General features: G+C 58.2%; 12 protein-coding genes, 4 long non-coding RNA genes and 1 other non-coding gene across 66 annotated transcripts; 9 read left to right on the plus strand and 8 right to left on the minus strand.

Annotated features, from left to right (window-relative positions):
- Positions 1-118: 118 nt before the first annotated feature.
- Positions 119-4,654, minus strand: LOC123602067. The gene is made up of 2 exons (XR_006714351.1): positions 3,915-4,654; positions 119-1,434 (listed from the first exon to the last, which is right to left on the minus strand). It is a non-coding gene; the product is annotated as an uncharacterized LOC123602067 (long non-coding RNA).
- Positions 4,655-19,399: 14,745 nt separating this feature from the next.
- On the plus strand, positions 19,400-111,770 carry PPFIA1 (PTPRF interacting protein alpha 1). Of its 11 annotated transcripts, XM_045486246.1 has the most exons (32): positions 19,427-19,627; positions 20,861-21,124; positions 61,785-61,886; positions 62,170-62,334; positions 62,720-62,794; positions 63,146-63,247; positions 63,455-63,676; positions 65,197-65,343; positions 66,909-67,043; positions 68,504-68,578; positions 68,868-68,951; positions 71,152-71,283; positions 72,537-72,599; positions 73,890-73,969; positions 77,001-77,130; positions 79,917-80,140; positions 81,903-82,134; positions 84,148-84,177; positions 86,662-86,813; positions 87,435-87,607; positions 87,776-87,869; positions 93,397-93,478; positions 93,585-93,785; positions 95,328-95,390; positions 95,894-95,920; positions 101,413-101,588; positions 101,683-101,780; positions 104,181-104,356; positions 105,190-105,258; positions 106,852-107,017; positions 109,256-109,325; positions 110,375-111,770. In XM_045486246.1, the coding sequence occupies exons 2-31, from the start codon at positions 20,861-20,863 to the stop codon at positions 109,312-109,314; spliced, it is 3,798 nt and encodes a 1,265-aa protein (XP_045342202.1). In that variant the 5' UTR covers positions 19,427-19,627; the 3' UTR covers positions 109,315-109,325; positions 110,375-111,770. The 11 variants fall into 11 exon arrangements, 10 of the variants coding, with proteins under 10 accessions (XP_045342193.1, XP_045342196.1, XP_045342194.1 ...); XM_045486237.1 differs by lacking the exon at positions 68,504-68,578 and having other exon boundaries at positions 19,400-19,627; XM_045486240.1 differs by lacking the exons at positions 68,504-68,578; positions 109,256-109,325 and having other exon boundaries at positions 19,422-19,627.
- A 9,711-nt stretch (positions 111,771-121,481) lies between these two features.
- On the plus strand, positions 121,482-152,086 carry CTTN (cortactin). Of its 5 annotated transcripts, XM_045486251.1 has the most exons (18): positions 121,482-121,597; positions 126,076-126,217; positions 128,540-128,626; positions 128,754-128,827; positions 130,454-130,583; positions 133,861-133,971; positions 134,920-134,974; positions 135,695-135,805; positions 137,855-137,965; positions 138,721-138,831; positions 139,646-139,756; positions 141,137-141,192; positions 143,384-143,453; positions 145,431-145,579; positions 147,949-148,044; positions 149,111-149,255; positions 150,045-150,116; positions 150,885-152,086. In XM_045486251.1, exons 1-18 carry the CDS (start codon positions 121,491-121,493, stop codon positions 151,019-151,021), a joined length of 1,875 nt encoding a protein of 624 aa, XP_045342207.1. In that variant the 5' UTR covers positions 121,482-121,490; the 3' UTR covers positions 151,022-152,086. The 5 variants fall into 5 exon arrangements, with proteins under 5 accessions (XP_045342207.1, XP_045342203.1, XP_045342205.1 ...); XM_045486247.1 differs by lacking the exon at positions 139,646-139,756; XM_045486249.1 differs by lacking the exon at positions 139,646-139,756 and having other exon boundaries at positions 121,579-121,597; positions 126,076-126,171.
- Positions 134,434-150,272, minus strand: LOC123602066. Its single transcript, XR_006714350.1, has 3 exons — positions 150,160-150,272; positions 135,228-135,234; positions 134,434-134,446 (listed from the first exon to the last, which is right to left on the minus strand). It is a non-coding gene; the product is annotated as an uncharacterized LOC123602066 (long non-coding RNA).
- Positions 152,087-170,318: 18,232 nt separating the features above from the next.
- SHANK2 (SH3 and multiple ankyrin repeat domains 2) lies at positions 170,319-661,026 on the minus strand. 19 transcript variants are annotated; one of them, XM_045486269.1, is made up of 28 exons: positions 660,889-661,025; positions 634,829-634,929; positions 590,496-590,715; positions 569,804-570,007; positions 566,594-566,665; positions 564,474-564,582; positions 553,983-554,134; positions 552,893-553,060; positions 544,068-544,184; positions 533,093-533,170; positions 500,056-500,122; positions 499,513-499,683; positions 445,399-445,714; positions 433,310-433,479; positions 427,284-427,397; positions 350,038-350,113; positions 319,443-319,525; positions 317,741-317,865; positions 198,459-198,594; positions 197,800-197,880; positions 197,511-197,531; positions 196,320-196,340; positions 189,351-189,481; positions 188,180-188,291; positions 187,370-187,390; positions 183,593-186,002; positions 177,011-177,032; positions 174,235-174,341 (listed from the first exon to the last, which is right to left on the minus strand). In XM_045486269.1, exons 3-27 carry the CDS (start codon positions 590,700-590,702, stop codon positions 177,017-177,019), a joined length of 5,178 nt encoding a protein of 1,725 aa, XP_045342225.1. In that variant the 5' UTR covers positions 590,703-590,715; positions 634,829-634,929; positions 660,889-661,025; the 3' UTR covers positions 174,235-174,341; positions 177,011-177,016. The 19 variants fall into 19 exon arrangements, with proteins under 19 accessions (XP_045342214.1, XP_045342211.1, XP_045342210.1 ...); XM_045486268.1 differs by having other exon boundaries at positions 174,237-174,341; positions 177,011-177,092; XM_045486258.1 differs by lacking the exon at positions 177,011-177,032 and having other exon boundaries at positions 170,319-174,341; positions 188,207-188,291; positions 660,889-661,023.
- On the minus strand, positions 239,990-240,139 carry LOC123602863. Its single transcript, XR_006714619.1, has one exon. It is a non-coding gene; the product is annotated as a U12 minor spliceosomal RNA (small nuclear RNA).
- An 87,686-nt stretch (positions 661,027-748,712) lies between the features above and the next one.
- On the minus strand, positions 748,713-774,661 carry LOC123602072 (actin-85C-like). Its single transcript, XM_045486273.1, has 8 exons — positions 774,526-774,661; positions 770,259-770,387; positions 766,968-767,078; positions 762,280-762,364; positions 758,698-758,859; positions 757,725-757,913; positions 755,641-755,822; positions 748,713-749,968 (listed from the first exon to the last, which is right to left on the minus strand). The coding sequence occupies exons 1-8, from the start codon at positions 774,637-774,639 to the stop codon at positions 749,825-749,827; spliced, it is 1,116 nt and encodes a 371-aa protein (XP_045342229.1). The 5' UTR covers positions 774,640-774,661; the 3' UTR covers positions 748,713-749,824.
- An 18,064-nt stretch (positions 774,662-792,725) lies between these two features.
- DHCR7 (7-dehydrocholesterol reductase) lies at positions 792,726-811,638 on the minus strand. Of its 2 annotated transcripts, none has more exons than XM_045486275.1 (9): positions 811,442-811,638; positions 807,607-807,736; positions 803,746-803,849; positions 802,963-803,185; positions 801,497-801,587; positions 800,459-800,672; positions 797,943-798,147; positions 797,023-797,154; positions 792,726-793,970 (listed from the first exon to the last, which is right to left on the minus strand). In XM_045486275.1, exons 3-9 carry the CDS (start codon positions 803,841-803,843, stop codon positions 793,506-793,508), a joined length of 1,428 nt encoding a protein of 475 aa, XP_045342231.1. In that variant the 5' UTR covers positions 803,844-803,849; positions 807,607-807,736; positions 811,442-811,638; the 3' UTR covers positions 792,726-793,505. The 2 variants fall into 2 exon arrangements, with proteins under 2 accessions (XP_045342231.1, XP_045342232.1); XM_045486276.1 differs by lacking the exon at positions 811,442-811,638 and adding an exon at positions 807,953-808,046.
- A 3,273-nt stretch (positions 811,639-814,911) lies between these two features.
- On the plus strand, positions 814,912-851,717 carry NADSYN1 (NAD synthetase 1). Of its 6 annotated transcripts, XM_045486277.1 has the most exons (21): positions 814,912-815,083; positions 816,836-816,896; positions 819,593-819,709; positions 821,452-821,505; positions 821,920-822,009; positions 826,321-826,372; positions 829,764-829,852; positions 829,966-830,083; positions 830,761-830,892; positions 833,241-833,315; positions 834,067-834,191; positions 834,664-834,712; positions 835,147-835,249; positions 835,648-835,816; positions 836,548-836,683; positions 837,495-837,601; positions 845,341-845,472; positions 845,996-846,065; positions 849,580-849,708; positions 850,202-850,378; positions 851,523-851,717. In XM_045486277.1, the coding sequence occupies exons 1-21, from the start codon at positions 814,999-815,001 to the stop codon at positions 851,571-851,573; spliced, it is 2,121 nt and encodes a 706-aa protein (XP_045342233.1). In that variant the 5' UTR covers positions 814,912-814,998; the 3' UTR covers positions 851,574-851,717. The 6 variants fall into 6 exon arrangements, with proteins under 6 accessions (XP_045342233.1, XP_045342236.1, XP_045342237.1 ...); XM_045486278.1 differs by lacking the exons at positions 850,202-850,378; positions 851,523-851,717 and adding an exon at positions 846,430-846,660 and having other exon boundaries at positions 814,928-815,083; positions 849,580-849,691; XM_045486279.1 differs by lacking the exons at positions 850,202-850,378; positions 851,523-851,717 and adding an exon at positions 846,445-846,660 and having other exon boundaries at positions 814,928-815,083; positions 849,580-849,691.
- Positions 851,718-854,241: 2,524 nt separating this feature from the next.
- On the minus strand, positions 854,242-855,177 carry LOC123600565 (mas-related G-protein coupled receptor member X2-like). Its single transcript, XM_045482590.1, has one exon. It carries the CDS (start codon positions 855,175-855,177, stop codon positions 854,242-854,244), a length of 936 nt encoding a protein of 311 aa, XP_045338546.1.
- Positions 855,178-878,011: 22,834 nt separating this feature from the next.
- On the plus strand, positions 878,012-878,915 carry MRGPRG (MAS related GPR family member G). The gene is given in 4 exon segments (XM_045482591.1): positions 878,012-878,282; positions 878,285-878,499; positions 878,501-878,679; positions 878,681-878,915. Coding segments are annotated over 4 exon segments (900 nt in total).
- Positions 878,916-895,968: 17,053 nt separating this feature from the next.
- On the plus strand, positions 895,969-975,674 carry OSBPL5 (oxysterol binding protein like 5). Of its 6 annotated transcripts, none has more exons than XM_045486284.1 (22): positions 895,969-896,062; positions 951,157-951,313; positions 953,266-953,348; positions 957,187-957,267; positions 957,531-957,632; positions 958,701-958,904; positions 959,607-959,691; positions 961,561-961,732; positions 962,061-962,256; positions 964,015-964,199; positions 964,828-964,909; positions 966,907-967,005; positions 967,350-967,446; positions 968,337-968,435; positions 969,953-970,050; positions 970,473-970,562; positions 970,650-970,786; positions 971,231-971,416; positions 971,661-971,787; positions 972,869-973,007; positions 973,561-973,663; positions 974,682-975,674. In XM_045486284.1, exons 1-22 carry the CDS (start codon positions 896,048-896,050, stop codon positions 974,818-974,820), a joined length of 2,676 nt encoding a protein of 891 aa, XP_045342240.1. In that variant the 5' UTR covers positions 895,969-896,047; the 3' UTR covers positions 974,821-975,674. The 6 variants fall into 6 exon arrangements, with proteins under 6 accessions (XP_045342240.1, XP_045342242.1, XP_045342239.1 ...); XM_045486286.1 differs by lacking the exon at positions 895,969-896,062 and adding an exon at positions 922,354-922,478; XM_045486283.1 differs by lacking the exon at positions 895,969-896,062 and adding an exon at positions 940,651-940,803.
- Positions 975,675-977,143: 1,469 nt separating this feature from the next.
- Positions 977,144-982,877, plus strand: LOC123602077. 2 transcript variants are annotated; one of them, XR_006714353.1, is made up of 3 exons: positions 977,144-980,182; positions 981,051-981,633; positions 982,624-982,877. It is a non-coding gene; the product is annotated as an uncharacterized LOC123602077 (long non-coding RNA). The 2 variants fall into 2 exon arrangements; XR_006714354.1 differs by lacking the exon at positions 977,144-980,182 and having other exon boundaries at positions 980,353-981,335; positions 981,563-981,633.
- An 8,896-nt stretch (positions 982,878-991,773) lies between these two features.
- Positions 991,774-993,756, minus strand: LOC123602079. The gene is made up of 2 exons (XR_006714355.1): positions 993,649-993,756; positions 991,774-992,580 (listed from the first exon to the last, which is right to left on the minus strand). It is a non-coding gene; the product is annotated as an uncharacterized LOC123602079 (long non-coding RNA).
- LOC123602078 (tumor necrosis factor receptor superfamily member 1A-like) lies at positions 993,375-1,013,505 on the plus strand. Its single transcript, XM_045486290.1, has 11 exons — positions 993,375-993,908; positions 999,666-999,753; positions 1,000,953-1,001,081; positions 1,003,427-1,003,544; positions 1,004,753-1,004,832; positions 1,006,913-1,007,011; positions 1,007,613-1,007,654; positions 1,007,758-1,007,783; positions 1,009,259-1,009,552; positions 1,011,174-1,011,216; positions 1,012,083-1,013,505. The coding sequence occupies exons 1-11, from the start codon at positions 993,849-993,851 to the stop codon at positions 1,012,385-1,012,387; spliced, it is 1,284 nt and encodes a 427-aa protein (XP_045342246.1). The 5' UTR covers positions 993,375-993,848; the 3' UTR covers positions 1,012,388-1,013,505.
- A 1,141-nt stretch (positions 1,013,506-1,014,646) lies between these two features.
- CARS1 (cysteinyl-tRNA synthetase 1) lies at positions 1,014,647-1,059,574 on the plus strand. 4 transcript variants are annotated; one of them, XM_045486292.1, is made up of 23 exons: positions 1,014,664-1,014,772; positions 1,023,074-1,023,322; positions 1,027,355-1,027,446; positions 1,028,145-1,028,233; positions 1,028,696-1,028,792; positions 1,029,204-1,029,302; positions 1,030,153-1,030,302; positions 1,038,919-1,039,059; positions 1,039,263-1,039,351; positions 1,040,889-1,041,010; positions 1,044,952-1,045,064; positions 1,045,541-1,045,669; positions 1,046,094-1,046,223; positions 1,046,332-1,046,435; positions 1,046,875-1,046,972; positions 1,047,110-1,047,299; positions 1,047,691-1,047,759; positions 1,049,946-1,050,027; positions 1,056,206-1,056,286; positions 1,056,816-1,056,883; positions 1,058,227-1,058,286; positions 1,058,637-1,058,720; positions 1,059,260-1,059,574. In XM_045486292.1, the coding sequence occupies exons 1-23, from the start codon at positions 1,014,748-1,014,750 to the stop codon at positions 1,059,392-1,059,394; spliced, it is 2,496 nt and encodes an 831-aa protein (XP_045342248.1). In that variant the 5' UTR covers positions 1,014,664-1,014,747; the 3' UTR covers positions 1,059,395-1,059,574. The 4 variants fall into 4 exon arrangements, with proteins under 4 accessions (XP_045342249.1, XP_045342248.1, XP_045342247.1 ...); XM_045486293.1 differs by lacking the exon at positions 1,023,074-1,023,322 and having other exon boundaries at positions 1,014,647-1,014,772; XM_045486291.1 differs by having other exon boundaries at positions 1,014,666-1,014,772; positions 1,046,094-1,046,435.
- A 4,785-nt stretch (positions 1,059,575-1,064,359) lies between these two features.
- NAP1L4 (nucleosome assembly protein 1 like 4) lies at positions 1,064,360-1,112,035 on the plus strand. 3 transcript variants are annotated; one of them, XM_045486295.1, is made up of 16 exons: positions 1,064,360-1,064,469; positions 1,072,937-1,073,064; positions 1,083,737-1,083,767; positions 1,084,600-1,084,658; positions 1,088,396-1,088,495; positions 1,090,554-1,090,695; positions 1,091,178-1,091,264; positions 1,092,599-1,092,730; positions 1,093,457-1,093,528; positions 1,097,849-1,097,988; positions 1,099,184-1,099,329; positions 1,101,335-1,101,357; positions 1,101,613-1,101,732; positions 1,103,920-1,103,949; positions 1,104,344-1,104,400; positions 1,110,921-1,112,035. In XM_045486295.1, exons 3-16 carry the CDS (start codon positions 1,083,754-1,083,756, stop codon positions 1,110,957-1,110,959), a joined length of 1,161 nt encoding a protein of 386 aa, XP_045342251.1. In that variant the 5' UTR covers positions 1,064,360-1,064,469; positions 1,072,937-1,073,064; positions 1,083,737-1,083,753; the 3' UTR covers positions 1,110,960-1,112,035. The 3 variants fall into 3 exon arrangements, with proteins under 3 accessions (XP_045342251.1, XP_045342254.1, XP_045342253.1); XM_045486297.1 differs by lacking the exon at positions 1,064,360-1,064,469 and adding an exon at positions 1,064,679-1,064,702; XM_045486298.1 differs by lacking the exon at positions 1,072,937-1,073,064 and having other exon boundaries at positions 1,064,401-1,064,469.
- The last annotated feature ends 9,496 nt before the right edge of the window (positions 1,112,036-1,121,531 follow it).

A 1,121,531-nucleotide genomic window follows, 5' to 3' on the forward strand; every position in this document is an offset into this window, starting at 1 on the left:
GATACAAATGAGTGCAATGAAAATGTAATATTCCGAAATCGAAATCGTTGACAGCATCGGCTGCCCTTCGAGGCTCTGGCCTCGAGGGCGTCTTTGTTCAAAAAGGCGTTAGTCATCGTTAGCCCGAGACTGTCTCCGTTTATTCAGGGCTGACCAATAATTGAAACGGGACCGACTTTCCCACCATGTGACTCAGTGCTAGCTAGTGCCAGGGGCCTTACCTCACCGCTACCTAACATCAGCTGGCAGGATGCGGTGAAGGCTGGCCTCCCACGGCGCCCCATCCACGCCCCCCCCCCCCCCCGGAGCCTGGAACCGCCTGGCCATTCACCGTGGAAGCATTTCTCCAGCGTTGGCTGTTTGCGGCTCCCGCTACAGGCTCCAGAACCAGACCGTCAGGACTGCCTCCTGCTGCCTGGGACACCTGGGCGATGTTGCTTGCTTCTCCCTGCCTCAGTCCTGCTGCTCTGTGAAATGGGCAGGAAGCGTCAGCTCACTTGGTACATACCAAGGGCGCAGAAGAGAGTGCAGCCCCCACGTAGCCCCCAGGACGTGTCAGCTGTTACTTTTTCGCGTCCGGCGAGGGGGCTGAGGCAGTGAGCCAGACGGGCAGGGAGTCTGCTCTGCTGGGGGAGACCCGGTGACGCTCCAGAGCCTCTGCCCATCAGCATGGCTCACCTGTGCAGGGAACTCTATTCACCTTTGACTCCCGAGGTCCTGGCGGGAGCCCGACACTCAGCAGGAGCTCAGGAAACGGCACCGACACAGGGATGGGCCCCATGAGACACACATGTGCCAAGAGAGCCGGGCTGAGGGTCAGGTGGCCCAGGCCCCCAGCAGCAGGTGCACGTCCGGATTCCGAGCCAGGTCCCCGACGTGAGCCCGGCCGTTCCTCCCGTGCCCGCGGGAAAGGGCCTCCAGTGGCTTTCTTCCCGGCCCCGGAAACGCCACCGACTCGCCTTGAAGGGCGAGGGCGGGTGGAGAAAATGTTTGCACTGTGGGGCCCGGGCCTGGAGGTCCACAGACTGGCTTTGGATTCAGACTCTCCTGTCCGTGTGCCGTGCGGCCCTGGGCAAGTTTGCCTCATCTTCCTCCCTCGAGAGACAGGCTGACGACCCCGTGATCTGTTTGTGCAAACTCACCACCCCAGACTCGGTGACTTGAAACACCGATTGTGCCCGTGTCCCGGGATCCCTCGGGACGGGACTCACGAAGGGCTCCCAGGGAGGGCTTCTTCCCCCCGACACAGCGGCCCCACACGAACGGCCGACAGGGGTGGCTCGGGCTCAAGACGAGTGCGGGTCACCAGCCTGCCCCGAGTCGAGGAGAGGGAAATGAGAATCTGCTCTGTGATGGGGCGGTGGGAAGGTTCCAGAAGAGTGTGTGGGAAAATACCGTCGTGCTGGCCTCCGAGGGCTTGTGGGTGGAAAACACCTGAAACGTGGCGAGGGCCTGATAAGTGATCTCTGACGCAATCGTTGCCCCGTTATTATCAGCCTGTTCTTGAAACCTGCCCCTCTCCTCCCACCCCTCCCTGGTCAGGCTGCATCCTGCTCGCAGCCCACAGGAACCGGCTCTCCGGAGACAAAGACCTATTGGTTCTCTTGGGGTGGCCGTCCACGGGGCGGAGGGCCTTTGTGCAGGCCGGGCAGGCAGCGGGGACACCACACGGGAGCCGGGCTTCCCCCCAGGCCGGTGAGCTGACCCGATGCTCGGTCTCTGCCGGCAGTGTGGCCGGCTGTCCACAGGCACGCCCCTTTCAGAGCCTCGCACTCCCCTCCCCTCCCCCAGAGCAGCACTGAATTAGGAATTCCCATGGAAGGGGACCTTCCACTGGGCAGCGTTCCTGGCATCCGTCTGGCCGGACCTCTTGGCCCCTCATCGTGGAGAACGTGAAAGGCCAGGGACACAGGGAACCCTAGCTTGGGCTCCCTGCCTTCCACGAGCCCCCTACTGGGATGAATGGCGTTCCACAAAAATTCTTGTCCCTCTGTGACCTCCAAATGGGACTGAATCTGGAAACGGGGGTCTTTGCAGTGTCACCAAGAGGAGGTCACACCAGATTAGGGTGGACCCTACACCCAGTGACCGGTGTCCTTATAAGAAGCTGAAATTTGGGGTGCTGGGGGGCTCAGTCGGTTGAGCGTCCGACCTCGGCTCAGGTCATGATCTCATAGTTGGTGCGTTCGAGCCCCGTGTCGGGCTCTGTGCTGACACCTGGGAGCCTGGAGGCTGCTTCGGATTCTGTGTCTCCCTCTCTTTCTCTCTCTCTCTGCCCCTCCCCTGCTTGTGCTCTGTGTCTCTCTCACAAAAATAAATGAATATTGAAGAAGAAGAAGAAGAAGAAATTTGAACAGAAAGACCCACGGGGGAGAACCCTGCAGGACGACAGAGGCAGGGGTTGGTTGGGTCGAGGCAGCTACAAGCACGGCATTTTCGACACCGGCCAGAAGCTGGGAGAGTAGCACAGAGCGGATCGTCGCCAAGGGCCTCCAGAAGGAGCCAGCCCTGCTGATACGCTGATTCGAGGACCTCTGGCCCCCACACTGGGAGACGACACGCTTCGGTCGCTCTAAGCCACCCAGTCGGGGGGCATTTGCTTCGGCAACCGGAGGACCCTCGTACAACACAGCCGTGGCTCCAGCGACCTCCCCGGTCCCTCCGTCCTCCGCACCCCCTGCTTGAGACCACCCCCTCAGCTGCTCTCTCTGACTTACCAGCCGTGGCAGGAAGAAAGAAAAAAAAAAAAACTTTCACTCTTTAAAAAGCCCAACGAAGACCCGACGCCCACCAAGTGTGACCGTCTACAGACGCCACAACTGCATTTGCTGCGCAGCCAAGAAGCGTCGCCTCGTGGGGTGCCCGTCTACACTTGCTAGGAGAGCGAGATCACCTCCGGGAAAGCCCCCGGGTCTTTGCACATCAGTCCCGTCTTTAGCGACACACGCCTGGGAGGAAATTCGTGGTTTTCTCACGGACAAAGATGGGCCCTCTGCCGGACGGATTCCACGATGGGCTCACTGTCAAGGGGCAGTGAGCGCTGGGTCCCGGGTTTACCCCAACCTTCTCAGGGAGCAAGAATCAGGGAATAGACTCTTTCCTTGGGTGGAGAGAGGAGGGAGAGGTGGGAGGACCCGGGCCGTTTGGATAGAGCGCACCTTGGTTCTACCACTTTTATTTATGTATTTATTTTTGAGAGACAGAGAGCATGGGGGAGGGGCAGAGAGAGAGGGGAAAGCGAGAGTCCCAAGCAGACTCCACACTGTGAGCACAGAGCCCGACGCAGGGCTCGATCCCGTGAACCGTGAGATCGTGACCCGAGACAAAGTCGGAGGCCTAACCCACCGAGCCACCCAGGCGTCCCTCGGCCAGACGCTCCTTCACAGTCCTGGCCCCCAGAATGCACAGTCTCCCCACGTCCCCCTGCCGGCTCTAGCTTGTGGGTCGGGATCAGTGGTTCTGAATCTAACGCCCCTGCTTTCTATTCTGGTAAAAGGCACGTGACCTAGAAGTCACCACCTGAACCACCTTCACTCGTGCCGCTCAGCAACATAATGTCACACAGTCACACGGTCGTGCGGCTGTCATACATCCATCCCCAGAAGGTTGTCTTCCCAAAGCGAGACTCTGTCCCGTGAGACCCCCAGCTCCTGGTGCCCACCATCCTCCTCTCTGTCTCTGTGACTCCGACTGCTCGCGGGACCCCTGTGCGTGGACCCTGCAGGATCCGTCCACCGTGTCTGGCCTGTTTCTCAGCACAGGTCCTCCAGATGCCACAGCAGGCGTCAGGATCCCAATGTCCCCTTTTATGACAGACATCCTGCACCGCCCCCTCCCCCTCCTAATACGCAATTCTAGAATGATCTAGCACACTGCCCTCCCCCCACTCAATGTCGAGTAGAACCTGTACCCACCTCTTCAGGCAACCCCCACCCTGCATTTCCGACCATCCCCCAGCTGAGGCTTCGAGTCTGTGTCTGGCTGATTTCTCAGCAGCTCCTGCCTTCGCCCCGCTCCGAAATACCGGCCTTTCCGGCGTCTCCCGGGCCTCCCGCTTTCCAGACACCAAAAAGATTGCATTTGCCCTTTTCCTGTGTCTGGCTCTGCCCCAGCTCCCAGCACTGCCCTTTAGAGCCGGGCAGGGCAGTGCCCACTCCTCAGCCTGGCATTCGAGGCTCTGATGGCACCTTGAGCTCCGCCCCATTTCCTGACACAACCCTCCGCTCTGGCCAAGCCCCTCTCTGTCCCTGGATGGTGCCAGGACTTTGCTGCCTCTGAGCCTTTGTCTCTGACCCCCACCATGCCTATGCTCCCAACCCTGCTTCCCACCACTGCCCCCCGCCCCCCGCGGGTTGACCGAGGGGTCTGGAGTTAGAGGAACCCAACTGCAAACCTTAATTACAGACCCTTACGTGGTTGATTTAGCGAGCTGTGGAGTGTTGGGCAAGTTCCCGAACCTCTCTGAGCTTTAATTCCTTCACGTGGAAAATGTTATTCTTTTCATACATGTTTATTGAGCTCCTACTAGGTCGACAACAGTCTGGGGATTCAGCAGCGGGGGAAGTGTATTTTTTACTGCCTGTCCTTATCCACCTTTTGAATGCTATGTCAATGCAACTGCTACGTATTTACAATTTTCATTAAAATAGTCATTTCCGATGAAAAGGGACCTAGGAGAGGGAAAGACATCTAACTCCAAAGGCTGGGAAGGCATCACACATAAAGTGCCAGCAAGGTGCCTGGAAGGAGGAAGTGCTCGTTAAATTGCTGCTGTCTCCTAAGTGTTGCCCCTCAAGTCCTCCAGGCTGCCTCCTGCAGCTTGACCTGACCCCTGCCTCCTCTGAGGTCTGTGGCATCTTTGTGCTGTAGCATCCATCCGCCCATCCACTCATTCACGTGTCCATCCATCCATCCGTCCGTCCGTCCATCCATCCATCCATCCACCCATCCACCTATCCGCTCATTTACGCATCCATCCGTCCATCCATCCATCCACCCATCCATCCATCCATCCATCTATCCGTCTGTCCATCCATCCATCCATCCACTCATTCATGCGTCCATCCATCCATCTGTCCATCCATCCATCTGTCCATCCATCCATCCATCCATCCACCCACCCATCCATCCACTCATTCACGCGTCCATCCATCCATCCGTCTGTCTGTCCATCCATCCATCCATCCACTCATTCACACATCCATCCGTCCGTCTGTCTGTCCATCCATCCATCCGTCCGTCCATCCATCCGTCCATCTGTCCATTCGTCCATCCATCCATCCATCCATCCATCTGTCCATCCATCTGTCCATCCACTCATTCACGCATCCATCCGTCCATCCACCCAGCCCCCATATGTTCATCCACTCATTGGCTATTTATTGATACTCACAATGTGCCAAGTCCTCTGCCTGGTGGGAGATAATGACTCAGTCTCAGTTCTTTTCCTCAGGGAGATTCTGTCAGGTGGAAGAGAAATGCCCTCAGAAAGTACCTACAGCATCTGAGCTTTGATAGATCACGTACAGAGTAAATGTGCTCCATAGAGCACGTGGTGCAAACACACGACTGGAAGAAAGGGGGCATCTGAGTTGACACCTGAAGGTGGAACAGGCAGGCGGAGATGGAGGGAAGGACATCCCTGTGAAGGGTAGGAGGAGAGAAGGTAGGTGGAGAGCAGTGTGGGCCTGGAGGGGTAACAAAGGCCCTCGTAGGCCACTTAAGGAATTTGAACTTGGTCCCAAGAGCAGGCTCGGAGGGCTTCAAGCCAGGAAGGGCATTAGGCTCTGGTTTGGGGGAGACCAGTGCAGCTGCAGTGTGGACGGCGGGCTGGAGTGGATGGCAGGTGGGGGTGAACAGGAAGGGAGCCAGCTGGAAAGCTGGAACAGAGAAGGCACGGGCAGCAGCAGGTGGCAGGGGTCTGGAGAATGGGCTAAGCTCTCCCCTCCACTTAAAAAAAAAAGTTTTTTTTAATGTTTATTTATTTTGGAGAGAGAGAGAGAGAGAGAGCATGAGTGGGGGTGGAGGGGAGGGGCAGAGAGAGAGGGAGACACAGAACCTAAAGCAGGTTCCAGGCTCCGAGCTGTCAGCACAGAGCCCGACGCGGGGCTCAAAGTCACGGACCGTGAGACCATGACCTGAGCTGAAGTCGGTCGCCCGACCGACCGAGCCCCCCAGGCGCCCCTCCACTTTTGATGACATAGATTCACACCCTTCCACTAGATGAAAACAGCAGAGCAACGCTGTTTGTCTCCACCTGGATTCAGCAATCATTAACACGCTTCCCTGCCCTTTTGCCTTCTCTCAATAGGCAAACGGCAAGACAGGCAGATTTCCTTTTCCTGAACATTTGAAAGTAGGTCGCTGCCTGCTGCTGCTGTCCCCAGCCCCTCCAGCCGCCTCTCCTGGAGCGAGGGCACGTTCCTCCTTCACCACAGACCGGGGCCCTGCTGGAAACTCAACAGCATCTCCTGTCCAGTCTGTGTGCACACTTCCCCAGTTAATTTCAGGGATAGCGTTTACAGTTGGGTTTTGTTTTGAAAGCCAAGGACGCATCAGGTTTCCAGGGTTGCATTGGGTCACGACTCTCTGGTGTCCAAGAAAGACGCGGGAGGTGGAATTCGAAGGGCTTGATGAGTCACTGGAGGTCGGGGGCGGGGGGGGGCGCTGGGAGGGGTCCAGCGACGGCTGGGCTCTGGGTCGGGAGGCCGGTGGTGCAGCCCCCGAGGCGAGGAGTCCCAGAGTGGGAACAGATGTCGAGAGAGAGGAGTGGCCCGGCAGGCAGGTGGAAATGCAGGTGTGAGGTTCAGGAGACAGGTCGTGGTCGGGTGCAGACGGGGGCCTGCCTGAGGGTCCTGGGGAGGCCACAACGAATGACCACAAACCGGGTGCCGGAAAACGGCTTCCAGACGCCAGAAGTCCTGAATCAGAGTGTCTGCGGGGCCGCACTCCCTGCAAGGGCTCCAGAGAAGAACCCTTCCTTGCCTCTTCCCACCCCTGGTGGCTTTTGACAAATCTAGGTGTCCCCTGGCTTGTAGCTGCGTCCCTCCAGTCTCGGCCTCTGGAGGGGCACGTGGCCTTCCTCCCTGTGTGTCTTCACTCGGTCCCCGTACAGGGACACCAGTCACTGGGTTTAGGGTGCACCCTACTCCAGGGTGACCTCGTCTTAACTAATTATATCTGTAAACACTCATTTCTAAATAGGCTTATAGCCTGAGGTCCCAGGTGGGTGTGAACCGGGGGGGTGGGGGGAGCACTGCTCAACCTGTACAGGGGCCACCAGCATCTAGAAGGAAACCATTGCCCGGGGTTGGGGGGAGGGTACAAAAGGACAGGAGAGGGGGCTCAGGCGCTGAGCAGACAGGAGCACGTGGGGGTGAGCGGGCGGGCGAGCTGGGCCCGGCCTCCCGGCGGGCACTGACCTAGCATCTGTCCCAGGCCCCCAGGGTTGGAGAGGGCGTCCCCGCCCACCACTCACTTACCACCTTCACTCTCCATCCCTGGGACAGGACCACGCGTGCGGAGCGTGGAGAGAGGAGCGGTAATGAACCACAGTGCACCTGCCCCTCGGGGGACACTTGGCTGCAGGGACCTTGTAGAGATGTCGCCTGGGGGTGCCTCCCACTCCCATCGACTGCTTTTATTTCGGTTCCCCGGCCCCTGCCTTCGCTCAGCAAGACCTCAGTCCCCAAGGTCTCTCTTTGTCTTCTTCAACTCCCAGGCCCGGCCTGTGGGTAGGCAGCCCCCAGAGAGGGTCCGTGCTCCCGGCCCTGGGGGCCTAGGAGCCCCATGGACCCCTAATGTGCGTGGGGTGCTGTGTGCCCGCTTCGCTCGCCTGGACCGGCCCATCGAACCCTGTGGCGCACTGCTGCGGCCCTAAGAGTGCTGCGGGAGCGTGGCGGTGACCCGTGCGAGGCAGTTGACGAAACCAAGGCACGGAGAGGCCGGGTCGCCCGCCCACGTCTGCACAGGAGGTAGGGGAGGGAGGACCCAGATCCGGACCCCGTGCTCACAGAGCCGCAGACGGCGTGGCTTTGGACCCCGCCCCTTGTCCTCAGCCGACAGTCCGGAATGGCATGGGCCCGTGTCGGGGGCAGGGGGGCCTGGAGGCCGTCTTGCCCGGGGCCTGTCGTCTGGGGTCTGGCCTCGCCTGGGGCCGCGTGGACAGGACGGGGCCTGGGTGCTGGGGTCCAAAGGGCAGGCGCGCACCTCTCCAGGCGTCAGAGTGGCTGGGTCCGTCTGTCTGGATCTGGGACTTGGGCCCTGCCGGCCGGCCTCCTTTTCCTTTCCCCGCCTCCCGCCTCAGACGGGCTTTGTCCAGCGAAGGCCCTGGAGGAAGCACACGGGCCGTTCACCTGGGCCGCAGCAGCGAGGTTCTCTGGTCTGGTCTGGTTTGCTCAGTCTTTAGTAGACGGCTTCTTGATCTTTCTTCCATCCCCAGCAAGTTGCCGCATGGCCGGCGGGAGGGCTGCCTCCCACACTCCCCCGGGGGCCAAGCTGGCAGCTGGGGCAGGGCGGAGCCCACTGCTGGCCGTGGGAAAGGGGTTGGTAGGGAGGAGCCCCCTTGTAGCCCCCTTCCCCCTCTTCCCCAGCTCTTTGGGCTGGCTTGTCCCTCTGCCGGGACCTCCCGCCCCACTTCCTCAAGGCACCAACGCTTATCCTTTCTGTCCTGCCTTCGAAGTTGCTTCTTCCAGGAAGACCACCCTGCTTCCCACGGGCCTGCTATGGCGACTTCCTCTGTGCTCCTAGAAAACGCCCTACCCTCATCTTCCTCCCGCGCCTTCTGTCTCTGCCAACGGAATTTCGGCTCCTCGAGGGCTGAGGCCACGTGTTCTGGCCCACCTGGGGTCCTCCGTACCTGGCCTCACAGAACATCATGGGCTTACGACAGCTGGGACGGGAATTGGCCTGTTCTCTCTCTCTCCTTCGGCTCTGGGGACCGAGCTCATGGAGCTCATCGCCTCACTGCCCGAGGCTCCTGGCTTCCACCCCCCCGCGCCGGGCTCACATCCAGCCAGTGATGGCACAAAGCGCTCCTGTGTCAGACGGAGCAGAGGCAGGGGCAGGCTGGACGAAGGGGGGCTGTGTGGCAGGGCGACCTCCTGGGAGAGGAGACTTCATGGTGCGGGGACTCAGTGACTGGGAGCTGTCGGTCGTGTAAAGGGCCTGCTCAGAGTGTTCTGGGCAAGGACGAGCAGCGAGTGCAAAGGCCCTGGGGCAGGAGCCAGTGTGGCAGGTTTGAGGGCCACAAAGGCCAGTAGGAGTGGAGCTGGGTGGGCTGTGGGTTTTATTCCCAGCGTGTCGGAAGCCAGGGAAGGACGTGCTGTGACTCAGCCGGCACTGCTGTGGGGAGGCTCTCTGGGCGCCAGGGTGGCTTGTAGAGCTGAGCAGCAGGCCTTGGGGGATTCCCCGGGTCCCACACCTCCCCTGCCCCAGCCACCTTTGCCACCCTGCCGGTGCTGGCCATCGTCTGGGAATATTCGCGCAGGAGGAAAGCCGTCCTGTGGGGGAGGGGCGGGCGTGGGGGCAGCAACAGCCATAGTCACCTTCCGGTTCTCAGAGTTGACATGACCCGGTAAGAAGTAGGTCAGGGGCAGAGAGAACCTGTTTTTCAGCCACCCACAGGGACGTAGATGTGGCTCAGTGAGCATTTTCGCCCCTGTCTGAGGCCAAGGTGTTTACACAAAGGGCTAAGTCCTGATGTGAAAAAGCGTTAAGTTATACGACAGAAAGGGTCCGTCATTCTTGTTGCCTCTTCCTAGAAAGGACCTGCCCTCCCCACGGGGGTCTCGCCCCGTCCCTGGGGGACCGACAAGGCATGCTCCACCCCTCCACTTGTGTGACAGGGTACCGTCACCTCCCCCCATGTGACCGGTGAGGAAACTGAGGCCCAGAGAGCTTGGGAGACGTACCCAAGCCACAGGCCAGAACGTGCCAGAAAAGGAACTCGGCACCTGACTCCAAGTCCTGTGCCCTTGAAAACAGTCGGTTTCTAAGGAGTCGTTCATTCACACAAGAGAACAGAGGGGGGCGGGCAGGTGACGCGGGCGCCACACCTCCCGCTTCGGACAGAAGTGAGACGCGCCAGGACCCGCCAGCCCTCCGGCTCTGACCCACGGCCGCTCGCCCCGCAGGTGACCCCGCGCCCCGATTTCACTCCCACCTTCCCTCTTTCCGTGTTCCTCCCGCTTCTTGCCAGCTGCTTTCTGGTTTCACGGTACACGGGATACGAACACAGAGCGTTTATGTTTCCCGTGTGGGCACAGAAATACACGTGTATTACGGCGTATTCGTTTCTTCTCACCAACGGCCACAAACCGGACGGCTTAAAACAGCAGAAACACATTCTCTCACGTCTCTCTGAGGCCGGGGGCCCGAAATCCGGGTGTGGGCAGGGTCGGTGGTCTCCTGCGGGACTGCCGGGGGAGACGGTGTCTGGGCCCCGCTCCCGGCTTTCCTTGCTGGCCACAACCCCTGTGCTGCTGGCCGTGGCCACGGCCCTGGCCTCTGCCTCTGTCCTCACGCGGCCTTCTTCCCGGCGTGTCTGCGTTCTCGCCCCTTTTTATTTTATTTTATTTTATTTTATTTTATTTTATTTTATTTTTTTGAGAGAGAGACAGAGCATGAATGGGGGAGGGGCAGAGAGAGAGGGAGACACAGAATCCAAAGCAGGTTCCAGGCTCCGAGCTGTCAGCACAGAGCCCAAAGCAGGGCTCGAACCCACGGACTGTGAGATCGTGACCTGAGCGGAAGTCGGACGCTCAACCGACTGAGCCACCCAGGCGCCCCTCTCGCCCCTTTTTATAAAGGCACAGCCAAACCGTGTGGGGCGCGCCGGTCTCACCTTGACATCCCTAACGCGATTCCATCCGCAAAGCCCCGTATCCCAAAGAAGCGTGCATTCGCAGGGGTGGGGGCTTAGGGCACGGATGTATCTTTTAAGGGCCTCTGTTCGCCCACTACAGAGAGGAGTGCGCTCGAAATTTACTTAGTTGTTGGGGTGCTCGATCAAACAGTTTAGGGCATGTCCCTGGTGCCGCCTGTCCGCGGGGTGGGGGCCACGTCTTGGGCTTCTAGGTACCCCAGCTGCTCAGTGCGGTGGAGGCGGAGAGATGGGGTTCAGGCTGCTGGGAGCCTGCTGGGGGTTAGGATGTGGACGGGCACGAAGGGGGGTGGCCGGTTCCGCCCGCATTGCCATCCACAGCACCCTCCGCCCTCAGACTAGCCTGGAGGGGCCCGTGCCGTTTACCGCTGCCATCCGTCCTCCTCGGATCCTGTCCTCTTGTCGTGAAAGAAACAAGGTGGGTAGTGACTTGCTTAGGGCTTGTCTCCCCCGGGGATCCTGCCTGTTCTCTTCCTTCCCGCCTTGCAGGCCCTCAGAGGTCCCTGCGGACTGAATGCGTGAGGTCCAGCGTGGGTGACCTGGGCCCTTCTTAGCCCGGTCCTAAGGAGGCTGCATGGTGGGCCGGGTCACAGCAGGGCACCCCACCAGCCCAGGAGGAAGGGATTACTCCAGATGGCCTCGCCGGGCCCTCTCCTACAGCCGCGGAGAGCAGCAGGCAAGCCACGGTCACTGTCACGGGTCCTGCCCCCTTGACTGAGCGGCGACTGGTCCACAACTGAGCTCCCGCTCTGCGCTCGAGATCAAGACAGAGGGACAGACGGAGGGACTGACTGCCGCGGGGGCCCTGCGCACAGCTGGGGTTGAGGACCCTGCCCTGGGCCCCTCCTCCCACCTGCTACAGCCTTCTCTGTGCTCACACTTGGGGAAGGGACTTCGGCCGGCAGCGTGAAGGACCCTCCACTCCGCAACCTGCCACGTTGGGGAAACTCCCGCAAATCCCCGTAAGATACCCCAAGTCCTCCTTCTGCCTCATCAAAAAGCCCGAGCCAGCGAGCGCGAAGAATTTGTATGAAGCTGGATGGGGTGGGGGGTGGGGGGGGGTGGGGGGGGGGAGGCAGCCCCCAGCCTGTGCATTCCCAGGACCCAGGCTGCCCCTTCTCAGGGAATCCGTTCTCGGAAATCCATTGGCACAGCGCTCCCGGGACACAAGCTCGGGGCTGTTGCTGTTCCGGTTGGAGCGGTCTCCGCTGGGGTTGGCTGGTCGATCGGGAGGACGTGGCCCTCGCTTCTTCCAGGAGCTCGGAAGCTCCTTCCCTGGGCCCTGTTCCCACACGCTGCTCCCCATGCCTCGTTCGGGCCTTCCCGGCTTCATCAAGACCCACGGCCACCGCCGCCTTGTCTGGCCCAGAGGAAGCACAGAGGTGCATATCTCCATCCAAATCAACCGCCGCCTCCCTCCCCTCCCCCACCATCCAAGAACAAGGACTCTTTCCCTTCCTGTGTTCTGGGTCCCAGCCAGCAGGTTCTGGGAATGTTCTGCAACAATCTCCAACAATCATTTCGTCACCCTGGGGCCGGGAGATGATGCACAAGTGGAGGGCAGTGGGCAAGGGCGAGATCCAAGGCAGGGGGCAGGGGAGGAGGGCGGCGTGGGGGGGGGGGGAGGCACCCCCGTGGGACGGCTGGAGCAGGCGGTCGAGGCCCCATTCGTTGGAAGCAGATCTGCCTCACGCATGGGGAGGTCTTTCTTTTCACGTGGGATCTGACCCACCCAATTCCTTCGATCGAAAGTCACACGTCTCATGAAAACAGCAGCCTGGAGTAAGTATCCGACATGCGAGAATCTATAAAGCACAAGAAAGTCACAGATTCCTCCCTAAACTCGCTGTGAACGCACAGTTAGAGGAAGACAACAGCCAGGATTAAGTCACCTGCCAGCTAGGCTCAAAGGCGACTCTCCACGATGTTGTGTAAAGAAACAACACATTCTTCAGGCGTGAAAGTGAAAAATACAATTTACTGATGAGGACTGGAGAATCGGCCCCCAGCTCGAGCGTTTCTAGATTCACTTTCACAAGTCTCTTGAGGCAGTAAACTGTATCCTGCAACCCTCGAGTCCCAGCCTGGCCCGTCTGGTTTACGCGCGAGTCAAGCGTCGCGCCGTGAAAATGGAAAAATGGTTGGCCGGGAGGCGACACTGGACGTGGGGGAAGGTTGTCAGGGTATCCGCACTGTCCAAAGCCAAGGGCACCGCGGAGGCAGGCTGTCAGGGGCTGACTTGTTTCCCCCCCCCCAAATTTCTGTGTTGGAGTCCTAACCTCCTGGACCTCAGAATGTGACTGTATTTGGAGTTTGGGTCTTTGAAGAGATGCTTTAAGGTCCTCTGGGTGGGTCCTGATCCAACATGACCGGGGTCCCACACCCTTGGTTCTAAATTCACTTGGCATTGGCAGTGAAGACTGACAACCACACTCTCCGAGACGAAGATCCAAAATGCGCGTTAGAGCTCTTAGCTTAACACGTGGATTCATCAGTTAATCGATCCCCAGTTCCCATCCGTCTGCCACTCTCTGGCTTCTCCCCGGAAGCTCATTTCCTTTCCCACTTAATCGGAGAAGCAGGAGGCCGGAGAGGAGCTGTAAACCCAACGGCAGCCTCACCTCCTCTTGACTTAGGCGATGGCCCGATGTGAGCCTGTCTCCAGAGCGCTCGCTGGCCGAAGCGCATTCTGTCTTCAAAGCAGATGTGGGTGGTCGGCTCATTCACCCCCTTCGGCGCCCAGACGCTGAGTTCTGACGTCTTGATCCACTGATGTATCTCCAGCGTCTGGGCTGGTCTTTCATTTGTCATTGATACTAGTCAAATCTTTAGGAGTGGGTACAAAGCACCGTTAGGTTGGGAAAGAGAATCGGTGGCTTTCTCTCATCGTGATAGAAAATGCCTAACACGAAATTTACCGTCTCGGCCATTTTTAAGTGCGGAGCTCGGTGGCATTAAAGCACGTTCACACCGTCGCGTGGCCATCACCACCATCCGTCTCCAGAACGTTCCATCGCCCCAGACTGACTGTCTCCGTGAGACCCTCACTCCCGTCCCTCCCCAGCCTCGGTGCCCGCCGTCCACTCCCTGTCTCTGTGAAGTCGACCGGTCCAGGGACCCCTCGTACGCGAAACTTCCCTTGGGTGACGGGCTTTTTTCACGCAGCCCGACGTCCTCCCGGCTCACCCATGAGGTGGTGTTTTAACAACACAAGTATTTCACGTGCGTGACAAGGCACGGTAGCCCGCCGTGACTCTTTGAACGCTGCCGGATGCCAGCGAGCGTCACGGAGTGGATTCGGGTAACGTGCCGTTTAGGTCTCCCAGCAAGCCGACCAGCACGACATACGCCCTGAAATAACCAGTTGAGCACTGCAGCTGCTTCTTCCGTAGCAAACCACTCACAGGATCTGTTTGAAGCATACCGCGTGTGTAACCGCGTTCATATTTATCTCACGTGCAAGGACAACTCATCAGCAGCAGAGGCCGGGCCAAGAGCGGGCGCTTACGGTGTGAAGGCCCAGCGGCGAGCAACGGAGGCTGGTGCCGTTTGCGCGTGCCCCAAACGCCGCTTCTCTCCAGCTCTGAGCTCTCAACCCTGCCCTTCAGTCCGCGTGGCAGCGTTTCCCATCCTTGCTTTGACCTGATGGGCCACTGGCCTCCGCGTGGCGATCAAGTTTAACTCCACAAGGAGAGCCATCATCTACCTTTCCCTTTTTCTGGATTCCTTGATCGGTCTTTCTGGCTCGTTGGGGTTGGGGAACACATGACCTTTCCGAGAGATTTTGGGAAGTAACTCCTGTCTGGAAACACGCTGGGAACTGTCTCAAGACGTCCTGTGGGCTCAAGACGGCTGTCATGGCGCCCGGCCACACGTCCTCCAGGACAAGCTGCAGACGGGAAAGGGCAGTGGCCGGGCTCTCTCCCCGCACAGCTCTCTCGTTTACCACAGAGGAAAGTTCCAGAAGACCCCGCACGCCGTCCCCTACGTGGCACTGATGAGAACAGGCAGTGGACTGGGACCAATCCCGATCCCCCCCAGGGGGTTGGGCCAGGCCCAGACGAGACGACTTCCGTTAGCAATGACCTCCTGTATGTCTTTCCCGGCTCACTTCACCCTCACAGCCACCCTCTGAGGCAGCACTATCACCCTCGCTTCAGGAACGAGGAAACCGAGGCCCAGAGAGTGCAAGCAACTTGCCTGAGAGTACACAGCCATGGCAAAAAGAAGCCGCACCAGGGTTTGAACCAGACCGCCCAGCTCCAGAGTCTACGTTTATAGCCACTGCAAGAAAGCACCGTTCACGGAGGGAAATGGTGACCCGGCAGGGAGCCCGCCCAGTGTGGGTCCGGGGCAGTCACGTCTCATTTCCTGTCGCGAGTCTCCGGAAGGCCCCGCGTGCTGGTTCGGGTGGCCGTCATCATCCCTGACTGTCAGATGAGGATACGAGGCTCAGTACGGGCTACGGGCCTCGCCCAAGGTCAAGGTAGAGGTAAGGGCTGGGCTCCAGCCAAGCCCTCGGAGACTTTGAGCTACCTCTCTGGGCCCTTCTCCTGGGCATTTTTACGATCGGCTCCGTCTGATCAACACAGCGAAGCTGTCAAGAGAAACAACTTGCAAGAAGCTTATGACTTGCTTTCAAAATGTAATTATATAGACAAGTCTTCAGAGCGTGGGGGAAGCCTCGAGATGCTCTAGGAGCGGTGGCTCCCTGTGCCTGGCATCGTGCTGGGACAGAGTGGCACATTTCAGACGAGGTGGCTGAGAGGCCCCCAGACCCTCAGCGGGCGTTGGGGTCAGTACCTCGGTGGTCTGGCGCTGGTCCAGGGGTCTTGTCCCCAGCTTTGGGGGTCCGGGGACACCTTTTGATGTAGCATCCAGAACGCTGGCTTTGGAGGCAGTCTCGGGTTCAAGACCAAGCTCCAGGCAAATTATAAACCGGAGAAGCAAGCTAACCTCTCGAGCCTCAGTGGCCTCATCGTAAAAGGATGTAGGGTGCGCCCGTGAGGGTCGCGTGAGGCTCTGGGGGGAAATGGGTCTCCACAGAAGGTTCTGCAACTGTGATTTCCCCATCTGCGCTCACAGGGGTGAGCACACATCCACTAACCTCCTGAGTGGCTCATCCACGGATCAAAAACTTCAGGGCTGGTTGACCGTGAGAAATGGAATTGCCACGGCAACCGGAACATTCTGGCCGACAGTCTCTCCTGCTTACCAACCTCTTGGCCTTCAGTTTCCTCATCTGCATAATGAGCAGGACACAGGGACAGCCACGTGGGGGAATTACTTTAACAACCGGATGAGGGGCGTCTGGGTGGCTCAGTAGTTGAGGGTCCGACTCTTGATTTCAGGTCTGGACAGCGCAGAGCCTGCTTGGGATTCTCTCTCTTTCTCTCTCTGCCCCTCCCTCACTTGCTCGTGTGCTCTCTCTCTCTCTCTCTCTCCCCCTCAAAATAAATAAATAAAAACTAAATGAGCCAAACAAGTGAAACGGTTCTCTTTCTTTCTCTTCCTGTTCACTGATCACCACCTTAGCAGGAACACACGCGAAGCCCAAACAGGGTTGACTCTGATGACTGAAGTCACCAAGCCCAGGGCCCCTACCTCTCCCACAGGGACTGGATTACCTGGGCAGCACTGGAGACCCACCGATAGAATGCCTACTCTTTGGTGTTCCCTCCAAGCGACCACTCCTTGGTCCTAATAGTACAGTGACCGGATCGGGAACCGAAAGCCCCCAGTTCACTAATGGCTCCAGTTCCGAATCTGCTCTAAACTAACCGGGTGCCTGTGGGCAAACCCTTTTTGGCATCTCCGGGCTTTGGTTTCCTCCTCTTGAACAGGCGGCCGCATCTTCCGCCAACCACCCCCAGTTCGGAGCTTCCCAGAACCATATTGTCACTCTACCCTTCATTAGGCTGTTTTACATATTCTAGAAAAAATTTTAATGTTTATTTTTGAGAGACCGAGAGAGACAGGGCACTAGCGAGGGAGGGGCCGGGAGAGAGAGAGGGAGACACAGATCTGAAGCAGGCTCCAGGCTCTGAGCTGTCAGCCCAGAGCCCGACGTGGGACTCAAACCCACGAACTGTGACATCATGACCTGAGCCGAAGTTGGATACTTAACTGACTGAGCCACCCAGGGCCCCGTTTTTCATACTCTAGAGAGACGGGGGACACTCTCAGACCTTAGAAGAACCGTCCTCTTGAGCTGCTCTAGGAGAGGTGGCCTGGGTCATGCTCCAGGATGACAAAAACCACATCATCCAGAGAGCTGAGGCTGTGGTGGTTACACCTGCAAAAACACAACCCTGGGTACAGTGTGAACTGTCTATCCCCTCCGCGCCGTAGTACCGTACTTTCTTTATCGGGCCTTCAACAGAATTGGAATGAAAACATTTTCCCCGCTCGTTGTTTTCCTGCCTGAACCTTACAAGGAAGCCACCCAATCTCCCAAATATTCCTGGGATAAATACTTTGTGGAAATAGTTTATAGTTGGGTGGTATAGATACATATAAAAGTCATTTTAACCTCCCCAAAGCCATTTGCCATGATTCATTCTTTTTTTTTTTTTTGAGAGAGAGAGCAAGGCAGAGGGGGGAGAGAGAGAGACAGAGAGAGAGAGAGGAAGAGAGAGAGAGAATCTTAAGTAGGCTCCATGCTTCGTGAGGAATTGGATTTGGGCCTTGATCCCACGACCCTGGGATCATGACCTGAGGTGAATTCAGGAGTCGAATGCTTCACTGACTGAGCCACCCAGGCGCCCTGAAAGCGCAAAGATTTCCTCGGTCTCTTTTTGGGGGCCATTGAAGTTGTTTACAATTTCCCTCTGACTGGTTTTGCCATCTGGGGGAGATGAATGAATGCATGCATGTAAATGGTGAAATCTGGGATCTCACTTTCCTGGAGCTGTACCAATTGGGCTTCTCCCTTCTGTGCCTGGGAAACTACTCATCCTTCCAGATGCAGCTTGAGGTTCCCTCCTTTGTGAAGCCCTTTCTGTGATGCCAGCTGAAGAGTTGGTTCTTGCTCACGGTGGGGTCCCGCAGCACTAAGTTACATACTTGTAACATGACATTTGTAACAGACATTGTGATGGTCTGTTTCTCTTCTCCCCCCCCAGGCTGTGAACTGGGGGAAGCAGTATTTTCAACAGCTCTGTGTTCCCCAAACCTGGACCATGCCTGGCTCAGAGTGTTCTGCACCTGTTCATGAAATGAACATTCCACTCCGCTGAACTAAATATTGGCATCCTGTCGATTTCTCGGGAGACAGATACTTTGAGTGTTGTGCAAATACTGGCTGGATGAATTAAGCTGGTGCACTTGAGGAGAGCTGGAAGTTTCCCTCTGCTCCAGACCCTGGGTCAGGGGGTGCAAACTCATATTTATGTGTAGTCAATGTTTGTTCAATGAATGAATACATGAATGAAAGAAAGGTGTGCTTCTGGACCCAAGGAGATAAAGCCCATAGGAGGCAACGCCCATTCTTGGTGAGCTCACAACGGGAATCGAGGCATCTGCCTTAGAAGGGTTCACCGGCTCCCCATGCCAACTTCACTTAGACTTGGGTTAGTTCAGGGGCTCCCGGCTGCCTCCCCACGGGCAGTCAGTAGCCGGTGGCGCCCGGCGGCAATGCTCTGACATTTTGCCTTGTGAAGAGTTTGTGCTCCAGGCGTCAAACTGTGAAGGGGGAGCATCTGCTTTAAATTGTTAAAGATGTATCTATCATCCTCTGCGTCTGCAAGATCTAGCACGGCACTTGGCTCCTAACAGCTGTTTTCTAAAGGTTAAGTGCAAAACGTGAATATGAATAAGGACAAGGGTGAGAATGACCACCCTTTGATTGTCCTTGAGATAACAGCCGTGGGGCAGGTCTGTGTCATTTTTCCATCCTGCAGATGAGGCGCTGAGTCCCAGCGGGCTCTCCTGAGTTGCCCAGGCCCACACTGCAGGTTGAAGCACGTGCTGGGAGTTGAACCAGCTGGGCCTGGCTCCAGAGCCCGCACTCCCCGCGCAGCGCCCAGGAGCCTCCGCATCCTGCGCGGCCCGCCTGGGCCTCCGCAGGTATAGCAGGTAAGCCTTGGAGAGGGGGCCCTGCATAGAAACCGCGTGTCCTTGTGCGTCCTGTATGGCTGGGTCCCCAGGAGCCACCGCCAGCAGGTGACTCGCGCCTGGGCGCGCCGTCCGGTAAGGTGTGTGGACGTGGCGTCTGGGAAGGGTCTGGCGCAGAACCTGATGCACAGAGGACGCTCGGTAACGGCCTTCGGCGTCCCCGCGGCTGTAGGAGGATACGTGGCGCAGGTGCCCTCGGGGAGCCGGACCTCAGCCCCGAGCCGCGGCTCCCGCGGGGCGACCCCCTACCTGGGCAGGGGCGGGGCTCCGGCGGCACCCAGCCAATCGGCTCCCGGGAGGCCCGCCCCGCCCACCCGAGAGGGCGGCGCTTGCGCACTCGGCCCCCGCGGCTCTCCTCGCAGGGGGCGGGGCCGGCCCGCGGCGCTCGGCGCTGACGCCACGCCGACGCGCCCGACGTCGGGCACGTTGACGCCGGCGACGCGCAGCCGGGCCCGCTCCTCCTGCGCTCCGCCAGTGTCCGGCCGCGGGCCGGCCTTAGTGACTGGGGGCTGCGGGCCCGGGGCCGGCGGGCGCGGGCGCGGGCTGCCTTCGTCGGGCCCCGAGCTCGCCCGGAGCGAGCAGCCGCCCGCGACCGCCGCGGAGCCTCGCCCGCTCCCGCCGGCGAGCAAGGTAAGGGAGCGGGACACCGACGCGGGCTCGGGGCGGAGCGGGGCCGAGGTCGCCCCGGGCGCCGGCCCCCTCCCCGCGGCGGCTGCTCGGCGCTCGCTGTCAGCCCCCCCCCTTTCCCCGGCCGGGACCCCCCGCGGACGCGCCCCGAGGGACGGGCTCCTGCGGCCGCGCGCCGCTCCCTCCCCTGACCGCGGCGCCCCGGTGGCCCCGGTCACTCGGTCACCCCGGCGCCGGGCGCGGGGCCCGAGGACCTGTGGCCGGGAGAAGCAGCGACCCGGGCTGCGCTCCGGTTGGCGGCGGCCGTCCGCCGCCCCGGGGTCCGGCGGCTCTGCGGCGCCCGGCGCGGCCGCGAGTGGGGCGGAGGTCGTTGTCGCCGGCCGGCGCGCAGCCCCGGGCATCGCCTTGTCCCGGGCGCAGCCTCGGGAACCGGTCCCCCGGCCCTCGTGCCGGCGTGCGGTTGGAGACCCTTCGGAGCGGCTCGTAGTCTCCCCTTTCGCTTTTCCTTCCTTCCTGGCCGCCCGCGGCCGGAGCGACCTGCTTCATTTGTGGAAGTTTTCTTTCTCCTCTTCCCTCTCTCTCTTTTTTGTTTCTGGCTGTGAACTTACGTAAGTTCGGTTGACTGGCCGTTGCTCGTTTGCAGCCGTTGGAAAACACCTTTCCCGGCCCTTAAGGAATCCAGTTCCTTTTAGCGCTTCACCGGATCGAGCCCGAGAATTCGGGGAGCCGTCAGCCCTCCTCGGGAGCTGACTGCACACATTCCTATAAGATGCCTGACGGATTTTGTACTTGTCAGGTTTACTGGCTGTATGCTCCTTCTGTGCTCTTCCTGAAAAATGATTGGGTGGCATGGGTTTTGACTTTTTCTCTCCCCCCACCGGGAAATCGGGGAAAAAAAAAAAAAAAGTTTACAGAAGCACACTTGTTTTCAACAACTAGAAAGTACAGCTTTGCAAACAAAATGCCACAGGGTTTGTCCTTTAGGGGAGGGATAGGCTTGGGTCTTTACCCCTAAAGTGGATTATTGTCCGTACACACGTGTTCATCTCGCGTGTTCTGGCACTTGGGCTTTGTGTTTTCCCGGCTTCTCGTCTGTTCAGAGCGTTAACAGCCAGCTCTGAGAGTAACGAGGCCGCCAACCTTTCAGTTATTAGCTACAGGTAGCCGTAAAGTTGCAGGTTTGTGGGAGCCTTTAGTTTGCACTTGATGACCGTAGCCTGGGTCTTTTATTTCAAGATGATGTGCGAGGTGATGCCGACCATCAGTGAGGCAGAAGGCCCGCCCGGAGGAAGCGGGCCCCACGGGTCGGGCTCCCCTTCGCAGCCGGATGCAGATTCCCACTTTGAGCAGTTGATGGTGTCCATGCTGGAGGAGAGGGACCGTCTCCTGGACACACTGCGAGAGACTCAGGAAACGCTGGCGTTGACCCAGGGGAAGTTGCATGAGGTCGGTCATGAAAGAGATTCCTTGCAGAGACAGCTCAACACTGCCCTTCCACAGGTACGGATGCTTTTCACCTGCACCCTCTCAGACTTTCTCCTTCTAAACGTCGTGTCCCAGTATCGGCTTTCGTGGTGTTAATATTTTGGGTGAGTGTCGTGCGTGACCATCTGTGAAGTGGTGGTCCTGGTTTTCGTAAGTCACATTCGGACAGAGTTGACCCCCCGGCGGGGAACAGAGTCCGCGGTGCTCTAAAGTCAGGCGCTTTACTCTGTGCACCTCGTAACGCTTGTCCCTTTCCTCGGGAAGCAGGAGGAACCGCGGAGATGGGGGACGCCGCCCTAAAGATTTTGGGAAAGGGCCGTGAGGCAACCAGGCTGCGTGGTGCCGTCTCTTCTGTCATGTTAGGCCATTTCCTGCTGCACGTGTACTCCTCCCGGGTTTTGTCACAGATTTCCAATTTTCTAATGAAATTTAATGGACAGACTGGATTGATTTCCCAGGAAGGATCTTTTCACAGGCCATCTTTGCACGAACACCAGTGTTTTATAAACCAAAGTTGTTATGGGGGCTGTGAGACTGAGATTAATTCCTTTGGAACTTTCCCTGTGGCTGATGAGAATCGTAAAGCTTGAGAGAACACTGAAGTTGTTGGTCTGGGTAGATTGCCCGGGCCTGCGTTTCGTGGCTTTTTCTGGCGGAGCTGAGCGAGGATGTAATGGTAGGTGAGGGCCGAAAGCGTCGCCCAGGCAGGCAGAAGGTGAGTGGCACCGAGCGTGCGGGAGGCACGGGGGCTGCTTGGGTGTTCACGTGCCACGTCGGTGTCCCTCGGCTTACCCAGGATCCAGCGTACACGCGTGTGCGGGTCTGCAGTGCGCAGGTAGTAAATGAATAATTGCTAGCCCGAATGTGTTTCTTGGCTGTGGTCCGCTCTCCTGAAAGATTGATAAGCCCAACGTTTGCATTTCCTTTTTAGCAACAATAATCTGACGTTATTCCTGTAGCGCTCCTTTTCTGTTGGGGCAGAGAACCGTCACGGCTTTCTCACAGGAGCCTCACAAATCATCTGGAGTGTCTAGGCCAGGTTTTATTTCCGCGAGCTCCAGAGCGCAGGCCAAGTGAAGCTCTACCAGGATTTCGTTGTGCTTGTACGTTTTTCGGTTTTACGTAGTTTTGTTTGTTTCTTTGTTTTGTAATTGTATTTGTCTCAGTGGAACTTGAGGTGGTGCACCGACGCGCATATGAAATGCTTCTGTGTTTGAGCAGCTAGATTTTTGAAAGACTGAGGACACACCACGTCACGACAGAATGGAAGGGACAGCAGTTTTGTGCAATAGAGGTTGTCACACCAGGGGGGGTGGTGACACAGTCGCTCAGTGATTTGTTTTCAGCCTGGGAGTGCTTCGCTGAGTGGAGGATGCAACGTTGGCTTCCCACCTCCCCTCCCCCCCTCCCCACCGCCCTACCTCCCCACCTGAGGACCTCCCCACCACCCTGCCTCCCCACCTCCCCTGAGGACCGGAGACCGGCATTTCAGAAACACGGGAACCATTGAGTAAACTTGTTCCGGACCTTTCCCTCTCCTGATCCCCGTCTCACGTTTGGCAGCTGGTAGTGTGGGCGGATAGGTATGTAAGTAAAGTGAGTACGCTTGTGCTGTGGGCGCGTTGTGTACGCGAGCAATAATACTCTAAAAAATTGTAACTGTAACATAATCCGAAAACCACGGTCTTGACTTTCACCAGCGATTGCTTTGGCATGTTCTTGGCTTCGCGACGGGCTAACCCTTCAGCGCTGTGCGCGCGCGATGCGCCTGCTTGCCTCGTGTGGCTGTGCCGGTCCTCCCCTGCCGTCGAGGGCCCAGTGTGCGAGCACAGCACGGCTTATTCTTTCTCCTGCGGGCGCTCCAGTTCGTGCAGAGGCCGCCCCGCGGATCCGCGTACATCTCTGCAGGGTGTGCTCGGCGGAGCGGGGCGTGAGTGGTGGCAACGGTGCGCGGGCGCTCGGGGCTGGCCGATGCCTGCTGGTGCCGGTCCTCGTGTGTGAGCTGTGTGCTGGGGCCCGGGTGCCGGGAGGTGTGGTGCGAACGTGCTGCTCCCTCGGGACCCGCCCCCGTGTGCTTCTGGGCCACTTGCGTGTTTCTTTTGTGAAATAATTGCCTTTTGCCCATTTTATGATTGGGTTGTCTGTTTTGTTTTTTATTGATTCGAAGGAATTCTTTCTGTGTATTTTGAACATCCGTGAACGGCAGATGTTTTCACACTCTTGTGTGTGTCTGCCTTCCATTCTCTTGGTGCTGCCTGTTGCTAACTTTCCTTTGTTTTTTCCAAGCAGTGTAGCCATTTTTATGTTTCTTGCCTTGTGCTGGCTGGGGCCTCCAGTACAGTGTTGAATGGAAGCGGTGAGAAGAGGTGTCCTTGTCTCCTTCCGGATATTGGAGAAAAGGCTTCCGGTATTTTTGTTTTTATTAGCAAGGTGATTTTTTTAATTAATTAATTTTTAAAAATTTACATCCAAATTAGTTAGCGTATAGCACAACCATGATTTCAGGAGTAGGTTCCTTAGTGCCCCTGACCCATTTAGCCCATCTCCCCTCCCACAACCCCTCCAGTAACCCTCAGTTCGTTCTCCGTATTTATGAGTCTCTTCTGTTTTGTCCCCTCCCTGTTTTTATATTATTTTTGCTTCCCTTCCCTTATGTTCATCTGTTTTGTCTCTTAAAGTCCTCATAGGAGTGAAGTCATATATTTGTCTTTCTCTGCCTAATTTCATTTAGAGTAATACAGTCTGGTTCCATCCATGTAGCTGCAAATGGCAAGATTTCGTTCTTTTTGATTGCCGAGTAAGACTCCATTGTATATATATACCACATCTTCTGTATCCATTCATCCGTCGATGGACATTTGGGCTCTTTCCATACTTTGGGCATTGTCAATAGTGCTGCTATAAACATGGGGGTACACATGCCCCTTCGAAACAGCACACCTGTATCTCTTGGATAAATACCTAGTAGTGCCATTGCTGGGTCGTAGGGTAGTTCTATTTTTAGTTTTTTGGGGAACCTCCATACTGTTTTCCAGCATGGCTGCATCAGTTTGCATTCCCACCAGCAGTGCAAAAGACATCTTTGCTCTCCACATCCTCACCAACATCTGTTGTTGCTTGAGTTGTTAGTGTGAGCCATTCTGACAGGTGTGAGGTGGTATCTCATTGTGGTTTTGATTTGTCTTTCCCTGATGATGAGTGATATTGAGCATTTTTTCATGTGCCGGTTGGCCATCTGGATGTCTTCTTTGGAAAAGTGTCTGTTCATAGTCTTTTGCCCATTTCTTCACTGGATTATTTGTTTTTTGGGTGTTGAGTTTGATAAGTTCTTTATAGATTTTGGATACTAAGCCTGTATCTGATATGTCACCTGCAAATATCTTCTCCCATTCTGTCGGATGCCTTTTAGTTTTGTTGATTGTTTCCTTTGCTGTGCAGAAGCTTTTTATTTTGATGAGGTCCCAATAGTTCATTTTTGCTTTGGTTTCCAGCAAGGTGATCTTTAGTATTTATTAAAGTTTACTTATTTATTTATTTAGAGAGTGCATGGGGTAAGGGCAGAGAGAGAAGGGGAGAGAGAGAGAATCCCAAGCTGACTCCACACTGTCGGCACGGAGTCTGATGTCGGGCTCGAACTCACAAACTGTGAGATCATGACCTGAGCTGAAATCAAGAGTTGGACACTTAACTGACTGAGGCACCCAGGTGCCCCAAAGCTTTCAGTATTTTACCACTACATATGACACCTGCCGTGGCTTTATTGGTGGATACTTTTATCAAAATATGAACATTCTCCTCTATTTTTAGTTTCCTAAGGTTTTTTTTTTTTTAATCATCAATTAAATTATATTAAATTTTCTTAAATGTGATTTCTCCATCTTTTGGGACAAGTGTTGTTTTGTTTTGTTTTTATAATGTTGTGGTTTAACTTAAAAATGTTTTTGTCCTTCTAGAATAATCCCAAGAATATGTATTCTCTTTTCACTGGATTTTATTTGTTAATACTTTGCTTAGGATTCTTGCATCTGTATTCATGAGAGAGGTGGGTCTTCGGTTGTACTTCTGGTACCGGCCTTGCTGGGGTTTGGGGTTAAGGTTGTGCTGCTCTCATAAAACAAGGGAGGAAGCACACCTTGTGCTTTCCCAGAAGAATTTTTTTGTGTTTACTTTTTGGAAGAATTGATAGGCAAAACCTGCTGGTGCAGTTGTGAGAAGGTTTTTAATTTCAGATTCATATTTTTTATTGTAGAAATATGATTTTTCTGATTTTATATTTCTTCTTGTGTCTGTTTAGATAAGGCATTTTGTTTTCTAGGAATTTGCTCAGACCACCCAGACTTTCCAAGTAATAAGTGTAAAGTAGCTTATAATATCCTTCCTATCTGCAGCATCTGTTGTGATACTTCCTTTTAAAAATTCTTGATATTGGTAATTGGTGCTTTGTCTCTTTCTCAGAGAACCAACTTGGGTGCCCTTTTGATTTCTGCTATTTAATATTTGTTTTCTATTGAGTTAATTTCTGGTCTGTTTTTTCTTCTGTCTACTTTGTATTTGTTTGCTGTTCTTTTTTCTAGTTCTTGAACTAAATATTTAATTTGATTTTTAGCCTTTCTTCTCTTCCAGTATATGTATTTTACTTATTTGCTTGTTTGTTTATTCATTTTAGAATGAGAATGTGAGCAGGGGAGAGAGAGGCAGAGGGAGAGAGAGAGAATCTCAAACAGGCTCCTCACTCAGTGCGGAGCCTGGCTCGGGGCTCGATCCCGTGGCACTGAGATCATAACCTGAGCCGAAATCAAGAGTTGGTCGGTCACCAACCGATTGAGCCACCCAGGTGTCCCTATAATATGTGTATTTTAAAGCTGTAAGTTTTCCTTTAAGCACACCTTTACTGATCTCCCAAGTTTTGATAAGCCAGATTTTTATTGTCTTTTATGTGAAACTATTTTCTAACTTTCATTGTGGCATCTTTTTCTTAATTCATAACAATTTTTAGGAGCATATCGCATCTTGATGTTTAGGGGGATTTTCTCATTCTCTTTGTGCTGATTTCTAGCTTAATTCCATGAAGGTATCTGTCTCAGTGTTTTTGGGTGGCTGTAACAAAATACCATAGGCTGGCTGCCTAATAAGCAACAGAAGCTTCTTTCCTATAGTTCAGGAGACTGGGAAGTTCTCAAGATCAAGGCGTCTGCAGATTCAGTGTCAGGTGAGAGCCAGCTTCCTGGTTCATCGACAGCCTGCTTCTCCCCGTCCTCATGTGGTGGCAGGGGTGACGGTGCTCTCTCAGCTGCCCAAAGTCTCCCTGTCTTCATACCATCACTTTGGGGGTGATGAATTTTGGGAGGATATAAACTGTTAATCTAATGCAATCCCTAAATATGCCCTGCAGTATTTCAGTCCTTTGAGATGAGTTGACTTTCCTAATGGCCTAGCAGATATTCATTTTCATTAACTGTTCCTTGGGCACGTGAAAATAATGTGTATTGTGGGGAATGCAGTATTCTATATTTATAGGTTAGATGAAGTTTGTTAATGACGTAATTCAGGTTCTGGTAACCACTTTAAATCAAGTAAGGAATAGGCGAGAATGAGTTTAATAATATTACTAACACGCATATCCAAAATATCATTTCGGTGTATAGTCAGCGTGAGAAAAAGCTAATGAAATATTTTGCATTCTCTTTTATCGTATTGTCTTTAAACTATGCTGTGCATTTTATACTTTCCACACATCGCAGTTTGGAGGAGCCTCATTTCAAGTACTTAAAATAAAGCACGTGACCGCATATTGGACAGCCCTGTCCTCCTCCCTTGGTTTTTCTGTTGTTGTCGGTTCTGTCAGATACTGAGAGATGTATCTTCAAGTCTCCCATCGTGATTATGGATGTGGCTATTTTTCCTTTTCTATTTTTGTCAATTTTTATGTATTTTGAGATTGCGCTATTAGGTACATTCAAATTTAGAACTCTTGTTTTCTTGGTAGACGGAACTTTCATCACGAAACGTTCTTCTTTGTCTCTAGTAGTGTTTTTTGCTTTAGAGGTTCCTTTATTGCCTGGTCCTATTTGCCACATCGGTTTTCTCTTCGGTAGGGTTTTGGGTATCTTTTACTTTCATCTGTCTGTGATCTTACATTTTAAGGTGGACCTTTGTGGACGGTGTATGCTTAGTTTTATTTATTTATTTATTTATTTACTTATTTATTTTTTAATATATTTTTTTTCAACATTTATTTATTTTTGGGACAGAGAGAGACAGAGCATGAACGGGGGAGGGGGCAGAGAGAGAGGGAGACACAGAATCGGAAACAGGCTCCAGGCTCTGAGCCATCAGCCCAGAGCCTGACGCGGGGCTCGAACTCCCGGACCGTGAGATCGTGACCTGGCTGAAGTCGGACGCTTAACCGACTGCGCCACCCAGGCGCCCCTGCTTAGTTTTATTTTAATGAATTTGACAGTCTTTACCTTTTGCTCGGAGTGTTTGTTTAAATGTCATGACTGATTCGTCGGTTTACATGTACCGTATTACTAGTTTCTTCTTTGTCCCACCTGTTCTGTGTTCTTTTTCTCTCTGGCCTTCTTTTATTTATTTATTTTTAGATTTTTTTTTTTTAAGTTTTTTAAATTTATTTTTGACAGAGTGCGAGCATGAGCTGGGGAGGGGCAGAGAGAGAGGGAGACACAGAATCCGAAGCAGGCCCCAGGCTCTGAGCTGTCAGCACAGAGCCCGGCGTGGGGCTCGAACTCACGAACTGTGAGATCATGACTGGGCCGGAGTCGGACGCTCAACCAACTGAGCCACCCAGGTGCCCCTCTCTGGCCTTCTTTTAGAAGTATGACGTATTTTTTAATTGTATACTTCTCTGTTAGGTTATTGGAGTATATATATATTGCTAGATGGAGGTGCATTTTAAACTTATGCCTGATTCAGTATTTGCACTCCTTCCCTGACCCTGCTCTTTCCTTTGACACTTGAACTGCACTGAGCTCCCCTTCACCTTCTTTGTCGGGTAATATTTTTAAATTTTAGATTGGTTTTGGCGTTGTGCAGTTAATGCTTGTTACGATTTGTTCTCATAGTTACCCTTTCTGTTGTGAAGTTGTTCTGCATTCCTTGTATTTTCATGTTTCTGTCAGAGACTTCTTTTCCTCAAAGAGCTGCATTAATACTTCTTTTGGTTCGTGTCTTTGGTTGGTGAGTTGTCCTTTTTTTTTTTTTCCCCCCCAAAACAATCTTTACTTTGCCTTCACTTTTTTTTTTTTAATTTTTTTTTTTTCAATGTTTATTTATTTTTGGGACAGAGAGAGACAGAGCATGAACGGGGGAGGGGCAGAGAGAGAGGGAGACACAGAATCGGAAACAGGCTCCAGGCTCTGAGCCATCAGCCCAGAGCCCGACGCGGGGCTCGAACTCACGGACCGCGAGATCGTGACCTGGCTGAAGTCGGACGCTTAACCGACTGCGCCACCCAGGCGCCCCTGCCTTCACTTTTGAAGAACGTTTCTGTTAGGTAAAGGCTTCCAGGTCGGTGGTTATTTTTGTTCAACATTTTATAGATGCTAATCCATCATCTGGCTTCCTTTCCTTTTCTTGAAAAGTCAGCTGCTAGTGTTGTTGTCCCATGGAAGGTGGTATCTTTTTCCTCTTGTGACTTTTTACATCTTTTTCCCTCAGGCATTCTTTGTGGAGTCACTGTATTGGTTCTTTTATGAGTTTTGGAAAAGTTTTGACTCTTAACCTCTGTAGGGATCTAGTACTCCCCATTCTGTGTTTCCTCTACTTTGAGGGTTCTCATTGGACCTTTTTACCATGTCCTGTGTGTCCCTTGGGCTCCTCTATTTTCTTGACTTAAACTCTGACTGTTGTCTAGGTATATTTTTTTACTGACCTATCTTCCAGTTCACTGAGTCTCTCTTCACCCGTGTCTAGTCTGCTGGTAAGCCCACAGATTGAGTTCTTAATTTTAGCTACAATAATTTTCAGTTTTAGAATCTGTTTTGATTCTCTGAAAATTTCCCATTTGTCAAATATGTTTTTGAACAGTTGACATTGGCATCCAGTAATTCCAATCTATGGGTCTCCTCCTGGTCTGTTTCTGTTCTTTTTTTCTTTTGGTCCTTATGTTATACCTTGGTTTTTTTTTTTTTTAAGTGTGCTTATTTATTTTGAGAGAGAGGGAGAGAGTGCAGGGGAGGGGCAGAAAAAGAGGAAGAGAGAGAGACTCCCAAGCAGACTCCATGCTGTGAGCACAGAGCTCGACCCAGGGCTCAGACTTACAAACCTGAGTGGAAACCAAGTTCTGGATGCTTAACTGACTAGCCTGAGCTACCCTGTGCCTCTCTCTCTTTCTTTCTTTCTTTTACTTTTTACTTGTTTTACTAATTTTTTTTTTTTGTTACTGTTTATTTACTTTTGAGAGAGAGAGCATGAGCAGGAGAGGGGCGGAGAGAGAGGGAGAAGCAGAATCTGAACCAGGCTCCGGGCTCTGAGCCGTCAGCATAGAGCCTGATGCAGGGCTCGAACCCACGAACCGTGAGATCATGACCTGAGCCGAAGTTGGATGCTTAACCGACTGAGCCACCCAGGCATCCCTTTTCTTTTCTTTTTTTTTTTTTTTAATTGCATGTGGGACGTTATGGAGAAGTGTAGAGGCTCTTCGTGGGGCTGTATTCCTTCAGCATTTCATCCGACACACCCTGCGTGGGGAGGCTTCTGGGCCCAGTCAGGCGCGAGTGACCTGAGAGTGGGGCCCAGGCTTTGTAAGGTGCGCTGCCCCCCACCCCCATGGAACCCTCCAGGATCTCCATCTGGAGGCCCGGAGTGTTTCCCAGGGCCCCTCCTTCGTGGTAGGTCCTGAAGCCTGGTTATTTCTCCCCAGCACCGTGAGATCACTGAAGGCTCAGCTTCTCAGGCCGTGCTTGCTGAGTGCCGGGGTCCTTTTTTGTGCCTCCCTGGGGTGTCCAGAGCTCGGTTAGCCGCGACTTTCTGCCTGGCTTTCCGTTCTGTTTCCTTTCCAGCTCATTGGTATATTGTCTCAAATCCCTGATGAAAATCAGAATCCTCCAATGCCTTGAGGGAGAGAGAGGACTCTGAATATTAGAGTTGGCTCCGTGGGCTTCCCTTTTGTTTGCGGTCTCAGTCCCTCCGGTCGTGGCCGCCTCAGTATCTCTTCGATGCCTTCAGACACGCTTAAAATCGTATTCGTATTTTCTGGTCTGTGATGGGTTGGTTTACAGACTACTCGTGTGTAAGTGAAGGCGGGAAGACCTAGAAGTCACAGTAAGCGTGTTGGTCATCATCAGTTGGTACGGGAGAAAACGGAACCCACTAGTCCTGGCTAGTACCCGTCGTTCTTCTAATCGGAGTCTCCAGTTTGCCCACGCTCAGCCCGCGTCCGTGGAGTGGTGATGGTGTCAGCGGGCCAGCCCCCGGTGCCACTGTCCTCCCCTGCCGGGCGCCCGCCCAGGGCAGGCTTTGTGGTGACGATCTGGCCATACAGGGCAGGCCGAGGAGGTGGATGGCTTAAGTGACACTTACTCTGTGACTTGATCACGGTGTCTGATCAGTGTTGTTTGTTTTTTAATTTTTTTTCGTGTTCGTTTTTGAGAGAGAGAGACAGAGTGTAAGCAGGGGAGGGGCAGAGAGTGGGAGACCCAGAATCTGAAGCAGGCTGGGGGCGGGATGCCCCTCAACTGCAGTGCAGCCCCCACCACAAGGGTTTCTGTGTTGCCGCACCTGAAGCATCTGCACAGGCACAACCGCCCACCCTTGTTGAGCCCCTTGGTGACTCTGCACCGTCACAGGCTCCGGGCTCCGGCGTCCGGCTTCTGTGCTCCTTGGAGACCGTGGTGGAGGCACACCTGAAAGAGGGAAGGAGTTAGGAGGAGATGCTGCCTGCTGGCACACTGTGGCCCACGAGAGGCCTTTTCGGGAGAGATTGCTCAGGGGCCGAGGCCGAGAGAACACTCTCCCAGCACTGCGACTGCAGGGGCAGAGGCCGGGGTCAAGGACAAACCTGGCTTTGTTTTAAGCCATGGAAGGGGAGCCAGGTGGGGCGCCAGGCAGCTGGTGGTGGGACAGAGCCTTGCCCCGCCAGGAGCTGGGTTTTCAGTTGAGGGCCCCGGGGCATTGTGGCCTCAGGGGGAGGGACTGGCACGATTTGGTTGAATTTTTTAAAAGCTGGTGCTGGTTCTGTGTGGATAGTGGGTTGGGGGAGGAGACAAGAATGGATGCAGTGTAGACGCCGTTGGGTAGAGTGGCTCCTTCTAATGCGTGGGTTGAGCTCTAAGATTCGTGCTTTAGGCAACAGGTCCAAGCCCCTCACATCACCCGTCACATAAAGCGCAGGACAGTGTGCGTCTTTATATCCTATACAGAACTACGTAATCTTTAAAAGCAGCGTGTGTAATATTTACGCGTGTGGGTACAAGGCGTACACCAAAGTATTCACCTGTTCTGGAGTGCGTGGCAGGCACGGTACTAGGTGCTGAACGCTATGTGCTGCAGTTACCGCGCCCAGAGACGTATGCGGTTTTACGGAGAGCAATAGAAGGGCATGGGAGTGTGTGGTTGGGTGGAATAGGGGGAACGTGTGCACAGTGCGGCCGCAGGATGGCCGTTTTGTCCCATGGGTCGGCGTGGGTCAGACTCGGGGAGGCGGTTTTCCTTGGGAGGTTCGGCTGCCCTGTGTTCTCCTTCATGCACCCCACTCTGTCTCCCGGACGCCTTTCCAAGCACCTCGTAGTGAAGCTCCATCTGGGCGGACCGTGGGCTCTTTGAGTTCCACACGGGCCACCACCCTCCTCCCCACACCTGTGCCTCGTCCTGTGAACGGAGCAGCTTGCCCTCTGGTCCGGTGGTCAGAAGCCAGGGAGACGGCTTTGCCTCCTTCCTGCTGTTCCCTCTCCCTGCCAGTCTGTGGGTCCTGTGGCGTGGAGCTTGCCTGTCTCAGAAGCCATCTGTGAGGTCCCTGGAGATCTGTACCCTGTCTTCACTCGGTTGGACTTGGGGAGGGGCCGGGTCCTGCGGTCTTCCTGCGCCGGCCCCAGTCGCCTCGCAGCAGCTTGGCTGTGGGGCGGGGGTCGCCTCCTGCTGGGCAGAGATGCTGGCATCCTGCCCCATCCGTGTACAATACGCCACACTCTCTGAGAAGACGGCCTTTCTTCCTGAACCTGTGTCCTGCCTGCTGGCCTTTAGTGCTGGGTGTTGCTGAGCAACGTGGTAACTAGCTCGTTTGGGGACTCATGTTTGTCCTGTGTACAAGGACCCTCCAAACTGCTCCTGTTCTGCTCCTGGGTGGCTCAGTCGGTTAAGCAGCCAGCTTCGGGTTGGGTCATGATCTCGCGGCCTCTGGGTTCGAGCCCCGCGTCGGGCCCTGTGCTGACAGCTCAGAGCCTGGAGCCTGCTTTGGATTCTGTGTCTCCCTCTGTCTCTGCCCCTCCCCTCTCGCACGCTGTCTCTGTCTCTGTCTCTCTAAAAAATGAATGAACAGGGGCGCCTGGGTGGCGCAGTTGGTTAGGCGTCCGACTTCAGCCAGGTCACGATCTCACGGTCCGGGAGTTCGAGCCCCGCGTCAGGCTCTGGGCTGATGGCTCAGAGCCTGGAGCCTGTTTCCGATTCTGTGTCTCCCTCTCTCTCTGCCCCTCCCCTGTTCATGCTCTGTCTCTCTCTGTCCCAAAAATAAATAAAAAACGTTGAAAAAAAATTAAAATTAAAAAAATAAATAAATAAAAATAAAAAATGAATGAACATTAAAAAAAAAAAAAAAACTCGTATTCTGACGGGCGGTGTTCCTGCTGGGGAAAGTGTTCTTATCTAGAGGGAGGAGGAGACTGCAGGCAGTGACCTTGCCGTTAGCAGTTTGCCGTACTTACGTGTCTCCTTGGTTAGGCAATCATAGGGGTAACATGCTTATAAACCGTATTGTGGTGTAAGTGCCGCGTAACCCCGTCCCACGGGGCTTTTTTTTTTCTTTTAATTTTTTTTTAACGTTTATTTATTTTTGAGACAGGGAGAGGCAGAGCATGAACGGGGGAGGGGCAGAGAGAGAGGGAGACACAGAATCGGAAGCAGGCTCCAGGCTCCGAGCCATCAGCCCAGAGCCCGACGCGGGGCTCGAACTCACGGACCGCGAGATCGTGACCTGAGCCGAAGTCGGACGCCGAACCGACCGAGCCACCCAGGCGCCCTGTCCCACGGGGCTTTAACGCCTCTTGCTTTGGCCCTCCAGCCTTACCTCGTCTCCCCCGTTTTGGGCATCGCCTCCGGAGGCTCGTGGTTTCCGGTGGCCCCCTTCTTGTGGTCGGAGGTAGGATCATTGGACTGCCAGATGACGCCAGACCCCTCCGAGTCTCTCTGTGCACCCCCTCCGGAGCCTGTGACAGCCCTAGTCCCTGGGGCACTCCCCGTGGGCCGCGTTGTCCCTGGCGTCCTGCGCACACCCATTCTCGCGTGGGAGCTACAGAAGGGATCGTCCGGCCTCTGTCCTCCTGTCCTCCTCGTGGACCGACAGGCCCTCTTCCGTGAAGAGCACTCCTGTCATTCTTCTGTCCTTGGAATTGCTGTGGACACTCGGATTTGTGTTTCTTCAGTGTGCCACGGTCCGTTGTCATCCCTATTCCTTAGGTACTCTGCTGTCCCCCTCAGAGTGGCTCCCGTGTCCTTTGGCCAGGGCCCCGTTAGTCTTTGAATGTTACCCTGTTTTCTGGCACAGGAATTTGTCCCAGGCTCACTTTGTGTTTTTCCTGCCTCAGATCTGAAATCCTTCCTCTGAGGAGCCTGGGTTCCTTTTAGTGTGCAAGTGATACTTGGAAATCCAAATGAGCTAGGCATGCTCATTGTCACTGGGGTTGGCATCATTGAGGTCCTTTCTGGAGACAGAGCCAGACAAAGATATTTGTAAGAAGAGAAAGTTGGATTTCATGTTGGTGTTTCTTCTGTTCACCATAAACCTTAGTTTCCCCCTTGATTTATTTCATGCTGGTCTCCTGTCTCTTTTTTTTTTTTTTTTTTTTTTTAAAGTTTATTTATTTTTGGGACAGAGAGAGACAGAGCATGAACGGGGGAGGGGCAGAGAGAGAGGGAGACACAGAATCGGAAACAGGCTCCAGGCTCCGAGCCATCAGCCCAGAGCCTGACGCGGGGCTTGAACTCACGGACCGCGAGATCGTGACCTGGCTGAAGTCGGACGCTCAACCGACTGTGCCACCCAGGCGTCCCTGGTCTCCTGTCTCTTAAACAACTTTGACTTCTCGTGATGTCTGTATTATTTCCTTGATACGCACAAGATAGTTTCAGTTCGTAATACCATGTTGGTATAGTCATCCTATGCAGTGACGTTTTAGAATGTCTTTGCAGTTCTTCTGGGTTTTAGAAAAAATGTGTCCCAAGACTGTGCACTTAGAATAATGAGTTTTAAAGCAATGTGATTGGTAACATAACCGTGCACAATTTGATATTAGGTTTATTTGTTCTGTGTATTCTTTTTTTTTTTTTTTTGAGTTCACTTATTTATTTTGAGAGCCAGAGAGAGTGCAGGCACAGGGAAGGGGCACAGAGAGGGGGAGAGAGCCCCTGACGTGGGGCTCAGACCCAGGTACCGTGGGCTCATGACCTGAGCCAAAATCAAGAGTCAGACGCTTAACCCACTGAACCACCCAGGTGCCCCTGTTTCTGATTATTCTTAATTTTAGGGTTTGAGTCTTTCTTTTGGACTTCATTGTTTACATGGTTTAGCAGTCAGAACTATAGAAAAAGGCAGTCTCAGTCTTGCTCCTCCTGTCCCCGAGCCACCTACCTCTTACCTCTTACCGGTAGGGTGGCCCCGAGTCCTGGTTTGCACGAGCTGGTCCTGGGTTTTGCCTGTTGCCCTGGAGCCATCAGTCATTGTGCCCGCTTCTCTTTCAGGAATGAGGCGCAGCTAAAGCTTTGTTGGCACTTGCTGATGCGCATTTAGAGATGTGGACAAAATGTTTCCACTTTGTAGGTTTTTTCCCTGCAGCTAGAAGTAGGCTCTTGGCTGAATTCTGCAGCCTGGGATTGTGGCTCACTTGGCAGGGAAGGCCCGCCCGTGGAGTTTTTACCCTTGGCTTTCAGGATGTCATTCTTATTCTGAGGAAGAAATGTCATTTTGTTCTGAAAATCAATTTGGGGGAAAAAAAAAAAAAAGAAAATCAACTTGGGAGTTTGAAACATGTCTTGCATTTCCAAGTTTTTCTGCTCTGCAAATGGGCTAATTATCCCTCCTGCCTATCTGGTTTGAGACTTATGCCAACAGTAAAACCAAAAATTGGTTTTGCACGATGGCATGCTGACGTTGAATCCTGCGTGTGAAAGTTAAAGTTCTCCTTGAGGCTCATCAGTGTTTCTGAGCCATCAGTCTCTCTCGAAGTCTGAAGGTGCTGTTCAGAAGCTAGGGCACGCACTTCCCCCGCCTGAAAATGATTTATGGGGAAACGTGGGCGACAGGTAAGGCCGCGGTGTCCTGTGGGCCCCGACATAGAAAGGGAGCAGTGGCAGGCAAGATGGTTTTGACTAGCCTGAATGTTGATTTCAGAGTCTGCTGTGCTGGAAGGGCTCATCGGTGACATCCCGCGGATGGGAAGGGCTGGAGAAAGTCTGCAGAGTTCCCCTGGCTCTCTGCGGCCCCGCCCCCTCACCTGCACCCAGGGAGTCTCCCCGCAAACTGTGTCCTTGGGCAGAATCTTCCGCAAGTAGGTGCGTCCCTGTCCCCAGGCGGACGGATGCCCGGAAGCAGGTGTGCGGGCATCCGCCACCCCATCGCTTCTGCTTCCGCCTGGGTCTGCGCGTGGGTCCCACCTGCTCCCCGCACGCACTGCTCGGTCAGCGTGGGCCCACGGTCTGTCCCGGCGCAGTTAGCAGGACTCGGGCTGTCTCTCCCTGGTCGCCTCCTCCCTGAGCCTCCAGCGTCCTCGTCAGTACCCTCGTCAGTATCCTCGTCAGTATCCTGGGGGCAGCAGCCTCCTTATCTAGCGGACATTCCTGAGCGGCTGCCCTTTGCTGCACTGCTCAAGGGCTGGGCCGGCGGGTGTCTGGAGATTGAGTGAGTCCATAGCCGGGACTGATGGCCTCCGGGCCTCCGTGTGGGATTACGTCCTCACTGTGAGACTATATACTGTGCACCTTGTTGTTCGCCGCCCCGTCTTCCAGAGGAAGGCCCGGGGGCATAGAGACGTCTGGGGGCCTCCAGTACTTTCCCTCCTGCTGGTCCTCGCGGCTCGGATGTCAGCGCTGGGGCCCATATGGAGTCAGCGTCCCCCGTGCGCACCCCTCCCTTCTGTCCTCCCCACAGACAGGGCCCGGGTGGGGGTGCTTCTGGCACGTTTCCCCCTTGCGGCCTGTCCACGCCCTTTAGCTGTCCGGCAGGAACCGTGAGTGGGTGAAGGGCAGGGAGGCAGGTGTCTGAAGGGAAAGGACAGGTGTTTTCTCTGCTGTCCCTGCGTGCATGGTTCGTAGGGAACTGCTTTCTCGTGCCGTGTGGTCTGCAGCCCGTGCTCAGAGGGAGGTTCCGGCTGGGCCCGAGGGGCAGAGCGTGGGGACGGCGACCACGGTGCCTCCCTGAAGACCCCTCGAGAGCCCGTGTAATTGAGAAGCGGTAGCGAACGTGGGCAGTATTCCCGCAGTCGCCGGTGAGCCACACAGGGAAGCTCGGTACGGTGGAAAGTGCTTTTCTGTAGGATTTCCAGAGGTAACCATGAGCGCCGTGGGAACGGGCAAGCACCATGGACACGTGCCGTGCCCAGTGACGGCGTCCTCCCCCAGCACGTCCGCAGCGCGGGGTATTCCCACTTGGAGCTGGTGTGCTTTGGACCCGCGCTGAGAAACGTGGTTAGGGCCCTCTGTTGTGACGATGTCGTGGGGAGAGCGAGCGTGCCGAGTCCAGGGGCCTGGTCCCAGACCTACCTGGGGGATCCATGCGGAGGAGTGAGTCACCCTGGGAACTGGGAAGGTGGGAGCCCGGTCCTGCTGTGAAGGGCTCCGGTGAAGCTGTGTGTCCTGCCCGGGTGCGTGTTGCCTCCTGTGCGCGGCGCGGACCCCGACAGCGATTGGGGGCCTGGGGCTCTTCCCGGAGGGAGGGAAGGGGGCACGGAGGCTGGGTGGCCAGACAGATGACAGATGTCGCCGGCCGACTCACGACACTGACGGTTGTGTCTGTAAAGCCATCTGAAGACGGCAGGTAGGCATTTCCTCGTGCACGCCCCGGCTGGGGTCATCCGGGAAGCCTGCCGCGTCCGTCCGCCCTGTGCCCTGCTTCCCCCTGGAAGGAAAGGAAGAAAGCACTTGTCAAGTAAAGGTTGAAATGGGTTGTCGATGTTCTTCCTTCCCTCATCTCTTCTGTAATGCCACGGCCCTGTGTTATTTCTTCTCCCCTGAGAAGGCTGAACTGTCCATTCTCAAGTTGAGGGTGCCTGATGATCTGTAGTGCATTTCGAGGAGAAAGTACAAGAAACGTTCGCAAACAGAAATGTTGTCTTTGTGAGAGGTGTGTGGTCACTTGTAGCGGTGAGGAAGGCCCGTGGAGGTAGGCGGTGGTTAGAACAGAGGGAGGGAGTTGGAAAGAATGTACACTCCAAGGTGGCTTTCTTGTGCAAACTCTGGAAATACTTGTTCCCAGCAAGGTTTGACGATGAGTGAAGAGATTGCTTAAAGCGCATTACCGTCGGTCGGCTCTGTGTGCTTTGCCCGCGCCCTTGAGTGGCCGGTGCTGCCCTCTCTGCCCCCCACCGTGTCGTCACTGTGAAAGGGTGAGGCGCTGCCTGGAGGTGAGGTGTTTTCAGAGAACCTGTGAGCATTAGCGAACTAGCCTGTTTATTAAGCAGCCTCCAGGTGGACCCGTCCCGCGGAGCAGGCCTAGGAACCTCCGTGCGCTGCTCAGAGAGCCCCAGGGCACTCAGTGGAGACGTTACTTGGACTCTCCACTTGGGTTGCACATCTCCTCTGCTCTGAAAACAAACGCTGCATTGCTTCCCTTGGGAGCTCATCTTTAGATTCTCTCCTTGCAAGTTTTCACGTTTTATTCATTTCTAAATGTTTATTTTTGAGAGAGGGAGAGAGAGAGAGAGCGCGCTCACGGGGGAGGAGCAGAGAGAGGGGGAGAGAGAGGATCTGAAGCCGGCTCCGAGCTGTCAGCAGGGAGGCCGATGCAGGGCTCAGACCCACGAACCGTGAGATCATGACCTGAGCCGAAGTCGGAGTCAGACGCTTAACCCAGTGAGCCACCCAGGCGCATCCCTACTCGCAACTTTATGGTCACGCTGCGGAAAGTGATGTTGACACACATAATGTAGTTTAAAGTAACTTTAAAAAGTGCCAGCAGTTACAGGGAGCTGGGGAATTGCCTGGTGCTCGTATCCACGTCTGTGTTTCCTTCACCTTCGGGAACGTCTGTGGAAGAATGGAGGGAAAGGAGCACTTGCTGGGCAGAGACGTGGGGATGACCGTTTCCATTTAATACAGTACCGTCTTCGTGCGAGGACGTCTGTTGCCCTTCCTCTCCTCTGTGGTCTTCATTCTGGGCGTGCGCTCACGTTGTGGGGTCAGCCGCCCTTCTGGAAGATGATGGCTCTGTTTGTGTCTCCAGCCCCACCTTTGTGATGTTCTCCCATGCCCCGGACCCGCCTTGTGTCACGTCTTCTACGCGCAAGCCAGAGGTGTCCCGCTGCATGACGTGTTCCGAGTTGTGATCATCCTCCCTCCCCTCTCGGCCCCCTGTCCCTGGCCCGGTTTCTGTCTGTGTTCTCTTTTCCAGCGTTGTCCTGCCTTCCTTCTGATTCCGGTACCCTAGCTCGGGCCCTGTGTGCCTGCCACAGGCCAGCGGGATGAGGCCCCGCACGCACCTTTAACTTTTCCAGCCCACCCGGCACATGTTACGGCCACCAGCAGCATGGCCGGGACCTCGCCCTGCCGGCTTTCCTGCGGGGCCTGTCCGTGGCCGCAGGGGCAGACTCCAAACTCATTCAGTTTGGCACTGCCAGCCCCCACGTTGTGGCCTAACTCAGCTTCCGCTCGTTTCCCTGTACAGAACCCCTCGTTCTGGCCACACCGGTGTGTTCACCATGCCCTCCTTCCCTTGGCCTCCACAGCTCCGGGGCGTGCCTCCTCACCTTCCCTTGTGTCAGACCGCCGTCTCTCAGGGCCGAGGTGAGCCCCGTGAGGCCCGCTGACCACCTGGTACCCACCGAGTCTCCGGGTCTGTCGCATCTCTAGCAGAGGATGAGGCCTGATGCCTGATGCTTCCTGTTCTCTTGTCTTTTCTTTGGCGTCCAAAAATGCCATCAGTTTTAGGGAAGACAGAGATGAAATAGTAGTTTTAAGCGTGTAGCAAGGTCGTCCGTCTGCGGGGGACAGAAAGAATCACAGAAAGGTCTCCTGGAGGTCCGTGGCCGTCTGTTTGTTTCCTGGTGGGTTACCGGCGGACCGCTCACCACTGAGTGCGCTTCCCTCCCTCCCCCCGTTGCCCCCCTCCCTTCCCCTCCACCTCTTCGCACTAATGCATGGACAGCGTTTCGCTCCCGAGTCTGTTGTGTCATCTGTACAGTAGAGAATACGATCCATTTGCCCGTGCTGTACGCAGATTTGGGGCCGCAGCCCCCTGCACCCCGTGACGAGTGTGCACTCGCGCGCCCCTGGGACCCCGCACGCAGTCGGCCTGCACGGGGACGTGATCTGGGTACTTGGCATGCTCTTGTCCCCCGAAGGTGACGTCCCTGTTGCTTTCTGAGTCCTAAGCTGCTTACTAACCTGTGACTTTCGGGCCCCGCTGACCTGTGCGGGCCTGTGTTCGGTGTGTGAAGTGAGGTAATTATGTGACCCCTGTGGAGGGGCTGAGAAACCCACGTGGTGAGGGACAGGGAACAGTTTCAAAAACCATATGGGACGTGAAGCAGAGATAGAGTCATTGAGATCGATGTTTGAATCTTCTAATACGCAGCACGGCACCTCAGAAACCTTGTTTTTGTTCCGTAAATCGTGTGTCCAGATGAAAGGGGCTGCTCGTTCTTAGCCTGTGTGCCTGTCTGCCAAGCTTACCCGGAGACGATCCCGAACACGTGCCTCCAGCTACAGTGTGGTGCCTACACCCCTGCTTCTTGTTAAGTTGGAGAGCAAGACCGTCGGGGACGGAAGCTTTCGTGACACAGGTTTGCAAGGTGTGAACGCCGGGAACCGAGGTCGGAGGGGGTCCCGGAGCGCTGGGGGGTGCTGTCGGCAGTGGGACGTCACGGACTTAGTTCCACGCGTGCCTGTTGTTGGGCGACCACGCTTTGCTGCTGCTCCGCTGGGGCCTGGGGAGTGAGCACGTCGGGGGCGGGGGGTTCTCCCCATGAGCAGACCGGGGAACCGCGTGTGCCCCAGCGCTCCCGCACGGATGGATCGGAGGGCCGGGAGCGCCCTTACGTGGAGGTCGAGTGGCCGAGTCCCGTGTGTGGCGTCCCATCGGGCATTCAGGAGGGCGGGGTGGGGGGGCAGCGTGCGGGCTCGGCTGGTGTCCCGAGGCTGGTCTGTGGAAGGGGTGCGGGAGAACGGGCGACGGGGGAGCAGTAGAGGGGCGGGGCGTGAGCTCACCGGGAAGTGGTCACCGAGGGCCCGAGTCCGGCCGTGGAGTGACAGGTGGCGTCGGGGTTGCAGGCCGCAGAGACGCTTTGCTTCCTCCTTCGACAGCAGACCCTTTATTCTGCCCGTTTCCACCAGCGTGGCCATGTCGTTTTCCCGTAGGCGGTGTCATTCTTGTGGAAAGTGCACCGGAGAGAAGCAAAGCCCTTGTCAGGTTCACTTGTCTTCTCACTCTCGGCCTGAGCCATGTGGCCCCAAGGGCCGCCACACTTGCTCTTGGACTTGTGGGCGGGATGTCCCGGGGACATCGGGCAGCGCCGGCCGTGTGGTCGCTTTAGGACCTGCAGCCTCGCAGAGCCACGGGAGGCTTCCGGTACGGTTTCTTGTGCTGGCCCTACTTTATCCCAAGAGGCCCGTCTTCCGGGTGGCGTCCCCAGAGGCTGCGGCGGGAGGCCTTCTGTGCTGGCCTTGGGCTCCTGCTGTCTCTCACCTGCGTGCCTGTGAAAATGCTGGCCATGGCCTCTGGAATTCTCTCAGGAGGGCCCCCGCGGTCACACGCAGGGCTCGGTGGCCCTGTTGCATTCAGAGTCCTGCGCTTTGGAGGCACCTGCTAGAAGGTGGGTGGAAATTTCTGGTCCTGTCCACGCGATCGCACCTACTCCTACCTGGGAGAGCCCTGGAAGGTGGGCTCTAGCACGTCTCACGCATCTGGGATGTCGTCTGTAATAAGTTCAGAGTACTAGTCACACGTAAGAGGGCGTCGAGCGTGGCATTCTCTGCAGAACAGAAGCGCTCGTGTGAACTGACGGCACTGAAGTGTGTTCGAATTGTACGTAACTCACGGGGACCTCGTGCACACCCTGAGACTTCCTGGGAGAACCGCTAACCTGTAAACCGTCAGGGCGGTTCCTGAGTGGTGCCAGGGGCCGGCCTGACACCACGTGACTGGAGGCACGGGGGTGTCCGTCAGGCGCACCGGCCTTCCCTCAGGGCAGCACTGGGTCCCTTCTCAGGTTCAGGGTGCCTGAAACACGGGTACCCTCCCATCACTTTCCCTGCATTTATTTGGCCCCTGTTTGGATGGTGCTGTTGTAGCCGGGAGGGAGACCACCGGCATCCTCGGGCAGGACCCCCGGTGGTTCTGGAACGGGGCGGTGGGTGAGCACGGGAGCAGTCGTCTGCCCGGTGTCTGCAACCAGAGTGCTCGGCAGCCAGAGGGGGGGCCCACGTGGTGGTTGGTGTCACACTGGTTCACCAGAAGATGTGCTAGTGTCCTCCCAGCAGAGAAGCGGGAAACGTGGTTCAAGGATCTCTTGGAGATGTTGTAAATCCATGTGATGTAACCGGAGGTGGAAAATCAGCGTGTTAGGTGTAGTACCTGAGCAGGCTGCTAGAATGAACAGTTTCCTTTCTCTGTGAATTGTAATCGGCATGTAGGGCTGAGTCTGAGTCTGAGTCTGGGCTGCCTGTATATATAATGCACATTCCTAGCAGGTACACAGTAAAGTAGCCAAGACTTTGAGCAGTTGTCTAGATCGGAAAATGGGGAATCACTTCTTACTCGTGGTTGCCTTATAATTGGGCACACATACCGTATATGCAGTATTTACGTTAATAATTTGGATACTGAGCCGAATAACCATAGGTTTGTGATCACTTTCACTGTTGTGTAATAGGATAAGATTTTAATCTATCCCTTACTGTCATGGGGGAGTTGAAAAAGGCAGAGATTCTAAATGGAGAAATTGTGACATTTGAACAAAATAAATGGTTTTTTTTTGTTTTTTTGTTTTTTGTTTTTTTGCAAATAATGCTTCACGCTTACAAAGTAGTAAGGGGCCCTCACTCTGCACAGGGCCGTAAGAGTGATCGTGCAGGCTTAGCCATCAGTGGAGGTGGTGATGCTTGTTTGTGATGTGTACATTTCTGTGTTTGGTCGGGACACTAAAGCCTCTCTTTATTGTAAATTACAAACGTATATGGAAATGACAGACCAGTAGAACTCCCGTCTATGTAGTTCACTGCGATCTGTGACGTTGCAAATACGGAGAGCTGAATCGCATAACCTTTGACCTGGCAGGTCTGTTACACTCCAGAGCAACCCGGTACTTTGTTTTATAGTATTTTTAATGACAATCTTTGCTGTCATGAAATAGTACCAAAAACCCTATCTAAACACATAATTTCAGAAAGTAAATACAATACCTAATTATAACATAAAATAAGTTTTAAAAATCAGTTTACAGGGGTGCCTGGGTGGCTCAGTTGGTTGAGTGTCTGACTCTTGATTTCGGCTCAGGTCATGATCTCAGAGTTGTGGGATTGAGCCTTGGGATTCTCTGTCTCTCCCCCTCTCTCTGTCTCTCAAAGTAAATACATAAAGGTAAACAAAGTGAAGATCAGTTTACAGTAAAGCCTTTCCTTATGTAAATACCAGGCACGAGCATTCCAGAACGCCTAAGGTAGGTGTTTGCCCCTTCTGCTAATGGACGTTGGAGTTTCAGAGACCGCGATCAGAAGCCGTTCTGTGGCATAACAGACGCCCGTTAAGAAGACGTGGCCGCCACCTCCAAACGTGAGGAGAAGGAAAGCCAGATTAATCTCATCTGGGCGTCACAGAGAGAACTGAGATACGCGTGACGCGCCTTTGGTGTCGCGGATTATCAGGTGGGGAAGACGAGCAGGCAGCTGAGCTGCCGTGTAAGTGAAACGTCAGAATCATCCCCGTGATCGCGAGGTCAGGAGAGTGATGGAGTGTCGCAGGGGACACACTGCCTCTCAGACGCTCGTCAGACTCTGGCTAGCCGAAAAGATTTTGGGGGCCCTGTGTGACAGGCACAGGGAATGGAGGACGGACCCAAGAAGGAGCATGTTGTTAAGCGAAGGTTCGATGGTTCGGGGAGGGCAGGGCTGCAAGGGAACAGGTGTTTTCACACACTGCTGGCCCCCGGGGAGGGATTCAGCAGTGTCTATTAAAATTGACAATTGTCCTTTGACTCAGAGATTCTAAGACGAAACCGTTGGCACGTGTTCAGAGTGAGTGATTTGTTGCCATGTTGTTTGTAAAGGGGGAAGACGAGAAGCGTAAACACCCGTGTCCCTCGGGGGAGAGTAAATGATGACTTCTGGATTCATTCACATATGCGATCAGAACAGCTGTACAGAAGGAGGGCGGAGTTGTGACCTGACACAGAAACCTCTTCAGTTACGTCGTTAACTGAAGAAAAACAAGGGGAAAGGAATGTATGTATTGGATTACATGCGCGCCGAAAACCCTGGATTAACAGGAAAGCCGTAACTGTAGTTTCCTGCCTTGTGGGGGAGGGAGGGGGGCAGAGTGGAGGGAGACTCTTATACGTGGTCCTTTCTTACTATGTCCAAAAATGGTGTCGGGGTGCCTGGGTGGCTCAGTTCGTTGAGTGACTTTGGCTCAGGTCACCATCTCACGGTTCGTGGGTTTGAGCCCTGCATGGGGCCCTGGGCTTTAGCCCAGAGCCTGGATCCCGCTTCGGATTCTGTGTCCCCCACCTCTCTCTCTGCCCCTCCCCTGCTTATGCTTGCTCTTTCGCTCCTTCTCTTTCTCTCCAAAAATAAAACGTTAAAAACATTTTTTTTAAAGGTTTGTGTAAGAGGGGCGCCTGGGTGGCTCAGTCGGTTAAGCGGCCGACTTCGGCTCAGGTCACGATCTCGCAGTCCATGAGTTCGAGCCCCGCGTCGGGCTCTGTGCTGACAGCTCAGAGCCTGGAGCCTGTTTCCGATTCTGTGTCTCCCTCTCTCTCTGCCCCTCCCCCGTTCATGCTCTGTCTCTCTCTGTCTCAAAACTAAATAAACCTTAAAAAAGAAAATGTTTGAAGGTTTGTATAAGAAAAAGTTCTGGCCTGAGCCCCCTTCCAGTGCTGCTGCTGTTACTGTTTTTTAAAAAAGTTTATCACGACTAAAACACCTCTGTGGAAATAATGGATCTTACACTGTTCCTAATTTTGGCTTTAAACTGTCGAGGTCACACAGGCCATTTTTGGTTGCGTACTTTTTTTAAAAAAAAAAATTTTTTTTTTTTACGTTTATTTATTTTTGAGACAAAGACACAGCGTGAATGGGGGAGGGTCAGAGAGAGAGGGAGACACAGAATCCGAAACAGGCTCCAGGCTCTGAGCGGTCAGCACAGAGCCCGACGCAGGGCTCAAACTCATGGTTGCGTACTTTAGAGACAGTTTATGATTCGGTAATTTCTCGGCAGATGCATACATCTGTGAAATTAAATCCTTGAAACGAAAGCCCTCTTAAACCCCAGTGAGTGTGAACAGTGCCAAAACCAGCATACTCCGCCGCGAAGCTCGAAACCTGTAAACATAGACTGGGCGTTAGTGTGCTTCATGTTGTTTCCATCTTACTACTTTCTCGTGTTTTTAATTGATCCGAAACTCTTCTAAGCTAATGATGTCATATTAAAAAAAAAACCCCTACGTAGAAGATTCCAGGACGCACTCGTTCCTATTTGAGCGAAGGATTTCTGCGTTTGCTTTTCTATTTCATTAGTTGGATTTTCCCCTGCTCCCCCCCCCCCCCAGCTCAGTTCTAAAATTTAATTGTAATGTTTTTACCTGTGAATGTTTCATTAATATCATACACTTCTGAAATATATGTTTGTGCTGATGTACGTGTGCATTCATACTCGCCGTTGTCTTGACTAAGTATAAGAAATTATTTGTGTTCAAATACGGAAATGCTACTTGATGAAATTACGAAGTGGGGTCCACAAGCAAACAGCTAACAAAGAATTCTTGAGACTTTTTTTGGTGCGAAAAGGCGATTTTATTATAGCACGGGGACAGAGCGAGCCGCACTAGGATTGTGAGGAGTGACTGATGATGTACTTTTTAATTAGTGGGGGTTAGGGAGAGCAGAAGTCTCTCTCTTTTCTAAGTGTTTATGTTGAGAGAAGAGAGGAGAGAGAGAGAGAATCCCAAGCAGGCTCTGCACTGTTAGCGCAGAGCCCGATCCAGGGCTGGAACTCGCGGGCTGTGAGATCATGATCTGGACCAAAATCAAGGCGTTGAATGCTCAACCTACTTTGCCGTCAGGCACCCCAGGATAGCAGAAGTCTCTACGAAATTTGCAAGCAAGTCTTTCGGGACCCTGGGGGGCTAGCTGCTCTTAAGATAAGGTTACTTTTAGCCTTTAATAAAAGCACTCAGGCGGCCGTTGAGTTCCTTAAGGAAGACCACGCCCTGCACGGTTCAGCAGGTGTCCGTCAGTGGCTACCAGCTGTAAGAAAACATAATTTAGATTACAGTTTTCTTTGCCTTTGTTTCCCTCCTTGCGAGTAACCACCACACCCAGTTCGGTTCGCTCTTTAGCAGAAAGGTAACAACGGCACGGGACGTGAGACGCGTACCTGCTGCCCGTGAGGAGACAGCACCTTTTGCCTAAAAGGCCGGGCCTTCCAAACAAGAAAAGAGTGACGGCTGAGCCAGCTGGACATTTAAGCCCGAAGTCAGACGCTGGGGGAGGCTGCGCTCATTTACCTTGGAGAGAAGTGTGTCTCCTCTCACTGTGCCAAGAGGAGAATACACAGATCCACATGAAAACTCATATGGGAGGGTTCACGGCGGTGTTCTTCACGAGAGCTACAAAGCAGAAGCGCCCAGACGTCCGGGAGCGGGTGACTGGGCAGCAGAATGGGCTCTGCCCGCTCGGAGGAGGAGTATCATCCGGCCCCGAGCACGGGTGCCGGCCCCGACACGCATCCACCACCGGCGAACCTCGAAAACGTGATGCCGAGAGAACAAAGCTCGGCAGGTTGTCAGAAACGATTCGCTCTCACCGTGGGCAGGCCGGGGCTGTGTGTGCGAACGCCACCTGTCAGGGTCACCGTAGCCAGTAAACCGACCGCGTCCTGTGGCGAGATCTTTGGGTTCAGCCCTCAGCGAAGGTGGTTTGGGATTAGTGACGCTGATCGCTAAGCCCAAGGCAGAAAATTGGCACAGTTATTACTTTCTTAATAGATCTTATGCTTTCTAAAGCAGTTTTAGGGTCAGCGCAAAATTGAGGGGGAGATACAGAGATTGCCCTCGTGCCTCCTGCTGCCCCCGCCACGCACAGCCTCCCCCACCGTCCACGTCCCTCCAGGGTGGCACATCTGTGACAGTCCGCGAATCGACACTGACCGTCGTCATCACCCAGAGTCCATGCTTGACATCGGGGTTCCTGTTGGTGGCGCACGTCCTGTGGGTGTAGACAAATGGACAGTGACCGTCCTACAGAGTAGTCGCTGCCCTAAGACTCGGTGCTCTGTTCATCCTTCCTTCCCTTCTAACCCCTGGCAACCCCTGATCTCTTTACCGTGTCCGTGGTTCCGCCTTTTCCAGAATGTCATCGAGTTGGACCCTGCAGTGTGTGACCTTCTCAGATTGACTTCTTCCACTTAAATTCATTTTCGGTTCTTCCGTGCCTTTTTGTGGCTTGAGAGCTCACATCTTTTCGGCACCGGATAATACTCCATAGTCTGGGTGGCCCCCGCTTGGTCGTCCATCCACCTGCTGGAGGTGTCTTGGTTGCTTCCAGGTTTTGGCAATTCTGGATGGAGCTGCTGTAAACGTTTGGCATGGTGCGTTTTCAACCTGGTCCGTCCGCAGATTTAAGGAAACGCTAAGGTGGTGTTTATTGTGTTTTTCTCCTCCAAATGAAAATCATGTTCGGTTTTTGGACAGAACCAGTTCAAGATGACGTTGGTGGCATTGGAGCCTCAGTCTTTAGCAGAGACTAGTTCCGGAAGACCAGACTGGGCCTGGGCGCCTGATGCTGGTGACTGTGGATCCCAGGCAGGGGACCCGGTACAGGAGAGAGGCGGGGGCCCGGGATCCGTGGGTTCCGAGCGCTGCTCAGCCTCGCTGATCCTTGAGAGCAGTTGGGGACCCGTGGGGAGAAGGGGGGATGGGCTCCAAGAACTTGGGTGTATGACGCGCAGGAGGCACAGGTGGAGAACGTGGGCTGTTCCACGAGGAAGTTTGTGCGGAAGATGAAGGTGCGGGTGGCCGGGAGCTGCGGAGCCCGGGGCGTCGCCCCTGAGCGGGGTGTGCCCTTACCTCTGGTGCGTGGGGTGCCGTTAGGAACCGACTAACGTGTGAAGGTGTCTGAGTGACTTCATTTTAGCAATATGGCAGGTTGAATCCGAACCCCAAACCCCGTCGGCACCCCTGCTTCTGCTGGCTTCCGGTGGGAGTGGGGGCTGCCGGACAGGTGGCGGATGCGTCGACGGTGTCCTCGTTCGGTTGGGTCACCTGTGGTCTGAGGCAGGACGCCGGTGCTGCTGCCCACGTTTGTAGATGCGTGACCGAGATGGAGAACTTGACTTGTTGCCCCACACGGAAGGATGGCGAATTACCCGAGGAAGCTTTTCAGAATACACGCTCCGGTGCCTGGTGGCGCCCTGATGGCGGACACTCGCCTGTGGGGCTCAGACTTTTTTACGTGTGCCAGAGGCGTGTGCAGCCCGAACCGATGCCCAGCTTCCTGGCTGATGGGCTGTGAGCACTGGAGGGGGCCGTACGGTGTGAAAAGAACCAAAATACATATTCCGGTCTTCCCCGCGCTTCGCTCCCCCCAAATGTTGGCTCCAGAGGGGAGGCCGAGAAGCCGCCTAGAAGCCTCCGGGGCGGATGTGTGCTTTGCCCGGCTTGGAAACGGCCTCTGGCGGCAGGAGGAGCCGGTCAGGGGAACGCTGGCTGATCACGGGTCTGAGGGTCTGAGGCAGAGAGGACAGCCGTGCGTGAAGGAGCAGCGTAGTGTTGTTCAGGGAACTGTGGGTCGGTTGGGACCACGCGTTGTGCGGTGAGCGAGGTGGCCGGAGAGAGCGGTGGGGGCAGGAGAGGGGTCTTGCAGAGCTGACTCCTGGAACCACCCCTCCAGACCAGGGAGACGTGGGAGCCGGGGCAGCGGGGGAGGCAGCAGAGACATTCCAGAAGACACTGGTGTGAGGTAGAGTCAGCAGTCCCCAGCGGTCAGTTCGCGTGGAGGGAGGAGGCGGCAGCGATGTGGCGTCCAGCTGTCTGGCTCGGACACTGGACGGTTACAGTCGCGTACCGCACCAGGGCGGAGATTCGGGTGGACCCTGGAGTGTGGAGGACGCCGATGAGCTCGGTTTGGAGAAGATGGCTTGAGTCTCCTAGAAAACCTGGAGTGGAGACGCATCGTGGGTAGGTGGACAGTCGCCCCGAGTGGGAGGGGGCAGCCTCGGACCGCGGTCAGGCAGGCATGGTGTGCAGGGTGGGCTGGGGACCGAGGATGCGGCCACGGGAGCACCAGCGGGTACGGGGTGAGCAGAGAGCATGGAGATGGGGCGAGGCAGGAGGGCGGAGGGCGGAGGAGGGAGGAGGCTCCCGATCGGGCAGGTGTGGGGAGTACGCAAGGCGGCCCTGGGTCGGCCACGCTGACGGCATCACTGGGGTGCCCGCCAGAGCTCTTGCAGTCAGTGCCGTGGTGGGGGCCGAAGCCAAAGTGTAGGGGCTGGTGAGAGAGCAAGAAAAGGAATCGGGGACTTCGGGGAAACTGTGTCCACGTGGGCCCTGCACGTTCCGCTCGTGTCCCGTTTTGTTTAGAAAGAAGAAAAGAGAAGGGAGATTGGTCTTTTTTTTTTTTTTTAATCCAAAGCAAATACGTACTTAAAATTGACATTAAAGAAGAATATAGATTGAAAGTCTTGTTTTCCAGCCCCCTGTCCCACTCACAGTGGGTGACCTTCATTAGCAGTTTGGTGGCTGTCCATCTATATCTTATGCACATATGAAAAATACACGTGTGTGTTTGCGTTTAACCAAATTGAGGTCACGTTGAAATACTGTTCTGCACCAGGCCTTTTTGGATTCAGGTTACACGATCTTGATTATTTCATTTCTAAGTACTAAGAACGAGCATACATTTTTTCAGTATCTGTTGCTTAAACCGACAAGGAAAAATACATTGTATGTATTGGGATTTTTTAACTGCTCATGAATTTTACTCTGATGCTTGCAAATAGTGATCGGGGATTGAAAGTCGAGTCCGGTGCGTCCACGGGTCACGTGCTACGGAGGTGAAAGTTTGCTGTTTGCTTCCTCAGTGTCCCCTGGTCTGTCTTCTCTCCCGTCAGTCGGTTACCACATAGGTGGTTATCCAGAAACTTCTCATACCCATAGATGGATAGCTGAGCCTACTTTTCATCAAGACAGTGGGGGTTTAGAGCCTAAGATTTGCTGATTAGTTTTAGTGTATAAACTTCCCGTTTTCTTTTTATTCCAGATTTGACATGCTTTTAAACCTCAAGCGGAGGCAAATAGCTTCTACGGACAGAAAATAATCCAAGCCAGTTCAGCATGTCAGGTTTTCAGGTGTTCCTTTCCGTTTGCTGAAAATTACAGCCTGTTTCTGTTGTGCTCTGTGTCTCTGCACTGAGAACACAGGGGTTCTGTGCCTTCTGTGAGGCTTTGCTCTGTGTCAGCAGGTTAGCAGAACGGCGAAAAGTCATTAAGAAAGAATATGGGACCAGTGATGGGCATGGTCAAAACCACAAGCTGTGGTGATGTCACTCGGGCGACCAGGGGGAGGGCGCAGGACAAGGGAGGGCTCCGAGCTGGGGGTGGGCGCGAGGCGTCACCGGTGGTTTCCACCCAGAGTCGTCCTCCTGGAGCCGCGGGGACGACTGTGTTCGTCACTTTGGGAGTTGAGTGTCGCATCCGAGCCATGGGACTTCGTTTAAAAGTGGCCTGGTTGTGGATTTTTATGAACAGTGTCTGGTTCGTACGGTCTGAACCTGTTACCCAGATCTGGGCCTCTTGTCCTAAAATGATAAACATAAACACCAACGTGCACAAGCACCATGTGAAACCAAGTTCTTGAACTGGTGCTGATGGTTTAGTGTTGCTTTTCTTGTTCTCGGTTCTGGGAATGTCCAAAGAAACACACATCTGCTTTGCTCAGGTTTCTATTTAAAATGGGAATATTCCAGTGACTATTACATCTACTCAGTTGCAAAAAATACTTCAAACTTCGGTTACGGTAAATGGAATGTCACTGCTAGTAGGATGCTTGGTGTGCAGTGTTTTTTAAACAAACTTTCTTTCTGAAGAGGAGAAACTGTGGCTGCTGACCCGTGGGTTTCTTGGTGGTCACCACGTAGGTCATTTACTGCTTGTATTTGGGGCTGTTTGAGCTACACCAGTTTTTCTCTGCAATAATAATACAAACAGTGCACATATGAATGTGTTTTTTTGGAATCTTAAACTCTGGAATTTCCTGTCGAATGTTTATCTAAACTCCTAAGTTTAAATTTGCTTCGATTCTTTTCACTTGAATTCTTTTGTCCGAAGAGAAAGGTTTTTCTTTAAGGAGTAAAAGTAGTTGTCGAGTTTTCATAAATTTGTTTTCTGCTGTGGCCAAAGTGGTGTATCGTGGAATGATTTGGCTGTTGAATTTGTTGTAAGAAACTCATTTAACCAAAATGATGGGAAGTAAATATATTCTCTTAATAGATGACCCAGACAGTTTGGGACTTTATGAAAAACGTAATGGGACTCTGGACTTTGGTGATGAAGGAGTGTTACAGGAAGAGTGCGCCAGTGGGGGTGTGGAGGCAAGGGGCTCAGAGCTGAGTGCAGGTGGGGCTAGGCCGGGTCCCATCCGTTGCCAGGGGCCCGTCGCCAAGATCAGGGAGGCTGTGGGGTGTCCGTCTCCTCCTAGCTGGGGGCGCAGGAGTGATCGGGAGGCTGTGCGGTGACCGGCGCCTCCTAGCTGGAGCATATTGGGAATTTGGAGCCCTGTTCTCACGCCCCCCAAGCTTCTGGAGTCTGCTTGTGGTGTTTTGACCAGGTATTTCATTTAAAGCCCGTGAGCTTTGTCGGGAATAGATGGTAAGACGTTTAAAAATAAAACGCTGATATCCAGCCCTCCTGGACCTATGGTCCCGTGACCCTGCCAGGGTGTCGGTGTTCTGGTCCTTTGTCCCCCCCCACGTCTCTGCTTTCTTCCTCACCTGCCTGCAGTCCTGTGGTCTGTTTTCACCACAGCCTGGCCTGCCGCTCAGCCCCGTCCCCGCCTTCACTTCACCGTCCTTACCTGGCAGGAGGCTGCACCGGTCAAGTGTGTTCCCGCATCCACCTTCATGACCGGTGGCCGCGGGGGCCCTCTCCTCCAGGCAGCCCTCCTTCTCCCCAGTGCTCCTTGTCCGTCCTCACGCCTTATGCAAGTCTGTCTGCATGTCACTTGCAGTGACACTGGGAGACGGCAGAAGAGGACTTCCATAAATCCCGCCACACAACTGCCAGGCCGTCCGTGTCCGCGCCCCCGTGTTCAGCTGCCGTTCCAGCGCAGGGGGCTGCGTGCTCCCAGGGAAGGCCGTCTGCTACTGCACCACCCCCGTGGTCTGCTCTCAGCTGCGCAGAGTGGCCGCTCTGTCAGCCCCCTCTCCCCTGGCTTCTCCCCACCAGCAGGCATCTGGGTCACCCCCCAAGGCCTTTCTTGAGCCTGTGACTTGCGTAGCCACCACCCTAGTTCTGTCCCCCCCTCCCCACCCCCACCCCGGCTCATGGCTTTGTTGCCTCTCCTCCCGTCCCTGGTTCCCTCTGTGCAGGCAGGCCTGCCCCCCCTGCTCCAGGACTGCTGTGCTGGAGGCCCCCCACTGACCTCCTCTAGGCAATCAGTCAGCTGACCCCTCTGCCAGGGTCACACATGCGGAGAGCCGTTGACTCCTGAGACGGCCCCTCCCTGGTTCCCTCCTGCCTGCCCACCACTCCCAGTCCATCCCTCGTTTTCCCACCGTCCGGCGTTAGATGGGCACATGGCTGGGACCTCACCTCTCTTCTTATCCACACTCAGTGCCTTGTGATTGGCCTGGAACGAGGGTGCTCTCCTACCTGCACCGACACCGAACTCCAGCTGGGGGCCTCAACTCTGCTCCGTGCTGCCCGCTGACTGTCGTGTAAGGTCCCAAATGGAGCACGCCCACGCGGGCTGTTAGATCTCCCTTCCAGAGCCCCGCCCCGCTCGGGAAATGGGGACTCTGTCCTTCGCTTGCTGGAGTCGTCCTGGGCCTTTCTCTCTCGCCCATCTGTCAGCAGGCACTACCGTAAAGCCTGTGGGGAACCCGCCTGCCTCTCCCGTGCCCTGGGCCTGCGCGTCACCGCGGCGCCTGACCTGCCTCCTCACTTCTGGCCTCGCCCTCCTTCCAGGGGACCCTTTAAGACTGATGAAGGGCGCAACAAGTGGCACGTGGGATGCTGTGTTCCGTCTTAGAATTCTCTCTCGGGCTGCGGCAGCTCTCTAACCCTGGTCTTGATTCAGACACTCCTCTTTCCCGGGGGGGTTGCCGTGGCCTGGGAGCTGCTGTGTCACTCGTCTCTTCCCCCAGCCCCGCTTTTGCACTGCTCCCGGGGGCTTTTGTTGACTCAGCGAACCCTTTGTGTCTGAGCACTGCCTGGGACTTTGAACGGTTGGCCTGCTCCCTCGGGAGGGCCCTCGGAGTCTGTAGATGGACGACTGCCGGAGCCTTCGGGATGAGATCCGGGCTCCGTACTGGGGTGCACGCGGGCCTGCAGTCTGGCCTCTGCCCGCCCAGCCTCCCTTACCGCTTCCCACACGCTGCCCGAGCCCCAGCCCACCGAGCCCCTGACGCCCTCCCCACTCCCAGACGCCGCTTTGCTCTCATGACGAGGCTCTCCTGCCACACGGCTCACGGTTCACCCGCCGTGCCCTCTCCGTCGGCGGGCCTCCGGGTCAGCGCGCCTGCCTCCCACCACACGCGACGTCCGTGCTGAGCCCCCCCCCCCTCCCCCGGAGCCCGGGCCTTTCTCACTCGGGGCGCGGACCGCGCTGGGCCTCTTGTTGGTCTGTCTGTGTGCTCCGCGCCCTGCGGAGGGGCCGGGCCCGCCTGTCTGCCGTGAGGCGGTCGCTCGAACGAATCGTGACTTCCAGTCGGGATGGCAGCACAAACGTGCTTCGACAGACCTCACTCCCAACGGCAGTGGGAGAGTGAAATGTAAGTAGAGAAACAGACAAACCAAACAATACAGCCACACCCCCAGAAGAGAAAAATACCCCTCCGTACAGAAACAGAATAGAACCCAGCGCGGTAAGCTGGAGTTGGCCAGATTCCCCCGCCTGCTGTGCTCCAAGCACCGAGCATGCAGGGCCAGTAGGAAGCTTGGCTCCTGTCGCCCGGGGTCACAGGGACCAAGGTGTCCGGTGGAATTAGAACTCAAATCAGACTCGCTTTTTGGAGCTGGTTTTAGATGAGGCTTCCCCACGTTAAGGTCACTGTCCCCAGTACACTGGGGCTTTGTGGGAAGTTGTGGGCCTTGGGAGGATAGGAAGCAGGGCCTGGGCTGTGCCACAATGCCCGGTGACTCTCTCACAGGGTCTACACCGTCTGTAAGGAGCCAGGCACCGGGAACTCTCTGTCACCGTGGAAGCCTAGTTCTGGCCTGAGGCCTTGGGAGGCCCGGAGGGGCAGTGGCTGGACACTAGGCAGGGAGGGAAGTGCCAGTGGTATAACCTACGCGGGCTGAGCCGGAAGCCAGATCCCACAGCCTCCAGAGTCGGCCCCTTACGGAACGATGCGTTTGCTTCTTCCAAAACGCACGGGTAGTCTAGTAAAACTGTCGAAGTAAGTGTGCTTGAGATGTTTAAAAAGATAACATCCCTGAGGAAACAAGAAATTCTAAAGCAAACAGAAATGATACCAGAGAAGGAGGGCAGGACAGAAAACAGTCTGAAATCTAGTGAATGAAGACGGTGTTGGCTGGCACGATGAACTTGGAGCGGACATAATTAGAGGCAGAATTAGTGAATTGACCCAGATTCCTGCACAAGGGGACAAAATATGAAGATAAAAACCCGAGGCCCTGAACCAGGCAGGCCTGCAGCCAGCTGCCCCTTGCGCTTGCCTGCCGTGTGAGTGACCACGCATCTCGCTGACGCTGCGTTGAGTCTGGTTCTCCTTCACCTGCATCAGGAACAGTATTTTCTGATACGAGGTCTTGAAGATTAGATGCAAATCTCTCGACATTAGGCATTGGATGACCTGGCGGTCAGCTGAAGTTATTTACCAGAGCAGATGGAAAGCGAGCGGTTTGGTCTGATTCCCTCGGGTTCCCGTGGACGGAATCTCTGCGAGACCTTGCTGGGAGATCCTGGCTTCCTGACCGCGGGGCCCGTTTCTCAGTGCTGCCTTCTGGGCCTCTGAAGACAGCTCAGCACCCAACAGACTTTGTCAGGTTTGAAGACACGTTTGGATTGTTCTCATTTCGTTTCACTGTAATTTTTTTGTGTTTGCAGGTATGCCTTGAAATACTGAAGTAAAGTAAAGGGTTGTCTGTATTCTTTAGCAGGAGCAGCCTTGTGTCCAAAGAGCACTGTGTGTGCGTGTGTCTGTGTGTCTGTGTGTGCATGTGTTTGTGTGTGTGTGTGTGTGTGTGTGTGTGTGTGTGTGTGCGCGCGCGTGTGTGGGGTGAATTGCCCTGAAATATCTAGGAAATGAATTGAACATCGTAAGCAGTTTGTTGAAGAGCCAGACGATTGCAGTGAGGTGCTCTCCCGCTGGTTCCCTGACCACCCTCAGCTGTGAGTTGCGCTCACTGCCAGCCATCTGCTCTGTTGTTGTCAGTAATGCTCTGGGCTAGAAATGCCTCTGCAAACTAAACCAGGCAGATTCTGCTTCCTTCCTGGGAATTGTACCTGAGTCAGTGTTTGATACTGTCCTGGCCCTGGGAGGGTTCCTCTGGTTGCCTTAATCTCCTCTCTCCTGCACAAGGGCCACCCTGCAGTCTGGGCTGAGTCTCTGCCCAGTTGCCTTTCAGTACGGCCTCCTCTGGCTTTAAACTTTGCCCGTGACGTCCCTTCCTTTGGAAGGAGGTTAGGAGTCCTCTCTTTTCCTGCCCTTCCTCTCCCTCAGCAACACCTCTGAACCAGGGCTGGGGACACCCCTGCTCTAGGGGCTGAGCACTTACTTGGTGGAGGGTGGGCAGCAGCCTGGTGTCCATCACCGTCTCGGCAGAGAGCGAGGGCAAAGATGACTGCGGCCTGGCCGCCTCAGCCTGCCCCTTCCAGCCAGGGTTCTGGCCTCCTTTACCTGAGCGGGGTTGGGCAGAACCAGGGCGCCCCGGCCTTCCCGCCACTTGTGCCCAGGATGTGGCCTCTGTAGCAGATGGGTAGCTGGGGGGCATGGGATTCCCATGCTCTTGGCTGTAGCCTCTGCGGTGGAATGTCCACCTCCCTGAGCTGGGAGGAAGTGGGAGGTGGGGGGGGGGTCAGTTTGGGTTCACATATTACAGACTCCCCTTCCTTAGTGAATCATGATAGACTTAAAAAAAAATTGGTGTTTCTTCATTTGTTGTGTGCTTTGGATGGCTTTGGAGGCTGAATCGTTGTTCTTAGGTATAATTCTCCCCAGGTTTCCTGGGGGAGCGGGTCTGTAGGGCCTTCTCATGCTGGGAAGGTGAAAGCCGATCACCCATAGCTGTGGACTCCAGAAGACAACACTCTGGTTTACAAGGTAAATTCGGTAAAGTGACCATTAGCTTATTATACACCCATGAAAACACTCACAGTTTCTGTAAATTACCTGCCTCCCCATCTCCTTCGGTGTGCTCCCCCTGAAACAACCACAGTCAAGAAAAAATATTTCTGGGGCGCCTGGGTGACTGAGTCAGTTAGGCATCTGACTTTGGCTCAGGTCACGATCTCACGCTTCGTGGGTTCAAGCCCCGCGTCGGGCTCTGTGCTGACGGCTCGGAGCCTGGAGCCGGCTTCGGATTCTGTGTCTTCCCCCCTCTCTGCCCCTCCCCCACTCGCACTCTGTCTCTCAAAAATAAATAAAAACATTAAAAAATTAAAAAAGAAAAATTTTTTCTATCTTACTCTTTTCTGTTGTTGATTACAACAGTGCTGCTTGCTTTGTTATTCCTCATGGATGAGTACAGCTGTTCCTTGAACAACTTGGGGTTCGGGGTGCCGCCCTGCCCACAGTCGAAAATCCATGTATGACTTTTGATTCCCCCCAAGACTTAACTACTAATACCCTCCTGTTGTCCAGAAACCTTACTAGTAACACAAATAGTCCATCGCTGCTCATATTGTATGTTGGATGTATTATATACTGTATTCTTATTATTTATTTATTTTTTAAAGTTTGTATCCAAATTAGTTAGCATATAGTGAAACAATTTCAGGAGTAGATTCCTTAATGCCCCTCCCCCATTTAGCCCATCTCCCCTCCCACAGCCCCTCCAGTAACCGTTTGTTCTCCGTATTTAAGTCTCTTTTGTCCCCTCCCTGTTTTTTTATGATTTTTGCTTCCCTTCCCTTATGTTCATCTGTTTTTTCTCTTAAATTCCTCATATGAATGAAGTCATATGATATTTATCTTTCTCTGACTGACTAATTTCACTTAGCATAATACCCTCCGGTTCCATCCACGTAGTTGCAAACCGCGAGATTTCATTCTTTTTGATTGCCGAGTAATACTCCACTGTATGTATATCCCACATCTTCTTGATCCATTCATCCGTCGATGGCCATTTGCGCTCCTTCCATCCTTTGGCTGTTGTCGATAGGGCTGCTGTAAACATGGGGGTGCGTGTGTCCCTTCGAAACAGCACACCTCTATCCCGTGGATAAATGCCTCGTAGTGTGATTGCTGGGTCGTAGGGTAGTTCTATTTCTAGTTTTTGGAGGACCCTCCACACTGTTTTCCAGTGTGGCTGCACCAGCTTGCATTCCCACCAGCAGTGCAAAAGAGACCCTCTTTCTCCGCATCCTTGCCAACATCTGTCGTTGCCCGAGTTGCTAATGTGAGCCATTCTGACCGGTGTGAGGTGGTGTCTCAGTGTGGTTTTGATGTGTATTTTCCTGATGATGAGTGACGTGGAGCATCTTTTCATGTGTCGGTCGGCCATCTGGAGGTCTTCTTTGGAGAAGTGTCTATTCATGTCTTTTGCCCATTTCTTCTCTGGATTATTTTTTGGGTGTTGAGTTTGATAAGTTCTTTATAGATTTTGGATAGTAATCCTTTATGTGATACGTCATTTGCAAATATCTTCTCCCATTCTGTCGGTTGCCTTTTAGTTTTGCCGATTGTTTCCTTCGCTGTGCAGAAGCTTTTTACTTTGATGTGGTCCCAGTAGTTCATTATACTGTATTCTTAAAGGAAGCTAGAAAAAAAGTTTTAAGTGACAGGGAAAGCAGATTCACAGCACCGTGCTGTCTTGATACCTAAGCTTATTATCGGATTACAGGGTGAATCGTCTGTCAGAACCCGCGTCGGTGCTGTGTCTTCCGTGACAGAAAGAGCTGTGGTTACGTGTGTTGCTAGCACTAGGCGTCAGAAATGAGAAGAATGCGAAAGGTTCGCGTTTATTTGCAGGCGTAACAATTCATGCACTCACAACGAGACGTATCAGGGTGAATGCTTCATGACGGCCCTGGGCCTGGTGTAATCAGTAGGTTGGTTGCTTCGTTGCTTCGTCTCGGCCCAGCCGATGCTTTTACAGCCGGATTCACAGTACAGCGCTGGACACGTTGTTACCTTAACAAAACCGCCGGAGATAGTAGGCCGGGAGGCATCTTCTGCAGGGACCGAGAGAGGCTCGCTGCAAGGTAATGTCGTTCTTTGAAAGCCAAGCTATGAGACAACACATTACTCATTTTAGGTCAGATCTCACTCCCCTTATGCCCGTGCGTGCGAGGACGGGCTGTCCAGCCGCACACAAGTCTCGCACGCGACGTTCTTCCCGATGGACGCCTCGGTGGTGACGACACGCACGCGTCTCGTGTGGCCTCGCCGTGCGCTCACTCGATTTTCACACACAGACACGCGCCTGGCAGGCGAGGTCATTCGCTGGGTGCCGTGGCGAGGATTTGCTGTCCGGGAAGCGGGGGCGGGTCGTCCCGGAGGTCCTCGTGTGCGGACCTGCTTGGGGTGGGGGGACCCTCTGGGTGGGGCCGTCTTGGGTCTCGGGGCCCGGGGGGCGGGAGCGGGGGGGGGGGGGAGGCGGGCACCCTCGATGCAGCTTTCCGGAAGTGCGTTTCTGTCTCCCTCCGTGCCTTCCCGTTTCCCTGTCAGCGTCTCCGCAGACGTTGGCGGTAGTCCCCGCACCCAGGCCTCGGCAGGGTCCGTGTGGTGAAAGGAGCCGAGCCTCTGCCGGGGCGCTCCTCGGGGCAGCGTGCTCTCCAGCGCTGCCGCCTTCCTCGCCCTCCGGCTGCTTCACCAGCTCTCCTGTCCACGCCGCCGTGTCCTGCGACCTCCTCTGGGCTTTTCCCTGAGCCCTTGACCCTCTTCGGGATCCGCATCTTGAATCCCTTCATCCTCCAGCCCTTTCTGCCGTCTCCGCAGTCCCACTCACGATTTCCCCGATTGGCTGTGTCGTAGGTCCTGTGAAATCACGCGCGTCATTTGGACGGTCCTCTCCAGCAGGGATCTCTTCGTTGTGTGGGGCTTGACGGTTTCACGGAGTTGTTTGTAACGTCCCGTGGCATCTTCCCGGCTTTCAAAATGCTCCCCCCGTGGCGGCTGTCTTCGGTAGCATTGACCGTCCTCCTTGTAACAGGTCCTCGTGGCCCCTGGTCCGCAGGCTGACTTAGACCCGCTGCGCTCCGGAGCGAGTGAGCCGCCAAGACACGTTTGGTGGTGGCCCGTGCGGTTCTGGGTGGCCCGGACATGGTCCAATGTCAGAAGAACTTGAGAGGACAGTCCCTTGCTTTCAGCGTACTTCCTGAGTTGAGGGACAGAGCCGGGATGGAACTGGTCCAGGGCAAGGGCTCTGGTTGTGCAGCAGACCACTGGCCACTGGCACTTGTTGCCTTCAGGACCCTGGGGTGAGCTGCCTACACAGGGCCAGCCGCCTTGCTCACACCCAGCCTGTGTCTGCTCAGTCGGTAGCTGCTTCACCCCTTCCTACCCAGCTTCTCGGTGCTCACTTGTCTTTCTCGTGAATAAATGTCGTTTGTGGCATTTCCCCCCCGACAGGGCACCTCCTTCTGCTTGAAAAAGCTGTGCAGGCAGCCATGGTCTCCTCAAGCGATTTTCTTGGGTTTTCACGTTTTGTGTTGGAGTGGGTGACACGCGGAGGACAGTAGTTCCTGCTTCTCCGCAATCTTCTCTGGGGCGTCTGGGAAACCGTGTGCTTCCTCTTCGTGGTCGAAGCTGCTTCTCCTATCGTCTCGACCATTTTTAAAGCCAAACCCCTTTCTCAAATCACCAGGCTATCCTGTGCCTGCATTGAAATGTGCCAGTTTTCGACCCTTCCCTTCCTTCTGCCTTACGTCGTGATGTCAGGACTTCACTTGTCTTGCAGTTTGAGTCGAGTCCACATCTGTGCCCGTCTCACAGCAGTCCTACGTCCACAGAGATGCCACATCTTCAACACGAGACGAAAAGATGTCTCACAAAACGCACCAGGGTTTTGCATGTGCTGGGGTGGCTGCAGCGAGAGCTTGAGAATTTCCTTTTCTTTGTGTCCCCATGGTCCTCACGCTGGCCGGCTGGCCGCTGCCGCTGTGGGCCTCAGTACAGGTCAGGCCATTCAGCCTTTTCTTGTCATGCCATGCCTCTTCTCTGCATCGCGGGAGCACGTCCAGCATCCCTGGGGACACTTCAGACGGGTCCCAGGGTGTAATTCAGGGTTCATGGTATTGCCCTTAACGCGGTGAAAATTACGAGGAACACTGAGAAATCGCTTTTCCTGTGGTGCGTGATTTACCGGAGAAGGGTGCTGATCAGCAGGTTCGTGCAACCCTTGAGGTGACCTCAGTGGCAACAGGAGGTGGTGCACACTTCCCCCCGAGGACGGCGTCTGCTACAGCTCGAGTTAGGTGGTTAGGACTTAATCTGCGTCTCCGCATTTGTTTGCCTTTCTCTTGACTGCAAATGGCACCATGTAGGTACGGTCTGTTTACGTGCGCAAATTTTGATAAGCTTTGCCTTGTTAGAGTAGGTTTATGTATGTTTTCGGGTAGTAAACGGTACAATAGCCTAGTATCTGCCTAGATTTCATGCATTCGTGGCCTACCTTTTGCTTAATATTTTTGATGTCTCTAGGCTGCTCAGCTCATCTGCCAGTCTTTCCAAATGTCACGCATCTCCAGAAAAGTTTCCAATGTATTTATTGGGAAAAAAATCCCCACATGGAAATGGGCCTGCACAGCTCTACGTCAAGGATCAGATAGGCTTCTGGGGGTTCACCTTGTCAAGTCAGATTGCAGGGAACGTGGTCAGTTCTGTGGTCAAGTTCCCGTTGATTTGGAAAGGGTTAATTTATGAAGGAACTTGAAGTATGTCACCTGTTTGTACATTGATTTTCTAGAATTGCCGAAATCAACCGCTTTCTGGATTTGCATGTCGGGCTGTTAAGTGAATCTTTATCTCCTCGTTTGTCCTTCAGAGACAAAACCTCTGGGGCGCCTGCGTGGCTCGGGGGGTCTGGGCTCAGGTCGCGATGTCATGGTTCACAGACTCAGACCTGCACCGGGCTGTGCGCTCGGCCGACTGGAGAGTGTGCGTCCACCTCCTTTGAGCCCGCCTCTACGCCGTGTCCCGGGCGGGCGCTCGGTATTGCTGGGAGAGAAACCCCACGCGGGGTGGCGGGCCCTGGCATCACTCTCCTCGGCGATGTTTCATCCAGAAAGTTTCCTGCTTGTCTGAGGAAATCAGTCTTAAACTCTCCCTTTCGTCAAGAGGCCTACCAGCATTTTTGAAAAGTCCGTTTCGTATGGTTGACTTTGATTGAGCCAGTTGTCAGGCTACGACAGCAGCTTTTGGGTACCGTCAGCCTTTCCCCGCTGCCGCTCCACAAGCCTGCTTCCCAGACGAGGCCAGAGGCTGGGGATGGGCAGCAGCCTTCTCGGCCTGTTGTTCCCGAGTCAGCAGAGTTCCTGAGTCATAGACCTGCCAGGCACCTGAAAATGTCTCTGTCCCCTTGAGTGTCGGTCCCTCTGAAAATCCCCGGGACTCCTGTGGGTGGTGAGGAGGGGACTGGCGTGTGTGATGCTACTTGAGGGTGGTGGGTGAGTGGACTAGGGTGGGCCGCGGAGGCCTGGTGTGCTCTGGCTAAAGACCCCCTGTCTCCCTCCCTGCCCCCAGGAGTTTGCGGCGCTTACTAAGGAGCTCAACGTCTGCAGGGAGCAGCTCCTGGAGAGAGAGGAAGAGATCGCAGAACTGAAGGCAGAGAGGAACAACACCAGGGTCAGTAGGCGCACCGCCAGTGTCTTTCCACACAGGACCCCATCCACTCCCCTTGTCCACATGTCCCCGTGGAGCTGGCCGGGAGCCATGAGTTCAGCGTTCTCACACCTTGTTTGATCCGGGAGGGGAATTAAGGCTATTTTAACACGTTCGGGGGTGGGGGCGGCTCCCTAACCGGGGACCGAGTTGAAGGGATTCAGACTCGGTTTTGCATCTGGTTACATTGAGGCCGAAAACTGAAAGTGCTGTTTAAACACGGTTTTCCCTTGGCCTCTCCCACTAGCTGCTGCTGGAGCACTTGGAGTGCCTCGTGTCCAGGCACGAGAGGTCTCTCCGGATGACGGTGGTGAAGCGGCAGGCGCAGTCCCCGGCCGGCGTGTCCAGCGAGGTGGAGGTGCTCAAGGCCCTGAAGTCCTTGTTCGAGCACCACAAAGCTCTGGATGAAAAGGTGCCTCCGGCCACGGCGGCTCTCGATTCGCGCACCTGCTGTGTGCCGTGAGGCACACATCGCGTGTTTGTGGGACTGGAGTTTCCTTTTAAGCTTCTCGAATTCTTGTAAGAAGACAGGTCTGTGTGGTTAAAAAGTAGCGGTTGGCGGAAACGTGCGTCTCTATTTGCTGTTACGAATCGCGTAATGTAATTTATTTCGGGGAAGATTTCGCTCCAATGTGAAATTGAAAGCTGTTAACGAGCAAGTGTGTGAACGTTGGCATCCGCGAAAGACCTTACCAGCACTCTGTCATGTGATTTGAGGTTAAGGGGACCTTCGGGTAACTGTACAGTAAGGAGAAATGGAACACCTACACGTACAAACTCAGTCCCTTTGTTTCCAGGTGAGAGAGCGGTTACGAGTAGCACTTGAAAGGTGTAGTTTGTTAGAAGAAGAATTAGGGGCCACACACAAAGAGGTAAGCTCCAGACGTCATCACGGGAATTGATTTGAGGGGGTTTCCTTTTTATCCCTGGTCTTTAAAAAAACGTGTAAGACTCGCGGTGGGGACCGTCACCTGTCGCTTACTTTCTGACTGGCGAGCGAGGGCCGGCACACCTCACTCTCTGCACCCAGCTGCGCGGTCTCTTACCTGCCATCGTGCAGCCGAGAATACGTTCCGATTTAGTCACTTGTTTTATTCTGGCTGCAGGACATCACCGCCCGTTTCCCCCGAACTGTGCTCACAATTTACAGTTGTGTCTTTCCGAGAGGAGATTCTCTATCTTTACTTACTTCCTCACCCTCATATTCAATTCTTTGGTTTTAGCTAATGATTCTTAAAGAACAGAATAATCAGAAAAAAACCCTAACAGATGGAGTGCATGACATAAACCACGAACAAGAAAATATGCCGAGCACGAATGGAAAGGCAAGTCCTCAGGCTTTCTCTCTGTCTCTTCCCCGGTTCCTCTGCCCGCAGACGTGGGGGCGCGTGCAGGACTGTCTGGAGAGCTGCTGCTAAGGCGCGTGGCGCCCGCGACAGCCGGCACAGATCGTGGGACTTGACCCATTTCCCGGAAGTGCCCTGTTTCTTAGCTCGCCAGACAAGGCTATTTAAGGATTTTTCCCCCACCAGAGAGCTTCTGACGGTTCTTTAAGCCACGAGGAAGACCTCGCCAAGGTAATCGAGCTCCAGGAAATCATAGATAAGCAGTCAAAGGAGCAGAGCCAGATGAAGGAGCGCCTGGCCGCCCTCTCCGCTCACGTGGCCGAGCTGGAGGAGGACCTGGACACGGCACGCAAGGACCTCATCAAGTCCGAAGAAGTGAACACAAAGCTGCAGCGAGATGTCCGTGAAGTGAGTGGCGGTAGAGATGGCCACGCCGTCGTCGAGCCGAACGTGGGGTGTTCGGTTCGGTCGTTGCCTGGTGTGTCCTTCCTCTCCCACGGGTTTTGAACTTCGGGAGTTTTGTGGCAGCAGCAGCAGAAGGGAACGGTGCTCCGGGCCCGGGGCGGGCTGCCTCCCCTTCTGCATGGCGGACTCTCCCCTCCCCGGGAGAGGCCGGCGGGCGGGCGGCGAAGCGCCCTTGGGTGCGGAGTGCGGGCCGTGCTCGCGGTCCGTTCCAGTAACACCCTCGGCACGTCCACACCGCCACACTGCTGCCGGGTCGCTTACGGGGCCGCGAGCGTACGCGGGCGGCTCTGCCGGGGGCCGTCACTGGCCGCCTCTGCTGCTCTGACCTGCTCCCGGGGGTTACGTGCCGCTGGTCGTGGTGGTCGGAGCGAGCGAGGGTGCGGCCCGCCGGCCGTGGGGCAAGATCGTGGGGGAGTGCAGCCGCTTCTGCACGTGTGGTCATTTATGGGAACCTGATCGTTGTCACAGAAACTAGTAAGGGCAGGATGGTCTCTCTGCCCCTCCTCCTGTCCCTGTGAGCTGCCCTTTGTGGACAGTCCCCCGCCCCCAGCCCAGCACGGCCACCTCAGGAAGACCCTCTCAGACCCTCGAGCCTGGATATACAGGTGCACTCTGTCTAGTAGCTTAGTGTGGGTGAGGTCGTGTAAGAATTTAAAGCAAAAATATTTGCAGAAATTATGTAACCTGTTCAGTGAAATTATTCTTTGGCAAGGCGGGGGGGGGGTGGGGAGGAGGCTCTTCAGCAGAGTTTAAGATGCAGACAATTTAGAAATTCATTTCTTAAGACTCATCACTTTTCATGTTAAGACTGCTGACATAAATTCCTTAGTAAACAAAGAGGGCTGAAAGAGGAATCTTCAGGGTAGGGGACAGGAAAGGCAGGGCAGAAAGTTCTGGTTCCATTTTCAGTGTTAGATACCGTGTGATACAATATTGTTACAGGATTAGGCTTCAGAAGGTTACTTCCAATTATATAAAAGTTTGCATTTTGTTTCAGTTTGTTAATACTTCTGCTTTAACTTTGGTAACTGGATGAGATTTCATCCATCTTTTCCCCAGGAAAATGATGGTTGTATCTCCCAGCGCGTGTTTCCAGACACCAGTCCCTGTTCTGTGGAAAGCTCACTTGTGTCAGGAGGCAACAGACGTTGTGACTTCCGGGAGATTTTATTATATGTTTCTCTTGAAACACATCGGAAAAAATAAGCCCCGGGGACCGAGCGGCCAGAATCCCAAACAGGCTCCGCCCTGTGGGCGCAGAGCCTGACACGCGGCTCAACCTCACAAACCGCGAGATCGTGACCTGAGCCAAAATCACCGGCTGAGCCACCCCGGTGCCCCGAGGGTGCTGGTTTTCTATTTGATTGGAAGATCAGGATTCAGCCCAGTTTTTGTGTCTGGAGTGTGTTAACATGTCCTGCACTAGTCATTTCCCTGTTTTCCCTCTGAAATACCTGCTGTAGGCCGTGGCCCAGAAGGAGGACATGGAGGAGAGGATCACCACCCTTGAGAAGCGCTACCTCGCGGCACAGCGTGAAGCCACCTCTGTGCACGACCTCAACGATAAACTTGAAAATGAGATTGCCAATAAAGACTCTATGCATCGACAGGTAGCTAATTTTGCTGAAATTCACCCAACTTTTATTAATCACAGGTGAAGTTAAATACCTTTGTCCTGTGACATTCATGTTGGAAATCAGGTCTCAATGCAAAGTTTTTGGGATCTTGGAACATTGTGTTCAGAAGCGTGGGTTACTTCGCCTTACAGGTTTTAATTATTCGGGATTTTATGTAACCGTGTTATGGAGCTACATTGCGTGATTCTTCCTTCTGTCTTGTTTTAACTGCGTGTTAATCTGTTGCCTGTTAGTGCTGTTTCCAAAGGGGCGGGGAGTGGCCAGGAACATGCAGGCAGCTGACCACTTTTGTTGGTACCTGGGATCAGGGGGGAAGGGCAGGTGCAGAAACATAGTCTGGCGAGAGGACGTGAGTCTCCTGTATTTTGAGAGGCCGCACGTCTCTTTCTTGGTCGTCACGGGTCATCCGGCGTTAAACAGGAGACCCAAACCCAGCTTCTTGGAAACATAGCGAGTTTGGTGTGTTTTGAAGTATGTCATTAGACACAAAAGAATAATAAGAGTCAGGTACTAGGAAGCAACTAAAAATCGTATTGAGGAGCGCGGTTTAAGAGCACGTAAGATGTTCCAGCGGCACCGGCCGGCTCCGTCGGTTGAGCATCTGACTTCGGCTCAGGTCATGATCTCGCGGTTCATGAGTTCGAGCCCCACGTCAGATTCTGTGCTGACAGCTCGGAGCCTGGAGCCTGCTTCACATTCTGTGTCTTCCTCTCTCTGCCCCACCCCTGCTCATGCTCGGTCTCTCAGTAAATAAACATTAAAAAAAAAAAAGCACGTGAGGTGTTCCAAATAATGACTGTAAAAGGCAGATCACGAAATACTACGTACAGCATGTGATTTATTTTCTCAGGGTTTTAAAGCGGGATATGTGGTCTTTCTGTACACACAGAGCTATATGCACACAGACGAAGGAAGGAGGCTGTGTATAAACAAGTGTTAACCTCACAGGAACCTCGACTTCTACATGATTTTTAAAATTACTTAAAAAAAATCCCTTGTCTAAATTTTCCACATTGATTTTTCTTCAAGAGTGAGAGGGTTTTTCTAGAATAATCACACACTTGCAAAAATAACCCTGACTGGCATGAGGCATATTCTCAGAGGCTCTGTGCTGGCCGACGTGCCCACGGCAGTCTGTCCTAAGGAGCGAGCCCTCAGACGACAAGTCTGGTTATTTTTAAGAAGGCTTAGGACTGAACCCTTCTTTCCTTAACTTGGGAAGAATGAGCAAGCTTCTACAGAAGATGGGTTTTCTTTAACGTGTGGGAACTTTGTCTTTTGAAAGACTTCTTTGAAGAAAGACACCGAAGAAAAGCAAATACTTTGGCAAGCGGTGTTTTGCGCAGTGAAATCAGGCCCCAGGGAGTGGGAGCCTCCTTGCAGAAAGGAAAGGTTTACTCTGAAGCGGCTCCCGAAACGGTTGGCTTCTGTGAGAACTGATTTAGTAGATCTCTGCGTTTAGATTTTGTGTCACTTTATTACAAGTAGAAACGGATGGAAGACTTGCTACATTTTGATGCTTTGCTTTCATTTCCTAGACGGAGGATAAAAACCGCCAGTTGCAGGAGCGCCTGGAGTTGGCGGAGCAGAAGCTGCAGCAGACCCTGAGGAAGGCCGAGACGCTGCCCGAGGTGGAAGCCGAGCTGGCCCAGAGGGTGGCCGCCCTCTCCAAGGTGGGGCCCGCCCTTCCCGCTGGGTCCGATGGCGGGATGGCGATGTTCACGGTGGCCTGTTCATGTACCTTACCTGTCACTGTTCACGTCGGCGTGCCCAAGTCCACGAAACAGCTCAGATCTGTTTTCCGTGCTACTTTGAGATCGGAACGCTTTTCAGATGCCAGGCATCTTCCCCATTTCTGTTACCTCCGGTTTCGTCAGCTGTGTGCTGTTTCCAGTTGGCTCGATCTAAGACTCGCTGCTTCTCAGAGTTAAGTCAGCGACTCAGAGCTCAAGATAGCAGCCTTGGATAAGAGAAGGACAGGGGTGCCCGGCTGGCTCAGTCGGTGGAGCGTGGGACTCTTGACCTCAGGGTTGTGAGTTTGAGCCTCCTGTTGGGTGTGGAGCTTACTGAAAAAAAAAAATAAATAATTTTTAAAAAGGATACAATTTTTCTCAGAAATAGGAACATCCTCTTCTGTTTTAAAAATAATCAAAATAGGGGCGCCTGGGTGGCGCAGTCGGTTAAGCGTCCGACTTCAGCCAGGTCACGATCTCGCGGTCCGTGGGTTCGAGCCCCACGTCAGGCTCTGGGCTGATGGCTCAGAGCCTGGAGCCTGTTTCCGATTCTGTGTCTCCCTCTCTCTGCCCCTCCCCCGTTCATGCTCTGTCTCTCTCTGTCCCAAAAATAAATAAACGTTGAAAAAAAAAAAAATTAAAAAAAAAAAAAATCAAAATAAATTTGTAACAGTTTTTTTTATTAAAAAATTCTTTTGATGTCCATTTATTTTGAGAAAGAGAGGGAATGTGTGCACGTGCTCGAGCAGGGGACGGGCAGAGAGAGAGAGGGCCAGAGGGAGAGAAAATCCCAAGCAGGGTCCATGCTGTCGGCACAAAGCCCGACACGGGGCTCAAACTCACAAACCGTGAGATCATGACCTGGGCCGAAACCAAAGGTCAGACGCCCAACTGACTGAGCCACCCAGGCATCCCTGTAATAAGTAAATTTTGAAGTAATTCATTCACTGGTTCAACAAATACAGACGAGGCCTGTGCCAGACACAGTCCCTGCCCTCCCAGCTCTCACAGCCCTCACCACCCACGGGGGGAAGCCAGCGGTTGAAGAGGCAGTTTCCAGACGTGGCGTGGTCGGTGCTGGGATCGAGTGATCCACACGGGCCGAGAGAGCACGTGACCCGGCAGACGGTCCAGCCTTCCGGGGCCTCGGCTGAGGGAGCCTAACGCAGGGAACCTGTCCATGCTTCTGTCTCACCGGCTCCCGTGCAGTGAGGGCCCCACTGGGGAGGCGTAGGCACGGGATGCTGACCCTCGTGACTGACGTCGGGTCGGGCAGGTGGTACCGGGCGCCCACAGACCGACAGCTCCAACAGGGCCTCTCCTCTCCTTTGTGATTTGCGTGTAAAATCTCCGTTTCTTTTCTCCCCTGTCCTCTCTCCTGTCCCCGGTCGGCCTTGTAGTCCGACCCTTTATCTTCTGGACACTCTGCTGCTGAGGAAGCTAAACTGTCGGAACTCGCTTCCCAGCTTAGGAAGGTAGCACGTGTGCGTTGCTCTGTCCCGCTTGCTGCTTCCTGCTGTCCGTGCTCAGGGACCACGGGCGTCTGCCGGGGGAGGAGGCACCGTCCACGGATCCGGGGCCCGGGGTGGGGACGAGCACGTTGCCGAGCCCCGGTCACCAGCTTGGAGGCCCACCGCTTCCCACTGGCACGCGTGAGGCCGGTAGGGCGTGTGAGCAGGCGGAAGGCCGCTCCCGGCATGTCGTGCGTCGGCACAGCGTGTGGTGCGGGGCGGCCGGCTCTTCTGACCCCGATGTCGCCCACAGGCCGAGGAGAGGCATGGCAACATCGAGGAAAGGCTGCGGCAGATGGAGGCCCAGCTGGAGGAAAAGAACCAAGAACTGCAGCGGGTACGTGTCCGAGCGGAGCGGCCGCGCACCTGGCGGTGGCTGAGGAGGAGGCGCAGGCCGGGGGTGTGGGGGTGGGGAGCGGTGCCTCGTTTCCCACTTCTCCGCACGTGGACGCCAGGCCCCCTCTCGCTCCCATCAGGGGTACAGTGGCCTCTGGGGCGAGTTGGACGCCGGTGAGCGCTCCTAGCATGTGGGCAATGTTCTCTGGACGCGGGGGCCCCGTAGGCAGTGCCGCCCGGGGTGGAGGCACCCGCACAGCCCACGGTGCCCACCAGCTCGTCGGCAGCTACTCGCGGTGCACGCGGGACCTTGCAGGCGCCCCTCGGCCAAACCAGAGGTGCTGGCCTGGGGTGAGGCCCGTCCTAGAGGAGTAGTCCTCTTGCTTAGGACGTGACATTGAGGTCCTGAAATCAGGTCACGGGCCTGACCTTGGTCCCCACATCCTGAATGACTACTCGAGACGGAAAGGCATAGGTCGGGGTGGATGTTCCTAAGAAGAGGAATAGCGTAATCGAGCCTTGACGAAAGGGAGGCCCGTGTCCCTTGAATCCCCTGAGACTTTTCCCTGGAGGAGCTGGTCGAAGGGCCACATGAAACACCCAGGAGACAGACCAGGCAGCGGCCACCCCGCCTTGGCACGTCCATCCAAGGCCGTCAGGTTTTGTTTTCAGCAGACGCTCATGTGCTTGGCCCTAGGTCGCAGAGCGTCAAACATGAGTTTCCGGGCAGTGAAGGTCCTGACGCTAGCACGAGATTGCGTGTCGGCCGACCCCGGCCTCCCATCACACGCGCGCGCACAGGCAGACGCGAGGCTCTTGGGCCAAGAATTCGACCTTCCTTACTTAGAGATGCACTTCATTACTTTCAGGACTGGATTGTAGTTTGAAAGGACGGGCGTTGAGATAAGGATTCTTCTATAACCGAGGCAATTCCAAGGAAACTTCTAAGCTGTTTTGCTTGAAAAATACATGGGTGCTGATCCCTTCTTGGGTGGCCAGGGTCCTTTCCAAGTGATGGCCGTTGCCGTGGGTTAGGTGTGACGGTCGTGCTTTCTGTTCACTGCTCCCAAGGGAAGAGGTGTCAGCACGTGTGTCTTTTTTTTTTTTTTTTTTTTTTTTAATTTTTTTTTTCAACGTTTATTTATTTTTGGGACAGAGAGAGACAGAGCATGAATGGGGGAGGGGCAGAGAGAGAGGGAGACACAGAATCGGAAACAGGCTCCAGGCTCTGAGCCATCAGCCCAGAGCCCGACGCGGGGCTCGAACTCACGGACCGCGAGATCGCGACCTGGCTGAAGTCGGACGCTTAACCGACTGCGCCACCCAGGCGCCCCAGCACGTGTGTCTTACAGATGAGGAAACGCAAGCAGGGGCGGGGCGGGGGGGGGGGGGAGGCTGACTGTTGCCCAGCCTGTGGCGTGTCCTGTGGGCTCCTCCTCCTACCTGGACCCCCTGGCTGCAGGGCACATGTCTACCCCGTGCCCTATGGCCCTCCACCCAGGAGGAGCCCCCAAGTGCCGCCGGCCTGTTCCCGCCGCTTCTCTTTTGTGTTTGTCAGGATATGGGGCAGAGACGAGCTTTTTAAACCTTGCAGTTGATGACAGTTATATAAAACACAGACCCGTGAGCTTTGCTGTTACATTCGAAAGTTACTGGAGGTAATTAGTTCCGATTTTTTAATATAAGTGTCCGTTACAAAACATTCAGGTGATGTGTGAATATAAAGAAAACCAGATGAAAGTCTCTCACCACCGAATTTTTTCCCAAGTGGATTTTTTTTTTACCTTTCACTTTTGTCTGTGGATTCATTTCTTTCTCCCTGAAGCCGGATCCGAGCTTCTGTTTATGCACCGGGAGATTCCTCCTCCCGTGTGTGGATAAGCTGATCCCCTTAAAAGTTGGCTCGTTCCTGCATGTACATCTGCCTCCTGAGCCCATCTGACAGCTCATAATCAGGACATTCCTGAGGCCCCCTGCGTATTTCGTTTCCCAGAAATGACGGGACCTTCTAACGGACCATCCCTCGGAGGCACGTTCCTGCGGTTCTGTGCCCCGCTAGGTCGGTTCCAGCAGTGACGCACAAGCGCACCCAAGAAGGCTGTGGGAAGGGGCAGCCGAGGACGAGGACGTCCTTGGCACGCCCTCGGCACGTCTGCGCTGGTGATCGCACTTTGGCTTGAAGCTGGTGTCTCCTCTTCCAGGCAAGGCAGAGGGAGAAGATGAACGAGGAGCATAACAAACGTCTGTCAGACACTGTCGACAAGCTCCTTTCCGAGTCTAACGAGCGGTTGCAGCTTCATCTGAAGGAGAGAATGGCCGCTCTGGAAGACAAGGTAGGACGGGACAGGCGGCGGCTGAGGGCTCCCGGCCTCACACAGGAGCCCCCTCGCGTTGTTCTTTAACACGGAAAGACCACAGACTGTTTCCCACTCCCCGCTAAGTTCCCAGTGTCCCGTCCCTGCCCGATGTACGTGTGTGGGCAGGTGTGTGTTACTGTCTAGAAGAGAAGTCTGGTCTGGGAAGGGCCCCCGAGAGGGAGCACTTTAGGCTTTTGCTAATTGAGACTTAAGGAGTAAGGTAGCTTCGTGCTAATCAATAAATGGCACAGAGGTAGCCACAGACAGTACATAACTAAGTGGAGTGGCCGTGGGCCGATAACCCTTTATTTATAGGACCTGGCAGTGGCTGGATGTGGTCGGCAGGCCCTCGTTGGCCAGCCCCACGCTGGGACCTGTGTTCGGTCCAGCCGTCACCTGGTCCTTGCGTGGGGAGCTGATTTCTAACCTCGTGTATGGAGATGACGCTGTAGGAGTGCGCTGTTATGTAAGGCATTTAATCAGCTGAAAACAGGTTCTCCCTTTCCGTTTCCTGCCTTCTCCCTTTTCATCTGGTTTGGAAAAAGTCTAAGCCTGGACTCTTACACAGTCATCATGGAAACACTTTAGCTGTAACAGGAGGGAAGGAGTGTCATAGGATCTATGCCAGAGAAGCTCTGGTGGAAACAGTTGGATTCGGACCTGATAAAACCGTTCTGGCTACACCCGTGTCCCTGAAGATGAGCCCAGAATTTTCCCTGTGATTGGCACTTGGAGACACCAGTGAGCACTGCTAATTACATGACTCGCGTATTTTGCATAAAAACCATTAGGAAGTGCATTATTACGCCCACGTAGGGTTCTCACCTCGCTGCCTCCTTGATCTCTGGGCCCAGCCTTAAGGTAGAGTAGTTTTGTCTTAGGTTTGAATTACACGTACGAAACTTAGGTCATGTTTCCCAAGTGACTGGTGAATTACCCTAAAAGCTAGTACGGACCAGTTTAACTAATTAAAATAAACTTACGAACTTGTCGTACTTACATTCAGAAACTGATCCGTGAAGAAATTGTACACGGACAAAGTATTACCAAAGGCTGTTCCTGTGGTTTCAAAGACAGCATTTCACTCTGTGGGCATGTGACCCTGTTCGCTGGTGTAGCCACTCGGTCCGTTCCTTTTCCGTGCTGCGTTATTGTAAAGAGAAACACAGCTATGCTCTGTGCACTGTTTTTGAGAATCAACAGTAAAGGACTGTCTGTGTCTTTCTCAGAACTCTCTATTACGAGAAGTTGAAAATGTGAAAAAGCAGTTAGAAGAAACGCAACGTGAGAAGGTACTTCCATCTCTCAATCCTTCAGAGATCCGTCGAGACCGGAAAGGAGCACGTGTCCGCTGGGGCTCCCACTTCCTCCACGGCGGGCCACCGCTGTGCTTTCGAGCGGCCCCACGCTCGCAAGTCTGAACGGCACGCGTGTGGCGGAGCCGGAGCCGAGCAGCCTCTGGGGTTCAGGTTTCTGAGTCCCTTCAGGGGTTCACTCGAAAGCTAAAATGTTCGCATAAACCTTTCGTTGAGTGCAGCGTTGCCCAGCAGGAAGGTAACAGGTGACACGGGTGTCATCCCAAGGATTCTCGCGGCTGCATTTGAAATCGACAGACGGGTGATGTTAGTTTTCATGCAGCCCGATGCAGGCAACATGTTATTGTATCACGTAAATAGCGTAGAAACGAAGGAGCTACACTACACTGTTTTTCACTTTCAGTCCTTGCAACCCACGGGGCGTCTCACAGTTCCATCCCCTGTGGTCGGGACCAGCCCCATTTTGGGCGCTCCGTTAGCCACGTGCGGCGGTGTCTGCTGCCCAGGACGGCACTGCCTACGGGGTTGTTGTGTGACCGAAGCTCCTCGTCGGTTTTGCTCCCTGGTGCTGCGTGTGCAGACGTGAGGCTGGGCTGCAGAGGGTCCACGGAGGAGCACGTGCCTATTGCACACAAGGGCTATTCCCCCACCGCCCAGAAAGTCCTGCTCCTCTCTACGTAATTAGGAAGAAGTCCTAGTGGCTCAGTGTTTCTCCTCTGTACCCTTGCTGTGCCTGAGACCTAAGTGTTCAGCAGGGTTGAGGACGTCCACTTGGTGATCTGGGTGTTTACTGGAGGACTCTCGGAGAGAACGGTCGTGGGGTTCGTAACTGCTGAATTTACCCATTGCGGTTATGATGGTTGACATTTGAGCACACTGGATGCAGATAGCTTTTTCATTTTTTTTAATTGAATTCTAACGAACCTACAGGGCTGTATCAGTTTCAAGTAGACAGCATAGGGTTTCAATAATTACGCACCTTACTCTGTGCTCGTCATCATCACTGTGGTCACCGTGTGTCACCGTACAGAGTCCTTAGGGTATCACGGACCGTATTCCCTGTGCTGCGCTTTTCATCCCCGTGACTGCCTGATTTTGTATCTGGAAGCCTATGCCTCCCAATCCCTGTCGTCCCTTTCGCCCACCGCCCCCACTCTCCTCCCCTCTGGCAACCCCCAGCTTGTGCTCTGTGTTTAAGGGTATATTGACGCAAGTGATCGTAAACCTTGCCTGCAGCGGGTGTCATTGTCATTTGCTGCTTTGCAGGATCGGCTCCTACTGAACGTGGAAGCACTGAGGGCTGAATTAGAGCAGGCGAGACTGAGAGGCTCTTCCCTTCACCACGGGTATGACATTTCCCGGTTCACAGATCTGTTCCAGAAGCTTCCCTTTGCCACGAATATGACCTGAACCAGCCCGCCCACAGTTACACACTAGAACCGTGGGTGTGCTGTGGTCTGATGCGAAGCAGCTCCCAGGGACTGATAGCTGATGGTGGGGGGCACTGCCTTCGCCATGGCTCTGACGCGAACCAGCTCACAGACACGTGTGTTAACACCTGCTGTGTATCTTCGAGAACGAGCCCTTGGCCATGTGGGCAGAGTGACCTGATGTGGCTCAGGGAGCCGGTAGCTTAGAGGCTGGTGAGAGGGGGAAGTAGAACATCATTCCAGAGGATAGGCTTGGACACCCAGGAGACCGGGAGGCATGACAGAGCTCGCAGCCGCAGGAGGAGGTGTGGAAGGTAGGGAACGATCAGTTTCTGTTGTGGGTGGGTTAATTTGCACCCCACCCCCCTCCGCCGCGCAGTGGGGCACTGATGGTTGGGGATAGGAGGGGTCCAGCGTGCCAGGTGAGGGCCCGCGTGCCTGGGAGCCGTGGTCCCTTCCACAAGGCCAGTGGGGTCGCCATGGGAGTGGCCGCACGGCCACGATTGTGAGGGTCAGTTTGACATTCGTGGCGTTAGCACAGTGCTTGTCGTTGATGTTTTTGAAAAGACTGGAGAATGACGCGTAGTCACTTTAAGTCTGTTGGGACAGCTGTGAGTCGCCTGTGAAGGAGTGAGTCAGCCGGCTGGTGAGCTGCGTCCCGCAGACAGTAATTGTCAGCAAGGTATTAAGAGGTTTCTTCGCTTCTTTGTAGGAAATAGTCACCGTGTGAGCGTCCCGCTGGAGCGAGAGTCGCTCGAGTAGCTGACTGGGCCCCCTCAGGTGCAGGGAGCAGGCTCCTGCTCCGAAGGCAGGGGTTTGGGTGGCTGCAGATGGGGGCTCTCGGGAAGGCCGAGGGTGTGCTGTGGCTGTTCCTGTGGAGCCTGCCCGTAGGAAGGAGGAGAGGTCGGCGAAGGTCGCGTCGCGAGAGGCTCTCCCTGTCCCTGGTGCCGCTGGTGGCACAGCGAGTGTGGGTCCAGAGAGGGAAGGGCGCGGGAAGATGAGGACACAGGCAGCCTCTCGGTTGGCTGATGGAGCTCCTCGCCGGCCGGAGGCCGGTGTCGCCGCTCAAGGGCTTGAAGGCGCGTATGTGTGAGGAGGCCAAGCGAGCACACGGGAGCAAAGCAGACGCGGCACGGGCCACCGGCGTGCACCTTGGAGTTCTCCAGGGAAGGGGCCGTGCGGGCACCTGGAGGCTGGCACCGTGGGGCAGGTGCGGTAACAGGGAAGTCCACGCCCGTTGCCCGCCTGAGGCGTGCTGGCCAGCGAGAGGGATAGAGAGGGGCCGTGCGCTCCCGTGGTGCGGAGGGAGCAGCCGCCGTCACGGGTGGCCCTGCGGTCTGCAGACGGCGGGCAGGAGGCCGGTCGGGAGCGGGGTCTCTTTGAAGCCGTCTCACATAGCGCTCTCCCGTGTGGTGGCAGAAGACACGCTGGTGGGAGCTGTGTCGCCGTGAGCACGGGCGGGCCGCGGGGACGGGCCTGAGGAGGTGGCAGGCAGCCCGGCCAGCCGAGCCCTCCTGGCACGACCTCACAGCCAAGTCTTGTGTCGTGTCCTCCTCTAGCAAGACGAGGTGGTCTGGGTGGCGGAGGAAAAGAAAGGTGACGGACCGACTTCCGCACGCAGGCGGGGCACGTGGGACGGAGCTCTGGGATAGGACTGGATGCAGGGTGGCCGGGTTGGGGGCCCGGGAGCCCGAGACAGGGTGTCCGAGTCAGGGGACACTCGTGAGCCGCGGAGGAGCCACGAACCATCCCAGACCACACGCGGGGTGTCACGTGTAGCTCACCGGTTGGCGACGTGCCGTGGCCCTGCAGCGGTGACGCTAGGCCACCTGAGCGCAGGTGAGCAGTTCCGCCGGGAATAGGGGGACAGGAGGAGGGAAGGGTGGCTGTGGCCAGCGGGCAGTCCGGACTTGGCTGTCTTACAAACAAGCAGTACCCTGAGGCAGCGTTTCTCGAAGACGTTTCTTTAAAGGCCGCAGAGGGGAGTGCGAAGCACGCAGAGGAGACGTCCTGTCACATGGGCTCTGTCTGCAGGCCTCGCGGGGCGGCGCCCGGGGCCCCCTCTTTAGTTGATGTGAATCCGACGGGAGTGTTCTGTCTCCCGAGACCATGAGGATTTCTGAAACGGAAGGCAGCCTCTCTTCTTTTCCAGAGAGCAAGGAGCCACTGGACTCCCGTGCAGGGTTCAGGGGTAGAGGGTGAGCCCGTGGCTGAGGCCGGGCACGTGGGCTGGCGGGTGCTCCTTCACCTCTGCTGACCGCTTCCTGCCCGGAGCCTTTGCTGAGGGGGGCAGGTGACAGCCCATGTCAGTGACCCCATCCTAGGGGCTCAGGGCTCCGTCGAACTTTTCTGGAGACTCCTGTGGCCAAGGGGGACGGTTGTCTGTCAGTCTAAGTGGACACAGGCCAGAGACGCTTTTGCCTTGGAAACACCGGGCGCATCGCCACCTCCTGTCCACGGGAGCTGCGAGCTGCGGTTCCCGAGGATCCTGCCATGGGTGCCCCTGAGGTGCCGGTTAGTGGCAGGAGGAGGGATGCCTGGGGTCACCTGGCCTCACAGCGAGGGCCTTGGCACGCGCGGGAGATGGCACTTGAAGGCCAGAGGGACGCACAGGAGCGCTTCCCGGTCAGTCGGGCAGCAGGTGTCACAGACACGCAGGGCGACAGGTTGACTGGGGGCGGGTGCCGAGGCCGAGCACAGGCCCGGCTCCACATCGGGGACGGCTGGGCCGCGGTGAGGCGTTGCCCCTGCTGGGCCCGGGAGACTCTGTCTCCACAGGGCCTGGCTGGCGGGCTGGGACGGGAGCCAGGAGAAAAGATGGTGTCCTTGGAGACCTTCTTCTGTGACCTCAGTTCCCAAATTGGCGGGTTCTGGCCTGGCTGACAAAGTTCACTTGTTGATAATGACCTTTTTCTCCCCCCCCCCCCCCCCCCCCCCCATATTTCAGGCGACCGCACTTGGGCAGCGTCCCAGATTTCAGGTTCCCTCTGGCGGACGGCCCCACGGATGCCTACAGCAGTGCGGTGTTGCGCCCCCGGAAAGGCCGTGTGGCCGCTCTGCGAGATGAGCCTTCCAAGGCAAGGACCTCCGTCCTCCGGGGGCTCTCGCGGGACCCGCCCCCCTGCTCCAGTGTCACCTGCCTTGTCCTCTGGCTGTGAGGCTCTTCTGGAACTAAACTGCCGATAGGCCGCTGTCTCTTGCCCCTCCCCCATTCTTCTTTTGCTGGCTCACAATTTGCTTTGTAGAGCTTTTGTCCTTTCTTTTCGGAAGAGTAGAAATGTGGGTTAAGATGGGACCTACTGTTAAGCACAGCACAATGCTGATCAGTAGTTTTGAAACGCTAATGAAGATTCAGTGAATAGTGTATTCATCTTGAAGCAAAAAGAATTCACATTCAGACTTTAAATACTTTTGTACTTGTGTCTCTTCAGCGGCGTATATCTTTATATGCTTGTGTATGTTTTCAGCACCGATAGTCCTTGAACGAGTTTGGGCCAGACATCATCCCAGACCTAGGGCTGCAGCATGACCGAAAAAACCAGATGAGGGGCACCCGGTGGCTCAGTCGGTCAAGCGTTCCACTGCTGATTTCCGCTCGGGTCACGATCTCTCGGTTTGTGAGATCGAGCCCCGCGGCCCCGCATGGGACTCTGCGCTGACCGCCCCTGGAGCCTGCTTGGGATTCTCTCTCTCTCTCTCTCTCTCTCTCTCTCTCCCTCTCTCTCTCTCCCTCTCTCTGCCCCTCCCCCACTTAAAATAAAACAAAGAAAACAATAAATAGATAAAAAGTCAGAGGAGAGGCCTGCACCCCTTTCTGTGCGCAGTGTAGTGAGGAGAGACCAGCAGCGGATGGGAAGTGGAAGGTGATATGTGTATTAGTTTCCTATTTCTGTCTGACGGATGACTGACAAATCCCTGCAAAGGGGAGTGGCTTAGGAGGAACACTTCGTAGTTGCTGGTTTCTGTGAACTTAGGAGAGTCTTAGCTGGGTGATTGTGGCTCAGGGGCTCGCGAGGTTGCACCACCAGGAGGCTCGGCTGGGGCTGGCGGGTGCGCTGTGCGCTCCCTTGCCTGGGTGTTGGAGGCAGGCCTCAGGTGGTCACCACACGACCTGCCCACGGGCTGCTTGGCTGTCCTCCCGGCACAGCAGCGGCTTCCCCAGAACTCACGCGGAGAGAGGGCAGGCAGGAGGTCCCAGAGCTTGTGCCGTACTAGCCTTGGGAGCTGCCCGCCTTCGCTTCCATCACGTTCTGTTCGTCAGAGCTGCAGGGCCAGCCCACACTTGGGGTCCACCCCTCGACGGGGGTAGTGAAGAACCCGTCGACGCACCGTGTCAGATGGGAGTAAGCGGGGAGAGGCAGTCGGGTGTCGCGAGTTGTGAGATGAGGAGGGAATAAGAATTGTAAACTCAGTCAGACAGGGAGGTATCGCCGGGAGGGTTACGTTTGAGCACTGGCCCGAAGGAGGCAAGTGAAGGAGCCGTGTGGATGGGTCACAAGTTGGTGCCAGCGAGAGGTGCTGATGGAAGGGACCTAGGGCGTGAGAGAACATGACAGGCGGGGGGAGCTCCAAGAGGTCGGACCAAGGGGGCACATCCGGTGAGCAGTTGGACACTCCAGTCTGGGCCTCAGGAGACCTTGACTAGAGAGGAGGATTAGAGCCAGAACACGCTGGTGGCTTCTAGAGGCACAGGCCACATAAAGTCCCTAGGTGGGCACCTGTGGATAGCCCCAGAGTCCAAGGGCGGCTCTCTGGGCACTGCCCAGCGTGGCGGTGGAGAGAGGGAGACAGAACTGGCAGAGACCAAGCGGTCCCGACAAGTGGTGGGGGGAGCCCAGTGGGCCAGGCGCTCAGGGAACGGGAGACCGGTGGGCCTGGTCGTGCCGGGTGGGGCCAGGCAAGGTGGAGGCCGAGGACCACGGTGGTCTGGTCCAGGAGCAGTTGTGCTAAAGCCCACTCACCCGAGTTCCAGAGTCTGTGTACACACAGTAGGGGCAGCTTTCTGGAGGACTTGAACTGTGGTTGGGAGCGGAGGCGCAGTGCTAGCTGGGAGGAGACACAGGGTAAAAGTTCTGTGGTTTCTGTTTTGTTATTTTGGAGGGAAAAGGGGGAAAGCATTTTCAGGCTGATGTGGATGAAGTTAGGAAGGTGATCGTCCAGAGAGAGAGGGCGGAACGATGTCCCTGAGCCAGCCGAGGGCCTCGTGCCCGTGGGTGGAGCCGTCTCGGGGGGCGGGTGAGCAGGAGGGCAGGAAAGCCTCCAGGAGAGCCGCTGCTCGCACCCGCGCCCTGCTCCTCAGGCCACAGGGTTTGGGCTCGGCCACAGAGGCGCCTCTGCCACTCGAGGGTAGCCCCGAGAAGAGCAGGTCCGCAGGCTGCTCCTGGGTCCTCTCTGCTCCTTCCATTCGCTCACACCAGCCTCAGGAAGGGAGGCGGGGGACGCTCCAGTGGCCGCACATCCCCTACCTGGAACACCAGCGAGCTGTGGGGCCGCAGAAGTGCACTCAGATTTAATGGCCTTGTAACTGCCCACGGGGGTGGCTGGCTGGCACCGATGTATTTTTTTATTCCCATTTTTGTTTCTGGTCTGCTCATCCCACCCTGTGGACGATGTCACAGAAATGCCCCACGTCCACGGAGGCACGAGCGTCGCAAGGGGGTCTGAGTCACAGGCCGCCCTCCTCACCTGTGCCTTAAGTACTGCTTTGCTTCGTAGGTCAGCAGCTTGTAAGCACAAGGCAGCTCCCCGCTTCCTTTGGGCTTCCAGTTGAAAACTTGTCAAGTTTCTGATAGATTTCTCGTAGGTTTCTGTAACTGCAGTGTTATTTTCCACCTTTGCCGAGATGGAGTTTTTTTACTTACAGGTACAGACTCTTAACGAACAGGATTGGGAACGTGCCCAACAAGCTAGCGTCCTAGCAAATGTGGCGCAGGCGTTCGAGAGCGACGTCGACGTGTCTGATGGCGAAGACGACGGGGACACGCTCTTCAGTTCGGCCGCTCTGCTCTCGCCCAGTGGGCAGGCCGATGCCCAGACGCTGGCCATGATGCTGCAGGAACAGTTGGACGCCATCAACAAAGAGATCAGGTACACGTGATCGCGCGCGGCACCACAGAGACCACAGTGTCTCCGAGGGACCGTTACCGCGCCCAGGAAGGTCTGGAACAAACACTCTGAGTGCTCTGAGTGTCCCATAACGATAAAGCTCCTTCTGGTCTACTTTAAGAATATTGTGCGATTCCCCTGGGTTATAAAATTCAGTTCACCAGGGCATCTGTCCACAGTAGCGGACAGGTTCGCGTAACCTCTGGGGAAGGGCGGAAGGTGTCCAGTCCCTTCCTGTGGGAGCCGACAGCACGGCCAGAGAGGACCGCGTGGGTGCCCAGTGTGCGCCTGCGACGCTCCTCGGCGGCGTCCGACCGAGGTTCCAGGGTCGGCCAGGACGCGGAAAGCTGAGGTGCGGAAAGCCCAGGGTGCGGGGAGACCTCCCTGATCCACAGTGCAGAGGGAGGGTGTGTGGGGCGGGCCGCGTGCATGAACGTTAACATGTCGAAATCGGTCCATTGTAGAGCAGTGAGTGCTCAGGGGGCGTGTGTTTGAATCATTTTACGCTCGTCAGTATTTCAAGGGTGTTTTCTTTAGAAATCCTCTTAGCAGTTATGGTAGCGAATTTACAAAGCTCTGGTCCCGTGGAGGCAAGAGAACCCAGAGCCTGGCCCTCGTGGAGACGGAGGCGGCAGGGTGGGCAGGATGGTGGGCCCGGGGGCCCGGGAGCTGCTCTGTTTTGGAGTCCTGAGGTCCCGTGGGGAGCGGGCACGTGCTAGTGACCCTGCTGCCGTGGATCCGGGTAGAGTCACTGTCCACGTTTCGTTCTTGGGAAGCTAGCACAGGCAGACGTGCTCCTTCCTGCCTGCAGAGAGCGGGCGGTGAGGACAGACGCCAGCGGGAGAAGCGGGGAGGAGCGGTGGGCTCTGTGGAAGCCGTCCCCCGTCAGGTCAGCGCGGGAGAGGAGAGAGGGCCCGCGCTTCGGCTTTGCTTTTGTGTGGCGTGTGGCCAGGGAGAAGCGATCTTCCTTCATGCGAGTTGACCAGATAGAAGTGGTCAGTCAGTCCGGAGACTTGCCATCACAAAATAAGCTCTTGGGGTACGTAAACAGAGCTTTCATCGGAAAGGTCGCTGCATGGATCTCCAGTGTTAACGTGGGCATAATGAGTAACGTAGTCAAATGCAGAAATTACCGTTTCCTGATGCACTGCTCTCTGGCAGTGAAGAGTGTTCGCCTTGAATTCCAAATGAATGGAGTACGGAGGAGGCTGGTAGAAAATTCCATCAAATAAACTGGTTTGAAGTCAGCCTTAAAAAAACAAAACAAAACAAAACCTCAATGTTTTCATCTAGTCGAGAGGCTTCAGTGTCGGGGAACTCCCAACTGCTCCGTGGGTCGGTCCTTCAGTTAGGTCAGAGGTCCCGATTTCCAGTTGCAAAACAGGTACATTGACGTGTCTGAGAATTGGGAAGGTAGCAGTTGTGAATTCACAGCTCGTCGTACGGCGAGAGCTGCCGGTGAGCCTCTGGCCGAATCTGAGCGCACAGGAGTAAAATCAAACACGGTTGGTGGAAGGAGCTTTACGGGACGCCCTGCGGGAGTCCCCTCGTGGTGTTCTGAAACCGGGTGTATCGAAAAGACACTAAAAGGGAGACCGTTCTCGCTGAGGTGGGGTCGGAGCAGCCGTCCTTGGAGCTCACCAGCCCGCACGTTCGCAGCGCGGGGGCAACCACGGAGTTGTCACGTAGGTGCGTTCACAGGTTTGCCAGGGCGGCGAGGGTGACCTGTCTGCTTTCGTTGCAGGCTCATTCAAGAAGAGAAGGAGAGCGCGGAACAGCGGGCGGAGGAGATTGAGAGCCGAGTGGGCAGCGGCAGCTTAGACAGCCCCGGCCGTTTGAGACCCGCGGGCTCCGGCGCCCCGCACCCCGCGTCCCCGCTCGCGGGCCCCTCCCCTCCACACAGCGGGCGCTCCACCCCACGGAGGGGCCCGCACAGCCCCGCCAGGGAGGTGGACAGACTGGGGGTCATGACTCTAGTGAGTATCTGCCTCTTCTTCCTGCGGCGCTCCCCCCACCCCAGCCCCCGACTTAGGTGCCAGAGTCTACGAATATGGTTCTGTCTCGCGTTTTACCCAGAAGGAAAGCCGGTTCATCTGTCACGCTCAGAGGTGCGAGAATTTTTAAACCAGCCAGTATTTAGTCATTCAGCAGTAGCCGGTGACACAGATTGTGCTGTGCGGGTGAGCGGGTTAGCCGTCGTCGTGAGCTCATCATCAGAGCTTTTAGGTGTGGAACTTTGGATGTGGGCCCGTGCCAGGCACCGTGGCTCCGAGGGGCGTGTTCTTGTTTTTGGGGAGTCGGCGGTTTCACCACAGTAAGTACGGACGGTAGAGAAGGCACAGAGTGAGGTGGTGCTGTCTTTCTCCACATTAGAGACGCCTAACTGGAGGGGACGGGACGCGCGGTCAAAAAGTACGGTAAAACAAAGCTCAGGTTGGTTCTCCTGACGCCGGTGCCTGTGTGAGGCCAGCACGGCAGCGGTGTGAGCCCCACACGGGGACGGCTTCTGGGAGCGCATCTTCGCTCCTCGGTGTCTGGAGACGCGGTGCCCGTGTGGTTTCTGGGCGAAGCGGGCAGCTCTGCAGAATGTCGCGGAACTTCGCCGCGTACGTGGCTTAGGTTTGGAGAGCACGTCATCTCTTTCCACCTACGATCACGTTTACGACGCTGTGTTTCTGAGTGCGCTCGTGTCTGTCAGAATCTGTCCCGTCACCGTCGTTTTTCTTCCCAGCTGCGCCGTTGGCCAGCACGTGATTAGATCAGCTGTGACTCTCTTTCGTGGCCCGTGACGCGGGAACTAGTCCGTTTTGTGTTGTTTTGACGTCACTCTGTGTGTAATTCGCACCATTAGCTAATCAGCTCGTACCTTAAACTCTTGGACGGTCTCATCTGTGGTGTCACGCTTTCTTCCTCTTGGAGAATTTGTGAGAGTCGCTATAAAAATAATCGGTTCTTTTCCCTGCTGTGGAATTTGCGTGCCGGCCAAGAGTGTATCTGCTTCCGTGCTGGGTTTTGATTTGCCGTCTCGTCCTTTCGCTTGCTTACCGCTGTTCGCGCAGACCTCAGCCTCCCTCCCCCCCCCCCCGCCCCTCTCTGCCCCACGCCGTGAGCCCCTCCGCAGCGTGCTCCCGTGGCCGTGATCCTGTGTGTGCAGCCTCTGTGGTCAGTCGTGGCTCTCTCGTGTCGTTCCTGCTTTGTCTTCATTTCTCGTGAGGTAGTGGGGTTTCGCCCAACGGTGACCAGTGGCACTTAGCGTGTCACCGTGTAGCACGTGTGGATGTGGGTGTGGCACAGATAACTCGTCAGCGAAGGGTTTCTTCTAAAGACATCAGACACAGCACGCTCTGTGGTGCCGACGCTCGTGCTCAGGACTCCAAACCTCATGGGCTTACTGGGCACCAGTGCCGCCTTCCACACGGAAACACGGGGCTCCTACAACGTGAAGCTGTCTCATGCCCGTTTTTGTCACGTACCTGCACAGCGCATTGATTCTTGGGAAGTCTTAGCTCAAATTCTAGGTCAGGACTTGACAGTAACATCCAGCAGCTCATTAACCAGAGTAGGTCGGTTCGGTGTTCTACTGGGTGTCGCGGTCACTTCTTGGGCATCCACGAGGTTGATAGCGTAAAAGCGGAACGTGATTTTCAACAAGGAGAACAGTTACAGAAAGTTTTAGAATAGACAACTGTTAGATCTCTTTGTTACACAGGATGCCATATTTTAATAAATTATTTATGTCGTAATGGAATCTTATCTCCCTGAGTAATAATTTATAGTTTCTCTAGTAAATGTTGAATAACCTATTATGTTTAAATGTGTGGTGGAAAGAAGTTCTGTTTCCAGTTATGGTTGTTTCTAAACCTTATCTCGATTATATCCATGCTGTTGTTGTTTTTAAAACATGTTTGCCTCTTCTGGTCCTTGAATTTGTGACTTCCGAGCGTGCAGTAAATCTGATTTCTCTTCATTTCTTTGCATGCCTCTGTCAGCCTAGCGATTTAAGGAAGCATCGTAGAAAGGTAAAGTGCTTGGTAGTGTAACCTACCTGTGTTTGTCTGTGGCGGGTGGGAGAGGGCCCGTCGCTTCGCAGAGCGGGCACCACAACCGGGTCACGACAAGCGGCCGGTGTGTCCCGGGAAGCGCTGGGCGCTCGAGCTTGGCGGCCGGTTTCCATGGCACCTGCGAGGGATGTGAGAGCTTGCCTTTCTCTCTCGTTTGTCTCCTGCTTGCTGCGTACTCAGTTATGCGAGACATAGAAGTTTCTAGGAAGAGAAATGACTGAAGCCGAGCCCTAGATGTTCGATTTGGGGATAACCACCTGGGACAGTCGCGGCCAGCAGCATTTGGCGAGCTCTTAGGGTCCGCCAGCTGCTGTGTGCAGTGGTTTAGGAGCCTGTTACCTGGCCCCCACCCACACCCCTGCGAGCCGCAGCGTGTGTGGTCACCCCCATTTCCAGGTGTGGAAACGGGCCGAGAGCCCGGGTCCTGTGCCCGAGGCCGCATTGCAGTGCAAACTCTGGCCACGACACCACTCTGCCACGTACCCCACCTTTGCTCGGGCGCCCTTCTCTCCTTTATGGCGCCCCGGGCCGGGGCAGGGCACCTCCTGTGTCCAGAGGACCATGACTTGGGTGTCCCCTTCTCACGGGAAGTGCCATGCCTCGGGACCGGACCCTTGACCAGAGCGCCCCCCTCATAACTGGGATGCTTTGTTCCCTGGACCGTACCCCCATCCCAGACCCGCCCGGCCACGCGCTGACAGGGCCGTGCCTCTGATACGGAGCTGGGCGGCAGCCGGGGGAGCCCCTCCCCCGCAGGGACGGTGTGGCCGTTCAGTTAAACTCCGGGTTCGAGTGCCAGCTCCGTCACAGGTGGTTTCGTGACCCGGGCTTGTTAATCGCCCCCTTTTTGCCCTGGTTTGCTCCCCTGGTAAGTGAGGACAGCGATAGAATCGTGGCCCTCGGGGTGTCCACAAACTGCCCACTGGTGCACGGTCCACAGAGGTCGGGAGCTCTCACCGGCGACGGGGCGCAGAGCACGCCCTGCAGTCCGCTGGCTCGTGCCGCCCTTTCCTCGGTAGCAAGACCTTCTCGAGGAAGGAAGGAAGGGGCGTGTGGTGAACACCCAGGCAGGACAGTCTGCTCCCGCAGCTCACTGACGGCTCCTTGGAGGCTCTGGGGGATGAAGACTAGGTGCACGAGAAGTGGGTGTCAGGTCCGCGCGGACAGGGCCAGCACGGGCGTTGCGCTTCCCAGCCCTGCGGGAGCCTCCCTTTTGGTTGAGACTGAAATGGCCCATAGGCCCAAGTCTGGCGGGACCCAGGGCCGGGCGGGGGCTTGCGTGTGGACTGCGCTGTGACACAGGGGAGGGCCTGCGCCCGGAACCCTCCGTCTCTGCTCACCTCATAGCCGGGTCCCTAGTGTGGCTCCCTGTCCTGTTCCTTTTTGGTGTTTGTTTTCTCCATATCCTTGCCTCCACCTGGATTTGAAATCTATTTCTGTTACTTAAGTCTGACCCTGTTTAGTTTTATGTTGATAATTTGTAGCCGGTTAAGGTAGCCTTTTGTTGTCCCATGATGGTTATGGAAATCAGGAGAGGAGGCAGGTGTTCTGTAGCTGTTGGTTAAGCTGGTGTCTTCCCTGAGCTCAGCTCCGCTTGGTGCTGACCCCCGGCCCCCGTGGGGGTCCCGAGCCCCACGCAGCTTCGGAGGTCCTGGTACAAACCCAGTTGGCGGTGCCTGTCTCGCCAGTCCTACACGGATGTCTCGTGTGATCCGGCCCTGCCTCACCACCAGGACCTGTCAAGGGCGATAACGCTGGCGGGACCGTGGCCCTGCCGTCCTTTCCAGGGCCCACAGCCACATAGCCGCAGACCCTCAGCCTGTTACAGGAGGAAAAATGGAGTCTGAAGGGGGTCATCTTGTCGTGACCGCAGCCCAGGGTCACTCTGTCTCCACCGTGTTGAGCAGGCCTCCTCTAAGCTGCAGAGAAGTCCTTCAGTTTGTAACGTCAACCTAAATGTCACCGAGAAGCAGAAGTCAGACCCGAGTGGGGGTGGGGGGGCGGGGGTTTGGGTGCCTTCTCACTTTCCGCCCGTGCTCGTAGGTCCAGGCTTTGCATCATTACTGGAAGTGACACTGGGTTAGGGCCCAAGCTGGTTCCTTTTCCCCCAAACAACGAGCGTTGCACAGTCGTGCACGGGAGGCCTCTGTGCTCACCAGGGTTTGCTCTGAATGGCGTCAGGAGACCAGCACCTTGCTCCTCAGCTGGCGGTGGTCGATGGGGACGTGGTTCGGGGCGTGGTTCGCGACGGTCTCCGCCGCTGCCTTCCGGGGCCGGGCTCGCGGTGGCACGGGGTTAGGCCGACACTAAGAGGGCGTTTTGGACGCCGCAGAAAGCGCAGGTCGTAGCTACTCAGATGAGTTCCTGGCTGTGATTTCAGGGCTGTGTGCTCGTCTGTCGGGCCCGCGGTGAACTCCTGTCACCCTCCTCTCGACCCCGCAGTTGCCGGCTTCGCGCGAAGAGGTACGAGACGACAAGGCAACAATAAAATGTGAAACGTCCCCTCCTTCCTCCCCGAGGTCCCTGCGCTTGGACAGGCTGCACCAGGGGGTGCTCCACGCGGCCAGCCACGAGGACATCAGGGACGCCAGAAAGTAAGGGGCGCAGGCGCCACAGGGGACACGCCCGCGCGTTGGTTTTCAGCTCCGAGAAACCCTTGATCTTCTTGGGGGAGAAAGGGTCGGGACGGCGATTCTAAACAAACGCCAGCGGGGTTTCTTTATGAGTTTATGTGCACGATGTTCTTGGGGCACCTGCCGGGGCTCCGGGGGTGCGGCCGCCGGGGCGCAAGTCCGCTGGGACAGACCGGAGTCCGGCGGTGCAGGCGGCTGTAGGGCGGCCTCGTTTGCCCACATCCTAACCACCGGCCGTCCTGAGGCTTCCCCTCTGCCCTCCCCTGGGCCGAGCTCTGTGCCCCGAGGGGCTCTGGGGAGCCATCTTCCCCCCACCGGGCAGCTCCAGCAGCCGCTGTTTCTCGCACCGTGTCCCCGGCTGGCTCTGGTGGTGCATGTGCTCCGTGCTCCCGGGTCACGGCCTGGAAGGGCTGCCGCGTGTTCTTGGCCCAGGGCGCTTGGAGTCCAGATCTTCTGGGGAGGGAGAGAGCGTCAGCTCCCTGGGGGCAGCCCTCCCCGGGAGCTGGGGGCCTGTGCTTTCACTCGCGTGGGGCGGTGTGTCGTGTGCCAAGCCTGCATTGAAGATCCTCTCCCGTCCCCCAGCTCGACAGGCTCGCAGGACGGCCCCGTGAGCAACCCCAGCAGCAGCAACAGTAGCCAGGACTCGCTGCACAAAGCGCCCAAGAAGAAGGGCATCAAGTCTTCCATCGGCCGCCTGTTTGGCAAGAAAGAAAAGGGCCGTCCCGGCCACGCTGGCAAGGATCCTGCGGGACCAGGTTGGTGTCCCGTGTGTGGCTCCCACGCACAGGTGGTCCTGCTGGTGTCATTCGTCTAGAACCGTGATCACTCTGCCCGCAGGTTCCTCCCGCTGTCGGGAGACCCTCACGTGGCCTGTTGACCACTCCCCCCCATGCCCCCCATTTCATCACTCTGCTTCCCCACAGCTGCTGTTTTGGAGGTGGAAAACTCCTCTCAGGACACCCTGGGACTCAGCAAATTGGGCGGACAGGCTGAGAAAAACCGTAAACTTCAAAAAAAGTAAGCGTTGTGTTCTTTGTCTTCTCTGCGTACTGTCAGCCGTACCTGGTTTCGAAGCAGTGGCTGTTTGTTCATTGAGCTCTGTAGCTGCAAAGAGGGATTCTCTCCCTCCAGGCTGAACCTGAGGTCCTTGTTAAACTGGGCCTCCTGGAGGCGTAGAGCACGTGTGAAATCGTGAAGGGGCTCCCGTGGATTCCCACTCCACCTTGAGAAGTTGTGCAGGGAGGCTGTGTTGTGGCTCACGTGAGGGCAAGACCTCGGAGCACTTGACCCTGAGCCCCAGCTCCTGTACGGATCAGTTGGGGCTCTGGGCCTTGAGCCGGGGCAGAAGTCAGTGGGCTCCGCGATAGGCCTGACAGTGGGCGAGGCGTCCGGTGGCTCTCGAGCGCTCTGAGGGCCTGCACGGCCCGGAGCCAGGGCCTCATGGCCACACTGGGCCCACAGGGCCCCGTCCCGTTAGAGGCCGGTTCCCCTTCAGCCCCTGGAGTTGTCCGTCGGTTTTCCTTTAAACCTGCCTCAGTTTAGTTTTCTTCTCAGAAGTCATAATAACGATCGTGACTGGCACACCGTGGGCTGTGTTTCAGGTGAAACGCTGTGGTTTCTGTTACTGCTCACAATTCCGTAGGAACAGTCAGGCTTTTGGTTCCCTGGGAATGGAAATTTGTAGAAACCACTTAACAGCGGTCTGATTTGAATGTTGCTATGTTTGAACTGTATAAAAGTGTTTTGAGATAACTTGGATAGTTGCCATCTGGCCATGTGCAGTTTGATACTGAAAGTAGGCCTTTTGCTCCTGGAACCGTGCTGGGAAAATTCTGTCCCTTCGATGTTGCCGATGTGTTTCATTTCACATCCTTACACTTTTTGTAACGGAAACAGTGAGACTGGTGGCAGTGCCCTCTGGGTCTCCCACCCCACTGCTCCCAGAAATGTGTATTTCACGTAGGATCGGAAGTAACATAAATTGGCCAAAACGTTTCACTCTGTCTCCTATGTTTATTTTGTCATCCTCAGGAGGTATGTTTAAGTACTTGGTCATAGGAGGACGGCCTTTATTGAGTTATTTGCCCCAGCATGTGATTAAATTTCACAGAGTGTGTGTAGGTAGCTTTCCCTGGGGCTGAGATGTTTAAATTGCCGGCTTTGGTTCTGTGTTACCATAGCTGCAGCCGAGTGTCTGAGAGCGGGTCGTTCTCTGGACTCCGTGATCATCATGGCAAATTCCAGACCATACAGTTGACACTTGAACAGCAAGGGTTTGAATAGAAGGTCCACTTACATGCAACATTTTTTTTTTTTAATGAATCCAGTATAGTATTGTAAATGTATTTTCTGTTCTTTGTGATTTTCTTAATAACCTTTGCCTTGTTTTATGAAAGAATATGGCATATATACATAACTTACAAAATACGTGTTAACCGACCGTTTATCGGTAAGCCCTCTGGGTACAGTGGGCTATGAGGAGTTAAGTTTTCAGGGAGTCAGAAGTTATGCTCGGATTTTCGAGAGTGGTGCTTTGCCCGGATGGCAGAGCCGTGCTGGTGAGGTAGGGCCCCGTAAGTCCCCACGCAAGGTGCCCTAGTGTGGACAGTGTCCGCCTCAGGAGAATGCGTCTCGGTGGTGTCGGTGGTCATGTCGTATTTGATGAGATGCTTCTTGTCATGAAAGACCACTTCACCGCTGCATTTACGTCCTAACTGTGAGATGCGTGTTGTCAGTCATGGGTTACGCGGCCTCATGCGTGTGCCTGCTCCCCGTAGAATTCAGCAGATTTCTAAGTGTCTTTCTCCTGCGGCTCTAACCGTAAGGCTGGGAAGCACTCCACATGAGTTTACTGTTAGGGCGAGTGTTTGGAAAATCACGTGTGGTGTCGAGAATTGGGTCCTTGAGGGAGATCAGGTCCCCGCTCAGTAGGCCTGGCCCACGGCGGTCAGAGCGCTCATCCGTTTTACCCTGTGGGGGAGGCAGAGTTCTGTAAACCAAGGGGGGCGCGGCCACAGCGGGGGATGCGGCGTCTGAGAGCGGAGGGAAGGAAGGAAATAACCACGAAAGTCAGACAAGTCTCCCATGCCTCCAGGATGTTGGCTTGTAACTCCCGTTCCTCCGTGCAGAGTTAGGTGCTGGGGGCCGACTGAAAATTCAGAGAAGCGAGGGGCGCCTGGAGGGCTCCGTCGGTTAACTGTCGGACTTCAGCTCAGGTCACGATCTCGCGGTTTGTGAGACCGAGCCCCGCGTCGGGCTCTGTGCTGACAGCTCAGAGCCTGGAGCCTGCTTCAGATTCTGTGTCTCCTCTCTCTCTGCCCTTTCTCAAAAATAAACACGAAAAAAAATTGCAGAGAAGTGCTAGACAGATCAGAGTCCCTGCCTCTTTAGTCTTCGTGTTTCAGGCTTCGGAACTGGTGGCGGAGAGCGTTGCTTTCTGGAGTATTGGCCTGTGCAAGCAAACCTCATGTCCTTACGGTAAAGTGCGGGCCGCCCCGCTTAATTTCGTAGCTTGTGGTCCACAAGGAGAAACACGGATCATTCCGTCGATCGTTGGAGTGACCGTGCGGGTACACGGGCAGGTTCTTCAGGGGTACGTGGCCCTTGGTTTACTCGAGTCCCAGGTGACGGGAGCTGGCCGTCCGCAGCGGCAGGCGGCAGAAGCGCAGTTCGTCCATCAGGCGAAGAAGGGGTTGGGTGCACACAGGTGCTCTGGCTCCTCCGCTTACGGGGGCGGCACTGACCCCCCAGGAGAAGGAAGGGGTGCAGGCGTCCCCCCCCCCCCCCACCGGGTCCATCCGGTGTTTAGTCTCCTGGGCGGCGCTCTGGCCTGGTAGGGGACGGGGCCCAGTGCAGAGAGACCTGGGCCGGCTGCCCGGCTGGGGGCTCCACGTCGCCGCCGCCTCCTGGGTCTTGCGGCTGCGTGGCCCTGGCTCCGCTGCCTCCGCGTGGTCTCGGCGGGACCTCGGGCCTGAGCTCCAACCCACAAGTGCATCTGTACCAGAAAAGGCTTTTCGTGAACAAATGGCCACCGCCAGGAGGAAGGTGAGGGTGAAGTCAGAATCGTGGACACCAACTTCCAGGTAGTGGGGTTCATGGGCCGTTTGTAACCCTGTAGGGGTGGACGGCGAACGTCTATGTGAGATGTTTTTTTGAGGTAGGCTCCACGCCCAGTGTGGGGCTCAAACTCCCGACCCTGAGCTCAAGAGTCCTGTGGTCTACCAACCGAGGCAGTCAGGTGCCCCTAAATACCTGTTGCGTGTGAAAAGACAAAGCGTGGCAGACAGAGTGCCACGAATCCGGTCGCCGTTCAGTTTGCTTTCGGAGCGCGGGGCATCTGCGAGCCCCCTGGGCCCTGCAGCAGAGCCGTGCGCACCCCTTCCGTGCCAGGCTGGGCTGCTTGGGACCGAGCCCCTGACCGTGCTTTCGGAGCTCAGGTCTCTCCCCGGCCCGTCTGCCAAGGAACGATCAGTATCGTGTGTATGAGTCACGTGGCACGGCTTACGTAAGTGTTCGCATAAGATGTTGCTGCTGTCGTTGAGAATTTGTCCGTAGGACACGGAAGGCGGCGTTAAATTGAGCACACGGATGGCTTAGTCCGCCCGGCGAGTGAGGCCCTTCTCCCCCGTGCTTATTCCATCCGGTGTGGGTGCCCCGTGTCAGGGTGACCACAGCCCCAGTGGACTCCCATTTCTTTTCATATGTGAGTAAATAGCTTTGCTGCTCATTTTAAAGAGGGAAGTTTTGCCTGCCTGCCTTCCTTCCTTCCTTCCTTCCTTCCTTCCTTCCTTCCTTCCTTCCTTCCTTCCTTCCTCTGGCTATTAAGATTTGTTGCATTCTAGGGCACCTGGCTGGCTCAGTCAGTGCAGCATGTGACTCAGTCTCAGGGTCTTGAGTTGAAGCCCCACCCTGGTCATAGAGCTTACTTAAAAAAAAAAAAAAAAAAAAATGTGTTGCCCTCCCTGGTGTCATCCTTCCTACACAATTAGAACATTTATTACCCAGGAAATCCAAGGTTGACTTCAGGAACACTTACTTGAAACTTGATGTGAAACATTTTGAGCTCGAATTGTACGTAGACTTTACAGTCTTAAGAAAGGTCTGATACTGTTTAAATATGTTGAAGAGCCAATGTGTTTGTTTAGAAACATGAGATTCAGTGATGTGTTCTGCCGAATTTATCAAAGAAAACACTACAGGGGCGCCTGGGTGGCGCAGTCGGTTGGGCGTCCGACTTCAGCCAGGTCACGATCTCGCGGTCCGTGAGTTCGAGCCCCGCGTCAGGCTCTGGGCTGATGGCTCAGAGCCTGGAGCCTGTTTCCGATTCTGTGTCTCCCTCTCTCTCTGCCCCTCCCCCGTTCATGCTCTGTCTCTAACTGTCCCAAAAATAAATAAATGTTGAAAAAAAAAAAAAAAATTAAAAAAAAAAAAAAAAAAAAAAAGAAAACACTACAAGTGACCGAGGGATTTAAAAATGCCTCAGGACGCCCAGGCACGTAGGGTAAACCATCTTCTGTCCCACCCCACCTTCTCTGCAAGGCCTTTCCCTGAATTCGTTCAGAAAGAATTTGTGTCTCTCAGAAAGCCTTGTACGTACACAACATGAAGGAGTGAGCTGAAATTCTCAAAGCTTATAGCATTGTCTCTTATGTAACTATGTTATTAGTGGACGATCATTTTTAAAGATGTTAAGATGGTGAAGTTACGGTTTGGGTATTTTAGAGCCAGGCGGACAGAATATTTCGGATGCGGTGAGGATCCCAGGACGGCTTCCTGGTGTCGGCTTGTGACAGGATCACAGTCTCACAGGCTGCCCTGTGTGCGCTGGCCCCAGTGGTTGGGACTCAGAGTTTCTGGGTCTGAAGGCTGTGGGTTAAACCATGGGATGACCCAGTCTCTTAACTTAGCAGATACCTGTATTAGCCTGAATCGCCGTGTAGAATAGAAACGGCCAAAATCCCGCCCGTTCCTTAGTTGCCGTATCAGACCATTACTGGTATTAAAGTCTGTGCTGTTGTGTGTTGTTGTCTTTGCCGGACGTGTTTGAGACCCTCACAGCAGCTCCTCACTCAGACGCAGGTGCGGCCCCCTCCTGCGGTTTTCCTTGTTGTTCAGGTACTCCCTCCGCTGTCCTACCTCGGACGTGAAGGTTGCTGGGGTTGGTTGATGTTGACACTGATTCTTTAATTCTGCCAGGAGACGCCTCTGTTATGCTTTTTTTGTTTTTTAATTTTTTTTTTTTAATGTTTATTCATTATTGAGAGACAGAGAGACACAGAGCGTGAGCAGGGGAGGGGCAGAGAGGGAGGCGCAGAATCAGCAGCAGGCTCCAGGCTCCGAGCTGTCAGCTCAGACCCCGACGTGGGGCTCGAACTCACGGACCGCGAGATCATGACCTGAGCCGAAGTCGGTCGCCCGACTGACAGAGCCACCCAGGCGCCCCATATACTTTTGAAAACGTGCACAGGCAGTTACCTCTGTTCACTTGCTATACACCCACAGGCACTCGTGACTCTTCAGCGTTGAATTCTCTCGTTATTTGCAGGCACGAATTGCTCGAGGAAGCCCGGAGACAAGGTTTACCTTTCGCACAGTGGGATGGGCCCACCGTTGTTGTTTGGCTGGAGGTATGTTTCTTTTGAATCCTGGGCGGAGCACATCACATCTGTGAGCAGGATGAATGCATCCGTACACCGTGCAGAACCTTCTGGCCTTTACACTTCCTGTCTCTAGCTCTGGGTCGGGATGCCTGCCTGGTACGTAGCCGCTTGCCGAGCCAACGTGAAAAGCGGGGCCATCATGTCTGCGCTGTCCGACACGGAGATCCAGCGTGAGATCGGCATCAGCAACCCTCTGCACCGGCTGAAGCTGCGGCTGGCCATTCAGGAGATCATGTCCCTGACTAGTCCGTCAGCCCCTCCTACTTCGAGAACGGTACGCACCTGTGGAAGGAGCCCATCTGCCGCTCACGTTGCCTCACACGACTAGTGTTCCAGTTTAACGTTTTAGCATTCAAATACGTGATCGGGTGGTTAAAAGATACTTTATTGAATGCTCTCAGAACAGCTTGACTTTGCAGTATAGACATAGGAGTTTTTTAAAGTGTAGACAAGGAATTAATCCCTAATTTAAGTACAAACTTACCAAAAGCGAAAGGGGAAAGAGCTCAGATCCCTACTTGCATTATTATCAGTGTCTTACTGTCTGACTTATTCAGCCCGTTGTTGCTTTCCGTTCAGGGAGCCGCGGGTCCCGGGGGCTCAGGGCTTTAAGCAGCCTGTGCATCTGCCCCTGCACACTGAGCGCGGCTGTGCTCCCCCGGGCAGACCCTGGCCGTCCTTACCGACGCCCCTCCTGGTTGAACGTTACAAAACGAATCTGAGGACAACGTTAATGGTTTTTGGGGGACAAAGTGGGCCGGCTCCTTGCTGTGGGCTCAGCTCCCACTCTGCTGTTCTCTGCTCCGAGGAGAAAACCTGGCGAGGACACAGCCTCCCACGTTCTTCTCCGAGTAGCAAGCAGGTCAGCGCCTGATTCGGGACTTGCAGGGACTTTGCACAGAAAGGATTGCCAGCGTCTTTGTTTCGATTCTTAGGGACAGAATTGTAATGAGCAGTCAGTCTGTGCACTGACCTGTGGCCCGGGAATGTTCTGTCACGGCATCCGACCAGGTCCCCGTTGCCTGGTTGTTTCCAGTTAGAGAGACCTTTGTAGAAACAAAGGTGTTAGGGTGGCTTTCGCAAAGTCTTAGAAACCGTCTCGGCGAAGGCCCCCGCTCACGAGCTGAGTCAGCGGACAGTGATGACAAGCACACCTGGAACAGGGAACCTCGCTGTGAGACGGGCCAGCCCTCTCCCTGAGGGGCCCGGCGGCCAGCAGGGCGCTAACGGGCCTCGGGTCTGCCGCGCCACATCAGCGGTGCCGGTGTTTTGGCTCCTTGAAGTCAGTGGCCGTTCTGTGTGCCACGCTGAGCCCTGTGCTGGGCCTCTTAGGGTCCCCAGGTGAGGTTGTCCCGTCCACGTGGCCCCATCACTGTGGAGCGCCTGTGGGGAGCCGTCCACAGGCCAGACGTGGGGACGGTGCTCCTTTTTGTGCTTTGGGGGAGAATGTTTTAAACATATCGAAGTGACAGTTACTTGAGAATTAGGAATAGTTTTCAGAAGTACCAAATAGGTCGCTTTTATGTTTCCCGTGTGTCAGGTGGTAGGCGTGGCAGATAAAGCTCCAGAAACCGTGGGCTGTCCTGGGGTCACTGCCACCACAGTGGTGGTGCGCGTGGTGGTTCTCCGCCAAGGGGCGGGGCTTGTTTTAACCTTCTGTCGTGTTCTGTGTGGGCATCTGAAACGAGAAGGCGGGAAGAATGGCCTTTGCGTCTGCCTGCTCCTTTTACGTGCCCGAGGCTCACGTGTCTGCTGCCTTTCCTCTTTGTCACTGCTTCCCTTGCCCTGGATGTGGTTGTCACTGGGGCCGCCCTAGACCACAGGAAATATCTGGTTAACGCATGAAGAGATGGAAACGCTCACGGCCACGCCACAAACGGTCAGTCGCAGCCCCAAGCCTGTCCTCCCTCCGTGCTCCCTCCTCCCGCCCCCGAGAACGGCGCGATTCTGGGCTTTTCTGTGGGAAACAAAAATGTCCTTCCACATTAAATTGTTCGGATCGGCACTTCCTTTAGGTATTAGTGAAATGCGTGAAGTAGAATTCTATTTTAGATTTTCCCCAGGAACTTAAAATGGATAGACTAGCTCTGTTTAGAATAGATTGAACTCCTATCTCCTTCTGGAGAGACCTCGGTTTGGCGCTCGGCCTCCACATTCTGGCCCTAGTTGTCTCCTTTAATGGACATGCCTGCCACGGGGAGTCGGCTCCTTGCATGAGAATCGGAATTGGTGGTTTTGCATGAGTTTTGCATGACGCTCTGACTTTCTCACTCTGTCACCCAGTCGCTCCACGCCTTCCCGACAGAGCTGATCTGCTCGCATGCCCAGGCCCAGCAGTACTAACAGTTGTGTTCTTTTGCATTCCTAACCTCGTGACCCCAGGAGGCTGAGGAGGGAAGCTGGGCTCAGGTTGGAGACTCTCTATAATATACTCTTCACTATATGTACAGCAGCAAAAGAGCTGGAGTATGAAAGCTTGTAATTGACTTTTCTTGACGTTTTTAACATCTTACTTTATGCCGAATATCGTTGGTGATTTAAAGTCTTAGAGCAAAGCATAGGATTAAAAGAGTACGTCTCATGGACAATTTTGAACCTTTCTCATGGGGCACCACGGTTAATTCTGCTTAAAACACACGTCACTTTGTTTGGCCAATGGCTGTCACACACCGTGCCTGGGCCCTGGCAGCTCCTGGGATCAGAGAAGGCCGTCCCCGGTGGGCTGACACTTCTCCCAAGGCGTGCTGACGGGAGATGTTCTGATAAATACCTGGCACAAGAGTTGGCACAGGGGGCCCTCCCTCCCCGTCTGGGCATCAGCGTGTCACTCCATGCCGTCCTGCCGCTGTGTCCGTTGAGAGGCTTTCTTACTCCTGGGGTTCTCAGAAATGAAGCCTCTGCTTGCAAATCGTACATTTGAATTTTCAGCTTCCTCGTTCTCCAGGCTCACAAAAAGCTCTGGCACGACTCTTTTGCAGCCTTGTTTGGGCAGCTTGATTAAAAAGCAGTGGTTTCCTACCCGGATTCCAGTAACGTTGCCGCCTGACATACTGTCAGGTTTTAGGGCTAGAAAAGGTTTTAGGTTTTGAGGGCTGCAAGGTGCAGCCAGTCAATTCTTACTGATGGTGTCGTGTTCAAGGATACGCAGAGGATAATTGTATGTCAGCAAAAACAATCAAACTCCTCTTACATCTGAATTTTTCTCATTTCCAGTTGATGCTTGAACACCTTTTTTTCTCTATTTGTACTCCTAAAATGAAGCACGTATTATCACTTAAAAAATTTTTTTTTTAGTCTTAAACTTTTTTTAATGTTTATTTTTGAGGCAGAGAGAATGCAAGGTGGGACAGAGAGACAGAGGGAGACAGAGAATCTGACGCGGGCTCTGCACTGCCAGCAGAGAGCCTGATGTGGGGCTTGGTCTCACGAACCGTGAGATCATGTCCTGAGCCGAAGTCAGTCACTTAACCAACTGAGCCACCCAGGTGCCCCGTATCACTTTTTAAAAAGCAAAAGAGGGGGCGCCTGGGTGGCGCAGTCGGTTAAGTGTCCGACTTCAGCCAGGTCACGATCTCACGGTCCGGGAGTTCGAGCCCCGCGTCAGGCTCTGGGCTGATGGCTCAGAGCCTGGAGCCTGTTTCCGATTCTGTGTCTCCCTCTCTCTCTGCCCCTCCCCCGTTCATGCTCTGTCTCTCTCTGTCCCAAAAATAAATAAACGTTGAAAAAAAAAAAAATAAAATAAAAAAAAATAAAAAGCAAAAGAGGAGAGTGACTCGGATGTTCCATGCGTTCCCTCTTCAACCGTTTGATCTAAGCCCTCTGTGCCAATACTCTAGATAAATATCATTAATCACTTAGCCTGCTCAGATGTTTCTTTATGGGGCCGATAATGGCCATCGGTGAATTGAAAAGGGTGCATCTCGTAATTGCTTCAACGTCAGCGTCTTCCACACTAAGAAGAAGAGCTCTGGCAGCAACTAAGTATGAAATTCCCTGTCTTGGGGTGGGATGTGTAAATGAAATAAGCCGAACGTTTGCTCTTTGCAGTGGAAACGTAAACAAGGATGAGCCATGCCAGTGACGCCAGAATTAGCCCCCACTCAGTCTTCAGCATAAGCAAGGATGGTTTTCACTCCATCCGTCTTCTAGATGAGAGGAGAACGAAGAGGCGTCCTGGTCTCTGTGCGCCTGCCCCCTGCCGCCAAGGGCAGCGGTCATAGAGTGTGCCTTCCCCGGGCTCTGACATAGCGACCAGCTCTTAAGCCAAGGGGGAGCTGGAGATGCGCTCGGGCACTCAGGGGAAGCAGACTTCCAGGTGTGGTCAAGTCCCTGATGCCTTCATTTAGCAAGTACCGTCCGTGTACGGCCCGTGCAAAACTGAGCTGCTTGCTGGTAACACCTGCCCTCACCTGTCATGTTTTACAGAGGTCGCAAAGCTGAATTGGCTTTGTGACCATTCCAGTGCTGGAGAAAATAGAGCCTGTGCAGCGGCAGTCTCTTGCAGCCTGAGTGTTCTCTGACCATGAGAGATCCCTGTCGTATGCTTTCTTCACAAGGCTGTGAGAGCAGCCCAGGAGGCGTGCGTCTCCCCGGTTTTGAGCCTGGGTCCTCCGGGAGCATGTGTTATGGGCCACTTAACAAGTGGGACCAGAGTATGTGAACAACGTGAAGGAGGACTCTGCTCCCATGAGACTATTTAGAAATTTCTTTGCATTTTGTGTCCATTTAAGAATACATGAACAGAAGCAAGCAACCAGTGATGAATATTCACACCCTAAGGGTCAGGTCTGTGATAATGAGAGTAAGGTTGGAAAGAGTGAAAAAACATGACATTGTGACAATTTGCCAAAAACATTCGATGCTTTTCTCACTCATGGTTATTTACCGAAAGTAGGGACAGTTTTCTTCTATTGAATTTGAGCATTCTTACTGGAATCTGACTCATTCCTTCTATAGTTTGTTTGGTGTGAATACTAGATGAGAGGCTGTATTTCCAAGACACAACATGGTGGTAGTTGAGAGTTAATATTTCCAAGGATATTTCCATACTATTTCCATAAGGTAACTACAGAATTCCTGTGACTGTAGCTTTGCCTTCTTGCACTGAAGAAATCCAGTGCCTTTGTTTGATATGTGTGCATATACTTATAATGTGTTTACTTCTGTTTCAAGGCACAAATGTTGCACATTTTCTGTTAGATGTATCCCAAAGGATTTCATAGTTTTTCACGATATTATAAATGGTATTTTTTTTTTTTTTAATTTTTTTTTCAACGTTTATTTATTTTTGGGACAGAGAGAGACAGAGCATGAACGGGGGAGGGGCAGAGAGAGAGGGCGACACAGAATCGGAAACAGGCTCCAGGCTCTGAGCCATCAGCCCAGAGCCCGACGCGGGGCTCGAACTCATGGACCGCGAGATCGTGACCTGGCTGAAGTCGGACGCTTAACCGACTGCGCCACCCAGGCGCCCCATATAAATGGTATTTTTAAAAATCTCCCATCTCCAGCTCATTTTTTTAGTATTTAATAATACAGGTCCTGTTAGTTCTGATAGCTGTCCTGTATTCATCTTCTGTGTTGCTAATCAAGTCATATGCAAATCAGGACAGTGTTATGTCTTTTCCAACCCATGTGCTTTTGATTTCTTTTTCTTGCCTTACCACAGTGGCTGGGAGTTCTGGTGCAGTACTGAATGGAAGTGGTGGGAGCAGACATCCTTAACTTTGTTTCTGATTTTAGGGAAAATGCATTCAGTCTTACACCACTAGTGTGCATTCAGCTCCACATTTTTTTGTAGAAGCCCTTTATCAGGTCAAGGCAGCCATCCTTTCAGTTTCTAGATTGCTGAGATTTCCATAGATGAGTGATTTGGTCACACACGTTTCCCACATCTCTGTGGTTTTTTCTTTTCAGTACATTGGTACGGTGAACTTCCTTGATTTTTAAATATTGACCCAAGCTATGTTACTGGGATAAACTCCACTTGTCATGATATCATATTCTTTTCACTTATTACTGATTTGATTTGCTAATGTTTTGTTAAGGAAGTTTGCATCTCTGTCTATGAATGCTATTGATCTGTTTTTTTTTTTTTTTTTTTTTTTTATAATCTGTCTGGTTTTGGTGTCAAAATAATGCTGCTCGTATAGAATGAGCTAGGTATTTCTTCTTCACTTTTTTGTAATAATTTATGTAGAATTGGTACCGTTTTCATAAATGTTTGGTAGAGATCAATGGCAAAAGCATTTGAGGTAGAGATGTGCATGTGTGCGTGTCTGTGGGTTATAGCTACAGATTCAAAGTCAGGTACAGGTTACCAGTTTCTTTCCGAGTGGCTTTCGTAGATTATGTCTTTCAAGAAACTTACCCGTCTTATCCAGGTTGCTTACGGCTGTCTACAATTTTCCCTTATTACCCTTTCAGTGTCTGTAGGGTCTGTACTGATGTACAGTGATTTCGGTGTCTGTAGGGTTTGTACTGATGTACAGTGATTTCAGTGTCTGTAGGGTCTTTCATTCTTGATGTAGATAACTTATGTCTTTCTTCTTAATCACTCTGGGTAGGGTCATTCCATTCTATTGATGTTTATGAAGACCCAGGTTTTACTTCCATTGTTTTATTTTCTATTATTTTTCTGGTTTCTGTTTCATTGATTTCTGCTCTTTTATTTTCTTCCTTCTGTTTGCTGTGAATTTCATTTGTTCTTCTTTTTCAAATTTTTTAAGGTAGCATCTTACATTATTGATTTGCAACCTTCATTTATAACGTAGGTACTTAATACTATAAATTTCCCGCAGCTAGTGCAGCGTCCCACAGTTTATGAATATATTGTGTGTGTGCTTTCTTTATGGTTTTTTTTTTAAGATTTTATTTTAAGTAACATCTACACCCAACATGGGTCTTGAACCCATGACCCTGAGATTGAGAGCAGCACACTTCACTGACCAAGCCAGCCAGATGCCCCTTGTGTGTTCACTTTCATTCAATTCAAAAGATTTTCCCATTTCCCTTGTGATTTCTTCTTTGGCACGTGGGTCAGTTAGAAGTGTGCTAATTCCAAATATTTGGGAGTTTTCTAGATTTCTTTTCATTATTGCTTTCTAATTTAATTCTGTGGAGGTCAGGGGACATATATTTGGTATGATTTCAGTCTCTTTAAATACGTGGAGCTTTGTCTGTGTTGGGGAACATGCTGTGTGTACTGTTGCTGTTGGCTAGAGTGCTCTCACGGCAATTGGGTTGGGCTAGTTGATGGTGCCGCTCAGGGCTTCTCCGTCCTTGGGAGCCTATCATTCTGGCTCACCTGCTCAGTCAGCTACTCAACCACGGGGAAAGGGAGGTCTTCTAACCGTCTCTCCTCTCGGTCTTAATGGGTTCATGTCTTCTTTTAAATCTATGTTTGTATTCACTTTTTAAAACTCATTTTGAAATTAACATTTTGTTAAGGAAATGTGGAAAACAAAGTGTTAAACATAAAATTAAAGCCAGAGATAGTTTTAATGAGTTGAGCTGGATTGATCCTTCAAACTTGTTCATGAGTCGTGATCATTCTTTGTTGTTATATTATTACCTATGAAAACTGTTTCAGAATGCTAACATGTAATCACTTACAGGTTTAATGTGGTTTGGTGATTACGTTATATGTATTAGCACAAATGAGTTGTAGATTTTTAATGGTAGAATTTCCTCTGTGTACAATTTTAATAGAAAATTTAAGTCAGTAAGCAGGAGATCAAATTAGTTTGAAATTATAAAAAGCCATATTACTGGGTTGGCCTTTGAAAATACGTAACAGATTAAAAATTCAGTGTAAAGATGATTTAAATGACCCTTGCGACGTCCTCTCTGTTTTTTGTTTTTTTTTTTCTGAACTGATGTTCTTAATTAATCGTGAGCAGACGCTGGCATACGGGGACATGAACCACGAGTGGATCGGCAACGAGTGGCTGCCCAGCCTGGGCCTTGCGCAATACCGCAGCTACTTCATGGAGTGCCTGGTGGACGCGCGCATGCTGGACCACCTGACCAAGAAGGACCTCCGAGGGCAGCTGAAGATGGTCGACAGCTTCCACAGGTGTGCTGCTGCACGTTGGCCCTTCCTGGTTGGCTAAGAGATGTTTGCCCACTGCCACGGCTAATTGTGTTTTGTTTTTGGTTTTTGGTAACAGAAACAGTTTCCAGTGCGGAATTATGTGCCTGCGAAGGTTGAATTACGACCGTAAAGAGCTAGAGAGAAAAAGAGAAGAAAGCCAGAGTGAAGTAAAAGGCTAGTACATGGCATTTAATTCATGCAGCGTGTGTTAACAGCCTCGGTGATTTCCTACATTTTAAAAAAATCAGGAAAGGCTTGAAGTGGAAAAAACTAGTCTGGCATCATTACAGAGGAGGGAGAGATGATCCCTTTCTGCGGCCAGAGACCCTGTGCCCATTTTCTCGTGCTTAACGTCAGTCTGTAGGTTCAGGGTCTCCGGGTAAACATTCTTCCTATGACCTTAGACATTTCCTCTTACGAGGATACACGTCCTCTTTTGTTCAGAAAAGCTGCTACACACCATTAGAGAGCAACAGAGCAGACGTGAGCAGGCCCCTGCTGTGTGCGTCTTGGTGTGAGTGTGAAAAGTACTGCCCAGGCTGTCTCTCCAAGGACTCGAGGGGCCCACAGTAGCATAGCGTGGTTCTTCTTCCTGTGGATGAGGGAGCGGTATGGGGTCAGCGGGGCACTTGGGCCTCGCAGACAGGGTGGGGGGCCTCTTCTGGGGCACGGGGGTGGGGGAGCAGGCAGAGGCATTTCGAGGAGGGAGCAGGCCCAGGGGCATATAAGAGGACATGGTGCTCAGCCAAGAGAGCAACACCCAGGGCACCTCTAACTGAGCAAGTGTAGTAGTTTGTTTTGCAACAAGACGTTAACGATTAAGCTCAACGTAACCTCTCCCCAAATTTTCAGTATAAAGAAATCACTAAGAATGGTAATAGCAGATCGGACTTACCAACTCCAAGCACAAAGGTTAATTTATTTAATCCTTACCACCGTCCTGTGAGTGCTGTTTTCATCCCTCGTGTTTACTAAGAAAGAAAGGTAAAAGTGTGGTCACGGAAGGGGCACCTGGGTGGCTCAGTCGGTTGAGCATCTACCTCTTGGTTTCAGCTCAGGGTTTGTGGGTTCAAGCCCTGTGTCATGCTCTGTGCTGACGGTGTGGAGCCTGCTTGGGATTCTCTCCCTCCCTCCTTTCCTGTGCCCCTCCCCCTGTTGCTCCAGCTCTCACTGTCGCTGTCTGTCAAATAAATAAACTTAGGGGGCACCTGGGTGGCTTAGTTAAGTGTCTGACTTCAGCTCAGGTCATAATCTCACTGTTCGTGTGTTTGAGCCCTGTGTCAGGCTCTATGCTGACAGCTCACATGCTGGAGCCTGCTTTGGATTCTGTGTCTCCCTCTCTCTCTATCCCCCCCCCTCAAAAATAAATATTAAAAAACTATTTTGAAATAAATAAACTTTAAAAAAATGTGGCTGGAGGGGAGCCTGAGTGGCTCAGATGGGTTGGGAGTCCGAATTCAGCTCAGGTCACGATCTTGTGATTCATGAGTTTGAGCCCCGCGTTGGGCTCTGTGCTGACACCTTGGAGCCTGGAGACTGCTTGGGATTCTGTGTCTTGCAGTCTGTCTCTCTCTGCCCCAACGCTTTCTCGCGCTCTCCCTCTCCCTCCCCCCGCACTCTGTCTCTGTCTCTCTCTCAAAAGTAAATAAGCATAAAAAAAAATGGCTGGGAAGATAGCCCATTTGAAGGGTAGTCTAGCCATGATTGAGTTAGTGTGAGTCACAAGAAACACCATAAGACAACATCTGTGATACATGTTCTGTACGTATATAATATAATGTATGTAACGTATAAATGTAGTAACGATCTGTAAGTATTTTACGTGTGTCCGTGTGTGTATATCTGTCCTGTTACCTAGAAGAGGACCTTGGAAACGAACTAGGTAAATGTGTTTCATTTATTGTGTACTTCCATTTTAAATCTTTTCACGGTTGACAGAAGCAGTCTTTCAAAGTAACTGGTGATCATCTGGTGATTTTTAGATCTCTCCTAATGCAAATGCAATATTTATTACTTTGCGTAAACCTGAGGTCTCCCCTCACAGTCTCTAATATGCTGGAGAGCATCTTCAAGTTTCTGGTTTCCCAATGAGTCAAGAAAACGGGCTTCACGATTGTAACTGAGAGGTTCGTGTTCAAGCCACAAGGTGCCCAGACATGGGGCCAACACGTCTGATGGGAGGACGGTTTTCCAGCAGACCCACAGTCTGTAGATGAAGCCTAGTCGTGCCTCGTGTGTCCTTCTGGTTCCCGATGCCTGGGCCCTGGTCATTTTGTATTCTCTAGAAAGTCAGTGTGCACGAGAACTTCCTTGTTCGAGAGTTTCCTCGAGGAGTGGGTTCCGACGGGACAGTTTGCATGAGGCTGGCGAGGGGCCAGGACGACAGCGTGTGAGCGCAGCGGGGGCCGTCTGCCCACCTGGCGGTGCCCTCCGTGCCCGTTTGGGTCACGCCTCGGGTCGGGACCCGGAGGCTCAGGGCGCACAGCGGGGACCCCTGTCCTGCGTTACAGGGTGTGGATGTGATGGAGAGAGCTTTCTGCAGCCGCTCTGACCATCGGTGTTTACTGTCTGCAGATGTGCTGGTTTGGAGCAATGACCGAGTGATTCGCTGGGTCCTGTCGATTGGCCTTAAAGAGTTTGCGAACAATCTCGTAGAGAGTGGCGTTCACGGTGCGCTGATGGCCTTAGATGAGACCTTCGACTTCAACGCCCTGGCGCTTCTGCTTCAGATCCCGACCCAGAACACACAGGTGACGCCGGGCCGGCCGCGCCCGCCCGCCGCTCTCCTGCTGGAGACCCTGCATCCTGTATTTGAGCGAGGCAGCGCGTGGCTACACCGCACAGCTAGGCCTCTCTCCGCGAGCCTGGGCTGTGCTGTGCGGCCCGGAGTCCACGGTGCTGCCTCCTCCTGCCTGAGCTCTGCCTGCCCCTTCCCGTCACAGGCTCGTGAGCCTGGCGTGCATTGAGCCCTTACATGGAGAGAGAAGCACTCTTACTTCCGTGTGTCACATGGAAGTTTCATTAATTCTGTTTCTGATTTCCCTGTGGAATTTTTTTTGACTCATGGGCTCACTGGAGAGTCAGGGATTTTTTATTCTTCTTCAGAACACTATACACCTTTGGGAACGCCCTCAGTCTCCCCACTGGAAACACCCCCCCCCACCCCCCCACGACACCCTGGTCTAATTTCCCAGGGAGCATGGACCCCTCTCCCCAAAGGCCCATTCCCATAGGCCTCCTGGGGGGCTCAGTCGATTAAGCGCCGGACTCTTGGTTTCAGCTCAGGCCTTGATCTCATAGTTTGTGGGTTTGATCCCCATGTCAGGCTCTGTGCTGACAACATGGAGTCTGTCTCTGCCCCTCCCCTGCTCAGCTCTCTCTCTCCCCCCCGCCTCTCAAAAATAAATAAAGCCCATTAATGGACTTCACATTAAAATCCTTATTTAAAATACAGTATTAGGATTCAAGGCATTTATCCCTTGGTTTTTTTTAAAATTTTTCCAGTCTTGGTTTAAAAATAATTGCGATATGCTAACATCCTTTAGATTGACATAACTTTTGGGCTGTTGGTTTATGATTTCAGGCTCGTGCCGTCTTGGAAAGGGAGTTTAACAACCTTTTGGCCATGGGGACGGACAGAAGATTCGATGAAGTAAGTTTTCCACCTAATATCTAAATTTCCATTAACTGTAAATTGTTAATATTTGGGGGTACCTGGCTGGCTCAGTTGGAGGAGCATGGGACTCCTAATCTCAGGGTTGTGAGTTCAAGCCACATGTTGGGTATAGAGATTACTTAAAAGTATAATCTTTAAAACAAAAAATAAATGTAGGGGCGCCTAGGTGGGTGGCTCAGTCAGTTAAGCGTCCGACTTCAGCTCAGGTCACGATCTCACAGTTTGTGGGTTCGAGCCCCGCATCGGGCTCCGTGCTGACAGCTTGGAGCCTGGAGCCTGCTTCAGATTCTGTGTCTCCTTCTCTCTCTGTTCCTCCCCTGCTCATGCTTTGTCTGTCTCTCTCTCAAAAACAAATAAAGATTAAAAAAAATTTTTTTTTAAATAAAAAATAAATGTAGATTACTAAATTTGTAGGAGCCATGTATCAGGTAACTCTTGCAAATGTGGAGATAATTTTACTTTACAACTTAAGCTTTGCTCTTAATTTATTAACAAACGAGCCATTAGGGCTACTGGGTGGCTCAGTCGGTTAGGTGTCTGACTTCCGCTAAGGTCATGATCCCCCTGTTTGTGAGTTCAAGCCCTGCATTGGGCTCGCTGCTGTCACCGTGGAGCCTGCTTCGGGTCTCCTGTCCCTCTTTCTCTCTGCGCCTCGCTCACACACACTCGTTCTCTCTCTCTCAGAATATAAAAAACAGGGACACCTGTGTGGCTCAGGCGGTTAAGCATCTGACTCTTGGTTTTGGCTCAGGTTATGATCTCACAGTTGTGAGTTTCAGCCTCACGTCTGGCTCCGTGCTGACTGCTGAGTCTGCTTGGGATTCTGTCTCCCTCTCTCCCTGTGTCCCTCCCCCACTCATGCTGATTCTTTCTCAAAACTAAATAAATAAACTTTAAAAAAATAAAACAAAAAAACAAAGGAGCTATTGAGAAACCAATATTTTCACAGAGATGGGTGGTTCGGTTTTTTTACTTTTTGCTATTTGACTTTTGATACTCTTCCAAAATATTTTTCGCATCATAACACGTTGGCCGCAGCCTGGGAACAGAGCCTGTAAGTTGTGTTTTTGGGGGCAGCAGGATATCTCCCTGCAATCCAGGGGAAGGTTTCAGTCGTTTATTTGAAAAGACACAAAATGTTGCTTTGTCCTTATACAAAACCAGGACAGATTTACTCCCACACCACTCCTTACGACTGTCTTCGTTGCCATAAGAACACTTGGTGTGACGAGAACAGGGCAAGTGAAAGGGCGAAGACCGTTTTGAGAACAAAAACGTAGTATCTGTTACAGCAGGGAGGTGATTTCACGTAGACAGCGGAGCAGGCCCAGGCGGCCCAGGACTGTCCCGCCTTGTGCCCATCAGGGTCCCGGCACACGTGTGGCCCTGCCTCCCTTTACCCCCTGGGGCTCCCGTCTGGGCAGGCCGCCCGGTGGCTGTCAGGAATGGGGGTAAATACGTGGAAACAAAACTGCGGAGTGAGGTCATTTTAAAGGGCCGGTAACTTTACTATATATTTTTGTCTTTTATTTTACAATCGGTCTTGTTTTCTGTCCTTTAATTTCCCAGGACGATGATAAAAGCTTTAGGAGGGCACCTTCTTGGAGAAAAAAATTCAGACCAAAGGACGTTCGTGGCTTGGCTGCTGGGTCTGCAGAGACTCTCCCTGCAAATTTCCGGGTCACTTCCTCTCTGTCCTCACCCTCTATGCAGCCAAAGAAGATACAGCTGGACGGTACGTGACATCCCACGCTGCCCCAGCCCCTCGGCGGTGGCACAGGAGGCTCGTTGGCTGGAACGTTAACAGTGGTGGAGAATGGCCGACCTGATGTGTAACAAGGCGTTCGGGTGCTGTGGCGTGCTCAGGCTTGAATGCTCTAAGATTAATCCCAATTCTGCTTCTCAAAGTCTCACAGCGATAGAGATTGTTTTAACGTTCCTATCTGGTTGAATATTAGCGTATTCTTCCAACTACTGAAGCTAGGCTTCGTGGGTGTCCCCCGAGCGTCGGACCAGCACCCACGCTTGCAAAGCTACGTATGTGATGGGTGGCCCTAGGGCGCTCGTTTATAAGATGGCAGCGCGGTGGCTTTCAAGCCGCGTTCCCCCCCCCCCCCCCCCCCAGGACTGCCCTCCACATTGCCCTCCACACTGGAGGAGTGTCTGGAGCACAGTTCCCACCTCCGTCCCTGTGCTGCTTCTCCGTGTCAGTACATGTCATAAGAGGATGGAGACAAGGAAGAGGGCGAGCCTGGGCTGTCCTCATGGAGCGTGGCCCGTCCTGTGGAACCCACATCGGCTGTGTAGTCGCCACGTCGGGTCAGGCCGGCGATCAGCCCTTGACCATCCTTCTGCTTTGCGGCCACGGCTGATGAGTTGAGTGTTTTGTAGGCCGATCTCCTGGCTCCGATTATGTCCCACTCAGTGACAGCATTGGGAGCCAGATGCCTGGGTTAGAGCCTGGCTCTGCCACGAGGGAGGTGCATGGCCTTGGGCCCTGGGCCTCAGCGTCCCCGTCTGTAGAGTGGCCGTCGCCCTGGTGTCTTCCTCATTGGTTGGCTGTGATGGCTCAGTGAGTCCCTCACAGGAAGCTTTTGGACAGGGTCAGGCATGTCCCGCGGGCCACTGCAGCGGTAGGCCTGTCACAGACAACCACGCTCGCCCTCGATGGTCTTGGAAAACTGTACGAAGGACGTGGTTGTAGGAATCGTACGGTGTGGTTGTTACAGTTTCCCGCTATTAGCCCTGCCCGTACTTGGGTTTGTGAGTTTTGCTCTCGCTCTCCTCTGTAAAAACCAGGGGAAAGTAACTTATGTAAGGCCTTTACTGAGCTTTGAGTGAGGGCAGCATTTTCATTAAAAAACTCCTTCTCTTTGCCAGACTTCAATAATATGCTTAATGAGGGAAAAACCCAACTTTTTAAAAAATAGCATTTTCCTCGTGGAGCCCATAGCTAATTTTTATAAGTTTTCGTTGTAACTTAGCCTCCGCTGGTTGGCTACCCTGACTGCCCTCTGATTTTCCTCACGGCCTTATTACCATCTCTATCTTCAAAAACCATGTCTTGTGGGTTAAGTGTCAACGGTGATGTCTGGATTAGAGTTCGGGTAAACATAACTCTAGAAAAAGGCGTGGGGAGCGTGTCGCGTGGCAGGGGGCTCCACACCCTCGTGTGGTGACTGAGCAAAGCCAGCACAGCGGGCGTCTTCGTGGCTTCCTAAAGCAGAATGAGTGCGGGGGGCCGCGGCGGGTCTCCCGGGACCTCCGCGTCGGGGGCTCATCCAGGTGGCCCGCGGCCGCCGGCAGCACAGCTCGGCCGAATATTGACAGGCTGTGTTCCCGTGGAACCTGCCGGAACACGGAACATGGACTCGGGAGCCACACACACCTGCTGCGGAGGTTGGAAAACTTAGCCGTGCGGGGCGTTTGTTGACAAGAACAGAAGCCTCTGTTCTCACGCTGTTTCCGGCAGGAGCCGAGGCCGGGCTTCAGTGCTCTTAGCCAAGTCGCTGTCCCGCACCCCCTCCGGGGAGGGCAGAGCAGGCATCAGGACGGCACTGGACTCGGTTTACCTTCACCCTTCAGTGGGCCGCTGGCATTCACTGGGTCATTCACCGCATACTCTCCTTACAGAGGATCGTTAGGGCTGAGGGAAAAGTCCGGAAAAGTCGAGAACTCTAGAGGGTTTAGGGGGAAAGAGTTACCGTGTCAGGAGCCGTCACGCGTGCAGATGGACGCGGCGAAGTTGTTCTCCTGGCATCTGCCGCCCCGTTGCTGTTTTAGGGCGAACTCCCAGGGAGTCCCCAGGCCGCTTGGGGTGGAGAGAACCCCACGCGGAGGTGCCCCGGGAGCCCTCGGTGGGTGCTGCTGTGGGTTAGAATGTGCGCGGCTGTACTAGCGCCCTCGTGTGACGTTTTGAGACTAACCGCATGCTGTGTTTGCACGCCGCCCCTCGTGCTGCTGGTCGGAGCAGGCAGCGTTTCGGGACCGCAGAGGCTGGATTCCGCCACAGTCAGGACTTACTCCTGCTGACGCCCCCTGGGGTGAGTAGAGGGCACCGTCCGTGCAGGCCGCAGTCGGGCACCCGTGTCCTGTCCACGCGATGTCCGTGGGCGCCAGGAGAGCCCACGCAGGTTCACTTAGGGACTTTGAGAAATACACACACGCACAACACGAGCCTCTCTGCAGCTGCTAAGAGGATCCTGGGGTTTGTGTGTGGTTATTACACTTAATAAAGAGGTTGGTGTGGCCTCAGTTTTTCAGGGGAAAACTGTATTTCCACTCTTTCCTTAAACAAAAGAAGTTTGGCTGCAACGTCTGCTAATGTCTTTTGAGGTAGGGAGGCAGGATTGCAGCCGGAGCAGAAGGGAGCTGCTCTGAGCTGAGCTGACCCCCGCCCCCCCACCCCCACCCCCCCCGGTGTCCGGGAGCACGTGGCACTCGCCTCTGCCTGGCCTGGTGGAGCTCCTAGGTCGGCAGGCGCTGGCTGGCTTGTCTTAAATACACCTTCCCGAATGAACCAGGCCCCAGCGGATTCAATACCGCCATCACGTGAGTGACGGCGATAGCCTCTCAGTTGAGAGATTGCTTTTTAAAAACGGAACAGCGTTACCATCTGAGGGCTGAGTTTGAACGTGGAGATTTCGGGTGTGGGCCCAGGAGCCCAGCCCTCTTCCCCCCTGCTCTGAGCGGGGCGGCTTTGTTCTGCTCTTCTCCTGTTTTCCTGTCTCAGCCAGAATATTTGATGGGTGGGGGCTCCTGGCTGGCCCGGGAGGTGGAGCCTACAACCCTTGATCTTGGGGTAGTGAGTCTGAGCCCCACATTGGGTGTGGAGATGACTTAAAATCTTTAAAAAAAAAGAATATTTGATTGGATTCTGTATGTTTTTTTTTTTTTAATTGGTAACTTTTAGTATGCCAGAATGAAGTCAGTCAAAGAATTCTCGATATGCAAAATGTTCATGTTTTCTCTAAATTCTCGAAGCGCTTAAAACAGGAAGGGAGGGGCGCATGTGCTGGGCCCCACCTGGGGCCCTGGAAGGTGCTGTTCGGGCTGCTGTCTTAAGAGTCGTTCTCTTGCTTTTATTTTCCAGTTTACCCACACTACTTCTACCGGTGATCATGCAGCACTCTGAGTCCAGAGGGGACTACATTTTAAAGTTCAACGGGATCTTTGATCTGTTAATACTTGGTATATGGACCCTGAGATATTTTATTACAGAGTTTTTAATTAGTGAAGAATTCATGAATACCATAGAGAAAATATTTTAGAATTTAATGTTTCTTATATTTATGTAAACTTATGACTTCTTTTATATAGTTACTTACTTTTTCATGTATATCCAGGCTATAAATATCCTTTCCAATCAATTCATGTTCTTCTATCTAAGTTTAGTCTTTCAAATGAATGTACTGTAATGCTTGTATGTATAAATCCCATGAACAAATATAGGGCTTTTGTAAATTATGCATTTATTGTAATTATCATTGTTTAATTTTTTATTAATAAACCCTGACAGAGCAAAGGATTTTACCGCGTTTGTAAAATCATCGTGACACAGCGTGCATTTTCCTTTACAAATGTCACGTACAATCATTTTGAAATAATCAGACTTAATTTTGAGCAATTGTTGTATTTTAATGACTGACCTTAACTACACTTTTTCTAGCAAGAAATGCTTTATTCTGCAGTGTGAACAGATTAAAAATATCTGGTGTTAAATATCAGCTAATAAAACTGGGAGTGGAAGGGTTATCGGAACAGTACGAGCATCTCCTAGGACCGGTGAGCCCTTTCAGAGCCTTGTCCCTGGGGGCTTGGGCAGCTTTTGCCTGGAGTGACCGGCAGGACCCGGGAGCTGAGGACCCAGAAAGCCTGGGCAGGGGGGGCCTGGGCACCCCGAGCTCCCTGGCCCCAGAACTCTCAGAGGACCAATCAGGAAGCACTGGGCTCCCACCGCGGGGCAGGGTGCTGGGTGCCCACCCAGGAGGAGGGCGCGAGATCCTGGAAATAATGTAGTGCAACTCTAATAAAGGCCTTATTGTTCTTACGGAAATCAACTTTTTACATTTGTTTGTAAACATGTTTAAAGAGTGGACCTCGTCGTCCATTTGTAGATTTTGATGCGACAGCCATTTCGGTTTATAGAAGTAGCAAACGTAACTTACTTTTTACGCGGCATATTAAAAAGCCAGCAAGAAATGTGCTCAGATCATGGTGTGTTATTTATTATGCAGCTGATACAGAGATAGAAACGGCATGTCTTTTTACATTTGGTTTCTGCTTTTAATTTACTTGTACAATTGACCGTTTCCGTTCTGTTTTTTCTATTAATCTTTTGTGAACTTCCTGATTGTGTAACAAAGTATGTACAGCCTACTTTTGAACTATTTTTATCACAGTATTATTTATTGCTGTCTTTCAATACCGTAGTGAAGCGTTTCCCACTGCCAATAAAGAATACTGAGCATAAGCTGCCGTTACCTTGAGAAGTGGCTGCCGTGGTTTTCTCTCGTGCTCTGGGCCACGGAGGCACTTTTGCCACGTGGAAGGCCTAGTGTGGAAACCAGCTGATAGAATAACACAGCTGGAAGGTGGACGTACAGGATGGGGGTGTCCTCCGGAGGCGGGCCGGGTGTCCGTGCCCCAGAGGAAGCGGCCCCGGCAGATCCGTGCAGCCGGGGGCCCAGGCGAGAGGCCAGCAGGGCCAGGGGACTGGTCCATGGACAGGGCCGGCTGAGGCCGCCCCTCCTCCGGGCCGACAGGAGGCAGCGGTGTGCGTGCGTGTGCGCGTGCGTGCATCCGTGGGCACGCGCACGCCTTCCGCCCCGTCTCCGCTCCGCTTCCATCGTCCGTGTGGGCTTTCCTCTCCTGCTGCTGTCCTCCCAAGGTCACAAGACGGTGCCCAGGGCCGCGTCCTTCCCCATCATCTCAGCCCCTGGGAACCTGCCGGGCTGCTTCTCCCGTAGCTCAGACCCAGTCCTGAGTCCCGTACCAGTCAGCGTGGCAGAGGGGAGGGTCCGCCCGCACTGGGGTTGGCGGCCCTCACGAGGCCACCTCGGGCGGCTCTGGCACAAGCTCCCCGATGGCTCAGGTGACCGGGACGGTTCCCTCCCTCTGTGCCGCGTAGAGCGTATGGCCATCCTGTCCGGGGATGGATGCCCTGGGCCGTGGGCCGTGTGGGGTGGGCACTGCTGAAGACGGCTCGGTTCTCACCTTCCTGTTCTGTGTCTCCTGCCAGGGCCGACTGGCTGCTCCCGTGAAGGCCGCGTGTTTTCTTCATGTGGGGTCATACTTTCGGTCTCCGGTCCTTCGGGGCATAGGTAGGTCACTCTGTGTCTTCCTGTTCAGGACCTGTGCTGGCTGATCTTTATTTGCTGCATTTCCTCCTAGTCGTTAGTGTGAAGTGTGAGGTTTTTTTTTAACGTTTATTTATTTTTTGAGACAGAGAGAGACATCATGAATGGGGGGAGGGTCAGAGAGAGAAGGAGACACAGAATCGGAAGCAGGCTCCGGGCTCCGAGCTGGCAGCACAGAGCCCGACGCGGGGCTCGAACTCACGGACCGCGAGATCATGACCTGAGCCGAAGTCGGACGCTTCACCGACTGAGCCACCCAGGCGCCCCGTTAAGTGTGAGATTTGAAACCGCGGAGTGCTTCCTGGCTTTTTACATCCAACATTCCGTTTTTCCCCATCAAATCTGGGCAAGCCTTGGGCATCTGAAAGTTTCTGGAAACAGCCCAATTCACCAGGGTTCATTAAGTTGCGGGTGTTTTAGTAAAACTTAGTGTGGAGATTCCACTTTTGCCTGAGAACACGCGTTGGCCATACTTGGCTGTGCCCCGCCCCCCCAACCCCCCCAGTAAACGTTCCCTGGCCAGGCCGCAGTCCCGCCGGGTCCCAGGGGAGACTCTTGACTCCTCCCACGGCCACACGCTCCTCCTTGAGGCCCCTCTACCCTCATCACTGCTGCCCCTAAGGGCCTGTCTCGGGTCTCCCGTCCCGCGTTCTGAAGGTAATCGTGGCCTCCCGCGCTCCCCCTCGCCTTTTGCCAGCGGGGTCCTGCCGCCGCCCGGAGGGGTGCTCCGCGGAGGCGGAGGGGTCTGGCCCCCCGGCCTCTGCAGGGGTGCAGCAGGCGCATGCGCAAGGGCGGTTGGTGCCGCCTTCCTGACGCGGCGGCTTCGCTGGGTGGGTTTCTCCGGATCTCAGACGCTCCCCTCTCTCTCGCCTTCCCGTCGCTTGACTCCTCGGTGGGAACGAGTGGCCCGGGTTCTGCTGTTTCTCGTCCCTGTCGCCCTGCTGCACCTTTCGCAGTCCCGGCTCGAGGCCGGCGCTGTGTCCGCACCACCCGGCGCCTGGGCAGGAACAGGCGGGGGGCGGGGAGGCTCTGTCCTTGCCCAGCTTGGGTGCCGCGCCCCCTCTCGGTGTACCTCACCTGCCGCCTCTTGTAGGAACCTCCGTCCTTGGGGCGCCTGGGTGGCTCAGTCGGTTAAGTGTCCGACTTCGGCTCAGGTCACGATCTCACGGTTCGTGGGTTCGAGCCCCGTGTCGGGCTCTGTGCCCACAGCTCTGTGTTGGAACCTGCTTCGGATTCTGTGTCTCCCTCTCTCGATACCCCCCCTCCGCTCATGCTCTGTCTCTCTCTCTCAAAAATAAAAAAACTTTAAAAAAAATTTTTAAAGATTTTTTAAAAGTAATGTAAATGGATTTAAAATCTTTTAAGTAGGTGCGCCTGGGAGGCGCAGTCCTTTGAGCGTCCAACTCTTGATCTCAGCTCAGGTCGTGATCTCACAGTTTGTGTGTTTGAGCCCCGCCTGGGGCTCTGCGCTAACGGCACGGAGCCTGCTTGGGATTCTCTCCCTCTCCCCTCCGCCACTCACGCATGTGCTCTCTGTCAAAATAAACTCTAAAAAAATTAAAAAACTAAATAAAAAACTTTTTAATTTTGATGATCGTGGTGACTAAGGGATTGTGACATTGCACAACTAGAGGGCTGAAGACGTCTTAGTCTCCAACACCTTATTTTCTTTTTAATTTTTATGTTAATTTAAAAACTTTTTTAAGTTTATTTATTTAGAGAGAGAGTGGAGGAGAGGGGGAGAGAGAGAGGGAGTGAAAATCCCAAGCAGACTCTACACTGTCAGCACGGAACCGACGTGGGGCTCGATCTCATGAACTGTGAGATCATGACATGAGTTGAAATCAAGAGTCAGGGGCGCCTGGGTGGCGCAGTCGGTTAAGCGTCTGACTTCAGCCAGGTCACGATCTCGCGGTCCGTGAGTTCGAGCCCCGCGTCGGGCTCTGGGCTGATGGCTCAGAGCCTGGAGCCTGTTTCCGATTCTGTGTCTCCCTCTCTCCCTGCCCCTCCCCCGTTCATGCTCTGTCTCTCTCTGTCCCAAACATAAATAAACGTTGAAAAAAAAAAAAATTAAAAAAAAAAAAAAAAAGAAATCAAGAGTCAGATGCTAAACCGACTGAGCCACCCAGGTGACCCTAATTTCTATTTAGTTTTAAAGATTTTAAGTAATCTCTGCTCTCAACGTGGGGCTCAAACCCATGACCCTTAGATCAAGACTTGCACGGTCTACCAACTGAGCCACCTGGGTGCCCCTGTTTTATTTTATTTATTTATTTTATTTTTGTTAATGTTTATTTACTTTTGAGAGAGAGAGAGTGTGTGTGAGTGGGGGAGGGGCAGAGAGAGAGGGAGACGCAGAATCCAAAGCAGGCTCCAGGCTCTGAGCTGTCGGCACAGAGCCCGACGCGGGGCTCGAACTCACGAACCGTGAGATCGTGACCTGGGCGGAAGTCAGAGCTCAAGTGACTGAGCCCTCCCGGTGCCTTCCTGTTTTTAATTTTTTGCTCACAGTGACAGCATGCACACTGTTTCCAGGGAAACAAACCGTGGCTGCCCCCGCTCTGGTTCCTCCTCCCCTCCCTCCCCCGTGTGCTCCCGATCTTTCCATTTCCTCCCCTTGCTTCCCTACTCGCTCCTGTGTGCTCAGTGTGGGCCCCTGCCCATCCATCTCAGATTTATCGCGTGGCGTCTAGGCAATAAAGCATTATTTATTGCTCAGCCACATGGATTGCTAGGACTACAACAGAAAGGGCTTCGGTGCCACCGTATGGCCCGGTATTTACACATGAACTAACCCAACCTCTGCGACTTCTATGCCCTGGGTTAGGTCGGAGTGTGTGTCAAACATTAACTGACCGTGGGGGTTGATACTGGCGGAAGCTGGGTTGATGGATTCATGAGGGTTTACTGTCTACCCTCCTTTGGTATTTGTGCAGAAGTTTCTAGAATAGAAAACGTTAGTAGTTGTTTAGGGATCCCCTCCATGCAATAGACGGTCTCAGCCTGGACGGACTGCCCCCTGGCCCTCACTTTGGAACGTAACGTAGCCCGGGTTCGAACTCTGAGCCACACCCGGCAGTGGAGACACATCTCCCGCCGGAAGTCATCGCGCACGTGCTACACATCACGATTCCATCTTGACCCTGCTTTACACATTTTGAGACGTGTGACATCAGGACACGTCCTGCAAGTGGTGACTTCTTAGACTTGCTGAAACACGGCATATGATGACGTCACAGTCACGATGGGAGGCAGGTGTTTCCCTACAACTCCCGTCGAGAGGGTGCAGTCTAAGGCCTCCCCTTGAGCCTGGGCCAGCCTCAGTGACGGAGTTGACCAAATGGATATGCAGATGTGATGCTCGGGGACGCTGAACTGAGACCATCAGGAGCCCGACAGAAACCAGCCCCCAGAGGTCCCTGGGGGGCTCAGTCGGTTAAGCATCCAGCTCTTGGTTTTGGCTCGGGTCATGATCTCACGGTTTGTGAGTTCGAACCCCGTGTCCGCCTCTGAGCTGACAGTGTGGAGCCTGCTTGGGATTCTCTTTCTCTCTCTCTCCCCCTCTCTGTCCCGCAAATTAATTTAAAAAAATAAATAAATAAATAAAACCGCCCCTGAGAAGTCCAAGTACCTGTTGTCTGTGCCCAGCATCTGAGGAGGCCACACTGGACCTCTGGTCCCCAAAGACAGGATGGGGAGAGGAAATGAGAATCTCTCCCCAAGAGTCCGAACCAAAGCCCCCGCCACATGGCCCCGGTCATTTCATCCCAGCCGTGGCCAACCATTTGAGCCACTGAAGCTGGGGCTCCCCTGGAAACAAAAATGAGCCGTTGCCCCGTGCCCTGCCCCAACGTCCCCTCCACGGAACCGCAGCATCATCAAATGGCCGTTTACTGTTCACTCTGGGTGGTTTCTCACACAGCAGCAGGTAACCGCGACTCCTGTGGACGCACGAACGGTTACGTTTTCTCTTCTGCTGCCTTCCCCCCCCGGAATCTGATTTCATAATCCACTAAAGGATCGCCATCGGCTCTGCCTTCTCATCTGCTGCGTGAAAATCCACCCCCACACTCAGTGGTAGTAAGCAGCAGCGATCCCCCGTTTGTCCCGAGTTGGTGGATTGCCAGTCGGGGTGGCTCTTCTGCCAGATCTTTCTGGATTCGCCGGATCCCCGCGTGGTGGCGGTCACCGGCCCCTGGTGCCGACCGCAGGCTGGGGCGCCTGAGTTCCCGCTCCCGCGGCTCTCCCACACTCCGCGATGCAGCCTCGGGTTCCCGGAGTGCAAGATCAGAAACTAAGGTGTCCCGAGGGCTGGACCCCTTAACGGTATATGTAGAACTCACGCAGTGTCATTTCTGCCACATTATATTGGTCAGAACAAGTCACAAGCCCAGCCACGATTTCAGAGGTTGCGGGAATAGACCCCATCTGCCTCTGGACAGGAGGCACAGCAATGTCACCGTTGTGAGGTGTGTGTGTGTCCCCAAATTCCTATGTTGAACTTCGTGCCCAACATGATAATACTCGGTGGCAGGCCCTCTGGGAGGTGCTTAGGTCCCGCGGGTGGAGACCTCTTGCCAGGGCTCTTGTAGAAGGGACCCCGGAGGGCTCCCTTGCCCCTTCTGCCACGTGAGGACACGGCGGGAAGGTGGCCGTCTGCGAATGGCCGGCTCTCCTCGGACGCCAGTCTGCTGGCACCTCGGTCTTGGACTTCGGGCCGCTAGAACCGTGAGAAATACGTTTCTGTGGCCCGTAAGCCGCCTCTTCGGTGCTTTTCTGTGACGGCGACCCAGAGGGACCAGGACGGTCAGGCTGCAAAGAGGCGTGGACGCGGGAGCACGGTTCACTCGGGGCTCCAGCGGCCCGTCTGCTTCAGCTGCCACAGCCCTGCACTGTCCGAGTGGGCCCTGTCATCACAGGTGTCCCTAGACTAGGGAGGCCGCGAGAGATTTCACTACAAGGAGGAAGTAGATGTGACAACAGAGGCTTAGGTGTGAGTGAGGCGAGGACTGCAAGCTACGTTCGGGAGGGAGAAGGGCCACAAACAGGTTGTTGCCTCGGGTCTCCCGAAGGACCGGCGCGGGCAGCACCTTGGCTTTGGCCCAATGACCCTGCCGTCAGACCTCTGGACCCCAGAACTCTAGGAGAAGAAACTGGGGTGGTTGTTTTTTGGGGATTTTTTGAGCGGCTACATTTGTCCTAATTTGTCACAGCAGCCAGAGGAAAGTGACCCCCTCTGCCACCACACCATCCCATAGCGTGGGGGGTCCACGGGGGTTTCCAGGGGCCGGGCCCAGAACCTGCCGCTCCGCACCCATGTCCGAGTGAAGCCGAGAGCCATCCTGTAGCGACACATGCCCGGTTGGTGCGGAAGAAGGGCATGGTGGGGAGGGGGGGGACTGTCACAGCTCCAGTCTCTGCCACACCCTCGGAGGCATTGGGCCTTCTTGGTGATGCAGATACCGGGTGCTTCCCCCTGCCCGGCTGCAGTGACCTTTCCAGTCTTCTTGTACAGACGGGGCGGGCGGTGGGGGGGTGGCTCAGGCCCAGCAGGCGCGTGGCCTTGGCCCCCCCTCGGCACTTTGCACTTCTCTTCGTTTCTGGTCCGCGGAGACGCTCAACTCAGTTTTGAGCGTGGCTGTACGTCTGTGCTTTGCAAACGTGTGTTGTGTCTGCAGTTGCCATGGAGCCAGCCGGTCCCTGCCTCCTCCTGCAGGACAGGAGCCGTGCGTCAGAGGGGGCAGCGGCCGCCTCTTTTCACCCGGGAGTCTCCCGGAGGCTCGCTCGGTTCTCCACCCGGCAGCCAGAGCCCTCGTTGGGCGTCACAAACGCCCATGCCGCCCTCCCGCCGCAAAATCTCCAGGAAGCCTGGGTTGTCCTCGTCGGAAAAGTGGAAGCAAGGACACCCGCCTTGCTGAGAGGACGTAGCAGCTTTGGGGGGGGGGGGGAGTGGGAGTGACTGCTCATGAGCTGGGTTTTGTTGGGGATGAGAACGTCCAGGGCGCCTGGGTGGCTCAGTCGGTTGGGCTCAGGTCATGATCTCGCAGTGGGTGGGTTCGAGCCCCGCGTCGGGCTCTGTGCTGACAGCTCGGAGCCTGGCGCCTGCTTCCGATTCTGTGTCCCCCTCTCTCTCTGCCCCTCCCGGGCTCGTGCTCTGTCTCTCAAAAATAAATGTTAAAAAAAAAATTAACAACAACAAAAAGCCAATGTCCCAAAATTCTCTTATGGTCACGGTCGTTATCAGCCTGTGACTATACTAAAAACTACGGGATTACAGCAACAACATATTGGGACTTCCTCAAGATAAAAAGCTTCTGCACAGCGAAAGGAAACAATCAACAAAACGAAAAGGCAGCCTACAGAAGATATTTGCAAATGACACATCTCAGAGAGAGTATCTAAAATGCATGAAAAACTTGTAAAACTCAACACCCCAAAAACAAACAACCCAGTTACAAAATGTGCGGAAGACTTGGCCAGACACTTCTCCAAAGAAGACAAAACAGATGGCCAACGGACACAGGAGAAGATGCTCAGCATCGCCCATTGTCAGGGAAAGACAAAGCAAAACCACAATGAGATGTCACCTCACACCTGTCACAGTGGCTAAACTCAACAACCCAAGAAACAGCAGGTGCGGGTGGGAATGCAAACCAACGCAGCCATCCTGGAAAACAGTGTGGAGGTTCCTCAAAGAGTTAAAAAAATAGAACTACCTGGGGCGCCTGGGTGGCTCGGTTGAGAGTCCGGCTTTGGCTCAGGTCATGATCTCGTGGTTCGTGAGTTCAGGCCCCACGTCGGGCTCTGTGCTGATGACTCGGAGTCTGGAGCCTACTTTGGATTCTGTCTCCCTCTCTCTCTGCCTTTCCCTGCTCACGCTCTGTCTCTTTCTCTCTGTCTCAAAAATAAATAAAAAAAGATAAAGCTACCCTACAGTCTAGCAATCACGTTAGTGGGAATTGACCCAAAAAGTACAAAAACACTGATTCAAAGGGATGCATGCATCCTTCTGTTTATTGCAGCGCTATATGCAACGGCCAAGATAGGGAAGCAGCCCAGGTGTCCATCGACGGATGAATGAATAAAGATGCGGTATATATACAGCGGAATATTATTCAGTCATCAGAAAGAATGAAATCCTGCCATGTCCAACAACGTGGATGGAACTAGAGCATATTATGCTAAGCGAAATAAGGCAAAGAAAGACAAATGCCATATGATTTCACTCATGTGGAATTTAAGAAACAAAGGAGCAAAGGGGGCGGAGAGAGAGGGAAAGCCAAGAAACAGGCGTTTAACTCTAGGGAACAAACTTGAGGGTTGATGGAGGGAGGTGGGTCAGAGATGGGCTAAACGGGTAGGGGGAGATTCCGGGGGGTACTTGTGATGAGCACTCGGTGTTCTCTGTAGGTGATGAATCGCTATATTGCACACCTGAAACTGATATTGCACTGAATGTTAATTCGAATCTGAATAAAAACTTAAAGAAACCAGTTGGACTTCAAAAAAACATTTTTTTTTTCAATGTTTTTATTTTATTTTCAAGACAGAGAGAGACAGAGCACGAGTGGGGATGGGGCAGAGAGAGAGACACAGAATCCGAAGCAGGCTCCGGGCTCCGAGCCGTCAGCACAGAGCCCGACGCGGGGCTCCAACTCGCGGGTTGTTAGACCATGACCTGAGCCGAAGTCGGAGGCTCAACCGACTGAGCCCCCCCAGGCGCCCCAAGAGAATTTAACTTCCTAAATGTCTCTTGTATCTACTCCCTTTTTTCCATCTTACCTGCCACCACCCGTTTGCCTAAACTGGCTGTACTAAGCTCCTTCCTGGCCCTCTTCCCATCCATTCCCCACACTGCAGCCAGAGGGATCTCATTACAATTCAAACTTTATGATGTCTCGTCTATGCTTAACTTTAAGGACTTCCCATTTATTTTAGAATCAAGATCAAGGTCCTTGTGTGCCCTGCCAGCCTCTGCATGACCTGGGTCCGTCTTCCCCCACTGTCCTGCTTCATCACCATGCTTCTGCGACACTGAACTTTCTTCAGTTCCTCTGCCTCAGGGCCTTTGCACACGCTGTTTTGTCTACCTGGAAAATTCTACCCTCCTTCCTTCTACTTGGCCTTCAGATCTTGGTACAAATGTTAATTGCTCAGAGACTCCTTCTCTGATCTCCTGGGTGAGTCCAGGTCCCAGCTTTTCTCCAAAACGATTTCACAACACCTTTGCCTTCTTTATCGCATTTATTCTGTTTCTTAGTTATGTATCTGCGTGATTACGCCTGACTTCCTTTCTAGGCTGAAGGACCCTGCGGCCAAGGTCCATGTTTAATCTGCCGAACTTCTCTTGATACATCTGTGGCCTTCTCTGGATGTACAGGAGGGTGGGTCGGTGGAAGATCAGGTGACCCAGTAAGGATGGGCGGCTGGATGGGCGAAGAAATGGTGCGTGGATGGACAGATCATAGCTGTCTGATGGATGGGTGGATGGATGAAGGGCGGACGGCTGGGTGAGTGGGTGAATGGAGGGTGGGTGGAGGGACGGATGGCCGGACGGGGAGGGCGGGGGATGATGAGTGTGCTCCTTGGCTGGCCTGGCGCACGTTCCTTCCACCCGGGCCGGGAGACCTGGAATCCTCACCCGATCACAGTCCGAGCGGGCGCCCCGCGGCACTTCCTCCTGGCCGCGGGCACTTCAGGCCTGTCGGGCGGCCCGCACCCGGGCGGAGCTCGCGTCGGCGCCGACGGAGGGCGCGGCCCGGGCCACGTGGGCGCGGGAGGCCGCTCCCGGCCGTGGGGTCCGCGGCGGTGGACCGCGGGGGCGCGGGGCGGGGCCTTGCCGGGACCCGGATGCGGCCCCGCCTCCCCGCCGCGGAACCGGAAGCGGAGCCGGGCGCCGGGAGCAGCGGGCGCGGCGGGGTCGGGACCGAGCGGGCCCGGACGGACCCCAGGCGGCGGTGAGCGAGCGCGGCCTCCTCCGGGTGGGGAGGGCGGAGAGCGGGGGGGGGGGGCGGCCGGCTTCTCTGCCTCGTCCCTCGGGCGCCGCCAGCCCCGGAACGGGAAGGAAGCGGCGGTCGCTGCGGTCTCGCCGCTCTTCCGCTCGCGGTTTCGGGCGCGGGGGGAGCTCGGGCGAGGCGTCCCCGGGCCGGGCGGGCGGCTGAGGTGTGGGGTCGGGGCTGCGGAGCGGACGGGGGGCGGGAGGGTGCGACGGGGGTGGGGGGGGCCTCGGCGCTGTAGGGGAGGGGGGAGGCCCGAGGGGGAGGGGCCGGGGGTCTGGGCGAGGTGGGGTGGGAGAGGGGCCCTGTGGGGGAGGAACGGGGTCGGCGGGGCGGGGTCCCAGAGGCGAGAATCCGGCGGGGAGCGGCCGGGGTCGCGGGGGCAGGGGAGGGGCGGATCCGAGGGGTCGGGGTCCTCCCGCAGCCCGCACCTTCCGCGAGGTTGTGCAATCAGGTCAGTGGGAGTGCGGCGACGTGCGCCCCTGCGGCAAGTTGCGAGGCTCTAAATTTGGGGCGGCCCCTCCTCTGGGTATGTTGGAAGTCACCGGAAAGGTGCTTTGGGGCTTTCTGCGTGTTCTGTTTCCATCGCTTGCACGTTACGGGCGCGCGATCCCCCCGCTGGAGGGGCGGGGGGGGGGGTGGAGAGGGGACCGGGCTTCCTCGGGCTGGAATCCGTGGCCTTGTGGGGCCTCTCGGGGAGGAATGCCATTTTCCGCTGAGCGCAGTTCTGGAGGCCTCCCCTCCCCGGCCCGCCCTGCGGGCGCCGCGCTCCTTCAGGGATTAACCCCCTGGGTTCTGGCCGCGGGGTTCCGCCCAGCAGGCCCGGCCAGCCCGGGGCTGTCGGGCAGGCCCCCTCCTGTCCTGCCCCCTCTGACCGCCTGGTGAGTCACTGCCCCGGTGTCTCTCTGGCTCTCTCGGAAGAGCAGTCCCAGATCCCGAAGGAGCGGGAAGCGTCCTGAAGGTCACTTCCGGACCCAGGAATAAAGGGGGAGGGGGATGCCGACTCCGGTGTGACCCTAGGTCTCCCAGTCACTACAGCCTTTGCCTTCCAGTGGAAGCATTTGGATGGGCTCATCTTTAGAACGCTTTTAATTAAGTGCGTGCGTTTGGTGATTCAGACTTTGGTGGGTGCCGTGCAGCACAGGTAAGGTGCTCAGAAAGGGCGTGGTTGAGTGCGCGAGTCTTCCGGGCCCTGCCCTGCGTTGCGCTGTGCCAGCCACGGGTGGACTGGGTCACAGTCCCTGGCCTTCACCTTGTGGGCGTGCACGGGGGCGCTCTGAGCAGAGGAGGGCACACAGGCCCAGACCCCTCCCCCCCCCCCCAGGGCGTTCCTCCGGCGGGGCGCGGGCGTCCGAGACCCCTGTGTTGGCTGCTCAGATGTCTTCTCGCTCTCTGCCCCTCTGCCCCAGCGAAGGTAGCGGGGTTGCTGGAAAGTGAATTCTGTCCCATCATCTGAAACTTTGTCCTGTAGAGTTTCCCACTCTGTGTGGCAGCGCGAGCTGAGTTCATGCTGGTGTGGTGTTGGTGGGCACGTGTGCGTTTGCAAGGAAGGTCTGTTCGTGGTGAACAGCGAACAGTGTTTCTAGGTGACCGTTTCATTGAGATACAATTCACATACCGTGTGGTTCACTCATTTAAAGGGTTCGATTAAGGGGCGACCGGGTGGCCCAGTCGGTTGGGTGTCCGACTTCGGCTCAGGTCGTGATCTCCCGGTTGAGGAGTTCGAGTCCCGCGTCGGGCTTTGTGCTGACGGCTCGGAGCCTGGAGCCTGGAGCCTGCTTCGGATTCTGTGTCTCCCTCTCTCTCTGCCCCTCCCCTGCTCGTGCTCTGTCTCTCTCTGTCTCAAACAGGCAATAAACAGTAAAAAAAAGTTTTTTTAAGGGTTCCATTAAATAGTTTTCTAGTCTAGTCACAGAGTTGAGCAGCCATCGGTCGCCACGATGAGTTTTAGGGTAATTCTGGCACCTCACGAAGAATCCCTGTTACCCTCCCTCCAGGGCCAGCAGCCACCCGTCTACTTTTCGTCTCCATAGACTTGGTAGCTCTGGACATTGCACGTACACGGGACTGTGTAATACACGGTCTCTCGCCGTCTGGCTGCTTTGCTTCGTGTGTGTTCACGTCATCGTGTCGTGGGGCATCCGGCCTTCACTCCCGTTTCTTGCCAGATCCTGTTCCCTCCTACGAGTGGCTCACGTGGGCCGGTTACGTAACTCGGGCGTTGGCATCGTGTTTGCTTTGGGGCTGTCGTGAAGGATACCGTGCGCGTTCCGTGCAGGCTGGTGTGCGGACGGAAGTTGTCGTTTCTCTCGCGTCCGTCTCCGGGGGTTGGAACCCCTGGGTCACTTGGTGACTGTGTTTAAGCTTTTGAGGACCTGCCACAGGGTGCCTCGCTTTGCATTCCCACCCGTGGGGTGAGGCGGTTCCGATTTCTTCACACCCCCCTCGAAGTTGTCATTGGCTGTGTCTTTGGTTTCAGCCATCCTGGAATGAGAGGCTCGGTATCTGCTGTGTCTCGAGTTGCGCTTCCTTGACGGTTCACCATCCCGGGTATCTTTTGTGAGCTTAGTAGCTAGTAGCTTATGTGAGTAGCTCTCATATCTCTGGGGAGACGTCTGTTCAGGTCCTTCCCCGTTTGGCAGTGTGGTTAAGCGTCCTTTATATTAATGCAGTTGCAGGAATTCCTGACTCGTTTTGGACATGGGACTAGGGAACAGTTTCCCCTGTTCTGTGAATTGTCCTCACGCTCTTGATGGCGGCTTCTGAAGCACAGAGTTTCACATTTCGTCTTCTTCGTGCTAAGAACTGTTGCCAAATTGCAGGTTATGAAAATCTATTCCTGTGTTTCCTTGTAAGAGCTTAATAGTTTACGCTTACATTTTAGATCTTTGACCGGTTTTCGTGTACGGTGTGAGGTAGGGGGCCAAAGGCATTATGTTTGGGTGCAAAAAAATATGCAGGCTTTTACATTTTTAGTTATCCTTGCGATGTTTTTTTAAAAAATTGTTTTTAATTTGGAATTTGGAGGGGGTACTAATTTGTTGTAGATGCGAGGCTGTCACTAGCTCTTGTGTGGATGTTTCTAGATGTTTGCTGATGACGGTAACAACTTCGGTACCTGGCGTGTGCAGAGCAGCCTGCAGAAGTTAGGGTGTCCAGAGGGGACTGAGGAGAAGGCGGGCGTGAATCGTAGGGTCAGGAACTCAGTAGGAAATGGAGCATGAGGAAGGCTGGCAGAGCACCGCCGCTGTGGCTCCTGGTCTGTGACGGAGCTGCTCGGGACTGGCTCGTTTCTAGGGAACGAGGGGACTTTCTTCCTCTGCTCCGTAATGTCCAACCGTGCGGTGCCTGTCGAGGCTGCCGTATCGTTTTCGGGAGTCGGTGGGGAGTCGGTGGCTTGACAAATTGGAGCCTCGATCTCTGTGCAGTAACCGTAACCGTTCATTAGAAGTGCAGCCGGCTTCTCCCTTGCTCCCCGAGTCACCCCGCTTCTCATCCAGACAGCAGTCCCCGTGCTGTGTGTCTCCCGGCCGGCCTCCGGCCGCATCACGGTCCCTTTCAGAGAGGTTTCCTTAGCTTATTTATTTGTTAATGTTTGTTTATTTTTGAGAGAGGGAGACAGGGTGTGAGCCGGGGAGGGGCAGAGAGAGAGGGAGACGCAGAATCCGAAGCAGGCTCCAGGCTCCGGGCTGTCAGCACACAGCCCCACGTGGGGCTGGAACCCACGAACCTTGAGATCATGACCTGAGCCCAAGTCGGATGCTTAAACGGACTGAGCCACCCAGGTGGCCCTCGTGTGTGTGTGTGTGTGCGTGTGTGTGTGTGTGTGTGTGTGTGTGTTTTAACTCACGGTAATAGATTTTATTACTTTTAACAATGTCGTTTTTTTTTTTTAATTTTTTTTTAACGTTTATTTATTTTTGGGACAGAGAGAGACAGAGCATGAACGGGGGAGGGGCAGAGAGAGAGGGAGACACAGAATCGGAGGCAGGCTCCAGGCTCTGAGCCATCAGCCCAGAGCCCGACGCGGGGCTCGAACTCACGGACCGTGAGATCGTGACCTGAGCTGAAGTCGGGTGCTCAAGCGACTGAGCCACCCAGGCGCCCCAGCAATGTCGTTGTTTAGAAGGCCGACAGAAGATGTATGCTGGCAGGTTGCAGCAATAATTTCTGTTTGCACGAAGGGAAAACTTTATGCAGCTATAAATCTTTGGAGACTTGTTGTTTTCTGTATTTTCTCAATGTGTCCGGAGACTGGTTGAGCTTTTTGGTTAGTAGAGTGCGCTCCCTCCCTCCCTCCTCTCAGATTTCTTCCCAAAGCCGTGTGACGTGCGGGAGGAGGCCACGGATTCCTGAGAGGCTCTGCACGCGTGACGACTTGCCCAGAGAGCCTGGTGGCAGACGTCCTCCTGAGCTTTTTCTTCTTCATCGTGTTGCAGACGGAATCGCTCCAGATGCCTGGGATTTCCTCATCGGATCACCGCGTTTCAGACAGGGACCTGTGAGCAGCCTTTCACCTTGGGGCGGGAAGAAAGGTCTGTGCCTTGTCGCCATTGTGTCCTCTCCCCTGGGGCCACCGGGGTGAGTCCCTGAGCCGGGAAGGGGAGGGGATTCCCTTTGGGTCTGTCGGGACAGTAATTTGCTGGGAGGATATTTTGTCGTTTACATAAAAATTAAAGTCAGGAGGGCGCCTGGCTGGCTCTGTTGGAACAGCACGTGACTCTTGACCTTGGGGTCACCGCGTCGTGAGTTCGAGCCCCATGCTGGGTGTAGAGATTACTTGCTAATAAACGAGTCAATGACATTTAAGAAGTCACGCCCAGTTTCCAGTGTGGCCCGTGGTTTCCAAAGAGAGCTCGAGCTGGGGAGCAGGAAGCAGGTGGACGGTGGGTGCGGCTCCCAGGCAGGATGTGAGGAGGCAGGCACAGGTGCTCTCTCTGCCCTCTGATGAAGCTGGCTTCCAGAAGGAGCAGGGAAGGTGGGGCCCGGCCGTGTTTTCCTGATGAGTCTAGAACAACGGGCAGAGATCTCTTTCGCCTTCACCTTCTGGGGAGAGTTGGCCTCACCGGCCCTCCCCAGAGACCCTGTCCTTTCATGTGACTGTCTCCTCTGGCCCGAACCACAGGCAGCTGAAGTCCTGCAGTTGGGTGGCCTCTTTCCAGCTCGGGGCCACGGGGCACACTTGACTGGAGACCAAGAGACCGGGGGCAAATCTCGCGACTTTCGGTCATCCATTCTTTCCTTTGTGAATGGGCGCCCCGGTCTGGTTTGCCCCTCCCGGGCTGAGAGTTGAGTCTGTTTGCTGTCTAAAATCGTGTCAACAGGGGCACCTGGGTGGCGCAGTCGGTTAAGCATCCGACTTCGGCTCGGGTCATGATCTCACGGTTCGTGGGTTCGAGCCCCGCGTCGGGCTCTGTGCCGATGGCTCGGAGCCTGGTGCCTGCTTCGGATTCTGTGTCTCCCTCTCTCTGCCCCTCCCCCTCTCGCACTGTGTCTGTCTCTGTCTCACAAAAACAAATAAACGTTAAAAAAAATTTTTTTTTTTTACATCGTGTCAACAGCAGATTACATCTGGGAAGTTGTTGCCGGGCTTTGCGACACCTAGACAGAAGGGAGCGAGGCTTGAGGTGGCCTTGAGGGGACAGTGTGGATCCTGCCTTACCCGCTAGCAAACTGTTGCCTGTTCAGGGGACAGTGACAGGAGTCGCATCCGGGGACGTGAGAGCTGTGGCCCGATTTGCCCCTCGCTGCCACCCGGATTTGGACTTGAGATCCAGTAGAGCTGGAGGGGGCGGGTCCAGACGGGCTTTTGTTGTGGCTGAATTCAAGCCACAGGAGCACCCGTGTGGCACCCCACAAAGCGCCCACTGGGTGTCCCCGGTTCAGACACGTGGCTGGAACTCCTGGGTGATCAACTTAAAACCTTGTTTCAGTTGCTTCCTGGCCGAGGTGAAATTTTACCAGTACTTGTGTGGAAAACGAGCCCGTTCTCACTCATGGGTTTCTCTTGAAATCCTTAGAAGTTCGATTTTCCCTTCGCAGTCAGGAAAAGTCTTGCCTCGTTCAGGTGTGAGGCCGCTGTCCCTGGTCTCTGTGCCAGATGGCCCCTTCCGGCGCTGACGTGCTGGAGGAGGAGGGGACAGCCCATGAGAGAGAGAGAGAGAGAGAGCGAGCGCGAGCGAGAACGGGGGAGGGGCGGAGAAAGAGGGAGACAGGATCCGAAGCGGGTTCTGTGCCGACAGCACAGAGCCCGACGTGGGGCTAGAACTCATGAACGGCAAGATTGTGACCTGAGCCAAAGTTGGATGCTTAACAGACTGAGCCCAACCGCCCCAGGTGCCCCTGGAGGGATGTGTTTTTTTTTTTTTTTTTTTTTTTATTAATTTTTAACATTTATTTATTGAGAGACAGAGACAGAGCGTGAGCAGGGGAGGGGCAGAGAGAGAGGGAGACTCAGAATCCGAAGCGGGCTCCGGGCTCCGAGCTGTCGGCACAGAGCCCGACGCGGGGCTCGAACCCACGAACCTCGAGATCATGACCCGAGCCGAAGTCAGACGCTTGACCGACGGAGCCACCCAGGCGCCCCTGGAGGGATGTATTCTTCATGGATGATGTCAATGCACGCGTGACTTTCTTATTTTCCAGAACACTTTCCCACTTGAGTTGAAGCTGGAATGTTTCTGATGGGTCTTAGATGCCACTTGAGAGCGGTGTTAGAAATGCCACACGATGTTTCTTTTGTGTCTGGTGTCATTCCCGCACGGGGTTGTGGGTGGGCATTTGGTGGCCCGGCCGCCCAGCCCCCCGAGCTCCGAGCTGTCATGCAGTGGCCAGAGAGCTTGTCGGCTGGCCTCTGAGAGCCGTTCTCCCAGGCCTCCCTGACCCCGGGCCCTGCTCTTTCAGATGTGGAAAGCTTCGGCGGGCCACGCCGTGACCATCCCCCAGGACGACGGGGGCGCCGATGACTGGGAGACCGACCCCGATTTTGTGGTATGAGTCACCAGCCTACCTCTGTGTCACTTTTCCCAGCAGTGATTTTCTTCCTGTTTCCGTTCGGGTTGTCTGTGTGTCTTACAGGCCCGCGTGGGCCTCACTCCTCACTGACTTCTCTTTCCAGAACGACGTGAGTGAGAAGGAGCAGAGATGGGGGGCCAAGACCGTGCAAGGGTCTGGGCACCAGGAGCACATCAAGTAAGAGACTCTTAATGTTGGTGTGAAATCGGCCTTTTGAAGGGCGGAGATGCAGACCGGGGGGCGGGGCGGGGGGGGGCGCACAGCTTCTCTGTGAACGCACGCTGGCACGGCTCAGCCTGTCTCATGAGCTGAGGTTCCCACGAGACGCGATTCCGTGCTTGTCTCCGTGTGTTTGCACGTATTCGTGGTCGCTGAGAAGCTCCCGTCACAAACGGTTCTTGTACTGACGATTCTAGCATCTCTAAGGGACGCGGTCTCCCACGCGGTCTGCAGGTGGGGGGTTCCTGCCCCACACGGTGGGTTCGGATACCTTACACCTTAACCCCCCCCCCCCACCTCGACTCTAATTTTCCTGCTTTGTCACTGCCCGTGGGGTACCGGGGAGCTGGATTCTGAGCATCGTGTTCTCCCAAAAGGCCCCAAGTAGAGCTGAGGGATTGTCCCGCGGGAGAGTGGGCCCTGCTCCTTCCGGTGGTGTTTCCTTGTCAGGAAGTGTAGGCAAAAGCCTTGAAACTGTGCTCAGACTTCCATTTAGGCCGCACCGCCTTCCGCTTGTACCCTCCCGTCCCTGCCGTGAAGGGCCGTCCCTGTGATCTGTCCGGGTCGCCTGCGGGGTTTGTCTTCCTTGGCCCCGTATCTTTCGGGAAAATGAAGCTGTTCTTGGCTGAGGCAGAGCCAGGAAATCATCCCCCAAAGAGGGTGAAGTCTGTAGCGTGGGTATTTTAGACCCAAGTGTTGGTTCCTCCCTGACTTGCCGAGCCCACACCTTCCACAGAAGCCACGTGAGGACGTTGAGGCCCTGGGAGCCGACTCCCGAGCTGGTGAAGTCACCGTTGCTCCCTCGTTGTTTCTGTTCCCGTGGCTTCGAAACGTGCTGGATGTCGCGTGAGCCCCTGGGACGGTCGTGGGCGCCCTGTGGCCCTTCCGGGTGTTGGAACAGTATCTCCCCCCGCCCTGCCGAGCGCTCTGGGGTTGTCCAGATGTGTGGACACGGTGACCCCTGGACAGCCCTGTGGGGTGGCCTTTGTGCCACTTTATGGTGCCCTGATGGTGGCAGCTCTAGAAGCTCCTTGACCTGCCACGTGTTGGCCACATCTTGTGATCTGCTTCGCCGTCCCCGGTGTTAAAAGTAGAAAGTGGCTTTAGATGACAAATTCTGAAAGTCTCTCGTGTCACCTTGGAACAGGTAAAAGCAGTAACACCTCAAGTAGAGACGTGGCCTCCACGTTGCGTCTCACGGTCTTTGAGCAGCGTCCTCAGGGTCTCTGGGATACGGGACCGTTGGCTTGGTTTCCGCTTGTGCCGTGAGGCGATGCCGGCAAAAGGGCTTCTCCTGATGCCGCTACCTGAGGAAAGAGAGCCTCTTCTCCATAAGAAATCAGAGAAAAACTCACGTTTTGGCGCGGCCACTCTTGGATTTGGGATGACTCACTGGCCCAGCGCAGATTAGTTCCTTTTTCCCTGTAAGCGTCGCTCTGAGCTCTGCTGACCAGATGGGCCGGCTGGCGGAGGAAGGGAGCCCGGAGCCCGGCGAAGGCAGGGACTGGGGGCGTGGAGGAAAGGGGCCGCGCGGTCCCGCCGCCCGCCCTCTCAGTTGTGGCTGTGTCTCCCCTCCCCTCCCAGCATACACAAGTTGAGAGAGAATGTTTTTCAAGAACACCAGAGCCTGAAGGAGAAGGAGCTTGAAACGGGACCAAAAGCCTCTCACGGTTACGGCGGGAAGTTCGGCGTGGAGCAGGACCGCATGGACAAGGTAGGCGACGGCATCGCGTGCCGGTCCTCGGCGGGGACGGGCCTGGCGAGGTAGGGGCCCGGACCTCTTGGCTAAAAGCCTTGCGTCAGCGCGGTGAAGGTGAGATGCCCTCTGTGGACCGACCTTCCTCACGAGGGCTCCTGTGTCTTAGCAGCTCTTTTGGGATGCGCACGGTTGCCGGGGTGTGGGCGATGTGGCGGCTGGCCTGGGTCGGGGGGAGGGGCTCTGGGACGAGGACGGCAGCCCAGGGGCATCTTGAGCGTGGGTGTCGGCGTCCCTGCTGCCCGCGGCTCACCACAAGCCTCACCTGAGCCGGTCTGCGGACCGGAACCAGACCGGGGGGGGGGGGGGGCCTCTCGTTCACGGCGCGGGCGAGCCTTCAGCCAGCGGGTGCCTTGCTGTCCTCCAGGCATCGGTGACGTTCACGGAGGAGTCTGGCCTGGCCCTCTGTGTAGAGTCACTGCCCGTGAGGCCGGGAGAGAGCACTCCCTGAGGGCAGCGGGCGAGCCTTCTCTGCCACCCGCCTACACGGCGTCATCATGGTCGACTGAACGCATCAGCCTCGGCTGGCACTTTGCGTCCTCTGTCCTGAGAGACCGGGAGCAGATCAGCTCTGCTCGCCACCCCCCTGCGAGAGGATACGGAGTAGGGGTGGTGGGTCACGTGTTTCCCAAGTGAGGTTCCTGCGTACGGTCTGCAGACCTGCCTGTAGACGTGAATTTCCCGGGTTGACCAGCGTGACGTTGTCCTGACCCTTCAGCCGTCTGCCTCTGTTCTGCGTACAAGGGAAAGCGTCAGCTGATCCGGAACTTCTGTAATCCGAGACCTGCCCGGATCGGAGTCCGTGTCTGGGCCGAGCACGGAATGGCACCGCTGTGTCCCCGCGTGCCACACTGCGGGTGTTAGCGCAGAGCAGATGCATGGGGGGCCCGTGGACCCCCCACGCCAGGTCCTGGATTTGCCTAAGCCGGGGTTGGACCAAGAGTGAGCTGCAGGAAACAGACGGGGACGTCTCCTGGTGTGACTGTCATTCCCGGAGGTGTCTAGACAGGCAGGGTGGGGAGTGGATTAATCTTCGGGTTCTAAAGAAGAAGCCTGGTGGCCTTTTGCAGTACAAACAGACGAACCCTCCCCCCCGGCCCCTGGCCCCACGTGCTTAGGACAGGAGAGAAACAGGCAGAAGCCTTCCCTACCCCAGACAAAGCCTGTGCCCGTGGTGTTGTGGGGAGTTAAAGCAGAGAGAAATTCGTGGTCTGTCTGGGTCCCCAGGTCTGGGTTGGAATAGCTACACGTTGGGGCAAATGATGAAGCTATCAGATGGCAGTGATAACACGGCTGTCACTTCCGGCTTCTCTGCCGCTCTTGTCCTCCCAACGCCTTGGGCTCCGGCCTTTCTAGTCGCCGAAGCTTCCCCGGGGAGCCCTCCTTCCCGCCAGCCTGCCTGCAGCTGCCTTTCCCCCGTGCCTTCTCCCTGTGGGCCTCCGCTCCCTCTGGACGTCGCCGCCTTTCCGTGGACGCTCTCCGGGGCTGGGACCTGTCCTGCTCACCTCATGCCTGGCCTGGCACCGGGCAGGCTCAGCGGTGTCTCACGAGTGACAGTGACGGTGCCCAGACGGCTCAGGGAAATGCTCGGGTGTCTACAGCTGGTGTAGTTGGGGGGGGGGGGGCTCCCCTTAGGGATGAATGCGGTGGGGGTGCTCCCATGGGCTCGCAGACCCTCCCTCCGTGCCTCACTGCACCCGTAGGCAAGGTTAGCTTGCAGCTCCCGGGGTCACGATTGGACCAACCTGTTGTCAGAAATGAGCGCGACTCCGTGGACGCCTGGGTGGCTCGTCGCTGAAGTCCCGGCTCCTGGTTTCAGCTCAGGTCACGATCTCGCGGTTTGTGCGTTTGAGCCCCGCGTCGGGCTCTCTGCTGACAGCGCAGAGCCTGCTAGGGATTCTCTCTCTCCCCGTCTCTCTGCCCCTCCCCCACTCGTGCTACATCCGTCTCAAAATAAGTAAAGAAGCTTAAAAAAAAAATGAGACTCCAAAGACTCATAACTCGAGTTATCCGTAACTTGTCCGCTCTGAGTTGGAAAGAGCCCAGAGATCTCTGGCTTAAGATTTGAGGAGAACGTGACAGAGACTCGGAGAACAAAACCCCGCTCCGGCAGGCACGTGTTTGCACGAGGAGTGTGGTCTGGCAGGCGTGGCAGCCGCTGGGCCCCGGTCCCCTGGGGGGGGCTTTGTCAGCACTTTTGAGTGGGAGCCTGGAGGCCCTGGGAGGTCGGTGTGCCTCTGGTCTCCAGGCAGGACGGACATCAGAGTGGAGCCGGGGAGGGGAGAGCGCGGCCCGGCTCTGAGGCCTCGAGTAAAGCTCGGCCGCTCTCTCCCCTGCGCCGTGCTGAGACGGCCCCCCGAGTTCCGCCTCGCCCTGGCTCCTCCTGACCCAGGCGTCCTGTGCAGCCCCGGGGAGACCAGGCGGAGGGCTGTCCGCGCCACGTCCCAGGCGGTGAGACCGTCGGCCGTAAGAAGGAAGGTTCAGATGCCGACACTCGGTCAGGCGTCCGGGCCGTCCACGCTGGGGACAGAGCCTGGTGCCGGGAGGCCGGGCGGGGTCGGGGGCCGCCCGGGAGCTTGGTCGTCAGTCTTTTCAGCTTCGCGGGCTGTGGGCATCTGGCATTTACCGAACTTGGTGGTCGGATCCCAGAAGCGGCCTCATATGTAAATGCACGGTGGGGGCTGCGTTCCAGAAGCTTTGTTTACCAACAGCTGTAGCGCCCGCTGTGGCGCCGAGGCCCCGGGTGGCTGACCCTGCGGAGGCCGGGGTGGCGGGACGCCCCGACTTTACCGTGTGGGGGACCCCGTGGGTGGACGGGGTGGGTGTCGCGATCGTGATGGCTCTGTAGAGTGGCCGAGCGCGTGTTGCCCCCGAGAGCGCGAGTCTGTGTCTCCGTCTGTCGGCGGGTATCTCTGGTCCTCTTTCTTACACCACGCGGCAGGCGGGTGCCTCGCTTCAGCAGAGCGAGCGACTGTATCGCTATCTGGGGGTGCCGGGTGTCAGGCTGGGCTCTGCATGGGACCGGCCTCGTGGCCCCTTCCCCACGCCCGTCACATCAGAAGCCCCCACCCGGCAGGGTCTCGGGTGGCTTCGGGGATCCCCCCTCTGCCGGCTTGCGCACCGGGCGTGTTTCGGGGAGGAGCCCTGGCGTGGACCGCACGTGGGGGCCTGTTCCCTGTGGGCCGTGCTGCGGGGCTGTCTGACACGGACACCTTCTCTCTGTGACCTGTTTCAGTCAGCCGTCGGCCACGAGTATCAGTCGAAGCTCTCCAAGCACTGCTCCCAGGTCGACTCCGTCCGGGGCTTTGGAGGCAAGTTTGGTGTCCAGGTGGACAGAGTTGACCAGGTGAGTGAGGCGTCGGGGGCACCAGAGCACGGGTGATGGGGCCCCTCCCTCCAGACCGGGGGGGGGCGTCCTCTGGGCCGCTCGAGATGGCGCCTTGACGCAGGACTGTGGGGTGGGCGTCCGGGCTTCTAGAAGCCCCCTGATCCCTGGCTCTGAGATGATGGGTCAGGTTACGACGTGAGAGCAGGAACACACTGGTTCCTGTGCGAATCCCCCACGTTGGCACCTGCCGATCGGACAGACCAGGATAGCCAGGATAGCCTTCCACTGCCCAAGAACGTGCCCCTGGGGACCATGTCTAGCCACCCTCCCTGCACGGATGTCCCTGACGCGGCGGAGTTCAGAGGGCCACACACGTGCCCGCTTCCAGGGCTGAGGCCGCCTGGCACCTCTGGGCCTCAGCCTCTCAGTCTCTGAGCAGAGGCCGTCTGGACCCTGTTTTATGTCACAGCAGTTGGATTTTGGAGTTCAACGTCTGTCTGCACTCGGGCGTTACTACCCGTTTGCCGCGGTTCTGCGTGAACTGCCTGTAACACGGGGCGATGGGGCTTCCCGTCTCCCGGGGCCGTGTGCGCAGATGCCCCCGCCGTGCCCGTTCTCGCTACTGACGTTAGTGTTGTTCTTGGAAGAGCCCACGTGAAAAGCAGGCGTACGTGTGGCGGCGGGGGTCGCCCGGGTTGGCATCGTGGGGCTGAAGTCCACGTGCCCTCCGGGGGCTGCGGGCGGCTACAGGTCCGCCCGCACTGCCTGCTGGGCGTTGCTGAACATTTTGTGGCAGCAAATTTCCACGCCCGGAGCTTTGGGTGTTAGGCCTGCCCCTGGCTTAGGGAATCAGAGGTAAAAAACTAACATGACTCGTGGTTTCAAACTTTTCACATGTATTCGGGGTTCGGATGAACCGTTTTGGAGACCTCTAAAAACGTGTTTCCCTCTTTGTGGTAATTGCAGTCTGCTGTGGGCTTTGAATACCAGGGGAAAACTGAGAAACACGCCTCGCAGAAAGGTAAGGCCTGCGGCCGAGGTGGGGGGAGGGCGGTGTCCCCGGAGGTGGTTCCCTGGGGAGGGCGGTGTCGCCTCCGGGGAGGACTGTGCTCTCCAGGTGTCTGGGTCCCGTGTCGCCGCCGCAGAAGCTGTCTTTCTGAGCGGTGTTCCCTGGACGGTCGGCTCTGGGGCCCGGTTTGCGAAATGCTAACGTCCCCCCAACAATGGAAACGCGAGCCTTTAAATCAGTGATGGTTCACTTTTACTGCGCACACGTGCTCTCTGACACGGCGTTGGCTGACCTTTACGGTGTGCCCGTCTTTTAGAACCTTTTTTACCAGCGAAAGCATGTCACCTTCTCAGGGCACTTGATATGTCTCGAGCAAGCTGGTGACTTCTGCCTCTTGCTTGTCATCAGATGAGCCAGGGCGCGGACATTTCCTGTCCCTTTGGAAAGGGATCGCAGCCACGTAGCTTCCAGACGGTTACTTTCCCGAGTGAGAGCACGGCTCGCTTCTGCCCCGGGAAGCAGGTGCCCGTCACAGGCGTGGGGTCCTCGCTGCCCGGGACGCAAGCTTGTAGGCCGAGCCCTGCTCACTGGTGTGTGACCGTGGGTGGCGTTTTCAAACGTGTGCCTCCTCTCCCGGTGACTCCTAACTCCAGAATGTTGTTGTCGTGAGTTGTTGACAAGTGAACAGTCTGTCGTTGGGCTTCGCCCCCGACCCCTGTCTTGTCCCCTCAGATTACTCGAGTGGCTTCGGTGGCAAGTATGGTGTGCAGGCGGACCGCGTGGACAAGAGCGCCGTGGGCTTCGACTACCAGGGCAAGACGGAGAAGCACGAGTCGCAGAAAGGTCGGCCTGCGGCGGCACGTCCTCCCCGCTCGGGGCCCCCCGTGTCCCCCCGTGTCCCTGGCCTCCCACGTCCCCAGAACCAGCCCCGGGGAGACTGGCTCACATTACACGCCCGCAGCCTTTTTACCTGAATGTGTGAGGGCCCTCCTGTCTCTTCCGTGGGCCTAGGGGGTTTGTCGGCCTTCGAACGGCGGCTCAGCCCCGTCCTGTGAAGAGCCTGTAGTCTGCCGAGCCAGGTCGTTCTTCTTTGGACCATGGGATTCAGGCTCTTGGTGGTTTATTTTTTTTATTTTTATTTTTTATTTTTTTTTAAACGTTTATTTATTTTTGAGACAGAGAGAGACAGAGCATGAACGGGGGAGGGTCAGAGAGAGAGGGAGACACAGAATCTGAAACAGGCTCCAGGCTCTGAGCTGTCGGCACAGAGCCCGATGCGGGGCTCGAACTCACGGACCGCGAGATCGTGACCTGAGCCGAAGTCGGCCGCCCAACCGACTGAGCCACCCAGGCGCCCCTCTTGGTGGTTTTTGAAGTTAAAAATCTTGTTCTCTTGTGTCATAGACATATGTGATTACTCAGAAGAGTAAATTCCCAGAAAAGGAATTGCCGGGTCACAGGACCTTGACTTTAAAATTTGGTGGATGCTGGCAGAAGGTCCTTGCAGGCCAGGCTGGTCTTCCTGTCCCTGGTTAGATCCCCTGCCAGGCATCGGTGACAGACTGCTGCATCCGTGCGGGGTGCCCTACAGACGCGGTACCCTCCTGCAGAGGCCGCGGATTGTTGGCTCTTGTGCGTTTATTTCGCGTGCACGTTACATTTTGTTAAGATTTTATCCTTTGTCAGTAATTGCTACATGCAGCCTGCTGCTTAGACTTAGAACCCTGAGGTCACAAGTCACGTGCTCCGGCAACTGAGCCAGCCAGGCACCCCTGCACGTTTGAATATTCTTGTGTATTTATTTATTTGTTTATTTAGAATAATTGGGGGAGGGGCAGAGAGAGATGCCCAAGGAGGCTCCGCACTGTCAGTGCAGAGCCTGACGCGGGGCTTGAACTTGTGAGCCGGGAGATCGTGACCTGAGCTGAAACCCAGAGTCGGATGGTTCACCAAATGAGCCACCCAGGTGCCCCTGCACATTTAAGTTTTTAAAAATAATCGCCAACCCTTACAAGCAGAGAGCTCGCTATATTATTTAAAAACCTGGGTTTCTTTAAAAGACAAGGTTAAACCCCGCCACTGGGAACACCACCGGCTCGGCATTTACCCAGGGAAGCTGCCGGTGGGCCCGCGGGGTGCTTCCCGTCACAGGCCTGCCCGCCTGCCCCGAGGCCGCAGTCTTGGCCCTGGAGTGCGCAGCCCCTGCCTGCTACCCGGGCCCCTCTGCCCACCGTGCCCCTGCCGATCAGGGCCTGCTCTTGGATCCCGCTCGGTGCTGTTCAGACTCTCTCCCCGATGTGGCAGTGAGGAGCAGAAACCGCCTGCGGGAAGTCGGGTGCCTGGGGCAGACGGGGCTCCTCGGCAGCCCCCGGGCCTCCTGAGGGTTCTGATGTTCGCATTCTGTTCCGCGCACGTGTCCCTGGGGGAGCCGTGCTTAAGTATCAGGCCGTGTATTTCCGTGACTTAGCTTTGCGGGGAAGTGAGGTTTCTGGAAGGTGCCTCGTGTGTGTCCTCCTCCTCTGGAGGTGCCACCGGTGCACCTCTGCCGGCTTCAGTTCGTGAAGCAGGGTGAGCTTTCGACAGCTCGCCGCGGCGCCTCCGTGGCTCGTCTCGACCTCAGAAGCTTGGTAACGCGCCTGCTTCTGATCTCCTTTGGAGCGAAGGGAAGATTCGATAGCCGTTCATCTGCTCTGTTTGCTCCTCTGGACGTTTCTGTTCCTACACGTACAAGTGACGCCTTCCAGGGTCCCCCCTGCTAGTGACCTTCCGCTGCGGCCGAGGGATCCTTGTTGGGTTTGTTTCGGTTTTGCTCGGGCGACAGAAGCGCTTTCTCAGAGGTCCCCGCGCTCGACTGCGTTGCTGCCGCGAAAACGGTGCCGCCCTCGTTTGCAGATTACTCCAAGGGCTTCGGGGGCAAGTTTGGCATCGACAAGGACAAGGTGGATAGAAGCGCCGTGGGCTTCGAGTACCAAGGCAAGACGGAGAAGCACGAATCCCAGAAAGGTGACTCCCGTGGTGTCTGCTCTCGCCAGCCGCCGTTCACAGGCTGAGTGTTGTTGACCAGGACGGAAACGGGAAGCGTGGCCAGCCACCCCTAGAGTAGATGCCCCTTTGTAATTCAGCAGTGAACTTTAAGCTTTTTTTTTTTTTTAGAACGTTCATTCACTTTTGAGAGACAGAGTGCGAGTGGGGGAGGGGCACAGACGGGGGGGAGACCCAGAATCCGAAGCAGGCTCTGGGCTCCGAGCTGTCAGCCCAGAGCCTGACGCGGGGCTCGAACTCGTGATCTGCGAGATCGTGACCTGAGCCCAAGTTGGGCGCCCAACTGACCGAGCCTCCCCGGTACCCCTAAACATCGAGCTTTAAAACACAAGTCCCAACACAGCCGTTAAGGAAGAAAATGTGTCTTCACACCTGTTTGGCCCCAGCACCCCGTGACCCCAGCAGTCGCCTGTAATGGTGGCCACGCGCCACACGTCTGTGTTGCAAACGGTGCGATCGTGGTGGCCCGTGGGTGCTGGTTCAGGCTGTGCGGAGCTTCTCGTTGGGGTCCCGTGTGTGTGCGTTCGCGATACGGACACAACAGATCAGGCTGCTTTCCAGACATGCCGTGAGGAGGTCCTCCTCGTGAACGCGTCCCAAAGTTTTGCGAAAGGTCTGGGAGGGGAAGGAGGGATGTGGCGCGTGGCGGGTGTTTGGCCTCGTGGGAAGCGTGCCCTCCGCTAACACTAGCTTGTGGCCTTTTCTTGTGCACGTAGACTATGTGAAAGGGTTTGGAGGAAAGTTTGGCGTGCAGACGGACAGACAAGACAAATGTGCTCTTGGCTGGGATCACCAGGAGAAACTGCAGCTGCACGAGTCCCAGAAAGGTACACTGATTTTGCCTGCTCCTACATGAGATCATTCCAGAATCTTGTTTCTTTTTGTGCACAGTTCCATCCACATCCCGTATTTCTGCAGCGTGTTGTTTTATCTTCACTGTTTGGGGTTGTCCTGTGCCTCCCACGTTTTTGAAAAGCTCTTCAGCTAGTGCAGCGATGAACCCTGCCCCCCCCCCCCCCCCCCCAAGCTGCCGATGAGGCCCTGCGCTCACCTGTGCATCTGAAGCACCTGGCAGGACCCATAGCATTTTCGGGAATGCTGTTTTCTGCCCGCACATGAACTCTGTTGATAGAGTGTGCTGGGCTTCGGGAGGGGAGACGTTGCCTCTACTCGGAAGCGTGTCCCTGGGCCGTAGGGTGCGGGGTGGGGGTGGGGGGGCACCTTCGTGGGTGACGCAGACCTGCACCCGCCCTTGCGGCCAGCACTCCGGGAAGCGGGGCCGTGCGGTCCTTTTGTACACCGTGTCTCTCTTCACGTGCACAGAGACAAGCTCTCGTGTCTGCGGCACGGGTAGGGCCAGGAAGGGACTCTCAGAGCACGGAGTGCCTTTTGTGAATTACTTCAGAGGCAGTTCCTAACCTGTTTTCACATCTTGGCTGAAGCGTTAAGAGTTTCAGTTTGTCCTGTAACCTTGGAGCTGACTTTGGACTGTCTGTGAGCCCGGGAGCTGCTCCCGTCCCTGAGCCCGGCAGAGCCCCTGCCTTCTTTAAATGACACGTTTGATTCGTGCACTCGCTCGTACGATTCTAACCGAATTGCTTCCTCTCTCGGTTTTCCCCACTGTTGCCGGTGGATTTTCAGATTACAAGGCTGGTTTCGGAGGCACATTGGGTGTTCAGTCCGAGAGGCAGGACTCCTGTGCTGTGGGGCTTGAGTACAAGGAGAGACTGGCCAAGCACGAGTCCCAGCAAGGCATAGTCGCTCACCAGCCCCCTCCCCCCGCTTCCCCCCCCCCCCCCCCGCCCCCGCCTTCTGGTGCGGCCGCTTCCAGCACAGACTTCAGGGGCTCAGCCTTCCGAGCTCCCCGCCATCCCTCATCGGGGGCACGGGGGTGTCTGAAACCCACTTTTATGCTGGAGGGATTCTAACTTGCACCCCTCCTTCCTCCACTCCCCCGTTTCCCCTCTATCCTTCAGACTTCGGGTTTGGCAAAATGAGGCTAATGTCACTCTGACCCCATCTTGTGAGTAGTTTCTGGGATGGGCCGTCTCTGGTCTCCCAGCAGCCTTCTACAGGAGCTCGTGCTGTGGACGGTGACCGCTGGGAGCCATTGAGCGCGCTGCCTCGCTGCCTCCGAGACGGGGGGTGGGGACACGTGTGTGGTTCGGCCAGGCCACTAGCCTTAGGCCAGAGGCCAGGTGGCAGCGAGGGGCGTGGGGCAGGCGTGTGGTGGTGTCTTTGGCTGGGGCGGGGATGTTTTTGTGTGTTCTCCGTTTTTGGGTGACACCACCTGTGTCACGTGTGAGTTCTTCACACAGGGCTGACGGTACGTGCCCAGAGCTAAAAAGGGACAGGGACTTTCTGGGCATCGGGAGCCTGAGTGGCAGCTGCCTCTTTTCCTTACTCGATTACAGTCAGGATCGGGACTCAGCCGTTCGGGGTGGGACCCCAGCTGGAGAGCAGTGCGGCCCTGAATCCCGAGGCAGAGTTCAGGCCTCCGGTGCCAGTGTTAGCAACGTGTGCCGGGGGCGGGCGGGGGAAGGCGGACCACGCGCTTGGGTTGGTCCGGCATACGGCCTGGACGTGGCCTTGGCTCCACGTGGCATTGATGCCGCGTGGCGGTGTGACCCTCACGGAGGTCTGCGTTGCCGCGACATGAGTATTCGGCTGCCAGAATTTCCCCGTGGAATTGTTTTTTCTCGTAAAAAGCAAGAGGAGCCCGCGTCTGAGCCTCCTTGTGGCGCTCAGAGCAGGACACCGGAAGGAAGGGGCGGGACGGTCAGCTGTTGCTGGGTGGAGGCCTGTGCTACTGAAGCGGTGCCCTCCCCGGCCCGGGCCGCGGCCCCCTCGCTGTCCCTGCCTGCCAGCCCGCACCCCGCACCCCGCACCCTCTGTCCCTCGGGAGAGTGCGGAAAGCACGCACACACGCCTCTTTTCTGCCCGCCCCTCGCCTGCCTGCGTACTGAGTACCGTCGTAGCAACAAAACTCGCCTTGCGAGGCAAGACCCATCGTCTGGCGGTTCTCGTTTCTTTTCCCTCTGGGTGCGTTTTCTTGGGCTCTTTCCGGATCTGCCTGCACGCGTCTCCTGGCGCTCGACCTGAGAGTAAGTGTCGTGTTGTGCCACATTTCAGACTATTCCAAAGGATTCGGCGGAAAATACGGGGTGCAGAAGGACCGGATGGATAAGGTGAGTGGCCCCGGCGCGGGGTGCGGCGTGCTGGGCCGACGGGGGCGGGAGCTTGCGGAGCCCTTGCCGCGCGCCGCCCCGTGGACCGTCGCTGGTGGGTGCTGGGCCCTGTTCTCAGAGGCACCCACACTCGGAACGCTGCTTCCCGGGTGCTGGGCCCCGCACAGCCATGCTGTGGGGCAGGGAGCAGCCCGGGCGGGCCCCGAGCTCAGCCGCAGCACTATAAAACGCCAAGGCGTGCGGCTGTGCTGCCCTCGGAACCCGGACCTTCAGACGCTAGGGCAGCCTGAGGACGTGTGGCCGCGTGAATTCCCATCAGTAGCAAACCTAATCGGAAGTGGAGTCCCTCGGTCACGTGGCCGCGGTAGAAGAGCTCACCGGCCACATGGGGGCGCTGGCTGCCGTGTGGGAGCACGCGCATCCAGAACGCCCGCCTCACTGCAGGGGGCCCGCGGGACGGTGTCCAGAGCCAGCGCGTTGCTCTCACCGGGACTCTGTCCCCTCTGGTGGCTTCGGAGTCTCAGCAAGTCAGTCCTCACACCCGGGGTGGCTGTGGTCCTGCCACGTCAGTGTGGACTGCCCGGGCTGTGGCTCCAGTGTCCTCAAAGACCGGTCCCGTGCCCGGCCCGTGGTCACAGGTGGCACGGCCGGTCTTCTGGAGTTCCGTCGGACTCACAGCCGACCACACAGATGTCATCACCCAGGGGACTCCACGCATGACCATGTGTGGCCCTGGGAGCGAGGGGCGGGGCACGGGCTTGGGGAGGTGTGGTGACTGCCCGGGTCCCAGTAAATGCGTACAAGGGGTTGAGAGCCGGGTGGCGATGCGAGGTGGTCCCTGAGTGAGATGGGTCGCTGGGACTCGGGTCCACGGCGGGAGTGGTGGAGGGGTGCCCGGCAGGCGGGACCGGGGGGGGGGGTGGAGGGAGGGGGTCGTGGTCAGTGAGGAGGCAGGGTGCGGTGATGGGGAGGCGGCAGCCCCCGGGGTGGCGGCGGAGACGACGCTGAGCGGCGTGCCGGAGAATCGGCTGGACGGGGCAGGCCGTGGTGCAGCGGGACCCACAGGGAACATTCGGGAGGGCGCTGACGCCCTCCTCCCTCAAGGACGGGGCAGGGGTGGGGGTGGCTGGAAAGCGGCATGGCCCGCACCGGCAGTTTGGGAGGGGGTGTCCGGGATGGGGCAGGTCTGGTCACACGGCCAGCAGCCGTGCCTTGCAGGCGAGGCAAGGGTGGCTCAGTGACCCCTCTGTGCTGCGGGCACCAGGACCGGGGGGCCGCCGGCCGGGGAGGGGCAGAGCAGGTGGGCCAGGGGCGCGTGCCCCTCTCAGAGGTTTCTGGCGGCCAGGGGAGCTTGGGTTGCCCTGCTCCCCACCTTGGGGCCCCTTTCTCCTCGTTTGTGTGTCAGAAAACCGGCAGCGTCCTGAGCCTCAGGCCTGTTTCCCTGACAGGGAAACCGAGGATGGCTGGCGCGCTCCGTGAGCCCTTCTGCGCGTCTGGATCCGACAGTCACACTGTCGCTTTGCTGGGACAGAGTTTGTCCTCCAAAATCGACGGGGGGGGGGGGGGTCTTGTGCCTTGGGAAACGTGGGCGATCAGGCCCAGCGAGGCTCGAACGTGGCCCAGCAGAGACATCGGGGCTCCTGCCGGCTCTCGAGCCCCTCTCGGTGGCCGAGGAGGGGGGTGGGCGAGGGGGCTTGGGAGGAGCACACGCTTGGGTTATGATGGCCCGATGCCGGCCGACGCGTAGTTTTGGGGTAGCTTTTTGGCGGGTTTTTTTAGAGCAGTTTTGGCAGACGTGAGAGGACGCTCCAGACGTCTGGCGGACACGCCTGCCCTCACTCGGGCCCACCCTCTCCCCTGACCAGTTATCCGTGCCCCTGCCGGGGCGATGCGTTTGTCACAGCCCCGAACCTGTGCTGACGTGTGTCCGTCGCCCAGGCTCGTGCGGCTGAGATCGGGTGCGCTCCTGACGTTGTCCCCCGTGTGGGTCCACGTGGGTGCATGATGACACATCTCCGCCGGTGCAGGGTCCCGCGGGGTCATCTTTCCGCCCTGACGCCGTACCCCAGCGTGATGCCGGGCGGAGAGGTGGGCGTGGGGCCGGCGGGCTCCTGCGTTGCGGTAGGAGCCCGCACGGGCCGTGGAGGGCGAGGGGGGTGCTCCCCTGAGTGTCCTGCTTCTCTCTTGCTAGAATGCTTCCACCTTCGAGGATGTCACCCAGGGGGCCCCTGCTTATCAGAAGACCATCCCCGTCGAGGCAGGTGAGTTCTGGTGGACGGACCCGGCATCGCATGGGGCTCCCGCAGGGGGCACGGTGCCGGCTGGGAGCGGCTGGGGCAGCAGAGGGCACCCTGGTTCTGCTTCCTCCAGGGACAGCGTTTTGCCCCCCTTGGGCGGAAGGCCAGCCTGTCCCCGCGGACGCCCGCAGGCTCCCGTCAGCCGTGGTGGCAGCCGTCTGGCGACGGGGTCTGTGTTGGGGGCGCCTCCCGAGGCAGGGCTGGGTTAACCGCCCGTCCGCAAGGGCTCTTCTCACTGCCGGGACCGGGTTCTGGGAGGTTCTCCGGTGCCCGCGTCAGCCGCGGCTGTGCTGTGAGGAGTGTGCCGCCTGCCTGCGCAGAGGCTGACGGAGACCTTCCCGCCTCGTCTGTCCCCTGGCCCCGCACAGGCTGCACACGCCCCATCCCCGGAGGTGGCCGCTATGAGAAAAGGCCTCCTTAGGCCCTTCCATCACGTGGGCCAGGCCCTAGAGAGTTTGTTGAGCTGGGGAAACCGTATGGAAAGTGGCAAGTCGAAGATAGGAAGCCGAGTGTCCCCTTTGCTCCCTGGGTCAGCGTTTCTCAGATTTGGTGGCCTCGGGACACTTGCACACCTGTGGGGATCACTGAGGGCCCCCGAGAGCTTTCGTGTGTGGGGGTTGCGTCTCCTGATCTCTTCTGTAGTGAGGTTGAACCAAGAATTTAAGAGGGCGCCTGGGTGGCTCGGTAGGTTGAGCGTCCGACTTCCGCTCAGGTCATGATCTCACAGTTTATCGGTCGGAGCCCAGTGTGGGGCTCTGTGCTGACAGCTCGGAGCCTGGAGCCTGCTTCGGATTCTGGGTCTCCCTCTCTCTCCACCCCTCCCCTTCTCCTGGTCTGTTTCTCTCTTTCAAAAAAAAAACAAACATTAAGAGAAACAAAAACCCGAGAATCTCGGATGTTACAAATAACGATAAAATATTACGCATTCACGTAACGATATTCTCCGTGGAAAAAGTAAGTACGTTTTCCAAACCGTGTAGAAGTGCGGCATTGGCATTGGCTTAGCGCAAGGTCTTTATTCTCACGGCTGCTTCTGCCTTCAGTGTCTTGTGGCCAATCACGTTTAGGAAGGCGATCGGACCCCCCAGATGCACAGGTGGAGGCGAGAAGGGCGTGGCGGTAGCTCCTCGGGTCCCTGGACGCTCTTTCACGATGGCGGTCTCAGACGGGCGGGGGTTCCCGCTTGTCTTGGGGGTTAGGTGCCCGCACCGAGTGGCCTGGTTCTGTAGCACGCAGTGGGCGTTCGGAAGATACTAGGCCACTGAGTTCAGCTGATCTTTGAAGTGTGGTGTTTCTTTGCATTGTACAAAACCCCGGCTCACGTTCGTTAATGGAATTCTCCATCTTGTCAGCATCTCCAGGGAAAATTGGGGACCTGTCACGCTCGCAGTAGCGGGTACGAGTTTTCCACAATCGTGACTTTTCTTGAACGCGTGACTTCGCCGTTGCCCAATAACTGCACACGACGACTCCGTTCCGCCACTTTAGAGGCGTGTCCGCCACAGGCCGGCCCGCGTGGGCTCCGGCCTCGTCGGTTATTTCAGGCCAGAGAACATTCCCTGGAGAATCAGATCAGCGTGCGCCTCAGCCGCGCCAGTGGTTTTCCTCGAGGCCACAGGGCTTGCGCCTGCGGCCCCTCCCGCCCGTCTCAGGGGGTGGACAGACGTGTTCTCAGGGCTCGAGAGCTACAGCACGTCAGTGCTCGCCGTCTTATCGAGGGCCCCCTCAGGGAGGAAGAGCTGCTGTTCGGAACGTGAAGCGCTCCAGTGCGAGGCCTCCGCCGTCCCGTGGTCCTGCACCGCGTGCGGCCGACAGAGTGGCCCGGAGGAGGCGGGCCGCCGGGGGACGCCTCCACGCCCGGCTGGCTCCCGCGGTGCTCCGGTCCAGGGGAGCCGTCGCTGCTCTGACGCCAGCCGTGCCCCTCTCTCCTCCCCCCTGCAGCAAACAGCAGAACCAGCAACATTAGAGCGAACTTTGAAAACCTGGCGAAGGAGAAGGAGCAGGAGGACAGGCGGAAGGCGGAAGCGGAGAGGGCGCAGAGGATGGCCAAGGAGAGACGGGAGCAGGAAGAGGCCCGGAGGCAGCTACACGTGAGTCCAGCGGGTCCCGGAGGGACCGGGTTTGAGCCCTAACTGCGGGCTGTGCTCTCAGGAGCCCCGGGGCTTCACCCCACACGTAAGGGAGCCTTTGGCTGCCTGGTGCCGGACTGTCCGCCATGCTGCTGACCCGCAAGCCTGCCCGCCGCTGAGCCCTGTCCCGATGTGCCCCTGGCCGTGTCTGTTCCGACCTGTCACCTCTGGACCTCTCCCCCCGGGGAGAGGGCCGAGGGTGCGAAAGGAGCCCCCCGTGAAGCGGCCGCCCTGCTTTCTGCTTCTTGTGTGACCCTTGCGGCTTTCTGTTCCTGGTCTGTCGCTGTCGCCTGTGTTCTGTGTCCCGCGTGTCGCCAGAGAAGGTGGGGGCGGGGGGCGGACGCGAGCAGGCGGGCGTGGGCTCGTCCCGTCCTCAGCCTTCTCTGCATGGACCGGACGTCCGTGGCACGTCACCTACTAGCCAGGCAGCCTGTGCGCCACGGCCCCACGGCCCCCTGTGAACGGGCGCGGAGGAGCTCACCGCCGCTCTCTGCAGGGCTGCTACGTGGAGTCAGAGGGCACGAGCAGTGTTTACTTCCGTGGGCCCTTCCTCCCCAGATCGGTGGTTTGGGCCCCGAGAACCCCCAGCGAGGGGAGACGGGCACCCGAGGCATGAGCAAGCCCTGAAAGTTCCTAGTGCACGCAGGGTAACAGCACGTTGGTGTAATTGCTGCTTTTTTTATTTTTTTATGTTTATGTCTTTACTTTGAGAGAGACAGAACACGGGTGGGGGAGAGGGAGAGAGCATCCCAAGCGGGTTCGGCCGGAGGGCTGTGCCCCTGACGTCCCGCCTGTGCTGTGAGCGCAGAGCCCGATATGGGGCTTGAACTCTCGAACCACGAGATCGTGACCTGAGCCGAAAATCAAGCGTTGGACGCTTAACCGACTGAGCCACCAGGCGCCCGTGTTGCTTTTCTTTCTGCAAGTGATTAACGCCTTCCTCACGTTACGCCTCGAGGCTTTAACCGCCGAGGCCCGTCAGCGCCCGCAAGGTTCAGAGGAGCGGGCGGCTGGAGAAGGGCCGCGTCCGCGGTTCTGCCGCGCTCGCGCCTTCGCTTCGAGCCCCCCGCCGCCCCTTCTGCCGTGTCGTCCCCGCTTCCGGCCCCTACCCTGTTGTCTGCTCCTCCCCGTGCGCGACTCCCAGCCCAGCGCCCCTCAGCCCGGAGTCCTCTTGGCTGTGGGAGGCTCCCCTTGGCGGGTGGGCCGGTCTTCGCGAATCCACGCGTGCTGGGCCGTCGGGTCTCGGTAGCTCCCACGAGAAGGGCCCGCGGCCAGGCGCTTTGACGGGCCGTCGCGGAGCCTCGTACGGCGAGTCGCACGTGCACGGCGGCCCGGACACAAGCCCGTCCGGCCTTGGGACCCTCACCCGTGGGTGGTTCCGAGCAGTCTGTGCGCTTGATGGTGCTGCCGCTGCCTGGCGCGTGGCCCCGGGGCGCCGGCCGCCCTCTCTCGGTCTCCGTCTCAGCAGTTCGTTCACGACAGCCCCACCGCGCAGGCTGGCAGCCGGCGCTGCCTTCCTGGGGCCGCCACGCCCCACGGTCACGGCCACGGTGGAGGCAACACGCGTTTATCCTCTCTCAGCTGTGGAGGCTCCGGGGGGCCATCCGCCCCCTCGCCTTCGCCCGCTTCTAGAGACGCCCGCCTTCCCTGGCTCGGGGCCCCTTCCAGCCTCCGCTTCCGGGACCGCGTGTCCTCATCCGCCTCGCACGTGCCTGCTTCCCTCCGGGAAGGAAGGAGCCCTGTGGTTCCATCGGGCCCCGGGGAGCCCGCGGCCGTCTCTCGTCTCCTGTCGAACCTCTTACACCCTCGGTCCCTCTGGCCCTGTGAGGTCGCCCCCCCCCCCCCCCCCGCCGGGATCTGGGGGACGTGCCGTCCACGCCTTCGAGGCGCCGCTATTCCGTCCTCCGCTGTCCACCTTCTGGCCCCAGGTTTTCCTGTGCGCGTCCTCCGCGCAGAGCACGCTCACCCCGTTTTCACGGCCCCAGAAGCGTCCGTCATTCCAGCGTGAGCTCAGAGCTGCGACATCCTTGTCCGAACCCCTAGATTGGGGTGTGCGGGGCGCGGGGCGGCCGTGCTGCTGCCGGGCTCTCTGCACGGCTGTGCCCACCCTCTTCTGCCCGTGGTGGCGGCAGGAGGGCTGCGCCCCTGACATCCCATCTGTGACAATGCCTGACCTTCACGCCCCCTTGTTCTCTCGGTCCCAGGTGCTTGTCTCCGTGCTTAGTCTTCCCCGCACTTGGCTGTAGTGTGCACTCGGCTGTGGCCTTTCCCTGGGAAGTCCTGCTGTGGAGGCGGCCTGGTGACGACCCTTTCTCGTCTCTCGATTACAGGAGCAAGCCCAAGCCCAAGCCCAGAAGCAAACCCCCCCCACGTCTCCCACCCCTCAGCCGGCTGAGGAGAGGCCGCCCTCAAGCCCCGTCTATGAGGTTGGTGTTTTCATTCAGTTTGCGAACGAGTCTCTGACTCTGCAAAGACGCCCTTCCCCTGTCGAAGCCACCGTGCACGGGGAGGGACCCCCACATATTCTGTTTGGTGCCCGACCCGAGAGGGTGGCCTGGAGAGTAGCCCTCGTGAGCGCTGGGGGGGGGCGGGGGGGGGCACAGTGCTCAGCCAGTCCGTCGCCTCCTGGTAGATCCCCTGATGCCGCGGATGTGGGTTCTGGTCTTCATGTCACTTACTCTGTGACCCGCTCTCCCTCCCGGACGCCTGTGTCCCGGCACCCACCTGCCACCCTCCCCGTGACCTGGCTTCGCCGGCCGCCCTCCCCGCTCTCCTTCCCTCAGTCCCCCTCGCACACTGTGTTCCCCAGAGACTGTCCTCGGCCCTTACTCCTCAGTCTCGTCGTCGGTGTCTCGTGACCGCCCACCTGTGCCCCAGAACCCGTGTCTCTGAATTACTGGGCTCTCCGCCTCTCGGGGGCACCCCTGGCCGTGGGCCCATGACCACTCCTGGCCGAGCCCTGCATCCTGTCCCCTGCATCCCCGCGGCCACTGCCCCGCTTCCCGTGCCCACCTTCTCACCAGGAGGTCGTCAGAGGCCACTGGGGCGTGAGGGACAGAACGCAACTCAGCTCAGCTGAGTCTTGAGGGAGTGAGCCGTCTGGGTCGCTCGTGAACCTGGGAGAGCGTCAGACGGCACGTCTGGGTCCCGGAGGTGGGGGGGAGGCCAGGGTCACGTGGCCACCGGGGCCCTGTCCAGGCTGCCTCTCCCTCTGCACGGCGGCCGTGCCCCCTGGACTCGTAGGCCCCGCAGCCCTACTTGCGGGCGTGGGGGGCCCGTGATGGGGGGAAGTTACTCGGCAGGAAATGGCACGTGGCCCCTTCACGCTGCTTCGCCGCGACCGGAGTCTGAGTGTTCTTTGAACGTCAGCGGGTGCGAGGCCTCCTCGTTCGCGCGTGCACGTGGCCGATCCCGCTAGGACTGAGACAGAGCTGCGTGTCGGGACTCGTTGCCGGCCGCAGCAGATGTCTCCTCGACGCTCCCCTCCCCCAGGACGCGGTTTCGTTCAAGGCTGAGCCGCAGCCCACGTACAGCGTGGAGGCCGCCGACTACCGAGAGGCTGGTGGCCAGCAGGGCCTGGCCTACGCCCCGGACGCCGTCTACGAGGCCGCGGAGGCCCCGGGCCACTATCAAGCAGGTATGGGCGCAGGGGCGCCTGCCACGCCCCCCTCTGCCTCTGCTCCTTCGCGAGAACGTCCGTCACCCTGTTGCCTGGCCCCTTCCACCTTCCCCCTGCTTGTGGGGTGTCCACCCCCCTGCCGGGAGGGCACCCGACCTCTCGGGTGTGGTTTCTGGAAGGCCCTGCTGCTCTGGGGCGGCCCGCGGGGCCGAGTGGGAAGCAGGGGCCTCTGCTGCTCTCTCTCCAAAGTGGAAGCTGGCGACAGCCGGGCTCCGGGAGGCCGGAGTGTCTTGAGGTTTTCGGGAACAGCTTCCATACACCCCGAAGAGTTTATAGACGCTTCGGCGGGACGAACACCGAAATCGGTTTCTTATCTTTAAAGACGAGATTTCGTTCAATACGTTTGGACAGATTTAACCTGAACCCATCAGACAGCACACCTCACGATGGAATCTTACCTTTTCCCCAAGCGTGACTGGGGGCATTTGGGCAGTGCGGTCCTCCCGCGGCTTGCCAGTCACTTAACCACGATGTGACCCTTCCTGAAAGTACTAAATCTTTAAACCTTCAAAAACCATTCTCTGAAAGGCGTCACGGTACCCGTCCGGGTCACCGTGCGCGCCTGGTGGTGTCGGCGTTGGGAAGGGGGGGGTTTGTTCCTCAGAAGCCGGAGTCCTTCCTCCTGATTCTCGCCCGGCACCCCCCATGGCCTCTCCCGCCCGGAAGGCCTCGCGGACAAGTAATTAACGGCGGACGGCTCCGTGGTGCTGCCCTTACCCCTCAGCTCTTGTCTTGGTTTATTTTTAGAGGAGAACACCTACGACGAATACGAAAACGACCTTGGGATCACGGCTGTCGCCCTCTACGACTACCAGGCTGGTGAGATGCCCACGTGCCCATTGGCACTCGTTTCCACAGCCACTCCGCTCTTGGGAGTTTGACTCCGAGAGCATTGTTAACAGCGTTTAAAAGTTTGGGATGATCTCACAGTCACAAAAATGCCCCCTTTCTCTGCATTTCCGCACCTCCCCGAACCTCCCATCACTCGTGGCCGCAGTGTTGTCCCTGCGCCTAGAGACCCCAGTGTGAATTCCCCAAAACCAAGGATGCTGCCCACACTAAAGGCACGGTCCCCCCTCCAAGTGAGACAGTCGGCACTGAGATGCCAGGATGCCTGCGGACTAGCCACATTTTCCCGGCCGTCCGGGCACCTCGTGTCCTGTCGGGGCCGCTTCCCTCCGCTCCGCATCACCTTACCGCCTCTCCTCCCGGGCTGACCCCCGGCCGGCCTGAGGCCATGCTCCTGTGAGGGGGCGGCCACGGAGAGTTTCCTGCTCCCCTCCTGTGGTTTACGGACGTGCCCACGCGCTTGGGTGCCTGGGTGTGGGTTTTGTGAAATTGGGCATCTGTAATTTGTACGACCTGGTGGGTTTATCCTGGTGCTGTGCCGCGCGGGCTGCCGTCTGGGCTCCCCTGTGCGCCCCGTGAAAGTCCCCTGTGCGGTGGGAGGAGCCTGGCGTCCGGAGCCTGGGCACGCGTGCTGTGCTGCCCGGCCCGGGTGCAGAGGTCCAGGTGTCTGCCCGGCGGGGCCCGTGGCGGGAGACCCTGCGGTTCACCGTCCTTTCTCTGCATCCTCCTCTTTCCTAGCGGGTGACGACGAGATCTCCTTCGACCCCGACGACATCATCACCAACATAGAGATGATCGATGACGGCTGGTGGCGGGGGCTCTGTAAGGGCAGGTACGGGCTCTTCCCGGCCAACTACGTGGAGCTGCGGCAGTAGGCCCGCCGGCCCCGCGCCACGCGTCACTCCCGCCGTCCGTGGGTTTCCGGGGCCGGGAGGGCCGTGGACGTGCGCTTTTATATTTAATACTTCTGCTGATGCTTTTGGAAATGTTTATGCCACAGAATTTGCTAATATATTGTAATCACGTTCCTTAGGAGGACTTTGGTCATTGATTTTACGCATTCGAGGTATTTTCTTTCTTTTTCTTTTCCTTTTTTTTTTTTTTTTTTTTTTGCCAAATCGTCACATGGAGCCATTTGGGGGACCGTTAGTTCTCCTGAGGGCGTGGTATTGTCCTCGCCCCTCGACGGCGGCGTTCGGGGCCCCTGACGGACGTGGTCGTGTGGGTGTCGGGTGGGGCTTGCCGTCCCAGGAGGAGGGAGGCCTGACGGGAGGTCAGGACCAAGGGGAGGGTAGAGGGCGGTGGCTGTGTCTCCAGATGGGAGCACCCTGTGCTGGGAGGCCCCGGGACTTGTTCCCCAGGCCCAGTCCCCTTCCCGCCTCCCTCCCCCGACTGCCGCCACCCGCCAAGCAGTGTCCCCAGTGTGTTACCGGAGGGCCTCCCCTGGCCGCACGCGGCTCTGCGTCTGTTGCGTGAGAAAACGGCCCCCACTGCGGGCAGGCAGGTGCCTTCTCTGCCGGAAACTGCCAGAAACGTTCTTCCTGTCGAGGCACCCCTGCGCTTTGTGCCAAAATACCGTGTCAGGACGGTAGGATGGGATGGCGGACTCGGCTAAGAGGTGGAGCGGAGAGGGCCTCCTCCTGGCCAGGATGTCCCCCGTGGGTGCTGCACGGGGGGCCGCTGCCCTCCTGGGGGCCTGGCGGCCGGGTCAGCGCCTGCCGCGGTCACAGTGGTGTCTTCCCGGGTCTGTGGGGGGCGGTCTCCGGAGTTCGAGACGTTGGCATCCGTTTCCTGGAGTGCATTTCTGCATAGTCCTCGCTTTACCACAGTTAGGTTGGGTTTTATATGCAATTATTGTATCTAAGTTTCTGTAGCACACGTCCTAGGTATGGTTTTTTTTTTTTTTAATTAAATATTCAAAATAAACTTTTTTTGATCCACTTGCTTGCTGATTTTGTTTTGGGATTTAGTCACTTAGGTGGCTCCCTGACCCCTGACCCTGTAATTTCTCAGCTCTAGACCAACTAAGGATCCCCCTTTTAAGAGGCACTTTTTATGAGGGAACTGTATTTAGGCTCTGACGTTGTCAAGTTTTTGGACAAGGATTCTAAGCAAAATAGGAAACGTTCCTTTAGAAATCCAGTCTTTGAACTATGCTTCCGAAACCCCGAGATGGTTATCGTGCGGCCCAGGCTCCGTTTTCCTTTGGGGTGCAGTAAATCGAGGTCCAAGAGAGCAACACTCGTGAGCAGAGGGGCTGGTGGACGCGAGGCCTGGCTCCTGGGCCTGCCCTGGGCCGACCGCTGGACACGGTAACCTGGAAGCAGCCGGTGGACGCGGGGCGTGCGGAGGCTGGCGTGGACCTGACCGGGTGGACAGCTTCGGTGAGCAGACGTGGGCCGCCCAGCTGAGAGGCGGTCCGCTCCTGGTCATGCGGGTTCGTGCCGTGGAGCCGTCCCCCCTCGCCGTCTGGTGTGGGGGGGCCGCGTGCTGTCCGCAGACCTGGCCCCCCAGAGGCCACGGCCAGAGGCAGGCCTCCCCTGGCGGGCGTCTCGTGTGGCAGGACAGGGCTTTGAGACTTCTGGAAAAGCTGCCCTCGCCGCCCCTGGAAGACCCGGGGGGTGGGTTGGGGGGGGCAGCACAGATCACAGACCATCCAGATTCACGCGTTTTTCCTTTTTTCAGGAGCTGGTGTCCCCCACCGCCCCGGGGTAGTGGTAGGGACCTTGTGCCTCTGTTCTTCTGTGTGTGTTTCACTCGGCATCATGTCCCCCGGGTCCACAGCCACGTTGTGGCAGGCATCAGGGTGTCCCTCCTTGTCAGGGCCGAGTGACAGTCCAGGGTGGGGCCAGACCTCGTCCATCCACTTGTCTGTTCACGGACATTGGGCTTGCCTCCGCCTGTTGGCTGCTGTGTTCCTGTTTCCTCACGCACCTGCTCCGTCCGGCTGCCCGGCCCACCCCAGTCCGCCGACGCCCCCTCGGGGATCCCCGGGGGCTGGGGCCGGAGCTGCGTCTTACCTGACGTGCCCCCAGGTTCTGCCGCCACATCTGTCCTGGGAACGTTCTCAGCAGCCGCTCCCGGGACCCCCTTGTCCCTTCTTGGTCCTAATGTGTGATACTCTCTCCTCCGGACTTTTAAATGGCGGGGTGCCCCAGGGCTTTGTCCTCGGACACATTCCTGGCCTGCAGACACCCACACTTGGGGACGATCCTGCAGACGGGCCTCCCCGTCCAGATGCCGAACCGCCTTCTTGCCGTCCCTGTGCGGCCGGACTCCAAAGCTGACCCCACGCCTGCCCCTCCTGCGGACCCTCGACTTCGCAAAGGCATCTCCATCCTTCCCTTTCTGACGCCTGCAGCCTTGGAGTCACCCTGACTTCTTCCTTCTCCCCTCTGGCCCATCTGCTAGCCAGCTGTCCGCCGTGACGGGGAGGCATGGTCCGCCTTCCTGCTCCCACCCCGTCCAGGTCCCTCCCAGCCGCGGTTCCGACCTCCCCTGCCCTCTGAAGACGTTTCCAACGTGAATTCACATCCCTCCTGGGACTCTGAACCCCAGAGCAGCTTCTGTTTCCCTGGGAGTCAGGCTGCGGTCCTCACCAAGGGTCCCGAGGCTGACCGCCCCTCCCGCTCTCCCTCCTGACAAGCCAGCACGTCGCTGCCTCAGGGCCTTTGCTCTTTGGAGTGTTCCTTCTGCCAGTGCCCCCAGGCTCACTCCCTCCCCCGCCAGCCGGTGTTCCCTCAAAGTCTACTTAAGACTGTGGGTCTCCCCAAACCCAGCCCCCACCCCTTTCCCTTCTCTTTATCACGGCGGACAGTACGTACATCACATTGTGCGGTTTGTTGTTGTTTTTTTTGAGATTGTATTTTTAAGTAATCTCCACATCTGGTAGCAGGACTCAGACTGACAGCCTCGAGATCAAGAGCCACATGTTCTATCGGCGGAACCAGCCAGGTGCCCCTGTGTGATTTTTAAAACCAGTTTATTGAGATACAGTTCACAAATCTCACGGGTCCCCCATCTCAGGCACGTAGGTGGGTGGTTTTCAGTGCGTTCAGGTTTGTGAGCCGCATGTTAGAATCCCCCCGTCTCCCAGAGAGAACCCCTGCGCCCGTGGGCGGTCACTCCCCGATCCCCTGCCCCAGGCACCACCCAACTCCCCTCCTTTCTGGGTTTGCCCTTGCTGGACATACCGTGTCCGTGCAATCCGCACCGTCTCTTCTGAACGGGAGCTGTGCCCCGTCTCCCGCCTGGGCCGTGGGCTCCGCGTTGCCGACTCACCGGACCTGTACCGTTCACCGTGTAAGGGAAACGCCATACGTTGTTAATCCAAAGTGTTTTTTGAGTAGATCTTTCTGGCCCCCAATAAGTCGATTCAGAAGTTGCCTCTGAGCATCGTTGCCAGGGGAGAGGCCGGGTTCCTATAGGCGGGGGTGGAAGGAAGGCGAGGTAGAGGGTCCTGGGAGGCCTGTGTGCACACCGGCCCTTTTTACTACTTACTTTGTTGTACCGGTTGCGAGTTGCAAATCCCATGGTATAAAAGCATTAGGAGCTGAGGTCCGAAGGCACACAGACAGTGCCACACGGCCCGTCGTGAAAAACGAAACCTGTTCCCCCTCCGTCCTCTCCTTCGTGCCCTGGAGGTGATTCTGTCAGTGACTTGCGGGAAGGAGTCTCTGTATACAAGCGCACGCGTAGAAACAAGTGACTTTTTTAATACGCACAGAGGTTCACACGGTGTCTCGCCGCATGTAACTTGCTCTTTCGTTTTATTTTTATTTGTTAAGTTTGTTTATTTTGAGAGAGAGCGCCCACGCGGGGGAGGAGGGGCAGAGGGAGGGAGAGAGAGAATCCCAGGCAGGCTTCCACGCTGCCAGCGCAGAGCCCGATGCGAGGCTCGAACCCTACAACCGGAGATCGCGACCTGGGCTGAAGCCGAGAGTCGGAGCGAGCCTCCCAGGCGCCCCTGCAACTTGCTTCTTGAACAATACGTTTTGTCTGGCTTTAGTACATCTTTTTGTGTCCCCCGTGCAGAATCTCACTTGGGAACGTGGCGATTAGGCGAGCCCCACAGATGGATGTTTATTTTGCTGTCACGGACGGTGCCTCTCGGTGTCCCGGCATTCCTGGGTGCAGGCGTCCGGAGGGTGAGCGAGTGGAGGGGGTGGCTGAGTGCCGGAGAGACCACTGCTTGCCTTTCCCCCACTTCCTAATCACCCATCTCAGTTGTCTTCAGAAGTGCAGCCCGGTTAAAAGACCGTATTTCCCATCACTTACGCGACGAGGCTACGTGAGTGGTTTGGAAGTGAAACCTGGTTGTGGAGGATTTCTGGGGACGGTCCTCGCAGAGGGGACTGACGGTGGGAGTGTCTTTTGACCTCTCTCCTCTTCCCGTTTCTCTTTTCTGTTGTCTGGAATGTGGGTGTGATGGCTGGAGCTCTGCCAGCTCTCACGGACTACGAGGTACCTCAACGGTACTTTCTGAGGATAGTGGAACAGAAAGATAGGAAGAGCCTGGGTTCGTGACAACACCAAGGAGCTGCCCCGTTGGGTTTTGCACGCTTCGGTACCTTTTTTTGTTGGCTTGTGTGTTCTGATGAAGCAGAGAGAGAAACTTTTATTCTGTCTAAACCATTGTCATTTCTGCTGTAAGTGCAAACAGCTTCCCAGCTGATTCGCTGGGTCCGCGAATATGAAATTTCCCTCTGAAAAGGTTTGCATTAGCCTCCACGTGAGAACACGTCTCTTCTTTGGCCGAACTCAAGTGTTGTAATAACGTGAGATCTCTGACAATCTAGTAAGTGAAGATGCATATTCTTGTTACTTGGGCTTCATTTTATCCTCAGTGGTCGGTCCCCTTCTTTCCTTGCTTCTCTGTCCTTTTCATTGTCTGTTTGCTCCGTACTCGCGAGTGACTCACGACGGGCTCGTGGTAAAAATTCAAAACAAGGACTTTCGGTCCTGGAAATACTGGGGACTAGGCGTTATGACACCCGTCTTGCCACAAAATACCTAAAGTGTGAGATGAGTTGCAACAAACCTCTTTTACACGTAGAGCCGAGCCTGTAGGAAGGTCGAGGACATCTTCAGGGGCCAAAGCAGAAGAAGCAGCAGGAGCAGAACAGAGGGGCTCGCCCTCGAGGTCTGAGTAGTGTGAGGTCATCGGTTACAGCCGGCGGAACCGACAGCCGAGGGGTTTGCGCGCACGGGGGTTGGGAGGTAAGGCTCCCGGCCGAGCAGGGTGCACGCAGCCCTGGGCAGAGGAGCCCAGTGAAACCGGGGCCCTCAGCGGGGAGGCATCTGCCCATTGGCAATGCTGGAGACCAAAGTAACTTGTCTGCCTGGCCCTCAGATCTGGGCTGGGGAAAAGAGGTTGTGTGACGTTTGGTCAGTGCGGCCGAAACGGGCGTCTGGGTGGCGCGGTTGGTTGAGCGTCCGACTGTGGCTCGGGTCACGATCTTGTGGTTTGTGAGTTTGAGCCCCACGTCAGGCTTTGCCCTGACAGCTCGGAGCCTGCTTGGGATTCTCTGCCTCCCTCCCTCTCTGCTCTTTCCCCGCTCACGCTCGGTCTCTCTCTCTCAAAAATCAGTAAGTATTAAAAAATCCTTTTCGAGAATTAGGGATGCGGGGATAAAGAGACAGTCTCTGCAGGTCCATAGAAAGCGGAGTAGTGGTTACGAGGGGCTGGAGGACGGGGGAAGGAGGGAGTGACTGCCAGTGGCTCTCGGGTTTCCTTTTGGGGTGGTGATGTCCCCGCACTCGATGCAGGTGGAGGTCGCACGACATTGTGAATGCACCACGTGCCGTTGACTTGCACGCTAAAATGGCAAATGGTTTGAAGGGAAGAGGTCATCTGAGTCCTGTCGTTCGTACCACGACGACAGGCAGACGGTCCTGTTCCCGTATGAAAAGTAGGGGTGCTGTGGGCAGCCCGGGGAGGGCAGCCGGGCGGAGCCACGGACAGACTGTGGGATGAGGTCAGGCCGGAGCTGAGTGTTGGAGGACAAGTACAGGAAAGCCAGGCCCAGCAGGGCAGCCCGTGTGCGAGAGGACAACACGGGAGCTAGAGACACAGGCAGGGCCGGATCATGAAGGGCTTTATGAGCCGATTAAGAGGATTGGGCTTTATTCTAAGTGCACCCAGGAGTTTTTGCAGACTTTTAAGCCCTGAAGGTCCCGTCTGTTTTCTGGAAGGATCATTTAGGCATCTTGATGCCCACGTGATATCCACCTTCTTGGCCCCAGAGTCCTGAAAGACGAAGGTCATAAATAAAACTAAAGTTTTGGAATTTAACCCTGTGTGTTTCAGGGTTCTTACTACCTCTTGCCATGTGTCCTTGAAAAAAAAAAAAAAAAGGTCTCATGTTCCATTTACTGCAAACAAAGAAAACAGTAATATTTATGTTTGTAAACAAAACGAAACATTTTTCAGTTGGCAGGAATGTGTGGTTGGAGTTGATGTGCGTTCTTCACTCTATTCCATTGATCCCTTTGTCTTTCCATCAATACCACAGTCTCGATTATAGCAGCTCTAAAGTAAGTCTTGAAATCGGGTAAACTGATTTCTCTCACTAGTCTTCCTTTCAAAATTGTTTTAGCTATTGTAGCTCTTTTGCTATCCTGTATAAATTTAGAACCGTCTTGTTGACATCCACAAAAAAATCTTGCTGGGATTTGGGTAGGAATTACGTTACACTTACATAGCGTCTTCACTAGGTAGAGCCATCCAGTATAGAAACACGGTATTTCCCTCCATTTATTTACATTTTCTTTCATCTATTTCACCAGCTTTTTGTAGTTTTCAGGATAGAAGTCTTGCATGTGTTTGACCAGATCTACATTTACGTTTCATTTATTTTTTCACAGCCATGGAGCTATATTTCTGTTTTCAGTACACACACATCCGTTGGTAGTCTAGGGAAGGACAGATTTTTGTATGTTTATCTTATATCTTGCAACCTTACTGAGCTCCCTTAGAAGTTCTAGACACTTCTGTGGGTTTTTTCAGTTTTTTTGTAGATTCTTTGGGATCTTCTGTATAGACAATCACCTGCAAAATGAGACAGTTGTATTTTTTCCCTTTCCAGTCTGTGTGCCTTTTCTTGCCATATCGCCTCAGCTAGAACGTCCAGTGCTGTGCCGAGAGGAGTGACAGCAGACATCCTTGTTTCCAGTCTTAGGAGGAAAGCACTCAGTCCTTCACCATCGGGTGCAGTGTCACCTGTCAGTTTTTTGTAGATGCTCTTTACCCCTTTGTAACAGAATTGACTAAGTGGGTTTATGGTCCTACCTTCCTCCATAAACTGCATTGCTGAGGTCACAGCCAGCCCCCGAGATGACTCCAGTGCTCCTTGCCTCCTTGTATCGTGTCCTCGTGCAGTCCCTGCCTCCCAGAACGGGGCAACCTGCGTGACAGTAGGACACTGTGAACGTGGCAGGTGTCACCTCCAGACGGGAGGTCGTAGGAGACACCGCGGGCCCTGCCTTGCTCTCCTAGATCACGGGCTCTCAGAGAAGCCGGCACCCTGTCGTGAGGAAGCTCCGACAGCCCTCGAGGCCAGGGTGGCAAGGGACCGAGGCCTCCTGCCATCAGCGCTGTGAGTGCGTCACCTTGGAAACCAACCCAGAAAATCTCGGTCAGCACCTCAACCAAAGCCTCGCGACAGCTGCTGACCCACGACCGCCCTGCTAATCTGGGTCCCAAGTTCCTGGCCTAGGGAAACAGCGGGAGATTCGATCAGCGTCTGTTGCTACTTTAGGCCACTAAACTTGGGGGCAGTTTGTAAGGCGGCAACATGTAACCATGGAGATGTTTGAGTTTCTCATTTGAATCCAGCAAAGAACGGGCATGGGCTCCCTCGCAGAAGATGTGGCCGTGCCGACGGGTGTCCCCGACACCGTTTGTGAAGGGGGCAGCCGTCAGGCCCTTCAAGGATTCAAGAAAGTGGCTCAAATGCCCTTCACCCCCACGGTTTACTTGTAGGGATTTACCCCCTGGTTGTACTTTGTGTGCGTGGAGCAGAGATGACCTCTGTGCCCATCCGCAGGGCCTGTGGGAAGGTGCCGAACGCCGGTGCCGAGGAGCCGGGCGCCTGGGAGCCGTCGCCAAGATGCGCGTCAGCTGGCAGGCACGCTGTCCTGGGGGCAGCGGCTGGGTCCTTCCCAGGAGCCCGGAGACGCCGTGTCCTATGGCTCCACGACTCCAGTCCTGAGTGAGCTCCCGAGACATGCTCTCCTACACGCACACTTGGGGGTATTCACAGCAGCCCTGCTCGCTTTTTTTTTTTTTAATTTTGGAATAATTTTATAGAAAAGTTGTGAATTATGATACGAGGAATTCTTATTTTTTTTTATTTTTTTTTCAACGTTTATTTATTTTTGGGACAGAGAGAGACAGAGCATGAACGGGGGAGGGGCAGAGAGAGAGGGAGACACAGAATCGGAAACAGGCTCCAGGCTCTGAGCCATCAGCCCAGAGCCTGACGCGGGGCTCGAACTCACGGACCGCGAGATCGTGACCTGGCTGAAGTCGGACGCTTAACCGACTGCGCCACCCAGGCGCCCCGATACGAGGAATTCTTATGTACTCCCTGCCGATTTCCCCTAAGATTAACCTCTTATCCAACCGTGGTCCCCTCATTCAAACTGAGAAATTAACGTTGGTACAACACCATTCACTAAACGGCAGCCTTTTTTTGGGTTTAAATTTTTCCACGAGTGTCCTTTTCCTGCTCCAAGATCCAACGTAGGGTCCCACGTGATGTTTAAAAAAACATTTTTTTTCTTAAAAAAAAAAAAACCCAAAAGATGTATCGAGACATAATTTGCTTACCGTACAACCCGCCTATATAGTGCACAGTTTAACGGCTTTTAGTGTATTTGCAGAGTTACGGGAATATCACCTCTGTCTGATTCCAGAACATTCTCGTCACCCAGAAAGCAACCCCATGCCTGGCAGCAGCCACCCCCCCCCCAACCCGCCACCCACTCATCATCTCCTGTCTGTCTCTGAATCTTCCTGCTCCAGACATCATGTAAATGGGATCATACAACACGTGGTAATTCGGGGCAGGCTTCTTCCATTCAGCATGATGTCGAAAAGCATCGTTTTTATAGCAAAAAAAAAAAAAAAAAAAAAAAAAAGTAAAGATTAATCGACAGATGAAGGGATACATCAATTTTGATATATTCCTATAATGAGATAGATTCAACTGTGAACATGAATGATTTCGAGCTGCATCTGTCATGTTTGATGAGCCTCAAAAGTGATATTGAAATAAATAAGCCAGCTGCGGGATTCACGATTGCCAATAATTATACTATCGATGATGATGCTAGCCACCAGTTAACTGGCTGGGGACTCAGTGTCAGGCACTGTTCTCTTGATGAGGATTGCTAACTGATCATGCATGACGTACAGACAGTTTCTGTCAAGTTTTGTTTATTTTTATTATTTATTTTTTGGAGAGCGTGCGAATTGGGGGGGGGGGGGGAGGGGCGGAGAGAGGGAGACACAGAATCGGAAGCAGGCTCCAGGCTCCCAGCTGTCAGCAAAGAGCCTGACGCGGGGCTCGAACCCACGAATGTGAGATCATGACCTGAGCCGAAGTCGGACGCTCAGCCGACTGAGCCCCCCAGACGCCCGTACCAGGTTTTAAAATGTGCACGGTACTACCACATATCATTTATGGGCACATACGTAAGCGATGCGCATGTCGCAACATGCAGAGAGATGATAAACACCGAGTTCAGGGCAGTGGTTACGTCTGGGGTGGAGGGAAGGAGGTGGAATCAGGAGGGACGAAAGGGACGAGCGTCCCTGTAACGTCCGACGTCTCAAGCTGGGTGGTGGACGTGAGTGTTCGCTGCTCCCCGTCGTCTGTTTCAAACCGATCGGTTTCATAATTTTAAAAGGAGCAAGACTAGTACAGAGCAGTGAGTAGAGTGAGCTATATTTGGGTTTTTAAAGTGATTCATACGCATATGCTTGCAGATGTATGCACCAGGCCAGGGAAGGATCACAAGGAATCCTTAATAGGCGAGAGCTTTGGGGAGGCACCCTGGGGTTCGGGAAGCCAGCGGGGAAGGGAGACACGCTCTTGCCTGATACTTTTCTGAGTTTCATTCGACACGTATTTTTACCACTTGATTAACAAGAGGATCCCATCTGTCTTTGTTTATGCCCGCTGGCAGTGGTATGCCATTTCCCAGGCAAGACCTCGTGTGCCCCCACAGGTTCCTGGGGCCTCAGGGATCGTCAGTCCATATCTCAGATGAGACCGCTGAGGAGCCCAGAGGTTGCGGGGTTCACGGACTGGTGGGTGGTGCAGAGGGGGGCCGGGCGGCTGGTTCCCAGGTGAAGTCCCACGCTGAGCACTGAAACTCGCTGGGTGGGTTTCCTTGGCACAGGACGGAAGTGGCCTCAGGCCCCCGGTGCCCTCCCTCTGGGCATTCAGCTTGGCTCCATGAGCTGTTCTCCGAGGCGTCCACACGCAGACCTCAGTGACCTGCGGGCCACAGCCCCTGGGGGAGTGGGGCACGCACTCAGCCCTACGCAGCCACGTGGGACTTGCTGGAGTGGCAGCGACCCCTGACCCTGCACAGAGGGTTGGGGCAGGTTTATTTTGCAGGGGTCGCTTTGGAGAAGGGACTTGCAAACTCCAGCAGGCACCAGGGTCACCTGGAAGGCTTGTTAGCCTGCGTGGCTGGGTCCTGCCCCAGAGCTTCTCGTTCTGCAGGTGGGGGAGGGACAGACGTTTGTGTTCCTCCCCATTTATTTATTTATTTAGAGAGCATGAACAGGGGAGGGGCAGAGGGAGGGGGAGAGAGAATCCCAAGCGGGCTCCACACTGGAGCCTGACCTGGGGCTCGAACCCACGAGCCGTGAGAGCATGACCCGGGCTAACACCGAGAGCCAGACGCTTAGCCGGCTGAGCCACCCAGGTGTCCCAAACATTTGCATTTCTAACCGGGTCCCAGGTGACTGACCCTGATGCCGCCGGTCCAGGGACCAGACTTGGGAGACCCACTGCCTTAGAGCCTCCCCTGCTGTGCTTTGTAGACCGACGGAGGCACGGGGGACAACGGTCCGGGCACTGGCAGTTCCAGAAAGCAGATGTACAAGCTGCCCGTGCCACAAAGTCACCTGTGCTCCAGGCTGTCACCACCCACCTCTCACCCACGCCTGCCGATTGCAGACAGGGGATGCGAGGGGCAGTTTCTCGAACTGCCCATAAGACCCGCCCAGGAGAGCGTTAACCGCACAGACTTGGGGGCTTCCTCTTATTAAAAATCAAATAAAATAGAGACCAGACCTGAAGGTCCCGAGCGGATAGGTCCAGTTAACCCACGTAAGCAAGCTTAACCCTGCTCGTCTCACGAACAAGAGAACTTAGGTTGTTCGTTGTCGATGCCTCCGAGAGCCATACGTGGCAAACCTAAGACGTCTTCTCCTCCCCAAATGGTGTAAGATACTCCTGTTTAACCAATTCCCTGCCATCTGGAAACTCCCACCTGGTAACCATTCTTGCTTTATAAGCCATCCTATAATGACACGCCCCTGAGCTTCCTACCACTTTCAAATTTGAGATCTCCCTGGATGAGAACAGTTTGTTTCTCCCTCGATAAAGTATTCATAGGAGTAAAGCTCTCTGAATTTTGACACTTCCTACTGAAACCGGATGCCTGGGAGGAGGCCTGATCATCCGCCTGTTCACAGACGCTCCCCGCCTGCCAGCTGCGGGGAGGGGAGGGGAGCAGTCCACACCAGTCTCCCCAGCAGTGCCTGGCTGGGGGCTCGCTGGAAACGCAGAGTCTCCGTGCCCCAGCCTGTTCCCGGGTCCTGGGCTGTACATGTAAGCGTGAGCTACAGACCGGGCCCCGAAGAGTTTCAGCCTGCAGAAACAGGACCTCAAAAGTCTCCAGGGAGGAGCCCTCACCCACCGCTGGTGGGAATATAAATGGTGTGGCCTTTGCAGGAAACAGTCCAGCGACTCCTTCAACAGGTTCCACAGAGAGCAACCACATGACCCGGCAACTCCACCCCCAGGATATACGCCCCAAAGAACTGAAAACGGACTGAAACAAATCCTCGCACACGCATGTTCCCAGCAGCACTATTCTCAACAGCCAGAAGGTGGAGACAACCCACACGTCCATCAACCGACAAAGGGAAAAACCAAGTGTGGTCTCCGTCTCCAACGGAACACCCTTGAGCCCTAAAAGGTGTGCTGTCCCACGGATGACCCTTGAAAAAATGCTCCGTGGGAGAAATCGGACCCAGAAGACCACATGTGTGATTCCACTTTCATGAAATGTCCAGAGTAGGCAAATCCACAGAGACCGAGGGATCCCTGGGTGCCTGGGGCCGGGGACAGTGGGTAAAAGGGGGGGTAACTGCTCACGGGCACAGGGTTTCTCTTCGGCAGGATGGAACCGGCCAGTGCCGACAGCCTTATGAAAGTGTGAATACATTAATGCCACTGGATTGTGCACTTTCAAATGCTCAGTGAGGAGAATCCACCTGGACGCTCTTGTGACCCCAGACGTCACTTGTCCATACATCCTCCATTTACCTTCTGCTTTCTTTTAAAATTATTTTTTTTATAACTTTTAAAAAGTTTTTTGTAATGTTTGTTTATTTTTGAGAGTCAGAGAATGAGCGGGGAAGGGGCAGAGAGGGAGGGAGATGCAGACTCGGAAGCAGGCTCCAGGCTCCCAGCTGTCAGCACAGAGCCCCACGTGGGACTCGAACCCACGGACCGTGAGATCATGACCTGAGTCGAAGTCGGACACTTAACCGACTGAGCCACTCAGGCGCCCCTTTTTTTTATAAAATTTGTGTTTATTTATCTTGAGAGAGAGAGTGCACACACATGCACTAGTAGGGGAGGGGCAGAGAGGGGGAAAGACAGAATCCCAAGCAGGCTCTGCACTGGCAGTGGAGAGGCCGATTTGGGGCTGGAACTCACAAACCACAAGATCAGGGCCTGAACTGAAATCAGGAGTCAGACACTTCACCGACTGAGCCACCCAGGCACCCCGCCCCCCTTTCTGTCTTTTAACACATCCACAACTTTGTTCCTCACAGCACTGTGTGGGGCCGACTGCCCACTTTCCCAGTGTGCCTTGCTTCTAGGGATGGTTCTAGATACCACTGGCCTATGACATATTGGTAGACACTTCTGGGAATGCACTGGCTTCTCCGTTAAAGGGGAGCGGACACAGCTGCCATGGTCTTCCCCTCTTCTTCCTCGCCTGGAACAGAATGCGACGTGTCGGGAGGCAGCAGCCTTTTGTTGATGTGAGGCTGAGAAATTGGACGGAGAGGCTGATTCTCAGGCCTATGTCGAGCTGTCAGATCAAAGCCAGGGACCACCCACCTAGGGTCCTCCCATTCACCCATGTTTCCAGCACACCCTTACTGAGAACATCTTGTTACCGACGCAAGGCATCCAACAAGACAGATAAAATTCCTGCCCACGCGGAGCTTACATTTTTGTACAAAGGCCTATGGAAAGAATAAAGCAGTTTTTGTTGAAGCCATTGTTAAGTGGAATTTCCATTATTTGCAGCCCCAATCTGCCTTTTATTTGTACTGGTCTGCTTCCAGGGATGGGGTGAAGACAGATAGATGCTCGCAGCTTTGTGAGGTCGCTCGAGCCTCGCCCGCTAGAAGCCCTGAGGCTGGACCGCGAGCGTCTTATTTGTGCCCTCACCTGCCTGCGAGCTTTTCCCCGGTGGGCGGGGCGCTTCCTCCACGGCCCGCCTCCTGGCCCCCGGGATTGGTCGAAAGCTGCCTCTCCTCCAGCTGGGCCAATCACGATCCCCCCTTTGCCAGTCGGGATTGGTCCTCGCTGGGCACGTGCAGAGCAGTCCCGGTGCCGGCCTTGATTGGCTCACGCGGGGCACGTGACCGACAGGCCCAGGGTCCTCTGCGGCCGAGGCGGGCGGCCGTGGCGTCTCCCGTGGCCCGGCGGAGCTGTGACGGAGACCGCTGTCGGAGCTCGGGACCCGGGGGCCGCCTCTCCGGGAGCCAAGGGTGAGGCGGGCTCCCCCAGACCCCCCGTCCGGGCCCCTGCACGCCAGCCGGAGTCCTCGCAGCCGCCACTGACACCCCGCGTGCCGCATGGCAGGCCCGTGGCAGACGGGGAGCAGGAGGGCTGAGCCCCACTTCCCCGTCGGGCCCCCTCGCTGGGGAGGGACCGCCACCCCCATCCCCACCAGGGCCGGCCTCCCGTTACCGCTTCCGCAGCTTCCCCGAGGCAGAACCTGCGAGGCAGGCAGCCCTAGAGAGAACAGGTGCCCGGTGTCGTGGGGGAGCAGGGGCCACGGATGGTTGCGGCAGGAGCTGCACCTAAACGGGTGGGCCGAGGGCAGGAGGCCCCGGGAACTTTCCAGGACAGGGCGGCTCAGCGCAGGGGCGGGCAGGGCCTTGGAGCCCTAGGGAAGTCTGCCTCCCTTACCGGGACTGGGAGGACCAGACGGGAGCCGCGGGCACTGAGGCCGCAGCTGCGGGGGGGGGGGGGGGGGGGGGGGGGGGGGGGGGGGGGGGGCTTGGGGGGGGGGGGCTGAGGCGGTGAGGGGTGTCCGGGGAGGGTGGGGGGTGTCTGGAAGGAGAGGCTGCCTCTGTAGGCATTGCTCAGGCAGGGAAACAGCAGTGCCTGCGATGGGGCAGGACAGGCTCCTGTGCTGTCGGACCTCTCTTCCGGAGGGGGGTGGGTGGGTGGGTGTGGATGTGTCTGCCCGCCAGGTTGGGGGGGGGGACCAGTCAGCTAATTAAGGGGCCACTTTGAGGTAGTAATAACTGCCCTGAGAAGAGAAGACACGGCGATGTGAGTGGGTGATTAAGATTACTTTTACTCTGAATCTGATGGTTCAGGAGGCGGTGCAGACACAGGGGAAGAACATTCCAGACGCCAAGAGGAGCAGGCAGATTGCAGCCCCCAACTGTGGCAGCAAGGTGAGCAAGGAGGAGCTTGGGGAGGTGGGCGGGGGTCCGACTGCTCCGGATGACGTGGGCCCGGGGCTCAAGGGCAGGGCTGGGGTTCTCGCGGCTGTGTCCGTGTTGCCGCTAAGCTAGATCCAGCCCTCTCCTTTTGTGGTCCCCCCCCCCCCCCCCGCCGCCGTAAAGAGCCGTCACCTTCTCCTCTTGGCTTCGCGACTGCTGCCAGAAAAAGCTGGCCACCGGTGCTGGGGGTGGGGGTGGGGGGGAGGTGGGGGCTGGGCTTCCCTGGCAACCCCTGCCAGGGCTAGAGGTTTCAGGCCACGCGGTTCCCCCAGAGCCTTGATGTCTTTATCGGGACCTTTGTAGTCACATTTATAAACTCTTGCTCCAAAACGGAACCTTTATTTTTAGCTTGCCGAGATGGCAGGCTCCAAGACCTGGTGCCTGTGGCTTTCTGTAAAGCTTCAAAGCTGTGTGGGCCTGTGAGACTCACTTTCGAACTCATTCTGCAGCCGTGTGACTGGCTCCTTATCTTCCATTCGCTTCGCCTTTTCTCCTCCGCCACTGAGGGTGACTGTGAAGGGCAAGGAGGGGCTGCGCCCGTTCCACCTGGCAGAAGGAGGCCGAGGGGTGTGGGAGCGAACACACGGGCATCGGGGCTGGGAGCGGTTCGCCGCAAGGCCTCTCTGGTTGCAACAGAGGCGGGCTCTGGTGGACGAAGGCCACGAAGCAACACGCTGGGAGGGTTCTGGGTGGCCCAGAGCCAAGGGAGGAAGTGTTTAGCGGGAGGGCCTGGGAAGGACAGGGCCCAGGGCAGCTGTGCTCCCTTGGTGAGGCCTCACCGTCTTCAGGATGATTTGTCATCGGTAAGAGAGACGATCGTCTTTTCCGTACTGACCTCGTGGATCCTTGAGAGCCTTAAAGCAGATGCCACGTGTAATGAAGCTCTAAGCTGCGGGCCTTTATCAAGTCTTTGGGAAAGGCAGCCTTCGATCCCTAGGTCCTGGCTTCCCTGATCCCAGTCGAGGGCAGCGAGGTAAACAGGTTACTTCTGAATTGGATCTTCTCCCTCTGTCACACCCCTGAGGCGGTTCAGCTGGAAGGAGCCCCCCACCTTGCCCAGCCTCCTGGACCCCTGGCCCTGCACAGTTGACTTTGGAGGGGCAGAAAGTGACGGACCCTGACGCCAGCAGCCGTTCTCGGGGCGCCTGATGGGGGTTCTCTTTCCTACAGAGGGACTTCGCCATGGAGGTTTTATAGCAAATCCTGGGTGGGCCTTCACCGTGGACCTTGGCAAGACTTGGCTTCCTCATCTGTAAAATGGGGCTATTTGTTCCTACCACAGGGCCGTTAGACCCTCAGTGAGGGCAGTGGTCTGGATGGTGCCTGGCACACAGGTACCCGGTACATTTACTGTCATTTCCAGCTGCCTCTTGCGACCGTGCAGGGAAGTAAGCTGATGTCTGTCTTTTGCTGTGGTCACCTCCCTGGCAGTTCAGAGGCTGTGCTCTCCTCCTGCCCTCTGGGCTCTGGGGTTTGCAGAACACATGTAAGTCGCGTAAGCCCCTTGGCAAGAAAGACCATGAGTGGGCGGTGGCAGGAAGGCTTGATGGCTAGGGGCACAGGACAGGTGTGCTGCCACCGGAGACGGCTGAGATCAGCTGTCTTCACGCTCACACCTGCTCACCTGGCCGCCCTGAAGGCCAGCCCGCGGTTTGTCTGATCCCCATCTCCTATGGGGCCCGGGGCCCGGCTGCCCGTCGGTCTTGCCTGGTGGCCGTGGCTGGTGCTGTGGCTCACCCCTTTGGCTCTGGACACGTGCTCGCTTCCAGCAGAGGCAGCGGCAGCGGCATGCGGAACGGGGACCCCTAAGAAACCCTGCCGTGTCTCCCAAACCGCCCCTTTCATATTGTCAGGTGATCGGCTACCTTTGTGGCCTGCAGTGAAGAAGTTTGGATCCCTAGTTGACTTTGGCCTGGTACACAGCGGCACCGGTGAGAGTCTCGCGAGATAAACAGGCACAGCCCGTGTAGGTCCTTGCTCCCTCCAGACGCGTGTTTGCAGAGAGCCCAGAGACGTGGCGAGGGACGCAGCACGTGGTGTATCCCTGCCTCCGGGCTGGCTGAGCCATCCCCCGCTTGCGCCGTGGCCCTGCGGGTGGAGCGGTGGGCCCCGACGTGCTCCCTGCACCCCGGACAACTTGTGAGATGACAAGGGCTGCTCACATGACCTTCAGCACGAGGAGTGTGGCGGCGTTGGGCCAGAATTTGTGTATTTCCTGTCATTTTTCTTTTACAAGAAAATCGGGCTGTGTGCTGCTGCTTCTTTGACTTGTAAACATTGGCAAGAGTGCTGGGATGGGTGGCCTCCGTCACTAAAAGCAAATATTTTGTTCATTTTTTTACAAACTCTGCAAACAGTCAACACCGCTGATTTCGACAAGCCACCGACAAGGGCCGCCAGGGGCCAGGCGGCAGCGGGGGCAGCAGGCGGGGGCCCAGGACTCCTGCCCGCGTGCCCCTCTCGCCCACGGGGCCTCTCAGACACGCTCTGTTTTAAGCGAACAAAAATAGTGGAAGTAAGAGCAGAGAGCACTTTCAATGGAAAATTAACTGATAACACAATCTTATTTCAATTTTCTTTTTATTTTTAAATTTAAACGACTGTGTGTGTGGCACAGTCTTAGGATGAAGGCTCCAGAACCATGTCTAGGTCTTCTCAACATTTCATTTTTTCGAATCGTTTTTTACTTTACGTTGTGCATTGATACGGGCTTCTCAGTTCAGAAAACAAGGCACTATAACTATTTTATCAGCTACATTAATACAGTGAAGATAGATTTATCCTTTCATTAAATATACAGCATTTGAATACAATATGGTTTTTATGCAGATCAGGTTCAAAACACCCAAGGCACACACTTGATTTTTTTCCTGTTTTTTTTTTTTGTTTGTTTTTGTTTTCTGTATTTATTTGAAGGCTCATATTAAAGTCTCAGAATTGCTATAAACAGAGAGTTCCAGAGTAGAAGCAATGGACAGTGCTTGTCATCTTAAACACAAAATGGTAAAGACTGTGGAATGGAGAAACAGGGTACAGGAACAGTAAAGAAAGAAAATCACTGATACAGTGCGGCTCGGAAACTGAAGTGGTCAGGTCTGCTGGAGTCGGAGGGTCGCATCTGGAAACTCCCCGAGTCCCCCCGGAGCACGGCTGCCCCGGGGCAGTGGGGACTGTGCTCCCCCGGGTGCCGTGGGGCTTCCAACCACCCGGTGTCTACACGGAGAGCTACAGGTGTGGAAAGACACTCCAGTGCCCTGCTTGTTAAAACGCCTCAAATAAAGTACAAGGGAAGGAAAAACGCTTCGAATTTCCCCCCCCCCCCCCCACCGCAAGACAAACTGATTACATTAACCTAGAGGAGGTCTGGAAGAAACCACTGGAGGTGATGGGGGTGGTTAAGGTCTGGGAGAAACCACCAGACAGCGAGGCAGGGGGCCTAGGGGAGAGGACACTACGAAAGATCTGAGGCTTAGAATTTTTCGTGAGCACAGAAACATAGTGGCCACTGTGCAGATGGAGAATGTGCCAAAACAGTAGAAAGTGTCCAAGAACCAGAGACCTCAGGTTTTCACTGACGAGGCCAAAGAAGAGGTTCAGTGTTGAAAACCTACTTCCCTACAGGCAAAGGGATAGCCCGTGTCTCCCCGGCTCAGCTCTTTGCCAAAGGACCCGAATCCTCTTGCCTCGAGGCTTGGGGCCCACCGGCTTAGCACAACATGGCTGGCTTCGTGGGAATGACAGAGGCCGCCCGGTGCTGTGGCCCCAGAGCCTGGTGGGGGGAAGACCAGCAGGTGGGGGCATCGGGGTCTGTGCTTCAAGGAGAGCTGTGACTCCGGCTCCCCCTCGGCCCCACCCCCACTGCCGTCCCAAACCAGAGAGGACGGCCGGGCCTCGGCCGGGCTCTTAGAGCTCACAGACGTGCATGCCGACATGCGCTTGGCTCTGAAGTCAGGCGTGTCTCCGTCTGCGTCACGAGAGCGCTTTAAGGAAGCAGAACCACGGCAGGTGAGCTGCTGGAAGGAAGGTTCTTACTCTTGGACGAAACCTAGTACCTGCTCAGTTGCATGGAGGTAGAGTGGCGGTGTTGTCCTACCTGCGTGAGATCGCAAGCTGGCAACTTGTCCACTCAGACAGCTACACTGTGTGTAATCAGAGCCACAACCTTAGTGCAATCGTATATTTATTTCTCTTACAGTCATTTTGGTTGCCATACAAGAGATCGAAGGATTGGGAGGAAGTGCAGATTACAGGAGCTCGTTTTTTGTTTCGTTTTTTTTTTCTTTTTCAAAATAAAGTTTAAAAGGAATAAAAGCACAAAAGTAACAGCAACACAGAGAATGCGAACACAAGTTACACAAACCGTAGTGTGAAACATATTAGTTTCTAAAAAACAACAAAAAAAAAATTGGTTAATGGGAAAAAAATCCATGTTTGTGGCCCACACACGAAGTCATCGCCAGATCACCTGGGTAATGCTTGCTTGTTCGGTAACCCAGAAAAAAAAAAAAAAAAATCACCATTTTACTAACTAAAGTACCACAGATAACCCACTTTGTGATATGTAGAGTTCAGCAAATCAACAGTCACATTGAGTCATTTTATATTCTATGAATTAACTTAAAATGTGCACAGACACCCTGGAGAAGGTATCTTGGCAGGTGTACATAATTTACATCTGGAGAAATTTTGGTTTTGTATACACAATGTTACAGAGACGAGGCATGTAAATGCAATTTATTTAAATTACAGTAGGTAAGAAAAGTTGATCTGAAAACCCGGAATAGTATTCACATGATCCTTATATGAGCAGTTTGACGTTTGTCCCACCATGGAAGAGGGCCTGGTCCTAACGTGTCCGAGGGGGGCAGGGGAAGAGCATTGGGCAGCGAGTTAAGTGAGGAACTATTGCTTTCTGGAGCAAAACCATTGACTAGGGCTCGAGATGGATTCGTCTTGGCAACACGTGTTATTCTCGGTCAGTGCAGGTTCTGCGGGCTCCTGTGACTTTTCTCTAATAAGACAAGGCAGAAACTGATGACTGCTCAGCTCTTGGTTTCCCCTTGCAGTCTGCTCGCTTCTGGTTAGTTGCCCGTGGCTTGAAGTCTAAGAAAGGGAGTGGCAGCCACCCTCACCGCCCGGCCGCCAGGGTCCAGTGGCTCTACAGCCACCGGTGGCAACCCAGCAGCGCCTTTCCCTCACTCGCACCTCGCCCCAGCGTGTTGCCTGGCACTGGCCACGGAGGTGATGCCAGCAGTAGGTAGAGGAAAGAAGGGCCACGGTGAGGCGGTGTACTGACTGAATTTGGCAATCTCACCAAGTGGAAGACGAATAATGGCCAAACCACCACCTTTACACTTTGTGAACGAGCAGGCGGCCTCAGCAGGCCACCCACGGCGTCCTGGCGCACCCCACGACGGAGAGACGGCAAGGGCACGGGGGGGGGGGGGTGGTAGGGGGGTGGGGGGGGGGAGAAGCGCCTTCACGTTCGACTGACTTCAAGTAGGGGTGGGGCGTGCAGGTCCAGTCTGACTGCAGAGGGGTTTGGAGTGGAGGAAGGGCCGGAACTCAGTTTCCAATTCGGGGGCACGTGGCTGGAAAAACAGTGCGTGTGTGTCTGTGTGTGTGTGTGTGGGTGGGGGGGGTGCGTGTTTGTTTTTGGAGAAACCGCTGCATCGTGAATTGTAACCACTTCTGAAGAAATAATTGTCCTTCGATGACGAAGTTCTAGCAAAGATAGAAAATATAACACAGCTCTGCTGGTTCAGATGCATCCAAATAAGGTTGATTTAAAAAGGTCATACTTTTATAATTCCACAGAAATAGTATTATTAAATCACAAAAGTTTTTTTTTTCTTTACCTTTCTAGCACTGAAGTGGCACAAAGGCTGCCTAGTAGACCAGCCACTTTTTTTTTTCTTAAAATATTGTGCTTATAAACTATCTGTACAACTATTTAAACTTGCAGTAAAGAAAGAGATTTTAAATTGCTAAATTTTACGTGTTCATTCTAGAGCTGTTCCAGACCTAATCAGACACTTGATTGTGAGCATAAAGAAAAGAAAGGAAAAAAAAAATACCATGTTTTTATAATTAGAGATGGGCTAGGCTAGTTCTGAAATCATAATAAAAGCCAAAACCTGCTGTTCGAGTTTCTTCCAAGTGTGGGAGAATGTGCTGGAAGCCTGGCTGGATGTCCGGTGACCCCTGTGCAGGTGGTAACCTCCCTTGGAAATTGGAGGTATTGTCACAGGGGAGGGGACTCCAGGGAAGAGAATGGGTGCGACTCGAGAAAACCTCGCGAGAGAGGGGCCTGCCTGGTGCAGCCCGGGAAACCTCCCTGTCTTTCCTTTCTTCATGTGTCTGCTCCCACCCTCAGCCTGCAGCCCACTGCGTGTTCTGGACCCTGGGTCCTGTGTGGACGGACGCCTCAGCCACCGGGTTCTCGAAAAGCCTGTCGTACTGGCCAGACTGGTGGGGTTCCCTGGCCTCAGAGAGCAGAGGGGCGGTCTCGGCAGAGATGCTTACCCTTGGCCGGGCTCAGAACAGAGGTCACTGTGCCCCACCCGGCACCCGGGGAAGATGCCGTCTCCCCCACAGCAGCACATGCCCGCCATTAGCCTTGTGTCTCCCCCTCGTGGCAAAGTGGACGCTCACCTGCTCTGATCTTTGCAGAACGAGACACGCTTTCCATTTTAAAAACGTGCGAAAGGCAGAGAATCCCCCTCTCACCGCGCCGGGGACGCTCGGCGGACAACTCCCCGCTCTTCCCCTAGAAGAGGCCCAGGCGGCCGCACACCGGCTGGCTCCCGGGGCCGGGCCTCCCCTCCTGCTCGGAATCGTGACTTTGTGCTTTGACTAACTCCACGTGACATCTGTTTGACCACTTTGGAATTATGCTAATAGATTTGCAGAAAGAAAGAAAGAAAGCTAAGCAAAGCCGGGCACGATCCCATCAGACTCCCCACCACGGCCAGGAACTTCCTGGCCAGAGAACCACGGATGCACATTGCGGGAGGAGGCGGGGTAAAGAATCCAAAGGAAAAAAACAGATTCTCTACCTTTGGGGCCCAGCGAGGGGCACCGGAGAGACAGGCCTGGGGTGGCTTACCGCAAGCCAAGTGCAGGAAAGAAAGGAGCAAGTGAGCATGGAGTGTCCTCCCGGAGGCCGCGAACTGAGGCGGGCCGGGGGTGGGGGCGGGAGCTGCCCGGAAAGCAGAGGAGGGAGGTCTCAGGAGGTATCTGGAGCGCACCGGTGTCTGCCTGCGAGAGCCGGGCTCCCGCGCTAAACCGGCGGGGGCATCCCTGGGACCTGGCAAAGGGAGGTCACCTGCACGCCGCGAGGCAGGCCGTGACTCTCTTTCCGTGGTGGCAGGACTCCCTCCCCTTGTCCCCCGCTGCACAGAAACAGCCCGTGAAGCCCCCGTGCAGAGTGGGGGAGCCGCCAGGCTTTCGCTCAGCCACACCCGGACACACTCGGCGTTTCTTTGGGTACCGGGAGACGAACCCGTGGAATGGGGTTGGCGCTCACAGACCGTGCTTGGCCGCCCGCATATTTCAGTAGAAGCCCATCTCTACTTATAACAAGGAGTCTGTGAAGGTAAAGGAGCAGCCACCCTTATCTGTCCAGCAGCTGTTTCAGAGCCCTTTCTATGTTCATTCTGTGCCCGACCCGAGTCACCCCAAGGTCGATTAGGTCTTCCTTCTGAAGGTTTGGTAGGTGACTGCCATCAATCTCGTTGTCCATGAAGGTCTCTTTATGCTCACCCAAGTTGAGACTTTCCAGCCAGTCTGCCACGTCTGGTTTAGTCCACAGGTGCACAGGCTTAGTCGTGAAAGGCTTATTTGAGATTGGCTGTTGCAGTATGGAGGGGGACGGCGATCTGCTTCGTCCCGCTGGGTTCAAGCCAAACAGGTCCCCGGCCGGGGGCTGGCTTGGAAGGCTAAAGACCTCTGAGAGCGTGGGGGAAGGGACGGCAGCGGCAGCGGGCAGGGGGGCGGGCAGAATCTCCTTGTTCATCTCTGTTGGCGAGACCACGGGGCTCGGGGCGCGCCTCGTTCCTGAGGTCCTGCTCTCAAAGTCTGTGGGGCGGCTCTGCAGGGTGATGGGCTGCGAGGTCCCCGGGCGAACCGTGAAGGTGACCGTTGTGCTCCGTGTACCTGAGACGGTGCTCATGACCTCTGGGCTTCTGAAACGGCAACAAGAGAGAAGAGCGTCACAAGCCGGGTCGCGGCGCGGGGCCTGCGGGACGCAGGTCGCCGAGGAGGCGGCGGGAGACATGCTGAGGGCAGGTGCACTGGCAAGTGAGCGGACGACGCGCCACGCCAGGACCGGGGCAGGGAGGAAGGGGGCAGGAGGCAGAGTTCCGAGGAGACACCACAGCACACACACCGAGGCCGCCCACCCACCTGGCCCTGCGCGGGGGCGGGGGGGGGGGGGGGGGGGGAGGGGCGGCTGCCTGGGGCGGGGTGGGGGGGCGCCTGTGCCGCAGGAGCAGTGAGGGCCAGACAAGGATGGCCACTGAGGCGCTTTTAAGGGCTCCCTCGAAGACCTGAGGTCGGGGCCTGAACGAGGTCCTGCTCCCTGGGTGCGATGTGTCTGGGGACATCACAGGTAGATCGCCAGCGGGAGGCAAGGACGTCTTTTGCCTCCATTTGGGCAGGTAGAAGGTAGAGCGCCCTTCGGGGGAGACTCTCTCTCCCAGCTGCCTGTCAGGCCTTCAGCCTTTCGGCCTGAAGGGACAAGGGCGGGGAAGGGCCCCTGCAGGCTGGCCCTGCTGCAGTGAGTGGGCAGCCCCACACCTAGCCTGGGGGCACTTGGGGTTTGAGGAAACCGTCCACGGACCCTGAGAGCAAGCAAGGAGCGATTTGCCAAGACGCAACCTGTACTGGGCCCGAGCGCTGTGACTTTGCCCAGCGTCGGCAGGGCCATTTTGTTGCGGGATGGGGTGGTTCGCTCGGGCGGTCTCAGCCCCGTGTGAAGCCAGCGTGAGAGGCTCGCTGGTGGTGTGTCTGATGCTTGGCAAAGAAGCAGCGATCTGAAAGGAACCCCACTGTCCCGAGTGGCAGTGGGAGTCCCCCCCCCCCCCCATGCCCTTCCTGTTGTGGCAGTTGCAATCCAGGGGCCGGGCCGGGGGCAGCCTCATCTTTGAGGTCCCGCCTGCACTGGCCCTGAGGGGGGGACGAGGCTGCATCGTGCTACCAGAGGCGGCTCTGGTCTGTGTGCTCGCCTGTACAGAGGGGCCTTATTAGGTGCAGCCCCTCACTGGCCCTGGCCAGGGCCCGCGGCAGGCCGTCCGGCCCCCAGGCTCCGGTTCACCCTCTTCCCTGCTGCCCCCAAACTGAAGGCATATCCGTGCCGCTGCCCGGGGACAGCCACAGCCCCTGGAGAGGCAGCGAGAGCAGCTGTGGGTTTCTTGCCTTTTGGGCTCATTCACGGGAGTGTGGATGGACCACTCGCCCCCTTCCGGAAAGATCCCGGCCAAACACCAGTGGGTGCACGTTGTGAGCCTTTGTCTCCGTGTGTGAGCTGGGGTCCCCTCCCTCCCAGCCGGTGAGAGCGGGGCCCTGCTCGGGAGCGCGGGGAGAGTGGCACAGGTGCTAACATGGTGGGCGGTGAAAACAGACAAGGACAGGGATGGGGGGTCCTCTATGAAGGGAGGGGTGAGCTGGGCACGCGGCCCGCTCTGCCTGCTTTCTGCCTCAGCTTTCCTTTTGCTGCTGTTTGTTTTCTCTGCCACTGATGGAGTTGGGTATAACCACCAGTCGGCTGCCTCGAGGCCTCTAAGCCTCGTGGCACTTCCCCACTCGGTGGCAGCCGTTGTGGCTTTAAGCACGGAATGCTGGAGCAGCAGTTGTCGAGGGACCCCCCCCCCCCGCCCCATCCACAGGCAGCTTCCTGGGGATCAGGCGCCCCAGGTGGGGTCTGTTAGCCCGGTCGAGAAGCCCCGGGGGCTGTGGGTGCCGGTTATACCGGAGGGTAAAGACCACCCATGTGCTACTGCCCGGCTGGGCTACTCAGCATCGAGGGGGAGGATCCCTGCTGGCATCCGGCCCCCCACACGGGGAGAGGGAACCGGCACCTCCCGTATCTAGATCCGGGTTCCCGAGGGAGGGGTCGGCTGTGGACGCAGCAGAGATTTAAGGAGAAGCCTGCAGATTCTGGTGCCCGAGCGGGTTGGAGAGAGCCCACTCCGGTGCCAGCCTGGGCCACGGCTAACGCCGTGGGGTGCTCTTTAGCGCGGCCTCTCTGCCTGCCCCCCGGTGGTAGGGCACAGCGGCAGGGCCCATCTGTTCGCGGGAAGACCCGTTCGTTCTGCTGCGATAACAGCAATTAAGCCAAGATGGTGGAGATGAAATCACGAGTCAACGCAAGGCTGCTCCATCCAGAGGCGATCCGAGTTGGTAACTCGGGCCAAGGACCTTTGGGGGAGGACAGCCGTGCCGTGGAGAGTGGGCGAGCCTCCCACAAGAGCCCCCTTGCTCGGGCGCTGCCTCGCGGCAACAGTCCCGGGGTGCCTTCTCCCAAGGTGACGTGGCGTGGCGACGGCGCCCAGGACCCCGGCTCCGGGCGGCCCCAGCACAGCGGTACGGTGTGGGAGTCGGTCCCCAAGCCCGGGCCCCATGGCCAGGGCGTGGGGGCGTCTCTGAGCAGAGGCCGCTGGTCGGCACCGCTCGCCCACTGCAAGTCTCCCAGCCGTCCTCACTTAGCCGGGAGTGTTCATTTTCGAAGGAAAGCTCGCAGGCGGCTGCGTCTAGCGTCAGAGGCGAAGAGGAGGCTCCGCCACACGCGGGTGGGCAGCAGGGAGGGACAGCAGCACACCCCAGAGGTCAAGGCAGTTTCGCGGGCGGCACTTACTTCTGCTCAGCACGACCCTCTTCTGTTAACACCCATCACGAGAGCACGTGAAAATGACAGAATGGAATGGCTTGAGACAACACTGCAAAATTAATTAAAATTAAAACAGAGCAGCTTCTTTCGACAGATGAAACGAAAGCAGTGGTACGGACACTGGCCGAGAATCTACTGATGCTCCTCCTTTTTGGCCAGGGAGGCAGGCCGAGTGGGCGGTCCACACGGCAGCCCAGAGCGGAGGATGAACACGGGCCTTGCTTTTGTGGTTACAATGGGAAATTCACGACCCTGCCTTCTGTGGCCTGGGAGCACGTAAGGACAGAGAAGACGGTCGTCAGGGAAAGCCTGTCAAGAAACAGACAACACGGGGGACGCCTGGGTGGCTCAGGCGGTCGAGCCTCTGACTCTCGGTTTGGGCTCAGGTCACGACCTCCTGGTTCATGAGTTCGAGCCCCAAGTTGGGCTCCGCGCCGGCAGCGTGAAGGCCGAATCAACGTGCCCTGTGCGGGAGGGCGCCCCTTGGGTTCCCGTGCTTTGCTGCAAATCTACACGGTAGGAGATGAGAGCCCGGCGGCTAACGATGGGGGGACATCAGATCTGGCCACGTGTCTGGGGCCGGCCCCCGACCCCTGCGGGATATCGCCCCGGAAAGAGTAACCGGGAGAGTCGGAGAGGCAGAGTGAAGGCCGGCCCTGGGCTGGCCCATCCTGCCCTCCTTCTCGGTAGCTCTGTTACTCTCGGTTCCCCCACGCTAACAGTATTCACAGGATCCTCCTGGTTGCAGAGATCATTACGTTGCTAAGCAACTGCTGGGTTCCCGGGTGGAACACACAGGAATCTGTTGCCCTCGTTTGGAACACAGACACACACGTGCACGCACACACACACACACACTCTCTCCCTTGGATCAGCACTCTCTGTGCCGCCTTTTAGATCAAATCCACACGGAAGCGGAATTAAAGCAAGAACTGAGAGCTAACCAGGGATGTACACAGAGACGTGCTGTTATGCCATCAGTCAGTACCGGGTACCTGGGATGGGGGAAGGCAAAGTCAAGTGGCTTTTTCACTGTGTTTACAAATTCCGTCTGGCTCCGGAACAATCACCACTGAACGTGGGCCAGAGGCCGCTCAGTGACGATGGCTCGGCGTGTTTGCTGTCCGCGCTGAAGCTGTCTGCACAGCGTTTCGACAGGTGGGGCGTTACAGACACACGGGGGATGGGGAGGAGAGCCAAGTCAGGACCAAGCCTGCCCGAGGTCCGAGCACTGCCATCGGTGTCTCTCCCCGACTCCACGCCTGGGGCCTGTTGCTGCCTCTGATGCCCAGAACTCACAGCCACCCCGGGCCCTGAGCACCCCAAGGGCCCCAGTCTGTCTGCATTCGCCGGGCTCTGGCCCACAGTCGGTGTGCAGTGTCGTTGCTGTGTGGATGGCGGGTGGAGACAGTTAAGCTTGTTTCCTGATCGGCGTGTTAAGTGACATGACCGAGGTTACAAGAGCCAGACCGGGTGCATGAGCGGGTGCCTTGGGTCCTCCCGCCGGAACATTCACGTCCAAGCAGGTCAAGAAGGAACCCAGCTTTCAGGGAGAAGCATTCACCCCCTGACGCGTTCCCGCGGACCGATCCTAACGTCCAGACCGGAAAGAGAGACCCTAAGGACCAGACTTGCAACGGGAGGTCGCGTGAGCAAGGGGCAGCCCGCAGCCGGGCCGGGAGAACCCTCTTGGAACACGGTCTACGAGAAAACACACCGAAAGCAAATTTCGCGAGCCCCTGTAAGCAGCACTCGCCTAATTATCTGCACCGACATCCCCTTAACGCTTCAGTCGGGGGCCACGAGATGATAAAGCTGGCCTGACGGCACTGAGGTTATGAAAACGCCATTAAGCAGCTTCTGTTACTGAGCCAGGTTTGAAGTCTGTGCTCTGGGACCAGCTGGGCACAGATAATTTTTTAACAACCCAAATTGATTTATTTTAAAACCAGGAGGCTCTCAGGACCAATATTGCAGAGTTGCCGTAGAGCCGGAGGCAGGGGCCAGGCGAGGGCTGACACAGGGGGGTGGCCATGTGGGGGCCTCAGAAGGGCAGCCAGGAGCTTGAGGGCCGCTTTCCCGAGGACCGGGGCCTCCAGGGGATGACTTTCCTCCCCCACAAGCCCATCTGTGTCTGGGCGGCGGGGAGGGCCAGGCCCACGTTACCGCTGGGCCCACCGAGAAGGGTAGGTGATCCGGAGGGGCCTGGGAACCCAGCTGATGCCAGGCCCTCCGGACGGGAGCCAGACGGGGATCCCCACCAGCTTGTGCTGTCCTTGTTCCTCCCGGCACACACAGGGTCACAGTGAGACTGACTTTCTGGGGCCATGGGATGCTGGGCAAAGAGCAGCGTGCGTATCTCGCTTTGGAAACGATGTCTGGGGCGCCACAGCGTGTAAGTCAGGCCAACGGAGCTGTTCTGCGTTCCTGAGGCCCTCGGCCTTCGAATCTACCCCCTCGTCTGCAGAGCGCAGGACCGCTGGCCTTTGCACGTGGACCCTGAAGCAGCTTGCTGAAGGGTACCTGTGCCACCACGAGAGCCGCCTGGCTGCCGGGAATCTTCATGACACGGAGATGAGGTCAGGCTAAGCCTGGAGCAAGCCCGGGATGGCCGCCGTTGCTCGGAACGCAGTTCCGCCACCCCCCACGGCCTGCCAGCCCTCTCCGGGGGCCTCAGTTTCTTCGGTGTGGAGAGCGCTTTCTGGCCTCTGGGCTTTGTGCTCGCGTCCCCCGTGCCTGGGACGCTCCGCTCCTGGTTTTCCACACAGCTGGCTCCTTTTCGTATTTCAGGTCCTTCAAAGGTCCCTTCCTCAAGGGCGGTCACCTCCTCCCTGCCCACGAGCACTCCGCACTCCGACTCGACTTGTGAATATACTTTCATTCCTTTGTGGCACTTGCTGTGCTCTGGGTTTGTCTCATCACTTATTGTCTGTTTACCCCCTCGCGAGCGCAGCTCCCCAGAGGAGAGACCTGGAACGTCGTCTGGTTCGGGGGTGGGTCCCAAGGCTCAGGAGAGACGATCACTAACCGTGCGTCTGCTGCCCAGTGTCCCAGGGCCCGGGCCCCTGCGGGCGTGGACCCCTCCTGCTCCGCTCGGCCCTCCGGCCTGGCGCTGGTTCCTACCACACTGCAGCCCGGGGACTCCCGGGCAGTGAGGCTCCCGGGCCCAAGGATGGTGTCCCGTCGCTTCCCAGCTCTGCCCTGGGGGAGCCTGCCCTCGCCACGCCACCTCCGGCAAAACGTCAGGCACTCCCCAGCGGGGAGAACACCACTTGTGGGGACCCTCCAGCGCGGTGGAGGGAGGGTGGCCGGGCCGGCACCCTGACTCTGAGCTTCCCGGGAGCGGCCGGGGCTCTGCCGCGTCCTCACCCACTCCCTGCCCTTTGATCTAGGTTGACACTCTCTTCAGAGTTGAGGCTGCTTCCTGGAAAAGTCAGCCTGGGCGGCCAAAGGCGCCCTTTCCCCTGACCTGCCTGCCTGGCGGGGTGTTTCCAGGTGGTCCGAGGAGGCGCCTCCCACGATAGTACGCAGGAAGGCTGCCTGCTCACCTTCTTACCAGGTATTCGTGATCAGACACCCCCAGACCCGTGTCCTCTCCGATCTCAGGGAACGGACACACGTGTCCCCCGTGAGCGAGGGCCTGTCGCTCTCGTCGCCCCTGTCCCACCCTGGGCTCTGGTGAGAAGTGAGGGTCTCACCGCACTTGTTAAGAAGGACCCGAGGGGGCAGGTGACCCCAAAGGGGTGAGCTCCAAAACTCGGCCCTCTCTCGGGAGACCACACCGTTTCTGTGGGGATGCGATTCGCGCACACGGCCGCCCCTCCGTCTGCCTAGAAAAACCTTTCCCTGTCCTCAGGAGGACGCCCTTCATCGCGGTCCCGGGCCTCACGCTGCCAGGGCCGTGTCGGCAGGAGCCTCGAGATGCATTTAGACGTGGCAGGGAGTGTCCTGGCGGGTGAGTTTGCAGGCTGTGTCTGCTCCCCAAATGGGCAAATACCCAGGTCTGACAACCAAGGCAAGACCCAGCAGGGGAGAGGCCTGCCCCGGGGACAGACCCGCAAGTGAGGGGGCAGCCTGGCCTCCCCTCCCGTCCGCTGCCCAGCAGCTGTCACCAGCCTCACCCTTGTCAGCAGCCCACATCCACTTAGGGCTTTGCCTGGTGAGGCCGTGGGATCAGCAAAGCCTCGGTAGCCGGCAGAGTGCCCAGTTTAGTGCCCAAAGGCAATGACTTTCCTCTCCGTCCTTGGGCCTCAGGGCCATCGGCTGCCACCGACGTCAGTGCCAGCCTTGGCCGAGAGCAGAGGAAAGGACGCCAGCTGCGGGTGCTCATCGGTGCCGGAGGCCGTCTGGTGACCAGCAGAGAGCTGCCTTGGGTGTGCGGCCTGGCTCGGGCGAGCCACCCTCGGCGAACTCAGCCCCGTGGGCAGGTTGGCCGGCCGCGCCTTCCTCCCAGGCTGTTCTCTGGCTCCTCCAAGGGCGCAGGAGTCGGACCCTGAGACGCCCCCTGGGTCGGAGGTCGGGCTCTCTGCCTTCTGGTGGAATACCCTGGCCAGGCACTCCCCCTCTCGGCCTCCGGTTTGCTCCTGTGCTCACTGGGCAGAAGCTCAGGCCCCACAGAGCACGGGGCCCGGCATTTGGTGAGGCCTCAGTAGGTGCCGGCTGATGTTCGCGTTGTGAGTGAATTGGGTTATAAATAGCAGAACGGACTGGGGGCGGCTGTCCTTGGCTCCTGAGCACCGCTTGGAGGCGGTCCTGCAGCAGCTCTCCAGAAATCCGGTGGGTTCCGCCCGGTGACGTGTGCCCCGAGGCCCCTCCCCACTAGGGGAGCGCGGGCGGGGAAGCCCTGGGGAGGCGCAGCTCGACGCCCGCTGCCCCTGACCCCCGGGGGGCTGACCCGGTTGGGGAAGGCACGGAGGAGGCCCCTGGACCGGGGAGGGGAGCCTCGGCAGCCTGAGCCCTGGACTCCTCCCTCGGGACCCTCCCGTGCTCAGACGTGGCTAAGGAGGAGAAGCGCCAGGCGGGGACCTCAGCCCGAGTCCCCGCTCGGCCTCCCGCCGCGCACGGGGACCTGCCACTCGGCGTCTCAGTCACTCTTCCTGGAGAATGGGTACAGTCCCTACCTGCCCCCCTGCTCCCCAGTCAGTGTCCTCAAGATGCTTCGCTCACATGCCAGCACCCGGTACGGTGTGAAACACGAGGAGAAAGCATCCGAACACTTGTGCTCTCGCGTCGGGTAGCGATGAAGAGCTGTACTGTTACGTAAGGGGGAGGGGCAAAACCGACCGCTTTTAAGTCCTTTAGGACTTGCGAGTTGATAACATTTGAAGTTGTGTGTAGACGTCTACCAGAAACGGGGTCTTCCGCGGACTCTGTCTTCAACTGGCGGTACTGTTTGAACCTCACAGTTGGTGGTGGATTCTCTACGCAAAGACAGCGTGTTAGCGTGCTGCTTCTTTCTACCACGGCCGGCCAATCGGTGTTTCTCCCGGGCGTAACGCGAGCCACGTGAGAAATTGGTTTCCGTCCATACGGAAAGACGGCTGGGGAAACTGTGGCTCTTGGCCCGCACGTGCAGGCCCAACCACGGTGTGGCGTTGCTGGTTAACGGCCCAAGACGTGTGAGTCAAACGCCTGTCCGACGGGAGGACGGAGAAGACGGGTTAGTCAAAGCGTCAACACCTAGGTGCGGACGTCAGCGGAGGCCAGCAAACAACGGGCTCCCGGGACAGCGGGGGGAGCGCCCGGCACCCCCAGGGTCTGGGCAGAGGCTCCAGGCAGAGAGCCAGCGGCCCGCTCTAGGGCGTGGCGGGCCTGGGCAGAGCCTCACAAGTGGCCCCTCACATTCTACCCCCAGCCGCGACGGCAGCACCTCGAACTCTGCGTCAGACTGTGACTGGCTACCCCGTGGGCAACCGGCCACCTCCTTCCGTGACGCCTGCCAGCCGGGATGGGAAGGGCCGGCAGGGGGGCTGCCATTTCCCTCCGAGTTGACTAGTGAAGCCACAGCCTGGCACCTCCCCAGCCCTCCGGCCGGTCGGCGACGGGAGGAGGCGAGAAGGATCCGTGCACGCTTCACCACGCACGCGCACGTGTGCGCGCCCCGACCCGCTCACTCTCCGTGGGCACGGTTACTCCCCTGCCACCAGCTTGGTGGAGCTCACCCGTTTTGGCTTCTGCGAGGCTCCAGAATGGCCTTACGGGGCGGGGGGAGGGGTGGGGGTCCCGGCAAGGATCCGGAGAACACGGAACCACAGGGAGCAGCGCCCCTCTTTGGAAGCCAGGGCAGGGATGGTCTGCCGTGGCTGGCTGCCTTCTATCACAGGTCTTTACGCGGGAGAGCCACGTCCTGCCAGCGTGGATGCGGTCCGCACTCGGCTGTGCCGGCGTCCAGGAGAGGAGGGGAAAGGGACACGAGCGTTGTGTAACAGGTGTGGCCCGCGCGTGTCCGCTCCGGCTGCTCCCCAAGGGCACTTCCTGGCCGGCACTGACTGGGCGAGATGGGAAGGCCGGCAGGGGGCAGTCTCTGTCTAAGCCGACTGTGGGACTTACCTGGGAGCGAGGCTGGCGGGCTTGGTGCCCGTGGGCGCATCCAGTGCTTCCCCCGGCTTGGCCGATTTCTCTCGGTTCATTTGCTGCAGGATTGAGTTCAATTCGCTGATCACGTTTGCCTTCGGGCCCGAGCGAATCGGGCTTCTGACCTCCGAGACGTCACCCCACAGCTTGGAGGTCCTCGGCGGCGTCACCTTCGCGGCCCCAGGCTGGGCGCTGCCCGGCGGGGGCGGGGGCGCCGGGGGAGGGATGACGAAGCTGTCCACGTCTTCTTCCACCAGCGCGTCCTGGTAAAGCGCGTTGCTTTTGGGAATGATGGGCTTGACTTTTGGCTTCGGAGGCACCGGGGGCTTGTCCACCGTAAACGCCTGCCCGTCCGCATAGACCGTGCAGGTGTCCACGTTGTCCCCGCCCTCGGACGACAGCGTGGACATGCTGGACACCGTGGACACGGTGCTGGTCGTCTCGAGGTGGTGGTCGCTGCTGCTCCGGCTGTCCACCTCCTCGATCCCAGAGTCCGTCACGGCGTCAAAGTTCTCGGGGGGTGGCAGGAACGAGGCGGGCAGGCAGTTGGAGAGGCCGGCCGGCTTCTTACCGTCCGCACAGTTGGCCGGCTGGCTGGGGTTCAACGGAGGGGGCTGGGAGGCGTCGTGTTTCTTCTGCTTGACCAAGTCCGTGAGGGCGGGGACGGAAGCGATGCGGTCATCGGGGATATCAAAACTATTTGCAAATTCCAGGGGGGGAGGCAATGGCTCTGTAAAAATAAAATCTTCGTCCAAATCCACGGATGCCAGAGGGGGAGGAGGGATGCGGAATGGCAAGATCACCGCCTCTTCCACGGAGCCCGCCGCCACGATGGTCCTGCCGGGCGCGGCGGCGGCGGGCTCGGGGCTGGCGGAGATCTGTAAAGCACCTTCGGTTTCGGGAGCGCCTTCTGGCACCTCGGACAGCGGGCTGTCTGGCTTGGCCTCCGCGTCGGCCTTCTCTTCCTCTTCCTCCAGCAGGCGGTCGGTCTTGGTGGCGTCCACGGTGTGGACCATCAGCAGGCCGGCCGACCTCTGCTGGGACGTGTCCACGATGTTGATGAGCATGTTCTTCTTGTCCTCGCCCTTCCGGTCCTTGCCCAGCTCGGTCTCGTACTTGTTCTCCGTCTCCTGCCGCCTCAGGGGCCCCCGCGTGTTCTGCCTGGTGACGGGAGGGAAGCCTGCTTCCACGCTGGGCCGCATTTTGGTATCGATGTAGAGAGGTTTGTGGAGGTCGGCCTTGGGGGCCTCCCCCTTGGAGCCCTGCTGTGACTCCTTCATGGCTCGGTCCCTTGCGGAGAGCGCCAGGGCCAGCGGGGAGCTGGGGTCCAACAGCCGCCCCGTGAGCGGGTGGACGTAGTTCTCGGGGCCGGCTGCGCTGCCGCCCTTGGGGGGCACCGCGGGGCCGCCGTCGGGGCCCTTGGCTTTGGATGTGGAATTGAGCGGCCTGCCGGCCTCCCCCTGAGCTGCGGCCTCGCCTCCGCCCGTGAAATGGTTCTCGGGCTCCCTGGGCGCCGCCCCCGGCGCGGGCAGCGACAGCGGCTCGGCGCCACCCTCCTCGCCGAAGTCGGCCTCCTCGGGGAAGTTGGAGGAGCGCACGCGGGGGGCGGGCGGCCCCAGACCCACGTCCTCGTCCCCCAGGTCCGTGGACAGGAAGGCCGGGGAGTTCCTCCTGGCCTCCAGCCGCTTCTCCCGGTCGCGGACGGCCCCGGCGATGGCGGCGGCGAAGGGGCTGCTGACGGTCAGGCTGTCGTCAGGCCGCAGCTGGCCCGGCTGCTCGGAGGCCTGGGGCTCGATCTCGGTGCTGCTGCCCTGGCTGCTCTTCCCGCTGCTGCTGGTGGAGGGCTCCTTCACGATGATGGTGGGGATCGGAATGGAGCACGTCTTCTCGGGGCTGTCCTCCACGTTGGACTGCTTCACCAGCATGCCCTTCCGCCGGGCGGGCTTGGCGGGCACGTACACGGCCTTGCTCGCCACCCTGCCGACCTCCGAGTACGGGTTTTCGGGCATCTGGCCCCGCTTGCTGCGGAAGTTGGCCTGGGCGGCGGCGCTGCGGCTGTAGAGGTCCTCGGAGTCCAGGGAGTAGCGGTCCAGCTCTCTCCTGTAGTACAAGCCCTTGTCCCTCATCACCGTGGCCACCGTGTCCGAGCGGGCCGCGGGGGGCACCTTGGCGGCGGCGTTCTGATTGAACGCCGGCTTGATGGTCCCGTAGACTCTCGGGGTCGGGGACTTGGGGCAGTTGTAGGCGGTGGGGGAAGGGGGCGGCGGGGACGGGGGCACGGACTGCGGCGGGGGAGGGATGTCCTCCGAGGTGTCGGGCATGGACAGGCTTCTGGTGAACTTCAGCATCGGAGGGGCCAGAAACTGACGCTCTTCCTCCGTTATTCCTGCAAAAGGAGAAGGCAGGCTCAGCTTTGGACCGTGACGGCAGCCCCCCACCAAGCCCCTGGGCCGGTGCGCTGCCCTACGTCTTGCACACTCACAGTGGAGCACCGGTTCACGGAGCACAGCACAGGCCACAACGCCAGGAGCTCACGGGGCCCGTCCGAGCCCCCCGCAAGGAAAAGAAAGGGAAAAGGAAAGAGAGGAGAAAGGGGAAAGGCACCGGGAGGCACTGAGTGCGTGCTGTTGAGATGTTCCGCTTGTGGTGCCCGGAGGAGAGGTGTGAGCGACGTGTGGGGCCGCGGCGGGGCGCCCGGGGCAGCCAGCCGCATGTGTGCGCGCACGTGTGTGCGGGCGAGCGTCGGGACTGGGCTGGATGGGGACGCATCTGTCCTTTCGGGCCTGGCCCGGGCCCGGGGCGTGGGGTCTGGGGGCCGACACTGTCACGCTGCCCGTGGGAGATGAGGGGGAGGGTGCCACCGCGTCGACTGACGTGCTGTGGCTGGTGCTGCGGCCGAGGGGCGATAGAGCCGGCCTCACCCCCGTGACAGGGACCCGTTTTGTTGCCTGACTTCTCTGGGCCACCCAAGGGCTTGAGGGTATTGGTGCTCCCGGGCCATTAGGGACACACGGCCACGGGGGGAGGGAGCCCAGACTCCTCCTTAGCCCAAGCCGGGAGCAGCTTCCTGAGCAGACCCTGGGCCACTGGCCCCAGGAGCCCGTCTGGGTCCTGCCTAAGACCCTCTGGGCCGGGGGGTTTCCCAGCATCACGATTAAGTGGGGTCGACATTCAGCTGACGTGGCACAAAGTCAGGTCACGTCATAGGCAGGACCCCACCTGACGAAGCAGCGGATGATGTCGGGTGTGAAAGTGCTGAGGGGCCCGGCATGGCGATGGCCCCAGTTCTGTGTGTGGGCCGGCTGGGCCAGGCTTTCCAGACCCTCTTTCCAACAGTCCGAGATAGCGAAACATCAACAGAATGCACTCGAGGAGACGGAAGCAAAACACAGACACAGACACCGACAGATGGGAGGCACTGGGGTCTCACTCGGTGGGGGGTGGGGGGCATGCGGGTTGCTCAAGGAGGGAACAAAATGGATTACTTCAAATCAAAAAACTTGTAGGACAAACTACAGTAACTTGTTCCAATGAAAATCTCCATTCGATAAGGGTATTCCCAATTTAACGTACTCCTGTGGGAGGGCGTTTTGGCCTCGAACAGACGGATTTCTAAAAGACCTTCTCACCAGTCGCTAACACGTGGGTCGCCCGACAACTTTCCCAAGGAGCCGTAATTTAAGAATACGCCTTAAGGAGTAAGTATAGGGGGTACATTCAGATTACAGATTCGGAAGCGTAAGGTTCACTAACCTGATAGAAAGATTCTGCTGTCTGACAGGAGGAAATGAATTGTTATTAACCAGTTACAGAGCCAGCGCACAAAGTGGCGTCTATGCTACTCTGCGGTGGCCCTGAGCTCTTGGGGAGGGCGGGTTTGAGGACTGGGAGCCACCTCACGCTAGTGACCGAGGAGCCAGGCCTCCGATAACAGGAGGTGCTTCCAGAAATCACCCGCAGCGTCCCCGAGGGCCGGCCTGGGGCCGCTGGGTCCGGCAGTGGCCCAGCTCCTCTGAGGCTTTACACGGTACAGACAGCGTCGGGTTATCGCACAGGGGGCTGTCCGGCAGGGTCACGTTCGCCATGCCCGTAGGTATCGCTGGGGCATTAACAAGAAGGCACGCGGCTTTCCACGACACGCAGTACATTGAGTTTGTCGGCGTTCTGGAACGTGGCCCAACCACCCTTAGAAGTGTGTCCGCTGAGCTCACCCGCTTGAAACGTGGCAGGGACCGGGCGGTTCGGGGGACGTGGGGATCGTGTTGAGCGGGCGACCACCTCCACCTGCCACTCTGGTCCCCGCAAGGCGGCGGAGGGGGCTTCCTAGGCTGCCCTGGGCCACCCTCCGCCTCCCTCCTGGCGCGTGCCCCATCACCCCGCTGGCATTAGCACGGCCCGCGAGGCTGGATGTCGTTTCCAGCAGGTAGAAAAGTTTGAGTCTGTGTGGGGGTCTAAAGGGCCCCCCGGTGGGTGGGCCCCAGGGGGCAGCTCTGCCCGGGGGACTCTGAGGGCTTCTCTGAGAGCCAGGGGGCAACCTCTGTGGGTGGAGGCCATGCTTCTTACCTATTGATTTCTGCCTTCGCATCGTACCTCGGGGGAGGCCCAGAAACGGGCCTTTCGGGCTCCCGGGAACAGTGGGCGTCATGACGGCGATCCCCTGTCGTTCGTACACGGACTGCAAACCAGAGACCCCGGAGTGAGACGAGCCCTGACCAGCCCCACCCAGAGCATCTGGGCCCGGAGGGTGACACGGAAGCACCTGTGCCCACCTGTCACACGGCTTCCCGTGCTGCCCCCCCCCCCCCAGGAGCAAGCCGTGTCCAGCCGAGGCTGGCAAGACATACCAGCCTCGGGGAGCCGGAAGAGGCTCTTGCTGGGCACTCCCCCCCGCCCCCGCCCGGCTCCTGGCCTCTAAATGCCAGGGTGCCCCGTGGAGCCATGGACTGGCTGACACGTCTGAGAAGGGGCCGCGGCAGACGCTCGGTAGGAACGCGCGCACAGCAGGTGGGCAGTGCAGGAGTCTCCGTTTCCCTCCTCCACAGGATGGGTCAGGGACACCGGCTCACGGCACGGGACAGGGTGAGCCAGGTACGGGGGGCGGGTGAGCAAGCCCAAGGACTGCCCTGGAGCCCCGAGACCAGCGGCGCCGGCACGGACCTGCGGCAGGTGGGCTGGCCCCAGGGGAGCTTAGCTTCCCTCGTGCACTCGGGAAACGGATTCCCCGTGCAGCCGCCGCCCAACCCGCCGCTTCCTCGTCTGTAACGCTGGGCTTGCCGGCCGCCCCCCGGTCGGCGGCACCGGAGACGGCTGAGCCCGGTGGACACGTGAGCGTCAGCTCGTTGGCATCCTGTGCTCAGGGCCCTGGGCCGTCTTCGTAGAGCACCCTCTGCCCGGGGTCTGGGGCCCGAGGCCGGGCCGGACAGCATCTGGGCCACATGGGGCTTAAGATGCGGTGAGAGGCCACAAACAAGGCGGGCAGCGAGGATGGGGAGACGGAGCTGGGGGCTGACCCCGCAGTGGGGCGGCCCAGAGCTTGTGGGATTACTGCCACACCGCCCCCCCAGCCCCGGGGTTCTGGCGGGGAGGGGTTCCCACACCAGCAGGTGTGGGTCTGTTCTAACGTGCATTACACCAGGCTGGCCTGTGCAACGGGCAACATTTCCAGGTGTTACCGTAGGTGTGAGCTGTCACTGCAGGGACGGCCCGCCCGCCTCCCCGGGGCACGGCCACTCACGTTCATGTCGGAGACGGATGGGAAGCACCGGCTGGTGGGCCGCTGCTTGATGGTGGCTACCCTGGACTCCACGGCCACGTTATCAGCAGTGCGGGATGGCTTGGAGGCTGGGACAATCTCGTCGGGCTTATCTGCAACGTGAACATGACGGTGGGAACGGGCGTCAGTGACCGGAGCCCCTGAAACACCACGGGGGGCTGGCTTCTGACAAGGTGCCCTCCGCACGTGAACAGCCACTCAACTGCTCCGGCCTCCAAACCATGCAAGCAGGCGCTCGTCACCGCGGTGTGGGTCAGGCATGCGTCTCTGTGCCACATGCACTCACAGCGACGCCAAGTCCGTTCCCAAGCCCTCACCCCGGGCGGGCGCACGCGGACAAGACTCTCAGTGACACAGCCTCGGCCCCCGAGGCCTGCAACTCCCTGAAAGCCAAGTCTTCACCGGAGCCGCTTTGTTTTCGCTGCTGGACGTAGTCTTGGCCGCGCCAACTAAACCAGGGTTTGGGATCGTTTCCTCTTTAAAAGCTCAGAGGCATACGTAGTTGCTTTGCCACAGGTTGCGGCTGCCGGGCTGTAAAGCCCTCGCGCCCGGGGCTAGAGGTGGCGGGCGCAGTCAGGTGGCCGTCGGGATTCCCAACCGCCAAGCCCGTGCTGCGTGGGGGACACCCAATTTCCCAACAGCACAACATTCTTACTTCTTGGTGAAAAAGAGAGTCAAGGGTTAGTGATGTGTAATTCTTACAGATTAAAAACTTTTTACGATTTAAATGTAAAACATCATTACAACTTTTGGAAAACGTGAAAACTCCAGTGGGGCCTAGGATCGCCCACATGCCCCCGCTTCATCTGTAGGAGGTCTGAGACCCCGCGGGGCCTTGGGGCCCGCCCTCCCGGAAAGACTGCGGCCCAGTTGGCGCAAAGCCAGTGCAAGGCGGTGCCTGATGGGAATATCCCATTTTGGGCCTCGTGAGGCCCGGCACCGTCCTTGCCCCCCATCCCCCAGGACGCGCAGGCCTGGACGTGTGGTCATGTGGACGTTCCGTCCACAAGCCCGAGGCCTTCTCCTAGCAACCCCGATCCTTTCTGGGGTCTGGCGACTCCCCTCGAAGTGCCTGCTGTCACGAAGAGACTCCCAGGCCCCTGGAGTCTCGCCCAGACCCAGAGCTGTCAGGCCAGGGTGTGAGGCTTGGGGCGTCTGCTCGTTCCCACCGGGCAGGACAGCCACTTGGAACAACAGGGGCTTCCCAAGAGGAGCTAGTCCCCTGGAAAAGCCCCCCCAGAGCCACCCACACCAGGGTCCCCATAGAGGAACTGCAAAAGGGAGGAGGTGTGTGGGGTGGGGGAAGGACAGGGGGCCAGGCAGGCAAGCAGCCACCAGGGCCACCCCAGCCTCACAGACCACCCAGCAGGTGGGCCTCTGACATCTGTGACTAACTGCTCACAAGACTCCTGGGTCCAGACCTGTGTCCTGGACTGGGGGTGAGCAAACTAAGGCCCTTGGGCCAGATCCTGACTGCCAGCAGGCAGACACTCCCCCTGCGTGCAGCGATTACGTTTTTGGTTTTTTTAAGGTTTATTTTTGAAAGAGACAGAGACAGAATGCGAGTGGGTTGGGTTAGGGTCAGAGAGAGAGGGAGACACAGAATCCGAAGCAGGCTCCAGGCTCCGAGCTGTCGGCACAGAGCCCGACGCGGGGCTCGAACCCACAGACTGAGATCATGACCTGAGCCAAAGTCAGATGCCTGACTCAGTCACCCAGGCGCCCCTGCGATTACATTTTTAAGAGACTGTTAAAAGGAGGGGAAGGAGAATGTGCCACAGAGAGCCCGTGGCCTGCAAAGCCAAAACTCTCACTGTCTGGAAAATACCTGCCCCCTGGCCCGGACCCTGTCCCAGTTTACCTGCCCGGGAGTCCCGGGCGCAGAGGGTTCTGGCCGAGCAGCATTGAGAAGGCCCTTCCCCCCAACACACGCGCATTCACGTCTCTCCCTCGTGAAGAGAAGACCCACTCCCTCCCTGTGTCCTGCCCTGAGGTCCGGACTGGTCGGGCAAGGGCACGTCCTCCTCGTCATGGGTGCTAGGGAGCATCAGCCCCTTAGGGAGTTGGTCAGAGACACTTATGTCTCTGGGCCACTCGCAGCCATGGTCACCGTGTCCCCAAGCCCGCCTTCCTCCTCACGGCCCACGGAGCTGTCCTGTCCTCAGCCGTGCTTAGGGCCCCGGGAGGCGCCACTCACCCCCTCCCGGCCACCAGCTGCCGCTCCTTCCCTTTGCCGGGTCCCTGTCCCTGCCGCTGTGCTGTGCACACCCCACGGTCCCGGAAAGCTGCTTCCTCTGGGGAGCCGTCCCACCTCCGATCTGGGCCGGGATTCTTTCGGTGGCTGGGGTTTAACCTGTTTCTGTGCCGGACCCCCACCCCGCCCCTCCGGCCGGGCCTCACTCCCTTGACCGTGGCACGGGGTCCCCTCACGGACGTGCTCAGGTGGCGCTTGGCTGGCCTCCTTGGTCTTCGTGGCCTGTCCCTGGAAGCCGGGCCCCTGGTGCTGGCTGTCGGCTCGTTTCAGGTTGAGCTGTGGGGAGTCGGGTGTCCTCGGGGCTGGGGGCCCATCCTCGGGCTCGGGCCGTCTCCCCAGGTCCGGCCTTGGTCGCAGGGCATGCCCCTCAGTTGGGCTCTGCCGGGCCTCCGGGACGTGGAGGGGGTGCCACCGAGCCACAGAAAGAGCGGCTGGAGGCCAACACTCATCCCGTGGGAGGCACCGTACGGGGCGGGGGCCCCAGGGCAGGATGCTCTCCTGTGACACAGAGCTAACCAGCGGCACCTTCGATAGTCTCCTGTTTCTAGCCGTTTCTTTGGTTTTAACCCCCTTCCTCCAAGCGGATGGGCGGTTCACCCTAATTTCCCAGCAGGCCGAGGGGCTGCTGCCCGGTATCCGAGTAGCGCCTGGACTCTCTTCACGAGCCGGAACAAGCAGGGAGCCCGCTGTGATCTTGGAGCCCCAAGGCACGTGGCAGGCACCCCAAAAATACACCTTCAGTCATGGGCGGGCACAGGTGAGGCAAAGACCCCGTGTCAGGAGCAGTGGTCCCTGGTGGCAGTCCTAAGCACCTCCTCTCCTTTCTGGCCGTTGGGGAGGGGAACGGTCCCGATCTGCGATGTTGAAGGTCACGCGGCTAAAAACCCGTGACCAGGCGAGCCGGTGGGTGGGAGCTGGGCCTCGCGCCGGGGTCTGCCGGCCTCCGCATCCCCACCCCACCCTGGGCCAGGGGTCCCGAGCCCTGAGGGGCGGTGGGCATCGGGATGGTCTGCCCGCTCCAGCCGGCTGCGAAGTCAGGGCACTGTCCACACCAGTCGCCCCGTGCTGAGAGGGGCGGGTCTGGGGGTGCCCAGAAGTGCGTGCCTTGGAGCCGTGGCCACCTTGAGTGGATGTCCTCGTCCTTGTTTTATTTATTATTAAAAAAAAGTTTTTTAAATGTTCATTTATCCTGGAGACAGTATGAGTGAGGGAGGGGCAGAGAGAGGGAGACACAGAATCCGAGGCAGGCTCCAGGCTCGACGCAGGGCTCGAACTCATGAAACTCGAGATCGTGACCGGAGCTGAAGTTGGACGCTTAACCGACGGGGCCCCCCCAGGCGCCCCTCCTTGTCCTTGTCCTTGTTTTAAATCTTGGCCTTTCCACCTCCAGCCAAATGTTCTTTTGAACCAGAACACCATAGTTCTTGGGTTGTGGGGGGTACGGCTGGGAACGATTGCTTTCAGTGACAGCCATTAAGTGTGGTTTGTGCGACTCAGATGGGAACACGGACAGCCCGTGGCTTCCGCAGGGGAGGCCTGGGGCTCCTCCTGGCTTGCGCCCACCTCTGAGGGTCTGTTTACCAGAACATGAAGGCTTTTAGGAAAAGCTGTGAGGCTGGAGTCCCACTTCTCATTGTAGAGTCTCCTGGTTATTGTGCCTCATTTAAGAGAGCCTGGGTTTGGGTCTCTATCCGGGGATAAAGAGGATTAGCGAACGCAGCCCCCTGCAGCCCTAAAATGAAGTGCTCTGCGGCTGAGAACAATCCCGCAGACGCATCTTAAAAACCACCTAGCAGGGAGTTGAGGAGAAGCCTCTAGAAGCGGCCACGTGCTGTCATTTTCTAAGCAAACGTACGGACTGGGGTGATGCTCCCCGTCCATAAACTGCCCGCTTCCTGGCGAGGGGGCAGCGTGTTTTAGGAGGGGAGGTGGCATATTTGGCAAGAGCGGTTAGGTCCCCCGGGGAACCAGAGCAGGGACAGCCAGAGCGTCACAAGCCCTCACCCCCCACCCCACCCCCCCAGCCCAGGAGCTCACCCTTGGCCACTGGCAGGCTTCAGCCAGTGCGCCCTGAGCCCTCCCAAGGCAGAAACCCACGTTCCACGAGCCAGACCTCGGTGGGATCTCCTCTGCGTGAGGGAAACGCAAACACCGACGGCATCAGAGGCCACGCGCCAGCCCCGGGGGGAGGCAGTGGCTGTGGCCGGCTGGCCCACTTCTGGCTTAGTCTTCCCGGGAGGCCGTGAGGCTCGGGGAGGGGTCTTTGAGCTGTTCCCGGCCTGATGGCCCTGATGCGTCTCACACCTTCCAAGGGTCAGGCCTGTGGGTGCAGGCAGCACCGGGGTCGCCTGGGGGAGCCAGGGCTGGGGGCCATCTCACTGGTGTGACAGTTTTCTAGAACCACCACAAACAGTTCAGAACGAAAGAAGTTTGTTCTTCGTCAGTCTGGAAGCCAGGATTCCCAAATCAAGGTGTCAGTAGGATGTTTCTCCTCCTGGAGGCTCCCAGGGAGGATCCTTCCTGTCTCTTCCAGGTTCCAGGGCTCCAAGCGTTCATTCCTGGGCTGTGGCCGCGTCCCTCCAAACTCTGCCTCTGTGCCCTCCTCTGCGTGTGTCTGAATCTCTTCTTCTCTTGTGAGGTCATGGTCATTGGCTCTGGGTCCACCCCGATACAGTGCAGCCTCAACAGGCTCACATCTGCAAAGACCCTGTTTCCAAATAAGGTCCCTTTCTCAGGTTCCAGCTGGACGTGGGTTTTTGGGGAGACGCTATTCAACCAGTATGTTGTAAAAGCCTGTTTTCCCCCTGTTGCACATGGCCCTGCTGGAGCATGGGGAATACTTCTGAGGTTAGACCGGTCCCCCGGAAGAGATGGCAGGTTCTGAGGTTAGACCGGTCCCCCGGAAGAGACTGGCAGGTTCTGAGGTTAGACCAGTCCTCCAGGAGAGATGGCAGGTTCTGAGCTTAGACTGGTCCCCCGGAAGAGACTGGCAGGTTCCGAGCTTAGACCAGTCCTCCAGGAGAGATGGCAGGTTCTGAGGTTAGACCGGTCCCCTGGAAGAGACTGGCAGGTTCTGAGCTTAGACTGGTCCCCCGGAAGAGACTGGCAGGTTCTGAGCTTAGACGGGTCCCCTGGAAGAGACTGGCAGGGGCAGTGTGCCAGAAGCATTCTCTGCATGCCCACCAGCGTCCGATGCTCCAAGCTCTGTGAGGCCGGACTGTCCACTCCCTCGCTGCGCAGTGAGTGTGGGCCGCTGGAGCGCCACACTGCACCCCACAATCTCCCCAGCCCCGTGGACTGCTCACACAGGAGCTGGGTGGACCACGGCCACGGGGCAACTTTGGGGTCTTGCGTGCACTGTCTCCCGCACCAGCTGGGGTCAGGAAATGTGGGGGAGGGGCATTTGGTCTCAAATTGCCTCCAGTTTTCTCTGCTGTTCAAAGCCAGGTGGGTCTCCACCCTCCAGGACTCCCTGTCTCCTGTGCCCGTGCTGGCCACAAGGATTGTGACTCCTGTCTTTTCACACGGTCCAGGGTGGCTGCTGGAGGTGCCCCCTTGACAAGGGACCTTCTTGGCCAGCTCTGTTACGGCAGTGAAGTCCCGGGAGCCCACGCCGGGGTGCCTTATTCAGGATAGTGTGGCAGACAGAGGGGTCGTCCCTGGGGCAGCAGGGTGTTGGCCTTGGGTTGAAGGGGACTTCAGGGAGACACGGAATCTCAGGAAAATTTATGGGCAGTCCTGGGGGTGGCGGGTGGAGACCGGGGAGGAGGAGCATATGCTCTGACTTGATGCTCTAGGACCCATGGTCCTGCCCCCAGATACCGGCTGATGGATTCTGAGACCCACCTCCCGACTTCAGTGTTCAGAATACCGCGTTGTGCCTCCGCGCCAGCGCCTAGGCTCCCGTGATGGGGTCCACGCCGCGCTCCCCCAGACCCCCAGAAGGAGTTTTGAGTTTATTGTGCTTCTTTCTATCATCGGGATCGTTGTCTCCAGCAGTCAGGTGAGAAACACCCCAAAATATGGACGCTGCTGAAGGAGGAGCCCGCACCGTTCTGGGGCTCTGTTGTTGGGGCCCTCGTGGCGCGTGTGTCTCTGCTGTTCACAGCACTGCAAACCGTCCCCCACCCCGTGCCAGTCGGCTCCCGTGTCCCTGCAAGCTTAAGGACAGCTATCCCGCAGGCAGAGAGCGTGAGAGCCAGGGGCTTTCTGTGAGCTCGAGGATGCTGCCCCTGCCCCCAAGGCCCAGGCAGCTAGCAGTCAGGGGACCAGCCTCTCGCCCCGTGTCGGGGCCCCACCGGCCTGCACCCCGGCTGCCTGCTGCGTGTGGCCATGGACCGGACGCAACTTCGAGGCTGCCGGCGGGTGGGGCGGGCCCAGCTGTGACCGTCTGAGGGTCCCACGGGCCTCATGGTCATGACGATGAGGACACAGCTCTGGGGGAGACGCACAACACGTCGGGGGTGACAGAGGAACCACACTGGGAAAAGCAAAGCAGACGGGACAGACTGAGACAGGACGCGGTCTGGAGCTGGGCCCCTCCGTAGGCCCCAGCACAGGGAGGAGACAGCGCAAGAGTACGGCGGTGTAGACGCCACGCCGACAGCCACAGAGGGAGTCTCTGCCGTAGGGTGTGCGGGCAGGGGCTGGGAACGGACACTGGGCTGGCCCCTTACCCTTCTTCTTCCGGATGGAGGCTTGCAAACAGAAAGGGGAGGGTGAGTCCACGACGGCAGCGCTCCCCCGGGGCCTGGCTAGGGGGCCCGGAAACCTAACGCTGACTGGAAGCTCACGCGGGCCACACGCGGAAGGGTGGGGTGTCTAGACGGCTGGGTTTATGGCTCTCCCAGGAACCCGGTGATGGGGTGACCTTCCCCTTCCAACATGACCGGCTGCTCAACCTGCTTCCTGGCCACGGGTGAGACACTGTCCCCGCAGCACTGTGCCAAAGCGGCACGGGGTGACAAGGGGAACACGGAGTCCCCGCACGGGGGAGAGACGGGGGAGAGACGCCAAGGCCCGGGGGAGGGGCCGGGGTAGCACGTGCTGCCCACTTTTAAAGGATGTGCAGCAGTTCTGTGGTCATCCCCACCGGGTGCCACGCCAGGTGCGCGGGGACAGTCAGGGCTCTCCTGGAGAGCCTTGTTCGGACGGACAGGACGTGGCTGGGAGAAAAGGGGCTCGTGAGGAACTATGGGTTCCGGGAGGGTCCAGAAGGTCTCCCCAGGAGGCTGGGGTCAGGTGGGAGTGACGTCAAGTTAAACGCCGACGGGGGGCGGGGAGCTCAGACTCCCCCCCCACTGGGCCAGCTGTGCCTGATGGGCGGGTCCCGGGCTCAGGGCCGGTTTCCGCGCTGCACGGGGCGCCCAGACGCTGGCCCTTCATCACCCGGCGAGCCCCTCTCCACGCTCTCCGCAGAGCAAGCACATCGGCCCTCTCGCCACTTCTGTGTGGAACAGCCAGCCTCCTACCAAGCGTGTCCCTGGGCGCCATGGGCGACGCCCCAGCACGACATTTAGCCAGCATCCGGATGGCCTGCGCCGGCTCTAGAATCTTCCCTCTCAGTAGCCAGCACTGCCCTGGACCCGGGGCCCTTGCTGCTCTGAACACCCTTCCCTGTCTCTCTGATAAGGCCAGTGGCTCGAGCTCTCCTGTGCCTTTCAGACCTTTTAGAAGATTCTAGGAGCCCCCTACCCCTGGTGCGCACCCTTCCAGGCCTGCTGGCCCCACCACCATCTACACCAAACCCCAGGGATGGAGCTTTCTGGTCTGCGCCCAGCACGCGGGGGTGGTGAGGCGGATTTGGGGGGTGGGGTGCGCCCGAGACAGCAGGGGAGCTGTTTGGGGGACACCGTGGGGCGGCTTACCTTTATCCACTAGTGAGAGGCCCAAAAATTCAAAACAAAACAATGTTAGATGAGCCGAAAACAGCAAAAGGCAAGACTAGCAACCACCCCCGAAGCCAGCAGGACTCCCACGGACATGCCAGCGTGGGAGCCACCCGCACGCAGGGCTCCCGATGCCGTTCCGGGGGTTCAGGGGCAGGGGACGGGACAAGCAAGCGGGCACAGGGCCATGCACGGGCTGAGGCAGCGCGGACACGTCCCGGGGGTGGCGGCAGCGGGGGGCCGGGCGGGCCAGACGGGCGACTCTTACCGAGCTCCTCCAGCTCTGAGGTCATGGACTTGGAGCGCAGGGTGAGGGCCGTGGTCGGGGCGCGCTTGGGAGGCGGGGGGGCTTGAGGGGCAGGCGGGAGAGACACAGGTGTGAGAGCCTGGCCCTGATGTGCCCCTGCCCCCACCCGGCTTCCAGAACAACCTGGGGGCCGGCGGCCCGGAGCCCCCAAGGTGGGGAAGCAGCCGTGTCACCCGCTGAGCTTCCGCTCGGGCCGCGAGGGTTTGGGACCGGGACAGGCCCTGTGTGGGGGCCCCTGCCCTCTGTACTGAGCCCCCCAGGCACACCTGGCACTTGGCACCCCTGCCCTCCCCGAGGGAGCAGAAACGCGCGGAGGGGAGCCGGTCCGGCCCTCTTTCCGCCGCGTGCCTGAGGGTGACTAACGGACCTGGTGGTTCCGGCAGCCTTGTAGCCCCTGGCCGGCCGCCCCCCACCCCCCACCCGTCACAGCGAGGACCCGGGCCTCACACGTGTGCCTGTGCCCCCCGGACCCAGGGCTGCTGAGCACAGCCTTGCCTGAGGCCCGAGCTCCCGAGTCCCCTCTTCACCTCCCTGTCTGGCTTCTTTTCCTCCTCTCGGGGGGCCGCCCCCCTGGGCGGGAGATGTGGGGGGCGGTGCAGGGGGCGGGGCGGGGTGGGCACCTTTCTTCCTGGCGGTGTCGTCCGGGTCGAGATTCCTGGTCACCGTGACCACCTTGAGGACGAGGTGGTTCCCTCCCTGGCGGATCATGTTCACCACTTGCCGGTGGCCGACCTTCACGACGTTCTCCTTGTTCACCTGCGGGAGACAGGGGCTGTGGGTGAGGGGCCCGCGCGGGAGGAAGGGAACAGCGCCCCCCTGCCCCCCGTCCCCCGCCCGGTCAGCAGACGGACAGAGGGAAACCGTGGTGGCTTCTGGAACCACAAGTGCTCTGGGGGGGCCAGGGGGTGCTCTGTGGTGGCCGCAGGCCAGCTAACCGTGGCCTGGTGCGGGGGGGAGGGGGTGCCTGTCACTCTGTGCAGGGCTGTTTCCAGCTGCCAGGCGGCCGGGGCTGATTCTCATTGAACCCGGGAGGAATTTCTTGGCCATCAGTGACGCGCGAAAAGCCAGACAGATTTCCAGGGTCCCGGGCTGTGGCCCTATAGCTTTCCGTTGTCACACTTAAGAGGAAACACTAATTGCTTTTCACAGATTTGGGGAACACCCATCCACTGAAACGGCTCATTTCCTCCCGGTGCTCCCTCCCTCCTCCGCTCCTGCCCAGGACGCTGCCAAAGGCACAGAAGCTTGGCAGACGAGGTGCTAAGGGTCACAGGTCCGCCGCCCTGCCCATCCAGTGACACCGGAGGATGCCTCCACCGCGGCCACTCGGGTGTTCGCCGAGCTCCTGGCCCCCGCCTCCCCCTTCACATCTGTCTGGCCCCCACGGCATCGGCAGGAAGAGCCGGGGCTGGGCCTTGAACTCTGACACCGAGGGCACTCTGCACCTCCCGGAGTTTGGGGGGTTCTTGGGCACTGGGGCTCCACGTCTCTGGCCCGGTGTTGCCCCTCACGCTCACTGAACTGGACCCCTCTGGGAGGGGCGTGGGCACCTGCCATCCCCACAGCTCCCAGGGTGAGCACCGGGCACCGAGGGGCAAGGGAGTGAACCCACGATCACCCTGTGCGCGGTCTTCCAAGAAAGAAAAGCCCCCTCCCTCCACTTCCAAGAAAGAAAAGCCCCCTCCCCCCACTGCAAAGAACAGGTGGGAAGCCCCCGAGGCCCCGCCCATCCCTGCCATCGCTGTCCCCATTTTGTGGTACTTTCTCCTGCTGGGGATTCCCTAAAAACCCATCAAGGGCAAGGGAGCCTCGAACAGAGAAGTTAACAGGCCTGATGACTCCTCCCACCTGGGCACTGGGGTCCCCACACCGACGACAGGTACACTCCTCCTGGCCTCGGAGCGCCAGACAGAGGAACTCGTGTTCGGTGAGACACGCGGCAGCGGCCCTGCGGTCTCCGCGGCCCCGAGAAACACACGGACGCAAGCCCCGGGACCGCAGCTGACGCCCCTCCTCTCCCTCTCTCCTCGCCACACACCAGAGAAGTGACTTGTGCGCTCATTCCCTCGTTCACCACTTTGCTCAGGGCACCCACAAAAAGTCAGGTGGTGAGGGGTGATCCTCGTGGGCAGCCCGTCCCTGCCTCCGGAGTGGACGTTCTTGTGGGGGGCTGGCCACACATGAGTCGGTGAACAGGTGTGCTGAGTGTCACCCGAGAAAACAGGCCCAGGGAACAGGAGGCAGGGTCCTGGGCCAGGTGGGGGCTGGGGGCCCGGGCACAGGCCGGGGAGCCCCGCTGCAGGACGATGGGTGCCGGCAGCGCCCCGGGCCCCACCTCAAACGGCCCATCTTAAATTCCCATCCTGCTTTGCAAAGTAAACACGTTTGGATAGAGTCCTTCTCCCAAAGCAAGAAACGTATCAAGGTCGGAGCAGCGGGCTGCGTGGCTCCGGGCTTTTGTGGATCAGCCGCCGGTGTGCGGGTGAGCGCTCGGCCAGCAAGGGCACAGGGGTGCCACGTGGCTTGTGCTGTGATGCCTGTAAGCGTCCTCCTGCGAGAAGAGCGGGCAAAGGCGCGAGGCAGCAGGTTCAGCTTGGAACCCGCAGACCAGGACTAAAGGCAGGACGGGCCCCTTGGCTGCATCCTCCTTCCCGGCACGGGGGGCACGGAAGAGAGGAAGAGGACGAGCAAAGCCGCACTTCGGGGTTTCCCAGCCTTCAGGGGCGCCTGTGGCTCAGCGGGTTAAGTGTCCGACTCGTGATTTCAGACCAGGTCATGACCTCATGGTTTGCGAACTGGAGCCTCGCGTCGGGCTCTGGGCTCTGTGCTGACAGCAGGGAGCCTGCTTGGGATTCTCTCTCTGCCTCCCTCCCTCTCTCTCTAGATAAATAAACATTTTAGAATTCCCCAGCCTTTAATGTATTTTTTTTAATGTTTATTTTCGAGAGAGAGAGAGAGAACAAGAGAGACAGTGCATGAGTAGGGGAGAAGCAGAGAGAGAGGAAGGCACAGAATCCGAAGCAGGCTGTCAGCACAGAGCCTGACACCGGGTTCGAACCCATGAACTGAAAGACCATGACCTGAGCTGAAGCTGGCTGCTTAACTGACTGAGCCACCCAGGTGCCCCCATAGAATTTCCCAGCCTTTAAACAAACTCAAAATTCAGTTTAACCCACAGTGGGACATTACAATCAGCTACCGGCCGTACAACAGGTGTTCTGGGCTGCTTGTGTGGGGACAGGAGCCTCAGAGGCTGAGTGGGTGAAATGCTGCCTGATTCCTCAGACGTCCAGCTTGGCGTCTTGAACTTCCACGGGGTTCCCGTGTCCCTCAGAACACCTGGGCCTGCAATTCTGGCATGCTGCCGCCAGGGGGCGGTGTGGGCCTCGAGCGCCTGCCACATTTACGGAAGGTTAACCCCAATGCTGAGCCTCTTGGGATGACTGCCTTGCAGAAGACAGACACGGGTTACAAGCCATGGAGCCAGTTAACTGCAGGGCAGAGTAACATGCCCCTCCAGGCATTGTCCTTCCATGCAGACGTGGAGCCATCTAAGGAGGGAGCAAACCACGGCTACATCCTGGCAGAGGGCAAGAACCCAGGGCTAGCATCCACCAGGGTTCAGAGAGCTTCTGTGAAGAACAGGAAGTCAGGCTGCCTTTGCACACTTTCGTGCTCTCCTCAATCATTCTCTTCTTCCACATGAATTGTCACTCAGAATACAAAACTCACACTTGCACGCGCTTTAAAGAGACGGCGTTCTGTAGGGCCGGTTACAAAACCCAGAGGACGTCACCCAGGCCCCACCTGTCACTCCCAAAGCCTTCAGCTCACTCTTTCTAATTTATCCCTGAGTCTCTGAACATGCTTATGTGGTTGCTACTTGATGTTTACATTCTATTTTATTCATTTATTTAAAAAAAATGTTAAATGTCTATTTTTGAGAGAAAGAGAGCACGAGCGGGGAAGGTGCAGAGAGAGAGGGAGACACAGAATCTCCCTGTGTCTCCCTGGCAGGCTCCAGGCTCTGAGCTGTCAGCACAGAGCCCTACACGGAGCTCGAACTCACGAATCATGAGATCATGACCTGGGCTGAAGTTGGACGTTTAGCCAAGTGAGCCACCCAGGCGCCCCAGTGTTTACATTGTAGATGTGGTCTGCTGACACACTGATGTGGAAAATGATGGCTTATCCCAGGGTTTCTGAACAGTGGCACAGTTGCAAATGTGGACCAATTAATTCTTTGTTGTGGGTGTACGTGATAGGATGTGGGGCAGTATCCCTGGATGCCAGCAACATCCCCTTCCTCCTAAATGTGGCACCTGCAGATGTTTCTAGACCTTGCCAAATGTCCACTGGGAGGTCAGAGTCACCCTCAGTTGACAACCACGAATTCAGGTCTTTTCTTTCATCCCCCAGGACTTCAACCTCAGCTTACAGTTGTATCATAATTCCGACTAGATCAACACTCAGGGTTTACATCACGACTGTGTAATATCTATTCATAGCTAAACCATGTAGTATATTATGATGACTTTGTCTTCCCATACATTATGTCTTCCCCAGGGTAAAATCATTTTCTGTTGTTTGTTTATTGGTTTAATTTCCCATGTACTTAACAGTAATTCCAATCTAAACACTTCCTAATTATGTAAATCTCTTTTCAAAATCTTCAAATATGTTGGGGATTTTGTTAAGTTTATGCTGAAGAAATTGCTCCTGAAGACTTCAGCTCTTTTCTGCACAACGTGCGTTTGGTGTTTTCTACGCCTGTGTTCCCATTACCTCTGTCCCCTGGATTCCTTCCGATTTGTTCTTGTGTTGGGTCGCCCAAATCCCAGACCCCCTGGATATATTTTTGGCTGTTGCTTGGTATAAAGCCTCATTTTTGGTAAAGGACATTCTCGAGTTGCTTTCCAATAAAAGGAGTTTGGGAGATTTTTTTTTTTTTTTTTGATACATTGCTTATTTGAAAATGACTTTAACTGCACACTTAACTGGGAGTTTGGGTACAAAATTTGAGGTTGGAGGGTAAGGTAAAGTAAATATCCTAAGACCAACTCCTCTGCAGGGAATATGTACAAAGTCTCGGCAAAACAACTCCCCCACCCCCAAACCCAAACAAACAAAAGCAGTTCTCTGAAAGCTCTTGAGTGTGAACTAAGGTAAGCGGATTTTGGATGGGAGCGGAAAGTCAGAAGTGCTGTGCCATGGGCAGAGTGTGATGCGGGTCACTCAAAGCCCTGATGGAAAACTTCAGCCTTTCTGGCTTAAAAAGTCAGAGGACAGAACCTTGGGGGGTGGCCACAGCTGCCAAAATGAGGGGGGCGTCCCAGAAAAGAGAGAGTCAGAGAATGGCAGCTCCATGTTCCGTGTGTAAACTGTTCCCAAATACCCGACAGAGGGTATGAAACTGTGCCTGCACCGGGTTGACTCAACGCAGCTTGCAGATAAGGCTAATATGCCTGACCTGACATTTGAGCTACTCCTACTGCCTCCCAGATAGTTGTAGCTGGAGACTAGCCACGGTAATTACCAGCGAAAATGCAAACATCGACGCTCATCCAAGGAATCTAATGGAATCCAGACCGTCACAGCATAGTATTTACAATATTCAGGATACAATGAACATTTACTTAATGAACCCAGACATGACTAAGATGTTGGAATTCTCAGGCAAGAACTTTGAAGCAGCTATCACAACAATACTCAACTAGGTAAAGGAAAGTATACTCACAACGCATGAAAAGTACGAAATATCATCAAAGAAATTTTTAAAAATGTAAAAAAAATGAAAATGTTAAAACTAAAAAATACAATAGCGTAAGTTTAAAAAGGCACTGGGTGGGCTCAGTAGCGAAATGGATATGGCAGAGCAAAGAGTGAAGTTGAAGAAACATCTGAAGAATTTATCCAATATGAAGAAGATGGAGAAAGGATTTTCAAAAGTGAACAGAATCTTAAGGACTTGAGGGACAATGTCAAAAGGTCTACTATTTTGAGTCCCAGAAGGGAGAAAAGTGGAATCCCAGAAGAGAGAGAGAAAATGGGTCAGAAAAAATAATTTTAACATGTTGGCTGAAAACTTCCTCAGTCAGGTGAAGGACATAAATTTACAGATTTAAGAAACTCGGGGAATCCCAAACGGGATAAATATAAAGAAAAATCTCCGCTGGGCACATTATAGCCAATCTGCTGAAAGTCAAAGGTAAAAGGAGGAAATCTCAAAGTGGCCAGAGAATAATGATACATTACTTATGGAAGAACAATGATTTCAATGACTGTGGACTTCACATCAGAAACTATGGAGGCAAGACTGTGGAACATTTTTACACTGTGAAGCCTAGAATTCTATACCCAGTGAAAATAGCTTCAAAGAACGAAGGCAAAATAAAACATTTATAGATAAATGAAAACCATGAGAATCTGTTGCCAGCGAATCTGCACTACAAAAAACAAAAACAAAAACAAAACGTTAAAGGAAGTTCTTCAAGCTGGAGGGGATGCAGATACTAGATCTTAGAGGCATGAGGATATCAGATATGGTAAATACCTAGGTAAAATAGAAAATATTTTTTTTCCTCTCATTTAAAAAATAGATATGACTGTTTGAGGCAGAAGAATATTGTTTTGTGGGGTTTACAATGTAAGTAAGTGTGACACCTGTAGAGTACATGAAGGCAGGAGTGAGGTAGACACACCTACGTGGTTGCAGAGCCGTTATATTTCCTGTGAATTGTGCAGTATGGATTATAAGTGGGCTGAAAAGTTAAGGATATACACTGTAATCCTAGAGCCCAGCACTAAAAAGAATGTAAAGTACAGCAAAAAGCCAATACATTAAAATGGAGTTCTAAAAATAGTCAAATAATCCAAGAAAAGCAGAACAGGGAGAACAGAGGAAAAGAGAAAAGAGAAACAGAAACAACTAAACTGGTGGACCTACATTGAAAAGCACCAATAATTACATTAAATGTTAATGGGATAAAACTCCAGTTAAAAGGCAGATACTATAGGGGCTCCTGAGTGGCTCCCTTTGCTTAAGCACCTGACTCTTGGTCTCAGCTCAGGTCATGATCTCTGGGTTTGTGAGTTTGAGCCTTGTGTTGAGCTCTGCACCGACAGTGCAAAGCCTGCTTGGGATTTTCTCTCTACCTCCCTGTCTCTGCTCCTCTCTCAAAATAAATAAACTTAAAACAAAAGTGGGGCACCTGGTGGCTCAGTTGGTTAAGCACCCAACTCTTGCTCTTGGCTCAGGTTATGATCTCACAGTTTGTGAGTTTGAGCCCTGCTTCAGGCTCTGTGTTGATAGCGTGGAGCCTGCTTGGGATTCTCTTTCTCCTTTGCTCTCTGCCCCTTCCCTCTCTCTCTCTCTCTCAAAAATAAATGAATAAACTTAAAGAAAAAGGCAGACACTATAAAAATAGATTGTGGAGAAAGACCTAATCTGCAGGTCAGAGAGCAAACAAATGGAAGAAGGTTTCCCGTGGGTTGAGCACTATATCAACATCAGACAAAGGACTTCAACCACTCTGAATAACAGTTTGGCAGTCCCTCAAAAAGTTACACACAGAGCTTTGAGATGGCCCAGAAACTCCAGTCCCAGGTATATTCCCAAGAGAATGGAAGACATGCTCGCACAAATACCTGCACACAAAATTTCATGGTGGCATTACTCCTAGCAGCAGAGAGAAGCGGGTGGAGGGTGGAGAAAGACTGTTGATGGGTGTGAGATCTCTTTCTGTGACAAAATGTTCTAAAATTAGACTGTGCTCATGGTTGCAAATTTCTGTCAATATACTAAAATCCGCCAGATTGGGTGCCTTAAATGGTTGAATTTTATGGACATGAATTATATCTCAATAAAGCTGTATTAAAAAAATAGACTTCAGGGGCGCCTGGCTGGCTCAGTTGGTAGCGTGTGTGACTCTTGATCTCAGGCTTGTAAGTTCGAGCTCCACGTTGGGTATAGAGGTTACTTAAAATCTTTAAAAAAATAAAAAATAGACCAGAAATAAAGAGGGATAGTTCAGAATGCTACAGGAGATTATTCATAAAGAGGACGTAACAGTCATAAACACTTATGCACCTGCTCACAGGGCCTCCATATACTGAAGCAAAATTTGACAGGATAAAAGAGAGAAATGGGCAATTCTACAAATACAGCAGAACACTGAATACCCCTTTCTCAAATTGATAGAGGACAGTTGGGCAAGAAAATCAACAGAGACTTAGATGATCTGAACAATCATCTTGACCTGATATTTATGGATCAGTAACTACAGAACACACATTCCCTTCGGGCGTGTGTGGAACATTCACCAAACTGGATGAGGTACAGGGCCCTACAGTTCAAGTTTGGAAATCATTTTCTTTCTTTCTTTTTTTTTTTCTTTTTCAGTTTATTTATTTGAAAGAGACAGAGAGTGGGGGAAGGGCAGAGAGACAGATTCCCAAGCACTGTCAGCACAGACCCTAATGTGGGGCTTGAAACCACGAACAGTGAGACCATGACCTGGGCCGAAGTCGGATGCTTAACTGACTGAGCCACTGCCTGGTGCCCCTAGCTTGGAAATAATTTTCCTTCAGGAATTTGAAGGCTCTCATTCATTTACTCTGGTGACCAGGTTTGTTCTGGAGGGATCTGTGACCACTTGTGTTCGTGGAACGTGAGTCCCCTCCCTGTGGCCCCCGCCCACAGGGTGGAGAGCCCTGCAGGATGGCCTCTTTGCCCCAGGCTGACCAAGATGTGTTGACGCACCATGGTGTGGCTCTGTCCTCACCTCTCAAGTAGGGCCCGCCTCACCGGGACATTCTTGCCCTTTAGGTGTGGAACGCTTCCTTCAGCCATTTCTTGGCCATTCTCTTCCTTTCCGTTTCTCTTCAAGGCAACCTTGTTTCTTCGGGACTGGTCCCCCAACTCAGTTGTCTTTCTTCTTCCATTTACCATGTCTTCTCTTTCTTAGAGACTCCCGTCTGTTTTATCTTGTAATCCAGCTGTCAGAATTTTCATATCTGCTAGAGTAGTTTTAAATTCGAGAGCTCTGATTTTGTCTTACGAATGTTACTTTTAAAAAGAGTATTTTTGTTCTAACATCGAGGATGCAGTATCTCCTTTTATCTCACCGAGCACATTAATAACAACTTTTCAAAATCCTAGTCGCCCTGTGTGATATGTGTCCTCCATTTTCTCCATAGTATGTTTGTTTTGGGCTCTGTGTTTCTTACAAATTCTTTTTCTTTCATAGAAAGCAGAAAAATAATTTATTCCAGAAGGTGGCAGAAATAAGAAAGTCATCGTGAAAATACAGTTCAGTGTAATTCTGCTGGGACAGATACTCCCTGGGAACACCGTCCTCCTCCTGGCTGCGCCCTTGGAGAATCACGGACTCGTGACAGTTTTTAAACACTTCACCAGTTCCCATGTTGTGAGCGGGCTGGAGTCTTCTCTAAATGACCAGGTTCCGAGAGGACAGCAACGTCTTTCTCAGAAGAACAGTGCCTTCTGTCTCAGAAGGTGTGTAAACATTTTACGGAGTCAGTTAAGGAGGCACAAAATGCATCAAAATGTAAAAAAAAAAAAAAAAAAAGACAGGAACGAATACCGCTTTGTAGAATAAGATATTCAAAAGCGGAGTGAATGTTTAAGGCACCTCATGGCCAACCGAGGCGAGTCAAGGAAGGTGGTCTGGGTTTGGAGGGGGCTTTGCGTCTAGAAGAATGTGGCCTCAATGACTCCGTGCTGGGGAGCGGGTCTTTCTCCTCAAGGCCAGTGACACTTGAGGTCCCAGGCGGCTTCGTCTTTCAACTGTGGGTCCAAAGAGGGGTTGAGGTGGGCCAGAACTGCAGTCGGCCGAAAGAGGGGAGCAAAGTGAACGGGTCACCAGCGGGGTGATGATGACTCCCCAGTCGGGCCCCTCAGGGCACCAAGAGGCTGGTGAGGCCCCAGAACACGCTCGTCGTGACTAGAGACCCCGTGAGAGCGTTCTGCACCCCGGTTGCTGCTGCGGCTGCTGGTCCCTGCCCGGCTGCCTCACCTGAGAGAGTCATTGTTTCATCAGGTGCACGGTGCTTCTTGGCAGGCAGCACGTATTTATGAGTGGCCCCTAAAGAGCTGATTTCTGTCCCAGCCAGTTATTCTGTGAACACTGACAAGTGTATATGGAGGGACAAGGCACAGAAGAGCCCACACGATATTGAAAGAGAAGAACCGAGTTGGAGGACTGACAGCACCCAACTTGAAGACTTAACTGTTGAACCACAGCAATCAAGGACTGGTGAACGAGTAGACAGACCTGCTGAACACGAGAGCACCCGGAAACGGGCCCCCCCCCCCAAGAATAGTCACCTGATCTGTGATGAGGGGGCAATGGACAAGAGACAGACTTTTCTGTGTCCCACTGGAACAACAAGGCATCCAGCTGCAAGAAGATGAATCTAGACCCAGACCTTACACCCTTTCACAAAAAATGAACCCTAATGGGTCATCGACCTGAGTGTGAGACACAAAACTGTGAAACTCCTAGAAGATGATCCAGGAGAGTATCTGTGTGACCTGCATCTGGTGAGGACTCTTTTAAAAAGCGTATTTATTTATTTCGAGAGAGAGAGAGGGAGAGAGAGACCGAGAGAACGAGAACGTGTGTGCAGAAAATCAGGGGAGGGGCAGAGAGAGAGGGAGAGAGAGGCTCCCAAGCAGGCCGTGCACTGTCAGTGCAGAGCCTGATGCAGGGCTCGAACTCACAAACCATGAGATTGTGTCCTGAGCTGAAATGAAAAGCCAGACGCTTAACCAACCGGGCCATCCAGCTGCCCCCTGGTGACAGCTCCTTATCACATCAAAAGCACCAACCACGAAAGAAAAAGTGGTAAGGAGGACTTCACTAAAAGACACTGTCAAGAGAATAAGAAGCCATATACTGGGAGAAATTCTTTGCAAACCTTCATATTTACCCCAGATAAGCGGAAAGCCTGTGTCCATACAGAAACCCACACGCAAATGCTTATAGTGGCTTTACCCACAATTGCCAAAACCTGGACACAACCAGGCTGTCCTTCAGCAGGTAGATGGATGAACAAGCTATGGGACATCCAGGCAAAGAGATATTATTCAGTGTGGCTCTCAAGCCACAAAAAGGACATAAAGGGACCTTCAGTGCATCTTACTAAGTGAAAGAAACCAATCTGGAAAGGCTACATACTGTGTGATACCAACTGCGGGAAATGCTGGAAAAGTCCAAACTATGGAGACAGTAAAGATCAGGGGCTGCCGGAGGACAGGGGGAAGGGAGGGATGAACAGAAGGGGTGCAGACGGGGGAGTTTGAGGTCAGTGAACTTGTCATTCTGTGTGGTGGACACATGTCATTGTCTAAACCCATAGGACGTACAAAGCACAGTGAACCCTAACGTCTGCTGTGGACTTTACTTAATAATAACGTATCCACACTGGTTCATTAATTGTAACAAATGCACACCACACTAGAACAAGATGTTAAAAGTAGGGGAAATGGGGCACCTGGGTGACTCAGTTGGTTAAGCGTCCAACTCCTGGTTTCAGCTCAGGTCATGATCTCAGTTTCATGAGTTTGAGCCCTGCATCGGGCCCTGTGCTGGCGACATGGAGCCTGCTTGGGATTCTCTCTCTTTCCCTCCCCTGGCTCACACTATCTCTATCTTTCTTAAAAATAAATAACTAATCTTAAAAAAAAGTAGAGGAAATGAGTGAGTGGGGAGGGGTGAGGGAGTGTTCGGAACTCTCTGTACTTTTCGTTCTATTCTTTTCTCTAAGTTAAAACTACCAACAAGTAAAGCCCACTCATTGAAAAAGAAGCTCATTACTACAGTTTTTATTATGGAAAAAGTCCCCCAAATGTGCAAAAGCAGAGAGGCGGTTGCACTGAACCCCATGCACCCCTGCCCTCCGCACATTCTTGTGAATTCCAGCCTTCTATCACCTCTCCGGAAGGCAGTTCAGCAGGCTTTTTATTGAAAGACCCAGCCCCGTAGTAAAAACATAGCCACAATACCATGATCACACCGGAAAGGCAACCCGGATTGCTCAGGTCATCACAACCATCCGCTATCGGGGCTGAGGCTGGGTCCTGCCTGCGTCCAATTGCACAGCCGGCTTACCGGAGTCATGACAGCTACATGTCGCACGTGGTCGGCCCACCTCCTGTCTTGTTTAATCTGGAGGTTGGAAGCTGGACCATGTTCAGGTTTGATTGGGGCAGGTGGACGGGTCAAGCGGTGCCGTACCCCCCACCTCAGGGGCCCCTGAACTTCTGCTTGTGTTTTGAGGGACGTTAAGATTTGGCGGGGGGGCGGGGTTCAGGAATGGTCAGCCGGATCCTTCCCGTTAGCTTGTCATGTCACTGTTTTTTTAAGTTTACTTACTTCTTTTGAGAGAAAGAGAGGCAGAGAGGGTGCACACAAGTGGGGGAAGGGCAGAGAGAGAGGGGGAGAGAGGATTGCAAGCACGCTTGAGACTTGAGACACGAGGCTTGAACCCCAAACCGTGAGATCGTCACCTGAGTTGAAATCGGAGGCTTAACCACCTGAGCCACCCAGGTGCCCTGTCACATCCCATTTTTACCAGCCCCTGATGGCCGCTGCCTGGATTCTGTACCTCCAGGGGCGGTGAAATGGTGATTTCCTACTTTTGTGGTTCCTTCTCCAGTTACCAGTTGGACTAATTTGTAAAGAGAAACTTGCCCTTATCAATCGTTACACTGCCCTGAGCTACTGTGTAAGAAAGGCAAGAGAAGTGCTTGCTGCTTTGACTTTTACCAGCTTTCAGATTAATGAATTGGTTCCTTCAAAAGTGACCCATTCTTTAAGATGCATCATCATGAAATCAGGGGTGTTTGAAAACCATTAAAAAATTTTTTTTAATGTTTATTTATTTTTTTTTTTATTTTAATTTTTTAATTTTTTTTTTTTTCTTCAACGTTTATTTATTTTTGGGACAGAGAGAGACAGAGCATGAACGGGGGAGGAGCAGAGAGAGAGGGAGACACAGAATCGGAAACAGGCTCCAGGCTCTGAGCCATCAGCCCAGAGCCCGACGCGGGGCTCGAACTCACGGACCGCGAGATTGTAACCTGGCTGAAGTCGGACGCTTAACCGACTGCGCCACCCAGGCGCCCCAAATGTTTATTTATTTTTGAGAAAGAGTGAGACAAGCATGAGCAGGAGAGGGGCAGAGAGAGAGAGGGAGACACAGAATTCGAAGTAGGCTCCAGGCTCGGAGCCATTAGCACAGAGCCTGACGCGGGGCTCGAACCCACGAACCGCGAGATCGTGACCTGAGCTGAATTTGGACGCTTAACAGACTGAGCCACCCAGGCGCCCCAAAACCATTTTTAAGAAGTTTTTATTTATTTATTTTGAGAAAGAGAGAGAGAGAGAGAGAGAGAGAGAAAGAGCACAAGCTCTCCAGGAGAGGGGCAGAGAGAGAGGGAGAGAGAGAATCCCACCTGATGCAGGGCTCGAACTCCCGAACTGCAAGATCATGACCTGAGCTGAAACCAAGAGTTGGACATGTAACCGACGGAGCCACCCAGGTGCCACAAAAACCATTTTTGATATATCTGAATCCACTGCAATTAAACAAGCTTTTTGTCTGTTTTGATACAAGCTTTGTTTTTAAACAAGCTTTTATTGGAGAACAATTTCAGATGTGCACAGGACTCGTGAGGAAGGTAAGCACAGAGAGCGTCCCTGGTCCCCACACCCAGCTTCCCCTCTTCTGTACGTCCTACATCAGTGTGGCGCACCTGTCACGATCAGTGAACCGATATTGACATGTTGTTACTAACTGAAGCCCACGTCCTACCCAGATCTCCTTGATTGTTACTCAGTGTCCCTTCTCTGTCCAGGACCCCATCCAGGCCACCACATGACTGTCAGTAGTGTTTCCTTAGATTCCTCTTGGCTGTGACCATTCTGATGACTTTGACAGTTCTGAGTACCTGTCAGGTATTTTCTAGACTATCTCTCTTTTTAAAAAAAAATTTTTTTTAATGCTTATTGTTGAGAGTGAGAGAGAGAGAGACAAAAAGCACGAGTGGGGGAGGGGCAGAGAGAGGGAGACACAGAATCGGAAGCAGGCTCCAGGCTCCGAGCCATCAGCACAGAGCCCGACGCGGGGCTCAAACCCACGGACCGCGACATCGTGACCTGAGCCGAAGTCGGACGCTCAACCGACGGAGCCACCCGGGCGCCCCTTGTAGACCATCTCTTAACCACGATTTTCCCTCTCACGGTCAGATGGGGTTGTGGGTTTGGGAGGAGGACCACAGGGTGAGAGCCCTTCTCATCCCCATCACGTCGGGACACATGCCCCCCCCCCCCCCCCACCATGACTCGTTCCCGCGATGCTGACCTTGGTCACCTGGCTGAAGTGAGCATCAGATCCCTGCCATCCAGTTCCTCTTTCTTGTTCCCACGCTGTCCCCAACCGGAGAAAGTCACTGTGCAGCCGCACCTCGGGCGGCTTACGGCCCATCTCACTGAGACCAGTGTGGCCTCATAAATTGTAGGGATTCTGGGTTCTTCTGCAGGGGAGATTTGTCTCTTCTCCTCTTTTGTTTATGTGTTCAACGGCGTGTTCACATCAGTAGGACTCCCAGATATCACCTGTGTTGTACTTTGGGTTATCACCCCAGACTCTGTTAGGCAGTTACGCACTCTGGTGCTCAAGGTTGGCCCCGCTTTGGCCCCGGGGCTGTGTCCTGTGTCCTGTGTCCCTGGGCCCTGCCTCCACGCTCTGTATCTTACTTCCTCCCTGGCCCCAGCCGCGGCTCGGGGCCACCCTTCCTGGTCCGCCCTACTGGTCCCTCACCCGCTCTGTGCAGCATCTTCACGGGACCTGCACGCGGTGTTCCGGGCTCTTGGTGAATCTGTGCCGACAACTTCAACTGAACGTTGGAACAGCAGGTGTTTTCGGCCTTTGGCTTCCCATTTTCGTCTCTTTGTTAAAAATCGGGGCTCCTCGGGACCAGCGTGCAGGTGATGGTTTCTTTGCTCGCTTTGCTCGCCCCGTCTGCGAGCGTGTCATCCACGAATCCGTCAGCGATCGTCCGAGGCAGCGGCGCAGCGAGGGTCCCGGCAGCGGTCTAGTTGCCGAGCACGAGCAGGGCTGAAGATGTGCTTCCTCCCCTTGGCAGCCACGTGCAAGGTGTCGCTCGAAGTGATTCCTCTGTTAATGCCATTGCTTTCGTCGGCAGGTTACGGCGTTGATACTGTCTTGCTCTTGATTTCTAAGAGGTTGGTTTGTGTTTTACAACGAAGTGCAATTTTAACCCGGTTTCATATTCTAATCTATAAGACAAATCGTGTCAGGATTCTTTTCTCTCTCTTCCTCACCCAGCCCCCGAGGCAGCAGGAAACTGAAAACAATGGCGCGTGGGTCATCCTTCCGTTGAAAAGAAACGAGCATATACCCGCGGGGATGTCTGTATGCGTGCGTATGCCTGTGCATACGTGTGCACGTGTTTGTGTGCACGTGTGCCCGTGCGGGTGTGTGGTCCCCACCTTCCTTGCACAGACGGTAGCCTGCTCGTCACGCTTCTCTCAGCCTTGCCTTTCTTACGGAACGACGCATCCTGGAGGCAGCGCAGGGCAGCACGCGGAGGGGTCCCCCCCTCCTGACGACACCCCACGGCCCCCCGGCGTGCGGCCGTGTGCTGTATCCCCAGGACACATGCACGGGGCCCGGCCGCAGTGCCGTGGGGGCAGCCGGGGGCCGCGGTGGGCGGGCTGCCTCGCCCGGGACTTCCTTCCGCCCGGGACCCCACCCCACACCCCCTCGGGGAAGCCCGCGTGTGGTGCCGGCGGGCGGCGAGCAGAGGGCTCCCGCGTGTCCGCCAGCCGTGGGCGCACCAGCCGGCGTGGGCTCGGAGCGTGGCCGCTTTCTTGCTGCACCCACCGCCCCGTCTGTGAGGCCCGTGCGGGCGCCGTGCGCACGTTTCTGTGTTCACGTGGGGCGGCCGGCCTCTCCTGTCAGCAGGCATCACGGTGCTGGGACCTGTCGTGGATGCAGATTCCACACCCCGAACAACAGCGCTCACTAAATACTTGGGAATGCAGAAAAACGCTGAGCGGGGGCGGGGTCTGAGACCTGGGTTCGGGTCCCAGCTCCCTGTCTCCCAAGCGAGCGAAGGACCTGGACCGGGCCTTTGAGTCTCACCGGCCCCGTCCGACGCGCCGGGAGAATAAACCCCAAGCTGGTGTCCAGCGATCCCACAGCCGAGGAGGAGGATGGGTGTGTGACATCCGTGTCGGCCAAACTGGAGGCTCTGCTCCGGCAGGGAGGGGGCCGCTGCACCCCCAGCCCCCTCCCGCCCCAGCCCTTCTCCCAGTCAAGGTTGGGCCTGCGAGCCGGCCCCTCTGACTTTCTGGTTTGAACCGGCTCGGTCTCACGCTTTGTCGCTGACCTGCCGATGGTCGGTCCCGTGGGGACGGGCGTCCGGCCCTTCCTGCTCCAGCTGGGGCCCATCTGGCACGAACTGGGGGCTCTGGGGGCTCTCAGCCCATCACCTTGTCACTCTCCTGGCGAACGCCTGCCATTTCCGTTCAAAGCAGCGCACAGACGCCCCATGGGCGCTGCCCGAGTGTCACCCGGCCGTGCTGGGAAGCCAGGACGACCTTCCATGCCAGCATCCCCCGTCTCCCGTCTCCCAGAGCTGCCCTTGCCCCCCATTGCGCTGGCTCCACAAGGCCCCACGTGAGGTCTGAGGGGCCGGAGGCCCAGGCGACCCACTTGGAACCACGGAGAGGGGCGGCCGTGCCTGCGGTGGGACTCACGAAGCAAGATCAAGAGGGAGCCCACGGGGAGCACCTCCGATGAGTCCCCCACGGGGAGCACCTCCGACGTGTCCCCGTGCTGAGGACCTGAACGCCCACGCCATCGGATCTATGGCCCACAGCACTGGCGTGTGGCCTGGCCCCGGGGCCGTGAGTCTCGGCTCTGGGGAAACACGTGGCGGAGACCCTGGCCAGCCCGACTCCCCACAGGATGCCTGCCCGGGGCCCTGGGCTGACGACGCGATGGTGCCCACGTCTGACGCGTGGGAAGCATGTGCGCCACGCCCCTTTATGTAAAGGGAGGGGTCAAGCCCTCCCAGCCCCCGGCCTGCCTCCCTCCCCAGAAGGCAGGCTTCCGGGGCCCGGCATCCGGGACAGTCGGAAGGTCCCTGCCCACGTGAAGACCAGGGCTGCCCTCACCGCCGCCCCCCGGCCCCACTGCACAGGCTCGCGGGCACGCACGAGAGCAGGGGCCGTGCTTGCCGGGCCTTCTGCGACGTGGACGCGACACGCGCCGTCTCCGAGTGCGAGTTTCCAGCACGTCTCAAGGCCTCCGTGGGGCCGCCCGCTCTGAGCGGGGACCGCCGACGGCCGCTCCCAGACGGCAGCAGCAGCTGGCCTCGTGGTCCAGGGGACCCAACGGTGCTGAAAGTGTCCGTGGCGGAGAGGGGCGCCGTTCAGAGCCGCTGGCCAGCCCCCCAGGGAGGGTCACGGCGTAGACCTACCTAGGGTTGTGGAGCAGACCTAGGCTGCTTCTGGAGAGCCACCTTGTGGACAGCCACCCTGCGGTGGCCCCGAGGGCTTGAGGCCAGGGCGGTGGACGACCCACCAACGTTCACCCAGCTGGTGGCCATCGCCACCCGTCAGACAGCTGGGTCAGCTCCGCACGGTGGCCCCTCAGGTGGCGCTGGAACCGACCGCAGACAAGGCCGGCCGCCGGGAGGCACCGGGACAGCCTGTCCCCTTCCGCAGGCCCCAAGCCGGCAGCCCTCTTTTTGCCTCCACTTTCCGCCGGGAGCATAGGACGCGCCGACACAGGAGAAGACGGCGTTTGGGGAAGCAGAGGAGCCGGCGACCAGGGGCCAAAGCAAACAGGCTCCCAGGCCGAGGCGGGGCTCGCCTCCACTCCCCAGCACCCCGGGGTCCAGGTCGAGGCAGGGGGTATACCGCCTGGGACCCCATCCTCCCGGCTCCCCCCCCCCCCCACCAGGGCTCCTGTCCCCCCTGACGGAGCCCCTTCCTCATCTCGAGGCCTGGGTCCCTCTCAGCAAGGGGCCTCAGCTGCCCTGGTTCCCGTGCCCATCGGGTCTCTGTCTGTCCGAGCGGGGGGGCATGACGAAATCAGTGTCCGCGCCCTGAGCCTCGGTACCTGGCGGCCCCGGGACGGGGGCCTGGGGGGAGGAGGAAGCAGGAGGAGGTTTTCCGCCTCAGGAAGATGCCCCCGGGTGCTGGCTGCGGTCCCTGGGGAGACAGACCCTCGGACAGCAGTGGGTGGGCTCCTGTCCCTGGGAGGACCTCCCCTGGGGGGGGGGGCGGGGCAGGGCACCAGGCCTGGGGTGACACAGTCCTCAAATTGCAGGAGCTGGGGTCAAGGGGGTGGAGCCTGCCTTCACTTGGATGGAGGGGGAAGAGTCGGTGGCTAATTTTTGTGGGGTGAGTGGATGGGGACAGACGGGGACCCTGAGGTAAGCCTGTAGGTAGGCTGTCCCAGGGTTTCTGGAGGGTAATTAGCAGTCGGGGGGCCGGGCCGGGGCTCAGCTGTGGGCTGGCTTGGGGACAGCGTGGGGTGGTCTCGGATGGGGGAGGCAGATGACCGATGGGAGTGTGACAGGCCCCGCTCACCACAGCTCCCGGGAAGCTCCCTGGGCATCTGGCCCCCTCCCCAAGGAAGACCCCCCCATAACAGGAAGGCCCCTGCCCTCCTCCCTCCCTCCGGAACAGCCTTGGTGATGGGGACCTGTCCCTTCCTCATGCCGTCTGTGGGGGCCCGTCTGTACCCCGGCTCACCTTTCTACGCCTGCTGGTTCTGCCCTGCCCCCCAGAAGCGCCCCGACCCTTCCCAGGGATGTGCCGGCCACCGAGTCTCCTCGCTGCGGACAAGACGCCCCCAGCGCCTCTCTGCAGGATGCTGTTCTGGACCCTTCCTCCGACATGGCCTCGCCCTCTGCGGCCTCGGTCTGGGAGGGCCCCACGCGCGGTCGAGGGCCACTGAGGCCCCACCCCTGACACAGGCCCTGCCTTTCCCGGACCACATTCTCCAGGGAGTCTTGGGCTCAGGGTGTGGACACTGATGTGTCCAGGACCCCTGGACGTAAGCCCCCCTGGAGAGGGTGTCGGTGATCGGCCCGAGGGCAGACTCCGGCTGCCCCCTCCCTCCGGGGCAGAGCCTGGACCGCTTTCTGGAACAGCCCCCGTGGGCCTGGGGAATGCGTGGGCTCAGGTGGGCCGGATTCAGGCTGGGGAATCCTAAAGTGGTTGACTTCCTGGTGTGTTTAAAATAGTCATCTTGCTCTTAACTCAGAAGGGCAACCACCGAAAAAGGGTTCCAGCAGCTTCGCCCGCAGCACTAATGTGTGTAATTAAAGTCGGCCTGGGCTTGTGAGGGGGCCTCTCGGCGCTGCAGACCCTGCCCGGCACTGAAAGGAGCGGGGGCCCCTTGGCCAGGACTCCGCGGCCCCCTGCGTCCCCGCTGCCATTCAGGCCACCTCACCAGGGACGGGCAGCCCCGTTCTGGGCACTCGGTGACTCAGACACGGAGATCGTGGGGGAGGGGAGCCCGGGGACACATCGGTGAGCCCCGGCACGGTGTGGACGCGCTGGGCCCTCCCGCCGGAGGCCAGGCTGCCCAGGGAACCAGCCCCTGCTGCAGGGGGCACCCGGGGACAGTGGCTGTGCCAGAGCCAGGGGCTGTGGGGGCAACGCCAGGCGGCGGTCCTGGGGTCCCGTCCTGCTCCACCCGAGCGCGGACCTTGTCAGAGCCCCACCTCTGAGCCTCAGGCTCGTCTACGAAGTGGGAAAGCCGTGGAGGGTCAGGTTTCAGCCTCGCACTGGACACGTTGCAAAGAAACGGACCAGAAACGCACATGGTGACTGTCACCTCTTGGCTGGACAGTAAGGTGCAGGTGGTGGGGGGTACACAGAGATGGTGACGGGACACTGTTGTGCTGTCCCTGTGTGGAAAGCGGCCCCCCTAAGCAGAAGGTCCCAGAGGCAGCACAGCAGCCCCCAGAGCCCGTCTTGAAGCGGGTCCCCCCGCCCTGGGCACTGGACGGAAGGGGGAGCTCGGCCGGGCGGCCAGGGGTGCGGAGGGGGGGCTCCCGCGTCCGCGGGCAGTGCAGCCTCCGGCGCCCCTTAGGGTGGGCGTCCCGGCTGGGACCCACCGCCCGGGCTGGCCACCGCGTCACAGACCCCGCCACCTGCTCTTGTCTGCTGCCCCCAAAGCCAGGCCCGGACCCCACGGGGCAGCCGTGGTGCCAACCCAAACAGCTCGTGGCCCTGGGTGGGCCGATGGGAGCAGGGTGGCTGGGAGGGCAGCCTGCCGGGGTCACATCAGCGTGCAGACCGCACGGATGACACCGGCTGCCTAGGGGAGACCGTGAGGAAGCGGGCGCGTTCTCCCGTGGCCCGTCCTCCCCACCGGAGCCACCGTGAGCAGGAGACACGGACCCCGTCCGACCGCCCGTCCCCTGCGTCTCCCTGCCGGGGTCCGGTCCCACGCCACCCACCTGCTCTCCGGGCACCCTCTGCCTCGGCCGTGCTGGCATCTCCCTGCTCCCACGAGCTGGTTTTGCGGTTTATGTGTACTTTTGACAAAATTGAGGTGCAATTCATACAATGAAATTACATTGTGCCTTTTCAAATGCACAGTCAGTGGCATTTAACACCTCTCAGTGCTGTGCTGCCACCACCTCCATCTGGTTCCAGAACATTCTTGTTGCCCCAAAGGAAGCCCGTACCTACCGGCTGCCACTCCGTGTCCCCCTCCCCCCAGCCCCCCAGCCCTGGCACCCACCCGTCTACTTCCTGTCTCTGGATTTGCCTGTTCCGGGTGATGAAATCACGCAACACGTGATCTCTGTGTCTGGCTCCTTTCGCTCAGCATCATCTTTTCGAGGCTCGTCCACGTCGTGGCCAGGGTCAGCGCTTGGCTCCTCTTTGAGGGTGAGGACCGCTCCCCGGCGTGGGTTCCCATGGGCGTCCCAGGGCAGGGTGGCTCGGCCGCCCCGGACTCAGGCCGGGCTCCGGCTCTTTGGGGAGTTGAGATAAGAGCCGGCGTTGGCCAGGCACCGAGTCAGGAGGGGCAGAAGCTCACGGAGTCCACGCTGCACTGGGAGGCAGGTCCTGTCACCGTCCCCCTTGGGCAGGACTCAGCCCAGCGTCTGGCCCTGGGGTCCAGGCTCTTGCTCCAGACCCAGCCGGATGAGAGAAGGACTGTGTCCTGGGGCTGCTGGTGGGGGGGGGGGGTGTTCTGAATTTGTGACAAGTACTCTAGCATGTCATGTCCCCCCACCACCCGTGTAAGTTGGGGGACACGTAGCTGATGCCCCTACTGCTCCCCAGAGCTCAGGCCAAGTCCAGCGAGATGGGGGCTGGGGGCCCGAGCCGCTCGGAGCACATGGGGCCGGGCTGCCAGGGTCACACCTGCCCAAAGGGGTGCCCGGCCCACGGGGCCGGGGAACAGGGCGACACGCAAATGCGCACCTGCCCGGAACAGCCCTCCCGCCCACACCGGACGGGGCAGGGCTGACGCTGCAGGGAAGATCGGCCTCCCGGCACAGAAGGCAGGTGCACAGGGCGATGCTCCCCGCCGGAGGAAGTTCCTACAGACACACTTCCTCCCTCCCTCCCTCCCTCCCATTATCAGTCCGTGGTCCATCCACCCACCCGACCCGTTATCCATCCGTCCACCTGTCCATCCCAACTCCCCGCCTGTCCACCGACCCCCAACTCTCATCCATCCATCTATCTGCCTGTCTGCCCATCTGTCTGTCTGTCTGTCCACCCAGCCTTTCATCCACTGGTCTGACGCCTGTTAGGGTCAAGCATTGTGAGGGTCACGTAGTTCAGCACGAGGGCGGCCAACGTGGAGAGCCTGGGCCAGCAGTGCCCACAGGGAGCAGGGCCCAGCCCTTGGGAGTCTACGGAGAAGGCGGGGGGACCGCAGGCCCCCTGAGAGCCAGGGTGCGGATACTGGCTGGGGACCCAGGGACAGGGGCGTGGCCCCGCACAACCGAGATGGGCTGGGTGGGGCCTGCGCCCCACTCTGTGTGCACGCACACACACGCTCCCCGCCCCCCCCGGGGCCACGGGCACATGCCTGGCACCCCCAGGTCCAGGCTCTGAGACGTCACCACAACTGCCCTCCCAGGGTTGGTCCCCTGGGCTGGATCCCAGCCACGCCGGCCGGAGGACAGCAGCCCAGGAGCCCCCTGTGGTCCCCCCTCCCACCCCCTGCCTCCCTGCAGAGATGTCCCCACGTGGCCGGAAGCCGGGGGGCTGGGCCAGCTGTAAATGACAGGGTGCGGCTGGGCCTGTCATGCTTCTTTTTTTGTTAAAGTTCAAGTCTGTTGGACTGTGCTGAGCATGAGGCTTGGTCTAAAATAAACCCGGAGGTGCGTCAGTGTGTGGGCTGGCTCTGCGGGCTGGAGGCCGGCTCCGCGGCGGGCGGGGGGTGGGGGCCGGGGGCCACCTGCTGCTGTGTGGCCCCGGGACCGTCACCTCCTGGGAGCCCGAGGGCAGAGAAGCGGGCCCCGGGCTTGGAGGCCGTGTCTGGAGGGCTTGGGGACCCGCTGCCTGGCGTCGGGTGGCCACCCTCAGTTTTCCCCACGAGCGCTGGGAGTCAGGCATCCCCGATGTGGCTCCGACTTCTTGTGCCAGGGAACTGTCGGTGGGGGGGGGAGCCGTGGGGGGGAGGGAACTGTGGGGGCAGAACAAAGCAGAGGAGTGTTCTCCCCCCGGGAGACAAACGCAGTGTTTCCGGAGCGCCTTCGAGTGTCGAGTGGTAGGTTCTGCACTGAAGCCCAGCGAGAAGAGGGGCTCCCCAGTGAGGCTGCGGGTGGGGAGGGGGCTGCAGCAGGCTGCTCATTGTCTTCCCCGCATCTTCCCCACCGGCTCCCAGGCCGGGGGCTTCCAGCTTCTGGCTTGAAGATATCTGTCCCCCAGGGGCCTAGAGCGGCAGGACGGCCAGGACCCTGGCTGGTAGCTGGCCTCCCGTTCTCCCATCCCACCGCAATCCTGATGCCGTTTAGCCCAGCAACACCCCCAGGTTCTAAAATGAATAATTTCCTGGCTTCTCTTGAAACCGTGGGGGGATGCATAGTATGGTCCTAGCCAATGGGACGCAGGTGCAGATCTGCTGGGAATTTCCAGGAAAGTTCGGCTTTTCTAATATAGGTGCCAAGCTGCCACTTCCTTTGGCCTTCTTGCCTGGAATGTGGATGCTAACAGCTGGAACGCCAGCAGCCGTCTTGTGACAGCGAGGTGATGGCCAAGAGAATTTAAGCTCTCGTGTCCTTGACCTGTTGAATCAATGCCTTCAACTCTCCACCTTCCGATTTAAAGACCAAATAACCTCCAAGTTGTTTCCAAGCTGCTGTTCACTTCGGTTGTCTTTACTCCGTAATTGATAAACTTGGGAAAGGGTCGTCCAACTCAGAGGTTCCAGGTTCCCATGCCTGTGGGTGCTGCTCTGTTGTTATCATTATGCCCACAGCTCTCATGAGAAGTCAGAAGGATCGATCAGTGACAGACCCCGGCTCTTTGGGAAGGCTGGGTCCTCCTCTCCTCTCCTCAGCTGAGAGAAAAAACCCTGCCCTCCGGGACAGGACCGACCGCTCTCCACACCTCTCTCCTGAGGGTCCTGTGCGGGCACAGTTAGTTCCCTTCTCTGCAGCCCCCAGCATGTGGCTGGCCCTGGGCACGTCATGCCGAACACATCTGCTGAGTGGGTGCCGGCTGGCCCAGGGGGTCCCGCTTGCAGCTTGGTACAGGGGACACGCATCTGAGAGGTGCGTCCGGGCGGCCTGGGGACAGGGGAGGTGAGGAAGACACAGAGGGCGGGAGGAGGGTGGCCGGGCAGCGGGGCAGAGGCACTGGTGAGTCGTGTGCTGGGGAAAGCCGGAGACGGAGGGAGGGAGCAGTGAGGGCTGCCGGAGGCTGCTGGCCAGACCGGGACGGTTCCGGGGCAGAGAGACAGCAGAGTGGGTGAGGAGGGGCCCCAGGAGGGAGAGGGGAGCTAGGATGCCTGCAGTCGTCCAGGGTCCAGGGGAGGAAAGTGGTGACGGCTCCTGAGCCCGGATCTCTCCTCCCCCAGCCGGCAGAGTGCGCCCCACCTGTTCCCTGAGCGCCCCTCCCTCCACGGGAGCCCCTGCGGGGGTCTGGTCTCCCGACGACACCCAGAGTTTAGGCCTGATGGACCAAGGAGGGCTTGGTGTCCCGCCGAAAGCCGTGTCCGTGCCCGAACCCTAGACACCTGTGAATGTGACCGTATTTGGAAGGATGGTCTTTGCAGATGTAACTAAGATAAGGATCTCAAGATGCGATGACCCTGGATTTAGGGTGGGCCTGGGGTCCCAAGACAGGTGCCCCTGAGACAGCGGAGGGGAGAACGCACAGAGCGGGGAGGCCACGTGAAGGCGGAGGCAGAGACCAGAGGGACGCGGCCGGCAGCCAGGAACGCAGGCCTGGAGCCCCGGACGAGGCGGGTAGGAGCCTCGGGGGGGTGGGGGGTGGCGCGGCCCTGCTCACACCCTGATTTCAGCCCCGTGATAACTGCGTTGGGACTTGCGGCTTCCAGAACCACGGGAGAATAAATTTGTGTCGTTCCAAGCCCCCGGCTCGTGGTGCTTTGCGGCGGCCACCCCGGAACACGCACACACTTCTGCTGCTGATGCTGCGTGGCCGGCCTTGCCTCCGTCCCCAGGGGCGCCTTGGTGGCAGGGACCGGGTGGGTGCAGGGCTGGGCGGCCGTCCTCGGCCCTACGCCTAGGAGCCACTGCTCGGGGCACCCAGGTCGGTCACCTGCCCGGCTGGACTGTGCGTTTACAGGTAGATGGGGGGCTCCGGGACCCCCTGACAGGGTGTCCAAAAATTGGACTGCGTGAAACCCAACCCCCACTCAGCCACCTGGTCCTGGTCCAGCATCAGGAGAGCAGGGTCCATGAATGTGGGAGGCGGGGGGGTGTGCCGCCCACACACGGCCCACCGGCCCCATGGGGCCCCTGGGTACGTGCACCCTCCAGACGTCCTCTATTCCTTCCCTGGGCAGCTCGGTGGCTACCTGAGCCTTCGTCCCGAGGGGCTGGGCCCAGGACGCTAAGGGGAGCAAAGCCGCCCACCGGGGCCTCTTCTGGATGGCATGTGGGGCCTCTGTGCCAGGCTCAGGATGGGGCAAAGGGAGAGTGGCTTCTGGGGGAGCCGTCCCTGGCCCTGAGCCGATGCTAAGGAGGTGGCTCCCTGCTGTCCTCTAAGATGATCAGTGCCCTGGCCTTGGTCAGTGCTGAGTCGGGACAGAAAGAGGAAGCTGGGGGACTTTCCTTTTCGTTAAAAACATTTTAAGTTTATTTATTTTGGGAGAGACAGAGGGAGACAGGGGAGGGACAGAGAGAGAGGGAGTGAGAATCCCAAGCGGGCCCTGTGCTGTCAGCACAGAGCCCAACGTGGGGCTTGATCTCACGAACTGTGAGACCACGACCAAAATCAAGAGTTGGACGCTTAACTGACTGAGCCACCCAGGCGCCCCCGGGGTGACATTTCTAGAGCAAGAAACAAACGGGGAAGCGGGAAGCCAGGTCACTTGTGTTCCGGGGACGACGGAGGGGCCCCTTGGGGATGAGACCGGATGGCCCCGAGTCAGAGCAAGCCCCCTGGGCACAGCCAGCCTCCAGGGAAAAGCCCAACTCTGGAGCAGAAAGGCAGAGCTCACGATGGTGACACGAGTGGCCACGTGTCCGAGCGTGGGGACCACCCTGGGCGCCGGCTCAGGGCCCCCCGCCCCCCGCAGAGAATCACTGGTCCCTCGGTCCAGAAGAGCCCGTCGGCGAGGAAGTTCCCGAGCCCGCCAGCTGGTGCCACAAAAGCCCTGAGCTGGCAGGACAGGCCCGTCTCGTCCTCGGGGCCCGTGCCCCCTTGTTCTACACCCAGTGCTGACGGCGTGGCTCACGGCGAGGACAGTGCCACACAGGGCAGACCTGAGGGCTCGGAGCACAGAACGTGGGGCCACAGCGCCCCCCGGAGCCCTGACCCCGTAGGCCGGTTTCCCGTGGGGGGTCCGGGCTTCCCGCGGCCACCGTCACGAAACACACAGAAACGTGCCGTCTCAGTCTGCAGGCCGGGCGTCCCAAATCAAGGAGCCGGCAGAGCTGGCTCCTGCTGGGGGCCGAGGCGGAGTCTGTCCCGGGCCCCCCCTCCCACTTCTGGTGGTTTGCTGACCATCTTCGGGGCCCCTCCCCCCATCTCCGCTCCCACGTTCACACGGTGTCTCCCTGCCTGCCCGCCTGCCTGGGTCCAAGCTCCCTTCCTTACAGGAACATCGGTCACCGGACCGAGGCCCCCCCCCCCCACCCGCCCCGGGAAGACCCCATCTTAACCACTCACATCTGTGGAGACCCTAATTCCAAATAAGGTCACATTCTGAGGCCCGGAGGGGTTAGAACTTCAATGTATGAATTCAGGGGGACGTAATTCAGCTCACAAGAGTGAGGAGGCAGACAGGCTCGTCTTCCAGGCCTCCCTGCGAGGGCGGGCCGGTCTCGTCCGTCTTGGCGAGGACGAGAGTGAGGCCAGCCAGGGGGTCCCCGGGGAGGAACGGAGTCGGGGCCCATCCTGCCGCTTCCAGACCGAGCACCGCACCCTCTTCTGCGAGGTCAGGGCGAGCAGGACGATGCCGATCCGAACGCCCCGTTACAGGGCCGCGGTGCGCCCACGTGAGAACCCGGGCGAGGTGCCCACCGCGGTGTCCGACGTGCGTCCGATGGCCGGGAGCCGTGGCCTCGTGATTGGTACCAGGAGGAAAAGCCAACACGGCAGAGACCTCCAGACGTTCTCGGTCACCCCTCCGGAGGCACCTCGGGACCGGCCCGGTGATCTTTTATTTTGAGTGGTGGCAAAAGGCGTGTAACACGGAATGGGCCGCTTTAGCCACGTTCGGATGCGTCGCTCTGTGGCGTTACGTGTGTCCACGTGGCGGTGAGACAGAAATCCAGGGTGGTCCATCTTCCCAGACTGAAGCCCCGTGAACGTCAGCGCACACGCCCTCCCCCCGCCGCAGCGCCCACCGTCCTGCTCTCGGTCCACGCGTGTGACTCCCGTCGGGCCCTCGCGGAAGTGGGAGGGTGTGGCACGCGTCCCTGCGTGTCTGGCCCGTGTCCCTCAGCGTCCCGCCTTCGGGTCCGTCCTGCTGCAGCAGGTGCGAGCATCCCCTTCCTTTTAAGGGCCGAGTACTATTCCACCGCGTGGACAGACCGCATTTTGTTTGGTGCCCGCCCGCCCGCCATCGGGGTTCCTCTTCATCCGAGGGCATCTCTCTCTCCACTCAGCCGGACCGCAGCCTCCGCGTCTCCTGCTCCGTCAGCCGAGGGCGAAGGGCATGATTGACACCCTCTCGTCCCAGACCGACCGTCCTCGGCTTCGTAAGAAACAAAACCCGAAAGCGGGCAGGTGGGAGGCTGCGGAGGTTGGCCTGGCGGCTCCACAGGGCGCCCTCCCGACCCGGCCAGCTCTGCGCTCCAGGGGGCAGGTGGTGGGCCCAGGTCAGTTGACGCCCGGTTCTGCAGGGCGCGGCGGGCTAGGCCCGAGAGGCTCCCCGGGCTGGCGGGCGCTGACGGCCGGAGCGAGGCTCTGGGACCGGTTTGTAGTCCCAGGCGGTGGTTTTCGGCGGGGTGATCGTGCCTTCACCCCAGAGCCATTGAGCAAGGTCTGGAGGCATTTTGGTTGTCACAGCTGGACCGACCTCCCACGGTGCGCCCGGAGCCCCACAAGGGGGGACGGTCTGGCCCCAGCCGTCACTGTGCGGAGGGCGGCCTCGGCGGGAGGGACCGGCAGTGAGGACAGGCTGTCGTGCACCCTGCCGACGGTGCCTAGAAGGGATTTACCGCCCAGGATCCACCCAGCTCCTCCGTGCAGGGGCCACTGAGTCCCTGGGTGCATCACAGCGGCCTGCCGGGCGATTCTGAGCGCCGACCGTATGCCTCGTCCGAGGGGAGAGGCGGGGGCAGGGAGATGACCAACCCGCTAGGCAGGGAGTTGAACGGTGGTCTGCTAAAGGGTATGTCCGCGTCCTAAGCCCTGTGACCTGCGGCTGTGACCTTATCTGGAAATGGGGTCTTCGTGGATGCGGTAACGTTCAAGATCTCACGATGAGCTCGTCCTGGATGACCTGGGGGGGCCCTATTCACCTGACAGGTAGGAGAAGACACACAGGGAGGAGCCGTGTGAGGACACACGAGCCTTCGGGGGTCAGAGGGAGCGAGGCCGGGTCCTCCTGCAGAGCCTCTGGAGGGGGCTGGGCCCCGCGGACGCCTTGATCTCACAGTCAGCCTGGCTCCAGAGCTGGGAGAGAAGAAACTCCTGTTGTCTGAAGCACCCGGCTGGGGGGCCCCGCGTGGCATCAAGCAGCTCCGGGAGGCTGGCGCAGTCAGCACTCAGCCCTGCCTCCGGGGCCTCGGTCCCGCAGGGCTCCTGACCCTCACGGCTCCGTCAGCGTGTGGACAGCGCTCTGGGTGCCAGGGGAGCCGAGACGCTGACCGGGCTTCCCCGGGAGCGCCCGAGGATGGCCGGCAAATCCATTCCAGTAACGGGTGCCAGGCTGGCGGACGGGACTGGGGGGCGGTGGGGGGCTGGCGGGCGACCAGAACCCACGACCGTCCCAGCGGGGTGTCGGCTGGCCGACTATTAGTTCAGAGGGCACCCTGTTTGGGAAAGGCACCAAAGAGCCACGTGCCCAGTTTGGTGTCGCCGGAAGGCGACCGGCCAACGAGTGTCTGTTTGGCCAGACAGCTCCCTGAAAGGGCAAGAAACAAGCCCGTCGGGAGATCTGGCCTCGCCACCCACCCCTCTGCACCTCTTCCAGGCGTGGGGTGCCCAGGTTCAAACCCCTGCTCCCCACAGCCAGCAGACAGGCGTGATACAGTCCCACGCCTCGGTGTCCTCATCTGTAACACGGGGCCCCCCGCTCAGAGCTGCATGAGGGTAAAAGGGGCCCCGAAGGTGGGCTTCTCACTTGCGGGACCTTCCTGTGCCAACCGGTAACGACTGCCGTTTGTTATGGTCTGAACGTTCGTGACCCCCTGCTCCAAATTCTGATGTTCCAGCCTGACCCCCAGTGGGATGGTATTCGGGGGTGGGGCCTTTGGGAGGTAGGGAGGGTCAGGTGAGGTCATGGGGGAGCGGTCCCCGCCTGACGGGACTGGCGCCCTTGCACGAAGAGACACTGGAGAGCTGGCTCTCTGTGCCACACGGGCGCACAGCCAGAGGCGACCGTCTGTGAGCCAGGAGGGGCCCTCGGCAGAGCAAAGGCAGGGGGGAGCCACTGGGTCAGGGCGGTCCTGGGACCGGGAGCAGGGCCACCACTCTGCAGTGACTTGGCTGTTGCTTTCAATGGGAGACAAAAGCAGGTAGGAAGCCCGGCCATCCGCCCCCATGACCTGGAGTCCTGTCTCACCGCCACGGGGAAGGGCAATGTCGACCTGCCCTTAGCTTGTCGGGCAACAAAGGAGTGAATGTGTCAGGGGCCACCCCAAGACCCTGCCCGGATTCTGAGTCAAGAAGGGACCCCGCAAGGTGCAAGGTGAGGGGAGCTCGTGGCACCCCCATGGGCGAGGCTCCGGCTTGGGCTCCACTGTCCACGTCCCCGTCCAGGAGCCCTTTGGGGACGGTGACCTTCAGAGCTAGTGGACGCCAAGGAGAGCAAAGTCAGGGGTGCCGCGGGGGTGGTGGGGCCGGCCTGAGTGCACGCCCCTGGACCGTTCTCGGTGGGTGACCACGGCCCCTGCACGGCGGCCACATCTCTTTCTGCCTGAGACATGGATGGACGCGGCTTCCGTGGCTGCTGAGTGCACCGGCTGAGCCACTAGTCTGGCTGGTGTAGGTCCGCCCGGTGTGGCCAGTCAGCTTCTGTAGGTGTGCGTCTCCTCCTCATGAGCTGGTGAGCCCGCTGCCCGACCCCCACTTGTGCGTCGGGTGGTCCGGCTCCTGCTTGCCCGCGGCCTCCGCTCGCTGCCCCTCTCCTCTGAGGGCATCTACCTTAAGCTCACCGCAGGAACCGGAGTCTGACCTCTGTGCCTCAGTTTCCCCACCTGAGCACAGCCTAGCGACTGGGTTGACTTCTCAGGGCTGTCGGTGTGATTAGATGGGGTCGCGCTCGTACCCCGTTAGCACGGTGCCTGGCACGTAATAGGTGCTCAATAAACAGTGAGCATTTCTTGTTCTGTGTGTGCGTGTGTGTGTGTGTGTGTGTGTGTGTGTTTGACAGCAAATATGTCATTCCAACACCGATTCTCCAGTCTCCCACGCCAGCTGGGGGTCCCACAGTCCGTTCTGGTCGGCGCGGACCCATGCGGCGGGGGCTCGGTCCCGCGTGACGGCTCCTCTCCATCTGTGCCATCCAAAGTCCAGGCCACGTGTACGTTGACCCACCCTGCCCGGCTACGAACCGGGGGTTCCCATGATCTCCTTTTCCAGTTGGGTAATTTGCTAGGACGTCTCACAAAACCCAGGAAAGTGCTTTCCTTATGCTCATCAGTTTATTATCAAGGGTCCGGCTCCGGAGCTGCCCGACGGAAGAGACGCGAGGGGCGGAGTAGGGGGGCGCCGGATCTCCTCGTGCCTCTGCGGGTCCTCCAACCCCAATCTCTCCCGGCCCCGCTGTCCGGATCACTGGACTCCCTTCCCCCTTGCCAGCTCCCGCTGGGGGGTGGGTACGGGGGCGGGGCTGACAGCTCTGACCCTCTCATCGTAAGATCCCTTCTGACTCCGGTGGCCACCCACCCTGAAGCTGTCTTGGGTCCCCCAGGAGCCATCTCACTGGCGAACAAGAGACAGTAAGTTCCAAGGGGTTTAGGGACTCAGGGCCAGGAGCTGATGCTTATTAACAGCCTATTTATTTGTATTTATCACGCCACGGCTCTCGGCTGCCCCGATGCCCTGCTCGCTGCGGCCTTTCCTCTAGCACGAGCCCCTCCCTGCACTCCTTCGGGGGGCTGTGCGGACCTTGCGGGCCCAGGACCTCGGCCGTGGGCTTTCTGCCTTCCTTGCACGCGGTGTGCACGCTCCCACCCGCCCTGGGCTTCTCCCCGTGCCCTCTAGCTGCCGACCTTCTGGGCGGAATCCTGCCCCTGCCCGTTCTACGCCCACCACTGGCACGTGGGCCTGGCTGGAGCGGGTGTCTGAGAATTACCCTTACTTCTCAGCCTTCGGGGAGGGCCGGAGCCACTTGGAAAAGAAAAATAACTCCCAGTTTGCAGAACTGACTTGAAAGTCCGAGGGCTCGTTCTAGGCAGCTGGTTTCCGAGCGTGAATTCCTCTGCGGCAGGGATCCTGGGTCCCCGTGATGCTGGAAGCCCACGATCACATGCAAAGAGTTCAGAAGCTGCGGTCAAGTCCCTGGAAACCCAGGTCCGAGCTCCGTGGCGACAGAGTGAAGACAAATTCATTATCAGCTCAGGCCAGAGCTGGAAATGCCGATGCCTCCTGCCAGGGTCCCCCCTGCAGCGCGGCCGGCGGGAGCCTCCTCGGGCCCGGTCCCGGGAGCCACGTGTGCGCCATCCCTGGTCAGATGTTCCTGGACCCCCGTCCTCTCGAGCGACCCTCCCTCCGGCGGATGGCGGGGGGGGGGTGCCCTCACCACTTGGGCTTCCTGTCTGAAATCGCTGCTCCGGATTTTCACATAAAACGACAATCTTCCTGAACAAAGCCTTAGACGCAGATAGGGACACACAACCATTTCTAGCAATCGGCTGCCAAACCTCCCTTCCTCCTGGGACCACCCCTCATTCCAGGTCTGTGTGGGGAGGTTTCTGCTCCCAGGACCCCCGGTCTGTGTCCTGCCTCCTTCCTTCCGCCCACTTCCCTGGCCTTGTTCTCCTGGCTGCCGAACCCCCCTCTCACGACAGCACTTGGTGGGGCGGGGGGGTGGGGTGGCTGGGTACCAGGAGGCTGTCCTTGGGTCCTGCTTTGGAAGCCCACTCTTTGCAATGCCCGTTTGCACATGTGTCCCTGTCCCTGAGGGAGGGCACCGAGTCTCAGGCAGGTCGTCGAGGGCTCGGGGTGTGGTCTGCAGGGGAGGCTTGTGTGTGCTGGGATCAGGGGTCACTGTGGGTTGAACGGTGCTCCCCCAAAAGGATGTGTCCGCATTCTAACTCCTGGAACCTGTGAATGTGACCTTATTTGGAAACAGGGTCTCTGCAGACGTGATTCAGTTAAGCTGGGGTCATCAGGAAAGGCCCTAATCCAATGACGTGTCTCTTCTAAAACGGGGGAGATGTGGTCCCACCTCCAGGGGAGGGGCCGTGTGAAGACAGAGGCTGAGCCAGGAGGGACACGGCCACCAGCCCGGGGGCGCCTGGAGCTCCAGAAGCTGAAGGCGGCAGGAAGGACCCTCCCCTCGCACCTTCAAGGGAGCACAGCCCTGCCCACGCCTTGATTTTGGACTTCCGGCCTCCAGGCTGTGGGAGAACAAATTTCTGTGTTCGCCACACAGTGGGTGGCGCTCTGAGGCGGCCGCCCCAGGAAGCGAACCCCAGGTGCATCCGTGCACCAGGAGACGGCCCGACGTGCTAACACCCACACCTGCCCGCAGGGGTCGGGGGCCGCGGTCTGGCTTACGGAACTTCTCGGCCCAGACTTCAGACCAGCGAGCCCTCAAGGGGCCTCGACACACAGGTGGGGCAGGCACGGCGGCTCTGGGGGGAGTGGCCGGGGAACGCCAGAGCCCCGCTCCTTACTGCTACTTTCTGTGGCTTCTCCCACCAAGCCCGCCATCGTGCGCACCCCCTCCATGGGTACAGCCTAACACTGGGGACCTGATGGCCCAGGACGGCACCCCAGCGGGGATGCGTCTGCAGACACAGGAGCCCCGATCCACCCCTCAGCCACCTCCTGATGGCGCCTGCAGATTGTATCCGTGAGACCGTACTGGCCGTCTGCCCACCGAGACCCTGGAACACAGGTCCTCAAAATCGCAAATAGGAAGATACAAGAGTATCATCTGTCCCCAGCGGCATTCACGCCGTCACTCGCCCGAGTGGAGGCTCACGCGACGGGCAGCCGAGGGTGGAAATGTTGGCTGGAAGGACCCAGCAAGGCGTAGAGAAACGGGCATCAGTGAGCGGAAAGGCAGCGTTTGCCAAAGGCTAAGGATCCCCCCCGTCCCTCCCGCCTGTGGTGGCCACGAGCCGCTGTGCGGAGCCCAGCGTGAGTGGGTCTCGGGCCTTCCTTAGTCGAAATGGCACGGGGTGGGCGTTCTAGGAGGGGCTAGTGTGTTCCCAGAAGCACCACTAGGAGGGGCCGTGTGGCCTGGCTGCGGGGTCGGGGGGGCGGGGCTGGGCTGGCTGCTCCATCGCCCCTCCCCGAGAGGGACCCCAGCCCAGCAGCGGGGTCCCTGTGCGGCTGTCCAGGGCCCGGCGTGGCTGCGGGACGGCGCTGAGCATTTGAGGAGGCCTTGCTGGTGTCGCAGAGACCCTGTGGCCCCGGAGAATCCCGGGGAAAGAGGCCCCACGAGGAAGACTGGCTCCGGGGAGCCGAAAAGCACACCTCCTTCTGTCCTGGGCACCTGGGTCGACTCGGGCGCTCGGACGCCGGCCTGAGCCCTGGAGGGGCTACAAACGGGAGTCCCGGCACCTGTGCCCCCATGACCCACCCCCATCGGTCAGGGACGTCGTAGGCAGGACCTGGAAGGGTGGGGGTGCCCGGGAACACCTGTGGACAGTAAAGGAGAGAGGGATCAGCCACTCAGTGCCATAAGCACATGCGTGTGGACACCAGTCCGTGCGCCACAGGACCCTGGGAAGGGTGATGCGGTCTGGGAGGGTCCCAGAGGGCCTGGGGTGGGTGGAGGAGAGGCCTCGAAAGCCAGCTCCTCTTCCTGCCCCCACCCTCCCAGACCTCGGTCTCCGAGGACATTCACTGTGTCTCCAAATACCTCGCTTCCCGGGGGGCTCAGCCCTCCCCTCCCGAGGCCGCCTGCCTCTGCCTTCGTTGATGTTCTCAAGTGCACAGACCCCACATCCCCACTCGGCTCCCTAAGCGGAGTCTGGTTCACACCCACTCATATGGTCATCCTCAGCCTCTCCCACCCCCACCAGATGGCCAGGCCGACCCTGAAGAACGCAGGTCGGCGGCGGGAGGTTGGCATGGCCTCCTGTTTTAAATTTGTGGACGCCATTCCCGAAGACTCATAATCCACCCAGCTATTGTTACCTGACTTTGGTCTGAAACATCTGGGTGATAGGATAGTAATCGTGTCTCCACAGTGTAACTCTCCCCACCTTTATCATTTGGGTTCCAAAGACCCTGGTTTTGGCCCCGTTGCTTGGGTTCCATATATGTTATTATTTTTTTTTACACTGACTCGGGGTTTTCCATACTCAATACCCTCCCCAAAGCCCAGCAGGAATAGAGCCTCGGTTTTATGACCATGCGATAAAGTGAACCCGTGCCATCAAAGTGGAGACGTGGACCCTTCCCTCCCTGCATCACCTGTGAGCCACAGGGGCACGTGGCCCCTACTGGGGACACGTCACCTTCTCTCCTCCTCCCGACCCCTGGCGTGTCGGAACTCCGAATTCTCCCGCTAAAAGTGTGAACACATAGGAACATTGGCCTGGGGCCCCTGAGTCGGTGCTGCCTGGAGGCTGGGGGCCGGCGGGGTGACCCTGAGGGACTGCCCCCCTCCACTCACCACACTCATGCTGTGCACCTTCCCAGCCTAAGACACGGAGGGGAACTGAGGGTGCGTGGGCTTCTTCCCTCCCAGGGTCTGCGTGCTTTCCTGGGGACGGCATGCAAACCTGAAGAGCACCGAGATACTCCCACGTGGCTTCTGAGCTCACAGGTAGCCACTGGAAGCCCAATGAAAGGGAGACTGCAGGGGGTCCTTGAGGAGGCGGGCCTTGACTTTGGTTTTGAAGGATATCATGACCAGGATATGTGAGGGTGGGAGGGCAAAGACGGGGCAGTGACGGGGACACTGAGGGCCTTTCAAGGGCATGGGCTTTCTGGCCGGGAAAGACGCACAGACAAGGGGGCAGTGAGTGAGCTGGCACTTCCGGGGAGGAGGGGATCCAGTAGAACCCGCTGGGAGCTTCTCTGGCCCGGGCCAGGCCGCAGGAGGTCTGCCCTGGGTTCTGGCCCAGGGGAGCCCTGAGAAGGCATCACGGATCGGCCGGTCTCCCAGCCGAGAGCACGTGTGGGCCCCTCCTGGAGGGAGCGTGGGTTGAGGCTCAGGCTTTAACACCAAGCTTGGGAGATTTATAGCTCCATTTAGCTCATACGTGTCCCACATCACGACGAGTAATTTACTGAGTGCTTTAACTCAAAGCCAACAACTGAAAAATTAATCCCCAAAGCAAACGATTAACTCTCAAAGGGGATGGGATGCCTCATTTCTGCGGCACCGGCCCCCAGGCTCTCATCTGGAAGGCTGCTTGCTACTTTCCACCCGGTCCCACGTGGGGAGAGGCTGAGCTTGGGCAGACAGTGGGTCACCTTGGGCTCATCCTGGGTGTTAATTAAACCTGTGGCCCAAAGGTCCTCTCCTGGAGGAGTGCCCAGAGAACGGACGCCACCCATAATGTAATGTGCGCAGGGCCAGCCCGGTCCAGCGGGAATGCAGCGTTTCTCTAACACATGAGGGTGTTCGTGCAGACGGTGAGCTGGGGTCTATCTGACCTCTCCTTGGACTCAGTTCCAACAATCTCTGTGTGAGTTCGCTCTGGCAGCATAACACGGTCCCATAGTCGGGGCTCGCACCACAGGATGCATTGTCTCCCGGTCCTGGAGGCCGGAGCCTGAGGTCCAGGCGTGGGCAGGGCCGGGTCCTCCTGAGGCCTCTCTCCTTGTGTGTGGACGGACGTCCTCTCCCCGTGGCCCCACGGGGTCGTCACTCCGTGCATGTCTGAGTTCTAACCCCCTCTTCTTACAAGGACCCCGTGCATTCTGGATCGGACCCTCCCCTGGTGACCGTACTTTACCTTAATCACCTCCTCCAAGGCCCCATCTCCAGATGGCCTCAGATCACATTCTGAGCTGGCAGGGGACTCCAGCATATGAATTCTGGGGACCCAACTCAGCCCATGGCAGTCTCCAACAATACGTTCCCTTCCCAGCTGCTGGCCCAGACTCCTCTCCTGACTCGTTGTTGGCGGAGGTCATGCCCACGGGACGGGTGGTGAGGGGCAGGGAGCCAGGGTCAGAACCCCAGATGCTCTAGTCCTTCTACAAATGACTTTGTAATCTTTGACAAGACCCCTATCTGGGGAAGCGAGAGGGTTGACCCGGGCTCTCAAAGGTCCCCTTTACCTCTACACTCTTGGGTTTCAAGTGATTAGGTGGGCTACGTGGGGTTCAAAGTCAGGATGTGTGATATATCCCTAGGTTCCTTCAGCCGGCTTCCAGAACCAATGCCCCTAACGAATGAGAGCTCAGTCCCTTGGGAAGTTCCTTCTCTTCCGGGCAAAGTCCCGAGAAATGGCAGCTGGCTTCCAGGGGGCGATTCAGGGTCCTGGGCGCTGCCCTTTTCAACATGGAGCTTACGGGTTTGGGCTCATCTGCATCCAGGCGCAGGGTGGGTGGAGGGTGCGGAGGTGGCTCGTGGGGGTTTAGAACAGGCCACCCTCCCATTCCGTGGCCAGAGCTCAGGCACACGCACGAGCCTGAGTGCAGGGCACGGGCACCGGGGCCACGGTGTCGAGCTGCGTGCCGTACAAGAGACTGCGAGCCCGTGTGTGGTAGGGAAGTCGTAGCTTGAGTCAAGGGAAGGACAGCCCGAAACAGCGCAGGTGGCCATCGAGAGGTTGCCCGCTGGCTGCAGGAAGTGCCCAGTGTGCATGACAGCCGCAAAATAACCGCTCTGGGGTGCAGGCAGATGACAGCGGTGGCCCGTGCTTGTGTGCCAGGAACTCCCGGGTCCACGGGCACCTCCCCACAGGTGCACGAGGAGGAGAAAATGCCAAGTCTCCGTCCCCCCGTGACGTCCTCCTGAGTAGACACCCACCTCCCCAACCTGCCAGCCGCTTCTGGACATCTCACGCTCTTCCCGGGACCTCGTCCCCGGCGGCGTCCGGAGGGAGTCCTCCCCACACAGGCTCCAAGGTCATGGTCACTACTGTGTGGATCCGCAGGAGGTTCTGGAGCCCCTTCCCTTCCGTACTCTCTGGGTGACAGGTTCCCTGAGACTCCCACTCTCGGCTGTAAGTGCCCGATCGGACTTTATTCTGAGACTTTCTATTTTGGAACACTTTCAGGTTTACAGACAGAAAAATTGAGCAGATACTACGGCAAATTCCCACCTATCCCTTCCCTCCTATTATTCACACCTTGCGCTGACTGGTGTGTTACATTTGCCACAGGTGATGAGCCAATCCTGATTACGTTCTCATGAACTGAAGCCCACAGGGCTCACGCTTCACGTACTTTCTATAGGTTTTGCCACGTATCCGACATTACAGTGGCACACAATAGTTTCACTGCCCTAAGACTCCCCCGTGCTCCACCTGTCCAGCCCTCTCCCCCTGCCACCCCCGCCCTGACAACCACGGATCTTTTTACCGTCTCCACGGTTTTGCCCTTTCCAGAATGTCATAGAGTTGGGATCCTCGCTCGTTCAGATTGGCTTCCTTCACAAAGCAGTATGCATTTGTGGGTTCCTCTTACGTGGGTCTTTCTGTGGCTTGCGGGCTCATTTCCTTTTATAGCCGCATAATATTGAATTGAATGGATGGACCACAGTTTGTTCGAGGGTGCTTCCACGTTTTGGCAATGATGAATAAAGCCGTTATAGACACGCATGTGGAACCTGATCATGTTTTTACAAAGCCACGACCATAAACATCTTGGCACCTGCTGCTATGACTCATAAGGACCTAACAGCTTCCATATCTCAAGGGCTCATTACATTACCAGGCATCACACCAAAAGCTTTACTCATCACTCTCCGTTTACCGAGTGCCTCCTGCATGCAGGTCTGTCCCTGGGGCTGGGGACAGAGCCACCGACTGGTCTCAGGCTTGTGTGAATTACAGACAAAAAGCACGCAAACATACTATCACATAGTAGTAAGTCTCCAGGTAAGGGTTAAACCCAGGCCCGTCCACCCTGCAGTCCCTGCTGCTAAGCCTGAAAGGAGAGGCTGAGAGCCTCGGGGCTCCACGTGGATCCTTCTGGAAGGATGTTCCATGGTGGAGCAGAGACAAAGGAGCCCGGGGTCCAGTTAGCAGCCCTGGCTTCGAGGCCGGACGTGGTGCCAGGAGGTCCCTCAAGCTCTACACAGAGAGGCCAGGCCAGTAGCACTGAGGGTGAGGGCAGGCTCATGGTTTTCACGCTCACGCCCCCCGAGACCCCGCGCTTGGCCACCCCGCTCTCATAGCCCCTAAAGACAAGCAGAAGGCCCCACTCGGCCTGGCTGTCCTGGAGCAGAGGCCCGCCCGGTGCTGAGATCCCCAGCGACTCCGAGGGGGCCGAGCCAGACGAGGGGGCCGAGTCCCGGTCTGAGTCACTGCTACTATTTGAACGTTTTCCCCCTTCAAAATGACAGTCTTGGCGAATATCTTAAATGCCAGTGGAGAATAAATGCCACCAGAAAGTCTGACTATCCTTCGTCTTTTAAGCAAAGAAACCGAAATGCCACCTGGAACAAGGCGAAAGCGGGAGGGGAACCCTGGGTCCACTCCCTCTGGCACTCACTGTGGGGGCGCGGCTGTCCGCCAAGTGTAGACTCCTCACCGCACACCTGGGCTGGCGGCTCGGTGCCACGGGCTCCCCCTGTGAGCCGGCATCAGGCTCGCCCCGTACACGTGCCCAGCCCCGCACAGTGGGTGCCTCTCACCGCCACAGAGATGCTGGCTGGGCCGGCGTTCAGGGCTCAGCCTCGAGCTGGACGGCCTGGGTGCAAATCCCAGCCCTTCACCTTTAGCTGCGCAACCTTAACCAAATGACTCACCCTCCCTGTGCCTTGGTCGCCTCATCTGTAACAGGTGGACGTCTCAGTGCCCCCCTCGAGGGATGCGAGGTGGCTCCATGAGAACATTCCAGAAAGAATGTAGCCCACGGCTTTGACCCCTGGAGACCTCTGAAGATCTGCTGAGAGAGAGGCTCTGTGCCAGGCACGGGGCAACTGAGCCAAATGGGACACGGCTCGTCTACCACTGTCCCGAGAAAGAGCTGAACAGGGAGACGCAAGATCAACAAGGAGGCACCTGGTTTCGTGGACGTGAGAAGAAACTGACACAGACACACAACCCCTCCACCAAACTTGGCCTCCTCGGCGCGTCTGTGCCTCTCGTGTCTTTCCCTTAAATTTAAAGGGCTCTATCTTTTAAATCAGTTTAAGTTTATTCATTTATTCTGAGAGCGAGAGAGACAGAGAGAGCAGGCAGGGGAGGGGCAGAGAGACAGGGAGAGAGGGAACCCCAAGCAGGCTCTGCGCCGCCAGCTCTGAGCCTGACGTGGGGCTCGAACTTACACGCCACCGCGAGACCACAACCTGAGCCGAGATCGAGAGTTTGGACGCTTAACCGACCAAGCCACCCAGGCGCCCCTTTAAATCAGTTTTGAGTTCACAGAAAAGGTGAGCGCAGAGGAAGAGCTCCCGCACACGGCGCCTTTTCCTTACGCCGAGAGTAATGCGTTCGGCCGCTGCTCTGCTTGAGGCTCTTTTCGCTTAAAGCCATTTGCTTGGCAGTCGTCCCCTAGCAGGACCCCAGAGCCGCCTCGTCTTTGCAACAGCTCCACTGCACAGCCGTGCGGGGACACCCTGTGTCTTATTGGACTAACGCCCTCCTGGGGCTGCGTGGGTGGTTTCCACGAGCTTCCACCTGGGCCAGCAGAACTGGAGGGGACAGTCCCGGAAGGGCAGAGGCGGGGGCAAAGGGTACTGGCATTTGGTGCCTTAGTAGGAAGTGATGAGTTTCTTCCGGAAAAGACGTGCCAGTTCAACGTCTCCCCAAAATGGAAGAGAGCACCCCTTGCCCACCCCACTGCTGCCCAAACAACAGACAGGCGTGACAGAGAAAGAGCCTTGAGGCAGAATGGCCGTCCTTGGGCCACTCCCACGCCGGGGTTGCCCACCGAGTAGACTGGAACGGACAGCATCCTCGTGGAGACCACTGCCCCCACTCCCTTGTAATTCTGCGTAACAGCAACAGACCACCATGAGCAGAAAAATCTAAATACCTTCACAATATCTTAAAAAAGTATGAAAAAGTTAGGGATAAATTTGGCAAAAGACTGGGGAGACCTGTACACGGGAAACCTCAAAACACTGTTGAGAGACGCAGACGAGCCAACGCAATGGAGAGATTCCCTGTGGCTTTGCAGCAGATGCTCCGTGACGGCTGGGTCCAGCGGTCCACGCTCCTCAGTGGACGGGCTCAGTGTGATCCCGGCAGGCTCTTTATAGAAAATGACGAGCTGACTGCTAAATTCATATGGAGATGCAAGCTCCCTTGGATAGCCAAAAGGTATGTTGTAAACATTTTATGTACTTATTTATTTTAGAGAGAGAGCACGTGTGAAAGGGGGAGGGGGCAGAGAGAGGAGAGAGAGACAGGATCTTTAATTTTTTTTAAAGTTTATTTATTCAGAGAGAACACGAGTGGGGGAGGGGGAGGGGGAGAGAGAATCCCAAGCTGCCAAGCTGTCTCCGGGTTGTCAGTGTAGAGCCTGATGCGGGGCTCGAACTCACAAACCATGAGGTCGTGACCTGAGCTGAACCAAGAGTCAGACGCTTAACTGGTTGAGCCACCCGAGGGCCCCGAGAGAAAGAATCTTAAGCAGGCTCGATGCTACATGTGGAGCCTGATGGGGGGCTCGATCCCACAACCGCGGGATCATGACCGGAGCTGAAATCAAGAGTTGGGTGTTCAACCAACTGAGCCATCCAGGATCCCCCAAAAAGTTTTTGAAAACGAAGAACACAACTGGAGGACTGACCCGATCTATTTCAAGACTTATTATGAAGACACAGTAATCAAGACAGTCGATGATGGAACAGAAGAGAGAGCTCAGAACCAGACCTGCGTGCATATGTGAACTGGTTTCTGACAGAGCAACAAAGGGAATCTGCTGGAGAAAGGATTGGTAGCGATGTCCTGGCTCTCATTTCTGCTATGGGAGGTTGTGCCCGCCACACCCCCCTTTTATTCCCAGATAAGCTTGGCTAGAAGTTTATCAATTTTACTGCTGTTTTCAAAGAACCGGCTTTAGGTGTCATTATATCCCCTATTATTGTTCTATTTTCTATATCATCGATTGCTGTGATCTTCACTATTTCCCTTTTTCTCCTTATGTTGGGTTTAATTTGCTCTTTTTCTTCTAGCTTCTGAGTGGAAGCTGAGGTCATTGATTTGAGCACTTTCTTTTCTAACGGAGGCATTCAGTCCTATAAATTTCCCTTAAGGACTACTTCTGTGGTGCCCTACACACGTTGGTGGGTTGTGTTTTCATTTTCATTCAACTCAAATACTACCTAATTTCCCATTTGATTCTTACTTTGACCCATGAATTATTTAGAGCAGCATTATTTAGTTTATAAGCATTTGGGGGATTTTCCTGAGATCTTTCTCTTATCGGTTCCTAATACAATTCTACTAGGGAACAAATTTGTATGACTTGAATACTTTTGAGTTTATTGACACCTGTTTTATGACCCAGAATATGGTTTATCTCGAGGACTGTTCCAAGTGCTTTCGAAAAGAAAGCACAGAGTTCTATAGATGTCAATTAGGCCAAATTGGTTGAGAGTGTTGTTCCAATTTCCTACATCCTTACTGATTTTCTGTGTACTTGCTCTATTGGCTATTGAAATAGCTGATTATAATTGTGGATCTATTTCTCTTTACAGGTCTACCAGTTTTTGCTTCATGTATTTTGAAGCTCTGTTATGAGATGCGTACACGTTTATGGTTCTTAGGTCCTTCTACAGAATGGACACTTTTATCATTACGAAATTACATTCTTAAACTCTGCTAACATTTTTTTTTTTTTTTTTGAGGTGGGGTGCTGTGGGAGTTGCCAACCTCAGGTCCAAACACCCTTCACAGTTAAGGCACTTACTTATAGGAAGCAAGCACCTTCCCAACCTCATTTTTTACATGTGCACTTGTCTATCCTTTCAGTAATCAAAGGGGGAACAGGCAGAATGGGACTTCCAGGCATCCTGCAAAGCAGGCAGGTCACCTTAGGGATGACCTTTACCCACTCAAAAATTCGTCTCACATCAGCAGTGAGGATTTAGGTGTCACCCCAAATCACTGTGTTCCTTACTCATAAGTTTAAGGTATTCTGTTAACATCCTTTAGTATGAAACCTATTTTGATACTAATATGCCCACTAAAGTTTTCTTTTGGCTTTCTTTTCTTTTGGTATAGCCTTACCACACTCTTGCTTTTTAACATACCTGTGTCTTAATAGTTAAGGTGTGCCCCTTGGAGGCGTCCTGCTTGTCATCTAACCTGAGAATTCTGCCTTAAACCTGGGGTGTGTTTGCACCATTTACGTTTAATGTGATTATTAATATGGTTAGGTTTAACTTCAATCTTCTATTTTTTATTTGCCCTATATGTATTTTGTCTCCCTTTCTTTCCCTCTTTTCCTACCTTCTTTTGGGCTGAATATTTTTATGATTCCATTTTATCTCCTGTGTCACCTTATTAGCTATAATTTTTTGTTTGGTTACTTTAGCAGTTGCCCTACCTATTACCTTTCCCTGTGTCATAAGCCCCAAACTACATTGTTATTATTTCTATTTAAAGCCAATGACTTTTATTTCTTAAAAAATTTTTTTAAGCCAATGACTTTTAAAGGGATTTAAATAGTAAGCACGTTTCTTTACATAGTCTTGCTGTTGCCATTTCTGGTGCCTTCCTTCCTCTGAGTATTTCCATCCAGTGTCATTCTCCTTGTACCTGAAGGAAGTCCTTCGTTCGATGTTTCTTAAAGTGCAGCCCGCCAGTGATGAAGCCTTTTAGCTTTTGCGTTTTTTAGAAGTCTTTGTTTTACCTTTGTTTTTGAAGTAGCTCTGTTTTCCTCCTCCGTTAGTACTTTAAAGACGCATCTCTGTGACTTCTCACTTGCACTGTTTCTAATGCTGGATCTGCTGTCATTCTTGTCTTTGTTCTTTGTAGGGAATGCATCTTTCCCCACTCTGCTGGCTTTTTAAAGATTTTTATCTTTGTCACTGGTTTTGAGCAATTGGAAAACTATGTGTGTTGGTGGACTTTTTCCCCAGGGGGTCTTGAGTTTGCTCAATCTGTGAGTTCACAGTTCACTTGCAGTTTTGAAACATTTTTATCAGTATTTAAATATTTTTTCTGTCTTTCTCCCCACATGAGCACCTCCACTCCAGGAACTTATACTGACATGAAGCTGACCCATAGTGCACTGATGCTCTATTGTTTTATTTCCTTAAAAATGATGGTTCCTTTTTCTCTCTGTGTCGCCCTTGGGACAGTTTCTAGCATTACTTCTTTGCGTTCACTGTCCTTTCCTTCTGCAATGTCTGATCTGCCATTAATCCCATGCTGTGTATTTTTCATTTCAGACATTGTAGTTTTCATCTCTGGAAGTTTCAATTGAGTTTTAAAATAAAAAAAAAATTTAACTGTGGGGAAATACAACATAAAATTTGCCATCTTAATCATTTTTAAGTGTACAGTGCAGAGAATTTTAATTTTTTCCCCTGTCACTATTATCCTATGGAATATAGTTATGATTCTTTAATATCCTTCTCTGCTAATCCTAACAACTGCGTCAATCCCTGGTCAGCTTTGACTAATTGATTTTTCTCCTATGGGTTGTGTTTTCTGCTTCTTTGCACACCTGGAATTTCTGAGTGGATGCCACACACTGCAAATTCCACTTTGCTGGGGTGCTGAACATTTTTGTGTCCTTATAAATATTCCTGAGTTTTGTTGTGCGTGCAGCTAAGTGACCTGGAAAGGGCCTGATGTTTCAGGTCTTGGTTTTAAGATTTGTTAGGTGAGAACAGAGACGTGATTAGTTTAGGGCTGATTACTCTCCAGTGTGAAGGCAGGACCCTCCTGAGTATCTTCCCAATGCTGCATGAATTTTCCGTTTTTTTTTTCTTCTTCCAGTTTGGTGGGTAGGAAGAGGCCCTGCCTCTTTATCTCGCGTGAGCTCCAGACACCGTTCTCGGACCCTTTGGGTGATGCTTTCTCTGGCTTTTCACCGATGAGTGTGCTGGTCGGAGCTTTGCTGACTCCCTCTGTGCAGCTACTTCCTCTCTGGCACTCTGTTCTGCAAACGGTGGCTGCCGTGGGCCCCTGGGCTCTCAGCCCCGCCTCTACCTGAGTATCCTTCCAGCCTGCGCCGGGCTTCTCGCTCCTGGACACTCAGTGCGGGACGCCGGGGCAGTCATAGGGCTTGTCTGGTGTGTTTGCATCTTTCATGGTCAAAACAAGGCCTCGTTTCACACGTTTTGTCTGAGTTTTGCTCGTTTCCTGTGGAAGGCAAGTCCAGGCTCTGTTTTCCCATCATGGCCGTGAACAGAAGGAGGCATTTTTTAAATAATTTTAAGTTTCTTTTTTTATGGAAAATCTCAAACATAGACAAAAGTAATCAGAAGTACCACAATAAGCCCTATGACCCCTCCTGAAATTTCCACAATCATCCATTTTGGGGCACTATTCTTACTGAGACAATCTCAAACTTCCCTGCTTTTAATCCACACTACCTTGCTTCTCACGGGTGCTGACCCCAAATGGGAGTGGAGACGCAAAGGCATCCCAGGACAGTGACTATTCACTCAGGTGCCCGGAGGGGGGGGGTGGCCCCCAAGGCCTGAATGCCAAGACTCTCAGACTCACGCTGAAGTGTGTAATCACGCCTGACAAAGACACAGGTGGTCACCGATCTTGGAAAAGGAAGAAATGACTGGCATTCCCGAGAGACTGGGCCTCCTTTCCCACCCACCCCTCCCGCACCAGCGTTCACGGACAGCACGCACCTGGCGAGACACGAGCTCACACGGTGCTCCGAGATCACATGTGCACCACTGACAAGTAATTCACTTACTCTTCATCATAACTACTTAGCAATCTCTTCCCTATTTCCTGTTCAGAGACCTTTGGATGCATCAGTCTGAATAATTGAACAGAAAGCCTCCAGCTTCTGAAGCTTTTGAAGTCCCTCCTTAATTACCTGGACAGAAACATGACTCTCTACTCTGCCCCACATCTGCCGAACACGATCAAAGAAACCCCACGTAGTGGTGCTTGGTTCCTTGGTTGGCCAGATGTACCATTTCCCTTCCTTGATGGTAGGATGCTTCTGGAACTTTCTCGGTAGCTGCTGAATACCACTACCATCATCAAGGAGTGCTGCCCTCCCACCCCGCATCAAACACTCTTGGCTGTAACTGATGAAAATGGTCCACAACATCATCTTTTATTGGGCTGCTGTCATGGGTCGGATGGTGTGTCCCCACCCTGCCCCCTGCCCCAATGAAACCAAGTTGAAGCCCTACCCTCAGCACCTCTGCACCTGACTGTATTTGGGGGAGGGCCCACCCTAACAGCCTCACGTGTCCTCACGAGAAGAGGAAACAGAGTCTAGAAAGACAGCAGGGGTGCCCACACGCAGGGAGGTCATTTGCAAGCCAGGGAGAGACGCCTTGGAGGAAACCAGCCCTTCCAGCCTCCAGGACTCTGAGCAAATGACTCTGTTGCTGAAGCCACGTGGTCTGTGGTGCTCTGCGATGGCAGCCTGAGCTGACAGGACGGGTGCTAAGCCCCGTGTCCTCCGTGGGGATGGCAGGGAGGCTCCAGATGCTGAGTGTGTGTTTTCCCCCAGGAATTTCAAATGAACCAGAGTATTCACACCAAAACACTGTGACACGGAGACAGGCCACCAAAGAGTGGGTGGTGAGTCTAGACTAGCAGGGAGCTGGGTCCAGGTAGTCAGTTTCTGGGGAACTGAAGGCTGGGGGCCCATGCACGGAGGGCTGTGAGGCCAGGGGCAGGTGGCTAGAGGATGACACCCATCCTGGCTGGCATGGTTTCTGCTCAGGGATCCGAGGAGAACTCCCACCAGGAGGAATCTAGAAATCAGCTTCCTCCGCAGCTGCTGCTTCTTCCACCTTACCGGGAGGCATGCATCTGGGGAGGCTCGAGGGGGGATCCTTCCGGAGGAGAAGCTGTCTCCAGCCCCAGGGCGGATCCTACTCCCTCTTTGAAAATCCCCTGGCCCTGAGCTTCGGGAGAGGAGTCAGGAAAAGGCAGTGCCATGAAAGACACACAGAGAACCGAACTGCCTTCCCTCTCCCTTGTGTCCCCGAAAGCTCCTTGCAGGGAACTCCTCAGCTTAATAACTCAGAAAAAAACACTAAAGGCGATCCTGAAGAAGGCGCTTAATGGGTTCTCGGGGGCGGCTGGAATCCAGAGCTCCGTGGAGTCGGGGAGCTTCTCATTACGGGGAGAACCTCGGGCTGGAGAGAAAGCGTGTGAATCGCCCCAAAGCCAGCGCACCGTGGCGTATGGCCACTGCTCCCTCTGGAGAGTGACCCGGCCGGCGCCTCCCCCTGGCCTGTCCCCTTCTGCAGGGAAGCAGCGGGGTAAGGGCAGCACGGAGCCCGCCAGGTGTGGCCTCTGTGACCCGTTCCGGCAGCCGCCCCACCGGAGAGCCCCGCCCCCCTCCTCCCCGTGGGGACGCGGCCGCCGCCACCCCACCCCAGCTGGTGACCTGTGATGGCGAGCCACCGCCGGCAATGGCTGCTCGGATGCACCGGGCCCCCAGGGGGCCCGCCCTCTGGCTCGGGGGGGGGGGGGGGGCAGCGCTCGCCAGGTCCCCCCTCCCGTGCCCTGGGGCGGCTGGTGGGCTGACCTGCAGAGAGACCCCCAGCAGGGAAGGCAGGACCCCCGTGTCCTGTGCGGTGGTGTCTCCCCCGGTCCCAACGCCGGCCTCTCTGCCTACGCTGTCCGCCGAGGGCAGGGCTTCTCTGCTCACGTGGCCCCCACGGAGCTTCCGGTTTCCCGACCCACGAGGACACGCCCTCTCCAGGCAGGGGTTGCGCCCACGTGGCCCAGCCCTGGCCAGTCCGAGCTTCCCGTTCTCCAGGCCACAGTGATTGGTTTAAGAAGGGTCATGTGACCCAAGCCAGGCCAATCAGGACCCCGCCTGGGTTCTCCGGCCGGGTCTCCGGCGCAGGTGGTCCCCGGTCGTCGGAGCGGGAGGGTGTGCGAAGGTGCGGGTGGGTGTGAGGGCCGCAGGTGGGCGGGTACGACCTGCCGCGCCGGGAAAGGGGGCCCGTGAACGAGGGGGGGGGGAAGTGGAGACCCGCGCCCCGGGACCCCTGCATCCAGCCTGCATCCGGGGACCCACCCCTAAGTGTGTGATCACCGGCGCGGCGCGTGACCCGCTACTTACACTCGGCTGCCGGGTGGGCCCTGACGGCCGCCGCTGCCTCACTGTTTTCTGACCTATAAAAGTGGCAGCGTCCTGTGGCTCCCCTGAATGCTGAGGGGGACTTCTGTCACCGGCCTTGAAAAGGCCTGCATGAAAACGGATTCCGTGGGTAGCTGTGCTGAGCCACAGCGCCCCTGGCCCTTTGAAGCCCTTCCCTCTTTTAGATCTGCCCGGGGGTTTGCGAGGGGCTCATCGCTCCTGTCCTTGACGAGGACTTAACAAAAATTATTTTATTCCTAATGGCAGAACTTTGGGCCCCAGCACCACCCGAGGTGGCCCTGACCCCAGGAAGGGTGCTGCCTGGCTTCCTTTAGGAGCTGTGGTCAAGGACACGCCAGGGCTGCTTCTGGGGACCGGGACCGCTGTTCCACCACCACACTCCCCAGGGAGGCTTTACCCTGAAAGGGGCCCCGAGCAGCCTGCACCTGCGTGTCTCTGAGCTCTGCTGGAAGCCTTCAGACTGTGCGGCCTCCATCCGGGTCACTACAGCCGGCCCACCGCTCAAGAGGGAGCACTGCAGGGCCTCCCTCAGCCGAAGGGCCGGAGGGCACCGGGAGACACCCCAGAAACCAGTGCTCCGTGCTCAGTCGCCTCCAGGACCTCAAATGTAGTTCCCCTTTTGGAGCTGTCAGGAGGTGGGGGTGGGGGGGACGAAGAGAGGGGAGGACAAGAGACGCCTCCCCCACCCCGTGTGTTCCCCACAACGTTCTAGTTATGGCTTCTCGGGCGAAGATGTGCTGGCGGCCAATAAGCACATGGATAGATACTCAACATCCTGAGTCATACATAAGAGAGACGCGGATTAGGACCCCAAGGACACATCACTGCACACTTGTGGGACCGATGATTGCAGAAAGCTGGACCACACCGCTGGGGGAATGCAAACCGGTGCAGCCGCTTTGGAAGACCCATTTGCAGTTTCTTAAAAAGTTACACATTTAGGGGCGCCTGGGTGGCTCAGTTGGTTGAGCGTCCGGCTTCGGCTCAGGTCACGATCTCACAGTTTGCGGGTTTGAGCCCCGCATCGGGATCTGTGCTGACAGCACGGAGCCTGGAGCCCGCTTCGAGTCCTGTGTCTCTCCCTCTTTCTCTGCCCCTCCCTGCCCATGCTCGCTCTCTCTCTCTCAAAAATAAACTTAAAAAAGTTACGCATTTCTTTATCTACCATGTGACCCAGCCATTCCCCTTCTGAGTATTTATCCAAGAGAAACAAACACATACGTCCACACAGAGACTTGAGTGCAAACAATTTGCAGCGCGTTTCTGCAGCACCCGTAAGTGGGTTCCGTCCGATGCCCATCAGCGGGCGACTGGTTAAGCAAACTGTGGCCCAGCCAAGCCATGGAGCGTCACTCGTAAATACAGAGGAACGATCCGTATACGCAAATCTCAAAGCAATGACTCTGAGTCAAAGGAACCAAACCAAAAAAAAAAGAGCCCAGACGGTATGATTCCCCGTTTATGTAAATCTCCTGAAAATGCAAACTACGGGAGTAACAGGAAGCTGAGGAATGGTTGCTAAGGAAACGGGGGTGGGGAGAGCAGGAGGTGGGGGTCACGGGAACTCAGGAAACCTTCGGGGCGATGGATGCGTCATCTTGAACCTGGTGATGGTTTCACGAGGGGACACGTGCGTCAAAACGTATAGTATTGTACAACTTAACTGTGTGAAGTTTATTGTGTGTCGATTATACCTCAGTCAAGTTGTTTGAAAAAAAAAAAGACATCATTACGCCGCATCACAGACGCCACCGGAAGGGACGCCCCACGCGGGGGCAAAGTGGCTCCGGGATGAAGACAGTCTGAGTGAGTGGGACTGGGACGCGAGAACGCCTCTCAACGGCCCTTCCAGTATGGACTGGATCCAGGTTCAAAGTTCTGGGAGACAGTGTCTGGATCCATGCCCCCTGCAGGCTCCCCCTGCTCCTTGGGGCAGGGCGGGAAACCGGGCATTGCCACTCCCGCCCTACGCCCCACACGGCAGTTCAGGAAAGACCATTCTGCATTCTGTCTCAGCGTCTGCAAAGTGCTTCTAACCCTGGGGATTTGGGGGCACTGGGGGCTCGCTGACGGCACTGCCCACCCCATTCCGTGCCTAGGCTGACATCTCAGGGCATCCCCGTTACAGCCCTGTCTCTGCATCCTGCCTGGGTCTGACCCCGCGACCCCAGGCTCTCTCCTGCCACCAGCAAAACCACATTTCCGGGCCCAAAGCTCCACCCTATCTTGTGCCTCTACTCCCAGCCAGGATTTCCAAATTTTGGCGGGTCTGGTCTCCTTGGGCCGGGGCCCAGCTGCAGTTGGGCCCCCACCGGCCCCCACCACCTCGGCACTGATGGCGAACTGAGGCCCTCTGGAGCCCATGACCCCACAGCCCATAGTGCTTATGGGGGCGCCCTACCCAATCCCACCAGACCCTGCCTCAGTTTACCCCAGCTGATCAGTCTCCCCCACACCTTTTGTCTGGGGCTTTTCTGTGGGGGCTTCTGTACTGGTCCCAGGCCATTCTGGCCTTGTAGGAATGCCTCGGCCCTCCACACGCATCCTGCTAGGGAGCTGATGTCCTAGGCCGTCAAATCCTAGCTCCCCACACTGGGAGGCACACAAGGGGTGTGGGGGTCTTTGGAGGCAGGAGAACAGGCTGACTTGAGGCAACTTTGGCTCTTGGCCCCTGGCTCCTTCCATGTTCACATGTTTGCACTCCGGCGGGACTTCTGCCCGTCGTTCCTCTGCTCACGGTTGTGGGGGGCCTGGCTTGAAGGGTCTCTGTGCCCTTCCCTGACTCGTTAGCAGACCCGGTCCCCCCACCCCGGGCGGGGAGTGCAGGGCCTCTGATGCCGAGTTTTATCACGTGAGGACACGTTACGGTATACAAATAAACAGATGCACGCATGGGGGACGGGTTCGAGGTCGAGGAAGGGCAGAGATTCTGGGGCTGCACAGCATTCCCTGCCATGTGGTTGGGTGATGGGCAGAGAGGTCCGGGGACGCGGCTGGGGAGAGCCAAGGAACTCTGAGTTCCCGCGGGCTCCTGGGAGCTGGGCCTGACATCTGTATCTGTGTACCGATGGCAAGTCCCCGAGGCTTTGCTGCACGCAGCCTGGCCTGTGTCAGCGCCTGGTGACTGTGGACTGAATCAGCAGAGCACCGGGCCGCTGAGAGCCAGCGAGGGACACCGCGCTCCCCCAGCTCGTGAATGCAGATGTGTGGCCGAGCGTCCCGGGGGGGGCGGGTTCTGGAAAACGCACCTGAGGAGCGGTGAGCCTGAGCCGTTCACGCCCACCAAGAACCGGTCTGCCCCTCAGCACCCCTGGGGCCCTTTGCTGGTCTAAGTGCTGCACGGTGACTTCTGGCAAGTCCAGTGCCGAGCCCGGCCCACCTGGGAAGACGGTGGCCTGCGGGAGAAGCGGTGGCCTGGGAGCCAAGGACCCACACTCCCAGCCCTAGCTTTTCCCTCAGCAGCAGCTTGAATGAGGGGCCAAGACCTCCAATAGCCTCAGTTTCCCCAGTGATGCGACGGGGATGCCCAGGGCTGCTGCGAGGCTCTGTGGTGCTCCCTGACAACGCCTTTGTGAGCCACGGTCCCTGTAGGCCTTGCTCTCCTGCCAGTCACCCCGGGACACAGCCCGTGGGCCCCACATCCCCAGTGAATGCTGGCTCCTCGAGCGAACAACGATGGTCCCAAGATACCCTGCGGGAATGGTGGGAGCCCGAGGACGCTGGGCCTGCACCTCTCATGCAGAGGCCTCGGCCCCAAGCCCTGCCTCCCTCCTTCCTTCCCAGGGGCAAGTGTGAGCAGTGAGTGTCCCCCCTGCCCACCCCTGTCCCCATACCGCACCGCCAAGGACCCTCTTCCTTCAGTCTGGGAAACCGAGGCACTGATGTGACCCTGCAGGGCCCAGAAGCCTCCAGGACACTCAAAATCCCTGCCCTGCCAGTCAGGAGAGTGAGGCTGTTGGTACTGTCCTGGTCCCCAAAGCTCCGGGCTCGGGTGGAGAAGGTTCCAGCATATCAAGGAACACGGGAAGGAGGAATCTAAACGTGCTGAGTGAGGGCACCTTGGCGGCCTGTGTTGCTGGCAGAATAGTCCCGCCCGCTGGTCTTCAGGGGGAGACCACGGTGGCCAGCTGCCTACCTGCCTGCCCATGGCAGGCTGGGAGTCCCCGGGGCTGGCTCAGAGCCCAGGGAAGCACTTCTGGGGCTTGCGGGGAAGGGGGCGGGGTGTCACACAGTCTCCCAGAGCCTCAGATTCACCATAAACGGGGGCCAAAGGCATACAGGCTGGTTTTCAGAGTACAGCCAGGTAAAGGCATGGGCAGCTGTGCTCAGAAAGCAGAGACACGGACGGACGCGGCAGCCGCTACCCCGACACCCAGGACATCCACAGGGCAGCAGACCCTGGCCCCTGGGTTCCTGCCTGTCGGATGGAACAGCACCCAGCACGCAGAAAACAGAGCCCGCAGCTCCTCTCCCTGTTGCGATCCCCCTGCAGCCCAGCTGGTCCCCTGCCCTGGCCGCTCGCAGCCTCCAAGGGGCCCTGACCAATGCCCACAGTGTGTGGCGGGAGCCTGCGAGGACAGTGATGAGGCTCTGGGGCCCAGCTCCCCTCGGCGACCTGCCCGTGTCCACGAGCCACTAGATCATCACCTCTCTGCTCCGGAACGTTCCACCTCCCAGAATGCTCTCTTCACAAACCACACCCCAAAGCTCTTTGGTGGCCACCCAAGATGCAGCTGGGGCCACCGCACGGCCTGTGTCACCAGGGTGCTGTCCCTGACCCCGGCAAAGACCCAGACCAGGAGGAAAGATGCAGGGCACATCTTTCCTCAACCATCGGGGCTGAGCCTCAAGCTGTGCCTGGCCCGCGGGCAGGTGCAGGGCACACAGTGACATGCCAGGGGCCCGTAAGTGGGGGTTGAAAGAAAGCACACGCTGTTAGTGTATTGGAGCCCCGAGCTCCAGCTGGGCTCACGATTCTTCCCGCGGGTCCAGTTGTAACCACACTGGAGCGTCCAGGCTGGGGGCAGGGACGGGGGAGGGCTGGAGGGGATGCCCTAGGACATAAATGGATGAGGTCATTAGGACAGTGAACGTACTCGGGGTGCTGTGGGGAAGGCCACATGGAGGGGGGTTCAGGAAGCAGAGCGAGCAGGTGTAAAGACGGAGAGAAGGTCCGGTCTGGGAATCTGATGACAAGGAGTCAGAGGGGGTCAGCTGCTGCGGCTTTTTACTGCAACAGGTGCCCCTGCCAGGGCTGTGGAGGGGGGTGGGTGTCAAGGCCAGGATGTGACCTGAACGGTGCCCAGCACACAGTTATGAGCTGAGTTGTGTTCCTGGAAAGTCACATGTTGAAACCTGACCCCCAGCACCTCACAAGGGCTCTGTATTTGCAGATGGGGGCTTTGAAAAAACAGTTCAATTACAATGGGGCTACTGGGGTGGGCTCTGATCCCAGTGTGACCAGGGTCTTTCTAAGAAGAGGGGGTCAGGACACAGACACGCACGGAGGGACGGCCCCGTGAGGACACAGGGAGAGGATGGCCGTCCGCACACAAGGAGAGAGCCCTCGGGAGGCCCCGGCCCCGCCCACGGCCGGACCTCGGGTCCCCGGCCTCCGGGACCGGGAGAGGATAAATGTGTGAGCCCCCCAGGCTGTCACACCTTGTCATCCCGCAGCCTGCCTCTGCAGACGGCAGCCCGAGCAAACACACACATGGTGAGTACCGCGTCACGTCAGGTCTTCGATGACACCCGGGGGACTGGATGCGCACAGGTGCCTGGCACCTGGCCAAGGTGGGATTCGGGCCTGGGCAGGCTGACGCCCCAGGACTCCCTGCTCACCCCACGGGCTCTGCCTCCCTCCGCCTGCTTGTTCCTCTCAGAATTACAAACAGGCTGCAGAAAGCAGGACTCCTGCCTCCCCAAGGAAGCAGGAATCCGTACTGCTTTTGAACTTGTATTCTCGCGCACGTGAAGCGGTTTTCAGGAAGGACACCCCCCTGCTCCCCTGAGGATGGTGAGGTCATTGGCACAGAACGTGAGGTGTCAGGTAGGACACCTCCATCCTCTTTCGCAGTGAACGGGGGACTCGCCCAGCCCGGACTACGTCGTCCCCGGGCCCCCCGGACTCTCCCAGACTCTGGAGACCAAACAGGGGCAGGATGGACGGCCATGCGTCCACAGTGACGGTGACAGAGGGAGATGTGGGGCGGCCATTACCGGAGGGCCCAGGAAGGGTCAGGGCTGGGGCCTTCGTTTCGCACGCCATCACTCATCAGCCTCACACAAGGGGCGGCCTTGTGCCTGCAGGCGAGTGAGGGGGTCACAAACTTTTACGCGACACGGGGCAATCATAGGAACCAGCGGGAGGATCCACAGCTCAGAGGTAACTAAGCTTTCTTCTTAGATGGAAATGTCTGTTCTTTCCATGAGAACATCCCTCATTGGTCATGGTTTAGATCCTTGGGAAGCCGTGGTGATTCTCAGCCCTTTGCTTGCCTTGACACACGATGGGTGACTCTCCTATCTGCCCTTGAGTGCAGGTGAGTGTGAGCCTGAAGGCAGGCGAGTGTGAACGTGAACGCGGGCGAGTGTTTACCTGAATACCCTCACTTGTCAAGTTAGATTCTTTTCAAACCTGCGCGCCCACCCGATTCCTGGTGTGTGAGGACCTGGGGGTCTGGACGTCACCCCAGCCCGCGCCTGCTCTGTGCTGGCTGTGCTGGACCCATCACAGCTGTCGAGAGCATCATGCCCAGCAAGAGAACTCATTGTGTGTGACTGAGCGTCTAAGTGACAAGCGCGGGTCCACTAGGAAAAGCAAAGGTAGGGCTTCTTGCCAAAATGGAGGGGATGCTCCTGGGGCGGGGTCTCTGGGATGGGGCGGGCGCTGGGGCCCGGCCTCAGGGTGGCCCCCACCAGAGTCTGTGGCTGCCAGCACGGGCCTGGAGGGGACAGAAGGGCGGGGCCCAGTGCCTTTGTGCGTCCAAGGCTGGGGCCAGGGTGTAAAGGCCTCTTAGCTAAAGGAGGCCCAGACAGACCCGGGCCCGTGTGCAGCGACAGGAAACCGCCCCCGAGCAGGGGCCTGGAGGGAGGAGGCCTGTTTGTACGGAGCACCAACGGTATGCAGCCTCGGTGCTGGGCCTGCGGCTGTAAACTCAAACGTGACTGGCCCTGCTCAAGGCCTGGAGACTGGCCAGCCGGCGGTACAGACACAGTTCTACTGTCAGGCTGCTGAGCTGCGCGTCAGCCCGGGCCAGGCCTTAAAATAGTGCTGTGTGGCCACGACCAGAGATGGTCCTGTGAGGTGGGCAATGTCTTGGGGAGCCCTCGTGTCCTGTGGGCGAAGGCTCACACCTGGGCACCTGGCTCTCTCGGTGAAAACTTAACAAGCCCCAGACCGTGCCAGGCAGAGGGGGACCCCAAGGTTGTCTGCAAAGGTCACAGGACTTCAAAGTGCAACATGGTTCCCCGTCGGCCCAGCCTGCCCCCTGCCCCAGGACCCTCTGACATCAGCCTGCAACCTACACATTTTCCATGAGCCTCCCTGGGCCGGCGTTGTGCCCAAGCGGGGACGTGTTGAAGAAGGACACGGACCACCATGCTGCCACAGGAAACAGCCACGTGCACTTGGTGGTAAATGCTGGGGGAGGGGGAGGGGCATAGAACACAGAGCGGAGAAGCCTGTCCTGGAAAGTGGGGTCGGGGGGCCTCAGCACTGGGGAAGGAGGAGAGGGCACACCAGACAGAGGGACAGCATGGGCAAATGCCCGGTGTGGTGGGTGGGAGCTGGAGCCAAGGGGAGGGTGGACGCTGGGTTTCTGCGGGAGGCATTTGGGGACAGGAGAGCAATCCTTGGGGAAACCTACGCGTGCCAGCTGTGCTGATGGTTCCCTCCACACAACACCTCTTCTGAGACCCAGCAACCCTGACATGAAGGTTTCCCAGGGCCCTGAGGCTCAGAGAGGCGAAATGCCTCATTGAGGTTTGACTCGGTTGCTGGGAGAGCTCAGGCCCCGGCAGCATCTCCAGGGTCGGTGCTGGATCCCAGGACCACAGGTACCCCCAGACCCTGCCCTCTGCAGGTCAGTACAAGGAGGCCCCAAAGACGTCCACATCCTGATCCCTGGTGCCCATGACTGTGTGACTGCCAGGGCAGGTGATACCCCTCAACACAAGGGGGTACAAGGCAGCCTGCACCCCAAAAAGGGCCAGAAGCCCACGAAGCCACCAGCAGGCCCTCTCCGAGTCCCCCCTGAGTTTCACAGACCTCATGGCCTCCAGAACACTCACCCACATCCACTGTCCACCTGCAAAGTAAAATTAACCCACTCCTGTGCCACACAAGCCAATAGGGGCTCCTAATGGGAGAGGAGGGAGCCCCAGTTCTGCCAGGACCAAGGACAGTTCCTTGGCGGTAGGAACAAAAGTCACTTACTCCCCCACCCTTCAGGCTGTCTGCACCAGTGGCCGATAGAGAGCTAGAGAGAGCCTGGGACTCCGCCAGGCCTGGCTGGGATGGGCAGGAACACTGAGGCTCATAGGCCTGGCTCATGTGCTGTTTTTATGGGGATGGGAGGCTGCAGGCCTGGGCTGCCCATGGTGGCCAGGATGGGCCCAGGGGCAGTCTGCTGGTTTCCTGTGCCCCTCTGTGAACCCTGGTGGGGGGGCTCCTTGTCACAGAGCCCACCATATCTAGGGGACCCTCAAAACTCCAGCTTTTCTCAGCCATTCAACATGCACCTGTTGCATTAGGCCATCTCAGTGATGTAAGTGGGGACAGAACTGGGGACGACAGAACATGCTCAACCAGAGGCAAAAGGTGCCAGAGGGTCAGCAGGCCTGTGATGCTTCCTTCCCACAGAGGAGTCATCCATGAGGACCTGGGTGGGGGGTACACAGTGGGGAAATCAATTCTCTTTTTTTGGAGGGCATGGGAAGAAAAGCTTCTGTGGCCACTGAAAGCCACAAACATGGTTGTTTATTCCAGTAAGTGAGGAAAAGCCTGTTGTCTTCCTCAAAGAGGTCACCTTTTTATCTGAAGAACTCTGCATTACATTAGGGTTACTTGGGCTTTATTTTTAGTGTCATTTCTAATTCTAACCGGTACCATAACCCCAATGTAGGTTTTCCACTAATTGAGGGCAAACTTGACCAGTGCCCAGGGCAGCACGCAGGGTATAAAGGCAGAAGGAACCGGCTTCAATTCCTGCCCTCCCATCTCTCAGCTGTGTGACCCTGGGAAGCCACTTGACCTCTCTGGGCATCCATTTAATCTCTAGTACAGAGATGGTTTTTGTAGAGATGGTCCTAAAACCATCTCTCAGGCTAAGGTGGAAGAGGCTGGAATGTCTGCCCCAGATGCCCACAAAGGTCAGCCCTGCCTCTCCCTGGGAGCAGCCAGTCAGGGAGTGGGGAGAGCTCCCTGGCCAGACCTGGCCTTTACTGCCAGCCAGAGAGCTAACTGGGGAGGGCTCAGAGCACAGAGCAGATGGAGACGGGATGTGGGGTCAAGTGTGGCCCATGCCTGCTTTGTGAGACATCCAGAGAACCTGAACAGAACCAAGGAGATACCACGGGAGGGGTCTGTGTGATGGGAATTGGCCTGGGGGAGGGGGCAGCAGGGAGGAGCACGTCCGTTGCCAAGGGGCGTTGTCAACATCCTGTCCCTCCACGCCCCTTAACTCCATTAGCGCTGATGGAGCATGGTGGAGCCCGCCGAGTCCGGCCCCAGATCCAATTAGCTTAGAACATGTGTCTGAACATGACGAGGAGAGTCGGCTGAAACTGTGTCTGCTCAGAATACTCAGCACAGGGGACCTGCTCAGTAACTCATTCTCCTCACCTTGGATTCCCATGTGCTCCGTGTGGAAGCAGAGGATAACATACACACGATACACACGGCGACTCACTTTGGTCTGAGGTGCAGGGCGGTCGGAGGCTGGGCAGCTGTCTCCCCAAGTTCCCGGTTAATCAAGGGTGGCTTCTGGGTGACACCGGTCCCCGTGGACACCCAGCCTGGTGTCAGATGCAGTGTGGCACCTAAGGGGGCTTTGCTTACAGCCACCACTGTGTGCGGATCTCCAGCGCCAGCTGGGGAGCTTTGGAGAAACGTGGAACCCGGGGTCCTCTCCCCAGACAGGCTGACTGGGTGGGTCTGGGCGGGGTGAGTGGGGTCTGCGTGTGGAATAAGCAGGGGGTGCCTCAGGAACCATTTACGGAGCTCGCTCACAAGACAGCCTTTCTCTTCCCATCCTCATGGCAGCCTTGTGAGGCTCAGGATACTGCCACATTGATGGGGGACACTGAACACCAAGAAATGGCCGGACAGCCAGTCACGGCTGGTGCTGGGTGTGAACTGAGCAGCTGGCTGACAGGGACAGAGTGGGAGATTCAGGCTGAGTCCGAATTGTGCCTGGTCCTGGGGGAGGGGTGTGTGGAAGCCGATGAGACCCGTGAAGGAGGCTCCAGGGAGGAGGGGATCCCCAGGTGGACTCCAGGTGGCCCGAGGGTTAGCAGAGATGTGGAGGTTGGAGGGCTGGAGGATGAATCCCTGAGCCCCACTGCCACGACCCCGGGGATGAGCATCAAAGCCTGAGGCTTGAGTTGGGTGTTGGGTGTACTGTATGGGAGGCATGGTGAGTGCCACCTCACAGCCCCTCCATGCTGGAACTGCCCAGGCCACCGCCATTCCCTCCCCAGCTTGGGAAAGCATGGCATGCTTTGTATTCTGGCAGCCTGACTGACCCATGAGTGGGCACCCGGTCCAGGGGCAGCGCATCTATTGGCTGGCCAGCAGCTGATGCCAAGGGCATTGCCCAATAGGCTGGGAGGGTTGGTGAAACCAGACAGACTGGCTGCTTCTAGAATCAGAAAATTAGGGGCCAGTGATAATAGGACCAACTGGCAGAGAGGAGCTGAGATAGCGTTAGGGAGGGACAGGGCCAGTAGCCAGTCTGTAGAGCTGCCTAGAGTCCTCGTAGCTCTGATTCCCAGGCCACACTGTCCTACAATAATCCCCAACCCCAACTGTCATTAAAAAAATTGGCCAGAAATTGTCTTTGTTCTTTGTTCCTAATAAGTGAAGGCTTGCCTTTATCCATCTATCCCTTCATCCCTCCACCCACCCACACACCCATCTATCTGTCTAATCATTTACCCACCCATCCATCGATCCCTGTATCTTTCCATCCATAGATGCATCCACGCATTGGAGCATCCACCCATCCATCCATCAATCCATCCATCTACCCACATGCCCATCCGTCCATCTATCCCTCCCTCCCTCCTTCCCTCCCTCCCTCCATCCATCCATCCACCTATCCACATGCTCATCTGTCTGTCTGTCCATCCGTCTGTCCACTCATCCATCCACCTATCCATCCATCTACCCACATGCCCATCCATCCATCCATCCATCCATCCATCCATCCATCCATCCACATGCCCACCCATCCGTCTGTCTGTCCATCCATCTGTCTGTCCATCCGTCCATCTGTCCACCGTCCATCTGTCTGTCCATCCATCCACCTATCCATCCATCCACCCACATGCCCATCTGTCCATCCATTCCATCCATTCACCATCCATCCGTCAGTCTGTCCATCCATCCATCCACCATCATCCATCCATCCATCCATCCATCCATCAATCCATCCATCTACCCACATGCCCATCCGTCCATCTATCCCTCCCTCCCTCCTTCCCTCCCTCCCTCCATCCATCCATCTACCTATCCACATGCTCATCTGTCCGTCTGTCTGTCCATCCGTCTGTCCACTCATCCATCCACCTATCCATCCATCTACCCACATGCCCATCCATCCATCCATCCACCCATCCATCCACCCATCCATCCACATGCCCACCCATCCGTCTGTCTGTCCATCTGTCCATCCATCCGTCCGTCCATCTGTCCACCGTCCATCTGTCTGTCCATCCATCCACCTATCCATCCATCCACCCACATGCCCATCTGTCCGTCCATCCATCTATCCACCATCATCCATCTACCTATCCATCCATCTACCCACATGCCCATCCATCCATCCATCCATCCATCCATCCATATGCCTACCCATCCGTCTGTCTGTCCATCTGTCCATCCATCTGTCTGTCCATCCGTCCATCTGTCCACCGTCCATCTGTCTGTTTGTCCATCCATCCACCTATCCATCCATCCACCCACATGCCCATCTGTCCATCCATTCCATCCATTCACCATCCATCCGTCAGTCTGTCCATCCATCCATCCACCATCATCCATCCATCCATCCATCCACCCATCCATCCATCCACATGCCCATCTATCCGCCCATCTGTCCATCTGTCCATCCATCTGTCTGTCTGTCCATCCATCCGTCTGTCCATCCAACCATCCATCCAGCCATTCATTTATCCATTTAACAGCGATTTCAACTTTTGAGTGAGCATCTCCCCTGGGGAGACAGGAGGGAACAAGACAGATTTTACCCTGGCACCATGGACTCCCAGCCTGTGGAAACAATGACTGACGAAGTCACCCCAACGTGGTGAAGGATTGGGGGATTGTACACGTGCCTGCCCTGGGGGTAATGCAGTGGGGGCTATCCTAATCGAGAGGGGGGGTGGTCAGGGAGGACTCCTCTGAGCACATGACTATCAGGCCTGGCCAGTGTCCAAGCCAGCCAGGAAGGGCAGGACCCCAAAAGCAAGAAAGCTAAGAGGTGGTGGTGAGGCTCATCTTCAGTGTGAGCCTCTGGGCATATTTGAAAGCCAGGGTACTCCAAACTTTGCCTCTTAGATCCCTGCAGGTGTGGGGTTCCAGGTGGATGTAAGGAGGTGCCTGGGGCTGGGGGACCCCACTGGGAGGCCACTGTGTTGATCTATTGTTGTTGCTTCTCTTCAGGCAGAGCTGGAACCAACGGCACACGTGGTCCTGGGCTCAGCTGGCTACTCAGCTGGGCGGTGTGGGCACACATGTCTCCACGGGGATCTTGGTGGCTAATTCTGAGGCAGCATCTGTGTGGCTGACCAAGCAGCATGTGGAGGGGACATGCATCTCTCAGAAACCAAGAGGCAAGACTAGTCATAAAGCACCTAAAAAATTGAAAAATGACTTCCTTCCTCAGATCTACTTCTCTGGACCTCTTTTTCCAGGAGAAGGGCAAGACAAACACTGCCTGCGGCCAGCGCTGAGTATGGGAAGGTTCCGGCGGGTGGCCGCTACCTGGGCCAGGTGACAGCCTTCCCTTCCGGAGTGGGGGGTGCTTACAAAGCACTGTCCCAGAACGCACTGCTTCTGAATACATAACTAACATGGAGAAGCAAGTCCCCCTTTCCCTCCTTCCCAGGGGCGACTGCAGACATCAGTTTGAGTAGTAGCAGACTTTTCTTTACGTGTCTTTGGGAATATGGATGGATATGGAAACATGCAGGTGTTCTTTCTAATAAAATAGGGTCACTCGTGACTCTGTGACTCCTTCTGCAACTTGCTCTGGTCACGTAGGACCCATCTTGGCTGTCTTGGCCTGGACACCCAGATTTCCGGCATCTTTTTTCAATGGCCAAACAGTATTCCGTGGAGAGCCATGCTAGGGCTTCTGAAGGCCATGCTCTCGGACACTGAGGGACGAGAGAGCCTGCCACATAAGTCACTAAGAAAGTGGAACAATAGGGATTGGTCCCTCCTCTATGCTGTCTCTCTACAGGTAGACTGGCCAGTGAGAACCCCAGTTAGGCAGGCCCTGGGGAGTCAGAGCCACGGGGCGGAGGAGGAGGCCCCAGGGAAAGGGCTGTCAACAGCGACAACCCGGCAGGAACGTTGGTAGGAGTGAGAGCACATGGAGAGACGAGAGATGAAATTCATTCTGGCAATTGTGTGCAGCCACCAAATCATGGACAGCAGCACTTACTGATGAGGAAAGATGGTCTGTCTCCACGTGTTGTTTCAAAAAAAGCAGGTTACAAAGGAGCGCGTGGCAGTGAGTCCGATTTTCAGAGAGGAAGGCGTTTGTGGAGAAGATCTCCACAAAACACGATTTTCTGAGGGGGCGCCCAGGGGCTGATGGGCTCCTCCTGGGGGCACGACGTTTGCCCTTTGAGAACGAATGACCTTGGCAAGTGGTATTCCTGCCTCCAACAGATGCTGGTTTTTAAAAAGGAAAAGACAACGGGATAGAGCGAGACAGAAGGTCTGGAGCTTGGGTGGGCTGGGAAAGGAAGGTCGAGGGGAAGAAACCAAGACGGGCAAAGGCATCCGAGCCCACAGGGCAAACTGGTGTTTCGGCATCTCACGGCAGAACCGGAGGCTCATGTTATGACTCCCTGGATGCATCCTGTCTGTCTGGGCAGCAGAGACGATGAGACTAAATTTAAACAGGAGGAGTAGGAAGGCCCCTTTCCCTGTAAGATGCCAGATCTTCCCGAGTACTATCTGTTGAGCGACAGCGTGCCGCCTCAGTTTCCCTCGCGGCGATGCTGACGGTATTGTCCTGGGCTCCCCCTTCCCTGTGCCACCTGCCCACCCCCCCCCTCCCCCAGGGGAGAGATGAGCCTGCGTTCCTGTCCTGGAAGGCGGGTGCTCCGGGCCTCTTGGAGAGGGGACACCGTCACCAGCTCCCGCCCCCAGCGAGGGGCAGGGTCTCAGCCAACTCGGGGCTCCCACGCGGGATTTGGGGTCTGAAGTGGCCGGCAGGCTGGGGGAGCCAACACGGAGGCAAAGACGCACCTGCTCCACGGCCCGCAGGCCACCTCCCATACAGCCACGGTTCGGAGAGTCTCGGAGGATTCTGTAGGTGCCTTGGTACCTACAACACCCTACCCTTCTTCTGGGCCCCCGTCTGCCTAAGGGGGGCCGGGACCGGGCAGAGCTAGGATTTGAACCCAGTTCTGTCAGACCGTGTATGAGTCAGCTTGGGGCCGCGTAACAAAATCACAGACTGGAGGCCGGAAGTCCAAGGTCCAGGTGTCAGCACGGCGGGGTGAGGGCCCTCCTCCTGGCTCTCAGGTGACCACCTTCTTGCTGAGTCCTCACATGGCCGAGACAGAGCTCTGGGTCTCTTCTTTTAAGGGCGCTGATCCCATCACAGGGGCCCCACCCTCATGACCTCATCTAACCCCGATCACCTCCCCAAGGCCCATCTCCACCTGCCACCCCACTGGGAACTGGGGCCCCAACACAGGAATCTCAGGGGACACAATTCAGTTCATAGAGACCTCAAAGCTCATCTTCTGTCCCATCACTTTCTCTCCCAAAGACCTTGTCCTGTGCTCATCGGCTTGTCTCTCTGTCAGCCCTGCTGGGAGTGAGCTGCAGCCCGCACCCCAGCTCCAGGCACCGGCCTGGCCATGGGCCATCAGTAGACACCTGTTAAAGATGTCAATGGGCACCTTCCCCGGCCGTACACACACCACCTGGCTGTGCAGGTGCCTTGGAAAAGCTGGGCCGTGGGGGCCTCGGCCTCTGCCCGCCTCCAGAGGGGGACAAGGCCTGAGCTGGACGAAGAATCAGGGGCCTTGTGCTCAGTGGGGGGCGGAGGGGCTGTTGAGCAAGTCCGGTGGGCACAGCCCGAATCGTCCACCACATGGTGTGCAGCCGTGGCGGGTGGGAATTGGTTCTCTCCAGCGGAAAGCTATCTGCTCTCTGGCCGAGGCTGCTGGACAAGCTCCTCATCCTGTTCTCCGGGCCCCACGGCTCCGTCCACACCCTCCCCAACATTTCCACCTGTTACCTAATGTCTGCTGAGTGCTCTCTCTGAACCTGACCCCTCCCCCGGGGGAGAGACGAGCTTGGGTTCCTGTCCTTGAAGGTGGGTGCTCTGGGCTCTCACTCTTACCGACGACACGGAGGTCACACACGTGATCACCCAGTCCCACGGCCACACCCGTCTGAAACAGGGACCTCCCGGGTCCCCGCTCCACCCCAGAGGTCACTGCCTCGTGTGTGCTAACGACACAGGCTTTCGGCCATCGCCCCACCCTAACGGTACGCGTGCAGGGAACACTCAGTGCTGCAGGGAAGAGGGACCCACGGCAGATGCCGGGGCGTCCACGGATGGCAGACGTGTGTGGGGCTTGGGGGCTCTCACCCCCCTCGCCGACTGCTCGCACCCACGAGTGTGTGGTGCACGTCTGCCTTGCCCCATAGCTCTGGGGGAGGCCCGCGGCCACCTCTGCTGACTTTTGGGGGCCGGCCCCAAGCCTCTTCAAACACGAACGCACACATCCCAGCAGGTGCGATTGTTCGGAGGTATGGTGCCTGCAGTGGTTTGGCTCGTGTGGCCCCTTCACCACGGATGGACAGTACCTTCCCAGGAGACAGCGTGCCCCTCTGGGACCTCTTGCCCAGGGGGAAAACCTAACCCACGAACTGTTTTAAAGTGAACGCTCAGCTGAACAGTGAATGAAGTTGGGATGTAGTAAATAAACGTCGGCTAATTTCAACGGTCCCATTACCTTTTCTTATTTTGGATCCTTAAGATGTGTTTTCTAGATCTCTTTGGTGCTTAGGAAGCTGATGAGCTCTTAGCCCCAAAGGGTCTCAGAAGACAGGGGTGTCATTTTGATGACCCGAGCCTCAGTTTCCCCATGGGCATAGAGGTGGCTGTTCCCTCTGCCTGCCTCACGGGGCTTCCAGGGAGGAAGGTCTGCAAAGACCAGTGTGCTCCAGGATGGCCTGGCCGCAGCCTCATAGCCCCCTGATGACGTGGGCCGGGACTGGGGTCTGCGACCGAAGCTGGACGGTTTGTCATGATTATTGTTCGTTCATTCATTCATTCATTCATTCGTTCATCCAAGTACACACCAGTCACCCACCTGACACAATGGTGAGCGGTGTGCACGGGGCCCATCGTGTCAAACGTGCCGTGGACCCACGTGGCGGGGTGAGAGGAGGGGCTGCTGGGCAAGGAGAGGTCAGGACAGGGCAGACACCTGCAGAGTTCCCAGGCAGGCAGAGGCCACACCCCGGCCACGTCCACAGGCCCCACTCACACGGCCACACCCAGCCCCTGTGGTCAGCGGGTCAAGACCAGGGAGGGCCCTGTGCTGCTGCCTCACTCGAATTCCCTCATCCTCACGGGCCTGGTCCTGCCTCCCTTTCCACCAAGACAGGAGGAAACTTCGCCAGCCCACAGGCGGTTGCATCAGCAGAAAATAGGTGCTTTGAAAAAAGTGAGCTTCATGCCCCTCAAATACCCACGGACGGACAAATGGATGAACAGAACACGCCCTCCTCCGCACAGCGGAATATTGCTTGGACGCAAGAAGGAACAAGACACTGACCCCTGCTACCGCGGGGCGGGCCCTCCACGATCCCCTGCCCAGCAATGAAGCCAGACTGAACAGGCCACATCGCGTGAGCCCGTTCCCACTGAGCGTCCGGAACCGTGACTCCATGGAGACGGAAAGCAGGCTTGTGGTTGCCAGGCTGGGGGAGCAGGCAGCAGCAGTGGCTGCTGACGGGCACAGGGTTTCTTGAGGGGCGTCCGGAATGTTCTAGAACTAGACAGCGGTTTGCAGAGCACCGTGGACGCACTAAATGTCACCGCGTCGTACCTCTTGAAATGGTTACTTTCCGCCTCAGTAGAATTTCAAAAAGTGAATTGCACACATGATAAGCCAGGAGGGTTTCAGGCCCCTGGGAGGTGGGTTGAGTTTTTGGAGCCCGTTTCCTGTGGACGTCACACCTGGTGACACTCCTGTCATGCTTCCTGTTCCCGGGGCGGCTGGCGAGGGAAGGGGCCAGCAGCCCCTGCAGCCCCCGGGAGGAGCCGGCCGCTGCCACCAGGGCCCCTCCTTCTGCCCTCCCACGTCTCTAACTGCCAAGACGCCCGGGCACCTGCTCCGCCGTCCCCCGCAGGCCATACCGCCGCCCCCGGGGCCCTGGGGTGGGGTGGGGGCTGCAGCCGGGCCACCCCGAAGCCGTGGCCCCAGCTCCCCCTCCCTGTGCCCCCTTGCAGCCAGCTGAGTCTGCCCGCGTTTGTTAAAAATACACAGCTCTATCTGCAGTAACATGTAATTTAATAAATTTATTTATAATGTGATGGAGCCTGTTTTAAAGACGAGCTTTTATCTCTGAGATGGGGCTTTGGGGGCCGCTGCTCACCTGGCACGCAGCGCGAGCGCTCTCTGCCCGGGGCTGCTTGCTCTGCAGACCAGCAGCCCCGGAACGACTCCTCTGGGAAGGCAGAGGAGGTCAGCCCCAGCCCCGGATGCGGCCTCCACCCTGTCACGGGAGAGATGGGACTCACAGGCCGGTCCCAGAACAAGGATCCCCACTGTGCTAGGTTAAGTGGTCACGTCCCCCAGAACCTCAGAATGTGACCTCACTTGGAAATAGGTCTCTGCAGAAGTGATAGCTAAGACTGGGTCACAGTGGAGTGGGGTGGGTCCCGATTCCATGACTGGCATCCCTGTAAGGAAAGGGGAGGCGGCCGTGTGAAGGCCGGGGTGGAGGCTGGAGGGGCGAGGCCACAGCCCAGGGATGCCTGGGGTTCCCAGAAGCTGGAAGACGCAGGACAGGTCCTCCCCTGACACCTCCGGAGAAACCAGTGCTCCTGACATCTCGAGTTTGGACTTCTGCTCCCGGAAGAGTGGGAGGAGAAATGTGTGTTGCTTTAGGCTGTCTGGTCTGTGGTCCTTGCATTTGGTGGCCCCAGGGCTCTGACTTTGCTGGTGCGCTCCCATCCCCTCTAGCCCTGAGAAGCTCCTGGCACATAGTAGGTGCTGGTGCAAATGCGTAGAGGGCCTGGGGGCACATGGCTGCATCGGGACCCTTTGCTGCCACTCATCACATGACCTATATCACTTGTCACATGACCCTCTGGTTGACCTGGTGTCTGGGAATCAAAGGGAAGGGGCGTATCTGCATCCAGAAGAAACCATAGGCTATAGGGTGGGGGAGGGCAATGGGCTGGGGTTGGCCGGCTGTGGGGGTTCTCGGGTTCTGGGGCAGGAGCAACTCATGTTCCAGAGACTAGTCCTGGTCTGGCACGTCCAGGCCCTGCTATGCCCAGAGGATTATGGGACTTAATGGAAACAAAAAATGCCAGGAGACAAATCTGAATGTGGGCCCGGGGGGGCGGGGTCCAGCAGGGATGACAGGGACAACTGAGGCCGGTGGGCAGGGGGAGCTTCAGAGGGCTGGCAGGCTGCTGCTTCTCCACGGCTCCTTTCTGTCCTTCCCTCGGCCAGTGTCTGTGGAGTGCCTCCTGCCACGGTGTGGCTGTGAACAGGAGAAGCGTGGCCCCTGGCCCACACCCCGTTGTTTGCTTTCCCCATGGGGTCGTGGGTACTCCGATGGGGCATGTGTGGGGCATTGGGGTGTCCAGAGCTGGGGCCTCACCCGAGCTTGGGTAATCATGGAGGCTCCTCGGAGGAGGCAGTGGTGTCCATGCTGTGGCTTTGGGAAACACTCCAGAGGGACCTGGGGTGACCCAGTGTGTCAGGCCTACCATGCCCCGTGGGCAAAGGCCCGGATATGAAGGGCAGGGCGACTGCGAGAAGACGGGGACAGACGTGGGGCCTCCACAGACACAGGCAGGGGCTCACCCTGGGGCCGTGGACTGGGTGTGTGTCCTCCCTCCAAGAGGGGCAGGCATGCCCGTCCCCTCCGGGCTCTGGTGGACAGTGGCGGGGGTGGGGGGGGCTCCTGCCACGTCCGGACACAGGCAGTGAAGGAGTTCTGTTCCCCGCTGGTAGAGGGGCCGGCAGAGCTCACTTCCAGCTGCGCGCGGGTGAGGGAGCAGGAAGGGTGTGTCAGGCACATGCGGGCGTGAATGAGGGGCACACGTGTGGAACTCTGTGCAACTGTGTTCCATCCAGGTGCGGGGTGCGTGATGGTGGAGAAGGCATGGGAAGAGCCTGGAAACGCGGGCTGCGGGGCCCTGGATGTCTGGGGAGGGAGAAGAAATAAAAACCCCAACAGTCTGGTCACCACGAAAGAAACTGCACTACCGACCATCTCATAAAGGCGAATACGAGGCCCAGATGGCTTTCTGAGCAGGGTCAGCCCATCGTGGAAGGGACACGTAATTCTAACCAGAACAACGTCTTCCAAAGCAAAGAAAAAGAAGACATTCCCCGGTTGTTGTGAGATTGACAGAAGCTTGAGTCTCGAATCAAGAAAGGATTCGACGGGAAAATTACAGGCAAGTCTTATTCATGACCTTAGATGCAAACACCCTAATTGAAACATTAGCAAATGGAATTTTGCATTAGCGTTAGAAAGGTTACTACATCCTGACAGGTTGGGCTGTCCTAAGACCTAAGACTGGTCTACTAGAAAATCGGTTAATGTAATTCATTAGCGAAGGAGAAAAGCCACACAATTTTCTTAAGTGGTGCACAAAAGCCCTTGATAAAATTCAATATTCATTTGCAATTAAACTGAAACCTCTTGGCACGCTAGGAAGGGAATGAAATGCTTTAACCTGATAAACTCTGTGCCCCCCCCCCCCAATCTAGAGTCAACAGAAATTTAGAAAGCATTTCTTTTAAGATCAAGAATGAGACAAATATTCCTGCCTTCATTGCTTCTAGTTAACGTTTTATTAGCAGATCCCACCCACCAGAGATAGAAAGGACTAAAAAAGATACAACCAGCAGATAAAAGATGGGAATTAATAAAACTGGCTGAATAAAAAAAAATCGATATGCTGAAGTCAGCCACATTTCTATATTCCTGCAACGGTCAGCAGATGTAATGTTGAAAAATATACCCCGAAACGACAAAAATTCAGCTACCTAGGAATAAATCTAAAAACGTTGCCGAAGCTCTTTATGGAGACAATTATAAAATCTGTTTGAAAGACATTAAAGACGACCCAAATAAGTGGAGAACTAGATCACGTTCTTGGGTGGGACGACGATACTGTACAGAAGTCAGATTTCCCCAGATTGGTCTATTCTGGGTCAATGCAATTCTAACAAAAACCCCAACAGGGTTTGTGTGTGTGCACACACGTGTGTGTGTGTGTGTGTGTGTGTGTGTGTGTGTGTGTGTAACTCAGTAAACGGACTGCAAAACGTAAATGGAAGACCAAAGAAGCACGGATAGCTAAAACAATCCTGAAGAAAAACAGGAGATGGGATGGTGCGTTTTGTTCAGATGACATTGAGACAGCGCTAGGATAGACGGCACCAATGACAGCCCAGAACCAGGCTGCATCCACGTGAATGGAAGCCTATGATCCACCAGCACGGTGGGTCTCGGAGAGAAGTTTCTTACCCCACAAACGATGCTGGGAGAATGCGTTCTCCACACGTGGGGAGAATGAGATCAGATCCCAACCTCACACCATACACGTAGACAAAAAGGAGTCCCTGGATGAAGGACTTACACGCAGAAGGCGAACTGATCAAATTCCTAGAAGGTGAGACTGGAAAATATCTTCAGGAACTCTTGGTAGAAAATAATTTCTTAAATAAGACAAAAAAAGGCATACTTTTCCCCAGAGGAGGAGTCTGATGCACGTATCGAGATCACATTAAGAACTTCTCCTTGTGCAAAGAGTAAAAAGGCAAGCTAAGGGGGTAGCGAACAGAACATACAACGAGCACAAATCCCTAAGGAAACAACAAACAACCTCACAGGAAATTGGGCAAAAGGTGAGAACAAGCATTATAAGGAAAAGGAGCTCCAAATATCCATAAACGTTGCAAAAAGACGCTCGAGTCCACGAGGCGCCAGGCAATGCAAACAGCGGCACCAATGAGCGGCCGCGCAATGCCCCTGGATGGGCACAAACGATGAGGCCTGAGCCCCATCCTGCAGTGCTGCCATCCTGCAGGTGCAGAGAAGCGAGCTGCCTCCCGTCAAAGCGGAACGGCAACAAAGTTGCCGCGGGGAAGCTCTGCCACCACCTGGGGAAGCTGGACGTGCGGCCCCCTGTGACCCAGCACCTGTTCTGACGTCTGCACGCGGTCGCCAGCAGACGCGTGCGGGAGTGCTCAGGGCTGCTCTGTTCACAGCCACAACACCGGGGAGGCCGCCACGTGTCCATCAGCGGGAGAACGGCCACCCGGGGACGGCAGATCTCCGCGGTGCCGGGCCGCAAACCGCCAGATCACAAAAGCTCTGGAAGCAGAACCCATTTCTCGGTAGTTCGACTGGTGGCAAGAGCCGGTCTGAGGAGCCCGGCGGGCATTCATCACCTGTGTCGGTCCCAGGCCGTGTGAGTGTCCGCAGAGCTGATGCTCAGGAATCACCATACTGGAGACACAGAGCGACACGCGGCTGGGACGGTACAAAGCACGTAGCGTTTTACATTTTACAAGATGTGCTTCCCAGCCTCAAATGAATATATGCATGATGTATCATCTTTGTTCTGAAACGCACTGGGCCCCACGGGCCCTGGGTAAGGGACTAAGGACCTGTCTTGTCCTACAGTGGAAGCATCTACAGCTGGGAAAACAAACAAACACCAACTACACACATCTGTGCGGATAAACCTCAAAAGAACAGGGGCCAGCTGCAGGAGTAAGCCATCACAGAGTCTAGCCGGCAAATTCCATTCATATGAAGTCTCGAGAAGGAGGGAGAAGGCAGCTTTGTTTGGTGAGACGGGCACAGGTGGTAAAGTCACGAGGAAAAGCCGGAGAAGTGGGGGCAGGGAGGCAGCTCCCGGGCAAGGGCCCTGCTGTCCCCACGACCTGTTCCTTGGTTCCAACCAGAGCCTCCCCGACGCCTCCGGGACACGGGACATCAGGATGGAACCCATCACCGAGGGCAACGTCCACTCGATTAGTCCACGCCTGGACAATAGCGAACCCCAAGCCGGGCTAAGCACAGGCAGGGGGCTGCGGGTGTCACCTGTGCGCTCTGCCCAGCCCCACTCTTCGCTACTCCTTGGCCGCTTCTCCCAGCCTCCCCTCCTCCACACAGGCGCAGCGTCCCCCTGGGCGCCCCTCGCACGCATCCCGACCCCCAGATCCACTCGGGCGGCCGGTCCGGCCCATCCACAGCTGCGGCGGCCTCCTGACCCAACACCTTCCTTCCACCCCTCTCCCCGTGCAGCCACGTGGTCTCTCAGGACCGAGGGCCCAAAGCACAGGGGCCCAGGCCCCTCCTTCCTCCCTGCCTGCTCCTCTCCTGCTGCTCGCGCCTTCTCAGACCTTTCCCAGGTTGCAGAGGAAGTGTCACCTCCTCCAGGGAGCCCCCTAGGCTCACCTACCCAAATCTCCCAGGGCCTCCCATTACTGTCTCTTATGCCCCGTCCACTGCCTTCCTGGCTTTCTCACAACACATACGGTTTCCCTTCCTTATTTGTTTTCTGCCTCCTTTTTTTTTTTTTTTTAATTTTAATGTTTTTATTTATTTTTGAGACAGACAGAGAGCATGAGCAGGGGAGGGGCAGACACAGAATCTGAGGCAGGCTTCAGGCTCTGAGCTGTCAGCACAGAGCCCGACGCGGGGCTCGAACTCACGGAGTGTGAGATCGTGACCCGAGCTGAAGTCGGACGCTTAACTGACTGAGCCACCCAGGCGCCCCTGTTTTCTGCCTCCTTAATCGATAAGCTGACACATCGAGAAAAACTTCCATTTTTCTCACCGTTGTACACCCAGAGTCCAGAAGAGCCTTCACTTACTAGGAGCACAAATGACTCTTGAGGAGACGAGTCACTGATAATGATGATGACACCAAGGAACAGAGAGGCTGAGTAAGTTGCCTAAGGCCACACAGCTAGTAAGGTCCTAGAACAGTAAACCAGGGAAGGGGCTTCCTCCACGCTGGGCAGCCCAGTCCTGCCCCGCCCCCCATCCCCACCCCCAACCTTTGTGCTCTCACAAAAATAGGGCAGCTGGCGGTGGGTCCCTGAAATGTGCCCACACCGTCCCTCCTCGTGGCGTGCCCGGCAGGTGAGGACAGGTCCTCAGGGCCGTCTGCCCACAGGGAGTCTTTCTCCGTCCCAGGGGACACGCGGTGATGCTGAGCAGATGGTGGCCGGTGCTCCACAGACAGGGGCAGAGAAGCAGATCGAGGCGGGAATATCACTGGTGCAAATATTTTAGCTGTGGGTGCCGCGGCGATGCACAAATAAAATCGAGGGGCACGGGCGGGGGGCGTTAGCTGCTCCTGGCCAGCCGGGGGAGGAGGGGGCGAAGGCGGCCAGCGGAGAGAACGCCCCAGCAGCCGCTGCTCCAGCTGGACGGACCTCCCCCTGTAGTCCCCCTTCTGCCCTGGCTCTCCCCTCTCCCTGCCACAGTGGACACCACCCAGCGACTGTCCCTCTCATGGTGGGGGGGGGGTGCTTTGGGGATGACGGAAATACAGCTGGACCACAGCGAAGCCAGCAAAGCACTTGCCTTGACCTCGGGCCATCCAACCCCGGGGAGGAGGGCCCCGTGCTCTGAGCGCCCTCAGCGGGGCTGGCCCGACCCCAGGGCAGCGGTCCCTTCCGGAGAAGGAAGAGGGCTGGAAGACAGGCAGGGTGGGGGGGACGGCGTTCCCAGGACAGGGAGCAGGTGGTCCCAGCATCCTGGTGAAGACGGCTGGTGTGAACCCCCCAGCCCCTCCCACCTGCCCCCTCGGCCCCTGGGTCTTTCCACACCTCTGTCTTGTGTGCACACAGACACTGGGAGTCCCTGACAGGCACAGCTGCTTGGGGGGTGGGGGGGGGCCCTGGGGACCCTCTGTGCTCTGAATGGTTTGGATGGTGAGTCTGGTAGGGCCTTCGGCCCTGGGGTGGCCTGGGAGAGGTGTCGCCCTCACTCTGGGCCGCTGGACTCGGGAAATGGGAGTGACGGGAGTGACGGGCTTGTGGGCCTGGGCAGGGGTCACCGCCTACAGGGATGATGGTGGGGCCGGAAGCAGAGACGGAGCTTCCCCCACACCGCGTGCGACACACTAACGGTTACGCGTGCACATCTACGCAACGTGCCAACACCCACGTGCCTACATAACCCGGCCCCGACTTTTCGCCACAGCGGCCAGCTGGGTCGTCATCCCCATTTCACAGATGATAAACCGAGGCAGAGAGGCTGAGGGACGTGTGGCGCAGGTCAGGGTGGGCCTCAAACCCAGGCGGTCTGGCTCTGGCCGCTCGCCTAACCCCGTCTGCACGGTGGCGGACCTAGGGAAGCACACACGCGTGCCTGTGTGCACACGCACACGCCTGTGGGGGGCACCAGGGCTACAGGGCGCGCTCGGCGGTTTGGGCTCCGTTCACTCAGCTGGAGTCTGGACGGGCAGCGGGGTGCCGGGGGCGGGACCGGGTGAGAGGCCGCGGCGGGTCCCCAGGGAGGGCGGGCTCGTGAACCCACGTCACGAAGAACAGCGTGCCGGCTCCGGAGGCCCCTTCCCACCGGCCACATCCTGGCACGTAAAATGCCGTCCCAGACACGCCAAGTCTCAAACGCTTCGGGAGAGTGTTCTTGCTCCGGGAGGCTGGGTCACACTACCGTGGGCCGTGGGGTGGGGACAGTCTGCGTGCCACGCTCGGGCGCAGCCGGAAAACGCTCCTGCTTGGGGCGCCCCCCAGGGCCCTGCATTTTTAGGTCAGACACTCAACACCTGAGTTTTCCTAATGCCGCTGGCCTGTCACCTCCCAGAGATCAGCCAGCTCGCTGGGACCAAAGAACCCTGCCGGGCAGAGCTCCCGCGGAGTTCTTAATGGCTGGCAGCCTCCGGTGACCTTATCTTTAGCAATTTCCACCCCAATTACTGCACAGACGTATCGGGAACCCTTCCATGTGATACTTTCTTCCAAGGAGAAGGACGGAGGCGAGGAATACGAAACGACTCCAAGGTCCCCTGGATTCGCTGCACAGAATTGAATCATAGACGCAGATTTCCAGCCCCTTTCGTGACGCGTCTCCTCCCGGAGCCAGAGCCGAGGGAACCTGGCAAAACTGGATGGCAGTCAGCCCTGGGGACCGCAGGCGGTCTGGCTCTGGCCCGTGGTCACCGGGGCGGCCAGGCTGTAAGCCTGGCACCAGAGCCGCGACGTCCCCGTCTGGAACTGGATTCAGGAGAAAGGCAGCAGCCCCAGCTATGTGACTTCACCTCCGCCCACTTTCTCTGCAGGAAGCACAAAGCCGTCAGGAGGAAATGCAATTATTTAAACAATCCCTCTCAAATAACCTATTGTTTTCTCCCTCCCTGGGAGAAAAAAAAATGCTCTGAAATATCATCATTCAGGAACTCTGGGAAACACCTACCCGAGGGCTGGGGTCCCCAAACAGACAGCCATGAGGTGGGCTGCTTCTGAGAGCCCCAACTGTGAGGGAGGCTGGTTGGCCCGGGGAGCCCGGAAGCACATTCAGAGCCACCCCAACGCCATCAGACACCCAGCGGAAAATCAGCCCAGCCCATATTGGAAACCGTCTCTCTGTGTTCTCCTCACTCTGCCCTGGGACCGAGGGTCTCACAGAACAGCCCCGGAAGTCCAGCAACGTGCTGCCACAGTGCCTTTGCAGGTGCTGTTCTGACTCCTCTGAACATCCTGCTCCCATCTTTCCCATTTAAGAGACTCCCATCTATTCTCTGCAAATCCTAGCTCGTGTTTCAACCTCGATGTGCAGATCGCCTGGGATCTCGTTAGAGTCCAGCGGCTGACTCAGCAGGTGCCGGGTGGGGCTGAGTCTGCATTTCTATCAGGTTCCTGGGCCACATCTGGAGCCAAGGTTCTAGAGCCCTGGTTACTCCATTCTTCCAGCGCTCTGTCTGCAAACATCCTCACGCATCACGGGCCACACCGCACCATACTGACCTCCGACACACAGGCCCCTCCTCCTGGACTGCCATACCTTTGGGGGCCAGGCCCGAGCCCTGGCCATCTGTATGCCCGCCCCCCCTTCCCCCCCCCCCCCCCCCCCCGCCGTCCGACAGGACCCAGCCCGGGGCTGGGAGGGGCCCGGGGACTGAGCCAGGAGGAGCAGACCCCATCTGTTCCCAGCACCCAGAATGCCCCCCCCAGCTCTGTCTCCATTACTGGGTCAGGCAACAGCAGACAGACGCTGGAAGGGAGGAGGGAATGGGCAGCACCTCACAGGGGCTTTGTTCCTGGAATGTTCTCATCCCTGGGAAGGGGGAGGTTCAGCTTCTGGCTCACTACGTCCCGTGCCACGACACCCGTGCGGCCGTGCACAGGCGGGGGGGCGTTCAGGTGGGGCCGGAGCCTGTGGGGACACACGCTCCTGGACCCCCCGCACCTCCAATCCACACGAGGATCTGAGGCGTCTCAGAGGAAGGCCACTTGCCGGGAGACATTCAGCCTTATCTCCCGGCACCCCCCTGCCCCCCCGGGGATGTGCGTCCTCTTGGAGTCAGAAAAGAATAACCCCCAGCCTCTGGGTATTGGTGACTGGCCCAGACCACAGACTGTGGGCTCTGGGGAGATTTTATTGAATGAACTCGTTTCTGGGCCAGACTCTGTGCTGTGCCTCCCTGGAAGGTCAGAGGTGACCAGATGGCAGATTCCCAGGACCCGGGGGGCTGTTTGCTGTGGGAGAGCCTCCCACCTGCCGCTCCCCTGGCACCCAGCCCCCCGCACACTCTGGCCGTGGGACCTGCTGTGGCCCGTGTTGGTGCCCACCGGTCCGAGACTCCTCAGAAGAAGCCTTCGGCCACCAGGGCCCCGAGTGGATCGGCCGGGACGAGGGGCTCGTGTCCCTGCACACTCCTTCTGGCGTGTCCAAGGGGAATACGACAACCACTGACCCCAGCCCCTCGTGGAAAGAAAGGCCCGTTTCTAGTTCCGTCCCTGTGGGGCAGGGTGAACAGCTGCATGCTTTCTGGTCGACTCGGAACCAGAGAGGCCGAGTGACTGGCCCAGGGTCACACAGGAAAGGTAGTACCAGGTCTCCTGAGCCCTTCCCACCATGTTTTCTGTAGAAATAAAGGTAAATTTCCTCACATGCTTGTGCTGGAAACCTTAACGCTAATGGGGGAAGGTCTTCCTTTTAGACAAGAGAGGGTTAGTTTTTCAGCCCCTGGCTGCACAAAGAGTTCCTTAGTTGGACCTTAGAGGCCATCTCGGGACTGTAATGCTCGCAAAGCTGAGCTCCTGGGGAGGGGGGCCCCTGGGCCCGCGAGGCAGGCTGGGTTCCACCTCACTCCATGCTCTGAGCCCTGGGCGCTTGGACAAGCCACCCAACCTTTCTCGGAGCACCGTATCCTCGTCTGCACAACAGGGTAACGTAAGGGCTCCTCGTGATGGGCACCCGGCCCACGCCCGGCAGGGGGGAGCCCACGGGGGCCGCTCTGTCCCTCTGTCTAGGCCAGTTCCACCCCGTCAGGATGGGGCATCGCTCCACCCTGGTCACTGTCTGCAGGACGTGGCTCCCCACACAACCCACCTGGCCACGGGCCACGGCTCGCAGACACCCATTCACAGCGGAAGGTCGATCCTATTTTGTCTTGTCTGTTTATAGCAGATGATAAAACTTGATCTCAAATTACACACCTCTCAGCTAAAAGCGGTCTATTACCCAAAACCTCACTCTGACGGCTATAAATAACCCTCACAACGCAGTCCCCAGGAAGTCTCTGGAAAGACGCTGCCCGGTTTTGAATAACAAGATGACGGAAATGCACACCGATGCTAATTAATTTTGCCGCTCGGAAAGAGCGCTGTCCGTGGTAGCCGCGGTCAGCGTGTGGGCACAGGAAGCCTGTCCGGGGAAGGGAGGCCCCATCTGCGTGGGGCCCTGGTGCACGGAGGCAGCACGAGCGAGAGTGCTTACGTTTGCTCACGAAGCTGCTGGAGAGGGGCCTGGTGCTCGCTTCTCCACCCTCCTGCCCAGACAGGCCGGGAACCAAAGAGAAGGAAATGTGAGGAGACCCAGATGGCTGTGAAGGCAGGCATCTTCCAAAAGAGAGACGAGAAGAGGCACCGGGGACAGAGGCGTGGAGGAGTGAGAGCTCCCGGAAGGCCGCCTTCTCGGCCCCACGGGAGCGGCCCGAGGGGTGGAAGGACCCAGCTGTGGAACGTGGAGACAGCCTGGCGTCCTCCAGGAAGGCGGAGGGACCCCACGGCCCAGGGATTCCACCCTGAGGGTACGGCCCCAAAGAACAGAGTCCCCAAATGCTTGGACTCCATAGATGCGCTCTTTGCAATGGCCCAGACGGGAAACAACCCCAATGCCCATCAGCAGAAGGGACAGCACCGTGGGGTCTGCCCGCCCAGTGGAACGTTGTCCGGTCGCAAAGCAAAGGAAGCATGGCCACGTGCTACATGGTGGCTAAACCCGGAGGGAAAGAAGCCAGACACGAGAGGGGACGTGCCGTATGACCGCATTCACGGGAAACGCCCAGAACGGGGCAGTGCACAGCCAGGCAGATCGGTGGCTGCCAGAGGCCGGGGCAGCGGGACAGTGTGACTGCTTGAGGGGTGCGGGGTTCCCTTGAGGGGGATGAAAATGTTCCGGGACTAAGGAGCCGCACAGCACCGTGGACATACTTCATACGATTGCGCTGTGAGCTTTTAAATGGTTAGAATGCTAACATTGTATGTTATATGTATCTTAGCACAATTCAAAAAGACAGTTGGGGCACCTGCGCGGCTCAGTCGGTTGAGTGTCTGACTCTTGGTTTCGGCTCAGGTCATGATCTCACGGTTTTATGAGTTCAAGCCCCAAGTCTGGCTCTGCACTGGCAGCACAGAGCCTGCTTGGGATTCATTCCCTCTCTCTCTCTCTCTCTCCCTCCCTCCCTCCCTCCCTCTTTCTCTGCCCCCACCCCCACTCACACTCTCTCTCTCTCTCAAAATAAATAAATACACTTAAAACAAAAAAGACAGTTATGCAACCAACCCAGGCCTTAGAGGGGACTTGGTGGCCCTGTGGTTCCGACAGCTGAGCCCCTGCTTGGATTTGGACGACGCACACGCGTGTGCCTCTTGCACAGATGGCCTGGCACCCTCCACTTCAAGGCCCCTCCCGCCACCCGACTCCAAGGAACGTGTTCATGCCCCACTTGACTGCTCAGTGCCCATCTGCAAGTGGCCGGGCGTCCACGTGTCGGTGCACAGGTCACACCTGGGGTCCGCGGCCACCCCCTGCCCGGCTTGGAGCGTCAGGCTTCTAACGTACGCGTGACACCTTGGTTCATCAGCCATTCCGAGGACGGTGCTCCCCCAAGCAGTCTGTACTTGGGAAGGAAGAGTTAACTTTCCCCTTTATGCCAACTAAAGACAAAAGTAACTGCCAGCCAGTGCTCTGAGGGGCACCCATGGACGGAGCAGGCCCGGGAATCTGGACTTAGCCGACTCGATTCTGGCTCAGAGCACCCAACACGACAGTGTGCCGGTGGGCGCACGGCGACCCCTGTGGCTCCTTCAGCTTTCTGAGTATTTAAAGCAGCTCTCAGACCCCAGGGACGACCTTCGAGGACCAGCGGGGACCCACGGGACTCAAGCCAAGGATTACCAAAACCTCTCTCCACTTAAATCTCTGTGATTTTGGGGCACCTGGGGGGCTCAGTAGGTTAAGCATCTGATTTTGGCCCAGGGAGTGATCTCATGCTTTGTGGGTTCGAGCCCCGCGTGGGGCTCTGTGCTGACAGCTCGGAGCCTGGAGCCTGTTTCAGATTCTGTGTCCCTCCTCTCTCTCTGCCCCTCCCTTGCTCACACTTTTGTCTCTCTCTCTCAAAAATACATAAACATTAAAAAAAAATTAAAAACAAAACGAACAAAAAACCAAAAAACCTCCCTGATTTTGAAAAACGAGTGGTCCTTTAAGAAAGATGTTGTTCCCAAATGGGACCTCTGGGCACCTTGAGATGGGCATTGGCCCTGGAGTCACTGTGGTTAAGAGGCAAACCTAGAGGGGTGCCTGGGGGGCTCAGTCCACTAAGCATCCGACTTCGGCTGAGGTCACGATCTTGTGGTTTGTGAGTTTGAGCCCCGCGTCGGGCTCTGTGCTGACAGCTCGGAGCCTGGAGCCTGCTTTGGATTCTGGGTCTCCCGCTCTCTCTGCCCCTCCCCCGCTTGTGTGCAGGCGTGCTCTCTCTCTCTGAGTGAATGAACTTAAACTTTTTTTTTTTTTTTTTAAAGAGGCAAACCAGAGTTTCCAGGCTCCTGCAACCCCAGACCCACCGTCTCACAAATGCTGAGACTGCAGAATGCGGCAGAGAGGAAACACCCTTTACAAAAGAGCTCTGGGGTTCTCGAGTGGCAGCAGAAATGCCGCTTCCCAGGCAGATGCCCCAGCAGTGCAGCGAAGTCCCCACTGGCAGAGGCGCCCGATGGAAATTTACTGATGGCGGAAAGGGCAGGTTCACGGGTGCGGCCGGACTTTGGCGGTGTTGCCCCAGGGTCCGATGAGGCAGGCCCGGACAGGTCCTCGGCATCTGAGCCTCCCCAGTCCCTGGCCCACCACCCCACCACCCGTATCCTGTCCTACGTGGACCCCCTCAGCCCTGGGCTGACTCACAGGGCAGAGTGACACAGGAGAGGGACAGAGGGCTTCGGGCCTGAGAGCCATTTCTGCATTTGCGTATCTTCTCGTGCTTTCCTTCAGCTCTGCATCAAACCACGGTTTTGCAAAGGCTAAAATCCCATGGAGAGAGGGGATCCAATGGGTAGGGGCAATCCGGGAGGGCATCCAGGGGAAGGTGTCATCTGAGGATCCTTCATTCTGTTAGCCCTTTAGGGAGAATTTCTAGGTAGCTGGGCACTTAGGATCCTTTCAGGATCCACAGGGAGTTGAGAAAGTTGTCTTCGTTTCTACTGAAAATGGAGGAAAAAAAGGCAACTTTTAGTGCTGGTCCCAGGCATTTAAGGAGCATGAAACCAGGCTGCTGCTATCGGGGGGCTGAAAGCTTGGCTCCAAATTGATCGGTGCGTGCTAAGGACAGCAGCCCGCCGTGACCTCGGAGAGCCTGTTGTGGGAGGACAGCGTCCTGCTGAAACTCCGAGGAGGAGGCAGCTGGGCACCGGGGCAGCTGCTGGGTCACCTGTGGATGCACGAGCCTTCACATTTCACAGCGAGCCCACTGCTAAGGGCTGTGGAGACGCCCCGCTCCGGGCTCCAGCCACGGGAACGCGAAGCCCAGGCTGATGGCAAAAGACTATGACAGCCGAGCATCCGGGAGCACCTCGTGTCCAGGGGACTGTGGCTGTGTCTCCAGGTGGGGCTGTGGGTGAGGGCGGGGAGGGTTGGAAGGTGGGCCTTCTCATCCACCCAGGTCTGTAGCAAGGGGAGCAGGGTGGGGCCCAGGGCTCTGCGGGGAGCAGCCCAGGGCAGCGGGTCGACACAGAGCATCCGGACGCCCCCTACATGCCTCACAGCTGGGCCCCGCCTCCTGGGCCGCAAGATGCCCGGGCAACAGGACGGGTATAAGGTAATCGTGCTAAGTGGGCTCAGGGCCCTGGCTCCTGGGACCCTGCTCACCTCCCCCTCACCACGGACAGCGCCATCTATCAGTTCGCAGGGAAGGGCCAGCCTGGCCTTCGTTCTGACCTCTGCAGTCCCCTGAATGTTCTTTTTCTTTTTTTAAAGTTTGTTTTGACAGAGAGAGAGAGAGAGAGAGAGAGTCGCGTGAGTAGGGAGGGGTGGAGAGAGAGGCAGAGAAAGAGAATCCCAAGCAGGCTCTGAGCTGTCAGCGCAGAGCCCGACCCAGGGCTCCAACTCACAAACCTGAGCCGAAACCAAGAGCCAGACGCTTACCCGACTGAGCCCCCCAGTGCCCCTGAATTTTCTTCCTTAACTGCATGCACACACACACACACACACACACGCACCTGTACTGTGGGAAGACCCCTCTCCTTCATGCGATTATACGTGCATTTAGACAAACGTGTACTTTCGACGAGGCATCATTCCAGGAGTAGACAGCACGTGAGCACGAGGTTTAATGCAAGTCTTCCCCATGGGGGCTGCTGAAACCCTGGACTGCCCCTCCCTGACCCCCTCCCCCGGGAACTGGGGTTCTGCTTTTGTTTCTGTCATGTGGCCTTTCTTTCCAGGGTTGGCACCTGTTCATTTCCCAACACAATAAATGGGTTCGTCTGCCTTTTCTTTCGGGGAACTTCACGTAGATGGTTTCATGCTTCACGTATCCCTCCCCGGCTTACGTTTCCCATTCTACTCTGCCTCCGAGGTCTCTCTGCGTTGATGCACGTGGCTGCGTTCATTCATCTTTCCGCTGCTGGCTAGTGTTCCCTGTGGGAACGCATCACAATGTCCCAATCGGTGTGGCTTGCGATTTCTTGCTCCCATGAACAGAGGTGCCCAGAACCTTCCTGCGTGTGTCCCCTGGTGCACGTGTGGGATGGCCAGTCGGTGGGGCGCCTGCCAGAGTGACCGGCTCCCTCTTACCATCCATGCAGGTTCAACTTTAGTGAACGAGGCCAGCCGTTTTCCAAAGAGGGTGCAACGTGGGGTCTTTTTCATGTATTTTTTTTTTCTTTCTTAATACTAAGTATATAAACCCGAAAAGGCTTTGAGAGGCCTGGCTATGGTGGGCCTATCAGGGGTGGAAGTGTGTCCCCCAGAAGGTATGTTGAAGACTAAGCCCAGGACCTATGAACATGACCTTGTTTGGAAACAGGGTCTTTGCAGATGTAATGAAGGTGTAAGTTACGACGAGGTCATGCTGGTTAACGGTGGGCCCTTAATCCAATCTGTGCTCATACAAGACAGAAGTCGGACACAGACACAGACAGGGAAAACATCACATGACAACAGGCAGAGACCGAAGGGGATGTGGCTGTAAGTCAAGGACTGCCAAGCAGCCACCAGAACCTGGGGGGGCAGAGAAGGATTCGCCCCCAGAGCCTCGGAGTGAGCGCGGCCTCGAGACGCCGTGATCTCGGATCCCCAGCGTCCAGAGCGAGGAGACCGTAGGTCTCTGCTGTTTCAGGGCCCCTGGTTTGGGGTCCTCTGTTACAAGACCCTGAGAAAATGAGTACAGGACAGCAACCCAGGCCCTGCCTGGCCCCGCCCGCCGGCACAGCCTTTGTCCTGGGGACCCAACAGGTCTTCGTTCTGTAGCCATGAGAGCAAGGAGCACCAAACCTTTCCTCAGGCCCCCAAGGATGTGCACGTCTCCGAGTGCGGGGTGAGTGCCAGAGCCCCTCCCAACGCAGAGCGGCAGGTGCCCTACGTCACTCACTTAACCAGAGCAGGGAGACTGCGTTTCGCAGCCCTGTGTAGAGGCTCCGAGGGGCGAGACGGAATGGGCAGCGGTTCTGCCCCTGGCCGGGCACCGCGCTCTGGAGACTGAAGGAAGGAAGGAGGGCGACCAGCTTCCATCCACCGGGGAGCAGCGTCAGGTAACAGATGTGCCCCCGGCAACGATTCACGGAAGAGGTGTTGGGCCGGTGGAGGCAGAAAGGCTCACCCTGGGAAGGTCTGCAAGGGGAACCTGAGCCCCAGCATCTCTGCCCACCCGCCCCTGCAGGCTCGCTGTGAGGACCAGTTCATTAGGTGGCAGCCGTCTACCTGCCCTCAAGTCTCAGCCACCCGGACGGTACTGGCTGTGTCGCTAGGGAGGGAGGTGTCTGCCCTCTGACCCCTGGCTTCCTCGGTCTGACTCCTCCTTGTCTGGTGGTGAGGGGATAGTGAGCCAAGCACTTCTTGGTGCCCCCTCAAGTCCTACACCTTAGAGGGCTGTGGAAGAACAAAGAACAGGGTGGGAAAGTGCCAGGTCCCAGTCTGCTCCCCTCCCCTGTGGTCTCCCCTGGTGGCCACAGCCCTTCCCCTGATGATCCCAGCCCTATGGTCTCCCCTGTTGGCTCCAGCCCTTTCCCTGATGGCTCCAGTCCTGCTCTCTCTCCTGGTGGCCCCAGCCCTTCCCCTGATGGTCTCAGACATGTGGTCTCCCCTGGTGGCCTCAGCCCTTCCCCTGATGATCCCAGACCTATGGTCTCCCCTGGTGGCTCCAGCCCTTTCCCTGATGGCCCCAGTCCTGCTCTCACCCCTGGTGGCCCCAGCCCTTCCCCTGATGATCCCAGCCCTATGGTCTCCCCTGGTGGCTCCGGCCCTTTCCCTGATGGCTCCAGGCCTGCTCTCTCCCCTGGTGGCCCCAGCCCTTCCCCTGATGATCCCAGCCCTATGGTCTCCCTTGGTGGCCCCAGCCATTCCCCTGATGGCTCCAGGCCTGCTCTCTCCCCTGGTGGCCCCAGCCCTTCCCCTGATGATCCCAGCCCTATGGTCTCCCCTGGTGGCCCTAGCCCTTTCCCTGATGGTCTCAGACATGTGGTCTCCCCTGGTGGCCCCAGCCTTTCCCCTGATGGCTCCAGTCCTGCTTTCTTCCCTGGTGGCCCCGGCCCCAAACCCTTCAGCTTCTCACTAGGTGGCGGCCACATGAAAATGCCATTTTTGTAGATCAAAACGGTTAAATATTGGCAGTTTGGTGAGGTCCAGACAGCATTTATCAAGCCCGGGAGGATGCGCCCTGCCCACACTGGCAGGCGGGCCCTTGGTGACCCCACATGGGGTCAAGCACTGTCAGAAGCTGGGAGACTGGCTTGAGGAAGCCGAGAAAGGCCTTGGGAGGGGTGAGCCAAGCAGCCGATCAATGTTCTAGTATTAATGGGCCCAGGGCAAGCGGCTGGGAGGTGCCTGGGGGCAGAGGTACTTCTGAGATGGGGTGAGGGGGAGAGGGGGAGCGGGACCAGGTCACCAGGGTGGCACAGGGGTGCTGTTTCCCACAGGTCCGGGACCAGACCCCCGTGTTCAGCCCTGAGTCCTGAACAAATCCTTCCAGGTGAAGACCTTCCCCGGATGGCTCCAGGGAGGGCCAGAGCTGACTGCCTAATGGGGCCCACAGGTGAGCACCCACGTGCAAGGAAACTTGGGGCCACAGGTGCTGCCATGAGAGAGGGGCGGCAGGTGTCACCTGTAAAGGCCAGAGCTGAGATATTTTCGCGTTGAAGTCCCGCACTGTGTGTCCACGCGTGTGGGTGTGTGAGCACAAGCCTTTAACAATGTAAAAGGGGGTGCACCAACACGGGAGGCGGGTCAAATCCGGCCGTGGTTTGCCAGATGCTGCCACGAAAGAGAGCTGTTCCAAAGCCAGGCTCAAGGGCACCCTAAGTAAGCGGCCTCAGCTCAGACTGCAACCTACTCTGGTGAGGATGCGGATTCTGCCCTGGGGTCTCGGGAGAGGCGAGACGTCGCAGCTAAGACTGCAGCAGACATAGCAGCCCCTCCCGGTCTCCAGGGCCCACACGGAAGCAAGTTCAAGGCCAGAGAGGGCAGAGCAGGATGTGGGCAGGAACAAAGAACAAAGGCTTCGTCGCCCAGGCGGGCGCTGTTGCTGAACATGGGGCCTAAGCTTCCAACAGTGGGTTTCGCCGAACAATGTCTATGCATCAGGCAAGTGGAAGTGTGTTGACTCCCTAGAGGATGGGGGCGGTTCTCACTCGGTGTTAAGGGCATCGTGCACGGAGAAGCCCCTTCAGAGGGCGGATGTGAGCCCCTCCGAGGGAAGAACGTGCCGGGACCTCAGGACCGAGCGCCCGGTGTGAACCAGCCTCGCTCCACGGGGACGGGGGCGTGGGGTCCCAGCGGGCTGCAGAGCCAGCCACCTGGGCCGCAGGCTGGGACGCGGTGGTTAAGCCACGGAGCACAAGTCTGGCTGCTCAGGGAAGAGTTACGAGGTCTGGGCTTCCGATGGCAGCGATCCAGCCTCATTCACACCGATTCGGACAATACCAAGCGGCCGGCTCAGATGAGCCCGCGTCCACACACTCACACCGCAAGGGATGGAAACAATCCAGCCAGGGAGACCGGGCCGCTGACTGGTGGAAGGGTCCAGAAATACCCTGAGGCCGGCTCTCAGGCCTCTCAGTGAAAATGGGAGGGACGTACCCGGTCCTGAGTGTTACGCCAGGGGTGGTGAGCTCGGTGGGGACGGGGGACCCCCAGCACAGCCGGCCCGGAGGACGGCCAGGAGATGGACGGGCGCGCGTCACTGCTGCACCCCCACACCGTCCCGCCTTCCTGCCCGAGGCCTGAATTCCCTCTGGGTCCCCATGGTGCACCTGGCCCGACCCCGGGGCTCTCCTAGGAAGCCCTGCAGCCCAAACGGGAGGGGGCTCGATTGCTATCGTGGGTGCAACAGCCCATCACAGATGCGGTGGCTTCAAACAACACAGCGTCATTCCCTCCCGGTTCTGAGGGTCCAACACGGGCCTCGCTGGGTGGAGGTCAAGGTGCGGGCAGGGCTGGCCCCTCCAGGGGTGCTGGGGGAGGACCCTTCCTGCTCTCGCAGCTCCTGGGGCTCCAGCACCCCCGGGCTTGTGGCCGCATCACCCCTGTTCCTCTTTTCCCTTCAAATCCCCCCCTGCTTTCGAGGTCACCTGTGGTTACACTGGACACACCCGGATAATCCCGGATAGTGTCCCTGCCCTGAGGTCCTCAACTTCCTCCCATCTGCAAAGTCCCTGCCGCCACGCAGGCCCCATCATCACGGGCGGAGGGACCTGAGTGTGGACGTCTTGGGGACTGATATTCAGCTGACCACAGGGAGTCACTGGGCTTGAGGGCCACAGCCGTGTTGGGGGCAGCCTCAGATGCCCTCATAAGTTTCGGGCCATTTTGTGGCTCCTTAAAAATTCTTCCCCCTAACCTGCTAGGCCTTCAGAGCCAAACCCTGGGTACAACCCCCAACAAGGGCCTGTCCCAACACTGCGGCAGCCCGGACCAGCCCTGGGGGAGTGAGCCTCCTCTCTCTTGCAGGAAGGTCGCTCTCCCTAAAGATGCAGAAACTCCTTCATACTCAAGTGTGAGTGACTGACAGCAGGTGGCGCGGTGGTGACTGACCTGCCTGCTGGGCTTGCCGGGGGCCCGGGGTTTCTGCCAACTGGGATGGGCAATCAAGTCCTACATCTGCTCTCCAGCCAGTGTGGTCAACTGGGCTGTCCACTCGCAAAGCCACCCTGGGCACTGCCTGACCTCAGGGCACCTTCAAGTCTCAGAAGTGACAGGAACACCGTGGTTAAAATGGGAAACGGCCGGGGTCCGTGGGCGCCCACACGCCCTGCTGTGAGCACCTGCCCGGCGTGAGCACCTGCCCCGGCGTGAGCACCTGCCCAGCGTGCTCCAAACACATCTGGCTTCACTGCCCTATGCTCTGGTCTCCGGGCTCAGGGGCAAACAGGCCACAGCTCTGGCACTTACAAGCCGTGGGGTCACAGGGGCACCCCCTCCACACACACCTTGCCGTGCCTCAGTTTCCCCTCGTGTAAACCGGGTGTTTGTGGGGTTTCAGGATGAGAAGGAAGTTAAGGTCTTCCCGTGGTGCTCCTCACAGGGGCCCTGATCCTACGGGGTCGGTGTCCACATAAGAAGAGACACCAGAGCCCTCATTCTCTCTCCACCCCGTGGGGCCACGGTGAAACAGGGACCCTCGCCAGGAACCATCAGCCAGCACCCTGACCTCGGACCTGCGGCCTCCAGTGCCGTGAGGACAAACGTCTGGCGTCTGAGCCCCAGCGTGTGGCATTCTGATGGGCAGCTGTGCTAAGACATTGTGGGTGCAGGCGTGATACCCACCGGGCCTCACTTTCCCCACCTGTCAACGTGGATGACCACAGCACCTGCCCTGAAGGCTGCAAGGGGTGAGACTAAGTCTGATTTCCCCTCCAGGTGCTTGGAGGTGGGCGGGGAGCTCGCCCCCCAGTCTGTGACCTCCCGGGACGAACCCCTTTCTGGGGCTGTGTCCCAATCCTCCCCAATCAGGCGGGGAACCCAGGCAGAAGCTTGCCTAAGGTCGCAGCAGGAACACACAGACGAGTGGAATTTGAACCCGGGCCTTGTGGCCCCAGAGACCCTGCTGCAATCCGGCCATCTCGGAGCCTGACGTCCCCAGGACCCAGGCCGTGACCGTCACAGAGGGAGCACACTCTGCCAGGGCACACGGGTGAGGGGGACTTAAGAGGCACGATGGAGAGGAATCTTCCCCAGCAGCACCCGCAAAATATCCGAGAAACACCTGATTTACGGCTTAATGGCAGAACCAGACGCAGTGTGACTGACGGACATCGCCAGAGGAGGCACCCTCACCCCTGCTGAGCCCCTCTGCCTGGTGGGAGACTGCGGGTCCCCTGGAGAGGGGAGGAAGAACCTGAGAGGTGGGAGACCCGGTGTGAGGACGCCCGTGTGACAGGAACGGCTGGCCAGTGGCTCCCAGGCACCTGCTGGGGCCGTCTGGACCCGGTGCCACGTCTAATGGGCACCTCAACCTGGCAGAGCACAAGGGGACTCCCCACCTCCCAACGCCAGCCTCAACTCACCCGCCCGGGGCTCTGAGTCAGGCCCGAGGCCGCCCAGCCATGTGCGAGGAGATCCAGGAGTCCCCTTGCGTGAGTCTAAACCCAGAACGGACCCCCGTCTGACTCTTTCTTTCCACCCCACTGTCTGGCGTGGAAACAGCCTCTTAGCGGGCGGAGGGTCCCGGCCCCGCCACACGGAGTCCCACGAGATCCGCCCAAAGTCAGGGGCTTCCGACAACAGAAACCCACTCTCTGCCAGTTCAGAAGGCCGGAAGCCAGAGACCAACCCCCGTGGAGGCGTAAGGGGGCCCCTGTCCCCTGCCTGTCTGCCAGGGTGGTGGCTGCGGCACGGGTGGGCCGCGGCTCCCAGACGCACCCCTCCGCCTCCTCCCCTGCATGCGCCATTCCTCTTAGACACCCTTCCTTGCGTTTGGGGCCCACCCTACTTGGGATGATCTCATCCCAAGATCCTTCACCAATTACGAAGACCCTCTTTCCAAACGAGGTTCCCGGTGGACATGAGCTTTTGGGGGATGCTAACTCACTGCACCCTCCAATCCATTCTCCCCTTGGGAGCCGGCCGCACACCCACCCCTGTGTTACCGCCGAGCACATGGCCTTCACCTCTACTCTAAAATGACCTCCTTTACTTATCACTGCTTGCCTCCAGCAGGCACCCACAGGCTGTGCCAGGGCCGGCCCGGTGTGGGTGCTCAGGACGGCTCTCAGGAGACACGGCGGGAGGACTGCTGGGAAGGAAGGAGGGAAGGAGGGAGGGAAGGAAGGGAGGGAAAGGAGGGAAGGGAGGGAGGGAAGGAAGGGAGAGAGGGAGGGAAGGATGGAGGGAAGGAAGGGAGGGACGGAGGAAAGGAGGGAAGGAAGGAAGGAAGGAAGGAAGGAAGGAAGGAAGGAAGGAAGGAAAAGGAGGGAAGGGAAGGGAGGGAGGGAAAGGAGGGAAGGGAGGGAGGGAAGGATGGAGGGAGGGAAGGAGGGAGGGAGGAAAGGAGGGAAGGGAGGGAGGAAAGGAGGGAAGGAAGGAAGGAAGGGAGGGAAAGGAAGGAAGGGAGGGAGGGAAGGAAGGGAGAGAGGGAGGGAAGGATGGAGGGAAGGAAGGAAGGGAGGGAGGAAAGGAAGGAAGGAAGGAAGGAAGGAAGGAAGGAAGGAAGGAAGGAAGGAAAAGGAGGGAAGGGAAGGGAGGGAGGGAAAGGAGGGAAGGGAGGGAGGGAGGGAAGGAAGCAAAGGAGAGAGGGGGGGAAGGATGGAGGGAGGGAAGGAAGGGAGGGAGGGAAGGGAGGGAGGAAGGGAAGGAAGGAAGGGAGGGAGGGAGGGAAGGAGGGAAGGGAGGGAGGGAGGGAAGGATGGAAGGACAAAAGGACGGAGGGACCGGGAGTTCTTCTCAGCTCCTTTGTTCCCTAAGTGGAAGGTGACCTCCCCAAATGGGACGTCTGATACAGTTGTCCTAGTCACCTGCGGCTACTAAAATTTAAATTACCCCCAAATTAGGGGTGCCTGAGCGGTTCAGTTGGTGAAGCATCTGACTCTTGATTTCGGCTCAGGTCACGATCTCACTGTTTGTGAGTTCAAGCCCCACATGGGGCTCTGAGCTGATAGGAGCCTGCTTGAGATATTCTCTCTCTCCCTTCTCTCTGTCCCTGCCCTGCTCATGCTTTCTCTCTCAAAAATAAATAAACTTAAAAAATTTTTAAAAATTACCCTAACTTAAATAAAATAAAAAATTCAGTCACACTGGCCATATTTTCAGTGGTCACTAGCTACATGTGGCCGGTGGTGCCATATCAGGCAGATGGGACATTCCAGAAAGTTCTGCTGGACAGTGTTGCTCCAGACCAACCAACCAGAGAGAATTAGATGCTGTCAGTGTCACCAGGGGCCCCGAGACTCTCCCCCCTGGGCGTGTGGGAGCCACGCTGGATGTGGGGGAGACAGGACCGCGCTGTGGTCCCCAGCCTCGGTCCCAAGGGGGTGTGCAAGCAGGACCTGCCACCACGAGAGGGCAAGACATCCCCGGAAATGGGGGCCACTGGGGACCTCTGCCTCCACTCAAGGAGGGGCGGTTTCAAGTGCGGTCACCTTTAGAGCAGGAGGCCCAGTGTGCCCTTGAGGGGAGGAGGCCCACCCAGGTTTTCCCAGAGCCTCCTGGGACCATCCCTCCCCAGGATCAGCAGGGGTGAGGCTGGGGGCGTCTGCAGGGGGGCGGGCACGGCACTCCTTGCCCTGGAGCCTCCTGGAGGTGGGTGCACACCTGATTGCCCTCCCAGTGGGACAGGTCGGGGGCGGTGGAGCCCCATCCCCACCAGCCCTTCCCCAGGCTGAGGGCACACCCCCCACACAGGGCGACAGTGGTCCCTCCTGCCTCTGCCTGGACTCACTCCCTGCTCTGCCTCCGCCATCCAATCCTGTCCTTCGAATAAATGCTCCCACGGCCAGCAAGCCTGCTTGCCACGAAAACAGAGCATGCGGTCATCTTGCCCCTCAGGCGGCCCCAGGGGACCTTTGGCACCATCTGGGGGCCTGTGGGGCTGTCAGGACTGGGAAGTGCCCCTGGCGTTGGTACAGAATGGCACCCCTTCCCGGCGGCTAGCCCCATGTCTCTTGTCTCTCCCACAGGGGACACTGGGGTGGGCGGGGCCCCACATTCCGCCCCGTCCAGCGGCCTATCTGGTCACCTTGCCCAGCTGCTCGAGGCCAAACCCCCACAATTCAGTCACTGGCAAATGTTGTGCTGTTCCTCGCAGCTGGCTTTCCCCCCTGTCTCCCTGCCCGCCGGCACCCCTGCACAGCCCTCCCGATGCAGTGGCCCTCCATCCACAGGCAGCATGACCTACCAAGACGTGGGGGCCCAGGCCACCCCTTCCGCCTGTGTCACTGCCTCGCCCCGGCACAATGCTCTGACTTCCTGGGAGTTCTTCAGCTCCCAGAACGTGCCCGGGGCCTCCGTGACTCGGGGCCTTTGCACTGGCTGTTCCTTCTGCCTGGAATCCCTTCCCTGGGCTGGAGGGACTGCCCCTCTCAGGCTTCAGGGACTCCCTTCTGGAGAGACCCCTCCTGCCCCCAGACCCGGCACCCACACCCGGTGGGTCAGTTCTGGAAAATATCACCACCCGGTGATATCTCTATTTGCCTGTGGCCTGGTGGCCCGCAGGTCCCCGCCTGTCTTCTGTGTCAACCCCGACAGACCCGTCCTTGGGGGAATTAGCCTACTCGCCATTAGAGCAGTATCTCACTGCTGACATGAGCTGCATGTTTGAGCCCCCCCCCCCCCTCCAGGCACCCTGAGGTTCGATGACCCACGAGAAAGGCTCACAGAACTCCCCGAAAGCTTCTGTGCATGGTTACGGTTATTCCGGGGAAAGGATACGGATCACCATCACCAGGGGCACAGGCGGACGGGGCAGGGTCCGGGACGCCCACACGTGGAGCAGCCGTGGTCTCTCTGGAGTCGGTACGTGTCACCCCCGGCATGAGTGAGTGACAATACGGGAGAGCACCCCCAACCAGGGAGGCCCCGAGCCTCAGGTTCGGGGTGCCCGCTGGGGCTCTGTCACTCCCTGCCACGTGGCTGACCCATAGTCTCCAGCCCCGAGGCTTGCGTGGATATGCGTACTTCCCAGGCTCTCCTGGAGGCCAGAACAGGGGCGGGGGTGTGGGGGGGCCCAGAGACCCCCTCCCAGGAGCTGAAAGCAAAGACCAGCTTCTCCTCCCGGCGGGTTAGTTCTTCCCTGCAAGGGCCTCCCCCCACTTTACAGCGGAGGCAACTGAGGCCTGGAGGTCCCTCCAGGGGACCTGCCTGGGGGAGGTGGGCTGTGGTGGGCTCAGCCCCTCCGCTCCTCCACCCGGGGCCCCCCACCTCGCAGAGGTCAATCACACCCCTGCTGAGAGGAACACCGCCCAGCCGCTCGCCAACAAATCCGGGAAGCAGAATAAAAGGTCTTTGTACAAAAATGGAGAAGTAGGGCACGCTCATGCAGAAGATGCACACAACAGAGGGATGAACAAGGGAAGAGGGACAGTCCCTCCCCACTCGCCCCCGCGGAGGCCATCGGGGCAGCGGGAGGCCCGGCTCTCAGTGGAGCCCTGCCTGCTCGCAGAGCCCAGGCCTTCAGGCCCCCAGGGCCTCCCCACCCGCCGGCTCCCCTGCAGCCTCACCCCAGCCCTCCCATCCGGGATGAGTTCGGTACCCTGCACCCACGGTTGCTAGGAGACCGTTGCCAAGAGGCACAACTCGGCTGGCGACGGAAAACACCCCCAGCAACACAGTTTGCCGGGCCCATTTAGAGAGGCGTGTTCTTGTCCACTCGCTGCCTCGGTCCCTTTGCAAACATCTCAAGCGCTCTCTTGCCCGTGGCTTCTGGAGAACACCAAGCACGCGCTCTGTGTTTAGGAACGGTTATGAAACAAACGTATCGGCCACTGGGTCTGCACCGGGTGTGGCACGGAGCCTGGGATTGAGGGGCAGGGGGAGCCCCAGGGTGGACGCCCTGCTTCTCATCACAGGCGGGCCGAGTGCTCCTGGCTGATTCGGGACCTCGTCTCCTCCGGTCCGACCCCACAACCTCCAAGCAGCCGGCTTCCCGCCGCCAAGCCCGAGGCCCGGCAGATTCACAGACACGCACGAGAGGCTGGCGGCTTGCGCCTCCGACAGAGCCAGGCAGGGGTCTCTGCTGCTGTGGCGGAGGACTATCACACCCCGGGTCACGTCATCACAGGCCACAGGCCCAGCCCTGCCACGGGGCCCGAGAGGCTTGTCGCCAGCACGCCAGCCCACACACGCTGCGTTGTGGGGGACCCCAACCCAGGGATCCTGGGAGGCACAGCCACGTGGGTCACACGGCCGCCTGGACACAATGTCCTGATGCAACTGCTCACCAGCCCTCCCGCTGGGCAGGCATTCCAGCACTAACAGCCCCTGCTTTTGGCCTCCGCGGTATTAGGGGGGTTCAGCGGAACCCCACCTTTCCTGTCTGGACACGGGCAGGCTTCTCACCCTCCTGAGGCTGGGTGTGGCCAGTGCAAGGGGAACAGAGGTGACGTGTGTCCTTTCAGGTGGAACTCACAAGCCTTACACCGCCCACCACGTTCCCCTTCAACCTGCCTTGGCCACGGGCCACAGCGGCCGGGCAGGGGCGGGGCCCCTCCACCGGGGTTCGTAAGCGGGGACAACATGACACAGAGCACGGCAAAGCCACTGAGACCTCGGGATTGCGTGTGCTGCAGCCTGTCCCGGGCTGTGCTGACTGCTACAGGCCAGGCGGGCCTCACACTTCAAGGATGCCCCCCCACCCCGCAAGGGGATTTCCTAAAGCTGAAGCCCCCCTCAGGGAAGCCCGTGTTTTAGAGCCGGGAGGAGCTGGAAGAAAGGAGCTCAGGTGCGATTCTGGCGGGGTCGGTGGGCCTCCCTGGGGGGACGGGGCCCAGGCAGGGGCCACACGAGGTCCTGGGGGGATGTGCAGGGTGAACACAGTCTCCGGGGAGGGGAGCTGACGTTGAGGGTGTTCATTCCATGATGGAAGGAGGCGCGTGGGGCACATGTCCCTCCCTTCCTTCCCACCCAGGCCCCTCCCTGCCATACTTTTCTGGGCCTCAGTTTCTCTGTTTGCAAAGTAGGCCCGGCCGTCCCTGCTCTGCACACAGCCTGGTAAAGGCCGGCAGGAGGGTCCCTGCATTGCAGGGCGCCCTGTATGCAATACTAGGGGAGAGCCTCAATATATAAAGAGCACTGTTACTGGGACCTCGTTCCGTCCTGTGGCAGCCCCGAGACGGAGGGAGCCATCCAGCTCCTGACTTTGCAGACGAGGGAACAGAGTCAGGAGACGTGCCCGGTGCTGGCAGAGCTCAGTCCACGGGCAGCCTCAGGCTGCCGGCCCTCCTCTGATCTCCCAGGCGCAGGCCCCTGGGGTCCGCCTTCCCGCCGGCTGCCTTCCCTGGGTGGGGAGAGGCTGTAGCGCATCCGTGGCCCCTGCACCCCCGGGAAGGGTTCTGGGTGCGGCCACCTGCCCAGCGGAGTGAACAGGTGTGTGGGGGAGTGCTGGGGACTCCGGCTGGTAAATGATCCCCGTTCGGGGGCTCTGGGCCGCAGCGTAAGGCGGCGGAGTGTGTTTGGTGCAATCTGAGACAGGATGGACTCGAGACAGGCTGCACGACTGAGGTTGCGAATCCTGCAGCCCATTCCAGCCTGGGAGGGGAGGCTCAGTGCTCGGGACGGCTGGTTTCAGGCAGGCCCCGCTGCCCACGGGCTGACCCGGGGGACGCGCAGTCTTCCTGGGGACACTCTGCCATCCACATTCCAAACCCCCCCCGCATCCCGCCCCAGGCAGAGATCCTGGCCCCTCATCCCGCCCAGAAGGTGTTGGGCGGTTTTCCACGGAGCCATTTTCTCTCCCCGGCCCCTCCTCCCCCACCCCGGCTGCCTCCCAGCACCGGCCAAGGGGCCACACAGAAACCTCCTCTTGCAAATGTCCCGGACGCTTCATCTGTTGTCCCACCCCGAACTTGGTAACAGGATGCGGGGGTCGGGCGACCACCTGACAGGTGAGCCCCGCCCCAACTCTGGGCCTCAGTTTCCCCAGACGTACAACAGAGGGCCTGGCGGTCAGCCCCGTGGCAGACCCCGTCTGCTGACACCCATTCCGTCCTCCTCTCGTTCCTCACTACGGGGACTCAGCCTCGCTGCAAATCAGACCGGGGAGAAGCTCACCAGAGGCTGTCCGCGTGGGGTGGGCCCAGGGTGCACCCCCCTTGTTCCTGGCCCTTCCCCTTCCTGCTGCCTGGCACTTCCTGACCTGTTGGGGCAGAATGGGCCTCTTGGACCCCGGGGTGACCCCACGCTGACAGCCACAAAGCCTGGTTCTTGGTGGCTTCATGGGGCCACAGTAGGGCCCGTGGATTTCCAGCCCCACAAAAATCACACCATCTCTCTTTAGACTAAAGCCTCCGAGTTTGTTGGAAGCCACTGGATGCGATTCCTAAGCGGTGCAAACTCTGAACGGGGACAGCACATCTATGTCCGGGGTCGGTGACGACCCCCAGCACTTTATCTGCCATTACCTGACTCCATAATCTCAGCCCGCGGCCGGCCTTACCACACATCCACGTCACAGCCAGGCTCAGCGATGGTGAGCAAATCACCCCAGTCTGGGGAGGCGGCTTCACGGCAGGACGAAAGGCATCAGCTCTAAGTGGAAGACGACCACAGATTGTGTGGTCCCATTTATACGAAATGGCCACAAGACTGCAGCGACCGAGAGCAGGTTTGTGAGTGTCCGGGGCCACGGGCCAGGGGGACGGGAGGGAGCTCCAACGGGTCTGGAGTTTCTGTTTGTACCGCTGGTTGCCCAGCACCATGAGACGCCTTTAGAGTAGGGCCTCCCGGTCTCCCCACCTGGGGCAGGACACGGGGGCCCTGGCTCTGTCGTCCCAATCCTCGGGAGAAGTGAAGCACTTGCCCCCAGCCTGGTGCTCTCGATGGTAAGGGGGACCATGGCTGCCCCTCCAGGGAACAGGGTGACGGGAGGTGTGGGGGAGAAAGAGCAGGTCGGAGACCTCACAAGGGGTCCCTAGGACGGGGAATAGACACGATAAGGTTTGTCCCCCTAAAATTCACGTCCATCCAGAACCTCAGAACGTGACCTTATTTGGAAATGGGGTCTTCGCAGAGGCAATGAATGAAGACGAAGTCATAGTGGAGCGGGGTGGGCCCTGCTCCAATGACTCGTGTCCCTGTAAGAAGAGAAAAGACACAGGGAGACGGGCCTGTGACCACGGAGACCGAGTGAGGGGCGGAGCCACAGCCCAGGGACGCCTGCGGCCCCAGAAGCTGGAGGAGGGGGTGTGGCCCTCCCTGTATCTGGATTTGGGACTTCTGGCCTCCCGACAGAGCGAACGAGCCTCTGTTGTCCAAACACCCCCAACAGGCGTTTTGTGACAGCGGCCCCCACAGGTGAACACAGAGGGCAGCCCCCCGAGAGGACAGGGTGGTGACTTATCCTCGTGGAGCTGGGCACCTTGACGCCTCCCCAGGACTGGCTGTGTCTGGAGGGCTGGATGAGGTGGGGGTGGTGGCAGAGGGAGGCGGGGAGGCCTCCACTCCAGAGCGAGCCCCGAGGGCCTAGCTTTGAGGAAAGCAAGCGTAGACACCCCAGCCAACCGCCGAGAGGAGCCGAGAGGAGCTGATTTTTCTAGAATAAGTCAATGCCCAGTTGCCTACAACTGAGGACAGTCTAGGGCATTCTCGGACTCTTAGACGTTCTACAAGTGGCTCCTGATTCAGAGAAATCCGAGAGCAGCTTGCCGGGCTGTGCCACTGAATGCTCCCAGGGTCACATGCACACACACCCTCTGCCCACAGACAAAACCGGATCCTGGTCCCTTTTTCTCAGTGCTGACTTCTCCGTCACAAGGATGGCAACCCAAGGCCTCAGCCCCTGACTAACTCAGCACTCACTGGATGGGCCCTGAGAGCCGGGCACACAGGCCGAGCTCTGTGCAAGGGTGGTGACAGGGCGACACAGGACACGGTGGCCTGGGTGCCCCTTGCAGTGGCTGTGGGTCGGGGCAGGGTGATTCCCGAGTGGGCAGATGGGGCAGGCCCAGGGCAGTGTCCCCTGACCCCACTGGCCTGGCTGGGACGGCCATCCCGGATGCCAGGCCTCCCAAGCCAGCATCTCAGGGGCTGGCACCTGCGACGTAACTGGATGCACCCTCGGCCGTTCTGTCCCCCGATCGCCCGCGGCCCCTCACTGAAAACACGTCCAAAGGTTCCTCAGAACAACACGGGGAAACGAACTAATTCAATTTCCCCTATTTCTGAAAATACATTCGTGACTTCGGAGACTTAATGTTTTCAAAGCACAATGACCGTGCTTTTGCTCTTTTCCAAGAAACGCTACATTTAGATGCTAGGCGTGCCCATGACATCTGTCTTTCAAGCCGAGGGAGCGGACCGCACCAGGCCCGGGGGCGGCACCGGCCCCCAGGTGCCCTGGGTCACCTGTACGCTCCCAACAGACACAGGTGTGGGAGGGCAGCATGGACGGCACCTCTGAGCCACACCTGCGTTCTCGGGCCTTTCTTTTCTTGATAAAAATCTAAATTTTGACTATTTTATGGAACCCCTTTTTACAGCAGAACATGCCCTCTGCCCCCATTCACAGCCGACGCGGCCTGGAGACCCTTGCCGCCCCCCCCCCCCCCCGGGGTGTGGGGAGCTCATGCCAAGTGTCTGGGACGGTTCCGGGACGTGGCGAGTACCGAAATACGGAAACTGGGGTGGTCATTCCACAGAAAGAAAAGGAAAGCGAAAGGCATCTCTTCAAAGCACCCCCGCCCCAGCCTCACTTACAGACCAAACTCACAGCTCTCTGCACTTGGCCCTAACTCTTTGCTTTTCTAGGCCATGGTGCCCTACATTCTCAGAAAGTAGACCCCAACTACAAAACAGATTCTTTTCTAGCCTGATCACAACCCACATCCTGGAATCCCGGACGAGCCCCGGACAGAGCCCCGGACAGAGCCCCTCGAAAAACCTGCCACTTCCTGCTCGACCTGGCCAAGAGTCGACACCCTCCCCACACCCACCACCCCCCCTGGCCACCCTAACAGAAAGGGAGGGAGGGAGGAATGGAGGGAGGGAGGGAGGGAGGGAGGGAGGGAGGAAGGAAGGAAGGAAGGAAGAAGGGGAGGAGGGAGGAAGAAAAGAAAGAGGGCTTCAGAAGAAGATTATTAATTTTAATTTCTTGAAATACGGTGTGTTGATTTGGAAGGCCGCCAGGAGGGGCAGAGGGGACCGAGGAGACAACAGAAGCAAAGGGCACTGTCCAGCCACATGGGTCCCGGGAGGCTGGGTCACAGACAGAGATTACTACGCACTGAAGGGCTGACTGATGAGGGGCGACAGGGGTGGGGGAGTCACGGGCGCAAGCTGAGGACAGGGGCCCAGACCCGGGCACCTGCAAAATGAAACAATCTGGACATGAAAGGGAATAATGTCCTGCAACTGTGATTTAGACACACTTTACGTACAAAATCCCGCGTCTGTCATGATGTTAAGAGGCAGAGACAGAGACAAACAGAGAGACAGAGACAAAGACAAAGACAGACGAAGACCCCCGGCCCCCGCCAGAAGAAGCAATACCAAGCCAATTTCCTGGACGCGAACGCAGATCACGGAGCACCAGTCCTTGCAGAGAAAGTTGACAACAAAGAGGAAAGAATTCAGCACGTATTTTGCCCCCTTGGACAGATAGCATTTTAGCCCAATCGTCGTATCTGATAAGGGAACGCTCTTCACGATGGGAGGACCCTGCTAGTAACCATGGAAGGTGTCAGGATTAGGAAAGCACCGTGTGCCAGCTCTGGTGAGTTCATCAGTGCCCACAGAGCCCGCCCCGGAGAGAGGCCCCCTGGGTGGAAGGCCAGAGGGGCTTCCTGGTGGAGGAGCCGGCCACCTGCTGCCCGATCTCTGGGGCCCTGAGGATGTGAGGCAGGGAGCATGTGGTCCCCCTGCCCCCGTGCTGGTGGACCCAGCACAACGGGGCTGCCAGAAGTAGGCGGCCCTGAGAGACACACAAGGAGGCAGAGATCCATCCAGGGTGTGGGCAGCCTACAGCCAACTGACCCAGTCCCCCAACACGCTGATGGCAGGGACAGTGGAGGGATGGAAGAGACTGGAGGAGAACGGGGCCAGGGCAGAGCTACCAAGTGCCACACGGGGTCCCGAGTCAGAGTCGCCGCCGTGACAGGACATTTCTGAGGGACCATGCCGGATGCTTAGGCGGGACAGTGGCATGGGGTCTCATGAGCGAGAGGGAAGTGATATGAAAGAGAAAAAAGGAACAGCAGGATGGTCACGATTGCTGGGCCACGCCACCGAAGGCACAGGTGACAAAAGGGAAAAGAGACAAGTCAGATTTCATCAAGACGAAAACCTTGTGTGCATGAAAGGGCATGGTCAACAGAGTGAAAAGGCGACCCTGAGAATAGGAGAAAATGCTTGCAAGGGATGTAGCCGATAAGGGATTAATATCCACGAGACATAAAGAAGTCCTACAACTCAACAACAAAAACAGTCATTTCAATTAAAAGATGGGCAAAGGACTTGAGTCGATGCTTCTCCGTGGCTGACGTGCAAATGTCCAATAAGCACCTGGAAAGCTGCCCACCACGGCTAGCCGTTGTGCAAATCCACACCGTAATGAGATGCCGCCGCACGCCCATTAGGATGGCTACTCTCAGAGCAACAAAATGACAGGGGCTGGCAAGGATGTGGAGAGACTGGAACCTTGCACACCGTTGGCGGGACGTAAATGGTGCAGCTGCGGCAGAAATCGGGATGGCAGCTCCTCAAAAAATTAAATACGAAATTACCGTTGGACCCAGCAGTCCCACTTCTGGGTGTATATCCAAAAGAATTAATTGAAAGCAGGGACTCCAGCAGATATTTGCACACCCACGTTCACAGCAGCATGGCTCACAGCGGCCAAAGCGTGGAAAACTCAAGGGTCCACGGATAAACCAAATGCGGCCTAGGCACGCGACGAACTATTGTTCAGCCTTATGAAGGAGGCAGACATACAAAGATAAATACCGTCAGGTTCCAGCAACATGAGGGACCCAAAGAGGTCGGATTCATGGAGACAGAGAGTGGACGGTGGGCGCCGGGGCTGGGGGCCCGTGTTTCATGGGGACAGGGTGTCAGTTGGGGAAGATGGAAAGTTCTGGAAGCAGCTGGTGGTGATGGCTGCACCAACGTGGGAATACGCTTAATGTCACCGAGCTGTGCACTAAACACACTTAAGATGGTCAACTGTTATGTGTATTTTTCCCCAATTTAGAAAATAATTAAAAAGATGACATTGCAGAAAAGGGGGGCGCGGAGGGGATAAGTAAATGCAGGCTGTAATTTCCTGAAGGCCAGCTCTCCGCGCGGGTCTTCATAAATCCTTACACTCGGCCCAACCTTGCTCAAAAACCCCAATGGCCCCCCGTTGCCCTGGGCCTTCCTGCAACTTAAAAGGCCCTGTGGGACCTGGGTCCCATCCTTTTCCCCACTGCATCCGCTCCCTCCCAGGGCGTTCTAGAACATACGGAGCCCTTTCCTGCCCTGGGCAGGGCCTTGCACTCACCACCCACGCCGCTTGGCCCACCCTTCCCAGCGCCCTCCCCGCATGCGGGTTTCAGCCTAGACGTCTCCCCTCTGGGGTTCTTTCCTGATCCCCCAGAGATAAAGGCTCTGTCCCTGCTGTCACGCCCACAGCATCCGGGCACGGACGTGTGTGTGCAACTGCCCTGAGGTCGCCGTGACAATCGACCACAGACTGGACAGTTGAACACAGCAATTTATTCTCTCTCAGTTCTGGAGGCCAGAAGTCAGAAATCAGGGTGTCAGCGGGTCCACATCCTCAGAAGGCACGGCCTCCCTCCCTGTCTCGGATGAGGACACGAGTGATGGTATTTAACCTCCCCCTGGAGAAACCAGGGTCGTCCCGTGTTTTTTGCATTCATGTTTGCAAAGACCCTTTTCCCATATAAGGTGACATTTACAGGCCCCAGGGATTAGGGGCTGTGAATGGTTGTTACTGACCTCCTGCGGCGTGCGTGTGTGTGTGCGTGCATGCATCGTGTGCAGGTGTGTGTGCACCTGTTTCCCTCTCCACCGTCCCTTCAACGTCCTGCCACGGTTCTTTGCTGACATGTTTACGGCGCACTGGCTCCAGGTGATGCCTCCGCTCCTGGCCGAGTCCCTGTAGGGCTCAGAATGGACTCTCGATACAGGTTTTCCAAATGAACACTCTGCACTCGACCTGGTGGCAAGAATCCTGCCCTTTCCCATCAACGAGAACCTCCACAGCTAGCCTGACCAGACCCGGGTGTGCCTGCAGGGGAACGGACCTTTATTTGTTATTCACAGACAGGGGGCAGGGGGGCCTGGGCTCCCAGTTTTGTTCCATCCCTGCCTGTCTTCAAGGCCTGGCCGGGTGAGCAGGGCAGTACTTCCTGGAAAGCAGAATCCAGGTTCGAAAGACAAAAGAGCAGAAGGACGGCAGGAAGGAGGGGGAGAGAGAGAGAGAGAGAGAGAGAGAGCGAGCATCTCAACCTCCCTCCAGACCCCTCCAGGCAGCAAGCACCTCACAGAGGACGTGCACTCACATGAGTGACACCTGACACTCATAGGGCTGGGACAGAGAGGAAGACCGGGCTCCCTGAGTGTGCCGGCACCCCCAGAATGCTGGGAGCCCTGTAACCTCAGACCCTCTCGCCCTCCAGGCGGTGCAGGGAAATCTCAAGGTGAGGCCACCCGGGCACCCAGAACAGCCTCGAGAGGGCCAGTGAGTCTGCTGTGTGCCAGGCTCAGCCCCGTGCGAGGTCTGGGAGCCACCAGCCTGCTTCGGCTGCACGGCCAGGTGCGCTGAGCCTGGGGGTCTCAGGGGTCCGTCCAGGCGGCCCGCGCGGGCAGGTCCGTGCGCGGCAGCGCTCCCGGGCCAGCGAGAAGAAGCTGGAAGGCGGTCCACGGCGCACCGTGAGGCACGCGGCAATCTGGGGCTAATTTCCTCCTGCAAAGAGGTTGATCGCATGGTCTGATAAGTGCACTAATCACCTCGGCGTGTGTGCCCCCGAGTCCAAGGGCGGTGGGCCAGCGTGAACACCTGTTGCCGGGAAGGGAAGCTTCCGAAGCAGAGGCCGGAGCAGAAACCGTGGGATCCCTGAGGACCCGCCAACCACTGGGCTCTGTGCTGGACGAGCCGCTCATGCGGTCACCGAGTCCTGCCCCTGCACACTCGCCCGACCCCACTTACAGGTGAGGCCACTCTGGCGGGGTGTCCCCTGCGGACCATCCCTGGTGAACTGGGATCCAGGGGGAGGGACCCTGCCTCCTTCTACTGAAGCAAAGAAGAGGGGGTCCGGGCGGCTCAGAACAAAGGGCCCTGTGCTGTGCCGGCGGAAGCTCCGTGGATCTGGACGGCGCATTTTGTAAATCTGCTTAGACTTTCCTGTGTAATAATAATAATAATAATAATAATACCTGAATAATTACCAACATTTGCAAGAGGAACATTTCCTAGAATAATTTGGGTTCCTGGCTATCGACTACCTGTTTGTGTCCCTGCCTAAGTGATGGGATTGGGAAGTGGGGCCCTGGGAGGTGATTGGGTCACGAGGGGAGCCCCACGAATGGGATTAGTGCCCTCGTAAGGACCCCTTTGGGCCATGCGAAGATTGCGTGACACTGGGACCCGAGCCCCGAGCCGGGATCACAGTGTGATGCACCTGGGCCCCGCGGACAGGGGTGGGGCACAGGGGCACCCCCAGGTCACGCCCACGTGAAGTCCCCTTCTCTGAGAGCCACCCTCTCAGCCCGCCTCACCCCTGCAACTCCCCCAGAGCTGCCCCTCCCGCTGGAGGTCGGGGGAGAGGTCGGAGGGGCCCAGGCAGGAGGCATCCCGGTTCTTCCACAAGCACCGTCAAGCCTGGACCCTGCAATCCTGGGTGAGCCCCTGGATCTTCATCTATAAAATGGGGACAAGAATGCCAGGCTGATAGTTCAAGTGGCCAGTGTCATTACTGTGGCCTCCTGGGGCCCAGAGGGATGGAGAGAACCTCTTGGCTCGGGTTGCAAGATCTCAGGCTGCTCAAATCACACACCGGCCACTGCTCGGCATCCCTCCCTATGAAGAGTAACCACAGATACGGCGCAGAACTCAGGGCAAGTTTTCTGCGTTGTGTTTCTCTCACAAGTCCCTAACTTTGTCCACTAGGATCCGTCACAAGGCACCCGTCGGTCAGCGGTGGGGACTGGCCGCGGGCTCTCCTTCCCGATGCACGGGGAGCTGGCGGCACTGACCGCCCCCCGCCCCGCAGCGAGGAGTAACCCCGAGACACGGCTCTCGCCCGCGGAACACGACCGGGGGTTTGTGTGCCCTTCCTTGCGCCGCCCTCCTGCCAGCCAGATGCGGTGGGGCCCAGTGACCAGGGCCTCCCCACGTCCAGAGCAGAGGAGCCAGGGGAGGGGCCGAGCCTGGCTCTCTGAATTGCAGCGTGGACGACAGTGGCTGCCGCTGGGGAGGCCCGTTTGGGACTTGGGAGGAGGGAGGAACAGACTTCCATTGTTCAATTCCAGCCGCTATCCCCCTGGGGCCTGTCTGTTGCAGGGCGTGGGCACAGGGGCAGCTGAGCAGGCGGGGAGCCTCTGCTCGGCTTGCGGCTCGGCTGGCCGGAGAGGGCAGGTCGCCTGCGTGATGGCCCAGCACCCGGGATTGTCATGGGTCTGCCTCTCTGGGGTGACGGCACGGAGCCTCTTTCTTGGGAGCTCCCGGGGCTGGGGAGAAAGTCACGGGGGACCGGGCGCCAGGATGGGAAAGTTGACCGGGCCTGGGGCCTGCCCCTCGTCACCGGCATTCCCCAGGGAGGCTCCTCCAGTCGGGCGGGTTCACGAGCTTTGCCATCAACCAGACAGAGCCGGCCGCACGCTTCGCGCACCGTGCTGGATCACAAACCACTCCTAGGAACGACTGGCAATCGCTCTGGATTCCAGGTAGATTTTCATGGCTGAAAATGCCCCGGCCTTGGAAACTTTGATTTTCCATTCGGTTCAAATTTAAATCCCTCACGGGAAGCGCCGGGGGGGGGGGGGGGGGCGGAATATCCAGGACATGGGCGGTCAATGGACAAGGCACCGAGTGAGTGACAAAGGGGCACTCGGCATTAAGTCAGGGAGGAAGGTGACACCGTGCAGCGTCACCTGTGAACCGCTTTTGTGAACGGTTACGAGTCTGTGTGATTTACGGGGACAGCCCTCCCCCACCAGCTTCCTTCACCTTCCCAGGCACCTCCCCGCGACTCTGGGAAATCGCAGGTGACACAAACGGGGCATGCATTTCCCGGAGATTTGTATCTAGCTCGGAGGCTCCCCGCCGAGGGTGGCTAAGAGTGACACAGGTCCTTGGAGAGACGGGGACAAGAATGCAGCCGCAGCACCCCCGGCCCGAGAGCCGTCACCTCGCCACGGATGCCGTTTTCATTAGGGACAGATGCAAGTTTTAAAGAAGTTACGTTCCAGAAGAGCCAGATGCCCCTGACTCACCCCACACCCATCTCCTCCCCCCCCCCCGGTCACCCCGTTACCACGTCGGTGCGCAGACTTCCAGCACTTTCTGTGCACTTTTGTGTTCCCTAGGAAAATCCAGGGCATGGAGAATGAATACAGGATTTTGCATGTTTTCAAGATGGCACAGATATTGTCAACTACGGCGATCGTCCTGTGTCTGTCACTGAGGAACACTCACTGGGGACAGCTCTGTGCCTCGCATACACGCTCCCCTCTTTGCTTCTAACTCGTGTGCACTTTCTGCTTGTGTGACGAGGAATTATTGGACACCTGCTTGTGCCAGGTGCTCTGGCTGCAGGTGAGTGTCTGGCCCCATCTGGGGGGGAGCGGGACTGACTCCTGACACACTGTGAATTTGACCCCTGCGTGGGTAAGAGCCCCGAGTAAACAGGAAGCAGGTCAAGGGGCTGTGGGTGGGGGAGGAAAGGTGCACAGCGGGTGGGATGCATGCGGTCCCCTCCCCGACTCAGCCCTACCGGCCACAGGCCGTCAGGGTCCTTCCCAGCTTTTTGCCATTTCAAGCACGGCTGCAGAGAATACGCACGTAGGTGTGAGGGGTGCGTCCCCCCACGGATCAGGTCACCGCACGGCCCAGTCTCTGCGGACCCAAGGGCCATGTGCAGGGCGCAGGGACATCACCCACTTTGTTTCGGAGCTAAGGAAACAGGCCGTGACCAGCCCAAGGTCTCACGGTAAAGCCTTCTTGTTCAAAAAGTTGTGTTTTGTTTTTTTTTTAAGTCGAGAACATTGCTTCCCTTAAAAATTTTTTTTTTCATTGGAGCAAAGTACACATAACACAAAATTTGCATTTTAACCGTCTCTACGCGCACAGCTCAGCGGCATCAACTACATCCACACTGTTGGGTAGCCGTCCGCATCATCTGTCTCCAGAAATGTCCATCTTCCCAAAAGGAAACTCTGTCCCCGTGACATGGTGACCCCCCCCCCCTCTCCCTCCGTCGGCCCCAGCACCCACTGTCCACTCTCTGTCTCCATGAATTTGGAGACTCAGTGATCATGGAGTAGATCACACGGTGTCCTCTGTTTCCCAGTGCCCCTGCCCCCGCCGCCCAGCCTGGTCATTTCGGGGACAGAAGTGAGAACTGAGGGGGGGGGGCATCCCAGGGCAGCCCCTCCTCCAGGCGAGCTCCTGCTCTGAGCGAGGTGGTCATGTTCCCATTCCCGCAGGAAGTAAAACAGGATGATCTTTGAAGGCACCTCTTCCTCAGGGGTGACCCCACACAGGCCTCACGGAGCAAAGCAGGAGAGAGGGTGGCGTCAGCACCTGGGCCCAGACCTGCTGGCCGGACCTCACACGGTCACTGAGCCCAACGGTCACCGCATCCGTCACACGTCACCCCCCAGTCCCCGGAACAATAACCCGTGCCTTGTGCCAAGAGCTGCATCTGGACCACCATAAACAAATGAGGAGGTGGCTCTCCGTGTAGGGTGGCCCCTGCCCAGCAGGGACACTGGGCAAGTGGGAGGGCCATGTGGGGAGGACCCGGTAGAGGCAGGGGTGTGCAGGCGGGGCCGCGGGCAGGGACAGGGCTGGCCAAGGGATGCTGCTGGGCACAGAGCCTGTTCTCAAAACAAAAACAAAAACAAAAACCAAACCAAAATGCGCACCCCCCCCCCCCCCCAAACCAAATCAGGCCATTCTGCCCAGAAGGCTTATTAAAAAGCACTCCTAGAAAATTAACACAATTTCTTCCTGGAACAGACGAGGCCAGGCCAGACACTGGAAGGGAAACTAATCACCACGGTCCCCACATCACCGCTGCGGGGGCTGGACTGCTGCCACCAGGCCCCGGGCTGAGTCACCTCCTGCCCAGGGACTGACATGTCCCAGGAAGACGCAACAGAGCCCGGGGGTGCTGGGGCCCGGGCGGCCCCCTTCCCTGACCCAGGAGAACACACAGTGTTCAAGAGCTACCCGCCCAGAGCTGCACGCAGGTTCACGTCCTGCCTTGTCTCTCCCTCCCGAGGTTGGCATGCTCACCAAACCCCGATTCCCTGAAGCTACGTCCCTTTGGGAGGCTGGTGGGGGCGGGAGGAGGTCTTGGCCCATGGTGGGCACTCAGCCATGAGCACAGAGTGCTGTTGTTCCCAGTGCTGCGTGGCCCCTGCTACCACAGGCTGGGGACCAGCTGCCGAGAGAGTAGCCTTCCTGGTCCCCCCGGCTGCCTCCTGACACTGGGCCAGTCAGTACAAGTGGCCGAGAGTCTCAGGCAGGAGAGACCGTTTCCCTGCTGCCTGCCGAGGCTGAGGCTCCCAGGGAGCTCCATACATGCCCTCGCCCCGCACGGCGGGTCAGATGGCCAGGAGCTCGCTTCCCTAGCACGCTCTTCTGGACATTGAAGGTTTGAGCTCCCCCCAGATTCTTATGTTGAAGCCCTAACTCGCAGTGGGTCCTATGAGGTCACGAGGGTGGGGGCCCCATGATGGGATTAGTGCCCTTGTAAGAGGGGCCCCAGAGAGATGATCTCTTGCCCTCTCCACCACGTGGGGACAGCAAGAAGCCGGCCGTTTGCGAACCAGGAAGAGTCGCGACTTCTGAGATTGTGCTCCATGCGGGAGCTGTGGCCCGAAGGCTTCTGGGGCAGAGGAGGGGTGTGCTCAGCCTCTGAACACTGGGACGCTGCTCAGCCAAGCCTGGGGGGCGGTGCGGGAGGGACCTGGAGGTCCTTACAAGGGACAGACACCTTACGTGGCCACACTCCCCTGCCTGTGCCTGGGACCAGGTCTGGATACTCTACAGAGCATGGAATTTGGGGCCCCTTTGCCTCAGTTTACCACAGGGTCTGTGTCACTGGAACGGGGGTATCAGAGAACCTGTGTTCTCCCGCACAGAACACAGAGTCCCGCCTCAGGGCCAGGGCTGAATGGGCCCGCGGACAGCGTGCATGATGAGCTCAGAGAGGCAGAAATCCATCGCAGGCTGGTGAATCTGCCGGCCCCATCGATTGCCTTCCTTGTCCCTATACCCGGGACTCAACCTTCCTTTGGGAGCCAGCCCACCCCCGCTGGGGAGGGCATGTGACCCTGCCCGGCACCTTCCATCAGCCTCGTCCATCACTGGCTCTGCGGCGGTCCTGTGACCTGAGGCAGGCCAATGGGGTGCTCCTGTTTGCTGGGGTTCCTCCATGATGCGATAAAGTCCTGGAGATCCTGACTCTGCCACCTTTGTGGGGAGAGCTCGCTCTGGTGAGAAGCCAACACAGAGGAACCCAGAGCTGAGACGGGGAGCAAGGTCCTGGGGGGACACTGCTGAGCGAGCGCCTGGGTCCAGCTGGGCCTGAAGCCAAACACCCCTGGAATTTTCGTCACTCAAATCAGCGCATTCTCTCTACGTGCTGAGCCGGTTCGAAATGAGTTCTCTCAATTATACAGAAAGTTCTAGAATCACACGATTGAGCAGCATTTTGGGGAGACAGGGTCGCTCTGGCTTTTCTTCCATCCTTAACCGGTTCCCCTTGAGGTAGGAAGACCCTGCTCCCCTACCTCCTCCAGGAAGCCCTCCAGGTATCTTCCTATCAGTCACAGCCTCTCCCTCCATGGACTTTCCATCTGCTTAGTCCACGCCTCCTTTCGGGCCCTGAACCACTTTGCCGTCTCTGGTTGGGGCTCCGTGCCGGGTGACGAGGCCCGCCCTGGGAAGACACGGAGGGCACTGCGGCCCTCTGGCTCCAGGCCCGCTGTGAGAGCCAGGCCCGTGGTCCTCCTGAGCCTCAGCGTCCTTGCTGGTGAACCAGAGCGTCCCGGACCCGCGCTCTGGGGGCACAGGGCTGAGAGGGGGGCATCCACACGAGGTGGCCGTGGCAGCAGACAGGGCGGCTCCCGTGGGGGACCATGACCTGTCGGCGGACACAAACTCCGCCCACCTGGCTGGGAGTCCTGGGGCTCGAGGGACTGCCCCCCCCCTTGGAGCTGCTGCTGGAACCCGCTGCCCCCACTGCCCCCCCAGGAGGCCATGACCCACTTCATCTGAGGTGTCCTTCCCGGGTCCCCTCATTCCTCCCACCTCTGGCCCTCCTCCCAGCCACCCGCCGGTGGCCTCCGAGGTGATCAGTCACCGAGGCCCAGCTGTCTGCCCGTCTGCACGTCCGTCCTCTAGTCCCTCCTGCTGTGCCACCAGCGGTCTCCTGGCTGCTCTGGCCCTGCCCCCCTCAGCCCTACCGCCTCCTGTCCCAGCCTCTGCAAACCCAGGGTCAACGGGCCTAAGCGTCTCCTTAACAAGAGCCACCCCCTTGGGAAGGTGCATTTTGCAGTGTGTCCTACCACTTCCAGGCCGGCTCCAGTGACGGTGACACCACAGCCCTGGGAGACGTTCCCACCCCGCCACCTCCCAACCCCCATCTCTCAGGCCCTGCCCCTTGCTTAGCCGCATGCTGGATGCCGGGCAGGATGCTTTACGTGGATGCTGCTTCACCAGTGCACACAAACGCTGGTTCTGTTCCTGTCCCCCTCCCCCCAGCCCACCGCACTCCTTCCCTGGCCAGTCCCTTCACCCCGTCCCCTACTCCAGGCCTCACGGTGGAGGCCAAGCTCACAGCATGGCCTCCGAAGCAATCACCTGCCTGGACCACAGCCCGGCTCGGCTGCTTGCTTGCTGTGCGTCTGCAGGCAAGTGAGTTCCCCTCTCTGTGCCCCAGGCTCCTCACGCAGAAAAACAAAGAGCTGACAGGAAGATCCCAATGAAACTGAGCACCGAGTGAGTCTGTGTGCGTGGGATGGGAGCATTTCCCGTTGTTACCGTCATCACCGCGGCTGATGTCATTTGCAGCCGGCACAGGCTGTCCAGCAGTGAAGGTGCTGGTGGGTTTGAGTTCTGGGTCCGTGGGCCGGGGCTGCCTCCCCTTCCCTCCGCTCTCCCGCTTCCCCTGCCAGGCTGAGCATAAAGATGGCCGTTTACTAGGCGCTCACGGAACGCCTGTCGCTTCCCCCCGAGGCTGGGTCAGCAGTTTACATAAACACAGAATTACATGACCCAGCAAGTCCGTCCGCTCGGAGGTGCACACCCCGAGGAACCGGGAACAGGGACCCCAACAAAGGCTTGCACATGCACGTTCATAGCTGCCTTATGCACGAGAGTCAAAACCGGAAAGCACCCGAACATCTGAACGTCCATCAGCGGACGAATGGACAAGCACGGTGTGGGTCATCCACACAACGGAATGTTATTTGGCCACAGAAAGAAGGATGTGCCGACACACGCTACCTTGCGCGTGAACCGTGGAAACGTTCTCAGTGGAAGGAGCCAGCACAAAAGGCCACGTGTCGTAGGACTCCAGGCCAATGGAGCGTCCAGAACAAACCCATGCGTCCAGGCAAACCCATGGACACAGAAAGTCGATCAGTGGCGGCCCGAGGCGCAGGGAAGCGGCGGGATGGGAGGTGGCTGCTAATGGAGACGGGTGTCTTCGTGGGGGTTGAAAACGTTCTGGGACTAGAGACAGGAGATGGTCACACAAAATGGCTTAAACTTAAAAAGTGGCTAAACTGGTCAGTTTTATGGTGTGTGTATTTTATCACAATAACAAGGATATGCACAAAAAGAGTACACGCGTATACACACGTGGCAAAATGTGTCTCTGACAGACACGTACAAAGAAATGACAACCTGAGAAGGTAAGTACTAAGGCAGCCCCATCTCCTGTCGGCGTCAGCTGACTTCTCCCTTTGGCTTGTCTGTATTCCCAGTTTTACCCGGGTGGACGTGACTTACGCCAACCCTAAAGAAACAGCACTAATGTAAAAACCCCTCAGCAAGAATACACGGGGGCAGAGTTTACTCCAAATCCCTAACGTTTTCTGAGAGCAGGGGCACACACCCCCCTATAAAGGCTGTGGGATTTGAGTAGGCAGTGGGAGAGAATTCTTGAGAGAATTCTGGAACTTCAGGGGAAGGACTGGCCAAGTGCGGTTCCCTCTGATGTAAGTCAGTCGCCCCCTGTGTCTCTGTCCGCCTCTCGAGGTCCTGGCCCTCACTGGGGGGATGCGAGGGAGGTGGTCTAGGAGAGACCAGCCACCCCTCCGACGCGGAAGTGCCCGGTATGAGCTCTCAGGGTGCCCCGCTGTCCTCATTGGTGTCAGCCAGCCTCTGGGCCAGGCCCGGGATCACAGCTCATCCATTCAACCAACAGACATACTCTAGGCTCCTGCTGCACCAGACTCTGTTTTCCTGGGTGCTGGGATGGCCCCAGGCGCCCCCTGGAAGAGGGCTCTGCCCGCAGAGGGGACCCGGGCTCTGGAGGGGAGATGTTCAGCCGGCACATCCTTGGGTCATGTAAACTCAACGCGTGGCAAAGCTGAGAAGAGACGCATCCCTCAGTAGCGGCTGCAGTTTGTGGAGGTCTGTATCTCTCGGATGAGGTGGGTCAGGGAAGGCCTGGTGGGAGGGTGTCTCGTGGGAGGGTGTCTCCGGGGAGGGAAGGGATGGGCAGGGGACTGGGGGCAGGGAGGCTGGGAGCCGTAGAGTCCTGCGGTCCACGGTAAGGACAGGATCTTCCTGAAGAATGAAGATGGGGAAGTCTCCCTGGAGCAGAAAATGGCTCTAGGAGAGAGATACTCTTCTTAATCCCACTTTGCTGGCAAAGAAATTGAGGCACAGAGGGGCTGTGTAACTTGCCTGAGGCCACACAGCGCATAGGTAGGGCAGCTGGATTTGGACCCAGATGGGCTGCCTCCTGGGACTGAGCGTTTAATCCCCACCCTCACCTGCTTCTCAAGGGCAGTGGCCTCCAGTCTGCCTCCACCTCCCTTCTCCAGCAAGGCTCCAGCCTAGCGATCGGCAGGCCTCGGAAGTTCCTGCTAAAATCCCCAAGCGAGCATGCCTCCGGCGACAGAGTGAGGCCCAATGACTCAGCTCCCATTTAAGGCCCTCTCTGACTTGGAGGGCCCATCCTGTTCATCCTTCCTGGGCCTCCTGACATTTCCCACACGGGTCTATGTGCTTCTGCCCCTGAGCCTTCCTCTGGCTGTGCCCTCCCCCTGTGGTGCCTCCCACCATTTAACGGACCCTGACTGTGTACCTGTCATGAGCTGGGCTCTGGCTGGCCCCTGAGGTCAGGTCAGGAAGGGACAGGAACACGTGCTGCTAGTGGCTGTCTCAGGGGCTGTCGGAGAGGCTTCCCTGAGGAGGGGCTACCAAGCAGAGATCCAAGGGTGAGCCAGTTACGCAGGTGGAGGAGGTGGAGATAGGAGAGAGGTAACAGAGAGCACGAGTGAGCAGTGTGGGCAAGTGCTGGGGGTGGGAGGAAGTGTGGCACGTTCAGGAGACCAGGGAGAGAGGGCCAGGGTTAAGGCCCATCTGTCTTTCCAGGCTGGATGTGTGTGCTGCCTCCCTAGCTCATCTGAATAACCATCCCTTCTTCGGTGCCCCAGCTCTGAGTCCCAGCAGAGGTTTGCGGGCCTCCCTCCCTCCCCAGTCCACTTTGCCCCTTGAGAGCAAAGATGGCCTCCACTCATCTCCTTGACCGAGGGCTGAGCACAGAGGCGGTGCACTAAAAAGTCTGTTACGTGAAACCAAAGGTCCAGGTAGAGGCGATTGGAAATTCCGCCTGGGGGAGGTTGGTCTCGGTGGTCTCAGAGCAGACCACTCATGACTTCACAGCACCGGATGGTAACCACGGCCTTCCATGTCCCCTTCCCCAGCCATTCTCTTCTTAACTCTTCTTATTGTTGACCTGCACACAGCCTAGTTCCCAGGACTGACAAACTCCATCAATTGGAAGATCCAACAGGGCATTTAGCATGAGGCCTTCCTTCATTTCATTTGCCAACCTAACGGCTTGTATCATGAAATGCCCCACAAAAGGGCACGGCAGACAGACAAATCAATGCTAACGAGAGCCTGCTGAGCACATTGGGAGGTGAGTGCGTGGGAGGAAGGGAGGGAGGGAGGGCAGGTGGTGAGGACCCAGGAGGGCTCCTTTCAGGGGAGTCAAGAGGCACATCAGAGAACCCTGGGCCAGAAGTTTCCAACGTGGAGCTCTTGGCTCACCATGCCTCCTGTAGACCTCGCCTCATATAGACTGGGGCTGGGTCTACAGCATCCTTCCTGGGTTGGGGAAGACAGTTATAAGATTATGTCTGAAAAACTTTAGACTTTCTCAGGGCATCAGTCAGATGCAAGCTTGGGAGTCAGCACTCTCTCTGGGGCCCTCAGCAGCCGTCTAATCTCTCAGTTCCATCACCTGCAAAGAAGGCATAAAATGCCTACTTCTCAGGAGTGTCCATCACTGAACACAGGTTTTGGGACTTTTGTTAAGCATCAATCATCTACTGGGTGCTGGAAACCCAGCATGGACCAGGTCAGCAAGCTCTCCAGCCTGCAGGGAGCAGGCATTCTCATGAGAGAGATGGACAGTAAGTCAACCACCCAACACATATGATTCTGATGGTGGAGGAAACACACAGTGGAGTGTCAGAGTCAGGGGCAACCAGAGGGTGCCCAGTGAGTCCCCTCTGGGAAGGTGACATGTAAGCTGCGATCTCAGCGACGGAGTGAAGGCTGGCTTAGAGCATAGGCTGCCACAAATGCTCGAGCCATACTGGTCCCTTCACCTCTCCTCACAGGAGAGATTTTCCCAGCAAGCAGGCAAGCACACTTGCTGAATAATAAGCTGCAGTGCCCAGGAAGGCCAAGGATACAGGACCCAGGGACGGGAGGTGAAGGGAATGAGAAAGGAAGCACTGAGGCCTCCCACCAGGCTGCTTCTCCTGAGGGAGGCCCCATCCTCCCAGCTCTCAGGAGGGGTCCCTGCACCCTAGAGAGATCCCCACACCCTGGAGAGGTTCAGGACCCTGGAGCGGTTCAGCACCCTGGAGAGGTCCCACGCCCTGCAGAGGTCCCCACTCCCTGGACAGGTTCAGCACCACGGAGAGATCCCATTTCAGGCATTCTCCTATGGCTCCCCGCCACTGACCGGACATTGTCGCCCCTACTTAAACTGACATTCCAGGCCCTCTCTGGACCAGCCCCAGTCACCCCCAGCTCCATAACATTTGGCCACTTCCCAAATCCACCTTGAACGCTCCCGACACTCTAAGCTGTCCCTGGAACCCCCCTCTTGTGTTCTGCCTGTGGAAACCCCACGTACTCAACTAAGCACGGTGCCGACACCATCTCTTTCGCAAAGCCCTTTTTCAAATTTATCTTGGGGCTTTTTGCTCCCTTCCAGACTGAGTTCCCCAAGGAACTGAGTCTGATTCATGTCTTTTCTCCCCACAGCACATGGCAGCCCAGCACCTGAATGAATGAAGTTGTAAAAGTGATGTGTACAATTCATACCAATTGTTAAGATATCACCCTGCCAGGAGCCATGCTATGTGCTTCAAACACATTTTTATTTACAGTTTAAGAAACTGAGGCCAAGGGATGAGAGATCTGTCCAAGTTCGCATTCAAACAGTCAAGTGACAGAGGCTGGATTCAAACCCAGATCACAATCCACAGCCTGTGCCCTTGACCACGGCTCCTTTGTGTCTCTATCCAACTCAGTACACTGCCATCTGCTAGGCCTATGGAGCCTTGAGCACAGCAGCCGTGGTCCCCTGAAGTGATTCTGAATCTTTTTTTAGCCTGAAATTGAAATCACTGATGCTTCAAATTAGAACCCCAAAATGAATGAGCCAAGACTTCAGATTTGCAATAGCTAAACTGCCCGCGTCTACCTTCTCAGCAGGATTCCGGGCTGCTCCTCAGCCCGGACCACCTGTTCCCAGTCAATATGGAGGACAAAGTGAATCATTCTCTAGGCACAGAAAGGGGCTATGGCTATGTGCAGGAAAAGGGTCCAGGCTCCCACACTTTCAGGGGCTCTGCTCAGAGCAGGGGTCTCTTTAGAGCCCTGGAGAGCAAAGACCCCAGTGCTAGGATACACAGAGAGACCCCAAGGCTGTCAGCCTTGAAAGGCCAAGACCGTAATGACAGCACTTTGCCACAGGCACTGGCATCGTGTGGAGGCCAGCAACAAAAACAGACATGCTCCGCTGTGCTGACTTTTATTTGCTACCAAAGGAATATTTTTCAGTCATCACTGAAAAGTGACTGGGAGCTGAGAGCCCAGCAAGCCTGGGAAGGGAGGTGAAGAGGCAAGTCAAGATGGCCATGCTTACTCTCTGCACTGACCTAGGTGCCGGCAGCCCAGCAGCAGGGGAGCCAGAGCTAGAGGCTGGCCAAGGGGCCCAGACCTCTTCCAACACGAGCACAGCAAGAAGCCACAGGGCTTCAGAACAGAAACACTCCACACTTGGAGAGACCACAGCCAGCCCCTGGGCCCTGCTTGTCTTTGACATGAAACCAACAGAACTTCACAACTGAAGTATCAATATGACTCAAAGTCAAGAATTCACCAGTCACCCTACCTTCCTGCTGGTATCAGCTGGCATTCGGTCTTCACTTAGTTATTGACTTAGATACCCCTTTAAAATGATTTAAATAAGATGTTGAGAATTTGGGGGGGTGGGGTGGCTAGAGTTCCCAGCTTGGCCATGTGGGCACCAGCAGGACACGTGACAAAGCCTCTCACAATATCCCGAAAGGCAGGACAGAGAAATGCGAGCTGGGTGTTGGGGCTGAACAACTGTCTGGGAGGGATGCCGGCACCGGGGAAACCACGACAGGGCTCTGGCCTCAGCCCTGGGATTTGTGGCTGGAGGGCAAAGCGGGAATCATGAAGAGAAATTCCAAGATTACCTAAAAGCCCGACTCGTGCCAGAAGAGAACGGAACGAGGCAGAGAGGGCGCGCCCTGGGAGCAGAGGTTCAAGCCAAATCCGGGGGCATGGCTGCCAGCCATATTTGGGGCTTGCAGGTGGGGCGGGCCAGGTGCCTGCATCAGCTGATATGCCGTCCACAGAGACGCATGAAGAAGCTACGGCCAGTGTGCTCTTGACTTATGTGCTTGGCACAGCGTGGGTGTGCTCTGTAACCACTCCATGCTTGCGACGGTAGTGGTGGTGATCGCCCGCCAGCATTAGAACTTATCATGGCTTACCATGACTGTTTGTTCCACTAATAGTCATTGGTTCCTTCTTCCCAGTCAAGCATCATGAATGACAACGAAGGACAGGATGGTCACCAGCCAGTGCTGACGGCATGCACTGCTGGCCTCAGCCTTCTAACCAGACCGGCGCTCACAGCGGCCCATGCGCCCAGAGCTCGTGGCACACAGCCCGTCCTGATGACCAAACTCTCCCAACCACCCGTTTTGCTGATGGGGACACTGAGACCCAGGAAGCATGGGCTGATCAGTGACGGGTGCGGCAACCGAGGGGGCAGAACCTGAACATCATTTCCTGTCCTTCGTGCGATTTAATGCCGAAGCTGGGGAAGGCTGGCAGATCACCCCCGAGCTTTTCCCACTGTTCACAGCCCCAGCTTGATGACAGGTAATGGTTTAGGCAAATGTGTGTTAGAGCTCGTGCTACGATTCTCAGCCGAAGAAACATAAGATACTCAAATGATCTCTGAGGAAAACCCCGGGGCATCCCCCTTAGCATCCTCACTTCGGTGCAAACTGAGATTATAAAACAGTTGTAGGCCATCACGAGTACAAGCATTTAATACGAGGAAAAGTAATTAGCAAACTCAAGCATCAGTTTTCAAGGATGAAGGATATTGCTGCCTGCTTTTAATTGCAAGGGAAAACCTATTTAGGGAATTAACACAAAAACGAGATTGGCCACTTCAGGGCTAAGAAAACAATCACAAAAACCATAGGAGCCTCCAGCTCGGCATCAGGTTGGTAAGCAATGGCCCCAGGAAAATAATTAACGCCCAGGAAAGTGTTCTCGTCCCCGAAGCAAACAGCAACACCTTGGCCACGGAGGCTGAGACACCACTCAACTGTGCGCGACAGCGTCTTCTAAGGAATAACTTTCTATTTATGAAATTAGTACCTGTCAAAAAAATTAATACTGTCACTCTCGAAAATCTGAGAAAAAGACAAAAGTCTGAAAAAAGAGAAAATAACCATACACGATCCCGTCACCCAGGGGTTAACCTCTCCTCTCCTTTTTTTTTTCCCTATGCCTATTTTGGGGGAGATTTAGGTGGTATTATGCAGACGATTTTGGTTCTGCCCTGTTCACCGATATAAGGTGATCTGTTGTCATTAGTAGCAAGAACTCCTTACAAGCATGATTTTTAAATGCTTTCTTGTGCGCCCACGACAGATGCACGATGTCCCCTCAACCATTTCCCTACAGCCCCAGCCCCTCAGACTGTTTTTGCTACACTGTGCTCTCTGCTTTGTCTGTTTGTAGATCCTTCCCTTAGAACGGATTCCTAGATACAAAATCCCTGATTCGGCTTTACAGCTCTTACTACATCCTGTCACATCGATTTCTAAAAAGTTTATGGCAATTTATTCTTCCACATAGCAACATGAGTGCTGTCACCAGCGACGGGTAGAGTAATAAAAAAAAAAAAAAAGGCATTTGCTAATTTGAAAATAAAAACGGGCACCTCGTCATCTCTCTTTCTTCTTACCCTTTGCCCATTTATACATCAAGCACATCAGCGTGTCTCTCAAGAATTTCCGAGCTCTGGGGGCGCCTGGGTGGCGCAGTCGGTTAAGCGTCCGACTTCAGCCAGGTCACGATCTCGCGGTCCGTGAGTTCGAGCCCCGCGTCGGGCTCTGGGCTGATGGCTCAGAGCCTGGAGCCTGTTTCCGATTCTGTGTCTCCCTCTCTCTCTGCCCCTCCCCCGTTCATGCTCTGTCTCTCTCTGTCCCAAAAATAAATAAACGTTGAAAAAAAAAATTTCAAAAAAAAAAAAAAGAATTTCCGAGCTCTGGCGTTACCATGGTTGGAATCCACTTTCCAGCTCTGTGACTGTGGGCAAGTGGCCTAACCTCTCTGTGCCTCGGTTTCCTCATCTGTGACATGGGGATGGCAACAGAAGCCACGTTATAGGCTCGCTGCGAGGATTAGATGGGATTGTGCAGTGCCCGGCAGATACACCCTTGGTTACTGTCAGTAAGGACACGGGCCTTGGCTGTGTTTGCTGCAAACGTTGTTTGCTCTTTTGACGTGTAGTGTTTGGTTGTATTGTAGAAATTCTTCTGAGAGAGAACGTTTTCATTTAAGAAAGTGAAGCAAGAAACAAAGCTTGGGTTTCCGAATGGGGGGGGGGGGCTTGTGGAAGGAAGATGGTCCTGGCCTCGTGTCAAGGGCCATGCAGGACCTGATGACAAATGGAGGGTTCAAAACGCCAACACAGGGGCGCCTGGGGGCTCAGTCGGTTGAGCATCCAACTTCCGCTCAGCTCATGATCTCACGGTTCGCAGGTTCGAGCCCTGTGTTGGGCTCTGTGCTGAGTGGAGCCTGCTTGGGATTCTCTCTCTCCCTCTCTCTCCGTCCCTCCCCGACTCATGCTCGCTCTCTCTCTCTCTCTCATTTTTTAAAAAGCCAACACGATCAGGCCAGCCGATCTGGAACCCCCGGCAGCATCACCTGAGTCACCTAAAGATGCCATGCCCAGGTCCTGCCTCAAGCCTCTGATTCTGTAGGTGTGGGCTGGCATCCAGGTCTCTCTATAAATAATGACAGGTGACTCTGCCGCTGGCCAGGTTTCCCTGTATGAGGCTGACAGGCCACCCAGTTTGGGGAGTCCCTTGCAGGACACCAAAGTGACATCCCAACATCCACGTCTCCTCAATTACTTGATGTGAAACTCTCTACGTCACCCTTGGGACTCCTCGTAAGTGACCTCTCCCGCCCCATCTCATGGGGGTGGGGAGATCCAATCAGGATAATCTCGAGGAAACAGCGGATGAAGTCTTCAACCATCTGTGCCCGAAGGCTGATTCTACCTCTGCAGTCTTTGCTTTTAGTTCTCTGATGAGCGTCTATTATCATTGAGCCCAGTTTGAGTTGGGTTCCTGCTGGAACACAGCACCTTTGTCACTCGTGGATGGTGGAGTCCCCGTGCTTTTATTTGGCCTGCCTGGAAAGAGGAACTTTCTCTGATTCCTCTGCTTACTGCTGTCCCTGGCCCGTCATCGCCACCCAGACCCACTCCTCCCGGGAAGGACTCGGCCCCGGCTGCCCTGCCCACTCCCACCACCCCCTGAAGCCCTCTGGGAAAGGTCCAGGGGCACCAGCCACGCAGGGGACTCCAGCCCATTATGCTGATCTGAAAACGCAAACACACATGGCCTGTGGAGCCACCACATTCAGATGCCCCCTCTGTGGGGTACACACTTCTCCCTTTCCTCCTCTGAGATGAATTTTTACAGCAACCCGGCTGGCACACTTAGACCCATCTATCTTAATGTAATTCCTGGGCTCACGATAGCCTTTTACGTGGACTCTACTCCAAGTGTTTGCTTTTCGGCGGGGGGAGTTTGGGGGGCAAGGTCAGCAAAGAAACCGTCCCGGTGACCAAGGAGCAAAGGCCTCCCAAATGCTAGGGCAGGAGGGACGTCAGCTCTGGAGGGCAAGCACCAAGGAAAGCACACACGATAGGAAGCCCTTCACGACAGGAGCTGGTGGCACCAGCAGATGACCACGTCTAAGAAGGAAGAAGGACGGTGGTCCAGGAGATGCCAGTCCAGCAAGACGTGGAGGAGAGACCAGACCCACCGGAAGCTGCCCCTTGGTCCCACGTTCAAACCACAGCACGCGTTTTGAAAGAGAATACAAACAGCGGGCATGCTCTGAGTTCCTTTCCAAGAGCAGGGAGAGGAGGAGGTTTGCCCAGAGGAGTGCAGGGCAACAAGGACAATTTGCTCATGCTTGTGACCCTTCCACACGGGACCCTGCGCTTCCCCAAGGCTCAGAAACCCCCTCGACTCCAGGGATGGCTTCTGGCCAAAATTAAGATTCGCCCGAGACAACACGGGTTCTTTTAGAACAACCCCTCCAAGGTTGAAGCTTTTCAACAGACAAGGTGGAAAAACCGTCTGTTGGAAAATGCACAGACCTATGAGGCTGTAAGTGACTCTAATATTCCAGTGGTACAACCCAGCAGCTAGGAAACACCTCATGGAGACTCTGCCTTTTTTTAATCTAAGCAGCTAAAGGAGACTTCCTGAGCCCCAAGAGTAGCCTTGGAAATGCACTAGGTGGGTCAGTGTTCCAGCAGCCCAACCCCCGTCCCCCCATTAGCACGTGACCCCCAGTAAGCGGCCCAGGGTGGCTGTGGAGGGCTGAGCCCTCCTTCGGGTCTTTGTGACATAATAACACCAACACGGCATTCATGCCTCTCAGCGCCAGCCATTCCTAGAATCCCAGAGCTCAGAGGTTACCCGGAATCTAAAACCTGTTCCAAAATGGCAAATATATTTGCATATCAGAGGTTAAAAGCAATGTCAGAGGAAGTGCTTTGCAAACAGAAGTGCAGAAACTCTTCCTGCTCCCAATTTCCACGGAGGCTTCAGTCTGGCCGGGCGGCTGGCCCTCTCCGCCCAGGCCAGGCACACACTGCAGACGTGTCCGCCAACCAGGTGTAGCTCTGCTTCCTCGCGAAAGGGATGGGCCCAGCACATGCTCCGAGGCGGTCCCACGTTTTTCTTCCTGACTAGTTTATCAAGGAGGCACTCCGATGAGCCAAACAATGGGGGACACATTTCCATCTGCAGCCTTCATTTATTATTTAAGCCCAAGAACCAGCATCGGCTGTGTCAACCTATTGGAGCCTCTGTCTCTGGGTCTCTCTCTGTCACACACACACGCACACACACACACACACATACGCGCGCGCGAAGGAGACTTACATCACAACTACATCCTACAGAAGATGATTCAACCAGTCTCTGCATTTTTGTGAGGTTACAAATCAAGTTAACCCACGAAAGCCCAGCGGGCCCCACGCTCCATCCTTCTGGATACACACGCACCCAAGGTTTCTTCCAAGCCGGGCTCTGATTGGTCAACGATAATTTAAATACATCTTTCAGCAAATGAAACGAGACCAGCACAAGGCACCTTGAAGAGGGTAAGTCACCTTCTCCATTTTCCTTGGCTCTTGGGTCTGTTTCCACCACAGTGCCTCTCCTTCTGGATTTCCATCACTCCACCAGCCTTGAGAAGCACTAAGGAGGCCACGAGTAAACTCGAGCTCAAAAGCACCCCGGGAAGCTTAGGCATGACCGGGAGAAGGGCTCCCAGTGGCCACGTCGCCATATGCCACCCCTCCCACCTGCGTGGACATTTCCAGTGCAGGTGACACTGGGCTCGGGGTTAGCCCGGAAGAATGCCTTCCCAAGAAACGTCAACTCCCAAGGAGGACCGCTTGAGCGAACCGAACCCCTTAACAGTAATTTTTCCAAGGTATGGCACCCTCTTTTATCCTTAACATTGCCAAAGAGTAACACGTTCCTCTGCACAACAAGATGGAAAGTAACACCTGAACCCGCAAAACGCAGGGAGCTCGGAAGCGCTGGTGGCCCGGACACGTGATGCGCACCAAGACGCTAACTCCAGCAAGGGCTCGGAAACCAAGGGCGCTCGTGTCTAGTGGGATTCTTTGAACGAAGAGAGTTCCCTCCTTTCTTTAAAAATTAAATACAATTTGTCGTCAAACTGGTTTCCATACAACACCCAGTGCTCATCCCAACAGGTGCCCTCCTCTCATACCTACTGGGAAAAGCCCGCTCTCAAAGCCCCTGGATTTAAAATTTTCCTTTTCATACTGTCAACGCCAGCTTCCCCTCTCGCTCACACTTAGCCTTTGAAGGCCAGTCATCGGACGGGCAGCGTCGCTGCGACGTTCGAGTCAGTGATCTCTCAGCCACCAGCGTTACGGACCTCACGTAAGCAAGGGCCGCGGCACAGCACTTTCCTTCCTGCCCTTGTGGCACGAGAACGGGCGACGGCCCCTCCTGGCGTTTCTCTGTTCAGCGACAACAGAACCACGCGTAGATCCACGCGTGTCCCCAACATCATGGCAGCCACGTGCCTCTCTTCCTTCTACCTGCCACTTGAAGACCGGTGGCCAACGCCCACAAACATTTCTACCTTCCAAAGAGCCACAGCCGAGGCCTGAAAGACGCTCCGAACACACACCAGCCCACAGGAAGTGGCATCCACCATGGACGGAGACAAGCACACGACACGAGTCCGGAGCAGCCTCCACGAGTACCCCTAGGTCTGGCCCAACGGCCGTGCTGCTTAGACCGCGGGCCCCGGCCGTAAGAGAGTCAGCGCTCTCCCCAAGCGGAAAGATACAAACACCGGTGTCCCTACCTCAATCAGGAAGTCCCCCGTCCTCAGTCCGGCTTGCCACGCCACCCCTCCTTCGTCCACAGACTCCAGGTACTGCAGAGCTGGGAACGCTGGCGTTGGTGTGAATTCCTCGATGGGCGTATCCGCTGGGAAGACAAGGGAGACCTCAATACCAGCCCGGGTGGTGTTTCCAGGGTGGCCCCGCGTGGGACCCCGAGAGGAAGGAGGTGCGCACGTCTCCCGCCGAGAGCGGGTGCTCTCCCCTGGGGAGGGCTCGACAGCCACGGCCATAGGTCGGCACCAACTCAAGCAGTGAAACCAACTGCCCCGTGGTGCCCCCGGATCTCTCGGCCCTTCTGCCGAAAACACTTGCCGTACATGTCTGTAGGTACACGCCTGTCATTTTCTTTAAAGGCATCAGTGACTAAACATTTTCAGTTCTAAAAATGGAAAAGTTCCCCCCATAACCACACAGAGCTCTACAGAAACACCACACTGAACCACTTGCCAAATTTACATCCACAGAGACGCGCGGACCAAAGGAATTCAACTTGGAGCACGGACAGATCATACAGCGCTGACCCAGTGGGGGGCCGCAGATTTGGAATCTGCTTGGGAATTCGTTCCGCGGGGAGCCCGGCTCTCTGCGACCACTCTGCGGCCGGCACCCATGGGAAGGCCGGGCCCCCGCTCCTCGGCAGCACGAGCCGCGGCTTCTGGGCCCCACACAGCTGCCGAACAAAAACTCCAGGGCAAGAGACGGGCTTCCCTGGGTAGTTACGAGTGGCCGGGGTGGGTGGGTGGCAAGAGGAAGACGACCCCGGCAGGGGGAGGGGACAGAACATCACTCAGCCGTGGACACGCACACACGGGGACAGATCTGTGTCTGCTTTCTCTCTCTGGACAGATCGCTCCCGGGCAGCCTGGGCTTAGGGCAGGTGGGGGTGCTCCCGGGGAAGGAGGCCTTTCCCAGCACAGGTGCAGGACCCCAGCACAGCACGGAGGCTCCGAGATGAAACTTCCACATGGCTTCCCACCCCACACGCGCGGTGGGCAGCTGCCTCCCCTCACGGGCAGGTGATGCCATTTTGTTTTCTTTTTAAAGGGAAGCCCCCAGGTTCAGGGCTGGTGGTGGGCGCGCTGCCGTGGAACGTCGCCCCGGAACCCCCCACCACAGGCCACGTGATGCGGATGCTGCTGGCTCAGTCCGCGGCAGAGGGGACCATCTTGCCACGTTTCCTTTGCAAAGTCACCTTAGAGGCGGGCACACAGATGCCTGCTACACTTGGAACTGAAGCCCACTCCCAGAATGGGGCAGTTTCTAGACACCCCAAACTCAGCACCGGGTAATTGTGGACATCTGAGAACAGGAGCTCCACATCCAGCCACAGCCGGGCTGAACTACACCATAAAATGTAGCTTGAACCCCTGATTTCTTATTAAAAAGAGAAAGGGTGGGGGGAGGGAGAGCGAGCGAGCGAGAGCCTGTTCAGAGCAATATTGTGCACAGAAAATGGAAAATATTCCTAAAGCAAGCCCCGGTGTTTTCTGAGTGAGGCAGAATGTTAAAGAACACGGTTGTCTAGCAACCAAGGGCCCCCAGGAAAAAAGGCTTCTTTCCGAGCTGGGGAGCATTTTCCTACGGGCGTGCACACACACACACACACACACACACACTCACACGACATGTGCATGTACCCGGGCTGAAGGCAGCCACTCTTACCTTTCGCCCCTCGCAGCACAAATCCAAAGCCCTCATTGTCTTTTTTCTGCAGGACCACTGTCTTCTCCTCGATAATGCAGTCACTGTAGAGAGAATTCCGGGGATAGCGACCATTATTGTAACCCGTCATCATCACCGTGGCGGATCCTGAGCCGGGGACGCTCATCATCATAGCCAATTAATCACCCAGCTCGCCGGATCCAGGCAGCACGGAGGAGAGTAGGCAGCACAGAGCGCAGGAGGAGCGGGGGCAGCTGGGGGGCCGGCTAACGGGATAGGCGGGCTCGGCACAATGGGGCTCGGAGGGGGGGCGGGCAGAGGCAGCACCGAGCCCGGGCGAGCGGGAGGAAGGAGTCAGGCATGGTGGGGAGGCCGCCGAGCCGCGGCAGCGCGGGCTGGCTCCCGGCGCCGAAAGGCAAAGAAAGTAAGTGGCCGGAAGGCACCGAGGGCAGCTGGGCTGGGGCGCGCAGGCCGGCGCATCTTGGGGGGGCGGGGGGGCGGGGTGCAGCTGGGATCAGCCGGCGGACAAATGAGGAAGCGGTGTTTCTTCTCGAAGGGGTGTTTGAAAATCAAATTCTATTTGCTCCCCGCACGAGCCGGCATCCAGACGCAGCGGCCCCTCCCTCTCGGTCCGAATGAATGTGGTGTCCCCACGATCACCAAGGAGCCCGCGAGGCTGCCGGGAGTCATCCCGCACAGAGAAAGCGCAGGCTGGCGGAGGGGGCGGCCGGGGCGCTGCCGATGGGCGGGGGCCGGAGGCAGGACGCCCGAGCGACACCAAGGCCACTTACGGCAAGGCCTCCGTCAGGGGGTGATGAGTCGTGGGGACGGGGCGAGGGGGGCTCGTGGGCTCCCCCCTCTGAGAGACAACCTAAAGCCACACCACCCGCCTCTTGGCACAGCCTTTTTTTTTTTTTTTTTTAAAGGAAAGAAACCCAGAAGCTTCGACTTTGCTTCAGCTGCCCGAGGCTCCCATCGTTTACAGTAAGGGCGCCCTGCCACATGACTGTCCAGCCCTGGAGGTACCCGGGGGTGCAGGGTGGAAGTCCTGGCAGGCGGCACAGCCTGGGCTGAACGGGGGCCCTCCCCGCCTCCCTGGGGCGGCATGGCCCCTGGGACCCTCTGCTGCCCTGGAAGACGGCAGCTGGAGGGCCGGGCCACTGCGGAGGGAAGGAGGAGGGGCGGGAGGCAACGTGGAGAGGCCTCCTCCAGGGTCCTAAGGGGCCGGCCACAGGAGGGCTGTGTGCCAGAGGTCCTGAAGCGTTCGGCTGGCCCCTGTCTCGGAGGGGGGCGGCCGGGGGACGCAGACAGCAAGCACTGGGAACAGTGTGCTGACAGGCTTGAAGTCACAGACAACTGAAGGTCAGCTTTGTCCAGCAGTAGATTCACAGCCCGCAGGAAGCACTCGGCCCCAGCATGCAGCCATCTGGGAGCAGCACAGCCAACCCAGACTGGGTGGCCCCGGGGAGGAGAAGGGACAGGGGTGCTTGGACCAAGTGACGGGCTGCCAAGAGCTTCCCATCATCCAGACGAGGAAGAGGCATTCCAGAGAGGTTGGGGGACACAGCCGGAGAATGCAAAGAGAGGTTGGGGGACACAGCCGGAGAATGCACAGAGAGGTTGGGGACACAGCCGGAGAATGCACAGAGAGGTTGGGGACACAGCCGGAGAATGCACTCATGTCCTGACCCACACCTGCACTCCTGCCCTTGCACGGGACAAGCACGCAGTGGAACTTGCCAGGGTGACCCTGAGTTCCAAGAAAGGGCTGGCACAGCAGGGACACATACTTTCATAGCTGAGACACCATGCAATCCAGGATGACCGGCCTGGGGTGGTCTAACAACTCGAGGAGGGGCTGTGTCCCTGTGTTCCTGCTCTGTCTCCTGTCCTGGGGACAGAGAGCCCCTGCTCTGGGAGCTTGGCCGTGACCATGAGCTCCCTGGCTCAGCCCACTGAAGCCCATCGCAAAGGGCAGAAGCAGGGCCAGGAGTCCAGGGCCCTGAGAGCCCATGGGCAGGGCCACACGGCCAGCCTGGCCTTTAGTAGGGGGCGGAGTTCTCTAAACCTCTAAACCTTCCCCTCACGTTATAAGGCGGTGAGAACAAGCCCTGGGCCTCCCAGGGTAACCGTGAGGTCAGAAAGGGCAGTCCCCACGGCGGTGCGGTGGAACAGGGGAGCCCCAGGGAGCCATCCCTTTAACTGCCATCAGAAACAGCAGGAGGCTGGCGGTCAGCCAGGACCCTGGGGAGCCGCAGGGGTCGAGGCAGGAGGAGCTGGGGGCAGGCGGAGATGTGCGGACCCTCTGCCAGGCCCGGCCTTCCTGTCTCCAGCCTCCCCCAAGCAGAACACAGCTGCGGACCCACCCACCTCTTCCCGCTCAACTCCTTTAAGGGGGTGGGGGGCGCTGGCCCGGTGGCTCCTTCGGGTGCCAGGCAGGTGCAAGTCCTGAATCCCTCTTCTCCAGGGAGAGGCTCACAAGGGCCCCCGGCTGGAGCCACCGCCTTCGCCCTGCATGAGTAGCTGCAGGCAAGTGGCACCCTGGAGCCCCAGAAATACAGTGTCTGCCCTGCAGGTCCTGAGCCCTGATCTCCCCTGGGACACAAGCGGCCCCCAACACCCACCTCTGCCCCGCTCCAAGGTGCATCTGTCTCACACTCCAGGCGGTGGTCCCACTGTGGGCCACCTCTGCCCGCAGGAGCCGATGCTACCCAAACCTGCCTCTGGCTTTGTGCGCCTCATGGACGACTGTACATGTCCTCCCACCTGACCCCCACGCTGGGGAGCTTCTTAGGGGCAGTGCGGCCTGGCCTCGGCTACCCCCACCGACCACATGGGGGTGTTCTGCCACGGTGGTTGAGGGGCAGTGCTGGCATCACAGGGAGCTCAGCTCAAATCCCAGCTGTGCTCTGACCCAAGGTCACTCTGACCTTCGCAGCCTCAGTGTCCTGCTCTGCGAAGTGGGATTAAGCACAATACACTCCACGTGGGCCAAGGAGGAGTTAATGCAACATCCCAGCGAAGCCCAGGCACGCAGCACGTGTTAATAACGGCAACCGTCCCGAGTAGGGTCACTGTTTGCAGGGGCCAACCGCTTCTTCCCCTGCAGGGACCCCTCCCGGGCTAATGACAGAGCCCCTCTGAGCCCTCTCAATGATCCCTCACCACTGAAGAACTTTCTGCCTCACACGTCCCCGTCTTGTCCCCAGACCCGTAGCTACGTACGTCCTGAGCAAGCTCCAAACTCCTTCGTCTCTGATATGGAGAAGGACTGCCCGCCACTTCTTTCCTGCTTTGCTTCAGGATCTAAATAGCCCCCGGCCCCCGCCCATCATGACCCTGTCTTACTTGTACTGAGTCCCAGATGGGCCTTTACCAGCTTAGCTACTCAGAGCCTCAGTTTCCCCGCCTGCAAAGTGGCAGCAATATACCGGATTTGTAGGCACTTGGAGCAGCGGGTGAGACAAGGCCCCAGGACAGGGAAACTGTCGTCTCTTGCCGAATCCCCTAGGAGACATGGGTCCTGGGCGGCATCGCTCCACATGCCCACAGCACCTGGCAAAGGGCCACGCACCCCGCTGCGTCTGTGGGAGACAGCAGATCGGGTGTGAGCACAAGGCGGGGGTCGAGCTCAGTGTCGGTGCTGGTGGTGAAGGGTCTCGGGGGAAGGAGCCTCCATCCAGGGTGATCCCTGGGTCCCGGGTTGTGCCCAGAGGGTAGGAGGTCAGCCGACTGCTTGCAGCCAGCTGGGCCCCGGCAGGGGAGACCCAGGCAGGCCTTTAGAGGTATGGAGTCTTTGTAGCAAACCATGAAGCGCCCTGGGAGCTGCAAATGAGGGAGTTGTTCCCTTGAAAGGAAGCTCACATCTAGTTTCGTCCGGATGGCACAGCCATGCAGCACCCCCTCTACCCCCCACGAATCAGACGGGGCAATCCCACCCCCAGGACATAGGGAGGAACCTTCCCGGAGACGAGACGCTCTCGGAGGGCTCCTTCTGCTGATTTATGGGTCTGAAAACCGTCAGGGGACGACCGCCGTGGCCATATCCGGAAGCCGCGGCATGGAGACGCGGAGGCCCAGAAACCAGAGGCCGCCCAGCCTCCCCTGGCCACCCCTGCCGCACGCCAGCACCCCTGCTCTCCAGGTGCATCCCAAACGCACTGGGAGCCGGCTTCACGGGGACACCGCCTTGGCGCCCACGCGGGCTCCTCGCTGCGGACCTTGGTGCGTGCTCGGAGGCCGACACCACCTGGTCCCTGGTGACGGGGTCTGGCGAAACCAGCAGCCCAGCCCCAGCGGTCACACCGCTCCCCTGCTTTGCACCTGCCCCTGCCTGGGACCGTAGTCACTGCCCAGCCTTCCCGCACATTTTCACTCCCTGAAACGCTCCGCCGATGGCCTTGCATTTTACCCAAGTCCTCGCACATGGGCCCCCGTCACGCCTCCCTGCCTTGTTGTCTGCCACGCCCTCCCCAGCCCTGGTGAACACAGCCCCCCCCCGAACCGGGCGGAAGCCATCCCACACCCTCCCAGTGAGGGGCTACGTCACACATTCCCTCCTCTGGCCCAAGCCTCTGATAGGGTCCTTCTCACCCGCTGACCCATCAACTGTGGGCTCCCTGGGAGCACACGTCCCTGCTTTGTTCCTCTTGGAATCTCCCCAAGCACCACAACGTCTGTTCTTGGTGAGAGTCTACCTGTGTTAATTGACTAAACAAACCAACATAATCTAGCTGCGCTGTCTTCAAATGTGTTTTCTGTAGTGTGGGAAGGCACTTCGATGAACCCAAAATGTACCGTTCTTTGCCAGTTTCCTGCAGCAGGGGCTGCGGAAGACATCTAGCCCCACCAAGTACAGTTGTGTAGGTAGTGCATAGTGCAACTATACAGGATACTATTTATGTGGCGGCCATCCTAGAACCGTATATTTACTGTGGCTATCTGGGCTCAGATGCACGTAAAGTGCCTTGAGGAAGGGGCAGGCAACTTTTTCTAGTTCATACAAAGATGGAATACAGGCCATTGGCCGCCTTGGAGAACGTAAGAGGTATCCATATCGAACCACGTCGGCACCGGGAGACAACGCCATGTTGAAACTCTCCGGGGAGCCATAGCGTAGAGACCACTAAAGGTTTCCATGTTCTCATTCACCCAACAGTCCCACCACACAGCGCAGTAAAGGGTTCACCGAATATACTTGGAGACAAGGGGATCGTGGGAAATCAGGGCCGGCCACACAGTGGGCCCCAGGGTCCCCACGCCCCTCCTGATGTCTGCCTCGCAAGACCGCAGGTGCGCAGGCTTCAGGAGGCTTGTAACCGTGGCCCGAGGTCCACGTTCTCCCAGCGGGCCCCACCGTGGGCTTACGGGGAAGACCACACTTTACTTGCTCTGGGAGGTAGCAGGTGCCAGTGATGACCGTTGGCATTTGGGTTTGTCAGTCCTGCACGAGGTCCCTTGGCAGTGGTGCCCGATCCTGCAGGGGTGTAAACGTAGAGCCACAGGGCGCCAGGCCTGGGGTGGCCAACACGTGCGACCACGCGGGGCCCTGGGGCAGCTCTGTCTGCCCTGTCCCTCACGGGAAGGATCGGGGCGGGGGTGATTTCAAACACGAGGACAGTTGGGGTAGACCAGATGGCTTCACCCACAGCTCTCAGGGTCTGGGCTAGGACAGACCTCAAGTCAGATAGCTACATTTCCTCCCTGCTCCTCTGGGGCCGGGTTTTGGGGTAGGGCTGGAGCTCAGAAGCAGCGGGGACCAGGGGTGCAGCTGCGTGCATTAGTTGGTCAATGCAGCCCGAACTCGCTGAACACCCGGTAAGTGCCAGGGGTGGGCGGGATACTTACCCCTTTGCAGAGGACAAACAGGCCCTGTGTGGCCCTTGCGGAGTGTCAGGTGGTGCAGGTTGAGTGGCAGCCCCTCGGAAAATACGCTCAAGTCCTAACTCTGGGGACCCGGGCAGGCGCCCCTATTTGGAAACAGGGTCTTTGCAAGATGTGTCTGAAGATCTCAAGAAGAGATCAGTCTGGGTGAGGGAGGGCCCTAAAACCAACGGCTGGTCCTCATAAAGGAAACAGAGGGAGATTTGGGGCTTAGAGGCACCCGGGGCCAGAAGCCAGGTGAAGCCCGCCAGACAGGGGCAGAGATGGGAGGGGACGCGGCCACAGCCCGAGGGTGTCAAGGATTGATGGCGGACACTAGAAGCCGGAAGGGGTGGGGGAGGATCCTCCCCCCGAGCCCTTGGAGGGACACAGCCCTGCAGACACCTTGGGCTCGGACTTCCGGCCTCCAGAGTTGGGGAGAGGACATTTCCGTTGCTTGAAGCCCCTAGCCCACGGTCATTTGTGACGGACGCCTCGGGATACTCTTACCCCAGGTGAGCAGGAAGACAGGTATCCAAAGTCACACTAGCATGCAGGATACAGTGTAATGACAACCAGAAGGTGGCCGGGGGGGCTTCCTGTGGGGGGGGGGGTGATGCCTGAGGGTGAGTGAATGGGTCAGGAGGCCAGAGGGGGGAGGGGGGAGACAACATTCCAGAAGGCGGTGGAACCACAAGATAAAGGTTCTGAGGCACATCGAGGCAGGAGGGGCCGGTCACACAGGGCCGTGGGTGGCCAGGGGACACAGCTGGGTGGTGACAGGCGGTAAAACAGCCTCAGCCGGGCGCAGGACAGCCACTGCTCTTCCCAAGAAGGGGACCACAGAAGACCACAGAGCACAATTCCACCTTCTTGCACTAGCCCTCTGTGGCCAGGCCTGAATCTCGCTGGAATGACCCACGGGTGACTTGCGCACGTGGTGGGAACTTTGTCCAGCAACCATGTTTCCATGGAAACAAGCCATGCACCAACGTCTGCTGCCACTGGTGACAACTGTCCCGAGCCACCAGCGTGAAGCTGAAGTGGCGCGCGAGTCATAAAGACGCCTGGGCCCGTGGAGGACCCGGATGTTGGACGAGGCTCCCACACGGGGAGGACGCCGTGCCCAGAGTCGGCGGGGGAGGGCGCGCACAGACACGGGGAGGTGCCCTGAGTCAGCTGGGTTGACCCCCTTTGGGGTTGCGGAAGGCGGGGTGCAGTGATGCGGGGTGGGGGACAGCAGGGACATTTCAGCAATCAGGCCCCTCAACCCGGCCCCTGGTGGCCTCAGAGCTTTGTGGGGTCCCACCGACACGCTTGTGACCTAGCACTGAATCCACGGGCCGTGAAATCTAGCGAGCAAACAGCCACAAGCAAGTCGGTCCACGCTTCATCGGGTGTCTCTGAAATCCAATGTGGGGTCAACCTCATTTCTGGTTAAATTTCGTATCCACAAACACACCATTTCGTGCAAACACCACACGCAAGTCGGGTTTTCTCACTTTGAAAGAATTTTTGGGTTTGCAGCCAAGGAGCTGCAGAAGCCCCGGGGGAATTACCGCGTGGAGCTGCTCGCAGGCACGTGGGTTCAAAGGCAGGATTCCCACGTCATTTCAGAGCTCCTCCCTGGCGAGGTCCACGGAGCACAGGCCACGCGTACGGGTGGCGGGTCTGGGCTGGGGCCGCTGGGGCGGCGGTGCCTGGGGGGACCCGGGAGGACTCCTGTAAGGGAGGCTGGTGCATTTATCCAAGGAGTGGTTGTGGGGCCCCGCCCTCTCCAGAGCAGCAGGGCGGAAGCCTGAGAAAAGCCTCACGACGGTCACTCCTCTGGTGAACGCGTTTTGGTGACAGCCTGATGCAGGCGGGAACTGGGACACTATTAGAAAGAGGGACCTCCAGGGACCAGGAATGACAGTGGCTGTCCTAGAAATTCCGGGGCTCTGCCAGTCAGGAAAGATGAGGCGAGACAGAGAGCCTGTCAGCTCCTCTGAGCGGGGCGCCGGTGGCCTCAACAGGTGTCCCAGCTGGGCAGAGATGCCAGGCGTGGGCAGGCGGCCCAGAGCTCTGTGGCGGTGCTGGCTGTAGGGAGGCACAGAGGGCCGCTCTGCGGGCGGGCAGGGGCAAGGCCGGGCCTCATCCTTGGGAAGGCCTGGCAACTGCGAGCAAGCGGGGGGCGGGGGGGGGGGGCGGTTCCCCGAGTCATCTGTCACTTGCCACTGAGCTGGCGCCTCTCAGCCCTTGTCCACACACACGGCCGCTCCCAGCATCCTGCATCCTGCTTCCCGGTCCGCTGGGACTGGGTGTTGCCCTCTGGCCCCCCGCCCCACACAAGCAGGAGGCTGCCGTAATTCCCGGGGGGAAATGGAGCCCCGCGTTTGGGCCGTCTTGAGTCACCTGCAGGAAGTTATGAATGTGGGCTTTCCATTCACAAATGACGCGGCTCCCGGCGCCGGAGCGCCCCTCTCGCCCCACGGGCAGGGAGGCAGCGTCATTTCACGTTGCGCCCGTGAGGACATGGGCTCTGTCCCCATGGAGCCCGCACGCCCACTCAGCACAGACGCGCTCTCAGAGGAGGAACCGTTTCTCAGATCGGCAATTATGAACGCGCCCTGCCTGGTGTTCCTCCTCGGCGCTAACACGATAAGCAACGCAAGTTTTCCTAATAGAAGCAATAATGTGCAAAGAAGTTGCTTCAAATTAAATCGTCTCGTTACTTTGTAATAAATCACCCCAAAGCATTTCCTAAGCGCTACCGGGCGTGTTACCTGCCAACAGCGGCTGGGGGAGAAGAGAAAGACACGGCCGAGATGCGTTCAACACACCGGGAGGCGGTCATCACTCCCCACGGGGAGGAAAGGAAGTGCGGTCTGGAAGGGAAAGCGGCCGCCTCGGTCCCCGAAAGGCCCGGCTGGGGACCCCAGCGTCACCAAACCTCCTCCCCTACGAAACACAGACGCACGCCGCGGCCTCGGAGCATCACAAGGGCGCGGGCAGGTGCCCCCGGGTTTCCTCCCTTGTGACGGTACATCCTGAACACGCGTCTATGTCCCGTAGGACACGCCCACGGGTCACAAAACCAGGAGGACATGTCCGTGCGGTCTCACACGCAGACAAGTCGCAACAGCGGAGCCGTAAGCACACAGGAGGAGGGCAGGAGGCCCACGAGGGAAGGACGCCCCTGACACCCCACTCTGCTTTCCAAGCGGGGGCCCCGAGGGTGCCCGCATGCGCGCTGCAGCCCTGCCTTCCCTGGTGGAGCAGGGAGCTCAGCCTTGCGGAGGGGCCCCCACAGCGCCCTGGGAGAGGGCGATCTCGGCTCCAGGAACGGAGGACAAAATAGCTGATGCTCATGCCAAGGGGATGCGGGGCACTGAGGTGCCAGCCCCAGCGCACGGCGTCCTCCTGACACGCTCTGTTTTCTCCCCAACCTGCCTGCAAGTGCCATCAGCGGGAGCGCCGAGACAGAGCCGGCATCTGCACATCTGTCCACGACCTCCCCCTTTTCTGAGACCCCATCGCTTTCCAGCTGAGGACCACAAAAGCCTGCTGCTGAGTCTCTCCCGAATTCACTCTTTTATGATAAAGATGTTAAATCAGATCACGTCCGCCACTCAAAATGCTGCAACAGCTTCCCATCAGAGTGGGGGATGAAAACCCAAATTCCCCACCATGGCTAAGACCTTTCCTGATCCGACCCATGCCCCATTTCCTAATTCTCCCCGTTCCAGCCATGCTGGGTCTTCTTGTCCTCCAGCAGGCCGACTTCATCTGCCACAGTGCCCTTGTACTGCCGGGGCTCTCCCTGGGATGCTGCTCTGGGCTCTCCCTGGGATGCTGCTCTGGGTCTGCATGAGCCAGACTGCGGCCATTGTTCAGGTCCCTGAGCTCACCTCTGCAGGGCGGCCTTTCCCACTGCGTGGAGATGCCCTCCACGTCCTGATTTTCAGCCTTTCCCTCGGCTGTATTTTCCTCTTGTCACTCACTGTATTTGAAATTATAATTTGTCTGCTCATTTATTTACTGTCTGACTCTCCCACTAGCATGTGAATGCTGCCAGAGCAGGGCCTGGTCCTGCCTGGACCTCTTAGCTGGAGCAGGGCCACTTCCTAGTCTGGGCTCCAGCAAGAGCTGGCCGTGGGACCTTGGACAGGACCCTCACCCACCCTGGGCTTGGGTCTTTGTTGTCTGTGAAGTGGAACATCAGAATATTCCAGTAAGTACTTAATTGATGCTTACTGATTCAGAATGAAGCCTAAACCGGGACTCCCACGTACAGTCTGCGATGCAGATGGGGTGACCCAGTGCTCTGGTCTGCCCGGGACACGGGGCGCTTCTGGTTTTTAAAACCAGGCTGCACCTGGGCCAACCAGGAGGTGCTGGTTCCCCTCTCCCATCACTACCCTCAGGAGGGCACAGAGGAGGTCCAGTGGGTAAACCTTTGCCTTGGACCCTGAACCGCATATTCTTTAAAAAGACCAAAAAATCAGCGGAACGGTACAACGGCCTGACATTTTGCTAGGAATGCAGGAAGGGGCTGTTGGTGACTTTTCTTCCTGCGGCGATTAAAGCGAGAGTCCAGGCCTGCCCCATCTGTCGGTCTCGAAACTCGCCCAGAAGGATCGCAGTGCGTGGGCTTTGGGGCAGACCAGTTCCCCAGTCCCTCTGGGGAGCAGTGGACGCTGTCCACAGCTATGAACACCGCAATCCGTGTCCTTTCGTGGGAACCGGACCAAACGCGAGCATCACCCGGTGACCCTGGCTTGGGAGAGGGAGCTGAATGTGGGTTGGGTGAGGGGCTTCGGGGCTCACCCAGAGACCCCACGGGGCCCACCTGGCCAACCGGATGGCACTGACCTCTAAGGTGAGAGGTCATGAGAAACCCAGGCCAGGCCCCAGCTGGAGGGTAGGGTCCGGCCATCGCCACCGTCCTAGACCACTAGCCTCTTCCCACAGAGGATCTTGTTTCTGTTCTGAGTACTAACGCTTCTATGAGGTTGCCTTCGCCACAGGGGCAGCTCTAAAAGCCGCTCCAAGTATGAAGTGGGTACGTTTTCATGCAGAACACCTGAACAAGTCCTTTGAAAGGGGCTCTGCAAACATCCTACATCAGGGGTTATCAAGCTCTTCCTGTAAAGGGCCGGAGAATAAGTATTTCAAGCTTCGCGGACGGTGTGGTCCCGGGGGCAGCTACCCGCTCTGCTACTTGTGGCCCAAAGGCAGCCATGACGCTATGTAAATGAGTGGGCGGGGCTGTGTTCCAATAAAACTTTATTTGCACAAAGAGGCAGAGGGCCAGCTTTGGTCCTTAGGCCATAGGTTCTAAAGCCATGTTCTCAACGTTCTGGAGACACTTGAATCGACAAAACCATACCTGCACGTGAGCGCCTCGGGACACCTCACGTGTAACCGCGGTAATACAAACGTTAAGAAGAGCGTTAATCCTCCTACACAAGTGATACTTACACTACGGTACACAGGTGCCTGGTTGGACACGTCATGTCAGCTTCAGAAAAGACCCAAGGAAAAAAAAAAAAAACCCTTTTAGAAACGAGGTCATCTATGAGATGCCCTAGAAAGATTCGGAAAGATCGTACGGAGAATCCTTCCCGAAACACAAAGAAACTCACCTCTCCTTATGAGCGGAGGCAGAGCTAAGGGGGCCCCGCGTCCAAACACTGGTGCAGGAACATCTGCGCGGATGTCCTACCCCTGAGGCAGCATGCTTACTTGGGTGTGTGCCACGTTTCTCCAGGTCCCATTTCAGCTCATGGGCCGTCTGCCCAAGGAGAGGGTCTCCTCGGCACAGAGAGGCGTGCTGCTCGTGTGCTCATACCTGTGATTCCACCCGGAGCACGATCCGCCTGCTGGCTCCGTGCCAAACTCCTACCCACTCATCGAAGCCCCTTCAGCAGCCACCACTTCTGGGAGAGCCCCGTCCCTCTCACGCGCCCAGCCCTCGGCACGGCCCCAGTCACTTCCCGCCACAGGAGCAGGGAAAGTCAGAGCCATGCCTTCTCAGCCTCCCCTGCAGTTATGGATGGGTCACAGGACACGGTTCTGGTCCGTGAGACCCGAGGGCGAGAGTCCAGGGCCCTCTGGGAAAGATCTTACTTGCAGGAAAGATTTAGTGCCTTTCCTTCCCCTAAATCCTTGCTTGGGATGTGCTCTGAGGACATGATACTTGGAGCTGCGGCCACCATCGTGCAACCCTGAAGGAAAGGCCAAGGGGTTTGGAGAGGTGACCCTGGAGGCACCCTCCTTCGGGCTTGCGGCTGACGTCTCAGCCGCTGTGAGTGGGTTTCTGTTATCTGCAACCAGAAGCTTCCTCACGGACATCTGGAGGCTGGAGCAGGGAGGGCGGAGAGCTTGACCGTAAGTGACAAGATTAGAGCAAATGCCCAGAACCCGGACGCTAAGACTTTCCGATAAATCGAGCAGCCTTCAAGCCCTGATCTGGGCCGGGAAAGATCCATCCAGACCCCTTCTTCTCCGAGGACTGCTCATGAGCAGCGAGGACTCAGGAGCCCTGGTGACACAGACCCGAGGCCCCACACGACCTTTCCCGAGGAGGCTTTCATTATAGCCCCTCGTCTCAAACTGATGCAGTTCGGAAAGCGGGCGCTCGATACCGGGGGTTTCCTTGACCTTAGCCGAGACCGCTGTGCCGTTAACCTTGGCGAGGACTCCCGAGCACCCCAGCCACCCCTAAGTGCGGTGGGCAGGAGATGCCAAAGCTCCAGCCGAGGTAACAGGTGGCGGCTGTTGGACGGATGGCAGCCTCACCCTGGTGTGCACCAGCCCCCTCGACCGGCAGAAGGGAAAGCCGAGGGCCCAGGCCTGCCCCGGCCAAGCTGACGGCAGGCCCAGGACTCTGTACCTTCCCCTGCACCCCGCAGCCTCCGTGGCCAAGCTCGTCAACAGATAGGGCTTCCATTCGGGAAAAGCGACGGAAATGAAAGGTGTCTGCGGTAGAGCCCGTCTAGCTGAGCTGGGGAGCTGCCCCCGAGCCTTCCCTCTCCTCCGGGACTCCCAGGACGCTTGGCCTTGCTCCGATGCAGCCCCACGTACCCTCCGGCCTCCGGGGCTGGCACACGCAGGGCTCACACGTCAGGCTCCTCTGAGCTGCGGAGACGCCCACACGCTCTCGAGCTGCTCCTGGAGGCAAGAGCCCAGAACTGTCCCCGATACGCCGCTGTCGCTCACACTCGCTTCTGCCCGCGAGCCTCTGCCTGAGGAAGACACGTGTCTCCGGCTGTGGGTCCCTGTTCTGTGCGGGACATCCCGCTCCGTCTGCTCCCTGCCACGGGGCCGCTTCCCACGGCATCTGGCGAGAGCTGGTTTCCAGTCCGCCCCGAACAGACCCCTGCCCAACCGCTGGCTCCAGGCGCCTGTCTACAAGGCCGGGCTGTGTCTGTATCTGTCTTCTCTCCCTCCCCTCCCGCCTCACTGCTGCTTTCTACTTCCTCCCCGTCTGCCCCAAACTCCAAAACACTGACTCTCCTCAAATCAGAGCACCTTAGGACGTCTGACTTTACCAAAACAGGTCCCTGCGGAAATATACTCACTAGACCCTCCCTCCCTCCTTCCCTCCCACCGCCCCCCCCGACCCCATTACTAACAAGAACGGCACGGACTGGACCACGCGAATGTGGGTCACACAAACAGCACCAACGGCCACAACGGTCCTGTGTTCACAACATGCCAGGCACCGTGTGCAGCCCCCACAGCCATCCTGTCTCTCACGTAACAAACTTAGGAGGGAGGCACTGTTTTCTCCCCCGCTTTACAGAGGAAGCTATGGCTCAGAGAGGTTCAGGGACTAGCTGAAGGTCACACAGCCGACGTGGGGCAGAGCTGGGCATCCCATCGAGGTAGCCTGACTGCGGAGCCCTGCTCTTGCCCACACGGGGCCAGGTCCTCTCTGAGCACAGGGTGGGCCTGCCCTTGGCCCACGGAGGGAGGACCCGGGGCTCCTCCCCGGGCCCGCAGCGTCCTCCTTTGAAACGTGCACTGTCCCGGGCAGCCCCACGCCCAGAGGGCTTGGAGGTCTGAGCCTCACCTCCTGTGTTTCCACAAACTCATACAATGGACCCTTGTGCCTGGAGACAGGTGGGACCAGAGCCTTACTCCTGGAGCAGAGAGGGAGTCAGGATGGGATGTTGCCCCCCACCCCCGCCCCCGAAATGCCTCCCTGCCTGTTCCAGCCACCGCCTCCTACCATTAGCCTGTTCTGTCCACCCCACAGCATCAATGACCGGCTGAAATCGCATGCTCATTTGCCTACATGTCCTGGAGCCGCCCCCCCCCCCCCCCACTGGACCGGAAGCCTCAGGACGGCCGGTGCCATCTGTCCCGCTGGCCGTGCATCCTCGGCACCTTGTGCAGAGCGGAACAGGTGCCCCTCCCTCAGGCCCTGGACTCCCATCCACCAGCACGCACGAGATCCGTTTCCACATCCACGGGGCCCAGGGTGTGTGTTCTGTCTCGGGGGCGGGTGCACGGCCCCCCTGCAGCACTGCGATTCAGGCCTTAGCTGGAGGCCCTCAGGCCAAGGGGCAGGCAGCTCGAGCCAGAGTGGTAGGCCGGTCTCGGTCCCGGGTGCGGATCTGGGCGCTCGGGTGCCCGAGGGAAGGTACACATGTAGGGGGTGCGGTGGCTGGACAGCGTTCCCCCCGAAATGCACGTTCACCCCAAACGCGGAATGTGACTTACTGGGAGTAGGGTCTCTCAGATGCAATTAAGGTGAGGACTGAGGACAGACCGTCCTGGATGTGGGGGACCCTAAATCCAGCGACCGCTGTCCTTGTAAGAGACAGAAGAGGAGAGACAGGCGGGAGGAGAAGACAGAGGCAGAGGCTGGAGGGGAAGCGGCCACAGCCCGGGGGACATCGGGGCCCCAGAAGCTGCACAAAGTAGGAAAGATCCTCCTCCAGAGCCTCCAGAAGGAGTGCGGCCCTTGACTCAGGACTTGCGGCCTCCGGAACCGTGTGGTCTAAGCCGCCCAGCGTGTGCCCATCTGCAGGGCAGCCCGGACCCTCGGCAGGGCTTACGTGGCGGAACCACAGCTCTGTACCCGCACAGGCAGCACGGACAGGATCCCGGGCGCTGGAGGCAAACGCCAGGCCCCTGAGCTCCGTCTGTACAAATCCCTGAAGGTGCCGGGCCGGACGCGTGTCCCTGAGGGCCCCGTCCACAGAGGACCACGGACCACGGCCGTGAGAGTTCCTCCGGGTCTTCAGAGGCTCCCGGGACGGGCAGCAACGTGGCGTGGCCTGGCCGGCTCCCCCAGCAGGCCGGCGGGAGGGGCAGGCGAACGGAACTCCCGCGGCCTCAGCTTCTCCATCTGTGCAGTGGGCTGGCACTCCTGTCTCGGGGGTGATACATACACTCAAGGTTGACACTGATGCACACCACCCGTCCAGTGTGTGGAATGCTCACCAACGGTCCGTGCAACCCTCCACGAGCCCTCTGGCTCCCTCAGCACATGGAGGTCAGTGGCCTCTTGTGGGGCAGCTCCAGGGAGCACCTGTGGCCTTTGCCCTTCGCAGCTTCTGGAGGCGGCCCCGGGGCCCCTCCTCTATCACTCTGATCTCTGGTCCTTCATCAGGACTCCTCTCCCTCTGCTTCCCACCCTCCTTCATCCTAACGAGGACCCCTGAGATCACATTGGGCCCACCGGATACGCCGGGATCATTTTCCAATCTTAGAGTCAGCCGATTCCCTGCAGGGTCCCCTGGGCGAGCTTAAATCCCCTTGGGCATGGGACATGTTCACATCCCAGGATTAGATGTAGGCATCTCTTGGGGGGGCGGTATGTGGCCACCACACCCCCCAAGCCCACCCCCCGTCCCCCGAGACACAGCGAGACAGACCAGGCTTCTAACGCAGGTTGGGGGTGTTTTCATCAAACCTCGCTGATGACGGGGTGACTCATCACATCCCAGGCACTGCCCCGGTGGCGACACTCAGGGCGGAGGAGCCCGTTGGCATGGGTACCGCAGAACGAGCAGACAGGCACCGCGGCGGAAACGTTCACGCCTTCTCCCGGCCTTGCAGGAGCGAAGCCTGGTCAGTGAGGAAACCGACACACTGGGGGCGCAGGTGCCCTGAGGGGCAAGGGACCTGGGTGGTGCCATCGGCTGCTCGGGGGCCTTCTGGTCTTTCCCTCCACTGGCGCTGGCACCGGCCCCTCCTCGCGGGGGCCTCCCCTCGCAGCAAACTCGACCCCGGAAAGCACCAAGTAAACGGCTTTGGCACGGGGGCGTTTCTCTGAGTTTCAGGTTCGCGGTCGAGGAGGGTTCAGGAAAAACTCTGCATAAGGCCAACCCAGAGCACACACACAGTGCTGACAAATCCGGACAAGGGCCGGCGAGAGCCCCACCCTGCAAAGGTTAGAGTCTAGCAGGTTCCAGGTGCAGAAACTAGGCAAACGGGAAACTCCGACCCCCGGGCAATCATCTCCGCGAGGGCCTCGAGGGGCTCACCCGCACGCCCGCCCCGACCTCACTGGGGCTGGACCTGCCCGTGGCGCCGTCTGGGCACCGCCGGGCTACGATTCTCGGGCTCCCACCGCGGTCCCCCCGCGCCTCTCTGCGGGGAGAGTTCTTCACTTGGAGCAGTGAGGGGGCTTCCCGGATCTCTCCGTTTCCCGCCTACGTGGTCCTCTTTGATGTAAGAAGCGGTCCCTAACACAGGGACCCAGGGTGGGGGCAGGATGAGGGGGACGCGTGCCCATCTGAGAAAACCCACCCCTTCTTGGTCTGTGCGTCCGGGCTCCCGGCTTTAGGACAGAAGCCCCCTCTGGAGGTTTGCACGCACAGGGCTCTGCAGGATGCAGGGTGCAGGTGCTGACGGCCAGACGTCACCCGGATTTACAAACGCAGGTTCCGGGCTCGCTTGGGCTGGAATGTTCGGGGAGCACACGCGGGACGTGGCAGGCGTTGCCCCCCGTGAGGGGCAGATGCTCTACCATGTGGCACAAACAGGCAGTGAGAGCTCAACAGCCCCGGGTCAGTGTAAACTCTCCAGGGGCGGGTGGGCGAGAGCGTTTGGCCCAGCAACGGTGGCTGCGGGGCCCCACGTGATGGGAAGACACCCTCGAGGGCGCCAAGAGGTGTCCCGGGACGGCAGGAGGAGGCCGCAGAGACCCCCGCACGGGGGGACACAGGTGCCAAGAGGGAGGCGTGTGGACGGCACTTGCCCTCGGAAAACGCGTGTGAGGTGTGCAGGATCTCTGTTCTAAGAGACTGACGTGTATGTCGGCTGGATAACGTCCCCCAAAGACACCCCGGAACCCGTGAATGTCAGCCTCGGTGGCAAAAAGGCGGGGGGGGCGGTCTTTGCAGATGTGATTAAGTTACAGGTCCCGAGACGGGGAGATTATCTCGGATGATCCAGGCGGGCCCTAAATGCCGTCCCGGTTGTCCTTACAAGAGAGAGGGAGACCGTGTAAACAGAAGAGGGGTGGCCGTGTGACCATGGAGGCAGAGAAGACAAGAGGGACGGGGCCACAGCCCGGGGACGCCTGGGGCCACAGAAGCCGGCAGAAGCGGGAAGGACCGTCCCCTAGGGTCCCTGTGGTGTTTCGGAAAGACGAGGCCATGGACCCCAAACCTCCCTCAGTACACAACTCAGACCCCTGACCTCAATCCTGGCCATGCCCCGAGGTGGTGCTGTTAGGGGGCTCCCCCCCCCTTCCCACGCGAGGGACCCAGGTGCTTGGCAGAAGGGTGACTCATGTGCAGAAAGAGGCCACGCTTCTCAAACGCGGGGCGGGAAAAGCTCCCGACCCCCAGCGGGATCCTGGCTGCGGAAGCCCTCCGCCAACCTTCAGAGCTCACTTCCCCTGCCTGCAGGGCCCCGTTCCAGAACAGAGCTCTGCCCAGCCCGGCTCCTCCCCGTCGCTCGTCCCCCAGCCCCTGCTCGCCCCTCCTCCACGGGCCGACTGCACACCAGGCACCGGGGATGTGATGGCACCATCTGCCATGCCCGGCTCCCGGCCACCGTGCCAGCCTCCACCTTGACCTTGACTAGCAGAGTCTGCAATCGGCACGTGCCCCGAGGAGCACAGAGCCCCGCGTGCTAGCTGGCAGCCACCCAGGAGGGCGTCCCGGAGTCCGGAGCTACCGCGACCAGCTCCCAAGGCGGTGCTCCCAAGCCGCACCCCACTGAAGCCCGGACAGGCTGTGTCCCCTGGGGGCTGGGACGGGTGCCTGGCATTCCCTCCTGTCCGGGCAGGAGTGGCAGCCGTGCCCTGCCTGCTGTGCCGCTGCACGTAGCCCTGGCCCTCTCTGCCCAGCTGCCTGCCTCCTCCTTCCACCACACAGACCTTTGGGGAAGGTGGGTTCTTTGCTTTTTCAAACAAATCGACACGCAATTGACATAACATAAAATTAACCACTTTCAAGCGAGCACTTCAGTGGCACTTAGTGCGCTCCGCCTCTGCTCAGTTCCAGAACATTCTAACCACCCCACGAGGAGAGCCCACACCTGTGGGGTAAGCATTTCCCAGGGGAATTATTCCCGAAGGGGCACAGGAAGGTCGGGCCCTCGCTGAACATAATATATAAAAGATGGTCGTAATATGCCTCTAAATTGGGAAAGTCCCTTGAATCCCAGGAAGACCGGGACCGATAGGGCCCGGCCCGGGCTCAGACCCCACCCCTCCCCTCTGCGTAGTTTCTCATCTGCGAAGCGGGGGGCGCGAGCGCTCCCCGGCTCGAAGGACTGGGATGGAGACAGGTGCCGGGAACAGTGTGTGGAAGGAGTTACTGAGCACGCACGGTTCCAGGCCTCAGTTTCCCCCTCTGTGGATAGAGATGACAGTCACCTCCCAGGAAGTGTGAGGTCCAGAAGCCAGAACGCCTGCACAGTGCTTTGCACGTAGTAGGTGCTCAATGTGTTGGCCCCCGTGTTGGGGGAGGGGCTCAGGCAGAGGCCACCCAGGAGCCACAGGACTGGTCAGGGGACAGAGGACTTGGACGCGGCCCACATCGGCCCCCTGTGATGTAGAAACCGAGGGTGAGAGCCGGGTAGAAGGAGAAAGCCGCCCCTGCGGGCCCACTATGCGCAGGGCCCCGACGAGTGCTTTGCGGGCAGCGATCACAGATGTGCTGTCACTGTGCCCGCTGTGCAGATGAGGAGCCTGAGGTCAAGGCAAGGAGGCTGCTCGCCCACCTCTCGAGCGGGAGAGCCCAGGCCTGGGAAGCGCTCTGGGCAGCCGTGGAGGACGGTGCGGGACAGGGGCCGGGGCAGGGGTGAGTGCGGTGAAGGAGCGTGCCAGCAAGCAGACCCAGCATGGACAAGGGCACGGGGGCGTGACCACAGCGACAGCACAACCGGAAGGCGGGGGTGAGTGGGGGCTCGTACCCACGCGTAAAGGCCTGAACTGCACTGTGTCCAGTGTAGGTTGGGAGCATGAGAAATCCATATTTCAGAAATGCCACTCGGGTGGGTGGACCCGGAGGGGACAAAGCTGCTGGCGGCCAGGAGATGAGTCAGAGGGCTGAGCCCAGTCCAGGGAGGAACGCGGGAAGCCCCCGAACATGGCCCTGGCTGCAGGGGTGGGGGAGACGCAACCGGGAGGACGGGCGAGCGGGGCCGATGGCCCTTGGGGCTGACTGGCCACCGGGAGAGGCCCGTGGCTGGCATCTAATGCTGGCTGTGTCTGCTTTGGAAATGCCTACGATCCACACGAGGCCAGAGTGCTGGCCTTTCCTCCTCCTTCCCTCCCTCCCTCCATCCACTCACCTACCTACCCACTCATTCAAGCAAACATCCATCCACCCATCTACCCATTAGTTCATCTATCCATCCATCTATCCATCCATCCACCTGTCCGTCATCTATCCACCCATCTATCCATCCACCCACCTGTCCGTCATCTATCCACCCATCTATCCATCCACCCACCTGTCCGTCATCTATCCACCCATCTATCCATCCACCCACCTGTCCGTCACCTATCCACCCATCTATCCATCCATCCACCTGTCCGTCACCTATCCACCCATCTATCCATCCATCCACCTGTCTGTCATCTATCCACCCATCTATCCATCCACCCACCTGTCCGTCACCTATCCACCCATCTATCCATCCATCCATCTGTCCGTCACCTATCCACCCATCTATCCATCTGTCCGTCATCCATCCATCCATCCATCCATCCATCCATCCAGTCCTCCCACTCAGGACTCCCTCAACCCTGCATCTCTGAAGGTTGAGCACCTGCCAGGCCCCATGAAAGATGCCGGGGAAGAGGAGGCAGGCTGGAGTCAGCTCCATTGTATCTTGCACAAGACAGACACAGGGAAGCAAGGAGTGCAAGGTGTAAAGACACAGCCACCTCCCAGCCTCCCCCTTGGACCAGGTAACCTCGAGTTGAACCAGGATCTGCTCGCTTGTCCCTCTGGCTTCTCCCAAGTCAGGCACCAAAGGCATTCCTGCTTCCTAGAGGAGGGGGCTCGGAAGACCAGGTCTTCGGCCAGAGGTGGGGAATCAGCACGAGCACCTCCTGAGAACCTACTGACTGCCAGACGCAGCCTTGGGAACACCTCTGAACTGGCCTCGCCCTCTTCTCCTGGAACAGCACCCCCTTGGCATGGCACCCCACTGGCAGCTTGGGCCTGAACCCTGAATTTCAGGGTCTGCGGTTCTGTAGAAAATATGTTCGTTCACAAGTGACCTGAGGCTGGTGGTTATGGCGGTTTCAAGCAGAATATTTAGAATTCTGTAACCAGCCTGGGGGGAGGGGGGCGGTGATATAGCCATTTTACAGGTGGGGAAACTGAGGCCCGTGCAGGGAGCTAGTGTCAGAACTGGGACTGGGACCCTGGCATCTGAACCCACAGGCTTGAGCCTCATCAGGCTCAAAGCTGGTCCCTAGGACTTCAGACTAGTACACTTAAGACCTAGTACATAAGGACTGGCCCCATTCGGAGTCTGAGCCAGGGCTGTGGGGCTGGAGAAGGCAAGAAGGAGACACACATCTTGGCCTGGGGGGCTGGGGGGCTGGGGGGCTGGGGCTGGCTCGGGTCTTCTCTGCCCAGCTCTGCAGTGGCTCATGTTAGCAGCCTGAAATCAGCCTGGGGGGAGTATTCACACGTGGACACTGGCGAAGGCTACCGACCAGGGAACAACAGATGCCAGACACAGCGCGGGGGGCACAGGGGCAGAGGCTGCTTTTGGCAGCTGGCATCATGGAGAACTTCACGGAGCCCTGAAAACCCTGTCCTCTGGTGCTGAGTGGCTTGGGCATTTGGGGAGACGGCAGGCCGGTGTTCAGCTCCGGGGGCAGAACCAGGAAGGCCTGAGGGCTACTCAGGGGCTCGGCCAGTCCCAACCTGGAGGTGTGCCCGGAATGCCAGCCTCCTTCCACCTCCTCTGCTGTTTCACCACTGTCCCCACCCATCCGCCTGCGCTCCCCCCACCCACACACCCACTCGCCACCTGGGAATGTACTAAATGTGGTCCGAGGGTGCTCTGAGCCAGGAGCCTCCCTTGTGCGGAGGGACTTTGCTCCCAGCCTCCAAACAGGGGCCACTCAGTCCAGAAAAAAGGTGCCACGGCTTCCTGCCCAGTCCCGCCAAAAAGGGTGAAATGAGAGGGAGTGTTCTCTGAGAATTTCGGCTTCTGCCCTAGGGCCAGGTGGTCCTGGGATGCCTCCCCTGGCTAGGCTCAGCAGCTCCAGTAAAGAGCCCCAACACAGGAGGTCAAGGGCTCCCTATGCAGGGGCTTCTGAGCCTGGGTCTCCAGGAGACTCCTCCCACTTGTGGACCCCCCTGTGGTTTTAGAGGGTCTGAGCCTATCTCCAGCCAAAAGAACATGCTCTGTCCCCTAGTCTGGGGACACTAGCAAGGTCGGAAGTCCCCAAGTCGGTCGCTTTACATCATGACAGCGCTGGGGACAGTGGTGTGGTGAAACCAGAGAACACTTAACGTCTAATCACTGAGTTCTGGAGCGGGAGAGGCCCTCGCTTGCTCCCCCCCCGCCCCCCGTGTCCTGAGAGGCTCAGAACCAGAGTGGACCCAGGACATATACAGAGTGCCAGGAGTCTGCATAACCGCCTATTCAATCTGAATCTCAAAGATCCACGATGGAGGTTGAATCACAGCTCTTGATTTTCAGACGCCACCAGGAGCAGGGTAGGGTGTCTGCACCCTACCCCCGCCCCCCCACCCCTACAACCACCAGTCAGCATCCTCCGCTGTCTCCACTCAGCCTGGCCCCGGCATTCCTAGGACCCCTCTCACCACTGCCTCATCGCCCGGGCATCTCGGCATGCTCACCACGAAACAAAAACACCCCAGCCCCTCAAGTTTCAATTTGAACCCTACTATTGTCCCACAGGTTTGAACAAGAACCTGCATCGGTCTCTTTTTGGGCTCCTGGGGTAAGTGGGGCAAAGAACATGACTCTGGACTTCTCTCTTTTTGGTGTTTGACCTGAAGGAACAGGCAATCAGCGTGGTCCCTGCCTTGAGAGCATCTCTGTGCAGAGAACTGCCCATTCACAGCTGCCTGCTTGTTCCCAAAGATATCCGGAAACGACTTCCCTCATCTTTAGAAGCTTACCCATCATTGACAAGAAAGGCTCTTGGAACATAACAATGTGATTGTCAAAATAATAACTTACAGAGACAGGTTGAAAGTTGAGAGAATCTCCCAGAATACAGAGTGAAAAGGCAAAGGGACAGAAAACATAAGAAAGAATGGGCTGATAGGAAATCCAGAAAGAGGGAACTGCGACAGGAAGTGAGGGCATTTCCAAGGGAATAACGAAAGCATATTCTTAAAGCCGAAGCTGCTTCAGTCTGAAGGAACCCCCAGGATAGTGGGCACAATGAATAAAGAAGAGACTTAGACCCATCAGCATGACATTTCAGAATATCAAGGAAAAGTAGAAACAATGAAGTTCTTCCAAGGCTTTGGAGAGAAAGACAAAGGATCACCTATACTGGAGTGAGGATCAGATAGCACCATCACCTCTCGTCAGCAATGAGCAGAAGCAAGATGTCAATAAAGCAATGCTTTAATTGTTTAGAAGAAAACCATTTTGAATCTAGAATTCTACAGCACTGGGCACATCAGAGACTTTTCAGACACGGGAGTTGACATTCCAGGTACCTTTTACTGAGGTTGTTGCTTGAGTATGTGTCCTGGTAGAACAAAGCTAAAGAAACACCTCACTTACCCAGTAGCTCCATGAAGGGAAGTCTCAGAATGAGAATCGTGCACTGGGACCTGGGGAATGGTGTCCAAATGGGAGCAGAGAGCTCCGATAAGGATGAGATGGGTTCTAGTGATACAGAAGAAACAGGATGATATTTTAGTGGCATATTGAAGAACTAATTCCTCTTCCACAAAAAAAAAAAAGGCAACCAGAAACTCCAGGAAAAAATAAGAACTTCATGTGAAAACCATAACCCTAACATTAAGCTAAACTGTGACAATACTTTGAACAACTAATGGGGTGAAAGAAAAAAGAATCCAGTGGATTCTGGTATTAGAAAGCCCTTTCTTCAAATGTGTCTGTCAAAAGGAACTGCAGTCCTAGCCTTTGACTTGGAAATGATGTAAACATTTATAGTATCATGATAATGTGATGCTTTCCACTGGCTTTAAACTTTTGAATCCAACTTATAGATAGAACCTAAAAGACTTTTACAGCAAAGAACTAATGCTGCTTTATGTTGTTACATTGAGAAATGCAGGGGTAGTCACAGAGTTAGGGAGGTAACCATCGGAAGAACAAGGCAAAACAAGTCAAAGAGATCACCTCACACCTGAATGAGTATGAATGGCTACTGTCAAAATATACACAAGAAACGATCTAACTAATCTAACGGTAGATAATGTAGCTGGAGATAAATTCTAACCAACTCGTTAGAATGACTATTGTCAAGAAGACGAGAAATAACTTTTCTTGGCAAGGACACGAAGAAGTCGGAACCCTTGTGCGCTGTTGGTGGGAAAGTAAACAGGTACAGCCACTCTGGAAAACAGTACAGAGGATCCTCAGGAAATTAAAAATAGAAGTACCATATGATGCTGCAATGCCACTTCTGGGTATTTATCCAAAGATAAATGGGAACACGAAGTCAAAAAGGTATCCACAGCCCATGTTCAATGCAGCATTATACACAACAGCCAAGATATGGAAACTACCTAGGTGCCCATTGGTAGACAAGTGGATAACAAGGAAGTGGTGTACACGGAATATTATTCAGCCATAAAACGAAATGAGATCCTGCCATTTACAACACGAAGAAACTCTGAGGGCATTATGTTAGGTGAAAGAAGCCAGACGGAGAAAGACAAATACTGCACGATTTCATCTATATGTAGAATGAAGCAAAACAAATGAACAAGCGAAGCACAACTCATAGCTACAGAGGTTGGTGGTTTCCAGGAGCAGGGGATGAGTGATGCCATAGGTCAAGGTGGTCAAAAGGTACAAACTCTCAGCTGTAAGACAAATGAATCCCTTGGGGCACCTGGGTGGCTCAGGCAATTGAGGATCTGACTTTTGGTTTTGGCTCAGGTCATGATCTCACAGTTCGTGGGATCGAGCACCGTGCCGGGCTCCGTGCGAACAGCACGGAGCCTGCTTGGTATTTTCTCTCCTCCCTCTCTCTCTGCCCCTCCTCTGCTTGCACCCACTCTCTCTCTGTCCCACCACGAACAGATAAATATTTTTAAAAAAGAAAAGACAACTAAGTCCCAGGGATGTAATGGATAGCACCGTGACCATGATTAATAACACGGTATTATATATTTGAAAGTCGCTAGGAGAGTAGATCTGAAAAGTTCTCTTTGTGAGAAAACCAAGTGTAACGAAGGAAGGTGACAGATTCAACCAGGCTTCCCATTCACGGTGATCATTCTGCAGCGCGTACAAATATCAAATCATGACGTTCTACACCTGATAGTATAATGTGATATGTCGATTGCATGTCAATGAAAAAACAAGACAAAAAGAGAAGTAAGGTATAATCACGGAGGTAGGGAGGCAGTCTGTGGACAACGGCTGAGGGCCGACCCCCTCGGCAAGCCGTGGAAGAATGGGGAGGAGGGCGGGAGTCCTCGGACGCTCGTGATGGATAAGGGAAGGGGAGGGGCCCCGGGTCTCCCATGTGGGCACTGGGCGTGCTGTTCACCATGACAGAGACGGCGGAGGAGAACATGTTCTAGGAGAAACTACTGGGACGCGTTCTCTGGGGCCGTGACTCCTCCAGCTGGAGACCTGGCTCCAGCTGCCATATTCGTGCACATGTCCCGCTGGGAGAGCCAGCTGGGAGAGCTGGCGCGCACAGCTGTGGTGACTTCTTATGTTGCCTGGGCCCAGGGATTCACCCCTCTCTTTCCTGCTCTCAAAAATATAAAAAAGCAATACATACCTGCGAAAGCTACAAGTACAGATATGTAGGGACAAAACAGCAAAACCCCCTCTGTCTGTCCCAAAGGAGCTGCCCTGAGAGCTTCATCATTAATCACGAGGCCCGGCCACCAATCCACCGAGGGGGATAAAAAAGCAAAGTATGTTCCCGTACGAATCCGCGAACATCCTCGGGGGTTGATCCCTTTTTTTCAAGTCGAAGGAATAATAGAAAACATACAAATACAAAATAATGTTGGAGAACATCCATGTTTCTTGCCATTCAGTTCTCACTACCTACACGAGGCACTCTCCTAGAACACAGAGTTAGGGTTTCAAGGGAAATCAGCTACCCACCCACGCTGTCCACAAGTCAGCGTCCCTCTGGATTCGCACAGCACGTGCCTCTAAGCTGCAAACACTAATCCTACGTTGCCCCCATTCACCTTGTCCTGAACACCACCGGGGGCTGTGGCCTGCGTCGGAAGACTGATCTCCACTTTGCAAATAGGGTCGGGGGGTCAGGGACCGAGGCACTCAGAGGGACAGCGAGTTGCCCAAGGTTACATATACGGGGTCTTCATTGGAAAGTCAGATGTAAAAACCTAGGGCCCTGTACTTTCAAGGGCTTTGAAAGGCTTCAGGTCATGTGCATGTGCACTTCCATACTCAGTGTCCGCCTCTGGGACGATCCTCAGGAAACCGACAGGAGAGGTTCTCTCCGGAGAGAACTGGGGGCCAGGGGGTAAGGACTTAAGTCTAACACGATACCCGCCCATGTTGGATTTTGTATCCGCATGTATGTACTTCCGATTACCAACTTAAAAACAAACAAAGTTGGACGATGATGTCTGACAGCCATGAGAGTAAGAAGCCACCACTAGGGGCCGTCCGGCTGGCCAACAGGTACCATTTGCTGCCCTTACGATTCAACTGGTCTCACCAAGAAAGAGGAACAGTGACGACCCAGCACCTTAGATGCGTTCCCCGCATGGCGCTTCTGAACACAGTGCTTCCAGGCGGGTCCGAAGCTGCAGGTGCAGATTTGGATGAGTAGCGAGGGGTCCCGGGAGGTGTCTGATGACAACAGGGAACGGGTCCAACCCCACTCACCTCTGGGGCTCCTCCCTGTAGAGCCCCAAAGGAGGAGAGCCCTCCGCACTCCCCGTTTGCCCCCCATGTAGTGCCTAGGTGGGTCCTGTCCCTTCTAACGACACCTTACACTCGGAAGCCACCCACCTGTCTATCCCTACCTCTCCACCGGCCCGTCACCACCACTTCCCAGCCAGGAAGATGACAACAGTCGCGCAGGTGGCCCCCACCCTTCTTTCTGTTTGCCTCCAGCAAAGTTAACCAGGTCATGTTACTCTTCTGCTTAAAGCCCTCTGGGATCCCCACTGCACAAACGGGAGGAAGTCCAGTCTCCTCCCACAGAGCAGAGCACAAGGTCCTTCTCTGGGATCATCCTCTCTACTCCCTTCCAGGCCACTGCTTTCCTGCACATCACCTCAGTGCCTTTGCACACGCCGGGCTTTCTGATTCTGCTGAATGGTCAGGTGTCAGATCAAAAGTCACTTCGTTAGAGAGACTTTCCTCGGCTCCCTCTATAAAGCAGGTCTGCCCCAACCTGCCCAAGAGACTGTATGGTGACACTGCTGATTTGCTCCAGAGCATTGACTGCTAAGTGTGATTCTCTAGCTTATTTGTTCCTCAACTTTGTTATTTTCACTATTTAGATTTTAATCTGCGTGAGGTCAGAGACTGTGTTTGTCTTGTTTACCTCCACATCCTTAGCTCCCCGGGTCATCAGATTTTGATGAATATTGGTCGAATAGATGGGCAGATGAACAAGAGAAGTGGACGGGTGGAGAGGTCAATATGGATGGCCGGATGGGTAGGTGATGGAGGAATTGATAGCTGGCTGGCTGGCTGAGTAGACGGGTAGTTGGAGGGCTGAATGGCTGGCTGATCGATAGGCAGACAGGTAATTGGATGGCCGGCTGGATGAGTGGATGGATGGATGGGGTGTATTCAGCCTGGTATGAAAGCCTGAGGTCCCTCCTCCTTCTCCCAGGTAGACTCCTCCTCGATGCCCCATGCTAATGAGGCTGGGGTTCTGATTTAAAACTAGCGGGAACTTGAGACTCCTATACTCTGTGTTTTTAAGAACAATATTGAAATATCCGTAAGGTCCGCTGTAGAAATGGCTACAGGTTCTCTGCTTTCTGATCTCGATCACGTGCCCATGCTTCTAGATCCTTCTGCCATGTACACGATGGGTAGGTGGAGGGGAATCCCGAGGAAAGAAGCGGCTGGAGTAGCTGGACCCAGTGAACAACGAACGGGTGTGTTTTTATCAGTCTGCTCCTCAGCAACGAGTCCCTGAGCAAAGCTGTGGACATAACGGGGGGTGGGAGGGGGTGGGAAGGGGTGGGAAGGGGAGAATGGGCTGACTGATTCAGAAACCGTCTCCACTGAATGCCGCGTCTTATTGCCTTCTCTTTAATTACATTTCCATCTGCAACAGCGTGGCCTCAGCCCTGAGCGGCCTGCCCAGACCGCTGCCCTGCGCCTACGGTGGGTAATTGGCCCGGGGGCTGGCGCGGCACCCAGATCTCCGTGGCTCGCCAGGCCGTGTCTGACATGGATTCCGAAGCAGGTCAATGAGCCGGTGGCTGGCGTGTCCCTTAGACGCTTCCTGCCTCTTCAGCCAGAGGAGCCCGGGCTCAGCCTCACCCCCAAACCCGCCCAAGAGCCACGCACGTCGGCCGCCTGGGTTTCGATGGCAGGCGGGAGCCACCAGCTCCTTGGCCTTGCTGAGCGCGTGGTCCGGAAGAGGTCAGTTCTGGGATGCGGTGGCTCCCCCAGGCTAAGCCCTACGTCCTGGGCAGAAAAGCTCAGACCTGATAACCCAGGTAACGTCATTCCATCCGCCCAACACACTTCACCAGCACACAACACACGACGGTTTAGTCTCTGTTGACTTCTCTCAATCCGCAGCTAGTTCCTTGGCCAGCCTTGGGCGGTAACATCTTTACCATGGGATAGAGGGGACTGAGGGCAAGGGTCCTGTATTCCAGGTGACCGCGCCTCGCACACAGGCCCCGGCACCCATGTGGCCGAGGGCCAGGTCCTTAATGTGACCTTCCTTTCTCCACCTTAGGGTTCTGAGAAGCGGATAATGACGCTGTTTCCAAGGTCACTGGAGGAGGGTCATCGGGCAGCAGTGGTGACCAAGCCAAGGAGCGGGCATGTGGCAGGAGGTTCATAAATGGCGCCACGATTACTCGCATCTTTTTCTGGCCAATGTGAGCCCACAGCGCATCTGAGTCCCTCACCCTGGGAAAGTCGGCACTGACTCCTGAACTACGGTCATGGCCAGAGCTCTTACCATTCAGAAGTCATCAGTTGACCCTGAGGGGCGTGGCTGGATGTCCCTCTTCTCTGTGGTCCCAGGCCCTGGCCCCGAGCCGGTGGTCGGTAACACGCAAAACAAAAGGTTTCCTCTGGGCGTCGAGACAAGGGGAGGCAGAGCTGACAAGGATCTCACATGTCACCTGGTCCTACCACCTAGGACATTCTGGCAAGAGAATGCCTACCCGGCTTGGCTTCCTCCGGTGGCGGGGAGCTCATCACCTCCTGACAGCTCTGTTCTCTCTGTGAACAGCTACAACGGTTCCGCACGCCTTCTGCCGGCCAAGCTGCCGTGTGTGTGTGTGTGTGTGTGTGTGTGTGTGTCCCCCAGTGTGTTCCGGGCCTGCTGTCAGCCATGTGACACGTGACCCAGCCAGCCTGCCTGGACCCGTGGTCTTCTCTTTCCCTGGCTCGGTCAGCTCAGGTCCCTGGACAGCCCCTCTGTGGGCGAGCCGCGGCTGCCAAAGGCTCCTTTCTCCCAGAAGCCCCACTCCCAGGCCGGATGGCCCTCCAAGTAACCATGGCGACAGTCTGGCCACTCTCTGAGCCTCAGGCACCCTCTTTCTTAGAAAGGAAGCAAAGCAGGACAGCCACACCGGCCGTGACCACGTGTCCAGGGTCCACTTTCTCCAGCAGCCGCCTGCGGCCGCAGAAGCAACTCATTTGAGCCCCACGGAGACTGGTCGAGAGAAGCCGGGGTCAGGCATGCCTCCCCAGAAGCCACCAGCCTCTGAGCTTTCTCTCTCTCGGCGGTACTGGGCCACAGACCGCAGCTTGAACTTTCAAGGCCAAAAAGTGGGCAAGGTCAGCAAGACCCGCTTGGGAGGGGCGGCTCGGCTCCTCTGCCCGGTATGGGATTCCCGTCCTAAACCGTCTTGTGTACGACAGAAAGGTGGTCGGGACAGGTCGGCACTAAAGCCAGGTCCAACGAGCGATTCCACTGCCAGACGTACACCCCAAAGGACCGGAAACAGGTGCTCAGATACTTGAACAAGCATGTCCACACCAGCACCATTCACAACAGCCAAAAGGTGGAAGCAAGACGGGTGTGCGTCCACGGAGGAATGACAAACGAAACGTGGCTTATGCCTGCAGAGGGACCTTCTTCAGCCTTGCGGAGGAGGGACACTGACACCTGCTACAGCACGGACAGACCTTGAGGACACCACGCTGAGTGAAACGTGCCAGTCGCAAAAGAAGACAAATACCGTATAATTCCCCTTCTGGGCGGCCCCTAGAGTCACCAGATTCAGACAGAGAGTGGATGGCGGGCACCAGGGGCTGGGGGAGGGCCTGGGGGCTTTCGGGGTTTCATGGGGACAGTGTTTCGGTTTGGGAAGATGGAAAGTTCCGGAGACGGAGGGTGGGCATGACTGCACAACAGAACGAACGTACGTTATGCTCAAAGGCCCTGCCTGCTTGGTGCCACGCCTTTCGGGGTGGGGGGGTGAGCCTTCCTTGTACAAGAGCTTCAACTCAGAGGCAGGAGGCAGAGGGAAAATGCAGACGACGTAGAAGCCCAGAGCTACGGCACCCTAAATATTCCCGGGATGGGGTGCAACCCGGGCGCTGCCCCGTGGCTCTGTGGCCAGCCACTGTCATCACTGACATCCATGCTGCTCCCCCCCCCCCCCCCACACCATGCCTGGTCGTCCTCCTCCTGGACAGACAGCCCTCTCCCTTGAGCCACCCCACGGTGCGCGCCAGCCCGACCCCAAACCTCAGGCAGCACGGAGACCGCATCTTGGGCAGGTTCTCCGGAAGACGGTGGCTTCTGTAATCCCAGTCCGTGGCGGGTTGGGGGGGGGGGTCCCAATGGACACACTGAGGGGAAAAGCCAAGGGCGCCCGAGTGCTCCATGCACGATGGTCCAGCGCTTTTTTGTGGCCCACGTGAGCATCTGTGAGCAGAGGGGCCTGGCGGAGACAGAGCCACGTCTTACCTGGAACCATCGAAGCTGTCATATGAACCGACTGTGTAGTGCCTGAAGAGTTTCTTGCTGCGGTCTGCTCGAGTTTCTGCACAGAGAGGGAAGAGAAACACTGTTTAGAAAAGTCACGGCCCCTGAATGCGGAAACCAAGCGAGGCCGGCCGGGCCTCTCACTTATCTGACCTACGAAGCGCGAGACCCGCTCTCCTGGGGAAAGATCTTGGAGGAAGAGAAGGCCTCGCTCTGGGGCCTAACTTTGCAAACTGTGAGGAACACATATGAACCCCAAGGCCAACTTTTGAAGAGCCAGGAGCCTCATTCCAGAAAGAAGGCACAGCCCCAGGTCCTGGGCTCGGGAAGGGGGCGGGAGGCAGTGCTCTGCAAAGAAGACAGTCATGTAGTTCAAGCCAGAATAGCAGTGGCTCACAGAACCCGCCAGAACGGTAGGTATCCCCAGGTGATGCTGCTGGGCCTTCCGGCTAATGTGAACATGACCTGCCTTTGGGGAAAAAGAAGGCTTGTTGTTACTTTTCTGGCTGTAGACGTTCTTTCCTAAAACACAAACAAACAAACAGAACCCTAAACATGATTCACGTTCCTAATTTCAGTCCTCTGCCTGCTTCTCTTACTCAGCAGATTTGGACGTAAACTTCACCGGACACAGTTTGAAGAATGTAAATAGATTTTAACAGCTAGCGGGGGGCCAGAGGGAGGAAACCCATAAAAACACAAATACAAGAAATTCGGGGGATCAATGATTTACTGTTCAGATATTTTCCCCACGAATAAAATCTCCGGGACAATCTCCTTCCTAAACCCTAGGGAAAAAAAATACAGAGAAATTATGCGATTGGCTTCAGGAAATGGCTCAAAATCTCATTATAACTTCTACAACCCTCTCTGTGGTCAATCCACGTTCCAAGGCGAACGAGCTTTTATTCAAACCCCCACACACGTTCAGTTCAAAAGTGAATGCACGTAAGGGTACCGAGGAAGGTCGGCATAGTTTTGCTCGAGCCCCTTTTATGCCTGGAGGCAGCTAGTTCAGCAAAAATGCATGCTCACTTTCTGCACAGTACGGAGATGTCTCTGAGGGAGAGGGAGGAGCAAATGGCCAGCCCAGGACTACATTTCCCAGCTCCCCTTGCACCCATGCCACATGACCACTTCCCACCAATGGAAAGTGAGCAATGCAATGGGACATTCCATCGTGAAGATGGGGGGGGGGTTCTCTTCTAAGCTTCTCTTTTATGGACCCCGTGTGCTTCCCCACCCTCTCTTGCTACCTCACCCAGCTCAGAGCTAGGACGCTCCCTGGGGCACTACAGGATGGTGGAATCCTCTAGTGTTCCTGTAAGATGCCCGGGTCTCTGTACATTGAACTGCTGAAGTGAGCAACGATTAGACTTCTGTCGCACCACGCCACCCTCGAGGGACTTGTTTGTTACAGCAGCTAACGCTGCCTTAGCTGATAGGCAGCCCGGGTCCTCTGGGACTTGGTTCCCACCTGCCTCTTCACCCCTTTCCCATCACCACCCCCGAGGCTCCAAGAACACCAAAGGTACGATTCTCTGACAAGCAACAACATCATCATCGCCACTGTTGTCGTGGACACTAATTGAGTGCTTACTGAACACCGGGTCCGGCTCCAAGCGCCATTCCCAAATTCACCTCCGGGACCTCCCGAGCCCCCGTGCTGCTCTGCAGCCTCGACCACGTCCAGTCACCTTTCAAATCCTGCTAGGACCTTGGGGTCCTCCCTCCCTCTGTCTCTGTTCCACGTGCCCCTGCTCCATCAACACCAATGTTTATGGGGTCCTTCCCCCGTGCCCCCGTCTGATCATCTGCGCTCAGCCCCTCACTAGTCGCAGCAGCCAGATGAGGGAGGTGGGACCGAGCCCATTTTATGGACGGAGATGGTAAGGCTGCCAAGGCAAAGTCACACACCCACTAAATGGCAGGGTCAGGATGAGTCCCCAGGGGCTCCAGACCACCAAGCCACACTAAGTGACCCCTGGAAGGGGTCTGAGTCCCCATGCCCTCTACAGTGCTCCAGGGTGGTGATGGCCTTTTTCTCTGTGTTACACCACATGCCCCGCCCCCATGCCTAATTCCTAGTAGATACCCAGGGCCAGCACCTGTCCACCTGACCTACACGACCTATCGTGCGACCAGCAAAGAAAACGCACCACGCAGCCTCAGAGTGGCTTCGGTACACGGGGCCCTCGCCGCGCCGGGCACCGGTTCAGCCAAGCTGCACGTACCTCTTCCATGTTCCGCACCTGGACGAACTGCCCAGATGTTTTGGACCCTCCTCCCCTCCTCCCCAGCGTCTGTAGCTTACACATGTGCCATGTGAGTCATTTATCAAGCCCACGGGGGGAGACGGGTCCTGCACCCCACATGCAGGGACTAGGAGACTCACAGGGGTGGGGCCTTAGCTCTGCGGTCCGGGGCTCAGGATCCTGGGGCCGGGTTGAAGACGCAGCCTGAGGACGAGGACCTTCCATGAGCCGGGCTAAGGGGACCAGCAGTCGGATGACGGTGCGCAGGGAGCACGCAGGCCAGATGATGCATCCGGCCGACTCAGCCCTGTGACATCTGTGTGGGGGCCCCATCTGCGCCAGGCCCCGGAGGGCTACGTAGGAATTGAACCTCATCGTGTTCAGCAGAGTAGCTTACAAAGCCACCGAGCGACCGTGGGGACTGTCTGTGAGCTGTTATTACTCGTAATTGCCTCTGTTGCTTAAGCCCCACGTAGGCAGCTCTGTGCTGGTTGCCTAGGGAGGTGTTGGGCACTGAGATGTGATCGGTGGGGGCCCCTGGCTAAAGTCAGAGGTTTAGGGTTCCAGCAGCAGAGGGGGCGTCAGTGAATGTGTGTGTGTGTGCACGTGCGTGTGTGTTTCCCGGAAGAAACATTTCAGAAAGGGAACCATTTCTAGGCTAGGTCAGTGAGCCAGTGGTTCCCAGATTTGAGGATTTCATGGATCAAGAAAATTTGACACAAGAAGGAAGAACGTAGTCTGACATAAGATTTACCACGTTTTTATTCTGGCTCAGGAAGGATGTTCAAAACAATGGGCTCCTTTCCTCTACCTCAATTATTTTATTAGAGAAAGGAGACCTTTAGAAAGGATACTATTTCTTTCTTTCCTTCTTTTGAGAAAGAGAAGAGCGTGAGCGGGGCAGGGGCAGACAGAATCCCAAGCAGGCTCCGTGCCGTCAGCCCAGAGGGCTTGATCCCATGAGCCATGAGATCATGACATGAGCTGAAATCAAGAGTTGGACGCTTAGCCGACTGAGCTACCCAGGCACTACTCCCCTCCTTTTTTTTTTTTAATTTGAAAGGATACCATCTCTGAATGCTTTGTGAAAAACTCCCACTGCACAGGTCTTTTCTGTGCTCTGGCTCCTGGACACAATTACACTTCCGCTCTGGGATACGGCCCCAAAGATCAGGGGAGAGGCACTGAGGGACACAACGTTGCGACCATCACTAACCTCACTTAGACGCTGAATCCTGTGGACCTGCCCTTGCCTGGCCTCAGCGTCTGACCCGGGGAAGAGAGAAGGTGGGCTGGATCGCTCTCAGGCCCCTTCCCCACTGTTAAGGCGTGCCCCTCGTGTCACCACCAGGGTCGGCCTTTGCTGGTAACTTGGGATCTGCTGTCACTGTGCGGGGAGGCGGAGGCATCCCAAGATGCATGTGGATCGCAAACAAGACGCAGAAGGGGAGGAGCAGGAGGAGGTCGGAGGCCCGGCCAGCAGCCCTGTGGGTTGAACGCAGACCCAGAAGCCTTCAGAGAGGCTTCTGGGCCTCGGCTGGATCATCGGTTGTCCGTCACTCTGATGTGGACACGGTCACACGTGTTCGAAGGCTGCAGGTCGGCCGGCCTGCTCACTTACACACCCAGCAGAGCTCACCCCAGGCTTACAGGTGCGGCCGGAAGGCCACGGGTCCTCCAGGGAGGCCCATAAGAACCCTCTGGGCCCCTATATCTGCCTCTGCCCTACACCCTGCACGATCATCCTCTGTCTTCCACTTGCATTAAAATGACTGGCCAGGAGCACCTGGGTGGCTCAGGCCATTAAGCGTCGGACTCCTGATTTCAGCTCAGGTCATGATCTCACGGGACGTGAGATCGAGCCCCGCATCGGGCTCCGGGCTGAGAGCACAGAGGCTGCTTGGGATGCTCTCGCTCACTCTCCCCCTCCCTCCCCTCCCCCACTCATACTCTGTCTCTGTCTCTTTCTCTCAAAATAAATAAATACACTCTAAAATGACCAGCCAGCCACCGCCTTCACAGTGCACGTGCAGAAGCCACTCCCCTTCTCCTGGGCTGTGCCTCCCTTGTTCTTTGGGGTGAGCCCCTTCCCGGCCCAGCCGCGTGGTCAGGTGCGGCTGCCCAGTCCCTCCCCACCCCCACTGCTCGGCTCTGGATTCCAGGGTCGCGCACGGGAGCCTGGCAGTCTGTTCCTTTAAACACAGCAGGTGCCTGGCTCAGAGGAGGGGCACGTGACCCTGGCTGGGACAATGCAGCCTTCCTCCTGCTGCTGCGATTTCCACTTTTGAGGCCACCGTGGGGAACACGCTGCCTGAGAACGAGTCACACCCAGGACAGCAGAGCAGCTGGCAGGATAGGGGGACCGACCGACTGCCCTGGTGACACGGTCAGAAGCCCTGCGCACAACCCACAGCTGCGCCTGGCTGTTCAGTGACACACACCGAATACGTTTCCTTTGTGGCTGAAGACAGTGCGGCTAACCATTGTTCACAGCTGCAAAGTTTGAAAGGAGGGATGGGGCCATGAACTTCATTGTTTGCAAGGCCGCCCCTATCAGCCAGGAGACCCGCCACCCGAGGTGTGGTGCCCACAGCGAGTTCGTGTGCCTACATGTCCCCTCCCTGGGGAAACGATTGCTCCCGTTACCATGCGGGGGTCCCGGGGGAGCCACCTCTCGAGAGGCATGCCGCCCCAGTCACCACGAGCACGGCTGTGTCCCAGGCCGGTCCAGGCATCACGCTGGACTGTCCTGGACCCCATCATTAGTACTGAGGGACCTGTGGCCCACACATGACCCACTGGCGTTTTCTGAGATGTTCCAAGGGCTGCATGTTGAGGAAGGTGACCTCGGCTTGGCCAGATGATGCTTGAAATTAGTTTTGCCCGATGAGTTTCGAGAAGTGACTTATGCCACTTCCTGGACGGATGGAGCATTTAGTCCCCAGTGCGAGACTGCCCCTTGCCCCCAGTATTGAGTTTATCCCCGGGGCATGGTGCCCAGTATACTTGAGACGGTGATCCCCATCAGCCTGGGTCCCCGAGTGAGTCCCCTGGGATACGAGACAGACAACTTTGTGGTTTTAGGTCATTAAGTTTAGGGGCACGTTTGTTACTGCAGCTTTACGTAGCCTGAGCTGACTGATGCAGACCGTGCGTGGCCTTCTCTCACGAGAGGCAGCGCATTCCATGTTTCGCTCAGGCCTGGCAGAGCTGGCTTTCGTCACAGCAACCGGGAGTCCCGGTGAGTGCAGAAAAAAAGACTAGACGCAATCAACGCGGGAGCAGAGCTCGGCCCCTTGTCTGGGAGGATGCTCATACCCTCTAGAAAAGGAAAACTGCCCAACAGACTATAGGAACATATCCTAGTTACGTGGACAGAGCAAAGGACAGCAGCACATGCCTTCTTTATGTGTCTCAGAGGAAGACGCCTCACTGCTGATGATAAAGAAAGGACATAAGCTGGGGCAGCTGGGGGGCTCAGTCGGTTGAGCGTCCGACTTTGGCTCAGGTCATGATCTCACAGCTCGTGCGTTCGAGCCCCGCGTCGGGCTCTGTGCTGACAGCTCAGAGCCTGGAGCCTGTTTCAGATTCTGTGTCTCCCTCTCTCTGTGCCCCTCCCCCACTCTCTCTCTCTCTCTCTCTCTCTCTCTCAAAAATAAATAAAACATTAAAAAAAATAAAAAAAGAAAGGACATAAACTAACCAACCCAGAGGGAACCTGTCTGTTTCCCTAACCCCGTAGAAGCTTCTTGAAGCCAAGAACCAAGTAGTCTGCACACAGGCCCCCTCCTTGGCCTGCACCGGGCCCAGGGCTGTATGCAGCAAGGTCTGTAGGTCTCCTGCAGCTCAGAGGCCAGCAATCCCTCCGCCCTCATCTGAGCGACCGTTAGCTCTTGCCTGGACTGTTGCAGTAGCCACTGGTCTCCCTGCTTCCACACTTGTCCCTACCCTCCTCGGTCTAACTCTCCGTAGAGCAGAGTGAGCTTTAAAAAATGTAAACATTAGGTGATGTCAGTGCTGCTTCCTGTTTTCCAACAACTTCCCATGGAATTAGAATCCCATCAAGCGTCTTTGGATGACACTGGCCTGACACCGTGGCCTTGACTCCTCCTGTTCTCCCTCCTCAATCATCCCACTCCTGTCACCTTAGGCTCCCCTTCCTTCCTTGGAAATGTCGAGCTCGTCCGTACCTCAGGACCTCTACACTTGTTGGACTCCCTGGGACACGCTCTCCCCAACTCAAATTCCAGTGCGCGGCCAGAGCTCCGGCTCCTGGAACGCAGCCTGGCACACAGAAAGTGCTCGGTCACTGTGCACAAAACCACACGCCCTTGGGCCCTTTGCTCCTGTTCAACGTGGGCAGTTTCGTCTCGCGGGGTGGGACCGTGACAGGTCGAGGCTGGAGCACAGAGGGCTGGACGTGGCTCCTCCCGGGGACGGCTGGGGTGCAGGCAGCCAGCCCTGCAAACTGAGAGGCCTGAGCTCCAGTCCCGACCTTGACGGGGACAACGTGCACCCTCCTCACGCTGCCTCTCCAGGCCTCAGCTTCTCGACCACCCAGCCGACCCCTGGACGAAATGACCCCGGAGTCTCTGGCTTCGCAACACAACACCTCCTCTCTGCCACCGACGCAGCTGGGGGCTAACCCCTTCCCAAGAGACGGCCCTGCACCCCGGCACCCCACGCGGGCAGTGTTTAGGCGGACGCACCCTGGAGGCTTCTTTGTGAGTGTGGCCTAGAAAAATCTACACGGGAAGAAAAAAAGGCTAGAAATCCCATTCCATATACCTCTCGCGACTTGTGAAAAGGAGTGACAGATTGCACGACAAGCTTCAGATTGTCGGCATTTAAAATAGCCCTTTACGCATTGCTGCTGGGTAGACTGTGCCATGTAGCTCGGCGAGTGAGCTAGGAGGGGGCATGTGGGGAGATGAGAATGGCCTCTGGTCCCCCAGGGTGACTGGTTCTGGAAAAGGAACCGAGGGAAGCAATCTTCTCAAAACGATTTCAAAGACTCAGAAAGGCCAACAGGTAGTTCCAAGGACGGTGAGGGGGGAGGAGGGCTCTCGGGTCAGGAGACGCCCTCACGGGAGAGGGCAAGGAGCCTGGGTGCGGCCCCTTCTCCTGAGCCAGGGTCCCCGGGGGCGGCGCCCTTGCTCACGGGTGCCCGCATGGAACAGACACGCAAGGAAGGTCACTGCGCCTGCATTTAACACGGCAAGCGTGAGCCCAGTCCCTTGCTGGCTGCGCGGCCCAGGTTGGAAATTGCTTCTCCGGGCCTCGGTTCTCTCATCTGTGAAAGGGGCCAGGAGCAGGGTGTGACAATGCTGCGGGGGCACGTGCACTTGTGAACGGACCCCACGCAGCCTGTCCGGGACTCTGCTTACACACCCTCTCCTGGGAACATGGAATTGACGTGGATGGTCTCAGCTTCCTGTCTGAAGCGAGCGTATCCTTCCCGACTGGGGCACCAAGGCCGTCACCACGGGAAACAGACGGGCGCTACGGCCAGAGCCCGGGGCAGTGGCGGAGCGCGTGTGGCTCTGCAGAGAGCCGGCTGAGCTGTCCTGGCTCCCGGCAAGGCCCGTGCCAACTCTAGAACCTGCTCCCAGAACCAGGGGAGGGTGGCTGGGCCACACACTCTGCCCTCGGGGCCCAGGAAGGGCCCCGCATCCTTATGACGGACCATGCTTCTCCACATAACCCAGATCACGCAGGTTTTAGGATTCTTGCAACCAAAAGCACGGTGTCTTTCAGCTCTTCTGTCTGCTACTCTGCCTAGAAACTGTCGTCACCCACGTGGAAAGTGACGGTCCCCTGGCCCGTCCACCACGACGCTTTCCGGGGCAGTCCTGGACGCCGCAGAACCTTGGGCATCCTCGCCTCTAATTCCCAAGTGCTGGTATTTGCTGTGACAATCGACCCCCTACGTGGGTCCAAATACCGCAGGGGCAGCGTTCCCCGCAGTGGCAACCTCGTCCGAGCCACATGCCGACATCCCTCCATCAGAGAGCAGTTAAAATGACCAGGCGAAGGACGCCGGACACACAAGGGCTCCTGTCTCCCCTGGGACTGGCCGTGGGCCGGAGATTCCTGCAAGGATCAGAAACACTTCCAGGTCGTGCCGCCTCGGCTCGCGTATCACTATGGCGGGGTCACGTCAGGTAACATCCCGAGCTTCCTGTCCCCTTCCCCAGGCGCGGTGCCTCAGACTGACTTTGTCGACGGCCACAAGCTCAGAGGCCGTGAAAGGGTCGTAAGTCCACGCGCGTGTCTTGGAAAGGAGGCAAAAGCAAGGTCGCCTGCACCCTTCTCTCTAGGGACAGAAGGAATATTGACTTACAGTTCCCTTGCTGACCGCTGGGGTAGGTTTTAAAAGGAGAAAGACTTCGATTCGGTGAACTCTGGACAGGTCAGTCCAGAGGTGATCGTGAAGAATTGAATTCGGCCGGGAAACCTTCACCCCTGGCCTTACTCGCCTGGAAACGTCAGGTTCTCTGGCAAAGGGACATGATCAGGGGCTAATCTAAGGACGGGAGAGAACCGGAGGTGTCTTGAGGATGGAGGGGCCACATAAGCAGGACCGTGGGGGACCCGCTGGAACTGAGAGTGACCCCCGGAGGGAGGTCGGCAAGGAGACAGGTCCCCCGTCCTGCAGCTCCTGGGGACAGAATCCTGCTGCCGACCCCACGTGCGGGGGAGGCATCTCCCCCCAGAGCTCCAGCTCCAGCCCGAAAGGGGCCCCCGAGACCCAGCACGGAGGCCGGCGAGCCCGCCTGCGCCGCTGACCCCCGGCACCGTGAACCCCTCGCCAGGTGGTGTTGGGAGCCGCTGAGCCTGTGGCCACCTACTATACAGCCCAGAATGGACAGAGCTGGGGTTGTGTTCCCTCAGACTTCTGTTTCCCATTTCCCTCAGGATTTAGCTTCCGTCCCACCAAAAGGAGACAGACAGACAGACAGACGAAAAGGAGGGCATTTCGGTGAGGTCGTGAGGCTCCCCGCATCCCTCCCTCCCTCCCTCCCCTGGAATTCAGGTCTTCTCTTGGCTCCCGGGTCCCGTTCTTGGATCCTCACCCCAAAGAGGCGCGGTGGGACACCGGAGCGGTGGGGGAGCCCCCAACCCCCCCATCGTCGCCGTTCCTGTTGGAGTGCCTCCGCTGTGCCCGCCCTGAGTCAGGTGCGGCCCCATGGCCTCCTGCCTCTGCGCCGGGCTCAGGCCGCCTGGTGGTGGTTCAAGGCGTCTGGGCCGTCCCACGGCAAGCCCCCGGCGCTGTGCCTCCACACCCCTCCCTCCCACAGGCTCCTGTGATCTCCAGCGGGTTTTAAATCAGACACCACTCGGGCTACACCCCGGGCTGGTGAGCCAAATGCAGAATCGGAACCACAAGGAGGAAAGAGATTACCGATGGGGATGAAGACAGAAATAACTTTTCTTTTTTAAAACCAAAGATGCCGACGGGCTCCTCGCACAGCAGAGAGAAGCGGGCAGACAGGAGTGCGGGGAGAAGCCGGGAGTGGGCACGAAGGCGGCCGGGCCGGACACCGGTTTGTGGGGCTGGGTAGGCAGGGCCGGCCATCGGGGTTACGGCTCACCCCGGCCAGACCCCAGCCGGCGAAAGCGGGGACAAGCCGGGGTGTGGGGGGCGGGCTGGGGCAGAGGGCGGGGGGCGGGGGCTGCACAGTGTGTCCCCAGGCCTGGCTCCACCCCCAGCCCTCGGGCTCTGCCGACAGGGCAATCCCACGCCCGGTGTGGAGGCCGGGTGGCACCGCTAGAAAGTCACGGCGGTGGGGGCGGGGGACGCTTATCACACCCAGAGCAGCGGCTAGCGTGGTTGACCGTTTATTCGCTCAATCGGCTGCAGAACGTCCTTGGGGCGCCTCGTGGGTCCCAGGTGTTGGCCTGGCAGGGGAGGGAGGAGAAAGTAAGGTCACTTGCTTTCTTAAAACAGATCATGCCACGGACCAGGCCACGCCAGCCTGACGTGGGAGGGTGTGTGCCACCAACCTGGTGGCCTATCTCGACAGACAGGTTTTCTCGTAGAGCCTTTCGGTTGGAGATCCTGCTCGATCTGACCGGGCGAGGACAAAGCGTGGGCGGGCCTGTGTTCCCCGCTGGGGGCTCCAGGGGGGAGTCCGTTCCTTTGCCTCTCCCAGCTCCCGGAGACGCCCGAGCTCCTGGGCTCGGGGTCTCTTCCTCCATCTGCAAAGCCAGCAGCACTGGGCCCAGTCCTCAGATGCCATTAGGCTCATTTGAATTCTGTGCCTCCCTCTTCCCCTTAAAGACTGCTGGGATTACTGAGCCTCCCTGGATAATCCCAGATAATCTCCCTCTCTTCAAATCAGCAACTGGCAACCGTCACTCTGTGGGCCACCTTACTTCCCCTTCGTCACCTATGAGAATGCAGTGCCCTGTTTGCAGGGACAAGACAAGGTACGTTCAAGGTCCGGCTCTGCCCGAGGGACGGCGGGAGCGGGGTGAGCCTCAGCCCCTCCGACGCCCCACCCTCTCCTCTGTGCAGTTTGGAGAGACGGTCCTCCTCTCAGACGTGAAGCACTTTGCTCTGTGCTTGGCAGCTCTTCCCCTGGGGGCCTGCAGGGCCACAAGCCCTGGGGCCACGCTCTCCCCCCGCCCCCCGTCCAGCATGCGGTTTCCAGTGGTTGAAGCCACTTACGTGGTGGGTTATGGCCCACAAGCAACTGAGTCGCTGGATTCTATTTATTCCCAGCTCTCCGAGCCCTGCTCCGTCCATCCCCCGTGTGTGCACACGTGTGGCATCTGCTCGGTTCTCCCCTCCTGCCCGGGTCTGGGAATACCAGCCTAGCGCCCACACAGCTGGGTAAGCCCCCAGTGGCAAGGGGCCACGTTAGGTTTTCCAGAATAACCATGCGCTTTGAATTCCCCTAAAGTTGGCCTGGGTGCGCAAGGGCACAGGGAGTGCCCCCCGCCACCACCAACCCTCCAGGGCGCACGTCAGCGGGTCCCGAACGCTCAGGCACTGTGCAAAAGCCGAATCTGCAAACTCCGAAAGCCGGAGGCAAAGGAAGAGGTGCGGCATGGGGGCTGGTTTTCCTTCCCCGATCGACAGCTGTGTCCCGGGGGACCGTGGGTCACCCCGTAAGCTCACACGAAGCACCTTAGGAATCAAGCGGTGGCCGTGTTGCCGAGCGAAAGCTGCTTCTGCGATCGTGACTTCGCGAAGCAGTTTTCTGGCCTCACAAAGCCCCTTACGACCGTGGGGTCTGTGCACCCACATGCCCGCCGAGGGCCTCTGACACCGGCCTTGTCCGCTCAGCTAACAGTCGGAACACAGGACGCCCCCAAGGCAGGGCAAGGAGGGAGGCGGCCCCGGGTGCGGGACGCATCGCCACGGCCATCACTGTCTCCCCCCGTCGACAGCCATCACCTGCCATCCCCGTCGTAGGTGACATTTACTTGGCCCTTCCCGTGTTCCATACGCCGTTCCAGGTGCAAAATGCTTAAACTCCTTTTGGTGCCCCCGGCTGGCCAGGGTGACAAGGAGTGTCGTCCCCCCTGCACGGGTAACGAAGTGACAGCGAGACCGAGGAGACGGTGGTCCTCCCTGGCCCACCCTGCACGCCCGGCCGGCCACGGAGCACTCGCTGTGCCTTGCGCCCAGCGCCTCCCTCCCTCCGGTGGACACACAGAGCAGGCTCCCTCAACAGCACCTCCGCGGAGCCTGGGAGGCCCGAACACCACATTCCCGGCCTCCTCCCGGGGCGGGCCCTCCCTTCGCAAACCAGACCTCCCGAGGGCACGTCCCCTTTTCCCATCTGGACTGAGGAGTGTCACAGCCACGCTGCCACCTTGGGATGGCGGGGACACAGGGCAAGATGGAGTGGGCCTGTGCATTTAGGGGACGGGCTCTGCACTTAGTCTCTGGGAGCCCACCCGGCACCGTCCCAGGGGCAAAGCCGCGTCTCCTGTTTTGGTCACCAACAGCCCCAAGAGGCGGGACACACAGAAGGCAACAGGCGCGGAAGGGTGTCCCCGGGCGCACAGCTCGCGAGCGACAGAACTGGTCTTCGGCGCCCCCTTAGCGCCTCTGCCATGACCACAGAGCAGCGCCACAAAGCAAGTCCGTTCTGCCCTGGAGAAAGTCGGGTGCGACCGGACGCTTTCCAAAGTCACCCAGCTCGAGAGCCGGCGGTGGAGCTGGCCCAAACCCTGGCTCCAGGATTCAAGGTCGGGGCGCCGCATCTGACCACACCCTCCCCGGAGCAGTTTTGAAAGGACAGATCTCAGAGACGAAGAGTTCCCTGCAGACAACGCCTTTTACGATGCCACAGTCGAGAATCCTTCGGGATGCAGGGAGCCCCTGGGATCACAGGCTTTCAGGCTAAGGAAGCCCTTCTCCACTTGAGAAGGCGCAGAGGCTCGCCCAAGGTCACACTGCAGGGACCCACCTCTAGACCCTCTGCTCCTGGTCCTGCTCCCCTGGGTTCGTGGGCTCGGTGGACGCTTCCCACCCGGGGAGCCCAGCACTCGTGGTCGGGGGTCTGCAGCCCTGTCTTGCCTGCCTCTCCCCCTTCTTGCAGCCCCCAGGCTAAGCGAGGCTGGGACACCACAGGACAGGAAGCTGAGCCCAACTCCTGGCACTTTCGATGCATCCCCTCCCTCCCAAATCAGCTGTCAGTGAGCTGGTTTCTACTCTGTAGTAAGGAGCATGTCTTCTGCTTTTTTTTTTTAATCAGCCCAGGCTGCTAAGTGGAAGCATTTATACCAATCATACACAGAACCAGAGAGGCTGTTTCAGTGGAAATTACAGTAAAGGAAGGACCGGGTGCCTGCGTGGCACATTGTCACTGAGCTCGGTCAGAACATCCACGCCAAGGACGCCCCGTTTCCCTCCCTCTCCATTCAGACGCACCGCCTCTGGCCAGGGGTGGCTGTCCCCGGGGCTGCAGCGACCACGGTGGAGAGGAGGGTGTTCGATCACATGCAGGGATCTCGAAAAGCCTTTCCTGGCACTGAAGCCACAGGCCGGCCCAGAGGGAGCACAAGCCTGGTGTCTCTGTCGTGCCAGGATGTCGGATGGACGCTCAGCACGATCCTTTGCTTCCCGGGCACACCACCGCCACCCGGCACCTGCCCCTCGGTCACCCAGGACCCGACCCCCACAGAACCGGCCTCTCTCCCCGGCCAGAGCCACCACTTGTGGAGCTGTGACCCAGAGCGGGTTGGGACACCCCTCCCCCGCAGGCAGGGCCGCCCCGCCCCCCCCGCACCGCCACCCCAGCCAAGGGCACCACAAGCTAGAGCAGCAGACCTGGATTTAAACCCAGGAACGGACTGGGGGCGGGAGGCTTCTTTTTAGTTCTTCAAAATCTTTTTTAGGGACGCTGGCAGCTGAGGCTGAGGAACTAGGACACAGAGAAGACAGACCTGTGGAGCTCAAGGAAACCGCCCTAGTTGTGCGGGAAGGCAGGCGGGGCCTTCACAGCGTGGCGCCAGGCCACCGAGTGGGCAGACCACGGTCCAAGGTCACGGGAATGAGTGGGCTCGCCCTGGAAGGGTCAGGGTGAGTTGGGGGAGGGTGACCCCGATGGTGCGAGCGGATCGCAAGGGGACCTACCCCGGCAATGACCTCCCACGTGGTGGCCAGCCCCTCGGGGACTCATTCCCTGCGACCCGCCCACCTGCTGAGGGGGCCAGGCACCGCCCCCTCCCCCCAAAGAGGTTACAGGTCCCTGACTGACACCAGGGTCGGGAGGGTGTCCCTGGAGTGGGGACGGGTCACAGCTCGGCTTCTCTCGGCACGCACGGAAGCACCGTCCGGGAGGGGGCTCCGTCAAGGAGAGGCGTTCGTATCTGACCAGGGGGACCCTCACGAGCTGGGGGTCTCCTCTCCACTCTAGGTCTGTGAGCGACAGGGAGCCATTGGTAACAGCCTTCTGCAGAAGCTGAAGAAAGCAACGTGACCTGAGACTACATACGGTGTCCTCTTGTCCCCGGGGCCATGATGCCGAAGGAGCCCACAGTGCATTTGGTTAAAAAAAAAAAAAAACAAACAAACACGACACCCGAACGAAAGCCCCAACTAGCCATGCTTCCTTGAAGGAGGGCAGGCTGGGCTGGCTAGGAGGGCACACTGCCTTGACCAGGTTGGGGACCCTGCAGTGCAGTTTGCCAGGTCACAGAACGCACGGGGACCCTGGCCCATTTATGCGTCTGCATCAAAGCGATTCACAACGTGGGTGCCTTCCCTTGGAGTTAACAAGGCTGCTCGGGAGGAAGACAAGACCGAGTTGCTCCGAAAGCCCTACTGGCCACTGCACGGGGCTCTTGAGAATGCAGAAAAGCCACGGGGGCTCAGCAAGAGACGCCTGAGCCCTCCGGAATGACAGGACGGCTGCTCTGGTCCTCCCGTCTACACTGGAAGCAGGAGAGGGCCGTTACAGAAACAATAGGCTTCTGCGGTAAAGCACAACAACCAGAGACAGTGATTCTAAAACACGCCAAGTGTAGAGCCATCGCCTACACAGCAAGCCGCCCCGTCTGAGCGAGCGCCCGCAGGACCGCCAGTCCCGTGATTCTGGCAGAGAACAAAGAGTCCGCGCACCAGCCCGAAGCGGGTTGGGGAGGCGGCACCATACCTCCGAAATGAACTTTCTTCTTGAACCGCGAATTCTCTGCCATCATCTCCAGCCTGGGTGTGACCATCTCACTCAGGCTGGTCCCGCTGCGGCTCTAGGTCCATGGGGGGAACCGAGTCCCCGAGGCCGCCGGCCTCATCTACTATTGTCTGTTAATCCGAGAGGAAAAAAAAAAAAGTTGCGGCCCTCCGGGGTCACAATTGCAGAAGGAAAAAGGAGACCGAAATCAGAGGGAGAAGAAAGATGGTTCCGGAGCGCGTAATCCACAGGGAGGCTCGCGAAATTGACTTTCCAAGACCACACGTTGGAGCGGCGGAAAATTCAGTTCTTTGACACAAGTTGTAAGCTCCAGATTGGCGCTCACATCTTTTCCACTTCCCACTGTACCAGGGATGGTTCTTTTTCCTAGTGCCGGTTTCCATGGCAATGCATCAGTCACTAGTCTAAATACGTACGGGTGAAGGACGCCTGGAAAACCAGTGCAATTATGCATGCCATTAGCAGGGAGAGGAAAATGGTTCAACCCGGCTATTAGCACGGGGCCGGGGTAACACTTAGCGGCTTTGACATCCTTATCCCGGGTAATTGCTTTCTCATTTATAACACCCGGCGTGCTCCCCGTCCCGGCACTTCCAGGGGGCCTGTGTGCCGTGGAGGGACAGTGGGCAGCCGAGCCCATCTTGGCCACACGACCCTGCCGAGCCAGCGGCAGAGGGAAGGAACCGCGTGGCTGTCAAGTCGGTCCTGGGCTAAGGAGCCCGCCGTGCCTCCTGTTGGACCCTGCGTCCCTCAGGTGGGGTGGGGGTGGGGGGGCCTGGGGACTCCGGGAGGCATGGAGGGATGTGGGGACAAATCCGGGGACGTGCTGTAAACTGGGTTTGGAGGCTGGTGGTCGGCAGCTGTAGCTGGAGAGCCTGGGCTCTGGTCAAGGGCCGGGGGCTGGGGGCTGAGCCTTTTCCCGCCAGGTTGCCTCGCGTGAGAAGGGAGGTATCAGCCGGGACAACAGAGGTTCTCACTCCTTTTGGCCATTTGTCATTGCTCTCTTTTCCTAAATGGCCACCAGGGGCTCCCTGGGCGGCCTCAGACGAGACCCCTCGCCTTTCTGAGCTGGAGCCTTCCTGTGGGTTAGGAAATGGGACGGAAGGGGGGTAATTCTCTACGAATGTCCTCTGTACCCCCGGAGACTGCCAGGACCCTGGTCCCGGCCTTGCCACTCACCGGCCTCGTGACCCGGAACGCGTTCCAGTTCCATTTGTCCGACGGAGAGGACAACGGATTATCTGTGAAACAGGATGCTGTTTCCACCGCTCAGGTGAGAGGCTCAAACAGCCTGTTACCTGTGCACTCACCGCAGTGTGGCTCAGCCAACGCCACCCAGAGATCCCCAGGGTTTGTGGGGTAACTTATGCTTTGCGTCCTGTTCACCCAACCACGCCGGGATAAAGGCCCCGTGAAGAATCAAGGATGAGGAAACGGGGCCCGGAGAAGTGACTGAGCCAAGGCCACACAGCCTGCAGCTGGAACCCGGCTCTCTCCCCCCAGCTCTGTGCCCTCGCTGCATCCCGCACCTCCTGCCTGGGCACTCCCGGCGACGAGGGGCCTTGGGGTGCCCGACGCACGGCTCTCGGCCGACGGTGGGGATGGGGACCCAGGCGGGCCGTGCTTGTGTGAGACGCGGGCTTCGCTCCCGGGAAATCACATGTGGGTCTTTCCTTGGGTGCCCCGGGCCAACCCTGAACCATTCCCTTGTCCTGTTGGCTTGCAGCTCAGAGAGAGGCTACAACCCCTGGGACCCAGGTGGGTTCCCGGTTCTCTGGAGCCCTTCCTTCCTTTCACCCTCGGTCCGACTGATCTCTGGGCAAATCGTGGTGGGGTGGGGGTGGGGGGGGTCACAAAAATAGCCTGTGCACGCAAGAGCCCCAGGGCTGCCGCTCACCGGGAGGGATTTCAGTGGGAGGCAGAAGCGGAGAGACAGAGACGGAGGGTAAAAATAGCGCGGGTTTTCCACAACAGCACCGGCCCCCTCTCTCCAGCGCTCGGTACAGCGCACACGAGCCCTGTGCAGCCCCACGTCCTACGTCCTCTGCACTCGGCATCTCGAAGGCTGGTGTCCTTGGAGGCACCCCGTCTCTCCAGGACGCCAAGAGCACACGGCTGCACCGAGAGGGCACCTCCCTCCACGGCTCTGAGCGCGGCCGGGCCGGGCCGGCCGGCGGAGGCGACGGCGGGAGGCCACGGCGGGAGGCCACGGGGCCTCGGGTGGAGGGCTTGCCCTTCCCGATCTGTGACCACGGGCACGCTTCTCACCCCCTCCAGATGCGGCTTTGCCGTCAGGAAAACCGGGCTAGACGGCGGCTCCGCGTGGGCAGAGGCCCGTCTGACCGGACGCCTCACGGGGACCCGCACCCGCGGATGCCCTCACGCGGCCGCGAGCGCACCCACACGCTGCGTAAACTGTAAAGCACTGTGCAAACGCCCGCCGGCTCCCGCCAACTGGCCCCGCCCGGGGGTGGATACGAAGTCACATGTGCACGGGGCGTCGCGCCCACGCACGGGCCTTCTCCTTCCCGTCGCGACCTCCAGAGGTGGCAAGGGATCAGCTCCGCGTCGTGCGGTCACGGTGCCTGGGTTTGCGAGGCCCGCTGGTTGAGGAATGTACCAGAATTTTGTGCTGTGGTGTGGAGTGACTTGTGTCCCCTCCCTGCCGCGATCCCTACGCTGATCCCTAACCGCCCTTTGGGATGGTATTTGGAGGGGGGACTTTGGGAGGCGGTGAGGTTTGGGGCCCCGTGGCGGGATTAGGGTCCCTGTAGGAGGCAGAGCTTGCTCTCTACCGTTGGCGAGGACGACGCAGATCGGGAAGACAACGCACACCCTGGGCGTCCGGCCTCCAGGACCGCGAGGAACGAACACCGTCTAAGCCCCTGGTCTACTGTGTCCCACTCCCCGACCCACCACGAAGGGGGAGGCAGGAGGCAACCTCTCAGAGGGTGGTGGGGACTCCCCAGGGGGCACGGGCGGGGCACCCCGGGCTTCCTCTGCTGGGAACGGCCCGTCCGCCATGGACGGGCCCGCCGTCGGGCCCATGTCACTTTCCAGGAGGGAGGGGACGGAGACGTGAGGGCCACGCACCTGTGTGTAGCGACTGGGACGCCAGGCAGAACTGGCAGTTGTGTGTGAACTCCCGCGTACACACGGAGGACAGGCTAGGATGCGGACTTGTCCTCTTCGGAGGAAACCATCTCAAAACATCTACAACGGGAAGGTTTTCCCTTCCAGAGCCCCCGGGAGTCCCGTCCTCACCCCGACACCCCAGGCCCAGGCTTCTGCCGGCGGGGGCAGGGCTGCGCCTGCACCTCGCGCTGAACTTTGCGCGCGGTACCTTCTGCCAGCGCCCTTCCTGCCCCAGCGCCCCAGGACCCCGGCTTCCTCCCCGCCAGGCGCACGGACACAGTCCCCATGACAAACCTCCCCAGAGGCCAGCACCCGTCTCCAGCTCACCACGGCCACCAGGCCTGAGTGTGCCAGTACGCACGCGTGCGGGGCTTCCCTTGACGCCCGTGAGCCCCTCACGGCTGCTCTCCCCCACCCGCCTCAGGCGTGTCCTCCCTGGTACCCAGCATGGGTGTCCTGCAGGGGCACAGCTCTCAGTGACTGCCGTGTGGACGTCAGAGATGAGCCAGAGTCACATGCAGAAGCCACAGACGGAACCGTCTCCGGGAGGTTGCGAGCAAGGTAGCCGGTGCAGGACAGCGGGCATTGGCGGGGTCGGGGCCGACCGCCGTGCACGTCCCGCTTTGCAGGAGGCTTTGCTCTGACAGCACAGGTGCAGAGCATCGTGTGCGAGCAGCCAGGCCTCCAGCAGGGTCTCCCGGTGTGCCCTAGGGGTCCAGGCGGCTGAGCGTGGCTGTCCCGTGCTGGGAGGTCACTGTCCGCACGCCAAGTCCCCCGCACCACACGCTTCCCAAGGTCCCCACCCAGTCCAGAGAGCGAAAGCCCTTTTTAAAACAGAGCACAATCCCGTGCCCTGGTCACGCGAGGCACGAAGCGTGTTTGGCAGGGACCGAACACACGCTAGATGGTCCGAAACACCAACACCCTCGACATCAAGGGACAACGTCCCTCGTTCGCTTGGAGCTTTTGCACAACCGCTGACCGGCTCCCAAAACCTCTCCCCTGGCGGTGGGGCCCCTCGCGCTCTGGGAGCCCAGCCCTGCACGGAGCATCCTCCAAACCCGCTTCCTGGTCCCGCACGGCCCAAACGCGGACGCGCGGACACGACCTTCCTGCGCCGTCGCGGGCACTTTCTTCCCACGCGGACGGCTCCGTCGTGCTCTACCTGCTGACACGCTCTGCCCCCTTCTCACCCTCCCGTGCTGCCCGGGGGCAAGTGTGGACGCTGCACCTCCTGACCCTCTGCCAGGGGAGCAGGCCGGTTCTGGTGCGGGGAGACGCCCGTCTGAAGGGCAGAGGACAGGAAGCCCCGTGGTGGGGATCCTGTATCTGGCAGTGCCGCAGGAAGCTCCCCCACACCCAAGGGCTGCCTCTTTGTTTTAAGTTTATTTATTTTGAGAGAGAGAGAGAGGGTGCAGGGCAGGGGGAGAAAGAGAGAGAGAGAGAGGGAGAGAGAGAGAATCGCAAGCAGGCTCCTCACTGTCAGCACAGAGCCCGATGCAGGGCTGGAGCTCACGAGCCATGAGATCGTGACCTGAGCCGGAATCAAGAGTCGGACCCTCAACCCGCTGAGCCACCCCAGGCGCCCACCTCTTTGTGCCTTACGTGCCTGTAACACAAAGCAGTGGTGGCTTCCTGCAGTGACCAGTCCTCCAGAGACACCACCTACCCCTTCTGTTCTTCCCACCTGTCTTCTGAAACCGGTCTCCCGTCTTCCGTCCCCTCCTACAGAGTGCCATCAGACCCCATTCTGAGTTTAAAAACGCGCTGATGGCCCTTGCAGAGGACAGACCGCGGAGCCCGGGAGGCGGGCTCCCCGGTCCGATTCCCTCCACGCAAGGGCGACTTGCTCCCCCCAGCAATACCCGGCAAAGGGGACGGGATGTACGCAGTGACCCGGCTACGTCAAACGTGAGACTGTGTGGAGCCCTTCTGGCCGGAGGCTCTGTCTCTCTGGCAGGCGACCAGCTTGGGAAATCCCACCTGGGAATAATCACAGGCAGCCTCCACCTGCCCAAAGAGGCCCGTGGCCTCCGGCCAGCAAGACAGCGGAGCCCTCGGTCCCGCAAACACAGAGAACCGCGTTCCGCTGACGGCCCCGCGCGGCTTCAAAGTGACCCTTCCGCGGTCACTGGGGAACGCAGCCCCGCTGCCACACGGAGCGAAGCCTTGCAGGGGACGCAGTGAAACTGTGCCCCACTCCTGACCCAGCGGAGCAGCTCTCAAGCGCGCACCCGCGGCACCGTCTGGGGTGACGCTGTCCTGCAGCAGGAGGGGGCTCTGAGGTCCCAGACGGTGCAGGCCCAGGAGCCAGAGCAAGTATCCTCACCTGGTGCAACCCGCTACCCACATGTCTGTGGGCCAGACGCACTTTTCCGGGCTCTCGTGGGTGCGGAGACAGAGATGGTGTGGAGGACAGTGTGCGGGACGCCGATCTAAGGGACAGAAAGGGCAGAGTCTCTTCGCTGTGACTCACTGAGCCAGCATTCTCCTGGGCACCGTTGTGAGCACGCTGGGGGGCCGATCTGCAAAGGCACCATCGTGCCTTCTCGTGGCCTCGCCGCTGGCTTCACCGATGGGCAGAAGGGAAGAGACCCAAGGCCCACATCAAGCCACGGACCCCTTGTTGTGAGCCGTATCCCGGAGCCCCAAAGTTCACGCTCACACTGGATCCGAGAAGAACCAATGGTGTAGCAGGCTCCGTGGTGCTTGTGCGTGAGCGTGTGTGCGTGCACTGGAAAACGCACACGCGCACGGGCTCGTGTGTACACGTGCGCGTGCTAGGAAAATGTGGGCGCGCGTGCACATTTCATGCATGCATGTGCATGTGTGTGTGTGTGTGCACAAACGTGTGCATGGACTGCTGCTGAGGGCACCGCGGTAGGCGAGCACCCTTCTCGGAACCCGCGGGGCAGGGTGTCTGCTGATCTGTCTTCTCCTTCGACGTCATATCGTGGGCTTTAGAAATAGCAGGGAATGTGCCATGCAGACGGGGCAAGAGGCCCAGGGTTTCTCTGAGAAATCCTGGTGACCACATGCCGGCACCAAGCACATCTGCGGGGAGCCATGTTGGTGCACCTGCGGTCAAGTTGAGTCCGGGCAGCTGTGCGCAGGGTTCCACGCTACCTCTGAGCTCAGCGCCCCTCGCCCGATGCCTGGGGATGGAGACTTCTCTCAGGATCAGCGGAGCTGAGGGGCGCTGGGTGGCTCAGTCCGTTAAGCATGTGACTCCTGATTTCAACTCAGGTCACGATCTCTCACGGTTCGTGAGTTTGAGCCCCAAGTCGGGCTCTTTGCTGTCGGTGCGGAGCCTGCGTGGGACTCTCTCTCTCTCTCTCTCTCTCTCTGCCCCTCCCTGACTCATGTGTGTGCACGTGTGTTTTCTCTCTCTCTTCCTCTCAGAAATAAACATCAAAAAAAAAAAAAAAAAAGATCTACGGAGCGGATTAGGTAGTGAACATCCCTCGGAAGGAGGTGGCTAACGCGTTTATGCCCGCTTACCCACTTAGAGGGAGCAGGCCTTTGAGGATGAGTTAAGAGAGACAAGGAAAAGTCTCCAAGACCGTAAAAATCAAACCAAAGCCACATCGGAGACCAACAGAAAGGAAACAAACACCAGCTGAGCGCCTGCCATGTCTCATGAGCGCTCACAGATTTAAAGAAGAAAAAAAAAAGATTATTATGTTTTTGGAAAACGGTGCCGCAGAGCTTGATTCGTTGGGGGAAAGTCATCAGCCTAAATAACACAGGCAACAATAGATACCACAGAGGGCACTGAAGGGGGTGATTTTTTTTTTTTTTTTATATTGTGAGGCATCTTAGTGAGTAAATGTTTTCCTACAATATTCATAAATGCCACTAACACCCCAAACCAGCAACGTTTAACTCATTTGCAGCTGGTTCTGTGTCATATTTAAAGTGAATCATTTTGCGGCGTTCGGGGGCTATGACAAGCCGGGTGTGGTAGGAAGAACTTCCTTGGATGTCGGGGTGGGACGCAGAGAAGGAGGCTCGGCGGCGCTCAGGGGCCCGGGCGGCCGCCTCCCAGCCACGACCCGCGCCGGGGCTGACGGGTCCGAGCCAGGGCCCGGTACCCGAGAAGGGTCCTTATGGACGGATCCCTCAGACCTGTGGGCATCACGCGAACAACCAGAGGCGGCCTCTGAGCCAGAGCGCTTACGGAGAGGAGACGCGCGGACGTTGGCACAGAAACACCAGCCTCGGTAACTCTGGGCGCAGCGTTTACGGAGGGTCCTCTCTCCGCCAGCGCGCGGCAGGGACCCGCACTCCTGGTCCTCACGGACGCCCCGGTGCCTTCCGCAGACAGCTGGAAAGGGATGCACGGTGGACGAAAGCGGCCGTTGGGAAGGGACGCACGTGGAAAGAGCCCAGAGCCTCCCCGGGCAGGCTTGTTCCTGCCGCGGGTCCCGCCCGACAGCGAGGCCGCCTCCGAGGGCCGCGTGCACGGGCGCGTGTGCTCGCCGTCACTCGGCAGCGGCCCGGCGGCCGCGGCCCAAGTCAGGGGCACCGGTCTCATCTCCGTGCGGTTTCTTCCACTCTCAGCCGGCTCCTCGGACCTGTGCTTCCTCTGCCCCAGACGGGGGGCTTCCAACCCCCTCTGCCACTTACGGTCACGGTGTCTCTGCTTCAGTGAAGTCTTGAGTCGTACCCGGACCCCAACCCAGAGAGCAGGTGGAAGCCGAAGCCCTACCCTGTCGCCTCCGGGCAGCACGCGGGAGGGGCGTGGGCTCCTGGGGGCTGGCTGTGCGAGCTGGGGGTGCAGGGCCCTCGGCCGTCTCGGATCTGCTGGAGGGGCCGGAGGCCTGCGGTCGAAGTGCCCTGAGCCCAGCAGACCTTCATGGAGCCCCGTGTGCCAGGCTCCGGTGGGGGGCTGGAGGCACGGGGTCTGTGCCTGGCAGCAGCTGCCCCCTGGGCAGGTGGTTGGCTGGGGTGGACTGTTTGCCACAGCCAATTCAGTGCTGCCCTCTCGGGGTCCGTGCCCCCTTGCAATGGGGACTAAACGCCACCCACGGGGACAAAGTCCGCTTGTCCCGCCCGCGGATCGACGTGGTGTAGGGCCAGTGACAGGTGTCAGGGGGAGTGAACGGTGCACAGCCGCGGGGTCCTCAGGCCCCAGCTGGGCTCCCGCTAGCCAGCCGGCAGGTTGTTCAGCAGCTGCCACTGGAGACGGCCCCTGGCGTCTGTCCGCGAACAGCAGCGCCTCCCAGTGGAGCCCAGCCCAACCTGCTCCTTTACGGCATCGAGAGACAGATGGTTGAGGTCCCGGCTGTCGGGCCGGTTTCTCACGCAGCGAACCATCCGTGACTCTGAGCAAGCCGCTTGACCCCTCAGCCGCGGTTTCACGATCTGTGAAACGGAGACGGCGGGTCCTGTCCCTCCCAGGCTGTTGTAAGAGTCAGGAAGGGACTCTGCACCGCGAGCTTCTAAGTGACAGGGTGGAAATACCAGCCTCAGAAGGACGGGGTCTGGAAAGCTGAGCCTCTTCGTCCAGATGGGGTTCGCCGCAAGGACGCGGGGTCTCCCCGACGTCCATGCACTTCTGGAGGTTTCCTGCAGTTGAGGTGGGGGTTGCAGGCTCCGTGACGTGAGAGGCACCGTGGTCCAGCCTCGAGCATCCAGGGTGCTGGCACCCTAGAGAAGGTGCTGGAACGCTGGCTCTACAGCCAGACGCACGACCACGTCGTGGCCCACGCCCTCGGGCGAGACTTTCGTCCTGAGAAGCGGCTTCCTTGTTTGTACAATGGCTATGCTGCACCCCGGCTCTGTACCCCCTGCGGGGCACATGATGTGGAAAGGAGACAACAGAGGTCGAACTTTGGGAGCGCCCCGAGTTGCGGCTCCCGATAAAATACCCCTTCCTCCCAGGAGGGTCAGCTGCTGGCTCGGCACGGAGACTTCCTTCCCAGCGTGACATCCTACGGGGCAGGAGACAGCTCTGCATTTCTCCGCGCCCCAACATCTACTTCACATGGGAGCCTATGTAGCAACAGGGCTTGGCCAAGGCATTTACAGTGTTTACTGTTCTGGGCTGTAAACGCTTTAAATGAGGAGAATAAACGAGTCACACAAGTGTTCTGGGTCAGGGCAAGAACCCGCAGGTGTACGTGGGGCCCGCCCCTCCCTCCCGGCTCCCTATTTGCCATCGCCATCGAGACGGGGTCTCCGATAAAATCAGCTGGCACGGAGGGGGCTGAGCCTGGTTACTAACAGGGGAGATGCCCCCTGTCAGGCACACTCCACCTGCCCGCGGAGACGGGGGCGTCCCACCCCTCTGTGAACACAGCGGGGGCTCTCCGGATCCAGAGGCGGGACATAGCCTTCTTCCCTGGTGAGCGGGAAGGGGCGGGGTCCGTGCTCAGCCAGGGGGGGACCCGAGTTACTGTGGTTCAGGAACAATCAGACTCGGTTCTTCTGGTGGCTGACGGCCCTGCCGATGGCCACGTAGCTCGTGACACCCTGGCAGCCGGCCCCGTGCCTCTCTGCCAGGCACACCTGGGACACGTTGTTAGATGTAAGGTCGAGTGCCAGGGTTCCGAGGAACCCGGAAACGAAAACCACAGCTCCAGGGTGTCTGGGCGGAACGGGGCCGGGCTGGTTAGCTGGACGGGCAGAGAGCATTCATTTCCACCCAATCGACACATCTGCCTGGAAACAAACAAGGTCCAAACAAGCACACGTAGGTCACGGATGATGTGTGGGGGTCTCCTTCATCCAAGCTCCTCCAAATTCTGGGGGGTTTTAATTAATTAATTTACTTTTTTAGTGTTTATTTATTTTTGAGAAAGAGAGAGAGTGTGTGAGCAGGGGAGGGGCAGAGAGAAAGGCAGACAGAATCTGAAGCCCCGAGCGGTCAGCACAGAGCCCGACGCGGGGCTCGAAGCCACGAACCGTGAGATCGCGACCGGAGCCGAAGTCGGACGCTCAACCAACTGAGCCCCCCAGGCGCCCCCAATTCAGTTTTCCTCAAAGAGAAACAAAGTCAGGCTCCCGACAACTTCTAATCACACTCACACACTCCCCCATGCGTGCCCTCTGCCCGTGTAAGTGCCCCACCCTCTGCTCGGAGACGGAAGCCGGGCACAAACCAGCTCCCAGTGTGCGACGTCCAGGGTAAGCAGACTCACGGGCCAGAAAGCAGCGGTTCGCGGAGCCGGGCAGGGGCAGGGGGCGTGGCTGTCGGCGGGGACGACGAACCTGCCGGGGAACCAGACAGCGGTGGTGGACCCCCCGGGCTGTGAATGGGCCACACGCCACTGATCGTGCCCTTGCAAAGGATGACTGTCACGGTATTCAAGTTACGTCTCGATAAAGTGATCTAAAAAAGCAAAGAGGGGCGTGGGTGTGCCCGTGCCAGATGGCCCAGGTGCCAATCCCGCTCCGCCACGTATGGCTTCGAGACTCCGGGCAAGCCACGAGCCTCCCTCATGCCCTGCTCTCCTGGCCCGCCACGCTGCCCGTGTCACGCACGTGCGTGGGCCGCAGACGAGCAGGCAACTTCCTGTCGGCCGCTTATGGTTAGCTGTTTGCAGCAAGGGGCCCCTGGACCCGCGGTGGTAGAGACAGGTCCCCTCCGTGGACGCCCCTGAACACCCTGCACACATTTGTTCCACAAACCCCCGCACCACACGTTTCCAACTCACGGTCACCCCTTCCCTGCGGCTCCCCGTGTCCTCCCTCCCCGCCCCCCCTGCATCCCGACTCGTGCGCAACCCCCCTTTCATGAGCTCTCCTTCCAAGAAGAGCCTCACTGCTGTGCCCGGGACCTCTCCTCTTACTTCCGGTTGTTGTACGTGCAGGGCAACTTCACGTGACACAAAGCGAGGCATTTCAGAGTCCGGTCCTGTGGCATTTAGGGCAGCCACAACCACTAACTCCCTCGACTTCCAGAATATTCTCGGCACCCCAAAAAGAGGCCCCGGGCCCATCAGCAGCCACTCTCTGCTACGGACTGAGTTATGCTCCCCCCCCCCCCATATTCACTCCAGAGCCCCAACCCCCACTGGGACGGCAGCTGGAGATGGGCCTTCACGCAGGTGATTGAGGTTAAATGGGTCACGGAGGTGGTCAGATAGGACTTCCGTCCCTACAAGAAGAGGCAGGGACACGGAGCTCTCTCCACGTGCCCACAGAGGAAAGGCCACGCGAAGACACAGCGAGAAGGGGGTCCTCACCAGGAACTGAATTTGCTGGCACCTCGATCTTGGACTTCCAGCCTCCGCCAAGTGTGAGAAATTAACGTCCGTGGTTAAGGCCCCCAATCCGTGGTATTTTATTATGTGGCCTGCGCTGACCCAGACGCGCCCACTCCCCCTTCTCCCCAGCCCTGGAAGCGAATCAGCTGCCTTCTGGCTCCGTGGGTCTGCCTACTCAGGATGTTTCACACCAGTGGAGACGCGGGACACGTGGCCTTCTGTGACTGGCTTCTCCCACCACGTGTCATTACTTTGAGGACCATCCACGTTGTAGCAGGTGCCAGTGATCTGTTTTCCTTTATGGCTGAGCGATACTCTGTCGTCTCTATGGGCCACACTTGGGTGTCTCTCCCCTGTTGGTGGACATCCCGGGCGTTTCTGCCTGTGGCTATCGTGGATGAATAGCGTTGCCATGATCGTGGGTGCCCACGCACCTGTCTGAGCACCTGCCTCGAATTCTTCTGGAATCTCTCCTTTCTCAGACCCTCCAAATGAGACTTCATGCCAGCTCCCATCAAGGTGCCCGGTGCCGTGCACGCCGCGGAGGGGAGCGGCCGACGTGCGGCTTTTGCTGACACTACCCCCCCTTCCTCCTGGCCACGCTCGTCACGGCTCTGTCGGGGTGCCCTCTGGCCTCCCTCCAGAGCCATCCCTGGAAAGCCTGGCCCATCACGTCGCGTCTCCGTCGAAACCCTCCACGGGCCCACGTGTCAGAACGAATCCCCGAGTCTCACTGTGGCCCACAGGCCCCTCCGGTCGCCCCCGTGATCCTCTCCCCAGCATGCTCCAGTCGTGACGCCCTCCTCGCCAGAGGCCCTCCCCTCCCCAGCACTCCGGCCCCCGACCCCCTGCTCCACGCCCCACCCCCAGCAGCTGCCTTCTCCCTGCAGCTCACGGCCATGACCCTGGCTGCACCAGCACATCTCTGCCGGGTGAATGAGTCTGAGCGTCTTCCGTGTGTCAGATGCTGCTGATGGAGACGTGACTAAGCCCAGATGAGGGCACGGGCTGGTGGAGAGACAGACACGGAACAGATCATCACAACAGAGTGGGCTCGGCTGTGACAGAGACGTGTCACGCGCCACGGGAGCAACCGAGGGGGTCGGGAGCCAGGAGGGCTGTGTCGGAGGTGCGGGGAGGCGGGGCCGTCCCCCCTGGGTCTTGCGGGACGAGTAGGAGTCCGGCAGAGGGACGAGGAAGGGAAGGGCGTCCCAGGCAGGAGACACAGCACAGACCCAGAGGTATGGGAAACACCGGCGGCTTTTCACGCGGGCAAGGAGTTGACGGGCTGGTGTTATTGACGATGACGATTCCTGTCAACAACTCGTGCTGCCCACGGACCGTCTCGTCAGATACTCAGTCCGACCCTGTGTGGTGGGGACAGGGATCTTCATTTTAAGGATGGGGAAACTGAGGCCTTGGGAGGCCCCACCCCGTTCCAGAAGCCTCACAACTACTGGGAGCAGAGGGCAGGATGGGGTCGGGGCTTGCGTGGCCCCCACGGGTTCCTGGGAGCGGGGAGACGCGTGGGCCCCGGACAGACACGGGTTTGCCCTCTGGCCCTTCAAGGTACAGTCTGTGGAGCCCTGGCCTAGGGGAGGGCCACGAGGCGGGGCAGGGGAGCCAGGGGCCGGCGTGCCCACTGGGAGCGGGGCTCAGGAAAAGGGGCTGGTGCGGGGCCGGGGAAGACAGCCGTGCCGAGAGAGGGTCAGCCGGGGCCAAGGTTGGCTTGGCTCCCAGGCAGGAAGTGACGGAGAGGAGAGACACAGGAGGGGAGGGCGACTCCCCCAGCAGCTGCTACCTTGGGCACCTCTGCTGGGTCCAGCTTGTGCCCGGCCACGGGGCCACCAAGAAACGGAGCACAGCTGTGTCTCACCATTGACACGCTTCCTGCAGAAGGCAGGAGCGTAGTGAGAGGAGACAGAGGAGGAGCAGCCAGAGCCGGGAGTCAGTCAGCGGGGAGAGGGAGGGAGGAGGGCACGGGGCGGGGAGGCGGGGCGAGGGGGTGGGACGCTGGGCGGCAGGCACGGAGGCCTGGGCCCGACGAGGCACCGTGAATGCAGGATCTTCTAAGAGAGCAGGTATGTGAGCTAGTCTGCTCGGGAACCTTCTGCCTGACGTGTCTGAACAGGTATCGGAGGATCAGAATAATTCAAACCTGAGAGATGTCGAAGGCACGTGTGAAGGCCGCCCTTCAAAGACGTGCCTAGAAGCCCGTCTCGTGACGAGTGATGGGGAGAGAGGAAGGACAGCCAGGCTCTCCTTGCCCAGTGCGGCCACGCCTGGGCTCGGCTGGCGACACCCGGTCGAGCTGAAGTCCAAGTGCCCCGGGGACAGGCAGCCCTTCGGCTGTGTCCTTGCCGAGGGTCCAGTGGGCCAGGGCCGGGCAGGGCCAGGGAGCAGGGGCACAGCCAGCGCACCTGTCAGCCAGAGGCTGTGGCACCACGGCCTGTGTCCCAGAGGCCAAGGGGCCAGCTGCCAGCCCCCCCTCCTAGAGGCCAGAGGGCAGCCTGGGGACTGTCGTGTCAGACAGCTGAGTGGCGGGCTGGCCCCGGGCCTTCCCAGTGATCACCGGGGAGAGGAGGGCCCCTAGGGAAGGACTTCCTGCCACCACTCTCCTGGGGAGGCGGCCCCGTCATGAACAGAGCGCATGCCCGCCGGGTGGCTGGGAACGGCAGGGTATTTTAAGCACTGCATGGGGGAATTCTGCGTTACCCGGGAGACGGGGCGGATGCAGGCTTCGGCGGCCACGGTGCATCTGTGCTCAGCGAGAGGCCTGTACAGAGTCTGGGCTGCAGGAGCCAACGGGCCCCATCCATCACAGAGGACGGTGTGGGAAGGTAGAAGTGGCCGTGGCCGCCCCAGGGAGGGAAGCGAGGCCCAAGCCTGGTGCGGGTCTGAGGCTCGCGGGTAAGGACCCAGCCGACCCCAGCGGCAGAGGAACGGCCGTGACCCCCGGCCAAGATGGGGGAGCTCTGAAACCCCACACCTGCACTCACATACGGGCCCTGCACCACCAGCTGGTGACCGTGGGCAGGTGCGAAAGCTCATTCACTCGTCCGGGAAATAGCTCCTGAGGGCTCCTCCCCGAGCTAGTGAATGTGACTTTATTTGGAAAAGAGGTCTTTGCAGATGTGATGAAACTGAGGATCCTGGGCTACCCAGTTAGACCCTAAATCTAACGGCAAGCGTCCTTGTCAGACAGAAGACGAGAGACACACAGACAGGGAGAAGCCACGAGGCCACAGAGGAGAGGTCGGAGGGACAGGGCCACGAGCCCAGGGTCACCTGGGATCCCCAGAAGCTCAGGAGGCCGAAAGGACCCTCCCTCCCACCCCTGCCGTAACCTTGATCCAGACTTCTGGCCTCCAGATGAGAGACGGCAGGTTTCCATTGTGTCAAGGTGCCCAGTGTGTGGTCCTTTGTCGCGGCCGCCCCAGGACGCTGACAGTGAGCAACGTCCAGTAAGAACATCCTTGGTCCCAGGCAGGCTCTGAGCACCTTACAGGAGGGCCCGCTGGAGGCCATAAAGCCCTCTGGGCTCAGGGGGCACCCCTGCCACCCAGCCCGTTCTACAGATAAAGACCCAAGGCCGCGGGGGTCCAGTGACCAGGACCCTCCCCCAGGAAGAAGGGGACCTACGGTCTGACTGCACGTTGCACCCGCGGACGAGGTGCGTGCTTGGCACTGGGACCCCGTAGGGGAAGGGAGGGGTGGGGTGTCATCAGAGGATGTGGCCCATGCGCGGAAGGTGCCACCTGGGCAGGTGCAGGCACGCGGCTGGCATCCCAATGTGAGTCCACAGGGGAGGAGTGTGGGCTGCTACACTGCCTTACCTTCCGGAAGGGACCAGAAACCTCCTCTGGTTTTACTCCACCCTTACACAGACCTCAGTGACGGCGGCCACGGAACCTGCCACTCAGACGCTGGCTCAGACCCCGCCCCCCCTCCTCGGAGCACCCTTGCTGTTCCACTCTTGTCCGTGCTGTTCCCACGTGTGCTTTGGCGCTCAGCTCCAAGGCCGTGTCCTCCTCGGCAGTGGAGCTGGGCAGAGACCCGTGACGCCCACGGTCCTCCTGAGTTCGTGCTCTCACCCAGGTCCTCCCCACCCATCTCGACACGGCCCCTGCCCCAACGTTTTGCCACTGACTGCTAAGGGCTAAACGTCTGCGTCCCCCCCAGATTCCTATGCTGAATACCCCTCACGGGGTACTGGGAGGCGCTAAGGGCGAGATGAGGTCATGGGGGGGCGTGATGGGATTAGTGCCCTTGTAAGAAGCAGAGACACCAGAGCCCCCTCCCTCTGCCTCGTGGAGACACGGCGAGACCCAGCCTCCCAGACAGCAGCCTCGCAAAGGAGTTGGGACTGTGCCCCCATTTCCCGGATGGGAAAACCAACTCACGCAGGTGATTTTGGTGTGTGTGTGTGACCTGACTCTCAGTGCTGACATCTTCAGGACTGCCACGCGGTGTGTCCAGGGTAGGCCGAGTCAAAAGACCCCCCGCCCCCGAAAATGAGCTGGGAGGACTAGGGTCCCTAAACTCATGCCCTTGCTGGGGTCTTGGGGACAGAGCAAACTTGCAGGGAAATCTTCCTCCCAGACCACACCTGTGGGGCCTGGCCGTTCACAGAGTGGCGCCCGTGTCCTGGGGATGGGGTGACACAGAGGGACACACGCCAGTGTGTCAGAGGACGCCCCATCCTACCCAGGCTCCTCCTCCCCGACACCGCGGCCGTCTGTAAAGGCCTCTCTGTGCCGACTGGCCAGGGAGGCAGCCAGGCCCCAGCTGGCGGGCGGGCGCGGGACGGTCGCCAGGGTGGGGCCGCGGCCACTCCACCCACAGACTCTTACATCTCAAACGTTCAGAGGCCGGATGCTTCCAGAATCCGAGCTCTGTGGGGCCGGTTTTCCTGCACACAGATGGCGAGGAGGCCTGTCATTTGCTCCTTGTCAGTAACAAAAGTTGGCACGTGAACGAAAAAACAAGAAAATCCATTTGTTAATACAGCTCCCCGGCGGAAGCGCACGCGGGAGCTGAGTGCCGGCTCTGCTCTGGCCGAGGCGGGGAAGCCCGCACGCAAAGGGGCCCGGCCTCTCGGTGCCACGGGCCTGTTGCGGGGCTCAACACGATACTGGCACCCGCTCGCTTCCTTGTTACAAAGTCCTGCAAGGATGGCCCGGGCCCCGAGGCCCGGAGAGGGGGGCGGACCTTCCCGAGGTCACAGGAGGAGCGAGCTGCCGCTTCTCTAGAACCTTCCGCTGGGCCGAGGCTCAGAGCCGTCGGCCTGGCTCCCTTCTGCAGGCTCTGGCAGAAAGCTCATGTCCTGGGCTCTCTTCACGTCCTGGGTCTCAGTCCTTCCCACCCCAGGGAAGAGCTGTATCTTCTCGCAAAGCCAAGCCAAGTGTTCTTAAGCGTGCACGACAAGAGACGAGGTTCCTTGGAATAACGAATAAAGGGATTTGGTCGAGAGCCGTGAATGTCCCGTTGGAACTCAATTCTAGAAGGAGAGGCTGGGGCCAGACCCCGGCACCCTGGGTCCTGATTCCCCCGTGTTCGGGGTAAACCCTCACCCGGGGTTGTGGACCAGTAGGGTCTGAGAGCCCACGAAGGGAACCTTCTGGAAGAGACTCCTGTTTGGGTCTGCAGGGAGATAAAGGGCAGAAGGGCTCGGGGCACAGTGGCCTGCTGGGAGGGTGTCTGGCCAGGCCACGGAAGCCTCGGGGGTGACAGCAGCTTCACGCATCGTGTGGTTTTGTACAAAAGGTCTAAAAGTGTATCCAGACCCCCAAGCGGCCACGGCTTGCATTCCAGGAGAGGCCTGGCAAAAACACCACGGGGTTCAAAAACGCTGGGAGACCAGGCAAGATCCTTAAACCGTAGAACAACCAAGGCTCTGGAGGGACACAGAAAAATCCTGAACCTGCCCTAAATATAAACACACAATCTGTTTAGTCTCTACAATGGAGGATTGTTCTGATGTGCAGGTTAAAGGGGAGGGATGGATACGCAGCATGGCCGAGGGGCCCAGAAAGGGGTGGCCTGCGTGCGGATGGGGCTTGAGGGGAGAAGGCTTTCTCAAGGAGCCCCCCACAGAGAAGGCCACGGAAGACTCAACCCAGAAGCCCCTGGAGTCTGCAAACCCTTTGTTCTGGTCAGTTTAGGCCCCCAAACATCCTACTACTTGAAGAAATCGGGAGCAGACAGAGGGACGGCCAGCGGGTACGCTGCCCCCATCTTCCTACAGGGGGCTGCTCACGAGAGCCCAGCCCTGACCACACAGATCATCTCAAGCCCATCAGCCTGCCCAGGCCACCGAGAGGGAGGGCTCTGCTGCCATTCCAAAGGAGAAATAGGACGGACTCTACTTTCCAAGGGCTGCCGAGTTCCTCCAGCCAAGGCACTGGCTTTTCCGCCATCTTGGTTCTGACGCCTGGTGGGGGCCACGTCCCACTTGGCTTATTAGCCAATGACCTAGTGGGGTGGGTGTGTCTGTGTCCATCAAGAGAACTGACTGACCAATGGCCAAGCCTCAGAGCACGTGCATTTGGGATGCACACAAACTGTAGACCCTCACCTGATGTCCTTCTCCCTCCCTCCTCTCTCCTCTTCCCAGAAGAATGCATAAGGGCAACGGGGACTTTCTCTCTTCACGTCACCTTGGGAGAAACTGCCCTGAGGGCAGGGGCACAGACACAAGCCTTTAAGCCCAGGCCGCCCTCTTCACGCAGTCTCTTGGCCTCTGTGGCCCACGTGAAGAAAGTCTGTGCTCTCTTCTGCTGTGGTCCCACAGTCTAAGCTTGCAAGGGTGACATCAGCCAGGGTTAAGCGGGTCCCACAGAGGCTGCAAAGGGCTGAATTGTGTTCCTCAAATTCCTATGCCAAAGCCCCAACCCCCAGCACCCTAGAATGTGACCATACCTGGAGACGGGGCCTTTGCGGAGGTGACTGAGGCAAAACGTGGTCACCGGGGTGGGCCCCGATCCCGTGTGACCGGGGTCCTTATAAGAAAAGGGGATCAGGACACCGACACGCACGGAGGGACGGCCCCGTGAGGACACAGGGAGAGGACGGCCGTCCACACACAAGGAGAGAGGCCTCGGGAGGCCCCGGCCCCACCCACGCCTGGACCTTGGGCTCCAGGCTCCAAGACGTGGGACAGTGAATGTCTGTCATTTAAAGCATCCATCTGCGGTGTTTTGTTAGAGCAGCCCAAGCCCACTCACATCCCCTCACTCCTGGCAAGGCCGCCCAGGCCTCAGAGTCCATTTATTTTTAATTTTTTAGCTGCCGTGATAATTGTTTATTTGCACATATCGCGTAGCAAGCACTTTACACACATTTCTTTATGGCTTCTGATAATCTTTCAAAGGAGCACGATTAAAGACGTGCGTTTCGTGGACGAAGCACCGAGAACTCCGAGAGCACAAAAGGCGGAGGCAGGACAGGAGCCCAGGTGAGCCGGATCACCGTGGCCCTGACCCCTCGGCTTTACCAGCGAGTCCCTGGCGCCTGAGGAAAGTCCTCTCTTGATCCTGGGCACTGTTGGTGGGAATGTAAACAGGTGCAGTCACTATGGAAAACAGTATGGAGGTTCCTCAAGAAGTTAAAAATAGAAATACCATATGATCCAGCAATCCCACTCCTGGGAATATATCCAAAGGAAACGAAATCATTATGTCGTCGAAAATACCCACACTCCCATGTTCACTGCAGTATTATTCACAACAGCCGAGGGATGGAAACAAGCTAAGTGTCGAGGGATGAGCGTGTCAAGGAGACACGGCATATACACACAATGGAATATCACTCAGCCTTTGCGACAACATCGACGGACCTGGGGCGCTGTGTAAAATCGGCCAGACAGAGAGAAACAAAGACCGAATGGTTTCATTTATATGTGGAATTAAAAAAAAAAAAAAGGCAGAACTCCTAGAAACCACAGAAACGCGGTTGCGAGGGGCTGGGGAGGGTCGGGGAATCAGGCTGGTCCGAGGACACAATCCTTCAGTTGTAAGATGAATAAGGCCCTAGAGGCCTAACTGTAACAAGGTGCGTCGAGTTTAAAGCGTTGTACTGCGATCTGCTAAGAAAGTAACACGTAAATGTTCTCACCAAAAAATCCCCAAACGAACCCAAAAGGACGTGGGTAACGTGATGGATGTGCTAACGGACTCAGCGGGGGGAACCCTTCCGACCGTGTGTACGAACATCCAATCATCACAGCGTATACGTTACGCCCCATACAGTTTCATGATTTTTTTTAAGTAGGCTCCACATCTTACACGGGGCTTGAACTCACGACCCTGAGATTCAGAGCGGCGTGTTCTACCGACTGAGCAAGGCAGGCGCCCCTCCTGGTTTTAGTTTTACTTGAAAAAAAGTCCCCTTCCACTCAACCCTAGACACGCTGTGCCTGGAAGGTCCCCTGCACTGTGAGTGGCCGCATTTTACGATGGACCAGCTACCACGTGGGCAAGCGAGGATGATCTCTTCCAACGTCAGGACAGGAGGTCTGGAAACCCTTTCGGAGGAAGTGCCGCCGGAGGAATTAGGGACGCGTAGGTCAGAAAACAAAAAGTGGGGAAGGAAATATACCAAAATGTCAACTCTCTGTTTCTTAAAGGTGAAGTAACAGGTGATTTTTATTTTTTAAAGATGTTTTCTACGAGGAACGTAATGTTTCTGTAATAAGAAAAAAACACCTTCATCCGCGTTAAAACAAAAAACTTGGTGGTCTATCCCCAGCACCTGGAACAGTGCCTGGCACATAGTAGGTGCTCAGTGAATAGAAAGAAAGACTGGGTTTCCCTGAACCCCCACCCTGCATTCACATGAACGAAAACTCTAAAAACCCACGGCACTGGGTTCTGTTGATGACCCACCAGGGGCGGGAATATAGCGTAGGTACTCGGTAAATGCTGGGGCATCATCCCGATCTCTACTCAGTGGCCTGAGATTCACCCAGGCTAGGACCACCTGGCCTTTCTCTCCAGTCCCTGAAGCCTTGGTGTTCTTTTCCAGGTCTTGTACGATCCGCAGTTGTAAACAGATCCCCGTTCCCCCCCCACCTCACCCCCTGCCCAGTTCGATAGGCTCGGGCAACAGCATCAGCCAGCCCAAGTTATTTTTAATCACATGATTACCCGGGGTCTTTTGTCACTTAAACAATTTAATTGGAGCTGCAGCATGGGTAGAGCATAGCTGCTAGAGCAAATGTCAGCTGGCATATCCCGGCAGCACCAGACAGAGGGAGCTTGTCCCTGAATCCAGCCCCTCCCCCAGGGATGCTCCAGGCATCCAAAGCCAGTCTGGGCCCATTAGGCAGAGGGCAGAGAGCTGAGTCCCTCCCCTGAGAGGACGTTCCCAGAGGACCTGCAGGTAAGGGCAAATGAGGATTGCATGGGTTGGCCATGGAGACAAGTCACAGGTGAAGACTATCTTGATGGGCCATAAAGTAGAAGGGAGGGAGTTTATCTGTTCAGTCATTCATCTACCCACCATCCTGTCCATCCATCCATCCACCCATCCACCATCTAATCATCCATCCATCCATCCATCCATCCATCCCTCCAATCGCCTATCTACTCAACCACCCACCCATCCATCCTGTACATTCATCCATTGTTCACTCACTGTGCACCGACCAGGTACTTTGTTCCACCTTCAGACCCACTCAACTTCCCAGAGGTGTTGCCTACTCATCCACCCACCTCATCATCCATCTAAGTATCCATATATCCATCCATCCATCTGTCCGTCTATATGTTCATCCATTGATCCATCTACCATCTATCCATCCATCCGTCCATTCACCATCTATCCATCTAAACATCCATATATCCATCCATGAATCCATCCATCCACCCATCCACCATCTAATCATCCATCCATCCATCCATCCATCCATCCATCCAATCGCCTATCTACTCAACCACCCATCCATCCATCCTGTGCAAGTTCTGACCACTTCCAACCACTGGAGGCAACTGTTCCATCCCTAAGCCATACCCTCCGTGGCTTTAGTTCTCTCTGCAACAGAGCCCCTACCCCCTTCTCCCGGAGGCCTGCTCATCCCTCAAAACCCAGGGCGAGAGTCAGCCCTGCTGAGAGGTCATGGCTCTCTAGGCTCTATTCTCTCCTGAGGTCCACAGTCTGGCCTTGAGCCCACAGGGCTGGAGGACAGGGCCAAGGGGTCCCTGTCCCTCAGGTCACTGCACAAAGCAGAAGCTTCGGACGCTTTTCTAAGGATTGAATATGGTCTCTCTGCCCAAATCTGGGCCTATTTTTGGCAGATTTCTTTCACTAGGAACCTAAGACCAAACATGAGGGGGGCCTGGGGCCCCAATTTCAGAAACCGCACTCCAAGGCAGGGCACCCACGTGCATTGTCACCCATGTTGCAGAACCCCCAGCCTGACAGAGAGGCAGGCCCGGCACGGGGAAGGAACGTTAGCGCTAATCTGCTTTGGCCCAAAAGCACACACGCTTGCAGCAGTCTGGCCACAGCCACCCGGCCGGGCAGCACGGCTCACTGGCCACCCGCGATGAGCAGTGAAGGCGAGCCGGCCCGGACACAGCTCGGCTCTGCCTCCCCACACAGGTGTGACCGGAACTGATAAGAGAAAAGAAGTTTGCCTGGGGCTGGGAGTGGAGAACTCACACCTCTGAGGACCTGTGTGCGTTTTACGAGCCCTGTTCGTAGCCTGGAGTCCCGGCCTCCTGGCATCTGTGACTCTCCAGAAGCTTCAGGCACATTTGGCCTGAGCGTTCGCACGTGGCTACGGAGCGGACCAGACCTGAGAGGGAATCGGAGCCTGGGAGGGCGGGGAGGGAGCCCCGAGAAGCGGTGCGCACCTGCCTGGCTCAGTGTGCAGATGCAGAGAGTGGGGTGGGGGTGGGGGGATCCCGGAGCGGCACGCTCAAACGAGGGGAGGAAGCTGTGGGGGGTGGAACCCCAGAATCGTGTCAGAACGTGCAAGTCTGCGTCCCCCGAATGCGTATGCGGAAACCCTAATCCCCAGTGTGATGGCGCCAGGAGGTGATCGGGCCACGAGATGCCACTGACAGGATCGGTGCCTTCAAGACGGAAGACAAGGAAGGGAATTCTCTCCCTCTCTCTCTCTCTGTCCCGCGACGACACGGCAAGAAGGCGGCCATCTGCAAACCAGGCCTGCAAACCTCCACCCTCCGGGACCGTGACAATAAACGTCTCGTGTTTCGTGACAGCGTCCACGGCTGACTGATACAGAAGCAGATGTGATTAGCAGCCGGCACTGTATCTGGCAAACGTCGAACTCTGGGGCGAGCGCAGGACTGCGGCAAGATCGCGGGGGCAGGACGCCCCGCAGGAGCGGGCAGGGCGGCACTCCCCCTTCTCCACCTTCTTCCGGAAGCTCAGACCCCGGCCAGCTCTGCCCGGCTCCCCATCCCCTGGCCGCCACGTCTAGAGGGTTCTGGCTCACAAACGTCTCTCCGTCACGTCTCCTGCCCGCCTTTCCGACAGGGCCGCAGACTCTCTCCGTGGCCCCCCGAGGCCCCGCAAAAGCCCCGTTCCACCTGGCCTGAGTCGTCGTCCTAAAACGCCCATCGGACCACACGCCACCCCCTTCTTCCGGGGGAGTCTTTGCGCAGAGGCCCCTGGCCCACAGCATGTGCCGTGGCCACACTGAGCACCCCGAGATGTGTTCCCACGGGAAGAGATGGGAGGGACCAGGAGGGAAGACCTGGGCCGCCTTGTTCATGCAGCTGCCAAGTGTCCACCCTCCCAGGCCGCTTGGGGCCCAGGCCCAGTGCAGGCATCTGCCACAGCCCGGGAAGGCCCTGCCCCCCGGGGGGCCCCACACCGAGGCCCCGTGCCCAGGAAACCCGCCAGGCCTGGGCCCTCACCAAAGCAGAAGCCACCTCCTGTGTCTGTTCTGCGAGCCTGGGGCTGGCAGCACACTCCCCACGCCAGTCACAGGAAGAGGTGGAGAAGGAGACGTGAAGTTTCCCCCCATCGTCCTGCTCCTCTCCACGTCCCTAGCGTCTGAAGGGCCACAGCGGAGGGGGTGCAGCCCCTGGCCCCTTCCAGCAGCCAGCACCCACCTGGCCACGCCCCTGCACGCGGCCCGTGGTGGTGGGTGGCGCAGTGGTAACGGCTGGGGCGTGGGCCAACCCCGTCTCCTCAGGGCCCGATGCCCTGTGCCACTGGAGTACCCTCCGGGTCACATCCCTTCCTGCCGGGTCAGAGCCCCCGGGGCCACACGCCCACAGGCAATGCCAAGCACCACCCATGCCCCCCCGTCCAGGCCGGCCCCCCCTTGCCCCCACCCTGGGCAGCGGTAGCTGCTTTCCGCAGCCCGGAATCTCGGGGTGCTTCGGGGTCCTCGGTGAGAGACAGAGCACACGGAGGGGTGACAGCCAGACCAGGTACGACAACAAGACCGCGACCCATGATCTGCAGGAACCGGTCCTGGAACCGAACACAAAGCTCGGTACGAGGAGTCCCACCCAGCCAGGACTTAGCCGATCACGGACTTCTGCCTTGTTTCCAACCCAGGACCGGCCGGAGGAGGCCCAGCGCGCTCCCTTGAGCGGGCACACGGGCCCGCCAGGCATATCACTGCTTGCTCTCATCTGGGCGGTCTCTGTCCATCGCCACACTAGCCCTGGGCACCCGATCTCCCACGTGACCTCCCCCCTACCGAAGCAGCTGGTTTCTGTTCTCCCGTATAGACTGGCTGATGGCTGCCCATGACCCTGTCAGATGAGTCGCCCCTCCTGGAGGAGGAAGAAGGGTGGGCAGAGGGTGGCCCGCATGATGGGCTGGGGGCACCGGGTGGGTCAGGACAGGGGGCCCCCTACATGGGGCCAGGCCCTCACTCTTCTGGGCCTGTTAGTGTAGTGGGCTGAATGGTGGCCCCCCAGACAGACAGAAGTAGGCAGACCTCACAGGTCAAAGGTCCACCTCACTGCACATCATCTCACCCACCCGCCCATTTTATAGTCAGAACAATCAGAGGCTAAAGGACTCGCCCAAGATGGCGCGTCAGGCAGGGCGCCCGGCCCGGTGCCCAGCCCACTGCACCACACGGCCCGGGATGCCCTTCCCGCCCCGTCCAGGCTGTTCCCAGGATGCCCACAGCAGACCCAGCCGTGCTCGGAGATGCAACGGCCCAGCCCAACAGCGGTGGCCTCACCCCAGATAAAAGGCCCTGTGACACAACAGTTCTGGTTGCCGGTGATGCGCGGCCCCGTGGAGGGAGCCCTTGGACCACGAGGTCCCTGAGCGTGACCAAATCAAGGGCAAGCATCCATCCTCCAGAAAACGTGGTTGCTCGGCCCTGCCCTGCAGCTCCGGGCGGATGCCTCGCCAACCTCAGCTGTTGCCTGGAAGGAGGCCGGAGGACACAGCCCCGAATCAGAGGGGACCAGTGCTTGGAGCGGGGCTCGTGGGCAGCTGCTCCAACGGCCAGACCTGACAGACCGCCTTTAAGATGAGTATTTTGTGACACCGTCCCATCGTCTCCTGAACTGAAGCTGACAGAGAACACACCCTCCCTGGATACGCGACCTACGCAACATGACGTCTTCCAACTGTGAGATGCCGGTGGATTAGAAAGCAGCAGTCCACGATGAAATCACCTGCACTTCAACACGAAATGCCCACACCTATACGTAGAGCCCCCGTGAACGTGTCGGCCACACATGCAAAGTAAGCAGGTGACTCCCGTCCCGCCGGCATCCGAGTGCAAGAAAGCTCTCGGAAAAGTTCCAAATCCCAGCCCCGCATGGGAAGGTTCTGCGCTCAGCTCAGCGGTACCAAGAGCCACAGAACTGCGGTGGCACACGTGACAGGGTGACACCCATAGCCCTCTGCACAAGAAGGACAATATCCAGCACCCCCACAGCCGTCACCTCGGCATTATTCCGAAGACTAAACAGGAGGAGCCAGGTGGGCACAGGGGGTGAGTTTTCATCTCGTGGGGCTTTGCCCGGAGGGCACGGGACAGCACAGCAGGCAGAACCCGGTGGAAACCGCCCCTCTTCTGGCCGGAGGAATGTGGGAACAGAGCTTAGGCAGGTGTGGCTGGTACCGAAACGTGCAAGGAGAGTTTGGAGGGAAGACCGCCACAGGGAGGAAGTCCCCAATTCTGGGTACACCTGCAGGCGTTTCGGGCTGACCTTGAACCTTGTGACAAAACTGAAGTCAGAAGCAACAGATCATTGACCTTGGTATGGACCCACGGGAGCTGAAATGCAGCTTATGGTTCAAATCCAACCGGAAGAACCATCAGCTGAAACAACACATGAAGATTCCTCAGAGGAATATAACAGAACCCAGAGCCCATGCAACAGTGCGCTCACAATGCCAAGCAAGCAACCCAAGACTGCCAGGAAGACAGGTCCCGTTCTCAAGAGAAAAGACGACTAACAGACGCCAAGCTTGAGGTGATGCAGACGCTGGAATTAGGAGACAATGGCTTCAATGCTGTTATTACGGCTCTTTTGCCGAGGCAAGGGAGCTGGGGCTGATACGTGCATATGAAAGAACTAAGCATACATTTCAGAACTAAAAAACGTATCTGAAAAAAATTCAATGTAGAGTCTTAATAATACAATGGAGATCACAGAGAAGAGTCAGTGAACTTGAAGACAGATCAATGAAGGTATCCAACCTTAAAGAAAAGAGGAGAAAAAGATTTAAAAAAAAAAAAAAAAGAGCATTAGAGATTCAAAGGCCAGTATAAAACGATATACAAGAATCGGGTAATCAGAGTCCCAGAGAACGAGGCAAAAAAAATAAATAAATACTTCAGGAAACAATGTCCTCGTTACACATAAAATTTCTAGGGGCGCCTGGGTGGCACAGTCGGTTAGGCGTCCGACTTCAGCCAGGTCACGATCTCGCGGTCCGTGAGTTCGAGCCCCGCGTCAGGCTCTGGGCTGATGGCTCAGAGCCTGGAGCCTGTTTCCGATTCTGTGTCTCCCTCTCTCTCTGCCCCTCCCCTGTTCATGCTCTGTCTCTCTCTGTCCCAAAAATAAATAAAAAACGTTGAAAAAAATTAAAAAAAATTTCTTTTGCTGTGTGAGGTGATGGATGTTAACTAGAGATATTGTGGTGATCATTTCACAATATACACAAATATCAAATTATATCGTACACCTGAAACTAAGCTAATGCTACAGGTCGATTATAACTTAATAAAAGACAATGAAAAAAAAATGGATGCAGACTTCCAAACTTGATGAAAGAAATAAAGACCGGCAAGGGGTTTTGGTTCCTGGAAAGTTCCAGTAATGTGCGCGCTCCGCCAAGTCTCGCCCAGCGAATGCAGTTATAAAGCTCGGACAGACGCAGGAGCGATTATCTGAGGACTAAAGGACACGGCAGCAGGCAGACTGGGGAAGGAGAGCGGACTTCAAACACCATTGAACAAACGGTCAGCTTCCCGTTTATTGTTTCCTTTGGGTACAACCTGGCTGGACTCAAAGGCAGCCAGAAGACCTGGGAGTGCATAAAGAGTGTGTGTAAGCCAGAAGACCAAGTGTGCATAAAAACAGCTCACGAAGAGCTTTTGCTATTTAACCCGAGGAGTAGAACAAGGAAATGCCCGTGTTCAGCGTGCATGGGGGGAGGGGTGTCCGCCTTCATGTTTCCTCTGCATTTCCTCCCCCCTGCAGCCCCAGGACACGCCGGGGTGGCGCAGAAGCCACTGACGATGGGCGAGCATGCAAGGACTCAGGAGCTGTGGTTCCAAGGACACGGACGAACCCCTGCTGTTCTCCTGCCACTTGGCTGCGGGTGGAATCATGTGGGCCACAAGTCACGCAAGGCAGGGAAGTTGAGGCCCCAGCTTTTTGTCTGGAGGGCTGCAGCAGGGCCCCGGGGCTGGAAGGCGGCAGGGACACCGATGAGGAGGGGGCAGGGAGCGTTCCTGTGAAATGGCACCAGTGTGTGTGACCAGACCTCACACCGCATGCCAAGGATACTGAGCGCGGAACCGCCACCAACCTCCAGGACTCGCGTGGTGGGGGTACCTAGGCGGGGGCAGGTCTGAACAGCAAGCAAGGGTTTGGAAAACAAAACATCCCCATGGAGGGAGCCCTTGGACCACGAGGTCCCTGCGCTGACTGTGGAACCACAATCCGTGAACGGCTGGTTGGAACCTGGGACCTCATCCCGACCGTTTCCAGAGGTTACTCAGCACACAAAGAACTGTAAATGTGCTAACTCTCAAGGGAAACGAGGTAAATAAAAATGACCACTGGATGGACTCAGAAGTGGTAGACAGAGGGAGGACTCAGTGATCTTGAACTTGAAGACACACCGACAGAAAATTTTCAGTCTGACAGAGAATCACACACACTTTGCAGAGTCAAGAAGCTCACTGCATCTCTACTAGAAGAGCTCAAGAAATCCATGCCAAGACATGCCGTCCTCAGACTGCTGAGAGGGAAAAAGAAAGAAAATATCCTCCCGACAGCTAGAGGAACGGGACTCGTTTCATAGAAAGAACAACCATCTGAGCGACTGCAGACTGCTCACAGAAAGCAAGTGGAAGGAAGTGGAACCCTATTTGAAGAGTGCTGTTAACCCGGAATGCTAGAGCCAGTGAAAAACTCTTCAAAGACACAAAACTTAAAGCCAGACAATCTCAGGTGAAGAAAAGCCAAGCGAATCTGCCACCAGCAAACCAGCCTCTGAAGGACATGTGTTGCAACGGGATGGGGGTGACACCAGAGAGAAACCTTGAAAATCAGACACAGAAAAGGAGGAACGAGAATGGCTAAGTACGTAACAGAATCTTTTTCATCTCCTACGTTCTTTAAGGTATTTATGGCCGCCGAAAGTAACAAGTATTGCGTTGTATGAGGGGGTTTTCCATTCACGCAGACTTACTACATAGGACAACAGGAGAGGAGAAAAAGTGGACCAAAAAACGGCTGGGTTTTCGCTGGCCGCGGGTGCGAGGAAACTGGGGAAAGCTAAGTATGTGGGTTGCAATCCCACGGCAACCACAACGCACAGAAATCTATACCCATGGAGCCCAACTTCAATAAGTAAATTAGAGGGGAAAAGTTAATATATTCAAATTAAAAAAAAAAATCAGGAGAGAAAAAATAGAATAAGAGAGAACAAATAGAAAACAAGAAGTAAATGGTAGCATTAATACACAGTATTTTTTTTTTTTAATTTTTTTTTTCAACGTTTATTTATTTTTGGGACAGAGAGAGACAGAGCATGAACAGGGGAGGGGCAGAGAGAGAGAGGGAGACACAGAATCGGAAACAGGCTCCAGGCTCGGAGCCATCAGCCCAGAGCCTGACGCGGGGCTCGAACTCACGGACCGCGAGATCGTGACCTGGCTGAAGTCGGACGCTTAACCGACTGCGCCACCCAGGCGCCCCAATACACAGTATTAAACGCAGTAATAATCGCATTAAATAGTCTATTTCAACACCAATAAAAGAAATGGTCAGGGGGCGCCTGGGTGGCTCAGTCAGTGAAACGTCCGACTTCGGCTCAGGTCACGGTCTCGGGGTTCGTGGGTTCGAGCCCCGCGTCGGGCTCTGTGCTGACAGCTTGGAGCTCGGAGCCTCCTTCGGATTCTGTGTCTCCCCCCCTCTCCCTCTGCCCCTCCCCTGCTTGCACTCTGTCTGTTTCTCTCAAAAATAAATAAGCATTAAAAAGAAATGGTCAGAATGGATGTAAGAAACAACACTCAATGGTAGGCGGGCTACAAGGCATCAACGTGGTCTATGGTGACATAGGTAGGTGAAAAGCACCAGCCAGCACTAGTGACCGGGGATAAACAGGAACATTAAATAATGTCAAGGAGACCGGTTCACCGAGAAGACATGATGTCCGCGTGAGCACGCACCCAACACCAGAACTCCAAAACACGTCCAGGACCACCTGACGGGAACAGAAAGGGGAAAACGGACAAGCACGATCCTACTGGAAACGCCAACACCCCCCTCTCAGCCATCAAGTAGAGGGCAAGTCAGCAAAGCTATAAATACCAAAACCACACCACCAGAAGGATCTAAGTGACATTTATGGAACACTGTGCCCAACATTCACAGAGTACACACTGCTCTCAGTGCACGTGGGATGTTCACCCAGGCAGACCGGAGCCGGAGCCGTGAAACTAGGCAGAGAGCAAACTAAATTCCAAGCGCACAGAAAGAAGGACATGCTAAATACAAGAAGAGAAATCAATGAACTAGAAAAACAGAAGAATAAAGAACCATCAATGAAACGAAAGCCGTTCTTCAAAAAGGTCAATAGAATTAATAACATTTTAGCAGGACTGATTCTTGACTCTTTTTCCAAAGAGACAAGACCCAAATTACCAACCTGAGGAACAAAAGTAGTGACATTGCTACAGGACAGACAGGAAAGAGATAACGGAGACTCAATGGATGATTCTCCTCAGATAAGGTTGACAGTTTAAAATGGATTGATTCAGGGCGCCTGGGGGGCTCGGTCAGTTAAGCGTCCGACTTCAGCTCAGGTCGTGATCTCACAGTTCGTGGGTTCGAGCCCCACGTCAGGCTCTGTGCTGACAGCTTGGAGCCTGGAGCCTGCTTCGGATTCTGTGTCTCCCCCTCTCTCTCTGCCCCTCCCCCGCTCATGCTGTGTGTCTCACTCTCAAAGATAAACAAACAGCAAAAAAAATTTTTCTAAAATAAAATGGACTGATTCTCTAAACATTACAAACTACCCAAGCTCACCCAACAACAAACAGGTAAACCTAACTCATATCCATTAAAGACACTGAGTTAGTAGTTTATCTGAAAAAAACATCTTCGGACTCAAATGAGTCCACTGGGGAGCGTCACCAACCATTTCAGGAAGAAACAATACCATTTGTACACGATGTTTCCAAACATTTTCTAAATTAATCCATGAGGGGCCGCATCACCCTGAAGCCCAGACCAGACCAAGACGGCATCAGAAAACCAGACCAGCATCGCTCACAACGGCCCTGGCAGAACATCAGGACCTGGGAATGCAAGGCCGGCTCGATCCCCGAAAAATCAGCTTACGTAAACGATCGGATACACGAACCGAAGAAGAAAAACATGATCCAGATGCAGAAGAAGCATCTGACAAATCACAGCGTGTCCCCAGGCAGAGGCATGCCCCCCCTGCCGGCCTCCTGTTGTGCTGCAGGGCAGGGGCAGGGGCAGCACAGCCAAGGCTGGCCTCCCGCAGTGTCGGGAAGGCGGAGGCAGGAGGAGGTGGAGATAAGGCCTCTGCTGTTGCTTGATCGGCGTGGACCAGTGAGGGTTTGCGGAAGACAAAGACTGGAAAAACCAAGGCGCTCGGGCAAGGCTGAACCCTCGGAGACCCAGCACGTCCCCTGGGAACGCAGCACATTCCCGGATGGGTGGCGGGCGAGGGCCGTCTGAAGCGCTTGGATTGAAGGGCGCCTCGGGCACAGAGAGACACCGATGGAGGCGGGCCGGCCCCACGAGGACTCTAATCACAGCGTCACAGCAACTACTCCTCTGAAACAATAGAAACGACTGGAAGTAATACGACCAGCACACCTGGTGCACTTTGAAACGTCCTGCACGATGCCCCTGCGGGGAAACCGTTTACAGTGATTTGAGCCTGGACTGGAGCCCAATCCCTTTCACGTATAACCAATAAACACGCTCGATAATTAACAGCAGTGAAACGTCCACCAGCACTAACTCGCCCGCCTGCCCCGTACCGGGCACTATGCCCCCATCGTGCAGATCGGCTGGCCCTACCAGCCGACTGGGGCAGGGTCTATCACAGCCACCCTCAAGGAAACTGAGGCCCAGAGGGGCCACGCGACCGGCCCATCCCTGGGCTCGCCCACTCAGGATGCCCGTCCGGGATGAAAACCCGAGGCCGCTGTGCTCCGTGTACACCTGGCCTCACCATGCCCGTGGCTGGGCCGGCCCGAGGTCACCGGGCGTCTAGGATAAAGGGCACACCCGCGTGCAGCCTTCTTAACACGAGGTCCACTCTCCTACCAGCACCTGTCGGCCCCTGGACACGCTGTGGGCCCCGCGGCAGGGCCTTCCTGGTGTCCCCAACACTCGCCTGGCCCTGCCGAGGCGGCCAGGTGACTTCAGGTCTCTGAGTCAGCTGACAGCTCCAGGCGGGCTCTGCTCGGAATACCAGCCGTGAGACCGTGTTCCCCGCTGGGTTTGCAAGCCTAGGGACCTGCTTCTCTGGAGGAACTTCTCCCCCCAAGAGCCTGGCTGGAGAAGGACTCATCCAGCCCAGGCCCCTCTCCCCGGCTTCTGCGCCCAGCGGCTGCCATCTAGTGGCCGAGGCAGGGAACGCAGGGCGAGAAGGGAGGTGCTGGGACCTTCTGATGGGGTCGGGGGACAGGTAGTGTCACGGCAGCACAATTTCCGCACTGCCCTCCGATTCTTAGAAACCGGATGTTCATTTCCATTACAAAACGGCTTTCGGGTACCCAGTGTTGACTAGCTGCCCTGTCCTGGGCTCCGTCCTGGGGCCAACGATGTGTGTGATCTTGGGGAAGTGGCCTAACCTCTCTGAGTTCCGGATTCCTCATCGGTTACACCCTTGTTTCCGCCAGAAGGCGGTCCGGGGAGGGGGCTGACAATCTTCCAGACCCCAGGCTGCACGTCGCCCCTCCCTCCGAAGGCCTGGAAAACCCCCTTTCCGAGCACCCGAAGCTGAGCGTGAGGTTTCTCCGTCTGAAACGCTTGAATGGCTGCCTTGGATTCTGGGCCTCAAAAGCCCATCGGGTAAATCCGGGCTAATGGGGCCCCCTGAGCGCTCATGGGCCATTCTGCAAACACAACCTGAGGCCTGCAGGGCTGGGCACCGTGCGGGGCCTGGGGAGAGAGAAGGAGCCGGACGTCACGAGCAGGCGAGGCCCTCCCTGGATGCCCTGTGCACAGCACACACGAGGTCCGGGGGCCCTGTGATCCTGTCCCAAAAGTGGGCCGTTTTAATCCACTGTCCCTGCGCACACCCTCCTCCAGCACGTGGGCAGGGCCCCACGGCCGCCTCTCCACTTGTCTCCCACCCCCGGGGGTCCTCTGTGGGGTCTGGGCAGAGTCCTCGGGGGCAGCTGGGCCAGGTCACAGGGTCACACCGGACCCCGCTTTCTGCTGCTAGGAGACGAGGGGGTGCAGGCTCAGAGGGCAGGGCCGGGCTGACACTCGCTCACGTGGATCAGCGTGGCATGCACACAGTAGGCACAGAGCGGACCCTGGACCCAGAGGGCCCGGGTTCAGATCCAGGCCCCCACCTCCACCCGGCACGTCCTGGGCGGACGCTCAGACCTGCCTCTGTGTCCCCGTCTGTAGAACGGGGCCCTAACAACAGCCAGCAGGTGGGGCGTCGGGTGAGGACCAGGGGTCTCCCTGTGGAGACCTAGTAAACACGACTATTCTCATTTTTACCCTCCACCCACGCCTTCCCTACACAGTGAATGAGCCCCCACTCTGCGTAGGAGGCGGGACACGTCAGGGTTAACGGCAGGGCCCAGAGCCCTGACTCCCCAGGTTTGAACCTGGCTTTGCCACTTTCGGGCTGTGTGATCTTGGGCAAAGTTCCTTGCCCTCCCTAGCCTCAGTTTCCTTACCTGTAGCAAGGGAGAAACAGCCCTCTCCAACCCACGCTGCAAAGAGTAAAGCCAGTGGGTCCCAGCTGCTGCCCCCTGAGGCCCGCAGGCAGGGCGGCCCCGACTGAGTCTGCAGGAAAACGTCCCTGCACGGAGAGGTGGGGACACCGGGGCCACTCTGTGCCATCGTGCAAACACCGTGGCTGATGCAGAACGTAAACCTGCTCGTTTCTGGAGTTGGGGCCGTGGTGGGCGGGAGCCGGGGTGGGTGGGTGCCGGGCGGAGCCGCCTACGCAACAGCACCCGCCTCGGGCACGGAGGGTCCGATGGGCTCCCCGCGCACGAACATCACCCGCGGGCGGCCACGCGTTTTCTGGTGGGGGAGGGCGAGCCGCGCGTCTGCGGGAACCGGGGAGGCCCGTGCGTGGATTCCTCCAGACTCAGCCGAGCCTCCCCTCTAGCCACAACCCCGTGAGACCCGTGAGACCCCTTCGATGTGAGGACAAGTCTACGCCGAGTCCCGCGCGTCCTTCCGGAGAATCACCGGACGCGTGGCTGGTGTCGGGGACCCGAGATACCACCCCACGGGGCCGGCACGCGCGTCCTGTGGCTGCCGTCACAAATGGCCAAGACACGGAAGGGTTTACAACGACAGGAGCTGATTCCCTCGGTCTGGAGGCTGGAATTCTGCAGTCAGGCTGTGGGCAGCACGTAAGGGTTTCGTCCGGGCGGGTGGCAGTGGGGCCGGGGAGGAGCTGGCTGGGAGTCAGCCAGGAGAGGAAGGCTGACAGCTGGCCAGTCTCCAGGGGCCATCCTGGGCCCCCAGGTGGCCTCCCATTCTAGAGAAGATGCTCCAACCCTCCTGAGTGCTCACGGGTCACCAGGACCCTGTCAGCAGGCAGGCGCTCCTTCAGCAGGTTGTGCAGGGCCTGGGACTCTGCATTTCTGTCAGACGAGGGGCTCAGGAGGCCGTGCTGATGCTCGTGGTCCGTGGACCCTGGGGCAGCAAGAGCTTCATGCATGGCCTTTGGCTTCGTTAAGCCTGGTGCAAGCTTCTCTGGCCGCACCCAAATCCCCGGACGGCTGGTGGAAACACGGAGGTCCTGATTCTGGAGCCTGAGCATTGGTGGCACCTTCCCCGGTGGCACCGTCCCAGATCTGCCAGTTCAGGGCACGGGTGCAGAGAGCCGTGGCCGCCTGTGAGAACCCTCCCCCCCGCCCCCCGCCCCAGGAGCTTCTAACGGCTCAAAGACCCCAGCCCGGGGCAGCGCAATCTGAATTCAGATGTACAGGCCCCTGACCCCTGGCCCCGTCCACGGGCCTGCGGGAAGCAGAGGGCATGAGCCTTTGCGGCACATGCCATTCCGAATGGCCTGGGACGCCGTGCATCCCGGAGGCAGGTGCCCCTGGGTCCTCCGGGCAAGCCGCACTCACCGGGGGAGGCAGGAGGTCAGGGCAACGGGGTCACCCTGGCACTTCCCACGGGTCACCTGAGTCTCAGGTGCCCTCATTTTGCCCGGAAGGAGGAAGGAAGGACAGACAGGTGGTGGCCTTGTTTGAGAAGCTCAGAAAGAAAGACGGGTATCTTTCCAAAGACATGCCCATGGCCAGGCCACGTGACTGCCACCTGCACACTACCATGTGGCCCAGCCGGGCCACGTTGCCCTAGGTAACAGACGGCCCTGCTCAGGTCAGGCCTGAGGCCCCAGGGCACACCCCGTCCCATCTGCAAGGAAGCTGTGCGATACCACAGTGAAACGCCGCTCCCCCCCGCCGCCCAGCCACCAATGCCCCCACCACTCTGCCAGGAAGCAGGACCTGAGGGGGCAGGTTCAGTCACATGGGATCCCTGCACTCAGCCCTGCCTCTGCCATTCACTGGCTGTGTGACCTGGAGCACGTCACCTGGCCTCTCTGAGCCTCAGTTTCTTTATGCAGGAAACAGACAAAGCCAGGGACCTTCGAGGATGGGTCTGAGTCACGACAAGTGCAACCAAAATACTAAATACCTTAACAGACACTGTTTCTCGAGCACATGTGTGCAGGCCCATCAGAGCTTTAAAGTGATTGGGTCATTTGACCACCCTTGGAACGAGCTTGTGTGATGGGACTGTGGGGGTCCACACGGCACAGAAGGAGAAACTGAGGCACAGGAGGTCAGGAGGGAGGGGTCGAGCTGGCACGGAGCCCAGCAGTCTGGATGGACTGCCCCGAGGACTGGGGTGAGGGGACGTGGGCAGACCCCGTGGAAGTCACATGTGCTCATGACCCCACCCACCTCCTGGTGCCCAAGGGTCGCTCAGGGCCGGGTTGGGCTGACCTTGGCCAGAGAAAGGGCTCCTGCCCCACCCAAGGCTCCCCTGCTGTGTCCCGCTGGTCAGCCACATGGGTCGGGGGTGGGGGGGGGTGGTCTATGCTTTCAGGTCGGCACATTCTATGTCCACAGCAGGTGGAGGGCGCCCCATGACCCGGATGGTGCCACACGCTTGGTTTTGATGGTTCCACCTGCTGGGTCACAGGTGTGCAAAATGGATGTAAACTTTGTGAATAAAGATCACACAGACAGAGAGCACCTGGACAGGACTGTGTGTTTCTCACCAGAATCACAGCCCCTGCAAGGTGGGAGAGGCCCAGGCAAGTCCGGGGGACCTGAGTCAGGCCAAGGGACTGGAAAAAGCACAGGACCGGCACATGCTTCCTCAGGACAGAGGCTCAGCTGGCCTGGGCTCCCGCCACTCTCCCCAAATGGCTGTGGCTTAGTGTCACCCACACGCACTACTAAATGCTTTTTAAAAGGGTCAGCTGTATCAAAGTCCAATGTTGGCATGAAATGGTGTTACCATATGAAACTGCATGTAGTTAATCAGGGCTGTGTGACCCATAAGCAAATTTTTCTATCCCTCAGCTAGCCATCTGGTTATTAAGTCATACACAGATCTACCCACCCATCCATCCATTCATCTACTCATCTATACATCCATCCATCCACTCTCCTGCCCACCCAGCTATGTGCTTGCCCATCCACCCACCCACCCATCCATCCATCCACCCGCCCGTCCATCCATCTATCCATCCATCCATTCATCCACCCATCCATCCACTCTCCTGCCCACCCATCTATACACTCACCCATCCACGCATCCACCCATCCATCCATCTATCCGTCCACCCACCCGTCCATCTGTCCATCCACCCACCCATCCATCCATCCATCCATCCATCCATCCATCCATCCATCCATTCATCCACCCATCCATCCACTCTCCTGCCCACCCATCTATACACTCACCCATCCACGCATCCACCCATCCATCCATCTATCCATCCACCCACCCGTCCATCTGTCCGTCCATCCACCCATCCATCCATCCACTCTCCTGCCCACCCATCTATGCACTCACCCATCCACCCATCCATCCACCCACCCACACGTCCATCCATCTATCTATCCATCCATCCATTCATCCATCCATCCATCCACTCTCCTGCCCACCCATCTATACACTCACCCATCCACGCATCCACCCATCCATCCATCTATCCGTCCACCCACCCGTCCATCTGTCCGTCCATCCACCCATCCATCCATCCACCCGCCCACCCATCCATCCATCCATCCATCCACCCACCTGCCCGTCCATCTGTCCGTCCATCCATCCATCCATCCGTCCATCCATCCACTCTCCTACCCACCCATCTATGCACTCACCCATCCGCCCATCCATCCACCCACCTGTCCATCTGTCCGTCCATCCACCCATCCATCGATCCATCCATCCACCCACCTGTCCATCTGTCTGTCCATCCATTAATACATCCATCCAGTCATCCATCCATCCATCCATCCGTCCGTCCGTCCATCCACTCTCCTGCCCACCCATCTATGCACTCAACCATCCACCCATCCATCCACCCACCCGTCCATCTGTCCGTCCATCCACCCATCCATCGATCCATCCATCCACCCACCTGTCCATCTGTCTGTCCATCCATTAATCCATCCATCCATCCATCCATCCATCCATCCATCCATCCATCCACTCTCCTGCCCACCCAACTATGCACTCGCCCATCCACCCACCCACCTACCCATCCATCCACCCATCCGTCCATCCATCCATCCATCCATCCATCCACCCATCCATCCATCCACCCATCCATCCGTCTGTCCATCCACTCATCCATCCATCCACCCGCCCATCCATCCATCTGTCCATCCATTCATCCATCTATCCATCCATCCACTCTCCTGCCCACCCATCTATGCAGTCGCCCATCCACCCATCCACCCATCCACCCATCCATCCATCCATCCATCCATCCACCTGTCCATCCGTCCATCCATCCGTCCATCCACCCACTCGTCCACCCATCTGTCCGTCCGTCCATCCATCCATCCATCCATCCATCCATCCATCCATCCATCCATCCTCTCTCCTGCCCACCCATCTATGCACTCACCCATCCACCCACCCACCCATCCATCCATCCACTCATCCAGCCAGCCAGCCATCCGTCCATCTATCCATCCATCTTTCTTCCATCCATCACTCTGACCATCCATCCTTTCTTTTATCTAACTGGCCGCCAGACATCTATTAGCACCATTATACACCAGGTTTTGTGCTGGACTGGTACTGAGGACTCAGAAAGGTCATTCCAGCTCTCCTCCTTCCTAACAGGTCCTTAAGTGCTGGGAGAAAGAGACTTACAACCTAAAAGACCAGCCAGGGAACCAGGCTTCCAGGGAATGAGACCAGGGCAGCTCTGTTTGGGCCGGGGAGAGGGGAGGAGAGTCGGAGCAGGAGATCTGGGGCGTAGGAGCGGAGGTGGAAGTTAAGTGGGCAGCCTGCCTAACGTCCACTCCTGCTTCCGGGAAAACACCCTTGGCCATTCTGGTGTATGTACTGTGACCAACTCCCTCTGAGGATGGGTGTGTGATCCAAGTCTGGTCAAAGGGTCCATCCTACTATCCTTGGTCACTACAACTAGGTCAAGAAAGGGCATGTGATCTCCAAAGGCAAGGGAAATGAAAGCAATAATGAACTATTGGGACCTCATCAAAACAAAAACTTCTCCACAGCAAAGGAAACAATCGGCAAAACTAAAAGGCAACCAACTGAATGGGAGAAGATATTTGCAAACGACAGATCAGATAAAGGATTAGTATCCAAAATCTATAAAGAACTTATCAAACTCAACACCCAAAAAATAATCCAGAGAAGAAATGGGCAAAAGACATGAATAGACACTTCTCCAAAGAAGACATCCAGATGGCCGACCGACACATGAAAAAATGCTCCGCATCACTCATCATCAGGAAAATACACATCAAAACCATACTGAGACACCACCTGACACCGGTCAGAATGGCTCACATGAGCAACTCAGGCAACAACAGATGTTGGCGAGGATGCGGAGAGAGAGGGTCTCTTTTGCACTGCTGGTGGGAGTGCAAGCTGGTGCAGCCACGCTGGAAAACAGTAGGGAGGCTCCTCCAAAAACTAAAAATAGAACTACCCTACGACCCAGCAATCACACTACTAGGCATTTATCCAAGGGATACAGGTGGGCTGTTTTGAAGGGGCACATGCACCCCAATGGTTATAGCAGCACTATCGACAATAGCCAAAGTGTGGAAAGAGCCCAATGCCCAACGACTGATGAATGGATAAAAAAGACGTGGCTTATATATACAATATAATACTACTTGGCAATGAGAAAGGATGAAATCTTACCATTTGCAGTGACGTGGATGGAACTGAAGGGTATTATGCTGAGTGAAATAAGTCATACAGACAAAGACAGATACCATATGTTTTCACTCATATGTGGAATTTGAGAAACTTAACAGAAGACCATAGGGGAGGGGAAGGGGAAAAAATAGTTTCAAACAGAGACGGGGGGAGGCAAACCACAAGAGACTCTTAAATACAGAGAACAAACTGAGGGCTGGTGGGGGGTGGGGGAGAGGGGAAAACAGGTGAGGAGGACACTTGAGGAAGGCCCTTGTTGGGATGAGCCCTGGGTGCTGTATGTAAGCGATGAATCACGGGAATCTACTCCTGAAACCAAGAACACACTGTATACACTGTATGTTAGCTACCTTGACAATAAATTATATATATATGTACGTATACACACACACACACACACACACACACACACACACACACACACATATATATATATATAAAGAACAGGCATGTGCTATAAATCAGTCCAGTGAAACTCAGTCCTGAACCTTCTCTTATGATCTGGGAAAGAGACACTCTCCTCTTTCTACGACTGTGAAACCTGGTGCTTAACCTGGTGCTGTTAGCTTTCTTCACATGGCATGGGGAAAACCTGCCTGAGAATGGAGTTCACACAGAGGAAACCAGAGAAAAGACATGGAAAGAGAACCCCCTAATGCTTCTGGAGCACCTGGATCCAGCCATGCCTGAAGCTGTAACTCTTGAACTTTAAAGCCATTAAATCCCCACTTTGGCTTCGGCCAGGTCGACCTTGATTTGTATCATTTGTAACCAAGAGGGCTGCCTGATACAGAGGTAACGTTCCGTGCTTCGGGACACAGGCTCTGACCCAGAGAGGGGTCCAGGAAATCAGAAGGAGGTGACACTTCTGATGAGACTCTGGAACCCCCAACCTGGGGACCTCAGGATGGCTGGTATAACCAGGCACAGGTATGAACTCTTCTCGGGCAAGTTCCTTCCTCAGTACAGGCCTCAGTTTCCCTGCACATGAAATAGATGTCGTGTCGTTGCTTTTAAAGCATCCCAGGGGTGCCTGGGTGGCGCAGTCGGTTAAGCGTCCGACTTCAGCCAGGTCACGATCTCGCGGTCCGTGAGTTCGAGCCCCGCGTCGGGCTCTGGGCTGATGGCTCAGAGCCTGGAGCCTGCTTCCGATTCTGTGTCTCCCTCTCTCTCTGCCCCTCCCCCGTTCATGCTCTGTCTCTCTGTGTCCCAAAAATAAATAAACGTTGAAAAAAAAAATTAAAAAAAAAAAAAAAAAAAGCATCCCAGTCCTTCACTCAAAGGACCCCGTATACCTCACATCCTGAGCTGTTCTGGATGGGGTGGGGGCTGGGAGGAGGCTGCCCAGACGGGGTGGGCTCTATGGAAATGGGAAGAAGGCTGTTACTTAGACGGTGCTGTGGTGGAGTGGCCAGCTGCCTACCCCAACTTCTGTTCTCCACTCTCCTCAACAGAGGGTGGTCTGAAATAAAGGCTACAGGCTTCCCTGAGATCCCATTATAGCTAATAGTTGGAAGCATAGCGGAGACTTTACAATCCCTAAAATGAGGGAGTGCGGTTTGTTTTCTTTCCCCCTTTTGCTACTGGAAAGTGGACACGATGGGTGGAATCTCAGCAGCTATCTTGAGCCATGAGGCACCTGTCAAGGATGCTGAAACAGCAAGAAAGGAAAAGCCCAGATCCCCTATGAGCCTGGGGCCCCTCTCTCAGCTCTGGGCCGCCTTCCTCTGCCTCCAACACGACACAGAAACAAATCTCTATCTCATTTATACCATGCTTCTTTTGTCTTTCTCCTGGCATGTGTGGCTGAACGGACCTCAGCAGGTGTCGGCATTTTGGAGAAACAAACGAGCGGCACGTCTCAGATGCTCCAGCTGGGGTGCAGGGAGATGGCAAAGGGCAGGACGGGGTCTCTTCTCCCAAGACAGCAATGCCTGGCGTTTTATGCCAACGGGAGGCATCTTACTAGAATCTTCCAACCAGCTTTTCCTTGCACATCTCAGGCCCCAGCTTAGCTCACTACCATGGTTACCATCCCCAAGCGGCCACTCTGTCTCTCTCAGGTGGGGTCTCGCCCCGAGGTTAACCGAGCAGTGGAAATGCACGTGGCTGCAAATACCCTCCGAGGAGCGGGCAGCACGGCCCCGCCTGGCATGGCTCCCGCGGGTAGGGGCCGTCCTGGCTTGTGAACAGGTACCTGTCGACTTTCTTTTTGTTCCATAACAACTCCATTTTGTCACGCTAATTTTACTGGCAATGTTTTTGTTCCAATCAGCGATCGTTTTGGAAAAGGAGGCTGCTGGAAGAGTTCTTGGCATACAAAATGACAAGCAGTTTTTAAACGGCATAAGACTGATGATTTTTAACCACATTGAATTCTAAATCTGTTTCGGGCTGGTTACCGCTCGTTACAAAATAACGAGCTGTCTCAGAGCGATGTCCACGCCGCCCAGCTCCAATGTAGCAAGCGTTTGTGGCGGGGGGCGCTGTGCGGCGGGTCGGGGGGAGGCGGCAGGCAGGGTCTCTGCCCTGGGGAGCACGCGGTTGGTCGGGGGGGACAGGGACCTGGACGCGGGGGAGCACTGGGGCCGATGCCCACCCAGGAGCTGGGCTCTGTGCATCGAATGCCAGCTGCAGAGAAGATTCGGAGAGAGCTGTGGTGCAGTCCCTACCCCTGCCCCTGCTTTCAGGAGGCGACCGGCCACACGGACCGCACTCGGCCGCATCAGGATGCTAGAACGGGGGGCGGGGTCTGGCAGTTGTTCACGAACCGGAGCACAGAATTCCACGCGACCCAGCAATCCCTCTCCTGAGTGTCCCAAAGAAGTGAGAGTAAGGTCAACTGGTCCTCGAACGTGAACGCGAACAGCAGCACCAACCACGGCAGCTGGGGGAGTGGAAACCATCCAAACGTCCACGGGTGGATAAGCGCCACGTGGCCCCCGCACACACCGGCCCCGAGCAGGCATGAAATGGACGTAGACGGAGCGAATCCTGCTCGCTGAAGAAGCCACGTGGTCTGTGATCCCACTTGGACGAAGCGTCCAGAACAGGGGAATCTACGGAGACAGAAAGCGGAGCCCCCGTGGGGGCCACGTGCTGGCGGGGTGAGGCTGATGGGGACGGGGTTCAGACAGTGGTGATGGTCTCACAGCGCTGTGAGTATTCCAAATGCCACGGAATTGTTCACTTTAAAGCGATTAATTTTATGGCCTATGAATTTCAACTCAATTACGAAAAAAAAAAAGATTCCGGAACATTCTGCCAGGGGCTCCGATTGCCCACCGTTGCCTTTGCTCCATGCCTCCACTTCTGGGGTCACCGCCGCAGGTCACTTGGGCCTCTCCTGCCCAACTGCAAAGGGACGGGAAACACGCAGACCTGATGTGGACCCAGGGTGGGCTACCCTGTTAGCGGGGGTCCTGGGAAATTCGTAAAACGAAGACAGTCACCCACGCTGTGGCCTGTTGTGTGTGTGAGGGCAGGGGCCGCCCCCGCTGGCGCCTTCACTCAGTGGGCTGGCCCTGCTCCCAAGTCTGTTCCCGTGGAGGGGCCGGGGGACAGCAGGTGCGAGGCCCCCGGTATCTCCAGAGCCTGGGCTCCTGATTCAATCAAGAAGCGAAGGAAAGGAACACCATGGTTGGGGCGGTTTCCTGCTCAGGCCTCCAGGGTCAAGGGAAACAGGGCTGGGGGGAGAGCATCAGGCAGGAGGAGCTCAGAGGGGGAGGGGGGGTGCGTGTTCCAGAGCCTTCCCCGGGCGTTTACTCTGCCCGCGAGGCCCTTCCCTCCTGCCTCCTTAGGCTTCTCTGACTTGCCCTCCTGATTCGCGGCCCTGCATATGGAGCTCCCGGACGGCAAAGAGCCCACAGCCAGACATACTACCCGTGTTGCCACAACAGAGACACCTCCAGGGGGCGCTGGGGAGAGGCGGGGAGAGCTCCTGGCAGGTGGGAGCCCCTCGCAGATGCTTGGTGGTGGGGCGGAGTTTGCCACGAGGAAGGGTGTGCATAGAGGAGCGGAATCCTGGACACCGGGCCCCTGGTGCTGGCCGTGGAGACCTGGGGGGGGCGGGGACCCACGCCCCTGCACGGTCCACAACATAAACCCGGCTGCCAGTACGGGGCTGGCCCCGGCCTGAGGCTTCGGGTGCCTTGCCCTGTGTGCACACCGAGAGGCCCCGGCCACGCTGTGGGAGAAGCAGCGGGCAGCCCAGGAGGCCACGCTGTGTGGCTGGACCGTGATCGACCTTGCAGCGAGGTGTGCTGGGGTCGCCTGCTCCGTGAGGAAATGCCAGCTGCTTTTGGGGGTGTCCTCTGAGTTTGCACCAGGGCCCAGGGCAGCGGATGTGAGGACCGTCCGCAGGTGGGGGGACCAAGTGTGGAGAGCGTCAGTGACATCCCCTGGGCACTCGGCAAAGCCTGGATCCCCACCAGTGCAGAGCCACGAACATCGAAGCAGCTCCGCCCCTGTGAAGGGCCCCTGCGAGCAGGCCTTGGGGACAAGGGTGTCACCAGGGTCTAAACGCCACAGACCCGCCCGCTCAGCTGAGAGAGGTCCCAGAATCCCAGACTTGTCAGGTCAGCCCCCAGCTGGGGGAGGGCTCAGGCCCCCACCGCCCTCTCTGGGTCTGCAGGCAGGTCTCCGAGGGGACCTCCCCTCCTCTGCCAACGTGGCAGCCGAGAGCACCGTGCCGAGCGCCCACGCGAGGTGCCAAGGCTCCGCCGGGAGATCCACTCTGAAGACAAAGCTGCCCTTGCCACCGTCCCCCAAAGCCGCTTCGAAATGGGCAGCCGGAAGCTTCTCCAGCAGCCGGCCGTCAGCATCTGGGATCAGCCATCTCTCTTTCCCGACCCGTGACATGCTCCTCCGGGGAACCTGGGCCGGGCACCCGGTTTTCTGCCAGTGGGAGGGTGTCAGGGTGAAGGAAGGAGTGAGGCACGGCCTGCCGTGACGCCCCCGCTCTTGCCTCCGTTCCTGGAGAGCACGTCCCGACACCAGGCGGAGGGGCAGCCTCGCCCTGCTCCTCGTGGCAAGTAGGGCGGCCCTGGTTCAGCCGGCTGCCCGGCGAGGGCAGCCGCCCTCCTTCGCGCAGAACTGTCCCCGTTTGGACGATGCACGACGCGGTCACCCTGGCAATCGGACTCATTCGAGGACTGCCCGCCAGAAAAGCTGGGAGCTTCGGGAGCCAGAAGTAGGTCAGATCAGCACCGGGGCTTCGTATCTGTGCCAGGGCTCAAGGACAGCACGGTCCCACAGCAACGGCGGAGCACAGACTTCCCCGAGCACCGTGTGTCCACTGCACCCGGCCGGGGCCCCCTGAGCCTGCTGAAGACTGCATGTGGTGCATGCGTATACAGGCTCGTGTGTGCTACGTGTCCAATGTGCGTGTGCTCAGCTCGTGTTTACACGCGTGTGTGCGTGCGCTGCCCTCCCTTGATCCCCAGTGAGGTCTGCGACCCCCCCAAACTGCCCTGACTCTGGGAAAGGGCAACACGTAGTGTCGTGAAGGCACAGGAGGCTGGGCTGGGTCTCCCGCCCTGATGCAGGCCCCGTAGGGGGACCAGCGGAGAGGGTGTGGCCTCTGGATGGCCCTCAGCCGTGTTACTGCAGCTGCAGGGCGGGCCCTGGGCCTCGGCCCCTTCCGGCCCAGCCCGGGCTCAGGGGAAGGTAGGCGGGCCTTCTCTGATGGGCCCGCGTGCAGGAGGGGAGGTGAAAACCCCTCTCAGCCAGGTATCCGGGTCAGACAAAGCTCTGGTCAAGGGGAGAAAGAAAGTTCTAGTGCCCACTCCAGGATGTGAACTCGGAGCATGGCCATCCCCCCTCCTCCGCTCCTCGGGTGTCCTTCCAGGGGACGGAGCCGCCAGCCTAGCTCTGTCTCCAGTAACAGAAATCTTTAACACACGCTGTGGGCTCAGGGGGGCCGCATCGCTAGGAACCCGCGCTCCTTAGGCATCTGCTGAACTCCCAGAGCCCGTCAAGGTCACGGTCAGGCAGGGTCAAGGTTAGCTGTCTCGCTACCTTTCTTCTGAAGTCCCTGCTGTCCCTAAAAGACCCAGTGAGACAGACATCCCTGTGCGTGAGATGGTCAGGACCCTGGGCCCCAGTGTGACGGCCTCCAGCGTCCTGATCTGTGAAATGGGCCCTCAGGGGTGGGGTGCTCGCCCTCTGCCCTGGGGAAGACTCTGGGAAAATGACCCCGCATCGGAGAAGTTGTAGCCGTTCGCAAACCAGAAGCTCTGCAGTGGTGATGACGGACCCTGATTCCAGTTTCCTTAGAAGCAACGGGAACGTGGGCCTTCTCTCCTTGGACAAAGACTCGGTGCTGTTCTGGCTGCTGGGAGCTCAGCCCCTTCTCCCCACACAGAGGGTCAAGGCTAACAGGCTTGTTTTCTCCATCCACTGGTCCAGGGAAGGAAAGGAGGGAGGGGCGTCCGTTCAGAGACACGGAGGCCAGGAGCACTCTGCGGCCGGCTCCCCCTCTGGGCGCCCGATGGAGGAGGCGCCCGGCCCGGGAAATGCGGGCTCCATGGAGAAGCCCAGGGGCAGCCGATCTGCACACACGCGGAGTGCCATTTCTGGATTCCGGTCAAGGGCACGTTTGCATCTCGGCTAAATAAACAAGGGCAGCCAGGGGGACCTTCGCAGTGGTTAGCAGCTGTTTCAGGATGGATGTGCTCCTGGGGGGTCTGGCTGTGCTCAGCAAGGATTTCTCCAACAAATCTCTGATCTAAACAACCCAGAGGAAGTGGGGGGGTTGGGGCGGTTCCGCCACAGTGGGGGCATGGGAGCTGGTGCTGAGACCCCACCGGGAAGGGGCAGCAGGTGGCCGGGGGTGTGGTCAGCCTGGCCCACTGCGGTCAGGAAGCCACTGCAGTTCAGAGCCCCGTCCGCAGGGGGTTGGAGATTGTTTAAACAACGAATACTGCCCCCCCTAAGCTGCAGAAGGGACTCCCGAATCCACCAGGCTGTGCCAGCGGGGCCTGGGCAGCCCTGGGAGTCTTTAAAACAAAGTGCCTTTGACTCAAGATGGCAACATTCTGGAGGGGAGGGTCTCCAAGCACAAAACCCACGGCTTCCAGTGCAAGACGGAGGCCCACGGGTGCATTTCCAAGGCCACAGGGTCCCCCGTGCAAATCGAGGGACACAGAATTCAGGGACACAGGGCCAAAGGAAAGCAAGGGGCCCCTGTTCACAAATGACTAAGAATCCCAAGACGGCAGCTTCAGGGCGTAAAGAAGTGTGGGGCCCCACGCAGCGGCGGGGTCACCGGCCCATGATGATGCTGATCCTTGCTGGCTTGAGAAAAAGCATATTCCGTGTCCCCGAGGCCTGGCCCCAGGCTGTGGCAGCCTCTATCTTCAGGAGGCCACAGGCAGCTGAGCCCTGAGGGAGCCTCCAGAACTCTTAGAAAAAGTCAGAAAGGAGGCAGTCGGCCATTGCCCCTGGACACCAGCGCATTTCTAGGGCTGGTGGCATCGTGGTGTGCCAAGTATCCGGGCGAGTGGATTCAGGACAAGGACCCTAAGGACATGGACAGAGACCTTCTAAACCGTGAGGCCGTTCACCGCCCTGCTGCTTTTGCAATAACAAAACGCGGGGGCAACTGCAATGTCACAAATCATAAGAGAGCTGGACAGGCGGCCAACGTCATGTCCGTGACAAAGGTGAGGGGCACGGAGTCATCAACGACTTCCCAATGACAACCTGGAGAGCCACGGGGAACGGTGTTTTGGGAGAATACTTTGGACCCATGACACGATGTCCTTCGTCACTTGGGAAAGCAAGCAAGCAGGATCCGTGCTATAAAAGGACGCCCTCAATTCTAACAGACGTTTAGACTCAAAGAAAGCCCGACACCTCAGCGGTGATTATCAACACGGGGTAGGGTTACGAGTGATTTGTATTTTCTCCTTTATACCGCCTGGTACTTTCCAAACCCGCTACAGGACCACACACAACGTGTTCACGGCACGTTAACTTAAAAGGCAGAAGCCCTTCCAGAGAAGACACGTACGCGGCCAGTGAGCACACGGGAAGACGCTGGCGTCACAAGGTATTAGGGAAACGTAGATGAAAACCCACGGCGAGGTACCACCTCACGCCCAGTAGGACGGCTATCATCCAGAAACGAAACATGAGAGTCGGCGAGGGTGTGGGGAGTTCAAGAGCCCTCTTACGGTGCTAGCGGGAAGGGAACAAGCAAAACAGCCCGGGAGGGGCTCGAAAGGTTACAGATGGCGTGGCCACATGACCCAGCGTTCGACTCCCAGGTACGTGTCCGGAAGAATTGAAAACCGGTGTTCGGACAGATACTTGCACGCACATGTCCACAGCACTACTGTTTCCAAACGCCCAGAAGTGGGAACCCTAATGTCCACCCAGTGATGCATGCACATGCAAAATGGGGTCTCTATTTAGGAGGGAATACTGTTCAGCCTTGACATGACATGACATGTCATCTGCTACGTGCTACCACATGGATGCAGCCTGAAAGCCCAAATAAGCCAGTCGCCAAAGAGCACACACCATGAGATTCCGTTCACACGACGTGGCCGGGATAGGCAAACCCGTGCAGACGGAAACGAGAGTGTGCCCGCCCAGGCTGGGGACGCGGGGTGGGGATGGCTGCCAGTGGGGACAGGGTTTCGTTTTGGGATGGCCAAGATATTCTGGAATCAGACAGTGGTGATGTTTGCACAACCTTGTCAGTATACTAAAACCCACAGAAACGTCCACCCTAACAGGGTAAATTTTACGGCATGGGAATTCTATCTCCGTTTCAGAAAATAGAAAGATGGGTACCACGTCTGAAGACCTTCAGGTGACAGAGTGGTGTAAACCTAGACAGGAGAGGCGCGCCTGGGTGGCTCAGTCGGTTAAGCATCCGACTTCGGCTCAGGTCATGATCTCACAGCTCGTGGGTTCAAGCCCCGCGTCGGGCTCTGTGCTGACAGCTCGGAGCCTGGAGCCTGTTTCAGATTCTGTGTCTCCCCCTCTCTCTGCCCCACCCCTGTTCACGCTCTGTCTCTGTCTCAAAAATAAATAAACATTTAAAAAAATTAAAAAAAAAAAACAAAACAAAACGAGACAGGAGAGAGTTCACCATCAAGAACCGATCTGACGATCCGATCGGATCAACCACGCTGAAGCTTCGGGAAACTGCGTTTTTCAAGCCCCGGTGCAGATTCCCGATCCGCGTCTGGGTGGTGCCCAGGCGGCCACTTCCCGCCCGTCTCCTAGGAGCCCAGGCTCCTCCTCACCCTGGTTCTCCCAGACCCCGACTGGCTGGGGATGGGGCACATACAGAGCGTCCTCCCAGATGCTCTCCTTGGCTACGTGATTTGTTGGAGCAGGAGCCTGGCCCTTCCATCTCTGCTTTACATATGCATATCTTAAATTTAATCTGCCAGTGTGAGATTTCATCGTTCCCAGCATGCAGCCCCCATAAGCCAATGTTTATTCATTATCCCCGGATCTGTTTCCTATCGTCTATTTCAGAGAAGCCAAAAACAACATCTTAACTCCATACAGAGCACCATATGATGGCTTTCGCTTTCCAAAATGAGCCACGGTGCACTCTGGGTGGGATGGCCCTTGGCTCCCGCTGAGCCCCAGCTAGAGGGGGGCTCCTGGCACTGGTTAGCCATCCTCAAACTGGGTGCCCAGGTATCGAGGGAGAGGCCTCAGGTCCGTCCTCACTCACCTGCCAGCCCGTACTGGGAGCAGCTCACTTAATCTACCTTTCACAGGGCATGACATCATCTGTCTTCCCAGGCCCCCAACGGCCCATGTCACTCGTGGCATGGGTGAGGAGGATGGGTCAACCACCCTTCCCAAGTAGGATGCCCAAGCCCCAGTGCCATTCTCCTAGCTCTGCAGGGGCAGGGGGAGGCCTGCTTGCTGAACTCACAGGACAGAGCAGGCAGGCAGAGTCAGAGGCCACTGCACATCGTGTTGGCTTAAGGGAACTTCTCCCTTAACAATCTCCAGTGGCTGAAGACCCAAAGAAATCCTGGCTTGAGATGCCAACAATGCTGGTGTTTTCTTGGGTCTCATAATAGCCCACTGCCTTCCTGCTGTTCAGACCCTATGGTTTTGAAGAAATCTCAAGGTTGGAGAGGTTTAAAGGTAGGGGAGGCTATACAATTGGATTAGGGTGAGCTGCATATGAGAGACAGAACGGGTATCTGCAACCACCTCCATGCGGTCCATCCATTTACCCATCTATCATCCAGCCATCCACCCATGCATCCAACCTTCTAACCACCACCCACGGGCCCATCTACCCATCCATCTATTATCTGACTTTCCACCCCCCCCCACCCACCCATCCATCTACCTATCCATCCACTATCTACTCATCTACTCATCCATCCATCATCCATCAATGATTCATTCATCCACCCACTCATCCATCCATCCATCCATCCATCCATCCATCCATCCATCTATCCACCCATGCATCCAACCTTCTAACCACCACCCACGGGCCCATCTACCCATCCATCTATTATCTGACTTTCCACACCCCCCCCATCCATCCATCCATTTACCCATCCATCTACTATCCACCCATCTACCCATCCATTCATCTCTACCCACCTACACACCCGTCTACCCATCCACCCATCTACCCATCCATCCATCATCCATCATCCTTCCATCTCTCCACCCACCCATCCACCCATCTACTTCCCCATCCACTATCTACTCATCTACTCATCCACCCACTCATCCATCCATCCATCCTTCCATCCACCCAAGCATCCAGGAAGTACTTTCTCAATATCTCTTACATTCCAGGCACCATGCTAGGTGTGGGGGACACTAAGGTGAACTGCTGTACCCTCTGAGTTCTTTGCCCTCGACGAGGGCTGATCCACCGGCCTGACAAACACGCATTTACACGCCAAAGCTTGCAGGCCTTCTCCTTCCACCCTGGCTCACCAGTTGAATTTGCACCAATTAAAGCTGCTCCAACTCAGGGTTCAGATCCCAGCTCATCAAGCACCTGTCTGGAAAGCCATTGAAACATACAGATTCCCAGGTCCCTCTCACACACCCTGGCTTCACTGGACAGCTGGGTTTAGGGCCATGCTCTGTGGTTATCTGCAGACATGTCACGCAGGATGATATCAACCTGAGAGCCAATGTTTGGTGAGCCTGCCTGTGAGCCAGACTATGCCAGGTGCTTCCATGATGGGCTCACCACCCCCTCCCAGCAATGTTGTGGTAAACACATCACTGCCACTGCTATCTCGGAGAGCAGGGTCAGAGAGGCCAAGTGACTTGCCCAAGGCCACACAGCAGCGAGGTGACGGTGAGGCTCTGGCTCCAGGCTCACGGCTGCCAATCAGAGCCACGGACTCTGACGTTTGTGTGTTCTGTGGCCCTGGCTCTGAGCCCCGTCTTCAGAACAAGGACCCTAAGAGGTTCCTGAATGCTGGGGCATCAGCGTGCAGCCTGGTCAGATAAGAGTCTCAGGACCGAGAGGACAACCACTGCCCTCGACACGGACAACAGGACGGCCCCACTGGGGATGGGACTGCGTGGTGGGAAGGGACTGTGTGAGGCAGGAAGCACCACAGGGAACAGAGCTCAGTTCCCGGCTCTCTCTCTTCAGCATGTTATGGACTGAAGTATATACCCTCCGGCCAACTCCTATGTTGAAGCCCTAACTCCAGTGTGACCATATTTGGAGATGGGGCCTTCAGGAATATAGTTAGGGTTAAGTGAGGCCGTAGGAGTGGGGCCCTAATCCCACAGGACCGGTGTCCCTCTAAGAAGATAAAGGGATATAGGGACGTTCACAGCAGAAGGCCGTGTGAGGACACAGCTTGCCATCTGCAAGCCAGGAAGAGGGTCCTCACCAGGAACCCAGTGTCCTGATACCCGGATCTAGGACTGCCAGGATCCAGAGCTGGGAGAAAGAAATGCCCACCGCTGAAGCTGCCCCGGCTGTCACATTCTGTCACAGCAGACCTGGCAGGGTAACAGACACCTTCCCTGCCCGCCAACATCCACGCATGTGATGCACCGTAGAAATAAGCACGTCCCTCTGACCCGCGAGAGTCTGAGCCACGCCGGCTCCCCTCTGGCCAGAGCCCCGGCCCGTGGCGGCTGCCGGACAGGGTGACTTTGTGAAAGGAGCTGCAGACACAGCCGCGCATCCTGTGGCGGCAGGAGGGAAGGTGGCGGAGGAGGGCAGGGCTGGAACCAGCATCAGCCGGTCGCCATGGCGACCCGGCACAGGCCACCGCGGCTGCCGGGGAGGGAGGAGCGGGAGGGCCTGGGACCCAGAGCAATGCCAGAGACCGAATCCTCCCGACAGAACCGGAAGCTACAGACAGACCTGGCAGAACTCTATTTCGGGGGCGAGGCCGAACGTGGAAACGGGTATTTAAAACACAGGGCAGCTGCTCGGAGACAATAGGGTGCACACGCCCGCCAGAGAGGCGAGGCTCCGAGTGTGTTTTAATAAGATGGTGTAAAAGTAAAAAGTAGGGGGAAGCCTGCGTGATTCTGCCACGGTTGTTTAACGAAAACATAACCACTGGCGACCAGGACGATGAGTCCTCACATTTACTTTAAGTTCCGTTAGGGAGCAGCTCGTGACTCCTTTGGAAGCCGGCTCTGTCGTCGCTTATTAATATTTCCGATTACAATTGTGTTAATCGAGTCATTCGCCTGTATTTTAAAGATAACAAAACACATCCTGTTTTGGAAGAAACGGCCATGCCTATCGTGGTATCTCACAGCGGCTTCGTATGCACTGCGACAAGTGGAACTTTGGTTGTATGACGGGACTCCACTCACCTGTGTCTCGATGGCTCTCAGCAGAGCCGCCCAGAGAAGCGGGGTGACAGCTCCGACCCCTTCTCTGTCTCCCGGGGAAGTGGTCCCCGCTGGGTGAAAGCAGGTCACGGCGGTGGTCTCCTCTCCTGTTCTAAGAGCCCAGGTGCCCGGGCCTCCCTGCTGAAGGGACGTCTGCGGACATCCTCAGAGGCTCGGCTGCCTCCCTCCTGCTGCTGGTCACAGCACCCCAGCTACCCTTAGCAGGCCGTCCACCCACGCTCTTGTCCCAGACCCGGCCAGCCACGCGCCCTAAGCAAACTCATCTCCCAGCTCTAGCAACTGGTTCTGGGGTGCAACTACATGACTCAGGTCAACCCCATCAGGGCCGATCGCTGACGCTTGCCAAGCACGCAGGAGAAGACGTGTTCTGTCCGTGCTGGACTTGGGCCCTCGGGAGCACATAAGCCCTGAGCTGTCAGGGACCACCCTGGGAAGCAGGCTGGCCAAAGGACAAGGCCGTCACAGAAGAATCAGTGCCTGAAAATGGAGAGGAAGCTCCCTGGGGACGTCATTTGAGCACCCGGGTCCAGCTATGCCTGAAGACAGACAGAACTTGGGGGCTTTTAAATTACGTACAATAACAATTCTTTTTTTGGGGGAAGAGAGCCTTAGGGGGAGCTCTGGGATTTTGTCATCTTCAGTTAAAGGAGTGACAGTGAACAGAGCACCCCCTGATCTGGGATGCGGCAGGAAGAGGCCCTGGGTTACAAGTTCAAAATCAGGTTACAAGTTCAAAATCAGCCCCAGCTTTTCCACGAGCCACGCGTTTGCTTCTTAGCAACCAGCAACCTAGACTTCCTCCTCCGGCATAGAGACGGCTGAACCCCAAATGAGGGTTTTCTCAGACTGGGCCTAGAGACCCCAAGTCTTCCCAGGGGCACGGCAAGTCTTAGAGGAACCCTCCACTCTGCGCTTTCATTAGGTGATGCCCCCAAAACGACCCTATGCTTTAAGAGCAAAACCGTTCTGCCCCCAGTGATGCGCATTTTCATAGACAATTTCAGTTTTTATAATAGAGTGTTTGTTTTTAACGTGGGGGTTTTTCCTCTTCCAGTGACCCCCAGGTTGTTGACTGAGCAGTAACTTCTGTCCTTCTGGCTCCTGCCTTCTCCGGGGGGTGGGGCTGTGCCGCTTCTCTATCCGTGGGCTCAAGAACCCAAGGCTCCCTTGGCTTGGGTGGCCTAGATTCCAATCCTGTGTCTGCAGCTCACAGGCTGTGCAACCCTGTACATATTGTACAATGTCTCTGGGCCTCTGTTTCCTTACGTGCCAGGTAGGGGCAATGACAGCTCATGGAACTGTTTTGGAGATTAGAAATGTCCGGTCCTGGGGCTGGCACAGCACCAGCGTCACACCGTCCCATGATGGACCTCCTGCCTGGACCAAGTCCACAGACCCACGACACCCACTCCGAGCACACAGCCGCAACCCCCCACCCTGTCATCCTGAAGGCCTTCGGATGACCTGGGCTTTTTCACTAGGTTAAGCTAGCTAACTGAGTTCGGGGGACTGCCTGGGAAAGGGGTCACTGCTAAGCTACCCCAAAGCAGCAGGGCAGGGTTTTCCCAATGTGGTCGTCCCTATACATTTATTTCTACAAGGAGCTCCTCGAGTCACCATCTGAAACGGGCAGCCAGCATCCCCTGCCATAGACAGAAGGTGCGTTCACATTGGCTACGGTGTCAAGGAGGTGATGGGGTCACGGTCGAGCTGGTGTGCGCTGTCTGCAGGAGGCCCTGTCCTGTGCCCACGCCTGCCTTCTCCATGTTAAGGAGGAAATCGGTGACCCCAAGAGCCAGGTGGAAGGCGGGGGGGTCCCCGGCCTCCCAGTGTAAAGCCCAGCCACAGTCTGGGAATAGATGTTAGCAGGTATGTATCACTGACAAAGGGCTCTCTCGTAGAAGATGTAAAGAGTGACCACAAATCACTAAGAAGCCGCTCTAAAGGAAACTGGGCAAAAGACCTGAATTGACACTTGACACAAAAGAAATGCCAGTAAGTGGCCAACAGACGTACAAAACGGGTTCTCACCCTGGGAAGTCATAAGGGAAACCCACTGAAATCCCGCGTTGCCGCTGCACGGACACCAGACCAGTAGTGGGAACGGCCAGCGAGGGCTGGCAGGATGTGGCCACTGCCAGGGACTACAGTTTCGTGCTCCCCGTGCCTCTATCACAGCCCTACGCCCGATGGGATGGTATTTGGAAGTGGGGCATTTGAGAGGTAATTTGGGTCAGGGGAGGCCAGGAAGGTGGGGGCCCCGTGATGGGATTGATGCCCTTGCGAGAAGAGGCACCAGAGACCTGGACCATGTGAGGACACAGCGAGAAGGCGGCCGTGCGCAAGCCAGGAGGCCAGACACGCCGGCGCCCCGACCTTGGACCTCCGGCCTCTGGAACTGGAGAAATAAACGTCTGCTGTTTAAGCTGCCCTGTCTGTGCTATTTGTTACAGCAGCAGGTACAGGCTGATACACCCACTTAGGACATGGCCGAAGCATCTAGAAAAGTGGAGGATGCACCCAAGCCTGACCACCATCCCTGCTGGGTGTGAGGAAAAGAAGGGCAGACCTGCTTACGCTATGAGCCAAGTCCACAGCAACGCTGTCTGTGACAGCCCTGAGCTGGTGACCACCCAAGTGGCCGCCCACGGAAGCACAGATGTTCAACCTCGCAGCGAGACGGGCGCCGGAGCCACTCACACAACCCGGACATCCCGGACAGACGTCAGGGGAGAGACTGGACATAACACAACACACGCGTGGTGATTCCGCTTATCAACCATTCAAAAATGGTCAGAATGAAGCCATGCTGTTTAGGGATGCAAAGCAAGAAAGCGTGCAAGACAGGGAGGGGTTAGCGGTGGGGAGAGAGGGTCCCGTTGAGAAGGGGCACGTGGGGACTTCCGGGATGCTGGTTGCATGGGGCAGGGATGGTGTTTTGGAGCTGTCCACTAAGTGACACAGAATGGTTTGTGAAGTCCCCTCTATTTGTTGTATTTCATGCAAAACATTAGAAATACAAAGACCGTGCGAGCACCAGCTGAAAACAGACATACGAAGGCAACGTGGTTATTGTCAAGGGAGCCCAGTATCGGTGATGTGTCTGCACCAAAAGGAGAGCCTAAAGACAGAAGTGAAACTTCAGGAAACAGGAGGGCAACCCAGGAGCTTTCCAGAAAGGAGGGTGAGGCTGGGCAGGCTGGGATAAATAAGAAAATCCTACCTGTGGCCAGAGCAGAATTCACCAAGCTGGACCCTCAGATGTGATGATCATCATTCCTTTTGTCACCTCCTTACCATCACCACCATCAACTGCATCACCATTATGCCAACCCCAATGCCACCATCAACTGCATCACCATTATCCTCAGCCTCACCACCACCATCACCGGTACTGCCAACCCCAGTGCCACCACCAAGAGCATCACCACCACAACCATCAACACGACACCACCATCAACAACATCACCACCAGCATTGACCCAACTGGCATCACCACCATAACTACCACAACCACTCCTGGCCACCAAATCTCAACATCTCAGAGGGTGGTTGATCCCCCGGAGACGCTCCAGTCTGGAGGATGAATGGAACAGACCATCGGCTTGGATGTATCTACATTTGGGTCCTGGCTCGGCCACTTACTAAGCGTGCTTTTCTGAGCGAGTCACTTACAACTCTGACCCTCACCTGTAAAATAGGGGGAGGGACACCATCGTGTCCCCACCTCCTGAGCATACTGTGAAGGTCACGGACATCACCTGCAAAAGCTGAGCTGAGAGGTGAAGGGCTCTCAGGGGTCCGGACGTGTTCTCCGGAAGGGCCGGAGCAAACCCTGCCCAGCCCTGCAGCGAGCAGTTGTGACCGGTCCCAGCACAATCTTGGGAGACGCTGGGTGAGCTGAACGCAGCCGCCCAGAGAATACAGAGGGATCCTAGGTGTAGACGAGCATCGGGCCACGAGGATGCACCAGGCAGACAGGTCCCTAGTCCAGCGCCATCATGGAGGAGGTTCCCCTCCCTCCTCCTCATCTCCCTTCTTATCAGCGTGCACAGACGCAAGAAATCTCGAAGGAGGGAAGCCACGAGCCACTCGTGAATGCTCACAAACGTTCGGCAAACCACGAGGTCACGTTCACGTTCTGGCTCAGCCCCGACCAGAGCGTTTGCTGAAGGTGATGAGGCCACATGGCAGTGCCCTCCAGGGGAAGGAAGGGGTGATTCCGGGGCCCATTCACACGTGGTTTCAAGCCCCGATGCAGCAGGAGGGTGAAGGGAGCACAGCCGTAAGCCGTGCTCACAGCCGATTCTGGGAGGAGGAAGCTGCTATTCAACACGGCGCCCCAGCCCACCCGTAGGGTCTGAGCCCAGACCCGGGAGTACCGTGTCATCGGCCCTCAGAGCATGTGCCCGAGGTCCTCGGGAGACGTCTCCCAGAGTCGGTGTCGATGCTGAGCCGACGGGGGCTTCTGCGTGAGGGGCCACCACCCTGGTAAGCTGCAGAGCGGCTGGGAAGGAGGGTCTCCAGCAGGAGCGGGAACGAGACGGGTCCGGTGCGAAGAGAGAGCCGGGAAGCGTGGGCGGTCAGGTTCAGTTCCCAGCCTGGACACGAAGGGCCCATGGTGTTTCCTTGTTGGCAAGAGGGATCGTCACGATACCCCCCCAAAGGGTGATTACGAGGTGCTCCCCGAGAGGCAGACGGGACGTGTCGCACATCCGATTCTTCAGCAGTGCTCCGACTTTCTGGTCCAGACCTTGTTCTTATGGATAGCTTCTAGAATCTTCTAACGGGGCCAACTCCTAAACACAGATTTATCCCACCCCCTAGAACTGCAACCGGGGAGGGCACAGCTAGCCCTGGCCGGGCACTCACCGTCCTTCATCCGGTCGCAAGCCTGTACCCAGGAGATCTACCACTGGGTTCCGGAAGTCCATGCCACCGGGAACCCCACAAAGCCTCCTCCCTGGGGGTCGGTGCATCTACCGAGGGTCCCGACGGGCTCTGGCAGCACTTTGGCATGTGACACCCCCGAACCGTGCCGGGGCGGCTCATCCGGGTACACTCCCGGTAGGGAGGCAGGAGTTAAGAGAGGGGCGTCCTGCAGCTGAGGTCTAAACTGCCCAGCTCTGTGGCCTTCGGGCGACCGGAATGTGGCTGCCTCTGGAGGCTGCGGTCAGGGATGGGCAGTGGCCATTCACGCCCACCTTCTCACCTGTTCTCGCCAGACCATCCGGTCCTTTATCTCAGCAACTAAGACGCCATTTGCCTGGCAGTGACTTGGCCTTGCCGGGTCCTCAAGCGGGGAGCCCCGTTTATGCATGAGCCGGGTCACTGGAAGTCGCGTGTGCGTGCCTTTGCCTTCCATAAACTGACTCATCAATGGCTCCAAGTGATGATTTGGGATGGATTTTGTCTATTTGTCACCGGAGGTGTGTCACTGGGGGGCATCCCTCATCGTGGTTCGATGGGCACAATTCTGCAGAGAAAGGACCACGCCATCGTCCCGGATTTACGGGACAGGGACGCAACGCCTCGGAAAGCAGAGGGGCCGCCAGGCAGGCGCCGTCCCTCCCTGCATCCACAGTGCGGGCCGGTCACGGGGACGGTCAGTTTCAGGTGTCAGCCTGACCAGACTGCGGCATCCAGATAGCCGCAGGCACTCGGCCGGGGGCTGCTGGGAAGGCGTTCTGTAGGCACAGTTCCCGGCACCTGCAACCAGCTCTCTGAGTAAAGGAGACTGTCCTCGCCGGTGTGGGTGAGGCCCCTCCCATCGGCAAACAGCAGAACAGGCTCCATGAAGACACTTTGCCTCAAGACTGCCGCCTGAGCTCCTGCCTGTGGCTCTAGCCTGCCAGCTGCCCCGCGGATCCCACACTTGCCAGCCCCCACAAAAGCCTGAGCCAATTCCTTAAAGGGCCTCTCTTAATATGTACATGTATCTGTGTCCGCCCATATCCACGAACCTCCGTCTATCCCACGGAGGGGTCGGTCGCCAGCGGTGGCTCCCGGCAGGGGACCGCACGGCCGAGCCCTGTGGCCTCCAGATCACACGGCGGGGCCTTGACACTGGGAACAGAGAGGCAGTGGCATACGTTCCTTCTGAGCCAGAGGCCCCTACGGCCCTTGAGAGTGATGAGGCCACAGCCGGGCAGAAAAGACACATCAAGCCGCCGAAGTTACGGGCTCGTTAAGGCAGCGGACATCACCCCACCTAATGCATCTGCCGACGAGTCCCCATCCTTAAGAAGCCTGCACCCCAGAAGCACGGGGGAGGGACATGCATGTAACTCCAGGATCTCCCCGCCGCTCTGCCAGGCAGGGTATCACAGGGCAGGGCGCTAGGAGTTCCAAAGAACAGGTCACGGCCCAGCCTGGTGACCCCCTCCCCGTGCGCTCCCGGGTGCTGAGATGACGGTGTTTTTATGTACGTCGGGGAGGATGATTCCTTACTCCTCGGGCTGGATGAGATGCCACGAAGGAAAGCTTATTGGAAACTTCGACGTGGCAGAAACACACAGTCCTAAGAAAGAAGAACCAAGCTTCAGGAGAGCAAGCCCTTCCCACATTGAAGATACAGCGACCGACCTCTCCACGGCACTGAGCCAAAGGTGTCTCGGCGAACCAGCCAAGGTCCTGGGGCCACCACGTCACTCTGCTGGTGGCTGCCAGCGGCCCCTAACGTTTGTCACTGGGTGACGGGAAATCAGTCGGTCGAGCTCAGGCATAAGGTGCCCCGAGCGGCCTTCGCAGGTTGTGGGTTCCTTGAATCATTCACCTATTTCATTCAACGCGTGTGAGTGGGATTTGCGGGCTAAATATTCACTTTACAACAAAGAGATGCGGGGCTCCCCAAAGGGAGAGAACTCCCCAAACCAGACTGACTTTGTGCAGAACGAGCCTGTGGGGTGGAAACTTGTGCCAAGTACTTTGTACCGTGTCTGGATTCCGTGTATGTTCCAGGTCAGCTCGCTGTCAATATGTAACAATGGCAGGGCTGGGCAGTGGGGAGGGGCTACAAAAAGGGCTAATTATGAAAGAAAACAATCACTAAGCGGGACTTCATTTAAAATTTTAAAAACTTCCTATTCCTTAAAGACGCAGCTAGAAAACGAAAAGTCAAGTCCTAGGCTCTGAAAAGTACCGGCAACACGTACGTGACAGAGGGCTGACAGCAGAGAACACAAAGAAAACCAGGGGCAGGAGGCAGAGCAGTGAAAACTGGACAAAGACTGGGCGCCCGGGGGCTCAGCCGGCGGAGCCTCCGACCTCGGCTCAGGTCACGATCTTGCGTTTGCGACTTCCAGCCCCACGTCGGGCTCTGTGGTGAGCGTGGAGCCCGCCTGGGATTCTCCCCCTCCCTCTCTCTCTCTGCCCCTCCCCCGCTTGCACACTTGCTTTCTCTCTCTCTCTCTCCCTCTCTCTCTCTCTCTCTCAAAATAAATAAATAAACATTTAAAAAAGTTATATAAAAACGGACAAAGACACACCCTGATACTTTGGAAGACGCTGACTGCTGTGGCCAAGCGCACGGGAGACGCTTATGCACAAGAACACTGTGTGGCACCTGCCGTGTGGCACAGGCAGTGTGGTGCCCTCCGCACCCACAGAACAGCCGCAGTGCCGAGACAGGTCAGCGCACGCGTCGGCAAAGAAGTGGGGCCGCGGAGCCCTCGCTTGGCGGAGCACCGAGAGGCAGGGCAGCGGGGAGGGCCGTCTGGACGTTTCCCATAAAGTGACACGCACTCCTGTCTTGTGACCTGGCAGGTGCACAGCCGGAGATTTCCCCGGGGGAGGGGAACACGTGTCCAGAGAAAGGCGCGTGCAGAAACCCCCCTATGAGCCCAAACCGAGAAGCAACCCAAATGCCCGTTGCTGGGAGCACGGACAAAGAAAGTATGGCACAGAGTACGCCTCGGTGACGAGAACGGACGGACCGTGGTCCCTGCAGCGGCGTGGCTGAACGTGAGAGCGCTCGGCTGCCAGGAGCCTAGCCCAGAAGTGCCTGCCACAGGTTGCCCGTCTCTGTGAGGTTCAACCGGTTATGCCGGCCTCTGCTGGCAGAGCCCTGACGGGGGAGGGGCTGGGGCAGCCGGAAAGCCCCCAGAAGAGAAAGTGCTGGGTCGTGAAAATGTACCCCAAGTGTGGTCACAGACACAGGGATATACATTCGTCAAAACGCACGGAACTACGCTTACACCCGCTGCGGTTCGCTGCACGTAAATCGTACCTCCAGAAAAGAAATCTGTGAAAAAGGACCCATCGTGCTAAGTCACAAGCTCAGAAAGCCCAGGGCACACGGGACCCGGCGGGAGTCGCATCAGAACCTCCCGGCCCCCAAATCCAGCTCAGATCCTGCTCTCCGTGCCACCGCCCTCCATCCCAGGTGACAGGATGCCTTCCCCCTCCGACCCATAGCCTATGTCACAGCACAGCTACTGGGCTCATAATTCCCCATCCTCGGTGGGCACAGGGGGGGCCCCCAGAGACACTCCAGCCTTAATCCCCGGCACCTGTGAGTAGTGACCTTGCATGGAAAAGGGAGAAGGAAGTTACAAATCAGCTTACCCTCGCCTGAATGACCCGGGGGGACCCAATCTGACCACACACATCCTAAGGTGGGGAAGAGGCGGGAGAGGGTCGGAGAAATGCGGGGTAAGGGGCCTGGCCCACACTCCGAGGCTGGCTAGAGGGGCCACAAGCCAAGCATGCTGTGGCCTCCAGAACCTGGAGAAAACAGGGAGGTGCGTTCTCCCCTAGAGCTTCCGGAAAAGGCCGGCGGCCCTGCTGATGCTGGGACTGTGGCCCCGTGAGACCCACCCCAGACTTCTCACCTCCGGACCCACAAGATAATGAAGTTCCGGCGTCTGTGGTAATCTGTCACAGTGCAATTTGCTCCAGCTCCTAAGATCCTTACAGACAACGTGACCCATGTTTAGTCTCGGGCTCAGCCCCGCAAGCGGTCCGGGCCAGGGGGGCTCAGGAAACGTGCACAGGGTGCCTGCACGGGGTGCCACCGGTCCAGGGTCTGGCGCTGTCTTGCGGGAGTCAGGGACCCGCTTCCAAATTTCTCCAGGCCCCACGCGCAACCCCCAGGATTGGCTGGAGCCCCAGGGTGTTGAACGCCGGGCTGGGCATCGGCCTGGGCGGAGAACACGGCTTTATCAAAAGGACACCAACCTGCAGAGCCTTGCGGGAGCAAGGAGCATCCTTCTAGGAACGTCCACCACACCCGACAGCTTCCCCGAGGTAAACACACACCCACAGCCCCAGAGGGACCACCAGCCTGGACACGCTGCACGGCCCCCACCCGCCCTGTGGGCATCTTATCCAGGCGAAGGGGGGCAGCGCTGGCAGGCGGGCAGAGAAGGAGCGGGAGAGGGGAGGACGGCTGGATTCCCCTCCCCGTCAGGAGGGAAGTTAGACCGGGAGGATGGGGGCATTCGGCCTCCTGGAAGGGGAGTCGCGCTCGTAGGCTGTGGTCTTGCCCTTCACAGACCAGAGGGGCTGGGCGGGCCATTTGCAGGACAGGATGCGGGTGGGCCGGAGGCCACAGGCACTGCCTGGAGGTCCGGCTGGTACCAGGGGCTCGGCGGACGCATCACCACCCCCAGGAAAGCCAGCTCCCCCCCGGCCGGCTGGCGGCTGCCTCTCCCAGCCGCCTTCCCCACTGGAGCACCTGGCAGCCTCACCTTCCAAGCTTAAGGTCGGGCTGCCTCCTACCTCAACACCCCTACAATACGGCAAATGTCGCGATCCCCCCCCACACTGGTGTTGGAACCCGAGCAGAGACCGAACAGTGGGAAGCTTAGCGCAAACAGACGGCCCTCTGAGACCAAAGTTCTTGGAGAGCTGGGTGTCCTGAGCGGCTGCAAAGCCAGCCACGTGTCGGGGGACCCGGTGGATCGGGAGACGCCGCCGCGCTTTCCAGAGCACGTGTCCTCAGAACGCCTCGTTTCCCGGCCGCGCTGGCCCCGGGGCAGGGGCTCCCTGGGGAGCGCGTGGGCTGGGAAGCTGCTCGGGACGGGGGGACACCGGCCCGCACGATGGACGCAGCCAAGCCACTGGCCGCAGAGCAAACGCGGCTGCTTCGGACGTGTGTGCGACGTGCCCGGGACTCGGCCAAGGGCCGGCAGAGCACACGCGGCCCCGGCTCCTCGCGGACGACGGCTAATGCTTCGCTCTCCCCAGCAGCCAGCAGATCTGTGCCCCACACCATTTTACACCAGCGATCACCTCTCAACGTTTTACTCAAGTCAATGTTTTGGCAATTGATTTCAACACGGTTTGCAGCAAAGGCTATATCTGGAGTTCTGAGAGACAGGGAAACGATTTTCCGTCGCGAGCCCCAACCTCTCCCGAGTGGTTTTCATCGAAACATCAAACTGTGTGGTTCTACGGGGGGGGGGGGGGGGCACGGAGGGCCTTTCCGGAAAGGCGAGCTGCCCATTCATGACGTCCGCACGAGAGACAGATATAACCAGGCTGCAGGACTCACTCAACCCACGAAAGCCCTTTTCCGAAGCTGAAACCAACGATCCAAGTTTTCTGGAACGTGTACTGAACAGCCCCTTAACTAAATGCTTCCGCACTGTCTTGCAACCTATTTCTGGTTTGGACAAAGCCCAGAGGAATTGAATCAACCTCTTTCGATGACACAGAGGAATCCTTGCTGGGAAACTCGGCCTTTCTCTGTAGCCGGGCACCGGCCGGTTCTCAGCGCACGCCCCGCGCGCCCGGTGGGTCGCCCGGGGCCCGAGGGGCGGTGAAGGGTGGTGCCCGCCTTACCTGCCTGGCTGTCCTTGGGCCGGCACTGCACCTCCTCTACGCACTCGGCAGGGAACCATCCGATGTGGCCGCGGGCGCTGCCTTCCCAGAAGCCTCCCTCGCCGATGCTCAGCACTAGAGACAAGAAGGGGAAGCCGTTAGCGGGTGGGCTCGGGGGCCCAGGACAGAGCCGTGCCGGCGCCCTCGGCCAGGTCTACACAGCCGTCCACGAGGGGACCTCGAGGGGACCGTTGAGAAGACGGTGCTGAGGGTGTGGACACCAGACCGCCCAGGTCTCCTCTCCCCTTAGGCCTGGGAGACCTAATGCAATCTGAGACCACAAGTCCCACGGCTACTTTGTCCCCTCTCTTGGTGTCCCAGTTGAGACGGGAGAAGGGAACTGCAAGTCCCCGCCATCAACGATGTCAGGAGGAAAAGTGGGGGGACAGGTCACCTCCACGGACAGAAGGAACGATGAGGTCACATCTGTCCCTTCCAAGCTGGCGGAGGGGGGTCCAAAGGTCTGGATCTGCCTGATCTTTTTTTTTTTTTTTAATCTTTTATTTATTTTTGAGACAGAGAGAGAGAGAGAGAGAGAGAGAGAGAGACAGAGCATGAACGGGGGAGGGGCAGAGAGAGAGGGAGACACAGAATCCGAAACAGGCTCCAGGCTCCAAGGCATCAGCACAGAGCCCGATGCAGGCTCGAACTCACAAACTGTGAGATCAGGACCTGAGCCCAAGTTGGACGCTTATCCGACCGAGCCACCCAGGCGCCCCTGCCTGATCTTTTAAACCAGTTTTGGGAGGTCAGTGTCCAGCAGGAGCTGGCAGAGCAGCGGGGGGCTGTCCCCTGGCCCCGTGTTCCGTGCGGCCTCGAGGCGAGGAGCACTGGAGGCGGAGGGCGCCAGCCGGAGCCCCGGGCCTCCGGCGGGCCAGCCGGTCAGGGAAGGGCCTGTTGATCACGCGGGTGCAGGCAGGGAGCGGGGCTCGCCGATCCCCTTAGAGAGAAGGGGTGGTGGGCCTGCCCGTGGGGGCCACTCTGCACAGTGAAATGCGGACACGAGCAGCTTCAAGCGTTTTGTCGCATGCTGACGCCGGCCCCTCACGCCCCAGGCAGCCAGCTGGCCGGGACCCACACCCCAGAGGGTCCCCGAGGATGGAGCACTGCCTGGTGGCGGCGGGAGGCCCGACACCTGCCCCTGCACTGGGCAGCCCGAAGCCACACGCCTAGGTCACACCTTGTCTGCATGGCACACACAGAAGCTTCTCACCCCCGGGCCTGGGCTTCCCGATCCGTCAGAGCGGGACAACGCCCCCAGAGCTCCGCGTGCGACGCAGAGGCTCGTGACCCCGTGCTCCCTGCCCATCCGTCTCCAGACTCCCCACCACAGAGTCAGGGAAGACACGCCACAGTTTCACGGACACCACGTCATGCTTCTGAGTGTGTTCCTTTTATCCCGAGACCCACAGGAAGGGGCAGAGGCTGACGGAGAAACAGCAGGGTGCGTGGATGGGGGAGGCGGGGGGGGGGGCGAGCACTGGCGGGTGGTCCTCTTGGCAGGGGGCAGGTGGAGGGTGCAGGCGGGACGCTGGGTCCCATCTGGAGCATCTGCTGGGTTTCAGGCCTTGCGCACGGCCGGCCCTCTGCCCTTAAGGAGCTGCGAGCGAGTCCCGCAACCGTGTCGGCCGGACCGTCGGCCACACATCCGGGCTTGCGCCCCGGGGACTGTGTCCGCCCACCATCTCAGGGTGCACCTGTCCCCAGGTAGGAGAGGGTGTTCCTTGTAAGCAAGCAGGGAGCTGGGCTGGGCTCACCCATAAACTGCTGATTCAAGTCACTGAAAAGTAGACACTTTGCACCCTGAGAACGGAGCATCCACTCGCCCTCTATAAGCCCACGCGCTCCCGAGGCCACAGCTGAAGCATGGCGGTTGGAGAAGGTTCTGGTCTAGCTGTCCGCTTCCTGGCTGCTATTCCGGGCGGGCCTCTGCCCTCCAGAGACACACGGCCCTGCCTTGTACATTGGAAAACAATACTGTCGGCTCTAGATGAGCCGGGCCGTTACCGGGCTTGGGAGGGACTGTCACTGAGTGAGTCCCCACCCCCCTCTGCCATGCACCTGTGCCTGGGTCATCGAGGAAGGATCTACCTGAGTGTCCGGGAGCGAGCCCCTGGGCTGGGACAGCCTGAGTGACAGGGCCCCCCATTCTGCATCAAGCCCCCTGATTAGAACGTCGCTGTAGGCCATCTGAATTTCAAGCCATCCTGGGCTTTCCTTCACATAGTATCCCAAGGGGCATCACAGCAGGCACACCCCTGTTCCCGGGCACCCACACTTAGGGAGAGGTATGCAAAAGACGCTTCCCCAGGTGCACGGGCTCCGTGGTCCACTGGGAATAGTAAGATCCACCCTCCACGGCTGAGGGTCAGGGAGCCGGGGGCGTATCCACAGGACCCCAGGGCCTTCCCGCCTACTGCCGGGACCCCACCAGCCGCCAGCCGGGCAGCCAGGATGCAGGGGCTGCTCACAAGACCAGGCCACACAGTGTGGCTGGAGGGAAGGGGGCCCAGGCCCAGCATAATGGGCTCCAGGGCAACTGTCCGTGGCCTGCATGGCCCGCCCAGCTGCCTTCAGAACAGAAGTCCTTTGCATTCGCCCTTTGAGGCGCGAGTCTGGGAACTGATCTCTGTTCTCCACGGGAGACGGGCCCGGCTCCCCACACACCCTGCTCTCCTACAGTGAGGGCTGGGTCCCAGTCTGGGGCGAGGCCCCTGGAAACACAGACAGGGGCAGATCCCCTCACACCACTGCCCACAGGGCTCCTGCCCAGCGGGGGACCCCTCGGCGGCTTGGGTCCACCCCTCTGCCCCGAGCCGCCTTCCCGCTGCCCCTGGGCTGTGAGGCTCCTCCTCTTCCCTGGCCTCCCCTCATCCGGCTGCAGACTTGGGGTCTCCTCGGATTCCGTCTCTCACTGCCGCCCCCACGGCCCCCACTCCCCTGACCTGAGCCCTGTGCCCTGTCTGCCCTTCTGTTTCCCGTCCGCGTACAAGGAGACACAGTAAATCTGCCTCTCGTCTCTCCAAGACCGGGTCGAGAGCACGAACACGGGTACAGGTGAGCAGAGCTGGAGGTCGGAGCGGACACAGCGGGGAGGGGTGGGACCGGCGTGGCTCCGAGTCCAGACCAATAGATCTGGGTCCCAGACCAGTAGATCTGGGTCCCGGGCCCCTGGTGACCAGCTGGGGGAAGACTGGGAGGTCTTTACCGGAGTTACAGCTGCTACGAGGTTCACGTGCAGAAACGCACGTGATGTGCCCAGTGCTGTGCAGAGTAAACAGTAGGCGCTCAGGGATAGGGGTCTCCACCTCCACCTACTCTGTTATCGTCTCCGACGCGTGGAGACAGACGCAAAGCTCCCAGTTACGAAGCGGCTGAAGCCCCGCGTGCGTCTGGGGTGCAGAGCGCCATGGAAACACATGGAATCAAAGGAAGGCTGGGGCTTGGGCCGAGGGCTTAGCCGACCTCAGAGTTGGGCCGGCCAGGAAGTCCCGGATGGTGTGTTGGGGGCCACGGGGTAGGTAGGGTGGGGTGCACACAGACACAGTAAGAGCAGGCCATAAGGGGTGGTGCTCTGTCTTCACACCGGCCGCCAGCCCCCCCGGATTCGCGCATCACCCAACGGTATTCAGGCGAGGGCTCCTGGACGGGGCAAGTCCCGGGGGCCTGGCCTGCCCAGCTTTCTCAGAGGAGGGCCTGTTCCCAGAGGTGCCCCCACCAGGCCGGGGGAAGGGGGAGGGGTGCGTCCCTGGGGCAGCCGCGGTGCAGGGGATCCGCGAGGGAGCGGCACTGCCGAGGCGGCAGTGTGGACCCCCAGGCACTCAGCAAAATCACTTCGGTCGCCTTCCGTCCGGGGCCCCGTGTGATCGCCACGGCGGAGCCACCAGCCAGCCCGTCTGCAGAAGCCGCATCCTTGTCACGGGGGCATCGGGAATCCGCTCACTCCTAGGGGACAAAGTCGACCCCGCAATGCGTTCTAGGGCTAAGATTCAAAGTTGCGGCCTGTGTGAACCTCTACGTTTGTGACTGGAATGTCTATAATTTTGAGAGCTGACAAGAATCCCGCCCCAGACAGGGACGGTGCAGGGACTTCCGCCTACAGGTGTGATGGACAAGGCCCCGCCGGCCACCAGGGAAGGTGGCCGCAAACCCCGGGTTCGGAGGGGAAGGTGCCCGAATGGGCGGGGAGGCACACGGGCCTGGCCTGCGGGAGGGAAGCTGGACCACAGAGCCCCGCTCCGTGGCCCAGAGCCTGTGAGTCCCAAGGGAAGGAGCCCGAGAGGGGCCGGCAGACCGGACCGCCCCATCCCTGAGCTGTGTGCAGGGCGTCGAGCAGCTCAGCAGGGCACCAGATCTGAGCCGGCCTGTCACCCAGGCCACCCGGGCCACCCGGCCAAACAGAAGAAAACTCAGTGAAGTCAGAATCCCCACAACTAAGCCGCCTGATGTCCACAACGCAACAGACACCAGACACACCAAAACCTGCTAGGACAAAGCCCGTCCTCACAAGGAGAGGAAACCAAGCAAGGCCAACCTGAGATGGCCCGGACAGGGGACTCACAGACTGGGACTTCCGTGTGCCGAATGGGCCACTCCAGTGTCCTCAAACAGTACGCGCTCTCGGGGAGCGAGCAACCCCAACAGGGCAAGGGGAGGTCTTGCGTGAAAGGAAATGACAGAAACAATACACGCGGAAACTCTGGAGTTTAAACGTGCAATTTCCGACATGAGAAAAAATTCACGAGATGGCCTTAACAGCGAAGGGGACATTTCAGAGAAAAGAGTTTTGGGAAAAGATCAACAGATGTGATCTAAGGTGAGGAAAAGTGCCGGAAAGAAAATGAACAGAGCTCCGGGGACTTGTACGGGCTACCAGATGGCCAAGTTTGCGTGCAGCTGGACGACCAGGCAGGGCCATGAGAGAAGAGGGCTCCACCTGCCACCAGACACTTGCAAAAGCCAGCTGAGGTCAGCCGGATTGGCACAGGGCACAGGAGAGGGCGCTGGGTTGTGACCTGGGGCGGCAGGCAGGACTTGGCCCCGGCCGGCCGACCTCTAAGGGGCACACTGTCTGCCACCTGCCACGCATCTTCTGAAGGCCTGTCCTCAGATGACAGGGCTAGACTACAGCTCCTGCCAACCTCCTGCTCATGCCCTCATTACACCCGTCTTCCTGAAAGACTTTCCACACCTCCTCTCCCTGTTTGGAAACCATCGCTGGCTCCCTAGGACCCCGGCCACAAAGTCTAACCCCTTGGCCCGGCATTCACGGAGCCCTTCAATTCCCTTCGACCACATTTCCCGGGATTCTGCTTGGGGGATACTTCCTTCCAACCTGGCGGGCTTCCTTCCCAGGAACACCATCGGCCCCAGGCTGTGGCTCCTGCTGGACCGTCTACCTAGACACCCCAAATCCCAACAAGACACGTCCAAATATGACCTGTGACGGGTCCTCCTCCCACGCCGCTTTTTTAAAAAAATTTTGTTTAATGTTTATTTTTGAAAGAGAAACAGATCATGAGTAGGGAAGGGGCAGAGAGAGAAGGAGACGCAGAATCCGAAGCAGGCTCCAGGCTCCGAGCCGTCAGCACAGAGCCCGACGCGGGGCTCGAACTCACGGACCGTGAGATCACGACCTGAGCCGAAGTCAGATGCTCCACCGACGGAGCCCCCCCCCGGGTGTCCCCCTCCACGCCGCCTCTTCCTGGGGCCCTCAGGGGTTTTCTAGGTAGAAAGGACCTCTGCCCTCCTCCCTGCACGTTCTGCAATGGAATCTCATTCTAGACGTGTGTGTGCTGCTCCCTAACAGGCATCAGGGATGCCACAGCTGTGTCCCCCCAGAATGACTGGCGAGCGTCACTCTGTTCCCCGTTCTGCCTTCCCAGGGCTCTGTGTGTGCCCCCAGGCACCTACACCCCAACGTGGGGTCCACTGAGGCCAACGGGGCCCCGGCCTGACCCAGCCCCAGCAGCAGGGTGGCCACTGACCTTTGACCCTGTCGCCGCGGTGAAGGGGGATCTCGCCGTCGACCTGGGGGTGGTATGGCTTGACGACGACGAAGAGCCTCCCCGGCACTGCACTGTAGAGCTTCCGCTTGGGCTCTGGGTACTCGAAGGCAGACAGCGTGTCCTTGTTGGCCCCAGGCGGGAAAGCCGGCCTGAGAGGGAGGGGACAGAGGGAGAGGGTCACGGCCCGAGACAGCACACGTCACACTCCAGGCCCGCAGCCCATCCATTCGTCACAAACACCGTGCCGCTCAAGCGGTCACAGAGGAGCCCCCGGTTCTAGATGAGGCGAAGACGTGAAAAGGCCCGGGGGCAGCGTTCGTGGTTAAGAGAACGGTAATTCCAGCAAGTCCGCTTCTGGGAACAAACCCCAAAGCACTGAAAGCAGGGCCCCAAACACACGTTTGCACGCCCTGCCCACCGCGCCACGGCTCACGACGCTGAAAGATGGAAACGACCGAGGGCCCAGCAAGTACAAACAGATAAACAGTGCGGCCCATCCACACAGCAGACTAACACCCGGCCTCAGAAAGGAAGGACGTTCTCATGTCTGCTACACCACGGATGGACCTTGCGGACGTCACGCTCAGTGAAAGAAGCCAGTCAGAAAAGGCAGGCGACCCTGACGTGATTCCATTGAAAGCAGGTGCCTGGAGTATCAGATCCCTAAGTAGGATGGCGGGCTGGGGGTCAGTGTCTCATGGGGACAGCGTAGACGGTGGGTGCTGTGGCCAGGGGAGGGGCTGGGGGTCCGTGTTCACGGGGACGGAGCCTCCACCTGGGAAGATGGACGGTTCTGGAGACGGAGTGTGGGGACGGCCGTATAGCAGCGTGAACGCACTCAGAGCCACGGAACTGTGCGAACACAGGTGAGATCGCAAACCGTATGTGATGTGCACTTGAACACAATTTTTTAGAAAAATAAAAATAAAGGACTGCAGCGAGGCAGAAATCGGGGCAGACCCTGGTTCTCTGGCGTGTCATCAGGTTCGCCGTGCGGGCACCAGCCACTCCAGGTGCGGAAACACCAGCAGCTTCCGTGAGAGCTCTCAGGATGACACTCGTGGCCGCTCCCGGAAGCCCTGCTCTCAAGATGTCTCACAAGAGGGGGGGCCCCTCCTTTCGTGCTGTACGTTAATTCACAAAGAGCGTACGTTTCCAGGTCGACGTCCAGGCCGGATGCCGAGAAACACCCCGGCCGCCCCAACAGGGAGGCTATGCGTGCGCGGGAGGCACGTTCACAGAGAAACACGCCGAGGGGCTTCTGTCACGACGTCCCCGCACCCCCGGGACGGGTGGCCAAAGCCGGCCACTTCTGGGCAGCGGAAAGAGAGCACGGCCACCCTCGTTCTTATGGGTGACAACACAAAATGTCCTTGAGCCGTCTTCCCGGGACGGGGTCTTTAGGAAGAGCGTACACACAAGGTCGAAGCTGGGCAGGGATTTCTAACTGGGGAGCCACACCTGAGTCTCAGGAGGGGCCGACGCGTGTCACAAATTCACGTCCCCAGCGGCGGGGCCCCACTCAACTATGGATACCGTGGCCCCTGAGCCCGCGGACGGGGCCTCGAGCTTTCTACGAGGAGGACGTTCGCACGGGCAGGGGTGGGGGGCTGCCGTGGAACAGGCTTGCAAGGAGAATTTCAGAAGCTGACGGGACCGCTCACGCTGGGGGGTTAATGTGAACCCTCCGTGTTTCTTCGCGCGGTCCTTACCCACACCTGCACCCCTGATAAACGGCACACACTTCGCTTCAGGCTCGTAGAAGTTCTCTGAGCAGGGCAGCACTATGTCCTGGGCCCGCGACTCATTCGCCGTCGTGACTGAGCGTGGGCTGGGGGGGCCGTGTGTCCCCAGGGATGCGATTTCTCCCACGGAGCCTTCGTTGACCAAGTTCAAGCCACAGAGGGAGGTCACCGAATCCTGGGGGCGCAGGTGCCCCTGTGAACTTGGGTACCACCAGGCGCCCCCGCCCAGTGGGCTCACATCACCTCCTCAGTTACCCTCTCACTGCCTGGCCGGCTACACGTCAATGTGTCTGCACAAGAAAATCCACCTTGGGGTTCCTCTCAAAGACCCAGAGGTTCCTTCTGACGGATGTCATTTATCCCCAGGCATGCCAGGAGCCCTGAGAGGAGTGACTTCTGCAAAAGACATGTTGTGGGCACCCCCCTACCCCCCCCCCCCCCACCAACACACACACATTTCGGTCCAAGGTAACAGCTTGGCAAGGCAGAGGACTCACAGAGAGGAGGGACAACCTGGGTCACCTGGCAGTCATATGAAAGAATTCGGGAAAGCCAGAAGAGCTGGGCCATGTCCCCAGCTGAGAGGACCCCGCCACCTGCATGAGCTCAGGGTACGCTTCATGAATTCAGTCCGCCTCATCTCAGCCAGACTCAGGGCGGCTTGGCCCAAGAGACCAAGGGCTCAGAGGAGAGTAGGGGCATGAGGGGGTCTCCTCTCTGGCTTCTGGGCGCAGAAGGTGAGTCCTGGAAAACAAGGGACCCGATTCCGCTTCGATAGGGAATGTGGCCCCTGGGGCCACTCACCTGCATCAGATGGGTTCAGAAGAGGCTTGGGGTAGGTAGAGAGGGGTGGGCTTGGGGAGGGGACCACACACCAGGGCCCCCGACCTCTGTACACTGTGGCTGAAGTGTCCTCGACGCTCCTGCCCTGCGTGCACTGAGGGGTGGCAGGGGTGGGACCCAGGGCCGGGGCGGCAGGAGGGTAACGGAGAAGAGGCCGCTCCAGACCCCGTCACCGCACGTTGAGGGCAGCTCTGGTCTGCTCTCGGCCCCGGCCGCCCCAGGCAGTGCTCCTTGTCGACGCGCTCCAGCTGTCCCGGATTCTTCCGAGGACGCGGGCCCCCACCCTCGGCCCCCTCCCTCCCCAGATCGGTTCCTGCCTGGGCGGCGTTTGAAGGCCTGCCGGGACCCAGTGAGAGACGCCACATCTCCTGCGGGGTCCGGGGGAACCCACGTGGGGCATCTGTTCCCCGTGAGCCCCACGTCCGGTCAGGCGTGCCTGGTCTGTTCACATCCCTCTGGGCTACGCGCTCCCAGGCGCCCCCCCCCCCCGGGGTCCACTTACTACGATACTACGCGGTGCCTGGCCTCCCTGAACGGCATCTCCCAGCGTCCGCGTCTTTGGCACCAGCCAGGGTGGGTGCGAGAGGGGACTCCGGCGGGGTCTCTGACGGGCCCCCCTCCCCGACCCAGAGAGGCCTCCGGGCTCCCCTCCCCCAGCACCGTGTCCTCTGGGCGGGTCTGGGCTGTCTTGCCGTGCAGCAGGAGGGCGGCCTCCGGAAGAACCTAGGACCCCCTCCGGAAAGGGGGAGGTGCCACTGGGTCCCCGCCTGGAACACTTCATCGTCGTCACAGTGGGTTCGGCATCCACGCCGGCCTCCTGACCCGGGGTTCCCTGTGTGACCAGCTCCTTCCCGGCTGCCCCCCTCACCCCCTGCTCTTCCCGACTCTCTCCGGATTTCAGCCGCACCCGGGTCCCTTGTGCTCCTGGACCGCTTCGTCCAAACTGGGCTCCGGCCCGTGGCTCGTGGCCACGGCTGCCCGTGGACCGGACGGTGCCCCTCCAGGTCAGATCGTTCACTTATCCACGTGCTACTTTAGTCCCCGGTTCCAAGGGCAGGGACCACCTCTGGCTTGTTCCCTGCCGTGAGCCCCGTGCCCGGCACGCAGTAGGCCCTCAGCTGAGGGTCTGGCTGCGAGAGGGGACTGACTGGTAGCCACCACTCGCACACTTCCTGCCTCGGGTCTCGGCCCGCGGGGTCACCCCGGGGCACGCCCCCCGCACCTGCCGCCCGGACCGTGGCGCGCTGCGTTTGCGCCCGGCTGGAGGCGCCCGCGCCTCGAACCCCCGCGCTGCGCTATGGCCGCGAGCTGGCATCGTGGAAAAGGCGCCCCGCTGCACTCGCCCCGGACCGGGCGTCTGCACAGGCCTCCTCAGCGCCCCTTGCAACTAAAACGCCTGCTTGCCACGCGGTCAGACTGTGGACGGGAAGTTCGGCTGGGATCATCACACGTTCTGATGGGAGTTCGGGCGCAGGCCGGGCCGGGAGCGCTGTCGCAGTCGGAAGGCACGACCGTCCCGCCTCGTCTTCGAGCCGGTCTCGCGCCGTACGATGTCGGAAAACGTTCGCGTCTCCACCCTGACGCACTTTGAGGCACCAGAGTCCTTCCGGATCCCGTCCCGTGGTGTTAAAGCATCAGCCTTCACGGCCCCTCTGAGAGGACGGTTGGGGAGCGAGACCGTTCATAGGCCGGGAGCCGGAGCTGCTGTTAACCGTGACATCGTGGCCGCAGGGCCGAAACGTCACAGTGGTGAGTGGCGGGCCTACTACCCGGGCCTGAGGAAAGTGCCCCGCGGTATTCACCACCTCAGCCTCGCAGCGCCGTGGACTCAGCACGTCAGCGCCCTCCCCTGCGCCCGGCAGAAGCCTGGGGGCCAGCACGTCCACTGTGCAGCCAGCGGGTTGAGGGACAAGCATAGGTCGTCGTCCTGGGTCTTGGCGAGAGAGCCTTAGCTGAGCCCCACTCTGGGCTCCTGGAGAAGAGGGAGTTTTGAACGAAGGGACTTTAAAGTACGATTCGCGTCCCCTTTTTCCTCGTTGGCTTTCACCTCCCCGCCCCCACTTGAATACAAGCTCCTCGAAGACCGTTTGGTCCATGACTTTATCCCAAGGGCCCAACGGGGCTTGGCACAGCCTAGGGGCTCACTCGCCCTCTGTTGGGTAAACAAAGGAAAGGATGGACGGACGGGTGGGTGGGTGGACGGACGGACGGATGGACGGAAGGGATGAGGAGAGGAGGAAGGAAGTGCTGTTGATACTTAAACTGGGGAGGTTTGGCTTGACCACAGCTTCTGTCCCCCAACGTGACGATGAGAGAAAGGAGAGGAACGAGGTAAGGAAAGAGAGAGCAGTTAAGAGCCCGGCCAAGCACCTCCCCCACGCATGTGCGCACGCGCATACGCGCCCCACCTACTGCACGTGCTTGGCCACCGTCACAGACCAGAGTTACACGGTCGTGATCTTGTCTCAGGGCTGATAACGTTCTCTTTCTAGAGCTATGATACGTGATTGCGTGGTCATTTTCTATTTGTAGCTTGACTCTGTGGTGGGGGTGATGGTGTCTATCCATCTACCCCTCCATCCACCCAGCTGTTCACCAACCCATCCATCCTCCTGTCTACCTACCTAGACACGACCTACCCATCCATCCATCCAGTCACCCACCCATCTGTTCAACCATTTACCCTCTTATCCATCCGTCCATCCATCCATCCATCCACCCATCCATCCATCCATCCACCCACCCACATCCATCCATCTACCCATCTATCCACTTATCCGTCTATTCATCTGTCCACCCATCTATCCATCTTACCACGTATCTGAACTTCATATTTACCCATCCACCCAAATTTCAAAAAGGACCCTGCCAGATGCCCAGCTGACCTCTTACTACAGATGTTAGACAAGTGATTTAACCTCTTGAAGCCTGTTTCCCTCTCTGATAAGAGGGGAGGGTCCACAGTGACTGGAGAAGGAGTCAACAGGAACCAGTCTCTGTAGGTGCTAAGCGAACATTAGCACCATCACCACTCCCTGCTTCCACTGGTAAGTGGGTAACAAGTTACCTGTGTCAGCTGCCTGCTTCCAGCTGGCACCAGAGTGTGCGTCACTGGGCAGAGAAGTCAGAGTGAACACAGCTCCGATCTGGGGAGTTTTTCCCGAGCCTGTTTGCAGACGGTCAGTTCCCTAGCCCATCAATCCATGCCTGGAAAGGCTTTGTCTAAGAACAGGAATTAGTCCCCAAAGACCAGAGTGTTGCACGGTGTAGGCATTGCCTAGTGCAGTGATGTTGGATCTCCCACAAGAGCTAAAGCATCTTCTCATTCCCCATTCATTTGAACCTCACTAAGTCCCATGTTGCAGATGGAAAATGGAGTCTCCATAAACAGTGACCTAGACGCTGATACACAGCAGACCTCACATCCCAGCTCCTTGATCCCAGCCCAGGGCTCCCTGCTCTGCGCAGTGATGAGCCCTGGTGCCCACGACCTCGCCTGCAGGGAAAGGTGTCTTATGCTCACAACATCCTCTGTTTGTGCACTGTGTCCTCCAGGCTCCAGCTTCCCACGGCAGAAGCCAGAGCAGAGCTCCTCCGTGGCCTGGGGATGGGAGAGCCATCCCCTCCCGGGAAAGGAGGCATGGGGGGACCGGCTGGGGCCCCTGCATCCCGCCTGCACAGTGAGGATGGTCTGAAGTTCCACACCCCACACTGTCAACACTTCCCTTGTGTTCCGTCCAAGAACAGCCAGATGCAATTCCAAGCACTTGTTTGGGGAGAAGGGCCAAATCACTGACTTCTCCGTATCAGAAAATTGGGGGGCTGGCTGTGGAGTGACACGGACGAGTGAACTGAGCCACTTCCCAGCTGTCCAGGGTGAACGGGGACCTGGCAGACCTGGGGACCTGCTAAAATCGGGGTTTCCCCAGGTTCCTGGCTCACCCAGGGCGAGTGGGCAGAAGGAGAGTGCTGCAGCTTGGCAAAGAGGTTAAGGCACGTCCAAGCCAAAAGGTCCCAAGTTCTTACCGTCCGCTGACCGTTGTGTCTTCAGTATAGAATCTCAGACCCTGCGTCACCCCCTGTGCCATCAGCACCGTCACCTCTCTGCCCCGGGGCCAGGAAGATGCACGGGAATCCTCAGCGCTCACTGCCCTGGGCACGGTGGCCCCGGCGTGGGCTCTGTGCTCTGCCCTGCCTCTACTGTTCCAGTAACGGCACCCCACAACCCACAGCCTCCACGTGGGGTCCTGAGAAGGGATCTGGGGATGGACGGTCGTCAGGATGTCCCATCCCACTGGCCACAGTGACACTAGCTGGGCACCCCTGTGAGCCGGGACTTGGTGGACTCTAGAGACGTGAGAGCCACTGGACACGGGCTCCGTCCAGCCGCTCCGACACCCTCCATGGTAACCCACGCTCCGCTGTAGTTGGGCTCCTGCCCGTTTGCAAGCCCAAGGCCACCCCTGGCTCCAAGCAGAAGAGGGCGGCGGGGAGAGGAAGTCTCAGGAGCCCCCGAGTGATGGGGAGCCGCTCTGAACGTGCCCCCTCCTGACACCTTCCGCTGTCTGCTCCAGTCACACTGGACCCCTCACCCCTCCCTGGGCCCGGGGGGCCCACCTCTCTCCCCACTTGGGGATCTCCCCTCCTCCATGGAGCCCCCCCATCCCCCACAGAGGTCTGAGCCCTGACTTGCATGAGCTCTGACTCCTGGCGGGGGGCGGCTCTGTCAGGGGCTTATGTGTCTCCTGCCCTCACTTCTGGGGTGGGGACACTGCATTCACTTCCACACGGTGAGCGCCCAGAACAGAGGAGATTGGGAATTCACACATCTGTGTGACCAATGGAGGCAGCAAAGGCTGAACGTCCCCAAACGTAGAAGGAGAGAGAGTGGCAGGTGAGGGGTGGCCCGTGAGGTGCCTGGACACTGATTCCTCAGCAGCCAAGATGTACCTGCTCCCCACGGTGGGTCCCCTTGGCCCGGCCCCACCTGCCTGCCTAGTGACAGACACAACCCCGGACAGACGCGCCCTTAGCACACGAGGTCAGGCAGCAATGGGGCAGCAGGAGGGCCACCCGGCGCCCACCTCGCCCAGACCGTACCCCAGCCCTGCCCTCGCCCCAGCTGGCTGGAGCTCACCCCCACCCCCTTTCTGGGTCAGGGCAGGCACAGGAAGGGAGCAGCCGCCGCACTGAGTTCTCACTGAGGAAGCCAGGTCCCGGTTCCTCTGGGGGAGCAGAGCTGTGGTCCCCATGCCCCCAGGAAGCAGGGAGAGGGATCGCAGACGTGGAGAGAGACCCAAGCTAGACCCTTCACACCCACAAGCCTGACAAGATGGGCACTTTGCCTCCTGGAAACGGCGTGGAGGGCTAGATGGATTCCCGCCACCCCAGAACCTTCCAGAGCCCATTTCCACCTTCCAAGGAAGGGGACGGGGCCTCTCATTTCTCAAGTCTGCGGCTCCATCCAAAGGCTCTATTCTGTGAGCAGACCCGCTCTGGGATTCGAGGCCCTTGTCTCTGGCTGGCGTTCCTTCCCGGGCGCTCACGGGCAGGCAGGCGCCACTCAGGGGGCACTTACTGGCAATGCTGACGTCACCTTCCCCCAGAGGGCCACGGGCACCTGCCGCCCCAACACCTGGACCCCCTTGGATGGCCAGGCCCCCCACACTGGGGGGCTGCCGGGCACCTGCCATCTCATCCATCTGAAACCCCAAAAGCGCCTACATGGCCTCAGCTTCCCGCGGGCAGGTTCTGGAACACGATAGTAACTTGGGTACAAGGCTTTGCGGAGGCCCCGCCGGATTCTGCCCGACGGCTCAGGCTCAGAGAGATGCCCCCAGCCGGCCCCGGGCTGCACTGGATCTCTCTGCCTGGACCCAGAAGCAGAAGTCTTCCCCACTGTGCTGAGCTAAACCCACCAAGAGATGCTCCCTTGATGAGAGGGTGGCCAGAATGCTTCCCTGTGCTGCTGAGACCAGGGCAGCCTGCGAGGTCACTGGAGGGAGGGGTCCTGGCGGGCCCCTGGGTCCTCCTCTCCACATTCAGCTGCTGGGCAACGGGCCAGGGGTCCTCAGGGACGCGGACGAGCCATGCCCGTGGGTGCCACCAGAGGGCGCCGTGGTAGGCAGGGGCGTGCAGAGCCCCGCACCTGAGGCCCAGGCAAGGGTCTGAGGGTACAGGGGTTCTGACCTCTGCGGACCTTCTTGCCTCTCTGCTCTGCACTCAGGTCAGCTGGCTATGGGAGGCCAGCCCCGCGGGGGAGGCTGACCCTGCCCACAGCACAGAGCCCTGCAGGGGAGGGCTCCGGTCAGCCGTGCCAGCAGGAGCCAGGCAGGGCTCAGGCAGCTGGGGACGCCTTGGTTCTCCCACCCAGCCACCGAGTCTGCACCTGCGGGTCTGGCCACACTGATGCGCCCGCCGCATTTCCGGCTGGGGTTTCTGGGGCCTTAGCTCGGCATTCCAGCAAAAGGCTCTGCCTGATCACGTTGCTAAGTGTCCGGGATTCCCTGCCGGTGGCGAGAGGGAAGGGAGGGGACAAGGGGGGCCCCGAGGACAAACCCTCGTGTCAGGAGTCTGGGTCTCCCTCCACCGGGCCGACGTGATTTCCTCTGCTTCTCCTGCCTCGTGGCTGGAGCTGTCACCCGGACAGTGGCCCCGGACACCCTCCAGTGCCGGCCCACGGTGGCCACGGGGTCCTTCTAAAGGTCTTGGTGACAGCCAAGAGCGGCAAACGCTTCTGGGGAGCCCACCGTGAGCCACACGTGACCTGAGAACGTGAGCCTGACGGGAGTCAAATTCAAGTTAACCCTCATCACAAACCACCAGCCCCTCGCTACACAGGAGACCGCACAGAACGGTCACGCGTCTAGTCCCACAGAGGGCAGGAGCAGAGCTCAACACAACTCGGCGGTTCGGCACAGGGTCTCCACGGGTGGGGGGGCCTCCGGAGCAGCTACCGTGGGGACAGCGTGTGTAGACGGAGCAGGCTTTTCCCTCCGCCACGTGGGGCCTCCTAACCCCACCCGAGGGTTCTGCCAGAACCAGGAAGGGCTCTGGGAGCCTCCTTGCAAGGCCCCCTGCCAGCCAGCGTCCGTCTGCCCCGGGGAAGGGTTGGGCTCTGAGCTACGAAGACAAAGACGACCGGAGGGGTTCAGCCACCTCCCTGAGCCCTCCACAAGGCCCGGGGGCCATGCTGTGGGACCGGCATCCAGCCTCCCCCATCCCCGGGGCTGGTTGTGTAGCCAGCTCCACGCCTGGATGTGGTCTGAAAGGCCAGAGCGTGGTCTCCTCGCCAGGAAGCAGACAGCCTGCCGTGCGGCTCAAAGGCCCACCTTTCCCAGGGGCAGCTGGGGTGCCCGGCAGGTCCCCGTTAGGACAGAGGAGGGCTGGGGGAAGCCCCCCAGCAGCTCACGGCTCCTGTCACAGAGTGGCTCCTGTCCAGCAAGGGAGCTGGATCCTGAACAGAGACACCTGTCAGGGTGGGGGAGGAAGGCCGGACGAGGCAGAGACGGCAGGACTAAGGATCAGGGCACCGCTTCCCGGGGCAGTGCACCGGCTGGGCCAGGACAGAGAGCGGGCCGACGGTTGGGCGCGATCCCATGGTCCCAGGCAAACCTGGACGGCTGACCGTCCTGCCCGGAGCTCTGGGTGACACAGGCAGTCGGCCTGGCCAAGCGCCCAGTCCTGGGTTGGACGCAGATTGGAGCTTCACCTAAGGGCCCGCGTAGACAGAGCACTTGGCGAGGGCAAGGCATGGCCATGAGCTCATTCATCCCATCTTAGAGACAGCCCCGGGGCGCCGGGCTTCCCCTGACCCTCATTGTGTGGATGAGGCACAAAGTGTTAAGTAGCTGGCCCAGGGCGGAGTCCAGAATGAGGGCCCGGAAGTCCTGGGCGCTCGGGACAGGCCGCTGTAAGGACCTCACACGTGCACACAGGACACCAGGGACAGCCAGGCAGGGCCCCGGCAAGGCACAGTGGTGCCTTTCCTCCCTCCCCTTCACAAGCGGTATTTTGTTTGCGGCGTTGGGGGTCCCCGGCCACAGTGCCGTCGGCATCGTATTAGATTTCGTCGTGGAGGAAGGGGACACGCTCTTCTTAAAACGATAGCCGTGATTCTAGCGAACAGTGTGATTTGCCGCCTCGGGGGAAACCTTTAATTTAGCCTTAAACTGTTCTTAGCACCTGGGACTTCTCCCTCGGGGCGACTCAGAGTTGAGAATCTAGACCAGAGCCAGAAACTGGATCTCACTGTTTGGAGAACGAGACTGCCAGGCAGTGCCGGGGCAGAGGTGCTGATGTGGGCTTGGGATCGTGCCTGCGTCCAGACAGGGCCTCAGGCCCGAGACCCCCGCCCAGGGGCCGGGGGACATGGTTCCCGTGGGCGCGTCCTCCCCCATCCGGGGACCTGCCCGCTGCTGCTCGGAGCACAGCCGTCAGCCCCCAGTCGGGACCGTGTGAAGCACGGACCCTCCCTCCCATCCCAGGCTCCCCGACTGCACCCCACTCTGAACACGCGGAACCTGTGGGACAGAGCCCCCCGGGGGGGTGGCCCCCGTGTCCCCAGCATCACAGATGTCAGCCGGGGACGTGGTGTCAGCAAGCCTCATGTGGTGGGCTTGGCAAGCCAACTGCCCTCAGAGCCCTGGGTGGGGGGGGGGGGGCGGGGATGGGACAAGGTGGGACAGGGAATCCAGTGACACGCTGGGCCAAGCGGGCACCACACCTCACCTGTGCTCGCCAGGAAAACAGGTCAGCGGGCCTTCCTGGGCCACCATGGGTGAGGACAGAGATCAAGGGGACAGACGCTTGGGAACGCCACTCGCAGGCATGGAAACCAGGAACAAGCAGGCAGGGGGCTGGCCAGCGGGAGCGTGAGGACCCGGGCCCAGGCCCGAGGGGGAGTAGACTGGCCTTGCTGGGAGCCGGGGGCCGTGGCTGCTCTGATTGTTTGACCAGCCCTGAGCCCCAGCCGTGAGCCCGCCCTCCCCCGCCGCAAGTCCCATCCTCATGCGAGCGATTCTCCATGACCAGGTGGCCAACACGCTGTGGAGAGGGCCCGGACCCCGAGTGGGACCTCGGGTTCTGGATCGGGCAGGTGTGTTTGCCTTAAATGCGGCATTAGGAAGCAGTGGCCACGATCAGGCTGGTGGCCTTAGCGCCCTCTCTGTTCGCCTTTCACTCTGGGAAGCCAGGGTCCAAAGCACAGGGAAAGGAAACGAGGCCCCGGACGCCAGCCCCAGGTCACTCCAGGCAGCTCAGCCCCGCCTCCCGCACCTGCCCTGAGAGGTCATCACGGGCACGTGCTCGTGCGGGTGACCCGGCATCCGGGCTGGAGTAACAGAGGTGCTCTGGCCAGCCTCTGGGCGTGCCCTGAGCCCATGAAACCAGGAGCCATGGAGCAGGGAGGGCCCCCTCTCGTGGTCCCCGCGGGAGCCCCCTGGCTCATCGCCAGCCCCCTCCACCCTGGCCACTCCTTACCCGACGTGCCAGGGCCGCTGGAGCCTCTTGCCATCTTCGAGGGCACCGCCCAGCCTGTTGAGCGACGGTGACCGGCTGTAGGGCCCGGGGGTGTAGCCCCCCAGCGTCCTGGCGGCCCCCTCGGGCTTGCCGGGCGTCTGCTGCAGCAGCTGGGGCGAGAGACTGCGGTGGGAGGTGGCGGAACAGACGGCCCAGTCGGGCGCGCTGGTGTTGAGGTTGTTGTCACTGTTGGAGCGTAGCAGGACCCGGGGGGCGGCCAGCGTGTTGGGGGGGCGCCGCCTCCGGTTGGAGTACGCCGGGGCCTCTCGGAAGGGCACTGGGTGGGAGAGAACAAGGCGGGGGGTGAGCGCACCCATGGCACCTTCCGTGCAGGGCGCGGACACGCCCCTGCGCGCACCCTGAGCCCCCGCCGGTCCCCGCCGTGCGCAGAACCCGCCCCGACACAGAAGCAGCGATAGGCGGACACTGAGAACCTCTCCATCTCACGGAGGCTCAAGCCAACGCTTGACATGGAAGGGACTCGGGGTCCGACTTCCATCAGGGCCAGCGCCCCGCTCCGTCTGCAGCCGAGACGCGTGTGACGGCCTCACGACGCAGCCGGGGCACTGAGACGGCCACAGGCACGTCCTCACCGCGACCCAAGCCTGGCCCCTGGTGTGGGCCGAACCGGGTCCCCCTGCGAGTCCGGTGTTGGAGTCCCGACCCTTTGCGCCCCAGACGGCATCTGGCGATGGGGTCTCCACGGAGGTGGGTACGGTAACACGGGGCCACGGGGTGGGCCCTGATCCCGTGTGACCGGCGTCCGTGTAACAAGAGGCGATTGGGGCACAGACACACACAGAGGGACGACCCCGTGAGGACGCGGGGGGAGGACGGCCGTCCACACGCAAGGAGAGAGGCCTCGGGGGGACCCGGCCCTGCCCACGCCTGGACCTCGGGCTCCGGCCACCAGGCCAGGGGGACAATAAATCCTGTTGGGTAAGCCCCCCGTCTCCGGGACTGCGTCACAGCCGCCCCAGGACACGCACACAGCCCTCCAAGCACTGTCCAAGGCGTCTGCTTCGGTTCCAAGCATGCTTCTTTGTCCACCCTTCAAACCAGACCCCGCAGTGTGAAGCAGGAAGAGGTGAGCCCACCTCACCCATCTTCCTACGACGTTCTAGACTGCAGGCGAGGCCCTTACTCTGCCGAGTTCAGCGTCCCAGAGACTCAGAACGAGGACACTGCCCACGGGGACCGTGGGTGCAGGCGTGCACGCTGCAACCACTCGGGCTTGCTCCGCGGGCTGGAGCCAGAAATAGAAAGTGTCCTTTCTAAGAAGACGCATGTAAAGAGAAGCAGCCCTCCAGGCTGTGGAGAAGTCAGATGCCGATGACCCCAGGAGCCGGGGACGCGGGCTTCCTTCGAGGTCCTGACACGTGGGCAGCTTCCCGCTCGCCATGGGGTTGGTGTACTTTGGGACGAAGCGGGCGAGCGAGTCCCCAAGTCTGTGCCGCCTGAGGCCAGGGCCGTCACTGCACACAGACTGGGGCTGCGCGTGCCCTCCCAGGGGAGCTGGGCTGGAGACGGGAGTCTCGGCGTCTCAGAGGACAAGAGTATTGCGAGCACAATTCGCCATCCGCGCTGCCCAAGGTCAGAGGCTGCGGTGAAGTACTTCATGGAAACTAAGGACAGGTGCACCCTTCATGGAGCCTGGGCCTGACGTCAACCCCTGCTCTCGGCGACGACCACACTGGGCAGCCGGGCTCACAGGGGACAGAGGTGGCGCTGGCTGGGCTCCACTGAGACAGCTGTGACCCAGTCACCCCTTCACCGCCTCGCCAGGATGCAGGACGGTCCGGGAAGGCAGGGACGGAGCCAACTCGGGAAAGACGCGTAAAAACGGCAGGAGGCTCAGGATGGGCACTGGGAATCCACGTCCAGAACAGCCGCTGAGCCTTTGGAAGGGACACGTCGGGAGGGCACATTCTTTCAACACGCGGCAGCGTGCGCTCATTCCGACCCGACCCCTGTCCGAGCAGGACGCGGCCGGGACCCCACTCTGAATTCCTCAAAGGAAACACACACGTGCCGGCCTGGCTGGGAGAGAGGCGGGCGACGGGACAGGCCGGCGGCGTCCTCCTCCGGGGACCCCCGTCTCTTAAGGGGCTCAGCCCACCGGGGAATCAGCAGGGCCTGACCCCACCTGCCAGAACATCCCCCACTTGGTGGTTTGCTGGTCGCGAGGGACAGCCTCATCGGTCACTCCCCCTGGGCAGACAGAGGCCAGAATGACTCCTGTGAGGACTGAGCGCTCATCCTTTAGGGTCTGAAAAATGCACCTGCCAGTGGGTGCCTTGGGGTGACCTGAGACCTGCCTGGCGAAGGGGTGGGGGGCCGAAGACCGCGCAAAGGGCTGATGACTGCACCACCCGCCCCAGAGGATGGTTACCTTTCGTGCACAGAGCCTGCCAGCTGAAGGACTGTGTCACAGCGAGAAAGCCAACCCCTCAAGCAGCTACAACAAGCAGAAAGCGTGACCCGGCCCTCGGCCTCCTGGACCAACTTCCCCTCCCCCCACCTCCCGCCCCCGAGGAGAGGCCAGGGCTCACGCTACCCATGGGGAGGGGACCCCCCCAGACGAGGAAACGCGTGCATTCCGTGACGTGAACTCCTGCCAGAGCCTCCAGCTTCCCCGGCGACGGAGTTGGGTCCATTTGTCTGACTGATGTGACTCTAAGATATTAATGCCCTTAATAGGAACTGGGGGAGGGGGCGGTCCTGCCGATGGCTGAGACAGACTCACGCGGGCAGAAAAATCCACGAAAAAACAGAAGACACACGGGATGAACCCCAACGAACGTCTCCACGCCGTGCGTGGATGACAAAACCCAAAGTACCACGAGACGAATCTGGGTTAATAATGTAAGAAAATGAGCCCGGACAAACGCCGTGTTTCAGACCAATTCCCAAGACAGGGGCTGAAGCCGGCTTTGCGAGTGGGGGCGTGGGCAGTGGTCGGAATTCCGAAGGACCGGTGCCCCGGGGAGGGGGGGGGGCGGTTAGGGGGTGGAGGGGCCGGGGTGTTTTGAAACACAGCCTGCCCCGGGGATCAGGTGGATATACTCAAACAGAATCACATAGGTAATGTCTGGGCGAGCATTCAAATGACAATCGTCTCACCTAATCACCAAGACTCGCATTAAATTAGTTTCCCGTGTAAGATAATTGGAAATTTTTTCCGTGTTTGTTTTATGGCTCGGGCTGGTAAGTACCTTCCTAATTCCTCCAAAGTAATGTCTTCATAAACCTGATTTCACAAGACAGGAGTTCTCTGTCTGAGAAACTCACTGGAGCCATCCGTGGAAATGTTTTTTTTTTTTTTTTTTTTTTTTTTTTTTTTGCGAAAAGGGTTAAAAATAACTCTTTTCCTGTCTGAAAATGATTAATATTCCACCCAACTGTTTCCTTCTTTCAGGCGATCTGCAAACTCTCAGTGGGCGGATATTTTCTTAGCCGTCTTACATGCATTTATTTATACATTTTCTTTCCACAATAGAAATTACACAAGGTGTGACAAAAAGCATATGCACTCTCGGAGTCTGCCACACTGCGCTTCCATCCACTCGGGGAAGCTGCGACCCAGAGATGGCCACGGAGAGCCCAGGAGTGGTTCCCAACGCGTCCGCCCTGTCGGCGCGGCCAGCATCGGGTCCCGACCCTCCTCGTGCCCAAGCAAGCGCCCCGGCAGCCGCCAGGGAGCGGACGGACTAGTCAAAACTTCCTTTGTTTTCCATAGGACTTAGTTTCCCACGCGGCACGTTCCGGAACGCGACGGTACCAGGGGCCGGGGACTTAGGAACCCAGGCAGACAAAACGGCACCTTCCGGGGGGGCTCGCGTTCCAGACCCACCGCCACAAAGCCCGGTCACGCGCCAGAAGCGATCGCTCCCTTACGTGATGAGAAGGGACCGGCAGCGGTTCCGGGAGGGACCGGAGTGCCCCCCGCCGCTGCCCCGGAGAGGCAGTGACAAACCGCTAGCGCCCAGGCACCGCGCTCCCGACAGCTCGCCCTTACCTTCCTTCTTGGTGAAGGCATTTAACAAAGACTTCATTTTCCCTCTGACTCTGGCAGCAGTCGGCTCATTATATAACCTTCTCAGACGGGAGGAAGGCAAGGGAGGCTGCCCGGCCCCTCGGCGGTGCGGCGGCGTGGACCCGGGGAGCGGCGGCGGCGGGCGTCTGGGCGCTGCGCGCTTCCGAGCACGGCGGGGCATGCGAGCCCCAGCGCGCTGGCGACAGAGCCCACCCCATATTCTGTCTGTCAGCTGGGAACCAACCGTGCGTAGCCTGGGGCTGCTCTCAAACCCTGCGGCCGCTGCTGGCGCCCGTCATGTGAGCAGCTCTACTCTGCTTTTGTGATCAGTGCCTCTGGGAGGAGGGCGGAACGAGGCGGGCATCCTCCGCCGGCGGGGCGGCCGGGAAACACCGGAGGCAGCCGCGAGCCCCCGGGCCCCCGGCTCCCCGAGCAGACTCAGGCTGCGGCTCGGGCCACGGCTGCTCCGACGCGCCGGGCGCTAAAAATAACGCGCTGTGCTCCTCCGGGTTTATTTTTAAAGAGAAAGCCAAGTTGCCCGGAACGCTGATTGTTTGTCCGCCAGCAGACGCGGTGAGCGAGGCAAGAAGACGGAACGCCCCGGTGCCAGATGAGCCCCGCGCCAGACCCACGTTTAACCGGGCAGCCCTCGCCGGCCTTCTGGAATCTCTGAACGTGACCCAGATTTCTGTCGGAAGGAATCAGACACAAGCACCTATCGCTTCTCCCGGCTCACCCCACCGTGGCGATTACCCTGGAGGAAACAGGATTTCCTCCCCCCCCCCCCCCGCTTTTCGTTCTTTTTAAGGAGAAAGAACACAAACCAACTACCCCCACCACCACCCTCCCCCCCCCCCCCGCCCCGCCCCGCCCCGGCTCGCCCTGATTCCAGGCAGCTGATCAAATGACTGTGTCTTCAAAGTCCCTTTACACGTGTGCTGAGCATTTCCACCCCGGGAGGAGTCCGGGAGGCTCCGGGAGAGGAAGCCCTATCTGAGGACCGCTCGGAGGAGGGGCAGCGTGTGCGTGAGCTCCGCCGAGGCAGGGGCGCTGGGGTTGTTTCTGGGCGAGGAGAGAGGGCTTCCTGAAACACGAAATGCAGCATCCGGGGAGCCGGTTCTGTCGCCCGATGCACCTGCTGCTCGGCTGTAATTAAGCGTGCGTTCCCTCGGTTGCTAAGAGAGCTGCTTCCGAAATTAAAAAGGCAGGGAGCGCGAGAGGAGACGGGATGAGGAAAAAGCAACGGGGACATGTAAGTCGAATCCCACGTGCTCGACATACTTCGGGCCGACAAAAATGGCAGCTCCAGAAGCCGCGGGCGTCTGTCTGTCTGTCTGTCTGTCTGCCGCGGAAGACAGCCCGGGGGGTCGGACGCCTCGCCCAGCGGCCTCTCCGTGCCGTGGGGAAGGGCTGCCAGGGACGCGCTCCGTGACGGCCCTGTAGTAGCTGCTCACTTAGGCACTGTCTCCCACCTCAGGCCCACAGCGCCCCAAGTCACACAGCTCACCAGCCGCGCCCCAGCTCGGCCCCGGGCGACCCCCTCACCCCACCGCGCTGGGTCTCGAATCCAACGACGGAGCGCAAGCCATTTCTGAGGCGAGCCGCTGGCACGTTTTATCATCAGAGACCCCACGGGCTTTGTCTCGTGATCCACATCCTTGACGGGGTGGGGGTGTGGGTAGGGGCACAGGCAGAGCTCGGTGTCCTTGGACACGTGGGGCGAGGCTGAGCGGCTGCCAGAAGCATCTCTCCCCACCTCCCCCCCACCCCGCCATGCAGAGTGTCACCGAGGACACAGCAGCTCCCACTTGGGGAGACCGTGTGGCGCCCCCCCGGGTGGGTGTGGTAGGGTCTGCAAGGTGGCGGAGTCCGGTTCCCGGGGCGGGGTGCCACCTGGCTGGGACCCACGGAGACAGCACAGCCAAGGGAGCTCCTTCCTCTGCAGAGGCCGGGCCCTGCCACGTGAGCCCGGAGAGCTCGCCAAAGCGCAGGGAACCCTCTGGGAGAGTGGGAGGCTCGGCGCTGCTCAACCCGCCTCCACGTGTCTCTGGTCGATACCCTCCCAGAAGCACGGAGCCGCATCCCAAGTTCCCTCGCCAACCCCCGCTGCCGGCCGCGGAGTGGAGGGGCGTGCGCTCCGGGGTGGCACCTCGCCGAAGACGGGTGCTGCCTCCGAAACTTCGTCTGTGTCCCTGCCGTTGACCTTGGGGGAAGGGCGTGGGCAAGAGGCGGCTTCCCGGGCGCCACTGCAAAAGCCCCGCGCGTTGTCTAACTCGAGAAAGCAGAGGGAACGGGACGGAGCCCTCTTCCCTGGCTGGGGAGCAGAACGGGGTCCTGACATGGGGCCCGGCCGGGAAACGGGGCCTCCCCGGTCCTCCTCACGGGGCACCTGCCCATAAGCGGGAGACGGTGGGGCCCTGGGGCTGGGCCCTGGGCAGGGAGCCTGGCGGAGACAAGGCTCGGAGACCCACGAGCAGGACGCAGAGGCTGCGGCCTGGTGCAGAGGGGCGGCTGGGCTCTCCACGCCATCCCTACCCGTCCCTACCCATCCCATCCCCGCCAGCGTCGGTGAACCGTGGGCTCTGTGCAGGCCACGGACGGACGCAGCGGCGAACAAACAGGAAAGATCGCTAGTCTCCCTCTCGGCTGCCCAGGGGGCCGGCGCGGGGACGGGACCAGACTCTGGGTATGACAGGATCGGGGGCACTGTGGGAAACACCCCTCAGCTACGGGATGCCTTTCGACAACCTCACACGCGTTTAATACGCTGCTGGGAATCTGAATGAAACTGTGACAGAAACTGGGAACCGGGGGTCTGTCACACTCACGTGCAGGCCCGCTGCGTCCCTAGCCTGCAGCGGGGCTCTGCCCCCCAGAAACCCCCCCCCCAGCTGGACCCACCTCCTCACCACTGGCAGGCACGCCCTCCTTGAATACTTCCAGTGACAGGGAGCTCACTACCTGAGTGTAGTGGTTTTTGCTCCGAGACACAGGCTGCGTCATCGTCACCACGAGGCGAAGGCCGGCCCCGGGCCCACGTGTGCGGATCTCCCTTCGCTTCGCCAGAAAACAGGCTTGCGTCTGCCACATGCTGATCGGAAGGGACAAAGCATAGATTCTGCCCTGACAAACGCAAAGCCATCTGTAGTGGCATTTTTCATTCTGTGCTCTGGAACAGGCTTTTCTGTGCAAACGTTTACTGGAGATCGACGGGCCGCGGCAATCTGGTACCGCGGCGCGTATCTATCTGCACCCGCCACGCACACGTGCACCTGAAGCCCGCCTGCCCGGCTGGCCGGGACGGGACGAGATCTGCAGGAATCACGTCCAGCGGAGTGTTTCGGCCCCCGCCCCGCGGAGCAGTCCTGCCGCCGGCCACGTGCTCGTCCACGGCAACCTGCTCTCCGGGAGGGACAGACGTCACGCCCTTCCCGCTCAAGCCACGAGGCCTGGACACCCAGCGGTGACGCCAGCTTCTCTGGAAAGCTGGGGCAGCTGAGGCGGAGCGGGGCAGGCACGCTGAGGGTCGGCTCGGGGCCCAGCAATCCGCTAACACGGTCCTCCCCTCCTAGACGAGCAGACCGAGGACAACTGGGCTGAAGGTCCAACGTAAGAACTAAGACAAAGACGCAGGCCGGGATTTGAACCCCCACTTCTCCCCGAGGCTCCCGGGGAGCCCGTGGTGCGGCTCAGACATCTGGAACCTTCTTGTGGAGTCCCCGGCAGGCTCCCCGACACCGGCGGCAAGGCTCCCTGGATGAGAGGAGCGAGGCCCACGGGGGTCCGACTTCGCTGCCCCCACAGCCGTAGGTCTGTGGATGGCAGAGCCTGGGGGTCCTCCAGGGAGGACTGAGAGTGAGCACCGCGGGTTGCGCCGGCCGCGTTGCTGTTCACCGAGTGCAGGAGACGTGACAACACAAGCTGCTGGGGCCCAGCTGGGCTGGGGTGACACGGCGGGTGGCAGGATGCCACGTGGTGGCTCTGTCCACCTGCTCGCCCGCCCACCCCAGAGGGCAAGCAAGAATCCTCTGAGTCGGGGACACTCGACGTCCGGGGACAGATGAGAAGGTCAGACGGGGGGGGGGGTCCCTCGAACCGGACAGCTCCCAGGAGGGCAGAGCATCCCCCCAAAGTGAACCCCAACTGTCACCCCCCGGCCGGGCCCTTCAGCCACCAGCCTGTCCCCCCCACCCCACCCCGACCGCCAGCCCAACCCCGGTGCTGGCCCCTTGGTAAGAAACCCAAGACCATAAATACACAAACACACAATAAAAATACCCCAGGCCGTTCCCTCCAGCCTCCAGCCCCGCGCGGCCGACCAATCCGCCTCGAGCTCGGATCCCCCCGCCCAAACCCTCCGTTCAAAGCCCCGTATTTGCCACGTCTTTTGACAACGGCCTGACAACAGGCTGAAAATAATTTCATTTCTCGTGTAAAAAAAGGCTCTTCGCACATCAGAACATTTCAAGGCGCTCTGAAGTTCTGGCAGGGAGGACGCGCCAGGTGTGATAAACGCGCCTTGCGAGGCGTCTGCTGTGCGGGTGCCACAGGGTCTTGGCAACGGGGCCCGTCCGGTGCCCACGACGCCCGGCGCACCCGTCCCCCAGCCGGGGTCTGGTGCCAGGCGCAGGGGAGGAGCCAGACGCGGGACCCCAGCCGCCCGATTGGGGGCCCGGCTCTGCGTCTTCCTCCCTCGGCGGCCGTGGGCTGCCCGGGCGCCCCGGGCTCAGTTTCCCCATCCGTAGGTGGGGACAGCCCACCTCGTTCCCGGCGTTGGCCGTGAGCCGCTGAGCTCCCGTGTGACCTTCCAGGGGCGAGGTCCAGCCCGAGGACCACCCCTCACCCTCCCTGAAATGGGCTGTGAACGGTGCCACCTCCCAGGAGGGTCGCGAGGACCCAGCCACTCACCATCCATTACGGTGCGTGCACCACAGGGTCGGCAGGGGTCACTGAGTAAAGGCATTTAACTCAAAATCTGCCAGCAGACGACAGAGCCACCTCCCCGCCCCAACCCCGCCCCTTGTCTGTGATGAGCCCCCATCCGGCCACGGAGAGACCCCTCCTCAGGGCTCCCGCAGCGGAAGTGCGCCCTCAGGCGATTCCTGGCTCCAGGGCACCTCAAGGCCCCCACACGCAGGTTGGATGCCCGGCTCCCCCCTCGCCCTGCACACCGGAGGTGACCCCCATAGCTCTGGATGTGAATGAACAGATGGATGGATGAATGAACCAAGGAAAGCGAGGTACGAGTCCCGGCTTTTGCTCCGCGTGTCCCGAGGCGCCTCACCAGGTACACCGGGCTGGTCTCCCTGGGCCTGAAGCCACCTCACTTCTCTGTCCCTTCTTGCCACCCACCGCCCCCCCCCCCCGCCTCCTCAGAGGCCCCCGGGCACCAGGGGGAGGTCTGCCCTGCAGGGCTCTGGGGCCGCGTTCGCCCACACCCCACGGACAGGTGCACTGGACATCGCTCAGGCCGGTGCCCTCGAGGCCCTTCTGTGTCTGCACAGCCCCCACCCCGAGTCTTGCCTGCCTGGTGGGCTGTGGGGAGCCGTGGGCCACTCCCTCCACTTTCCCTGCTGCCGGGACTCAAGGCAAGCAGACGTGGGGCACAGCGCTCTGATTCCGGAGGAAGGAGCCGGTGGGTGTGGACGAGCATCCCGCCAGGGACGTGCCAACTCCCTGGGCAACCAGGGGCGGCTGGATGCCAGGCCTGGCTCTCCAGCCTCCTTGGGGAGCTGTGACCCTCCTTTCCTGCATCAACGGGTCACACTGGACCCTTGCTGGCCACAGAGATCCCGGCCGACAGAGCCGATGAGGCTGGGGCTCGGCCATGATTTCTCCAAGACCCTGAGATTCCAGATGGAGGCTGTTTCCCTTCTCTTTCCAAGTGGCCTGGCCTCGCCTCCTATTTGTGGGGAGAAGGGAGAAGGGAGCGCAGGCTGGCGTGGAACTGGGCTGGGGAAACAGAGGGAAGACTGAGTCTATTGCTTCTTAATACAAACGCCTGGAGGTGACTCTGTCCTCTCCTCACAGAGGGGGCCCCTGGGGAGCTGAGAGGAAGACACAAAACCCCAGAGGGTCTCAGCGGCCCACCAGCCACACCCTCTATTTTGTCTCACAGAAGCAAAAACCAAGTGCCAAGAGCAAGGCTGTGCGGCCAAGCCGGGGGCAGGGAGGCAGCGGGCCCGGGCAGGTGTGGGCGGGAGCCGGACCTTCCCGCCTACCCGCCCCCCCCAACCTCACCCCGAACAGCGGCCCTTGCTTCCTCCACGCACAGCTTCAGCTAACTGCGGCTTAAATATTAGTAGGCAACCTTCCTCCAGCTCACAATAATTGTTAAATGAATCACGCTTTTATAAATAACGCGAGATATAAAAAGGCATCTCGGCAACAATGCGGGGTTATCTTTGAAAGAAGATGTAGGTGCCTACAGCGTTTGTAGCGTTCGCGGCAGCCAGGGCCATTGAGGGAGGCTTTGCTCCTGAAGGATCCGTCGAGGCCCAAGGATACTCGGGGCAGAGGGCATCCGACTTGGGATCCTCCGATGCCCGCGGGGTCTGGATCTCTTCCGGGGACGGGTCAGGCTCCGTGCCGGTGGTGGCTGGGGTCAGGAACTCTGCGGGTTCCGTGACACCGTGACTCGGGATTTAGGTCCAAGACCAAGGTCGCAGGGGGGCGGGGGACAGAGCTCAGGAGGGTTGAACTGGGGCTGGCCACGGAGAGCGAGGGTCCCCGAGGCGCACCGTGGAAGGATCGTGGCTCCGAACGGCACCTCCTACCCTTTCCTGCACGTAGCTCAGCCTCTGCCAGAGTCCCACAGACCCCACGTGCCAGCTCTGACCGGGAGGCGTGGGGGCAAGGGCAGGGCCGGGGCTTAACGGAAGCACGAGCCACTTCCCGGGTAGCCCGTCTGACAGCTGGGTGACAGGATGCCTGGCCTCTCATGGGGGAAACTGAGGCTCAGAGCCGTGAGGCAAGTCGCCTGTGCTCGCCCCGCCCTGTCTGTTCAACAGAGTCACCCCCGGCCCCCACGGCCTGTCACAGGACACCTGTTCCCGGACACGGCGCAGCATCCCCTGTGCCCAGGATCCCCAGGCGAGCTCTCAGGACCCAGCCCACACCCGTGGCACCACACGACCCACTTTGTCCTCCGCAGGGCTTCCCGGGAGGGACCCCGGCACACACGTCTGAGTCCTTGGGGGCAGCGTGTGGTGGCTGCTGTGTGACCAGGTGGATGAGTGTGGGAGGGAGCAGGGGGCAGGCACCGGCCCACCACAGATGCCGCCCTGCCCCCATCACTAAGACCCAGCCCTGATCCCCAAGAATGACTCCTAGAGCCCCCCGGGAGTGGCAGGACGCCCAAAGACTCTGGTGCAAATCTCCAAGTCTGCAGGGAAAATGCCAATCACCAACGGCACCAGTTACAAACACCAACGTCACCAGTGTCACTGGGCTGGGCCACCCCCTTTCTGCAGGAGCTGACCCGGAATGGCCCTTTTTTCGTCATGTGTTACCAAGCGATGGCACCTGAGGAGAGTCCTGCCTGGGTCAGCCTCTGATTCGGGGTGGGACTCAGTTTCCCCATCTGTAAAGTGGGGAGGCCGGCCCCCACCTCGCTGGGCTCGTGAGATGTCTGCGAGGGCCCCACAGGGGTGGGCTGCCTGCCGACTTCCCTCCCCTACGGGGGGGGGGGGCCACAACGGTGGAGAACGGGCTCCCCGAGACTCGGGGAGGAGCTCTGCTCGGATTCCCACTGTGGAGTCAGGTGCCCCGAGTTCCCGAGGCCATAGACAACTCCTGGCTGCAGCAGACCGCGCTCCACGGATGGCCTGCTGCCCACGTGGGGCCCACGGGAAGCCTGGCTCTTCGTCCTTGAGGGGGAGGGTCGGGAAACACACCTGCCTCCTGGAGTACCACCAGGGGCAGCAAGCCTTGGGTTTGGGGGGCCAGGACGGTGCCCCGCACCTGCCCCCCGCCGCCTGTGACCTCAGGCGCATCGCCATGCCTCCCCGAAGGCGAGCACCCACCCCGAAGAGAGTTAGAGCCGACAGGGCCCAGTGTCCACGGCCGTTCACGGGCACAGAGGAAGGGACCTCCCACTGGATAACCCAGTGGGCGTGAGCTGCGGGGGAACCCAGGGACTGGACGCTCCCATGCTGCTCGCTGGGCGGCTTCCCCGTGAGTCACCAGGGCGGTGCTGTCTGCAGGGCCCTGCCCGCATCACACCCGACTGCTCTGTACGGTAGGGACCGGACTGCAGGCGCCAGGCCCACACAGAGAGCCGATGCAGCCCCAGAACGCCCACATGCCTCAGGACGTGCTGGAGAGCCAGCCGCGCACAGCGGCCCCCCACACAGAGCGATCTGATTAAAGCCAGCTCCCGAGATGGTCAGAGAGCGGCCAGAGTGACCATGCGCTATGGACTGAGTGTCTGTGTTCCCGCCAAATCCCCTATGGTGAAGCCCCTAGCCCCCAGGGAGAGGGCGCTGGGAGACAGGCCTTCGGGCCGTGAGGGTAGAGCTGACGTGAGGCCTCCAAGCCCCCACGGGGCCACGGGGAGATGAGTTCTCTCCGCCGTGTGGGGACGCCGCGAGAAGGGGGCCGTCTGCGAACCGGGAAGAGTCCTTACGAGGCGCCGAATCAGCCAGCACCGTGATCTGGGACTCCCGGGCTCTAGAACCGGGAGAAAAAATGCCCGTTGTTTAAGCCGGCTGTGGCCCCCCGTCACAGCAGCCAGGACCGACAAGGGTACCACGCAGGCAGACCACGTCGCTGTGCCCTTGCAGGCCCCCAGGGGGCCGGGGGACATCACTGCGGCTTTCCCCGCCCACCCCTCCCGATGCCCGGAACACAACTCTGGCCCTTGCCTCGCCGCGCCGCGCCCTCCGCCGGACAGGGTTACCTGCCCTTCCCACCCTGGCTCCATCCAGCTCCGGCCCCTCACTCTCAAGGTCACCTTGCCAGAGGCTGAGTGTGTCTCGTTCGCCCTTCATCACCAGAACCGAGGTCGCAGCCTCACAAGTATGCTTCCTGTCTGCCTTCAACAGGGAAGGCACCGTTCTACCTCCCGTCCGGGACTTGGGGGTTGAGTGGTTCACTCCGCCTCACTGCGTGGAACGTCTGCTTCTAGAACCCTTCCCACCCCGAATACCCGCTCTGCACAACTGGGCCTTTCTGGAAGTCACGGGGCAGGAGAGGGGGCTGCACACACCTTTCTATCTTCACGCTACGACACAAGACCCGACACAAGGTGGGGGCTTATAAATACACATTCTGGTTATTTTTGATCCGTGACCAGCCACTTTGACACCTGGGTCGTCTGTGGGTCTGCTCCTGTTAATTTCTCTGATCGCACATCACATTTTCCCGCGTCTTTGCGTGTCTAGGAATTTTTGATTCTGTGTCAGCCATTATCTCTAACGTGTTTTAGAGATTCCGGATTCTGTTCCTTTTCTCTGAAGGGTGTCGGGTCTTTCTAGCAGGGAACACAATACTGGCAGAGCACTCCATCCTGGGAAGACGTGGCTTTGAGTTTTGGGGGGAAGCATCTCTGTTGGTTTGGTCCTGGGATGAGATCCTGACATCATGGGCCCTTCCAGGTCTCAGGCAGAAAACCCAAAGGATTTGCCAAGTTCTTCAAATGAGGCAGGACGCAGCGCTCTGTCTCCCTCGTGCGGGAACTACTGAAGTCTCCCCCTCAGGTCTCTGAGACTTAAACCGCTGTGTTCCACTAGGACCCTTGGACTCTCATCCTGCACGTGCTAGTTCAGAAATCAGTCCAGGATTCGATGAGAGTTTATGTGCAGATTTGGGGCTCTTGCCTTTCTAGGAGTCCTCCCCTCTATTTCCAGCCACTCAGGCAGGTCTGACCTTGACCTCTAACCACTGCATCCTCAAGTCACTTTCTGTCAGGGGGATCCTTCATTAATATGCCTCTCGTCTGACAGACTCCCCTTTTGTTGAGGGCCCCACGTTCTGTCTGCTTTTGGTTTCCTGCCAAAGCCCACGAATGGTTGTTGCTACTTTTGTTCTGTCCAGAGTTTGTCACTGTTATCGGGAGAAGAGTACATCTGACATGAGCTGCTCTGCCATGGTTGGAAGGCAGGAGTCATGGGCTCATAAACGTAAGTGAAACAAAGAGGTGCTCCCCCCGCGGGCACACGTGCACACATATGCAGTGAGTGTTCGATCTGCACGTCTGGAGGCAGGGGGTGTGCCCGGCGGGGAGACGGTGAGTGTGTCAGAGCAGAGAGAGGCCCAGGGTGAGGAGGCCAGGGGGCCTTGACCACCGACCACATCAGCAGAGGGGCCCGGGGCAAACAACAGTTCCCGAAACTATGCCTGTCCCTGCAGCCCAGCTGGGAGGGATCGTAGGCACCGAGACAAGTTCATTTCAACACAAGAACCTGACTTTTGTGACTTCTGGGCACATCCAGGCGGCTGGAGGTGCGGGCAGGTGCACAGGCGGGTCCCCACCTTGGAGATCAAGGTGTTACCTGATCAGAACTTGCACAGGTGCCAGGATGCCCTGGAAAGTGAGCGCTTGAAACAATGCTGAGCGAGCGGCGGGTCGGTCCCCACCTGGTGCGTCGCCTCGTTAGCGGATCCTGCTGCCGATTTGTATTTTAGGAACTAATTAAGCCTTGGTGACCGATCTAACCTTCAAATGAATTCCTTCCAGGGCTGAGCTGGCAGCCCAGTTCCTATCAGGCAGCAGCATCAGGAAAACCCCAAATCCAGGAAAAGCCAACCCCGAAGGGCAGGGGAGCAGGGAGGAGGGGACTGCAGACCTTGGGCGGGCCGGCCAGCAGGTGAACCGACACGGAACCCAAGCCGGGGAGGGCACAGACTCCCAGCTGCCTCCCAACCTGAGTGGTGGTGTGAGCGACCCGGGACAAACGGAGGGGCCCCCGGGACAGAGGCTGTGGCTGTTGGTCTGACCCTAACCCCAGTGTGATGGCTCCTGGCGGCCGGGCCTGTGACACGTTTCCTTCTCTCTACAGCCCCGTGAGGTGGGTACATTCGCACCCATCTCACAGACACAGAGGCTGAGACTCACAGGGGTCTCGGAGCCTGCTCCCCAACGCCTGTCACTCCGGGGCAGTCCTGGCCTCACCTTCCCCTCAGCAGCACAGCCGGCCAGGGGTGCCCCGACCCGTGGGCAGAGGGTGGGCGGCTCACCTGGGAGCCCAGCACACGGCACAGCTGGGGGGCAGGGGAGGCGTCGAATGAACAGGCTGATGGCGCTGTGTGTGTCTCCCGATCCCGCGTCTGCTTGGCTGGGAGTCCCTGCCTTCCTGGACCTCATTTTCCCCATATGTCAAAGAGGGAACTGGTAGAAAGCCCATAGTGTTTCCCCCGGTGGAAAATCCGGGGGCCTCATCCACTCTGAGGGGCACCTTGTCTGAAAGGGGCAGAGGGTCCCCAGGGCTGGCTGGCAGGATTTCAGGGGCACTGATGTCACCCAGTACAAAAGTGGAGACCGAGGAAGTCCGCCCGTCCCTCCACGTTTCCTGCGGGTACAAGAGCACACGGGGACGGCCCTGCCTGTGGCCGGCTGGCCCACCAGAGCTCCTGGAGCCTCAGCCATTAGGCCCAGGGGCCCGAGCCAAGGCTGGGGTCCACACGGGGAGGCTGGAGCCTGCAGACGCGGGGCCTCCTGGGAGGACGGGACCACAGGGTCTCACCGGGGTCTCGCTCGGCCACCCGGGCACTGGGCGCTTCTGAGACTCAGGCCAGCCCACCGCGGGCTGTGTCCCTGGGGCCTGACGGCCACCCTGGCCTGCTCTGCTCTAGCTCGGGGTGCAGAAAATGGCATCTGGGAATAAGAGTACAAGGACCACAAGAGCACGTAGCACAGGAAGCGATGTCCCCTCCGAGGGCCCCGTCTCTCTCCTCCCCCACAGCACACTGGGTGCCACGCACGGGAGCCCCCGGGGCACAGGGCAGGGCAGGAAGTCGCCCAAGGTCGCTCGCCAGCCCAGGCAGGACGGGCTCTGCCCTTGGCCCATCACTGACCCGGCAGCTGACCACACGCCCGGAGCCCTGCAGAAGGGCCTGGAATCCCAGCCCTGCCCTGGGTACTGGCACCCCGCTCCTCCCCACTCCCACAGAGTCGGCGTCTGCACTGTCTCCCTCCTCCTCCGGGGCGTCCAGCCCCGGCACGATGCGGCTTCTCACACACTAGCCGGGTCGGGTGGGGTCTCAGCCACTGTCACATCCCGGGCAGCCATCCCCGACCCTGCTCTGTCCCCAACCATTCTCCCCTCGTGAGTGGCCCTCCTGTGTCCCCTGCACTCCTCCTGACATAGCACTGTCCCTGTGGCACGTAAGCACGGTCTGCGTGTCTCCCCCACTATGCTGGGGCCCCTACAGGATGGGGTGGGACCCATTCGCCTCTCTGCCCTCTGCTCTGCAGCCCGCCAGCGGGGAAACCACGGACGGGGGCAGCCGGGCCATCCACTAAGGCGTTCAGAGACGCCGCACCGGCGACCTCAAGGGCCTTGCGCCCTGCCGGTCCTGCTCAGTCTGTGCTGAGGTTTAGCTGTGCAACCTCGGACGGGCTGCATGACCTCTCTGAGCCTGTAAGTGAGGCTCTGGTGACGCCCTTTGCACACGGCTCTTTCGGGGGCCCCTTGGGCTCGAGACAGGCAGGCAGGCGGGGAGGGTGTGCAACCCAGCCAGGGCATGCTCTGGGGCGAGTGTGAGCCCCAGGCTCCACGTGCCTCGTGGACAGCTCTGCACACTTTGCTGGGCAGAGTCCAGGATTCAAAGGTGCACGGGCCACTGCTTTATAGAACCTGGCTCGCCTGGGCGCTGAGGGCTCACGTCACGCTCAGGGGAGAAGTCAGCCGCGCCTGAAAGCCAAAGGAGAAACCGATGGGAGGCTCGTGGGGAGAGCAGGCGGGGCTCCCACTGCCCAGCGGCCCACGAGATGGCCTGGGTCCCTCCCTGCGACCCCTACAAGAGCCTCCTCCTTCAGGCCCTGGCCTGGGAGCCAGCCCCCTGGCTGGAACGGGGGCACCGGACCAGAGGGTGGGACGAAGGCCCGAGGCTAACTGGCAGCCGGTCCAGGAGTCCGTGTTGGCAAGAAAGCAGGCACCACGGTCCACAGGGGATGCTTTCCAAGTGCACAGCAGGAGAGCGCCTGTCCCGCCGTGGGATGCCAGAAGCGTCCCCGCGGGCACAAGAGAGGTCACAGGTGGAGGGCCGGATTCCTCTGAAGTCTGTGACTCACTCCTAACCCCGCGGGACCAGATCTGGGCACGGAGCCTGCATCTGGGGTGGCAAGAGGAGAGGAGGGCCCCAGTGTCAAAGGGGGACGGGCACCACCCACTGAGTCACACGGTCACTCTGTCTCCCTCTGACCGAGCATCTATACAAAGTTCAGGAGAAGGCACAGAGCGGGGTGGGCACAGTCCCGGAACCTTCCCACCAGCCAGCGCGACCCTTTGCGGCACAGGCTCCCAGAGGCTGGCCAGGCTGGCGACCTTTCCCTGATGTCACGGTATGAACCAGAGGGCCAGGACTCACATCTGCACAGGTGGGCGTGTTTGGCGAGGGCGACCTGGGCTTCCGACGCGGTGCGCAGGCAGGGCTCGCCCTGTGCTCTCCCGGGAGCGAGGAGGCTGGAATGAGCCTTTAGGAGGCCTGAGGCTGCGGGGGCCTCGTAAAGGACGAGGGCCTCCCCGTCCCTGAGGACGGGGCCGTGGGGGCGCCGGGAAAGCGGGGCGTCTCAGGTCGGGGTTCTGATTAGGAGTCAGGGGAGGCGAGCACGGAAGGGTGAGGGGGGCCGTGGTGAGAAGGGGGGTGTCATGGACCGAACAGTGTCCCCTAAACTCATACGTGGATGAGCCCTCGATGCGACTGTCTCTGGAGACGGGGTCTTCAAAGAGGTGACTGAAATAACACGGGGTCACCAGGGTGGGTCCCAATCCCCTGTGACCGGGGTCCCTGTGAGAAGAGGGGATCGGGACACAGACACACACAGAGGACACGGGGAGAGGACGGCCGTCCACACACAGGGGGAGAGGTCCACGCCTGGACCTCGGGCTCCGGCCTCCAGGACCAGGGACAGTGACTTTCTGTGGTATTTGTTACGGCGGCTGGAGCAGATGAACACCGCGTGGTCTGTGACTCCCAAGCACAGCTCCGGACACCCTGTGTGTGGCCCCCTCGGATGGATGACCATCCCACGTTCATCCCCCTCCCCCCCGAGGCTCGAGAACCCTTCCCCAAAGCCCCCCCCCCGAGCCCGGCCGGGGAGGAGCCGCGGCTCGGGGCCTGGAGTCGGCCTGGGGAGCAGCCCGGGGCCACGGGCGCCTGCTGCCGGCCCTCACGCACGTCTCTGCACACAAAGAAAGAATCTTCCAGCACCATCGTCCCGATCGCCGGAGCTGCCTCCACGGCACCCGTTCAACTCACCAACACTCGTGTAACAAATATGCAGCGAACGTCCTACTTCCTAACTGGGTCAGCAGAGCACTGCCTTGAACAGCACTGGGGCCGTTCAGTCACCAGCACGCCGCTCGGTGCATCTCAGACGCCATCACGCAGTCTCGCATCCGGGGGACGGAAGGGTCTCTCCCCACACGCACGCGCAGCCTGGCCCCGTGGCCGACCTTCGAGGGCCACGTGCGTTCCCCCGACCTGGCCCAGTCACCCACTTCGCAGGATCCGGAGACGCCCCCCCCCTCCCCCAGTGGGAACCGGTGACACAGGACCAGGCCTGACACTGTGCCCTTTCAGGGCATCCCTGCTACTGTCACGGCTTTCTGAGCTCCCGCCCTGTGTCAGCGCATCGGCCGCCCCAGACTTTGCACACGTGGGCCTTTCTTCCTGGGAACCATCCCTCACATTCTATTCCCAGGAGCGGACCTGCCGGGTCGGAGTTCTGAACGTTCCCAGGGCTCTGGACACACGTTCTGCAAAGCGCTTTCCCCAAAGAGCAATACCAATTCACGCGACCAGGCAGCTGTGACCACATTTTGTCGGAAAAGGAAGAAAACTTCTTTTCTGGAGGGAGAAGAAAGAGACTGCTTTCCACCAGGGAACAGCACGCTCGCAAGGGCGCTCGCACCGCGAGTGGCGTATCCGAGGGGATGTGATTCCACCAGAGGCTCGTCCCGACCAGAAGGGCGTCTCCTCGCAGAGGCGGAGAACACGCTGTGGCACCATCGGCCCCCTCCTGACCCCCTGAGGCCGCGGGGGACCCCCACGCCGGGACGCAGGCCGTCCCCGGGGCTCTGGGGGAGCGTGGACGCATTGCGATCCCCATTGAGAGACACACACTCAGAGAAGCCCAGTGACGTGAATCAAACGATGGCCACAGTCATCGAACACACACCTCCTGTGACTGCAGAGACGGCGCACGTCCGGCAGCTGAAGACGGACGCGCGTGACGTGGCCTCGGCTGTGTCCCCGGCTCCCCACAGTCGGACCACGGGCCACGTGCAGTGAGGCAGGAAAGGCGGAGCGCCGCGGGTGGTCCCCGTCTCCCTGGGGAAGACGTGTGGCTAAGGGCAGCCCCGGTGCCTCGGGACATTTCATCGGGAACAACGCGAACGACAGCAGGACCTTGGCAAACGCACACCGGCTGGGGACGAGGCCCCGGCCCTGCTCCCGCGAGCCCGGTGAGAAGGGGGGCCTGTCTGGCCGCAGCACCAGCCCAACGAGGAGTGACGTTCCCCTCCCTCGAGACCAGAGGGGTTCAGTAACCCACCCCAGGCCACACAGCCCGGATGCAGGCCGAGCCCCCGGAGTCTGTGCCCTAATTTACGCCTGCACTCTCCCGTCCATGCAGAACCTGGCCCCAGTCGGTGCCACAAGCACTAAACAGGGTGATCCACACGCGGAGACTTTGTCGCAGCCCTTGGCACAGGGGAGGCGCCCAGCACGCCTGGTGCCATCTGGGGATTTATCTGTGTTCATACAGAAACACCCTGCCATCGGCCTGGTCCCCCTTCTCTGCTCTGAGGAGGGATGTGACCCAACAAGATACACTCCGCTTTACGGATAAGGGGTGCAGGCCTGCGCAGGAGGAAGGGCCCCCCGCCAGTGCAGGGTCCTGGAAAGCTCGTGGGGAGACGGAGGCACAGGCCTTTGCTTTAGGCCTCAGCCGTGCGATCCTGCCGAGTCGGGGCCCCCTGCGGGAGGCCGTCCCTCCGGCCGACCCGGGTGGCAACGTCCGTACCTCTGTCAGCACCGTTCTGACGACAGGGTCCCCCAAATGCAGCCCTGCCAGGCGGGCAAGAGAGTGATCCCAAGAAGCACAGGGTCCGTCCCGGAAGCTGCTGACCCGGAAGCTAAAGATGGGGTTGGCGGGGGGGGGGGGTGTCTGCGCTTGCCTTCTAGGCCATCCACCGACGAGGGGATTGCCCCCGCCCCACCGAAGTGCCCCGGAGAGGGGACCGGCCCCAAAGCCTGTCTGGGCGTCTCCGAGCACTTAGCAAGCCGCCAGCGGGGGCCGGTCTCACTCCCAAGCCCCAAATCCGCAGCCCTGGGTTCATAGACGGTGCCTCGATGCCACACAAACACACCGGCGGCCTTCGGTCGGCGAACCGACTCGGCTCTGCTAGGGGGCCCCCTCCCCCAAACCCCGAGAGCCAGCCCAGGGCCCACCAGAAGGAACGGGCAACGGGGCAAGGGTGGGGCAGCACTCGGGCGCTGTGCCCAGGGCCAGCCGGGGGCCCCAAGGCGGTCAGGCCGGGCAGCCTAGGGGGCCCGGCCGGCGTGGGGTACAGGTTCCTCACGGAGCTGGAAGCGGCCTGCAGGGCCCGGTGGGGGCGGCTGTACGTCCATTTTCAGCTGCCGAAAAGAGTTGAGGCCCTCGCTCTTCCCTTTCCAGCCCACGAACCAGAAGGAGGGCGACTCTCCCAGGACAGCCGTTTCTCCCCAAGGCTCTTAGCTACAGCAGGTATTATTACTATTTCCTAAAAAAGAAGCCAGAACCCTGGATTTCTGCATGAAATCTCCTGATTTTAAATGCCGACTGGTTGCTATTTTATCAAACTGTGTCTTCCAGGATGGGTAAGAGCATCTGCCTGTGAGCCGCCTGGAATTTGGGGGCTGGGGGTGTGAAAGGCAGTGGCTCCCTCTCTGAGCACCCCTACAGGGGAAAGTGGGTACCAGCAGCCCAGCCCCAGCCCCAGCCCCCACCGGGCCCAGCAGTCACATGGTGGCCCTAGCGATGCTTCAGTGCAGTGTTCCCAGAGTGAGTTTCACCTGACCCTGGAAGCAGATTATAGGGTCCAGTTTGGGAAATGCCAGATCATACAAAGTTGGGGGGGAGTGGGCTCCGTTACTGCAGGACTTATCAGGGCCTTTAATGTTCCAAAATGCATCCTGAGGGTCGAGAAGGTGATAAAACAAGCAGCATTTCCAGTGGGATTAGACCTGTGTTTGGCAGAGCAGCCACGGAACCCACTAGAACCCAGCGCCTGTGTGCGTGCCATCCGGGGGCACGGCCCCAAAAGGCGGAGAGAAGCGGGGCAGGGGTGCCCGCCGTCGTGACACAGGCCGCCTGCAGTGACACCTCGGGTCCCGTCTCAAGTTCCCCCAGGTGGGATCCCGACACAGCCACTCTGGAGACCACCAGCAAGACAAACAGCACGTGACTCTGGGCACGGGGGACCTGGCCCCACACGGACAACTCGGGGCTTCTGACCCGCAGACCCCGCTCGGGGGGTTAATGCCAGGTCCCAGGAGGCCCGAGCCGTGTGTGCGGGACCGCCAGCTCGCTGTCCCCACTGGGGCTGCAGGTGGAGGCCGCGAGGGGCCTGGGCTCGGGCACGCGGCCGCTAGAGCACGACCCCGGGTAAGCAACCACACCCCTGGGCGCGGTCCTCCTCCGTCAAGAGGGGACGCGCTCACCGCGGGAGGACGAAGGGCTGATACCCACGTTCGGATGTTCTCAGTACCCGTCTCTGCCACGCAGAGGGGCCACAGCACACGGCACACAAACAGAAAGGCCACGCCACATCCGTGGACAGTTGCCGCTGACCGAGTCTTGTGGCCGATGACGGGGTCTGTGTCCTCCCCGCCGTTATCTTTTTTTTTTTTTTTAAGAGATTATTTTTAATCGCGGTAAAATGCACAGAACATACAATTTGCTGTTGCAGCTCAACGCGCAGCTCGGGGACACGAGGCACGTTCACGCTGTTGTGCAGCCGTCACCACCATCCGTTTCCAGAACTTTCCGTCTTCCCAAATGGAATCTCTGTCCCCGTGAAGCACCAGCCCCCATCCTCTCCCCCAGCCTGGCGCCCACCGTCCACTCCCTGACTCCATGAATCTGATGACTCCGGGGACCTCATGTGAGTAGAATCACACAGTGTCACTCATGCCGTATGTCGCAAGTGTCTGCTTATGTCACTCAGCGTCATGTCCATGTTATAGCAGGTGTGAGCGTGTCCTCCCTTAGCTCCTTGGGTCTTCACGACTGCGTCAGGAGATCGAGACTCAGATGGCCAGATGGGCTCAGAGAAGTCAAGCGACGCACCCAAGGTCACACAGCCACCTGGGGCTTGACCCTGGAGATGTCTGCCTCTGAAGCCCGCATCCGAGGCACTCTCCAGCCCTGGTGGCCACAGAGGAGAAGATAGGAGCAGGGGTTTTCAATGTCCTTTCTGGATTAGCGGTCCCTGGATTAGTTTCTAGAGTGGCCATGACATCACCACACATCGGGCCTCTTTGAACAGCAGAAATGTATTCTCTCACCGCCTGGAGGCCAGAAAAGCAAAGGCGGGGACCAGCAGGGCCGTGCTCCCTCTGGGGGCTCTGGGGAAGGATCCTTCCTGCCTCTTCCGGTTTTGGGCGCCTCAATGTCCCTGGGGGGCCACAGCCTCTGCTGCTGTTTCCCCCTGGGTATCTGTGGGTCTCTGTGCCTGCAGCTACCTCCCTTCTCTGTAAAGACACAAGCTTTTGGATTTAGGGCCCATCGTAATCCAGCATGACCTAATTTTAGCTGAACTAATTAAATCTGCAAAGTCCTTATTTCCAAATAAGGTCATGTTTACAGGTTCGGAGTGGACGTGAATTTGTGTGTGGGGGTGGGGGGGGGGAGGTGAGAACGGCACTACTCAACCCAAGGGAAGGAGACATCTCAATATGAACAGTGGTGACCTCAGAGGGACGGGGGTTGGGGCAATTTTCACCTGCACACACATTAATCAATTGCTTGTGTGTAATTTCTATGAAGGTCGCGTATTACTTCTCTGTTAAGAAAAATCAAGTAAACGAGTAATACATTTTTGATGAAAGGCAAAATTATATAAAGTCCCAAAGGCACTTACTACCACCCCCAAGAACGTTGACATAAATCCCGGTGAGTCCACCCGAGAGAAGGTGCCCAGCTCGTGCCTCAAGAAGCCTTGGTGCCTTTTTACCGGGGAGACCACTGCTACCCAGCTGGGCTCCCGGCAGACATAAAGTAAGCTCAAGGCAGAGAACTGAGCGGCATGCAGGGGCCCCGGTCCAGTCTTGCACCCCAGCGGGCACACCCCTGGCTGGAGGGAGGGAGGCACAGACCCCACGGTCACGGCACAGGTATAGGCGAGCAAAGACCCTTCTGGGAAAGGAGCTTCGGAAGTGAGCCGAAGGATGGACCCCAAATGGTTCAGCCACATGCCGGTAACCACAGAAAGGTCAGGCTGGGAGCCTCCACGTTCCCGAGCGGAGGGCCCAGAGGAATGCCCTTGGCCGGGAGCAGGCGGGCGGGCAGCAAAGCTGTGGGACGCTGAGAGCCCCGGCCCCAGCCGGTCCGTCCTGAGAAGGGATGAGACCCCTACTTCCCGCACACAGTGTCCCGCCTCACTGCTTTGGGAGGGGACAGCGGCACACGCCCCTCAGCTTTGGTCTTTGCAGAACCGGCCCTAGATGTCGTAACGGTCTGGGCCTGGGCCCGCTGTCCCAGAAATCTGGACGCTCTTGGTGACCCGTTACACAGAAAGAAGGGCCATTTGGCCGGACGCTGTGGCCCCAGCTGTCTGCACAGCAGGCCTCTTTGCCACCAACCCCGTCATGAGTGGTAATGACAAGCGGCTTGCCCTGCTCAGTCCTTCTCCCTGATCCAAGCGGCTTGCACATCAAGAGCTCGGGGGGAGCCAGGCGGGTATTGGGAGCCCGTGGGACTGTGCCACGGCGGCTGAGGGGGGCACCAGTTTTCTGCATGCTGCCAGCGTGGGAGCGGGGAAAGCAGAGGGGTTCTCAGCAAGCCCCCTGTGGCCGTGGCCCACCCCGGTCACAGAGGATCGCAGGGCCCTCCCCGCCGGCCTCCACGCCCCCCCCGCTTGGCTCTTGTCCTCTCCACAATCCCAGCACCTCTGGACACCTCACCCTTCAGCCGGCCCCTCCTCCCCTCATCCAACTGCAGCCAGAGAGAGTCCCCGGAAATGCAGCTCCCAGGAGGGCATCTGCTGGAGCTCTTCTGTGTCTCCCTCTCTCTGGAGGGACCCGAAGGCCCCCCGCAGGCCCAGCCCCGCCCACCTGCCTGTGTTCCCCAGCCCCACGTTCAAAGGTCCTACCCGGTCCCCAGACCCGCCAGGACCATCGGAGGCCACCACGTACAGCCAGTCCCCAACGCCTCCAGCTGTAAACCATCCCCGACCCGCACGAGTGATGATGCCAATGAAGACGGTAACGTGCCCTGCTCTGGGGCGGGTCAGGCGCATTTCCAACGACCAGACACATACTGACCCTCGTGAGCACCTGTGAGATTGGGGGTGTACCTTACCACCCCGCGAGGCTGTCCCAGGTAGCAGAATTCTCCCATCACCTGCGTCCCCGCAGCACCCCTCTATGGACACGGGCTCAGTGGGCCTTCTGCCTGGTACCCCTGAGAGGCCCAGGTGGGGGCCTGGGGCCGGGGGGCTGCATCTGGAGCATCCCTGTGGCTCTGGTGGCTGGCAAAGTGCCTGGCCCTCAGAACACACAGCTGTGGGACTGACCGATAAAACCCTGAGTGTCCACATCCTGAGGGCTCTTCTTTCTGTCTTCCTGTAGGCCCCGCACACGTGCCACAGCGCTATACTGGCAGGATGAACAGAACATTCTGATCACCAGGAATATTCCAGTAGTTGAAAAGGTCTGGGAAATCATCTATTTGACGTCTCACTTGCGGATCAAATCAAAGGCTGGCCAGAAGATGTGACAGGGCTCCACTTATGCAGAAAGCAGGGACTGCAGGGTGGGGAGCTCTGGTCCCTGATCAGCCAGAGAACCCAGGGCCTATTATGTCACTCCCCTGGGTGTGGGCACAGTGGTAACAAAAACAAGAATGAAGGAACTTCTGGGTTCAACCCTCAGCCCTCAACCTCATAAGAGACAGTGGGGGAAGAATAACTAGCAGGAAATCTGCCTTCTGTGTGCGTGGCACATTGTCGTCATTGAGCACAGGGCCTAGTGTGTGGTAAGCTTGCAACAAGTGTGGAATGGATGCATGGATAGATGGATAGGTGGGTGAGAAGAAGGAGGGAGGAAGGACAGGAGGAAGGATAGGAGGGAGGATGGGGAATGGACGGATGGAAGAATGGATGAGAGGATGGTGGCTGGATGATAGATGGATGGGTGGTGGATGGTTGGATTGGTGAATGGACAGGTGGATGGATAGTGAATTGATGGAGGAATGGATGGATAAATGGATGGATGGGTGGGTGGATAGATAGATGATGTGTGAATGCATGGATGGGTGGATGAATGGGTCAATGGATGGAAATATAGGCAGATGATTGATGGATATATGGATGGATGGTTAGATAGATGGGTGGATAGATAAATGATGGATGAATGGGGAGTGGATGGATGGATGGATGATGGATGGGTGAATGGATGTATGGATGGATGATGTATGAATGGATGGATGGGTGGATGAATGGGTAGATGGAGGGATACATGGACAGATGATTGATGGGTGGATGGGTGAGTGGGCAGATGGATGGGTGGGTGGATGGATTGGTGAATGGACAGATGGATGGATGGTGAATATGGGTGGATGGTGAATTCATGGGTGAATTGATGGACGAATGGATGGATAAATGGATGGATGGGTGGGTGAATAGATAGATGATGTATGAATGGATGGATGGGTGGATGAATGGATATACGGAGAGATAGCTAATGGATGTGTGGACGGATGGTTAGATGGATGGGTGGATGGATAAATGATGGATGAGTGGGTGAGTGGATGGATGGAGGATGGATGGATGGATGATAGATGGGTGAGTGGGTGGGTAGATGGCTGGATGATGGATGGGTGAGTGGATGTATGGATGGATGATGTATGAATGGATGGATGGGTGGATGAATGGGTAGATGGATGGATATATGGACTGATTGATGGATGGATATATGGACTGATTGATGGTTAGATGGATGGATGGGTGGGTGGATGAATGGATGGGTCAGTGGATGGATGGATGGGTAGGTGGGTGGATGGATGGATGGGTGGGTGGGTGGGTGGGTGGATGGGTGAATGGATGGGTGGGTAGATGGGTGGATGGATGGGTGGGTAGATGGGTAAATGGATGAAGGATGGATGATTGATGGACAGATGGATGGGTAGATGAATGGGTGGGTTGGCAAATGGGTGGGTGTGTACATGAGAGTATAGATGGATGAATGGATAGATTGATGGGTAAGTGGGTAGATGAGTACTTTGAAAATTACAATATTATCTATGTCAGGCTCTATGCTAATTTCTTTAAGACAGGCTGCCAATAGGTGGCCTGAGGCCAAATCAAACAGCATTTTTTAATTAGTCACTAACATATACAAGTTTAAATATTTCATATACAAAACCTGTACCTCTGGCCACACTTGCACAACTAGAGAATATGATAGCACCCTGCCCACATTCCTGGATGGCACCTGCCCGCCCGAGCCAAGCCCAGCTCCCGCCCAAAAAGTGTGAGCTCTCCAGGTCCTCATGGCTCCCCCACAGTTTGTAGGGTTGGGAGGGGAAAGATTCTTTCTTGTCCGTGTGTCTTTCAAAAGAGTAAAAATGAAGGCCAGGTGTGTTTTTAAAGACACTACTGCCTCTGCTTGGCTGGCTTCACCCATTTCCCTGCCCTTGCACAGGGTGTCTGACCTTTCCTGACGCGTCATTGATTGACTGCTTTAAACCAATCCTGCAAGACATCTGATGCCCATGTTGTTGTACTGCACAGCCCCGAAGGGCTTACAAAACCCCACCCAGTAAGCCAGTGGTGGCGCTGGGACTCAAACACGCCGTGTCTGGCTGTCTGGCTGTGCCCAGAGCCCTTCGCCCAGCCTTGCTGTGCCCTCCCTCTCCAGCATCACTGGGGCTTCTGGATGCCCCCTGCTTCACCAGTGGTTGACTGACGAGTCCCGTGGCCCATCCCATCATCCCCAGCACACCAGTCCGCACCAGAGCCCCGTGCTTGCGGCTCAGGCTGCCACGAAGCAGGACTGGGAGATGGGTCCCAGAGCTTTGGGACGCTCCAGGAGGAATTTGGAGAGCCCACGGCACACGGTGGCCTTAGCACATGGCAAGACAGCCGACGCGAATCATCGTGCTTTCCCAAAAAGTTACCAGGACATCATTTCACAGCATATGCTCAGAGGTCCTACTGATTCTACTAAAGGTGGAATAGAGACAGCAATGGTGGGTATCGGCGACTCGGCGCTTCCGCGGGCCAGGGGCCGTGTAACACGCATCATCTCCTAGAGCTGCGACCCAGGGAGCCCTGTCCCACCTAACCCGTATGCTGCGGGGCCACTGCGGCCCCCAGCAGCCCCGAGCTGGCATCTCTGCTCTGCAGCTGGAGTTCTCACAGACCGTGGCCAGTCTCAAGACACCGTGCAGAGAGGGAAGCGTTCCAATCAGCGTAGCCATGACCTGTGCTTCTCAGCTTGCGTCCTGGCCCAAATGTGCTGGGAGCTAAAATCAGGGTGAGGCTTGTACCCAGCCGGTGCTCTGTCAAGAGTGGGGTTCTGCTCAGAAGCCACCCCAGAGCATCTGCTTCCCACCCTCTGCTCATAATGCATTTTAAACGGAGCCATCCAAATTCACTGCCGTGTTCGCATGAAATAGTGGCCGCGACGGCCACTAATTTGCACGTGCTGTGTGCTTGGGCTGCGTCTTCACTGAATCCTCGACACAACCATGTCTGGTAGGCGGGGTAGCTGATACTGTGCCTAAAATCACATGCATGACCATCGCTTTCTTCAGTCTGCACCAGCCACCCAGCTGGCCTGGCCAGAGTCCCAGGCATCACCCCGCACGCCCCCTCCCAGGCAGCAAAGTGGACGTCCAGCCTGGCTGTGGCTCTCTGTCTCCATGTCCGCTGTCGGGTCTCCCCGGACACTTCCATCTGCTTCTACGCTCCCTTCTCCTTCCACAACCGTCCACACGGCAGTGAGTGGGCTCTTCTTAAAAATATAAATCATGGTGACTCTTTTGCTAAAACTCCTCAGAGGTTTTTTTTTTCACCATGTTTAGAACAAAATCCAGACTGCTGATTTTGGACCATGAGGCCCCAAGGACCCAGCTTCCGGTCTCCGGCCTAACATTCCACCGCTTCCCTGGGACTAGGCACTTGCCAGCCTGCTCACGCCATCATACTGGCCATCCCGTGGGAGCCCAGGATATCCCAGACAAGCTTTTCCACACCACAGGGTGTTGGCAAAAGCTGTTTTCAGGAACATGCCACCTGTGCACCTCTGCACAGCTGGCCCTTCTACCACGCAAATTTCAGTCCAAATGCCATGCTCAGTAGAGCCGTCCTGGATAATCCTTTTACTGGGGGGGCGGTCCCTCTCCCCCTGCTATTTCAGCTGTCCTATCCCCCACTGTAGCAGCAATGCTTAACATAGGGTCAGAAAAATCTTAGTACATACTGGCATGGATGGATGGATGGATGGATGGATGGATGGGTGGATGGATGGATGGACGGACGGATGGATAAGAGGGTACATGGTTGAACAGATGGGTGGGTGACTGGATGGATGGATGGGTAGGTCGTGTCTAGGTAGGTAGACAGGAGGGTGGATGGGTTGGTGAACAGCTGGGTGGATGGAGGGGTAGATGGATAGACACCATCACCCCCACCACAGAGTCAAGCTACAAATAGAAAATGACCACGCAATCACGTATCATAGCTCTAGAAAGAGAACGTTATCAGCCCTGAGACAAGATCACGACCGTGTAACTCTGGTCTGTGACGGTGGCCAAGCACGTGCAGTAGGTGGGGCGCGTATGCGCGTGCGCACATGCGTGGGGGAGGTGCTTGGCCGGGCTCTTAACTGCTCTCTCTTTCCTTACCTCGTTCCTCTCCTTTCTCTCATCGTCACGTTGGGGGACAGAAGCTGTGGTCAAGCCAAACCTCCCCAGTTTAAGTATCAACAGCACTTCCTTCCTCCTCTCCTCATCCCTTCCGTCCATCCGTCCGTCCGTCCACCCACCCACCCGTCCGTCCATCCTTTCCTTCGTTTACCCAACAGAGGGCGAGTGAGCCCCTAGGCTGTGCCAAGCCCCGTTGGGCCCTTGGGATAAAGTCATGGACCAAACGGTCTTCGAGGAGCTTGTATTCAAGTGGGGGCGGGGAGGTGAAAGCCAACGAGGAAAAAGGGGACGCGAATCGTACTTTAAAGTCCCTTCGTTCAAAACTCCCTCTTCTCCAGGAGCCCAGAGTGGGGCTCAGCTAAGGCTCTCTCGCCAAGACCCAGGACGACGACCTATGCTTGTCCCTCAACCCGCTGGCTGCACAGTGGACGTGCTGGCCCCCAGGCTTCTGCCGGGCGCAGGGGAGGGCGCTGACGTGCTGAGTCCACGGCGCTGCGAGGCTGAGGTGGTGAATACCGCGGGGCACTTTCCTCAGGCCCGGGTAGTAGGCCCGCCACTCACCACTGTGACGTTTCGGCCCTGCGGCCACGATGTCACGGTTAACAGCAGCTCCGGCTCCCGGCCTACGAACGGTGTCGCTCCCCAACTGTCCTCTCCGAGTGGGCCGTGAAGGCTGATGCTTTAACACCACGGGACGGGATCCGGAAGGACTCTGGTGCCTCAAAGTGCGTCAAGGTGGAGACGCGAACGTTTTCCGACATCGTACGGCGCGAGACCGGCTCGAAGACGAGGCGGGACGGTCGTGCCTTCCGACTGCGACAGCGCTCCCGGCCCGGCCTGCGCCCGAACCCCCATCAGAACGTGTGATGATCCCAGCCGAAGTTCCCGTCCACAGTCTGACCGCGTGGCAAGCAGGCGTTTTAGTTGCAAGGGGCGCTGAGGAGGCCTGTGCAGACGCCCGGTCCGGGCGCGAGTGCAGCGGGGCGCCTTTTCCACGATGCCAGCTCACATCCATAGCGCGGCGCGGGGGTTCGAGGCGCGGGCGCCTCCAGCCGGGCGCAAACGCAGCGCGCCACGGCCTGGGCGGCAGGTGCGGGGGGCGTGCCCCGGGGTGACCCCGCGGGCCGAGACCCGAGGCAGGAAGTGTGCGAGTGGTGGCTACCAGTCAGTCCCCTCTCGCAGCCAGACCCTCAGCTGAGGGCCTACTGCGTGCCGGGCACGGGGCTCACGGCAGGGAACAAGCCAGAGGTGGTCCCTGCCCTTGGAACCGGGGACTAAAGTAGCACGTGGATAAGTGAACGATCTGACCTGGAGGGGCACCGTCCGGTCCACGGGCAGCCGTGGCCACGAGCCACGGGCCAGAGCCCAGTTTGGACGAAGCGGTCCAGGAGCACAAGGGACCCGGGTGCGGCTGAAATCCGGAGAGAGTCGGGAAGAGCAGGGGGGGGAGGGGGGCAGCCGGTAAGGAGCTGGTCACACAGGGAACCCCGGGTCAGGAGGCCGGCGTGGATGCCGAACCCACTGTGACGACGATGAAGTGTTCCAGGCGGGGATGGGTGGACACTGGGGGTGACGGAATCTGACTGACGGTTCTTTTAGAAGACCTCTCCTTCCAGCTGCTGGGGTGGAAGCTGGATTGTATATGGAAGGAGCAGAAGCAAGCAGTAGCCTGCTGGGAGGCTACTGCACTAGTCCGTGTACAGGATGACAGAATGCGAGCCTGAGTGGAGACAGTGGAAATGGAGAGAAGTGGGAGAGGTGTATCAGTTGGAACTTGGGGACTGGAGCTAGGACAGGACTGGCTGATGGGTTGGATGTGGGGTAACAGAACAGGAAGAGCTTCAGATGACACTCCGTCTTCCTGCTTGGGACACTGGGTAGGTCATGGAGAGAGAGAGAGAAACCCTGTGCTTGGGAAGTTCAGGGCTTTGATGTTAGACACACAGCATAAGAGGAGGCGTGTGGGACCCACGGGAGTAGCCGTGGCAGCTGGTGGCAGATGCTGGGGTCTGAAGAACTGGGGGTAAGAATCTCGAAGGGAGCACACACACAGCCTCCCAGTCCAAGAACAACAGGGCCATTCCCAGATGAGGAACAGGAACACAGAATTGACTCCGCTAAGACCCCACTCTCAGGACTCCAGTGCAGCAGGGGACGAGCCCCCAGCACGTGATCGTGGCAGGTGGTCAGAGGTCCCCAGGCCTGGTGAGCAGGGCAGAGGCCGCTCCCCAGAACTCACAGATGTGGGGGGCATGTCTGTTGGATGGGGGCGGGGCTTGAGTGGGGCTGTTTCAGCCTGAGGAAATCCCAGAAGAACCCTGTATGCCGTCACACCCCAGGGACAAATCGGACGCGAACACACGAGGTCGATGTGAAAAGCCAACTTTTCAGCCTAAAAGCAAAAAGAGCTCTGGGGGACAGACAGGAGGTTATAGAGGTCTTGGGTCAGGAGGAGGTGGCCCGTGGTCAGCTGCCCACTGGGTCACACTCCACAGGTGATGCCCTTCCCGGGACGGTGGCCACACCGCTGGTTAAGTCCTGGTCATTGTCTCAGATGACCCAGGGCCCGAGTCCGATGCTGGCGCTCGCCCAGGCGCCCCCGCACACAGCGTGGCCTCAGCCTGACCAACCAAGCCCAGGAGGCCCTGGACCAGCCCTGAGCGCCCCCAGCCTGGCCCCCTCAGATGTCAGCGAACCCCCTGCACATGCCATGAAAATACGAGCTCTTGGGGGTTTTCCTTTCCTCTGGGGCTCATCCATTTGTTCTGGTGCCACGGCTTGATTTTCAGGATCCAATGACCCATCCTGGAGGGAGTTCCCTTCAGACGCCTGCATGTTCCTGCCCTGACGCCCTGGGCAGGGGCCCCAGACGAGAGGCACCACACCCCTCATTTCAGCCTCTCGGTACCAACTGTCGGGGAATACTATGGATCGAACTGGGTCTTCTGGAAAATGCAAATGTTGGAGTCCTAACCCCCCCCCACCGGAAGCTCCGGATAGGATGCTATTTGGAAATAGGGTCTTATATAGAGGTGGTCATGAGGTCGGGCCTGAATCCAGGGTGCCTTGTGTCCTTGCAAGAAAAGGAGATTTGGACGGAGACAGATATGAACACCACGCGAACATAAGGACGGCCAAGGCCAGCCAAGGAACAGGTCCTTCCCCGCCAGCCCCCAGAGGACCCAGGCCTGCTGACACCTGGGTCATGGGCTTCCAGCCTCCGGGACGAACGGACCAGCAGTCTGCGGTACTTGGTTGCGGCAGCCCTAACGACGACCACAAGGAAACTCAGGGGAGAGGCGCTGCTACCCCAGCAAGGGCAAGGTCACGTCCAGGCGTCACCCCCGTCCGCGAGCTTCCAGGACAGAGAAGGTGAAGGGAACGGGTGCTTCCGAGGGGACCGCCCTGCTGGGAAAGGAAGAGCCAGCTCTCTGTGGCTCTGGCCACCCCGTGAGATCCCTGCTATTTGCACATCGAAACTGGGGGCGCCAGAGGGGGGAGGGTGTGAGAAGGAAAACGGGGCGAAAAACACAAAAGCAGGAGTTAAACGAACCCAGCTTCGGAGGGTCCTGAGGCTGTGCATGCTTGCGGTCACTTCGTGCCCAGCGACGCCCACCGCGAAATGCTGGTGGCTCCGGCCCCGGGCCCTCCCTGTCGGAGGAGGCCCAGCGAGAAGTGTCCTGGGCAACATCGCCCAGTGATCTGGAGGATTCTCATGGTAAACCAGCGGCTCAGGGAGGGTCTTTGTCCCGGCAATGAGCGGAATGTATCCCCCCAAGTTCTTACCTTGAAATCCCAACCCCAATATGGTGGTATTTGGAGGTGGGGCCTTCGAAGGTGATTAGCTTGTGAGGACACAAGAGGCAGGCGGGGTGAGCGTTGGGAAGACGGCTGGGCCGCCGGCACCTTGATCTTGGAGCCCCAGCCTCCAGAGCTGTGAGAGGAAGTTTCTGTGTTTAATGAGCCACGTGTCATGGCAGCTGCACTATGGCAATACTCCTTCGAGGCTCCTGGGGTCCCCGGGATGCTGGGGAGGGCTGGGGGAGTCAGCACAGCCCCACCACGGACACCCCGAGAGAGTGACTTCTAATGCTGGCTCACAGGCACTGGGAGAAGTGATTATACAGGAGAGACCGTGCAGAACTGGGCATCTAAACTTAGCCTGACAAAGAGTCTAGAGCGTGTGAACACAGAATGTGCCTGCTCTGGAGGGACATGGAAGGAACGCAACAGACCCACGTGACTAATTTATCTGCAAGTAAGTGAACTCGGGCAGCGAGTGATGAACTTGGGCAGCAAGTAAGTGGACTTCAGCAGTGGGTAAGCGAACTCAGGCTGTGGGTAAGCGAACTCGGGAAGTCAGGCTGCGGGTAAGCGAACTTGGGAACCAGGTAAGTGAAGTCAGGCTGCAGGTAAGTGAACTTGGACAGTAGGTAAGTGAAGTCAGGCTGCGGGTAAGTGAACTCGGGCAGCGGGTAAGTGAAGCTGGGTGACCGAGTTAGTGCCTGGTCACCCAGCAAAGATGAGGTCTTGAGTAGGAGCCACACCTTCTCCCAAAGTCTGACGGCTCAACGCTCTCCCTGTCCACGTGCTCTCTATAAAAACGTACAGGGGCGCCTGGGTGGCGCAGTCGGTTAAGCGTCCGACTTCAGCCAGGTCACGATCTCGCGGTCCGGGAGTTCGAGCCCCGCGTCAGGCTCTGGGCTGATGGCTCGGAGCCTGGAGCCTGTTTCCGATTCTGTGTCTCCCTCTCTCTCTGCCCCTCCCCCGTTCATGCTCTGTCTCTCTCTGTCCCAAAAATAAAATAAACGTTGAAAAAAAATATTAAAAAAAAAAAATATTTAAAAAGAGTCCCCAGGGGCGCCTGGGTGGCGCAGTCGGTTAAGCGTCCGACTTCAGCCAGGTCACGATCTCGCGGTCCGTGAGTTCGAGCCCCGCGTCGGGCTCTGGGCTGATGGCTCAGAGCCTGGAGCCTGTTTCCGATTCTGTGTCTCCCTCTCTCTCTGCCCCTCCCCCGTTCATGCTCTGTCTCTCTCTGTCCCAAAAATAAATAAATGTTGAAAAAAAAAATTTTAAAAAAATAAAAATAAAAACGTACAAACTGCCTCAGTTCGCTCATCTGCAAACTTGTGCCTTTTTATTTTAAATTTCGATGAAAATGACTCTATTGAAATAATCTCAACAAACCTCACAGAAAATTAACGAGGGATTACCTTCACATAAATACCATCAGTAAACGTGAAGAAATTCACTACAATTACTCTGTTGTTTCATTACGCCGAAAGGAGTAAACAGCCAAAGAACGAAAACCTCACTTAGAAAGAAAAAGAAATCCCGCGCGCGCAGCTGTTCAAGCAGAAAGCATGGCCGGGAAGGTGCTGGACCAGAGCCCTGTGGCCTCCTCTCCTCCCGCTTTTTAGCTGTGCTCAGCCCGGGTCACCACACGCTGTGTTTGTGAGATGTGAGGGTGCTCCTCTTAAAAACCCCGGGTGCCCAGGGCTGGGCCTCACCGGACACCTGCCCCGCGGGGGGCTTGCTCCTCCCCCACAGCTCTGCCCCCCTCGGCCGCAGGTGGGGACACCGAGTGAACCCAGTAACAAAAAGCAGAAGCACACATCTTCCGGTTCACCCTCGAGCCCCTCCCACACAGCCTCTCCACGCAGCCGGACAAGAGGCGTTTTCCTTTCCAGCACCGGACCAGACGACAGTCTCTCCAAATGAGCCAGAGTTAGCCCGTCATTCATTCTTTTGTGCCTTCATTCACAGAACCTGAACTCCTGCCCTGCCCCGAGGACCCGCGGTCCCTGCCTCAGCGCGGCTTCCCCAGAAGCTGCTTCACCCCCAGCTCTGTCGCTGCAGTTAAGGGGGTGCGGGTGGGGGGGCCCCCCACTGCCCTTTGGCCCCTGCAGCCAGCCGTCTGCCCGTTCGAGATGAATCCTCTGCCCCGTCCGAAAGGCCTGCGGTGGCCCCCGTCTTCTCGATGAGTCTCCAACGCACGCATCACCAGGGGACGGTCTGGGCACACGAAGCCTCGGGTCCACACCCTCCTGGCAAAATGCTGGCACCAGCCCCAGACGGCACAGCCCGCTTGCTTCCTGCCAACTGGAAGGCAGTTGCAGGAGACATCCCAGGGAACATATCATTGCTTCCTTTTGGCACCAAGTGGGGAGAAGTGGCTTTGGAGGAGCAGAGACGCGGGGGAGAGGAGGCAGGAGCCTCAATCCACTGTCTTGAGAACTGGGTAATTAGCATTCCGAGGCCGAGGCTGCAACAAAAGTGCCAGTGCTGTGGCCAAACCCAGAAGGGAAACCGAACCAGGGGGCAGATAAGACCGGGAATCATTCAGGATGTAACATTTGGCTACAAAGAGTCTCAAAGGGCTCCTATCTGTTGATTTCCCAGGAAGCCAAAATGACAATTTGCTGTGTTCCTCAGGAGCTCGTGCATGCCCCAGGTCAGCTGGCGCGCTTTCGGGTCTGGGGAGGGCGGCGGACGAGCGGAGGGCCTGACATCAAAAATGGTATTTCAGCAAGAATGACTTTTTCTTATCAGTTCACGCAAGCAGCCAGGAACAAACAAGCCAACAAACAAACAGAAGGTTCTGGGCATTCCTAACGTCTGTTTTTGCTGGAGATTTTCTGTGTCTACCTGGGGGAGTATCCGCCCTGCCGTCTGGCACCGCTCAGCTCACAGCGCCTGCAGGAGGGGCAGAGGCCCTCGGAGGGGAGAACGGGGCCCCCCAGTGATCGCACCCGGGTGGGCAAGTCCAGGCCAGCACAGGGCCTCCATTCCACCCACCTCCACCTGATGCCTTCACTTCCCGGGACATGACCCTTCGCATTTCTTCCTCGGGGACCACCAGCCCCAAATGGGCAGCCTGGCGCTCACGAGGGGAGGGCTGTGCTCCGTCTTGCTGGGGAAGCGGACGGCTGCAGGGCCTGGGGACTTCCGCTCCAGCTCCAGTCCTGCTGGTCCTCAGGGACCCAGTGGCACCTCCCCCTTTCCGGAGGGGGTCCTAGGTTCTTCCGGAGGCCGCCCTCCTACTGCACGGCAAGACAGCCCAGACCCGCCCAGAGGACACGGTGCTGGGGGAGGGGAGCCCGGAGGCCTCTCTGGGTCGGGGAGGGGGGCCCGTCAGAGACCCCGCCGGAGTCCCCTCTCACACCCACCCTGGCTGGTGCCAAAGACGCGGACGCTGGGAGATGCCGTTCAGGGAGGCCAGGCACCGCGTAGTATCGTAGTAAGTGGACCCCGGGGGGCGCCTGGGAGCGCGTAGCCCAGAGGGATGTGAACAGACCAGGCACGCCTGACCGGACGCGGGGCTCACGGGGAACAGATGCCCCACGTGGGTTCCCCCGGACCCCGCAGGAGATGTGGCGTCTCTCACTGGGTCCCGGCAGGCCTTCAAACGCCGCCCAGGCAGGAACCGATCTGGGGAGGGAGGGGGCCGAGGGTGGGGGCCCGCGTCCTCGGAAGAATCCGGGACAGCTGGAGCGCGTCGACAAGGAGCACTGCCTGGGGCGGCCGGGGCCGAGAGCAGACCAGAGCTGCCCTCAACGTGCGGTGACGGGGTCTGGAGCGGCCTCTTCTCCGTTACCCTCCTGCCGCCCCGGCCCTGGGTCCCACCCCTGCCACCCCTCAGTGCACACAGGGCAGGAGCGTCGAGGACACTTCAGCCACAGTGTACAGAGGTCGGGGGCCCTGGTGTGTGGTCCCCTCCCAAGACCTTGCCCGTGAGCAGGGCGGCTCACCTAGACAAGAAGCCCACCCGCTCAGGCTGGCGGGGGACGGGGGGGGGGGGAACGCGCACACGTGACCTGCACTTGCATCATCCGCTCTCAGACAAACCTGGGTCCCCGCCCTGCACCCTCTATGAAAAGTCAGCCAAGTTACATAAACTGCCAAGGCTCAGTTTCTCCATCTGTAAAGTGGAGATAAGAGTATAATGATGAGGAGTCGCCCCCCAGCAGCAACTGCTTCGAGCCAGGCATGACTCAGGGAATCCTCACTACCTCCACGACGAGGTGACTGATGGTTGTGTATCCCTGCGATACAGAGAAGGCAACTGCAGCACAGAGAGGTTTTGTAACTTGTGTAAAGTCCCACAGCCATTAAATGGCAGAGTCAGGATGCAAACCGAGAAAACGGCTCCGGGTGCATGCAGGCAGCCTGTGTGTGGAGCCGTGCCGTGCCCACGCCTGGTTGTGCGGGTGCTGTGGACACACCCAGAGGACAGGGAACACCTGCTGGCAACCACCTGGGCCAGGCCTCGGTCACCACACTAGGACGGGAACCCCGGGGCAGAAAGCTTTGGCAATGTCCTGCCTCCTTCTTGCCCTTAACAGGCCCCTTCCACAAAGCGGCCCGAGTCTTATCCAGGGCACCAGCGTCCAGGGACGGCGGGCGGGGACTCCAAAGGCAGAGGCCAAGTCCAGGTGGGCACCACATGTTACTGGCTGAACTGCGTCCCCCTGAAATTGATCTGTGGAAGCCCTGATCCCCAGAACCTACAAATGCGGCTGTATTTGGAGACAGAACCTTTACAGAGGTGACTGAGATAACACGAGGTCACCAGGGTGGGCCCTGATCCCGTGTGACCGGGGTCCTTGTAAGAAGATCGGGGCACAGATACGCACAGAGGGACGAGCTCGTGAGGACACAGCGGGAGGATGGCCGTCCACACACGAGGAGAGAGGCCTTGGGAGACCCCGGCCCTGCCCATGCCTGGACCTCGGGCTGAGGCCTCCAGGATGGGGGGACAGGACACATCTGTTGTGTGAGCCCCCCGTCCGTGGGATGGCAGTGTGAGCTCACTGACATCGCAGAACCCCACAGCCTAGACCAGCCCTCTGGAGTCCACAGGGACCTATGTCCGCAGGCCGGGGGCACAGGGCATGAGCTATCCTGCAATTACTAACCACATCAGGGCTCACAGCCCCAGGTCTCTCCTGGGAGATGAGCACGGGCTTCCAGGCCCACTTGTACTGGGAAAGGCTGCAGGGTTTCAGGGCAGAGCTCTGGGCACACTATGCGGCCCGGCCCGGCCTGCCTCTGCCCCCTCGCTGCCCGGCCAGACTCCAGGCACGGAGCTCCTCATGGTGGGAGGCGGGTCTGAGGTATGAGGCTCTGAGCAGGGGTGAGGGGACGGCTCTGTGAGCAGGGGCGTGGAGGAGGGGGCGGGACAGAGAGCAGAGGGAGGACGAGGACGCACGAGATGTCCCGCGCAGCCTGTCCGAGGGCACTCTCCTCACACTGAGACATGCCTATCTCTCATGCAGGCTGTGAGCCCTGGCAACCTCCCCTCTGCGGAGTCCCCAGCATTTGCTGAACAAGCCAGGCGGGAAACGACAGGATAGAGGGATCTAGGAGTAAACACAATGGGAAGAGAAGAAGCCCGAAAGACGGCAAATTGGAGACGCTCGGACACTCCCAGGTCCTGCAGGGTCTAGTAGGTAATGGGGGGGGGGGGGCGTGGGGCAGGAGAGAGCTGGGGGTGCACAAAGGGGCAAAGGTCTCGCCTGACCTAGACTGCGATTCTCCAAAGGTACCAGTGATTCTATGTAAGATTCCCACGAATATCTAAAGCAAAGGTGCACCCCATCCTGTATGGTAACACCATCTCGAAAGGATCCTTCGAAACACTTAAAAGGCAGACCCAGGGTCAGTTTTAGATTAAGAACCCTTTGTTTGCTCAACAGACACAGATCCACAGCACCGTCTCCGAAAGCCGTGGGCTGGAGGTGTTTTGGTATTTTCGAGTTGCCTGGCTTTGTGAGGGAAACACGGCGTAGGCCACATATTACGTCACACGGCCGGTGGGTCCATGCAGGGTCCTGAAATCAATCCCATGAGGATTCCTGGGGGGGACAGATGCATCATCACACTAAGGAGGATACATGAGAACCATGAATAGATTCAGATCAGTTCAGGTCAAGTCCGGCTGCCAACGAGTTACAAAAGAGCTTTCACGTTTGAGGGGCGCCCGGGTGGCTCAGCCGGTTGGGTGTCCGACTTCAGCTCAGGTCACGATCTCATGGTCCGTGGGTTTGAGCCCCGCGTCCGGCTTCTGTGCTGACAGCTCGGAGCCTGGGGCTGCTTCTGATTCTGTGTCTCCCTCCCTCTCTGCCCCTCCCCCACTCGACGCTCTGTCTCTGTCTCTCAAAAAAACTAAATAAACATTAAAAAAATTAAAAAAAAAAAAAGCTCTCACGTTTGAAATTCTTTTTAGAGTAAAGGGTATGGATCCTGCAGCCAGTTGGCTGCTGTGCTCAGCACGTGTGGGGAAGGCAGGGGAGCACGGGAGCGGTGATGGTCTGCAGAGGGGACAGGGTGCCCAGCAGGAAGAGGAAAGACAAACGGGAGAGGCTGTAAGGTAGGGAGCCCATGTGGGGCGTTCCCAGAAGGGCATGCGGGCCACAGGTGAGCTACACAGAGAGGAGAGACACCTGTCCACACAGCTGTGCTCCACGGACTACTGCCACTGCACGCGGCCATGAGCCACGTGGAATGGCGACCTATCCCCGGGCTACATTCACACCAACTTTTTGGTGTGTCTCCTCCAAGCCCCGGGACCTACAGATGACCCCTTCCGTCCCCCGTTTGGCCAATTAAAACTTGATTGGTAGCAATTGTCATCTCTTACTGCCCTGAGAGTGATGGGCTCCTCTCCATGGTGCTGAAATCCGGTGGTCACGCTTGAGCCTGGCAAAGAGCTTGGGATCTCTTGGTTTACCAGAAAGAAAGGAGCCCACGACACCCTGAAGAACCCTGTTCTCTGGGGTAGGACGGGCACATTTCTACGGTTTATCCCCTCTACATACGCCTTAATTCTGTACACCCCATTCAGCCCGAAACATCAGAAAGGCTGAAGGTGGTCACAGGTGCCTACAGAGAGGGGAGATGGAGACCACCCCCGAGTCCACGCGGCGCCCCCGCCTTTCTAAGTGGGGAGCCCCCAAGTAAGGGGAAACGTGCCGTTTGGACCGATGCACTTTACAGGATAATGCCTGCGGCTCCCCAAACAAAGCACCATTGCCATGACAACAGTGGCATCCCACAACTCAGCCACTATTCTGAGACACGAAGCCACGAGCTTTACTTTTAAATGAATTTGATAACATTTGCCTTGAAAACGTTCACATTCTCTGACAAAACTGGTGAGCCACCAGGAGGAACGTGTTCCAACAGCTGACACAAAGCTCCCAGGGACAATATCTGCTCAGAGGCAAGGGTACACAAGGGCTGGAGGCACTTTTCATGAGCAAAATACAAAAACGGAAACACAGGCTTTGGGCCACACGCGGACAGGGTCCCCGGCCCTTCAGCCAAAGTCTCCGGGCGGGTGGAAGGCGATGTCGGCGTCCGGGACGATTCCACGAGAGCGGCCGGGGAGAACTGCCCGGGCCACTTCTCTTCTCCAGAGTCACTGCAAAGAAGCCAACGGAGGGCAGTGCCTACAAAAGCCACCTAAACCGCCCTCTCCTCTTTCCATAAAGGAGAAAACCCAGGGCAGAGACAGTCTCCATTTCCCCCCCAGCCTTTGTCGGCTCATGGAAAACTCTGCTGTGGTTCGTCAGTATCTGGCAGGAATGGGATGCTCAGTGGTGATGCTAATGAGAAGACAGAATTCGGTTTGTTCCCGGCAGCAGCGGCTTGAGCCAGCACGCCGGCAGACCATCCTCGACGACGCGGGGTGGTCAGCGACCAGAGGGCTGGCGTGGTCTGGGGAGGGGGGACGGGCAGGCGTGGCTTCAACACGAAGCTTTTGCCGGAAGGAGGCGTATATACACGTCTATGCCTCACCCACCGTTCACAGGATGCCCGTTCTACAGCAGGCTCTGTTAGGCAGTTCACACCCATGACCTCCCTTCCGGACACGGGCCTCCCCAGGTCTGAGCAGTGGGTGACATTCTGAGACAATCCAGCTAAGCCAGCGTCCAGAGGGAGGACATCCTGTCCTCCCTGACTCCCTCTTAGCCTGGTGCATCTAGACAGGACAGAGGCCCTCACCACCCGGGCCTTGGAGAATCCCAGAAGGACTCATACCCCTTCACACCCAGGAAGGAAGGTCCTCCGTCTAGAAGCCGTCCAGCCAGGTGAGTGGCACAGAAGCCGGTGAGATTTGAACAGCTGGAACGGCCCGGTACCGGTGAGAAATGAGCAAATGTTGCTTGCCTGCCCCTGGCCACACAATATCGTCTTCTCTCTTCCTCAGCAGTGTTTTAATCTCTACAGTGGGCGCCAAAACGAACACTGATAATTCCTAACAAAAAGATCGAAACATGGCGTCCTTATACTCTTTCCCCTGTGGAGCCCATCCCCATCAGGTTTGCCCTCCATTAGCTGGGTGGCTGCGGAAGAGGGCACAGGACATGACGGACTTGAGGCAGCACCAGGACACCTGTCCCTGAACCCCGACCTCACACCCGCGAGCAGAACGTGACCTTGGATGCGCTGCCGAGATTTCTGAACCAAGTTTCTGCAGTAACCATCTCCTATGCTCGCCACCATTTGTCACTGCCCTTCTGTCCCCTCCCGCTGGCTGCAGGATGACCACGTGGCCCAGAACTGAATGAGGACACGGCTGTTTAAGGGGCGGGTCTGGGTCCCTTCTTCGCCTTTCCAGCTGGCCCTCGGAGCCCCGACAGGCTTCCCAAGGCTCTGGGGCTCCTTACTGTCATTTTCCCAGAGACGCCCCCTTCCTGGTGGCCTCACGGGTCAGGGCCGCCCATGCGGCCAATGGCCTCAGGGACAAGAGTGTACCTGGCTGTCCAGGTTTTGTGCCTGGACCCAGCTGGGGATTTGAAAGTCATCGCCCCGCGAGCCAAGAAGAGACTGTTTTCTCTTCCGCCTCATTTCTGTCACCTGCTTCATTAGCTCTTTGAGGTGTCCCTTCTGTGGTGGCTAAAACCAGCAGCACTTGTGCGCACACGTGTACGAATCCTTCTCTCCCTGACTAAAACCCTCTGAAAGTCTTTCCACTTATGCTTGTTGGAAACCAGAATAGAAACCCTTTTCTGCATTCAACTGAATTCCACCCCGCAAAGTCCTCAGCTCCGGTTAGGAGGCTCAGATCCTCAAGCCCCACAAGGAGCTCCAGGAGGGAACTGAGGGCTTATTTCTGCTTGAAGCTGGGCTCAGCCCTAAAGAAATCCCTCATCACTGCCACGCAGCAGAGGCTCACGTCCGTGGTGGCTGTTGCGACCCGGAGAGACGCGAGGCTGGCCCGAGATCCCACGGGAGATTGGAACTCGGGTCCTTGTGGCACGTGAGCAAACGCTCTCTTTGAGGTTCTACCACCCAGCTGCCTTTGAATGTTGATGAAAATGAAGATTTCCGTGACTATTTCCGGACACTGCTTGCTACTGTGGCTCCACGTGTCAAAGACCGGAAATTCCGGGGTGAGTGCCTTTCCCGAAAGGCCAGGCTCCCTGCGAGCTGATGGGTCCTCAGCGGCACACTGCGGGAGGGACCCTCCCTCCTGCCATCAGGACACGGGCCTAGGCAGGCCTGTCTGGGGTCCCACGGTGGCTCCAGGCTTGCTGGGTCAGAGACACCACCACAGAAGGTCAGAGGTGAATGGATCCCAGCACTCGCCCTCCTGGCACCTGCGGGTGTCCAGATGCACCCGCCGAGTTTACCCCGCCATGTTTTCTGCCCCGCCGTGCATCGGGTAGGTATTGGCTATGCCACCCTCCAGCAAAACCTAAGGGCCAAGAGTGGAGTTCTCCGGGTGCCGGGGACAGGGAGGACCCAGAGCCTGGTCTCCAGAGCTCCCCGTCCACTCCATGGGATACGCTGTGCACCCCAATTTCTGTGAGACGAGCCATGACTCTGATCGCCAAAAGGAACATCCAGCAAACACATGTCAGGGCCAGCGGATGGCCACAGCCATCTTGGGGGGAGGGGAAGGGGAAGGGAATCCACCAGAAGAACTGCAAGGGTCTTTAAGGGAAGGTGGGGAGACGAGCAAAGGTGCTCTGGACAGGGGGCAGCTTAAACACAGGACCAGTAAGGAGGTGGGACAGCAGCTGTCTGACCTGCGTGGAAAGGGCTGGAAAAAGGCAAGGCTGGACAGGTAAGCAGGTTCCCCCTCGAGAACCAGTAGTTTCCAAGGGCCCCACACCTGCCACCCTGGAGTGGACAGGGTCTCAGTGCATCCTGGGGACGTGTGTCTGGTCACACCTGCCACCCGGGAGTGGACAGGGTCTGTGCGGCCTGGGGGTACGTGCCTGGTTGAGCAGGGGCCGTTGTGGTGTGGGTTGGGTTCTTTGCCCCCACGGGGTGGGAAGAGGGGCCTCGTAACAACCCTGCCCTCGTACCCCAGACGTCCCACCCACCCGGCGTAGGGACCTGACAACAAGCACCCGCTGAGCAGCAGGCTTCCCAGCACCGCCTGCACTCAGGCCAGGTGCAGGGTCCACGGGGGCCGCCCGGGGGTCTGGAGGGTCCGGGACACCCTGCTGGACTCTCTCGCATTGAGTCCAGGGTTCTCTGGGGCCACCAACTGGAACCCCTACAAGACAATTACTTCTGAAAACACCTTCAAATTCTGGAGCTTCATTGTGAAGACTGAGTGGGGGCTCATCTTAGAGCAGTAACTGATCCCCTAGGAGCCGCCTGTCCTCCTTTCGGGAGGCCCTACCAGGCTTTCTCTCCAGAGCAGGGGGTGGGGGAGGGGGTAAAGGGCGAGCAGCATTCCAGAACACTCCAGAGCAGGGCGGTAAAGGGTGGGCAGCATTCTGGAACTCTCTGGAACAGGGGGTAAAGGGCGAGCAGCGTTCCAGAACTCTTTGAAATAGGGGGGTAAAGGGCGAGCAGCATTCCGGAACTCTCCGGAACAGGGGGATAAAGGGCGAGCAGCGCTCCGGAACTCTCCGGAACAGGGGGGTAAAGGGCGAGCAGCGTTCCGGAACTCTCTGGAACAGGGGGGTAAAGGGCAAGCAGCATTCTGGAACTCTCTGGAGCAGGGTGGGTAAAGGGTGAGCAGGGGAGGTAAAGGGCAAGCGGTGTTCTGAAACTCTCCAGAGCAGGGGGGTAAAGGGCGAGTAGCGTTCTGGAACTCTCTAGAACAGGGGGGATAAGGGTGAGTGGGGGGAGGTGGGTAATGGGCGAACAGCATTCTGGAACTCTCTGGAACAGGGTGGTAAAGTGCGATCAAGGGGAGGGGGGTAAAGGGTAAGCAGCATTCTGGAACACTCTGGAGCAAGGGAGTAAAGGGGAGCAGAGTTCTAGAACTCTCTGGAACAGGGGGGTAAAGGGCAAGCTGTGGGGGAGGGGTAAAGGTTGAGCAGTGTTCAGGAACTCTCCAGAGCAGGGGGTAAAGGGCGAGCAGCATTCTGGAACTCTCTGGAGCAGGGTGGATAAAGGGCGAGCAGGGGAGGTAAAGAGCGAGCAGCATTCCGGAACTCTCCAGAACAGGGGGGTAAAGGGTGAGCAGCGTTCCGGAACTCCAGAGCTCCTTTGGCTACACTGGGCCCTTTGTAAAAATGCACATCAACCCTCACTGCTAAGCAGAAGTCTGAAACTTCAAACCAAACCCTTCACCTGCAAAGGGACATACTGAGGACTGGACTTCAGGACAGGTCAGCAGCATGGAGGAGCGAGAAGGGAGGGGGAGGGGGAAGGGGGAGGAGGGAGAAGTGAGGGGGAGGAGGGGGGAGCGGGGAGGAGGGGGAATTGGGGGGAGGAGGAGGGAGAGGAGGAGGGGAGGGAGAGGAGGAGGGGAGGGGGAGGGGGAGGGGGAGAGGAGGGAGAAGTGAGGGGAAGGGGGACGAGGGGGAGCGGGGAGGAGGGGGAAGTGGGGGGGAGGAGGAGGGAGAGGAAGAGGGGAGGGGGAGGAGGAGGGGGAGAGGAGGAGGGGAGGGAGAGGAGGAGGGGAGGGGGAGGGGGAGGAGGAGGGGGAGAGGAGGGAGAAGTGAGGGGAAGGGGGAGGAGGGGGGAGCGGGGAGGAGGGGGAAGTGGGGGGGAGTAGGAGGGAGAGGAGGAGGGGAGGGGGAGGAGGAGGGGGAGAGGAGGAGGGGAGGGAGAGGAGGAGGGGAGGGGGAGGAGGAAGGGGAGAGGAGGAGGGGGAGAGGGAAGGGGAAAAGGAGGCGGAAAAAATGGCAAGTGGGCAGGACCCAGAACCTGCTCAGGAAGTCAGCCACAGGCACTGGGGCGGAGCAGAGGACAGGTGTCCCCAGGACCCGGTGAAAGGTGGCAGTGGCTCATCCATGGGAGGGTCTCTGGACTGAGTGCCCCCATGGCCCGGCGTTGGGGAGCACGGGAGGGGAGCTGCCTGCCCGACCCCCATGAGGCAGAACTGCATAGGGCGGACAGAACCCCGCTCCAGCAGGGACAAGAACAGTGGTGAGGACAGGCCTGTCTGAGGCCTCAGGAGGGACCGGGAACTACAGGTGGCCAGGAGACGCACAAGGACAGAAAGGGTGGCTCTGGAGCCAGGGGCCTCGGTCCAAACCCCAGCTCCCGGTTACTCTGCCCTCTGACCTGACGTGTGACACGTCTCCAGACACCTTCGTCTCCTCATCTGTAGCCTGGGGACAGTCACGGGGCCACCTTCCCGCAGGGCTGTCACCGTGATGCAATAAAAGGCACCGAGTGCAATCTGGGCACGAGTGGGCCCGGAAACTGCACGGTCTCTTTTTGTTTTGCTATTTGGATCAAGACAGCCTGCCGCCTCCTCCTCCTCCGGGAAGCCGTCCAGACTCCACAGTCCACTGGGATTGGCGCCCCCAAATGTGGACTTCAGCCCCACCTGCTCCCTCGCACAGGCGGAGACCTTCCCCCTCGGCAGGGGACTGATGACCGCGAGTCCAGCTCTTCAGCCAGATCACGCTGCCCTGTCCCCGCCGACCCTGGGAGCCTGGCCCAGGGCCTCCATCAGGAGCTCGGACTCGGCAGAAGAAGAACGTCACGGCGTGGCGAAAAATCAGAACGCAGGCCGAGAGGCCGTGGGGGCTGGGAAAGGCAGGGGGGAGACCAAGCAGGCCCGCAGGAGGCAGGAGGCAGAGGCAGAGCCAGGGAGCCCGGGGCATCCCTCACCTCCCTCTGAGACCGGACTGGGCGAGGTGCGAAGGAGGACGGGGGCCCAGGAGGGAGGAGCGGGGCAGGCGCGGGCCAGCGGGCACTGGGACCCCAGCCCGGAGCAGAAGGGGCACACCTGCCAGGCAGCGCATCCTGAGAAGGGGGTCCCCGCCCATCTGAGGGCACACCCAGACCGCGGCGGTCCTCCTCCAGAGCAGAGGGTCCTGCTGGGAGCACCAGCAGGCGGGGTCAGGGGACAGCAATCGGAAGCAGCCCTGGGGCCCGGAGCCCCGGTTTAGTGCCTAGTGGGTACTGGGGAGCGAGGGACGGGGAGCCCAGCAGCGGGCGCTCAGGGTCAGGAGAGGGGCCTTCCACCCACTCCCCAGGCCCACCCCAGGTCCTATAGGAGGGTGGTCCTCACGGGGACCCGCCGGGGGCTCGGTCTGGCCCGCCAGACCTTCACGTGGACGCAAAGCCGTGTGCCCGAGCGCATTAGCTCCCGCGGGGACTCGCGCACACACACGCTTTCGTCACTGCGTTTGGTGGGAACACGACCACCGCCCGCACGAGAGAAAGCGCACGTTGCGTCTTGTCTAGCACGTCGTCACCCAGGGGCTTCCCCGCCTCGGGAAGCCCGGCCAGCGACGGCCACGGCGGATCTGACGGGACGAGCACAGGCGGGCCCCGCAGGCGGGACGCGCTCACGGAAGCACTGACCGCCAAGCCACCGCCAATTCCGCTCTGCCTCCCGGTCCCCTACGGGCCGGCGGGGGCGTTAGGTGGACCTTCACCAACGACGTGTGCGTGGCACATCCACGTTACCTGTGGATTTCACGCGACGATGATGAAGGTGATGCCACGTGATACTGGTGACAAGAGGGACCGCATGTGGTGGGGAGTCAGGGGCCGAGGGTGTGCTGACACTGAAGGGGGTTTCCAGAGCACGTGTGGTTGAGGGTCTGGGGGAGACGGTGGGTGTCTGGGGCCCTTCTGCTGGGGGGGGGGCTACGGCTCCTCCCTGGGGGCCCGAACGCCCCAGAACGGCAGGCGAAGAGCCAGGAGAGGCTCCGGTTCGGGGAACAGTTCAACCTGGAGGGCTGGAAGGAGACACGTGGGAGGTGAGAGGATTTGCTGGGCACGTCTAGTGGACACGTCCCGCAGCGGCCACCAAGCTGAGGCCCCTGTGGGCAGTGGCCACAGCAGGACCGATCGCCAGCCGCCCGGCCTCCCTCTGGCACCGTTCCCAAAACCCCGGGCATGCCTGACAGGCCAAGAAGCTGCTGGGACGTGGGTGCTGGGGAGCCTCAGGACAGACCACGGGCGGGGAAGGCAAGACACGTGGACACACACAGGCCACGGGAAGCCAAGGCTTTGTGCCACGGCTGCACCTTTCCAGGACAAAGACAGGTGTCGCTGGGAGTTCGGACAACACAGCAATTGGGACAAACCAAAGACCTCAGGGAAGGCTCCCACGTCCACACTCGCCAGCCCACGTGCCAGAAGTCAGCCACACGAGAAACCCCATCCCGACACGCACGCGTGCAACCTGGAACTGTCCCAGACAGGGTGCCACCTTAGCTTGCGTCCCGGCACGTCCGCTCGCTGCTGGGGATAAAACTTCTCAACTGACAGGTGGAGAGAAGCGGGGCTGGGGGGGAGGGGGGGGCCGGGGGTGGCACCCCGGCAGCGGGCTCGCGACCGGCAGACGGGAAAAGAGGGAGCAGGGAGGGGGTCCGGCTCGCGCGCCCTGCACGGCTCCCGCAGCCCCGCAGAGGCCACGGACCCAGGAACACAGGCCACGTGACAGGTGCCGGCCACGTGCTGCTCACATCCGCTCGGGCTGCAGAGTCTTGCCAGGGCTTTATCATGTCTCCCTTCCTCCGCAGCTGGCTCTGGGAACCCAGACAACAGCTGTGTGATTGCCACCCAACTCCAGGTACGACAGCAGCCTGGCTTTCCTTGAGGAGGCTCCTTCCTACAGCTCGTAAAGAGGAGACCCGGCCGTGCTGACCCCCATCGATCCGACCCGACGAAATGAAATAGGTTAGAGCTTGGGGTTTCCCCCAGGACCTGCTGGCAAGCACCAAGGGCCCCCCTATGTCTCAAAGTAAAGTGGCACATTTTACAGCCAAAATGCCAGGAAAACAGAAAGCTTCTTTCAGATAAGATCTGGTTTATTTCACAGCAGGTGGGACCTACGGAACAGGTATTTAAAAAAAAAAGAAAAAGAAAATCACCGCTCGGTTATCAGCATGGGTTTTACATTCTCACACCTACACACACACACACACACACACACACACACACACACACACACACAATATTGCATTCAGAAATCTGTTTGGAAACACCACCCCCTATCCATCATCTATACATATCGGAAGCGTAATTACACAGGCACTCGGTCTCGAAACCTAGCAACAGTAACCACGTAGCTCTTAATCGGCTACCCAGACACCCAAACTCACACATCAGCTCAATGTGCTTCATCCTGAAAAACAAAACCTCCTTGCTTCTCTGTCTGGAACTGCAGACGGACAAGATGTATGAAAACAAACCTTGTTCAGCTGAAGAGGAACAGCCCATGCCATTCAGTCCATTTGACAGTTCATCTCCCCACAAAGCCGGGCAAAGAACAAAAATAACAAAGACTGGAAAAAACAAGGTATTCCAGTCCAAAGCTCATCAGCTTGCAACACGCTTAATATTTGCATGACTGTTTCGGACACGAGCTCTCGGCTCCCCGGCAGCCTCGCCACAGGGACCTCCGTCCTACAGAAGCCGCCGTAAACGCCCCACGGCACAGCCCGTGAGACCCGGGGGGCTCGTGGGCTCCGCGACAGCTCAACGCTGGATGTCGGCAAATGGGGATTAACTTTAGTGTCTGCAGCGGCTTTGACACCCTCACTTTCTGGGAGGCGGCAAATGAAATAACCAAACGGAGGTCACGTCTAATTGTTTAAAGGGGAAGGGAGTTAAAAAACAGAGCAAAACAAAACAGAAGGAACCACAGCATCAGGCGCTGGCAACATGCATGCTGGCCGGATGGTGAGCAGAACGTTTCACGACAAGATGTAATCTCCCTTTTAAAGGGACAGAGATGCATCCACACGGCCTTCTGGATCCATTTCCGGATTCTACAGACCTCGGAGCGCCCGTTAATCACCTCACCGCTTTTCAGCATGCTTCCTGTCTTCCCCAAAAGCCACGGCGGAGCATCCCTAGTGCCCTGATTTCTTGGTCGTGAGCTTCCCCGTCCGGAAAGCAAAGGGCCCGCCGCTGCCAGGCAGAGGCTAGCTGATGATCTGAAGGGTCTTTCGGAGAAAGGCGTCGCCGACTACCCAAGTCAGGAGAACGTTTCGCCTTTTAATTTACTCCCTCTGAGTATCGACGCTGACCCCACGTCCCCACCCGCAGCTCGGGATTGGGGGATCCGTCCACCATACTTCTATTCGGAAATGCAACCCAACAGGATGCAGATGAAGCCTTACCCTCACTCCCTCGGTCCAGAGTCCCGACACGTGAGCCTGGTTCTCCAAAACGGTGCCCCAGCCCCACTAAATGATCAGCTAAAGTCTGCTAGTGAGCATCACGGGCCGTCCCGACAGAGGCAAGGGCCCGCAGCCTCAAGTTCAGGACACGCGTCCCCGTCTTCCACGTTTCTCCTATGCCGCGGGGTAGCTTCTAAGTCAAAACTTAATGCAGATCGTACAGGAGAAACACGGCCCCATCCTGTCCTCCCTGGCACCCCGGCCAGGACTCTTGAGGCTGACAGGAGGAGAGCCAGGGCACGTGGGACAAGCTGAAGCCCCCCAGCAATCATGCTGGACACCCGGCACCCGAGGGTCCAGGAGCAGACAGCGGAGTGGCCTTGACCTCGACAGATAGTGACAGCACCCTCACAGGTCACGAGGATGGGGGTCGGGAGCCAGGCCACAGAGGGTGGAATCGGAGAGCCACATGGCCACGGAGGCTCACAAACAGCACACTAGAGACCCTCACTGCAGCACGGCCCCAGAACTGCGTGGTGAAAGGGTAGAGAACCGTGTCCCCGATGCTGCCCACCGCCCCATGCCTGCTCTCCCCGTCCTCCCATAAGCTCTGCACCCCCAGACTCGGAGGAGGGCAAAACATCACAATACTCTGGCAAACACATCCCCGCCAGGGACGCGTACCTTCGCAGAGGTAACAGCCTCAGAAGGCCAGTCATGTGACAACGTGAGTGCCCTCGATGGTGGCTGACGTAGCCCCCAAAAGATGTGTGAGTCCTAATCCCTGGATCAACTTAAGAATCTCAAGAGGAGTGGGGCGCCTGGGTGGCTCCATCGGTTAAGCGTCCGACTTCAGCCAGGTCACGATCTCGCGGTCCGGGAGTTCGAGCCCCGCGTCGGGCTCTGGGCTGATGGCTCAGAGCCTGGAGCCTGTTAACGATTCTGTGTCTCCCTCTCTCTGCCCCTCCCCCGTTCATGCTCTGTCTCTCTCTGTCCCAAAAATAAATAAACGTTGAAAAAAAAAAATTAAAAAAAAAAAAAAAAAAAAGAATCTCAAGAGGAGAGCATCCTGGATTTCGGGTGGCTTTAAATACAAAGACTCGCACCCTTATCAGAGAAAGGGGAGGGGACCGGGGACACAGGTGCAGTGAGTGGGCCATGTGCAGCAGCGACAAAGACAGGGGCCACGCCTATCACCCGAGGGATGCCAAGGGACGCCGGGTCCCATCAGAACCGGAGGGAGGCAAGGACGGACCGACCACACCAGCACCTCGACTCGGCACGTCCAGTCTCCAGAACGGAGGCAGAATAAATCTCTCTTGATTCCCACTGCCTGGCTGCTGGCGACTCTTTATGGCAACCCCAGGACACTGGTACGTGGTCCGTCCTCACGGTCGAAGCAAGCCCACCCAAGCCGGGGGTGGGGCAGGCCGGCGGGGGGGGGGTCCCAGGAGGCACAGGTGGGTCTGGCCTTTGGAAGCCCAGCACCGGAATGCTGGGGGGACACAGACTGGTGACTACAGATACCACGCCAGGCCCTCGAGTCGGGCTCCCTGGGGGCGGCTCTGGCCATCTCCGTCCGCAGAGCTCCCCAGGCACACCCCACACTTGGCACGCACTGCTGGGTGCCGGGGAACCCTGGAGGTTTGGGTCGGCAACTCATGATCAGTCAGGAACAAGAATGGTGGTGGGGGGGGTGGGGCGGGGGGGGCAGTGGTTCGCAAACTGTTTGGGGAACGACAGCCAGTAGCTCAGAAGATTCACTGAGGGGGAGGGGGGACGAGGAAGCAGCCAGGGTGGCACGGGTCCAGGACACGGGGAAACGGGCGGATGCCCCAATCAAAGAGGAAACGTGCACGAAAGAGTCTAGTTTTCTGAACAGTCGCTTGCTGTTCTCCGGTGATGGGGTGACGGGTTAGTAGCCTGTCCCGCTCGGGAAGGGACTTTCACCTGTGCTCCGGAACCTGGGGCAGGGTGGCAAAGGGGGCATCGGGCTCTGTGGCTCACACTTCCTCCCCGGCCAGGCCTCAGGCGGACAAAGGTCTCTGGGGAAGAAGGTCCCCAAACGGGCACAGGGCCTGAGCGGGAGAAGGTGCTCGATGAAGAGTCGTCGTGGAAAGAAGTGATAGGCACCTGGGTGCCAGCTGGTCCAGGCACCCCCAGGGGCTCCCTAAGGGGGTTCCAGCAAAATACACTGTTTTCAACCCAGAGGGAAAAGGGTGCCCCCTCCAGCAGCGAGAAGCAGATGGCTTTCCTGAGGACGCACAACTTCTCCAGACAAAGAGGCACCAGCTCGGCTGGGGCTCTGGGTTTCAGAGCCCGGACTCCCGTGGGGCCACCTTGTGGAGGTGACCCTGCACCCCGCGTGTCCTCCTCCGCCCCGCTCCGTGTCCCTGTCCCAGTCCCAGACAGCCGCTACCAGGGGGCACCCTTCACCTGCAAGGTCTCCCCGTGACCCCGTGCTGCAGGAGCATTGCCGGGACCTCCAACACTTCCTGTGGGAGACAAGTGAGGTGTCAGAGGGCAACGCGGAGTCAAGGAGGAGTCAGTTCCTTAGGTGGGAGCTTATTCGGGGCCGTGGGTGAGGACAGGGGCCTCTGGGAACTCCGTCTAAAGCACGGCGCCCCTGAATGGAGGCCGAGCGGCTTGCACGCCGTGGGTGAGGCTGCCCTGAGCTTCCAGCCTTCCCAGGTTCGGACTTCCTGCCCGGTGCAGGCGCTGCCCCGCCCAGACTCCCACCGCACAGGGCACCTGCTCCCCGCCGGGAACAAGCGAGGCACAGGGCAGAGGCTCAGTGTGCACAGAGCTGAATCGGGGTTTTACAACAGGCTGACAGCGTCGGTGAATCAGCACGTTGAGGGATGTCTATGCCCACAAAGGACCAACAGGCCCGTTTGCTGGACCACAGTCAGACCCCTCGTCAGAAACTCGGGGGAAAGGAGAGGTCTCCTTTCCTTCTTTGGAGGTGCCGAAAAGACCCCACAGGGAGCAGACCACCCCTTCCCTGCAGGGCACACGGTGGAAAAGCCCACAATGCAGGGGACAGGAGGCGCGGACCCCTGCCTCGCGTGACTGAAAAGCTGGCCCTGTGTCTTCATGGAGCCCTGGGTGGTCTTACACAGGTTCGGAGTAAATGCCACAGACCTCAGCCCCAGGACTGATAGATACGGACACCGTACAAGCCTGCGGGGAGTGTCCCCAGGTCTCAGGAGGGCTGCCCTTCGTAGTCTAAATAAATCATTGGCCAGAACAGGCGAGCGGTGATTCAAACGTATTCACCCATCACACAGGAATCCTTCCATCGTAGGAAATGCCCTCGGTTGGTCCGAGAGTCTGCATCCCGTATAGGGGGTCTCGAAATCTCAAAACGGAGCAGTCAGGAAGCTCCCCACTCTCTGTCTTAAAATCAACTCGGTACCTCAAGGGACGCGTCACTTTGTGAGTAGGACCATTTAGGGGCTGGTCCTCATACTGGCGGTGGGGCGGGCCGGGAGCGTGGATATACGGGGCTCTCAGCCACCCTCCAGGAGCCAGCGTGGGGAAGCCACTTCCCGACTCCCTCCTGCCCATCAAGGTTGGTGCTCAGAGCAGTAAGGAGGGCCCGTTATGGTCAGAGACAGCTCAGCTCAAGAGGCGTGTCCCCCCGCGGTCGTGGGGTGAGGCCCGCACACGCTCCCTGCCCTGCCTCGGCTCTGCGTCCTGCTTCAAAGAGCCCTGATTCCCGGAACAGCATCTGATACTTCGACCTGGAGACAACCCCATCCCACCGCGCGGCCCTCCGTCCCGGGGACGACGTCGGGAGGGAGCTGCTGGCACCCGCGGGCTCACTTCATTCTGAGTCGCACGGCAGACGTGAACTCATCCACCTTTACGACGCGCTCCCGGGGGCGCCGGTCTCAGAGCAACGCAGCGGCTTGCCCTGGCTCACGGGAGGGACTGGCGTCGGCATCGGGCTCGGCCTTCGGGAGGCCCCGATGCCCGGCGCACAGCCCGGGGTGACTCCAGCAAAGCTCCTGGCTCCACATCCTTGTTCGGTTCTCAGACCCAAGGTGGGTACCAGCCACACATCACACACGGTAAAGACTGGACAGCCAGACACGTGCTTTCGCTCAAACACGGGGGGAGGGGCACAGGCGGTGAGACACAGACGCCATCCAGCCACCTTCCCAGGCACCTCGGAGCCCACCGCCCACCCCGTCCACGGATCGGTACCATCTGTGAAAGCTCACCACCGCTGGTCCAATGGGACTGCTCCCCGCTGCAAGTCCTGTGCAAGCCCGGGGCTGGAGGAAACAGGCCGGCGGGCTCTTCCAAGGTGCAAGAGTGGGCCCAGCCGCCGGCAGGGCGATGGGCCAGAGGAGGGGCCCCAGAGACAGTCCTTCTGGTCGGCACAAGGGGTACTAGAGAGGGGAACAGTCGTGAGCACCCCCGCGGGGGCAGAGGAACGGACGCAGAGACGGGGACCCGGGGCGACACCGGTCTCCCCTCCGCCTCGCTCACCGCCGCCTCTGAGTTCACGCGGGGAGGCGTGCGATTCAGGACAACGAGCCTAGGTCAGCCGCAAATGAACTCGAGGCCCCAGGGGGACAGCGGTGCCCTCCGCCCACCGCGTGCGTACTGAGGACGCGCGAGCGAGGAGACGGCGCGGCGGCCAGGGCCGCGCTCTCCGCCACGGTTTGCTAACTGCGGACGCGGAGCCGCCATCGCGGGGGTGGGAGACGGCGGGGGCTGTCTCCTCGCCGGACGGAGCCCCGCTCCCCGAGCCTACTCACCGATGTCCGTCTCCTTGTGGTTCTTGATGTACTCCGCCAGCTCAAAGTTGCCCGCTATGATCGCCACCTGCCAAGAGCAGACATCATGTTAGCGCAGAGCCCTGGCCGTTCGCACCCGTCCGCGCCGCCGACGGCCGCACCGCACGGCGGGCCCAACGAGGGCCCCCCAGAAAGACGACACGTACACCCTTATTTTCGGTTTTATTCAGATGTAACCGACACTCAACACCGTTTGAGGTTAAGGTGCGCGAGGAAACACCTTGACGGCCGGCGACGGTGGGAAGGTCGCAACTCGGTTAGTTAACCTCTGTCACCGCATGTGGCTACAGAGACCCTTCTCCCCGGGATGAGAACTTCTAGGATCTGCTCTCTTGGCAACTTGCCAGCACACCTACGGCAGGGTGAGCACCAGTCCCCGGGAAGAACGCCACATCTCCGCCACCAGCCCACCTTTTACCTGGAAGTCAGTGCCTCCTGCCCCCCCCCCACCCCGGCCACCCCCTGCCCCCTGCCTCAGTAACCACACGTCTGACCTCTCTTCCGGTGGGTTTGGACTTTTAGATTCCACGTATCGGTGAGATTGTATGGTTTATGTCTCCGTGTGACTTAATTCACTTAGCTTGGTGCCCTCCAGGCCAATGCATGTTATCACAAGCGGGGAGAACAGTCTTGGCTCTTTTTAGAAAAAGTTTTTTAATCGGTTTATTTATTTGAGAGGGAGGGAGAGACAGAGAGAGAAAGGGAGACAGAATCCCAAGCAGGCTCCGTGCTGCCATCACAGAGCAGGGCTCCAACTCCCAAACCGTGAGATCCTGACCCGAGCCGAGATCAAGACTCGGGCGCGCCACCGACTGAGCCCCCAGCACCCCAGTCATGACTCTCAAAACGGCAGCCACAGGCTCCATCGGCCCCCACACATCACGCTCACCCCCCGCAAAGCCCCGGGCCACTCGACAAGGTGAGGCTCTCATTCCACGAGAACCCACAGGAGAGCAAGCATCTGCCCAGAAGGTCCCCAGCAGGGACCATCTGCACAGGAGCAGGGTGGGGCGCTCAGTGAGCCTGTGCCTGGAAGGCCCCTGGACCGTGTCCTGTACTCCACCCGGCAGGCCCGCGCGTCCCATCCTTCTGATTAGACACGAGCCGCTCCCCATAAGCAGGGAGAAGGGAATCCTCAAAAAAGTACCCAAAGCTCTTCACCAGATTTCAGTCTGGTGGAAAAAATCCCACCCTTGCATGCGTGCAGAAGACCAGAACCAACACCTACGGGAAACGCTCCCAACGCGGGCCCCACGGATCTGTGGGCTGACACGAAAACGCCGGGGTGGGGCTGGAGGGGGAGGGAGACCAGGCGCCAGAAGCACATGGGCAGGGCTCCCGGCACCACAGGCGACGGTCTACACCCACGGGAGCCAGGCCTGCAGGTGCCAGCCCGGAGACACATGCACATCTACAGCCCTGCGGTGATGATGCGGGTGGGACTCAGCCAATCATCCGGAGGCCTTATTAGCAAATCCTGATTTCCTGGAAAAGCGACTCCCGCCCGAGCCTCCCGCCCGCCCTACGGATCCCAGACTCGCCAGCCCCCACAGTCACGCGAACCAGCTGGTCACAAGAAACTGCCTCAATGTAGATCTCTCCAACCCGTCGGGCCCGCTGCCCTGGAGCGTCCTGATGGAGGCAGCTTTGCAGAGGCTGGGGGGCCAGACACCCAGGGATCCCGGGCCCCCGCCCTCAGGAGTGACGCTGCTTTCCACGGGTGCCCTCCAAGGATGCCGCCCGAGAGGAGCGGCCGGCCGCCGAGGCCGGGCCCTCCCCGGCTTGCCAGTGGAAGACCAGCCACGGGAGCCGCTGCCGACGCCAGCGAAAGCCAGAAGGCAAAGAGCGGTTCAGGGGTGGCCCCTGGGTCTGCCAAGATGGGCGGCTACTATCAAAATCCAGAAGATAATAAGCGCTGGCGAGGATGTGGAGAGCCCGGCCTGTTTGCGCCCACGTGCGCCCTGCTGCTGCTAAGGTAAGAAGGCTCAGCCACCGTGGGAAGCAGCTTGGAGGGCCTCGGGAAGCGAGAGAGAGTGACTGCATGATCTAGCAATCCTACCTCCGGGGTCAGACCCGAAGGGACCGAAAGCGGGTATGATGGTCAATTGTATGTGTCATCTTGACTGAGCCACGGGGGTGCCCAGACAGTCGGCCAAAAACTACCGTGGGCGTGTCTGCGAGGGCGTTTCTGGACGACACGAACGTCTGACTCAGCAGGCTCAGTAAAGCTGCCAGCCCTCCCCGGCTCTGGTGGGCCTCGTCCCACCGGTTGAAGGTCTGAGCAGAACAAAGAATCTGACTGAGCAGGAAGTCGGCCTGCCAGACGGCTGAGCTGGCGGGTAGGTCTCTTCCGACCTTCAGACCCGGACGGAAGTGCCAGCTGAGCCTCAGGCCCGCCAGCTTTCAGACTGAGACCTGCACCATCACTGCCTGGGCCTCCAGCTCGTCACAGCATCAGCCCTGGACTTCTCAGCCACCATACAGGGGTGTGTGTGTGTGTGTGTGTGCGCGCGCACGCGCACGTGTGCACACGTGCATCCCACTGGCTCTGTTTCCCTGGTGAGTGCAGGTCTGGGTCCTGGGGTGGGGCCACTGTAACAAGTGCCCGCCAGAGCAGAAGCAGCTTTGGAAGCGGGGGCGGCAGAGGCTGGAAGAGGTCTGGGGTGCACGGATGGTCAAGGCCATTCCGATGGACTCTCACACTGAATCACGAGGAAATGTGGTCGCATTATAAAGTCACCAACGGCTCGGCCGACTGGTGCTTGCGTCCTAGGGTTGTGCGGAAGGCAGAACGCATGAGCGAGAGTTGGGAATTTGGCGGAGGAGACGTCTATGCAGAGTGAAGGAGCAGCGGGCTGCTCGTAGTGACATGACAGGGGAGACGAACCGGAGGCGGAGGGCTTAAGCAAGAAGGAGCCAGAACGCAAAGACTGGGGAACATCCTCGGCCCATGCCTGTTGCAAACAATGAGAAAGCGTGCTCTGAAGAGAAGACCGTGCACGCAGTGTAGCCGGACTACCACTGGACAAAGAGCGCACGGGATTATGGGAGCAGAGACACCGCGAGTTTGAACTGAGAGGGCAGAGCCGGGCTGTAACCGGGGAAGGCTGGGGGCTTCTTGGTTTGGACGAGAGGGGACAGTAGCTCCTGGGCAGCAATCACGCAACACTCTTCCAGAAGGAGATTCGGAGACTACCAGGCCACTGCCTGGGTTCCACCAGGAGCCTTGTGGGGTGGGACCGCCCTGCAGAGCAGGGGTGAGGCTGCTGCCCTGGCGAGCCCGCAGGCCAGGGCACCGAAGCAAACAGGGCTGTTCTCGAGCCGAAAGACCTCGCGGAGCTGGCTGCTGGGCTCCAGACCGCTGGGGACCCGACACCCCTTCCTTCTGTTTCAGCCTGTCTTTTGGAACGGGGACGTCTGGCCTGTGAGGGTCTCACTGTCGCGCCTTGGAAGCACCCAGCTCGTCGGTTTCACGGGTTCCCAGCGGGAGACGTACTTGGCCTGAGGATGATCCGTACCTGGAGTCTCACGCACACCTGAGCTGGATGATGTTTAAGTGGGACTTGGGACTTTAGAGATGGTGCCGGAGGGAGGTAAGACTTTGGGGGGCTGTTAGGTGAAATCAGTGTGCTTTCCATGCCACAAAGACATGGAATTGGGGGCTCAGGGGGTGGAGTGTTGCATACTTAATGTCTGTGCCCTACCCACCCCCCCCACCTTGTGTTGAAAACTAACCCCCAAGGGGAATGGAATTTGGAGGTGGGGTCTTTGGGAGGTAGTTAGGGTGACACGAGGTCATGAGGGTGTAGCCCCTGTCGGGAGATTTGCAACCTTGTAAGAGGGGGATACCAGAGACACTCTCTCTCCCCCCGACCACATGAGGACACGGCAAGAAGGCCAGCAGGAGAGCCCCCACCAGAACCCAACTGTGCCGCACCCGACCTTGGAGCTCCAGCCCCCAGAACTGTCTGTTGTTCAAGCCCCCTGGTCTGTGGTCTTCCATTATGGCAGCAAGGACAGATTCAGAAAGCAGGGGTCCAAAGAGGTACCTACACACCCACGTTCACAGCAGCGCCACTCACAACAGCCAATGACAGAGGCACCCCCGGGCCCGTCAACAGATGAGTGGATGCTCACGTGTGATCCACTCACAGGAGGCCCCTGGGGTCTCCAGATTCCCGGAGACGGAGAGTGGACGGTGGACGCCGGGGCTGGGGGAGGGGCCGGGGGTCCGTGCTTCATGGAGACAGACCTTCAGTTTTGCAAGACGGAGAGTTCTGGAGACGGATGGTGGTGATGGTTTCAGAACAAGGTACTCAATGCCACTGAACAGACTAAGACAGTAAGACTTCTGGTTTGTACATTTTACAATTAAACAAAAAAAGGCAAAAGGGCACCTGTGTGGACCAGCAGGACAGAAGGTCAAGTATGGATGAACAGGCCAGGAGGTGTTGGAGAGATGCCTGAGCTTTGGAACAGCCAACTCCCCACGAGGCATGGGGGGTGCTGGGATGAAGGGGGGGGAGGGAGGCCTCAGACAGTGCACACAGGAGCAGGGAGCACGCTCCGAGTTACCAGGGAGCACCCTCGGAGTTAGCCGGGAGCATGCTTCGAATCTACCTGTGAATTAGGTAGGTCCTCTGGCCCACCCAGGGCCTGCACCCACCTCATTGATGAGGCGAGAGGGTTTCCTGTGGACGGACACACTGGGCCGTGGTGGGGCACACCCACAGACCCACACTCTGCCCGTCAGTAAGCAGGGAAAGGTTTAGGGCGCCTCATCAGGGGTGCCCCCAAACCGTCCGTGTCTTTTGCCAAAGGGCTGTACTAGATACACACGGGGGCAGCGTGTTTAGGGGACACCGGGGCAGGTGGGGGGCTGTGTGCGTCACAGCAGGATATGAGGTGCCACCCACAATCCACGCCGACACCTGCCTGTTGTTCTTCCCAAAGTCAAGAAGGGGAGCTGACCCAACTGCACACCTACTAGGCGCCAGGCTTTGTGCTGGAGGCTGGGGGCCCCAGGCGAACCCGCACCGCTACCGTCAGGGCCGTCCCTCACCAGACAGCTAGAATCCCACACCGTCGCCTAGACTGCTGTGCCCCTACCCCTGTATGGCTTTGAGAAGAACATGAGGAACGTAAGGAACAGAGTGAGGGGCTCAGCATGGTGGAGGGGGCATCGTGCAGTACCAGGAGCAAAGAGCCTAGGGGACTGAGGGCAGGGGGAGATCTGACAGGAAAACTGACCCCACACACAGGGGAGGAGGGCACAAAGAAAGCTGGTTGGCCCTCGCTGCAACTCTCTGCTGTTCTATTTCTACCCATCCTGTATCAGGCCACCCTTCCACAGGACTTCCTGGAAGACCCCAGCACTGTGTGCACAATACCCTCTGTGGGTTCATGCCAACCACCCACCCATCCACTCAACCACCTACCCAGTCATCCATCCAGTCAACCAACTACCCAGTCATCCATCCACTCAACCAACTACCCAGTCATCCACCCACTCAACCATCTACCCAGTCATCCATCCACTCAACCATCTACCCAGTCATCCATCCACTCAACCATCTACCCAGTCATCCATCCACTCAACCAACTACCCAGTCATCCATCCACTCAACCATCTACCCAGTCATCCATCCACTCAACCATCTACCCAGTCATCCATCCACTCAACCAACTACCCAGTCATCCATCCACTCAACCATCTACCCAGTCATCAACCCACTCAACCAACTACCCAGTCATCCATCCACTCAACCAACTACCCAGTCATCCATCCACTCAACCAACTACCCAGTCATCCACCCACTCAACCATCTACCCAGTCATCAACCCACTCAACCACCCACCCCTCCATCTACTTATCCACCCTTCCCTTTACCCATCCAGTCACCCTGTTATCCATCCATCCATGTTATCCATCCATCCATCCATCCATCCATCCATCCACCATCCACCCACCCACGCACCCTGGTACCATTAACTGAGCACTACCATGTGCCACGTCCCATGCCCCCAGCACTCAAAGCTCTCCCCAGTCTGTGTGTAAGCTTGCATTCTAGATAAGGAAACAACTCTACCTGAGCCCAAATATCAAGTGGGCCTGCATTCTCTCCCACCCATCATCTGGTCTAATGCTGAGCTCCGAGTGGGGGCCAACAAACTCCTGCCTTCCTGCTCAGGGCGGGTGGAGGGGCATGAACACTTTCATAGTGATAAAGGTGCCCCCTTGTGATGTTGCCCTCGGTCTCCCTGGCTCCCGGAGGCGGGCAGTGAGTACCCTAGAGATGGCGCTGCCTTGCTGGGGTGCCCACCGTGCATCCGCTTGGCCGGCCCCTGGAGTTAGCACCAGGCGGGGCGAGAAGCTGCCAGTGTCCATGTTACTGACCACATTACTGATCCTGAGGCACAGCCAGAATGTGGAGAACCCACTCCCCTGCCCCGAATGCAGCCTCCTCCTGTTGCCATTGCCAAATGAGCCTCCTAACACAGAAAGCTATTTATAGGCGGCTCTGTGACCCTGGTGCGTCCTTGCTATAACTGGAAAACGGCTCCGTGCAAAGACAGCGGAGGAGACCGCGGGCTTGGCATGTCCCCATCTTCAGTTTCCCTTCCAGATGACTCCACGTCGCCAACCTGAGACCTATCGCAAATCAGGCAGCGACCGACCCCCAGAGGCCTGGGAGCCTGGGAAGGACGGCTCAGTTATGAGCATCCTGCAGGCATGCGGAGGGGGCTGGGCACACAGCCCTGGACTCCGCCAGACAGACTCCACGGGGGTCTTTGCTCAGTCTCTGGGGCTGAGCCCAGGGACGCAGTCGGCAACCCTGCAGATTCCAAATGCAGTAGCACCCGAGGTTGTGCCAAATCCCACTGGGGCCAGGAGCCGTGGCAAACCGATGTGTTACCTGGAGGCCCTTGGCTTACTCAGGGACCCCACGCTGGTTGGGGGGGGGGGAGGTCCCCCCAACCACCGTGGGGCTGCTTGGGGAGAGCGGGCCAGGCACCGAGCCAAGAGGCAGCTAGGCCAGGTGACCCAACGGGCCACCCCAGGTTAAACGGGGATCCTGAGGAATCCTGGGAAGAACCGCCCAGGCCAGGCCTCTCCTTTGCTAAAACCCCGAGGCTGGGAATGAAGTGCTCCCCACCATCTCTCAGAACACCACGCAGACCACCTGGCCCCCGTGTCCCTCCCCAGGAAGGGGACGCCCTGGGCTGCGGTCAGCCTTCACGTGGACAGCATGGTACAGCAGTCGGGGTCATGGACCTCCTGGTGTCAGTCCTTCCAGCAGAGAACACAGACCAATTACATCTATCTGTAGCTGGGAATAACGATACGCGTGTGACCTGTGCTCATCAAATAGTTATTGCTGGTAAACGGCTTACAACAGAGCCTGAAGTCCCACAAAGAAAACCCAGGCCCAGGTGGCTTCTCGTGAATTTTCCCAAGTACAGGAGGAATGCTAACACCCATCTTACCCAACTAATTCCGGGGAATGAAGAGAGAACGGCCCCAGTTCCGTGTATGAGGCCAGCTAACCTCACCACCGGGCCCCTCCAAAGGTGCTGGTCATGTCTCCCACTGAAGCAGAAAACCCAAACGTGCCTGAGCAAAATGGGCTCAGGGATTTACTTACGAAGGAGAAGACATCATCACGAGGTGGGCTTATTACAGGAATAAAAACATCAGCGTCCTTCATCGCACCAAGAAAAGAGGGAAAAACATCTCTAGGATTTCTTGCTGATTGCAGATCTGTTACCAAATTTGATAAGTGATCAAAAACTTATCAAAACTTGACAATAACTTGACAAAACTTAACACCGATCTGTGATACAACGTAACAGACTCAGAATAAAAAGGGACTGATCTGCTGCTGCATCCATGAAACATCTGGCTGCGTCAGAAGCCACCCCAAAGCTAAGAGGGGACAGATTCTGAGGACCGACAAGCGGGGCTGGCATCTGGATGGGAGGCCGGTCAGGCTGGCAGGTCGGAGAGAGCCTCGCCCACGAGTCACAGCACGAACCGCGGCTCGTCTGTTTCCTTCCGCCGGGCCTCCCGCCCTCCCGTGACCAGACTGGCTTCCTCCCACGGTGGGCTCAGGACAGTGTTCAGCAGGAGCAAAATCGAAAGCTGGAAAGCCTAAGGGCGGGCTCGGGAAGTCCCGGGATGCCGCTTCGGAAATGCCGTACTCATCCCCAGGTGAGACCAGATGCTAGGCGGGAGGACACAGGTGCTGTGCCCTGTCTGGGCTGTGCCTCAGCCTGTGCTGTTCCGGCCACGACTGCCCGACGACGGCCACATGGAAACACTCGCGGGTCCATTCGGGTTGACGCTGTCCTTTTGGACCTGAGCTTAGCGGAGGTCCCAGAGCCACCTGGGACTTGACCCTCAGCTCCAGAACCAATGCCAAGTGCTCCGTGTGGTGTTCAGACTGTTTCACAACAGGGCACTGAGGTCCGTAAGATGGCCACGCCCACGGGGGAGGCTGAGATTCGGGCCTGAACTGCTCCCCGGTCACAAGGGAGACACGGAACCCCACGGAGGGCCCCGAGAGCTCATATTTAAGGAGAAAAGCCACCTCCAGTGACTAGAAGTTTATGACCCTCCAACAGGCAAAGTCAGACTACGACCCAGCTGGCCTACCTTCATTCTAGTTGCTGAGCCCCAGCCGTGCTGGATAAAAACACCTCCCCGCTCCGTGGAGGGGCCCCGAGCCCCAACCCTCTTACGTATTAGCACCTTCTGCACGGTATTATCCAGTCTTCGGTTCTATAAAGTATTTATGGTAGTCAAGGCGGAAAAAAAAAAAAAGCCATAAAAAGCATCTGAGGCATAAAAGTTTAGCATGCACACAAAAGAACGGGAAGTAATTATTTCACATCGACCAAATGCATCATCCCCCTCCCAGATGGATTTGCCAATAAAATGCAAATTTCTCCTCTGAAATAGCACCGGCTTGGAAGGACACTATTTGCTCCCGGAAATCTTGACAAAGAGCCAACGGTTTTGCTGTGTTTGCAGAGAAACAGCCTTCAAGAGAGCAGCTTGTGTTGGGACCATCAGGTTGGAGAGGCACGAACATGCGGGGGCAAGATGTTTCCGCGTGGCCTCCGGGTCCCTGACGCACTGGGCGGAGACTGACGCTCGGGGACGGCGGACGCTCCTAGACGGGCTTCCCCACACCGTAGTAACGGGGACTCTAAGGCTCGAGCTGACAGCGGTAACAGGACCTTGCTCAGCACCTGCGCTCCCCGGGCATCTCAGTAGCCGCGAGGCCTGTTCCTGTTCCACAGAAGAGGAGGCGGGCTCCTAACCGCCCAAGGACGTGGGACTTCTACCTTACGTACAGTTGACCTCGTCTGTTTGGCCCCAAAGCCTGGAGGCTCGCGGCCATGTGCTACCCATGCAGCCGCAGGTGGCTCTGACCCCAGGAAACCTCTAGCTCCTCGGTGTAGGCGCAGCCCCCTCCCTTGAAAAGGGGTGCGTGAGGGAGATCAGTGATGACATTTGATTTGGAAGCAGAAATTCAGCACCGTTTTTGGCAGGACAGCAACCAATGAGAGAAATGACAGCTGAGACCACACACGCTGTGTATGAGCCAGCTTAGGCCACCACAACAGACAATAGGCGGGGCAGCTGAAACTATTTACATGTGCTGTCCCCCGGTCCCCAGGGCCCGAGGCCCGACGTCCAGGGGTGGGCAGAGCCAGGGCCTCCTGAGGCCGCTCCCCTCGCGTGGGGACAGCCGTCCTCTCCCTGCGTCCTCATGGGGCCGTCGCTCCGGGCGCGTCTGTGTCCTGATTCCCCCTTCCTACATGGAGCCCGGTCACATGGGAGCAGGGCCCGCCCTGGTGACCCCGCGTCACCTTAATTACCTTTTAAAAGACCCCCATCTCCAGACACTGTCATGCTCGGAGGTGCTCAGGGTGAGGGCTTCCACCTAGGAATTTGGGGGACACAGCTCAGCCCAGCAGACCTCGCCTGGCGCGGGAACCGGAGAATCTCTTCGGCTTCCTCGCAGACACATGCCTTCCGTGAACATCAGACACACACGAAGGCCCGAGAACCGCTCCCCTCAGCACGTTTACAGGGCCCGTGACGTGGGGGCCAGGGAGTCGCGTGAACATGACCGTCGGGAATGGAAACGCCAAGAGCAGAAATTGCTTCCTGGGTCTGATCTTTACGCGGAGACTTTATTTTCCCCACCCCAAGAGTTTGTTACGAATGTTCTCAAAGGCACCCCCAAACCCGAAAGAACAGGGCAATGACCAGCAATCTGCTGCCCGCCTCGGTCACACGGCGCCTGGTGAGCCGCGAGCCGTGGCGTAAGGTGCACTGCTCTCGCTGAGCCGCTGTGGTGCCCCACCCCCGTCCGAGTGTCTCAGCGTCCAGAGAAGAGCAGGACCGGCCCCCACACGGACTGACACGACCGGACCAGGATTCACGCCCAAAATGCCCCATCCCCACCCCTCCCGGTGTTTCGACCGTTCTCGTTTGGGTGCGAGGCCACGCGGCACCGCGTCGTTCGAGAACTGGAGCATCTCCGTCGCCCCAACAGGCTCCCACACCCCTGCTGGACGACGCGTCCCTCCCTCCCCCAGCCAACCTAGAGGAGGCCCCCGTCTCTCTCACCGTAAACCAAGCACGTCTGTTTGCGTCACAAGTTACAAGTGCCGCGGGGTCTGGCCCCCCTTGCTCAGGGCTCTGCCTTGGGAGTCTCTGCACCGTGGCAGGCTCCGCAACGTCTGTCTTTTCTGCCCAGGTTTGCCCCACAACACGGATGCACCTGTCCGCCGGGACGCGTGGCTACGATGAATGAGGCTGCTCTGAACGAGCTCCTGCAGACGCTTGGGTGGCCGTGTCCGGTTTGTTTCTTCCTGGCCTCCCCCGAGGTGTGCAGTGGCTGGATGACAGGGTAGGGCACGTCTCGCTGGACAAGACACTGCCTTCCTTCCAGACGGGGGCCGCTGTAGGCACCTACAGCAGTGAGCCGGACTTCCCGCCACCCTGTGTTCACACCCACACTTGGTCTGTCTTTTTAATTCAGAGGTGTGTGTGTGTGTGTGTGTGTGTGTGAGAGAGAGAGAGAGAGAGAGAGAGAGAGAGAGAGAAACGGGCGGTTTTAAGTTACATTTGCCCCCAAACACACTCACCTTTTTTTTAACCTCACCGTTGCTACCTTTAAAATAAAATCAACTCATGGAGCGCCCGGGTGGCTCCGTCGGTTAAGCGTCCAGCTTCGGCTCAGGTCGTGATCTCACAGTTTGTGGGTTCGAGCCCTGCGTCAGGCTCTGAGGAACCTGCTTCGGCTTCTGTGTCTCCCTCTCTCTCTGCCCCTCCCCTACTTGTCCTTTCTCTCTCTCTCTCTCTCTCTCTCGTGCGCGCGCGCGCGCTCCCTCTCTCTCTCTCTCTCTCAAAAATAAATAAACATTAAAAAAAAAAAAGCTAAAAAAAAAAAAGATTCCAAGACCTGGACCAAGAACCAAAAATATCAACCTCCCTGAAGCCGCTGCTACTGAACCCACAGTGGCCAGGGCGCAAGAAGACAGCGACCACGGCCATGTACCCAGAAGCGCCATTTCTTACCCCAAAATAACCAGGGCGAGAATGGCAGGGTAGCGATCAGGACGAAGGGGGTCACAGCACCTACAGGTTTACCTTCCACACTCACACAATTCTTCCCTCTATTCAGTGATGGGAAGAGACTTCAGTAAATTGAATTCCATACATGAAAACCATCTTTGTGTGGCGTCGAAACCGTGAGCCAGTTTGGTGTTTATATGGAATTTTATTTGATGACCTTCCCTAAGAAACTGAATCCACAATTTCATTACAATGGCTGCCACCTGTCACACGGGAAACAATTTCTGAGTTACGGACTAGAGTTGTCTCATCAAAAAGCAAGATCCTGGGGCACCCGGGGGGGGCTCCGTCAGTTAAGCATCAAACGATTGGTTTCGGCTAGGGTCATGATCTCACAGTTCCCGGGTTCGAGCCCCGCATTGGGCTCTGCACTGACAGTGTGGAGTTTACTTGGGATTCTCTGTCTCCATTTCTCTCTGCCCCTCCCTCTCTTTCTCTCTCTCTCTCAAAAATAAATAAATGAGGGCGCCTGGGTGGCTCAGTCAGTCAAGCGTCCGACTTCGGCTCAGGTCGTGATCTCACAGTCCGTGGGTTCGAGCCCCGCGTCGGGCTCTGTGCTTACGGCTCGGAGCCTGGAGCCTGCTTCCGATTCTGTGTCTCCTTCTCTCTCTGCCCCTTCCCTGTTCACATTTTCTGTCTCTCTTTCTCAAAAATCAATAGTAAAAACATTTACTAAATAAATGAACTTAGAAAAAAGCAAATATCCCGTGAGAGCCAGTCCCCCTCTGGCTCTGCTCCCTGCTGCCCACTCTCACCACCTCCCGAGCTCGGGTCCGAGCCATAGACGCCAGAGCCCGGGTGCTGATGTCATTCACTGTCCCCAATTCCCCGGAGAAGAAAAGGAAATTCAAGACCCTCTCTCCTTATCACCCTGCCCGCCTGTCCTCATACCTCTTAGCGTGCTTATAAATAAATCCAGGCTAGATCAGGTCCTTTGGAAGAAAAAAGACATCCAACATGTAATTAACCCCAGTGCCGCAGAAGGAACTTATTATATAAAGAGACTTTTTTCTCCCTTCTTTTTCCGTCATACATCCTAACTCATGGATCCTATTGTGGGCACACTGACCACTCAGGGAGCGTGCTGAATGCCCAGCGGGTTCTCACCGCTAAAATGTATGGGAGGTACGTGAATTAAATTCAACACGTTGAAATAACAGAAAATTGCATCTTAATACCTTTAGGAATAAAAAAAAAAAAATGCCAAAGACATTTGCTTTATTAGGAAAAACCCGGAGCGAGTGACTTCAGCTCTCTGTAACCAGCTAGTAAACGCTGGCACAGAGAGGGGGCCGTTCTCCTAAACGGGTTTTTAAGATCAAATAAATTCAAATAATTCGAAACTAGCAAAACCACAAGCCAAGGGCTCAGAGCTCCCCCTTTGGGGTCCGGGGCTTGAAAGGGAGGATTGGTACTCAGATAGATACCAGCTCTAAAACCCACCTCAGACCAGGAAACGCCCTGGAAGGATCCTCTCCCGGGAAAGGGATGTTTTTCGCACCCAGGACGGTGGGGTAACTGTCCCCGGCCCAGCTCTGCGGGGTCCGCGTTCCAGTGGATGACTCCCATTCTGGAAACACAGCTCCGCTTAAATGCACAGCCACCTAATTGCTCAGGTAATGCTTACCACGCTTCACCAGGGAAAACGGCTGCCATCAGGATGTTTTCATTAGAGCAGCTACCTGGATGTTTATTGCTTTTAAATCAATCCACTTTCTGATTTAGCGTATTTACCTTGGTGCAGCCAGCAGAGGAAACCCTGCCAGGGGAGGACTTATGCCAGGCGGAGGGGGGGCGTCAGGCCTCAGAGGGAGCGGCAGAGCCCCACCCGAACACACTTACCCCGCAGCCCCCCCTTTACAGGACCTTGAGAAGGCACAGGTGCCCGTCTGTGACGGCGGCCCTGGGGGCTGGCTGGGAGCCGCAGGACCCAGGCTCACACCCTCTTCCCCCAGACTCTCTCCCTGGTCACCCGGAGAATGAGGGCCTGGCGTTCCCCAAGCCCAGGGACTGGAGGAAATCACCCCGTGTGCACCTCCCGGTCCTGGAGCCTCCAGAGAACCAGAGGGAGAATGAGAACTCCAAGCTCGCACAGAAAGGGCCCTTCAAAAAACCAACTTGTCTTACAAGCATGTATGAGACGTTGAGTACCCAAAAAGCAGGAAAATTCTGTTGTGGAAAGCCTTTAAGTGCAACCCCGGGAAACCTCCCGGGGGAGAGCGCTGTTCACTTCGGAAATGCCCTCTCCTCACTGCAGCCTGCGTTTCTGCCTCTGTCCCCTCGTCCCAGTGACGCCCCGTGAGGGCGAAGCTGACCTTTCTCCACCACCGACTTGTGATCATGACTACCTTTTCCGGATGATTGCTGGGTATCGCCCGACATGTTTGTCCTTGGTCTTGATATTACAGATCAAAACACTGAGGTCTTCTTTCCAGCACAGGATGCGGTCCCTTTGAGACACTCACTGCCACGGGGGGTCTCGTCTCAGCTGTGAGTGACAGCTGTCCCGAGACCCGCCAGCACGTTAGCACCCTACGCACCCCCCACCCCTGCAAAATCCCTTAGCAACTACGTCCCGGTGTCTAACATTTCCATTCTTTCAGCTATGATTCATGATGCCGTCTGTGGACAGATAATGAGAGACAATGATCCCCAAATAGTCATCGCTCAGCAAGTAGCAGCCCTGCCCCATCCCAGTTACGGGAAGGCCCCGGGGGCCACACCGGGGATGCCTTCCCTGCTCACGGCCCTTGCCCCGGGGCCCCAGCTACCATGAGGCTTAGGGGTGAGGTGCCTGCGGTGGAGGGAGCAGGCCTGTGCCCCGCACGCCGAGCCTGCCGCCGGACCCCCCTTGCCCTGGCTGCTGGCCCCTGGCGGGCACACGGGCAGGCCTGGAGGGCAGACCCCGCAGTCCCGATCACCCTGCACCTCGCTCAGATGGCGGGGAGATGCCGAACGGTGTGCAGCTGCGGGAAGGCCGGGGGACTTTGTGCCAGTTAAGTGACGGAGGCCGATGATTACCTCCTCGCCCTCTTCCCGGTGACTCACGCCGCATTAGAATTCCGGAGACAACGTCTGCAGGTGGCCGCATGGCCTCAGGAAAGCTGGCACGGGAGGGACAAGCCAGCGCCGTGTGTGTGAGCGGCTGAGGCGGGATTTAGTCTCTGGTCTCCTCCAGCTTTGCATTCAGGAAGCGCCAGGGGATTTCCTTCCTCTGGCCACCACCCTGACCACGTGACAGGTCAGCAGGGCCCCTCCGTCCTGGCCTTCCTTTCTAGGTCGTTCCCATGCCCCGACCTCACCCAGGGCGGCACCCCTGAGTGTTAGCTCCCAAGAATGTTCCAGAGCCTGGCTTGTCTAGCTCAGGTCTGCCCCCTGCCCCAGGTGTGGTGGCGGCCGAGGGGGTCACCTGTTCCGCAGGGCCCACGGAGGGGCCCCACCCCAGCTCACAGGGGCTTCAGGCAGACACGGCCAGGGGACGTGGCCGGCCCAGGGTGACTTCCTGTCTGACCCTCTGCCGCAGAAAAGAGCTGGGCCTTCCTGGCTCCCCGGAGGAAGGTACCAGGCAGGGAGGCCCGGGAAACACACAGAAGCACACCCAGGTGTCTGTCAGCCTAGGTGTGCGAGGGGAGTTTATTTACAAAAATTCATGTTTTACCTGATTCTATTTCGCCCAATAGCCCAGAACGCTTTAAAGGACGACTTTGATTTTGCAACTAAAAGATCCGTCTTCCCATCTGCCCCGCGTTGGGCTCCTCCCTGGGGGCCGGGCCCCCCACCCTCCTCCCCAGGCGGGCAGGGGCGACCTCTGCAGTGGGGCGAGCACCTCCCGTGTGTGTCGTCGCCGACTCAGGGCCACGTGTTGGGTGTCCTCGGGGATCTGAGGCCGGCCGGCCGGGGCCGTGACGTCACAGACGTGGGCTCAGAAACTGAGGCCTCTGGTCTGATCAGTGGGGTCCCGGTGGTCTGCGGGATGCCAGGCCTGACTTCCCTGGTTTGCTTCGCTTCGCTCTTATCGGGAAACAGCAAATGGGAAAGCGAGGCAAGGAGAGGTGACCGAGAAAAGCCGCCACGCAGAGGAGCAGCGGGCTGCGTCCAGGGGGAGGGAGCGGGCTGCCTCTCTGTGCTGCGCACGGTCCAAGGACCCAGCTTGCTTCTAATGCCACCGTGGGCTGAGGCCGCACCTGGGCGTCAAAAAGCTGCCACGTGAGCATCTCAAACCAGCCCCCACTTTAAATCGCTGCACTGCCAGAACCAGGAAAGAAAGGCAGCTGCCAAAACACGGGCACCCACTCACCTGCCGTGACGAGAGCCGAAGTCAACAAGAAGGAATGAATCCCCGCACCCTTGGCTGCTGTTCCGGGGGAGGGGTCGGGGCAGAAAGGGTGCCAGCACCTGCCTGCGGGGGCTCCGGCACCAGCTCGGGGGACAAAAGTCAGACGCTGTTCCTAATGAGCAGTCACAGCTCGCCTGCCCCGCGGACAGGGGTCAATGGTGCCATTCCCACAGACATAACCCCGGCCTGCGTCACAAGGCCACCGCCCACTCCTGGCTTCTGCGTCCAAGCCACGTCCAACCCGGGTGGCTCCGACGGCCCAAGAGTCATTGGAGTAAAAGTGCCAAAAGGCTATGTGGTTATTTTTCAAATCAGTCATCAAAAGCAACCAAGCAGTGCTTTGGTATCTGACGGCTTCCAAAGCTAGAGAGAGCAGAGCTGAGCCGCCGTCCTGGGCCAAGGCCCTGCCCCTGGTGCCAGAGTGGACTGTGCTTGCTGTGTGACTTTGGCTACCTGACTTGACATCTCTGAACCTCAGCTCCCTCATCTGCAGCAGGAACAGCAGACCCTTCCTCCCAGGCAACTTGTCCGTTACGGCGAGATTCTGTGCGCAGGGTAATTAGCGCAAACTGCCAACCCTCTAGCACTCAATAAATGGTAGTTTCTAGTACAATCGCTACTCTTTGTGAGAAGCACTCTCAATAGACAACGGGAGAGTATGTTTGAAAAACACGTTGTACGTAAGGGGAAGAAAGGAGAGAATAAGAGGGAGACGGAGAAACGGTGACTTCTCCGTATTTCCCTCGTTTTATAGAGTTGACTCTAGAACGATGCAGATATTTTGTGTATCTATAAACACTTAAAACATCTAAAACGCGGCTGTTAAAAATCAGAAGTAAAATTAAACAAACTGAACGTAAATGCATACAGAGCTGGCGGTGTAAACACACAGAGAAAAATTGTGCCAAATGACCTCCAAACACAGATGTCATTGCACATCCCTAACAGGATGTGCTCTGATGACAAACGTAACTTCACCATCCGAGCATCGCGTTGCTGGCGGGGCTGTTCTGTGTGTGCTCCACGGAAGGAGCCTCCACTGAGCGCGGACAGGCGTGGTGAAACGGCCACAGGCAGGCGATCACTCCCCCGAGAAGAGAGCGGAGTTAGGAAAGACGACACAACGGACATTTCCGTAAAGCATCTCAGAGCTACCACGGCGACAAAGACCCGAGGTGCTGAGGCTCTGTGCGGGGCCACGGTGATGAAGGCTGCTTTGCCCTGCGATCGGGTGCGCATTCCCCACTCAGGGAAAGGGCTGGGAATCCGAGGGCCGATCCCTACCGGGTGCAGAGAAATCAACACGGTGTTTAGCAACAAGCAGAGCTAGTCAGCAGTCAAAACCGCAGACCTACAGGCAAAGTCCGGGTGGGAAGGAAGAGTGGAAAACTGAATGAGACATTTAGCTGCTTTCCCTTTCAAGACAAACCTTCTTAGGGGCCTCTGAACCTGGGAGGGACAGAAGGCTAAAGAGCGGGGCGTGAGCACCGGGGTGGAGGGCCCACCAGGGAGAGGGGCGTAGTGAGCACAGCAGGGGCTCAGCTGACAGCATCCGAGGGCCCCACGACGGGAGAGAGGGCAACACGGGCTGCAATGAATCCCCGCAAAGCTGAAACCCAGCCTTGCCTCAGCCCCGCGTGTGACCAGACTAGAGAGAAGAGCCCCCAGTCTATCTCTCTAGCACAAAAAGGGGGTAATCGTCTCCGAAACCAAAGAACATTATCTGTCTGGAGTCTCTTTTTTGAAAACATATGCAATGCTCGGCATTCAATAAACATCACTCATCATTCCCAGGGACAGTGCCAGGTGGGGGAAAACAAACAGAAAACTCAGTCAACAGAAACAGACCCACAGATGATGCAGACAGTCGCATGAGCCACTGAGAACTTTACAGGTAGTTAATATTTTCCAGAAAATAAAGGACAAGTGAGGGAAAAGGGCTGAAAAGATGGCTAATTTCATCAGAGAACTGGAAAGCCTGAAACAGTCAGTGAAAGATCTTAACGTGGGGTCTGCAACCACAAGACCCCTAAGAGAAAACAGAGACAGTAATCTCTTGGATGGCAGTCTTAGCGGCACATTTATGGATCTGCCTCGTGGGGTGAGGGAAACAGAAACAAAAATTAACTGTTGGGACTGCACCAAAATTAAAAGCTTTTCAGAGCAAAAGAAATCATTAACAAAACAAAAAGACAGCCTACTGAATGGGAAACGATATTTGCAAGTAAATATTCGATAAGGGGCTAATGTTGAGAATATATAAAGAACTTAAATCAACACCCCAAATCCAAAATAATCCAATTAAAAGTGGGCACAGGACCTGAATATACATTTTTCCAAAGAAGACCTACACACAGCCAACAGACGCACGAAGAGATGCTCAACATCACTCATCATCAGGGAAATGCAAATCAAGACCACAATGAGATACCACCTCACACCTGTCGGAAGGGCTAGAATCAGAAAGACAAGAAACAAGGGGTGTTGGCGAGGATGCGGAGAAAGGGGAACCCTCGTACACTGTTGGCGGGAATGCAAACTGGTGCAGCCACTCTGGAAAACACTGTGCAGCTTCCTCAAAAACCTTAGAATTACCTACGATCCAGTAAATCACACTACTGGGTATGTACCCGAAGAAAATGGACACGTGAATCCAAAAAGATACACGTACCCCTATGTTGTTTTTTTAATTTTTTTTTTAACGTTTATTTATTTTTGAGACAGAGAGAGACAGAGCATGAATGGGGGAGGGTCAGAGAGAGGGAGACACAGAATCTGAAACAGGCTCCAGGCTCCGAGCTGTCAGCACAGAGCCCGACGCGGGGCTCGAACCCATGGACCGTGAGATCATGACCTGAGCCGAAGTCGGCCGCTTAACCGACTGAGCCACCCAGGCGCCCCACGTAGCCCTATGTTTATTGCAGCATTATTTAAAATAAGCAAGATACCAGGGGTGCCTGGGTGGCTCAGTCGGTTGAGCGTCCGACTTCGGCTCAGGTCATGATCTCACGGTCCATGGGTTCGAGCCCCACGTCGGGCTCTGTGCTGACAGCTCGGAGCCTGGAGCCTGCTTGGGATTCTGTGTCTCCCTCCCTCTCTGCCCCTCTCCCACTCACACTCTGTCTCTCTCTCTCAAAAATGAATGGACATTAAAAAATTTTTAAAAATAAAATAAAATAAAATAACCAAGATACGGAAACAACTCAAGCATCCGTCGGTGGACAATAGATCAAGAAAATGCGGTGTGTTTGTGTGTATCTGAATACATACTCCGTGCATATGTACCGTTCGGCCATATTGCAGGAATATTACTCAGCCATAAAAAAGGATGAGATGTTGCCATTTGCAGAAACTCAAATGGATCCAGAGGGTATTAGCTGAGGGAAATGAGACTAAGAAAGACAAATACCATATGGTTTCACTTACACGTGGAATCTAAAAATAAGAAAACAAAAAAAACCAAATGAACAGTTTAAAACCCCCAAACAGGCTCTTAATACAGAGAACAGTCTGATAGCCGCCAAAGGGCAGAGACACGGGCAAAATAGACACCGAGCATTAAAAGACAGAAACTTCCAGCTCTAAGATAAATAAGGCACAGGGGATGAAAAGTGCAGCGGGGACACTGTAATGACGTAAGGCGACACACGGTGACTACACCTGCTGCGGTGAGCCCGAGTGAGATACAGAGCTGTCAAGTCCCTCTGTCCTATGTCTGAAACGAATGCAACATTGTAGGTCAATGGTACTTCAAATATTAAAAACAAAAAAAGAATCGACCATGACCTCCAGACCTGAAAACACAACATCTGCAATTCAGGACCTAGAGGGTGCATTTAGGATCCAACAGCACAGAGGAGAGGAGTAAGACAGCTGGAAACTAGGTCAGGAGGAAGCTCACGAGCGAAGCACAGAGCGGGGAGAGAGGGGACCACGGCAAGGAGGAACGGAACGCGCGGAAGCTCGGACGCGTGTGACCGGACAGCTGCAAGGCAAGACGAGGAAGGGGCAGGCATGCTGTCCCGTGTCACGACCCGGCCGATGCAACCCATGAATCCAAAGATTCAAAGAGGTGTGTGGATTTGGGGCAACAGGAGAAACAGCATCTGAGCAGATGCTGAAAACAGACGGAGAGTAAGGCAAACAGCCATTACCTACACGTGTGCGAAAAGAAACAGGAGGGGTCAGACCAGAAGGGCGGGCCGATCTGGAACCTGCCCCCGACGAAGACAGGCTAACCGTAAGGCTGAATAAATCATCTGCAGAAAGATCAAAGCAGATAATGTATCACCAGCATGAAATCTTAAATAAGGGATTCTGGCAAAAGAAAAATGATCCCGTGGGGGGTGGGGGTGGGGGAACATGGACATTCAGGAAGAAACACAAAGCAAATGGAAAATAAGCAGGTGATGGAGAGCACGAAAACGTACAGGTATATAAATTTCTAAATGTGTCATCAAAGCCAAGAGACGAAAAAAAGAAAGGTGCATTGGTGACATAAAAATAAATTACAATAAAATCTTATGCTTTCAAAATCACAAGCAACACTAAAAGAATCAATTTCATTTGTAAAAATCTGTAACCTACGGCTGCTAAGCGTTGCAATACCTACCCATATTATGACAAACCGACATCAAAGAGCCCCAAGCCCGAACCCCGAAACAGCCAAAACCCAGTGGGCAATCTTCAAGAAGCCAACACACTCTAGGAAGCGGGAAGAACCATCAAGAAGGAAAAAGTCGGCTTTCGGTGGCAGAGGGGCTGAGAGGTGATGGTGCCCACAGCTCCTGGACGACGGTCGCGTGTTTGACAGGGAGCGCGTGACAGGTGCTGGAATATATCTCCCATACGGGTGACGGCCCGGATTCCCGGCTTTCACCTGCACCCTTGAGCTCCAGATCATTCCGCTTGAACCCTGACTAGCTTAGCGAGGCAGCCCCTCTTTCCTTCCAGCCTCTGGCATCCAGTGACCAGTCAGCAAGTGCCCCAAGACGCAGCAGTGAGCCCGATGTCCAGCCACAGTGGGTTGCTGTTCCCCAGACGCCCTGTCACCACAAGGAACACCAGGTCTGGGAGTGGCTGTGAAACGCCTGTCTTCAGATGCACTAGGGTCAGCATCCCTCCCATCCCCGCCCCTGGAATCGTGCGGCTGAGACCCCTGACTTCGCATCTGAAGCATTTTCTACGCATCCAGAGGCTTCGGTGGGGCAACCAGCCCAGAAAGTGACGCCTCTTCCTCTCTCGAGATAGTGGTGAGCATGCCGGACATCAGCCTCTCTTCCGTGGTCTTTCTCTCCTTCCGAGTTGGAGCCTTCATGGAGGACTGCCTTAAGGGGGGGCCAACGTCATAAAATGGCACCCATAACGAGCAACTCTGGAGCCTGGCTTCTGTCTCCCCTCAAAACGCAATGCTTTGAGGACACGGACAGTGCCTTTCTGTTCTCTGGCCATTGCCCACCGCCAGTCCTACAAGGTCACCTGGACCCTCCCTCCCCACCCCCGTCCCGGCTCAGATTCTCGGCAGATGGAATTGAACACCCCTGCCCACCGCACACCATTACTCTAAGCCTCCCTCCACCAGCCGCTCAGGAAACGTAGAGAGCCAGCTACAACATGACAGTTTGCAACACAGAGGGAAGGTGTGTGGGGTTTCACAGTGGGCCACTATTTATATCTGCATGAATCAGCAGCCTGACGCTGTTTCTGTAAAAGAAAGCCATGGGCAAGTATATGCCGCGTTTCATCAGTGACTTTATGGAATAAGTATTTTCAAAGGTATCCTGCTACATTGACCCTGATCCAAGAAACACATGCATTTTATTAAAGACCGCCCACCAACGTGAAGAAAACCCTTTTAAAGCTGGTAGGTGAGGCAGCGGGTGGCCGTGGGTACCGCCTGGAGATCGCCAGAGTGCTTAGCAAGGAAACGGCTCGTCGGGAAAACGTGTCCTTGAATCTCTTTCTGTATCCGAGCCCCGCCCCGGGCACGAGCAGAAATCGTGAAATGTGCCTTTGCAAGGGGCCAGGCACTTAACACCTGGCAGAAGCGACACGCGAGGCCAGGCATTTCTCCACCCATCCGAGCCCGGCAGGTCTAGCCTGAGATGTCATGAACGCCAACCCGGTGGGAAGCCCACACGGCACCAGCCTCTTGCCATCCTGGCGCATAGACAGTCCGTCCTCCTCATTCGCGGTGGCTCTTGTCTGTGAAGTCACTGTGAACGCCGATGTAGCGAATACTGAGCAGGTGCCCCTAAGGGAGACGCAGGGGTTAGGTTCCCACAGCCTCTGCTCACGTTTTCACCAAGCCATCGACGCTCAGCTGCCTCGACGAGTGTTTCTGGGGGAGGACACCTTGTCTAATACGTACAGTTGACTCGCCAACACTGGCGACGCGCGGACGCCCAGCTGACACGCACTTTCTCCCTAGGGCACATTCCTGTGCTCACATCGCCGGCCAGCTCGGCAGCACTGTGCCTGGGGGCTGCTGGAAGCCGTAAAACACCAACAAAGAACACGGAAACGCACAACGAAAAAATTGCTCCTTGTTTTTCTTTTGGGCTGACACGTTGTAGTGAGCGGGCGAATTCACACACACAGAGCCTTGCAAACAATGAGACGGGATACGGGGGTCTTCAGAATCCTCTGGTCTGGCCGTAGGAACAAGGCGAGGCCACCCCCACGTCCCACCACTGATCGCCAGCCCCGCTCCTGGTTCCTGGTTGGGTCCTCCCCACCTGCTTGCAACCGAAAGGGGAGCCAGTGGTTGGAGCCTTCGGCCGCCAGGTGTGGGGGAAGGAGGAGCCCAGGCAGGCACCCATCGTACGCTTGTTAAGGCGACTCAATATGTGAGCCTCTCCGTTAAAGGAAATGAGGACCCACAGTATGAAACACACTCCGAAGAAAGAAACAACGTGGAGACACAAGGGTCTTGGTACCTGTTTTATAAGCAGTAACACTTTCCCACAGTGAGTAGGAATCCCTGAGCACGGACTCTGAATGCCGTTTAAATATTCATGGAGATACCGCAGTCTGTCTTCAGGAACGACCTCACAGTTACGTGCCCCGTTCACGCCTTCCCTCCTGCTCTGTGTCCTGGGTCATTTTGCCGCCCAGCTCGAGGGCAGTCAGAGCACAGGGGGTGGGCTTGTCCTGTGGGGCCGACGGATTTGGGCCGGAGTTGGAGGGATGGGGCCACCGGGGGGGAAGCCTGAGAGTCAATGCAAGGAAGGAAGCCCAAGACAGCAGACCGTCTTGGAAAGTGAAGAGTTCCCCATCTCTGAAGGAGTGCAAGCGGGGGAAGCCAAGATCGTGAGGACATGATAAAATGCCGGAAAACACGGGCAAGGTGCAGGTGGCCAATGAGAGCTTTCAACACCATGAGCCACCTGCCCAGATACTCAGATGAATGGGAGACACTGTTATAAGACCTGTCCCCGCCTATGAGGATGGCCCAGGTTCCACAATTCCTTGGTCACTTAGGAGAGACTCCAGGAATCACGGCACTCTCCCATCCACCCTGGGTCCCAAAGGTGCCTCGAAGGAAAGGCTTGTCTATCTGAAAGGAGAGCAGTTGAGGCCAGAGGTCTGAGACAGCTGGTCGACCAGCCAGGAAACCTAATTCAGCGGAGAACCTGGGAGCCCGGAGCCTGCTTCAGATCCTGTGTCTCCTCCTCTCTCTGCCCCTCCCCGATTGGCACTCTGTCTCTCTCTCTCTCTCTCAAAAATAAGTAAGCATTAAAAAAATTTAAAAAAAAGGATGGAGATGAACTGGAGTCCTAACACCAACTTTAGAGCCTCCAACTACCTGTAAAGCAACAGACAAAAGGAGTTCAGACCGCCACACGCTGTCTTTGCCAGAGATTTCTCTGTTTTGTTAGCAATCCCGTGGCTTCTGATGACCACATTCGAAGGTAGAAGCCACAGTGGAAATCGTTGTCAGTGAGAGAGACAGAGAGCATGGTGGCCAGGTGAGTGAGGACAGGGCAGGGACTTGTGGCTTCTCCATACAGTCCCCTAAAGAAGAGGGACCAGAAGATGTGAGCGAGTATAGACAGCAAGGACCCCAAGAGGTGGGTAAATTACACCGGCAGCACGGGCGATCCCTACCGCGACTCAGTCAACGCTGAACTTCCCGGGAGGAGCGTCGTTCCTCACCGGAACCAGCTCCTCGCATCCCTCTCCTTCCCTGGGATTTCTCGACTGGCCTGACCTTTCTGGAAAAGCGGCTGGGAGCTACAGCCGGTAAATCGGGAGCCTGGAATCTGTAGCAGGAGACAGGCACTCTGTGCTGCCCAAACTCCGGTTCTCTGCCTGGAGCTCGAACGTGACAGCCGCCAGCCCCGGACAAACGGAGATGATGAGCAGAGAGAGCCTGGGCTTTAGGGAAAAGTCATGGGCTCCAAGCGGCTTCTGTCTGCAAGGAAAGCTGAAAGTCTCCCAACAGCAGATACCCAGACGCATCCAGCAGAAGGTGCCCCTGGGGCGTCTCCTAGAACTAGCAATGGAGAATACAGACATCTTACGGAAGTCCCAAAGTCAACCGGCAATCAGAAAAGAGGGCCAAACACTCAGGACCAAACAGAAACCCCAAAGCCTTTCATGGAGATCTGCCGACTGGCTCTATGGAGGACCCACCCACCAGGGGTGGATGCGACTTGGGCTCAGCACCTGCATGAGGCCGCCTCCCACCCAGATGAGCTTTGCATGGGGAACAGGAGGCCACATCACCAGCAACCCCCTGCTGTCTCCAGACCCTGCGACCTCCTCAGGGCCCAGGGAGCAGGGCCAGCCCGCACACCGTGGGCCACCCAGGCACCAGCGCGCCCTTGAAAAGAGCTCCCTTTCGGCCACATGGACTTGGTCCTGTGATTGCCGTGACGATGACCCTGGCCTACGACCCAGGTTCTATTCCTGTGCCATGAGTGGGGATGTTACTGACCTCGCATCCACAGGGACCAAAAGCACACCGAGCGCTCAGCGTGCCTGGTGCCTGGGAGGTGCTCAGGGGATGTGGTGGCTCCCGCCATCAGCCCCGAACATGCCCCCACGGAGAGGCAGGCAAGCAGGACGGGAAGGCAGGACTTAGGGAAACAAAGTCTGGGCCGAGATGCGGTGGCATCCCTGTTCAACTCGGGGATTGACTGCATTTGAGGAACACAAACCCACATCACGTCCTCACTCCTTGCCTCCATTCAGGCCCCCTTCTTCCCCCCGGGGTCTTTATGGTCCTGCTGAAAGGCCGCGGCTCTGCCTCAGCTGCCGGAGGGGCACAGCCTGAGTGGTCCAGAATCAGCCCTTCTGATGAGACCTGGTAGGACAACAGCCCGGGTGCCCTGGGACAGGGTCTCAGCATCACTGAGGCGGCAGGGGGAGGTCCCAGGCACATCTCTAACCCCTGTAAGCCTAGAGGGGATGCTCAGCGGCTGAACAACACTGAGTGAGCGGGTAGAGGCAGCCGGCCTCATGAATGTCATCCACTGAGTTACTGCTCTGGGGTTTTGTGGGAACGGCGTCCCCTCCCCAAGGAATGGCATGTTCCTAAAACCAACAGTCATGTTCACTCAAGGGGTGACAGGAGCAAAGGCTTAGGGTTGGGGTTAAGGGAGGCAGGTGGAGACCCCTGGAGACAATGATGATGTAGGGTGAGGATACCTGTGGGCACCCCCTTCAGGGAGGGGCTATGAGCTTCCCCGAGGGACAGGACCAGCCAAGCAGTCGGGGAGGGGCTCCAGGCACAGGGAAGGGCGCCTGTGAGCCCCTATCCAGAACCTTCTCCTCTGGCCACTAGCCTTTCCCTCTTGGGGTGGGTAGAGTGACGGCCCCCAAAAGATTCCATGACTGGATCCCGGAGCCAGCAAATACGTGACCTTCTATAGCAAAACGGGTGTTTGCCGAGCGACGAGGTTAGGGATCCAGAGATGGAGATGTTGTTCAGGACTGTCCGGGTGGGGCCTGAATGTAATCACAGGTGTCCTTGTAAGAAAGAGGCAGAGGGAGATTTGAATACAGAGGAGGGGCCCTGTGACTGCGGAGGTGGAGGCTGGAGGGCACAGCCACAGCCCGGGGTCCCTGGAGCCCCAGAAGCTGGAGGAGGCAGGAAGGACCCTCCCCCAGAGCCTCCGGAGGCAGCACAGCCCAGAAATGCCTTGATTCAGACTTCCGGCCCCCAGGCTGTGAAGGTACATTTGTGCTGTTTTAAGCCACTGTCCTTCTCCCCCTCTGAGGACCCCCGGTAGAAATGGCTCAATTATGGAAGAGCTGGCCGGTTTCCAAACACAGGAAGCTCAATCGCCTTAAGTCTTTCTCAAAAGGGGTGAAACCACCCCACCCCCGGGGGGAAACAGTTCTCGGGGAACGAAAATATCTCACTGTTTGTATGCATACAGCCCCGCTATGGTGAGACAGCGTGCACATGAGGAATACGTGTGTACCTTCACGCGGGTCTCCTGGAACACTGGCTGGGAGGGCTCTTCCCTCGGAGCCCCAGAGGAAGAACTGAGGTCACGGTCAGAGAGCTCCCCACGCTGCTGCTGGGATATTCGAACCCCGATCCTTTATACAGAAACTGGCTTCTCTCTCTCGAAACGTAATGATCACGTTCTGGGGCGCCTGGATGGCTCTGTCAGTTGAGCGTCCGACTTCGGCTCAGGTCGTGATCTCACAGTCCGTGAGTTCGAGCCCCGTGTCGGGCTCCGTGCTTACGGCTCGGAGCCTGGAGCCTGCTTCGGATTCTTTGTCTCCCTCTCTCTGACCCTCCCCCGATCATGTCCTGTCTCTGTCTCAAAAAAATAAACGTTAAAAAATTTTTTTTTAAAAAAGAATCATGTTTTTATTTTTATTCCCAAAGTTCTGGGCTCTAGTGACCCCTGTCCCGGCTCTGGGCCTTTGCTCATATGTCACCCTGGAAACTCAGGGGCCGTTTCAATCGAGAATCTCGCATCCTGGTCAGTGGCATTGTCTTGAAAGATCTCTTTGCTAATTTCTTCTCTTTTTTCTGCTTCTTCTGGAAACTCCATTATTCAGATGTCAGGCCAACATGGCGACTCCCTGAATTTTCTGACACCCCACTTCTGCCCGTCTCCTGACCCTCTCCAGGGTCACTGCTGTCATTAGTAATTGTCGAGAGCCCCCTCAACGCCCCATGTCACACACATGCTCTACCCCCCTGGTTGCATTGACGATACTATTTGCGAAGTTCCCTTCTGGTCTCTGAGTTTCTCAGGTTCTGTCCGGCGTCTGCCTTTCACGCCGCGGTTTCCCCAAGCCAGCCCCATTTTCCATCGGAAACACGTGCACGCAGAATGGAGGCTCTGGGTGTCAGCTGCTCTGGGCAACAGGAGGACCCACAGGGCGCTTTCACTGGGCGTGGGGGATGAAACCCAGCTCGCTCGGCAGAAGGGCTCCATTCCCAGAGGTGACAGTAAATGCAAAGGCCCTGGGGTCAGAACATGTCTGGAGTGCTTGAGAAAAAGCAGGTGTCCGGAGAAGAACGAGCAAGCCAGGAGGGCGAGTTAGGAGGTGGTCACGTGACCCCCCCCCAACCTTAGTGCAACTTCCCAGTGTCCCCCCCCCCACCACATGCAGCACAGAAGACAGCACAACGGGACAGATCCTGGGACTCAGCTCACGACATTAGCACGGAGTGGAAGCTCATGGGAGAAACGAAATCGCCTTGACCTTGCACTAAAATCCATGTGGATTTCAAGGACACAAGGCACAAGCAAATAGTTTGGGTTTTGAGTCGCTAAACAAAACGATTCAGGAAAGTGCCTCGCGGGAATAAGGAACAGAGGTGCCCGTTGAGCGCATTTCCTCGGTTTCCCAGAAAATACGCAAAACCAGAACCGGATGTCCCCAAAATGTCAGACTGCCTCTGCCGCTGGTCTGCCCACCAGCCCAGAAGCAGCTGCTTCGATAAGAGCACGACTAGGACAGAGCACGCGGTCTTCTGCAAGGCGCTCACCACGCCATCTCGAATCGTGCGTGAGAAGGTGTCCGTCCCTCTCCGTCTATACCACTGAGTGAGTGAGCTCGACGTGCACGAGATCGACGTGCATTCCAAACAAAGTACATGAGACACTCGTCGTCTGGGGGATGACAGCCGGGGCTTCAGACAAGACACAAGGTCACTTTCAGGAGCCAAGTGATCCCCCAGGGGACACGCAAGGCCACACACTGGGCGCCGTAGAATCACAGAGCGAAGGGTTGAAGACACAGGAAGCATCGCCAGGCAGAACTTACGGGACTCTGCCTGCGAGGCAGCCACAGCCCGGTGCTTTGAAACGCAGTCCCTGTTTCCTGCTTCGGCCGTCTTCCTCCTGCTTTTACGTCCTGCGTGGCGGTCGAGGACGAACACAGGGTCCGGTGGCCAAGGGCAACCTGTGCTGACCCTTACCAGCCACGGGACCAGTGTTCCTGGAGAGGAGCCACAGGAGAAACGACTGCCGATGACGTGAGTTAGGGTCAGTGCCAGGCGGGCAGAGAGCTGCGCCCATGGAAAGGCAGCCCACGCCACGGCACTCCACCTTGACGGATTCCACCTCTTCCCGCCCCCTTGCCCTCCGACTTCCTGCCTGTATTAACGCTAGACGCCAGTCTTTCAGAAGACCTCTCCTCACCATTTCCTCGTCTCCTTATTCCTCACGCCCTGTGTCCGGACATCTGACCAGCAGCCTAGAGACAACACAACTGCGACCCACGTGGGGAGAAAGGCCACCTCTCCAAATATGCCGGGTGCTGGAAGGCCTGCCTGCAACCCCAAGGAAGTCCCTCTGGGGGAGGAGCTTCCGGGAGGCAGGAAGGACTCATCAATGCCCCCGTGTGCCAACCAGAGTTCCCCGGGGGACACGCCCATAGGACGTGTGTGTGGACACACAATTAAGAGGAGCTGCGGGGCCAGACAAGTCCGAAATCTGTAGGACAGGCCGGCAACCTGGGAACTCAGGCAGATGTTCTACGTTAGGGTCGTTTTTTTTTAACATTTTTTTAAAGTTTATTTATTTTTGAGAGAGAGAGACAGAGCATGAGCTGGGGAGGGACCAGAGAGAGAGGGAGACCCAGCATCCGCAGCGGGCTCCGGGCCCCGAGCCGTCAGCCCAGAGCCCAACGCGGGGCTCGAACCCACAAGCTCTCCATTACAGTCTTGAGGCAGAATTTCGTCTTCTCTGGGAAACCTCTTTCCTTTTTTCTTTTAAGGCTTCCCGCTGATTAGATGAGGCCCACCTACATTACGGAGGGTTCATCGCCTTCACTTAGCTGGCGGGAGACGTGGTTTAACCACGCCTGCAGCGAACCTTCGCAGCAATGCCCACGCGACTGTGGTTAGGTAGCTGGGTGTGAGCGCCTAGCCAAGCTGGGCAGCAGACTGGCCACCAAGAGCTGCCCGACCTGCGTTCGATCTTCACGTAGACCTTCTATGTCTTCAGACTTCCTTCCATTCCGTTTGTCTTCGAAATCGGGATACGTTGTTTTCTGCTCCCTCGGGCTGAACGGTCCAAGGTACAAGGGACCCCTAACGTTGCTCACTCCGAGCCAGGATACAAGGTGTGCTACAGAAAGCGTGCCGAGCGCTGGACTGGAGGTCCGGAGGCCTGGAGACCACGAACCCAGCCACTCGCTTACTTCGCATCCCAATGCGTCCATCTCTTTATCGTCCCATTTCATCTACGAATCGGGCATAAAAACGGCTACCTCATTGGGATTCTGAACATCAAATGACAACATTCGGAAGAGCGTTTGTAAGCTTTAGAATTCCGTGCAACTGGCAAGATTTGCCATCGTCACCATCATTGCCACCGTCACACCACTGTCCCCATCGTCATCGCTATCATCACCACTATCACACCATGCGCCGTCATCACTATCTCTGCCGCTGCCATTGTCACCACCATCGCGGCCACCATTCCCATCGTCATCTCCATCGTCACGACCCCTACCATCCCTTCACTACTAGCATCATCACCATCACCATCATCATCATCGCCAACATCCCCATCACGATCACCGTCATCGTCACCATCGTCACCAACATCATTATCCCCACCATCACCATCCTCATCACCATCAAAATCATCATCCCCATCATCCCCATCATCCCCAACATCACCACCACCATCACCACCATCATCAACATCACCACATCATCACTTTACAGGTTAATTTTTGTCCCCTCGAATTTCAAACGGTGAAGTCTTAACTCCCAAATGTTAGCGTTTGCAGAGAGGGCTTTTAATGTTAAATGTGGTCATAAGGGTGGGACCCCAATTTGATGGAATTATTGCTTCCACAAGGAAAGGGTTAGACAGCAGAAAGCCCCTCCTGTCTCTACATATGCACAGAGGAAAGACCAGCGAGTAGGTGGCCATCTTTCAGCCAGGAGGAGAGCCTCGCCCGAAACTACATTTTCTGGCACCGTGACCCTAGACTTCCAGCCTCCAACACCGCGTGAAATAAACATCTGTCGTCTAAGCCTGTGGCATTTGGCTACGGCTGCCGGAGCTGACCGAGGCCACCACCACCATCAGCATCACTGTCTAATCTATACCCAGGGGCCACTGTAAGCGTCTCTCCTCCTCCTCCTCCTCCTCCTCCTCCTCCTCCTCCTCCTCCTTCCTTTCCTTCAAGAATCATCTCTCTTGGGATTCTCAAACCCAAGCAGGCACCAGGATCTGAGAGGGCTTCTCAGAACCCAGGACACCAAGCCTTGCCCTTGAGCTTCTGGCTCCGTGGGACCAGGGTGGGGGAGGGCTGCGCATCTGCATTTTCCCTCAAGTCCTGGAGTGTCACTGATGCTGCTGGTTGAGCATTTGGAGGAAACCATGAAGCAAATGTTTGGCCAGATCAACTCATGGAACGGGCCACGATCTCTCAGAACAGCAGCCGAGGAGCACGAGTGTTTTGCAGGGAGCACATCTGATCCTCTCAAAGGGCGCAGCAAACCATCGCTTCAGCCACACTCAGGACAGTAAGGGGTTCCTCTTCCACAACTGGGAGGCGGGTGCCGTGAGCGAGAATGAGAGCCATGCACTTTGTAGCCGGGGCTCGCAGGCTGAATCGCCTCTCTGCATCGTCACAGTGTGAGAAGACAGGGGACATGAGGGAGGGACCCAGCTCCCAGAAGCCGCGGAGCCCGTCTGGGCATGCCAACCAAGTAGCCCGGACTCTGAATCCGCCGGTCACGTGAACAACGCTCGCAGCAGACAGGGTCCTATTACTCAGCTGCATTTTGCATAATTGTCTTCCAGACCCATTTGGGCACTTGACTGATTATCAAAGGAGAGACAGATGGCCTGGCCTCGGAGCTGGTGCCGCCCTGCTCCCGGGAGGGAGCATCCTGCCAGGACTCCCGTAAGGGGTGTCCCATCCCAGGGGATCGCTGCAATGACGCTTCAGCGGGAGGGGGGGGGAACCCATGGGGGAGGCCACCTATGTGCCTTTGGTCCTGGACGCCACGCACAGCTACTTTCCGGGAGTACCCCGTGTCAGTTACCAGGCGCTGCCCCAGAGTCGGAAACGGGTCTTCTGTATCCCCAAAGGGCTTACCGTGAAACAAGGACATCAGCTTTCCTTTTCTAAGCAGCTGAAGCAATAGTTTGACTTGAGAAAAGTAAAAGGACCAAAGAAATGTATTATTTAATGACAAAAAAAGAAATCTTTAAACCAGGACCACCAGCAAGCCACAGCAAAGCCCTCGGGGGCAGACGCAGGCAAGTGGAAGGTGCCACCGCGGCCCCTAAGCACCCCCAGCAAGAGGACGTTTCCCGGGACGGTAAGGGCGGCCTTCTCAGACCCGTTAAGAAACCGGGAAGTCACGTCCACGACCCATTTTGTTGTAAATGCCTGAAAGCCACAAGATTCGAGACCACAATCCAGGCCCACCGCCGTGGGTCAACGACGGTAACTTTTACGGGTGGTTTTTAAACAGCCAGCCCAGGGTTCGGAGCAGACTGGTTCATTCTCAAGACGTCAAACCCGTCCTTATGAGCAAGGCCTGAGAAGGGTGCGCGCCAGTTCTGCGTCGGAGACCTCCTGGCTCGGTAAGAGGTAAAAATTACCTCCAAATAAAAATGACGGTCACTTGGGTTTTCCTGCAAGTGGAGACATCCGACCACATTCAGGGTCGAACAGCATTTCTGCAACTTAGCCCCGCCCCCCCTACACACACAAATCTGTTTTCGCCCTAAACCATCTGGTCAGCTGCATCGAAATCATCCATCCAACAGGGTTTTACTCAGCTGGAAAGGGGAACAAGGCACCCCGAGAGCGACCACGCGGACGGCCCTCAGACACAACCCACGGAGAGAAAGAAGCCGGACACAGAGGCCACACGGTGTGTGGATCGTTTTCTACGGAATGTCCAGAACGGGCAAATCCACGGACAGAAAGTGGATTCGTGGTTGCCAGCGGCTGGGGGTGGGGGAGAGTGGGGGGTGGTAATGAGTGGGGCGGGGGGGAGGGTTACTTGGGGGGTGATGAATCCACACAGCACTGAGGGTTGCACAACATCTGGAATGTTCTCAGGGCCCCTGAAACGCGCCCTTTGAAACGGTCAAAACGGCCGACTTTGTGTGATACATACCAGCACAATTTAACCACGAGGAGGTGGTGGCTTTGCCCTCCGCCCCGGAGCCCTGTGGCCACCGCCGGGCTGGCGTCGCCTCCCTCCGCTCCGGGACAGCAGGCCCCGTGGGGGTGCCAGACGACGGCAGGCCGCCTCCCCACGGCAGAGCCACAAAGCGCCCCCCTTGCAATCGGCCCGCAGAGGCTGTTCGCACGCCCACAGGGGTGAATGGCTGCGGGCTCCCGCCGCTCTGCCCACCGGGAAGGAGGGCTGCGGACCGGCAAACCGAAAGGCGCCAGCGGCTCCGGCGTGAAGGGGGCGCAGGCTCCGAACCAGGCAACGTCCCCGCGAGACGGGCCACTGGACACACGGGTCCGTGCGGAAACCGCGTGGCCTCCCGCGACGGTGCACGCACGGGTGGTGCGGCTCTGGGCGCTCCTCTTACCTGAAACGGGGTCTGGCTGTTGTAGTTCTTGAGTTCCTTGTTCCCGCCTCGGAACAGCAGCACTCTGGCACAGCTGTCCTGCAGGGGGGAGAAGAGAAGCCCGTTTGTAGGCCGGTGGCACAGACGTCCTCCAAAGGGACACGCTCCGAGGCTCCGTGCACAAGAAATCCGGGATACGCACGCAGGTCTGCAGGGGGCGCCTCTGGTCACAGGGGCGGCGAGGAAGAGGGTGAGCGCAGGGGGGCAGTGAGGACGGGGGTGAGCGCGGGGGGCAGCTCCAGTCACCAGGGCGGTGAGGACGAAGGGGAATGGCCCCGCACCCTCTCGGGTGACGCTTAACTTCTCCAAACACTTTGGGATGACAGCTTGGCAGGACCTATGAAAATGCATAACGTGTGCACCCCACGGCCAAACCCCCCCCCTCCTGAGGGCCGTGTGCTACGGAATGTCTCGCACGTGTGTGTAACATAGAGGGAGAACACGTACGCAACGCACAACACCTGGACACGGCATAAATGTTCTGCAATAAGGGAAGTGGGAAGACGTTCCAGAACATTCTTCGCCTGGAAAGTTGTAGGAAAAAACAAGGTAGATCCACAAAGCCTGACAAGAAATAGACCCAAGAACTTCCAGGCAAAAACAAGTCTCAGAACCACAATACGGCTTAATTAATTTCCTTTATGCTTTAAAAGCCTCTGTGTTGTAGCCAAGTGGGGAGCAAGTCTGGAGGGAGCGTCCCGGGGCCCAAGGGAGAAAGCGTCAGGGAGTCAACGGGGGGAGTCTTTTTTTATTATTTCCCATGCTTGTATTTTTTGATGTTTCTTAAAGGCAGTCAATATTCATTTTGTGTGTGTGTGTGTGTGTGTGTGTGTGTGTGTGTTTACAATGAAAATAGGTCTATTCCTGTCCGTTTATGGAGCACCTACTATTTGCACACCCGTGTGCATGCACCCTGCAGGAGGGAGCCTGCCGACGGCCCGGGGAGCACCAGTCACGGCCTCCCGAGGGCACCCCGGCTTCCCCGTTTTTCCCCGCAGAATCCAGAGACGACGGGTGTGACCGCCCAGGGCACCCCCGCCCCAGACCTGAAGGGGACCTGTGTCCTGGGGAAAGACAGGTGCACGCTGTGGGGTCACAGGACCTTGAGAACAGCAGAGTGAAGACAGAGTGGGCACCCATCGACAGAATGGGGCCAGAGGCTGCCCAGGGCTGGAGGGACCGAGGGAGATGTGGGCTCTCCCGGGGCGCTGCGTGGGGCGATGGAAGGACCCGGTACTCACTGGGGTCATGACTGCCAGCTGTGGGTGAGAATCCACGGAACCCTATATTTTAGAGGGGAAATTGTATGGTGTGTGAACTATTCCACAATAAGGGCATCCTGGATCAGCACAGCAGGAAGCGAGAGCAAGAGACAGAGACAGACAGAGACAGAAGAGACAGACACAGAGAAACAGAGACAGAGAGAGGCAGACACACACAGAGAGTCAGAGGGACAGGGCACCACCCGGGTGGAAGTTTCCATTCCAGGACAGTGATGCCAAGCCAGAGCAGAGCAGGGTCTGGCAAAGCAGATGTGAGCTCTCAGGAGCCAGCTGGGGCCACCCCGGCCCTGTGACCCGGGCAAGGGGCCCCGGGGACCTCCGCTGTGCTGATGTTAAGGGGAGGCCACACAGAGGAGGCGGGGGCCCTAGCTCTGTGTGCTGCAGGCAGGGGAGGCATCCCAGCACCGCGAGCCGCTTCTAAGACGCGGGTGAGGGCGGATCTGAGTCCTGCAGAAAGGATTTCCCGGCCCCTGTGCTCCCACCTGCGCCCAGGTCCCAGGGCCCCAGGGGCAGCTCGGGGCTGACCGCGGTGGCTGTCTGCATCGCTGTGGATGCTCTGTCACACTGATTTTCTCCCCCCGCATGTGTTCGTGTAGAACTTTGAGTCACTCGAAAAGTTTAAGAAAACCGGAAAAGACGTATCTGTGCTCGGGAACCAAAATCTTCCAGATGCGGGATGCCATTACATCCAGGGTTAAAAAAAAAAATGAGCGAGCCGGCATGTCAGGTGGTGACAAGCCCTGGACAGCCAGCCCGAGGCCACAGCCCAGGACAGAGGCAGGTGCCATTTTATTCCAGGATCTCAAACTACACTTGCAGGGGGGAGGGGGGAGGGCGGCTGGAATCCCGCACAGCTGGTGCTGTGAAGAGGTTGTATTAGGACACAGGCCCCCAGGCTCTCTGGTCCTGCCCCAGCCCTACCCACCCTGCCTGGCTCCTGGAGCCTGCCCAGCATCCACCCTCCCGCCGTGAATTAGCCTAGCTGAGTCCTGTTACTGACAACCCAAAGGAAGTCAATTAAATTACTTACACAACAGCACCATCATGCCAGAGTGAGCAAGATGTCTGTGGTGACAGAGGAGAGGGTATTTGAGGAAACTGAGGCAGAGAAGGGAACTGGGGCAGGAGAACATTGGTGGGGGCACGTAAGACACAAGAGAGCAGAAATCCCCTGGGGTGGCAAGCAGGGGACCGCAGCTGGGACTCAGGGGACATGAATGTGGCCGGGAACAGTGGGGGGGATCTCCCCTGAGCTACGTGGGCCCCCCCCGTGTGCCCTGGCCCCGCTCAAGGGCGTGAATGAGCAGCCTGGAAGGACCACCAGCCGACAGCTCCCAGAGGCAACAACCAGGACTGGACAGCCCCGCAGGACCCCCGATTCTGCAGGTCCTTGTAAACGCTCCCTACTTGCTAAGTAAGCACATTCACTGAAAAGTCCCATCAGAAGCGCTGAGAATCACTCCTCGCCATTCACACCCTCCCAGGTGGGATCCAGCCAGGGTCCCTTCCTACAAAGGGAGTGTTTGCAAGTCAGCATTAACCCACCCAGAGACACGGTCCGTCACTCTAGTATCTGCCCGACTTCGACGTGAGACCACGTCCCACAGCCGTCTCACGATTAAAGGGTAAACGGTTCGTCCGGCTTACTAACAATTATACCGTGTGTGTGCGCGTGCGTGTGTGCACAGACGTGGGCCTGCGAGTGTGTGTGCACATGTGTGCTCTGCCGTGCAGCATCCCTGCTATGGGCTAACAGGAGGCCCATTTCACAGACAAGGCAGCGGAGGCCCGGAACGTTTAAGTGAAAAACCGCGGCTTCAGAAAGGGAGAAGACGAGTTAGCCGTGGCCCAGAGGAGGGCTGAGGGGGACCTGGCTGCTCCCTCCAATGGCTGCCGGCTGCCACGTTCCTCCCCGAGGCGCCTCCTCTGGGATACACCGAGGTGTGTTTCCATCCTCTTAAGTAAGTCAGTCGAGTATACACGAAGCAGTCTGCATTTTTTTTTTTTTTGACAGCCAAAGCATCAGGAAGAATATTGTCTTCACTGCCAATTATCTTCTGGGCAAGACCCTTCAGAGACACTTAACCAAACTACCTCCCACCTCCCTGAGGATCTCTGAGGTTTGCTCAGCTCCCAGCCAAGGCAGGCCATTCCTCTGGGTCACCACCTGCTGCAGGAGCCCGGATGTCACCATTTTCACTTTATACACGAAGAAACAGGCCCAGAAAGCACGTCCGTTCATGCCTCAACCAGTGGATGCTGACTGTCAGCCGGGCCAAATACTGCTCTGGCCCCCAGGGACACAGAGCACCATGCAAATGATAAAAGAGGGTCATGTGACAGAGAGAGGGAGGGCAGGTGGTCAGGGAAGGACCCCGAGGAGGGGGTCCCTAAGCTGAGCCCTAAACCAAAGAAGGGCTGGATGACAATCGAGGGAAGTGTTCCCAGCAGAGGGAGCAGCAAATGCAAAGGCCCTGGTCTGGGCTACAGGCAGCTGGGGCAGGGGGCAGGTGATGGGTGCACAGGAGCAGGTGACAGGTGCACAGGGGCAGGTGACAGGTGCACAGGGGAAGGTGAGGGGTGCGCAGGGGCAGGTGACAGGTGACGGGTGCACAGAGGCAGGTGACGGGCAGAGGGGCAGGTGACAGATGCACAGAGGCAGGTGACAGCTGATGGGTGCATAGAGGCAGGTGACAGGTGACAGGTGCACAAAGGCAGGTGACAGGGGCACAGGGGCAGGTGAGGGGGGCACAGGGGCAGGTGACAGGTACACAGGGGCAGGTGACAGATGCACAGAGGCAGGTGACAGGTGATGGGTGCACAGAGGCAGGTGACAGGGGCACAGGGGCAGGTGATGGGTGCACAGGGGCAGGAGATGGTGCACAGGGGCAGGTGACAGGTGCACAGGGGCAGGTGAGGGGTGCACAGGGGCAGGTTACAGGTGCACAGAGGCAGGTGACAGGGGCACAGGGGCAGGTGAGGGGGGCACAGGGGCAGGTGACAGGTACACAGAGGCAGGTGACAGGTGATGGGTGCACAGAGGCAGGTGACAGGGGCACAGGGGCAGGTGATGGGTGCACAGGGGCAGGAGATGGGTGCACAGGGGCAGGTGAGGGGTGCACAGGGGCAGGTTACAGGTGCACAGAGGCAGATGATGGGTGCACAGAGGCAGGTGACAGGGGCACAGGGGCAGGTGAGGGGTGCACAGGGGCAGATGACAGGTGACGAGTGCACAGGGGCAGGTTACAGGTGCACAGGGGCAGGTGATGGGTGCACAGAGGCAGGTGACAGGGGCACAATGGCAGGTGACAGGTACATAGCGGCAGGTGACAGGTGGTGGGTGCACAGAGGCAGGTGACAGGGGCACAGGGGCAGGTGACAGGTGATGGGTGCACAGAGGTAGGTTACGGGTACACAGGGGCAGGTGACGGGTGCACAGGGGCAGGTGACAGGTGATAGACGCACAACAGCAGGTGACAGGTACACAGGGGCAGGTGACGGGTGCACAGGGGCAGGAGACAGGTGATGGTGCCTAAGTGACAAGTGACAGCTGCATAGGGGCAGGGGCCTTCGGGTTTGTGTGAGGGGACCTCCCATCACAGGGACACGAGCAGACGTGCGCGGTGCAAAGCCACTCTGGTTTCCACGGAAAGTGCATCAGAGAAGCAAGCCTGAGGGGACGATCAGCCGGGGGCGGCCATCAGGGGCAAGACATCAGCCGCCAAGGGCGGGAGGGGCAGCAGGGAGCTGAGGCTGCCTGGGGCCAGAAGTGGCCGTGGGGAGCAGGAGGGCAGCGGGACTTCAGGAAGGCGTGGAGAGAAGGGGGCCATTTACACGGTGGGAGGAGCCACCTACGTGTTTTCTATGAGGCACCACCGCCAGAGCTCAGGGCAGAGGTGTTCTCTAGAAAGTACCAAAGGCCACAGATAGGTCTGCCTGGGGTCACCATGGAGACAACGTGGGCCACAGCACCGTGCAGCACGTGGGGGTGGCCAGCTGCCGGAGCAGGAGGGATGGAAACCTGATGGAGGGGCAGGTGAGGAAGCTCCAGGGAGCCCCCGGGGAAGGTCAGCGGGGTCCGCACACCAGCAAACGGGCAGACGGAAGAGGAGACAGGACAGGGCGGCAAGAGGCCGGTTACGGGTTTGCCCAAAACTGCCCAGTCAAGGCCACGGCCTCAAGGCCACGGCCAGGGATTGAATTCCGGATTTGCAAGTCCCACCCGTGTTTTCATCTCTATGGCACGGAGGCGATCTTCCCGTCAATGTCACAGATGTGATTGGCCAAATACCCCAAACTGTAAGTCGGGGACTCGTCCCCTTAGGAAACGAGCCTGTGTGGGTGGACGGAAATCTAAGAGGTAACGTGCACGTAGTCGGGGAAAAAGAAAAGTACAATGAGGTGGGAGACTGAAATCACCAGAGAAGCTGGAACGCGGCCCCCCAAAGACCACACCTGACCGTGCCGTGGCCCACGGTGCCGTGGCCTGACGTGTGTCCGGGAGCCCCATCCCCACCAAGCCAAGGGCCACAGGAATCTGTCCCCACAGCCTGGCGGTGACAAAATACAGGGCAAGTTGGGGGCCCAGCGTTGCCCCTTACATAGCCGAGCTGCCTGGGCCAAGTTCCATCTCCTGACACTTGTAAGGCAATGTCAACCACAGGTTCACTGGGGGGATCTTAGGGGACAGTCCCTGGGCGCCTGGGTGGCTCAGTCAGGTGGGCGTCCGACTTCGGCTCAGGTCGTGATCTCAGTTCACGAGTTTGAGCCCTGCGTCGGGCTGCTTTGGATTCTGTGTCTCCCTCTCTCTCTGCCCTTCCCCAGCTCGCATTCTCTCTCTCTCTCTCTCTCTCTCTCTCTCTCTCTCTCTCTCTCTCTCCCCCAAAAGTAAGTAAAAACATACAAATAAGTAGATAGACAAACAGATAGATAGATAGCTAGATAGCTAGATAGCTAGCTAGCTAGCTAGATAGATAGATAAATGGAAAGTCCCTGTGGACGCCCTCCTTCAGCAAGACACAGCCCCCCCAGAGCCCCTGAGGACGGCCACCCTGTGATGACCCCGTGGAGGCAGCCACCATGCTGATGGGCACTCCACTGACACCAGAAGGGGCACAGAGATGCAGCCCGTCTCTTCCTACCTCGGCTGCCGCCGGAGTAAGAGGCAGGATTATTTCTCCTCCTCCACACAAATTGGTCTGGCCCGGTAACCTCTGAGATTTAAGACCCCCTCCCTTCCTTCATTATCGGAGCCCAAAAAACAAACACCAGGCTGCCTGCCTCCCTCTGGGGCTCCAGGAAAGCCAGCACGAGGCTGAGGGACCTGGCAGGCTAGACACAATTTGCTGCTTACAATCAAAGCCCCAATTAGTTGATTTCATGAGAGAAGAGAATATTCTGATCGCAGTGTATTCTATTAGAAGTGTGCAGACGAGGCCTGCCTAAAATTGATAAAACACACACATCAAATTCATGAACCCGGATGCGTTCAGAGTTCACGGGCAGAGGCTTGGCAAAAGGCAAATTAGCAGCAGCGGTGGGACTATCGGCCTCTGGCCATGAGAGCCAGCATTTTCGGCACCGTCGTCACCATGAACACCTTCACCTTTACCACCATCACCACCATCGTCCCCATCGTCCCCATCGTCCCCATTCCAGTCACCATTTACCCAGCATCCACTGTGTGCCTGGTATACCACCTGTCTGTTTTCCGCTTTATGTCTCTTAGCAACCCTGGGAGTTCGGGAGGATTGTGCCTACGTTACAAAAGGGGGAATTCAGAGCCCAAGAGAGACAGGAGTGTGCCCCAGACAACGCAGCAAGGTCACGGTTTAGGCCGCATGGAGCCCCGACTGCCATGTCTCCCTGCACCCAAAGTTCACTTCGCTGCGGCCGTTCCTTAAGTCCTTTCCCTGCAGCCTATTCTGATTTCGTGACACTGTGTCCCCACCCCTGGAGCAGTCTATGATTTCCCAGAGTGCTCTGCATGTGCTCCTTGGACACCCCTTTCTGCTTAAAGTTGCAAAGTGGTTCCTCTGGCCTGCACTGAGCCCGGCCTGATGCCGCAGGTGAAGCACACATGGGTAGAAAGGAGGAGCTCAGCACAGTGGTGACAGGGGAGGGGACGAGGTTCCGGTCAAGTCCAATGGAGGTACGTGCGGGACAAAGACTAGGAGACACCGCTGCTCCCAGAAGTTCATCACAGGTGCCTGGAGGACGTGGCCACGGGGCTGTATCTCTCTGAGTCCCGCTGAGATGCCGTCTGGACCACTCCTCTTGCCGCTTCGGTCAGACCCTCCCAATGGTTAGGGGAGGGCCTGAAGGAGGAGATTAAAGCCCACGCCAGCACCCCAGGGAAGGAACGAGGGATTCACGAGGCTCGATCCCAGAGCACCCGCTGACTTCCAACTGGACATGGTGTCCAGGGGCTGGGGGCCACCGAGCCCTGAGCCTGTGACCCTCCGCAACAGCCCCTGGAAGGTAATGCAAGCGGGAACAATGCGATGCGTAACAGGTGACTGAACCTCAGCATCTCGACCCGTGCTGCAGAAGAGGGATGTGAAGGCAGGAGCGGCCAAGGGCTGATCTCAGGACCCTGGAGAGGGCACGGCTCTCACCCACCCACGGGGCGCCCTGGCACACGGGGAGGAAGTCGCTCAGCTCTGGAGCAGGGAGTCCGTCTACACGCATGCCTGGGGAGGGTGTAGGTGCAATCTTCCCGGCCCAGGCTTGGCAAATATGGCCCACGGCCCAACTCAGCCTGTCCTGCCGGTCTTACAAATCGAGTTGGATCGGCCAGAGCCACACTCATCCACCCCTACACCGTCAGTTGCCGAGTTCATACCGCAGTGGTGGAGGGGAGTAGCCGTGACAAAGCCCGTGTGGCCCACAGAGCTGAAAATGTTTACTAAGTGGCCCTTTACAGAAAATGTTTGCTCCTAGGAGAAAATACCTAGGAGGAAAATCCTCCTAAGGTCCCTGGGGTAAGGGTCTTCCGGAAGCTGTCAGCTGAGAGGTAGGGACGGATCTGGGACCGGTAGAGTGACGCCCTCCGTAAGTCAGAGTAGAAATGAGATGTTTTCACCTTTCCTAAGAAAATGCCACCGGCGCCTTCAGAGACCATCTTGTCCGCAATTATTTCAAGTGACAGAAAACATTTTTTCCTGTTTTTTTTTTTTTTTTAATTCATGATAAAATATGCTTGAAATCTACCGGGGAAAATTAAGGAACGTTCTTCCCCTCTAAGGCAGTAATTAAGAAGCGCGTGTTGGCACAGCTGTTTTGCCAGCCACGGCCAAGCCTCGCAATGTGCGTTTCCCTGGTGCAGCCCAGCGAGGTAGCTCCCTGCTCCTAAAGCCGTCCCGACATCCGAATGCCGTGTGGCATCTACCGACCCAGCTGCACGCAGATCCCGCCGATACGATTCCATTGAGGAGGAGGCTGCAGCTGGAACCCCACCCCACCCTCCTCTGGCTGAGCCGCTCTGCCGTGCCAGACAAGGAAGAGACCCTAAAAGATGGCAGTTTATGCCTCTGAGAAGGTGGGTCCAAGGGGGTCCAACGGGCAAGGCATAACAACGGCCCGGTCCTGGGCAGTCCACCCTGGTTATCTTGCAAAAGGGCGCCGAACAAAACAACACGACTAATGTTGCCAGGGACCCATCAAGAGAAGGCTTGACCAAGGGCGGGATATCTGAGTTGGGTCTGGAAGGACGCATAGGAGTTTTCCAGGGCAGAGAATCTAGGGACGTTTAAGAGCTAGAAGCAAGGTGGGACTTCAGAGTGGCTGGAGGGGCCCCGTCTGGGGACGGCCAGCGAAAGGACACAGGTGCAGACAAAGGCTGAAGATTCCACTCAGGAAGACGGCATGATACTGGGAAGACAGCGCTGACGGCAGAGAAGACAAGCAAAGGGCACACTGCCTGGGGGCCCCCCGAAGATCTCCCCTCTGTTCCTCCAGCTGGTGGAGCCCCCCAACGTCCTGCTCAGCTCTCAGCATAGTGTCCAGACCGCACTACCCTCCAGAGTCAAAGTTCCTTGAAGTCAGAGAAAGAAGAAAAGGAAGGAGGAGCTGAGAACACTTTTGATACTGGTGTCCAGAAGTTATTTATTTGGACTTGGAGCCTCGAGGACACGGACCCTCCTCCCAGCCCCGTGCAGGTCACAGAAGCCGTGGCTTCAACCCGCCGCCTCCCAGAAGCCCCGGCCGCTTCCACGGCCCCTGGGAGCATCTCCGCTGTCTTCAGCACCACTACGGTGCCTCCCGGCGGGACCAGTGGGGTGTCACACGGTCCTATTTAGGAGTCACACTCCTGAAAGGCAGGGGTCGTATCCCACCCCTCAGTGTGTGCCAGGCAAGCTCATCTCCAGCTTCCCAGGGTCTCCTATCTAACACACAAGAGTGCGTGCTTTTGTTCACATCGAGGCTCCGCTTGGAGGCTCAGCCCCTAAAGAACGGACAGCAGCGCCTTGAAGAGCCGCCCGCACGCCCACGTGCACAGCAGCGTTGTTCACAACGGCAAGGGGTGTGGGCACCAAGTGTCCATCAAGGGACGAACGGGCAAACAAACCGTGGTCCCTGCACACAATGAAATACTATGGCGCCATGAAAAAGGACGCTCTGACACCTGCCGCCGGCGGACCTTGAGAACGCTCCGCTCGGTGAAATGAACCAACGCAAAAGGACAAATAGGGCAGGATTCCACCGGTAAGGGGTCCCCAGCAGAGCCAGATGCACAGAGACCCGAGGTGGACGGTGGGCGCGGGGGGCTGGGGAGTTGGTGCTTAAAGGGACAGAGTTTCAGTTGGGAAAATGGAAAACCCCGGAGACGGATGGTGGGGCTGGGTGCACAGCAACGCGAACGTAGTGTCACTGAGCCACATGGTTAAAAATGGCCAAAATCGCAGACGTTTCTGTCGTATACGTTTTACCAGGTGAGAAAGAGAAAGCCACCGGGAGCTTGTTCGTAACGCAGCGGTGGGAAGGTTCGCCTCCGTGGCACCGTGGTCCTGTGGGAGTCCTGCGGGTCCCGGAACCATCTCGGGGGCTCTATCCGCCGCACCCTTCCCGTTCCTCGGGTCCCATCTGTCCCCCGCCCCCCACACGTCCCAGCAGAGAAGCCACCCTGGGGTCCCCGGGCCTGTTCTGGAAAGCAGACAGCGTGGTCGTACAGCCTAGGAAAGGGCTCTGGCCCGGCGTCCGCTCCCTTCGCTTCCCCGCGCCCTGGCTTCCTCTCTTCCACAACGGGGTAACCGTCCTCAAAGAAGCAGGTGAAGGTCGCACCTTGCTGTGGCTGGAGGCGTCTCCCCACATTCCTACGGGAAGCCCTGTCCCCCGATGCGAGGGATTTTGGAAATGGCTCTCAAGGAGGCACTGAGGGCTCCATGCCCGGGTCCTGACGGGACAGCGCCCTCGTCGGAGGAAACACCAGAGGGCACTGATTTCTCCCCACCGTGTGAGGACACAGACAGAAGACGGCCGTCTGCGGCCGGGAGGGGCTCTCACTAGGAACCGAATCTGCCCGCGCCCTGATCCGGGACCTCCAGCCTCCAGGCCTGTGAGAACAGATGCGCGGTGTCTGGGGCCCTCCTGCGGGGCCCTGCAGCGGCACCCGTGCCGAGTCGGACACCGCCCCGGCTTGCACACCCACTCACCTGGTTGTAGAGGGCACAGATGTGCAGGGCCGTGTTCCCAGAGGCGTTCTGGGCCGCCATGTCCGCCCCGTAGAAAAGCAGGTGTTCCAGATGCTGCACGTGGCCGTACCTGCAGGCCTGGAACGAGAGCCCCGCCGTCCGTCAGAAAACCGCCGCAACGCCCCAAGCTCCCCGGCAGCCGCGGCGTGGCCGACCGCCGTCCAGGCCCCAACACACGGGCACCCACAGCACCCTGAGCCTCCGGGGGCCCACCAGACCCCTGACGGGGTAGGGGGGGGACCTCATGTCGGGACGAGGACGTACGCCGGGCTCTCGGGCTCTGGGACCGCAGGTCTGTGAAGGGCCCCGATGCCCCTCTCATTCAGGCCTGGGGGCCCGAAGCCCAGGGACACACGGGGCACCTCTCCCCTGGCCTTGGGGGCCGGCCCCCCAAAATGCAAACCGGGAGGCTCCGACCCTGGCCTTGCTTACCCAAACCCCATCCCCCCCGGTGGGTGTGAAAACAGCCAGAAGGGGTGCGTCCAGCCCCTGCTGTGTCTAGGGAAGGGAGCCCCAGTACTGCTATAAAATGTAACCTACCCGCTGAGGGGCCTTCTGGAGGCGGGGGCCAGGCAGCCCCATGGGGAGACTTCTCCCTCCCTGAGCCCTTCAAGGAGGTAACACGTGCTACTCACAAACCACCAGGGCTCTGGGGTCAAACAGATCTGTGCCCAAGTCACGGACCTTCCATTTCCCAGAACTTTCCCCCATGAGCCTATGTCTTCACATGCAGACGTAAACCCCACTCCGCACAGGGCTTTCATGAGAATCACGTAGGAAAAGGGACCCAAGAGGGCCTGTGCGATGCCTGGCGCCAGGCCGGCCCCCGCCTGCTGTTCACAGGGAGCCGGGAACCCCACGGTGTGACCAGGGCACTGCCGTCCAGCTCCCGCAGGGGGTTCAGGGTACGCCAGGCGGTGTCGGGCCAGGCAGTCAGATCCAACCGGCCCCCCACCCCACCCGCCCGCACTTTCCCAGCACCCCAGGAAAGGCCAGCGTGTGGCCGTCGATGGGCGGCATCGAAGGCACGAAAGCCAGTGTCCTCGTGAGACGCGACAACCCGGAAGGGAGACGGGAAGGCCAGGGAGCGGGTCCCGACCCGCACTTCCTACGCCGCGGGTGGCCACTGAGGCGCGCGGCGGGAAGGACACAGGCCGGCCAGGATGGGGTGGGCAGCTCTCACTGTCGCGCATTCTGGATAACTGGGCGGGCCGGGGGGCTGCCCCCGTGCACGGTCTGCGGGAAAGGGCGGTGCCTCGCCGAGGAGTGGGAGATGACGGGAAAGACGTCGGAACTATGACCCGGAGGAGCTTAAACAGAAAACCCGAGAAACGCCCATCGCACTGCTCTGCTTCCCGTGGAGCCAAGTCACTAATTCACGAGGCAGCGTGATCTGGATGTGGGTGCCTGACCTGCCCTCTCTCTCGTCCTGCGCTTCCTGGGGGGCCCCCGCCGCACTCTCAGAGGTCGGGGGGGCCTGCCCTGCCCCACCACTGCCACAGGCACAGCCCACCGGCCTGGACAACCGGCCCCAAGCTGGGGGCACGCAGGGGCCCGTGAGGAACAAGGCCAGAAGACCAGTCAGAAGCTTCCTTTCTGCCGGGACAGCTGGCGGAAAACCCACCGAAGCCTACAGCTGCTGGGGTCCCCCTGAAGGAGAAGGGGCACCGGGGAGAGAAAGGGAGGGAGGGAGGCTAGACACGAGACAAGGACAGACACGCACACAGCCCGTGACAGAGCCCCCCTCAACCGCAGCGATGCCCGAACTTCCCAGGACACAAAGCCGGGGAAGAGTTTTTATTTCTTCTACCAGGTTGAGTTGAGATCTCTGTTCCTTAGGTCAAAGGGGCCTTGGCTCATCAGCTGTCCCCAGAGGATGGGAGCAGAAACTGCCCCCCCCCCCCACCGTCAGCAGCCGCGATGGTGATCGTTGATGCAGGTGAGAAACACCGGCAGGTGAATGGGGGAGGGGGAAAGAACTTGTGGGAGCCTCACAGACCCCACAAAACTCTAATTACAGAAGGAAAGAGAGGAGCTTGGCAGACTCCCCCCACCCCGTCAGGAGGTCAGAGTTAACGTCGCCGGGGATGGGCAGTGTCACCCCGTGCCACCGGACACGTGAATGCCAGGAACACGATGCCGGCCCTCCGGTAAGTATTCCTGCCACAACGCACACCCCGGACCTCTGCACCCGAGCTGAGGGGCAACCTCCAAAATGCCTGCCCTGTGATATCACAGGGGTCCCACGGACCCTCCCAGATGGCAGGCAATCCGCCGGGGCCCCCCCGAGGGGAGCCTTTCGGTACAAGGGATGGTCGGGGGGCGGGGCGGATGGGGGCAAGACTCGAATGTGGTCCCTGAGTGAAGGTGCACGGGGTTCTCTGTAGCATTCTTATCTCTCTTCCGGAAGTTTGAAACGAAAATAGTCCTGTACGATTTAGAAAGAGATACCAGTACGTGTTTGACACAAAGACCTTAAAGCTCAGGAAAGTAAGAAATCTGTGCTCCCCCGAGATAAGCTACACTATGTCCCCCCCCCTGCCCCCCGCCACTTTCTTTTGGAAAGGGTGTTGTGGCTTCTGGCCTTCGAGACGCAGCTTAAAAGGGAGGCCAGAGGCCAGAAAGCTGACATCTAAGAAAGCACTTTCCCACTCCTGTATCTTAGCCGTTTTTTACCAGGCGCTTTCTGGGAAACGCATGCGTGTGGGGCTCCACCCCACATCGACTGCCTGCAAAACTCCTGGGCATGCATATCTGGAGAAGCATCCCCACGAGATGTGGGGTTCATCCCAGCCACGCCAACACCCGCCCCATCACTGGCCAACCCCATAATCTGGAGTTAAACTAGGGAAAAGGCCACTCCTTCCTTCAAGCGCTTTACTGCCACCTGCTGGCCACCTCCTGTGACGCAGCCACAGCCCTACAGGCGCAGCCGGCGGAGAGGCGTCCCCGGGGTCCTGCAATGCGGTGGGAACAATGCAGAGTTCACTGCATTGCAGACGCGCAGCAAATGCCTCTGCTGGTTCTGTGCCACCAATAAAATTCCTTCAACCACGCCACGCTCAGACATTTCTCCTACAGCCCGTGCTCACAATGGGAGCCGGGGACATCACCGCCAAAGGCTCAGAAAACCACAATCGCACCCCTTCAGCCCTCACTTGGTCGGGAACTGAGGTGCCCATCGGCGCACAGACACTCTCTCGCCCAAACACAAGCAAACGTGGCTTGCTGACTCGAGCCACTGGCTGCCCCTGGCCCTCCGTTCTGTGGCTTTCAAAGGCCAGTTGTGGTCTTGCTGCCTGCCCCAAGGGGAGTGGAGAAAATGTGCTGAACTATGTCCTCCCAAATTCCTATGTTGGAGTCCTGACCCCCCCAGCACCCCAGACCATGACCTTGTCTAAAGACAGGGGCTTTGCAGAGGTGACTGAGGTAACAGTCTCCAGGGTGGGTCCTGATCCCGTGTGACCAGGGTCCTTGTAAGAAGAGGGGATCAGGACACACACACACACACAGAGACGACCCCATGAGGACACAGGAAGAGGACGGCCGTCCACACACAAGGAGAGAGGCCTCGGGAGACCCGGCCTGGCCCTGCCCACGCCTGGACCTCGGGGAGGCTACACACGTCTGCCGTGTGAGCTTCCTCGTCCGTGACTTTGTTACGACTGCCCTAACCAACCAATGTGATCAGTTCAGATCAACTACTCTGAAAGTTCCAGCCTGAAATGAGGACGCAGGAAACGTGTCATGCTAAGGACTCCAAAAGGTAAGAGGAGCTTCGACATCCTGGCACCTGCCCACTTTCCCTACAGGGTCTGTTCCTTCCAGAACATGGTGTCTGGACATTAGACGTTTCTGGAGACTTCACCCACGTCATTCCAGGAGAACGCAGGCTCTCGCTAAGGGGAGAAGGTGGTGCCCCTGCCATCTCGGTCTGCGGTCTTCACCCATCCCCTCCCCTCCTGGCGCCTCCTCTCCTCTCAGCCCCAAGGATCAAGGCTGGCTGGAAATTCAGTCCCCCTGGAGGCCCACGGCAAAAGATGCCTTGATCACTTCTCCAGCGGGATCCTGGCTCATCTGGGCAGGGTAGGGGCACGGGACATGGATCTGACGCCCCAGGTCAGTACGTAGCAGACCCCCAAAGCAAGGTGCGGCACCTTCCTGCAGCTCCGACTGCTGGGGCCCTGGGGACTCGGCGGCTCGCGGTGCGTGGTTGGAGCCGGAGGGCTGGACCGGAGCAACAGTGCGGATGCCTCCTGCATCCAGGGATAGGCTCCACCAACGTTCTGGGGTCCCCATGCCGACGGCCCCAGGCTGGGCTGTGCTAAGCCCAAGCAGGCGCCATGGAAATGCCATCTCTAGGCGCACTTGTGACGCGCCCACCCCGTGAGGCCAGGGACGCCACCTTCCCTGGCCTGAGACAGTATCCGCCCATCACCGCGGCCAGGCTTGGATGCTCCGCTGCGTGTGAAGCCCTCCCACCTGCTCTGGTCGGGCCTGACCACTTCCTGTGGGAGTTCCCGGTCCACGCCTGTGCTCCCGTCAGCCCCAGGCTCCCCCGACATGGTGGGTTCCCAGCGCACTAGGGAAACCCCAGCTTAAAGGAAGACCAGAGTCCATGCCAGTCGAAGGCTAACTCCTTCAGCCAACCCATGTTCAGGGGCACGTGTGCACAGGTGCAGAGCCGAGGCACCCCCGGTCCTGCCCTCGTGTGGCTGGGAGCTGGGGACAGAGCACCCACACAAACAGACCAGGCACTACACCGTGCCATGAGCGCCCTCAGAACCTCCCCAGGGCCAGTCCCCTTACCATGGGGGCTCAGGGAAAACTCCAAGGACCTGGGGGGGGGGGAGCGGGGGGAGCCGGGTGAGGGAGGGGAGCCGCGGCCATAAATTGTTACATTTCTTCCAGGTCAAAACTCCTAATTTAAAACTTAGAATAGTAAACAGAGGCCAATACACATTAAGATGAGTGACAAAATGTCCTTTAAAGAACTGTTGAGGCAATCAAATGACATCCATAGGAAGGCCTGTGAGCAAAGCGGTGAAGTGCTCTCTGAGGGTCCCATATTATTTCTTACTGACAACAGCCAGGTAATGAGGGCGTGGCCGGGTGAGGATGAGTGACGGGGGCGTGGCCAGGCAAGGAAGATGGTGATGGGGGCGTGGCTGGGCTAGGAAGGCAGGGATGGGGGCGTGGCCGGGCGAGGAAGGCAGGGACGGGGGCGTGGCCGGGCGAGGAAGGCAGGGACGGGGGCGTGGCCAGGCGAGGAAGACAGGGACAGGGACGTGTTGGGAAGGAGGACAGGGGCGTGGCCGGGCAAAGATGATGGTGGCCAAGAGGACAGTGCACTTACCCCTGTAAGTAACTGTAGTAAGCGCTTCACGTGAATTTTTTCCTTTAACTGGAGAGCTCTCTCTACGAACGATCACTAAGCCAATTCTAGAGATTAGCAAACCCGCTCAGAGAGGGCAAGACGCTTGCTCAGGCGACCCAGGCAGTGTTGAGGGGCTGCTAACTCGAGGCCAGACTAAGTTGCACTGACAGCACGGGAAAGGAATCCCCCAGACCCAGAGAGGGAGGGGGGGCACGAGGCCCCACATCGCAGTCACCAGCGTGGGAACGGGCGGCTCCTGCACCCGCAGCTGTCCCCTCCCTGGGGGCAGCCACCCTCTCCAGAGCGCCCAGCCTCAATAACATGTCCTAGAGTCCCGATACAACCAGACCCACAGTCCTCAGGTCCCTCCAGGGTGCGGGGGAGGCACACAGGAGGTCGGAACCCGATGTTCTGGGGTTGTGGGAATGCACCTGGGTGTTTTATGCTTTCTCCCCTCTGCAGCTTCGAACTTTTTGACCGTCTCTGTGTTGAGCGGTTAGAGTAATCCCCAAGAACAAAGAATGTGCAGACAAGCGGCGGACAAAAACGCACACTTCCAGAGTAGGCCTGCAGGGGGCGGGCGTCCCTAGGCTCCGCGTCCGCAGGTGCGGGCTCCGCCAAGCTGTTCAGCGCCTGGCCTTGGCCGGGGAAGCAGACAGAACCGCCACAGGACCCCGCGAGCTGGCCTGGCTGTGGGCGCGCGGGATCCCCGGGAAGGGCGCGGAGCCGGGCGGGTGGGACACGGCTGTCCCCACTCCAGGGTGCGAGGCACGGGGACAGACTTCTAAGGCAGAACCCGAGACCCCGGAACTCCGAGGTGCTTCTCCCGACCGCGGATGCGCGGTCGCGTTAGGGGCGGCTTCTGTGAAAGCCTGGACGCGGTGGTGTGAGCGCGGCTAGGAGCGAACCCGGCTCAGGCAGCTGCTGGCCCCGCGACCTCGGGCAGGTCATTCACCCTCTCCGGGCCCGTGAACTCCTCTGAGTAATGGAGGCCAGCGGGTGTCTCCTAGGGCCGCTCCAGGGTGTGAGCGATGGGGCAAAGACGGCAGATCAGGACGGCGTCAGAGCCAACCGGTGGTGAGAATCTCGGAGGACCACACGGTGGGCCGTTCTCTGCTTAGCGCCTTGCACCCACCCCTCACTGCCTGTCACGGCGGGGACACACGAGGCAGCAGGGCTCAGGAGGCAGGGACTTGTCTTGGGTCACTTCCCCTGGATAACCCGGGACCTCCAGTAAGGACCCGGCCGTCCCACACGTTGTGAAAAAGAAACCCACCACCGGAGAGCGGCACACGATCTTGCCGGGCATGGCAGGAAGCAGGACACAGCAGCCCTGGGAGCCCAGGCCTCCAAGCTCAAACTCAGCGCCAGGGGCTGGGGCCCTGGGACCAAGAGGTTCGGTGGCTTCGGTGCCTGCTCGCTCTGACTCCACGCTCGAGTCTCAGGGATGGGACCCGGCATCTGGGGACCAGAAATCCTGGCTGGAGCTGGCATTGCAGGCAGCGACAGCAGGACCCCAGGCACACACTCACCCTTCGTCTCAGCGTGAGACAGACAGGCCAGGGGCCAGACTGCCACAAGTACCAGAGAGGACAGTGACTCTAGCTGGGAGGCCTCCAGCCGGTTGAGGGCAGGGGGGCCGAGAACCCAGCTCGGAGAAGTCCGCCAAGTTGGGGCCCTGCAGCCGGGGTCAGGCCGTAGCAACTCCCCACTCCCATCTTCTGTATTTCTGGTGCCCTGACACCTGCCTCGCTGGGTTTGGAAGGTCTGCCCCTCGCAGGGCAAGTGCATTCTGACAGTAAAGGAGTCGCCCCGAGGGTGACTCTCAAATGCAAAGGAGCCCCACAGGGCCATCACCCCCACCTGTCTTGCTGGGCTCCCACCCTCAGGGCCATGACCCACCTGTCCTGATCAGCCCGGGGCAGGTCCCAGACAGCCAGGGACAGCCCCCGTGTCCCAGAGCCCCGGAAGTTACCCAAACTAGCCAAGCCTCAGGCGGCTCGTCCTGTTCCGTCCGCTTCTTCTCTCAGAACCATGGTGAAAGCTCTTGGCCCCGTTTCACTCCCCCCCACCCCCCACCCCCGCTGCTTCCCCACCCAGCCTGGTGCCTCCTGTGCGGCCCCCCGCACCTGCCCCTCCTCTCGGATCTGTGAATAACACACCATCTTTCCAGCGGCAGCCGACTCCTGATGGGTTGGCTTCGCTGTGCCTGAACGGTGGTAGGACCTATGGGGGTTGGGACAGGCCAAGAAGTGACTCTGGAAGCACCCAGACGTGCAGCCTCGGGGACCAGAGTGAGAAGAGGGCAGGATGAGCACAGGGACTCACGTTAGATCCTTCTCACGGCCCCAGGGGGCAGCCGGCCCTGCTCACACCGCGGGAGGGAACCGGATGCCTCCCCAGGCCGCGGGGACGCCGAAGAGCCGGGGGGGACCCAGCACGCAGGAGGCCCGGTGGGGTGGGCCTGCCTGCGCCCCCCGGCCCGCCTGCCACACCTCAGCACTCCTTGGCCCTCTGACCACAGCGGGTCCGGGGCATGACCCCACCCGGACTGGGCAAGCGGGGCCATGGTGGCTGAGGGAAACCGACAGGCAGCCCGGGAGGTGATAAGAGTCACGGCGCGTCCAGAGAACGGCTCAGAGCCGGCCCTTTCCCCCTGCCGTCCGGGGCTGATACTCCCCGTCTGCTGTCCCAGACCCACGGACCACCCTCCTCTGCTCGGAGAGTCCCCTCCACCACCCCGGCTGTCCCTGCTTCTGAGAACACAGTTTCCTCTCCTTGCCCTTGATCCACAAAAGACTCTTTATCTGAGCCACAAGGAGGAATTCTTTTTTTTTTTTTTTTTTTTTTTTTATTAAGTAGGCTTCATGCCCAGCATGGAGCCCAACGCGGGGCTTAAACTCACAACCCTGAGATCAAGACCTGAGCTGAGACCAAGAGTTGGACGCTTCACCGACTGAGCCACCCGGGCGTCCCACGACGGGTTCTGTTTCTTTACGAGACTGCAGCTGACACAAGCCCGGACCCCACGGTCGCCGGGGGGATCAGGGGAAACTTGTGCCCCGGGCAATGGAAAGGGGCACGGCACCGGGCGGCCTGTGCTCGGAAAGCACCCGGTGCCATGCTCCATCGGGGCACCCAAGACGCTAGGCACACGGAGAGCCCACAGCTCCAGACGACTCCCGCCTTACAGAAAAGCAAGAGCCTGGCCTAACCTTCCAGCTTCTCCAGAGAGGTCAGAAATTGCATTTCTCGGTAAATAGAAATTTACTGCTGGCGACCGATTCAAGTATCTCAGAAACTCCGCGAGGGCCAAACGAACTACTGGGAGGGTGGGGGTGGACTGCCACTGCCCCGCCCCACCGAGGGGGGTCGTCAGGGGTCACACAGGTGGACGGCAATCGTGTACCTGGTGGATCTCGTGCCAGCCGTTCTCGTCCCGGCAGCACACGGCCGCGTGTTCGTGGAGCAGGAGCTCGCAGCAGTAGGGATCGCCCCCCACGATCGCGGTGTGGTAAAGGGGTGTGAGGCCGTAGCTGTCTTTGTAATCCGGGGACGCTCCAAGCTCCAAAAGGGTCTAGAAATAAACACCAAACATGTGGTCATTGGTCTCGTGACCGCTTTGGCAGGGAGTGAATCAAGAAAGAAGCACGAGGGTCACACTCTGCCCCCGGCCAAGGCTGACCGGGCCCTTGGTTCCGGCCCTTCCCAGGCTTCCCGGAATTCAGTGGGTGCCAGCTTGAGACAGCAAGGTTTCTGACCCTGAACTAGCGCATGGTGCCAGCATGCAGGACGAGCATCCGGGAGCTCGGGGGACTCTGTGACAGACACGCATCTATGCGGACACACACCTGCAGCACTCAGAGACCTCCTGTGCCCTGCTGACCCCCCTGGACCAGCAGAGAGCAAAGAGAGGGCAGCCTTTGCGAAAAAGAAAGGAGGTGTGCCTACGACCCGAAGTACAGCGTAGGACGATCTCAGTGTGCACCCCGAGGGGGCAAACCCGGGAAGCGCCGTCATGAACACTGGGTTTCAGACGAAGCCAGCGGACGAGGCGCAGCCGATGAGGACTTGGCCTCCCCGCCGGGGCTCCTGGAGGCCCCCCCACCCAGGGCCAGGGCAGGTAGAGCAGGGGCGGTGGGGAGGATGGGGGCTGGGCCCACACCCCGGATGGGCTTCACGGCCCACGAGGCCGGCTCACGGCCGCAGTCCGGGTCTGCGGCCGCCCGGGGTGGGTGACGTCCAGTGCTGCCCCTCCCGGCTGAAAACACAAGCCTCAGACTGAACCAGAGGGACAGGGGACCTTCTGTAGACACCAAGTTCGAAAACTCCCAGGAAGAGAGAGTGGGGGGCCCGGACTACGCTTTCTAACCTCAGGGGGAACACAGTTCAGGGTCAGTTCTGGTGGCCGCGGTGGGGTGGGCACAGGGCACACTGGTGCAGGCAGGAGACCAGACAGGAAGGAGGCGTCCCCCATGCGAGACGGCCCCGGAAGGTACCTTCAGGGCCACTTGGTTCCTGGCTCGGGCGGCTTTGTGCAGGGCCGTCATCCCGTCTCTGGCGCGGAAGTCCAGATGAGCCCCGCCGTTTCTGAGAGCCTTGATCACCTCCGCGGGGTCGTCCAGCTGAGCGGCTAAGGTCAGCGGGGTCTCTACGGGACCCGAACACACGCAGTTCAGAACCACTTGGGAGACAGCCAGGGCCCGTGGCTCCCTAAGCCCAGTTCAGAGTCTACAAGGGAGCTGGAGGACGTGACCCCAGAGGTACTGCGGCTCCCACCCGCCCGTGAGCCCCGATATCCACACAGCCAGTCAGCATGGCTCCGGCGACCCCGGGGACAGCGGAGGTGGTGTTTGGGGTCATATGCAAGTCAACACGGGGGGGGGCGGGCCAGAGCTTCCCCACGATCCCCTTGCGGGCTTGGGGTCCGAGAAGCTGCCCGCTGCCCTTGCCCTGGGTACCCAGAATCCCGCAGCACCATCCGGATGCTTCCTTTTGGGAGGAATGGCCCACTAGGGCTGTAGTTGAGGGTCTGCAGGCAGATGCCCGCCTTTCACCTCAATTTCATGATGTTTATGGGCATCTTGGTGGACGCCAGGACCCGGCTGTAAGTGAGGGGTGGAGCCTGTGCCCCGTGGAGGTCTGGGCGGGCAGAGACCCGAACAGCCGTCGCAATGGCAGGGGCTCGGCTCGGTAAACGGCCGGCATGAGGGCTGGGGCGGAAGCCCCGGGGAAGGAAAGACGAAGCCCACCCCCCTGGGGACAAAGGTCAGGAAGGGTCCCCCACCGCCCGCCCGGTGCAGCTGACTCTGGGCCAGTCTGTAGCCGGCTGTGATGGGGACGCCGACATCTGGTCTAAGCCCATCTTCTCCACCCCTCTCGGTGAGTGCCCGCCACCGCCACGGCCGAGCAAGGCACACCGTTATGATGCGGTTCATCTGAGAGGCGTTTACCTTACAGAAGAGTGCCAAGGGCAATGTGACGGCACGCAGGTCCCCAAGACCCAGACACGGCACACATGGCACGGGACGATGAGGAGTCATTCTGACTTGAAGCACATTTTGAGAATAAAGGGACCGGCGCATCTGACCTGGGCTGAATTCCCTTCTGACCGCACCTCGGCCGCGATCCCTGCTGTCCCCAGGGCAGCTCCCCTGCCCCATCTATTGCTGACCCCTGGGCTAATTTACCCCCAAATGAGCACCGTGCCAAGCGCTGTTTAAATTCGTCGTGGGAGTCACCCTGCACTTGGATTTTCCACGGTGACATGCGTGGGCTTAGCCACTCCCGGTGGCCAGCATGTGTACGTGGACACGGCCATGTGCAAATGTGACACACAGCCCACACGCCCTCTCCCAAGGGACGCCGCACACCTCCCGCTTTGGTCACGTGTGTCCCCATGCGTCCCAAGCACGGACGAGGCTCACAAGTGCCACCACATGCAGGTCTGTGGTCCTACGAGAAAGACCCTCTCAGGCAGGGATCTTGTGTGAATTAGGAGTTTTCTGGGGCAGCGAATGGGGCAGTGACGATGGGGAGGTTTCCTACACAGGGAACATCCACACGGTGAGGGGCGCTGGGGGTCGAGACTGGCGAGGGTCTCCCACCTGGGGGCAGACACGCGGAAATGGGGAGACGTGCATTCAAAGCAAGCTTGGGGAGAGACCCCTGCCCAGCAGAGAGGGGAGAGGGAGCCCGTGGGCCTTCCCCTCAGCCCCAGCCATGGCCTGGCCGCAAGTGTTAGAAGGCCCCAGGGAGGTCTTGGTTCCTTGGGTGGCAGGTGAAGGGTGTGAAAAGCCTCAAAGTCAATTTTTTAAAACGTTTAGTTTTTTCGATCGAGGGGGCAGAGAGGGAGGGAGAGAGAGGATCCCAAGCAGGCTCCACGGCCAGCGCAGAGCCCGATGCAAGGCTTGACCCCACAAACCGTGAGATCGTGACCAGAGCTGAAATCAAGAGTCGGACGTTTAACCGACTGAGCCACCCACGTGACCCTCAGAGTCAAATTGCTTACAGCAACTTGAGGAAGCCAGCCCCTGGCGTTTAAGGTCCGTTTAGGACTGATGCACGTCTGGGGCAAGGTCGACCCTCAAAACGATTAGGATTCTTCTTTCTTATCTGGCTCTCCACACAAGGCCGATGCGAAAGTTAGGTGCTCCAAAGCAGATGTTAAGTTTACATCGTGCTGTTTCGTGGCAAGGGCTCCAGAAGCCCTCCTTGAATGACGTACCAGACTCGCTACGTTCAGACCTGCCCAGGACCCACCCAGGGAGGTCAGGAGAGACCCCCAGCTTAGAGACCACTGAGGAAGGGGACGTCCGACGAGACCCCACCTGGAGCAGACAGGACCCACCCCCCCCCCCCGGAAGAAGACGCTCGCCCCTCACCTGCAAACCTGTGACCCTTGGGGGCTTGCACTGTCTCTGCCATTGATCACCACATGGTCGCTCCTCTAACGAGCTTGGGACCGGCAGTCCCTTGCACCGTAATTCTCTGAAAACACTCCTCGGTTTTTGCATTTCGCAATTTCTGCGCTTTCAATAAATATTTTGGAACCTCAAAATGGCCCTGTAGATACTGCTCTAATCTTTTCCGATGGTCTTGAACACACAATACCATCTCACCTGGAAGCGGCCCGGCAGCATTTTGGCTCCAAAACAAACAGCCATGCTTCGACACGCTATCAAGCCACAGAAGAATGTGGCTGAATCTTGAACACATCCTGCTAAATGAGAAAAGGCAGTCTGAAAAAGCCAGCCTGCTGGATTCCAATTATAGGACATTCTGGAAAAGACGAAGCTATAGCAGAGGTAAACAGATCGCTGGTTCCAGGGGCTGCGGAGAGGGACAGGGGCGAATAGATAAAAAGAAACACAGAGGACCGTTTTCGGTGACAAGACTGTTCCATATGACGCTCTAATCATGAATGCCAGCATCAAACATCTGTCACAATCATAAACTTCACAGCACAGGGAGGGAAACCCAAGGCTTGCAGATTTTCTCCGTGAAGTTTAAAAACTCGTCTCGGAGGGGCGCCTGGGTGGCTCAGTCGGTTAAGCGTCTGACTTTGGCTCAGGTCATGATCTCGCGATTCATGAGTTCGAGCCCCGCATCAGGCTCTGTGCTGACAGCTCAGAGCCTGGAGCCCGTTTCAGATTCTGTCTCCCTCTCTGCCCCTCCCCTGCTCATGCTCTGTCTCTGTCTGTCTCAAAAATAAATTAGAAACATTAAAAAAAAAAAAAATTTTTTAAAAACTCATCTCGGAGACCTGGGGATCTCAGTTCGGAATGCAGGACGTGACGAAAAGAGTCGAACCGCAGGCCAAATGGAAGAATCGGCCTCCCTGGAGGGAGTGGGGGAACCGAGTGCCGGCCTGCGGACCCAGGATGGAGTGGTCTGCGAGATGAAAGGCCAGGTGAACCCGGGTTAGCGCTGTGCCCTGTCAGCACCTCAAGCCGCTTCCATCGTGGGGTGCAGGTCAACAACTCTGAAACCACTCTACACGGGCCCTGGGATTGAGCCATTAGATCAACAGATGGCAGGGAGCGGCGGCCAGGTTTCTCACTGTTAGCGGGGAGGTTACGGCTTAGCCACGGAAAGGACTGCGGTGATCCGTGTGGCCGGGGATCAGAGCTGGAGGCTCACGGTGAGCTCCATACAGACACAGATAGTTACATACAGAACTGATTGCAGATATGCACGTATGCATGAGTTAGTACACACACACACACACACACACACACACACACACACACACACAGGGTTTGTTGTTCTGTCATCTGAGAGCCCAGAAGCAATGACACCCCAGCAGCACTGAGCACACCCAGCACCCAGATCTTGGTTCCTAAGACCATTCTCCAGGAAGAGAAACCAGGCTCCCGGAGGACGGGCGGGGTCTAGGTCTGGGCAGGAGGCACACAGGATGAGCCCGGGGTGCCTTCTAGTGCCGGGAAGTGAGCAAGGGGCCAAAAACTAACGACCCACATGGACGGGGTCTGTCAAAAGGACACGGGAGTCAGCGGCCAGAGCTGGAGCCCAACGATGAAATCTAGCACGGGGTCATAACCCAGATTACAAATTAAATACCCATCAGTCCATCCCAATAGAACTAACAGAGTAGATGTTAGTAAGAGTAAATAAATGAAGTGGGGGGGGGGGCGGGAAGAGAAGCCTCCCGGGCAGAATTCCCCATCACGTGTGCAGAAACTCTGTCCTCAAGAAGGTAGAGCCTCACTCCCCACTCATCAGGTGTGGGCTGTGCTTAGTGGCTTCCTTCTGAAAAGGATGGTCCATAAAGGGGATGAAGAGTGACCACATAGCAGGGAACCTGACACTGACCTCAGCCAGGTGAGCAAGGTCAGCGTGTCGGGGACGAGACAGGCGGGGAGCACGTGCCCGGACGCAACGGGGACGGGAAGGGCGCTTCGCCCTGTGGTCCTCCGCCCAAACCCACAACCCTGTCTCATCATGACATAAACGTCAGACAAACCCCAATGGTGGGGGGGCGTTCTCCAAAATACCTGGCCAGTCCCCAAAAGAGCCGAGCGCTGCACAAACAAGGAAAGCCCCAGAAACCGTCACAACCGAGAGGGGCCTACGGAGACAAGATAATGAAGTTCCATGAGGGCTCCGGGGGCAGAAAAGGGACATTAAGGAACTACTAATGAGATATGAGGGCAACATGCGCCACAGTTAAGAACGGCACATCAGGACTGGTTCATTAATTATAAAATGTGCCCCGCTCAGGTACGACGGCCATCGTCGGGGAAATGGGCCGTGGGGAGCAGGTAGAACATTCTGTGCTGTCTTCCTAATAATCCTGTAGCTCTGACACTGCTCTAGCATAAGTCACGTGCTCACGGCTGTGCTGCAGGCGATGGTCTGATAGGACAATGCTGCCACTGACCTGTCCCAGGCTGGCGTCCTGAGGAACGTGCACCTCACGTCACGGGGCGTTGTGAGGCGTTCCCAGCCTGACCTCCTCTCCCCCGGCCAGCCCTGGGGGGTGTCCCGGGGCCAAGCCCCCCCTGCGGGCTCTCGTCCTGCCCCCACCCAATTCCTTCCTTGCTTAATGTCCTTCCTCTTCGCCGCAAGCACCTTGATGTGTCTCCTGTAGCCCTCGCTGAAACGCAGTGGGTGGAAGTAAGCAAATCCCTGACATCACTGGCTGTTCTGCCTGAGCTCCCATTTAAAGACAGGCCCTCTTTGTACCAGGAAGTGCGCCTGACCAGCCAGATGACCCGGACCTCCTCCGTGGTGGCACAGACCTCGTCCGCAGTCCCCGACCCTCTGCAGACCGACGTCTACGAGGTTCCAGAGCGCGTCGGCTCAAACTGCCCCTCTCCCGTTGCCCGTTGCTGTTCTTTCTGGAGGGCCTCATCCCGGGATCCACTCAGCGGCTGCAGGGAGCCAGCGGCTTACGGACCCTGGTCGCCACCCACGTCCAACGCGTTTCTTCTGATCTCAAGGCCGGCGCTCGGAGGAGGCCCGGCTCAGTGCACAGGGACCCAGGATGCCCGCGTAGCCTTCTAACTGGGCCGTGTGGGAGCTGGGTAGGGACTCCCAGGAGCCAGGCTGCGGTGACACGTGGTGGACCCGAGCACACGTCGGCACGGATGACAATCCACGCCAGCCCGACAAGCTGACGAGCTACGATCACTGGCCCGGAAACTAACTCCACAATTGGATCTCCCCACAGGCGCCTGGCGAGACCCGCTCGATCAAGGAGAAGTCTTTTACTTCTCAGTACGTTTCAAGAGTCGAAAGACGTTTCTGGCTTTATCAACACCCCGCCCTCGTGGTACCCGGGCTTCCTTCAAGTTGGGGAGCGCGGTGCGACATAAAAGCACTAAACTCATTTTCGCTCAAAGTGCTCGTTTTGTTTCCTTCTTGGGGCTCAAAATACCACATGCGTTGTCCCAGCGGTTCCAGCCAAAGCAGGAGATGAGCCCCCAGACCCTGGTGGCCAAGGCTTTAATTCTTTAGACCGCCTTTGCCGTCACTTATTAAAATTCCACTACAACGGGCACCGACGGTTGGCTGTGATCACAGGCCGCCTTGTTTTAATTGACAGGTGGTTCCATGGGGATTTAATTATCTCCTGTGCATCCTTCAATCCGAACGGCCACATCCTCAACCTCGGGGCCCCGCGGGTGGCCCAGAAGCGCCAGAGAACCGCACAGCCCGAGCACAGGGACGCGGCCCGCGTCTGAACATCGTGTTTCCTGCCCTTAGGAAGCCCGCTGCTTTCTACTCTCTGCGCAGGGTGGGGTGAAGAACTCTGCTTCTCAGCGGATCCTGTTGCTCGCCAAGCGGCTTTGCGAAAGTCGCCAAACTCAGCGTGGACACCCGCTCCAGTTGTCAGAGCCGGTGAGGGTGATGGTGTGGCGTCAGCACGTGGGACGGTGCTGCAGCCCGTGGTCCCGTCCGGGGACGGGAGGGGGCTCGCTCAGCGACCACAGACCCTCCGGTCCTGGACCCTCTGCACCAGCCGGAGGCCCGGCTGCGTCCCGCCAGGCACACGTGTGAGAAGAGAGACCCACCTCCTTTCCCCCCCAGGGGTGACAGCAGGGACCCTGCGGTCTCAGAGCAGTTAAACCTGGGCTCCGCCTCCTTGGCTCCCAGAGGACACTGGGGCTCAAAGAGGCCAGCTTCGTGGGACGTAAGAGGACTGAGGCGCAAGAGGCTTTCCACACCCTCGACACATCACGGGACGCTTAGCAGGCTGTGACGTAAGCACAGCGGTATTAAGCGCCCTGTCACCCTAGGGTGACTGCGCCAGTTTGTCTGGGACCAGGGGGAACCCCGAACATGGGACTTTCTGTGTGGACAGCAGGGCCATTTCAGGAGAATGGGGACAAGTTGGTCACACGCGCTGTTGTCTGGAGGCAGCCCACTATGGCCAACTCTGAGTCGTCCCCGTGGGTCCAAAACAAGGAGAACACCACATCTCGAGTTTCCGCGGTGCTAACACGGCAGGGCCTTTCCGGAGACCTCACGGCAGATGACGCATTGCCCTTGGACACGTGATGCGCTCTGCCGGGTGACGCTCCAGCGCTCCCGCCCCGTTGGGTACCGTCATCCCACCGAGACCGGAGAGGCCCCTTCGACTGCACCCCACACAGCCAGGCGTCCCCGGACTCTCCCCGTCCCTCGACCGGAACAGCTGCTTCTCGCCTGGCGTGCGGACACGCGTGAGGAATCCGAAGACGTGGGGACAGAGTGGCGGGGCTGGGGCGCAGCGAGGGGCCAGAGGCACTGCCTGCTCAGGGTCTCGGGGCCGCACGCGGCCTCTGCTTCAGCGCTTTGTATCTTAACTACACCCCCTTTCTGCAGGCTGTACGTACTTTTGTTTGGCCTTTAAAAATAAAACTTGCTGTGTTCGCTCTTTGTTAGTTATACCTACACACGGTAAAAAAAACCTGCACGCGGATGTTTATAGCAGCTTTTTTCACAATTGCCAAAGCCCGGAGGCAGCCAAGACGCCCCTCAGCAGGTGGCGGACACACAAGCTGTGGTCCCTCCAGACAACGGGATCGCGTTCAGCACCAAAGGGAAGTGAGCTCCCACGCCGTAATGTTACGGAGGAAACACAGACGCATCTAACCAAGTGAAAGAACCCAGCGTGAAAAGGCCACATACTATAGGGTTCTGAGTCTACAACACCCTGGAAAAAGCAAAACCACGGACACAGTAAAGACATTGGGGTCTGCCGGGCATTGGCGGGGACGGAGGGGGAATGAATGGAGCACCGAGGGCCTCTTGGGCAGGGAAACGAGTCTGTGTATCACTGTAGGGACAGACACGTCACGGCGTCTGTCAAAACCCACAGGATGTGCAAGACCAACAGCGACCCCCGGGGGTAGCCCGCGGACTCTAATTAGTAATAGCCGGCTCGTGGGGTGTGACCATCAGCCACGCCATCGCGGGAAGCTGGTGGTTATCGGACCACAGAACTCCCACTTTATCCACTAACTTTTCTGTAAACCATTAACAAATAACGTCGGCTGATTTTAAAAGCAAAAAACAGTGGGTGAAGCGAAACCAGGGAAGATTCCGCTTAACAGAAGAATATTAACTACCACCAGGAGAAATCCTGACCCAGGGGGCGCCTGGGTGGCTCAGTCGGTCAAGCGTCCGACTTCAGCTCGGGTCATGATCTCGCGGTTCGTGGGTTCGAGCCCCGCGTCGGGCTCTGTGCTGACAGCTCGGAGCCTGGATCCTGCTTCGGATTCTGTGTCTCCCTCTCTCCCTGCCCCTCCCCCGCTCACGCTCTGCCTCTGTCTCTCTCAAAAATAAATAAACATTAAAAAAAAATTAAGAAAAAAAAAAGAAAAGAAATCCTGACCCAGACAATTCACGTCTGGTTGCCACCCAGGGAGAACAATTGAAAACAAGTCTCCAGTTTCTCTGTCCAGACGAGAAAACAAATCCAAACCCACACTGCTCAATGGCACGAAGCAGCGGCCGGAGCGGAGACGGGGCACCCGAGAGGAAGACATGGGCCCCTACGGGCCGCGGCGTCCAGCTCCAGGCAGGGCGTGGGAAAGGGCACAGGCGTCTGTCTGGAGACAGCCCGGGCTCTGAGCCGTGTGGTTCTGGAAGCCGGGTGAGGGTCTGCCTTGGAAGACGCGTCACTGCCGACTGCTGCTTCCGGGCGAGGGGGTCGTGCGGGAAGAAGGGCAGCCCAGAGCAGACCCTCGACCTCCCCCTACCGCCGGCCCCGCCCCGTGGAATCATCTGGAAACTGCCACGGAAGAGGCCAGGCTGGCGGACGCCCAGGCCAAAGGCTGCCCCAAGGAAGGAACCACAGACACCACAGACACACGTCCTCTCCATGTGTGCCCTGTGTGTCCTCTCAAGTGTGCCTTCCGTGTCCCCTCATGCGTGCTCTGTGTCCCCTCCACGTGTGCTCTCTGTGTCCCATGTGCATCCTTCTGTCCCCTCTATGCATGCGCTCCGTGTCCCCTCATATGTGCCTTCTGTCCCCTCCATGTGTGTCCTTGTGTCCCCTCTATGTGTGCCCTCTGTGTCCCCTCCACGTGTCCCATCTCCTGGCGTCTCGGGCACTGAAGCTGTGGTCAGAAGTTAAATTTAGGAGACACACAAGTCAACGGTGATCACGGCACAGCAGCTTGAGCTGGGGTGGGGGGGGACACGTTCGGCTGGACGGGCACGAGGTGGGGGTCCTGTCCCAGCTCGAGGGGGTCAGAGGAGCCCCTAGAGATGACGAGAAGGCTCCGTTCTTGAGCTGACATACACATCTGCTGTGGGCTCAGTAACGGCCCAGAGCGGTGGGACACATTTAAGTGACAGTGGCCCGGACAGAGGGCCGGCCGGTCCCCAGAGGAGGGGAAGCGGGGGCCCTACTGGCTGAGTCCAGGAGGAGCGCTCTCCCGCCCAGGGTGACCAACCTGCAGGGACAAACACTCCAGCTGCCACGGAGCCTACCTGAGTCCTCCCGGCCATCCCAGCTTGGCGTGCCTCCCGGCAGGGGACACCCTCCCCCCGGGTGACTGCGCTCCGCCCCAGGGGACCTCGGGCAATGCCTGCAGACAGTCTGGTCATCACACCTGGGGGTGCCACTGGTGCCTGGGGTGGCGGCCAGTGATGCTGTGAACGCCCCACAACACAGACGCCTCCCCCCACAAACAGGCGCCCGGCCCCACCGTGGAGCGGGGTCCCACCATAAGAAGGAAGGAAGCCCCACCCTTCTGACAACACGGATGGACCCGGAGGGCCCGGTGCAACCTCAGCCAGGCAGACAGACGCCGTGTGAGCCAACGCGCCGAACCTAAAAACGCCGACTCCCTAAAGAGAGCAGATGGCGGCTGTGGGTGGTCAAAGACACCAACCTCCAGTCACAAGACGGGTGAGACGTGGGGACGTCGGTGCGGCCCGGGGACGAGAGCTAACGTGACCGTAGGGCACATGTGCAAGTCGCTGAAGGGATGTTAACCAGGCTTACGGGCTCGTAACCACACGTATCGGGTGGTTACGCGGCAGCCCGAAGCCAACACGACGTTACAGGTCAACTACGTCTCGGTAAGACCGGGGAGGGGGACGAGATTAAAGAAGAGGCAGTGTTTAAAAAAGACGTCGTCACGGGGGCCGAGGTTGGGGACCCCTGTTATTCTGACCCGAGAACGACCAGCGGCCCACACGCGGAAGGAGGTTAGGAAGACGTGCGCGTGTCAGCGCGTGTCCCACGGGGGGTGCACGACAGCTCGTACGCCTTGCCATCCGTTCCCTCCTTCATCCGTTCACTCGTTCGGCAGCTGTGGATGAGCGCCGACCGCGTGCCAGGTGCCAGGCCGGCTGCCCGGCTCAGCCCCCCTCGCCCGCGACTCACGCAGGAGTGACAAAGCCCTTTCAAGAACCAAGGGACGTGTCAGTGTTGCACACGCGTGTGCAGGGTGCCAACAGAAGCACCTCTTCGGATTCAACCCGCGCTCCAGCGAGGCGTACTGACGTCCCCCCCACCCGGGACCTGCCTCCGGTGTCCGGGTCATGGAAATTCGGATCCAAGCCGCGTTCCAGCATCTTGGTGATCTTTTCCACCGAGCGGTGCTGAATGTGGTCCGTGAACTTTTTCAGATTGGTCTAAAGAGAAAAACGAAAAGACAGAAATGTCTTAACGGGTCGCCGGGAAGGTTCCTTACAGGGTGTGCCCTGGCTTCCGCCGGGGAGAGGGAGCCGCCCCCCGCCCCTGCCCCCGCCCCTGCCCCCCGCCGGGCTCTGTGGACCCACCAGGCAGCAGCTGGGCGTCTGGAAGCCCAGCACGCAGCAGGTGCAACCAGGCCACCCTGGATGCGGGTTTCAGAAATCTCTCGCCTTTCAGCCTTTCACTGTGGCCAAGAGCCACAGGACTTTCCTTTGCTTTTGAAAGGACAAACCAGCCGGACCCCTTTGAAAACCTAGTTTCCCGGGTCCACCCAGGCCGTCAGACTCCACCTCCGGGACGTGAGGCCCAAGGACTGCTGTTCGTGTTCTCTAGTCTCGAAAGCAGCAGCTGCGATGGAGAGAGGACAGGGCAGCCTCCTGCTGGGCTAATCCACTTTTGGGTGGACCCCGTGACTACGTGGATGGAAACAGGGACGCCTGGGCACAAAGCGATTCAAGGTGAGGAGAGACATTCACTTTTCGGGAGGTCAGAATGATCCGTGGGTCAGCCCTGGCGGGGAGGGATGTCTCCCCAGCTTTGCCCGGCCCCGTCTGCAACAGGGAGCAGACGGCCCCCGGGCTACCTGACGATGACCACGGTATCCCGTCTGCCTCCACCTGAAGACGCCAACCCTTGCCGCTGGCCCGATTCTGCAGCCCCCTGCCCAGGGCTCCCCACACACACCACAGGGGCAGCAGCGAGGGCTCCGGGACCTCCGGCCCGCCGACACAGGCTGGTTCTCCGCCCGAATGTTTTCTGTACATTCCAGGGCCAGAATTAACAGATGCCCAGCGACACAAGAGACACTGGGTGTCGCTTAACGCTTTCACTGCTATTTACTAACCAACGTTCTTATTAATCCGAAGGCACGTTCTTATCTACACTTCAGAAGGTAATCAGAACAGCCAGAAGCTTCCTCCAGACCTTGGGGTCTAAACACGGCCACCCCGGCAGATTCCAAGGCTGGGCAAGGAATGTGCACGCGGGCCAGGAACATGAGTTGGGCCACAAAGTTGTCAGCACTCAGAGGACGGTGGGGACATGCCAGAGGGCAGAGAGCCGGCCACATCTGGGCAACTTGAGCACAGAAAGAAATAACGGCATACCGTAACCGCTGAGCACGGTAAAATCCACGCGTCTACCGAGGCACAAATCGGGGACAGAACAAAAGCCGGGGGAAGCCGCTGGCTGAGAACGCCCTCCGCGAGCTCACCTGGACGGCACCGGGACAGGCGAGGGGCAGGGTCCAGGCGGCCGCCTGATGCTGGCCCTCCCTGGGCTCACGTCCTCGGGCATCCTCAGAAATCGCACATCCTTTCCAGCACTAAGGCAGATGCGGCCACGCGCTCCAGCCCCAGCAGCCCCTGGACACGCACGGCGTCCCCAACCAAGGGCAGGAGCCCCGCCAGCAAGCCAGCCTTCATGGACCGCAGCCCACAGCTCTCTGTGTCAACCCTGCCGGCCACGTGCAGGCCTCACCTCCAGGCGGTTTATGCGAACAGCTCTTTCGCTGACTCTGTGCTCAGTGCTGTCCTCCCTGCCGCCAGCGGTGGCTCAGAGAGAATGGCTACCCCTCCTCCCAGAAACACTCGGGGGGACGTGCCTACAGCAGCGTCCCCTCCGATGCCAGTCGATGCACAAGTTTGCCACCAGCATGCTTTCGTCACACAGGAGGAGAGGAGAGCCACGTCCAGGGGCTCTGGCGGGCGGACGCCCTTGCGGGCACCAGGAAGGCGCGTTCGTTTGTGTGGTTTGGTCAGGCCCACGGGGGCCACGCCAGCGGAGGACACGCAGGTGCATGCACCTTGCCCCCGAGGGCACAAGTCCGGACCCACCCTGCGGCGGGGTCCCGCCTCCGAGGAAACCTCGTGGCCCCCTGATCCGTGGAGACGGCGCTGCCACGTAAGAGACACGAGGCCGGGTGTGGAAACGGCAGCCGTCCCCGCCTACCTTTGTGTGCAGCTTGGCCAACTGTTTCTCGTCCAGGTTGGATTGCTTATACACTCGCTTCTTGTATCGAAACTGGCACAGAAACAGAGACAGGAGGAAAGAAAACACGTGAGTACGTCACATGGGGTCCAAAGGCCGCCTCGCGGAAGGCAGGGGCCCCACCGCTAACTCTCCCGGGGAAACTAAGCACAGTCATCCCACAGACCCCTGGCATCGCAAGAATGACACCTGCAAGGATCCACAGCCACGGGGCTGAAAAGCCACGGAAAGGAGAGCCACCCAAAGGGACGGAGGAGGCGTGTCCTCCCACAGAGAAGCCACGCAGGCGCTCCTCTGCATTAGTGGTGATCGTGGTCCTCGTGGCCGTGCGTGTTGCCCCGTGGACAAATCAGGATGTTTCTTTGACGTCCTCCCCAGCAAACATGCGTGAGAAGCCCGGCCCGGCGAAGCCAGCGTCCCCCGTGCCTCAGGCCTGGCCCGGGCTCTCCCTGCAAACGTGCACCCCCCCGCCCCCAAACTGGAAACCACACGTTTTCCTCCAACGTCGGAAGTGCCCAAGAACAACATGCGGGTGCCAGTCGGCCTTGAACCCCAGCACCTCCACCTAGGCCGCGCCCGGAGGCCCCTCGGAGATAAAACGTGCCAGAAGTGCTACTGAAGGTTGGGGAGGGCACCAGCGGTTTGCGGGAAGATTCCCGGTCAGGACACCTGTTCGGTTCCAGCCCCACCGACGTCCCGCAGCCCGGGGTGGACGCTTTCCCATCTCAGACTCCGGTTCCCGATCTGTCGGTGGGGACACCCGAGGACGGCGCGTGGGCGTCCTGGCCTGGACCGGCTCTGTCCAGATGCGCCCCACACCTCCCTGGGTTCTCGAGCCAGCCCGGGGGTTTACACAAGCACGGGTGGGGGTGGGGGAGGAAGGACGGTGTGGGGCAGCGGGGGCGGGCGGGCAGCGGGGGCAGGGGGGCCCATCCAGGCACCGACTGCACATACAGGGTCAGAACTGACAAAATTCCTGTCACACAGACTGAAACCGGGTTTTCTGTCAAGTGCCAAAACAAGCCCGTGGTGAAGCCAGGAAGTTTGGTGGAAAGTTCCGGGACCACGGGCGCTGGCCGCGGCCCGCAGGCGTCCGTCTCCCCTGGCTGGACCGGCACCAGGGGCCCCAGACCTGGTTTAGGACTTCTTCCCCCGGTTCTAGCCTCGAGCAGGACCGCGTGCTCGTGCGCCCCGCGCCCTGGGCTGCGTGAGCCCCTCGAACACCTGGTCTGTACCCGTCAGACCTCCGAGGTTTCGGGAGCCACGAGGGGTGACGTCGGGAGAGGTGGGGGCTCACTGACTGACGCCTCTAAGGGAATCCGAGTCACCGGGACTCCTTCGGGGTGTAAAAAGACGCTGGGGCCGCGAACGTCCCCTGGCGGGAGGGGAAGTGCTCAGAGGAGGAGGACTGCTTCCCGAGGCGCCCTCGTGTCTAGCCTGTGGCGATGGGGACCCAGCTCCCAACACAAACCCTTTCCCTGCTCTTTTCTCAGTGCTTCACACGCAGGAACCACATTCTACCAAAATTCTCAGGGGCAAAGAGCTCACGGCCACGGCCGCCCCTACCGGTGGGAGGCCAGGCCCGTCTCCCTCCGCCCAGCGGATCACCTGGTGGGACAGAGGCCCGAGGAGACGAGTAAACGGAAGTACAATCCCTCCCCCGTTTGTAGGAGATCGCCAGCAGCCCGCGGACACCCTCCCTTGAGCCTCACGGCCCCCCAGGAAGGCGGGAGTAACGTCCCTCGATTTCAGAGCCGGGAACCCGAGGCCCAGAGAGGCTGTGTGGCAGGTCCAGGCCACACAGCTACCAGGAAGGAACCGAGCCCCGTGGGGGGTGACGCACACGCGGGAACAGAGGCGCCCCCCCCCCCCACAAACCACCCCCTCAGCCCCTTGACACAAGTCCCTGGACAGGACGTGGGAGGGAAGGCGAGTGTGTCCCTTCTGGAGTCCACGGCACTGCCCTGCCCAGCTTACAGGGTGTCCCCACACCCTCTCCTTTGGTTCTCGGTGGGTGGGGGACCGGCCGGAGTCACCCTCTGATCAAGAGTGGGTTCTGGACGTCCCGGTCTTCTCGCCAGGTTTTACTCCCAATGTGGAAACGATCAGTCCCCAAAATGAATCGCCCGTTTCCTGTTCCCGGTCTGTCACCTGCCACTCAAGCGTGAGCTCCAGCACACCCGACCTTGACAGTCCTGTGCACGGCGAGCATGCCTAGGAAGTGTCTGGTGCTTAACAGACCCCCGACGCGGGATTTTTTTTTTTTTTTTTTTGGCAATGGATACCCATTTTATGGAGAAGCAAACTGAGGTTGGAACAGGAACCCCAGGATGCCAAGTGGCACCCCATCTTCCCCTCCACGGAACCCTTCCCTCTGGTCTGACACATGTTCCATCCAAATGGGGGTCCCGAGAACCTCGGCCTCAAAGTCTCTATCAAGCCCAGGAACATGCAGATTCGGTCCGGCCTCGGCCCATGACCTCTCTGACTCCAGAATGATCTCGTCGCTGAGAATATGGCAAAGCCCACTCAGCTCGCTCACGGGCCGGTGACGATTCCCCACGTGCAGCCCCCCGCTGTTTGAGGAGGCCGAAATGAGCCTCATCACTCGATAACAGCAACGGGAGAAATGACCACCTGCCAGCGACTTACAGAACTGCCTTAATACATCACGTGGAAATACCACGTGTAAAGCCGGGGGTCCGAGCGGCAGGGGCCCGTGTCACACTGCGTGTGGCCCAGGTTGCGCACTGACCCTTCACGAGGCAGCCCGGACTGACAGCAGCTCCGAGCCCACTGGTCATTCCTGGGCAAGAAGCAGGAAGGAAATCCTGCCTCTGATCACAGCCGGATGGCCACTGGCCAGCCCGCATCCAGGGACGGAAGACTGACTCGGGGAGGTGGAAGCGGGCCCCACTCCGCACCCCAGGACCCACAGGCCCCCGCGACATGACCCTGAGTCGCACCCGAGGTTGGCTCACCCCAAGATTTCTCAAAACAAACGGACAAAAACTGGCGCGGCCGTCTGAGCTTCGCCAAATCAGGTGCAACCCCAACCTCGCAACGAACTTCGAACTTGGGGGTCACTGCCCTGTTGAAGTCAGATCTGGAGTCCCGCGAAGGTCCTCCCCCCCCCACCCCGCATCCAGGCCGCGAGGCAGACGCCGGTACCTCCAGGGAGGGGATGCCCTTGCCCGCGGGCTGCGGGTACTCGCGCAGCAGCCGCTCCTCGTCCAGGAACTTCCCGTCGCGCCCGTTGCTGGCGGGCTGGAACAGCCCGTAGTTGAGGACGTCCTTCAGGCTCTGGTTCAAGGAACACAGAATCCGCTGCTTCGCGACCCACACGGTCGCGTCCGGGTCAAACCGAAGGCACTTCTGCAAAGAAGGACAAAGACACCTGATCAGTGGCACATCCCACCCGGCACGTGGCCAGAGATGTCAGAGGTGCTTCCACAGAAGTTCTCTGAGCAGCAGACCCCCGCCCCCATGCTTCAGGACGAGAGATCAGACCCTCTTGTCGCCCGGATGGAGACACGGTGTCAACACCGAAGGAGAAAAGCAAGGACTGAGCCACTGGCTTCTGCGGCCTTGACACCAGCCGTGGTTTTCTGGTCAACGACGCCAACTGCCTCGGGTGGCTCCCCCCCTGCATGGGGCTTCTCAAACCCCCAGCGCTTGTGGACACCGTGTCGACCCCCCGGCCACCCAGCAGAGCGTCTGAGGCACCACGTCCGGGCCCCAAACCTGCACTGGTCACGAGCGTGAAGGTGACAGGGAACACGCTTTGAGAGCCGCAGCTCAAGCAGAGCATAGCACGATTTCCCTCGTACGTCGGCCGCACGTCATCTCCGACACGGATGGAGGCCTCGGCTCGTAACCTCTCTGGTGGGAAAGTCCACGGCAAGCGGCCGTGCCACTCCACCGGACTGTGGACAGACCAGCCCCGCCACTCCCAAACCAGAAAGGAAGGCCGTGATGAAACACAGTTGGACTTAAAAAAAATCCCATCCGGGGGCGCCTGGGTGGCGCAGTCGGTTAAGCGTCCGACTTCAGCCAGGTCACGATCTCGTGGTCCGTGAGTTCGAGCCCCGCGGCGCCTGGGTGGCGCAGTCGGTTAAGCGTCCGACTTCAGCCAGGTCACGATCTCGCGGTCCATGAGTTCGAGCCCCGCGTCGGGCTCTGGGCTGATGGCTCGGAGCCTGGAGCCTGCTTCCGATTCTGTGTCTCCCTCTCTCTCTGCCCCTCCCCCGTTCATGCTCTGTCTCTCTCTGTCCCAAAAATAAATAAACGTTGAAAAAAAAAAAAAAATTAAAAAGAAAAAAAAAAATCCCATCGGGTGCCAGGAGTGGCAATTTTTTAAAACTTCAAGAGTGTAGACGGGGCCTGCAAAATCAGTCACACCTTGCAAAAGTATAACCGTGCCACTAAGTACCCAAAGGTTATGCTCCCGGGCCCCCTTCTGGAAGATTCACCAACGAACCAGGATAAGCAAACGCAGCATCACATCTGCTTCTAACCTCGTCTCGTTTTTTTAAAGACTTTGTCTTTCCACTTTTTTAATGTTTTTTTTTTTTTTTTTGAGAGAGAGTGGAGGGGCAGAGGGAGGGAGGGAGGGAGGGAGGGAGAGAGAGAGAGAGAATCCCAAGCAGGCTCCGCACTGTCCGCGCAGAGCCCAAGGTGGGGCCCGATCCCACAAACCACGAGATCGTGACCTGAGCTGATATTAAGAGTTGGATGCTTCACCAACTGAGCCACCCAGGCACCCCGTGACTTGTCTTTTTGTTGAATTAAAATGATGTTCTATTGAACAGCCATCAGCCGGGGCTCGAGATGGCCTTGTCACTGTAAAAAAAAAAAAACCTTCAAAAAGGACAGGAGGCTGGGACGGGTTCTCTACTGGGGGTTGGGCGTGCCCAAGGACACGGAGGCCCTCCCCGCATCGTCCCGTGCCTCGGCCTCCGGGAAGCACCTCCCCGCCAGGTAAGAAGAACCTGCCCCACTCAACAATGAGGAACCTTCAGCAGGCAGCCCAGGGTCCCGCTGCCAGGAAACCTGACCCTTACACATGATTCACCCGTCCATCCCTCCCCACTGTCAATGGCTGAATTCGAGGGTGACCTCGGAGCTCCCTTGGGGCTACCAGGCTGGGTGAGGGCGGGCTGTTCACTTCGGTGACGCTTCATGACTGCAGCCGCAGCCCCGGCCGGCCTTGGCTGGGTGATAGGAGTATCTGGAGACACAACAAACTAGATCTGCCCGACGTGACCGAGCAGGGCCGCAGATAACAAACACGCCAAGTCCTGTTTCGGGAGTCGCCATTGGCCTCTGGTTCCAACCACACAGACACCCAAGTTCCCTTGGATGCCAGCACCCCAGGCTGACCTGGGGCCCCTGTACTGTGGCCAGCAGGTGAGTACCCAGTGGAATACAGGCTGGCACCTGCTCCCAGGGGTCCCGTGGGCCTTTGCAGGTGATCACAGAGCGCCCACTGCCACTCTGGTTGGAGCCGGGGCCGCAGAGTCTATGCCCTGGGCGGGCCAGTTCTGCACAACAAAGAACCGTCCTGCTCTAAGAAACACCAAGAATGGGGCGCCTGGGTGGCGCAGTCGGTTAAGCGTCCGACTTCAGCCAGGTCACGATCTCGCGGTCCGTGAGTTCGAGCCCCGTGTCGGGCTCTGGGCTGATGGCTCAGAGCCTGGAGCCTGCTTCCGATTCTGTGTCTCCCTCTCTCTCTGCCCCTCCCCCGTTCATGCTCTGTCTCTCTCTGTCCCAAAAATAAATAAACGTTGGAAAAAAAAAAAAAAAAAGAAACACCAAGAAGACCCAATTCAGAACCTTCCAGAAGGAGCAGGAGCTTGGCGGTCAGGAAGGCCTGGGTTTACAGCCCAACTAGTCACACTACCTTTGTGATCCTGGGCGAACCCACCGGCCCAGAAGTCCCTGTTCCCAGGGTGAAAATCGGAACCCACCTAACTGGAGGGGCTTGTAAGGGTCAGACAGAATGTAAAAACACAGGCCGTTAGGGGTTGAACGTGTCCCGCAAAGCATGCTGACGTCCTGACCCCCTTTATCTGTGCGTGCGATTTATTTGGAAATAGGGTCTTGGCAGATATAATCGAGTTAAGATGAGGTCGTAACAGAGTAGGGCGGGCCGCAATCCACTGTGTCCCTCTGAACAGGGAAATTTAGGCACAAACGTGCACGCGCCACGCAAAGACGGGAGGCAGGGACGGAAGCGGTGCATTCCAAGCCAAGGAGCGCCAGGCATCGCCACCAGCAGCCGGGGCCGAGGCCTGGCCCAGACCCTCCCTCCGAGCCTCGGGAGGACCCAGCCCTCCCCGCCCCCGGATCCCAGCCTCCAGCCCCCAGGACCCGGAGACAATACGCGTCTGTGGTTTAAACCCCGCAGGGCAGGGGTGGGGGCACAGACCGGGACTCAAGCACTCAAGGCTGTAGATTAACCTCGGCGGACCTAGAAGGTACAGGCCAGGGAGGAGTCAAGGAGCATCTCCGGGGTTTCCGGAATGGGAGGTGGTCCCACCACTGAGATTTGGGAGGGTGTGGGCGGCGGTCAGTTCGGGCTGGGCTGGGCTGCTGGATCGCGTTGTCAGCAACAGAGAGTTGACCCTCGAGTCACCCGTTTGTGTGCTGGCGTCTAACTCGCCGTGTGCGTAATGGACGGTGTGCTTGGGCTCGTGGCCAGCTGCGCCTTTGTATTCAAGCCCTGTCAGAGCAACCATCCCGCCACTGCTGGGCTGAGGAGCTGGTTCCAAGTCTACTTTCAGAAGGGGATTCCTACTGGGCGAACATCTGCGTCGGAAAGGCTTTGCGGCCCTTCGAGGGCTTTCTTTTGTGCGTGCGGCCCAAGGCCCGGCCGTTAGGTGGAAGGAGAACACGCTTCCTCGCAGCCGTGGTTTACCGTCTCCCCCAGCACCAGTGTCCCAGCCCTTTGTCGCTCTACTTTGCAAAGCTATTGGCACCTCAGAGGCTAGACGTTCTCCCTTTGAAAGAAAGGCTTTAGAATCTCCTACGTGTTGTCCTTTGCCCTAGAACTTGAGAATCTGAGACTCAGCTTCGTTTTCTGGGAAACGGGAATAACAATGATGGCGATGGTTTTTATATTAACAGTAATCATCGTATTTGTTACACGTAAGCGTGTCGTACAGGTTGTTTTCATTACGTAGGAGTATGTGATTATACACAATTATATCTACAACAATAATAATGATAATTCTGCTCACTCGTGGTTGTGGTGAAGGGAAATGCGGTTACACAGTTCCTACGTATTAGGATTCAATAAATGTTGACCACTACGGTGTCACTGTCACCATCAACATGATCACCACCGCCATCATTGTCATCTCCAGGCTCTGCGCTCCTTAAGGCGCAAGACCCGCGTCTCAGTCATCTTGTGTCCTCCCACCCACGCCCTTCCCAGGGCTGGTACAAGACCCTTTATGCAGGAGACGGAAGCAGGAGACGGAAGCTAGAGGAATAAAGGCGTTCCCCTAAGCCACCCTTGAATGGCAGTAGCTGGGCCCTAGGATTCCTGACACCCAGGCTATCTTGGCAATCCCCCCTGTGCTATATGAGTCCTCTGGCAAATCGCTCACCCTGAGAATACCTGTAACGGATTATGAAGCATACCCATCTCCCAGGGCTATAGGGAGACGGGAATAAGGTACCAATCCTTCTCAACACTTCATCAGGCATCACGTGGTAAGAGTGGGGTGAGGAAAGGTCACTTGAGGTAGAAACCGCCTTCATGCTCCGTCTGCCAGACTCATCACTCCCCCCAGATTTGTCCCCTGCTGATCCCGTGCTGAGCCCTTGACCTGAAATTCCCATCCCCAACCCTCCCGTGGCTTTCAGTTCCCGGGCACTGTCCACGGTGTGCGTGCCCCCCCAGACAGCCTACTTACTCCTCCCTTGGGGCATCCACGGGGGCTCATTTGAGCACTTATGTTCAGCTTCTCCATCCTGAGAGTGGAGTCTCTCACCGCCTCCAATATGGCCTAGGGCTGGTTTTCTCATTGTGGTTTTCATGGCTCCCAGCTGTCATTCATTGACTGGACTACCCACGCCAGGACTGCCCTTGCAGCAGGGCTGTGCCTGATGGGCTGCTGGGGAAGGACGGGAGTTGAGGAGGGGTAAGTGAGGAAAGGCAGCGGGGTGTGTCTGGTGTCTTCTGAGCTGGCCGCACGGTGGGCTTTCCTGGAGCCGGGTGTGAGCACGTAGGTAGCACCCACCACGCATGGAAGGAGAGGGGTTACCTGGCACGCCAGGCCGTGTAAGTGCCCTGTGCACCTGCACCTCCAGCTGACTGTCCCTTCCCTGCCTCGCCTGCCAGCTGAAATCACACTCACTCTCCCAACAGGGCCCAGGACTCACCCTCTGTAGCGTCCCTCCAGGTTGAGGTGACCACCGAATGTCCCGGACAGAACCCAGGGAGCTGATCTGACTGCCCACGGACCACAGCCCAAGCTCCTCGGCTGACCGCTGCTCCCTCCTGTCCAGACTGTGGTCACCGCCTCTCCATCCTGCATGTGCTTTGCCTCGTGACATTTCAGTAACCGTCACTCTTTGATCTCCTGGTGCAACACCCCAAATGCCGAGACGTCCAGAGCCACCTGGAAACCCCCCAGAGTGTCTGGGCTGGGCTGCACGGCTTAAGATACCAAAAAACTGCACGAGGATGTAATGACATCCCCAAGACCCAAATCACAGCGGCTTCTCCCTCAGGCCTGATGAGCAGAGCATCCGTGGTAGCTTGGGAAGGGAGGTGGGGCTGACAGGGCAGAGAACCGTGAAATCTGACAGGGAGAGCGGGACTCGGTGACCGACATCAGCCTCAGTTCAGGGGTCTGTCCCAGAAGCTCCTAGGGTTTCCTGGGGCCAGCATCAGGTCTTCTGAGCCCCAAGAGGCCTTGACTCAGTGGAAAGAGGCACATTCGAACACAGGGAAACCATCCACATCTTCTTCTAAGATGTCCCCCCTCAATCCTGTGCACGGGCCCCCCCAACCCCGCTGATTAGTGTTCCTCCCTACTCCAGACTATGAGCTGCTCCATGGGAACAAGGCTGTGTGTCTATTTCTTGGCACATCCACACCTGAAGCTCCGTATATACTGATGGAAGCGAACCACACTGAACACAAGCCTCCAGAAATGGAATGCTCCTGGGTGACATAGCCCAACACAGAGTAGGGTCTGGTCTTGACCACAGTGAGGATGGATGCTGGGAGCTGCTGTGACCATGGGCTCGCTCTGCACCCAGGACACCGGGAACACACTATCTCGTTAAGATACGGCAAAGATCCAGAGAGGGCAGACCTGCACCCGTGTTTGCAGAATTATAAGCAGTACAGCTGTGGTCGGCTGGGTGGTTAACGGTATGAAACTCCACCCTTCCACTGGTAAAGCTCACGGCCAAACTCAAGTCTAAAATGAAGAGAGTGAGAGCCGCCTACTCTCCTGCTTGGTCAGCATGAGTCGTAGCCGTTCTGCAAGATGTGAGGCTCACAACCAAGAATACCAGGACACAAGGGGAAGAACACTGACTTGGACACAGATAGAGGCAGACACCCAGTCTGTCTGCCACGTATGCTGGGTGTATAGGTTCCTAGGGCTGTCGTGACAAAACGCCACAGATGGGGGCTTAAATCACACACATTCACTGTCCCCCAGTCCTGGAGGCTGGTGTCCAAGGCCCAGGCGTGGGCAAGGCCAGGCCCTCCCGAGGCCTCTCTCCTTGCGTGTGGACGGCTCCTACCCCTGTGTCCTCACGGGGTCGTCCCGCTGTGTGTGTCTGTGTCCTGATCTCCTTCTTAAAACACGGTTCCTACTGGATTAGGTCCCACTCCTATGACCTCATTTTACATGAATCATCTCTTTAAAGACCCCACCTCCAAATATACTCACATTCAAAGATGCCAGGAGTTAGAACTTCTGCAGAGGGATGGGGGGTGGGGGGACAACTTAGTACGTAACACTGTGACCATGGCCAAGTCTCTGCCTCACACTAAGGACCACAGGCCTGGGTGGGCCACGTCTGAGGTGTCGACAAACTCACGCAATCCATGAAGGATCAAAACCCTTGTGCTCTGGGCTCGTGTGCCCACCAATGCCCAAGTGGACATCGCTTGTTTTGACTTGCAAGAACACGGCAAGAGAATTTCATGGAAAAGAGGAAACCGTTCTCCACATCTGATCTGGGTCCCGTACAAGGGGGATGATGGCAATCGTTGTGTGAGGTCTTACAAAGGTCGGGAAGGGGGTAGGCAAAGCTGGAAAGAATGGTAAATGTCACACTGCATAAAATAAACACTGTGAGAGTGCCCGGTCTGGAGGTCAAGTAAAGAACCATCGACACCACAAGGTCGGATGGCACAGATGCCTTTGGTCCAGTACATCCAGCACATCTGTTCATTCGTGTTCCCCAGATGACACTTCAATCCACCGCACTCTTGACTTCCACCCAGAAGAGTTAAAAAAACGAGGATGCCAAAGCATTCGGGGGTCGTGATGCCAAGGGGACACTCCCTGGATCACCCTGTGGGGACCCAGAGCTGGACACACAGACCCGAGGGAGGATAAATATCCCAGCTCTTGGAGCGCCTGCAGGCAGCATCCAGCAAGAACTCAGGATATTCTGAAAGAAATGCAGGCTTCTGAGCACATCACGCATTGCAAAGAAGTGCATTTCACAATTTAAGACTTCCTCCGGGCCACACGTTAGGTCATTATCAGTCCCTTTAAGACGCAGTTTAAAAGAGCCACAATAGGGGAGCCTGGGTGGCTCAGTCAGTCAAGCATCTAACTTTCAGCTCAGGTCGTGATCTTGTAGTTCGTGGGTTCGAGCCCCGCGTGGGGCTCTGTGCTGACAGCTCGGAGCCCAGGGCCTGCTTCGGATTCTGTGTCTCCTTCTCCCTCTGCCCCTCCCCACCCTCTCAAAGATAAACATTAAAGAAAAGTTAAAAATAAATAAATAAGAGAGCCATGACGCACAGAACTTGCCAGGGGCCATTTCAAGGGACACTCAGGCATGTTTGCGCCTTTAACAGCCGTTCCCGTGCAATCTGCAGATTTGCCCACCTCCGAAATACAGCCAACGCCAAGGCAACCCAAACCGGGACTGGGCAGTTTCCGAAGGAAACACTGCTCCCTGCTATGCACAAAGACCTCTCGGGCTGGAACCTGTGGTGACAAACAGGCAAGCGCCCTCACGGCTAAGGCATGAAGATTAAAATAAGGGATTCCGAGGGAAAAGGAAATGCTGGGTGACCTTGACTGAGGACAGCCTCGTGCGTGGATGCCGAAGGAAGGCCAGGAGTCGTGAGGGTGCTTCTGGATGTCTGAACGCCAATAAAGGATAAAGTGGCTGTGGATTCGTTTTTCCAATCGGAATGAGTCCTTTCAAACAGTAAAAGCCTAACTACCACCTGGTGCTCGGTTGAAGCAGCGGGCGAACCGCGCGCTGGGGCTGATTTTTAAGGGGCTAACTGGTGGTCCTCCGCCATCGTCAAGGTGACAGTAAATGGAGAGGCGCCGCTCAGAATCTGGGGGTGGCCCACGTCTCCAGGGAGGGGAGGTAATTCTTCTCTCCTGATGGCCATCATCAGGCGGCCCCCGGAAGCGGAGTCGGGGACAGGACGTTTGGGGTTGGGGCCACATGGTTGCAGCTGCTGACACGTCTTCTCATGGGCTCCGGAGGTCGGGACTAGTGCTCCTGAGTCTAGAGGGGAACGGGGAAAACTCAGAACGGCTCCCAGAGCCACACAGCTGTAAGAGGTGGCAGCTGTAACTCACGGGCCCAGAGGCAGAGCCGGACCCACCGGGTCCCAGCGGCACACGGAACCATGGGCCAGGAGGGCTGCCCTGGCAGGGGTGTGACATGGACGGGAGACGGGCAGGGGCCGGGGAGGTGGCCGTGGATGCCACACGGACACTGTGGGGAACGAGCCCCCGTCCATCCAGGGAGGAGGTGTGGGAAGAGAAAGTTCAAAAATGGGCGGGCAGGACGCAGACCCAGCAGGACGAGTCACAGAGATCTGACCACAGAAGGTGCTGGAAAAGCGCCTCGCTCTTGGATCTGACGCAGAAAATTAAATATTGACCATTCGGCCCTGGCATGGCCACCTTCTGGGTAATTCTTATCAGCCTGGGACACCGGGGGAGGAGGAGACATCCTAATCTTCACCAGCGTGGCCTTTGGAACCACAGTGTTCCCAACACGATGTGGGATTTGCCAAGGGGTTGTTTTTTTTTTTTTTTTTGCAGAATGTGTAATCATTCCAGCCCAAAGCCACTTCCCCAAACAGTACCTTCTCAGAGAGAAAAACTTAAGCAGAAGGGCTCAGCAACTCAGACGTTTGTCACACGGGCTACGGAGACCCCGGCAAGCCAGGCTGACCTCTCATGTATAAAACGTTACCCTACTGCCTAACAGGAGACGGAGCGTGGAGTCCTCACAACACAAAACCGATGCTGGTTAAAGAGGGTTGTCTTATTTTTGTCTGTCTTTTTAATGATGGAAATGGAAGCAAAGCCCCTCTCGGCCTTCAGCAAGCTGCCCGGCCATGATCAAGGCCTCCTCTTGGAGCCCTGGCCGTGCTTTAAACCGCTTACGACCCACCAGTTCCCTGATGAAAACTGTGAACTGTAAACCACTCCATTTCAGCACAGGGAGGTCGGTGATCATCACCGCCATCACAGAGAAAATGGAGGCAGAGGGAAGTCGGCGGCCGGGCAAGGGCGGGGGGCTCTCTTTGGCCTTAGCAACCAATGAACGAAACCACAAAGAAAACCAGAGGCCACGCCTTCCACGTCCCCAAAAAGTGATCCAAATGGGGACGACAAAGGACACAGGAGGGTCTCTCAAAGAAGAGATCAAAGATCAGACCATCTGTTTCTGTAATGAAAAAGGGAGGGAGAGACAGACTGAGAGATGGAGAGATGGGTGGGTGGGTGGATGGGTGGGTGGGTAAAGGGAGGGAGGGATGGATGGGTAGTTGGATGGGGAGGTGGATGGATGGGGGAGGGAGGGATAGAGGGAGGGTGAGATGGAAGGATAAATGGATAACTGATGGATGGATAATCTAAAAGACAAATCTCAAAAACATACCTGCCAGGTGGAAAAACTAAGTTACGAATGACACGCCCAGTATGATGCCAGGCACATATGTTCTTTTTTACACGATGCAACGCTATACAGCGATCACTGATACATACAGGCAGCGAGCAACAGGGATTCACACTGAATTTAAGACAGTGCTTCTGCTGAGGAGAGGGGGCTGGGCGTGAGGACTAAGGGTGACTTTGACCTTATCGGGCCAAACGTTTTAATCCTAGGATAAAAAAGTGACAAAATGCTCACCACTGTCAATGATTCATAATAGATAGATACAACGGTATTTATGATATCGTTCTTTGTATTGTCCTGTATTTTCAGTTTTCTGTATATTAAAAAAAACAAACAGCATCATACAAAGACCTAAGGCATCTCTATGCCTCTTGGGGGTCTCCTCGGCGGAGATGGGAGTCAGCCCTGGGCCACACTGCATAGTGTCAAAATTCTTGAAGGAAGAACATTATCACCATCGTCTCCATCGGCCCCCTGAATCCTCCTGACTTTTCTTTCAGGGCAGAAAATGTGCTCAAGCCAGGGTCAGGTACAACTGATTTTCTAACGAAGTCTACCATCCCAAACAAATTTCCTTTCGGTCAGCAAACGAGCGGACAGGAAAGAATACATTCCAAGACAGGAAGATCCGGAATCACAATGGCGGCCTGAAAGACCAACACATTTTTGGACGCGAGAGTTTTTCACCTCTGTGTTGCCTGGGCTACTCGATGACACGTGAGGCCATTTAATGGTGGCTTTCAAGGCACCAGTGTGGTAAGCACTGGCCTCAGGGGCAGACTTGAGGGATGCTGGGCTTGCCTCCCACAGGAGAAGCAGACAGCTAAGGAAACCACGGGTCCGTCTCCCAGTCCACACAGTGGGGGATTCCACCGAGAGGGAATGTGCAGAAGAGGCAAATCCAGAGGATGGAAAGCAGATGAGTGGTTGCCAGGGGCTGCGCGGCACGGGGAGGGGGGCTGACTGCTGAGGGGCAGAGGGTTTCCTTCCGGGGTGATGAGAACGTTCCAAGAGTGACGGCGGCAACAGGTACATTCATCTGGGGATTTACTCAAATCCGTTGAACCGTACGCTTCTCGTGGGCAAACTGTATAGAAGGCGAATTCCAGCTCAATTTTTGCAAGATATTGTTTCTCCCCTGTACTGAGACACTGTTGAGACACAGGCATCGCATGTTAAAACTTGTTGACATACGTCACAATTAAGGACCGTTCGGAAGGCCAGACCACACTCTCGTGCAAGAGTGACACCTCCTCCGATCCCACCGACTTTGTCATCAGGAACCTGTCCGCGGGTCTCCGCCTTCATCAACGCCCCCCCGGCTTCTTGCAGGAGCCTCCTACCCGCTTCTGCTTCCTTCTTTCCTCGTGGACCCCACGACCCAGAGAAGCCAAGATCGCCCTTCTCAAATATGAACGAGGTCATGCGCTCTGCACCAAGGCTTCCACAGCAGCTCTGCTCAGATGTCCCCTCCCCACTGGTCGGAGACGAGGGTTCAGATGACGTCATTCACTCTCTCAGTGACAGTGTTCACTCAGCCGCACCAGTCGCTGGGGCACAAGGACGCACAAGACAGACCGGGAGCCCCGGCGGAGAGAGACGCTGGCCAAGGAGTCACGCGAGCGTGTACCTGCGGAATCACAGCTGTGCTGGGGGCGCAGGGGAAGCAAGGGCCACGAGGCCACCTCATGGAGGATCGGTGGGGGCAGGGGAGGCGCACCGGGTAAGCATTTGATCCTCATCCTTGAAACCCCAAGGGCTCCTGGGGGAGACCGACAGGACGCGGTGGAACTGTGTTTACGCTACGAGCGTCTCCTGCCGGGTGGGCTCTCCTGGGCCAGGGGAAAAGGCGGGGATACAGACGGCAGGGTAGGGTGACGGAGGTGGACAGGATAGCCGAGGTCCAAGGGACCCAGAGGGTTCAGGACAGGACCCGGCATTGGACTGGTAAGGCGTCCGGCGGGGATGGACCCCTGCATGCTGGCTCGGACGACAGAATCAGAAGTTCACGGCCAAAACGTGGACAGCAAGGTGTGGCCCATCCATCGACGGAACGCTCCTTGCCAGTAGAAAGGAGACAAAGAGGATGAGCCTCAAATCTCTTCCGCTGCGTGAAAGAAACCAGACACGGAATCCGCATCCTGCGTGACCCCGTGAACACCGAGTGCCCACGACAGGGTGACCACAGAGGCACGAGGCAGGGTAGTGGACGCAGGGGCTGGACGTGGGCAAGGATGAGCTGCGGGCAGGTGGTGAATGGGAAGATCCCCGATGCAGAGGGCGGTGACGGCTGCACGACTCAGCAAATTCCCTGAACGTCCCTGCGTGGGTATCCTTCAGAGGAGTGCCTCTTAAGGCTTATAAATTGTACCTTAATAAAGTTGACTTTTCAAGGCTAACCACTAGCTGAGAGGGGGAACAGCAGTGGGACCAGGCGTGGGGGGTTGGAGAGAGAGGAAGGGAGGGTCCCGGCACCCCTTTCAGGCAGCATGACCTTTCAGCTGAGCAGCTGTCAAGGGGGTGCACTCCGGCCCCCGGGGACAGAGGTCAGAGCTGGAGGTGCGGCCGTGGCCGTGGCCATCCGTCGCTCAGACGTGGTAACTGAGGCCCTGAGCGTGGGAAGGGCATGGAGTGAGCCCTGGGACTCCCGAGCTTCGTGTGAGAGTTAAGTAGGAGGTGGGAATGTCTAGGGGAGGGGAGGGATTCCCAGCAAAGGAATCTGGTTTGGATGGGAGACAAGTCTTGACAGAGCTGATCCACTCAGGGCCAGAGTGCTGCGGAGAGCCAGGCAGGGGGATCCCCCACCCCTGGGCACACTTACATAATAAATGGAAGCATCTACAAAGCAGAAAAGGAGAGACGCGCTTTCCCGCAGCTTCTGCCAGGAGGCGGCCAGTCCCTGCGCCTCCGTGGACCCATTCAGACGGGCGGCAATGACGAACACGTGGGTTGGCAGCCTCCACGGAGTGACTCGGGGCCAAACCCCAAGGTGGCGCTGGGCGCACCCGAGGAAAGCACGACACGGCCCGGCCCCGAGCTCCTCCTCGTGACGGGCCACTTGGTGCGCGGCAGAAACCGGCCCGCCGCGCGCTCGGGGCCAGCTCTGCTCCCGCTTCCAAACCCACCTTCCCCGAAACTATAAATCACAGAAGGACTGCAGTTTGTGCTGTTTGGGGCACATGCCACTGGCTTAAAAGGCCGGGTTTGCTGACGGGTGTGGCCTTGGGGCCCACAGTGAGCCCCCCGTGCGTGTGCGGCGGCCTGGAGCAAAGGGACCCTGGTCACCACACCCCAGGCCCACCCGGGCTGTGCGCCTCGCTCCAGGGGGCCTGGGGAGGGGCTCCTGAAGGCAGGTGAGCCCTGCCGGGGGCTCCCGCTCAGAGGCGGCAAACGTCATCCCACTGGGGGGGGGGAGACCTAGGACCACAGTCACTCTGGGAGAAGAGACAGGTCCAGACGCCCCTGGGGCAGAAGAGGGACAGCCTCACAGCTCCTGGAGACACCACCTCCCCTCGGGTGGGCAGGCACAGGGGTGACAAACCGGCCACGGCAACTCGCATGGCTCCGCCGGGCAGGATTCCAGGGTCCGGCTCACGTCCCCTGCGCAGGACCCGGCCTGGCACGGTCTACACATGGGAACAATGGCTGCTTTGTTGCTGGAGCTCACACCCGTGGGAGTTGTGCGCTCAGCCTCCAGGGGCTTTGTTTGCCGAGAACAAAGTGAAGACAGGTGATCTTTAGAAGGTTCCGGAAACAATCATACTCTTGGGAGTAGAGACCGAACCCTGGCGGACCTTTGTAACTGCGGGTCTGGAGAGTAGATGTCTCTCCATCGGTAATTCTTGACGGGTTCCCGAAGCCGCTGGCAGAGCGGTCAGAATCTCGGGGTGGGGGGGAGGGGTGGTGGGGGGCACAAGTCCCCCACGCCACCCGCCAGGAAGAGGTCATGGCAGGCAGAGGCGGGACTCGGGCTTCCAGGCAGGCTCCCACTGCCCTGTGTCCGCCTGACCCGGCATCGTGTTGAACTCTTCAATGTCCCACACCCTTGCTCACTATCCGTGGAGCGTCTCAACAGCCGTGGACTCTCTCTCCGTTGCCACCAGTGATGGCCTCCCAGGTGTAGACACTGCCAGCTTTGACCAAGGAGACCGATCAAGGTAACAGAGGTTTAAAGGGCATTTGCTGTCGCCTGGTCCCAGCTGCACGGCCAGCCTGCACAGACCCGGCTCGAGACCTTTGGTGCTGTGCCCCAAAACACGGGCGGACGGTGGGGGATGTGACCCCGAGCATCTCAGATGCACCCGACCCTGTGCCACGCCTTCTGCAAGGCCGTCCGCTGGCCACAGCAAACACCAGCTTCTGGCAGGTTTGGAGGCTGCAGGCCGTTGTGTCCCAGGCCACCCGCTACTCACCTGTCAACTGGGACCAGGAGGGCGTCACGGGGCCTTGGGGCACGGGTGACGTCCCGTCACTTCGTCCCATGGTGGTTACACACTGTGCTCACTTTGTGTGTTTAGTAAGTACGTCAACAACACAGCCCACGTCAGGTTGTTACACAAACTAACTGAAATAACACACATCATGCGAACTGTTGGGGCTTCATCAAGATAAAAAAGCTCCTGCACAGTGAAGGAAACACTCAATGAAACTAAAAGGCAACCGACGGAACGGGAGAAGATATTGGCCAACGACATATCTTTTTTTTAAGGTCTATTTTTGAGAGAGACAGAGCACAAGCGGGGGAGGGGCAGAGCGAGAGGGAGACACAGAATCCGAATCAGGCTCCAGGTTCTGAGCTGTCCGCACAGAGCCCGACGTGGGGCTTGAACCCACAAACTGTGAGATCATGACCTGAGCCGAAGTCAGATGCTTAACCGACTGAGCCACCCAGGTGCCCCTGCAAACAACATCTCAGATAAAGGGTCAGTATCCAAAATCAATAAAGAATGTATCAAACTCAACACCCCAAAAACAATCCAGTGAAGAAATGGTAAGAAGACATGAGTAGACACTTCTCCAGAGAAGACCTCCAGATGGCCAACCGACACACGAAAACATGCTCCACGTCACTCATCATCTGGGAAATGCCAATCAAAACCACAGTGAGACAACACCTGCCACCGGTCAGAATGGCTCACATGAGCAACTCAGGCAACGACAGATGTTGGCGAGGATGCGGAGAGAGAGGGTCTCTTGCACTGCTGGTGGGAATGCAAGCTGGTGCAGCCGCTCTGGAAAACAGTGTGGAGGGTCCTCAAAAAATTAGAAATAGAACTACCCTACGACCCAGCAATCGCACTACAAGGGATACAGGTGTGCTGTTTGGAAGGGACACATGCACCCCGGTGTTTACAGCAGCACTATCGACAACAGCCAAAGGATGCAAAGAGCCCCAGTGTCCACAGACTGATGAATGAATAAAGATGTGGTTTATACACACAGTAGAATATTACCTGGCTATAAAAAAGAAGGAAAAGCCGCCATTTGCCACCACGTGGACGGAACGAGAGTTTCTTACGCTAAGCGAAATAACCGACCCAAGAAACACAAGTACTGTAGGGCTTCACTCATACACGGAATTGAAGAAACAAAACAGAGGAACAGGAGGGCAGGGAGCGAGAGAAGAAAAGGAAACAAACCTCAAGAGACTCTTCATGACAGAGAACAAACCGAGGGTTGGTGGAGGGAGGTCGGGGAGGGGGTGTGGGCTAGACGGGGGAGGGGCGTTAAGGAGGGCACGTGCGCTGAGCGCTGGGTGTCGCACATAAGGGGCGAGTCACTGAATTCTGCTCCTGAGACCAACATTGGGCTGTAGGTCAACTAACTAAAATTTCAATAATAACGAAAAAAGGACAGGACAAAATTGTGCACAGAAATTTAATGAGCAGCATCGTGACAGGAAAACAAAAAGACCTTAATACACTGGCCCACGGTGCCGTTACGGGACCCGGGGTTTCCCCCGGAGGGAACGCGTCTGCGGGACATTGGGCATCAGGATGGGTGGGAGCTGAGGACGGTTTACCCACACGCAACCAGAGCACCAGAAAGACAGCAAGTTTCTGCCAAAGTGGACACGCCAGGCAGAGCAGCCCGGAGACAGCAAAGACATGCCACAGAGGAGACAAGGAAAGTAGGCGGGAAGGCACGGGGGAATCAGACACGCATTCATCCAGAGTGAGCGCGTCCCAATTAAAAGAAGGAAGACCTACAAAGGGCAAAGAAGAAGCCAGAAAACCTAGTAAAAACACCGAGAGCTGAAAAGAATAGCTTTCAAGATGGGCCCACGCAGGGCTGCGAAATCAAACGGAAATCCGAAATCACACAACCACATTCGATCAGGGATCGCAGAACAGAGTGGGTCCAAGTAGAAACACCATAAAGGAGGACCCGAGAGAATCGCAGAGGACAAGGAGGCACCAGCGATGAAGGCCGTCAGAGAAAAGGCAGACGGAGAAACCCAGGTGACGGCGATGCTGTCCAAGAAACACAGAGCCCAACCGGCGACGCGGAAACACAGACAGCGTGTAAGAAAACCTCCCAGAAACGAGGGGCAAACAGAATCTGCAGGTGGGAAGCTTTTCCGGGAGAAACAGAACGGCCAGCACCAAACGCTTCCCGTACGGGAACCGAGGCCACCTCGTTAGGGAGCCGGTTAAAGAAGGAAAAACTCAGGTCACCGACGGGACGCAGCCGAGCGACGTCCCCGAAGCTGTGGGGTGAGGTGGAAAGGAGTCCTGCCTCCGACGGCGCACGGAGAAATCGACATGAAAACCACAGGGACACACGCACAGTCGATTCTCCTTATTCGCGGATTCCACATTTGGGGGTCTGCCCGCTCGCTAACGTTCGTCTGTGTCCCCAAGTCAGCATCCGTGGCTCTTCCGTGACCACTTACGGAGCGGCCAAGTGTTTGTGGCGTCCGATCTGCACGCTCCGGGCAACGTAGAGTGAGACGGCGACAGGCTTTTTGGTTCATCCAGCTCATCCTGCGTCCTGCACACCCGAGTCCCTCTGGGCTCTACTCAGGGCCCGTTTTTGTGCTCCTGCTGGTGATTTTGCGGTTTCCCACGGTCGGAGGCACAGTGCAGAGATGGCGCCACGCGGTCCAAGCACAGGACGGCCAGATGCACCGTGTGCTTCTCCCCCGTGGCACGAGCTCCGTCCAGGCGTGAGCGGTGGCACTGTCGGTGTTCAGGGTTCATGAGTCAAGGGCGTGTATTAAATAAAACGTCTTTACACACGAATACACGTGAGCAAGGCCACGTACGGACCTGTGGACGCAAACGTGGGGACCGTAGGCCTGCAGGAAGCCAGCGCCCCCTACAGCAGCACCTCAGGACTCGCTGCTTCGAGGCGACGTTAGAGCCCAGGACTGCCTCAGACCAACAGCACGGCCACCGAGGAAGCAGTGCCACGGAAACGCTTCCTGAAAGGCACCACTGGACACTTACGTCCCTCCAGTTAGGAGGAGAATAAAATAAACAGAACTACAAACAGAAACAGCTGGCTGGTGCTCCCCCTGGAAGCCAGACCAGACCAGGGGGCTCCTGAGCTCTGAAGCGGGACGGTGGGATGGACGGTGACAGAGAGCAGACAGGTCTGCAGCCACGAGACTCGGGAGGCGGGGGAGCAGAGGGGGGTGCGTGTGCATGCGTGTGTGATGTGCCCGTATGTGTGCCTGCGTGTGCACGTGTGTGTATGAGTGCACATGTGGGTGCGTGTGTGTGCATGTGTACGAGTGTGCATGCGTGTGCCTGTATGTGTGTGTGCCTTACATGTGTGGCTGTGCGCACGTGTGTGTATGTGCATGCATGTGTGCCTGTACATGTGTGCCTTGTGTGTGCATGAGTGTGCACGGCTGCATGAGTGGGCGTGTGTGTGCGGGTGTGTGCACATGTGCATACGTGTGAACATGTACCTGTGCGTGTGCACGTACGTGTGTGTGTATGTGCATGAGCGTATGTGTGCCTTACATGTGTATTTGTATGTGTGTGAGTGTGCACATGTGTGCACGGCTGCATGAGTGGGCGTGTGTAGGTGTGTGCACATGTGCATACGCGTGAACATGTACCTGTGTGTGTGCATGTGTGTGCACATGTACATGAGTGTGCGTGTGTGCCTGTACGTGTGTGTGCATGTGCGTGTGCATGAGCGTATGTGTGCCTGTACATGTGTACTTGTGTGTGCGTGAGTATGCACATGTGTGCACGGCTGCATGAGTGGGCGTGTGTGGGTGTGTGCACATGTGCATACGTGAACATGTACCTGTGCGTGTGTGCGTCTGTGTGTATGTGTGTGCACGTGTACATGAGTGTGCATGTGTGTGCCTGTACGTGTGCGTGTGCATGTGCATGAGTGCATGTGTGCCTGTACATGTATACTTGTGTATGCATGAGTGTGCGTGTGTGCACATGTGCGTGAGTGAGTGTGCACATGTGTGTGCGTGTGCACACCTGTACAACCAGCTCCCCGTTTGTCACAACACCGACCTCTTCCTTCCTAGGCTCAGAGCCAAACTCCCGTTTCCCAGCCTCCCGTGCAGTCAAATGCAGCCTCCGAGGAACTGGGTCGGTCGGGGAAGTGACGTGTCCCAGTTCTCTACGCCCTCACCCTCTGGGCAGGTCAGGGGACCCGGGGAGGGCTCCAGAGCCCCGGGGCAGCCCGGCCACTGAGCAGAAGGGGTCTGGGTCCCTGGACGACTGTGTGGAACAGAACCTCTGTGTCCTCGTCCCCGTCGGTCCAGTGGGCTGGTTTGAGAGAAAGTAGTCCAGCGTCTCTGTGTTAAGCACCTGACGTCTGGAAGTGTGTTTATCGCTCCAATTAGCTTAAGTTACCCCAACGAGATGAGAGCGTGCCAAGTTCCTTGTGGTAGGAGAAAAGGAGGGGAAAACCGTAATCAGGGACAACAACGAAACCTCCAGCCTTCCAGCGTTTCATAACTGTTTACGTTTACGGATTGATTGGGAAAGAGTCTCCTCCAGCCCAGGAATCGCTCAAGTTCAGCATTTCCTTCACTGTCTTTTTCTCCTCTTATGTTAACATAAAACCACGCGACGTTGGTTTGCCAGCGGCCCGTGTTCCCCGACCCGCTTCCGTCCGTACGCACAGACCCCGTCACCTGTCACCTTCTGGAGAGTCGCGTGCAGGATGTGACCCAATGCTCGCTGCAGCCGCTCTGGGGCTGGTGTCCATGCTTTCCCAACACCTGACGTCTTTATAAGGAATAACTTTTGTAACAGATGGTAAACGACGCAGAAGACGGAACGCCTCAACGCCGTCCTGCCCTCCTGAAAGCCACACCTGTATTGCCGGGCGGCCCGTGGCCTGCAGTGCCGCGGGATCTGCTCTGGAGCATCTTCCGGAAGGTGCGGCATCTGGCTGACCCCACTCGTGGGCGACAGGTCCGCAGGATGCATCCCAGCACCCCGAGGCCTCGCTCTGGAGAGGACAGTGTCCTGCCAGAGCTGCTCCCCCCAGACAAGGGGAGACCCCGTGCTCTGAGGTACTGAGCCAACGTAGCAGACCCCACGGTGCCAGGAGGTGGGGCCTGACGTGCGCAAAGGGGGGGACACCGGCCACTTCCTCTGATCCTGAGAGGACCCCCTCCCCACTGTGGCCTCTGCCCGGGGACTCTGCTCTTTAGCACAAAGGTGGACGCAGAGCTCCGGGCCCGCCCCCCCGAGCCCCCCCGAGCCCCCCGCAGGCCGTCCACACCACCCGCTGCTCCCACTGCGTTCAACCTGAAGCGCGCAGGGTCCACACCCACACACGACTGACAGAGACGAGGAAAACAGAGAGCGTGAGATGACCCACATCTCACCCGGGTGCCCCCTGAGTCCCACCCCAAAGGGGAGCCCAGGGGAGAAAGGGCTGTGCTCAGAGACCAGGTCACCTGACGCATGGATACAAGAGAACTGTCGCCACTGGGTGCACCTGCTCGGCCTGGCCGTGGGTCTGCCAGCCTCTGACCGCCTCTCTTGGGGTCACCGTGCGCCCCAGACTCCGCCCGGCCCAGCCTGACGGGTCCCCCGCACCCCACACCCCACACCCCGCACCCGGGGGTGCTCGCGGTCTCGGGTGACATATTCCGCCTCCCCCACGGCACCGGCGTCTCACACAGCGGCTCCGACAACCCCAGCCCCGCCCGTGTCCCCACGAGCCGACCCTCCAGGCAGCGGCCACACAGGCAGGCCCACCAGCAAGGGCCCACGGGAACCAAACGAGCGCAAGGCAGGGCACACGCCGGGGCCGGGGCCAACAAGAAGCCCCGAGGGCCGCCCCAGGTATGGGGCCCAGACCCTGAGGGACAACTGGGAGTCGGCAGTGGGCGGGGCAGGGAGGGGCAGGCCGGACAGAGCTCGCGCAGCCTGGCGAGTGAGAAGGAGCACGGGACCCCGGGGGCCGTGCCACACTGAGCACAGAGCAGCGGAGGAAGAGGCAGGGCCCCCTCGGGTGCCGGAGGCCCCGCCTGCCCACGCGTCCGCTGTGTGCATTTCCTCGGCAAGGCTGGTCCCCGTGCCCCCGAGGCCTGGGCTCCCCCGCCCCCGGCACACAGCAGGTGCTCAGCAAGGGCACCGAGGTGCCAGCGTGCAGGCGAAGGCAGCTGGTGGGGAGGAGGGAGGGCGCAGCAGGCGCACGCCGTGTGGGGCGCCACCAGGACGTGCCGTGCAGAGGCCGCCCGCAGACACGCTTGGCATTGACCGAAACGAGCAACGGGGCCTACCGTCTGCTGTAGGTCCTGGATGAGGATACGGATCACCACCGCGTGGCCCTGGCTCTCCTCCATCCTGGGGGCGCTGGGCTTCTCCGCTGTGGCCCGGATGGTGTCATAGATGGTTTCTTCTTTGGAGCTGTCCGACTCCGACCCCACGGAGTAGTCGGAGAAGCTCTGGGCCATCTCGTCCTCGCTGGACGTCGGGCTACGCGGCATGGCTGCCCTGTGTCTGTAAGGAGCGGGGAGAAGGAGAACAAGGAGGCAACGTGAAAAGGACAGGCAAACCCCAGCGCTCGCGGAGGCTGGCGTCCCGGGTTCACGGCCCTGCACGGGCGGCCGGGCCACCGTCGAGTGATGCACAGACCTCCGAAGGCGGGGAGAACTCGGCACCCCCAGTGCTCTCCGGGACCCCGGGCCAGGAGGCGGCCAGGACCCGCGTGGGGGCCCACGGGCTCTGCCCAGAGCTGGGAAACCCGGCACGCGGAAGGAGCCCTAACCAGCAGTGGCCACGACCAAAGCTCACGGGGACTAACCGAGGAGCCCCGGGGGCAGCTGGAAGCCTCCCAAGGTAAGGAAGAAAAACTCCCTTTTTGTCTTTCTATGAGGACAGGGCAGCAGGAGAGGAAGAAACGCAGGCTCGGGTCACAGAGGTACCAAGTTCGTGTCGTAATAACCCCTCTGCTTCAAACACAGGGCAACGATAGGTAACTGCAAAAACAGAACAGAACAGAAAGGCAAGGCCAGGCTCAGAGGGGAGATCGTCCCGCGCCCAGGACTCTGGCAGACCTGAAGTCGTGAGCAGGCTGATGGAAGCAGAGGCTCCCCAGCAAAGACCAGGTCAGGGCACCGACTGGCCCTCGGACCACAGCCGCTGAAGGGCAGAGAAGGATATAGACGTAATTCTGGGAGCAGGCTGCCAAATGACGCCCCCATCCCCGTGGGCAGGGCTCCGGAGAGGTGAGGACAAAAGCCGGGGGGACCCGGGGGGTGCCGTGCCAAAGCAGCCAACACCACTTGTACGTGAACTCTGTGAAGGAGGTCAAGTCCCCTGCAAAATCGGGGCTGTCCTGAGCACCCGGGGACGTAGGCCACCCTGGCCGTTCAGGGACGGCCTGGTTAAGTCCTGGCGTCTTCCCGCGGAGGGCACAGCTGTGAGCGTGAAGGGGCTCCCCCCACACATGAGGACCCCACACCAAATACCCAGCCATTTGCAGGAGGGAGGGGGACAGAGCAGCACGCCTGCCATCTGGCCCAGGCGCCAGGCCCGGCAGGTGCTGGGGTGCGTGGCCCCCGCTCTCGTGTTTCGTGACCCCGGGAGGCTCAGGAAAGCCCCAGGTGGGGCACAGATCACCCAGCGCCAGCTCTGTGTTCATCGTGGGAAAACCGGCTCGCACTGTTGACTTCCAGAGTTCGTTTAACGACAGCAAACACCCTGTGGAAGGTTCCACTGCTCTGCCCGTGGGGTCAGTCCTGGGGTGCAGGCGGCCACCAGGGGCGCCTCCCCCAAGACTTTCCCAGGGTCCCCAGACACCCAGGTACACAGGAGGCCCAACATAGCAAAGGAGCCCCTCCAGAAATGCACCCCCTCACCAGGGGAATGGAGAGGCCCTGACCAGGGTCAAGGGCTCCTTACTGCCCAGTGGGTCTGCACCGTCCTTGGGGAAGGGGCCACCATCGCGTGGCCAACAGACCCTGTTTTGTTTGGCCTGCGCGGGGCTTTAAATGTTTGCAAGCCTAAGGATTTCATACGAGAAGCCAGATTTCTGGTTTGTGGTGACCATCGGGAGGCTCAGGCGATGCTGGGGACGGCGGCGTGGGTCCCAGGGGGCTCTCCGGGCTCTGCCCCGGGCTCTCCTGGTTGGTGGCAGTTACCTTCCGGCCCTCGCACCACGAGTGCGAGAGAGAGTCCGACCAGAGTCATCTCTCCCTAGACCACCCGCAGAGGGTCACCGGGCCAGTGACACGATCGCCCCAATCACCCAGGAGGATCCTTAGTTTTCGGTTAAAATCCCCAAAGTTAACGCCAGTGTGATTCCGAAGTAAAACGTCAGAGCTGATGGGTCTTTTCTGTGGTCACTGCCAGACGTCTCTGTGATTCGAGCTTCCCGTTCCCCCATCCAGAGGACTATAAAATCTGGTCAGAGGCAAGAGGGCTGTGGCCGGGGACAGGACCTGGGTGTCCCTGGCTCCAGCCTAGCAGGGTCCCCAGCAGCCCGGCCAAACTGCAATCACCATCTCCCCAGGCAAGAAAGAAGAGCCTAACGTAGCTGCACAGAACACCCTACGCACGGCCTTTGTGATACAGAATAGTCACAACGAGGGTGCAGAAATCATATGATAACATACAGTTATAAGTAACATAAACGTTCGCTTGTAAAGACGTCGTGTAGTTGCACACACGTCACCACTTGCAACTACGTCCCAGGTTCCGGCGACGTGTTTCCTCTAGAAAAGCCGCTCTTCGTCCCGGCTGCAGAGAAGTCACCCGGAGGAGTTTCAGAACAAGAGAAGCACCAGAATTTCTGGGCGGATCGGTCGGGACGCGGTCTCGGCAGCTCCCCAGGGGACCGTGGCCACACCGAAAAGAGCTCAATGGGGCCACAGGGGCGCAGACGCAAACCTGCCTTTTCCCGGGGGTGAGGGACAGCGGGGAGGCGCGGCGTTCGCAGCCTCAGCGGTCAGAGCGGACACAGCCGACGGGTCCGTCCGTCACTCGGGGCTCCCGGGGGGGGGGGGCCGCTTCCTGCCCTGACGGGGGTCCGATAAAGAACTACGTCATCCCCTCCTCACCGCGTGCCTGTGCTGCTTCCGGACCCTGCAGGGACCAAGAGACACAGAGAGGACACAGGGAAGGTGGCCTCCCACTCACAGGACAGCAGGGCATCCCTGTCTGATGGGCAGGGACGCCGTCAGGTTTATGGGAAGCCAGGCCCAGGCGGAAGCGAAGGGGGCCGTCCCAGGCCCACCGGGCCCACCAGCTCCCCCCACAAAGGATGGGTGCTGGCCCCTGGGGGCTCGCGGTCGGGCCTCGAGGGTCAGCATCCGCAAGACGGGCCCGCGGACAGCCCCCAGCAGAAGCGGGCACAGTCCACGCCCGTCTGAGACGGTTCAAGGGCCGAGTTACTTCCGCGGGGGCTCACGCAGGATCCCAGCCCCGCTTCCTGAGGTGGCGGCCAGGGCACTGCTCCCCATCTACGCCCACCCTGGCTCCCTTCCTCGAAAGCCGTCCGCAGCCTCGATGTGAGCTGCTCCCCAGGGTCACCTTGCTCGGGCGACACTTCAGCGTCCGGGTGCACGGGGGCTCTGTTTATTCGCCGCCACCCCCCTCAGCAGTGGGGACACCGTGGGCCCTCAGCGGACAGGGAGAGGTGGGCACAGGGGCCGAAGCACAGGCCCCGAGGTGGCCGGACGGCACGGTGAGCTCGGCCGCGGCTGGCGGGCAGGCAGTTTCACGGGGGACGGATTCGGGCACACGCTCGGCCAGGACACTCGTGGGGAACTCAGCGTCCCTAGCGGTCACTTTACCAGCCCTGCAACACGTCTGCAGCTGGACCCACCGGCCCGGCGACCGTCAGGGACAGGCAGGTCTGAGCCGTCGGGAAATGCGCACAACCCCTGCGGGGCTTTACTTTCCAGAGAATTAAAGAAGGCGGGACAGGACTCGACGGTGCTCACACCAACGGAAGTCAAACTCGACTCCGGAAACAGAACCGACGGCCAGAAGAGGAAGGGGCTCCTGTGACCCACGGACCTCCGCACGCGGCCCCCGCGCAAGGGCACCTCACACTGGCCCGGGGTGACACCCACGAACAGACGCGCCTGCCACCAAAGTGCGGGCGCAGGAGGCCCCACTGGGCGGGTCTGAAGAGGAAAAGGCCTGCGCCCTGGTCCTTCGGAGGACGGCCCGGGAGCTCGGGGCGCAGACCTGAGCACAAGGTCCTGACCTGAAACGGGGCTTGAGCCACAAGACGGGCAGGCCCGTGGGAAAGGCAAAGCCCTGGGAAAGCATTTAATTATTAACTCCCGGGAGGACGGCCAGGTGGCAGAGAAGGCGCCCGGCCACATTTCATCTCGGGTCAACAATAAATACGTTTTACTGGACGTATTTCCCGAACATCGCGTGGGACACGCTGCCACGGAAAACCATGTTCGTCTTTATTCTTTGTTCGTCTGCAATTCAAACAGAACCGGGCGTCCTGCATTTTATCCGGCAACACCGTGGGGGTCAGAGGGGTCACGGGGGTTCTTCACCCCACAGTGAGGTGGGCAGGGCAGGCTCCGAAAGCCGCAATGCCACGGAACCCAGCCTCGCTCGGGAAGTCAGTGCCGGACTGGGGGAGGAAAGGTTGCCCCCGCCACCCCTGGGCAAGCGTTTTGGCACACCGACCTCTGGGGCGGCTATAAAAACACAGGTCTTGGGGCGCCTGGGTGGCTCAGTCGGTTAAGCGTCTGACTTCAGCTCAGGTCACGATCTCGCGGTCCGTGAGTTTGAGCCCCGCGTCGGGCTCTGGGCTGATGGCTCAGAGCCTGGAGTCTGCTTCCCATTCTGTGTCTCCCTCTCTCTCTGCCCCTCCCCCGTTCATGCTCTGTCTCTGTCTCAAAAATAAAACGTTAAAAAAAAAAAATTAAAAAAAAAAAAAAACACAGGTCAGTAACATGCACTGACTCCCAGAACGTGTTTCTCTCACCCACCCCCACCCCCCGGGGAGCCTATTAACAAGGAAAAACGGGGGTGCCTGGGGTGGCTCAGTCAATTAAAGCCTCTGACTTTGGCTCAGGTCATGATCTCACAGTTTGTGGGTTCAAGCCCTGCGTCGGGCTCTGTGCTGACAGTCTGAGCCTGGAGCCTGCTGCAGATTCTGAGTCTCCCCCTCCTCTGCCCCTCCCCTGCTCACGCTCTGTCCTCTCTCTCTCTCAAAAATAAAGATTAAAAGGCGGGGCGCCTGGGTGGCTCAGTCGGTTAAGCGTCCGACTTCAGCTCAGGTCACGATCTCGCGGTCCGTGAGTTCGAGCCCCGCGTCGGGCTCTGTGCTGACAGCTCAGAGCCTGGAGCCTGTTTCAGATTCTGTGTCTCCCTCTCTCTGACCCTCCCTCCCCCGTTCATGCTCTGTCTCTCTCTGTCTCAAAAATAAATAAACGTTAAAAAAAAGATTAAAAATAAGAGGAAGAAAACACAAAGCACCCTATATACGCGACAAGCTGGCAGCAGGATTTTGTGATTCCACCTTTAGCTCACTCAAATGTATAAAATTCACTCATCCTCAAGGCAGGGAGACCCCCAGGGGGCTGCACGGGGACCGTGCACAGACGTGGACACACGGGGTCACCGTCGTGGCTGCAGGAATTGGCACCAAATGCTGGGGGCACCCAGGCTGCCACACGCGTGGTTTGGAATCGCCCGCCAGTTGGCGTGAGCTCTGGGCTGCAGGGAGTGGGGAGCCGGGGGCAGGGGGGCGGGGGGGCAGGGGGGCGGGGGCCGGGGAAGAGCAGCCGGAAAGGCCGGGGAAAAGAATCGCCCACCTACCCAGGTTATCTTGGCATTTGTGGAACCAGCCTCCCGAGTAACATCTCTGTTCCCATCCCCGCCGTGTCTGTGGATAAACGAGGTCTGTCCTCTCCGTCCCGACACCCGTTGGTGCCACGTCATCCACCCGAGCCCCTCCCCTGGTTCCCCGAGTCCCTTCATCAATCCAGCCCAGGTCAGGCCGGCAGACGGCTGTGGCTACAATGATACACGTAACCACGTGCGCGACCACAGCTCATGCTGTGGACGGGACAGAACTCGGCTGAGCTACCTGACTCTCTCACGTAAATACAGAAAAGTGGAACCGTATATGAACGTATGGCAAAATCTTCAAATGTTTTTATGAAATAAGTAAACTTTTTTTAAAAGGCCTAAGTAATGAACACCGAACGGATTATGCTTTGATGCAATATTTGGGGCACCCGGGGGGCTCAGTCGGTTCACCGTCGGGCTCTTGGTTTCAGCTCTGCTCATGATCTCCCCGTTCGTCAGCTGGAGCGCCACGATGGGCTCTGCGTGGACAGCACGAAGCCTGCATGGGATTCTCTCCTCTCTCCCTGCCCCTCCCCCACTCTCTCTCTCTCTCCTCTCTCCCTGACCCTGCCCCTCCCCCCCCCACACACACAAATTAAATAAATAAACATTTACAAAATAAATAATTGGGGCCTCTGGGTGGCTCCATCAGTTAAGCATCAGACTTTGGCTCAGGTCGCAATCTCACGGTTCGTGGCTTCGAGCCCCGCGTCGGGCTCCGTGCTGACAGCTCGGAGCCTGGAGCCTGCTTCAGACTCTGTGTCTCCCTCTCTCTCTGCCCCTCCCCTACTCACACTGTGTGTGTGTGTGTGTGTGTGTGTGTGTGTGTGTGTGTCTCAAAAATAAATAAAAACCTTAAAAAATTGACAATTAAAAAATAATAAATAAATAACTTATGTTCTCCTACCTTTCTGTATGGATACAGTGTTTTTAATTAACAGTGGCTGTAAAAATCCAATGACTATAACCTAGGATCTGCCTCCTAGTGGTTTTTTGGACACAAGTCCCTGATCAATCAAGTCTACTCCAGATTCTGAAAGGAGACGCATGGGTGAGGCCGAGGGGCGCCCAGTGTGGTCCGGGCACAGCTGATGCTTCTGGAAGGGCCGAGGCGCGCCGACCCCAAGCGCCACACCCTGGCAAGAGTGTGGTAGGCAGGAGGGTATCATTACGGCCCCTACTCAGATAAGGGCAGCCAGGAAGGGACCTGCCCCGGCCCCAGCCCCTCGTGACGCCAGCAGGGAGGGTGCCTCGGCTGGACGGCCCAGACGGGACGGGTGGGTTCCAGATGTGCCCTTGGAGCTGCTCCCAGGAAACCCCCAAGACAACCTGCCCTGGGCACCAAGGAGCTTTGAGCCTGAACTGCCCGCGAGAAGGGGAGGGCAGTGTGCGGCCCCAGAAGGGGAAAGCGGGTCGATTCCCTCCGTCTGGGCACCAAAGCACGCCCCTCGTCCACACAGTGGCTGACGGACACCAGCAGGCGGGATGCAGAATGTTGGCATTTATGGATATATGTGTATATGTTTTTAAAGCGTGGACCTTAACGTTTACAGCAGTCGTAGGCTTACGGGAGGCTGGGCTGCCAGGACAGACTTCCCACAGGCTCCCTCTGCCCCCGCTCCGTTTTAACAAATGCATTATTGTTCACGTCCTTCCTCGGGCAAGCTTCCCGCTTTCTCCCTTGGACCCTGACCCGCCAGGGAAAAGTTCAGCTGGTTCCTCGTCTCCGGCTCTCACGAACCAGCTGCCCTCGGGCTCCAAGATGAAACGCAAAATCACAATATGGTTGCACGGCCTGGACGGGCAGGGCATTCCGGACTCAGGAGCGGGTCCCAGCCCCAGCCGTCTAGCTGGCCTGCCCCTGCCGGGCTCTGGCCCCTGTGCTGGGAATGCCCGGAGAAGGCGGCACGGCCTGAGTCCTCCTGCCCGATGCACACTGACCTACCACCGAGGGAGCATCGGCCAAGTTGCCCCCCCTGCCCCCCACCCCTGCCCGCGGGGTTGGGAGGGAGGCCAGCTTCCCCAAGTGGCTCCAGCTGGGGAAACGCTATCTGTGGGGCCTTGCACAGGGCAGACACACCTTCCAGACGATGGGTTCCCAGCGGCCAAGTCTAATTACCGGGTCTGGGAACCGGGCGCCTCAAGCAAAATTACAGAGCTCTGAGATTTCCAGGGGGAAACGAATGTCACCGAGATCTGAAAGCTGGGATGTGTCAGTTATGAAAATGCTTTTACAATTCCCAACCCCGAGACGGGCCCTAGCCGGCTTGGGGGCCACGTGAGAGGCTCGGGACACCTGCTGTGCGGTGGGTGGGGCTGCAGCCACCCCCAGGCCTGCCGTCACCCCTGATGACAGTATTTAAGCCGAGGACGGCTTTCCTTTAATTCCTGTTATTGCCACGGCTGTGGGAATCTGCCCGTCCTCTGCACCCACGACCTTGGCCTTCCTAAGAGAGCATCTGAAGGAAATACCTCCCCGCTCCGGGGAGTTCAGAACGGAGGTGCCAAACTCCTGGCGGGAGACGCCCTTCCGGCACCCTCTCCCCAGAACGGCCTGCTGCCCCCCGCCCCCCGGTGCGGACAGTGACCCACACCGCAGGCCCAGAGTCCATTCTGAGCAGCCTGTCAAACCCCATGGCGGGACCTGTGGGCCCAGAGATGTCTGTCCTCAGGCACTTTAAGCTCAGCCTGTCCAGGGGCCCGGCCAGGGCACGGGTGACACCTCAGACCCTGTCATCTGGATCTTCTCGGGAGCAGAGACCTCTTCTCTGTGAGCAGCCCCCGCCCCCTGGGATGCCCTTCCCTGGCCGAGCCCACACCCGGCCCCACCCGGCTCAGGGCCCAGCACAGGCCAGGAGCCTGGAGCCTCCCCAGTGACTGCCTGCCTCAGGGAGTCACCTTCCTGTCACCGCCACTGACCCGCATCCCCCTCCTCCTCCAGTGCCGCAGGGACGGATGGACGGACGGACGGACGGCGTGAGCAGGCAAAGTGCTCAGGTAAGAGACCGGCCAACGAGGGTCCCAGCGCTGCTGGTACAAGGACGTGTAACTTCCCAGTCCCCGGTTCCAGAAGGAACTGCAGGCTACCTCACTTTCTCACACTTTCCTTTATTGACCTTCAAGGACGTCACGTGTTTTGCAAGCGGAGGGTCCGCGGCGACCCTGTGCCCAGCGAGCCTCCCGGCACCATTTCCCCAGTACGTTGGCTCATTTTCTGGGTCTGTGTCGCGTTTTGGTAAGTCTTGCAACATTTCAAAATTTTCATTGTTATTCTGTTACAGTGATCTGTGATCAGCGATAAAGATTCAGGGAGAGCTCAGATGACGGCTAGCATTTTTTAGCAACAAAGGAATTGTTTTAAGTTTATTTATTTTGAGAGGGGTGGGCAGAGAGAGAAGGAGAGCACAGGATCCCAAGCAGGCTCTGCCCAGTCAGCACAGAGCCCAACGCGGGGCTGGAACGCACAAACCACGAGATCATGACCTGAGCTGGAATCAGTACTTAACTGGCTGAGCCCCCCAACCCCACAACAAAGTATTCTTTATTTATTTTTTTTTTAAATTTTTTTTTTCAACGTTTATTTATTTTTGGGACAGAGAGAGACAGAGCATGAACGGGGGAGGGGCAGAGAGAGAGAGGGAGACACAGAATTGGAAACAGGCTCCAGGCTCTGAGCCATCAGCCCAGAGCCCGACGCGGGGCTCGAACCCACGGACCGCGAGATCGTGACCTGGCTGAAGTCGGACGCCTAACCGACTGCGCCACCCAGGCGCCCCCAAAGTATTCTTTAAAGTATGCACGTTACTGGGGCGCCCGGTGGGGCGGGGGGGGGGGGCTCATTCGGTTGAGCGTCCGACTTCGGCTCAGGTCACGATCTCACAGTTCGTGGGTTCGAGCCCCACGTCGGGCTCTGTGCGGACAGCTCGGAGCCTGGAGCCCGCTTCGGATTCTGGGTCTCCCTCTCTCTCTGCCCCTCCCCGCTCATGCTGTCTGTCTCTCTCAAAAATAAACATTAAGAAACAACTTTTTTAAATAAAAATAAAGCATGCACATTACTTTTTAGACATGCTGCTTTGCACACTTAACAGAGGGCAGCATAGTGCAAACCTAACATTTATACGTGCCGGGAAACTGAGCCCGTCACCTGCCCGGCTCGGCTGCGGTCTTCACTCCCTGGCGGTGGTCTGGAACCCAGCCTGGCGCATCTCCAAGGTGGGCCCGTGTTCACAACGGTGCCACGTGGTGTCTGAGGAACCGCTGGGAACATTCAACAACCCATGGGCCTCCAGAACCTGGATCCACAGAACCCTAAATACGACCCACGCAGAAGACGCTGAACCTTCCCATCGGCTACTCGTTCTGGGTTCATAAAAATAGCCCGGGAAATTAATCTCTCAGGAGGCCGAATTTAAGTGTTGCTGTTTTCAATGATCGCCGCTTGAAATTACAAGGCTCAGGAATTTTAATTTGTATTTTGCCTTTTCGTGGGTCATTTGAAATATTTCAGTAGCTGTCCTTTTTGGAATCTTACCCAAAACTGCTTAAATTTATTTTCCCTTCTGTTCTTTTGAAAATACATCCCCCTTCTGTGTGCGTTAATATATTAAGTTTTTGATTATTTAGATTATGCTCTCAGCGGAACATAAATTGTGCGTAGTAATTTCACTAAACGGAAAGCAAGACAAATACATTTTACGGAATAGGTAAAAATTAACAACGTTTACTATTTTCCAGACGTTGCGGGATTCAGTCATATTTAGTATAATGGCAGCTTCCACTCCCATGAAATGACACATCTCCAAACACTTTGTTTTTTAAATATTTTTAACGTTTATTCACTTTTTGAGAGACAGAGTGTGAGTAGGGCAGGAGCAGAGAGAGAAGGAGACACAGAATCCAAAGCAGCCTCCAGGCTGTCAGCACGGAGCCCAACATGGGGCTCGAACTCACAAACTGTGAGATCATGACCTGAGCTGAAGTCGGATGCTTAACCGACTGAGCCACCCAGGTGGCCCTAAATCTCCAAACACTTTTAAAATTTTGTCTCTATGAAGGTGTCTCTGTGAAAACATGTTTTATCTAACAGCTGGCTAGCTGCATGTATCATTTTATTATTTTTAATGTTTATTTATTTTTGAGACAGAGAGAGACATCAGAATGGGGGGAGGGTCAGAGAGAGAGGGAGACACAGAATCGGAAGGAGGCGCCAGGGCTCCGAGCTGTCAGCCTAGAGCCCGATGTGGGGCTCGAACTCACAAACCACGAGATCGTGACCTGAGCCAAAATCAGATGCTCAACCGACTGAGCCCCCCAGACGCCCCTGGCTGGATCATTTTAAACAGGAAGCATGTGTACTCCTGCCCCGCCCGAACATCCGGACAGGCCTGCCGAGAGGGGGGCACGACCGCTCCCCTACACTGAGCGCTCACGGCGGGGCTCAGAGGCCCCCTCCAGACCGCGATCTGACCTTCACCGTGCCTACAGTCTGCGGGAGAGCGGACGCCCCGTGAACGCCCAGGGCGTTCTGCCAGACCCAGGGTGGGGACAAGGCCCAGGGTCTTTGTCCGCCTGAAGCCGTAACGAAACGCCACCGACGGGGGGGCTTACACAACATTCATCTTCAAGTCCGAGATCAGGGGACCAGCACGGTCCTCACGGCTTGCGAACGGCACCCTCGCTGTGTCCTCACGTGGAGGGAGGGAGCTCTGTGGCGACTCTTCTTACAAGGACACTAATCTTGCAGGATCAAGGCCCCACCCCAGTGACGACGTCATTTTGCCTACATCACCTGCTTCACTAAAGGCCCCATCTCCCAATTACAGCCACATGGGGGCCAGGAATTTAGGAGCGGGGAGCATGAATATTCTGTCTACCCCGTCTATCCCAGCCGGGGAAGGCGCACCTCCACTCCCAAGGCTCCTGCCCCTCTGGGGCCCCGGTCCGGGGCTGCGGCAGGGGGGGGCACGAGGGGACGTCCCCAGCGGGCCCCTGAGGCTCCGATGAGACAAGGAGCATCACGGGCTCAGCGCCCCCTGTGCTGTGCTGTCACCGAGAGGGGCAGATGCTCGTCGGGACTCCCAGCACAGCCGGCACACGGGACGCTCCCCACCTCACATCCACGGGCACCATCGTCCGTGCCCCCCGCCGGCTACTCCCTGACCCCACGCGGCAGGAAGGGTGCCCAGGAAAGGCCTCCACACCCAGCACGCGCAGCAGCGGCCACGGGTGCGAAGGTGTGCTCGCTCACGCAACCTTGTTGAAAAGCAGCAGGCTACGAGCATCCTGCCCCGTGTGTCCATCGGCTGTCTCCGTACAGGGTCCTGGGAGGGCCGGACGGCATCACACAGGACGTGTGCGTTCCTGGATGCGTGGCCCACGAGCAGAGAGCCTCCCAGAAAAGCAGGGCACGTGCACCCTGCAGGCGCGGGGCCGGGACGGCGGCAGGTGGCCGGGCCTCACTGTGAACCCCGGCACCCGTGCAAAAGGGAGAGCACGGTGCGTGCAGCGCATCCAGGATCCTTCCCAGACGCGCCTCAGGGCCGCGTCTCCGGTGATGGAGGCTGGGAAGGGAGCGTCCTGTCCAGCACCCGACCCCCCTCGCTGTCACTTCTGAGCAGGGAGAGGCATAATCCCTTGACGTGCTGGGCTCAACAGAGTCCCCCCAAAATTCACACTCACCTGCAACCTCAGAACGGGACCTCATCTGGAAACAGGGTCTGTGCAGATGTAATGAGTGAGCGAGGTCACAGCAGGGAGGGTGGCCCCCGACGCGTGATGCGTCCTTTCGAGAAAGCCACGCGGTGTCGGGGCGGGGACGCTGGAGGCGGCGTCCAGCAGCCAAGGAATGCCACGGGCTGCCAGCTGTCGCCATGAGCTGGAGGAGGCAGGAAGGGGAGGACAGCCCCGCAGATGCCCCCGTTGCGGACGTCCAGCCTTCAGAACGACGAGAGAACGCATTTTTGCCGCTTTGAGCCACCAGCCCTTGGTAGCATACTCTGACGGCCACGGGACGCAAACGCACCAAGAATTTACACTCAAGGGAAGCATCTCCAATGCTGTTCTTAACTTAGTTCTCTGTGGGCTGTATGTGCACCTACAGTCTGGTCCCGGTGTCTGTTCAGAATAAGGAAGCAATTGTCGGACGCAGAATCACCAGTGACACTTACAAAAGCCCTTAGCAGCAACTGGCTCACTAGGTGGCAGAGACCAGACGAGGGAAGGAGGGATAGGGGCTCTGGGGGGGAATCACACAGAACGGCCGCGCTGCTGGAGCCCCTGGGGCGGTGGACACTGAGCGCCCCCACCCCGCACCCTCTGTTCCGTCTAGTATCCCTCCTCTCCTCCTTCCTCTTCCCTGACCACCCTTTCTTTTTTTTTAGTATTTTTTTCATGTTTATTTTTGAAAGAGAGAAAGCAGGGGAGGCACAGAGAGAGGGGGAGACACAGAATCGGAAGCAGACTCCAGGCTCTGAGCCGTCAGCACAGAGCCCGACCTGGGGCTCGAACTCACGGACCATGAGATCATGACCTGAGCCGAAGTCGGACGCTTAACCAACTGAGCCACCGAGGTGCCCCTCTTTTTTTGCTTGTTTGTTTTAAATTTAAGCTTATTTATCTATTTTGAGAGATACAGAGACAGAGTGAGCGGGGGAGGGACAGAGGGACAGAGAGAGACAGAGAATCCCAAGCAGGCTCCACACTGTCAGCACAGAGCCCGACGTGGGGTTTGAACCCATGAAACCGTGGGATCATGACCTGAACCGGTACCAAGAGTCGGACGCTCCACCGACCGAGCCCCCAGGCGCCCAGACCCCTGTTCTTAAGCTAAGAATATGCATGTGCAGAGCTCATGCTCCTTCAGCCACACCTACCACCTTGGTTTTCACAAATTTCACTAACTCTGTGTAGTGTTTGTTCTTTGTGTCACTACGGGAGAGCTGGTACAGAACCCGTTGTACGCACGGCTGCTTCCTGAGCCCCTCGTCTGCCTGAGTCCACACTCGAAGAATAGTAAACAAGCAGATGCAGGTTGGGGGGCCGTGAGGCACCGGTGAGGGGGTCCCGTGTGAGCAGACCGGGGCAAGACAGTTCTCTCCAGAAAACACAAAACTGATGGTGCTTGGACCACAGAGGTCATGAGCGGGAAGCCACAGCTGCCAACGGTGGTCACGGGGACAGTGAGGCAGAGAGAGGGGACCTGGAGAGAGCACAGAGGGAGGCGAACAGAGACAGGTAAGAGCAGGGGAGGGACAGACTGGAAGTGGGTGGAGAGAGGTGGAGACAACGGACAGAGACACAAGAGAGAAAGAGAGAGAGAGAGAGAGAGAGAGGGACCCCCACGTCCAGGTGAGACACAGTAACAGTGCTGGATGTAGTCTCCTGCCTGGAATCACCAGAATAGGCTAAAATATACGAAAAACTTGGTTTCAAAGGCAGGACAGGGATACATGAGAGACGGGACACAATAGAGGTGAGCCCTATGATGGGTCCCAGCCTACTGCCTTCGCGGCATTTCTAGGCCATCTCGAGAGAAAGCGCCGCCCGACGAAGCGGGGGGAGTTCCTGGTGGGGCAACGGCGTCAGGAGTGCAGGGAGGTCAAGGCCGTCATCTGCAGGGCGGAGGGCAGGGAGGGAAGGCTGGGCACGGAGGCCACAGGAGACGTGCAGTGGGTCCCTCTGAGTGTTCTGGGGCAGGGGATCAACGCACGCATGTGACAAAGCCACCCGGGGCTGGGGAAGGAGGCACCGCAGGGTCAGAGGTAACAACACACATCAACCACACAGGTCCCGGAAGAGTGCCGTTCCCACCGGCCAACCTGGAAAACCCCGTGACTCGGGGGCGCCGAACACACGGAGGGCTTTGCCTCCAGACTGGGAACCATTCAGGCCAGGACTAAACGCCTCCACGACCCCACTGAACACACGCTGAAGGCAAGACTGGAAACGACCACGCTTTTTAAGGTCAGAACAAGGCTCAAGAATATTCGGACACATGCAGAGATACACAGACTCAGGATAAAAAACCCACAATTCACAAAGGTTAGCAAGAAAAAAGATTGATAAGCTAATCAAACAATAAAAGGTTACCAGGCTTACAAAGAAGCAGGGAAATAAGGCCCATGAGGAAGAATATGTCAACCAACCAAAACTAACCCAAAACTGATACAGATGTTAGAATTAGCAGGCAAGGGGCGCCTGGGTGGCGCAGTCGGTTAAGCGTCCGACTTCAGCCAGGTCACGATCTCGCGGTCCGGGAGTTCGAGCCCCGCGTCGGGCTCTGGGCTGATGGCTCAGAGCCTGGAGCCTGTTTCCGATTCTGTGTCTCCCTCTCTCTCTGCCCCTCCCCCGTTCATGCTCTGTCTCTCTCTGTCCCAAAAATAAATAAAGGTTGAAAAAAAAAAAGAAAAAAAAAAAAAAAGAAAAGAATTAGCAGGCAAGACACTAAAAAGTCTAGGACCTACATTCTTTATATTCATGAGAGACAAAAACTAAATAAATCAAACTTCCAAAGATGAAAAATGTAGTATCTGAAATGAAATAGACACCAGATGGGATTAGTGGCAAATTAGATACCAGACAAAAAAGACTGGTGAGATTGAAGAGATTGCGAAATGAAATACAGGGAAAATAACAAGTTACACTAAAAGAACAGATGATCGATAAGCTATGAAACAACTTCAAGCAGCCTAACGTATGTATCACTGAAGTCCCTGACCAAAGGGGGAGGGGGTAGAGAAAAATTGCTTGAAGATGTGGCCAAACATTTTGGCCACAAATAGCACAAATTTGATGAAAGCGATACGCACCCACAAACTCAAGAATCTCAATGAAATCCACGCACAAGAATCATAACGAAAAGTAAACCGCCCCATAATAAATCAAAACTAAAGATAAGGAATCGCTTCTCGGCGTTTTGGCTAAGACCGAGTGTAAAACTAAAGACAAGGAGAACAAGCTTAACAGGGGACAAAGAGCCAAAAACATAAAGGCCTTTTACATCTGAAGAGAAGTCACGCTTCAGAACGACAGCGGATTTCTGGCGGGAAACCATACAAGTGAGTGGACATTGGAAGACCATCTCGGCCGCGCTAGAAGGAAAAAAAGGCAAAACTAGAATTTCATGACCAGTGGAAACATCTGTCAAAGATGAAGCATGTTCGTCTTGGTCCACACATGTGGAAAACCATCAGATTTTCCACACACGTGCAAGCTGCAACATTTCGTGAGCAGCGAGTGTTCCCTATAGGCAATGTTAAAAAGGAGAGGCTCTGGGCAGAAGGAAATGATAACCATGGGGGGAAAGACAGGCTTTTTCTCATTTAAACCCCTCTAAGAGGTAACTGACTCTTCAAACAAAACAAATAACGTGGGGCGGGGGGGGGGGGGCTCATTCAGATACGCAGAAGAAAAATACATAACAGAACTGAGACAGGAACTGGAAATGAGTTATCGCAAGGGTCTCACCCATCAGCGGGCGTGATGGGACTCGAAGACGGATTAGAATAAAAGAGAAGTCTTTACTGGAAGGCCTTAAGCAACCACCGAACTAACAAAACAAGGAGTCGTAGTTTTCAAGTCAACAAAGGAGGGAAAATGAATCACAAAATTCTATTTCTCTAAGCAAAGGCAGAAAAGGGTGAGCAGAGACCAGAGGAGACGAGTAGAAAGCCCATAGCAAGGTGACGGATTTGAAGCTAACCGTGAGCACATTAAATATGACCCCACTCTGAGATTTCTATAAGAAATATGCATTAAAAATAAAGACACGGGGCGCCTGGGTGGCGCAGTCGGTTAAGCGTCCGACTTCAGCCAGGTCACGATCTCGCGGTCCGTGAGTTCGAGCCCCGCGTCAGGCTCTGGGCTGATGGCTCAGAGCCTGGAGCCTGTTTCCGATTCTGTGTCTCCCTCTCTCTCTGCCCCTCCCCCGTTCATGCTCTGTCTCTCTCTGTCCCAAAAATAAAAAATAATAAATGGAAAAAAAAAATTAAAAAAAAAAATAAATAAATAAAGACAAAAAGAGCCGAGGGGCACCTGGCTGGCTCAGTTGGTACAGCAAATGACTCTTGATCTCAGGGTCGTGAGTTTGAGCCCCACATTGGGAAATTACTAAAAAACAAATAAGCTTTAAAAAAAGAAGGCGGTTAAAAAATACCTGAAAATTAAAAGGCTAGGGCAAGGCACACGCGTTAATATGAATCAAAAAAGCCAGAGTAGCTATACTATTTTTAGCAAAAAATCCAAGGGAAGAAAATGTCTCAATTCATTCTATGAGGCCAATGTCCCCCAGTTACTAACAAAAGAAAAAGAAAGGGAGATCAATATCTTTCATGAACGTAGATGCAAAAATTGTAAAATTTCTTTAATGTTTTTATTTATTTTTGAGATTTGAGACAGAGAGAGACAGAGCATGAGCGGGAGAGGGGCAGAGAGAGGGGGAGACACAGAATCTGAAGTAGGATCCAGGCTCTGAGCCGTCAGCACAGAGCCCGACGCGGGGCTCAAACTCATGAGCTATGAGATCATGACCTGAGCCAAAACCAGATGCTTAACCGACTGAGCCACCCAGGCGCCCCAAGATGCAAAAATTCTAAGCAAAATTTTAGCAAATCAAATCTGACAGTATATATTTCACAACCAGGGGTGATTTCTATCAGGAACGCAAGGTGGCTTAAACATTTGAAAATCGACATAGCTCACCGTATTGAAAAACCATCTCAACAGCTGCAAAAAATAAAGCTTTTGGCAAAATGCAACACTGATCCATGACAGAAACACTCAGCGAAGCAGGACTAGAGAGAAATTTTCTCAGCCTGAGAAAGGGCATCTCTGAAAAGCACACACGGTGCAAGCCTGAAAATGTTCCCCCCGAGAACAGGGACAAGACAGGGATGTTTATTCCCACGGTTTCTGTTCAGAAAGAAAACAAAAACAAAACACACGCTGATTGGAAAGGAAGAAATAACTCTGTTTGCAGAAGACGTGATTGTCCGTGTGGGAAACTCACTGCAATCCCCAAACGAGCCCAGATAACTAGAAGCGACGTCCAGCAAGATTGGAGGGTGCAAGGCCGTGTTCATGAACCGCTGCAGCGAACCTCTGGAAATGGGAATTTAAAAGCAATACCGTGTAAAATATCGACGAAAAAAATACGATAGGCTCAGGGGATATTCGACGAAAGATGTGGATACCTACACTCTGAACACAGCAAGACAGCACAGAGGGAAATAAAGGCATCGGTAAAGACAGACGACCTTCCAACGAGGGCCCCCAGAGTCCAAGTTCACACAAGCCTCTGTTGGCCAATCAGGGAGCCAGTGGCACAGGACTTCCCCAGAGCCCACAACCCACATCCAAGCTGACAGCAGCCGGCTACCTGGGAACCAAGAGATTCTTCCTGGGGACAAATGATTTCCATTTTGTGCTTGCAGACCAAAAAAAAAAAAAAAAAGTTACCTGGAAGCAAACAGCTCTGGGTATCCCTTTCCCAGATGTACCCATGACCAGGGGTCCCCACCCCCTGCCCCGGCCTGGCCGCACCAACACCTTGTTATTTATGAGAAAGAGCCCCGGGAAACAGAACGTGTGATTTTCTGTATTTAAAGGGACTCTCCCTGCTGGTGAACTTTGTCAATAGGTACAAGATGGAAATGAAGAGAACAGAGGAAGCAGTTTCCATGCAAAAATGTGGAGGAGGTGACGAGCATTGCTAATGTATGGTCTGGGCAGTTAAAATAGCTTTTCCTACCAGGGTAGGAACGGAAGAAACGCAAGAAAACACCAAGCTCCTTACCTAAACCCGCCGAACAGCGTTTCCCACAGAAAGTCCACAGCCCAAGTCCAGGTTGCGAAAACCAACAACAACAAAACAAACAAACAAACAAAAACAATGCTTACTCCTAATTAAAACAGACACAGGCTTCTAGAGCACACCTACAGACGGCATGTGTGAGAATGCTTGTCGATCCACACAAATAAGCCACACCACGTCAGCCCACACGCAAACGTGGATGAAATTTCAGGCCAGTGGCACCTGGGTGGCTCAGTCGGTTAAACGTCCGACTTCGACTCGGGTCATGATCTCACGGTCCGTGGGTTCGAGCCCCACGTCGGGCTCTGGGCTGATGGCTCGGAGCCTGGAGCCTGCTTCGGATTCTGTGTCTCCCTCTCTCTCTGCCCCTCCCCTACTCGCTCACTCTCTCTCTCTCTCCCTCTCTCTCAAAATAAGTAAACTTAAAAAAAAAAATAAGAGGGAAAGGTGGCATCGTGGAGTGACACCCGGACGTGGGGACACAGGACCACTCAGATAACAAGACCGAACACGGGGTATTTCGGCCCCTGCCCCGGCCGCTTCCCTCACTTGGATCCCAGCACCCGAGACGCGTCTGGGGAACTTGATGAACCCAAGAGAAGAGAGGCACAGACACCGGGAGTCAGGGTTCCCCAGCCACATGACCAAGACTCCCTTCGATCCCCGTACGGGGTGCCCAGCAGCCCGCGAGGCCTGACCGTACCCACCTCCATTGAGTCCCCAGCGGCCTGTTGTAAATACAAACACAGCCAAAGATCCCGGCACGGAGCAAATTCAAAGTGTGGTCAAGGAAGGCCAGGGCGATGAAGCCGAGGGAATCTTCCAGAAATCACAACCAAAAGGCCAACAGATGGAAAAACAGCAGAAAGAGGTAACAATGTAAGGACAGGATCAGTCCAAGAACTTTTCGGGCATAACTGGACGCGTTCCAGAAGGAAGAACGCAAAACGGAGGCAGGACTCATCCGGAAGCATTTCCAGGGGAAACTGAGGGACGGCACCTTACCGTGAAGCAGCACGTTTGCCTGGGTGAGCAAAGGATCAAAGTGCTTTTGGAAAACGTGGCGCTGGCTGTTTTCAGAGTGTGGCCCACCCGCTAACAAGCGGCGTGTGGCCCTGAAAAATGGCAACAATGAAGACAGGATCTCTCGAGAATGACCTCGGCGGGGAGACCCCAGGGGCGGCCCCGCAGATCGGCCAGGGCACCAGCATCAGACAGAAGTGGCCGGGGGGACACGGGCACAGCAGAGCAACTGGGGGCAGTTGCACGAAATCAAGCAAAGGAGACACACGAGGCATCGCCTAGAGGTGACGTGCTGGGGGGCCCCGTGTCCAGGGCCACATCCGATGCCTTCTGAATTCATGGAATTGCCACAAAAAAAGAAGCCACAAAAAAAGAAGGCTGTAAGGATGCGTTCCTTCAGTCCTCAGGTCTGGACCCCGTCAACGCCTCCCGGGGGACTTTAAAGGGTTCAGGGGCGCCTGGGTGGCTCAGTCGGTTAAGCGTCCGACTTCGGCTCAGGTCACGATCTCGCGGTCCATGAGTTCGAGCCCCGCATCGGGCTCTGGGCTGATGGCTCGGAGCCCGGAGCCTGCTTCCGATTCTGTGTCTCCCTCTCTCTCTGCCCCTCCCCCCATTCATGATGTCTCTCTCTGTCTCAAAAATAAATAAACGTTTAAAAAAAAATTTTTTAAAGGGTTCAGAACCCAGGCATCCGGTGGCCCACTCGGTTAACCGTCCGACTTTGGCTCAGGTCATGATCTCACAGTTGGTGAGTTCGAGCCCCGCGTCAGGCTCTGTGCTCACAGGGCGGAGCCTGCTTGGGATTCTCTCTCCCCCTCTCCCTCTCTCTCTCTGTCCCTCCCTCTCTAAATAAATAAACATTTAGAAAAAAGGTTCAGATCCCGGGGGCCACCAGATTCGGATCTGCTGAATCAGAATCCCTGGGGGCATTAGGGTAAAGACAACGTGGGATTTTAGAAACTGACCCCAAGGATTCCGGGGTGCAGCCACATCAGCCCCGGGGATGAGTCCCCACCTGCCCCGTGGATCGGGGACCCCTGCAGCAAGCCCGACAGAGGCCCCTAGCTGCCACTCCCTCCCCCCCTTACAGGGCCGGTAAAAACGTTTTTGCCTTCGTGAAGGAAAAAAAAAAAACATCCTCTTTCCTGCAATTTCCAGGTACCGACGCCAGTTCAGCAGCCTTCTGGAAGGCTGAGGCCCTTTCTTCCCACGAGACAACCTTCCTTCAGAAACGGAAGCCTGTTCCTGCCCCGTCTGGTCCCGTCGCGGGCTCCCCACGTCTGCTGGGGGACCTGCGTGTCTGCACATCTGCTGAGGAGACGCGCGGGCTCTCGTTGCTTCTGACCGTCCATACAGTGAACAGCCTCAGAGATGTCCTAGATCCCTGGGGCTGTGGGACACAGGACCACAAAGCAGGTGGCTGAGAACAGCAGGCGTCTGTTGTCCCCCAGCTCTAGAGGCCAGAGGTCCAAACTCAGGGTGTGAGCAGGTGCCTTCCGGGGCGTCTAACAGAACACCTGTTCCGGGCCTTCCTTCCTCCCAGCTTCCCTGCAGGCAGCCTCCGGTGTTGGCTGGCTTATAGACGGCCATCTCCTCCCTGTGCCTCTTCGGCATCCTCCTCCCGCCGTGTGTGGCCCAAACACTCTCTTTTCATAAGGACGCTGGTCGTACTGGGTCAGGGCCGCGCTCAGGACCTCATCTTAACATAACCGTCTGCAAAGATCCTATTTCTAAGTCAGGTCGTGTTCACAGTACTGGGGGGTAAGAGCTCCAACACGTCCTGGGGTCTCCCTCGAACCCGGGACGGAAGAGACAGGGGCCGGGGCGGGCATGCTTACCGTCCAGACTAGCAGCCTCACTTCCCCTGAGGCCAGGGTCCCCGCCCCGTGACGCAGCCCATCGCGTGCAATACCTCGCGGCCCCGTCTGCATCGCCCCGTGGGAATCGGGGCTCAGGGAACCAGGACAAAGTGCTGATGTCTGCTTCCCGCCGCTGCTGCTGGGAGTGATGAGCTGGTCTTCATCTCTGACCCGGGGGTTTTGTTCCTGACGCCACTCGTTTGCCCCGGTCACAAATTACGGCATCGCCCTCAGTATGTCAAACCCCCACATCCCAGCCACGCCTGAGACAGCTTCACCTCCTCAATCGCGCTCGGAACCTGCCCGCTGCCTCTTACTTTCCTCGCTGACGGCGTGCCGTGTGCACAATCCTGTCCCCACCGCCCCCCCCCCCCCGTCACCTCCCCATCACACACCTGGCGGCAGCCTCAACCGCCTTCAGCCGCCACCCCCTGATCACAGCGTACGTCTGCAGGGCACCATCACCCAAGTCAGGTCAGTCTCTTTTGCTCGATGTCGTCGGTAGACGACGGCTTCCCATCAAAGCAGCGGATGTCAACCGTCGCTAACGCTAACCAAAGGCCACATGCTTTATGTGCATTATCTCACTTAATCTAGGCACGAGTCCAGCGGGGTCAGGATTGCCCCAGCGTACAGACCTCACATGGATAAAGGCACAGCAAGGTTTCATTGCTTCCCAAGATCACACAGCCATCGGCCGGTGGCGGCAGGGTTCAAAGCCACCGGCTGAATTCAGAGACCACGAGGTTAAATCGCAACCCGCCGGTCCCTCCCCCTGACAGTTTGTATTCAGCAGAGGTTAGAGGAGGTACCCTGCACTGGGTTCGAGGTGGCCACAGAGTCTGCAAGCTTTTCCCATCAAGAAGGAACCTTACTGGGGCGCCCGGGGGAGGGGCTCAGTCGGTTAAGTGGCCGCCTTGGTTCAGGTCATGATCTCACAGCTCATGAGTTCAAGCCCCGCGTCGGGCTCTGTGCTGACAGCTCAGAGCCTGCTTCAGATTCTGTGTCTCCCTCTCTGCGTGCACTTCCCTCGCTCCCACTCTCTCTCTTTTAAAAGGTAAACGTTAAAAAATAATCGAATAAACGAGCCTTACTTCCCATCTCCTTGAATCTGGGCCCGTCCAGTGGCAGAACGTGGCAGAAACAGAGCCACGAAACTCGTGCAGCCTTCGGAGCGCTGGCTTCTGTCCCCCCTGCTCGGAAGGCAGCTCCCACACGAGGCGTCCGTTGGGATCTGAGGAGGCCCCAGGGAGCCACATGGACGGAGGACCACGAGGAGGACCGCCAGCCTGGATTTGCGGGGCCACGTGGTGCCGGCTGACCCCCGCCTGCAAGCCCGACCCGCGGAATCACGAGAGAGCGGAAGGGCCGTTGTTTCCAGTCCCTGACTGGCGGTGTCCTTTCTTCGGCAGCGGCGGGTGACATTCTAAGTCTGCTTCTTGGCGAGACCGGTGCTCACCGCAAGAGACGAGGGGCAGGTCTGGCTCTGCTGACCGCCGAGCAGAGCTGGGCAGCGAGCTGGGCCTCTGACCAGCGTACCCTCGGAGAACAAAGCACGCTCCAGCACACATCCTGCCACCTCCGGGAGGCCGCCACGGGGACCACCAGCACCCGGGCTGAGCGACTCCTCGATGCATGTCAAGAACAGGAGGCAGGCGGCCCCCCGTGAGTCCTGCCCCGGCAGGAAGCCCAGGGACACCCACACAGCTCTCCGCCCCGCAGAACGCACGGTCCCTCTGCGGGAACACACCAGGACCTGCGTGGGTCCTTCCAGAAACAGAATCCTCTCCCTGTGGGGAGGGGGACTTCTGTGCAAGGCAACCAGCAAACACGGCTGATGTTTATAGCTGACGTCTGGAAAGGCACACGTTTGTGAAAAACGGAGACAGAAATAACTGAGACCACATGAATTGCCCTGGCAACCAGGTAGAGCAGAGACAAGGAAATTAATGGTACCCCAAAGTCAAGGCCAAAGAGGTGCAGGGCATGAATGCACCCCGCGGGTACCCCGGGGCCCCATCCATCCATCATCCATCCATCCATCATCCATCCGCCCACCCCCAGGTCTCAGCGGCCAAGGGCTCACCGTGTTCCCACTCCCCGCGTGGCGCTGGGGTCACTGAGGAGGAGAAAGGCAGAGTTCAGGTCCCTGCAGTCTCCCAGGAGCCCGACCTTTCCGCTCTTGGGGCGGGAGGCCACCCAGGACACAGTGACCACAGAAGGAAAGAGGGACAGACACAAGACTCTCCCGGCCGCAGGATGGACGCGTCCAACATTCTGGCCCCAAACCGTCGGCCGCTCATTTTCTCCAATACCTTTGTTCTAGATCCCTGTCCCCGAGGCTCCCTCTTGAACACTCCGTGGCTTCCCCCAGTCTCCCAGCAGGTGCCCTGATGCCTCCACGGGCTCCCCGGGCACCGTCCACTTCCCTCGGCTCCGTGACGGTCTCCCGTCCCCAACCGAGTGGTGTTATGCCAGCACCCGGTGCATCACAGCAAGCAATCGGTGCGTATGTAACCGGTGAACCCCACGTACCTCAGAGAATTCCACCCATCTTCACACACAAGCCCACTGATGCCCAGAGAGGGTGAATTACGTCTCCGACGGCACACAGCTTGGGGGAGGGGGTCTCAGGGGCACACCTGCCTCCGAAGCCTTGCCTGCCGGACCCGCGGCTTCTCTGGGGAGACACGCGAGGCCAGAAGCCTCCAAGTGGAAGCCTGGGGGCTCCTCCCGCACATAGATCTCAAAGCCCAGGGCCTGGGGCGGGGCTGGCTGCCTGGTTACGGCCGCAGGAGAGCTGAGCAGCCTGACCAGCCACGGACGCAGACCGAGCCTCCGGCGGGATGGCACAGAGCGGCGCCTGCCAGGGGGGCGGCTTTCTCTCCCCGGCGGCACGGACCGCATTTTCAAAGATGCTGCGAGAGGGCAGCGCGTAACCAGCCAGCCTCGGGTGCATCCAGGTGCGGCCCACCTCGAGGGCCGCCTGCCCACCGTGAAAAACACGCGACCAGCAAGCCTGGTTACCGCCGCCCGGGGCCTCCCGGAAGCTCCGTGCCCAGCAGGGCCGGGGCCGCTTCCCTAGTGCATGCTCCCGTCCAGGCCGGAGAGAAATGCTCCATAAACTCCGGGAAAGGCGTGGCTGGCCACAGCTTCGGAAGGCTGCGTTCTCCCTGCACTTAGAGCACAGGCAGGCCCTGGAGATGTGGGGTCAGTACTCAGTGCTCCGGAGGTCCTAGGCGCCAGGATCCCCCTGGAGGGAATGTCTGTGAAGAGGACGTCTGTGCCCCTTCTCAGAGGAAGGGACGACGGGTGGCTCCTGAAATGCTGGGGCCAGTGTGTCGTCGGTGGTTACAAGACAAAGAGCTGATAATGAAGGCAGGGGGAGGGTGGTGCTCTCTACAGGGACTTGAGTTGAGGGGTGTATCAGTCAGCTCCACCGCGTAACAAATACCACAGACAGGGCTCACACAGCAGACACGTACTGTCCTCCAGTCCTGGAGGCTGGAGCCCGAGGTCCAGGCGTGGGCAGGGCCGGGGCCTCCCGAGGCCTCTCCCCTTGGGTGTGGATGGCCGTCCTCTCCCTGTGTCTTCAGGGGGTCGTCCCTCTGTGCGTGTCTGTGTCCTGACCCTCTCTTCTTTTTTTAAATTTTTTTAACGTTTATTTATTTTTTGAGAGTCAGAGCATGAGCAGGGGAGGAGCAGAGAGAGAGGGAGACACAGAATCAGAAACAGGTTCCAGGCTCTGAGCCGTCAGCACAGAGCTTGACGCGGGGCTCGAACTCCCGGACCGTGAGATCATGACCTGAGCCGAAGTTAGACACTCAACCGGCTGAGCCACCCAGGTGCCCCAATGATCCCCTCTTCCTATAAGGACCCCGGTCACAGGGATCAGGGCCCACCCCAGTGACGTCACGTTACCTCAGTCACCTCCGTAAAGTGCCCCCTCTGCAGATACGGGCGCGTTCTAGGGTGCTGGGGGGTCAGCGCTCTACCATACGCTTTTGGGGGGACACAGCTCAGCCCCCCACAATGCTCTCCTCCAGTGCTCACAGGGCTCCTTGTAAATGGCGGCCGCCTCAATGAGCCCATCGACCAACGCATCACACAGGACCGCTGCTCATGCCACAGCTCACGTACGTGACGCTGCACCCCGTGACCGGCGGGGATCCAGTCCCCCTGAATGGAACAAAATGCCACTGTGGCCCCCCGAGCTGTCCCCACAGTTAACAGAAGGGCCAGAACCCAAACCTTCACGAAGACATCTTCACCGACAGGAACTGCGAGGCACGGGGTTAACGGGATAGCGCGTACCGACCACCCTCAACAGAAGTATCGGGGAAATCACTTCATCGACCCAGTTTTACACTTTCTGCTTTCAGTCATTGCCAGAATACTCACTTATAAATGCAAATTGCAAGGGAATCTGTACTCATTAAGGCTTTCCTTTTCCTAGAGGTTTTATCAAGCCATCGGGAGGCTATCAGCTCGTGCAAGTGACAGGAAATCAAGCCTGCTTCATTAAGTCATACGCAGGGCGCCCGGGGAAACAATGAAGCACCTTTCGTAAAGCATGACAGCTTCACCGGGGGAGCGTTCCTCACCCAACGTCAACACCCAATTCAAACAAAAGCGCACTCCTCCTTGCTACCTTAATAAAGTCTGGTTAGCTGGAAGGTACTGGAAAAAAAAGGGGGGGAGGGGATAAAACCCTTCCTCCCGCCATCGCCTCGCAGGCTCCCTCCGCCAGATCGCACTCACCTCCCGCGTGGCGCTGGGGCCCAGGGTGACGGCGGCTCCCGCGGGAGCAACTCAGGAGGACTTCCCGGTGGGCACGCCCGTTCTGTGGCCGCCTCACCACAGCCTTGCAGCGATGCTAAGCCAAGAGGGACATCTGGTTGATTGACTGATTGATTGATTGATTGATTGACTGATTGAAAGCCAAGCCCGTTACCCGCTACTCCTAAGTCGCCTCACGTGTCTAAACTCGAGTTTTATTCGAAGAAGAAAAGCAGAAGTGTCCAGACCGAGATGGGAGGGACGCAGGTGATTTCCAGGCAAGGCCCAGAAGGTTCCGGGACCAGAAGGCCTCAAGGAGTCACCGTCACCGGCGTGAAGGATCTTACACAACGGCCTAGGAGTGACTTCAGACCGGCTGGGGAGGGGAATTCAAAGTCTCAGGAGGGCCGAGGGAGTATAAAATCTGCACCACACAATCGAGGAACGTGAAACCTCCTTACAAACTTCGGCTGCGGGCTCAAAGCGGGAAGGGCATTCGAGGCTCCTGCGACGTGAGCAGGACCCCCGTGAGCCAGGATGACCGAGAATGCCACGTGCAGGCGGGAAAACGCAAACGCCGCCCGCCGGGCCGGTCTCTTCCCTTCGCGGGTCGGGGTTCCGTGACCCCAAGAAGGCTTCAGACCCAAAGAAAGAAGCCAGAGGCATCTAACGTGTTTGGTACAGGAAGTCGAGCAACGAGGTTTTGTTTTCACACGCTGCACCTGTTGGTGAAGAGGGCCTCGCAGATCAACGGTGTTTTCCCAGCCAAATACACAATCGAACCACAACGGTGTAAGATTTTACACTGAATGTGTAAGAGCATTTTAAGAAAATCGAAAACACTTCTAGAATGTTTCAGAGAACTTAAGACTCCCCCTGTCTTCAGTATCATCAGATTGCTAAGAATCACTTATGTATTTGAAACAGGAGTGTTTGTTAGAATTGAAGGGAATTTGAGTCTGTGAGATCCCACAAAGGCTCACTCTTCTCTTTTTTTTAATTATTTACGTATGTATTTTTGAGAGAGAGAGAGAGAGAGCACGAGAAGGGGAGGGGCAGAGAAAGGGAGGGAGACACAGAATCCGAAGCAGGCTCCGGGCTCCGAGCTGTCAGCACAGAGCCCGACGCGGGGCTCGAACTCACAAACCACGAGATCATGACCTGAGCCAAGTCGGACACCCAACCGACTGAGCCACCTACATGCCCCCAAAGGCTCACTCTTAAGGGACTACAAAATCAACTAGCTTCACAAATAGAATAACAGTTGGAAATTACACTCTCCAGCTTTCAGGAAGTTACGTGTTTGGACGTGTACCTCTAATAACTTAAAGATCAGTCCTAAAATCGTATGTAACCAGAAATTCTCTTTGCCGGGTGGAAAGCCTCCGCTCGGGGACCAAGAAGACACGCTCAGTGGCTGGTGTGGCCCGCCTCCCGCTCTTTCTGCTGAAAAGAAAGATCTGCCAGAAGCCGCCCATTTCTCCGAAGGACCCGTGCTCGTGTGGCGCAGGTTCTGGCCGGGAACAAATCTGCGGCACGCCTCACCCCCTCCCTAGGTGCCCGGACACACATTTGACCAAAGCCAACAAAACTCCCCATCCGGAGGGCTCCCATTCTCCTGGGAATGACAGCAGACTCGAAGGAGGAACACGTTTTAGTCCCGTGAGTCAGTGTTACCCAACACCGTGTGCTTGAACCCCCAAGCCTCTCGTTCTCCTGAGCAAACGGCCCGACCTTCCCAGGACGGGGAGCGCGGGGGCGGGGACACGTTCCAAGTTCAAGACTTCCAAGCACACAACCCAACCTCCGGCCAGGCTGCACGAGCCGGGTCTGGGAGGCGCTGTGTCCACGGACTGTTGAACCCTCTGTCCGTCCATCCGGCAAACCTTCCCTCAATCGCACAGTAAATCCCGAGGCTGACGGGGTCCCCATCCTGTAAAGTCACCCCCGTAGGCGTCCCACAAATAACCCGATTAACTGGAAGGGAATTTCTGAGCCACGTCTCCCGCCAGGGCTCAGCCCAAGGAAAAGGCATTTAAAGCAAAGCCCCGGCCACGGAAGGTGGGAGTCGGGCCCCTGCTCACGTGGAGTCTGGTCAGGAGAAGCCCAAGTTGGAACACAGGGAAATGACTTCGGATGACGTCCAGAGCTACAGCTGACAGAGCAACAGCTCCAGCCCCACAAGACTCCCTCCCACTCACAGCATCAGAGAGCCAGGACCAGCTCCTAGGTCCCGCGACGACCTTGTGCGAAACCCAAAATGCAGAAGGCAGGGTCAGCGGAGGCTGGGTTTTCCGAGGCAGAGGCGGCTCTGTGGGTGTGGCCGTGGATTCCGATGCCCCCGTGCCCCGTGGAGGCTCGTCCTGCTGGGCCCATGGTGGTCGGTGACACTCCACCCGGCATTGATGATGATGCACAGATATCGACCACCTGCCACCCCACCACGATGGACACAGAGCCCACGCGTCACTCAGCCCTGAGGCCCAGAGCCCACGATGGGAGTGGGACACTCGGGGGCGGATGCGAGGAAGCATCCAAAGACACCCGTGACCAGGGACGTGGAGTGACATGTGTCGCTTACCCCCGGGGCCGTGACCCACTCTCGGCACTGCCCCCTGCTGTGTGACTTTGAGAATGTCCCTCGGCCTCTCTGAACCTCTGCCCCTTCACCTGCCCCGTGGAGCTTTGACTCTCCCTTCGCAGCATCATGACAGTTAAATCAGACGACGTCTGTGTCGTTTCTGGCTGAAACACAAACGCATCAGAAGTCAGACTCCGGTAAACATAAAGGACTGATGAAAACGACCTGCAGATCAGAGATCACAAGACGCGGCAGTGAATCGGTGTTCACCAGGGAAAAGCCTGGGGCCCGGACCCCAAACGCGATGGGACCACGAGCACGGCAGCAGGCCCGCGGCCGTCCACCCTCCCAACCCTGGGTGACAGCGGGTCCCCCCATCTCCTCCCTCGGTCGTGCACCAAGACAGGCACTTCCTGGAAGGAAAAGGTGGCCTGGCTCTCGAGGCTTTTTCTAGAAAATTCAGTCTCCCAGTAGCTGCCTGCAGGGGGCAGCTGCAGGCTCAGGGGAGGGGGCAGATGTGACCGTCGGCCAACGTGCCCATGAAGCCAGTGGGGCCACCGGGGCCCTGGAAGGAAAGACGGACGTCACCTATGGCTGGGAGACGCAGCCGCACCCTGCCCAGGATGAGCAGACACCGTGGCCATGGGTGGCCCGTGCTGGGGTCGCTGGGGACGGAGTCACAGACGTAAGACATGCGGGAAGGCCGCAGAGCGCCAGCCGGAGAAGCCCTCGGTGGAGACACTGGCGTTTCGCTCCAAAGCAGATGGTTCTTCCTGAGGGCAGGCACGGCTTTGGTTCTCGTGGTTTGTCTGTTTTTCGAGACTGCTTTTTCTGAGCAGTTTCAGGGTCACAGCAAAGCTGAGGGGAAGGCCCCAGGATTGCCTGTGTCCCCCTGCCCCACCCCTGTGCCCCCAGCAGCAGCACCCCCACCAGAACAGCATCACCCCGAGTCCACCGCGGACATCCGGGGTCCCTCCCGGAGCCGCCCACTCTGTGGTGTAGACAGGTGCACCAGGGTGTTTCCACTATGGGAGTCGTTTCCCTGCCCTAAATTCCTCCGTGCTCCCCCTGCTCGCTCCTCCCCACGCTCCCACCCCTGGCCGCCACTGACCCGGCCTTTTCCAGAAGGTCACAGACAGCGTGTGGCCTTTCCAGACTGGCTTCTTTCGCTTAGTACGATTCATCCACGTTTCCTCCGTGGCTTCGCGGCTTCCCAGCTCACCCCCTTTTAGCGCCGAACCCGACGCCGTTGTCTGGAGGGACGACCGCCCGCGTGCCCGCCACCTGCCGAGAGGCGTCTTCGCTGCCTCCAGATTCTAGCCGTTGTGCCGAAAGCTGTCGTAAACGTCCGCGGGCAGGTTTTCGTGTGGACACAGGGGTTCAACTCCTGTGTGTCAACACCGATCCCACGGTGAGACTACCTTGCGTTTCACGAGAAACTGCCAACCATCCCGCGTCCCCGCCCGCGGCGCGTGAGAGCTCCCGCCAGCGTGTCGCATTAGAGGTCCGGACTCCGGCCCTTCTCGCAGGTGCGTGGGGGCATTCGGGGGCCTTTTGCGTGCATGGGGGTGGGGGGCGGTTTAATACACAGTTCGGGGGCTTCTAGCTGTGCAGCCACCAGCACCCCCTGGTCTCAGGCCAGTTCTGTCACCGCGAAGGGAAACCCCGCGCTGGTTAGCAGTCACCGCCCGACCTGCCCTCCTCCAAGAGCCCGGGCCTCCCAGACTGACCCCGCAGGCCTGCCTGGCCCGTGCGCTTCAGGTCACGTGTGCATTTCGTCTCACGCGCCGTGTGACCTCCTGTGTCTGGTTCCCTTCACTCAGCGCATGTGACACTCCCCCACGCTGTAGCGGGTATCCGCGCTTCCTTCCTTCTGACGCGTGGATGGTCTTCCCCTGGATGGATGGACCCCACCTGTCGAGCCATTCGCCTCTTGATGTGCTGTTAGTTGGGCTATTTCCATTTGGGGGCTATTGTGAATAACGCGGCCGTGAGCGTTCACACACGTGTGTTTGCGATTCTCCTGCACGTACGTATGTAACGTGCTCTCGTTCTCTTGGGAACGGGCCCAGGAGCGGACCTGCCGGGGACACGGGGGCTCGGTGCTTAACCCTGAGGAGCTAGCTGCCTGACTGCTTTTCCCGGAGGGCGGCCACGCTTTAGCCACCAGCGTCGGCGTGGCCGGGACGGCGACTCCCCCTCGCCGGCCACCGCGTGTGCCCACGCCGTGCTCAGCTGCCTTCACCTGCAGCCAGACCACAGAAGGACCTCAGGGCTCAACTACTCAATTGTCTTTAGATCTTTGTTCCGGTGACTATGACACAGAGGAGAACGTTTTGACCACCCCTCGTTTAACAAATATTTACCGAGACGCGGCAGGGCGGGCCCCGTACGGGCACTGGGGACGTGTCAGTGGACGAATGAAAGATCCCTGCCCGAGCCACCCCACAGGAAGGAGCAATGGTGACAGCTTTGGAAAATTAACGGTCCTTGAAAGTTCCTTCCAAGATTAAAAGCTGGTTCCCACATCCCTCCACGGACAGCCTGTAGACTCACGTGCATTACTCTTCCCCGCACCAGCCCCAGGATGCCCACAAAACCGCGGCATTCTCAGGCACCACCCGGAAAAAAGCATCAGAAGCACAAAGTCGCGGTCCCAGGAAGGGGTGCGTCCCCGCCGAGTTTCAAGCCCACACACCCCGCGATCACAGCTGTACCGCGAGTCCAGAGACCCTCCCCGGTTTTCTTTTTAAGTTTCTTTACCTATCTTCAGAGACAAAAAGGGAGCACCAGCGGGCGAGGGGCAGAGAGAAGGAGACAGAATCCCAAGCAGGCTTTGGGCCATCAGCACAGAGCCCGACGTGGGGCTGGAACTCACGGGCTGTGAGATCGTGACCTGAGCCAAGATCAAGGGTCGGAGGTTGAACCGGCTGAGCCACCCAGGCGCCCAGCGACCCTCCCTGTTTTACAGACGAGAGGCGGCCCGAGGCATCTGGGTGGTGAGCGGCTCGTGGCTGTCATGTGGGTACCAAGCACAGACGACCCAAGCACAGACTCCAGGTTTGGGAAAGCCCTCCACGCCCCGGTCCGAAGGAAAGCGTCATCACCAGAGGGGTAGAAACGAATCTGGGGATGGGCTGCAACTAGAATCTCCTTGCAGCCATCCTGCACTGAGGAACCTTCTGGAAGCTGCCGAGTGCCCTCTCCAATGCCACATTTCCGGGAGCTTCCCTGAAGGGAGCAGGACGCTGAGCACGAGGATCATCTGTGCAGGCGCTGGTTTATCCGCTTGCTGACCTCGCTGCTACGTGAGGGCGAGGCGCGTGCCCACCTGGCCCTGGGCCCACAGCAGGTGCTTGACCACGGAGTGCCGCGCGAGTGGACGGCGGCCCAGCGGCGAGGGTCGCAGGGGCACGAACTCACTGCCCTGAGGGGTCCTGCACGCGGCCTGGCAGAGGCATCGTCCCCCTGCTACCAGCCGGGGTTTGCGGCCTCTATGCCGGGGACCCCGCCCCTCACCTTGTGAGGATGCTGGTTCCCAGCCTGGCCCCTCGTCTCTCTCCGCCCCCCGGGGCTCCAGGCAGGTGAGGGAACAACAGCTCAGAGTGTGGACGGGACCCCAAAGCGCACGGTCGGCCCCCTCGGGGGCTCGAACCCGGGTCGCAGCGCCCCGCGTGGGGGATGGGCAGGGCTCACGGGTCCCATTTCAGAGATCGGTAGACAGAGGCCAGAGAGGTGAGGGCATTCCAGGCCACAGCCAGGCAGAGGCAGAGCTAGAAGCCAGGTCCCCATCTCAGGAGCCCCTCCAGGAGCCTGCAGCCAGGTGGCCCGCACAGGTGTCCAAGGAGGCCACATCAGCCAGTGCCACCATCCAGAGGGGACCCGGCAGAAGGCCACCTTGGGAAAGTGCCCGAGTCACAGGTGGGCCAGAGCACGCCCAGGTCGACCCCCAGGGCTCTACTCCTCCGCATCCGGGGCTCCTGGCCCCACCTGGACCGCCACACTGCCAAGTGCATTTAACGCCCACCTTCTCAGGTTAGGACAGAAAGAGCAGAAGGGCAAACAAGGAACACGGGGCTGACCCGGGTGTGGAAGCCACGGCCCACAAGGCCAGGGAGTCAGATGTCCCCGGGACGGCCCGCACCAGTGTTGGTGACCTTGGCCCTGTTTTCTGTTTTCCCAATTTTCTATAGGATGGCAAAATACGTGAATTTTTATACAGAAAACACGTGAAAACACCCAGGCCTAAGTGACCCTCGACAGCCGCACGGGGTGGGGATGGCCTTTGGAATCAGTTGGGCCTGGCGTGGGGCCCCCGGGGCCTTAGACAGGCCATGTGGCATTGCTGTCCCCCACCTACAGGGCTCGGGGACGAGCTTGCTCGCTGAGGATGGGCTCAGTGGGTTATTCACCACTTGGCTATTTAATCAGCCAACACAGTGGCCACATCAGACATTTTGTACTGAATGGTCTCCGTGGCCCCAGCCCAAACGCTCTCTGTCCCCCATCCAAGTCACCCCAGCTCTTGCCAACTGCCTCCTGGCGCTCGAAGGCTGTCAACGGAGAAATCACAGACCAGGGAGGCTTGGGCCACTCTCTGTTCCAAGGACCTCTGTCTAGTGGGACAGCAGGGGTGGTGTCTATGCAGAGAACAGGCCAACAAGGAGACTGGGCACAGCGAGAACCTGACCAACGAGGAGCCCAGCCCTGTGTTTAAGTAACAGCAGAAAGGGGGGCTGGCCCCGCCCCCACGCAGACCCTGCCGGGCGCTCATGTGTCTGGACCCTTCCTCCACAGGCAGTCAGTCCTCCCGCTCTGGGTAGAATCCTCGTACCCTGCGACCTTTGCTCCCTGGGATTCTCAGGGCTGGCACTTGTCACCCCGAGGGCTCCGATGGGGGATCCCTCCCATCTCACCGAGTGATTCTTCTGTCGGGGTCTCGACGGGGGCCTGCGCATGGTGAGGGCCTCCTGGACCCACAGCCCCAGGATCAGGCAGGCCCTGAGGGGAGCCTGGGCCCCTGGGAAGCTGAGCTGGTTGCAGACCCTCAAGGAGGAGAAGGTATGCATGTTCCAAGATGAGAAACTAAATCCAAGAAAGACCAGCTCTCAGGGCTCACCCTTAGTGACTCGAAATTCAGCACCCTCCCCAGGCTCCGTGCTGGGGGCACGTCCCCGCTTCAGGACAAACCTTGAGAAGGCATTTGGGGGAAGTCCGGGAAGACAGGACTCTCACTGCCCATCGGTACCACGTGGGCACCCAGTGGATCCTTCCTCCCACACCGGTGACTCCACAGAACGAAGGAAACAGGGCAGTGGGTGGGCGTGGGCAGAGTCAGGCAGGCCAAGCCAACTGTCCCCACAACGAGACCACAAGCCCCCGTGAGTCGTCGGAGCCCGGCATTTGCTAACCACCCGTCTCCAAGAAGGAAAGACAGGCTCCGAGAGAAGTAACAGCCACGTAAACCAGGGGCTGACACGTGGTGGAACCGGGACGTGGTCCCGCGTGGCTCAGACACGGCGCCCACGCTCTTCGAGGCTGCTGTGGGGGGGAGGGTGAACTCAGCAGGCCTGAGCCGCCCAAACCCGGCCCCTTCCGAAGGCCCCAGGCGTGGCCCCTCCGAGTCCTGGGAATGATCTACCTAATCTAGTGTTTCTGCCACGTGAGGCCTTGGGCCACATCACACGGTTTACGCTAACAGTGTGACTTGGGAATGGGGACCCCCGGCCCACCGGTGTCGGCCAAAGCCTCTGGAGGGGCTGGATGCCGAGGTCGGCCGTGCCTAGGTGACCGACCCCCAGTAAGATCCCGGACTCGAGGCTCGAGGAGCCTCCCTCACCGGCGACGGTTCACACGTGCGGTCACACGTGGCTGCCGGCAGAATTCGACACCGTCCACAAGACCCCACAGGGAGGACGGCTGGAGGCTGGCGCCTGGTCTCTCCTGGACAGCCCTGTACCCCTGCTGACTCTAACCTGGGTCCTTCCGCTGTGACGAACCGCAACTGTGTTCCACCGAGCTCCGCGGCTCCTTCTAGAGAATCTGTGATCCCGGGGGGTGGTCTCGGGGACCCCTGAACGTACCTGTCCTGTCTGTGGCTGTAATCCACGAGCGGGCTGCGTGGCAGGGTGGGGGAACTGAGGCCTACGTCCATTTATGTTTTTGTAACCGTCAAAGACGCAAATCCAACTGCACAGAGGCGTTCTGTCTGCTGACACGGTGGCCGGAGCACCAGGGCCAGGTGCCCGGCGATGCGTCCCGGGAACGGCGGCCCCTGCGGGGGGATCCCACAGACGGGTAACAGGATCCCGTGCGTCTCCCGTCTGGGCGGCCCAGACAGCTGTAAGGCGAGGCTGTGCGGGAAGGGACCCGAGTCCCCACAGGCAAATTCTCGGGTGACGGGCTCTCCCCCAGCAGACGCAGCACGAGTGGTCTCTCCTCCCCGTGGCGGATGCCGCCACCGCGGGACGGCAGAAACAGGGGGACTTCGCAGACACCCCGGGTGTCTGTCCCGAGCCGGCGGCCCCCACACTGTTAGGAGAGAGCAGGACTCCCGCGGGTCCCCAGCGCAGCCTTGCCTGGGCCACTGTCTGCTTTGGAGATGGTTCCCATATAAGCCACGTAAGACACACGAGGAGGCCAGCGGTCACCACAAACAGCCCCTTGTCTTTCCACGCTGACCACAGAGCCGTGCAGCCCAGGGTCCCAGGGAGGGGGCCGGGGGCAGACGCCCTAGAGACACCACCTCCCCACCGGCCCGGCCCTTGCGGAGGACGCCGGGCAGAGGAATGGACGCCTGGACCCGGGGCTGGGACACGTGGCCCAGCCCCTCTGAGGACACAGCTGAGCGTAGACAGGAGACAGCCAGACTTAAGTGGTGGAGGCCAGCATCTGCATCTGGGTCTGCCTCCCCTTTCCTGCGAAGGGAACCCCCGTGAGGGGCAAGAGGAAGAAGCCAGGAGAGGGCAGACCCTGTGTCCCCACGGTGCCACCGTGCGCCCGGGGCTCTTGGGAGCCCCGTTTTAGGAACCGGGAGTCCGTGGCCGTGTGGCCGGAAGGACCCCGGGCCCTGGCCTCTGGCTGGTGTGGCCCAGCCTGCCAGGTTCTCGCCTCATCTTCCAGACCGGCCTGGACCACGGGTGTCATTCTCAGCAGCTTTGGGCTGTCCAGAACCCACAGTCACAGCCTCTCTCTGTCAGAGGATGCTGACCCGGCCCCAACACGGGACACGGCAGCCCTGCCCAGCCTCAGCCTGGCCACAGCCCACACTCCTGACAGGGTCCCCGTCTTCCAGCCTCTTTGCTCCCTCCCGGAACCCAGCCCACGGTCCGGCGGGAGGCGGGAGGGAGAGCGCGGCCACAGGGTCCCCAAGGCACCACTGTCCCACTGGATGACCAGTGAGGGCCTGGCCTCACTCCCCCACCTGTTTGCTGGAATTCAATATGAGGAGACCCAAGTCGGCTGCCCACAAGTTCCTGAAATGGGGGTGGGACACGTTTGGATTCTCTCTAAATTCCACCGGGAGGAATGTTGCAGAAAAGGGGCAGGTCTGCCGAGGCTCCGTCCCCTGACCTACCGGGTCACCCCTACGCACACTTGGAAGTCTGGACTAGGGAGGGCTATTCGCGAGCTGGCTGGTGGCCGGGGAGTGTGGAGGGTGTGCAGGGGGCCCACGGGGCTGAATCCAGGGTCATCTTACGTGGTCGCAGAGATCCGAGCGAGGGGAGACCAGAGAGCTGCCCCTGGGCTGCGGCGGGGGGAGGGGCTCCCGTCACCACGAGGGTCCCACCAGCCCCATCCCTGGGGACCCACGTCTGACTTCGGTCCCCGAGCCCCAGGCCGGCCCGTGTGGGGCTCTCGGCATCCCCATAAGTGACCGCTCCGTGAACACAAGAGGGAGAATGAACAAGTGAACTCCCCAGACCAGCTCAGGACACCTGACCCACTAGGCCTTCGCTCTGACGGAAGCGGGAGGCGTGGAGGGACCCGCCAGTGCAACGTCCTCTGTGTCCTCCTCAACACGCTGGTGGTGCATTCACAGGTTCTCCTCCCCAGCTCCGATCCCGTCTTTTTTTTTTAACGTTTATTTATCTATTTTGAGAGAGTGCGTGCAAGCGTGAGCAGGGGAGGGGCAGAGAGAGGGAGAGAGAGTCCCGAGCAGGCTCCGTGCTGTCAGCGCAGGGCCCGACGGGGGGCTCGAACCCACGAACCGCGAGATCACACGCTGAGCCGAAATCAAGAGTCGGACGCTTAACCAGCTGAGCCACGCGGGGGCCCCTTGGATCCCGCCTTTGAAAGGCCTCGCTGCAGACAGGTGCGCTCATGAGAAAACGCCTGATGGGCCTGAACTACATCTCCACATCCGGCATTTCCTGTGCCTTTCATTAAACGGGACGGCGAATCTATTCCAGGAGCGTTAAACACTCCTGTTCGCTGGACTGTCCCCTCGGAAAACACCCAGGGATGATTTGCACGGAAGGTGCGTGTATGCACACGTGGGCGGAAGGAATAAACAGAAAAGAGACACAGAAGCATAAGTATTCAGAGCAAGTGGGAACCCGCAGCCGACCCTCTCATCCCTGCCCACGCTTCTGACAGACGTCAAGCTGCATGACTCACACGTCCACAGCCACGGAGCCACGGCGATACCACGCAGCTCCTCTCCGTGTGCTTCCCAAAGACCGGCTTGCTACCTAGGCAATCGGGTGACAGCTTGCAATATGATCAACACATCACCAGTCAGAAGGAAGGAAGGAAGGAGGGGAGGGAGGAAAAACGAGCAATCTGGGTTCCACCAAACAGAAAGTTACAGAGCAAGGACCTTCCCAGAGGCCAGGACCAGTGCCCCCACCCACCCCCCACCACCGGCCCCGTGAGCCAGATTCCTCCCCGTCCAGGTCTGCTCGTCCTCAGCCCCCAAATCTGAACAGCTCTGACCAGTCCCCGAGGTGGCATTTCCCAGGAAGCCAGCCCAGAGCCGGCCTTTCGGGAGGGGGCCCACAGGGACTGCTCATCTCCGGGCTCGGGAGCTGAACAATGAGTAAGGGATTCCTCAGCATCCCTTCTGCTGGCTTCTGGGTTGCCCTTCCCTGAGTTTCAACCCACTCCAGTAACAAATCACAGACAGCCGGAGATTAGAGCCTGAGGGATGTGCTGGGTTTCAGCCCGTCTGAAGCCTGCTCCCCAGAAAAATTTCTAAAGCCCTCAAAACGTCTAAAGTCCAACCGTGAAGAAGGCTGCCCTGGAGTTGCAGCTGTTCCAATACCCAGGAGGGGCACGGAAGGTGAACATGGTACTGCTCGGTGAGGTCCAGGCGTGGGCAAGGCGTGGGTGGGGGGGCACCTGGATGACCTGGTGCTTGAAGCAGGAGTCACTGCGTGGTGGGAAGCACTAAGGCGGGAGTAGCCATCCAGGGAGGAGGGAGCCCCAGCAGAGGTGAGAGCAGAGGGGCATCGGGACGGACTGGGAGAGGCTCAAGTCCAAGGACGGAAATGGAATCCCCGTCCCGTAAACCCTATCCTGTCTGGTGCGGCTTCCAAATTCCAGGGCACATCCAGCTGGGCTTGCACACGAGCGCCCCACCCCCGCCCCCTGTGGAGTCCTGGGCAGGTGCTTCAGACATCACAGCTGGGTATAACATGGCCCTGAAGGAGCTCACACAGGAGACAAGCCAGCACAGCACAGGGGCCAAAGGGCCTCTCAGGGATGAGAAAGGCTGACTCTGTTTCTCCCTGCGTGTGATCTTCGGGGGGATCACACCCCCACCCCCTGTGGAGTCCTGGGCAGGTGCTTCAGACATCACAGCTGGGTATAACATGGCCCTGAAGGAGCTCACACAGGAGACAAGCCAGCACAGCACAGGGGCCAAAGGGCCTCTCAGGGATGAGAAAGGCTGACTCTGTTTCTCCCTGCGTGTGATCTTCGGGGGGATCACACCCCCACCCCCTGTGGAGTCCTGGGCAGGTGCTTCAGACATCACAGCTGGGTATAACATGGCCCTGAAGAAGCCCACACGGGAGCCAAGTCAGCACAGCCCAGGGGCCAAAGGGCATCTCAGGGATGAGAAAGGCTGACTCTGTTTCTCCCTGCGTGTGATATTCAGGGGGATCACACCCCCACCCCCTGTGGAGTCCTGGGCAGGTGCTTCAGACATCACAGCTGGGTATAACATGGCCCTGAAGAAGGCCACACGGGAGCCAAGTCAGCACAGCACAGGGGCCAAAGGGCCTCTCAGGGATGAGAAAGGCTGACTCTGTTTCTCCCTGCATTTCTCCCTGCGTGTGGCCTTCAGGGGGGTATTTAATCTCAAGCCTCAGTTTCTTATCTGTCAGATGGGCTTAAGGCCACCCACCCAGAAAGGCACTCAGCATTAACCCCGGACATAAGTGCCCAATAAACAGCAACAAACACAACACAATAACGTGAAACAGCCAGAGCCCAAGGGTGCACACGCACAGGCATGCACCCCTTGTGATTTAGACAAGGATCTACCAAACGTCGGCGTATCACAGGCCAGGGAGATTAAAAAAAAGAAATTCCATGGCGCAGCTGGGATGTCAAACGTTTTATTTCCCCAGAAGAAGATATCTTAGGAAGTGAAATGTACCATCAGCACCATCCCTAACTGGAAGGACACTCGCCCCCACTGTCTCGGAAAAAGTCAACACGAAACACAGCCTGTCCTTCCAATCGAATCCCCCGAGCTTCGTGTAAAACTCCCTGTCAGGTGCCGAGTCTCTGCATGTCACCCGGGGCTGGGCGAGCTGGGCAGGATCTGGAGGACGCGGGCACCAGACTGGACCAGACTGGACACCAGAGGCCAAGCCCACGCCCGCCCAGGGCACAGGGACGGCTCCACACGGAGTAGGTAAAGCGCGTAGAGCACGGGGTGGGAGGCTCCCAAGGGCTGTTCTAACCCAGAAGCCACCCTGCAGGACACGGGAGCCACCTGGCCAGGCCACTCAGGACGCACATCTCACTCCCCACCCCAGGGAAACCCGAACGGGCACAGGTGCCCCAAGCTGTGCGCACGGCGACTCAGACGCTGATCTGCCTTGGAAAGACCTGGAGAGGGTGCTCCGGCTTGGGGACCCGGCCAAGCGACCCAGCCCGTGGGTCGGGCTTCTCAGGTCATGCGGCGCCTCACGCATGCTTGGCCTTCACTGGGTCACGGCGCCCCTCCCGTGGGGGGCGTGTTCACAGGACCGCAGCATGCGGTGGGCGTGCACGCGCCAACACACACACACAGACTCGGTTCCTAGACCTGGGACACGTTCCTGGCATTCGTGAACTCCCCGTAAAGCCATCAAGCCCCGAAGCGGTGCCCCCTGTAGCTGAGTGAGCTCTGATTCTAGTCCAGCATCAGCTCTCTGGCTGCGGCCCCTGGGCTCTCAGACAGCAATCGTGGACGCGAGGTCCTCACTCGGGGTCCCCCAGCGGAGCCCCTGGGCTTTGGCTCCTCGGGGAGACACGCTGAGGGGCACCCCCCACCCCAGGATTAGATCCCGTGGCGTGGACTCCTCAGCGGGAGCAGGAGAATGGCGACAACCCGCCAGACACTGGACACGGGAGCCGGGTGCCTCAGACCCACACACATCCTCCCAGGAGACTCATCAGACGCCCAAATAAGTCTGTGGCCCCCAGAGGTGGAAAATGCGCCAGATTCGTGAGCTTCCAGGGGCCCTTTCGGGGGTGAACCTCAGTCCTAGGGGGCTCCCAGGGCCTGTTCTGTAAACCCACCCTTGGTAATTGGTGGTTGACGCCCAATGGCACCCTCCCCGCCAAGAACACCCCCCGTTTGGCTGTGAGGCTCTTCTCAGTTGAAAGAGACACGTACACGCTTGTGTTCACACGAATACACCTTTACTTACATCCAGCCTCGCCTGACCTCTTTCTCACTGACCGGCTGTGTCCGCGAGCCCAGTAAATCCAGCCGCACACGGAGAAGACCGGGTCGTAAGTCACTCCACCGGCTTCCTGCCACCCACTTGGCACGGGCTTCCGGAGGAACTGCATTCCACACCTAGACCGGGCCCTCCCTGCTCCAGAGAACTCGCTCGGCAGGCCCACGGCTGGAGGTAAAATATCTCAGGGAACAGAGACGGAACGTGTGGCTGGCCGCCCTCTCTTGCCCTCAGGCCCGGGGTCCTCGGACATAGGACCCTGGGAGCGGGCGGCCAGCCTGCCCGCCCCCCCGCCCGATTCCTTGGGGACACTGCAGCCTAGAAGCCTCCCTACCCCCGCTCAGGGGAACGGCGCTAAAACTTCAGGCCGAGAGGGCTCGCTGGGACCCCCTGGCGCTCCTGTCTCAGAGACGTGCCCGCCGGGACGAGTCACAGAAGTGGAATCACACAGCGTGTGCTCAGTCGATTGTCTTTTCTTCCTCCATGTACTTTTGAGGACAGCTTTGTCCTTGCCCAAAGTCACCTCTGCCCAGGGCTCCTTAAGGTCCTCACCTGAGTCCCTTCAAAATCTGTGATAGGAACACACACCTGACCTGGCCTGGCCTAGGGTCCACCTCTAAGCTGTTCAGCTTTCTCTAAAGCCAGACAGTATTTGAAAACCACATTGTTTTTTGTTTTTGCAAAATCCCAGCTGAAAACACCACGTCACATGGAAAACAGTCCTTAGACTGGAATGCCGAGGAAAATCCTGCCGTGGGTGAGACACCAGACAGCTCAACTTTGTTCCCTTTTCGCCCTGGCTGCCAGGAAGCTCAGGATGAGTACCGTATGTAACCGTAAAGATGCTCGCTTACCCCAGAGGTTGGTCTTAAGGATCCCGAGGGGTTAAAGCGCAGTTTTACCGATGCAGCCTGCAGCAGAATCATTTTGGAAGGAGGCCACAAAGACAGATTCCTACTGAATTAGATTTCTTGTGCATCCGGTGCTAGAATCTGCGAGATGCCCAAGAATTCTTGGTCCTCAGGTGAGGCCCTGCTGTCAGAGTGAAACGACCGGCCCATTCCCTAGGACGGAGGAGAACCTTCTGGAGGAACTGATCTGGCGGCCCATTCCCTAGGACGACCACCTGGGGCACCAGAAACCCTCTCTGCTCTCTGATCCCTCACGGGGTGGGGGGGCCGCTTATACCCACAAGCAGGAGGGATCATTTGAGGCAATAACAAAGAACACCCGAGGAGATCCGAATCCCACTCGCAGGTAGGCTAACACCTCCGAGTCGTCCGTGAGAACTCGCGTGAGAAAGTAAATTAACTGTCACTCTAAAGTGGAACCCTTCTGCCACTACTTAGGTGACATCCTGGCTACTAACTAAATCGCCACTCAAGGGTACTTTCCCACTTTTTTCTGAGAGGCGGCAGGAGGGGATGGCGGCAAAGAGTCTGAAACACCCACAGTCCATGCAGGTTTATCGCGTGACACATGGCCCCACGCAGGCGCCGGGGCGTGGGGGGTATGAGGGGCCGTACGTGATGAACGGAGGCCCTTAGGACAGCAGGAGGCCGCTGAGGGGCAGGGTCCCTTGCCGGACGGGCAGCTGAGAAGGAGGAAAAGGAGCCCAGGTAAACCTCGGCCTGACGGAGGATTCTGCCTCCACTCTGCCACCAGCCCGGGCCCCAGCGTGCCCACAGAAGAGCCACGTCGCGGCGACGGAAAGCCCTCTGCATCCACAACCCAAGGACCTCGATCCTTCCTCCAGCCGAGGGGCCCCGGGAAGCTCTTCCTGGGCTAGTCTCCCAGGGAGCAGCCACCCCCGTATCCTACAGGCGGCCAACTGTTACCGTAGATTCACTCCTAGCCCTCATGTGGGGCCCAGACCGGCTCCTCCTTTCTCCCTTCCCCTTGTTTGGCAATGCCCACCATCGCAGGGGTGGCTGCTCTGAGATCGAGCGTTCCCCACCAACGGGGAGCCGATGCACATTCCCGATGGAGAGACTTGAGGCCCAACCCTGACCAAGGATCTCCAGAGAAACTTCCGCAGCACAGCCGCCCCCTCACAGCCCCCGGATGGGGACAGGCCAGAGCTCCAATCAACCGGCCAGTGTCCTCCCGTCGTGAAGAAACCCAGAAGTCAGAGGGCCTTGGCGCGAGCTGGAGCTCAGGGACGTTGGGTCATGAACGGACCGGCGGGCCTGAAGCAGACGCCCCCAAAGACAACAACAAGAAAGGAGCAGGAACTGGGTGCAAGCCGGGGTTCAAAGCCCGACAAGGGAACAGTACCAGGCAGCAGCTGGAGACAGGAGGATCCCGGCCCGGCCCACTCAGCCAGGACAGCTGGGGCTGGCACGGTCCCCCACGGAGCCCCCCACCACCCCCTGCCAGGAGAACGCCCATCTTCGCCGGCGGAGGGGCGGGACGCAGCTCGGAGCAGGCGGAGGGACGCCGTGGAAGGGCCTGGACAGGGGAAGAGGAGGGTCCAACTGGGTTTCAGGCAGGGCTGGGAGGAAGGGAGCTTGAGGCGCCCCCCAAAGCCGATGGCGACCAGGACCAGGGCGGGACAGTGGCTCCTACGCTCTGCCCTCGCCTGGTCTATTCATACCCCCGGGACACGCGTTCTCACCAGGGTCTCGGGGGGCCAAACAGATCCTCGGGTTTTTAAGTATAAGGTGCAGATACAGAAGAGACACACGAACAGATACGCAGCATTTCACAGCACGAACAATTCATCGGGGTGGACAATTAGGAAAAAAGATATCAAAAACATCTTCTTGGACAGATAAGTAAAAAAGGTAAGTTTGAGGGGCTCCTGGGTGGCTGAGTCGGTTAAGCGACCCATCTTGACTTCGGCTCAGGTCATGACCTAGAGGTTTGTGGGACTGAGCCCCACATCGGGCTCCTCGCCGACCATGTGGAGCCTGCTTGGCATTGTCTCTCCCTCTCCCTGCCCCTCCCCTGCTCGTGCTCTCTGTCTCTCTCTCAGATAAATAAGTAAATATTAAAAACAACAACAACAACAAAAGATAAGTTTGAGAAACATTGTTCAAAGGGATTTGGACCTCCACACTTTCCTTGATGGTCGCCAGTGACAGGGCCAGGGGAGAGGACACAGTGCGTGCTCAGCCTGAGCTGAATCAAGCCGCCCGATGCCCCTGTGGCTGAGAGCGAGGTACGCTGGGTGCCACATCCTCCCCTGAGCATGACAACAACCTCCAAAGGTGAAGTCGGTCAAGGTGAGAAACACACTCAGGCAGCACTCAGCGAGTGCCCACCCTTTAACCACATGCTGCACGTGAAACAATGCCGACGGGGCATACAGTAGGTGCTCAGTAAAACGGGCACTGGGCTCTAGACAATGGGCTCAGTGCACGTTTTGACTCTGCAGAACCGAGGTCACGGGCTTCCCTCCACTGTTCCCTGCCCCCAAGCACAAACGGGTGTCCCCGTGACCATGCAAAAATGGTACAGGGACACTCAGAGCACCTCTCTTGTCCTCCATCAACACTTAGCCACACTGGCGGGTCCAGTACGGGCACGGCAGCTAGGACATCGCAAAGCAGACAGGAAAAGGCAGAGCTGGGGCCCCGAGCGATGGTCCTGGTAAGTCCCCTCGAGGTCACATCAGCAGGGGGCCAGGGAGCAGCTTTGTTTCTCCAGAGTTGAGGACAACTCCAGCCACCCTCTCCCCCCCACCCCAGCCTGACACAAAACCAAGAGCCTGACGATAAGAAACTGACCATCCTCTGGCCACAGTGCAAAAGGGGTGAGGCAGACCACAGCAGGACGGTGACGACCAGCTTGCAGGTGAAAAAGACAAGGAGAAAATGCGCTAACTCACCAGAGGCGCTGGCAGACTGGGCCCTGCAGAAAAGCTTCTTAGGACAGGAACCGTCTGTGCTCCGGCGAGCCGCGGCACGGAGACTGGAGGGACTTTCGGAGCTGGGAGAGACAAGAAGACCAGGACACGGTCAGGCAGATGCTGTCGAGGGGCAGAATGTGAAATCTCCAAGCGGATCCTGGCGTCTCTGAGCTAAAAACCAGGGGCTGCACCTCTGCCTCAGCCAAGACGGTACAGGTGTGCCTTTCCCCATCTCTCCCACACGGTGCAATTAAAAACCAGGATGTTGTACAGAAGACACACACAAGACTCCTGAAGGGAGAGAAGGAGGAAGATTGGCAAGGGACCAGGGACCCCGAGGAACGGCACGGTGGGCAGTTCTCTAGGCTGGGTTTTTGCCTCGTCCAGCCCAGGCGTGGAGCTAAAGAAGTCGGAGACCCAGACGTTCGGTAGAAGCAGACAAAAAGCCACCACAGATGATTGTTCTCTGTAGCCAAGGGACCAGGAAAGTGGCAGCCTAATGAGACAAGGTGTTTACACAATGACCACTCTCCTGCAGCCAGACACCAGAGAAAAAATGGCACCCACCCGGACCCGCCGCAGCAAAGGTCGAGTAGGGAGCTGAGACTTCCAGCCTGCGTCGCTGTAATAGGCACCCCAACCCCCCACTGGGTGGTGTCAAAGAAGCCTAAGTAAGAGCTGGGACTTTTTTCCCCACCAGGTGGTAATGAATCCTCCTCTCGCTCCATGGCTTAGTGTGGGCAACATGGGGAGACTGGGTTTCCACACCCACTCGGCAGTAACAAGGCACCCCCTCCCTCACCCCACTGAGCTGGTGTCAGGAAAGAGCTAATGGAAAGACAGGACTTCCTCCAACACCACCAGAAATGAGGTCACCCCACCACGGCATTGGTGGGGACCACATAGGGAGCAGGAGCGCCCAACCCCACCAGCAATAACAAAGAACTTCCCCACTGGAGTGTCAACAGAGGCCAAACTGTTGATGAGACTGCTATGTCCACTTGGCAGCCATGGGACAGCACCCTCTCCTCCCTTGAGAGAGCAGGGTCAAAGAACACCAGCTGAAACTGAGGTTGACGAGGATCCAGAGTCTCACCAGATAATATGAGAACATACTCATCTCCACCGAAAATCACCCATTATCCCAAGAACCAGGAAGATCGCAAATGGGAAAAGGACAACCCATGGCAGCTGACACTGGGGTGACAAAGATGTTAGAATTATCTGACAAAGAGTTTAAAGTAGTCCCAATAAGAATAAACAATTAGGAACGTGCTGGAAACAGATGAAAAAAACTGGAAGTTTCATTAAAAAAAAAAAAAAACAAACAACAACAACAACATAAAATCTGACCAAAGAAACAAAGAAGAGCCAAGTCAAAATGTTGGAACTGAAAAGTGCGGTCATTGAAATAAGCAGCTCACTGGATGGACTCAACAGCAGAATGGAGGGGACAGAAATAACTGGAAGACAGACCAACAGAAATTACCTAAGCTGCACGGCAGAGAGAAAACATACTAAAAATTAAACAGAGCCTCAGGGACCAGTGTGCCTCTAACCTCATCATAGACCCAGAAAGAGAGAAGAATGGGGAGGTCCAAAAAAGTACTCAACAATATAACAGAAGAAAACATCCTAAATTTGGCAAGAGACATAAACCTACAGATTTAAGAAGCTTAACAGGTCCCAAATAGAATAAACCCAAGGAAATTCACACCAAGATGAATCATAATTAAACTTCTGAAAACTAATAACGAAGAAAAATCTTGAAAGCAGGCAGAGAAAACTGATACTTTATTTATAGCAGGGAAACAACTACAGTAATAGTGTATTTCTCATCAGAAACTATGGATGACACACAAAATTTTTGGAGTAACGAATGAAAAGAACTATGAATCTAGAATTCTACATCCAGCAAAAATATCCTATAAGAAAAAAGAAAAATCAATACATTCTTGGTCGAAAGGAAACCAAGAGAATTTTCCATCAATAGACCTATCCTAAAAGAATGGCTGAAGAAAGCTCTTTAAACAGAAAGGAAACAATAAAAGAAGGAATCCTGGAACACTGGGAAGGAAAAAAGAACACAGTAAGGGAAAATAGGGGTAAATAAAATTGGCTTATCTTCTCCCCTCAAATTTTCTAAATTATGTTTAACAATTGAAGCAAAAATTATAATGTAATCTGATTTGGTTCTAAATGCACGTAGAGAAAATATTCAAGACATTTATATTATTATAAGTGGGGGAGGGTGAAGACACATAAAAGGAAGTAAGGTTCATATATTTCACTCAAACTGATATCACAGTAGATGGTGGTAAAATTATACATATAAAATATAATGCCTAATCACTTAGAAAGCTAAGCAAAGCCCAAAACCAATTATAGATAAATCCAACTGAAATGCTAAAAATATTCAAATAACCCACAAGAAGGCAGAAAAATGATAACAGATATGAAAAACAGAACATAAAACAAAAAACAAAATGGCAGATGTAAACCTTAACATAGCAATAATTGCATTAAAAGTAAATGTCAAAATATACCAGTTAAATGGCAGAGATTGGCCAAATGGACTAGATTTTATTTTTTTTTTTATTTGAACTTAAAAGATTTTAAAAGACCCAATTATATGAGGTCTACAAAAATTCTCTTTAAATAGTGACATAATTGGAATGAAAAAAAAAAAGACATGCGAACATTAACCACAGGAAGGTACACATAGCTATATTAATATTAGATAAAGTAGACTTGGAACAAAAAACTACCAGAGAGGAACATTATAATTGACAAAAGGTCAATCCACCAAAAAGTATAGCAACCTTAAATGTATACACACCAAACAACAGAGGAGAAAAATATATAAAGCAAAAATGTATAGAACTGAAAAGAAAAAGAGACAATTTCAGTTAGAGACTTTGATACTCCCATCTCAGCAACTGATAGAATTTAACTAGACAGAAAAGTCAGCAAGGAAGTGGAAGAGCTCAACAGATTCTGAGTGATATTCATGGAACATGCCATTCAATAACAACAGAATATACACTCTTTCAAGTGCTCCTGGAATATATACCAAGATAGATCATATCTAGGGCCACAAAACAACTGCAACAAATTTAAAAGTGAAATCATACAGAGTGTGTTCGCTGACCACAACAGATGCAAATTAGAAATCCATAACTGAAAGGTGACAGAAGTCTCCAACACTTTTAAATTAAAACAGCACACTTCTAAACAACCCATGCGTCAAAGAAGTTTCAAAGGAAACGTTTTTAATCATGGAATTGAATGAAAACAAAAAATTAAATTAAAATTAAATAAAATACAATAAAATAAAACAAAACATTCCAAATTCTGTGAGACACAGCTAAAGCAATAAGACAAATTTAAAGCACTAAATGCATACATTAGGAAAGAAATAATAATCTCAAATTCTAAGTTCCCATCTCAAGAAGTGAATAAAAGGAGAGGAAAATAAATCCAAAGCAAGCAAAAGAAGGAAACAATAATCATAAAAGTGGGGGAAAAATAAAACTGAAAAGAGGAAAACAGCAGAGGAAATCAATAAAACAATGAGCTAGTTCTTTGTAAAAGTCAATAAAACTGACAAAACTAGCAAGACTGACAAAAAACAGAGACATTCGTTACCAGTACCAGAAATAAAATGGAAGATATCATTATGGTCCCTGCAGCAGTCTTTATTATCAAAAAGGTAATAAAGGAGTATATAAATAGCTCTACACTCATAAATTTGACAATCCAAAATAAACCAATTCTTCAAGAAATACACCCTATCTCAACTCATCCAAAATGAAGTAAGTAATCTGACTAGCCCTTGTAACTATTAAGAAAATAGAATTCATAATTTTAAAGCTCCCAGTTTCGGAAAAAACGATATATCTCCAAATGGTTTCACTGGAGAATTCTGTGAGTGTTTAAAGAAGAATTAATACCAATTCTACACATTCTCTTGCTGAAAATAGAATAGGAAGGAATAATTCCCAATATATTTTATGGAACAAGTATTATTACCCTGATACCAAAACCATATAAAGAGAGTACAAAAAAGAAAACCATAGGTTAATATCCCTCATGAGTATCAATGTTAAAATCTCAAACAAAATTTTATCAAAGAGAATTCAGCAGTATATGAAAAGAATTATATCCCATGACCAACTGGGGTTTACTGCAAGAATTTAAGGCTGGTTCAATTTTTTTTTTAATCCGTCTATGTATAATACAGTATGTATCAACAGGCTAAAGAAGAAAAAATCATAGAATCATGTGAATGAATGCAGAAAAAAACATTTGACAAAATCCAATATTCATCTATGACAAAAACTCTCCCCCAAAGTAGGAGGAGGGGAACTTCCTAACTTGATAAAGCACAGTCTGCAAAAGCCCACCAACTGACATTATTCCAAATAGAAAAGACTAAATGCTTTCCCTCTGTGCTCAGCAACCAAGCAAGGAAGTCTGCTGTCATTACTCTTATCGAACCTAGTGATAGACTTTCTATAAAGTACAATAAGACAAGAAAGAAAACGAAAAGCAAACAGATTGAGAAGAAAGAATTAAAACTGTCCCCATCTGCAGATGACAGGACTGGAGAAAATCCCAAGGAATCTACAAACAAAAACCTCCTAGAAATAATGAGTGAGTTGAATAAAGTCATAAGATAGAAGAAAGTCAACATATAAAAGTCAATTGTATTCCCATATGCTAGCTGTAGACACCAAAATTTAAAATACAACACTGTCTATAACTGCTCAAAACTAATGAAATACTGAGGTGTAAATCTAACAAAACAGGTACAAGACTTGTGTGCTAAAATCTACACAACACTGGGGAAAGAAATCAGAGGAGATCTGCAGAAGTGGAGAACATACCACGTTCATGGATTGGAAAACTCAACATAGTCAAGATGTCACTCTTCCCAAATCAACCTATGGATTGAATGCAATTCCAACCAAATTCTCAGCATGTTTTTGTAGAAACAGACAGTATTATCCTAAAATACACGGAAAGGCAAAGGAACTAGAATAACCAAAACAAGCTTGAAAAAGAATAAAGTGAGAGAAGTCCGTCTACCCAATTTCAAGACTTACTTTGCAGGGACGGTGATCAGACGGTGTGGTTCTGGTGGAGGGATGGGCACACAGATCGACAGGACTCAACAGAGAGCCCAGAAACAGGCCCACAAACATGGCCAGCTGGTTCAGGACAAAGGTAAATAGCAATGAATAAGCAAAATAATCACCATAACCTTAGTTATACAAAAATGAACTCAAAATGGATCATGGACATAAATGCAAAACATGAAACTATCAAGCTTTCAGAAAAACAACATTTTCTCATAGGAGAAAAACCTTCAGGATCTAGGACGAGGCAACAAGTTCTCAGACGGGACGTCAGAAGCACAAGCCACACGCAGAAAAATGGATGAACCGGCCAAGCTTCTATCTGTGAAAGACCCATTACGCAGATGAAAATACAAATCACAGACTGGGAGGAAACGCTCACAACCTGCGTAGCTAACAAAGGACTAGAGTCTTTACTAGAAGGACCTCCCAAAATGTAATGGTAAAAAGCTAAACAGTTCATTTAAAACACGAACAGAAGACATAAAGAGACACTTCGTGAGGAAGGAGAGCTAGACGTTGGATGACCACAGGGAAAGTCGCTTCAACGTCGGCACCACCGAAGGGATGCGCGTCACAGCAGTGAGTACCTGTCAAAATGGCTAAAATAAAAACCAGTAACACCAAACGCAGGTGACGCTTAAGAAACAGGGTCGCTTGCACGCTGCTGGTAGGGATGTCACACAGTGTGGCCTTTCAGGAAAAATGTAGCGGTTTCTTAAAAATCTAACTGTGCAACAACCCTGTGACCCAGAGTTTGCACTCGGGGCATTCATCCTATGGAAATGAAACACAAAACCCACACCCTAACATTTACGGCAGTTTTAGTCACAACAGCCAAACACTGCCAACAACCCAGGCGTCCCTCAAAGGGCGAGCGGTCAACCATGCTGGTGCGAACATTCCACGGATGCTACTCAGCAAGAGGAGACACGTGGACACACACAACCGCCTCTACGGTTGTGCTGAGAGAGGAAAGCCCATCTGGAGAGGTGTGAGCTGTGTGAGTGCACTTTGCACACGTGTCAAAACAACAAAATGGCAGAGATGGAGAACAGAGCAGAGGTTGCGCGGGTGAGGAAGCTGGGGCGGCGAGGGCTCTGTGGCTACAAAGGGCTGCACGGGGGATGCTCGAGCTAACGGACATACTTCTATCTGGCCGCCCCGCTGCCCATGTCCTGGTTGTAAGAAGGCAGTGCAGTTTTGCAGGATTTTGCTATTGGGGTGAGCTGAGTGAAGACTATAGGGGGTTAGAGGGGATCGACGATCTCTGCGTTATGTCTTCCAATTCCAATTAGTTAAAACTAAGAAGGTTTATTAGGGGCGCCTGGGGGGCTCAGTCGGTTGAGCGTCCGACTTTGGCTCAGGTCACAATCTCGCAGTTGGTGAGTTCGAGCCCCGCGTCGGGCTCTGTGCTGACAGCTCAGAGCCTGGAGCCTGTCTCACATTCTTTCTGTCTGTCTGTCTCTCTCTCTCTCTGCCCCTCCCCCACTTGCATTCTGTGTCTCTGTCTGTCTGTCTCTCTCTCTCTCTGCCCCTCCCCCACTTGCATTCTGTGTGTCTCTCTCTCAAAAATAAATAAACATTAAAATAAATAAAAACAAAAAGGTTTCTTACTTTTTTTTTTTCATGTTTACTTATTTTTGAGAGAGAGAGGCAGACGGTGCAAGTGGGGAAGGGGCAGACACAGAAACCGAAGCAGGCTCCGTGCTGTGAGTTGTCAGCACCGAGCCCGATGTGGGGCGCAAACCCACAAACTGTGAGATCGTGACCTGAGCCGAAGTCGGACGCTTAACCAACTGAGCCACCCAGGTGCCCCCAAGGCTTCTTATTTTTTAAAGTCCACGTGGAAAACAAAACAAATAAAAAAGCAAGTTAAAGAGCATTACCCTGTGGCCCGGGGCACATCATTCCACTCCCGGGCTATACCTAACACTGACAAAAACCATATGTCCACACAAAAACTTGCACAGCCGTGTTCACAGCGGTGCCCTTTGTAATGGGCGAAAAGTGGAAACAGCACGATGCCCAGCAATGGATGAACGGGTGAACCAGGTGTGGTCCATGCACGCGTTCACGGCTGAACACGGTTCAGCCAGGATAAGGCAGGAAGCACCAGCACCCGCCACAGCATGGACGGCCCCTGAACACATGATGCTCAGCGAAAGCAGCCGGTCACAAATGACCCCGTGTCACAAGGTTCCAGTTACAGGAAGCGCTCAGAACGGGCAAATCCATGGAGACAGAAAGCAGCTTAGCGGTTTCGAGGGCTGGGGAGAGGAGGGGGGACGCCGGCTCACTTTCAGGGGGATGAAAATGTCGCAGAATAGATTTTGGTGATGGCCGTACAACCCTGTGACGATACCAAAAAAAAAAAAAAAACAAAACAAAACAAAAGCATGCCACTGCATTGCACACTTTCGATGGGAATTGTACGGTCCACGAAATACCTCCCGATAACCCGTTGGAGAAAAGAAACCACTGACAGGGTTGCAGGAAATTTTAAAAGCCTTCATTTCAGAGCGATCCTCGCTGTGCCCCGCAGAGTAAGTAAATTATTGAACTATTTAAAAACGTTAGCCTTCTGCTGTCTGCGTCTATTTTTAGAAGTGCTCATCATTTCTAGGGAGATTGAAATCGTAATTGCAAGGCGTCCTGAAGGAGCCCTGCAGCCCCCTCCAAGGGAGATGGCTTGTGCGAAAAGCAGGATGGGGCAGGAAGGTCGCCGTGGGCCGGGTGTCACCCACACACATGGCTGCCACCGCCCCCCTCACGTCCACAAACTGCTCCTGATTCTCCTGAGCTTCCAGCTCAGTCACCAGACAACAGGGCAGGTCACCCCGGCTTAGTAACGGTTACCCTGTAAAATTATTCAGGTGCAAAGTTAAAATATTAATTACACCTGCATGGGGACCAGTCAGAGCGCGAAACCCAACCTGGCAGGCTGGTGGTGTGCGTGTGATCCTCGCGATCCACGGGCAACAATAACGGAGTGGCGGGGAGGGATAACAGACGGCTACCACCAACCCGCACGGGGTCCCCGAACCACAAACCCACACGGGGGTCTCTGAACCACAAACCCGCACGGGGGTCCCTGAACCACAAACCCACATGGGGTCACCCCCACAACACGCACGGGGGTCCCCGAACCACAACCCGCACGAGGTCCCTGAACCACCAACCCGCACAGGGGTCCCTGAACCACAAACCCACACGGGGGTCTCTGAACCACAAACCCACACAGGGGTCCCCGAACCACAACATGCACAGGGCTCCCTGAACCACAAACCCACATGGGGTCACCCCCACAACACACACAGGGGGGTCTCTGAACCACAAACCCGCACGGGGGTCCCTGAACCACAAACCCACATGGGGTCACCCCCACAACACACACGGGGGTCCCCGAACCACCAACCCAGAATGGGGGTCTCTGAACCACAAACCCGCACGGGGGACCCTGAACCACAAACCCACATGGGGTCACCCCCACAACACGCACGGGGTCCCCGAACCACCAACCCAGAATGGGGGTCTCTGAACCACAAACCTGCAGGGGGTCACCCCCACAACACGCACGGGGGTCCCCGAACCACAAACCCACAGGGGGTCACCCCCACAACCCGCATGGGGGTCCCCGAACCACAAACCCACAGGGGGTCACCCCCACAACCCGCATGGGGGTCCCCGAACCACAAACCCACAGGGGGTCACCCCCACAACCCGCATGGGGGTCCCCGAACCACCAACCCGGCACGGGGGTTCCTTCTCGGGTACTCAGCCCCTCCTCGCTGGAACTTCCATCCGGCAAAGTCCTCTCCCAAGGACCCTGGACTTGGTCATTCCGCTCACTTTGGCCAAATCAGCAAGCACAAAGGACCACAGAAATTCGATGCAGGAGGCCATCACATCAGGGGACGCATGTGTCCAGACGCCGAAGAGAAGGCAACGCTCCGCACCTGGGCATCACCCTGGATGGACCGAGCACCGGGCCGGGCACACGCGAGTCAGATCCGCTCTGCCGCACGAGCCCTGGGCTGACCGGTCCTCCCAGCTGGTCCCTTCTCTCGACCACAAAATGAGTCATTTGCACCGTGGCTGTCTGAGTTCTAACGGAGAGAAGGCGGCCGAGTATGGAAGCTGCTTTTAAAGCAACTGCAAACTCAGGGTGGACTTAGGGACCGACAGACCAACAGGAGAGGAGAGAGAGCCCGAAACCAGTCCCCAAACAAGCTTGGGGGCTGCGCCCTTGACGAGAGGGAGGGACAAACCAATCAGGGGCTGGGGCGGGCCATTTTCTGGAGAAAGAGACAGATGGGGTCAATAGAAGAAAAGCAAATGAGGGCCACCTGGGTGGCTCAGTCGGTTGGGCCTCCGATTTCGGCTCACGGCATGATCTCGCGGTCCGTGGGTTCGAGCCCCGCATCGGGCTCTATGCTGACAGCTCGGAGCCTGGAGCCTGCTTCGGATTCTGTCTCCCTCTCCCTCTGCCCCTCAACCACTCATGCTCTGTCTCTGTCTCTCTCCAAAATGAATAAACATTAAAAAAAAGAAAATGGAATCCAGGAAATTCAGGCTCGGAAAGCCGAGTGGCCCGTGAACCAGGAGATATTCAGTGGAATGAAGGAAATGCAAAGGAACAGGGTGCCTGTTCCCGCCCATCGGGTGGGCATCAGCGAGACAGCACCAGGGTCAAGTCTCCGCGAGGACTGGAGGGCTCTCAACTGTGACGATGGCACTGCAGCTGGGCACAGCCCCCGTGGAGAGCGATCAGTTGGGAGGAGAGGATCCGAGAAGGCGGGACCCGTGTACCCCAGGCCACAGAGGCCAACACCTGTCCCCTAAGCACAGACCCTAAGAAAGAGCCGTCCTGGTCAAGGACGTTCTCTGCAGCACAGCCTGGAAGACAAACGGCAAACAGCCTGGAGTCCCCAGGAGAAGACCAGAGACCTGGGGTCCGCCGTCCCACGAAACACGACACAGCCGCTAAAATGTGCAACTAGAGCCACGTGATGAGGTGGGATTTTTTTTTTCAAGCAGCTGTGAATCCCGATGCCACCAAGACAAAGCTTCCAGGGAGCAGACAGTGCCTTAGCCCGCCTCCCCCCGTCCCCCACCCCCCACGGGTGCCCGGGTCCCCCCGGACGAGCTACCATGTCCCAATGTTGGCGAGATAAGTAAACAACACATTGCTCAACCAGCCGGTGTTTTGGGTCATGAGGCAACCAGAGACCAGCCGATTAGTTAATGAGCTACATTCTTCGGGAGACGTTCTTTCCCCTTCTCTGTGTGACACAGCCCTCGGTCCGGCCCTAAACCGGACTGAACCCACCAAACGGAGACACCAGGCTCCCAGGGAGAAGCACCTTTCCATCTCGGGAACACCGTGAGCGTACTGCACGATTTCCCCAACATCCGGGGTCACCCCTGCTCTGTCCCCAGACCTGAGAAGAAAGGTGGGCCCCTTTCCACTGGGTGGGCAAGCTGGCAGGAGAGTCTCAGCTTTGGAATCCCAAGACCAGGTGGGCTTTGGGTTGGTCACTGCTTTAAAATGTGCTTTTTGAAAACAGGGACTTGAACAGGAACCTGCACACCCATGGTCACAGCAGCGTCATTCACGACGGCCAAAAGGTGGGAGCACACAAGTGTCCATCCACAGAGAAATGGGAAAACAGGGCGTGGTCCATCCACACAACGGAGTAATATTCAGCCCTGACAAGGGTGACACCCGCCACAACATGGTTGGTCCCGGGGGACGTGATGCTCAGTGAAACAGGCCAGACACACAAGGACAGACACTGTGTGACCCACCCACACGAGGTCCCTGGAGTCTCCAGATTCCCGGAGACAGAAGGGTGGACGGTGGGCGCCAGGGCTGGGGGAGGAGGTGGGCGTCCATGTTTTACGGGAACAGGTTCCATTTGGAAAGATGGAAAGTTCTGGAGACACATGGTGGGGAGGGCTGCACAACAGCGTGAATGTGCTTAGAGCCACCGAGCTGCAACTTAAAACAATGGTTACGATGGTAAAATTTACGTTATGTATATGTTACCACCACTCACAAAGCATTAAATGCACAATAGTGTTTTCACGTCAATCTCTGTTAAATTCTTACAGGACTTACCATGTCCTGATTCCCCCCATCTCCCTCCAGTCTTTGCCCAAGTGCCACCTTCTCAGTGAGGCCCGCCCTGACTGCCCTACTGAAGACTGCAACCATCCCTCTCGCAGCCCCCTAAGCAAGCTCTCCTTTTCTCCGACACGGCCTAGAGGCTCCTATATTATCTCCCTCACTCAGTGTTTGTTTCCCCTGGCTCGAATGCTGGCCGTCCAGGGCAGGAATAGGTGTCTCTGGTTTACTGTTTTACCCCAAGAGTCTAGCTAGAACTATCAGACACGTTTAGGAGACGCTCCATCCCAGGACAGCAGAACCCACGTTCTTCTCAAGTGCGCACGGAACACTGTCCGGGATGGATCATGTGCTAAGCCATAAAAGAGCCTCCATAAACGCAACAAGGATTCAGTCATGCAAAGGATGTTCTCTGACCACAACCGAATGAAACTGTAAGTCGATAAGAGGAAAAAAAAATAGAAATTTATGGATATGTGGAAATTGAACACCACATGTCTAAATGACCAACGGGTCAGAAAATAAATCAGAGGGAAACTGGAAAATACTAAGAAGAAAGAAAAAGAAGCTAGAAAAATTTTGAAATGAGTGAAAAAGACCAAATATATCAAAACTTGTGAGATACAGTAAAAACAGTCCTCAGAAGGAGATTTTCAGTTGTAAATGTCTATAATAAAAAGAACAAAGATCTCAACTCGATAACCTATCCTCCCCCCTGTGGAAAAAGCACATAAACTAAAGCCAAGTTATCTGAGGGAGGAAAGAATAAAAAAGTTAGCACAAAATGAATGTAAAAGGGAAGAGAAAAATCAATGAAACCAACAACGTAGCTCTTTGAAAAGATGGCTGAAATTGGCAAACTGTTAGCTAGACTGATCAAGAAAAAAGGCGGGGGTGGGGGGCAAACACTCAAATTAGCAGACTCAGAAATGAAAGAGAGCACATTTCTGCCAACCTCACAGAAATAAAAAGGACAATAAGGCAACACTATATACAACTGCACACAAAAATGGACAGATTTCAGTGAGACACAAAGTAACCAACATGACGCAGGAAGAAACAGAAGACTTGAAACATACCTATAACAAGTAGAGACTGTATTAAAACCACACACACACACACACACACACACACACACACACACACACACACACAAAAAGCACCAGGCCCAGATGGCTTCACTGGTGAATTCTACCAAACATTGAAGGAAGAATTAAATATAGTTCATCACAAGCATTTCCAAAAAGTAGGAGAGAACACTTTACAACTCATTTTATGAGGCCAATATTACCATGGCACCATCACAAGAAAACGATGAACCAATATCTCTTATGCATATACATGCAAAGTGCTGAAAATACTAGCAAACTGAATCCAGCTGCAGATGAAAAGGATTGTAAACTATGAGTAAATGGGATTGGTCCCAAGAATTGCCAAGTTGGCATACCATCCAAAAATCAATTCATGCAATGCACCATATTAGCAGAACAAAAGACAAAAAGGAGCTAATCATCTCCACAGATGCAGAAGAGGCACTTGGCAAAATCCAACACTGCTTTGTGACAAAAACACTCAACAAACTAAGAATACAAGTGACCTTCCTCAACCTGATAAAGGGCACCTACAAGACACCCACAGCCAACACCGCACGTAATGGCGAAAGACTAGGTGCTTCCTCCTCAGATCAGAAGCAAGACACCAACGTCCTTTCTGGCTACTTCTACTCAACCTTCTGCTGGAGCTTCCAGGCAGGGCAATTAGACAAGACAATGAAATAAAGGCACCCAGGTTGGAGAAGAAGAAATAAAATTGTTGTTACCCACAGATGACATCAACTTGTGTGTAGAAAATTCTACAGAATCCACTAAAAAAGGAACAGGACAGGGACGTCCACTCTTGCCACTGTTATTCAACATAGTGTTGGAAATCATAGCCTCAGCAATCAGACAACACAAAGGAATAAACAGCATCCAAATTGGCCAGGAGGAAGTCAAACTTTCAGATAACACAATACTATGTATGGAACACCCAAAAGATTCCACCAAAAACCTGCTAGAACTGATCCATGAAATCAGCAAAATTGCAGGATATAAAATCAATGCACAGAAATCGGGTGCATTCCAATACACCAATAATGAGTCAACAGAAAGAGAAGTCGAGAAATCGATCCCATTTACAATTGCACCCAAAACCATAAAATACCAAGGAATAAACCTAAGGAGGTGAAAAATACACACCTGAAAACTATAGAAAGCTTATGAAAGAAATTGAAGCTACAAAAAAATGGAAAAATATTCCATGCTCCCGGATTAGAAGAATATTGTGAAAATGTCAATACTACCCAAAACAATCCTTATCAAAATAACACCAGCATTCTTCACAGCTAGAACAAACAATCCTAAAATTTGTGTGGAACCACAAAGACCTCTTATAGACAAAGTAATGTTGAAAAAGAAAACCAAAGCTGGAGGCATCACAATCCCAGACTTTAAGATGTATTACAAAGCTGTAATCATCAAGGCAGTATGGTACTGGCACAAAAAAACAGACACTCAGATCAATGGAACACGATAGAGAACCCAGAAATGGGCCCACAAATGTATGGCCAACTAATCTTTGACAAAGCAGGAAAGAATATCCAATGGAATAAAGACACTCTCTTCAGCAAGTGGTGCTGGGAAAACTGGACAGCGACACGCAGAAGAATGAACCCGGACCACTTTCTTACACCAGACACAAAAATAAACTCAAAATAGATCAAAGTCCTAAGTGTAAGACAGGAAGCCATCAAAATCCTCGAGAAGAAAGCAGGCGAAAACCTCTTTGACCTTGGACACAGCAACTTCTTCCTCAACACATCTCCGGAGGCAAGGGAAACAAAAGCAAAAATGAACTATTGGGACCTCAGCAAAGGAAACAATCAGCAAAACTAAAAGGCAACCAACTGAATGGGAGAAGATATTTGCAAACAACATATCAGATAAAGGGTCAGTATCCAAAATCTATAAAGAACTTCTCAAACTCCACACCCAAAAAACAAATAATCCAGTGAAGAAATGGGCAAAAGACATGAATAGACACTTCTCCAAAGAAGACCTCCAGATGGCCAACCGACACATGAAAAGATGCTCCACATCACTCATCATCAGGGAACTCAAATCAAACCACAATGAGATACCACCTCACACCTGTCAGAATGGCTAGAATGAACTCAGGCCACAACAGATGTTGGTGAGGATGCGGAGAGAGAGGGTCTCTTGCACTGCTGGTGGGCATGCAAGCTGGTGCAGCCACTCTGGAAAACAGTATGAAGGTTCCTCAAAAAATTAAAAATAGAACTCCCCTCTGACCCGGCAATTGCATTACTAGGTACTTATCCAAGGGATACAGGTGTGCTGTTTCGAAGGGACATGTGTACCCCCATGTTTATAGCAGCCCTATCGACAATAGCCAAAGTACGGAAAGAGCCCAAATGTCAACTGACGGACGAATGGATTAAGAAGATGTGGGATATATATACAATGGAGTACTACTCGGCAATCAAAAAGAATGAAATCTTGCCATTTGCAACTACGTGCATGGAACTGGAGGGTATTATGCTAAGCGAAATTAGTCAGTCGGAGAAAGACAAATATCATATGACTTCACTCATACGAGGACTTTAAGACACAGAAGACATGAACACAAGGGAAGGGAAGCAAAAATAATATAAAAACGGGGAGGGGGACAAAACATAAGAGACTCTTAAACATGGAGAACAAACGGAGGATTGCTGGAGGGGTTTGGGTGGGGGGAGGGGCTAAATGGGCAAGGGTTTTGGTGGGGGGAGGAGCCACTAAGGAAGACACTTGTTGGGAGGAACACTTGGGTGTTATACGTAGGGGATGAGTCACTAGAGCCTTCTCTTGAAATCATAGTTGCACTATATGCTAATTAACTTGGATGTAAATTTAAAAATAAATGTGCATAACAAATACACATGTTTAATACACTCAAAAAAAAAGAATCCACTAAAAAATAATTAGAACAAACACGATCGTCAAGATTACAGAATATATGATCGATATACAAAAAAATGAACAGTATCTCTACAAACTAACAACGAACTATTTGAAAATAAGGTTAAGAAAACAATTTCGCTTATGATGATATTAAAAAGGATTAAAGTCTTAGGCACAAATTTAACACAAGAAATGGAAAATTTGTACTCTGGAAACTAGAAAACATTTCTGAAAGAAACAAAAGACCTAACTGATTACAAAAACATCTAATGCTCATGGGTCAGAAGACTTCATATCGTTAAAATGGCAATACTTTCCGAAATGAGCTACAGACTCAACACGATCCCTGTCGAATCCCAGCTGGCTTCTTGGCAGAAGTTGATAAGCTGATCCTAAACTCATATTCAAGGCACCCAGAATAGCCAAACCAATGTTGAAAGGAAAAAAAAAAAACACTAGGTTGGAGGACTCACCCTTCCTGATTTTAAAACTTACTAGTGGGGGGTGGGAGGGTGGGGGGTGGGCATTGAGGGGGGCACCTTTTGGGATGAGCACTGGGTGTTGTATGGAAACCGATCTGACAATAAATTTCATATCTTGAAAAAAACAACTTACTCCAAAGCAACAGTAAGCAACACGGTGTGGTACTGGAGTAAGAACGGAGATACAGATCAAAGGAAGAGAGTTGAAAGTCTAGAAATGCTGCCATGTTTTTACGGCCAACTGATTTTGAACCAGAGTGCCCAGGCAATTCAATCGGAAAGTGTCGTCTTTTCAACAAATGGTCCTGGGACGGCTGGACATCCACATGCAAAAGAATGAAGTTGGACCCCTTCCTCACACCATATACAGAAATTAACTCAAAATGGACCATATGCCTAAATGCAAGAGTTAACAGTATGAAATTCTGAGGAGAAAACACCAACATACATCTTCAGGACCTCAGGTTAGACAAATCCTTCCTAGAGGCGGCACTAAGAGCACACAAGTAACAAAAATAAAAGACAGATGGTCTCCGTCAAGATGCAAGATTTTCATACTTTATCTCTTTTTTTTTTAAGTTTATTTATTTGGAGAGAGACAGCAAGAGCGAGAACGGGGCAGCGGCCGAGAGAGAAGGGGAGAGAGAGAATCCCAAGCAGGTTCCCCACTGTCAGTGCAGAGCCCCACACGGGGCTCAACCTCGTGAACCGCAAGATCATGACCTGAGCCAATATCAAGAGTGAGACACCGACCGACGGAGCCCCCCAGGCGCCCCAAAATTTTATACTTTAAAGAACGCTATCAACCAGAGAATGGGACAAATTATCATCAAGATGGCACTCGTACAACTTGATAATAAAAGGACTAAAAAAAAAATTAAAAAGTGAGCAAAGGTTTGGCATAGGCATGTCGCCAAGCAAGGTACACAAATGGCCAAGGAGCACACAAGGCGCTCCCATCATTCGTCAGGAGAAAGACGCAACTTAAAAAAACAGCCGGATGCCACGTCACCCCCTCCGGGGCGACCACAACCAAGAAGACAGGTAATAGCAGGGACTGGTGAGGAGGTGTGGGCAAGGGGCACCCTCACCCACTGGTTGGAACGTAGAGTGGCCCACCCGCTCTGGGACACAGTCTGGCAGGTCCCCGGAGGGGCAAGCATCAGGTTACGACGTGACCCGGTGTTCCCACTTCTGGGTAAACATCCGAGAGCAACGCACCCACAAGCCCACGCTCCTGTGCCGATTCGAACTGGCCAAAGTGCAGAAACCACCCGTCTGCCTGTCAGCTGCCCTCCAGGTAACACCACCATCCCAGCTGTGAGGGAAGAAGCAGGGAACACCCGCTCAAGACATGTTCGGCCCCCGGCACAGACTCAGCTCAAAAAGGTCCGCCTGTTATTTAGAGTCGAGAGGAGCTGCTGAAATTTGCAAACAGGGTATGAGGCCCGACACCCCGGCCCGGCCCAGGCCTGTTCAGCCACAAAGCACCGTAGGGTTTAAGCAGGAACAAACCAAGACCCAGAGCCAGAACTCAAGCCATGCTGAACCCCAACACACACAGGACCCAGGACCCAGTCCCCAGTTCTGCCTCCTCGAATGTCATAAATACGGGCAGGGGGCGCAGACAGACTCTCAGAGCCCTACTGCCCAGAGGAGCCAGGGGCGAAGGAGGGACAAAAGTTAGGCGCTCAGTTACTCAGTGACAGAGGCCCACTTCAGGGACTCATCAGTTCAACAAGCATCTATCCCAGCTTGGGAGCAGTGGGGGCGGGATGGGGGCGTGGTGGGGGCAGGGGCCCTGTCTGCAGTGTTTCATCTCACTTTAAATTTTTTTTTTTTAACGTTTATTTATTTTTGAGACAGAGCATGAACAGGGGAGGGGCAGAGAGAGAGGGAGACACAGAATCTGAAACAGGCTCCAGGCTCTGAGCTGTCAGCACAGAACCCGACGCGGGGCTCCAACTCAAGGGCCGTGAGATCACGACCTGAGCCGAAGTCGGATGCTTAACCGACCAAGCCACCCAGGCGCCCCTCATCTCACTTTAAAAAGCTGCCTTTGCCGTCCCCACCTCACCTGTCCCAACACCAGGCAGAGCTGAGTAGGGAAGCCAAGTGTGAGACCCTCCCCCAGGCCCGGGAGAAAGTGCCCTTATCCACCATCACCCAGGGGCAACCCCCGGCCCCCCGTGCCTGGGCCTCCACTGAAAACCTGGGCGTGAGTTCGGGCCCCACATCGGGCTCTGCGCTGATGGCTCGGAGCCTGGAGCCTGTTTCAGATTCTGTGTCTCCCTCTCTCTCTGCTCCTCCCCTGTTCATGCTCTGTCTCTGTCTCAAAAATAAATAAACGTTAAAAAAAAAAAAAAAAAAGTTTCTAATGGGATAAATACCAGGAGCTACAAGGCACAGAAGCAAAAAGCTTCCTGGGGTCCTTAAAAACTCTTTAAGAGGGTGATGAGGGAGCATGGGGCAGGCTGAGGGACAAAATATGGGCTGGCAACCCCCCCCCCCACCGTGGAATATGTGTTTTATTAAATGGTAATAAATGGCGCTTCCCTAGCAACAGCCAGCCCCTCAAGGTCCTGGAAACCTTGCTTCCAAAATTCCTTAGGGACTTACCCTATCCCTGACCTCCTGCCAACCTGAGGGGCTGTAATGAGTCACCCGTCCGGACCCCAGGGCAGCTCTCCCTGCCCACGGGTCCTGTCCCCGCACTTTAATAAAATCACCTTTTTGCACCAAAGATGTCTTCAAGATTTCTTTCTTGGCCGTAGGCTCTGGACCCCAGGAGTCCCCCACCACCCCAAAACTTCATCGCTTGGACCAAAAACGTGAGAACCCGTGCCCTCGCCCACGTGTGGGCCCCCCCACGGGGGAGGGCAGGGTCCTGGCCCGGCCACGTGACCTTCCACGGTTAGGTAGACTCCATCTGCCTTGGGTGAGGTGGGGGTGTTACAAGTGTCCGTTCCTCGGGGCCGTGGTGACGATGACATCAGCACCTGGAAAAGCACTTAAGGACCCAAGTGCCCCCTCCACTCGCTACTGCGAGTGTTTTCGTGACAGAGTCACCAAGATGGTCCACTGACAAAGAGACAGAGGGTGCCCCCACCATATACCCCCTTAACCCGGTCCCAGTGGGCGTCCATTCCCTGAAGCCCCGAGCGGCTGGCAGATCGGGGACAGGAGAGGATGCAAAACCTGTTGTAGGAGGCTGACCGGTCCAGGAAAGTCTGAAGCCATCACGGGCGGATGATGCAATGGTGATGCCTTCCAGCCAATCCGGTCTTTTCAACAAACATCCGGGGGGCTCACTCCACACCGGAGCCCCTACAGGACGCTGAGACCCAAGTCCCTTCCTGGGCACCGGTCTGCCTGGGGCCCTGCACAACGTCAGGGCAAATGCCTGCAGCTGGCCAGGCCCCTGGCACAAGACGCTGGGAGCACAGAACACCATCAAAATCAAGAAGGAGAAAGAGGGGCGCCTGGGTGGCGCAGTCGGTTAAGCGTCCGACTTCAGCCAGGTCACCATCTCGCGGTCCGTGAGTTCGAGCCCCGCGTCGGGCTCTGGGCTGATGGCTCAGAGCCTGGAGCCTGTTTCCGATTCTGTGTCTCCCTCTCTCTCTGCCCCTCCCCCGTTCATGCTCTGTCTCTCTGTCCCAAAAATAAATAAATGTTAAAAAAAAAAAAATTAAAAAAAAAAAAAAAGGAGAAAGACTTGGGGCAGGAGGGCAGGAAAAACCCTGGGCGGTGGCAGCCGTGCCCAAGTGCCACAGCAGACACGCCTCTGTGCCCCCCCCCAGGGCGTTCCTGCTCCCCAGGGTCCCAGGAAGGCCTTCAGCTCTACCGAGAATGTGTGACCCTCTCCCTGGGCCCAGGCCCTCTGGGACCCGGCGTGCACATCCCTTCTTCAGGCTCAGGCACCACCACGGGTCCCTGAGCGCCCCCGGAGAGCCCCTGGCCAGCCCCTCAGTCCCGGCTCCCTGCCTCTCCCCACCCACCCGGGGATCTGGGCACTGTTGCGGGATTTCTCAGCCCAGGGAAGGGGGAGGTCTTATGGGCCGGAAGACCCATGGGTCCCCCAAGTAGGGACACTCCGGGGCAGGACACCCAGTCTGCAGGACGTGGCTCGTGTGGAGCATTCAGGTGGCATCATCTGTCACTACTGTCACCTAGGGGTCTACACCGTCCCCAGGGTGGGACTCGCTTGCAGGAACCCTGAGAGTGGGGCAGGATCTGGCCCACTTCTCTCCCTCCCGCTGGGGGCTCTAAACAGTGTGGACCCTCGGCAAGGGGCCAGTCTAAAGGAAACCAGTCTCCTGAGCTGCTCCGTGTAGAAAGGCCTTGGGGGTCCCCTTCCCCAGCAGCCTCTCCCACCTTCTACAGAGGAAAAGGCCTTCAGGCCCTCTGAACCTTGCCGGGGAGGGAGTGGGGGTGGGGAAGGGCTCCCAGCACCAAACAGAGGAAGGCAATTCAAGCAAGCCTTGAATTAAAACACCAAAATCACCCGTTGCCCACTGGCTAACAGGTACATGCCCAGTAGAACCTTCCTTTCCACCATTTCCGAAATCCACACCGTTTTATGGTGTTCGAATCAACCGCCTCCTCCGGCCAGACCTCACTGCCGTGTGAGCGCCTTGATGTCACAAGAAAAACTCCTCTAAGTCCACGTGTATCTTCTCCTCGCACAGAAATATGCACGAGCGATTAACAAAAGACCGACAAGCTCCGACGTCTATTCCGTTGGGGTAACACTCTGGGGGCGAGGGGCAGTAGCGCTTTGAGAAGGCAAAGGAACGATGAACAGTCCCCGAAGCCACTGTGCCCATCTGCCAGGGTCAGGAGCTGCCACGTCGCGGGTGGTTTGGACAGAAGACCCCGCTCGAGTTGACCGACAGTTACTTTTGCAATGCCAGTATTTACCTCCCAGGCGAGGTTCTCCATTCTCAGCAAATTCTAGAACCTACCGAGAACAACTTTAGATGCTGACTTAAAAATGCACGAGGCGTGTGGGCCCCGGGGCGTGATTCTTTCAGCTTTGCTGCATATTCGAATTTTTCACACGAAAATGGTTCAGGAAAAAGGGGGGGGGGGGACACATAGTTTTTAAAAACAATGCTTTTAGGGAGCTGAGAGGCAAAAAAAAAAAATTCTTTAAAGAAACTTGCCCCCCCCCCAAAAAAAAAGAGGTTAGAGTGGGAGAGAGCCAAAGCATGAGAGACTCTTAAAAACTGAGAACAAACTGAGGGTTGATGGGGGGTGGGAGGGAGGGGAGGGGAGGGGATGGGTGTTGAGGAGGGCACCTTTTGGGATGAGCACTGGGTGTTACATGGAAACCAATCTGACAATAAATTTCATATATTGAAAAAAATAAAAGACACTTGCCCAGCCAGGCTCAGCCACTGCAGGTATGTGCCATGATTATCCACCTAATGGATGCCTCCCGGTGAGTCTCCTCAGTCACCAGCCCAGGACTGGCCCACCATCCTGCCGGCCGGAACCCTGAGCGTTGCCCGAAATGTGCTCTGAGGACCCCTGAGGGTGCAGACCCTCCGGGAGCGCCGGGCTCCTGCACCTCTGGCCTCAGCCAGAATGTCCGGGGGGGCCCCCAGGAGCACCCCCCCACCCCCAAGGTCCAGCATTTGAGATCTGCAGCTTTAACATTAGGAGCTCATGGCCTCATTCAACGCGCACCCCTCACTGAGCCACCCTGAGAGTCCTTGGCAAACCCCACAAGGACAATTTTCCAGCACCGTCCAGGTCGGTCACTGGGCACAGGCCCCACCCCCTCCCCGCACTGCCATCTGGCAACCCTGCTCTCCACTGCAGCTGGCCACAAACTCCTTGCAGCCCCACAGGCTTTTAGGGGTTTAATCTCCCAGAAAGGGACACGTGCCTCAGCTGGCCCATCCCTGGGCACACCCAGGGCCCGGATTGAGCGCCCTGGCAGGCTCTCGGATCCGCCCCAGCACTGGGCTCACCTTCCCCGGCCCCCTTAAGACTGGAAACCCCTTGAGGGGTGGGAAGGCCCGTGCCACGTGCATCCGTATCCCCCAAAGACGGGCCTCGGTATTTCCACTTGGGGCCAAAGACGTGAGCCTTCACTGGCCACTTGAAAACATTTCTGGAGTCTGCTTCCAAGGAAAATAAAAGGGCCCATCACACCAAGAAGTCTGATCAGAAGACTGTAGCTCTTTTTCAGGCCGCAGCTACAGGAAGAGTAATTGTCCAACCGGATGAATCTTCCCGCTGGGTAATCCGTCCCCTGGCCGAGGGAGGGTGGCTCGGCGGCGGTTGGGGGGGGTGGGGGGTGGCCTGAGGGCTGGGCTCTCTCTCCCGGGCAGTTTGCTAATCCCGGCTGCCCCACGTCCTGGCTGTGTGGCCCAGGGCTAACGACTTTGCTCCTCTGAGCTCCAGGCTCCGATCCATACAGTGAGAATAATCAACCCCATCTCTCTCTCTCTCTCTCTCTCTCTCTCAAGTTTCCCGAGACCTGAATGAGGTAATCTGTAGCAAGAGTGCAAAGCAGTGTCTGCCAGAAGGAAAGCACCGAGCACGTGGGAATACTGGCTGTCGCTGTATACTGCCTGGCACCGTCCGCATGTCCCCACTCTGGGAGCAAGAACGTGGCCATCTCTGCCGAGTTCCTGCTGCAGCACAGGCAGAGAAATGATCAGACCTCCTCCAGGGGTTTTTATCTCCCCAGTGCCCCTCCTCCTCCAGGCTGGGCTGGGGACCCTCTCTGTGCCCTACAGCACCCAAAGGTCACTTCTATCACAGCCCCTGTCCCGCTGTGCATTAACCCTTCCCCCGCTAGCCTGGAAGCCCCCCGGGGGGGCGGGGGAGGGGGACAGCCGCAGTGGCCAGCTCCCCGCCTGGGTGGTCAGCAGCCGTTTGAGCTCACTCAATGCAACGTGCAGAGAAAATCTGATACACGCTAGATCACCTCGGACCCCTCGGACCATCAGAGAGCGGCAGGCCCCTCACTGGGTGGGAGGGCCAGGTGCAGGGGCCAGGCCACAAGGGTCACGCGGCCGGGGGCCTCCAGGCTGCAAGCCCTACTAGGCCCAATCAGTCCACGGTCTCTCAACCAGCACCCAGGCGAAGGGCTGGGGACTCCAAAGACTTTTTGTAAACTGGCTCCTGTTGGGGGCGCTTTCCTGCCCACCTCTTTGCTAACTCCCCTCCGTCAAAGCAGAGAATTAGTAAGTTTGCAGAGATCACTTTGAGGACGAACGATCACACACGCTCCCCCCCTGGGGCTGAGGACAATTGGAGGCTCCCGGGAAGGCCGCCGCTGTTCATTTCCTGGAGCGTTTCCAGCCACGCCCCTCCCTCCCGCTGCCTTCCCAGGGCGGGGTTCTCAGCTCCGCCCGCCTCCGGCTTTACACAGCAGGAGGGGGGATTTCCTGAGAAGGAGAGTTCAGGGGTCAGAGGGTAGACCGCAAACCCCAGCCTCACCCCCAGGATTCCTTTGGAGCCGGAGGCAGATCTCGGCCTCCTTAGCAGCTCAAGTCCCAAACTTGGCCCCCATTTGGGGAACCCCCATCACTCACCAGAGACGACAAGGACGCCAGAACACTCTCAGTTAGGGCTCTGACATATTTGAGAATAAAGCCAGTAAGATAACGAATTACTTCTCCGTAAAAATCAGGTTTTACTAGTGTTTTCCAGTCTATCGGGTGGCTCCCGGCGCGTTTTTCTTAGTTTCTCGGCTTTTTCTTCCACCTGTGTCCCCATCACTGATGTGAGTAAAATATGACACTATCTCAGAGCTGCTTTATCTTCCCCAGGTGGTCTTCTTCACATCTGACCTTTGACCCTGGATGCCCAGGGCTCCCTCTAGCTAGCCTGCCCCCCCCCCCCCCACACACAGAGGCCTGGACCAAGTCACCAGCACAAGGTGACCCCTGGACCTCAGCTGGGGGCCCTGAAGGAAAGCCCCTAGGACACTCTCCTGAATACGAATCGGGCTTTTTCTCCAGCAAATTACACTCGCAGACAGAGGCCGGGAGGACACCCCTCTTTCCCAACGGACAGCTGATTTGTTCAAAGCAGCCAAGCACTGCCCACTGGGACCTGCCTTTAGAGGCAAAATCACCTTAGTCATCAAGCATTCCTGTTGATATCGAACAGTTACAGCGCCTTCCGTAGGGGCCCAATGTGCCTTTCCATCCAATTTCTCCTTCTTGGAAAACCAGAAATTTCCCAGCGTGGGAACGGCACCTGCTTCCTTTAACGGACTGCTTCCTTTAACAGACTGCTTCCCAGCAGCCTTGCGTCCAGCTGCTCTCAACACAGCCTGATTCCTGTGCAGACAAGGGTCTCCGTCGGCCTCCTTAAGGCTACTGGCACTTCCAGGGCAAAACTCCACTGGCTCCCCCTTCTTAGCCACTAGGGCAGTCACCTTCACTTTCCCTCCTTAGTCACCCCAGACCCCCGCAGTGGGCACTAATCTCCAGGCGAGTGCAGCCTTGTTATCAGGCACCAGTGGCGAGAAAGTTCGGGTCTCCAAACGCAGCGGCTTCCCGGGGCGGGGGGGGGGGGGGCTGTTCTGGATGGTCGGAGCCCCCCAGCACCACCAGCTCCCCGCTAATTATCATTTAATGCAGGACCCCTGGATCAAGGCTGAATCCCGGCCGAGCATACACTCCTGCCCGGGTCACAAAAGTCGAGGGGCAAGTCCCAGGTGGAGATCAAAGACCCACCCCCACCGGAGGGCTTCCGAAATTACCTCTCTGCTTCTCCAAACTTAATTAGAGGACTGACCTCATTAATTCGAACTTGAGTTTCAAACAAAAAAGAGGGCACGGTAACCATCCAATTTACTGCCTCCAATTTCCACGTGGAAACCACTTCATTTCTGAAAGGCCTCTGAGGACTCCCAGGACCGTGCCCACAGCTGCCGGCCCCCCCCAGGCCCCCTCGCCAACCGCGACCTGAGCGGCCCAAGTGCCTTCCAACCGCCCAGGGTCGCTTTAAAAGCTCCTCCACGAACTCCATGGCCAAGAGCACCGGCCTCACCCCATTTGGACGCCCCCAGCCCCATGGAAACACTAAACCTGGCCTGCGCGCACGCCCCTCGCATCCCGCGCAGAGCGGTGGAACCCGGGCGGCGAGGTCCACCGCGGGGCCGCACCCTCCGAAACCGAGGTCCACCCCGGCCCCCGCGCCCTCCTTTCCCAGGCGGCGAGGTCTACCGAGGGGCCGCACCCTCCGAACGCGGGCGGCAAGGGCCACCCCGACCCCCGAACCCTCCGAACCCGGGCGAAGTCCCCCACGGGGGTCGCACCTGCTCGCGCAATCCAGCGGCCCCGGCCCAGGTGGCGCGTGAGCGGTCGGTGTCTCCTGGCGCGCGCCCCGCGCCCCGGCAGCCCTGCGGAGGCGCCTGGGCCGCGGGCTGCGCGGGCGGAGCTGCCCGGCCGCCGGGAGGAGGGATGCCCGGGCGAAAGTTGCCAGGGAAACTTGAGCAACTCGAGCGCGCCAGTGCCAGCCTCCTGCATAATTCACGGGCGGCGGCGGCGGGCCGCTGGGGCCCCTCACCTACACCAGCCCGGTGCCCCCCCAACCGTATCCCGGCCGGGGCGCGCGGCGGGCAGAGGCTGGACACAAAGCATGGGCCCTGCGCGACCCCGGGACCGGGGGGGGGGCCGACGCGCGACTCCCGGGGCCTGCGCGGGGTGCGCCGGCCCCGGCCTCGCGGAGCCCGCTGCTCCAGCCGCGCGTATCTGGATGGGGGCTCCGTGCGCTGGCTCGCGGCTGGGTGACCGCAGGAGGGTCTCTGGGGACCCTGCCGCCGCGGCTTGGGTCCCCGCCCCCCGCGCGCCCCCTGGCGGCCCCGAGCCCGCTCCTCGGCCAAGCCTACGGACTCCAGTCCCCGGGCCGGCGGGTGGCGACCGAGGGCGACCAGACCCCGGGGAAGCGGTGGAGGTAGGTCTGCGCTGCCCCGGCGGGAGGGGGTGCGTGCGCCGGGGGCACAAAGGAGTCGCTCCTACTCTCGGCGCCCACTCCTCTTCCACAGCTTTTGAAACCTGCCCCTACTCCAAAGGAAGCCGGGGGTGGCGGCGGGGGGAAGGTGTCCTCACCGAGAAGCGACCCCACCAGGACGCGAGGAGCCCCCCCTTCCCAACCCCCCACCCCCACCCCGTGCCCAGCTCCGAAGGGTTCAGTGCTGCGCTTAACCGGCAGCTGGTGCTCCCGTAATGCAGACGCACCCGAGATGCAGCCGGGGAGCAGAGTCGGGCGCCCGGGGGCCACCTACTGTCCTTCCCGGCCGCCGCCGCCTTACCTGGTCCCGGGAGTCGGGCCCGGCGAGAGCCCCCGGGGAGGGCGGGCGTCCGCGCGCACCTGGCTCCGCCGCGGGGACCCGAGCGGCGCCGCGCCCAGCCCGGCCGGAGTCTCCGGAGCCGCCGCCGCCGCCGCCGCCGCCGCGCAGGTGTCGGGGGTGGGGTGGGGGGCGCCGGGCCCCGCCCCGCGCTGCCGCCCGGGCGGGGGGCTCCTGGTGGGGGCGCTCGGCGGTCCCTCCCCTCGGCCCCGCGCGGGCGGCAGGCGCCGGCGAGGGTGGGGGAGGGGTCCTCTCGCCGCCCGAGGGCGCGCGCGGCCCCGGACCCGCGAGCGCGGCCCGCCCGCGACCTCTCCCGCACCTGCCGCGGCCGCTCCGGCCCCGGCGGCGGCGGCGGCGGCGGCGGCGGCGGCGGCGGCTCGGGCGCGGCGCGCGGGGTCTGTTGTGGCAACCCCGGGAGACGGCGGGCGCCCGGGGCCGCCTCCGCCCGCCGCCCCGCCCCGCCCCGGGTGGCGCGGCTCGCCGCCCCCCTTCCGCGAGAAAGCCCTCGGACCGCGAAGTCCTCGGCGCGATTATCCCGAACGCAGCCGGCTCCCGCCCCTGAGTGTTTTGTTAATAGGATTCGGAAACACAGAGGCCGACGGCACGGCTTGGCGTCTGCAGGGCAAATGAAAACTTTGTGCCCGGGCGAGACGCCGCCGGCTGCCTCGCGGGCCACCTTCCACCTGGGCGCCTGCCTTCCGGGGGCCAGCCGCCCTCCCGGCCGAGGAGCGATTCGGGGCGAGTGCGGGGTGGGCGGGGGGGATACACACCCGCCGCTCAGATGAAGCCCGGGGGTCAGGCACCGCCCCCCCCCCACCCCGGGGACCCCCGGGGATCCTGTCATTAACCGGGGCTCGGGGACTGCCAGGTTTGACGAAACCCCAAGGGGGTTGTCACCAGCCCCGGGCCCTGGCTCCTGGCTGTGACACTCCCGACCTGATGCCTGAGCTATTGGCTAATAACTTCTGGAGCCCCCCCCAAAATCCACTGGTAATTACACCAGCTATGGAGGCTTCTGTGTCCTGAGTTCTCCAGTGTTCTGGAAGGGAGAGCCATTCCTGCCCGAGATGTGCAGTGTGAGTGGGGGAGGTGCTGGGGGGGGGGGCGGGCGGCAAGCACCAGCTTCCAGGCTGTGACCGAGACCTCGCTTTCAGGAGCCAGCCTTCCATTCTGCGAAAGCCCACCGCTCTCCCCAGGAGGAACAGTAAAGACTCCATTAAGTACATTTACATCTTTATGTATCTATGTTATGATCCGTATACTTTTTAAAGCCAGTCTTCTAGAACACGCCTCAGAGAGTTGCATGGGCCAGTGACTTCAACACACCAAAGGCAAAGTTAAATATTTGCTCTAGATACTTTTTTTTTCCCCTGCTTGCATAATTGTCCCACATTTCAAAGAAGTCTTTAAAAGCACTTAGGTTAGAAAAAAAAAAAAAAAAAAGTTGTATTTGGGGCCTAAATATTTCAGGACACACGTGAAGTAAATACTGTAGCTCTTCCGGGGCTCCTGGCAGATGTCTTTCTCTCCGCTGCCTCCTTAAGCATGAGCCTTAATAAAATGTTTGTTGAGTGAATAAAGGAGGCCATCCATCAAATAACAGTAATCCTTAAACAGGAAGAATGAGGCCCTGGCAGGATCCGACAGGCATCATTTCTTTGACTTGTAAGCAGGGGTAGAGGGGGCGCTTAGAGGGAGTGGAGGCGGGGTTACCTTCCCATAACTTACATCAGACCCCTTGACCCCAAACAAAGCGTGTCATCTGAACAAAGTAGTGTGTTTGCCCTCAATTCCAAGTCAAAGTCCCCAACATGTCACCTCCTCCACCCAGATTCCAACCCCCCCAGATGCTCCTCCCCAGATTTCTAGGACCACCCCGGGGCCAGCAGAGAAACAGCTGGCCATCGTTCAGCTGTGAACACATTTCCGTTGTCCCCACAGAGGGGCCCCAGCGCCAAAGCCATTCTGCCACCTTCAAGAGACACCTCCCCAGGGATCCAGGCCTCTGCCAGCCTGTCCACCCAAGGGGACACCCATAGCCACCCCTCCAGTGGGATCCGTTTGTTGCCTGGCAACATCCTTCAAGTCTCGAAGAGCCTCTCATGCAAGACTCGGGACCCGCGGCCACCGCCTTTTCGAACCCCTTCCCGCTCACCGGGAGGGATTTTGGGTTTCAGGGCACCCCTTCACCCCTGACAGCCCGTCCCCGCCGTGTGCTGGGCCTTTGCACGGCACTGAGCCTTTCAGCCGTCTTGTGTATGGGGGGCGGGGGGGCCAGGACAGCACGAGTCACAGGGCACCTTGCTTTAGTTTCAGTGTGGGAAGAGGGGAATCATCCTTTTACTTCTCGATCTGGGAGTTCCCAGCTGCCTTTCCCTGGGCCCCCCCCCCCACCCCGACATGTCTGATATTGCTGGAATGAGCTTGCGGAAAGATACGCCGTTTTCCATCTGACAGCTCTTTTTTCCTGTAAAACCTGGAGCCATCAGCCATCAGTCACGGTATTTATGGCTTGTCCACTGAGCACAGAGCACCCGGGACCTCCCAGAAAGAGGAGCTCTTTTACAGAGCGCTAAAAAACTGGGACACCGTACCGCTACAACATGCAGAACATAACCAACTTCTCTGTCCTGGGGAAAACATTATAAGTATTGTGTGGCTTAGATGAACCCCGATGCTCGGCGCTTTCAGCAGCAGGCCTGTCTGCCTCCAGGGCCGCTCCTGGGCTTGGGACCTAGGGACCGGCACCCCCCAGCGCAGGGTTCTCAGGCTGCCCAGGCAACGCCACCCTCCAGCTTCCAGGTGGGAAAGCTGAGGCATAAGGAGGCACGGGACTTGCCCAAGGACATGGGGTCAGAGCCAGGTGAAGGCAGGTGAAGGCGGGTTCTCCAGCCAACAAGCTTGCCTCACTCCCCCATCCCTGCCAGATCCCCACGCTTCTGCCATGTTTTTCAACACGTTTCCCGCTCCAGCGAGAGATCTACTTCCCTCAGGCGACCCCGCGCATCAAATATTGGACAACTCGCTCCTTTCTCCATAATTTTATGACAGCTTCTAGCTCAGTCACAAACCTGATCCTGTAAATACTCCCAGATCTTACAAACCCCTCCGCTCCTCTGCAGACGTGCGTCCCGCATCGTCCTCCTGCCCCTCGACAAGGAATTTTGCTACTCTCCATTAGTTCCCATGGATTTGTTTCCCACCAATTGGTTTCAAAGGCTTCCTGAGACTTACTTCTCTGATCATAAGAGATGGGGATGCTAACACGGGGAAGGCGAGTTTGCTCGTGCTGGAATCTGAGGCCGCAGAGGGGCTGGTCAGGAGCTTTTCCTGGGCAGGAGGAGAGGGGCTGGGGCTGTGCCCTCAAGGCCGGCCAGACTTCTCCTGGGTCCCCTGCTGGTGCCACGGCAGGGGGCAGATCCAGGGGCAGCTCTGAGTCCCTGTGGGCACAGCATGGGAGGCTGGGAGGGGCGGGCTCGGGGCCACCAGACGGCCAGCAGTCCCGCTCAGGGAACATGTGTGGCTTCTGAGATGTGCCTCTGGGGCCTCCCTCGCTCACAGCGGAGACCCTAACAAAACGCTTTTATTTGGGAGCTTCCTCCTCCGGGGCCCCTCTCCCTCCTCCCTCACTCCTGCATCCTGGGTCACCTCTCCAAGACAGCAGGCTGCACCCAAGTCCTTGTTTCGGGCGAAGCTTCACAGGGGAACCCAAAATAAAGTGCAATCTGGTGTGTCGTCGATGAAGAAGGAGTCCCGGCCGAATCAGGCCACGGAGATGAACAGACCTGAGGCCAGCCGGAAGTCACGCTCAGGAGGGACAGGGCGCCCCGACGTGGGCCACACCAGCAACCCGACGCAATTATCGGGAAACCAAACCCATCAGAAGAGCGCATTATCACCGGACTCTTGGGGTTTGCTTGGCAAGCAAACAAATAAGCAAACCTTCACGATCTCCAGGAGACGATACCACAGAACTTTGAAAAACCACGTGCATCCCAAGAACGCTCGAATGCTTCCGTGTTAGTGAATCTGTCAGGAGATACGCCTGGCCAAAAACACTTCCTAGTTAAAAAAAAAAGAAAAAGAAAAAAGTAGTTTGGAAACATTTTAAGATTGTTCAGTATCCAACCAAAGCCAGCATCGTGTCCCATGTGAAATGCTAAATAAATCCCTCTCATTCAATCCAGACACACGACATGGGAGCCTGCTAACATTACCAGCACTGAGTATTTCCCTGGAAATACCAGCCAATGCAATCCAACAAGAAAACTCAGTAAGAAAGGTTAAGCATTTTTATTTTATTATTTTTTTTTATTTACTTGGAGAGGGAGAGAGAGGCAGGGAGGGGCAGAGACAGAGGGAGAGAGAGAGAGAGAGAGAGAGAGACAGAGAGAATCCCAAGCAGACTCCGTGCTGTCGGCATAGAGCCCGACTTGGGGCTCAAACTCACGAACCGTGAGATCACGACCTGAGCCTCAGCTAAGAGCCAGACGCTTCACCGACTGAGCCACCCAGGCACCCCAAGGTTAAGTGTTTTTACGAAGAAGGCAAACTTATCATTTGGGGAGGCGCTATGATTTTCTGACTGGCTAAACTTAGGTACTCCCCTATCCTATCTCTTTCCCGGTTTCCATACCTGTAATTTCCATTCCTGTAACGTGGGAAGAGGAACCGCGCAGAGGGGCTATAAAAGGTTAAGTTCGTGAACCTATAATCTACTCGGGAGCATGGCTCGCTGTCTCCAGCATCACTGCGTCTGCTGTTCTTAAACGGAGACTGTCAATACCGTAAAGCTACGATTCTCCCGCTCGACAGCATTAAACTCAGTGCAGCCCCGTGTTGGCCCGCGGTCTAGCTGAAGAAATAACCATGCAAAAAAAAAAAAAAAAAAAGCAAAGCTGTGTGTGCCCAGAACATGGAAAAGGCAATCCAATTAAAAAGAATTAAAAAGGCGATCCAATAAAAGAATGGGCAGATCTCACCCAAGAGGCCATCAGAACGGACCGGAAGCGTATGAAAACATGCCCAATGTTGTCAGCCAGCAGAGAGGGAATAACCCCACGATGAGACTGCTTCCCACCGGCTAAGCCGAAAAAGGCGGGCGGTATCCGACACGGGAGAGGACGCGGGTTCTCGCACGCCGGGCGCCGCTGGTGGGAGACGTGCGGGCACAGCCGCCCGGGGAAACGGTCCCACGGTGTCTGCCAGGACCCAACCCCTCTCCTCAGGGGGCACGCGCGCCCAGCAGCAATGACGGTGTCCGTGCCCCAAAGGGGAGCGCCAGCACGCTCACTGCACTCGACGGAGATGGGCATGAATAAATGGCGCCGTGTTTGTGCAAGGAAAGCCCATCTGTGGCAAACAGGGGATGTACCATTGCCGCGTGTGCAAAAGCACGAGCTGATCTCATAATTCGCGCATTAAGTGAGAGAGGCACCTACTGCATAATTCCGCTTGTATAAGGTTGGAAAACGGGCAGAAACGGTCTGTGGTGTTGGAGGCGGGCACCTGCAGGGAGACTAGGAGGACTTCTGGATGCCCGGAGCGCCCTGTCCCTGGGGCTGGTTGCTGCTTGTCTGGTGGGTCCGCTCTGGGAAAAGTTCTGGAGCCCTGCAGGTATGATTTACGCCTTTGCCCTCGCTCTGCTGGTCTGTAATCAAAATCGATTGCAGAAGAGCTAGAAACACCTCCAAAAGGAGAGCAAGCAGAGGAGGCCCCAAATTAAATATCCTGAAAAGTTGGGGCGCCTGGGTGGCGCAGTCGGTTAAGCGTCCGACTTCAGCCAGGTCACGATCTCACGGTCCATGGGTTTGAGCCCCGCATTGGGCTCTGGGCTGATGGCTCAGAGCCTGGAGCCTGTTTCCAATTCTGTGTCTCCCTCTCTCTCTGCCCCTCCCCCGTTCATGCTCTGTCTCTCTCTGTCCCAAAAAATAAATAAAAACGTTGAGAAAAAAAAAAAAAATTAAATATCCCGAAAAGCTCCGGTCATTACCAGCAGCACGCCGATGGTGGCCATCGGCCGACGCAGAAATGAAACCAACCTAGCAACGGCGTCCTGTCCGGTCTTGACTCAGATATTTTTCTCCTTCGCTCATATTTCCGCTGCCCCCGCACCCCGTTGACTGCCTGCTCACGTCGAAGCTAAGGTACGGTCTGTGTGCTTGCAGAGGGTCTGGGGTCCCCCTCCGCCTTGACCTGTTGCTCCCGTACAGAGCCTGGCACGCCGTGCATGCCAGGATGCTTTCAGAGAAGAGACAAGGGCGGGAAGGGACGCGAGGGAGGGAGCCCGGGATGGAATGCAGTCTGTCGCGAATGTGCTCTGTACAATGTAGAAGCAAGAGAAGGAGTGGACGATAAACGGTGTTGTCACACAGGCCCAGCGATCTTTGAGAAAGGCGGCTGAATCCGTAACCCACTCCTCGTGGCAAGGACAGATGACAGATGGGTTCAAGATTGAACCACCGGACGCCACGTGGTGAAACTGCAGGGAAAGCCACAGACGATCGTCCTCAGAGTCTCCAGGCAGAGGCGGCTGGGAGGCCTTTCTGAACGTTTCGGGTGTTCTAACGGGAGAGTTGAGATCAGAGCACGCGGGAGTCAGGGCCTCTCACCGGACAACAGCCCCAGAAACAAAACCGACCAAAATGAAGGGTGAACGGCCAGAGAAGATATTTAACGCTTCGCATTAAAAAGTTAATGGATTGGGGCGCCTGGGTGGCTCAGTCGGTTAAGCGTCTGACTCTTGATTTTGGCTCGGGTCATGAACCCAGGGTTGTGGGATCGAGCCCCTCATAGGGCTCTGCACCGACCTTGGAGACTGCTTGAGAATCTCTCTCTCTCTCTCTCTCTCTCTCTCTCTCTCTCTCTATCTCTCTCCCAATCTGCTCCCCCACCAAGGGCTTGCTCACTCTCTCTCTTTCAAACAAATAAGTAAGTAAATGCATATCCTAAATATATAAAGGATACTTACAAAACAAATATCTATTTAGAAAGTAATAGAAATCATCATGGGGCGCCTGGGTGGCTCAGTAGGTTGGGCATCTGACTTCAGCTCAGGTCATGATCTCATGGTTTCTGGGTTCAAGCCCCGCGTCGGGCTCTGTGCTGACAGCTCAGGGCCTGGAGCCCGCTTCGGATTCTGTGTCTCCCTCTCTCTCTCTGCCCCCACTCACGCCCTGTCTCTCTGTCTCAAAAATAAATAAATATATATTTTTTAAAAAGAAATAGAAATCATCAAAAAGCCTAATTAAAGAATGGATACATGACAGAAAAGTAAAAGTTACTTGAAAATGTTAAAAGGCGTTGAGTCTTTTCAACAAATGCTGGAGTAATTGGATGTCCACACGGGAAGCAAGGGAACCCTCACACTTTACAAAAAAAAAAAAAAACACATCACCATGGACCATCAGTCAGTGTAACCGGTCAAAACTACACGACTCTTAGAGGGAAAGGTGAGAGACAACCGTTTTGGTTTGGGGTCAGGCACAGAGGTCTTAGTGACGACAGCAAAAGTGCGAGCCATGGAAGGAAAGAAAACGGGTAAACTGGATGTCACCAAAGTTTAAAGCTTTGGCTCTTTGAAAGGCACACTATAGAGAACGAAAAGTCACGTCGAGGACCGGGAGAACATCCTTGCGAGCCGCGGATCTGACCAAGGGCTTGCATCCAGAAGATTCCGATCACCGGTTCTCAGAACTCAGCGGTGCTGGAACCAGCAGTCCAGCGCAAACGCAGATTCGGGCAGCCCCTCCCCCAAAGAAGGGGCACAGGTGGCCAGCGCTCGCGGAACGGTGCTCCTCGTCGCTAATCATCAGAGAAGGGACAGGACTCGGGGGAACACAGTGCCGGCCAAGGAGGGGATGGACGGAGGGCAGGATTCACGCACCTGCTGGGGATGGACCCTCCTCCGTCCACGCAAGCACACCGACGCCTCGGAAAGCAGCTGTGCGGAACGTATGCTTTTCCGTAGAGACGCGTCTGACCCAGGCGTTTCTCCGAAGAAATCACGTGCTTGTTCTCACACCACAACCTGCACGACTATCTGTGGCTCTAGGACCCGGCTCCCGAGCCCCTCGCATTCCCCAGCCCCTCACCCCTCTTGCACCAGCCCATCCCATGCTCAGCCGGTGCACGACTCCTGTCCTCCGTCTGTCCCCTCCAGCTCTGCACCTGCTCTCTTGTTCACGGTCCACGGGGCTGGTCCCCCCTGCAGTAACTCTTCGGCTCCCAGCCTCCCCTGACCCGGGTCATACCCCTCCTGAGGCCCTCAGGGCTCCCCGCCTTCTCACCCCACCCCCAGCTCTGTCCTCACCCTTCAGGGAAACATCCAGTCCTGCTTCTGCCTCTGTCTCTGTTCCTGTCTCGCTTGGCAGGTCGGGCCTCCAATCCTCACGGAGCCCCCCGCCCCGCTCTCCTTCCACGGGGCTGGAAATCCTGAGGGTCTGTCTTGACGAGCTTGGGGTCCCATTCCCAAGGTGCCCCCCACCCCGATCTGCAGAGTGCCCAGTGGATGTTGGAGCCCGGGGTGGGTGTTGGGTCACAAACAGGCCTGAACGTGGAGGGCAGGCAGAGACCTGGGGGTGGGGGGGGGGGGGGGAGGCCAGGTACAAGCAAGTCCCCTTCCGACGACTCCGCAGAGAGGCCTTACCAGCGCTCAGCCGCTGTACCGCCCCGCGTGCCTCATCCCCACGTTGCTCTCTCAAGGCTGAGTCCTTGGAGCGGCTCTCACGTGGGCACTTTCCACGGACTGAGGGTGTCAGGAGCCTCCGATCGCCCAGGGCCAGCTCGAGGGGCACGTCCTCTCGGGGACCTCCTCCAAACCAGGTCTCTGAATTAATTTAATGGAAGAAACGCAGCCACCAGGGACCACGGTGTGCAGGCGGGGCGAATCCCACCCACGTTCTGGCAGGAGCAGCTCAGAATGAAACACAGAGAGGAGACCGGCCTTTGCCGCCTTCCCGTCCAGAGAACATGTTCCTTAAATATGCAGGAGGGTCACGCCGCGTGGCGCCTGAGAGAGAGAGAGAGAGAGAGAGAGAAATGCCTGTGGACCATACGTATCCGGGGCCGCCGTGCACTAGCCGAAAACCCCACGGTGCCGATTTTCTCCGGGAGAATCGCCTTGTAGGCATCCACGGCTCCGAAGGCGATATTTTCAAAGAGACACGTTTTTCCGTGCTAAATGAGGAAGTGACTGATACAGCGACGCATTGGGCCCGTGACCACTGTCCGGGAAGCAGCCGGGGCCACCTGGTGGGTTGCCCACTTCAAACAGAGCCTTGTGGTTCTGTCCTTCGCTAGGCCAGAGTTAAGGGGATTAATTCCAGCCGGAATAGGTAAAAAAAAAAAGTCAAAAGAAAACGTCACACGGTAAATTCTTTGACTTCCTCCGACGCGAGTCTGAACGGCTTCTCTGCCTGGGGCACAGGGTTCCAAGTGCACAGGTTCCCCAGGAGAGGCCACCCCGTAGGACACACGTGAGGCAGAACAGTGGGATGGTCTCCTTAAAGGAGATTCAGCTTCTCGCTCTAGGCGGGGCCTGCACAGAACCACAGGGTGTGGGTCAGGGTCCGCCATGTTTTAACAAAGCTCGGCGCCTATGCAGTGGGGCTGGGTGTGGGGTCCTGAGACAGGAGGCCGCTTCAGGGGCCGCGCTGGCTGGAGTCAGGGGGAGCCCCAGAATCCCCACCGAGGGGTCTGGGCCCTGCTGCTGGCCTGTCCCCCACGCAGGGGGACTGTGAACCCCACCCCATCCGGAGCAGGCCCACTATAAGGGGTAAAGCCGGGGTCACTGCAGAGCTCATGCCTGGCAGGCTGACACTCACCGGCCCGCAGAGCGCTGGGCAGTGTCACCCCCGTCCTCTGTGCCTGACCCCTGCCATCTTACAGCGGTCCATCTGCCACCTGCTGTTATCTAGGTGACCTGGGTCCCCCCCACCGAGAAGCAGCCTGTGCACTCCAAGGCAGCCACCCGCTGGGAACCTCGTTTGTTCTCAGAGACCTCATTTCTTCATTTGTGAAATTCCTCCTACAAATGGACCTCAGGGTGGGAGCGGCCATCCGCCATCTCAACGGGGGCAGAAGCTTGGAGCCTGAAGGGCCGCGAGAGGGCACAGCCCCCCGTCACCAAGCGCCCCCTCCATTATCCCACTGCATTGTCCCAACAGCTACCCGGTGCCCCCACGGGGAGAGTGGAGGTGTCAGGGGAGCGTAGGGTGGGAGCGGGGATGCTATCCCGTCGGACCTCTTGTGTGCGTGAATATCACGTAATTACGGTGACGACTTCATTATCACGTATGAGCGTTATGTTCTTGTTACATTGCTAGGAACGTGGTGACATTATTATTTATTATGATTATTAAAATAATAGAGTGAGGGGCGCCTGGGTGGCGCAGTTGGTTAAGCGTCCGACTTCAGCCAGGTCACGATCTCGCGGTCCGTGAGTTCGAGCCCTGCGTCGGGCTCTGGGCTGATGGCTCAGAGCCTGGAGCCTGTTTCCGATTCTGTGTCTCCCTCTCTCTCTGCCCCTCCCCTGTTCATGCTCTGTCTCTCTCTGTCCCAAAAATAAATAAACGTTGAAAAAAAAAATTTATAAAAATAAAATAATAGAGTGAAAGGACACCAAACCTTTGTCCGGGCAGACAGCCCAGATGCAGAATACAAGCGTCGTCTCACGGGGAAAACCGCCTGTGCCCTGTCTGTGTGCACAGCCACCCCCACCCCGACCATGTTACTCCAGGCCCATTTCTGGGGTAGATGGAGGCCTGAGTTTGGGAGGAGGGAGGGGAGAGGGAGGGGGGGCTGGGCCAAGCTTCTCTGATTCCAGAATTGCTCGTACTGGTGTTACGGGCCCTGTCAGTTGACGCTAACTGGGTCCCTGCAAGTTTTTGGACCTCAAAACCACCGCGCCCACACCCCCTCCACAAAACAAACACGAAACGGTGTTGTTGTTGTATCTTTGGCAAAATGGGCCGGTGGAGGAATGCGTTTCAAGCCTGGAACGCGGAGAACGGGGAGCCGTCCTGAAGGAGGCGGGCGAGCCTGGCGGGTGGGTCCGGCGTAGAGCTGGCACCCGCCGTGTGATCTGGCGCCCGAGCCCCGGTTCCATTTGCACCAGCCGTGTGGGGCTGGTGGGCTGGCTCAGGCACGCTGAGCCCCAGATTCCTTGTTTGTCAAATAGGGACGATAATAGTGTGTGTTTCGCTGGGTTTTATGAGGGTAAAAATGAAACGATGCATACAAAGCGGCTTAGCGCGGAGCCTGCCACATAATAGATGCGCAGTGAGAGCTGGCGATCGTCGGGAGAAAGGCTGCAGTACCAGATATTTAATCTAGAAATAGAAGCCTTGGGTTGGCACCCAGGGCTGCCACCAAGTCCCCAAGAAACGGGGTGTGGAAGCGAGCATGACGTGGCCCAGCTCCCGGGGGCCACGTGCCGTCCGTGGAACTCGGAGGCGGCAGTTTGGGTTCGATCCACGGACCTTTCGGCGACACGAGGCCACATTGCATTCAGAGCACACTTTCGAATTCAGGGATTTGGGGGGTTGGTGCATGTGGAAGTGGGAAGGACTGATTTTCAAGCAAGTTTCAGAATTCCGAGAACACTTTTTTTTACAATAGTAAAACAAATTGATTTTTCACTTACATTTTCAATTAAAGTTAATTGGATTTTTTACATGACAGTGAAAGCCCTGCCACCCCACCTTCTTGCTGATGTCTCTGCCAAGTGGATCCGTTTCTGCCCTGACCAGATGTCTGTATGTACTCGGAAAACGCCGTTCCACATTCTGGAAACAGTGGTCTTTCTGGACATGTGCACCTGCCATGCTACCCTGTTCCTCCCCGTCCACAGCGAGCGGTATCTGCTCTCCACACGGTGACCCTGTGAGCCGGCATTTCCCCCTGAATGACAGGGCCACTCCTGTGCCCACTGTTGTGGCAAACATTCATTTCAATATTTGCTGGACAAAGGACAGGATGTCTCTGTGGTGCCTTTGGGGAGGCGTGTGGCCCATGCCCTGGGAGCCCACTCGGGCTTGCGTGGGAACGCTGGAGTGTGTCCCAGGGCCACTCACTCGGCCATAAGACATGCTCGTGTAGAGCTGGGCTGGCTGCCGTGGGGTCCCTGTGCGGCTGGACATGAGAGAGAGGACCTAAGGTCGGGGCACCTGGGTGACTCGGTTGAGCACCCAACTGTGGCTCAGGTCATGATCTCACAGCTCGTGAGCTCGAGCCCCGTGTCAGGCTCTGTGCTGACAGCTCAGAGCCTGGAGCCTGCTTCGGATTCTGTGTCTCCCTCTCTCTCTGCCCCTGCCCTGCTCGTGCTCTCTCTCTCTCTCTCTCAAAAATAAACATTAGGGGAAAAAAGAGGAGCTAAGGTCTTCTAACCCTACGAGGGGGGCTAAACCCTATGAGGACAAAAAAGGTTTCAGCTGGACCCCGGCTCCACCTAGAGATCCTCCTACACCCCCCTCATTAGCCATGATTAACACTCTTGCTGAACGCGTGTTTGTGTTACGGGCCCTGGCGTTAAAGGTTAATTGACTCAGTAATAACTTAATTATGAAATGTGCATTACAAGGAATTATATAACCGGTCCTTCACTTCATGACTCCTCTCAGCCTCTCTCCGCGTGTCCCCTGAGTGCCTTTCAACGCTGATGCTGCTGACGGTTCCCACTAAGAGCACCACAGGCCAAGAGGGGCCCATCTCTCGCCACCGTAAAAGGCGCCGAGGAAAAATTCGAATGGAGCCTTAATAACGATGGGATGGGAACACAGAGACAACGGTGGGGAATGCAGTTAATTAGAGAGCTGAGGGAGCTTCAGAGGCTCGTGCAGGTATGAGTTTTGGCTGCCGCACGTGTGGTTAAAAATAGCAAATTAAAAACCGAACACACGGTTAAGAATGTAAGGACAGCTTGGGTAGCTTGAGGGTCCCCATGAGGAGCCCTGGGCGGGACGGGGTGAGTGCTCCATGATCGGGGCCGGGTCATGTGTGTGCCCAAGAGAGGGCGTGTGTGTCCGGCGAGGTCAGAGCTGAAACGCTGTCCTACTTGGAACTCTGGCTCGTTCCACGGAACCACGAGGCTCCATTCCGGCACTTTGGTGGAATTTTACCGTGACCTGTGTCTCTCAGGACCGTGACCGAGTCCTGAGAGCAGTGACAACCAAAGCTCCTGTAAAACAGCCTGCCCAGCAAACCGCCAAGAAGGTGCTAATGATAGTTGCACGGCGGCCGCGGGCTCACGGGGCCCCACAGGCTCCTCCTACGACAGCCCCCGACGCTGGGGCATCGCCCCACAAATTCCAGTACAGAGCTGGGAGCGTGAGTCCAAAACATGTCAGCTCCACAAAGGGACCCGCCTGCAGGGCCAGGAGGCCTGTGAGCCAGCCGTGAGCCCAGTCTGGGGACAGCAACGTTGTCGGGGAGCCCCCACTGCATTTCTTACAACAGTGACCCCATCCCACACCATTGATGGAGGACATGTGGGCTGCCAACAGGGCGCAGGGCTGGTCATAGATCAGAGCGTGAAGAATATTGCAGACTAGGCTTGAATTTTCTTCTTTTTTTTTTTTTTTTTTTTTAATATATGGAATTTTCTTCTTTAATGTCAGAGATGAGGAAGTGTGTGTGTGTGTGTGTGTGTGTGTGTGTATGTGTGTGTGTGTGTGTGTGTGTGTGTGTTAAAAACCTGGCTGGAGAGTAAACCTGCAAAAGGGGAGAGAGCCGTGGTGCTGGGGGCAGGTGGGAGGGACCTGTATCGGCCAGGACCAGCCGAGTTGCTCTGTGACCACGAACATCCCCTGATTCCAGACGGCTCATCGCTGTGACGGTCTGTTTCTCGCTCACCACTGAGGGTCTGGGGGACTCTCCAGAACAGCTGTCCTCCACACGCCTCCAAAAGTGTCACAGCACAGGAAGAGAGAGCCTAGAGGAGACCCCGCATCAGCTCTGCAATGCCTTCATGTTCTGTTTCCACTCGGGCTTTGTTGGCCAAGGAATGTCGTGTGGCCGTGTCGGACCTCAAGGGGACAGGATTCAGGACAGTGGGGAGACCCAGAAATGGGACTGACGAGCCCCCGTAAAGCCAGTCGTGAGACCACATTTTCTATAGACGCGGAGAGTCACCTTTCCTAGAGACTGAGGCGCCCACCATGAATGGATCACCAGGAACTTCTCCTCCCCGAGAGCACACAGTCTACTCCCCTCCCAAATCAATAAGAGAGTGTTAAAATCACACGTGTGCATGCACACACATACACACGCACTCTGAACCTTCTATAGTGTGGAAGAGCCCGGTCTTAGGGTCAAACAGACCTGAATCTGAGTCCTGCCAGGTCCCCACCAGCAACTTCTAAACCTCAGTTCTGTCATCTCTCCCACGGGGATAATGACGACCACCTCCTCCGGCTGTGGTGACGAGTCGGCGAGACAACCTAAGTGAAATAGTCGTCATGTGTGCTCCAACAATGAGTTGTTATTAGCTCTTACCGTTGCTGGTATTAATGACACATAAGTGACATTCCGCTCAGTAACGTATTTCCGGTCCAGAGAAGGGCGCGGAGCAAGATTTCGGGAACCATTGCGCCAACCACAAGGTACCGGCTCACGTGGTGGGTCTGGCGCCCCTGTCTGTGGCTGCTCAGCAGACCCCCAAGTCCTTTGCTGTTTCTTTCCCCGCAGTGCACAGATTGGACCGTTTCGCGAATAGCTACCGGTCTCCGGTGTCCCACCCCAGCCCGCCACCCCTCCAGGGCCCGCACGCACTCCCCCACCCCGCTGCTCCGGTTTGCTTTGTCCAGTGGAGTCTGGAGGGGACCGACCATTCTTCGTTGACACAGGTGCTGGCCCCTCACACCTCCTGACGCCCCAGATTTGGCTGCTCTGCTAGCCTCAGCCCCGGTGGGGCCCGCAGAGCCACGGCCAACCTCCCACCTGTGAGTAAGAAACACATGTGTGGGGGAGGGGTGAGAGCCAGGATGATCTTGGGGTTGTTTGTTACTGGGGCAAAAGCTGACTGATACACTGAGAATGTGAGGCACCTGGGTGGCTCAGTCAGTTAAGCATCCAACTCTGGCTCAGGTCATGATCTCATGGTTGGTGGGTTCAAGCCCCATGTGGGGCTCTGTGCTGACAGCTCAGAGCCTGCAGCTTGCTTCGGATTCTGTGTCTCCCTCTCTCTGTGACCCTCCCTCCCACCCTCTCTCTCTCTCTCTCAAAAAATGACTACAAACTTTAAAAAAAATTTTTTTGAAGAAATACACTTAGAATGTGCCCAAGCCTCGGGCCTATGGCCGGATCACAGACTTACGCTCGACTTTAGCATCGAATGAGACAGATTCGTTAATGCAGAGCGGTGTCTCCACTGTTGTAGATTGAAAAGTGGCTGGTTTTGAAATACTTTTGTTATCGTATACGTATTCTAAACCTCGCAAGCCAGCAAACATCCATAAATACATAAACATGCGTGAACACACATACTAAAAACATAATGATATTTGCCTCTCGATTTGGGGAACTAGGGGTGATTCTTCACAAATATTGCTTTGCATTCTTTTAAAATTATGACATTATTACATAGAGGGTAAAATATGATACATGGGATAGCCCATGAAAAAAAACAAAAACCTTTTTCCTACTGTAACCCCCAGTCCCACTTATCAGAGACAATAGTTTCTTGCTGTCATTCTAGAAATATCCCCCGTATTTTCAAACGGTTCCAATGCAACAACTGGCCAGAAAACTACAGTTTAAGATCAGGCTCTCAGTACACAGGCGTGATGTTCTAAAATAATATTACAGTCAGGACTAAGTCCTAATGTACTACACGGAACTAATCTGTTTCTCATTAAAATTATGGATTAAATTGTAATCCCCACATTTCTGGAAATAAGAAACACAAAGTCTTTGTACCCTTGTTTACCTTATCGTAAGGTTTGTATTTAGCCTTGAAAAAAAAGAAATCTCATTTAGTGCAAGAATTCAGACTTATTTATTCTGTCATTACGTCGATTGTTAAATCTTTATTAAAGGATTTTAAAGAAGGGAAAACATTTCCTACAGGTCTGGTCGGTTCTCTGGCACTTCTGGGCCTGCCCCTGCAGATTAAAAATTCTTCCGTTCTAGTAAGATTTTCAGTTAAGAGCCGAAGCCACGTGAGTGGAAAGAAAGTAAATGGACACATTAGGTTTTCTGGAAGTCTATTATGGGTTCATTTCGATGACACAGATACGTTATTCATGGAGGCAACCGAGGGAGAAAAAGCTAAATAGAATTTGTCACCATCAGTATATGAACCAGGCATATGACCACTGACACGTGAGGGGCATACGTCCTTTTTCTGGTCGTGCCTCTCCCGGTTTAAAAAGAGTTAAGTCATTGAAATCGGCTCATTTGTTTGTGGAATGTGACCTGTCCTGGGTCAGGGGAGGCCCCGGGTTCCCGGGAAGGCGGTTACACCAGCTGAGATGTGAAAGTTAAGATCCCGGAGGAAGGTATGGGTCGCCCAGCTGGGGCGGCCGGGTCCTGGTGAGGGTCTAAAGTCGTTGGTTCCTGACATCGTGCCTTCAGTGCCCTCTTTCTGGCACTTTCTAGATGACCCATCAAATCCTGCTGGCCTCTCCTTCCCTAGGAATCCCACCCACCCGGCTCTGCCTTGTCCTGGATCTGGGAAACCAATGAGAGGGAAACGGAGAACAGAACTGAGTCAGAGCTGTGGGCACTCCAAATAACGACGCGTGGCGAAAGCCAGCTCAGAAACAAACCGGAGAGAGCCCATACTGCACGGCTCCATTTATCTAAAAGTCTAGAAAATACCAGCAAGATCTACGGCGATAGGAAACAGGCGGTCGCCCGGGGTCGGGGTTATGCGAGGGCACTTTGAGGGGGAGGGGCGGGCTCGTGACGGCTGCGTGGACGTGCACCCCTGCTTCTCACGTGGGGACGATTTTGTGGCTCGTGTGGCACTATCCGGAGACATTTTCACTGTCACAGCTGGGGGGCTGCTAGCAGGCTGAGGCCAGGGATGGTGCTAGAGATCCTGCAAGGCACAGGACAGCCCCTGTAACAAAGAATTCTCCAGCCCAACTTGCCGGTGGTGCTGAGGTCGACACCCTGGGGTGTGGATACGTTGAAACGTACCAAATTGTACGCTTTGCAAGTGGGCAGTTCAGGGGCGCCCGGGGGGCTCAGTCGGTTAAGCCTCTGACTTCGGCTCAGGTCACGATCTCACCGCTCGTGGGTTGGAGCCCCGCGTCGGGCTCTGTGCTGACAGCTCGGAGTCTGGAGCCTGCTTCGGATTCTGTCTCCCTCTGTCTCTGCCCCTCCCCTGCTCGTGCTCTCTCTCTCTCTCTCTCTCTCTCAATAATAAATAGGCAATGAAAATTTTTTAAATAAACGGGCAGTTCGTGGTATCTCAATTCCGCGTCAATAAAGCTATAAAATGAAAGTGCAGGCTGGCCGCTTGCTGGCTGGGTGACAGTAGGTTCGTCTCGTCACCGCTCTGAGCCGGTTTCCCCTCTGCAGCATGGGGGGGGGGGACAACATTTACCCCCCAGGGCCGCTGGGCATGAATTGAGACCCTCGAATGCAAGCTGTCCCCCGTCTCAAGCACGTGGAACCGACCTGAGCCTCCAGGGGAGGAACGTGACAGGTCATCCGTGGAAATGACATTTCAGCTGGGCTCCAGGCCTTAGAAAATCAGTGGACCAAGTGAAAACAACCTCTGAGTTTTTAGGAGACAGTCCCAGGCCCGTGGGGCTGGGGTGGTGGAGAGGTGGGGCTGTCACGTCACCTGTCGGTAACAAGGACTTGGGAACGACCTTGAGGCCTGGCTCTCGGTCTGGCCCCCGCAGGAAGAATGACCCTGCTATGATTTATGTAAAAGTGCGTATGCTGGGTTGGGTTTTTTTTTTTCTTTTTTTGGCTAAAGGTTACTGTTCCCTGGGCTTCAGCCACAAAACCACTCAAGAAAATTGAAGAGACTCGAAGGTCTCAGGAAGCCCACCTCTCCCAGGCCACCCCCGAGTCCGGGACCCCGGAGGCCCGTGTCTGCAGTTCCGCCGGAGACCGAGGCGTCGCGGCATCATCCCTGCGGGGCCCCCCTCGCTCCGAATCAAGTGCACCTTGAACAGGAAGGTGAACGGAGAGCAGCTTAGGAGACAGGAGGGGAGAGCCCTCAATCAGCTCTTTGTTGGCCTGGGAGGTGATGCCAGAACACAACGCCTTTGTGTGGGTGCCGATCCGGTTCCCGGACCCGTCGGGATCCAGCGGTGGGGGAGGCGGGGTTACTTTCCCGGCTGTGCCGCCGGGTGGCATCCTGGGGCACCCCGAGCGTGCGAAGAGCTGCGTGTGCCCCGGACACAGATGGCAGGTGAAGCCGTCCCCTCCAGGCAGACCTCCTTGATGTTCCAGGCTGGGTGGCATCCCTGGGCACCACCCACCCCCCGTTGTCCCGCCCATGGCTCTGACAACAGGGCCGGCCTAGTCTGGCGGGGTCCCTCTCCCCAGCTGGATGGAGGGAGAGGCCGTATCTGGGTCACTCGGAATCCTCAGTACTGGGTTCAGCGCCTGGCCCACTGACGTCCTCAAGTGCTGCGTGCCGAGTAAATGCGCTCGGGAAGGGTCGAGCGCATCTGGCTTTCTTCAGGGGATTCTACAGCCTCAAGTATCAGCTGGTGGACGGCCAGCCGCCCGGAGAGGGGATGCCAGCTTCTCAGCGCTCCACTCGGCCACCAGTGTCTCCGGGCCCTTCCAGGACAAGAGGTGCCATTGAAGCTGACGGGTGCCAGCTGCCTGGCTCAGAACAGGCCGGGCTGGTCGGGTTGGTTGTGTGGGGCAAGAATCAGGAAGAAGGGGCTGTTTTTCATAATCCAGCTTGTGTATCCAACAAACAATAAAACGGGGCGCGATTGTTCGGAGATGCCGGACGGAGTCCGTGAGAGAGACCCCACCGGACCAAGAGGTCTGTTCAAGAATGTGCAGAGCCTGGGAAACACAGAGGGGGGGCCAACTTCGAGGGCACGGGGATGGGGCCCAGGGCCGCGGTGTGCCCGAGCGGCTGGCCCTGGCTCGGAAGAGTAGACCGCGCATTTTGTCCCAACTCTGTGGCCGACGACGTCACGGTGTGTGAGGATCGATTTTACGTGCCAACCGCACCGGGCCACGGCGGATGTGAGGGCGTTTCTGGATGAGATTAGCATTTGAGCGGGTAGGCTGAGTCAAGCAGATGGTCCTCCCACGAACCTGAGTGGGTGGGTCTCGTCCAATCAGTTGAGGCGAGGGCCTGACGAGAAACAAAAGGCTGAGGAGGGGGAAATTCTTGCTTTCTGCCTGTGTTTGGGCGGGGACTTTGGGCCCCTGACTTTGAACTCAGATTTGGACTGGAACTTGCACCATTAGCTCTCTTGGGTCAGGACTTCTAGTATCTGCACGAGCTAATTCCCCATAATTATTGCCTTCACACACACACACACACACACACACACACACACACACACAAGCCCTGTTGGTCCTGCCTCTCTGCCGGCTGCTAACACCCCGTAGTACCTGAACTTGTCCACGCTGGGAGTATTTACACCACAGGAGACAGCAAGTGCCACAAATAAGCCCCCAGCACCACATCTTCCGCCACTGCTGATTGTCAAACATTTACCAGCAGTATGCCGTGACCCCCACCGTGGCCCAGGGAACGTCCCTGCCTCCTAGAGACTTCCTCAGGCCAAGCAAGGGCCACAAGCCCCTGTCTAGGCTCCCTTCTGTGGTCCCCGACTCCTGAAATAGACCCCGGCTGTACCTGGGGCCACGCAGCACAGACAGGAGATGTCCTTTCCTCTGGGGCCCAGGTGCCCCTTGCCTGTGTCCACCATTGCGTGCATATGCTCTGCTCTGTCCGTGCTGGTCCCTTATGCGGTCCCCGTAGCATCTCACGGCCCCTAACTGCGTGACCACCTCTTACTCCTCCCTGTGTCCCCAGTGCCAGGGACAGAGCTGGATAACGGCAGGTGCTCAGGGCACGATGAGTGATGGAGCCCTTCCGCCTAGGACGGTCTGAGCCAAAGAACGTCCTCCACAGCGATAAACTGGAAACCCACACTGTGCCCTTGCCTCCCGAGGAAGGGCTGCTAAACCCTCCACGTTGGAAAAGACCCTGTTAGCTCCAGGTTCCCGGGGCCACAGAACTCACCCCAGTTGGTTTAAGAAAAAAAGCTGAGTTATTTCTTGATTCGCGAATCTGGAAAAGTCAAAGATGCATCAGGACAGGGGGCCCCCAGGTTCGGTCGTGTCTGTGCGTCTCGTTTCGCCGCGCTCTGATGAGCTCCCTCCCGTCATTCCGTCCAAGGGGTTGCCACCCGAAATGGGTTTGTATCACATACGATTACGTCAGTGTCAGATGACATAATCCCTGCTGGGGGGTGGTCACCCCCCCTTCTGCTGCTGTAGACGGCTAAGATGTTGGGGTCACGAGCTCCTGTCCCAGGCGGCTCTGGCGGCCGTAACTAAGCACCCACATGCTCGTTTCTCGAAGTTCTGGAGGCTGAGAGGCCCAAGATGCCGGCTGACCTGGTGAGAATTTGTTCCTGCTGCTGGGACGGCCACGTCCTCGCTGTGGCCTGACGTGGTGGAGACAGGCAGAGATCTCTCTCTTCCTCTTCTGCTAAGGCCACCATCCCATTGGCCGAGGGCCCACCTTTTGGACCTCATGTAACTCAAGTTACCCCCCGACGGGCCGTCTCTCCAAATACAGTCCCACAGGAGATTCGGGGCTCAACGTATCAGTTTGAGGGGCACGGTCAGTCCGCGGAAGGCACACAGCATAACTTCCTGTGCGCTGACCGTGCCCCCAGTGGAAGGAGCATCTCTCTCCCTGAGACTTCCAACGAGATCCCTGAACCCAAGGCCCCTTTGCACACGTGACCATGATCAGACGCCTGTGCATCTCTGAACCGATTGCTGTTTGGACGCCCAGACACCCGCCAGGCCAAGCAGGGACCCCCTGCCGACCTGTGCTGCCAGGGAGAGGTCAGCCTGTGGGAAGCGTAAGCATGGAGAGTCTGGCCAGGCTGCTTCCGTAGGAGGACATGACGTGCCCTTTCCAGGAAGAAGACTGGGTTGGGGCAGCCTGAACCAGCACACCTCTGTCACACGTTTATGTTTTCCAAGCCCTGAGCAGGAACTCCAGGGTTCCTGAGAATGGACGAGACCTGGGCCCTGTGGGACCCCCCAGGGGAGCTCTAAAAATAAGACGTGGAAACAGACAGAGCGGACGAGGCAGCGAGCCTGAGCTCTGGTGGAGACAGTGGCACGCGGCCCAGGGAAGGACGCACCCAGCCTGGGTCGTCTGCATCCCTCCCCACCATCCGACGGCGGGGTGGCCCCCCATCGTCCCCTTATCCTGGGGCCTCTGCGGCCCAGGGAAGGACGCACCCAGCCTGGGTCGTCTGCGTCCCTCCCCACCATCCGACGGCGGGGTGGCCCCCCATCGTCCCCTTATCCTGGGGGCTCTGGAGGCAGGGGCTGTGCGAACCACCCTCCCCTATACTCAGCGTAATTCGGAGAGCCCCACTGTCTGCTCCCACCCCGTGCACCGTGTCAGGCCCACGTGTGGGATACACGAGCTTTTTTCACTCGACGGTGTTACTTACTTTCACACACTCCTGTTGTACGGCCGTCACCCCATCCGTCCGCAGGACTTGCCCAGCCCCCAGACGGAAGCTCGGTCCCCGTGACACAGCGACCCCCCCTTCCCCTCCCCCAGCCCCTGGCACCCGCCATCCATGCTCGGTCTCTGTGACTCTGACTCCTCCAGGGACCTCGTGTACGTGGGACCGGACAGTATTCGTCCTTCTGTGTCTGGCTGTTTCTCACTCAGCATCATGTCCCCGAGGTCCGCCCCTGCTGGAGCGGGTGTCAGGATTTCATTTCGTTTTAAGGCTGAATAACATTCCAGGGTGTGGACGGACCACATGTATCCGCCCATCCACCGACGGATACTTGGGTGGCTTTTACGTTTTAGCTGTGGTGACTAGGGCTGCTGACTGTGGGCGTGCAAACATCTCCGTGCAAATGCCTCTTCACTGTAGCCCCTGTGGAAAACAGCAGGGAGGTTCCTCAACACGCTACAGGTAGAACCGCCCTATAATCCAGCAATCACACGACTGGGCATTTGCCCAAAGGATACAAAGACACTAATTCAAAGGGGTACACGCACCCCAGAGTTCATAGCATGACTTACAGCAGCCAAATTATGGAAACAGCCCATTCGTCCGCGGAAGAATGGATAAAGACGTGGCACACACACACACACACACACACACACACACACACACACACTGGAATATTATTCAGCTATCAAAAATAACGAAATCATGGGGCACCTGGGTGGCTGAGTCGGCTGAGGGTCCGGTCCGCTCAGGTCATGATCTTGCGGCTCGGGCTCTGTGCGGACAGCTCAGAGCCCGGAGCCGGCTTCACATTCTGTGTCTCCCTCTCTCTCTGCCCCTCCCCTGCTCAGGCTCTGTCTCTCTGTGTCTCTCTCTCTCAAAAATAAAGAAACATTAAAAAATGTTTAAAAGAATGAAATCTTGGGGCGCCTGGGTGGCTCAGTCGGTTGAGCGTCTGACTTCGGCTCAGGTCACGATCTCGCGGTCTGTGAGTTCGAGCCCCGCGTCGGGCTCTGTGCTGACAGCTCAGAGCCTGGAGCCTCTTTCGGATTCTGTGTCTCCCTCTCTCTCTGCCCCTCCCCCGTTCATGCTCTGTCTCTTTCTGTCTCAAAAATAAATAAAAAAAATTTAAAAAAAAAAAAGAATGAAATCTTGCCATTTGGGACAACACGGATGCAGCTAGGGCGTATAACGCTAAGTGAGAGGTCCATCGGAGAAAGACAAATGTTGTACGATTTCACGCATGTGCGAGATTTAAGAAACAAAACAAGCAAGCAAAGGGGAAAAAAAGAAAGAGGAAGAGACAAACCAAGAAACCGACTCTTTCTTCAAACGGCTTTTCATTTTTTTTTAATTTTATTTAAATCCAAGTTAATGGACGTGTAGCCTAATCATGGTTTCAGGAAGGAAACAGACTCTCAACTGCAGAAGCCAAATTGATGGTTACCAGAGAGGCAGGGGTGGGGAGGGTGGGTCTTAAACAATTTTTAAAAATTAAAAAAAAACAGGGGCGCCTGGGTGGCGCAGTCGGTTGAGCGTCCGACTTCAGCCAGGTCACGATCTCGCGGTCCGTGAGTTCGAGCCCCGCGTCGGGCTCTGGGCTGATGGCTCAGAGCCTGGAGCCTGTTTCCGATTCTGTGTCTCCTTCTCTCTCTGCCCCTCCCCCGTTCATGCTCTGTCTCTCTCTGTCCCAAAAATAAATAAACGTTGAAAAAAAAATTTTTTTTAATTAAAAAAAAACAAAAAGTAAAATCCACCAAAGAGGGGAAAAAAGACAAACCACAAATATCTCTTTGAGCCCCTCCCTGCTTTCAATTCTTTGAGTATATATTCACCCAGAGGTGGGATTGCCGGATCCCACGGTAATTCTGTTTTTTATTTTTTTTTAAGGTGTCACCACAGGAGCCTCCTTGGTGGCTGCTCTGTTCTACAGTGCCACCAACCGTGCACGATCTCTCCACATCCTGGCCGACACGTGGCATTTTCTGCCTTTCTCATCGCGACCTTCCTAACGGGCGCGAGGCCACACTCACGCTGAACCGGCTGCCGCAGGCGCACCTGACTCTGGAGTGAGTTCCTGCCTGGTTCCCTCCGCTCTTTGACGGTGTTTTGCTAACCCAGCCGCTGACCGCCGCGCACCTGACTCCCACAGGCGGAGCTGGGTGGCTCCTGGGCATAGGTCCCTACTGGGGAGGGTGCAGGGACCGTGTCTCTCCAGCGAGCCTTTAGGAGCCCGATCGCTGGGTCAGTCCGGCCGACTGCTGGATCGCAGACCTGCACGGTCCTGCCCCGTCGTTTCCAGAAAGGCACGCTCGGATCTGCTCCCCCACCCCCCCCACCCCGCACAGTGGGTGGGGTCCACGTCTTGCCCGCGCTTGCCATCAGCCAAACCCTTGAACTTCTAAAGCTCTGTGGGGCGTCAGGGGAATCCCCGCGTTTTGATTTGAGTTTCTCTGGCTCCCGGTGGATTCGAGCAGGTCAGCACTGATGTGTGCACGTGCCTCCTCCCCTTCGGTGAGTTGCCCGACGGGGTTGCCTTTTCCCCTTTACGGATTTGCCTTAGAGCATCATCTCTGCCACTTGTCACGGAAACAGGGGAACACGGGTTACTGTTGACTGAAAGCAGACGTGCCGTGACAGGCACATCCTGTGCGCATGGGAGGATCGGGCCCCGGACGGCCACGGTGTTCCCAGGCACGGCGTGGCGAGCTTGGCCTGTGGCCTCCGAGACGCAGGCTTGGAGGCCGGGTGGGCTGGGGAGGTGACACGGCGCCCACGTTTACTGTTCCGGTGGAGCCGTGGGCCTGACCTTTGACATGCTCTTTGCACACTCCGTCGGGGGTCCGTTCAGCTGTTGCGGCAACTGATGGTGAGTAAGAGGGTGCCTGCGGTCGCCGGCGGGCAGTTGGCCCCTTCCGGAACAGGCAGGTGCGTCTGGCACTCGGGGCCCGGCTCCCAACGCCGGGGGACGCGATGTGGGATCTTTAAAGGCTGGATCTGGAAGCGACCGGATCACGGGATTCCAAAACCGTCTGTTTTCGGTGTTGGAGGCTGCAGTCTCGGTGCTGGGACGGGACCCCCACCCCCACCCCCCTCCCCGGAACATCAGCAGGTGCCTGAAGGGCTGGTCGGGGGCTGCGGTTTGGAGCAGTTGTTCCATGAGACCTGTCCCACCGGTCCGTCCCCTGTGCTCTGCCCACGGGGGACGCCGGCCACGCCCACCAGGGACAGGATGGGGTCCCCGGATCAGGACCCACAGCGGACCCACCCATCCCTGAGACTGGGATTCCGGGACTCCCCGCTTGTCTGTTACGGGAGAAAGAGCAGATGGCAAGTCTGGTGGTGACACCCCGTCCTGGAGAGGGGAGGCTGCTGGCTCCTCCCCGTCGGTCTCTGGTCCCACAAGAAATCACATCCACCACCCACCTCTCTCCGGAGCGAGCCTGCCAGACAGACAAGTTCAGCATAAGCGCGTCCCAAACACGTCGTGCCATATTCTTTCACTAACAGATGAGTCATTGCTTATCCGAAAGTCAAATTTGACGGTACATCCTGTATTTAAAAAAAAAAAAAAAAAAAAAAGCATAGGGCACCTGGATGTTTCTGTCCGTTAAGCGACCAACTCTTGATTTCGGCTCAGGTCATGACCTCACAGTTCGTGAGTTCGAGCCCTGCCTCGGGCTCTGTGCTGACAGTGCGGAGCCTGCCTGGGATTCTCTCTCTCCTTCTCTCTCTGCCCCTCCCCCACTCATGCTCTCTGTCTTTCTGTCTCTCTCTCAAAATAAATAAACTTTAAGTGAAAAAAAACTATGTCACCTTTTTTTTAATCTCTTTTTCTTATGTTTTATTTATTTATTTATTTATTTATTTTAATTTTTTTTTTCAACGTTTATTTATTTTGGGGACAGAGAGAGACACAGCATGAACGGGGGAGGGGCAGAGAGAGAGGGAGACACAGAATCGGAAACAGGCTCCAGGCTCTGAGCCATCAGCCCAGAGCCCGACGCGGGGCTCGAACTCACGGACCGCGAGATCGTGACCTGGCTGAAGTCGGACGCTTAACCGACTGCGCCACCCAGGCGCCCCATGTTTTATTTATTTTTGAGAGAGACTCACACACAGAGCTTGAATGGAGGAGGGGCAGGGAGAGAGGGAGACCCAGAATCCCAAGCAGGTTCCAGGCTCCGAGCTGTCAGCACAGAGCCCGACGCGGGGGTCGAGCTCACGAACCGCGAGGTCATGACCTGTGCTGAAGTCGGACGCTTAACCGACTGGGCCACCCAGGCGCCCCATAAGTCGTCTTTTTTTAAGTGGTTTTGGCTCACAGCAAAACTGAGCAGAGTAGAGAGAATGCCCATATCCCAATACCCTCCGCCCCCCTACACACACAGCCTCCTCCGCCGTCCACGTCCCCACCGGCATGCCACATCTGTCACAGGCCGTGAATCGCCACTGACCCAGAGTCCATGGTGGACATTGGGGTTCCCTCTTGGTGGTGCACGTTCAGTGGTCAGGACAGACACATAATGACATGTGTCCACCTGGATGTGCGTGGGCCCGACCCCCGGCGGCCAGTGTCCCAAGAAGTGAAGAAAGGAGAAGACACAGAGGAGCAGGTGACATGAAGAGGGGCCCGAGGCCGGAGGGAGGTGTCTACAAGCCCAGGACCAGCAAGGATGACGCTGTCACCAGCACCCAGGAGCGAGGCCTGGAGCAGAGCCCCCCTCGGAGCGTCCGGAGGGCACCGGCCACACCGACCCGTTGGTCTCCGACTTTTGGCCCCCGGAACTGGGAGAGACTCCGGTTCTGTTCTTTGAAGCCACGCAGCTTGCGGTTGTTTGTCACGGCAGCCCCAGGACACTGGCACGGCCTGTGACGAGGGACAGGAAGTCGACACGTCAAGTGCGGGACGGCGGGGGCCCCCCTGGCAAGCGTGCGTCCTCCGGGACCAGCCCGAAACCTCTCCCGGGCGGTACTCCCTGGAATGAAACGTGTGTGCTGTTTATCACAACAGGACAACTAAAGAACGAGGAGGGAGAGGCGGCCACACGGCACCCATAAAAATATGAAAAATGTTGTATTTCACGATTTTGCCTCTTCTGCCATCCAGACTCCGTGATCGATGAAGCCTTTTTCTTTTTTCTGCCCAGAAAGAACACGCTGTATGAGCTCAGGTTTCTAGGGACCAGAGAAGGGCAGAACGACATCGTCTCCCGCTCTCCCCCGACAGCGAGGCCAGCGGCCCCAGCTTCTCCAGCAACGGCTCCGGCAGCATCCCAGACCCGAACTGGTGTCTGCTGACCCCGGGAGGGCTGGGCACCGCGGCTGCCAGGAAAGTGGAAGACACAGGGGCTCACGCTGCCAGCTCAGGGAAGGTTCCGGAGAAAATGCTGGCGGCAGGGGTGAGCAAAGGCATAGAATTCATCTGCGCCCCCCGGGTCTCTCCTGGAGATAAGCCTTTTTCAAGACTGCATTTTCGTCAGGAGCATTAAGAATGTTTCAGCCTCTGGCGGTGTGGGAGGAGGACCGGGCAGGGGAGGGAGGGAGTGGTGTTGGGGACGCTGAGAGCGACTGAGGGGTCCCCCCCCACCATGCCCTGGACTCTGCCAACACGCTTTGCTCTCGCAGCTAGCTGCAGGACAGCCTTACCCGCAGTGAGCCCAGCCTGGAAAGTTCCAGAGCCGTGGCCACGGCAGAGGGCGGTGCTGGCCTGAGGGGCCGTGCCAGGGTGAGCTCCCCCACCTGAACCCACCCTCCGCCCCCAGGTGTCCTGGAGCCCACTTCCTCCATCACTCCCCCTGCAGGTGGGTTGTGACCTTGACAAGTCTGGTCAGGAGACAGAAACCGCAGGAAAGAGAGCTTACCCGAGGGGGTGTCCCTGTAGCCGCTCCCTGGGTCCCACTACCCACAGCCAGTTTGTGGAGGTGAAGAGAGTGCCCCCAGGGCATCGCAGCCCCCCCCCTGCATCCCACAAAGAGAAGCCGTGGGAGCCTCAGCTTGGACTCTGACCTCCCAGCTGGAGACACGGGGGGGGGGGGGGCTGCAGTGTGGGCGCCCCTGGGGGCCCCGGTGTCTGACTCTGCCTGTGGTGGGCAGTCTGCAGACTAGCAGCTGAGCTTTGGGAAGGGGCAGAGCGTGGAGGTGCCGGGAGCCCCCCCCCCCCTCCGGCTTTAGGACTGACACAGCCCTGCTCCTGGGCTACCCAGCCTCCTCACGGCCTCCTGTGGCTACACGAATTCCAGCTTTGCTGCAAAGACACCCCGTCTTGTTTCTGCCCAGCAAGCGTCTCGCAGCTAATATCCTCCCTACAAACGAAGGCTTTCTCACGTTCTCCCCAAAACAAGGAGCCGTGGGAGCCCCCCACTCAATGCGTCATCTCTGACGGTGGTGACGGAGTACCTGCGGGCCACGCCGCCGGACGTGCCTCAGACGCCGTCACGGCCCACGTCCTTCCCTACGGCCGCTGTAGGAAGCTGCACCCTTGGGGGCTTCAAACGAGACGGATCTGTATTTGCGGCTTGGGAGCTCAGAGGCCCGCAGGGAGCACGCAGGGGCTGAGACCAGCAGGGCGCATTCCCTCTGCAGGCTTTCAGGGGAGATGTTTCTCCTTGCTCTTCCGGCTTCTAGAGGCTGCCCCACTTCTCGGCTCCTGGGCCTTTCCTCCGTCCCTAAAGCCAGAAATTGTGTGTCTCCCTCTCCGCTCTCCTTTCCTGAGTCCCCAAGGTCTTGGCCAAAGTCTGACGCAGCAAGATGATCAGTAAATGCAAGGCGATGGATTATCAATGCAGGTGCGCACAGGTCTGTCTTTGTCTTTGCTGGCAGATGGGAAGCCCCGGAGAAGGAGTGTCACCTGCAGGGCCTCCTGATCTGATCCCAGCGCGATCAAACCCACGTGCCCGGAAACCGGCCTGTCAAAGATTAATACACGTCTTCCACCGGGATCCAACTTCGTCAATAAAGCAGTCAGGACGTTAACACGTTACGTCAAGCGACCGTCGAGAATGCGTAACCCAGTATGGATCAGTCAAGAGAAGAACAGGAAGGAGGGCTATGCAAGTGCGAAACCTGTTGCAGGAGGGGCACGGGTGCCCCCCGGTGCATCCTAGGCCCTAACCCCAGTGCCTGTGAGTGTAACCTTATTGGGAAATTAAGTTCGAGATGGAAAGGTGACCAGTGTCCGTATGGGAATGGGGCGGACCCAGACACACGGGTGGAGGGCAGTGGGAAGCCAGGGAGAGCCTAGAGCGAGGGGTCCGTAAGCCAAGGGTCTTCCCCCACAGCTTCCAGAAGGAACACGGCCCCGCGGACACCTTAGTTTGGGCTTCCGGTCAGAACTTTGATAGAATCAGCTTCTGATATTTTTAGGCCAGGCAGTCTAGCCACAGAAAACGAATACATGTGCCTAGTGGGCCCTAGACCAGCTGTGATGGCACAATGAGGGACCCGCCTGGGGGCCATCGGGCAGCAGGGGGAATCGTGGGGAGGTGGGCTCAGGAGGGTGGTAGGTGCCTCCAGGAAACACCCGCCTTTCCAGATTGTTCTTCTTGCTGGGGGCTGACTTGGGCCAGTCCCCAGAGGCCAGATGGACCCAGGCCCAGAAGGGGACAGCCCAGGGCTGCGGGGGCCCCAGTTTGGGCTCAGAAACCGAGCCTACAAGCAGGGCACAGTCGAACCCCCGGTCAAACCGAAACCTGCCTCCAAGAACAAGGATTTTCAGGCAGATTCAGCAGGCAGGAGGGCCTGGGTCCTCACAGCCCCCACGACCGGACGCAGAAGAGACAGTGGAGGAAACAGTTACCGTCCCACGAGGCGGACCCGACAGCGAGTGAGCCCACAGCCCCACACAGAGAGCAGAACCGAGAATCATCCAGAACATTTTCTTCTGACGGAGGAACAAGAAGAACACAATGGCCATGACCTCAGTGTCGGGGAGAAGGGAAGAATCACCACGGGAGCCCGCCCTCCAGAACCGGATGGCGGTGGGGCCTGCGTGGGGGGGCTCCCGTCCTCATGAGACAAGGTAATCACCACCCCCCCATGCCACCCCGGTGCCGACGCTCCCGCCGGTCCCCTGGCAGCCAGGAGTGATCACAGCAGCATCTGGGCAGCAGCAGAACCTGACGCCCGAGCAGAGGCCCCACCGGGCTTCCTGGAGGCAGATGTGCTGGGAAGGGGTCTGCAGGATCTCGACTCCCGCCTGCGAACCCTGTTCCGTGTCCCCGTCACCTGTTGCTGGGTAGGAAACCACCCCAAAAGGCCGTCGCTTAAAACGGTACCGTTTATTCCTCTCTTCCACGCGTGATTGGGGGTGACTGGCTTCGCCCGGGGTCCCTCGCATGTTCGCAGCCAGCCGGCGGCCATGCAGCGGCCCCTCCCGGGGCTGGAAGCCCAGCCCGCCCGCCTCCGGGTGCCCTGGGCTCTCCTGCAGCACGGTGGCCGGCTTCCGGGGGGAGGCAGGGGCGGTCAGGGGGAGCCGGCAGAGGCCCGGTGAGCCTTCTGATCTAGCCTCGGAGCTGGAGTCCCGCAGACCACATCGGCCACATTCTTTCCTCAATAAGCCAGTCACTAAGACGACCATTATTCAGGGGATGGAAATGAGGCTGCAGCTCCGGAAAGCATAAGAATGTTGAAGAATGTGCAGACATGATTTGAGGCCACCACCCCCCCCCCACCCTTTTTGCTCTGATTCAGCGGGAGGAAGAGAGGGGGACAGGCTCCCGCCTCTGCAGCCCTTACTGTTACAGACGATACCCTGAAAATAGCCTCGTGGGACGGGAGAGCCCACAGGGCAGTGGGATGGCCTGGGACCTGGTCCCCGAGCCTCAGTCTCCCCATCTGTGGGGTGGGCTGAGCTGGCAAAAGCAGTAGTCTTCCACGCAAACCCAGTTGTCTCTGCCGGGGGCCTATGCTTGTGCCCACCCCCGCCACAGCGAGAATCTTCCTCAACTTGATCGCGGCCCCACATTCTAGAGGGTTGAACATGTGTACCCGAGAGTTTCATTCGCGATTAGATTTTTATTTAACTAAACCAAGCTCTTGATCACCTGCTCTGAGAGTGGCCAGAAGCCGTCTCTGCCTGGTCGCCACCAGCTTCCCCGGGCGCAAACCTGCAGGGCTCTGTGCTGGGCGCTGAGGGGCAGAGTCAGGCCCGGCCTCTCCTCCCTCTGGTCACCTCGCCCCACAGGGGCGTCCCCAAGCAGCCCACCACAGCGTGGAGAGGGGGGCTCTCTCTGCCCCGCTGCCCCAGCAGGCAGGAGCTGCCCCCTAAAGGGTCTTGAGGTGACTGGGGGGTGCTGGGAGCCAGTGCAGGGCAGCGTGGGGAGCGGGCCCTCCCTGTGCCTCCCGCACCTGCAGATAGCTATGACGGCCGGGAATTGAGGGGACCCCACACTCATATCTTTTGCTCTGGCTAATGAGCAGTTTGCTGCAAATCAGCTCCTTCCCCGCCTTGCACTGGCCCGTGAGCTGGCAAAGGAGTAATCTTGGCTCATCACTGACTGATCTCTGAAGCAGCCTGTTCGAGGGCTTGAGCGTTCCGTGCTGATCCAATATGGCGGCCTGTGACTCCACAAGCCTCTGTTACAAATCCAACGTTGACGGGCCTTCAGAGCCCCTCCCAGGGGAAGTCGTAATCCAGTCTCTGTGCCTATGCCCCCAAGTCAGGTCAACAATTGCACCCTGCAGACGACAGACACACTCCCTTGGAGGGAGAATAAGGCTGACTGGCGGAATCATCTAGAAGGAAGAGGTCGGCTGGGTAAAGCCCTGCAATCCTGCCCTGCTCGGTGCCACAGGTCCACCCTGGTGGGCAACAGTGAGGCTGTGGGGATGTGAGGGTGTGGGGGCCCCTGCGGCTCCGATCTGGAAGGTGGTTCCTGACCTTTGACCCTCGAGGGGAGGGCTGGACTGCTGGTCAGGAGCCCTGGGTTTTAGCCCTTGGTGTGTCCTTGAGTGACCTCTGCCATCCATTCCAAATTCCAGAAGCCATCGGGGATGCTTCCTGTTCTGCAGGCATCATTCACTGCCCTGCGGGAACGGGGGATTCGAGCGAGCCTCTCCGGGGGAGGGACGGTCACACACGATGGGACCTACAATTAGTTAAGTTGTGCAGACTCTCCATGGCAGCCCAAAGGTCCTAGGAGAGCGTTCCCAGCAGACGTTCACCGGCCGCCCACCAGCACCCGCTCCCCACTTGCTAACCTGGACCCCGTTGGCCCCGGGGCGGCCCTGGGGACCGGCGCTGTGATCGCGCAGCGGAGGGCACGTCACCAGACCGGAGGCCGGCAGCACAGAGCGTCTCCTCTGCTGTAGCAGTTGGCGTGGAGATGATCCAATCAGGACGGAGACGGGGACTTTGCTCGGCGGCTGGGAGCTGGCCCGTTTATACACCGGAAGGTCAGGTGCAGAATCTCGCCCGGTATGAAATGAAAATGTAGGGTCCCCCGTTCAAAAGCAGGAATAAAGTGCCGTTAAGGTGCTAAAATATCCAGTTTTCCCTTATTTCCCCAGTCTCTCTCTTGACCTGTCTCCTGATGGTACTTTTTAAGTCACAATTTAATACTGTTGCAAGCAAAAAAAAAAAAAAAAGAAAAGAAAATTACATTTAAATTTGTGGCATGGATTTTAACATTCACCTTTTCATTGCATGATGCCAGCGTTTTTTTTTTTAATTTTTTAAAATGTTTATTTATTTTTGAGAGACAGACAGAGTGCGAGCAGGGGAGGGGCTGAGAGAGAGGGAGACCCTGAATCGGAAGCAGGCTCCAGGCTCTGAGCCGTCAGCCCAGAGCCCGACGCGGGGCTGGAACTCACAGACCACGAGAACACGACCTGAGCTGAAGTCAGATGCACAACCGACTGAGCCACCCAGGTGCCCCACATGACGCCAGTTTTAAATGCAAATACAAGGGCATTTCGCTTAAGCACAGAGTCACAGAATTCCCAGTTTGTATTTTGCAGTTCACGCTCGCGTCTGTGTTTTGTTCTTACAAAAGAAACTAACACAACTGTTTTTATCTCGTTCCTTGCCTTGTGCACATTCTGTCAACGCTCTCTGCTCACAGCTGATTGATGAGCGAAGGGGACTGAAGACTGATCTCTCCTTTGCCTTCGACGTCCCCAGCATCCACGGCTAACTAACGCAGGAAGTCCTGTGAGCAGGGGAGACGGGATAGGGGGCTGAGGACTGAGCTGTGGCCCCTAAATTCATGTGTCAAAGCCCTTAGCCCCAGTGCGACTGTACTTGGAGATCCAGACTTAAAGGGGCAACTAAGGTAACATGGTAAGGTCACCAGGGAGGGCTCTGATCCCGTGTGACCGGGGTCCTTGTAAGAAGAGGGGATCAGGACACAGACACAGGCAGAGGGACGACCCCGTGAGGACACAGGGAGAGGACGGCCGTCCACACACAAGGAGAGAGGCCTCGCGGGGGGGGGGGGGGGGGGGGGAGGGGGAACCGGCCCCGCCCACGCCTGGACCTCGGGCTCCGGCCTCCAGGACGGGGGACAGTGAGTCTCTGCTGGGTGAGGCCCCTAGGCTTGGGGGATTGTTATGGCAGCCACGGGAGAATCACACAGATTCCTGGGTCGCTCGGTGTTAGAATGCCACATCTGCCACTTCTCCAAAGAAGACCCCCAGATGGCCGACCGACGCGTGAAAACATGCTCCACGTCACTCATCATCTGGGAAATGCAAATCAAAACCACAATGAGATACCACCTGCCACCTGTCAGAATGGCTCACGTGAGCAACTCAGGCAATGACAGATGTTGGCGAGGATGCGGAGAGAGAGGGTCTCTTGCACTGCTGGTGGGAATGCAAACTGGTGCAGCCCCGCTGGAAAACAGTATGGAGGTTCCTCAAAAAATTAAAAAGAGAACTACCCCACAACCCAGCAATTACACTACTAGGTTTTTTTCCAAGGGATACAGGTGGGCTGTTTCGAAGGGACACAGGCACCCCCATGTTTACAGCAGCCCTATCGACAACAGCCAAAGTATGGAAAGAGCCCAGATGGCCACTGATGGATGAACGGATCAAGAAGATGTGGGATATAGATACAACGGAGTCTTACTCGGCCATCAAAAAGAATGAAATCTTGCCATTTGCAACTACGTGGACGGAACGAGACGGTATTACGCTAAACGAAATTAGGCAGAGAAAGACAAATATATGACTTCACTCATAGGAGGACTTTAAGAGACAAAACAGATGACCATAAGGGAAGGGAAGCAAAAATAATATAAAAACAGGGAGGGGGACAAAAACAGAAGAGACTCTTAAATACAGAGAACAAACAGAGGGTTGCTGGAGGGGCTGTGGGAGGGGGGATGGGCTACGTGGGGGAGGGGCAGTAAGGAATCTACTCCGGAAACCACTGTTGCCCTATATGCTAACTAACTTGGATGTAAATTTTAAAAAATAAAATAAAATAAAAGATATAAAATACTAAAAAAGTAAATAAATAATAGGGGCGCCTGGGTGGCTCGGTCGGTTGAGCGTCCGACTTCGGCTCAGGTCGTGATCTCACGGTCCGTGAGTTCGAGCCCCGCGTCGGGCTCGGTGCTGACCGCTCAGAGCCCGGAGCCTGTCTGAGATTCTGTGTCTCCCTCTCTCTCTCTGACCCTCCCCCGTTCATGCTCTGTCTCTCTCTGTCTCAAAAATAAACGTTGAAAAAAAAATTAAAATAAGTAAATAAATGAAATAATAAAAGCTAGTCTAGCTTCACACCCAGGCGTCGCTCGGGGCCTCACAAGGGCTGGACAAGAAGGGGCGACGCGGGTGGTGGGCGTCACCTGGCCCACGTCTCTGCGGGGACACGTGCCCTCTGCCGTCTCCACAGGCATCGGCTGCAAACACGGCTCAAGACAAATCGTGAAGAACTTCAAGGTGCTGACGGCGGCCTCTGCCGGGTCCGGATAGAAGACGTGAGGCACAGAAACTCGGACCCCAGGACCGGGCTGAACAGTGGGGGGGGGGGGGTGGGGTGGGGGGTCCAGGGAAGCGACGTCCTCCAGGGCTCTGCTCTGTGCTTCCAGCCACGAGAGCCACTTGCTTGAAGCTCTCTGAGTCGGGGCGCCTGTTCCTGAGGCATGAAATGCCGCAAGGACTGGCCCCCGGGCCTCAGTCTCCCCATCTGTGCAGCGGGGACACCGGGTCCCCACCCGACCTGACCGCGCGAGGCCAAAGCCAAAATGTGGCGAGGAGAGCAGGGCTCTCTGTGCCCAAACACAAGCTAAGGATTCACCAGACCATCACGGTGGCCGTTGCCTTAAAGAGCAGGGAAGGGCGCCCCTGAAACAACCCTTCTGTCATCTTGTCAACCTTGTGACCGTGTGCCCGGCCCCACCGTGAATTCCAGCGCCCGCTGACTTGGAACATTGACCGCCCTTCGCCCTTCGTGTGATAGGCGGGGGACCCCAGGCGGCCCCCGGCTACTGCCCCGGGTCATTCTGGGGTGCCGGTTCGGACCACCAGCAAGGTGAATGCAGGGACTTGGGACCTGGGACCCCAGATCAACATTCTCAGGAGCGTTTCTGGATTTCACGCCGCCCTGGGCGGTTTCCTTGAAAGCACTTGGAACCAAAGGACAAAGACAATTTGCCTCCTTTTCTGGGGCTGACAATTTAGCACACCCTGGGGCCAGAAGTCTGAAATCCAGGGGTGGGCAGGGCGCTCCCTCTGGAGGCTCTGTGGGAAACTGGGTGTGGGGTATATGGGCACTTTATTATCTGCTCGATTGTTCTGGAAAGCTAAATTTTCTAACAAAGAAAGTCTATTCATTGAAAAAAAAAGAAAAGAAAAGAAAAGGGATCCTCCCTGCCTCTTCCGGCCTCTGGGGACTCCAGGCGTCCCTGGGCTTGTGGCCACGTCGCTCGGGCTCTGCCTCCGTGGTCACCCGGCCGCTCCTTTGTGTCTGAGTTTTCCTCTTCTGTCCCTCGTAAAGACACTAGGCGTTGGATTTAGGGCCCGGTCAGGTGATGCCGGATGGCGTCACAACGAGATCCTTAATTGGAGGACATCTGCAAAGACGCTTTCCCCAAATAAGGCTGCGGTCACAGGTTCCAGGAGTCAGGACCCAGACATGGGTTTTGGGGGCGCACTGACCCCCCAGTGATAAACAGAAGCCCCGGGAGGAGGACTCCCCTCCCCTCCCCAAACCCGCTCTGGCCCGGCCGCTGGTCTCCGCCTCTCGGGCAATGTCAGAAACACCTGCTCCGAGGCTCTCCGACTCTGCAAACAGAGCTCCCCGAGGACCACTGATCTCGGAAAGGCTTCCCCGACCCTCTGGACGCCCCCCATGCGTGACAGTCAGCAGTGTCCTCAGATACCGTCACACGTGCCCTGCGGGGGCAGGGTCCCACCCACTGGCCGTGTAAGGAATAGTGGAAACAGGCTGACATCCCGTCCCGGAGTCTGAGGGAGGGCCCTGCACTCACCAGCCGTGGGACCCTGTGCGTGTTCTGGAATGTTCCGCGCCTTGGGGTTCCATAAGAGGGCTACGCACACGCAGGGGGTTTGTTGTGAGAGCCACAGGCACCGGGTGTGAGAGGCTGTCACTCGAGAAATGGCACCGTACGTTCTGATCTTGCATATTTTCCGAAGTCGGGCGTGCTGTGAGGGCTTTGCGTGCCCCACGCCGTGCACAGTGACGGGCACGCGGGGGGGCTCACTGGGACGTGTCACCACGTCCTGTTAGGAGCCTCTTGTTAAGAGGCAACCCGGACTCTCTGGCCTGGCCTCCTGGAGGTCTAGCCGCTCACACCAGCCTCTGGGATTGACGCTGGTCCTCGGGCTGCCGGGGGGCCCCTCCCCTAACTTGCCCTCCATTTGCATCTTGAGAAGATGCTTCTGGAATGCTGCGGCTGGCTGGGTGCCACCGTCCCCGGCACAAACAACCAAAGCAGTCCTGGGAACTGGCCTCTCCCCAGCCGGCACCCCAGACGGGCAGAAGCCCTCTGAGCAGGCCATTCAGGACGACGTTGGACCAGGGCCACACTGTCTTAGATGTCCCCACGCCAGCCACCCGGGACGTGTGGGGTAGCGTGGGGCCCACGTCTCCAGTTATTCCCTCTGGGGCGGGGTCAAGAAAGGAGAAAAACGTCATAGAGGATTTAAGGGTTCCTTAAAAAAATCCACTGCATTTGTGCGTCATGGGTGTTTTCTTCCTGCCTTTTCTTTTCTTTTTTTTTTTTTTTTTTAATGTTTATTTATTTTTGAGACAGAGAGAGACAGAGCATGAACAGGGGAGGGTCAGAGAGAGAGGGAGACACAGAATCTGAAACAGGCTCCGGGCTCCGAGCTGTCAGCACAGAGCCCGACGCGGGGCTCGAACCCACGGACCGTGAGATCGTGACCTGAGCCGAAGTTGGACCTACTGAGCCACCCAGGCACCCCATCCACATCTTTTTTTAATCCATTCACCTGTTGATGGACATTTAGGTTGTTTCCACACCTTGGCTGTTGTGAATCGTGTTGCTTTGAACATGGCATGTGAATGTCTCTTTGAGATCCTGATTTTAATTTTTTTGGATAAACGCCCAGTGGGATTGCTGGATCGACGGCAATTTCGTTTCTAATCTCTTGAGGAACCTCCATATGGTTTTCCACCATGGCTGCACCCATCCACCTCCCCACCCAGAGGAGACGAGGTTCCCAATTTCTCCACGTCCCCCCCCAACACTTATCCTTTCACAACGGCCATCCCCCCAGGTGTGAGGTGGTATCTCCTTGTGCTTCTGATTTGCATTTCCCTGATAATTAGCGATGTCGAACGTGCCTGTGGGCCATCCTCATGCCTTCTTTGGAGAGATGTCTGTTCCAGACCTTTGCTCATTGTTTAAGCGGGTCATCTGGGCTTTTTGGTTATTGAGAGGTAGAAGCGATTTATATATTTGGGATATTAACTTCTTCCCAGGCATACGGTTTGCAAATATTTTCTCCCGTGTTGTAGGCTGCCTTTCACTTTGTTGATGATTTCCTCGGTTGTGCTGAAGGTGTTTTCTTCCATCTTCGGAGTTTTATCTTTCAGTGACCAATATGCCCTTAAGATTCCTCTGTGTCCCTTCGTGGCTTGACAGATTATTCCTTTTTATTGCGGCAAGGTATTCCTGCGTGCTGATGTGTTCCAGCTTGCTTACCCACCACCTACTGAGAAATGTCTTGGCTGCTTCCAGGTTTTTCCCGATTAGGAATAGAGCTGCTATAAATATCCATGCGCGGGTTTTTTGTGTGTAGACCTAAGTGTCCTGATCATTTGGGCAAATGCAAGGAGCACAATTGCAGGATGGCCTGGGACGACCATGTTTAGCCGTGTGAGTAACTGTCAAGCTCCCCCGAATTGTCTGCCCCGTTTGGATTTCCTCCGGCAAAGAATGAAACTTCCTCCCCTCCCACGTCCTCACCAGCATTTGGACGTTGTCAGTGCTCTGGATGTAGCCATTCTAGAGAGTGACAAGTGGTATGTCTCTGTTTTCATTGGCATCTCCCTACCGAAGAGTGACACTGAGCACCTCTTCCTGTGCTTCGATACGGACTGAATGTGTGGGTGTTTCATAGCATTTCGTAAGTTGAAGCCCTACCCCCACTGCATTGGAATCAAATAAGGTCAAGAAGGTGGAGCCGTCACGACAGGATTAGCGCCCTTACAAGAAAGAGGCAGAGAGATAGATCTCACTCTCTCTGCACGGAGGAAAGGTCACGTAAGGACACAGCCAGAAGGCGGCCATCTACAAGCCTGAAAGACGGGTCATGCTGACCCAACCATGCTGACACCCTGACCTTGGACTTCCAGTTTCCAGAACGGTGAGAAATAATCACCTGTTGTTGAAGGCCCCCCCCCCCACCTCCAGTATTTTGTTTTGGCAGCCTGGGCTGACAGATGAGTTCATTTGCCATCTACAGATCTTTTTGGATGAGATGCCTTATCAGATCTTTTGCCCATTTTCAAATAAGCTTATCTTATTTTTCTTATGGTTATCTTTTTTAAATTCTTTGTATATTTTGGATACAAGTCCTTTATCAGATATGTGTTTTGCAAATGGTTCCCTCTGATCCGTGGCTTGTCTTTTCATTCTTCAGCAGAGCAAGCCTTTTTTAATTTTAAGAAAATTCAGTTTACCTATTTTTTTCTCCCATGGATTATGCTTTTGGTGCTGCATCTAAAAACTCATATCCAAATCTAAGATCGCGTAGATCTTACCTATGCCATGTCATTGACCTATGTATTTGTTCTTTCACCGAAGCCATCCTGTCTTACTTTCTAGCCCTTTTTCTTAGTCCTAGATGTGAGCAGTATGAGTCCTCCCGTGTTGCTCCTGATCAGGCTTGTGTTAGCGATTCCAACCTCTTTGTCTTTCCACATAAATTTTTGAATTGGTTTGTTGACATTTACAGGACAGTTTGCCAGGATTTTGATTGGGACTGCATTAAATCTACAGATCAAGTCAAAAAGAGTCACTATCTTAATGGATTAAGTCTTTCAATCCATTAACACAAAATATCTCTCCATTTATCTATCTCTCCACCATTGTTTTCTACAAAGAGAATCTGAACAGAGTCTTAGATTTTTATCCAAGTATTTAATTTTGGGGGCGCTGTTTTAAGTGATATTATTTTTTAATGTTTCTCTCTTTGAGAGAGAAAGAGACAGAGAGCGAGCACGGGTGGGGGAGGGGCAGAGAGGAGAGAGAGAACTCTAAGCAGGCTCCGAGCTGTCACTGTGGAGCCCAAAACGGGACGCAATCTCACTGTGACATCACGATCTGAGCCTAAATCAGGAGTCAGACATTTAACCGACCGAGCCACTCAGGCATTCCCAAATGATATCATTTTTTATATGTCAAATTCCAATCGCTTATTGTTGTTATAAAAGACATCAGTTGACTTTTGCATATTGATCTTGAATTATTGATCTAGGAATTATTTTTGTAGATTCTTTGGGGTTTTCTACATAGACAATCATATCGTCTGAGAATGAAGTTTTATTTTTTCTTTCCAATCTGTATACCTTTTTATTTCTTCTTGTCTTATTCATTAGGTAGAACTCCCAGTATGAGATCGATTAGGGGTGGTAAGAGAGAACATCGTTGCTTTATTCCCAGTTTTATGGGGAAAGCATTCAGGCTCACATTGTTAAAAGTGATACCAGTGTGATTAGTGTAGGTTTTCTGCCATATGTTTCCTTTATGAGGTTAAGGAAGTTCTCCGCCATTCTTGCTGTTTTTGTCTGTTTGTTTGTTTGTTTTGAAGACTTTTTATCATGATCGAGAGCTGAATTTTGTTGAATGTTTTTTCAGCATCTATTAATGTGAGCATATTTTTTTTTTATTTAGTCTGTTAATATGAAAGATTGCACTGACTGATTTATGGGTGTTGAAATGGCCTTCCATTTCTAAAATTAGTCTCACTTATCTGTGACATATTATCCTACCATTTGATGGATTCAGTCTGCGAATGCTTTTTTAAGGATTTCTGTGTCTAGGTTTACGAGAGATACTGGTTTCTGGTTGTCTTTTCTTGCAATGACTTTATCTGGTTTGGGCATCAGGGTAATGCTGTCCTCATAGAATGAGTTGAGAAGTGTTCCTTCTGCTTTTACTTCCTGGAAAAATTCGTGGAGAATTGGCATTATTATCTCCCCTAGTTATTTTGTGGGCTTTGTGGGCTTTTTAAAAAAATTATCTGGGCTTTGTGCTTTCTTTTTTGGAAGGTGTTAAAATATTGATTCTATTTCCGTAATAGATATAGGTCTGTTCAGGTGACTTAGTTCCCCTTGTGCGAGTTTTGGTAGCTTGCGTCTTTCAAGGAAACAGATTTCAGCCATCAGATTTAGAAGAATAGAGTTATTTGCAGTATTCCTTGATTATTTTTTTTGTATCTGTGAGATCAAGAGTAATGATTCCCTTTTCATTTCTGATGCTAGTAATTCGGTCTTCTCTTTCCTCTTGGTTAGCCTGGCTGGGGCGTTATCAGTTTTACTGATATCTTCCAAGAACCAGATTTCCGTTTCATTGAGTTTTCTCTGTTACTTTCCTATTTTCAATTTCATTGATTTCTGCTCTAATGTTTATTAGGGTTTGTTAATAAGTCTTCTTTCGGCTCATTTTGTTCTTTGTCCTCTAGTTTCTTCAGGTGGACCCCGAGATTATTGTTTTTTTTTTAATCTTTCTTCCTTTCAATAGATACCTTTAATTTCCCTCTAAGCATGGCTTTCGTGTCTCCAACAAATTTTGATAAGTTGCTTTCTCGTTTTCATTTAGTTCACAATATTTTAAATTTCTACTGATGCTTTTTCTGACCCCCAGATTATTTAGAAGTGTGTTGCTTAATTACCAAATATCTGAGCGTTTTCCAGCTACCCGTCTGTTATTGGTAGCTAGATTAATCCCACTGTGGTCTGACAGCATGCTATTATTTTCAGTACGTTAACGTGTGTTTTATAGCCCAGAATATCACCTGCTTTGGCGAATGTTCCATGTAAACGTGGATTCTGCTGTTGCCGAATGGAGTAGTCCGTATATTTCAACGTGATCGAGTTGACTGATAGTACGGTTCAGACCATCACTATCCTTCCTGATTTCCTCCCTGCTTAATCAATCAGTTACCGACAGGCGGTCATTAAAGTCTCCAACTATAATAGCATATTTGTCTATTTTCTCTTTTAGTGCTATCACGTTCTGCCTTACTTTTAAAGCTCTTTTGTTAGGTATATACACAAGTAGGATTGGTATGTTTCTTGAGAAATCGATCCCCTTATCGTGCTGCAGCGCCCCTCTTTACCCCCGATCAATATCCATGTTCTGAAGTCTGCTTTGTCAGAAATTAACCTACCTACTTCAGCTTCTCCTGATTGGTGTCCTTGCAGCATTTCTCTCTCCATCGCTTCGCTTTTTTCCTATCTGAATCTTTGTATTTAAAAGGTATTTCTTGTGGACCACATATAGCTGTGTCTTATTTTTTCTTTTTCTGTATAATCTACTCTGGACAATCTCTTTAATTATTTTTTTTATTTTTTCAATGTGTATTTATTTTTGAGAGAGAGAGAGAGAGAGAGCATGAGCAGGAGAGGGTCAGAGAGAAAGGGAGACACAGAATCTGAAGCAGGCTCCAGGCTCCGAGCTGTCAGCACAGAGTCCGACGCGGGCTTGAACCCACGGACCATGAGGTCATGACCTGAGCCAGAGTCGGACCCTCAACCGCCTGAGCCACCCAGGTGCTCCTATAACATTAATTTTAAACTAATCTAAGTTCATGTTCAAATGCACTCTAGTACTTTGTGTCCAGTCTAGATACCTCATATTATTACTTTAAGCAGTTATCTTTTAGAACAATTAAAAACAAGAAAAAATATTTTCTCGCATTTTCACATATTCCTTCTCCTCTGCTCTTCCTTTCTCTGTGTAGATCAATGTTTCTGACCTACATCATTTTCTTTTTGCCTGAAAACAATTTTTGCGGGATAGGTCTGCTGGTGATAAATTCCCCAGAGTTTACCCCCCGAGGAAACCTTTACTTCTCCTTCACTTTTTTTTCCCCCCGGTAAACAATTTTTCTTCTTCTTCTCTTTTAATTTTTATTGTGTGGAGCAGTTATAAGTTTGCGACAAAATTGAAAGTACAGGGACTTCCCCACGCGCGTGAGTGTCAACACCATGAGGGTGCATTTGCTACCGGCGATGCAGCTGCATAGACTCAGAATCGACTCAAAATCCAGTTTACCGTATGGGGCGCCTGGGTGGCTCCGTCGGTTAAGTGTCCGACTTGGGCTCAGGTCATGGTCACGACGGGCTCTGTGCTGACCGCTCGGAGCCCGGAGCCTGCTTCGGATCGGTGTCTCCCTCTCTCTGTTCCTCCCCTGCTTGTGCTCTATCTCGCTCTGTCTCTCAAAAATAAACGTTAAAAAAAATTTTTTTAATCCAGTTTACTGTAGGGTTCCCTCTCGGTGTTGTACATTCTATGCGGGTGGACAAAAGTATGACAACATATATCTGTCATATAGGGTATGGTCACTGCCCTAAAACTCCTCTGCTTGGCGGTTCATCTCTCCTCCCTGTCCCATCCCTGCCAACCACTGATCTTGTGACTGTCTCCACAGTTTTGCCTTTTCCAGAACGTCTTAGAGTTGCAATCCTACAGGATGTGGCCTTTGCTCATTGACTTCTTTTACTTAGTAGGATTCATTCATGTTTCCTCCAAGTCTTTTCACGGCTTGATGGGTCATGTCTTTTTAGTGCTGAATAATATTCCATTGTCTGGACGGAGCACAGTTTATCCATCCACCTGCTGGAGGAGCTCTTGGCTGCTTCCAGGTTTGGGCAGTGATGGATAAATCTTCTATACATATCCAGGTGCTGGTTTTGGTATCGATGGAAGTTTTTAACTCCTTCGGGTAAACACCAAGGAACACAACTGCCGGTTCACAATATGGCAAAATTACGTTTGGCTTGGCAAGAAACCGCCAAACTGTCTTCCAGAGCGGCATTCCCGCCCACGGTGAATGAGTGTTCCCGCTGCTCCCCGTCCCCACCAGCATTTGTTGATGTCACCGTTGTAGAGTTTTGGCCATTCGAATAGGCGTGTAATGGCACCTTGTTGCTGGGATCTGCATTTCCCCGACCACGTAGGACGGGACGCGTCTTTTCATGGGTTTATTCGCCATCTGAGTCTCTTCTTTGGTGAGGTGACTGTTAAGGTCTTTGGCCCATTTTTGAATCTAGTTCTTTGTTTGCTGTTGTAAGAGTTCTTTGTATATGTTGGATAACAGTCCTTTATGGATGTGTCTTTGGCAAGCCTTTTCTCCCAGTCTATGGCTTGTCTTCTCATTTAAAAAAATTTTTTTTTAATGTTTATTCATCATTGAGAGATACAGACAGAGCATGAGCAGGGGAGGGGCGGAGAGAGAGGGAGACACAGAATCCAAAGCAGGCTCCAGGCTCTGAGCTGTCAGCACAGAGCCCGATGTGGGGCTTGAACCCACGAACCGTGAGATCATGACCTGAGCTGAAATCAAGAGTCAGACGCTTAACCGACTGAGCCCCGCAGGCGCCCTTGAATAATTTTTTTTAAGAAGAGGTAAGGTCTGTGTCTAGATTCGTGTTCTCGCACGCGGACGGACGTCCGTGCTCCAGCACCGTGTGTTGGAAAGACTGATGTTGCTTCATTGTACTTCCTTTGCTTGTGCCCTTGATCCATTTGTCTACTTTCGCGAGACGACACTGTCCTGATCCCAGCAGCTCTGCCGTAAGTCGGGAGGCTGAGTGGTGCTCGTTGCCCACTTGTCCCCCTCAATGTTGGGTTGACGCTTCTGGGTCTTGTGCCTTCGTATAAACCCTAGAACCGTTTTGTCAATATCCACAAGATAACTTGCTGGGATTTCGATTGGGGTTGCGTGGAATCTATAGATCAGTTTGGGAAGAACTGACATCTCGACAATATTGGGTCTTCCTTCCCATGAACGTGGGACATGTCTCCATTTATTCAGTCTTCTGCTTTGTTTGTCAGAGTTTTGGTGGTTTTCCTCGTATAGATCTTGTACATATTTGGTTGGACTTATACCTAAGGATCTCTCTCTTTTTTTTGGATGCTAATGTAATGGGATTATGGTTTTTTTTATTTCAAATTCAACTCGCTCATTGCTGCTGTCTAGGAGAGCAATTGACTTTTCGTGGCTTGTATCTTATAATTATGCTATAGTCACTTCTTAGTTCCAGGAGGGTTTTTTTTGTTGTTGTTGTTAATTCTCTTGAATTTTCTCTCCTTTACTTTTGGAGGATACTTTTGCTGGGTAATCTTTTGCTGGAATCCCTTTTAAAAATTTCAACACGTGAAATACTTCACTACACTCTCTTCTTGCTTGCATGGTTGTTAATGAGAAGTTCGCTGTCATTTTTATCCTTGTCCCTCTACAGATACGATGTTTTATTCCTCCGGCTTCTTTCAAGAATTGTGCTATGCCTTTGGATTTCTGCAGTTTGAATATGATAGGGTTAGGGGTGTGCGTGTGCGTGTGTGTGCGTGCGTGCGTGTGATTCATCCTGTTTGGTGTTCTCTGAGCTCTTTGCGTGTGTGTGGTGTCTCTCGCTAATTTTGGAAAGTCCTCTGCTGTTATGAGTTCAAATAGTTCTCTGTTCTGTTGTCTCCTCTCTCTCCAACCTTGTAGCCCGACAACTCTTAGCTGCTCTGTTCTTTTTCATTAATTTTTTCTCTTTGTTTTCATTTTGGGAGGTCTGGGTTGCCCGATCTCCACGTTCAGATTCTTCCCTAGACTTCCCTGCGTCTCCTGACGAGCCCACGAGCCCTCTACGTTTCCGTCCCCGCGGTTTTCACCTGCCAGAACTTCCTTTTGATCGGTCCTCGGAGGTCCCATCTCTCTGTTGACGTTACTCATCTGCTTTTGCAAGCTGTCGACTTTTTCCATCAGAGCCGTTAGCATTTTAATCACGGATAAATTCCCCGTCAGGTGAGTCGAACGTCTGCGTCCCATCGGAGTCCTTCTCTGATTATTGCTTGGTCTTTTCAGACTGTGCCTTTGCTGGCTTCCTGCCCAATGCAACAACTCTGTGCTTTTCTTTCAGACCAGCCCCCCCCCCCCCGCTGCCCCCACCGGTGGGTGGGAGGGAGGTCTTGTCCCTGCAGAGCTCAAGGTCAAGGCAGCACAAGGAGAACGGGCTTTGAAATCAAAATCTTCCTCCCTCCACTTGATTTGGGGAAAGTCACGTAACCTCCCTGCCTCAGTTTCCCTGTCTTCAAAGCAGAGGTTAAACCACCTCCTGGCTATGGGTGCCTCTGGGCCAGGCTGTGTGCAGAGCAGGCATCTTGAGCCCCAGGGATAGTGTCGGACCACGGTGGTGGCCCCACAGGGAGGCGTGGGGGTCCAGTGGGACCCCCGGGGGGGTGACCTGGCTGCCTTTTGCCCCTTTGTGTTGACAGTTTCTGGAAGGACATTCCCCCTTCTCATCTGCAGCAAATTACAGCTGCTCGGAGAGAAACGACAAATGTAATGTGAACACTCATCACAGCGACAGGGCTGGGGGCAACCAGTGACCTCGAGGTTACCAAGCTTGTCGTCAGCGGTCACGTGAGCCAGGCCACAGACTGGACGGGTCGGACGCGTGTGACCGCTGTCGAATTAGGCTCCAGAGCGCTGGATTTGGGACAATGGATCTGTTTCCGGGGGCCCTGAGCCGCTGTGCTGGGCGTGCTGGGGCTCACCTGCTGGAGATTCCCCGTCTGGGAAGGCCGACTGCGGGCCCCTCCCCGAGCTCTGGCCCCCACACCCCCCTGCCCACCCGGAGGCCCCCATCCCTGAGGCCGGGGTCCCCACCCGAGGTGAGGGTGCCTGTTCCCACAGCGCCTCGGGACACAGAGCCCTCTGAAGCCACCGCCCCCTGGGAACAGACCCCGCCCCAGGGACCCGAGGACGGGGCGTGAACTTGGATTCTTCTTCCATCACACATGCCCCCGGCAGGTTGGGGAGGAGAAATAGGACAGTTTTGTGACCTGTCACTCCGTCCAGTTGCCGCAGATCTGACTCTGAGCCCAGAAGTGTACAGGAAGTCTTCTTTTTTTTTTTTTTTTTTTTTTGAACGTTTATTTATTTTTGGGACAGAGGGAGACAGAGCATGAACGGGGGAGGGGCAGAGAGAGAGGGAGACACAGAATCGGAAACAGGCTCCAGGCTCCGAGCCATCAGCCCAGAGCCCGACGCGGGGCTCGAACTCACGGACCGCGAGATCGTGACCTGGCTGAAGTCGGACGCTTAACCGACTGCGCCACCCAGGCGCCCCCAGGAAGTCTTCTTTGACGGAGAGGTGACCCCAGCTCGAGCCCGACCTCCTGTCCGGGGTGCAGGTGGACAACGCGACCTTGGCCACTGGTGGGGGGGCACCTCCTTTCCCCCGCGCCGTGGCCCCTGCTGCTGTTCCTGGGGTGCCAGCGAGGGGCTCCGGGAGACCCAGCCCCAGCTTCCTCCCCGCCCTCGGGGAGCCGCGCCCCTGCCCTCTCACCCCACCCCCACAGGGCACACCTGGCCTTCTGTCATTGTCTCAAAAGCAGCTGCCTGCTGACACTCAGCGGTTCCCGCCCTGGGCTTGAGAACGCAAAGGGTCTGGGCCGGTCAGGGCCGAGGGGAGGACCTACGGACACGAATGAACAGAGACAGACAGACGCGGGGTTCCTCTGTGCAGGAACACCAGGCGAGCGCTCGCTGTCGCTCTGGTTGTCCCACGTCTATCCATCCTTCCGTGGCTAAGGGCACACGACGTCCTGGGAGAGCGCCCCACCCTCAGCCCGCCCGGCCCGGACTCCGCCTTAGACGTCACAAAAGTCATCACCTGCCGCAGATGTGCGGCCGGAGTGCGGGCCACGGGAGGTGAATGCCGGGGTCTGAGAGCGAGGTGGGGCAGGGCCGCTCCCTCCGGAGGCTCTGGGGGGGGCGGGGGTCCCCCCTGCCTCTTCCAGCTGCTGGGGCTGCAGGCGTCCCTGGGCTGTGACTGCTTCCTCCGCCTCTGCCTCTGTGGTCACGCGGCCCCTCCGCGTCTGCGTCTCCAGCCTCCCCCTCCTTCCTCTTGTAAGGGCAGTCATCGCATTTAGCCCCCTGTCCCTGTCCCCGACGGTCCAGGGTGGGCTCTATGACACAGGAGGGTCTGTGAGCTGCATCGGGCACCGCCCCCCAGAGACCTGCTCCCCAGCCCTTCCTGCTTACAGCCCTGACGTCAGGGATGCCCCTTAAGTGGTGAGCGTCCCAGCAGGAGAGGGACGGAGGCTTGGAAAACCGGGCTGCAGGCGCGGTGACCCCTTGAGTCCCGCGCAAGTTGAGGAGTCGGTGGGAGGGACACGGACACGGAGGCGTGGACACACAGGTGCCCAGGCTGCAGCACGGGGGGGCGGGGGGGAGGTCCACTTCAGGGATGGGTCCCCGAGGGCAGGCGCGTGGACCTTCTGCCGTCCAAACGCTGTGTTTCCGCCCCGGACGTGTGTCCTGCGGAGAAACATACACGTCAGCTGAGGCGCATCTGCAAAATGGGTTTGCTCTGCTCTCCTGGCTTCTGACTGCCAAGCTCAGCACATCGGGGCCACCAGGGTGGGGGTGGGGGGCCCTCGTCGTTGGCCAGCCCAGTCTGCCCACTCCCAGATGGAAGCAGGTGCGGGCAGAAGCCCACAGCAGCCTCTGAGACCACCTCCCTTCCACCTGGTCCAGGAGACAGGTCACAGGACGGCTAAGGTGCCCCCCGCGTCCCCACCCTCAGGCTGGGTTTCTGCTCCCCCCTCCCCCACCTAACAGAACAGGCTGTGCGTATGCTGACTCTGTTTTTAGCCGAACCGTCCAGGCCGTGCTCCGAGCAGCACGTGCCCAAGAGCATCACCGAGAGTATTTCCACTGCCTTCCTTGGCTGCCACCTGCTGTGACTTCCGGTCTGGCCCAGCCCCTCCTGGCTCGTCTCCCCTGGCTGCTCCCCGGCCTGCAGATCTGCACGGTGATCTCTGTCTCCAGGCTGTGAGGCTGGGACCCTGCTGGGACCTGGTTGTCCATCCTGACCGCTGTGGACGGGGGGAACCGCCTAGCACCCAAGCCTTGCCCCTGTTCTCCGGGATCCAGCCCGGGACCCTCTCCGGCCCCACTCGCCAGGCCACTCCGGCGAGGACAGTGGCTCGAGGGGGGAGGGGCTAAATGGGTAAATCATGAGATGCTAACGAGAAATCTAACCTCCGAAACAGCCACCAGTGGCCGAAGGAACATTCCGTTTGTAAACAAAAGGGACGAATTGCAATAGGCAAGGGCAGGGGTGCTGTTTCGCAGGAAGTCAGATCACGTCAGTTCCGGGGATTTAAGAGGACTGGGTGTATACAGGTGGGTACCTGGGAGGGGCGGGGGCAGGCGAGTCAGGCCATCGGCTCTTGCCGCCCACCCCTGCCTCCAGCTCCGGCCTCCGCCACGCGGGGGTCAGAGCCACGGGCTGCACCCCCAGGGCCGCCTGGGCTCTCGCCCCCCAAGCAAAGGCGCTGGGATCCCTGAGCCGAGATCTGATGTTATGCTAACGCACACTTTCTTTTTCCTGGGAAGACAGTTCCTTCCACCAAACTCTCCGTCACCCCACAGGGGCTCCAGCTACTGAAACGAAGGCAGAGACAAGCTCCCCCCCACCCACCCCTCTTCATGAGCGTCGCAGTTGGCCCGGCGGGAGCTGTGAGATTCCCCCAGCCGCGTCTCCGTCTCTTGCTTTTAACTGGATGTACAGAGAGCTGTGCCTAATTCACGCACACAAGCTGATGCGTTGGGAGGTGAGTGTGCGCCCGCGAGGCCACGGCCACCGTCTACTCCACGACCCCACCCGGCACCCCCGACACTCCCTCCCTCCCTCCCGCTCATTTGCTATCATCGTCGTGATGATTAGCACCCCGTGATAACATTTGACGTGAGATCTCCACTCTCCGCCGCTTCGGAAGGACAGAAGCCCATGTTGTGGACTGTGGGCCCTGCACCGGACAGCACGCCCAGGACTCAGTGACCCCGCAGAACCGACGCTTTCTGCCTCTTGACTCATTCTTCCTGGCTCCCCTCTACTGTCATCTCTTGGGTGCAGGGAGGGCAGGTGGGCATTCGCTGCTCGAGCCCCAGAAGTTGGGGGCGGGGGGCGGTCATAAGAGAGAGAGTCTCGGTGAAAGAATGGCCCTTCGGCCCCTGCGCCCCTCGGCAGGCTGCCCCTCCCCGACCCGGGTGCCAGCCCGGGGCCGGACCATCCGTTCCCTCCCGCATCGACCCCGGGAGCGGAGAGCTGCCTCTGGGCCCCCCGTGCCCTGGGGTTCGCTGCTCTGTGGGGTCCTGCAGGAGCCGGGCCTGGTGGCACCCCGCTCGTTGGTCACTGGGGCCGAGCAGCAAATGGGACCATCGACGGCTCCCCTAGACTCTTAGCCGCATTAAGGACGTTAAAAGCACCGCGGCTCGATGCCGCGGCAGTGACTCGGGAAAATGACTCGGGCAATGACACGGGAAAGGATGGGCCAGTGCTTCCCTTCCCTCTCATCTCGTTCAAGCTCAGTTTGGTGTCCAGAAACACCCGAGGCAAACGCCGCATCTCGCCGTGGAGATTTAGAAGGGGAGGGTATGAGATTATGCGATTTCACGATCGGAAGCATCTGCATAAATCTGCGTGTCATATGCATTATCACAGTGGATCCTAAGTGGCATAGTCCGTTTTTGTCCTACCGTGTTTTTTATTCATTTCCTACAGATGACACGACTCCCATTACCTGGTGGCTCCCATTCCAATGGGATCGCCCCGAGGACGAGCTGGCGAAGCTCCCTGGGGAAGGAGACTGACCCTGGACGCCAAGCGTCAAGGTGGGCAGGGGTCCCCGTGCTGACACAGTCCTTTTACCAGAGTCCACGCCACAAGCCCTCCTTCCCCGGAGTGAACAGCTGGGGGAGCGGTCTTGGCCCCACGAGGGACACTGCTTTGGTCATCCCCTTGGTGCCTGGTCCCTGAATCTGTTAAATGGACACAGTTTCAACGCGTGCTTCCATTCGCCCTCAGGAGAGGCTGTCAGGAAAAGTTCGCGGCCAGGGACGTGGCTGATCGGGAGGCTGTCCTTGGAAAGGCTGACTTCTAGAACATTCAGCTAGTGCCAGCTGCGCAGCCACCTGTCGATGCCAAGGAAGCCAATGGCCAGACCGCAGGGGCGCCCCAGCCACGGCTGCGCCCACCCGCAGAGACACGGCCGCCCCCGGCTCTCCCTGGTGTACAATTGGAGAACGCTGATTTGCACACGGCATCCGATTTGCATTCCGAACCCCAGCTGCAGGGGCACCTGGGAAACGGAGTTTTCAGCCTTCTGGCCTCTGCAAACACAGGAATCCTCCCCAGCAGGCAGCTGGGACAGCAAGTTCACCAGGCCACCCACACCTGGGGAGCCGGGCACCGCCAGGACCGCGAAGGGGTCGTGGCAATTCTGCTCCCTCCGCGCTTCGAGCTTCGAACGGACCAGGTCTGCCGTCCGGTACAGGAGCAACGCCGTGCAGGGTGATGGGCAAGTGGGGCTCCGCAGCCAGACCTGGGCTCACGTGTGGACCCCACCTTTGCTGTTACCCCAGGCCCTCCGCTCTCACCGGGCAGGGCCGGGCGTGTCTCTCCAGAGGGCTGTTTACAGGAGGCCTGGAGGGAGGGATGCCAAAGTCACCTCCACGGTGTCGGCAGGCAGCGAGGGTCCAGCACAGGTAAGCGAGGGTGGACGGACGGACAGAAACAAGGACCTGGGGGTCGGCGTGGAGTCACTGGACAAAGGGCTGGTCTGGAATCGGAGGCCTGGGGTTGGGGCCCTTTCGGAGTTGTCCTGAAAGAAGTTTCTTCCCCGCTCCTCCCCGCTGCGAGACAACCACTGGATCCCACGGCTAAAAGCCCTCCCAGCAGGACGGCCTTCACACCAGACGGAGGGGGCGGAGAGCCGGGCTGGACCCCGGGACCTCTCATCCGTATCCGCCGGGCTGCCCACGCTGTGCAGGGCCTAGATGCTAGTGATCTCCTGCCAGCCGGGCCCCGGGAGTCCCCTCCCGCTGGCCCATTAGTCAGCCCTCCCTACCGTTCTGTCTCCCCCCGCCTCCTCACCATCACTGCCTGGAGGACTAGCCCACCGGGTCCCGGGCAGGGTCAGTGTGAGCTCCCACCTGGGGGTTTGCCCTCGGCCGGGGGTCGGGAGCCCTTTGTGCTTCCCCAGAAGCTTGTCGGACGGTCCTCGCGTGGAAGCGGCCGTGAGAGCTGCCAGCAGCAAGGCCCGGCCGGTGCATGAATCCCCATCCCTTCCCGTCACCCGCAGCCCCAGGAACCCGGTCACCACAGCGGGGAACTCGCTGCCTCCCTCATCCTGTGGCCACCTGGACAGTGGTGAAGCAGGGACAGGGCCACCCCCTCAGTCACACGGACTGTGGACGCGCGGTGGGCGAGCGGCACAGGCCTGTCAGCCGCCTCCACGAGTTACAGGCCACTTCAGTACCAGAAGTACCAGAAGGTTCTTCACTCAGAGAGGGGCCGGCGGTCCCCAGCGGGGGCGGAGGCTGAGCCAGATCGGACGACAGGTGCCGGCCGCGGGACCGGACAGTAAACAGATACTCTCCGCTTGGGAGGGGACCAACAGCGCAGGGGCGTCACCAGCCTCCCCAAGGTCAGGCGTGCGCCGCGGGCCTCAGGGAGCCGGCACCCAGTGGGCGCTTGCCTGTCAGAGCTGATGCTACGCCGAAGGGAACCTCCAGCCCGAAACTCGGCCCCTCCTGGGGCTCACTCTCCTTGCCTGGGGGCCGCTTTCCATAGACCCAGTTCTCACGCTCCCCTGAGAGGATAGCTCTCCAGGTTCGAAGGTCCCTGCCTTTCCTTGCTCCCGAGGCCACTTTTCCTGCACCCACTCCTAACACCTTGCCTCCCTTCCGGGGTTTGTGCCGGAAAGGGAACAGGCTCGCCGTGTTCGGGACTCTGAGCCCGGAGCCCAGCTGGGCTCTCGCGGCCACTGTCCTGGGCAGAGCTCAGGCTGAGGGGGGCTTCCAGGCAAGCAGGGGGACGGAGGGGGGACGAGGCCGGGTGAAGGATGCATCTGACGTTACGGCTGCCCTCTGGGGGTGGGTGCAGTGAGCGGGGTGATGGTTCAGCTGCCGAGCTGCCAGCCCAGTCCTCTGGGAGGCAGGGGGCTACGCTGATTTTAACAGACTAGACGCCGCAAACCCTCGCTGTTCCAGAGCCTACACAGAACCCGGACATTGGAGGACAGGCCTGGAACCTTCTGCTCTGTGGCCCAGGACCACCCCCGGCAGCTGGAAGAAGGCTCCGGGGAAAACCTTGCTATTACCCGGCTGCATTTACCAAGCGCGTGCGACAGAGATGCGTCGCTGGCTGCGGAAACCTGCAGACAGGTCCCCAGGTGGTGCTGAGCCACGAGTGAAAATGTGATAATGTGAGCAGAGGCCCAGAGGTCTTTCTCACTAATGTCCTTTCGTGTTTCTGGGGAAAGTAGCAGGAAATGCCGGACATACAAATGGGAAAAAGCGTTCCGAGCCACGCGCACCTCCAGGAACACAGCAGCAGAATGGCAGCGCGCAGGTGACGAACCCCTTCTTCGGGGTTTCCCTGAGGAGCTTCCCTCGGTGGCGCGAACATCTCTCATCCAGACTGGACGGTTCGGGGAACGACGGCGGTGCCATCAACAGTGAGGCCGGGGCAACAGGTGTAAGGCGGGACTGGCCTGGCAGACGGGGACGCGTGGCTGCCGGGCTGTTCCGCACGGTCACCGATTTGCGAGGACGAGCAGACATCAGGCGAGAAGGTGGGGTCTTGCGACGTCCTTGCGGGGCCGACGCGTCTTTGCGGCCGACTTACAGGCAGCCTCGCGGGAGCCGCGTCTCTGCAGGCTGAGCTCTGGCTGTGCGGCCCCCGGAGGTCAGAGGGGGGAGCGCCCCGTGCCCCCCCCCCCCCCCAGCCCACCCAGCAGCCAGGGTCGCAGAGGGGCGGCAGGTGAAATGCAATGGGGGGAAGGGGGCTTCAGACTCGGGGCTGCCTGGGTTCACTTCGGTTTTCCACCCCACGGCGCAGCGCTGAGCACAGAAGACGGTTGCTGGCGATGCAAACTGGAAGCCCCCGGCCCCTCGGGGGCCCACCTTCCTGGGCACGGGGCCTGGGAACGCGGCCGGATCCAGCCAATCCGGTGTACGTGTCCCAAGCCACTGGGCCAATCAGACGCGTCTGTCCAGAATCGCTTGGCCCATCAGATGCGCCTGTCCCGACCTTCCTGGCCAACCTGATGCACCGCCCCGAAACTTCCCAGCCAATCAGATGCATCTGCCGTGTATTATTTGGCCAATCAGTGTACCCCGACTCGGGCCGCCAGCAGGTGTCCCGGCTGGGACGTCTGGCACCAGGGCGGGGGTTCCGGTGCACGGCCCCCTCCCCTGCCCGGTGCTGCAACTCTGGCTGCACAGCTTTGGGGCAACGCGCCCCTGCCTTCTGACAATGTCGAGTGCAAGCCTTTATTTTTCTAATAAATGTCTACTCTGCTCACACCCGGCGGCGTCCGTTTTTCTTCCCGCTTCCGCCTAAAGAGCCTTGGGTGTCTTGCCGTTTGAGCTTGAGGAATTCCGGCCACTCTCAGAGCCCCACCCGAATCCCCACCCTGCAGGGTTCGGTGAAGACGTGCCCTTGACGCGGAGCGGGTCTGAGCGGGGGCTCTGCTGACAGAGCCAAGCGCCAGCCCGCTAGACTCCTTATGAACTGGTCTCCTCTTTTCTGTGAAGAGCTTCGCGTTTTCAGAAACGAAAAGCCAACCTTCAGAAACAGTCTGTCGAAGGCGGTTAAGCTCCCCCATGAAAAGCTTGCTGCCCAGATGGGGCTGCCTGGTAAAGGACAGGACGGCCGGTTCCGTTGGCGTCTCTTTTTTAATAGCCTAAGTGTGCCCCATGCAATATTCAGGACACCACGCTTATACTAAGCGATTATTGGCCGTTTTTCTGAGATTCCAAAGTGGCTTGTTGGCCGCCCAGCACCGTGGCCTCCTCTGGGAATTCGTGTTCTGAATCCTCATCGGGAGATGTTTCCTTCGCTTCGTGCGGAGATCTGCGGGCAGCTAAATGGCTTTTAGGCAATGCGTCCCTGAAAGCCGGTGGCGTTTGCCCCAGAGCTTATTAAGACCAGCCGATTCTTCAGCGATGAGGCACACGCACACGCGGTCGGGTTCCAGAATCGATGCCCTCTCAAATCACGAAATTACAAGCGTTGTCACGTACCCCGCCGTCGGGAGTCCAGGACGAAGCCTCAACACCCTTCCGGGTCATTATGGTTCGTTTTCATGTTCCAAAGAGCCTGTTTCTGGTGCCTGTGATCCTCCCGGCCCCGTGACCCGGCCCCACTGCGCCCAGACCCACGATGCACTTACGTGCCGTGCTCTGTCCAAGGGGGCTGCTGCCTCCAGCACTTTCCGAAGAGGAAACACGTTTGCGTGCTAAGCGTCAGCATCCTCCTTTGCCCTCAGACAGACTGGAAGCTTCTTCTGTGTTCTCATGCATCACCAGAGAAGGGGGAGGCAGACGGGTTCCCGAACCGTGCAGCCCGCACGCCTTGCCCTGGGGGGCACCGTGCACGGAGGGTTACAGCCCAGGGGCCTCCAGGCAGGTAACCTGGAGCCCCGCGGAGTCGGAAAGCACCCCCAGCCTGCGCTTCCCCCCGACTCACAGGATTCCCGGCTGTGACCCCAGATGTTTCTGGAGCTTAAAGGAGTCCCCATCCTCTTTCTCGGGCTCTCTGGGGGAGCACTGTGGATGCTTGGCTGTGGCCTAAAAAGGCAGCGCAGCGTTTAAAGGGAATGCCTGGGACACAGAGGTCGTCCCAGAGCGCATTTTGGGTTCATCACTGTCACGGCTCACTGGGCTCTGTGACCGTGTCCTAAAATACGTAGATGGTCATTCCAAACACAAGTCCCCACCGTAGCTGACTTTGGAGCGGCGGGCTTTCCAGGGGCGCCTGGGTGGCTCCCTGGATCGAGTGTCCCGCTCTGGGTTTCGGCTCGGGTCAGGATCTCACGGTTCTTGAGTTCGAGCCCGCATCTGGCTCTGCACTCTCCCTCTCTCTCTGCCCCTCCCCCACTCACACTCTGTCTCTGTCTCTCGAAAATGAATAAATGTTAAAAAAATTAAAAAAAAAAGAAATACAATATAGTGGGGGCGCCTGGGTGGCTCAGGCCAGGGGTGGACCCCGGACCTCGGCTTGCTCCCCGGGGCTTCTGCTCGGGATCCGGGGGGACCCTGAGTTTGAACTGCCAGGCGGGGTTATGTGGCGTTAGGCAGGCGCCCCCGCCAGCCCGTTCTGCCGTAGATCCCGCAGGAAGCCTCGCCACCTTGCAGAACACGGCCCAGCCCCTGCGGCTGCTGCATCGAGAGCGGCTTCCTCTCCCTTCCCCCCCCATTCCTCCCCCTGCGCCCTCCCCAACCCTGATCTGGAGGCTCGCTCTGTCCGGGTTTGCTGGACTTGGGCAGAGGTTTTTTCTGCAGGGGGCCACAGTCAGCTCCAGGCCGGGATGAAGGGTCCAGCGCCCCATCCATCCTGCTCACTGTGTCCCTCCCTCCAGCCCGAGAGCCCCTTCCCCTGAGTGCCTCCCAGGGGACGCCGAGCACCTCAGAGGACTCACAGCGTCCCGAGCCTCTGCTCCCAGGGAGAAGGTCTGCGCTGTCTTCCCCACCAGGAAACTGGGGCTGAAAAGTCCAGTTAACGGAGAGTAGCCGGCAGCGGCTGATGCTCAGCGGGATGGCCACCCTCCTCCGCAGCCCCCCCGTCGGGGCGCCCCCAAAGGGCGAGGGATGCCGTAACTTAAAGAAGGGAACCAGGAGGCCCTGAGCTGTTTGCTTTGAGAAACTAACTCAGGAAACCACCAAGAGTCATCACAGAGGAGTGGACAGATGCCGTGGCCCAGGGAGAAGGGGCCGGGGCTACGGGGGACACTTCCCCGTGGCTCCCCCTTGGCCTGCAGGGAGGGACACGGGCTGCTCCCAGCCCCCCCCCGTGCGTGCCAAGAGCTGGGGACGGGACCCCCGGCTCTCTGCAACTCCAGGTGTGGTCTGTGGACCAGCAGCTCCGCGTCACTGGGGAGCTGGCCCGAAAGGACAAGTGCCAGCCTCCCCCAGCCCCCAGGAGCAGCGCACAGGGCCTGGACAATGTCTGGACAGTGTGGCATCTGAAAATGAGCAGCAGAGGCAATGATGTCATTCCACTCCTCCAACACCGAGGGTTCCAACGGACTAGAACACAGGCAGGATACGGGGACGCGGAGGGAGGGAAGGCTACAGTGAGGGTGTTGGTGAATCGAACGCGGCCCCTGCCACGCGAGGGCTCGTGGGTTCATTGGCTTATACCCGTGACCTCCACGAGTCTCCGACCACGGTGCCTCCCTCTCCTGCCCGCAGTCTTGTCTCTGCTTCCTCCCCCTCACCAGGCCGCCACTCACGGTGTGGCCGGTCGTCAGCGGTCACCTGGGAGCTTACCAGGAAAGAAGATTCACGGACCCAGCAGCAGACCCATGAGGCAGAATCTCCGGGTGTGGGGTCCAGGAACCTGGGTTTTAACACGCTTTCCGGGCGATTCTTAGGCACACTGGTTTCTCCGCACGCGGCAGCAGCCTGGGGACGGTGTGGCGATCCACGACACCTTCTGGCGCCCTGCTCGGCCGTCTGAGGTGCACGTGTTGGCGGGGTGCTGCCCCCCGGGTGTCGTCAGGATGGCCACGTCGCTTGCGGCGCTGATGTGCGCTTCTGGCAGCGACGGGGGGGTCCCGGCTGCTCCGCCCCTCGCGGCCCCGGAGCTCTATCCTGCACACCCACCTGCGTGCAGCTCACGGTCCCTGTCACGTGGCCCCGCCTGGCGGGGGTGGCAGCTGGGAAACCGATCGTGGGGTCGGGGAGGAAGAGGAAGTAGGGGCTGCTCCAAGACTTATGCCTTGAGCCACTAACTGAGCCGGGAGCCCAGGAAAGCGCAACGGGTCTGAGGGACCCCACGCTGTCCCGTTTGAGACCCGTGCCAGGTGGCCCCGTGGCCGTGTCGAGGGGCCAGACTTACCAGTCCGGGGCCCCTGGCAGAGGGTGGGGCTGGGGACAGAGGTTAGTCGTGAAGCCGGTGGCCGGACTGGCTGGAGGGAGGCTGGTGGGCGGAAAGGCGCGGGGACCGGAGGGCAGGTCGGGGGCCACGCTGACGTGCAGCCGTCAGCAGCAGAAGACGAAAGAAAGGCCAGGAAAGCAGGAGCGAGCACGAGCGCTGGAGAATAACGCTTCAAATGGCAAAACCGTGGCTCTCGCGGGTGTAACGTGAGGACGGAAGGTTGCGTTTAACTCATTAACGACTGAGGGGACCGAGCAGATGTTACGAGCAGTTCCAAAGAGATCAGGCGCGGTGGGGAGTCTGGGGACGCTGTTCCGTGCGCGGGACAAGAGCCGCTCCGCTCCGGCCACCGCCGTGAATTTGGTGTCCGTGGACCACGTCATCTGCGTGGTTCTGTGTCCCACAGGATGGTCTGCCACGCTTGTCCGCGGCCTATTAAGCAGCTCGGTGAGGGCAGCGGGGACCCAGGAAGGCACGCTGGACAGCACGGTCGGGGACACTGTGGCATCATCGTCGTCGTCATTTGCCCCTTTTGAAGCCGCCCCCGATTTCTCCCGACGCGGGACCGTGGTGGCTCAGAGGCCGCATGGAAGAGCGTTTCCAGAAGGGGGAGATGGAGGCGTCCCGTGGGGTCGAGGAGAGACGGCAACCGGCGGGTGGGTGTGTCGGTGACGCCCACGGGGTTTGGGCCCGCGGGTGGGAAGGCAGGGCCGCTGTGGGTGCTGGAGCGCCGAGCTGGGTCAGCAGGGGACAGACACCCTCAGGGCGCCGGGTCCGCGTCCTCTGTCTGCGGCGGGAGCCGAGGCGACTCAGAAGGGACGCCTCTCAGGGCTCGGGGCTGCTGTGGGTTCTTGTCACCGCCCGAGGGCACCTCCGGGGACTTGCTCCTTCTCTCAGAAAACTCCGACCCCAGCAGCCACAGGCCACGTGCCCCGAGGGACAGAGAGAGAGAGACTGGCATGAAAGCGAAGCCTGGTCGTCCGAGAGGACGGACCCCACACGGTGCAAAGGATTCAACTTCCGTCCTTGTTCCCAGCACGTCCCCGAGCCCGGGGCGTTGACGCCCAGTCCCAGACGCTGACGGCTGTGCGGTCCCCGGGCCCGGGTGTCCCCTCTCCCACCCGCTGCCCCGGCTTCCAGGCCCAGGTCCCCTTCCTGCCCTGTCCCCTCCGGTCCCCCCACCCGGCCCCAGAGCCGCTGAGTCCCTGCTCCGCGCCGGCTCAGAGGGAGGACCCCCGGGGCTCACAGCTATGAAGAGGCTCGCCAGAAATTTCTCTCTGTGGTCTCAGCTCCAGACTCGCCTCTCTCAGCTGCTCTGGGGTACACGGCTCATCCGCGAGGACAAGGTGCTAGAACACGCCGACACGCCTCCCCCCGTGAAACGCGCTGACTTGCAAACGTGTGGCTGTGTCTGCCTCACGGACGGCTGGCCTGGCGGGAAGGGGAGAGGCCGGGGGAAGACGCCAGAGGACGGGAATCAGAACAAGGATCTGCAGAGCTGCATTTTCTCCCCACTCCTCGAGGGAAACTGAGGCCTGGGGGGTTGGAGCCTGGATCCGTGTCTGGCTGGCTGCACGACCCCGCCCCCGGCCCATCGTGGCCTCCCACGGGGGGGGGGGGGGGGCCAGGGCCTGGCTGGTGTCGCCCGGAGCCTGGAGCAGGGTTAGGCCGTCGGGGGAAGTGACGCAATAGGGAAGTCGGAAACAGGCGCGGCTCTGCTTGGAGAGAAGGAGCGACCTGGGCGGGGGCTGCGTCCCCGCGGCTGTCCTGCAGCGACCCGCCAGCTCGCTGCGCGTGTCTGAGCATGAGAACGTGCAGGTGCGTTCCCCGGGCGAGGCCAGGTCCCCGGGCCGGCGGGGGCTCGCGGCCCCCAGTTTCTGCCACAGTGACACCCGAGCCCCGGCCGACATTGTCACCGACCCGCAACCATGAGTTGGCAGCGTCCCCGTGGCGGGCAGCCTTGTCCAGGCGAGCCGCCGGCCGGGGATGACAGGGCCCGGGAGGGGCTGGGGGACCTCGGAGGCAGGGGAGGGGCCGGCGGCCAGGTCTCCGTCTCCTGCACGGGGCCCACAGTCGCCCTGTGCCCGGTGCGCAGATGACAGCCCGCCTCTGCAGCTCTGGGCGGCAGGCGAAGAGGGCCCACACACACACGGATATGCACGTCGAACGGTGCTGAGGGGCGGGTGAAGACAGTGACCCCACCCCTACCCCCTCCTCAGAGACATCTGCTTTCAGTGCTTAAGTCCTCAGCGTTCGAATCATCAATCCCTTTTTTTCTTTAATTTTGTAATGTTTATTTATTTTTGAGAGAGAGAGAAAGAGAGAGACAGAGCGTGAGCAGGGAAAGGCAGAGAGGGAGGCACAGAATCCGAAGCAGGCTCCAGGCTCCGAGCCGTCAGCACAGAGCCCGACGCGGGGCTCGAACTCACGGACCGTGAGATCACGACCCGAGCCGAAGTCGGACGCTTAACCACTGAGCCACCCAGGCGCCCCTCAAAATATTTTTATTTTTTTATTTTTTAACTTTTTAAAAATTTATTTTTGGGAGACAGAGCATGAGCAGAGGAGGGGCAGAGAGACAGGGAGACACAGAATCCAAAGCAGGCTGTAGGCTGTGAGCTGTCGTCACAGAGCCCGACATGGGGCTCAAACTCACGGACCGTGAGATCGTGACCTGAGCCGACATCAGACGCTTAACGGACTGAGCCACCCGGGGGCCCCCGGGTCATCTATACTTCTGAAACAAACACTGCTCTGTGCAGCCCTCGACCCGCCAGTTTTAGGCGATATCTACGGAACGGTTATGCGTCTCCCTGCCTTTCAGCCAGCAGTTTCTCTCCAAGCGGTGGCCTCCCAGATTCTGGATGAATATTATTCAGGATTTGCCTTATTTATTTATTTATTAGGGGGCAGAGGGAGAGAGAGAGAGAGAGAGAGAGAGAGAGAGAGAATCCCAAGCAGGCTCCACACTGTGAGCACTAAGCCTGACTTGGGGCTCGGCCTCACGAACTGTCGAACCGTGAGATCGTGACCTGAGCCGAAATCAAGAGTCCAGACGCTCAACCCGCTGAGCCCCCCGGGGGCCCCCATATCGTTTGCTCTTTCCGTCAAGCATGGTCGGTTCGTGTTTTATTTTTCCATCCCGGCCCCTGGCATCCAAGCCCCCTCGCTGGGGCCGCGGGGGCTGTGTCTTCCTCTTGTCTGTCCCTGGGCCGGCTGCCTTCTCGCTTTTCTGCCGCCAGCCGCCTGCTGTGGTCGTGCCGTCCTCCCTCCCAGAACGCGTGCCGTCGGGAGCCCAGGCAGCATCCGCCGCGGGCCTTCGCCCGAAGCCCGGGTTTGATCAGTATTTGAAGACTCGTGACGGGCGGCGAAGGATCCCCAGAAACATCTGCTCCCGCGCAGCGCTCTTAGAAGTGCAGAGGCTGCTTTTTCTCGTGGGTTTGGGCGGCCACCGGTGTGCACGCAGCCTCGCCCCAACCCAGGCTCCCGGCAAGGTCTGGGGTGACAGGGAGCAGTCCCCTAAACACCCTGAGTTCTAGAACTCGTCAACCTTTGGCCGCTTTGCCTATGTAAGGCTTGTCTGAAGCAAGACCGAGCCTCCGCCCGGGTTTGGGGCCCTACCGGCCAAGCAGGCCAAGCACGAGCGGAGGCCTCCGCGATCTCACTCGTCTCTGCCAGAATTTGCCCAGACCACCCGCTCTCCTGCTGGCAGATTTCACGCCGCGTGAAGTCAGGGCGCGAGACCCCCTCAGGCTGGCCAGTCCCAACGTCCCATGGAGGGGCCAGAGGGGCCATCCTTGATGACTTTGCCAGACTATCCTGCCCCAACCTTGCCGTCTTTAAAGACCATTTAGCCAATTTTTTTTTTCCTCAACGAGTTTGAAGCACTTGAAAAAAAACTCCATTGTGAAAATGTCACGGGATTGGGAGTTATTGTCTTAGCTTATTACCGGCTCTCTAGACGAGAGTTTCAGGCTGTGGAATTAGGGCCTTACTATTTTTGATGCCCTCATTTCTCAAAATAGGTGGTGTGTGAGCAGATTTGCTGGCCCAGATCGCCCACCGGGCCCTTGGGTCTGAGAGCCCCTGCGGCGACTCTCAACCCCCTGCTCGGCCCGAGTCTGCGCCAGGGGCTCGGGGCGCCCCCAGCTTTCGCCTGCACCCCGTGGGGCCAGACGCAAGGTGGCCACTCCTCCCAGGATCTTAGAAGAAAGAAACTGCTTGGCTTTTCTGACTAGTCCGTAGAACGACACAGAAAACACAGAAAACACAGGCTTCCTTCACACGAGGCTCCCTGTTGCCTCCTAAGATGATGGCGCTGCCCTGGGAATCAGAGAGTGGCCTGTCGACAGAGGTAATCAAGTGACACCAGCATGGTCACATGCAAGGCAATGACAAAAGGGTCCCAGATCGAGCTGGCGCTCGGATCGAGCGGGCCCTAAATTCCTGTCCAGTCCTGAAGGCCCTAAAGGCTGAAGGGGTCAAGGGCAAAGTTTACTCAGGCTCAGCTACCCTCATCCGTGCCCCAGCTCCCCAATCCCCATGGGGACCACAAAAAGCAGGTGCTCTGTATACTCTCCCATTCGGTCCCCACTCCTCAAGTGACCGGGGCCCGAGGAGGGGGACTCGGTTCAATGACATCAGGGTGCCCTGAGCATCTACCCAGAACTAGGCTGTGTGCAAGGGGCATACGGTCTAAAGTGGGAGTAGGACGAGCAGGTGGCCCTGAGGGTCGCCCTGTGCCCTGGGCAGGGGTCAAGCCACCCCCGCCTCCCAGCAGTTCTCTGTGGCCCCTGAGGTACCAGGCGGAGGGAGGGGCCGGGGTTTTTGTAAGATCAGCCAAATGCCGAGGGAGTGTTTGCTCGTCCTGCTCTGCTCCCCGCCTTCTTAGGAAGCCCTTGCTTCCTTGATAGAACACACGCGCCTCTGCTTACTTTCTATATCTGCTGAGATGCTGTCGTCTGAGTCCCCCACCTGGGAGCCCCACGGGAGTGAGGACTGTGGCGGTTTAGCTTCCCCGCGGCCTGGGGGAAGCTCCACACGCGTTGAGTGGAGGGCTGAGTGGGCGAGTGCCCTTTGAAACAGAGGACTTGAAGAGAAGGTCAAGTTTGACCTCAGATGTTTCTCAGATGTATCAGCCTCTCCAGGACAGCACCAATTCTGTGAATCTCGCTCTGTGTTCTGGGGGGCATGCGGCTGGCCTCTTTGTCAAGGAGACTCCGGAGACGAGATGGGGGTCAGGGGTGGAGGTGGGGATGGGGGTGGGATGGGGCGTGGGGGTGGGAGGCAGAGGCATGGAGGTCCCCGCTTGGCCTGGCTGCAGCTGCATCATCAGTGACATTGAGGACAGTCCCTTCCTTAGTCCAATTTCCCTGTCATTTCCTCTTCAACCCAGGGGTTACTTAGAAATGTGTTGCTTAACATACAAGCACGGGGTTTCTAGTGTCTTCCAGCTACTGAGTTCTATGTTAATTCCAAGGTGCCACAGAGGGCAGTTGGGATGTGCTGGGAGAGCTGGATATCTATCGGGAAGCAATGAAACTCAACCTTTACCTCCCGTTATACACAAAAATCAATTCAAGGGACGCCTGGATGGCTCGGTTGGTTGAGTGTCCCACTCTTGGTCTCGGCTCAGGTTGTGATCTCACGGTTCATGAGACTGAGCCCCACATGGGCTCTGCACTGACAGCATGGAAACTGCTTGGGATTCTCTCTCTGTCTCTCTCTGTCCTTTCCCCACTTGTGCATTCACTCTGTCTCTCTCCCAAAATAAATATTTAAACAAAAGAAAACAAAAGAAAAACTCAATTCAACGACACATCACATCTGAATGTATAAACAAAAACTGTAAACCTTCTAGAACAGACACGGAGAGAATATCATTGTGACTTTGAAAACACTTCTCAGGACATAGAAAGGAAATAGCAACAAGAAAGCTAAATTACTAGCTTTTATCAAAATTAAAAACTCTCTTCATCAAATCAAGACACCACTAAGAAAACAAAAGGAAAGGAAAACAAATCACTGACTTGGAAAAGATATTCACAAAATATTTATTAAGACCATGGACTTGCATCCAGCATATATAAAGAATTCCTACAACTCCATAATAAAAAGGCAAGCAACCCAAGTAAAAATGGGCAAAACATATGAACAGACACTTCACGTGGCTATCTGGCAATCCATGGGTATTTGCCTTTCTTTTGCCTACTGAGCATCTTCTGGCTTCTGGTGTTGGCACCTGGTTTTCTTGGCCAACCACCCTTCCTCTGTCCATGTGGTTGTGTGGAGCTCCCTCTCCCTTCTGGTCCCTGAAGGAGGCCATCAGAGCTTCACATTCCTCTACTGCAAAGTCTGCTCAGAGATGGGCACATGATCCAATCAGAGCCAGGGAGAGGCCATTCCAGGATTTTCTTCAGAACCTTGGGAGAGACAGTCTTTTGTCCTGTAGTCCCAGAGCGGCCAGTGACCAGCTTGCTACGCCACGGGGAGAGCCAGCCTACAAGCATCTGACATAGAAAAGAGCAGAGCCAGGATGGGGAGATTCCAAAGCTGCTGCTTGAATGGCCTAGCCTGAAGTCCAGTGTGGTAGATTGCAAGAATGGCCGCACATTCTTTCCCTTCCGTGTAAGCATGCTCCTTTGCATTGTGACCTTAGAGTCCTCCTCCAGTCAAGAGATGGAGTCTACTTCTCCACCTGCTTGAATCTGGGCTTGGCCTTGTGACTTACTCCGGCCAAGGCAGTGGTAGCAAATATGACACAAGCAGAGGCTAGGAAAGAGCTTGTGTGTAGGGCTGCTCTCTCCTGCTGCTCCTGGGCCAGCCTGCTAGAGGGCAAGACACATACACGGCCCTGTTGCCCCATCACCCCTCAACCACCAGCACCGACTGACAGCCAGAGCCAACCGGCCATCTCATGAGTCAGGTCCTCAGTTTAATTGCCCCGGCTAATGGCCAGACTGCCCAGCTGACTCAGCCTCATGAGCAATGGTATGATGGTGGTTGTATTATAGTTTGGGATGGTTTGTTACACAGCAGAGGCTAACTGATACACAAGATTTATGCCTAGACTTTGCAGTTATACAAGACAGAGGAATCCCTTTATTTGCTTTGGCTTTGTTTTGTTGGGTTTATATCCCTTTCGTGGAGCAAACTCCAAGTCTGAGCTGTCCCTGCTCCTCCCCACCATCCTGCCAAGAGTCTCATGCAAGCATTTATCTAAAGCTGTTTTTGAATCTACAAATATGTGAGTCTCTCTATATATTTGAATCAACAACCGTATTGAGATTAACCCAAATCTTACGCAAGGTGTGGGTGACTGTGGACGGAGTAAACAAAAAAGAATACTCTACCTTTGTGTCTAATGCCAGCTCTAATCACACCTGATCTTTTCACTTGCCATCCACCACCATCCTGTGGTTTTAGGCCGACTTCTGCTTCCTGACACCTTCTAGAAGTTTCTCCCCATTGGCTGGTGGTGTGTGCAGACTCAGAGGTGACACGTGCGTGTTCTCGCCCAGGTCCTCTAAGATGACCCACTTCCTCCTCAATTCTGGGACAAGCTGGTGTCACCCATTAATCATGGCGACCTCACTGAGTGCTCACCTCCCTCTGCCTTGGAGCAGAGGGAGTGCCGGGTCACACAGGAGCCAAGAGCCTGGGAGTCTTTTAGGCTTGTGATCGGCGGCTTTGCCTAGTGGGTGCTTCACCCTCGGTGGGGCAGCAGCTGGGCCTCAGACACTTCCAGACTGTTGTTCTGTTTCCCTCTCAAAGGCGGACCCCAAGGCTGGAATAAGGAGGATGGGGACTCTTTCCTGGTGCCCGCTGGTCTTGGGGGCCCAAAATGAGGGCCCGGACTCTCCCGGCCCAGCAGAGAGAGTCTTCTGGAGCTGGACAGTGGAAGGGAACTAGACAATGGCCGAAGCAAGCATGCTGGGTTCGAGGCTGAGGCTGGTCTCATCAGGAGACGCCCAGCAGTACCTGCCCTGGCGTAGTACAGCCTGGGTCACGACGCTGAGGCTGCACTCGGTGGGAACAAATTGGAAGGCCACTAGGGTCGGTGCCAGAACGACCACCTGTGCCCTGGACTGCCATGGTGTGCTGCCCCGGGGGTCTCCATCCGCCCCCCGTCTCCAAGTGGCCCTTCGCTGGTAGCTGCCCACTTTGAGTGGACGTCCACAGCAGCAGCCCAGAGGCCACCCAGCGGGGCAGTGGTGGCCCCTGGCCCTTCAGGAGGCGGAGACGATGGCCAGCATCTCCAAGTGACGGCTGACATGGGGCACCCACTACCATGAGGGAAGACCCTACCGCAGGCACTGGGAAGGCCAGGAACGCAAGGAGAAGGATGCTCCCGTGTGGATTAGAGTGAGTTCCCGGGGAGGGCTGCCCAGTCCCTGTCACCGTTGGCAAGGCCAGGCTCTCCACCAACGGTCCCCTGTCCCTAAGGGACTCTCCTCTGCCTCCCAGCCCACCAGCTCACCGGTCTGTCTGGTTCCTGAGCTGGACCCATGAGGAGCCTGGGCTGGGAGGCAGGGCAGAGCCAGGACCATAACCCAGGGTGCCTGAGACACGGGAGAAGCTCCATAGTCACACCCGGGCTACAGTGGGTCCCCCCCACCCCCTCAGCCTGCACCCTGGCTGTCCAGGGAGAGGCAGCATTCCCAGTGGTGGGATGGGACAGCAGGGCCCTGCAGGCTTGACTACAAGGGGAGGGGTCTTTCCTGTGGCTGGAAGTTCTGGGGCTGACCTCAGGATGCTTTGGGGATGTAGGACCATTGGGACAGGGAGATAGATGCGTGCAGTGACTGGGAGCAGGGTCTGGAGACCAGAGGCTCCGGGGTCAAATTCCAGCCCTGATGTTGGCCCCTGTACCCACAGAGTCTCCTCCTGGGGGCTTGCCTTTCAGGATGCACTATAGGGTGGTATTAGTAACTCCCCGTGGGGACATGTGGGGGTACAATGAATTGCATGGCAAGTACCCAGCTGAGCACCTCCCGGTATGGGGCAATCAACAAATGGGAGATAACACAACCGTCATCAATCTCATCATTGTCACCACCATCACCGCCATCATTGTTTTCACCGTGCTCCCTGTTGGTACAACTGGTCTTGGAACCATCACTGAGCACAGTGATAATAGCCAGCGTCTCTGGGTGCGCGAGACGCCGTGCAACTGACAGAGCATCTGGTTCCCTTTGTTGCCGACGTCACACTAAGGGAGCACGGGAGACGCCCAGCGTTTGGAGGACGGAGGCTCAGCGAGGTCGGGTTCCTGGCCCCGGGTCGCCCAGCTGGTCAGCAGTAAAGTCAGGACCCAAGGTGTCGGTGCCATTTAGAGGTGACCTATCTTGGACCCGGGCCCTGCTCAGCCTGGACTCCGGGCAGAGCGTCGGCTGCAGCAGTGGGGATTGTCTTCTTCACTCTGCTTATCGTGAGCCCCCAGTCTGGGCATGATGAGGTGTGTCATCAGTGGGCACAATTACCCTGATTCGTGCACACCACAGGCTTCATCACCACATTCATAAAGGGGAGCCTTGCACTGGGGGAAACATGGCAAAATCATCCCGAGTCTGCAGAAAGGCAGTGAGGAGGGTCCCTGGGGTCAGAGGTGGGAGGGGGAGCCTGCGCCGAGGGGGGTGGTCTCTTTCACAGCATCTGTCTGCCCACCTGCATCCAATTCTGGTCTATCTATCCTTCATCTACCTACTTACCTACCCACCACCCGCCCATCCACCCTCCCAACCATCTCCCCACTCATCCATCCATCCATCCATCCATCCAGTTAGCCAGCCAGCCAGCTGCCCAGCCACCCCTCTATCCATCCACCCTCCTAACCATCCACCCACCTAGCTACCCCTCTATCCATCCACCTTCCCAACCATCCACCCACTCATCCATCCATCCATCCCTCCATCCATCCATCCATCCTTCCAGTTAGCCGTCTAGCCAGCTACCCAGCCACCCCTCTATCCATCCACCCTCCCAACCATCCCCCCACTCATCCATCCATCCATCCATCCATCCATCCTTCCAGTTAGCCAGCCAGCCAGCTGCCCAGCCACCCCTCTATCCATCCACCCTCCCAACCATCCATCCACACAGCCACCTCTCTATCCCTCCACCCACTCATCCATCCCTCCATCCATCCACCCTCCCAACCATCCACCCACACAACCACCCATCTATCCACCCATCCATCCACCCAGCCATGCCTCTATCCATCCACCTTCCCAACCATCCACCCACTCATCCACCCATCCATCCATCCTTCCAGTTAGCCAGCCAGCCAGTGCCCAGCCACCCCTCTATCCATCCACCCTCCTAACCATCCACCCACACAGCCACCCATCTATCCATCCAGCCACCCACCCATCCATGCACCCAATCTATCCCTCCATCCCAGGTGCCTCTACACGGGGTTGGGAAAGAGGTCGCCGAGCCAAAGTGAGGCCATCTGTGCAGGGGTTAAGAGACCCATGACCTGACCCCTCAACCCGAGGCAAGTGGTGACCTCAATGAAGAAGAAATAGACTCCCTGAGCTTCTCACTTTGCAGGGACACCTGACCAGAGGGCTTTGGAGGTGTGGTTCTCACAGGGTTCCTTCTGGGGAACGAAATTAAACCTGGATTCTGGAAAGGAGAAGCTGGGATTTCTGGGGCAGGTTTGAACCCTCATCCTCCTCGGGCTGTGTGAGCCTACAGAGACCATTGTCTGCCTCAGATTTCCTTGGCTGTTCACCTGCATACCTGCCTGGAGGCCATCTGAGCTCATGGCCACGAGAGCTCCCACTGGGGCTCATGGGCCCCACCCTCGGGCCCAAGCGCTGGTTCGAGGACTGTGGGGGCCGTGGAGCACCGGGTCTGAGACCGTCCTCTGCCGGGGCTCTGCCTGATGCTGGCCGGCGGCTCAGCTGGAGGTGACAGAGGGGAGGGGCCTGCATGTACCCCTTCTAATAATTAAACTATCTTTTAAGACAAAGAGGCCTGAGGCCTGAGGGTCCTCTCGGAGACCCCACGACCGTTTGGGAAGTTCCACGGGGTGCCGGCTTTATCAGGTTGATGTGCGGCTGTCCGCCGAGAGGCAGAAGCGATTGGACGCCCCGCCCCGATCGTCGGTTGCTCCCCGACCCCCCAGCCAGGTTCCCCTGACCTCGAGTCTCTGCTCAGAAGCCCAAAGCGCCTCCAGCTGGGAACTGCAGGTGGCTGCTGGGCCAGGAGAAGGGCTGGGACATCTGCCCCCACGTCCTTGGTAGCTGGGTGACCTTGGGGGCCTGAGCTCTGCATCTTCGTGGAGTTAAAGGGGTCTCCGTGCATTTCCTGGCCAAGAGCAGGCCCTCGGGAGCTATGGTGTCCTGCTCTGGCTGGGGTCTGAGTGGACAGGCCCATCCGCCGAGCCCCGGTGTGGGCTGGGGGCTCCGAGGATCCCCTGGACCTGCTGGCCGAGCCCAAGGGGCCCCCAGCTGGGAGAAAGCCATCAAATCCCGGGCCCTCCTACAACCACAGTGAGAGGGACCGCTGGCCGAGTGTCGCCGTGGTACACATTTCACACGCGTCCTTCCTTTTCAACAGCACTGCAAAGTCCGTCCCGTTGTCCCTGGTTCACCGACGAGGATGTGGGTCCGGGAGCTAAGTCCAAGGCCATGCCGTGCTGCCCGCGAGTGGCAGAGCAGAACCTTGGCTCAGAGCTGACGTCCCTCTCTCTCCACGCACACGCTGCCTGCCTTCTCCTGGGTTTCTGCTTCTCTTGTTTCCTGGGACCCTACTGGCTCAAGCCCTCTGATCCTGGGAGGCCCAAACCCCTTCGTCCCCGACCTGTCGATGGGTGAACGGCCCGGGGGCTGGGAGGCTGGCGCTTGAGCCAGCAGCGGCCCCAGCCAGTGGCACAGGAAGCCACGACTGACGTGTAGGACGGCCGGAGTCAACACTCTGCTCCCCGCCTGTGACGACAGACGGCTCCCCACTCAGGCCCAGCTCCCTGTGGGAAGGGCTCTGTCGGGCGAGTCACATCGGGCTGGCAGTGTCTGCCCCACAGGCCACGGGTGCGGTCCGGCCTTGGCACTGGGATGGCCTGCGATGGATCACACGCTGCCTCCCGGGCAGGGCTGGGCCCTCCCGCTCACGGTGTCCCGGCCCCCGGCTCACCAACCCCGCCGCCGAGGCCAGAGCCGCTCCGGGGGGGTGTGGGCGACGGGGTCTGCCCTCAGCTGGGGTCCGGCAGGGACTGGGCACAGCAAGGGGCCCTGGACATGGGGGGCGGGCCTGGCGGTCTTGGGATTTCCTCTCAGAAAAGGATTCAGGCCCGGCGCTCCACGAACCCATCATCACTGCTCTGGGTGTTTCAGAGAAAGATTCGAAGCTACCGGAACATTCCGGGTCGCAGTGTTTGCTGCAGTCTGAACTGTTGACCGGGCCCACCACGGAGGACGCACCCCTGCTGGCACACGCCCAGGCCCCACACGGCTCACGTGGCCCCGGTCTCCGGCTCTGGATGCTGCATCCCGCCGTGGCCTCGTCCACGGCCTCGTCCACGCTGCCTGCAAGTCGCTCTGAGATGCAAATCTCACCATTTCGCTTGCCGCCTCGTCAGGGTCCTCGCGGGGTTTTACCCCGAAATGGTTCAAGGGCGGAGACGTTAACGAAAGCGTGGGCTATGGAAGTCGGGGCAGGGCCAAGGGCACAAGCTGGGAGGCGCCCGCTGGGGGCCACGGTCGCCACACTGGGGGGCGGCACGTGGCATCTGGGGCCTCAGCACCTTGGAAGGAGCTCCATCCGGCGCCTGCCTCCCTCACCTCACTGACCGGTCCCCCCGAGACTCCAGCCGCACGAGGGGGAAGCTCGGTGCCGGGCCCCCGACGGGCTCGGAAGGCCTGCCGAACGCGGGACACCACACAGCACAACACGCGTGGCAACTGACGCTCACCGAGGGACAGGCCCCCCCATCCCACACCTTCTCTGCCAGTTTCCACCCTGCACCGTGCTGGGGCCACCGCCCTCGGTGAAACCAAGTCCCGGCAAGGCTGCGACTCCCTGGGGCGCTCTGCCGTCCGGACGCTTGTGGGGAACGTGCTCGTGCAGCCCACCCCCCTCTCTAAATGCCCGGAGACCACGACACACGCCCCCCACGGGCACACAGGCACCCCCTCCAGGGGCCACGCTGTCCCCCGCGCACACACGCTGGCGGAAAACAGCACTGCCGACCTTCACCACTTTGCAAAGTCAGGCTGGAGCGCCACCTGCCAACCTTGCGTCAGGGCGACACCTACCGGCGGCCGCTTCTCACTCGCGCACAGCCCTGGACCCGAGGGTGCAAACTCGCAGACCCAGGTCCTGCCCGGGGCGGGGGCTGACTTGCCCGCTGGGCCATCTGAGTCTGCGTATTCCCACGTGCCCCGAGGAGGCGGCCCGCGTGGCACCGAGCTGGGGGGAGTCTCCGGGCACTATCTACCGAGAGGCCACGGAGCTGGCGGTGGGCGACCGTGCCCGGTAGCCCGGCCCCGTTTCCTCCTCGCGGCGACTCCAGCGGGCAGGCCTCATGGCCTTGCTTTGCTCTTCGGACCCCAGTTTGGGAGAAGCAGAGTCTGTCCCACGTCTTGGTCCCGCGGGGAGGGGGTGGCAGCCCAGAATGGGAACAGTGGACGCCCGTACTGTGTAGACGCGGCCTAACGGCCTCCCCCCGACAGGGGCTCGGAGAGCGTCGTGCGCTGTGAGTTCCTGGGGGCAGGCCCTGCGGCCCCACGCGGGACGCACGGACTCGCTCAAGGACGGTGGTGAAGGGGGCCGGGCAGCCGGGCAGAACACACAGGGATGATGTCACAGCCTCCCGAGGCCCGAGCCAGGTGCGGGCTCTGCCCCCTCTAGCCTGCGGCCTGGGTGCCGCGCAGAGGACAACACGTGATTCGCAGCCATCGCCCCGGGACCGTCGCCTGAGCCCCGGGGCCCTGCCAGCCACGCCCATCTCAGATGCAGAAGCTGGGTCTCAGAGGACAGGCACCGGACAGAGCTGGGACTTGAACCCAGGCCTTCGGATGCCCCGTCATGTGCTGGCTTGATTATAGCCTAGGCCACAGCTGTCCCCGAAGAGGGACAGTCTACAGCTGGGCCATGACCACTCGGGGCTCGCCACACGCCGGACCAAGGTTGGGGTTTCCGGGCCCTGGCCCGCGAGGGGGGGTAGGCCTGAGTCGGGGGGCCGTGTGGGCAGGCGCACGGCTGCAAAGAGCGGCCCCCGAATCTCAAAGCCCAGAGCTGCCTCTCCCACATCAGGCTGCCTTCTGCACTGACTCCGGGCTCAAACCTCAGGGTCCCGGAACCCTCCTCGTCTTGTAGAAAGCTGCGGAAGGTGCGGGGGAAGGCAACGTGCCGGCCTGCGGTCAATCCTCTTGATAAAACATGCCTCGCTTGCGAATCCTCCTCTGGGCAAATTGCTGTGCCCTCCTTCGGTGCCCGGTCAGCCCCTTGACAAAGGAACCGGCTTCCGCTGGGCCCGCAGGCCCTCCCACCCTGCCTGCCCTCACCCCCCAGTGGCCATCACCCCCCACCTTCCGTCATCCCCCCTGCCCTCGGCCCCCTTCTGCCCTCAGCCCCCTCCTGCCCTCGGCCCCCTCCTGCCCTTGCCCCCCAGTAGCCATCACCCCCCACCTTCTGTCGTCCCACCTGCCCTCGGCCCCCTCCTGCCCTTGCCCCCCAGTGGCCATCACCCCCCACCTTCCGTCGTCCCGCCTGCCCTCACACCCCAGTGTCCATCGTCCCTGCCCGCCTTCAAACTCCACCTGCCCTCGGCCCCCCTGTCCTTGCCCCCCTCCAGCCCTCGCACCCCCCGAGCTGGGCAGCAGCTGGCGGTCAGGTAGCAGCAGAGCGACCTTTGTCTCTGCGAGGGGAGCTGCAGCCCCGTCAGGGCGGTTGCGGGCTCTGAGCAGGTGACCGCCCGCCCGCCGTCCCCACCCGCTGTCCCCGCAGTGGCTCAGGCAGGGAGCAGGCCGCCCGCTCACTCAGGCCAGTCAGGCTCTGCGATGGGGAGGGAAGCGAGAGGACATACAGTGACCCGACGCTCCAGGCCGCCGGAGTCCCCCTAAACTCTCAAAAAGTCCCTGCGGTTCCCGACGGCCTCGTCCAGTCTCCCTCCGGCACCTGCACTGACGCTGCCTGATTGGGGTTTGGAAACGTTCCGTCATCACAAGCAGATGTCAGCTGTGCTCACAGGCATCCTGGCTGCGCTCCGATGGGGGCAGGGGGACCCGGCTGGGGGCAGAGGGAGGGACAAGGTTAGGGGATGGTGGGGGGGACCCGGCTGGGGGCGGGGGGGGGCCAGGTTAGGGGGTGGGGGGGGGGACCCGGCTGGGGGATGGGGGGCACCCAGCAGCGGCCAGGGGACCAGAATTCACGGGACGAGGGGCACATTTCCCTGGACTCCTCTCCGGAGGGAGATTTAACGGCGATCTAATTGGCGAGGGATTTCAGTGTCTCACCTTAACACAAAGAGCTGTATCACGGAGGAGGGTACTAACTGCACATTTTAGAGACAAAACATTTTAAAGCCGCTTCTGCGTTGTAGCCGCCGTTGGCTGTTCGCGCTCTGCTCCCGGACCTCTGGGGGGACGGGCCTGTCATTCAAGCACACAACACCGAACGGTTCACTGCAGTCACCTGCCGTCCATTAGGTCCCACTCGAGTGACGCTCTGTGCCCTGTGACCGTCACCTGCCCACCCCCCTCCCCCAGCCCCTGGCAGCCACCATGTCTACTCTCTGCTTCCACAAGTTGGACTTTCTCGATCCCACATATAAGTGAGAGGGTGGGGCGTCCGTCCTTCTGCGTCCGGCTCAGTTATCTTAGCGCAGCGCCCTCCAGGCCCATCGGTGGCGTCACCCAGCTTGTTGGAGGCGTGGCCCCTGCCGTGACTAAGGCTCGAGGTCACTCCTCCGCCCGTTTTCTCTCGGAGAGAGTCAGCCTGGAGCAAGACGGTGCAGGCTCGTGTGCGCACCAAGCCCTTGCCTCCCACCCCCTGGTTACCGGGGACCTGACGTTGTCAGCCCGGGTGGCCAGCCGGCAAATGACAGGTGACAGCTCTGACAGGTGCCCGGACTTCCCCAAGGTCATGTCCACGCTGAAAGGCGGGGCTAGAACTCAAACTAACGAACAGTCAGTGCTTACCACGCCCGTGCCTCATCTCCCGCGCCCCTGTCCTTGACCGTGATGGACAGTCTGTCAGACCAGGCAGCCTCTCAGTTTGCTCGGAGCATGGCTTTTTGTGCCAAAGGACTCAATCTGCACAGCATTGGGACCATCAGCCACTGTTACCCTCTTTTAGAGCAGGAAGAAAGTTCCAGAAGACTGACGCCACACAGGCGGTCGGGGCCCTGCTCCGAACGCAAATGCCATTTCGGGTGTGATGCCTCAGCTGAAAGCGGAGAAGATTCTGCCCGTTGCCACTGCAGCCATCTGGGCACAGGGGAGGCGTAACGGCCCCACCACTCGGTGGTTTAAAAGAACAACCGTTCATCACCTCGAGACCAGGTGCCCCAACCACAGGCTGGGCCCCACAGGCTTCACTCCCTGTCCGGGGGCGGCTGCTGCTCAGTGGGTCCACACCCACCCGCGTTTGCACTGGCCGACAGGCGGCTGGAGTTAACGGGGTTACAGGCCCGGTGCCTCCACCAACCCGGGCGTGCCCACCGTCTACGCGCTGGTGGCTGCGGCCTTTCCAGAGACGAGCCGGTGCACAGGCGCTTTGGAGCCCCGGCTCGGGTCACGCTTGCCGTTGTCCCGGGCTCATCACAGGACCGACCCGTGTTCAAGGGACGGAGACGTGAGCTCTGCCCCCTGGGGGAGGGGCAGAATTTGTGGCCATTTTTGCCGCCCGCCACGGTGGGTGTTCACAGGCATTTTCTGGGGTGCTTTCTCGTCCTCTGCTCCCTCCACCGGTGGCTGCACGCGTCTCTGTGGCCATAATGGCCCCATATAGCCACAGTTCGTTTCCTGGGGACACTCCTCCGTAGGCAGAGGTGGAGTCCCCGGGCAGGACCTGTGCCAGGCACGTCCGCTTCCCCAGCTCCTAGCACAGCACCCGGTGAGGCTTACGCTGTGCGTGTGTCTTAAACAAATCACCGAATTTGTGGAACTGAATTAAAGGTGAAATGGCTGCGGGCGAGTGCGTTAATTAGACCCCGGATCTGAAAGTCCAGATGGGCAGGGCACAAATTAGCAGAGCTTTCTAGAAGCATTCTCCTCAAACCTCCCCGGACGCCCGCCTTGACCCAGCAGAACTTCCCGCGGATCACACATGGGTGAGGCCTCCGGGCTTTCTTGGGTCATGGCCCCAGCGAGAAGCTGATGAAAATGAGAGCCCTTCTCCCAGAAGATGCGCCCCTCCCTGCGTGGCACCTGTCGGGGCTCGCTTGCGGCAAACAGGGTCCGCGCCAGCCGGTTAGAACAGAAAGGGTTCACCGTGGGTTACCCCAGGCCGAGTGGAAGCGTTAGCGAGGCTGAAGAAACGGGTTCTGAGCTGCAGATTCGGGAGCGACTTTGAAAGCAAAACTGAGCCAACAAAGCCCCTTGCTCTTTGCTGACCCGAAGTCACCTGCTCAACCGGGAAGCTGCGAGCTTTGTCCTCCGGCTCCAGAGGCCGGCCACCACGGCCACCAGAAGAGAGCCTAGCGACAGCTCCCAGAAGTCACCAGCGGTGGTTGTCCCCCTGCCTTCTGCGCACTTTCAATTAGACGAATCCCAACTGGACCACTTGCTGCAAGGCCTTCTGGGAAGCACAGACCAGGAAGACACCCGAGGGAGCTGGGATGGGGGCCCCCACCTCTGTTCTCCATCCGCTCCCCACGCTCGCTCTTTTCCCAAGCAGCGTCTGCTCCCCAACGGCCTACCGCGGCAGAGCAACCCCAAGTCAACAGCCGTGGGAGGCGACGGCTGTCGCGAGCAAAAACCAGTGTGAAATCCTCGCTCAGGACGAAGCGGGCCGTATGGCAAGGACGAGATGAAGCAGGTCTGAATTTCTGAATTCGGTGGCGCCCTGTGGACGGTGGGGGTCAGGGTTATATAATCTGTTTTGTTTGGAGAAACGAGCTCCAGTCATCCGTTCTTTCTGAAGAGTGCCCCCTCCTAGACGCCCAGCTTCCTGCTCCTGGCCAATGGGAACAGCTGCCAGCTTTTGTCTAAATTTCCCCGGGAAGAGGGGGAGGGGAGGAAGAGAGGACCGCAGCCCATTTTCAGACAACGCGCCAGGGACCGCCGTCAGGGCGCAGACACGGGGCTTTGGCAAATGGGCACCTGCTAAGGCTTGAGCTGGCCAGGGACAGGGATCCCCCACGGCCTCAAAGGATCATGGAACAGGCTACTGAGGGGCCCCGATCTGGGCCGGCTTGGGGGAAGGGAAGTTCTAGAACTTTCTACCCTCTCTCTGAGCACCTTAAATACACTTTGGGTCAATATATTAGGTCCATCCGTTAACTAAACATGACAACACACTTGTTCTTTCGTGCCACAATGATGCATTTACAAAGACACTTTTTAGAAATCTCTAAATCTTTACAAAATAGATCCTGCTTTGTGGCGGAGACACATAGGAAGCATAACCTGCAAAGACCAGCTCAGATATCAATAGGAAACGCCTATGCCGGGGACGCCCAAAGTGGGGTCCCCGGGCCGGCAGCATCGGCATCGCCTTGGGAACCTTAGTTAGAAGGGGATCTCTTGCTGCTCAGAAATGCTGGGCGTTGGGGGAGGGGCAGCACTTGGTGTTTCAGCAAGCCTTCCGGATGATTCTCGTGCACGTCAGGTTGCAGAGCCTCTGGTTCGTGCCAACGCCTAGTGCGGCAAAGCTCTGACAAAATGCCTTGCACGTGCTGTTTTGTAGAGATGGGGACAGAGACGGGGACAGAGAGACATAAGGATAGAGATAGACATACGTACAGGCATAAGGGTACAGATGGAGATGAGGAGTGTGTGTGTGTGTGTGGCAGGGAGGGAGGACTGGAGCCCAGGACTGATGTGCAGAGAGAACCTCAGAGAGCTGACGTGAGCTGCCCGAGCTGGGCCAGGGCTCCAAATTCCCCCTTCTCCATCATTCCATCCTCCTTCAGAAAGGACATTGAAAGGAGGAGAAGCCAATGATTTCTCAGCTGCGTTACGCAGACGTTTTCATTAAAATTCAGGCCTCCATCCCGCAGGAGCATCCCACAAAGGTTGTCGTGCGCTGAGATTGGGATCTCGCCCAACACGCTGGCCCACGGCACTCTGGGATCCACACCGTGCTGGGGACAGACCAGTACCCACTGCTGTCCCGCTCTTTACTCCTGACCTCGGACCGGCCGGCCGGCTCACCCCCACGGCAGGCAGGGAGCAAACGGGCAGGCTTCGATACCACTAGTCAAGTCAGCTTGACTACTACACGGCATGGTTTTTATTTTTAAATCAGCCATTTTCCTCCTAAGTTATCCCCTTTCCCTCAAGCGTTGCACTTGCAGAGTCAACATCGTCCGTAAACAGGCAGCCTCGGAGGTGGGGCAGCCTGGATGCACCCTGACTTCAGCCGGCGTGTGTGGCCATCTTGACCGTCGCCTGGGTCTGACCTCTTCTGGAGACACGGAAACTGAGGGTTTTTCTCTTCACCAAAATTCAGGAAATCAACTGGTTTTGGTTCAAAACGCCAAGTCACTTTCGACACGTTAATCCAGGATCTTACGCAGGATCTCTTCAGCTTCCTGTGGTGTCGCGCTTCGCGTAAAAACGAGCAGGGGAGCAGTGACTTTAACGGATGACATAGGAATCGATGACAGTGTTGTCTTTGTTTCCAAGTAGCATAAGACGTGTAATTGCCAGGTTCCAAAGCTAATCTCCCTTTCTCCCCACATCTGAGAAACTTGAGTGTGACATTGTCCCCGAGCACCCTGCCGCTCCGTGAAGCCGCCCCCAGAAACTCCTCTGCACCTCAGAACATTCTCTGCACCTCTCTTTAAAACCATAGCATCTGGCTCCCAACAACTCTTGGTAAAGATTTGGTGATAATGACAGTTTCTTGAGCATGAATTACCCACAAGGTGAGTTTCTGAGCCTGTTATTTTCCCCATTTTGTGGATGAAGACACTGTGTCACATAGGAAGTTAAGTAACTTGTTCAAGGTCACGGAGCCTATTTGAACCAGCTTCAGATACACGCAGTTTGACTAAAAACCTGTATACTTACACAGCATGACCTCAGTATTTAACAGATGAGCGAAGAATGGAGGAATAAATAGGTAGATGACTGATGGATGGATCGTTGGTTGGAGGGATAGTTGGATGGATAGATGGATGGTTGAGGAGATGGATGGATGGATGGATGGATGGAGATGGACGGAGTGATGGGTAGATGGCGATGGACGGATGGATGGATGGGTGGATGGATGGATGGATGATGGATGGATGGATGGTTGGATGGATGGATGGATGATGGATAGATGTTGGATGGATGGATGGATGGATGGAGATGGACGGAGTGATGGGTAGATGGCGATGGACGGATGGATGATGGATGGATGGATGACAGATGGATGGATGGATGGATGGATGGATGGATGGATGGAGATGGACGGAGTGATGGATAGATGGTGATGGATGGATGGATGGATGATGGATGGATGGTTGGATGGATGGATGAATGAAAATAAAAACTAGGAAGTAGTACCCTCAGATCATCTCTAGCCCAGCCTCTATATTCCTGAACAGCCCGCACTCAAGTACACAGACACAGGTTGGGCTGGGACCAGTGACTGCACCCAGAGCTGCTGTGGCATCCTGCATCAGTTGGGGAGGGGTGCACTGCACTTGAAATTGTAGTTTGGCTTGGAAACCCTGGGAGTAGCAGAATGGCCCCAGTTGAGCCTTCCTGCAATCTCCCTCACTGCTCCTGCCCAGGTCAGAGCATCATGATACCTGAAGTCACTCCTGGGGAATGACTGCCCCTGGGGTCTGAGCTGCCCGTACTGTGTTACACACAGTAACCCAGCCAAGGATGAGGACCAATTCTCCAGGAATAGGAAAGTCATCTGGAGGCTGAGTTTATTGTTATTTACCCTAATCTCTCAACTGGCTTTTAACAAAGCAATGTTCAGCATCCAATTAAATTGTAATGGACTATTAAGATCACTAATTGCTGTGTATTTAATAGGAGAAACTCACTCTTGAGTGGTTATGATTCATCGCATGTTGGATGCTGATAGTTACACTGCTCTGGAGAACACAGGCAAGCCAGATTTCTGGGTATGTGTGTATGGAACCTATTATTGAGGACTCTGGACTCACGGGGATACAAATGTGGATAGTTTTCCCAGTAGTTGCTTCTGACTATGCTGCCAGACCCTGTCTCACCCCTGCTCTTTCTCGTTGAACAGCAGGGCGTCTGGGGGAGAGCTCACCCGATTCTATTGCTGTTGAGATACTTCTGGTTACTGTGGAGAGGATACTGGGGCCAGTCAACTGCCTGGGATTGAGCCTTAGGCGTATGGCCCCAGGTGCCTCCGTGTGTGTGTCCTCTAAATAGGGATAACTGTAACTCCTCCTTCTTCCATGATTGCAGTGCAGACTGAGGGGGTAACGTGTAGAGGGTTCTCAGGACAGGGCTGACAAGTTGTGCTTTTATTAGGGATGAGGCAGCCTCATTATTTTTTTCTGCAACTTGGTCCTGTTTGTTTTAGGACTGTTAATGTCCTGTTTGATTCAGGCCTTTCTCCCTTAGTACCCCTCTCCCACTACGTTAGCCCTGACTTTTGCTCAGGCAAAGTAAGAAATGGATAAATGGATGTTTGGATGGGTGGGTGAATGGAGAGAAGGGGAGACGTTTGGATCAATGGATGGATGGATAAATGGATGGATGGTGGATGGATGGATAGGTGGGTGGTTGAATGAGTGAGTGGATGTGTGGATGGATGGGTGGGTGGGTGGTGAGTGGGCAGATGGATGGATGGGTGGACGGGTGGATGGATGGATAAATGGATGGATGGACAGATGGATGGATGGATGGATGGATGGTTGAGTGGGCATACAGATGGATGGGTGGATGAGTAGATGGTGGATGGTGCATGGATGGGTGGGTGAGTGGGTGGATGGATGGATGGTTGAATGGGCAGATGGATGGATGGGTGGATGGTGGATGGTGGTCGGTGCATGGATGGGTGGGTGGGTGAGTGGATGTCACATTTGATTCAAAGACCTTCTTCTATGTCCCCTTCCCACTGCCCAGCCCTGACTTCTGCCGGGGGAGCAGCTGAGTGAGGAGGGCAGAAGGGTTTGTTTATATCACGCCCCATCCTCTTGGCTGCACTGGGTCCTCCAATGTGCATAGGGTGGAGGCGGGGAGAAGAGATGGCTCCTTACCTGACTGTCCAGGGTGAGGACACCATCCCACCCTTGGCCAGTGCCGCTGCTGTGGTCTGTGGTCTGGCTGTGGGCACTTGCTGTGTGACTTCCATGAGCTCCCACCCCTCCCCTTCAGGGGTCCCTGCCAGCAGCTCCCCTGGGAAGGAGGCCCCTAGTTCCATCACCTCTCATTCCTGGCTGCGAGGGCTCCTTGACCCTCACCTTACTTTGTGGTACCCAGGAAGCCCGAGTTTCCACCTCATCCATGCTCTGAGCCCGCTTGGGGCCCCAGGCTCAGGAACACCCCTCCACCCGTAACAGGGCACCAAGGGCCGTGCTCCCCTGACGTCCCTGGACACACAGCGGGCAGGGGCTGAGTGACACCCAACTGGAGAACGTGCCCCTCTGCCCTTTCAGACATGTCCAGACCACGGGTGACTCCCTGGCCCCAGGGAAGGGGAGTTCCCCAGACCACGGAGGCCATGGCAGGGTGGGGGGGGGGGGGGCGCATGCAGGTGGTCTCGGACTTCCCCAAGCCCCACCCCCCAGGTGGTGGCCCAGCGGCCTGGGGTTTTCCAAGCCCAGAGAGCTGCTTCTTAGCCACCCCCTGTTCACGTAGAAGATCCTAACACCACTCTGCACCATGACCAGGAGCCACTGTCTGGACAAACCTTCTGGAACAAAACTCCACTGCCCCCGCTGGACCTCCTGGAAGGTTTCGGTAGCCCCATCTTGAATCACGCCAGGGGGTGCCCCCCGGAGCCTCGGAGAGGAAAGGGAGTGGGCCGCCTGTGCCGGGGCAGGGCTGGGAGCTTCCAAATGGGGCCCTCTGGGGTGCCACGGGCGACTTTACACCGTCCACACCTCCCCCTACATCCCGCATCCACGTTCTGTTCCGAGAAAGCAAGCTCCGAGCGGCCTCTAGGGACAGGCTTGGAGGCCATCAGCCGAGAACAGCTGGGGGAGCTTGGCCAAGGGGAGAGACGACCAGAATCGGAGGCTTCCTTGGAGAGCCCGCGTCCCCAGCCCCAGGACGTTGGCTCTTTCTGCCACCTGCAGGCCTAGCCGCCTGGCCACCCAGGAAAAGGACGGCCCTCGGCCAATGGGACACCTGACAGATCGCCCTTTCTGAGGCACAAGCGTTAATGGGGGAGACCCCATGTCCTGCTGATCTCTGGACGTGGGTGGCTCTCGTCCTCTCTGAGCCCCAGCGACCCCGCCCCGCCTGGATTCTGGTGGCGCTCTGTTCCTGGTTTAAACCCCCCTCGACTCTCTCTTCCCCAGGAGGACTTTTCGCCAGTCAGGTGAGACACGCCTTGTAGTGGACACTTGGGCAGTGATTTGTTTCTCTCCCGCCACATGGAGCACGGGGTGGGAACCCACGAACCTCTCTGAGCCTCACGCCAGCACCCCCTGCACCCCAAAACCTCCCTTAGACACTCGCTGAGTTCGGGGGAGGCAGGGGCAACGCCTCTTGTCTCTTCGTGCCGAGCACCGACATATGGCACCCGGTACACGTCGGTGCTCCCAAACTTTAGCCAGAGGATCTGGAGGGCGGGTGTGGGAGAGGGACGCGGGGACGGCAGAACGTTCCTTCTGTGCAAGTTGGCTGTTCTGGCGGCTGGGCTGTGGGGCAGAGACGGCCCTCTCGGCCAGGCTGGCTTCCGCTCTGGGGAACCTGCACGGGCTCACGGTGCTGATGGCAAAGACGTGGAGACGCGCGGCTCTATCAGGACCCTTCCGGAACAAAACCTCGCAGGTCGCGCTCGCTGGGTCACACCCGCTTTCGCAGCTGGCAGAACAGAGACTGCAAGAGGGGACCCGAGTGGTTCAAGGCCTCACAACTAGAGTGTGCCTGAGTTAGGTCTCAGACGTGGGTCCTCTTGACTTCGACCCACCCCACCGCACGAACCCTCGCGGAGGGGGGCTCTTGGAAAGAACGAGAACGAGGGAGTGGATGAACGCATCCAATCCTCACGCTCTAGAGCTGCGTGTTTGGAAAAGCACATCTGAGACTAAGTCCAAGTGCAAAATTAGGGTTCACGTACACAGACAAGGAAAAGGTTAAATATCCCCAACAAGTCACGCGATTGTGTCCCAGACCTTGTCTGTTCTAAAGAATCAACTTTAATTATCAACTAGATTAAACAACAGTGAGATTTACTGGCCTCTCAACTAATGAGCCCTCAGGTGGAGTTCAGGCCTAGCTGGTTCAAGCAGCGCTGTGGTGAATCTCAGTCTGTCTCTTTTTCTTCCTCCTTCCCCACCCCAGGTTCTTTTGTGACGGCTTCGGTCTCAAGCAGTGTCCCCTTCACCTCGATCGTTGCCAGCAGCTCACACTGTCATCGAAGAGGCTGGTATCCTCATGGAGGGAGCGGCTGCCCAGCAGCCATGTCCTGGAAGTAAGTCTCCCTGGCCTGTCTTGCTGAGCTTTCCCTGGGACTTTTCAGTCAGGCTTTGGTCATACGTCCACCCTGGAAGGGCAGGGTGGGTATAAACCTCCCGCAAGCCACACCCAGAGGAGCATCCAGAAGGGAGAAAGAGTGCAGGACGACAAGGGTCCTGACCTCCTGTCCAGACCAGCTGTACCCCAAGCCTAATGCCTGTGACGTGCCGGGACCGTGCCACTGGGCCATGCTGGGAAGGGGAGAAGCCGGGGCCGGGGCGGGCTGCCGGCTGTCAGGAAAGGCTATTGTCTGCACACCTCGAGGAGGAGCCTGTTGGCAGAGTGGACACCCCGTGCGTTGTCCTCTCGGGCCGGGCCGCGCTGCCCCGTCCCCACGCCCGGATCCTCTTTGGCGTGCCAATAGAAGCTCGTGGTTTTCTTCCTGTGAGTCTCCCACGTCTTACGCGCCTGGCTTTCCTCCCCGGGTGTTGTGTTATCTTTCCCGAATGTTATTTCCTAGTTGGCTACGGCAGATCGTACCTTGTATCGCGTAGGGTTAGCTGGTTCCCGGGTGATAAAGCAAAGCTCAAGGAAAGCATGTAGAACAAAAAAGGGCAGGCGATTTTTTTCATCTGACTGAGCTGGAAGCCTGAGGTCTGGCTGGCTTCAGGGCTCACGTGATAAAACCAAGCTTCAGTGCCTCCGTTTCCCCCCAGGGTGTGTCCCCGCGTGTATCGGTCCAGGAGCCACCAGCTGCTTTAGCGGCCAGCCCGCCGTGTCCACGGCTCACCCCAACACCAGTGTGCTGACTGAGTGTCTAAGGGTCTCAGTGCTTCTCCTCCGGGCAGGGATTCTGGGACCCGGCCTCCAGCCATCTTCAGCCCCACGCCACCCAAGGTCAGCCGAAGGTCGATCCGGTCTAGCCCGCGGGGAGGGAGCCTGTGCGTCTACCCTGGAAGCAGTGAGCGTCAAAAAGCGAACGGACAAACAAAATGGGGTCCCTCCGTGCAAGGGGGCGTCATTCAGCAGTAACAGGGAAAGAATTGCTGATATTCACACCACGTCGATGGACCTTGAAAACACACTCGGTGAGAGGAGCCAGTCCCCGAAGGCCACGGGCCGCGTGATGCTACTTATATAAAATGTCTGTGAGACGAAGATCCACAGAGACGGGAGGGAGGGGAGGGCGGGGAGAGGGAGGGCTCGTGGCGACCGGGTTCTTTCCGGGTTCATCACAGCGGTGCTGGTGACGAGTTCCGTGAACACGTCCAACACCAGCGGGTTACACACTGTAAGTGGGACGCTTTCACGGCACGTGAGCTGCTAGTGAAGATTCCTTTTTAAGGGTGGGCCAAATGTGCACATTGTCAGACAGACATCAGAGTTTGTCGCCAGCAGGCCCTCGCTGAAGGGTCTCGTACGGGAACAGGACCTCGTCCAGTGAGAAGACGAACTAGAATACGGGAGGAGGGATCGCAATTAAAGCGCCCCCCAGAGCCCTGCCGACGGGGCCCGGCCCCCCACAAGCCACCCCAGAGACGCGGGCGTGCCTCTCCACTTGGCAGGCGTCGAGCAATAGCTTGCTCACGTTGCCCTTGTTCCCCGTGGCCGGTGGAATCTACAGTCCACCCGATTCCGAAGAAATCTCCCCGTGAGTTTGCACGCCGATGCACAATGTTCCCATCTACCTGCGTTTCTCCCTTCTGTTCATCTCTGTCATTCATTCACTCATTCATTTGTTCAACAAGTACCTGCTGACCGTCTTGGGGGACAGCGTGCCAAGACTCAGCAGGGAACAAAGTCCCTGCCCCGGCAGAGCGGGCGGTCCGGCTGGGGACAGACGATTCGCAGACAGACAGACACTAGGTGGGGGTGATAGGAGCTCCCAGGGGTGAGTGGTGGGGGGTAGGGCCGTACGGTCAGGGAAGGCCCCGTACCAAAGAAAGTTTCAGCACCGACTTGAGCGCCGTGAGGAAGCCAGTCGGCAAGCAGCCGTCTGCGGCCCCCGTGTCCCGGGCAGCAGGACTGGCACGTGCAAAGGCCCCGGGGTTGGGAGTGAGTCAGAGCAGCGTGCCGAGCAGGGGAGTGAGGGGCACAGTGCAGGGAGCATGACATCACAGAGGCGGCAGCCGGCAGGTCACATAGGCAAAGACCCAGTTGAGACTGTGTGTCTCCTTCTGGGATGAGGGGCCACGGGGGACTGTTTCGTTTATTGTGATAAAATATACACGGCACGGGTTTTACCATCTTAACCGTGTCTAAGCGCCCGGCTCACCTGCATGAGGTGCGTTCCCGTTATTTCGCAACCGTCACCAACATCTGTCTCTAGAGCTGCCCATCGTCCCCGACTGAACTTCTGTTCCCACGACACACGGACCCCCGGCCCCTCCCCCCGCCCCAGCGCCCATCCAGTCTCTGTCTCCACAGGCCTGACGACTCCACGGACCTCATAGGAGTGGGATCTCGCAGCATCTGCGCCCTTGTGACCGGCCCGGTTCCCTCAGCGTCGTGTCCCCAGGGCTGTAAGCAGGTGCCAGAATCTCCTCCCTGGGGCTCACTACTATTGCCTTGTGTGGATGGACCCCATCAGCAGGCGATGGACACGGCGGTGTGGAGGCCGTGTGCACACGTTTCCCTGCTTGTGGGGCCTCCGGGCGAGCACCAGAGGCAGGACAGCCGCTCGCGTGGTGATTCTGTGCGCGAAGCGTCCGACTTGCCCACGCTGTTGCCAACGCTTGTTTCCTGGCTTTTTGTTTCCTAATAACCATCTTGGTGGCTGGGAGGTGTGTCGGTGAGGCTGCAGTGAGTGCCCCCTAAGCCACGAGTGCCGTGATGGCACCTGTGTCCCAAAGACCGCACGGGCCGCTGGGTGGGAGGGGGCAGCTTGTCGCCAAGCCCAGAGGAGGCGGTGGAGGCATGGCCTCTGGGAGAGCAGCGGCATGTGGGACGTACTTGGACTCTGGACGTTGTTAGCGGGTAGAATCGACAGAATTTGCCAATCTTTTATGTGGGCTGTGGACGTGAAGCATCAACAATGACTTCAGGGGTGCGGGGGGTGCCCGGGGGACTCAGTCGGTGGCATGTCCGACTCTTGGTCTTGGCTCAGGTCATGGTCTCATGGTTCATGAGTCCGAGCCCTGCGTGGGGTGCTGCACTGAGAGTTCAGAGCCTGCTTGGGATCCTCTCTCTCCCTCACTCTCTGCCCCTCCCCCACTCGCGCTCTCTCTCTCTTTCCAAATAAATAAGTAAACTAATAAAATAAAATAAAATAAAATAAAGAATTACTGTAGAGGTTCTGGCTGAGCAGCTGGGAGAACGGCATGGTCACTCACAGGGACACAAATGAACGCCGTGATCAGGGGTGTGTTAATCCCAAATGGGACATGTTCTTGGCGTATTCTAGATCAAGAAGCTCTTGGCGTATTCTAGATCAAGATGTTCTTGGCGTATTCTAGATCTAGAAGCCCTTGGCGTATTCTAGATCGAGAAGCCCTTGGCGTATTCTAGATCGAGATGTTCTTGGCGTATTCTAGATCAAGAAGCTCTTGGCGTATTCTAGATCAAGATGTTCTTGGCGTATTCTAGATCGAGAAGCCCTTGGCGTATTCTAGATCGAGAAGCCCTTGGCGTATTCTAGATCGAGATGTTCTTGGCGTATTCTAGATCAAGAAGCTCTTGGCGTATTCTAGATCAAGATGTTCTTGGTGTATTCTAGATCTAGAAGCCCTTGGCGTATTCTAGATCTAGAATCCCTTGGCGTATTCTAGATCGAGAAACCCTTGGCGTATTCTAGATCGAGATGTTCTTGGCGTATTCTAGATCAAGAAGCCCTTGGCGTATTCTAGATCGAGATGTTCTTGGCGTATTCTAGATCGAGATGTTCTTGGCGTATTCTAGATCGAGAAGTTCTTGCCGTATTCTAGATCGAGATGTTCTTGGGGTATTCTAGATCCCATCCCCTTCACTTGCTGAGCCTTGAAGCTACATGCACCGAAAGAGGTAAAAAGATTTACATCTCAAATACGGCTGCTCCTCACCCTTCGTAAGTGAAATATGTGATTCTTCTAATGACTTTGCTTGGGTTTTATTCGATATCTGCTTATTTTGTCCCCATGCCCTGGTGTGTCCCTTTCCAGCTTTCCTTTGTAAATTCATGCCACAAATGTGCTGTTCATTGTTATCTCCCATTGGTTACCCCCAAGTTATTTAAAGTGATTTTTTTTTTTAGTTTTTTAACTTTTATTTATATTTGAGAGACAGAGAGAGACACAGCATGAGTGGGGGAGGGGCAGAGAAAGAGGGAGACACAGAATCCGAAGCAGGCTCCAGGCTCCGAGCCGTCAGCACAGAGCCCGACGCAGGGCTCGAACCCACGGACCGCAAGATTGTGACCTGGGCTGAAGTCAGACCCTTAACCCATGAGCCCCCCCGCAGGGCGCCCCCTAAAGTGACGTTTTCAAGTTTGATGCATATGGTACAAAAGTCAGAATATGAAAAAGGGCAGCGGCCCGTCTGCCTCGCACCGCTTTAGATTCAGTTGTCCGCTCACAAGTAAGAAAAGTGTTCCGTAAGGGCTTACTACCTGACAAGTACCCTGATTTATACCTTCAAGCACCACTGCCCGGAGCGGGGAGGAGGTCCTGCGTGGCTGTGCGCGTCTGCGGAGGGGGGTGGCAAATTTTCTGGGTCTTTGCCTCCAGAGTATCTCCTTCCAACATCTCAAGCCCGGTTGGACGAGGTGGGAAACGTCCTTCAGCTTTTTCTCTTCCGGCACCTGCTTTGCAGGTAGGAGTATGGATGCACTTGGACCTCTTTCTTTCCCAGTGCACGTGCCAGATTTGGCAAATAAAACCACGTGCAATGTTTGGGATGTGCTGCTTCTAGATGCTGGTGGTTGTACTTCTGAAAGTCATACGTAGCTGGCATCCTGGATTTTTCCTGGTAGCCGTACTTTAGAGTTTACCTGCTTGCTTTTCCCCCCCATTTTTAAAAATGTAAATCCAAGGTAGTTACCATATCATGTAATAGTGGTTTCAGGAATAGAATTTAGTGGTTCATCACTTATGTGATGACACCCAGTGCTCATCCCAAGTGGCCTCCTCAGTGCCCGCCACTCACTTAGCCCATCCCCCCACCCAAAGCCCCACCAGCATCGCTCAATGTGTTCTCTGTATTTAAGAGTCTCTCATGGTTTGCCTCCTCTCTGCCTTTGTCTTATTTTTGCTTCCCTTCCCTTATGTTCGACTGTTTTGTTTCTCAAATTCCACATGAGTGAAATCATAAGAGATCTGTCTTCCTCTGACTTATTTCACTTAGCATCATACCCCCTAGTTCCATCCATGTTGTCACAAATGGCAAGATTTCATTCTTTTTCATCGCTGAGTAGTATTCCTGTGTGTGTGTGTGTGTGTGTGTACCACGTCTTCTTGATCCATTCATCCATCGATGGACATTTGGGCTCTTTCCGTACTTTGTCTATTGTCGATAGTGCTGCTGTAAACATTGGGGTGCATGTGTCCCTTCGAGACAGCACACCTGTATCCCTTGGATAAGTACCTAGTAATGCAATTGCCGGGTCAGAGGGTAGTTCTATTTTTAATTTTTTGAGGAACCTCCATACCGTTCTCCAGAGTGGCTGCACCAGTTTGCATTCCCACCAAGAATGCAAAAGATATCCTCTCTCTCTGCATCCTCGCCAACATCTGTTGTTGCCTGAAGTATTAATGTTAGCCATTCTGACAGGTGTCAGGTGGTATCTCAGTGTGGTTTTGATTTGTATTCCCCTGATGATGAGTGATGTGGAGCATCTTTTCATGTGTCTGCTGGGCATCTGGTTGTCTTCTTTGGAAAAGTGTCTGTTCATGTCTTTTGCCCATTTCTTCACCGGATTCTTTGCTTGCTGCTGTTTTCTCTCACTGCCTCTAGAATTTATTCATCGCCTTCCATGCTCGGAAGTGTCATCAGGCAGCGTCTGTGTGTGGGACTCTCCCAGGGCTCTGTCCACGTGGAAAACGTGTCTTCAGTGGGGGAAATGCTTCTGCCCTGTCTGTGGTTCCTTCTCCCTTGCAATGCTCACCCTCTGCACCCCTACAAGGTTTATCCACAGATTTGAACTCCTAGTCATTGTGTAATGACCTTCACCAAGTTAATTAGCCTCTGTTAGCTTCAGTTCCTGAATCATGAAATCAGCCTTAATAAACCAATCTCACAGCCGGGCATGAGGATTAAAGCCACCAGAAGGACACCAGGCCCCTTGCCGCCCCAACGGTGCCCTCCTGAACCAGAGCACGTGCTTCATCCTTCCCATTTGGGGTGTCACGTCTGCAGAAGGATGGCACTTCCCAGCCCCTGTGGTGCTTGGGGGCCGTGTGACTTGTTCCGGACAATTAACTGTGGGCAGATGTGCCCCGTGTCCCTGTCCGGCTGGAGTGTTTCATTGCCAGCGAAAGGCCCACCGGGCACTCTTGTCCTCACCCCCAGTAAATGACAACGTTCCAGACGGGGTCTGCTCTGTGGGTCAGATTCTGCCGTGGGGACAATCTAGGAAAGAGCCCCGCTGGCCTTCAACGGACATGCAGCGTGAGTGGGAAACAGACTTTTGTTTATGGCACTGAGCCCGGGGGATATCCCTTGCTGCCACACATTCAGCCGTGCTGACCAATCCACGGGGGTCGGCAGAAATCCCCTCCCCTTCGTCACCTTGCATCAACAAAGCGACTGCCCGTGAGCATTTCCCAAGATGTTGCCAGCCTTGCCCAGACTGTCCGTCCTTTATTGACCAGGTTGGTGGAAGTCCAGGGAGGACTGGCCACCCTCACGTTCGAGCTGGTTCTCAGCACTGATCGGCCCGGCCAAGGTGGGGTTGGCATCGGTGGGCCAGACGATGGCATCCACAAAGCCACAAATCAGAAGCTTCTCCTGCTGATGACAGAGGAACCGATGTCCTTATACTCCTGGCTGGTGACCCACATGTCCTTGAAGGTGGAAAGCGAGCACAGGATGGAACCCCCCACCCAGGCGCCGTACGTGGAGTTGGGGCAGGTGGATACCTGGATAGGGTGGAGGAGGCAGAGAGAGGGCAGGGCAGGAGAGGGAGGGGAGGGGGGCGAGGCAGGGGCGGAGGGGTCAGAGGAGGGAGAGAAAGAAGCCAGAATCAAAATACTACTCCAAATTTGAGACATAAACCCCCTGAACACACCCCACGGATGGCCATTTCTTCCCTCCGTGCAAATGCAATGCATTCCAACCTTTACAGGTGCTTGTTGGTGCACGTGCCGACTGCCCGTAGCTTCAAACCACGGGACAAAAGGAGCAAGAGCGGGAAGGAGTCACCCTTGGCTCTGAGACTCACTCGGAGATCTACGGCTCATCTCCGAGTTGGTTAAAGGCCATGCGGGAGGCATGGGTGTTTTGCAGAAAAATTAGAAAATACGGATAAACAAACAAGAATGACAAACAACCTCGAGAAACCCCTTGAACGTTGGGGTGCACGGCCCTGGAGATTTGCACCGTGCCTCGCTCTGACTCCCGCATCGACACCTGCCCCCGCGTGCGTTCCCCGCACCTTGGATTCGGAGAGGGGGCAGCCTCCGAGCCAGGTCAGGGCACTTCTGGGCTGGGAGGAGCCAGACATCCGTGCTCCCATCGCCAGGGGGGGACCACTGCTCTGCAAGGTTCGAGTCACCTGCGCAAGGTCAGACAGTTGTCATCCTGACGCGTTCACTGCCTTTCCTTGACGCCCATAGACACATCAGGAGAGGACAGCCTTGTTTTTGCAAAACGAGAAGGCAAACACACTGCTACAGGGATCCGCGGGGAAAGGGGATCTGGGGCGAGGACTTGGAAAGTCCGGGTGGCAGTGGGGTGAGGGAGGATGAGTCACCAGAGTCAGTTACCGTCCCTCACCGGCTCTGTCACACCACAGAACCCTGCCTGGGGCGAAAACATCGGCTGCTGTTGGTTAAGAGAAAAAACGCTGCCGAAATTGTGAGTCAGGAGCGGGGAACAGAGCACCTTCAGGGCCAGGCATCAGGCAGAGAGGAGACAGTCAGTCCCAGGCACCCACATCCTCCGCCCGTCTTTGCTGCCACCCACAGGCTGTCACTGGGAAGCGTCGCCTGTGACCTCTGCATCTTCTCTGAACACACGCAAAAGCAAACAAAAGCGCGCCCAAAACTGGGACGGTTCACGCATTCAGGAGAACGCAAAACTACCAACAGAAAAACGGCCAAAGGGTTGACATAAGCAAAAGGTTTAAGAAAGTTTAGAAAAGAAAATAAAGAGGGGGCGCCTGGGTGGCTCAGTCGGCTAAGCATCCGACGTCGGCTCAGGTCGTGATCTCACGGTCCGTGAGTTCGAGCCCCGCGTCGGGCTCTGCGCTGACGGCTCAGAGCCCGGAGCCTGCTTTGGATTCTGTGTCTCCCTCCCTCTCTGCCCCTCCCCTGCTCACTCTCTGTCTCTGTCTGTCTCAAAAAGAAAATAAAACATTTTTAAAAAATGACATAAAAAAGAAAATTAAGAGGCAAAACTCCCGACAGCTGGGAGACCTGCAGAAGTACTCACCTTCAGCAGGAATTAAAGAAACGCGAATTAGAGCCACCGTGTGATTTCCATCCGGCCAGTTGGAAGAGCTTTAAAGCCAGGGCCTCGTGCAGAAGGGGAGAAGGGGGTGGGAGGCATGGGCTTCCGGTGGGGGAAGGCACAGGCGAACTCGGCCACCGTGGCACTGTCATCGGGCTGCCTGGTGGCAGGTGCCCCCCACACCCGCAGTGAGCACCACGTACCCGCTGGGTCTCACCCCTGAAGCTAACGTGACGTCGTGTGTCAGCTACCCTTCAGTTCCCAAAAAGGCAAAAGCAAAGAAAAGCATAGAAAAGCAACCGATGTCCCCGTGCCCGAACGAGCAGACGGGCGCGAGCCGCTGTCCCCCTGTGCCGACCGGCCCGGAGGCCGGCGGCTCCCGGGCACAATCTGGCCATCTGTTCAAGTAGCCCGACGCCGCGCACACGTTTCTGGCTCAGGAAATCCACGTGTAGACATGGATTCTAAGGCAGAAAAAAACATTGTAAAGAAATAAGGGTAAATGGTGACCAGAGCTTTATCCCGAGAATCCTGTTAGGGCAGGATTTGGGTTGTCGGGAGGAAGGATCGTTTTGAAGGTTGGCCCGTGGGAACCAGCGGCTCTCGGAAGCGGTTCTCCTCCTTCAGAGGAAGGACCGGGGGGGGGGGGGGGCGCCGTGGAGGTTAAGTGTGCTGCACCCCCTCCCTTTCAGGGAGAGTCCAGACGGGAGGGCATCCGGCGGTGGCAGTGAAGGGAGACAGGTGCACCTTTGAGCTTCATATGGAGGAGTTTTGGGGGGCTGGAGGGCTTCCCTGAGGACTCAGAAGAGGGGTGGGCGGAAGAGCTTGGTCCACACGTCAGCTGGGCCGCCAGCAGGGCGGGACAAAGCCGACGGCTGGACAGATTCCCGCTGTGGGAGTGGTCAGGACACAGTGCACGGAGGTAGGAGGTCACACGCCCCTGACTTCCATTCGGGACTAAGCTGTGCCGTCCCTTCTGATTTAGTGACCTCACCGCAGGCCACGGCGCTGACGCTGAGTGCCCCCGAGAGCCGGCGCGTGAAGGGCGCGGGGCCTCGCACGAGGGCCCGAGGGGCCAAGGTCTGGGACGGCGGGTAAGATGAAATAATGGGGCCGCAGGCGTCTGCAGGGAGGAGGCAGGCCCGTGCCAACTCCCCGAGGCCACGGACGGCACTGAGCACGCGATCGTGGAGGCCGACTGCAGACTCAGGAACCCTGTGTGGGCGTGCCTCTCGGGCACGGAAGCCGGCGACAGCTACTATTTCGTGGTGAGGAAGCAATGGAAGGGATGGGCGGGTCACAGCGTCCCGCCCTCCTGCGCATTCTATGACATGCGTACAAACAGGGCTCCGACGTGGGAGACCTTGTGCATCTCCGGGTTTGCCTTTCCTGGGAATTCGTGAATCTTCTCTGTTGTCCCAGTGACTGCCGGCCGGTGGCAGGGGCGGGGAGGGAGGATGGACCCACGCTGCCCAAAGCACGGATGGCCGCCCTGCGCTCACTCTCAATGTCACCGTGGCCCACCAAAGTCTGGCCACCAAGTCTGGCCACCAAAGTCTGGCCACCAAGTCTGGCCACCATAGTCCGGCCACCAAGTCCGGCCACCAAGTCCGGCCACCAAAGTCTGGCCACCAAAGTCTGGCCACCAAGTCTGGCCACCATAGTCTGGCCACCAAAGTCTGGCCACCAAGTCTGGCCACCACCAAGTCCGGCCACCAAAGTCCGGCCACCAAATTCTGGCCACCAAGTCCGGCCACCATGGTCTGGCCACCAAGTCCGGCCACCATAGTCTGGCCACCAAGTCCGGCCACCATAGTCCGGCCACCAAAGTCTGGCCACCAAGTCCGGCCACCGTAGTCTGGCCACCAAAGTCTGGCCACCAAGTCCGGCCACCATAGTCCGGCCACCAAAGTCTGGCCACCAAGTCCAGCCACCAAAGTCCGGCAACCAAGTCCAGCCACCAAAGTCTGGCCACCAAGTCCGGCCACCATAGTCTGGCCACCAAAGTCTGGCCACCAAAGTCTGGCCACCAAGTCCGGCCACCATAGTCTGGCCACCAAGTCCGGCCACAATAGTCCGGCCACCACCAAGTTCGGCTGGGGAAGGAGGGAGGGAGGGAAGCAGGTAGGCCAGGGGGCAGGTGGGGCTCTGGGCAGGTAGCAGAAGACACTGAGAACTGAGCCAGAAAGTTCTCTCAGAGCCCCCCACCTGCCAGCAGGCCTGAAAGCCGGGCTGAGGCACGAGGTGGCTGCTGGGGAGCTCAGGGACAGAGGGACTCAATCCGTCCACACTTCCCGCCTCTGGACCCTGGCGGGTGTGCTGGTGGCAGAGCCCGTGGGTCTTCGGGGACGTAGCGGCTCAGCCCCTGCCCACGCGGTGTGCCGAGTGCCCGTACCTTGACCTGGCGGGGGGGTGCAAAGGGTAGCGGTGAGCAGGGGCCACAGGACACGAGGGGGCTGGCGTCTCCGGCAGGGACTCCCGAGAGCTGCAACGTAGAAGCCCGTTGTGGGGGCCCCCGCGCGGCAGGTCGGGGGGGGGGGGCCGCGGCCTGCCTGAGGCCCAGCTGACATGGGACACCGCGTAGCAGCAGAGGCCGCGAGGCCAGAAGCAAGCAAAGAGCAGGCTGCACGAGGACAGCTCAGTGGAGGCGGCCCAGGGTGGCCGAGGGGGAAGGAGGCCTTTATTTAACCCACGTGGCGTGGGTGGGTCTGTCCCTCCAGCCTCGGCCAGCCAGGCTGGGCTTGTGCCCGAGCTGGCTCGGTTGAGTCAGAGACACAGTCAGCAAGGTACATTCTGCACTGTGCTAAGGGGGCCAGAAGTTCCCAACCCCTTACCGAGACCTTACTTGTAGGTTTTCTGCCATGACCGCGAGCCACTTCCATAGGGAGAAAAAAAGAAAAGCAGTTGTGAAAACCGGGGCCAAAGAGAAGTCAGTCTGACCAGGACATTCTGGGGAAGGGACAACCAGGGGACCGACCGGGAGAGGGCCAGTGGCCGCCGGGGGCAGGGGCGGGGTGACCAGGCGGGCACGGGAGCCCCAGGGCAGGGAGCGACTCCGTCAGACCGTCGGGGTGGACACCGGCCACCACGCGTCCCCCCAAACCGGCAGAGCGTGGGAGCCCGGGAGGAGCCTTCCGTGAGCCGGGGACTCGGGTCGGTAGTGAGGCACCGATGCCGGCTCTTCTGGGCGACAGACGCATCACGCTCGAGCTAGATGTGTGTGCAACGGGCCGAGGCGGGGAGTGCGTAGAACTGTCCCCTTTCTACTCCGTTCTCCGTAAAGCTAGCACTCCTCTAAAAGGCAGAGGCCATTAACTTAAAGCTGAATATGTTTACAGGGTGCCAAGACGACGGGGGAAGCCGGCGCGAGGCCGGGGCCGGGCGGGGTGACGGGCCTCCTCGAGCAGGGGACGGGCTTCGGGCCTGCCTCTCCCCCGGCCGCCTGAGCCCGTCCTCCTCCCGTCTACACCCCTCCCTGGGCTCGTGGAGCCCGCCAGAGCCCCCGGCCCAGCTCCAAACTCCGTAACATCCTCGGTCTGCTCTCCGACTGGCACCAGAGCGCCACTTACCTCCCCGAGCCACGCACCCCACCGCAGGGGGTGCCCCTCACCCCTACGTCCCCGGCCCACCTGACACCTGCACCTGACAGTCTGCGCCCCGCCCCCAAAGTCCGCCGTCCAGCCTGGCTCTGCTCAAACCTCCCCGTCCTCTGGGTACAAGCCTCACACAGCCCTTCTCCTGTCTCAGCCCCTCCCAGCCCCTCCCAGCCCTTCCTTCTGGAAGCACGCCTCTGGGCCGCCCCAGGGGCTGTTCCCTCTGCGCTTCCTCAGATATCCCCGTGGCTCCCCTGCTCCTTCCAGAGGAGACCCACCCTGACTACTCACCCCTGCTTCCTCCGTGGCTTCCCCTGTGACTTATAGCCCCTCCTAACACATTTATTCCCTACTGTGTGGATTCGTGTTGTTTATGGCTCCCCCCACGCCCCCGGAACGTAAGCGCCGAGGATCTTCCACACTTCTGTTTACTGATGCTTCCCCGAGCACCTGACAACGTGCCTGGCACAGCAGAAACCCTGTTATTCCAGAAATATCCGTGGGGTGAACGCAGGAAGCCCCCAAAGGGTGCGTCGGGGGGACTGTACCTTCACGTTAATTGTAGGGGAAACCAGGGTGGATATTTCTCTCTGCATCCGGAACCGCAGGCCGGAACAGGAGCCGGTACCTCCAGACAAGACAATGTGGCCGAAGAGAATCTTCCAGAGGGCGGGGCTGCAGGAGCTGATGCTCTGGAAGGCCTTCATATGGATGCCCAGGTCGTTTCTCCCTGTCGGGACGGGCGGAAAGAGACAGAAGTTTGGGGGCCAGAGACTCGGCCGGCTGCACCCTTGGGATCTCTCCTCCCAGCTGCAAGCACATGGTTGGGGGGGGGCGGGGGTCACGGGCTCCCCCCGGGTCTCAGCTCCGAGGGCAGTGGGCAAACATCAGCACCACCGACCACAGGGCCCTTATGTGTGGGGCTCAACGGCTGACGGCTGAATATACAAATATTACTTCTCCTCTGTCATCTGAGATGATTTATATTCAGATGTTACTGACAATTATTAACCTTTAATGCCACGGCACCTATTACTTTCTGAACAGATTTCTGCAGAGGCAACGTCCTTGCTCGGGTGGCCTTTGAAAAATTATACTGATGATTCCTTTTTTAAAAAAAGAAATTATTTTTTATTGAGGTGTAACTGGCATACATTATATTCGTTTCAGGCGTACGACTTAATGATTCATTATTTGTACGTATTGCACAACGATCGCCACAATACGTCTAGCTGACACCTTCTTGACTCATCATTAGTCCATAGACATAAACACAAGTATGCAGAGAACAGCCCTCAAGGACAAGGGCGTGTATTCCGGTGTGTTCGGCACTGAGAGCTTCTGGGAGGGGTGGCCGGGGGTGCCTGACGGTTACTCCCTCTCCTCACCTGGGATAGGACCTACCGCACAGCCTTGGGATAAAGAATGAAAAGGCTGATTTGCCAGAATCACCGAGAACGTGCCTGGCCCGATGAACGTGAACGCGGGCCGCCGACGCTCGGCTCTCATCACGGGGTTGGCCGTGTTCACGCTCACTGAGGTCCCCCCAGATGCGGAGGAGAAAGGTCACGTTGTGGGCGAGAAAATTCATCCGACGATGGTTTCCTTTATCCAACTTAATATTTCGGGGGGCATGGGCCATGTTTGAAGCCTTTATCCCCCGCAAACTCCAATGAGGAGAGCAGACGTAAACTCAGCTCGCCCGCGCCACATGTCAAAGCCACATCCCGACGAGGTACTAATCCTAGGTACTGATCCTGGGGAAGTGGTTTTGTCCCTCTTGTTCCCCTCCGTCCCTCATAAATGCAAACAATTATTTTCACCAATGGATTCCAGGAGACGGCTGGTTTTCCGTGACGACCTGGAAACCTTCCCCATCAAGGAATTTTACAATCCATCCCACTGTTCCTGTTCTGCCATGCCTGCCAGGGAGCTTAGCCGACTCGGTACTCCTCTAGAACCGCGAGGTCGCTGGGGCTGCTCCCATAGTCTGGCTGTTGTCCACAGTCCCGCAAAGGACAGGCGGTAGACACGCATGGGAATATTCCTCAGCCACAAAGAAGTATGAGATCTTGCCATTCGCAGCGACGTGGATGGAGACGGGGGGTTGTAAAACGAAGCAAAACCGATCGCTCACTAACTCGTGCACCTAGAGCCCATACCACACTGTATGTTACCTGTACTAGAACTTAAAAAAAAAAAAAAAATCTCTACATCAGCCAAAATGTTTCCGGTTCCCTCAGAATCTGTGGTTTTCGCCCTTCTGTTTTGTCTCCATTTGCATTTTTCAAATTATTGTGTAGGCAGGCGGAGTAGGAGTCACACGGCGGAAGGGCAGTGCGGGGTCCGGCCGGGGACTCAGGCACACCTGACAAGTGTTTAGTGCCCTGCACTGGGTTTCCTCACCTGTAACGTGAGCCACGTCACATGGGGCAGGATTGAAGGCCGCAGGCCCGCGTACAAAGGCCGGCAGAGTCGCAGGCATACAGCAGGTGCCCAATAAGTGATAGTTGCTCCCACAGGAATTAGAAACGGGCACCTACTCACCCTTGTGGCTGCCGGGCTCCGTCCCCCGTACAGCGGCCCTACTCTGTGCATCTGGGCTCACCCCTGGCCCCTTCCCACCGCTCACCCATGAGGTCCGCCTGGAAAAGCACTTCGGGGCAGAAGAACTTCTCCCGCCCGAGGGTGACCTCCCGGCCGTCGGGCAGCTGAACTTTCTGGGCGTAGGAAGGCGAGTCCGTTTTCACTTTTTCCTCGTCCCAGTCCAAAGCCACGTAGCAGTATTGTTCTTTTATGCTCCGGACGTACTCCCGGTCGCCTATGGGGGGAAAGGCCAAGGGCCAGACAGAGAAGGGCGTGACCTGAGATGGTTCACAGAGGCAGCCCGTCCCCAGGGAGCTCCTTCCTGCAGCTTCAGCTCCTGGCGACGGGGACGAGGCGGCACAATCGTAGCACCTGTTCCCGTTTTCATCTCAGATCCCGGTGCCTCTTGGTCTGTAAGCCCGGGGGCCCGGGCTTGTGGGAGAGAACAGCGGGGCAGGGGTGTCCCGAACCGAGGTGCAAACATTTGGAAACCGCCTGCGTGTTACGTGTCGATATCCGGCTATGGATGGCGTGTGTCTCTAGGGGGCTGGAAGATCAAACCCGATCTCATCACCTGCTAAAGCAGGGGCTGCTGTCGGTGCCCCGATGCCCACCTGCTGTGAATGTCGGTCGCGAACAGCTCAGAGCTGCCCCCTCCTGCTGACAGCTGCCCCGGCCAGCCAGGCCCCCTCACTCGGAAACATCTGGAAGGTCAAGCCCCTCCCACCTTCTGGGTGGCTGACACAGAGTAACTATTCCGTAAAGCTTAGCCCATCGTCGTCATCATGTCACCATGACCATCACCGTCGTCACCATCCTCATCATCATCCTCATCACCATCATCCCCATTGTCATTATGAGTCACTAGGTGTCCCTAAACATAGGTAAAGTTATTTGTAAGACTTGAATCACGGTCAAGTAGCCCTAGCTTTACAAATTGAGGGCTGCAGGTTGAACAGCCAAGAAGGATATTACAACCCAGGGACTGGCTCACCTGGACAAGAATGGCAATTTCCTACCTGTGCTCACCAACGAGTGCCCACCGTCTGTCAATAGTTGCAGGAGATACGAGGTTAGGTCTTGGCCTGCCATGTCCATCTGGATGGTTGACTGATGCAAAGGACAGCCATCAATGATGGGCACAAAGTACGTCATTCCTTCTCCAGACTCAATGGCTGTTCCTAGACAAGAGAACATGTTGGCATCATAACACAGGGTGCCTGATATCCCTTACCGATGTCAAGTCTCCAGGAAGAGATAAGAAGATGATGAGAAGATAAGGCAAAGGGTCTGAGGAATAAACTTCCTTCTGTAGGGGGGTGTGCTAGGATAAACCCTATCTGGATCAGACCAAGGGCCAAGGGTTTTGGACAGAACACCTGCAAATTTTCTTACTCAACCAGACGCACAGATGTTAGCAACCGTTGTCAAAGGGCAAGAGGGGGAGAATATTCTGCTCTTAATAGCTCTCTCCCTAAAAAACTCGGGGCACAACTCGATTGTCAGACGAGGCTGGGTGCGGTGAAGGAGGTTTACTTTTTAGTTAGCAAGGCAAAGTACAGGACTCTGTGCTAGTCCAAAAGATGTGATGTGGTCACGGGGACACGGGTTTCACTTTGTGTGAAAGCACAACATGGGGCCACTAAGAGCGGACCAGGGGTCTGGGCGGTGGGCTCTTTTCACCTGTTGCATCTGGTAACCAAGGCCTTCACATTTATTTTTTTTTATGTTTATTTATTTTTGAGGGAGAGAGAGAAAGAGAGAGAGAGTGTGAGCAGGGGAGGGGCAGAGAGAGAGAGGGAGACACAGCATCCGAAGCAGGCTCCAGGCTCCAGGCTCCGAGCTGTCAGCACAGAGCCCAACGTGGGGCTCAAACCCACGAACGTGAGATCATGACCTGAGCTGAAGTCAGACGCTTAACCACCTGAGCCACCCAGGCGTCCTGAGGTCCTCACATTGGAAATGAAGCAAAAATGGGTCAAGAAGACCTCCGTGTCCAGGTAAGCTATGGAACAAGGAGGGGGTCCCCCAACACACCCTGAAACACCTAAAACAGAGAATAAAATACAGGAAACAACAGTTCTCAAGATATCGGACATCAAGCAACAAAGGACAGTCTCAGTGGTCGCTGAGAGACAGGACGTCACAAGAAAAGAACACGGCAGACCATGATCCCTCATGAACACAGACCCAAAACTCCTAAACAAAGTTTTGGCGAGTATAGACAAAGGCTAATTCATCATGACCAAATTGGTTTTATCTCAGGAATGCGACGTTGTTTTAACACTCAGAAATCAATTAGTGCAATTCACCATGTTAAAGAACTAAGAGAGAAAAATCCACATGACCATATCAGTAGGGGCAGAAAAAATGCATTTGACAAAATCCACTATCCATTCGTGATTTAAAAAGGAAAAAAACCTCTCATCAAACTAGGAATACACGATAACTTCCTCGAAAGGATGTCTATGAAAAACCTACAGCTAACAACACACTTAGTAATGTAAAACTGAATGATTTCCCTCTGGGGTCAGGAACAAGCCACGGATGTCTGCTCCCACCATTTCCATTTCTACTCAGTATTGTACCAGAGGTTCTAGCCAGAGCAATGAGGCAAGGGGAAAAAAAAACAACAACAAAAAAATAATAATAAAAAGCACCCAGTTCGGAAATAAAGGAGTTAAACTATAGACAACAGGGTTGCCTAAGTAGAAAATCCTACCAGCACCGATAAAAGAGTTTAATGAAGGTGCCGAGATACAAATCATTATGCAAAAGACACTTGTTTTCTGTATACCTGCATTGAACAATCGGAAAGTTAAACAAAGATACCATTTATGATACAATCAAAGCATATAAAATACTTGGGAATGAATCGGATGAAAGATTTGCCTGATGTTTACACCGTGAACCACAAATCGCTGCCCAGAGAAATTAGAGAACCCTTAGGAGATACTCTATGTTTATTAGAAGACACCATTGTCAAGATGTCAGTTGTCCCCAGAGAGACCTATAAATCCAATGCAGTTCTAAAAAAAAGCATCTTTGGGTTTTGATCAATGTCTATTTATTTTTGAGAGAGAGAGAGTGAGAGAGAGCAGGAGAGGGGCAGAGAGAGGGGGGGACAGAGGATCCCAAGCAGGCTCCGCGCTGACAGCAGAGAACCCGATGCGGGGCTCCAGCTCACGAACCATGAGACCATGACCTGAGCTGGGGATGGATGTGTCACCACCTAAGCCACTCAGGTGCCCCAAGATGCTGTTTTGATAGAAATTGACAAACTGACCCTGAAATGCATATGGAAATGCAAAGAACCTGGAATGTTCTCCGGAAAAAAACAAACAAACAAACAAAAAAAAAACATTATAAAACAAGAGACCAAAAGCTGCCACACTAACTTCTTATTCCAAGACTTAGACATCAACACAATGTGGCCTCAGCCCACAGGTGGACAAGTAGATCGACGGGACAGAATACGGAGTATAGAAATAGACCCACACGTACACGGACAACTGGTTTGCCAGAAGAAATGCACAGACGCAATTCAATGAAGAACACAGGGTCTTTTCAACAAGTGGTGTGGGGCCAACTGGCCATCTATACACACACCAAATGGTACCGCGAGATACTTCCGCCCTCCTGCTTCAAGGGCCACGATGACAAAAACCGGCCACGCCAATCTGCGGGGGAACCACACGCTCACGCGGCTGGTGAAATCCCAGTGGAGCACGCAACCACGCTGGCCGCTAGTTTGGTGGATTTTTTTTTTAAGCTAAAATACACCTACCATTTGACCCCATCGTTTCACTTCTAGCTGTTTTTACCCAAGTGGAATGAAAGCATGTGTCCACGCAAAGACTTGTAGGCAAATGTTCACGGCAGCTTTTTTTATAATAGCTCCCAGCTGGAAACAACCCAAATGTCCATCCGGAGGGAAAGAGATAAGCAAACTACAGGGAGTTCACACAACGGAATACTGCTTGGTGAGAAAAAAAGAAATGAACTACTCTCCAAATAGTTATGCTGCGTAAAAAAAAAAAAAACCTTTGAAGAAAGGGTATATACCCAACAACACTTAAAAACAAATTTTTTAATGTTTATTTTTGAGAGAGACAGAGACAGAGACAGAGCGTGAGCAGGGGAGGGCCAGAGAGAGGGAGACACAGAATCGGAAGCAGGCTCCAGGCTCCGAGCCGTCAGCACAGAGCCTGATGCGGGGCTCGAACTCACGGACCGCGAGATCGTGGCCTGAGCTGAAGTCGGACGCTTAATCAACTGAGCCACCCAGGCGCCCCCTATACCCAACCATCTATACAAATTTCTAGAAAATGTAATCTCATCTGAGGACAGACTAGAGCAGAGCATGGGGAGTGGAGGGGAAGGGTTTACGGCAACGAATACGTTCGTCATCTTGACCGCACGGATGGCCGCACGAGCGTATCCACACGTCAGAACCTATCCCATTGCACAGCATGGACACGCTGACTTTGCCGGGCACACATCCCACCTCAGTAAAGCTGCGGAGGAAGGACATGCGCTGAGTGGAAGCAAACTGCTGGCCCGGGAGGGACACAAGGGGAGTTAGGAGCAGGGCCACTCACCGGAGGTCTGGCCGGAGGCGTATAGAGAAAGGACTCCCAGGTTGGCTAAGTACAGGGCGGGCACGTTGAAGGTCTCAAACAGGATCTGCGGAGAACAAGAACACTACCGTGCTAACGGCCAGGCCAGAGGCTGGAGGAGCGGGGTGGGTCTCCCCTTAGCTCCCGGGCTCACAAAGCCCACCGGTAGGAGGCACTTGGCTGCCCCAGAGATCCAGGCAACGGGGTCAGGGAGCGTGCCACTCTTGACCCCAGCTCTGCCCTGACGAGCCCTGTGACACCGTTTCCCAGCCTGTGACGCGGGCTCACGTCCTTCCTGGGGAACTTATGGCAGGGGGAGACCTTATAGACCGTCACGAGACTGATGTGAGGGCATCGCAACATCTTGCAGACCACCGTGTTATCCCCACGGGGATGGTGCTGACTTCCCAGCGCCACCATTGTCCTCTCCACGTCTTCACCCTTTCTGCTCTTGGAGGGTAGGCGGACCTTACGCAAATCCCAACACTTTGACCTGGGATGGTCCGTTGTTTTGTAATAATGGAAACAGCAAAAGCTCACCATTGGCTTGGTCAAGAACGCTCTCCTGGGTACTGCCTGTACATAGGCATGAGCAGGGGAGATACAGTCCTGATCCTGCTGCCCGCGGCGTCCCCCCGGAGGTATGTGACACCGTCCTCCCCTGTCCACATGGGAGACCAGTGGACAAACATGTTAGGGAGCAGGTGTCAGGGGTGCGACATGAACCCGGGCTGCCAGACACGAGGAGGTACTGCCTCTGTGACGCTGGCTGAGTGAGCGAGTGATTTTCCTGCAAGACGGTGCCACAGGAATTTAAAGGTCCTTTTTTTAAGTTTATTTAGTCCGAGAGAGAGAGAGAGAAAGCGTGAGCGGGGGCGGGGCAGAGAGCGAGGGAGACAGAGAATCCCAAGCAGCCTCCGCACTGGCAGCTCAGAGCCCAACTCGAGGCTCAGACTCACGAGCTGCGAGATGGTGACCCGACCTGAAGTCAGATGCGTCCCCGACTGAGCCCCTCCCAGGCGCCTCAATTTAAAGATTCTTTTGAGGGTGGGACCAACGCAGGGTCACTCGGACGGTTGAAAGGCAGACTTTGTTGCAGCTCCAAACCGGCCAGGCTGGGCCACGGGAGGGTGGCACCTGGGGGACAGGATGACAGCTGGAGCTGTCGGGGAGCACCTTGCCGGCGGCCGGCAGGGTGGTTAGCTGGCTTTGGAGGGAGCCCTGTGGGCTGGCTCCCTTGAATAATTTCACGGGCTCCTGGGCCTAGGGGCTGTCCCTAGCTGTGGGGACAAGCAGGGCAGGCGAGCAGTGGCCCTGAGCGGGACAGGACAATAAGGGAAATGGTCGGGGTGCAGGCTGCTTGAGGAGTGATCCGGCCGGCCTCTAGCCAAAGACCCCAAAACCCAGTAAAGCCAGCATTTGAGACAACGATGTTCCACAGAGCCGGGTCCACCACTGAGCGTGTGACTCCCCGGGGGGGTCACTAAGCATGCGTCTGGGGGCAGCCGCCCGGGGGGCTTAGGGGACTGACCCAAGAGAAGCGAAAACGTGTGTCCCTGCAAAGACTGCTTCACGCCTATTTGCTCCGGCTTTACTCCCAATGGCCCCCAAGTGGAGGCCACCGGGATGTGCGTTTGTAACGTGGCATGTGGAAGGCCAGGCCCGGACACAGGCACCACCTCGAAGGACACAGGGCAGGGGGGCAGTGTCTGGGAGTCTGTGCTACTCTCTGGTGCCCCCGGAACTTGCATCCTGGTGGAGGAGTGGCGGGCGTGGACGGGCAGCTTTTGCGATCCAACTAGAGACCCTGCCCCCTAAAAGCACAAAGACAAAACCCAACCTCAGCTCCCCTGGCCTGAGGTGAGGCCGGAGGTCACAGAGCTTGGAAGGGTCTTTGGGTTCCTGCGATCAAAATCCCATTTTGCAGATGAGAATTCCGAGGCCGAGGAACAGGAAGCAGCATCCACTGAATGCTCAACAGCCACTAAGCCCCGTGACACGCATCTCAGCATCTCACAGCCTCGATTCATTTCGTTTCCGCGATACCCCCAGGGTGACACCATTACCATCCTTCTGATGGGGAAATCAGGACACCTTGAGGATGCATATTCCTCCCCAGGTCACACGTGCTGGGAGAGCCTGGGCCAGAATCCGGGTCTTGAGGCCAAGCTGGGCTTTTCCCTACACGCTGGGCTGCTCCCCGCGTTGGCCTCTCTGCTGGGCCATGGCCCCAGGCATCCTGCTCACATACAGACTGATTCCGGGAGAAGTCAGCCCAGCCCTTCTCAGTCTGTCCCAGCCTCCGGGAGGAGCCTGGGAGGCTGGCGTCGGGACACAGGGACTCTGCAGGGAAGAGCCCACAGATGGGGAAAAGTCTATTTTTCCGCACGGCGGTGGTGTTCCCTGTGCCGGGGGGCGGGCCACCATTGCTGGCTGCCCCCTCTTCCTGCAGAAGTTTCCATCCTTCTTTTTTTTTTTTTTTTTAATTTTTTTTTTTTAACGTTTATTTATTTTTGAGACAGAGAGAGAAAGAGCATGAACGGGGGAGGGTCAGAGAGAGAGGGAGACACAGAATCTGAAACAGGCTCCAGGCTCTGAGCGGTCAGCACAGAGCCCGACGCGGGGCTCGAACTCACGGAGTGTGAGATCGTGACCTGAGCCGAAGTCGGCCGCCCAACCGACTGAGCCACCCAGGCGCCCCAGTTTCCATCCTTCTTGACCAGTCTCTGCCCTGGACTGTAGCCACGGGCCCCCTTCTGTGGGCGACCCCCTGGGTTCCGCCCGTGGGGACCCTGGAGAGAGGTCTGAGGGAGGCGGAGAGGGGAGGAGTACAGCTATCCCCCTGCCCCTTCGTTGTTGGTCCCTCCGAGGCCACGGCTCCTGGCAGAGGCCCTCTCAGGGCTACTAACCCCCCGGGCTCTGTTGGGCTTAGCAGGCAACAGCTTCCTGATACCAGCCCAGAGCTCTCGTTCACGTCCCTCTTCTAGAACTTAGGCTTGCCTTTGTATATAATCTCTTCAGTAAAGTCTCATCAAAATGACCCCACGTGAGGGTCCCTTTGGTTTCCTGCTGGGACCCTGACATAATTAGGGGGTGAATTCAGAGAGACCCAGGGCAGGAAGACAGGCAGTGGACCCCGGAGAGGTGGACAAGTGCCGGAGACAGGCTGTGTGGCCGGCGCAGCGCTTTGTGTGAGGGTTAATTTTACGTGTCTGGGTTGCCTGGGCCACGGGGAGCCCAGACATTTGGCCAATCATTATTCTGAGGTTGTCGATGAGGATGTGTTTGGATAACATTAACATTAGTATTGACATTGGATAATAAACATTAACATAAATCGATGGATTGAGTAATGCCAATTACCCTCCCCGCGGTAGGTGGGCCTCGTCCAATCAGTTGAAGATCTGAATAGAGCAAAAGGCTCCAGCCTGCTGACTCGCCCTGCAGATCCTGGCATTTGTCAGTCTCCATAATCGTGTGAACCAATGCCTCAAAACCGATCTCTTTCTACATATACACGTGTGTGTGTGTGTGTATGTGTGTGTGTCCCACTCTTTCTCCGGAGAGCCCTGAGACAGTTTGGAAGCGGCACATCGCCCTCGGGTGAGGGACAGGCCTGCTTCCCTCTTCTCTCTCCAGCTCGCTGGGGCTCTGATGGGCACACGCTGCTCTCAGCCTGGACCCCTGCTGTTTCAGAGCCGTGGGCTCTGTGCCCATGTCCACGTGGAGCCCAGACGTGGCCCACTTCTGCGATCCACCTGTCCATGTGCAGAGGAAGACTCGTTGGCCCCCTCGGGGCTTTGTGTTAAATGAGGCGGCAGCTCACGCCCGTGCCGTGATCGATGGCGCTGTTTCCGGGCCACGGCACAGGCCTCCTCTATGGGCAGGTGGTGCTGGGGGCCGCTGGCCTGCCCTTCGGGCCACTGCTCACTGCAGGGGACACCATCGGGCTCTAGGGGCTGTGGGCCAGGTGGCAGAACCTTGCCGTTTCCTTAATTAGCTCCTGGACGTCCTCATTAGGCAAAGCCTCATGACGCATCTGGAACCTGGCCAGCCAGCGGCGGCCCCGTGGCCCCTCCCCACCTGGACCTCACTCCAGCCCTAAGAGGGCTCTGCTGGGGGGGCACTCTCCTTCCTTCCCCGGCCCGTCCTCGACAGCCTCCGAGAACCAGCTCAACCCAGTTCGACCTGGTCGATCCGATCCACACACACCACCAACTCCTGGCCGGGGGGCAGGCCCAGGGGGAAGGTGGGAGCTCTCAAGGCAGGTTGGAGCTCCAAGCAGGACAAACCGCACCGAGAGGCCGAGGCCGCAGGGTCAGGCCTCGAGGGCCCAGCGGGCCTCCCAGCCACGTGCCCTGTCTCCTTCCGCCCCTAGACCCTCTGATTTCCTCCTCTGTGCAAAGGGACTGTAACTGCCCAGCCCATAGACTGGGCTGCAGGGTCCAAATGCTCACCCGCTTGGCGACCCCTTGGCGAGCTCTCCCGTGGCACCTGTCATGCCTGCCGCCAGGGTCAAAGGGGACAGATCTCTCCCGTGTCTTCATCTCGCTGAGCAAAGGGATGACGCCCTGAGGGGGTCCCCGAGGTTCAAGGCTCAAGGGGAGGCCAGAGCTGCCCTCCCCGTGGCCTGCTCCCTGACCCCACTCGCCCACCACGTGGCCCCTTACCTGTGACATCTTCTCTTTGTTGGACATCGTGTTTAAAGGCGGCTCCGTCACCATGAGAGGATGCTGCTCCGGGGCGACGCGGAGCAGCTGGTAGAAAGAGTGATGCCAGATCTGTGGAGAGAGCAGGAGACGCGGTGAGGCACGTCCGTGAGCCACGGCCGATCTTCCGGAAGTGGGATGGAACCCGTCTACCCTGCAAAGTGGCTTCCGCAGTAGCTTATGTGATTCACAGCAGGAAGGACGGAGCGGCTGCAGACAAGACAAGACACAGAAGCCCCCTGTGTGTGCCGGGCCTGGAGTCGGGACGGGGAGCAGACAACGATGTGTGAGGCCTAGTCCTCGTCTGACTGGGCAGCAGACCTGGGCCCCAAGACACAGCGGTGGGGGGAGCGTGGCACCAGGCGTGGGCCTAGAAAAGGAACTTGACTCTTATGTGCTGTTTCCTCGTCTATAAAATGGAAAACTTTCCCTTCCTCGGAGAGGGTCGTGAGGACATCGTAGAGGTCTGGCACAACGTTTGTAGAAAACCGAGCATATTTGTTTCCTGTGGCCGCCGTAACAAAGACCACAGCCCAAGTGACTTAAACAACACCTCCTGGTCCTGGAGGCCAGAGCCCGAAGTCCAGGCGTGGGCAGGGCCGGGGCCTCCCAAGGCCTCTTTCCTTGTGTGTGGATGGCCATCCTCTCCCTGTGTCCTCATGGGGCTGTCCCTCTGTGAGTGTCTGTGTCTTGATCCCCTCTTCTTCAACGTTTATTTATTTTGGGGACAGAGAGAGACAGAGCATGAACGGGGGAGGGGCAGAGAGAGAGGGAGACACAGAATGGGAAACAGGCTCCAGGCTCGGAGCCATCAGCCCAGAGCCCGACGCGGGGCTCGAACTCGCGGACCGCGAGATCGTGACCTGGCTGAAGTCGGACGCTTAACCGACTGCGCCACCCAGGCGCCCCTTGGTCACCTCTTTGAATACCCCATCTCCAGATACGGTCATGTTCTGAGGTGCTCAGGGGCAGGACTCCGACATAAGAAACCGGGGGACACGACTCAGGCCACAGCACCTACCGAGCGCTTGGTGCACAGTAGGTGCTCAACAAGCAATGAATAATGCTCCTGCCTGCCTCCGGGGAGGAGGCTCCATGGGGAACTGAAAACAGAAGTGAGGGGAAGTTCAACGGAGGAAGGGTGTCAGGAAGGGGGGACGCGGAAACACACGGCAACATGGCGCCCACGAAACACAAAGGCCAGATGGATGGGCTCGCAGCTGGATGTCCAGCCACTATGGACTGGAGCAGGGACGTGGCATGATCAGATGGAGAACAGTCACTCGACAGTCTGTGTGGGGGCGAACGTGGGGGGGGGGGTGCGAGGTAGAAGGAGGGGTACCATGGAGGAGGACCATTGCAATGACCCCGGTATTTGGACAAGCGTTGAACCAAGAACTTGAACCAGCTGAAAACACACCAGAAGTCAGCTCCGCTGGGTCAGCCAGGCAGCTGAGCCTGCACCAGAGAGGGGAGGGGAGGGTGGAGGCTACGGCCCAGGCAGCCCGGGGCCCAGGGGCTCGTGGGCCGCACACTCCAAAGACCGCTTCAGTTTCTGTATTCCCTGTGACATGCTAACGGAGGGCTACAGCCAGAATCAGAGCCAACACTTCAGCCGCGTAGATAGGAAGTGTCTGTGAGCGACACTCCCACAACCCCTTCAAGACGACCCCAATGAACACACACCTCCTGACATCCACACCCTGTGCAGACCTTTCCCCCACTGAACCAGGACTGGCTCATGCAACCCACAGAATATACCAACAGTGAAGGCGTGTGTGGCCCGTAGGGCTACATCATAAAGCCATCGCAGCCTTCACGTTGGCCGCCTTGATTGTTTCCTCCAGGGGAAGTCAACCACCATGCTGTGAGGGCATTCCAGGGCCCCTGCAGAAAGTCCCCAAGAAGGACCACCTTGCCAGCCCCATGGAGCACCACCATGGACATGTCTGCTCCAGCCCCGGTCGAACCTTCAGATGATGCACCCCCAGCTGACTCCTGACTGCTGCTCCATGAGAGACCCCAAGCCAGAACCACCCAGCTGAGCCGCTCCCAAACTCTTGACCCCCAGAAACCGTGAGAGGGAGTAGATGGCCATCGGTGTTTTAAGCTTCTAAGTTTTGGGGTGATTTGTTATGCAGCGTAGATAATTAATAGATCTTCTTAGGCAGCATGCAAACTTCAGCCATATATGGAGACCCTGATCAGAACCTTCGGTTGCTAAGACAGAGTGCTTCAAATAGCCGTATTGAACACGTCTGTATTGCACTGACCTACGGAATTTCTTTTCTTATGGTAAAATGTACATACCAATTCAACCTTTTTAAAAAGCGCACAGCTCGGTGGCAGTAAGTATATTCACACTGCTGTGCAACCTTGAACACCGTCCGTCTCCAGAAATTTTTTACCATCCTCATCCAGAACTCTGTCCCCATTAAACACTAACTCCCCATTCCCCTTCCCCCAGCCCCCCCGGTGCCCGCCGTCCACCTTTCTGTTTCCACGAATCTGACGACGAAGAGTCCTCGTACGGGTGGAATCCCACAGTTTTTGTCTTTTTCTGCCTGGCTCATTTCACTCAGCCTCATGTCCTTAAGGTCCGGCCGTGTTGAAGCAGGTGTCGGAACTTCCTTCCTTCTCAAGGCGGAGTGATAGTCCGTCACGTGTAAAGCACATCCTGCTTATCCATCCATCTGCCGATGGACACCTTGGCCGTAGTGAATGTGGGTGTGCAGATGTCTCTTCCTGCCCTTGTCTTCGATTCTTTCATGTTTTGGAACCTCCGTACTGCGATCCGAGCGGCTGCACCATTTTACGTTCCCACCAGCCCTGCGTGAGGTCCCAAGGCCAACGCTTGTCATCTCTCGTTTTTCTGCTTGTTGCTTTAAACAGGCGTGGAGCGGATTAAGGACTTTTTATCCATTTCCTCGAATCCATACAACAGCACTACACGCAAGAAAAAATTACACCCCTTTCTTACAGGTAAGGAAACAGGGGACCAGGGAGGCTGGTTACTCGTCCAAAATGACACAGATGGTAAGTCGTGGAGACAGGATTCAGGCTCGGGTCTCAGACCCCACGACCCGTGTGGCTCGTAGTGTGGTGTGGCGTCCACAGGGACCAGACAGAGGCCCAGAGAGGCCCGGATGCCAGGGCACCTCCCCCCTGCCAGTGCCAGGGAGCAGATATGCCCCCCGAATGTCAGTAGGGGCCCCGTGGACAGGTCCCACCCCAGCAGGAGCAGCAGCCTACCTTCTCCATGTTGGCCCAGTTTGTGACGGTTGCCCGGGAGATGGGATATTGTAGGCTAAGTTCCCCTCGCTTATGCTGAGCCTCGTCTCCGAGGAACCAGTCCTCCTCGCCCATCCCCACCAGCGGATTCTGAAAGACACAGGCCAGGACAGGTCAGCTCTCGAGGGTGACTCACCTCCACTCGGCTTCCACGTGCTGATGCACAAGGAGGAATGACGAGGAGCCGTGACGTGCAGCTGGGGGACCGCTCCAGGTCACGGCGCTGGCGGTGGTGGCCTTCTCAAGCTTGCGTGCCATTTCAAGATGCCACTAAGACGTTTTAGCAAAATGAGCTGCAAGGTCAAAGTGCCCCCAGGGGCGCCTGGGCGGCTCAGTCGGTGAAGCGTCTGACTTCGGCTCAGGTCGTGATCTCGCGGTTCGTGGGTTCGAGCCCCGCGTCGGGCTCTGTGCTGACGGCTCGGAGCCCGGAGCCTGCTTCGGATTCTGTGTCTCCCTCTCTCTCTCTCTGCCCCACCCCTGCTCACGCTCTGTGTCTCTCTGTCTCTCGATAGTAAATAAACGTTAAAAAAGAAAAGAAAAAAGGAAAGAAAAGTCATTTAAAAAAAAGTGTTCTTGAGGACACTGGCCTTGTCCACTTTGCGGGTGGGAAACCCGAGGGGAACGGGGGTGGGGGGGAGCCGTGGAGGAGGGCACGGTGTCGGGCAGGGGCACCGGCTGCTGCATTCACCCTGGAAACCTGCCGGGGGAAGGGTCTGCAGGTGAATTTAGTTTGTCATCCCTTAAGAAGACGGACCTAACTGCTTTCGTGGCAGGGTGAACCGTTTATTCCGTCATCCAGAAGGGATTTGCCGGTTGGTCCGTGTGTAAATCTGCACCTGCCAAAAAGCAGACACCAACACAGCACGAAAGGCGTGAGGGTCTCGCTAGGAACCCACCTCCGTGAGAGAAGACGGGGACGCCCGACCAGGCTGTGGTCCAAGCCCGAGCCTGGGTACAGGACGGAGGGCTGGATGGGTGTCCTGGAACGGCGGGCGGTCGGCGAGGCCACCGGGCAGCTCCTGAGCCGGTCGTCCGGGAAGGGAGGCGCGTGTTTCCCGAAACGGGTCTGTCTGGGGATCCCTGCCGTGCTCAGCAGTCTGTAGGAAGCGTGGCCTTGTTGTCACACAGCCGTTGTGCCACGGGGATGCCGGGCCGCGGTGGCGGCGTGGATTTCAGAGAGGCCCGCTCTTGAGGCTACCACAGCTCACGCGCACAGAGCTCTTTTGCCTGAGGAATTTCTCTCCAGGCGGAGGGGTTTGGGCTGGGGGACAATCTGAGACCCCGGCAAGCCGCTCGCCTTCTCCGCGCCACACCCCGTCTCCGTCGGATGGAACGTCTCCCATTCCGCCTTCCTTGCCGCGGCGCCGTCGGGGAGCAAGTCAGAGAGACCGCCGATGGGAACGCGCTTCATCACCCGAGGGGACACGCGGGTGTGGACAGTCCACGCTGCCCTGCCTCGGAAGCTTCTGGCTTGGCCAAACCTTCCCGAGCGAGGGGAGCGGGGCAAGGGATGCCTGCGGGGCGGGGACGAGCGCGTCACGGGGTCTGAAGCCGCCGCTTGAAATGCCCCGCTGGACGGGGCTGGGGTGGGTCGCAGTGGCCGCTCCGGTGGCCGTGGACCGAGTGCCCCTCCGGGGCGCGGGGCCTCCCGCCAGGGCTCTCACTGTCGGCTCGCCGCCAGACCCAAGAGCACGGAGGGGCCGCGGGGTTCGTATCTGGGGCGAAATGTGAGCCCACGCAGAGCATCCCGGCAGGTGCTGACTCCTCTTGGACAGAGAAGTGTCCCTCCTGCTGCCCAGGGCTGGCCCCCGAAGGCGGGGAGGGCGGCGGCCCAGCGCCTCACCGAAACAGTGCTCCCGGCTCAGTTCCGTTTCCTGTAATTCATTATGGCCACTCGTCTCTATTTTGGCGAGGAATTTGACCTCTCTCCCTGTGATTTTTTGCTTTATTGCGTATGTAACTCGTTTTACCTACAATCCTGCTTCCCACTGTCCCACTCTCTGCACAGCTAACAGGGATCTGTCCCTCCCCCGGGGCGGTGGGAGCTTTCACGTTGCAGGACGAATCATTGCACCTGCTGGGACCACAGATGCCACGCCAAGGATTTCAAAACAGATTCTCGAAGGTCTGGATGCGGGGCAACGGTTACGCAACGTTGGGAGTTTGAAAGAGCCGGCAGGGAACACGGAGGGAGCCCGGAGAGTACAGCCCCAGGGCCGCTGGTGGGCCGCGGGGAGCTGTGAGAGGGCAGGACACAGGGCAGAACAGGGCGAGGAACACGGAAAGGAAGGCCCGCCTCCTCCTTCTACCTCCCAATCTGCCTCCACGGGGAGCCGGTGATAGGGGCGTCCCAGCCCGAGCACCGCACAGCAGGATGATGTCGGGGCCCACGGACAATAGGCAGAACCCAGCTGGAGTGGGCTGAAGGGTGGCCCCCCAAAGATGTGTCCACATCTAAGCCCCGGAACCTATGTGGATGTGACTGTATTTGGAAGCAAGGTCTTTGCAGATGTGATTAGTTTAAGGGTATTGAGGGGCGCCTGGGGGCTCAGTCGGTTGAGCGTCCGACTTCGGCTCAGGTCACGATCTCAGGATCTGTGAGTTCAAGCCCCGCGTCGGGCTCTGTGCTGACAGCTCGGAGCCTGGAGCCTGCTTCGGATTCTGTGTCTCCCTCTCTCTCTCTCTGCCCCTCTCTTACCCATGCTCTCCCTCTCTCTGTCTCTGAAAAACGAATAAACCTTTAAAAAAAATTTTTTTTAATTTAAGGATATTGAGGTGGGATCATCCTGGATTATTGGGGGACGGAGGGCTAAATCCACTGACAAGTGTCCGTATAAGAGCCAGAAGCAGGAGATGTGAGACAGAGCGGAGGCTGGAGGGGCATAGCCACGAGCCCAGGGGCGCCCGGAGCCCCGGCAGCTGGAGGAGCAGGAAGGATGGTCCCTTAGCACCAGCGGAGGGAGCTCAGCCCTGCTCACACCTGATTTAGGACCTCCGGCCTCCAGAGCTGGGACACAATAGGTCCGTGGTCACCGGTCATGGCCGACCCAGGCAGGACACTCACGTTCCTCACCACCAGCACCCTGAGCATCATCTCCATCCCCGTTCCTCACCTCAAGGGGCCAGCCTCCGGGCCAGGCGTTCGGGCACCGCCTCACTGAAGCCTCCCCCGGATGTGGCACGTGTGTGTTCGTTCACCCCGCCCTGTGCACGGGGAGTCAGAGCCCCAAAGGCAACTTGCCCCCAGTGATGCAAGTGCGGAGGCAGGGCCGGTGTTCGGATGTGGGTCTCCTGACCCCGCAGCCCCCCACGCTTCACCGCTAAGCCCTGCGGTCTCGAAGAAACAGGCCGGCCAGCCAGCGAGGGCGCAGGCACCTGCCGTGACCCACCTAGGGAAGGGCAGGGACTCTCTGGCTTTCTGCCCCCCAGCACGCCCCGGTAGGAAGGCCGGTCTTAAAACTCCAGCGGCCTGCTAGAAACATCGCCATTGATTTGCTCCAAGTGATGCAGAGCCCAGGCGTAATCACCCCGGGACCCGGACATGTGGGGCTCCCCACGTGACCAAGGTGTCCCCTCTCACGGATGGGTAGGCTTCCCAGGGAGGAGCACGGTGACTCAGCACCAGGGCCTTGAAGGCAGATGGCGGGGGCGGGGGGGGGGGGTCCTGCCTCTACTGCTCGCTCACACAGGGACATGAGCACGTTTCCTCTGAGAGATGCCGGACCGTCTTCGAGGAGAAGTTCCCCACGGCAACTCCCCAGTAGGGCCACCAGGCTCATGTCAACTCAGCGAGTTACGGTCGTTATGTGAACTGAGCTTCTCACAGCTGCTTCGAGTGGGAGAAGTTCCAGGACGTGGCAGGGCCCTCGGTGGCAGGAGGGGGGCAGGGGTGGAGGGGGGAGTGGCCACCTTGCAAAGGACACGCAGGTCTGGCCGGCCGAGCTGGAGCACGTCCTATGTCCTATCCGCTGCCCCCGGGGAAGGTTCAGGAAGAGGTGCCTCCGGCCTGCACGTGACTTTTGATTGGTGTGCGCGGGGTTTGCAGAAAAGTGAGTTCTCCTTGAGATCTTGACGCAAAAACCTGAATTTCTTACACACAGAATCAATCACCAGATGGACCAGCAAATCGGGTCCTGAGAACAGGCCCGGGGGAGCCAAACACGGCGCCTCAGACGCGTCGCCCACGCCCCCGGCAGCCCTGGGCACAACGACGGTCAGAGCAACTTACATCGTGTCGAAGTTTCCCGAGGAGGGTGGGGAACACGGCCAGGGGGGTTTCCATGCCCGCAAAGCCCACCTTGCTGAAGCCCGAGCCGTAGTCGCAGACGAGGGGCACGTCCATCGTGTTGAGCGCGGCCTGGACGGGCTGCGGGAGACACGACAGGGTGATTCGAGCGTTTGCGAGGCGCCCGACGGCGGGGCAGGTGCTGCGTCAGGGTGGACGTGGGCTCTGAGCTCACGGCTGTGCAGTCGCCCCTCCCCCAGCCCGGAGTGGGCCCCCCTCGCCCCCCCAGGTCAAGTCACCGTCTGGGTGCTGAGGGCAGTTTCCGGAATTAGTGGGCTTTCAAAATTCTTTGTTTAATTTTTTTTAATGTTTATTTATTTTTGAGAGACAGAGAAAGAGAGCGCACGCACGAGCAGGGGAGGGGCAGAGAGAGAGGGAGACGCAGAATCCAAAGTGGGCTCCAGGCTCCGAGCCGTCAGCACAGAGCCCGACGAGGGGCTCGAACTGACAGACCTCGAGATCATGACCTGAGCTGAAGTGGGACGCTCAACTGACTGAGCCTCCCAGGTGCCCCTCAAAATATTTCTTAATGTTTTAGTTTTGAGAGAGAGAGAGAGAGAGAGAGAGAATGAACAGGGGAGGGTCAGAGAAAGAGGGAGACACAGAATCCAAAGCAGGCTCCAGGCTCCGAGCTGTGAGCACAGAGCCCGACGCGGGGCTCGAACCGACAGACCGCGAGATCACGGCCTGAGCCGAAGTCCGACCCGCGTGAAGCATCCGGGTCCATATGCCACCAGACACGTGCGGAAGCAGCAGCCCAGGCCCCTCTCGAAGCTCTGCTCCTGCCCTGGCCACCTCACCCGCCAAGGCTGCTTCGCCGGCAAGCGCAGGGGCTCGGGCCTCGTCTCCTCACCCTCCCCCGCCCCCTTGTCACCCCCAGGCCTGCAGAGACCGATGCCGTGCCCTGGGCTGTGTCATCTGCCTCAGCAGGACGTGGCCGCGGCCCTGCTCGCCCCCCACAGATTGGCCTTCCCTCCCCACGGGACTCTGGTTGCACCAACACGAGCGCGGTACCAGCAGCTAGCCCCACGCACACTGTCCCCCAGGCGCTGGTCGGTCGTAAGCCACTGCGGCCCCGGCGGCCGGCGGCACAGCACGGGGTGCCTGACATCTCGAAACCCCACAGCAGCAGTGGCATTCGAGTGTGGCACTGTCAGGGAGGAAAGGGCACTGGTGAGGGATGTGAAGGCAAAGAGCATCCCTGCCCCCAAAAAAGACGGTATGTGGCTCTCCGGCCCCCTGGCCCCCGTGAATGTGACCTTATTCGCCGAAAGGGTGACCGAGTTCAAATGAGGTCATGCGCTGGGGCAGGCCCTCACCCGCCGACTGGGGTCTTTGTAAGAGGAGGAAATTTGGACACAGACGGAGGTCATGTGAAGACAGAGCAGCGATCAGAGCGATGTGCCCACCAGCCAGGGAAACGCCAAGAATCGCTGGCAACCGCCAGAAGCCGGGAGAGAAGCCGGGAGCAGATTCCGCTTCTGCCCCCAGAAGCAACCAGCCCTGATCTCGGACCTCCGGCCTCCAGGACCGGGAGACAGTGAATTCTCGTTGTTTTGAGCCCCCTCCCCCCATTGGTGGGGACTTATTACCGCACCCACAGGACACCAACAGCAGGGGCCAAGGCCGCGGCCCCGACCGTTGCGAAAAAGGGCCGTATCCCCATCTTCCTGGACCCTTCTCATCCTCACGCCTCGGTACATGTGACCTCCCGGCCAGGAGAGCGCTTTTCAGAGTGGTCGCTATTAATCCCCTCATTCTGTTTTATTTCTCTTCCTATCACTTATTATTATATACGTTGGAATGAACGCGGTCCTTTTTCATACAATTGAACATTTTCTTTCCACTTCGACTGAAGATTTTAGCTCTGCCTACACAGGGCTCGGCAGGGAGACTCAAACACAGGCATTGGGGAGGGGGGGTGTCCTTCCTTCCCTCCTTCCTTCCCTCCCTCCCTCCTTCTTTCCTTCCTTCCTTTTCCTTCTTTCCTTCCTTCCTTCCTCTTCCTTCCTTCCTTCCTTTCTTCCTTCCTCCTTCCTTCCTTCCTTTTCCTTCCTTCATTCCTTCCTTCCTTCCCTCCTTTCTTCCTTCCCTCTCTCCTTCCTTCCTTCCTTCCCTCCCTCCCTGCTTCCTTCTTTCCTTCCTTCCTTCCTTCATTCCTTCCTTCCTTCCCTCCTTTCTTCCTTCCCTCTCTCCTTCCTTCCTTCCTTCCCTCCCTCCCTGCTTCCTTCTTTCCTTCCTTCCTTCCTTCATTCCTTCCTTCCTTCCCTCCTTTCTTCCTTCCCTCTCTCCTTCCTTCCTTCCTTCCCTCCCTCCCTGCTTCCTTCCTTCTTTCCTCCCTCCCTCCCTCCCTTCCTCCTTCCTTCCTTCCTTTTCCTTTCTCCCTTCCTTCCTCTTCCTTCCTTCCTTCCCCTCATTCCCTTCCTCCCTCCCTCCCTCCCTTTCTCTTTTCTTTAAACTTATTTTGTTTTACTCTTCTTGATCAACTTTTCCCCAACCGTGAGTGGCTAAGCCAGGCCATCGTTGAGTGCAAACTGCTCAGGCAACTGTGCTTGTGCTACAGTGCGCGTGGGCCCCGTGGCACCAGAGAGGCCCCGGGCGGAGGCAACCGGGGGGGGGGGGGGGGCAGGAGCAGGCGGCGGGTTGGGATCTGGTTCTGCGATGGACTCTGATCTCAGCGAGTCGCTGCCTGGAGTCTCGATATTTGCAGATTACAAGAGAGATGTCGCAATGAGCGAGGCGAATCTGGGTCTCGCTGGCACGCCTGCGGCTGAGATCGCGGGGGACCCGGGGGCGCCGACGCTAATCCGTCGAGCGACGGAGTCCGCGGACGCACTTGTGGAGCTCGTCTCACCAGGAAAAGCGTGCGACACCCGCGGGTACGCGGCCCCGGTGAGCCGTTTGCTGTCTGGCGCACGCCTCGCAGGTGTTGGGTTGAGCAGGCACCGCGGCCGGTCCACACGACTTGTTCAGTCGACATCAACCGTTACTATCGTTATGTCATCAGCTGTCATCGGGATACCAAAATGGCACCTACAAGCTATTGCACGTTAAGTTTCTAAACAACAGCCCCACCAGCCAGGTTCCCTGTGGGGTGCTTAATGCCGCCACCCAGGGAGTATATGGGGTCGCCCGGGGAGGGGGGGGGCCCCCAATCGCCCAAGGAGATTTAACGCATCCTGACCCAGGGCCGCCAGGAGAGCCCAGCGATTAAGGCAAACGAGCCCTGACGTTTCTTTCAATAAAAGTAAACAGTGGGCAGATAAAGGGGGCATAGAGATCAGCCAGTACGGACCTGATTTTTTCTGTCGAGGGAGAGAGAGCACGGGCACACAAGCAGGGGAGGGGCGGAGGGAGAGGGAGAGGGAGAATCTCAAGCAGGCTTCACGCCCAGCACGGAGCCCAGTGTCACGACCTGAGCCAAAATCAAGAGTCAGACGCTCAACCGACGGGCCACCCAGGCGCCCCGTCATGGATCTGGTTCCTAGAGGTGATTCTCCGAACGGTTTCATCATTTTGTGACATCCAACTCTCCGTGCTCGGCACTACGTGGCGAACCCGATGCGGCGGGAATCGAAATGCGCGGTACATCCGTCCGGTGCCCCGTGCCTGACCGCCGCCTCCCTCCACCATGGATGTGAGAGGACAGGTTCTTCCCACCTGTGACCGTGGTGTGCCTGATGGGCCCTTCGCCCGCTTGGCTGTTGTGACTACAGACGAGCACGTGAATGTGAAGCCTCGTGTTTTATGAACTGTGAAAAGAGTGACCACGATTATAGCATGAAGGACTTCTCCTTATGGTATTCTGAATAATCTGAATTTCCCAGACAGGAGAGGTTGGGGTGGGAGGGAGCGCGTGTGCACGTGTGTGTATGTGTGTGTGTGTGTGTGTGTGTGTGCACCTGTAGCGGCTGTGGGAGTGGTACAGAATGGAAGGTAAGTCAGCGGGCCCAAGTCTTTGCAGGGACCCGTGTGAGCCCTGGGCCGGGTGGTTACGCAGATGTGCGCACAGGCGCACAGACACATCCGTGAATGGACAGACACGCCTGTGACCATTTCTAGCCTCACGTTCCTTACACGCCTCAGAGTCCAGACAACCAACTCATGGCAGAATCCAACCCACGGGGCACCTCGGTGGTTCAGTCGGTGAAGCGTCCCACTCCGGCTCAGGTTATGACCCAACGGTTCATGAGTCTGAGCCCCACATCGGGCTCTGCGCTGACAGCTCAGAGCCTGCTTGGGATTCTCGGTCTCCCTCTCTCTCTCTGCTCCTCCCCAGCTCTCTCACTGTCTCTCAAAAATAAATAAACATAAAAAAAAAAAAAACCTTTAATTTATCGTGATAAGGCTATAAATAGGAGCCCGCATTGCGAGTTGGCTTTGGAAGACTTGGACAGATTCCAGACAGGGGAACAGACAGGCACAGACCCGGAGTCTGGGGTGAGTGGGGCAGGCCTCGGGGAAGTACGTGAAAGGCACGTTCCAGATGGTCTTGGGCGTCTTTGAATCTTTCCTCCCTCACTGCTATCACAACTGTGGGGTTCGCTGACACATTAATACCCGCCCCCACGCGGAGAGGACTTTCTCATGCAAGATGCAGGTCTAAGTGAGCTCATGTAAGCCCCAAGCAGCCCTGTGGGTCTGGGGGTCACCAGCCTCAATTTTTCACTGAGGAGTCAGGCACAGGGGAGTAAAGTCAGACCCCCGGCTACTGAGCAAACAGCCGTCACCTCTTTGAGACTCCTCTTGTCACAAAGGTGAGCCTATTTTCCCGCTCTGAAATCAGGGCTGGGTTTGTGCCTCCTCCTGGGGCCAACATCATGTGATGGAGGTGACCCTGTGTGAGCTCTGCGACCCCCTCTTGCTGTGCTAAGACCACCATGTGCCAGAGACTGAGAAAGACAGCCAATGGCCAACCACCTGCCACACATGTGCAAAAGTTCATCTTCAATCATCCAGCACCGGTGACCTACTGGGTGGCCCCTGACACACCACAGACCCCAGACCAGAACCCTCACCCAGCCGAAGCACGGACCAATGAGAAACAGTGAAACAGTTGCTGTTGTAATGCCACGAAGTCTGGCGCGGTTGTTACGCGGCAACAGCTGACTGATACGCTCTGCTACAACTGTCTCTGTATTTTTAATAAATGGCCCTTCCCACGACCTTGATGATCTGTTGTCAACCGGCTCAAAGTTATCTGCTCACCACAGGCACACAGAGAACGCAGAGAAGCTAAGGATGTTATCAAAAATCACACAGCAATGGTCTAAACCAGGGGTTAGCCACCTCCAGCCCATGAGCTGCATCTGGCCCACTGACTGTTTTGCAAATAAAGGTTCGTCGGAACACGGCCACATCCACTCACTCACCTACTGCTTTGGGGGCACCAGGGCAGAACTGAGCAGCTGAGACCAGATGGCCACAAAGCTTAGAATATTTACCCTGCGACCACTTACACAAAAAGGTTGACAACCCCAGGCAAGACTTAATCCCTTCAACACTGTGAAGACAGTTCTCAAGGTGTGGGCCCCCAGACTAGCAGAATTTACTTCACTTGCTAGAAATGCAGTTCTCCGTCCTCACCGCCCTTCTATGGGATCAGAAAGGCTGCGGGTGTGGTCCAGCGATCTCGTTTTAAGAAGCCCTCCAGGTGATCCTGACGCCCACTGCTTCAGGATAAGACAGCAAAGCACAACCATCTTTGATTACAGAGACCAAGGGATTGTGGGTGCCCCCGCTTGAAAAGCATTTTCGCTCACGGGACACCTGGGTGGCTCAGTTGGCTGAGCATCTGACTCTTGGTTTCGGCTCAGGTCATGACCTCAGGGTTCGACAGTTCACGAGGTCAAGCCCCGAGTCAGGCTTACTGCTGACAGTGCGGAGCCTGCTTGGGATTCTCTCTCTCTCTGCCACTCCCGCCTCTCAAAAATAAATACACAAACTTTTTTAAAAGAGCATTTTGTCCTATTCTCACCCCCCAGCCTCTTGGGAAGCAGCAGTTGCCTGGAGGCCTTGTTTCCTTGACTTCAGCTGCCCTCGGCGAGATGTGGGGCTGGCTCAGAGTCACCCGACAAAACGCCACGGACCCTGGGGAGCCCTGACTCATCCGAGGTGTCACAGGAGCTACCTGGTGGCTGTGGAGAATGAAGCCGAACCTTCCCCGGACCCTTCCGGAATAAACGGAGCATTTACACAAGGCGTACAGGATGTCTGGAGTGCTTTCACGGTACGCAGTCAGTCAGAATACAACCGGGCCCTCCTCCATATTTGAGTAACAAACTCCGGGTGAAATCGCCCACGTGTCTCGGTTTGTCCAGCTTTTCCCGGTTTTCGCGTTGAAAGAACCGCGTCCCCGGAAACTCGGTCCTGGGCAAACCGGAACAGCGGGCCCCCCTGTTTCCCGAGGAAGCCACGAGGGCGCAGGCGGTACAGGGGCCAGTCCCGGCAGTGAGCACGGACCGATGCAGTGAGGGTCCTGGGGGCAAAGAGCCGAAGGGTGGGCTCCGGGGCTCGGGGGCCCGAGGTTAGTGGGCCGACAGGTACCCAGACAGTCCCCAGCCGGTGTGGGGGAGCGAGCGGGGTTCCGGCCACACCGGGGCCCTGGCACCTCTGAGCCGGCCAGTGCGTGGCCATCGGCCGGATCAAGGACGCCCCCGGGGGTCTTCTGCTCTAGGCCCCTGCGGTTCCCCCTGCCCCGCCCCGTCTGGATCATCACGGCTGCCCGATGTCACGTCTCCCATCCGAACCTCGAAGCCCGGCTCCCACGCGAGGTGCGGTTCATCCGTCATCCACTCCCCTACAGAAAACCACACCACAAACCCTGCGGTCACGAATAGAGATGGCCCGGGTCCACGCTTCCTCCTTACGTAACGTTCGTCCGCGGACGTTTCGGAGACAGCTACCTGTTTTAGTGAGTAACTAATAACCCGCCGCCCAGTGTGAGGCAGCAGGCCCCGCCCAAACCCCCCGCGCACCTGTCCCCACCGAGCCTGCTCCCAGGGGCGCCCATCGCCCTGAAGTGTGTTGACAATTCTCCTACTTCCCTCTACTGGTCACCACACCTGGATCAGTCCCTAAAGACGACACCGTGCTTCCCTGCTTTTGGCTTTTACGTGGGTGGAATCGTCTCCCTGGACGTTTCTCCTGTGGTTCCGTCTTTGGTCATTCCTGCATGGATGCACGTGGCCGCGGTTCGCGTTCCACACTGCGTACTATTCCCTATTCCTCTGTACGTGCATTTGAGCCAGGGGGTGTGTTTGAACAGCAACAGTCCCTTCATCTGGAGGAGTCGTGAGGCGTGCAGGCTGGGGCCGGAGCTGAATTCAGGGGAGACCCGGGTGAGGCTCAGCCCTGCATGTGCCCTCTCCCAGGATGCACCTTCTCCCCCAAACAGAAGTTGGTCAGTTATTTAAATAATGCGGCCCCAAGAGTCATCACCTTGCTCCCCTAGGATGTCATGCTTCTTGGTCTAGAAATGAGGGCATCCCACTGCCATTTAAAATGAAGCAGTTAGGGGCACCCGGGGGGCTCAGTCGGTTGAGCATCCGACTTCGGCTCAGGTCATGATCTCACGGTTCGTGGGTTCGAGCCCCGCGTCGGGTTCTGCGCTGACAGCTCGGAGCCTGGAGCCCGCTTCGGATTCTGTGTCTCCCTCTCTCGCTGCTCCTCCCCCCCCCCCCACCGAAAATAAATAAACCTTAAAAAATTATTAATAGAATAAAATGAAGCATTTATCTGGTGAATGCTGCACATCAGCACCGCAAGCCTCCAAGGACCACGGTGTCAGAAGGCTTCTGGCTCAGTCTCTCCCACCCAGGATCTCAGGTCCTGCACCCCGGTGTGCGCACAGCACAACCTGGGATGGGGCCCACCCTTGAGACTCTAGAATTTACTCTGCGGCTCCTCATGCCAAGCTGCTTCCTTTCCCGGGTGCCCGGGGTGTCCCCTGCTGGCTGTTCCCCAGATCCCAATTTTCACGGAGCTGGTTCCCAAATCCGAGAGCCAGAAAGGTAATGGTGTCACGTGCTTTTCCTTCTGAAGCAAAGTGGTATTTTCAAGCCTTTCAATTTAGCCCCTAATACGATACATAGTAACTTGACCGCATTTCTTAAAATAGGTTTTAAGCACCGTGGTAAAATACATTTGTACTAAACTGTCCGGTTCTGGGTCCCGAGGGAACACAGATGTGGTCTCTGTCCTGTTGAAGTGATGAGTCCGTGGAGTGCAGGGCTCCGCACGCTTTGGCCCACGGGCCAAATCTGGCCCGCTCTCTGTTTGAGTAAATAGTTTTATTAGGACACAGCCACGCCCGGTGGTTTATATACTGTCCGTGGCTGCTTTCTCACTGCCACGGCAGAGTCGAGTAGTTGACAGGGACCCCATGACCCACGACGCGCAAAGTATTTCCCACTGCCGTTGACTGAAAAAGTTTGCCTGCTCCTGGACGAGCGGGGTCGACAGAGAAGCCTCTGCCAACAGGCCGTCCTTGGTCACCTGGGTGGCACGGTGGGCTGAGCGTCCACCTCCTGATTCTGGCTCCGGTCACGATCCCAGGGTCATGGAGTCGAGCCCCGCATCAGGCTCCGCACTGAGTGAAGCCTGCTTAGGAGTCTCTCCCTCTCTCCCCCTGTCTCCCTCTGCACCCCTCCTCTGCTCTCTCTCTGTCTCAAATGAAAAATTTTTTTGAAAAAAAGCTTCCTGTGTGGATTTCACTGCCCGTTGATCCACGCGCTCAAAAAATTGTTGCAGACCTACTGTGTGCAGGCCGTTATTTCCAGCCCAAAAAGACTCCCGGTATTTCCAAGTTCAGAAAAAGACCCACAGAGACTTCCGGTCCCAGATGATTTTAGAATTGCACGCGGCCGCAGCAGTGATTCGGTTCCATCCCACCCGGAAGGAAGTCTTTTTTAAAAGCTGGAGGAAGAAGGCAAAAGGAAGCATCCAGAGAAAACACAAAACTGCTCGCTGGTAAATGGGAGAAACAAACCCCCAAAGTGCACGCAGCCTAGGGTTCTTCAGAGCCCTGGGGCTTTGGAGAAGCTTCCTCCTTCTCACCTTCGTGTTCCCTGGGAGGAGACGAGGTGTCTGCGGGGCCTGGTGCCTACTCAGCAGTTTCTGGTGGTGCCCAGTGACATTTTCTCTGTTCAAAAACGAGGAAGAGTCTGGGGAGCCTGGGTGGCTCGGCGCATCGGTCGGTTGAGCGTCCGACTTCGGCTCAGGTAATGATCTCTCCATTCCGGAGTTCGAGCCCCACGTCAGCTCTGTGCTGACAGCTCGGAGCCTGGAGCCTGCTTCAGATTCTGTGTCTCCCGCTGTCTCTGCCCCTCCCCTGCTCATGCTCTGTCTCTCTCTCAAAAATAAATAAATGTTAGGGGCGCCTGGGTGGCTCAGTCGGTTGAGCGTCCGACTTCGGCTCAGGTCATGATCTCTCCATTCTGGAGTTCGAGTCCCCACATCAGGCTCTGTGCTGACAGCTCAGAGCCTGGAGCCTGCTTCGGATTCTGAGTCTCCCTCTCTCTCTGCCCTTCCCCTATTCATTCTCTGTTTCTCTCTCTTAAAAATAAAGATTAAAAAAAAAGTTTTTTTTTAAAGAAGAGTCCCGCAGACCTTAACCGAGCAGTGAAAGCATCTCGGTGAACGCGGAGCTGCTAGAACAAAACGCGGTGAGAAGCCACCTGCCACGCCGGCACCCGCCAGCCTCCCTGGCCCTGTTCACCCGGGAAGGGGCGTTCCGTCGACGGCAACCCTCCTACAACACGCCCGTTTTCCGGACACGCAAGCAGCCCTCGGGGAAGCTACCAACCTGCCTGCCTCCTTAGCCAGGGACGCCGGTGTGAGGGGTCTTCTCCTGGCAGCCTGGGCCATCATGACGCAGCACAATGGCACTGTGCTGTGATGCAGGGGTGGCCTTGGGGCCCTGCACCGGGACAGCAGTCCCGGCCGGAGATGGCCCCGCAGGCCGTCTTTAGCTGTTACGTTTGCCATCGTACTTTTCCTGGGCCCTGTCCTGGTTCAGTTGCTCTGGAGCCTGGGGCCTCCGCGGAGCTGTCCTGCGGCAGGGACCCCAGCCCCCAGCCTGACCTGCGGAGGCCGCCGTCTAGGATGGAGAATGGTGGGAGCTGGTCGGAGGGCACGACTGCCGGACAGAGCTGCGCTCGGCCCCCGGCAGGGAAAGGTGTCGCTCTGGAGGAGGGCCCGGCGTCCTGGCCCGGCGTCCTGGCCCAGACGAGGCAAGGTGGGAAGAGGCTGCGGGCCCCCTCTGTGGGCACCTTGCTGGAAAGGACGGTGCGCGCCCGGAGCGGAGGGGAGCGGGCATGGCCCAGCGTGGGGCTGGCACACACATCCCGTCGTGGCAGCTAGGGCTGAACAAACAGGCGGTTGGCTTTCTGGAACCCGTGCTGACTCAGGGGCACGGTGACACTGCTTCTGCCGGTCGGCAGGCAGCCCGCAGGCGCCACAGGGGGCGGCCAGCTTAACAGCCTTGCTTGTGTGTGTCGAGGGTCCCGCTGCATGTCTGCAAACACCCCGGATCGGCCACCCGGATGCCAGCCCCCGTCACCGGCGCCCAGAACCCGACTGGAGGAGTCCCCTTTCCCTCCAGGTCGCTGCTCTGAGCGCTGCGGGCTTGGAAACAGAATTCCACGTACAGAAAGAGATAAAAGGTTACAAACAAGCACCTGAGAGCAGAGGGGACGCACAGCTCGGCGGTTAAGCTCAAGGGTCCTGACGCGGGAGGCACGCTCTCAGCTCTCGAGGGGCCTGGAGAAAACGTCGCAGACTTTGGAGCTGGGTTTCCTCCCACGGGAGAGGCAGGAACGGCAAACCCCTGGGGTCCGGGTGAGGACTGCGTGAGTCACCGCGTGGAAAGGACTTGCAGGGCGTTTGCCCCGCGGCTAGGGGCGGTAAGGGTGCGCGGGCTCTGGGCCGCCCTTCTGTCCATCTGCACAGGGGCACTCTGTCCCTGCTGCCAGCTCCCTGTGCCCCCAGGGGGTCTCCACAAAAAGCACCCGCAGCAGCTGCCGGCCCCCTGCCCGGCTGTTCTCCAGGGGCTCTTCCCCCAATGGTAAGACATGCAAAGTGCCAGGATGGTGACATTAACACAGCCCACATGTCTTGCCCAGATTCCTCGTGTGTGTGTGTGTGTGTGTGTGTGTGTGTGTGTGTGTGTGATTCCACATGACTGTGTTGTAGCAAGACCTCATGTGTCCACCCCCGCGGTGCAGTTCCAGAACATTCCGTCACAAGCGTGCTGCCCTTCAGAACCACCCCACCCCACCCCTGACTCCTGGTCACCACGACCTGGGGCTACGGTTCCATCATTTTGTGACAAGAACCGCATAGCACGTAACCCTGGGATCTGTTTCCTCCCTCTGTGGAATTCTCTAGAGATCCCTCCGGGTTGTGTGCCTCGACAGTCACTCCTTTTTATCGCTGAGCTGTATTCCGCACGGCCGAGTCGGTTCGGCCACCATGACAAGATACCACGGGCTGAGGGCTTGAGCAACACGACTTATCCTCGCCCCCTGAAGGCTGAAGTCCAAGGTGAAGGCACTGGCTGGCTCGGGGCCTGTTCCCCGGTGTGCAGAAGGGTGCCTGCTCTCTGTGTCCTCACAAAGCAAAGACAGACCTCGTGTCTCTTCCTCTTCCTATAAGGACACTAATTCCGTCATGGGGCCCTATCCCCACGACCTCATCTGACCTGAATTACCTCCCAAAGGCCCCATCTCCAAATACCATCCCATTGATGATGGGCTAGGGTTTCAACATATGGATGGGGTGGGGGGGAGGGACACAGACCCTCAGGCCACAGCGCTTCAGTATGGACGCACCAGCTAGTTTGACCGTTGGCCGTGGAAAGACTTCTCAGTGATTTCTGATTTATTTCAGCGTCATTTCTCTGGGATAAATACCCAAAAGTAATTAATAACGGAAGGAAAGTGCAATTGCAGAAAACAAACAGGGTGCCCCCACGCATCCTGCCTTTAGGAGGGGCTGGCGGGGGCAGGGCACTGCGGCACTGCCCCCCCCACCCCCCCACCCCCCGCTCCCGTCCAGCCGACCCTCCCCAGGAGCCTCTTTCCTAAGAATTGTCATGAAGATCTTTCCCCTTGATTTATGTCTCAGGATTTGCAGTGTTTCTCCTCACTGTGCAGTCACCTCTCCGGGCCTCCGTGGTCAGATTGCGAGAGGCAGGCGGGGGTACCTCCAAGGCTCGGCCACCTCTCCCTGTGCCTCCCACACTCTTACTGCGCCGGCCACTGGCTGGTCCCTACGCCGTTTCTTTATCTCTAGCTCATCAAGCGACATGCCTTCAGGACTACCTAGGTCCTGCAGAAGCCAGGCAGGAACTATAAGCACTGGTGAGCCCCTGGACCCCAACACGAAGGCGCTGGGAGGGCAGGGTGACAAGGCCCATGCCTCGTCGTGGAACTCTGCCACCAGCCAGGTCCCCCACTTTGGCAGGTGTCTCCTCCCCACGGGCCCGCAAGGGTCCTGCCACTCGCATCCTGCGTAGCCCCCGCCCTCCCTCCCTGACTTTTGTAACAAGAGCAAAGTAACTAGAGGTTCACCCTCCCCAAGCTTGTGCTCCGGGCTGTGGTGGGGGAGGGGCAGACAAAGTAAGCTGGTGATTGATACTCTGTGCCTGGAGTGCAGGTTCCGTGAAGAACAATAAGGCAGGGGCCCGGGATGAGCGTGTCAGGAAGGCCTCACTGCGAAGGGGACATTCGGGAACGTCTCGAGGCCCTTATGGGAGCCACACGACGTCTGGGGAGGGGGCTCCAGGCGGAGGGAACAGCCCGTGCTCAGGTCTGTAAGTTGCAGAGCACTGGGGGCCCTGGAGGACATTGCTGAGTCAATGCAGGCCCTTCAAACGACCTTGGCTTTTATTCTGCGTGGCGGTGACGCGCTCTGACTCGTGTTTAACAGGACCAGTCTGGCTCTGGGGCTAAGAACAGACCAGGCGGCCAGGCAAGAGGCAGGCAGGCCAGCCCTGGGGTTGCCACGGCACCACTCCAGCTGAGGGCGGGCGGAGGCTGGGGCTGGGGTCCCGGGGGGTGGCGGGAGGTGGTCAGACCCTGGTGGCAGTTTGCAGGGGTGGCCTGTAGGACTGGCCTCTGACTGGATGGGGGGGGAGAGAAGGGAGTCAGGGACAATTCCATGTTTGGGTCCGGGAAACTACCAGGGCAGACTTACCACCCCTGAGGACACATTCTGGGGGAGACATCAGGAGCTGCTGATGAGTGGAGCTTGAGACGCCTTCTGGACACCCAAGTGAGGTGTGGAGGGTGTATCTGGACGTGTGCACGGGGCTCAGGCAACAGGCATCAGAGAGGGACCTTTGGAGGTCCCAGTGTTTGGGAGGTATGTAAAGTCTTGAGACAGGTGAGGTTACCTGGCTACCTGCCTGTCACCAAGAGCCCTTCTGAAGGATCCCTGTTCATCCAGGTGGCCATACTGACGACCTTCGGCAAACCCCCCACCCCACCCACATTCTGAGGTGACGGAAGCTGTCTGACGCGTGCAGGGTCCTCTCTGGTGACTCACGAGAGGAGGGACGCCAAGTTTCTGGAAGCCACGCCCGTCCACACCCATCCCACCCCTGTCCCCCAGTCACTGTGGTCTTCCCAAGCAACACCCAGGGCATGCTTTGCAAACACTCCCTCATAGATTTGAAGATCGGCGTTCGGTAAGGGGCAGGGGGGTTCTGTGCGGTAAGGGCAATCTGCCCTTCCCTAGAAAAGCGATACACACAGCAGACTCACGCCTTAATACTGCACGGGGTATTCTACTCCACATCCAGAGACTCTGACTGCATCGTGGCCTGACCTTTTTTCTCCTCTCCTGACCTAACTGGCAAACAACACTCACTTTCAACAGAACCCCTCCTGCAGACAAGAAAGGTACGAGCCCATGCCTGGGCCCCTGTCCCTCCCGGAGTGGCTCTGTCCCGTGCACAGCAGCACGGAAACCCAGCCCCGACGGCTGCCTGAAGCACATCTCCAGGGCAGACCCCACCTCCTCCCTTGCCCGGATTCCCTCTTCTCTCTGGCCCGCTCAGGACGGAAGGTCTACAAACAGCTCAGATCTGCCCCAGTCACAGGCAGCATTCCTAATCTGTAATGCAACCCTACAGAGGAGTTACCGAAAAATAACATTTAATAAAAACACAGGAAAACAGATGATCAAATCAACCCACCACCCCACCACGCAGCTCTCAGGAGTCTTAGCATGTGGGTGCATACATGTCTTTCCTGCAAGCATCTCATGTAAAACTTGATTATAATCACGCTTGTAATTTCCAGACTGAACGGGAAGGCAGTGGAGGAGGGAGACCCTGAGCTCACCTCCCCCCCACCCCCCTGCCACCTCCACAGACACACCAAGGTTGCAGCTACCCATAGAGCAACTCTCTCCTTGCAGAACAGCTCAGCCACAGCTAAACATGTGCAGAAAAAGCCACATCAGGAAGGGTAGTGGGGCAGAGATGCAGGCTGGTTGGGAACAAAACCCCCAGGGCAGGGACCCATCTGTGGGTGGGGAGGGTGGATACCTCAGCTTCCAGGTTCTTCCTGGGGAGCCAGGGGTTCAAGCCCCACCTCCAGTACCCCTCCAGGGATCTGCACTGGAAAGATGAGCCCCCATAATGTCTGGCTTTCAAAACCAGCCGGACTTGACTCTGGGAGAGCCGGAGGGCTACAGAAATGTAAGACCCTAGCTTCACAGGGCCAGCGTGCAACGTCGCTCAGTCCAAGACCCAGCACAGAGGCGGGGGCCATTCACGAAGGACATTTATTGACCAATTTTAGGACATGTTCTGGAGGGGCGGGGATCTGCAGGAACTTTCTCCAGGAACGGAAGCTCTGGTGGGCTACCATTTTCCTTGTCCTCTTTCAGCACCACTGGCCTGACGCTGGTTGGGTGCCAATTCTGACACTCTCCATCTATCTCGCTAGCGCCGCTCACCCTGCCCCTGCATCCCCTGCACACAGGTCCCTCCAACCTGCTCACCCCAGCAGGCACCCCTCCAAAGTGGCTCCCGCCCCTTCTTAACTGGTGGCCAGTTAAGACCGGCGTCCCCCCACAGCAACTGCTGCCCTGCCACTGCCTGGACCAGCGCGCCTCCAAAGCCACTCCCGCCCCGGGAGGAGGGGGCAGCCCCGCCCACCAACCCACCTGCAAAATCGCGGCCGGTCCCGCCCACCAGCTTGACCTCGAGGTCGTGACCGGCCCCGCCCACCCTCGCCAGCGCACTTGCAAAGTCGCGGCCGGCCCCGCCCACCGGCCCACCAGCAAATCGAGGCCGGCCCCGCCCACCGGCGCACTAGCAAAGTCGAGGCCGGCCCCGCCTACCAGCACGCCTGCGGTCGCGGCCGGCCCCGCCCACCAGCCCACCAGCCCACCAGCAAAGTCGAGGCCGGCCCCGCCCACCGGCGCCCAAGCAAAGTCGAAGCCGGCCCCGCCCACCGGCGCGCCTGCAGCAAATGGAGCCCAGTCACCACCCAAGGATACCCCTGGAGCACCTGCTTCTGGTGACCAGGGGGGACTGCGCTTCTGAGACCCACAGGACGCCCTCCGCAGCAGGCCACCACCTTCCAGCCCAGGAGATGTGGCTGAACTACAGAGACACGCACAGCGAGGCGGACACAACGAGGCGACGTGGGGATTACATTCCACACTGAAACACAAGACAACTCACTCAATTAACCTCTCCAGCTGACTTCAAGGGGCAAGGGGCAAGGGGCAAGGGGCGTACGTATAAGCCTCCGTGCACACATGCTAAAACTGCCTTCCAGAAAGGCTGCATTGTCAGTGCGCAGTGCTGGCCTCCTCCCAACCTGAGCAGAGCCGGGCTGGGGGGGGGGGGGGGGGGTGGAGTTGATGAAACTTGCCAGTAGGACCGAGAAGACCAAGTGTCGCACGGTGTTAACTTTTATTCCTCGAATCACTGGAAACACCGACCGGCTTGTCTGATCTTCGTGGCTCATTTGCAGTTTGTATTTCCTGCCACTCATGAGCTCACTTTTGTCTCACGTCCGGCTGCAGAATGGGAGGCAGAGAGGCTGGAGGAACCGGGCCACGGGCCTGGGGACGCTGGAAGACGCGCAGGGACCCTCCCCGAGAGACTCCGGAGGAGTGGGGCCCCGCCGACCTATGCCTTGATTTTAGTCTCGTTAAGACTCCGTTCTGAGGGGCGCCTGGGTGGCTCAGTGGGTTAAACGTCCGACTTCGGCTCAGGTCACGATCTCGCGGTCCATGAGTTCGAGCCCTGCATTGGGCTCTGGGCTGATGGCTCAGAACCTGGTGCCTGCTTCTGATTCTGTGTCTCCCCCTCTCTCTGCCCCTCCCCCGTTCATGCTCTGTCTCTCTCTCTGTCTCAAAAATAAATAAAACGTTCAAAAAAAATTAAAAAAAAAAAAAAAGACTCCGTTCTGAACTCTGACCTCCAGAGCCCTGAGAAAATAAATGTGTGTCGTTTTCAGCCACCAAGCTGGAGGCCACTGCAGGATTGGAAAGGTTACTGCAGGATTGGAAACAAACATTGCTGCGTTTGAGCGTGGCCTCTGCCTCTGGTTGGTTGTGTCACTGGGGATTGGCCGCTTCAAACCCTGAGCTGCTCTTAGCACCATCAGCCCGCCAGCCCCGGGGGGGGGGGTGCAGAGGCCCGTGCTCACAGGGACCAGAAGGCAGCCAGCTGTTAACATTTCACGGCACACCGCGGGGACCAATACAGCGGGTTCCAGGAGAAGGGCCGCTGTCTTCCAAGGCTCAGTGGGGAGGAGGATGTGCCACGTTTAAGCTCCTCGTGGGCAGTGGCCCCTCTGGATGTGGCCGCACAGGTTCCGGCGGCCGCCCTGTCCTGGGGGCTGCTGACGCCCGGCGAGGCCCAAGGGAGGCAGACTGACCCTTTTCCAGAGCGGCGCCCCCTCCCACCTCGCCACCGGCCACGAGCCTTCACCATCCCTTCTGTGCTGGCCCCCCTGGGGCCCGGGCCAGCCCACCTGGCCGTGGGGGTCCAGCAGCCCCTCTCCCAGGGAGGAGGCAGAAGGCAGGCCGTGTTCCCAGAGAATTCACCCCTCCTGAGAACTTCCTGTGTCTTGTAACACGGTGGCCCCCATGGTCCAGTCTCACTGCTCACAGAGGAGGGGTTCCCAGGCTCACCCTGCCCTTGCCTGGAGAAGCTGGGCCTCTTTTGCATGACACAGGGGCAAGAAGGGTCACGGCCCAGCCTCGCAATTGCTGAGCACACAGAACAAGGATCAGCACAGCCCAGCTCGGGAGAGCTACCACGAACGAGACTGGGCTAGCGGGCAGGGGCAGGTCCAAGACTTGGACCCACAACTCTTCTGCAAACAGCCTGAGAAGCCCTCTCGAAGCAAGGCATGAAAATAGTAATTGCCTCCTTCTCAAATGGGAAGCCAAGGCACAGAGAGGGTAAGTCGCCTGGTCTAGGTCACACAGCTGCTCCACGCCGGACCCAGGGTCAGAGCTCACAACCAGCACACTCTAGCCTCTTTGAAATGAATCCACTCCATGTGAGAGGAAGAGGAGGGCCCACTCTACTCAGGGCCATCCAGGACACTGGTTCCCCAGGCCGGCCAGTATTCAAGCCACACATGTGGCTTGTGATAAACAGGACGGACGCCTGGGCCTCCCCGCAGCCCAGGGGCTGGGATGAATGGGCGGCAGGGGTGGGGGGTGGTGAGCAGGAAGGTGGAAAACCACCCTCAGAGCCGGCATGGGTGGGGCCGGAGCTCTCATCTCTCACGGGTTTCGGGTTTCGGGCTGTTGGGGAAGCCACCAGCCTGTTCCGCCTGTTCCTAATGGAAGCAGGGGAGGCCCCACCCGGCCCCGCCCGCCGCCCTGCTCACACCTCCGTCCCGGCTGGTTTCTCCAGGCCGGAGGCAAGCCTGGTGCCTGCTTCCCGGCACCTCTGTTCACTCCCGTGGGCAGGCAGCCACGCTGGGATTTCTTCCTTTGGCGGGCGGTGGGGGGGAGGCTGGCGCCAGTCCCCTAAATACCCACCGTGAGTGCCCACAGCCCTGAAGCAGTGCCCAAGCAGCTCATCACCCCTCTACACACCGGAAACGGAGCCCTCACGTCCGGTCAGGCCCAATCGGGAGACAGAAACCACGCAGAAGTTTGGACAGGGCAAGTTTAATATAAAGAATTACCAAGTCAACGAAGGCAGTAATGCTTAGAGAGTTTTCAAGAAAACCCTAGGGTCAAGGGCAAGTGCCCAGGGTAAAAAAATTCACCTGGAAGACATCCCCCTCTTCAAGGCTGGGATTCGGATCTCGCTGGAGAAGGCCCCCTGGATGGTACACAGGTTCTCTGGGTCGCCTGAGCCGATGTGTGCAGTCGCAGGCAGGGCCCTTGCGGAGGGCCGGCAGGCCGAGGCTGGCGGCTGGATGCTCAGAGGGCCGGACGCGGGGAGCCACGGCCGGTGCCGGGACCTCGGCATGCTCTGGGCGGGCGCCTTGGCTGTCCTCCCACTGCACCCCCCAAGCCGTGAGAGACCAGGGAATGAAACGGAATCACCGAGACCAGAAACAGAAGCCCCTTCCTGGTGCAGCGCCCCTCCAGCTGATTCAGAGAGACTAAGTGGTAAGCAGCCGAAGATGTCCGGGCAGCACAGGAGCTCGGGCTGTCGACACGGACGACAGACGTTGTCATCGCGGCTGCCCGAGGTGAGCGGGGGCCCCCACCCGCCCGCGGAACACGCGTGGGAAACGCTGGTCACTTCTGCCGGTGGGCGCAGACCCTAGAAACCCCCAGGGCTCGCCGAGGGACAAGGGGAGGGGACGCCCCAAGCGACGGGCTCTTTCCATTTCGCAGACCAGGAGTCGCAAGCTCCTGGGGGGAGGCGGGAGGCAGCCCCAGCCGGCCGGGCTCGGGGGCCCCTCCCACGGGGCGGGGCTTCAGAAGATTCCGGGCAGCAGGCGGTGAGGCACAGCGGCGGTATAACGCGCCCAGGCGCTGCCATACTTGCTGGCACAGCGGTGTTCGTCCCGGAGGCAGCGGTGGGTCAGCAGGATGGTCATGTAGATGATGTAGAAGTAGGGCAGCAGGTGGCCCCCGCCGCAGGCCAGGCAGTACGCCAGGCTGCCCATCAGGTCGCCCGTGTAGTTGAGGTGGCGGGCCACGCCCCAGAAGCCCGACACCAGGAGCTTGCTGTGGTGCCTGCGTCCGTCGGCCGACGTGTAGGAGCACTCGATGACCCTGGGCTTCCTGCCCCAGATCAGGCAGCGGCCGTCCGTGCGGCGGAACAGGTCCTTTTGATGGTTGGCCATCCGGAAGATGTAGTAGCCCAGCAGCCCCAGCAGCAGGACGCCCGCGGCGTGGGGGGTGGACAGCTGCACCGGGTGATAGACCAGGTACAGGCCCTGCGGGGCGAGAGGGAGCAGCACGGCCTGGGTTCGCATCCCGAGACTAGCCGCCCCGCCATCCCACACGCCGGGTTTCCTCTTCTGTGAGTAAAAGCACCCGCCGCGGTGCATGGCAAACAGATCCGCGTACTACCTGCCTTCCCACCTGTCCGCGTACCTACACACACACACACACACACACACACACACACACACGCACACGCACATCATATGTAGCTTAAGCGTAACATATGATAGAAGTATCATCTGAATGTAATTTTATGATGGTCCACTGGATGCCACGTTGGCGAGGCCACGGTGCCCAGATAGCTGCTGTGAAGGTATTTTTTGAGATAAGATAAAACTTAAACTGGTAGACTTTTGAGTAAAGCAGCTTGTTCTCTACCCTGTAGGTGGGCCTCATCCAATCAGTTGAAGGCTTAAAGAAAAAAAAAAAAGGCCAACCTCCCGCCAGAACAAGACTAGATTCCGCCAGCAGACGGACGGCCTTCAGACTCCAGCCGACTCTAACATCCTTGGACCGCCAACCTGCTGGCCGCCCTGAAGATTTCGGACTTGCTGGGCCCCATGATCACATGAGTTAGTTACTGCTTCTCTCCTGTGTGTGAATATGTGTATATATGTGCAAATATATACACACATACGTATACAGGCATACATTCAGTTGTATGTGTACACATAGATGTGCATAAACAGCCCATTGGTTCTGGGTGTGGAGAGAACTCTAACGCAGCTGTGATGTGATATGACACATGATGTGATTGATATATGATGTGATATATGTGATATGACGTGATGTGATACATATATGATGTGATATATGAAATGATACACATACAACATACAAAGAGAGGCCGAAACAAGGCCTGGTTCACAGTGAGAGACACAGATGTGTGATCGCACACACTCATGATCTATGCACGTTTGTACATGTACACGTTTGATCAGTTATCGTTCTGTTCACAGAATCGGGGAGCCCGGGAGCGTGCGAGCAGCCAGGTGGAGACACGGGTCCTGGGCAGACGGCGAGGGGCACTCAAGGGAGGACCTGGAGTTATAGACGGCACGGGGACGGGGCACCCGGAGCCCCAGCCCAGCTCTGCTGCGACTCCCCTGCTTCCCCGGGGGCCCCTGGTTCCGGATGCTGCACAGAGAGGATCAGCCAGTTCACGTCACTGGGCCTCGCACGACCGGCTGTAAGCGCGGAACCCCTCGCCCGTGCGGGCCCGGCGCAGGTCACCGAGCCTTCCCACGTTGGTTCCTGCCACTCTCGCGCAACCTGCCCAGGCAGCCACCCTGCTCGCTGCCGGCCAAGCGAGAGCCCTGACCACACCCTCTCTCTGACCCCGGACGTCCTCACTCACAACATGAGCAGGTGGCACCCGGCCAGGGTGTCCAAGCTGCCGCAGCCAGCGCAGCAGAGCCGGGGCTCTCGCGGGAGCTGGGAGGGCGTGGGAGCCTGATGCGAGGCCCGCCCCCCGCACCCCCCGGCTGCCCCCGAGGCGGCCCTGCGTGGTGTGCCGGGCGGGCGGATGGGGGTCAGCGACCGAGCAGCCCGGCCACACCGCCAAGTGCCGCTCCGGTGCCCCCGCGCGGCCTCGCCCGGCCCCGACACGGCGCTGCCCTCCTTTTCCAGGGATGTCTGGGGCCATTCAAGGCCACCTCCCCTGCCGGTCTGGACCCCGGTCCCTGCGGCTCCCCAGGCCAGTGCTTCCACACCTTGATTCTGCGATGCAGGCCAGGCCTCTCCTGAGGACTCCAGACTGCTGTTCCTTGGCACAGGGTCTCCCCCTCAGAGCCCTGGCCCGACGTCCTCCTGAATTCTCCGTGCAGTGAGACGGCACGTGCCAGCCCACCCATCTGGAACGTCCTCACCCGCCAGCCTCGCCGTCCTGCTCTCAGCCAGGCCGTGCTTATCTCCGGATGCGTTTGCCAGCTGCCAGTGGCAGGCCGGGGGCTCCTCCTGGGCCCTCCCTCAGGAGCCGATGACCCCACTTCTCTCCAGCACCCCTTCCCTGCACCGGGCTGCCTGCTGCCTGGCCTCTCCCACCAGCCATGAGCCCGAAGCAGGCAGGGCCCACACACGTCTCCTTTGCTCCCACGTCCCCATCACATGCCTGCTGCCACACAGACCCTCGTGAAGTATTTAAGGAACAAAAAAAGGTAAGAAATCCTCTTTTCCTTTAAGCATTAAGATTTGAATAAGTGTGAATATGAATACCACCCCCCATCACCCAGTTCAGCCAAATTATTCCTTTTTACCGAAAGTCTACACCCTGTCATCTTTCTTAAGTGTCATGGGCTGACCTGTGTCCCCCCCAAATCCCTATGTTGGAGCCCTGACCCCCAGGACCCCAGAATGTGAACCGATCTGGAGAGTGGGTCTATTAAGAGTAAGCAAGGTGGCACGGTGGGCCCTGAACCCGTGTGACCGGGGTCCTTGTAAAAAGAGGGGATCAGGGGCGCCTGGATGGCTCAGTTGGTTAAGCATCCGACTTCAGCTCAGGTCATGAACTCACGGTTCATGGGTTCGAGCCCCGCATCGGGCTCTGTGCTGACAGCCTGGAGCCTGCTTTGGATTCTGTGTCTCCCTCTCTCTGCCCCTCCCCCACTCAACGCTCTGTCCCTCTCTCAAAAATAAATATTAAAAAGAAAAAGAAGAGGCGATGAGGACACAGACACACGCAGAGGGATGACCCCGAGAGGGCACAGGGAGAGGACAGCTGTCCACGCACTAGGAGAGAGGCCTCGGGGGAACCCAGCCCTGCCCACGCCTGGACCTCGGGCTCCAGCCTCCGGGACGGGGACGGTGGCTGCCTGTTGTCCACGCCTGTCTATGGTATCTGTCCCGGGGCCCAAGCTCACTAACGCACCAAGCCTCCTTCTTCCTGGAAACGGGGCAGCCTCCCGCCTCCAGCCTCGACTGTCCCCCACTCGTGCAAGAGGGGATCTCAGCACGTGCTTGGCTGTGTCTGCCGGGGGCCACCCTGGGCGTGCCTGGGGACCAGACAGCTGCAAGCCCCGCCAGGCCGGCCACCCCGCTCCTCACCTGCAGCGTGTAGAGGTACGGCAGCCAGACGCAGTCCCCCCAGCCCAAGTACCACCCAAAGTGGTCATGGCAGATGTCAATGGTTTTCAGGTACCAGGCTTCGTTCCAGAAGAAGTCCAGCACGTAGATGGCCTACAAAACAGGACCCGTCACGTGCCGGCCACGGCCACCAAGGGGCCCCAAGGAGAACCACGCCCGCGTAGATGAGGAGATGGCACGCGGGGTGTCGCCGAGCTCCTCGGTGACGTGCTCCACGGGGCTGGGACGTGGGGGGCCCGGGAGGCCAGCGAGGGAGCCCTTAGCCTGAGAGAGCCTGCCGTCTAAGCGGGTGAGGGCCCACAGACAGTGACCGAGAGGGACACCCAGCAGTGCCCCGGCCGGTGATGCCCAGGCTGTGGCGCTCGGAGAGCAGGTCACGCACCGTGGAGGCGCTGGGGACAGCCCGCGGGGAAGGTGCCCCACACACCAGGGCCCACGCCGGCATGGAAGTCCTCCGCCCGGCCGCCCCTGCAGCCGGCACGGCCAGGTGGCCAGCGGCCTCGTACACAGGTGGGGAAAAGGTGAGAATGAACCCCTCACACCCCGCCTGAGAGCCACGGGGACCACGTGGGGAAGACGCTTCAGAGGCCACAAACCGTGAACGTGGCCAGGACCACGACACCCTTGAGCTGTTAACAGGCGTCTCCCGGGAAAGAGGCCCCGAGCCCAGTGAGGCCGCAGGGCCGGCGCGGCGCCCAGCAGACAATGAGGGACCTTTCGCTGCGTGCTCGCTAGCCCGCTCCCCAGAGACGCACGGGCAGGGGCCCGACTCCCTTCTAAGAGCAGTGGAGTGAGGTTCTTCAAGACGCATCTGGCTTTCAGGATTTCCCGGGGCCCAGCAAGCCTTGGAGCTCCCTCCCCCTTGGCCGCAGACAGGCTACCTGCAGGACGTTGACCAGGACCATGGCGTTGGTCACTTGGCCGTAGAGCTCCCGCTGCTTGGCTGCAAAGGACAGGTTAATGAGGGTCCAGGCAACGATCCCAGGGCGTCCGTTGAAAAACAGCTTGAAGTCGAACCACTTCCCGATGCGGGGGTTAAACTCAATGCCCATCATGTAGTCGTAAAAGAAATTGCCCGTGAATTTGCTTGAAAATAGAAACAGCAGATACGTTTCGCTAAGGAGCCCGTCTCGCGACAAGGGGCCTGTGTGTGCACATGGACAAGGGTGTCGAGCCTGGCCCTTGCGTCAGCTCAGGGATGCGGGCAGCCGGAGGACGCACACCGGTCCCTCTTGCTTCCCAAGGCCTCCCTGCTCTCCCTTGGCACTCGGCTACGGCCCGGCAGAGCCACCCCGAGACCTGGCACCTGACATGCTCGTTGCGTCCCACGAAAGCACACACTTTCTGCTTAAGTCTTCCCTCAACCAGCTGGGCTTCTCCCCACCCTCCTCCAGGCCCCCTTGAGGCCTGGCATGGCTGAGCTGCATAACTAGCTTGACTTCACGAAGATTTCGTTGCATAGCCAAGCATGCAGTTTGCGGTGACTCCCGGTGCCCGGGTCCCCACGGGCAAGTGAAATTATAAATCCTGCCCAGGTAGAGAGTGAGCAAGGGTGGCGAGTCCAGAGCAAGGTGCCTGGCTTGGGGGCCCACCACTAACCCTTGCTAGACATTCGTTGCCCTGGTTCCTCTCCCACAGTCCTCCCCAGAGGTGACCAGAGAATCAGCCAAGATGACTGATATGGAGACCCTCGTCGCGAATAACTTGCAGACACATAGGGATTTCTGTGTTAATGGCAAAAACATTTTCACGTCCACGTGCCTCAGTTATGTTACGTAAAAAAAGCAAAATATACAAAGTCTACAACAGGTGATTGATTATAAAGCAGCAAAGACAATTAGCATGAGCCACAGAAGATCAGCCTCATTACCTAATTACCACACAGACCACAAAGCACCGTCATCCAGAGACATTCCCCAAGAGCGAGAGTTAACGGAAACACATTTTCTTTTTACTTGGGCCCCTAAATGTATTTGGGACTAAAATGTAGGCACCCAAGCATAAAAATCTTGTTTGTGACTGCTTACACCCATCTACAGGACGAACCCAAGCAACATCTGTTGTTGGAGGGAGGGATGGATGGAGGGATTGAAGGAGCCAGGGATGAAGGATAGGGGTGAACAGGTGGATGAACAAGTGGGATGAATGGAATAGATGGACTGAATGGTTAGATGGGTAGGGAGGTAGATAGATGGATTGATGGATGGATGCATTAGATGGATGGGTGGGTAGGTGGGTTAGATGGATGGGTGGATGGATGATGGTGGATGGATGAGTGGGTGGATGGGTTAGATGGATGGGTGAGTGGATGGGATGGATGGATGGATGGATGGATGATGGTGGATGGATGGGTGAGTGGATAGATGGAAGGATGGGTAGATGGATGGATAGGTGGGTGGGTGGATGGATGATGGTGGATGATGGTGGATGGATGGGTGGGTGGATAGAGGATGGATGGGTGGATGGATGGGTGGGTAGGTGGGTGGATGGGTGGATGGATGGATGATGGTGGATGGATGAGTGGGTGGATGCATGACGGTGGATGGATGGGTAGATGGATGGGTGGATGGATGAATGCTGGTGGATGGGTGGGTGGTTGGATGGATGGATGATGGTGGATGGATGGGTGGGTGGATGGGTTGGATGAGTAGGTGGGTAGGTGGGAGAATGGGTGGGTGGATGGACGGGTGGATGGATGATGGTGGATGGATGGATGGATGGATGGATGATGGTGGATGGATGGGTGGGTGGGTGGATAGAGGATAGATGGGTAGATGGATGGGTGGGTGGATGGGTTAGATGGATGAGTGGTTGGTTGGATGGATGGATAGATGGATGGATGGGTGGGTAGGTGGATGGGTTGGATGAATGGCTGGGTAGGTGGGTGAATGGGTGGATGGATGGATGATGGTAGGTGGATGGGTGGGTGGATGGGTGGGTGGATGGATAAAGAGCTAGGTGAAGAGGAGGCTGGCTGTGGGGAGCACAACCCAAGACTTCCATGAGAAGGCACGAGCCAGTAGGGCTCTCCCTGGGAAGTGCTACACTGAAGCCACCGAGATAACCACACTCCTCACTAAGATTGTTTCAGGCCACACTCATGTTCCCAAATGGAAGCAACGGGCTGACTTCCCTGCTCCCATGACAGCCCTACAGGTGACGACTCGGCCAAAGATGGACTTGGCCATCTTCAACTGCATGCTTCCTAAGGCAGAGGAAGGCCCCCAGACACATAGAAAGGATGTTCCCTAGAATCAAGCGGGTTCCATCAGGCTCCCCCTTCAAGGATTCTCGATCCTCAGGGCTTCACAACTCCTATCCCAAGGTCACAGAGAAAGGTTAGGGGTGGAAGCATCCGCATCCCACATTAGGCTTGACCAGCCGCCGAAGAACGTACCAGTCTTTGGCATTGGTGGGGAAGAAGTAGCCCTTGATCATGGCGAAGGTGGAAACCGCGTAGCCGAGGATGTTGGCGCACCACAGCAGCGGTATCCAGTTGTCGAAGATGATGGTGGGGGAGAACAGCGACAGGAAGTGCGAGTTTGCAAACCAGAGAAGGTGCGTGATGAGCCACGCCTGCAGGCCGTTGATTTCATACTTGTTAATAACCCCTGCAGAGCGACGATTTAAAAATCAAAGCGTTTCCGCTTGAAAACGGGCGGCCAGCCCAGGCCCTGCTTGCTTTCTGGGCCTCGGCTGCTGCTCGGGGGGGGGCCCGTCTGGGACACCCAGGCCAAGGCCCGGAAGCCGGTCAGCTTCCCCTACAGCTCGGGGCCCCGGGTCAAAATGCCAGCAGCACACATCACGCTGTTAGTCCGGGGATTAACTGCTCCTGCTTTCGGGGTCCTTGGACGAGGGAACGGGCAGACTCACCCTTTGGTTCTGATTCTCCCTAGTGAGCTCCGGCTGGGGGGCCGGTGGGTGGGTAGGTGGGTGAACGGGTGGATGGATGGATGCAGTTCTCTAGGGAGTGAGGATGCCCCTAACATACTTGTCAGCGAGCACCACAGCCTCCCCGCGGCCCTGGGGGCTGTCTGCAGGCAGGGACAGGGGTGGCGTCCCCCCCTGCAGGGCTCTGGGTGACCTGAACAGGAGCCACCCCTCCTGGACGCCGCTGGTGGCTGCGGTGTTCTCGGTGGGGAGATGCTCCAGGATCCCAGCTGTGACAACCGGCCGTGGGGCCGGGGACCACTCAGCCCTCTGTTCACCGAAGGGCCTGATGTTCCAACTCACGGCCGGGTCAGTCCCAGGCTGCCCTGAGACGATCGGGGCCCGGGGCCGTGGCAGCGGCCGAGCAAAATTCACACTCATTTTGTCACTTTGTCACACTTTCAAGTGTGAGCACACCTGGGGACGGGAGCCGCCTGGGAGAGGGCAGGCCCCATGAGACAAAGAGGCAGGGAGAGGAGAAGGGAGGCCCGCGGGCTCAGGTTACCTGCGGGGGTCACGGCGCCCTCTTGAACGCCTCCCACGTAGCCGGGCAGAAACTTATGGCAGAAGTCAGGCAGCGCCGAGTACAAAAGCACCTGCGGTGGGGATTTTAAGCTGCTTGACCCATGGCCTGGGGGGTCTGCTTGACCCTTGCTTTCGTTAACCGACGTGACCCGTGGCAGAAATCCAGGTTACGGTCGGGTACTCCTTCCGGAAGAGTGTGTGGCTCTGGAGCCCTGGCGGCAGGCAGGCAGGCAGGCCGGCCGGGGGCTCTGAAGGGGGAGGAGCCCCGAGCAGGAAGTTCATTACTGGCCCAAAGCAGCAATGCAGTCTCCCTGCAGGAGAGCCCACGAGCCCTTCCCACTCACGTTTCTGGAGCCATTTAAGAATTTGCAAGAATTCCCGGCCGTACAAGTCGCCCTCGTGACATGTTTTCAGTGTCATTTAGCGCATTTACACAGTAAGCAAGCACCACCACCCGGAACACATTCACCACCCCTATTAGCAGTCGCTCCCCAACCCCTCCCGCTGCCCCCCCAACAACCATTAACCCACTTTCTGTCTCTAGGGACTTTCGCACCCTGGTGTTTCACATAAATGGAATCACGGCGCCCTGGGGCCTTCCGTAACTGGCTCCTTTCACTCAGCGAATGTTCTCAAGGTCCATCCACGCCGTAGCACAGGTGAGTGCTTCCTTCAGATGGCTGCGTAACGTTTGTTTTAGCCGCTCGGCCTCTGATATCTCTACTCTTAGGCTTCTGTGATTCCTGCTGCCCCTTCTCATCTTTTCACCCAAAGGGACCAAGAGACCAGAAATGAGAGGGGCTCTAAAGCCCAAAAGCTGGCACCCTGAGGAGAAACCGCGACGAACGGCTGGAGCTTTCCTCTAGGGCAGGAAACCCGGGGTGTGGAGGGAGCCTTCTCCCGCCACCTTTTCCCTGGATTCAGATGATAAACAGCTCTCCCTGTTCACCAGGTCCTCTGTGCAAACAGCTCCTTCCTGGTGAACTTCTGGTCTCAAGGGCCAGTGGGGTCACAACGGAGTCGAGGACGTCCGTGGCCAGGACCGTGTGGCCACCTGCTGGGAACACAGGCCTTGGCTTTGCCGAGTGGGGTCTCTCGTAACCGAGAGCGTACCTCTGGGGGCCAGAATGCTCCTTCTCAGGGGCTACTGATAAGATACGCTTCCCGTCGTGCATGGGGCTTCCCCAGGCCAGCCCTGCCTCACTCCCTCCCACAGGGTCTCGCTCCCTACTTCTCGGCATGTCCCTGCAGGGCTGCACACGCCCCTGAACTACGGGGAGCCTTCCACTGAAGGTGCGTCAGACACCGTGATGCCCTGCCGGGTCCCGGGAAGGACAACGCCAACCCGAGCCCAGATCCCATTTCCCGGACCAACGGCCAGGACTCTCCCGGCCGGAGGGACGCCGCACGCCCGCCGTGCCCCAACCACCCTCCAGGGAGGCTGACCTGGAACGTGACCCACAAGGCGTAGAGCTGGGCCGCTTCCTTTGTCACGGGCGGCGTCTTGGCCCAGATGTCTGCGAGATGAGCGCGCCCGGTGGCGAGGTCCACCACGGGGGCAGTGAGGGAGCAGCCGTACTGGTCACATGCCATGATGAAGTAGTATACGATGAAAGGGGCCAAAAGCAGCAGAAAGAGGACGCTGGCCAGCGAAAACCAGTCCACCTCCCTGCAACAGCAGATGGCAGGCGGTCACGCGGGGGCCCCCCCTGGCCGCGTGGCCTCCTCGACAATGCACCGCACGTGCGGACGGGTCCCGTTGTTTCCAACAGCCGTTCGCTCTCCGTGCAAAGGGCTCCCCATTGCCTGCAGGAACCACTCAATGTGCGTGTTCCACCGCCAGCTCCGGGGAGGCTGACAGATCTGAGGACATCCACAGGAAGCCCGGAGCCCGGAATACGAACGCTGGGAGGCCTTTCGCGACCCACAAGGCCAGAGGCTCTCCAGTTCCAGGCCGCGGGGGCCACTCACCCACTCCCGAGTCCCCACGCCCTCCGATCCAAGGAGGATACAGACAACAGGATACTGCGCCACCAGAGCCAGCCCGTTTTAGCCAGCTTTTCATTCCTTCTCCAATCCCTTACTTTACAAAATGGGCGACGGCTTATCTCTCGTTAGTCTTAATGATAAAACTCGTGTTTTTGATCGGTCCGTAAGATCCCAAGGGTGGACCACCTCTCACTAAGATCTCGCTCCATTTTCTAGTTGGGAAGACTGTCAAGGCCTTACCAGGCACGGCCCCACTGCCCCTGAGTGGCAGCCCCACCGTTGGCAAAGCTGTCCCGACTCTTGGTTTGGGAAGCGTCGGGCTGGGACTTTGCAGCCATTGGGCCCTGAGGAAAGAAGACACGTCCTACTCAGATCATCCCACAGAGAACGGCCACCATTATCTCCCACATCTGCCCCTGCTCGTAACTTCTGCAGGACTGGCTCTTCTACTAGCCTACTCGCTACCTTGTTCTAGATGGCAGGTTCCAGGCAGGGAAGAGATCGTAGACTACACTTCAGTCTCTCCCTCCTGGAATCTGCAATAACCTCCCACCTGGCCCTCCTACTTCTCTCGCTCATCTTGACTAATTCTCCAGGTTGCGGCAGAACGCCCTCTTACTGCATGAACCGAGTCAGCCATGGCTCCGAGGCCTCTTGCGATCCACTCCTGCCTGCTTTCCCTCCCACCCCTCTCTCCTCATACCTTCCAATCCAGGCACACGGGGTCTTTAACGCCCCTTGGATATGGTTCATCTCGTTCATGACACCTGCTGCTTCTGCTTAGAACTTAATTTACAGGTCTCCTCATTCGGGACTTTTGTAAAATGGCCCCTCCTTAGTGTGACTTTTTATATTTCCTGGAGTTAATGGGCGCCCCACTTTTTCCATTTGCGAAGATTTCTATGCGTCTATCGCTAACGTTTTTTTGTGAATGCTCTACCACAGCTAATGTACATACCAGCAACTTTTCTACATATTCAAACACAATAAAATTTATCATTTCCATGCCCCCTCTCCCCCATAGCCATTCATCTTGAACCAATATACAAGCCAATCAGTGCTTCTACACTGCCTGTAGTCCCCTGCTGAGGCACTCCACCTGCTACTTTATTTTCTCATGTTGTCATTATGTAGAATTCTTTAATTTATTTGAGTGCGTGTCTATTGACTGCCTCCCTCCATTAGAATGTAAGCTCCCCAAGGGCAGGAACCACGTGTCCTATCCATTGCTCTACTACCAAGTCCTAGGACAGTGCATTCAATAAATAATCACTCTAAAAAAAAAAAGGTGAAAGAACTGAACTTGTCCAAGGGGGAAGCAGTGACATCTACACTTCCAGAATAAGTTCTAACAGTGAAGTTTCAAAACATTGGAGGTAAGAAAACATGATTTTAAAGGCTTTCAGAGAAAAGCTCTAAAAGAGGGGCGCCTCTGTGGTTCATTCGGTTGAGCATCTGACTTCCGATTTTGGCTAAGGTCATGAAATCATGGTCATGGGATTGGGCCCCATGTCGGGCTCTGCACTAAGCATGGAGCCTGCTTGGGATTCTCTCTCTCCCTCTTTCTCTCTGCCCCTCCCCCTGCCAAATAAATAAACATTAAAAAAAAAATCCAGGATTAAGAATCGTATCAGCAACCAGTTGGATTCTAGAAGACAATGATGGAAAACTTTAAAAACTTTGAGGGAAACTTTTTTGCAACCTAGAATTCCATTTGCAGGTTACTTATTATTCGGAGAAGACACGGGATCCAAGAAAACTACAAAAAGAAAGCCGAGAGAAAGGATGAGGGGATGAGAACTGTGCAGTGCACCAGACAGTAACCAGTCCACCTTCGTACAAAATGAATGGCTACAGCAGGAGGGAGAATGGAAATGATGAATTTTATTGTGTTAGAGTGTGTAGAAAAATTATGGATATATATGAAGCTCTGTTATAGCATTCAGAAAAAAAATAATGACAGATGCATAAAAACCTGAGTTTTTAAGTGGAAAAAGTGAGGCAATCACGAACTCCAGGAAAAATCAAAAGTCATACAAAGGGGAAAAACAACAACAAACACCATAATTGTAGTACCTTAGTTGGCTTAACAGTAAATACTAGCAACTTTGTCATAACAACGTAATATCTGGCTACAGGCTGGTAGATGTTTGGATGCAGAAGGACATGTGAAGTTGGGAGTGACAAAAGCAAATCATTTAAAAATAAGCGGGTAAAAACAGCAACACAGAAGTAACTACAAGAATGAAAAGTATTTGCTTCTGGGAACGAAGACTATGGGATGAAGTAGGGAGCTGTTTATTCTATGCATCAGCCTTTTATTTTTTTTTTTTTTTTTTTTTTTTTTTTTCCAACGTTTGTTTATTTTTGGGACAGAGAGAGACAGAGCATGAACGGGGGAGGGGCAGAGAGAGAGGGAGACACAGAATCGGAAACAGGCTCCAGGCTCTGAGCCATCAGCCCAGAGCCCGACGCGGGGCTCGAACTCACGGACCGTGAGATCGTGACCTGGCTGAAGTCGGACGCTTAACCGACTGCGCCACCCAGGCGCCCCTGCATCAGCCTTTTTTTTTTTTTTTTTTTTTTTTTTTTTTTAAATTTTTTTTTTTCAACGTTTATTTATTTTTGGGACAGAGAGAGACAGAGCATGAACGGGGGAGGGGCAGAGAGAGAGGGAGACACAAAATCGGAAACAGGCTCCAGGCTCTGAGCCATCAGCCCAGAGCCTGACGCGGGGCTCAAACTCACGGACCGCGAGATCGTGACCTGGCCGAAGTCGGACGCTTAACCGACTGCGCCACCCAGGCGCCCCTGCATCAGCCTTTTTTTTTTTTTTTTTTTTTTTTTTTTTTAATTTTTTTTTTTCAACGTTTATTTATTTTTGGGACAGAGAGAGACAGAGCATGAACGGGGGAGGGGCAGAGAGAGAGGGAGACACAAAATCGGAAACAGGCTCCAGGCTCTGAGCCATCAGCCCAGAGCCTGACGCGGGGCTCGAACTCACGGACCGCGAGATCGTGACCTGGCCGAAGTCGGACGCTTAACCGACTGCGCCACCCAGGCGCCCCTGCATCAGCCTTTTTTTTTTTTTTTTTTTTTTTTTTTTTTTTTAAATTTTTTTTTTTCAACGTTTATTTATTTTTGGGACAGAGAGAGACAGAGCATGAACGGGGGAGGGGCAGAGAGAGAGGGAGACACAAAATCGGAAACAGGCTCCAGGCTCTGAGCCATCAGCCCAGAGCCTGACGCGGGGCTCGAACTCACGGACCGCGAGATCGTGACCTGGCCGAAGTCGGACGCTTAACCGACTGCGCCACCCAGGCGCCCCTGCATCAGCCTTTTAACGCTAACTTCTTTTGGAAAAATTTCTTTTGGAAAAAGTACTTTAATACAAAGGTACGTTCATTAAAAAAAATTTCAGCGACAAAAAAGTATTTTCATTTGCAGTGTGGGAAATGTACCCGTTATCACTTAATTTTCACAGGTTAGTTTATGGAATGTCTGTCTATGATGTACAAGGCAGGGTGAAGAACTCTTTATGGACCTTCCAACTCTACAGCCCCAAAACCGAATACAGAGCCTGGTGCATGGCAGTCACCTTGATTAAACATGGTAGAAAACTGCAAAACAGCCAGAAACCTATAGGCTCGGAACTAAGTGTGGTAGGGGCGTCTGGCTGGCTCAGTCAGTGGGGCATGAGACTCTTGATCTCAGCTTGTGAGTTTAAGCACCACGTTGGGTGTGGATCCTACTTTAAAAAAAAAAAAAGAACTAAGTGTGGAAAGGCCAAACAGAAAACACTGCTAAAAGGAAAAAGTGTATCTTCTACAGGTTAAAATAAGCCCAAATAAGTATTTTTTGAGATTATAGAATTCATTCACGCAGGAGTCACCTCAGGCATAAGCAATGAATCCTATAATAAACGTGTAAGTCATATTCTTGGCAAAAGGTATGTGGAAACAGGGGAGAGGGAGGTATTTGGGGTATATTTTATTTTATTCCTAAGACTCACAGACAGGAGTTGATGAACCAGCTGTCTACTTTTCAAAGCTAAAAAGTCACTGTCTATGCCCATGAACAACAGTGCTGAGACATGCTTACCTCCAACCTCTTGTGTAGGGATTTCACAACAGAATTGAAGTCTTCCTTCTTGAATGGGCCGCTCTAAAATCTCTAGACTCTTATGATTCACAAGGCCTGCTTGACCCTTCTCAACCCACTGAACAAAGTCCTGCAGGGACACAAAGATGATAAATACATCAGGTTGCTGACATTTCAGGACCGAAGGTAGATTAGGACCCACACGGTATTTATTCAAGGCCTGTTGGAACCAAGTGAGAAGTACAAGGTCAGTGTGCCAAGGTTCAAAAGTGGAAGACAGCCCACACGGGAGGGGAGGAGGAGGGGAGTATTACCACCCAGCTTCTTTGCCTGGTACACACAGTACCTGGCAAATGGTAGGTACTTGATGACATTGGGTGGCACTGAATAGAGATCTCCATGGAGGCGTCACCTCAGACATGAGCCTTAACAGGCAGCTGCAGACCTGACGGACAGCAATGAACCAAAAGGCATTTCCTTTGAAGACTTATACCAAGCAGCCATGTATGCCTCTGCAACATTTCTAGAAGCTTGCTCATGCGTGCATCAGCCCGAATCAAGCCCTCTAGAGTTAGCACATTCCATTGGTACATTCTAGGAGCCAGTGAGAGCCTAAGAACACAGAGCAGCAGCAAGAGTGACCTGGGCTCGGAGCCTGGCCCTCTGTACACTCACGGGACCCAGTGACCTTCCTGAGTGTCTGGGGTCATGAATGCCTATGCGCATGAGGTTCTGTTATTAAAGCTGGATGAGGGATGGTTAGTGTCCCACACTAAAGATGAGCCAGGGAAATGGATGGGGCTTTCCGGCACCCTGGTCAGCTCTTTCAACCGGTTTTTTAGTTCCACGGGCCAAAGCTAAAGGGACATCGGTCCTGAGGGTCTGAGGATGACGCAGTATAAGTGCCTGACCGCAAGCTTCTGACTGCCAAGGCATTTGTGGCAAAGACATCCATCCCAAATAAACATATTGCTGCTGCTTGACCCAGCTACCAGCAAAACACCAGAGAAGGAACCAGGCCACTTCCACCCTTTCAGAAAGCCCTAGAAGACCAAGATGGCTGACCGCTGCAGGATTCACTTCTTCCTAAGCCCTTATTCCCACTCTTATGTTTTAACTGGCCAATACAGAGTGAACCCATGAAACCTCAGGCCTCCACCCTTGAGCCTAAAGAAGGCAGAGCCCCAGATCTATACACACTCACTCACTCTCTCTCTCTCTCTCTCTCTCCCCACCCATGAGCTCACTGTGGCTCTGGGCATTCTGCGTACCCTCCAGGACCTGTGAGTGATAAACCTTGCTCCTCGGAGCTCCCCAGTGCTTGTTGCTAAGGTGGGCCCTGCAATTATAAGGACCCAAAGGATGATCCAGCCATGCTGGTGGGGAGGGGGGACTCGCCACAGTAACATGAGCCCAGGAGGGTGCCTCGGGCATTCCCACCCACCACATCACTATCTATAGGCTGAGACCCACACAATAGATGACTTAGCAGCTTTTTGGCATCTTGAAGATGTAGTAATTTGGGGATGCACTAGACACCAGGACCATGGCAGAGATCCTGGGGGCTGGTGTAGTAAATGCCCGGCGGGGCGGGGGGGGGGGGGGTCCCTCGGTCACCATCAAGGCTGTAAGTTCTCAGCAGGACCAGCAGGACCGGATCCCTTAGAATTCGACTTGTGTCAACACTTGCTAGGCCTGTTTTCCTCATCCACAAAGCAGCTGTCACCCACTTACTCAAGGACATGAGGTCATGGCGCCGAGTGCTCAGAGCCCTCCCGGACCCCATAAATTCCTATGAGTACATGTTGGGTGGACAGGCAGGTCTACCCGGCCTCTGGAAAGAACTGTCTTCGCACCAGGAGAGCAGCTAATCACCCTCTCACAGATTCTGATCTTTATCATCCGTTTTCATCTTAGGTTCAGTTTGGGCAGGTCTGTATTTCTCAGTCTCTATTACTCTCAGACTAACAAATCTCCAAACCAGACCCGGTGCTGTTCAGAGAAGGTTCCAAGAAACGCTCTTGGCCGCCTGCTAGGATATTACCTGGTACTGCACCCAGGAAGATTAGCTGTTATCAGCAGTTATTCTGAACTTTACAACGGGCCTCTCACGGCCCGTTTCTCATCGCCCATAACCCAGCTAGTAATGTATTTCTGGAAAAAAACACAAGCCAGACTCGGACTTCAACCCATATCACAAAGCTGTCATCATCAAGAAAGTATGGTACTGGCACAAGAACAGACACTCAGGTCAATGGAACAGAACAGAGAACCCAGAAATGGACCCACAAACGTATGGCCAACTAATCTTTGACAAAGCAGGAAAGAATATCCGTTGGAATAAAGACAGTGTCTTCAGCAAGGGGTGCTGGGAAAAGTAGACAGCGACACGCAGAAGAATGAACCCGGACCACTTTCTTACACCAGACACAAAAATAAGCTCAAAATGGATGAAAGTCCTAAGTGTAAGACAGGAAGCCATCAAAGTCCTCGAGGAGAAAGCAGGCAAAAACCTCTTTGACCTTGGCCGCAGCAACTTCTTACTCCACACGTCTCCGGAAGCAAGGGAAACAGAAACAAAAACGAACTATTGGGACCTCATCAAAAATCAAAAGCTTCTGTACAGCAAAGGAAACAATCAGCAACACTAAAAGGCAACCAACAGAATGGAAGAAGATATTTGCAAACGACACATCAGATAAAGGGTTAGTATCCAAAATCTATAAAAAAACTTCGCAAACTCAACACCCAAAAAACCAAATAATCCAGTGAAGAAATGGGCAAAAGACATGAATAGACACTTCTCCAAAGAAGACATCCAGATGGCCGACCGACACATGAAAAAATGCTCCACATCACTCATCATCAGGAAAATACACAGCAAAACCACAGCGAGACACCACCTGACACCTGTCAGAATGGCTCACATGAGCAACTCAGGCAACGACAGATGTTGGCGAGGATGTGGAGAGAGAGGGTCTCTTTTGCACTGCTGGTGGGAGTGCAAGCTGGTGCAGCCGCTCTGGAAAACAGTGTGGAGGGTCCTCCAAAAGCTAAAAATAGAACTACCCTACGACCCAGCAATCGCACTAGGAGGCATTTATCCACGGGATACAGGTGTGCTGTTTCGAAGGGACACATGCACCCCCATGTTTATAGCAGGAGTATCAACAATAGCCAAAGTATGGAAAGAGCCCAGATGGCCACTGATGGATGAACGGATCAAGAAGATGTGGGATATAGATACAATGGAGTCTTACTCGGCCATCAAAAAGAATGAAATCTTGCCATTTGCAACTACGTGGACGGAACGAGACGGTATTAGGCTAAAGGAAATTAGGCAGAGAAAGACAAATATATAACTTCACGCATAGGAGGACTTTAAGAGACAAAACAGATGACCATAAGGGAAGGGAAGCAAAAATAATATAAAAACAGGGAGGGGGACAAAAACAGAAGAGACTCTTAAATACAGAGAACAAACAGAGGGGTGCTGGAGGGGCTGTGGGGGGGGGGGGATGGGCTACGTGGGGGAGGGGCAGTAAGGAATCTACTCCGGAAACCACTGTTGCCCTATATGCTAACTAACTTGGATGTAAATTTTAAAAATAAATTAAATAATAAATAGATAAGTAAGTAAACTGGATATGCATCCAAAAAAAAAAAGACACCTCAACATTTTATCAAGAAGAAAGTCGCCGAATTGCGCTCTTCTGAGCGGGTCATTTTCCGCTACCAAGAGGATACAAAAGGTCCTCTTCCCTCCACTGGGCAGCCCCTCGTTGCCCGCGTCTTAAATCTGGGCACCCGATGTGGCGCCTGGTTCTTTACTCACGTTGCTGCAGGAAGAGCTCAGGGGGGCACAGAGCGGGCACCCCGCCCTCGACCACCCCCGCCGGTTCACCTGCACGCACAGCTCCTCGACCCGCGGGCCCCCCACCTGCTGCTGCACCGCCCCGGCTCCCCTGAGCACCCGGCTCCGAACCCGCCCGTGTCCCGGAGTCCAGGCCTGGCAGGACCGCCCCGAAGCCCCGCCCCCAGGCTGACGCGTTCCTATAGACGACCAATCGGCCCCGGCGCGGCCGGCGGCCCCGAGACCCGCGATTGGCCGCGCGCCTCGCCCCACCCCCTGAGCTGACTCCGGGCCACCGCATTAGCCACTCGGCGCCGGCGGGCCGCGAGATTGACGGCCGAGGGCCCGCCCCGCGGCTGGCGGGCGGGCGGGTGGGCGGCGCCAGCGGGACCCCGCCCTGCTCGGGCCGCGTCAGATAGGGATGGTGTCAGATAACGAAGGTGGTGTGGCGAGGATGCGCGCAGGGCGGGAGAGGTTGAGCGTGTACCAGTTTGATTTGGGGGTGTCGGAGGGGGCTCTGCTGGGAGGCCCGGCGGATCTGGTTTCCCCAGAAGTGAGGGAGACGCGGTTTCGGGTCGGGATCACCCTGCGAGGTGGGAGGGGAAGAAGCAGCAGGGGTGGAAGGAGGGAGAAGTTGAGCTGTGACGCAAGGTGGCCTTGGGCGACGTGTTTGCGCACGGGACAGCTCCGGTGATAACAGCACACCACAGCCGTCCTCCTGGACAGGAATGCCCAAGCCACATGCTCCTGCGTCTGGAAAAGGGCACAGGGCCACCCTTGCAAGGACATGGCCTTGGGAAGGGCCGCTGTGCAACTCGAGCAGCCCCTGGAGGGGTGGGCCACAGAAGGTGTCTGCAGGCCAACATTTGGGACAAAAGCCTCGGTTTGCATCCGGATCTGATTGGCACACCTCTGTGTCCCTCATAGTGACAGGTTTTTTCCCCCTGCAGTTTTTTATTTTGAAAAAAATGTCAAACATACAAACCAGGTGAACATAGACTAGCGTGAACACCCATATACCTAGATTCAGCAGCTGACAACAGTTATTTCTGTCACCTCTACCCCACTTTTTATCCTCAACTATTAATTCGCTGCAGGTGACATCCTCCTCCTAAATACTTCAGCATCCATGTCTCATGTTACCAAAATAAAATGCATTACCCTCAGGAAATTTCGCATCAACCCAATGCTATTATCTAATGTCCATATTCAGCTTCCCCCAATTGTCCCCATGATGTCCTTTACAGCTATTAGTAAAAGTCAGTATCCAATTGGGAATCACCATGCATTTAGTTGTCAAGGCTCCTTAGCATTCCTTAATCTAGAGCACAGTCCCAGCCTTTTTTCCTTTTCTTTTCTTTTTCCTTTTCTTTTCTTATCTTTTTTCTCTTTTCTTTTCTTTTTCCTTTCCTTTTCTTTTCTTTTCTTTTCTTTTCTTTTCTTTTTTCTTTTCTTTTCTTTTCTTTTCTTTTCTTTCTTTCTTTTTCTTTCTTTCTTTCTTTCTTTCTTTCATTCTTTCTCTCTCTCTCTCTCTCTCTCTCTCTCTTTCTTTTCCGTGTGTCTTTTTGGCCCTTTCCTGACACGACGATTTTGAAGAGTCAAAGAGGCAAGCTTTTCTCAGCTTGTCTTTCAACTTGGATTTGGCTGTTTTCCTCACCCTTGCATTTAGGTAATGCATTTGGGGCAGGACAATGTACTAAAGAGATGATGCGATGTCTTCACGCACCATGTCAGGAGGCCGCGGGATGCCCCTGCATCCCATTACTGGTGATCAGGTGGCTGCGGCCAGAAGTCTCCATTTTTCCTTCGGTAATTAATAAATAATCCGTGGAGTGAAACTTTGAGACTGTAACTATGTTGCTCCCAGATAACCTTTTAGCCAGTCATCTTGCATTTAATGAGGACTCTTGCCTGAGTCATTTACTTCTTGTAAAGGGGTGATTTTCTAATTTCATCATCTTTCCTTCCACATTTATTGACATTTTTTTGGAAAAGATTTCCCTCTCTTAATTTCTTGGTCGGTATGGACTAATGGGTTTTTTTACTCACTGAGTTCTCTACTGTCTGTACTGTCATTAATCTTTTTTCAAAAGAGGACATTATCTTTGGATATTGTCCCATATTTAGCCAGTGGGAGCCCCTTCAGAATGACTCCTTTTGAATTTTTAAAACAAATTTTAATGTTTATTTGCTTTTTGAGAGAGAGAGCACGAGCAGGGGAGGGGCAGGGAGAGAGACACTGAATCCAAAGCAGGCCCCAGGATCTGAGCTGTCAGCACAGAGCCTGTCTCCGGGCTCTAACTCATAAACTGGGAGATAATGACCTGAGCCAGTTGGACACCTAACTGAGCCATCCAGGCACCCCTCTTTTTTAAAAATAACATGTTCCCATCATTCTTTGAGCACTTCCTTATTTCCTGCAACAACCAGATGTTGGAAGTGTATTTCTTTCCCACCCTAGGCCTGGAATCAGCTGTTGGGGGCAAGAGATCTTGGAGCAGAAGCCTGAAAAAAACCGAGGGGTTTCCGAGAATGAAAGCTACCAAGAAGGAAGGGTTAGAGTGAGGATTAAATAAATTAGCATGTGCAGTTCTCAAGTTCCCAAATTGTCTAGTATAAACAAGCGTTACTTTGTAAAATGCTTATTTTGAGAGACAGAGGGAGGGCGCTCAGGTAATCAAGGGCAGAGGGAGAGGGAGAAGCAGACTCCACGCCCAGCGGGGAGCCCGAGGCTGGACTCCATCCCGCACACCGTGAGATCAAGACCTCTGCCAAAATTAAGGGTCCCACGCTCAACCTGTTGAGCCACCCAGGCGCCCGTGGGGGGGGGGGGGGAATGTATGTTAAATGTGAAAACGTGTGTATGACAAAGAAGCAACGGAGGTCGAGAGAAAAAGACGGATTGTCCCATCAGTGATGGTGAGAGTTACTTACTCACACGGAAAAGGAAAACACCAACTGGATTCGTACCCTAAAGGCATTCAAGAAGGAAATGCGTTAAGTGAGAGCCGGCTGGTGGTAAACGTGCGGCAAGCGCTTCAGGGGAGAAATGTGGCAACGGGGTGTTGCTGAGCCCAGAAGCCGCCCGTAGACCCAGGGAAAGGCCAGGCGGCCGCGAAGGAGACACCGCGCGCGCCTCGGCACAGCGCCGCGAACGGTGCGGAAGCCTCCAGCACGCAACGGACCGCTCGTGCTCCGGGCCCACCATGCAGCGCCACGCCGCACAAAAACCATGAAAACAGCGTATCTAACACTAGGAGAGGGAAAAGCCGAGTCGCCGAGGCACCCGGGCTGCACTCCGTGGGGAGGTGCGGAATGAAACGGGGAACCGCGCGCCAGGACCCAGCGACCGCCCCCCGCGCTGGGTCGCGGGCCTGCAACCCGGGGCGCGGAGGGGGCGGGCCTCCTTTCTGCGCAGGCGCGGCCGCGGGAGGGCGGGGCGTGGGCGGGGCCTGCCGCCGGGGCTCCGCCGTCCAGAGCCCGCTAGTCCCCGCCGGACCCGCGCGGCGCCCGGAAGTGCCCGGGACTCTGCCGCCGGGATGGGTCGGAAAGTGACCGTGGCCACCTGCGCGCTCAACCAATGGGCCCTGGACTTCGAGGGCAATTTGCAGAGGATTTTAAAGAGTGAGTCTGGGGGCGGCGGGGTGGGGGCCGGTCGTGGAACTGGGGGGAGCGAGGGAGGACAGTAGAGGGGGGCGGAGGGGGACCGGGGTAGGGGGACGGGGGTTGACGAGAAAACCGGGAGGGGGGGAGGGGGGACGGGGTTGGGGGTTCGGTGGAACTGGGGGGACGGGGTTGGAGGGGCGGGGGGACGGGGTTGGGGGCCGGCGGGATGGGGCGGGGGCAGGGTCCAGGCTTGCCGGCTGGCTCGATTCTGTTACACGCACATACATCCTTGCTCTGTGGAAGCTCGTAGGGGTGGGCGTGGGGACAGGTAAGATGATGCAGAACGACCACCCCGCAAGTGCCCAGGGCTGCTCGTGAGTCGGGGGTGGTCTGTCATGCCTGGTGGGAACACGTGTTGTACACGGGCACTGGGAAAAGTGTCACCGGGAAGGCAGAGGTGGGGATGAGAGAGATGAGGCTTGCCTGTCCTCAGATGATCCTGGGGTCCCGTGCGGCTTAGCCTGCACCCAACTGATTCCAGACTCAGGTTTTGCAGTTGGCTGCTGGAGAGACAAGTGACCGGGGGAAAGGAAAGTATGCTTTATTCAGGAACCCGGCAACCTGGTGGACTTATGTGTCCAAGGCCATCTTCCCCATGGGGGTGGGGAGCCGGAGGGTTTTGAAGGGGAAGGTGCGGGAGAAGCAGGTGCCTGGGGGGGAGGGGCAGTCGCATGTGGACATGACCCTGGGCACACTTGCTGGCATCTGCGGCCGCCGTTTCCGAACGCAGTCAGGCCTTAACTTCTGGGAGAGTCTGGTCCTTTTCTCCTCAAGGCCAGTGGTCTGCAGGTCTCAGGACAGTGGGTCAGTTCTGCTACAGACCGAGGACTTAGGTCACAAGCAAGGAGTGCATGAACTTAAAGCCAGTCAACCCTTAAGACCAGCGGGAGGGCTGTTACGGTCTCTGGTGCCTACAGATCTTCCTGATGGGCAGACTTTGGGAGAAGCCGGCCCCAAGAGGCAAGCAGAGTAAGGGGTGAGCCTGCAAGCTTAGAGACTAGGGTGTGGTTGTCGCGGGGCCACCATCTCATTAGCCTCGGCACCAGCTTCCCTTTGATGGTGGAAGGTCCAGCGGCCCACACCTGCACGTGAAGGGGCCGTCCTTCAGGTTACCCCAGCCGTCTTGTTGTGAGCCGATTCCCGCGAGAGGGCTCACTAAGAACAGCCACGACGGAATGGCACCAATGACAGCATCTTTTCAGCCACGTGCCTCCAGACCGTCATCCTTTTTTTTTTTCTTTTTTCCCAACATCTACCTGTTTTCATCTCCTCGGGGCTCAGAGCATATCGGGTTGGAGCAAGGCGGTCGGTGGCCAGAGCGGGGTCTCCTTTCTCTTGGCCTCTTGTCCGCAGGTGCAGTTGGGCGCTGCTGTCCCCAAGCAGAGGTTGCTGGTGCCGCCATAGGCTGTGCTCCTTGGAGGCCTGCCTCCTCCCTGCACACGGTCTTCCGCATCCGCTTGTTAATAAACTACCAGGGACTGACTACTTCCTCCTCCCCCTCCCCCAAGGGGCTAAGGATCAGCATCTTGCTTCCAAAGGGTGTAAGCAGGGTGTGTAGGGGGGTCTCGTCCTTGTCCTTGGTCCTTGGCTGCCTGGGGTCAGAGAGATCACCGAGTGCTTTTGGTTGTTGTCTGGCTTGCGGCTGTGTTTTATCTGCCCTTGAACACGCTGCAGGTACTGAAATCTTTCTGTCTCTGCCTCCATGTGTAGGTATCGAAATTGCCAAATGCAAAGGAGCAAGATACAGGCTTGGACCAGAACTGGAAATATGGTGAGACTGGCACACAGAGACTCCCAGGGCGGGGAAGGCAGAGGTATCCACATCAGCTCCCCGCAGCAGAAAGGCAAGGAAGGGGGCGGGTGTGGACAGGTGTGGAGGTGCAGGGCTGTTTAGGGGCATCAGAAACCCGTGAGCGGGCCTGCTTCACGTCACCGAGCGAGGGCGCCCGGGCAAGCCTGGAGCCCCGTGTCGGGTCATGAGAGGAGCTGAGATTCAGCCGCCCGGGCTGGGCCGCTCTGTCTGCCGCCACCCTTCCCAAGTCCTCGCTCTCATAGCCGGCCACAAACAGGTCTCACTCACTGTCTCCGCGTCTTTCCACAAGCGAGTGTCGGCGACCCCTTCTGCCCTGCCTTTTTCCAGTGATCGGAAAGCTGGTTCCTCCTTGTCCCTTCTTCAAAAGTCAGCAACCGGTTGCCACACTGCAAGCCGCGGTTCATTTGTGACACACGTCAGCCGCCCTCCGTGCTCCTCTGTGTTCCCGTTTTGTGTGTCCGGGTCCTCGCCGTTTGTGGAATCAGAAGTCCCTCCTGGGGGCTGTGTAGACAGAAAGTGTCTCCTGCAGGCATCTTTGTGTTAGTCCTTGAGGCCACGCCTGTCATTTTTCTAGCTAGCTTGATTTCTGTCCTTGGACTCCTGACTTCAGCTCAGGTGGTATTTCCCATAATACCCAAGAGCGTTTTCACCTGCACTGGACCTGGTCTTTAAGGTGCTTCTCAGCCGGCGGCCAGAGCCCCGGGGTCCTGCGTTGTCCGAGTGACTTCTGCTCCTGAGCTCCTGTCTCGGTCTGTTCTTCCCACTGGAGGGTTGTCCTCAACGGCCCTGTCCCCCGGGTGCAGTCGCTGCCCAGACACCTCCAGATTACGTCCTCCTTTGCCCTGTTCTCTCCCCACCCCACCCTCCGGTCTCCAAATCTGGACCTGTCATTTTAAAAGGGGGAGGAGTTTAGCTACAGGATCCCAGGGCGGCATACTTGTATCAAGCAGGGATAAGGGCCCAGCTGAGCTGGGCTCCCAGTGGTTTCTAGCCTGCCGAGCAGGCTCACAGTTATTTGCAACAGTCTGCAGAGAGGAAGCTGGGGCAGGAGTCGAGCCAAGTCCGTTCGCTGGGCACGCCGTCTTCTTGTCTCTGGTGCCAGGCAGCTCCCACCCCAGAGGGACACTTGGAAGGAGAATGAGGGGCCAGTGCCACTGCGGCAGGGTGACTCGTGGGTCTGGGGCGTCCTTCACCCCCGAGGCTGAATGTGTCCTCTGGGCCAGTTTACAGGCTTCACGGATGGAAGGCTGCCCACCCAGAATGGGCCGGGGGCACCTGCCGACAGCCCCCGCTGTGAGATGCCCCTCCAGTTGCCGGCCGGCCAAAGGGGCGAGGAGTCAACCGATGGCTGGACATCAGGCACGTGACTTCTGGCGTCGCGTTGCTGTTTGGTAGCATGCGTGGCCCGGGAGCTGCCAGGCCATGAATCCCGTGGAGCAGGACTCTGCCCTTGGAAAGGAAAGGCTAGCCCAGGGCTTGAGCCCTCACGGGACATCTCGTCGACCTCGTTCCCATCTCACCACCGTGGCTTTTCCTCTCGGAGGCAGAGGGGGGGAGGCATGCTTTCCAGGCGTTCAGTACGCAAGTGCCAGTTTGGGGGTCTGCGTCCGTGTGCGCAGTTTGCCCAGCACTTGGCACGTCGCTTCCAGGCTGCTGGTGGTAGGCGGGAAAGCCTTTGAACGCCTAGAAGCAGTTTACAGACACTCCGCGCGTTGTTACTGACCACCCCCCCGCCCCCGGCTCCCGGAAACTGCCCTGACGCCCATCTTCACCCTCGACGACGTCCCGGAGCGCCGCACACGTCTCCTGGGGTGCTGTAACGGAGCTCCCCACGCCGGGGGGGCGGGGGGGGGGGTTCGAACAGCCGAAATTTGTTCTCTCGCGGTTCGGGAGAAGTCCAGACTCGGGGTGCTGGCGGGGCCCCACTTCCTCCAGAAGCTCCAGGGCAGGATCCGTCCTGCCTCCTCCCGCTTCTGCTCCCAGCGCCTTGTCCTGTGGCCGCGTCCCTCCGGCTCTGGCTCCACACACCCCCCCCTTCTCTGTGTCCTCCTGTTGGATACACGACCTGCCCAGGCCATCCGGGCTCATCTCGAGATCCTTAACTACTTCTGTAAAGACCCTTTTCCCTTCTGCGGTCACACTCACGGGTTCTGGGGGCCAGGATCATGGACACACCTTTCTGGGGAGGGGACACCATTCGGCCTGCTTCCAGCACAAGTGTCTGTAGCAAGAACCAGGAGTCGCTCTGTGAATGGTGTTTGGAACGATATTAATGATCTTAGCTGCGTGGAAACACGCTCCTGTGGACCCAGCCCTGTTTCTTTTGCTTGTAGATCAGTGTGATTTGGGCTGCGTTAAAAGTTTAAAAAAAAAGTCCACGGGCAGACACTTGACGGGAGAGAATTTCTCATGGTACCCGAAAGTGAGGAGAAAGGGCCTGGGGTCTCTTCATTTCCCACGAAATGCATCCTCTTTTGTAGCAGCGGTCCCAGCTCTGCTTGCGCAGTGGAATCAGCCAGGAGGCTTTAAAAAGATCCCACTGCCTGGTCGCGCCCCTGCACGTCTGACCCGGTTGGCCCGTGGGCCCCGGCCCCCCTCCCCGCCCTCACCTGGTATGTCTCCAGGTCTCACCTGGCTGTTCCCTTCCTCTGCAGCGGCTACGGGTGCTGGGATCATTATTACGAGTCGGACACCCTCTTGCATTCGCTCCAAGTCCTGGCCGCCCTTTTGGAGTCTCCAGTCACTCAGGATATCATCTGTGACGTGGGAATGTGAGTGCTGGTTCCAGGGGCGCAGACGTACGTGGGGGCGGGTGCGTGGGGCGCAGGTTCCGAGGGGCACAGGCGTATATGGGGCACGTACATGGGACGCGGGTTCCAGAGGTGCAGGCGGACGGGGGCCACGTTCCAGGGGTGCAGGCGAACGAGGGGCGGGTTCCAGGGGTGCAGGAATAAGGGGTGTGTGTTTCAGGGGTGCAGGCGTAAGGGGTGTGGGTTCCAGGGGTGCAGGCGTGGGGGGTGCAGGTGCACCATACGCGAACCCACCGCTTCATTTTCCACGTCGCTGTGACACGTGCTAGGGCCTCGCGTAAGCAGCACACAGATGGGATTTTTAACCCGCTGTGTCCACGTTTATCACGATCCGGTGGCGGTACGTGGACTGTATTTGTTCCCTGTTCTGTTGTTGCCGTGGCCGATGGTGGCAGTGCGAAACACAGAAACAACGCAAAAACTTTGTCTTGTGTTTCTGGGTGTCGGAAGTCTTAAATATGGGTCAGCCTGGAGGCTCTCGCAGAGAGAGAGAGGCCAGCAACCCTCGGGGCCTCCTCCGCCTTCGAGGCCAGCGGAGGTTCGCCTCGACCTCCGCTCTTGTGCGCGTGTCTGCACTCTGACCCGTCCCCCCTCGCGTAAGGACTTGGGACTGTCCTGGGCGGCCCCGGGCCGCCTCCCCCTCTCAGCGTCCGCACTTAGTCATCACTTCTGCAAAGCTCCCCTCGCCACGGAAGGTGAGGAATTGGGCCCGGGGCCGTCCCTGGGCTCCTGATCCAGCTGCCATGGGGGCTGGTCCCTCCGGTTGTGCTAAGTGGCCTGGCCATCTTGTCGTCCTCTTGTTTTCCCTTGTCTGAGGTTGGTTTTCTGTGCTCTGCTTTCTTCTGTTGGCTTGGCGTTTGTAATCCTGTTTTCGCTCTTAAAACATTAACCACCAACTTATGGAGATATGTTCCTTCGAAATCTAGCATTTATCTGGGCCTATAAGCTCCTGAACAAAATGTTCGTATCCTTGATCTGTGCAGCCGCGCCCTGGCTTCTGGAGCTTTGCCCCTGACCTCCAGAGGGGAGCACCCCAGGTGGTCGGGGCGGGGTCCAGTCAGAGCGGCGGGCGAATCTGTTCACCCCTTAGGAGACCCACCTTCTAAAAGGGGTGTAGGTGGCAGGTCAGGAGTGGTCTGAAGGAGAACTGGGAAGGCACAGAGCTGGTGCGTGAGGCTGGGAGGGGGCAGAGGTGAAAAGGTGACGGGTGTGTGCAGAGAGCTAGGGAGGAGGCCACTGACAGGTCTGAGAACGTTCCAGGAGGAGGAACAGCTGCGAGAGGGGTTGACTGTGTTTCCTTTAGAAGAGCCCCGGGGGCGCTCTGGGGGGATTCGGCCGGTTAGGTGCCCGACGTCAGCTCAGGTCATGATCTCCGGGTTTGAGGGTTCGAGCCCCACGTCGGGCTCTATGCCGACAGCTTGGAGCCTGGAGCCCGCTTCGGATTCTGTCTCCCTCTCTCTCTCTGCCCCTCCCCCATGTCTTGGCACACACTCTCTCTCCCTCCCTCCCTCAAAAATAAACATTAGAAGAGCCTCTTTGGTCTCAGACCCTAAACCGTGGCAGAGCCCTTGGCTCGTTTTTAACTTTGAGAAAAGCCACAGAGGGGCCTTGTGACCCTCTTCAAGGGCCCGAGGAGGCTTCGTATTAAAACAGACGTGTGGTTTTGCCGTTCACGGACGCGTGTGTGTGCCTTCTCTCCGCAGGCCCGTGATGCACCGGAACGTCCGCTACAACTGCAGGGTGATATTTCTCAACAGGTAGGTGGCCGCGGGGAGAGGGGAACCCGCACGCCCCACCCCAGACATGGCCCCTGGAGCCGTGTGCTAGGAGGCGTCTTCTGGAAACGCCCGGTCGTTGGTGAGGGCCGATGCCTCGGGCAGGTGACGTCACTGCTTCCCCTGGCCTCCGCCCAGCACTGCCACCTTCAGTGGAGAGCAACCTCAGGGTGAGGTTTGGGGACACGTGGCCCTGTTGGCCACAAGTCATTGGAGGGAGGGCGGTCTGTCACGTTCCCCTAAAGGCCCCTGGACGTCGGCTGCTCGCACGGCGTGCACCGGCCGGGCCTCGGCTGCTCTGTGGTCGTCCGTCCACCGTCCAGGGCGGGTGGACCCACGGGTGCCCCTTGTGACCGGGTGTTCATCTCAGGGGCCACCTCGGTTTCCCGCCTGTAGGAGGATCCTGCTCATCAGGCCCAAAATGGCCTTGGCAAACGAGGGCAACTACCGGGAGCTACGCTGGTTTACCCCCTGGTCCAGGACTCGGTGAGTCACGGTGCCCGGCACCAAGGGGCATGGTCTGTGACCGCCCTGTGGACGCTTGTCTCGGGTCTTCCCTGTGTGTGGCCCAGGTCACGGGGGGAGAGACGTGAGAGTCTGGGACAAGTTCCTGCCTTTAGGTACCGCTGTTTGTTTTTTTTTAATGTTTATTTATTTTTGAGAGAGAGAGTGAGCTGGGGAGGGGCAGAGAGGGGGGAGACACAGAATCCGAAGCAGGTTCCTCAGAGCCCGACGCGGGGCTCGAACCCACGAGCCGTGACATCACGGCCTGAGCCGAAGTCGGACGCTTGACCGACTGAGCCCCGCCCCCCAGGCGCCCCTAAGTACCGCTGTTTGATGCTGCTGCTATACAGATGACCTGTCACAGACCACAGAAACCTCGCGCGGCACCTTGTAGCTCCGGTTACCCCGTGTGCCAGGCTTTCTCGGCCCCAGCTGGTCGCTCTGGGACTGCCGTCCGTGTGGCAAGCTGTGCAGCGGCTGACCTCCCGGTAGATACGTCCCTTTGCGACAGCTTCACGTGTCTGTAGACGTTGCCAGATGTCTCCCGGGGGCAAGACCGTCCCCGGTTGAGCAGCCCTGCCCTGTCCTCCTGTTATGGTTGCTGCTTTTCATTTACCGTTGCTGCTGCTGCTGCTGCTGCTGAAACAGAACTTCAGCGTTAGATTTTCGGATGGTCGGTATTTTTATGTGGGAAAACGGGATATTTGTACTTGCCACCCGGTTCCGGCACGGGCACGTGGGGCTTCTCTCGCCCGGGCTGGTGGGCGTCCGGCCTCACTCGTCTCTGCCGAGTGGCTCGTTCGCTGGGACACGGCTTCCAGTAGATTCTCGAGGTTCCGCGTCCCCACCTTGGGTTCAATTCCTAGATCACGGCTCTAACACACGAGGATATGCTCTGGACAGCCGGGTGGGAGAGCACGGAGGTGCGCTGGATCTCCACGCGGTCACCAACCCAAGAGCTCCCCGAACCCGGAACCGCATTCTGCGGGGTTTTACAGAGGCTTCCTTACACAGGCCTGATTGGTTACGTCGTTGGCCTTTGGCCCCTGAACTCCACCCCCAGCCTGGCTCTCTCCCCAGGTCTGGGGACGGGGACGGAAAGTCCAGCTCCCCGACCCGCTCCCCAGGGAGCCAGCGCCCCTCCCTGGGGCCCTTCCTTCTCCACGCCACTCACGACACAACGACGTAACGAAGACACGGGTGGCTCCTGTCGCAGGAAATTCTAAGGGTTTCGGGAGCTCAGCTCCAGAAAGACCAAATGTGCCTTCTCATCATAAATCACAAAGTCGCACTTTTCTAAGTAACGATCCACGGAAGGTGGACTTTTGGCACTTTGCCTGCCTGCAAGTGTTTTCATTCGTCTCTTCCATGTGATGAGCAGTTTTGCAGAGTGGAAAACAAATTATAGGTTAGAAATAATGCTCCTTCCTAGTTTTGGAGGTATTGTGTGAAGAATTGCCTGGAGGCTTGTGCCCTCGGTGAGGGGTCACCGTGCGGATTCTTCTTTGCTCTTGGGGGTATTTTCTGGGTGGGCACTTGCAGAAGCTTCTCTTCGTCTTTGGTGTTTTAAAATTGTATCCTGTGGGCCGTGGTGCGGGTGTCCGGGCTCCCGTGTTCAGCTCTCCAGGGCCCCCGTGTTTTGGGGAAACGTCGTGTCCTTTCTGGGCGATTTCTGCTCTGTTGTCTCTGTTTTCTATTTCTGAAATGCCTCTTGACCGGAGATCAGACTCTCCTGGACCAGCTTCTCTAATTGTTGCGACCTTTCTTTCCCACGTCCTGGAAGATTCCATCCCTCTACTTTCTATTCTCTAAGAGCTCTTTTTCGTTTTCTCACACTTCCTTACATCAAGCATCATTTCTCTTTGTTTTTTAACGTTTATTTTATTGTTGAGAGAGAACGAGAGAGGCAGAGTGCACGCGGGGGAGGGGCAGAGAGAGAGGGAGACGCAGAACTTGAGGCAGGCTCCAGGCTTGAACACAGAGCCTGACGTGGGGCTCGAACTCACAAACCGGGAGATCACGACCTGAGCCGAAACCAAGAGTCGGACACTCAACTGCCTGAGCCCCCAGGCGCCCTGAGCCGTGAGTGTCTTGGACGTGAGTGTCAGGTTTTTGATTTCAGGAACATTTTCTGATTTCCCATCTTCAAAGGATTTCGTTCTCTCGCTCTTGTCCAGGAGCCTCCGCTGTGTGCGGGTCACGTGTCCCTGGATATCGTACGTGTCTTTCCTCTTCTCTGCCCGTTTGTTTGTACTTCCTCCGGGGTTCATCCCCCTGAATCTGCCCTGCGCAGGAGTCTGCCGGAGGCTCTGGTCTGGTGCTGCTCGGGGCTGCCCAGATCAGCACATCTTTCCGATTCCTTTCCCAGTTCACAAGCTCACTTTTTATCTTTTTCCAGCATCCGATCATCTCTCGTTTGAGACTTTTTATTTTTTATTTTTTATTAAAAAAAATTTTTTTTTTCAACGTTTATTTATTTTTGGGACAGAGAGAGACAGAGCATGAACGGGGAGGGGCAGAGAGAGAGGGAGACACAGAATCGGAAACAGGCTCCAGGCTCTGAGCCATCAGCCCAGAGCCCGACGCGGGGCTCGAACTCACGGACCGCGAGATTGTGACCTGGCTGAAGTCAGACGCTTAACCGACTGCGCCACCCAGGCGCCCCTCGTTTGAGACTTTTTATGGGGTCGTGCTGTCTCTGGATTTACTGGGATCGTGCCAGCTCTTGCCCGGGGTGGGTGGGGGCGGGCGCGTGGGTCTCACGGTGACTCCTTCAGCCTCACTCATTTCCTTGAGCCTGTGGAAGGGGCGGCGAGCCGGAGCGACCAGCTCGCATTTTGGCAACATTAAGGCCACCTGGGAGCTGTGCCAAAATGCAGACGATAAAACGATAAAACGGCTGGGTTACTGTGGCCCCGCCCTCGTAATGGACCCACGACAGGTTCAAAGTGCAGTTCCAGGCCTCTTAAGAAAACAAAACAAACAAAAACCTGATGCTCGACTGCAGAGACTTTAAGAACCTACTCGTTTTCATTATGTTCTTAGACGGACCCCAGATCTAGGCACAGGGGTCGCAGGGGCTCTTGTTGCCCCCCGGGGGGCGGAGAAGACTTGTATTCAGCACGGCCAAGGATGGTTTCTTGGCGGGAGTGCGCTGCTAGGATCTTTCCGGATGGCATTGGCTGAGAAGCAGGGGCGTCCAGCTGGAGAAAGGTGCAGGCTGTGCGAACAGTCAGGTGCGGGGACCCGGGCCGGCCTGAGCCGAGCCTCGAGTGACCAGCTACGGCAGCAGCACGGGACTCTTAGACGGCGTCTTTTGGCTCTCGGTGAACCTGCGAAACGCACCGGCCGGGTACAAGGTGAGGGCGGGTCGCGGGGCAGAGAGTAGGAGAGCGGAGGTGGGCACGCCTGTGCCCTGGCGCTCCTGCTCCGGGCTGGTGCTCAGTGCATCTTGCGGGGGGTGCAGGCGGAGGAAGGGACAGGCCTCGGCCGGCTCCTCCCTCTAAAGTTCATCTTGACGCAGCGACACCCATGGCGGCAAACCCGCGAATGGTGAATCGCAGACTCACTGTGGGGCGGCAAGGCGGCTGGGAGGTCCTGTCCCCGGCCTTAGCGCGGGACAGAAGGCATCGCCCTCCAGCTTCCCAGCTTTGTGGTTTACTTAGGCAACGACCACTGAGGTCACCGCAGGAGGCTCCCGTGAATTCTGAGAAGGGAGCAAAGCCGCAGCTCACAGAACGTCTTCGGGCGGCATCCCGTAACAGCCCCTTTGCGGTCGGACTCGGGAGGCGTCGCTTCGTGCCTTCTGCCTTTCAGCGTGGCACCTGGGGATGCCTTGTCCGGGAGCGGCGTGGGAGGTGTTAGACTGGGTCCGTCTTACTCCGTTTGGAGCGTAACTTTATCGTTTAGGCTTGTAATTGCGTGTTGGGCGAGCGCGGCGTGATCTTGACTCAGAGACTCCGATCAGGGATTCCACCCGGATCGCCCCCTCTTGGGAGATCATGCCCGTGACGCGTGTCTCGGGAGTGCCAGGCACCAAAGCCCCGGGAAGCCAGCCGGCGGGAGCTCACTGGGCGCCACGGTGTCACCGAGTAAAATGCACAGCATCTTCGCCAACACGCCCGTCCTCGTCTTTTTGTCTTGAACGGACGCTCGGGGCACCTGTGCATGCCCTACAGTCCTTTGCTGCCACATCGGTTGGAAGCTCCCGGGCCGATTTTTGTCCCCGTTCGGATGCCATCCCTCCCCCGGGGCTTAGATGCTCATCCTCAGATCTGTGCTGTTCCCTCCCAGGCAAACAGAGGAGTATTTTCTCCCCCGGATGCTGCAGAGCCTGACAAAGCAGGTGAGTCTCTGGGGACAGAACCTGTCGCTCTTGGAGGCCGTGGTGTGCCGTGGGGGCAGGCCCTTGTGGGCCGAGGCCACAGCGGCACCTGGCTGGCGTGCAGGGACAGGTTCCTGCACGAGGAGGGAGGGTGGCGCCCCCGAAGCCCGGCCTGTCGGTGCTGCCTCGTTCCCGCCCGGCCCACCGTGCTGGGGCCCCGGGGGAGCTGGGGGAGGGGTCCCCGCCCCACCTTGCCGGGGCTGGTGCTTGGGCCTCCGGGTCACCCGGGAAGCTGTGGGGGGTGGGGGGGTGTGAGGGTTCTAGTTATAAAATCCAAGCAAGACGTTACCTGGCTGCCTGCTCGTTCTGTGAAGGCCCAGCTTCAGAAATCTCTTGTCTTTTGGAGCTGGCTTGGGCCAGGCCTTTAGAGCTGTGATCTCCAGCCTTAGCCGGGGGGCCTCGTCCAGCCTCTTCCTACTGGCAGCTGCTGGGGTGACAGCTGAAGCCCTGTTCTGGCCACTTCCCACGGGTGGTTGGAAGCCAGGGGCACAGAGCAGGTGTCGGGGGGAGGCCTGACTGGTCTGGTTTCTGTCCGAGGTCCCATTCTGGTGTGAAGTGTGTTAATTTGCTCAGCTTGAGTAATGTAGCACCAGAGACAGAGGGCAGGGGGTGCGGGTTGTTGTTAAACAGCAGATACTTGACTCCCGGTCCTGGAGGCCGGAGTCCGAAGTCCAGGCGTGGGCGGGACCGGGGCCTCCCGAGGCCTCTCTCCTTGTGTGTGGCCGGCCGTCCTCTCCCTGTGTCCTCACGGGGTCGTCCCTCCGTGTGTGTCTGTGTCCCAATCCCCTTTTCTTACAAGGACCCCATGGTCACCTTGATCACCTCTGGAAAGTCCCAGCTCCAGATACAGTCACATTCAGAGGTGTTGGGGGTCAGGACCGCAGCACAGAAATTTGAGTGGGACGCAGTTCCTCCCAGGCCGCCAGGTTCTCCGCGCCCCTAATTACTGCCCTTCCGGCAGCTCATGAGGGTCCGGACTCCCTCAGTGGAGGGCCCGGCAGGGGTTCAGCTGGACCTTAGGGACAGACCCGAGCTGGACCAGGGGTCCCTCTCCCCTCCTTCCTCCCGGGTTCCAGCTCCATTTGCCTCTTGACCGTCTCTGCCTCTTCCCTGGAGGACGGCGGCTGCCTGGCCGCTGGGCGGCTGCCCCCATTCAGGAGCCAGATTCCATCACCGCCATTGGGTTTGATTCTTGAGCCAGGCTCCTCGAGGGGCCGGCTTGGGCTCAGCACCCCCTGTGTGGACACTCCAGGACAGGCACAGCCAAGGTTGGGCAGGGGCGCTCAGCCGGGTCCGGTCACCTCCCACGTGTCCCGGAAACTCATTTGACCGTGAACTGTAGCAGCGGGCTAGTTTGAAAATCCTCCTGACCCAGAACGCGGAACGCGCCCATGAGTGCGTTTCCCCGTGTCCGTGTGTGTGTCTGGCGGGGAGCCCGTGTCTGAAGCATGTCGGCACAGCCCTGACCGGGAGCTGCACCCCGTTTCATCCTTGCGGGGTCCCAGTATGTCCTGGAGGCCTTGCCGGTGGAGATGACTGAGCCCTTGTGGGGTGTGGTCTGCATTTGCAGGGATTTGGCTTGGCGGTTGACCGAGGGTGGTGACCGTCCGCGGATTTAAGTTCCAGGGCGTGTCCGGGAACAAGGGAAGGGCAGCCCGGGACCTGCCACACGTGGACACGTTGGGCCCCGTGGCCCTGAGCCCTGGCCGCCCCACGGCAGGATGGCGTGTGGGTCCCGGCCGTCCCCATGGGCTATTTGCCAGGTGCCCGGCGGCCAGCATGGAGTCCCGCGTGAGGGCTTTCTTCACAGCCACGGGGAGCAGGGCCAGGTTTACGCCGTGGTTCTTGCCTTCGGCAGCCGAGGGTGTCGGACTCACGCACGCGCATCAGGGAACCCGACCCAGCATGTTCGGCCATGTTCCCTGTCTCGGGATCAGTTCTCGCCACGTCTGTAGCTTTGGGATCAAGAGAGGGAGCCGAGTTGGACCAAGACAGCAAGTCAGGGCTGTCCGCGTGCCCGAGAGCGTCCCACTTGACCGGTCAGCACACGGAGGCCCCGGTGCCTCGTCTGCCGGCCCGGGGGAGGCTCTGCCCCGGCCCTGGGATGCCGCCATTCGTGGCTTGTTAACGTGGCTCTTGGTGACAGACATGCTTGCTTCTGGCCCTGCCACTCAAGAGCGGGGTCACTTTTCTCAGGTTTCTCGCATGACCCTCGGGTCATTCCTGGCACGGGTGGGACGATCCGGTCACACTGTCGGGAGCACGGATGATGCAGAAAAGGGCTTTGGGCCTTGGCAGGCGTGGAGTGATCCTGGACAAACGAGACCCTTTATTCCTTTCTTTTTTTTTTTTTTTTTTTTTTTAATTTTTAGAGCATGTGCGCGACAAGGGGAGAGGGGCAGAGGGAGAGAGAGAGAGAGAGAGAGAGAGAGAGAGAGAAAAGCAGGCTCCATGCTCCATGCAGAGCCTGACATGAGGCTCAGTCCCAGGACCCTGGGATCATGACCTGAGCTGAAATCAAGAGTCAGGCTCTGAACTGAATGAGCCACGCAGGCACCCAAGACCCTTTATTCTTTTTTTTGTTTTTAATTTTTTTTAACGTTTATTTATTTTTGAGATAGAGAGACAGAGCATGAACAGGGGAGGAGCAGAGAGAGAGGGAGACACAGAATCTGAAACAGGCTCCAGGCTCTGAGCTGTTAGCACAGAGCCTGACGTGGGGCTCGAACTCACGGACCGCGAGATCATGACCTGAGCCGAAGTCGGTCGCCCAACCGACTGAGCCACCCAGTCGCCCCAAGACCCTTTACTCTTTTTTTTTTTTTTTTTAATTTTTTTTTTTTCAACGTTTATTTATTTTTGGGACAGAGAGAGACAGAGTATGAACAGGGGAGGGGCAGAGAGAGGGAGACACAGAATCGGAAACAGGCTCCAGGCTCTGAGCCATCAGCCCAGAGCCCGACGCGGGGCTGGAACTCACAGACCGCGAGATCGGGACCTGGCTGAAGTCGGACGCTTAACCGACTGCGCCACCCAGGCGCCCCAGACCCTTTATTCTTAATAACGATGATGGCGACGGGGATTTGTGCCAATGGAAACTTCCGGAGTGGAGTGACGGCTTGCCGGGGCCACAGAGGGCCCTGTGGCAGCTCAGAGCACAGCTCCTGCCTGGTGAACGCTGTGACCAGAGGCCCCGGGGGTCAGCAGGGGAGATGCCGGGCTGCCTGGGTGGGGAGTGCTCCCCAGCTGGGCAGGGACTCACTGGGGCTGGAAGTAAAAGGGCAGTGAGGTCGGGACGCAGCCCAGACGGGACGGCCAAGGGGTCTCGTGCCCTCCTGTCCTCTGACCGCAGGAAACCGTGCCCTTTGGAGACGCGGTGCTGGCCGCCCGCGACACCTGCATCGGGAGCGAGATCTGTGAGGAGCTCTGGACGCCCCACAGGTCAGCCCCGGCCCCGGCCTGGCGGGTGGCCGCGGGTGGAGACAGCGGGGCTGGGCGGGCGGGGCGGGCGGGGCACGCGGCCCATCCTGTTGTCAACCGCCGTCTGCCCGCAGCCCGCACGTGGACATGGGCCTGGACGGCGTGGAGATCTTCACCAACGCCTCGGGCAGCCACCACGTGCTGCGCAAAGCCCACGCCAGGGTGGATCTGGTGACCATGGCTACCACCAAGGTAGGCGCTGGGCCGCCATGCTGGAGCACGCGTGCCGCGGGCCCGTGCCACGTCTGTCCCGCACACCCCCGGGTCCCCGGTGCCCACGCAGGGCCGGGCCCACACGACGGGCATCGGTGCCTGCAGTTTCAGCCGGCGCTCTGTAAACGGGCGCTGACTCGCGCCTCACGTGCCCGACCTCCCCTGACCCTGTGAGGCAAGCAGGGCACCTCCTGCCCCGGCATCAGGCCCCTGGGGCCCGAGGCACCATCGAGGGACAAGTGATGCGCTGGCCGCATGCTCAGTGGTTCCGAGCTGGAGCGCAGGGAGCTCTCCCGAGGTGCTGCCCTTGCTGGGCAGTGTGACCCCGCGAGGGGCGGGTTTGGGTCTCTGTTCCACGCTGTGGGGTTTGTCCTCCATGACCCCCCTCCTCCCATGTCAGAGACGACAGTCAGTGCGTGAGGGGTGCTGGGGGGCAGCGAGGGGAGGGGCATTGGGCGTGATGCCTGGAGGCTGGGAAGGCCGGCGGGTCACTGTCCCGGGCCCTACTGTGCCCCCCCCCCCCCCCCGCCGTGTGCAGGCACTTTCTCTGTGGGGAAGTGCGGGGGGGGCGGGGGGGGTTCCCTGCAGGGCACTGTTTAAGGCCTTGGGAGGGCTGAGGAAGGGACGGTGATCTCGGTGCCCCCTGCATTCTCCAGAACGGCGGGATCTACTTGCTGGCCAATCAGAAGGGCTGTGACGGGGACCGACTATACTACGATGGCTGTGCCCTGATAGCGATGAACGGCCACATCTTGGCGCAGGGCTCCCAGTTCTCCCTGGACGACGTGGTGAGAGCGAGCTCGCAAACCCCAGGGGCATCTGCTCCTTTCCGTGGCCGAGCCCTCGTGCTGGGCTGTCGTCTCCGGGCCCCCCCCCCCCGCCCCGCGGCCAGCACCCGCCCCGCCCAGACAGATGAGGCCACCACAGCGCGAGGGTCACACGTGCACAGCCTGGGGGGAGGACCCGGCCCCATGGTCACCCTCGGGGGGCAGGCGAGCAGGCAGGTGCTGTGGGGGGCAGGCTGTGTCGTGACAGGAGAGCTGGTGAGCCCCGGTCCCCGCAGGAGGGTGTCCCTCGGCAGGGGCCTCGTCCGTAGAAGCAGGGTGGAGGGGAGCTCGGTGAGGCCACTTGACACAACCCGCTGGCTCTTCCCCACGTGTCCGGGCCACGTGTGTTAGCCGTGGGCCTCACAGCGCCCTGGCCCCGAGTCCTGGGAGCCCCGAGGCTCCCCCGGGGCAGGCCTCCCTCCGTGGGCCGTCTGGTCTCCCTGGACACGCGAGCGGGCTGGGGTCAGGCACGTCTGTGCGGGGAGGCGTGGGGCGAGCTCAGAGGAGGCGTCGCCGCAGCCCTGGGGCGCGGGGGGCGGGGGACAACCAGGAAGGCAGGCTGAGACACCTGTCCCCTCCTGCCCTGACCGGGCCGACCTCTGAGAAGCTGAGGGAGACGCGCCCTCTGCAGCGAGGGCGCGTGTCTGTGCTGTCTGTGCACCGACAGGTCTTTCAAGTTCAGAACAAAAAAATGGCTGTTCTCTCAGGAGACGGACACGAATGCCAGCCGTGCGGACGCCACAGGTGACCCTCGGCTGTGCGGGCGCGAGGGGCCCTCGCGCGGCACCACCCGTGTTTGGGGGGTCGGGTGGAAATGCTAGTTCGGGGGCAGGTGGGAGTGGAAGACCGGTCCGCAGGGACGCGGCAGCTCGAGCTCACGCCAGGTCGCGAACCCTCCCGTTCGCTTCCTCTGCACTCGGCTCGCTGAGGGGACGCTGGTCCCCTCGCCGCCCCGCTGGGGTTAGGAGGGAAGCAGGTGTGAAACGGAAGTCACGTTTCAAAGCGGAGCGAGTGAACTCCGTGATGCTCTCCTGCTGGGGGGAGGGGGGCGGGAGTTTGGCAGAAGGGACGCTCCCTCCCTCCCAGCTGTCCCCCAGACCGTGCTCGCCAGGTGACAGCACCCCCACAGGCCTTCAGGTGTTCGGCATTAGCCACGGTAGAGGCAGGTCAAGTTCATGCAAAAGGCACCACTCTTCTGCGTCCCACGGGAACGCCCCGCTGTCTTCAGGCCGGGTCGGTGTGGCCGGGACGGCGGGCGGACGTCAGGGCCACGGGTGCCCTGCGCAGGGTTGACTGGCAGTGGAGGGGGCCACCTGTGCCGGGAGGAGCAGGTTCTGGGCCCTGGCCAGGCCTTGGGGCTGGGACCCCAGGGGTCTGCACTTTGGGTGGCTTTGGCGGCCTCTCGCTTCGGGAAACGATGGGAGGACAAACGCGAGCCCCGTTTTGCTGGTCTTTGTGGCACGTCCAGAGTGGCCCGGGCCCGGTGCCGACAGCAACAGTTGCCCACGGGGCCGGTGCAGGAGCAGGGTGGCCACGGCCGTCCTGTGTCCCCCTGTGCTGTGCCGGTTAGCTCCCACTGTCCCACACTTGTACGTGAAGAGACAACGTCACAGTGACATAATTTGATCAGGAGTTATTTTCGTAGAAAAAGGAATGATATGACAAAACGAAATTAAACTTCTCTTTTTTTGCGACTTTTTTGAAATCTTATTCTTTTCCTATTTTGTGGTGTTTTTTGACTCTTCATACTCCTGTCTCACCTGGGTTTGAAGGCAGGGAAGTGTCACCCGCTGTCACACAGCAGCACATCTAGGCAGGGGCACTGGCATGGACTGCCGAGGCTCTGACCTACCCGTCTGCCATTGTCTGGCTTGTCCTTCACCTGTGTGGGCTTGGAGCTTGGGTTGCCTCTCATGGCCACAGGATGGCTGCAGCAGCTCCAGCCATCCCGTCTCCACACCACCACGTCCAAAGCAGCAAAGGGGCCCTTGTCTCCCATGCGTCTGTCTAAGAAGAGAGAAGCTGGCTCAGAGGTCCCGGCCGATACTGATCAGCAGAATCCTGTGCCGTGATTAGGGGACCGCTGCTAGGTGTCCGACCTCACTGGAGGTTCTGGGGGCAGCAGCGAGAGGGCGGGGCTGCAGGTCAGCAACAACACTGGCTGTCCCCTCTCCCCGGGCCCCTAGGGGCCCACAGCTCCCCAGTCCCTGCCGCAGAAGGTGGGACTCGTCGTGTGCAGTTTGGCACGTCTGCGAAAACCTCCCAGTTACCCAGCAGTCACGCTTTCCCTTTGAAACCCCCTCCTCCAGGAAGTTCTCACTGCGACGCTGGATTTGGAGGACGTCCGGAGCTACAGGGCGGAGATTTCATCTCGAAACCTGGCGGTGAGTTCTCGTGGACACACGCGGGACACTTGACAAAGGCCCCGGACCGCTTTGTGGTTTTTTGTGACAGCAGCTTCTTGGGATGTTCCCCGGCACCCCGTGAGTCGGGGGATGTAGCACGCTCACGGGGCCGCACAGCCATCGCCTCGTCGGTGTCCTGGCAGCGGGGGACCTCCTCACCCCAAGGAGACTTTCCCGTGCCCGCCCACCTCCACTCCGCATCCCGCCCCCAACCCGGGCCCCCCACCCGCCCACTGTGGGCATTTCACGGAGATGAAACCACGAACGTGAGGGCCTTCGTGCGGCTTCTGTCCCTGAGCAGGCCGTCTGCGGGGCCCATCCGCGTTGTGGCGGGTGTCCGGGCTTCATGCCTCTTCCTGGGCGGGACGGCACTGTGACCGTCCATCCGCCGAGGACACTCAGATCGTCCCCACGCCGGGTCTGTGAGGAGTGCGCTCTGTCGACGTGCGTGCAAGTTTTTGCGCGGGCGTCCTTCCCGTTTCCCCCGGGTGTGCGCCTAGGAGCGCGGCCGCCGGGCCGCACGGTCACTCTGCTTTAATCCCCGGAGGGGCCACCTCAGCGCACGAGGCTTCCGAGCCTGCCACCGCCCGTCTCTCCGGCTCCAGCCGCTCCGCGGGGCTGGGGCCACCGCTGTGCGCTTGACGTGCCTTCCCGCTGGCTGACAGTCTGTCCCTCGGCCGGCCCTAGCGGCCTGTGAGGGGGCGTCACTGTCGTGAATCTCCGTCGGCAGGCCAGCAAGGCGAGCCCCTACCCCCGCGTGAAGGTGGACTTCGCCCTCTCGTCCCGCGAGGACCTGCTGGAGCCTCTGTCCGAGCCCCTCGAGTGGACGTACCACAGTCCCGCCGAGGAGATCAGGTGGCCGCCCGAGAGCACGCGGAGGGGTCGTGCTGTCCCCGCGGCCCCTACCCTCGCCCGCTGCAGGGGCCCGAGCCGGTGCGGACGGCTGGGCCTCACCGCCTGCCCGGGGCGGCTGCTTGGTTAGGAGGAGGCCGCGCTGCTTCGGGATCGAGGGCGCCGATGCCGCAGCCGGACGGCCTGGCTTCCCCTCCCCCTCCCGGCCCTGTCGCTCCCTCGTGCGGGGGGCTTTGGGCACACTAGCCCTGCCCTTTGCTTTTGCGTCTCGGTTTTCCTGTTTTAAAACGAGCCAAAGGCATCCCCCCTCTCCCAGGGCTGTCTGGAGACAAGAGGGCGTTAATTCTCACGAGGCGCTGGGCCCAGCCGCTGCTGGCCGTTCTCACTGGCCCCGCGCCCGCCTCGCCAGCTGCCCCCGGGTAGATTGCCGACGGGTCCACAGCCCCCGGCCCTGACGTTTCCCACTCTCCTCCAGCCTTGGACCCGCCTGCTGGCTCTGGGATTTCTTAAGACGCAGCCAGCAGGTAAGATTCCCAGTGTTTTGTTCGGTTCTGTGGTGGGCTGGTGGGTTTTTCCCCCGACGTGAGCCCTGCTTCGCTCTGCCTCGGTCAGGAGCTTAATCCACGTTAGCCAGACGCCAGAGCGCCCCCCGGGGGTTTGGCTCCGCCTTTGGGGTCCCGTCTGATGACGTCCAGAGGGAACGGAATACACGTCCCACTGGTTCTGTGTCGTGACGTCTGTAACTTACCGGGGTTTAGTCCTAGATGCTCATCCCAGCGCGAGGTCTGTTGTCCCTCTAGAATAATCCATCTGGAACGCGCGGCCCACGGCGAGAGCGCTGACGCCCGCACGTTCTTGTGGGTGCCCGTCAGGGTTTGCAGGTGGAGCTGGGCTGAGGTTTGGGCGCGTCGCTTCTCCGGGGCCCTGCCCACACCCGCCTCTGGTTGACCCGTTCCAGGCCGGCTTCTTCCTGCCCCTGAGCGGTGGGGTGGACAGCGCGGCCACCGCCTGCCTCGTCTACTCCATGTGCCGCCAGGTCTGCGAGGCCGTGAATAACGGAAGTAGGTGGCGTCCGGTGGTCTGAGCGAGGCTCCGGGGCTCAGAGGACGGGGTGAGGGGGACCCCGGGTACCAGCCGTCAAGGGTGAGGGAGGCTCCGCCGATGTGCTCAGATGTGGCAGCAGGACCTGGGGACGGCAGGCCAGTGAAGCCCCTTCCCGGGGCTCTGGGCCAGGGCGGCCGTGGCCGTGTGCCCGAAGCGTGGCCTGGAGGGAGGAACGCGGACGGCCTCGGGGTCGGGCAAACCCGGGTCGAAAGCCTCCCCCACGCGCTCTGTGTCAGACATCCCCGTGGCGTGCGCGCCAGAAGAGCGAGGGGGTTGCTACGTAGGAGGGGACGGCCCCCGGGGCGGAGGAGAGGGTCTGGGGCCTGAGCACCGCCTGCTGTCTGCGGGTTCTCAGATCAGGAAGTTCTGGCCGACGTCCGGACCATCGTGGACCAGCTCGACTACACGCCCCGGGACCCCCGAGAGCTCTGCGGGCGCGTGCTGACGACCTGCTACATGGCCAGCGAGAACTCCTCCCGGGAGACGCGTGACAGAGCCGCGGAGCTGGCCCGGCAGATCGGCAGGTAGAGGGGCCGCTGGCGCGAGCCCGGTTTTAGGGAAACCGTGTCTGTTCCCCCCACCCCCGTAGCCGCGTAGGATTCCCACGCCTCTGTCCCCGCCCCCTCCTGGCATCCCAGACACCGGCCACCGGGGCTGATGTGCCCCCCGGTGTGGGAGCCCGGGACCCCACTCGCGGCTCTGGGGAGGGGGCTGGCGCCGTGAGGGCCCGCCCCCCTCTTCCCTGGGCCGGAGCAGGGTCAGAGAGGGCATCTCTCCGGTCAGGGAGACTCGGTCCTTTCAGAGTCCTCTGTTCTCAGCCCAAACCGGCCCCCACCCAGCAGTGCTCCTGGGCGCGTCCCCGGAGGAACTGAGAGCAGGGACTCAGGCGTTTTGCCCCCGTGTTCACGGCAGTGTCGAGCACGGCAGCCAGGACGTAGGAGTGGCCCGGTGTCCCTTGGCACACGAGGCAGCGAGCAGATGTGGTCCGTGCCCACGACGGGACGTCGTTCGGCCTCAGAAAGGAAGGGGCTTCTGACACCCGCTACCTCGGAAGGACCCCCGAGAACGTGGTGCCCAGGGAAACAGCCCAACCACGGCACCACGTCCCGCGGGCATCTCCGTGGCACATCCGGACACAGGGCTCCCCGGGGGGGCCGGGGGGAGAGTCCTGAGCTCGACAGGGGTGGTGGCTGTGCCGCACGTGGACGCACCGGGTGCCCCCGGCCCTGCGCACACCTGCCCTTTCCCCTCACAGCCACCACGTCGGTCTCGACATCGACCCCGCGGTCAAGGCCGTCGTGGGCATCTTCAGCCTGGTGACGGGTAAGAGGCCTCTGTTCGCGGTTCACGGAGGAAGCCGCCGGGAAAACCTGGCGCTACAGAACGTGCAGGTGCGCCCCCAGCCGGGCCGGCGTCACGGGGCCTCGCGGGGGAGGCCGGGGGTGCGCGCGCATCGGCGAGAGCGACAGGCCGTGGGTGTCGGCGACGGTGGCACGGGTGCGTGTGCGTGCGTGTGTGTGCGTCTCGGTGCACGTGCTGGTGCACCTGTGAGAGCACGACGCGTGTGTTAGCGGGGTGGGGGGAGGCGTGTGGACACAGGCGTGGGTGTGTGAAAATACGTGAGGGGATGTGAGTGCGTGTGTGTGGGTATGAGAGTGTGTTAGTGAACGTGGGGGGGGGTGCGTGCACACACGTGAGCGTAAGAGGGCACGGAGCGTGTGTTAGCGTGAGAGTGGGGTGTGTGCACGCGCGTGTGCGTGAGTGTGCACGTAAGCCTCCTGCATTTTCAGGGATCGGGCTGCCGCAGGGGAGCCGGGCCCTGGCCGGTGGGTGGAGGGAGAGAGGGACCCTGGGCTCCAGCCACTGGGCTCTGTCACATCTCTGTCCCTTTTCTCGTGGCCACGGTGGCTTTCCCTCCTCCAGCAAAGCCAGCTGTGAGGGGGGTGGAACGAGTGGCCGAGAGTTCTTTGCAGCCCCATCCTGCCACCGAAGCTCCCTCCGCACCCCGGCTCCGGGTCCTTCCGTCTTTGATCCGGGGGGCCGCCCGGTGCACACAATTATCGCAGGACCCTGTTTCCTCTGGACGCTAGAAAGCTCTCGTGTTACTTGGACTCTTTCTTTGGAGCCGCATGGGGAGCAGGGTGCCAGTGTGTGTGTGCCCCATGCTCGGCACGGGGTGACATTTACCGCTGTGTCACCCAGGCTCGGATACGGATGGTCGTGGCCTATCTGTTTGCTCAGCTGAGCCTCTGGGCCCGGGGCGCTCGCGGTGGACTGCTGGTGCTCGGATCGGCCAACGTGGATGAGAGGTGCGTGTGCCCGACTCCCGAGCACCCAGGTCTCTGAGGGTGAGTGCTCCCCAAGGCGGCATGTCCAGCCTCTCTCCAGTTCTCACAGCATCTGTGAGACACACGGTGGCGGGGGGGGGGGGGTCACGTTACCCCGCGGCTCAGGGCGTGTCTGGCACCCCCAGGACGTCATCACTCCCGAACTTCACGATGACTCAGGTATGGAGACGGGTCGACACTGTCTCCCTCTGGCTCCCCGCCACCGTTCCCGCTCGGGCCAGCTCCGCCTGGCTTGGGCTCTTCCGTGGTGCCGGGTCTGGAATCTGTCACCCCTCCCACCCCACCCCGCTCGCTTTCACCCGCCCCGGGCAGTCCCACCACATCTTCCGCCCTTGCTCTGCGTCCAGTGTTCACTCCCAGCCAGAGAGCCCGTCTCTGACGTGGGCTGGAAATACTTTCCGTGGTCTTTGCCGGTCAGGAGAACTCGGAGCCTCCTGTTCTCCAGGTACATTTCAGCTGACCTTCAGGGTGAGCGGCGGAGGCTGGGAGTGCTCCTTCTCCAGCTTCCATCCCCGCCTCTCTCGGGTGTTCTCACTTGCTCCTTGTTAGCGGAAGGGGTTCAAGAACCTTGTCTGTCATTTATTCATCTGATCATCCATGCATCAGTCTTTCCATCCGTTTGTCCACCCATCCACCAACCCGTCCGTCTGTCCACCCATCCATCCACTCACCCGCCCATCCGTCTACCCACCCATCTATCCACTCACTCATCCGTCCATCCATCCGTGTGTCCTTCCATCTATCCATACGTACACCTGTTCACCCATCCATCTATCCACCTATCCACCTGTCCATCTGTCTGTCCACCCACCCACCCATCCATCCACCCATCCATCCACTCATCCGTCCATCCATCCATGTGTCCATCCATCTATCCATACGTGCATCCATTTACCCATCCGTCTATCCGCCTATCCACCCATCCATGTATCCATCTATCTGTCCACCCACCCATCCATCCATCCATCCATCCATCCACTCACCCGCCCATCCCTCTACCCACCCATCCATCCACTCATCCGTCCATCCATCCATGTGTCCTTCCATCTATCCATACGTACACCCGTTCACGCATCCATCTATCCATCTGTCTGTCCATCTGTCTGTCCATCTGTCCATCTGTCTGTCCACCCACCCACCCACCCATCCATCCATCCATCCACTCACCCGCCCATCCCTCTACCCACCCATCCATCCACTCATCCGTCCATCCATCCATGTGTCCATCCATCTATCCATACGTGCATCCATTTACCCATCCGTCTATCCGCCTATCCACCCATCCATCTATCCATCTATCTGTCCACCCACCCATCCATCCATCCATCCATCCATGTGTCCCTCCATCCATCCACTCACCCGCTGTCCGTCTACCCACCCATCCATCCACTCACTCATCCGTCCATCCATCCACCTATCCATCCATCCATCCATCCACTCACCCACCCATCCGCCTATCCACCCATCCATCTATCCATCTATCTGTCCACCCACCCATCCATCCATCCATCCATCCATGTGTCACTCCGTCCATCCACTCACCCACCCATCCGTCTACCCACCCATCCATCCACTCATCCGTCCATCCATCCATGTGTCCATCCATCTATCCATACGTACGTCCACTCACCCGTCCATCTATCCACCTATCCATCCATCCATACATACATGCATATATCCATTCACCCATCCATCATTCCATCCATCCATCCGTCGTTCTATCCGTGGCATGAGCGTCTTAATCTTTCTACATCCTTGCTTGTCTGCAAGTGTGTTTTCTGTTAAACATTATATTGGGCTTTTGGATCCTGCTTCCTAATTATGACAATTTACAATTAGCACCCTACGGCTGGCGAAAATTCTCACCATTCCTGTGAACATTTTGTCAATTTTCGTCGCTTTTCTGCTGCCTTCAGTGCTTTTGTAAGGAAATGATGTCTCAGGACAGATGTGACAGCTAGTGCATATTCGGAGCCTGAGTAGTTGACAACATGGGTGTGTTCTGTTTTGTTTGCTTTTGAACAAGAGTGTGATCTATTATGTAACCGTATCGTTGTACCGTTTTCCCTGTCACAACTCTTGTCCATCGCATTTTGTGTTTTAGCAGAAAATAACGATTTTTTCCAGGGTGGGAGTGGGTTTCTGGGTGTTACATGTTCCTGGATGTCAGTTTAGAAAGTAAACACTTCTGTCTGACAGCTGGTTCTCGTGTTCATCTCTTCCCATCACATTTCGCTGCCAGACCCTTTCCGGGAGGTATTTGGAAGTCTTGTCTACAGCTGCAGGCACTTTTCTCGTATTTTACTTCCAACGGTGTTTCTTCCATTGTGTGTGTTTCTTGTACTTGTGGGGCCGACTGTCCCATGCGGCATCCCCGTCTACGATCTCCCCGTTGCCTGCATCCCGGGGTAGAGCGTCAGGTCTGACCCCTCTGTCATGCTGGTTCTTTTTCAAAGTGGTTTCTGATTCTGTGTCTTAACTGCTTCTAAGCTAACTTCGGGTCTGTTGCATTCCGGTGTGCTTGTTCCTCAAGGGATGTTGAACGTCCGCCACGTGTTGGGCATTCTTGGTGCTGTGAACACAACAGAAAAGTTACTGTGGTTTTACTCTAGTGGAAGGAGACGGGTGATAACAGCACTTAATCGTGTACGTAGGGTGGGGAAAGTCTACAGAGAAAAACCAGGGCAGGCAGAGGGAGAGTTTGGGAGTTGAGGTTGTTACTGGGGTGGCCAGGGAAGGCCTGTCTGAGAAGTTGGCTTCCAAAGGCCTCAGGAGCCAGGAGAGGAGATGCAGCCCAGATAACGGTGTGTGCAAACGTCCTGTGGTGAGAGCCCCCCGGGACGGAGGGTGGTCGTTGTCTCCCTGAAAAGCCCTGTCTTGTCTGAAGGAGGTGCCGGGATCCCAGCTGGGGCAGGTAGGAGGAGAGTGGGCAGTGGATGAGGGACCAGGAGTCAGTTCTTTCCAGAAGTGTGCACCACAGGAGAGGGGAGGGGCAGGGTGGTAGCTGGCAAGACCAGTGGGGCGAGAAGGAAGGTGTTTCCTCAAGGGCTGACGAGAGAGGTGTGGCAGGGCGGAACAGTGTTGCTGACGCAGGAGGGGGGACGCGGCTGGGGAGCCGTCCCGGTGTCCCGAGGAGGTGAGAGCAGGTGGCGAAGCGAGAGGGCGGCTTTATCGGGAGCCCAGCTAGTGTGTCCAGCAGAGTGCACGGCGCAGACGCGGGCCTGGGTGGCATGGGGTCGGGGCCGTGACCGTCCTCGGTGAAGCAGGAAGCAGAGTCACCGGCCGAGCGACGACGCACAGCAGGCGTTGGGTGCTTGAGGGGAGCTGGTGACGAGCGGGACGGGATGAGTCGGGGACGAGGCAGGCGGCCCAGCACCGGGGACCCCCTGGAGGCGGGGTTGTGCCGCTGCGCACACACGTGTGTGGGGCAGGGAGCCAAGCGAGCCCGGCAGGGAGAGGGGGGCAGGGGAGCCGAGAAGCGCCAAGGGGAGGCGGAGGCTGCGGGAGCGAGCTGCCGTCCCTGTCCCGCGATCCGCTGGCAGACGGGACTCCGCATCGGGCGGGCCCGGGGCTGCGGTCGGCTGCAGCCGGAGAATGGAGGAAACCAGGCCCCAGCTTCCAGAATCCTCTCCCAGTGGACCCCCCCCCCCGCCACCGACCCCCGGCAACACACGTGACGGCACGTGGGCAGCACCCACCACCAGCGAAGCTTGTCAGAGACCCCGCGCCCAGCGTTGGCCCTGGGGCCGGTCACACGGCCACCCTCTGCCTGGCGCGGACCAAGCCTCGGCTCCCGGAAGGAGAGCAGCGCTCAGCATAAAGCGGTGTTTGAACCAGGAATTTAGAAACCGCGGCCACGGTTTCCAGTAGGGAATGGCGGGAGCACCCCAGATCCCTGGTGCCGGCCGAACACCCGCCCCACAAGCAGGCCTTTCCGAGACGGCTGTGCTCACGTGCGTCTGCGCAGAGCCTGACGGACAGGAGGCTCTGAGGTCTGGGGGCGCCGTCACCGACAGCAGGAGGCTGGGGCCGGGTGGGGGCCGTGAATGGCCAGGGGCAGGTCAGAGGTCAGTGATGAGCGCAGAGGAGGGCTGGAGGAGCCGCCAGAGGCCCAGAGGCGGTAAGGACAGCCTTGCAGAGAGGGTGGCCCGTCCTGGAGGGGCCGGTGAGTCCAGAAGGCTCCACAAGGGGGCGTGCCACCGGCCCCTCCCCCGCGTCTGTAGGTCCCCGCTTCCCTGGGTGGGGGTCTCGCCACCACCTGCCACGGCCAGAGTAGGCGGGGAGCCGTGTGACTGCAAACCTCCTTCTGCTGCGGGAGGTGAGGCGGCTGGTCCCCGTTCCCCCGTGGCCGGTCTCTGCGTGGGGTCTAGTCGGGGAGTGCACTGGGGGGCACGCAGGTTGTAGGGACTTTTCCTTTCCCTAAACGAGGTGGGACGACCCTGCAGGGTTTTTCAACCGGTGCAGCGGGTCCGCGGTCCGCTTCCTCCCACCCATGCAGCTCACGCCTGGCAGGGCGGCCTGGCGGGGTGGGGCTGGGGGATGGCGAGCGGGCTTGGCCCCTGGTTGTCTTGCCATCAGGGGGAGGACCGACAGGCTTTGCTGGTGGACCAGGTCAGGTGCAGTGCCCAGGCCGACCCAGCAGCCGAAGGGATGGGCGTGTGTGTGGTCAGATGTCCAGGTACAGAACCGGGTGGGGAGGTCGAGGCCCAGTGTCGGGAATGCGGCTTTGTGGACAGCCGTGTGGAGGTGTGTGCTGGGCAGTTAACACGGGATTCTGGAGAAACCCAGGGGTGAAGCACACCCCTGCCCCGGGGAGTGTGCAGGTGGTGAAATGCCATCAAAGCTACGAGACCAGCTGGGCCACCGTGGGACTGAATGTTGACAGAGGAGGAGTGGGTCCGGGGTCCCCCAGGTTCCGATGCGAGGGGGCTGCCGATCAGGGGGTCCCACCCAAGAGGAGGAGCCAGCTGGCGGGAGAGGAAGGGGCACCCAGAGCCAGGCAGAGAGGCCGTTCGGGGGCTGTTGGGGTTGTTGACCAGGCGTGGGGGGCCCGGGGGCCGGCTGCAGGGCCAGGGCGGCTTCTGGAGGGGCCCGGGCTGGAACCCGGCGGTGAAGGCTCGAGAGGGAGCGGCGGGCAGTGGACGTGGCCCCGAGGGTTTCGGTTTGCGGGGCACGGGGACGTGGGCCAAGAGAGGGCAGGAAGGTGGGGGACTTTGGGCTTTGCTTACGCTCATGGGAGCAGAAGGGGTCGGCTGCCGGAGTTGACGAAAGTGCTGGGGGCCTCGCTGTCCCGGCCCCGGAGGCATCAGCCCTGGGCTGCCCTGGGGTCCTCGGTTAACCTTCGTGATCTGCTGAAGACGCGCCTCCAGAGCCTGTCACACGGGGGTTGGGGCTTCGGCATGTGGATCTGGGGGCACACGGGCATTCGGTCCGCGGCAGTGACTTCCCAGAAAAGTTGTCACTTGAGCTCAACCGGTGCGCGTGCTCAGGCTGGAGCTCAGGTGGAAGCCTGTCTTGTGTTTAACGCGTAAACGTGGCCCTCCCGCCCCCGGGGTGCCCTCCTCCCTTCTGGACTTCGATGCCAAGAGAGAGACGAGGCCGGAGCCTTGCTGGGTGGGTCTCCTGGCCGCCCCGGGCACCGCACCTCCGGACCCTCCCCGACTCCGAGCTGCTGGCAGCTCCCGAGGCAGCGGGGGAGGCACACAGTAAGAGGGACCCCTGGGGTGCAGGGAAAGGACCCCGCCCAGGGCAGCACCAGGGACTTAATGGTCCCTCTCTGGTGCCCTGGGGGCCTCACGCCCGGGGCCTCACGCCCGAGTCCTCGCTCCTTGGTAGGAGTCAGGAGAAGCTGAACAGCAGGAGAAGGTCACTTGTGTGGGTGGAAGCTGGAGGGGCCAAGTGCTCCCGGGACTGGGGAGGACGGACAGGGGGAGGACGGGCAGGACCAGGGGGGAGGATGGACAGGACCAGGGGGAGGACGACAGGACCAGGGGGAGGACGGCAGGACCAGGGGGAGGACGGCAGGACCGGGGGAGGACAGACAGGACCAAGGGGAAGACGGCAGGACCAGGGGGAGGACGGGCAGGGGGAGGACGGCAGGACCAGGGGGAGGACAGCAGGACCAGGGGGGAGGATGGCAGGACCTGGGGGAGGACGGCAGGACCAGGGGGAGGATGACAGGACCAGGGGGAGGCCGGCAGGACCAGGGGGAGGACGGACAGGACCAGGGGGGAGGATGGCAGGACCGGGGGGAGGACGGCAGGACCAGGGGGAGGACGGACAGGGGGAGGACGGCAGGACCAGGGGGAGGATGACAGGACCAGGGGGAGCACGGCAGGTCCAAGGGGAGGACGGACAGGGGGAGGACAGATAGGACCAGGGGGAAGACGGCAGGACCAGGGGGAGGACGGGCAGGGGGAGGACAGCAGGACCAGGGGGAGGACGAGCAGGGGAAGGCTGGCAGGACCAGGGGGAGGACGGACGGGGGGGGGGAGGCTGTCCTTGTGCTGGTGTTGAGTGTGTGCTTGGGAGCATTGCCGTGTGTGCCTGGCGACACCAGCAGGGGCGGGACCCTCAGAGGCCACCACCAGGAGGTTCAGGCACGAGGGGCAGGGCGAGGAATGGCCTTGTGGGGGGGGGGGGGGTGGGCCTGGGGAGCCAGCGGAAACCTGCCACCGTCCAGAGGGCAGGCGAGAGAACACGGTGAAGGGAGGGTGTCCCGCGGCCGCCGTGACAGCGGACTCTCGACGACAGCGTGCAGCACAGGCCTCAGGTTGTGGGGAGGGCTGGTTCCCTCTGGAGGCTGGCGGGAGAATCCCTTCCCTGCTGTCTCCAGCTCCTGGAGACGCCCAGCTGCTTGGCTCGCCCCTCCCGCCCCCCCCCCCCCCCTGCCAAGCCAGCGGGCAGCCTCCCTGTGTCTTTCCCCCTCTGCTCGCGGCCCCCTGGCTCTGGCCGCTGCCTCCCTCCTACACCACTCAGCACGTTCGTGACTTCGTTCCCCGCGAGGGGCGCCGGGGGGCCCCTTCGGTTAAGCACCTGACCCTGCATCTCAGCTCAGATCAGGATCTCCCGCTTTGTGGGATCGAGCCCCGCGTCAGGCCCTGTGATGGCACAGAGCGGGGCCCGGTTGGGATCCCCTCTGTCCCTGTCTCTCTCTCTCTCTCTGCTCCTCCCCCCTCACATGCACTCGCTCGCTCGCCCTCTCTCGAAAACACCGCCACCATCTCGCCTCAGGGGCCTCAACTCAATTGTGCGAAGTCTTTTTGCCCACAGGTCACGCGTTCTCGGGTTCTGGGAATGGGACGGGGTGACTGGGGGCCGTCTTCCGCCCGCCGCAGGGGTATCTGGGAGGGGTGCTGACAGCTGTGGAGGGGGCCCTCCCCCCTAAGGACCTCACCCCTCAGTCCCACGTCCCGCCAGCCCCGGCCCCGCCCTCCAGACGCGCCGCTCCCGGCTGGATGCTGGCCATTCCCGAATCGGTCTCCTGGCCCCGACGCCTTCCCGGGCGGCTCGGGTGCCTCCCCCGGTCGCCTGCCACCTCCACCCTTTGTGGACCGACCGCTGCCGCAGGCCACCCTCCTCCGAGACCCTCCAGCCCGCCGAGCTCTGGCTCCGGGCGTGTTTGCCCGGGACCGGACCCCAGGCGGGACGCGCCGCACCTCGGCTCAGCCGTGTGGACGCCGTGTGCTCTGTGCCCGCAGCCTCCTCGGCTACCTGACCAAGTACGACTGCTCCAGCGCGGACATCAACCCCATAGGCGGCATCAGCAAGACGGACCTCAGGGCCTTCGTCCACTTCTGCCTCGAGCACTTCCAGCTCCCCGCCCTGCAGGGGTGAGTGCCACCCTCCAGACGGGCCCTCCGCGCCCGGCACAGCCCCCTCCCACGCCTCCTTGCCGCCTGACCACAACAGCCCTGCCCTCAGCGGGCACCTGGAGTCCCGCGGCCAGGCCGGCGCCTTCGGGCGGGGGCTCCCCCAGACCCCCTGGCCGTGGGGCGGCACCTGGGGACCGTTCTGGGGATCCCGGCGGCCAGATGCTCCCGGGCACCCCGCGGCGCCCAGGCCGCCCCCACAAGAAAGCATGACCCGTCCCCACGTGCAGGGCGCTCGGCGGAGCAGCCCCGTGTGGGGGCTCCTGCCGTCCGCTCCCGCCCCGGGGCGTGGAGCCCCCCGGCATCCACACCCCTCTCCCTGGGCAAGCCCAGCACCGCCAGCCCCGGCCCGGCCGTGCTCATGTGATGGGGGCGGGGGGGGGGGGGGTGGCGTTGCCGGGGACAGCCGGTGCGGGGTTTTCCCGCAGGGCTCACGAGCTCCCAGGCGGCCGTCAGGACTGATGTCTGTGTGTCTTGGCCGCAGCATCCTGGCAGCACCGGCCACCGCAGAGCTGGAGCCCTTGGCCGACGGACGGGTGTCCCAGACGGACGAGGTAGTGGCAGTGGTGGCTCGGTCACCGCGCTCCCTCCCCGTGTCCCCGCTTCCTCGTGTCCGCCGGGCACCTCTGCTGCTTCCTTTGTGCCGCGGGGACCCCTCTCCCATCTCCAGGCTCCTGGCCGGGGAGCCCCGCGCCCGCTGCCGGTCCCACCGCCGGCCTTTGACGTGCGTTCGACTCGGGCTCCTTGAGGCCGACGCCCGGGAGGAGGGGTGAGAGGGGCAGGTCCCTTGCGGGCGGCGGGGGCGCCACCTCGAAAGAAGCGCTCCGGACCCCTCTGTCCGGGCCGGCCCGCGAGCCGTCGGGGCTGGTCGGGGCCGGCTCCTTCGTCACGAAGATCGACTTTGCCTCTTCTTCCAAGAGTTTGTGGTTTCAGCTCTCGTATTCGAGTCTGCGACCCGGCGGACTTCGCCGCCTGTGGTGCGGAGGGGCCCCGGCTGCAGCCTCGCGCGTGCGGACGGACAGACGTCTCTCCCACCGACTGTCCGGTGCCCGTGGCGTGGAGAGGTGCTTCCGGGCTCCGTTCTGCCGTGTGTGCCCGTCCCTGTCCCGGTGCCACCCGGCTTTGCAGTGAGCTGTGACACAGGGAAGTGTGAGTCCTCCGACGGCGTTCCTCTTTTTCAGCGCAATTCTGGCTCTTCTGGGCCCTTTGAGTTTCTGTATGAACTTTGAGTCAGTTTCTGCCATGCCCACAGCTTGGCTTCTGTAGCAGTTGTGTTGAATCCGTAGCTGCGTTTGGTGGCCGTTGGCTCCGTGACCACATTAGGCCTTCTGAGGCTCGAACGGGGGTGTCCTGTTTGCCCAGGGCGTCCGTGTCCGTCAGCGACATTTTGTTGTTCTCAGAGTGTAAGCGTAAGTGGGCCTGGGGGCCCAGTCGGTTCCGCGGCCGACTTCGGCTCAGGTCATGATCTCGCGGTTCGTGGGTTCGAGCCCCTCGTCGGGCTCTGTGCTGACAGTTCGGAGCCTGGAACTTGTTTCAGATTCTGTGTCTCCCCCTCTCTCTGCCCCTCCCCCGCTCACGCTCTGTCTCTCTCAAAAACAAACATTAAAAAATTTATTTCCAGGTATTTTATTTTCCTCATTCTATCGTAAATGGAATTGTTTTCCTAATTTGATCATTGCCAGTGTACGGGAATGATTTTCCACACTGCCTTTCTGTCTCAGTCTCACTGGTCTCCCCTCCAGTCCGTACGTCCCCTCTGTCTGCGTGCTCGAGGCTTGGCGTGTGCCTCCTCCCGCGTGTTGTCAGAAGGCGGAAGGTTAGGTCACTGATTTGAGATCCTTCTCTCTCTCTTTCTTTCTTTTTTTTTTTTTTTTTAATTTTTTTTTTTCAACGTTTATTTATTTTTGGGACAGAGAGAGACAGAGCATGAACGGGGGAGGGGCAGAGAGAGAGGGAGACACAGAATCGGAAACAGGCTCCAGGCTCTGAGCCATCAGCCCAGAGCCCGACGCGGGGCTCGAACTCACAGACCGCGAGATCGTGACCTGGCTGAAGTCGGACGCTTCACCGACTGCGCCACCCAGGCGCCCCTCTTTCTTTCTTTTTTAAAAAATGTTTATTTTGAGAGAGAGAACAGGGGAGGAGCAAAGAGAGGGGGAGACAGAGAATCCCAGGCAGGCTCCAAGCTGTCAACACAGAGTCCGACCCATGTGGGGCTCGATCCCACAAACCGTGAGATCATGACCTGAGCCAAGATCAAGAGTGGGACCCTTAGCCAACTGAGCCCCCAGGCGCCCCGAGATCTTTTTCTTTCCAAATGCAGGTGTTTACGACTATCAACTCCTCCCTCGCTGCTGCCCTTCTGTGTTGTATAAGTCCAGCCACATCATTTTCTTTCATCTCCAAGTATTTCCTAGTTTTCCTCATGATTTCTTCTCTCTTACCCCCTGTTTACTCGAGAGTGTGTGGTTTAATTCCCGCCTATTTGCGAGTTTCCAAAGTTTCTTTCTGTTACTGAATGTGCAATTCTCTTCCTTTCCGGTTGGAGAGCACACTTTGGGCGATTCAGTGGTTTAAAATTCATCGAGGCCAGGGGCGCCTGGGTGGCGCAGTCGGTTAAGCGTCCGACTTCAGCCAGGTCACGATCTCGCGGTCCGGGAGTTCGAGCCCCGCGTCAGGCTCTGGGCTGATGGCTCAGAGCCTGGAGCCTGTTTCCGATTCTGTGTCTCCCTCTCTCTCTGCCCCTCCCCCGTTCATGCTCTGTCTCTCTCTGTCCCAAAAATAAATAAACGTTGAAAAAAAAAATTTTTTTAAATTCATCGAGGCCAGTTTTCTGGCCTGGCATTTGGTCTGTCCTGGAGAACGTTCCATGTGCCTCGAGGAGAACGTGGAACGTGTGCTCTGTGGTCGTTGGGCGGAATGTTCCAGAGATGTCTTGTAGGTCTAGTTGGTTTCTAGCGTTCAAGTTTTCATCTCCTTGGTGGTTTCTTTGTCTGGTTTTGTACGTTATGGAAGTGAGGAATTAAAGTCTCCAACGATTACGGTTGAATTTAAGGAATTAAAATGTCATTGCCGGCAAATATTCATCTCCCGCCAAAGAGAGCGTTAAAAGAAGTCCCCGGCAAAGACCCGCTAAGCACTGGGACTTGGTGTTGAACCGGCGGGACGTGGCCATTTATGTGAGTCCCTGGGACAGACAAGCGGGAAGTAACCATGATGGCCCCCGGTGGTCCCAGTGCTGCCATCGACCCCGGTGACCCGATGGTGGCAGTGTCCCTCGGAAGGGGTCAGGACAGGCTTCCCCAAGGAGGTGACGTTGGAGCTGAGGCCCGAGGGAAGGCCAGGGTGGGCAGTGGGGAGCAGGAGGGAGGGCCTGGTCCTGGGTCCTGCAGGCCCCGGTCGGAGGGGAGGCTGTCCCCCTGTGCCACGAAATGCCAGCGGCAGGGGACCTGAGAAGTGCTGGCTTGTGTGAGCCTCAGTGTGGGGCTGGCTCTCGTGGGGCGCCCTGGGCCCAGGGGGGTGTCGGGCCTGACGTGGGTCCTGGCATCACCCCCCCAGGGCTGCCGTAACCGAACGCCGCGGGCGGGCGGCTTACACAGAGGCACCACGTCGGTGTCGGCAGAGTCGTGCTCCCCCCAGAGGCTCTGGGGGACGGTCCCGCCTCTTGGTCCCGCTTCCGGGGCTTCCCGGGCCGTGTCGCGCCGCCCCAGCCTCCGCCTTCATCGTCACACAGCTTCTCCTCCGCGAGCGTTGTTCCAACCCCACGTCCAGGGCCATCTCGCCTCAGCCTCCTTCGCTTAGTTGCATCTACACAGACCTATTTCCCCAAATACGCACCCAGTGTGCCGCTCCCGGGGCCTAGAACGCACACAGGTCTCCAGCCGGGGCCGCTCTCCTGTCCCTCCCAGCCCTCAAAACCCGGTCTGGATCTTTTCTTCCGAAGGCCCGCTGTGTCGCTGGCGGTGAGGGGGAGCGAGCCCCCGCGTCCGCCCCTGGCCTTTGGGGCCACGTCCCTCCCCCGGGTGTCCGGTGCCACGGGCCCAGCGGTGCTCTCCCCTTCCTCCGCAGGAAGACATGGGCATGACGTACGCGGACCTGTCCGTCTACGGCAGACTCCGGAAGGTCGCCAAGACCGGGCCCTATGGCATGTTCTGCAAGCTCGTCAGCCTGTGGAAAGACGTGTGTTCCCCGCGGCAGGTACGCCGTGGGCACGTCCCATGGAGGGAAGCCGGCAGGACGGTCCCCGCGCAGGGACCGTTTGGCGGGAGTGAGTCAGCGCAGCGTGGCCTCCAGGGGTAGCCCTCTGACAACCCCCAGTTGTCTCTTACCCTGAGCAGGGCCCGACGCCCCTGCCCGCTGTCCCGCCCGCGGTCAGGCCCGTCGGGGCTCATGCGGTGGTTCCCATGGAACCGCCTGGAAGCGTCATTTGGTGTATCTTCCCGGGCCCCTGCCGGGGTCTTGTGACCCCGCGTCCGGGGGCGCTAGAGTCGGGAGCAGACACGTTACAGCTCAGCCACCCGTGCTGTGCGGCCACCAGCGCTCGTCCGCTGCCCCCGGGGGCGGGGGCGGGGGGGGGGGGGGGCGGGTCCCGTGGAGCCATCAGCTTGCGCCTTGCGGCGTGACGCGGCTGAGGGCCCCGGGCCTTCGCAGCCTTGCGAGCTCGAGGGTCTGCGTGTTCCTTGCCTACCAGGTGGCTGACAAGGTGAGGTGGTTTTTCTGCAAGTACTCCATGAACAGGCACAAAATGACCACGCTCACACCCGCGTACCACGCGGAAAGCTACAGCCCCGACGACAACAGGTTCGACCTGCGGCCGTTTCTCTACAACACCAGCTGGCCCTGGCAGTTCCGGTGCATAGAGGCCCAGGTGGGTCAGGCGACGAAGGGGCTTCTCCGCGAGCCACAGCTGCGGGGGGAACGCCGGCTCGCTGCCGCTTTACGTTCGCGGCCGCGCTTTTTGCGGCCCTGGCTTCGCGAAGCGCAAGTACGTTTCGGGTGGGCGGGCGCTGTGCCTGGTGCTGCGCCCCTCGCGTGAGTAGCCGTGGGCACCTGGGGCCAGTCGCCGCCCCTCACGGACGACTCAAGGGTCCAGATGGTTTCACGCCTTCTGAAACCATTCCGCCTTTCCTTTCTGTTTCCGCTTAATTGATACAGTGAGGGAAGATTAGTGAAACCAAGTGTGGGCCCTTCCCGCTTTCTCCTTTCCAAGGCCAAGCACGGGAGCAGGGCCAAGGGCACTTTGGGCACAGGTAGTAACGGCCCGAGGGAGGGACAGGCGGCCAGCAGGGAGCCCTCGGATGCACAGAACGCGATGTTGTGACGATACGGTGTTGAGCCAGAGAGCGCGGCGGGCTGGAAAGACACGCCGTGTACCGGGTGGCCGAGGCAGGCGCCCCTGCAGATGACGTATCTGGAGGATGGACCCCGGGTCACACTGCACGTCCGGGCCGCGGGCGAGGGGTCACCCCAGGGACAGCGGGCCTTGGCCGCAGACATTTCTGGTTGTCGTGCCTGGGGTGGGTTCTGTGCCACTGGCATCTAGCGGGCAGAGTGCAGGGACGCTGCTGGCATCCTGCCCGGGACAGCCCAGCCTCCAGACGAGGAATTGGGGGAGGCGGGGCTTGGCTCCCCCGGGGGCACTCAGTGGTGGTGTCCCCCAGATCAGGAATGGGGTTTGCAGGCCATGCAGCCAAGTAATGGGCAAACGTAGACCCCTCCAAGGACGCGTGTGGGCAGATGCAATTCTCCATGGTGTCCTCATCCAGCAGGGACCCCCGCGATGTGCTGGGCACGTCCAGCAGGGACCCCCGCGATGCGCTGAGGCGCGTCCTGCCAGACTTGCCCAGTGCACGTGCTCTGCACCCTTCCCATGTCTTTGCACATCGTGGGGACTGCCTCGCAGCTGCTCGTCCAGTCCCGCGACGGCCCCCCTAGCTGGGTGTGAACCGGCGTGTTCCATAGCGTGGTTGTTAGCGTCCAGCCGTGGACGTGTGCGTGGCTTCTCCATCTAGGTGCTGCGGCTCGAGAGCAGAGGCTGTCAGGACCTGGATGGCGTGGACTGACGCCCCCCCCCCCCAGGCTTCCACCTCGCCGGTGACGGTGCGCCCAGAACGGTGTGCCAGCGTCTCCCTCCACGCCTCGAGGGGGCGGGATCTTGCTCTGGTTCCTTAAAAAAGACTCAAATAAAGAGTGTGTGATTTCTGGGACCTGAGTCCGTTACCTTGTGGGGTGAGGGTCCTGTCCTGGGCCCCCCTCAGTTCCACAGCCTCCCTGGTGCAGAGCGAAGCCCGGCTGGGAGGGGGCAGAGGCAGCTTGGGGTCTGTGCTGGTCTGCCCCTGCCCAAAGCCTTACCCGGGAAAAGAAACTCGTTAGCAAGGAAAGGAATTTTTCGGTTAACGTGCAGAGCGGTGTAGGGCTTGGGACGGCTTCAGGTCTGGCTGGATCCAGGGTATGCACGTGTCCTTAGAACTTGGTTCTCTACTCCCCGCTGCCCCGCTCAGCTCCTCTCTGCCTCCGCGGGCTTCCTTCATGCTGCCCATCAGGGTGCTTTGGCCCCAGCCTCACAAGCTCCCATGTTTGAATCCAGCAGGAAATTTGCTCAGTTGGGTCAGGTGCCCATCCCTGAACCAGTTAGTTAAAGCACCAGGGCCCCCCCCCACCACCAGAGGACCAGGAGGTGTTATAGAGGTAGGAAGAATGAATGGAGAGTCCCAAACAGCACACGCCCCTCCCGTACCTACCCCTCCTGGGCTCCGATGTCTCCGTCCTCACCTCCTTCTAAGGGGACCTTTCCTGGGCTGCTGCCACAGGCTCTGGGCCCACGAAGCCCGTGGGTGGGCCTTCCCCTCACCTTCCCACAGTGACAGCGAGGCCACTAAATATTAATCAGGCTGCACTGAAGGTGTGGGCCCCAGCAGAGGGGGTGACACATTTCTCCCCTTTCCCAAGGCCGCCACCGTGAGATGGTGTCCATGCCTGGAATCCAGGACCCCTGCAGACCGAGGAGCAAAGCAGCCACTCCTCCCCACCCCCAGAGGCCCTTTATCTCGTGACGTAAGCCAACATACAGACGACCTTTCACACAGAGAGGCAAAGCCGTTTACTGCTCGTGATCTGATCGGTATTCCCCAGAAGCCTTGGCCTTGGAGACCCAAACCCCGCTCTGAATGTCTGAGTCCCCTTAAATCCGTATGTTGAAGTCCTAGCCCCCAAGGCGATGGCGTTAGCAGGCGGGGCCTCTGGCAGGTGATCGGCTCGTGAGCGGAGAGCCCCTCGCGTCAACCAGCACCCTGGCCCCAGAACCGGCAGAGATTAGCGCCTGGTGATAACGAGACACCATTAAGGTGACTCTCCTAAAGCAGAGAGGCAGTTTTGTCTCCGGGGAGAGCTCGGTCCTCCCCCGACCAGGGAGGATCCAGAAACAAACACCCGCCTGTAACGCTGTTCTTGGCACTGACGTGGCCTCCGTGCACCGGTGGGTGTCGCCCTCGCCCCGGGCTAGTTTCCGGCACAGCTGGTGAGCGGGCGCTTTTGGCCCCTGGGGGTGGGGACAGATGGGACCCAGGAGATGTGAGCGTGGGGTCAGCAGCTGAGGCAGGGACCCTCACGTCACAGCATCACCCTCGGAGAGGACGGCTACCAAGGGTGACACCCTTAGTTTGGGCCTTGTCACCCCACAGGTGTCGCGGGCGGGACTGGCACCTTGCTGACTCCCTGGGGAGGGGACGGCACACCACGGGACATCCTCGGGCCCAGTCACAGTGTCCTTGCAGTTACGGGGTGGCGTCCCCCAGTTACAGGGTCATGTCCCCCCAGTTACAGGGTCGTGTCCCCCCAGTTACAGGGTCGTGTCCCCCCAGTTATAGGGTAGTGACCCCCCCCCCCCCCCCAGTTATAGGCTGGTCACCAGAGCTCAGCTAATGAGAAGCTGGCGGTCCCTCTCGGCAGCCAAAAGCCCATGTCTGAGGGATGCTGGCTTTCTTCAGCCCCATCACAGACCAGACCCAGGCTGCTTCCTCGGGAAGATGAGACGTCACCTCAGACAGGGCTCACCCAGGATCTCAGGAGACTCCTCACGTCCCGGGGACGCTCCTAAGAACCACGAGCCCCTAGAGCCTTTCTTGCTGCCAGAAGGTCCTGAAGCCTTGGCCAAACGTGTCCCTCGACAACAGAAGCGACGTAAGGTTTATCGAAGCAGCCAAGCCCAGGACCGGCCTTGTGTGGCCCATCCAGGCAGAACTCGGTCCACTGAGATTCGTTTTAGTGGCGTTTGGGAAGACATTGCATCCAGCAGGGTGAATCCCTCAGAAGTCTGGGAAGAAAAAGTGTCACGAGACCCTAGAACATGCCAGAAAAATGGACGAAGGACGAGGGCACGCCATTCGCAAAGGACCGACCCGCGCCCAGAAGAATTTTAGCGGCGTTACTTGCGCAAAGCTGAAAACTTCCAGTATTGTCGCGGTCAGGCAAAGCCTGAAAGCAGCAACTGTCTGCCGTGGCCAGGCGTGACTCCATCGGTCCCCTCGACACACTTCGGAAGGTCAGGTTGGCAGCGGGCTGCAAAGGGCCCGAAGATGTGCCTTTTCACACGGGGAGTCTGCTCTGGACGTCTGTCCTCGGTTTTCCTATAAAGGGGAGGCTGTCGCAGGACTCGGCCTGCCGGGGCTTGACCCGGGGGCTCTCCTTCCTGCTGCCGGGGAGGCGTGACTCCCACCAGGGCATCGCCACCCATCAGGGGCCGCCCTCTCTGTCGGGCGGGGCCGGCGCCTCTCCCGGGCTCTGTCTCTTCCCCTGGGGTCCTCCAGAGACCCCCGCGAGGGGCGCCTTCGGCGGCCGCCCCCGAAGGCCACTGATGAAGAAGTAAATGGCAGGGTTGGCAGTGCTGTTGACGCAAGACAGGAGGACGCTGACGTCATTGAGAGCCTGGCTTTCCACTTTCCATATCAGGAACCTGATGACGCTGAGGGGCACGCCGCACAGAAAGAAGACCAGGGCGGTCAGCAGGACAACCAGGTAGAGCCTTCTGGGCAGGTGAAGGCGGGCGCTGTCGCGGACTTGGCGGAGTAGCAGCAGGCTGGATGTGCCCATGGTGACGAAGAGGACGACGACCCACGCGTCCGTGATAGCCACAAGCGCAGGGCAGAAGCGAGTGGTCGGGCTGGACAGCTGGCCGCAGGCGTGGCCTCTCAGAATGTTCATCAGAAAGGTCAGAAGCCAGAGGAGGGCGCTCACGCCGGCCGACAGGTGCCTGGGGCAGTGGCACCGATACCAAATCGGGAGGAGGACGGAGAGACATCGCTGCAGGCTGATGGCGGTCATGACGCCCAGGCCAGTGAAGTAGGACGAGAACCTGAGGACCATAAGGATGCCGGGAAGGTGAAAACAGCGGTGGAGGAAGGGCTTCAGGATGTGGCGTGCGCAGAACACGATCTGCAAGCACAGATGCATGAGATCCGCCGCGGCGAGACTGAGGTTGTAGACAGAGAAGGGGTTTTTCCTGACGGACGCGCGGATGAGCCAGATTACGGCCCCGTTTCCCACCAACCCGCAAAGGGCCACGACCACCGTGATGGACCGGAGGAGCACCTGGCCAGTCATCCGCGCCCCCGGAGACATCCCTGTGGTGTCATTGCTGGAACGGTTGATGGCCTCGCAGTACTGGTCCATGCTGGGGAGGCCGGAGCTCAGGAGGGTCCTGCCGTGCTCCCCTGACTGGCGGGCTCTGGGCACTCCTGGGCGGGCAAAGACGGAAATGCAGAGTCTCAGGCACGTGAGGAAGTGCCCTGCTCCCCCACCCAGGCCTTCCGTCCCCTTGTCTCTGCTTCCCCTTCCCTCTATCCGCCCCCCCCGCCAACACACACAGCCCCAGCCACAAATGTCCAGCTGTCCTCGGCTCTCCCTAGACCCAGACGGGACAAGCTCTCGGCTTCACCCCCATGGGCTCGGCCCCTTGAGCATCAGCGTGCGCCCCTCTTTGACTTCTGCCTCCAGGAAACCGATTTGCTGGATGTCCCCTCCGGGTCAGGCTCCAAGCAGAATGCAGGGGCAGGGGCGGGGGCAGAGGGAATTGGGGGAACCTGGAATCTGCCCTCCAGGAACCTCTGGTAACGACCGTTCACGGGACAGTGTGATAAGGGCCCGAGCACTCGCTGGGGAACAAGAAGGGGTGGCCACTTGAGGACACCGTAGTGGTTTTCAAGAAGTGGGGCAGAGAAACCGCTGGAGAAAGGGCCAGAGGCCCGGGGACGGAGCGCTCGGCATGGCCGGTTCACGCCCAGCAGTTGGGGGTTTGAGGGAGAGGACGTGGGCGGGGCCGCTTGGGTCCAGGCGGCCAGCTGGGTGAGCGCCCGGGTGGCCCACAAGCACCGTCGTCGGCAGTGGGAGCCGTGCCCGAGCCCCTAGGGGGTCTCACGCACCGCCTCTGCCTCAGGGCCCCAGAAAGGCAGACAGCCACCCGAAAATGCTCTGCGGGCCCCAAAGGCGGTGAGTTTTAGTGTCCCCGGAGCTGTGGGGGACAGAAAACGGCTCCCCCCAGAGACGCCCGCGTCCCGATCCCCAGAGCCTGGGACTAGGTTAGGTTGGCAACAGAGAAGGAAGGTGGCTGATCCACTGGCCTTCAAGTAGGGCGACGGTCCTGGGCCATCCAGGCGGGCCCCCAGGGCAGCCACCGGGTCCTTCTAGGACAGAGGCAGAAGAGGAGTGTCAGGGTGGCACCGTGGAAGCCGGGGTCAGGAGGCCGTGTTGCGTGCTCTGGAGACGGTGGCAGGGACCGTGAGACCGGGGACGCCAGTGGCCTCCGGAAGCCGACAGACGTCAGGGAGCAGATGGCCCCCTGGAGCCTCCCGAAGGAAGGTGGGCCTCGCGGGAGCAAAGCCCATGAGACCTGCTGAGGACCTGGGGCCTCCGGGACCGCCACGTGGCACGTGTGTCCTGTTGGAGGCGGCTGCACGCGGCGGGAACTCGCCGCAGACAGTCGGGACGCCCGCGGTGACCCATCGGCCGCTGGGGGGGCGCAGGCTCCTGCCTCCCAGTGCCGGGTTCCTCAGCTGCCCCTCCCTCGATTTCCCAGCCTTCCCTTGGTCCTTGCTCAGGCTTCCTCGGCCCCTCTCCTCTCTCCTTCCCCCAAATGCTGCTGTCTTCCCAGCCGCTTTCCTCGAAAAGTGCCTTTTCTCTTTGAGATGCCTTTTCCCCCAGCTGACTCATCAGACTGCCCACCGATAACACCAAGTATAAGAGACCCCCCAAACCCCCGCTCTTCACGGCACGTTTCTTGGGTCTACAAGTTACGTAGCCACACAGAACCCGGCCCCTCATATCCGACGTGTGGGGAGCGCCGGAGGCACCCGGGGGTGGCGGAGCGGGGCCGCACTTTGGCTTCCTGCTCAACGCCCCACGCCCGGCCGGTGGGTGCCTTCGTGCAACACGCTAGATCGCTCTGCGCCTCGGGTTTTCACCTGACGCGGGGGTTGACAAACCTTTTCCGTAAAGAGCCAGATAGAGCAAATATTACAGGCTTTGCAGGCCACGCGGTCTCTGTAGAGCTACGCGGCTCTGCCCTTGTAGCAGAAAGCAGCCACGGGCAAGCACATCGTGTGTGTGCTCCGAGAATGCCTCACTTCCGTGCACTGAAAGTTGAATTGCACGTGGTTTTCACGGCCACGAGATACTGTTTTTTGAAAAAAATGTTCCCGGCCATTTCGGGGTGCCTGGGTGGCTCAGTCGGTTGGGCGTCCAGCTCTCGATCACGGATCAGGTTATGCGTGACCTCAGAGCCCGTGGGATCGAGCCCTGCGTCAGGCTTCGCGCTGAGCACGGAGCCTGCTTGAGATTCTCTCTCCCCCTCCGCTCCCCTCCCCCACTTGTGCTCTCTCCCCCCCTCCTCAAAATAAATAAACATTAAAAAAAAAAGGAAAAAAGGAAACGAAAATTTCCCAACCGTTCAAAGACGTAAGACCCATTGTTGCCTCACAGACTATACAAAAACAGATAAGCGGCAGGATTTGACCCACAGGCAATAGGTTTCCAACTTCCCGTCAGTGGTGATAAAGATCATGATGTCATCTCCTCACAGGGTTTTTGTGAGGCGGAAACCGCCGAATCCTTATAAGACACTTAGAGCAGTGGCTGGCACATAGTAGGTCCTCTGTGAGCGAGAGCTGTTCCTGTGACCGCTGTCAGTATCCTCGACTCCCGCCTGTCCCTCTCTGTCCGACATCCAGGGCACCCAGCGTTTCTCAGCTCTGTCCCCATGACACCTCCAGTCCACCTCCGCGTGGTCACACATGCTGTGGTCACACTGCGTGTGGTAAGACTGCACTTCCCGGGCCCGTTGTGCTTGGGTAAAGCCTGGGTGGCTCGGTCGGTTGAGCATCCTCCTCCTGATTTCGGCTCAGGTCATGATCCCAGGGTCATGGGACCGAGCCCTGTGTCAGGCTCTGCACTGTGTGTGGAGCCTGCTTGGGATTCCCTCTCTCTCTCTCTCTCTCTCTCTCTCTCTCTGTCTCTCTCAAATTAAAAAAATAAAAAGAATCCTCGGCGGAAGGTCCCTTCTGAATGGATGACCTAGTTCCCGTCTTGAGACCTTCCAGAGCTCCCCCACCGTCCCCCATGGCGACCAGCAATACAGTGGCTGTTCCATCCGCCCAGGGCTCTAAGTAACCGTGTCTTGTAACAGGCGTGGCATGTGAGTAGAAAACAGAGAAGGAAAATGAAACAAAAAAACGTTTTAAGACCCTGAGATTTGGGGATTGTTTGTTACCAGGACATAAGCTGGCATGCGCTGACGGATACGATTTCCTTCCTCCCACTCCCAGCTCCCTGTCCTGCGTTCACACTCTTGGCCGTCTCTAGCGGCACCCCGCCCCCGCGGATGTCTCCCCCCATCAGCACCCTAGTCCTGCCCTTCCCCTCGTCACACCCTCAGAGGAGGCCTCAGGATAACAACTGCCCCCCGCCCCGCCCGCAGCCTGCAGGCCTAGCTGCCTCTTTCTGTTCTGACCCTCCCGTCACACTCTCCGCGCTCCGGCAACCCTGGCTTACCTACAGTGCACGTCTGTCCCATATTCCCTGCCGTCTCCGTGACTTTGCATGATGTGCGACCTATACCTCCCTGCAGCCCTGCGGGATCTATGGCCACATCATTCAGGCTCAGGCTGGGAGCCGTCTCCTCCAGGGAGCTTAACTTAATGCCTCCCTACTGGCCCTATCTTAGGCTCGTGTTCCCAGAACACTTTCTTTCATCATTGGACCGAGTCTGTAAAGACTCCTCAGTTCAGGTGTTTTAAGACTGAAAAGCAGGCTTTGAGGGAAGGAAGTGAGGAGAAGCTCATGAATTCGTTCTTAGGTACGTTGTTTGGGCTGTTGGTAGTCTGTCCAGGCGGCCGTTGGACACGTAGGTTGGAATTTTGGAAGAGCCGTGGTCCAGAGGTGTGAGTTTGGCCAGCATCGTGGTGTAGTGTTGGCCAAAGTCTCTGAGGAGGGTGACCTCCCAGAGTGGAAGGGACCGACCGGGCTGGGGAAGAACGCCACTGGGTGTGGAGGCCGAAAAAGGACCAATGGAAGCCCAGTGAAGAGGAAGAAACGGGAGAGGGTGACACCCCAGGATCTGAGGGCAGAGCCCGGACCCAGAGGGGATCACCGGTGCAGTCACGAGGTGAACTTGTGACACAAATTAATGGCGGGGTGCCTGGGGGCTCAGTCGGTTAAATGTCAGCTTCGGCTCAGGTCATGATCTCACGGATCGTGGGTTCGAGCCCCGCATCGGGCTCTGTGCTGATGGCTCGGAGCCTGGAGCCTGCTTTGGATTCTGTGTCTCCCTCTCTCTGTCCCTCCCCTGCTCGCACTTTGTCTCTCTCTCTCTCTCTCTCTCAAAAATAAACATTAAAAAATTTTTAAATTAAATCATAAAAAATAAATTAATGGCATGAAGAATTTAGCATAGTTTAGGTTGTCTTTGATTGTAGATGTATAATGTGCTGGAAACATTCTAATCAAGCAGAGGACATATCACTACACATCGATGTCATCAAAGAAAAGTTTTACTTTGCTCACCAAAATGTCCCGGGGTGCTGTCTCCGAGGGGACCCGCTCCCGAAGGCTGGTCGGCGGGCCTGGTGGCTGGAGGACGGTCAGGCCTCCGCCTTCACCGTGACATGCTCGTCCTGGGCCCTAGGCCTCCCGTCTAAGGAGCCGTGTGACCGTCGGCCTCCGTAGCTGTCCAGCTTCAGTCCCCACGTGCCGTGGAGTAGTCCTGCCACAGCGATGGCACACGTCACTCCATCAAGTGACCGGGTGAGAATGCTGGGGTAGGGGCGGGTGGACAGGGTGGGACACGTATCGGTGAAAACTGGGGGAAAGCCCACCGGAGAACCGGCCAGAGGGTGCAGGGCCGGGGCACCGGTGCTCCCCGCTGAGATGTCGGACGCAAGCCCGGACGCAGGGAGACAAGCTGGGTTCAAGGACCGAGCGATGGCTGAGCAGGGAGGAAATTGCGGGCAGAGGCAGGGGACACCGTAGGAAGCACGGGAGCTCCTTGGCTCCACTGCGGCCCGGGCTCAACCTTCGGGGGGACACACAGCGACAAGGGGGACGCGCCAGAGGGCTCTTACCTTGACGCGGGTGCAGGAGCCGGCGGGTGGGGGCGGGCCGGCCTCGGTGTTATCAAGGTGCTGCAGGCCCTGTGTCTTCCTGTGGGCGGGCCACGGCCAATCAGGTGCAGGCACCATCTCGGGAGGTATCTCGGTATCTGTTCTGTGTCCTGGCGTTTCCTCCCGTGCGGCCTCGCCCTTGCCCTCACCGTCACCTTCCCTGCGTTCTTGGAGCCGCTGTCCCCCTCCAATGCCTTGTCTTCTACAAGCCTCCGCGACACGTTTCCAGGGCGCCCATCATCTCGGGTGACCTTGGAGACTTCACGATAGCGCGCGTGTGTCGGAGGCGAAGCCGTCCCTGAGGGCCCCTCGCAGTGAGCTTGGTGAGACGGCCCTGCAGGGCCACCTCGCTGCGTGTGGGGTCTAACCCCCGGTTCGCCCCCGGGCATCCTCGGGCAGGCCCCAGCCTCCCATCCGCGCTGGCCCCCCCGCCCGGACGCCCCGCACACGAGCACCGCATGCTGCATCGGCGGGGTGGGCCCGCGGGGCGCAGAGGGGCCTCCTCCCCGCCGTCCAAAGTCTCCAGCCGCGTGAGGGGCGCTGAGACCACACATTCTTCCTGGGAACCACGTCTGTTTGTGCCGCGGGCGGGCGGTCCTCGGAGAGGGCCAGAGAGTGGCGAGGACAGAGGACAGTCCCCCCGTCTCGGGGGCGAAGGAGAGGCGGGCGCCCCTGAGCCCCTGGGACAGATGCGCCCTGACATCACTCAGCCGTGCTCCCCAGACGCCCGCGGGAAGGGCTTTCCCGCTGCTCAGGTCTCCTTTCCCAGGAGGAAGATCTGGCCTCGCACGGGTGTATGCGGCAGAAACGGGAAAGGGGAATTTGAAAGCCCTTGTAGACGCCCTTCTGCAAAATTGGAGCCACTGTTTCTCAAAATTACGCCACATGCTACGAAATTGTGGCTGCTTAAAGGTTATTTACGACGTGGAAGCCGACGCCGTATCCGTGAACTCCTCATACTCTGTTAGGTGAAAATGCATTGATGTAAATGGCTCTTTGATTGGATCTTTCCTTCGTGTGTGGTTTTGTGACCTCATCCGTGAATTATTTGGCAAGTTCTGGCTCACGGAGTTCTGCAGGTCTTTCAAATACTGACCCGTCTCAAGATAAACTCTGTCCGCGTCTGTCTCTACGTCACGTTTGTTAACGTCACCGCGAATCTCCTCAGAAAACCCTCTCTTTGAACTTGTTGCACGCGACGTAGGCGGCAGGCTTATATGGTTTTCAGAATCGTAACTGTTTCCTCGAAAGCCCACACGGGACCACTGGTGATAAAAACTGCTAGATGTTTTCCTTGAAATGACGAGGTCACTTTGCTCACCTGAGAAAATTCCCTCCAGCTCTCCGGCCCTGAAGAGTCCAGAAAAGACGGTGATCCATCGAATAAACAGGGCCAGAGTTGTTGGGTCGTCGGCCCCAGCAACTGTACCGTGCTTGCGCCTGGGAAAACCACCACACATGGACATACGGTGGGACGTGTACGTGTGTGCAAATGTGCCCCGTTGGACCACGGCCAACACAGGAAGTCACGTCCTCCTGATTTCACGACGTGAAGACTTCTCACCGCTCCCATCAGGGATCCAGGACGTTCCTGAGCGAAGCCGGCTCCTTCAACAATCGCTGCACGGCCGAGACAGTGACACGGAGCACGTCACCAGAGCGTGTCCCCCGGCCGTTTTACCCACCACCGCGTCTGTGTCCGTCGGGTCGGGGCAAAGCTCGGCAGAGCTGCTCCGGGAGAAACCCCGAGGCTTGAGGCGAGTATTCGACATTTTAAATATTTTAGCACCTTTCTTTTTTTTTTTTTTTTTTTGCTGTCGAGCATTCATAGAAACAGGACCTTCTTCCGTAATTAGTTGCGGCTGATGCGACACTAATACGAGACATTCGGCCGTATCTGTAGATTTGTCCAGATGGATGTGAAGTTCGGGTACTAACTCTGTCTTTACGTTGAGGCCAAATCTTTAATTTAGTGAGTTACCGTGTCACTGGAAAACGGGGAGCGCCAGGGTTCCCCTTCCTGACCCGTCACGCCACGGGCATTCTGCAGGGTCGGGGGGAGCGGGCAGGGGAGGTGAAGGCCAGCGGCCAGTGGGTGAGAACAGGCACCTGCAGTGTTTCCTCGAAAGAAGTGGGGACAGTGCAGGCAGGGGAGGCAGGTTCTCAGAGCGGCACCAGAGGGCGGGACCCAGCGCCCAGAGCCGACCACGAGCCCAGGGAGGGCGAGAGGGTCTGCGTGCTACGGGGAGGGAAGGGGGCAGTGAAACATCCCACAGAGAACCCCCCTCCTTCCCCACCTCGCCTCCCAGCCCCACGTGGCCCTGCCTGCGGCCCCTCGTCCGGGGGCAGGCTCACCTCACTCTGTGCCTGAGCGGACTGTTCCAGAAGGGATCCAGAAGCAGGACCCTCGGAGAGACCGGCGTGCAGGGTTCAGCGGCCACGCTGTTGAGAAACAAAAACCCGGCCACATCGCCCGCAAGGAACCTGAAGCGTGGTCCCGGGGGGTGGGCCCAGGCACCGAACCCTAACCTTTCCGGGCCGTCCCGCTGTGCGCGTCTGGGTCCCGGTCCCCTCTCCTCGCAAGGACCCCGGTCACACGGGATCAGGGCCCACCCCGGGGACCCCGCGTTGCTTCGAAGAGTCGCCTCCGTGAAGACCCGCCTCCAGATACAGTCCCGTCTCGGGTGCTGGGGGGTCAGGACGCTGGCGGCCGAATTCCGAGCCAGAGGCCACACGGGGCTTGCTGAGCGCAAACGCGGGGCTGCCTTCCAGGCGCCCGGAAGCTGCGGCCGACGGTTGCGGCACCGTCGACCGTAAGCACGTCGTTGTCAGAGGCGCAAAACCGAAGGCGCGTGAGCAGATGCGTGGCCTCAGAGACGGTCCAGAGAAGGGCTCGGAGGTCACGCGTGCAGGACCGGACCCGGCGTGTTTTCTGTCGTCCCCAAAGCTAAGGGAAGTGTCTCGAAGGTCCTCTCACCCTTGCAGTAACAGCGCGGTCCGTGAGGCGGCGTTTGGAGAGCTGCGGGGTGCCTGTCGACGTGGAGCGAGCGGGTTGCAACTCAAACAGTCACAATAAATAAACAAGATAACAGTAATTTGAAAATGGAAGCGCGACACACACGAACAGACGGAAGAGACCGGGCTTCCCATCGTCAAATAAATCAAGACCCCCGTTGCCAGGCCCAGATGGCTGACGGGCCACAGGAGTTGTCTCGACTCCTGGCTTAATCTGTTCAAACCACACTTCCGGTTTCTGTCCTCGAGGTCCGGATCCGAGCGGCCACAGAACCTGGAGCCTGAGCCGGGGTTCTGGAAGCCGCAAGGGAAATAAACGGGAGCCCCACGTGGCAGGAAGTCGCTGTTGTACGTGCAGTGGTTACCCTGTAATGTCCAGAGTCCCACAGACCCTTCTAGAGCCAAGGAAAAGGGTGTGAAACTGATCAACCCGTTTTTTTTTTTGTTTTTTTTTTTTTAGTTTTTTAAAAAATGTCTATTTTTGAGAGAGAGTGTGTGTGTGAGCAGGGGAGGGGCAGAGAGAGAAGGAGGCGCAGAATCCGAAGCGGGATCTAGGCTCCGAGCCATCAGCACAGAGCCCGACGCGGGGCTCGAACCCACAAACTGTGAGATCATGACCTGAGCCGGAGTCGGATGCATAACCGACTGAGCCGCCCGGGAGCCCCTAACCACACCCACTATTAAGAAATGCACACAGGCTCTCGTTCTGTCTGCTCCAAGAGGCAGAGGCGAGGCAGCGTATGGGACCATCTACACTTTTCATCCTGAACGATCCTTCCTCGAGGATTCAGGGTTGACTGGGAAGTTTCCGGAACATATTTTTCAGTTGCAAAGCATGACACGTAATGCGCGTTGCTTGTGGAAAACCAAACGTGTGTACTTGAACTGGGAAGGAAGGGGGGCTGAAGCTGGCCGCTCTCGGGGGAAGTGTGTCTGTCCTTGGAAGCCTCGGACCCGGGTCTGGCGTTACCTCCTTGCTGGTTACGCAGGTCCGCGAAACGTGGCGGCTTCCGCAGATCTGAACCCAGACGTGGAGGGAGCGCCTGTGCCCTTCACACGTACGACGTGTCCTCTGTGCCTGCTAGGTCCCCAGCGCACCCCCAGCAGCCCCCCGTGCAGTCCGTCGCTGGGATCACCGCAGGTCAGAGGGAGGGAGGTGAGAACTTCCAACGTTTAAGGAACTTTCTCTGCTCCTTCAGTCTTTGCGTGCCTGGGATCCCCGTCGGCACTAGAATTTAGATGTCCCGCAATCTCCTCTGTGTCACGGGTGCTGTCCCCAACCAGCACGCTCCCTGCTGCTGGCGGGGTGGGGGCGGGGCGCGTGCCCTCGCGCACTCCTGGGGGCACAGGTACCCGCCGGGCGCTCCTGGCTTCAGAGGGCTCCTGCTCGCGCACCGGCTTTCCAAGCCTCTTCTGTCTCCTGGGAGCCTCTTCTGGGAGCTGTCCCTTTTCCCACGTTCACGGGGCCCCCGACAGCCTGTGTTCCGGCTCCTGGGGTGAGGCTGGGAGCGGGTCCCGTGTCTTGGGCAAATGCTCTCACCCTCTCCTATCCAGACAGAAGTGCCATCCCCGTGATCAGGAACCTTCAACACCCAGGCCCACGGTCTCTCCAGACTTCTGCCTGAATGTGGGTCGGAAGGGCCCTGGCTTTATGTTGTGACAAACTTGGTTGTGGTCCTGGTGGCCAGGAGAGCAGGTGTGGGCAGATCCTGGGGACTCGGGGGGGGCCCGGGCTATCTTGTAGGGTAGAGACCCCTGCGTAGCCTCCCGGTGCTCTGATCGGAGCGTGCGGGGAGCCTGGGAATTCAAGATTTGGGGGCACATCACCCCAATGTCCCCATCCAAGTCAGAGTTCCATTCTGTCCCAGTGTGGTCCCTGATCCTGGCACGGCTGGCCTGCCCTGATGGGGAGTTTCATCTCTGGAGCTCAGATGCCAAAGGTCCCGGGTCTGAGACCCCCACTTCTGTGCCCCGGGCTGCAGAGGGGAGGGCCTTCCACTCACCAACTAGCTTTGGCTACTCGGCTTTCAATGCTTCCTTTAAGTGGATTGTGGATTTAATTGCGGGTTTATCCCTCAGCCTTTCGCAAATATGACTGGATAGAAACAGCCCCCCAGCCACACTGTGTACAGATTCTGCCCCCGCCCCCCCCCCCCCCATTTCTCAGACACCTGACACACTGCACCAACAATCCATCCTGTCCAGGGTCCCACCCACTGCCGGGAGGTCTCCCGATTACGCTGCAGTCTGGCCGGCAGGCAGCGGGTGACCCTGCTCCAAACCCTGTCCCAGCATTGGCTCCCTGCCACAGCCCTGGTACCAGCCGTGGCCGCCTGGGGTCCCTGGGGAAGCAGGCTCTGTGACAGAGGGCAGCGAGTAGGAAGTTCCTCAGGGGGGTGCTCCTGGGGAAGGAGAGGGAGGGGAGGGAAGGCGAGGGCACAGCAGGAGAGCTGGAATATTCTGCAGTCTCCACGGAGGCCACAGCTACACGCAGCTCAGAAGCTGGGTGGCCCCCTCAGCGGTGCCTTGATTGGAGCAGGAAGGCCAGACTTTGCCCCCAGGGTCACATGCAGGCCGCCTGGAGACGGGCGTGACCTTGGGGCGGCACCCTCTCCGGCTGGGTCTGTGTGTAAGGGGCTGACGGCTGGTCAGGGAGACAGTGCTTCACCCCGGGAGGGGTCTGGGTGGTGCATAACATCCACCTCAGGGTCTGCCTTAAAGACCCGAATCTTAAAATCTGACCACCAACAGGGGCGCCTGGGGGGCTCAGTCAGTTGAGCATCCGACTTCGGCTCAGGTCACCATCTCGAGGCTCGTGAGTTCGAGCCCCGCGTCGGGCTCTGTGCTGACGGCTCGGAGCCTGGAGCCTGCTTCGGATTCTGTCTCCCTCTCTCTCTGTCCCTCCCCTGCTCGAGCTCTGTCTCTCTATCTCTCTCTCTCTCTCAAAAAAGAAAAAAATATTAAATAAATAAATAAATAAATAAATAAATAAGCAAATAAATATTGAAGTGTAACTGACATACGATGTCCTGTTAATGTCAGGTGTGCATGAGAGTGACTCAGTATTTTTGTATGTGACAGAATGAGCCCCTCGATAAGGCTGGTTGCCATCTGTCCCTTTAAGTTCCTGGAATATTAATGACTTCCTTCCCTGTGGGGCGCCATGCATCCCTGCGACTTCTTTCTTTCTTTCTTTTTTTTTTTTAACGTTTATTCCTCTTTGAGAGACAGAGAGAGACAGAGCCTGAGCAGGGAAAGGGTAGACAGAGGGAGACACAGAATCCGAAGCGGGCTCCAGGCTCCGAGCTGTCAGCACAGAGCCCAACGCAAGGCTCGAACCCACGAACCTCGAGATCACGACCCGAGCCAAAGTCGGACACTGAACCGACGGAGCCCCCCGGGCACCCCAGGAAGAGCCTGAATCTTGATGTCAGCTCGGGTGTCCGAGAAGCTCCCCAGCCCCCGGAGCCTCAGTTTCCCCACCTGCTGAGCATGTAAGGGGCACCACTGCCTCTTACGTCCGACCCCTCCCTCAGCCCCTGCCCTCTTGCTCTCCTGTCCCCGGCAGCTGCCTCGCTGTCTTCTGAAACCACGTCCATGGGTCCCTCTCAGGGCCACCTGCCACGATGGTCCCTCCACAGGGGAAGCCGGCCGTGCTCTGGGCCCTCAACCACACGCGGTCTCTGCAGGCACGACCCCTCCTGAGGACGGCGCATGTAGGGGCCTGGCTATCTAGAGAGGTGACGGTTCTGCTCCCTGGCCCTCTGCCCAGACCTCCGGGCCCGAGGGGGTCATGGACAGCTGGACAACCACACTCCAAGTGAGGCGCCCGGTGGAGGAAGGAGCCCGGGGGTTGTCACTCCTCGAGCAGCCTTGCCTGACGTGTGCACGGTGTTCTGGCCCCACGGTGGGACACGTAGGGTTATCAGAGCTGGTTCTCGGGGCCTGGCCGGCTCACGAGGGACGTCCGAGACTCAGGGTCCGTGGATTCGTGTCTCAGAGCGGGACGGGTGGATGTGCAGACGTACTAAGTAAGGGACGCGGTGGGGAGAGAGCGGCCTGTGTGGGGACCACCCCCCGGAGCCGCGCTGCCTCCTGCCTCGGGCCCTCCTGCCCGCTGTCCCCTGGCTGGCCCGCCGTGCTGTGAGAGCCCCGACCCGCGTGACATCCCCTCCTGGAGCGTGGCCGCTGCTGCCGTGCCCCTCCCTCCCTGCACGACGGCCGTGAAGACTCAGCACAGACTCGTGTTTCCACACCCGACTCCCTGCCTGACGCGTGTCCCTTCTCCCTCGCGTCGTGTCTGGGCCTCCTGGTGGCCCTTGGCTGCGTGGGTGTCTTCTTCCCGGTCGGGTCCAGGGGTCTCTGCCTGAGGCACACGGCTGTCGGTGTCTGGGCCCTGTCCCTTCGCTTGAGCATCGCGACTTCACTCTGTCCGACTCGCTTAAAGACTTAAAGGCATGCGCCGTATTCCTAAAGGCTCTTGGCGTCTCCCGTGGGTGTCTCTTTCTCGGTCCGGCCCGTTACAATCCTGTGCCGTCCTGGCGGCGGGAGCCCGCCAGGGTCTCCCCGTGACCCAGGCCTCGGCCACCACGTTCCTCCCCACGGGCGGCCTCTATGTCTCCGGCCCCTCCTGGCCTCACCCTCCATGGTGAACGGCAGGGCCAGCCCCGTCCTCAGCTCATCCTGGGGAGCACCAGGGAGGAGTAGGGAAGGAACCTCTCCGGTGGGCGTTAGCAGACGAGGCCGAGGTGCCCCGGGACAGAGGGGCAGCTGGCACAGACCCTGTGGAGACGCCGGCTCAGCTCGGCACGGGGAACCCCCTCCCGTGGAGCCCGGGGGGGACTCGGACAAATGACGTCCCCGCTCCGAGCTGGGTGCTCCGCAAGGCGCACGCACAAACCCGGCCCTTTCTGCCCCCGCGGCTGCTGCAGCAAGTGGACAGTGTCACCACCGAGTGCGGCTTCCGTGGGCCTGCAGAGCAAGCCCGTGCTGCTGCTGGTGGCGGCCGGTTGTGGGGGGGCCGCTTCCCTCCCGCCCGCCACGCCCATCGGACGGGGCCGCAGCGCCAGTGTCCTGGGGCCGCGAGGCTTCCCGGCACCTGCAGACCCCAAGCGTCACGGGCAAAGGCACCGCGGCTCCGTCCGTCTCCCAAGGGCCAGGCTCAGTCCTTCCACAGACTTCCTTTCTGTCGCCCCTGACGCGAGGCTTGGCTCATCCGCGCCCCCCCGGTTCTTTGTCCAGATGGCGCCCCTGCACGCGGGGCTTTGGAACCAGACTGACCTCGTTCCAACTCTGGCTCTGCCCTTCGAGGCCGTGTGGCCCCCGGGGGTAATCACGCCGCAGCTTCGGTGCCTATGCTCCGAGGGGAGGGTGGGGCGGGCACCTGATACGCAAGATTGCTGTGAAGATGAATCAACCTTGTGAGCTCGTGGGATTTTATTTACAAGATGGGTCATTACGTACACTTTATTTCAGCCTTAACGCGTTTAACTGTGTCCGTTCAGGTGCACCTGTAAAGGCTGGAGCTGACGTTCCAGGGTGTTGTTTTCTCTGTACTGTTTCCTTGCTTTAAACCCTGGCTCTCGGGGCTCCTGGGGGGCTCCGTCGGTGAAGCGTCTGACTTCAGCTCAGGTCACGATCTCGCGGTCCGTGAGTTCGAGCCCCGCGTCGGGCTCTGGGTTGACGGCTCAGAGCCTGGAGCCTGCTTCAGATTCTGTGTCTCCCTCTCTCTGACCCTCCCCCGTTCATGCTCTGTTTCTCTCTGTCTCAAAAATAAACGTTTAAAAAAATTTTAAGAAAAAAAATAATAAACCCTGGCTCTCTGCATCTTTTTTTTTCCACAGTGAGCAAATCACAGGACCGACAAAACGTTTTTATTAACGTTGGGTTTGCGTTTGTCTGATCGGTTCTGTCCTCCTTGATGATAAGATAGCACATGATCTCTCCTCTCGGGTGTAATTTATCCACAAATTTGTAACACTGTTTGATTCCTACATGTTTACGCAATTATTTGCACTTGTCCGAAGCAAGGAAGATGGGCTAAAACCTTGTGTTAAAACAGGGGGCTGTCTCTTTATTCCCGAATCCCACAGTCTGTCACTGCGTATTCTGCGATGCTGACATTTCACGAGCGTGTGGAGGAGACCCTGGCGGAGGCGACAGGGCAAGAAATGCCCCCGAGGCTGTCCCCGGAAGGTCCTCACTTTCCCATTTCCATTAACTCCTTACACTCGAGGGGATTAGTTCTTTGTCTGTTGCCGGAAGTGTGAGTAACATGTCTATCGCCTTCATTCTTCACTGGACTTTGCTTTTTGTTATTAGCTTTTATAATTTTTTCATGTTTATTTTATTTATTTATTTTTTTTTTTTTTTTGAGAGAGAGAGAGAGCGTGAGCAGGGCAGGGGCAGAGAGAGAGGGAGACCCAGAATCCGAAGCAGGCTCCAGGCTCCGAGCTGTCAGCACAGAGCCCGACGCGGGGCTCGAACTCACGAAATGTGACATCATGACCTGTGCCAAAGTCGGTCACCTCACCGATTGAGCCACCCAGGGGCCCCTGTCATTACTATGATTACTGTTGCCCATACAGAGCATTTTGATATATTTGAATTTATCAGCCTTTTATTTATGGCTTGTGTGTTTTGACTTGTATTTATGCAAGTCTGACATACGTAAGACAATGTAGAAACTAACGTATATTTTTTCATCATGATATCTGCATGGCTTCATTTTTAAGCACTTAGGTATTTGATCCATTTGGATTTTTCGCTCGGGGATGGTGTGAGGTGTGGACCGGACCTAAACTTTTCTTCTCAGATTTGTCAAGTACTTGATCTTGTTCAGGGGTACCATCCCCTCGTTAGCAGCTCCGTGGGGTAAGACCTAGTCTCGCAGCCCCCTCGAAGCGTGCCATACGGCGTTGCTGACTCGAATCGGCGCACTGGGCCTCAGGTCTCCAGGACTCGCTCACATCCTAACGAGTTTGTGCTCCCTGGCCCCCCACCCCACCCCCCGTTCTGCTCTCTGTGTCCGCGAGCTCAGCTTTTTTTTAGATTCCAAACAGAAGCGTCATCGTGTGGGTCTGTCTGGCTGATTTCACTCAGCACGATGCCCTCAAGGTCCATCCGGGTTGTCAACAATGGCAAGACTTCTGCGTCCTCACGGCTGAAGAAGCTTCCGTTTCGCGTATGCCCCTCATCTTCCTTACGCATTTGCCCCGCTGATGGCCACTGAGGCTGTTTCCACGTGTTGGCCGTTGTGAACACGGCTGCAGTGAACACACAGTGCGTTTAGGCTCTTACTACTCCCCGCAGCCGAAACAGCGCTCTCCGGTGGTACGTGTCACAGCGTGTTTTCTGCCGACCGTCTGGTTTACCCGGTCCCGAGACGGAAAGGGCGGTGGCGTCTACTCCGGAGGGATGGCGAGACCGTGGCACTTGCACGCCGTGGCTGCTGTGATGAACTGCCCCAAGGCGGAGGCCACGAAGTGGACCTTGAAGGCAACAGGTGCGCGTAGCTAGGAAAACGGAAGACTCACAGCAAAACCAACGGACCTCCGAACATGGCGATGTGATTCTTCCCGGGGAATGTCTAAGAGACAAACAGAAGTGGCGAAGAAAAAAGTCATCCTGACCTTCGTTAAGACGGTAACGAAGGGGGAGAGATGGGGCTAACCTCCAGACAGAGCGGGAGCCGTCCCCTGGGGGAGTCCCCTGTCTGTCTGTGTGTCTCTCAAAACTAAGCATTAAAAAAAATTTTTTAAGTGTTTCCGAACGTTCAAGAGGAAAGTCATTCCTATTTTCAGTGTCTCCCCCGGAGAAGAGGGAGAGATGTCTCTGGGTGGCGGGCAGGGCGTCTCTTCCGGGAGACCAAGCATCCTCTTGAAGGGCTCCCGGGCTGGGAGGAACTCAGCAACTCGGGAAGGGAGGTGACTTCCATTGTGACAGCTGACTGCACTCACTTCCCTGGTAAATACGTCACGCCCCCACTTCCTGGAGACAAAGCCCGGAGCAGAGTAAGTCCAAACCAGAGCCGGTCCCTTGAATGTGGGTTACGAGCCCAGAATTCCGTCACCGCTGCTGGTTAACAGTGTGCCGGGAGCCCAACCAGGGCGGAGGCTTTAAAACAAATAAAGTTATAAAAAATCCGGATGGGACAAACTGTTGACGATACGGTTACGTGTACCCCGAAGAAGGAACGGATAAATCTTAAAATTATCAAGAGTTCAGCAAGTCTGACAGCCGCATGAAACTCTTTTATTGCTATATCTTCCCCCGAAAGAAAGCAAATTTTTAAGAGCTCTAAATTTACAACGGCCTCAGAAACATTAAGTGCTTAGAAGGGTTTCCACCAGAAGTGTCCTATGATTGGGAAGACTGAATCCTATCATCAAAGTACCCGTTCTCCCCAAACCGATTCTGTGTACTTCTGCACAAAACATCATGTCCCTCCTTGAAAAGCTTTTTAAAAATGTATATGGAAATGCAGATGGTCAGACATAATTAAGGCCCTCTCAAAGAGCTCTGGGTAAAGCTCCAGAAACCCGGACAGCGTCGTTTATTCACAAGCATAGAAAACCTGGTCAAGGGGCGCCTGGGTGGCTCAGTCGGTGAAGCGGCCGACTTCGGCTCAGGTCACGATCTCGCGGTCCGTGAGTTCGAGCCCCGCGTCGGGCTCTGTGCTGACGGCTCAGGGCCTGGAACCTGTTTCAGATTCTGTGTCTCCCTCTCTCTGACCCTCCCCCGTTCATGCTGTGTCTCTCTCTGTCTCAAAAATAAATAAATGTAAAAAAAAAATTTATTAATAAAAAAAAAAGAAAAGCTGGTCAATGCAGAGGACGGCCAGTGCTGAGCGGGACTCCCTCACAGAACAAGTGTGCAGAAAGGACACGCTCTGTGCACCTGGCACCAGGACTCTGGGCTTCCACAGAGAAAACCCCAACACGGCTCTCCTCTCCCCCATACACAGAACTCGGTTCCAAGAGGAACCGAGAGCTACACAGCTTTTGGAGGCAATCTATGACGACACAGCTCTAACGCTGGGGAGGGAGTGGTGCCCTACACAAGATACAAAAACCCTAAGAAGAGAAGAAAGGCATGGATGGATCTGAATATTGTCAAGGGCAGGCTGCATTTCAGCCAAAGACGCAACAAATAAACTGAAACACTAAACTGTGTCGTTCCAGAACATACTTTTTTTGAGTCTTGTAATTTTTATTTGAGTTTTATTTTTTTAATTTTTTTTTAACGTTTGTTTGTTTTTGAGACAGAGAGAGACAGAGCATGAACAGGGGAGGGTCAGAGAGAGGGAGACACAGAATCTGAAACAGGCTCCAGGTTCCGAGCTGTCAGCACAGAGCCCGACGCGGGGCTCGAACTCACGGACTGCGACATCATGACCTGAGCCGAAGTTGGCCGCTTAACCGACTGAGCCACCCAGGCGCCCCGAGTTTTATTTTTTTAATGTTTAGTTTAGTTTTGAGACAGAGACAGAGGTGAGCAGGGAGGGGCAGAGAGAGACGGAGACACAGAATCAGAAGCGGGCTCCAGGCTCCGCGCCGTCGGCACAGAGCCCGACGCGGGGCTCGAACCCGCGAACCGTGAGATCGTGACCCGAGCCGAAGTCAGACGCTTAACCGACTGCGCCACCCAGGCGCCCCTAATTGTTTTTTTTTTTTAAAGTAAGCTCTATACCCAACATGGGGCTCGAACTCAACGACCCCAAGATCAAGAGTGACACGCTCTTCCTACTGCGCGAGCCAGGCACCCCAAGAATATATTTGTAGTGCAAATAAGCAACAAAGGTTTTTTTGCCCAAAATCTATAAAGACTTCCCTTAAAACAGCAAAGCGTATTGGTTCCTGACAAACCGTGCTGCAGGAAGATGGAATTAGGTGGGTCTCTATTAATTGTGGCTGTGAGCACTCACTATCGAAACAGACAGTAAGGAAGGAAGACACACCATCTTCGGAAACCAATCCAGATAGAGTATAAACGTCCGTGTCCGCGCCACGGAACGGTAGAAAACGACGACGTAAGAGGTCGTCTTCGCCTGTTTCCTGTCGGAACACATCCTCCTTAAATACGATGCAAAAATCAAGAAGCTTCGACAGAGGAAACACCGCGGCGGGGTGGAAAGCCAGGCCACGGGCCGTGAGAGCCACTGGGGGTAGACACAGATGAGAGGGGACGGCCCCTGAGCATCAAGCAGGACAGCAGCGCCCCGAGGGCACAGGCAGACGGGGGAGGGGGGGTCCCCGCGGTTACATCCTCGGGGAGGCTGCCGAGGGAGCCCGGGGGCCACGGGAAAGTGCGCACGCATCCCTGGGCACTGGAGGCACTTGTCAAGGTTGCTGGGATAAGAGAAGGCTCGTAAGGATGTGTTGTCTCACTCCTTCTCCTCCAGGTGTGGGATTTGCTGCCCTGAGGTTTTTACAATGCGGGGAAAGTGCATGCTCTGAGCTCACAGCAGGTTTGTGGAGGTGAAAATGCATATTGTGAGCCTCAGGGCAGCTGCTTAGAGGGCGAAGCGTATAGATATAGCTCCCAGGACAGCGAAAGACCCACAAGTATGTCCAACTGACTTCCTGCAGTGTTTTCAGCCAATGGCCCCAGAACCAGTAGACCTCCGTAGGCAAAAAATTAATAAAAACTAGCCTCCACCTCATACCTTAGATAAAAAAAAAATAGCTCCAAATGGATCAAAGACTTTAAAGGAAAAACTGTAAATCTTTTAGGAGAGAAGCAGAGGAGAAATCCGGGGGACCGAGGGCTCTGTGAGCGATTTTGGACTCAACACCAAAGCACAATCCATCAAAGGGCAAGCCGGTCAACTAGATCCCACGCTTGCCCGCGAGACACGTGTCTAACAAAGGCCTTGTGCCTGGAATTCAGAACTCTCAAAACTCAACAGTTAAAAAAAAAACCCAGTGCAGGGGCGCCTGGGTGGCGCAGTTGGTTAAGCGTCCGACTTCAGCCAGGTCACGATTTCGCGGTCTGTGAGTTCGAGCCCCGCGTCGGGCTCTGTGCTGACGGCTCAGAGCCTGGAGCCCGCTTCGGGTTCTGTGTCTCCCTCTCTCTGCCCCTCCCCTGCTCGCACTCTGTCTCTCCTAAAAATAAAGAAACATTAAAAAAAATTTTTTTTTAAGGTCCAGATGAAAGTGGCAGCGAATGAGACGCAAAGGACCGGGGTTGATGGCCGATCAGATGCCGCGGAAGCAAAGCTAGCAAACCTGAGGAAAGGGCAGAGGAGAACTCATCTTGGAAAAAGTAAGAAGGGCATCAATGCACGGAAGGAAGCGGGTGGACTGATATACACCGCCCTCCCCCCCCCCAAGTCCCCGAATGAGGCCAGGGCGGGGGAGACAAAAAGCAAATGTTTCCAAAGCGGATGACAAGTTACAAACTCCCTAGACCTAAGACACCCCAGAAAATCCCCCCGTGTTTGGGAACGAAACAGCACACATCTCAACAGTACGTGTGTCCCAGAAGAAATCAACAGAGAATTTAGAAAGTATTTTGAACAGAATAGACACAGAAACAGAGACCAGTATTTGTGGGGTGTCCCCAAATGAAAACAGAAATGCATAGCCCCCGTTGCCTTGCAGCTAAGGAAGAAAGGTCTCAGACCCAAGAGCACAGCAGCCCCCTGAGATTTCAACCTTTTCTCCAACGGTGGCGAAGAGAAGCGAGTAGGCGTGTCCGCGCAGGATGCCCCAGGGACGCCCGCTCGTCTGTCAGACGCGCGTACCCGCCCGGATCCGAGCTCCTTCTGCTGAAAATCTCCCCCACGCACAACCCTTCTACACACACCGGGTGAGAGGCCTCGGGAGGGCTGGCCCTGCCCACGCCTGGACCTCGGGCTCCGGCCTCCGGCGCTGGGGGAGAATGAGTCACCGTCGCGCGAGCCCCGGTGCGGGCGGTGTCACTGCAGCCAGAGCTGACGAACACACCGTCGGTCCTCACGCTGGGCTCCGTAGGAAGAGAGCCAGCCGCGGGGACGGGGACGCGTGACGTGTGTGCACGGCTTAGAGGCCCTATGTGCTACCGGCCCTTCTGCAGATGCTCGGGCTGCACCGTCTGACGGAGAGCAGACTCTTCTCTGACCCCAGGACCCCTCCTTCATCACCCACCCACCGTGTCCGGACGTTCCGTGGGCTTCTGCCCAAAGCGAGCAACGCAGAGACGGCAGACGCACTTTTTGAAAGGATGGTTCCGGGTTAAACTTCATTCGTAGATGGTTTCCAAAGAGCCGCAGGCGACTCTCCCTCGGGTTAGATGGAGGGGCATTAAAGTCACCGTATTCACACATGTCCTGCGCCCGCGTCCCCGCCACGGCACCAAGCCGAGCATCGGGAAGAAGGGCCTCGTGGGCAGAGCCTGCCGCCTCTTCTGTTTGGAGCCGGACCCCGTACAGGGGTGGCCCCCAGCTCCCTCCACCAAGTGACAAGCCTGGCCGTGCGTGACGCAGCCCGAGGCCTGGATTCGCCCCTGCGGCAAAGGGCAGCTGAGCAAGCCGGGCGCGACACCCAAGTGCCCGCGGGGCCGTCGGCCGAGCGAACGCTGAATGTGCCCTTGGAATGGCCTCTGTTGACTCCAAGAGACTTGCTTGAAATTAACGAGACAGCCGGTTGATCGACCCATGGAAACGAATGGAAGAGAGCACGATGCCTTTTACTCGCGGCCTGTAAGGGCTCAGCGGCCGCAGAACAGAACTGAGACCGTCTGGCCCAGCAAAGCGCCGGGGACTCGGCCCGGCCTCAGGGAATCCGGCGTGAGGGTCTCAGACCTGCGGGGACGTCCACATCGTGCCCACGGCAGTTAGGACAGGAGCACGTGGGAGCCGCTGGAAGGCCACACGGTTCCCTCCCGACCCGCATTGGCTGGGGGGGGGGGGGGGCCGGCCGGACCCCCGTCTGGAGGTGGACGCGGGATGGACGTCGGCTTCTCCCGGAGCCCCTCCTCTGTTCCGAGACTGCCACCGGGAGGGGAGTGCCCCAGAGCCGGGCAGGCCGGGGGGCGGGGGGTCACGAGATGCAGACATAGGAAGTCTCAGATAAAGGCCTGGCTCCGGATTTGCAAGTGGCCTCCACACGGGAAGACCCAAGGGGCCCAGGGGGCTTGGTCACTCCCTGGCAGGACGCCGTCCAAAGCGGAGGTGCCTCCGGCACTCCCTGACCCCAGGCGGGACTTTGGCCTCCGGGGATCCTGGCCTCTGCGGCACCAGCTCCTCGAGAAGACGGCCCAGGTAACCGGAAAGAGGGAGCCGCCTCCTTTCATCTCACGCCTTCTTAACCCAGGGGTGTATTTTCCTGCAACGTCCAACCTCAGGATTTGTGCCGGAGTGGGGGGGGGGTGTCTGAAGAAGGACAGGACAGGAGGGGTCCCTTAGAAGCGGTGTGAGAGTAGCAGGACACCCAGGGCTGACCTTGGACCTCCTTGCTTCTTCTGACTCAACAGCTTAACTCCTACGCCCACGTTTATTTCTTTTTTTGTTTAATGTTTATTTTTATTTTTGAGACAGAGAGAGAGCGAGCGTGGGGGAGGGGCAGAGAGAGAGGGAGACCCAGAATCCGAAGCAGGCGCCAGGCTCTGAGCTGTCCGCACAGAGCCCGATGCGGGGCTTGAACTCATGAAACTCGAGATCGTGACCTGAGCCGAAGTCGGACGCTCAACCGACTGAGCCCCCCCAGGCGCCCCTGTTGGTGGTCAGATTTTAAGACTCGGTTCATTAAGGGAGACCCTGAGGTGGGCGTTGGCAGTCGGGGCAGGTAGTGGGGGGCGGTGGGGGGGTCAGAGAGTCGGCAGCAGGAGGGGTGGGGGGTGTGGGGGTCAGGCAGTTGCATCACAAGCAGGGCCACTGACCCGAGGGGACTTTGTAATCCCAGCAAGGTTGGGTGGGGGGAGTTTCAAACGCGGAGCCGATCTGGGGCAGGGCCCTCCAGTCCTCCTGTGTGACTGCAGCCCTCGGGGCCGCCCGTGGGGTAATTGTAGGCATACCACAGGCTTTTATCTGCTCTCGGGAGTCGTTCCAGAAGCTTCAGGGATCCAGAAACAAGGTCTCTGCGGCTTGGAAAGGACCAGGAAGCTCTCAGTTGACTTCCTGTGCCTCGTTCTCCCTCTCCTCCAGACCGTCCCCAGCAGGACGGGGGCCTGGGCTGGGACAGGACTCTCGGCCTCTGCTGCCCTGAAAGCAGCTGGCGGCAAACGTTGGCGTCTCCCCAGGGCCCGTCACCCAGGCCCCCACCCCGGCTTTGAGGGTTCAGAGCAGCACTCGGCCCCGCCCACCCTGCAGCAGGAGCCCCAGGGCTCGACCCCCGCCCTCCCGCGCCCGCCCAGCTGTCCCCACAACAGCGTCTTCCTCCCCCTCCCCCTCCGCCGGTGCAGGCAGGACAGCGTCCCCAGGGCCATCGATGGACAACACCCCTCAGACTTAGCAGGAGTGTGGTCCCGCAGTGGGAAGCCCGGCGCAGGGTGCCTGACGGAGGGAGGACGGCCCCACCATGTGTGGGCCACACGGGTGTCCCCGTGCCTGCAGAGACCTGCCCCGCCCATTGCTGACCTCTGCCACCACGAAGAGCCCCTCACGTCTTTCGCGCGTTCAGCCGAGCCATCTAGCTGGGAGGAGGGCAGCCCCCCACCCCCACCAGCCACCATCACCTCTGTGCCCCGTGCCTGGCACATCTCACTACCGAGTCTCCTGCTGAGGCCAGAAGGGCTGCGCATCCCCCGGGGGCCAGGGCTGGGGCTGTCCTCCGGGGATGACCCCTGCCTCCTGGGGCGGTGCCCCTGGCCTCCCTCGGGGCGATGCCAGCACCAATGTCTGTGCCTCCTTCCAGGGCCTGATGTTCGGGCTCTGGAGAACCTCCAACAGCGTGCTTCTCGACCTCACTCTGGCCGTCGGCCTCGGAGGGCTGGTGGGGAGCAGGCTTGTCCTCTGGCACCTCGGCTTCCGCGTCAGGAAGGGCCCCCTCTCCGTCTACGTCCTCCGCCCGGCCGCCGCGGACAGCCTGTTCCTCTGCTGCCAGCTGGGCTTCTCCACCGTCCAGGCCGCCCTGGGCTCCCGGGACAACCTGTCCTTCGCGGGCTTCTCCGTGGGGCTGGGGCTGCTGCTGGTGGCAGCTGCCTGTCCCACGTCTTCCCCACCTGCTGCCCCGGCTGCCGGCCCAGACACACCTCGGGCATCGTCTGCGGCCTCGTCTGGGCCCTGAGCCCGCCGGCCATGCTGCGGCCCGCCAACGCCTGCGGCCCGCTGCGGCCCGCACCAGACCCCTGACCTGCGCGCGCGGCCAGCGTCGTGTGGCTGCTGTCCCCGGCCTGCGCGGCCTGCGCGGGGGAGCCCGGCGCCCTTCCTCTGGGTGAACCGCCGCTCCCAGCGCCCGCGGCCCAAGCTGTGGGGCATCGCTCCGGGCTCCGAGCTCCTGCTTCTCTTTTGCGGCCTCCCGCTGGTCTTCTGGAGCCTGTGGCCCCTCCTCAACCTCCTGCGGCCCCTGTTCGGCCCGCTGGCCACCCTCCCGCGACGCCAAGCCCTTCATCTGCTTCACCGCAGGCCAGCAGCCGGGCAAACGCCAGCCGCTGTGGGTGGTTCTGCAGAGGTCCCTGGGGGAGGAGGCCGCGCGGGGGGCCAGGGGCCAGTCTCTGCCCATGGGCCTCAATATAGGGGCTGCCCCGGCCCCGGCCAGACCCTTCCCGGGTGACCACCCCCCCACACCCACACCCCAGCTCCCCGGTCGGGGACCCGAGGGCTGAGGACAGAGTGAGGGCCATGGTCCTGACCCCTGTTGCCCAGTGCGGCCTGTAGAGCCCCGGGGGGTGGGGCAGGAAGGAGGGACAAGGACCCGCAGCACCCCCCCTCCAGCTCGGGACCCCACCGCACACCTGCAGCAGCGCTGAGGACCGGCGCCCCCCACCCCTCACGGCCCTGGAGGGGGGCTGGAGGGACAGGAGCCCAGGCGCTGGCTGTGCCGGGCTGTCCGCCACTACGACGGTGCTGTCGCTTCTTCCTCCGCGGGAAGGTCGTGGAACCCGGCCTCACCCCAGCCCCCCACCCGCCGACGACCGCCCCGTCCCGCCCCATCTCGCCCCGTCCCGTCCCGTCCTCCGGGCAGTTCCCCATCGGCCGCCAGATGGCGCTGCGCCCTCAACAAGCGCGCCCCGGGCGGGCTCCACGCGGGAGGGTGGGCGCGGCTCTGCCCCCTGCCCTCCGGGCCCCACCGTCGGCTGCCTGGACGGTGTTCTGGCCCCCAGCCCCCATCCTCACCGGGATTCTGGCTCATCCCCCACCCGTTGCCCCAGCCCTGCCCGCCCCCTGCAGACCCTTCCCTGCCCGGTTTGCCCTGGGGCTTTCCTCCTGAAAAAATGGGAGGGACAGGGACAGACCGGGAGAGACGGGGAAGGACAAGGAGGAGAGACGAGGGAGAGACCGCGAGAAGGGAGAGAGGAGAAGGAAGGCGGGAGGTGGAGGGAGGGCAGGGAAGGGGGAAGGACAAGGGAGAGACAGGGAGGGGCGGGGAGGGAGGGAACTGAAGCCAGGCTTTGTAGCTTTCAAAGTGCAAATCGCTTTAAGTGTTTTCTGAACAATTAAAAAAAAAAAAAGAAAGAAAAAAGATAGTCCGTGGTCATTGTCAAAACGTTCAAGCCCTGCAGAAAATACTGCAAAGATAAATCACCAAGTGTTTGGACCCAGGGGAGGCATGTTGGGTGCGAACGCTTTAGCTGTGTTTCTGGAGACCCACAGAAACTTCCACCGTGACCAAAAGGAGGTCGTTCCATACACGCTAATTCTGCGCCTGTGGCAACAAAGCATTTTACAACTGCGGGAGATTTGTCTTAGAAAGGTGTGCAATTTTTTCACCAGAAGATTTCTGTGTTGCTCGGTTTTGGGGTGGTGATGCGGGGGTCTGGAGCCGACGGCCAAGAAAGAATTCTTGAAGTTGTCCTCGGTGCAGAAAGGCGATTTTATTAACGCGCGGGGACAGGGCCCGCGGGCAGGACTGCACTGGGGTGTGAGGCTCCTTAGACACAACAAAGTTGGGGAGGGAAAGTCAAAAGAGAGGCCTCCAGAGGGACTCGGAGGCTCCTAAAATGCACGAGGCCTGGCTGTTGTCCAGCGAAGGCTCTTTTCCCTCTAGGAAGGCATTAACAGTAGGACCGTGGAGGGTTCCAGAAATGTCAGACTCTGGATTTGCCTCAAGTGTGTCAATGGGCCGCAGGTCATAAGGAAACTTCCTTCCTGCCTTTGTTCCCACATCCCTACGGAGGGGAGGGCGATGCTGGGGCTCCAGGAACCTGAGTCTGTGGGTTACTGGGGATCCGACCATTGGCGAGATTGCCTTTTTCTTGTAATGCACGGAGATACTTGTAAACTGATGGAGACTATGCCTTGCATGACAGTGATCTCTATCAGCCAGCCATTTCTTTCCTTTCCTTTGTCCTTGGGCCGCCGGGAGTGCCCGAGGAATGTCACCTGGTGGGGGGAAGGGAGTGCTAGCTTGTATTTTCCCCTCGGCCCACCCTATGGGAACCTGGGCGAACATCGAGGAGTGGAAAGACGGAAAGATGAGAGGCGCCTGGGTGGCCCAGTCGGTCAAGCGTCAAACTTCAGCTCAGGTCGTGACCTCGCCTGTCCCGAGTTCGAGCCCGGCGTCGGGCTCTGTGCTGACAGCTGCTTCAGATTCTGTGTCTCCGTCTCTCTGTCTCTCCCCTGCTCGCACTCTGTCTCTCTCTCTCTCTCAAAAATAAACATTTAAAAATTAAAAAAGAAAAACAAAGGAAGTGGAGAGATGAGAAAGTCACCGGTCGCCACCCGCACCCCGGAGACACTGGCTTTTCCGGGTTTTCTGTGCCTCCCCAGGAAGCCAGGGCTCCGGGCCCCCCTTGATTCCAGCAGAGGGCGCCAAGTGGGGACAGTCAAGAAAGAATTCTGGAGACGTTTTCAGTGCAAAAAGGTGGTTTTATTAAAGGGCGGGGAAGGGACCCTCGGGCAGAAAGAGCTGCACGGGGCTGGTGAGGAGTGATTGATTCTATACTTTTAGGTCGGGAGGGGCAGAGATCAAGGCAGTTTCCAAAAGGATTTTCACATGTGAAAAAAGACAAGCTCCTGGAGGTCTGGCTATTCTCAAGCTTTTGGCCCCTAGGAAAGCATAACCTTGAGGCAGCGGTGACTTCCTAGGGGAAGGTCCCTGCCTCTCAAGTACGCGGCGTTGGAGGGCTGCAAGTTGTAGGAGATTTAAATTAATTTTATCTACATTTCTTTCGCCTTTGTTCTCCTCAAGTCTAAGGGCTGGTGCTGCAGCTCGGGGAGGGAGGGGGCGAAGCATCCAGAGCCCCGCTCCGTGGGGGAGGCTGCTCTGGGGTGGGATGCGGAGGGCTGGGGAGGGACTGTCCATTCTGGTGACCTTTCCTGCCAGTCCCCAGAGAGGGGTGTGGCCTCCTTGAAGGCCTGAAAAGGAGATGCGGGAGGCAGGCCTTTTCAGAGGTGGGGTTCCCCCAGATCAGCCCCTGGAAATAGCTGCAGGGGGGCCCCCTGTGGGGCCCGTCATCTGTGTGCCTGTGGCGGGGACAGGAGGGGACAGGAGGCAGCAGTGTCTAGGACACGTGATAAACAGCCCCGTCTAGAGAGATGGGGATCGCGGGGTCCTCTGGCCGGGGACCCTTCTGCAGTGGGGATGCCAGCCTGAGCCCAGACAAGCTGGCGAGCGGCTGTCACCTCTCTAGCTGGGTGACCTCCAGCAAGTCGCCCAGAGCCCCTGTCTGCATAGGGGGCGGAGGAGCAAGGAGGGCAAGGCGGCTCGTCCGGGGGAGAGGCGACCCCAGGTGCTGTCGGCCCGTCCTGACCTGCAAGGCCAACCACATTGCCTCCCATATGCAGCAGAGCTCCAGATGTCCCCAGCCAGCCCTGACCTCGGCACCCCACTGTAAGGGTTAAATTGTAGTGTCGGGTGACCTGTAGCCTTAATAACAGCTTTGTTTTAACACTGTAGATTAAGAGATAACAGCCTTGTGCTATGAGTCAAGGGAACACAAGTTTAAGGAAAATCAACTGGATTAGTGTTTGATTGGATTGGGGCAAGGGCACGTCTGAACTGTTTCCACCCCCATCTGGGAACTGTTTCTCTGTTCTGTTCCCAGGTGATGATAAGGACGAGTTGGTTGGCTATAAAAACTCTGTACCCCGGCTGTTCGAGACCGCACTCTGGTCGAGAGTGTCGGTCCCGATCGGTTGGCCTTGCCTCTCTTTGCAATAAATTTTGTCGCGACTGTCACCGGCGCCCTACTGTCTTAATGTTAATGCTTTGCTAGAGGGAAAAACAACCTTAGCCTGACAATAGCTAGGCCTCCAGGATCCTGTGAGCCTTCTTTAGCGTATGAAAATCTCACTGGGATCTTCCCAGTTTCTCCTCCGGGTCCTGGGGCAGCTCTCCCTGCCCACGAGTCCTGTCCCGTGCTTTAATAAAATCACCTTTTTGCACCAAAGACGTCTTCAAGGATTTTTTCTTGGCCGTCGGCTCTGAATCCCACCATCACCCCCAAACCCCATCACCCAAAACTTCATCACTAAGCACCGGACAGAAACCCAAGATATGGATGCACTTTGGTGTGGCCCGTGTCTCCCAAGAGGGTCGGGGTCTGAAGAAAGGACGGACATAAATACGGTACAAAGACAGCAGGTGAAAGTGTGCAGAGAAATGTGCAGAGGGTTTAGGGGGGCACCCCTTAACCCCAACTTACGGCCATTGCCCTGGTATCATAAGCGTGTTCCTTTGTACTCCCAAGTGTCCCCGTGTGGATGACCAATCACCTGGTTGCCCTAGTGTTAGGGAAGCATGGAGGAGAGTCACATATCCTCACTCGGAAAGCAAGGGAGGCTTCCTGGAGAAGGAGGTAACACACAGGCAGCGAGGGGGGAGGAGGAAGGGGCTGCCCTTGGTGGGGGGAGGTAGGAGGTCTGGAACATGGCACCTGCGAAGAAAAAGAGAAAGAAGGAGACCCCCATGGGAGGCTTCTGGCAGCTGGGCCCCCAGGAAATGGAGCAGGTGTATACCAGACAAGGGACAGAGGACCCCCCGGGAAAGTGGGCACGGGGTACACGTGGCCTTCCTCCCAAGTCTGCCTTTCCTACGGTTCATCTGGAAGTAAGTGTGGCTGGTCTGAAACAGCGGTCAAATCTCAGTTGCTCGGTTTCGCTTTCCCAGATACCCAATCGTTCTAGCAAGAGCTGTTGGCAAGGTTTCCCTTTTCTCGTTGAATCACGTTGGCGCCTTGATTGTAACTCAACCAATGGCATAGGGCGGACCCCGTGTTTCGCTGCTCTGCTTGGCTAGTCTTGTGCCAACGCCGCCCTGTCTCAATTACTGTGGCGTCACAGGAAGTCATGGCATCAGTGGTACAAGCCCTACCACGTTGTGTTTCTTCCTTGAGACTCGCCTTTCTGTATAAATTCTAGAATCGGCCTCAAAATGTCTTCAAAAGTCTGCCGGGAAATTTATTGAGATTGCATTAAATCTGTTCAATTATTCTCTAAAATTCATGGAGTTTTCCATTTCTCGTGCATGGATCCCCCCCCACACACACACCATTTATTGCGGGATTTGGTTTCTGCCAGCTGTCCTTCGTAGTGGGTCGCCTGTACATGTTTGGTAAAATCTATGCCTGGGCACCTGGGGTTTTGTAACGCTATCTGCAGTGAGCCTTGGGTTTCATTTTCCAACTGTTTGTCGACAGTTTATTGGTTTCTTATATCGATCTTGATTTTTTACACGATCGAACGGCTATCCTACCAAATTACTAAATGTACGAATTCGTTCTAGTTGTCTCTTTGAAGACACCTTAGGGTTTCCTAAGAACAGGGTCACACCATTTGCAAATCGAGATAGTCTCTCTACTTCCTCTGTGGTTTGGCTAAGCCGTCCCACACAACGGTGAACAGAAATGGTAGGTGTGGGCCCCCTCGCCTACCCCGGACTCACGGGGAAGGTGTTCGATATTTTACCGTGAAACACGACGTCGTCTGTAGGACTTTTGTTTATGGCCTTTGTCATACTGATATAATTCCCATCCATTCCTAGTTTTCTGAGGGTTTTCCAAACCCACGATTTGGGTTTTTGTAAATCGTGCAGGGCTATTGAATTTTATCACACGCTTCCTTCATCTCTTAAGACAATCGTATGGTTTCTCTCCTTCTGTGTACTGACGTGGTGAATTACACTGACTCAGTTTCCAGTGCTGACCTTGCACTCCTTGGATAAACCCCACTTGGCCATAGCGTCTTGTCCTTCTTACACATGAACGGACGTGATCTGCCAATACTTTGATAGGGGTATGTGCATCTATGTTCATGAGAGGTGCTCTCTCGCTCGGTTTCTCAATAGTGTCCTTGTCAGTTTGGGGCATCAGAGAGAGTTGTTCTTCCTCCCATCTCTGTAAGAATGTGGGTGAGGCCAGTACCTGTTCCTCTGGGGAGACATCCAGGGCTAGAGTTTTTGTGGATGGTTTTTTTTTTTTTTTAACGTTTATTCATCTTTGAGAGACAGAGAAAGAGACGGAGCACGAGCAGGGAAGGGGCAGAGAGAGGGAGACACAGAATCCGAAGCAGGCTCCAGGCTCCGAGGCATCAGCACAGAGCCCAACGCAGGGCTTGAACTCACAAGCCGTGAGATCATGGCCTGAACCAAAGTCGGGCGCGCTCAATCGACTGAGCCACCCGGGTGCCCCTTGCGAGTGGAGTTTAAAACACAATTTCCCAGGGTGGCTGGGTGGCTCAGTCGGTTAAGCATCCGACTTCGGCTCAGGTCACGATCCCATGGTTTGAGAGTTCAAGCCCCACGTCGGGCTCTGGGCTGACGGCTCGGAGCCTGGAACCTGCTTGGATTCTGTGCCTCCCCCTCTCTCTGCCCCTTCCATGCTTGTTCTTTGTCTCTCTACAATAAATAAGCACTAAAAAAAAAAAAAAACAAAATTAAAACACAATTTCTGTTTCTTTAACAAATAGAGGGGCATTCAGGTTCCTTTTCTCTTTTTCCATCAGTTTCGGAAAGTCTTGTCCTTCAAGCAATGCTTCCGTTTCACCAAACAGCAATTTAGCCTCCGTTGGCTATGACTGCGTGTCATACGTCTGTGTTGTCTCTTCTTTGCCTCCTGCCGGTACTTTCTGTCTCCTCTTGACCCTTCTTGGTTAGGGTTTTATCAATATCGTTCATCTTTTCATTTGCTGATTTTCCCTGTTGTGCATCTGCAGTCTCTTAGATGGACTCCTGCTTATCCTCATTTTGTCTTTCCTTCTACTCTGTGGGTTTTAATTTGCTATGCTTCTAGCTTCTCGAGTTAAGTAGCTAAGATTTTTTTTTGTTTTTTTAATCTTTCCTGCTTCTGGGAATGGGCGTTTAAAAAGCCACGGTTTCCCTTCAGGCACTGCTCTCTCTATGTGCCTGTGAGAGTCTCCATCCCTTATCATTTGGTTCCAAATATCTCCTCATTTTCTTTGTGATGTTTTTTTTTTTTTTTAATTTTTTTTTTCAACGTTTATTTATTTTTGGGACAGAGAGAGACAGAGCATGAACGGGGGAGGGGCAGAGAGAGAGGGAGACACAGAATCTGAAACAGGCTCCAGGCTCTGAGCCATCAGCCCAGAGCCCAACGCAGGGCTCGAACTCACGGACCGCGAGATCGTGACCTGGCTGAAGTCGGACGCTTAACCGACTGCGCCACCCAGGCGCCCCACTTTGTGATGTTTTTTAATGTTTATTTATTTTTGAGAGAGAGAGAGAGAGAGAGGGAGAGAGAGATACAGAGTGTGAGTGGGGAGGGGCAGAGGGAGAGGGAGACACAGAATCCGAAGCAGGCTCCAGGTTCTGAGCTGTCAGCACAGAGCCCGACGTGGGGTTCGAATTCACGGACCACAAGATCATGACCCGGGCCGAAGTTGGACGCTTACTGACTGAGCCACCCAGGCGCCCCACGTGATTTCTTTTCAAAGTATGCTGCTGGATTTCCAAACATTTAGAGAGCTTCTATTTATCTCTTTGTTTTGTTGTTAGTTTCTAATACAATTCTTTTGTGGCCTGAGAATAATACCGTATGTCCTTCAACTCTTTCGGGTTCATTGAGACCGGTTTGTGGTCCAGCTTGTGGCCTGTTGTGGCGGGTGTTCCACGTGCACATGGAAAGACTGTGCACTTGTAATGCTGAGATGCCACTTTCCAAAATCTTCAACTAGGTCGATTTTTAAAATAATGTTCAGTTTTTCTACATTTTTTTTTTTTTTTTTTTAGTTTTTAATGTTTATTTATTTTTAAGAGAGAGAGAAAGAGAGACAGCGTCTGAGTGGGGAAGGGGCAGAGACAGAGGGAGGCACAGAATCCGAAACAGGCTCCAGGCTCTGAGCCGTCAGCCCAGAGCCCGACGCGAGGCTCGAACTCACGGACCGCGAGATCGTGACCTGAGCCGAAGTCGGACGCTCAACCGACTGAGCCACTCAGGCGTCCCATGGCCAGTAGAATTTTAAATAAATTAAGAAGAAAATGTGCATTTATTTATTTATTTTTAGCCATGCAACATCGTCTTTTATTATGTATGGGCTTTTAAAATTACTCCCTCAGTCTCTCCATATACAGGCAAAAGTAAGTATAATGTTTAGCATATTGGAACTTGGAAATATTGGTCATTGCCTTGATAAGGGAAAAGTATCCCCCAAAGCATGCTTAACCGGAAGGGCAATTCTTCTGCCAACCTCCAAGAACATGGAGATGAACACGATAGACAGACTGTCCCCCGTCGGAACCTTCATCCACCGCCATTCGGTGACCCTTCTTCGGGCCCAGATCAGCAGCACGCTTCTGGCCAACGATCGTTCAGGGTCTGAGAAGACTTCCACTATCTCCTTCTGCTACAGAAACCTGGGGTATGTTTCTTGGGTATCACCAGAAAACGTGTTGGTGCTCGAGGGGAAATGTCGTGGAAAGGAAGGCACTGGTCACCCTCAAAAAATGGTCTGGGCTGGGATTTCCTTGCGAAGATCTTTCCAAAGATCTTTCTCCCCGGGGAGAAGCCAGAAAGTGTGCATTTATGGTCACCGCATACTCATCATCCCCAGTGCTCTCCGTTTTTACGTTCATCCGCATTATTCCTCTCCAGCCTGAAAAGCTTTCTTTTGTATTTCATGTCCGATGACTACGATTTCTCTCAGCCTTTGTCTATCTGAAAATGTCTTCCTTCCCTTTGTCTTCAAGGATATTTTTATGGAATATTAAACTTAGATTAACAGGATTTCTCTCTCTCTCTCTCTCTCTCTCTCTCTCTCTCAGCATATAAAAACATGTTCCATTTGGAAAGGGCATTTGGCTCCCATGATCTGAAGGGATAAGTCACACTTAATTATTATCATTGGCTCCAATATCGTACATCGTTTTTTTCTGGGCGCTTTTGGAATTTTTACCTCTGCATTTTGGCAACTTGGCCACAAAGTACTTAGATGGGGTTGTTTTTGTATTTATTCTACTTGGGATTCACGGAGCATCCCCGATAATGCACACCCCCCGCCCAACAACGGCTACCCCCTTTGTAATGTAAATACTCCACAGGAAAGCGTGGATTACCAGATCAGACTTTTTTTTTTTTAATTTTTTTTTTAATGTTTATTTATTTTTGAGACAGAGAGAGACACAGCATGAGCAGGGAAGGGGCAGAGAGAGAGGCAGACACAGAATGTGAAGCAGGCTCCAGGCTCTGAGCTGTCAGCACAGAGCCCGACGCGGGGCTCGATCTCACAAACCGCGAGATCATGACCTGAGCTGAAGTCGGACGCTTCACCGACGGAGCCACCCAGGCGCCCCCAGATCAGACTTTTTAAAAGCATACAACCGCATGCTGCCCATAAGAGACACACTTTAGATTCAAAGGTGCAAATAATTTGTGCGTAAAGTGATTTATGACGCAAACGCTAACCCAAAGAGACCTCAAGTGGCTATACTAACACCAGACAAAATTGAGTTGAAGTAAAAAATTGTTGCTGGGGACAAACAGTGACCTTTCTCTGCTGATGAAAGGATCGGCCCGTCAAACAGATACAAGGATTCCAAACACTGGTGCCTGTGGCGTGCAAGCAAGCCCCCTGAGAGGCATCCAGGCCCCAGTCCGTGGAACCCGTGGGTGTCACCTCACACGGTAAAAGGGACTTTGCGATGCGACTAAGTCCAGGATCTTGAGATGAGGGGCGGGGTTACCCTGGATTGTCCGGGGGTCCCGATGGGGACCAGGGTCCTTAAAAAAGGGAGGCAGCAGGGAGAAGGTGGTGGAAACGGAGTCGGAGAGAAGACGCACCCACAGCCGTGCCGATGGAGGACGGCCTGCGAGCCAGGGAACGGGGGCTCCGGGAGCTGGAAAAAGCAGGGGGCCCGAATCCCCTGAGCTTCCAGAAGGAGCACGGCCCATCAGCTTAGACTTCTGGCCTCCGGAACTGTGGGGTAGGAAGTCTGTGCTGCTTTAAGCCACAAGGTTTCGGTGACGTGTTGCAGCAACCACAGAAACTGATACAGACTGTCCCCTGCAACTCCTGCCTGCTTCCACCCGCTCCCCTGTGTCCTCAGACAGTTGTGTTTAATTTTTTATTTTTCCAGAGGTTGTGGCCATCGAATATCAGGAGGATGGGTCTGCGATCGGCTCTGGTGCCATTGCCAGAAACAGAGCTCCCCTTACCCTTTCTTTTTTCTCTTTCCTTCTTTCTTTCTTTCTTTCTTTCTTTCTTTCTTTCTTTCTTTCTTTTTCTTTCTCTCTTTCTTTTTCTTTCTTCTTTCTTTTTCTTTCTCTCGTGTTTCTTTCTTTCTTCCTTTCTTTTTCTTTCTTTCTCTCTCTTTTTCTCTTTCTTTCTCTTTCTTTTTTTCTTCTCTCTCTTCTTTCTTTTTCTTTCTCTCTTCTTTCTTTTTCTTTTTTCTTTCTCTCGTCTTTCTTCTTTCTTTCTTTCTTTTTCTTTCTTCTTTCTTTTTCTTTTTTCTTTCTTCTTTCTTTCTCTTTCTCTCTTTCTTTTTCTCTTTCTTCTTTCTCTCTTTTTCTTTCTTTCTCTTTCTTTTTTCTTCTCTCTCTTCTTTTTCTTTCTTTCTTCTTTCTTCTTTCTTTTTCTTTCTTTCTCCCATGTTTCTTTGTTTCTTCCTTTCTTTCTTTTTCTTTCTTTCTCTCTCTCTTTCTTTTTCTCTTTCTTTCTCTTTTTCTTATCTCTCTTCTTTCTTTTTCTTTCTTCTTTCTCTTTCTCTCTTTTTCTTTCTTTCTTTTTCTCTTTCTTCTTTCTCTCTCTTTCTTTCTTTTTTTCTTTCTTTCTCTTTCTTTCTCTCTCTTTCTTTTTCTTTCTCTCGTGTTTCTTTCTTCCTTTCTTTTTCTTTCTTTCTCTCTCTTTTTCTCTTTCTTTCTTTTTTTCTTCTCTCTCTTCTTTCTTTTTCTTTCTTTCTCTCTTCTTTCTTTTTCTTTTTTCTTTTTCTCCTCTTTCTTTTTCTTTCTCTCGTCTTTCTTTCTTCTTTTTCTTTCTTCTTTCTTTTTCTTTTTTCTTTCTTCTTTCTTCTTTCTTTTTCTTTCTTTCTCCCATGTTTCTTTGTTTCTTCCTTTCTTTCTTTTTCTTTATTTCTCTCTCTCTTTCTTTTTCTCTTTCTTCTTTCTCTCTTTTTCTTTCTTTTTTTCTTTCTTTCTTTCTCTTTCTTTCTTTTTCCTTCTTTCCTTTTTTCTTTCTTTCTTTAATTGAGGAGCCTGGTGACTTAAAAAAAATTTTTTTTTAATGTTCATTTATTGTTGAGAGACAGAAAGAGACAGACCGCAAGCAAGGGGAGGGGCAGAGAGAGAGAGGGAGACCCAGAATATGAAGCAGGCTCCAGGCTCTGAGCCGTCAGCACTTGAAACCTGAGATCCTGACCCGAGCTGAAGTCAGACACTTAACCCACGAAGCCAGCCAGGCGCCCCATCACCTTAACCTTTCTAAATGAAAAGAATAATAATGATTCCGAATTTCAAAACGCGTATGTCCCAAGGGTTGCACAGAGTCGCTACATGGGGTTCGGCATGAAGCAGGACTCCGGTCTCTCCATCGGCTCAGATGCCACAAGAAAAATGCCACAGACTCGGGGCTTAAACAACAGAAACGTATTCTCACATTTCTGGAGGCTGGAAGTCCAGGACTGAGGCGTCAGCAAGGTGGGCTTTGGGTGAGGCTTCTCTTCCCGGCCTGCAGACGGCCGCCTTCTCACGTGCGCCTGCAGGGGAGAAAGCCCGACATCTCCCGCGGCTCTTCCTACGATGGCACCGATCCCTCCACAGGAGCTACACACACACACACACACACACACACGACCTAGAGGCCCACCTCCGAACACTGCCACGCTGGGCGTTCAGGCTTCACCATAGGAATTCAGTGGGTAGCAGCTGGTTGTAGGCAGAAGGGAAAGGGGAGGGACCCAGGCCTATGACTTATGGGTAAATCGGCAGGATGTAGTCCCAGAACAGGAAGGCTGGAGACCTGGCTTCCTCCTTCCACTGGCACCTGTAGGTGAGCATACCCCCCTTCCCAGAGAAGGGGCCCCAAAGGGTTGGCCTCGCTCCTCCCAGCACGTGCCTTTGTGCCCTTCTGGGGCTGAGTCTGCCGCGCTGGGCTCTGTGCAGCACTCGGGATGCAGGCCTGACCCGGGGCAGAAGCTGAGGGTTTGCAGAGCTATCGCAGGTGTTGGAGCTAAAAGAAAACTGTTCTCAGGCCCAGGGAGGCCCGCCGCCCGGACCCGTCCTCCCTCTGCGCCCTCGTGCGGTGCCCTGGCATCCCGCCTACCGGCCGACCTCTGCCAGCCAGAGCCTCCTGGGGACCTGTGTGTCAGCGTCTGACCGCCTCCTGCTATCCTAGGCACCAGGCGGGGGCTTTGAAAGAGACCGGGCTTCTCCAAACACCCTGTCTGGAGCTGCCGACAGGGACACTGCACACCCCTGAGACCACCCAGCATCTCTGCTGGGCAACCGGGACCCTGCTTGGCCCAAGAGCTCACCAGACACAATACAGGGCAGGCCCCATGGGCCAGAGGCCAGCAGCTGGTGACCTTCAACCCTACATGTGGGTACCTTTCCTGGCATTCACAGGCTTAAAGATTCTTGTTTAAATGTTTATTTATTTTGAGAAAGAGAGAGTGCGTGCACGGGCAGGAGTTGGGGAAGGGCAGGCAGAGAGAGAGAGAGAGAGAGAGAATCCCAAGCAGGCTCCACACCCACACAGAATTGGAACTAAACAACCGTGAGATCATGACCTGAGTTGAAATCAAGAGCCAGATGCTTAAGTGACCGAGCCACCCAGATGCTCCAAGGATTAAATATTTTTAAATCAGTCGCCAGCACTTACCAATTGGGGAATTTCACATCAAAATCAGGTTTCTGGCCTCCGCTGAACGTCCGAGGCTGCCAAACATCACTCACGTTGCCACCTGGCCACAGAGGGAGGCTGGGAGGGGCTGGTTTTCTGCAGGTGCACCTGACACTCCCCCGAGGACCCCTTCTTTGCTGTCACCCTGAGCCCAGACCGCTCCTCACCGATCGCAGAGGAAAGTGAATGGGTCTCTTTGCTCCCCTTTGTTTTTGGGTGAAAAGTGGGAAAAACAGACCCAGAAACCCCCAAGGAACACACAAGAGAGGGCTCATTTCCTTGTGGGTGTGATGAACACTGCTTTGTGTTTGATGTGCAACGGAGAGTGTATGGGACTGAATTCCCCTCCAAGGATAAGAACTCACCCCACCCAGACCCCTTCTTTGTACAGACGGAGAAACTGAGGCCCAGAGAAAGTGGGCCCTGCCTCGGGTCACACGGCTGGGCAGTAACAGAGCCAGGCCCCCTCCCACGGATGTGTGGGCACATCTGTGACGTTGGGAGCCACATGCCTGGGGGCAGGACACTGAGGGGAGCTCTGAGGAGGACGCTCCCCGCCTCAGCCCTGTGGGGCCTGTTAGACACGACCCTGCCTTGCAGACAAGTGGGCGGGCCCTCCAGCGAGGGAGCGACAGGTGGCCCGTGGCCTGGCTGATGGCCTGTCGGAGAGGGGAGGCCACTGCAGAGACACCGATTAAGGACATTTGGCGGCTTCCTGCGGGGAGCCAGGCCCTGTCTCGCCAGAGAGACCCGGGAGCTCCGAGCAGACAGATGGAGAGGGACCCCTGCAGCCAGCACGACGGGCCTGGCCAGGCTTCCTCCTCATTAGCGTCTCATCAGGACACTGCTCAGCATCTGTGCCCGGGGAGAAGGCCAACCCCCGCACAGGGCAGCCTTTCCAGAACGGCACCGAGGATGGGCTTTCTCCCTAAGCTAGAATATCGTCCCCGCTGCCCCTCGTGGGGTCTGAAGATCCACACTCAACATCACACTTTGAGGGTAAGGTGGGGTAAACTGAGGGCGGAATGGAGATTGGCTCCCGGGGCTGGGCTGGCCAGAAGGCTGAGGTGGGAAGAGTCTCCAGGTGAAATAGGGCTCCAGCCGCCATGCTGACGGGGACTGGGGGACCCACTGGGCCTCCAGGAGACCCTGGGGCCAGGAATGCCACCTCACACCAGGGGCCTGGCAGGGCACCTTTTCTGTTTCTCCATTAGTCATCATCACCATCACCATCTTCTCCACCATCCCTCCTCCTCCCCCTCGAGGCATCCCCAGATCCCTGTCAAGGGTGAAGGGAGGAAGAAGGAAGAGAACCACCCACACCTCCAACTCCGCCTCTCAGCTCATGGCCGCCCTACACCCACCTCTGGGCGCCTCGGCTCCCTCCCCAGCCCTGTGCGCGCGCGCGCACACACACACACACACACACACACACACACAGTCTTCTTCATTGGGCAGGTCTCTGAGTTCCCGCGACCTGACCTCAGCCACCTCTCAATCCTAACCTGAAACTAGCCTACTCAGCAGGTACGCTCACCTGTTCGCAAGCTCAGGCAAGCGTGGGGGTCAGGAGCCTTGTTTCCAATGTGATATTCCCTGTTTTAGGTAAAGGCCTGTGGGGTGCTCGGGAAACACTAATAGAAGGGGGGAGAAAGGGAGGGGGAGAGGGGAAAGGAAGGGGAAGGAGGGAAGGGAAAGAAGGAGGAAGGAAGGAAGGAAATGGAGGGGGCGGGGGAAGAGGGAAGGAAAGATATCTGAAGAATCGAGCAGACTTTCCCTCTTGGCCGAGACTCACAAATTTCCTGGAAAATGAAGGCTTCCCAAGCCACACACAGCTTGATTAAGGGCCTCTGCCAAACCCTACGGTTCCGTGAGGTAAGTTTTGTTCCCTTCTCCTGAAAGGACAGAATGTCTGCCCTTGCAATAAAAGGCAACCAAAATGGAAATGTATCACTTTGCCCTTCCCGTTCGTCAGACTGGCAGGCTCCCTGCAAACCGATGGCATCCTCAGCGTGCACTGGAGCAAGGTCACTTGAACTCCACTCCACGGACTCCCGACTCCTGGGGCCACATCGCCACGAGGCATGGGTCCCAGAGAAGGCTTCGGACGCCCGCAGGAGTCTGATGGCTGCAGGTCACGCAATTGTCCTCCTCGGCTGTGCTCCGGCCCGAGGAGCGGAGGTCCCACCCCTTGCCCCTCGCACCTGCTTGGGGTGCCCCCTTCCTCCTTGGCGGGAGCGGGACATGGGATGGCCCCATACCCCACACTGTCATGGTGACATCCGGAAGGTTCTAGCTGGCTCCTTCTGGCCTCTGGCACACAGGGCTTCTGTCCTGGGGTCTACAAGGAAGTCTCAGGGGCAAATGCTGGGAGCCCCTCGCTCCGGCTGATGTGTGCAGAATATCCTAGAATGCCCACAAGATGGACGAGACGAAAATGAACGTGACAGATACACCCAGGGACGAGCATCTCTGAAGCCAGGGCAGCGCTGCTTGGTGTCTACGTGGGAGTCAAGACGTTGTGGGGCTGGGTAGGGGGATTGTCAGCCTGTACTTCTCAGGGTTGGGTGTGGGGTGCCCACCCCTGGTCCCTGGATTCCAGGCCATCGTGATGTCAGTGTTGTTCCAGGGTCCTTGGATATTATACTGGTGGCTCCTGGCATCGCCTCCCACCAGAGAGGCTTTGGGGGCAGGTCCCGGCCCAGACCATAGGGAGGGCTTGGAGGCTGAGGGAGGGGCGGCTCGCAGAGCCGGAGTCTGGGTCTCAAGAGGCCCCTCGGCAGCCCTGAGCCACAGCCAGTCATTGGGCATCGCCCCCTGGAAGGCCCTGGGGACTTATAGCCACGGACCTGTGTGGGGACAGGCTGGAGTCCTCCACCCCTGGAGGCAGCTCCAAAACCTCTTTGCTTGTGTGGGGGAGCAAGCTCATTCCTGGGGTTCGAACCCACCTCCCCAGTCCTGCCCCTGCCCTGCTGCCCGTCTCCTGGGGGATCCTGGCCCCTCACTGCTCTCAAGATGGGAAGTCACCTGCCTCGCCTGCCGCGTGTCAGTCTCATGTTCTGCCAGCCCCTCTGCGTGCACACACACACACACACACACACGCATGCACACACGTATGCACACGCTCTCCCGGCCCCCCTCACCCCGAGGGTCTCCGTGAGCCTCGTTAAGCCACAGCTGTCCCTCCCTCTGCGGCACATCAGATGTGAGGCTGGGGTTCGCCATCATCTGAGACATCCTGTCAGTGACCGGGATAATGGAGCCTCGGGAGGGACCCCGCGTCCACATCTGCAGAATGGGAGCTCGCCACCTGCCGGGGAGCCTTCTCGTGGGGATCAAACGAGAGAAAGAATGGTTTGCAGTGTGTTTATTAAGCACTTACTACATACCATCAACTCGGCTACATCTCCCTGCACAGATCATCTCCCCACAGCCCCATGAGGTCAGGTAAACTGAGGCACCGGGAGGCTGAGGGACCTGCCCAGGGGTCCGAGGGTGCTGTTTACCAAGCCACACGGGGCAGAGGTGGACGGGACAAGCTCCAGCCGCGCAGAAGGTGGACTGAGCCCACCACCCGCCCCCAAGCCCGCAAGGGGTCACCTGCGTGTTGGGGACCTGCCGCTCTCCCAATCCAACCTCCCAGAAAAGGCTTGTCAACCCTCCCTCCCTCCCGCAATGCTGCAGACGTTGTCCTGGGCGGGGCTGGCAGGTGAGGGGTGAGCAGGGCTGGGCTGGGCAGGGGAGGGTGGACCGAGCAGGGATGGGCAGGACCAGCCTGGGCTGGGCTGGGTGCGATGCTGGGAAGGAGCTGGATGCCCCAGGGGGGTGGGGAATTACCCTAGGATACAGGAGGGCTCTCCGGCGCCCCTGACTTGCTGTGTGACCCCAGCAGTCGCCCACCCTCTCTGTGCACCAGGACGAGGAGAGGCCACGGGAGGTCACGAGGGTGCCCTGACAGGAGGGTCTTCTAGGCGGTTCCCACTGTAATCCCTAAACCAACCTGCCCGAGAGAAGGCGAGGCTGCTGGGGGTGTTAGGTAACAGCCCGGCGTCACCTCGTGTACCTCGGAAGGACGCAGCCACGCTGGAACCAGATCCTCCTGGCGCCCGGGAGGCAGCTTCAGCAGCCGGTCCTGCCGGTGGGGCTGGGGCAGGAGGCGACAGCTGCGGGTTCCGGAGAGTGCAAGCGGGGGCAGCTGTGAGTACAGCGAGGATGCTGACCTCCACAGCCCCCGGGAGCTGAGGTCCCCTGCGGTCACCCCCTGACCCTGCCGGCCACCGCGCCCTGCCCCCTGCCGCACAGCCCCTGGGACCGCCCCCCCGTCCCCGGCCACCAGTCAGACACTCCCTGTGCACCTTGGCCAGCTCAGGAGCGGCAGGGTCCCCTCCAAGAAGACCCGGCTGGGGGGCCCGGGTCCGAGGCATTGGCTGAGCCATCTGGCTGGCACAGCCGGCGGCAGCCGGTGGAGCAGAGGAGACCAGCCCGGAGCGGGGAGCGAGCCTGCGCCCCTATGCCTTGCTGCACGGTGAGTGCCGCCCGGGGAGGGGGCTCCCCCCGGGCCCGCGGGGAAGGGCCACGCGGCAGGTGGGGGTGGTGGGCGCTGTGGATGCTGTGGACGTGGACTTGGGGAATCTGGAGCCGCGTGGGGAGGGGGCCGGGGAGCGGCAGGTGGCGGGAGCGCCCGGTTTTCTGCTGACTTTTTCCAAGTTCCCTGGGGGCTGGTGCGCCGGCCAGCCTGGTGCTGGCTTTGCCCGGCGCCCCCAGCCGTGCCGGGCCACCGGCGTCCCGCGGCCGAGCCGAGTGGGCAGCGGGGCCAGGGCGGCCGCACCGTGCTGCATTGCACCCACATCCCGGGCGCTCGCTCGGGCCGGCGCCACCTCCAGGGGACCTGGGCTGGCCGGCCTCCCTTCCCGGGCAGGGACGCCTGGCAGGACGGGAGCTTGGGGACTTCTGGGCAGACAAGCGCCCCCTTCGTGGTCACTTGGGAAGCGCGCCCATCCCTTCGCAGCGACTTTTGGAGGCTTTGCCCTCAACAATTTCTTTTTTAAAAACCAGACTCGGGAAGGGGGGCATTGGCAGAATGGGAGACCAGGCGGAGAGGTGCTCAGGGCGGTGAGAGGGAGATCCTGGGCCTGGGGGGAGACCGTGGGGTCCGCGGGGTCCGCTTCCCCGGCCCCTGAGGCAGAGCCGGTTCTCCGGGACACCGTGCGGGGCCCGGACGCCCCTCGTGCTGGAGGAAGCCTGGCCTCAGGCCTGAGATCTCAGGGGGAGCTGACCTCCAGCCTGAGGTCCAGGGACCCCCGGCATCACGGGGCGGGGGGACAGTGCTGGCCGATGCTCCCGTGTGGGACAGCTGTAGGTCACACTGAGGTGCTGGGGGAAGGAGCAAACCCAGCCCCCTCCCGGCTCCACGTTTGGGTGAGTTCCTCACTTCTCCGAGTTTCGTGGCGGCTGCATAGATGTGCCCGTGCCAGGGCAGGCCGATGCCCGCCGGGTGCCCGGGAAGGTCAGCGCCCGCGCCTCCGAGGCCTCCACCGAGGCGCTCCCTCCTCCTGCCTTTATGTAACGAGAGGCGGCTGCAGCCAAGGCACGCGGTTCAGAACACGGGGCAGGGGCAGGGGCAGGGGCAGGGGCAGGGGGCGCTGTTAGCACCCTCGGGGCAGTAGCGGCCCCTTGGGACCCTGGGTGGGCCGTAGCGGGAGAGGCTTCGGGGCTGGAGGTTTCTCCGGGGAAAAGCAAGTCCGCAGAGCTGGCGGGCCAAACGGGCGCTGCATGGAGGTGCTGTGGGGCCCGGTCCCCATCGTCGACCTTCCTCCCAGCTGCGTGTCCCGGGCCACACCTGCATCCACTCTGTGCCTTGCCTTCCCTGTCTGTGAAATGGGATGGTGGTATGAATACTCGTGCGGGCCTGGACAGTCGTGTGAGAATTAGGCGAGCCCGTGTGTGGGTTGGGGGGGGAGGGTGGCTGGCACATCGTGACCTCACGCTTTGTGTGCGTCAGCTGTGGTCACGGGCCCTTTAAACAGTCGTGAGCTTTGCTTTATTTAACTTTTTTTAGAGAGAGAGAAAACGAGCAGGGGAGAGGGGCAGAGGGAGAGAGAATGTGCTCAGCGCGGAACCCGGCACGGGGCTCGATCCCATGACCCTGGGATCACGCCCCGCGCCGAAATCAAGAGGCAGACGCTCAACTGACTGAGCCCCCCGGGCGCCCCGACAACCATTAGCTTTGCCGTGTGTCTTCTACTCGCCTTGGAGGGCAGACGCGTCTCGGGTAGTTAGGGGGCTCCTGAAAGGCTTGTAGGGGCGAGACCCTGTGCCCACAGGCCGGGTGCTTAAAGTCCCTGTGCTCGGTGAGATGCTCCGGGTACACGAGGCTACACAGAAGGCCCTCTGGGGGTGCCTGGTGTCTCTCTGGGCTCTGACCCCAGGGCACCTGCCCCCACGGCCGGCATCCCAGCAGGTAAGACCCCTCCACCCGAGGCCAGCAGGGCAGCCACCCAGACCTCCCCGGGGAGCTTCCTGGCCTCTGCAGCAAGGGGACATCAGGTCTGCTCGGCGCCCCGTCCCCTGAAGGGGCCCCAGGCTGGGCGGTGACCCTCTTAGGAGAGTGTGTGCCGCTCCCAGGGCCGGACCCTACCCGCTGCCCCTCAGAGCACGCTGCTCTTGGTTCCTCGACATTCCCAGGCCTCCGGCTGGCTCCCCGCCTTGGCCGCCTGCGTGGAGGAGGTGAGGAGAGGAATACCGAGCAGGCAACTCAGGCCCCAAGCTCCTCGCCCGCAGCCAGGGAAGGAGGAGAGCAGAGAGAGCAGAGGGAGCCAGGCATTGGGCCCGGGCCCCTCCCCGCCACCCCCGGGGGTCAGAGCCTGGCCTCTCCCCACAAGGAGGGGCTGCGGGGCCACTGGAGGTGTTCCTACGACCTTTGGGTGGAGCCTCCGGCTGGTGAGATTTAAGGTCTCTTCTGCAGGGAACCTGTGGCCAAGGGCAGGGCCGAGGTGGGCGGTGGGGGGGGGGGGGCTGGGAGCTGGCGGGAGTCAGAGGAAGAGGTGAAGGTACTAGACACTTTGGGGGTGCAGTTGGGCCCGTGTGAGCAATGGGGGGGGGCAAGCCTCCTGGCTGGGCTCCTGCCTCCCTTCCCAAGGAGCCACCAGGAACTGAGACCATCCGGGTCCCACATGGGCCTCCTGTCCCACCCCCAGCCCCCACCGAGGGCTCGGCAGGGGTCCCTCCCCCTCTCTCTCCCCTGGGCGAGGCCAGGGCAGGCAATGATGCCCAGACCCTGCCAGCCAGAAGAGCCCGCTCTCTGCCCAGCCCCAGGGTGACCCGGGATGTGTCCCAGGGCCCTTCTGGGCCTTGATTTCCAGCTGGCAAATTTCACATCTCAGCTGGCAGACTGAGTCAGAAGAAGCCAGCGTCTTCCAGATGGCAGGCCTCAGCTGTCCCATCCATCCCTGTCACACACACGTCCGTCCTCCAGACCCTTGCCGGCCCCGAGCCCCGGGTCCCTGGCTCTCCCCCTCCCATCCCTTGGGCCGCCCCTTCTCCTGTGTCTCTGGGCTCCTTCCCCAGCTCACTGGGGCCCTGAGGACTGGCTCAGGAGGAGGCCAGCTCCCACCCTGGGAAAGGAACCCACCGTCTCACCAGGGAACCCCTGAGAGATCGGCCCTTCCGTCAATCGGCCTCGCTTGCTTGCTCCAAGCGTAACAGCCGGGGCCCGCCGGACCCCATGTGGGATGCACGCCCCTTCTCTGACCAGCGGCTCGTCTGTCTGTCCGGCCGTGGATGTTTTCAGCAAACATTTATGGGCACTGTCCTGTGTAACCTCCTTGGGGGCCAGGAAGGGCAGGGAAGAGATGCACACGGCCCCCATCCGGCCCCCACGGCACCGCGGGCCCCGGAAAAGAGCTGAGCAGATGGGGAATAGAGCAGTGGGGCACGCGGAGAGTGGGGCTCTGTGATGAACGCTGTGACCATGCCTCCCTCCTGCTTCCTGAGGGCACTGCCCTGGGGGCCTCCTTGAACCCCCACAACTCCCTGTGAGTAAGGGCCCCATGACCCCATTTCACAGCTGGGGAAACAGAGGCACGTGGCAGTCGCATTGGTCAGCTAGTGCCGTGGAACAAATTGTCACAAACAAGCGGCTTAAGATGACCCCCAGCTACGGGGTGCCTGGGGGTTCCGTCGGGTCAGCATCCGACTCTTGATTTCAGCTCAGCTCACCCTCCCGCGGTTCGTGAGTTCGAGCCCTGGGTCGGGCTCTGTGCTGACAGCTCGGAGCCTGCTTGGGATTCTCTGTCTCCCTTTCCCTCTGCTCCTCCCCCCCCCCCCTCCGCCGTGTGTCAATAAATAAACATTTAAAAACAGAACCGACCCCCAGATAGTTTCCTGTGCTCAGAGCCCCACAGACAGAAATCACGTTGTCAGCTGTGCTCCTCCTGATTCGGGTTATTGGCCGAATTCGATTCCCTGCAGCTGTAGGACTGAGGTGCCGTCCGTTCCCTCGCGGACTGCCAGCCGGCCGCCCCGAGTTCCCTGCCACGGGGTTCCTCTACCTGCAAGCCGGCCATGGAGACCCTCTCTTGTGCAGAGGCCTCTCTCACTCAGGAGCCCCCCCCTCCCCCGGGTCTGACCCCCGGGCCCAGCCCTCAGGCCCGCCCCCGGTTTCCCTTTCCATGAACCCAAAGTCAACCAAGCAGGGGGCTCGCATCACTGTCGCCAAATCATACGACAACATCCCAGGAGCCACGTCTCCTACGCTCACAGGCTCCAGGCCCAAGAAGGGTCTTCGGGTCCCCCTCAAATTCCGCCCGCCCCAACGTTCGGTAACTTTTGAGGTCAAACGGTTCGCGCGGGGCAGAGTGGCCGTCACCAACCCAGGAGGCCCAGTCCCGGGGAATCAGCCCCCCAGGGAGGGAGTCCCGAGCCCAGGCCACCAGGCACCAGGAGACACATGCGTGCGGGCACCCGGGGGCCACGGCAGAGTACGGAGCGTGGCCTGGAGAGCCGTGGAGGAGGCCTCGGAGGTGTGCAGAGAGCAAAGAGCCCAGCGGCAGAAGCGGGGCCGCCTCCAGACCCGGCGTGCGGCTGCCCGGAGGAGGGGCCGAGGGAAGCCCCTGGAAGGTGTTGGACGGAACTGAGCAGGGGGGAGACGCCTCCCTCCCTCCGAGGCCCTGCGAGGATCTGCGGTGGTTGGGGGCGCGGCGAGGCCCTGGAGAGGAGGCACAGTGCCCTGCCGACGCGGAAGTTTGGGAGCGAGCAGGGAGGGGCTGCTGAGAGTGGGCCCAGCTTGACCTTGGGCGGGCTGGTCAAGTTCCGCCCGCCTGCTCGCCGTCTGTCTGCCCAAATGGCGCCCAGGAGGTGGGACCTTCCTGCTTCGCTCCCCAGGGGGGTCGAAAGGTGCACCCAGGGCTCCGTCCAGGGCACCTTGGTAACAACAGCGGGGCTGAGCCAACTCGAACCCGCCACCTGCCGGCCCACCTGCAGAGCAGACCCGGCTCCCCGGGCCCCTGCAAAGAGAGGGAAGCCAGGCCCCAGGGGCCCCGCACCCTGGGAGACGGTGGAGCCGCAGCCACATTCGCTCAGAGCCTCCTGCCCGGGGCCCGCGGGCCGCCCCCACCGCTATCCGGACACCCTGCAGCCTTCGGGAGCCACGGGCCTCGGCTCGACGTCCTTGTCAGCTGTGCGAAGGAGAAGTCAGGACCAGCAGACCCTCCTGGCTCAGACGGGGCCTGTCAGCTGCTGAAATCCCAGCTCACCCCTCCCCGTCCCCGGCCTGGCAAGGCTGTCTCCTCTCCCTCTTCTTACGCAAGCTCCTTCTCACTTCTGTCGGCCCTGCCCGAGTTCTCTGCAACAGCCGGAGGGTGCAGGGCACACGGGTGGGCGAGGCAGGGGTTGCTGCGGCCGGTACATCAGCAAGGAGGCCTTGCAAGGTGCCAGGCGCCGGGCTAAGGGCTTCCCACAGATGCCATCGCCGAACGCGCGGCCGGACCGCCTTGGTGTCCGCGCCGGGAAACCTTCGAGGGGGTCTGGAGATCCTTATGGGCGGCACCTCGCTGCAGGGGCTCAGAGTCAAGCCAGAAAGTCAACAAAGTCACGAGAGCTGGGTGGGTGGGGGGGGGGGGGCAGGGGGGCCAAACAGGTGTGAGAAGGAGGGACAGGCACTCCCCGAAGCAGGTGGCGAGGGCCTGGGCCCACGGCCTGCTGGGATCCTGAGCTGGTGAGCCCCCCACCCAGCCCCTCTCCTCTGCTGCACCTGAGATGTTTTCTCCTTTCTCCAGGCCGGAGAAAAGCCACATTTGGTTTGGCCACTCACAGGCCAAGTGATCAAAATCTGGCGTCAGGGCCCTTCTGACCCCTGCTGGTCACCTGTCACCCCCTCATGAGCCCACCTAAGACCCTTGTCAGGGCCCTGGGGTGCCTCAGTCTTCTACCTGCACCCCTAGGTGCGTATCAGTGTCCTGGGGCGGCTGTAACCAAGCCCCCAGGCAGGGGCCCGAACAGCAGGCATTTAGCGCCTCCCAGACCTGGAGGCTGCAGGTCTGAGATCACGGCCTAGGTAAGGCTGCTTCCTCCCAGGGGCCGAGGGGAAGCCTGGTCCAGGCGTCTCTCCCGCTTCTGGCGGTCGGTCCTAGGCGATCTCTGGCGCTTCTTGGCTGGTAGACGCACCACGACATCCCTGCCTGGTGTCCCGGGCCGGCCGCTTCCTGCAGGGGGGTGAGCGCCCTCCCTAAGCAAGCCCTCCGCCAGCCCCAGTCCCGCACGCCCACCAGGAGACTTCTAGCCTGTTCTTGCCCCGACCCGGGGAATGCGTGAGATTTTCCCTGGCACCACTTCTCCCTGAGCAACTTCCTTCTTTCCGGTGACCAGCAGAGGTCACCGTGGGGTAAGGGTTTGCAGAACTGGCCACCGGAGATTCTGTGGGATCGCGCGATCCTTTGGATCCTTTCCATGCAGAGCTGCAGGGGGGAGGCGGGTGCAGGAGGAGCAGGTGGGCGGGGCCGAGGCCAGGCTGGAGCCAGAGGCTGCCTAGTTCACAAGGTGAGAGCCCCTTGACAGGCAGGGGGGACAGCTCGGCGCGTTGGTGAGTTGATGACGATCGCTGTGAAGGACCAGGGCCAATGCCAGCACCAGTCCTCACCCATCTTGACCGCTGAGACACCACGGAGCATTAATGGAGCGCCTACTGTATGCCAGGCACAGGGCCCTGCTGTTCACGGGCATTCTCTCATGGAACCCTCCTGAAAACCTGGCCAAGAAGGGGTGTTAAAATTTCCATTTTACAGGAGGGGGGAGTCTGAGGCTTGTTGAACAACCTGTCGGGCCGTCTGCCAGAAAAAAGTTTCAGAGACACCTGACCCATCATCCTCACCTTTCCCCACCCCCGCCCCATGGCTATTCTTTTTTTATTTTATTTTTAAAATTTACATCCAAGTTAGCATATAGGGCAACGATGATTTCAGGAGTAGATTCCTTAGTGCCCCTCCCCCATCTAGCCCCTCCCCCCTCACAACCCCTCCAGTAACCCTCTGTTTGTTCTCCATATTTAAGAGACTCTTACATTTTGTCCCCCTCCCTGTTTTTATATTATTTTTGCTTCCCTTCCCTTATGTTCATCTGTTCTGTATCTTAAAGTCCTCATATGAGCGAAGTCATATGATATTTGTCTTTCTCTGACTAATTTTGCTTAGCATAATACCCTCCAGTTCCGTCCACGTAGTTGCAAATGGCAAGATTTCTTTCTTTTTGATTGCCGAGTAATACTCCACTGTATGTATATCCCACATCTTCTTGATCCATTCATCCGTCGATGGCCATTTGCGCTCCTTCCATCCTTTGGCTGTTGTCGATAGGGCTGCTGTAAACATGGGGGTGCGTGTGTCCCTTCGAAACAGCACACCTCTATCCCGTGGATAAATGCCTCGTAGTGTGATTGCTGGGTCCTAGGGTAGTTCTATTTCTAGTTTTTGGAGGACCCTCCACACTGTTTTCCAGTGTGGCTGCACCAGCTTGCATTCCCACCAGCAGTGCAAAAGAGACCCTCTTTCTCCGCATCCTCGCCAACATCTGTCGTTGCCTGAGTTGCTCATGTGAGCCGTTCTGGCCGGTGTGAGGTCGTATCTCATTGTGGTTTTGATTTGTATTTTCCTGATGATGAGTGACGTGGAGCATCTTTTCATGTGTCGGTCGGCCATCTGGAGGTCTTCCTTGGAGAAGTGTCTATTCATGTCTTTTGCCCATTTCTTCTCTGGATTATTTTTTGGGTGTTGAGTGTGATAAATTCTTTATAGATTTTGGATACTAACCCTTTATCTGATATGTCATTTGCAAATACCTTCTCCCATTCTGTCGGTTGCCTTTCAGTTTTGCTGATTGTTTCCTTCGCTGTGCAGAAGCTTTTTGTTTTGATGAGGTCCCCATAGTTCATTTTTGCTTGTGTTTCCCTTGCCTCTGGAAACGTGTGGAGTAAGAAGTTGCTGCGGCCAAGGTCAAAGAGGTTTTTGCCTGCTTTCTCCTCGAGGACTTTGATGGCTTCCTGTCTTACACTTAGGACTTTCATCCATTTTGAGCTTATTTTTGTGTCTGGTGTAAGAAAGTGGTCCGGGTTCATTCTTCTGCGTGTCGCTGTCCAGTTTTCCCAGCACCCCTTGCTGAAGACACTGCCTTTATTCCATCGAATATTCTTTCCTGCTTTGTCAAAGATTAGTTGGCCATACGTTTGTGGGTCCATTTCTGGGTTCTCTGTTCTGTTCCATGGATCTGAGTGTCTGTTTTTGTGCCAGGACCATACTGTCTTGATGATGACAGCTTTGTGATACAGCTTGAAGTCCGTACTCTTTTTAAAAAATTTTTTTTAACATTTATTTATTTTTGAGAGACAGAGAGAGAGACAGAGTGTGAGCAGGGGAGGGGCAGAGAGAGAGAGGGAGACACAGACTCTGAAACACACTCCAGGCTCCAGGCTCCAGGCTCTGAGCTGTCAGCACAGAGCCCAACGCGGGGCTTGAATCCACAAACTGTGAGATCATGACCTGAGCCTAAGTCGGATGCTCAACTGACTGAGCCCCCCAGGAACCCCTCTCCACAAACCCCTTTCGGATCAAGATGAATAAGGTTGTGCCTCCCAGTAAGAATGCCGAGCTTCTTAGTGAAAGATCCCAGATAAGCTACTGGCAACCATTCACATCCTTAGTGTGAATTAGCAGGGAGAGAGCTGTTCCGACCAGGTCAGAATAGCACTCAGAGCCCCGGGTGTCCAGGAGCCATTAAGCATATCCAGAGAACCTCATACTGGGTTTCGGGAGGGGGGGGGGTCCCTAAGTAAGGGAGTGCACCTGCAGGAGAGCCCCAGAAAACAGCAATAGCCCCGCTGGCCCTGCAGAGAGAGGAGCCGTCACCCTCACCCCTGCCCACCCGGGGACCAGGGGGCACGTGGCAGGGCTGCAGAGATGGGCCCCTGGTTCTGCCGGAGCAGAACCTTCCCTCTGCCCATCTCAGCAGGGGCCCCTGGCCAGCCTGGAGGCAGGGCAGGGGACAGAGGGGCTGCGGAGGTGAGGAGGGTGCCGCGGAGAAACCAGAGTCCGCAGATGCATCCCCGGGGCCCGTACTCGGGGCTGGGGCGGAGGTGCCCACTGGGAGGGTCTCCTTTCTGCCGCTCCTCTCTCTCACCAGGAAAGGGGTGGCCTGCCCTGGGTTGGGGGGGCCAGGGATCATCGTTCCTAGAGTGCCCCCACCTTCCTTAGCCTGCTGTTTGTCAGGAAGGCTCTGACCCAGGGTCCCTAAAGACCTACCCTGGCTGGAGGCCAGAAAGTGCAGGAAACAGCACTGGGGCCAGGGGGAAGGGGTGGGGCTGGCTGCAGGCCTGGAGAGCTTCCCGGCCACGAACCGCCCCCCCCCCCCCGCCCCCGTCCCTGAGACGTGGGACTCCGGACTGCGTCCCTAGGGCTGGGGACTCCTGCTCACTCTGCACAGGGCCGACAGCTGCCTCCTCCGTCCTCCCCACAGGCCCGCCCTCGGATGCACCAGCCTCGTCCCCTCCTCTCCGGGTGCAGGGGGGACCCCTGGTGACTTTCTGGGGTCACAGACCCCTGGCGGGTCCGCCCTGCTCCTCCCTTGCGTACCCCCGCCCCGAGCCCGGAGCTGGAATCCCAGCAGCCCACAGGGGTGGGGGGAGCATACCGCTCGCAGTGCTTTGCTCCAAGTGACCTATTTCTAAAATAGAGAGGCGTTTGTGCGTGTGTTGGGGGCGGGGGTCATGGACCCACACCCACCGGACCTCCTGCTTCCGTACAAGGACAGCAGCCAGATCCAGCCAAGCTGTCCCTCCTTCCATTCCATGATCCTTCGTAAGTGGCGGGGGGAGACCTTCGCACCCCAGAACCTGCGCGTCTGGCATTCGGTTCCCTGGGCCCTGGCTCAACAAGTGAGCCAATTTGAGCTGAGCTGTCTGTGGCCTGCCTGTGGCTTTGCAGGTTGGGGGCCCCCCCAAGGGACCCAATTCATCTGCCTGGCTGTGCATTGGCGTCACCTGGGGTGCTTGTAAAACTCCACCCCCCTCCCACCAATTACCCAGGAGCCCCTGGGAAAGGCGGGGGGGAGGTCCTCTCCTACTCTGCACCTCAGGGTCCTGGGCGGGCTCGTAGGTGTCGGAGGGGGGGCTTTATGGAAGGAGGTGGGGACTCCAGAGCCCCGACTTGGAAACCAGGTTGGAAATAAGAGGGGCCGAGTGACCCCAGCGCGGCTGTCTGGGGAGCCACCCGCAGAGAGCAGATTCATATCTTCGTGATTGGCGTGGACACAACCTCCCTGGCCAGAACCCGAAGAGCAAAATTCCCCAGGACCAAGGACCTCAGAATCCCCTCCTCCTCACAGGCTGGACCGTGAGCCCCGCCAAGCCCCCAGTCCCCTCAAGAGCCCGACAACCCACACAGATGGGGCTCCAAGGGGACTCGGGGGAGGTGAGTGAGCCAGGGGATGTCCGGGAGGCCTTCCAGGAGGAAGCGAGGCCAGAGCCCAGAGCTGAGGGAGGGGTGGGCTCACGAGTGAAGCGGCCCAGCCTGGGAGCAGCGCGGCCCTGCGGAGGGAGGATGCCAGGCACACGCCAGGCTGAAGGACGTGCCTTTCCGTCGTTCTATTGTTTCCCCCTTCACATTCTTGGCCCACGTGCAGTCAAGCCCTGGCGTCAGCTCCCGCATTCACACCCCTTGGCTTCGTTCGAGAAGCCGCGGGTTCCCAGACGGCCCGCGGGGACCGCTCCCCGCCTCGCTCAGAGCCATCCCTCTGCGCAGCCCTTCCGACGAAGCCAGGCCGGGGAGCGGGCACCGGATTTGCCGCCCACGGCCCACGTTTTGAGCCCCTCGTGGAGCAGACGAGCTAATCCTCTGGGCCACTTGCCTCTCCTCTTATGGGACCATAGCTGCTCCCCAAACTGCCTTCCGCGGCCACCGTTTTCCGGACCTCGTGCTCCCATTCATGTTGACGTCAGCCGGGCCTCGTGAACACCCGGGATCGGAAGGCTTCGAAACCCGTGGTTCCCTTTCAAGCCACGTTTATTTTCGTTAATGAAAACCTTCAAAGAAGAAACTCGCCCTCACCCACACCTGCATCGTGGAACCCGGAGCCGGCAGGATGAGGCAGGCACAGCCCGGCTTCCCCAGGCAGCGGAGTCACCCGCGCGGGAGGCTGCCGCCGCCGGCTCGCCCACACACGCATCGAGAGTCAACGGTGCGATCCCCTCCCACCGAGACAGGCTGCAGCCTCCGAATCCTGGAGGGAATGCACTGGAACCTGGTTCTGCCCCTGGCGCCGTTCAAAACGGGGCGGTACTTTTGAGCGTCCCAGCTGGAGCTCAGGTGGGCTTATGCCGGTTACAGCGCATTGGGATCCTCACCTCCTATGATATACACAACATACCTCTGTTAACGTGACCTGTGTGTGTGTGTGTGTGTGTGTGTGTGTGTGTGTGTGTAGCTTCCGTATTGCATGCAGTGACAACTTAATGAGGATCTCCTTCAGACAATATTTGACTTTATTAAGAGCCCTGGGTAGGTCCTATAGCATTAAGGTCAAATGCCCTCCAAGACGCACCCAGAATAGCGTTTTGCCGCCTGTCTGGGCTTCCCTTAGACACAAATGGGCTTTTGTGAACATTTGTTTCTTCCACATCTCCCTTGGCTGCAGTGCACCAACCGCACTCTCCGTGGACGCCTGCCTGGGCTCGGGGGGAGCTGCTCGGGGAGCCGCGGGAAGGGCGCTGCTCCTCTGACAGTCACCATCTGTCCTGAGGGGCGTGAGGCGGTATCTCCTTGTGGCCTTGATTTGCACGTCCCTGGGGACTGGCGATGTCCTGCGTCTTCCCATGTGCTTATTGGCCATTCATGTGTCTCTTCAAGCCCTTTGCCTGTTTTCAAATCGAATCCCTTGTTGTTGAGTTGTAGATCTTTATGTATGCTGGATACTAATCCCTCCTCCGGTGTGTGCAGAGATCTTCTCCTTCTGTGGGTCCCTTCTCACTCGGCGGGTGGTGTTCTGTGATGCACAAAAGTTTTCAGTCTTAAGTCCAGTTTGTCTACCTTTTCTTCTGTTGCCTGTGCCCTTGGCGACACATCCAAGAAATCGCTGCCCAACCCAGGGTCATGAGGCTTTTCCCCCCGTGTTTTCCTCTGGGCGTTCTTTCTATAGCTCTTACGTTTAGGGCTTTGATCCATCTTGAGTGAATTTCTGTACATGGTGTGAGGTAGGGTCCAACTTCATTCTCCTGCACGTGCGTGTCTGGTACCCCCAAGACCATTCCTGAAAATCCCCCCATTGGACGGTCTTGGCAGAATCTGGCAGAATCTTGCAGATTGTTCGACCACGTGTGAGGGTTGACCTCTGGGCTCTCATCCGTTCCATCAGCCTGTGCGTCTCTCTTTATGCCACTGCCGCGTTGTTTTGATAACGTAGCTTTGTCAGAAGTTTTGAAATCAGGAAGCGTAGATCCTTCAGCTTTGTTCTTATTCAGTATCGTTTTGGCTGTTCGGGGGTCCTCGTGATGTCATATGAATTTTTGGATGGATTTTTCTATTTCTGCAAAAAAGTCATTGGGATTTTGCTAGAGATTGCATTGGGTCTGTAGATTGCTTTCAGGAGTATTGAAATCTTTTTTTAATGTTTATTTACTTTTGAGGAGGGGGAGGGGCAGAGAGAGAGAGGGAGGGAGAAAGAATCCTGAGCAGGCTCCATGCTGTCAGCGTGGAACCTGATGCAGGGCTTGATCTCACGACCCTGGGATCATGATCTGAGCAGAAATCAAGAGTCAGGGGCGCCTTGGTGGCTCAGTCGGTTAAGCGGCCGGCTTTGGCTCAGGTCATGATCTCGCGGTTGGTGAGTTCAAGCCCCGCGTCGGGCTCTGTGCTGACAGCTCAGAGCCTGGAGCCTGTTTCAGATTCTGTCTCCCTCTCTCTGACCCTCCCCCGTTCACGCTCTGTCTCTGTCTCAAAAATAAATAAATGTTAAAAAAAAAAAAAAAAAAAAAAAAAGGAGTCAGATGCTCAACCAGCTGAGCCGCCCAGGTGCCCCAAGTCATACTGACATCTTAACGGGCAGTTTATTTTTGCCCTGGGCCCTTTTCACCTGCTAACCAGGTTTGGGGTCTGAAGGGAGAGAGGTCACTGCAGAAAAGCAGATACACAGCTTGTCAGAGTCTAGTCCTGTGTGGCCTGTCACAGCAGCCGCTGGTCACACTGGCCCAGGCAAACCGATGCCATATTCATTAAGATTCAGTTCCCCGGTCACACGGCCGTATTCCAAGTGCTTGGCAAACCACATGTGGCTGGTGGCCACCAAAGTGGGCCACAGAGCTTACCAGACATTCCCATCATTTCACAAAGTCTGGTGGAATCGTGTGGGTCTAGATTTTTTGTTTTTAAGTTTCCTCCCTTTATTCCAGGAAATGAACAATAAAAAAGACATGAAATCATACTATCACCAAGTCTGAGAATAAACATCAATTGTGACTATGTTCTCTCTTTTAAAGCAGAACTAGGGGGAGGTTTTTGTTTTTTGTTTTTGAAGAACCCTATCAGTTAAATTGTATCTAAATACACTTCGTTAACTAGGGGAAGGTTTTTGTTTTTTGTTTTTGAAGAGCCCTATCAGTTAAATTGTATCTAAATACACTTCGTTACTTTGACACATCCAGACTTAGAAGGGTTGGGAGGGCCAGGTCACCCGGAATCTATCTTTTGTCGAGCATCCCGGGGCTGGGCTGCGCTGCTCGCTTGACATTGATCGTGTGTTCTGTCTGGAGCTGGAATCGGAAACGGGGAAAACAGATCGATTTAGGGACCAGAGAGCGGCCACAGGAGAGACATTTGCACTAATTGCAGAGACGTGGGCCGGTGTGCTCTCCCTTCAATACGTCTGATGAGCGAACCCATCAGTCCCTTGGGTCACCTGGGGTCGAGCAGGTGAGTGTCCCATTTCCGGTGTCCCTGAGTTAGGGAATTATTGGGCTGAAGCGAGACACGTGATAAAAATACACAGTGGGAAGAAATGGCGTCTGCCAAAGAGAAATTAACGATCAGTTGTCAATAATTTAAGGCTGAGACTAACGACGGTTACCAACATATATTCCTTTTCCGAGTGTAATCGGCACGCAGTACTCCTTTTTTGTCTTAGGGGCGCGACATTGCGATGCGGCGTTTTCATACGTTGCGATGCGGTCCCCCTGGTAATCCAGGCACCGCCTGTCACCTGACCGGGGCCACTACCTTGTTGACCGTATTCCCCGAGCTGCGCCTTGCTTCCTGGTGACTTATTTATTTATCTTACAACCGGAAATTTGTGCTTGTTGTTGTTATCGTCTGTTTTGTTTTAAGCATATGACTTCTTTTTGCTTTAAGGTTTATTTTTATTTATTTTGAGAGGTCTAGAGAGCAAGCGGGGGAGGGGCAGAGAGAGAAGGAGAGACAGAATCCCAAGCAGGCTCCACGGCTTTCGGCGCAGAGCCCGACGCGGGGCCGGATCTCGCGAGCCGTGCGACGGTGATCTGAGCTGAGATCGAGAGTCGGACGCTCGCCCGACGGAGCCCCCCAGGTGCCCCTAGAAGTCTGTTCTTTGCGGATCCCCTTCTCTTACTTCGCCCGCCCCCCTCCCCTCTGCTCCGGCAAACACCAGTTTCTTTCCTGTGGTCGGTTCCTGTTTGGCTTTGTGTGTTTGTTTTGTGTTGTTAGGGTCTACGTAGAAGTGAACCATACGGTGTTTTTCTCTGACTTACTTCACTTACTGTAATACCCTCTGGGCCCCTCCGTGTTGCTGCGGATGGTTGGGCTTCCTTTTTTATGGCTGAATAATATTCCTGTGTGTGCGCGTGCGTGCGTGTGTGTATATACAGCATCTTCTTTATCCGTTCATCCATCGGACAATTAGGTTGTTTCCATATCTTGGCTACTGTAAACAATGCTGCAATAAACAGGGTTGCAGATAGCTTTTCAAATTAGCGTTTTCTTTCTTTTTCTTTCTTTCTTCCTTTCTTTCTCTCTCCCTTTATTTCTTTCTTTCTTTCTCTTCTTTCCTTTCTCTCTCTTTCTTTCTTCCTTTCTTTCTCCCTTTCTTTCTCTCTCCCTTTCTTTCTTTCTTTCTCTCTCCCTTTCTTTCTCTCTCCCTTTCTTTCTTTCTTCCTTTCTTTCTTTCTCTCTCCCTTTCTTTCTTTCTTTCTTTCTTCCTTTCTTTCTTTCTCTCTCCCTTTCTTTCTCTCTCCCTTTCTTTCTCTCTCCCTTTCTTTCTTTCTTCCTTTCTTTCTTTCTCTCTCCCTTTCTTTCTTTCTTTCTTCCTTTCTTTCTTTCTCTCTCCCTTTCTTCCTTTCTTTCTCTCTCCCTTTCTTTCTTTCTTTCTCTCTCCCTTTCTTTCTTTCTTTCTTTCTTCCTTTCTTTCTTTCTCTCTCCCTTTCTTTCTCTCTCCCTTTCTTTCTCTCTCCCTTTCTTTCTTTCTTCCTTTCTTTCTTTCTCTCTCCCTTTCTTTCTTTCTTTCTCTCTCCCTTTCTTTCTTCCTTTCTCTCTCCTTTTCTTTCTTCCTTTTTCTCTCTTTCTTTCTTTCTCTCTCCCTTCCTTTCTTTCTTTCTCTCTCCTTTTCTTTCTTTCTTTCTTTCTTTCTTTCTTTCTCTCTCCCTTTCTTTCTTTCTTTCTCTCTCCCTTTCTTTCTTTCTTTCTTTCTTCCTTTCTTTCTTTCTCTCTCCCTTTCTTTCTCTCTCCCTTTCTTTCTCTCTCCCTTTCTTTCTTTCTTCCTTTCTTTCTTTCTCTCTCCCTTTCTTTCTTTCTTTCTTTCTCTCTCCCTTTCTTTCTTCCTTTCTCTCTCCTTTTCTTTCTTCCTTTTTCTCTCTTTCTTTCTTTCTCTCTCCCTTTCTTTCTTTCTCTCTTTCTTTTTCTTTTCAGATAAATACCCGAAAGTGAAATTACTGGTCACACGTTAGTTCTATCTTGTTAAATTTCTGAGGAACCTCCATGCTGTTGTCACAGCGGCCGTGCTAACTTGTATCCCCTCTGACAGCACACGAGGCTTCCTTTTCCTCCACATCCTCATCGCCAGCACCTGTCGTTGTCCGTGTTTTTGCTTGTGGCCACTCTGACAGGTGCGAGGCATTGCCTTGGTGAGGGGTGTCGGGCGTCCTTTCCCACGCCGGCAGCCATCTGTGTGTCTTTGGAGAAACGTCCGTTCCTCTCCTCTGCCCATTTTTAAATCAGGTTACTTTTTCTTCTTGATAGTAAGCAGTAGGTGTTCTTTATATAGTTTGGATACTAACCCCTGTCGGATGTCCGATTTGCAAACATCTTCTTGCAAGCAGGGGGTTGCCTTACCGTTTGATTGGTGGTTTCCCTCGCGGAGCAGAAACTTCCGTTGGCTGTGATCCCGCCTGTTAGTTTTAGTGTCCGCTGCTCTTGCCTGGGGAGACTGGCCTGAAAACATCGCCAAGACCGTCATCAGAGGAGCTGGTGCCTGCGCTCTCTCCCGGCCTCACACTTAGGTCTGTCACCCGCTTGGCCCGGCCTGTGCGTGACCTAAGGTAGGGGTCCAGCTCCATTCCTTGTGTGTGGCTGCCGTCCTGGGCCTGGCTAAGTGGCTAGAGGCCCACGGTCGAAATATAAACGTCCCCGATCTGCACGGGCTGAGGCTCTTCACACAAAATAAGGCCTCAAACAAGAATCAAGGCAATTATGGTCAGTTGTTGGAAGGGAGAGTTACAACTCTGCCAGACGGAGGGTGTGGACTTCAAGGAAATGGTTTTCGTTAGGAAGCAGGAAGGAAGGAGAGGGAGTGGGGGCCGCTGGTCGTGCCCACGAGAAGCCTCCTCTGGAGTCTACCTGTCCCCCAAGGGGATACAGGAGCCGCGGGCCCAGCCAGGCCCTGCCCGCCCCCCAGTTGCCCCCCCGCTGCACACGCCCACGCCGGGAATGGTGCCAGGCCCCCCACCGGGAGCTGCGTCTGGGAGGACTGCCCCACACTCGCGGCCAAACGCCCCTGGAGAGGACCAGGTAGAGGGCCCTCAGGCCTGCAGTGACGGACGCGTCTCCTCTCCCAGCCCGGACGAGGCTGGGGTCATTCCCCGGCCGGGCACGCTTCCGGTTCTAGGGACACTTCCAGAGGCTCTGAGGCACGGACGTTCATGTGTGTCCAGCCTGCCCTCTGCGGCCCGCGGTATCTGCAGCTGCCTTGTCCTGCGCCGGCCCCATGGGGCTGTCACACCAGCCTCGGCGGATGACCAACCTCCATCGTCCCCTGCCCCCTGGCCACATTCTGGGAGCCACACCTTTGAGGGCTTGGGTCCCCCGGCCCGGGCCTGGCAATAGGACCCTGGGCCCCGCAGCATCTCGGGGAAGGTCTGGAGCTGGTCCTGCACGCGGGGCCCTCTCTGGAGCCCTCGCAGGGCCTGGTGTGTGCGGGCAAGCCGAGCCCGTCCTACTCCCTCCTTTTTGATGTTCGGACCGTATTTACTTACTTTCACATTGTTGCTTACCACTTACGTATATACACTTCTCCATCGTTCCCCCGACACGCTTTTGTGAAGTGTGATCCCACTCTGTAAAGTTCGCCCTTTTCAGGGGGTAGCGGTTTGAGCTTTGCACACGTCTGCCGTAGTGTAAAGACAGTTCCGACAGCCCCCAGAACCTCCGGGTGTCTCTTCGCGGTCGGTGCACCCCCACCCCCAGCCCCTGGCAAGACCGATGTGGCTCCGGTCCCTACACCTCACCTTTTCCAGAACGCCACGCGCATCCAGCCGCACGTAGGCCTTTCCATCCACTTGCAGGGCGTTGGGACTCATCCGTGTTGTCGGGCCCGTCTGCACTCTGTTCCTTTGACTAGCTCTCCGCTGAATGGACGTACCACAGTTTGCTTAACCCCTCCTGTGAAGAACACTGCGTTGCTTCAGTCTTGGGCCATTATGAATCGAGCCTCGTGTGGGTGTAGGTTTTTACTGAAATACCCAGACGTGGGATGGGCAGGCCCCATGGTCAGTGTGTGCTTTTCCTAGGAGAAATCGCCAAACTGTCATCCCAGGAGGCGGCACCATTTTGCACACACACACACACACACACACGCACTTTGCCGCCCCTGCGAGCAACGTGTGAGGGCTCTGCTGCTGCACAGCCGGGCCAGCACTGGGGTTCCTCGCCTGCGTGGTGGGGGTTCCAGCCACTCTAACGGGCACGTAGCGGCATCTCATGGTGGCTTCCGTCTGTAACACCCTCGTGAGCAAAGCCTTTCCGTAGCCTTATTCGCCACAGGTACGCCTTCTTTGGTAAGACGGTTGCTCAGATCTTTTCCCCCTTTTTACTGGGTTGCTTTTATTTTCTTAGGGAGTTCTGACAATTCCTTATATATTCCGAATACTGGTCCTTTATCACATACGTGTTCTGCAAACATGTTCTTGGCCTGTGGCTTGTTCTCTTAATGTCGTTAAAGTTTTCTTTTAATGTTTATTTAATTTTGAGAGAGAAACAGAGACAGAGCGCAAGCAGGGAGGGGCAGAGAGACCGAGGGAGACATAGACTTTGAAGCAGGCTCCAGGCTCCGAGCTGTCAGCAGAGCCCCCACGTGGGGCTTGAACTCATGAACCGCGAGATCACGACCTGAGTGGAAGTCGGACGCTCAACCGACTGAGCCGCCCAGGCGCCCCTTGTCTTTTTACTCTCTTAACAGTGTCTTTGAAAGAGGAGAAGTTTTGAACTTTGACGAGGTGCTGAAGTCCGATGTATCATCTTATGCTGGCACAGATCGTGCTTTTGGTATTGTAGCCGAGGAACCACGGCCCAACAAAGTCACAAGGAGTTTCTCCTGTGTTTTTCCTTGGAGTTTTGTGCTTTTATGTCTCCGGGTCTAGGATAGATGCTGAGTTGACTTTTGGTTAAGGTGAAAGGTGTGGACCACGGCTTATGTGTGTTTATTTTTGCACGTGGCCGTCCACTTGTTTCAATACTGTTGCCGAAAAGATTCTCCTTTCTCTGCCGAATTGCCTTTGTATCTTTGTCAGAGGTCAATTGACATATATGTGTGGGTCTGTTTCTGCCCCATCGGCCTCTGCGTCTGGTCTTCTCCCAATACTGCAATCTTGATTTCTTTGCCTTTAGCGTAAGTCTTAAAGTCAAGCAGTGTGAGTTTTCCAATTTTATTATATTTTTTCAGAACAGCTTTGGATATTCCAGTTACTTTGATTTTCCATGTAAATTTTAGATTCAGCTTGTCACTTTCTATACCAAAAGATCCTACCAGAATTTGGACTGAGATTGCATTGAATCTATCAATCAGTTTGGGGGCAAATTAACATTCAACAGTATTAAGTGTTCCAGTTCACGAGCATGGTATGTCTCTCCATTTGTTTATTTCTTATTCAGTGTTTTTTTTTTTTCCCATCAGTGTTTTGTATTTTCAGCAAACAGACTTTTTGCATATTTTGTTAAACTACATTTGATTTTTTTTAATTTATTTATCTTTGACAGAGACAGAGTGTGAGCATGAGCTGGGGAGGGGCAGAGACAGAAGGAGGCACAGAATCCGAAGCAGGCTCCAGGCTCCGAGCTGTCAGCACAGAGCCCGATGCGGGGCTCGAACTCACGAACCGCGAGATCACGACCTGGGCCGAAGTCGGATGCTCAACCGACTGAGCCACCCGGGGGGCCCCTGTTAGATTACATTTAAATGTGTCAGGTACTTTGGTACAGCAAGGGTAGTGGTGACTTTGACGATAATGGCGGTGGGGGGATGATGGTGGTGACGGCAGTGATGGTGACGATGACGGAGGTGACAATGGCGATGGTGTCGATGATGATGATAATAGGAGAGGAGTGGGTGGGAGTGGCCAAGCCTAGATCCACATCGTCCTGACTCCAAAGCCCAAGGTCATTCCAGCCATACTGATATCTTTATAATCCACCTTCCAACCTCATCGTTATCAGTGGCTTTCAAACCGTTTAATCTCAGGATCCTTTCCCTTTTAAGGAACATTAACGGGACCACAAAGAACATTTGCTTCTATAGATTAGTTCATCAATGTTTACTCCAATTAAAAAAATATATTTAATGATTCATTTAAAAGTAACAGCGACAAGCCCGTTATATTAACATAAGTAATGCGCTATTTATCTTCTTAAATAGCGCATTATTCACGAAGACTGTATTTCCCAAAATAAAAGTATTTAGTGGAGAGAGTGGAATTGTTTTACATGTTTTTGAGAGTCTTTCTAATATGTGGCTCAACGGAAGCCAGCTGGATTCTCACACCTGATTCCGCGTTCAATCCATTGCGACCTCGCATGGCTGTAGCCTCTGGAAAATTCCCCGTAAGCTGCACGAGGACACAGGTGAGAGAGGCGAGTGGCATCCTGGAAGCGAAGCCAGTGTTGTCATGCTTCGGACGGCTGGAACGGTCTCAGCGGCCCCAGGAGGGCTCCAAGTTCACGCTTTGAGAACTGCCGCTCTAGATCCTCCGAAGCCAGTGTAGACATTGTCAGCGGCGGGGCGTCCCGGTGTTCCTGCAGGGACACCAGAAGCGGCCCGAGCGACCCGTGCTCCGCAGCTGCCCTGCCACGTGACCCGCGTGACCTTCCCTCCCCGCGTTCTCCGTCACCTGTGCGTGCTGTTGCCGGGCTTCTCGTCTGCCTCCTGGTGCACGAGTGCTGCCTGCCGACCGAAGCCAGCCCCGCGAGAGAGTGGCGGGTGAGGCCGTGTCCTGGCCAGGGGAGCAGCGTTGGAGACGGCCACCAGGCCCGGCGCTGGGAGTCTGCAGAGCTGCCCTCCCGGGGACGGTGTCCGCATCCCGAGACGAAGCACCTCCGTCAGGCACCCAGTGGCCGCTGTGGCCGCAGATCTTGCCTGGGAACCTTGTCTTTTAGCGCTCACTGTCCGTGTGTCCCGAGGCAGCGGCCCCGGGCCCTCCCCGACAGAGAAGAGACGATTTGCCAGATTCCTCATGGTTCTCCCAAGGGCAGGCTCTAGAAAGCCGGCTCTCAGCCCCTAAGTGGGCTTGCCAAATCCCATTTAGCCGGCTCGTGATCACAAGACCGAGAGCGCGGGCCCCAGGGAAGGCTCAGCCTTCAGTGCTCCAGAAAAAGCCCTCGCTGCCCACTCCCTCCTGTCTGGAACCAGGTAGGGAGGGCAGGGGATAGGCGTCCAGCCTGGATCTGCTCTGGTCAGTGCCTTCCAGGACCCTGGGGCGGTGTCCTCAAATGGAGACTCAGAACAAAAGCATTTATTTAGAGAGGAAGAGAGAGAGAGAAGGGCACACAGAGGAGGGCAGAGGGAGAGAGAGAGAATCCCAGGCAGGCTCCAGGCTCAGTGTGGAGCCTGATGCGGGGCTCGATCCCACGACCCTGGGATCGTGACCTGAGCCGAAATCAAGAGTCGGATGCTCACCCGACTGAGCCACCCAGAGGCCCATCGGAACAAAAGCATTTAGAAAGGGAAAGAAGGTCCCGAGCCAAGCACTGGCTCACCAATACAAGCGCTGCGGGTATTCGACGGGCAAACGCAAGACGCCTAAGGTCACCTGCTGTCGTGGGGTGACGTGTGTCCCCCAGGAAGACAGGTCCACGCCCGAACCCCCAGGGCCTGAGACTCTGACCTGATTTGGACCTAAGGTCTTTGCGGGTGTAATGAAGTCAAGGGTTGCCCGCTGAAATCATTCTGGATGATCTCGGTGGACCCTCAATCCAACGGCTGTGTCCTTATGCGAGAAAGGAGAGGGAGATTCGGGACAGCGACACAGGAGGGCGGAAGGTCGGGGGCCGACGGAGGGACGCATCCACAGGCCAAGGAGCGCCGAGGATGGCCAACGCCTTCTCCAGCTGGATCCGGCTTCCGGATGCTGCTCTCGCCGGGAGGAGAGGTCAGCAGCAGGCAGAAATGTTCCGGCCCAGCTCCAGGAGGGCCCTGCAGGAGCCCGAGGCCGGGGGCGAGCCAGCTGGCCCCGCTCCTCCAGGCGCTGCCGACCCTCAGGGTGCTTTGGGGCGACCCCGCGAGACTCCCCAGGCGCGTCACCCCACCTCTCAGCCGTGCCCACCGTGGTCCTGCCCTCTTCTCGGTGCTCAGTGCTCTGGAGGGTGCCGCAGGCGCTGACCCCACGCAGGAGGGCCAGACGCAGAGTCTGGACATTTATAGGGGGTGTTGCCCTATAAATAGCACCTTCTTGTTCCTCCAGGTGTCGCCGAGAGACGGGGAAATGCCACGTCTCTATTACCGGCAGGCATGGGTCTCCATCAGGGGCTTAGGCGTGTCTTTCGGGAGGATGGGTACGTGTGTAACCCAGCGACGGGCAGAGGCAGAGGAGCAGGGGGGCACGTGTGAGCACCACCCAGGCAGCAGGCCTGCTCAGGACCCCCCAGCACAGCGGCAGGCCCCCCCCCCCCGGCATTCTGCAGGCCAATTCCACGGCTGGACTTCACTGGTTCCCCGGAGAGAACGAGACAATGGAAAAGAGCCCCTGCTCTGCGCCCCCCACCTGGCTTGGTGGCCACATCAGGGGACAAGGAACCTCTCTGCTCCACCCCAGGCCCCACCTCCCCTCTCCGCTCTGGGAACTGAGCCGCTGAGCCGCAGACACGGGTCCGCCCCGTCCCGCCCAGTCCAGAGAAGGAGAGCCCGCCTCCTGCACCGGGGAACAGCTCCAGCAGCCGGCAGGGCCGGCCTGACATGTAGCCCCGCCTCAGTCCTTCCGGGCTGCCTGGCCCCCAGCTGATGGCCTCACCTCACTGCTAGGGTGATCCCCACCTACAGAGAGCCGGGGTGCAGTGGGTCACACGTGGAAAGTGGGGACACAGTGCCAGGCCCATGGGGAGGCATTGATAAACGCCACGAGTGTTTTTCTGATCAGCTGTTGTGTTGTGGAAAGCGTGTGGGCTTTGAACTTCTCCTGTTCGGAATGTGGGGAGGGGGCCAGGCTCACCCGCCCTGGCCAACCCCCCAGGTTGCCCCGCTGCTGCCCAGGGCCACGGGATCTGGGCCCAGCTAGGAGTATCCCAGCTAACTCCAGTGGCACCCTTACTACCTGGGCCTCAGTCTTCTCCCCTGAGAAATGGGAAGAAATCATTACTGCAGCCTGAGCTAGCTTGGAAAGATTAGGGACGGAGGCGGCTTGTCATGCCTCTGGTCCAGCTCTCTCCTCCCCCGTGGACCACGGCCCACCAGTGCCTGGCCCTGCAGAGGCCGGAGCCCCCGGCAGCCCACCCCTGCAGGCACCCTCTCTGAAACAGGCCCGGGTATGTTCCATCCTGTCCTGGCTACCCCAGCCCTGGCCAGGGGGACAGCCAGGTACAAGAGAAAGGGCGGGGGCTTGTGAGGGGTGCTCTCTGGGCCTGCTTCTCCTTTAACTGGGCAACAGGGTGGAGGGGCTCGGAGCACACGGCTGGGAGTGAATCCTCGCCCACTGTGAGAGCTTTCTTCCCGGCTCTGTGCCTCAGTTTCCCCATCTGTAAAACAGAGCCGATCACGATAACGCCTGCCTCCTAAGGCGTTTGGCTGGTTTAACCGACTCAGTGTGTCCAGAGCCCCTCAGCACGGAATGTGGGATAGGCTGTGGGTACATCGACAGGAGGTCTGGGGGAGCTGGGCGATCCCCAAGGACCGAGCCACCGCTGGGAACTAAGGACTGACCCCAACAGTCAAAAGTTTATTCTCCAGCACGGTTTCTGGAAACAGATGGTTCCCGGCATGGGAAGCAGTCCTGTGTGGCGATGGGTTTTTAGCTGTATCCCCGGCCTCTACCCACTAGATGTCGGGGGCACCCCCTCCAGGGCCGACACCCTGGGATGTCCCCAGACATCACCAGCGTCGCCTCAAGAGGAGAGGCCACGTCGCCCCCGGCTGAGGTTGCAGCCGCCTTAGCTTTCGATTACATTCCACTCGCTCAAGAGTCAAGGCCACATTTGCAAAGGAGCCTTTAAAAATCCTGCTTCTCACAGGCAGGTCTGGCGGAATTATCGCGAGTTGGAAGTTAGTAAGAAGCCCGTGGCCGTGGTTCAGGGACAGCGCGAGCCATTCCTTCCCCCTGGGCCCGCCTTAGAAGTCTGCTCCCCCTCTGGGGACTCCGGGCCTCGCGGAACTGGGGAGGAGGGAGGGCCACTCTCGTCCCCACTTCTAGGTGAGGACAGCAAGGCACAGGGGTGCCCGGACTTCCTCGGGCCCCAGCAGCTCTAGGCGGCTGTCCTCTGTGCTCCGCTCGTCGCCCAGCCTCCTCACAGTTGTGTTTCCTGCACTGAGCACGGTGCCCCGACCCTGCCTCTCTCTGACGGGCAGGTGCACTGAGGCCCAGAGGAACAGGTCACCTGCCGGGAGCTGGGCGGCATCTCCTTTCATCGGGCCGACTCCCCAGAACCAGGCGAGAAGCCGGAAGGGGGGCCCCCCTGGAAGAGTCCAGTCCCAGCCGTGCAGCTGGACGGGGCACCTGACACCTAGGTAGCGTGTCCCCCTCCTCCCTTCCCATGTGGCCGTCTGGCCATCCATCCCAGTGAGTGCATCAGGTCAGGCCCCACCCTCTGACCCACCCGCCTCTGTCACCTTGGAGGGGGGCTTCCCCCCTCCCCCTCCCTATTCTGGGCCCGGTGTCCCTTTGACCTCCACCCTCAGCAGTGTCATTTGGTGAAATCAAGCAGGCTTCCAATAGCCAGCATCATCAGTGACTGGAAACTTTGCCTACTTTGGCCCCTGGGACCTCCGCCCCCGGGGGCCAACAGCTTTGTTTTCTTCCTCAGTCCCCTGTAGATTGGCCCGGCAGCAAGCAATTTGCCAGGCTCCTGGCCACCACACCCCGGCTTTGCGCAGAGGCTTCCAAGAGCCGTCCTGGCCGGGGTGGTCTCTGTCCTCCCTGCATTGCACACTGAGCAGACCCTCTCCTGGAGACGGGGGTCCACTATGGCGCTGAGCATCTTGTCTGAGCAGTTCTGCGTGGGAAGGCCTTGCAAGGTGACTCTGGGGGTAGGAGCAGGCAGGCTAGCCCCGGGGGTGAGGGTGGGGGTGGAGGGAGCCCAGAGCAGGCCCAGGCATCACACACCCCAGCCCGTGGCCCCTCTGAGCGCCATCAGTCACTGGTGCTTCTGCGCCCCAGGGGAACCACTGCCTGGTCTAACAGTGGGCAGAGTGCTCAGGCTGGAAGGGATTTGGTCCGGGCCACCCACCTGCCGGCTGGCGGCAGAGGGAAGGTAGGCATTCCTGCAGGGGACCCCCCAGTGCCTTCTACAGTCCCTGGAGCTGAAAGGGGTCCCTGTGGGCAGGCAAGTATCTCAGGCCTGTCTCCTGGTGGCCTGGCCGCATCCCCCTGACCTTCAGGCTTAGGGGCCGCCCTTGAGGCACTCTTGGCCCAACATAAAATGAAAAGGCGGAAACACATGTGTGGGCCAGCAGCTTTAGATTGGGAAGGAGGCTGGGGGAGGAGGTTGGCAGGGGGGCGGCGGGGGTGGGGGTGGGGGGGAGGCTGGGGGAGCAGCCTGGGGTAGGAGGCTGGGGCTGTGCCCTTACGTGTCCTACCTGGTCTGGGGATGCCTGGAAGGGGCCCGGTGCGGCTAGTCCGGGTCTCTGGGGGATAGTTACTATGGGAAGGCCCTGGGCGGTTCAAGACCAAGGTTCTAGAGCACCTCAGTCTGGGGGACCGGGGCTGGGGAGACCCTGGGGCCAGCAAGGAGCTCAGAGCACTTTAGAGCCTCACTCCTCAGCTCCCAGCTGGGGTTGTTCAGCAGGTCTCATCTATGCCAAGGGGCTTTGGGGTCTCATAGGGTCTCCGGGAGCAGGGGGGATGTCGGGGGACACACAGAAGGAAATCTGCAGGCGCCGGGGCTTCCTAGCAGGAGTCCTGAGGTGCATTAGAAACAGGGGGTGTGGGTGGGGGGCGGGTCAGAGCAGACATGTAGCACAAGGACAAAGGGCTCCGGTTTCTGGGGTTCCCCCTAGGTTCCAGGAGTGTCTGTGACTGGGACAAAAATGATGACCATTTCTTGGGCTCAGGATGAGAGAGGGGGTACCCCGACTCCCCTAGGGTGGTCTGGAGGCCCGCATGCACTCTGCTGTCTCTGGCAGAGCCCTCCCAGGCTGCCCCCCACTCACCACCATCAACCCTGCCAGGGCGGCCTGGCCGGTGGCCGCACCCCGGACCTGCCCGGCCAGGGAGAGGGGGGCCGAGAAAGGCTGGGGTCCCTGCGCCCCGCTCCAGTGCGGCCCTCCCGCCCCTCCCCCTTACCCGCTCCTCCTCCCCCCTGCTGCCCCCTCCCTCCTCCTCCCCGCTCCTCCCCGCTCCTCCCTTGCGCCTTCCTCCCGCTCCCTCCCTCCTCCCCGCCCCCTCCCCTCCCGGCTCCCTCCTCCCTCCTCCCTCCGCCGCCGCTCCCTCCCCGGGCTCCGCGGTTGGATCAGTCCTCTGGCATTTCCTGCAGCCGGGCCGCGCCGCCAGCTGAGCCCCGCGCGCCCGGCCCCCGCCGGCTCCGAGTCGCGGCACGGTAGGGGCGCGGCGGGCGGGGAGGGCGCGGGAGGCGTCCGGGAGGGCCCGGGGAGGGGCCCGGGACGCCCCGCGGGCCGGCCGCCGGGGTCCGGGGAGCCCTGCGCCGGGAGGCCCGCGGGGCCCGGGCACCGGGACGCAGCCCCGCGGGGAGCCCCGGCCCGGCGCGCGGAGAGGGAGCGCGGGGCGGCGGGGGGCAGGTCCCGGGCGCGCGCAGGCCGGGCCGCGGGTGGGGCCCGGGCGTGGGGAGCGGCGCGCGCGGCCCGAGTCCCGCTCGGCGGGGCCCCAGGGAGCGGGGACGCGGGAGTGCGGGGAGGGGGGGGGCGGCCTGCGCGCCCCCCAAGCAGCCGGCCGTGGTGGGGGGGAGGGGTCTGGGCGCGGGGGTGGGGGGGGGGTGTCGCGGCGGGCCGGGTCTGGATCCGGCCGCCGGCCTCGCAGGGGCGGGATGGTTCCGAGGGCGGCCGTGGGTGGTGGGCCCCCCCCCCCCCCCCAGCGCGAGGGAGGGAGGACCCCTGCCTCACCCACCAGCCCCAGCCACCGTCTCTAGGCCACCGGCCCCCCCGGGGAGACAGAGCGTCAGGAAGTGTTGGGGCCGGGGGGAGGGACACGAGTCTAGGAGGGTCCTGTGCACCTGAGGATTCTTGGGAGGGTGGGACGCGGTGTCAGGGGGGCTGCCAGCAGCCCCTGGAGGGCCGCTCACCAACTGGGCTCCTCCCGGCACCGCCAGGGCCCCCTCCCCCCCTGGGCTGGGCCGTCTGCTGTCAGAAGCCAGCTGGAGTTAGGATTTCGAGCGTCTGGGGGTGTGGACAGGGCCCTCCAGGGGCGAGGTGGCTTCTCTGCCCCCACACATCCTTGAGCTGAGCCAGGCCTGGCCTTGCTGGAGCAGCTGGTTGGATCTCTGCTCTTTTGCCGTCCTAGGATTTGACTAATTTGCTGCTCTGTCTACGCTAGAAATCATTTATATGTCTGCCTGAGCCCCTTCCAAATGCCTTTTACAGGCGCACGTCTGTGATTGTCCCCAGGGTACAGCCCCCAGGCCAGGGGCAGGCCCAGGGCGTCACAGCTAGGGACGCGGGCACGGCCTTTGGGTTGGACGTGTGTGTCCTTGGACCTGTGTGCGCCGTAGGGAACCAGGTCCCAGTCAGCACAAACCCTGCGCTCGGCAGTCGCAGGCTGAGTGGTCTCTTGGCTGCGTTTTTGCCCCGATTCCTTGGCTCCTTGAACTTGACAGGCTCTGCGAGCAGCGGCTCCCCTTCAGGCTTCAAGCTCCAGATCTGCAGATTCTATTGTGTGCTGGCTCAGCACGCGTGTGTGGGGCAGGGCCCGGGTGCCAGGGAGGCGGACGCCGAGGGTGTCTGTCTGTCTGGGGTGTCCTGCCGGGCTGTGTTTAGAAAAGGTGACGGAACAGATGGACGGGGCGAGGACCCTCTGACCTTCTGTGCAGATGTGGAAGCCTGGGCGGTCCATCCCGGAGGCCAAGTGGCACCTCCTTCCTGGGCCGGGCCAGGCGGGGGCGGGGAGGGGGTGGGGGTGGGGCTCGGAGTGGGGCCGCGAATCTGGAATCTGTCGTCTTGGAATCTGTCGTCTTCGAAGGTCTGCTGCTGGCTCTTTACAGAAGGCCGAACGCAGCCCTCCCCCCCTGAGGGTGGGTTTTATTTACTATGCTGAGAGCGTCCAGGATCAATGTCTCTCCTGAAATCTCTCCTCCCGGAAGCTTCCCGAGCTCGGAGAGTAACCCGACAGGCTGCGCTCGGGGAGGGGAGAACCCCCCCCCCCCCCGTCCCGCCCCGCCACCCCGTGACAAGCTGGCGTTTTGAAGACTGTTATGTGTCTTCCTCGGCAGCTGTGTTTTGGGGACTCGTGCTTTCTGCTGATTCTGTGGCTGAGCCGGTTGTGAGTGTGCCAGCACACGTACACGCGACCCAAGGTGACAGCAGCGTGCCCCGCCCCTTTCCCGGCTGTCGTTCAGGCGACAGGTGTGCAGCCGGCCCTGCGAAGCGGTGCGGAACCGGCTCACAGGCGTATGGGGGAGTCCCGAACCCCGGGATGGGGCCGCAGGGGGCCGAGCGCAGGGGCGCACCGTGCCTGGCAGAGGACCCTGACGTCCTGACGCGAAGGAAGCCGCCAGTGCAGCCCCCACTGCGGGGACCCCGGGTCGGGTGTCTGGCCACTGGGAGGGGCCGAGCTGGCACCGTGGTGTGTTGGGTGACACGGAAGGACAGTGCCATGACCTCCCAACCCCGCTGCCCTGGGAGGTCCTGGAGCCGCTCGTGGCTGTCTCGAAGGAACCGGGTATGGCCCTGGGTGCCGGCTCTGCCCCATAACCGACGGCGCCTCCAGGCCAGGGAAACAGAACTTAACAGCCGAAGGATGAGCTGTCTGAGGGTCCCAAGCCAGCCTGGACAGTCTGCTCACCTGGGGAGCCGTCGGGCGGACCATGGAACTTCTGCAGGGGGCGGTAGTGACGGGCGAATACGAGGAACTCGGACGTGGGAGCTTCTGGTTCTCTTAGCACGGCCGTCCTTCCACACCAGGGCCCCGGCGAGCAGCTTGTGCAGGCGGGCGTGAATTTGGCTGATGCTGGCCTGGCGTCTGTGAGCGGGCACCAGCTGTGTGCTCAGGACCTGCCCGACTGAAAACAGGGGCACGACGATGGGTCCAGCCTAGAGTTCTTTGTCCGGCGAGGTGGCTGAGGAATCGTCTCCCTGGCACCAGGAGAGTCGGGGGCCCAAGATGTGGGGCAGCCTGAAAGAGCTTCAGGGAGGGAGTTGCAGAGCCTGAAGTCGCAGAGAGGGGTGCACGATGACCCCAGGAAGGGCCCCGGAGCCGTCCGGCCAGGCCCCCCGGGAGGCCCAGGGCCACCGGAGAACTGCCAGCATTATCTAGGCCATCGAGCCAGGGAGAGACGGTCCCCACCGCTTGGGACCCGAGCTGGCCGGCTGGCTCTAGGGGATCCAGGATACGCGGGGGGCCTTTGTCGCACGTCTCAAAGCCAGGGCTTGGTGTAGCCTACCTGACGTCCACTCTTCCGTCCAGGCCCGGCCCTGGCTGTCCTCAGCAGCCGCTGGACCACACCAGCCACCCAGCAGGCTCCATTCCTGCCCTTCTGGTCCTGCTCCGGCCAGCAGCCAGCATGAGCTTTAAAAATATAGACCACATCACATAGCTTCCCCATTAGAGTGCCCCGTGATTCACACTGATCTCCCAATAATTCCAGACTCCTTCCTGAGCCACACAAGGTCCCGTCCACCTCTGTCAGGTCTCCCCCACCAGCGTCCAGCCCCAGGCCCAGCCTCCGTCCCTCCGGGGCCTTTGAATTCCCCGTGCCCTCTGCCCAGGATGCTGGTTCAGACCTCAACTCGGGTGTCGCTTCTCCTGGAGACCCTCCGTCCCCGATGACAGTGCCCGTGGCTGGGGGGCCATGCTTTGTTCCTTAGCAGCCCTGATCCGTGTCTCAACGATCTCCATTCCGCGTTGGTTTCATTGAATGACTGGCTGTGGAGAGAGCAGGTGGGCCGGAGCCGGGCCCACGGCGGGCACTATTAGCACGGGTGGTCGTTGTTCGTTTGTTGGCTGAATGTGTGCTCGGGGCCTGGCACGTAGTGGGTGCTCTGGTCACGGGAAGCCCTAGGATCGTCGTTGCCTGGGGGAGCCAGTGTCTGGATGCGATGCCCTCCCCCCACACTGTCCCGAATCTCCCAGTTCTCCCGTCCCTGTCCCCTGGCTTCACCGGATGTGCTCGTATTCAAAAGGCCCAGCTTCCCGCCTTCCCCAGGGTGACTGTCATTCCTGAATTATAAATAGAGAGCGCACGGGGCTTACCTGGGAGGAACGCCTAATGTTTTATTTGGCAAGCGAGGTGGCCTGGCCTGCCTCAGCCCCTCTGACCCTGGCTGGGACGAAGGGCTCAAGGGGAAGATGAGGCCCCCACGGCTGATCGGTGCCCGCCCAGTGACAGGGATGTGCACGAGGCTTAAGGAGACCTTGAGGAGGGGATCTGGGAATACCCCGTCCCACAGGCTAAGGCCAGGGGAGTCTGGAAACCAGGCGCAGGCCACGCTCTGCTGTGGAGACAGGCAAGTCCCCAGGAGGCGGAGGGAGGAGGGGGAGCAGGGCCTCCTGGTCCTCTGCCGGCCAGCAGGCAGGGTGGTGCTTTTGTCCCTCACCCACAGCCACATTGGGAAGAGCCTCTTCCACGAAGGGCAGGCCATCCAGGCCGAGGGGAGGGGGCCCCTGTGGTGGCATCATCCTGCCGTCTGCTGGGGTAAATAGGCACCAGGAGGGTCGCGTAGAGGGCCAGCTGTTGCTGGGGAGGAACGGTGGGCTGGTGTCCTGCCCGCCTATTGGGGCGAATATGACAGAGGGCCCTTCAGAGGGCCTGCGGTGACACATCAGCTTCCCTGGGCCACCACGGCCCCAGGGGACCACGAGCGGCCCAACAGGAAGGCCATTCTAGGACAGACTCCACCCCACTCGTCAGGAAGGCCCCCGAACCCAGAGCCCGCACGCAGACCTGAAGTCCCCCTGCTCTGGGACATGAACTGTTGCCAGGGGCCGGTGCTGCTTACGGGGTGTCGGTGGGGTGTGGCTTTCTGTGCCTTGGCTGCTTTGTCACGCCTGGGACTGGGTTTCGGGTTCTTCTCATTTGCCACCAGTGTGGCCACCCTGGAGGTGGGGAGGCCTTCGGGATGCCCTTACCGGCACGGCTCTCCCCTGGGCGTAGGCTGTGGGCTCCTCACCCCAAGCCTGGGAGGCAGAGGGTGCCCTGTTTCCACCTCTCCGCAGTGCGCCCCGGAACAGAGCCCTCTCGTGGTCTCTGGGGTAGCGCTGGGGTAGCAACACAGCCCTGTCCTTCCTGGGATCCCTGTCCGTTCTCCCCCGCCCCCCCCCCCAGGCTGCTGGGGCCCAGCTGAGCAGGGAGGTGACTCAACAACAGGAGATCCTGACCCGGGCCCCCGGCGCCTGGCACAGACCTGGGGCTTCGGGTCGGGGAGAGGCCTGGCCGGGACTGAGGGGTGGGTGGTGTTAGGGCTCAGGGCGGATTTGGAGGCCTGGCCAAGGAAGATCTGGCTCAGGGATTCCTGATGGCAATCTGTTTACCTCCTAAAACTGCCTTTCCCCACTTGGAAGCACAGGCCACAGCAGTCCTGCGAGAAGTCGGGAGAGGGGCTGCTATGCCCCTTGGGTAAGCGTCTGCCTCCAGTTGGTGGCTCTGGCCCAGCTCCTTGTGGGTCAGGAACCAGACGTCCGTGTTGACCCGAGGCCGGCTGCACAGAAAGGCCTCGGGGGTGCTGGGACCTGGCATTAAAGCCCAAAGCTGGGCCATAGGTGTCGTGCGGTGGAGGGGGTAGGACCTGTCGCCTGTACCTCTCTGCCTTAGCATATGCTGTTCCCTGCCTGGAAGGCTCTTGAATGCCTACAGCAGACCGGACGTTCGGGGGAGGCTCAGCCCTGGCCGGACACCTTCTCTGTGGAGCCTGAAGTCTCCGGGGCGACCATCTGCCCTTTCCCTTCCCATGTGCCTGGTCTTCTGCTACCGGCCCCACTCCCTCCGATCTGAGCCCCCGACTCCCTCTCACACTTGCTGGGAGAACGTCACGTGTCCTTTCCCGGCTGCTCCGCGAGCCGCTGCTTTTGTTTGTTTGCTTTGGGTGTTTTGTTTTTCCACGCAGAGGCAGGCAGATAGCTGGAGCTCGTGAGGCCGGATGCCCCGGTCTGGGTCTGTAAACACCTCCTGTAGAAAGTGCTCCTGACTTCCTGTGGGGACTCTGTGCGGTGACCCGTCCGACCGCACGGATGCCCAGCGCCCGGTGATTAGAACGGAGGCTCGGCGGTCGGCAAACTGGGCGGGAGTCCCTGCCCGATTCTGACGCTTCAGCAGGCCGGGCGCCCACCCTGGGCGAGCCCCTTAAGCTCCAGGCCTCGGTTTTCCCATCTGTGAAATGGGCCATCACGGCAGCGAGAGCGGGGTTGAAAGTGCAGAGCCGGCCCTGGGCCTGGGTTAGGCGCGGCTGGGAACAGGGAGGGACGGTCTCCTTATCACCAATTAAAACTTCGATGAGTGGTTAATGATTGTGAAATGTTTAAACACCGGAACCACACAAAAGAATACAACCAGTCCCCCGGCTCTGTCCTCGAGGCCTCAACATCTGGCTGTGTTTGCTTCAAGTTTAAGGGCTGGGAGCTCCAGTAAAGCACAGGGCCCGGACCGCCTGCCCTGAGCCACGCGGGGCCCTGCTTCCCAGAGGGTTTGTGAGCGGACGTTCCCAGGCGTTTTTGTGTTTTGACTCTATATGGATGGACCCACACACAAATGCAGGCGCCTCCAGCCGACGCTCCCCTCGTGCTCTCTCTCGTTCCATCGTGACTTTGGAGTAGCAAAGAACCGCATAAACGCACGTACGCAGGCTCCTGAGCCGCCCTGTCACAAGTGATCGGTCCTCGTTCACGTTCTCTGCTTTCTGTAAAGAACACATCACGTGTTTCCCTTCTCCCGCCGAGGGACGTTCAGGTCGTTTCCGTCGTCTCCCAGGAGCGTGTTGTGTGTTCGGGGTCTCCTGGGGCACGCATTGGCCCGGCTGGATGTGGCCAGGTGGCTGCCAGGGACACCCCAGCACGTGTCGGGGGGAGCCAGCCTGTCCCCTCGAGCAGCTGGGGCAAAGAACACACAGCAGGGGCAGAGCTGAAGTGACAACATTTGGTTAGCGGGGACTCCTCCCAGGACCCAGGCCCAGGCTGGGGGGGGGGTGGGCAGAGGCCGTGTCCACTGGGAGGGCAAGGGTCCTGGGCTCCAGAGACGCACTTTCTTAGCAAGTCCACTGACTCTGCTGGCCTTGGGGCCCCACCTGCCACGCCCTGTCCCTGTGGGAAGACCACAGGCTCTCCCATCCCACCGGAGGGACATGCCTCCCCCCTACCTGCCCTTGGCCCAGGGCTGCAGGCCGAATGGCCCCACCGCAGGGGCACGTGCTACATAGATGTTTGCCAGGGTCCCCAAGGGGTCCCTCAATGACCAGCACGTTCTGTTAACGTTCTGTTAACCAGAGATCTATAACGTCATGGCTCCAGTGGCTAACACACTATTGTGTCATTGAAATATGCTGAGAGAGAGGCACCCGGGGCGGGGCTCAGTGGGTTAAGCATGTGACTCTTGATCACAACTCAGGTCCTGATCCCCCAGTTCATGAGTTCGAGCCCTGCGTCGGGCTGTGTGGTGAGCGTGCAAAGCCTGCTTGGGATTCTCTCTCGCTCCCTCTCTCTCTGCCCCTCCCCCTCTGGTATGCTCATTCTCTCTCAAAATAAATAAACCCCCCCCCCCCCAAAATTAAGAAGTAATATGTTAGGAGAGTAGAACTTAGATGTTTTCACCTCCACAGAAAAGATAAATATCAAAGTGATGTACTCACTCGAGGCGGGGGGGGGGGGGGGGTCCTTTCACGATGTGTAGGGACATGGGAGCAGCTGACGTGCGCTTTAAATATCTTACAAATTTCTTTTACACCTCGCTAAGGCGGGGAACAAAAGTAGCCAGAACCAGAGATGGCCAGGGTCCAGCTGAGGGTTCTGCCCCGAGCCGGTTAGAGCCGAGAGGCCCCCAGGTTAAAACACTCTGGCCTCGAGCCAGAGGTGGGCGCCTCGGGGCATGTGACGGCCACACCCCACACCCCGGTATTGCCATCCCTCCACGGTGGCCCCTATGGAACCAAACACAGCCCTTCCTTCAGGGTGGGTGCGGACGACGCCCCGGTGGGCCGGGGGTGCTGATGCCCACTGAGCGGAGTCCTCAGAGCCCGCAGGCGTCTGCCCTCCGGCCCTGCACTCCAGAACACCCGGCGGGGGCGGAGGGGGGCGTCTTCCCCGGTCCCCTGCCCCTCCCCGTTTCACACCAGGTGGGTGGCTGCTGTGTGGCGTCCTTGGCCAGGCGGTGTGGGGCGTGTGGGGACCTGTACCCACCCTGCAGAGGAGGAAGGGGAGGAGGGGAAGAGCTCAGCGGCCTCGGCCTGTGCGGTTAGAGCGCCGGGAGCACCCTGTGGGAAGAGCAGGCAATCCTGGGAGCACCTGGGTGGGGCGGACCACATGAGCTTCGTAAGGGCCCTGCCCAGAACCCCCAGGTCAGCACCAAAGGGGGAGGGACTTCTTCCGGGTAAAGCGGACATGGGTGCGTCCCTCTTGGTGCGGCCGGGTGTCCCCGCCCCTCTTGGTGCATCTGGGTGTCCCTGCCCCTCTTGGTGCGGCCGGGCGGGTCCTTGCCCCCTCGAGACCACCGCCGGCCCCCCCGTGGGGTGCCACCAGCCTCTACTCCCGCCTTCTGCCAGAGGGGCCTCCGGGACTGGCGGTCGGCTTTTAAACTGCGGTTTAACGAACGGCAGGAGGAAGGCACACAGGCCAATGACTGTCTTACCAACCTGGTCGTTATTTTGAACCGTGTCTGCTTTTCAGTTTATTTTTAAATCTCGACAGCGCAAGGAACATGCTGTTTGTCTGTGGTGTGCCTGTTCTCCCCGACGTGGCCATTCATCACTTCCCGGGGCTGAGCCTGGAGGGCGACGCCCCGGCCGCCCCGGTCTGCCTGCTGGAGCAGGAGGAACCCCGGACGGTGCGTGGCCCTCGGGGACCCGCTCCTTCGGGCCACACGGGGCTTTCCCTGACGAGGGCAGCTCACCCCGCTGAGCACCAGACCTTGAAACACATTCAGTGGAAATCTTTCCACAGTGAGTTATACCCACAGGATGCCTTGCAACCTTGGGGATAGGCAAGAAATAATTGAACCCTTTCCCAGCGACATTTCTTGTGGGATCGTTACGATTAATTGTAATAGTGATTCACATTTTTCTGAAGGCTTCGAAATGAGCTGTTTTCTTTAATCCTTTAAACAACCCTACGCAGCAAGTCCTCCTCTCATCCCCGTTTGATTCCGAGACTCGGCGAGGTGCGCGATGCGGCCGGGAGGGGCACCACCTCCCCGCGTGGCCTCCCACCTGCCACCGTGGCCGTGACGGCTCGTCCACGCTACCGAGTGGCCCCAGGCTCCGTTTCTTATGCTTCTTGTTGGAGGGTTCTTGGTTATTTTATCTTCTTCTTTAAAAGGCTTGCTTGTTTCTGCTTCTAGTCCGCTCTCACCGAGGGAACCAGGTCGGTAAGATTGTTACAAGCGTGTACAGACCCAGCGTGAGCACGGCCGAGGGAGACCCCGAGCTCGGTCAGTGAGCCGCTCGAGACCCTGAACGGAGGTGTCCTGTGATGTGATGCTTGATTTGGCCGCTCAGAGGCTTTGCTCTTTGTGGGTTCTTCGTTCTGGCCCGGGGTCCAGTGGGGACCCTCACGGAGACTGGCAGCACCCAACGGGTATGCAGCGCTCCCTCGAACCCAGACCTTCAGGGGGTTGGTCTGCTCTGTTCAAGCTCAGGAAAGGCCCCCGGGCTCCTGGGGCTGGGGCTCCGGGGCTCCAGTGCCCCGCTCGTCCAGAGGCTCGGACGCTGGGGGCTTCAGATAAATTGTGAGCCAGGTAGGGGACTGCGGAACAGGCGTAAGAGGCAAATATTTCCAAGTGGACGGGCCTGGGGCTTGGGTCCTACAGATGCACCCTGGGCGGTGGGTCTGGTTGGACTGGGAGGGCAGGCGGGGCCCTGAGTGGCGGGACAGCTTGGGTTTCTGGCCTGGGTGACCGCAAAGGGACGTGTCTAAAAAAGCGAACGTCTGTGTGGCTTTCAGTATTTACATTTTATTTTATGGCAAAGGAGGCCACTCTGGCTGGGACCCCGGGAACGGGAACCCACAGCATCCGAGGCCCGGGCCTGCTTGGCCAAACGAAGCACAGGGTCCCTGACCGGGGCGGGACTCTATACTCAGCAGCTTCTGGCATTTTCGGGACACAGCTTCTGGAGTTTTCTGTGGCTTGACTTTGTTTTACTTTAAAACATGGCTCTTTAAATCCACTCACTTATTTTTACATGCATTTATTTGTATCTAAAAAGAACATTTGAGTTGCTGAATCCTCACCGCTTGTAATAAAATAGCAGGTGAATACAAAACACTGGCCTTGGCCTGGGTCGTGGCTACCCCCACACCCTGCCTCCAGGGCTGCTGTCTACGCCCCGGCCACCTGCCCTTAGACAGAGGTCAGCACCTGCCCTTAGACAGAGGTCAGCACCGGAAAGACCAGACCCTCCTCCCTTGCCACAGTCGGGAGGCTGGAAAGATCGTTTAAAGAGAGGAGCGTCGTCCCCAAGACCAGCGAGGATCAGAGCCCCCGCCATCACCCAGCATTGTCTGCTCTCGGTCCACGTTTCTGGGACTGTGTGTGGGTGACGTGGCTCTGGAGGCAGAGGGGCCTTCGGTGGCCGATTCCAGGGGCTTCCAGGAGCCGCTGAGTGGGACTGGTGAGTGGGAACGAGAAGCTGCTGCTGGGACACTGGGAGGTGACCTCAGTCGTGGGGCCGCGGTGTTGCCGCGTTGCCTGGCGACCCCTCCCCAGGGGACAGGCTGGCATCTGCAAAGTCTGGGCCAGTTTTCTGCCTGGTCTAGGCTGGGACTGCGTCCTAGGCTGCTGGGGTTGGGAGGGGCCTGTGGGCTGCCCGAGGGGGCGGGGCAGGGGCTGCTTTGGACACGCCCCAGATGGGGAGCCGGAAGGCCCTTGTACTTGAGCGAGCTGCTGTCCGCCCCGCCCCGTTCTCCCTCCTCCTGCCTCGTGGTGCCGTCTCTCTCCTCTCCCTCCTCCCGAGGGGCCTCAGCCTTGTCCTCCGGGCAGAGGAATGAAGGTCCCACCCGCCTTGGATTCAGGCCGTTCTCGCCCACAGCCTTCACCTCGAACCAAGTGCCGCGTTCCGCGGGGGCAGGTGTAACAAGGGACCACACACTGGGCAGGGGGGCTGAAACCAAAGAAATATTCTCTCCTAGTTCTGCAGCCAGAAGTCCAAAATCCAGGTGGGGGCAGGGCCCTCTCCTTCTGGAGGCTCTCAGGGAGGATCCTTCTGCCTCGTCCAGCCTCTCCCCTGTCTTCACGTGGCCCCTCCTGCGTCTCTCTGTCCTGTTCTCCTATAGGGACAGAGTCATTGGATCAGGGCCCACCCTCCTCCAGTGTGGCCTCACCTTCATTTGGTCACATCTGCAAAGACCCCCTTTCCACAGATGGCCCTACTCACAGGTCCCGGGGTTAGGATGTGGACGTATCTTTTAGGGGGGACACCGTTCGACCCCCTGCACCAGGAGAGGGTGGCCACCGTGGGCAGCAACCAGGAGCTCGCTGCAGAGACGAGACAGCTGGGCTCAGCTGACCGGGGTGGTGGCGAGGAGAGGGACGGCATTCTGGAAACACAGAGGTGATGTCGCACGTACAGACACGTCACGTCCCCAGCGATGCTCAGTGTGGGCCGGGGGCTGCCTTATTTATACATAAGATCCTTGAGGCTTCTGGAGAGGCGAGGGGCCACACAGGTGCCCAGGGCTTAGCTGCGAGTGACGCTGGGTCCCTGCTTCCCCTGCCCAAACGTGTGTCCCGCGAGCTTTCACAGCGCCCGCTGGGCACAGGCTGCCGGCCCTGGCATCCAGGCTGCGGGAGACCGTGGCCCTTGGCTTCCTGGCCCCTCACCTGCCCGGAGATATGAGCCCCTCCCGGCCCACGGTTGAGGCTCTCTGCTGACCCCAGGACCAGAGGAGAGAACCTGGGGGCAGGGCAGCTGTGACTGCAGATGTGTTTACCTGGGCGTCAAAGCACACCTTCAGAAAGAGCCGTCTCAAAAAAGAAAAGGGAAAAAACAGTGCTGTCTCCCGGGGGCCCTGAGAACTACTCCTGGGTGCCCCTCTGCCGTGGGGGCTGTTCCCTGCGCGTGCACGTGCACACGCGTGCACACACTCATAGTCCTGAGGCCCTTCCTGCCCAGATCCCGAGCGCTGACACATGGCGGCATTGCCCTCTCGGAGGCCGGGTGACGAAGGGGGAGGCGGCAGCTGATGAGGTTCAGACACCTGGGTCACTCCTGGTTTGCTGAGGGTGTGCGTGCCTGTGTGTCTGTGTCTGTGTGTATGGGCACGCGCCCGTGTGTGCACGCGCCCGTGCGCGGCTGTGTGTCTAGGGAAGGGTGGTGAGCACTCAGGGTGGAGGAGGGAGCAGAGCGGCCCCGCGCTCCTGTGTGCCAGCACCAGGCACTCAGCGCACTGGTCGTGCCCAAGGACCAGCTGGCTGCCCCGCCAGCCGCTGGCACTTGGCCGGGACAGCGGCTGCCCATTGACACGTCAGGTCAGGGAGAGGTGGTGATGATCAAGGAGGAGGCTGGGGGGAGCCCTCGCCTTGGGAGCCCCGCCGTGTGCTGGGGCAGGGCACCTGCCCCGGGCGCGGGGTGGGGGGGGGAACCATGTCAGGGGCCGGGGCCTCTGGGGGAGGCCTCTGCCAAGCCGAAGGCCCGGAGGGTCCCGCAGGCGGCTCTGCAGCAGGGGGACAGGGGCCCTGGCTGGGCTGGGTTCCCGGCCACTGGGGGTCCCCGCTCACGGGGGGCTGCGGGCCCCCAAAGGCCCGGCCGCTGGGCACCGTCGGCAGTGGCCGCTGCCCCCCGTTCCCCCACGTCGTCCCGCGGGCTCTGGATCTTAGTCGCTGCCCCTGTTTCGGGTCTGGAGCCTCCCCCCAGCTGGCTGTCACCTGTTGGCACCCTCAGAGGTGCGTGGCTTCTTTTTAGTCTTTTAAAGTCCGAGCCTCCCGGGAGGCTGGGACTCTGATGTGCTATTTTCTTCTTTTGCTTTAAGGCTCTTACAGAATTCTCCCTTTTCGTCTTGAAGAGGAAGCTTTAAGCCTCTCCTTTTTTACCGTAGAGCATGGAAAACGTCAAATACGCGCAGAGGGGTGCCCCTCGGCACCCCGCGGTTGCCGACACCAACCCCAAAGGCGGCCGCCTCTCATCTACCTGAATGCGGTTTAAAATAGCCCTCCGAGCTCATCCGCTGTGTAGCCACCGGCAGGGAGGCGAACGGCAGAGCGCGTGTCCCGGGCGGGGTGGGGGTCGGGCCCCCAAGGTTCCCCTCCGGGTCTGCGCAGGGTTCCCAGGACAGGGCCCGCCCGCGGTCCACACCTGAGTGCTGTGGGCGGGGTTCTGGAGGTCACACCCCGGAGACCCCCCCCCCCCGTGACCTTGAGGCCACCCTCCCGGAAGACGCCCAGGGGACAGAGTCCTGGGGCCGTTTTTTCCCTGCCAGAGCGGTGGGCTTCTGGGGTGAGAGAGGGTCCCCAGCCTCTGCCTCCCCTGGCGCCTCCCGCCCCCACCGGGACCCCCTCAGTCTGTTCTCGGCCGCTCAGGCCTGCCCTGAAGGTCAGTTGTTCAGTCAGCCTCGTGGGGACCCCAAGCACCTAGTGTATACACGCCCCCCGTGGGTTGGGCCCCCCGGGTCGTTAACACCTGCTACTTGCTGAGTGCCCACTGGGTGCCCGACAGGCGGGACCTGGGCCTCCCTCCCCCGCCGCCCCCCCACGCCCCTTGCCAGGCCCTCCCCTCCCACGTCCCCCGCGTCCCCCCAAAGAGACAGCGTCTCCAGTTCTCCTCACTTATTTTCAGCCTGGGGATGGCTGGGCCGGGGGCGTTTTCCTACAGTGAAGCCGCACACGCTCATCGTGGGGCCCAACCAGATGGAGGAGGCCCCTCGCCGCACGCACCCGTGCACACACACAGGTCTCCGTGGTCCCTGTCACCGAGACCTCAGGCTGCGGTGAAGCCTGCTGGCCACGCTTGGCGCCTTCCGAGCCCCTTGTTACACAGACGTGCGTCCCGTGGCCCTTATGCTGCTACGCTCGATGTCCACAGCAGGACGCTCCTTCCCTTGCTGGTGCCCGCCTGCGCCTGGTGCCATAAATAACCCGCACAGCCGTCCTTCCCGCCCGTATCGATCGGATGGGATTTTAATCCCTAGAGTAAGTCTCCAGGGGGTGGCTCACCGGCCTAACGGATTCCAGTGCTTGAGGGTTTGACTCTCGTTTACAACTGCCGTCCTTCTCTCCCTCCTTCCGGTCAATCTGTCCGTCTGTCTTCCGCCGTTCGCAAGGCCTGCTTCTGGGCTGGGCCCGCGCAGGGCTGCGTGCCAACGGGATCCACTGGGCTGGCCTGCGGGGTACACTGGGGGATCCCCAAATCGGAGCACTTCCCACTGACCAGCAGACCGGGGCCTGTCACTGTGGTCCGGCCTTGGTCTGTGACCAGCCCCACCCCCCTACCCGGGCAGCTGGAGGCCAAGGCAGCCCCACACCAGGCCCTTCGGGGGCACACAGTGTAAGACGCATCCCACGTGAGGGCTGTGGCCGAGCACCCCTCCTCCAGCCTCTGCCAGGCTCAGCTGGGCCCTCAGGACCCCCGCCCAGCCCCAGCCGCAGCCCCCCAGCGGAGTGCCCCAGGCTCAGCGGCCAGGACGACACCCGCCCCTAGTGCCCTTGGGACTGGGCGAGGCGTGCAGCTGGTCGCTCGTGTTGTGGTGTTGTCGTGCCCCGGCCCCCTCCCCTGGGATCGCGGGTCTTTCATGTGCCTGGATTTGCCGTGGGGAGAACTGAAGCCCCGGGGTAGAGCGAGTGGTCAGATCCCCGGGAGCCTTGCCGGGGCCCAGACGCGCCCGGGCCACGCGCACCGTCCCCACTCCGAGGAGGCGCTATCTGTGTGTTTATCGCTGGGGACGACGGGGTACGAGGGCAGCTGCGGTGCCAGACCCTTCTGTCCTCGGCTGAACCACGTCTCAACCCCCAGCCCCTCCACGCTGTGCGTGACGGGAAGGAGAGCGAGGGGCACACGCGTAAAGAGGGGTGCCGCTCCCCCCACCTCGGCGATGGGGGCTCGACGCCGCCTGATCGTCTCGCGCGGTCTGTGTGCCTCTGTGCCAGGCGCTGTTCTGGAACAGGCTGTGGAGACTCAGCGCTTTCCCAAGCCCTGCAGGTGCCCCCAGGCTCGTCCCTCCTCCTCCCCCATCCCTGCCCGTCCTGGGCGCCCTGGGCATGCAGCCTGCTTGCGGCAGCTTAGTGATTCTGCTGAAGACGTCGCACCAAAAGTGCAACGGAAACCTAGGGGGGCCTCCCCAGGTGCCCTGTCCCCAGGGTCCAGCATCCGTGCCCGTGGGGCCCTCCCAGCCTCCTCTCTGGCTGGAATCTCTCCTAGCATTTTCTACAACCGGCCCCCCGGGTCCTTAGGGGAATCCGCTCACGAGACCCCCTTTCCACCCTCCCACGGCGAGCGAACCGGCTCCCCTCCCCTCCCCCACGAGCTCCAGGCGGCTGTCCAGAGAGAAGTGACAGCTCTCTGGGCTCCTGGTGTGGCCCAGGTGGGGCGGTGGGCGGGCTCCCCGAGCCCCCCGTTTGCAGGTGCAGCTGCACCCCGTGTGTGTGTTCAGAGCGCGTTTCCTAACTGGACGGCTCTCAGCCCGCTTGCATCCTCCGGGAGTGCCGTGGGTGGCTTCCTCCAGGGACAAAATTAAGGTGTGTGATGGACGAGCACCCGTTCCAGAAGGTCCCGGGCCCCCTGCCGTCCCTACACTTCCTGTTCTGGGTGCTGAGATGTGCACGTTGCAGCAGGTGGCTCTTGGTGGTTCAGGTCTAAGCGCTGGCGGCTGTGATCCCTCCTCCAGGAGCTGCCAAGTGCAGACGCCTCTTCCTGGCCGGCCCCAGGGATGCATGGGCCCCGACGGTCGTTCCCAGCCTTGGGGTCCCGAGCAGGTCCCGGGCGGGAGTCAGATCGGGTCCTCCATGGCCAGCTCAGCACACAGGGGAGCACTGCTGGCTCTCTAGAAGTTTCAGTGGGGGTGATGGCGAGCTGGGTGCGGGGGCGGGGGGGGCTGCGCAGGGAGGTGTGGGCAGCAAGGACCAGACACAGGTGCACGGCCAAAGGCACGGATGCGTGCAGCTCCCTGGCTTTGGCGACCTGGTGCGGGAACAGGCCAGCGGGGCAAAATAGCCAATGCCTTCCAGGGCTTGCCCGGGCTCGAGGCAGAGGGACGGGGCGGGCGGGTCTGAGGCGTCATCCAGCGCATGGGGCCCTGAGGAGGTTGGTCAAGAAGTGGCTGGGCTGAGGGTCCTCGGGGCAGTGGGAGGAACCCGCAGGTCCTGGGCCTAACCCGGCTGAGCAGGAGGGGCCTGAACAGGTGGATGCAGAGCAGATGAGGGCCAGGTGGGTCCCCGCAAGCCAAGGGGGGCACCGCGTACCTGCCCACGCTGGGTATGTCATGGCGAGCCCCCCACACGCCATCCCGGAGGTCTCCGTTGGGCTGGGTGACCTTCAAACCCTGCAGTGAGTTGAATGTTGAATGATGACCCCCCCCCCCAAAAGATCTGTCCTAGTCCTAGCCCCCGAGTCCGTGAATGTGACCTTGCTTGCACATGACCTTGCTTGGAATTAAGGATTTACAGGTGGAGGGTCTTGGTATGAGATCGTCCTGGGTTGCCCGGTGGACCCTAGATCCAGTGACCTTTAAGAGAAAGGAAAGGGATATTAAGACAGACACACAGGGGAGGGCCATGTGACTGCAGAGGCTGGACGGATGCTTCTTCCCATCACCCGCCCCGGTCAGAGAGCCTGGAGGGGGTGGCCCTGTGGTCTCAGGACGTGACTGGGGCGTCTGACCCCACGTGGGCTGGGGAGCCACTGGGAAACTCCCCCGAGCACCACCTCCCGGGGGCCGGGACAGGCTGTCCCCGACACAGAGCTGAGGCTTTCGTGTGCCAATGCAGGTGCCCGGGGCGGGGCCCCAACCGGCAGGCTGGGTTCCCTGGGGCGTCCCGGGAGGCGGGCGCCGAGGAAGGGACAGCGGGCCGTCAGGACCTGACGTGGCAGGACGGGTGTCCATCCTGACCCAGAAGGACATGTCATGACCCAGGACCAGCTCTTTGTCACTCTCCGTATCGTTTTTAGCTGTCCCCGGCTGCTCACGAGGCACCTGCTTAGCGCTTCATGTCTCGGGACCTGTCATCTTACAGTGTGACCCGTGTGTCGGGAATAGACCCAAATGTAGGTCTCGGGACATTGGGAATAAGCCTTCTCATCTCCCCCACGGCAGTTTCTCAGTCCTGATAGCTCTGGGGGACCCACGCTCGGCGACCTGGGTCATCAGGGGTCCCTTCTCCATGTCTCAGCGACTCCACTGGATGGCTCACAGGTGGCAGGACTCGGGGCTGGATGGCCACTGCTTCAGTGTCTGTAAAATGGCTCAGGCGTGCCAACAAGGCTGCTAGAGAGAGGGTCAGGGTCATGGGTCAGCGCCACGCACCTTGGGGTTTGCCAGAATCAGGTGGGGACGATGGTCAGTGGAGATGTGATAAGTTGTGAAAATTCAACTTTTTAATGTTTGTTTATTTTTGAGAGAGAGAGACAGAGCATGAGCAGGGGAGGGGCAGAGAGAGAGGGAGACACAGAATCCGAAGCAGGCTCCAGGCTCTGAGCTGTCAGCAGAGAGCCCGACGCGGGGCTCGAACTCACAGACCGTGAGATCATGACCTGAGTGAAGTCGGACGCTCCACCGACGGAGCCACCCACACCCCCCAGTGGAAATTCAACTTTTTAAAACAGAAACCGTGCCCCACCCCACACAAGTGCCTCTGCCGGAGTTCCTGACACAGCCCTCCAGGGCCTGTGGACGGGGTTACAATACTTTACTCCTTTCGCGGGTGGAGAACATTCCCTGGCGTGGATGGGCCGAGGCTCACCCGTCCACCCGCCGGCAGGTGCCCGGGCCGTCGTGAACGTGGGTGCCCACGTCGCTGTGTGGAATACGTCTTCGTTTCCCTTTTGGCCTCTTCGGGGACTCGAGGCATGGCCCCCCGTGTTTCACGGGTCAGGCCAGTGTCTCCTGACGCTTTCTCCCCAGGAGGCTGGGTCCCCCCACCTGGGGTTGGCTCCGGACTGGTGGCAGGTCCTGGGGGCCTTTTGGGCACCGCATCCTCGAGCCGTCACGTCACCTTCCTGTACCGTCCCCACCGTGGTGGGACGGGCAGAGGGTGCTTGGCTCTGTGCCACCGTGGTCCCACCTGACTGGCAGGGCCACTTTCTCCTCCAGACACGTGACTTCTGCCAGAACCAGTTTCCCCGTAAGCCAGCAGGGCGGGGCTGGTGGAGGCCGGGACCGGGGGTGCCTGGCTCGGGGTCACCAGGAGCTCGCCACGGTTGGTTAGCAGAGCGGCCCAGACGGCAGGGCTGCGGCTCGTACCCCAGCGGCGGCCTGCCCCGCCGGTCCGCGGGGGAATGAGGCTTCACGCTGGAGGCTGAAGGGAGGGGGGGCCCGGACCCCTGGGAGACCCCGTCGGCTGCTCACCTGATGGATGAACACCTGCAGGGCCAGGCTGCGCAAGGGGTAGGATGGCACAGTGGGGGTCGGCAGAGGTGGGCCCGCTGGGAGGAGGACGGCCTGTCCACCCAGCGGGGTCCTGGGCTCTCACCCAGGGCCGGGAAGCCTGGGGATATCGCAAAGACGCAGCCCGGCAAACGTTCCCTCTCTGGAGTTCCGGTCCCGGCTCCCGGAACAGTCCCAGCAGAAGTGGGCGATGTGGGGGGCCCAGCACCACCTGCTCTGGGCGAGCTGGGAGCGGGGAGGCCCTCCACGAACTGGCCGCGTGGCCCTGGCCGAGTCAGCTGGTTCTCGGGCCTCAGTTACTGCATCTGTGAAATGGAGAGAAGGCATGCGAAGGGAGCGTTTGAATGCTTGGGGTTTGGTTTTTTTTTTTGCTTTTTTTTGCTTTGCTTTCCAGACTTGGATCCTCCCGGCCCCTGGACAGAGTGGGAGGCAGACGTGGGGGGGATCGTGCCTGCCGCCCACCTGCTGACTCATTCAGCATCCGGTGCCAGTGAGGACAGAGCGCAGGGGTGGCGTGCGCACGTTGGTGGAGCTTCTGCTGTGTGAGAACCGGCACCCGCCGCTGAGCAGGGAGTTTCCAGTTTATACAAGGATTCACCGTCCACGTCGGGGAAGCCAGGCCTCCCTTGGGCCCCTCCACGCCGCAAAACCCGGTGAAACCTGCTCCCACCTCAGTGCTCTGCAGGCATGAGCTTGAGCCCTTCTGGAAGCTCCAGTCTGCGGGGGACCCGGGAGCCGGCGGGGGGGGGGGGTGCTGAGCCCGTGTAGGATGGGGAGGGGGGAGTGTGGGGGTGCGTGTCCCGTCCCAGGGCAGGTTCTCCTGGAGGAAGCCGGCTACCGCCCATTTCCAGGTGGGCGGGAGGGAGCCAGGGGGTTTCTGCACCCCTGCACTCGGGCCGGGAGACACGTTTGGCCTTTGGCAGGAGCAGCCGCGACTCTGGGTGGTGGTCCCACCTGTCTCGGGTCCTTGGCGGCTCCTGCAAGTGGGGGAGCTGCAGCCGGGCATGGCTCAGATCCCTGAGCACGCTCCCAGGTGGCTCCGTTGACCCCGCGTGCACGGAGGGGCAGAGGGGACCGCGCGGGCCCGGGGTTCCGCTGCCGTCCGGGGCAGGGAGGTGCTCCCGCCCAGATCTGGAGCCTTGTCCCCTGCAGGGGAGAGTCTGGAGGGGTCCGTTAGGAAGGAAGCTTCACCCTGACCCGGGACCCGCGTGGCCTGGGAGTGGTTTTGTGGAGTCCGGGTCCGGTGGGGCATGAAGGAGGGGGCAATGGAATTGGCCACCAAATAGGCGGCCGTCGGACACGTGTCTTCCGTGTTACCTATTTGAGACGGTCAGTTGTGGCAGAGGCTCGATCGTTTTGCCCCCGACTTCCGCTCATGCCGTCATCTCAGCCCTCGTGTGGCCGGACCACGGGCACTAAATGAATGGTGCACGTGGGAAGGAGATGCCCGCAGCCGGAGAGTGGGGAGGGGGGAAGGGGCCTGTGGGAATCCCGCGTTGTTCAAGGTAGATTCCGCCTGGACCGTGGCCGAGGCTGGTTCTGGGACAGGATGGAGCGTAATTACTGCGTGGCGTCCAGCAGCCCGATCCCCCCGGGCTGCCGTGCGAACCCGCCGAGGGTCCCTGCGTGCACGTCCCACCTTTGGGTTTCGTGGGCGCTGTTTGCGGTCTCTCCTGCGCCTTCCGGAGCCCCCCCCCTTCCCCAGCCTCATTCCACCTGGGGAGGGAGACTGTGCTGGTTTCTGCTCGCCCTGGCGCTCGCCGTCTCGGTACCTGTGGCGTCCCCGTGGCGTCCCCGTGGCGTCCCCGCGCTCCTGAGCCACCAGGCTTCTTTCTTTAGGGCTTAGCGTCACAAACAGTGGTAGTTCGCGTTTCCTGGCAAACGGCACACGCAGCCCTTCTAAACCTTTCCTGAGCTTCGTCTGTTAGCCTGCACAGCAGCCCTCCACGTCCGTACCATCATCGGCCTGTCACAGACCGGGAAACCACGGCACAGAGCAGTGGAGTGGCCCGTGGGCCCCGACGGGGGCTGCCTTCTGCCCTGTTCCACTCATGTTCTCTTTGTGGGCTCCCGTCGACGACTGTGGCAGGAAGTGAGAACAGCACCATGTCCGAGTGTATGGGTTAGGGTTCTCGTGTGTGTGTGTGTGTGTGTGTGTGTGTGTGTGTGTGCAGGCTGGTGTGCAAGGCCAGAGGACGGGGAGCCAGGAGCCCCAGCAGCGCCCCCCCTGCTGTCGCTGACTTGACTCCGTGCAGCAGGTGTGTGTAGGATGCTGCCCATCCCCAGGGGTCCAGGCCGCCCCCCTTTCTGATGGCGGGTGGGGGGGGCCCCAAGGCCAGCTGGGCTGGTGGACGTGGTGCAGTCATGATGCTCCGGTCATGCCCCAGAACAGCCTCGGGCACTGCCCAGGTGGGATTTACGTTGTGTGAAAACTGGACGTGACGTTCGCACAGACCCCACATGCCCAGGAGCACAGGACCAGGGGCTGGGCACAGGGGGTCCTTCGAGATCCGGGACGCGTGTCCCCTGAGCATGCCAGGACGCCTCCCACCCAGCGCCGAGCAGCCTGGGGCCAGGCAGGCTGGCGTCTAAGATGACCCACGACAGAACCGGTGAAGGGGCCGCGTGTGTGAGAACACCCTTCTTTGGAGAGGGGAACGGTCCGTCCGGGGTGCAGAGCTAGCTGGGCCTCCTTGTGGGCCTCCCCTTCCTGAGACGCCCAGCGAACCGGGCGGCCCGACCCGGGAGGGGGCCCCGGAACCACCCTCCTCCCTCCTGAGGGCTCAGCCTGCCGGTGGAGTCCAAGGTGGTGGCCGCTGTTGAGGGACCCCCGGTTCCCCTCCGCAGAGGGGGATCCACCTGGGGGCATCCCTTCCTGCACACTCTCCCCCTCCCAGGGTCCCCAGGAGGGTGCGGCCCCAGCCCTCGGCTTCCCCCCTCCGCAGGGTCCCCCTTCCCCTCTGGAAGGGCCGACACCTGTCGACCCCAGAGTCTCCTGAGCGGGAGTAGCTGCAGAGGGTCCCATGGGGGGATGTGGGGGCGGGCAGTGGGGGACACTGAGGCTGGAGGGGTCTGGAGGAGAGGGGAGGCTGGCCCGAGCCCCTGGGGTCCGCACTGTACCCCCGCCCCAGCCTGCTGCAGCCCCTGGGGCCCCAGCCTCGGGGGGAGTGAGGCACACGTGAGCTGTGGCTCACTGCAGCCCGTGACCCACTTTCTCCAGCTTTCTTGCGGGAGTTGTCTGCCCACACGCGAGGCTCCAGCCCCATAATAAGGGAAGACGAGCAGCCGGCTCCAGGCAGACGCGCCCCAGCTTTGGCCGTGTGCCCCCCGCTGCGGCGGCCACCTAACTGCGGGGCCGTCAGTCCCCCTACCAGGGCAGACAGCGGCCCGTGGGGCCTCCTCCCCGGGGGGGGAGCGGGCGGTGGGGGCGCCCAGAGAGGGGGCTTCAGCACCCGGGGCAGGTCCCCCCCACCCCCCGCCCAGGTACGTCCAGGACTTGTAGGCGGAGGCCAGGCCCCCACATGGGCTTCCTCTTCCAGAAGGGGGCGTGAGGTCCCTCCGGGGCTCCAACCCACCTCCCTGCTCCAGGTGTGGGAGGGTGGGGCGGGGTCCCTGACCGCCGCGGGCCCAGGTCTCCTAGCTGGGCTCCTGATGCCCCCTCTTGCGGCGGCCCTCCCCACTGCACCCCCGCCCCAGAGGGGGTTACAGTCTGCCTCTGAAAATCAGCCCCCTTCAGTCGGGACAGCCGCAGGATCTGGGGGGGACTTGGTGGGGTCAGGCCTTCAGGGCACCACAGGGAGCCCAGCCCGGGGACTGGGGCTCCCAGAACCGGGTGGGAATGGTGTGCACCGGGCAGTGCGTGTGGGCGGTGCCCAGGCCAGCTGACCCCGGCACTCAGCTTGCAGTTGGCCCGGTGTCGGTCAGGAGGCCAGGTGGGCGGATGCCAGAACCCGGCCCTAACCCACAGCCACATGACCCAGCTGAGTCAGCCTGAGAAACGCCCAGGCTGGCAGGCCACTTCCTGCCCCCGCCCCGCGTTCCTCCACCCTCCACAGCCACGGTTGGGAAATGTCTCTCTGGGGGAGGCCCCGCTTCTGCTGACCAGCCCCCCACCGGAGCCTGGCCCCCTCCCCTCCTTTCTGGCCCTGGCTTCAGCCCTCCAAAGCACAGAAGGGACTCGGGGCTTGAAGCTGTGCCACCAGAGAGGGCCTGGCTTATGCCACGGGGCCTTACGCTGGTCATTTTCCCTCTGGGGACCTTGGTTTCTGCATCTTTCCAACAGGACATCGAGATCTTCTCTCCCTGCCTCTTGGGTGCCATTGCATGGCATCTGATGGGGTACCACGTATGAAAGGGCCCAGGGGCGCCTTGAGGGTCACCAGACAGCAGGTAGACTGGAAACACCCCAGTCCCAAAACCCCTTGGGGCCCGAACACCAGTCCAGGTGGGCACCGGGAGACCTTGAAGGACCAGCCCCCGCACACCAAAGTGCATGCCGGGATGTCCTGAAGAGGCTGCCACTCCCCTGGGGCCTTCTCACCCTGCCCAGGTTGAGCCAAGTGGTCGGTCCAGCCAGGGGACGGCAGCCCGGCACGCTTCTGGAAACTCGTGCTGGTGTCTGCCCTCAGGAGGGACCAGAGCAGCTGCTGGGCTGGAGCGTAGGGTGGCCTCCCTGGCGTGGCTCTGGAGACCTGGGTGGTTTTTCCCCTCAGCAGGGTCCTCACGGCCACTAGCCTTGGGACCTTAGCAGGTTTCTGGAACGTAAGGGGGTGTTGTTGACAGAGTGGCTGCTGTCTTCCAACTGATGGCTGCTGTCTTCTAACTGATGGCTGCTGTCCTTCCCTGTCCATTGGCTGTGAGGTCGGAGAGCCAAATGGGGGGGGGGGGGGGGCTTATGTCGCTTCATCCCTGAGCCTGTCTGTGACTTTGGAGCGTTTTCCCCGCAGCCTTTTACGGTCCCCTGCATTCAGGCAAAGGTATGAGCCCAGCCACGTTGGCGGCGGTGGTGGTGGGAGCCAGGCCACGAGGCCCTGCTTCTCTGCTCCCATCGGTGACAAAGAGCCGCTGGTGACCTGAGCCCTGTCCCCCCTGCCTGGGAGCCTCTGCTCTTGCCCCCAGCACGGCTGGGCCGGACCCTTCACTCTGGCCCCTGGTCTGAGAGCTCACCAGGCCCCTGTGGGCCCCTCCCTGGGCCCCCGCGGGTCTGGGGCTTTGCCCCCCCTGCTCAGAAGAACCCTCCATTTACAAATAGGGACTTGGAGAGAAACGTGGCGAGCCGGGGCACACAGCCGTCAGCAGTCCCCAGCTCTGTGTGTGGTCCCCAGGCATCTGTGGGGGGACCGGGGGAATGTGGTCAGAATCGTACCCCCACTTGTGCGCCTGCGGGTGGAGTGGGAGGTGCGTCCATTCTGCTGGATCCTGCTGGATTCCTTCTCTGTCTCAGGCCTTCCCACGGAGAGCCTAGGCTTGGCGGGTTTTGGCCCAGATAACCGGGCTGTGCGTCCCGCCTGCGGAGCCCTGATAAGGCACCAGTGACCTTTCTTTATGAGGATCCCATTGTTCTGGCTCGAAGGTGGGCGTCTGGGTGCTGGTGGAGGGGACAGTGCTTTGGGGGCAGGAAACTGCCCAGAAGGCAGGTTCCAGTGGGGGCTGGGAGTGTGCCGGGGTGGGGGCGGGGGTGGGCTCCGTGCCCACTCCCCAGGCCTTGCCGTTGGCCTTGGCCCAGCATCAGAGAGCATGTCACCTGGCAGGTGCCCAAACGAGGATGTCAACTCAGGGGCGCCGGGCTGGCCCAGCCAGGGGCACAGCCTGACCTGTACCTGTGTGCTCAGGGCCAGCCCCGCGTGGGACCCGTCGCCCACTGATGTTGGGGGGCTCTCAGGCCCCAGATGGGAGACCAGAGGGAGTGCCCCTGCGCCCTTGAGCAGCTGGACCCCGGGCCTGGGGAGCAACCAGGCAGGCAGTGAGGGACAGAGGGGACGGCTGCCCACCGTGAGTGTGGCCCCAGGCTGGGGCTGGCTCAGCTGGGGGGAGGGGGGTTCTGTCGTCACGTCCCCCGTTCCTCAGCACCCCCTCCCTCCCCCGGGCTTCATGGCGGCTGCACTCCCAGGGCCTGCAAGACTTCCGTTTCATCCTCAGGAGGCCTCCCTGTGCCAGACCCACCCCCTCCGCCGCCCCTGCCGGCACCCGGAGGGCGGGGCCGCGGTCCTCTGGTGCTCACGCCACCCCTGGCATGGCGGGCAGGTGGGGACAGGACCCTCTCCAGGGCCACAATGGAGATCTGCCCCAAACCCACCCTGGCCACCTCTCTGAGGACCCTGCCCTGCCCTGCAGAGAAGGAGGAACGAGGCCCAGGGACGTTGGCCGCGCCGCCTTCATTCACCCCAGGGGCCTCTGGGGCAGGCCGCGAGTCCCTGCTCCTGGCATGCACTGGATAGACAGTGAACAGGACGGACAGACACCACTCCTCTCCTAGGACCTGTGTCCCGTGGGAAAAGAAAGCTAGTGGAGAAGAAAGGAACCCCAGGGAGAAGGCTCTGGAGCTCGGAGCGCTATGTGGAGAATTTGCTGTGTGAGGTGCGAGGGGGCCGGCCCTCTGGAAGGCGACGTTGCAGCTTAGTGTGGGAAGGACCCCGCCAGGCGGGGGTGTGGGCGACGGCATTCCAGGGGGGACGGTCCAGAGCAGAGGCCCTCGGGGAACGGGCTCTGCATTCTCCAGGGACAGAAAGGGGCCCGTGTGGCTGGGAGAGTGAGTGGGAGGAAGGGTGGGGCTGTGGAGGGGCTGGAAGACGGGGGCCAGGGGACTGAGGCTGGCCTGTGTTCTCTGGGCCGGGAGCCACTGGGGAGATGTGACCCGGATTAACTTTTGCAGTGGACGCAACAGCACCCCCTCCCCAACGCCTCACCCCTGCCTTGCCCACAGCAGAGATCAAGCGCCCAGAGTCAACAGCAACCAAGGGTGGGACGACCAAGGGAGGTACGAATTCAGAGACCCCTCCCCCTCTGGGCAGGTCAGAGGCGGCTTGTAGGGGCCCCAGCACTCTTCTGGGGTGTCAGGACACAGAGGAGACATTCACTGGTGCACACCTGCATTGCATTCGGATTGGAGGGTGTCCATAGAGCAGTTCAGTTGTTTGAAGGTCACCTCTGATGTGTTGGGCCAATAGGAAGGAAGTGGGGAGAAAAGGAGGACTACTCAGCTGACTGGCTGGAAAGATCCATGGAGGAGGGAGGGCGGGAGCGATGAGAGGTTGGGTGGATAGATGGATAGATAGGCAAATGGGCAGCTGGCTGGCTGGCTGGAGACATGATTGGATGGATGGATGGATGGATGGATGGATGGATGGATGGACGGATGGGTAGGTGAGTGGGTGGATGGGTGGATAGACAGACGGACGTGTAGATGGATGGATGGATGGATAAATGATCGGAGGGGCGCCTGGGTGGCTCAGTCGGTTGGGCGGCCGACTTCGGCTCAGGTCACGATCTCGCGGTCCGTGAGTTCGAGCCCCGCGTCGGGCTCTGGGCTGATGGCTCAGAGCCTGGAGCCTGCTTCCAATTCTGTGTCTCCCTCTCTCTCTGCCCCTCCCCCCTTCATGCTCTGTCTCTCTCTGTCTCAAAAATGAATAAAACATTAAAAAAATAAAAAAAGAAAAGAAAAGAAAAAATGATTGGAGGGATGGATGGATGGGTGGGTGGATAGACAGATGGGTGGGTGGATGGATGGACGGATAGACAGGTGGGTGGGTAGGTGGATGGATGGATGGGTGGGTGGGTGGTTAAATGATTGGATGGATGAATGGGTAGGTGGGTGGATGGAAGGATGGACGGATGGACAAGTGGGTGGGTGGGTGGATGGATGGATGGATGGATGGATGGGTGAGTGGGTGGATAAATGATTGGATGGATGAATGGGTGGGTGGGTGGATGGATGGATGGATGGATGGATGGATGGATAAATGATTGGAGGGATGGATGGATGGGTGGGTGGATGGACAGATGGGTGGTTGGATGGATGGATGGACGGATGGACAGGTGGGTGGATGGGTGGATGGATGGATGGGTGGGTGGATGGATGGGTGGATGGGTGGGGGGATGGATGGATGGATGGATGGATGGACGGATGGGTGGGGGATGGATGGATGGATGGACGGATGGGTGGGGGATGGATAGATGGATGGATGGATGGATAAATGATTGGAGGGATGGATGGATGGATGGATGGATGGATGGATGGATGGGTGGGTGGATGGGTGGGGGGATGGATGGATGGATGGATGGACGGATGGATGGATAGATGGATGGGTGGATGGGTGGGGGGATGGATGGATGGATGGATGGATAAATGATTGGAGGGATAGATGGATGGACGGGTGGATGGACAGGTGGATGGATGGAAGGGGGAGGGAAGGAGGATGGTGTACATGGGTGGATGGTGCAGCTCACAGACTAGAGTCCCACTGGCCATTAGCAGTGCTGGGGGAAGGCACCTATAGGGTCTGAGAAGGCAGCCAGGATCCTCACGCCGTCTCTACTCTGCTTTGGGTGGAGCCAGGGCAGATGGGCCAGCTGGGAGCTGGGACTGAGCTGTAAGCCAGGCTCAGGCAGTGTGGGCAAGAGTCCCTCCACCCGCACCAAGTCTGTAAGACTTAACCACTAAGACAGGTGAGACCCCAAGTGAGGGAGGCCTACCTGGGCCATCACCCCTCATCATCCTCCCTGGGGGCCCCTGCAGGTCAAGTTCATGTCTGACTCGTCTTGGCCACTAACCTGGGTGCTTGGAAAATCTCAGCCGGATGAGTCAGTCAGTCAGCTGGGCCTCGTCTCTGGTGCTGGCTTCCTGGCAGGCTAGAAGTGTCCACTGACACTGATCGGCAGGGCTGGGCCCCCCAGATGCCCGTCCTTCTGGCCCAGCAGCGGGTTTGCTAGAAGCCCAGCTGAGGTAGTGGGAGCGTCGGCCAGGAGCTGGGTTCTGAATCGGTCCCAATTGGCTCAAACACAGGCCTCGCCAGTTACTAGCTGTGTGACCTTGGGCCCAAATCCCAAACAGCAAAGGTAACCAGCTTAGCCAGGTGACAAGATAGTGGTTAGGAAGGGAAGGGCTGGGAGCCCCTCACTCTGACCCTCGGGGGGCGGGGGGGCACAGAGAAGGCTCTGGGGCTGCCATGGGAGGAGGTCCGGGGCCACCACCAGATGCCCTGGGCCCCGCCCACTCCAGAGCCCCGCCCAGTCATAGCAGGAAAGGCTCTGTGTCTGAGCCCCCCCCCCCCCCAAAGGCCCAGGGCCTTGGGAGGAAATGGGGCCTTTGTCTTGGGTTTGGCGGGAAGCCACGGGCCCACCCAGGGAGGTGGCTGCAGCCCCAGACCTGGAGGAGAGATGGGTCAGTGGGCCTTCACGGAGCACGTCCTCAGGGAGCGGACGGAGCACGGGATTAGGAGTCAGGGTCCCTGCTGTGCCACCACCCACCGGGCCATGACCACAGGGCAAGGCCTCCAGCTCTCGGAGCCTTGATTTCCTCATCTATAAAATGGGCCGACGTAGGGGACTTAAGTCGACCGCTTGCCCCAGGCCTGCCCAGGGCAGGAGGATCTGGGAGGAGGCCCAGGCCTGCTCGTGAGTGATGGGCTGGGCTGTGCCTGGGGCAGGGAGGAAGCTCATTCGGGAGAGCCAGGGCAGGGTGTGAACTGGGGTGCATCTGGCTCTCAGCACACACCTGCGTTCTCTCTCGGTGTGATGTTGTTGGGGCGCCCGCAACAGAGACCCCCAGGAGGAGCCGAGGCAGAGGGAGGAGAGCCAGGGGCAGGGGGTGCAGGAGGCAGGATGTGCAGGCGGGGCCAGCTGCCCCCGGCGCTCTGGGTTGTGGACCGCACAGCCCTTCTCTCTCGGCCGCCTCCCCTGGGTGCGTCAGCGGCCATCTCCCCTCAAATGGCTCCGTCACCAGGGAGGGCAGGTCTGGTGGCCTGGCCTGGGTCCATGGCACATCTCAGGTCCACTTGGCTGCAGCCAGGGTCCTGCAGAGCCAAGGGAGTGCTGGCCTGGGGGTGCGGTGTCCCCAGAGCAAGGTGTGGGGCTCGTCTGGGTGGGCGGGGCTTCCCGCAGAGGCGTGGTCTTTCCCACGGGGGCGTGGTCTTCCCCGGGCGACCACCCCCTGCCTGCCGGTGGGTCCCGCCCCCCCCTCCCCGCCCCCGCCAGGCCCTCCTCGTCCACTCCTGAGACGCCCCAAGTGAGGGCCTGAGTATAAGACCGGGTGACGCCCGCCACTCCCGACTCCGGAAGTGTCTCCGTGCCCCTAAGACGGGGCAGGTGGGAGGATGCCCGCCGGCCCCTGGGCTCCCCGGTCTCAGCGTGAGGTGTGACCGCCTCTCTCCCGTCCTTCCTTCCAGAAGCCTCCCAGCGCCCAGGCCATGAAGGAGGAGGCCTTCCTCAGGCGCCGTTTCTCTCTGTGTCCACCTTCCTCCACCCCCCAGAAAACCGACCCCCGGAAGCTCACCCGGAATCTGGTCTTCAGTGGAGAGAATGAGCTCTACCCCCTCGGCCCAGGTCAGTGCCCCCGGCTCTACCCCCGCGGCAGCGAGGGCGATTAAGCCCCATCCACCGTGGGGTCATGGGAGGTCAGCAGGGGGCTCCCTCGCCAGCGTTATGGGGCAGCTCGTCCGTGGAGAGGCCGTGTGGTGTGGCGGCCCCAAACCTGCCCTCCTGAGACAGGCCCCCTGAACCCCAGCCCCAGTTCTGGCTGGGTGACCCTGGGCCAGCCTCAGGGCCTCTCTGGGCCTCAGTTTCCTCCTCTGTGAAATGGGGATGTGAGCTCCCAGTTACAAAGGAGTCCTGGGCTCTGGGAGGGAACAGTCCAGACTGGGTGCCCTCAGGCCGCCGGTGGGTGAAGCACTGAGCACGCAGGGGACAGAGTCACCCGTACCTGCTGGTGCTTGCCCGGCCCCAGGTCCCCGCCACCCCAGCTCCTCGTTCCTCCCGGGCCCGCCCAGCAGAGCCCAAGCTGAGCGCCGTCTGCGTGTCTGTGACTGCTGCCCCAGAGGGCCTGCCTCCCTCCCCGTCTTGGGAGACGTCGCCTCCTCGGCCTGCCCGCCCCTCGGCCGCTGCCAGCTTCAGGAGGGAGGAGAGGGACGCCCCAGCTGTTCCCGGCCGCAGTGTCCGTCCTGCCCCCACCTGCCACCGGGAGAGCCTCAGGCCAGTAGGCTGTCAGGACATGAGGGGCTTCTGGGGACATCCCACCCAGTCTCACGAGCAGATAGGAACATGCCATGTCAGGTCACACGGGCCAGGGCACAGGACACCTAGGGAAATAAAGCTGACATCTGTTCTCTGCTGCCATGCCCTCTCGGGAGTGGGGGATGGAGGGGGTGGGAAGGACACATCCCAGTTGGTGGCCGGTCTCAGAGGTCTTTGGTCCCCAGAGTGGCCGCCCCATGCAGCGCGAGACCCGGCAGGTGAAGACCTTTTCTCAGGAGGGGAGGGCAGGTCCTGGGGGCAGGGGTGAGGAGGTGGGTGTGGACGGAGGAGAGGAGCCAGTTCCAAGAGGAGCTCCCTTGAGCTAGGAGGATCCCCCAGCAGGCGTCACCCACACTGGGAGGCGACAGAGGCCGGGGGAGCCCCCCAGGACAGCCCTTGAATCGAGGGGGCCTGGAGGAGAGGGCACCTTGGAGGTGGGGAAAGCCCCGTGCTCACAGCCCAGCCCGGGCCTCGGGTCAGGGCGCAGAGGCTTTGCAGAGGCAGAGGCAGAGGCAGCGAGGCAGCATCCTTGCTGGGGTGGGAAGGCCAGGGCACCTCGAGTGGCCGCTGTCCTAGGGCCTTTGCTGCCCTAGGTGAAGCCGGGCCCCCCAGGACAGAATCATCTCCCCAGGTGGCCATACTGGCTCTTCTGCAGGGCACGGCTCTCGTTCCCCGGCCCCCCGGCCCCCCGAGGGCTCTGGGAGGTGGGTCTGTGGAGCCCCTGCCAGGGCCGGGTCTGGGGACACCTGTGTCCCCGCCCCACCGAGATGGTTCTCCCCCAGCGGTTACCACCTCTGCTCCTCAGCACAGGGACCCGGCTGTGAGCCGGGGCACGTGGCCGGCGGGCCTCCCGAGACCAGCCCCTCTTCCTCCTGCCCATAAACCACAGCCTCGGAAGCCCCGTTCAGGACAGAAGGAGCTAGGCAAGGGCGGCTGTTTCCCCGGGACTGAATCCGGACGCCTCCCCTTTCTCGCCCTCGCCCTCAACCAAGCTGGACGGGAAAACGGGCACCCGCCAGGTCGGGGTGCAGGGACAGTGCCCGGCCACCTCCCTCCCAGAGTCCAGCTCCCAGAAGGTTAGGGAGAGGGGGCAGGCCAGGCGTGGTCCAGGCGCCCTGAGCCCACCATGGGCCTCCAAACCTGGGCACCGCGTTCCTCCCCTGAAAGTGGGGGCCTGGCCTTACGGTCCTCGAAGGACGTTCTGCGCCCAGGGTGCCCGGGCTCCTCCCTGTGCCCAGGTCCTCACTCCAGCTGCTCTCTTGCAGGGAAGGACTTGGAGCCCAATGGCCAGCCGCTGCCGAGGGACGAAGGGCCCCCGACCCCGGGCTCTGCCACCAAGGGGCCACCGGTAAGAGCCTGGCCGTGGGAGGAAGGGGACAGCCCGCCGTCCCCAGCCCACGCGGGCCCGGAGGAGCGGCTCCGAACCCCGGCCTGCACGTCTGGGAAGGAAGGCTGGGGTGGAGTCACAGCGCCGTGGGCTGTGTCATCGAAGCCGCCTTTGTGGCCAAACACGGGCCGGGGAGGCCCGGGGCCGGACCAAGGCTTGGGCTGCTCGGTGGCATTCGGGGACAGGAAATTTCTAAGAGGAGCCCGCGGAGTCTTTCTGTTGTAGGCAAACCGCCTCCCCTCCCCTCCCTCTGCCTTTGCCTCGGTGCTCCCTCCACCAGGTACACCCTCCGCAGGGCGAGTTCTGGAAGCTCACGCGCCCACATGCCCCGCGGGCCTCCCAGGCCAGCCTCTCCTGGCCCAGGCATGGCTGTGCCCTTCCAGGCAGAACCTCTGGTCCAGGGCGGGCGCCGAGGCCCGGGCAGTGCGTGGAGGGTGTTAGGCGTACCCTTCTGTCCCCCAGAGGGTCTCAGGCCAGGGTCCCCAGACGTTGACGGGGGTTGGTGGCTCTGGCTTCTTGCCATGGGGCTGGGGAGCAGTGCAGACAGACAGGCGGTTGGCCCCCTGCCCGACCACCTGCGACCCCGTGTGATCTCGAGTGACTGCCTTGCTCCCCTGGGGCCTCGTGGCCTCATCCAGCAAAGGAGGGCTTGCTGTGGTTCTCGTGGTCTGTCCCTGTGTCTGCCTCGGGCGAAGAAGAGACCAAACCTTTGGTGGGTGCCCCCCACCTGCTGGAGACCGCATGTCCCTTCCCTGGCCCCCAGGGCCGCCAGCTGGGGAGGAGGAGGCAGAGCGTAGTTATTTGCTTACTTATTTGTATTTAATTTAATTTTTTCATTTTTAATTACAGTATAACACGCATAACCCAGATTTACCGCCCTACCCGTTTCTAAGCACGCAGCTCCGGGTGGCATTAAGCACGTTCAACTCTGTTGTGCCGCCGTCCCCCGTCCGCGACCGGAACTTTCCGTCTTCCGAAACGAAACTCCGTCCCATTAAAACCCTACCCCCCCCACCCCCTCCCCCAGCCCCGACGCCCACTGTCTGCTTTCTGTCTTTATGAATGTGAGTCTGTGAGGTCCCCGTACGAGTGAAATCCCGCAGGATCTGACCTTCTGTGACCGGCCTGTTTCAATCAGCATCACGTCCCCGAGGTCCATCCACGCTGTAGCAGGTGTCAGACCGCCCTTCCTTTTTAAGGCTCAATGCTGTTCCCTGGCAGGGGCGGACCACTTGGGCTATTGATTTTCTCAAGACACAAGTTTATGGCCTAACAACACTGGAAACACAGCTGTGTCTTTCTACGAGCCAATAAAACACAGGCACTGGCAGCAACCCTTGACTCGGTTCACATTTCAGATCCGGTCCGTTCCGTAACCGTGTCTGAGCGTCTCCTGAGGGGCACGCGCTGCTGGGGTGCTGCGTCGGGCTCACGGAGAGAACGACGTCCTGCTCTCCTGGTGCGTCCGACCTGGCGGGGGGGCGGACGGCGCCAGACGAGACAAGGCCACCCGTAACGTGTCGGCCCCTGGCGGGGGGACCCCAGATGCCGTAGGGCAACCTGGGGCTGCTGTGAGGACGCAGCTTGGGAAAAGATACGAGCTAATACAGATCTCGTCATCTTCCTCGTGGGGCCAAGTCAAACATCCCCAAGCCCACTGTGTTGGGTGCACAGCTCAGTGGCGTTTAGTGGGTGCTCGGTGCTGGGTCGTTCCGAATCCTCTCCGTCCCCCCAGACGGAAACCCTTCAGAGCCTTACCTGTTCTGTTGCTGGGCCAGATGGTCGTTCTGGGGTCATGGGGCATTCTAAAGCATTCTGTGTTCAGCTCTTCGGGGAATGCCAAACTGGTTTCCACAGCCCCTGCACCGTTTCACGACCCCACCAGCGACGAGGGAGGGCTCCCCTTGCTCGCGTTCTCAGCACGTTTGTACTTTCCGGGTTCTCCTCCATCGTTGTGTGGTGCTCCCGGCGGCTCTGACTTGCGTGTTGCTGATGACTGATGATCCGTCCGGGGCTTCTTGACCGACCGGATGTCTCCTTGGAGAAATGTCTGTTCGGGTTCTCTGCCCGCCTTCGAGTTGTGTTGTCTTTGTTGTTGGGTTGTAAGCGCTCTTTATATATGCCAGACCTCAGACTCTGATCAGATACGTGACTGCAAGTACTTCTGTTCTGCTCCATCCGGCCCACCCCCCCCCGCACCCCCCCCACCCCTCCCCCGGTCCCCAGGCCCCAGAGCCTGTGTCTCTTCCTCTGTTGCTTAAAGCAAACCCCACTCCTTTGAGTCACATCTGGAGGAGAGCTGGGTGGCAGGATCGTTCATTCATTCACTCATTCATTCATTCATCCAGGATGCTCACCAAACCCCCAGCTGCCGGGGCGGGGCGTGTGCTGGGATGGAACTTCCGTGGCAGGAGTTCTAGACAACAGACAGGACTGCCTGCGTGGCGGTAATTGTAAAAGGTGTGGGGCCGGCCAGGGGCAGGTATGTCAGGGTCTGAAGGCAGCAGGGCAGTCAGAGCTGTCTTCCTTCTCGGGAGTGGCTCAGTGGGGCCTGAGGACCCAGCGACAGGGAACAGCATTCCGGGCTGGGGGAACAGCATGTGCTAAGGAAGCTGGGGCACGGTGCGTGAGAGGCCTGGCTCCCCAGGAGGACAACCAGGAGCGTCTCTGTAGCTCAGTCCCGGCCCCCAGAGGCTTGTCATCCGCAAAGTCTGGCATGCACACCGTCACCCGAGCTTCAGCTCCGAGACCGGCTCTAGAGCAGAGGCCGCAGGCACCCCGTCCTTCCGGTGACTCAGCCCCAGCTCGGCCCTCACGAGCTGTGTGACCCTGGGCAGGCTCGGAGCCTCTCTGTGCCACAGTCTCATCTGCAGGATGTGGACAATGATGATGACCCACAGCTCTCGCAGCTCTGTCACTTGTGGTGGCCTGCCCGTCCTTTCCACCCCCAGGGCCTGAAGCTTCTGAAGCTTCTCGGGGGAGAAGCGGCCCCGAACCATAGGATTTTCACGTCTCACAAAATATTATTCTCTGGACGTTTTTTTGGCCTCTTAAAAAGTTGAAACCGTTCTGAGCTCACAGGCTGAACAGAAAGGGGGCGGGGGGCGGGATTCGGGCCGCAGTTTGCTCCGCCCTCCTCCTCTAGCCTTTAGTCCTGGCCTTTTCTCCACCCGCAGGGCCTCAGTTTCTCTATCCGTTAAAGGACCGCAGCCCCTTCCAGCCCCAGATCCTGGATTACTGCTCTCGGCCCGTGCAGTGTGTCCAGCGGGCCTGGCAGGCTGTGCCTCGTCCTCGGCTCTGGTCTGGGCTCAGGACAGGGCTCGGGCATTGCCCACCACTCAGCAGCTCCCAGGGCACCAGGAGTGAGAGTCCCCTCTGCACGTGTGCCCCCCCCCCCCAGAGGCTGGACACACGGCAGTGGCTAGGGTGGACGCTTCCCGGCACCTCTGAGCTCCTGTCCACCTGCTGTCCTCAGCCTCCCTGACTTGTCCGTCTCTGTACCCTCGGCCCCCACCACTGCCGATAAACTGAACAGAGGGTGTCGGACGGGTGTGAGGACAGTACCTTTCTCTGACCTCTCTGGTTCTCTTGGCCTCCAGCCCACCTGGCCACCCCCAGCCCTCTGCAGCCCCAGAATGCACCTGGCTGCCCCCCCCCCACCCTCTGTAGCCCCAGAGCTCACCTGGGCGCCCCCCAGCCCTCTGCAGCCCCAGAATGCACCTGGCCACCCCCCAGCCCTCTGCAGCCCCAGAGTGCACACTGATGCCCCTTCTCTCCCCAACTTGAATCTCTTTTGCAGGTAGAATACAGGCTATACAATGGGTCCGACAAGGAATGTGTGTCCCCAACAGCCAAGGTCACCAAGAAGGAAGCTCTCAAGGTGGGCACGGGCCCAGGAAGTGGGGACACAAGTGTGTCATTTGTCAGATGGGTGGGCCAGTGAGGTCACCACGGCCCGGCCTGCCAGCGGGAGGGGGCGGGCTGTGCTCTGGCCACCTCCCCACCCCCCACCTCTCCCCCCGCCCCAGACTGGACAGTGGGAGCCCCGGTGGGCTGGCGGGCTGGCAGGAGGAGCGGGGGCGGGGGCGGGGGCCAGCTCAGGGCCTTCTCCCTTGACCCGCCCACTGGGTTCCCTGGGCCCAGGCGCAGAAGGAGAACTACCGGCAGGAGAAGAAACGCGCCACGAAGCAGCTGTTCAGCGCCCTGACGGACCCCAGCGTGGTCATCATGGCCGACAGCCTGAAGGTAGGCCAGACGGGCGGGCACGTTGTCCCAGTCTCAGGCCTTCCCAGGGGACATTGCAGAGTCACCCAGGAGGCAGTTGGGCGTGTTTGTTACTGTGAGTCTGGATCAGCGTCCCGTGGAGGCCCCAGCAAAGGACCACAGGCTGGGGGCTTAAAGACAGGAATGCGTTCTCCCCCAGTTCCGGGGGCTGGCCCCTGAAATCCGGTGTGGACCGGGCCGCCCCGCCCCCTAGTGGGGCATCCTTCCCGCTCCCCAGCTTCTGGGGGGCTCCAGGCAGCCCTGGGCTGTGGCTTGCTGATTCCAGCCTCTGCCTCTGTCTTCACGTGGCCCCTCCTGTGTCTGTGTGTCTGTGTCCAAACGTCATTGAATCAGAGCTCACCCGGCTCCAATGTGACCTCATGTTCACCCGCTGAAATCTGCAGAGACCCTGTGTCCAGTTGAGGTGGCGAGGGGGGGGCTCCTGGCCTGTGGATGGGGGTCCCAGGATGCCACGAAGCCCCGTGCCAGGGTGCGGGGGAGGGGAGGCCGTATCACAGCTTCACGGGTTGGGCTTAGAGTCTGTGTTTCGACGGGGGTGATGGTGGTTCCCTCAGCTCCTGGGACTTCTTTTTGCCCCCCCTAAGGGGGCGGGAAAGCTGCTGAACCCCGGGGTTGCCACCAAGGACCCCCGAGACAGGTGTACCAGCACCTGGTCACCTGCCTAGGACTTGGGCCGGCATGGGCTCCTTTTGGCCCCCCACACAATAAAAATTTAGGCGCTACAGCGAAATTCTTCTCTGGAGCGAGAAAAGAACTGACCGACTCCAAAATTTACAAAGCTGACAATCACAATAGTCGCACCGGCTGCTGGGTCCTCCGGGGCGGGGGGAGGGGCTCCGATCTGGCCTTGAACCTCACCCGGAAACCTGCTCCTGGCCGCAGTGCCTCATTTCTCTGGATTCACTGTAATTTCTGAGCTCCTTGTCAAAGCCCGAGGACCTCGCCCACCGCCCAGCTCCGCCCCCAAGCTGTCCGGGTGCCCCTGGGGTGCCGCCCTCCCCCCCCCAACAGCCGTGCCCCTCCCCGCAGATCCGCGGGACACTGAAGAGCTGGACCAAGCTGTGGTGCGTGCTGAAGCCTGGCGTGCTGCTCATCTACAAGACGCCCAAGGTGGGCCAGTGGGTGGGCACCGTCCTGTTGCACTGCTGCGAGCTCATCGAGCGGCCCTCCAAGAAAGACGGCTTCTGCTTCAAGCTCTTCCACCCGCTGGACCAGTCCGTCTGGGCCGTGAAGGTACCTCCGGGGGGCCCCAGGGCTCAGGGGGGTCGGGCCCCGGGAGGAGCGAGGCCCCGCGGGCGGGCCGAGTAAGAGACGGGCGCCGAGGGGCGGCCAGGAGCCTAATCTCAACTGCTCTGTGGGCCCATCGCCACCCGGCCCCCACCCGGCCGTGGGTTAGGTCTCTCGGTGGCCGGGGACCAGATGCAGCCCGGGCAGAGCACACGGCGATGCGCAGAGGCTGAGGAATCGGGCCGTGTGAGCCGCTCCTAGCCCAGCCCTCCCCGCTGCACCTTCCTAACCGGGAGGCTGCCCGTCAGGGTGCCAGATAAAATCCAGAATGTCCAGTTACGGCAGGATTTCAGACGAACACCCAAATGGTTTTTTTAGTGTAGGTAAGTCCCAGAGATTGCAGGGGGTATACTTCTGCTGTAACAAGCTACTCATCGTTTCGCCGAACGGGCACCCCAAACGTGCGCGTGCCGATTACGGCCACCCGAAGACGGAGAGAACTCCAGAACCGCAGGAGAGCCCAGGACCGAGCCGCGGGCTCGTTCTCCTCTCGCTGCCTGCTGCGTCCGCGTGGCCGGGGGTCTGGCCCCACCTGGGGGTCCTGAGGCCGCGTGTGTCTCAGTGTGCGTCTGCGTGACCCCTCGTGACCCGCATCTCCGCCCGTGCCCGCGTGTCCCCTCGGCTGACGCCGGCTCTCTGTCTCTGCAGGGCCCCAAAGGCGAGAGTGTGGGCTCCATCACACAGCCCCTCCCCAGCAGCTACCTGATCTTCAGGGCCGCCTCAGAGTCCGACGGTGAGTCCCCCGCTGCCCTGTGGGTCTCCCTGGTGGCCTCCCGCCTGGAGTGGGCGCCCCGGGGGCATCGCAAACCGGGTGCACGCAGCCCCTGTCCAGACCCTCCCGCTGCCGCCCAAGCAGGACGCAGGCAGATGTCACGGGACAAGCCTGGGCTTGGGCCAGGCAGGCCTGCCATCCACTAGTTACCACTCGGAGGGAGCTCAGTTTTCCCAGGCCAAAACGTGAATACTGCCCGGCTACCCAGTTGTAACGACCACCCAGTGACCTTATTTAAAGCAAGCAGATGGCAGCTGCTGAGCGCCACGCACATGCCAGGCCCCGTCGAATCAGCAGGTTCTACTGTTTTCACCTCCGTTGACATCCGAGGAAACTGAGGCACGGGCACACTGTCCCCAAGGAAGCCCTGAGGTCTGGAGAGCCATCCAGTTTCCCGGGCTCCCAAGTGCGGCGCGCGTTGTTGGAGCGCCCTCCAGTGGCGGCGCTGGGGAAATGCAGCTGCCCCTCTTTCAAGCCCTCGGGGCCCAGGGAGGTGGGGGGGCGGGGCTGGTGGACGTTGTCCCGTCCACACCCCAGGAGGGACCCCCCGTGTTCGTGGAGCCCGTGGTCTCAGGGGAAGGAGAGCAGCCCACTGTCAGACAAGGCAGATCGGACTAAAGCGTGAGCTGGGTCCCAGATGGGCGGGGGCGCCATGAGCAGGGAGGGACGGTGTCCACATCCCCTGTGCGTATGAGGGTGGGCTTTCTGGAGGACGAGGAGGGGGCCCGGGAATGGGCCTCAAAGGATGCGTAGTATTCCTGGTGTCTGGTCCTTAGTGGCAATGACGAGGCGAGCCCCGAGCTCAGCAGGCCTCGGTGTCCCCACTCTTTCCTGCGGGGGCTGCTCCCGTGACCCCCACCTGTGCCCCCAGGGCTGGGCGCTCAGGCTCCCATCAAGCCTGCAGTGAAGCCCCGTAGGACCCCGGGTGCCCCTGTGAGAACCAGGGGCCACCGTCCCTGCAAACCCTCGCCTCCCAGTCCCACGCCTGGGATGCCCCCCAAAGGATTCTGTGGGTTTCAAAGTTAGGGAACGAGAGTCACGCTCTCCGAGAGGCCGCACTTTGAAGGCCCAGACTAGGGAGGTATCGTCACTGTCCTTAATCCCACACCTCGAACCCCTGAATGTTTTCTCGGAATAACGTTTGATCACGTGATGTGCGGGCATAGACGCCCTCGTGAGTGGAAAGGCGGCTGTTAGTAAGGCCGCTGTTAGTGGCCACCAGGACACCGGGGGTCGCCTTGGCGGACAGGCGTCCCCACAGCTGTGAGCGCCGCCTGGGACACGCGAGCGCTGCTGGTCTCACCCGCTGGCAGCCTCCGCCAGGAAGGCAGCAGGGATGGGGGGCAGGTGGATTGGGCCGGCTCTGCCTCAGGGCCACCCTCCCTCCAGGACGCCCTTGGCTGCCTGCCACGTTTAGCAGCCCCCTCCCCAGCCTGCCGCCCACTGTCCTGGCCTGTGCAGTGGGCCAGCAGGAGCCCCGGGGCCCCTGAGGTGCACCCCTGCCCCCCAGGCCTGGGGCAGGCGGCTGTCGTCAGGCAGGGCCCTGTGTGCGGAAGCTGCAGGTGCCTGGGTCTTGCTCAGGTGTAACCTTGAGGGAGGGTCTGGAGCATCCCCCGAAGGGCGTCTTCCTTGCCCCGGGCTCCTGTCTCCCCCAGTTGGGCGGGGGCTGGCCGCCAGGCCCCGTCCTTGTTCACGTCTGCCACCCGCACTCGCCCACGTGCACCTGCGTGGCGGGGGCACCTGGGAAGGCTCTCCAGGGGGGTGGGGGACGCACAGGGGAGGGGCCCTTCCCGGGCTCACAGTGGGCTCACCCTCCCCTCCCCCCCGCAGGCCGCTGCTGGCTGGACGCCCTAGAGCTGGCTCTGCGCTGTTCCAGCCTCCTGCGACTCAGCTCGTGCAAGCAGGGCCGTGACGGGGAGCCCGGGTCCTCGCCGGATGCGTCGCCCCCCTCGCTCTGCGGGCTGCCCCCCTCGGCCACCATCCATGACCAAGACCTGTGCCCGTGAGCATGGGCGCGGTGGGCAGGGGTCGAGCCCGGGTCTCCGGCCTGCTGGGGACCCCAGGACCCTGGCTGTCACCGGGACTCACACGTGGGTCTCCTTGTACGTGGGGAGGGGGGCAGGCACCACGGAGGTCTGGCCACCAGACCCCGAGGTCAGGAGGCAGCCTCCTTCACCCCGACTGGGCCCGGGGGGGCCTCAGTTTCTTCACGTGCACACTGGGTTAGACCCGAGGATGTGGGTGCAGTGCCGGCAGTGAGCCGTGCCCTGGGCGGGGGCGCCCGGGCCGCACCCCTGACCTGGGACCCCCGGCACGCCCCTCCCTTGCAGGCTGAATGGCTCCTCCCTGGAGAACGACGCTTTCTCAGACAAGTCGGAGAGGGAGAACGCAGAGGAGTCGGACAACGAGGCCCAGGACCACAGCGGAAAGACGAACGAGAGCGGGAGTGTCCAGTCGGAGACCCTGGAGGGCCTGGTGCCCGGGGGGACCACGTACGTGGAGCAGGTCCACGAGGAGTTTGGGGAGGTGAGAGCCCGCCCCACCTGGGCGGCCGGTGTCGCCCCGTCCCCCGCCTCCCCGGAAAAGACAGAGGCCTCGAGGCCCGGCTGGCTCCTGGATGGGAGATTGTAGTGCCCGGGGTGGGAGTGCTGGGGGACCAGACCAGACCAGGATGGTGTCCACAACTCAGAGAGAGCCAGGGGGCCGTGAGGACTCTGCCGAGGGTTTGGGAAGACCCTGGGGGGGTTAGGTGGGGGCCCACCGAGGTCCAGAAAGGCCTTGAGAAAGCCAAGGAGTGGGGGTAGAAACCCAGAGCCACTAGGGAGGAGCCTCTGTCAGGAGGCCGACAAGGGCGTCTTGGTCCCGGGCAGCCCTGGAGGAGGGCCAAGGGGCGGGGCTCGAGACACATGGGAGGAGGACGGGCAGGTCCCAGCCCGATGGCGACGCACCTGTGAGGCCGGGTAGGGTCAGGGCCATGACACTGGGGGAGATGCACGTGAGGGCCCCGGGGCCGAGAGCGGGCAGCCCGAGGGACCCTTCAGAGGCCCAGCACAGACGAGGCTGGGCTCCACAGAGGGACCCGGGAGACCTGGCAGGGGCCCCAGGACAGGTGTGCTAGCACAGAGAGGCAAAGCAGCTTGTGTAAGGCGGCCCAGCAGGGTGGAGACAGATACCGATCCTGCCTCCCTCGGGGTGGCTGCCTTCGGGCCACAGACACACACAGCCCTGAGTTCACGGCCCGCCTGTGCTGTGCGAGCTCAGCTGTGTGAGCTCGGGTAAGTCGCCTGTCCCCTCTGTAACGTGGGGACGACCGCAGTGCCGGTACCCAGGGGCCACTGCAAGGAGTAAGTCTGGGGAGAAGGGGTGCAGGGGCCGCCTGGGTCCAAATCCAGCTCAGGGCCTCATCAGGGCTCAGAGGGGTAGGCAGTTGAGGGGACCCCCCCCCACCAGCTGAGTCCAGATCCGCCCCAGGCCAGAGGCATCAAAGGCTGAAGACGGTGGGGTCCCCGGGGAGGGATGATGGGCTAGACTTCCGCCCGGGCTTTGTGGGACTCCCCCGTGTCCCGGCTGTACTGCCCCATCCTGTGAGCGCCCCACGGAGCTGGCCACGCCTCCGTGGCCCTCTGAGACTCTGCCTGCCTCAGGGTTTGCTGGTTGGCGTGGACGGCAAGGTGCAGCCACCCGACCCCGCTGCCCAGACCCAGAGGGACAAAGCCCTGAGCCCCCACAGCTCTGTCTCCTTGAGTGTGTTACTGGGAAGGACAGGCGGGGGCCAGGGCGGTCCCCACCCGGCAGCGTGACCCTGGACCCTTATTTCTAAAGGAAGCGCAGGCCCAGAGCACCCCCCGCACCCATGTCTCCAGGCCACTGGGAAGATTGAATGGGCTGGGGTGGGGTCTCCCCGTACCCACCGCGCCTCCTGGCACCACTGGGTTTCAGCAGCCAGGGTGGGCGGGCTCTACCCCGCGCACAAGAGTCGGGGGTCGCCCAGACCGAGGGGAGGGCCCAGGTCGGCCAGGCTGGCAAGGAGTGGAGGCAGACAGCAGCCAGCCTGGGCCAGCACATGCCCCTCTGGGTTGGGGTCGCCGGAGGGAACAGGGGCCAGACCGGGCGAGACAGGCCGGCTGGGCTGCCGGGGGCCAGACCGAGGACGCGCACGTCCCCCGGCCAGAGCCGGCCGCCTCTGTCCTGCCCCCCCCCCCCCCCGTCCCTGCTCCCCCGGGAGGCACGGACCGGGGGCCTGACCGCAGCCTCCCCCTCCCCCGCCCCCCCCACCGTCGGCAGCTGGGCCAGGCCTCCCAGGTGGAGACTGTGTCCGAGGAGAACAAAAGTCTGATGTGGCTTCTGCTGAGGCAGCTGCGGCCGGGCATGGACCTGTCCCGCGTGGTGCTGCCCACCTTCGTGTTAGAGCCCCGCTCCTTCCTGGACAAGCTCTCAGACTATTACTTTCACGCCGACCTGCTGTCCAGGTGAGCGAGCAGGGGGCGCCCCTCCCATCCGTGCGCACCCGGAGACCCCAGCCTCCCTCAGCCCCCGGCCCCTTCATGGATGTTTCTGGAAGGGCCCCGGGGTCCGCGGCTGAGCTCAGCCTCGTAGCGGGCCCCGTGTCCAAGACCGGCCCCAGGAGGAGCAGGTCGAGAGGGAGGAGGGGGGCAGGCTGCCCGTCAGGTCAGGGCCGGAGCCATCAAAGGTGAGCGTGGGGCCAGCCCCGAGCACCTTCTGTGTGTCCCGAGCTCTGGGCGTTGGTGCCCTCAAGCCGAACCCTGCAGGCTGTGGAGGCTGGAAAGAGGGAGGCTCGGGAGCTGGGCGAGGGCGGGAGTACCCGGGAGGGCTTCCTGGAAGCAGAGGCGCCCTGCCAGCCCTCGAGCCAGCAGCACCCTGTCTGCCCCAGCATTGCGCTCACCCCGGCACTTTCTGGTTAGGTGGAGAACCGGCTTCCCTGTTGGAGGGCGGGCAGCTCCCCTGCTTCGGGGCTGGGCGGGACGGGAGGGGCCCCGGTGGCCCGTGTCCAGCCAAGTGGGTGGAAGGTGGACAGGGCAAGAGGGTGGCCTGGGGGATCCCGGCCTGGACTGAGGGGCCTCTCCCGTCCTGGCACAGGGCCGCCCTGGAGGAGGACGCCTACAGCCGCATCAAGCTTGTACTGCGGTGGTACCTGTCAGGCTTCTACAAGAAACCCAAGGTCAGGGCCCCGGCGGGGAGGGCGGGCCCCCTGCTCTCACTGCAACCCCAGCAGCCCTGTGCTCATCAGAGCCCGATTTGGGTTCTCAGAAAGGGTTCCGTGACTCCCAAGATGCATCATGAAAAGCAGGTCCCAGGGGTTCCTTGAGGTGCAGGGGCGACAGCCCTTTTCCCAGCACCGCTGTGTGTGGCCGCTGTGTGTGTCTCTCAGACCTGGAGGGTCCCGCTTGGGCCCTTCGGGGGATTCCGTCTGGTTCTGCTCCTCCACTGCGCCCAAGGGGAAACTGGGGCTCGGGGGAGGGGAGGGACGGCCCCAGAGTCACACAGCAGATCCAAGGTCTCTTAACTGCCTCGGGGCCCTCGGCAGGGCGGGATGCGCGTCCACGTGGCGGCCCTGGGTGGGACGCTGCTGGGGCAGAGAAGGAGCCTCCGTCTGGGAGGCTGGCCCGGGCAGGACGGGGCGCCGCAGGGGCGGCTCCGGGCGGGATCCGGGCAGCTCGGCAGAGAGGAGCGGACAGGAGGCTGCGGACGGGGCTCGGACAGGCGGGGCAGGCGTCCTCCGAGGGCACCTGCCAATTTATCGCTCGTGGAGCCCGGTCTCCGGGGGGAAGTGCATGCATGCACACACACACGTGCATGCACACACGCACATGCACACACATACAGGCGCACACGCACACACGTATAGGCACGCGCGTGCACACATGCATGCACATGTGCACACACTCACATGCATACAGGCGCACCCTGACACACACACACGTGCACACACGCAGTCACATGCACAAGTACAGGCACACATGCACACACATGCACACCCGTATAGGCACGCACACGTGCACACACACATACAGGCACCCACGTGCACACGTGCACACACACGCACATGCACACACATACAGGCACACACGTATAGGCATGCACGTGCACACATTCACACACATACAGGCACACACTGACACACACACGTGCACACACACACGCAGAAGTACAGGCACACACGCACACGTGCACATGCTCACATGCACACGTACACGTACACACATACAGGCACACACTGACACGCACATGCACACACATATAGTCACATGCACAAGTACAGGCACACATGCACACACATATAGGCACGCGTGTGCACACAGGCATGCACACGTGCACACACACAGGCACACACTGACATGCATACACGTGCACACACACGCACAAGTAAAGGCACGCACATGTGCGTGTGCACACACATACATGTACACACACTTACAGGCACCCACACGCACACGTGTGCACGTATACACACATACTCACAGGCACACACGTAAGGCACACATGTGCACACACACATGGACAGACATAAGACACACATGCACACACTCACAGGCACACACATACAGGCACTCTCACACATGTGCACACACACACTCACATACATATAGGCACACACACGTGCGTGCGCACAGAGGTCTGCTGGATGGCGCGAAGGGGTGGCCGGCTGCTGCCGATCCGATGAGGGGGTCCGAGACCCGGAAGGAGGGCTGTCCTGAGCGGGAACTTGTTCCCTGCTGCAGCGGGGACGAGCCTGGGCCGTTTGTGGGAGCAGAAAGGTGGCGAGCGGAGTTGGGGAGTGGGGCGCAGGGCTGGGGGCTTGGGGTCCTACTGAAAGGGTCAGTAGAAGCCACTGGGGGCTTCGAACAGGCTGTGTGCTGGTTTCACCCAAAGTCCAGGGAAAGTGTGACCTGCTCAGGGTCTCCGGTCCCCCTCGGAGCCGGGAACCGGACAGGACACCTCATAGGCTGCCCCCCCCCCCAGAACGTAAACCATGGGCAAAGCGTGTTCTCCCCAAAGCGGAAGTGGGGCGCTGCCCCCAGGTGCTGGTGGCCAAGCAGGCCGTCCCTTGTAGGGATGGGGGTGGGCAGTGGGCAGCCCCCCAGGTTGTCCCTGCGTTCACACCCCATCCCGCTTGGGCCCAGTTCCTCACGTGCGCCTCTCGGTCATTGCCCGCAGGGGATCAAGAAGCCGTACAACCCCATCCTGGGGGAGACCTTCCGCTGCCGCTGGTTCCACCCCCACACCAGCAGTCACACCTTTTACATTGCCGAGCAGGTAAGGCCCGGCCACTCCCAGGTGGCACGCCGGGCCCGTGCTGGGCACTCCGACCCCAGCGCATGTTCTTGGCGGCCCCCCGGCCGCCGTCGGGATCCTCCCGGGAGCTGCAGTCGGGGACAGGCCCCGGGACAGCAGAAGATGCTTCCTCGGGAGGGGACGGCCCACCCTGACCCCCCGGGCGCTCTGCACCGACGTGGGGTCTCCTCCGCTTCCCTGGGCAGCGGGACTGAGAGCCGGGAATGGCCAGGAGGGATGCGGTGGGGCAGGGGACGAGGGTTTCTCGTCAGGAAGCAGGGCTCTGCCCTCCCTGGGGAGGACTGTCCTCTGTCCTCTGCCCGCAGGTGTCCCACCACCCGCCCGTGTCCGCCTTCCACGTCAGTAACAGGAAGGACGGCTTCTGCATCAGCGGCAACATCACAGCCAAGTCCCGGTTTTACGGTGAGGGGGCTCCCCTGGGCTGTTCCAGCCGGGGGATGATAGAATGCAGAGGTCCCCAAGACCGCACGTGGTGGCCGGCTTTGTCTCCCTCCCCACGTCTCCGGGTCAGGGACCACGTGGGTGGTGAAGAGCTCGGGACCCGGAGAGAGGCAGGGTCCGTGCAGAGCCCGGCCGCCCCTCAGCCGCAGGGAGGGCACGTCCTGCGGGGACGCTGTGAGGGTCACGGGCAAGGACCTGCGCCAACAGGTGCCATCTAGAGCTGGGCTGTCCGGTGTGGCACCCCTAGCCACGTGTGGCTCTTTAAATTGATCAAAATGAAGTTTTAAGAGCAGCTCCTCAGTTGCCCGACACTTGCTCTGTGGCCTTACGTGGCTCGTGGCTTCTGTCTCCCCCAAATCCCAACAGAGTAGGGACGTCTGGGTGGCTCGATCAGTGAAGCAGCTGACTCTTGACTTGGGCTCGGGTCATGATGTCACGGTTCGTGAGCTCGAGCCCCACGTTGGGCTCTGTGCCGGCTCTCCCTCTCTCTCTCTCTCTCTCTCAAAATAAATAAATAAACATTAAAAAAAAAAACAAAACTCAAGCCAGGGGTTGGGCTAGTTTGCAAACGTTTGCAGCCTACACCCTGAAAATCCCCCTTTCGGTAACTGAAATCAACATTAACGCGTGGCATCCCGGGTGGGCCTTTTCCAGAATCTGACTCACAGAGAGGTTCAGTGACCCACAGGGTTAGTGAGAGGCCCGGCTGCCCCACAGTCACACAGCTGGAGGGACAGGGGCCTCTTTCCACCTGCTGGAAGGGAGCTCAGACCCTGTGACTTAGGGAGCGGGCCCCTGGGGTCCTGAGGGTCCGTCTCCACTCACCGGTTCCCCCGGCTGCATCTCCGCAGGGAACTCCCTGTCGGCTCTGCTGGACGGCAAGGCCACGCTCACGTTCCTGAACCGTGCGGAGGATTACACCCTCACCATGCCCTACGCCCACTGCAAAGGTGAGGGGCTCCCTTTGCCCAGGGGAGCAGCGCCCAGGCTGGCTCCCTCGGTGCAGACGCCCTGGTCCTTACTGGTCGGTGGAGGGTGCACTTGACTCTTCAGTGACCTCCTAGCTGGGTGTGGGGCTCCTCTTGGAAGACGTCTTCGGGCCCTAACACCCCGCTTCCTTCCCGGTTGGCCCCACGGGAGCGTGACGCTTCCTGGCATAGACCACGAGGCAGGCATTTCTGCAGGAAGCCAAGCTTCCTGCCAGTAGGAAATGGTGTTTCGGTATCACAGCTGCAAGCCCGACCTGCCTCTTAGGAGTGCTTCGTCATTGTCTCTAGGACTTTCCAGTAACTAAACAGTAACTAATCTTGTTTTTTTTTTTCAAGATTAAAATACATCACGAGTTTACATGTTTCCAATCCAGATCCTAGACGTCAGACTTTTATTTAGCCCTGGGGACCGGGCACGTGCAACGTCTTCCTCCCTCTTGCCACAAAGCCCCTTTCTAAGCGACACCACCGCGGTCACCTTTCCTCTCCCACACCACGCACACCGGTCAGAATGACACTGACCACCCAGCCCGATAGCGTGACGGCCAGAAGCGCTCTGTGCTTTCTCTGTGGTGATTGTTCTTAGCTTGGCCTGCGTCCCTGGGGTCTGTAAAGTCCTGGGGACTGATTCCCCTGCAGGATCACACTACCAGGAAAATTGCCACTTGGTTTTGGTTTCATTTTCCTTTGGCAAATGTCATGTTGCAAGTGCTTGTGGAAATGCAGTGTTTACCTGGTTCCAAAGTCTAAACCACAGGTGTAGTCAGAGGAGGCTGGTGTCTGTCTCGGGACCCTGTCCCCACCAGCGGAGAGGGGAGCACCCCGCCCCACTTGGTGCAGGGCCGTCCTGGGCAGCACGCAGGTGTGCCCATGGGATTTGGGGGGTTCCCAGCCCTCTTCTGTTCCAAGTGGCTCGTCTCTTTTTTTTTTTCTTCCACGGTATCCCACACGCCCAGGTGTTTTACAACCGACACAGCACAGCTCTTGTCTTTAGTTAGAGTAAGTCTTCCGTATGGCCAGAAACAGAAGATTCATCCATTCCTAGGTTAATTAAGACATACGTGTGTTACTTTAAATCCCGGGCGCAGCCACGAGCGGGGAGGTTGTAGGAGCTCACGTCGGGGCCCAAACTGCAGAGCAAATGATAGATGGCGATGAGCGTCTCGTGGGGGCCCTGGGAGCCTGGAAAGGGGGGGGGTCCTGGAGGAAGGCACCCAGCAAAGGGCAGGACATTCCCTGGACAGAGCAACTCTTGGGAGCACTCTGGGGGCAGAGGGTCACCGAGGAGCCAGGTGTGGTCGGGGTAACGCTCCCCCTGACCGACTCCTCTCCATCCCAGAGACTCTGCCCCCAGGGGCCCCTGTCCTCTCCCCCGCCCTGCCCCTTCTCCCCGTCCCGGGGTCCGACACCGGCCTGCTCGGGGTCAGCGTGGCTGGGTCGGGACGACGAGGCAGGACCGAGCAGGGGCTGTGTTTCAGGAATCCTGTATGGCACCATGACCATGGAGCTGGGAGGCAGAGTGACCATCGAGTGTGACAAGAACAACTTGCAAGCTGAGCTGGAATTCAAGCTTAAGGTAGCACTGGCCGCCACACCCCCAGCCACCTCAGGGCAGGGAGGAGCCCTCTGGTGCCCCGGGGTTTCTGGAGCAGATGCCCACGGGAGGAGGGAGCTGCCCTTGGCATCTCTGTGGCACAGCCAGGGCCAGGAGAGAGGAGGGGGTTCCCGCAGGCCGCACGGTGGGGCCGGCACGGGCCCAGACCCCTTCCCCTCCATGGGGCGCACGCCCTGGGGGCATCCTCGAGCTGAAGCTGAGGCTTGGGGTGAGCGTGGCCGCCCCCAGCTTTGGGTCCCATCCTAGCCTCCCACGTCCCGGGGGCGGGGAGCCTGCCCCCTCATGAGGAAGGGGCCTCCTCCTCCCCCGGCCCGCGGAGGGGCACAAGGGTCCAGGGGAGGCCACCGACCCCTCAGCGGCACTGTCGCGGGGTGTCCCCGCAGCCTTTCTTCGGGGGCAGCACCAGCATCAACCAGATCTCGGGGAAGATCACGTCCGGAGAGGAGGTTCTGGCCCATCTCACCGGACACTGGGTAAGAGGCTGCCGCAGGCAGGCCCCCGGAGCACGGGCACAGCCATGGGGCCAGCACCTCTGACCTTGCCCGGGCCGTCTGGGGCAGGACAGAGAAGTGTTTATCAAGGAGGAGGGCCGAGGAAGCACCGAGCTCTTCTGGAACCCGAGTGGGGAGGTCCGGGGGCAGAGGCTGAAGCGGCACACGGTGCTATTCGAGGAGCAGACAGAGCTGGAGTCGGAGAGGTGAGGCCTGCCGGCGGCCGCGGGACCCAGGACCCCAGCCCGCGGTGGCTGGGCAGGCGGCCGTCCTCCCGGTCGGCAGGGCTACGGTGCTTTGAGCTTGTCCCAGGATGTCGCTGGCGGGGAGGGTGGGCCAGAGCCGACTTCTCGTGACAGATGACGTGTCCTGCTGGGGCAGCTGCCGGGGGGAGGGACGGAGGGCTTGGGGACCCGTCACTGCCCGCAGGTGACCAGCAGCTCCACTGGGAGGACCCTGCGGGTGAGAGGTGTGAGCTCAGTGTGGGAAAGAACCATCTCATTGTGCGTAGTAAACGGCACCCTAGGGGAGAGAGTGAGCTGCCTGTCGCCGGAGGCAACCAAGCGGAGGTTGCTCTAAGCCTCCCCTCCGGTGCCGAGCGGGCGGGACAGCCCAAGGCCCCAGGCTCAGAGCGAGTGCCCTGCTCGCAGGCTCTGGCAGCACGTCACCAGGGCCATCGGCGAGGGCGACCAGCACAAGGCCACACGGGAGAAGTTTTCGCTGGAGGAGGCGCAGCGGCAGCGGGCTCGCGAGCGCCAGCAGAACCTCACGCCCTGGAAACCGCAGCTGTTCCGCCTGGACCCCGCCACCCAGGAGTGGCGCTACCTGCACGAGGAGTGAGTGCCGGGGGGCCCCGGGGCCGCTGCTCCACACGGGGCCCCGGCTGCCCTGGAGGGGCAGGGATGGGGGCGGGAGGGTCCTCCCGGGGCTCCGCGGCCGCCCTCCCGTGGGCCCTGCACACAGGCCTAGGCAGTCGTCCCCCTCTGGGGGCTGAGCTGGGGGGCTGAGGCTGGGCCGGGACGGGTCCCCTCGCCCCAGGGGCCACTGCCTCTGCCAACGGAGACCCTCCGGACCCTCCAGCCGCAGCCCCTGGGATCCCCTGAAGGACATCGGCCAGTTTGAGCAAGACGGGGTCTTGCACACCGTGCAGCGGGGGACCACGGCCCACCGGACCGCCTTCCTGGGCAGCCCGGGGCCCAGGCACCAGGTCAGCTCCCCCAGGGTCCCCGCCCGGGGTCGACCTCAGCGGCGGGAGGGGACCGTCAGGCGGTGGGTGTGGCGGCCGCCCCCCACCCTCACTCTTACCTGCCCGCCCCTCCCCCTCCGGTATCCCCCCCCCCCCACCTACACTCGCCCCCTCCCAGCAGGGCCTCCTCTGCACCCCCCATCCCCTGCCCTGCCCCGCCCAGCACGGCACCCGAAACGCCTGGGTTTGCAGGAGGAGGCTGGGTTCACGGGGCAGCCGGATGCGCAGGGCGCGGTGCGGGGGGCTGCTGGCTCCTGGCCCGCTGCTCCCCGGAGGTGCCCTCTGTGAGGCTGACAGCCGATGAGGAAACTGAGGCTCAGGGCAGCCTGGGGGCCCGGTCAGGTAGGAGAAGGAGCGGCCTGCCGAGGGAGAGCAGGGAGAGAAGGCGGGGGGCTCCAGGAGGCGAGCGAGAGGTCTCCTGAGAGAAACCCCAGGGCGCAGCCCGTGCGGGAAGCCTGCGGTGTTCTCCACGGGTGCCACCCACCCCACGCGTCGCAGAGTCTGTGAGAACAGAACGGCATCTGCTGGGCCAGCGTGCCCGCAGCTGGAGGCCGGCAGCCACACGGGCAGGACAGGCAGGGTGGCCCCAGTCTCCCCAGCAAGCAGGGGCCACGTCTCTCGCCGTCCACATGACACCCCTGCCGTCGCCCCTCAGCCCTGACTCGGACGGGCAGCCCCAGCCGCCTCCACCTGGATGCCCCCCGGGCCCCCCCCCCCCACCCTCTCCGCAGCCCCTCTGGCCGGCCACGCCTCGGCCGCCCCTGTACTCTGGGGAAGCATTGGGGGTCAGCCAATCCTGGAGGTCCCTCTGGACGCGTCTCCCCGGTGCCGGGGGATCCCTAGCTGTCAGCTCACGCAGTGAGACGGGACCAGCGGCCACGGCCGCTCCTTCTAGAGCCGTCCCGGCATAACCTTGCCGCCGTGTCCGCGGGCCGGCACATCCCCGGCAGGGCCCCTGGGGCTCAGCCGGAGCACGAGGCCAGCGGGGGCGTGTGGTGGGCACAGGCGGGCCCCCAGTGGCAGCGGCTCTGCCTCTTTCTAGGGGCCCGGCCCACACCGGCGGCTCCGCAAGGCCAGCGACCAGCCGTCCGGCCACAGCCAGGTCACGGAGAGCAGCTCCACGCCCGAGTCCTGCCCGGAGCTCTCTGACGAAGAGGAGGAGGACGGTGACTTCATCCCCGGTGAGCCCTCCTGAGCTGGGTGGGAGGGGTCAGAGAAGCGGCTGCCCCGGCAGGTACAGGGTCCGCCTCGACCCTCCTCCCAGGGGCCCTCACACGCCTCCCTGAGCCCGGGGGCGGACAAGGGGCGTGGAGGGCAGCGGTCCCCAACCCTGTACTCGGGGGGGGGGGGGGTGGGTGGTGGTGGTGAGGCGCCTCCCATGGCTGGCAGGGGCAGCGTGGGGGGCGGGGCTGGGCAGTGTCTGTCCGCGTGTGACCCTCTGGTTCTGCCCCTGTGTCTCTCCGACTTTGTCCCTGCCTCTGTGGAGGATGGGCTGTGCCTCAGCCGTTTCTGTGTCCCAGGGCTTGTCAGAGGCCAGCTGAGCTTGGCCAGGGGTGGGGGTTGGGGGGGGACCCTCGCTGCCCGTGCTTCTAATCCTCGAGGGGTTAGCCTCACCCGAGAGGTGCGGCATGGCCCTGGGGCCCCCTTGCTGGCTCCCGGGACACGCAGCGCACCTTAGATTCCCCCTCCATCCCCTGTCCCCTGGGTCCCGTGACGTGCGGCCGGCCACCCCAGGCAGCGAGAGCCCGTGCCCGCGGTGTGGGAAGGAGGCTCGGCGGCTGCAGGCGCTGCACGAGGCCGTGCTGTCCATCCGGGAGGCCCAGCAGGAGCTGCACAGGTAGGCTCGCTCCCAGGGTCCCCGCCTGGAGAGCACCAGGGGCTCTGGAATCCGGAATGTCGCTCCGGTGCCAGAACCCTGAAGATTGGCCGGGGGTCTGGTGTCCTGAGGACAGGACAAAGGCGCCCTGGGCGGTGTGGGGGGGCTGCAGGGGGTCCCTCTGAACAGGATGAGCTGGCGATGCTCGGGGGGCCCCTAGCTCTGTGCTAAAAACATAAATAGCAGGATGCCTGACATAGGGTGTAGGCTTGGAGGAGCCTGGGCATTGAGTCAGTGTGAGTCAGAAGGCACTGCCCTTGGTTTGGGGGCGGGGGGGTGGGGAGCGTGGTGCCGGCCTGGAAGCAGAAAGGAAGCCGTGGGAGCAGCCGCTTGGCCCCACACAGGAGGCTGGCTATGAGGCATGTAGCCAGAGAATAGCCAGAAGTTTCCAGGCACGTGATGATAATCCGAGGCCAGGGTGGGGGTCACTGTCCTGGGGCGGCCGTGACGCCGTGCATAGACGGGGCTCGCACCACAGGATGCACTGTCCCCCCTGCCGTCCCGGAGGCCGGAGCCCGAGGTCCAGGCGTGGGCAGGGCCGGGGCCTCCCGGGGCCTCTCTCCTTGTGTGTGGACGGCTGTCCTCCCCCTGTGTCCTCGCGGGGTGGTCCCTCCGTGCGTGTCTGTGTCCCCGATCCCCTCTTCTTACAAGGACCCCGGTCACACGGGATCAGGGCCCACCCCGGTGACCCCGTGTGACCTTAATTACCTTTGGAAAAAAATCCATCTCCAAAAACAGTCACCTCTGAGGTGCTGGGCGTCAGGCTCCAACGTATGGCTTTGGGGGAGGGGGAGACGGCTCAGGCCGGCAGCGGGATGGGAAAGGGGTACAAGCTGCCCCAGCCGTGACCCCTCCCTCCCTGGAATGTGTGCCCGCCGCCTCCGCCCTGCCCTGGGACCCCTGTGTTGACCAGCCGTCCGCTGAGGGGAGGGGAGGCCCCCCTGTCTGGGCCCTGGCTCAGCCTCCACCCCGTTTGCAGGCACCTCTCGGCCATGCTGAGCTCCACGGCGAGGGCCAGGCAGGTGCCGGCCCCAGGCCTCCTACAGAGCCCGCGCTCCTGGTTCCTGCTCTGCGTGTTCATGGCGTGTCAGCTGCTCATTAACTACGTCCTCAAATAGGAGCCCCTTGGGGACAACGTGGGCATCGCCCGCAGAACTGGGCCGGCCCCAGCCCTCCCTCCCAGGCACCTAGCACTTTAAGCCAGCCCGGGGGAGGCAGACAGACCCACAAGCGTGGCCACTGTGGCCGGAGGGGCCCGTGGCGGCAGGAGGACCGCAGGAAGGACCTGGGGGGCCATCCGGGCTCCTCCAGGGGAGGTGCTGACCTTTCCCGTGGGGCCCTCCACCCAGGGCCGGCCTTAACGCTACCGCCAAATGCAGCTTTTGTGCCCCCCCCCCCGCCCCCGCTCGCCTGGCCTGCTCGTTCCCCGTCCGGCGCCCACTTGCCCCGCGAGAGTGACGGAGGCGGGGGACAGGGCGCCCGCCCGGGCTCTGCACGGTCACTCCCCAGGAGGGGTGAACGGGAAGTTTGTGTGGAGCCACCTGGAACCACCAGGGGTCCCGGGGCCTCCCTCGTCCTGCCGCACAGCGCCTTCCTTCCTGAGCCCCGACCCGCGCTGCCCGAGGCACACAGAGGGGCCTCCAGTGGACTCCCGGGCAGGCCGGAGCCACTCTGGAGACGGCGTTTGGATTTCATTCTGTTTGCTGTTTGGACGGGACCCCACCACACCCGCCAGTGGAACCCTCCCCCACCCCGCCGCCACCTCCCACAGCCTGGGCGAGCCAAGGGGGGGACACCTGACCACAGGTGTGCACAGGTGTGCACGTGTGGGCTGTGGTGCACGGGCGGCTCCGCCGGCCCCGCATCCCCCGGGTCGGGGAAGCCCAAGTTCGCCACTTTGCTCAGACTGCTGCACGGTGTTCCTGTTTTACACTTTTTTAATAAACGCGGTATTTTAGGCAGGCTGCAGGCAGCGTCTGGCATCCCGCCTCCGTTCCTCTGTCAGGTGCCGCCGCGGGCGTGTGCGTGTGCACGTGTGTGTGAGCACCTGCGCGTAGAGGTACACACAGAGCCTTAAACTATGTTGTGGCCACGCCGTCGGCACGGATGGTCTCGTTTTCCGGTGTTGGTCTGCAGGCTCTTGTCCCCGCACCTCCCGCCCAGGTTCGGGGGCGAGGCTACGCCCCTTATCTTGAAGTAAACAGACCCACGTTCCGTGCTGTCTTCTTGGGGAACTTCTGGAAAGATGGGGGAGGCTTCCCAAGGAGAGACTTGGTGCCCACAGGGGCTGCCTGGGGCTGGAGGTGCCCAGGGAGGGCCCGAGGCCATGAGGATGGAGAGGAGGGGCCAGGAGAGGACGGGGTGCGGTTTGCAGGGAACCGTGGGAAGCAGGCCCACCCTGCGGAGCCAGTGCTGGGAGACGGGGGTCCCGTCCACCGTCCGACAAGCCAGCTGAGGACATAGGCGGCCCTGCCCCCTCTAGGGAGCCACTGAGACTGTGGGTGACCCTGAAGCCCGTTTTGCCTGATCTCTTCCCCCCCCCCCCCCCCACCACCACCATAACCACCCTCTCCCCCTCCCTGCTGTCCCCAGCCCAGCCCTTGCTTTGACTCCTCCGTGGCCACCGCCCCGGGTACTCCCAGCCATGAGGGCCTGAGTGAGTAGGCCCTGCCTTTGCTGGGACAGCCCAGGAGGCCCCTGAAGGAGAGTCTGGGTACAGCCAGCCACGGACCCCACGTGCCCCGGCCAAGGGGGACCTGGCCCACCCCTAGGAGTACATGGAGGGGAAGCGAGATGAAGGGAAAGAGGCAGGTAAGTGAGAGAGGCACCTCGCCCCTCCAAGCCTCTTCCCCCCCTCGGTCCCCAGAACTGGGCGGGGCTCGGGCGGGGCTGAGGATGCCTGCCTCTCACTGCCTGGCTCTGGGGTTGGATTGCCCCCAGACTGGCCTCGGACCCTCAGGTGGAGGCCACCCCCGTTGGAGAGTGGGTGCCCTCAAGGTGGTCGCAGATGCCACGGCAGGTTGCTCTGGAGAGAGCGGGCCCGACCCACCCAAGCACAGCCTGCCCCCCCCCGCCCCCCACCGCCCCCCGCAGCCTCAGAACCGCCTCTAGAATGATTTCTGCGTCCTTGGTGGGCCAAGAATTATTCTAGATCAACAGGGAAAGAAGACAGCGGACTCATCCCACAGAGACAGCTGGTCCGACATCCAAATGGGTGGTGACGAGGGCACATTGCAGCACCTTGAAATAGTAGAGACTTGGACGTGATGTCTGGGTCCACGGGGCTGCCTCTCGGGCACGGAGACGGCAGCGGTGATCTTCTAGAAAGATGTGGGTCCGGAGCGGCAGCTCCCATCCCTCCCCGCACCCCAGACCCCCCTTCCTGGCCTCCTTGAAAACATACCTGGCTTGGCTCTCGGCCATCTGTGCCAGACTCGACCGGGAGGGTAGACGGGGGAGCGATGATCCTCGCATCCAGCCCTGCCCCCAAGGAACCCCAGGGCAGGAGGAGACGCGGCTCCCCCTGTGACACAGTGACAGCCACCTTACTGACAGCTCTCATCTCCTTGGATGAACTGCCAGCAATTTCTAGGAGCAAGGTCTCCTGATAGAAGCGACCAGGTCCCCGCAGGACTGGGAGACCATCCCCCTCGCACCCCACCCCCAGAAGGAGCAGGCAGCTGCCAGTTCCCTCCTGGAGTGCGGGGCTCTTGTCCTGGACGGTTGTAGGAGGGTTAGGGGACCGAGGAGGGGGGTGGGGAGTGCAAGGGCCACGTTCTGTTCACCCCCCCGGAGAAAGGGTCCGATTCCCACAAAAGAACCACCACCGCCCTGGTTTCAGGGCATCCACCCCAACAGCCCCCTCCCCAACTCCACGCTGTGTGCTGAGCGGAGAGGGCGGGACCGATGCGGGACACAGGGGGACTGTGGTGGCCACCTGAGCTGAGGTCACGGCCCTGACACTCGGCTGGGGGCAGTGTGTCTGCCCTGGAGGGACTCCCTGTCCCCTATCCCCTGTCCCTGTCACTGGAGGAGAGCCTCAGACCACTCATAGTCCCATCAAGGCATCTCACTAGCAGAGTGATGTCCCTTGCTGTGCCCCCTGCTGACAGCCTCTCCCCGTCCGTAAAGAGGGGCAGTGACGTTGACCCCACCGGACCATCAGGTTTTTGTTTTTATCGCTGGTTAGTTCGAATACAGGGCAATGTTGCTTTGGGGAGTGGAAGTCGGTGACTCATCGTTTGCATGCAACACCGGGTGCTCATCCAGACAAGTGTCCCCGTTAGTGCCCATCCCCCACCCACCTCCCGCGTCACCCTCACTCTGTTCTCTTTGAGAGTCTCCCTCCTCTGCTTCGTTTCCCTCTCGTCTCCCCCCTCCCCCGCTTCCCACATGTTCATCTGTTTCGTTTCTTAAATTCCACGCGTGAGTGAAATCGTATGGCACTTGTCTTTGTCTGCGGACCATCAGGTTTTGAACACGGGCTTGGAGAATCGGTGTGCCCCCCCAAAGCTGCCCGCTCGTGCACCACCCCGGGGCCCAGCATCTAGACGATGACTTCAGTATTGTTCACGAGCCGGAATCACTTTCAAATTTTAAACCCGTCTGTTTTGAAAAGGAGACGTGTGTCACCGCTGGGCGTGAAAACTCAGTATGGGTGACCCCGGAGAGAGCCGCGAGCCAAGACGCACTGGCTTCGCCCCTTCCAGACCCGCCGAGCACACACACAGCCGTCTGGACCCTTTCAAAGTTCTGTGTCTGACGTTTTACAACCAGACCTCAGGACCGTTGGGCCCCAGGTCTCTGTTGTCACGTGGCTGTCAGAGGCTACGTGACCTCCGGCTCCTGGAAATGACCTTCAAGGCCGTCGAAAAGAGCGCACAGTGCCAAGAGTGGGTACCCAGGACTTGGGGGTCACGCCGCAGTGCAGCCAGTTCCCATGGGCCGGGCTTGGGGGCCCGAGGGGGGAGTGCCTGCTGGTGTGCGGGCTCAGCTAGGCGGTGATGTCCCCCAAACTCATTTTTTTCCGGCTGTGCAGCAGAATAAATAGGTAAACTAAACTCCTCTGACATTGCAACACAGAGGCTGGCGGAGGGCTGATAAGGTGGGAAAGGCCCCGGGGGAAAAAACATCTCGAAGGAAGAACCGTCCCGCCCTTAGCAAACATAGCAAGGGAAACCCACACTGGCCAAGACGAGTGGTTATCCGATCAGGAACAGAACGTGTGTCTGATCTCAGGTGCCTTCAGAGGGAACCTAGGTCGTGCTCACGTGGGGGCGACGCTGGGCCCCAAAGCTTCACGCAGCCATCACCTGCTCCGGTGTCCAACGTTGGGTGGGGGGGGGGGGGGGATTTGGGCGGTGAGACCTGGCAGGGGGCACCCAGAGCTGGGCTGTTGTCCGAGTTCTTCCACGGACCCTGGACACGATGCTCCTCCGTGGGCCTCAGCACCTGACGGGTCGAAGGGGCGGGGTCCCGTGGGGGTCCCTGCCGTCCCCCATGGCACAGCTGTTCAGGTGCAAATGCAGGGCCGGCGGCTGGAGCCCACGGAGGCGGCCAACACAGCTCGACATTCGTGGTTTCCCAGAAACTGTAACAACCCAGAGAGTATTTAGTTCCAAAACTCCGGGACGTAGGTATTTCTATTTTCGTGCTGCCCAGGCAAACCCCCGGGGACTGGATGAGTGGCCGGCACAGCCCGGGTCCCCGGCTGCACCCTGGGGCGGCATCTGAGCGCGGTGCCTGACCTCTTGCACAGGCGAGCACGTCCGTGACACAGGCGAGCGTGAAGCATGACACAGGGACACGCGCGGTGCTTCCCAACGGCCGGGATTCCTGCTTCCGTGTTCTACTAGCTCTGAGGGGGAGTCTTCGGCCACAGGCCCCTCCCTTGCTCGGAAATCTGCAGCCCCCTGGCCAGGCGGGAACGTGCCCTAAAGAAGCCAACGAACCGAACCCCGAATCCTTAGCCACACGGATGTCTGCTGCTTTGCTCTGAAAATCTAGAGAAGAGACAAGGGCCCCCTGATCCGGCATTCGGGTAGAGAAGGGACAGTGGACTCACGAAACAGTGCTCCCTTGCCTAGTGCTGTGCGTACACATCGGAACGGCCTTTAAGAGAAGCCTGTGGGGACACCCGTGCTTCAGAATTTTGTCTGCGCAGACCTTCTGAGCCAGCAGCCGGCTGTGGGCATGCGCCTGGGGGGTCCCCCCCAATGTACTGAGACGCCCAGCATTATCGTCGACGGCGTTCGGCAGCTCTCGGGGCCATCGGCGCGTGCGCTGTGTCTGGCTGAGTCCCGTACGTGACCGTGTGGGAGCCCCTGTGTGCGCACAAGGACAGGGCGTGCCCCTCGGACCGATTGCGTCTTCCCTGAACTGCAGACCAGGAAATGGTGGCACAGGACCCTTCCACCAGCGCCAGACAGGCCGTGGCCAGAGCCACCCGGGGCCCTCGGGATTCCGCAGCCGGCGTGCCACGTAAGTGACACTCTGCACAGGTCCCTTGGGCGGAGGTCAGAGGTGGCTCTGGGTCTGGGCCTGAGTGGGGATATTTCTCAGTCGCCGAGAACCAGCAGGACGCGTGACTGGGGACGGGGTGAGGACAGCCCAGCGCCGGCCCAGGGATCACGCAGACTCCGGCCAGGTGACTCCTCCCCCCAGGCCCACGGAGCTGCGCCCCACCCCCACCCCCTGGGGATTTCTTCTTTGGCCCAATTCTGTTTCCAACAGTTCTTTTTCTTCTCAGGTTTCTGACCCCTTTCCCTGTTTCAACGCCCCACTTGCCCTCCTCTTGCCTCACTGTTTCTCAGCCACCGCCACCCTCTCTGTCCATCATCCATCACTCGTGTTCTCTTGGCCCCCAGCTGGACGCCACGCTCTCAAGGTCTGTTCCCAGCTGTTGGGGCAAGACCTCCCTTCCCCGCCTTCCTGGGTCCTGGTCCCCCGCCGCCCGCTTCTCCGTCTACTCCTTTGTTCTGTCCTCGCAGCTACTGGCCGGCCGTGTAGGGCGTTCTAGGTGGGAAGGTGCCCCCACTCGGACTCTGGGCCATCACATCTCTGTCCTCTGACATCGAGTGGCTGATGACATGCCTGCCGGGCACCTCGTGGGGGGGGGGGGGGGCGCTGTGGTGCAGGCCCTCCAGGGCCTGGGGTGGGGGCAGGACTTACATGCCAACTTCTCCAAGGCCAGGTTCAGTCACAAGACAGCCAAGTGACAGGCTGGACAGGGCTCTCGGTGCCATAAAACTCATCTCACCTGGAGATTCCTCCAGAGTTTCCTGCTTTGGAATTGCTTTTTTTTTTTTTTTTTTAATTGCTTTCTGGAATAAACCTCCTGTGTTCCCAGAAGCAGCTGGGGCACCTGGCGACGGCAGTGGCTCCCTTAGAAAGATCCACGGCTGGGGACGGTCGGCGTGCTGCGGGCGGCCCAGGCAGTGACACAGTCCTCCCTCCAGCAAGCCTGCCTGTGACGTCCAGATTGTGAACGTGGGTGACAACGAACGGCTGTCCGGAACTCGCAGCCATTAGGAAGGAGCCCCCGAAGTCCCGAGCCGTTGTCAGAAGCAGGACACATGCTTGTCCCGAGTCCGTGTCCACAGCACAAACAAGGCCGTGAACACGCACCGAATGGGTACACGTTCCTCTGAGCAAGATGGCGTCATGATGTCTGAGATGTTGGTTCGGGGTGACGGCCCTGTGGTTCTCCCTGTCCCCGGTACTCCCCAAATGTGGGCTGAGGGCACGCCCCGGCTATGCACCAGGACTCTCTGGGCACCCTCTGTTGGTGATGATGGGGACCGGGTGCCAGGCCAGGGCGGACACGGGGGAGGGACAGTGAGGACATCTCTCCCCCCTCAGGTGTCCCAAAGGGAACGTGGTCCCCAGAAACGCAACATGACAGCAGACATGATGCAGCTTGGCTGGTGCCGGTAAGAGAGGGTTTCTTTTTCGGTTATCTTATTTTGTGTTTTTTTAAGTTTATTTGTTTTAAGAGAGAGAGAGAGAGAGAGAGTTTGCAAGAGGGAAAGAGAGAATCCCAAGCAGGCTCCTCCCTGAGCCCGATGCAGGGATCGATCCCCTGAACCGTGAGGTCATGACCTGAGTCGAAATCAAGAGCCAGACCCTCAACCTACCCAGCCACCCCGGTGCCTCTTACCTCTTTTTGAAATAAGTATACTTTTTACTAAGATGAAATTCACATAATATAAAATTAACCATTTTAAAGCGAACAATTTAGGGGCGCCTGGGTGGCTCAGTCGGGTAAGCGTCCGACTTCGGCTCAGGTCATGATCTCAAGGTTCGTGGGTTCGAGCCCCGCGTCGGGCTCTGGGCTGACAGCTCGGAGCCTGGAGCCTGCTTCGGGTTCTGTGTCTCCCTCTCACTGCCCCTCCCCCTCTCGTACTCTGTCTCTCTCAAAAATAAATGAGCATTAAAAAAAATTAATTTAAAAAAATGTAAATAATGAATATCAAAACCTTAAAGTTTCAAAAGAATATATTGGAAAACATGTCTATAAACTTGGGTAAGGAAAGATTTCTTAAATGAGACATATAATTTCAACTACATTAAAATTCAAAACTCCTTTTTTTTTTTTTTTTTAGAGGTTCTTGAAGCCTGGCTCCTGGGGTTTCACCCTGAGGACACAAAGAATCCCTAAAATTCAAAACTTCTAAATAGCCAAAAGATAATAAAAGGGCATATACACCATTAACACGAGTTACGGACCAGGGGCACCATTGTGCATGTGTGTGACTAACAAAAGTTATATGGGTTTTTTTTGGTGTTTTAGATACAGAAACCTTTGCATAAATACACACACACACATACACACACACACACACACACACACATTTTCCCATGTGAGCTGCTTTTGAATTGTCTGCTTTTCATTACAGTTTCCTACTGTTCATTTTTTTCAGATTTCGATAATCTCTTGTCATTTTAGACGTTGTACAAATTCTCTTCCGTGAAGCTTGGTCTGTGTAACTTCGACAGCCAACTGGCCAGAAGGCTCTGGAGACCCAGTATTGCCTGCTTCCACTCAGGACAGTAGAGTGACAGAGTTAGCCCCGTCTAGAATTAAAGTGGTGCCTGGGTGGCTCAGTCAGCTGAGCGTCGGTGGCTCAGTCTTGATTTCGGCTCAGGTCATGATCTCTTGGTTCGTGGGATTGAGCCCTGCATGCGGCTTTGTGCTGACAGCACAGAGCCTGCTTGGGATTCTGTCTCTCTCTCTCTCTCAAAATAATAAATAAACATTTAAAAAACTTTTTAAAAATAAAGCTTCATTTTTATTTTAGCACACGAATGTTGCCTCTATTCTGTGATACGTTCGTTTCTGTAAGAAGAGAGGTTACCTGTTTGGGGTTTTTTTTTTATGTTTTATTTATTTATTTATTTATTTATTTTATTTATTTATTTTTTTTTTTTTAATTTTTTTTTTTCAACGTTTATTTATTTTTGGGACAGAGAGAGACAGAGCATGAACGGGGGAGGGGCAGAGAGAGAGGGAGACACAGAATCGGAAACAGGCTCCAGGCTCTGAGCCATCAGCCCAGAGCCTGATGCGGGGCTCGAACCCGCAGACCGCGAGATCGTGACCTGGCTGAAGTCGGACGCTTAACCGACTGCGCCACCCAGGCGCCCCTAATGTTTTATTTATTTTTGAGAGCAAGAGAGACAGAGCATGAGCAGGGGAGGGGCAGAGAGAGAGAGAGGGAGACACAGAATCGGAAGCAGGCTCCAGGCTCCGAGCTGTCAGCACAGAGCCCGACGCGGGGCTCGAACTCACAGACTGTGAGATCGTGACCTGAGCTGAAGTCGGACGCCCAACCGACTGAGCCTCCCAGGCGCCCCTTTGATGAAGTAGGTGAGAAGGGAGGCTGGCCCAGGGGCCCGGTGGGCACGCCTCAGCAGGCATTACAGTGCCCTCATGCGGAGCAGGGCCTCTGACCCCTGACCCCTACTCGGTCCTCGGGGCCAGGGGCTCTCATGCCTGCTTCACCGATGGCCAAACCAGGCTGCGGAAGTTTAAGTCACTTAACCAAGTTTGTCAGATTAGATGAGGCCGTACCCTGGGAACACGCTCGGCTCTCTGGTGGGTTCCGGGATTCCTCTGCCCCAGGTGGTGACGTGGGCATCCAGGTGGGCGGCGAGGCAGAGTCCGGGACCCCCACCGCTCTTGCGTACCTCGGACCAGGAGTGACAGTCGTCCCTCCCGCTGGCTCCTTTCGGCCTGAGCTCATCCTGATCCCCCCCCCCCCCCCCCCCCCCCCCCCGCCCAGTACCTATGATTGTGACTTTATTTGGGAACAGAATGGTCTTTGCAGAGGACCGAGTTAAGGTGAGGTCGCTAGGGCGGTCCCTAACGCAACATGACCGATGTCCTCCCCCAAAAGGGGGAAACTTGGGCACAGAGACAGACACACTTACAGGGACGCCCGTGTGAAGACACAGGGAGGAGACGGCCGTCTACACACCAAGGGACGCCTGAGGCCACCAGCAGCAGGGGGACAGGCCTCGCACAGATTGTCCTCCCCAGCCCCAGCAGGGGCCAGCCCTGCCGGCATCCAGCCTCCAGGACTAGAAGCATCAGTGTCTGTTGTGTGGTGGACCCAACCTGAGGAGCTTTGTTCTGGGACCCTCAGGAAACTGACACGTTCACCAAACACGCTAGATGCGTTTTGGGGGTGTCGATTGCCGTGGCCACCACAGAAGACTGTATGGCCGTTCCTCAAAAAGTTAAAAAAGAGGAACCAGTTACTCCCTTTGGCCCAGTAATTCATTCCTGGACACATGTCCAAAGGAAACAAAATCATGCTAAGAGACCCGTGCATTCCCGTGTTCTCGGCAGGATCGTTCCTAACAGGCAGGACGTGGGAACAGCCTAAGAGTCCGTCCACAAATGGGTAAAGAAATCGTGGTGTGCTTACGACGGACATTATTCCGCTGTAAAAGGAAGAATGGCCAGCCATTGACAACCGTGTGGCCAGATTCTGAGGGCATCATAGTAAGTGCATAAGTCACCCAGAGGAAGACCCATGTCCCAGAAACTGCTCTACCCAGGACAAGCCAGGACGGCTGGTGTACTCATTTCCTGGGGCTTCCAGAATAAATGACCAGAAATAGGCTGAATGAAACTGCAGAAATGTGTTCTGTCCATTCTGGAGTTTCTGGAGGGAAATCCTTTCTGCCTCCGCCAGCGTTTGGGGGCTCCGGGCCCCCTGGACGTGTGGCTTCACCCCTTCTAGCCTCTGCCTCTGTCTCCACCTGCCCTACGTGCGTTCAGTTTCTCCGTGTCACTCTTGCAAAGACGCCTGTCAGTGCATTTGGGGACCACTCCAAATCCAAGACGATCTCATCTGAAGATCCTTAATTATATCTGCACAGACCTCTTTCCAACTAAGGTCACATTCACAGGTTGTGGGTACAAGGGCACGAATCTAGCTTCCTGGGGGTCAGCAGACAAGGTGTCTGAGTTGCTACACATCCGGTCTCTGGGTTCTGTGTTGTTCTGACTTAATTTGTGAAAAAAATAAAGCATTTTCAAAAAAAGCGGGGGGGGGGGCAGGACAGCCACCTCCCTCGATGCCAGAACTTTTGGGGAAACTGCAGGCCCGCGGGCGTGTGCATTCCGTGTCCCGCAACCCGGTCGCTAGGTCACCAGCTGGGTGGCGGTGCGATCCGGGGCAGCTGAGGGGCGTGCAGCCTCCTCTGTCTGAATCCCACCCTCCCGGCTCCTCGGGCACCTGCCGTCCGGCATCCCGGCTGCCTGGGCTCTGGCGGCCATCTGGCCAGCTGCTCCCCCGCGCCTTGGCGAGGCTCCCCCACACGTCGCCTTGGCCTTCACCGCTGCCCCCACCAACACTGGCAAAAAAGGGCCACTTGTTCTCAAGTCATTTTGAGACAGGACGTTTTGAAGGCTGGTTTCTCCAGAGACCTTCCAATAAAAGCGAAATTGGGAGAAAACACCGAGGACCTGCTCGACCTGCCCGCCCTGAATTAGCCGGCGCGCCCCAGCAGGACTTTTCGTGGGTGCGGGGGAGTCGGCACCATGACCAGGGAGGAGCGTGACAGAGGCGGTGACGGCTTTAGAAAACGTTAACACGGAAGCTCCCGCTACGTGTTCAAACAATCCGCCGCCCTCCTCGACGCTGCGCAAGATCCGCAGCGCGTCCACGGGCTCCAAGCTGTTTCGTGTGCGCGCTGAAGCCATCATCAGCTGCGCAGGAAAGGTCGAGAGACCTGCAGGGCGGTCCGCAGCCCTGCCCGCCTAATGATCCGGAGTTTCTGAATCTGAGACGCTGGGCCTGGCCGGAAGCCGCAGCTCCTTGGCTCTGAAGAACGAGGACGTCTGCCCGCGGTGCCGCCGAATGAGAATGCGGCTCCCCAGGCCCAGCGGGACCGCCCGCACTGACCGCACGTCCCCCCTTCGGGGTGCGCTGGGGCTCTCTCCGCTCACTGCCTTCGATCCTTGTGGCTGTGTTCGAATATGACCGCTTTTCCCTACACGTTCCGTGTGGTTGAATGCGTTCCACCAACCTCAATAAGACCTAAAAACATTAGGAATGCTAATAAGTGAAGCTGTGCATCCCTCCCCGACGCAGGCCGGTGAGTTTGGGAACGGGCCCATCCCCAGGCCGGCCTTGGACCGGATGCCAGCCCCGACCAATGCCCTGCTTTCTGTCTGTGGGAGGCTGGGCAGAAGAGCCAGCAAGGTCACGGGCAGATGAACTGCTGACCCGCAGACACCACGGACGGTAAATGCGTGCGCTTTAAGAGGTGAGGTTTGCAGGCGCGCGTTACACGGCACGACATCGCTAGTATAGAAAGTGGCTGGCCTCGAGGCGTCTTGGGGGGACCCGGCCCAGGGGAGCGGTCCAGCCACAGGAAGACCCAGGCCGAGGGCCCCGAGAGGGGTTTCTGCAGACCCCACGTCCACACTCGTAGCCAGTGCCAGCTGAGAGGGAGCGGCTCCCAGGATGGGGGACCCTCCTCCCCCTGCACCCTCCCTCCCTCCCTCCCTAACTGACCCTGGAAGAACCGGAAGGCAGGAGAGAGCCAAGAAATGCCCCCCGCCCCCACTGCAGGATCCCAGATGGGCTCTGGGACAATCACTGGATAGGGTGTGGATTGAAATTCTGAACCTAGACTGGATGGAACTTTTAATTATTTTTTTAATTTAATGTTTTTATTTATTTTGAGAAAGAGAGAGACAGAGACAGAGCACAAGCAGGGGAGGGGCAGAGAGAGAGAGGGAGACACAGAATCCAAAGCAGGCTCCAGGCTCCGGGCTGTCAGCACAGAGCCCGACGCGGGGCTCAAACCCACGAACCGTGAGATCATGAGCCGAAGTCGGACGCTCAACCGACTGAGCCACCCAGGCGCCCCTAAAGACTTTTTTTTTTTTTAAGTTTATTTACTTAGAAACAGAGCGAGCTGGGGAGGGGCAGAGAGAGGGAGAGAGAGAGAGAATCCTAAGCAGGCTCCACACCGCCAGCTCGGAGCCCGATGCAGGGCTCAAACTCACAAACCCGTGACATCATGACATGAGCCGAAACCTAGAGTCGGACGCTTAACCGACTGAGCCATCACCCCTAAGACTTTCACCGTGAGAAGTGGTTTTCTTTTTTCAAGAGATAAGGGAAAAATTTTTTAAGCCTGACGCTTTAGTTCAAACCTTAACCTGTGCAGAAAACACCATCGTCAACTCACACTCATTCTGTGGTCTGCAAAGCGGAAACTGTGGTTATCTAGTTACACGTACCCTGAACGGGGGTTCAGAGCCACCATGAGATAGGAAGCCTGAAGGACTCCATAAAAATCTGCGTTTTGCTCCTTGTCCTGTTTCTATTCTTGCCAAGACCTGACCCCCACGTTACGCATGCTTCCTAGTGCAAATCGTGTGTGTCCCTCCCCACCCCCATAAGGGACACGGAATTCACGGTCTCTTTAGAATCCGTCAGAACGACAGACAACATCAGAGAAGCTCTGGGCGAGACGTGAAGGCATCACATGCACATCCAGACCACCAGCGTCAGGCATCGTGATGCCCAGACCCCGGGCTCCAAGGAACTGGTTTATGAAGGACGCCTGGACCCTCGTGTCCATTCTGACCGGCTCCTGGGAGGACTGGCACACCGGACCCTAACTCTCAGTAAAACCCCAGGCCCCAAGTCAAGAAGAGACTCCCTCCCTTCCCTCCTGAACCTCTCGGACCCTGTCTACCTGCACTCTCCCTATACCTTCAATAAATTCAATAAATACCTCCTGCTGGCTCGTGTTTGATTGCTATGCCGTGAGGTGGCAGGGCCCCTCTTGTGGTCCTGCAGGACTCCCTCTGGGTCCTCGGACCCTGCCTGCCTGCATCAACCAAATCTGACTCCAAGTGGGAAACGTCAAGGTCGCCCCCTCCCCCCGCCGCCGTCTGCCCACTCTGACAAGCGGGTCCCTGGCAGCTTGAGCCGAAGATCGTGCTTAATTCTTTGAGGACCATCGCTATATTGTACGACTGAAAATAATGTAATTGTTGTACGGTAACCATACTGGAATTAAAATAAGATGAAATAAAATAATAAAAGCTGGGGCGGGGCGCCTGGGTGGCTCAGTCGGCTAAGCCTCCGACTCTTGATTTTGGCTCAGGTCACCATCTCCGGGTTCGTAGTTGGAGTGAGCTGCTCCGTGCTGACAGCGTGGAGCCTGCCCGAGATTCTCTCTCTCCCTCCCTCTCTCTCTCTGCCCCTCCCTCACACCCTCTCTTCTCAACAATAAATAAACTTAAAACAAAACAAAACAAAAAAAGCCGGGGAAAGGTGTGCCATTCTCCTCCCTCCCACTTTGCTGGACATTACCTGGACATTAGCCTTCTTTCGGAGGAAGCAAGCCCACTTTCCCCAGGGGTCTCTGGAGCTTTCCAGCCTGACTCTGACTCCTGTTAGGGTTCTTAGGAGCCAGGAGCCGGGAGGGATTTCCTCAGGGTGAGCAATGCTTTTCATGCCTTCAAGTTGGGTCTGATTTATTCAAGTGCCTGTGGGCGCTTCTGGGAGAGGGCCACCCCCCACCCCCGCCACCTGCCTGGGCATCCTGGGAAGTCCTCACCCGGCTCACCTAGGTCCCTACGTTCCCCCCCCCCCATCCCTGCCTCATGGAGGAGCACCCCCAAAAGCAGGCCGCACTAGCGGCTTCACTCCTGGGCGTGATGGTCCCACTATACCGAGCGCCACAAATCACTATGGTGTGAGACAGGACAGTCCATGCAATCAGGCTTCAGTCCCGAATTTGTTGATTACTTCTAGAGGGTTGTTTCTCATTTAGGGGAACCTCCAGGGTTTTCTGCGGTTAAGAGGATGTCCTGTGAATAGACTTCACTTCTTCATGTACCGTTTGGATGGCCTTTTTTCTTTTTTTTCCTCCTGCCCACTCGTTCTGGCTGCTATTTGGCCTTTTAAACAGGGAGTAGCACATTTGATGGTCCTCTAAAGGAGGGGAGAGGAGACAGAGAGCCACGTGGCAGACCCAGAAGTGGGGAGCTGACTCAGACCCCAAAGTGTGGCTTAGTGACGTCTCTGTGTGAGTTGCCCGTGACCTGAGGCTTCGGCTCAGAACCGAGTATGTATTCGAGGAAGAAACCTGATTTATTATGACAGAAAAATGCTAACGCATGTTGAAGGACTGAATCTCGCGGAAGTCTCTGTTCTCAGTCTGACTGAGCCCTGGGTGAGCCTTGGGCAGGTGCATCAAGACTGTAGCTCGTCGAGCCACATCCTACTTCCTGAAGCTGGTGCTCGGGTGAAAGTCTGCCTTTTGGTCCTCCTGCTCGTTCGGTCTGCGTGGTGGACAGGTAGGGCTGGGTCCTCTACTGCCGCCCGTCTGTTTGGGTTTTCTTTTTTTTAGTGACTTGTCTTGTGCTAAAATGCATGTAACAAAGTCTCCCATCTTGACCAGCACGAAATGCACAATTCTTTTTTTTATTTAAAAAAAAAATTTTTTTTTCAACGTTTATTTTATTTTTGGGACAGAGAGAGACACAGCATGAACGGGGGAAGGGCAGAGAGAGAGGGAGACACAGAATCGGAAACAGGCTCTAGGCTCTGAGCCATCAGCCCAGAGCCCGATGCGGGGTTCGAACTCACGGACCGCGAGATCGTGACCTGGCTGAAGTCGGCCGCTTAACCGACTGCGCCACCCAGGCGCCCCAACGAAATGCACAATTCTTCAGTGTTAAGTATGTGCCTATCGTTGTACGCCCATCCCCCCCCCCCCCCCCCCCGGAACTTTCCACCTTCCCAACCTTAAACTCTGTCTCATGAAACACTGCCCCCCGTCCTGTCGCAGCCCCTGGCGCCCCACGTCCTACTTTCTGTCTTTATGGACTGGCTTCCTCTGGGCCCTCACAGAGCCGGAATCATACAATATCTGTCCCTGTGGTGACCGGCTGCTTCACTCAGCATCATGCCCTCGAACTTCAGCCACATGGTAGCAGGTGTCAGAGTTCCCTTCCTTGTTAAGGTTGAGTCACATACCACAGTGTGGACGGACTCCAGGTCATCCATACATCCCTCGACGGACTCTCCAATTACTTCCGTTACTACTTCGTGAATAACGCTGCGGTGAGCATGGTGTGCAACTATTTCCTCAAGGTCCCGCTTTCGAGTTTTCGGCATCGCAAGCGGAATGAGAAGCAGCATTGCCGGGGCAGGCCCTACGAGGACCCTCGTGATCCTTGGGAAAGCAGCACCATCCGAGACCGACCAGGGTGGAAATACTACCTCCTGCCCAGGGGACGAATCTGTGGCTTGGAGGCAGCAGGGGGTTGACCCTCGGCCCCAGCCATACCAGAGCCAAGACTTCGTCTTCCTCCCGAGTCCCTTTCTCTGTCCGCCTGCTTCGCCTCCTGATTCCCCAGCAACTACACGATGTCTGTGTCGGACGGTAACGTGAAGCACTGGTTACGTCCAAGGCTCACGTGGCCTCACTCAGGGTCGTGGCCAGCAGTGTCGGGGAGCTCGGAATGGCCCTTGGCGGGCAGTTAGGGAGATGTGTTCGACTTCGGGACTCATCCCTTCTTACCTGGCTGCCACCTGTGCCATGGGAGCTGCCTCCAGAGGTGTCTTTGTTGTATTTATTTTTGAAAGAGAGAGAGAGAGAGAGACAACAAGCAGGGAGGGGCAGAGAGAGAAGGAGAATCGGAAGCAGCTCCAGGCTCCGAGCTGTCAGCATGGAGCCCGACGCGGGGCCGGAACTCACGAACCACGAGACCCTGACCTGAGCCGAAGTTGGACGCTCCACTGACCCAGCCACCCAGGCGCCCCCAGAGGTGTCCTTAGATGACTTTGCACAACCTCCTAACCTCATGTTATGAGATGAGTTTCGTCCCATTTCCACACCCGTGTTGGGTGGAGGTCTAACCCGAGTGCCTCAGACTGGGGGCCCTATTTGGAAATAAGACGGAATTATCCTATTTGCAGTTGTCAGGAGCTAAGAGGAGATCATAGGGGACAAGGGTGGGCCCTGATCCAACGTGCCTGGTATCCTTATTGTTGCATCCACACGACTCCTGAAACAGAATGCTACGGGCACCAGTGACAGTCACAGCAAAGTTTACGGCAATGAGAGGCAAGGCAGACCGATCCGGACCAACACTCTTGATCAGAGTGCGGCCTCGAACAGCCGGGTACAGAGTTTTTAAGGCCGATCACATCGTTTTTATCATCCCCTGGGAACAGAACGGAGAAAGAGTTCCCAGATGAGTTAGAAACAGTTGCCGGAAGAGGTGATCATTTTAGACTTTCTGCCCCTAAGTCGCAACCAGTGGATCTCCTTGACCCTGACTCTGATGCTCTTTTCTTTGAGCTTTTGTTTCCTTCATTGGTGAAGCCTGATTTACAGGAGTATAGAGCGTAATTTACAAGAGTAAAGCAAGGCTGTTATCTCTTGACCTTCAGTGTCAGAACAAAGCTGTTAGTTTTTAAGCTACGTGTTAGCCCTACACTACAATTTAACCCTTACGTTTCCCCCTTTTCTTGTCGGTGAACCAATCCCTTGATTCATCACTAGGAACTAAGGGGACATAGTTGGACCTAATCATCATTATTTGTGTTTCACCAACTCGCCTCTTGACATACTAACCAACTGATAATGCGCGGGCCGATAGTTAACCCGAGAAGTAACAACAGCAGTGGCCCAGCTATGGCGGTGAGCAGTGACGTGAGCCAGAGGGACCAAGAGAATAAACTCTGATACCAATTATCGCTGGCCTTTTCCTTCACATTCGACCTTTCCATTTGCAGGGCAACTGGATAACCCTGGTATGTCGGCCAATTTTTGTTCTTGATCCCTGTGTCCACATCCATAGGTAACCATACAGGGGTTTTCGGGGACCGGAGCGGCGAAGCCCGTTGGCTGTTTATAATTAGTAACTAAAGTCCCCCACGAGTCCCCCACCAAGTCGCATAAATCAAACAAAAAACAAGGCACAGCGGAAGAGGTATTGGATGCTATCACCTTCCCCGTGACAGTGTCCCTGAGTTCCCAGTGGCATGGCCAAAAAGACAGGGGAGGTAATTCCATACAATCCCCCACGCTTACCATTATACAAACCCAGACAATTATTGTTCTTTTTATGCCCGCATCAGTCTTAGCTTTAAAGGATCCTCTGGGTGCCTTGGGACCTTCCACTGCTGTTCGTTATCTGCTTCCCTATCAGTCTGGGGTGTTCCCGCCTTCACACAGTTTTTCTTAACCTGAGAGTGATGAATGCAGGTTTGGACACCATCCACCTTCACGGCCGTGGACGTGGTCAGGATCACGGTGTGCGTGCGGTCCTTTCCAGCGCAGCTGCAGGGTTTTAGGCTCGTGCCTCTTGACCCAGACCGAGTCTCCTGGTTGAAAGGGGTGCGGAAGAACAGGAGGATGAGCGAAGGCCCTGGTTATTTCCTTTTGTACATGTTGCAGGCCACGAGTGAGGCCAGCAAGCGGTCCTGTTCCAACTGTTCCGTTACGTCGCCTCCTAGGTGGAGGTCTGCCAAAGAAAATTTCATAAGGGGAAAATCCCTTGACAAATGGAGTACAACGCGCTCGCAAAAGGGCAAAAGGCAGGACATCGACCCAATTTTCGCCCGTCTCAAGGGACAATTTGGTTAAGGTTCTTTTTTAGGGTCTGATTTATCCTTTCTACTTGACCCGAGCTCTGGGGTCTATAAGAGCTCTTAACCCTTACTTACACTTATAAAAAGGGGAAATTTGAAAACAATGAAATCTCGCCATTTGCAACAATGTGGATGGATCCGGAGGGAAAATGCTCAGTGAAGTAAGTCCGTCAGGGAAGGACACATACCATAAGATCTCACTCACTTGTGGCATTTGAGAAACAAAAGAAACGAACAGGGAAAAAGAGAGACAAAATCTCTTATCTAGAGAACAAAATGGTGGTCTCCCCAGGGAAGGTGGGTGGGGGCACGGACGAACGGAGGAGAAGGGGATAGTGATGAGCGCTGGGTGGCGTGAACTGGCCAACCTCTCTACCGAATATAATATAACCTGCAATCTAATATAACCCTGCAGCTAATATAACCCTGCAAGTTAACTATACCAGAAACACAACACATAAGAGGTTAACTGGGACACAGGCATGCACAGCGGGAGAACGGCCAAGGCAGCCGGGGTGATGCCTCTAGAAGCCGAGGAACGCCCAGGTCCGCCGCACCCACTGGAGGCTGGGAGAGGGCCTGGAACAGGGCCTCCGCCACAGGCTCGGAGGGAAACCGCCCTGGGCGTCTTGATCTTGGACTCGGGCTTCCGGGATGGGAGAGAATGGGTTTCCACCGTTTGAACCTGCCCGCGTGGGGCGGCCCCGCAAAGGCTGGCTGGGTCCCTCCCTGGGGCCCCCTGGTCACTCTCCACGGTAGGGACGACTTCTTTATAAGGAAAAGGAATCAGGCACCGACCACCTCACCGCCGGGCGGGGTAGTCCGGGCGCAGGGCCAGGCGGCCGAGCCTGCCCCACCTTCGCCCCTGGGAAAGCGGCTACGTGACGCCTGCGGGCGGGGCGGGGCTTCCCGTCAGGTGACGTCCGCCCGCCCCTTCCGTCGTCCTCTAGTCGGCTTCGGACCGCGGGCTCCGTTCAGTTCCTGAGCGTGGATCGGACGGGATGGCGGTGGGACGGAGCGTCCCGTGGCTGTGCGCCCTCCTGCTGCTGCTCGCGGCCTGGGTGAGTAGGGCCCGGCGGCGGGGAGAAGCCGGTGGCGGAGGGGTCGGGGAGGAGCCGGGGGAGGCGTCGGGAGGGGGTTGACTTGCCCCCGGCGCGGAGAAAGGTCGGGAGGAGTCCGGGGGCGCGGGCGTGCCCCGGCGCGGATGGGGAGGCACGGGGACGGGTCGGGGAAGAGTGCAGAGGCGCGGGCATGCCCGGGCATGGGCATCCTCGGGAGCGGACGCGGAGGCGAGCGCTCAGATGGAGGGGGGTGGGAGGGCAGGCGAGGAGTAGCGCGGAGGCCGGGGGAGGGCGGTAGGGAGGCGAGTGCAGGCGCTGGGGGGGGGGGGGCGAGGGGGGGAGCGCGCAGACCGGGGGGGAGGGGTGTTGGGGGGGGGGGGGGGGGGGGGGGGGGGCGGCGCGGCGCGCGGAGAAGTGCGGGAAGACCGGTGTGTCTTCCTTCGGAAGGTGGCGGAATCCGGGAATTCCCGGCGGCTGGGTTCTGGTGCGGGCCGCGGAGGGCGCGCTTAGCTGTGTGGCGGAGCGTGCGCCCTGGCCCGCGGTGCCGCACCCCGGTGGCAGCCAGGCGTTGGAGAGGGACACTCACTGCGAGTTTGGGGCCGCCGTCGGATGTGCCGGGCCATCGGCGAGCAGCTGGAGGAGCGCGCACGGATGTGGAAACGGCGGCGGGGGGCAAGGGGGGGGGGATTCTCGAATTTTCTTCAGTGATTCCGGCCTTTAATTCGGTGCATCGCCTTGGCCGTATTTCCTGCGGCCTAGCATTCGCACAGGAATGGTTTGGTGCACAGCCCGTTTCAAGCGTTACAAGAAACGGTTAGGTTTGCAAACCGCAGCCGGCGGAGACTCTGATTTTTCTGCCGAGGTTAGCGGCCCATCGGGGTGCGCAGTTCGGACGTGTGGCCGCTAGGGGTCCTCGCCCCCCCAGCGTTCTCAAAGTTTGGCGTCGCGGCTCCGCTCCGCTCGGTCGAGCTGTTCAGGGCCCAGGGAGGCAGGCCTCAGGCTCTCCGCACCTAGTGCCTTCCCTGAAGCCAGTTTGGCTACAGCGTCGCTGTTTTTCTGCCCCAGAAAGGATGGCTTTTCTGATTTTAGTACTCTTATTAAACAATGGCCAGTGTGCCAGCTTGAGGCGTTGGTGAAATTCCCGAGTTCAGTCTCGTGTTTTCTGCCCTGTGGGCATTCATGCCTAAGACCTCTGAAGGCCCTCCGCCCTGGGCAGCCTCTGCTTCTGCACTTGCCACGTGTAGTAAGCAGTGCCCAGGCTTTGTTCGGAGCATTCAAAATGAGGACCGCGGGGGCCCGCTGGCCGGCGTTGTCTCTCTGTCGTAGGCCCTGCCGCTGGTTGCTGGCAGCTTCTTCACTTGGGGCCATTTGTGCCGGGAATAAAGTCTGTATGGCGATGCCTTCAGACCACGTTGAACGGCTGAAAAGCTTTATCCAGAGAGCCTTTTCTTTTTTCTTTCTTTTTTTAATTGTGAATTTTTCTTTTCTGTTTCCACAATAGTAGTTGAGCTACGGCATTATGTGAGTTTCAGGTGTAGCGCAGCGGGTCAGCACTCAGCGCGTTTATACGTGTTGCGCGACGGTCATGACCGTGTCTGGTCCCCATGCTGCACCTTCCGTCCTAGGCTGGGCTTTTCATCCCTGTGACTTACGACTGGACGTTTGTATCTCCTGATTCCTTTCACCAGTTTTGCCCATCCCCCTCCCCTCTGGCGGCCACCAGTTCCCTGTATGGATGAGTCTGTTTGCATGGCGTTCGTTTATTTCTTAGATTTCCACCTCTGAGTGAAATCTGAAGGAATTTGTCTGACTTACTTCCCCCAGCATAATACACTCTGGGCCCATCCACGTTGTTGCAAATGACAGGATTTCCTTCCTTTTCACGGATCAGTAATATTCCGCTGTGTGTGTCTGTGTGTGTGTGTGTGTGTCTGTCTGTCTGTCTCCCCGCGTGTACACACCACATCTTCATCCACCTGTTGATGGACACTTAGTTGTTTCCACCTCTCGGCTGTTGTGAATCAGGCTTCGGTGAACGTGGGGGTGCACGTGTCTTTCCGACATTCTGTTCAGGTGCATCCCCAGAAACAGAATCGCTCGATTGTACACGGTAGTTGTCCTTTTCGTTTTTGAGGACCCTCCGTACTGTCGTGCAGGGTAGCTGCCCTAATCTGCGTTGCCACCAACAGCGCGCAAGGCCTCCGTTTTCTCTGCATCCTCACCGACATTTGCTACTTCTTGTCATTGTGATCCTAGCCATTCTGACATGTGCCAGGATGTTTTTCCCGGACGATGAGTGACGTTGAGCATCTTTTCATGCGCGTGCTGGCCCTCTGTGTGTCTCCATTGGAGGAATGTCTACTCGAGTCTGCCCCCCCCCCCCCCCCCGCATTTGCGTTTGTCTTTTTGTCACGGAGCTGTAGTCGGATCACCCCCTTATCGGACGCATCGTGTGCAAGGATCTCCCCCGTTCAGTAGATTGCCGCTCATTTTGTCGATGGCTTCCTTCCCTGTGCAAAAGGAGAGGGCCTTTTACTCCAGTCAACTTGGCCTTGCATCACCACGTGTTGGTTAGTGCTTTCTCAGGGTACTTTCCTCCACCGCCTTCTTGTCCCATACACTGTCCGCTTTTGCATGTGCACCTTCTGGAATGAGCTCGCCAGCCTGCCTTCAGGGGTGCAGCGGAAAGGCCTCTCTCCTTCTCCACGTGGCTGCATCACAGCCACTGGACTCAGGGTTCTCAAGCCCCTTCCAGCGCCTTCTCACAGCAGGCCGCAGGCTGGGGCCCCGGGGTGGTTCCGGAGTCTTCCGCAGCCCCTCCCAGAACCTTCCATTCTGTGAGGCTGGGGTCCGAGGGAAGAAGACGCTCACGGCAGACGGGTGTTATGTTCTTGTTAACTTAAATCCTTAGCTGCCTGCAGGCTTTTCGGGGTTCGTCCACTCGGTGCCTTGGGGGTTCGCAAACGCCGGTCGGTCGTGGTTCCCACGTGGCTTTGCGTGACTAGCAGGAAATTCTTTAGGGATTTCCTGGCACAGAAGTGAAGGGGCTGGAGGCGACTTGGAGCTTGAGGGAGGGCAGAGAGGGAGGGCTGCTGGAGCCGGGAGGGGGACCCCTGGTTAGGGGGAGCGCCATGGGGGTGTGGGCCACGGAGAGGGAGGATTGGGAACTGTCCTCATCTGCGAGGCAGGTGCCGGAGGAGTTGAGTCAGGCACTTGGGTCTGGTGTCCAATTTATGAAGGCACCGACACAACTTAGGAAACGGGGTGAAGAACGTTTTGATGTGATTTTTTTTGAAGAGTGAAAATCTATGCAAAAACATCCCGAGATGAAAACAAAGAATGGGACCCTGCACTTGGCCTGAGCCTGCCCACGTGCTTCACATCCTAGGGTTCCAACCCGGGTTCCAGTAAAAACTTGATTCACAAAAGCTGGCAAGCTCTTCGCTGATTTCATGTCTTAAAATATTGCATCATACAGTGTTTACATTGATGGCTGAATGGTGGGGGGGGGGGGGGAGAGGAAGCCTACATTTTTCCCCCGCCGTGTCCCAGCCCCCGAGGTCATGGCATGTACCGGGGGCCCCCAGAGCGCCACCACCGGTCCAGCTGAAACCACCCCCTCTCCGTCCGGTATGCTCCGGGGCAGGGAGTTGGCGCTCTGGTATCCTGAGTGCCAGATGGTGGGCAGACAGCAGCAGAGGCAGGGGCCTTGATGGGGGTGTGGTGGTGGGGGGGGGGGGGACACAACTTCCTTTAGTGTTGTTTGCCATGGGGAAGGGGAGGGACCCGGTGCCGGAAGCACTGGGAGCCCCAGCCAGAGAGGAAACAGCCTCCATTATGTTCGTGACCAGGGTGTTGCAGAAAGGAAAGCTGCTTTGCTCTTGTCGTGAGTTTTTTTTTTTCTTCCCTTTCTTTTTTTTTTTTTTTTTTTCAACGTTTATTTATTTTTGGGACAGAGAGAGACAGAGCATGAACGGGGGAGGGGCAGAGAGAGAGGGAGACACAGAATCGGAAACAGGCTCCAGGCTCTGAGCCATCAGCCCAGAGCCCGACGCGGGGCTCGAACTCACGGACCGCGAGATCGTGACCTGGCTGAAGTCGGACGCTTAACCGACTGCGCCACCCAGGCGCCCCTCTTCCCTTTCTTTTTAAAAAAGTTTTTAATTTTTCAGGTTTCCTTTTGAAATAACTTGGGACTTTTGAGGTTAGAAGAGTAGTCCGCATGGTTGTACAACAATGTGAACGGGCGTCCCGGACACTTAACGAACGGTCACTCTTAGGGGTGGTGCGTGTGTTAGCCCATTAAAAACAAAAACGAGGGGCGCCTGGGTGGCGCAGTCGGTTAAGCGTCCGACTTCAGCCAGGTCACGATCTCGCGGTCCGTGAGTTCGAGCCCCGCGTCGGGCTCTGGGCTGATGGCTCAGAGCCTGGAGCCTGTTTCCAATTCTGTGTCTCCCTCTCTCTCTGCCCCTCCCCCATTCATGCTCTGTCTCTCTCTGTCCCAAAAATGAATAAACGTTGAAAAAAAAAAAAATTTAAAAACAAAAACGAAAGGCTCAGAAAAGAACGGAAAGAAAATAAAACAGCACTGGCTTCTGCGCTTGCCGCCCAGGTCCCCCGGGGGGTGACGTGTGCGCCCCGATCACAGTGGGGGCGACGGCCGAGGCAGTGCCCTTGCCTGTGTCTGCCGTCCCGCGGATGTCCCGGAGCAGACTCCTCCGTCCTTTGTGTCTTCTGTGACCTTAACGCCGCAGACGAGTGCTGACCCCTCGTCCCACAGAACGTTTCTCGGGTCGGGTTGGGTCTGTGTGGGCGGCTTGTCGTGAACGGATTCCAGCTTGGCATTTTGGGCAGAAACGGCACAGAAGTGACCGGGGTGTCTCTTCCAGTCGTGACATCCACGTGTCCCCTCACGGCGATGCTGACTTCGGTGACCGTGCAGGTCAAGTTAGCATTTTCTCTTCTGGAGCTGCGCGGCTGTGCAGCTGTGTGGATACCATGCTTTCCCACGCGCTTCTGTTCACGGTCGCGAGCCTGCCTTGACGGGCTGTTGGCTGAGATCGTGGGCACCGTGGTGTGTGCACGATGAGCTTTCTGCCTGACGCCTGGCTAGGTGGCGTTGTGTTACTCCTTGTGAATACGAGAAGTAGAATCTAATCAGTTTCCCAGCGCGGGGAAGGAAAGAAGGGATGTGGAGACGGGGAATCGGGGAAGCAAAAGCCGGGGAAGACGGGGGACGAAGAAATGGGCGCAAAGCTGGGATCTTAAACACACGGCAGAGATGCAGAAAGCGACCGCGAATACGGTGCTGGTCCGACACGTGCACACAGGCTAACGTCCTCTCTGAGCGATCGGGTTGGGTCAGAAGGGCAAAGCCTGGCGAGGTGGGGTTTTTAAGAGCTCTGCCTGTGGAAGGACGCAGCACAGCCGGCGGGACGCAGACGGGGAAGGGAGACGGCAGACTCACCGAGGGACAGTGGGGTGACATCAGCACGGTCCGGCACGAGAGTCTGCGTGTCTGAGGACGTGCTGTGAGTGGCAGCTTGGGGGTTACGGGGAACGTCACCGAGAGGCAAGTGTGCAAATACAGAATTCACAGATCCGAGGGGAGGTCCCAGCTCGTGCGCCCCCAGCGAAGCCCACCCCCAGGAGGTGGCCGTGTGCTTCTCTGCACGCGTGTGTCTGGGCAGAGGATGCGTGGGCCCCACCTACAGATGGCCCCTCTTGATGACGCCTGTCTCCCCTTTCTGATTGAAGGTGGACCTGGCGCTCGGCGTGGCCCCGTGTGACGTGACCGAGTACCAGCCGGAGGACAGCAACCTCTGCTGCCGGCTCTGCCCCGCTGGTGAGTCCCAGAGAACCTTCCGGGGCCTTGTGGGGCTGCCTGGGGTGGGGGGGATCCCCGCTGGCTGGCGTGGGCGGACCTCTCCTGGGCAGCCGCCCCGCCCCATCCACGCCCCGGGGACTCGTGAACCGGGTTGTGGGCTTGTTTTGGTGGGTGGGGCCGGGGCCGCTGGAGGCAGAGGTGGGGGTGCGTCCCCAGGCTGGACACGCCTGTCGGGGTGACTGTGGACACCTGAGGAAGGGAAGTCCTAACAGGGCTGGGCCAGCACTGTCCTCACGCACGACACGTCCGCGGAGCCTCAGTCACCCTCGTGAGGGTGCTCTCACTTAGCCCCGTAAAGCACATGGCGGGCCGCAGGCTCCGAGTGCCTGCCGTGTCCTCGGCCCGGTCCACCTCACCTCTTGCCCAGTCACCGCCACAGCAGCCGGGCCTCCTTTGTGGGGAACCCGGTCAGCCCGCGGCCCCCACCCGTGCCTGCGCCCCGCCCACACGGACACATGTGCACGCATTGTCATTCACGGTGTCTTTGGGGGGGCCTCCACACGCGTCCGCCGTCTCCATCTGTAACCCCCGCCCCACTTGGGCCTCCTGTGCTCTGGGACCCTCGGCTGTTGCAGGGCTCCTGTTTCAGGGACCAAACATCCACACCTGGGCCGTCCACAGCTGCGTGCACATGTCCCCACACACGCGCGCGGCTCATCTGGGAACAGGTTGGACACAGCTGGCCCAGCTGGAAACCTGGTGAACCCAGCCTGGTGGCAGAGTGAGGGCTGTGGCCCCCTCCTCCCAGGGAGGTGTGATTTGCCTCCACTACGGCCTTTGCACGAGGCAAGCGCTAGACCAGGGGGGCTCCTCTGGGACTGGTCAGAGCCCTCGGTCTCTAGACCGCCAGCGCTCCCTGTAAATCAGCCCGGGGTCCCCGGGGCGCTAGGGGCAGGCACACGGGCGTTGTCAGGCTCTCGGGCCACCTCCAGCGTGTGTGGTCGAAGCCCTCCGCTCACGTGGGCCGGGAGTCGCCAGCGAAAGCCGAGGGGCACCAGGTCCCCGGCTTCTCGGACGCAGGTGGCCAAGTGTCCATTCAGAACATTCCGAGGAGGTGTGGTTGGTGAGGGCTGGTCCTCCTCGAGGGGAGGCCTCGGGAGCTGGGTTGGGTCTGCGGCGAACCCCCTCCTCACCTCCACGACCTCCCTTTCACACAGGCCGGTACGTCTTCAAACCGTGCCGGGTGAACCATACCGCTGGCGAGTGCCGCGTCTGTGAATCTGGCACCTTCCTCGCCTTCCCTAATGGCGAGCCTACTTGCCAGAGGTGCAGCCAGTGCCGGAAGGGTAAGTGGGCACAGTGGGGTCTTGGCCTTTCAACTTGGCCTGTGGGCCTCGCCCCGAGGGAGTTACTACAGGGGAACACGTATTTTTATCAGGACGGGGTGTGTGTGTGTGTGTGTGTGTGTGTGTGTGTGTGTGTGTGTGTGGTTAAGGAATCTCCATCCACAGGGCAGCAGGATTTTAGAGGTGCTGTATATGAGAACTATCTACAAAACTCTGTCTGAACTTCAATATATCAGCAACGGATTATTTTAAAAGATGTAATTTTTTTTTCAACGTTTTTTTTTTTTATTTTTTTTGGGACAGAGAGAGACAGAGCATGAACGGGGGAGGGGCAGAGAGAGAGGGAGACACAGAATCGGAAACAGGCTCCAGGCTGTGAGCCATCAGCCCAGAGCCCGACGCGGGGCTCGAACTCACGGACCGCAAGATCGTGACCTGGCTGAAGTCGGACGCTTAACCGACTGCGCCACCCAGGCGCCCCTAAGAGATGTAATTTTTTTAAAAGATAACCATTTGCATCAGCAAAGACAAAGAAAATAAGATCCTTTGAGATAAATCTGGCAAAGGACGTATAAAACGTTTACGTGAACAAACAACAGTTTGGAAAATCTAAACACACAGAGAAATACAAGACTATGGGAGGACTCCCACATTTTAAAGACACGTCGGTTCTCCGTGAAACGGTTCTGAGATTTGGTGTGTTCGCAATGAAACTCCCAACAGCACATAGCAACTCCTCATGCGTGCTGTATATTTTAAATATACGGTTTTTTATTTAAAACAAAACAAAACAAAACAAAAAAAACCCTCACAAGGGTTTTCATGGAACTCGATGAGCGGACAATTGCCGAAACCCTCCGGAAGAGGGCAGAGCGCAGCGGGCTCTCCCGCGTGGTCATATTTCGAGGCGACGGAGACAGCGTGATTTGCACAAAGGGGAAGACGGCCCCAGGGATGTGGAAAGTGGCCTGTGGCACCGCGACCGACCCGTCCACGGGAGGAAGGGCGGAATCGCACCGCGACTGACCCGTCCACGGGAGGAAGGGCGGAATCGCAAACGACGCTGGCCTGGACCGCGTGCTGTCCTTTGGTGCAGGACGGGGAGCTGCCACTGCCCCCAGGAGTGGTTCCTCCCGCGTCACAGTCCACAGGTGAAAAGTACTGTTTTGAGAGGAAGACGTGACGAGTGTTTAGGACTTCCAGGCAGCGACAGAACATTTTACGGGATTTCTGAAAACCCTACACCATAACGTCGAGGTGGATACGTGTGGCGGCAGTCGAACGACCCAGCTCCCGTTTTGTCGCGAGGCACGAAAGTTAAGCCGCGAAGGGGCAGAACCTGTTCGTGACACAGCCCACGCGTAATTCACACCTGGAGCAAAATCAGTCGTACGGTTTGGAAAAACGCTTCAAGTGGAGACAGACAGACAGACGTGGTGAAGGAGATGGGGCACGGAGTGCCGGTAACCGTGGTGAGGGGCGCCGGCGTGGAGGGACGGACGGACGTGCTGTCTTCTGGCAGCCGGATGGAGTGTCGCTGTGGATGCCCAGCGTTCGCGGGGACCGAGAACAGCGAGCGCTCCGTCCCCATGGGAGAAGCAGGGTCCGCACACCCCGCACACAGTTGGGGCTGCCCACCCGCCCCGCGTCCCGATCCAGACCTGGACAGGCTCTTGCCCGTGTGTGCTGGGACGTGGGGAGGGGTCTGCAGTCGCGTAAAGCCAGAAGCAACCCGAGTGTCCGCTGACCGAGGAGCGGGTGCGCGTGGGAGGAAACCGCGGAAGCCGGCCCCGCGCGTGCGTGGCGGGATCCCGCCTGCGTCGCATCTTGCCAAACCCATCTGGGTTTTGGAAGCTTGAGAGCGGAGTGATGCCGTGGAGGGACCGGACCGGGTGTGGGTCTGGACGTGGTGTCGAGCTGCGAGTGTGGTCGTGTTTTATCTTCATCTGTATCTCGAGTACGGTTCTTTGACATCCAGCGCGGCGGAAGGCTCTGGAAGGGTGGTCATCAGCGTGGCCGCTGCGGTCCTCGATGGCCGGCAGAGGGGGCCCTCTGTCTATGCCCTTCTCTCCCCGAGGTTTTGCTCGTGTGGGACACGTGGTGGCGGTGTGCTTTTTGTGGGGCGGACGAGGTGAAGGGCGCTACGGGCTCTCTGAGGAGCTGGCCCTGGCCCCTCGGCCCAGGCTGCAGGGGGGAGGGCCGGCTGTTAGCTCCTCTCCGCCCCTGCGTAGACGGGAGGGAGGGTGAGGACGGTTCGGCGCCCTTGACCAAGGTTCTGGGCGTGGCCCGGTGTGGGCAGGGACTTTCCTGCCCGCCCCTGCTGACCTGCGACCCTCTCCCGCCAGGAGATCAGGAGGTGGTGGCCAAGTGCTCCCCCACCAGCGACCGGCAGTGTCAGTGCAAAAAGGGGAGCTTCTACTGCAACTCTGTGGACTGCGTGGAGAACTGCCTCCGGTGTAAAAGGTCCTGGGGGCACAGGCGTGGGCCCCTCCTGTCCTCCCAGTAGTACAGACCCCAGGCTCCCAGTGGTGGTGGAGACAGTCTAAACACACAGGCAGTGAGGACTCTGTGAGGGGTGGGAGGGGGGTAGAGGGCGTGGGAGGGGACCAGGCTCTCAAGCAGAGGCCCGGCGAGGAGGGTAGGGAGCCATAGAGGGTTCTGGGGGAAGAGCAGTCCAGGCAGACAGAACGGTAGGACCGCGCCCTGCGGCAGCTGTCCCCATGGGGGTCCTGTGGCCCCCGTGGGGGTCCTGTGGCTGCGGTAACAAAGCGCCACAGCTGGGCAGCTTCGAGAATACCAACAGAAGTGTGTTTTCTCCCAGCTCTGGACACCAGGTGCCTGAAATCCAGGTGTGAGCAGGGCCGTGCTCCCTCCGCAGGCTCTAGGGGAGGACCCTGCCTCGCCTCTTCCAGCCTCTGACGCTGTGGGCGCCCCGTGATGCTCCTTCGCTTACCTTCCGTCTGCTTCTGTCTCTGCGAGGTCACCTCTCGCGTGTGTGTCTCGATGTCTGCACACGGCCTCTCTCTGTCCCGTCCGAGTTCCCTCCTCCAAGGACACCAGTCCTTGATTTAGGCCCGCCGTAGTCTGGCACGGCCTCACTGTGAACTGCTTCTGTCTGCAAAGACCCTGTGTCCAAATAAGGTCAACTCCTGGGGTTCTGGGTGGGCGCGGGTTTGGGGAGGGCCTTGTGGGGAGACCTGTACGGTGGCAAAGCCACTTAAAACAGCTCCGGTTTCTGAGGCACATTGTAAACTGGTATGACTCCGGTTCCTGCGCCTGGCGAGTCCAAAGTAAGGACTGCTTTCAGGTCTGGTGTGATCTAGGCTCTGGCTTCGCGGGGCTTGCTTGCTTGTCCCCTTCTCCACGTGCTTCCTCTTTGGCCTAACTTCTCTCTCGATGGGCATGGGGCCCCAGCTGGCAGTAGGGCCGGACCTCCTAGCCACACACAGCGCTGTCCAGGAACAGAGAGGGAGGCTCTTCCCCGGTGTGGCACAGAGCACGGGACGCTTTTATTCTCCATGAGCCAGTTTGGGCCAGAGAGCCCAGGAGAGGCCAGGCAGTGTTTGCCTGAAGGCTGGCGGGCCGTCCTGGGAGCTGTGGGTGGTGGGAAGGACGTTGCGTGCCGCGCCCAGGCAGGGAGAAGTAACGCTCTGGGTTTCTTCCCCCTTCAGGTGTCCTGGCGTTGTCCTGTCACCTTGCAATGCTACCAGAAACACGGTTTGTGCCACAGAAACTGATCGAGGGCGTCCAGGTAAGGACTGAGCTCATCTCTCTCTCTTTTTCTTAATGTTTAATATTTGAGATAGAGACACAGAGCGTGAGCGGGAGAGGGTCAGAGAGAGAGAGGGAGACACAGAATGCGAAGCAGGCTCCAGGCTCCGAGCTGTCAGCACAGAGCCCGACGTGGGGCTCGAACCCACGAACCGTGAGATCGTGACCCGAGCCGAAGTCGGCCGCTTAATCGACTGAGACCCCCAGGTGCCCCCTGAGGTCATCTCTTGAATCCAGGTCAGCAGACCTTTCCCGTAAAGGTAAAAAGCATAGGTTTTGCAGGCCCTGCGGTGTCTCTTTTCCCTCCTCAACCCTCCCTGCCACTGAAGCAAAAGCCGGAGACGGTAAGTAAACAGATGGGCTCGGCTGGGTGCCATTAAAGCGGACTTGCAGAAAAGCGTACTTGTCGTGGGCTGGGTTCCCGCGGGCCACCGTTCATAGACCTCCATCTCGAGTAAACAGCATCCTTGGTGACAAGCTGTGCCTTCCCCCCGCCTTGCGCTCTCTTGTGTTAAGGGCCTGTGCGAGACATGCCTGCTTCATACGGAGTCGCAGGCAGGTTTGTTTCTTACTTTTGATAATCATAGCTGACCCCTGAACAGCATGGGGTGAGGGGCGCCGATGCCCCACGCGGTCAGATCCGCATAGAACTTTTGATCCCCCCCAACAGCCTAACTACGAATAGTGCACTGTTGATCGGGAGCCTTAGCAGTGACGTGAAGGGTTGATTGACCCCTGTTTTGTGTGTTTTGTCTATACCGTGTGCTGTGTTTTTAATAAAGTAAACTGGAGGGGAGAAAAGGGCATTAAGTAAATGAAGGGAAAATACGTTTACGGCGCCCTACTGTTTATAGAAACGATCCACACGTAAGCAGACCCTCGCGGTTGAAACCCATGTTCAAGGCTCAACTGTGTTTGTAAATGTTGGTAATTACAAAGTTAGGGTAGGATTCCTTTTTATTCATGCTGAGGGGTCTCCCGAGGGACAGGCTCTTCGTTGAACGAGGTCCCTGTATTGTGCCCCGTGTGAGAGATCTCTGCTCACCTCGAGATCCTCACGGGACCTACCAGAAGCCGTGTGCTTTTCCTGTTCTGATTGTGTCCTGTGATGAGCCTGGGATCGGTGTTCTGCATGCTGTGGGGTAAGGGGGTCAGGCTTCGATGTGTTTTCCCACACGCACCCATGAATGACCCAGGACCGCGTTTGGAAAAGACAGTCCCTCCCACCTGCGCTCAGGGTCCCTGGATGGTGAAGGCAGTTCCTCCTGTTCGGTTTGGGGCCACACCCACCTGCAGGTTTTGCCGGCAGAGGCCCAGGGCCCCCAGTCCTTCCTCCGCACGGTCTTTGGTGTGTCCGTTCACACTACGGAATCGGCTTGTTGATTTCCACAGACAATTTCGATTCACGTGACGTGCACTTTGAGAGGATGTTTTAACACTGGGAAAAATTGGGAAGGGCCTCATCTGAGAATAAGGAACATCTCGGAGTCAAACAGCAGCACCATGCGGAAGTTGTGCCCCGCTGTCTATCCTTCCCAGCACCGGCTGCTGACGCCAATGACGTCCGGGTGGCTGAGGGTCCAGGGCTCAGATGGGTGTGCCCTGCCCCCGCCCCCCGCCGTGTCTTTGTGTCCATGAGTGCTGTCGGTGCTGTGATCTCACCAGGGTGACACCGGGACACCCAAGTGGTCATACCAGATGTCTCCCCAGGGTGGACCTGCCCTGTCCCTCGGGCCACCATGGGTGGGCCTTGCTCCAGTCAGGACTGGCCGTCCCCTGCCTCCTGCTGCCGGCTGTGACCGCTCACACCGGAGCCCCGGCCTGGGTACCAGAACCCCTAGCCACTCTCCTGGCCCTGTACGCCTCCTGCTGCTTCCAGCCCCCTGAGCCTGGGGTCCTCGTCTGGGACACAGGAAGCGTGAGCCTCTCCTGTCTCCCACTGGGGACATTCGAGATGGTGATCCGTGGGAGAGGGCTCGGGGACTTTCTGTAGCACGTGACTTGAATGAGGAGGGTGTGCCTGACCCTCCTACACCACCCTCTGTTTTGTCTCCTTCCAGAAAACAAGCGTGGGTCTGAGTTCCTCGTGCCGTGGGTGACCGTTAGCGTCATTCTTGCTGTCGCCGTCATCGTCAGTATTTATTGCTATAAAAAGAAAGGTAGGTTAGCGTCAGTCAGTCCTGGAGAAGCCAGCTCAGCAGGAGCTCACAAGTGGACGCTTGGGGTTAAGAGGTCCCTGACGGGGACTTTTTCACTTATTTAAAAAAAATTTTTTTTGTTTTTAGTGTTTGGTTTTGCGAGAGACACAGCATGAGTGGGGGAGGGGCAGAGAGAGAGGGAGACGCAGAATCCGAAGCGGGCTCCGGGCTCCCAGCTGTCCGCACAGAGCCCGATGCGGGGCTCGAACTCCTGAACTGGGAGACCGTGACCTGAGCCCGAGTCGGACGCTTCACGGACGGAGCCCCCCAGGCGCCCCGGGGACCTGTCCATTGGAAGCACGGCTGTGCTCATCTTCTCACTTGCGCTCCTGAGCTCCGGGCTCTGGCACGGGGGCCCCTGCCGCCTGCTCCCTGGCACACGGGTCTTAAGGCCAGGGTCTCAGGTCCACCGGCTGGGGATGCCGTGTCTGGGGTGCTGTCGGCCGAGAAGCAGGGCGAGGCGGGTGCTGTGTCAGCCGGGGGCTCCTGGGGCGGGTGGGCGGGGGCGCCCGGGTGCTGGCAAAGCCCCCCCGGTGGCGCTCACCTCCTGTGTCCTTCCCAGGTATGCGGGTCTGCTACCAGCCGATCGTCAGATTGTTGAAAGGTAAGTGTGCTTTCTTGCCAGTTCAAGGCGCTTCCTTGCCTCACGGAAGTCATTGTCCCCGCTGATACCAACCGTGGTCATTTCTCTTCTTTTTGGTCTTCAGGAAGGTCCGGCGGGCCAGGCGGCTTTGTGAGTACTGCCCTGGGGTTTGCCTGATGGTAGCTGCTGGCCTTGGTGGCCGCAGAGTCCCAGAAGATGCCCTGGGGCGGGGGCGGGGGGGGGGCGGGCAGGCGGCAGCCCCTTCCTCGGCTACGTCTGCTGCACCTTGTGTGGGGGCGTCCGCATGCGCCTGAGCGGACAGAGCCCCGGAATGTGCTGGTCGGGACCAGAGTGGAAAACGAGGCACGGAGGGGCAGAGGGGTTCTGCGTTGGGTCCCAGGGCTGCCGAAGCAGGTCACGACGCATCACGGAGCTCATTGCTTGCGTGTCTGCGGCCGCGGGGCTGGCTCTTTCCCACGCCCTCGGGGGGTGGGGGGCCCCTCCCTGCATCTTTGGGGGGAGGGCGGCGGCCAGGAACCCTGGTTGCTAGGCGCTTAGAGGCATCCGTCTTTCTCTGCTTGCTCCCCACCCGTGTGTGCATCTCAGAGCCGGTCTCCTCTTGGGGACACTCCGCCCCGGGTTACGGCTCACGCTAATCCAGTGTCTACCCCCCCCCCCTGCAGTCAGGTCCCATTCGAGGGCACCAGGGGTTAGAGCGTAGGCACCCAGGTGCATCTCGGAGACGCTGCGGGTTCGGTTCCAGACCGCTGCCGTGTAGCAAGTGGCACGGGAAAGCCAGGCTTCCTAGCACGTAGGAAAGTTCTGCGTGTCCCATAGTGCAGTCTCTTCGGTGTGTGATGGCCTCATCTACGCAAACCGTGCACACCTCACTTAAACATTGTATCGTGAGTGCCAACCGCCCTCCGCTCCGGGTGAGCTGTCCTCCCGGATTGCAGGTCACCAGATACAGTAATGACGACACGGGTTGAAATACGGCGAGAATTACCAGAATGTGGCACAGAGACAAGACACGAAGTCAGCCAACGGGGTCGGGAAAATGGCGCCCACAGATGTGCTCAAGGCAGGGTCGCCACGAACCTTCATCTGTAGAGAATCGTGCTTGGCAGGGAGCCTGGGGGGCCCAGTCAGTTAAGCATCCCACTCTGGAATTCGGCTCAGGTGACGATCTCACAGTTCATGAGGTGGAGCCCCACATCGGCTCAGTGCTGACAGCGTGGAGCCTGCCTGAGATTCATTCGTTCGTTCTCTCTCCCTCTCTCTCTCTCTCTCTCTGTCTCTCTGTCTCTCCTCCACCTACACATGCTCTCTCTCAAAAAAAAAAAAAAAAATCGTACCTGCAAAGTGCAATAAAATGACATACGCCTATATTTTGGGGCGGGGGCCGCTTTCCACCCACCACAGCCTTGCGTTGGGGGTCTCGGGACCCCTCCCAAGCAGCTGGTGGCAGAACAGGGAGCTCACCCCATGCGGTGTTCTCTGACACTGCACGTTTCCCGCGTAATCGTCAGGCAGTTGACATCCCCCCACCCCCGCCCCGGGTAGTGGCTTGGGAAGCACCTGTGCAGCAGGCTCCTGTGACCAAGAGAAACGCCATTGTCCTTCAGCCACTGAGAAGCAATTCGCAGCTTGAGACGGTGCGAACCGAGGTGCCTGAGCGGGACAGGCCGGCCCCCGGCACAGAAACCCAGCCTGCGGAGGAGGAGAGCCTGGCCTTGTTGCCCAAGGCCAGGCCCCACCCGGGGCCCTCAGGGGAGCCCGAGGAAAGCCCTGAGCTGCAGGCCTTGGTGGTCGGAGGAAGCCCGGTGGTCCAGGAGCAGACGTTAGAAGCCTCTGCTCCTGCCGCTCCGGAGCCCCAGGACGGGACCCAGGCGTCCCCTTCGCTCAAGAGTCTGGAGGAGGTGAGTGAAGTGTCTGCGTGGGTCCCGATGATGACGCAGCCCGTGCGTAGCGGGCATTCGCGTGCGCGGAGCTCCGCGTTAAGTGCTAACGTGCGAGCTTTCGCAGCCGTCTTGTAGGAGTGCCCTGGGGCGGCTTAAACAGCACATCCTGCCGTCCCAGTCCAAGAACAGGCCGTCGCGGGGCTGCTTCCTGCTGAGGCTGCGAGGGATGGATGGTCTGGTCCAGGCCTCCCCCCCAGCTGCCGCTGGTGTCTGGCCGCCTTCGGGGCTCCTTGGCTTGTGCTGGCATCGCCCCGATCTCCGCCTGCACTCTCAGGGCCGCGTCTCCCTGTGTACGAGTCCGCGTCCAACTTGCCCCTTTTCCTGAGGACAGGGGGCGCCTTGGAATAGGGCCCACCCCAAGAACCCTGTCGTAAGCTTACTGCGGGCAACGATCCTGGTCCCAAACACGGTCCGTGTTTACGGGTTTGGGCCTCAGTGTTTTCGGGGCGGCAGGGGGGGCACAGGTCAGCCCCTAACAATCCCCAACCCGACCTGCTGTCCGAAGGGACTGCGACACTGAGGTGGGTGCCGAGGCTCCGAGAGTGTCCTTGTCCGGGTACCGCGCTTCGGGTGTGGCAGGAAGGAGGAGGCCCGGCCCGTTGGTGTCGCACACCAGGGCCTCCCGAGCGCGTGCGTGTCTCGTTCCGCGCGGTGGACCTCGGCCGAGCACCGCCCGTGTGCCAGCCGTGCCGTCCGGGTTGCAGGACCATGGGAGATGGGCGGGCCTCGTCCGGGTGTGCTCCCCCTCGGAGGACAGCAGCAGCCCCCATCCTCTGTTGCGGGGATGTAGGGGCCCGTCTGGAGTTGGTGACACCCGAATAGGGTTTGACAAGCTGGGCAGATACCTGCCGAGTGGCACTAGCGGAGGGGGACTGTTCAGGAAGAGGGGGGAGGCCAGAGCCAGCACTTGGGGCATGACCAGGGTCTGTTTCTGAATCCTCAAGGAGCTGCGGGACAAGGTCCCAGGGAGGAGATCACGGGACCCTGGGCGGCTGTAGTGGGGGTGCAGGGAGGTCAGGAACTCTGCTTTGGATCCTGGGTTCCTGGGTCGAGTGCCGTTAGGCGTCATTTCAGGGACACGGTCTATGACTTCAGATTCTCCAAGAGTTCCGAGGGGAGTCAGGTACAGAAGTGAGGACCCTCGTCCGTCTCGGCGGGAGGCCCGGGGGGGGTCCCTCTCGGGCGGACACCTGTGCGATGCTCGCACACACTGGCATCGTCTGCGACTAGGAAACTGCATTTACGAGTGTCCTCCCTGTTAGTATTATCTGGGCCGGGACAGGTCACCCCCTGGTGACATAGTTCAGCTGTCACCTGCCCGCCCGAGCAGGGGTCTCCGTGCCACGGCGGCAACACTGTGCTGTCCCTCGGCCCGGGGCATGGCGTGTCCCGGGACCACGGGCCGGGAGACACGAGTGGGCCGTGAGCTCTCTGCCCCTGTCGGGAGCTCCCTCAAGGCCACCTCACGTTCGCAGAGCCACACCTGCCCCCACCCTGCTGCTCCCTCCCACCATGTCGTGCTTCCGTTTCGGACATGGGTTTCTTGCCCTGGGTCAATTTTATTTCTTTCTCTTCGCAGCGATACAAAAAGGAATATTTTGTCAAGGATAACTCCAAAGAAGGTACGTAATCTGAATTGCTCACTTACGGTGAGTGACCGGGCTTCGCCTTGTTTCCGGGAACCCCTGCCTGCATGAAGCTGTGGGACCTTGTGTCAGCTCAACCCGTGCTTTTTCACAGCCACTAATGGCATTAGGGGAAACAGCATTTGCCAAACATGAGTTTTGCGAGGTTCATCATGCTTTGATCTTATGACCCATTCGTGTGTTTAAGAAACACGAACGGGCAGCAGGAATGCTTTCTATGCTCCTAGATGGGTAGCCCCCCCCCCGGCTAAGAGACAGGCTGCACGTCGGGTGCTTTTGTATCCCCTCCACTAACAGTTCTGCAAGATCGCCCCATCACACGGGTTTAAAAACATGACAGTCTGAAACTCGGGCTACAAAAGTCGCCCCAGGCCTCAGATCCTAACCATGGTCCCCAGCTGACACCAGAAGGCCTTCCTGTCCCGACCGTCTTATAGCCTTTCTCTGGGGGTCAAGGGAGAGAAGGCAGGTGAACTACAGCAGACTGTGTTCTCCGACAGCTTCCTGCTTGCCCCCACCCTCGGCTCCTCCCGGGCTCGGGCTCAAGGGCTCAAGGGCTCGAGGAACCAGTTGCAGGCAGGGCGCCTGCGGGGCAAGAGCTGTGGCAGAGGTTGCCCAGCCTCCGTCTCCCAGCCCCTGGGCCTGATCACTTCCGGGAGACCCCTGAGGTCGTACAAGACCTCCCATGTCCTAGGTGTGGTGTGCTGGCCCGGGGGCCCGGCCCCGGGGCAATGGGACGGTGGGGCCACCCGTGACCTTACTCCTGGGGCCCAGCGACAGCAGGTGCCACGTGGTCATCCCAGAAATGCAACCATGTTCTTTTTTGGTTTTGTTTCTTGCAGCTACCACTAGCATCTATTATGAGTTTGTAAAGAGCAGTACGGGAAACGACTGGAAGATGTTCATGCGGTTAATTGGTCTGGATGAGACGGACATTGACTCTTGCGAATGCGAAAATCCAGGCAATTTGATGGAGCAGCGTCATAAGATGCTCTTTACGTGGAGAAAGAAGCTGGGAAAGGAAGCTTCTGTTTTTAAACTCCTGGCTGCCCTCCATAAACTGGGGCTTCAAATGTATTTGCAAAACATTATAAACAACTTAGTTGCCGAAGGTATTTTAGGCAGGCATGTGGGGACCTCCGACTAAAGTGAAGTTTTGGCATTGGATTATGCCTTTGAGCAGGACTTCAAATGGACTGGAGGTGACCTTCTTGCCCAGGTCTATCCTATTAGGAATTGTTTGAGTCCCAGGTGAAGTTGTGTGCGTTCTCTGAATTGACTTCTACAGAACGTTTCCATCAGGCAGGTCAGTTTTACGTGCCAGCCGAGAGTGTTTCCCTGCAAGGGACCGGGAGCTTCAGAGACTGCCTGTGGGGACGTCCTGCGGGGACTGGGGATTCCAGCAAGTTGTGGACTCTTGGCAGAAGGATCCACTTACTGTGTCGGGTTGATTCACATTCCTCAGCCCTCTTCTGGGTGCTGAAGCCAGGAGGGTTTGACCATTTTTCTGCCATGGCCTGCAACCGGGTCCAAGTCACTGCGATGTCCCCAGGACCTAGAACGGGGTGCCATTGTGACTGAGTGCTCTGTGAGTGTGAACAGCTCAGTGACCAGGAACCTGTACCCGGCAGCTGCAGGAGACCATCTCAGGGCTTCAGCTGGAGGCCTAGACCCCGGCCTCCTTTTTAAAAAAAATTTTAAGGGGTGCCTGGGTGGCTCAGTCGGTTGAGCATCCAACTTCGGCCGGCTCAGGTCACAATCTCGCGGTTCGTGGGTTCAAGCCCCACGTCGGGCTCTGTGCTGACAGCTCAGAGCCCGGAGCCCGCTTCTGATTTCTGTCACTCCCCCTCTCTCTGCCCCTCCCCTGCTCACGCTGTGTCTCTCAAAAATAAATGTTAAAGAATTTTTTTTTTTAACGTTTGTTTATTTTCAGAGAGAGCGAATGACTCCATATTTCTAAGCTAACCTGTGCTTAGATTGGGCAGGTTGAAAGGAGGTTACATATTTTTTTAACTCTATTTCGTAAAAAACTTTTTAATTCTAGTTCATAAAAAACTCTATTTCGTAAAAAAAAAACAAAAACAAAAAAAACCAGTCAGAGCCTGAATTCTGCTTCAGATTCTGTCTCCCTCTTTCTCTGCCCCTCACCCATTCATGCTCTCTCTCTCTCTCTCTCAAAAATAAACCTGAAAAAAAATTTTGTGAACATACTGATATCAAGATTTTGTCCTTTATTTTTACCTAATAAAATTTCTGTCTTAAGTAGCATTTCCTTTTATTTCTGGTGGGTACACAATCTTGGGTGTGATATCTTTAGCAGGGGAAGGCATGCACAGGGGAAGGAACGGACCCCAAGGATGTGATTTGCCAGAGGGAGGGGCTCTGGGAATGTCAGTGCCCTCAGAATGGGATCTCCACCCTGCCCTCCTCACTCGCCCCAAACCTCACCAGATTAGCCTACACACTTCCAGCACCAAGCCCTTCGACTTCCAGTTCCTCGTTAAATGCTGCCACAGCCACCCAGTTCAGGAGCTGAGGTGTCCTCTCAGAGGTGGGATGCCACCAACTCTCTCGTTGACCCTCCCCGCCACACCCCAGTGTCTGCTGCTTCCTGTGGCTCTCCCAGGCTTGTCTACTCACCCTACCAATCCAGGCCACCATTCACTCTCCTACAGACTATTGAAAGGCCTCGGGTGTTGCTTTCCTCTGGCTCTCCGGGGCTCATTCCACTAGCACCTGGCAATTGAATGACAGTCCTCAAGCACAAATACAGTCATGCCTTGTCCTGTCTAAACCCTTCAGGGGTCAGTGCCCTTCTTGACCTTGCTTACAAGATGCTTCAAAAAGGTCCAAGCTATGGCCGGTGCCTGGAGCCGCGCCTCTTGCCAGGGCTGCTCCAGCACCTTCTGTGCTAAGGCTCAAGTTATCAGGGGCTGTGCTTTCTGCTGGGTTCTTTTGCAGGACAGTACCCTCTACCTGGAAGGCACTTCCCACCCATCCGGAATCCCGTCTTCTAAGCTTCCTTCGAACTAGTTCTCCATCCAGGCCAGCACATTCCTGTCTCGGGGAGGCGGGATAGGGGTGGGGGGGTGGGCAAGGGCCTGTCCCCACACCACTGGGTACAATGCCAACTTAAACAGGCATGCATGAGATCTGTCTTTGATGCCTGTCTCCCGAGGCGGGACTGCAACATTCCTCCCTGACACCCCAACCCCAACCCCACACACACCTCCACCAAGCCCCGCGCCCAGGCTGGCCCCGGGCCTCGTCGTGGGCCCGGACACGGAACGGGTAGCTCCGGGGATGCCCAAGGATGACGTCCGCGGCGCTGTAACAACTACAACTCCCAGCATGCCCTGAGCCGGCGGCGTCCCGGGTCCGCGGCGGTTGCCTAGCGACCGGGCGTGTCCCGGAAGGTTGGGCGGAAGCTGGGCGGGACTTCCGGGGCGGTGGTTGCATCAGATTCTGGGAAGCCGGCGCCGCGGCTGCTGGTTTGTAATTCCTACGATGTCAGGTTCCTCTGGGGAGCAGGGTGAGTGCGCGCGGGGAGGCAAGCGGGGCGACCCCGGGCCTGAGGGAACGGCGGGTGTTCGGGGCGGGCGGGGGGCGACCCCGGACCTGAGGGCGGCGGGTTTCCGGGGTGGGCAGGCTGGGGGCGACCGCGGGCCGGAGCGAGGCGGGTCCCCGGGGAGGGCAAGCGGGGGGCGACCGCGGGCCCGAGGGAGGCTGGTCCCCGGGGAGGACAGGCGGGACGACCCCCGGCCTGGGCCTGCGCTGTCCGCACTTCGCTGGGACCCGACTTGGCTCCTGACGGCGCCGCGGCCACCCCCTCCTCAGCCTCAGTCTCCTCGGGTTGTGCCCGGGACGACCTCGCCCCCTCCAGCTCCCAGCTGTGCTCCGGGGACAGGCAGAGCCCGAGGGTTGTTGCGATTTGCGCCCAGCCGGCCAGCAACCCGGGGGTGGGCGGAAGACGCCGGGGGTACGCGGCCGCATACATGAAAGGCTTGGGGTTTCACGAAGCCTTTCATCTGCGGCTCCGCAAACAGTGGTCATTGGGATCTGCGTGGTCGGAGCGTTATTGCCGCACTTTATTGCCGCCGCGGAGGTTCAGGGAGCAGCCTTGGCTCTGCCCACCGGGGTCACCGATGCCACCAGCGGGTGGACAAGTGAGTCCACAGGCAGACCTCCGCGGAGCACTGGATCTTCTCCCACCGTCCGGCTCGCAAGGCTGTAGCCGCTGGCAAGACCAGAGACTGTCACCAGGATTCCTAAGTCTGGAGCAGACTTCCCTCGGGAAGCACTCTGAGTGTAGAGTTCTTACGCTCTTGGCTGGTGACGATTACGTGCCAGTCTGCCGGCCTGCCCCCAGTGTAGGCTGGTCAAGGCTTTCCTGGCCCCCTGTCCTCCTCTTTGCTCCTGAGGCCTCTGGGGCTCCAAGTGGGGAAACCCAGCGATGTGAGAGGCACCCACGTGCCGGGGCTGCTGTCCCACACCAGTGCCCACATACCAGGCCCGCTGGATGTCACCCAACAGGTGTGCCTGGATTCCAGCACTGCCCCCACCTGCCTTGCCGCCAGACAGCCCTCGGACAGATGTCCACCCAGACTCCCGTAAAACAGCATCGTGCTTCCCAGCCCTGACCGCAGAGCCGGTCCGGCTGGGCTGGGGTCCCAGCTGTGCCCCTTTCTCGCAGCACAGAGGGGTGACGCGTATGGCCTCAGAGGATGCGGACCCTTAAAGGAGTCATTACTAGGGACGGATTTAGAACAGCGCCTGGCATGGGATAGGTGCCGTGTGTCTGGGTTGAGACTAGAGCTGCTGTCTCACCTTCTGTCGTTTTGTCTTTTTTCTTTTTTTTTTTAAGCCTATTTTTGAGAGGTGGGGGAGGGGCAGAGAGAGGGAGAGAGAGTCCCCAAGCACACGGGGCTGGATCTCATAAACCACGCGGGACTTCATCTTATGAGCCATGGGGATCATGACCTGAGCTGAAATCAAGAGTCAGGTGCTTAACCGAGTGAGCCCCTCAGGCGCCCCCTTTACTCTTCTTTTTTTTTTTTTTTTTTTAATGAAAGTGTGGTTTTGGTTCATTTGTGAACATAAATGACATATTGGTTTTTTCCTTTAATTGCTTTAGAATTCGAGGGTTTTGGGGGCGCCTGGGTGGCACAGTCGGTTAAGCGTCCAACTTCAGCCAGGTCATGATCTCGCGGTCCGTGAGTTCGAGCCCCGCGTCAGGCTCTGGGTTGATGGCTCAGAGCCTGGAGCCTGTTTCCGATTCTGTGTCTCCCTCTCTCTCTGCCCCTCCCCCATTCATGCTCTGCCTCTCTCTGTCCCAAAAAAATAAATAAACGTTGAAAAAAAAAAAATTTTTAGAATTCGAGGGTTTTGGAGCCTTGATAGGAGTTGGCCTTGGTAGGATGTCTGGACCGCTGATAGATTTTTGTAGTCTTGTGCCTTGGGACCACGTGTCCCAGCCAGGGGTTGGCCCCAGGGCACAGCTCACCTGTACTTCCTTTACTGCCGCTGCCCCCCCCCCCCACACCTGTTCCCCAGGCTTCCCTCAAAGACAACACCCTAAGACCACCCTCTGAGGAGACTGGAAGTAAAGTGAAACTGGAAAGGGCTTTATATTAGGTGCCAGAGTTGTAGATGTGCTTGGTTTCCGGTTCCCGAAAGGTTTTTGTTCTGAAAGTTAGAGTCATCAAAAGTGACCATCTTCCCAGACTTGAAAGAGACCCTCATCTAGAATGTTCTTCCCATTTCAGATTGTCTTTCCTAAGGTGGTTCAGAACATCTGTTTGGTCCCCTATGATGACATTGGGTTTACGGCCTCTCCCTTGTGTTTCGAAGGCGCCCGCCCCGCCCCTCCCAGGTTCCGGTGACTCTTCTGAGGACCCCTGGGGGCACTCGGCTCCTCTCTGAGGCCTTGCCCTGCAGACTCGCAGCCTCTGGTGGCCCTGCGTGAGGTCCAACTTGCTGTTCCGTTTTTTATGCAGTGCAGTGCAAAGGGTCCTCGCGATAATCACGTAGGTAGCGTTGTTCTCGGCCTGCGCGTCTTCCGGGCGGGCCCTGGTCTGCATGCGCCCGTCCCGGCCTTTGGTCCTCAGAGCGACTCTGGGGTAGATGCTGCGTTTCTCTTCCTGGACCGACGAGAGTCCTGAAGCTCCGAGGAGTGAAGTGATTTGTCCGGGGTCACACAGCCAGAGGCAGAGCCAGGCTTCTGTGGTCTATCTCCGACCACAGTGGGGATCTTAACCACGATCCCGTGCTGCCTTTGATGATAATCTGTCCGATTCCATTCAGAATAACAGCGAGGGTCCTAATTCCAGAGCGTGTCGGGACAGATAAGATCAAGGCAACATGCTGCTGGGTTTCCCAAGGAAAAACGCAACGTGTGTATTCATAGATTGCAAGTATTAGCTCAGTTGTGAACTCACATTTCCCGGTATTTACTTTTTTAAAGTTGTAAGAGAGGTGCCCTTGGGGTAGAAACGAAGCCATTTCCGGTGTCCCGGCACCCGCTTACCTGGGCAGCAGACTGTGCTTGTAATCACCAGAAGGTCTGTGCAATGCCACGTGAGAGCATTATAGTTTCTGTTTCGGTGGAAAAGCGTCACTGAGCGGTTGAAAAAGGTTTGCTTAAATGGATCCGTCACCTGCCATTTACCCCGCGAACGCACGTGGAGCGCCTGCCTTGCTCGGCACCGCGGGGCCCCGGAGCCCTGAATGCGAGCAAGGGTGAGCCATCCGGCAGAGGGCTGGGTGGCAGCAGTGAAGGGCGAGCCCCTTCTGCCGAGGCGGGTCAGCGCCAGGGTGGGCTGGAACCGAGGACGTCACAGCCTCTGCGGGACGTGGAACCGCCCCCCCCCCCCCTCCGGTCACTTCCCAGAGCCTGTGCTGCCTGGTGGCCCAAGCACTGCCAGGTTGTTCAGAGCCCGGGCTCCGTGACTCTCCAGGCTGCAGACCTCGGCGCGCCCTTCTCTGCCAGCCATCCGCCGGGCGAGACGGCGTGTGGGGACCCCAGGGGCGGCTCCACACGGAAGCAGTGGCAGCAGGCTGTGGGCTGGTAGGCCAGGAGAGCCTGGAAGTGGAAGACGGGAGGCCGGTGAGCCCCTGACACTCTGGTCCTGAGGACGATGGAGGCTGAGCCCAGAGGAGGAACGAGGAGTGAGTGTCCTGGCAGAGGGCACAGCTTTCCCGAAAGTTCCTGAGGCCAGTGGGCGGAGGAGGGCCGGGAGATAGGCCGCAGGGCCTTGGGCATGCCTTTGGAATTCAGGTCTTACCTTGAGGTTTGGGAAAGATCATCTGCCCCTCCCCCACGTGGAGGTGGGGCAGGAGGACAGTGGGGGCCGTGGCCGTACTGGCCTGAGAGGTAGGCAGGGCTGGGGGACAGGGCTGGCGCTGGGTGTGGGTGGTGTGGGGCTGAGAGCAGAGCACCCAGGCTTTAGCCCAGTAGGGGATGGTGGCCGTGCCCTGGGCTCTGGGACTGGGTGGTGGGGAGCACGGTGCACACGCCTCTCTGCTCCCCAACATTGGAATCACGTGGAGAAGGGATGCGTTTGGGAAGCCTTGTCCAGGCCCCTTTCTGAGGGCTGCTTGGGCAGCTGAGCATCCCGGGGGGAGACGGAGTGGAGGGGACCCAGGAGGAGGGGTGCTGCAGGCAGGCAACCTGGGAGCCAGCAGAGGGTTTGCAGAGAGGGCGTGATTTGTAGGGCAGTTTTGGGGGGGGTGTGTGTGTGGAGGAGGGGTGCTGACGCCTGAGCCCAGGCTCATCTTGGAAACGGAAACAGACCTGGTCTGGGAGCTTATGAGGAAGGCAGAGGGGTCCGCACTTCCACAAGCTGTGGGGGGGGGGGGGCGGGGGGGTCTTCTATGCACACTGAGGTCTGCAGGCCCTGGGGCAGTGGGCTGCTAGCCCAGCCCACCCCCCAGGTTCTGATTCTGCGGGTCTCCCGAGGGCCGAGGGCCCGGCAGGTACGCTTCCCACAGCTCATGGGGAGGAGCTGGGCCACACCTGAGCGGAGGAGGAGGAAGGTGAGGCAGGTTTAAATCCGATAGCAGGAGCTGGGGAGAGGGGGAGAGGGGGAGAGGCGGAGAAGGGGCGAGGCCGTGTCGGGAGTGCAGCTCATTCCCTGTGGTGTTTGCTTTACTACCTGTGCCGAGGGATTACCTGGTTTTCTTGTTTGTGTGGTCTCAGGAAATGTCTTAGGAAGACTTCGGCCTTCTAAATTGGAAAAAGCGGATGAGGGATCAGTCTGAACCGCGTGGCCGCACGGTGACGTTGTCACGAACAGTAGGGGTCCCTCCCGCGGCGTGTTTCTGGGCGGAACCACAACCTGACCTGGTGGCAGGCGTCCCCTCCACACGGTCACCGGCGTGAGGTCCGTCACCGCAGGTGCGCCTCCAGCCCGGGGGCCTTCTCGTCTGATCTCAGCATCGAGGCCGATAGCCAGACCGCCAGACTGATAGCCGCTCTGGCCCTCGTCCGTGGCCGCCTCAAAGCTGACCTGTGTTTTGCTTGTTTCCTCAAGACAAACTCGGATGCAGCCGCCACAGTTACCGCGGTGCCTGTGCACCCCTGCGGCCCAGAAGCCCCGCATCCCACTGTGCTGCCCCGGCCCCCCAAGGTCCTTGCCCCGTGACGGCCACGCCGCTCCGGAGGGTAGACTTGAAGCGCGCGTGTAGCGTCTGGGGAAGCTCCTTCGGGAGCCGTCGTAATAGCCACTCGGGGGCGACGGTGACGGCAGTGGCCGCAGAGCGACTGGGGGCTGGCTGTGTGCCAGGCTGCGTTTCGAACATTTACAAGCGTGATTTCACTAACACTCAGCTTTACGAGGCGGGTGCCGTTCCACGCCTGTCGAGCCTGGCCCGGCCCCCGCCCCGCCGCACGAGTTCGAGAGCTCCCGGACTCCCTGGCCGGGGCGCTTTACGGCCAGCCCAGCGGATAGGACACTTGACCCGTTTTTCTCGTGTTAAGAACAGTATGTGCTTATTGGAGGAAATGTGGAGAAACCCGCTGATCGGGGTTCCCTGCCTCGGTGTTTGGCGGGAACCTGGGTGATCTTTGGGGGGAGGGTGGCTGTGGCAGTGGGCCGCCCCCCCCCCCCCCCCAGAGCCCGCGGGCCAGGTCCTCAGAGCCAGCTGCCCAGGTGGAGGAGGGAGAGCAGGGGCGTCCTCAATGGCGGGGGGCACCCTCTGTGTCTCTTTGCTTTGGCAACTCCGGGAGCTGACGCGGAAGTACTCGTGCTCCTTGTGGGTCCGGAGTGAGCGGAAGCCGCGCCCCCTGTAGGTGTCCACCTCTGGGAGCGAGCCCTTTGGGGTTAAAAGCAGCCTTAGGCTCCGCCCACGGGAATGTGCTAGGGGTGGGGCTGCGTCCTGGGAGAGGCCTGCCAGGCCCTGAAACAGCGGCGAACCCCGGCACGTCGCAGGGACCCCTGCAGTGTGAGCGCGTGTTCTGCCGCTGGCTCCCCATTCGCTCAGCACCTGTGTTGAGTATCTAGAATGTTCCAGGCTCCGTGATTAAAGGGGGGTGTGGGGCAGACGGAAAGAAAGGAGTGGCGGGTTACAAGTAAGCGTAAGGAGGGAAAGCAGAAACGAGGTCGGGGCTCCGGTCGGCGGGCAGTCATTCGGAGCGACATCCAGGGAGAGCCGACGGAAAGATGACAGCCAGCCAGCAGGGCCCCGAGGAACGGCGGAGCCTGGCCACGTCTGGGGGAGCATTCCAGGCTCTCGTGGAGTGAGCAGGGCCTCATGGAGCTGGACAGGGTGTGTGGGGTGGGGGCAGGAGCTGAAGTCAGAGGCCCGAGGGACCCGTGCGAGGTGGGGGTGGTTGGGAGGAGGGGGGTGGGGGATGTGATGTGATCTTGCACACTTCTCAGCAGGCCACGCTGGCCACTGTGTTGGGCGACGCCAGGCCGCCCGTGGGGGAGCCTGCGGCACGGAGATTCGGGTACGGGGTGGGCTGGGCCCCCGCGTGGGAGCCACGGGGGGAAGGACTGCATTTCAGGTACATTTGCCGGCGGAGTCCCAGACTGCCCTGTGGCTTGGCTGTGGGCGTTCCTGAGTGTGACTGGTCAGGGGGCAGGACTCCAGTTGAGAGGGAAGGGTGGCCCCTTGTGGCCGCGTGGAGTGGGTGGCCATTCCGTCGGGTTGGCAGAGCCGAGCCCTCCTGGGGGTGCGCTGGGGATCAGGAAGCAGGTGGGCTTTCGGGAAAGCCTGCGTTTTAAGCACAGCGTTCGTTTGAGAGCTCGAGGAGGACTTCTCGCCTCGCGGTCCCCCCCTTTCCTGTGGGTGGAGAACTCGGGTTCAGGACATCCGTGAGAAGTGGGCCTTGTTAGGCGCTCCAGCAGCTGGGAAGCGGTGCGGGCCTCCCTCCTTCTGTGGGTCCATCCCACCCCCTCCTCACTGCCTGCTGATGGCTGGACCTACACGACGGTCCTCCCGTGGTGGAAGCAAGTGGGGCCAGGCATTGGGCCAGGCGGGCAAGCAGGGATGGGAGAGACGAGGGTCAGAGAGGTGGGAGCGTGGCCGTGTAGGGGAGCGTCACCTCCCTGCCTGCAGCTGTCCTTGCTGTGGGTCCCGCACAGTGACCCAGTGACCTTGTAGTGTCGGGCAGCTGGCCCGGAACGACAGCCATGCCAAGAGGGAGAGGGGTGGGCTCATACTTTCCCGCTCCCGCCGAGAGGGTGTCTGTAGGAGCAAATGAGCCCTGGTCCTTTTTCCACGGTTCCCTCAGAAAATTAAGGTAAAACATCTGGGGTGATCAGGGCTTAGACGCAGCTCAGACCTATGGGCGGGGGTACCAGGCTCCTTCCTGTGGCCAGAGGGCCTGTAGCTAGCTTAGTGCCACCAGCCTGCCCCTGCCTCCCTGTTTTGGGGCGGGGCTGGGTCTGTGCCCCTCCTGCTCAGGCTTGGGGCCGCTCCTGACCCTGAGCCCCCCACGCCAGGGATAGACACAGCTGGACGTTAGTTAGGGTGGTAAGGACAGGTTTTGCCCCGTGACTGATACCGGGAGAAGTGACAGGTGACAGAGCCCCGGGGACGAAGAAGGGGGCGGGAGGGTGAGCAGAACTCAGTGTTGTGGAGGAGGCGAAGAATCCCCAAGGGTCTTGAGTGTCACAGGCCGCTATGGCCAGCTGCGTCTGCTGGCTGGTGGTGACTGAAGTCCGGGATCTGTCCTCCCACAGAGACTGGAGGCGGGGCCCGTCCTTCCTGACGATTCCGTTTGAGAGGAGTGGCCTTCAGGTGGTTGCGAGTCACTTCTGGGTTGTAGGAGATAAACACCCGAATGCTGCTCCTTTCAGGAATCGCTCTAAGGGAGGGCAGACGGAGCCTGCCGTCAGGTTTGGCATTTCGGGGGGAAACGAGGCCTCCAGCTGCCGGAGACCATGCCGGCGCAGGGGCGCAGCCCAGGCTTTCTGCGTCCCGGCCCGCTCGGTGCCCACCGAGACCGGGCGTGCTCAGCCCCCCGCCGCGCCCGGATAGCAGGTGCGCTGCAGAGAAGGCGCTGTGTGTGTGTTCAGTCGGTTTTTCTTTAGCTGAGGTAAAATTCACCATTGAAACCGTATCGAAAGAGCACAATTCCGTGGCCTTTAGTGCATGTACAGTGCCATGCAAGCAGCACCCTTATCCGTTTCCGGAACATTCCCATCCCCGCAAGTGGGAACCCCGCCAGTCGCCCCCAAGTGCCCCTCGCCAGCCCCGGGAAGCCGCTGTCTGCTTCTGCCGTTCCGTGGCCGGGAAAGGCTTGACGGGCAGGAGCCTCGTGTCTTTCCGGACTCGCGCCCGAGGCCCCCGTCCCCCCGACTGATTCCCTGTGCCTCTGTCTTTGCAGCTCCCGCCTACAGGTCCATCCTGAGCATTAGTGACGAGGCAGCCAGGGTGCGGGCCCTGAACGAGCACCTCAGCACGCGTAGCTATGTCCAGGGGTACTCACTGTCCCAGGCAGACGTGGACGTGTTCAGGCAGCTCTCGGCCCCTCCCGCCGACACGCGCCTCTTCCACGTGGCTCGGTGGTTCAGGCACATGGAAGCGATCCTGGGTGGCGCCGGCGGCAGAGGCGAGCCCTGTGGGCGCCAAGCAAGTGAGTAGCAGGGTCCCCAGCCGTGAGATACGCCTTCCGTCGGGGGCCGCCTGCGAGGTCGGGGCCCCAGAGATGTGTGGCGCAGGTTGGCCGCAGGGCTGGCTCCCGGCACCTCGCGCGAGCCCGCGGCCTGGCGGGCGCCCCGGCGCCCCGAGTGGGGGTTAGGACGCGCTGCGCTGAGGAGGCGGCCCTGGCCAACCGGGACCCCCGCGGTCGCCGTGGCGGCCCGTGGTCACGGCGCGGAGCCGCCACGAGAGCGAGCTCCCTGGGCCGGAGGTGGGGGGGGGGGGGCGGGGGAGAGGGCTCGGGCTGCAGCCTGGCCTCTAAAGCCAGCTCCTTGCTCGGCTCACGGTTGACGTGCTGCTGCTGCTGCTGCTTTATTCTTTGCGTGCCTTGCGGGCTGTGTGTGTCCAGCGGATTCGGAACGGCCGAATCCTGAAACGACACCAGTTGGCATCGGGCCATTTGAAAAGCAGAAAAAAGTCATATCTCAGCCTCGAGCTAAAGTCCGCCACCTGGCTCTAGCTCCGGCCTGTGAGCGCCGGTGCATCTGTGACCGTGTGATGCTGGTTGTTTAGGGATACTTCTGGAAAGTCTTAGGGGCTCGGGCCCTGCGTGGTTCCTCTTCTGCGATGAACCCCAGGGTGCTCTGCCCCATAATCGCCCGATGCCCTCGAGCCGCTTGGCCACCACCCCCCATGGCTTGGGGCACTCCTGCTGCTTTGTGGGAGGGATGGGCCGCATGCTGTCCCTGGTGGCCCTGCCAGGCCGGGCAGCCTCCCGGGGGCTTTTCCAGGTCTTCAGGTGAAGCATTTGGAGCGTCGCCCTGTCCTGGTCTGCGCTGCGTCCCCTGCGGCGGGGGGCGGCGGTGGGGGCGTCGTCCGTCCTAGAGAATGGCGTGATGTGGGGTCCTCGACGATCCTGCAGCAAACGCCCCGTCCCCAGCACAGGGTGGGTGCTTCGTGTGTACGTCGTCTCCTCCCTGTGCGTCTGGCACGGTGCCCCGGGTGAGGGCAGTGGCGTCCGCTGTGTCCCCTCCGATTCTCAGGTGTCGGGTTGTCCCCTGGGTCCCAGCTCCCAAGACACAGCATGCCAGAGTGGCGGTCAGGCAGGGTCCGGGGCCCCCAGCCTTGGCAGTGGCCTGGCTCGCGCTCCATCGAGGACCTTGTTGAAAGAAAGGTGCGGACGTGTGTCACCACGGACATCGTGACGTAAAGATGGGCGCCTGCCCCTGCAAACAGCTTTCAGTCCGCACAGAGGAAGGCGGCTCGAGACAGAGTGTCACCCTGAGCATTGACGAGGCTGCTCTAGGCCGGCTCGGAGGTGGTGGGGAGAGGCACCCTGGATGGCACCCAGAGAGGTTCCTGCCTCTGCCCCTTCCGAGTTCCGTCGTGTGAGCACGGCTGGTCCCAGAACCCTTGGAGGCCGTGTCCTCTCTCACATCCCTTGGGGGGGGTGGGGGATGTAGCTGAGCACTGCGGCCCCCCTCGCTGCCACCAGAATGGAGCACTGCTCCGTCCCTGACGGCTCTGGAGCCCTGTTGTCCTGGGCGTGTGGTTCCTCTCCAGTCCCTCGATCCCCGGCCCCCGTCCACATTCCCTCCCAAGTCCGTTCTGCCAGCGACCGTGACTTGGCTTGTCACTCCTCCTGCCACTAGCCCCATTCTGTCCCAGTGACTCTCTTGCGGGCCATCCGTGTCCCTCCCCGGGGCCGTGGGCCTCACCCCCCCCAGTACCCTCGCAGGCACGGAGGCTGGGCACGGGCGGCCCGACCTCTGTTCCTTCTACCTCCTCCTGGCCCCGTCAGCCTCCTCTCCCGGGCTCCGGCACAGGGGGACCGCTCCGCTCGGGGCCTCACCTGCTGTGTCCCCGAGTCTGGAGGGCTCCGCACCCAGCGTGGGACCTTGCCCCTCCTCCCAGGTCCCCCGGGCAGGACCCTCAGGGCGGGCTGGGCGCTGAGGAAGGCCCCATGGCTTTGGGAGCATCACGGTGCGGCTCGGCACCCACGCGTCCGCCCCTGTGCCCCGGGGAAGGGGAATGAGCACAGTGCGGGGGGCCTGGCCGGCCCTGCGGGGGTGCTCTGGAGACCTCCCTCGAGCCTTCTTCAGTGCGTCTCGTAGCGGAGTGTGGTTCTGTCGGGTCCGAGTTTGTCCGCACAGCAGCCCCGCGCCCAGGACGGGGCCTGGAGGGGACTGGGTGTGTGTTGGAGGAACGAACGCGTGTTCGGACGGAAGCCAAATGAGAAGTTAATGCCCAGGGAGGCCCCTGCTGTGGCCGAGAGCTGTGTGAAGCACAGGGAGACACGGCTTGGCGTGGTCAGGTTGTGGGGCGCCGCGGAGGTGGGCCGCTGGTGCTGAGTGGGCCGGGTTGATGCAGGGGGAATGCTGGTGGAGAATTCTCCATATTAAATCAAGGGCCCTTGTGTGACGTCTTCCAGTTTTCCCCTTACGCAAGCTCCCATTTGTAAAATGCCGGATTTCCTTGACCCCGCCACCCCGTGTGACAGAAGTGGCCCTTCAGGCCGTGGCCAGTCTCCGTGGACTCCACCTTCGGCTGTGTCCTCAGATGGTTCGTGGTCTCGGAAGTGCCTCCGGTGCTGCGAACCCCGAGGCCTCCTGCTTAGCAGTGCGAGCACTGCTGGGTCCCTGGGTCACATCGGTGTGTGTGACAGCTCTGGCCGGTGTCCCCAGTCACCCCGGATGGCAGTGTTGACTCTGTTTCAGGAGCTAGGGGGTCCGAGCGAGGGAGGAGATTAGTGGCATCATACGCAGCAGGTTGAGTGTCCTTGAGTCACGGACTGAGAGTTTCCTTCAAGGGTGTTTGCTGCATTTAAAACGAACCTGTAAGACGCGTACCCGACCTTAACATAAGCCTCGCTGTTTCATTAAGGGTGTGGGCCTCCCCACGCACGAGAATGCGTGGCCACCTCAGTTTGCTGGCAGTTACCCAGAACAAGGAACTCCCGTGGGGCTCTGTCTCCTTCCTCCCGGCTGCCGGCTTCCCTCCCCGCCTGCACGCGTGCACACACACAGGCAGCCGCCTCCTTCCTCCTCTCTCCTCTGCCTGTCGGTTAAGTCAGCCTCCGTGTAGCCGATGCGACACGTTGGGCAAATGGCCGTGCCCAGGACTGACTTCTCCATGGGGCCCATCCTGTGCACCGTGGGCGAGGCACCGGGCTGGCCCTGTGGGCGAGGGCCGGGGCGCACAGCTGGCTCGTGGTGCAGGGTGCCAGGTGCCCGCGACGCAGCCGCACCCCTTCGGGCTCTCAGGGCGCAGGCTGCGTAAGTGCTGCCTCTTGTCCGGCCGGAAGCCCGGGCCTGGGACACGGGGAGCAGTGGGGGCAGCCCCCGAGACCGTGCTGAGGAGGGGCGGGTCGTGGAGGGCAGCGAGGGGACAGAGCCGCCCCGCGCTGCTTCCAGAGCCGGTCAGGCACCGGTGAGGAGCTCCCAGCCGCACGAGTTTGCTCCGGGGTCGAGTCAGGGGACACCTTGCCTGTGGTGGGGAGTGGGCCCCAGAATTGAGGGGGAGCCGGCCACTCGTTTGCCCCCGTCTGACAGAGACGGGGCTGGGGCTGGAGGCCGTCCTCTCTGAGTTTCTGCCCCGGCCGGTCCTGTGCTGCCCCGGGAAGTGGCCCATGTCCCTCAAACCCGGGGGGAGGGCAGGGCACCCCCAGTTACATGCTGCATTAGAGCCCAGCAGCGCGGGGCCCGAGCCCCCTCCTGACCCGCGAGCGGTGGCCGCCGCTGCCGCGCACGTTTGTGAACGGGGGGCACGGGTGTGAGGCCCGGCGGGAGCTGGCGGGTGTGAGCACGCCTCGGGGGCCTCCCCAGGCTGTGTTTCCGCTCGCTCGTAGCGCAGAATGCGAGCCACGTGGAGAAGGGGCCACGTTGGACTCGGCGATGCCGGCAGATCCGCTCGTTCGGCCCCCCTGGCGGTTCATCGAGAGCAACACGGTGTTTGCGTTGGAACGGCCAGGTGGTGGCTGCGGCGTGACGTGCGCTTCCGTGACTCTGCACGCTTTCTGCCTTCGCAGGTAAAGGTCGGCGGGGGCAGCCTCAGTGGTCTCCTCCGGCCGGGTCTCCGCCGTGCAAGCTCCGCCTTTACAACAGCCTCACCCGGAACAAGGTCAGGAGGGGCCCCGCGGGAGGGGTGCGGGGAGGGCCGGCCCCGGGAGCCCACGTGCCCTCGTGGAGCCCACGTGCCCTCGTGGAGCCCACGACCCGTGCTGCTGCGTCGGGCTCTGCAGTCAGCGCATACGGGCTCTGACGCCGGGCAACTCCTCGCCCCGCGTTCTCCGTGCGGCCTGAGGACAGCTGTCCTCGGGGGGAGGGCCGCCTGCTGGCCCTGCGGCGCCCTGACCACTCCCCCGGCCGCCCAGGGGCATAGACGCCCGCGGTCACTCGGAGCCACGCCGAGTGCCGGCCTGCCTTCAGAGGGGACACGTGGCGGCGGCAGGCACCCCAGCGCCAGCCAAGCCGACGGGCAGAGCGGCGGGCCCGCTGGGCGTTGCCGGGCGCCGACCGGGTTTCGAGAAGGCGGGATCGGATCCCAGTCGAGTGGGGTTTGCTTGGTTGCGGCCACGGCGGGTTAGAAGTTTGTCCGTGAGCGCGCTGGCACGCGGGGACACGGGGTCTCGGGGGTTCCAGCCGGAGTAACGGAGCTCTCCCGTCCCTGACGTCTATGGTCTTTGTCAGTAAGACAGACTTGTCCTTGCTGAATTTGGCGTAAACAAACCCCAGCGTCGTCTCCGACGCTGGCTGGGGTGACCCTGCGCGGTGCCTCTTACACATCGACGACGGTCGTCCCTTTGTGTTTTACCAAAGGACGTGTTTATACCTCAAAACGGGAAGAAGGTGACGTGGTACTGCTGTGGGCCTACCGTCTACGACGCGTCTCACATGGGGCACGCCAGGTGGGACCCGCTGCGGGCGTCCGGCACGGGCAGGGGGGCAGCCGGGCGGGACCGGCTGCGGGCGTCTGGAGGTGTGGGCCCTGCGGGAGCATCTCTGCCCTTCAGAGATCTCTGCTCTGCTACAGGGACCCGAGATTCGAGAGGAAAATCAACCCCGAGCCTTTCTTATTTCTAAGATAAAATTTTCATTCTGTAAGTAACCCACATCCGTGACAGGAAAGTTGGGGGATGCGGACAGGTGACAGGAATCCTGCCCGGCAGCCGTGTGGCGGGCGTCCTGGCTGCCTGTAGACATCTGGTCCCGCGGCTCTGGCGGCAGGCTGGGGCCCCCACGGCGGTCACGGGCCCTGAGCAGGGTGGTGGTGCCATGGGAGCCTTCCCCCGTGGCTGCTCTCGTGGCCGTGGCCCTGGGGGGCAGGGGGGCGTGGCGGGCCACGGGAAAGGTCTGTCCGCGTGCTCTAGGTCCTACATTTCCTTCGACATCCTGAGGAGAGTGCTGCAGGACTACTTCGGGTTCGACGTGTTCTACTGCATGAACATCACGGACATCGACGACAAGGTGGGGCTCTCACCAGGCCGTTTTCGGAACGGCGGGGGTGGGAAGGAGGAAGTGACGTCGGTGAGTAGAACACGGTGGGCCTCGGCCCCACACACATCCGGTTAGCGTCGCGGTTTGTACGAATGACGTCCGTCTTCAGATGCGAAGATGCTGCGAGAACCTGAACGACCGGGGACCCGGCCGATAAGATGTCAGCCCGAGGTACTTCGTGGCAACGAGACTTCGGGTGGCACGCGATTTTGCGTGCAGCGATGGGGCGGCGGGGGGAGGGCAGCCAATTTCCTGGAGATCAGAAAGGTCACGGGAGGAGGGCGGTGTTCCCCGGCCGCCTGGCGGGGCTCAGAGTCTGCCGGCTTGCAGGGACAAGGGCGCGCTGTGGACGTGACCCCGGCTTCCCTTTCATCTCTCCAGATCATCAAGAGGGCCCGGCAGAACTACCTGTTTGAGCAGTACCGGGGGAAGCAGCCGCGGGCGGCCCAGCTCCTGGAGGATGTTCATGCCGCCCTGAAGGTGGGCCCCCGTCTGTCTGTTCCTTGACTCCTGACCGTCCCTGGCGTGGGGCCTTAGTTGTCCGCAGTTAAAGCTAGCGCCATCCGGGCACCGGAGCTCTGGGTCACGTGGTCCCCCGGCCTGTGGGAAGAGTCGCCAGGAAAGACACACTTGGACGGGGCGTGGAGTAGGGGGCTGTGCCTGCCACTCACGGGAGAATGCCAGAGTTTGTCACGGTGGCAGTAGAGTGTGCTTGCCCGTACAATGTCCCTAACACTCCTGTGTCTCCTGTGCTGAGATCACAGCCGCATCTGATGATTCTGAGTGTGCGACGCGGAAGCCGTCCCAGCCCCTTACGTTGGGGGCACTAGACATTTTCAGAATTACTGGCAGAAATTCTTTCCAATGTAATATTTTGAGTAACCGTATCACAAAGTTTGCTGCCAACAGGGTAAGGCTAGAATAAGTCGTTTTATTCTCTTTAAGAGTGATTAGTATTTTAGCGACCGCAGCAGTGATCAGCGCTTACGTGCATCATCTCTAGAAGAGAAAGTGGGAATGAAATCAGAGCTTAGCGGTCTTGGGCTGACACGGGGCGGGCCTGCCAGGACTTCGCGCCTTTGCAAGGCTCACTAGTCCCCCGGTGACACCTGAGTGACCCTGAGCACAGGCGTTTTAACATCAGAGAAACAGGCCGGCGGGGGAGGGGGTGCGAGGAGCAGGGTGCCGGGCCGGGCCTGTCCGCTGCCGGACTTGCCCCTCCTTCGGGGAAGCTAGGACCACGCCCTGGGGACACTTGCAGGGCAGGGGGAGGGACCCTCCTCTCCGGTGAGGCAGCCTCTGACGGCCCTGCCCTCTCTTGTGTTTGCAGCCGTTTTCGGCCAAGTTAAACGAGACCACGGACCCGGACAGAAAGCAAATGCTGGAGCGCACTCAGCGCGCGGTGGAGCTGGCCGCAGAGCCCCTGGAGAGAGCCGTGCGGGGCGGCCTCCCGGCAGAGGAGGCCGCCCGCTGCGCAGAGGTGAGGTCTCCAGCGTGACCCGCACACCCTGCCCCGAGGTGGCTCGCTGCTCCCGGGTTCCAGCCTGGGCCTCTGCGCGCGGCACCTGGGCCCGGCCACCCTGGGGCCGAGCAGGCCTCCCCTCGCCCCACGCCAGCGTCCTCACAGTGGGGGGGGGGGGGGGGGGGCGCGGCACATCAGAGCATGTGCGGAGATCGTTCGGGGGTTTCTGGTGGCCTCCCCCGTGTTTCTCAGCGGCACCTGCAGAGAGCAGAGTGAGGCTGGAGTTGAACTGGGCCGTGGGGCCCTGCGTGGGTTTCCCGCCGGCCCCGGGGCCTCCCGGGCAGGCTCCTCCGCCCCCTGGACGGGGTGAGGGCACTGCACTGGGGCCCCCGGGAGCCTGTCACTGCCGGCGCCTCCAGCCTGGCCCTTCTCCTGCACGCTGGCGCCCCCTGCTGGCTGCCGTCTCCAGCGCTCAGTGGGACGACTGACCAGGCCATCCCTCCCTGGAGTGGGGTGGGGGGTGCCCAGCTCAGGCTTACTTTCACTTTCACGTTCTCCCATGGTTCAGATGGCCGGCGTGGCCTCCTGCCGAGCTTAATGAGACAGAGCCTGATGTACACAGACCCGCGGACCAGCGTTTTTGCCGGGCGTCCTTCCACCTGGGCCCCGCGTCGTAGCTGGCCTTCCTTCGGAGGGCCTCCTGCGTCCGCTGTTTCTCCCTCTCCTGGGATGCCAGTCACGTTTCCTGGTTATGGCAGTATGACTGGGAATTTTTTTTTCTTGATTATTCCACTTACACCCTTTCCTTAGAAGAGTATGATAACACAGACGTGACGTAAGATGTACCACCTTAACCACTTATAGGTGCACAGCGGCGCTAAGCACGTTCACGCTGTTGTGCAGCTGTCCCCACCCTCTGCGTCCAGAACTTTCCGTCTTCCCAAACAGAAACTCGGTCCCTGTGAAACACGGGCCCCCTTTTGTCCGTGATGAGTAACGCAGCTGGGAAGAGCGCCGTGCAGATATCCCGCCTAGTTCCTTCGTGTGGACACTTCCGGAGCGGAAGTCTGGACCGTTTGGCAGCTAGATTTCAGGATTCCAAGAGTCCGCCACACCGGTTCCCACAGCAGCATCCAGACCGCGGTTTCTGACCGTTCCCACCAACACTTGTGATTTCCGTCCTTCTGACGGTAGCCTTCCTGATGAGTGGGGGCCGTGGCCCGCGGGGCACTGGGTCTGCACTTCTCTGAGCACCGGTGAGGCTGACCAGCTGACCATGAGCTGGGAGTCCTTTTCTGTCTGTGGACGCACATTTGCAAGAGTTTCTTTTTTTTTTTTTTTTTTTTTTTTTAATTTTTTTTTTTTTTTCAACGTTTATTTATTTTTGGGACAGAGAGAGACAGAGCATGAACAGGGGAGGGGCAGAGAGAGAGGGAGACACAGAATCGGAAACAGGCTCCAGGCTCTGAGCCATCAGCCCAGAGCCTGACGCGGGGCTCGAACTCACGGACCGCGAGATCGTGACCTGGCTGAAGTCGGGCGCTTAACCGACTGCGCCACCCAGGCGCCCCTGCAAGAGTTTCTTTAGGCTGTACGTCTGGGGTGGAGGTGCCGGTCTGTCGGCCGTGTGTCTGCCTAACCGTCGGGTCCCCAACACCGGCCACGCGTCCGGTGATTCTCCGGAAGGACGCGCGGGACTCGGCGTAGACTTGTCCTCACGTCGAAGGGGTCTCACGGGTCTCACGGGGTTGTGGCTGGAGGCGAGGCTCGGGCCGAGTCTGGAGGAATCCACGCACGGGCCTCCCCGGTTCCCGCAGACGCGCAGCTCGCCCTCCCCCACCAGAAAATGCGTGGCTGCCTACGGTAGATGTTCGTGTGCAGAGAGCCCATCGGACCCTCCATGCCCGAGGCTTCACGGGTGCTGTCCCATCCACCCAGCACCCAGCACGGCTTCCCCCGACCACGGCTCCCACCCACCAAGTCTCCGACGCCAGAAACGAGCAGGTTTATGTTTTGCGTCAGCCACACTGTTCGCTCGATGACACAGAGTGGTCCCGGTGTCCCCGCCTCTCCGTGCAGGGACGTTTTCCTGCAGACTCAGCCGGGGCCGCCCTGCCCGCGGGCCTCCCCAGGGGGGCTGGCAGCTGGGGCCTGCCGTGCAGTAACGCTTCCCTAAGTGTCTGTGTCCTCCCGTGTCTGTGACACGTGTCAGCTATTGTGCACCGGCACTTGGGGTTGCCGGGTTCCTTTCATGGGTGGGATAGGAGCCAGCACGTGACGGGCTCGTTACTGTAGTCTGGATCCGCATGTGTCTGACCTCTTGCGAGATGGCCTTTCCGTGTGCTGTCTTGACGGCCGTGATTCTGGGCACAGGTCTTCTGCCCCATTGTCCACCTGGATTTCTGTCTCCTTACGGGTTTAAAAGCATCCTTACTCCTGGACACTAACCCCTTGTCATCTAAATACGTTGCAAACGCTTTCTCACAATCTCTGGCATTTCTTTTCACTTTCTTTCAGTAACAGAGGGTCTTAATTCTGACGCAGTCAAACGTATCAGCTTTTTAAATGCTCCTTTGTGTTCTGTGTCAGGTCTGAGCGTGTGGTTGCCCAGGTTCTCCTCTGTTGGCCACGCCACCCACCCCGTGTGAGCATCTCGCCAGCTGTCCCTGGCGTCAGGGAGGGAGGAGGTCTAGGCTCGTTTGTGCTGTCTCTTTCTTCCCGTGTGTTTTCGCTTGTCCAGGCCCATGGGGGGCCCGGGTGGGATCTTAACCTTCATACGGAGGCGTCGTTTCGGACGGGTCGGTCCCCTCCATTCTGTCTTCCTGTTTCGTCTGTTTCTTTAAAGACCTGGTGTTTAGAGCAGTTTCAGGTTCCCGGCAAGACTGAGAGGAGGCACGGAGATTTCCCACGGGGCCTTCCCCTCCAGCCCCACCTCCTCCACTGTCAGCACATCACCCGCAGACGCGTCGTCGTCACCGAGAACCCACAGCAGACGTGGGTTCTGTCCTGGGGGAGTGCGTGTTCCATGGGTGTGGACGGATGTGCAGTGGTGCGCACATCTACTCCAGCGTCAGGCAGATTGGTTTCCCTGCCCTGGGCATGCCGTGCGCCCTGCCTGCACGTCCCTCCCTGTCCCCAGCCCCTGGAAACCGCTCGTCTGTCTGCGGCCTCCGTGTGTTTCCCTTTCCAGAACGTCACAGAGATGGCATCGCACCCCATGTGGCCTTCTCAAATTGGCTTTTGTCACTAAATCTACACGTCAGGGTCATCCACACTTCCCCTGTCCTGAGAGCTCGCGTCTCTTGAGCGCGGGGTAAGACTCCGTCCGCTGGACGCCCCACAGCTGGTTTATCCGCCCACCTGCCGAGTGCACCTTTGTGGCTTCGAGGTTAGGCAGTTGTGAAGAAGCTGATAGAAACGTCCACCTGCAGGGTTTCGTGTGGACCTGAGCTGCCGGCTCCTTTGGGCAAATACCAGGAGTGTGGCTGCTGGATCCTAGGAGCATGGTCCGTTTTGCAAGAAACCAGCACACCGTCCTCCAGAGTGGCTGCTCCGCCCCCGATCCCGGCAAGAGGGAGTCCTTGCTGTTCTGACTCCCCAGCATGGAGTGTGTGTGTGTATTTTGGCCCTTCTGACAGGCGTGTGATGGTATCTCACTGTTGGGGTTTGCGTTCCCCCGACGGCATCGGTGGGGAGCACCTTTCCACGTCCTTCCCTGTTTGCCATCTGAGCCTCTTTGGCGAGGGACCTGTCGAGGTCTTTGACTCAGTCTTCATCGAGTTGTTTGTTTTCTTACTGTTGAGTGTGCACATTTCGGATAAGAGCCCTTTATCAGTTGTGTCTTTGGCAAGTAGTTTCTCCTAGTCTGAGGCTCGTCTTTTTGTGTTCTTGACTGTGGTTTTCCTAGAGCAGAACTTTGTGATCTTAAAGTTCAGCCGTCGGCACACCACTTCCTTTCCTTTTTCTTTGTTTTTTTTTTTTTTTTTTTAATGCTCTTTAGAGAGAGGGGAAGAGAACTGGTGGGGGAGGGGCAGAGAGAGAGGGAGACACAGAACTCAAAGCGGGCTCCAGGCTCTGAGCCGTCAGCCCAGAGCCCGACTCGGGGCTTGAACCCAAGAACCGTGAGATTGTGACCCGAGCCGAAGTCAGATGCTTAACCGACTGAGCCACCCAGGCGCCCCACTAATATTTTATTAAGGATTTTTGCATCTATGTCCATGAGAGATACTGGTCTGCAGTTTTCTTTTCTTGCAATGTCTTTGTCTGTGTTTGGCGTTAGGGTAATGCTGTCCTCGTGGAATGAGTTAGGAAGTAGTCTGTCTGCTACTTTCCTCTGAAAAACTGTAGAAAATTGGTATAACTTGTTCCTTCGATGTTTGATAAAATTCACCAGTGAACCCACCTGGCCTGGGTGATGCCTATTTTGGAAAGTTACAAATTATTGATTAAATCTCTTTAATAGACATAGGATACAGGCTTTTTTCGGATTGTGTGGATCATCTTGGGTGAGTTTTGGCAACTTCTGTCTTTCAAAGAGTTGGTCCATTCGTCCAGGTTTCAAGTTTGGGGGCACAGGGTTGTATACAGTGTTACTTGATTATGCTTTTAGTTTTCTTGGGGTCTGTAGTAATGTCCCTCTTTCACTTTGAGTACTAGTATTGTGTTTTCTCTTTTTTCTTAAGCAGCTTGGCTAGAGGCATATCAGTTTTATTCATTTCCCCAAAGAACTAATTTTTGGTTTCGTGGATTTTTTTCTGTATGGAGTTCCCGTGTTCTGCTTTAATTTTTACTATTTCTTTTTTCCACTTTGGACTTAATTTGTTCTTCTTTTTCTAGTTTGTTAGGTGGAAGTGTAGATGATTAATTTTAGACCTCTTTTTCTTCTCTGATCTATGCACCTAGTGTTACAAATGTCCTCTAAGCACTGCTTTTGCCGTATTTCACAAATTTTGGTACGCTGTGTTTTCGTTTTCATTTAGCTCAAAAGCTTTTTATTTATTTAAAAAAATGTTTTTTACATTTATTTATTTTTGAGAAACAGAGTGAGACAAAGCATGAGTGGGGGAGGGACAGAGAGAGGGAGACACGGAATCCGAAGCAGGCTCCAGGATCCGAGCTGTCAGCACAGAGCCCGAAGCAGGGCTCCAGCCCACAAACCGTGAGATCGTAACCTGAGCTGAAGTCGGACGCTCAACCGACTGAGCCCCCCAGGTGCCCCTAGTTCAAGACTTTTAATGTTTTCTTGGGATAACCTTCTTTGGCTCGTGTGTTCTTTAGAAATGCGTTCTTCGATCCCCATGTATTGTGGGGTTTTCCAGCTCTCTTTCTCTTACTGGTTTCTAGTTCAGTTGCACAGTGGTCCGAGAGCAGACACGGTGTATGATTTCCGTTCATTTGAGTTTGTTCAGGCGTGTTTTATAGCCCAGCCTGTGGTCTGTGTTGGTGAACGCTGCGTGTTCTGCCTGCTGTCGGACGAAGTGGTCTGTGGACGTGCATTGGGTCCAGCCGACTGATGGTCATGTTGAGTTCATCCGCCTCCTTACCCACCTCCTACTGCTGGGTCCATCCCCTTCGGAGGGAGGTGTGTTGAAGTCCCCAACCACCTCTGCGAGTTCATCTGTTTCTCCTCACACTTCTGCTTGCTTCTGCCTCGTGTGGTCTGACGCCCTGCCCCGGGCCCGCACACCGTAAGCACAGTTGCCCTGTAGAACTGACCCGTTCGTCCTGCCACGTCCTTCTCTATCCCTGACGACTCTCCTGGCTTCGAAGTCTGCTTTGTCTGAAGGGAGCTACTCCTGCTTTATTTCACTGATTTGCACCGTGGTCGCCCAGTGCATTTCCACCATCCGTTTACTTTTGATTTGTACGTGTCTTTGTACTTAAAGTGGATTCCTTGTGGACAACTGAGAGTTGGGTCTTGGATTTTGATCCACTCTGATGATCTCTTTTAATTGGTGCGTTTAGACCATTGACATTCAAAGTGATGTTGATGTAGTTGGATTCTTACCCACGCTGTTGTTTTCTCTTGTTGCCCTCGTTCTTTGTTCCTGTTTTGTCTTCCACTCCTTGTCTGCCTTTCGTGGTTTTAAGTGAGCATTTCACATGATTCTGCTTTCTCTCCTTTTACCGCATATCTAACACTTGATTTTCAGTGGTTGCCCTAGAGTTTGCAATATACACTTATGACTAATCCCACTTTCAAAAACACTGCGCCCCTCGTGGTCGTAGGAGTGCCCTACGATAACGAGATGACCCTAGTTCCCGCTTCCCGCCCTTGTGTCGTGGCCGTCACTTGTCTTAGCTGTCTGGAAACACAGAGGGCGTCGTGTCTACTTAAACGGGTACGTAAGTGTGCAGGTCGATGCGTTCCCACTGCCGCCGTTTTGAACAAGCTGTTCTTTGTTGGATCACTTAAGAGAAATAGAAGTTCTGGGGCACCTGGGCGACTCTGTCGGTTGAGCAGTCCGACTCGTGATTTTGGCTCGGATCGTGATCCCAGGGTCGTGGGATCGAGCCCCACGTCTGGCTCTGCTCTGACAGCTTGGAGCCTGCTTGGGATTCTCTCTCTCCCTTTCTCTGCCCCTCCGCTGTTCACGTGCGTGCTCTTTCTCTCCTCTCTCTAAAAAATAAATAATCATAAATTGCTTTTATTTTACGTGCACTTAATTCTTTCCGCGATGTTCTTTCTTACTTTATGTAGACCCAAGCTTCCAACCTCTGTTACTTCCGTCCTCTCTAAAGAGCTTCTTTGGACATTTCTTGCAAAGCAGGTCTGCCGGCAACACGTTCCCTTGGTTTTTGTTTCCCTGAGAGTTTGGTTTCCCTTTGCTTTTGCAGGCCGACGTCACAGGGCACAGAATTCCCGGGTGGCAAGCGTTTTGTCTCAGCACTTAAATATCTCCGTCCTTCTTTGCTTGCACGGAGTGTGAGGACAAGTCGGGCGCAGTGCTCGCCTCTGCTCGTCTACCGGCGAGCTTCCTCTGGCTTCTTTCAGTATTGCGTCAGCTTTGATGGGGTGCGGCCCGAGCTCGGCGTGCCTGGGTGCGGCGTTCCGGTGTTTCTCCTGCCCGACGTCCCGGGGGCTCCGTGCGCCTGCGGTTAGATTCCGACACGAGTGGGGCGCTCTCACTCGCTCGGGAGTCCGATGTTTCTCCCTCCCTTTCCCTCTGCTGTCCCCGTGACGCACGTGTGGCACATCTGTGGTGGGCCCGCGTCCTTGGCTACCCTGTTCGGTTTTGTTCACTCTGTGAGAATGAAGCCTTTCTCATGTTCAGTTTTGGGGGTTTCTGTTCTGTTGTCCTCAAGCCCCGAGATTCTTCCGCCGGCCGCGTCCAGTCTCCCGATGACCCCACAAGGACAGTCTTTGTTTCTATCACGCTCTGGTGGATCCCCGACATCTCCTGCCCGTTCTCTCAGGACTTCCTTCTCTCTGCTCACCTTGGCCCTCTGTTCCTGCGCGTGGTCGGCCGCATCCATCGGAGCCCTGAGCGTATTCATCCCCGTAGTTTTACCCCCGGGTCTGCCAGCCGCCCTGTGTCTTCACGTCGTTCTCTGCCTCTTGGCGTGCCCGGTCGTGTTTCCTCGATAGCCAGCCGTGAGGTTCCTGGCTGTGAGGGGATGGGCGGGGAGGTGACCAGGCTGGGGGCCGGGCCCCGTGCCAGGTGCCGTGAGCGGGGTTCAGTCTCAAGCGAGCCCACGCCTCTGGACCGTGCCTCCCTGGCGCCCGGCGTGGTGGCCGTGGGGCCGAGCGTCCTGGTGGGTCCCTGTCACCGCCCGCCAGCCCGGCAGCAGGTAGCAGGTGTGTTCCAGGTGGGAGCCTGGCGGGAGCCCCTAGCTGCACCTTTCCTGTCCACATCGTGGTACAAACGTGCCTCCCTGCGTGTCCTCACTGTATCTTCCGTGTCCCTTGTTCCTGAACTTTCTCTCTGCACCCTTTGTTCTTGGCCCCGTTGCCCCCACTGGCGGACTGCAGACCGCCTGCCTGTCCCCACATCCCTGTCACTGCTCCAGTGAAGATGCCGAAGGCGCTGGGTTCCTCCAGAGCAGGACCTCAGGGTCCCCCCGGCCTCCACGGCTCAGGCCACGGCCACGACACTCACCTCCCGTCACAGATGGACATTCCCCCTGTGTGACGGGAGTGCTGCGGCGGCAGGACACGTCTCGTACTGGCGCTGCGCTGTTGCCCTTGACGTGGGCCTGCTGTCTTCAGTTGATGGCATCTGGCGGTCAGGGCGCCCTGGCCCAGAGGCCTCCCTCCGGGACGAGAGGCCTCCCTCCGGCTGTGCCATCTCTGTGCCCTGGCTGTGGACGACCGCACCGTGCCCGCTCCTGCCCTGCCCCGCCCCGTGGCAGCGCTGGTCCCGCTTGTCCCCACGGCCACCCCAGCCCCGTGACCACAGTAGTCGGACCTCCTGAATGTGCTGCGTCTTGGAACCTCCCACTTAGGCAGCCTGGTGTCTGTCCCCGTGCTGAGCCGTTTACACGAGCACCGCGGTCTCACGGAGGTGGCGGCTCGTCGTGGACGTGGCTTTGCGCGGCACATCCTTGAATTCGAGGTCTCGGTGCGGACCAACTGCACGAGACGCGGTCCCGTAAGGCTCGTGCACGTGTGCGGATGCTGTTCTTTGTCCACAGGTGTTGTTGGAAGAAGCAAAAGATTTGCTCTCTGACTGGCTGGACTGCACACTGGGCAGCGAAGTCACGGACAATTCTATTTTCTCCAAACTGCCCAAGTTCTGGGAAGAAGAATTCCACAGAGACATGGAGACCCTGAACGTAAGTGTCGCCAGCCGTCCTGCCCTTGCTCTGTCATCGGGGCCCGATGATCGCGATCCCGACCGTCTTCAGTCAGGTGTCAAGTGCGGGCCGGGGGCCTGCGGGCCTTCTTGGCCTGCATTCGGTGCCGGTGCTTCCTGGAGCGTGCCGTCCGAGGCTGCTGTTCCAGAAGGAAGAGGGGGACTTGTTCTTCTCACCCCCAGGTTCTCCCTCCGGACGTCCTGACCCGGGTGAGTGAATATGTGCCGGAGATCGTGAACTTTGTCCAGAGGATCGTGGACAACGGCTACGGGTAAGCTCGGGGCCCTCCCCGTGGGAGCACGGCATTCCGGGAAGGTTGTGCGGGGAAGGCGGCAGGGAGGGGAGCTCGTGGTGCTGTGGGGCTGCGGCCACCAAGCCCCTGGCTCCGGACGGCACAGGGCGGGGTCGTTCCTCCGCGGGCTGCGAGGGCAGGCTCTGTCCCGGCCCCTGGCCTCGGCTGGCAGACGGCGGCCCTCTCGCTGCCTTGGCACATACTTGTCACTCTGCACACGGGCTGCTGGGGCTCCTTTTGTGTCCTCGTCACCTCCTCTGACGCAGACGCTGCGTAGGAGTCATGCGGGGTTGGGGCATCCCCTGGTGACCTCGCTTCGCCCCTACAAAGACCCCGTCTCCAAACACCGTCCCGTTCTGGGGGGCTGCGGGCTATTACTGACACACAGGAATTGGGGGGGACGCGGCCGAGCCCATGACCTCACCGCGGGAGCAACCGCCCCCGTGTCACGCCGACCCTCCTGGCAACCTCGCTCCTCGGTGCCGCTGAGTCCTCAGCGTCGGGGCCGTGGCAAGGATGCGCGCGCGGTAGAGAGCGCCCGCCTGCGGGCTGCCGGCGAGCCCACGGCTAAGTCCGCGAGCACGGGGCCGGGCCGGTGAGCGTGGAGGCGCGGTTTCCGCCGCACGGCGTGAGACCCCTTGTCCACGAGTCACCTCCCAGGGACGCGTGTTTCCTCGAGGGCCTTGGCCTCGGTGGTGACCCTGGTCTGCCCTCTCGGCACCACCTGACCCGCGAAACACCGTCCGCGTCTCTGAAGTTAGCGCTGTCGGGAATCACCGATGCCCAGAAGCGTAACTGGGGGTGTGGGGTCTGGCGCGCGGGGGAAGGGGGGCGCCCTCCCCCGCGCCCCTGCTCTGGGAGGTTCCGTCCCCGCCTCTCGGGCGAGATGAGGCGCCACCGAGCGGAACGAGGAGAGCACAAGACCCGGTGTGGGGCCCGGAGTAGCACAGGCTCTCTGGAGGTGGTGACGCCTCCCCTGTCCCCTACCTGGCACGGTCCCTGCAGGGCGACAGGGGGTCGTGTGCCAGACTGGGTGCCGTGGGCGAGGCCAAGGTGAGAGAAGACAGATCATTCCGGGCTGGAATAATGTGGGGGGCTGCTGAGAGGCAGAGAGCTTGGCAGGGCCGTGCAGGCGGGTGGAAGGCGGACCGAGCGAGGGCAGGGCACCCGGGACCGCGCCGTCACCGAGGTGAGGGGCAGGGCGGGAGCTGTGTGGTCCCGGGCTGCGAGGCGGAGGGACTGCACGGGGACACGCCGTCCCGAGAGTGAGGAGTTGGCCCCCGTGACGAGGCGTGCGTGTCGGGCCCGCTCGGCCTGCACGGCGGCCGTGGTTGCGAGTAGCTACGTCACAGGGCCGCAGGACGGCCGAGGCCGCGCTGGACGCAGTGGGCAGAGCAGAGTTTTAAGAGGCCCGCGGCCCGTGCAGCCCTTTGGCTTTGCAGGTTGTCCTCCTGCGAGGCGCCCGGGCTGTCCGCGGGTCTGTCCGCTTTCCCACAGCCTGGTTCTTACTTTCCAGCTACGTTTCCAATGGGTCCGTCTACTTTGACACCGTGAAGTTTGCTTCCAGCGAGAGACACTCCTACGGGAAGCTCGTGCCCGAGGCTGTTGGGGACCAGAAAGCCCTGCAGGAAGGGGAAGGTAAACGGGGCCGGGTGAGGGGGTTCAAGCCCAGGCCTCGCCCCCGCCCCCAGCCTGCCTCACCCGGCGCCTGGGGGCTGTGCCTTGTCGCCCAAGGAGTTTGGGGAGTTTTCCGCAAGAAACAAAAAAGCGAGCGTATCCAACACCATCTCAAAAAGCGTAGCAGACCCCGGGCCTGGATCCGGAGGGTCAGGGCGGCTTGTGGGACGCCCTGCGTGCCAGTGTGGGATGCCCAGTGCCGATGTGTCACGAATATGCAGATTGCGACCTGGTGAATGAGGGGGCAGAAGCCACTCCTCCCCCCCCCCCCCTCCAACCAGGGTCAGCAGGTGGCCCCCTTGGCATCTGAGCTCCTGCCTTTGGGAAAGTGGAAACCCCGGGGCTGTTTGGATTGAGGCTACGGTTTCTGCACACCCACGCCAGAGGAAGTATGGTCCCGAGAGCTGGCCCTTACGGGTTCTGGTCGCACACAGTGAGCCAGGGGAGGAGCGGCCCTCTGTCCCGGGGGAACGGGAGACAGCGGCGGAGCGGGACCCTCGTCCTCGTCAGGCGGTTGGGGTGGCGGTCACCGCTTTCCGCGGGCTCAGCTCTGTGCAGCTGTCTTATTTAAAATTTTTTTTTTTTTTCAACGTTTATTTATTTTTTTTTGGGACAGAGAGAGACAGAGCATGAACGGGGGAGGGGCAGAGAGAGAGGGAGACACAGAATCAGAAACAGGCTCCAGGCTCCGAGCCATCAGCCCAGAGCCCGACGCGGGGCTCGAACTTACGGACCGCGAGATCGTGACCTGGCTGAAGTCGGACGCTTAACCGACTGCGCCACCCAGGCGCCCCTCTGTGCAGCTGTCTTAAAGTTGCCCCGGGATGAGCAAGGCAGGAACGCGGGACAAGAATTGCCAGGTCAGGTCTTTGTGGGCGTGTTCCGATTCTGGGCGGCACCTCAGAATGCCTGGTTCCTCTCTCTTTTTTTTCTCTTTTTTAAGTTTTTTATTTGAGAGGGAAAGAGAGAGAGACAGAATGCCTCTGTGCACACACGCGAGCGGGGGCGAGGGGGCAGAGGGAGAAGAGCCTGACTTGGGGCTGGAACTCATGAACCATGAGATCGGGACCCGAACCAAATCCAGGAGTCAGACGCTCAGCCCCCTGAGCTGCCCGGCCACCCCGAGGATCGCTGAAGACATCCTGCAGAGTAAAGGAGGTCCCGTCACGATGCCAAGGCACCCGTGTCCTCAGAGGATGGTCACAGACTTGGGTGGACCGGCAGCGGGGCCCCCGCATCCCTGCGGCATCAGGGACGCACCCTGGTGTGCACGGGAGGTGCCGGGCACGCCCCACGCACGGGTCGCTCAGACGGGCCGAGGCCCCCAAGACGCAGAGGGGTCGAGGTACGCGGGCAGCGGGCTTCGTCTAGCAGACGGGCCTTCGCACACGCGAATGAGGGCAGGGCCCTCCCATAAGCCCGCGTGGGACCCACGCCCGGCCGCAGAAGGAGTTGCTCCTCACGAGGACCACGGCTCTGCCCATGGCGCGCTGAGCTGGACACCCACACTGAGGGGACGTCCGGACCTGTTTGAAGTCGCACCAGAGCCGCAGTGGAGGTCACTCCGGGTTTGGAACTGAACGGCCACGGGAGGGCCGCACGGTCCCCCCCGGACTGGGGGAGCTCACGCGCCAGTTCCGGGCCGCCCGACGTGTTACGTGTAGTTGTGAGAAAACGCAGACGGCAATGAGTGGGGCCAGCTGCCAGAAAGGCCCCAAAAGGAGCAGCAAAGCATCAAAGAAGAGGTGCCTGAAATAGCGGTAACCGAAACCGTCAACAGCTGCCTCTTCGCAAGGATTCGCGATACAGAAAACCCGCTAGCGGGACCGATGAATAAACACAGAAGATTCGACAGTACGTCCAGACAGGGCTGCACGGGACTAGAGACGGTGGCGTCTGCGAGAGCCCGGGAGGACGGGACCGCGCCGCTCGGCCCAGCGCGGCCAGGGGCGGCCTCCAGTCGGGGCAGGGAGAGCCCCAGAGACGGGAGGGGCCCGCCACGCCAGGGACCCCGCACCATGTGCCCCAGCTGCGTTCTTTTTCTTTCTGTGTTCTCTTCTTCTCTTTTCTCTTCTGTCCTTTCCAGTAACCTCTACGTCCAACACGAGGCTTGAACTCACAACCCCGAGATCAAGAGTCTCGTGCTCATCCGACTGAGCCAGGCGCCCTGGGGTCTTAAATGTCACTTGCTCTTGGATCTTTTTTCCCCGGACTGACGTCAGAATCTCTGTGTCCCGGGGGCCAAAGTAGTCGATCCGACAGCGAATATAAAGGGACGAGGGGGGTCACGCCCTCCTTCGGGGACAGTTCCGCTTCCCTGGCTGTGCCGACGGCACGAGGCTCCTCACTGCATGGACACTGGGATGCGGGGCTCTGGTGGAGAAGGGGCCTGGAGCCATCTCGGGGCGCGGGGCATCGGGGAGGCAGAAGGCACGAACCCTCTGTGCCCGGGGTCACTTTGGGTGCCTCAGGAGGGAGACGAGAAAGGACACCAGGAGAGTAGCAGGGGTCGTGTGACTTACTCCTCTTGAAGAGTCTAGAGCAACTATCAGGTGTCCCCCAAAGTGGCATTTGGCAAAGGGTGTGGGGAGGGGTGTGTGTGAAAGGGGGTCCTCTGTTCCAGAACTTTCCAAAAAATTTTCTGAAAAGTCAGGTACGTTCATAGTAAGTGTGTTCGTTATCGAGAAAATTTAAAGCCTGGATGCACGCTGTCGGCTAAATACAGCCTGGCCAGAGGGGTGTCATGACAGCTCGTCACATCGTCTTTGAGCGGCTGGTGTGATGTGGTGACTGGCTCAGTGAGAAAGAGACCTGACACCGGGGTGGAGTCTGTCCTGCTGTGTGTGGATGTGTGTTTTGTTTGCAGAGACTAAAACAACCCAGAAACCTGCACACGGGGGCACCTGGAAACTGACAGTACATATCAGCCTTTGTGACCGTGGCGTTGTTTTCCAGGGTTTCTCGTTCCCAAGTATTCTACTCATAGTGCCCGTGTCATAGGCGTCAGCTCTGTCGTAAAAATATTCTGCGCGCGCTGTCCCTCGGCTGTTCTCGGGTCGCCTGCCCTGTTGCTTGAACGGTGGCGGTCTTTGAGGTCGGCTGTGTCTGCAACTGTGGGCCCCGGGGGGAGTCTGTCTTTCCTGTTCTGCTGTTGTCCATGGGGGGGCGACAGCACCCAGGACGAGGCGGCGTGGAGACCACGCACGGGGCCCCGGGACCATGCCCCGCGCTGGCCCCGCTCACCTGGCCCCCCTGTGAGGGGGACTGACCGCAGGCGTTCGTTCGTTCTCTCGGCAGCCGGTGGGTCCGTGGGCGCCACGGCTCCTGCGTGTGGCCCGGGGAAGTGTCCCGGGGTGATGGCGTTGTCCTTTCCCGTTGCTCCCACCGCAGGCTGGCCTGCCCCTGGGGCCTGGCTGTGACTGGCTGCGGCTTTCTCTTGGGGGGCCGCGTCTGGGAGCCCAGCTCGGCCAGGAGGAGCGGTGACGTCCCGCTTCGCCATCTATGGGGCCAAGGAGCCACACAGAGCGGATTAGCTGGTTCTCAGACCTCCCAGAACCGGGAGCCGTGCAGGCCGCCGAGACGAGCCCGCCCCACCGAGGGCTGCCACCACGCCACGGCCTCACCCCTCAGACCGGAGCCCCGTGGCTCACCCCGGCCCCGGCCACGGCCGTGAGGGGAAGGCGGGGAGGGGGGTCTGAGGAAGCGGCAGGCGTGGTCCGGTCCCGGGTGGTCGCCCTCAAACCGCGGGGCAGCACTGAAGTCTTGCCGTGAAGCCGCAGCACCGGCCGAGGAAAGCCACGCAAACCAGAAGCGTCGGCCAGCCGCTCCCAGCGGGGGCCCCGCGGTGACACTGGTCCGCCCGCCGGGCAGCACCGGGTGAGCTGCTTCCCTCGTGTCCGCAGGTGACCTGAGCGTCTCGGCAGACCGCCTGAGTGAGAAGCGGTCCCCCAATGACTTCGCTCTGTGGAAAGCCTCCAAGCCCGGCGAGCCGTCCTGGCCGTGCCCGTGGGGAAAGGTGGGCCCCTGGGAAGGGGTGGGGCTGCGGTGACGGCGGGACCCGGTTGCTGGCGGCGACCCAGATGCCACAGAGCCTCGTGGGCCTTGGGGCACGAGACGTCCCTTTTGAGACTCCTTCCCGGAGGATTGGACGATCTCCGTGGCCCCTGTGTCCTGGGGGCCTTTGACTCTGAGTGTTACCCGCTCCCGGAGATGAGTCCACTGCCTGATGTCCCCTGTGACAACAGTGCCCCTGGCCCAAGGCTGCGGGAGGGGTGTAGACGTCTGCTTCTGGTCGAGTGCTGGGCGGCTCTGGTTACATGAGCCTTACTTGGCCTCCATGGCCTGCCGTGGGCTCCCCTGAGTTTTTCACGTGTGGAACTTAACCCCTGTTCCAGTAAGGCCCAGAGATTTGGAGGCTCATGAACGCTGGGGTAACTGAAGGCCCGGACGCAGAGGGTTGGCCATCGGTCACCGGGTCATCTCGGTCCCTAGGGGCGTCCGGGATGGCACATCGAGTGCTCGGCCATGGCAAGCGCTCTCCTGGGAGCCTCGATGGACATTCACGGAGGGGGCTTCGACCTCCGGTTCCCCCACCACGACAACGAGCTGGCCCAGTCAGAGGTGGGCAGAGGCCGGGGTTGCTGTTCCGGTTGGGGGGCCTCGAGTTCTTCCTGCGGGGGACGAAGAAGCCGAGGGCACTGCCAGCGGGGTGCCGCGTGGAGCCTGATTTCCACATCAGGGTCTTGCCGGTGGAATTTGAACCCTAGTTGTTGGGTCCGATTTCCCACCTGAACAGCCTGACCTTGGACAACAGACAGGCCTGGGGTGGTCGCGGTGGTTACCTCTTGCGTCGTCGGTCCAGGGCCGTCCCTTGGGCCCCCGTTCCCCAGCTGGAAAAGGCAGCCCCCCCTGTTCTGCATCGCGGGGGGCACAGAGTGCTCACGGAGCCTGCCCCTGCCCCTGCCCCTGCCAGCAGCTGCCTCGTGTGCCCGACCTTGCCCCCTCCGCCCCCCCCCCCCCCCCCCCCCCCCCCCCCCCCGAGCAGGCCTACTTCGACAACGACTGCTGGGTCCGCTATTTCCTCCACACGGGCCACCTGACCATCGCGGGCTGCAAGATGTCCAAATCGCTCAAGAACTTCATCACCATCAAAGACGCCTTGCAGAAGCACTCAGGTAAGAACTTGGCCTCTCCCAGAGACCCGAGCGCCCCTCTTGTTGGATGCGCGATGGCGGTGGCTGCTCGGGAGGCTGGGGGGACCGCTGTGCCGTCTCCTCCCCCAGCGCGGCAGCTGCGGCTGGCCTTCCTCATGCACTCGTGGAAGGACACGCTGGACTACTCGAGCAACACCATGGAGTCCGCGCTTCAGTACGAGAAGTTCATGAACGTGAGTGCCCACCTCCCCCGGGGCGGGGACGCCTCGGCTCAGCCGCGGCGGGACCGCGACCGCCCCCCCTCGCCCCCGGTGGAGGACCGGAGACTGGCGAGAGCAGCCTCGCCCGGGGCCGCCCAGCCCCGTGCCCCCTTCCCGAAAGCCCTGGCGCCCGCTGCCGTCAGGAGCGCTCGTGCGTCTCGTCTCCGTGCGGCACGTTTCGCTCGGACCCGTGGCGTCGGCCGGACCAGCCTCTCAGGCTAACACCGGGACGCGTTTCCGTCTCCAAGGAAAACCTTTCCCCGTCTCGGCCGGCCCTGGGGTGGTGCCGGCGTGCCGTGGCTCCCCAGATCGTACCTGAAGGAGATGTGCTTCCCTCCAACAGCCTCTCCTCGGCGCTTTCCCGGAGGGCAGAGGTTTCTAAATGCCATTAAGCGGAACTTTCTGACTTTAGGAGTTTTTCTTAAATGTGAAAGACATCCTCCGAGCTCCTGTTGACATAACCGGTCGGTTTGAAAAGTGGGAAGACGAAGAGTCGGAGCTGAACAAGAGGTAGGAGGGAGACGCGCCTCTGGGGTCGGGCAGCCGTCGCTCCCGTGGGCGCCAGACCGCGCCCGGGGCGCGCTGCCCCCGCGGGGGTTCTTGGCGGTGTGTCCATCGGCTGACGTTCCTGCCTCCTCTTAACTCAGCTTTTACGACAAGAAGACGGCGGTGCACGAGGCCCTCTGTGATAACGTCGACACGCGCACGGTCCTGGAAGAGATGCGGGCTCTGGTCGGCCAGTGCAACCTCTACATGGCGGCCCGGAAGGCCGCGAGGAGGAGGCCCAACCGGGCTCTGCTGGAGAGCATCGCTCGGTACCTCACCCACATGCTCAAGGTAGGCGGCTCCCTGGAGGCACAGGCCGGTCAGGCCCCGGGCGGCACAGCGAATCGTGGGGTTCGGAAGCCGAGACCCGTCCCGTCCTCCGCTCCCGCTGCGCTCCTGCGCCTCAGAAAGCACTTGCGTGCAGCTGCCCTCCGTGCTCGCACGTTCTGGGGTCGGCCTCCTCGCCCTCCCGGCCCCCTCTTGCCCAGCGGCCTCACCGAGAGCGGGCCGGAGAGGGCAGGGGAGGGGGGCACCCCCGGGCCTGGCATCTCCCTCCACCCAGCGAGGCCGTCTGCACCGCCTCCCCCTACCCATCTGCAGCAGCGTGTTTCCTGGACCCGATCTCCGCGGGCCGCCTCTCGGGACCTCTTTACTCGCTCCCGCACGTCTGTTTCTCCTTCAGGTCTTTGGGGCCATAGAAGAGGAGAGCTCCCTGGGATTCCCGCTCAGAGGACCTGGGAGCAGCCTAAATGTGAGTATAAGTGCACCTGGCGCAGAGAAGCCCCCTCCCTTGGGTCGCCCCGCCCCCGGGAAGCGTGCCCATCCAGAGGAGCACGCTCTCACCCTCCACACCTGCTCCGCGCCTTCCTTGTTCCCCCTCCTTGGCCGAGCCTGTGGACATTTGGAGACCCACGTTAGGTCCCACCTGCGCTGGACCTTCCGGACTGAGCCCCGGGTCACGCCTGGGCCTGGCTGGGAGAATTGAGCAGTCAGCTACCCCAGTGCATGTGCAGGGGCAGCCAGGGCCTTGCTCCCGGCCGTTTGTCAGGGAGCCGCGCTGCCGTGCTGTCTGTGTGAGGTGGTCCCGGGAGAGCAGGCTAGCTGGGACAGTCTCATCTGAAGAAGCCGCAGCCACACGGCCCGGGTTCACAGGCACTCACGTCCTTGCTCGTGTGGATCAGATCCCACGCTGGTCCGCGCGTCTGATGGGGAGAAGGTTCAGCAGAAGCAGCTGGTGTCACCCTTGTGGCCCGGAGGGAGCCGCTGCGTGGTGACCGACTCTCCTGGAGTCTGTGCCTTCAGGCTCATGTCAGAACTGCTTCCACACCCCACCCCTGCTCCGGAATGATCCCTGTGATTTGATTGGAACGCGTGTGTAGATACTTAAATATAACTTAAATGAAAACGGGAACCAAGTACAGGGCGGAAGGGCAAAACCTCTTTAAGATTGTTTCGTGATAGCGGCTGGTGTGAAAACTCTGTCCTTCAGCGGGAGCTTGGAGGTGTTTCCCCAAGAATTGACTTCAGAAGGCCTGCCTGAGCCCCGGGCCTTCATCTTTTTTGGCGCTTTTCAGAAAAAGAAACCTACAAGCTGCTTCGTTCTCTTGTGTCAGCGATACCAGATTTTTATTTCCCAGGGGAAAAAAAAAACTTCCTACATTAGAGACCATCCGCTTTCGAACTTAAAAATACTTCTTTTTTTAAAGTTTTTAGTGTTTATTTTTTTTTTTTTTGAGAGAGAGAGAGAGAGGGAGCGCACGAGAGGGGAGGGCAGGGGGAGAGGGAGACACAGAATCTGAAGCAGGCTCCAGGTTCTGAGCTGTCAGCCCAGAGCCCGACGCGGGGCTTGAACCCACAAGCCGCGAGATCATGACCTGAGCGGAAGTCGGACACCTAACCGACTGAGCCACCCAGGCGCCCCTTAAAGATACTTCTAAACGCGGTGGTGGTGTGGGAGCCTTTCCAAGTGACCTCAGCGGGCCCTTCGGGATAAGCAGCCCCTGGGAACGAGCCAGCTGAGCTGCCAGGCCACAGGGCCGGGCCTGCACTTTACAGCACTTGAAGGGTGTGCACCTGCTCCAAACCCGAGTTGTTGTGGGAGCAGGGAGGACCGCTGAGGCCCGCCTCCTCCAGACGCACCCCCAGGCGTGCCGGCTGAGGCCCCTGCCCCTGTGCCCCGAGGCTCACCACAGCTGCCTCAGCCTGGTGGAGATAAAGACCTAAACCCCAGAAGCCCGGCCCCTCCCCTGCAGGACGGCCACGCCCCAGCCCAGTGCGGGAATGGGCCTGGAGAGGCCTAGCCAGCTTCTGCGTTTACTGGTCATTGCTTGGGTTACCGAGCCGCCGAGTGACTTAATGAGGAGGCAGGGAGAGACCTTGCTTAAAAGCCTGCTAGAAAAATAGGAACGCTGTAACAGAAGCGGTTTTGATAAAATCACTGTTTCTTTGGTTCGGGTTCTGCCGTCGTCGGCTTCCCTTCCTTGGCGGCCTTTGCGTTCCGTGGCCGCCTCCGTGGTGCTGCGGGGAGTGCGCCGTGGAGCGGGCGCGAGCGCGTGTGGATGGTGGACGGTCCTCAGAGGCGCTGGCTGGCCTCGCACAGGAGCGCGTGTGGCCGCAGGTCCCAGCCCAGGGGGACGGCGGCGGCCTCTCCGAAGGCAGCCCATCTTGCAGACGTTTCGCTGTGAACACGGGTGTTTCTTAACAAGCGTGTGTCTGGCCTGGGACGGAGCTGCTCCCTCGAGTGGTTGAGCGGTGCGGCTTGTGGAGCCCGTCCGGCCGGACTGGAGGGGAGGCCCTCTGCCGGGCCCTGGCTCCCGCCGTCCACACGGGGCCCCGGTCACGGGCAGCGTGCAGGCGGCCCTGCCCCGTAGCGCGTGCTGAAGCCCGTCCTCAAGTACGGGCCGAGCGGGTTTCTGAGCGAAATCGTTCTCTCCGCAGCTCGAGTCCACGGTCATGCCCTACCTGCAGGTGTTGTCGGAGTTCCGAGAAGGCGTGCGGAAGATCGCCCGAGAGCAGAAGGGTGAGGTTCCTCCTGGCCCGGGGGGGGGGGGGGGCGAGCTCGGGGGTTAGCACGGCGCCCCCAGTCGTGACAGCCACGTCGTCTCTAGCTCCCAAGTGTCCCTGCGGGGCAGGACAGCCGGGTGAGGGCGGAGCCTCCCGGGAGCTGCCAGGCCGGGACGCCTCTCCGCCCTTGCCGAATCGGCGGCCAGGGGCTGGCATGGTGAGCGGGGGCCCGGGGCTGCCAGGCTGAGCTCACACTCACCTGCCTGGCTCAAGGCTCGGCCTTTCACGGAGTGGAAAGGAAAGCGGGAAGGTTAGGGCCTTGCCAGGGTCATGCTGGACTCGCTCACCGGAGATGCCTCCTGTCACCTCTTGTGCTGTGCTCCCTCCCCAGGCCTTTCTGTGCTGGGAAGTCCCACCTGGAGCTCATCTGGCCGCCACCCCCGCAGAGCGGGTCCTGGCAGGGTGTCCTGCGGGTGGAGCGGGCAGAGGGCCCAGCGGCGTGGCCTGGCCCGGGAGCCTCTGGAGGAAGCAGCACCGTGGAGAGGAATGAGCAGGCCTGGGCCTCAGTTGGGGGAGGGCAGAGCAAGAGGGCGGGAGGGCCCCCCCACACACACCGAGGCCACGGGCCCTTCGGGGAGAAGCCGGGATCTGACGGTGCTTCTGTGGGGAGCAGAGGGCTTTAGGCCGGGGCCGTGGCGTTTGGACCAGTTGAATAAGCAGGGTCCTCTGTCTCTAACACCTGGCCCTCACGCCGTTTTAAAGCAGCTGAAAAACGGGTGGGCGTTCGGGTCCTGTGCTGACTTGTCCAACAGCATTGACAGTGCTGGTGTCTCGGGTTTGGGGGTGACTGTTCTTGTCGGGGGGCCGCGCAGCCTGGGCATTTCTGCCCCCCCCCCCCCCCTCCCCGGCTGTACGGCATCCTTCCTGGCAGGTGCTGGGGAACCAGGGCCATGGGAGGCTGAGCACAGCAGCCCTGACCAGCCGGGTCCCTGCTGAGGCCCTGAGAGCGGTGCCCGTCGACCGGCTTGGGGGACGGTTCGGTGTTGCTTTTCCTCAGCCGCTTCTTCCTGCTCTGTTACGTTCGTTGCTCTGGTAGATGGACGAGGCCAAGTGGCCAGTCAGGACGGCGGTCGTTGTGTGTATGCTATATTGCTTTCCCCACCTGCTGTGCCGTGCTGTGCGACCCTAAGGCTCAGGTGGCTAGAGAGGTCATCCTACCCGAGGCGATGACCTGGGACGCACAGACCTGGGGCCCTGCGGATAGGGAACCTTCCGTGAGCCAGAGACCCGGGGCCTGTGGACCTCGGGGCGCAGACGGGGAAAGCCTTCCGGGCCGAAGGCGGCATCACCCTTGTCCCTACCCCATCTCCCTCCCGACCTGACAGCGGCAGCAAGTGCTGAGTTTCTGTTTGTCGAGCACCTTGGGCTGGCCGTGGAGACAGAGCGAGAGGCTCAGGGTAGGTCCTGGTTCATTCACTCGGCCAAGTCTCCCAGGTCCAGGCGCTCGCCCGACACAGGAGTAGGAGACGGTTTCCCCAGTAAAGGGCCAGAGCTCAGCCCTGGCCAGGAGGGATGGGGCGTGGGGGTGTCTGGCCAGGAGAGGCTTGGGAAATTGGGAACTCAGAAGAGCAGGGAGGGGCCTGTGGTCAGAGCTCGGCGGGGGGCCCGGGGTGGGGGTGGGGGGGACAAGAGCCGTTTCCCCCTTGTGGTTTCATTTTTGGCAAAAGGTGCGTGACGTAAAATTTATGGTCTTAACCACGTGCAGGTGCGCCACTCAGGGGCATTAGGCACATTCCCGCTGTTAAGCACCCGTCCCCACCATCCTCTCCAGAACCTTCCATGCTCCCAAACCGACCCTCGGTCCCATTAAACGCTAACCTCCGTCCTCTGTGCCGGCCGTGGTGCCCACCGTTGCACCTTCGCTCTCTATGAACTTGGTCCCTCTGAGGACCTCATACACGTGGAATCCTCAGCACTTGTGACTCGGTGACGGCACCTATCACTCGGTGTCATTGACGTCTTCCAGGTCCATCTGTGTCCCAACAGATGCCACGGCATCAGAGTCTCCCTCCTTTTTGAGGCTGGGCAATACCCCCTGTGTGCTTGTCACATCGTGTTCATTCGCTCGTCCTTCGGGGGATTCCCACGGCCTTTTGTGTCCCCTCCCGAGCCCTCCCTGTTCCGTTCCCGCTGTTTTTCCTCCTGCCTTCAGCCCTGACGGACGCCCCCTTCCTGTGGGCCCAGGCTCCGTGGACTCTGAGCCCCATGCCAGGAGGGGCCCGCGAGGGAGGTGCTGGTAGGGGTCTTGGCTCTGGGTTCGCACCAGGGCCGGGGGGGGGGGGTCTCGCTCTGGGTTCGTACAAAATGCTTCTGAGCCGTTGCTCATTCACGGAGGACCGCGACAGAAACCCTCTTTTTCTAGAATCTGCTGCTGTCGGAGCCCCTTAGAGTGGACAGGGCCGCGAGGTCCTTGTGGCTGGCACACTTGGCCGGGGTGCCCCGGGCTGTACCCAGGGAGGCCCGCCTTTTCTGGGCCCTCGAGTGGCTGTGGGGCCGTCTCCTCCCTGGAAGAGTGGTGCCAGGGGGCCGAGCCTGTGTGGTCCCACCCTTGGGAGCGGCTCTCCTGCGGCTGCCCTGCCGCTCAGGGCTCAGGGCGGCCTCTGCTGTCCCAAGTCACGGCCCCGCCCTCCCTGCACCCCTTCTCCACATGACAGCCCTGCCCGGTCCGGGTCCCGCCCCAGCCCCAGGCTCGGCAGCCAGGCTGCAGCTCGCCCCGGAGCCCCAGCTCCGCTCTGGGGACGTTGCAGGCAGTGCGGCGGGGCCTCTCCCGGAGTCCCGGCCGTCGTGCTGTCTGCGCCCCGTCCTCCCGCCTGTCCCCAGCCACCCCGGAGACAAGGCCCCTCTCTGCTTCTCTTATAAGGTCACGTTAGCTGTGGAGACCTGGCGTTTCCAGACGTTTAGTTTAAGAATGGTTTATCGAGGGGCGCCTGGGTGACCCAGTCGGTTGGGCGTCCGACTGTTGATATCGGCTCAGGCCGTGACCTTAGGGTCGTGGGATCGAGGCCCCGTTGGGCCCTGTGCTGAGTGCGGAGCCTGCTTGGGATCCTCTGTCAGGGGATGGAACGCCCCCGAGTGCACGCGTCACGCCGTGTCTGTTCCGCTGCTGGCGGACTTCTGGGCTGTTCCTACCTCGTGGCTGCTCGGGACACGCGGGTACAAGCGTCTGGTTGGGGACGGACCTAGGAGTGGAGTCGTGGGGGTCCTGTGGCTGCTGCACGTGTGACTTTGTAAGAACCACCAAGCTGTCCCGCAGCGGCTGCGCGGTTTCCTGTTCCTGCCAGCCGTTGGGGGGGGGGGGGAGGGGAGTTCCGATGTCTCATTGTGGCCAGTCGTTGCTCCTGGCTGCACGAAGGCGATGGCCACCCTCCAGCCCTCCTAGCAGGGGAGGGGCCCTCTCACGGGCACGGTTCCCCGACGGCACTTGATGTCGACCACCTTTCCCCGGGCTTCTCGGCCACCTGTGCATCTTCTCTGGGGGGGGTGGGGGGTGGGGAGGGGTCCCTTCCGGCCCTGCGCCCCCGTGCCTCTCATTGGGCCGTTCGTCTTACCTTGGCGACTTGTGGGACCCCAGGGCCTGGTCAGCACGTGACTCAGAAGAGGGCGGAGGAGAAAGCCAGCCAGGGGGGTCCGAGCTGTGTGCACAGGGCAGGTCTCGCGTGGGGGTGATGGCTGCTGTCCTCAGCTCTGCGGAGCGTCCCCCCGCCCCCCCCCCCCCCCCTCCGGCGGCTGGTGGCGGTGAGCGCGGGCCCTGGCTCGCTCTCCTTCCAGGTCCGGTCAGCTTGGCTCAGCGCCCGGCCCGGGGTCCGCTGTCCTCACGGTGCCAGGGCAGGGCAAGGGCAAGGGCAGGGAGCGAGCGTGAAGGGTGTCGTTCCATCAGCCGTGCCGGGGAGGCTGAAAGGGCTTTTCTCCAGACGGCATCTGGAAGAGGGAATCTGCCCCCGGGGTGGCCGTGCTCGTGGGCAGGGGCCTCGGAAGTCCTCTGAGATCACAGAACCGCCGCCCGTGCGTCACCTGTCCTGTCTGCAGTGCGCGAGCCCGTGGGCCGGGGTCAGGGCGGCAGAGAGGGACGAGGCGGAGTGCGAGTGCAGGCTGTGGGCACGCCGGGCCGGCACGGGGGCAGGGGCAGGGGTGGGGGGGCGGCACGCGGTTTCCCACACAGGTGCTCTCACGGGGGCGCGGCCAGGGCACGCAGAACCACTTGGGCCTCGGGGTGCCGGGGGAGGGCGGCGGACTCGGCAGACGCCGGCCGTGGTGCGTCCGCGAGACGAGGCCGGGCCCCGGCACGCCTGTCCCGACATCGGAAGACCCTCGCTCTGTGGTCTGTGACCGTTAGACCTTTTCCGAGACAGACGTGCCCGTAACAGCCCAGCTCCCGCGCTGATTTCCGCAGGTGCGGGCTGGGCCAGCCCGGGACTTGGTGGGCGTGGCGGCTGGGCCAGGCGGCCTTCTGGGAGCGTGAGCTGATCCGGTCTGGGACCTGGCTGTGAACGACAGAGTGTCCCGGCGCCACCAGACCCTGTGAGCTCTCAGGGATGGCAGCACGTGCCTGCTTGCTTCACAGACGTGAACGTCGGCCCCGCCTGGCAGGCGGCTGGTCCCAGGTACCGGCCGACCCGCGGGGCTGTCACTGCGGCTGAATGTCCTTCACGGAGGTCAGGTCCTCACGGCAGAGCTCCTGAGCGAGGCGCTCTTCTCCCCCAAGGCAGACGGACTGCTTCTCCCTGCCGCCTCATCCCCGGCACTGAGCCTCCTGGGAACAGGGCCTCTCTGGCCGCCGGGCTCGCCCTGCGACCACTGCCGCAGAACCGTAAAGGCCGCCATCCCCGGCCTGGAGGGAGCGAGCCTGTGGTCATTGGCTCTGCCTCTGGGACTCACAGAGACTGACACGGAGGTTTGAGAACGTCTGAACCCGCAGGGACCGTCCACTGAGGTCTGAAGGCCACGTCGGTGGCCACCTCACCCCTGCCCACTCCGTCTGCTGGGTCGGGGTGTGTGTGCTCTTTCTTCGGGGCGTCACTTCAAAGCCAGTGGGACGGCGGGCTCTGTACCTCCTCCTGGACTTCCCGGGCCCTCTGCTCACTCTGGCCCATGCCTGGGGGTGGGCTGAGGCCTGGCCAGGAGCGGCGTGCCCGCAGTGGAGCTGGTGCTCGAGGCAGGGTCACCCGCACCTGTGCCTGTCCCCCAGGCCTCCGGCCCTCCTGCACCCCTCGGCTGGGCCTCCCGCATCGCTGAGAACGCTGGCAGCTCTGGGGTCCGCCCCAACCTCCAGGCCCGTTTCCGGCTCTTGCTGGTGGGGGCTTGGAATCTTGCGGAGTCCCGAGGACGTGTGGAGGGCGGGGGAGCGTGTGGACGGGAGCACGTTTCACCACGAGAACAAGGGGGAAAGGAAATGGGGGAGCTGGGGGAGCCTAGACTCGTCACCGCTGGGCCTGCCCCGGGCCTGACTGCGATGTGAAGAGAGCAAGGAGCCTTTGCAGGACGTGCGGGTGGCCTTGGGTCCCTGGGTCCTGGAGTGTGGAATATGGTGCCGGGCTGCAGGGGCTCAGCACTCCCGGATGCCTTCCCAGTTGGCCAGGTGCTTGGGGTGGTTTATTATTTTTCTTGTGTTTTGTTTTGTTTGTTTTGTTTTGTTTTAATATTTAAGAGAGAGAGAGTGAGAGAACGAACGAGCAGGGGAGGGGCAGAGAGAGAGGGAGACACAGAATCGGAAGCAGGCTCCGGGGTCCGAGCTGTCAGCACAGATTCTGACATGGGGCTCGAACCCACGAACCGTGAGATCCTGACCTGGGCCGAAGTCAGACGCTTAACTGACTGAGCCCCCCCCCGGGCGCCCCCCCCCGGGCCTCTTTTCTGTTCAGGAAAACCTAGTTTCCCTGGGCCAGCTGCCCACCTGGCTTGGGGCGGCCCTGACCTTGCCCTGCTCAGAGTCCCTGGGACCAGCCCGTGTGTGTCTTCAGACAGCACCTGCCTCTGATCGGCGTCCTAGGGCAGGGCGCAGACCGTGGCCACTCTTGGCAGCGGCCCCGTTCGTGCCAGGCCTGGGCTCCCTCTGCGGCACTCAGGAAGGCGCCCGACCGCCGCGTCCGGGGCGCGCCTCGTGTCTGGTCTGACTGAGCTGCTGTCTTTGTCCATAGTCCCTGAGGTCCTGAAGCTCAGCGATGCCCTGCGGGACGACATCCTGCCCGAGCTCGGGGTGCGGCTCGAAGATCACGAAGGTGGGTCCCCCCTGGCTGCTTCTGGGGACCCGTCGTAAGGAGCTTCTGGGGTGGTGGGTGGGCAGGAGGGAAGGAGGCTGGGTGGGGGGCTGTTTTTTAAAAAGTTCTGGGACAGGGTCAGAGGACGCTGGGGTTTTACGTGAGGAGGGGTCCCGGAGTGGTGCCCCCGTGGCCTTGTAGATGTGTGGTTGTGGCCGTCGAGGACACCTCCTGCGTTTGACCGGCGTTTCGGCGGCTAGGCCACCGGTCACCCCTGCTTGTTGTCTGTCACTCGGGAGACAGCCTATGGGATTGTCCTCTGGTTTCACTGTGTTCTTCCGACTTAGTGGGGGTTTGGGCTTGACTATTGGCAGATTATTAGATTTTAAACACTGAGGCGACCTGTCCTATCTTATGACCTCTGGGCTTTCCGTCACGAGCGGCAAGGCCTTCCCGCGTCACAGTTAACGTTGAGGCCGTTGAAGCGAGCGGCGAGGGCCGCGTGGGCGGCGTGGAGGCCGGGCCCCGTGTCACAGACTTGGCTTTTCAGGGCTGCCGACCGTGGTCAAGCTGGGGGACAGAGAGACCTTGCTGAAGGAGAGAGAGGAGAAGAGACGGGTGAGTGGTGCTGGAGCCACCGCGGACTTACGGGGACACGAGACCAGCGGCGTTCGTGTGCTCTGTGCTGCGCCAGCTCCCGTGCTAAGGCCCCGTGGCTGCGAGTGTCAGGGGGAGACCTAATTGCGTGTGACCGCCGGGCGATCCAGTGACGGGAAGGTCTGCCTTCTAAGGAAGGACCCTCTTCTTAAAAAGCTCCTCCCGGGGTTTGAGGGAGAATAGGTCCCTTTCAGTAAAGCGCAGCTGACACGTTGGGCTGTACCTGCCCCTACGGAAGTGCTGTCCCCTTTGTCCCTGAGGTGGGACCCGCCAGTCACCCCTCCATCTGCCCAGGAAGCGGGGGGGGGGGGGAGGCGGGTGCCGGGGGGCCGGGCGCGCGGTTCACAGGGCGAGGGGGCGAGGAGCCAGGGCAGGTTCTCGATAGCTGGCCTCCCCGATCCTCCCGTGTCCGCCCCGTCCCGTGGCCCAGCCTCGTGTCCCATCCCTGCGGGCTGGGCCGGGAAGCAGACGCGTCAGCCTACCGCTCTGCTCCGCTGGCGCTCTGCCCGTGCAGGTGCTCGTGGGGCACAGAGGCAGACGGCGGCTCTGCTGAGGGTGGCAGGGGGGCGGCCCTGCCTGCTGCCGCTCGCGCTCGCCGCGGCCCCACGTGCAGCTTCCCGTAGCGCCACTGCCCGCTGCACCGGCCCTCCCCTGACCTCGCCCCGTCCCACGGTTGTCTGCCCGGGACCCCCCCACTTCTCTCTGGCCCCACGCTTGCCTTTACCCAGCCGCCCGCCTGAGAACCCCAGATTCCAAGACGGTATCATGACTCAACTCCCCAAACCTGCCCTTCCCTCCTATCTGTGGTGGCACAGCCGGGGCCCTGCGCCTACCCGACACCCGGGCCCGGGGACCCCCTCCCCGCCCCTGCTCCCAGGCCGCCCCCCCCCCCCGCCTCGGCCCTGCGCTGACGCAGGCTACGGGTGGGGGTGGGCTTCCGGCCTCCACCTGTCTCCTGCAGGCCCCTTCCCTGGCCCAGGCCCTGTGTCCTGGCACCTGCTGCCCTGTCCCTCCCCGCCCCCCACCCTCTCTGGGCCCTCGTGATGCTGTCCCCGCTCACCCATCCGACAGAGCCCCCCAGCCGGGCTCGCTGCTCTGCTCCTGCCTCGTGCCAGCCGCACCCCGGACCTTGTCACATGTGCTGGTTCGCGGCCCCTGGGCATCATCCCCGCCCCGCTCCCTCCGTGGGTCGGGCCGGGTCACAGTCCAGGCAGTGGGGGGTGGCGGGCACGTGCTTTATTCCGCCTCCCACCCCCAGAGGCCCTGGGGCAGACTTGGCTCATGGGGCCCCTGCTGCCCCCTAGGTCGAAGAAGAGAAGAGGAAGAAGAAAGAGGGGGCCGCCCGGAAAAAACAGGAACAAGAGGTACCACGTGCCGTCTGTGTGGGGCCCGGGCTCTCCTGGGAGGAAGTGCACACTTTGACCCCGAGCCCTGCTCTCTGTGCCTCCCTGGGCCCAGCCGGGCCCACCCTGGCCTGCGCCCGCGCCCACCAGCGGCACCCTCCCAGGTTCCCGCTGCTGTGATCGTTCGGAACGAGCTTCTCGACGTTCCGTAGAAAAACCATGAAGCTCGGTGTTGGGTTGTCCTTCCTTTGACTCGCTCCGCCCCGCCTTCTGTCGCTCTCTGAACCGGGGGCTGGGCGGGAGTGATGCGAGGTCACGCCTTTCCCCTCGTGGGCTCGGTTGGCTGCGGTGACCGAGGGTCTGTGTTGCAGGCGGCGAAACTGGCCAAGATGAAGATCTCACCCAGTGAGATGTTCTTGTCAGAGACTGACAAATACTCCAAGTTTGATGAAAACGTAAGAAGCCCTTTTTTGTCTCTTCAGAACCTCATTGGGCTCCTAAATGGTGGGGATCTCCAGCCTCGGGCGAGCGGCTATTCTGTCTGGGGCTCAGTCCCGGGGGAGGCGCTATCCGGGGTCAGTGCCTGTGGCCCCTCGAGTCTCCCCGCCGTGGCGGCGGCCGCACTGAGTCGTGGCCTGGCTAAACCGAGACAAGGTGTCGCTCCTGAGCTGGCCGGGAACGCGACTCAGGAGGCGAGGGTGCTGTCCCCAGGGCTCCTCCTTCCGGCTCAGCTGCTTTGCCACTAGACCCTTGGGTCTTCCTTACTGGTTCTTACGCTTGGGCCGGTCCCATCAGGACTGAGCCACGCTGCCTCCAGAGGGAACAGTGGCCCTCGCCCCTGGGCGGGAGGAGGGCGCCCCCAGACCGGCCTCTCAGTGACTGGGGTTGGTGCGCCGTGGCGGGTACCCGCCCAGGCGCGTCCTGGCGCGAGTCTGTGAGCCCGGGAGCGGGAGTCAGGTGCGTGCAGGTGACCCCCCGTGCCCTCCGTCCCCAGGGTCTGCCCACACATGACAGCGAGGGCAAAGAGCTGAGCAAAGGGCAAGCCAAGAAGCTGAAGAAGCTTCTGGAAGCTCAGGAGAGGCTCCACAAGGAGTACCTGCAGATGGTTCAAAACGGAAGCTTCAAATGAAACAGCGGGGGACTCGGTTTTGACACCAAGCCGTCGGCGGCCTGACGGCTTTCTCTCTGCGTCCTTAGTGACACTGCCCCACGCTCGACGATGTTGACAGTGGCCCTCGGGTCCCAAAGTGAGAATTGTGTCCACCTGCCGTCGTCGGCTCTGAGACTCCGTAATAAACTTTTCCAGGCAGCAGGGCTGCGCGTCCTCTGTGCCGCGGCCTGTCGCCCGCCAGCCCGGCCCTGGTGCGGAAGCGGCCCCGGGGTGCTTGCTCAGCAGGGCACAACTTGGCTGCGCCGCTCAGCCGGGAAATCTCTCCCCCTGCAGATCGCTATCGGCTGACCTCTGAGCGCCGGTGCATTTGGAGGTATTTAAGCGGGAGAAAGGCAGGCTCAGACTGGCGAGGCCGCTGACACCCACACAAAGGCCGCTCGGTCGGCCCCTCTCGTTCTGCTGAGCAAACACACCGCCACGGCTCCGACCGCTGTCCCGCGCTCCGGGGACAGCGAAGGGCTGGCTCAGCAGGGCGGGCCCCGGCCGCTGCCCGGATCCCGAAGCTGGCCGCGGAGATAAGGGGGTGGGGCGGGGAGGGCAGCCGTTTGTCGCCAGGTCCCAGCCGGGGGGAGTGGGGCAGAGCATCCCCGGCAGAACCCTGTCGAGGATAGTGCGGGCGGAGCCGGCTCAGTGCGGCTGCACACCTGCCAAGGCCGGGCACCTGCTCGGACCCGAGGGTGGTCGGTGCCGGGTGGTCAGGTCGGGAGACGCCGTCTCACGCAGCACTGACGGCAGCACCAGGCACCGTGGCCCCCGTGGGGGGAGTTCGGGGACGTCCGCGTGTAGGCCCCCTCAGCCCTTGCGCCTGGGGCCCCGCTGTGGGAAACCCGGAGAGGCGCCCGCGCGCATGCCGATGTGTTTGTGCCCCTCACCGCAGCGTCCTTCAGGGGGCTGACCGTCCCCCGGGCACCCGGTGCTCCTCGGGGGCACCGCAGCCACGGGGAGCACGGTGCCTCTGTGAGTATGAGAGCCGCCCTGATGTGGAGGCACCGGGCCCTCCCACCTTGTACACATCTTACATGCAACCAAAATTGAACCAGAAAGAAAAGGCCCCAAGACAAAGTGAAACAAACTCGTTCCCGTTGTCTCCTGCCACCAAACTGCCCCAGAACTTGGTGGCTGAAAACAGCAGTCACCTTGTCACCATCTCTGGTGCTTCTGGGTTGGCCGGCCCACGGCAAGAGCAGGAACTGCCAAGCCAACCCTCTTCCCGGAGGCGAACAGCCCGAGGGCCTGGGATGGGGGCAGGGGGGCCGCTCACGATGAAAACGTCGCAAGGGCAGAGATGCGGCCTTCCGGAAACGGGTGTGAAATGGAACCCACGCTCCTTCGGGGCTCTTGGGAAGCCTCTCGGATCCCCAAAGCCTGTGGTCCAGGGTGGGGTGGTGCCTTCAGGCACAAGCCCCCACATGCTGGGAGCCCTTTCAAGCTGAAGCGCTGAGACAGGGAGTTCGCTGTCCCTGGGTGGCCGGTGGGACTGGGTGTCTTGGCCCAGGGACTGGAAGGGTGAGGGCAGATCCCTGACGGGAGGTGGGCAGTCGCAGGCCGCCTCCCAGGCCCTCCGGCACTGGGCTGGGCCTCAGCCCCTCAGCCCTGACACCGACTGGAGGCTCCAGAAACTCAAGGGCCAGGAGCAGTTGCCCCACTGGGAAGCAGAGGGAGACCGCCCTGCAGGGGCCGTTCCTGATAGGTGGCCAGCTGGCCCGGGAAGGGCGGGTTTTCCAGGAGAGACGTACCGGGTTGAGTAGTATCCCCCCGACCCCCGCTTCTGAATTCACGTCCACCCGGAACTCCGAAACGGAACTTATCTGGAGAAATCAGATTTTGCAGGTGTAATGAGTTAGATTAAGATGAGGTGACGCCGGAGTCGGGTGGGCCCTGAGCGGAACATGGATGGTGTCTTTATAAGAGGAGAGGCCCAGACACAGAGAGAAGGCCACGTGACGACAGGAGTGACCCGGCCACGAGTCCGGGGCCACCCGGAGCCCCCAGCAGCTGGAAGTGGCAGGGAGGGTCCTCCCCTGGAGCCTCTGGAGGGAGCACGGCCCTGCCCACACCTGGATTTCAGACTTCTGTCCAGAACTGGGAGAGAAAACACGTCTGTGTTTAAGCCACGCAGTTCAGGGCACTTTGTGGTGGCAGGCCCCAGGAAACCACCAGACGCGTCGATTCTTGTACCTTTGTTCTCTGTGACAGAGAAACACGTTTACTATGACAGTGTTTCATCTAAGTAAATCCATTCATGGGTATAATGGGGGACAAAAGATAGCCACAGGGCAGGCAGGTGAAGAATGTTGCCTAATTTCACAATAGACACACAGGACGTTTTGCATGTTCCAAAGAGCCACTCCCCACGAGGTCAAGCGTATGGGACTCTTACTCCCATTTCTGCTGGGGAATCGGAGACCCAGTGCCTGAGATCTGAGAACAAGTCGGAGCCAGGCAGAGTGGGTTGTTTGGCGTCACTCTGAGCCTAGAGCCCTGCCTGTCACTCTCCCTAGCAGGTGACAACACTGAGTACATCCTGCCCCACGCATTACCCCCGCCTCCAAATCTCTGCCACGCAAATGTGTGCACCTGCCCAGGGCTCACCTCCCGTGGGGATCTCACATGCCATCTTTAGGGACAAGAGCCACCCTGAGCTATGCGTAGGGCAGTGTGCAGACAGGGCCTTCCCTGCTGGCCCACTCTTACTGGCTCTCAGGTATGGGCTGGGGCACTGCTTCCTTCTGGAAGCCTGTTTGACACTTCCTCCTGATGGAGGGACCAGGGGGGAGGAGGCATGCGTGTAATCAGGTGCACATGCATCAGGGACGCTGGAAATGGGTAACTTGGTGGACATAAAGCAGGGAGAGGTGGCAGCAGCTGGGAGGGCGTTCAAGGCCAGCCTCTCAGGAGAGGTGACCATCCGGCTGGACTTAATGGACAGACAGGAGCTGACAAGGAAAATGTGGATGGAGAGGACTTCCCCCCCAAAAGTGGCCCAAGGGGTGGGCCAGTGGGTGTGGAAAACTGCAGGTGTGGACGGATGGACTCTACCGTCCCTCACCTGGGCTGCTTTCTCCAGGCAGTGTCTGGGCCACCAGTGGACCCAGGAGCTAGCTCTTCTGGCCCCTCAAAGGGTGGCTCAGTATACAGGCTCCACGGTGGCCGCTCCTGGTCAGTCTGAGCACCAGGGCCTGTGCGGGACCAGAGGTCATCTGGAGCCTGGTACAGGCTAAGTCTCTCGGAGGACAGACTTCTTAGGAGAGCCCCAGGTGACAGGCCCAGGGACCAACTCTAAGACCCCCACCCTTGTCCTCAGGCACTTAGTCCCCTCCCCTGGCCAGGGTGAGTGGCGTCATCAGAACAGTGGACACCCGCCTTGGGCCATTTGCCTGCGTTGTCCCAACCCTCTGCTAGCTCTATGAAGCGGGTGCTACAAGTGCCCGTGATTGACAGATGGGGAAACTGAGGCACGGGCTCTCTGTCAGGACCATCCAGCTAGAATTGGGAAGGTGACGGATCTGGCCCCAGGGGTCTCACCCAGGAACACCCACCCACCCTTTTACTCTTGCTCTGTCCATTGCACAGCCCTCTGGCCAGTATGACAGGACGCACCTTTGAGTGTGCTGCTGGCTGAATGGTGGCCCCCAAGAGATTCAGCCCCTAACCCCTGTACCTGTGCACTTGACATTTGGAAATAGGGTCTCCGTAGATGTTAAAATGAGGCCCTAATGTAGTCACTGCAGAGAACACAGATGGACACAGGAAAGGCCATGTGAAGGTGCAAAGGCTGGGCGGGGCTGGGGGGGGGGGGGCGGGACATGGCTGCAGCCCCAAGAGCTGGAAGAGGCAGGAAGGACCCTCCCTTGGAGCCTTCGGAGGGAGCCCAGCCCCATGACTCAACCTTGATTTCTGCCTTCTAGCCACAAGAGAATAATTCCTGTTGTGTTTTCTGAGCACCTCAATTCGTATACTTTGCTGCCACAGGAAATCAAAACAGCATTCTCAACATGATACAGACAGAAAACCTTCCGACACCCCTGGCGCTCCTTCCCACCCGCTCAGTGACCCCAGGAAAAAAGTGCACCACTACCTGCCCCACCTCCATCAGACCCCCAAGGACCAGGCACTGCTTACCCAACAACCATTTCTGAAAAAACGGACAAAATAACGCGACCCCCAACTGCAGGTGTAGCCCCTTAACGAAGAGCCTCTGGAACCCCGGACCTGGGCATATGGCTATCCAGGCGCACTGTCCTCTTATTTCTTGTTAGGTCAACGCTGTTCTACAAATTGCCATGTGAGGAGCCCGTGGTGGGGACCCAGCCCGGAGGCAGGGCCGGCTCCCCTGGGCCTTCCTGGGACGGGGGTCGGGGGCAGCGCGCATCGCTCCCTCTCCCGCTGGTGGGCTCTGCCTCGGCCAGTGCCCGGCAGACAGCCACCTTGCGCGCGGACGCGGAAGCGTGAGAAACAGGGAACCCCAAGTGCCAATCCCCGAGGCAGGGTGAGCCCCGGGATTTGAGAAGGGGACAGGCATGGACGCCGGGGGTCTGCGGGGACCGCGCGCGCGTTGCTGGAAGTGGCACCGAACTGGGGGGGAGTGGCCGCAGAACTGGTGGCGGGCTCGGGAAGGGGCTGGCCGGGGACCGGCGGCGGGCAACCGGCCGCAGCAGGTGCCCTCCATGCGTCCTCCGCGCGCCCCCGCCCCTTAAAGAGGCGGAAGGAATGCGGCCGCGCGCCGCCGCGGACGTCACACGCCCTTATTTGCGTACGGCCGGCGGGTCTGAGAGCGACGCAGCGCGGCGAACCCCGCTCCACGCCCTCTGATTGGTCGTCGCCGGCGGCGCCGAAGCGTCGTTGACTTGCGCCGAGGCCGCCCAACCACAGCCCGCTTTGCTCGAGGGGGGCGTGGCCAGAAGCCTCGGCCAATGGGAGGCTGTGTTGTTGGCGGCCACGGCGGCGCAGCCCCTGGAGCGAGCGAGGCCACCGCCGCCGCCACTGCCGCAGCCGCAGGAGGCGTGAGAAGCAGACGCGAGGCGCTCGGCCGGGTAACGGCGCGCCGGGGCGGCCGGAGGGTGGCCGGGGCCAGGACCGCTGGGGGCCGGGACGGCAGGGCGAGGTCCGGGGCCGCCGTGTGGACTGGCGGCGGCGGCAGGGGCGGGGCGGCGGGAAGGCCGGGGCGGGCGGCGGCGGCGGCGGGGAGGGCGGGGAGGCCGGGCGGGCGGCGGCGGCGGCGGGGAACGGGCGGACGCGGGTGACCCGCCCCGGCGCGGCCCTGAAGGTCAGGAGGCGCTTTGTTCCCGCGCGGCCCGTGCGGTGACCCCGAGGGGAGCGGCGGGCGCGCTTCCGCGGGGCCCCTTTGTTTTCGGGGCGCGGGCCGCCTGGCGGGGTGGTGTCTGCGGCGGGGCCGGGAGTGCCTGCGGCTGCGGGAAGTCGCCCTTCGGGACGGGGACGGGGACGGGACACGTTCCCAGCGGACGGCAAAGTTCCGAGCCTCTCTTCCTGCGTCCGTGCATCTTTACCCGACTGCGCGGGGCTCCCTTTCGGAACGCGCTGTGTCCGTGCCAGCGGAGGACAGTGTGGCGGCGATAAGACGCCGGCGCCCGCAGGTCCCCCCGGTCCGCAGGTCCGCCGTCCGCGCCGGAGGGCAGCGCGAGGTCGCGGGCCATGTGCGGGGCGGGGGTCCTCGCCGGCCCGCTCCACTGTCCCCGGCAGCCCCTGCTTAGTCTCGCTGCGGGTGTGCGCGGCGCAGAACGTGCAGGCGGTCGCACGTGAAAGTTAGAAAGTCGTCTTTGAGTCGCCGGCTTCCCGCAGTAGTGCCGCTGCCTCTAGGTGACTAGCGATGGCTGTGACTAGCGATGGCTGTTGCTACACAGCGGGGACGCATCTGACCTCGTTGCACGTGTTGACTCATTGCCTGATAATCCGCTAGGTCGGGAGGTGGGTGCTGCTGTGCTCCCGGGGAGCTGCTGGGGGAACTCCAGGCCCTAGGAGGTCAGATCCAGCGGCCCGTCCGAGGTGACAGCTTGACGAGACGCGCCGTTCCCGCTCCTGGAGGCGGTTGGAGAAGTTGTAAGGAGGCCTTGGGTGCTGGTGATCGCGTGCGCCCAGCTGCAGTCTCGTTGCCGAGGGTTTGAGCTGGTTGACGGTTTCCAGCGAGAATTCTGGGGTCCTGACGATTGCCCAGTGCTTCCCCGGCTAGAGTCTGCGCGGTGTTTCAGGCTGCCGTTAGTGATGGCTGGTGCAGTAAATACTCTGCAGGTGCCAAGCGAAGCGGACGGAGGCCAGGGGGCCGCTTCGGGGGCGTCTGTTCCGGGGGTGCAGTGGGACGTTGTCTGGCGGCTTCACTTGCAAAGGTGGCCTTGCCGCGGGGGGGGTGGGAAGAAACCTCAGAACGTGAATTTTCTCAATTTACGAGTTGCTTTTTTTACTTGTTTGGGGATAAGGAATTTTTTTTTTCTTTCCTCTTTTGAGGTTAATTATCCTGTTTCTTCCATTCAAAGGATCCATGGAAGGTAAGTAAGACCTTTTTGGTCGGTAGAGATACTGTTGCAAAAGTTACTTTGTTGCAAGATTGTGGTGAGGAAAGGATCTCGTTTCACGGATAATGTAGGTATGGGGATTGTAACCTTCCCAGATTTACTTAGGGACATTCAGGCCTAGGATTTAGGGGTTTAAGTCCTCTTTTGCTGGTATGATGAAAATAATCGTTCTGAAGGTATCTTTATCTAAAACGGGTTACTTCAGCAGCGTGGTGCTGTCTTAAATACCTGTTATGACATGTATCATTTGCACCTTTTTTCCCCTGGTTTACCAGCGATACTGATTCAGGATGTGTGTGTGGTTATCTGTGTCTCTGTATCATAAAGTAACATCTAAACACATTTGTGAATGTTGCATTGTTTTTCAAAAGGAATATCGGATGCTGGTTGGAGAGATCCGATTCTTTGGAATAGCTACTTTAATCATTTTTGTTTGGATGATGTCAGCAGACTGAATTGTGGAGAGATTACTTATGCTTTAGGGTTATTGTCTTCTAAGTACGTAAGGGCGTTTCTTATTTTTGTGAGCTGGCCGTTTAGATTACCAGACTCTGGTATTTTGAGTTTGGAGGTTTTTATCTATAGGAGGTAGCTCATAGTTTTATAGAGATGAAGGGCTAGAGTTGGGGTGTGTTCATCAACACATTACAGCCTGTGAACTTGTGCTTGAGTCTTTAATTACAGTATTTCAGTTAGTGTGTCAGGGTTTTAACAGCCTCTTGATGCTGAGAGCAGATCAGTTTCCCGTGTGCAGCTCTGACGAACCAGTGGAGGGATCGAGATCGTCAATATTTTTCTAATTTTGAGTGGTTGACAGTCTTCTGGTATCAGGAAGAGGTGACCTCAAATGTAAGTGTGTAAGTGGCTTAATAGAGTTCAGAATTACTTACTTTCAGATTTTTTTTTTTTCTTTCTGTTCATTGTCCACAGTTCTCAAATGTTTTAAAACTGTTTTCTGGGGCGCCTGGGTGGCCCAGTTGGTTAAGTATTCGACTCCTGATTTCGGCTCAGATCATGATCTCACGATTTGTGAGATCGAACCCCACGTTTTTTCCAGGCTCCTTGCTGGGCATGGAGCCTGCTTAAGTGCGGGTCTCTCTCTCTCTCTCTCTCTCTCTCCCCCTCCCTCCCTCTCCCTCTCTCTCTCCCCCCTCCCCCCTCTCCCCCCTCCCTCTGTCTCTCTCTTCCTCCCTCCCTCTCTCTCCCTCCCTCCCTCCCTCCCTCCCTCTCTCTCCCTTCCTCTCTCCCTCTCTCTCCCTCTCTCTCTCTCCCCCTCTGTCTCTCCCTCCCTCTCCCTCCCTCTGTCCCTCTCTCTCTTTCTCAAAAATAAGAACACACAACAAAAACCCCAGAACTTTAATAAGCTTATGTTGAACTGCCAAAACTTTCGTCAGAGAACCTAAATGTTTTCGCTGTGTTTTGGAACAATAGTGGCGTGTCTGTGGGCAGGAGGGTGATTTAAATTCCCAAAGGCCTAGGAGCTGTCAGCCGTGTGAAACCATACTGCTCAGAACCGACACTAGCCGTGGCCCAGATCTGAGTCCGGGGGCGGCAGTGAGGAGCTTGTGGGGAGTTTGGTCTGGAATTGCTTACTTTAGGTGGGAGAGGAGCCACAGGCGGGCGCTTACCTCGCTTGGCTGTTCCGCCACCGGGAGGGAGGTGGTAGAGAGGCGGTCGGCGCAGAATCCCCGCGGCAGGTCGTCTGGCATCCGGCCTTCGCTCACTTTGGGCCACGTCTCCTGGTTTGACGGTTCTTGCCTCCCACAGACTGGAATTGGGGGGCGGGGGTGGGGTTGACCTCCCTTGCGAGACCCTGATCAGTGGGTAGTGAAGAACGTCGAGCTCAGCTGCTGGGAGACTTTTAAGTAGATGGTGATGACATAGGTTTGTTTTCATTTGACAGCCATTGGGTTTCTCCCTCACCCTCTTCAGAGAAGGTGGGGCTGCTTTGCTTTGCCATTGGATTTTAAATTTCATGACTGGTTAGTAACAGGAGGGGTGTTCTTCAGTAAGAAAACTTGTACAAGAAATCAGTTTGTGACCTATACCTTTTGATCTTGACCACTCACTGTGGAGCCTTAAATCTCCGCTTACCAGTGTATCCTGTCAACTGTTGCAACTAAATGTGCTTCCGATCTGGGTTCGTGACTTTTTTTTTTTTAATGTGCTGTGCGTTTTCATATTATCCAGAAAGCCTGTTTCAAACATGATGAGGCGATTTTAAGGAGTCATGCGGTAAAGAGATCGGCTGTACCCCTCAAACACTTACGTACCAAGGTTATAAGAATGCCGCCATAAACATTAAAACATTTGCGTGCATTGGGGCGCCCAGGTGGCTCAGTCAGCTAAGCGTCCGATCTCGGCTCGGGTTGTGATCACACAGTTGGTGGGTTCAAGCCCCGCACCAGGCTCTCTGCTGTCAGCACAGATCCTCTGTCCCCCTCTCTCTGCCCCTCCCCTGCTCTCTCTCAAAAATAAATAAACATTAAAAAATAAAATAAGGGGCGCCTGGGTGGCTCAGTCGGTTGAGCGTCCGACTTCGGCTCAGGTCATGATCCCGCGGTCCGTGAGTTCAAGCCCTGCGTCGGGCTCTGTGCTGACGGCTCAGAGCCTGGAGCCTGTTTCAGATTCTGTGTCTCCCTCTCTCTGACCCTCCCCCGTTCATGCTCTGTCTCTCTCTGTCTCAAAAATAAATAAACGCTAAAAAAAAATAATAATAATAAATAAAAAATAAAATCAAACAGTGTGTGTGTAGGAAAGTAGCTTCCGGTGCTTCGTGTCCATCCATTCATCCGTGAGCCTCTTCTAGGAACACAGCCCTAGGTGCTGGGGCATCACACTCACCGAAACAGAGGGGCCTTGCCTTCATGTATTTCTGTAGGGGGAGACAGGTAAACAACTCAGCTGGTGGTAGGTGCTTCTGAGAGGAAAAGTAGAAGAGGAGTAGGGACTTGGGTGTCTGTGATTTTTAAGTAGGGTGAAGAGGGAAGACCGTACAAAGTGACGAGACTTCTAAATACCGGACTAAGGAAAAGTTGGGAACGTCCGCCTCATTTAATCCTGTGCCAGTGAATTACAGAGAAGAGAGAGCAGAAGAGGAGAGTGCAGCTATGGGAACAAAGAACCACTTTGCCCTGCGTAAAAATAGAGTGTTGGGTCAAGGAAAGGAAGTAGGTTTTTTACTCTTTTCTGGAACACTGAGGGCTTGTTTTCTAGCAAGTTTTTGAAGAGATGGTCCACTGTTGTCTGGTGGCAGTTAGATCTCATCAGCAGACATCACTTCCTGTGTCTTCAGACTCTCCTCCGAGTCCCGGATGCCGTGCTGCGTGCACAGGTGGCACGGCGGTGCGTGAGTGAAGCGGAGACTGCTTGGCCGCTGGCTCCGGGGACTGCCGCATCGAGCCAGTAGACGGGTCCCTGCCCTCCTGGAACTTGTTCAGTGGAAAGACAAACATGCATGGTTTATCCATTCTTTAAAAAAAAAAAAAAGAAAAGAAAAAGTCTCAAACACCTGCAAACATATTGACCCCCATATCTAACCCACAGCTGCAGTAATTAACTGTTTGCCAATCTTAGTTCATCTGTAAACCTATACAGATGATTTTGTAATTAAAAGGTTTTATAGGGATGCCTGGGAGGCTCAGTCGGTTAAGCGTCTGACTTCGGCTCAGGACCTGATCTTGTGGTTCACGTGTTCGAGCCCGGCGTTGGGCTCCATGCTGACAGCTTGGAGCCTGGAGCCTGCTTCAGATTCTGTGTTTCTGTCTCCCTCTGCCCCTTCCCTGCTCGCGCTTTGTCTCTTTCTCTGGCAAAAATAAATTTAAAAAAATAAATAAAAATAAAAGTTTTTATAAATGCCCAAAGGGAAAGGAAGAACATATATATTAGATTATCAGTCATTATGTATGATTGAAATCAGTTTCAACCCAATTTCAAGACTACCTTTATGAGTTTAGGACCTGGGCACACCTCTCTGTCTCTGTCTGTCTCTCTCTCTCTCTCTCTCTCTCTCTTTCTCTTTGGCTAAGACTACAAGCACAAGTGCAGGGTATGTTAAGTTAACAAGGATGTTTTCTATTCGTTGGGAACCTTACAGAAGTTAATTTGGTTGTTTACTTCAGGCATGTTTTCAGTTTACCTGCTTGCATATTGAATCCAACACCGTTACCTTCTGATGGTGAGGAATGTAATGACAGACTGGATTAAAAAAATCAGGGCAACATAAATGAGGTCCGGACTGTGCCAGGGCTTAGGGGGTGGAGACCTAGGGATTTGTTGCGGGGGTATCCTGGCTCCTTAGAGAGACGGTTCCTTTGTCTTTTCTGATGGAGCCTCAAGCCAGAACATGATCTGGTACTTTGGAGGACGTGGACTTGTACCTTGGGGCTGACTGGACTGCATCTTAGGTTGACAGGGTAGGATCGCCACCCCTCACGCTTATGTGAACTGTGAGGCTAGAATGAGATTCTGAAGTCTTACAGAAGCATTTGCTCACATTGGACTTAATTTTCGTCATTCGGTTATTTCAAGGGAAGACGCTGAGGATCTTTGACTTGGTTTAAGATAGATTACGTATAGAAATTTTGGTTATGTGAAGGGTGACCGTATTCCCCAGTTTACTCCTTTGTCTCTCAAAAGTGACCCACTTTGAACTTATATGATTACTCTAGCTATAGACTGAGTGTTTTAAAATTAGGAATTTGGGGCACCTGGGTGGCTCAGCCAGTTAAGTGTCCAACTCTTGATATCAGCCCAAGTCATGATGTCTCAGTTCTTGGGACTGAGCCTCGTGTTGGTCTCTGCACCAACACCGCGGAGCCTGATTGGAATTCTCTCTCTCCCTGTCTCTCTGTTCCACTCTCTCTCTCAAAATAGGTGATTAAAAATAAACATTAAAAAAAAAAAAAAGCCCACTTTCCTTCATACTATGAGTTCTCATTCTAATGAGAAATAAAGAATAATTGAGAGGGGGCCGAACAATACATCCCTGTTAAAATTTTTTTTAAAAAAATAGGAATTTAGTTATAGTGGATAATTTGCCACAAAAACTAAGAATTTTTTCCCCGTGAAAACAATTTTTTTGTTTGGGGTAAAAATCCATTAAGAGGATTGTGAAGTATCTTACATAAATAAAAGCAAACCATTATTTGCATAGTCATAGAAATTTGCATGCCAATCCAAATTTAGAATCTTAGACTCAGTTAAAGTTTTTAGCCCTAGATCTGAACTGCTGTATTCTTGTGAAATTTTAGAATATTCTTTTGCCTGGGGACCCATTTGTATTTTAATATGATTGCCTTATAGACTTAGGAGAACCTTCAAATGAGGTTGAAGGTTCTCCAAATGAGGCTTGAGACCATGATTTTGATGTTAAGCTAAGCGTACCAACATTTAAAACAAATGAATGTTTCTCAAACCTGCAAATTTAGTAGCCCTTGTGACTTTGTATATTTTTTTTTTAAATAAGCATTTTTGTTTTAACTTTATTTTTGAGGGAGAGAGACAGAGCACATGCAGGGGAAGGGACAGAGAGTGGGATACACGGAATCCGAAGCAGGCTCCAGGCTGTCAGTGTAGAACCCAATGTGGAGCTTGAACCCATGAACTATGAGATCATGACCTGATCCGAAGTTGGACACTTAACCGACTGAGCCACGCAGGCATCCCATGACTTTGTATTTTAACTAGTTGGGATTGCTAAACAAAAGTAAATCATTTATGGCAATGAAGACTGACAAGTGGAACTCTAGTTCGTTTATGTCACCAACTCTAGATTATTTTTCCTTATGTGAAGGGGAAAATGTTGAGAATAACTTGATTTGTTGGTCTCCAATCAAGCAATAGAGTGATCTGTAAGCATGTCGCAGTTGTAAACGCTGAGGGAGACCTTAATGGGTCACACACTGGGTGTTGCACATGCACATAATTTTGTCCTCTCGACAGCCTCTCAGTCAGCACTGTCTAGGCTGTGGGTGTCGAAACCGAGCTTACACAGCTAAGAGACAGTAGAGATTAGGGTTCAGAACCAGGTTATTGTGTGTCTTCGTTCTAGATGTTGAGTTCTGGCTTTATTGTTGTTTAGTTCTCAAAATAGTTTCTTTCCCATTGTTTAAGCTCATCTTTTTGTTATTCTGTCCTTGATTTAGCCCTGTGTGTGTGTGTGTGTGTGTGTGTGCGTGCGTGCATGCACAAGTGTTGTGTCGGGTTTAACATAACTGCTTTGTCATCGTGTCACCAAAAATAGTATTAAATAGCACATGGCCTCACATAATTGAAAATAAAGTGGATCTTTGTATCCCAGGAATCCGTTAATTTGAAGTGGCGTATGAAGCTCTTTGGCCTGTGTTCTCAAGAAGGCATATAATCACTCCACAGTTACGTCTCGTGCTGGACGCTGTTTAGGGCCCTGGGGCCACATAGTGAGCATCATCGAGGAGTGTTTTTACTTTCCCATTTCTGGACTGCGTGTTTCTCGGGAATGCTGCTGCACCGCCGATTCTGAGTGACTCTGAGCTAGCTGTTGATTGGCCACTCTTCCAGCAGCAGCAACAGTGATCTTGAGCTGCACAGGTGGAAATGGCAGCAGGAAGTGAAGTGGTCAGTGGTGGTAGGGAAAGTTCACCAGGGCCTCAGTTTCAAACGTGCAAAGATTTTAATCTAAGACAGAACCAAAGGAAATGAAATGGAAAATCTCACATACACGGTCTCAGAAAAATCAGGCTTAAAGACAGACTGATTTCCCACAAACTCTTGATTTACAGAAGATCAAAACTCATTCAACAACTAATGAGTGTCTGCCAAGAATCTCTCAAATGTCCCCTTTTGTACTCTGCCCACGAAAGCAGCCTGCCCTAAACCTTTAGTGGACCCCTCTGTAGCTCGCTGCGGTCTGCGTGTCCCAAATTGCAGCTCCTTTGCTATTCCCGAATACACTCAGTGTCTGGTGTCTTGAGCTTGTCCTCCTCTCTTTTAGGTTCACCTTGCATGGTGTCAGAAGTGGGATCTGAAGGTGCCACTGTGACTCCTGGGATCGAGCGAGGTACTCACATTTGAGCCTTTTGTGCTCTCTGCTTCTACGGAGTCACCATAACTTTCCGTTTGGTGAGTCTTCCCCAATATCAGGCTCCCTTGTTTTGGTTGAACTCTCAGACTTTGTTCAGGATTTGTCGTACTCTTGTTCTTAATCTGATCTTGGGATCCCAGTCATCTAAATGGTCTAAGAGTGGCCCCCTTTCAGGAACCCTGGCCAGTTTTTCGTTAAAAGATGATGGTCCTTCCTCATACCCGGTGTTGACAATATGGACCAGTCTTGCTAGGAAAGGTAACTTGGAGCCCTGATGGCCATTCTGGGAAACCTTTCATCTCTTCAGACTTGTTTTTCTCCCAACCGAGTTAGAAAATTAAAACAGTTCAAGTGGGATAGTTATTTTCGTTGGTATCTGAAGGTTTCTAAACGTGTTCAGAATTCTAAAATTGCACCTTTACAAAATATTGTTTCCAAAGTGACTGAAGCAAATAAACAAGTAAAGGTGGATAAAAATAAAGTGTTAGAGGCTTCTTTCTTGGTGCTGGCCAAGGTTCCCTCCTACACCCCCCCCCCCCACTGCCCCACCTCCTTACACATCCCTCTTTGCCTCATCACCCTTCCCCTCTATCTGAACTTTCTTTCCTGTCACTGAAACCTCACCATCCTAACCCATTAAAACCTTTCCTTTCAAAACTGACTTTGTGAGGATGCTGTTAAACCACCCCAAATTTCCTGTACCCCATGGATAAAAAGCTGAGCTTAGGGCTATAATTAAGGTCTTTCCCAAGGGAACTGAGGATCTTTGTAGATTGTGCAATTCACCAATCTGGGCTGTGGTCTCTGTCCGTTAGTTGACATGCCTCTTGGAGAAGGTCAAGCCCAGCGCTGGATGAATGCTGCTAGTTGGAAACCCCCTGAACAGTCTCTAGGGTTTAAACTAGACCAGCCGCCAGCCCTTTCACATGACCAAGCTTGTAGTGTATAACCACGAGGCTACACGAAGTCATCTGTGGGGCTAGCCCGTGGACTAGACTAAGATTCAGGCATGCACCCAGAAGCCAGCTGAATCCGTCCATGACTGTTACGTGACTGTCCGTGACTCCAAGTTGTTTCCAAGGGAATTCCAAGCTTCCCATAGATGTTGAGTCCACCCAGATGAGCTCTGACTCCATGTTTGTAAATGGGACTAAGGAAGGACTTAACACTGTTGATCAAAACAGCCGGTATGGGACAGGCATGGAGGCTCCACGGCGGGTGTGACCTGCAGGGTCACGTTAGCATTGCAGGCAGTCTGCCCACTGGAAAAAGGGTTGCTCTAAATTGAAATCCAAACAGTTGCAGCCCCCCAAGGAGCAATGGCCAAAGCCACCCCAGTGATGGGACTCTGAGGACACATGGGGATTATTCCCCAGCCTTGTGGGAGGGAGACTAAATAGGATGGGAAGACTGCTTTCCAGATTGGGGACCAATTTTCTCACTGTATCAATTAACACAGGAACCACCCTGTCAGTGCTCAACCCCAAATTAAAGTGTCCCTTCTTTAGATAATACATATGTTCCGACAGCGGGGCTCTCAGATGAAGTACCATACGTTCCTGTTTCTTAGCCCGTATCCTTTCGTCTCGGACCTTTGCAAGACAACCAACCATTTCTTCTCAGTGATTTAGCTCCCGTACATTGATCTAGGATGAGCTTTCCCGGAGATACACATTGCCTTTTTTGTTCCTTCCCAAAGCGGAAATATTCCTTGAGGTCAAATCCAGTACTCAGGAAAATTTCAGTGCTCTTTATTGCAGTCTACAAACCAAAGACGACCAAACTTTGGTCTACATCCCCTGGTACCCCCACTCTTTGGGCAAAGCCCTCAACAGACAGAGGCAGAATTCATAATGCTCCTCCCTTTAATAATCTAGATTGACCTCTCAAAACTTCTTCCAAGAGTAAATCGACATCCTATAAATAATAAGAGGCCTGGAGCACCTGGGGTAGCTCAGTTGGTTAAGCATCTGACTTCGGCTCAGGTCATGATCTTGCAGTTCGTGGGTTTGAGGCCTGCGTCGGGCTCTGTGCTGACAGTTCAGAGCCTGGATCCTACTTCGAATTCTGTATCTCCCTCTCTCTCTGCCCCTCCCCTGCTCGTGCATTCTCTCTCTCAAAAATAAACATTAAAAAAAATAAGAGGCCTTATCAGGGTATAAGGCTTATCGTAGATTATAAGAATTCGTTATCCTTTGTACTAGTGCTTGTAATATCCCTATTTTACCCATAAAAAACCCCTCTGGCCAAGGATGGAGATTGGCCCGGCATGTTAAGGCAGTAAACACTAATCCCTTCACCCTGTTGTCTCTGGTCCGTACACTGTTGGTTGCCATTTGGATTCCAGACTTCTTTTTTCTTGTTTAAGGTTTATTATTTTTGAGAAAGAGAGAGTGGGGGTGGGGTGGAGACAGAGGGAGAGACAAAGGATTTGAAGCTGACGGTAGAGAGCCCAATGTGGGACTCAAACTCATGAACCCTGAGGTCGTGACCTGAGCTGAAGTCACACACTTAACCAACTGAGCCACCCAGGCGCGCCTGGATTCCAGACTTCTTAATGGCCCCTTTATGCCACACTCGAGAACACCAAACCTGATCCCATTGTTTGGGATGACCAAAGTGACTTCTTTAGGATTTTGAAGGAAGCTGGTAAGTCCACCTACACTTGGACACCCAAATTACCAGCTGCCCTTTTTCCTTTTTGTATATGAGAAGGAAGGGGATACCCTTAGACTACTTACCAAAAATGCGGAGTTGTCCCAGACTCCTAGGCTCCTGTAGCCAACAGTTCGATCCACTGCCTGAGGACGTCCCCACGGCCTCAGAGCTCTGCTGCCACCATTCATACTAAAGGCTACTGCAGAGGTAGTTGGCGTCTTCCTCCACTCTTTATGCTTCAGGGCTATTGAGGCTCTCTTGGGTTCATATCACGCTCAGTGCCTTGCAGCGAGCTCTTCCCTCCTGTGAGACCCTCTTACTAACCGCCTCTCATGTCACTCTTGCTTACTGGAACCGTCTCAACCTTGCTTTCCCTTCTCCCTCCTCCCCTGATGAAATTCCCCATGACTCTCTGATTTGGACGGATCAGCTGGTGACCCCTTGTGAGGTGTTCCAGGAAGCCCCTTTGACAAACATTGATCTTTCCCGGCTAACTGATGGCTCTTACCTAAGCTGTGAACATGCTGTATCTTGTGCTGGGTGTGTGATGACACTTCTGTGTGGGGCACGTGATAACAATTTTGAGGTTGGTAAGCCTGCACCTCTGCCTTTGGCTTCTGGAGCTAAACAAGCTGAATCACATGCCTTCACTTGAGCATGCATTATAGCCGAAAGCAAGACAGCAAACGTGGATACTGACATCCAACATGCCTTTGGGGTGGCCCATGACCTTGGAATGCTAGGGAAACAACAGGGCTTCCTCACTTCCAGTGGAGGTAAAGAATGGCTCTTATTCCGGTGAAGAAACGGGCAAAAGACATGAACAGACACTTCTCCAAAGAAGACCTCCAGATGGCCAACCGATACATGAAAAAATGCTCCACATCACTCATCATCAGGGAAAGACAGATCAAAACCATGACAGGATACCACCTCACACCTGTCAGAATGGCTAACACTAACTACTCAGGCAACAACAGATGTTGGCGAGGATGCAGAGAGAGAGGATCTCGTTTGCATTGTTGGTGGGAATGCAAACTGGTGCAGCCACTCTGGAAAACAGTGTGGAGGTTCCTCAAAAAACTAGAAATAGAACTACCCTACGACCCAGCAATCGCACTACGAGGCATTTATCCACGGGATACAGGTGTGCTCTTTCTAAGGGGCACATGCACCCCAGTGTTTATAGCCACGCTACCGACGATAGCCAAAGGATGGAAAGAGCCCAAATGTCTATCGACGGATGAATGGATAAAGAAGATGTGGTGTATATACATATATACAATGGAGTATTATTACTCGGCAATCAGAAAGAATGAAATCCTGCCATGTGCAACAAGGTGGATGGAACTAAAGGGTGTTATGGTAAGTGAAATTAGAGAATGACAGGTGTCCTGTGACTTCACTCATATGTGGAATTTAAGGTACAAAACAGATGACCATAGGGGAAGGGAAACAAAAATAACATTAAAAGGGGACAAAACAGGCCCCGTCTTAAAGTATAACAGTTCTTAACCACCGCTCAGTATGCCCACCTTGCATATCGTAGGAGATAGCAGGGGAGTCTGCTGATAATCTCAGTCTTGCTTAAAAGAGCTACTGTCCCAGCCACTGTTTTCCTGGCCCTTTCAGGAGTTGGAGAGGGCTTCAGGGAGGAGAAGGAAGGCCCCAGTGCCCAGTGGGATATTGTCTGGGGACACTGAGCACATGGAGAAAGCAAGAGAGCCACAGTGGCTGCTCCTGTCCCCAACTATCCCCACCTTTGCCCCTACTTCTCCCACCCCCTCAAAGCTTCCCAGGAATTAAAAAAAAAAAAAAAAAAAAGATTAAAAAAAATAAAAAGGGACAAAACAAAAGAGACTCTTAGTATAGAGAACAAACTGAGGGTTGCTGGAGGGGTTGTGGTTGGGGGGATGGGCTAAATGGGCAAGGGGCATTAAGGACGATACTTGTTGGGATGAGCACTGAGTGTTATACGTAGGGGATGAATCGCTGCATTCTACTCCTGAAATCATTATTGCACTAGATGCTAACTGACTGGGATGTAAAATTACAAACAAGAATGGCTCTTCTGTCCAAAATCTGTTGGCCGCCATAACGCCACCAGCAGCTCTGGCTATTGCTACGTGTCGCAAGTCTGATTCCCTGGAAGCCAAAGGAATCTGCCTCACCGATACCCCTGTGAGAAATGCCACCCTCATGAGCTCCGCTGACCAAACCTCTGTCGTGGCACAGAAGACGACCCCCCAGCAGGGACCTCAGGTGTGAGGCAGGGAGGTACAAGAGCCCGCCTCTGAAAGGGAAAAGCAGGGTTGGAAATCTAAAGGCTGTTGGTACCACAAAGAAAAGGGCCTCTGGTTCGGACCCAATAATAAGCTGATCCTGCTAGAAAGTCTGAAGTTTTCCTTTTTGCCCCCTGTGCCTGAGTTAAACCATTGGTTCCCTGAGAAATGGTAACTTCTGTGGATCAGTATTGGTAGGAAACATCAGCAGGGCCATAAAAAGTGCTGTCTTGCTTCCACCTGACCCTGAGTATAGCCCAGGGAAGCCTGTTTGCACCGCCCCGGGAAGTTGTAATTTTCCCACTGGACCATTCGAGCCCTGGGGGGTGAATTTCATACGTTTGCCCCACCTCACGGACACAGACATTTTCTAACGATAGTTCCCGTCTTTTCACGTTGGATTGAAGTATTTCCACGTGGAAAAACGACTGCCTCTTCTGTGGCTAAAGTCCTTTTGCCAAACATTATTCCCACTTGGGGAGCACCATGGCGGCCAGGGGACCCACTTCGCTTGACAAGTACTTGGACAAGTCTGTGCCATCTGGCCAATTCTACAACATTTTCGCTGTGTTTATCCTCAGACTTCAGGACTGGTCCAACGTATAGAAGAATAACGATCCAGGTTGCTAACTTAGTTGAAGCCTCCAAATACCTTGGCCCAAAGTACTGCTCCCGGGTCTTCTAAATCTCAGATCTGCTCCGTCCAGTATTCATAACTCTCACCTTTTGAAATAATCACAGAACAGACCATGTATTTAGCTGCTGCTTCCTTTGACCCACAGCTAAAGAAAGGGCACATATTTTAGTTTCGTAAGGGTCTAATTAAATCCACCGAGAATCGTCGTGTTTGTGGTAGGACAGTCTTTCCACAGCAAGCTCCCTAGAGACAAAAGACGTCACAGCCAGGCCGATTCATCTGCTAGAAACAGCATCTCCGTAAAGATTCACTCCAGCCTCATTGGAAGGGCGCCTACCAGGGGGTACTGACGAACCCCTGTGCCACCAGGTTCCAGGAGACAGACTCCCAGGGTCACACGTGCCGTCTAAAAGAGCGTGAGTGGACCTGCACCCCATCTGGTGACTTAAAGCTAAAAATTTTCGAGGACTGAAGCACATGACCCTGGAAGAAGACAGCCTACCCCAGACGCTCGGGCCCGGCCTGTGGAGCCTCCCCTTTCACGGTATTCGGTATCATTCAGCAACCGAGTCCTGCTTCAAGTTGTAGTTGTCCTTTCGCCGGCCTACTTGCCGCCCCCTCCTTTGCCTGTAACACGTTCCTTGTTTCTCACCTTACAAAAACTCTTTGATCCCACCGACCCTCCGATGGTTGGATTTGCACCGGAGTTAACACTGGTGATAAACCTGAATGGGTGGTCTGGCCGTTTTCCTTACAAGGATGGCAAGAGCTTTCTAGCAGAGATACGGGGTTTTCTTCTGGTACTTTCGGGGCTGTACGTATTCTCCCTTCTGGCAAATTGGCACCAGCCGTTAAGGCATTCCGTTCGGTGCTCCTCACCCATAAAGGGATACCCTTCACTCCAGTCCGTGCGTTTACCCAAGGTCTTTTCTCTCTTTTGCAAACAGTAATGGGACTGGCAAAACTTGAGGCCGCCCCCCAGTAGACTCGTAACTATACAGTGGTGCGTGACCCAGAAGACTGGGAGTACATTCCCCACTGGCATCTAGGAGACTCCAAGGTCTCCTCTATCAGTGTGTCTGGTGGGGTGTCGAAAATGATAAGGGTACTGGGAATGGGAAGCTGACTGGTCTCCTTTTGGTGGGAACTTCATTCAGCACGCCATCTCCCTGGGAGGTCCCCAGACCTCCGTCACAACCTCCCCTGCAGCCGTCAGACTCACCTGGTAACCCACGTATATTGAAGCTTAAGACATTCCTATAACCGTCTCCGCGGTGCTAACCAGATGTCACCTGTTAGTGTGAGTGAGTATGTTTTTAAAATTTTTTTTTCAACGTTTATTTATTTTTGGGACAGAGAGAGACAGAGCATGAACGGGGGAGGGTCAGAGAGAGAGAGGGAGACACAGAATCGGAAACAGGCTCCAGGCTCTGAGCCATCATGAGCCATCAGCCCAGAGCCTGACGCGGGGCTCGAACTCACGGACCGTGAGATCGTGACCTGGCTGAAGTCGGACGCTTAACCGACTGCGCCACCCAGGCGCCCCGAGTGAGTATGTTCTTAATCACGAGGTCTCTCTCATTCTGGGGAAAAAAACTAATCTAGCAAAAGGGTCCACCTGAGGCCCTGTCTTGAGAAAACACTAGTTATCTTTTTCTATGTGGCAGAAACATCTATTCCACACTCCTCCTGGAAAGGATGCTGTGGTGTCATTGCCCCCGTTCCTGATGCCGAAGGCGGGAACACCCTTCCGCCCGCCACTCCCATATCCAATCTGGGTTCTTTCTCCTGTCTCTCTTTTTTTTTTTCCTCTGTCTCTCTCTCTTCTACTGTCTTGAAAGAGCACATGGTAACAGGGAAGCGTAGTTTTGGGTGGTTGCCCACGAATAGCCCAACAGTGGATAGAGAGGGACTTGGATATGCCTTTGCCTGAGCCTTTCCCTTGGGTGGGAGCAGCAGAGCTTACAAAGGCAACTCAGAATCTGTGGTTCTACCTTCACTGCTCCTTTGAGTGCTTCTGAACATCAACGGACCCAGACAGACAGTCGCAGAAGGTAGTCCTGGGCCGTCTCCCGTAGTAGCAGGGAGGAACCAGTGCCCTGTTTGGGGAAGAATGCTGTTTGTATGTTAACAAATGGGGGGAATAACTGAAGATCTAACAATAATGAAATGTAGGGGCGCCTGGGTGGCTCAGTCGGTTAAGCGTCCGACTTCGGCTCAGGCCATGATCTCGCGGTCCGTGAGTTCAAGCCCCACGTCGGGCTCTGTGCTGACAGCTCGGAGCCTGGAGTCTGCTTCGGGTCTGTGTCTCCCTCTCTCTCTGGCCCTCCCCCGTTCATGCTCTGTCTCTCTCTGTCTCAAAAATAAATAAACATTAAAAAAAAAAAATTTTTTTTTTTTTAAATAAAAAAAAAATAATGAAATGTAATATCAAACTGTGAACTGGAATAAGCCAGGCCCTAGACACCTGGGACGTTTTCAGCTTCCTAAATCACGGGCAGCGAGGGAAACCGGCTGAGGAGTTTTTCCAGCCAGTAGCCGTAATTGGACTTTGGGCCCTGGGTGTAACCCTCTCGCTGAAGTTTGTGCTGCCTCGTATCAGGCAGGGGCCTTCCTCCTAGACGTGTGTACGAACTAGAGTTCTCTTCCTTCCCAAGACTTAGCCTGAAGCTCCACTGGGAGGAACATGGCTGAGATCCCCCATTTCGTGACTTTTTTGTTCACGTGTGGCCTGACGCCCTCTGGCCGCGTCCCTCCCGTGAGGACAAACATCTGGGGACGGTCTTCCTGGGTTCTGACGGGCTCCGTCCACTCACAGCTAAGGACGGCTCTGAACAAGACCCCGTACAGACCAGTTGACCGGCGCTGCCTTCTGTGGCAGAGGCCGATCACGGGGACGCCGGCAGGATTGTATCCTTCGATGGGAGCGAAGGTGTCAGGTGGGGAGTCTCACACGTGCGCCCTCAGGAAAACGGACCCGAGGACCGTCAGGCTGACTTCCTATAAACGCTTGATTTCCAGAACGTGGAAGTGGTCTCCCCCCAGTGAGTGTCCACCAGGAATCTCTCCCCGTCTTTGAGTTGTCCAGCTTGCTGCATGGCTCCCGACTCGCTTTTCCTCTTTGTCCTCTGCCCGTAAAAGTGGGCGCCCTAGACCTCCGGTGGACACACCCCTAGCTCTCGAATTACAGTTCCTCTGCTTTTCCCCAGGACGCTCTCTTTCTGGTTTTGGAACTTGCCTCGGCTTGTCTCCTTTCTTTTAGGTTGACAGACCCGAGTCCGCATCGTCCTAGCCGGGGGACCTCGGTCAGGCGGTTCGCCTTCCCAGCCTCAGTGTCGTCCCCTACCCGCCGGGGGTGTTCGCTCCCTGGCAGAGTTGGTGTCGGGCGTAAACTGTAGGGAAGTGCCTGTCGCCACTACACGAGGTGTTGGCACCAGGTGTGTGGTTTGATGGGCAGCTACCGACTCAGGGTCAGGGCTGGAGCCCGTCCACTGGGCTGGCGGTGCCGCTGCTTCTGGAGAGCAGGCCCCTCCCGGCACTCAGCACGCGTGTGGCCTCCGGGGTGCTAGCGGAGACACCGCCACACGGTGGAGCCACGCGGCGGTGGGTGCCCGCGGGGAGCGAGGTTGGCAGGAGGTGCGGGCGTCCGTTCGTACTGTTCAACCCAGAAATCCTGCTGTTGGCGTGGAAATAAACAACGGGGGCCCCGGGCAGCCACACAGACGACCGCGTTCAGACAGACGTTAGCGAAGGCGTGTTGTAGGGAGAGCCGTCAGGACTCCACGGCTGGCACCTGCTAGGCGGGCGCCTCAGCTCTTAGGGTCTGGCATCAGCTGTCACTTTGCCGTCTCCCCTGTCCCAAGGTCTGCGCTCGCGGAACGGAAGCTCGCGGGCCCTGCGCCGGCCACCAGGCGCACGTAGCGAGCTGCAGGGGGGCGGGGCTGGGAAGCAGGGTCGCAGTGGGCAGCTAGGAAGGGCAGGGATTCACATTTGTGTGGGGTGACTGGACTCCACAGAAGGTGGTGGGGACCGGGAAAGGGCTTTAAAAGTCACTGACGTGGGGGCTGTGAGGCGGAGGGCCGTTGTGGCCAGCCCCCGCCGCACCTGTTGAATTCTCTTCCTTCTGCTTTGCGTCTGCAAAAACAAAATCACCTAAGAAAACGCAGTTGAGTTCAATACAAAACGCTTGCAGATCATAAATTCCGGCTATTTTTCTTCAGTACAAAGTGTTCAGTTGCTGTTTTGTTTGAAGCATTGTGACTGAGGGGCTCGGGCTTTGCTCTAGTACCTGAGAATAAGCCGTTGACGGCCCGGGCCGGGCTGTTGACAGGTTGCTGCCCTGGTTCGGAGGGAGGGGGAGGAGGAAGAGGCGGGGGAGAGGATGGGGAGGAGGGAGAGGGAGAGGCTCTGAAGTGTGTTTACTGTGTCTGAGATTAAGGAACGTCACCACCTTTCTTTAGCTGTGCGTTTAGATAGGGTTTTGAAATTTTATTGAGTTCTTTTTGAGGCATAAACGTCCTGGAACCTAACTTTAATATTTAGAGGTAGAAATTCACCTGATTTGAAGATAACCCTTTTCATACGTGTCTTCTGAGAGTGGGATTGGACTGAGGATATTATATCAATGTTTTACACAGACAGTGCCATCTTTAGCGTGGGAGTAAGGGAACATACATACAAAACAAAGTTTAAAAATCACCCTGTGATTCAGAGTGTGCGAGACAGTATAAACACCATAAATGCTTTGACTGGTTCCGAAATAATTGGCTTAGCATCAACACACGTCCTTGTTGTTAAAGCTTCTTATAGAGAAAAGGCAAGTGAGGATTGGTCACTCTTACTCTGAAGTCTGGTCATTGTAGAACCGAAAAGACATTTTTTTGTGAGTAAAATGTGCATACGCTGACATTGACAGGTCCTTAGTGTATGATTTGATGAGTTTGACAAGTGTATGTGTCTAAGAAACCTAAGAAACCAACACCCCATTCACGATCTACAACATTTCCATCGGCCCAGAAAGTTCCCTCCTGGTAGACCCTCACCCCCACAGACGGCCGCTCCGATGGGCACACTGGCGGAAAGTTCTCTGTGAATATTTGATGTTAATTGTTACAACTCTTTTTCAGTTCGTAGGAGGTCAGAGCCTTCAGATGGCAGAGAACAGGTAAGCCAAGACGGGCTTTGTTGGCATTTCTGTTTTGGTTGAGGAACACGAGCCAGGCTGCCCGTCCGTGAGCACCAGCGGCAGCTCTGGCTGGTGGCTCCTTTTCCCCCCTGTATTTGAGCCCATGAAAACTTGCTTCACGCGTGGGAAGTGTCTCAAATACTGATCCTGGGACACCTTTTATGGGAAGAGGCCTTCGTGCCTCCCCGGTGAAGTCCCGGCCGCCTTCCTCACGTCGCACGCCCCCTGGTGTTCAAGTGAAGAGTTTTGTTATGTGGCTTGTTCTGAAGGTCTGGTGTGGTGTTTGATGTGGTTTGATTTTGGTAAGGGAGCTGTGTCCAGATGTCTCTGCCACCTGTCGCACCCATTTGGGGGAAGTTCCGTTGTTTGTGGAGACGTTCTGTGGCCGGCTTACGGAGCCACTGAGGGCACCGTGTCCCAGAAACCCGGTGAGGCAGCTCTCCTCTGACCCCCTTAGCGGCCGACCAAGCTGTAGCGGGATGCTGGTTGGCTCGCGGGGTTGGTTTGAGGGTGGGCCGCAGAGTTTGGGGGAAAGGAACTGGAGAAGTGTAACTGAGACGCTTCGGCCAGGGCTGGAAACCAGAGCCGCAGGGTGTGGCGTGGAGGTCGGGGGGGGGGGGGGGGGGGGGCGGTTAGATGGTGGGATTTTTTTTTGAGAGCAGGAAAGCACCTCGTGGGTGACACCCGTGCGTCCGTAGCTGTGCTCTGTGCTTGCAGAGATGGCTCTCCCTGCGTTAAGCAAGAAGGTGCCCTGTGCTGTCTGTCTCCGGAAGTTCCTTGCTAGCGATGCTTACTGCACACGCTGTCTTAGTTTTTCAGGCGGTGTTCCCTCAGACGCCTTGGAGGCTGCTAAAAATGCGAGTGACACAGGTCAGTGCGCCACCCGCGGAAAACGTGACAGGTGGAGAGTCTGTGTGCACAGCAGGGCGTCCTGCACCCTCGACCCATTTACTGCGATAGCACAAGCAATACAAGTCCAGGGTTACTGAGCTTCAGAGACGTGGAGGAGTTAGAGTAATTGAAGTGGAAATCGGTACTTCGTTTATTTTATTTTATTTGCTTTATTATTTTTTTTAGTATTTATTTATTTTTAAGAGCAAGAGAGACAGAGCATGAGCAGGGAGGGGCAGAGGGAGAGGGAGACACGGAATCGGAAGCAGGCTCCAGGCTCCGAGCCGTCAGCCCAGAGCCCGACGCGGGGCTCGAACTCACAGACTGAGATCGTGACCTGAGCCGAAGTCGGACGCTTCACCGACAGAGCCACCCAGGCGCCCTTATTTCGTTTTATTTTATTTTACTTTATTTTATTTTATTTTATTTTATTTTATTTTATTTTATTATTTTATTTCATTTTATTTCATCTTATTTTATTTTTATTTTATTTTATTTATTATTTTTTTAAGTTTATTCTGAGAGAGAGACAGAAAGAGAGTGAACAGGGGAGGGGCAGAGAGAGAGGGAGACAGAAGCTTAAGCAGGCTCTGAGCTGTCAGTGCAGAGTCCGACGTGGGGCTGGGACTCACAGACTGTGAGATCGTGACCGGAGCGGAAATCGGGAGTCGGATGCTTAACTGACTGAGCCAGCAGGCGCCCTGAAAATCGGGACTTCATTTCAAACTTACGGTCAGAACTTCAGGCTTTCCAGAAGTGCGGTGGCCTGCCCAGTGCATCTCTGTGCCTCAGCCGGGGACTGGTCTTCCCATCTGTGTCCTCTCTTCTTTTCCCTGGTTATTCTGGAGCAAACCCCAGACTCCATCATGTCATTCGGTCTGTAAATTCACAGATGGGATTTCTCCTCCATTTTAAAATTTCTGTATCCGTACTTTTTCCCCTTGAACTGTTTGAAAGCAAGTTGTGGACCACCTGACTCTTTTCTCCGAAAACCGATCCACGTAAATTTCCTACAAAGCAGGATGCACACCCATCACCGCGGTGCCATTGCCACAATGGACAAATGCGGGGTTGACGGGGCACCACCAGCCGATAGCACAGTCGCGTTCCTGTTTCCCTGGGCTTCTCAGCAGCTCTGTTCCAGCTGCCGCCCGCACCCAAGTCCGAGACTGGCCAGGGGTCACGTCTCCAATTTAGTTCCGTCCCCTTCGTTCTAGAGCCGCCCTCCACGCGATGACACATCAGTGGGCTGCGTGCCCCGGCTGTCGTGTAGAACGTCCACGCTCTGGGTGGGTCAGGCGGTTTCCTCCCCGTCACGCTCAGACTGCCACTCCGGGGACATGGTGTGGGAGGCGCACTGGGGCTGCGCCCGGGGTCAGTGCCGAGATTGAGGACTCGGTTACGTCAGTGCCTGGCAGCTTTCCCCGTTGGGAGGGTCCGGCCAGTGAGGGACCTGTCGCTTATCCTGCGGGTACCACATTTTCCATGAGTCGTGGTCGTGATCCTTTAATCAGGATTGACGTTGGTGGTTGCAGCAAGGCGTTTCTCTAAGACGGTCCTGCTGTGTATTACATCTGTCAAAGACAGTCGGGGCGCCTGGTGGCTCAGGCGGTTAAACGACTGCCTTGATCTCAGCTCAGGTTGTGATCTCGCAGTTTGTGAGATCAAGCCCCACACCGGGCTCTGCACTGATAGCAGGAGCCTGCTTGGGATTCTCTCTCTTCCTCTTTCTCTGCTCCTCCCTGGCTCGTTCGCTCGCTCTCTTTGAAAATAAACATTAGGAAGAAAAAAGACCGGCTTTCCTTCCCTACTCTCCCAACCCCCGTTTTAGTGTAACCGTAGGCTCCTCGATTTCTGTTCCAGTGTTTTATCAGTTGCCATCATTCTTTCTGGTATGTACATTGTCCCACATTGCCAGTGGAGTTCCCTTCAAGCTGGCTTCTGTGGCCTTTTGTTATGTCCCCATCAGTTTGTGTGCTAGGTGATGGTACGTGTTTCCTTGTACTTCCCTTGCTCCAGACCTGGAATCTACCATTTGTCCCAGGGGTCCTGTTTTAGTAGGGAGATATATTTTAAAACCAGAACACGGGCACCAGAGAGGCCTGGTCAGTTAATCATCTTACTTTGGCTCGGGTTATGATCTCACGGTTCGTGAGTTTGGGCCCCGCATTGGGCTCTGTGCTGACAGCCTGGAGCCTGCTTCAGATTCTCTCTCTCTCTCTCTCTCTCTCTCTCTCTCTCTCTCCCTCCCTCCCTCCCTCCCCCTCCCTTGCTTGTGCTTTTCTCTCAAAAATAAATAAATATGAACATAAAAAAAAAAAAAAACCAGAACATAGATGCTAACTGTCATTGTTTCTAGGCCTTTCAGTGGCCAGAGCTAGAGGACACGTGTGTTTGTGTATATGCACGTAGCATTTATGCATTGTACACGTATACAGTGTTACATTACACAGTTACATAGATTAAATACACATACACACTGTTTCATGGTGGCAGTTCTTTGTAATTAAAATGTTGAAATCCAGTTGCCTACTTAGTGTCCTTTGCTTGCCCACATCACTTGCTTACAAAAAGAGGGGCACCTGGCTGGCCCAGTGGGTGGAGCTTGCGACGCTTGACCTCGGGGTTGTGAGATCGAGCCCCGTGTTAGGTGTAGAGGTCACTTAAAAATCTTAAAGAAAAAGAGTGAGGGAGCAGAGAGAGCTCCCAGGTATGGACTACCTTTGGAGTCAGGTGAGTGTGCTACGTAGGTTCCTGTAGAGTGTCAGTAAGAGGGCATTGGCTCAGCAGATGCTGAGAGTCTGCACCGGGGGCCAGATGATGTGCCCACTCTGTGGTTACAGTTGAGCCAGAGACCCTTCCTTCCTCCTCAGTGTCTTGCTTCTTTGTTGGGAAATAGTACAAATGTTGTGTGAGCCGTGAGGGCAGTGTGGTGGACAAGGCCGGTGAGTTTTAGGAGGACGGGCAGGGGTTGCTCTGTGCTGGGGGTGGGTCTGGGCAAGGCAGCGTAGGTCAGGGTGGGGACCCACAACGCTTGGACGTCTGGACGCTCCAGGAGCCGGCCGGGGCTGTGAGCCAGACCGCAGGTGCACGCTGGTTTTCTCTGAGGGACAGTTGCCTCATCCTTGTCCTTGGCCTCTGGGTCCCCTCAGGATGGCGGGGCGGCAGGAGATAGGTCCCTACGTTGGGAAATGACTCTGTCCTCTTTTGGGAGATCTGGGGCTTAGACAGCTCAAGTGAGTACCAGAAATCTCCAGGTACCTTTCAGTGGATTCCTAACCACTCAGGTGGTTAACAGAGGCTATCCAACGCCTTTAAAGTACATAATAAGTATTTTCAAAACATGTACTTCAGCTACTTGCTACATTTAGAAATTAAATAAACGTGGGGGTGGCCGGGTGGCTCAGTTGGTTGGGCGTCCAACTTCGGCTTGGGTTGTGATCTCGCGGTTTGTGGGTTCGAGCCCCGCGTCGGGCTCTGTGCTGACAGCCCAGAGCCTGGAGCCCGCTTCGGATTCTGTGTCTCCCCCTGTCTCTGCCCCTCCCCTGCTCATGCTCTGTGTCTCCCTGTCTCTCAATAAGTAAAAATCTGTTTTAAAAAAAATTAGAAATTAAATAAACAAAGCTAAGTAGGTGTGTGCTGATGAGTTTTAACTCTTGGCTCTTCTGTGGTGGGCGTATTTTCAATTTTTTGGCCTTGTTTTTACCTCTTAATAGAAAAGCTCACCGATCAGGTGATGCAGAATCCTCAAGTTTTGGCAGCTTTACAGGAACGGCTTGACAATGTCTCCCACACTCCTTCCAGTTACATTGAGACGTAAGTATGCTGTGCGTGGGCCCCTGGTGCAACTTTAAGAAAGGGAAAAAGACCAATTTCCTGGTTCCTTAGACTAGGAGTAAATGTCTTTCCCATTGAGCAGACTTTGGGGGCTGGGAGCCGGGCTCCGGGTTCCAGAGAGGAGCGCCTGGGCTCAGCGTGTGCTAGAAACGCAGGCCTGTAGGGGGTGGTGCAGCTCGGGGGCAGGGGGGCTACCTGGGCCCACGGGCCAGGCTCAGGGCGGGGCGCGGTCTCTCCCCGCTGCCCGCAGATGGACGTAGTGACACTGCCTGGGAGTAGGAGACTTGAGGACGCTGACGGTCTCTAGCTTTCTGGCTAGACTCCGGGCGAGTGGGCTGGCGTTCACGGGGAGGAAATGCCGGGGGAGGAACAGGGTTTCGTGGAATGCGGTTACTTCCACGTTGGCCGCGCTGCGCGGACAGTGCCTGCGGGGGAGACTCTGGAGTTAACGTAACTGGTTGGAGGACAAGTGGATGTAGGCTGTCAGGGTCCATTTTGCTTAGAATCTTTTGTTATTTTTACTCCATTAGGAGGATTTGGAAAGCTAAAAATAATTGTAATTGTGTGATTAATGCAGAAAAGAGGGGCGCCTGGGTGGCTCAGTCAGTTGAGCGTCTGACTTTGGCTCAGGTCACGATCTCGCGGTTTGTGAGTTTGAGCCCCACATCGGGCTCTGTGCTGACAGCTCGGAGCCTGGAGCCTGCTTCGGATTCTGCCTCTGTCTCTCTGCCCCTCCCCTGCTCGTTCTCGGTCTCTCTCTCAAATACAAAATTAAAAACAAAATTTTAAAGATGTTTTTATATAAAAACATTGTGCATTTTTTAAAATGCACAAAAGAAATATAGGTGTTTATGTATGTGCTGTTTCATTACGTCTTCACTGTGCCTCCTCTTTGCTGTCCTGCCAGCAGAAGGTCCTAGAAGGGGGACTGGATTTATGAGTCTTGCTAAAGGACCTTTACCTTGAGGTGGCCGGGGTCCTTTGTGACTTCAGGCTGTTCCGGTACTTTCTAAACAGTGCTGTGCATAGGAGCAGCTGGGACTGTTGTTGAAGGAAGGTTAGTTCCTTCTGTGCCTTTCTGGAGGAAGGCTGTGGTGTCCAGGCTAGTGCCGGCCCCGCCTCGAGGGCCCAGCCCAGGTGGACGCTGTCCAGGGGGCCATGTGGGTCTGGGATGAGGCCCAGAGACCTGCTCTTTGTTCCAGATGGGGACCGAGAGCTTCAGGTTAAACTTCGTTCTGATGGGTTAAAAGGGTTTTGTTGGTTTTTTTTTTTTTTTTTTTAATCTGTTTATAAAAGTAATGCATACAAACTAAAATATTTTTAGAATATAAAAAAGTGTCAGGAGGCAAAGAAGCTCAAAGTTACCTGACTCTGGAAGGGTACAGGCCCCATTTGTCCGTGTCATGTCTGGTGTCTCCCTCGGTGTGTGAGTGTGAACGCCTCTCTTGGTGCTGAATATTGTGTGAAAATGTGATTGTGGACACGCTGTGTATTAGCCCTGCTCAGCTTGTCCTTATTTGCATTATTTTTAACTTTGACAAATAATGTCTCAGTGGACCTATCAGCACATAAATATTTGGTTATTTCCTTAGGATAAATTTTTGCAAATAGAGTTACTGGATCCAAGGAACATTCCGTAACATTCAGGTTCTGGTTTGCCTCTCAGGCTTCGCAAACCCAGGAGTCGTTTGTTTTTGTTTTTGTTTTTGTTTTTGATGGCTAATTAGGTAAGGAAAAGGCAGCGGTTCTTGTAAATCAACGTTCTTCCAGATATTTCGTGGGATTGAACCTTTCTTCCACGTTTGATTATTTGTATTTTTTCTTTATTGATTATTTGTCCGCTTCTGCCCACCCCCCCACCCCCCCCCCCACCTTTCTTTTCCGTGGGGATGTTTGTCCTTTTAACGGTGTTTCGGAGCCCTTTTCTGTAGTAAGGATGTTAATTCTGTGGTAAGCTACGTTTATCTTAAGAAAATTGAAAAGCATTCTGCCTTCTTTTGCAGCCATAAGGATGTTTTACTTTTTATCTCGTGTCAGTTTACCCAAAGCGGTGAAGAGAAGAATCAATGCGTTGAAACAGCTGCAGGTGAAGTGTGCTCACATAGAGGCCAAGTTCTACGAGGAGGTGCATGACCTGGAGAGGAAGTATGCCGCGCTGTACCAGCCTCTGTTTGACAAGGTGGGCGGCTTGCGCGGACATTTCACTCAGGATTTCAAATCTAAGTTGAAGTAAAACATCCACGTGTACCTAGTGATGAATCCTTGAATGTTACTCTTTAAGCCCTAAAACTTAGAATCTTGTTTTTTTTTTTTTTTTTTAATGTTTATTTATTTTGAGAGAGAGAGAGAGAGACAGCAGGAAAGGGGCAGAGAGGCAGGGGAGGAAGAGAGAGAATCCCAAGCAGGCTTCCTCGCCGACAACACAGAGCCTAATTTGGGGCTCGAACCCACAAACCATGAGATCGTGACCTGAGCCCAAACCAAGAGCCGGACTCCACTCAACCAACTGAGCCACCCCCCCTCCCTACCCCCCGCCTAGGCACCCCTAGAATCTTAAGTTATAAAAGCATTCGGTTTTTCACAGATGTTATTTGCAAACTTAACTCTTGAGTTCCTGGATAACTTACTATAGCTCTAAGAAGGTCTCACTTTTACTTAAAGAGAAGGGAGTTCATCACTGGTGATGTTGAACCGACAGACGCGGAATCAGAGTGGCACAGTGAGAACGAAGAGGAGGATAAGCTGGCCGTGAGTACTTTTTTAACGAGTGCAACTTGCGTTCTGTTGTTTCAGTGCAGTTAGAAATAAGCAGCCTCTTGGAACAGGTTTCAGTCCTCGGTGTAACATCACCAAGGAAGGAGCTCCTCCCAGTAGGTGCGAATTCACTCTTAGGTTGGCTCTTTGGATCTGTCTGTGGCGGGGAGCACTGGGCGGCCAGCAGGGCTGGCAGCAGTTAAAACTGCGAACCAGACACGTCTCCCTTCTCCGTCTGGTCGTGGAAGCCACTTGGTACAGCAGTGCACTGAGACGTGGGGTCGGACGGACAGGACTCAAAACATCAGCAAAGTCTCGGTCAAGAGAAAGGCACAGTCCCATGAGAGGAGGGGACACCCGCGTCAGCGGTCACTACGAGGTCAGGGTTGCGAGGAGGGTCTGGTGGATGTCTGTGCCGCCCTGCTCGGGGCCCAGCAGCGACCCCGGAGCAGGCGCAGTGTGCCCGGGAGCTTTAGATCGGCGGACAGCCTTCCAGGAGTGGTCCCATTCCAGTGCGACCGGAAGTCCCGCCTGATTTTGTTTGGGAGACCAGTGTCTTCTGTCCTCCAGTATTAGTTCTCAGGGAATTGTTTCGAAGCGTGTGTTAGTCCCAATAGCCTTAGAACCCGGCCTGGTTGAAGCAATGGCTACAGACGAGTATCGTTGTGAATCGCTTCCTTATTGCTCAAGGAAAATCTTCTGTAAATTTAAAAAGCCCCTCGCGAGCGTTTCACGCGAGAATCCCGTGTGAGGAGACGTTTGCGCTTTCCAGTGGCTCCGGTTGGTGTTGTCCTTGACCTCCCTGGGCCCGCCCTCTCCTGGGCTTTGATGTTAGAAAAGCCTCCCCCCACCCCCACCCCCGCCACCCCCCGGGTTGCACGTAGCCTGTCCGGTCACCTCTCTGATGTTTGCATGGAGTTTCTGTCCCGATGTTAATAGTCACCTCCTTATCGTTTGGGGTAGACACTGCTTGGCTGTTTCTTGTTGCAGAGGGGACGGGGTCTCTCTCCGGTGGTGGGTGGTTGTCCCAAGACGGACGTCTCCTAGAGCTGGTGCTGGACAGCCTTTCCTGAATTTGCTGGCACTGTGCCATGTTGTAAAATTGTATCATGGAAATCCATCCGATGGAATGCCTTGAATGTTTTGTTCCTTAGAAACGTTTACAAGTGTGACCTGCTCAGTGGTCTTGGAGACGTGGGTTCCGAGAACAGCTTCTGAGAGAAGTTTGTGCGGGGTTCTGAAACTTCCCTTGTGCACTAAGCCATTGAATTCTTTGTAACTTTGTTGCTTTGCGGTAAGTGCTCTCTGTCGCATCTTTGCTTTTTTAGGGAGACGTGAAAAGTAAAGTAGTCATCGCGGAAAAGGAAGTCGCGACAGCCGAGGAGCCAAACCCCAAAGGAATCCCAGAGTTCTGGTTTACCATCTTTAGAAACGTAGATATGCTGAGTGAATTAGTCCAGGTGAGCAGATGTCCACGTCGCAGAGAGCTCTTCGTCTAAAAGCTGCTCACTTGTGAACCATCTGAGCGTTTAGTGGTTGGTCGTGGTGGGCGGAAAGGCCCTTTCTGTGACCAGTGGAGGGGGGCGGAGGGTGTCACTGCTGGAACGCCCCCCACCGCCACCTCCACTGCGGTGCTGCCGGGAAGGCCTGCGGCTCTGGGGCTGAGCCGAGACCTGGAGTAGCCTTCTCCCCTCCGCGATGGCCTGCCGCCTCAGCCCAGGGTGCCGTTCCCAGACTCCAGCCCCTTCCCCGTCTTACTGTGAGTGAACGAGTGGGGAGCTGTGAGGCCAGGAGGCCAGGAAGTTGGCCAGCAAAGTCAGTGAGCTGACCCAGGGGCTTCTGGTTCTCTCTTCGGAGACGTGCAGACCAGCAGTCTTGGTCGACACGCGTACGCGGCGGCAGCTGGCGGAGTGTGGAAGCAGTTGGGCCCTTGTCCTTCCTCCCTGGCATCGATGGTTCCCAGCACTCCGTGCCAGAGAGAGGCTGCCCCTGATGGCTGTCACCGAGACCCATGGTCGGTGAACAGATTGGGTGGCTTCCTGGGAGTTCCTGCTTGACGAGCACAGAGCCCGGCAGGGCTGTGGGTCCAGCGCCTGGGGCTGTGTGCAGCAGTGGCTCAAAGACCACGCGTGTCGCTGCTTCGAAAAGGCCTGCTAGAAAGTTCTTTCTGCTCTGTTTGTGATCAGGAGTACGACGAGCCGATCTTGAAGCACCTGCAGGATATTAAAGTGAAGTTTTCAGACCCCGGGCAGCCTATGGTGAGTGCTGACCGAGCTCCCGCTTGGCGTCAGCAAGGGTCGGGCCGCTGAGGGTGAGGGGCTCGGAGCCAGGGCAGGGGATCCACACCTGGCCCCCACTTGCGGGGCGGGCCCGAGCCAGACGATCGCCAGGAGCTAGGATGTTCTCCTGTGGCCTCCCTGCACAGCCTGACAGGCCGCCCAGGCTACCAGCTGCCCGTGGCAGGTGGCCAGAGTCCAACGCAGGATTGGACTCGCTGGCCGTGGTGTCCGCCGTGCCGTGCGCTGCTGAGCTGGCTTGTCCCCTGCCTCCCCTGCCAGATGGCGTGATGGCGTCTTTCTCCTAAGCGTCTCCCGGGGTTGTGAGGCTCGGACGTGTGTGGAAAGGATGGTAGGTGTGTCCTCAGATTCGGGCGGCGCTGTCCTAGAAACCCCAGATGCTAATGCCTGCAAGACACTGCAGGGGGACCACACTGAAGAATGCCCCCCCGCCCTGACTGCCACAAGGCACCTCTTTCCAGCACTCCTGCTGCGGTGTGGGAGGAGTGTGAGGCCGGCCCGCCCGCCACCCTGTGTGAGGGGGGGCCTGGCACGGGCACGTTCGGGCCTGTGAGCCTGGCTCTGGCCGATGGGGTCCATCCCGGTGCCGGAGCAGCTCCAGCGCCACACGGCTGACGGACTCGTGGCTCTCCGTTTCGGGCCCCGGGACGTGGCCCGAGGCCGTGGGTCTGGGGGAAGGTGCGGAGGGGCCTGAGACCTGGGGCCCGGCCGTTCTCCCTCCCGGTCACAGAACGCTGGCCCCACGCCATGGACGAGGGCCAGTGTCGCCAAGTGGGTTTCTCTCCCTGGTCCTGCGGGTGCCTTGTCGGAGGCGAGGGGCCGGGGCCACACTGTGTCTGTCCCTTCCGCTTTTCCTGCCCGTCTCACTCTGGGAAGTGACATTTGGCTCTCCCGCCTGCAGGTCGAGGGTGCGGACCGTGGTGAAGCCTGCTCCCAGGCTGTGGGGCACCCCTTCCCTGCCGCACCAAGTCAGCCTGGTTCCCGGGGCTTTTTCTTTGGCCTGTGGGGACGGTTGGCCACAGCGCCCCCTGGGGGCCGTGTGGGGCGGTCACGGGCCGGTGCTTGGACTCCTATGATCCTCCCCCCGCCTTCCCAAGGGCTTGCGTGCATGCCGTTTTAAGATCCTGTGTCAGTTTTTTTCTGACACTTCTTCCTCACCTCTGAGTCATCTGGACTCCGTTTATTTTTTAATGTTTGTTTATTTGGAGAGAGAGGAAGGGAGGGGCAGAGAGAGAGAATCCCAAGCAGGCTCTGCAGTCAGTGCTGAGCCCGATGGGAGGCTTGAACTCATGAGCCGTTAGATCATGGTCTGAGCTGAAGTCCAGAGTCAGACGCTTAACCGACTGAGTCACCGGGGCACCTAGACTCCATTTATCAAGTTTTCTCTTCTGGATCGGTTCTTTTTCCTTCTTTTCTTTGTTCTTACTAGACACCCGTTTGGTGATTTCCCGGGTCCGTGTTCTCTCAGCCTGTCTCTGTCTCTTGCAGAGGTTTCTAGGCAGACAGGAGCCCTGGTCTTGGTCGACCACGAGCCAGTCTTTTTTCCCTCGTGGCTCCCTCCGTCGGTGGAAAACTTAGGAAATACGGGGAAGTGCAGAGATCTCTGTCTTGCAGCAGTAGCTCAGCTGTGGACCCGGTTTCCGCGGTCGTCTTTTAAAGACGGTTATGAGCTGTTCTAGACGCTGAAGTCAGAGGCACGAGAAGCGTCCAGCCTCAGGGTGAAGCGCAGCCAGTGTGTTTGCTGCTCCTCGTGACCGCCCTGCCGCCCTCCCCCCCGGGGTCCCCACGCTTACGCTGCAGCAGACGGGGACCGTGTGTGTGGACGGTGTGGCGTGGGCGCCGCCGCAGCGGTGGGACCCGGTCACGACTGCCCCTGGGCGGTGATGGGGGCCGCCGGGTGATCGGGCGGTGCCCAGGCGCGTGCAGCCACCGCCCCGTCCGAAGGGCTGCGCTCGGGTCAGCGTACGGGGCCCCGGGTCTCGTTTACATTCCTGGGGGTTTCCTCAGTTCAGATGCGTCTCAGTGCAGTTTTGCTGGGGCAAAGGAGAGGAACGTTTGCAAGGCTCAGCGGCCCACTTCGCGTTTCTGCTGGCGGTATCTTGGTCTACGTCCTTTTTTGCGGTCCCCGTGCTCTCCTGTCTCTGTTTTGACTAACTGAGAGCAGCGGCGGATCGGAGCTCCCCATGCCGGCTCCGCAGACGGGAGCCCCTGCCGTGGGCCGTGCCGAGTGCGGGCTGCTCCTGGGCGTCCCCGCAGGAGCGCTGGCACCCTCTCTGGGCGAGCGCGAGCTCCGGTCTTACACGTGGGTGTGAGTGTGACGAGGCATCTGCTGCGTGTTTACGGCTGACGCGGCTGTGGGGGTGTGTGTGTGACGGACGTGGCCTCGTCTTTGGGCCCTCTTCTCCCGTTGAACCCTTTCCGACTCCTCCCCATCGTGGGTTAGTTATTTTGGACTTGAACAGCGGCCTACGGGGAGGAAAACCTGAGGACGGGGAATCGTACGCTTGGTTGGAGAGCTGGTAGGGAACGAAATGGCAGAGGACGAAGGGGATACCGTGGTCGGTGCAAAAGCGCGGAGTGACGGTGTGCCGCTCGCCGGCCCTCCCTGTCCCCGGCCACCTGTGCCTGCTTGTGGCCGCCGCCCCCCGCCCCCAACAGACTGGGAGTGATGGATCGCAGCCTCCGAACTGGGTGCTCTTTTTCCAGGATGGGTGGTGTTTTTAGCCCCGGGGGTTGGGCCAGATGGAGAAGGGGGGACTCCATCTGACGCTTGTGCTCTGGATGGTCAGGCTTTCGCTTCTCCCTTAGTGGATATGGTTTGGTCCTAGTCTTTTTTGTTTGTTTCTAAGATTTTACTTTTTTTTTTCTTTTAACTTTTAGTCAGTATTGAGAGACCGACAGAGCGTGAGCGGGGGAGGGGCAGAGAGAGAGGGAGACACAGAATCCGAAGCAGACTCCAGGCTCTGAGCTGTCAGCACTGAGCCCGACGCGGGGCTCGAACTCAAGGGCCGTGAGATCATGACCTGAGCCGAAGTCGGAAGCTCAACCGACTGAGCCCCCCAGGCACCCCTGGATTTTACTTTTTTTTGTTTTTGTTTTGTTTTAAATCTCCATACCCATCATGGGCCTCAGACGCAGCCCCGAGATTAAGAGTCTCATGCTCCACCAGCCAGCTCAGTCTTAGTCTTTTTAATCTGTTTTTTCCCCAGTTGATAATTATGCCATTATTAAGAAGATTGAAATAGGTAACATTTAGCAGGCGTTGCCTATGAACTTGTATGAACTCTATTCTAGTCAACTCAGGGAGAGAGAGAGGATTGTTACTTCCATTTTATAGATAGATGAGGAAACAAAAGCACAGAGACACTGAGTAACTTCCCAAAATCGCACCTCACTTAGAGGCAGAGTGTTGGGAACCCGGGCTGTCTGAACTCAGAGTCAGTCTTGTAAATTGTGTCTGTAACTTACTTAACCAAGATCATTTTTTCCTGAAGATGGGGCTGAGGTGTCTTTGCACATAGTGACACATCCATCAGGGTGCCTTTTTTACGTGGAATATAAATTCCTTAGATTGATTTTACTTTCACCAATCTTCAGATTGTGCCAGATGGTCCCTTGTAAAACTGTTCACAGTATGGAGGGCACCTGCTTTCCCAACACGCTTTGCCAGTATGACGTTATTCGTACGGACTGGAAAACTAGGATCTTTCTTCCTGGCCGCTTGACTTTATTTGTGACCTGACTGCTCCTTTGTACACACCTTGTGTCCGTTTTTCCTCTCCGGTTCTAGAGGGCTTTGCGAACAGAGGACGCAGTTGCCCTTTGTGTGGCTTAGGAGGCCCCGTCAGTGCTCCCGCACCCCACAGGGCCTGGCCCCTTGGCACGGCAGGGAGAGGGGGGCTGGGCCGCGGCCGCCTGCTTTCCCCCTCCACACCCCCACCTTGGCAGGGTGGGCCAGGGGCAGCAGACAGAAGCTGGGATCCCTCAGGAGAGCGTGGACCCCGCCGGGGAGGGGGCCTCGGGGGCCACGTGCGCTCTCCTGGGGCTGGAGTGCGGCAGGCGGCCCCCCACCTGTCGTTTGTGTCTTGACTCTGTACCGGTGTTTTTTGGAACAGAGGTTTTTCTTGCCACGTGGCCGTCGCTGTTGAGCTGTTCAGTGGTGGCTTCCGTCTGGCGGCGCGCTCGGGGGAGCTGGTTTCCAGGACGCGCCGCGCGGCTCACGAGATCTGTCACTGGTTACTTGTGCTTTCAGCCGTGCTCACCCGGAGTTTCTGTCTTCAGTCTTTTGTCTTAGAGTTCCACTTTGAACCCAACGACTACTTTACCAACTCAGTCCTGACAAAAACATACAAGATGAAGTCAGAGCCAGACAAGGCCGATCCTTTCTCCTTTGAAGGCCCTGAAATAGTCGACTGTGACGGGTAAGGAGATGCTGCTCCAGCTTCGTTTTGTGAGACAGAAGCAGGTGACTGCGGAGCTCCACGCGGAGGAGAAGTTGGGAATAAAGCAGAAAGTCTGTAATCTCCTTAAAAGCCCAGTAGACAGAGAGATTCAAGTTAAATAGTCTTTCTGTTTGGGGCTATGATGGCCTGTGCTGGGAAATGTGTCATTCACGAGGTCACACGTGCCAGCGTGTGGGGTAAGTGGCCAGGCTTCCTCATCGGAGGAGGTATTGGCTGCTGTGGTCCCCTGACACGAAGCTGTCCTCGCTGCACTGATAAGTCACCCTCGGCCAATATTTGTTGAGCGAATGGACGAGTCTGTGCAGGGCAGCGTTGGTCCGTTGCTTCCTCGAAAAGTGATGGGGCAGTTTAATTGTCGTTTGACTCGTGACCCAGCACCTCGGTGATTTCAGGCGAGATCACCAGGGAGACAGTGTGGGTTGGAGTTCATTCCTCGTGGTCTGTTCTGTCTTCGAGTCGAAACCATGAGCCTTACTCACCGGAGCCAGCTGCTGCAGTCTCCCCATGTGACAGTTCTGCGCCTCGTCAAGACCCTGCCGGGCTCCAATGGCGATGGTGACTCTGTCCGATCATTTCCCAGGCCCAGGCTGTCGTCGTGGAAACAGCGTCCTGAGCAGACACTAGTCACGTGCTGCCAGGGGCTGCCTGTTGAGCCACAGTGATGGGAAGATTAGAAAGCCGGCCGGGCTCACCCCCCCGGCAGCGCCCCCATGGCAGCCGGCAGCCGGCGTGCCGTGCCCCGGTCGCGAATACCGCCAGGGGTCGCCTGCCGCCTTCCGGCAGCTTGTTCTGCTTGCTTAGCTGCCTTGAGAATTTGGGTGCATGAGTTAGTCCAGCTGTGCTCTGGGGCCAAGAGACAGCAGGCGACAACCTGTGAGCATCGTTTGGGCACCCTAGCCCCGCGCTGACCGGGCTCGGCCACAGAAGGTCTCGGGGGAAATGCGTCACGCTTAAGGCAGTGCTCCCAACCCGGATGGTGGCAGACCGCCCCTCTGGCCGTTCTCCTGTCGCTGAGCCTCGGATGCGCCTGGGCGTGCGGGGACCCATGGGCGGGTTCCTTTGACAGGGTTGTCCGGGTTAGGCGCGTGGCTCTGCTTTGCCGGGCTCTCCCGCGGCGGGTGTACGTGTGCGCGATGGGCGTCTGTCTCTGCAGGTGTGTCATTGACTGGAAGAAGGGGAAAAACGTCACCGTCAAGACGATCAAGAAGAAGCAGAAGCATAAGGGCCGCGGCACGGTGAGGACGATCACCAAACAAGTCCCCAACGACTCGTTCTTCAACTTCTTCAGCCCGCTGAAAGGTGAGTGGCGGCGCTGAGGGTGTCACGTGCGACCTAGAGTCCTGTCCGGCGGCCCCCTGAAAACGACACGCGAGACCATTCCTCGCGAGTGTGCGCGCGCACACTACTGGGAAGCGCAGGTGCACGGCGGCACGTGGGCTGCTCGCCCTCGGCCGCGGGCCGTCGCACTCTGGGCTCGCTGCCTTCACCGCTCGGCCCCTCTCTTCCTGGGTCTGTCTTGGAGCCTCCGGGGTGCCGGTGCCTGCTGCTTGCTGCTTTGGGGGTAAACGCAACTGTCAATTCAGCGCTTCGGCTTCCTTGTTTGAGAAGAACCCCCTTTTTTCTTTTTTCTTTTTTTTTTATTTTTTTTTCAACGTTTATTTTTGAGACAGAGACAGAGCATGAATGGGGGAGGGTCAGAGAGAGGGAGACACAGAGTCCGAAACAGGCTCCAGGCTCTGAGCCGTCGGCACAGAGCCCGACGCGGGGCTCAAACTCACAGCCCGTGAGATCATGACCTGAGCCGAAGTCGGACGCCCAACCGACTGAGCCACCCAGGCGCCCCGAGAAGAACCCCTTTGGAGCCTTGCGTCCACGGTGGCCGCCACCTGCATGCGCTCCCTGTGAAGTAGACGCGGCTTCGCTCTGAAAGGCGGTGCGTTTGCTGGAAGCCTCCAAACTGGGTTTTAAGTAATTGAAGAAAGTTGAAGTCAGATTAAGTGGACTCCATTTGGGCAGGTGACTTCTGGGACCCTAAAACTGTACTATCCTGGTCGTGTCACTCTATAGACGGGCCAGGGGTCCCTGAACCGTGCACCGAAATTTTGTGGTAGATGAATGACTCCTCCAACGAGTATTATTTATTTATTTGTTAAATGTTTGTTTATTTTTGAGACAGAGCGTGAGCAGGGGAAGGGTTGGCGGGGGGTACAGAGGATCTCAGGCAGGCTCCGTGCTGTCAGCACAGAGCCCAGTGTGGGGCTCGAACTCACGGACCATGAGATCATGCCCTGAGCTGAAGTCAGACAGCTGAGCCCCCCAGGCACCCCGTGTACAGCTATTGTTAAGGTAGTCAGAGAAACAGGGTAAGTTTGTCATGTGGCGAATATGATAAGCTTATCGGGTGATGAGCTCTGTGACAAACGACTATGAGGTGACAGTGGGTTGGTGACAGATACTCAAGAAAAAGTACCCAAATCGATAAAATGCTTTTTGAAATGATGCAAATCTGAGATGGCCTTTTTGTTCTTAAATCTAAGAAACAGGTCCCGAAGTCAAGGGAGCAAAGCCCCGGCCCTCAGGCCAGAGTCCCCAGACCCGAAGCTCAGCCCGTGGGGGGCACGGTGGGGGGCTTACATGCCGAGGCTTGGGGACGCGGGCCGCAGGGCTGGGTTTTGCCCACCGGGCCCCAGCCCCCACCCCGCAGTAAGCCTTCGCCTCCTGACGAGACCCGGCCTGGAACGAGCACTTCTGAAGTCGGGGGTCTGAACGTCACTGGGCTTTGTTGACTTTTCGGTCCCTGTCTTTCCTGTCACGCTCGGTCCTGGGCCGGGCTCTGGTTCGGCACCACGATCTGGGCGGCTGCGTGTGTGCCGAGCGGCACGTCGGCGAGGCGTGCGGTGCTTCCTGCTGCCCGCAGGGAATCTGTTCGTTTGGCAGGAAGGACGTCCTGCGGACCCAGCCGAGGGGCGCTGCTTTGGTAACACGGCTCTGCCGTCCCCCTTCTCGGCGGGGTCCTGCGTGGGCTTGCGGGGCGCGGGTGCGAGCTCCGCTTATGGCACGAAGGCGCAGCATGGCCAGTGTGCCGCCACTCGATGGGCCTTTCCACCTGGCAACCCTAACCTGCTGGGCATGCCTTCCCCCTTGGCCCTCTGCACAGGTCTGCGGGTGGTGCGGGCGGCGGGCAGAGGCGCAGGGCCGGGCTGTGCGCCGAGGCACTCGACCTGTCTGCCTGGCCGCCCGAGGGGGCTTTACCCAGGTCCTGGCTGTCCCTGTAACGTTGATGTGTTTTGTCTTTGTTTTCTAGCATCTGGGGATGGAGAATCACTGGTAAGATTTGTGTCGTCCTCAGAGTCTCCTCTGTGTCCAGAATCATTGCCTGCCTTCCCTTTCGTCCTGCTTCCTCCTCCGTTAGACCCGGGGAGCGTTTCTGTCCTTTCTGTCCACTGCACCGTGGGGCAGGTCTGGAGCACGTGTCCCCGTACCCCTGCCTGCCAGGCCGCCCGGAGCGCGGGCATAGTGCGGGTGGGAGGGCGTGGTGCTCGTCTCATGGAAACGAGTCGTGTTGACGTTTTTCCCTCTCAGGATGAAGACTCGGAATTCACGTTAGCCTCCGACTTTGAAATTGGACATTTCTTCCGTGAGCGGATAGTCCCGCGGGCCGTGCTCTACTTCACGGGCGAGGCCATAGAGGACGACGACAACGTACGTGGGCAGGGGTGCCCTGAGGGGCAGCTGGGGGTCCCCCGGTGGCGGGGCACAGGGCAGGGGTGGAGCGGGACTCTGGGGGGCCTCCGAGCGGAGTGCCAGCCTGTCCTCGGAGGGCCCCGGGTGCTTACCGTGTCCTGCTTACTGCCTTTAAGCTTTGGGTAACTTTGAAACGGGAGGAAAATGTCACTCAAGGAGATCTGGCACGGCAGACGGTCGTCCACCGAGCCGACCCCTGCTAGCCTGTGGCGTACCAGCCCCAAAGACTCGAGGCCCGTGCTGCACGGAAGGGTGGCCAGGCTGCTCTCTCTGCTTGAGCAAGGTCTAGCGAGCCGTCCTGTGGTCACCAGAGACAGTTCTCCATCACAACTGAGGCCCGGGTCACTGGGTCTGCTTGATTTATGGAAATACGGTTTGGTCGCGTCTGCTGCAAGTGTTTTAGATGGTATTTACTCTGTTGCTTTTAGAGCTCTTGGGTGTTCCAGACGGTTCTAGGTTTCTTTTCTGAGGGGTCTGCCGAGGCCTCAGGCGGGGCAGCGGGAGCGAGGCAGGTTCCGGGTGCTTGGCGCCCAGGGGCAGTGCAGGCCTGCTTCCCACAGTTCTCTTCTGTGCTCACGGTCGTTGTGGGGGGTCAGCTGTAGAGTCGGAGACCACGTGAGGTGAGCTAACTTCCATCCCGGGCTGGGGCAGGAGGCGGCTGTGGGCGGGGTCGTGTCGTGTCAGGTGTGTAAGCAGCACGGCTGAAATTTACGCCACAGGTGGTAGACCGGCCCGTCCGGTAGAACTTCCCGTGCTCCCCTGCCCACACTGTCCGATGCAGTAGGACCACCTGATGGGACGCGTAAAGACCGTAACTGAGATTGTTGGCAACTGAGGAACCGGATGTTTGGCTTTACTTCGTGTGGCCCAAGACTCTCGTGACTGCGCGCCCCGGAAGGCTCGTCTCCAGACCGGGGGTTCCCGGACTTCGTTGATCACACACCCACGAGTTTTAAAACTTGAGGGGGCGGCGCCCGCACGTGTTTATTTAAGGGGCAGGCACCGCGGACGGCACGGCTTGCCTTCTGCGTGGACGCGCTCGCGCACGACGCCCCGCATGCAGGCGTGGCGCAGAGCTGCGGCGGGGAGCCGCACGCTGACTGCTCAGACCGGGGTCCTGACCCCTCAGCAGCCACGTGGCAGCCTCTGCTGCGGTGTCCGCCCGGGACAGTGCGGTCAGTGGTGGGGAGTCTGGTGACGCGTCGAGCCTTGAGAGTAGCTCCTGTTGGCACCGCTCCTTGGCGCCTGTCGGGTAGAGGTTAACCTGCAGGCCTCCGTGGCGTTGGCAGCCTTGCCCAAGCCCCGCGCGTGGTGCCGGGGGGACCGGCTCGCTTGCCCCGCGGGCTCCGCACCCCCACCCCCACCCGGGGGCCGCCGCTCTGCGTGAGTATCAGGTGTGCTTGCGGCAGGACCCCCAGGCCCCTCCAGGTCCAGAGTGAGGTGATCTGCTGAGAACCTCAGGAAAGCCGTGCTTGGGCCCGTTGGAGGCTGCGCTGAAACGCAGTTAGCTTCCAGGGTTCGGTTGTGATCGGAGTCTGATGTTTGGAGCTTGAATGAGAGCCTGACCCGTGACGTCTTTGGACATGGGAGAAATTCACTCAAGACCAGCCAGCTACAGTGTTGGGGGTCTCTTCTGCACGCCTTAGTTCTGACTTCTTTCAAAGGCTCAGCACCAAGGTTTTATCGTACTTCTAACACAGAAACGTTTACCCTTGTATGAGACATAAAATGCCGTGGAAATTCATGCATCTTTGTAGTAAACGCCCTCTGCCGGCTTGCTTAGGTCAGCCAGTTTCCCAGGTGAACCAGTATGTCCTCATGCTGACCAGCCTCCACCCACCCCCCCCCCCACCCCCGCCCATCCTTAGGCCTTGTTTTCAGTGGTTTTCAGCTACCTGGAGTCCTGTGACCGCAGTGGGGCTTGTGAACACGAGGCCCCGCAGCGCTGGGGCTAGTCCCTGTTCCAAGGCCAAGATGCCCAGTAGCAGACCCTCCCCTTGAGAACTGGGCCTGGAACGGGTGCTGCCGACCGACCTCTTTCCTCGGGCCTGACTAGTAGGGGCACTTGATGGGGGGACTGTGTCTGGGTCGGGGCGCCCTTGCGCTCCAGAGACTTAAAAACTTGTCTTTGTTTTCATTTTTCAGTTTGAAGAGGGTGAGGAAGGAGAAGAGGAGGTAAGACTTGGCTCGCGTGGAGCGTCCCTTCCCTGCGGCCGCGCCGGGCTGCCCCTCCTCGAGTGCGCGAGGTCGTGGAAGCACAAGACCAGTTACACCCAACTTGTGCGGAGCTGCCTCCGAGGGCTGCACCCTCTTAAAACCAGGGGGGCGGCCAGCGCCGCCCCAGGGTCCGGTGGCTGACCCTGCGTTTTCAGGCGTGTGTTGATGCCCATTATCTGCGAGGGGATGAAGTACCCGGAAGCCATTGTGTCCGGAGGAGGTGACATAATCAGTCCCGGACAGCGATCGTTGATTCCCTCTAAATCCAGGGGTTGTTTAGTTGGTTTGGGGCAAGTGAAGCCCCGAGAGTTTACATCCCGTCCGTTCAGCTCCTTCTCACTCTCTTGTGCAGGAATTGGAAGGTGACGAGGAGGGAGAAGATGAGGACGATGCCGAAATTAACCCCAAGGTCAGTTGTCGGGGCTGCGCGCACCTGCGAGCCCCGTGCCGTGTGCTCAGACGGCCCCCCACGAGGAGGCGGTGCGGGTGCGGGGCCCGTGGGTCCTCCCGTCGGTCCTGAGAGCAGAGCAGAAAGTTCTCGAACGGGCTATTCAGACACCTCAGGTGTCATTTAGTGTGAGGTGTAGATACCCAGTCAGTGCTTTTCCAGCTCCTTCCTGGGCTGTCCTTTGTTTTCTTTTTTTTTTTTTAAAATTTTTTTTTTTTTAACATTTTATTTATTTTTGAGACAGAGCATGAATGGGGGAGGGGCAGAGAGAGAGGGAGACACAGAATCGGAAACAGGCTCCAGGCTCTGAGCCATCAGCCCAGAGCCTGACGCGGGGCTCGAACTCACGGACCGCGAGATCGTGACCTGGCTGAAGTCGGACGCTTAACCGACTGCGCCACCCAGGCGCCCCTGTCCTTTGTTTTCTTAAACCAGTCAGGAAGGCAGCCTTATTTTCCAGATCTTTAATTCTTCTAAGGTAATGACTAAATGGCGACGCGGTAGACTTCTGTGTGTCTGTTTTTGGAAAAGAGGGACTTTGGGGGGTTGTTATTATTTCTTTTAATGAATGGAGTAGTGAAGTTGTAGACATGATCTTGTGACCGTATTTGGGCTGAGATTACTTGGAAGCTGCGTGTAAATATCTCCAACGATCGCAGATGAACTAGGAAGCTTTAGTTAAACCAACAAAAACCAGCCGAGGAGAATGGGCAACTCCATTAACTTTACCTGTAGAGGTGAGTTTTGACTTCCGGTCTCAGGTCAGCTTAAATGAAGGCACCTTGCCGCTTGCCACAGCCTCTGAATCCGGAACCGCTTTAACGCAGTCCCAAAGCTGCAGGTTGTGTCTGCGAGCGTGAGATCGGTAACGCGCCGCTGCTTAGAGTTAAATCCGTGGTGGGCCAGCAGAGCCCTGGCGTCCCCTGCATGTGCTGACTGGGTCTCGGCGTAACTAGACACTGTTTGTCCGCCCGTCCCCCGTTTTTGCCCCGAGTGGGATGTGCGGAAACTGTCGGCGTAATAACCTAGCTCTGTAAGTGGTTTGGTTTGGTTTTGTTTTTAACACCAAGTCTTTCCGTAAATGCACTCTTACCGTACTGGCTCCTTCTAGGGAAGGATGGGAGGGAGGCGTCAGACTTCCAGAAACGTACCACGTGAATTCTCCTCTGGACGTAAGCTCATGGAGAGGGGCATCTATGCAAAGCCAGCCCACGCACCACGGCGGGACTGCCGCACAGATGCGCCCGTGCTCGCCTCCGCGACACTGGGGCCCCGCCTCGGGTGGCCCCCACCGGCCGCCTGCTCCTTCCTGCTCTCCCGCTGGCGCACACGCCCACAGTTTGGATTCTAGAGCCGAGACCGCTTCCAGACTCGGGGGGGGGGGGGGGGGGGGGGGGGGCGGCTGCCTCCGGTCTCCCCTGTTGGCGGCAGTGAGGGCTCCGTTGTCGCGTCGCTTCCTTCTGTTGTCTGTCCTCTCCTCGCTCCTCCCACGTCTGTGTTGCTGGAAGAGCGTCCTCTCACCACTAACGTGACACGGGGGAGGGCAGTCAGGACTAGCGCTCCATGGGTCTCCTTCTGTGGTGTCGGTCAGGGGAAGGAGAGCGGTGACTGAACGAGTAGCCTCGCCAGCGTGAGGCCCCAGGACCGCCGGGTCTGGGCAGCCAGAAGGGCCCGAGTCTGGTCCTGTGGAGGGATTTGTCCCGTCAGGGTCTGCACAAGTGGAGGCAGACGGGGACAGGGGCTGTTTGGGTACTAAAGGGACAGGTGTGATGGGTGGGGGTGGTTCATCTCCAGCTCGAGACTTTGCAGCCGTATGCGTCATGAGAGAGTATAAGTTGGTGCAGTTTATTTTCCTTTACGCTGACAGTTCCTTTCAATTTTTTCCCCACGTGGGTGTAATCTTTGTCTGCTAATCATTCATACATTTCTAGGTAAGGTGGAGCTGTATTCGTTTCGAACCCAGTCTCCTGGCCTGTGCCTTACGGTCGTGCCTCACTGTCGCTCTGCGGACAGAGAGGAAGCTGCCGGCCAGGCACATCCAGTGCGCACCAGGCTGAGCGAGCGGCTTCCTGAGGAACAGTATTTTTGCGCAGGGGCCTCTTGTGCATGCGGCTTTTTGGCTTTTGTTTTTAAGTTGTTTTTAATTCAATTTCTCTTTTAAGTTCACACCCTAGTTAGCGTCTGGTGCAACAATGATTTCCGGAGTAGATTCCTTGGCACCCCTCCCCCATTTAGCCCATCCCCCCTCCCACACCCCCTCCAGTAATCCTCTGTTTGTTCTCCATGTTTTAGAGTCTCTTATGCTCTGTCCCCCTCCCTGATTTTATCTTGTTTTTGCTTCCCTTCCCCTATGTACATCTGTTTTGTCTCTTAAAGTCCTCATGTGAGTGAAGTCATATGATGTTTGTCTTTCCCTGACTAATTTCGCTTAGCGTAATACTCTCTGCTTCCATCCACGTAGTTGCCAATGGCAAGATTTCGTTCTTTTTGATTGCCGAGTAATACTCCGTTATACATATATACATATACATCCCACATCTTCTTTATCCATTCATCCGTCGATGGACATTTGGGCTCTTTCCACACTTAGGCTATTGTTGATAGTGCTGCTATAAAACATTGGGGTACACATGTCCCTTCGAAACAGCACACCTGTATCCCTTGGATAAGTACCTAGTAATGCAATTGCCGGGTCAGAGGGGAGTTCTATTTTTAATTTTTTGAGGAACCTCCATCCTGTTTTCCAGAGTGGCTGCACCAGTTTGCATTCCCACCAGCAGTGCAAGAGGGTTCCCCCTTTCTCTGCATCCTTGCCAGCATCTATTGTTGCCTTGTTTTTGTTTTTTTTTTAAGTAGCCTCCACATCCAGTATGGAGCCCAGCGTGGGGCTTGAACTCACAACCCTGAGGTCAAGAGTCAGACACTTAACCGGCTGAGCCACCCAGGTGCCCCTGTTTTGTGTACCTCTAAAACTGACTGTCAGAAACTACATTTGGCTCCTGCTTTGCAAGCCCAGTGTTCGTTTCTGACCGAGTAGCAAAGGCATGACTGGTGTGGCATTTTGACAGAACGGCCCTCCAGGAAGAGGACAGTGAGTGAGGGCCCTGGGAGGTGGAGACCGTGTTGCCTGGGCTGTGCTAGGACCAGCCACACCCCTTGCGGTAGGAACGAGCCCATTGCTTTTTCTTGATGTGTTTCTAGTGATTGTTTACACTTTTTAATCAGGTGTGGTGCAGACCGGCAGGTCATAAAGGGCTAACCAACCTTCGTGCCAGAATTTTTGTGCCCCGAGCTGTGGTCTGGTGTAGTGTTAGTAGCAGGTGCTGGTGTGGCTGGCTGCTGGAGAGTTCTGAGCGGGTAAGAGCTAGCAGCAGTCTCCTGGGGGCCGCCCACCGCCCACTCCCGTCCCCCACGGCGAGGGCCATCCTCGCCATCGCAGCTCTGTTCCAGTCATCAGCTCCCTCCCCCCGGGGACACCGTCCTCACTTGGCGGGGTTGGGGAGGGAGGTGGTCCGGGGTGGTGGTCGGCAGGTGCCACGGGAGGCGATGCTCATACCCAGGAGAGGAAGGCTGAGCAGCAGCGGCCGCTTACACAGCGGAGCCTGTGAGCAGGAACTTGAACTTCCCGCCGCAGGTGACCATCTGATCCTGACCGTCATTTAGACCAAACACCTTTGAGCCTCTGTCTGCATTGCCTTCCTGTCTCCCTCTCGTGGGCTCGTTCTCATAGACGAGGCCAAAGAAACGTTTTAGCTAGGGGAGACGCGCGGCCTTGGACCCGCGTGTTTGAAGGGTCGAGTCTGATGATTGACATGCACGGATGACAGCGCGATTGCTTGGTTCCCACCACCCCACCCGTCTGAAGGACCAGCAGCCCATGTCTCTAGGACAGAGGCACCCTCCTGGCGTGTGGCCACCCCGGGTAACACCGGCGTGCCTCGGCAGTTTTGGCAGCCCTGTGGCGATGTCATCAGGTTGTTGCCGGGGTCCCAGCTTCTCCGGGGGGCTGGGGGGAGGCGGCCGTTCCCCCCATAGTCGGGCAGCTCTTGGGCCCTGGGGCCGTGGGCCCCCGTGATGCAGTGCCGGCCGGCTGTGTGCTTGGTGGCCCTTTTCCACTCCTTCCCCGGCACGTGTCGTCTGGGAAAACTTGTCTTTTAAATGGTTCCCAGACAGGCAGGGTTTGGGCTATTAGAGTGTGCCTTTGAAACCCCTGCCTCCTTTCCTTTGATAATCAGTGGCGTTGAGTGACTGAGCCGTCATCAGACTCTGTGATGTGAAACAGAGGGTGCTGGGGCTCAGTGCAGTTTTGTTTTGGCCTGTGTCACAGATTGAAAACCATTGGTGTCTCGTTGATGAGACTCACATCAGAAGCTTTGGGATTCTGGGTCGCCTTTACCAGCTAGGAGTTGTGTCCCTGTGGATGCTGCTCCCGCAGGTGGGGCCGCCAGCTTCTTTCCTGGTCTTGGTTGTCGTGAGGCCCTGTTTGCTTCCAGTAGCCTTTATCACCTAAGCTACCGAATGTGTTTTGAGTGAGTAGGTGATACATTCTCAGGCTTAAAAACCTATACATATACGTGTGAAATCATCCAGACTTCACATCGTAAATTGTTGCCACCCAGTGGTACAAAACACTGTATATGTGGAACCCTTCGTGTGCAGAAAGGTAGAGAAGTCCCTCCTGTCCTGTGCCACCGTCCCCTGTTCCCGCCTTCTCCCCCTACGCGACCACCTCCTTTGCCCCACCTCCTCTGACCCACTTCCTTGTCGCAAATACGATTGTGGAAGCACACGCCCTCCCCTCGCGCACGGACAGCTGCCTGCGGCTCCCCACCTCCTGCCATCGCCGCACCAACGGAGAACCAGCGGCCCGGGGCCTCTTCGGCTGCCTGGGTGGGTCACCTCCAGGTGTGTGGGGTGGGACTTTGATCTTTTCTAGCCTGGATTTCTGGTCACGTGTGTTTTGTTTTGGTGCCCGGCCTTTTCAGCGGTATTTTAGATGAGCGGGTGCTGGGCGGGTGCCAGGGCCAGGACCCCCTCCCAGAACGGCCTCGCTGCTGGGGGTGCTGGACGGAGAGCTGGGGCCCGGCCTCGTGCCTGTGCCCTCTCCATCCGCTTTCACAGGGTCCCAGATGTTGTTTCATGTTTCTGTGGACTCTGCGTGTGATTTTTTTCCCGTCTTCAGTGTGATTTTCTGGAGAATGAGCTGGAGCTTCCACCGTAGCAGCTGCCAGTTCTGTTTTCCCAGAAGTTTCTTCTGGACCACGTAGTGCGGGGGTTTTAGCCTCCCTAGGCTTGCCAGATCGTGTTCCGAGTGATGTGTAGCCTTGGCAGCCAAGAATTCTAGGCGACTGGCTGGTACGTTTACATGCTGAGGATGGCCAGTGAGCTCGTCGTGTGAGTCGGGCTGTTGGTGGCCTTCACACAAAACCCGTGGATTTGCTAAATGTGCTCGTGAAGGTGGGAGACAGATGGTATCAAGCTGAATGTGCTCTTCTGTGCTGAGGAGACCCCCGCTCTCCCTGACACCTTTTCTGGAAGGGTAGGGTTCCTACTTGGGGAGGGACATGGGGGCGGGGGGCGGTGCATGCAGCCGTCGCAGGGGCCTCCCGGCGTCAGGTGTGGCTGCTCGGCTACCTCTGGCCCACACTGGGTGGGGTGGCCCCTGTTCGTCTCCGGTGTTGAGCCTGTCTCAGGGGCGGCGGGAGCAGAAAGGGGGAGTCTGCTGCTTTTTCACGCAGGTGGCGTTTAGGGGGCCGCCACGAAGCTTCGAGGCCGCCTTGCAGCTCTGGAACACGGGCCCTCCTGCACACGTGCTCAGTCTCTGCGGCCCTGACGGGCCCTCCTTCTGAACGCAAGCCCTCTGATTAGACTCGGGGCATGGCTTGAAACAGAAAGGCTGCCCTACTGAGATTGTGTCTGGGAAGCTGACTTATTTTTTGTTACCGTTTAAAAATTTTAAGTTTTTTTTAGTGTCTGTTTGAGAGAGACAGTGCAAATGGGGAAGGGGCAGAGAGAGGGGGAGACACAGAATCCGAAGCCGGCTCCAGGCTCCGAGCCGTCAGCGCAGAGCCCGACGCGGGGCTTGAACCCGTGAACCATGAGATGGTGACTTGAGCCGACTGAGCCCCATTCAGGCGCTCCACTGTTTCAAATTATTTTTTAAGTTTCTTTATTCTGAGAGTCAATGAGCAAGCAAGCAGGGGAGGGCGGAGAGAGAATCCCAAGTAGGCACAGAGCCCCACACAGGCCTCGATCCCACGACCCTGGGATCATGACCTCAGCCTGAATCAAGAGTCAGACGCTTACTTAACCGACTGAGCCCCCCAGGTGCCCCTTTGTCATTACTCTTTTAAAAGTGTGTTTGCAGGGACCGTTTTTTCAGTAAGAATGAGCACACTCGTTGAGTCTTGCTTTCCGTCGTTGGTTGGAGACGGCTGGTTGATGAGATCGGTTCCCTACAAGTGTTGTTCTCTCGTTGCAGAAGGAGCCCAGCCAGCCCTCCGAGTGCAAACAGCAGTAAGACGACGGCACCGAGGACCCGTCGCGGCCGCAGCGCGACTGCACCGGCAGCCCTCGCCTCTAACTCGTTTTCAAGTGCATGATTTTGACGTTAACTTTTCCTTTATCCTTATTATTTGGCTTAACCTGTACAGTGGCGACTTAAATGCATTTCAGAGATAGGAGGTTTGCTTCCAGCACCCTCTACGGCCTTGGGTGCAGCTCGGTGGACTTCCCCAGGCCCTGCCTTTGGGAGGAGGGGGCGGCGGAAGGTCGGCCGACGCCAAGGGCAGACGTCCGGGGACGTGGTTCCAGGGCGTCTAGAACCAGTAACTCCACTCCGCAGTCGGACTGGATTCTTCTTTCACTTGGAGAAACTCACACGCTTTGTGTTTCCGCCACCTGGTCTCCTGTGCTCTCGTCGTGCCCCAAGGGCTGGTAGAGTCGAGTCCCGTTCTTAGAGCGTTCCCTCTCCAGTTTTGTCTCCCTCGGGGTGGCGTAGGGGGTGCGCGCACCCCAGCCCCGAGGCGCCAGTGCTTGTGGTCCATCCTCGTATTTATTTATTCTCTCCTGCTCGTGAGGGCTCGGGGCGCCTGCCGTCGCTCGTCCTTACAGTCTCTGAACCCGTGTGTGTGCCTGGTGACCCGGTGACTCCCCAGGTGGGTGTGCTGGCGGCTCCCACGCGAGCCAGGCCTGCGTAGAGGGGACCCTCGCTCTGTCCCGCCAGCGGCCGAGGCCGGGCTCGTTTTCCTGCCGGACGGACCTCCGGCTCTGGCAGGGGCGCGGGGGGCGCCCGTGGCGGGGGGCCGCTTCTCCTAGTGTGTGCATGTCGGGTCTTGCTTCCTCAGTAGCCCCTGTTTCTCGGCCCTGTGCTCATCTTGTCTTCAAAGCCCTGGGTTCGGAGTGACCCGTTCTTGGCTGGCGTGTGAGGTTTCCGAGTGTGTGACCGCGGTCTCTGGCAGCCGGGGATGCCGTGTCCACACTGTGACCAGGCCTGTAGAGTGCTCAGCCTTACTTACAATACATTTGTAACTGAATACGGTGTTTTCAATTTGTACAGAATAGTTAGAATATTCTATTAAAGTTGTGAAACACGAATCCAGTGCTGTGCAGTGTGTCTCTGGGGGAGAACCTGGTGGGAGCAGCGGGAGGGGGTCCTGGCACCTGCTCCCACCCGGCAGCTCCGGGCCGTGGCCGCGCGCCCGCACGGACTGTGTCTGTAGAGCCGTGGGGGGTGAGCAGACCCAGGACTTCAGGCCTTTCCCGCGTTGTCTTTGGGGCTCTTGCAGCCGGTTCTCAGGAGGAGGCTGCGTTTACCCGGCCCGTTAGGCCTCCGGACCCGCTTCACCGCCAGCGGGGGCTCGGGGTCCCCGGGTGGGCCCTCTGCTGCCACGGGAGAGGGTCTGCCCTCCCCGAGGAGAAAGCCGTTCCCAGAGTTTGTGGGGCTGTGCCTTCCAGACGCAGAGGTTCCCCGGAGGGAGAGGTCCCGCACGAAGGCCACCTTTGCTGTGTCTTCTCACTGGGGCTTTTCTGCTGGGGTCCCCGTCCCTTCATGAGAGGGAGCGCTCCCCCCCCAGGACACCTGCTGCACGGGCTCTTGCTCGGGACCTGGCCTGGGGGTGTCTGTCTGCTCTTTGAGCAGGAGCCGGAGCCGGGGCCGGGAGAGGGCAAGCGCACCAGCCTGCTCCTCCCTGCGCCCCAGGAGCCGGCATCCATCGGTCCACCCGTCGTCTGCCCGGGGACTAGCCTCTCCCTGGGAGTAGCTGGAATGGGGAAAGCGGCCACAACTGGGAGTAGCTGGAAGAGCCGTGTTTCCAGCATGTCCCAGACAACTGGAGCCGGAATGTTCTTGGTTCTTGAAGTACCCAGGCGAGCTGGGGCTCAGAATCCCCGGCCAGAGTGGCCCACGGGTGCACCCCACCTGGGTCGCCAGGCCTGCCTTCTTCCTGCTGATACACAGTTAAACACCCCATCCCGGAGGACAGTCTGCAGAGAAGACGCCTGCATGCAGCTCCCTGTCTTCTGGCTGGGAGAACCCCTGGGGGACGGCCCCCCGGCTGGGAGAGCCCCTGGAGGACGGGGCCCCGGCTGGGAGAGCCCCTGGAGGACGGGCCCCGGCTGGGAGAGCCCCTGGAGGACGGGCCCTGGCTGGGAGCGCCCCTGGAAGACGGGGCCCTGGCTGGGAGAGCCCCTGGGGGACAGGCCCCCGGCTGGGAGAACCCCTGGAGGAGGGCCCCGGCTGGGAGTACCCCTGGAGATCAGGCCCCGGCTGGGAGCGCCCCTGGAGGACGGGCCCCGGCTGGGAGAGCCCCTGGGGGACAGGCCGCCCCTGGAGATCGGGCCCCCAGCTGAGAGCACCCCTGCGGGACGGGCCCCCGACTGGGAATGCCCCTGGAGGACGGGCCCCGGCTGGGAGCGCCGCTGGGGGATGGGCCCCCAGCTGGGAGCGCCCCTGGAGGATGGGCACCCGGCTGGGAGAGCCCCTGGGGGACGGAACCCCGGCTGGGAGAGCCCCTGGAGGTCGGGGCCCTGGCTGGGAGTGCCCTGGAAGACGGGCACCCGGCTGGGAGCACCCCTGGGGGATGGGCCCCCGGCTGGGAGAACCCCTGGAGGACGGGGCCCCGGCTGGGAGCGCCCCTGGAGGACGGGCCCCGGCTGGGAGAGCCCCTGGGGGACAGGCCGCCCCTGGAGGTCGGGCCCCCGGCTGAGAGCACTCCTGCGGGACGGGCCCCCGGCTGGGAGTGCCCCTGGAGGTCGGGGCCCCGGCTGGGAGCGCTCCTGGGGGATGGGCCCCTGGCTGGGAGAGCCCCTGGAGGACGGGGCCCCGGCTGGGAGAACCCCTGGAGGTCGGGGCCCCGGCTGGGAGAACCCCTGGAGGACGGGCCCTCGGCTGGGAGAACCCCCGGGGGACAGGCCGCCCCTGGAGGTCGGGCCCCCGGCTGGGAGCGCCCCTGGGGGATGGGGGCCCCGGACCTCTGCGGTAGCTGCTGTCCCCGCAGATCCTGACTGAAACAGGCTCCCCAAGGACTCCCGACTGGCACATTCCCCTGGAGCATCCAGAATGAACCTGTTTATAAACCTGTGGCTTCGAGTAACCACAGGATCGGGAATGACCATGTGCCTGGGTGATGTGCAGGAGGTTCACAGGGACGGACACGGCTCTGTGAGCATTGGTCCCACTGGCCCAGGGCTCACTGCGAGCGTGACCTTTCAGGGGAAGCCTCCCTCCTGCCGGCCCCTGGCGGACCCACGCCCACTAGGAGCCGCAGCACCGCTCAGCCTGGCGGCTGCCGGGCCTCACTGAAGAAATGCAGGTCACGTGGGAAGAGTCTTCGAAGGGCACAGCTCCGCGGGCAGGGGGTGGCCCCGTCCGAGGGCCCTCTTGCCCGGCAGTTCCGAGGCCTTCAAAAAAGTAGGTGTGCGTCACGGGCGGGAGTCCGCACCCAGCGTGTGTGCAGAGCGCGTGGTCGGGGATGACGAGAGGTCGGGAGCCCGTCCCTTCGGAGACCGGCCGAGTCCATGCGTGGCCACCAAGAACGGGCGTCCGTGTGGGTGCACGCCTGTGCGTGCATGTTCACAGGGGTTACCTTCGGGGTCTGAGCTGAACGGGGAGCTGGAGAGGGCGGCTGGGCCCCGGGGGCGGTGGGACGGGACTCCGGGCCCGCTGGCTGGCCGTGGTGAGTCGCGCCGCAGGCCGTAGCGGGCGTGGGTGTCAAGAGTTTGTGCCCGGGGCACAGACGGGCAGCAGGAGGGACGTTTGGATGACGGCCGTCCCCGGAGACGCTGGGTTTCATTTCCCTGTGGGAAGAAGAATGCGCGAGCTCCACGGAGCTGGGTCCCCGCGGCCTCAGGCTGGCGCTGGTTGTTCCAAACATATTCGGACGGCAAGATGCAGCTCAAAGCCCTGAGAAGCCGTGCCTTCCCCAACCGTCCACGGCGGCCCTGCCTCCTGGCCTGTCCGCGCAGCTGCTCCCTGACCTCACCCCTGCGCAGTCACAGGAAGGGGAAGGCGGGGCCTCTGCCGGCCGGCCCTCAGCACCTCAGGGAACGTGCAGACGCTCCCTTGCCGCTTGCTCCCGAAAGTTCCAGAGCAGCCAGGAGACAGCAGCTCTGGGGGCTGGCTGGCTCTGCAGGGGCTGGGCTGCCGCCGCCTCGGGGCCCCAGTGCTGCCCGCCTGGCTGCTCTTGACCTCTGTCTCCACTGATCCCCTGAACCCCTTGGAGCCGGGCCCACCCGGCCCCTCTTTGGGACCCTCGTGGGCAGGGCCGTCGCGATGCTTCTATGAGAGAGTCAGGTGAGCATCCAGGCCCACCTCCCGTCCTCATAGCCTCTGCTGCCCGTACCCTCCCTCTCTCCCTAGACTGTTCCCTTTGAGGCCACGGGGCCTGAGTCTCGCGCGTTACACGAGACCGTGCCCCCTCAGACGTGCTCAGAATCGAGTGGCTGCCGTCTCTGAGCAACGTTCTGCCCCGGCCTCTGCGTCCCGGCCCCTGGGCGGCTCGGCTCTGCCCTGGGCCGTTCCAGGGTTTCCACAGATGCCTGGAGTTCAAGGTGGGGTCCCAGCGGGGGGACCTTGGAAGCAGGGACTGAGCGAAGCCAGCCAGACACAGGGGAGGGCGTGCAGGTGACGCGGTGGCCTCTGGAGGCTGTGCGCGGACTGTGGTCACTGGGGAGTGACCAGGGTACCTTCCGGGGGGTGGGGGGGGGGCGGCCAGGGTACCTCCGGGCGGTGGAAACTCGTGGAAACCCCTCAGTGAGTGCGCTCGGCTGTGTGTGCAAACCGTACCTCGGGGAACCCGCGTTGTCAGAAGTGCTCCCAAGTCGGGGTCCGTCCACCTGAAATCCTGGTTCTCCCCCATGATGGGTTGGGAATTGTGGCCACCCGGGGCGGGGGCGGGGACGGGTCGCCCACGCCCCTGTCCACGCCTACGGGTAAGGCCCGCGGCGCCCGCAGCCCTGTGGCGGCCAGTCTGCCGGATGGGCTCCTGGCCCTGTCCTGTGGGGCCGGGGGCCGAGCAGAGGCCTGACGCACCCCCTCCGGAGCCAGGCCGAGTCGGCCGGATGGCTCCTGCTCCCACTCCCGCTCCCGGAGGGCTCCTTGGCCCCGGCCCAGCCTTCAGGCACCCCTGGACTTTGGCCCCTGGACACATCCTTCCCGCTCCGGCCTCAGCACCTGGCCACCTGGACACGGGGGCCCGACCAGCCGTTCGGTCTCCCGTCCGCCGGGAGGTAGTGGCAGGCAGAACCCCCCGACAGCAGGGGCCCCAGGACCGTCCTCCGCTGGCCCCGGCCGAACCCTCCATTCTTCAGAATTTGCAGGCACCTCGTCTGCCTGGGACCCTCCTGGGAGCCCCTGAGGCTCGGAGGGCAGGAGCCGGCACCCCCGAGGGCACGGTTGCCGGCAGAAGCTTGCGTTCCCACCACATACTGACCCCGGCCACCGGGAGGGTGAGGCCCGGGCACACCCTGAGGCCAAGTCCTCTCGGGGCACCTGGGCGGGGCCCCTGCCCGCCCCCAAGATGCCAGGCTGACTCAGCTCAGGGAGGGCGGTGGCCGGATGTTACTTTCTCTGACGACCAGACAGGCGTGCCTGGCCCAGCCGGGGCTCCGGGCCTCTTGGGGTCTGCGACCTGGGACCTTCTGCGGCAGGCCCCACACACACGTCCTGCACCGGCTGCTTCCTCCCCCGCCGGGCCGGGCTGGGGGCTTCCGGAAGGCTGGCTTGGCGGGAATGTCCATCAGGTCTCTGAACCTCCTTGGGTCTCAGCCCGCCCCCATTTCTGGGTGGGGTGGCTGGAAGGTACCAGTAGGGCTGCCCTCCCTGAGGGGTTGCACCAGCTCTGCGGTGGGGGTGGGGGTGGGGGAGGGGGGCCGTGAGAGGCGTCCCAGGCCAGGGGAGCACAGAACACCGAATGTCCCTCTCCCGTGCCCTTGCCTTGGGACGGCCTTGTGATGTGGAGAACCGCTCATCCTCGAAACCCCAGCTCAGAAGTCACCAGCTAATGCCATCACTCTGGTCCTCATCTGCCACCGGCCTGTGTGGCAGGCCAAGGAAGGGCTGACACCAGACCACCTGGGGGCTGCATTCCGGTCCAGGGTGGTTGTGACGAATGACCACCGACTGGGAGGCTTCGCACGGAAGTCTGTGCCTATTTGGGTTCCGGAGGCCAGGTGTGGGCGGGGCCGGGCTCAGGGGGAGGGTCCCCCAGCATCCCCTCAGCCTCTGCCTCCGTGGTCATGTGCCCCCCACCCCTCCCCGTGTGTCTGGGAAGGGCACCGTGATGGCATTCAGGCCCACCCGGGTGACCCAGGATGCCACGAGCTCCAGGTCCTGAATCGCATCTTCTGTCGTGTTAGGTGACACTCTCACCACATAAAGTCACATTCGCTGACTCCATGGAGACGACACCCTGGGTTTTGGTCCCCGGACTGGGGAAAAGGGACACACATGCAGACTGCCCATTGGAGGGCCAGCTGTAGGGGCATGGGCACCCGGCACGCGCAGGTGGGACTGCAAACCGGCCGGCAGACGGTCTTGCCCGAGCTCTCACACCCTTAACACGACAGTTCCACATCCGGCCCATCCAGCCAGTGAGTCCCAGTGAAGTTCAGGGACGTTCACACGACATCGCGATAATCGCAGAAGCCTGGGCGCAGCAGCCTGGGTGTTATGGGAGGTGATGAAATCCCGGAGTCCTTCCCGGAAAGGGAGGCAGATGCGTGGGGAACACCCAGGACACACGGAACAATACACACATTGTGTTTCTCTTCTGCGAAACCTGGAAGCTTCTATCTGGACCTGCATGTGTGTGCGTGTGTGTGTGTGTGTGTGTGTGGATACAGTTCTTACATTGTGGCAAAGTACATGTGACATTATGTTACCATCAACCATTTTCAGGTGCACAGCTCGGTGGCACGGAACACATTCACAGTTCACACTGTTGTGCGCCCATCCCCAGCCTCCGCCTCCAGAACTTTCCATCTTCCCAAATGGAAACCGTCCCTGTGAAATACTGACCCCCAGCCCGGGCGCCCACCGTCCGCCCTCCATCTCTGGGAATCTGGAGACTCCAGGGGCCTCGTGTGAGGGGATCACACGTGAGCATCATAGTTCCCGGGTCCATCCACGTGGTGGCAGGTGTCAGAACGTCCGTCCTCGTCAGGATGAGGGACCGTCCAGGGAGCAGACGGACCACATCCATCCATCCGTCCGTCGGTGGACACGGGGTCGCTTCCCGATCGCGGGACCAGTCCTTCTGTCTGGGGGCAGGTGGGGGCGTCCCCCAGGCAGGCTCCGCGTGAATCCTGGATGCAACCCTCAGGGCAGCATCAGTCCACCTCTGGGCGGCTTTCACGTTTGGGGATGGACCCAGACGTGGGACTCCTGGGTCACATGGTAATTCGATTTTTAATTTTGGGGGGAAATGCCTCTTTTTTTTTAATTTTTTTTAACGTTTATTTGTTTTTGAGACAGAGACAGAGCATGAACGGGGGAGGGGCAGAGAGAGAGGGAGACACAGAATCTGAAACAGGCTCCGGGCTCTGAGCTGTCAGCACAGAGCCCGACGCGGGGCTCGAACTCACGGACCACGGACCGCGAGGTCATGACCTGAGCTGAAGTCGGACGCTTAACCGACTGAGCCACCCAGGTGCCCCGGGAAATGCCTCTTAACAAGGATGAAAGTTCACTCAAGACAGCAAGAGTGGCCCAGGGTGGCAACATGAGGACACTTTGGAATCGTTTCAGCCTTTTTTACTTTTTATGCCAACAACTGGTTACTATGTTGGCAATTTTTTCTTTTTTAAAGTTTACGTGTTTTTTACTTTGAGAGAGAAAGAGAGAGAGTGAGCAGGGAAGGGGCAGAGAGAGGGGGAGAGAGAGAATCCCAGCAGGCTCCACGCCGTCAGCGCGGAGCCCGACGCGGGCTCGAACCCAAGAACCGCGAGATCACGACGGGAGCCGAAATCCAGAGTGGGACGGGTAGCTGACTGAACCACCCAGGCGCCCTAATTTTGGAAAAATTTTAAAGTAGGAAGGGGCTTGATTAAAATGTGCATAACGGGGCCCTGCCCCGCACCCGCTGCGTGAGAGGCGCGGGACGTGGGGGGGCAGCCCGGCCCCCCGTGTGTCCCCGTGCGGACACCGCCCGGGGGCTGCGAGGACTGACCGCCGTCCACAGGGTGGCAGCCAAGCCTCGCCCACCTCGTCTCCCTCCGTTTCCTTCATCCATATTCATGCTTTCATTCAGGCCTCCGGAGAGGTCCCCGTGTCCTGGGGGCTGAGCCCTCGGCCGTCTTCGGCCACATGACACGTCGGGAATGCCCACTGGCTCCCCCTCCCCGCTCCCACCCCAGACCCGTGCCTGCCCTTCTGGTTCTGCGGCCTCCACACAGGCAGATGCTCTAATCGCATCTCTTGGTCGGTGAGGCAGGTGCCTTTTCGGGCCACTGGTTTCCAAAAACATTCCCCAAGGGCCTGGGCTGGGCCCTGGCGGCCCGAGACTGAGACACTGTCCCTGCATTCCAGGAGCTGATAGTGACCTCTGAACAAGGTAGTGCGGGCTGGATAGGGAGCTTGCCAGGGGCCAAGGGGGAGAAAGGCGTTCTGGGCCCTTTCTCTTTAGATCCTTAGTGGCTTAGGAGGCAGGCCCCCCACCTGTGAGACTCCAGCCAAGGGGCTCAGAGGACCAGACGGGGGGACGAGAGACACCGGTCCGAGGGGCCGAAGCCAGGCTGGTGGGGCAAGCCTGAAACCGGCCTCCTGCCCTGGGGCCTCTCGCTTTTCCCAGGCTGGAGCAGTTAGGAGAGGGATGCGGGGCAGGCCTGAGTCAGTCACAGGCCGCGACCTCTGGTGCTGTGACTCCAGGCAGCGTGGGCCTCCCCGCCCTCCTGAGGTTCGCGCTGGAGCATCTGCGGGACCCCCAAGGCCCAGCAGTCACAAAGCTGGTGGGAGCAGTCCTGAGGGCATGCCCCTCCCGGCAACCCGGGGGCCTCCTGGAGGAGGCCAGAGGAGCGGAGGAGAGGGTCTCCCGGGCAGGGGAAGCGGGGAACCCCATGTCGGGCCGTCCCTGGGCACGGCCTCCCCCAGGGCCAGCTGTGACGCACGGCTTCCTCACAGGCTGCTGTTCCCAGGGCTGGTCGGGCAAGAGCGTCCGGGCCCAGCCTCTCCCCGCTGTGGGCATGACCTCACGAGGGGCCTTTCAGAGAGGTGCCCTCGTTCCGTCTGGGCCCAGCTGGACAGGACAGCGAGTGGCCTCGGCCGGAAGTTTGGAGACCAGTCTGTCTGCCCCCGGGGGAAGAAGGGGGTGTCCCCCCGGGGCAGGCCCTGCGTGAATCCCAGATGCGACCCTTGGATAAACATTAGTAAACTTGGCTCTGACCCACAGTCTGACGCCACAGACAGAGGCGAGGCCCAGCGCGGCCCCACCCCCTTCACTTGGGCGGGGCCGCTTCCTGCCCCCAGGCCTTGGGGCGCAGGAGGAGGGATTGGGTTTGAACCCCTCCGGCTGGCAGTGTGACCTCAGCCGAGTCCCTAATTTCTCTGAGACCCCCACTCCGTTCCCCGCAGATCCAAGAGAGCGACCCCAACAGCCCCCACCTCGTCAAGGGACCATCAGGGACATAGAGGGCGCTGGGGCCCCGTCTCTCCAGCCTGCGGCAGTCGGGCACCCGCCCGGCCTAGAAGCCTGGGGAGGCCCCAGCGCCCCTGAGGTGCAGCCCAAATCCACACCGGGGTCCCCAGTGCCCGGCGGGAAGCCGTCCTGGTGGCTGTCCGATGGCCCAAAGCGGGCTCCCCCTGAAAGGTCTTCCCTTGGGGGTGCTGGCTCAGTGTTGTGCTCCCCCGTCATCCCTCCCAGCCCCCTTCCCCAGCGGCTCCCCCAGATGGGCCTGTTGGGGATGGGGGGGCACAGGGCCCCCTCCTGGCTCCAGGCTTAAGCTGCGGGGAGGGTAGCAGAGGCCGGCAGGCTCCCCACGGGGCGTCTGGGGGATGCGGGGCTCAGGCCCCAGGCCAGGGGCTGTTGGCGGTGGAGATGCCTGGGTGGGCCGGGCCCCCGACCCCCAACCCTCCGGAATCCCCAGCCTGATGATTCCCACCCACCCAGGCTGTCCCGCCCCAGGTCTCCCTGCCAAGGTCGGAGCCAGGACTCTCCACCTGCCCTCCCAGCTCTGACGCACACCTGTCAGAGCACCCCCCCCCCCGGGTGTCCCTGACCCCCCCCCCCCCCGGGGTCCCAGACCCGTCAACGCTCCCCAGAGAGGCCTCGCCAGTGGCGGCCAAAGAGAGGAGCGCTGGACCGGCGGGAGGCGGCCTTACCCGGCCTCACCTACTCCCTCTCCCTCGCCCTGCCCTTCCGCACCCCCGGCCACACCGGTGGGGACCGCTGGGCAGCTGACACCTGACGCCATTTGCGCAGGCCTGGCCCAAGCCCTCGTGTGAGCTGGCGGTGTCCTCCTTCCTCGCCGGGAGCCTGAAGGGCCGCCCTCTGAGAGCTTAGGGGACTTGCCAAGGCCACAGAGCTGGGGGTGGGGGGTGGGGGCAGCTTCACAGACCAGCAGCTGGAAGGTCCTGCATTCGGGTCTATGCTCCACTGTC

This window comes from Leopardus geoffroyi, chromosome D1 (assembly GCF_018350155.1).
Source record: "Leopardus geoffroyi isolate Oge1 chromosome D1, O.geoffroyi_Oge1_pat1.0, whole genome shotgun sequence".
Taxonomy (NCBI): domain Eukaryota; kingdom Metazoa; phylum Chordata; class Mammalia; order Carnivora; family Felidae; genus Leopardus; species Leopardus geoffroyi.

Bases quoted from the DNA above. Each gene is read 5' to 3' on its own strand.
- CARS1 (XM_045486291.1), top strand. From the start codon at position 1,014,748: ATGTCAGGTTCCTCTGGGGAGCAGG. The intron at 1,028,793-1,029,203 runs GTGGGGCTCTCA...TCATCTCTCCAG, and splicing joins TCACGGACATCGACGACAAG to ATCATCAAGAGGGCCCGGCA. The intron at 1,030,303-1,038,918 runs GTGAGGTCTCCA...CTTTGTCCACAG, and splicing joins AGGCCGCCCGCTGCGCAGAG to GTGTTGTTGGAAGAAGCAAA.
- CTTN (XM_045486251.1), top strand. From the start codon at position 121,491: ATGCGGCCCCGCCTCCCCGCCGCGGAACCGGAAGCGGAGCCGGGCGCC. The intron at 128,627-128,753 runs GTATGAGTCACC...TTCTCTTTCCAG, and splicing joins AGACCGACCCCGATTTTGTG to AACGACGTGAGTGAGAAGGA. The intron at 134,975-135,694 runs GTAAGGCCTGCG...TTGTCCCCTCAG, and splicing joins GAAACACGCCTCGCAGAAAG to ATTACTCGAGTGGCTTCGGT.
- LOC123602072 (XM_045486273.1), bottom strand. From the start codon at position 774,639: ATGGACGTGCCCCTCGTCTGCGACTACGGCTCGGGCTTCAGCAAGGTG. The intron at 770,388-774,525 runs GTAAGTTGCTCT...TGTGTCTTTCAG, and splicing joins TCGGGAAACTTCGACACGAT to AATCCGCTGGTGGGGATGGG. The intron at 762,365-766,967 runs GTAAGGGGCCAC...TGTTCTCCGCAG, and splicing joins ACAAAGAGAAGATGTCACAG to ATCCTGTTTGAGACCTTCAA.
- SHANK2 (XM_045486254.1), bottom strand. From the start codon at position 590,702: ATGCCGCGTAGCCCGACGTCCAGCGAGGACGAGATGGCCCAGAGCTTC. The intron at 317,866-319,442 runs GTAAGAGTGGCT...TTGTCTTCCCAG, and splicing joins TGTGCTGCGAGGGGCGAAAG to CGGATACGCCCATCGAGGAA. The intron at 198,595-317,740 runs GTAGGGACACCG...TGTCTCCCGCAG, and splicing joins CGGGGGACTTCCTGATTGAG to GTGAACAAGGAGAACGTCGT.
- OSBPL5 (XM_045486283.1), top strand. From the start codon at position 940,780: ATGGCACAGTGGGGGTCGGCAGAG. The intron at 951,314-953,265 runs GTCAGTGCCCCC...GCTCTCTTGCAG, and splicing joins GCTCTACCCCCTCGGCCCAG to GGAAGGACTTGGAGCCCAAT. The intron at 971,417-971,660 runs GTGAGTGCCGGG...CGGACCCTCCAG, and splicing joins TGGCGCTACCTGCACGAGGA to CCGCAGCCCCTGGGATCCCC.
- LOC123600565 (XM_045482590.1), bottom strand. From the start codon at position 855,177: ATGGACCAGTACTGCGAGGCCATCAACCGTTCCAGCAATGACACCACA.
- LOC123602078 (XM_045486290.1), top strand. From the start codon at position 993,849: ATGGCGGTGGGACGGAGCGTCCCGTGGCTGTGCGCCCTCCTGCTGCTG. The intron at 993,909-999,665 runs GTGAGTAGGGCC...TTCTGATTGAAG, and splicing joins TGCTGCTGCTCGCGGCCTGG to GTGGACCTGGCGCTCGGCGT. The intron at 1,003,545-1,004,752 runs GTCCTGGGGGCA...TTCCCCCTTCAG, and splicing joins AACTGCCTCCGGTGTAAAAG to GTGTCCTGGCGTTGTCCTGT.
- NADSYN1 (XM_045486277.1), top strand. From the start codon at position 814,999: ATGGGTCGGAAAGTGACCGTGGCCACCTGCGCGCTCAACCAATGGGCC. The intron at 819,710-821,451 runs GTGAGTGCTGGT...TTCTCTCCGCAG, and splicing joins ATCATCTGTGACGTGGGAAT to GCCCGTGATGCACCGGAACG. The intron at 826,373-829,763 runs GTGAGTCTCTGG...CTCTGACCGCAG, and splicing joins TGCAGAGCCTGACAAAGCAG to GAAACCGTGCCCTTTGGAGA.
- NAP1L4 (XM_045486295.1), top strand. The intron at 1,097,989-1,099,183 runs GTAAGGAGATGC...CTGTCTCTGCAG, and splicing joins GAAATAGTCGACTGTGACGG to GTGTGTCATTGACTGGAAGA. The intron at 1,099,330-1,101,334 runs GTGAGTGGCGGC...TTTGTTTTCTAG, and splicing joins CTTCTTCAGCCCGCTGAAAG to CATCTGGGGATGGAGAATCA.
- PPFIA1 (XM_045486246.1), top strand. From the start codon at position 20,861: ATGATGTGCGAGGTGATGCCGACCATCAGTGAGGCAGAAGGCCCGCCC. The intron at 77,131-79,916 runs GCAAGGACCTCC...TTTTACTTACAG, and splicing joins TGCGAGATGAGCCTTCCAAG to GTACAGACTCTTAACGAACA. The intron at 105,259-106,851 runs GTAAGTTTTCCA...TTAATTTCCCAG, and splicing joins CGGACAGAAGATTCGATGAA to GACGATGATAAAAGCTTTAG.
- DHCR7 (XM_045486275.1), bottom strand. From the start codon at position 803,843: ATGGCTGCAAAGTCCCAGCCCGACGCTTCCCAAACCAAGAGTCGGGAC. The intron at 798,148-800,458 runs GTACGTTCTTCG...TCTATTTTCAAG, and splicing joins CCCACCAATGCCAAAGACTG to CAAATTCACGGGCAATTTCT. The intron at 797,155-797,942 runs GTAGCCTGTCTG...CCTGTTTTGTAG, and splicing joins TCCTGGTCAACGTCCTGCAG to GCCATCTACGTGCTGGACTT.